This window comes from Anomaloglossus baeobatrachus, chromosome 2 (genome assembly GCF_048569485.1).
Source record: "Anomaloglossus baeobatrachus isolate aAnoBae1 chromosome 2, aAnoBae1.hap1, whole genome shotgun sequence".
In the NCBI taxonomy this organism is placed as follows: Eukaryota; Metazoa; Chordata; class Amphibia; order Anura; family Aromobatidae; genus Anomaloglossus; species Anomaloglossus baeobatrachus.
In genome coordinates, this window is record NC_134354.1 from 747,359,774 (window position 1) to 748,340,810 (window position 981,037).

General features: G+C 47.6%; 1 protein-coding gene across 3 annotated transcripts; it reads right to left on the bottom strand.

Moving 5' to 3' along the window:
* Window positions 1–110,628: 110,628 nt before the first annotated feature.
* On the bottom strand, window positions 110,629–962,992 carry DYNC2H1 (dynein cytoplasmic 2 heavy chain 1). Of its 3 annotated transcripts, none has more exons than XM_075337457.1 (89): window positions 962,682–962,992; window positions 958,351–958,521; window positions 943,785–943,923; window positions 943,539–943,657; window positions 941,535–941,679; window positions 921,321–921,553; window positions 920,229–920,363; window positions 920,032–920,145; window positions 919,361–919,472; window positions 894,444–894,568; window positions 859,109–859,284; window positions 852,025–852,220; window positions 851,613–851,708; window positions 840,689–840,850; window positions 818,756–818,854; window positions 800,455–800,594; window positions 800,143–800,371; window positions 799,751–799,878; window positions 783,462–783,577; window positions 779,656–779,783; window positions 766,375–766,524; window positions 765,232–765,437; window positions 745,031–745,186; window positions 742,891–743,005; window positions 733,683–733,853; window positions 731,421–731,803; window positions 719,048–719,180; window positions 718,848–718,965; window positions 687,599–687,711; window positions 687,400–687,519; window positions 678,945–679,083; window positions 677,934–678,142; window positions 670,213–670,395; window positions 666,561–666,743; window positions 666,263–666,486; window positions 656,083–656,198; window positions 654,063–654,262; window positions 652,604–652,868; window positions 642,639–642,846; window positions 642,406–642,535; window positions 631,332–631,487; window positions 630,254–630,513; window positions 629,929–630,175; window positions 623,368–623,519; window positions 612,598–612,742; window positions 611,539–611,641; window positions 593,673–593,840; window positions 583,396–583,526; window positions 581,760–582,008; window positions 569,820–569,928; window positions 566,497–566,610; window positions 565,327–565,469; window positions 559,442–559,520; window positions 559,159–559,313; window positions 550,817–550,954; window positions 539,333–539,446; window positions 535,539–535,699; window positions 521,535–521,658; window positions 521,334–521,455; window positions 519,496–519,582; window positions 519,067–519,193; window positions 509,563–509,704; window positions 503,776–503,885; window positions 477,622–477,720; window positions 472,705–472,828; window positions 468,383–468,546; window positions 463,905–464,024; window positions 461,082–461,216; window positions 458,102–458,245; window positions 424,562–424,651; window positions 394,281–394,346; window positions 391,473–391,523; window positions 386,811–386,888; window positions 386,363–386,494; window positions 379,859–379,931; window positions 372,178–372,338; window positions 369,486–369,611; window positions 362,348–362,458; window positions 348,489–348,644; window positions 342,020–342,095; window positions 337,077–337,276; window positions 334,896–335,000; window positions 291,094–291,210; window positions 260,177–260,386; window positions 242,672–242,761; window positions 138,252–138,361; window positions 129,298–129,379; window positions 119,655–119,771; window positions 110,629–110,885 (listed from the first exon to the last, which is right to left on the bottom strand). In XM_075337457.1, exons 1-89 carry the CDS (start codon window positions 962,862–962,864, stop codon window positions 110,730–110,732), a joined length of 12,897 nt encoding a protein of 4,298 aa, XP_075193572.1. In that variant the 5' UTR covers window positions 962,865–962,992; the 3' UTR covers window positions 110,629–110,729. The 3 variants fall into 3 exon arrangements, with proteins under 3 accessions (XP_075193572.1, XP_075193573.1, XP_075193570.1); XM_075337458.1 differs by having other exon boundaries at window positions 110,629–110,888; window positions 593,673–593,819; window positions 962,682–962,991; XM_075337455.1 differs by having other exon boundaries at window positions 110,629–110,888; window positions 962,682–962,991.
* Between the last annotated feature and the right edge of the window lie 18,045 nt (window positions 962,993–981,037).

Genomic DNA, 981,037 nt, shown 5'->3' on the forward strand with positions numbered 1-981,037 from the left:
GGGTGATCAGCTGATCGCTCCCTGCAGCCGGCTGCTGGGTGATCAGCTGAGCGCTGTCACTTTCCGGCCGCCGGGTGATCAGCTGATCCCTCCCTGCAGCCGACCGCCGGGTGATCAGCTGAGCGCTGTCACTTGCCGATGGCCGAACGCTCAGCAACTGCATCAGCTCATCAGCATCATGCTGCATGGTAGCTGAACGTTCGGCCACTGCTAGCCAATATAAAGTTTGTGATTTAAAAAAAAAAAGAGCATGCGCAGTGAAATCCAGAGGATTCCGCTGCTCAAAACAACGTTACATGCTGCGTTCCTCCCGCTGGGCGGAAGCAATGGAGCGTCACCCAGCGGAAGCAACGTAGGTCCTTTTGGTACAATCCGTCAACCATACAAGTCTATGGGAAACAGCGGAATCCGTTAACGGATTCCGCTGTTTTCCAAAAGGGCGGATTGTAACGGAAGGAAAACAACGCAAGTGTGAAAGTGCCCTTATGAAAAAATATTACTGTATTGGTCATTGATGTTTTTTAGGAATATTAGAATTATATTTTTGTACATTTTGAGCTGTTTGTTTCTTATTCTCATTTTAACAGATGGAAATAAACAATTCAGGTTTACGTTTTTCACTAAATTGCATAATAATTCTGGTTCTGCACAGAGACATTCTCCTAAGAAAGACAAAACCTTACTTTTACTTTCTTGAATATTCAGGTTTCAGGTTTATTAAGCTTTTGTGTGGACCGACAGCGCTGCAGCTGTTCAATAATAAAATTAGTAATCAAAAATACAAATTGGCAAATAGTTGTGGACACGGCGTATGTTGTATAACTTACTATTTTAAGTAAAATATTAGAAAACTAGTGCGAAAAAGTACATTCAATCCTTTACACAGTGACTCACCCTGTGATAAAGCTTTATACTGTGAAATGTAATTAAAAGCAGCAGTTGCACCTACAAAGTGTTACTGAATTTTAATGTCCAGGATCTTTTCACTGAGGGAAAATTCTCTGATGTGAGAATTTGCTTTGTACAGACACATGCAAGCAACTGTAGAAAAGTATCAGCACATTTTACTGCTAAATCAGTATTTTCTAACCCTATCATTAGAAACCCGCAGCCAAGCAATGTGAGCGGAACAGCCAAATAAATGCGCACGTTCAAAGTACACATCTGTTAACTCTTCTGGAGATTCGTCTCCCTTCTCAGCTTTACATGGTGTGAGGACTTCAATAAATGAGGAGGAAACATCAGGACACCTGGATCAAGTAGTGCAAACAACGGCGAAACGTAAAGCACTTGCATCCCAAAGCAGAATCTATAACAGGGCCATATGGGACACTTCTGATTTTGGCCACCTTTAGGCACCATAAAAAACACCAATACCATCACCAATATAGAAAGCTTAATGCATATGAAACCACAGAATTAACACCACAAAACAATACAAATCAGAATTCATAAATATATCATAATCTTTATTAACCCCCCCGAAAAAAATTATTAAACCCGGTCTCAAAAGAATGGAACAAGCCAAGAGACAGATGGTATTGATATGGGGTACCCGGCACCAACCCTGGTATATATTAAGGACCCATTATTATAAGCTGTATAAATTGAATGTGAATCAAAGGTAATGAAAAAAATGCAACATAAACATCACCTAGACCATATATGATCTATAGGACATGAATTATATACTCACAAGTGTGAAAAATTTGTATATAGACAAATATTGCATCAATATATTTAAGTAATAGACAAATTACCACTATACAGGGTCCAAAGCCAGGGTAACAGAGCGGTATCCCCACGCACCCGGCGCACGTTTCGTAACCTAAGTGCTTTATCCATCATGATGTGGGTGTATATGTTTCCTCTGCCCCTCTATTGCTCCACCCCAGCGCACATTCTCTTGCATAGAAGCTGAGCTGCCATGCCTAGGAATGGCCACTAAGGGTGCTAGTGTCCAGAGCCATTATGTCCCAGCCACATACGCAGAGCTAATAACAGTTGATCTATGGGGATTCCGGATGTTGCAGCTGGTATATACAGATTCACACAGGCCCATCTCACTATTGTCACTAGACATTAACCCCTTCACCGTCCCCAACACACACAGCGATTTTCCATTATTAATTTTAGTTTATTACTTTGCAGAAAGTAATAAAAATGCTTTAAAACATTATCTGTCTCATTATTCTGGCATTTGGCAAATATTGGTTCCTAATTGACCTAAAACAGGAAAGGTTTATTCTGCTTTCATGTCAGATAGTGAGAAAAACCTGCAGATGTGTCTTTATAGGGAGTGAAGGGAAAAACCTGCAGATGTGTCTTTATAGAGAGCGAAGGGAAAAACCTGCAGATGTGTCTTTTTACATAGTGAATGGAAACTTCTGGTTTCAACTTTAGGTGGCAGAAAATGAAGTAGGTAGTGCACAGAAACACAAGGTGAACTCCACACTTAGAATAGCATGATGATAATTCAAATATGGGGCTAGTCAGGAGCAGGCAGGAGAGGGGGAAGGGGTGTGCTGCACTGAGGAGAAGCAAGTGCTGCTGGGAAATGTAGTCTTAGCATTGTAATATTATTAACGCTCATTCAGCTATGCAAGGCTGTATACTAACAATAGCAATGCATTTACTCATGTGCTTTGTAAGAGATAATGCAATTGTGGGGATAACCCTTTATATGCTGTATCTCTTAACAATTTTGGTATACAGCTTTTATGTTTACAGAATACATAAATAATTTGGGCTATTCCTACAAGGGAATAACACGTCACTGCAGTATCAGACTAAACACATGCTTGTTGTTTCTTACCATAGAGACACATAATTCTAAATAGGAGCTGTATACATAAAACAGTAGAATCCTGTACAATCTGCTAATATATGTATACCATGCTTCTATAATATAGGCTCAACTATAAACTAGAATCCTCAGGAACTGTTAGCTTTTGTACTCAGACGTCTTACATCTTTCGTCCGTCCTTACCCATTGTGTGGATCTGTCTTGCTGAATGACTGTGCCCACCCATGTAGTAGCACATGACATAGTGACATAGTGACATAGCAGGCGTAATTGAGGCAACACATCACTCCATGTAGACAGAGGATGTGTTGCTCTACAGGGAGAGAATGACTCCAAAGACATACTGATAGGGGATTTAGATTGTGAGCCCCAATGGGGACAGTATTGTCAATGTATGTAAAGTGCTATGGAATTAATAGCCCTATATAAATGAATAAATATTATATTATTATTATTATTATCATATTAGTGATTACTCTCTCCTCATCAGTTTTCATTGGCCGGTGAACATACGAATATGCAGCCATATATAGTTGATCATCACTTATGAACAGGCTAAAACCAGCCCATCTAAATACTCCTTAAGGGTCCAGAAGACATCTGCATATGGTGTCAATCACTTGCCATTACAGTTTATTTGTTATAGCTTTTGTCACAATGAATCTCTTATATTTTAACAATGATACTCCCAATGTGACAACAGCAATGATTATGATAAAATTGTAAAGGGATATTTATAGGTATGGCCAAAAGTTTTGAGACTGCCTCCAATTTTTGCCTTTACAAATTTTGCTGTTTTGGTGTTTTTAGATCTTTTACTCAAATGTTTCTTAGGGTACTGAAGTACAATTATCAGCATTTTATAAGTTTTTACATTTTTATTGACAAATACATCAAGTTTTTTTAGGCTTGACTACTGGATCTCAATGGGATCTTATGGTAGCACTCATCAATCCCTGTACTTTCTGCAAGTCAGTCTGTATGAATTTCAGGGAAGAAAAGGTGAGCGCTGCCATGAGTCATCTGTCTCTCAACAGTGAAGCCTCCTGGCACCATTCATGTTTTCATCCATGGAGGTAGTCCACTCACAATTTTGCTTAAGAGCACTGTCCTGAATAAAGGTTGGGATGGGATCTAAACATCCTCCAAGTGCAACTTCTTCCAATGATCCAGGAACAATTTGGAGAGGAACAATACTTTTTCCAGATGTCATGATATGACTGTAGGAAAGTGAGGGACATGGGCTTCTATGCTGTCTCTTATGCTTGGGGTCCCTAGGCTATCCGAAACCTCAGTGTTACCCCTTATGATGGACATGCCTGAGTCATGTGCCTGGCTATGCCCCTGACCAGAACTAATCTGATTCCCCCCTCCCACCAGGGAATGAAGGGGGCATGAGTGGGATGGAAACAGAGATAAGGGCAGAGAAGAGGGAACAAAAACTCTGTTCCTGTGAGTTTGCAGAGTGTCAAACAATGAGACCCAGGGGAAAAGCAAGAGCAGGAAGGTAGAAACAAAAAGACACCAAGGGTTAGCGCCACAACCGCACACAGCAACAAATAACACAACCACCAGTTTGTCTGGATCACAACACTTCACCAGACCAGCTTAGATAAACTATAGCTGGCATAGAAGGAAGGATCTAGTCAGCATAAATATGCACACTACGATATCGCAGGTGCGATGTCGGTGGAGTCAAATCGAAAATGACGCACATCCGGCGTCGCTGTCGATATCGTAGTGTGTAAATCCTTTATGATACATTTAACGAGCGCAAAAGCGTCATAATCGTATCATCGGTGTAGTGTCCGACATTTTTATAATAGAAAAAAACAAAAGAGAAAAATTGCATGAAAAATACCCTGACTATAAATAAATAAATTGCAAGTGCTTAATAACAGGTTACTTAGTGTATACATTTTTGCAAAAAGGTAAAAAGCTGTCTCACCTCGTCAAGGTGTACCCATCTGAGACAGTCCCTAACCTACTGAAGTTAAAAACATTATCAATACCTGACTTGTGTCATGTCAAAACTCCAATGTGAATGGTGGCAAGTGGTCAGCTGTGTCCCAGATTAAATACACAGCAAAGTGAGGCGCAATTAGCTGTTCAGTCTCAGTACTAGGAGGGCTGCGCCCCCAACTTGCAACAAAGCAAGATAACATACAAAAAACACCTGTTATTAAGCACTTGCAATTTATTTATTTATAGTCAGGGTATTTTTCATGCAATTTTTCTCTTTTGTTTTTTTCTAGTCTTAAGGCTGCAATTCACATGCTTAATGTTGCATGTTTACTGAACATTGTTTCAGCTCAGTTTTTTGGTGTATTTTGACATTTTTATAATGTAGCTGCAGCGACAGTACGATGTTGTTCCTCGTTCCTGCGGCAGCACACATCGCTGTGTGAGAAGCCGCAGGAGCGAGGAACATCTCCTACCTGCGTCACCTCGGCTCACGCCAGCTATGCAGAAGGAAGGAGGTGGGCGGGATGAGCTCATCTCCGCCCCTCCCCTTCTATTGGCCGCCTGCCGTGTGACGTTGCTGTGACGCCACACGACCCGTTCCCTTAGTAAGGAGGCGGTTTGCCGGCCAGAGCGACGTCGCAGGGCAGGTGAGTGCATGTGAAGCTGCCGTAGCGATAATGTTCGCTACGGCAGCAATCACAAGATATCGCAGCTGCGACAGGGGCGGGGACTATCGCACTCGGCATCGCAAGCATCGGCTTGCGATGTCGTAGTGTGCAAAGTACCTAACACACAGACCAGCAGAAATTAACTCTTGCTAGCCTGCCTATGAACTACTAATCTGTTGTTCAACGACCAAGTCTGCCTGCACTGATCACAGACTTCAGAGAAGTTATCAGGTGGAGTGTAAGAATTTGTAGTCTAAACAGATCCCAATGCTGCCATGACAGTTGCTGATGTTTGTAAAAACCTCCAATTGACACCAGGATGAAGGAAGCCATCTTTCAAGGCAAAATTGATAACTAAGTGGCTCAGTGAACAAAACTAACATTTTGGGACCTTGGCCAAAAATCTTCTCAGATCTCAATACCATTGACAACCTGTGGTCAATCCTCAAAAAAGTGGGTGGAGAAAGAAAAACTCAGAAATTGTGATAAACTACATGCACTAATTAGACAATCCTGGCCAATTTCCTCTCCTCAGTTTCTCAGATGACAAACCATGACGCTAATAAATTATGCTAATAATTAGAACTATAATCAATAATTAGATTACAACTGATATATAACAATCATTATTATAGTTCTATGATTAATCTATTATAATAAATTTGGTATAACATCTAGCTCTTTGAGCTTCAAAATATTTAATGGTTGAAGCATTTCTCCACATGCATTTTATTGACTAACGGGCCCAAGGATATATATATATACATAATTTTCTGCTCTTCCCTCATAATAATAAAACACAAAAAAACAGAAAACATAAAAATAAAACAAATAAAAAATTTTCAACCTTAATGGTATATATTTATATGATAATTGATACATTATACAACCTTAATTGATAGTATTAGGGAAAATATTTTTTTTTTCCCAATGATATGTAGCCTGATATCAGCTTCTTAGATAATAACAACTAATAATAAATAATAAAAAATTAGTGAGGATGAGAGAAAAAAACGATACTAATGAAAAATATATTATAATGTGGATTATATAAACAATTAATTAATATTAATATCAGTCAACCAATTTATCTACATAAGGCTTCATACATTTTCCTTACGAATATAGTTTGTGTACAGGTACTGTTACCCGTTATAGATTCTTCGGGACTATAATTATAACTGGATAAGGAGAAACGTTTTCTCCCATTCTCTTCCTCTTACCTTTACGATGCATATTGACAGGGGTCTAATCTACCGATGCTTTCTTATATGGAATACTAATGAGTGATGAAAGATATCCATATGGATTTGATTTTTTCTACTATGATTATTTAATGATTGTTCTATATGATCATGCATCAGTGTATTATATGATTATACTATAATAATTATATGACATGTTTTTTTAACCATTTATTTTTAACCCCCCCCAATTTCTCACTAGCATATTTCCATTTTCTTTTTCTTTCTTTCTTTTCTCTTTCTCTTTTTCTCATTCTTCTTTCCTATTCTTCTATTTTTCTGTTTTTTCGTTTCCCTCTCCACTCTTTCTGCTTTTTTCTCTTTTCTTCTTTTTACTATGGAAAAACCGCAGTGCATATACCCTTATAATGTGATGTGTTCTATTGTGAAAGTTACCTTGATGAAAACATGTGTTTTTAATTTGGGAGGGTGTGTGTTATACGATATAGGAAGCCGACATCTCTTCCTCCCCAGAGCATGATTAAGACTCACGTCGAAACGCGTAGCTTTGGCTTTGTGGGGTCCTAATAACATCCATGCTATATCTTGCTGACCGCCTGTAAAACCCCTATTTTATGGATTGATCAATAAAGATGACTTTTTATATGAGAACTTGGACCGCGCTGGAAATTTTTCTTCCTTGAATTAGACAAGAATGGATTATCATACCAAAATAGCAGACAGCATCCAAGGGAGTTTTTTCCATGTGATTTAATTCATCAGAAGAAATGCGACGTTTCGCCCTATAAATGGGCTTATTCCAGCATTTATAGGGCGAAACGTCACATTATTTCTGATGAATTAAATCACATGGAAAATACTTCCTGGGATGCTGTCAGTTATTTTGGTATGATTTGGCCATATGAATCCCTTGGATTGACCTGTGTCCCTACCTGATTAAAAGGTTTTTTTACATGTGTTGCTGTGGACACGCTTATATGCTGTAAGAATGGATTATCAGGCAGAACTTGATACAAAAGCTGATATCCAGCTGCTGGGGTTGAAGGGCAGAAGTCCTGAAAATTAAAGGATAACATTTTAAAGATTGAGACTTTGAATAAACTTGATGTATTTATCAATAAATTGACAAAAACCTAACAAATGCTAATAATTGTACTTCAATAACCATAGAAACATCCGACTGAAAGATCTAAAAAGTCATAAGAAGCAAAATGTATGAAAAACTAAATTTCTGGCAGGAATGATGAGCGTTGACTCTGTTGAGCGCTATAGAATATGTTGGCACCATAGGAGTAATATAAATCAATAATACACAAAATAATAGTTATGAACTGGAGCTTAATTTTCCTGTTCATTATACTATCCCTTTTCTCTTGTTTTTTTCGTCAATGATCTATGTGGTTATATTGTTTTATTAATTAGAGAACATTCACATTATTCCACTTGGTGATTAGGAGATGAGAATAATGAGCTTGAAATAATTTTGACTGATGTTGATTACATGAATACATTGTGTTTGACTTTTGTTCTGAAAATCCATCTTTCTAATTCCATTGTAAGGCTATATTCATATTTGATATGAAAATATGTGAAATAAAATAGAATATAAGAGATCTCATCACTAGAGTCATTGGTTGTAATGGATCAGGAGCCCCGGAAAAATGGAATGTTACACTGTAAACTGGAACAGTAGGGATGACCGAAGACTATCGGACCGATGGATAGATAGATAGATAGATAGATAGATAGATATGTGACGCTCTGGAAAAACCAGGTTGTCACAGAGCCTGCATAAATCCACCAAAGTGCAGGCCATTCTCCTCCTTGACACCAACACAGTCCCCACACAGATATGCGCCAGCCAATCTGGCCCTACTAACCCCCTCCCTGGGAAAATGGGAGGGATTGAGAAGAGCTTAAGAAGTCACAGAGCAGAGTTCAGTTTCAGTTTGAGCTGTAGTCAGCGAAGAGCTGACAGGAGGGAGTTGGAGCTCCCTGGAGAGGTTGGTAGTCGGGGTTGGAGCCCTGGACTATCGGACTAGGTGGCATTGAGGGCAACAGGCACGGAGATCTGGTCGCAGGGAACCCGAGGCCGACCGGGACAGGGTTGTAGCGCGCCGGTGCCGAGAGAGGGATTCCGGTCCGGAGGGCGTTCAAGCGGGCTAGTCCAGTGAGAGAGATAGACGGAGCGTGCAGGAGAAAGGGGCCCTGGCTGTATATCTGTGTGTGGGACCAGAACACCCCTCCAGAAGCTCCCGGCATCCAGCCTTGGTTTACAATACAGACTCTATGTGGTTACTGACACTCCAAATCATCAGCAGCTCATCCAGCACCACGACAACCAAACTGTGAGATTCCTGCTCCCTGCAATCCCTCACAATACCCTGGGCCCCAGGACTACACCTCCCCTACCCGTGGAGGGGATCCCACCTTGCTGCCCCGCTCCATCAGCCCCGAGCACCCACATACTAGGCAGCGGTAAAGTCTCCATCCCTCACCGCAACCCATGGGTGGCGTCACTGACAAAGACTTTATCCACTGTAAATAACCCCTTTTCACTCGTGGGCGACGGACGGCTGCACAATCCCCGAATCCGGCTGCCACTCGAACCACAGTCACCACCCGGATTCGAGTGCCTCGAGCGCCCCCCCGGTTGTGAACTGTCCCCCGCCCGTGACAGTTAGATAGATAGATAGAGGGATAGATAGATAGAGATAGAGATAGAAATATAGATAGAGGTATAGATAAATAGATACAGTGCCTACAAGTAGTCTTCAACCCCCTGCAGATTTAGCAGGTTTGATAAGATGCAAATAAGTTAGAGCCTGCAAACTTCAAACAAGAGCAGGATTTATTAACAGATGCATAAATCTTACAAACCAACAAGTTATGTTGCTCAGTTAAATTTTAATAAATTTTCAACATAAAAGTGTGGGTCAATTATTATTCAACCCCTAGGTTTAATATTTTGTGGAATAACCCTTGTTTGCAATTACAGCTAATAATCGTCTTTTATAAGACCTGATCAGGCCGGCACAGGTCTCTGGAGTTATCTTGGCCCACTCCTCCATGCAGATCTTCTCCAAGTTATCTAGGTTCTTTGGGTGTCTCATGTGGACTTTAATCTTGAGCTCCTTCCACAAGTTTTCAATTGGGTTAAGGTCACGAGACTGACTAGGCCACTGCAACACCTTGATTTTTTCCCTCTTGAACCAGGCCTTAGTTTTCTTGGCTGTGTGCTTTGGGTCGTTGTCTTGTTGGAAGATGAAATGACGACCCATCTTAAGATCCTTGATGGAGGAGCGGAGGTTCTTGGCCAAAATCTCCAGGTAGGCCGTGCTATCCATCTTCCCATGGATGCGGACCAGATGGCCAGGCCCCTTGGCTGAGAAACAGCCCCACAGCATGATGCTGCCACCATGCTTGACTGTAGGGATGGTATTCTTGGGGTCGTATGCAGTGCCATCCAGTCTCCAAACGTCACGTGTGTGGTTGGCACCAAAGATCTCGATCTTGGTCTCATCAGACCAGAGAACCTTGAACCAGTCTGTCTCAGAGTCCTCCAAGTGATCATGAGCAAACTGTAGACGAACCTTGACATGACGCTTTGAAAGTAAAGGTACCTTACAGGCTCGTCTGGAACGGAGACCATTGCGGTGGAGTACGTTACTTATGGTATTGACTGAAACCAATGTCCCCACTGCCATGAGATCATCCCGGAGCTCCTTCCTTGTTGTTCTTGGGGTAGCCTTGACTCTTCGGACAAGCCTGGCCTCGGCTCGGGAGGAAACTTTCAAGGCTGTCCAGGCCGTGGAAGGCTAAAAGTAGTTCCATAAGCCTTCCACTTCCGGATGATGCTCCCAACAGTGGAGACAGGTAGGCCCAACTCCTTGGAAAGGGTTTTGTACCCCTTGCCAGCCTTGTGACCCTCCATGATCTTGTCTCTGATGGCCTTGGAATGCTCCTTTGTCTTTCCCATGTTGACCATGTATGAGTGCTGTTCACAAGTTTGGGGAGGGTCTTAATTAGTCAGAAAAGGCTGGAAAAAGAGATAATTAATCCAAACATGTGAAGCTCATTGTTCTTTGTGCCTGAAATACTTCTTAATACTTTAGGGGAACCAAACAGAATTGTGGTGGTTTGAGGGGTTGAATAATAAATGACCCTCTGAATAAACTTTTCTCAATTTAAAAAAAAAAAAAGAAATAACATTCTTTTTTGCTGCAGTGCATTTCACACTTCCAGGCTGATCCAAATGTCACAATGCCAAGTTAATTCCGAATGTGTAAACCTGCTAAATCTGCAGGGGGTTGAAGACTACTTGTAGGCACTGTAGATAGATAGATAGATAGATAGATAGTCATCTCAGGGGGCATGACACTTATTTGCCGTTTCCTGCCTGTGTCGTCACCTGCTGCCGATCCTCAACGTAGTAAGACACGCAACACCAGAGTTCACTTTTCAAAGAGTTCAGTGGTATTTTTCCATTTGGATGCTCCTCAAAAGTAAATGTCCAGCCGTAAGTGTGAACAGAACCTAATATTATCAAGAGAATTAAGTCCCTTGGCCCTGGAGTCGGCGGAGTACCTCGACTTGAGTATTGTAGGAATCAGACCATTACAGATTCTGGTCCATTATGTCTGCTATGTACAGAGAATACAAAACAAAGACCAACATAGTCCTAAATACTTTGCTGATACAAGTGCTCGACAAACGCTGATTTCTCTATTTGCTTCTTTCCTGTGACTCCATCCTGATGGTGTGGATGTAAAGATACCAGAATGGCATTGAGTAGGTTATTATGAGCCGTCTCCTTGATTTCTCTTGATATCCTCCTGATTGACGACTTGGCTATATCTGTACAGTGAGGGGAAATATTTAGAAAATAACAGCCTAAGTGGGTAATTCAGGTGAGCAGTGTCCCGCAGCTCTAGTGGATCCTCACAGAAAGATGCTCGTAAACCAATCAGGGAAAATTGCCATTCTATATATTAAATGGAACACAACTGTACTTTCTTCGAGCAGCCGACTGACAGCATGTTTTAAGTGATGTCTTTTATAGGATGCTTCCAATTACCGTGTTTTCCCGAAAATAAGACATTGTCTTCTATTTTTTTTTTGCCTCAAAAAATGTGCTAGGGCTTATTTTTGGTGTAGGGCTTATTTGGAGGGAAACACAGATTGGGGGTAAGTTTATTAACAGCAACACCGGGGGCACGGATCCCAGCGCTGCTGCCTCCGGGCTGCAGTGGTGCTCAGACTTTTGGTTTACAAGCTGTTGGTGTCATTATTTCTGGACTGAGTGAGTACGCTGAAAGCCCCTTTTCCTCCACCCAACGGCACCCCAATCACCATCTCCCCAATGGGCCCCGGGGCACCAACCCCCTACCCACGGAGGGGTTAAACACCTTGCTGCTATACCACCGCCACCGGGCTGCCCCACCAACACCAGCGGTGGTACACCATCTTACCACGCACCGTGGGTGGCGTCACGAACTTTCCAAATCCTCCTGTACATAGCTATCCCCCCCTTCCTTTTAATTTGAGTGTCCGCTTGGATCCCCCGGGTCTGGAGACCCCTCGAACCACTGCGGCTCCAGATCCGAGCGGTTCGGCCACTGGCACGGTGTCAGGACTCTGGTTTTTCTGTTTATCCTTTTTGGGCTTTTTGCCCTTTTCCAAGATGGTGTCCCCTGCTTCATTCTTCTCCATGTGTTCTGCATTATCTTGCCTTTTTAATTCAAGTCCAGCCTCTAGTCCTCTGCTTGAGTATTCTGCCTGGTTTCCTCCTAGTGGTGTCTCAAGTGTGACTCGTGTGACACGCCTGTTGCAGCTCATCAGAGGTTCTGCCAACTTCTGCCCTCCTGTTGCTTCCTGCTTCTGATGCCTAGCCCCTGCTGCGGTTCTTGCCTGATCTGCCTTGTTTTCATGTAAGCCGGATTGCTCTGCTACTTGTTTTTTGTACACTTGAAAATTGCTCTGCTACTTGTTTTTTGGACACTTGCAAATTGCTCTGCTACTTGTTTTTTGGACACTCGCAAATTGCTCTGCTACTTGTTTTTTTGCACCTGTTTGTTTATCACATGTTACAATATAAACTTTATTATCACCTATAAACTGGGTTCAGTTGTGTAATTGCTCCACGCAAAGAGATTCCTGAGTAATCCATTATAATTGTTACACACGGGGACGATACAGTTGCCTTTGAAGTTCCACTTGTAATTGTAAGGGCTCAAGCAGATCTCCATGCAACACAATACGACAATGGACTGCAACGTACAAACTGGCCAGTGGCTATATGAGGGCTGTCCCTGGTAGAAGGGCTATACGAGAACTGTCTCTGAGTTGTAGGGCTATAAGAGAGTTGTGCCTGTGTAGTAGGATTATGCGACTGTTGTCCCTGGGTAGTAGTGCTATACGACAGCTGTCCCTGGATAGTAGGGCTAAACAACAGCTGTCCTTGAGTTATAGGACCATATTTAAGCTGTCCCTGGGTAGTAATGGTATACAACTGTTCCTGGGTACTAGGCTAGGGTAGTAGGGCTATCCAAGAGGTGTCCCAGGATAGTAGGGCTAAGCAACAGCTGTCCTTGGGTGGTAGGGCTAATAGAGTTCCCCCTGCTTAGTACGGCAAAGAGCACTGTATATACGTGGTAGAGCTGAGTGCTATCTCTGCATTGTAGGGCTAAGAGCATTGTCCCTGGGTTGTAGAACTAAGGGTGGTATCTCTGGGTAGTAGGACTAAGGGTGCTGTCCTTGGGTTGAATGGCTATATGGTTGCTGTCCCTGGGTAGAGCGGCTATACGAGTGCGGTCCCTGAATTGTTGGACTAAAGGCGCTGTCCCTGAGTAGTAGAGCTGAAGGTCCTGTCCTGGGAAGTAGGGCTAAGGACACTGTGAGTGGGTTGTAGAGCTAAAGGCACTGTTTCTGGGTAGTAGGGCTAAAAGGGTACTTTGAGTCAAATTCTCAGATGACAAGTCCAAGAGGCAGGTTGATAGACTGACAGGCCTCTATGTATACACAAACAAAGGGGCAGACCTGCTTGTCTATAGGAGCAGTGCGAGGTGAAGCCTCTGTTAACCTCCTTATTGGAATAGCCATCCAAGGAGAACAGTTCCCAGCAGCTTTTGAATATATGTTCTCTCTGAAGTGCTGCAGTGATTCAGAGTAAAATGTACACGGCTGCGATATTGCACCCTGACTCTGATTCATTCTCACCATGGTTTGTGCAGCATAAATCTAATGTTAGGTCTCGCTTAAAGGGTTCACACATATGGACAATTCTTGATTCCGTACCACCTTCAAGTTGTATAGAGCTATACTGGACTGAATGAAGCAAACCTCTGTGCTCGACGGGATTTAAAATGCTGGGGCTGGAAATACAGAAGAGCAGCCGGCAGGAGGAATAGGAGAGAGACTAGAGTAATCTAAACTGCAGTATCAATTACTTATTACGGTATTAATTATGTGAGTTACACAGATAGGAGTTGTACAAATAAAATGGCTAAGTAATTACATTTCCACCAGAGCAATGGCTGAAGGAAAATGGATATTGTGTAGTCTTGGGAAATGGACCTTTGAGGATCAGTGAATTGTCTTTGGAGCTCATAATTAAGTTATTTGTCAGTGATGAAAACAACACTGTAAAACAGCTTCCACAGTGTGGCCCTGTAGGTTCCATTACATTTTTCAGCAGGACCAGCCGCCCGTTGGATGCGTATGGGGGCCTCATGACTCTGACAAGACATGAGAAATGGATTAGTCCACCGGAATTTCAACAGTCAATCATTATTTTAATGGAAGATAAGCCACTGTCAGAAGAGTCTGGCAGCGCCATCACTTCTCTCTCAATTGCAAACACCTGAATGCTTAGCCGAGAAGTAGAGTGAAAAAGCTGTCAGCCAAGAAAGTCTCAGTTAACAGATTTCTCATGTATATGGCCAACTCTTCTTCTAATAAGGACACTCATTTCCAAAATTTATGGTGTGTGGAGGAAGAGAAGTGTAATCCACCAGCGATGTCACTAATGGCACTGGAACCAGTACACTAGGTATGACCCCGACCTTGCCAGCAGTGACATAATTAGGGGGTAAGTGATAATTGATCCACACACAAGACTTCTAATGACTACATATTGGTTGTATCCTAAAGGCAGCATTACACGGGACGATATATTGTGCGATTGCACCCGCCCCCGTCGTTTGTGCATCATGGGCAAGTCACTGCCCGTGGTGCACAAAGTCGTTAAACCCCCGTCACACGTACTTACATCCCTAGCGACGTCACTGTGGGCGGCGAACATCCTCTTCCTGAAGGGAGAGGGACGTTCGGCGTCACAGCGACGTCACACAACGGCCGCCCAATAGAAGCGGAGGGGCGGAGATGAGCGGGACGTAACATCCCGCCCACCTCCTTCCTTCCTCATTGCCGGCGGGATGCAGGTAAGCTGTGTTCGTCGTTCCCGGGGTGTTACACGTAGCGATGTGTGCTGCCACGGGAACGACGAACAACCAGCGCACAGAAGGAGGAACGACATTATGAAAATGAACGACATGTAAACAAGCAATGATATGGTGAGTATTTTTGCTCGTTAACAGTCGTTCAGAGGTGTCACATGGTACGACATCTCTAACAAAGCCGGATGTGCGGCACGAATTCCGTGACCCCGACGACATATCGCACGATATATCGTACCATGTAACGCCGCCTTTAAGCAGACACATTCATTCATGGGGACCAGTGATCCTAATATGTCCATAATGCTCCCAATGTAGTAATGTTTTTAGACTCATGGAGTACACGAATCCTCTGTAGCCACAATCGCTGCAGTCACCGAGCCCTAAATCTTTCTTTTCTTTTGTAAATGAATCTATTTAAAAAGTAATTTATCACCAACATCTGGTGCATCTGAAATAGAATTTGCTGGCTCCATTTTAGGAGAACCAGATGTCAGTCTAAATTTGGCGTGGATTAAATTGTTTAAATGTTTTACTTTTTTTGCATCCAAAATAAAGATGTGATCTCTGTTATTTACAATGCTTTATTTACTTTAGTTCACTCCGCGAGTCCTAGAATTGATACGGTATAGTTGATGGCTGCTCACTTTCCCCAGTCTCACAAACTCGTTGCCTCGGAGTAACCCTTGACTCTGCTCTATCCTTCAAGCCACACATCCAAGCCCTCTTCACCTCCTACCGACTACAACTCAAAAATATCTCCCAGATTCGTACATTCCTTATCCAAGAATCAGTAAAAACATTAGTGCATGCCTTCATCATCTCCCGCCTCCACTACTACAACATCCTGCTCTATGGCCTCTCTTCCAACACTTTTGCAAGCCTCCAATCTATTGTAAACTCTGCGGCCCGATTAATCCACCTCTCCCATCGCTGTTCCCTGGCCTCTTCACTCTGCCAATCCCTTCATTGGCTTCCCATTGCCCAAAGACTTCAGTTCAAAACACTAACCATGACCTACAAAACCATCCACAACCTGTCTCCTTCATACATCTGTGAACTAGTCTCCAGGTACCTACCTACCTGCACGCAACCTCAGATCATCACAAGATCTCCTTCTCTACTCCCCGCTCATCTCCTCTTCCCACAATCACATACAAAATTTCTCCTGCGCTTTCCCCATACTCTGGAACTTTCTACCCCAGCATATCAGACTCTCACCTACCGTGGAAATCTTCAAAATTAACCTCAAGACCCACCTCTTCCGACAAGCTTACAACCTACAATAACCCTCAGACCAGTAACCACTGCGCAACCACCTCTGTTTTCAGCTACTGAGTCTTCACCCATCCCCTGTAGACTGTAAGCCTTCACGGGTAGCATCCTCTCTCCTCCTGTACCTGTCTGTTTTTGTAATGTTCATGATTGTTGTAATTTTTTAATGTATACCCTTTTCACTTGTAAAGCGCCATGGAATAAATGGCACTATAATAATAATAATAATAATAATACTGTAAATAATAATAGTCCAATTAACCTACAGTATATTTGGAAATCTATTGTATGGGCTGAAATGGATTATCCGGATTGGGTCCTATGTATGCAATAGAGAAGGGTCTATAGAGAAGCAATTCGATATTCACTGCTTAGGTCAACCTTCATTTTGGTCTTTCGTGGCAGTCAGTCTTCACTCAGCTGCATCCTATGCTTCTATAGATCTTAGTAGGCCCCGTGACATCACGCCTTAGCATGAGATCTAGTGACTAGATTTCATGACATTGTGGGTCCTAATAAACACAAGAGTTACCCAAGATAGCAGGCAAAGGATGATAGACCCAATAGTGATGACCAGCTGCAACATTGAATTGGTGCCCGATCAAATTGCTTGTCTTCAAAAATGGTCCTTGGTCAGAGAGAAGATTCGCTCACGATAGACCTGTCGATTGTTCATTGTGTAGTACTACATTTCCAACATTGTGGCGCTGCAGGGATATTAACTGTTAGCCATATCGTTACAGGACAAGAAATTACCCCTTTAAATGTGCCAAACACATGGAGAAAGCCAAAAGTTAGAAAGGTCCTGCAGGATAAAAGCATTTAAATGACAGTGATCAAAGCTGTGATATAGTTTTGTGATATGGCCTCTAAAAGGAATTTGTAGTCGGATAGCGTGGCTCTCATACAGGCACTTGTCAGATAATAGAAATATTCATCTAGTGGCTCTCCGTCCTGCCACTACAACAAGGATGCTTTTGAACAGAGAAGGTCTTGATATAAGTACCATCACCAGCCGTGATTGCTCTTCCTCTCCACAAATACTAATGATTCTGACAAACAAGAGCGAATCTCTCTTTTGTAAAGCTTAACGTAAAGAATAGAAGGTTAGGAAACTGCTATTGTGTATGGATTCCAGCTGTCTCCTAAACTTTGTACAGCTGGCAGTTAGTATGTCTTCATCAAGAACTCCAGAAACTGCTAGGCCACAGGTCACGAATGGCAAGCCCCAAAATTAAGTGGCCACAGTGCTAGTTGTAACATTTGTCCTTTTGATTTATTACACGAAAGCCACAAATGTATGTGCCTGTACCTAGGACTGTAGGTTGGTCTTATTGACATTAATGACACTGAAATATATCACCAACACAGTGGGCATCTCCACTGTACTTGCTGGTCTATTGCTGAGCTAGGGCAGAGAAGTGATCTATGAAAAGACCATGATTTTTATTACAGTGGTGCCTGAAAGTTTGTGAATCCTTCCATATTTATAAAAAAATTGTTTAAACGAACTGAGAGTCCTCAGTGGTTGATGCCTTTTAATGGCTAACTGAAAAGATGGTAATAATTGCAAGCTTTCGAGACTACTCAGGTCTCTTCATCAGGCATGGTATAACACATTTTATGTTATACCATGCTTGATGAAAAGACCTGAGTAGTCTCGAAAGCTTGCAATTATTACCATCTTTTCAGTTAGCCATTAAAAGGTATCAACCACTGAGGACTCTCAGTTCGTTTAAACAATTTTTTTTATCCCTACTGGCTAACACGGTACAAAGATATATTTTACTTGTTCCATATTTATATACTGTTAAAGTTATGCTTTGTTCACTATCATTGTTAGGAAAGGCCAGGTGATGCTAATTTCACAGGTTTATATAAGCCCAGCCTCCTCTAACCTTGTGCCAAAAAACAGCAATCATGGGTTCTTCTAAGCAGTTGCCTAGTACTCTGAAAATGAAAATAGCGGAGCCCCACAAAGCAGGAGACGGCTATAAGAGGATAGCAAAGCGTTTCCAAATTGCCCTTTCTTCAGTGTGAAATGTAATTAAGAAATGGCAGTTACCAGGAACAGTGGCAGTCAGGATAAGGAATTTGATTGGATGATTGTCGTCAGACGCTAAGGGGTACTTTGCACGCTGCGACATTGCAGGCCGATGCTGCGATGCCGAGCGCGATAGTACCCGCCCCCGTCACAGCAGCGATATCCTTGTGATAGCTGCCGTAACGAACATTATCGCTACGGCAGCTTCACATGAACTCACCTGTCCTGCGACCGTCGCTCTGGCCGGCGACCCGCCTCCCTGTTAAGGGGGCGGGTCGTGCGGCGTCATAGCGACGTCACACGCCAGGCGGCCAATCGGAGCGGAGGGGCGGAGATGAGTGGGATGTAAATATCCCGCCCATCTCCTTCCTTCCGCATATTGTACGGAAGCCGCAGTGACGCCGGTAGGAGATGTTCCTCGCTCCTGCGGCTTCACACACAGCGATGTGTGCTGCCGCAGGAGCGAGGAACAACATCGGACTGTCGCGTCAGCGTTATTATGGATTACGCCGACGCTGCAGCGATGATACGATTACGACGCTTTTGTGCTCGTTAATCGTATCATCGAGCCTTTACACACTACGATGTGGCATGCGATGCCGGAAGTGCGTCACTTTTAATTTGACCCCACCAACATCGCAGCTGCGATGTTGTAGTGTGCAAAGTACCCCTTAGAGAAAAGCCGTATTACAGATCAATGACCAATCTGAAAAAAGGGAAGCAAGGCTGACAGACATGAGAACAAGAGCTGCTTCCTCAACGGCCACTGACACATCTCAACAGACAAGCAAGACTTACAGATAAGAGAGCAAGAACAGCTTCCTCAAGGGCTTCTGCAAACCTTTCAGCTGAAAGATGCAAGACTAAAGGCGGCGTTACACGGTACGATATATCGGGGTCACGGAATTCGTGACACACATCCGGCATCGTTAGAGATGTCATAGCGTGACAGCTCCGAACGACTGTTAACGAGCAAAAGTACTCACCTTATCGATGCTCATTGACACGTCGTTCATTTTCATAATGTCGGTTCTCCTTCTGTGCACCGGTTGTTTGCCGTTCCCGTGGCAGCACACATCGCTACGTGTGACACCCCGGGAACAACGAACACAGCTTACCTGCGTCCCACCGGCAATGAGGAAGGAAGGAGGTGGGCGGGATGTTACGTCCCACTCATCTCCGCCCCTCCGTTTCTATTGGATGGCCGCTGTATGACGTCGCTGTGACGCCGAACGTCCCTCCCCCTTCAGGAAGAGGATGTTCGCCACCCACAGCGATGTCGTTAGGGAGGTAAGTGTGTGTAACAGGGGTTTAACAACTTTGTGCGCCACGGGCAATGAATTGCCCATGACACACAAACGACGGGGGCGGGTGCAATCGCTCATGCGATCGCACGATATATCGTGCTGTGTAACGCCACCTTTACAGACAAGAGAAGAGCTGATTCCTCAAAAGCCACTGAAACCTCTCAGAGAAAGACTTTCCAGTATAAGAACCTGAATATTTAATAATAACATTTCTAACTATTTAGTCTGTGACTTTTATGTGCAAAATAATTTATTGTTAACACATTCAATTTTGTTATAGCTAAGAACAGTTCGTTATTATCCCGGGTAATACAGCTAGTTCTACTTAAAAGCTTCTTAACCTGCACTTTAACTATGTCACAATTAATGTTTGAGTAAATATTTAAACAGCTTAAAGCATTTATGATGTATATATCCTAACTATATTAAATGCATATTTTCACATATTTATACATTGTTTATATTCACTGTTAGTTTGCTGTAGTTCTGCTTTTGGTTCTAGAGGAGTATTTTCCCTGTTTTTAAATAGACTTAAAAAAATGCTGATTAATAAAATTGTCAATTGGTTTACTTCAGTGTTCGCCTTTTTTAATCTGAAGTCAAAATCATAGACCTTGGCTTTTTGGCTCTTCAAGTCTAAGGAGGTATCACCTAACTATTGTTAATTGTGACTTTTGTGTTAAAGGAAACAAACCACCAGGATTTTGCTATATGAGGTAAAGGCAGTACCATACAGGCACTAGGATGCTGAATCCAGACATTGCCAGTGGGGAAGGAGGGGGCAGGGGAAGATGGGATCCAGCACCAGCAAAAATAGAGTTGTTTATATAAAACTCAAAAATTTATTAGAAAATTGAAATCAAAACGGGAAACCGCAAATAGGCAAAGGGAAAAACATCAGTTACATCCTTATGCGTTTCGGACAGGGAATTAAAACCATGTCCTTATGATTAAGGACATGTTTAATTCCCTGTCCGAACGCGTAAGGATGTAACTGATGTTTTTCCTTTTGCCTATTTGCGGTTTCCCGTTTTAATTTTAATGTTCTAATAAATTTGAGTTGTATATAAACAACTCTATTTTTGCTGGTGCTGGATCCCATCTTCCCCTGCGCCCTCCTTCCCCACTGGCAATTTTTGGATTCCAGACCTGGCTGACCTGGAGGGTCCGTGCACCGCTCATCTACTATGGGACACATATCCTGGTAAGCTGAAAACACTTTATTTTTTAATCCAGACATACCTGTTGTAGAAAGATTCCGATGCTTGATTGCTGAAATATCTGTAATCAAAGTTCCAGAAATGCACTGCACTTTGATTGATGTGTTCAGTGGCCCAGCCATTGTGGGTCGGGTCCTTCCTGTAAATTCCTCCTCCTGTGTCCTCTATAGCATGCCTCCTTTTCTTTATTTAATTTTTGCACATTGTTGCCGTTGTCGGCGCATGCGCATTGCTACAGTGGTGAGGTCTTCATTAAAATGATACCAGATCTCTGGCGCCATTTTAATGAAGACACTTCAGAAGGTTGCGTGCACCGATGTAAAAAAAAAATCTGCGAACACGCTGATGCCGCTCGTAGTCTTCTCAACAATATTTTCACTGAAATGGTGCTGGAGATCGTGGCATGCGCATGCACAGACTCCGGTGCTGTTTTAATTAAGACATAATCACTCTACCAATGTGCATACTCTGTCAACAGCAACAAAGGTGGCGCAGCGTGAAATGTAAATAAAGAAAAGGGGACACACCATAGAGGACACAGGAGAAGGAACTTACAGCGAAGACCTGACCTATAAAGGTCCAAACCCATTGCACACATCAATCAAAGGTGCAGTGCATTTCTGGAACTTTGATTACAGATATTTCAGCAATCAAGCATCCGATCTTTCTACAACAGGTATGCCTGGACTCAGCATCTTAGTGTCAGCATGGCACTTTCTTTACATTATATAGCAAAATCCTGGTGGTTGGCTCCCTTTAAATGCATCCAAAGGCTGTGTAGTAAAGGACTATTGTTTAATAAGATCTATCAACCTCCATATTAATTTCCTCCATGATCCGGTCCTGCCCAACACAATGGCGAGAAGCGGCCTCCAGAAAAGTATGACCGGCACCTAACCTATCCACACACCCAGCCAGGACCATAACACTTTTCCTGTGAAGTGGGGCCGGGGCACCTACCGGAGGGAATCCCTCGCCTGTGACTACTGCCCCGTGCCCCCAATTTACTAAGAAGATTTGTTCACTGGAGCAGGTACACTTGTCTGGACTTTTTTAATACATTGACTCATAATAATGGATCAGTTAAAAATGGATGAAACTGGGATAGAATTTTGAGGTACAAAGTGCCGAGTCTGAAAACGTAAAAACAAAATGGATGTAAATAGGACATGGTATGAGCGTCACGGACCTGAGACACAGAGCCATTTTTAAAACTAATGGGTGTATGAATCAATGAAACTCTACGGGTCGGTGTGATGTCCGAGAAAACCACAAACAACACTATGAAGTGTCACATAGAGGTGTGAATATAGCCTAATGCTCAATAGGAATTTAATTGATTTGTCTACGGGATTTGGGCGTAATAATAGGGCTGTAATGGGGATCATGTTGTTGTATACAAGCAATATATTAGGTTTATCCATCTGTTTACTTTTTCAATATCTTGCTTTATCCCAGCATTGCCACCGGGGAATGTTAGCAATCAAGTAAGAGGTGAAGCGTAGGAATGATTTTATGAGACATCAATTGTTACCTCGGGTTAATATGTGTTGACTGAATAGCGCAGGTAGCTCCCTCCGGTATTCTCAGTATCATAAAGCTCAGAGCGCTTTGTAAAAGTGACTGATCTTATCACTGAGTTCAGAAGGTAACATATCTGAACCCTGATATCAAGTGCATACTCATTACCTTCAAACATATATTCCTCGTGGCATGTTCCAAAGTTAACCACTTCCAGTGGAGATGGTTTCTTGTGCTTTTACATTGCATAACATTACATTTCTGCAACTTTATAATATGCTTTATTTATTAAATCGCTATCACACGGAGTTTTGCTCAAAACTCTTCAAGTGTCATGGCGGCATCAGACACTGTTCCCACAACAGATTCTGACACTCCACAAAATGATTTTGTAGCGCCCCACGGGGACTCAGGGGTTACCAGTCACTGGGCCAGTGGTTTTGTGAGGTTGGTGTGACTGGCCACCCGGCTCCATGGCCCCGTCAGCTACATGTAAAAGACAAACAAGCGGGTGCAAGGTGTAAAGGGAAATGAAAGGAGGGTTAAGGGTCGCTGGGAAATGTGACATGGGTTGCAGCAGTGACTGGTGTCTCAGCCTCCTCCACTGCAGATCCTTCCTGCGATTTTTCCTCTTCCAGTAGCAGTGTTGGATGGGAATGGGGGATGCTTTGCAGCGCCACCCATTGTGTGTGGCCAGGGATTAGCTGCCACTGCGAGATGTTGCTCTCCTCAGCGGCTGATGTTAACGCAGCCCAGATAGTCAAGCTCCCCACAGGTGGAGCGAGCCCCAGGGAGTATAAGGGCAATAGGTACGGCTGATGGCGCCAAAGCGCAGGGCGGTGGCGTCGGCAATGACAATGACAACACCGGGGCTGCGGTTCAAAGTTCCTTTTACTCACAGTTTTTATAGCTCCCCATAGGTGCCGCTTTCCGCCACCAGGGTGAATCGGATGCAATGTGTGAGATCTTCCTCCTTGCCCTTGGTTGTGGATCTTCGTGGCTTGAAGCAACTTGGGGACCCCGCTGTCCGTGTTAAGTGTCCCATCTCGTGTGCAGGTGACGAGGGTCCTCGCCGTGGTGCCTGGCTGTTAACCCGACCCCGGATCCTATATGAGACTGTGTTCCGGGAAAGTGGGTGGTGGGCGATGGGACATGAAATCCCCAACCCCTGCAGATTTGTTAGAGTCCATGATGGTTTCCTCAACGAGGGCTCTGCACCACGACTGCGCTGACACTGTGGGAATGGTTAGGCTCGACCCCAGTTACCATGTCTCTTCTGTCTCACAATCTCCACCGGTCGCCTCTCGCCCTATTCCAGTCTCATTCCTGCAGACTCCATGCGGTGTTGTGGCCCCTGGTCCTGGGACAACGTCCAACAGTCTCCCGTCCCCAGGACCAGCCTTGCTCTCCTTCCTCTCTTAAGGCTGTCTGCTTGCTCCTGCTCCCAGACTGAACTGAAGTGAAAAAGGTGTGTGTCTCTCTTGCTCACTCAATGCCCCCACCCTTGGGATGACTCTTAGTGGCTGTTGCCCTGATAACCAGAGATCCCTCAGACTGCCTGCCTTCCTGTGTAAGTGGTGACTTAAGCTAGATGTTTTATAAGTGAGAAAACAACATCAGTGATTAACTCCTTCATCACCCGAGTCCAAGCATTGCACCTTAAATGAAATGCAATGCTCCGTGGCTACTGAAGCCTCAGGGGTGCCACAGTTTCTGTGGTGCTTCTTAGTTGCACGGGCTGGCTCGGGTGTCGACCAGTTGCGTGCTCATTAATGAGTGGGCCAGCAAGAGTTAATCTCTGCTAGTCTGCTGGTTATCTCTAGGATCACATGTTGTGGGAAACATATCACAGTTTCTCCCCACCTTTTTAAGATCGTGCAATCTGTCTTTCCATGCAGACTATAGCTTCTGCTAAACCGGTCCGTGTGCTGTTGTGTCCCAGTTTGCTAGTGCTTATACTTCATGTTGCTTGAGGTGTTGTGGAAGTCTCTCGTCGTCTCATTGTTTCCTCTCTGCTCTTATTTTCCACCATATCACTTGCTGTCTAATACCTCTGTTTGAGAGTGCAGTGTGATAGAGTTTTGGTTTCCTGTTTATTTCAACTTCTGTCCTGGCCCTCTGATGGGGAGGGGGAATTAGATCATGGCTGGCCAGGAGCAGGGTCGGGAAGTGGCCCAGACATCCTCACCTTTAGAGGTATTTTTGGGATAGTTAGGGCCCCCTTAGTGTGAGGGCCAGTCTAGGAGCCCCGGTTCACCTGTTATCTCCATACACACCATGATAATTGCTGAAGATTTCAAGATCTCTGCTTGTAGCCATAGAATTGGTTGTTTACACTTAGAAGATAAACATCTTACTTGGTCATGTCATAATCATACAGATTCAGAGTGTGTTACAGACAGGTGTAGAAATGAGCGAAAGATTAGAATTTGATCGACACCTCAATTTGGCAAAGAAATTCTATGTGAAAAGTTATTTGATGTGAATTGAATTCTCCTATTTATGCTTTCGTAGCGTAAAAGAATACAGTACAGACCAAAAGTTTGGACACACCTTCTCATCTCTAGAACAACTGTTAAGAGGAGACTTTGTGCAGCAGGCCTTCATAGTAAAATAGCTGCTAGGAAACCACTGCTAAGGACAGGCAACAAGCAGAAGAGACTTGTTTGGGCTAAAGAACACAAGGAATGGACATTACATCAGTGGAAATCTGTGCTTTGATACTGATGAGTCCAAATTTGAGATCTCTGGATCCAACCACCGTGTCTTTGTAGAAAAGGTGAACGGATGGACTCTACATGGCTGGTTCCCACCGTGAAGCATGGAGGAGGAGAAGGTGTGATGGTGTGGGGGGCTTTGCTGGTGACACCGTTGGGGATTTATTCAAAATTGAAGGCATACAGAACCAGCATGGCTACCACAGCATCTTGCAGCGGCGTGCTATTCCATCCGGTTTGCGTTTAGTTGGACCATCATTTATTTTTCAACAGGACAATGACCCCAAACACACCTCTAGGCTGTGTAAGGGCTATTTGACTAAGAAGGAGAGTGATCGGGTGCTACGCCAGATGACCTGGTCTCCACAGTCACCAGACCTGAACCGAATCAAGATGGTTTGGGGTGAGCTGGACCGCAGAGTGAAGGTAAAAGGGCCAACAAGTGCTAAGCATCTCTGAGAACTCCGTCAAGACTGTTGTAAGACCATTTCCGATGGCTACCTCTTGAAGCTCATCAAGAGAATGCCAAGAGTGTGCAAAGTAGTAATGAAAGCAAAAGGTGGCTACTTTGAAGAACCTAGAATATAAGACATATTTTCAGTTGTTTCACACTTTTTTAAGTATTTCATTCCACATGTTTTAATTCATAGTTTTGATGCCTTCAATGTGAATCTACAATTTTCAGAGTCCTTAAAATAAAGAAAACTCTTTGAATGAGAAGGTGTGTCCAAACCTTTGGTCTGTACTGTATATTAAAAAAAAATATTCACCTGTCCCTCGGTCACAGCACGGCGTTCGGCCCTCCAAACTGGTCAGCCCCGTCAGATCCCCTGCAGATAATTGTATAATCAAAATACCATGCATTCTGAAGTAGTAAAAATAAATAGTATTTGCTGGCTCACACGTCAATCTTCAGATATAGTCTTCTCAGGGTGGCTCCATTTCTGTCATGCTACGACAGGTTTTGTCTGTTACTGACAATCAGGGTAGAAACCATCTGTATTGACTCTTTGTGTAATCAGAGGAGGATCAATACAGCAAACATATAAGAATGTAGATTCAGCAGTAGAGAGAGTGACTGAGCATGTGCGACCACCAGCACTCAGCTCATTAGATGGTCGTGCACTTTCCTATACACTCTGAACACCAGGTGGCACCATGCAAGAAAATAGCATATATCTTCATTTTATTCTTTATACCGGTAAATTAAAAATATTGATATTTTTTCTTGATTTATTGGCAGGAAAACCCCTTTAATATAGTCTATAGATGTTCAGAGTAATATAAAGCAATAGAAAAGAGGATCTCTATTTATATATGGCTGTAATAATATAAGAACATAAAGTAATTTACATTACATTATCTGTCCTTTGATTCCTTTACTAACAAAATATTATACTTAAAGAATTATTCCCAAACTTATAAGTTATCCCCTATCAGAAGTTAGGAGAAGTTGCTAATTGCTGGGGGTCTGACCGCTGGGAGTCCCAGTGATCTCAAGATCAAGGCTCTGCAGTGCTGTCTGGAATGGAACAGAGGTGCACTTGCAGATTCTATGGGGCTGCAGGAAATCGCCAAGCTGTGTACTCCGCTTTCTTTGACAGTGCCATTCAGTGATATAGCCAGTGGAGAGTAAAGCTAAGACTTCAAAACACAATGGAGCTGCAAATAAATCAAAGTAAAATGAATAGTTCTCCAATGCAAAATAAATTGAATTAAATAAATTTACAATAAAATTTTTCAACATAATTGTCACTTGGACACAGCAAAGATTTTCCCACACACACATTTGTTGTGTCAAGCAACGACCCTCTACACCTCTTCTATGTCCCCTTCACGTAAGAAAATTTCCTGGCGGGATGTTTTGGTGGTTATTGGGATGCTTTCCAACTTTATGTGAGATTTCCTTTTTACCATTTAATTTTTATTACCTTTGCACTGATGAGGGGCACTCATCCCCAAAACACTGTCTACAAATTGAGATTCTGATTTGGAATAAATCCTAAAGGCCCATTTACACACAACAATATCGCTAACGAGATATCGTCGGAGTCACGGTGCTGGTGACGCACATCCAGCCTCGTTAGCGATGTCGTTGTGTGTGAAACCTTTTTGCGATAAGTAACGATCGCAAAAAGGTGTCAAATCGTTCATCGTGTACACGTCATTCATTTTTAATAAATCGTTCCTCATTTGGAACGCAGGTTGTTTGTCGTTCCTGCGGCAGCACAGATCGCTATGTGTGACACCGCAGGAACGAGGAACAACATTGTACCTGCAGCCGCCGGCAATGAGGAAGGAAGGAGGTGGGCAGGATGTTCCGGCCGCTCATCTCCGCCCCTCCGCTTCTATTGGGTGGCCGCTTAGTGACGCCGCTGTGACGCCGAACTAACCTCCCCCTTAAAGGAGAGATTGTTCGGCGGCCATAGCAACATTGGTGAACAGGTAATTGCGTGTGACGCTGCCGTAGCAATATTGTTCGCTACAGCAGCGATCACCCCGTGACGCACCACCGATGTGGGTGGGTGCTATCACTCGCGACATCGCTAGCGATGTCGCAGCGTGTGAAGCCCGCTTAAGTCATATGACAAGGCTCGTTAAAGGGTCAATCTTGGCTTCTAGGATTGATACTTCCAATAGGTGGCTCTAGAGTTTGTATACTTCCTTCCTGAAGAGATAATTTCCATCATCTCCAATAATTTCCAAAAAGAGGCACCTCTGCAAGGCTCGAGGTAGCCCTATTGGTGCCTGGAATTTCCTAATAATGGAAAGCCCCAATACTTATCGAAATCATGTCATTGTACATATACAGTGGGGAAAAAAAGAAAAAAAGTATTTAGTCAGCCACCAATTGTGCAAGTTCTCCCTCTTAAAAAGATGAGGTCGGCCTAGTGACCACAACTATGAGAGACAAAATGAGAAAACAGATCCAGAAAATCACCTTGTCTGATTTGGCATTTTTGTTTTTTTAAATTATGGTGGAAAATAAGTATTTGGTCAATAACAAAAGTTCATCTCAATATTTTGTTATATATCCTTTGTTGGCAATGACAGAAGTCAAATGTTTTCTGTAAGTCTTCATAAGGTTGGCACACACTGTTGGTGGTATGTTGGCCCATTTCTCCATGCAGATCTCCTCTAGAGCAGTGATGTTTTGGGCCTGTCGCTGGGCAACACGGATTTTCAACTCCCTTCAAAGGTTTTCTATGGGGTTGAGATCTGGAGACTGTCTAAGCCACTCCAGGACCTTCATATGCTTCTTATGAAGTCACTCCTTCGTAGTCCTGGCAGTGTGCTTGGGATAATTATCATGCTGAAAGACCCAGCCACGTTTCATCTTCAGTGCCCTTGCTGATGGAAGGAGGTTTGCACTCAAAATCTCACAATATATGGCCCCATTCATTCTTTCATGTACAAGGATCAGTTGTCCTGATCCCTTTGCAGAGAAACAGTCCCAAAGCATGATGTTGCCACCCCCATGTTTCACAGTAGGTATGATGTTCTTTGGATGAAACTCAACATTCTGTCTCCTCCAAACACAACGATTTCTGTTTCTACCAAACCGCTCTACTTTGGTTTCATAAGACCATATGACATTCTCCCAATATTCTACTGGATAATGCAAATGCTCTCTAGCAAACTTCAGACGGGCCCAAATATGTACTGGCTTAAGCATGGGGACACGTCTGGCACTGCAGGATCTGAGTCCCTGGTGGCATTGTGTGTTACTGATGGTAACCTTTGTTACGGTGGTTCCAGCTCTATGCAGGTCATTCACTAGGTCCCCCCGTGTGCTTCTGGGATTTTTGCTCACCGTTCTTGTGATCATTTTGAACCCACAGGGTGATATCTTGCATGGCGCCCCAGATCGAGTGAGATTATCAGTGGTCTTGTATGTCTTACATTTTCTTAATATTGCTCCTATCACACCAAGCTGTTTGCCTATTGCAGATTCAGTCTTTCCAGCCTGGTGCAAGGCTACAATTTTGTTTCTGGTGCCATTTGAGAGATCTTTAGTCTTTACCGTAGTGGAGTTGGAGTGTGACTGTTTGAGGTTGTGGACAGGTGTCTTTTACACTGATAACAAGTTCAAACAGGTGCCATTACTACAGGTAATGAGTGGAGGACAGAGGAGCCTCTTAAAGAAGAAGTTAGAGGTCTGTGAGAGTCAGAAATCTGGCATGTTTTTACGTGAGTAAATACTTATTTTCCACCATAATTTGCAAAAAAAAATCTTGCCAAATCAGACAAGGTGATTTTCTGGATTTGTTTTCTCATTTTGTCTCTCATAGTTGTGGTCTACCTATGATGTCAATTACAGGCCTCTCTCATCTTTATAAATAGGAGAACTTGCACAATTGGTGGCTGACTAAATACTTTTTTTTCCCCACTGTATTTTCTGCAACTTTAGGAGGAGGGGTACGAGAATATACTACAGACTCCTGTTGGATGATGTGACTGGCACTACCTGGCAACAACACGTAAGCCCAAAATAAATCTGCCGGTCTTATCCGCATGGAGCAGATGCTCTGATAAGCAAACAAAGATAAACACAAGTATGATTTGCTATGATAACTCTTCCAGATCGGAGCATGAATTTTAAACATTCTCAGAGTTATCTCTGCTTCCAGCAGCTGCTTCTTCTATTAGACTCCACATCAACAAATTAGGATTGTGAGAGAAAGGGAGGAAAAACGCTCTTGATTCACTGTCTGCATTCTTAATGGCCATTAAATCCGGCCCATATCTTATTACAGCTCTAAGTGAATTAGGAAGATTCTCCATATAGTGAATTCATTTCTATGCAAACCACCGTGAGTCCAGGGAACAACATCCCTGCTGACGGAGCCGGTTACATCACAGCCCATTCAGGAGACATCTCGTAACCCAGTTATAAGATGAATATTTATTTTTGCCCGTATTTTGCACATAAATGTTACAAAGTAGTGAGTAACTTATACTCTGACATATTTGAAAAAAAAAAGTGCAATAATGATGTTCATGACAATAACCGGGAAGTTAAACCCAGGATATTCTCACATTGTTCTTCTCATAAGAGTTAAATGTTAGCATAAATGTGCTACAATTAATGCATTTTCAGGATTACGTTTTCTAATGAAAAGTGAGTTTGCAGGTAACAGTATGTCTTTTCTGTACTGGTCCCAACTATTGGCTTTACCCATATGGTCCTACAGTACCTGCAACAAAGGAATAGATTCAATTGCCAATGTAGACCTGCATTTATGTGTCTTTATGATGGCAAAGTGCTTGTTAGTATACATTGTGTCCACCCATATCCTGTCCACCGCCATTAGCTTGAGAACAGCGGCAGCTATAGGCATAGAAGTGGTGTCTAGGTATAGTAAAGTAGCCATGCGCTACGCAATGAAACCACCTATTGCGCCACCTGATGGAAAACAACGGAGTTAGCATTTTTATCTTGAAAATGGAACGAGATAGAGAAAAAAAGTGAATTAAAAAATTGTAGGGCATCATCAATTCAATACGAATCGACACCTTGCATACAGAAATGCTATGATATGAAACCCATGACCCCCCCAAAACATTCAATGCTGTTCACGCATATGGCACTCATTTAACTTTGATGCTCAAAGTGGCTACCCTCATCTGCAATGCACATCTGGACTCTGGATGGCATACTGTATCTTGCTGCACGTTGTGGAATATGGTAGGTGACATGTTTGCACAAGCATCTGTGATACGTCGTCGTAGGTCCTGCAATGTTGGTGGAGGGGTCGCATACACCTGCTGTTTGATGTGACCTCACAGAAAGAAGTCCAATGGGGTCAGGTCAGGTGAGCGTGGAGGCCACTCCATGCAGCCACCATACCCAATGACTTGTAGGAAGGTCTCCATGAGGTATAGCTTCACGTCCGCAGCCTTGTGAGTTTTACACGTTCTAATCATAGCATTTCTGTATGCAAAGTGTCGATTCGTATTGAATTGATGATGCCCTACAACTTTGTAATTCACTTTTTTTTCTCTATCTCGTTCCGTTTTCGAGATAAAAATGCTAACTGTTGTTTTCCACCAGGTATCGCAATAGGTGGTTTCATTGCGTAGCGCATGGCTACTTTAGTATACCTAGACACCACTTCTATGCCTATAACTGCCGCCGTTGGACACACTGTATACCTCCTTGCAGCTAATTTTGCTACCTAGCATTCTAGACATTTGCCCCACCAGGTCCCTTTAGTTCCCAGACCCTAGGAGACACATGTCCTGCAAGCTATGTTCTTTCTACTATCATGCTTTTCCAAAAATAAGACAGCTTCTTATACTATACCCCCGCTGTACTACAGAACACAAGTGACTAGATACATATATTCCAACAGTATATTTATCCACAATGCATAAGTCCCTTAATTGGGACACTGCATTGTGGAACTGAGCTACTCAAAAGATAAACCAAAAACAGGAGGAGATGAGTAAAGATGCTTCAAGCACTATGTATTTTTCATGCGTATTTATTAATAAATTTCCTAGGTCAGAAACATAATGAAAAAATACATATACAAATGCATACAAAGTGTAAAAGAGGTAAGGCTAAGAGGAAAGATCTTAAAAGGTACAAACATAACCTGCAAGGATCATGTAGAGGGTCCTAAGAAACTATTAGGAAGTGATATCAAAATATCATATCATACAGTTCCAGATATGCACAAAATTATACATCGTGTGTCCACATAAATGCCCAAAAAGTTGCAAAAAGGATGAACCCAGGGTCTACTCACACCTACTGTATGGAACCACAGGGCTTATCTCAATCCAAAAGGCCATAGTTTGTCTGGTTAGAGTGGAAATACCAGACACTCACAATTGTGTACAAATGCCCACACATTGCACAACAAATGACCATGCCCGAGGTCTGCTTGAACCTGCTATATAAAGCAAACACCGTGTGAAAAATAACTATCCGTTTTCATTCAATAGACCTCAGCAGGATCCCAGACATCCGGGCACAATAATTTGTTAGTCAATCTCAGAACACACAACTGTACACAACTGGGCAAGATCCATGACCACAAAGCTCGCATTAACCATTATGCATCCCTAGCAGGCACATCAAAATATTTAGTGGCGATTTATAAAGGGGTCCAGTCCGTGCACAGCCAAATATTGTCAGGCACTATAGGTTGTGCTCAAAAATCCACTTTAAACAGGGGATTATACCAAGGCAATAAAGGCATATGCACTGCAGGAGCCCCGTACACACTACACTCAGCAGGGAAATCGCACTACCATTTGAGGCAATTTCGGCCAGAGATATATATGTCTAGGCACCAACTGTGCACAAAGGAGCCATTGTGAATGAGTGTGTATATCTCATAGAAACTAAGTACATAAAAAAGGAACTTGTGTGAAAAAGTGAGGGCTGCAAGGGGATCCTGTCCCCACGCTGCACAATGCTGCTGAACACCTATGTATTGTACTTTACATCAATTATATAAAGGTTAAAACACAGCAGTAAAGGCATATGCGCACAACTCCCTGACGAAGCAACAATACACAGGTTTTGTGAAACGTACGTTGGAGGTTCTCTTGGGGTTTAACCCCTTTTCACCTGACTAACCTGCCAGTGTCTTTCTTGTAGAGGATGGTATGTACGGGGTTCCTGTGCGCATATGCCTTTACTGCTGTGTTTTAACCTTTATATAATTGATGTAAAGTACAATACATAGGTGTTCAGCAGCATTGTGCAGCGTGGGGACAGGATCCCCTTGCAGCCCTCACTTGTGTTATTTTTCACACGGTGTTTGCTTTATATAGCAGGTTCAAGCAGACCTCGGGCATGGTCATTTGTTGTGCAATGTGTGGGCATTTGTACACAATTGTGAGTGTCTGGTATTTCCACTCTAACCAGACAAACTATGGCCTTTTGGATTGAGATAAGCCCTGTGGTTCCATACAGTAGGTGTGAGTAGACCCTGGGTTCATCCTTTTTGCAACTTTTTGGGCATTTATGTGGACACACGATGTATAATTTTGTGCATATCTGGAACTGTATGATATGATATTTTGATATCACTTCCTAATAGTTTCTTAGGACCCTCTACATGATCCTTGCAGGTTATGTTTGTACCTTTTAAGATCTTTCCTCTTAGCCTTACCTCTTTTACACTTTGTATGCATTTGTATATGTATTTTTTCATTATGTTTCTGACCTAGGAAATTTATTAATAAATACGCATGAAAAATACATAGTGCTTGAAGCATCTTTACTCATCTCCTCCTGTTTTTGGTAGAACACAAGTGACTGCCTGACTGCAGTTTGCAATGTCATGTCTGCTCTCTATCTGAAACTTAACCTTTCAAAAACTGAACTTCTGCTTTTTCCTCCATCCTCCAACCTTCCTAAACCTGACATCTCCCTCTCTGTGTGTGGCACAACGATAAGTCCTAGGCAGCAATCCCGCTGTCTGGGTGTTATACTTGACACTGATCTCTCCTTCACCTCCCACATACAATCTCTTGCCCGCTCCTGCCGCTTGCACCTCAAGAACATCTCTAGAATCCGCCCCTTTCTCACTATGGAAACGACATAAACTCTCACCGTGGCCCTGATCCACTCTCGCCTTGACTACTGTAACTCTCTATTAATTGGTCTCCCCCTAACTAGACTCTCTCCTCTACAGTCCATCCTTAATGCAACAGCCAGGGTCACCTATCTGGCTAACCGCTACTTGGATGCCTCTGCTCTCTGCCAGTCATTGCACTGGCTGCCCATATATCACAGGATCCAATTCAAACTGCTTGTTCACACCCACAAAGCTCTCCACAGTGCGGCACCCCCCTACATCTCCACCCTCCTCTCTGTCTATCACCCCACCCGTTCTCTACGCTCTGCAAGCGATTTTCGACTAACATCCACACTAATTCGAACCTCCCACTCCCGGATCCAAGACTTCTTCCGAGCTGCACCAACCCTCTGGAACGCTCTACCCCAAGAAGTTAGGACAAATCACAACTTACTCAGCTTCAGACGCACCCTAAAGACGCATCTTTTTAGGGCGGCCTATCACACTACCTAATCAGATTCGATTCACATAGTCCCTCTACAACTTCTCACAACATAACTCAACATCAAACTCCATAGCACCCAAAGGCATCTCAAGGCTCGGGCCGACTGGTCGAGGAAACCACTATCTAGCCCCCATTTCCGTGAGATAGCTGGATTGTCATTGTAAATAAGCACTTGTACCTTGCCCCTCCCCCCCATCTCATTGTAGATTGTAAGCTCTCACGAGCAGGGTAGTGTTTTTTGGTTTTTTTTCCTCTAAATATTGTATTTCTATAACTGTTACTTGTTTGTATATGATCCTCCTGAATTGTAAAGCGCTGTGGAATAGGTTGGCGCTATAGAAATAAAGATTATTATTATTATTATTATTATTATTATAATATATTTGTTTAAAAAAAAAAAAAAAATAGCCCTAGGGCTTATTTTTGGGGACGGCTTATTTTTTTCCATGAACAACAATCACACATTTATGCTTCAATTTACCTTGAAAGTGTATGGCCAGCTTCAGCTTGAAGGTGTATGACCAGCTTCTGCTTGAAGGTGTTTGGCCAGCTTTAGGGTTAGTAACCTTAATCCTAACTTATATTCACAATTGCTGGTGCAGTGTCAGTGTCTCTTATGGCAACACTTACTGGCAGTCTCAAAACACTTTGTGTGGCAGTGGCACTCTTTTCCTCTATGCGGCTGGGAGGGGGCAGAAGGCGGGAGTCTGGAGCGGGAATCGGGAACGGTGGTTGTAATGTCAAACGTGGCTGCTTGCATGAGAGAGAGCAGGGCCGGCCGGGAGGCGGGATCCAAGAGGCCGTACTCGGGAGGCAGAAGGTGTCACCCTGGAGCAGCAGCCAAGCCCACACCAAATAGCAGTAGCGGACAGAAGGCAGCATTCCAGAGGCATCATTCTGAAGGCGGGACTCGAGAGTGACAACTAAGCACACATCATAGCGCAGTAGCTGCCAGGAGGCGGGAACCAGGTGACAACACTCAGGAGGCAAGACTCAGGAGCGGGTGAGTGCAGATATTACCCTGCCATGGTGGGAGGAGGCAGCAGGACAATTTGGGAGCGACATTATGCCTATTCCAGTGCCTCCATCATTAGATCATGTCTCCATGATGTTAGTTACATAACCTATCGTCACGTGACATAACCTAGTACTGGAGGTGCTGACTAACTAGGGCTTGTTTTTGGAGTAAGACTTATATTTAAAGCCTACTCCAAAAATCCCTAAAAATCAAGCTAGGGCTTATTTTTGGAGGAGGGCTTATTTTTGGAAGAAAAAAAAAGGCCATCATCTGGGATCCATGAACGGACAGCTCCCTCTGATATCCAAAACCCAGGACACATTTTTTGCTAGCTGTTTCTAGTACCTATCACCCAGGACACATGCCCAATGTAACACCTGCCTGGATCCACATACTCAGACTGGCTGTAATGGACAGGCTAGAGGGAAGCCACTCACCAAGCAGGACCCCTAGTATACTGAAACCTATACAGGGATTTGGAATTACAGGGTGACCCGGTAATCACTACCTGTGGAAGGCTGCAGTCCGATGAGAGTAGTCGTCAGGCAGGGTCAAACCAGGAATTGCAGAACCGGGACAGAATGAGGCAGACAAGGACGTAATCAGGAAACCAAGCAGAGGTCAAATCCGGGACTGGCGGCGAGGTACAGAAACGGCAGGCATAAGGGTAGTCAGAAAACAAGCAGAAGTCCAAACACAGGGGTCACTAAGCAAAATAGAGAGTGAGCCAGGTAACATGAAAACAGAACTATCTCTGGCAGTGGTCAGCAACCAGGAGGGGAATAAAGAAGGGTGTAGTGTCTTCCCATTGGTTGTAGCTGAATGATGGCAACTTCAGCTGGAAGACACCCACCACCTACAGTCAGCCAGTGGTACTACAGATCCCAAGGAAACCCAGCCCAGTGGATGAGCGGAGCCTGCGCCCACCAGCGCTGCTGGCATCGACTCCTCTCCCATCCCCAGCACTATCCACGGCAGGAACACGGCATCGCCTGGTGATCGAAGTAGAACTCGCTGGAGCGGACTCCAGTGGTGATGCAACACCCTACCAGTCTCTTTAGTACCCAGCACTTGGGACACATGTCTAGTGACCTTCCCCTGGTGCCCAGCACTTAGCACACAGCTCCCTCTAGTACTTAGGGCCTGGTATACATGCCTTTCCAGCCTCCTTTGGTACCAAAAACACTGGACCCGCCAGCTCCCTCTCCTCACAATCACTCAGAGAACATGCCCCAGCAGCTCCCTCTTGTTCCCAGATCCCAGTGCACATGGTCACTAGATCCCTATTTTCTGAATAACCCAAGACTCATGCTCACTAGATCCCTCTGTTATGAAAATCCCAGGACTCATGCTGACTAGAGCCCTTCTCCTGGTACTCAGAATCCAGGACACAGTCCCCTTTGGTACTCAGCATCAGGGTCACATACTTTGCACGCATTGGTTGGTACCTAGAACCAGGAACAAATGTTTACCAGTTCCCTCTAGTACACAAAACCCCGAAAACTTGCACCATCCACTCCAAATAGTACCCATGCCCAGTCAGTTTCCTTTGCCCAGCAAAATACCAAATGCAATGTAAGAAGTTATGAGAACACAGGACTAAAAATAACAATGACCTTCATGTGAACTCCAGAATGCTATATATATGTGTGTGTGTGTGTGTGTATATATATATATATATATATATACATACATACTGTATAAATAAATAAATATATATATATATATATATATATGACGCGCCCACAGGGTCGGGGGTTACTCGTCACAGGGCCGCGGTGCTTCTCCTGGGACGCCGCGGTGCTTCTCCTGGGACGCCGCGGTGCTTCTCCTGGGACGCCGCGGTGACCTTACCCGGTTCTGTGACCCCGGGTGTCAATAAGAGGCTGGGGATGGGGACGATGGGGGTAGTTTTTGGTGACACCACCTGTGGTGTTCGGCCAATATCAGCCACCGCTGCAGGACTTCTCTGCTGGGGCGGATGACAACGCAGCTTGAATGGTTCAGCTCTCCACAGGCAGAGCTGTGGCCCCAGGGAGGATGGTGGTGGTAGTAGTCTATAGTGTTGTAACATTGGGGTGCAGAACTGAGGACACTAATAACTGCACAACACAGGACTGTAGTTTCCTTTACCTTTACTGATCAGTTCGTGTTACAGGCTCGGGAGTCTGGTCCAGAGATAATGGTGGTTCGATCAGCCTGGAAGCAATGATGAGATTCACCTTGCCGGGTGGTTGGAGGCCTTCCTGGTAGCGCTTTAGTGTACGGGTCTCTGTGGCTTGGAGGCCTACAGCGACCCTTTTCCAAGTTGTCTTTGTCTGTCCTTCCCTTATGGTGGGCAGCGTGAGCCTGTCGGGGGCACTGTCTGCTTAGCTGCAGTCCCTGGCTCTATCGTGCTGCTGCACCTTTGGGCTTTCTTTGGGCCAGAGGATGTGAAATTGCCTGCCCTCCGGGCTTTACTGATGGGGCGTAAGCACCCACACAGACTAGGGCCCCGGGGCCCTGTTCCTGCGCTAGGTCGTGAGAGGGCTATATCACACAGCTCTTCTCAGCAACCACATGCACTCCTCTCCTAAACTGTTCTGTTAGTTTCACTTTTGGTGTGTGCTTGTGTCTGTGTTCTAACCCCTCCCCAGACCAGAATGGACAGGGAAGCTCTCCCTAAACCAGGTCTTGAGCTCCCCCTTCTGGCCTGAGTTAGGAAGTGTTGTATGTAGACTGACCCAGCATGGAGACCTACTCACTGTTTAGAAGCAAAGCATCGCCCCTGAAAGGGAAGCAACTCTACTGTGGCTCCCATGACCACTTGGGTGCCACATATATATATGCAACGGTGCAATAAAGACGACGCAGTAGTGACTTACAATAAGTATTTATTTTCCAGAAATGAAGAATCAGCAGTGGTGAAGAATTATTATAAACTATTCAGAATACTTACAATAAATTTTATACAAGATTTCTATGTAAAACACCTTCACCCAGTTTCTTACAACACTAGATTCCAGGCATTAATAATATTAACTTTGTTCCGGTCTTAAGCTTGCTTTACACGAGTCGATCTATCGTGCGATAGCAAGAGCGATCGTACCCGCCCCCGTTGTTTTTGCGTCACGGGCAAATTGCTGCCCGTGGCGCACAAACTCATTTAACCCCCGTCACACGCACTTACCTTCCGGACGATGTCGCTGTGGGCGGCGAACATGCACTTCCTGAAGGGGGAGGGATGTTCGGCGTCACAGCGACGTCACACGGCAGCCGGCCAATAGAAGCGGAGAGGCGGAGATGAGCGGGATGTAAACATCCCGCCCACCTCCTTCCTTCCATTAAGCAGGCGGGTGCCGTGGGACGCAGGTACGCTGTGTTCTTCGTTCCTGAGGTGTCACACGGAGCAAGCAACGTGTGATGCCACGGAAACGATGAATAACCTGTACCCATAAAAATAAACGATATTATGAAAGTTAACGATGAGTACACGACTCACGATTTGTGAGCGATACAGCGTCGCTCGGAGGTGTTACACGAGACGACGTCGTGTGCTATGCCGGATGTGCGTCACGAAAACCGTGACCCCGACGACATATCGCACAATATATCGTCTCGTGTAAAGCCCGCATTACTGTCGGGAAAGCATTAATATCTTCCACATTCTTGTGCCAGTATATATTTTGACATCCCAAGCTGCTTGCTTATGTGTATACTGTCACCAAAAAACGCAGGAAGCAATGGGCCAGCTCACTTCTGCATTGCGGCATATGTTTGTTTTTAAGTGATTGACCACAAAGTCTGGTCTTTGTCTGGAGATGGTATTCTTTTTTCAGTTTCTTCTGAAGACGGTAGTCAGTAATCGTTCTTGGGTTCTACTGGTGACGTTATTTAGACTTCCACTGGCATTTCTACTGGTGTAGGTCATGGTCTTCTACTGGCATTGGTATACATTAGGCTCTTTCCAGGATCCAACCGCTTCCGGGCTGTTCTGCCAGTGGCGGCTGTAAGACCACTTTGTTGCTACTCGACCTTCCTGGTGCAGGTTCTGGAGCCAACTTCCCCTTCTCGGCTCTGGCCAGATCTTTTCTTTTATTTTTAGTAACATGCAACACAACTTTTACTTGACTCAGCATCCCTATGTATTCTTCCCCGGTGTAAACACACACTTCACAGTTTTGTTCCTGCTGTCTTTTCTGGCCAGCAGATGGCAATGTTCACCCGCAGACACTGTGGGATGTCATTTCAGTGTGTTCTGCTGTCCATTTGCCTTACACATTCATACACACCACAGTGGTCACACTATTCTTCTGTTCTGTTTAATATTTCCCTCCATGGCCATCACACAACAAATGAAGCATTAAACTGTGAGCATTCAAATCTTAAAGTACAACATGCATTTTTTTTTACACTAGCAGCTATGATGTCTTCCATACAAAGTACACATAGCCATGAGGGATTCCTGCTCTCCTGTCTCTATGAAAGGAAAAAACATAATACTACAGGACTGTGCAGTGTAGCTTTGCAGTGAGATAAAACACGTACTAGTAAGTAACATCACAATCTCTCCCTTTGCTCCTCCTCCTCTCTATGTAACTTAGTAGGCAGCTGTGATCTGATCCCTCAGCGATGTGGTAGTTTGTCTTCTCTTGATCTGTTTTTTAGAGCGAATGAGGAGTTCCGTGGTTAGAGGAGAGGGAAAATTGCCCATAATTGAAGAAGGAAGCAAATTTTTCTTATAAGATATATTTTAAAGTTTATTGTATTTGCATGTACTAATGATTTATTACATTTTATTGAATTAAAGGGAATCTGTCAGGTGACTTTCTAGTGCAATACAAATGTTATCTTTCAGGATACTGTTATCTTGTAGTTAGTGTCATAGAATTCAGTGTGACATAATAACTAGTAAAGTGTATGTAAAAACAAACTGCATGTGCCCTGCTCCCTCCTCACACCTCTCAGTGCTGGCATCAGTGATAGTAAAGGTAAGTTCACACACTGCATTTTTTGATGCTGCGTTTTTGTGCGCTTTTTGCCGCAAAAAAACGCTCAAACGCATTTGCTCACTGCGTTTTTATGCGTTTTTTTTTATGAGTGAACAATGCCATTATCATTGTTGGAAAAAAAAAAAGTCTGATGTCATTTCCTTCTTTAATATGTTCTTCATTCTTCACTAGTGTATTGAGGCGAGCATACAGCTGCAGAACTACAAGGCTCAGCATGCTCCATCCAGGACTGTATGCTGGAGGGAGAAGCAAGGGGAGCAGAACTACAAGGCTCAGCATGCTCCACCCATCGCACCTCATCCCCAACATCACCGCAGTCCTCATCCCAGCCCTAACCCATCTCTTCAACCTATCACTAACAAGTGGTGTATTCCCCTCATGCTTTAAACATGCCTCCATTACACCCATCCTCAAAAAGCCCTCCCTTGACCCATCCTCTGTGTCAAACTATCGCCCCATATCCCTTCTCCCCTATGCCTCAAAACTACTGGAACAGCATGTCCATCTTGAATTGTCCTCATACCTCTCCTCCTGCTCCCTCTTTGACCGGCTACAATCTGGCTTCCGACCTCAACATTCTACTGAAACTGCCCTAACCAAAGTCACACATGATCTACTAACCGTCAAAGCCAAGCGACACTACTGTCCTCCTCCTCCTGGACCTGTCCTCTACCTTCGACACAGTAGACCATTCCCTCCTACTACAGATTCTCTCATCTCTGGGCATCACAGACTTGGCCCTATCTTGGATCTCCTCATACCTAACCGACCGAACTTTCAGCGTCTCCCATTCTCACACCACTTCCTCCTCTCGCCCCCTATCTGTCGGTGTCCCCCAAGGCTCAGTTCTTGGACCCCTGCTGTTCTCCATCTACACCTTCGGCGTGGGACAGCTCATAGACTCCCACGGCTTTCAGTATCATCTCTATGCCGATGACACACAGATCTACCTCTCTGGACCTGACATTACCTCTCTACTAACCAAAATCCCACAATGTCTGTCTGCTATTTCATCCTTCTTCTCTGCGCGATTCCTAAAGCTTAACATGGACAAAACAGAGTTCATTGTCTTTCCTCCTCCTCACTCATCCCCTCCAAGAAGCCTTTCCATCAAACTTGATGGTTGCTCGCTCTCCCCAGTCTCACAAGCTCGTTGCCTTGGAGTAACCCTCGACTCTGCTCTATCCTTCAAGCCACACATCCAAGCCCTCTTCACCTCATCCAGACTACAACTCAAAAATATCTCCCGGATCCGTGCTTTCCTTAACCAAGATTCAGCAAAAACATTAGTGCATGCCCTCATCATCTCCCGCCTCCATTACTACAACCTCCTGCTCTCTGGTCTCCCTTCCAACACTCTTGCACCCCTCCAATCTATCCTAAACTCTGCGGCCCGCTTAATCCACCTCTCCCCTCGCTATTCCCCAGCCTCGCCACTCTGCCAATCCCTTCACTGGCTTCCCATTGCCCAACGACTCCAGTTCAAAACATTAACCATGACATACAAAGCCATCCACAACCTGTCTCCTCCTTACATCTGTGACCTAGTCTCCCGGTACCTACCCGCATGCAACCTCAGATTCTCACAAGATCTCCTTCTCTACTCCTCTCTTATCTCATCTTCCCACAATCGTGTACAAGATTTCTCCCGTGCCTACCCCATAGTCTGGAACGCTCTACCACAGCATATCAGACTCAAGAGGAAACTCAAGACCCACCTCTTCCAACAAGCCTACAACCTACAATAACCCTCAGTCCAGTACACCACTGCGCAACCAGCTCTGTCCTTACCTATTGTACCATCACCCATTCCCTTTAGACTGTGAGCCCTCACGGGCAGGGTCCTCTCTCCTCCTATACCAGTCTGTTATGTACTGTTAAAGATTGTTGTACGTATACCCTCTTTCACTGTAAAGTGCCATGGAATAAATGGCGCTATACAAATAAATAATAATAATAAAATAATAATAATAATAATAATTAGTGTATGCAGGAGACCAGACAGCAGCTGCAAAATTACAAGGCTCAGCGTACTCCATTCAGGACTGTATGCAGGAGTTTTTTGCCCCCCCAAAAAATGACATGGGTTTCGCCATATTTTTGTATGCTAGCCAGGTACAGCAGGCAGGTACGGGCTGCCCCCAACCCCCAGCTGCCTATTTGTACCCGGCTGGGAACCAAAAATATAAGGAAGCCCTTTTTTTTTTTTTTTTTCATTATTTCATGAATTTCATGAAATAATTAAAAAAAGAAATGACGTGGGCTGCGCCAATTCTTGAGTCCAGCCAGGTACAACTAGGCAGCTGGGGATTGGTATCCATAGTGCAGGGTGCCCAAGCTTTCTGGGCACCCTCACTGCGAATTGAAGTCTGCAGCCGCCCCAGAAAATGGCGCTTTCATAGAAGCGCCATCTTCTGGCGCTGTATCCAACTCTTCCAGCTGCCCTGATGCCGGGTGGCTCGCTGGGTAATAATGGGGTTAGGGCTAGCTGTATATTATCAACTGGCCCTAAGCCCGAAATTCATGGTGTCACGCCAATATTAGACATGGCCATCATAAATTTCTAGTAAAGATAAAAAAAACACAACACAGAAAAATATTTTTATTAGAAATAAAACACAACACAATTAGTGACTCCATCTTTATTGAAATAAAGAACCCCTCCTCCGCAGTAATCCTGGGTCAAGGGTCCCGCACCATCCAATCCAGATCCGGGCGAGCAAGCAGCTGCAAAATCAAAAGTGAACAGTAAAAAAAAAAATCTCATACTCACCTGTCTGCAGTACATGTCTGCTCCCAGCTCCTCTTCCCGGTACCGCCACCCCTGCTCTGACTGTGTGCAGACTCCCGGGCACGTCCGATAGCTGCAGGACCTGGCGGTGATCAGCTGATGCGGTCACCTGACGACACATCAGCTGACAGAGAAAAAAAGGAACCAGCACGATCTGAAATTGGCATGCATCATATAAAAAGTGAAAATTCACAGATTTATTCCAACTGTACTATAATAAAAAAAAAAATCACATCAGCTGACAGTATAAGTCCAGTGGTGAGGCCGGCTTTTTACTGCCTGGTCGGCTTAAACTATTATTATCGCCAGGTCCTGCAGCGATCGGCTGGGAGTCTGCACAGAAGTGAGTAGTTTTTTTTTTGCACTGATGCATCAGCTGATTGTATAAACGGCGTTTATACAATCAGCTGATGTGTGATGTGATTCACATCCTTGAACCTGACACATCATCTAATCGCTTTGCCTTCCAGCAAACCAATCAGATGATATTGGATCCGGATTGGACGGCGCGGGACCCTTGACCCAGGATTACTGCGGAGGGGGGTTCTTTATTTCAATAAAGATGGAGTCACTAATTGTGTTGTGTTTTATTTCTAATAAAAATATTTTTCTGTGTGTTGTGTTTTTTTTTTTTTTATCTTTACTAGAAATTCATGGTGGCCATGTCTAATATTGGCGTGACACCATGCATTTCGGGCTTAGGGCCAGCTGATAATACACAGCTAGCTCTAACCCCATTATTACCCTCCGAGCCACCCGGCATCAGGGCAGCTGGAAGAGTTGGATACAGCGCCAGAAGATGGCGCTTCCATGAAAGCGCCATTCTCTGAGGTGGCTGCGGACTGCAATTCTCAGCGGAGGTGCCCAGAAAGCTTGGGCACCCTGCATTGCGGATTCCAATCCCCAGCTGCCTAGTTGTATCTGGCTGGAAACAAAAATTAGGCGAAGCGCCCGTCATTTTTTTTTTTCATTATTTCATGAAATTCATGAAATAATAAAAAAAAAGGGCTTCCCTATATTTTTGGTTCCCAGCCGGATACAAATAGGCAGCTGGGGATTGGGGGCAGCCCATACCTGCCTTCTGTACCTGGCTAGCATACAAAAATATGGCGAAGCCCACGTCATTTTTTTTGTTTGGGGGGGCAAAGAAATCCTGCATACAGTCCTGGAAGGAGGATGCTGAGCCTTGTAGTTCGACAGCTGCTGTCTGCTCTCCTGCATACACTATTGGATGGAGGATGCTGAGCCTTGTAGTTCTGCAGCTGCTGTCTGCTCTCCTGCATCCACTAGTGGATGGAGTATGCTGAGCCTTGTAGGTCTGCTCCCCCTGACTTTCCCTCCAGCATACAGTCCTGGATGGAGCATTCTGAGCCTTGTAGTTCTGCAGCTGTCTGCTCTCTTGCATACACTAGTGGAGAATGAAGAACATATGGAAGAAGGAAATGACATCAGACCTTTTTTTTTTTTTTCAACAATCTTTAATGGCAATGGCAATGTTGATAAAAAACCGCAGAAAAACGCAGTGAGCAAAAACGCAGCAAAACGCAGCCAAAAACGCACCAAAACGCGGTAAAAAAGCATGCGTTTTTTCATGCGTTTTTTAAAGACGCTGCATTTCTGTGCGTTTTTAGCGCTAAAAAATGCACAAAAACGCAGCGTCAAAAAACAGCAGTGAGTGCACATAGCCTTAAACGCAGCTATGTTTGCAATCTGCGTTTTTCATTGCGTTTTTGAACATCTCATTGAACTAAATGGGTGGAAAACGTAGTGAAAAATGCAAAAATAATTGACATGCTGCGTTTTTGTGGTGCCCAGCAAAAATGAAAACTCATAGACTTTGCTGCTGAAGCAAAGTCATGCAGTTTTCTGAAGAAAAACGCACACGAAAAACGCGCAAAAGCGCTCTGTGTGCACATAGCCTAAGTCTGAACTGAATTTGCACTGCTGCCCCCAGCCAAACTCCCTCCGAGGGGAGCAGTGAATATGCAAATTGTATTTATATACACTTGACTAGTCTGCAGGAGACACTGAATTACAGGGCACTTACAGCAAGATAAGGTAGAAGAATAAAACTTAAGCTGGTGTCACACACAGCGACAACGACGTCGCTGCTACGTCACCATTTTCTGTGACGTTGCAGCGACGTCCCGTCGCTGTCGCTGTGTGTGACATCCAGCAACGACCTGGCCCCTGCTGTGAGGTCGCTGGTCGTTGCGGAATGTCCAGCTTCATTTTTTGGTCGTCACTCTCCCGCTGTGACACACACATCGCTGTGTGTGACAGCGAGAGAGCGACGAAATGAAGCGAGCAGGGAGCAGGAGCCGGCGTCTGGCAGCTGCGGTAAGCTGTAACCAGCGTAAACATCGGGTAACCAAGGGAAGACCTTTCCCTGGTTACCCGATATTTACCTTCGTTGCCAGCCTCCGCTCTTGCTGCCAGTGCCGGCTCCTGCTCTGTGCACATGTAGCTGCAGTACACATCAGGTAATTAACCCGATGTATACTGTAGCAAGGAGAGCAAGGAGCCAGCGCTAAGCAGTGTGCGCGGCTCCCTGCTCTCTGCACTGTGACATGTAGCTGCAGCACACATCGGGTTAATTAACCCGATGTGTACTGTACCTAGGAGAGGAAGGAGCCAGCGCTAAGCGCGGCTCCCTGCTCTCTGCACATGTAGCACAGCGACGTTATGATCGCTGCTTCTGCTGTGTTTGACAGCTAAGCAGCGATCATAACAGCGACTTACAAGGTCGCTGTTACGTCACTGAAAATGGTGACGTAACAGCGACGTCGTTGTCGCTGTCGCTTAGTGTGAACCCAGCTTTACTGATCCTGAAAGGTCCCCTTAAGCCCTATTTAAAGATAACATTAGTATTGTACTAGAAAATCACCTGACAGATTCCTAACAGTGAATAGTTAGAGGAGCATTAGCATCCGATGTATGTATTGATTCTTCTACTGCCATCACTAAAGACTTCACAGAGAGGTGTATGTCTGCGCTTCTGTGTTTTGACAGGAGAAGTTCAAGCATTTAAGAGTTTTAACTACTTAGGGATTTTTTATTAATACTAATATTTACATGTGAACACATTTTTTTAATTTCGTGCTCTTCCTTTTATTTTTCTGTGATAGATAATTTAGTAATATCAGTGATTTCATGTCTGCAGCACCAAGAGTTTTTGAGTAGTGATGGCTCTGTCTGATTTAATAGGCCACGCTGGCACTTGCAGAGAGTAAAAGGTCAGTCTCCATTTACCACTCCTCTTTCACTTGGCATCAGTGTTCCTTAATTAAAATTTCTATGCAGCCTATTAACTCCTCTGTATATGCAGCTTTTGCTTCCACTTGACATCCAATTAGCCCATAATCTCCTGTAACATCATTAATATAATCATCATCTCCAGTATGGCTTAAAGGGAGAATACAAAGACTCTGAGACTATTAGCATTATGCAGTTATTAAACCAACTTTTGCAAAAGAACAGTTGTGAATCAGAGACATTAACGGCAGTATAATATCGAGGACTCACAGAACGTTTCTTGCCTGCATTTTTTAATTAGTTCTGGAAATTTCTTCCATCCTATGGTCAAAGAGTAAGGGGTACTTTGCACACTGCGACATCGCTAGCCGATGATAGCGATGCCGAGCGCGATAGTACCCGCCCCCGTCGCACATGCGATATCTTGTGATAGCTGCCGTAGCGAACATTATCGCTACGGCAGCTTCACACGCACTTACCTGCCCTGCGATGTCGTTCTGGCCGGTGACCCGCCTCCTTCCTAAGGGGGCGAGTCGTGCGGCGTCACAGCGACGTCAAATGGCAGGCAGCCAATAGAAGCGGAGGGGCGGAGATGAGCGGGACGTAAACATCCCGCCCGCCTCCTTCCGCATTGGCGGTGGAGGCAGGTATGGAGATGTTCCTTGCTCCTGCGGCTTCACACACAGCGATGTGTGCTGCCGCAGGAACGAGGAATAACATCGTATCTCCTATTGGTGCGACATTATGGAAATGTCCGACGCTACACAGATCACCGATTTACGACGCTTTTGCGATCGTTTATCGGCGCATCTAGGCTTTACACATTGCGACATGTTACCGGCGCCGGATGTGCGTCACTTTCGATTTGACCCCGACGATATCGCAGTAGCGATGTCGCAACGTGCAAAGTACCCTAAGTGTCACGGGGAGGTACTGACAGACCCAGAGTTTTAAAGCTGGCCCTAAGACTGGGGCCCTTACGCTCACCCTCACTCCGGGGGTACCCTTGAAGGTAGGGATCTTACTCCCCCCACCCTGGGAGCAGGCCAGAAACTCAGTAACAAAACCTCACATCCTGCACTCACACACAAAGGGGAGAGAATAAGTGTACTTGGGGAAATAAAGAAATGGGTGAGGCCCCTTTCACACATCCGTTTTTTTGCCATCAGCCACAATCCGTCGAGCATTGGATCCGTTTTTTTCTCACTGACTTGTATTAGCGACGGATGGCCTCACGTTACATCTGTCGTATGATGGATCCATTGACAACTGTGACGTAGACGACGTCCATAATAACGTTTTGTGTGTGTGTGTGTGTGTGTGTGTCTCGCTCTCTCTCTCCCCCCCTCCTTTTTGGCCTGAAGAAAAAAAATAAGAAAAATGTGTTTTTTTCAGTAATCCGTCGCATCAGTTTTTACACAATTTGTAACGGATCTGTCAAAAAAATTATTACGACTGATGTAAAAAACCTGATGTGTGACAGAGGCCTGAGAAAAAACTCACGACAGGGGAATGTTCACACTACGCAACAAAGCAACTGTTGTTCACCATGCAATGAGAACCGCTGATGCTATCTTCGGCGATCTGCTACTACACTCCCCAGCCTTAAATAGGAAGATGGTAATTAGCAGCCTGGCTCTCAGAAAGTTGCACACTGCTCCAAAAGGGATTAACTCCTGCATGGCTGGGAGCAGTGAAACAACTCAGCGGACACCCAGCCGAGCTGAGCACTTAAGAATGACCAGGCTGCCTGTTGAACTCTGCAATGCGAACACAGTCCAAAGCCATAGTAGTAATCTGCGTGTGCGGAACCGGACAGTGCATGACAGTAAGGCCAAATTAACACATTCAGTATTTGGTCACTATATTACATCAGTATTTTTAAGTGAGAATCATGGGTGGAACAACCAGAGGTCACTGATTGGCTGCAGTGTGTAGACATGACGTCAAAACTGGAATTAACAGATACGGGGAACAGCAGCTGAGACTACGCTCCTGTCCTGGTGAGGGTCAGTAAAGCAAAAAGCAAACTGCAGCCGGGGGAGAGAGGACTTCCAAAATCAGAAAACACCGTTAAGAGTGCAGCATTATCTAGACTGGATGCAACTGTGCACACTTCTCAGCAAATAAACAGGAGTACTAATGGGGTTCAATGGCAGCCGAAGGCATAATAAAGCTCACCAGGTCTACGAATATTAAATATATGGATTCCACTATTTTTACACGTGAGGTTTGTAGAGCTCACTTTGATCAGATGACCCATCTGCCATCTACAAGGGGAACAAACAACTCAAACCCTTCGCCTGACCCCCCTGGGCTCCGTGACCTTTGAGATCCGGTGATGTCACGTCAACATGACATCACTGAGGTGGGCCCCAGTCTTCCTGAGTCACTGGGTTGTGGGCGGAGTGTCACCACTCGTCACAATCCAGCATCGCTCCTGCTTGATGCTGGACTGTGATAAGCGGTGAAACACTGCCCACAGCCCTTTCATTCACGGAGACTGGGTCCTGCCTTGGTGATGTCAGGTCAACTAGAAGTTGACCTGACATCATCGAATGCCAGAGGACACGGAGCCCGAGGGTCACATGATGGGGAAGAGCAGTCCGCAATAGCACTGCTCACAGGCACTATTGGCATCACAAGGTATTTGAGAGATAACTTGTTACTCAACATAATATCAATGTGCCTATGAATAATAACTAGTGTACTACCCCTTTAAAACCAGTCTTGGAAAAATGGGTGCATAGGTTGCTCTGACCTTGTATGTGGCAACATCGACAATGCATGATGCAGAGAAAAATAAATTGGCCAACAATACCTATAGTGTTAAATAAAAGTTTACAGGTCTGCTATCAGTCTCTGCGTATTAGGTCAAATAAAGACAGAGACACCCATTGATTATAATGTCCCTTATTGTGTCCCTTAAACCGTTTAAGGTCACCCATTTTAAACACCATATGATATAATGACCCCTCTGTGGTCCCCATAGAGTATAATATCCCCCCTTAGTGCCTCCATACAGTACAATACCCCCTTCTATGGCCCCCACACAGTATAGTGTCCCCCATTATGGCCACAAAATAGGATAATTTCCCACTCTCGAATCCCCATGCAGTATAACGTCTCCCATTATGGGCCCACCCTGTATTATGTCCCCATAGTAGACCCCGTGCAGTATATTGTCCCCCACTGTACCCATATAATATATTGTCACCCATTTTGGCAATCTTTATATTTAATTAAAAAGAAAAAAAATTCCTCTCACCTGTCCCTGCTCCATGATGAACAGCTCCTTCTCCCTCGTCCATTGTCCGGCACACTGTGAAGAGATGAAGTGGTGTTATCTGCTGCTGGCTTCTGATAGGCCCATGGCTTGTATAGGTATTGCAGGGTAGGGAGCCAGTAGCTTTCTGCTCCGTAATACTTTTCAATAAAATGAAAATAGAGCAGATGTGACGCCCTGGACCCCAGGGGTCACAGGTAACAACATCTACCACATTACACATGTAAGGGGTGGACGGTCCCCTTACAAGGAGGAGTAGTTTTCCCCCCCTGAAGATACCCCATGCTGGGGTAGATAAAGTTGTAATGTTAATGATAAATTGTGTTTAGACTGTTTTAGTGGGTTTCCCCTAGTGGCCGGGTGGGACGGCTGTCCCCATAGAAACAACGCAGGAGAAAGGAGGAGCCGGCAGCAGCAGGGGAGGGAGAGAAAGGGTGAGAGAGAAAAGGTTGAGTTGGAGGCAGTCGAGTCCGGGACAGGAGAGAAGGAGCAGTGGGGGCAGGGTGTGGGAACTAGCTGAACAGCGTACAAAGAACAGAGAAAGAGAAAGTGTCCTCTGTGGTGAAACAGGTTTGAGTGGGTCAGGTCTGCTATAGCCGGAGTGGGAGCCCAGGTGAAGTAGAGTAGCCGGGCACATCCCCACGAGAGGAGACGACAAGAAGAGGTGTTCCCCCATCAGGAGTTGTGAAACGACGCTATCAGCTTACTGCCACTGTTGTGAAGATGTGTGCAATAAACGTGCCTTCTGATTCAACTGATCTTCGTCTGCAAAGTCTTTATACATCTGACAGCGTTTTCTGTACCACCACACTCTGCCCCACCAAGCAATCTCCTGTCCCAAAAGTGACGGCGGAGCCGGGGGTAAGCATGATAGAAAAAGGTGCCACGACTACATCCCCCGAAGCACCCCTGGCACCCCGTTACACACACACAACCTCATCCCCTGTGAGGACACACCCGTCACCCGAAAGGGAGACCTGATGCCTTCCTCAGGGCCAGTAGGGCACACCAGGTGGGCGGAGTCAGGCGGAAAGGCACGCCCACCGAGGAGACTACTGTCCTGAGGCAGGAAATACAAACAGTTGAGTTTTAGATTGAGTTAGGAGAGAGTGGTGACAGGAGGAGGAAAGAGAGAAGCTGTCAGGGACCCGGGTTGGAGCCTGGGATCCCTGTAACGGCAGGCAGGCAGACGGTGGTGGCCGCCTGCAGGAGTACCGGTACAGCAACCGGCGGAACCGTAGGGACCGGGCCAGGGTTGGAGCCCGCCGGACCTTAACCGGGGAGTCAACCGTTTACCGGAGCACCAGAAACCGGGTACTCAGACCCCGTCCTAGCTTAGAAGCCACTGAGTGTAGGCAAATTAACTGATTGCAGTCTGGACCTCACGGGTTCATCCTTACCCAAAGTCCCGAAAGAAGGCAAAAGCCCACCGATACCGGGTGAGAGCCACCGCCAAGGGCCAAACATTCCACGGGCCAGCGTCTGCGGGCAACCGAGGGCTCATCCGGCAGCTAAACGCCGGGGAGCGGGCTACCACTGTCCAGGCAGGGGAGCCAAAAACCACAACAAGCGGTGCAAGGGAAAGGGGCCACCATCAGCCTCACAAAGGACACAAGCAGCCGGCTGCGGGACCCGACCATACCCGAACTTTGGTTTACCAGTGACTCTGAGTGTGAATTAATAGTGAGTACACCAGTGCCATCCGGGCACAACACCGCACCGCAGTACGGCACCCTGCACCCCGACATCATCACCACCCATCCCACCGGGCCCCAGGACACACCGCCCCTACCCACGGAGGGGCTAACATCCAGGCTGCGCCTTCAACACCGATCCCGGGAGCCCCCTTCACTCCAGCCGCAGCGGTGGTGCATCCCTTCACCACGACCCATGGGTGGCGTCACGACCCGTACGACGACAACGTGGCCCCCGGCTGCGAACCTCGTCCCACACCACCACCCCACTGCCTCCCCTTAACAGAGCGACGTGGCCCCCGGTCCGGAGGCGCTCGTGCCACCGACAACCCGAGCCCAGACCTCGAGCGGCTCGGCCCGAGCAGCGAGTGGCCGAGCCCCTTTCATGGCGGTACACATCGACTCTTCTGGCGTCACGAACAGGATTCGGACAGTCCACTTACCTGTGGAAGTGCGCCTTAGAAGTATCCGTCAGCGGCGTCCTGCCGAAAAAGTTGAAGTTCCGCGCGAACGTTTCCAGCTCGAGTCATCTTCCCCGAGCAGTGAAGGCGCGATGGTGAAGCCCTGCCCCCGAAGGAGAAGTACTGAAGGAAAACCAAGGGGGGAGGCGGGCGAGGAGGCTGCCTGATGTGACCGATAAGATAAAAAGGCAGGGACTCCAGGACCCTGCATCCGTTCCGTTCCTGGACCCCGTCAGTGTAGAAGCAACATGTCCGCCCCGTCCGAGCAGCCCGAGGGTTCGGAGCCCGCGCCCGGAACTGCGGCGTGGATAAGAGCCAGGACAGTGGAGATTTGTCAGCGCCATCAGAACCAGATACACCTCCTGATGGAGGAGTGGACCGCAGAGGTGGAGGAGCTGGCTGCGATCGCCCGGGTGCACGAGATGGAGGCCGAGTTGGAGGAGCTGGTGAGTGACCCACGCCTCTATGCTCCTCCGGGACCGGCCGTTGTGGCTGGGAGGCCCAGTCTACCCCTGGTCCCTATACGGTCTCCGCCGTCGCCTGTGGGAACCGCCGCTGCTGGTCTGCCTGGCCCGCTGCCCCCTGCCATGGCAGCGGGACCCAAAGCGCCGATTCAGGAAAGTCCGAAGGTCGGGGTGACTGAAGGAGCAGCCGGCCCAGAGGTTACGGCAGCTGACGACAACCCGCTGGCTGCAGAGGGAAAGATGGCCCCAGCGGCCCGCCTGGCTCAGATGGGAGTGATGCCTGACCACGCAGAGACGGAAAACAGTGGCTCCGGTCCTGATACAGAGAACTTATCTCCCCATAGTGATGTTTTTTTAGGTTTTTGCACTCAGTTCAGACTTAGAATGGTGTTCCAAACGTTATTCCTTATTTGTTAGTAGTTTTTCGTTTGTGAACCCTCCCCAACCACACCTATTGCCAATCCATATCATACGCATAAATAGCCTGGGTGTCAGCTTCCCATACACGGTAAGTTTTTTAACTGCATGAGAGGACACACACAAGCTAGGGACCCCAACGTAGAGAAATACTTTGGCGTAGTGTTGGGGCTCTATTGCATTGATCAATTCAGTAACTAAATTTCTCTTGATTCATATGTTCATGGCAGTAATGCAGATTCCATTTTTCACATCTTCACTCTTACATATAGCTATTGGATTTTTCAAGTCAGTATTCACACAGCAGTTTCTGCTATTTCATGTATTCCCCTTACATAGTCACTGGTGTGCATACGTTATCTCCCCATAGTGATGTTTTTTTAGGTTTTTGCACCCAGTTCAGACTTAGAATGGTGTTCCAAAAGTTATTCCTTATCTGACACAGAACCGGTCTCAGGATCAGAGGAGGCAGATGAGAGTCTCCTCGACGGCAGTGTCCCGGTGGCCACTTACATCCCGCGAAGCAGTGGGAATGGATACCGGATGGCCCTTTCCCACCATGCCTGTTGCATGGTGGAAATGTTTGAGGTGGAGGTTGAATCCGCATCGGAGGAAGAGCTGGAGTAAGCTGGTAGCCGTTGCTACTTAAAGGACCCGTCCCCATTGGGACTTGTGTGAAACCCCAGTTTAACCCCTGTTGCATGAGTGACTGCTCATGGACAAGGCCGTGGACTTGCTGGCCACCCAAAAAATTTTGGGCTTGTAAATATTGCTTTATCTGCCCCTTTTAACATGCCTTCCCGTTCCGTTAGCCTCCGGAGAGGCAGATTGGAGGTAGGATGCGCAGCAGAGCAGGCTGGGGTCTGGTCACCACCGGGACCGGTGACCATCCTCCGGGGAGCCCTTGAGCAACTGCCGGGTGCGCCGCACCATACCCGTTTCTGCCTAGGTGATCTGGCCATGTTCCTGTTTCCGGACTGGGGAAAAGGGGTGCTGCCCATTTCTTACGGGCAGCATCAAGGCTAGGTTGTTTGGGTGGGGAAGGCGGAAGGACATGAACCCGTTCCGTTAATAAAGTTATGCAACGTTAAAGTAAAATGCCTCCCGTTATGGGAAGACCTTCAGTAACCATATGTTGTAATAATGTTATTATACTTGTAAAAATTTTCCCGTTTTTTACAGTTAAAAAGAAAATAAAAATAAACCGGAGTTAGTCGGGCAGCCCGCGGACGGTCTGCATTAAACCAAGGGGGAATGTGACGCCCTGGACCCCAGGGGTCACAGGTAACAACATCTACCACATTACACACACAACCCCATTCCCTGTAAGGACACACCCGTCACACGAAAGGGAGACCTGATGCCTTCCTCAGGGCCAGTAGGGCACACCAGGTGGGCGGAGTCAGGCAGAAAGGCACACCCACCGAGGAGACTACTGTCCTGAGGCAGGAAATACAAACAGTTGAGTTTTAGATTGAGTTAGGAGAGAGTGGTGACAGGAGGAGGAAAGAGAGAAGCTGTCAGGGACCCGGGTTGGAGCCTGGGATCCCTGTAACGGCAGGCAGGCAGACGGTGGTGGCCGCCCGCAGGAGTACCGGTACAGCAACCGGCGGAACCGTAGGGACCGGGCTAGGTTTGGAGCCCGCTGGACCTGAACCGGGGAGTCAATTGTTTACCGGAGCACCAGAAACCGGGTACTCAGACCCCATCCTAGCTTAGAAGCCACTGAGTGTAGGCAAATTAACTGATTGCAGTCTGGATCTCACGGGTTCATCCTCACCCAAAGTCCCGAAAGAAGGCAAAAGCCCACCGATACCGGGTGAGAGCCACCGCCAAGGGCCAAACATTCGATGGGCCAGCGCCTGCGGGCAACCGAGGGCTCCTCCGGCAGCTAAACGCCGGGGAGCGGGCTACCATTGTCCAGGCAGGGGAGCCGAAAACCACAACAAGAGGTGCAAGGGAAAGGGGCCACAATCAGCCTCACAAGGGACACAAGCAGCCAGCTGCGGGACCCGACCATACCCGAATTTTGGTTTACCAGTGACTCTGAGTGTGAATTAGACAACTCGTGCCACCGACAACCCGAGCTCGGACCTCGAGCGGCTCGGCTCGAGTAGCGGAGCGGCCGAGCCCTTCTCAGGGCGGTACACAGACACGAGTGAGCTTGCGCCAAGCCTGCGATTGTCCACCGTTTTAGGAGACGCTGCACCTGGCCGCTAACTGCTGGTCAGTGCTTATCTCACCTCATGGCGGGGATGACCCTGCTATTTCTGTTCCAACCACATTTTCTGCCTCTGCTAGATGTAGTGCTGTCAGTTTTGCTAACTCATATGCCTGTATTCCATGCTATGCTGGTCCTCACTAATCCACTGTCATGGGTGTGTCACGGGTGACAGACAATCACATGGTTTCTGGCAGTAGAAAGTGACAGTGCTTGGCTGCACAAAATGCACCCTGACGTTCTGTTACTCGTAAGTATTCATTGTACTAGATAGCTTTTTTGATAGATTTTCATCTATTGCCCTTTAGGACCCAGCAGAGCTCTCCTTCCGTCCAGCTGCTGATCAGTATTCCCCTTGTGCTTTAATACTCCCATCTTCCCTGGACTTGTGCTGGTGATATTTTCAGTTCATTCAAGCTCTGGTTGCAAGCAGGAGGCTTCTACTCCTGTGTGGAATCATTGCTGAAACTTTGCTGAACTTCTAACGATGTCATCTGTGGATAAGTAGTTTATGCACTTTCTCCCTGTGTGTACTCCTTGTGTCTTCTCTAGTGTTTAGTGGGATTGATGGAGAGCTCAACCTACCCGTTCCATATTTAGGGTCCAGCACTAAGGATACCTAGGGTCAGGTTTCCGACTCGGCACATAGGTGCGGAACCTATCTAGGGTGGTGAGGGACCCCAGTGACCAGCAGTAGGTTTGGTCAGGGGTCACCATCTCACTCTTCCCTAGACACAGGGTTTCCCTTCCCTTTTGCCGTTCACTTGGTACTTCCCCGTACCTAGCGTGACATCAACATTTCGTTCGGCAAGTGCAACTCCGCTGTATTTTTTGGTGACGCCCATGTTGCCACTTTCATTTGTATGAAAGCTGGTGAAGTTGATTCACTATTGTGTCTCTTTCCTAACTGGACAGATTAATATTCCTGAAGTATAACTGATTTTATATTACACGGAGAGGTGCAAGTGCTCTCTTACTTTTTTACCAGTTGTACTATGGGCTGATTTATCATTTGTGATAATTTTTAAAGGTTTCTAGCTGTAAAAAGTTTCAAAATTATTGTGCAAACCCCTTTTATGCAAAAATTACGTGACTTTTTCACATTTTTTTGCGGGCCTTGTCTTTTTTTCTTAGCGGAACAGGGCAAGGTCAGTGATGGCATTACAGAATCATCATAATTTATGAGAAAAAGTGGAAAAATTGTAGCAGAAATGTACTGCAGTGCATAATGTTTAGCAGACAAACGAAAAAAAAGCAACCAAACGTCCATAGTAAATTATATATATATATATATATATATATATATATATAGAGAGAGAGAGAGACACACACATAAAAGAAAGAGAGGTTGCATATTCCATAGTATTTACGTTTATCAAAACAATTTGTATATATAGGGAGTAAAAGAGGTTTTTATATAATTTCTAATATTAAAATGACCAGCACAGGTTATGTCCTAATAGTTTAACACAGAATAGTATGAGGAGGGAATACTGGACACGTCAATGTGATGTTGACATTATAAACCACCCATATGCCGTCAAAGGTAGAAGTTACTCCATATAATATGCTCTTCCCAGAACTATTACTCCTAATGATGGTCACATTTATGATTACAGCCAAGCAATATACCTGATATACCATATTTATGATTACAGCCAAGCAATATACCTGAAAAGCCAGTTGAGTGAAAGAACTTCCTCTGGAATGGTGTCCGCCCAACGCGCGTTTTGGCATTGAGCCTTCGTCTAGGGTCAGCGTCAAAGGAAAGGAAGAAGGCATTAGCTATTCACATTACAACGTCATTTTAAATGATACATGCATTACCATGACAGCCAGGAAGCCCGTCAGCCGCTGCGTCATAGACCAAGTGACCTCACACTTGGGCAAATCACATGATGTGATGTCACCAAGCACATAGAGATACAGCAAGTTGAGGCTGACCGCTGACGTTGGTGCCAGGTTGTCTGCGCCACCAATGAAGCAACAAGACGACGCTTCTGGACCATGGACAGATAAGAAGAATCTTTTTTGTTTTATGTCATTATTTTATTCATATAAGGACCAAGATGGATGATATATGGGTGAGAAAGGCCAGATTCCCAGTTGCTGGCTCAGTGATTGGGGGCACCAACTGGTCACTCTGCCTTGGCCACAATATTTAGGAATAGGACTAAGGGCAGCAAACTGAAGCCAGAAGAAACTAGTTACAATTTGGAGGACGTCTATCTACTGGAGATAGGATATGTTATCATCCCATAGTATGTCACATTACTACCAGCCTTATAGTCAGTGCCTGCTGCCTTCTCCCCTTGCTCATTGCTGCATGTTATATGGCTTCTCGCCTGCAGGGAATTATACTGTTCATCATGACGTGAGATGGCGGCTGTCATAATCCTCCAGTGAAATAGCACTTTCCAGCCGCCATGCTCTATCTCTGCACTTCCCGGCACATCCATTATTTATCGCCCTTGTTCCTTTTCACTTTAGAGTCTTCTCACTTAAGCATCTTAACTCCTATAAGAAATACAATTTGTAGCCGGTGCTGGTAATAGCAGGAGATGGGCTCTTTGTGATTTGTGTATCCTTCAAGGTTGCTGATTTTGATAGATCAAGTGAACCTGATACCAGTGGCAGAGATGCGCTGTCATGTTGATTTTATATTGGTGCTGAAACACTGACAGGGCTGGCATTGCTTCAGTAACATTTATGATCCTGGCATTACAGAAGATGATAAAGAAGCCACCGAGATACCATAAAGCCGCATGTAAAGCCGGATAAATGTGCTGCTGTTTGCTGCATTATCATCAATGTATTACGCTTTTACCTGTAGCGGTTATGGAACTACAACCTCCAATATGTTCTGACAGCCATGGGCTACAGCATACTGTACTTGGATTTTATTTATCAGGCCAGGCATGAATTTCTGCTGTCACTCGGTCTGACTTCTGATCGGCAAATTCAGACATTGTGCAACATGCACACTGCCAGGATTGTGCTCTCTGTGCCTACTTGAGGGGTTGTCAAGTGACTGCTTATATGTGATTTACATACTTGCGGTCATGTGCTGACAAGCCTCTCCTAATAAATAAATTGATGAAACTTACTATATGGCACGTTACTGCAAATATGCAACGCGAAAATTTTTTGTAATTTTCTCCTGCTTGGATTTAGAAACATTTTTCTAAGCCTTTAAAGAAAATTAAAATGTTAATGTGATTCCCGCACCTTTTACGCTGGTCCAAGTTTTTAGGCTTTGAGGAAAGCCAGGTAGGCTTCTGCAGAAGCATGTGAAAGGTCATGGTATGTGCAATGACTTTGACCAAAAGCCAGAAGCCCCGGTCAAGCACGAGAGGCCTGGGCATTGTGGCGCTCACAGTGGGGATCAGTAAGGGAGGCGAGAACTGGACGGGTGACTGTGAGAAGTGGTGGGACCAGAAAGGGGAGCAGTGAAATAAGTAGAAGGATTTTTTCTTTTGCATATTACATTTCTCATACTCTGAGGTCTGGAGATACAACTTCTGCACAAATTGAATTTCCCGGGAAAAAAACATGTGAAACTAGAATTTTGCCTGATCCGCTTATCTCTAGTGATCACTTGATGACTGCTAGATCTAACAAGCATCATGCACACTGTTAGGATTCCACAAGCTGTAGTCAGACAGAGTGACTTCAGAAATTAATTCCTGGCCACAAGAAAGCTCTTTTATTACTGCCATACTGTGACCATATAGTGGCAGATTCCAGTCCTGCAGAAAATATGCCGCACTTCTCTGGCACCTGTAAAGCAAGAGCTGTCAATCAAGGGAGAGGAGTTGGAGACAGATGAAAGACAAGTAGGTGGGAAGGTGCACTGAACTGCTTGGTAATACCAAGGATGCAACGAACGTCTGTGCTTGGTTTGCATGGTCATTTCCCTGTAAAGCACTGCTTTAATTATTGGACCGCTGGAGTGGTACTTTAAATTCCCTGTCTCAGGCGGCGGTTTCACTTTCTGATTCTGCTACTCCAGGGCTTCTGTGACGTGTCACCTGCCGGCAGCTCCAGTGTTTTATGTGTAGAGGTGGTCGAGTCCCTATGCTATTTTATGCGATATGCTGTCTACCTGTACTGCGAAAAATGTATTATACTAAACATATTATATGGTGTTGATTGTTATACAATACAGACCAAAAGTTTGGACACACCTTCTCATCTCTAGAACAACTATTAAGAGGAGACTTTGTGCAGCAGGCCTTCATGGTAAAATAACTGCTAGGAAACCACTGCTAAGGACAGACAACAAGCAGAAGAGACTTGTTTGGGCTAAAGAACACAAGGAATGGACATTATACCAGTGGAAATCTGTGCTTTGGTCTGATGAGTCCAAATTTGAGATCTTTGGATCAAACCACCGTTTCTTTGTAGAAAAGGTGAACGGATGGTCTTTACATGGCTGGTTCCCACTGTGAAGCATGGAGGAGGAGGTGTGATGGTGTGGGGGTGCTTTGCTGGTGATACTGTTGGGGATTTATTCAAAATTGAGGGCATACAGAACCAGCATGGCTACCAAAGCATCTTGCAGTGGTGTGCTATTCCATCCGGTTTGCGTTTAGTTGGACCATCATTTATTTTTCAACAGGACATTGACCCCAAACACACCTCCAGGCTGTGTAAGGGCTATTTGACTAAGAAGGAGAGTGATGGGGTGCTACGCCAGATGACCTGGCCTCCACAGTCACCAGACCTGAACCCAATCGAGATGGTTTGGGGTGAACTGGACTGTAGAGTGAAGGCAAAAGGGCCAACAAGTGCTAAGCATCTCTGGGAACTGCTTCAAGACTGTTGGAAAACCATTTCCGGTGACTACCTCTTGAAGCTCATCAAGAGAATGCCAAGAGTGTGCAAAGTAGTAATGAAAGCAAAAGGTGGCTACTTTGAAGAACCTAGAATATAAGACATATTTTCAGTTGTTTCACACTTAAAGTATTTCATTCCACATGTTTTAATTCATAGTTTTGATGCCTTCAATGTGAATCTACAATTTATAGAGTCATGAAAATAAAGAAAACTCTTTCAATGAGGAGGTGTGTCCAAACTTTGTCTGTACTGTAAATGTGAGTTAACATGTAAACGCGGCTAGTGGAGTGTAGGTTCTTGATGTAGCAGAGCTGGGGCCATTTGCCAGCAGGCACCATCTAGCAAGCAGCCTAGAGCAGCGGTAGATTAGATATCGGATATAACAGGATTAAGTTGAGGTAGAGGAGGAGTGACAGATGGCAAGTGGGTTGGCTAGGCGTGCGGGTCTTGTGGGGTTCCAATTCTGAATAGGGTTTGAGTAAGAGAAGACATGGCCACAGTGTCAGGCCCAGTCAGGGAACCCTGAGGTAACCTTGTGAGGTTTGAAGCCTATGGCTCACCACGGCAGGCTTAGAGAGTCTTGGTATCAGAGAAGCAGTCGGGGCCCAGACACAGACAAAGGTGTAAGGAGAGGGGAAAATGAAGATGCAGACCCAGCAGCTTGAGGACGAATTCCAAGATAGTGGGAAACAGGTCAAGAAAGAGTACCCCAGAATCAGTAGAATCAGAACCATAAGGAGTGAGGTGCGAAGAATAAACTGAATACGTTTGTTTGTCAAATGAACTCTGTTACATAGATTACTATTTTGTCTAGGATGAGAATCGGCAGCAGGATGATGGACACCAGCCTGAAGAAACCAGTATGTTCCGTGCACTCTACCCAAAGTCACACCTGTACACGGAGTCTCCTTTGCGAAGGAGCATGGGGCCCGTACAGCCCGGCGTCCATGCATTCCTTCATATGGCGCATGCAGGAAGTCACAAATCAATACAACTCTATGAGAGCCTCATTGTAGCTCTCATAGACTTGCATTGGGAGGTTTTGACGTAAATTCTGACTTTCGGACAGTCAGAAGCTAGAATCACAAGATGGTGCCCCAGGACCGGAGCTGCGCCGAAAAAGCATGATAATGCCAGAGGGTGAGTATAACACTAGGAGTAAAGAACTTATATTTAATAAGCCACTATAGTGCTGAAAAATAAACAACACACTGAACTGGTGCTTTAAACTGTAATATACCAGCAGTAATATTGCTATAAAATGACAGATTCCACAATTATATTATAATCCTAAATATCTTTTGGTTATTAGAAAAACAAAAAAAAATCAACAATTGAAAAAATAACTTTATACAAGTTGGAGAATTAATTTGGAAAAAATATTCAAAAACTTAAAATGAGTTTGTCCATTTTGCTATTAATGAGAATGGCACCATCCGCCTCCTTACGGCAGCTCTCTATTAGATAATTACCTTGCCTGCCTATAAACAACCTGCTGCAAGCTCTGGGGGCAATGAAGATGGAGAAATTGTGCGCTATATAACTTTTTAATGAAACGTAACAAGTTGTTCAGCCTCTAGAAGCGGCGGATTAACTGTTCTTTATTCCTGCTGCATTTCCAATCAATTTAAATTTCACCTTGGCGATGCAAAGTCCGCTCCGCACCAAGGGGAAGTTCAGCTACAAGCTCTATTAATTCTCCTTTTATAGATGGAAAACTGGTCCTGGAAATGTGATGTCCCAGAACAGCCGAAATTCACTTCACATTTGTATAAAATTAATACAGTATTAGACGAGATGGTGGAGGAAAGGCTACTCGAGAAAAAAGGAAAAACTGTGCATTGTTATATTTTTATTGGAGAAGGATGAGAAGGAAATGTTTCTGTGGTCCATATTTAAAGGAGTTTACAAAAAAAATAAATCAGTGTTTTATATTTTTGGCATGAAGTACATTTATAAATAGGAGAATGCAAAATCTAAGAAGTTCTAAGACCATATTACAAACAATTGTCACGCTAGGTACGGGGGAGTATCAAGCGAGTGGCGAAAGGTAAGGAAAGGGGACCCCTGAGTCTAGGGAAGGGGGAGATGGTGACCCCCTGACCAAACCTGCCAGGGGTCCCTGGGGTCCCTCACCACCCTAGATAGGTTCCGCACCTATGCGCCAAGCAGGATACCTGACACTAGGTAGCTGTAGTGTTGGATCCTAACTAGGGAACAGGTGGGATGAGCTCTTCGCCAACCCCACTAAACGCTAAAGGAACACACAAGGAGGATACACAAGGGAAAAAGCATGAACTACTTATCCACAGATGACTCAGGCAGAAGTTCATCAAAGCTTCAACAACGCTGCTACAGAGCAGAGCAAGCTATTTGCTTGCAACCAAAGCTAGAAGGAACTGAATAATATCACCAGCACCAGTCCAGGGAAGAAGGGAGTATTTAAGCACCAAGAGAATGCAGATGATCAGGCGCAAGGTGAGCTCCTGCTGGGTCCAAAAAGGGGACAGATAAAAATCCAGCGGAAATCTACCTAGTACAATTAATGAAAACCTACAGAAAAAACACTGAAACACATGTTATATAAACAATAATATTTATTATTGATTCAAATAAGTAGAAAAGGTTAAAATACGGGGATTAGGAAGAAGGAGAGGGGGAGGGGATGCAGAACAGTGATAGTACAAAATGACCCCCAGTGGTCACCCAACGCTTGTAGTCAGGATATAAGTACATAGAGTTACAATCAATGCAAATAATGTTCGGTATACTTATGGAGTAATGGAACCGAATTAGTCCATGTATTCAAAAGATCATCTAAAGCCGTAGGTGTAAGGAAAATAAGGAGCATAAATAGTTGATATTAAAGGGTCAAAGTTACCATAAATAGATCTCTAAAAGATCTAGTTGGTGCTCCTAACTGTAACAAGAGGGCTATTTTAAGGGGATAAACTCGGTTTACATGAGACCATACGTATACAGTGACAATTTTATACAAAGGATGCTCAAGGTGCTGGGACTGTGGAAAAGGTTCCTCATATTCCTACATTCAGGCTGGATTAATGCGTAGGATAACATCAAAGTAGTTTTTAGATTTTAGTAATATATGGAGGACTATATGCAACCCCCACCAGGTGGAGCAGACATGGAGCGCACCTTACATAGATAGGCTAGTGCCTAAAAGGATGGTACTTTAACATGTGAGTACTGAATCAAACCAACATATATATAGGCAATATAGGAAAATACATGTATTCATGAAACACTCCATATGTGCTCCATCAGACTGGAGGAACCACATCAACCAGCAATGATACAGTCATTTAGCATAGGTGTTTAACCTGTTATTAGATGTATATATATATATAAACGGATTCTGTTAATTATCCATTAGTCCATTAAATACAGCATCATTCAGTAGTTACAGAAAAAAATTATATTCAGCATGTCTATTTGACCAGGTAGAAGGATAAGTACCATTCAGGAATAGAAATATTTATAACCAAGTTGGTATATCTAGAGATGAAAAATATATAGTACCCAGTGCAGTAAATGCTACAATATAGGGGCTATAATTACCAGTTTGTATATATATCCCTGAGGACACAACCGAACAATTAAGCTGCTGAAGACATTACACCTGGAGTATACTGAAATATACACATACAAATGCATAGAAAGCAATCAATTAGTTACTTACAAACAGGAGACCACTGGGAGGCTTCCCAACGCGCGTTTCGCCGTCTTTATCAAGGGAAACGTCCCCTCCTCTGATTGACACTTCACTGTCAATGTATAATCTCTATAGCGAGCCTGGTGTGGGCGGGGGCAGCTCTCTCAAGCTCTGCTAAATAGCTAAATCTTAAAATTCTGATTGTGTCAGAATGGTTGCACCCAGTAATCTAAGGCCGGCTTTGCACACTACGACAGCGCAGGTGTGATGTCGGTGGAGTCAAATCGAAAGTGACGCACATCCGGCGTCACTTGCGATGTCGTAGTGTGTAAAACCTTTTTGATACGATGAACGAGCGCAAAAGCGTCGTTATCGTATCATTGGTGTAGTCTCCGACATTTCCATAATGCCAGTGCAGCGCCAGGTACGATGTTGTTCCTCGTTGCTGCGGCAGCACATATCGCTGTGTGTAAACCCGCAGGAGCGAGGAACATCACCTTACCTGCGTCCCGGCTGCTATGAGAAGGAAGGAGGTGGGCGGGATGTTTACATCCTGCTCATCTCCGCAACTTCGTTGTTATTGGCCGCCTGCCGTGTGACGTTGCTGTGACGCCGCACGGCCCGCCCCCTTAGGAAGCAGGCGGGTCGCCGGCCAGAGCGACGTCGCAGGACAGGTGAGTGCATGTGAAGCTGCCATAGTGATAATGTTCGCTACGGCAGCTATCACAAGATATCGCACGTACGACGGGGGGGGGACTATCGCACTCGACATCGCAGCATCGTCATGCGATGTCGTAATGTGCAAAGCCCGCCTAAGTGATACATCATTGGATTCAGGATCTCTTTGATTACATTATGCTCCCCTTAAATGAGGTAGCAAAACCTGCTGACAGATTACCTTTAAGGAGCTCACATAGTGCCTCTTATCGTAACTGAAAAACTGCAGCATAAGATGGACATACACAGTACACCAATAATGCATCTAATAACTGATTTGAGCAGGATATCTGATGGCTGTACCTGTGAGTGTGAGCAATCTGGGCAATCAGTATTATTAGTTAGGGACCTCTTAATACAATACCAATGATACACTTGCTTTGGGTTAATAAATTTCATTGGAGGAACACATCATTTGCATTGTTTCTACTGAAATTGGTGGTATGGTTGTATAGGTCCAAGTATGACAATAAAAATTATATCACTTTTGTAGTAATTCGATGAGCCAGCGCTCGCTTTGAAGCCAAAGGCAAGTTAGTCTGGTAATTTACTCAGTTACTCCTCTAATGTACTTACAAGCTAATTTGATTGTAGCTTCTAAGCTTGATTTCCAGGCTCGTCGAATTACGCCAAGACAGGCATCATTTTCATTGTTGTACTAGGACTTATACAGCCAAGTCATTGGTTACAGTAGTGAAATCGTCCTCAGCGTAGGTGAGTCCTGATTGCTGATTTGAGCGAAATACACTCCTTCTATGCCTCTTGAACGCCAAATAGTAAGGTTTGTTTTACGAGCGCTTAATATGGTGTACTCAAAGAATTCTCCTTTATTAGTACATGTGACCAGTTTATAAAGGGTCACAGACAAACAAAAAGTCCCCTTTGAACTATGAACTAATAAGAGTAGCAGAGGCGTGAACGGAAATGTGAAACTCCCCCCATCAGTGTTCGCTGAACCCTATGACATCATTAGTTATAAGACAAGATGGACACAATGAGAACAAAATGGATTCAAAGGAGTCCTGAGGCTCCAACTTTAAATGGTGCAGTGCTGGAGGTTGTGTGGTGCTGCTTTATTCAAAGTGTATGAGACTGATGGAAACGGCCAAGGACTATCCTGACGTAATGTGAAGCGGCAGGGAGCACGTTTTACTGCTGCTCCATTCACAGTCATCCAAGCCATGGTCAAGTGGTGAGGTTCTAGTGATCACATATTTATCACCTGACTTGGGGATAAATGTCTATTTTGTGACCACCCCAAAAAACAGAAAGGGAAGAGATTTATATTATAAACTGCCGCTGCTAAATAAGCAATTCATATAACCTAATGGAACCTATCAGTACTAGAGTTGAGCGAGTACCTAACTATTTGTACTCGCTATACTCATAGCGAGTACTATCTAATACTGGCATATTTGTTCCGAATAGGGGAAAAACTCATAATGTAACGAGTAACCTGAAGTACGCACTATTCGCTACTCACAAGAATAGTACGGCATTCGGATTACTTGTTACTTTGTGAGGTTTTCCCCATTGACTTGCATTGCACACGCTATTCGGAACGAATACGCAAGTAGTAGACAGTAATCGTTATGAGTATAGCGAGTATGAATAGTTAGGTACTCGCTCAACTCTAATCAGTACATCCGTGCTCTTTGTCATACAGCTAACTGCCCCCACTACTGAAAGCAGGTACAGTCAGGTAGTAGGGGACAGAATATGCACCCTAGAAGGCAACAGCAAAGTTTGCTGGGTCCTTTCTGTGAAGCAGGACAATTGGTGCATGCTGACATAACATTGGTTAGATTACGAATTTACATGATTTGCAAATTTTTAGTTTCAGATGCATATAAACTTCAAACTTGTGTCCCATCCACTCCATAGTTTTAAACTTTTGGAAAATCAAATTTTGCTTCTCAGTTTTGGGTCCCCAGTGTTGCATAGTGTAAGGGGTACTTTGCACGATGCGACATCGCTACTGCGATAACGTCTGGGTCAAATCGAAAGTGACGCACATCCGGCGCCGGTAACGACATCGCAACATGTAAAGCCTAGATGCGCGGAGAAACGATCGCAAAAGCGTCGAAAATCGGTGATCTGTTTAGCGTCGGTCATTTTCATAATGTCGCACCAATAGGAGATACGATGTTGTTCCTCGTTCCTGTGGCAGCACACATTGCTGTGTATGAAGCCGCAGGAGCGAGGAATATCTCCTTACCTGCCTCCACCGGCTATGCGGAAGGAAGGAGGTGGGCGGGATGTCTACGTCCTGCTCATCTCCGCCCCTCCGCTTCTATTGGCCACCTGCCGTGTGACGTCGCTGTGATGCCGCACGACCCGCCCCCTTAGGAAGGAGGCGGGTCGCTGGCCAGAGCAACGTCGCAGGGCAAGTATGTGCTTGTGAAGCTGCCGTAGCGGGTTTGCTATGGCAGCTATCACAAGATATCGCATGTGCGACGGGGTCGGGGAGTATCATGCTCGGCATCGCTAGACGATGCTAGAGATGTCGCAACGTGCAAAGTACCTCTAAGATCTGAGAAGCAAACGAGGGAAAAGCTCTTACAAGAACCTTAATGCAACAACTCTTTCTGCCATTATCACAGAATGAAGTTAACGCAGGATCAAAAGTTCCAATAAGCTAGAAAAACATCATAATCATGTTCCTCTCACTGAAAAATTCTCGGCTCTATCAGCTCTAAGCTGAAGAATTTTAGTTCCAGAAATCCAAACAATAAATCAGCTACAAAATTGAGTAAATAGGGTTGAGCAAGGGTCATCGTCCAGTGGCCTTAATGATACTCTATACCAGCGTAATATCACCTGACTGTGTCCTAAGCACTGCCAATGATTATTTGGCATCCCTACAACATCAAAACTTAGGACCTTCGAATCAGGAGGAGGTGCCCAGGAGGCTGGAGAGTAGAAGGTGCAAACAAGGCTCTTGTTCCACCTCCACGGAGTCCTGATGTAAATCTTGGACTATAGTCTTATGAAATGTTTTGTTTAGCTCGAGTAGTGAACAAACACTTTTATTCAGAATTTTTACTTTATAAACACAATTCATTTAATTTCTACATTTATCTTATATAATTCAGAAATTCACAAAAAATGCAATTCCACAATAATTTTGCTTCCCATACTCTCTGAATAGCATCACATGTTTTATGTTTAGACAATTTTATATTATTTTTTAGACCTACAAATAGTAACAGAATAGACAAAACTGGAAGTATGCCCTGTAGGGCAGTACAGAATAAAAAGAATATTTTCATTGTAAATCATACAATGAAAAATACTGTCCTTGATAAGAGGATTAAATATCACCTTGAAGAGAAATCAGAAAATGTGTAGGATGAAAAGAGAGAAGGATAAAAATAGAAGAGGTGGAGAATTACAGTAGGAAAAAAGAGAGATAGATGCATTTTCATCCTATTAAGTATACAAAGTAAGGGGAATTTTGGAAAGACATCCACATTTGCCATTCTTTTGTGAATTTGTTGAAATATCCAGACTCATCTGACATCAGCTCTTTCTTTAACACAATGTAATTCACCTACTGAATCCATTCTTTAAAGCCCTATATACATCTAAAAGGGCTGATGGCCAAACAATGGCTCAGTCAATTGTTCAGACAACAGCTATCTAGCCTGACTGGCACACGGAGTTTTGCAAAACTTCGCCAACTGTTATGGAGGAGTTGGGCACTGTTCAGATTGCAGATTCTGACACTCCGCCAGATGGTTTCTCTGGTGTCTGGGATCAACACAGGCAGACTCAGGCATCAACTTGCTGTGTGCTGATTCATAGGAAGGCTAGCAAGAGTTAACCTATGCTGGTCTGCTTGCTTCTTTGTTCACATGTTGTGTGGAGGCATAATACATCTGCTCCCCTCCTATTTATGCTGGTTGAAACCATCCACCCATGCCAGCTATACTTTATTCTATGTTGGTCTGTGAGGTGCGGTGTCCCAGACTCACTGGTGATAGTTGTGCTTATTTCTTGGTGCAGTTGTGTTTATGCCTGTTGTTTTGTAGCTTCCTTTCTGCTCTGGATTTTTCTCCTGAAACTCATTGTCTTTACCTGTGTGTGTTTTGTGCTGTGAACAGGGTTTTGGTTTTCCCCTGTCAGTTTTTAGCTGCGGATTTAAATACACTCCTGTCCCGTCCCTCCCTGGGGGGAAGGTGAGGGGGAATCAGATCAGGACTGGAAAGGAGCAGGACAAAGAAGGAGACTCAGGCCTCTCCAATATCAAGAGTATCCCTAAGGTTAGTAATAGCATAGAGCCCCCTAGCTTGAGGGACAGCTTAGGAGCCCAGTTTCCCACTATTCCAGAGTCATCGTACCACTGACTCTGGCAAAGTGCTCCTGTGTTGTCCTATGCTGTAAGCAGCAGCTTATCTTAGGAAAAACAAAAGGATCAGGACAGGCCGGATCAATATCTCCTGCAACAATCATCAGTGAGAGGCAACTACATACATTAGACTGTTGGCCGAAGCCATCAATATTGGTGGGTTTGACAAATGTTAATCTAATTTTATGGGGGCTTAACAGTGAGAAGAATCAAATTTTCTAATGTCAAGGAATGACTGCCTAAGCTTGTAAGAGCTGGGCATAATTGAAAGTAATGTGAGTTTGACATATAGTCAGGGAGATACAATTTACCTTCAAAACTATGTAGAAAACAGTGCCCTAAATTAGTTTGATTTTGGGGCAACGCTACTGAATGTTCAACATAGTTGGACCCACATCATCAGTACAAATCTGACACAGAGATGTAAAACTGTTGATGAAGTGTTGGACACCATTATCATCTAGTAAGGATCTTGAAATTATATTTTTGCACTCCAAGAGGATGCTTACGTGACTGACGCCTGTGACCCCCACGGTGATATGTGCCATCATACTCACTGTGGGCACTGTCCTGTGCATGGCCAGCTTTCTGCTGCATCCCTCTGTTGCTGCTGAGTCTTCTCCTGGCTATGGGGGGGCATGGCCAAACTCTGCAGGAATTTGAATTCCTTGTTTCCTGTAGAGTGTTTGGTCCCCAGCCAACCCTCTGATAGCACTCGGTATTTCAGGCAGCCCCTTCCTGCACACAGGTGTCTGACCTTACTTTGATGATGGGTGGTTGTGTGGGCTGTTGAGAATGTCGTCTGTGTGGGTGCTGTTATGGAGCTCCCTCTGGTAGCCAGGAATAGTAGTGGAGTCTAAGCCTGTGGCTCAGACAGGTGTCGGTGTTAATTGGGAATTAAGGAAGTCCTATTGCAGACAAGCCTGGTGTAAATAGGAGAGCACTTTTTGCCTTACTTGTGCTGGTTATAATTAAATTTTCCTCAGTCTCTGAACCTGGCTTGGAGTTCTGTCCTTCCCTGTTTCCTTATGCAAGACTTCTGCAGATAAGTTTGCTAGTTTTTCCCTTGCTTCCTGGTTTACACCTTAGGGTGTTTGTTTTTCTTTGTTTTGTATCTGTTTTCTTGCAGGTGAAATTTGTTTTCTCTTGTGTGGTGAGCATGGGGGTTCCCCCTTTGCTAGCTCTGCTGCAAGAAAAGGGAGTTTCTCCCTGTCTAACTTGATTATTTGCACTTTTGTATTTCTGTGTTCTTTTTGGTATTTTGTTCTCCCATTATTTACAGGAGTACCTGATATAGTGGGGGTCCTCCAGGGTCATTTTTACTATCAGGAGATTGGTATCTTTCTGCAGGCATTTTGTACTGACCACAATCAGTTTCCTTTCCTTTGTATCTAGTTAGTCGGGCCTCGCCTTTGCTAAATCTATTTTTCCTATCTGTGTATCGTGTTTTCCTACATCACCATAATCTTTATATGTCGGGGGCTGTCTACTCCTTTGGGGACTTCTCTGAGGCAAGGTAGATTTCCTCATTTCTATCTGTGAGGCGTAGCTAGTTTCTCAGGCTGTGACGAGGCATCTAGATGTTTAGGAACGCTCCACGGCTACTTCTAGTGTCGTCTGATAGTTAGGGGATTGCGGTCAGCCCAGGTTCCAACTACTCTTGTTTTCTTGGTGTTTTTCCACCAATGGGAGATTTTTGTAATCTTCCATGGTTACCGGATCATAACAGTGGGCCCACTATGCCACAAGGCAAGGCGTAACTAAGCAGCCACCTAGTTTTCGCTAGAACATTTAGTGGTGAGGATAGATTTGAGCTGCAGGTAGCCGCTAGGGGCTATTCCATGGCAGTCCTTGGGCCTGCAGCAGCTGACTGGAGGGTCAAAGAAGCAGGAGACTAAGGCAGAGCACATATACATAATCAGACTAAGCAAGGAAGGGACAAAGACCAGAGCAGGTTCAGGACAAACAGGAGGCTAGCAAGGGCAAAACAAGACAGACAAAAAAGAGACTGAATGGACTGACTAAGCAGACAGAGCTGTACAGGCAAACAGAACAAGTAGTTCAGATCAAGCAGACAGACAAAACAGACACAGCTTCAATGAGACCAAACGGACAGACAAAACAGAGCTTGAACAGGAGCACACTAAAGGTCTGACACTTGTGTGGAAGGAGGGGCTGTCTGAAATACCAACAAAGAAAGATCGTTGAACAAATTATTAAACAACATGTATGCAAGTACCTGGATGAGAATTAAATGATTAACCAGAGCCAGCAAGGGTTTGTACCTAATAAGTTATGTCAGACTAACTTAATTTCCTTCTGCGATACTAATAGATAACAGACTGAACATGAGTAAACTGTGTGATGCAGCAGCAAAAAAGGCAAACACAATTCTGGGTGTATTAACAGAAGCATACAGTCTAGACCATGTGAAGTAATTATTGCTCTCTAGTCCTCTTTGGTCAGACCTCATCTGGAATACTGTGTCCAGTTCTGGGCACCACATTTTAAAAAAGACATCAACAAACTGGAGCAAGTTCAGAGAAGACCAACCACAATGGTTACCAGTCTGCAAACCATGTCCTATGAGGAACAGTTACAGGATTTGTGAATGTTTAGCTTGCAAAAAAGAAGATTGAGAGGAGACGTAATAGCTGTCTACAAATATCTCAATGGCTGTCACATTATAGGAGGGATCAGCGCTATTCTCACTTGAACAAGGAAAGACTAGAAGCAATGGGGTGAAACAGATTAAGAGGAGACATAGATTAAATATTAGAAAAAAACATTTTGACTGTGAGGGTGATCAATGATTGGAACAGGCTACCATTAGAGGTAGTGAGTTGCCTTTCAATGGAAGTCTTCAAAAATAGACTGGACAGACATCTGTGTGGGATATTATAGTGAATCCTGCTGTGAGCAGAGGGTTGGAACAGATGACCCTGGAGGCCCCATCCAACTCAACCATCCTATGATTCTATTATTCTTATGATCTGTAACCACCACTGATCATCAGTGTCCATCATGCTGCCCTCCTTTCATATTGAATCCATACTGGATCCGCTCTTCACACTGTGTTCCCACTCTATATGGTTTCTTAAGACTGTGTCACCCCCACTCTGCCCAGTTTCTTTTACTGTGCTTCCTCCTCACACTTTTTCCCCACAGACTATTTACCACCCAATAAAATGTGCCTGTGTTTTCCGCTACTTGGAGAGTTTACCTTTCTCACGGTCATTACCTCTTCTGCAGCAAAACAGTAATGTCAGAAACCTAATCAGGAGACCTCATCAGGCTGCTGTATGTCACCTTGACCCGAGTGCCAGTGCTCAGAACATCAATTGCATTTATGTCTGATAAATGAAAATACAATCGAAAGCAGGGGACCAGCAATGTACTAGTTCTCCAAGCTGACTGTCAATTTAAAAACTAATTCAGAGAATGGCCGAATCCTTCATGCGGAGAGGTGGGAAAATGCCACCACTTTGGAGACACTTCAAGACAGCTGAATGAGGCAGGGTGGTAATTTTGCCTCATGATAGAGGTAGCTCAATGGTGACCCACTACAAACTGCACCTGGTGCATATGTCACAATGTTGTCCCTCTCCCTCTTAGATACACCAATGGTCCTGCCTATGTGTTGAGAAAACAGCAAAAGTAACAAATTTGGTCCTTGCAGCTGGCTGCTATCCAGTATTAAATGCAGAGATACATGAATCTGCTTTGCCTCTAAGCTCACTGATTGTTTCATGAAAAGTGGAAATGCCAGTCATAAAAGTCTAAACAGAACTCATTTCTGATTAGTAGGCCCAGCACACCATCATAAGTGTGTAACGTAGCCAGGGGCAGTAGTTGTGGGTGAGGGCTGCAGTCCTCAACTTGCCCCGATACGCTAAAGACATGGGAGCAGAGTGGTGTGTGGTGTGTATGGAGGTGGTATCTGTTCACAGTTGGAAGTCTTGGACTTTGACCGACCTCTCTGGATCTAGTTCACACTGTGTGGCACCACATGCAGCATTACCAGACTTGAGTCCACGACCAGCTAAAACTTCAATAGCTTTCCTGCACACTTGTTTAAAACATCGTCTCCATTTACAATTTACAGGCTTAATACTGCATTCTTCAACAGGCATTAATGTCAGATTACAAACATCATCTTGCATTACAGGCACCAATGAGTTTGGGGATGGGTGCTTCATCTCTCCCCTGTCTTTCCAATCATCAAACGCCATGGTTAGGCTAACGGTCCGACTCTGTATAAACGAGAAGATGGTGTCCTAAAGGCTTTAAGATGTGTCCTAAAGCCTTACTTCCCACTGTGCCAGTGGCCCTTCCAGTCAACACCAGCTCCTCCATCTGTCTGTACTATTAACTGCAGCCGGCCAAGTGAGGGGGGCGCTTTCCGCTTTTGCTCTGGATTTACTCACTGTAGCTATGGGGTTGTAGTCCACTCAAACCACCTTGACTCTCTCTCTCCTGCACAATCTTGGCCTGTTCTCCTCCACACCACAATGTTCAATTCTGCTACATCTGCTTCTTCAACTTCTCTCTGTTACTTTTCTCTATCTAACTAAAACCATGAAATGCCTTCCACTATATTCCCCTTCACTGTGGGCCGGGTTCTTTTTGGCTAACCCTTTCAGGCCTGTCACTGTACCTCCTGCCTGAGCCTCCCTTCCCAGCTAAGGTGCCCAAGACCAATGGCACCTACTGATAGCTAACAGTACTGTGACATATTCATACATTACAGGGTATTTTGACATTTCCACATTATCAAATATTTCAATCAACAAATATAACAATAACATCTTCCGGGGGTCGCAGGCCACCACCCACTCACATTGCAACAATGACTTCACACCAGGCCACCAAACATATTTTATTTTGTTTTTCTGTATAGTGCCATCACATTCCACAGGTCATTACTAACATTATCATGATTGCCCCCATTAGGGCTCATAATCTATACTCCTTGTATGTCTTTGAGTATGGAAGGTAACTGGAGTACTTGGATGAACCCCCATGAAACACAGGACGGCTTTGGGCAGCTACATAGCATAGAATGGCTACTGGGGAGGCAATGCAAGGAACTGTGGAAGTGTTCAAGAGGGGACGTCTGCTTGGTGAAACTAAGTTTTTAGGACATTATGGTTATTTCAGATCATGTAGTGCCCTCTGAAGCCTCAGAAACTAATGAATGTACCCGCCTGTAACAATTGAATAGTTCCTAGAAGAGGTAATCATTTTCCTGACCTTCTTGCCGCCCATTTGGCGATAAAACATCGCATTCCACTCGGACCAATATTAGCCTGTGTGTCAGCACCCATGAGCGATTATTTTTTCAGCCCCAATCGGACCGAGAAAACAATCGCAGCATACTGCGACTGTAATGCGAGACTCTCTATCTCGCACCCATTCAAGTCTATGGGGCAAGAGAAAGATCGCACTGCACTCGCAGTACACTGGTGTACCGCGAGTTCAGTGCGAGAATCGCAATAGCCGGCTACAGATGGGAGAGGGAGATAAAACCCTCCCTCTCCTCCACCGTGTCAGCCCGCCCCTCCTGAGTGCCGGCCCATCCACCGCAGGTGAGGTCCAATCGCATGATCGGACCTCAGTCGCAGTGACACTGGGCTCCCGCTGTGCTGCCAGCGTGAGCCGAGTGTCATGTGAGGATCGCATTAGTCCCCGTGTGGCCCCGGCCTTAAGGGAATAACTAGTATGTATATTTTATGCTTTTGACTTTTATTTCATCGTAATTGGTATTAAAAAAAAATTGTGTTTATTATTTGGAAAAGGAAATCTACTGCACTAAGTGATTTGGATACAGAACAAGATACAGTAATAAATGAAAATAAATAACAGCAGATAATATAGTTACAGACCGTATCTCTGATGTGAATATTATTGGTTGATAAACAATATTTATAAACAATATTATAAACAATAGCAGATAATGCAGCACCTCAGGATTAAATAGGTGAAAACTGTTGATAAAATACTAATTGTTCTGAGTGCTTTCAAACCAGTGCCCTGCTGGTGGTATCCTGAGGTGATGGGTTTTGACTTGTTTACTACCATCCTTAGGAAAGGCCTGGTGATGCAACTTTACCAGCTTTATAAAATCCCAGCCTTTTCTAACCTTGTCCCAAAAAACAGGATCCATGGGTTCTTCTAAGCAGCTGCCTAGCACCCTGAAATAAAAATGGTGGAGGCCCACAAAGCAGGAGAAGGCTATAAGAAGATGGCAAAGTGTTTTCAAGTTGCCCTTTCCTCAGTTCGAAAAGCAATTACAAAATGGCAATTAACACGAACAGTTGAGATCAACATAACGTCTGGAAGACTAAGCAAAATTTCTGTGATAGCTGCTCGTACACTTGCCAAAGAGGCAAATCATAACCCCTGCTTGACTGCAAAAGACCTTGAAGAAGCAGACTCTGGAGTTGTGGTACATTGTTCTACTGTTCAGAGACACCTGCACAAATATGGCCTTCATGGAAAAGTCAGCAGAAGAAAACCTCTCCTGTGTCCTCACCATAAGAGTCAGAAGTCTGCAAAGGAACATCTAAACAAGCCTGATGCATTTTGGAAACAAGTCCTGTGGACTGATGAGGTTAAAATAGAACTCTATGGCCACAATGATCAAATATATGTATGGTGAAAATAGGGCTCAGAATTTCAGGAAAAGAACAACTCGCCAACCATTAAAGGGAATCTGTCACTAGAAGTTTGCAAAGTAAGCTGAGTGTTCTGTGAGGGTTAAAACTGTAAAAACATCTGTGCTTCTCTATCTGTGTCCAAGCTTTTGGTTAAACATACTACAGGGTTTATTCCTCTGTGATTAATATTAGTGTGACTTGGTGCCAATGTGGCGCCCTGGGCAAGCCAGGACGTCACAAGCACTACACCAACACACCCCACACTCCCGGTCAGGCACACCAAAGTCAGACAAAAACCCTTGTTGCCTCCCTCCGGGGGCTGATGCTCACACCAGGGGGTGGGCCAGGCGGTTGGTCCCGCCCACCGAGGAGTGCACAGTCCTGGAGGCGGGAAAAGGAAGGAGGGGAGTTGAGTTTTAGAGTTTGAAGTGGAAGGAGTGAAGTGGTAGAGGAGCAGACAGAAAGTGGTCCGGGTGTGTGGCCCGGACGGATCAGCAAGGTTGGCAGACGGTGGTGACCGTCTGCAGGAGAGGCCGATTGGAGTGAGCCGTAAGGACCGTGGACGGGCGGTGGCCCGGCGGTACCGGACCGGTACGCAAAGAGAAGCCAGCACCATCCGGCAGGGGCTTACGGACCCCGACAAGGCTAGGAGTCGCTGTGCAATTTGTCAAATCCGTTAGCGAAGGGAACCTCCTGGGTTTCCCAGCAGCCAAGTCCCGACAGAAAGCAACAGTCCAACCGTTAGAGGGAAACACAGTCACCGCCAAGGCTAAAGTTCCCAGGGCCAGAGCCTGCAGGCAAAAGGGGCTCCTTCAGCAACCTTCAAGCTGGAGGAGCGGGTTACCGGTGGGAACCCATTGGAACCGTCTACACTACAAAGGTGCAGGAAAAGGCAGTCACCATCAACCTGCCGGGAGGAGAAACACCGCAGCCGTCTGTGGGACCCGTCCAGCCAGCCGTTTGTTTTACCGGAGACTCTGTGTTTATCATTGGCTGAGTGAGTACCACCGTGCCGTGCGGCACAGCGCTGCCCCCGCGACCCTGCACCTCACCAGGCCCCGTAACCCGCCTGCCATCCATCCCTACCCCATCACCGGGCCCCGGGACAACCAACCCCCTACCCACGAAGGGGAGAACTAACATCCAGGCTGCTCCCTGCCATCGCTCCCGGGATCGCCGTCCAGAGCAGCGGTGGTGTCACCAACCTCACCACAACCGTGGGTGGCGTCACGGACAATATCAAATCCCCACAATCAAAGCCCTCTTTTCACTCACGGGCGAGGAGCGCCGCTCGAGTCCCCGGGATCCGGCCCACCGCTCGAGCCACCACCGAGCAGCAGCAGCCGGACCCGAGCAGTGGGAGAGCGCAGCGTCCCCTCCTCCGCCCGTGACACCAGTCCACCATGCCCCCTGCTGTAATTAACATCTCACAGTCCATGCACAATCACTAATTGAGAGTCTGGCGTGGGCGGGGACAGCTCTCAGCTCTGCTACACTCAATTCTGAGATAAAGTCAGAAGAGCTGCACACAGTGATCTAAGATAAATGTGGTTACTTTCAGAATCTCTGCCTACCACATTCTGCTCTCAGATGAAGTAGCAAAAACCTGGTGACAAATTCCCTTTAAGCATGGGGGTGAAATAATCATCCATTGGGGTTGTGTTGCAGCCAATGGCACGGGGAACATTTCACAGGTAGAGGGAAGAATGGAAAAAAGCAACAATAAGAGGATAATGTCCTCCAAAAATCAAGTATTACTCACAGCAAGTTGGGCTGCAGTGTGTACATCGCCCTGGCCAAAAACTGATGCTCTAGCAGGATACAGCTAAACCCCCACTAAGTGGAGACATCACAGGTGCAGGAGAAGCACATCACACACACACCTTCATGGAATGGAGGGGAGGTGACTGCTAGATGATAAAACTGCACACAAGTGGCTTGCATAGAGCGCTGTTCACATGCAGATGACACAGTCACAAACCCGCAGCCTATTAGGTAACGCCCTTCTATTAGATCAGGCGGGCTGCCAAGCCGTACTCCACTGTATATCATGCACGGACAGACACTCTACAATGCAAGGCCCAACAGAAAGGGGCCTGGCTGTATCCTGTACAAACAAAAAAATATGAGGTTTTTGTTGGTATTTATGGCCATAAAACGTAAGCCTACACCCTCGTCAAGGGACCTCATGTCTGTAGGTCCCTACACTAAATATAAAAAAAAGCAACAATAAGAGGATAATGTCCTCCAAAAATCAAGTATTACTCACAGCAAGTTGGGCTGCAGTGTGTACATCGCCCTGGCCAAAAACTGATGCTCTAGCAGGATACAGCTAAACCCCCACTAAGTGGAGACATCACAGGTGCAGGAGAAGCACATCACACACACACCTTCATGGAATGGAGGGGAGGTGACTGCTAGATGATAAAACTGCACACAAGTGGCTTGCATAGAGCGCTGTTCACATGCAGATGACACAGTCACAAACCCGCAGCCTATTAGGTAACGCCCTTCTATTAGATCAGGCGGGCTGCCAAGCCGTACTCCACTGTATATCATGCACGGACAGACACTCTACAATGCAAGGCCCAACAGAAAGGGGCCTGGCTGTATCCTGTACAAACAAAAAAATATGAGGTTTTTGTTGGTATTTATGGCCATAAAACGTAAGCCTACACCCTCGTCAAGGGACCTCATGTCTGTAGGTCCCTACACTAAATATAAAACCTCATATTTTTTTGTTTGTACAGGATACAGCCAGGCCCCTTTCTGTTGGGCCTTGCATTGTAGAGTGTCTGTCCGTGCATGATATACAGTGGAGTACGGCTTGGCAGCCCGCCTGATCTAATAGAAGGGCGTTACCTAATAGGCTGCGGGTTTGTGACTGTGTCATCTGCATGTGAACAGCGCTCTATGCAAGCCACTTGTGTGCAGTTTTATCATCTAGCAGTCACCTCCCCTCCATTCCATGAAGGTGTGTGTGTGATGTGCTTCTCCTGCACCTGTGATGTCTCCACTTAGTGGGGGTTTAGCTGTATCCTGCTAGAGCATCAGTTTTTGGCCAGGGCGATGTACACACTGCAGCCCAACTTGCTGTGAGTAATACTTGATTTTTGGAGGACATTATCCTCTTATTGTTGCTTTTTTTTTTTTTATATTTAGTGTAGGGACCTACAGACATGAGGTCCCTTGACGAGGGTGTAGGCTTACGTTTTATGGCCATAAATACCAACAAAAACCTCATATTTTTTTGTTTGTACAGGATACAGCCAGGCCCCTTTCTGTTGGGCCTTGCATTGTAGAGTGTCTGTCCGTGCATGATATACAGTGGAGTACGGCTTGGCAGCCCGCCTGATCTAATAGAAGGGCGTTACCTAATAGGCTGCGGGTTTGTGACTGTGTCATCTGCATGTGAACAGCGCTCTATGCAAGCCACTTGTGTGCAGTTTTATCATCTAGCAGTCACCTCCCCTCCATTCCATGAAGGTGTGTGTGTGATGTGCTTCTCCTGCACCTGTGATGTCTCCACTTAGTGGGGGTTTAGCTGTATCCTGCTAGAGCATCAGTTTTTGGCCAGGGCGATGTACACACTGCAGCCCAACTTGCTGTGAGTAATACTTGATTTTTGGAGGACATTATCCTCTTATTGTTGCTTTTTTTTTATATTTAGTGTAGGGACCTACAGACATGAGGTCCCTTGACGAGGGTGTAGGCTTACGTTTTATGGCCATAAATACCAACAAAAACCTCATATTTTTTTGTTTGTACAGGATACAGCCAGGCCCCTTTCTGTTGGGCCTTGCATTGTAGAGTGTCTGTCCGTGCATGATATACAGTGGAGTACGGCTTGGCAGCCCGCCTGATCTAATAGAAGGGCGTTACCTAATAGGCTGCGGGTTTGTGACTGTGTCATCTGCATGTGAACAGCGCTCTATGCAAGCCACTTGTGTGCAGTTTTATCATCTAGCAGTCACCTCCCCTCCATTCCATGAAGGTGTGTGTGTGATGTGCTTCTCCTGCACCTGTGATGTCTCCACTTAGTGGGGGTTTAGCTGTATCCTGCTAGAGCATCAGTTTTTGGCCAGGGCGATGTACACACTGCAGCCCAACTTGCTGTGAGTAATACTTGATTTTTGGAGGACATTATCCTCTTATTGTTGCTTTTTTTTTATATTTAGTGTAGGGACCTACAGACATGAGGTCCCTTGACGAGGGTGTAGGCTTACGTTTTATGGCCATAAATACCAACAAAAACCTCATATTTTTTTGTTTGTACAGGATACAGCCAGGCCCCTTTCTGTTGGGCCTTGCATTGTAGAGTGTCTGTCCGTGCATGATATACAGTGGAGTACGGCTTGGCAGCCCGCCTGATCTAATAGAAGGGCGTTACCTAATAGGCTGCGGGTTTGTGACTGTGTCATCTGCATGTGAACAGCGCTCTATGCAAGCCACTTGTGTGCAGTTTTATCATCTAGCAGTCACCTCCCCTCCATTCCATGAAGGTGTGTGTGTGATGTGCTTCTCCTGCACCTGTGATGTCTCCACTTAGTGGGGGTTTAGCTGTATCCTGCTAGAGCATCAGTTTTTGGCCAGGGCGATGTACACACTGCAGCCCAACTTGCTGTGAGTAATACTTGATTTTTGGAGGACATTATCCTCTTATTGTTGCTTTTTTTTTATATTTAGTGTAGGGACCTACAGACATGAGGTCCCTTGACGAGGGTGTAGGCTTACGTTTTATGGCCATAAATACCAACAAAAACCTCATATTTTTTTGTTTGTACAGGATACAGCCAGGCCCCTTTCTGTTGGGCCTTGCATTGTAGAGTGTCTGTCCGTGCATGATATACAGTGGAGTACGGCTTGGCAGCCCGCCTGATCTAATAGAAGGGCGTTACCTAATAGGCTGCGGGTTTGTGACTGTGTCATCTGCATGTGAACAGCGCTCTATGCAAGCCACTTGTGTGCAGTTTTATCATCTAGCAGTCACCTCCCCTCCATTCCATGAAGGTGTGTGTGTGATGTGCTTCTCCTGCACCTGTGATGTCTCCACTTAGTGGGGGTTTAGCTGTATCCTGCTAGAGCATCAGTTTTTGGCCAGGGCGATGTACACACTGCAGCCCAACTTGCTGTGAGTAATACTTGATTTTTGGAGGACATTATCCTCTTATTGTTGCTTTTTTTATATTTAGTGTAGGGACCTACAGACATGAGGTCCCGTGACGAGGGTGTAGGCTTACGTTTTATGGCCATAAATACCAACAAAAACCTCATATTTTTTTGTTTGTACAGGATACAGCCAGGCCCCTTTCTGTTGGGCCTTGCATTGTAGAGTGTCTGTCCGTGCATGATATACAGTGGAGTACGGCTTGGCAGCCCGCCTGATCTAATAGAAGGGCGTTACCTAATAGGCTGCGGGTTTGTGACTGTGTCATCTGCATGTGAACAGCGCTCTATGCAAGCCACTTGTGTGCAGTTTTATCATCTAGCAGTCACCTCCCCTCCATTCCATGAAGGTGTGTGTGTGATGTGCTTCTCCTGCACCTGTGATGTCTCCACTTAGTGGGGGTTTAGCTGTATCCTGCTAGAGCATCAGTTTTTGGCCAGGGCGATGTACACACTGCAGCCCAACTTGCTGTAAGAGGGAAGAATGGATTCAATGAAATTGTAACCAATTATTCATGCAAACATAACATCATCTGTAGAAAAAGCTGGATGGCTTCTACAAATGGATAATGATCTTAAACACACAGCAAAATCCACAATAGACAACCCCCAAAAGGCACAAGCTGAAGGTTTTACAATGTCCTTCACAGTCCCCCTCATCAATGAAAATCCGTAGCTAGGACTTCAAAAGAGCAATGCATGCAAGAATGAGCCGGGAATCTCACAGAACTGGAAGACAAGCCAGGAATCTCACAGAACTGGAAGACTTTTCCAAGGAACAATGGATGAAAATCCCTCAAAAAATAATTGAAAGACTCTTGACTGCTACAAAAAGCATTTACAAACTGTGACACTTACCAAAGGGGGTGCTACTAGGTACTAACCAGGCAGGGTGTCCAAACTTTTCCATCGGCCCATTTTCCTTTAAGGATGCAAAGGGTGAAAATATTTTTTTGTTTTGACAAAATTTTAAGGCTTCAGTCAATCAATAGCTTATGATTGGCTGCAGCAGTCAGGTGACGCCACCTTTCAGAATAAGTTTTTAAGAGATTGTTGGAGGGACGGTGTCAATCTTATAGATGATTACCAGTGTTTTTCATTTTATTTTGTCCCTGAGTCTATCTAGAATGTGTTTTAAAATAGTGGACAATCCTTTTAAAGTGAACCTGTCAGGCGCAATATGAACCCAGAACCTCGAGCAGTTCTGGGTGCATATTGCTAATCCCTGCCTAACTGTCCCAGCATAGACCAGCATACATAAAGAGTGCAGGGACTAGTCGCAAGGGTGTTAGTTCCCTCGACTAGTCCATCCTCTTAGCATGTTAGCAAGCCCACAGGGGCATGCTGACATGCAATTCAATGTCCATTGCCCAGCGTCATCGGCAGTGACGCCCAAACCTGGGTCCGTTGCCACCGCCTCAGACGCCAGGATTAGGGTCAGTGTGCATGATCAGAAGTCCCTGCACTTCTGGTCAAGCACACTATGAAGCCGGGTGTACGCATGCCAGCTTCAGAGAGGTGTAGTGCGCATGACCGAAAGTGCCGGTGTGACGCCCTGGACTAGCCAGGTTGTCACAAGTAGGCCCTTACACAAACACACCTCTCCCCTTAATAAGGTGACAGCAGCCAAACTACGAAACCCTTGTCCCCACCCTCCGGGTTTGATGTTCACACCAGGGGGGCGGAGACAGGCGGTTGGCTCCGCCCACTGAGGAGTTCACAGGCCCTGAGGCGGAAAAAAACGGTAGCTGAGCTTTGACAGTGGAGTGGAGTTCAAGGGCAGACCTGTGTCCAGGTCTGCCATAGTCTACACCAGGTGTCTGGGTTGGAGCCCAGTCACCTCTGGCAAGGAGGCAGACGGTGGTGGCCGCCTGCAGGAGCTGGGATTACAGCCGGTGGAACCGTAGGGACCGGGGATGGGGGGTGGCCCGCCGGTACCGGACCGGGGAACCGATTGGAAACCGGAGCACCAGGAGGGGTACTCAGACCCAGTACGAGGCCCAGAAACAACCAGGCTGAGTCAAATCAACTTATTGAGGACTGGACTTTAGGACCTTTCCCCCCTAAGACCCGACTGAAGACAACAGCCCAACCATTAGGGTAAAGCCACTGCCCAGGCATAGAGACCCGACGGGCCAGCGTCTGCGGGCAAAGAGGGCTCTCCCGGCACATACCAAGCTGGGGAGCGGACTACCGTTGCTCAGGCATAGGAGTCGACATTTCTACATAAGTGAGGTGCAGGAGAAAGGCGGAAACCACCAACCTGATAAGGGGAAAACCGGCTGCAGGCACCGTTCACCATCTTGTTTGGTTTACCAGAGACTCCAGCGTGTTTGTAATAGTGAGTACAACAGTGCCTTCGGGCCGCGCACCGCACCGACACGCCAGCACGCATCCATTCCCCCGCCTCAGCACCTCCCTCGGGCCCCCGGTATCATCATCCCCTTACCCACGGAGGGGTCAACACCAAGCTGCGCAACACCGTTCCCGGGAGCCTAGTCAACGGCAGCGGTGGTGTCCATCCATTCACCACAACCCATGGGTGGCGTCACAAACTCAAATCCCCTACAAACTACCGCGGCTCCGGCCATGGACCTCCCCACCGAAGTCCCTACGTGTAGCGCCAACCCCCTTTCAGAGCGCCGTGACCCCCGGGTTCGTGAAGAGCTCGAGCCACCCACCGACGAGAACGGATCCGAGCGGCTCGGCAGCCGGCCGAGCCCCGGGGCGGAACACATCGGCTCTTGTGGCGTCACAAACAGGATTGAACCCATCCACTTACCTGTGGAAGTGCGCCTTGACGTTATCGTCAGCGGCGTCCTGCTGAAAAATTTCAGAATCCGCCATCTTGTCACCATCCTGTGGCGCGAAGTTTCCCGCCCAAGCCGTCTTCTCCAAGCAAAAGGGCGCAAAAGTGAAGCCCCGCCCTCTGCGAGCAGAGTGGTGCAGAAAGAAAGCAGAGTGCCCCGAAAAGACCAAGGGGGGACGGAGGGAAGATGTCCGCGCCTAACGGGGATGGCGTCAGCTGCGGGAGTGGCAGTGCCCGAAGACGGGAACATAGCGGCCCCTGCTCCGGTCACAAGAGTGTGGGAGGCCGCGGGTCCGCTGGTCGCCCAGGTAATGCCGATCTTCTTGCCCTACGTGCCCGGTGCTACCTGGCTACCCCAGTACGATGGGAAGCCTGATGCCTTGCAGGTGTTCCGGAAAAAGATAAGCACAATCCTTGACTTGTATGCCACGACCGGCAGACAGCGTACGACGGTAGTGCTAGGGCAGCTGACCAACGTGGCCGAGCAGGAGACGGAGACCTGGGCAGACACGGACCGGGCCTCGGTGACCACCATCTTTGAGAAACTCCAGACCGCCTTCGAAACCCGCACTGAGGCTGAGTTGCGGATGCAGTTCTACCAATGTCGGCAATGACCTGCGGACAGTATAAGGGATTATGCCTTGCGCCTGCAGACAGCCCTCCAGATGCTGAGGCAGGTGGACACCATCAGTGAGGCCGACAGCAACAAAATGCAAGTGGAGGAGTTCCTACAGGGACTGGGGTCCGCTGAAGACCGCAAACAGCTGCGGTTATGTACTTTGGAGCACGCCGACCTAGACTTTGCAGTACTAAAGGAGCGGACCATCAAGGCCCTGCAAGCACCAACCACCGGCGTTCCTGATGCGAACCCTTGGCCGGTCGAGACCCGTTTCACGACCTCCGGAGAGGCAGACTGGAGGATGGACCTGCGGGAAAGTGATGGCCGAGGCCCCGTCACCAATGAAACTGGTGGCGAGCCCCCGGGTCAGGGGTCCCCTGGACGTGGGGCCTTTGAGAGACTAACAGGTGTGAAACCCTGTACCCGCCCTGTAAAGCAAACCTGGGCCCGTTCCTGCACTGGGGAAAAGGGGTGCTGCCCTTTTCTTAGGGGCAGCATCAAGGCTAGGTTTGTTTGGGTGGGTGACTAAAGGACCCGGTCCTGTTCCCGTATTAATAAAAATGTTACAATGATTACAGCCGGTGGAACCGTAGGGACCAGGGACGGGCGGTGGCCCGCCGATGCCGAACCGGGGAACCGATTGGAAACCGGAGCACCAGGAGGGGTACTCAGACCCAGTACGAGGCCCAGAAACAACCGGACTGAGTCAAATCAACTGATTGAGGACTGGACTTTAGGACCTTTCCCCCCTAAGACCCGACTGAAGAGAACAGCCCAACCATTAGGGTAAAGCCACCGCCCAGGCATAGAGACCCGACGGGCCAGCGTCTGCTGGCAAAGAGGGCTCTCCCGGCACATACCAAACTGGGGAGCGGACTACCGTTGCTCAGGCATAGGAGTCGACATTTCTACATAAGTGAGGTGCAGGAGAAAGGCGGAAACCACCAACCTGATAAGGGGAAAACCGGCTGCAGGCACCGTTCACCATCTTGTTTGGTTTACCAGAGACTCCAGCGTGTTTGTAATAGTGAGTACAACAATGCCTTCGGGCCGCGCCGCACTGCACCGACACGTCAGCACGCATCCATCCCCCCGCCTCAGCACCTCCCTCAGGCCCCCGGAACCATCATCCACCTACCCACGGAGGGGTCATCACCAAGCTGCGCAACACCGTCCCCGGGAGCCTAGTCAACGGCAGCAGTGGTGTCCATCCATTCACCACAACCCGTGGGTGGCGTCACAAACTCAAATCCCCTACAAACTACCGCGGCTCCGGCCATGGACCTCCCCACCGAAGTCCCTACGTGTAGCGCCAACCCTCTTTCAGAGCGACGTGACCCCCGGGTCCGTGAGGAGCTCGAGCCACCCACCGACGAGCATGGATCCGAGCGGCTCGGCAGCCGTCCGTGCCCCGGGGCGGTACACCGGGGACTTCTGATCATGCGTACTGACCCTAATCCCAGCATCTGAGGCAGTGACAACGGACACGGGTACATGCATCACCATGCGTCATTGCCGATGACACTGGGCATTGAATAGCATGTTAGCACGCCCCTGTGGGTGTGGTAACATGCTAAGAGGGTGGACTAGTTAGGGGAACTAACGCTCTTGTGACTAGTCCCTGCATTCATTAGCATATCATAAACGATCTTTAGAAATACGTTTTTGAAAGATCTGATTATGTGTCCTACTAGATAAAGGGACGGTCAGGCAGGGATTAGCAATATGCACACAGAACTGCTCGTGGTTCAGGGTGCATAGTGCACCTGACAGTTTCCCTTCCAGCACCCTACATTTATGGTGTAGGGTGGTAAGGTTAACTACCCTGAACTACAAAGATTATTGATCTTACTGGTACACCGCCTTAGACTGGCAGATTTATCAACGTTAACCCTTTCCCTGCTCCAGGGATGCAGATGACTCCCATTATAGCCTCAGATCAGGATTTTATATTAACTTGTCAGCAGAAAATATATATTTATGAGGAGAACAAAACGTTACTTTTTTGGTGTGTACAGAGCCTCCTTGATTCTGATGCCTATGAACATACCTTTAATCTCATGTGTTCTATTTTGTAGTAAAACTAAAGAACACTTTGATGTCTTTGCTTTTTGTAGCTTGTGGATAAATCTGTGGTCTGCAAATCCGAAAGGTAAATATCAAAAGAGGTAATTATTGTGCATCTGTCTTAGAAGCTTAAACCTGTACAGTTACCTGATATGACCACATTGCACGCAAAAAAAAATCATAACGAATATAATATAGTCCTTGAGCCGTCCTTAAAGGATCATATATATATATATATATATATATTTATATATGTATATATATATATATATATATAAAATCCATTTAACACAAACACAACTGTCTAGATAATATAATGTTCTCTGAGGGATGTAAAGAATCGATGCATTTCGGCTCCTAACCGAGGAGTGAAAACTGCTGTTTTTACACCATAATATTCAGAAAAATCCTAGATATAAGGAAAGTTAATAGAAAGTTTGAACATATATGAGATTTGCAGAGCGCGCCCCCCCCCCCCCCTGGGCTCAGCTCCACCTTTTTCTAGGAAGAAGAATGTGTTGATTTTTTCTAGATAAGAAAGGTTCTGGGTAGACCTGGATTTCCTCTCTTTTTATTTCTATACATTTTCCTGTTCAACAAGGTCCAAGACTGTAAGGATTTCAGGTTTAATAAATAAACATAAACCATTGAAAAGCTATTTAAGGGAGCCCAGGGGCCAGGGGATACTGTTATGGCTGCTGCAAGGTCCACTACAGGCGCCATGTCAAGCGTCATCTGATTTTTAATATCTGTATTTATCTTACATAATTTTAGATACTTTGTTCCTTACATTTGGGGCTTTTCAGGGGAGTGCAGGAAGGAAGGCAACTTCCCTGGTCCTAGAGGATCAGTGATGCTTTGTGCGCTGTCTACTGGATAGGGTGAATGGGAAGACATTGTCCTTGTGAGAGGAATGGGACCAGAGCACAGGGACCAGAGCACAGGGACCAGAGCACAGAGATCAGAGCACAGAGATCAGAGCACAGAGATCAGAGCACAGAGATCAGAGCACAGAGATCAGAGCACAGGGACAAGAGTACTGGCACAAGAGCACAGGGATTAGAGAACTGGGACAAGAACTCTGGGACAAGAAGACAGGGACAAAAGCACGGGTCATGAGTATGGGGATAAGAGCTCAGGGACAAGAGCCCATGAGCAAGAACACTGGGACAAAAGCACGGGGATAAGGTCACTTGGACAAGAGCACAGGGATGATTTTTCCACAATAAGGCAATGATATGAGGTAGACAGGTAGGACATTTTTCAGCATTCTATAATCTGTATGCCCATATTAACAGTGTAAAAAGGTCAAAGTGGTGACAGATTCCCTTTAAAGTGGATCTGTCAGAAGATTTTATAAGCTGCATACTTTATTATATAGCTCTCTTACTGGTTATTCATGTCAGAATGGTTGAATTATCATAATATTATAAGGAGCATTATATGAGTCCGGCTATGGAGTAAGTGAGCTCATGAGTCAGGTGTATTCTGTCTCTGCCCACCCAGCCTGACAGCTGAAGCTTGTACTGAACAGTGTGAAAATTTATCAATAACATGAAGGAGAAACTGTCAATCACATTATACAGGAGGAGATTCAGCAGAAGGAAGGAAGGAAACTCAGGACCTGTCAATTAGGCTATGTGCGCTTGTCTTATTCAAACAAACTCATTTGATTCAGTTTTTTGCCACAGTGCTTTAAGTGCATTCCCCATTCCTCACATTTTGCCACATCTTGGATTCAGTGACTCCTTGATTAATGTAGCGCCCCTGAAGCCATCAGGGTGCTACAAGGTTCTGCATCTCCACAACGATGCAGGGCCTACTTGGGGACAAAGAACCCCAGTGCCGGTAACGACAAAAACCCAGGTAATCCCAGTTTTCCCAACAATCCCCCATACAGTGGTACCCAGCTAGGGTGAGACCATAGATGGCCGCCTAGAGGTGGAGCAACTCCAGTCCACTAGTTGACCAGGTGGGAGGGGCAGACTGTGGACAGAGAATGCAGCAAGTCAGTAGTGAGTTGAGAGGAGACTGTAGCCAGAATAGTAGTCACTGTAGGAGTGTGAAGGTGGAAGCAAAGTGACATCCTGACTCGGGTTGCCGATGATCTGGTACCCAGGAGAAAAGGTTGCTGGTGGAGTACTCCCGGAACTACGCACCGACGGGGTACAGGACCCTAGGACAGGAAAGAGCTTCAAGCCGACCTGTTTACACCTGCACAGCAAAGGGGACCATCGGGCGGACAGAAGTGGATAAGCCACAGAACGGGGACCCCCCAGTGTTCCATACCACAGGGACCCACTTACCAGAGACAGGTGCAGGGGAAGAAGGTACCAGAGAAACCAGACTGGCACCGGGACGAAGGTAACATGGAGGCGAAACCAGCTGGCCTCAGGCCCTCAATTACCATATCAAGAACGTGAGTAAACCAGTTGCACTGAATACCTGTGTGGACTCTCTTCTTCCGACGGCCACTGCACCATACACCCGCTGGGGTAAAACCCTACTTGCGGAGGGACTACTAAACTAGCTGCCAACACCACCAGCCCCAGTAGAGACATTCTGCAGTGGCTGCTGCTTACATTTAGCCGCTACTTACATTTAGCCGCAACACTGCAAGTGGCATCACGTATAAACTTTATTCAACAATCCCCTGTAAATATCCCCATTACCAAAAGGGCCCAGGGCACGGAAGCGGGTAACAGCCACCACCGTGACATTCCCAATAGAGACTCTGCCCGGAACGGAGTACCCCATATCCCTGGGTGCGACAATTAAGACCTGGGATGGGTTGAAAAGTCTTAATTTTGTTTCTTCTCCATCTTTTACTTCTTGTTATACCTTTCTGTTTACACAAATAAAACACTTTCAATATAATATCTTGAGACAGCATTGGATTTTTCATGAATCAGGATAGGTGGATGGATTTCACAGCAGCAGGGAGGAGCATTGAGGTTCTGTCAATCAGGAGAGATAGGAGGAGCTTCACAGGTAGGCGGTACACTGAGGAGCTGTGTGTTAGGGTACCTTCACACTTTAGCGATGCAGCAGCGATCCGACCAGCGATCTGACCTGGTCAGGATCGCTGCTGCATCGCTACATGGTCGCTGGTGAGCTGTCAAACAGGCAGATCTCACCAGCGACCAGCCCCCAGCCAGCAGCGACGTGCAAGCGACGCTGCGCTTGCACGGAGCCGGCGTCTGGAAGCTGCAGACACTGGTAACTAAGGTAAACATCGGATATGGTTACCCGATGTTTACCTTAGTTACCAGCTCACACCGCTTAACCTAGCGTGTGCAGGGAGCAGGAGCCGGCACTGGCAGCGTGAGAGCTGCGGAGGCTGGTAACGAAGGTAAATATCGGGTAACCACCTTGGTTACCCGATGTTTACCTTAGTTACAGCTTACCGCAGGCTGTCAGACGCCGGCTCCTGCTGCCTTCACATTCAGGATTGTTGCTCTCTCGCTGTCACACACAGCGATGTGTGCTTATCAGCGGGAGAGCAACAATAAAAAAACGAACCAGGGCTGTGTGTAACGAGCAGCGATCTCACAGCAGGGGCCAGATCGCTGCTCAGTGTCACACACAGCGAGATCGCTAATGAGGTCACAAAAAACGTGACTCAGCAGCGATCTCAGTAGCGATCTCGCTGTGTGTGAAGCACCCCTAAGGCTAGGTTGGAGGAGATTGAGGAGCAGCAGAGAAGAGGCAGTGATGAGCTGTCAATCAGGCTAGACGGATGGTGACAGAGTTTAAACTTTCATAAATAATTATAGAGCTATTTTGACATGGATCAATCTGGTGATTACCTACTCTCTGAGCTCAATACAGGAGTAGCTTTTCCCCTTCTCTACTAGCGAAGCCACATAGATTTTATCGCTTGTCTCTGTTCAGCTATCATTCCCCATCAACACTCTCTGCAGTCTCTAACTTTACAGGTTAGTGCATTAATGTCTGTCAGAGGGCCATGTGTGACTGACACTTTGACGGGGGTCTTTGGCCAACACACACTTGGAGACACCTTTGGGCTGTGTGTTGGCATATAGCCGAGTTGCATTTGTACTTGTAACACTAAGGAGAAGCTGGACTTAAAAACTCATATGTAAATTGAAAAAATATAGGGTGTACAAAAGTCATTGCACACAAAACATAACTTTGCTCTGTCATTTGTCATCACTTCTCTCTAGTACTCTTGTTAAAATGACGTATCCAGGATGATTAGGGTCCAGGGTTCCATGTGGCCAAATGTAAGTAAGCACATGTTATTGGTTACAAAAGGTTTTCAGTAATACATTTTATTTGTCTATAGACTGAACAGTTGAAAACATACCGTAGGTCCAATTAAACCTAAACATTTGTGGAATAGTTTGCAACACCATGGTACAGTAGATGGAGTATAGATGATTTAGGATATTTACCTCTATAGATGTAGTTGCTTGGATAAGACATAAATACTTACACTTAGATTTGATCCTTAAAGTGGTTGTCCAGTGGAGGTAAGTTATCATCTCATCTACACCGTGTGCAGAATTATTAGGCAAATGAGTATTTTGATCACATGATACATTTTATACATGTTGTCCAACTCCAAGCTGTATAGCCTTGAGAGCCAACTACCAATTAAGTAAATCAGGTGATGTGCATGTCTGTAATGAGGAGGGGTGCGGTGTAATAACATCAACACCCTATATAAGGTGTGCTTAATTATTAGGCAAATTCCTTTCCTTTGTCAAAATGGGTCAGAAGAGAGATTTGATGGGCTTGGAAAAGTCCAAAATTGTGAGATGTCTTGCAGAGGGATGCAGCAGTCTTGAAATTGCTAAACTTTTGAAGCATGATCACCGAACAATCACGCGTTTCATGGCAAATAGCCAACAGGGTCACAAGAAGCATGTTGGGCAAAAAAAAGGCACAAAATAACTGCCCATCAATTGAGGAAAATCAAGCGTGAAGCTGCCAAGATGCCATTTGCCACCAGTTTGGCCATATTTCAGAGCTGCAACGTTACTGGAGTATTAAAAAGCACAAGGTGTGCCATACTCAGGGACATGGCCAAGGTAAGGAAAGCTGAAAAACGACCACCTTTGAACAAGAAACATAAGATAAAACGTCAAGACTGGGCCAAGAAATATCTTAAGACTGATTTTTCAAAGGTTTTATGGACTGATGAAATGAGAGTGACTCTTAATGGGCCAGATGGATGGGCAAGAGGCTGATCAGTAAAGGGCAGAGAGCTCCACTCCGACTCAGATGCCAGCAAGGTGGAGGTGGGGTACTGGTATGGGCTGGTATCATCAAAGATAAAATTGTGGGACTTGAGGGTTGAGGATGGAGTGAAGCTCAACTCCCAGACCTACTGCCAGTTTCTTGAAAACAACTTTTTCAAGCAGTGGTACAGGACGAAGTCAGTGTCGTTCAAGAAAAACATGATTTTCATGCAGGACAATGCTTCATCACATGCATCCAACTACTCCACAGCGTGGCTGGCCAGTAAAGGTCTAAAAGATGAAAAAATAATGACATGGCCCCTTTGTTCACCTGATCTAAACCCCATAGAGAACCTGTGGTGCCTCATAAAATGTAAGATCTACAGGGAGGGAAAACAGTACACCTCTCGCAACAGTGTCTGGGAGGCTGTGGTGGCTGCTGCACGCAATGTTGATCGTAAACAGATCAAGCAACTGACAGAATCTATGGATGGTAGGATGTTGAGTGTCATCATAAAGAAAGGTGGCTAAATTAGTCACTAGCTTTTTTGGGTTTTGTTTTTGCATGTCAGAAATTTTATGTATATATATATATATATATATATATATATATATATATATATATATATATACATATATATATATATATATATATATATATATAATATATATATATATATAAAAATATATATATTTTATATGTTTATTTCTATATTTTGTGCAGTTATATTGGTTTACCTGGTGAAAATAAACAAGTGAGATGGGAATATATTTGTTTTTTTATTAAGTTGCCTAATAATTCTGCACAGTAATAGTTACCTGCACAAACAGATATCCTCCTAAGATAGCCAAATCTAAAAAAAACCACTCCAACTTCCAAAAATATTAAGCTTTGAAATGTATGAGTCTTTTGGGTTGATTGAGAACATTGTTGTTATTGATCAATAATAAAAAAAATCCTCTAAAATACAACTTGCCTAATCGTTCTGCACACAGTGTACAAGATTGGTGATAGCTTGTAGATCAGTGGTCAGTCCAACTGTTGGGACCCACCGGTGAGCTCTAGCACTAGTGAAAGGGAAGATGGACTCCTCTTTCACTTACCTGCTGCTGTACCCTGCACTCCTAGCCAGTGCCTATACAGGTTCCTTACCTTTCGCCAAGCAGGAACCTGAAGCCCCGAGTGACCCTACAATAGTCCTGGCTAGGAAGTGGGTATGTAAGGATCACTTGTCCCACCGCTGCACTGAAACAAAACACCAGGGAAGAAAGACAGACAGGGGGAAAACAACAACAAACTGATGCAGTCGGATCCAAGACTGCAGCCACCAAAGCAACTTCAAAAGAGGGTTCTTCTAGCTCCTTTCACTTTCAGGTCAAGCATCTGACGTGCCCACGGGGTCGGGGGTTACTCGTCACCAAGCCGCGGTGCTTCTCCTGGGATGCCGCAGTGGCCTTGTCCGGTTCCGTGACCCCGGGTGTCAATAAAAGGCTGGGGATGGGGGTAGTTGTTGGTGACGCCACCTGTGGTGTGCGGCCAATATCAGCTGCCGCTGCGTGACTTCTCTGCTGGGGCGGATGACAACGCAGCTTGGATGGTTCAGCTCTCCACAGGCAGAGCTGTGCCTCATGGAGGATGGTGGTAGTAGTAGTCTATAGTGTTGTAATGTTGGGGTACAGGACTGAGGACACCGGTAATAACTGAACAACACAGGGCTGTAGTTTCCTTTACCTTTACTGGTCAGTTCTTGTTACAGTCCCGGGAGTCAGGACCAGAGATGACGGTGGTCTGGTCAGCCTGGGAGCAGCGAGGAGATTCACCCTGCCGTGTGGTTGGGGGACTTCCTGGTAGAGCTTTAGTGTACGGGTCTCTGTGGCTTAGAGCCCTACAGTGACCCCTTTCCAAGTTGTCTTTGTCTGTCCTTCCCTTATGGCGGGCAGCGCGAGCCTGTCAGGGGCACCGTCTGCTTAGCTGCGGGCCCGGGCTCTATCGTGCTGTTGCGCACCATCGGGCTTTCTTTGGGCAAGGGGATGTGAAATCGCCTGTCCCCCAGGCTTTACTGATGGGGTGTAAGCACCCACACAGCCTAGGGCCCCGGAGCCCTGTTCTTGCGCTAGGTCCTGAGAGGGCTATATCACACAGCTCTCCTCAGCGTCAGTATGCACTGCGCTCCTAAACTGTTCTGTTAGTTTCACTTTTGGTGTGTGCGTGTGTTCTAACCCCTCCCCAGACCAGAATGCACAGGGAAGCTCTCCCTAAACCAGGTTTGGAGCTCCCCCTTCTGGCCTGAGTTAGGAAGTGTTGTATGTAGACTTACCTAGCATGGAGACCTCCTCACTGCTTCCAAGCATAGCATCGCCCCTGGAAGGAGAACAACGCTACTGTGGCTCCCATGACCACTGGGGTGCCACACATCCAAATTAATGAGAATAACCGGCATCCTCTACTGGTAGCAGAACGTAATATAAAAGGACTGGGAGTGGTCCAAACTGGAAACACCTGAGTTCATAATGAGACTGCCTGCTGGCAGGGAATACTGACATTAACCCTCTCTTCCCCAAAGGAAAGGGAATACATTTAAATAGCAGAGTCTCACAAGGAAAAGTGAGACTCAGAACCAGAACCTGTCACTAAACTCATAGCAGAGAGACAACAGTGACACCATTAGAATAGCGCTGTAATGCGCATGTGCACCCCATGCTTGATAAGTTATTGCCTATGTTTAGGGCTCATGCAGATGACCAAATTTTCGATCTGAGTTTAATCCGACAAAACATTGGATTGCACAAGGACCAATGTTATTCTGTGTCTATGAACAAGTCTGATTTTCTCCTCGGATCAAGTCTGTTGGATGAAAAAACTCACAGCATGTCCGAGTTGCCTCTGTAAATTGGATCGCACTCGGCCCTGCATGTCAATAGGTTTGTGGACAAAAAAATCGGACTGCATCCGAATGATATAGGAGACAGAGAATAATAGAGGAAAATAGGGTTTTTTTAAGCCGCGCCAATGATCACTTCTCAGGTATTCAGATTAATGGATCTTTATTTTGCACAGGTCTACGCGTTTCTGGAGTCTCCGCTCCCTTCCTCAGGACCATCAGGCATAAGAACACATCAAATCTATGCCTGATGGTCCTGAGGAAGGGAGCTGAGACTCCAGAAACGCGTAGACCTGTGCAAAATAAAGATCCATTAATCTGAATACCTGAGAAGTGATCATTGGCGCGGCTTAAAAAAAACCTATTTTCCTCTATTGTTCTCCGTTATCTGCAGTCTGGGTTGCTGCTGCCTTGATCAAAACTTTCCATGCCTGCATAGTAGTTGTGACTTTCACAACTTCACTTGGTGAGTATTACTGCTCCCTGTCTCTACCCCGTGTGTTATTGGGGTAAAACCCTATTGCGCTTCTTTTCCACAGCTTTTTACTCATCGGAATGATATAGGAGAACAGTCCGATTTTCTTAGACTAATAGAATGGAGGAAATAGATAATTTTTTTTCTATCTTCTCCACATCCCAGAAAATCAGATCACACTCTGATCAGAGAGTGATTAATATATATGGAATGATTTTCGCAGGTGAGAAAAAAAATGTTGTCTGCACCTAGTTTTAGAATATGTGAAATAGACAACCTTTGAAAGGGTATGACCACTATGAGTCCTACTGACTCCAACAATAAGAGGGTCCCATCAGTTGAACTAAACGTATCAGATGTTTGTGGGTTAACCGAACAATAAACAGGGTTGAAACTTACTATTATGCTTTTGCTCTCATAGATGAGGTAGACAACAGTTATATACACTTGATGTCATTTCCTTGAATATTCTCCTAGGAGAGAGTCGCTTTGAACATCTAGTATAAAAATATATTTTTATTACTTCCAGGCATATGTACAGGATCCTCATCTCTTCTCTATACCCTGGTGTCTTGTTAGGTACTTCTGTGTTGCTGCAAAAAAAGACTAATATAAATTAACTTCTAATATTCTCAGGAAGTTCATATCCTCGTAGTAGAAGTTGATGGAACTCTTACATGTACAAGTGTATTCCTTATTAAAGTGCAGCCCAACAAAGGAAACTTTTTAAAACATGTTGAGGTAGTGTCTAAGTATAAGTTCTCTAATATAGCATCAGAAGGGGATGGGGAACCTAGCACTGCATGAAAAATGGCTTGCGAAAAATTAAAAGTGTAAATTCACAAATAATTCCAACTGTACTACAATGCAAAAATGAGATTTTTAGCAAAAAATTGATCAACCTTTTGAGCCACCCCTGCCACGTCACGGCAAATCTCAATAGGGGGGCCTTCTCTATATTTAATATTTCCATTGTGCCATGTGGCCTCAAAAATTCATTAAAAGTTCACACTTCCCCACCTCCCCCTTCTCCACAGGCTTTGTAATTAAGCACCATTTACTTGGGCCTGTTCCGCCTTTATTCATGGGCCCTGGTTTGACACTGAGGGCCAGTTCTGACATTGTCCTGGTGTGTGTGACGTTCGCTGCACATGCTGGGACCTGGGCTGCCTTTATTCGCGGTTGCCTCTCCTTGCAAACATAGAAGCGGTTTCTGAAATGTTAAAGGTAAATGTGTTGCTTTTATATGGTTCTACTTTTAATGAATTTTTGAGGCCGCATGGCACAATGGAAATAATAAATATAGAGTAGGACCCCCCTATTGAGATTTGCCATGACGTGGCAGGGGTGGCTCAAAAGGTTGATCAATTTTTTGCTAAAAATCTTATTTTTGCATTGTAGTACAGTTGGAATTATTTGTGAATTTACTATGGTTTCCCATTTGTAGTCTCACCTGCATTCATTAGATCATTGCGGTCTCTTCTCAATTTGTCAATAGTAGAACACTAGGTACAAAGCACCAATCCAGGGCATTGCATTAGTCCACAAATTCACAGGGAGACTACCGTAGCCTTTTAGCCACACGAGTTTTGCATCTGATATTGATTCTCCTCCAGGTTTCTTCCTATTTCTGAAGATGATGCTAGTCTATTGTCAACCAGTCATTCCTGTCCGCCTTACTGTGGGCTGGACTTTGCAGATTGCATGTGACATGCATACTGCTGCATAGCGACAGTGCTGGCCTCTCATGTGCCTTACCTACATTTGTGATACATTATTTATTATACACAAATATAATGGCGGACAAAAGTAAAATAAATAGTTGATTTTTTTTTTCTGAAAAGCAAGTCATGAGTTAAGAGCACTGTGTAATGTGAGCTAGTGAAGTAGGGTAGCGGAGTTGTATACAAATTCTATGCGTCTATTGGAGTTATTCTTTCAAGGGAATCTGTCACCAGGTTTTTGCCACCTAATATGACAGCAGCATAATGTAGGAGCAGAGATCCTGATTCCAATGATGTGTCACTTACTGGGCTGCTTGCTGCAGTTTTGATAGTCCCCTGGGGATAATTCAGTGATTTTATCACTTGAGGACTAGTAAATATGCTGCCGTATAGTCCTCCATATTAAGAGGCCCTGTATAACCCCCCCAGAACCACCGATTGGCAACAATATGTACATTGACATCGGCATAAAACTGCCAATCAGTGGTGTGGGACAGGTTATACAGAGCTCAGCATTCAGGGAAATGGTAGATCTTGCGCAGAAAAAGCTGTGATTGACAGCAAGCAGCCCAGTAAGTGACACAATCGCTGGAATCAGGGTTTTGGCCTTTATATCATGCTGCTCTCACTTGGGGTAGTTAAAACCAAGTGATAGATTCCCTTTAATATATGAAAACAATGCTGCTAAAGTGGCATATTAAAGTATAACTGCTGCTTTGAAAAAAATGTTTGACCTGCACAAAGTTTTAATGGAGGAGGGCTGGGGACTGGGTAGTAGCAAAGCCTCCAATACCTAAAACAAAGGAGAAGTGCTCATCATAGCACTGCTCTCCTCTAGTACTGAAGATGAACTCCACATATTTTCCATTCAGTTCTATCTTAGGCATCAAAGGATCAGTTGACTTTTTCTGCTCTATCGTTTTAGTGATCGGTGGATTTGTCAGCACTTAGACACCCATTGATCGAAGCTTCTGCCAAGTTACTGTGACATCTTTTTTTTTTTAAAGTACAGTTACACTTTTCTTATCATGGATGTAATGGAGAATGCGGAAGACATGGGCTCCTAGACTGGCCCTCAGGCTAGGTGAACCATTGCTATCCTTGATCTCTGAGTCACCTCTGAAGGTGGGGATGTCTGAGTCGCCTTCTTGGCCCTGATCCTGGCCAGCCCTGATTTTATGTTTAATCTCTTTTATTAAAGTTTTAAAAGAGCAGCAAAAGTGTCCATACAAACATAACATTTCAAAACATCCACAGCGTAGACATAAATTCTTGAAAAGTAAGAGTACCCCAACGGGTAAAGAACAACAATTGTTATGTAAAACCAAATCCTCTACACATTTATGAGGGAGAAGTAATTTACCAATGCCTTCAATACTTTTATAGATAAACAAGAAAGCTATAGAAAAGGGAAAGAAAAGAAAGAAGAGAAAAGAAGGAAATGGGATGGAAAGAGCAGGAGAAGACAAACAAACAAAAAAACACAAACAAAAAAACCCCCCACCCCTATTCATACTGCCTTGCTTTCCCTCCTAATCTCAGAACACCCCTCAAGAGAACACAATCAAGGGGAAACATCTGGGAGGAGAGGGCCGATGCCTAGGGAGGAACTGAGCCATCAAGGAACAAGGATGAAAATGCCAGAGAGTCTAAAAACAGGATCCAGGGACTCCATACTTGTAGGAATTTGTCTGTAGTGCCATTAAATTCCACGGTCAGGTCTTCCATCTTATAAAGGCTGCTTATCTCCCCATACCACTCCTCCAGGGTTGGGGACTGTGAGGACCTCCAATCAGCTCTGATTTTATACCTCGCCACGATGCAGCCATGACAATCGTCGAGCAAAACTCCGTGATATTATTCTTGTTTGCCAAACAATCTTTTAATAGGATGCAGGTTTTTTTTTTTTTTTATTCCTTTGCCCATGAGCTCACTGGCTATGCTCCTGTAGTATTGTGGAAGCAAAAATACCTCTATGGAAGGTCAATACCTTATTTTCTGATGAGCTAATAAGGGGCCATTTAAACTGGTCAATATTCAGGAATGAGTGCTCTCAGAATCACTCAGTTCTCAAAAAAACAATCATATGACAAAAATGTGAAATACTCCACTGGGTGAAATAATTTTTAGGCAAGCTTAAAAATCATTGTTCTTGGCAGCACATTCCCCAATCATCGCACATTGTAAATGCATTCTAAGACATTAACCCAAGACCCCAGTGTGCTAAAGCTAGGAGAGGTTACGGTGCTGTCACCCAGTCTCCTCAAATATCATAAATATCTCAACATATAATTAGAACTTGTATCAATGCAGTAAGTTTTCAGCAATTTTCTAGGCATAATCTGCATAGTGAGGCCTGATGATCATGCAGATGGAGCAGAACAGAAGACAGCTGAAGCCCAGCTCAGTATTGTAGAATGTCACGCATTCCACGCTCCCGTAACAACGACCGTCCACGGGCATCTGCTGCTCTCCTAAGGGCGGCATTCCTTCGAGCCACTGCGGGAAGCTTAACAGGAAACATCTGCTCACTGAGGATACATACAAAGATCTCCGCGGGATATTCTAAGTTCTAAGAAGCCGGCATGATTTCACAACTTGGAAACTGCCAGCAACTTTGCCTCTTGTAGCTGATGTGTATGTAACCAATCTCAGAGATGGTACAAAGGAACATAATATCAAAATGTTCACTGTGATTTTACATAGGACTGCAGGTAAACATAATATATGATTTTACATTTACTCTACAGGTTAAGAAAACCATAGCTAATTTGTTAAGGAACAGTGTGACACATGAGCACAGGCTGGGCAGCCCCACTGGCTTAAATGTAGCTAAGCTCCAATACCTGACAACCAGTGGTGTAAAGGGTGCTTTACACACAACAACATTGCTAACGAGATGTCGTTGGGGTCACGTAATTCGTGACGCACATCCGGCCTCGTTAGCGACGTCGTTGCATGTAACACATACGAGCGACCGCTAACGATGTAAAATACTCACCAAATCGTTGATTGTTGACATGTTGTCCATTTCCCAATATCGTTCCTTGTTTTGGACGAAGGTTGTTCGTCATTCCTGAGGCAGCACACATCACTACGTGTGACACCCCAGGAACGACGAACAACACCGTATCTGCGTCCTCCGGCAACGAGGTGGGCGTGACTTTCCTGCGGCTGCTCTCCGCCCCTCCACTTCAATTGGACGCCTGCCGTGTGACGTCGCATGAACCGCCCCCTTAGAAAGGAGGCTGTTCGCCGGCCAGAGCGACGTCATTAGGAAAGTAATTATGTGTGACGGGTAGCAGCGAGTTTGTCCGCCACGGGCAACGATTTGCCCGTGACGCACAAACGACGGGGGCGGGTGCGAACGCTAGCGACATCGCCCCCTTAAGTTAAAGCTTATGGGCCCCAAAGCAAAACCACCAAGAGGGCCGCCATTTATTGCAAGTTTTTTATAGCATTTGGTCTTTTCAAATTCGCCAAAGGGACTTTGGGGACCCCTTAGGCTCCAGAGCCCGGGTGCAATTGCAACCCCAGCAACTATTGTAGTTACGCTCCCTAAACTTTCCAGTATGGCACCAATTAAGGGTTTTCCCCCAAAAATAGATCCCCTATCATAATAGTTCCAGCTGCCGAATCCCAAGAGATCCAGAGAATGGAGAATCCCCCATCTGGAATTAAGCGGTGATGCGGTGCATGGTTAACTTCCACTCCATTCATTATCTTGAGGACTGAAGTGGCGCATTGCACACAACTTTCCCTGACAGCACCACGGACAATAAATGCAACAGAGGTCAAGCATGCACACCTCTGATCCATTCAAGAAGGGACTCTACAGATTCCTGTTCTTCCAATCGCTGAGGATACCTATTAATAACCCTGTATCTCATGAATAGGGAATAATTAGCGATTTTTGGAAAACCATTTGAATCCTATTGTTTTAACCTCCTCCGGCCGTACTCACAACGGTGCATTATATCTAGGATTACATAGCAGGCCATCATCAATGAGAGGGCTAGCAGAGCTGCTGAAAACAGAACAGTGTTATCAAAACTAAGCAACCCCATAAGTGACACTGTTCTGTAATTAAGGTGTCTGTCCCTACATTATACAGCTCTGGTGACAGATCTATAGGTCTCTATAAAGTATATCGTTCACGGAGACCTATAGCATGGTCTATCACACCTTATCCTCCATATATGAAGCCCTCAAAGGGAATCTGTCATTAGGTTTTTGCCACCTAACTTGAAAGCAGCATAATGAGACCCCGATTCCAGCGATGTGTCACTTACTGAGCTGCCTGCTGTAGTTTTCATAAAATCAATGTTATTAGCAGGATATAAACACTAGAAGGACTAGTAAACCTGCTGCCATGTAGTCCTCTATATTCATGAGCTCTGCAAAACACGCCACTTCCACTGATTGGCAGGTTTCTGTGTACATGGACAGAAAGCAGCCAATAAAACATGTAAACTGTTATACAGAGCTCAATAGTCAGGGATCTGCTAGATCAGGAGCAGATAAAACAGTGATTTTATCAAAACGACTGCAAGCACATCTCAATAAGGAATACATCGCCAGAGCTGCTGGATCCTCATCCATCCTCCATAATGACGTCACGGAGCTAGTGGATGTTACAGATCTTGTGCTCCTCCGTCTTCCATTTGAGGAGGCCCCAGAGATGCTCATCAGAGTTTAGGTATGGAGACATAGTTGGCCAGTCCAGCACCTTTACCCTCAGTTTCTGTAGCAAGGTAGTGGTCATCTTGAAGGTGTATTTGGGGTCATTATCATGTTGAAATACTTCCCTGCAGCCCAGTTTCCGAAAGGAGGGGTTCATGCTCCGCTTCAGTCACAATATGTCACAATACATGTTGACATTCACGGTTCTATCAATGAACTGTAGCTCCCTACAGCTGGCAGCACTCATACAGCCTCAAACCATGACACTTCCACCACCATGTCTGACTACAGGCAGGACACACTTGTGTGTGTACTCCTTAGCTGGTTGCCACCACACATGCTTGACACCGTCTGACCCAAATAAGTTTATCTTGGTCTCATCAGACCACAGGACATGGTTCCAGTAATCCATGTCCTTAGAGTCCTTAGTCTGCTTGTCTTCCGCAAACTGTGGGTTTTCTTATGCATCATCTTTAGAAGAGGCTTCCTTCTGGGACGACAACTATGCAGACCAATTTGATGCAGTGTGCGACGTATGGTCCGAGAACTGGGTGTTGGTCTAAGCCATCTTAATGTAAAGCAACAATTCTTTTTTGTGGATTCTCAGAGAATTCTTTGCCATGAGGTGCCATGTTGATCTTCCAGTGACCAGTATGAGAAAGTGTGTGAGCGATAACACCAAATGTAACACCCCTGCTCCCCATTCACACTGGAGACCTTGTAACACTAATGAGTCACATGACACAGAGGAGGGAAAATGGCAAATTGGGCACAATTTAGCAATATTCACTTAGGGGTGTACTCAGTTTTGTTAACAGCGGTTTAGACATTAATGGCTGTGTGTTGAGCTACTTAGAGGGCACCAAACACTGTTATACAAGCTGTACACTGACTACTGTACATTGTTTTAAAGTGTTATATCTTCAGTGTTGTCCCATGAAAAGATATAAAATATTTACGAAAATGTGAGGGGTGTACTCACTTTTCTGATATACTTATATATCTTACACACACATTTATAGTACACCAACATTAATCTATATATAGTCTAAACATGATCTTAACAGCCAAATGCTCTCCACTTCTCGCTATGCGCTCTAGCACTTAGCCTTTTGCCATAAATATTTCACTTGAATGCTGTATACATAGCGAAAAAAAGAGAGTTATGTCTATGGAGTACATGTGTAAGAAGCATGAACACAACACAGATCTTCTCATGTCTTGTATAAACAGCAGCAGCATCTATAAATACTACATACACATTTAAAGGGCCGATACACCTTAGATAGGAAGGTCAGTTTTCTTCTTATGGGCTTCCGGCTCTATACTGTAAGGGTGCTGTGATTTTGTATTTGTGTGTATACATACAGTATATTATAAAAGTGATATTTCTTATACCTATTCTTGGGACAACAATGAAGATCTATCACTTTGATACAATGTCAGTGTACGGCTTGTATAACGGGGTAAATCTGGTCTCCTCTATATAACTAAACACACAGCCATTAATGTCTAAACCGCTAGCAAGAAAAGTGAGTACACCCCTAAGTGAAAATGGACAAATTGTGCCCAAATAGCCATTGTCCCTTCTTGGTGTCATGTGACTCATTAATGTTACAAGATCTCAGGTGTGAATGGGGAGCAGGGGTGTTACATTTGTGGTTATCACTCACACTCTCTCACACTGGTCACTGGAAGCTCAACATGGCTCCTCACGGCAAAGAATTCTCTGAGGATCTGAAAAAAATAAGAATTGTTGCTGTACATAAAGATGGTGAGGCTATAAGATTGCCAACAACACTGAAACTGTGTTGCAGCGCGGTGGCCAAGACCATACAGTGATTTAACAAAACAGGCTAAAGGCAGAACAGGCCTCGCCATGGCCGACCAAAGACGTTGAGTCCACGTGCTCAGCGTCATATCCAGAGGTTGTATTTTGGGGGTCCGCCTGTTAGTACTCAGACTATAAGCTGCACACTTCATTCAACTGTTCTGCATTGCTATCATACCAGAAGGAAGCCTCTTCTAAAGATGATACACAAGAAAGTCTGCAAACAGTTTACTGAAAACAAGCAGACTAAGGACATGGGTTACTGGAACCATGTCCTGTGGTCTGATGAGACCAAAATAAACTTATTTGGTCAGATGGTGTCAAGCATGTGTGGTGGCAACCAGGTGAGGAGGAGACAAGTGTGTCTACAGTCAGACATGGTGGTGGAAGAGTCATGGTTTGGGGTTGCATGAGTGCTGCCGGCTGTGCGGAGTTACAGTTCATTGAGGGAACATGTACTGTGACATACGGAAGCAGATCATAGCCCTTTCCTTCATATTCCAACATGATAGCAACACTAAACACACCTCCAAACGACCACTGTCTCTCTAAAGAAACTGAGGGTAAAGGTGCTGGATTGGCCAAGTGTCTCCAGAACTATATCCTATTGTCTGTGGCGCCTCCTCAAATGGAAGATTGAGGAACACAAGGTCTCTAACATCCACCAGCTTCGTGATGTCATCATGGAGGATAGAGGAGGATTCTGAGATGCTGTAGTGAACTCCATGTCCAGGAGAGTAAGGCAGTGCTTGGCAGTGCTTGAAAATAATGGTTGCCACACAAAATATTGACACTTTGGACACAATATGGCCATTTTCACTTTGGGCTGTACTCACTTGTTGCCAGTGGTTTAGACATTAATGGCGGTGTGTTGACTTATATAGAGGGCACCAAATTTACCTTGTTATGCAAGCTGTACACTGACTAGACATTAACCCCTTAAGGACGAAGCCAGATTTGTACTTAATGCCCAGGCCATTTTTTGCAATTTTGACCAGTGTCACTTTCTAAGGTTATAACTCTGGAACGCTTCAATGGATCCCGGTGATTCTGAGATTGTTTTTTCGTGACATATTGGACTTCATGTTAGAGGTAAATTTAGGATGATATTTTTTTATTTTATTTGTGAAAAAATCTGAAATTTGACAAAAAAAATTAAAAAGTTTGAAATTCTCAAACTTTTAATTTTTATGCCCATAAACAAGAGTGTTATGTCACACAAAATAGTTAATAAATAACATTTCCCACGTGTCTACTTTAGATTAGCGCAATTTTTGAAACAAAATTTTTTGGGGTTAGGAAGTTAGAAGGATTCAAAGTTCAGCAGCAATTTCCCATTTTTTCAACAAAATTTACAAAACCATTTTTTTAGGGACTACATCCCATTTGAAGTGAGTGACTTTGAGAGGCCTAGGTGACAGAAAATACCCAAAAGTGACACCATTCTAAAACCTGCACCCCTCAAGGTACTCAAAACTACATCCAAGAAGTTTATTAACCCTTCAGGTGCTTCACAGGAAATAAATAATGTGTAATGAAAAAAAATAAAAATTAAACATTTTACCTAAAAATGTTGCTTTAGCACTAATTTTCTTACTTTTTCAAGAGGTAACACCAAAAATTGGACCTCACACTTTGTTACCCACTTTCTTATGAGCGCGACGATACCCCACATGTGGTCAGAAACCTTTGTTTGGGTAAATGGGAGGGCTTGGAACGAAAGGAGCAAGATTTGAATTTTGGAAAGCAAAGTTGGCTGAAACAGATTGCGGGCACCATGTTGCATTTACAGATCCCCTAAGGTACCTAAACAGCAGGAACCCCCCTCAAGTGACCCCATTTTGGAAACTAGACCCCTTAAGGCTTCTATCGAGGGGTATAGTGAGGATTTTGGACCCACAGGTACTTCACAGATTTTGATAACGTTACGTTGTCATATTGAAAATTGACATTTTTTTCTCAAAAACGTTGCTTTAGCATCAATTCTCTCACTTTTTCAAGAGGTAATTCCAAAAATTTGACCCACATGTTTGTTACCCACTTTTTTATGAGCGCGGTGATACCTCACATGTGGTCTGAAACCTTTGTATGGACAAATGGGAGGGCTTGGAACGAAAGGAGCAATATTTGAATTTTGGAAAGGAAATTTGGCTGAAAAAGATTGCGGGCACCATGTTGCATTTGGAGGACCCCTAAGGTACGAAAACAGCAAAAAACCACCACAAGTGACCCTATATTGGAAACTAGGCCAAGGAATTTATCTAGATGTTTGGTGAGTACCCTGAACCCCCAGGTGCTTCACAGAAGATTATAACGTTGAGCCATGAAAATAAAAAAATACATTTTTACCACAAAATTGTTACTTCAACCACATAGCTTTTTTTTTAACAAGAGTAAAAGGAAAAAAAGCAGCATAAAATGTATTGTACAATTTCTCCTGAGTATGCTGATACCTTATGTGTGGTGGAAATCAACTGTTTGGGTGCACAGCAGGGCTCGGAAGGGAAAAAGTGCCATTTGACTGAACATTTGGCTGGAATAATTAGTGGACGCTATGTCGCATTTGGAAAGCCCCTAAGGTGCTTAAACAGTGGAGGTCCCCCACAAGTGACCCCATTCTGGAAACAAGACACCTCAAGGCTTTTATCTAGGTGTATATTGAGCATTTTGAATCCACAAATACTTCACAGAATTTGATAAGCTTAGGTTGCCATTTTGAAAATTTTCATTTTTTTCACAAAAATGTTTCTTTAGCATCAAATTTCTCACTTTGTCAAGAGGCAACAACAAAACGTGGACCCCACAAGTTGTTATCCAATTTCTTGTGAGCGCAGGGATACCCCATATGTGGCCAAAAACCTCTGTTTGGATAAATGGGAGGGCTTGGAAAGGAAGGAGCACCATTTGAATTTTGGAAAAGTTGAAATAAATTGCGCGCACCATGTCACATTAGCAGGGCCTCTTGGGTACCTATACATTAGAAACCCCACACAAGTGACCCCATTTTGGAAACTGGACCCCTCAAGGATTTTATTCAGGAGTATAGTAAGCATTTTGAATCCACAGGTCCTTCACAAAAATGTTGCTGTAGCAACAATATTCTCACTGTTAGGCTATGTGGCCATGATCCGGCAACACGGCATCTAGTACCCAGTGTCAGCCTTCCTGCAGAGATGTGTGTGTTGTCCACGGGAGAACGCAGCTGCCCATGCCCAGGATTTGGGTTCAGGCTGCTGTGGACTTTAGTTCTATTCTACCTGCGGAGAACACTCATCTCTGCAGCATAAATTGACATGCTGAGGCTGGGGAAACTGCGCCACAGGTCGATTTATGCTGCGGAGAAAAGAAGCACAATGGGCATGAGATTTCTAAAAATCCTTCCACTGTGCTTCTATTGCACATTGCAGCGTTATGGATGAAGGGAAAACACTCTGCGCCCAAAACGCTGCAAACCCCGATTGTGGGCACATAGCCTAAAATGCTACGATGGATGAATGGATAGATGTCAAACATATATAACGTCCCAGCCCCTGCATATTCTAAGCTGGCGCCCTTTAGTGCCTTTCGCCCCAACTCATCCCGTTGCCCTGGTGCGGTGGCAAACGGGGTAATAATTGGGGTTGATACCAGATGTGTAATGTCACCTGGCATCAAGCCCAGCAATTAGTTATGTCACGGCGTCTATTTGATACCAGACATAACTAATTGACAGTAATAAAAAAAAAAATTGACAACAAAAAAAAAATTTATTTGAAAAAACACTCCCCAAAAACATTCCCTTTCACCAATTTATTGAAAAGAAAAAAAAAATCGGGTCCGCAGTAATCCATTTTGGAAGTCCCGCTGCGATTCTGGACCTTCTAGAATATGGGGGGCACGTTCAGGGAACGTATCCCCCATTTTCTAGGAGTGCAGACCCTCCATGTGAGGAGAGTGGGTGCAAAGAATTTGCACCCACCCTCCGCGGGTCACAGCTGCAGTTTGCTGAGCAGCAGCAGCCAGCGTCTCTGAAAGCAAACCAGGAAGCTGAGCTAACAGCCGCGCTCTGCACGTGTGACCAGCGTCTGCTGTGAAGGAGGGGGGGATCGCGGTGGATGAAGGCTGGAAAAGGTACGGGGGACACCGGGGGGATATAGGGGGTGACCTGGCAGGGCCTGGGGAGCAGTTTTCTGTCGTATGTGTCATAGCACATGCGACAGAAACCAGAGGAAAAGGGTAAATGCGGCCGCCGCGCTGCTGTGCGCGCCGGTGTGCGCGGCGCCATGTTGGATTTTCGGGAGGAAGGTGGGGGTCGGGGGGGACACTTTGGCAACACCGGGGGACCAGAGAGGACCGGGGATGAGATTTATCTCCCATCTGACATGTTTGTTTATGCCAGATGGGAGATAAATGATTTTTTACCGGCGCGGTTATTTACTGTAAGGTGATCATCGGTAAACGGTTTGTACCGGTGATCACGTGAGCGGGGACCGGAAAAACCGGCCTGAATCATGATCTCCAGGGTCTCAGCTACCCCCGGCAGCTGAGACCCCGGAAATTTTCCGACTCTGGGGGGCGCTAGACCCTTTTTTCCGACCGCCATTAAAAAGCGGCGGTTTGGAAGAAGTTCCCTAATTTGACGCCGTTAAAAGGCGTATTGGCGGTTGTTAAGGGGTTAATGGTGATGTGTTGACTTATCTAGAGGGCACCAAATTTACCTTGTTATACAAGCTGTACATTGACTACTGTACAATGTATCACATTGTCACATCGTCAGTGTTTTTCCCATAAAAAGATATAATAAAATATTAACAAAACTGTGAGGTGTGCACTCGCTTTCTTGATATACTGTATGTTTACACACATGCACAAACAGTACTATGCAAAAGTTTTAGGCAGGTGTGGAGTAAATGTTGCAAAGTATGACTACTTTAAAACACTGAAGTGTTAATAGTTTATTTTTTATTAACTATCAAAATGAAAAGTGAATAAACAAGAGAGGAATCTAAGTCAGTGTTTGGTGGCTGCTCTTTGCCTTCATCAGCTTTTTAAGATACACTTGCACGTAGTTTTTGAAGATACTCACCTGGGACGGTGTTCCAAACATATTAAAGAACCAACCATATACTTTCTGGGTATGAGGCTTGTGGAAATCCTGCTCTCTACATACTCAATGATATTGAGATCAGGGCCCTGTGGGGCCAATTCATCACTTCCAGGACTCTTTGTTCTTCTTTACACTAAAGATAGATATTCAGTGGTTGTATGTTTTGAGTTTTTGTCTGGCAGCTGCAGAATAACTTTGGAGCCAATCCGACGCCTACCATGTAGTACATCATGATGATAAGTGTCTGCCTGTATTTCACAGCATTCAGGACACCATTAATCCTGATCAAATCCCCAATTTCATCTGTTGAATTGCCAGGACCCTCCATTGTGCTTTACTGTTCCTACAGACCCTCAATGTACCTCTCTCTATCTGGCCTCTGGTGAACAAACTGCTTCCGTTACAGCAAATATATCACATTTTCACTCATCAACCCAGAGAAGCTGCCATTTTTCTGCACCCCAGTTCCCATATTTTTGTGCATAGTTGAGTCGCTTGGCCTTGTTTTCATGTCCAAAGTATGGTTTTTCGTCATAATTATTCCATGAAGACTTTTGTCCGGACCTCTCTGAACAGTAGATAGGTGTAGTTGGGTCCCACTGGTTGTTGCAATTCTGAACTGATGGCACTGCTGTACGTCTTCCGATGTTGAATAGCAATAACCATAACGTGTCTGTTATCTGTTGCACTACGCTTTCTTGGTCGATTAGGACGTCTATGGTCCTCAGCGTTGCCTATTCCTTGGTGTCCTCAATGCTGAGAAATACAGGAGGATACTTATCCAGCATGAAATATCATCAGGGAGACATCGGATTGGTTTCAAATTTATTCTGCAGCCGGACAACGACCGCATACATACAGCTAATGTCATATTCAGTGTAAAGAAGAATGAGGAGTCCTGGAGGTGATGATCGGCCCCCACAGAGCTCTGATCTCAACATCATCCAGTTGGTTTGGGACCACATGAAGAGACAGGAGGATCTGCACAAGCTTCATACACAGAAGATCTGAGGTTAGTTCTCCAAGATGTTTGGAACAACCGTCTTGCTGAGTTCCTTAAAAGAAAAATAGAATAATGCTGCTTTAAAGGCAAAATGGACATACCAAATATTGACTTAGGATTTGATTTAGATCTCTCCTTTCCTTCATTCACTAAAAACAGTGTTAAAAGGTTTGTGTGTGTGTGTATTTATATATATATATATATATATATATATATATATATATATATATATATATATATATATATATATATATATATACATACATACATACATACATACATACATACATACATACATACATACAGTCCCTACAAGTAGTATTCAACCCCCTGCAGATTTAGCAGGTTTACACATTCGGAATTAACTTGGCATTGTGACATTTGGACTGTAGATCAGCCTGGAAGTGTGAAATGCACTGCAGCAAAAAAGAATGTTATTTTTTTTTTTTTAAATTGTGAAAAGTTTATTCAGAGGGTCATTTATTATTCAACCCCTCAAACCACCAGAATTTTGTTTGGTTCCCCTAAAGTATTAAGAAGTATTTCAGGCACAAAGAACAATGAGCTTCACATGTTTGGATTAATTATCTCTTTTTCCAGCCTTTTCTGACTAATTAAGACCCTCCCCAAACTTGTGAACAGCACTCATACTTGGTCAACATGGGAAAGACAAAGGAGCATTCCAAGGCCATCAGAGACAAGATCGTGGAGCGTCACAAGGCTGGCAAGGGGTACAAAACCCTTTCCAAGGAGTTGGGCCTACCTGTCTCCACTGTTGGGAGCATCACCCGGAAGTGGAAGGCTTATGGAACTACTGTTAGCCTTCCACGGCCTGGACAGCCTTTGAAAGTTTCCACCCGTGCCGAGGCCAGGCTTGTCCGAAGAGTCAAGGCTAACCCAAGGACAACAAGGAAGGAGCTCCGGGAAGATCTCATGGCAGTTGGGACATTGGTTTCAGTCAATACCATAAGTAACGTACTCCACCGCAATTGTCTCCGTTCCAGACGAGCCCGTAAGGTACCTTTACTTTCAAAGCGTCATGTCAAGGCTCGTCTACAGTTTGCTCATGATCACTTGGAGGACTCTGAGACAGACTGGTTCAACGTTCTCTGTCTGGTCTGATGAGACCAAGATCGAGATCTTTGGTGCCAACCACACACGTGACGTTTGGAGACTGGATGGCACTACATACGACCCCAAGAATACCATCCCTACAGTCAAGCATGGCGGTGGCAGCATCATGCTGTGGGGCTTTTTCTCAGCCAAGGGGCCTGGCCATCTGGTCCGCATCCATGGGAAGATGGATAGCACAGCCTACCTGGAGATTTTGGCCAAGAATCTCCGCTCCTCCATCAAGGATCTTAAGATGGGTCGTCATTTCATCTTCCAACAAGACAACGACCCAAAGCACACAGCCAAGAAAACCAAGGCCTGGTTCAAGAGGGAAAAAATCAAGGTGTTGCAGTGGCCTTGTCAGTCTCCTGACCTTAACCCAATTGAAAACTTGTGGAAGGAGCTCAAGATTAAAGTCCACATGAGACACCCAAAGAACCGAGATAACTTGGAGAAGATCTGCATGGAGGAGTGGGCCAAGATAACTCCAGAGACCTGTGCCGGCCTGATCAGGTCTTATAAAAGACGATTATTAGCTGTAATTGCAAACAAGGGTTATTCCACAAAATATTAAACCTAGGGGTTGAATAATAATTGACCCACACTTTTATGTTGAAAATTTATTAAAATTTAACTGAGCAACATAACTTGTTGGTTTGTAAGATTTGTGCATCTGTTAATAAATCCTGCTCTTGTTTGAAGTTTGCAGGCTCTAACTTATTTGCATCTTATCAAACCTGCTAAATCTGCAGGGGGTTGAATACTACTTGTAGGCACTGTGTATATATATATATATATATCTCACACCCATTCTGTGGTGACATGTTCAATAGCATATAAACTCAGAGATTTGTAATATGAACGTAAACACTTAATAAATATAGGATTTCATCCAAATACAGAAGCATGTTTAATTTATAATTGACCACATAAAATGAAATGCAATAAGACTATAAAATATAGCAAACTCTTTGTATTAACAATAGATAATGCAATTTCTACTGATTCTTAAGAAACAAAGCGGCTCCGCACTGGATCCAGCAGTTCTGGCTTCCACCGCATGGTAGGTCTATATTGGTGACCACACGATCCCTCTCGGCACTGGTGTACACCGGTAAGGAAATGCACTCTCCTGGGGAGTAGATCCCTGAGGACTGCTGAGAAAAATACATAAGAAATTACTTCACACAGCCCTAAAGAGTACTATGTCCGTTTGAAGTCACAGACCTAAAATATGGGTATATCTATTTATACTCTAAGGACTTAAATGATTTGGGGCTAAAAATTACATTTAAAGGGCTCAGACTGGTTTGAAAAACTAGACATGACATTCAACTCACCAATCGCTCCTGACCCAAAGGGAAGTCAGCCCCAAATAGTCACTGCTGTTAGGGTAATTGTCAGAACAGGAATCGGGGAAATCAGGGGAGGCCGAGAACCAGATTTTATTTTTTTAAAACCAGTCCTTGAAAATATATTTGTAATTCATTTATTGTTCTTAAGTTCCTGTTATTCTCCCTCATAAACCTTAAGGGGGCTTTACACGCTGCGACATCGCTAATGCGGAGTCGTTGGGGTCACGGAATTTGTGACGCACATCCGGCCGCATTAGCGATGCCGTTGCGTGTGACACCGATAAGCGATTTTGCATCGTTGCAAAAACGTGCAAAATCGCTAATCGGCGACATGGGGGTCCATTCTTAAAAATCGTTACTGCAGCAGTAACGAAGTTGTTCCTCGTTCCTGCGGCAGCACACATCGCTGCGTGTGACGCCGCAGGAACGAGGAAGCTCCCCCTACCTGCCTCCCGGCCGCTATGAGGAAGGAAGGAGGTGGGCGGGATGTTACGTCCCGCTCATCTCCGCCCCTCCGCTGCTATTGGGCGGCGGTTCAGTGACGCTTCAGTGACGTTGCTGAGACGCCGCATGGACCGCTCCCTTAGAAAGGAGGCGGTTCGCCCGTCACAGCGACGTCGACGGACAGGTAAGTATGTGTGACGGCTGTTGTGCGGCACGGGCAGCGATTTGCCTGTGTCGCGCAACAGATGGGGGCGGGTACCCACACTAGCGATATCGGGACCGATATCGCAGTGTGTAAAGTAGCCTTTAGCCCCGTCTTCAAAATGTTGATAAATGGGCCAGAATACCCAAAGCGACATTAATATATGTGGCTAGATTATACTAGACAGGACAAACACATCTATTACAATCTATAAGTATTAAATATTATAGTTACAAGAAAAAGTACATTTATCCTTTGGAAATACCAGGATTTGTGCAAAGATATGCTTAAAAGGAATGTCAGCAGGATTTCATATCACAAACTATTTATCCCAAACTATGTACATGGATCATCCCATTCCTCAGCTACTGAGAAATCAGCATTCAACTAATATAGACATGAGGGTCAAGAACTATGGTAGATCTGAAACCTCCGTCACTCCAGCTTTATTCCTCACCCAGTGCCGTCTCCTCCTGCTTGACTAACAACTCCTTTCCCTGAAATCACACAGCCTAGAGTATGTCAGTCAAGTAGGAGGAGGCAACGCTGGGTGAGGAATAGAACTGAAGCGACGGAGGCTTCAATAGTACCATAGCTCTTCAGCCTCACACGCATTGATTTCTCATGAACATTGATTTCTCATGCTGGCCATGTAAAGGTATTGCTGGATATGTCTTTGAAAGAGCTACATGCGCATATAGTTTTGGGTCTGAAATCTACCTGACAGATTCCCTTTAATAACTTGTACATTCTCCTTTAGCAGCAATCACCTCCTTCAAAAGTTTCTTACATCTGCAAGTAAGATTTGGACAAAAGCAAGGATACATTTTTGGCCATTCTTTTCGGTAAATGTGTTTTTTAAGTTCATCAATATTTCTGGGATGCCTTGTGTGCACAGTCCTCTTTATGTGATTCCACAGCATATTGACGCGGTGAAGGTCAGGATTCTAACTTGGTTGTTCCAAAACATAAATCATTTTAATCAGTCATTATTTATTTTCTTTGTGTGGTTTGGGTCACTGTCTTGTTGCATCACCCAATGTCTCTTCAGCTTGAGGTAATGAAAGGCTGTCCTTACTAAATGATTCCAAGGATTCTAGAACCTGAGGCAGCAAGGTGGACCCAAACTATGAGTCCATACTTCATAGTTGGGATAATGCGTTGGTGTTGGAGTGCAGTGCTCATTTTTTTCTCCAAACATAGCATTGTGCAGTTGTCCAAAAAAGATCTACTTTTGTCTCAACATTTGCTCAGAAGTATGAAATAATACTTGTGTGATACAACAAAGAAATGAACGATCCCAACAAGTGCACATCGTCACAAATGAGTTAAAGAATGATACTCACTGCTGCCATATACTAAACGCTAGTTAGCATGGGGGAAGCTAAAAAGAGATGACCATGTGGTTAGGCAATAAAAAACAAAAAAAAAGTTTGAAAAGCATAAGCTTAGTGATATCCAAGTGATCATATTTTAAAGGCCATAGTCCATCATTTGCGGTGCACTATGGTATTCAGTTTAACTTTAAATAAGTGGATGATATTCCTCCTCAGGTCCACGCGCATAATTTGGACATTAGTCTGGTTTGCATGGACCATGCTCCGGTCGGTAGTGCGATTAGTCATGACGTCATTAAGATATGGAATAGTCCTGAGTGTGTGACGTCACAAACCGCACAATGAGGGCCGCCTATGGCCTGCACATATGCAAGGGAATATTTAAAAGCTTTGCCAGCTCAAGGATTCGAGCACTACTGAGCAAGAAAGTCTTTTGAAACTGTGCAATATAGAGTTTGGTCTCAGGAGGCCTCATTAATGGTGGTCATCTGAACCAAGGGTTTTCCAGCTTGTATTGTCTTCAGTAGATCTGCTGCTGTTACCATTGTGATCGTTCTCACCTCTTTTCTTATTGTCTATTGTGCGCATGGACTGAATAGCAACAGTTCTGAATTTTCTCCATTTGTAAAAAAAATAAAAATAATGTCTAACTGTGGATTTATGTACACTTAGGTCTTTAGCAATGCTTTTCAAGCCTTTTCCATCCTGATGAGTTAGAATTTGTCTTCTGAGGTTTCACTTTGCCTATAGGCATGGTTCAAAATTGTTTCTTAACCCCTTCACCCCCGGCCACTAAAACACCCTAATGACCGGGCCATTTTTTGCAATTCTGACCAGTGTCACTTTGACAGGTTATAACTCTGGGACGCTTCAACGGATCCTGGCGATTCTGAGATTGTTTTTTCGTGACATATTGTACTTCATGTCAGTGGTAAATTTAGGCCGATATTTTTTGCGTTTATTTGTGGAAAATTTAGGAAATTTGGCGAAAATTTTGAAAATTTCGCAATTTTCAAACTTTGAAAATTTATGCCCATAAATCTGAGAAATATGTCACACAAAATAGTTACTAAATAACATTTCCCACTTGTCTACTTTACATCAGCGCAATTTTCGAAACAAATTTTTTTTTCGTTAGGAAGTTAGAAGGGGTCAAAGTTCATCAGCAATTTCTCATTTTTCAAACAAAATTTAGAAAATAATTTTTTTTAGGGACATCACATCACATTTGAGGTGACTTTGAGAGACCGAGGTGACAGAAAATACCCAAAAGTGACCCCATTCTAAAAACTGCACCCCTCACTCTGCTCAAAACCACATCCAAAAAGTTTATTAACCCTTTAGGTGCTTCACAGGAACCAAAGCAATGTGGAAGGAAAAAATGAAAATTTTACTTTTTAACACAAAAATGTTACTTTAGCCATAAAATTTTCATTTTCACAAGGGAGAAAAGAGAAAGTGCACCCTACAATTTATTGTGCATTTTCTCCTGAGTACGCCGATACCTCATATGTGGTAAAAATCAATTGTTTGGGTGCACAGCGGAGCTCGGAAGGGAAGGAGCGCCATTTGAATTTTTGAACGCAAAATTAGCTGCACTCATTAGCGGACGCCATGTCGGGTTTGAAGACCCCCTGAGGTGCCTAAACAATGGAGCTCCCCCACAAGTGACCCCATTTTGGAAACTAGAGCCCTCAAATATTTTTTCTAGATGTTTGATGAGCACTTTGAACACCTGGGGGCTTCACAGAAGTTTATAACGTTGAGCCGTGAAAAGAAAAAATTTTTTTTTTTACCACAAAACTGTTGCTTCAACTAGGTAGCTTTTTTTTTCACAAGGGTATCGGGAAAAAATGCAACATAAAATGTATTGTCCATTTTCTCCTGAGTACGCAGATACCTCATATGTGGTGGAAATCAAATGTTTGGACACACGGCAGTGCTCGGAAGGCAAGGAGCGCCATTTAAATGCAAAATTAGCTGCACTAATTAGCGGACGCCATGTCGGGTTTGAAGACCCCCTGAGGTGCCTAAACAATGGAGCTCCCCCACAAGTGACCCCATTTTGGAAACTAGAGCCCTCAAATATTTTTTCTAGATGTTTGATGAGCACTTTGAACACCTGGGGGCTTCACAGAAGTTTATAACGTTGAGCCGTGAAAAGAAAAAAATTTTTTTTTACCACAAAACTGTTGCTTCAACTAGGTAGCTTTTTTTTTCACAAGGGTAACAGGAAAAAATGCACCATAAAATGTATTGTCCATTTTCTCCTGAGTACGCAGATACCTCATATGTGGTGGAAATCAAATGTTTGGACACACGGCAGTGCTCGGAAGGCAAGGAGCGCCATTTAAATGCAAAATTAGCTGCACTCATTAGCGGACGCCATGTCAGGTTTGAAGACCCCCTGAGGTGCCTAAACAATGGAGCTCCCCCACAAGTGACCCCATTTTGGAAACTAGAGCCCTCAAATAATTTTTCTAGATGTTTGGTGAGCACTTTGAACACCTGGGGGCTTCACAGAAGTTTATAGCGTTGAGCCGTGAAAAGAAAAAAAATTTTTTTTACCACAAAACGGTTGCTTCAATTAGGTAGCTTTTTTTTTCACAAGGGTAACAGGAAAAAATGCACCATAAAATGTATTGTGCATTTTCTCCTGAGTACGCAGATACATCATATGTGGTGGAAAGTAATTGTTTGGGCGCATGGCGGGGCTCAGAAGAGAAGGAGCGCCATTTGACAGCAAAATTGGTTGGAATCATTAGCGGACGCCATGTCACGCTTGGAGACCCCCTATGGTGCCTAAACAGTGGAGCTCCCCCACAAGTGACACCATTTTGGAAACTAGAGCCCTCAAATAATTTTTCTAGATGTTTGGTGAGCACTTTGAACACCTGGGGGCTTCACAGAAGTTTATAGCGTTGAGCCGTGAAAAGAAAAAAATTTTTTTTACCACAAAACGGTTGCTTCAACTAGGTAGCTTTTTTTTTCACAAGGATATCAGGAAAAAATGCACCATAAAACGTATTGTGCATTTTCTCCTGAGTACGCAGATACCTCATATGTGGTGGAAAGTAATTGTTTGGGCGCATGGCGGGGCTCAGAAGAGAAGGAGCGCCATTTGACTTTTCAAACGCACAGACGCAGTGCACTGATCGGCCGCTGCAGGACGCACGGTCGGATGCGATAAAAAAAGCGTCGGGGATACGTAAAAAAAAAAGTCACGCCAAAAATTGACCATGGATGCAGATATGTTATGTGCATCCCTGATCAGCGCTCGGCGGGACGCACAGACGGATGCCATACAAAAATTGTCGCGAATACGGAAAAAAGTCACGCCAAAAATTGAGCAGGGATGCCGATCCGTTATCTGCATCCCTGATCAGCGCTCGGCGGGACGCACGGACGGATGCGATACAAAAAGCGTCGCGAATACGGAAAAAAGTCACGCCAAAAATTGAGCAGGGATGCCGATCCGTTATCTGCATCCCTGATCAGCGCTCGGCGGGACGCACGGTCGGACGCGATACAAAAAGCGTCGCGAATACGGAAAAAAGTCACGCCAAAAATTGAGCAGGGATGCCGATCCGTTATCTGCATCCCTGATCAGCGCTCGGCGGGACGCACGGACGGACGCGATACAAAAAGCGTCGGGGATACGGAAAAAAAAGTCACGCCAAAAATTGAGCAGGGATGCCGATCCGTTATCTGCATCCCTGATCAGCGCTCGGCGGGACGCACGGACGGACGCGATACAAAAAGCGTCGGGGATACGGAAAAAAAAGTCATGCCAAAAATTGAGCAGGGATGCCGATCCGTTATCTGCATCCCTGATCAGCGCTCGGCGGGACGCACGGACGGACGCGATACAAAAAGCGTCGCGAATACGGAAAAAAGTCATGCCAAAAACTGACCACGGATGCAGATCCGTTATCTGCATCCCTGATCAGCGCTTGGCGGGACGCACGGACAGATGAAGTGTAAAAATGAACAGGATACAAGAAAAAAAAAAAAAAAAAAGTTATACTCACAGTACCAAGAGGATCACTGACCAGAAGAGTTGCAGAGGAACAAGAAGGCAGTGAGATAGACAGCTTTACACCAGCAGCAGGCAGGACGTTGGACAGATCAGCAGAAGGACCCAGCGATGGAGGCAGATGTGATCGGGCCAGTGAAGACCTCGGACGACCCGTGAAGGCAGGTAAGAGGACGTCGGGGGGGGGGCAGGGGGGGATGGGGAGAGGGGGGGGCAGAGGGGGGGCAGATGGGGGGGGTTAGAGGGAGAGCAGAGGGGGCGGAGAAGCAAAGGCAGAAGGAAGGAACCTTGGAAGCAGAATAGAGATGACAGAGGAGGCAGGCAGATCGCGTGGGGAGCAGATCGGGATGCCGGGGGGCAGATCGGGGCGTAGGGGGGCAGATCGGGGCGTAGGGGGGCAGATCTGGGGGGGCACGGGCAGGGGCCTTCACGGGAGCGCGCAGGGGCCTTCACGGGAGCGCGCAGGGGCCATCGCCGGAGCGCAATACTTACCTTTGGAGCTGGCGCGGTGACAGCAGAGGCGGCGTCTGCGGCGGCAGCAGCGGTGGCGTGGTACCAAAAGTACCAGCCACTCCACGCTGCAGCCATGTTGGGGGAGGGTCCCCAGAGCAGCACAGGCCTGGGGAGGGCGGCCACCGGCAGATCAGACCGCCCCACTGCACACTGATTGGAGCGATTGCGCGTCATAGCACGATCGCTCCAATCAGTGCTGCAGGGGCTGGGGGCGGCATGTTTGAGGTCCACCTATGATATGCTGCAGCAGCTGCGGCATCTCATAGCTGGATCTCACAGGATCACACTAATTCGGGCATTATTTTTGCCGAAATTAGTGCGATCGATGTGGTTGGCGGTTCAGATTTGAACAGCCAATCACATCGATCGTCGATAGGGGGTGGCGATGCCACCCCCCCTGGGGTCAAGCAAAGGTCCCCTGCTGTAAGAAACAGCAGGGGACATCATTTGAAAGCCGTTGCTATGGCCACGGCAATCAAATGAAGTTTAGGCCGTAAAATTACGTCCCTGGTCGTTAAGTCACGTTAAAATAGGACGTAATTTTACGGCCCGCGGTCGTGAAGGGGTTAAATTAGACCTGTCACTTGCTCAAAAAAATGAGTTACGGTAAATATGTTGTAAAACAAATCCCTAAGCTCCCCTGATACTGCCGCTCTTTTTTATTTTGCACTGCGTCTCTCCATTTCAGAGATAATCACTTCTTTTACAGAGCAGAATGTGAAATTTCTGTTTGCAGTGCAATTGGTCGTTTCTCCAGTCTTCTCTGGCGGCGTGCATGTTCACCCCTCCCTCCTACTTGCTGCCAATTAGAGCTCCGCAGCGTCTGAGACTGAGAACACTAGATCAGCTGCATAGTTGCAATTGGTAGCGCCTGGGAGGGAGGGTATGAAAGCGCATGCCGTGAGAAATGCCACGTTGGACTGCAAGGAGAAATTTCACACGTTCTCTAAAATTAACAAATGTAAATATCTCCAAAATGGAGCAATACAGCACAAAACAAAAAAAAAAATACAAAAGGAAAAGAAACAAAAAACGTCAGAGTAAAGGGAGATTAGGGATTTTTACAAGGTTATTTAACTAAATTTTTGAACAAGTGAGAGGTGCTTTTCAAGAACAGTTTTGTCAGTAACCAGGCTTTGTGAATCTTTGTTTATTGCGCCAAACATCAGTGAAACCCACACTAATCGCATCTCCTTTTGTCGATTAAATTGTGGAGAATTCATTAACACAGAGGTTCACTTACTTTTTCTAACTGTACTATGGATGTTCAATGAAAGCGATAACGAGCATATCTGCGTGCAAATTATTAGTTTAGATTGAGACTTAGGCCGGCGTTACACGGGACAATTTATCGTGCAATCGCATCAGCGATCGCACCCGCCCCCGTCATTTGTGCGTCAAGGGAAATTCATTGCCCGTGTCGCGGAAAGTCGTTAAACACCCGTCACATGTACTTACCTCCCGCACGACCTCGCTGTGGGCGGCGAATATCCTCTTCCTGAAGGGGAGGGACGTTCGGCGTCACAGCGACGTCACACAGCCGCCGGTCAATAGAATCGGAGAGGAGGAGATGAGCTGGACGTAACATCCCGCCCACCTCCTTCTTCCGCATTGCCGGCGGGATGCAGGTAAGCTGTGTTCGTCGTTCCCAGGGTGTCACACAGAGCGATGTGTGTTGCCTCGGGAACGATGAACAACCGGAGCACAGATGGAGGACCGACATTTTGAAAATGAACGACGTGTCAACAAGCAATGATAAGGTGAGTATTTTTGCTCGTTCACAGTCGTTCAGAGGTGTCACATGGTACGACATCTCTAACGATGCCGGATGTGCGTCACGAATTCTGTGACCCCGCCGACATATCGCACGATATATCGCAACGTGTGACGCCGGAATTAGACAACGATCAGGACCCATGTTAATTGAGATCAATGCAGAAATCCAGATCTTTCAAAAGGCTTCACTTACTTTTTCTTGGAATTCTTCATAGAAAGGGTAAAGTCAGAATTAAATGTATTTGATCTTTCCTGCATACCTGTGAAATCCAGGCCATATAACAAGGGGGCACCACTGATACGCTCGGAGAGTCGTGTTGGTTTTCAGAAAGATGGTTTCCATCAAAACTGCAACCTTCCAGCTGTAATCCGCTTATCTAACAAGGAAAACATATGAGATGCTCAGCTGCAGATTTCTAACCTAATTGTCCGTGCTAATTACGTGACGGGTAGAGTGGCATGGAGGCACACATGTACATAACAGGAAAACCAGGAATGCCGCGTGATGTGTGAGAAGAGGAAACACAACTTCAAAACAAACACCTCAAAAATTCCTCATTGTTGGCTTCCAGCACATAGGAATTTGCTAATGTAATAAAGATAACTCTGAAATGTCCCCCCATCCCCCCGCCTGGTTACATGGTTTAGTATTAATGGAAGCAAAGAAAACTGGCTGAAATTTTAACGTGGCTCAGCAAAAGGAGGTCACAAGTGGAAGCAGAGTAAAATGACTGGCATATTTTAGTGAGAGCGGACTATAAAAAGGGACATGAAGATCAGAAGAAAACATTTTAAGTCTTGGAAAACCCCTTTTAAAGGGAACCCCTCACTAGATTTGTCCCCTATAAGCTGCGGCCACCACCCGTGAGCTCTTATATACAGTATTCTAGAATACTGTATATAATTGCCCAGGCTGATTTGTATAATGAAAAAATGACCTCTCTTATACACACCTGCGAGGTGGTCAGGTCCGATGGGCATTGCCGGCCTCGGTCTAGCGCCTCCTCTCTTCCTTTCATCGCAGTCCTCCTTCATAACTTTGTGTGGATGACACGGCCTACGTCATTCACACAGAGGCCTTCATTGCGCTCCTACACACGCGCACTTTAATCTGCCCTGCTGAGGGCAATGTAAAGTACTGTAATGCACAGGTGCAGAAAAGATCAAAGACCACCCGCGCAGTACAATACTTTGATCTGCTTTCAGGAGGGCATAGAAAAGTGCGCATGCGCAAGAGCGCAATGGTGGCCTCTTTGTTGATGATGTAGGAAGCGTCATTTACAAGGAGCTGGGAAGGAGGACGACGACTGTACAGAGTAGAGGAGGCGCCGGACCAAGACCAGCGATGCCCATCAGCACCAACCGTCCTGCAGGTGAGAATAATTAAGGTCTTTTTATATGTTATACAGAGTGGATGGGCTCTTATATACAGTATTCTAGAACACTGTATATAAGCGCTCACTGGTGCTGGCCGCAGCTTATAAAAGGGACAAATCTGGTGACCGGTTCCCTTTACTAGCAATACATAAAATTATATTACAGTCACTAGCTGCATTCAGAATTCTACTAGTAACGATGATATACAATAAATTTTTTTACTGTGGTACTGTGTTAGCCAGAAACATTTATGTAAATACGTTTAATGGCACCAAAAAAACAAAAGTATTCTAGGAGTGATATTTTTATTAGTTAACCAGAGCACAAAGGCTCCGTCTTCAGGTGGGTTTACAAATGAATTATTGAGAGGAGTACAACATTTAGGAGATGTTACAGCAGAACATTTCTGTATAGAGTGAATGGAGCGATGCCTCTTAAAGATAACCCAAGGTTATAAAATGAAGGTACAAATGGAGAGATGGTGGGAGTGATGGCATAGGAGTATGATGATCTGCAGTCAGTCTTATGGAGGTGGGAAATATCCATGCTATCATTATTATTATTTAACACCCTTCAGCTCCACCTCAAGCCATGGCATCTGGATGGATGAATGCTCTGTAGGAAGATCGATCTTGTGCAGCCTAGATAGGTCCACCAAGTCTTCTCCGCCAACTAGGTCCTCCAGGATCTTCTCTCTAGTTTTCCTGATTGTATCAAGCCGTCGGGTTACTGGTCTTCCTCTTCACCTTGTTCCTTCTATTCTTCCGACCATGATGTCCTTCTCCAGTGATTGCTCTCTTTGTACAATGTGTCTAAAGCAGTTAAGTCGTAGCTTGGTGATCCTTGCTCTGAGTGACATGATGTGTCCATGTAGCGAGCCATAAATCCAAGTGTTAGACTGTCATTTTGTTAAAAACTGGAGCATTCTTAGCAGCTTTAACTCCCAGATTTCTCCCTTTTTATCATCCTTAAAATGACCTTTCCGTATCAAGACCTTTAAATCTGTCATACTGTGTCCAGTTCCAGAGAAATGTTTTCCCACACACATGCCCGGCTCATTCCTTATAGTGTGCCTGCGTAGATTCATCCTCGTTTGAGGTTTTTGCTTAGTTTCCCCAATAAAAGTTCCTCTAGGGCACCTTGTGCATTGTATCATGTGTCCTACATTGGAGTATGTACATGAAGAGAAATCCATGATCTTATAGACCGAATCATGTTGGATATGCAGAATGTGTTTATTGGTAAAATGTGGGTACAGGTCTGGCATTTTTGCAGGACCTCTAAACACATTTTATAAAGAAATACAGATCATGGATTCATTTTCATGTACATCCTCCAATGTGGGAGACATGATACTGTGTACAAGGTGCCCTGGAGGAACCTTTATTGGGGAAACTAATTAAAATCCACAAATGAGGATGAATCTGCACAGGAACATTATAAGAAATGAGTAAGACAGGCGTATGGGAAGACTTTTCTCTGGGCATGGACACAGTATGACACATTTAAAAGGTCTTAATATCGAAATATCAGAGTTTAAGAATGACAAAGAGAAAAATCTGGGAATTCAAGCTGATAATATTGTGAGCCCTCGAGGGCCGGGTCCGCTCTTTTCCTGCACCTGTCTGTGCTGTGTATTGTTCCTGAGTATTGTACTTTTCATTATGTAGCGCCATGGAAAAAAATGGCACCATTATTATAAATAATAAGAATGTTCCAATCTTTGACAAAAGGACTCTCACTACACGGATACACATCACACCTCCACCAGGCAGACTCCAGATCACCATACTCCTATGATATCATTCCCACCACCTCTACCTTTGTAACAAAAACTTTCATTTTATAACTTTAACTTATCTTTAGGAGGTATTGCCCCATTCACCCATCCACAAATGTCGTGTTGTAACATCTCTTAAATGTTGTGCTCTTGACTCAGTAATTCATTTGTAAACCTGCCTGAAGAAGGAGCCTCTGTGCTCTGAAAGCTGGTTAGCCAATAAAGGTATCACTCCTAGAATACTTATGTCTTTCTTTAGGGAATAAAAGTATTTACATCGCTGGTTACTATCAAAGAAACCTTGGAGCAGACACTGAATCAACAAAGGCAGATAAGAGATTTCAGCTCTGTAGCCTGCAGAATTATGAGTGCAGTTCTAAACTATAACTAAGGTACTTACTCACGATATGCACTAGTGCCTTTACTATGACTGTCATATAGCCTAAATCCAGTCATAGCAGAAATCTAGCTTAAAACAGCACTAATGTTAAAGAATTTGTCTCTGCATCCTTCATTCAAAATCACATGTAGAGAGCTGCAAAGTGGTGATACATTGTTATCCATTAATGGGGACTTGGGCGAGAGAAATTGCAATTAGTAGAAAGGCATAACTGCTTCATTTTAAAGGGTTTCTCCCAAGGTAAATTTCTCCACTACGCTATGGATCCAAGAATTGGAGATAACTTTACTGACCACTGGGACCCGCAGCAATCTCAAAGACAAGGCTCTGAAGAGCTCTATCTGACTGGAGTCAAGTTTAAGCATTCGCACCTCAGCTCCAATCGGCTTTCTCTTGTGGTGTTACTACGTTGACTCCTAGGAGTGAATGTTCAAGTTTGGGACAACCCCCTTAAAAAGTGTCTGCCTTTATGAAGGAATGAATGTGTCTCATGGATTCATGTCTTTTTACATCAGTTAAAAGATGTGCTCCTCTGACCATCCGAGCATGTCACAGCCCTGGACCAGACCCTTATCAAAGGACAATAAAACTTTCACACTGAACTGCATCAGTATTTATGGCTAGAACAGCTTGTCCCCCTGCCATAGAGATAGTTCTGTTTCATATAACTTGTTCCTTTTTTTTTTTTTTTTTTTTTACTGCACTATTCTAAGTCCTGTTGTGTATAAATACGTGACTCTTCAGATTTTGTGTTATACCATGCCTGATGAAGAGACCTGAGTAGTCTCGAAAGCTTGCAATTATTACCATCTTTTCAGTTAGCCATTAAAAGGTATCAACCACTGAGGACTCTCTGTTCTTTTAAACAATTTTTTTTATCTCTACTGGCTAACACGGTACAAAGATATATTTTACTTGCCTTTATGAAAGAAGCTCTTAAGGTAAAGGGGTTGTCCAAAAGGAACAATCAGATAAAGTGGCACGGGGGAAGCCCTAAAAAGCATTTCTTGGCCATTCCATCTCTCACCACTCCAGTATTCCCTGATAGTCTATTTACTGAAGCTCTGATGCCACATAAGTACATGACTGGAGCAGACAATCACAACTTCAGCGATCCCTTCTGGAGTGGTCAGGGGTATAGCAAGTAAGTAATGAGTCTTATTGGCCACTTTTTGGTTGATCCTAAGCCGTCGTTTTAATCGAAACCAAGGCAATACCAATTTAAGCTGCAGGTTTGTATAAATCATACGGGATCTTCATTCTAATGATCAACCATTGTGGGCCTTCCTGAGAATGAACTGTCAAGGTTTTAACCATCATAAGGCATATCAAAAATGCTGCTTTGATATCTGCAATCTGATGTTTTATTCCAGAGAAAACTATATTTTCCTAATAATGTGTAAATGAGCTGTTAAAATCTCCCTGAGAATCTTCCAGAGCTTATTGTATATTAAAGGAGGAGTTACCATTGTGAGACATGTAGATCTGGAGAGCAGACTGTCAGTCATTACATGTCTCACACTGGTAATTCCCCCTTTCATTTACAATAAGCTCTGGAAGCAGATTCTCAGGGAGATCTATCTCCGGGCCAATAGATCTTAACAGCTCATTTACATATTAAGAAAATGGTGAATTTGGCTGGAAAAAAACATCGGATAGCAGATATGAAGGAATCATTTTATTCAACTTTTTGTGACCTGCATGCACAAATAGACGGCTTATGGGGGTTGATCCTATTGACAGATTCATTTTAAAGATAAAAATCATTGAGAAGGATAAGAAACATAGAAGAGAAGAAAAAAAGAAAAAAAAAGAAGAAAAACGATGAACAAGGAGGAAGAAGACTACAATATTATTTGTATTCTGCCATTTCCTATAATATAATTTTGATTATTACAATCAGTATCTCCCTTCTGTCATTAATAGTTGATATTACGGTATTAATTTACACTAATAACCCTGTGTATAATGAGACTGATACAAAGTGCAGGATTAGACAGGAGTTAGCGCATACGTAGGGAATGCCGGGTAAGCGGAGTCTTCCATTTGCAACTATTTCCAGCCATGATAACAGAGGATGAATGGATTTCATTAGTTACAATGCGGCGCTAATAGATTGTCACACGTGCACTGGAGTCCAGTTAATAGAACTGCTTAGGAATAATGGCAGGGTTAAAGACACCTAAATGAGAAGCGATTATCATCAATCAACTTCCTTTAATTATACTCTAATTGTTCTGCTTATAAATCCAGCTATTCAACGATGAGGCGTGCAATAATGGAACAATGTCGTTAAACACAATTTGGTGTGTCGGAACAATGCTAAACCCAAGCACAGATGAGGCCAAAATAAATAATATAATTTCACGGGGAATATTACACCCAGTGCAGAACAATAGAGGCGCATGAGTAACGTGCACAAGAGCCTCTGGTGAGGATACGAGTTTCCATGAATTGCTTTTATGGCTCTGCTGTTTAGGAATTATTATCTCTTTTGCCTCTCAGTCAAGTGCCATTGACGTCATAGGAGATGTGACGTCTGAGTAATGGGTGTCCTGCCCTGGAGAAAAGTCCCCACAGAACTACAGCAGGATGCAATCAGCACAAGGATTATCCCCGCAGACATCGGACGTTCCTTCTTCACGGCTGTTGTGTTCTTTCAGACAAGTTCCTGTCTTTGTCAATCTGCTTTATACACTTAAGGGACACGTCACTAAGTTTAGGGACACTAAACACCATGTTGTCATGCAATATAGTGTTCCAAATATACCATGTTGCCAAAATGGTAGGTAATAAAGACGTTTTTAAGAGCCCAGCAGCAGTGCACATGTGCATTGCACAGAAGAAGCTCAGGCATGATGGAGATGGACTAATATACTAAGAGGTTTATAAGTCTTTTTAATTTCTAATGATGAATGGCATGTTTTGACACAGACATGCTTAAAATAGTAAACCCCAGGTGCGTAACAATATGTTGGAGGTTTAGTGGAGCCTAAGCTACAGATGGGAGTAACCGTTTAGAGATAACCTATCTTTAAAAAATATCTCCTATTCAAAGGATTGGTGATAATTAGTGATGAGCGAGCACTACCATGCTCAGCACTCGTAACAAGTAGTTGGAGGCTCGGACAGGCTCAACTCGTGTACCGAGTATAATGGAAAACAATGGGAAGATCTTACTGAAAACATGCTTGCGTTCCCCATTAACTTCCATTATACTCGGTACACGAGTCAAGCCCATCCGAGCTTCCAACCACTAGTTACGAGTACCAAGTACCCGAGCATGGTAGTGCTCGCTCATCACTAGTTGCGAGTACCAAGTAACCGAGCATGGTAGTGCTCGCTCATCACTAGTTACGAGTACCGAGCACTCGCTCATCACTAGTTATGAGTATAGAGCATGGTAGTGATCGCTCATTACTAGTTACGAGTACTGAGCACCCAAACATGGTAGTGCTCACTCATTACTAGTTACGAGTACCGAGTCCCCGAGTATGGTAGTGTTCACTCTTTACTAGTTACGAGTACCGAGTAACCGAGCATGGTAGTGCTCGCTCATCAATAGTGTTAATAAATCACTGAATAATTGGGCTTTAACCACTGAGAATCAAAATAGATGCCAAGAAGAGAGTCCTGCTCTCTCCCATGCTCACACAGGGAATAGTGTCCGAGTATGGGGGAAAGAGAGCAGAGAACATTACTCTGTCAATACAGATCTGTTCTACCATTACTCCAAAGCAGCATGCTGACTGTATGGAGCTATATTTGACTCAGATCTTTCATCGCTGTTGCTCTGATTCATTTGCACCTGGACTACTGAAACTCTCTACAAATTGGTCTTCCTTTTACTAAACTCTCCCCTCTCCAATCTAACATGAACGCAGCAGCCAGGATCATATTTCTCTGCAGCCATTAAACTGATTCTTCTACCCTGTGCCAGTCATTGCACTGTTTGCTCATCCACCACAGAAAGCAATATAAACTCATCTCTCTCACCCACAAAGCTCTCCACAGTTCTGCATAGTCCTACATTTCCTCCCTCATCTCTGTCTATCACCCTACCCATGCCCTCCGATCCGCAAATAATCGATGACTAAGATCCTCCTATAATCGGACTCTTTCAATTCAGTCTCCAGGACTTTTTTTTCATTCTCTGGAATACACCATCCAGGACTGTCCACCATCCGATTGATTCCCAATATCTACAGCTTCAAGCACGCTCTAAAAACACATTTCTTTATACTAGCCAATTACCTCATTATTCTATCACCTGTTCGCTCTTCCAGGCTCTCAGTAGCACTCTGTACCTGTACTTATACAGATATTTGCTGGTGAAGGGTTCATGCAGTGTTATTTGAATGCCCCTATTTATTATACTGATGGCTGGACCTTACACGGATTGCCCATTTATTTTTACCTTTTATATCCCACCGTACTTCCTCCTAGATTGTAGCTTCCGAGCAGAGCCCTCACTCCTCTTGGTATGTGTTGAGCTATGTGTTACTCTGTAATGTCTTATCTTGTTTATACAAGTTCCCGCTGAATTGTAAAGTGCTGAGGAACATGTTGGTGCTAAAGAAATAAAAAATGATTGTGATATATTTGAAATTAGTTACTAAAGGTATGTGCACGACATCTTTTTCAGGCTTTATTGGAGTTTATGGTATGCCGACTTATTATTGGGCTGGATGTAGACTAGTATGCAGTATGCTCCCTCTAGTGGTCTCTTCAGGTATGCTGAACGTTATTATTTAAAGGGGTTGCAAAATAACTTATTATACTTTTACAATTACAACGGGTGTTTTAGTATCTATTCTGGTCTTGGGTTTGATACTCCGCTTCCAGCATTGTGCTCGATAGGGGACAGAGATTTTTCTGTTACTACATGACCAGTGCTGTGTGTAGAGGGGGCTGGTTGATATTTCAATCACTATGTCAGCCCCATTATCTATCGCAAAAGGGCTTGCTTAGCTACGGAAATGAATAGTTAGCCAGTTCCTTTTGCACGCACCTACGATCACGTACTTACAAACACAGGATGCTCTCTGCTCTGTCGAGAACAGAAAAAAAGGTGGCTACTGGACCAATGTGGCTATCTGATGCTTCTGTATGTTTATATATTTTTCCGTGAACTGCACATGGGTTCATGGCTGCGCAGAGGATTTGAAGCGCTGTATCGGACCACAATTCCCGGACTAAGGGCTTGAGTGTATAACATGGAAGATGGATATCCGATGTTCTTTCAGGTAGTACTCAGACCAATGTTATACTATGGAGCAGTGCCGATCAGCATTTCTTTTTCTCATGCCGAATTGGCATGAAGAAAAAAAATTGCAACTTCCTGGTAGCGTCAGCGCAAATTGTACGACACACACCCATTCAAGTCTATGGGTGAGTGGAAATCATTGGACTGCACGCAGTGGAAATCATTGGACTTCACTCAGATGACTTGGAGAAGATGGAGACATTTTGTTCCCCCTAGTCTCCTCTCCTCTGATATGATTCTCTCCTCCGAGACAATTGAATCACACTAAGATGACACTCGCATCAAACTCTGATCAGAGGTTAATCCGAGTATCATTAACATAATTATTGATCCGATTCTCTCGCATGAGAGAGAATATCTATTCATTTGACCGCAGCCTAACGGCAGCTCTACCGCTCACAACTCAGTTCAGGAGACATGCGGCCAGACCGTACATTGTGGTCTGTAGTCGTACCGCAAAACCCAGATGTGTATAGCTGGTCTTAAATATAGTCTACTTCACAGGAGTAGTCTAAGGTGCCAAACATTCTGTGCTTTAAGAGTCCTAAAATCAAAGGCTGATTTAAATGGGTCTTTATTAAGCGTCCTGCACCTAGATACAGTAGCTACTCCCTATGCGTTTGGGCTGTAAGGTACGGCTCCCTCAGAAAGCTGTGCAGATGTATTGGGTATTCATGCGCAGAACTTGCTGATCTATAGACGTGTGAGTGAAGAAATACACCGGAACTGCTGACATTTCCAGTACTGGAGCTTATTACGGCATGGTTGTGAATGGTGGGGGACAGCAGTCACTCCAGATGATCCTGCGGGTTGTTAATTTAATTGTTGACTTACACAGAGGTCGTGTGCCGCAATGTACTGTGTGCAGAGGATGCCAAGTAACGAGGAAAACACACCAGGCTGCCTGACTAATAGGGGAAACATGGGAGAGGTAAATCATAGCCGAGCTTTAAATCCATTTTTTTTCTTCCATGTCATTTTATTATGTATTGAACTGAACTGAATACCAATGAAGAGAGCGTGCCGCCTGAATGTAAAGTTTTCATCACTGTGTACGACGTTTATTGTTTGCTTTATTACCTTGACTTGCAGCTTTGCATCATGAATCCTCCCTTTCCAAGATGCTACAAATCTCAGGTTATCCATGGAGCAGTTCATTGTTCTAGGGGGGGATATAAAACATTACAAGGTAAACATGGCGGTCATTGCAGTGAGCTGCATTAAAGGCGTTCTCCAGACAAGGAGAGCATCAGTTTATAATAATCTCCAAGCCACAGATCTACTGTACACTGCGGGGAAAGACAATGTGGCTTGTGTCTGTCTATAAAAACAAGCAGAAGGTGTGTGTTGTGTATAGACTGGGAGACATTTTTATGTGTATGACATTTCTATACAAGATCACTCTCATGGGGTAATGACTTATTGCGGAGACATCTTTCAGACAAGGCTTTCTGGGTATGAGTATGTTAATTACACATGTAGACAATTAGCGCTCCTCCAATAGAATAGACTGCATATCTACAGCCACCTATAGGCACCTTATTCAGTCCACCAAGATGGAGCCTGGGGGTGACTGTTCCCTTTACATTACCCTATAGTTGTGCTTTCCAAAATAGTAAGAGAAGGATAATCACATGTTCCACTTAAAGATAACGTTTTACCAAATTTTTCAGGATGAACGGCAAACACAATGTAATAGTGGCTGTAGGGCAGAATAAGTTTTTTTTTTTTATTTTGCCTTCGTGGAGATATTACCAATCAAAATAGTTGACAACTAATAAGATTTCTTTTCGTTAAGCTCAAGACAGACTAAGCATTTTTTTATTTTATTGTTTGATGTCTACTTTCTCCCCTGTATGACATAGACCAATCATAAGCCGGCTTCAACACACAGGGTAAAATGAACACACCCCCAACAATAATGTAGAACTGCCTCTTTGAGTGAGACCTAAATAGTAATAGTGACAGATGGGCTGTATCTCCCTGCCTGGAGATTACAAGTGGCCATGAGTACAGCAGACCTGAGTGTGATTACTAAAAGTTTTCATCTTTCATTGCTGGGCAGTTAGTGTTCAGGGAGGGGCAGTACTAAAAAATAGAAACAAAAAATGTTTTATTCTGTTGTGCAGTTACTGTTATTTACATTGTGTGAGCAGGACAACACGAAGTATTTGGCGAAAGGTCCTCTTAAGTAGAGATGGAACTGATGCTACCTCCTCGTGCTTGAAACGGATGTGAAGTTGTGCTTCCTTTAGAGGTGGTCTTGTTTAATTTACATAAGGTTATGTTTACACTGTGGTTGAAATTGATTGGTTTAATCATTCTTACACTATAATGAAGTTTAAAAAAAGTTATGTAAACTTCTATATATTTTGTTTTATCATTTTGTGTAGCATAGAAAGATAAGAAGCTTTACAAATTACTTTATTAGGAGATTTGTCTGCATTCTGGTTAAAAATTGCATGTAAGTGGTGTCCAACCCAAGCTTTTCCCCACTCTATTTATCATAAACATTTGGAGTACAGAGGATGGCAGTGATGGGTCAGCTTCATATCTGTATCTTAGTATCTTACTAACTCTGGGGATAAGCTGCTGAGGGAGATTGTTCTGATTAAGGTACGGTTCCACTAGTGTATAGCTTCCGATGCGAGAGCATTATAAGCGATATGCTTATGATCCTCTGCTGTGAGCGTCAGCTAAGGGTCATGCGACTGACGCAATCTTGCGATCACATCACAGGTGCGGAGAAGAGGGAGGGAGCACTTTCTTCCCATCTCCTCCACTACCTGTCTCTTCTTATATTGCACTGTACTCAGATTACATATGAGTGCAGTGCGATGTTTCACACGCTCCCATAGACTTGTATGGGTTTGCATGAACTAAGAATCGCTGACAAACGCAGCATGCTGCGATTAATTCGGAATGCTGCTATGGTATGAGAAATCAATTGCAGATGTACACTGCCCCATAGTTTTGCACTAGAGTGAGAGCAATCTGATGTTTCATTGGATTGCACTCGTCCGTGCAAAATACAAGTGGAACCGTACCCTAAGCACAACACTCAGAAGAGGAGACAGGTGCTGACCAATCACTGCCATCAGCGGTACTCCAAATGAGTATGTTCTGCTATGAATGCAGCTGAAGACAGGTTAACAGACTGGGTTAGAGTTTTGGAGCCACTTACATAAATTTAAATTTATTGTTTACAGCAGTGAACACAAAATCTCTAATAAAGTGATTTGCAAAGTTTGATAACTTTCCATAAAGTTTCATAACTTTCCAGGATGGGCAAAATAGAATGAACAAAACAAAATAGTTTAGTTACTCTTTAAAGGACTCCAGTTTCTCACAATATGCTATGAAAAGTAATATCAGGCTGCATCTTACATCACAGTCCTGTGACCACACAGAAGCATATAGCATAAACAACTTCCAACAGAGGATTTTTTTTGGGTTTTTTTTTAAAGCTGCTCATCTTGCACCATATATCTTAGGATGTACACTACTCACAAAAAATTAGGGATATCTGTTTTTTGTGTGAAATTTATGTAAAACATAAAAAGTTGTCACTACAGTGATATTTTACCATGAAGGTATGGCATTTAAGTAGAAGCATGCAAACAATTTATTGAAACAGAAGCCAACAACAGTGGTGGATATACCCCCCAAAATGTCAGTGTCTCAATAACTTGTCGTGTTGCCTTGAGCATCAATTACAGCTAACAACAAAGTCTTCTACAAGTGGAGTTATTGTCTGCGGAGGCATGGCATCCCATTCTTCTTGAAGGTTGGCACTCAGGTCATTAAGGTTCTAGGGTACAGAGTTACAGCCTCTACACAGCAACTCAGCTGATCCCATAGCTTTTCTATGGGATTCAGGTCTGGAGAAAGTGTCAGCCGATCCATTTGAGGTCGCCCAGTCTCCAGCAGCCGTTCCCTAATGATGCAACCTCGATGAGCTGGAGTAATATCGTATATGAAGATGAAATAAGGCCTGTGTTGTTCATGCAGAGGCACAATGACTGGATTAATGATGATATTCCAGTAGTAGAGGCTTGTCACTGTACCATTCACAAAGTATAGGGCGGTTCTCTATTGACTAGACACTAGTGATGAGTAAAGATGAGCGAACCTGAGGTTTGGTATTGGAACCGAACATCAACTTAAAAACACAGGGCTGGGGTTTAGAGTTCGGGTACTTTACGTGCGAACATAACTTGCGCAAGCAACTCTGAGCTCAGCACTGTGTGAGCCGCTTTCAGTGTTTGAAGGGCTCGCACTGGGGGTAACAACAGCACGATTACATGTAGTGTGTAACAAAAAATTTTTTTGAAAAAGCCCACCTAACCTCCCCGGAAGTGATCTGCCTATGGCTGGCTGTATGTGGGCGGAGACTCAAACTGCCAATCAGTGATTCCGAACCTCCGTGGGCCGGGTTCGGACAAGTGGAGGTTCAATTTGTTTGCTGCCAGCAAACGGAACCTCCAAGGGCTCGCTCATTTTTAGTGATGAGCGAGTGTGCTCGTCACTGCTCTATATTCGATTCAACATTGGGGTGCTCAACATGCTCCTTTCTCTATCGAGAACGTGGATGTTTGAACGCCATGCTATTGTCCCTGCTTCACGTTTTGTGACAGCCAATCAACATGCAGGGTTTTCCTGCCATAAATGGTAATGCCAGAGCCATGTTGACTACTGGCATTACTGTGATTGACAGGCTGCACTGCATTATCAGATTTTATATAAGACCTGGTGAAGTGATGCTTGGCCCATGGTCCTCTGGAATCAGTTGAGGGAGTGTTGTTGTAGGAAGGAGATCTGACTTTAGAGCTCAGCGTTCAGCTGTCCCTATCTCAGCCTAGGAACAAAAATGTAAATACCCAGCTACCCACCCACAGAACCAAAAGCAAATTTCAAGACTGCTTGCCCTGGAAATGTTGCAGTTTAGGCTTGTGGACACTGAACCATTTCGCAATCTCATGGTGGTGGCTGTCCCTTGGTAGTCGGTCCCTAACTGCCACTATTTCTCCAAGTGTGCTGTGCCAGCTTTACACCAGCATGTTTCCCATAACATCACAAGTGCCCTGACCAATGTAGCTACTGGGAAGGTCCACTTAGTGACAAACATGTGAAAAAGTGCTCATGGCCAGGGACGATTACGTTTTCCTGACGGCACACTGGGTGAACCTTGTGGAGGCTGGGAAAGAGTCAGACCCTGGGACGTCACACAAGCTACCAACCCGAAGGATTGCAGACCCTAATCAGGATTTCGTCTACCTCCTACACCAGTTCCTGGATCCTCTCCATCTCCAAATTGTCATCTCAGAGTATGTTTTTCAGATCAGTCACAAGCTGGAAGCCCTGCTTCGATGAAGCAGCAGCAGGCTCTGCTGAGACTCATATCTTTAGGTGACAAACAGCAAACTGCCGCAGAGTTGTTGAAAGCTATAACAAACCAGACAAATCTGTGTCTCGTACCGCTGAACCTACATCCAAGCATGGTTGTGTGCAGTGGCGTAGCTAAGGGTTCAGCTCATGGGGGGCGAAACATCTCATTGGGCCACTAACCAGGTAACCATGATAACTACAGTGCCACAGACTAATCGTGGGTATTGTGTAACCTCAGCAGATGACACTGATATTACTGCTATATGTTGAATATATAGTGGTAGATATGCACCCTCTGCCTCCCCGGTAGCTACGCTACTGGTTGTGTGTGATAATAGCCGTAACCTGGTGGCATCTCTGAAACTTGTCAAGATCACATGTACCATGCCTGGCCCACGTGCTCAACTTAGTGATTCAGCAATTTCTGGAAACCTATTCAGATTTGCGTGAGCTACTTGTGAAGGTACGCCACGTGCGCATCCATTTCCGCACTTCAGCCACAGCTGCCGCTGGTCTGGCCATGCAGCAGCGCTGGCAAGGGCCAGCTCACCGACTGGTGTGTGACGTGCCTATGTGCTGGAACTCCACATTACTCATGTTGGCAAGGCATTGTGAGCGGCAGAGGGCAGTAGATGAATACCAGCTACAAAATGCCTATTGGTATTCCAGTCAGCCTGCGCAAATAAGAATCGACGAGTGGCCATGAATGTCTGACATCTGTGAGGTACTATAAAACTTTGAGAAATCAACCAAGATGGTGAGCGATGCCATAATCAGCGTAACCATCCTGCTTCTGTGTCTACTCAAACGCTCGCTGCTCACAATAAAAAAGGAAGCTTTGCATGTGGACCAGGTGGAGATGGGGAAGAAAGTACAAAAGGTGATACTACTCAACCCAGCCTCATCTCATGTTCTCAAGGCAGATTGAGCAATAATGAGGAGGGAGGGGATGGAGGAGGAACAGGAGATGGTTGTCTGCTTTGCAGAGGGTACTGCTTCACCAGCTTCATCCCATTTGTTCAACGTGGATGGGCTGAAGGGGTGGAGGAGGAGGAGATGTACAGTTGTCCTCCTGTTCGGGATAGGGAAGTCTTTCCTGTTGGGAGTTTGAATGGAGTGTAATGTAGTTCCTCAGAGTTGCTGTGAAAAACCGAGCGTGATAAATCCAACTGGATTTTTTAGAATACGGTATTGTTTGTTAGCTATACGTTTCAAGGCCCACTCGGCTCTTCGTCAGGATAAAATCATAACAGAAAGCATGTAGCACAACATACCTTATGTAGTTTGTGTTTGAAAAAAAAGCCAACTAGAGCACATGAAGTGATAAAGTTCAAATAGTGATTAACATACAATTGATTCATATAGTGCTTAAATGAACATATTTGTTATATGTGTATAAACCTGAGTTCTTCAATAGCGATAACTTGCACTGTCATGAAACATTTACGCCAAACAGTATTCAAGAGAATCCAATTGGACTTGTCACATTTAGTTTTTCAGGGCAGCGTGGAGGAACCACATCGAACTCCATTCAGCATTTTTCTGGTGATTTCATCTGTGGATCTGCAGCAGTCGTTTCTCTGTTCATCAGTAGTTGTGTCTCACACAACCACTTCAGGTGAGAAGCTTCCCTCTTATTATCAATTTGCATTAACTAATTAAGCCCCCATTGCGCTATTTTCTACTCCAGTTATCTCATGTTGGGAGTCTGGCACACATGGCTCACTGTATGTCCCGCTGCCTTTCCCAGGACCCTCAAGTAATACACATTTTGGACAACACTGATTATTGGATTGTGGACCCTTCTCGACCCCTGCTCTAGTAGAACAAATTAGTACAAAAATTCCCACCTGACAATGCTGGCGGCACAGGTCATAGTTCCTTGGGCAACCAAGGAGGAGAGATGAGGGAGACACACACCTGGTCCAACGGAGGCAGAGGAACATTATCAAAGGACTGGGACGGTTTCATTAGACTCTCCAAGCGCCTGGGTCCTGATGCATGGGCCAGTATGACAAGGAGGGATACATTTTTGAAGCTGATGACAGAGCACCTAACTGACCGTACCAGCATCCTCCGTGATGTACAACTATTTGGTATCAAAGCTGGACATGTTACATGAACAGTCCCTCTACACCTCGGAGGTGCTGGCCTGCCTGCCCTGTTGCTAGCGTTTTGTCAGAGTGGGATTTTAGTGCCGCCGGGGGCATAACTGTTAGGCGCAACAGACTGTCACCTTTAAATGCTTACAGGCTAACTCTTATCAAAATGAACAAGGTCTTGATTGGCCAAGACATCTCAACCCCACCGGATGGCAGCAGAGGTATTTAGAGCCAATTCAAATATTCCTCTTTTTTTCTGGTGTATTCTACTGCACCTCTTGACACCCAAAAAAGGGTATACAGTTCATGGTTTCTTCTTTTGTCTCTTCCTCCTTCACCATATCAACTGGGTCATCATGTGGCCCTTGCTCCAAAGTTTTAGAGGGTCATCAGGCGGCACTTACTTCAAAATTTTAGAGGGTAAACAGATGGGCCTAGGTCAAAATCATCAAGCAGCCCTCGCTACAAATCTTTTGAGGATCATCAGGTAAATCAGCATCCCCTGTTCCAAATTGTTAGAGGGTCAACAGGCAGCCCTTGCTCTAAATTTTTAGAGTGTAAACAGGCAGCTCTCAGTCAAACTTTTATGAGGATCATCAGGCGGCCCTAACTCCAAATCTTTAGAGGGTCAGCAGGTGGCCTTTGCTCCAAATGTTTTGTTTCATCAGACAGCCCTCATTCCAAATATTTAATGGGTCATCAGACAGCCCTTGCTCAAAATTTTTAGATTGATCATCAAGTGTCTCTTGCTTCATATTTTTAGAAGGCTATCAGGTGTCCCTCGCTCAAAATTTTTAGAGGATCCTCAGGCATCCCTCGCTCAAAATGTTTACAAGGTCATCAGGTGGTCCTTGCGCCAAATTCCTTGATCCAGAATTTTAGAAGGGTTATCAGGCGACTTTTGCTCCAAAATCTTAGAAGGTCATCAGGCGGCCCTTCCTCTAAATTTTTGGCTATTCGTCAGCCGGACCTTGCTCTGAAATTTTTGAGGGTCATCATGCGTCCTTAAATTTTGAAGGGTGTGTATGATGCCCTCATTATTTTTTCAGGATGTGTATGAGGTCTACATCTACAAATCTCTTACATATATAGATGTATACCCACCAGCGGTTAATGTTTTTCAGCCCTTGCACTTGGTGCATAGCTTTTACCAGTCTAGGAATCTCACTCCTTAAAATGGGAAAAAAAAAATGTTTTCTGAGGCCCTCTGCTCTACATGTCTTCCAGGGCGTATTGCAGTCGCTTCAATTTTTGGCAGCCCTTGCACTTAGTACATAGGCTTTATGAGTCTAGGAGTTTCTCTACCTAAACATTTTAACAGAATGTGAGAGGCCCTTCTTTATGTCTAATACAAGGAGCATCAAAGTCGCTTTCCCATCTAATTTTTAGTGGTTCTGGCATTGTCCTCGTAGGCTTTGTGACTTTCAGGGTATCTTCATAAATTAAACAGGGTGTGTCTGATCATGTCACACACCACATGCCTAGATAAGGTAGTATAATGTTAAAATTACATTTACCGGTGACATTTCCCCCTCTACTATGTCATCTACTGTAGTCATAAGCGATTGGGAAATATGGTAAGAGAAGGCTCGGCTATTAAGGGGTGGAGGAGGTGTTTTGTTTTTTTTTCTCCTCTTTTTAATTTTGCCTTATATACAAGTCATTATGCAGGAAAGAATGTTTCCTAACATTTTTTTCCTGTGAAGTCCATTTTACCTTCGGTTTTGTATGTTTTATTGTTAGTCTGTAAAAGTAGAGTAATATGCTGACAACATTTTTCCCAGAAGTGACACGGGAGTCAGATGCGTCTGGCCTCTTCCCTAATCCATTTGAGCACTGTTTCCATCCATTTCAGATTTTACTGCCCCCCTTCCCTCCTGGTAAGGACTTCTGGAAAAAATACTTGAATTTCCCATTGACTTCCATTATACTCATTACTTGAATCGAGTCCGTCCAAGCTTCAGACCTGCTCTCGAATATTTTAGTGCTTGCTCATCACTACTAGACACACCTGACCACACCGTAACACCACCACCACCAAAGGCTCGTGTGGTGACAACAGTAGCTGATGACATCTCCAACATCTATGGCCGCCATCATATCTGCTCAGCGTGAATCGACTTTCATCAGTGAACAGCAAACGTACTGAAATACTGAACAGTTGGACATGGGAATTCAAAAGTTTAGAAAAGGTCACATTAAGTTCACTTGAAAAGGTTTGCATGCGTTTTGTGGGATCATGCTAAAATTTCACTCGAAAGCCAAGTATCCCTAACTTTTCATCAGTAGTGTCTTTAAAGCATAGGTACTGAAGGGAACATTTTTGCAATGGGCCTGGGAGAAAGAGCGGATAGAGAGAACAGAGAGAGGAGGAAGAGAGGAGAGAGTGGGGGCAGAAGGAGCGGAGAAAGCAGAGAGAGGAGCGAGACCAAAAGATCACCGCTTTTATTTTTCAAAAAGACTATGGGAAATGTAATCTAGAAAATCACTTGTTGTAATGTACTTTTTCTTGCTTATAGGACAGAAACTTTTCAGTATATTTACCTTGCAGTCTCCTGACGTAGAGCGTTAAGAAATGTATCTGGATGAAAAAGCTCCGACAAATCAAGGGTATCTGATAACAGCATCTGCTTCTCGGCTTTCTCTACCCAATTCTGTTTTGATAAAACAAATCAGAAAGGAACATGGAATATTATAGTGGAAGTGAAAACAAAAGCTTAACATGATTAAATCATATCTGTCATCAGACATCACAACACAACCTGCATACTGTACATTACACTAATAGATCTAGTACGCCTGATGAGACTTATGTATTTATATTGTCATGATGTCAGAATGGCTATACAAGTAATCTCTCCATCTTGCTAATAAAATGAACATTTTATGAGGATACCTTTCCTTTCTTAGGAATCACATCTAGAGCTGCATTTGTAAGTCTGCTGGTTTTCCGATGGCCCACTTGTAGGAAGACCTTACAGCCCTGTGTTGCTTTTAGTATCGGTACAATCTAATGCTGTTGCTGTTGGTGTCATCTAGTGTGCACACTTTGCAGAAGAATGTGCAAAGTATAAAAAAAACGCTTTGATAAAGTTTTCCCGGAGCAACTATGTATAAAATATAACAACACTGTGCAGCCTGGCTAATTGTAAATGCTAATAAAGAAGCGTCTGGTGTATTAATTGCAGTACAAGTGCCATCTCCAGAGAGGACTCACATATAAACCAGTGAGATTGATTGCTGTCAAAATAGCATAAAGCTATCTCCTCCTTGATCTGTCAAAACAGTGATCACAGTGCTCAAGTAATTAACAGCCCATGAGGGATGAGAACTATTTTAAGTCCAAGTGCGTGGAATTTCACCTCGGGTTTTGTTCTGAAATTAATTGCTTTCTGCTCTGATTTCAGATCCCAGTGATGCAGCTTCTGATGAGAGCTTATTTACATGGCAGAGTTTCTCCACCGTGCGCTACCCGATTCCGAAGCAGGAAAGTGGGAGGTTTTCATTTGGGAATTTCTTTCCTATTTTATTTTGCTTAGATCATATCCAAAATATAAAGAACATGAGAGCAAATATGGCCAAGGAAATAAGTCCCAGGGCCACTTTAACATTTTTGTATTTCGGTCAGCATTTTGCATTAGTAGAGTCTGAACACGAAACCAGGACGGAATCCAAAGCACAGCAGATGTGAAAGTCTTACCATTATATTTCTGCACTGTAGGTTTTGGCTTACAAATACTGATCTAAAATACTAACGAGAAAAAGTAGGTTAATATCTCCACTCACATTCCATCACGTTCACATCTACACTCACATTTCCATCAGGTTCATACCTCCACTCACATTTCCATCAAGTTCACGTCTACACTCACATTTCCATCAGGTTCACATCTATCCTCACATTTCCATCAGGTTCACATCTACGCTCACATTTCCATCACATTTCCATCAAGTTCACATCTACGCTCACATTTCCATCAAGTTCATATCTACGCTCACATTTCCATCAAGTTAACATCTACGCTCACATTTCCATTAGGTTCACGTCTACGCTCACATTTCCATCAGGTTCACATCTACACTCACATCTCCATCAGGTTCGCATCTACGCTCACATTTCCATTAGGTTCACATCTACGCTCACATTTCCATCAAGTTAACATCTACACTCACATCTCCATCAGGTTCACATCTACACTCACATCTCCATCAGGTTCACATCTACACTCACATCTCCATCAGGTTCGCATCTACGCTCACATTTCCATCAAGTTCACATCTACGCTCACATTTCCATCAGGTTCACATCTACGCTCACATTTCCATCAGGTACACATCTACGCTCACATTTCCATCAGGTTCACATCTACGCTCACATTTCCATCAGGCTCACATCTACGCTCACAATTCCATCAGGTACACATCTACGCTCACATTTCCATCAAGTTCACATCTACGCTCACATTTCCATCAGGTTCACATCTACGCTCACATTTCCATCAGGTTCACATCTACGCTCACATTTCCATCAGGTACACATCTACGCTCACATTTCCATCAGGTTCACATCTACGCTCACATTTCCATCAGGTTCACATCTACGCTCACAATTCCATCAGGTACACATCTACGCTCACATTTCCATCAGGTACACATCTACGCTCACATTTCCATCAGGTTCACATCTACGCTCACATTTACATCACGTTCACATATACGCTCACATTTACATCAGGTTCACATCTACACTCACATTTCCATCAGGTTCACATCTATGCTCACATTTCCATCAGGTTCACATCTACGCTCACATTTCCATCACATTTCCATCAAGTTCACATCTACGCTCACATTTCCATCAAGTTCACATCTACGCTCACATTTCCATCAAGTTAACATCTACGCTCACATTTCCATCAGGTTCACATCTACGCTCACATTTCCATCAAGTTCACATCTACGCTCACATTTCCATCAAGTTCACATCTACGCTCACATTTCCATCAAGCTCACATTTCCATCAGGTTCACATCTACACTCACATCTCCATCAGGTTCGCATCTACGCTCACATTTCCAACAAGTTCACATCTACGCTCTCATTTCCATCAAGTTCACATCTACGCTCACATTTCCATCAGGTTCACATCTACGCTCACATCTCCATCAGGTTCGCATCTACGCTCACATTTCCATCAAGTTCACATCTACGCTCTCATTTCCATCAAGTTCACATCTACGCTCACATTTCCATCAGGTTCACATCTACGCTCACATTTCCATCAGGTACACATCTACGCTCACATTTCCATCAGGCTCACATCTACGCTCACATTTCCATCAGGTTCACATCTACGCTCACAATTCCATCAGGTACACATCTACGCTCACATTTCCATCAGGTTCACATCTACGCTCACATTTCCATCAGGTACACATCTACGCTCACATTTCCATCAGGTTCACATCTACGCTCACAATTCCATCAGGTACACATCTACGCTCACATTTCCATCAGGTTCACATCTACGCTCACATTTCCATCAGGTACACATCTACGCTCACATTTCCATCAGGTACACATCTACGCTCACATTTCCATCAGGTTCACATCTACGCTCACATTTACATCACGTTCACATACATGCTCACATTTACATCAGGTTCACATCTACACTCACATTTCCATCAGGTTCTCAACTAGGCTAGGTGGGGAATAAAAAAAAAAAATAAAAAACATTTCTCCACCTCCTCCATTTAGTCAGTCCTTGAAATTTGGGTGGCACTTGCATGTCATCTGAGTGTGGCCAAATGTTTTCCATGGACCATTAGACTTACATTTCTGATTTTGTTTCAACACTCGGATCAAAATTGAACGTGTCACCGATTTTTTCCTCGGACCACTTGGTCTCAGGAAAGAATCTGATGTACACAGGCCCATAAAAGAACATGGGTATGAGTGATATCCATTAAAACCACCGATAGCACTTGTCCAATTATAACATGTGCACGTGCCCAAAGGGAACCTATGAAGAGAATTTACCCCTATAATGTATTAGCAGCATTTTATCAAATTACTAATACAATTTTAAGGATGCTTTTATAACAAAAAAGTGCTGCCACAGAGTTTGCAAAAATGCCGATTTAATACCATTACTCATTCCTGCAGTTTGCTGGTGTCAGATCCATAGCGGCATGATTGACAAGTAGTCGTAGATACTTTTTTTATTCTGTAATCAGAAAAAATCTTTTGGAAAGCTATGGAAATTGCTGGTAATGATTTGGCTTAGGACTCGTTCATCCAATCGTGTTATAAGAACATGTGCAGTCCGAGTAAAATTGGACAGCACACTAACCAATGTAGTTCAATAGGACTGTTCAAAGAACATTTTTTTTTTTCCAAACGGACCGAGTGTCAATATAAAAAAAAAAAAAAAAATCACAGCATACAGTATTGTCTTCCATATATCACAGTAGACTCGCTCATTTAACTATGGGGAAAAAAAATATCAGATATTATATGGAACGTTCATTTTGCATCCAACTTATACATACATTGCTGTTTTTATGGCATGAATCTATATTTGTTAGAGACACACATATGGCACACCGATGACAATATGAATGAAAATCTTCTAAATTTTCTGAATGAATTAAGAATTCTCTTGACTGGAACTAAGGCTGGGGCCGACCCCTGAAAAACAGGACTTATTCCTCCAAACTTTACAGCTGACACAATGTAGTCAGACAGGTAACGTTCTCCTGGTATTCACTAAACACAACTTCATCCATCAGATACAGACATGTGATCCGTCACTGTACAGAAAATGTTTCCTCCAGAGTCCAGTAGTGGCGGCTTAACACTGGTACATCTGACGCTCAGCATTGTGCTTGGTGATGTACGTCTCGACATTGTGCTTGGTGATGTACGTTTCTACATTGTACTTGGTGTTGTATGGCTGCTGCAGCTGCTCGGCCATGAAGCTCCTGGTGAGCGCACTGTTTGTGCTGATGTTACCAGAGGAGGTCTGGACTCTTCAGTTATGGAGTCAGCAGAGCAGTTGTGACTTTTCTGCCCACCGCTCTGTAACATTATGGGGTCTCCACTTCTTGGTTGAGTTGCTGCGGTTTCTTCCATCTTTCAATAATATAACTCAAAGCTGATGGGGGAAGATTGAGGAAAAAATGTCATGAACGGACGTGTTACACCAGTGGCTCCTATTACAGGACTGAGCTGGTATCACTGAGCTCTTAGTAAAGGCAGACGTCATGGAGAGGGGTCATATGTTACACACTGGGGAACATGGAACTGTATAAAAACGTGAATTCAATGAGTAGGATATGTATGCCAATACTTTTGTTTATATAGTGCCTGAAAAGTGAAGTTAATCAGTCCAATCCCCTAATAACATTGTTTTAGGCCACATCACTTCTTTAGATGTTCATCACCTCCAGTATTGTGGACCAATTTACTGAATGAATTAACCTTGAATGATTAAATAATGAAACATGCTTGAATTAATTAATTCATCCTCAGGTAATTCATTCAGAACATCAAACCAAATGTGACAGCAAAATCAAACTCGTAGCACATATTAACTATAAGCAAAGAAAAATATTCCCTATGGAGGCGCATGCTGTACCATGGTGCACAACATACTCATAAGGGCACAGATAAATCCATATACAACTCAACTGTTAATGCACCATGCAGGGGAAAATCAGCATCACCTCACATTGTGCTTCATGTCAAACATATAGAAATTTCTGTAAAGTGGTTGTAAGGGTTTAGAAATACAAGCTGGTATTACAGGTCAGGTCTACTGAAGTGACAAGCTGATACCAGACACAACCCAAGGACGGGTGTGGATCTGTTTCAGCACAACAGCAGTCATGTTTTCCAATGTTAGAGTGGGTTACGTTATGAAGTCTCATATGCATGCAGCAAGATACTGTAGAAAGAAGAACAGCCTCACCATAACTTACAGCAGGTTTCTCAGTTTGAGAGATGTAAAAAATACAGCCCTGATCTCCTGGTTTAACCTCCTGCAAGATTAGAAAGTGTTGGGAGACTACAGCAGATAACAAACCCCATTCAGATAAGGATGATGTGAGGGGAAAGGTACACTGAGTTTAGCTGTGTCACATTACAAACCATTTTATCAACTATCCTCCTCTCAAGGCACTGTCAGCTCTGTTGTACTCCCTTCACCCACACTGCCAGTCCAGTCACTTATGTCTGTTGTGCTCAAAGCAACTTGTAATCGCTTTTTTAGTGAGAACATAGCAGGCTACTCCTGTGGAGACATACAAGTGCATCTCCATAAATTAGAATATTTTCAAAAAGTTAATTTATTTCAGTAACTCAAAACAAAAACGGAAACGCATATTATATGGAGCCATTACACACAGAGGGATCTATTCCTGTATATTATATGGAGTCATTACAAACACAGTGGTCTACTCCTATATATTATATAGAGTCATTACACACAGAGGGATCTATTTCTATATCTAATATATAAAGCTGTGTGTGTGTGTGTGTGTGTGTGTGTGTGTGTGTGTGTGTGTGTGTGTGTGTGTGTGTCCGGGATTAGCATCTGCACCGTCGCAGCTACAGCCACAAAATTTTGCACACTCGCATGTCTGGACCCCGAGAGCGTCATAGGCTATGTTGTGAGGCGAAATTTTAACCCCGCGCGTTCCAATTTACCAATCAATTTTGCCCCTATCTACATAATGGGGAAAAAGTGAAACGAAAAGTGTATCCGCACCGTCGCATTTACAATCACAAAATTTTGCACAGACACCTCACGTGACCCAGGGAACGTCGTAGACTATGTTTTGACAGGAAAATGTAACCCCGTGCTTTACAGTTACTCTCCAAAAAACATGCCTTTATTAAAGTAAATGGAGCCTGGAACTACAGGTTATTAGTAGGAGCTGTGAGTGGTTGCTATAGGAACAAAAGACATTCATAGTATAAGAAGCTTATATGTGAGGTAATAAGATGTCGGTGGGGAGACGGATAGAGACAGAGAGAGACAGACAGAGAGACAGACAGAGAGACAGACAGAGAGACAGGCAGAGAGACAGGCAGAGAGATGGAGACAGACAGAGACAAACGGTGAAAGAGACAGACAGAGACAGATGGTGAAAGAGAGACAGAGACAGACCTGGAAAGAGACAGACCTGGAAAGAGACTGACCTGGAAAGAGACTGACCTGGAAAGAGACTGACCTGGAAAGAGACTGACCTGGAAAGAGACTGACCTGGAAAGAGACAGACGGGGAAAGAGACAGACGGGGAAAGAGACAGACAGACATGCAGACAGGGACAGAGACAGACAAAGACAGGCAGACAGGGAAAGAGAAAGACAGGAAAAGACACAGACAAAGAGACGGGGAGACAGACGGGGAAAGAGACAGACCTGGGAAAGAGACAGATGGGGAAAGAAACATGGAGATAGACAAACAAAAAAGAGAGACAGAAACAGACAGACGGGGAAAGAGACAGACGGGGAAAGAGACAGACATGCAGAAAGAGAGACATGCAGACAGGGACAGAAACAGGCAGACAGGGAAGGAGGAGACAGCCAGAGAGACAGACAAAGATAGATGGGGAAAGACACAGACCTTGATAGAGACAGACAGAGAAAGAGACAGAGAAATAGACGGGGAAAGAGACAGACCTGGAAAGAGACAGACGGAGCACATTACCTGGCCAATTTAGTTAAAGCTGTGTGGAATATCTGTGGTTTTGAAATATATGTTGGCAAATGTTGGGAAATGCTTCTATTAGCTTAATTTTTGCCTTTTAATAATTACATTTCTATCTATTTGTTTTGTGGTTTTTGTGTGCAGAATAAAGTTTTGTTAATACATTCTATTTTGTTATTAACCCGGGCGAAGCTGGGTAGTACAGCTAGTATTATATAGTCACTACACAGAGTGACCTATTTCTATATATTATATATAGAGTCATTACACACAGAGGGATCTATTCCTATATATTATATAGTCACTACACACAGAGGGATCTATTTTTATATATTAAATAGAGTCACTACACACAGAGGGATCTATTTCTATATATTATATAGAGTCATTACCCACAGAGGGATCTATTTCAAGTTTTTATTTCTGTTAATGTTGATGATTATGGCTTACAGCCAATGAAAACTCATTATCTCAGAAAATCAGAATATTATATAAGACCAAATGAAAAAATTATTTTAAACCCAGAAATGTTGGCACCTACTGAAAAGTCTGTACAGTAAATGCCTCAATACTTGGTGTTGGCTCCTTTTGCATGAATTACTGCATCAATGCGGCGTGGCATGGAGGCGATCAGCCTGTGGCACTGCTGGGGTGTTATGGAAGCCCAGGTTACTTTGATTGCAGCCTTCAGCTCCTCTGCATTGTTGGGTCTGGTGTCTCTCATCTTCCTCTTTCAATACCCCATAGATTTGCTATGGAGTTTAGGTCAGGCGAGTTTGCTGGTCTGTGGTTATTAAACCATGTATTGGTACTTTTGGCAGTATGGACAGGTGCCACGTCCTGCTGGAAAGTGAAATTTCCATCACCAAAAAGATTGTCAGCAGAGGGAAGCATTAAAGGCTCTAAAATTTCCTGGTAGATGGCTGTGCTGACTTTGGTCTCGATAAAACACAGTGGAGCTACACCAGCAGATGACATGGCTCCCCAAACCATCACTGATTGTGGAAACTTCACACTAGACCTCAAGCAGCTTGGACTGTGGCCTCTCCACTCTTCTTCCTGACTCAGGGACTTTGATTTTCAAATGAAATGCAAAATTTACTTTCATCTAAAAACACCTCGGACCATTGATAACAGTCCAGTTCTTTTTCTTCTTGGCCCAGGGAAGAGGCTTCTGGTGTTGTGTATTGGTCACGAGTGGCTTGACACAAGGAATGTGACAGTTGTAGCCCACGTCCTGGATACGTCTGTGTGTGGTGGCTCTTGAAGCACTGACTCCAGCAGCAGTACTCTACTTGTGAATCTCCCCAAAATTTTTGAATAGCTTTTACTTAACAATTCTATCTAGGCTGCCGTTATCCCGATTGCTTGCGCACCTTTTTCTACCACATTTTTTTGCTTCCACTCAACTTTCCATTAATATACTTGGATACTGCACTCTGTGCACATCCAGCTTCTTTAGCAATGACCTTTTGTGTCTTACCCTCCTTGTGGAATGTTCCAATGACTGCCTCCTAGACATCTGTCAATTCAGCAGTATTCCCCATGATTGTGCAACCTACTGAACCAGACTAAGGAACCATTTCAAATGCTTAGGAAGCCTTTGCAGATGTTTTGTGGTAATTAATCTAATTTTCTGAGATAATGACTTTTGGGTTTTCATTGGCTGTAAGCCATAGTCATCAACATTAACAGAAATAAACACTTGAAATAGAACACTTGAAATACATTAACTTTTTGATACAGGTAAACTATATCTTTGTACCATGTTAGCCAGTAGAGACAAAAAAAATTGTTTAAAAGAACTATCAAGGTATCGACCACTGACGACTCTCAGTTCTTTTAAACAATTTGTTTTTATTAACTTTTTGATGATATTCTAATTTATTGAGATGCAACTGTATAATGACATCCTCTGCTCTGCTCATATAATGACCTTACCTGAAAGATGTTAGCTATTTGTGCTTTACTTGCAGCACTTTCTAATCATGCAATAGGTTACATCAGGAGATGAAGGCTAGGTCATTACATCTCACACACTTAAGGCTGCTTTACACGCAGCGACATCGCTAGCGATGTCGCTCATGAAAGCACCCACCCCCGTCGTTTGTGCATCTTGGGCAAATCGCTGCCGGTGGCGCACAATATCGCTAGGATGCGTTACACACACTTACCTTCATATCGACATCGCTGTGGGCGGCGAACAACCTCTTTTTTAAGGAGGAGGTTCATGCGGTGTAACAGCGACGTCACACAGCGGCCCGCCAATAGAAGCGGAGGGGTGGATACCAGCCGCATTAACGGTACACCCACCTCGTTGCCGGAGGACGCAGGAACGCTGTTGTTCGTCGTTTCCGGGGTGTCACACATAGCGATGTGTGCTGCCTCAGGAACGACGAACAACCTGCGTCCAGCACCAGCAACGATTTTTTGAAAATGAGCAACGTGTCAACGATTAGGTGAGTATTTTTGATTGTTAGCGGTCGCTCGTAGGTGTCACACGCAACTACATCACTAATGAGGCCAGATGTGCGTCACGAATTCCGTGACCCCAGCAATATCTCATTAGCGATGTCGCTGCGTTTAACGGGGCCTTTAGGCTGGAGTCAGGCAAGCGTGTGTCCTCTCATGCAAGAGAATCAGCCCAATTATGCTAATGAAACTCAGCTCAAACTCTAAACACAGTTTAGTTTGAGCCGAATATCATTAACTGTGATCCAGTTCTCTCGCATGTGAGAATCGGAGCACAGGTGAGAAGATCGAGAACTTAATTTTTCCATCTCTATTGTCTGTTGGTGTAAAATGGAGTGCACTCAGATGATATCCAAGCTAATCTCTATGATTTGCCCTCAACCACCACACACTTGAATGGGTGCACAATATCTGATATACGCTGTCACTGGCAGCATTCTGCATTTTTTATTTTTCATGCAGAGTTGGCATTATAAAAAAAAAGTGCTGGTGGGCATTGTCCAATAGTATAACATTGATCCAAGGACTATGTGATAAAACATCAGATAGCCCTTGTCCTTGTTATACGCTTGTGTGAGCGAGTCATAAGAAAACTGCTCTATGCTAATGTGGGGTATGTTCATTTTCCAGAGTGTTGCTGACTGCTAATTGGTCAGCATCATTCAGGGAGCAGAAGTACACTCCTCCAGTGAAAACTATCTGATAACACCCACTTGGACTTAAAGGGAAACGGTCACCAGATTTGGCGACTATAAGCTTCAGCCATCATCACTAATCTCCTATATATATATATATATATATATATATATATATATATATATATATATATCACACACAGCATTCCACTCTGTATATTAGAGCCCAGGCCGCGCTGCATAACATCCAGGAGCACTTATATAATACTCACCTGGGGGGGGCAGTTCGATCCGATGGGTGTTGCTGCTCTCCTGTCTGGCGCCTCCTCTCTGCTGCGATTTCCATCCTCCTATCTAGCCTAGGCCGGCATTGCATTGCGGTCCTGCACAGGCGCACTTTGCTCTGCCCTGCTGAGGGCAGATCAAAGTACTGTAATGCGCAGGCATGAGTAAAGGTTAAAGACTGCTTGCTCATGCACACTACAATACTCTGATCTGCTATGAGCAGGGCATATCAAAGTGTGCCTGCGCAGGACCTCAATGCTGGCTAGTGTGCATGGCGTAGGACACGTCATGCACACTGGCCTCAGAAGAAGGAGGACGGCGATCGCAGTAGAAAGGAGGCACCAAACCGGAGAGCAGCGTCACCTATCGGACCAGACGGTCCCCCCTAGGTGAGTATTATAAAAGTGTTTTTTATGTTATACAGTGTGGCCTGGGCTCTGTATTCTGGAATGCTGTATATAAGAGCCCACTGGTGGTGGCTATTGCACTCACTATACTCATAGCGAATACTGTCTAATACTCGCGTATTTGTTCCGAATAGTGTGTGCAATGCAAGTCAATGGGGAAACCTCGCAAACCGAATGCCACACTATTTACTATTCGCACGAATAGTACGGCATTCAGGTTACTCGTTACTTTGCGAGTTTTCCCCATTGACTTGTATTGCACATGCTATTCGTAATGAATACACGAGTATTAGACAATACTCAATATGAGTATCGCGAGTACAAATAGTTAGATACTCGCTCAACTCTAGTGGTGGCTGCAGCTTATAACCGCCAAATCTGGTGACAGGTTCCCTTTAACAAAAGTTAACTCATTAGGTACCAGATACTTTGATAACTCATATCTCCTTCATCGAGAGGCAAAATAAAAAAAAGAAAATGTTTTATTCCACTCTGCAGCCTCTATTACATGGTGTGTGCAGTTCAGCATGAAAAATTTGGCGAAAGGTACTCTTTTAAAAAGGAATGTATATAGCTCCATTACCTCTTAGGGCCCATAGGGGGTTTCAAATAAACAGAACAAGGACAAGATATACTGCCTTGAGAATGTGTCCTAAGGGAAATCTACAAGAGACATTTCTGCACTCTTTGTATGAACATAATCTCAGGCATCGTTCAGGCCGTATTTTCGGTCAGTGAGCTGTTCATTTGCACAATGACAGCACACCAACCAATATTAGCCAATGATGCAGTGCACAGGCGTGAAAAGATTTGCAGCATGCACCAAACTGATCTAGAATAATGCATGTACTGTAACATCGGGCAGCTCCTGCACCAGTTTGTGATGCAGCCAAAGCACTTGGAGCCAGTGACTTCTGCAATGGGCCAATGTGATTGCTCCGAAAATGTCTATAGTCATCTGAACTATGCCTTAATGCTAGTCTCTTCCACACAGTGCAGTCAAATCAGAAGAAAAAGAAGAATGGCAGCACTCTGCGGTGTAACTTGATTTTTAATAGCGCTTCATGCAGACAGGTGAGACAGACACAGGGATGCAGATGGAGGAGAGCACGAGGACGACGGTACAGTTTCGCACCTCTAAGGGTGCTTTCACGGGTCCCGGGTTATGGACTTTCTGCACTGTGGCATAAGCACTGCGGGTATATCATCAGCTGTTCTCCTCTAGCCATATGGACTTGGTAAGGATTCAGAAGGCGCATAGTGCTCTGCTACATGCTGAATGAGTACACGTCGCTGTTAAACATTGAACGGACCCGCTGAGAAAATCGCTGTCAGGATCCTACCTATGGTAAGCAGTGCTCTGCATATTTTTCCTTCTACTTGCGTTACTTTAGTGCACTCAAATCTGCAGCTATTTTATTTGCCACAATATCATGAAAGTCTAAGCAAAATCCACAATTTGACAACAAAGCTGAATATGTGATGACGTTGCTGTGTGCACTCAGCCACAGTAATGTTTCTATATTGCTGATGGCGGTTTGCAGCACTGGACACATACAGGTAGCTTTGAGCAAAGCTGTCAATCACAATACCTGCAGTGAGCTGCTCAGCAGTGCAAACAATAGGGGCCTTGGTAATGGCTTAAAACAAAATAACTACTGTATATTTTTTCATCCTACTTGCCCTTTTTATTTAAAGTATGCCACAGTACAATATGTTTAACTAATAGAGAACCCTTTAAAGACCTTTTAGGCAGATAATGAACTTTAAAGATGATTTCAGAGAAATAACACAGGTTGAAATGTTTCTTCCCACCACTGTCTATCGATTTTCTTAACACATCTGTTTCTTCCCTGACTTGTTCTTTAGCGCATTTATTTGAAGAAGTAAAAAGAGAGTTCAACAAGGAATTATCTAAGATTTTCGCAGTCTCTGGAGCAGCACGGCAGGTTGCAGCAAATAAGATGTACGAGTCCGGCGCTGGCACTGCAGCCTTTTTTTTTTTGGTGACGGTGAAGGCACTATGCTGGAGATGTAACGCTAGAGCGCCATAAACATGTCAGTGTGCGGTAAGATTTGTCATTTGTAAGAACTTGCCTGTATTAGGAGCGTACGCAGATGGCGAATGAAGTGTTCGCCTCCGACTGCTCCATTTAATGATGTGAGCCTTTTAATCATATCCAGTATGGAAGACTTGTGTTTACAGCAGAAACTTAACTCCATCAGCAACCATTATAAGACACTACGCGAATGGAGGGCGGCAGAGGAGGGAATAATCCAATGTTAACATGCTGCATTGTACACACATCAGTATCCTGTAACTGGGTTGCTTCTCGGGAGTTTCATTTATTTTGTGTTTATGACAATAGTTGTGTAGTAAAACAATGATCTGATAATAGGATTCTGCTTTAAATATTTTTTTATTATTAGTTTAGTGTAGGGATTTCAAACTCAAATACACACAGGGACAAACTTAAAAACTTGAACATAGTCGTAGGCTTCTCAAATCTATATATATATATAATTGCCTTATTCTGTCTGTCTGTCTGTCTGTCTGTCTTGCTCCAAAATTGTGTCACGGTGAGTGTCATTACACTGACAACCGTCTGATTGGCCGCTGGGCTCGGCCTGGCCCCGCCCCCCCCCCACGGATTGGTCGCTCGCCTCGGCCTGGCCCCGCCCTCCGCATGGATTGACCGCTCGCCCCGGCCCTCCGCACGCATCGCCAGACATAACCTTGCGATGCTGGGATCGTGACGGAGCCGGTGAACGCTGGTAACCATTATACACATCGGGTAACTAAGGTCCCTTAGTTACCCGATGTGTATCATAGTTACCAGTGTACACCGGCTCCGTCACGATCCCAGCAGCGCAAGACATACCCTTGCGATGCTGGGATCGTGACGGAGCCGGTGAACGCTGGTAAGCATTATACACATCAGGTAACTAAGGTCCCTTAGTTACCCGATGTGTATCATAGTTATCAGCGTACACCGGCTCCCGGTACACATGTGCAGGGAGCCGGCATTATACTCCTCTCCCCCCAGGACTACTCCTCCTATTATAGTCCTCCTATTATACTCCTCTCTGAGTATAATAGGAGAACTATTATAGCATGGGGGATGGAGCACGATGGGGAGTGTGCAGCATGGGGGACGGAGCACGATGGGGAGTGTGCAGCATGGGGGACGGAGCACGATGGGGAGTGTGCAGCATGGGGGATGGAGCACGATGGGGGGTGCGCAGCATGGGGGATGGAGCACGATGGGGGGTGCGCAGCATGTGGAATGGAGCACGATGGGGAGTGCGCAGCATGGAGGATGGAGCACGATGGGGAGTGCGCAGCATGGGGGATGGAGCACGATGGGGAGTGCGCAGCATGGGGGATGGAGCATGATGGGGGTGCGCAGCATGGGGGATGGAGCACGATGGGGGGTGCGCAGCATGGGGGATGTAGCACGATGGGGAGTGCGCAGCATGGGGGATGGAGCACGATGGGGAGTGTGCAGCATGGGGGATGGAGCACGATGGGGGGTGCGCAGCATGGGGGATGGTGCACGATGGGGGGTGCACAGCATGGAGGATGGAGCACGATGGGGAGTGCACAGCATGGGGGATGGAGCACGATGGGGAGTGCGCAGCATGGGGGATGGAGCACGATGGGGAGTGCGCAGCATGGGGGATGGAGCACGATGGGGGTGCACACCTCCCCCCAAAACACACACACACACCGCCACACGCGCACCGCACAACACAACACACACACACACACACACTGGGAACCACAAACACCGCCCTTCACAGACACCCACAAACACAGACAACGCCGCACACACACAACACCCAACATACAAACACCACAGCATACACAAATATACGCACATACCGCGCAACACATACACATTGCACAAAACATACCTCCCCCAAAACACACACATGCACCCCACACCCACACAAACCGCGCAACACACACACACAACGCTAGAGACACACAGCGCTCTACAAACAACGCAACACACAAACAACACCGCTCTCACCCCCCGCCACACCCAGACAACACCCAGAACATTTACAGCGCCCTACACAAACACTTGGTAACTACACACAACAACATCTATATATATATATATATATAATAAAAATCATACATTAACTACACAATACGTAAATTCTAGAATACCCGATGCGTAGAATCGGGCCACCTTCTAATATAAACCTTTTCATATGGAAACAAACTAGATTTTACAGGGGTTGTCCACTACTAGGACATCCCCTTCTAATTCCATGTTTCCCCCAGGTAAATAATAAAGCCTATACTCACCTCCCATACCAGTGCTGTTCCAGCGGTGCCACGGTTTGCTTTCCCGGGGCTCACGTGTGGTTGTGACTTCACGCGATCCCCCTGTCCAATCAGCTCTGGCTTCATTCTCCCTGCCATTGGACCAAACAAGTAATCAACAGGAAGTGAGTGCTGCAGCTGCCACTTAGTTCCTGTTGATTGCTCGCTGGTTCTAATGGGGGGGAAACCGAAAGCAGCGGAGATTGGATGTGGGGCCCGTGTGACGTCACAACCCCACGTGAGCCCCGGAGTTGACAACCATAGCAATGCTGGCCCAGCACTAGTATGGAAGATGAGTATAGGCTTTATTATTTTACCTGGGGGAAACATGTGGAAGCAGAAGTGGTCAGATCCAGTAAACGGAGCATTGGGTAATTCCTCACAGGCATGGGCAAACATAGAAAACATCAGGCCCCATAGCAAAAAGTTCTAATTGGGCCTAACAAAAAAAAACCTTGATATTTGGCAGAGCCACAGAAGAGTATATGCCACAAATTTGCAGCTCTTAAAAATAATTTTCCTCCTATTGAAGCAACAGATTGCCCTTTCATTGCCCCCGATAAAGTATGATGCCAACAAAAGTGCCCCATAGAAACGGTATGATACCCCCACACTGAATTCCTTTACAGTACCATCCATATCCCTCCATACAGAATAATGTACCAAACATAGTCCTCCATATAGTATTATGGGCCCCACATAGCCCTCCATACAGAATAATGTGCCCCACATAACCCTTCATACAGTATAATGGGCCCCACATAGTCTTCCATATAGTATTATGGGCCCACATAGTCCTCCATACAGAATAATGTGCCCTATATAACCCTTCATACAGTATAATGGGCCCCACATAGTCTTCCATATAGTATTATGGGCCCACATAGTCCTCCATACAGAATAATGTGCCTCACATGGTCCTCCATACAGAATAATGTGCCCCACATAGCCCTCCATACAGAATAATGGGCCCCACATAGTCCTCCATATAGAATAATGTGCCCTACATAGCCCTTCATACAGTATAATGGGCCCCACATAGTCTTCCATATAGTATTATGGGCCCACATAGTCCTCCATACAGAATAATGTGCCTCACATGGTCCTCCATACAGAATAATGTGCCCCACATGGCCCTCCATACAGAATAATGTGCCCCACATAGTCCTCCATACAGAATAATAGGCCGCACATAGTTCTCCATACAGAATAATGTGCCTTACATGGTCCTCCATACAGAATAATGTGCCTTACATGGTCCTCCATACAGAATATCGTGCCCCACATAGCCCTCCATACAGTTTAATGTGCCCCACATAGCCCTCCATACAGAATAATGTGCCCTACATACAGAATAATGTGCCTTACATGGTCCTCCATACAGAATAATGGGCCCCACATAGCCCTCCATACAGTTTAATGTGCCCCACATAACCCTCCATACAGAATAATGTGCCCCACATAGCCCTACATACAGAATAATGTGCCCCACATAGCCCTCCATACACAATAATGTGCCCCACAGAGTTCGCCATACAGAATAATGTGCAATTAGGATAACCAAAATTATTTATATTCATCAAATAACAGAATAAAGAGAGAGAGAGAGAATGCTTTAAGGCATTTTTATTACTTTCTGCAATGTCAAAAGTTTACATACACTAAGAGTACTGTGCCTTTAAACAATATGGGACAACCCATATGATGAGGTCATGTCTTTGGAAGCTTCCGATTTATTGGCAACATCTGAGACACACCTGTGAATGTATTTTATTGCACACCTGAAACACACTGCTTCTATCTGTAGCATCATGGGAAAGTCAAAAGAAATCAGCCAAGATCTCAAGAAGAGAATTGTGGTCTTGCACAAGTTGGGTTTATCCATAGGTGCAATTTCCAGATACCTGAAGGTGCCTCGTTCATCTGTACAATTTTATGCAATTACAAACAATATGGGAATGTCCAGCCAGGAAGGAGACGGGTTCTGTGGACCAGAGATGAATGTGCATCTCATGTGCATACCAACCCAAGAACAAAAGCAAAAGACCTTGTGAAGATAATGGCAAAAGCTGGTAATATTGTATCATTATCCACCGTGAAATGAGTACTTTATCAACATGGACTGAAAGGTCACTCTGCCAGGAAGAAGCCATTACTCCAAAAGAAACATAAAAAAGGCAGATTAATGTTTGCAAATGCATACAGGAACAAAGACCTTAATTTTCAGAGACATGTCCTGTGCTCTGACGAAACTAAAATGTAACTGTTTGGCCATAATAACAATCATTAGGTTTGGATTGTAAAGGGAGAAGCTTTGAAGCTTAAGAACACGATCCCAACTGTGAAACATGGGGGTGGAAGCATCATCATCTTGTGGGGTTATTTTGCTGGTGGAGGGACTGGTGCACTTTATACAGTTTAAGGGCAATGGTACCAAATACTGAGAAAATCATGCATATGTGTCTTTTAAGACAGTGGATGTAAACTTCTGTTTTCAACTGCAGCTCTTCATATAGTATTATGTGCTCCACATAGTCCTATATAGTATAATGAGGCCCACATAGTCCTCCATACAGTATAATGTGCCCAAAATAGCCCTCAATACAGAATAATGGGCCCTACATAGTCCTCCATACACAATAATGAACCCCACATAGCCCTCCATACAGAATAATGAGCCCCACATAGCCCTCCATACAGAATAATGAGCCCCACATAGTCCTCCATACAGAATAATGGGCCACACATAGTCCTCCATACAGAATAATGTGCCCCACATAGCCCTCCATACAGAATAATGGGCCCCACATAGTCCTCCATACAGAATAATGGGCCACACATAGTCCTCCATACAGAATAATGTGCCCCACATAGCCCTCCATACAGAATAATGGGCCCCACATAGCCCTGCATACAGAATAATGGGCCCCACATAGCCCTCCATACAGAATAATGGGCCCCACATAGCCCTCCATACAGAATAATGGGCCCCACATAGCCCTCCATACAGAATAATGGGCCCCACATAGCCCTCCATACAGAATAATGGGCCCCACATAGTCCTCCATACAGAATAATGTGCCCCACATAGCCCTCCATACAGAATAATGGGCCCCACATAGTCCTCCATACAGAATAATGGGCCCCACATAGCCCTCCATGCAGAATAATGGGCCACACATAGTCCTCCATATAGAATAATGGGCCCCACATAGCCCTCCATACAGAATAAAGAGCCTCACATAATCCTCCATACAGAATAATGAGCCATATATAGTCCTCCATACAGAATAATGGGCCCCACATAGCCCTCCATACAGAATAAAGAGCCCCACATAGCCCTCTATACAGAATAATGGGCCACATATAGTCCTACATACAGAATAATGGGCCACACATAGCCCTCAACACAGAATAATGGGCCCCACATAGTCCTCCATACAGAATAATGGGCCCCACATAGTCCTCCATACAGAATAATGGGCCTCACATAGCCCTCCATACAGAATAATGGGCCCCACATAGTCCTCCATTCAGTATAATGGACCTCACAGTCCTCTTTACAGAATAATGGACCCCACATTAAAATAAATACTCACCTGTCCTCATTCCACCCTTCTCCGGTCTAGGCAATGAGCGCTCTGAAGCGCTTTACTGCTTAGCACAGCAGGTGTGAAATAGTGATGTCATCACGCCCGCCGCCCTCAGACTTCAGATGCAGACAGAGGATGATGGGGAGGGATTTGACCTCCTCCTTCCATCATTGCTTTCAACTTTATGAGCATCAAGGATTCCAATACAGACCAGGTGAGTGCTGCCAAGAGCAGTTCTACTATTCATATGTGAGGCCGTATGGCACATTTTATAAAAATATTTTAGTGTAGGACTGCCTCAAATGAGATTTGCCGTGAAGTGGCGAGGCAGCTCAAGAAATTGCAATTTTTTGCCAAAAATCTCAAAATTTTTATAATAAGTACAGTTTGGAATTGTTGGTGCTGAAGTGCACATTTAGTGCTGGCTTTTTGTTTTTTCTTCATTGAATTGGTCGGTGGTTGACCTCCACCTTGCTATGCACCCCGATTTGGGATGTATTCCATCTGTCTAGATTTTGGCGGTTGGTGACTGTTCACATTAGGTCATCAGGCCTTGTCCACGGGCTATTTACTTCATGCAGCATTTGCTTGGACCTGTCCCGCCCACAGCCATAGCTCAGTCATGGGTACGGGATTGAAATAGAACAGGTGAGTGCTGCCAAGAGCAGTTCTACTATTCATATGTGAGGCCGTATGGCACATTTTATAAAAATATTTTAGTGTAGGACTGCCTCAAATGAGATTTGCCGTGAAGTGGCGAGGCAGCTCAAGAAATTGCAATTTTTTGCCAAAAATCTCAAAATTTTTATAAAAAGTACAGTTTGGAATTGTTGGTGCTGAAGTGCACATTTAGTGCTGGCTTTTTGTTTTTTCTTCAAGGATTCCAATACAGTTGAAAGTGATATCCTGGGCAGGCGGTGATGGATCGGGAGTCGTGGGTCAAATATAATCAACCTGAAAGTCAGATTTGGCCCATGGGAGAAAGTTTGACGTGTGGTTTAGAGGGGAAAAAAAAACCCTCCAACTTTGTAAAAACAAAGTTTGGCTTTAGTTGCCATTTTCAGACCCATAACCCTGTGTGGGGTCTTTTTGCGTGCTATACTGTGCTGTGTACTGTACTGTAAATACACTGCTCATCATTGAAATTCCAACACGAAAAAGGACAAGCAGTAAGGTTATACAAATGGAAGACTTAGCAGGAGTCACTAAGATCTGCAAATGATCAAATTCTCAATCATCTAGCTCCAATCTGTAGCATGTGGAAGCGTTATAAAAGCCAGATTGAAAGCAATTTTTTTAGCCACATGAAACCTCAAAAAATCAGATCAAGTCTTATGGGATGATTGAACGGGATGCGTCACACATCAATGTGCCAGTTATCGCCAATTGTCGCAAACTGTGAGAAACCGAATCCTTGAACTGAGAGACCTTGGTTTATTACTACAGCAGACTGCAACATGTGTAGGCCAGAATGTCAGCATCGTTCTACAGTAATAGATGGGAGAACAGCAAGAGGTGCACAGAGGTGAACCTCTGCAAAAACGGATTGAAAGATGGCATGTAGTGATCCATTCTGTACTGGTCGTCAAATACCAAACCTAATGTCACACAAGTGACAACGAGAAGTATGGCACACAACACACTACAACACAAGGATACACCGGGGACACTTTAACAACAGTAGGCCCTAGTTCTAGAGAGGGGTAAGATGGGATATCTCCTTCACTCACCAAGAGCTGTACCCTACACTCCTAGCCAGTCTTTCTACAGGTTCCGCACCTGTTGCAGAACAGGATACCCGAGACCCTGTCAGACCATGTAATAGCCCTGGCTAGTGAGCTGACAGATGAGGGACCTGATGGCGGGCCTTACCTTGGCACTAATAAAACAACAAGGGAAGGAAAGACAGACAGGGGAAAACACAACAACAGACTGCTGCAGTCACACAGCAACTTGCAGAGAGGGCTCCACCAGCTCCTTCCACCTCCAGACCAAACATCTAAATGAGTAAGAGAATAACCGGGCACCCTCTAGTGGAGCAGAGGGTATATATAGGAACTGGGAGTGATACAAACTAGAAACACCTGAGAAGGTGATGAGAATGCTTGCTGGCAAGGAATACTGACATTAACCCACTCCTCCCCAAAGGAAAATCTAGAGAGTCTCAAAGCAAAGAAACTCTGGCCCAGAATCTGTCACTAGTCTCTACAACACAGACGACCGTGACACCTAAGCAGTCAAACAGAACTACACAAACCATCTCATCTGAAGGCATTTGCATAGCACTGAGCAATGAGCCAGACATCCAGTTACAGGTGCTCCATTGACCTCACGCCACATCTCTCAATGGCTATTATGATACAGAGGAAAATGGCAATGGAGGCTGGAATGGAGGTCTATCCTAGTCCAGCTTTTGCCTTAGACACAATGATAGCGAGAAATTGAGCTAATAACTAAATGGGCAACAATATGAAAAAGCCTTCGAGAGGGGACATCATACCGGTCCCATTTCCAGGATTATGGGGTCGGATAATAAAAGATGCGGTAGGTAGAGCCCTCTAGTCTTGATTCTAGACTCACTAACTATTCAGCATATATTGATTTGTTTGCAGAACCAGTGATATGGCCATTCCTCCAAAGTGTCCCAAGAGTCGTATTTTCAACATGACAACAAAAGGCCACATCTTGCATGTGCATAGTTTAAAAGGCCCCATTCCACCTATCGATGTCGTTAGCGAGATCGCTGAAACGTCACAGGTTTTGTGAATCAACAGCGACCTCGCTAGCGATCTCGCTACGTGTGACACATAGCAGCGACCGACCCCCCGCTGCGATATCACCGATCGTACCTGAACGTCCTGGTTCATTTTTTGATCGTTGGTGTCCCGCTAGGCAGCATGCATCGCTGTGTTTGATGCCATAACAACGACGAGCGACCTCATTGGCACGCCAGGGTGGAAAAACTACGCCTCTATCAAGGTCTGAGTCGTCAGAATAGCTGCTGTGTGACAGGGTCCCAACGACCGCCAAGGTCTTTATACGGATCGCCTTATTGTTGCTGCGTCGTTAATTAGATCTGCCAGTTTGCCAGCTCACTAGCGACGTACCAGCGATCCTGACCAGGTCGTATCGTTGTCGAGATCGCTGGAACGTCGCTACGTGTAACGGGACCCTGTGTGCTACCATAACCTGCAGCGTCTTGTGACTTGTCTCCCATCAAGCAAATCTGAGGAGTCATTGATTGGTAATTGCAAAAGGAGCTGCCAGCAGCAGATCTTGACGATTTGCCCTAGTTAATTCAGTGTGGCAGAACATTCCTCAGACAATTAGCAAAAACCTCATTAGTAGCAAACAAGGCTGGAATGTGGGGATTTCAGCATGTGGCCTCATACTCAATAATAAATAAATCAAGATGTTTTGAAAATGTTGTTTCCATTCTTTCATCATTTGCAGATTAGTAAATGTCTATCCATCTGGTGATTTCCATTGCATGACTTTTCCTGCTTAATTTTGCAATTTCAATGTTGAGGAGGGTATTTTGAGGCACATATAACATTTTAATTGCTTTATATTGCATTTTTTGAGGAAAATGCAAGGAACAAAAAATGTAAAGGCTATATACATACATACATATATATATATTTTACACACACACACACACACATATATATTTATATATACTGTATATACACAGTATATAAACGTTGGTAGATTAAAATTGTAAAACTGGGAACAGCGGGATGTTTCAAACTTTTATACTTTTTTTATTTTCATTTTTTATAATATAAACTGTGGCTGGATTCACAGGATTACTAAGATGGCAGTCATCAGGGTCTTCAGTAGACTCGGGACTGTGATGGTCAGCCATTCGCACCCAACGGAGTGCGCGTCACACCCATAGAAATACTGCTGCCAGCTTTGTTATCTACCTATAACAGGTAAATCGCTCACACACACTCGTACTGGTCATTGAAAGTTCAACATGGCACCTCATAGCAAAGAATTCTCTGAGGAGCTGGAAAAAAAAAATGAATTGTTGCTCTATATAAAGATGACCTAGGCCAGGGGTCTCAAAGTCAGCTGGGTATATGGGCTGTGTTCTTTGCTGCGCCAAGTGACGTTTTTAGTGGTACCATTTATTTCTCTTTACAGTTTTGGACCACTGTTTTTGAACAGATTTTGCTTGTTTATTACAACAAACATGCACTTTTTTTGTCTATATATAAAAAGCATTTTTGATGGTGAAAAAAAAATCATGCTTTTTTTTACATTCTGTCCCCTTCTTGTAAATATTACAATTAGCACCATGTAGTAATTTTGGCCGACATCTTGTTGTAATTTTTCCATCCTGATCCTCATCTCTTAGTAATGTACCCCATCCTGTTCTTCTTGTAGAAAAATGCCCCATTCTGTAGTAATGTGCCCATCCTGACAGTTCTGTGTGTTATACAGGCAGCACTGGTATTGGGAAGACAGACAGTTCTGGGGGGTATACAGGCAGCACTCGGTTGGGGAGACACAGTTCTGGGGTTATACAGGCAGCACTGGGGTTGGGGGGGCACATACAGCTCTGTGGGATGTTGGTGCTTTGGCTGCTCTCTTCATCTGTGGAATGGGAGCTCAACACACAGCGTGCTAGCTCCGCCCACAGATGAACTTGCCCTGGATGCAGCGCTCAGCAGAGAACGCTATGTGCAGGCGTGGATTTAACTGCCGGCAGCCAGGAAAGTGCAGCTGCCAGCCAGAGTGCTGCGGTCCCCGTAACTCGGCCCGGCAGCCACAGGATACATCACTGCCCTTCTCACCTGGCTGTCCTCCGTTCCCTTGTGCCCTTTTCTTGCAATCCGCAACCCCTGGTGCCGCAGTCAGTAAGCACTTTACTTCACACGCGCTGCGTAGAGTCAAGCTCTGTGCACAGCTATTCCACGGGCCGCCGGCCGATCAGAGGCAAGCAGGTGACGTCATACGCTTCAGCTACTGGCCTCTGATTGACCGGTGGCTGTGATACCTGTGCCCAAAGCTTGAGTCTGCACAGTGACGGCAAATCATCTAAAATAAAGCGCTGACTGCTCTGGCCTCTGCTCCAGCCGGGTTCATCAAGGGGGCCACGGGCCGCAATAAGCAGCCTCAGGGGCCACATGAGACCTCTGGCCTAGGCTATAAGAAGATTGCCAACATCATGAAACTGAGCTGCAGCACAGTGGCATACCACCACCAAGACCATACAGCGGTTTAATAAGACAGGTTCCACTCAGAACAGGCCTCACTATGGTCAACCAAAGAAGAAGAGTACACGGACTTTGTGTAATACCCATAGGTTGTCTTTTCAAAATAGATGAATGCCATTGCTGCAAAGGTTACTGGGGTGGGGGGTCAGCCTGTCAGTGCACAGACCATACGCTGCACACTATACCACATTGAACTGTATAGCTATCAACCCAGAAGGAAGCCCAAAAGAAAGCCCCAAAATAGTTTACTGAAGACAAGCAGACTAAGGACATGGATTACTTGAACCATTTTACATGATCTGATGAGACCAAGATAAAACTTATTTGGTTAGATGGTGTCAAGTGTGTGTGGTGTCAACCAGATGAGGAGTACAAAGACGAGTGTGTCCTGTATACAGTCATGCATGGTGGTGGGAGAGTCATGATTTGGGGCTGCATCTGCACTGCTGGCTGTGGGGAGCTACAGGTCATTGAAGGAACCATGAATGCCAAGATGTACTGTGACATGCTGAAGTAGAACATGATCCCCTACATTCAGAAACTGGGCTGCAGGGCAGTATTCCAACATAACAACAACCCTAAACACACCTCCAAGACGACCACTGCCTTGCTAAAGAAACTGAGGGTAAAGGTGCTGGACTGTCCAAGCGTCTCCTGACCTAAACCCTATTGAGCATCTGTGGGGCATCCTCAAATGGAAGGTGGAGGAGCGCAAGGTCTCTACCATCCACCAGTTCCGTGATGTTGTTATGGAATATGGAAGAGGATCCAGTGGCTCCTGTGAAGCTCTAGTGAACTCCATATCCAACAGAGTTAGGGCAGTGCTTGAAAATAATGGTGACCCCTTGATTAGACAGATTTATATCGTGGGTAGAGTGAGTCCTCCATTGGATAGGTTTACATTTTGGGAGCAGAGATCAGGCAGATTTACATTCAAGGCCCAGTGGGGCCCCATCATCTGGAATTGTGAAAGACTTGGCATAAAGCCCCTTCATGAGGCGAGGTTTACAGTCTAGGCACAGAAATAAATTCATTAGGCTGCTTTACATTCTAGGTACAGAGGTCCCATCAGCAAATTTTACATTTGGGACTCAGGTGATTCATGAGGAAAGTTTACATTCTGGGAAAAGTGTTCCATGAGGCAGGTTTAAATTTTGGGCACACAACCCCCTTCAGCAGGAAGGTTTACATTCTGTGTACTGAAGGCCCTTCACCAGGCAAGTTTATATTCAAGGTACAAAGGCACCTTCATCAGGCAGGTTTACATTCTTGGCAGAGAAGCCCCTTCATCAGAAATATTTACGTTGTGCACACAGGGGCCCCTTTATCAGGCAGGTTTACATTCTTGGCATATAAGGTCCTTGATCAGGCCCGGCTTACATTCTGGGCAGAGAGGTCTTTCCAGCAGAAATTATTATTTTTTTTTTTTTTACATTGGAGCATAGGGTTCGTTGGGGTAGGTTTAAATTTCGGACACACGGCCTCCATTCTTTGGTATGTTTAAATACTTGGCACCGAGGCCTTTTCATCATGCAGGTTTACATTCTTGGTACCCAACCTCCTTCATCAGGCGGGTATATATTTTGCGCTTAGAGGTAGCGTCATCAGACACATTCAGATTCTGGTGGCAAAAGCCCCTTCATCAGTGGTACTAGGGGCCCTTTATGAGACAAGTTACCATTCTGGGCACAGGGATGATGTTGTCTTTCCAGTTTACATCCTGTGCACAGAGGCTGTTTTATATTCTGTGCAAAAGGGGCCCTTTCAATAGGCAGATTTATATTTTGGGCACAGTGGCCCCTTTATCACACAAATTAACATTCCGGGCACAAAGTCGAATATACATGTTCTCAGCCTATGACTGTGAAGTCTATATTGACAAAATGGCAGGGCAGCATGGCGACTCAGTGGTTAGCACTGTACGGTGGCTCAGCGGTTAACACTGTACGGTGGCTCAGCGGTTACCATTGAAGGTGGCTCAGGGCTTAGCAATGTACAGTGGATCAGAGGTTAGCACTGTGCAGTGATTCAGTGGTTAGCATTGTGCGGTGGCTCAGTGGTTAGCACTGTTGCTTTACAGCGCTAGGTTCCTGGGTTCAAATATCACCAAGGACAACATCTGTAAGGAGTCTGTATGTTCTCCTGGTGTTCGCGTGGGTTTCCTATGGGTTCTCGAGTCTCCTTCCACACTCCAAATACATACTGATAGGGAATTTACATTGTGAGCTCTGATGAGGACAGTGATGATGTCTGTGAAGCGCTGTGGAATATTATAGAAGTGACGCATAATAAACAAATAATATAGCATTTTAATGTAAAATACTCTGTAATGTTTTTCTTTTCAAAGTGCGGAAACTAATAGAACAGAATTCTGTGTAAACAGCACAAATATAATGACTGAGGCTTTCCTGAAAATGAATGTAACAAGGTTCTTAATTTAATATCCAGCTTTGATTTGTTTTTTATTAGTGCTCTTTTGATTTTATATAAATCTACAGCACATCTTGACACAGGCCAGAGCTATACATAGAAAGGAAATCATGGAAGGAAAAATAAAAAAAAAAAATCACATTTTTGTAACATATTTTGCCAAGATGCATTATTTATATGGTGAAAAGAGAGAAAAAAACAAGTCACTATTTTCCACGGTCGTTGCTCGCCAAGTTTTAACAAGTAAGCTAAAGACTTTATTGCTTTAAATGATCTATAAATGGTTCTTTTAATAAACATTTTGCCATTCGAGAAATTGCCAAGAAACTGAAGATTTCTTACAACGGTGTGTAGTACTCCCTTCAGAGGAGAGCACAAACAGGCTCTAACCAGAGTAGAAAGAAGTGGGAGGCCGCGCTGCACAACTGAGGAACAAGACAAGTACATTACAGTCTCTAGATTGAGAAATCGACCCCTCACAGGTCCTCAACTGGCAGCTTCATTAAATGGTGCCCGCAAAACACCAGTGTCTACAACTACAGTGAAGAGGCGACTCCGGGATGCTGGCCTTCAGGGCAGAGTGGCAAAGAAAAAGCCATATCTGAGACTGGCTAATAAAAGGAAAAGATTAATATGGGCAAAAGAACACAGACATTGGACAGAGGTAGATTGAAAAAAAAAAAAAGTGTTATGGACAGACAAACCGAAGTTTGAGATATTTGAATCACACAGAAGAACATTTGTTAGACACAGAACAACTGAAAAGATGCTGGAAGAGTGCCTGACACAATCTGTCAAGCATGGTGGAGGTAATGTGATGGTCTGGGGTTGCTTTGGTGCTGGTATAGTGGGAGATTTGTACAAGGTAAAAGGCATTTTAAATAAGGAAGCCTATCACTCCATCTTGCAACGCCATGTCATACCCTGTGGACAGCGCTTGATTGGAGCCAATTTCATCCTACAACAGGACAATGACCCAAAGCACCAAATTATGCATGAACTATTTAGGGAAGAAGCCGGCAGCTGGTATTCTATCTGTAATGGAGTGGCCAGCCCCATCACCAGATCTCAACCCTATAGAGCTGTTGTGGGAGCAGCTTGACCGTACGGTACTCAAAAAGTGCCCATCAAGCCAATTCAACTTGTGGGAGGGGGAAGCATGGGGTGAAAAATCTCCAGATTACCTCCGCAAATTACCAGCTAGAATGCCAAAGGTCTGCAAAGCTGGAATTGCTGCAGAGATAACATTCTTTGACGAAAGCAAGGTTTAAAGGAGAAAAATATTTCCAGTAAAAATCATTATTTCTAACCTCGTCACTGTCTGGACTATATTTTCTATTCATTATGCAACTCATTTGATAAATAAAAGTAGGATTTTTCATGGAAAAGACAAAATTGTCTGGGTGACCCCAAACTTTTGAACTGTAGTGTACAAAGTTTAGAAGATTTCACAGCAAGGATATGGACCTATAAAGTATATGTCAAAACATATTTTTTATTTCCATACATATTTTAAAAATGACCTTATCTGCGCTGACGTCTGGTCCCTGGTATCTGTGATGGCAGCTGAAGCTTTAGGATTTTAGGATTGACATTATCTAGAATTTGTTGCAATGTCTAATGAAGTAGCGTGTCACCAGGGTCTCATTCTCCTTGCGCTCTCCTCTAACTTAAAGGAAATAACTGAGGCTATAAAACGAGGACGTTATATCCATCATTGTAATATGTAGATGTCCCAACTGAGAAACGAGGCAAGAAAAAGAAGGAATGAACATGAACCAAGTTCCGACACAAACTTCTGAAACATTCTAAGTGAGATCTTATGCTTTTAGTAAAAGAGGGTGTCCTAACCGTTCGGGCCTCGTTCATTTGCACTATTAAAGGGAACCGGTCACCTGCCATTAATATGTAATTTATTTACATGATGTAAATTCCAACGTTCTCCTGAATCCGGTGCTGTTTTTCTTTTGTTCCTGCGCCTCTGCGTTCCTGAGATATGGACTCATCTTCTTTGTATGTAAATCATTTTTTTTTCTTTTAACAATGTGGGTGTGGTCCACCACCTCCATCGTTGTCTTGAGGCCACACCCAGATGGCTAAAAGCACTACAGTTATTTACAGTGAAGAAGGGGCCATATCTCAGGACTGGAGAGGAGCAGGAACAAGAGACAAACAATGCCGGATTCAGACGAACAGCGGTAGTTACCGCAGGTAAAAAAAAATTACGGTACATATTTATTGCACCAGACATGCCCACTTCAAGGGTAGTCCTATACACATAAAAGGATATTAATGGCAGAAAAGGGCCGCATAGTCAACAGCGGAAATTGAAAACTACAAAGGCATCTCATAAACATAAGTACTAAGATAATGGCCTACCTTATCAAAGTGGTTCCCACCAGAAATCTGGTGTAAAACAAATTGCAACTTTTGTAATTTTCACACCAATTTTGGCAAGCTCTCACAAAATGGGCAGAACTGGGGTGGGACGTAGAGAGGCAACGCTCCCTCATCTAATTCATAACGATGTGTGGTGTACCTTGCGCCATAAATCTTAAGGCCCATATACACACAATGATATCACTAATGAGATATCGTCGGGGTCACGGTGTTTGTGTCGCACATCCGGTGTCGTTAGCGACGTCGTTGTGCGTAACAGCTCTCAGCGAGTGTTAACGATCAAAAATACTCACCTAATCATTGATCGTTGACACGTTGTTCATTTTCAAAACCTCGTTGGTCGTTGTGGACGTAGGTTGTTGGTTGTTCCTGAGGCAGCACACATCGCTACGTGTGACACTCCGGGAATGACGAACAACAGCTTACCTGAGTCCTCCGGCAACGAGGTGCGCGTGTCTTTCAGTCGGCTGCTCTCCGCCCCTCCGCTTCTATTGGCCGCCTGCCGTGTGACGTCACTGTGACGCCGCACGAACCGCCCCTTTAGAAAAGAGGTGGTTCGCCAGCCACAGCGACGTCGCTAGGCAGGTATGTGTGCCGGGGACTAAGATATTGTGCGCCAGGTGCAGCAATTTGCCCGTGACACACAAACGACGGGGGCGGGTGCGATCGGCAGCGACATCGCTAGCGATGTCGCTGTGTGTAAATGGGCCTTTACTCTAGTCTGCAGAGGCGTGGAGCATAAGGTTTCATGGCGATATCTTCACACAGAAGACATTATGATCCAGCTGGGTATTATGATTTTGTTTTTTTGTTGTTGCTATTGCAATGGGAAATAGATTTTAGCTATTGAGTTCACCAGGTTTTAGAAAAAAGCAGACACATCAGATGTATAGAAAGCTCATAACTATTTCTTACAGCAGCGACGTAACAGTCTCGCTGCTCTCTGTGAATAAGTATCTCATGGGACAGACCCCTGCTGATCGCTTCATTTGATGGACTACTTCTGCTCAGGCTTTCTGGGCTGCGGTAATTGGAGACATACTCTAAGTGTTAATATGTACTTTGAAGCTTCTGGCAGGAAATGTTTAGAACTAAACCCTATGAGCATTAAAGTTACTTCACTGTTCCTCTATCAGTCGAGGACACACATGTCTAGAATTGTACAACCTGAGACAGATCCACAAGGATCATCATACCAAAACACTATGTCAATGGCCCCGATACATAAAAACAAGCAGTATGCATGGCCGTCTTATTGCATTTGGTTCATCATACTCCAGTTCACCTTTCATGAAGTGGTGTGCACCTTTGAATGAATGGAGACTTACTGTAGGTAAGACTAAACTGCAGGATAGGAGCTGATCTTCACTACCGCTACAAATTGGATGGAACCGAGATGTTCAGCTCCATGCAATGCTTACATCGGCCCTCAAACGGGGATTTAACAGCTAATCCATAGACCCCCGTAGATCACCCATCCTGGATGGACTACCCTATTAAAGGGAACCTGTCAGCAGGTTTTTGCTATGTAATCTGAAGGCATCAGGTGATAGTGGCTAAAAGACAGATTTCAGTGATGTGTCATTTATTAAGCTGTGTTCTGTTGTTTACTTACAATGAAGGTGATTATCACTGCTCTGACTATGGGGCTCATGAGTAGATATGAGCTGACCTGAACGGTAAAGTTCTGTGTTTGTACCGAACACAGACTTTACAAAACAAAATAAAAAAATCAGCGTCCAAGTTCAAAGATTGGGTGACTTACATATGCAAACCACTCGAGCGAGCCTTGGGGTGCTCAGGTATGCTCGGTGCTCAGCCCAGTGCAAGCCGCTTGTAGTATTTGAATTTCCTCACACTAGGGGTAAAATTGGCGTTATCGGATGTAGTGTGTAAAAAAACAAAAAAAAACGAAATTCCCTGCCTGGAAGTGATCTGTTTATGGCTGGCTGTATGTGGGCAGAGACCAGAACTGCTCAATTAGTAACTTCCAGTGGGGTTTAGGTCAAGGCCGAGTCTCGATCTGAAGTTTATCTAAAGTCTGGGGGAACCCACCGAGCCAAACTTCAAAAGGTCCGCTCATCTCTACTCATAAGCAGTTGTCCAACCACATCCCCTCCTGAGATGAGCAGCTCACTGTCTATAGATAATGTATACAGAGAGCTGTCATGTGGGCAGGGTTATCTTTCTAAGCTCTGCTATATCTAAGGCTGGAGTCACACAAGTGTAGCGCATCGGATGCGATATGCTAATGACCCTCGGCTCAGCGTTAGCCGAGTGTCATGCAACTGTGATCTGATCACAAGATCGGATCACAGCTGCAGAGGAGAGGGAGAGCGTAATCTGTCTATCTCCTCCATTGTCAGCCTGTGCGTTTATCACACTGCACTCAGATGTCATTCGAGTACAGCCCAATGGTTCACTCACACCCATAGACTTGTATGAGTGCGAGTGATAGGAGACTTGCATACAATCACAGCATGCTGAGATTTTTTTTCCTCAGACCGATTAGGGCTGAGGTAAAACTCGCAGATCTGAACTACAGCATTGTCTTACATGTGGTCGAGTGCAATGCCAGATTTTCTCGCATAGAACTCGTCCGATTCATACACTTGTGTGAGCGTACCGTAAGAACTCTGTGTCACAACTGCTGCACACAGTAAACTGAGTGACATTGTTGGAATCAGGGTCTCTTCTCCTATGTTAAGCTGCTCTTATATGAGATGGCAATAACAGACAGGTTCCCTTTAAGGCGGCTTTTGGAGGAATCTCTTGAAAGTACAAAAGTAGGACTCTTGGGGAGGGGAATCTCTTGTTTCACTGCTGGAGCTTTTTCGTTAGTTTTTTTCAGTGGCAGAGACTTATGAAGCAAAAATTTTATTCACTTGCAAAAAATATAATAGAAGAGGAAAGCTATTCCGGCTGATTCATGACATCAGATATTGGAGAGCATTCTTTTTTTCCTTTCTTATTTCGCTTTGACTTGAGAATCCATTTGAGCACCCCGCGTGTCTTCCCCGTCATTTCTTTATTAACGCTATAACTTTCATCCGGTATGGGTTAGGGCAAAAATAAACGAACAAGAAAAAAAAAAACAGCTAGCTGAAAAGGTCAGGGAACGTACGCATATGAAGCGATGTATTGCCACGGGGAGAAGGAAATTCTTTGTAAAGTCATTTTATTTGCGCAAGGCTTTGAAACTTTCTTCTTTCAACCCGAGACCTTGTTAAATGGCTGACAATAGAAAATTGGCATGTTTGTAGGCTGTACAGCGCCAAGCTTTAGATCACGGGTAGAAAATCATATTCTTCTATAAATATCTGTATTGTCTTCCTAGCGGTTTCACACCAAGGCAGTGAGTGGCTGATTCAACCTATGTGATCCAACCACGGGATGTGCGATAAATGTGCTGGACAGGGGCATGGCACAGTCCCTCCTCTGCACAAGGTGAATAGATCTGTATTAAGAGTTTAAGGAACTGTCAAATGAGCGACAAGACAGCTGGAGCCTTCTACCCGACCGGTAGTGATCAACGTATCACACATATTACCGTATTTTTTGGACTATAAGACACACTTTTTTTCCCGCAAATGTTGGGCGAAAGTGAGGGGTGAGTCTTATAGTCTAAATGTAGGTCATAGCTGTGGGGAATGAGGGTGCTGCCGTGGAGCAGGTCATCGGTGGCATGCACAGGCTGTAGCAGCGCCTGCCGTGACCACGTGGGCCCGCTCATTTCATATGCATGCATCCTCCCGCCCATAGGCTCTCAGCACTGAAGCCGGCGCTGACAGGTGGACGGGATGATGGGCGGGGGATGCACGCATAATTACCAACCGGCCCGCATGATCCCCCCTGGCAACTACAGCCTGGAGTGATCATGTGTGGCTATATTAACTGCTCCCCGCACATCATAATCAGCGCAGGGGGGGCAGTGAATAAGTATACTCACCCCTCACCTGCAGCATCGTGATGACCTCCTGTCTGCCGGCCCGCTGATGTGTGTGGAGAGCGGTGAGCACAGCGATGACGTCATTGCTGTGCGCACCGCTTTCCACACACATCAGCAGGCAGGCAGACAGGAGGTCATCGCGATGCTGCAGGGAATGGTGACCGGAAAGGTGGCACAGACAGAAGGAGGAGCGATGCTGTGTGGAGTGAGGAAACAAAAACGAAACCATAAACGTTTATTTTTTGTGTGAAACAGGATGCAGGCCATATACCAGGATGGGGGTATATAGCAGGATGGGGGTATTTATCAGGATGGGGGCCATAAAATACAAGGATGGGGGACATATACAAAGCAGGAGGATCATTACCAAGATGGGGTACCTTAGTAGAGAATTTGGGGACATTACCCTCATAACAGTGTCAACATCAGATCCTCGCCCCATAACAGTGTGTCATGACCATATTTTTCCCTTAAAATTTTATTTTTCTATTGTCCTCCTGTAAAACCAGGGTGCGTCTTATGGTCCGAAAAATACGGTACTCCAGAAAACTCCAGTCTCTGCTGTCACTGGTACTAAAATTGCATGAACTCTTAAAGGGATGGCCACTACTGTACAAGCCATTTTTAAATGGGCCCAAGGAAGTAGGGGAAAAAAAAAATGATACGGTGGCACTCCTGTGTACTCCGCAGTACGCCCCCCACTGGTTTACTGAGATCAACAGGGCTGGAAACATACTCAGGCAAAATCTGAACAAAGCAACTGATCCGCGGCCGTATCACACAAATGATGCCCCAGTTTGACGTTGATCCCAGAGAGGCACCAGTCTGGATAGTGAGAATCACTTTTATTGCTTTCCGTAGAATCCCAATTCACATGCACGGGATGCAGTCTGTCTTTTGATGTGGTGTATATTTTAAAAAACAGAATTCAGGCCAAAATCCATATGAAATCTTCAACGTGTGAACAGGGTCTGTATTTATTATGCTTATATAGCGCCATTAAGTTCATAGCGTTTTACAGACATCATCACTGTCCCCATTGGGGCTCACAATCTAAATTTCCTATCGTTATGTCTTTGGAGTGTGGGAGGAAAACGGAGACCCCTGAGGAGACCCATGGAAACATGGGAGAACATAAACTCTTGGCAGATGTAGGGTCTCGTTGTTAAAAGTCCTGGTCTTGTTTGGCCATAACTTTATATGGGCCTCAATATTGTTGTTTGTGCACCAAAAGTCAATATGCATCAAAGGGACTGACCAACCTGTCACAAGAGACTGTGGGGATACCGGGAAACCAGGGCCTTAAGCTGATCTTCAGACTAAGGGGCCCTGTGCTATTCCTATTCTCAGAGATACCCCTAATAGTGGGGATGTCTGAGTCTCCTTCCTGGTCCTGCTCCTGACCAGCCCTCATGTTATATATCCTCCGCCTCCTCGAGGGGGGCTGGTACAGGAGTGTGATGTAACCCACAAAAATAGACAAATAGGGGAAAACAAGTATGCACACACAGAGGTATAAGACAATAAGAGGTTAGGAGGAAAACAAGACAATGGGTAAACTCCACAACAATACCAAGCACAAAGCAACTCTCTCTCCAGCAAGTCTGGGACATCACAACACACAGACCAGCACAGCATTAAGTATAGTTGGCGTAGGTAGAAGATTTCTTCCAACCTAAAAATGAGAGGAACAGAAATTATTTACTTCCTTACAACATGTGACCACAGAAGCGTAATGAGCAGGCTATCAGACGTTAACTCTTGCTAGCTTGTCTTTAAATCAGCAGACAGCAGATTGATGCCCGAGTAGTTGACCAGAAACACCAGAGAAACCATCGGACGGAGTGTCAGACTCTGCAATGTGAACAGAGCCTGACAGTGCCATTATAGTAGGCAGGTTTTGTGCAAAACTCTGTGTGACACTAGCACTATGGAAACAATCCACTTGTTTGTCTTGGTTTGAAACTGCACAACATATTTATAGAAACAAATGCATGGATATTACTTTCCAAATGCCTCTAAGGCTATGTGCCCACGGGAGCTTGCTTCTGCGGATTTTGCTGCGGAAAACCTGCGGATTTATCTGGATTTTTCAGATAATTCCGCAGGTTTCAGCAAATACAGACACTCCCCATGTTATCCTATGGGACATGGGGAGTGTATGTGCGGCTGCGGAATATGCTGTGGATGTCCCGCAGCTGCACATAACTGCATGTAAATTATTTCTGCGGATTTACCTATGGAAATCTGCCTTGGTCCCATACTTACCTGCCTTGATAGCAGACACCCGAGTCTTTCCCTCGATGCACAGGAGCGCGGTGGAGCTAGGAGCAGGAAGGAGGAGGTGGGCAGGGCCTGCAGAGCTTCGGTCATGTGACAGCCAGAGCTAGTTCAGGCCCGCCCACCTTCTCCAGCACAGTGCAGATGCTGACAGACGCCGGAAAGTGAAGTGCTGCGTGATGGAGGTAAGTATGAACTCCCCGATACTCAGCACATGTTCTGCATTGAGGATGCAGTGCCGAATCCATGGTACTGTATCCTCAATGCAGAATGCCCGCAGCATATCCGCAGAACATTCCGCTGTGCATTCGCAGCATTGAAACAGACAAAGTTGTGGTGCGGTGGGGGGCGGAGCGATGTAGCTTACCAGAGAGGACGCACAGAGAAGGAGCTCCTCTAATCCTGACTTCATCCTGGCCGTTTAACACCCGGTACCTGATCCGACAACCTGCCCACCAGCTGCTGTGACAAGGGACGTCGCCTGGAGACTGTCGGTCCCCATCGGTGCTATTTTTCTTTTAATCCTGCCGGCGCAGACTAATCTCCTGAGGCTGCAGCACGTGGAGCGGCAGCCATATTCCCGGCGGCCGGCACCTTCAGGGAGCGGCGCTGTGTGACTCCAGAGAGCAAGGAGGAGTGCAGGAAACATACCCTGAGGGACAATCCAGGAGCAGAGGCATTGTCTTGGGGCTGGCTGTTCCACTGGAGCTGCTCCCTGAGCCCTGCACAACATCACTGAATCCCCTGGGGCTGGAGCGTGGGACGCGGTGGCCATCTTCCCTGCAGCTGCATGGTGAGCGGCGGCGTGTGACTCCAGGAGCGGAGAGGAGCAACAGGCATATACCCACAGAGGAAGACCCGGGAGCGGTGAGCACAGGGAGTTATCTCCCCCTTAGCTGTGTATCTGGCAATCAGTGAGCAGCACACTTAGAGCCGGCGGCTGTGCAGGAGACATTAACCCCTAGGGTGCTGGAGGGTTTGGAGTGTGAGCCTTGAAAGACAGGCCCTGCAGACTCTCTGACACATGAAAGCATAGGAGAGACACATATTGAAGTCCCCACACTGTGCAGGCCTGCATCACCCTGATAAATATACTCTAAGTGCTGTGCTGCCCTGGGACTCCCTTCATTGTTATTTTACAATATAAAAGTTGCAGTTTTCTGGCTCTCTGGAAGAGGTGGGCAAGTGGAGACGGACATATTATTAAATATACATTGCAGATGCACGGATTTGGACAAACGGGGGCACGATAAGAGAGGGGTGCAGAAGCGGCAAACCCCCAGTGAATCAACATGAGTCCCCCTAAACAAAGTGGAGCTATTGATAAGCTTAAAGAGTATGCAAGGGGTGGTCAGGCAGATGCCCCTAAAGCCAGGAGAAATACCTCTCTAAAAGATCAAGTACCACTGGCTGATGGGTCAGAAGAGCAAGATGATTTAACCCTAAGACAGGTGTATGAACAGCTTCTACAAGCAATTTCTACAAGCAATAGCTCCCTCACAGGGAAGATTGAGGAGGTACACTCAGAGGTGGGCCGCTTGCGTCAAGACATGCAATCCCTGAGGGCCCGGACAACAGAAGTTGAGACACGAGTGTCAGAACTGGAAGATCAAATAAAACCACTTAAAACTAAAATGACTACAATGGCCGGATCAACAAACGCATGGCGCCAGAAAGCAGATGATCTGGAGAATCGCATGCGTCGAAACAATATACGGATCATAGGACTGCCAGAACACTCGGAGGGTCAGCATCCGGAACGGTTCCTGGAGGAGTGGCTGAAATCTAATCTTGGGATCGAGTTCTCCTCGACGTTTGCGGTGGAGAGGGCGCACAGAGTTCCAATGAGACTTCCTATTCCAGGTGCACCGCCGCGTCCCTTCTTAGCAAGGATGCTCAACTGCAGAGATAGAGACACAGCACTCCGCCTAGCCCGACAGAAGAGCCCACTTAAGTTTAACAACGTTTCACTCTCGATCTTCCCAGACTTTTCGGTGGACCTCCAAAAACAGAGGGCCCACTTCATGGATGTGAAGAAAAAATTAAGGGAGCGAAACATCATCTATTCTATGCTATACCCTGCCCGGCTCCGCATAGTGCATGAAGGGTCGTCTCTGTTTTTCACTACACCTTCTGAGGCTGAGGACTGGTTACAGTTACACCCGAGACCTAAGGGGCAGAAGCAATGAGGCTACGTCTACTAAGTGACATTTGCTGAGCCCCCTGGTGCCCTTCATCTCCCATAAAAGCTTGAAGCCCCCTTTGGAGAAAGACAAGACTTCTCCGTGCCTTGAGTGATGGAGGAATTGGCCAGGAGTTGGATGGTGAGATGGGAGCCCTATTTTGTGCACTCTAATACCACCTATACCAGGACACTGCATTCAGTGGTGGTATCCCCATTGATGTTTGAAATGTTTTACAGGACTTATCGGAAAGGTCCTGAAGTTCGATATTGTTTTTCTATGTTTACAGCTGCTATTGCATTAACTTTATTTCTTCGCAGAGATAGGCTTAAAACTATTGGTGGGTTAACCACATCTAATTGCAGGGTGAAATGCGCCTTATACTTGGGATCCTGGTTCTATAAACAGATTTATATGATATGGGGTCAGAGATGATAGTTATGACCTGGAATGTCAGAAGCCTTAGGTCGCCCAAAAAACGTATCAAGGTATTTTCCCAAATTAAGCAAATCAGGGCTCAGCTGGTGGCACTAGTAGAAACTCACCTCACACGAGACACAGCCAGACTAGTAAACAAACCATGGGTACAATGGTCGACGCATGCGTTCCACACCACCTACTCCAGAGGAGTCTCTTTATTGGTCCATAAAAACATACGATGGGAAGCAAAGGTGGTAAGGCGTGACCCGGAGGGGTGGTTTGTGTTTATACAGTTAGGTCCAGAAATATTTGGACAGTGACACAAGTTTTGTTATTTTAGCTGTTTACAAAAACATGTTCAGAAATACAATTATATATATATAATATGGGCTGAAAGTGCACACTCCCAGCTGCAATATGAGAGTTTTCACATCCAAATCGGAGAAAGGGTTTAGGAATCATAGCTCTGTAATGCATAGCCTCCTCTTTTTAAAGGGACCAAAAGTAATTGGACAAGGGACTCTAAGGGCTGCAATTAACTCTGAAAGCGTCTCCCTCTTTAACCTGTAATCAATGAAGTAGTTAAAAGGTCTGGGGTTGATTACAGGTGTGTGGTTTTGCATTTGGAAGCTGTTGCTGTGACCAGACAACATGCGGTCTAAGGAACTCTCAATTGAGGTGAAGCAGAACATCCTGAGGCTGAAAAAAAAGAAAAAATCCATCAGAGAGATAGCAGAGATGCTTGGAGTAGCAAAATCAACAGTCGGGTACATTCTGAGAAAAAAGGAATTGACTGGTGAGCTTGGGAAATCAAAAAGGCCTGGGCGTCCACGGATGACAACAGTGGTGGATGATCGCCGCATACTTTCTTTGGTGAAGAAGAACCCGTTCACAACATCAACTGAAGTCCAGAACACTCTCAGTGAAGTAGGTGTATCTGTCTCTAAGTCAACAGTAAAGAGAAGACTCCATGAAAGTAAATACAAAGGGTTCACATCTAGATGCAAACCATTCATCAATTCCAAAAATAGACAGGCCAGAGTTAAATTTGCTGAAAAACACCTCATGAAGCCAGCTCAGTTCTGGAAAAGTATTCTATGGACAGATGAGACAAAGATCAACCTGTACCAGAATGATGGGAAGAAAAAAGTTTGGAGAAGAAAGGGAACGGCACATGATCCAAGGCACACCACATCCTCTGTAAAACATGGTGGAGGCAACGTCATGGCATGGGCATGCATGGCTTTCAATGGCACTGGATCACTTGTGTTTATTGATGACATAACAGCAGACAAGAGTAGCCGGATGAATTCTGAAGTGTACCGGGATATACTTTCAGCCCAGATTCAGCCAAATGCCGCAAAGTTGATCGGACGGCGCTTCATAGTACAGATGGACAATGACCCCAAGCATACAGCCAAAGCTACCCAGGAGTTCATGAGTGCAAAAAAGTGGAACATTCTGCAATGGCCAAGTCAATCACCAGATCTTAACTAGAGTTGAGCGCGGTTCGTGGTTCGTGGTTCTCCAGTTCGCGGCTCGAGTGATTTTGGGGCATGTTCTAGATCGAACTAGAACTCGAGCTTTTTGCAAAAGCTCGGTAGTTCTAGAAACGTTCGAGAACGGTTCTAGCAGCCAAAAAACAGCTAAATCATAGCTTGGTTTCTGCTGTAATAGTGTAAGTCACTCTGTGAATCAAACTATTATCACATTTCAGTGTATAGTGTGCGTGAACAGCGCCTTCAGATCACTGCTGTTTCTATAATGGCGATCGCCATTTTTTTTTTTTTTTTTTCTTGTCTTCCTTCCCTAAGCGCGCGCGTCTTGTGGGGCGGGCCAGCATGTCAGCCAATCCCAGACACACACACAGCTAAGTGGACTTTGAGCCAGAGAAGCAACGGCATGTGTGATAGGATCTGCATGTCACATGTCCCTGCATTATAAAACCGGACATTTTCTTCACGGACGCCATTATCTGCCTTCTGCGTCTTTGGTGTCAGACATCACTGTCGCAGCTCCGTCTTCCTGAGTCCTATAGCCGATACAGCTGTATGCGCTGCATACACAGCGTTAGACAGCTTAGGGAGAGCACTTTATAGCAGTCCTTTTAAGGGCTCCAACCGGCAGGGTCAGAGAGCCATAGGTGACAGGTCCTGCAAACAGCAACAGCGTCTGTGTAGCCCAGGTCAGGGATTTCCTACCTGCATTTCACCATTAGGAGGGAATAGAAAGGCAGGCTTCCATTCCTCTACCCAGAGCACCACAATCCTGCCACTGTACCCTCTTGTCCTCTGCACACTCCAACTGATAACTAAGCCATTATACTAGCAAACACTCAGTGTACCTAGTGGCATCCTATACGTGGCTATTGGACTTTGCTATAGTCCCACTAGTGCAAAGACATTTGCAGAGCGCGTCTGCCTGCATTGCACACTCCAACTCATTAAAACCAAGCCATTATACTAGCAAACACTCAGTGTACCTAGTGGCATCCTATACGTGGCTATTGGACTTTGCTATAGTCCCACTAGTGCAAAGACATTTGCATAGCGCGTCTGCCGGCATTGCACACTCAAACTCATTTTAACTAAGCCATTATACTAGCAAACACTCAGTGTACCTAGTGGCATCCTATACGTGGCTATTGGACTTTGCTATAGTCCCACTAGTGCAAAGACATTAGCAGAGCACATCTGCCTGCATTGCACACTACAACTCATTCTAACCAAGCCATTATACTAGCAAACACTCAGTGTACCTAGTGGCATCCTATACGTGGCTATTGGACTTTGCTATAGTCCCACTAGTGCAAAGACATTTGCATAGCGCGTCTGCCTGCATTGCACACTCAAACTCATTTTAACTAAGCCATTATACTAGCAAACACTCAGTGTACCTAGTGGCATCCTATACGTGGCTATTGGACTTTGCTATAGTCCCACTAGTGCAAAGACATTAGCAGAGCACATCTGCCTGCATTGCACACTACAACTCATTCTAATCAAGCCATTATACTAGCAAACACTCAGTGTACCTAGTGGCATCCTATACGTGGCTATTGGACTTTGCTATAGTCCCACTAGTGCAAAGACATTTGCAGAGCGCGTCTGCCTGCATTGCACACTCCAACTCATTAAAACCAAGCCATTATACTAGCAAACACTCAGTGTACCTAGTGGCATCCTATACGTGGCTATTGGACTTTGCTATAGTCCCACTAGTGCAAAGACATTTGCATAGCGCGTCTGCCTGCATTGCACACTCAAACTCATTTTAACTAAGCCATTATACTAGCAAACACTCAGTGTACCTAGTGGCATCCTATACGTGGCTATTGGACTTTGCTATAGTCCCACTAGTGCAAAGATATTAGCAGAGCACATCTGCCTGCATTGCACACTCCAACTTTTTTAAACTAAGCAATTTTACTAGCAAACACTCAGTGTACCTAGTGGCATCCTAAACGTGGCTATTGGACTTTGCTATAGTCCCACTAGTGCAAAGACATTTGCAGAGCACGTCTGCCTGCATTGCACACTACAACTCATTGTTACTAAGCCATTATACTAGCAAACACTCAGTGTACCTAGTTGTATCCTAAACGTGGCTATTGTACTTTTGTCTATTCACAGTATTGGAACGATATTTGCAGCACGTCTGCCTGCATTGCACACTCAAACTTTTTTAAACTCAGCCATTTATAGTAGCAAACACTCAGTGTACCTAGTTGTATCCTAAACGTGGCTATTGTACTTTTGTCAATTCACAGTATTGGAACGTTATTTGCAGCACGTCTGCCTGCATTGCACACTCAAACTTTTTTAAACTCAGCCATTTATAGTAGCAAACACTCAGTGTACCTAGTTGTATCCTAAACGTGGCTATTGTACTTTTGTCTATTCACAGTATTGGAACGTTATTTGCAGCACGTCTGCCTGCATTGCACACTCTAACTTTTTTAAACTCAGCCATTATACTAGCAAACACTCAGTGTACCTAGTTGTATCCTAAACGTGGCTATTTTACTTTTGTCTATTCACAGTATTGGAACGATATTTGCAGCACGTCTGCCTGCATTGCACACTCAAACTTTTTTAAACTCAGCCATTATACTAGCAAACACTCACTGTACCTAGTTGTATCCTAAACGTGGCTATTGTACTTTTGTCAATTCACAGTATTGGAACGTTATTTGCAGCACGTCTGCCTGCATTGCACACTCAAACTTTTTTAAACTCAGCCATTTATAGTAGCAAACACTCAGTGTACCTAGTTGTATCCTAAACGTGGCTATTGTACTTTTGTCTATTCACAGTATTGGAACGTTATTTGCAGCACGTCTGCCTGCATTGCACACTCTAACTTTTTTAAACTCAGCCATTTATAGTAGCAAACACTCAGTGTACCTAGTTGTATCCTAAACGTGGCTATTGTACTTTTGTCTATTCACAGTATTGGAACGATATTTGCAGCACGTCTGCCTGCATTGCACACTCTAACTTTTTTAAACTCAGCCATTATACTAGCAAACACTCAGTGTACCTAGTTGTATCCTAAACGTGGCTATTGTACTTTTGTCAATTCACAGTATTGGAACGTTATTTGCAGCACGTCTGCCTGCATTGCACACTCAAACTTTTTTAAACTCAGCCATTTATAGTAGCAAACACTCAGTGTACCTAGTTGTATCCTAAACGTGGCTATTGTACTTTTGTCAATTCACAGTATTGGAACGTTATTTGCAGCACGTCTGCCTGCATTGCACACTCAAACTTTTTTAAACTCAGCCATTTATAGTAGCAAACACTCAGTGTACCTAGTTGTATCCTAAACGTGGCTATTGTACTTTTGTCTATTCACAGTATTGGAACGTTATTTGCAGCACGTCTGCCTGCATTGCACACTCTAACTTTTTTAAACTCAGCCATTATACTAGCAAACACTCAGTGTACCTAGTTGTATCCTAAACGTGGCTATTTTACTTTTGTCTATTCACAGTATTGGAACGATATTTGCAGCACGTCTGCCTGCATTGCACACTCTAACTTTTTTAAACTCAGCCATTATACTAGCAAACACTCACTGTACCTAGTTGTATCCTAAACGTGGCTATTGTACTTTTGTCAATTCACAGTATTGGAACGTTATTTGCAGCACGTCTGCCTGCATTGCACACTCTAACTTTTTTAAACTCAGCCATTATACTAGCAAACACTCAGTGTACCTAGTTGTATCCTAAACGTGGCTATTGTACTTTTGTCAATTCACAGTATTGGAACGTTATTTGCAGCACGTCTGCCTGCATTGCACACTCAAACTTTTTTAAACTCAGCCATTATACTAGCAAACACTCACTGTACCTAGTTGTATCCTAAACGTGGCTATTGTACTTTTGTCTATTCACACTACTGCAAATCTATGTGCAGCACCTCTGCATGACAACCTCGTGCTCTGTTTTTAATAAGCTATAATGATAGCACAAAATACTGCCATTTTGTGGCATCATAGAACTGGCTGTTGTATTCCATTAGTGCCCCACTGGTGACAAGCTATTTCTAGCACCTCTACATCACACCCTCATGCACATTTAGCTACGCTAATGTTATAGCAAACTCATGGAATTCATTGCTGCATTTCATAATTCGGAGGGATAGAAAGTCAGGCTTCCTTTAGCTTTTCCTTCTGTTCATAGACAGCATCTCCAAGACAAATTTCCCCTCCACGTCTAAGTGTGGAGAGGCAGCTAGTGCGCATGCGTGTGCCGATGTACCCCAGCTGCAGCATAATTACAGTGTTTCGCCTAGTGAGTATGCTCACCCTGACTGTGCCATTCCTGACGCTAAGTCTTCATTTCGGGATACAGCGCATGCTCCCACACTAAGTGTGAAAAGCCTCTTTGCACAGGTGCTTGCATTCTGTGCCGGGTCTAAGTCCTGTTTTGTGCCTAGACACCATGCTAAAGCTGATAGTCTTTTTTCAGAGACTGTATTTCATGCTACTGAGCATGCTCAGGCACTTCCTGCATCAGAGACTAGGTCCGGTAATGAACTCTTTGGCCCTGGCCCTGATGTGGGGGTCCCATATAGACCACAGGGCATCAGGTGTCCTCCCAAATGGCTTGCAGAGGCCCACACCTATGACTTGTCACCGCATTATTGATGGTCAGACGATGACTGGTGAGGTGTTTGGGTCATGGCAGCCATGAGGTCATCATTGAAGTTGCGTTTCCAAATAGGACGCTAGTTATGCCACTCATGACGTGTCACTCTGCTTTTGTCTCCAGGAGGTGCATTGTGGTTCACCCTGGTTTGGGGCGGACCCAGGTTATAAAAGGGGCTGGAGCCAACAAGGAGGTGCGCAGTCTTCTATTATGCTCCGAAAGAGCACACCTCCATGTGTTGAACCCATTGCGGCTTTAGGCCAGAGGTAGGCAGGGATAGGGTGGTGGATGCAGGCCACCACCACAGTTGGTAACGCAGAACGGTTAAGACCAGCTCCTGTCCTAACAGTCCTGCTTGTGCAGCCCAGTGGCATTAACAGGCCTGCTGCTGCTGATGCGCCTGCTGTCCACAGGTGTGGCCCCTACGCACACGGTCAGCGTACTCAATGGCCCCTGTGTTGTTAACAGGGAGTTCCTGGGCTGGGTGGGCATGTGGACCCTGTGACGCTAACAGGGCTCACAGTCTCCAGATCCGAATGGCGTCTAACTCGGTTCAGGCTACTATTAGTTTCATAGCCACACAGCTCTGTATCCTCCACCAAACCTTCAAGTTGCCAACCTCTCCTTTTCCAACTGGGAGCACGGTGGACACTGACTGCTGAAGGTGATATATACCTTTCTCTTTCTTTTCTTATTAATTTTTGTTATATAGCGGTCACAGATTATATACCACTTTATCCAAATCTGCCAGTCCCACTGTAACAGATGTTGTTTCTTCAGCAAATGTTACAGTTGTTTAACCACCAAATCCACGGACCAAAATTTTTTTCCCCTTTCCAACACACCTGTTCCCCTTTCCAACAGCATCTGTCCTTTTTCAACTCATTTTGGGATATGACCAAAAGTGCAACTGTGCAGGGACACCGTACTCAACGCCATCTCAGCACAGCAGCCATCCCTCGGTCCCTCCGATGTGGACAAGTAAAAGACCATTTCCTCCTATCCATGACAAAGTGTTGAGATTCACTCTGTGCAGCACTGGTGTTTAGTGGAAAAGTAGATCTAAGATTGCGTACCACATTCTGCAGATACTCCTGTATACGTGCGTCTATTTCTATGGCAGGAATTAGTTCGCCAAATTTTGTCTTGTACCGGGGATCTAACAGTGTGGCAACCCAGTATTCAGGATTACTTCAAATTCATACAATCCGAGGGTCATGTAGGTAGTGCAGCAAGAAGGCGCTCATGTGTCTTGTGCATCCAGGAGGACCAAGTCCTTGGTGTGTTGGTGGCAGAGAGGTGAGAATCGTGCATCCTTCCTCTGCCCTCTACCCACAACCTCGCACAACCGAAATGTGAGCAAGCTCTCACTCATCTGCTGAGTCTTCCATGCCCATCGCCAGTTCGTCCTCCATTTCTTCATGGGCTCTTGCACTTTCATCAACACTTTTTGCTGATACTATGCGCCCTTGTTAATCCCTCTCCCTCACCATGACTGCCGCATAGGTGCCGCTGACCATCTGGACCTCGTAGATCTTGTTATCCCTTCCGCATATGACTCCTCCTGTACTTCCTCCCCTTCCTCTTGTCCCAACACCTGACTCCGAATAATAATTACAGTGTGCTCCATCATGTAGATGACCAGAATTGTCACGCTGAGAATGACATTGCCAGTGCTAAACATCTTCGTCGACATTTCAAAACTGTGTAGCAGGGTGCATAGGTCCTTGATCTGACACCACTCCAGCAGCGTGATCTGCACCACCTCTGGATCAACTTATCCCAGGCTATATGTCTTACCGTATTTCAGCAGGGCTCTGCGGTGCTGCCACACACGCTGCAACATGTGCAGATTCCAATTCCTGCGTGTCGGAACATCGCATTTCCGGCGTTTAACTGCCAGACCCTAAGACTTCCGGAGTGATGAAAGTTGTTGAGCTGCTGTGTGCGCACGATGGAAGTGAGCACATAGCGAGCGTGCCCGCTGCACAAGGCCATGTAGGCCGTGATGGTGTTTTAAAAATTGCTGGAGAATTCGGATCAACACGTGAGCCATAAAAGGCACGTGTGTCACATTGCCCTGAGGATGGCCCGCAGCCAGGTTTGCATCATTGCCGCACACGGCTGTTAAGTCACCAACGGAGTCCGCTCCGTCAATTTGTACTCCGGTCGCCAGGTGACAACGTGTTCCTTTCATGAATAGTGCTGATGATGGGAGAGTAGTCGATGCCAGCGGCGCAGGTGGACGCAGGTTATGCTCACCCACTGGGCTGCATTACCTTGACAGATGCAGAATCTCTGGCTGAATGTAGCTGGTGGGTATCTCACAGATGAAATACCATCATTCAGCTACAACCAATGGGAAGACACCACACCCTTTTTTATGCCCATCCTGTCTGCAGACCACTGCCAGACATAGCTATGAACCTCTGGTTAATTTTACCCCCAGTTCAGTTTTATGATTTTGTGTGCTTGTTACCTGACTACTTTTCCTGCTTGCTGTTTATGTACCTTGTTGGCCGATACGCATTTCACCTCTGCTTGTTTTCTGATTAAGTCCTGGCCGTCCCATTCTGTTCCTGTTCCTCAATTAATGTTTTGACCCTGCCTGACTACTATTCTCTGTAATAGCGGTGTGACTCACATTTCCCATACATTTCAAAGTAAAACTTTGACCGCCTGATGGCATTGAGCTCTGCTGCCAGCATAGTAAGGAGGTGTGTGGTAGTCCTTGTGCGCAGTTGCAAGGAAGGGTGGCCTGACCACACAGGGTTTGCGCAAAGGTAGAGGACCCACACGAGGTTGAAGAGGCAGAAGCAGTGTATTAACTTCTACATACAGAACAAGGATTGAAACAACTCGTGGGGACGGCAAGACTTGTACAGCAGACCCTTCTCCATCTCTCACCATAGTTTGCCAGTGCCCAGTCAGTGACATGTAATGACCCTGTCTATGCTTACTGGTCCAAGTATCTGTGTTGAAATGCACCCTGTCGCACACAGATTTTCTCAAGGAAGTGGTGATGTTGTGTGCGACATGCCGGTGTAGCGCGGGCATGCTTTTCTTGGAGAAGCAGTGGTGATTGGGCATCTGGTACTGGGGCACAGCGACAGACATAAGGTCTGTAAAATCCTGTGTGTCCACTACGCGTAAAGGCAGCATTTCGGTAGCCAACAGCTTACAGAGGGATAGAGTCAACCACTTAGCTTTGTCATGGGTCGCAGTAAGTGGCCTTTTATTTGACCACATCTGAGGGACAGAGATCTGGCTGCTGTCTGTAGACGGTGTTGAGTAGGGTGTCCCTGGAAAAATGCAGGTTTGTGAGAAAAGTGCAGGCGGAGACATGATGTTGGCTTCATCTTGCCTTCAGATCTGTTCATCTTGTATCATTTTTAAAAAACACAGCAAGCAAGGGTTACTCCAAGCGGAGTCTCCCTTTTTTTCCAAAAATTGGGCCCCACACAGACACCTTATCAGTGGCAGCACTTGTGCCCTAGTTGCAAACAGGATGTTTTGATTTGCATCAAGCACATTCCAAATCCACAAGCATTTACTCTCCCCAGGATGACACAGGGGTAGTAAATTCCTTCTGGATCCATGACTTGTTCATTTTGATGAACGTCAGTCTGTCCACATTGTCACTGGACAGACGCGTGCGCTTATCTGTCAGCACACACCCAGCAGCACTGAAGACACGTTCAGAGACAACGCTGGCAGCTGGACACGACAAAATCTTCGAGGCGTAACTGGAGAGCTCTTGACATTTTTCTAGATTTGAAGCACAAAAGGAGCAAGGCTCCATTTGCAAAGTCATTGCATCGATGTTCATTTGGAGATACTCCTGTATCATCCTCTCCATCCGTTGACTATGTGTCAGACTTGTTGTCTCTGGTGGCCTTGCAAAGGAGGGTCTAAAAAAATTATGAAAAGATTCCATAAAATTGCTGTTACCAGCACCAGATACGGTCCTACTGGTACGGGTAGACTGTTGAAGATGACGAGGCCGTCCCATGTTTGTCAAGTTACAACTGGGAGAATCACTCCCTTCACCTGCACGGTTGTTTGGTGGAAAAGCCGAGCTAAGATCGAGTAACAGCTTCTGCTGATACTCCTGCATACGTGCGTCCCTTTCTATGGGTGGAATTATGTCACAAAATTTGGACTTGTCCCGGGGATCTAATAGTGTGGCAAGCCAGTAGTCATCATCACTTCTAATTTTGACAATACGAGGGTCATGTTGGAGGTAGTGCAACAAGAAGGCACTCATGTGTCTTGCGCAGCCATGCGCACCAAGTCCACGCTGTGTTTGTGGCATAGAGGTGCTAACCGTTCTTTCTTCCTCTGTCATCTCCCCCCAACCTCTTTCAACTGAAATTTGACCAAGGTCCCCCTCATCTGCTGAGTCTTCCATGTCCATGGACAGTTCGTCCTCCATATCTTCATGTCCTCCTGCACCTTCCTCAACATCTCACCTGCTACCATGCGCCCTTGTTGATCCCTGTCCCCCATGGTCCCATGCCTGCCGCGTTGGTGATGATGAACGTCTGGACCTTGGTGATGTTGTTGTGTCTTGCGCATATGAATCCTCCTGTAGTTCCTCCCCTTCCTGTTGTCCCACCCCCTGACTACGAATAGTGTTTAGCGTGTGCTCCAGCATGTAAATGACTGTAATCGTCATGCTGATAATGGCATTGTCAGCGCTAAACATATTCGTCGCCATGTCGAAACTGTGCAGAAGGGTGCATAGGTCCTTGATCTGAGATCACTCCATCAGGGTGATCTGCCCCACTTCTGCATCTCGTTGGCCCAGGCTATACATCATGACGTATTGCACCAGGGCTCGCCGGTGCTGCCACAGTCGCTGTAACATGTGGAGAGTTGAATTCCAGCGTGTCGCCACATCGCATTTCAGGCGATGAACCGGCAGGCCGAAAGACTTCTGGAGCGATGCAAGTCGCTCAGGTGCGGCGGTTGAACGGCGGAAGTGAGCACTGCAGACAGTTTCCGTGCCCTGGTCAGAAGGCCATCTAGGCCGGGATAGTGTGTTAAAAATTGCTGGACAACAAGGTTAAACACGTGAGCCATACAAGGCACGTGTGTCACCTTGCCCAGGCGAAGGGCCGCACCCAGGTTTGCAGCATTGTCGCACACGGCCTTACCAGGCTGCAGGTTGAGTGGAGACAACCATTTATCAAAATCAGTCTCCAGAGCTGCCCACAACTCAGTCGCTGTGTGACTCCTATTTCAAAGACATGTCAAGCTAAAGACCGCCTGATGCCGTTGCGCTCTGCTACCAGCATAGTAATGAGGGGTGCGTGATTCCTTCTGCGCAGTGAGAACGCTGGTGGCCTGACCAGGCAGGCTTGGGGCGGAGGTGGAGGACCCAGATGAGGTGGAGGATGCAAAAGCAGTGGCGGAACTTGGACAGACAGAGGATTGACACACAAGTCGTGGGGACGGCAAGACTTGTGCAGCAGACCCTTCACCATCTATCACCATAGTTACCCAGTGGCCAGTCAGCGACATGTAACGTCCCTGTCCATGCTTACTGGTCCAAGTATCGGTGGTGAAATGCACCCGTTCACACACAGAGTTTCTCAAGGAAGCGGTGATGTTGTGTGCGACATGCTGGTGTAGCGCGGGCACACCTTTCTTAGAGAAGTAGTGGCGACTAGGCATCTGGTACTGGGGCACAGCGACAGACATAAGGTCTCTAAAATCCTGTGTGTCCACTAGGCGGAAAGGCAGCATTTCTGTAGTCAACAGCTTACAGAGGGATAGAGTCAACCTCTTCGCTTTGTCATGGGTCGCAGGAAGTGGCCTTTTATTTGACCACATCTGAGGGACAGAGATCTGGCTGCTGTGTGTAGACGGTGTTGAGTCGGGTGTCCCTGGAAAAATGCAGCTTTGTGAGGAAAGTGCAGGCGGAGACATGATGTTGCCTTCATCCAAAGTTGGTGCTATCGATGTCTGAGAGAGCTGTACACACTCACTTGTTTCCCCTTCCAAACCAACTGACGACCTACCAAGCAAACTGCCTGTTGCGGTTACAGTGGTGGAAGTTGTGGGTGGAAAAACAGGTGTGACAGCTGTCCCCACAGTCCTAGAAGATGACGAGCGCGCGGATGCACTGGAAGGGGCAGGCGGTGGATGGTTCGCTCCGCTAGGCCGCATTGCAGCACGGTGAGCTTCCCATCGGGCCATATGATATTTATTCATGTGACGATTCATGGAAGAAGTTGTCAAACTGCTGAGGTTTTGACCTCTACTAAGAGAACCATGACAAATTTTACAGATCACATAATTTGGGCGATCTTTTTCTATGTCAAAAAAGGACCTGGCTAGGCAAGGCTTAGAGGCCATGCGACCTGTTGATCCACCCCGAATAATGCTCAGAGGCAGAGTGGTGGCTGAGGATGCAGTTGTAGACGTGCTACCAGTGCTCCGACTGTGTCCAGGAAGGCGCCAGGTTACTTCGACGTCGGTTGCATCCTCCTCCACCGCCTCTGTTGACCTCCTCGAGTGTCTGACTGTGGGTTGACAGTAGGTGTGATCTAGAACTTAATCATCAATTGTTGTGTTTGCACTCCCCTACCCCTCAGACCGAGTTTCTTCTTGCCCTGACCGAATATTTAAGTTGTCATCCCAATCGGGTATCTGCGTCTCATCTTCATCAGTATGTTCCTCATTGCCTATAACCACAGTTGTTGGAAAGGCAGCATTTTGGTAGCCAACAGTTTGCATATGATGAAAGTCAACCTCCAAGCCATTTCATGCCCTTCTAAAAGCATGTAAAACACAGCGAGGGGACTCCAACCACAGTCTCCCTCGTTGCCACTAACTGGGCCACACACACCCCACTTGACTGGCATCGGTTGAGCCCCCTTTTGAAAAAGAAAAAGATGCTTTGCATGAAGCACTCTCAAAAATACGCGTGCCTTTCCCGTCCCCTGGCTGACCCAGGGGAAGAAAAGTCCTCTGAGAGCCATGACTTGTTCATCTTGGTTCTTTTAGAGACACAGCGAGGGGACTCCAACCACAGTCTCCCTCGTTGCCACTAACTGGGCCACACACACCCCACTTGACTGGCATCGGTTGAGCCCCCTTTTGAAAAAGAAAAAGATGCTTTGCATGAAGCACTCTCAAAAATACGCGTGCCTTTCCCGTCCCCTGGCTGACCCAGGGGAAGAAAAGTCCTCTGAGAGCCATGACTTGTTCATCTTGGTTCTTTTAGAGACACAGCGAGGGGACTCCAACCACAGTCTCCCTCGTTGCCACTAACTGGGCCACACACACCCCACTTGACTGGCATCGGTTGAGCCCCCTTTTGAAAAAGAAAAAGATGCTTTGCATGAAGCACTCTCAAAAATACGCGTGCCTTTCCCGTCCCCTGGCTGACCCAGGGGAAGAAAAGTCCTCTGAGAGCCATGACTTGTTCATCTTGGTTCTTTTAGAGACACAGCGAGGGGACTCCAACCACAGTCTCCCTCGTTGCCACTAACTGGGCCACACACACCCCACTTGACTGGCATCGGTTGAGCCCCCCTTTTGACAAAGAAAAAGATGCTTTGCATGAAGCACTCTCAAAAATACGCGTGCCTTTCGCCTCCCCTGGCTGACCCAGGGGAAGAAAAGTCCTCTGAGAGCCAGGTCCACATTGTCAGTGGACAGACACGTGTGCTTATCTGCCAGCAGACCCCCAGCAGCACTGAAGACAGGTTCCGAGAGAACGCTGGCTGCAGGACACGACAAGATCCTCAAGGCGTACGTGGCGAGCTCAGGCAATTTATCCAGATTGGAAGCCTAAAATGAGCAGGGCTCAAGTTGCACAATAATGGAATCGATGTTTCTTTGCATATACTCATATATCTGTGTGTCTCCCTCTTTTTCCTTGTCCAGCTGTTTTGTTTTCACATGAGTATATGTCCTTGTCACTTTCCCATGTGTTTGTGTTATGTTGTGAGTTGTTTGTCACCTTTTGGACACCTTTCAGGGTGTTTTCTAGGTGTTTTACTGTGTTTGTGATTGCCTGCCATTGTTTCCTATGGGCTCGAGTTCGGTTCGTCGAACGTTCGACGAGCCGAACTCGAGCCAGACGCCCCGTTCGGCGAACCGCCTCGAGCCGAACCGGGACCGGTTCGCTCATCTCTAATCTTAACCCAATTGAGCATGCATTTCACTTGCTCAAATCCAGACTTAAGACGGAAAGACACACAAACAAGCAAGACCTGAAGGCTGCGGCTGTAAAGGCCTGGCAAAGCATTAAGAAGGAGGAAACCCAGAGTTTGGTGATGTCCATGGGTTCCAGACTTAAGGCAGTGATTGCCTCCAAAGGATTCGCAACAAAATATTGAAAATAAAAATATTTTGTTTGGGTTTGGTTTATTTGTCCAATTACTTTTGACCTCCTAAAATGTGGAGTGTTTGTAAAGAAATGTGTACAATTCCTACAATTTCTATCAGATATTTTTGTTCAAACCTTCAAATTAAACGTTACAATCTGCACTTGAATTCTGTTGTAGAGGTTTCATTTCAAATCCAATGTGGTGGCATGCAAAGCCCAACTCGCGAAAATTGTGTCACTGTCCAAATATTTCTGGACCTAACTGTATATGCGTCTATAGATTCTAGAGATTATGTGCTACTATGCATTTATAACCCCCCACCGGCTCGCGTTTCCTTTCTTAAACAGGCACTGAGCTTTGCCCTCAGCTACCCAGATGCATATGTGTTATGCATGGGGGATTTTAACCTTGTGATGAATGAGGAGCAGGACAGGTTTAGGGTAGATGGGGGGAGACAACAATCGACCCTGGATTCGACTGACTTACAGCAATGCGTGGAGGGAGGCGGGTGGATAGACCTTTGGCGACTCAGACACCCTAACACTCGAGAATACACATGTCACTCCTCCACTAGACGTACGCTGTCCAGACTGGATTATATTTTTGGGTCAAGCAACGTCGCGACCTGGGTGGATGATGTGGTACACGGGGTCAGGGGCATATCAGATCATAGCCCAGTGATCCTCACTCTTAAGACTAATCAAAATGTTAGCAAACCCTTTTGGAGGTTAAACCCCTTTTGGTTGAAATTAATTGATCAAAGCGATAGGACCCGGACCCAAATAGAAGATTTTCTAAAAATCCACCCTAAACCCTGGAATATTAACTTGGTGTGGGATACTCTCAAGGCTTACCTTCGGGGGGTGTCTTTCTTCAACCATAACATATCTTAAAAGAGCGACTAGAAATGAGGATGACATGGTGGAGGGGAGACTTAAGGACCTAGAGGCAGAATATATTACAGCCCCAACCGATGGGAACAGAGCAGCCTGGATACATTCATACAGGCTGTATATGCAACACTCTGAGACCAAGTCCAAACGCAAACTGTTCTTCACTCGACAATCTTACTTTGAGCTTGGAAACCAGTCCAGTAAATTACTGGCATATATGGTTCGGCAGCATAACACCTCAAATACAATACTAGGTATACGGAGGGCGGACGGCTCCACAGCCACATCCCCTGAAGATATCCTGGAGTGCTTCCATGAATATTATAAAACCCTATATACTTCTAGAAGCCCTCATGGAGTTCAAAGCTGTGGGGAATATCTATCGGATCTGGAGTTTCCCACTTTGAGCAGATCGCAACGGGAGTCTCTGGAGGCAGACATCACACTGGACGAAGTGATTACAGCCATCTCAGATATGGCTAGGGGAAAATCTCCGGGTCCAGACGGTCTCCCCATAGAATTCTATAGTAAATATTGTGATGTATTGGCCCCGATTTTATTAGATGTTTTCTCTCATTTCTCAATCGGTGACTCTCTACCTGCCTCCTTATACGAAGCGCACATAGTTGTGCTGAGGAAGGAGGGCAAAGACCCATTCGAATGCGGCTCATACCGCCCTATATCCCTAGTCAATGTGGATTATAAGATCTTTACCAAAATATTGGCGTCCAGGCTCAATTCAGTTATATTGAGTATAGTTCACCCAGATCAAACAGGATTTATGCCTGGAAAAAACACCTCGATAAATATAAGACGGGTCCAATCCATAGTACAGTATAGTACATTGTTCCAGGAAAATGAGTGGGCCTTGGCCTCGCTGGACGCGGCCAAGGCATTTGACTCGGTAGAATGGCCATTTTTATTTGCCTGCCTCCAGAGATTCGCCTTTGGGCCTAAATTCAGCAATTGGATTCATATATTGTATAAGTCCCCGACGGCCAGGGTACTGGTCAATGGCATTATATCTGCACCTTTCTCACTGAGACGGGGCACGAGACAGGGATGCCCTCTGTCTCCTGCATTGTTTGCACTAGTTATTGAAGCCTTGGCAATTAGAATCCGCTCTCATCCACAGATCACTGGAATCACTATAGCCGACCGCACAGATCAAATAGGATTGTATGCGGATGACATGGTTGTCTTTTTGGACAGAGTACAAGAGACCTTGCCTGTGGTTATAGATACTATAGATAAATTTGGGGAGTTTTCGGGACTGCTCTGATCGCTCTGACTGCTCTGAAGTCGGCTCTGATGCCATTAACACAGGGGTCTAGAACTTCAATGGAGGGTAGGTCACCTCTGCAAGTGGTGACACTAGCTTCAAGTACCTGGGAATACACATACAGAAGGACCATACACTAGACTATCAGACATGTATAACAACACTCCTGGAACACGTTAAACTTAAATATAACTCGTGGAGCAAGTTACCCCTGTCGGTAGTTGGCAGAATCAACTTAATCAAAATGATATTACTTCCAAAGCTTAGTTATACACTACAACATAGTGCAGTATCAGTTACCAAGTACTTCTTCTCTACGCTGAACTCGCTTACTACTACTTTCATATGGGGGAGATCCAGACCCAAACTCCGGTTATCCATTTTACAGAGATCCAAGAGACTGGGAGGGATGGCTCTGCCGGAGTTCTTCCTATACTATCTGGCGGGGCAGCTTAAAGCACTAGTGGCCTGGATGCCTGGTTGTCAACTGCCGAAGTCCGAGAGTTACTTGGCACACGCGGCCGGGACTGACTGTTTGGTGGGTTTTTTGGAATCAGATGGACTGAGAATATCACAGCAACTACCCCTCCTCAAGCTGGCAAGATTGGTCTGGCGACAAGCTAAGAGAGTGGCACATTTTGAGGGAGTGGTGGCGGAGCTCCCACTATGGGGGAATAGCTACTTCCATACTCTGAGAGATCACCCCTCAGCACAATTTTGGGTCACTCACAATGTCATTACACTGGGTGATCTATATGCTCCGGGAACCACAACCTTCAAATCCTTTGACCAGATCCAAACTGAATATAATATCCCAAGGTCGCAATTTTTTAGATACCTGCAGATTCGCACAGTGATTCAGTCCCATATGCAGAAAATTGGAACGGGGAAACTGATATCAACACTCCTGATGATAGGTATCCTAAAATCACAGGGACCTCGGGGTTTAATCTCAGCCATATATACTTACCTGTTGTCGGTGGGGGTGGAGTCGGACCCCTTGCCAGCCCAGGATAGATGGAGATCTCTAATTCCCTCTCTACAGGGAGAGGAATGGGAAGAGATATTGGAATCTCCGACTGTGGTATCCCCTTCGGTGAATAATAAGTTGATTCAATGTTACATTGTTCACCAAGCATACCTTACTCCAACTCGATTATTTAGTATGGGCCGTTCTCGCACATCGGAGTGTCCGAGGTGTCATCTCTCAGGGGCAAATTTCATACATATGATCTGGAGCTGTCCTAATATATCCTCTTATTGGAGGGGAGTGACACCTCTGCTATCATTGATTGTGTCAATTCCTGTTTCATGCGACCCATTGACATGCCTATTTGGGGTAATGGAGGAAGAGTCCTGGGATCATTATATGATAACATTCCTCAGAGGGGCATTATTTTTGGCTAGAAAAGTAATAGCCTTGCGGTGGATGGGGGATTCGAGTCCAACTGTGCGGTCCTGGGTTAAATTAGTCAATGCAACTATAGTCTATGAGCGGGTGGTATACTACAACAGGGGGTGCCCGGAAAAATTTAACAAAATATGGGGTCTATGGAACTCTTCTCCAGATACACTTACAGAGGCTTAGAGGAATCTATGCGAATAGAGGTGGTTCCCGTTAGATGTTGGGAGATGGAAGCTATCCTACGGTATCTTGCGGTAAAGTGATGCAATGTAGCTGTTGTTCTTTCTTTTTCACCTTTTTATTCCCTTTTCTACCCTGTTTCTTAAAATATGGTCATGCTGATCTTTAGAGCTGTTTATATGCTTAATATAAAACTGGATATATATGCAAATGATAAGAAGAATGGATAATACTATTTTATCTTGAGTACAACAGATACTATGGACTCTAATATGATTCTTCAGTGTTGTGAACGTATAGCACTATCCATGTACTGAGCTATTTCTCACATTGTAAATGTCAGCTATACCATGTTTGAAACTGTTAATAAAACGAAGTTAAAAAAAAAGTTGTGGTGCAGTTTTCTGGGAACTCGTGCGAAATGTCCTGCGGATATAACCGCAGGACACTTTCCCCAAAGGCACATAGCCTAAAGCTTCATGTGCTACAACTGTGCACAGCTCTGCCGTGTGCTGTGCAAACTTTGACAGCATCCGAATTCAAAGGCAGGGGTTGCTTAGCTGGACCCCGTCCCTCCTCTCTGCTCTCTGCCAGTCACAGCATGAGTTCACCACTGTATGATTGCAATCTCACACAACAGAATCAGTTCCATAGTAAGACAGTAAGGCTGAGGCCACACGGGAATTAGTGAGTCCTCGCATGACACTCGGCTCATGCTCGCAGCACAGCGGGAGCAGAGTGTCATGCGACTGTGGTCCGATCGTGCGATCAGACCACAGTTTCTGTGGATGGGAGGGCCAGTGCTGCGGAGGAGAGGGAGGGATTTATCTTCCTATCTCCTCCGTTGCTGGCTGCTGCAAAAATTGCACTGCACTCACGTTACACCGATGTTTTTCTCGCCCCACAGACTTGAATGGGTACGAGTGAAACAAAATCGCATCCCACCCGTAGCATGCTGCTACTGTTTTCTCTGTCCGATTAGGGCTGAGAAAACAATAGCTCATGGGAGCTGCCCCATAGAGTAATATTGGTCCGAGTGGAATGTGATTTTCTATCGCATTTCACTCGCTCTGTATTACTCGCCGTGTGTGCTAGGCCTTAATGCAACTGTATGATCCTGGTGTTAGAGAGGAGACTTGACACCTGAAAGTATACCCACACAAATCTTTGGAGGACATCCATGCAAACTCCATGTAGACGCTGAGCCTGATAAATTCAAATCCAAGCCAGAATTATAAAACAATCCCTGCCCACGACCAAGTCACCTATGTTACTTTTAAATTGGATTTTCATTTTGCTTGTATGTCCGGCTGCAAGAGTCAGCGGATTATTAATAATGACAAACATTTAATTCCATCGAGCCTTTATCTGTTTGGGATGTAAGTGGGTAAAATAAGTACATGAGCGTGTAAACTACTTGGTCCTTGTGTTTGGCATGCATTGCTTCTTTCCAGCCTTAATGTGTTGACTTCCAGAGCATGTGGTTAGTACATCAGCACTTGTAAATTAGCCAGGAAGAAAGTCATGGAATTTAAGCCTAAAATGTTCTGAACAAATGGATGACCATCTGTAAACATTATTTTTTTTTTCACAATGAAATTTTACTTGAGTGAATAATCCATGTTCATTTTAACAAAGCGTGGTTTTGTAGGAGAGTGTAGGTGAGATATCATTAGGTGCGAAGTTCCCACTACCATGAGTTCATGCAGACTAAAGGAGAGCTTTCAACCCTAGGGAGTTGTACTGGAAAAGGAGTCAACACAGGTCTATCCCTGAGGAGCCTATCAATCCGCATGGATAAAGCTATAGAGGCTCCTAAAGACTAAGAGACTTTGTACAAAGTCAGAAGCCATTTTTGTCAAGGCCTTTCTGAAAGGATGAAAAATGCCCTAAGGGGTCCTTCCACCTGGTGTCAGAAGCTCAACTGCGGAACTCTGAACAAACGTCCTCTACCGAACGATCCCCCTGCCGAAGCCTACATAGCTTGGACTCTGAAAGGGAGACTTGCTTAGGATCATAAATGAGGCCCAGGGCCACAAAAATCTCTTCTAACAACCGAAAGGACTGACAATCGATCGGAAGGGAGAAGTCCAAGGACTGAGGATCCCCTTGAAGGAGTGAGAACAATCCCCACTCACTGTTCCTCATTCCCTGAGGACAAAGCTTGAAATAGAGTTTACAGGCTTTTCTAAACACCAAAAGTGTATCCTTTCCCCCAGAAAACCTGTCAGGGAGATCTACCTTGGATTCAGGTTGAGTCTGACTGCAAGCTGAGACCACCAGACATTTGTTCCAGCTGCTGCAAAACCTGTGATTACAGATCTGACGCTTACAGATATAAACTGCATCTGGTTTGCAAGAGCCGTGACTGGATCCATATTTGAATCCTGGAAAAAATGGACCACTGATAATGTCATGACAGGGCGGATGATGTCCAGCATGCGGCGCAAAGGAAAGGGAAACATACACAAGGTGGCCCTGGCAATAGAGAGATGGGGTATTAGTGACCTCTAAACACTCAATTGAGGCTGAACCCTGCACTTCCTATTGTCCCTAGACGGGTCCTTCCCCCCATGCACGATGACATGCCTAAGCCTTGGCTAATGAGCTGGGCAGCAAGACACTAGTCTTACTACTACACAAAGACAACATGGTGAGAGATACAAACACATGAAAAAAATACAGCAGATGGACATCCACAGCTTTTCACAAAGACAACTTCTCTAGGGAGGTCAGCATAGAAGAACTATTACTGCCATATAGGAGAGTCAGGAGTGAGTTTAAAAAATGAAGGTGAGTGGAATCAAAGTGCAGCAGCTGAGATTAGCGCTAAATGTAATCTCTACAGAATCAAAAAGGAACTCTTAACGCATTTAACACCAAATGAAGTATCTACTTTACTCGTGTTAAAGAGAATCTATGATCTGGTAATCACCGTAACCATCTAATGCCAAATTGTGACAGTTGCTTCTTGGATTGCTGAAAATAAGCCAAGAATTGAAACAACACCACAAGTGTATGGTTCTGTTTTTATGTCCATGTATGGTCTTTTTTTAACATATTTGTGCTCTCCCTATTCTGGTGTTCAGTTTTTAGTTAAATGCAACATATGTGAGTAGACTGGCTACTTGTCTGAGACCAAATATTTATCATATGAGGCTTATTGCTTGTAATGACTATATATTTCAGAAAATTCTCCATCCTTTATTTCCGCTTCTCCGGTTTTACTATATGTATAGGTTTATACCTTATATGACTTGTGGGAATCACAGAGTCAGTCTAGTTCTGGCAGTCCTATAAAGAATCAATGGAGAAGATATATGCATACTCGACCTCCACTACACTCAAGAGTCTCATTCCTGGAATCAGTCGGCATGCCAGCTATCGGGACTACGGCAGAGTTGCAGGTGTTTTTATTATTTTTTTAAATAAAATGGTGAACCAGGAAACATTTCAAGGAGTGTTTTGTTTTTTTTTAAATAAAGTATTTTTGTGTGTGTTTTTATTCTTTTGACTTATTGGGTTAGTAATGGGGGTGTCTGATAGACGCCTCTCCATTATTAACCCTCTGGGCTTGATGTCAGCTGACACTACACAGATGACATCAACACCAACTACCATTACCCCAATTGCCGCCGCACCAGGGCAATCGGAAGAGCGGAGGCGAAGCATCAAAATTGGTGCATCTAATGTGATGCGCCACGTTTGGAGTGCATGCGGGCTGCTATTTTTAAGCTGGAAAGGGCCCAGCTTGATAATATCATCCCCCAGCTGCATGCTTTACTTTTGCTGGTTATCAAAAATAGGGCAGACCCTACATTGTTTATTTTCCTTTAACTTAATCATAAAAAGCTGTCCAATAAGCTCTACAGGGTGCAATTTTATTTTATGTTGGGGGTTGTGCAAATATTTGTCTGTCTGTCTCTATCTATTACTATCTCTATTGTATTCATTGGTGTTCAAAATCGATAGAAAAATGCATGCAAAACAAATAGAGAATGCGGCAAAACATGTTTTTTTATCGCTGCATTTTTCCTGCCAAGACACGGCGCAATGGTGCAGAAACATTTGCATCCAAACACTCAACGTGTGCACATAGCCTAAAGGACCATTTACACACAATGATATCGCTAACGAGATATCGTCAGAGTCACGGTGTTGGTGACACACATCCGGCCTCGTTAGCGATGTCGTTTTAGCGGTCAGTAACGATCGCAAAAAGGTGTCAAATCGTTAGTCGTGTACACGTCGTTCATTTTAAAAAAATCGTTCCTCCTTTGGAATGCATGTTGGTTGTCGTTCCTGTGGCAGCACACATCGCTATGTGTGACACCGCAGGAACGAGGAACAATATCGTACCTGCGGCCGCCGGCAATGAGGAAGGAAGGAAGTGGGCGGGATGTTCCGGCCGCTCATCTCTGCCCCTCCGCTTCTATTGGGCGGCTGCTTCGTGACGCCGCTGTGACGCCGAACGAACCTCCCCCTTAAAGGAGAGATTGTTCGGCAGCCACAGCGACGTCGGTGAACAGGTAATTGCGTGAGATGTTACTGTTCGCTACGGCAGTGATCACCCCATGACGCGCCACCGACGTGAGCGGGTGCTATTGCTCGCGACATCGCTAGCGATGACACAGTGTGTAAAGCTCGCTTAACTCTATACATTTATCTCCTGATGAAGCCGAAAGTGTAGCGGTGAAACGTACGTCGGGGTTCCATCTGTGCCTTATTGGTCTATCAGTATCTCACAAGGTATTTATAGGAGGTTGTATATATGGGTTCTTTCAACATATACTTCTTGAAATACTAGCCCTGTATAATCTATTTGGTATCTTTTTATGACCAAAATTCAATAATTACAGCATGACGTTTTCCTAGCACATTAATTTCTATTGATTTTCTTTTAAAATGATATGCACACTAATCTTTCTCTGTGTTTTCATAGACACAGGCAGATAGACATTTGCTTACCGTGTCCCTGTTAACCATTTTTGTGTCCTTCTCACCTGTGATATTTTTATAGTACGACAATCATGATCTGTACTTAAAAGCTACGGTATATATTTCCTATTTATCTCATTTAATTAGCAACTAATAAAATTTAGAAATGTATTAACTGTGGTTCTCGGTTAGGTCAATAGGTTTTTACATTTATGTAATGCTAAGATATCAGTGATTTACATATGTAAGTAACAAGATTTTTTATATATAGTCAAAATCTAAAATATTAAAAATAAATACAGAAATATATATTTATATATCTTTCCAAGATACCAAAAAAAGAACTGATCATAACCAGCTCAACAAGGTCAAGATCACAAACATTTCAAGCTGACAAAAACACATATTTCATGGGTTTGTCATTTTCAAAACAAACGTCTCCTCGGATTACTGCTTCGGGTTCTTATGAAATATGGCTTGGTGTTTCCAGAATTATCCATGCTTATTACTGGGTTAGCAAAATTTCTTACTTTGTAAGTAGTAAATTTAATTATAAACAGGAGTGACCAAATAATTCTTTAAAATTGTGTAATTATGGAAAGATGTGACTTACTCAAGTGTCCCGCTAACTCTCTGACTCCTAGGAATGGCTGTGCAAGGGTGGTCATACCGCTGGTGCAGCCAAACAGGCGCCAAATTGGATTAGGGCCACTACCACCTCCAAAACAGGTGAAACTGTGCATTAAGATGAGTTATTGGACAGCAAATGGCCCATAAATTCTTCTTACACAAGGCCCCTCATCTGTTGTGTCCGCCCCTTTGGCTGAGTATGCATTTTTTCAATATCGTGAGAGGAGTAAGGGGTACTTTGCACGATGTGACATCGCTAACATCGGCTAGCGATGCCGAGCGCGATAGTACCCGCCCCCGTCGCACATGTGATATCTTGTGATCGCTGCCGTAGCGAACATTATCGCTACGGCAGCTTCACACGCACTTACCTGCCCTGTGACGTCGCTCTGGCCGGCAACCCGCCTCCTTCCTAAGGGGGTGGGTCGTGCGGCGTCACAGCAACGTCACACGGCAGGCAGCCAATAAAGCGGAGGGGCGGAGATGAGCGGGACATAACATCCCGCCCACCTCCTTCCTTCCGCATAGCCGGTGGAGGCAGGTAAGGAGATGATCCTCGCTCCTACGGCTTCACACACAGCGATGTTGTATCTCCTATTGGTGCGACATTATGAAAATGACAAACGCTACACAGATCACCGATTTTCGACGCTTTTGCGATCGTTTATCGGCGCATCTAGACTTTACATGTTGCGACGTCGTTACCGGCGCCGGATGTGCGTCACTTTCGATTTGACCCCCGACAATATTGCAGTAGCGATGTTGCAACGTGCAAAGTACCCCTAAAGCGAGCTTTACACGCTACGATATCATTGCCGATATCGCTAGCGAGTGTACCCGCCCCCATTGTTTGTGCGACACGGGCATATCGCTACCCGTTGCGCACTAAATCGCGCACCCCCGTCACACGGACTTACCTGCCCTGCGATGTCGCTCTGTCCGGCGATCCGCCTCCTTTCTAAGGGGGCGGGTCGTGCGGCATCACAGCGACATCACACGGCAGGCGTCCAATAGAAGCGGAGGGGTGGAGATGAGCGGGATTGTAAACATCCCCCCCACCTCCTTACTTCCGCATAGCCAGTGGAGGCAGGTAAGGAGATGTTTCTCGCTCCTGTGGTGTCACACATAGCGATGTGTGCAGCCGCAGGAACGAGGAACAACATCGCTAATGAGCGTTAAACGATTTTTGGTTTTAGGACGACCTCTCCGCGGCAAACGATTTTGGCCGCTTTTGCGATCGTTTTAGGTCGCACAAAAGTGTCACACGCTGCGATATCGTTAATGACGCCGGATGTGCGTCACTAACGGCGTGACCCCGACAGTAAAACATTAACGATATCTCAGCGTGTAAAGCCCCCTTAAGTCTCGGCGAAACACCCCTGGGGTCAGCTCATCTACCAAAGAAATAAAAGGATCGGTCTTTGTATGTATTGGACATGTGATTATTTATTTTAATATTTTGGAATTCAGGTCTTATTTCTGGCGATCATCAGTGTGAAAATTGGTCCTGCAGTAAAAAAGGTGAAGAGTTCCGCTAGTTTGTATGATCAGTCTGCTCTGACAAGTGGCATAGAGAAACCCTAATGAAAATGGGACACTACTGTGCCCCCTATTATGATCCTTGCCTCTGCAATTGGTTTGCACTAGTTTCTATCAAGCCAAAAATGTGCTGACTTTCAGAGTTTTTACGGCAACTGTGCCAATTTCTTGAAAGTACGGCAGAAAAATGCTGTGGAAGAGAGAGAGCAATATGGTCTTACCCGGTAGGGATATGAAATATACAGGGATCCGGTACACTCACCTTTTCAGGTTGTGCAAGTCACAACCCCTATGAAGCACATTCAGTAGTGGTATCTTTTAAACCATAAAATTTTTATTAACAAAAAATGGCAAGTATTACATCATATTGATCAGTAGTGGTATCAGCTGCAGCCCCGAGGTGTAAGGATGTAGTAGAAATGTGAGCAGAAATCTGGTATATACCGCACCGATACTCAATGGTATATTGATATAATCTCTTTATTGTTCGTACAGGTGTACGCGTTTCAGAGACATCCGTCTCCTTCCTCAGGAGATTGTTCTTTTGATGTCCTGAGGAAGGAGAGACGGATGTCTCTGAAATGCGTAGACCTCTACGAACAATAAAGAGATTATATCAATATACCATTGAGCATCAGCGCAGTATATACCCGATTTCTGCTCACGTTTCTACTACAATAATTTCTTGAAAGTAGGAATAGGATATCAAAAGGGGAGAAGAATAATGTGTGCCGACAAATTCACTCTATAGCAGAAATGTGGTCTAATTGAAAGTACGAGTCTGACTCCACAGGACAAACAGTAGAAATGCACCAAATTCATGGACAGGAGTGCGCCGTTTTAAAAATTTGGTGTCTCCTATCCCTGAGGATCCCGGATTAGGACTGGTGTATAAAATGCCAGTCTTGCTTAATCATCTCTGATACAGAAGTTTTCGAGGTTTTAACCCCTTAAAGGGAACCTGTCATCAGAAATTTCGCCCAAAAGCTAAAAGATTCCCCCTCTGCAGCTCCTGGGCTGCATTCTAGGAAGGTCCCTGTTATTATTGTGCCCCATGTGAGACCAAAATAAAGCCTTTATAAAGTTCTACCTTTTTGTATGCAGCTTCTGTAAATCTGTCACGGGGGCGGGCTCTCTGCCGTCCGTTATTCTGCCTCCTGGTCCTGTATGCCGCCCCCATCGCTCCTTTCCATATCTGATGCACCGCCCACTGCTCCAGCCATCCCCGCGCATGCCCAGTGCCAGTCTCACAGGACTGAGCAGTGTGACCGCTGGTGACATGTGCGCAGGCAAGTGATTATGGGCGGGACTGTGACTGTTATCAGCAAGTACCCGCCCATAATCTCGTGAGCGCGCAAACCTCTCCAGCATTCACACTGAGCTCAGTGTAGATGCTAGACTGTATGGGCTGCTTCCAGGAATGACGTCCCTTTGTCATGTGATAGTATTTTGAACACGCCCCTATCACATGACAAAGGGACGTCATCCCTGGAAGCAGCCCATACAGTCTAGCATCTACACTGAGCACAGTGTGACCGCTGGAGAGGTTTGCGCGCTCACGAGATTATGGGCGGGTACTTGCTGATAACAGTCACAGTCCCGCCCATAATCACTTGCCTGCGCACATGTCACCAGCGGTCACACTGCTCAGTCCTGTGAGACTGGCACTGGGCATGCGCGGGGATGGCTGGAGCAGTGGGCGGTGCATCAGATATGGAAAGGAGCGATGGGGGCGGCATACAGGACCAGGAGGCAGAATAACGGACGGCAGAGAGCCCGCCCCCGTGACACATTTACAGAAGCTGCATACAAAAAGGTAGAACTTTATAAAGGCTTTATTTTGGTCTCACATGGGGCACAATAATAACAGGGACCTTCCTAGAATGCAGCCCAGGAGCTGCAGAGGGGGAATCTTTTAGCTTTTGGGCGAAATTTCTGATGACAGGTTCCCTTTAAGGACGAAGCCAGATTTGTACTTAATGCCCAGGCCATTTTTTGCAATTTTGACCAGTGTCCCTTTATAAGGTTATAACTCTGGAACGCTTCAATGGATCCCGGTGATTCTGAGAATGTTTTTTTGTGACATATCGGGCTTCATGTTAGAGGTAAATTTAGGATGATATTTTTTTATTTAATTAGTGAAAAAATCTGAAATTTGACAAAAAAAATAAAAATTTTGCAATTTTCAAACTTTTAATTTTTATGCCCATAAACCAGAGAGTTCTGTCACACAAAATAGTTAATGAATAACATTTCCCACTTGTCTACTTTAGATCAGCACAGTTTTTGAAATAATTTTTTTTGGGGTTAGGAAGTTAGAAGGGTTCAAAGTTCATCAGCAATTTCCCATTTTTTCAACAAAATTTACAAAACCATTTTTTTTAGGGACCACATCCCATTTGATGTGACTTTGAGAGGCCTGAGTGACAGAAAATACCCAAACGTGAGACCATTCTAAAACCTGCACCCCTCAAGGTACTCAAAACCACATCCAAGAAGTTTATTAACCCTTCAGGTGCTTCACAGGAACTAAAATAATATGGAATGAAAAAAATAAAAATTAACATTTTACCTAAAAATGTTGCTTTAGCAGTAATTTTCTTACTTTTTCAAGAGGTAACACCAAAAATTGGACCTCACACTTTGTTACCCACTTTTGTTTTGAGCGCGCCGATACCCCACATGTGGTCAGAAACCTTTGTTTGGGTAAATGGGAGAACTTGGAACGAAAGGAGCAATATTTGAATTTTGGAAAGCAAAATTGGCTGAAACAGATTGCGGGCACCATGTTGCATTTACAGATCCCCTAAGGTACCTAAACAGTAGGAACCCCCCTCAAGTGACCCCATTTTGGAAACTAGACCCCTTAAGGCTTCTATCGAGGGGTATAGTGAGCATTTTGGACCCACAGGTACTTCACAGATTTTGATATATTGAAAATTGTAATTTTTTTCTCAAAAATGTTGCTTTAGCATCAATTCACTCACTTTTTCAAGAGGTAATTCCAAAAATGTGACCCAAATGTTTGTTACCCACTTTTTTATGAGCGCGGTGATACCTCAGATGTGGTCTGAAACCTTTGTATGGACAAATGGGAGGGCTTGGAACGAAAGGAGCAATATTTGAATTTTGGAAAGGAAATTTGGCTGAAAAAGATTGCGGGCACCATGTCGCATTTGGAGGACCCCTAAGGTACGTAAACAGCAAAAAACCACCACAAGTGACCCCATATTGGAAACTAGGCCTCTCAAGGAATTTATCTAGATGTTTGGTGAGTACCCTGAACCCCCAGGTGCTTCACAGAAGTTTATAACGTTGAGCCATGAAAATAAAATTTTACCACAAAATTGTTACTTCAACCAGGTAGCTTTTTTTTCACAAGGGTAACAGGAAAAAAATCACCATGAAATTTATTGTGCAATTTCTCCTGAGTTTGGTGATATCTTATATATGGTCGAAATCAACTGTTTGGGCACACGGCAGGTCTTGGAAGGTAAGGAGTGCAATTTGACTGCAAAATTGGCTGGAATCAATAGCGGACACCATGTTGCATTAGGAGAGCCCCTGAGGTGCCTAAGCAGTGGAGGTCCCCCACAAGTGACCCCATTCTGGAAAATAGACCCCTCAAGGAATTTATCTAGATGTTTGGTGAGTACCCTGAACCCCCAGGTGCTTCACAGAAGTTTATAATGTTGAGCTGTGAAAATAAAAAAAATACATTTTTACCACAAAATTGTTACTTCAACCACATAGCTTTCTTTTTAACAAGAGTAAAAGGAAAAAAAGCAGCATAAAATTTATTGTGCAATTTCTCCTGAGTATGCTGATACCTTATGTGTGGTGGAAATCAACTGTTTGGTTGCACAGCAGGGCTCGGAAGGGAAAAAGTGCCATTTGACTGAACACTTGGCTGGAATAATTAGTGGACGCTATGTCGCATTTGGAAAGCCCCTAAAGTGCCTAAACAGTGGAGGTCCCCCACAAGTGACCCCATTCTGGAAACAAGACACCTCAAGGCTTTTATCTAGGTGTATAATGAGCATTTTGAATACACGAATAGTTCACAGAATTTGATAAGCTTAGGTTGCCATATTAAAAATTTTCATTTTTTTCACAAAAATGTTTCTTTAGCATTACATTTCTCACTTTTTCAAGGGGCAACAACAAAACGTGGACCCCACAGGCTGTTATCCAATTTCTTGTGAGCGCAGGGATACCCCATATGTGGCTAAAAACCTCTGTTTGGATAAATGGGAGGGCTTGGAATGGAAGGAGCACCATTTGAATTTTGGAAAAGTTGAAATAAATTGCGCGCACCATGTCACATTAGCAGGGCCTCTTGGGTACCTATACATTAGAAACCCCCAAAAGTGACCCCATTTTGGAAACTGGACCCCTCAAGGATTTTATTCAGGAGTATAGTAAGCATTTTGAATCCACAGGTACTACACAAAAATGTTGCTGTAGCAACAATATTCTCACTGTTAGGCTATGTGGCCATGATCCAGCGACACGGCGTCTAGTACACAGTGTCAGCCTTCCTGCAGAGATGTGAGTGTTGTCCACAGGAGAACGCAGCTGCCCATGCCCAGGATTTGGGTTCAGGCTGCTGTGGACTTTAGTTCTATTCTACCTGCAGAGAACACTCATCTCCGCAGCATAAATTGACATGCTGAGGCTTATGAAGCTGCACCACAGGTCGGTTTATGCTGCGGAGAAAAGAAACCCAGTGGGCATGAGATTTCTAAAAATCCTTCCACTGTGCTTCTACTGCACAACACAGCATTATGGATGCAGGGAAAACACTCTGCGCCCAAAACGCTGCAAACCCTGATTGTGGGCACACAGCGTAAAATGCTACAATGGATGAATGGATAGATGTAAAACATATATAACGTCCCAGCCCCTGCATATTCTAAGCTGGTGCCCTTTAGTGCCTTTCATGTGGCACTAAAGGGTGCCTAGCCTTGTATTTAGCCCAAAAAGAAAAAAAAGAATTAAAATAAATGACGTGGGGTCCCCTCTATTTTTTATAGCCAGCTAGGGTAAAGCAGACAGCTGACAGCTTCACCTTGGCTGGTGATCAATTTGGAGGGCTCCCCAAGCTGGTTTTTTTTTTTTTAATTATTTATAAATAAATAATTAAAAAAAACAAACAAATAGGGTCCCCCCAAATTAGATCACCAGCCAAGGTGAAGCTGACAGCTGGGGTCTGGTATTCTCAGGGTGGGAAGAGCCATGGTTATTGGACTCTTCCCAGCCTAAAAATAGCAGGTCGCAGCCTCCCCAGAAGTGGCGCATCCATTAGATGTGCCAATCCTGGCGCTTCGCCCCAACTCATCCAGTTGCCCTGATGCGGTGGCAAACGGGGTAATAAATGGGGTTGATACCAGATGTGTAATGTCACCTGGCATCAAGCCCAGCAATTAGTTATGTCACGGTGTCTATTTGATACCAGACATAACTAATTGACAGTAATAAAAAATAAAAAAAAAATTGACAACAAAAAAAAATTTATTTGAAAAAACACTCCCCAAAAACATTCCCTCTTTGACCAATTTATTCAAAAGAAAAAAAAAATCGGGTCCCTGTAATCCATTGTGAAAGTCCCGCGGCGATTCTGGACCTTCTAGAATATGGGGGGCACGTTCAGGGAACGTATCCCCCACTTTCTAGGAGTGCAGACCCTCCATTTGAGGAGAGTGGGTGCAAAGAATTTGCACCTACCCTCCCCGGGTCACAGCGGCAGAGTGCGAGCAGCAGCAGCGTCTCTGAAGGCACAGCAGGAAGTGGAGCTGACAGCCGCGCTCTGCACGTGTGACCGGCGTGCACTGTGAAGGAGGAGGGGGCCGCGGGGGATCAGAGCTGAGACAGGTACGAGGAACACCGGAGGACACCGGGGTGGGAATAGGGGGTGACCTGGCAGTGCCTGGGGAGCAGGTTTCTGTCGTATGTGTCATAGCACATGCAACAGAAACCAGAGGAACAGAGCGGGAGGAGAAATGCGGCCGGCGCGCTGCTGTGTGCGCCGATGTGCGCGGCACCATGTTGGATTTTCGGGAGGAAGGGGGGGGTGGGGGGACACTTTGGCGACACCGGGGGACTGGAGAGGACCGGGGGAGGAGATTTATCTCCCATCTGACATGTTTGTTAATGCCAGATGGGAGATAAATGATTTTTTACCGGTGCGGTCATTTACTGTAACCTGATCATCGGTCTACAGTGTATACCGGTCATCAGGTGAGCGGGGACCGGAAAAGCCGGCCAGAATCATGATCTCCAGGGTCTCAGCTACCCCCGGCAGCTGAGACCCCGGAAATTTTCCGACTCTGGTGGGCGCTAGACCCTTTTTTCCGGCGGTTTGGAAGAAGTACCCTAATTTGTCGCCGTTAAAAGGCGTATCGGCGGTCATTAAGGGGTTAATACTGAGCTGATTGTTATGAACTGGTAATTGTGGACGATCACAAAAAATCCCATTAATCAGGAAAGAACAAAAACCGCAAGAGTAGTTGGAAACTAAGCTGATTGCAATCCCCTATCTATCGGACAACACTAGAAGTAGCAGTGGGATGTTCCTAACACACCTAGACACCTCGTCACTGCCGGAGAAACATACTACATCTCAAAGATAGAAATGAGGAATCCTAACTTGCCTTGGAGCAGTCCCCAAATGAATAGCAAGCCTCCAACATGTAACGATGGTGATGTAGAAAAACACAATACACAGATAGAAAATATAGCCTAGCAAAGGTGAGGCCCGACTTACTAGATACAACAGGACAGGAAAGAAAACGGATTGTGGCCAGCAAAAAACCCTGCAAAAAATACCAAACACCTGATAGAAAAAAGCCCTAAGACCTCACGGTCTTTCCCCCACTCTATCAGGTACTCGTATGCCAGACACTTTAAACACAACTGCAGATATAATGGGAAAAAAACAAAAATCACAAAACAAATGGAATTCAAAAGTGCAAATAATCAAAATCAGAACAGGGAGAAACTCCCTTTCTTGCTGAAGGAAGTGCCCTCTCAAAAATAGAGAGCCAGATCCTCACATACAAGAAAGCACAAAACAAAATGGAAACAAAAAACACAAACACCCGTAGGTGCAAAACCAGCAATATGGCAAAGAAAACCAGCAGACTTATCTGGAGTGAATTCTGGCATAGGATAAATAGAGGAAACTGAAGGACAAACTCTAAGCCATCTTCAAAGGCAGAAGGAACATTTATCACTGGCAGCAGACAAGCAGAAACTGCTCTCCTAAATACACCAGGCTGGTCTGCAATAGGACTTCCTGGATTCCAAATTAATTCCAATACCTGTTTGAGTCACAGATTCAGACTCAGCTTCATTTCCATTCCTGGCCACCAGAGGAAGCTCCACACCAGCACCCACTCGAATGACATTTACAACAGCTGATATTATATAGCCGTAAAGGCTCTATGGCCCCAATTCATCATTTACCATTCATCAAGTGTGTCCTTTCGGCCTATGTCTGGTCGGTATATGCCTGTATACCATTTGTTTAATTGTACAAGAAAGCGTAGTGTAGCAAACTGCACTTTGCCGCACCGAGGGCTACGGCACATAAACGTATACTATGCAGTCCATGGGTCTTCATGTGAATTGATGCCTTCTCAACCATCCTGGCTATGCACACAGTCAGAAGCATACCTCCTGAGCTAGACAATGGCCAGAAAATGAAAGTTTTGCAAGACCCTGGTTTGGACTAGAGCCGTGAAAACCTCCTAGTAATCCCCAACACCTCACAATTAGCCATCCCGATGCCTCATGATTATTTCAAGGTTGATTTTGTGCTGGGCCTAATAATCAGAAGAGGCATGTGGTGTGCCGGCAGGTAGCAGGATGTTCACCGGGCTGTGTCCGGCGGGCACAGACTAAACACCGCTAGTCCAGGGTCCTGTGAATCGTTTTTGCTGTTCTCCTGTGACAACATATAGGGAAAAACTGATGGTTCAAGGCGCAGACACCATACGAACACAACGCCTCCTCACTAGAAAACGCTTCAAATGCTCCTAGATTAAAATTACCATGCTACAGAGACTCAAAGTCCAATTGCCCTGATTGATTTCTGGAGTTTGAAAATCTATTTCATGCCTCCAAATGACTGTATCCAATTTAGGTTTAGTAATAAGTGACCCTCTGTCACATGTGAGACGAGAATATCATTAAATTTCCTTCAGGAGCCTAATCAGCGTCCTTGAGCGCTTGGTAAAGGCGACTTCATTTAAATGCCGATCTATAGGCCGCGGTGTAAGGCATTAAATTAACTGGTGTTTAGCTGTTTGGTAAAAATGCATATGAGGCCATGGTTCCCATGGCAACAAATGTCTTCTTTTTATTCGCATTGATATATAACATCTCTGGAGTATTAAGATAACACCGTCGTGCTCCGAATGATGAAGCATATTACTTCTGGCTTATTTTACGACACAAAAGGATGATCAGGGCCACGAGTAAATGGTTACTCCTCAGGGAGCTCAACGCACGACTTGTCCAATATTCTCTTCCTGCTAAACCCTCAATTGTATGGATTTCTCAGGATTTATAAATTACAGTCCACCTGTCCTGCATCTGGAAAGATATCTTATTAACAGAATAAAGACAATAGCACATCATAATATCCGGTGTACAAGCGAGTAATACCTATGTGATGTCAGAAGAAACAGTGTCAGTGTGTATTAATATCCTGGGTATTCGTGTGTAATACCAATGTGATGGCATAAGTTCCAGTGTAAAGACCCCGTTACACGCAGCGACATCGCTAACGAGATATCGCTGGGGTCACGAAATTCGCACATCTGGTGTCGTTAGCGACGTCGTTGCGTGTGACACTTACCAGCGACCGCTAACGATCTGAAAAGTGCCCAAAATTGTTGGTTGTTGACACGTTGTTTGTGTCCCAAAAATTGTTGCTTGTTTGGTACGCAGGTTGTTCGTCGTTCCTGAGGCAGCACACATCGCTACGTGTGACACCCCGGGAACAACAAACAACAGCGTAGCTGCGTCCTCCGGCAACGAGGTGGGAGTGACGTTAATGCGGCTGCTCTCCGCCCCTCCGCTTCGATTGGTGGCCCGCTGTGTGACGTTGCTGTGACGCCGCACGAACCACCCCCTTAACAAAGCGTTTGTTCAGCGGCCACAGCGATTTCGTTAGGAAGGTAAGTTGGTGTGACGCGTACTAGCAATATTGTTCGCCACGGACAACGATTTGCCCGTGACACAGAAACGATGGGGGCGGATGCTATCGCTAGCAACATCGCTACCGATGTCGCTGCGGGTAAAGCAGCCTTGAGTGTGTAATAATCTGCTTCTTATGGCGTCACATAGGCAAGAGTGTAATAATATTCTGTAGACTAGTGTGTAATAACTATCTGATATCATAAAAACTAGTGTAAGTGTGTAAATACCTATGCGACCCCGAATGGGACACTGTGGAAGATGAGGATTTGCAGTGGAATGCATCGAGGACCTGAGGTGGAACGCATCGAGGACCTGCGGTTGAACACATTGAGGACCTGCGATGAAACGCGTTGAGGATCCGCGATAGAACGCATCGAGGACTCGTGGTAGAGCGCATCGTGGAGCCGCGGTGCAAAGCATCAAGGACCTGTGGTGGAACACACACTGTAATACCGTATTGCTCCAGGGACCTGGGACGCAGTGGAACGTGAGGACCAGCAGTGAAATTGATCGATGTATTCCACCGCAGGTCCTCCTTGTGTTCCATGGTGCTGCCGGCCTTAAGCAGTATGGTATCACCGGATGTTTCTGTGTGTGTGTGTGTGTGTGTGTGTGTGTGTGTGTGTGTGTGTGTGTGTGTGTGTGTGTGTGTGTGTGTGTGTGTGTGTGTGTGTGTGTGTGTGTGTGTGAAGTTCCTGCGATCTGCTGTGTGTGTGTCTATGTGTTCATACCGGCCGGAAGCAGGGGAGGACCGCTGTAACCCATGTTTTTCACAAAATGAATACCACCTGGAAATAAGCCCTAGCTCATTTTTCAGGGTAAAAAATAAAATAAGACAGTGTCTTATTTTCGGGGGAAACAGAGTAGCTATGTAAAGTGAGGACATACAATATTAGTAGGCAATATCTACTTGAATTAGTACCATCCTACAAAAATTAGCAGGTTATACAACACTCCTAATTACAGACCAAATTACAGCTCCAATTCGCTGTGTTAACCCTCGATCCACACACCAACACACATCACTGCGGTTCGTCTACATTCATACTCAAACGTGGAATTTATAATTTATGATCTGCTTGTGGTGAATCTGGGAAAACGTTGGATAAAATAGCGGAAAAATGAGATTCTCTGGCCAAGCTTTTCTATGTCTGGAAATTAAGTTTGAAATAAACAGAGGGGTCACAAGCCACGGTCAGTGTGTGGAAGGTCATTCATCAAGTAATGAGCAGTAATGTCTGCTGTGTAATTAATAGACACAGAGAAATGAACGGAGGACATATTGTATTCTTTTCGTCAAAAAATGGAAATGTCAGTCTGACCAGGAAACTCTGTCTGCTGACTCTCATTTGTCTCAAGTACCTCTTCTAGCTCTGCTAAGATTTCTTAAAGGCACCAATATATTATTCCAATCAGGTTTATATACAGTAATAAATATATGTAGTAAAGGGAATATATCATCAATTTTTTGCCATGTAATCTGCCCGACATAAGGTAGGGCTGAGACCCTGATTCCAGCAATGTGTCACTTATTGGACTGTATTTTGCTGTTTCAATACAATCAATGTTTAATCAAAAGGAGATTATCCTTTTCAGGACTACATGCCCACATGACTCCTAGTCCAATACAGCCCCCACCACAAACTAGCAGCTTTCTTTCAAGAATGTGTACACAGAAAGCTGCCAATCAGCAGTGTGGGCGGTATTATACAGGGCTCAGCATTCAGAGCTCTGCTAGATCTGCAACAGAGAAAACTGTAACTATCACAACTGATGCACCCTGTAAATTAAGTGACACATCACTGGAATCAGGCGCTCTTCCCCTACATCATGCTGCTGTCAGATTACACAGCAAAAATCTGCTGACAGATTCCCTTTAAGACATTATGGCCTGGCTTCATTATTGCACTTTACACTTTTTTTCCCCTTATTTTTTATCGTTTCAAGTCTAATTTTAATTTGTGCCAAATTCTTTTAATTCATACCTTTTTTAAAATCTATTTTTAGGTGTTTTTTTTTATCATTTACATTGGGTACAGAGTTTGCTTTTTCCAAATGTTTCATCAATTTCGAATTAAAAAAAAATAATGTGTGGATTATGAGCTTCCAGCATGTTCCTATGTGGCACCCCTGAGGCTTCCGTCGCCACAAAGACATTGCACCTCAGCCAGAGGTGTGATGTCCCATCCTACGTAAGGACAAGGGTACATACCGGTTCACAGGTAAATCTGCACAAACACTCATTGCTAGGCACATACAGGGACCAGAGATAGTGGCAGCTACCCCCGTGCTGTAGTCAGGGGGGCCGTAAGACCCATCTCTCCTCCCATGGGGTGGGGGCCTAGCAACAAGGAAAGTGGGAGGAGCCAACTAGAAAGTGAGAGTAGAAACAGGAAGTTCTAGAGCAGTGTAGTCTGGGTGAGGCAGAGGAGGAGAGTGGTAGTCGGAAGAGCGAGTGAGCTGAGACAGTGAAGAGAGAAGTTTCCTGGTGGAGATCCTGGGGCCCGGCTAGGCCCAGGTGACACCACAGACAGAGAAGAGAGGATCCCAGGGCCACGGAAGGGCATATTTGCTCGTGGCCTGCTCCACAGGAAGATCGGGTGGAGGGATCTGGCTGCATTCGGGGACGGTCCCCAGACAGAGGGAACAAAGACATTTCCTCATAAAGTAACACCGAAGGCCCCGGGTGGTTACAAGCGCCCAGGGCCACAACCTGCCGTAGATCCCCTGGGAAGAGGGCAAGATTACAGTCAGGCAAGCCCCCTTGACCAGATTCTATGGTAGAGGCCAAGACAAGTTCATCTATCAAAGTCAAGGCTGTGAAGCCAGTCAAGGAAAGAGACCTAAAAGTGGTGCACCGGTATTACGGTATTAACCCTAAGAATTACCTGGGATCGGCGGAGGCACCGGATGGCGGATTCCAGCACTCCAACAGCAACCAGTCTGCTGCAGACCTGGCAACAGTGAGTAAAAGACATCTGAACTGCAATCTCTGGTGTCACTTCCTATATTCCGCACTGCACCGTATCATTCCCAAAACACTACAGACTCTTACAAGCACCAACGGTTGCCCCGGGGTACTGCTCCCTAGAGGGACTAGTAAACCCCACCCCCATCACTGATTAGCAGCTTCCTGCCTATGCACTGTGACAATGTTGACACGGGGCAGTTAACCACCAAACCACTAGATGTCGCCAGAACAGAAATAGACAGGAGCTGCCAGGTTAATACACTAGATGAAGCAGAACCTAGTGAGGAACAGTTAAACAAGCCAAGAGTCGGTACAAAGAGAGGTCACGTCAGTACAAGAGGGCGGGCAGAGACTGAGTCGGAGAGCTAACCGGAGTCAGTACACGGAGAGGTCACGTCAGTACAAGAGGGCGGGCAGAGACTGAGTCGGAGAGCAAGCTGAGGTCAGTGTATGAAGTCAGTAGGAAGGAGTCGGGAGGTTAACGGGGAAACAAACTAGAGGGACAAGATCAGGTAAGACACTCACGGGAATCAGAGATGAGAACTGCCTAGCAGGAAGTATCACTGGCGGCGCTCCGGAGAAAACAGCTCTCAGATAAAACCATGCAGTACCCGAAACGAGGCCCGAAAGGAAAGACCCCTCTTCCACCACAAGGACACACCCAAAACCTGCGGAAAACCATATGGACCAGCAAAAGCTCAGCAGGAAAACGGAGCCCGCAGAGCAGAATCATGTACACAGAAAGCTGCTAATCAGTGGTGTGGGCGGGTTGTATACACCTCACCCTTTAAAGAAGTGGTAAATCTGAAGCAGATAAAAGTTTTTAATCAAAACTACAGCACCCAGTAAAGTAAAAGCTTTAAAAAGTCCATTTTGAACAAGCCATTTAAAAGGAGTGATCGTTAGAAAATGACCTATTGTATAAATCAGGTTACTGAGTTAGATGTATTCTTGCCACTATTTTTTTCCATATAACAATTAGTGATGGGTGAGCGTCCTCATTACTGCTCGTTACTCGATCAAGCATCGGGTTTCTCAGATGTGAATTGAGTATCGAGTATAATGGAAGTCAATGGGTTACTCGAGCATTTTCAAACCAAGATGCTTGAGGTTCGATCGAGTAATGACTAGCTTTGGCGATTACTCTCGTTCCGCACTAATAACAATCTTTCTTCCAACAAAACAAAATGTGTAATCTTGCAAAGTTCACACCAGCAACTTGAGCGTTTGTTTTTTTACCACTTAAGGGTATTTTACACGCTGCGATATCGGTACCGATATCGCTAGCGAGCGTACCCGCCCCCGTCAGTTGTGCAAATCGCTGCCCGTGGCGCACAACATCACTTACACCCGTCACACGGACTTACTTTCCCTGCGACGTCGCTCTGGCCGGCGATTCGCCTCCTTTCTAAGGGGGCGCTTCGTGCTGCATCACAGCGACGTCACATGGCAGCCGTCCAATAACAGAGGAGGGGCGGAGATGAGCGGCCGGAACATCCCGCACACCTCCTTCCTTCCTCATTGCCGGTGGACGCAGGTAAGGAGATGTTCGTCGTTCCTACGGTGTCACACATAGCGATGTGTGATGCCGCAGGAACGACGAACAACATCGTAAAAAAAAATAAATAAATGTTAAATTGGGTTCATCTTATAATCCGGTTGTCTCTTATGCGGTGGAGGGCGGCCGCGGTGGTAGAGTGCGGTCAAAGAGAGCTAGGCGTGGTGGTGGAGTAAGGTGCGGTGGGTGTCTCGGCTATGCTGTGTGTGCTGTGAGGCAGAAGCCATACTCAGAAATTGTAGGTAACAATATGCTGGCAATGCGGGCTTGAAAGAAATGGACCTTGGAGTCGACGCGTGCGCAGATTGAGCTCTTGGTTTAATGAAGAGCTGAGATCTCATCTGCGCATGTGCCACTTCCAGGCGCCATTTTCCTTAAGTCCACTGCCGGAAGATCAAAGGGCGGAGGCGGAGTGTGTGCAGTTGAGCTCTCAATTCGGCATTCCGCTGAGAGTTCAATCTGCGCATGCGACAACTCCGAGTGCCATGTCTTTGAAGCCCACACCGCTAACATATTCTTTAATCATTGGCGATGACTCCTGCATCGCCAGGACACCCACAGTATCGCTTTACTCCTGCCACCTCTATATGACCCTACTCCACCGCACTCCCCCAGCCCCCGGGTAAGCTAGCAGTTTTATGACATGCACCCCCCATTTTCCTCCCAAATTTATGGGAGGACAATTACATTTTCTAATCCTAAAAATATGGCAATACAAACTATTACTACTTTTTTTATATGAAAAAAAGTATCGCATATGGTGACTCTTCATAGAAAAACTTCAGAGAAACATGACTTCCATGGGCCAATCACATGGGTCGTGCTCACATCCCCTTTGGACGGATGACTTCCGCAAAGCTTAGGTTTGAGTTTTAACGTGCATTATACGAGTTAACTTATATATGCAAATAATATCACTAAAAACACATAGGGATCTTATACTTTTCTTCCCCGACTCTTCTATATCCCCCCCACCTCCCTCCCGGCAGTGGTGTCAATGAACACAACAAGAATAATGCTTGATTGCTCTAATTAGTAACTCGTACAATCCTGGGCATTATTCGTGCTCTACATTCTGTACTTATTTATATACAGACATAATACAATTTCTCCATGTAGAATGATACCACTGTGTATAGAAGGTTTCCTACAAGTAAACACATAAGATCTGAGCAAACTAGAGACCGTTATGTTTGGACACTTTATTGTAGAAAAATGATTATAGTAATAGAAAGGAAAGGCTAGGCACTGCAAGCCCAGGTGTGTACTCACGAGTCTGTGGTTTTCCCGTGAATCACGGATCTCCAGCCAATCCCCGTGGTGCTCTGCCAAAGTGCAGGAATCCAATATGAACTTCAGATGAGAAGGAATGACGGCAACTCACTGGTAGATATTAACGGCAAATTTATTGCACAAACTGCAGCATTGTTACAGCATAACCGGGGAGGGGGGAGTGCAGGGGTGCCGGACGACGGCCGTTTCGCACCGTAACAGGTGCTGCCACAGGTCCTATCGGAGTGCAGAGCCGTGGGGACCTACATGACTAGTAGGTCCGATGTGATGTCATAGCTGCGGCGTGATGCACTCATGATGTCACGCCAGTCCCACTAATCAAAGGAGGAGTCGTATATGACGACAGGTTCAGCGTGACCCCTGAATAAGGCGAATCTTTATACTAAACTCTGTCTGTAAGCTGAGCCCTTGTCATATGTGAACCCAGAGACCCCGGGCTGCAAGACTACAGCTATTATATAAAGTCAGTGATAACTCCAAGACATACACAATCTGCTCACTGGTTTGATAGAAATATGTGGCATATACCCATTATATCTATATCTGTGTACTCCATCTCCGTACACCTTGCCCTGGACTATTTTGCAGGGTACAAATGTCATCGCTATAATGGGATTTGTATTGGAGACAACACGTTCTGTGACCGCCGCGTCGGTAAAATGTTTCCGTGCAATTGTAGTAATAGAGCAGCATTAGCTCTCAGCATTGTGGACAAGTTTCCATTAGGGAAATGGTAATATGAATGTTGGAAGCTGCAGTCTCTCCTGACTATTACACTAAAAGGAAGGTTTTCATGATAAAATTATTGAAAAACACATAAACACAGGTCTATTATTTGGCAACAAAGGTCTTTTACATAACGGTTTCATCTCACGTTACATAAGGAAAGTTGTTGATGTTGGCTCATGGTCATCTATGCTTATATGGACCCCAATATAGATGTATACACGTAAGTGCTCCCATGTATATAATGACTGGTATGGCGACACTACGTACGCGGATATGGGAAGTTTTGGTGCCAAATACAGCTCTGGCAAAAATTAAGAGACCACTGCCAAATTGTCAGTTTTTCTGATTTTTCTCTTTATATTTTTTGAGTGAAATGTAAATTGTCCTTTTATTCTATAAACTACTGACAACATCTCCGAATTTCCGAGCAATACATTTTGTATTTATTTTCTGAAAATGAAAAATGGTCAAAATAACAAAACAATGCATTGTTTTCACACCTCAAATAATGCAAAGAAAACAAGTTCATAATAATTTAGAAACAACAAAGCTAATAATGTCTTCCTCAGGAAGAGTTGAGAAAACAATATTTTGTGGAATATCCATGATTTTTAATCACAGCTTTCATGCGTCTTGCAATGCTTTTCTCCAGTCTGTCACACTGCTTTTGGGTGATCTTATGCCACTGCCTGGTGCAAAAATGTAGATAACAGAGAACACAGGAGAGTGGTGTTTAATGCCGCGCCAATAGATCACTTCAGATGGTGTTCAGACCAGTGTTACTTTATTGTTTTCCAGGTCAACGCGTTTCTGGGGCTTCTGCCCCCTTCATCAGGACCACCAAAGAAACAGATAACATCCAATCTGTCTAGTACAGACAATGTATACAATATATAGACACATTTTAAGAAAACACTGGCCAGTAATATGTAATGACCCTTACCTTAAGGGCGTTCTGCCATCCCGTCCCGGGGTGACCTTTCGTAGGACCATGACGATTAAAAACCAGTTGGCTCCTAGTAGATTAAGGGGTCCCCCTAGTTGCGTAGGGACAAACAAACCCATGGGATCATATAAATGTATGACCAGAAACTGCCTTTGCTGCAGGTCCATCCGACATGGGCGGGTTAGTTTTGGATGTGAACCTGGAGGTTTTGAGTTTGGTATACGAGGACACCTCACGTGTCAATCGGACTATGTCATATATCTGATTGAATGTGACTGTGACAAACGGTACGTGGGGAGGACGATCCAAGCCCTCCATAACCGTATCAATTCTCATAGACATAATATTAAAATAGGATATATGTTACATGGTTTGTCCCGTCACACCACCATTTGCCATGACAAAAAAATTGCCTTGAAAGTGACCCCTATTGAGCATGTACCGGTGTCAGTTGCTAATAGGATGGAGACTTTAAGTAAAAAAGAAACGTACTGGATTTATAAACTTAATACTTTAAAACCCCACGGCCTCAATGAGGTTACTGACCTGTTTCACTGATGTATTTTAATATTTGTTTGGTGTATGTTTTATGCTTTCTTAGGCGATTTTATGCTGTTTTTATTTGTTATGACTTATGAAATTCTGTGTATCGGTTTTAGTGGACCACCAGTTTTACCGTTTGTATATGTGTATATTTATGAAAAATGTTTTATATTTATATGTTTGGTTAAATGCCCTGATTTTTTAAGGTTGGACCATATTCTATCTATTCATCCCATACGGGGTGTTTTTTGATACTCGCCGGCTCGCAGGCGATGTACTTTTAAATCACTAATGTTAGTGTGGTGGTTTCGTTGACCCTAGTATGTTCTTAGCGCGATCATGAGTAATCTCATGGTCGGCTCAAAGTCTGAGGGTGTACGGGTTCTATAGGTGGTTGCAGGACGACTAATAGTGAGATTGGTTGAGCATGCGTAATGGTTTTGGTTCCCACGCTCCTGCACTCCCGTGAACTTGTGCCGGCTCATTATCTGTACTGTGCTTCGGCGCATGCCCTTTTGTTTTTTTTCCCACGGTCTTGTCCTGGCTTGAACTACGGTCTGAGTTCATAGATCAGAAGCGGTTCTTCTGAATTTTTCCAGTTTGTTTGTTAGGCACACTGCACTTGTTGTTTCATGGTGGCGGGTGAAAGATGTAAAAGCACAGGTGGCGACAGGTTATAATGCTGTGTCTTTGAGAGGTTTAAAGTGGAATACACATATTAAATCGAGGGTTCTTATCCCTCCCTTGTAAAATCGCTGACTTGTCCGACATATAAGACAAGTTTGATATCCATGGGTGTACATGTATTGACTTCACTCACTATTGCAGACAAATGGTTCTTACACACTTTTTGGTCTTTTATTACACACATATATATATATATATATATATTTATTTCTTTTTCCACAAATACGAAAAATAATGTGTATCCCCGTATAATGAAATATATGTTAATATATGTTAAATATGGATGAATATTTATTTTTATGTTAAGTATTGTTTGGACGTCATTCCATGCAACGTGGCAGTCTTTCCCGCTCGTTTTTTTCGTTAGGGGATGTGCCTATGACGTCAATGTGTCTATATATTGTATACATTGTCTGTACTAGACAGATTGGATGTTATCTGTTTCTTTGGTGGTCCTGATGAAGGGGGCAGAAGCCCCAGAAACGCGTTGACCTGGAAAACAATAAAGTAACACTGGTCTGAACACCATCTGAAGTGATCTATTGGCGCGGCATTAAACACCACTCTCCTGTGTTCTCTGTTATCTACCGTTCTGGTGGCTGCAGCCGTGGATTGTGATACATGCGATTACAGTAGTTGTGGCTTCTCACAACTACATCTGGTGAGTAGGTTTACTCCCCCACCCCCACCCCTCACATATTGGGGTAAGACCCTATGCGCTTGTTTTTCCACAGCTATTCTCCTTGGTGCAAAAATGTAAGCAGTTCTTCTTTGTTTGATGGCTTGTGACTATCAATCTTCCTCTTGATTATATTCCTGAGGTTTTCAATGAGGTTCAGGTCTGGAGATTGGGCTGGCCATGACAGGGTTTTGATGTGGTGGTCCTTCACACATTGATTGACCTAGCTGTGTGGTATGGCGCATTGTCCTGCTGGAAAAAAAAGTCCTCAGAGTTGGGGAACATTGCCAGAGCAGAAGGAAGTAACTGTTTTCCATGATAACCTTATATGCGGCTTTATTCATACATCCTTCGCAGTTGCTTTCTTTTGCTGAGGCAATGTTCTCCAAATCTGAGGACTGGTTTTTCCAGCAGGACAATGTGCCATGCCACACAGCTAGGTCAATCAATGTGTGGATGAAGGACCACCACATCAAAACCCAGTCAAGGCCAGCCCAATTTCCAGACCTGAACCTCATTGAAAACCTCTGGAATGTAATCAAGAGGAAGATGGATAGTCACAAGCCATCGAACAAAGAAGAACGGCTTACATCTTTGCACCAGGAGTGGCATAAGGTCACCCAAAAGCAGTGTGAAAGACTGGTGGAAAGCGTGCCAAGACGCATGAAAGCTGTGATTAAAAATCATGGATATTCCACAAAATATTGATTTCTGAACTCTTCCTGAGGTAAAACATTATCAGTATTGTTGTTTCTTAATGATTATGAACTCGTTTTCTTTGCATTATTTGAGGTCTGAAAGCAATGCATTTTTTTGTTATTTTGACCATTTCTCATTTTAAGAAAATAAATACAAAATGTATTGCTTGGAAATTCGGAGACGTTGTCAGTCGTTTATAGAATAAAAGAACAATTTACATTTTACTCAAAAATATATTGTGAGGTATCAACCGGCTGTATTACAAAGGGCCGGCATGTTTTGCAGAAGCGTGGGTGCTCTGCAATGTGAAGCTGGCTGGGACCTGTGGTTCCACAGGATTGCATTACATGTAGAGCCATGGAAGGGTGTGTGATGCTGATTACACACTCCTTACCACCTGTGGGTGTGGCTCCAGGGGTTAAAGCAATCCTGTCTCTGAACCTGGGAGAAGTGTGTCTAGGGCAGTCTAGAGAGAGACTGGCTCTAGATGTCCAGTGTGTGGACTGGAAACAAGTGAGAGCAGAGCCAGGAGCTCTGGGTGTTTCAGCCTGCATGGAGGCTGATCACAAGGCTCTGATATGGAGTCTGAGGTGAGTGCAGCCAGGCCAGGGCTGTAGGGCCGAATCTCTCCAGGAGGAGAGACAGACAGGGGTCTGCAGAGGGCCCTGGGTGCTGGAAGGAACCTTGGCTAGAGTTGTACGCTGGCAGGAGCCAGAGAGTGGGGAAGTTGCTAAACTTCCATTATGGACTTATTGTTTATGTTTGAGGGCAGTTTATGCTGAGTGTTTTTAATAAACTGCCAGAATTTCTATGAAGAGACTGTGTACGTGTGTTGCTGAAGCTACCTCACACCGCTGCAAGCGAGTGAAACCCCCACGTTGCAGGGCGCAACGTTACATATGGTGTCTCGAATGCGGGCATGCGGTCTGGTTGCTAGGGGCAACGCAGCCTGGTTGCTAGGGGCAACGGCCTAGGACATATTCCTGTGGATACGGACTGCTTGCGGTGGGTCGGCGGGTCCACGAAAATTTTTTGAAGCGGTTTGCGGTGGATCGGCGGGTCCACGAAAATTATCTGCGCACTCAAGCAGCTGGCGGTGGATCGGCGGGTTCACGAACAGTGACAGCGCTGGTGGTGAATCAGCAGGTCGTTGGGGACCCGTGCTGCAGTGGCGAGAGTCCAGCGACTGGAGGTTCCAGGCCAGCCAGAATTGCAAGGCCCTGCTTGGTGAGCAGTGATACACCACAGGCTGGAGATCCTGGTTGTACGGGCGGTACAACCCGGAAAGGTTAGTGGTTCTCTAACCCCCCCCCTGTCTTTGACCACCGGGTATTACCCATTGGAGCGCCCCTCCTGTTCCTCTTTTCGTTGCAGCATGGAGGAGCTCCTGAACCAGCTGCTGCAGAGCCAGCAGCACCATCAGCATGTGCCTGGAGGTCCAGTGACAGCAGTGGGGGCTAAAAGCCAAAAAGAGGGAATGGTCCCTGCGGACGTTGTGGAGGAGCTGTACCAGTTCCTGGTCCAGGGACAGCAGAAGTTGTCAGTGTGTAGCGATGTCGCAGCCATGGACCAGTTTGAGCGTTCCATTCAGGGGCCAGTATGGACACTGGGTGCCCAGGGAGACAAGGGCAAACTGTGTGAACTGGGGGCTAAGGACATTGCATGGAAACCGCAAAAGGGGGCGGAGTCCCAGAAGGGAATGGTTGCCCATAAGGGGGTGGAGTCCCATAAAGGGGTGGTTGCCCATAAGGGGGTGGAGTCCCATAAAGGGGTGGTTGCCCATAAGGGGATGGAGTCCCAGAAAGCGGTGGTCCCCCAAAAGGGTGCGGAGCATCCCAAATCCAAGGGTGAAGTGGCGCAGATGGACTGTTGCCAGGGACAACAGTGTTCATGCCACAAGTGTCCTGTTTGCAATATAGACCACCCATCCGACGAGAAGCCACGTCTGTGTTCCGTGGAAGTGGATGGGGAATCTGTAACAGGAGTCGTAGACTCAAGGAGCTTGGTGACCCTGGTGAGGGCCACCTCTGATGTCCACTTGATTCCTGGAAGGAAGATCCACGTCGGCTGCACCCACAGTAATGAGACAGAATACCCGGTCTCCAGCGTGGTCATTAAGACAGCCTGGGACAGTGGTTCTCATGATGTTGGAGTAGTCTCAGATTTACTGCACCCAATTATTATAGGTTGGGACTCTAAATTATTTGTGCACTTGTGGAAGCAGGGGGACGTATACGGTTGCTTGTGTAAGAGCCGGAACAGCCCAAAGGAAACCCCACCACATTGGGAGGTGAAAAGGGGTCCTTGTTGTGCAGTTATGTGTGGTAAGGAGGAGATAGCACCTCCTAAAATTGACTGTCCTAAGTTAGGGGTGACCAAAGAAAATGATGGACGGACCCAACTTAGTGACATAAGGACTAAGGGAATAACCGATAGTGTGACCGTTAAAAACGGGGTAGCTCCAGAAAGGGAGGCAGATATCTGGTTAAGTGGGGGCATGATAGTCCAGGATACCAGGGGGAGTGATGATGACTCCAGTAAAGACACTGATTCTAGAAAAGTGACAAACGAGTACAGTGTGGTACAGATGGGCGAGAAGGGCAAAACTTCCTCCCGACGCCGAAGACGTAATAAGCGCCGAGAGGGGGCACAGTGTAGGCCGTCTGAGGGTGCAGAGAAAGTGACATGCCTGGTTAATGAAGACATGGTGCTAATAACACCTGCTACGGTGGAGTCAGACGGTGATATCCTACAAAAGACTGAGGAATCAGAGATTGAACTGACACATTGTGACGACAGAAATCAGCGCGCTGCAAGTGCAGAGAAGGAGCCAACCAAGGACGTAATGGTGGTGGTCCCTATGATTTCAAAGTGTGAAATTGATAGTCTGTCAGGCGAGAGTGGTATAGGAAATGGAATCCTAGAGAGTGTGGGGGAAGGAATAATCCCCAACAGTCGTGGTGAGCAGACTGGTGAACTACCAAGTGCTGGGGTGGATGACAGCGAATGTAGCCCCAAAACTCTAAAAGGAACAGAGTGCCATGTTGAAGGGTGTGACACCCAGGCTGAGGGTGGCACTGCAGAGACCCCAGAGGAAGGTGAAGATAATGCAGTGAAGACCCAAGAAACAGCTGGCGCTGAAGTGAAGAGAGCCTCTGAGGAGGTGAAGTCTGGAGCAAAGGTCTCATCCAGGACTGGGAGCCTGCCTGACCTGCTTGCTAAAACCATGATGGAGGATATAGAGACGGTCATGGGTAAAAAGAGTAAGAAACCCAAATGTTCTGAAGCTGAGTTGGAAGAAGCCTCAGAAATAGTGTGTCGTAGACCAGAGAGGTCCGCAAGTGAAGACTCATTCAAGAGGATGAGCAAAGACCATCTGCAAGAAGAGATACTTCTTAGGCAGCCTACTGAGAGTCGAGTAAGGGAGCTGGAGAAAGAAGTGGCTGAGCTCCGAAGTCGCTTGGCAGAGTACCAGTCCAAGTCCCAGGGAGCCTTGGAGCAGATGGAGCAGCGAGTGTCAATCCTGACCAAACATGTTGAAGCAGGGGAGGCCCAAAGAGAGCTGACTTTGGAAGCTAAACTTGACAAGCATGTGGCAGGGATGAATGAGACTTCTGTAGTTAAGTGCATGGTGGATATACCTAAGGACTTAAGAGAAGCGTGTGCCACCGAGTGCATGCATGACGAATTTAAGAGAGCTGTGGAAGCGTGTGAGGTCTACTGTACCCCAGGGGCTGAACAGTTAGTGATATTGTCCACCAGTGAAATTACTGGGCAGCGGGTGGCTATTCTAAAGGACATGCACTTCAGATGTGTTCGTATGAAGTGGCAGGTCCAACTGCAAAAGGAAGAAGCCACTAGACAGCTAGAGTATAAAAGGAAAGCGCAGTCTGGCGGAAGATATTGTCCAAGTACCCCGGGCTCTGGTGGGGAGAGTCATTGGAAAAACCGGACGAGTCATGCAAGACATGGTGAATAAATCAGGATTGGTGAGATTAAGAATCCCTGCTGCTAATGAGAGCAAGATACCCAGAGAAGCTGGTATGGTTCCGTTTGTCTGTGTCGGGACTGTAGAGAGTCTTGGAAACATTCGAAGCCTTATTGAATATCGGGTACACCATGTACGTGACATGGAGCGGTTGTGGCAAGAAAACCTGAAAATTAAGGAGCAGCTTCGCCAACTGTGTGGGGGACAGCAACCGTCTTCCACCCGTTGTTCAGGGGAAAGAAGTGGAAGATGGCGTGTCGGTGCAGTAGTTCAGACGCGCGATAAAAGGAATCGCCGACAGAGTGGTAACCTACGATGTACTGTAGATAGTGGCCGCTATGAGCTTAGAGTTCCCGACAGTAGCCTTGGGGGAACTCGAGAAAGCCTAGGTTCGGACAAGACTGTAGGTTTGACTGGGGACATTTCTCTCTACTACGGTGACCCTGGGAGGGGGTCAGGGAGAGAACGGTCTGGAAATGGGACGTCCTTTAACCCTGGGTTGACCAGACAGGGTTTGGTGACAGTGTCGGGCGATGTCTCAGGGACTACTGCTCTTGGACGGCCCTCTCGACTGGTGGGGCATGGCAGCGGGAATGCCCTGTCTCGCGGCCCCAGGTCATTGGCAAGTGTTCTCCCCTACGGGTTTGAACAGAGGGGGAGGGTATGTGAGGTATCAACCGGCTGTATTACAAAGGGCCGGCATGTTTTGCAGAAGCGTGGGTGCTCTGCAATGTGAAGCTGGCTGGGACCTGTGGTTCCACAGGATTGCATTACATGTAGAGCCATGGAAGGGTGTGTGATGCTGATTACACACTCCTTACCACCTGTGGGTGTGGCTCCAGGGGTTAAAGCAATCCTGTCTCTGAACCTGGGAGAAGTGTGTCTAGGGCAGTCTAGAGAGAGACTGGCTCTAGATGTCCAGTGTGTGGACTGGAAACAAGTGAGAGCAGAGCCAGGAGCTCTGGGTGTTTCAGCCTGCATGGAGGCTGATCACAAGGCTCTGATATGGAGTCTGAGGTGAGTGCAGCCAGGCCAGGGTGTAGGGCCGAATCTCTCCAGGAGGAGAGACAGACAGGGGTCTGCAGAGGGCCCTGGGTGCTGGAAGGAACCTTGGCTAGAGTTGTACGCTGGCAGGAGCCAGAGAGTGGGGAAGTTGCTAAACTTCCATTATGGACTTATTGTTTATGTTTGAGGGCAGTTTATGCTGAGTGTTTTTAATAAACTGCCAGAATTTCTATGAAGAGACGGTGTACGTGTGTTGCTGAAGCTACCTCACACCGCTGCAAGCGAGTGAAACCCCCACGTTGCAGGGCGCAACGTTACAATATCTATAAAGAGAAAAAGCAGAAAGACTGAAAATTTTGCATTATATATACATCTTTATATGTAGCTGCTAATTAGCCCAATTAATTATTTATTATCTGTAGCTAGGCATTGTGTTATTGCCATCTAATGACCTACATACTTGTTGCACTTTAAGTAATATTATATACAGTCTTATGAAAAAGTTTGGGCACCCCTATTAATGTTAACCTATTTTCTTTATAACAATTTGGGTTTTTGCAACAGCTATTTCAGTTTCATATATCTAATAACTGATGGACTGAGTAATATTTCTGGATTGAAATGAGGTTTATTGTACTAACAGAAAATGTGCAATCCGCATTTAAACAAAATTTGACCGATGCAAAAGTATGGGCACCTCAACATAAAAGTGACATTAATATTTTGTAGATCCTCCTTTTGCAAAAATCACAGCCTATAGTAGCTTCCTGTAGCTTTTAATGAGTTCCTGGATCCTGGATGAAGGTATATTTGACCATTCCCGTTTACAAAACAATTCCAGTTCAGTTAAGTTTGATGGTCGCCGAGCATGGACAGCACGCTTTAAATCATCCCACAGATGTTCAATGATATTCAGGTCTGGGGACTGGGATGGCCATTCCAGAACATTGTAATTGTTCCTCTGCATGAATGCCTGAGTAGATGTGGAGCGGTGTTTTAGATCATTGTCTTGCTGAAATATCCATCCCCTGCGTAACTTCAACTTCGTCACTGATTCTTGCACATTATTGTCAAGAATCTGCTGATACTGAGTTGAATCCATGCGACCCTCAACTTTAACAAGATTCCCGGTGCCAGCATTGGCCACACAACCCCAAAGCATGATGGAACCTCCACCAAATTTTACTGTGGGTAGCAAGTGCTTTTCTTGGAATGCCGTGTTTTTTTGCCTCCATACATAACGCCTTTTTGTATGACCAAACAACTCAATCTTTGTTTCATCAGTCCACAGGACTTTCTTCCAAAATGTAACTGGCTTGTCCAAATGTGCTTTTGCATACATCAGTCGACTCAGTTTGTGGCGTGCTTGCAGAAACGACTTCTTTCGCATCACTCTCCCATACAGCTTCTCCTTGTTCAACGTGCGCTGTATTGTTGACCGATGCACATTGACACCATCTGCAGCAAGATGATGCTGCAGGTCTTTGGAAGTGGTCTGTGGATTGTCCTTGACTGTTCTCTCCATTCTTCTTCTCTGCCTTTCTGATATTTTTCTTGGCCTGCCACCTCTGGGCTTAACAAGAACTGTACCTGTGTTCTTCCATTTCCTTACTATGTTCCTCACAGTGGAAACTGACAGTTTAAATCTCTGAGACAACTTTTTGTATCCTTCCCCTGAACAACTATGTTGAATAATCTTTATTTTCAGATCATTTGAGAGTTGTTTTGAGGAGCCCATGATGCCACTCTTCATAGGAGATTCAAATAGGAGAACAACTTGCAAGTGGCCACCTTAAATACCTTTTCTCATGACTGGATACACCTGCCTATGAAGTTCAAAGCTCAATGAGGTTACAAAACCAATTTAGTGTTTTTGTAAGTCAGTAAAAAGTAGTCAGAAGTGTTCAAATCAAGAAATTGATAAGAATGCCCATACTTTTGCACCGGTCAAATTTAGTTTAAATGCGGATTGCACATTTTCTGTTAGTACAATAAACCTCATTTCAATGCAGAAATATTACTCACTCCATCAGTTATTAGATATATGAAACTGAAATAGCTGTTGCAAAAACCCAAATTGTTATAAAGAAAAAAAGTTAACATTAATAGGGGTGCCCAAACTTTTTCATATGACTGCATTATTATTGATGTTTGTGGCTATTTTTTGTGAATCGGTTTTCATACCGCTGCAGGATTGCGGGACCTGTGCGGCTGGAGGTCCACTGAAAATACGTTCCTTGGGAGGAAAGACGCTTAGGCTATGTGCGCAAGTTGCCTTTTTTGTAACCACAAAGATGCAGCATTTTTGGCCGCTAAAAAAGGCACAAAATGCACCTGCGGTAAAAAACGCATGCGTTTTATGCCGCGTTTTTGTTGCTGCGTTTTTTTGAAAATGCATTGCATGGGTGAAAAACGCTGGCAAAAATGCAGAAAGAATTGACATGTTGCATCTTTGTGGTCACCACAAAAACGCACGTAAAACAAAACTGCACTGTGAGGACAGCAAAAATGAAAACTCATAGACTTTGCTGCGGAAGCAAATCATGCAGTTTTAAGACCAAAAACGCACCTGAAAAACACGCAAAAAACGCACTGTGCGTACATAGCCTTGAGGATGATTCCAAATGTAAAATTAATATTGAGCTAAACTGAGATCAGCTCATCGGTTCGGCCCCCCACAAGTCACATGTGGCCCCTTTGAAAAATGCTGTCTACCACTGCTGTAAATCAATAAATACATATATACCAATATGTATAGCCACATGGCCAACCTATGCTTGAGATAAAAGCACACAGGGAATATATTAAGCGCTGCGCTGTGCTGTGTGTCAGAAACGTGGCAGAGAAAAAAAGTTTTGGAGTGAACCTCAAATTTGCCTCTTCTTTTCTACCCATTTTGAAATCTTTCATGTCCTCCCTCTATCTGAAACTGAATCTCTCCAAAACTGAGTTTCTTGTGTTTCCTCCCTCTACCAACCAATCTACACCCGACATCTCAATTACATTAGATGATTTAATCATTATTCCCAAGCAGCATGCTCGCTGTCTTGGGGTCATATATGACTCAGAACTCTCCTTCATTCCCCACATACAACCACTCACTCGCACATGTCACCTACATCTCAAAAACATCTCCAGAATCCGTCCATTTGTTACTTTTGAAACTGCAAAAACCCTTAGGCTATGTGCGCACTTTGCTTTTTACCTGCTTTTTTGCTGCTTTTTCAACTGCAGCGTTTAATGCCAAAATGGTTGTGTTCTGCTTTTCAAGCAAAGTCTATGGGAATTTGGGTTTCTTGTCCGCACTATGCAGTTCAAACTGCAGCCTTTTTGTTGCAGAACTTTGGTCAAAAACTCAGCTTTGAAGGGCAAAACCCAAATGGCAAAAACAAAAACATGACAATTGTTTTTGCCATTTGGGTTTTGCCCTGCAAAGTTCTGCAACAAAAAGGCTGCAGTTTGAACTGCAAAGTGCGGACAAGAAAACCAAATTCCCATAGACTTTGCTTGAAAAGCAGAACACAACCATTTTGGCATTAAACGCTGCAGTTGAAAAAGCAGGTAAAAAGCAAAGTGCGCACATAGCCTTAGGCCCTGGGCGCACTTACCGTTTTTTTCCCGCGGATTTCCTGCATGTTTCGCTGCAGAAAATGTTCATAACATCTCTGCAGTGAATCACCAGCAAAACCTATGGGAAAAAAAAATCCTGTGCGCACTAGTCGGATTTTGACAGCTGCATGTTTTGCTGAGGGATTCCCGCAGCAAAAACAATTGCATGTCAATTCTTTTCCGCACGTCACTGCGGAATTTCACTCCATTGACTCCAATGTAATCGTGAAATCCCGCAGGGAATAACGCAGGAATCAAATTCTGTGCGGTTCACTGCGTTTTCCTGCGTTATTCCCTCCGGTATTTCGCGGTTTACCTGCGGTAATGTACATCTCTGCCTGCGGTTTGCAGGGAAGTGATGTCATTACAGGAAGCGGAAGCGGAGCAGAGAGTAAACACACACACAGATCACAGACATCACAGACATAGAACACAGACACAGACACATAGAACACACATAGAAATCAAACGGAAATATAGAAAACAAAACACGTGGGCTCCGCTGCATATTTACCGTCCAGCCGAGTTCAGCACACAGCGGCGGCCCGGTATTCTCAGGCTGGGGAGGGCGAGGGGCAGGGTTAATGTCCCCCGCCTCACTCCCCCTCCCGCAGCTGAGAATATCAGCCGCAGCTGCCCCAGGACTGTCGCATGCATTATGCGCCAGTACCGGAGTGTCCCCGGCTCTTCTTGTCGCCGTGATGCAGTGGCAATCAAGGTAATGTAAGGGGTTAATGGCGGCGGATCACCACCATTAACTCCTGGCCTGATCATGGCAGCGTCTATGTGACAGCTGACATGATCAACCCGTAAGTAAAGTGAAAAAACACACACCGAAAAATCCTTTATTTTAAATAAAACACAAATAAGCCTCGTTCACCCTTTTATTAACCCCTCCCGAAACAAAGCTCCGACGTAATCCACAGCTCCGGCGTCCTGCGATGCTTACATCCAGCCGCGACTGACACAGACACTGCTGAATGCAGCCTCGCAGCGAGACAGCAGAGGTAACTCCAGGGCATTTCCCACGGCCGGTAATGTGAACTCACTGCCGACTGTGAGAAATTCAGAGTGTGCTCACAGGGACTATCTATCTATCTATCTATCTATCTATCCCTCTGTCTGTCTATCTATCTATTCTTCTATCTATTCTTCTGTCTATTTCTCTATCTCAGAATGAAATGACTTTTTTTTTTTTCTGTCAATGTGCTTTATTGCATTGAATGCAATAAAGCACATACCAACCCGCACGCGGCAAAACCGCGGCAATACCGCGAACAATACCGCGGTAAAACCGCAGCAAACGGCATGCAGTTTTCGGGTGCGGTTTGCCGCGTTTTTTTACCGCGGGTGCGGTAATCTTTGCATACCTGCGGAATTTTCTTGAGAAAATTCCATTTTCCAGTGCACACAGGGCCTTACTGTCGCTTTCATTCATTCCCGCCTGGATTACTGCAACTCTTTATTGATTGGTCTCCCTCGGACCAAACTCTCCCCTCTCCAATCCATCTTGAATGCATCTGCCAGGGTCATATTCCTGTCCAGCCGCTTCACCGATGCCTCCACCTTGTGCCAGTCGCTACACTGCCTACCTATCAGCTACAGAATACAATACAAACTCATATCCCTCACCCACAAAGCTCTCCACAGCTCAGCACCACCATATGTCTCATCCCTCATCTCTGTCTATCATCCTACCCGCCCCCCTTCGCTCCGCAAATGATCTTAGACTAACCTCCTCCATAATATGAACCTCACACCTCCGTCTCCAAGACTTTTCTCGTGCCGTGCCAGTTTTCTGGAATGCACTACCCCAAAGAATACGCCTAATATCCAGCCCCCAAGTTTTTAAGCGTACATTAAAAACACATCTCTTCAGACAAGCTTATCATAATAACTTACTAACCTAACTCTCCCCTGACCCACCTTCTAAATGCTACTCGTAACCTTCTCTGTCCTATTTCTGTCCTCACATCCTACATACAACCAATAGCACGTAAGGGCACCCAAAAGGTTACTGTCTAAAGACCAGATCATTCATCTTTATAATGTAACCAATTAACTAGCATAACAATGGCCAGCCAGATCTACAAGTGTGCTTCACCTTTTGTGTCCCCCTTCTTCCCCATAGATTGTAAGCTTTCGAGCAGGGCCCTCATTCCTACTGTAGCTGTTGAATTATGTACTAATTTGTTTTGTATTTGTCTATACAACCCCCCACCGGATTGTAAAGTGCTGCGGAATCTGTTGGCGCTATATAAATAAACTTTATTATTATTATTATCTTTCAAAAATTGGGCAGGACTTGGTTGAAGGGGCCTGGCTTGAAGTTGCCTTTTGAATGTATATAAATTCACAGTAGAAATTGGCATCAATAATAGAGCAAATATAAGGCTGTGTGCACATGTTGCACTTTTTTCATGCAGTTTTGCTTACATATTTTCACAAATCTGCAAGGAAATCCTTATGCCAGCAAAGTCAATGAGACTCCTGAAGTCTTATGCACATGTTCAGGATTTTGTCCGTTCAGATTTGGTTGCAGAAAAAATATGCAGCATGTCCATTCTCTCTGCATTTTCACAACTGAAAGCAATGCAAAAAATGCCTAAAAACTCAAAAAAGCAGTGAGAGAAAAATCGCACTCATCGGTGTACTGCGAGTGCAAAGCGAGAATAGCAATAGCCGGCAATGGAGGAGAGAGGGAGATAAATCCCTCCCTCCCCTCCACAGCTCCAGCCCTCCTCTCCTCAGCACCGGCCCTCACCTCCTCAGTGGGGGCCCATTCCCCGCAGCTGTGGTGCGATCGCAAGATTGGACCTCAGTCGCAGTGACACTTGGCTCCCGCTGTGCTGCCAGCATGAGCCGAGTGTCATGAGAGGATCACAGTAGTCCCCCGTGTGGCCCCGGCCTTACAGGAAAGCTGTAATAAAATCACAGTTTTATCTGCTACAGATCTAGGAGTACTCTGAATGCAGCTCTGCATAATCCCAGCCCCACCACTGATTGGCAGATTTCTGTGTACACTGTACATAGGCAGAAAGCTGTCACTCACTAGTATAGGTCTGTTCGTCCTTTGGTGATAAAACTGTGATTTTATAAAAAAAAAACTACGGCAAGCTGCTGAGCAAATGACACCACTGTTATCAGGGCCTCTGTCCCTACATTACGATGATGTCATATTCCCTTTAACGGGGCGAGGACAGCCCTTGGGGCACTTGACAGCTCTTTCACATTTTGGAAGAATGTTTTTTGTTTTTCAATACTTTCTGTAGCCTCAAAGTTATGATTAAACAGGTCTACAATTGTCGTTTCAAGAACTTGGCAGCAATTGGAAAGTACAATCGTACATGGAAGGAAATTTGGCATATACTGGATCTGCTTCTTTCTCCACTTTTGAGGCACAACGCAGTATGACGTCACAATATGCTGTTAGCGGAGTAACGCTGAGCACATCTGCGACTGATCGGAGCCTTGGGGGCACTTGATTGCAATCTCTTTGACGAGGATGGTACAAAGGCTAAATAAAGCTGCTTTTCTGTACTGCGCCTCTGTGATATTTCTGGCTTGCGTTTTTGCTTTGTTTTAGGTTTTCTTTCATCTGAGCATCCAATCTGATTGTAGTGACATATATAGAACTTTAATAAATTACACTAAGATCAGCAGAAAACATCTCGCTGCCCCTATCTTCCAGGATAATCGCTGAGCAATAAACTCTATTAATTGAATTGTTTGTGGAACAGCAGAAAACCTTTTAAGTTTTGCAGGAAGAGGATGACGGTAACAACCTCCAGCACAGCCGTGCGGCTCTCCGGGGCAGCGAGCTTCACCCTTCCCTTTAAGGGATTTCATCGCTTTGTAACAATCATGTTAATTAAAAGCTGCACTGTAAGAAGCTCGCAGGGCTATTTCCTTACAATGGGAGTACATTGGTTTCTAGCGCTGTTCTCTACTATGCTAATTAGCTCATTTTAAGGAACACGTGCACCAAAAATTTGGGGTTTATTGTAACATTATGAAACTTATTAAAAGTACAATGAAATAAATCAGCTGAGAAAGCGAAAAATGTATGGAGATTGCTTCAAGTGATCAATAACACAGAGATCAGGATGAAAAAGGGACACTACATTTAAGCTGAGGCCGACTCCAGGTGAATGCAGAGCCTTTTATCGGGAAAGTCCCATTAGGCCCCAATTCACTTGTTTACAAACATAGCAGACACAGGGGTCTTCACTATGCCCCCTCTCTGCTGTGACAAAGCCATTAGCATCCCATTATCAACTTCTTAAATGCTGCTCTCACAACTGACTGTGGCATGTAAAGGCCTAGGTTCAGGGTGGCAGCCAGCAACATATAAAAGGGTTAAACTGCTGCAAATGGATTCGGCTCTGATTGCAGCAGTTGGACTATATAGAGCAGGGGCAATTCCTGAGCCTGCTCTATACATACAGCAGGCCTGAGTTAGTTTCACGGATGCAATTGGCCCAAGGGGGTTCCCTGGATGCAGCAGACCCGAGTGGGTTGCACAGATGCAGCTGCAAAGAGAGAGTGGGATCCACAGATACAGCTGGCCCAAGTGGGTTCCACGAATACAACTGGCTCAAGTTGGTTCCATAGATGCAGCGTACCTGAGTGGGTTCCCCAGATGCAGCTTGCCCGAGTGGGTTCCCCGGATGCAGCTTGCCCGAGTGGGTTCCCCAGATGCAGCTTGTCCGAGTGGGTTCCCCAGATGCAGCTTGCCCGAGTGGGTTCCCCAGATGCAGCTTGCCCGAGTGGGTTCCCCAGATGCAGCTTGCCCGAGTGGGTTCCTTAGATGCAGCTTGCCCGAGTGGGTTCCCCAGATGCAGCTTGCCCGAGTGGGTTCCCCGGATGCAGCTTGCCCGAGTGGGTTCCCCAGATGCAGCTTGTCCGAGTGGGTTCCCCAGATGCAGCTTGCCCGAGTGGGTTCCCCAGATGCAGCTTGCCCGAGTGGGTTCCCCAGATGAAGCTTGCCCAAGTGGGTTCCCCAGATGCAACTTGCCCGAGTGGGTTCCCCAGATGCAGCTGGCCTGTGTGGGTTCCCCAGATTCAGCTGGCCCGAGTGGGTTCCCCAAATGCAGCTAGCCCGAGTGGGTTTTGGGGATGCAGCTGGCCCGAGTGGGTTTTGGGGATGCAGCTGGCCCGAGTGGGTTTTGGGGATGCAGCTGGCACGAGTAGGTTTTGGGGATGCAGCTGGCACGAGTAGGTTTTGGGGATGCAGCTGGCGCGAGTGGGTTTTGGGGATGCAGCTGACGCGAGTGGGTTCCCCGAATGCAGCTGGCCCGAGTGTGTTCCCTGGATGCAGCTGGCCCGAGTGGGTTCTACGGATGCAGCTGGCCTGAGTGGGTTCCCCAGATGCAGCTTGCCAGAGTGGGTTCCCCAGATGCAGCTTGCCCGAGTGGGTTCCCCAGATGCAGCTTGCCCGAGTGGGTTCCCCGGATGCAGCTGGCCCGAGTGTGTTCCCTGGATGCAGCTGGCCCGAGTGGGTTCCACGGATGCAGCTGGCCTGAGTGGGTTCCCCAGATGCAGCTGGGCCGAGTGGGTTCCCCAGATGCAGCTGGCCCGAGTGGGTTCCCCAGATGCAGCTTGCCCGAGTGGGTTCCCCAGATGCAGCTTGCACGAGTGGGTTCCCCAGATGCAGCTTGCCCGAGTGGGTTCCCCAGATGCAGCTTGCCAGAGTGGGTTCCCCAGATGCAGCTTGCCCGAGTAGGTTCCCCAGATGCAGCTTGCCCGAGTGGGTTCCCCAGATGCAGCTTGCCCGAGTGGGTTCCCCAGATGCAGCTTGCACGAGTGGGTTCCCCAGATGCAGCTTGCCCGAGTGGGTTCCCCAGATGCAGCTTGCCCGAGTGGGTTCCCCAGATGCAGCTTGCCCGAGTAGGTTCCCCAGATGCAGCTTGCCCGAGTGGGTTCCCCAGATTCAGCTTGCCCGAGTGGGTTCCCCAGATTCAGCTGGCCCGAGTGGGTGCCCTGAATGCAGCTAGCCCAAGTGAGTTTTGGGGATGCAGCTAGCCCGAGTGGGGTTTGGGGATGCAACTAGCCCAAGTGAGTTTTGGGGATGCAGCTGGCCCGAGTGGGTTTTGGGGATGCAGCTGGCGCGAGTGGGTTTTGGGGATGCAGCTGGCGCGAGTGGGTTTTGGGGATGCAGCTGGCGCGAGTAGGTTTTGGGGATGCAGCTGGCGCGAGTGGGTTCCCCGAATGCAGCTGGCCCGAGTGTGTTCCCTGGATGCAGCTGGCCCGATTGGGTTCCCTGGATGCAGCTGGCCTGAGTGGGTTCCCCAGTTGCAGCTGGCCCGAGTGGGTTCCCCAGTTGCAGCTGGCCCGAGTGGGTTCCCCGGATGCAGCTGGCCCGAGTGGGTTCCCCAGATGCAGCTTGCCCGAGTTGGTTCCCCAGATGCAGCTGGGCCGAGTGGGTTCCCCGGATGCAGCTAGCCCGAGTGGGTTCCCCAGATGCAGCTGGCCCGATTGGGTTCCCCAGATGCAGCTTGCCCAAGTGGGTTCCCCAGATGCAGTTTGCCTGAGTGGGTTCCGCAGATGCAGCTAGCCCGAGTGGGTTTTGGGGATACAGCGGGCACAAGTGGGTTTTGGGGATGCAGCTGGCCCGAATGGGTTTTGGGGATGCAGCTGGCCCGACTGGGTTTTGGGGATGCAGCTGGCCCGACTGGGTTTTGGGGATGCAGTGGATTCCGTGGATTCAAATTGTTTTTCTTTTTTCCCATTAAAAATAAAGAAATAAAAACACAAACATATTTGGTATCATTGTAGCAATAAAAGCTTGGTCAATCAAAATCTAAAATAAATTTAATCTTCACAGTAAACACCGAAACAGAAAAAAAAATTGAAATGCTAAAACTGCAGTTTGCTTGCTCACACCGCAGAAGAAAAATACAATAAAAAGTGATCAAAACCTTATATGTAGCCCAAAATGGTATTATTAAAACCGATCTCTCGCCAGGCAAAAAAAAACAAAAAAAAACACCCTATTGAATGAAAAATAAAAATGTTATAGGTCTCAGGAAATAGAAACAGACGCTGTTTTTTTGCAAATTTCAGAATCTGTTTCATCACTAAAAGTTAAAAAAAATCCATGCAAAGTTGAAATTGGTGCGTTTGTACTGAGCTGGAGAGTCATTGTTCCAAGTCATTTTTACCATACAATGAACAGCATAAAAAGAAGAAAACACAGAAAACAAAGGCAGTATTGAATTTCTTATCCCATTTTATCCCTCTTTGAATTTTTTTTCCTGTTTTTCAGTCCATCACAAGGTGGAGCTATTCCCAAGGCACAAATTAAGGGGGCATAACAGTGCACCCAGCTCCAGGCCACATCAAGGGTGCAGCACTGAAGCCCTCCCAATTGCATAAAGATTAAAAGTTATTTCACAATCACTGTACCAGTAACAAGTACAGTGCAAAAATGAATTTTAAAAGGGTAAAGTCCACTATATCATGGGATGGTTTAGTATGAAAGGAATTTTGAGGGTTCACAAACTTCCTTTAAAAGGAAATCTGTCACCAGGCTTTCATTACGTCATCGGAGAGCAGCATAATGTAGCGTAGGGGCCGAGACCCTGATTCTAGTGGTGTGTCCCTTGCTGGAAAGCTTACTTATATTTTGATGTAAGCTCTGTTTTCTCTGCTGCAGATAGTTCCCTGAATCTTGAGCTCTGTATAACCCCGAACACACTACTGTACACTATGCATAGGCAGAAAGCTGCCAATCAGTGAACGGGGTGGGATTATATGGAGAGCTTGAATGAAGAGATTAGAAGACAGAGAGTTTACTAGTCCTCTAATGATAATCTTTGGCTGATGAAACAGTGATTTTATCAAAACTACAGGAAGTAGCCCAGTGAAATATCCCTGGAATCAGAATCTCTGTCTTTACATCATGCGGCTTTCAAATTTGGTGACACATTCCCTTTAAGGCTGTAGGGCGCCCTCCAGACCCAATAGGCGTTAACCATAACCAAGCCAAGACAATAGAGCATTGGGCCATAAAAATACACATCAGTACTAAGCTGAAAGGTCACGTAAACGAGCGAGTTCTCCTATTCTTACAGTCATCATACGGCCTAGAATCACCTTTTATAATGTGGTGAATTGTAAAGGTTATACCGGGAAGAAAAAAAGACAAGAAAAATATATACATATAAAAAAAAAAAATAAAAAAAAAAAAAAATCTTCCTTATGGTACTAATGCACACAGCATAATGTAGCTCACAGCTTTGTCTCAAACAAAAACTACTACTCACATAATGGATTATTGTATAAACCAAGCAATTAACCATCAGCTCTTTCTCCAGCGCCTGGCACGGAGGGTACAAGGAGCATAATCATAATGGCAAAACAGCATACGATTCTCTACAAAATGCTCAAATGTAGGAAAGAAGAGGCTCTTGTGAGGCCAAAGCACATCTGTCTGCACGAGTATATCTGCTGACTACATTCTAGTAGTTCTTCACACAGTACATTAAAACTAATAATACATCTGCAAAACACTCACACATCTTTGGAGTCAGTCCACACTTGGAGGTACTTTGCACACTACGACATCGCTGGTGCGATGTCGGTGGGGTCAAATCGAAAGTGACGCACATCCGGCGTCGCTGTCGATATCGTAGTGTGCAAATCCTTTTACAAATGATTAACGAGCGCAAAAGCGTTGTTATCGTATGATTGGTGTAGGGTCCGACATTTCCATAATTTAGCAGCAGCGACGGTACGATGTTGTTCCTCGTTCCTGCGGCAGCACACATCGCTGTGTATGAAGCCACAGGAGCGAGGAAAATCTTACCTGCGTCCCGGCTGCAATGAAGAAGGAAGGAGGTGGGCGGGATGTTTAGTCCCGTTCATCTCCGCCCCTCCACTCTTATTGGCCGCCTGCTGTGTGAAGTCACTGTGACGCCGCACGACACGCCCCCTTAGGAAGCCGGCCAGCGCGACATCGCAGGGCAGGTAAGTGCATGTGACGCTGACGTAGCGATAATGTTCACTATGGCAGCTATCACAAGATATCGCTGCTGCGACGGGGGCGGGTACTATTGCGCTCGTCATCGCAAGCATCGGCTTGCGATGTTGTAGTGTGCAAAGTGTCACTTACCTTTCCTGGAAGTTTATTCATCCCCCAACAGAATATCATGTTATTTTTTTGTTAAATACATCATGTGTCATAAGCAAAAACTAGAACAGGACACTTTTATACTTGATCATGTAAAGGATTTCTCCACTCAATAGTTAAAGGGACTCTGTCAGCAGGTTTCTGCAATGTAATCTGAAGACAGCATGCTGCAAGAGTTAAAGGGAACCTATCAAGTCCAATATACACCCATAACCACGAGCAGTTCTGGGTACATATTGCTAATCCCTGCCTAACCGTCCCTGAATACATTAGCATAGATAAAGAGATCTTTAGAGAAAGTATTTCTAAACATCTTTTACCGTATGCTAATGAGCACAGGGACTAGTCCCCTGGGCGTTACTTCCCTTGGCTAGTCGGCTCCATTAGCAAGTTAGTACACCCCTGTGAGTATGCTAACATGCTAATGAATGTGCAGCATCACAGGATGATCTCACTCACCTCTCCGCTGCCATCGCCACCCGAGGCTGGATTTCGGCTCAGTGCACATGACACCAGACTTCCGGTCACACGCACTATGAAGCCGGGTGTACGCGTCCTGGCTTCAAACTGAAGTAGTGCGCATGACCGAAACTCCGGGGTCATGCGCACTGAGCTGAAATCCAGCGTCAGGCGGCAATGAAAGAGGAGAGGTGAGTGAGATCATCCTGTGACGCTGCGTATTCATTAGCAAGATAGCACGTCACAAGGGTGTACTAACATGCTAATGGAGCTGACTAGCCAGGGGAACTAACGCCCAGGGGACTAGTCCCTGTGCTCATTAGCATACGGTAAAAGATGTTTAGAAATACTTTCTCTAAAGATCTCTTTATCTATGCTAATGTATTCAGGGACGGTTAGGCAGGGATTAGCAATATGTACCCAGAACTGCTCGTGGTTATGGGTGTATATTGGACTTGATAGGTTCCCTATCGCTCAATCTTAGCTTAAGCCTCATATCTTTTTCATTACTGGGTCTCAGCAGCCAATGAGTTGTAGACCTACTCCCCCCCCTTCTGTGATTAGCAGCTTCTGTCTATGGAAATGTACACTGAAAGCCTGTTGTGGGCAGGGGCAACTCTGTTACATACAAAATCTCGAATCTTTCACTATGTCAGCACAGTTTCACACAGTAATCTAAGTGATGCATCGTTGAACTCAGGGCCTCTTTGCCTATATCATGATGCTCATATAGGAAGAAAAGATATCGGCACATCCAACGTAAAATAATTTCTTTCTTTATTGTCACATGGTATTAAAAAATCCATCCATATTTAGAAGACCCTGACACCAGGGTCTTCTAAATATGGATGGACTTTTTTAATACCATATGACAACAAAGAAAGAAATTATTTTACGTTTGATGTGCCGATATCTTTTCCTCCTATTCAAATTATAGTCCACCTGGCAGACTTCATGTCGTTGCACTCCATGGATGTGTGGTGACCTATTCCATTGGGTGTGTTAAGTTTTCCTCCACTTCGTCTGTTCATGATGTTCATAGATGAGGTAGCAAAAACCTACTGAAAAATTCCCTTTAAATTTTGCGAGCAGCCATGGGGTTAAAACAATAAACTACAGCATACTTACCTCTGTATTTTGGTGGTCTTTGCTGCACTGGAAGTGGTGACATCACCACCTACTAGTCACCTGACCATCACGGCCAGTGATTAGCTACAGAGTAAACAGTTTTGACCCTGCAGCCAATCAACAGCCAGAGCAGTCAGTGACATAACTGCTCCTGATCTCGCACAGACTATCAAAGCGGAGTTTAGGGGCGAGTATGCTGTCTTCTATTGTTTTAACACCATGGCTGCACACAATAAAATAACTTTTTGAGGGGAGACCCTCTTTTTAAGGGGTACTTTACATGCTGCGACATCGCTAGCAATTGGTAGCGATGTCGAGCATGATAGCTCCCGCCCCCGTCGCTCGTGCGACATTTGGTGATCGCTGCCGTAGCGAACATTATCACTACGGCAGCGTCACACGCACATACCTGGTCGGCGACGTCGCTGTGACCGCCGAACAATCCCTCTCTCAAGGGGGAGGTGCGTTCGGCGTCATAGCGACGTCACTGCGGCGTCACTAAGCGGCCGGCCAATAGAAGCGGAGGGGCGGAGATCAGCGGGACGTAACATCCCGCCCACCTACTTCCTTCCGCATTGCCGGTGGATGCAGGTAAGGAGATGTTCGTTGCTCCCGCGGTGTCACACATATCGATGTGAGCTGCCACAGGAATGACAAACAACATCGTACCTGCAGCAGCAACGATATTGAGGAAATGAACGACGTGTCAATGAGCAACAATTTTTGAACGATTTTGCCATCGTTGATCGTCGCTCATTAGTGTTACACGCTGTGATGTCGCTACCGGCGCCGGATGTGCGTCACTAACGACGTGACCCCGACGATATATCGGTAGCGATGTCGCAGTGCGTAAAGTACCCCTAACACTCTATGAAATCACTATGGGGGTGATTTATCAGGACTGAAGTGGTGTGTGCCTCGTCAGATATCTTACTCCAGTTAGGGACTAGAGTAATATTTGTGGTATAAGGCATGCCACAGCTAATCATGAATTTTCACTTAATCGGAGCGAAAATGGCTCTTAAACTGCTAAATTTTTGCGTAGCCTCATTTTGCAACTTTTCAAAGCTTTTTATACCAATTTCCTGGTGTAAAAGCTTTGATGCATCATAGCCATATATGTATTTTGCAAGCCTGTAAGTCTTTAAAGGACCCACAACAGAGTAATAGAAAATAAAGGCTCATAACAGTACATATGTTGTTAAAGTGAACTCCATAGCAAATAATTGTGTTATGATAATGCACAAAACCTTAAAGGGAATGTCACTGATGAAATCTATTTTTTTTTTCCTGCCTCCATGTAACCAACCACCAGATATGAACAGTCTGCAATAAACCAGTAAACTGCTCCAACTTGTAACTGTTGGCAAACTGTCTAATAACCGCAGGTTGAACACAGAGTATAGAATCTTTCCAGACTGAATAATAGATATAATTCTGCGGAGCAATTGGACATTATGTTCAAGGAGTGTCATACTTGGGCAAGGAATCGTCAGGCGCAATACAAAGGTTACAACGGTGGATGGAAGCCTGGATAGGAAGCCCCTAACAGCACTGAGAGGGGATATGGATGACCACCTGACACTATCTTGTGTCTGTACCCTGCGCTCCCTAACATGTGTAAGTGAGACCTTCCCCCAGCCGCCGTCATGCGCCAAGGCCCTTGCTGTCCTTCCACTTACCCTGGCTAGTGCAAAGGCCAATGAGTGCATTCGATGTCACCAACAACACAGGGGAAGGAAGACAGACAGGGGAACATAGACAATAAGGATATCCACAAACTTCCTCCATCAGCAGATCACCGGCAGCTACTAGAGACTTCCTTCCTTCACGGAGGATAGTTCAGAATGCAATCTATAACCGGCAACATGTGATGGATCATGTGACTTTTTACAGAAGATGGGAGTGATCACAAACTGACTGCAGCTGAAATGAACTAATCAGGAGCTACTAGAAAGGAAAATGTCATTAACCCTTGCTGCATCAAGAGAAAGCAAACACGATTAAAGTCTCAGCGCAAAGAACCTCAAATCTCAATGATGGGAGACACATGAAAGGAGATTGGTTCAATTTAAATGAAGACGTCCAGTGCACTGTCATGAAAACTGATAATTAGATTTTGTATTATGTATGTTTTCATGTCCTTTATTACCTGAATTGCCACCGCTGAGGAAAACATTGCTTGAAACGTGCGTCGGGTACAGCGGTTTTCAGGACATGTGATCATCCTAAGGTATTGAGCCCCTATAATGATTTATATAATTTGCACTTATCCATATATTTATGCCACTTGTTAAGATTGGGGATGACCTTTAATCATATTTATATCTAGGATATCTAGGAAATACCTAACTTTTACCATCTGGTCACTGCACTAGGCACTTTACAAACCCTGTTAATCCGCGGCTAATATTTGGGAAATTGATCCGATTCAGTATTTATGTTTTTTATTTTTTCTGCACTTGATATTTTTTATGTTAAAAATTAATAAAAAATTATATTTTATATTATTAATTTGTCACTATCCCATTCATTTGAATCTTTGGGGGGTTCTTATTGGGTGCTTTTTTTTGATCTGCATAGATTTTGTATAATATATGTTTTAATTTCCTTTATTACCTGAATTGCCACCGCTCTGGATACGAGTCCTCGGAGGTACTGGAGAGGGTCTTCTGGGCCTTCCCATTTGCTTTGCCAGGCAAGAGGACACTGTAAAAATTAATATGAAGACATTAATAGACCCTTTAAGAAATTAACAGCCCCTACACAAACTAAAAAGAGACCACCATACTTTGCAGGTAGAATTTTAGCACAGCAGCCCCTACCATGACATCTACACCAGATCAATATACCAGGAGCTGTTCTAAGAATAGACACTGGTACGGAGGACTGCGCAGCACATGACGGCCACATGTATTAAGACTTGGACACCTTAACAAGGGCATGCCTTAGTGAGTGCATTAAAATAGCTTCATATGTACCACAATGGGCTAAACTTTTGGGGGAACATTGGTTTAAAGTAAGCCAATTAGGAGATGAAAGTGTCAAATTTATCATCCAGCATGATAAATTAAGCATGTCAACTTAAGACCTTGGTGATAAATTTTCTGTTCATGAATGGACAGAACGTGCGTCCTCCCTTCCCATCATCTCGCCAATAACGAAATGTCTTGAAAATCATTTTGCGCTTGACAGAATTGTGTGAGATTGAAGAGCTTGTAAACAATCCGATATATTGGTCCAATAAAAGTCATTGTTGTATTTACTGCCTCATTCTTGCTCTTTTACTAGGTTGGCAAGAGGAGATGCAAATTCCATCATCGCAGCTCAGGAGACTCTCGTTCGCAAACATTTATATTTATTACGAAGAGGCAAATATATCTAGAAAAATAAGATGTGAGCGGCTGATGTAAGCCTGTATTAGGGCTATGAACTGTGTTTTGCATTTAGATAAGATGTAGGAAGAGGTGTAATAAGTTATGATAACTAGATGAATAGCACAATACATTATATAGAATCCTCTCCAGATATTAATAAGAGAGTGTAAAAACTCCACGCAAAAGGCATCCCATGATGTATTAAAGTATTGCTCTCAGCACAGCTCTTCAGGAGCGCACCTCTCCCCCGCCTCCCGACTTCCTGGTTGCCGGGGGGTGGTGTAACCTGAGTACTGATCATTGACCAACAGCAAAATTGTGCCGCTATTTGTGCTTTCCATTGCTGCAAGCAGAGGTAGCGGAAATGTAGAAGTGCAGGACACTGATGTGGGCGGCATCCCGCGTTCTCGGCAGCTTCAGAGCTCTATGGTAAAGAACTTCAGTTTTTATCATGGAGCCTGAACACCACTGACAGACTGCACAGTGGCCGGTAGCCGAGGCACCGGGTGGTAAACTATAAAATTAATAATTCTTTCATTCTTGATAAAAGAAATTTAAAGGGAAGGTGTCGCGTTTTTTTATTTTTGTATTAATAATAGTGATTATGAAATCAAGCATTTTTAATACAAAATTAAACTCACTGTTTATTTAGTTTTTATTTAATTCTAGTTTTACTGAAACACTGGGCGCTGCCATCTTGGATTTGCTTTGTGTGACGACAATTACTCACCGCATTTATGGCAGAGCCCAGGGCATTGGGTCTGATAGACGGACCCCGACCCTAGACTTACCACAGGAGCGCCCCCTGCTGTGACCTGGAGACGCCCCCTGGGCTGTCCAGATCCCAAGCAGAGGGAGGAGACTTTCGCCATCTCTGTGGAGCTCACAGCGTATGCTGTGTGCTGCACTTTCTCCCTGTCCCCCGTTTGGCATGTGAGAGCACAGGCGTCAAGCTGCCGCTGCTGTCTCCGATAAGACCCACCCCGCTCCCCCTGCCGCTACGGGCGTGCATACAGAACATTGTGTGTGTGCGTTTGGCATAGCATTGCGGGCGTGCGGGCATGCGTGTGGCAGAGCATTGCGGGCGTGCGTGTGGCAGAGCATTGTGTGCGTGCATGTGGCAGAGCATTGTGGACGTGTGTGTGGCAGAGCATTGCTGGCATGCATGTGGCACAGCATTGTGTGCGGGCGTGCATGTGGCAGAGCATTGCGTGCATGCATGTGGCATAGCATTGCGGGCAGGCGGCAGAGCATTGTGTGCGTGCTTGTGGCAGAGCATTTTGGGTGGGCAGGCGGGCTTCAGAGCATTGCGGGTGTGTATGCAGCAGAGCATTGTGTGCGTGCGTGTGGCAGAGCATTGCGGGCGTGCATGTGGCAAAGCATTGTGGGCATGCATGTGGCAGAGCATTACGGGTGGGTGAGTGTGCATGTGGCAGAGCATTGTGTGTGTGCGTGTGACAGAGCATTGTGGGCGTGTGTGTGGCAAAGCATTGGTGGCGGGGATGCATCAGAGCATTGCGTGCGTGCATGCAGCAGAGTGTTGAGGGCGTGCTTGCATGCGACAGAGCATTGCCGGAACAGGGCATGGAGAGGGCTATGTAGGGAGCAATATGCAGCTGTACTTTGTGACATTTTAGACATTACGATCACTTTGCGGTCACCATCAAAATGGCTCCACACGGTGTCCCTAAACTTCATTCTCTTTTATCTTTTTGGAAACACCCAGGTTGGGAGGGGGAGGGGGGGTGACATCACACACAGGAGAGCAGATTCCACTCACTTTTACTTCAGTTGTAATGTGAGATATTTCTACAGTACTTCTACAGTAGGATTTCAGAAGCTGCTCCCCCTAGTGTTTAAGAGTGGAAATATCAAACGTTTTTGTTTTTTTTTTATATATATATTTTGCTCAATTACAAACAAATAATATTTAAACAAAATATTAAAACATTAATACTTTACATTTTTTCAGTTATTGAATTTTTTTTTTTTTTGGACGACACCTTCCTTAAGGTAAATGGTGGAGACAAACCCTTTAGTAAAACTCAGTGTCAGTTTCATACTTGTTCTTTTCCTTGAGGATCTGATATGTCTCTATTCCAGAGGCACCACACCTTTGGTAACACACTTTCACTACTTTTTTTCCCAGGATTGAGACAATGTAACGACACACGATGTGACGACAGACTTCTTAATCGTGACAACACATGATTCGCACACGGTCGAGATTCCCTGGCATCGCTGATGCGAGCGAGAATTCCTATGACTGCTTGAATGTGATTTACATATGTGCCAGCTGATTCTCTTGAAGTTGGATCAGACTAGTTGGCATGTGACCACATGTGTGTGAATCATGCACATACAGTCATGTGACTGCTCAATTGCGTTGGCAATACCAAGAATTGTGACAACGTGCGAACCATGTGCTGTCACAATTAGAAGTCTGCAGTCACATGCAATGATTGTAGACTTTGCTCTTAAACCTGGACAACCACTTTAAGGACAGATATAGGTTTTATGAGAAAATAATGTTTTGGGTTTTTTTAATTACAAATGCTAATAGAGAGTGTAACTCAGTGAAGGGTGTGGTGCTGGATGGAAGGTATATTTCTCCCAGCAAGTGCCTCTTACATTGGTGAGCAGCAAGGAAGGAGGTCAAACTTGGCCTGGACCTTCCCTGCTAGTCCGGGTATTGGGACAACATCCGAGTTGCACAGCTACAGGATTAGGACATCATAAATAGGTGGTTCTGACTTCTCATGGTGGTGGGTATTTGGGCTGCAGAGCTGAAGCAAGTTTTAGAGGAATGATATACCTGGATGAACTGGCATTTCTGGGACTTATACGATGCTGTTTCACAATCTGGACTCTTGCTTTTCATTCCGGTCTGAAGTAAGACTGTTTTTCTGTCTGTTACCAGTGTGAATTGGGCTGCTTTCACACGATGTTTTTTTAACATGCGTCCTGAACGGTTTTTTAATGCAAAAACGGATCCAGTGCAAATGCATTTTCATTTCAATGCATTTGCAATGGACTCGCGTCAACATGCGTTCACCTGCGTTTGCGTGCGTTATAGTGAGAATCCAGCGAGTTGCAGTTTTTTAACATTTTTCAAAAACGCTACTTGTAGTGTTTTTGAGCTGCGTCCAAATACTGCAAATTGCTGGATCCTGACTATACTGCATGCAAACGCATGTGAACGCTGGCATGTTGATAGACAGGATCCTGCTTGCTCTACTGAGCATGCCCAGAAACCAGCCTCGGGTGATCAATCCCTCTCTCCACCTCCCTCTCTGTCTCTCTCTCCCTCTCCTCTCTCTCTTCCCCGCCTGAGAGCTGCGGACACTCGTAACCAAGATAAATATCAGGTAACCAAGCAAAGCGCTTCTCTTAGTTACCCGATGGTTACGTGTGCAGGGAGCAGGCAGCCCGGCTCCTAGCACCTGCGGATGCTCGTAACCAAGGTAAATATCGGGTATCCAAGCAAGTTACCCGATGTTTACCTTGGTTACGAGCCTCCGCAGCTGTCAGAAGCCGGCTCCCAGTTTATCACGTTCATCTCCACTGACTCCTGATCACATGACTCGAATGCCCGCCCATAAACTTAAAGTGACAGGATCCTGCAAAATAACACATGCGTTTGCATGCGTTTTTTTGCTGTAAAAGCAGGATCCGCTTTTACAGCAAAAAAACGTTCATGACGCATGTTAAAAAAACGTAGTGTGAAAGCAGCCTAAAACACTTAACTTTTGGACTGAGATCCTGTTTGTGCCTCTTTACTGCGCCCCTGCCATTGCCTACCAGAGCGGATTTGCTACAATACTTTGCTGCCTGTGACTTTGTAATCTTCTCCTAGTTTTTGACTTTTCTCCTACAAGGTCATCAATCCAACTAATACATACTGGATGCGAAGTCTGTGCATTCAGGTGCTGGGGACCGCAGCTTGTACTAGTTCTCATGAATCGTCACAGCGTCATCACTGGACTGATTTCTACTTCTACAGTCAGACAATCCAGGATATCCTCTCCACTGCTGACAGACACTGATACTGAACTGTGTGATTTCCCTTCCCTTGACATGGTCTGCCTTGTATTCTGTCCTCCTGTCACTACCTCCTTCCGAAACTGCGCTGCTTTTCTCTCTGTCTGCAGCCTGTGTGATCTGCCCTCCCTGAGGACTTGGATCCTTTCCTCCTACCACACTCATTCATGGTGCACAATATTTTCACAATCCACAAAAAAAAGGAAATCAAAAAGAGTCTACACATTCAGGAGCAAAGAACCGTTAGATCTATGTCAAAAACATCAGCATAACAAGTGACACTAAAGATGTTAACAGCAGCAAAATCATAGGACATTTTTAATGAATATTATAAAGTTACTTAAATCCCTAATGAATTAAAGGTGTCTGTAGCCTTTACATCAATGCAGACAATGTGTGTGACTCATACAGACACAGAGCTTTATGTATACCGTTCCATGTTCCCTGAGCTCTTTCCACTGACCCCGTACAACCTTGTCACAGGGAAGTTTGTGTGTATGTATGTGTGTATATGTATGTATGTACATATACATACATTTTATATATATATATATATATATACACACATATACATACATACATACATATACACACACACACACAATGACATCAAGGTGCACGTTAAAAGGCTTGAAGGAAGACAATTAGGCAATGTGCCCATGGGACTCTGTACCCGCGCATTTTGCCGAGGAAAACCTGCGGATTTATCTGGATTTTCTAGATAAATCTGCAAGTTTTAGCAAGTACAGACACTCCCCATGTTATCCTATGGGACATGGAGAGTGCTGTGTCCATGCTGCAGTATGTACGACTGCGGAATATGCTGCAGATGTCCCACAGCCATACGGAGCTGCATGTCAATTATTCCTGCGAAAATACCTGCAGAAATCCCACCTCTCAACTATGGAGATAGAGGCCGGGACTTTCGCAGATAAGTCGCATGAATGTCTGCAGGTTTACCGCAGATATTTCGCTGGAATCCATAGCTGCGGATTCCGGAGATTAGCTGCGGGAAACCTGCGGATGTACCTGCGGATATATCCGCAGGTAAATTGTCCCGTGGGCACATAGCCTTAGGGGCACTCAACAACATCGCAAGCCGATGCTTGCGATGCCGAGCACAATAGGCCCCGCCCTCATCGCAGCAGCGATATCTTGTGATAGCAGCCGTAGTGAACATTATCGCTACAGCTGCTTCACATGGACTCACCTGCCTTACGACGTCGATCTGGCCGGCCACCCGCCTCCTTATTAAGGGGGCGGGTCGTGCGGCATCATAGCGACGTCACACAGCAGGCGGCCAATAGAAGCGGAGGGGAGGAGATGAGCGGGACGTAATCATCCCGGCCACCTCTGTCCTCCCGCATAGCCAGCGTGAGCTGCAGGACACCGGTAGGAGATGTTCCTCGCTCCTGTGGCTTCATACACAGCGATGTGTGCTGCCGCAGGAACGAGGAACAACATCGTACCTGTCGCAGTCGCGTAATTATGGAATTCCCAGACACTACACCGATGATACGATTACAACGATTTTGCGCTCGGTAATCGTATCATCTAGGATTTGCACACTACGATGTCGAGTGCGACGCCGGAAGTGCGTCACTTTCGACATGACCCCTCCGGCATCGCACCTGCGATGTCGTAGTGGTGCAAAGTGCCCCTTACTGTAGGTTTCAAAATATATACATATGCATACGGTGCAAGATTAGGCCGATCATACTGCAGATCCATGCAATGCGCCACAGTGAGTGAGACAAGGTAAGAGATTATGTACCATAAAAAGTTCCACTTTAAAACATTACTTTTAAAAATATTTATTTAAAAACAACCCCAGCACAATATGTGTGAAAAATGCAAACAACAAATAGATAAATGACCCATATGGGGTCAACAATTGATCCTAAATGCAGCATGTAATTTTTACAAATGGTTACATAGTATATTAGCCCATAGGTGTAGAGATTTATATGCACAATCACCCTATTATAATCATATCAGGAGCTATGTGCTACCTTACCACGGAGGCTGGCATCCTAATATTTGATGTGGCACCCCCACTCATTGATGGCTGTCCTTAAAAGACTCTCCCTACACTTTCCCTTATATGCCAAATGACAATTACATGGAAATTACATATAAGGGTAAAGTATTATTAGTGTCAGGGGTATGTCACGGGTGACAGTCCTGTGGTTTCTGGTAATAGAAGGTAACAGCATTTGGCTGCACAAAAAATGCTCCCTGACTTTCTGTTGTTCCTGCTGTTAGTATTCATTGTACTAGGCAGCTTTACTTCTGTGTTTTTATCTCTTCCTCTTTAGGACCTAGGGGAGCTCTCCTTCCGTCCAGCTGCTGATTATCAGAATTCCGCTTGTGCTTATATACTCCCATCTTCCCTGATCTTGTGATATTATTCAGGTCTTTTTAGCTCTGGTTGCAAGTAGGTGACTTGTACTCATCTGTTAAGAGCGTTGCTGTAATTTTGCTAAACTTCTACGAAAGTCATTTGTGGAAATGTAGTTAATTTAATTTCCCCATGTGTCTTCCTGGCGTCTTCTTTAGTGTTTAGTGGGGTTGACGAAGAGCTCATCCCACCCATTCACTATTTAGGGTCCAGCAATAGGGATAACTAGGGTCAGGTATCCAGCTCGGTGCAGAACCTATCTAGGGTGGTGAGGGACCCCAGTGACCAGTGGCAGTTTTGGTCAGGGGTCACCATCTTCCTCTTCTCTAGATGCAAGGTTCCCCTTCCCTTTCGCTTTGTGCTCCATCGTACCTAGCGTGAGATTTAGGTACTTAGCCTAGGTATGCTGCACATGGCCCTTTTAATTATGAACTCCTGGTTGCTGAGATCACAAGCACCCTCCCAACGCGTTTATCCTCTCCATAATACAAAGGGGTTCCTCAGGACAAGATGTGGGTGTTAGGCACAACCGCCTACCATGTTGGGCCAATATTAATGGCGAGTATTTGAATATCCTCACTGGATATGTATCTGACAAGCATATCCAGTTTGCACATCGCAGGACTACAGCCTGTATTCCACTTATCATTCATGTCACATCCGGTTTCGTGTGGAGTATGTGTCACCGCAAAGCACCAGATGTAGGCATTACATCCGGTCCTTCCGCAGATGGAACACAAAAGCGTTTCACCACCGATATGCTTTTTAAGGTTTTACACATCACAATGTGTATATATAACAGCTTAATCTGCTGTACTTTACATTACTGTATTACTATGTTATTATGGGCCCACATACAGTATATATACAATATTACATATATATGTACAGCAGTCTTCCAGTTCTGGGAGATTCCTGGCTCATCTTGCATGCACTGCTCTTTTCAGGTCTAGCCACAGAGTTTCAATGATGTTCAAATTAGGGGACTGTGAGGCCATTGTAAAACCTTTAGCTTGCGCCTTTTGTGGATTTTGACGTGTTTGAGATCATTATCCGTTTGTAGAAGCAATCCTCTTTTTCAACTTCAGCTTTTTTACACATGGTGTTATGTTTGCATCAAAAATTTGTTGAAATTTCATTGAATCCATTCTTCCCTCTAGCTGTGAAATGATCCCAGTACCATTGGCTGCAACACAATCCCAAAGCATGATTGATTCACCCCCATGCTTATTGGTTGGTGCCATGTTCTTTTCTTGAAATTCTGTGACCTTTTTTCTCCACAAATACTTTTGATCATTGTGGCCAGAGTTCTATTTTAACCTCATCTGTCCCCAGGACTTGTTTCCAAAATGTATCAGGCTTGTTTAGATGTTCTTTTGCATACTTCTGAAGCTGAATTTTATGGTGACGACGCAGGAGAGGTTTTCTTCTGATGACTGTTCCATGAAGGCCATATTTGTGCAGGTGTCTCTGAACAGTCTGCTAAATCTTCCTGAAGGTCTTTTGCAGTCAAGTAGGGGATTTTGATTTGCCTCTCTAGCAATCCTACGAGCAGCTCACATAAATTTTGCTTGGTCTTCCAGACCTTATCTTGACCTCCAATGTTCCGGTTAACTGTCATTTTCTAATTAAATTTCAAACTGAGTAAAGGGCAACTTGAATAATCTTTGCTATCTTCTTGTAGCCTTCTCCTGCTTTCTGAGCCTCCACCATTTTCAGACTGCTAGGCAGCTGCTTAGAAGAAACCATGGCTGCTGTTTTTTGGCACAAGGTTAGATGAGGCTGCGTTTTCATAAAGCTGTGAAATTTGCATCATGTGGCCTTTCCTAACGATGATAGTGAAAAACCCATAACCCTAATAGGCTAATTAACCCCTTCCTGGACGGATCTTTCCGTCATGGATCGTGTCCCGGTAAGCCCCGCCCCCTGCCGCGGGCAGGCGGCGTGGATCGGCACACATATCAGCTGTTTTCAACAGCTGACATGTGTGCCTACATGTTTCGAGTGGAATCGCATTCCACCCGGAACATTAACCCCTTAGATCTCGCTGCCAAAGTCTGGCAGCAAGATCTATATGCGCGCGGCCATGTTTTCTACTTACCGCCGCCTCCTCCGGACGTCACGTGAGTGATCACGTGACGTTCGGTGGTTGCCATCGTAGCACAGGGTCATGTGATGACGCCTGCTGCTATGAAGTTTCACTTTCATTCTTCCTCGGCACGGAGCAGAGGAAAAAAGAAAGTGACTATTTCTGCTGTTTACATCGGTATAGCTTTGATCAGCAGATAGCGATCAGCAATCGGATTGCTGATCGCTATAGCCCCCTAGGGGGACTAGTAAAATAAAATAAAAAAAAGTAAAAAAAAAGTTTTAAAAAATTAAAAAAAAAACAAAAAAAACCTAAAAGTTCAAATCACCCCCCTTTTCCCCCATTGAAAATTAAAGGGTTAAAAAATAAATAAATATACACATATTTGGTATCGCCGCGTTCAGAAATGCCCGATCTATCAAAATATAAAATCAATTAATCTGATTGGTAAAAGGCGTAGTGGCAAAAAAATTCCAAACGCCAAAATTACGTTTTTTGGTCGCCGCAAGTTTTACGCAAAATGCAATAACAGGCGATCAAAACGTAGCATCTGCGCAAAAATGCTACCATTAGAAACATCAGCTTGAGACGCAAAAAATAAGCAGTCACTGAGCAATAGATCCCAAAAAATAAGAACGCTACGTGTTTCGGAAAATGGCGCAAAACGTGCGCCACTTTTATTGGACAAACTTGTGAATTTTTTTTAACCCCTTAGATACAAGTAAATCTATACATGTTTGGTGTCTACAAACTCGCACTGACCTCAGGCATCATACCCACACATCAGTTTTACCATATAGTGAACACCGTGAATAAAACATCCCAAAAACTATTGTGCCATCACACTTTTTTTGCAATTTTTCCACACTTGGAATATTTTTGCTGCTTTCCAGTACACCATATGGTAAAACTTATGGTTTCATTTAAAAGTACAACTTGTCCCGCAAAAAACAAGCCCTGATATGGCAAAATTGACGGAAAAATAAAAAAGTTACGGCTCTCGGAAGAAGGGGAGCAAAAAACAAAAACGCAAAAACTGAAAGTGCTCCGGGGCTGAAGGGGTTAAGGTCTGAAACCTTGGTCAAATTTATCTGAACACACAAATCTCCAAGGATGTCCAAACTTTAGCATATGCCCATTTTCCTTTTTCCAATTTTTAAAATGTAAAAGATGAAAACAATTTTTTTGCCTAAAATATAAAATAAATTTGTCATCTTTAACTTTATGCCTTTAAGAGAACATGTCATCTTTAACTTGCTTAACTGTTCAAAAAAACAGTCTTTTTTGTTTTTGACCAGGGGTGCCCAAACTTATGGATGTGTGTGTGTGTGTGTGTGTGTGTGTATTTTTATATATATATTATGGCACTCATAAAGGAGTGCATATAGTGGATAAATAAATGTGGCATATTTCATATTATATATATATATGTGTATATATAATCATATCTCATATCATGCTGTTGTATATAAATTGTGATGTCTAAAATGTGTTCCATCTGTGACTATGAAACTGTGAAATGCTCATCTGAGTGCCGCACCCCAAACCGATATTAACTGGAATAATCCACATACAGTACATACATTGTAATGCAGAATGATGGATGATCCAAACATCAAAGTGGTCACTCAGCCATCAGCTGGCGGTCTCCGGGGGTATTTGGTTTTGAATAGAGCAGGTCATCATCTACATGGAATTTTTTTGGAACTAGGAGAAGTGTGGAGTGGATGAAAAGGGACCTACTTTGAAGAAGGAGTGGGGGGGACTCACTCAAAAACGCGTTAATAAACCACCTTTTCATCCATTCCACAGACTGGACCTTCGGTTTATTCACAGCAGCACATATCGACCCATGATTCTCTTAGTTGCTATCTGTTACCTTCAGCCTTGGGTCTCGTGGACCTTGCGGCAGCTGTTATCACTTCTATACTGGTTGTGTGTCACACAACCACACAAGGTGAGCTGCCTGCTCTCCATTTCATTTTCCTTTTATTGGCTAAGACCCTATTGCGCTGTTTCCGCCACAGTATTGCACTTGGATTATCATGTTACTTTTTACCCTTCCAAAGTCATAATTTTGTTAAATGGTTTCCTATGAAATTGTCCAACGGGAGATGGGAAAGTAGATTTCAAATCTTGCTGCACTGTCTATATTACATCGGTTCAAATAATGCAATCACAGCTTGTGTTTCATCATTTATTGAGCCCTGGACATTTCCTGTTGATAATAAATCTGTTGGTGCATTTGGAAAGTTCCCTCCGCTCCCTGTAGGGCAATGTCGGCTGTTTTCCAGATAATGATCTCTCTTCTTCTTCTTTTTTTTTTCTAGAGTTGCATTGACAGCTGCCAGACTGTACATCTCTGTTTGCTTTGTAATTCATCAAACATCAGAGAAGGAAGTGAAAAGTGTGACATTGTGACCCTGACAGGTTGTCACAGCTCATTGCAGATACAGTGTGGAGGGATGGATCGGGAGAGGCGCTCACCCGGGAGGGGAGGATGCTCCGGCATTATCCGTGATGGCCTGAAGTGGCCACAATAAGGGAGATGTGACACATGAATGTCTGCGTACAGCTTAATACAGCCTCTTTCAACTCTATGGATTTATGTATGTGGAAATAATAATAATAATCATAATAATAATACAATCTAGACCTTGGAAGGTCTTAGAATTCGGTAAGTACAACCTCCGATGAGCAACAGCACAAACAAATTACACTGTATTATATATCCCAATTGGTAAACACTGGAAACGAAAAATTCAAGAATGACAAAATTATTCTTTTTTGCTTGCAAAAATCACAAAAAATGCTGTAGGAAGCGATCGCAAAATCATATCTATCCCAAAAAGATATCAGTGAAACTGATGTCTAGTCCTGCAAAAAAAAAAAACAAGCCCTCGCACAAACCCCTTGACTGAAAAACTAAACATTAAGTTCCAAAAACTATATACAGTACATACCAAAAGTTTGGACACACCTTCTCATTCAAAGAGTTTTCTTTATTTTCATGACTCTGAAAATTGTAGATTCACATTGAAGGCATCAAAACTATGAATTAAAACATGTGGAATGAAATACTTAACAAAAAAATGTGAAACACCTGAAAATATGTCTTATATTCTAGGTTCTTCAAAGTAGCCACCTTTTGCTTTGATTACTACTTTGCACACTCTTGGCATTCTCTTGATGAGCTTCAAGAGGTAGTCACCGGAAATGTCTTGAAGGAGTTCCCAGAGATGCTTAGCACTTGTTGGCCCTTTTGCCTTCACTCTGCGGTCCAGCTCACCCCAAACCATCTCGATTGGGTTCAGGTCTGGTGACTGTGGAGGCCAGGTCATCTGGCGTAGCACCCCATTACTCTCCTTCTTAGTCAAATAGCCCTTACACAGCCTGGAGGTGTGTTTGGGGTCATTGTCCTGTTGAAAAATAAATGATGGTCCAACTAAATGCAAACCGGATGGAATAGCATGCCGCTGCAAGATGCTGTGGTAGGCATGCTGGTTCAGTATGCCTTCAATTTTGAATAAATCCCCAACAGTATCACCAGCAAAGCACCCCCACACCATCACACCTCCTGCTCCATGCTTCACGGTGGGAACCAGCCATGTAGAGTCTATTCGTTCACCTTTTCTACAAAGACACGGTGGTTGGATCCAAAGATCTCAAATTAGGACTCATCAGACCAAAGCACAGATTTCCACTGGTCTAATGTCCATTCCTTGTGTTCGTTAGCCCAAACAAGTCTCTTCTGCTTGTTGCCTGTCCTTAGCAGTGGTTTCCAAGCAGCTATTTTACCATGAAGGCCTGCTGCACAAAGTCTCCTCTCAACAGTTATTCTAGAGATGAGGTGTGTCCAAACTTTTGGTCTGTACTGTATATATATATATATATATATATATATATATATATATATATATATATATATATATATATATATATATATATATATATATATATATTTATTGTTTTTTGTGTTCTAAAGTTGTATTCCAATAAATATATTTAATGTTCTATGTAAATATCTTGATTAAATCTGATCTAAATCAATGATTAAAATGTCTGATGTTCACATTGTACTACAATAAATTTTTCACTTAAATATAAGCAATATATGTGGGAGTCGGAGTCGGTGCAAGGGAAATTGAGGAGTCGGAGTCGAAGGTTTGGCTTACCGACTCCACAGCCCTGATGTCTATATTCCCATATTCATTGTTCCACATATCTTAACACTACAGAGTGCAAATGTCTCCTTTTTGTTACTATGTTTCATGTTCAGTTTGCACCTGTTCACATCAAACGTATAACTTGTCCCACAAAAAAAAGCCCTCAAATGTGGATTGAAAAATAAAAAAATGTTATCGCTCTGGGAAGAAGGTGTGGAAAACACGGAAAAACAAAAGACAAAAATTGGCTATGTCGGAAAGGGGTTAAAGTAATGATGTGTATTACTCTCAAAATGTTTTTTTTTTGGGATAATTCCTTTAACCCCTTAACGACCCATGACGTACTATGTACGTCATGGATCGTGTGCCGGTAAGCCCCACCCCCTGCCGCCGGCGAGACGCACACATATCAGCTGTTACCAACAGCTGATATGTGTGCCTGCTAGCCGCGGGTGGAATCGCTTCCACCCGCGGCCATTAACCCCTTAGATTTCGCTGCCAAAGTCTTGGCAGCGATATGTATATGGGCGCCGCCATGACAGTGACTTACCCCGCCCCCACCGGAAGTCACGTGACATGATCACGTGACTTTCGGCGGTTGCCATGGTAGCACAGGGTCATGTGATGACGCCTGTAGCTAACATGAGTCACTTCCTCTCAATGCCGGAATACAGCCGGCATTGAAAGTGAAGCAGCAAATCTGCAGTTCTCAGCTCTGTAGCTGAGATCTGCAGATAGTGCAGAGCGATCGAATTGCTGATCGCAATAGCCCCCTAGGGGGACTAGTAAAATAAAAAAAAAAAAGTTTTAAAAAAAGTTTTAAAAAATTAAAAAAAAAATAAAAAAAACCTAAAAGTTCAAATCACCCCCCTTTCACCCCATTGAAAATTAAAGGGTTAAAAAAATAAAAAATACACGCATATTTGGTATCGCCACGTTCAGAAATGCCCGATCTATCAAAATATAAAATCAATGAATCTGATCAGTAAACGGCGTAGCGGCAAAAAAATTCCAAACGCCAAAATTACGTTTTTTGGTCGCTGCAAATTTTGCGCAAAATGCAATAACAGGCGATCAAAACGTAGCATCTACGCAAAAATGGTACCGTTAAGAACGTCAGGTCGAGACGCAAAAAATAAGCCATCACTGAGCCTCAGATCCTGAAAAATGAGAACGCTACGGGTTTTGGAATATGGCGCAAAACGTGCGCCACGTTTTTTGGACAAGCTTGTGAATTTTTTTTAACCCCTTAGATACAAGTAAACCTATACATGTTTGGTGTCTACAAACTCGCACCGACCTGAGGCATCACACCCACATATCAGTTTTACCATATAGTGAACACGGTGAATAAAATATCCCAAAAACTATTGTACAATCCCACTTTTTTTGCAATTTTTCCGCACTTGGAATTTTTTTGCCGTTTTCCAGTACACTATATGGTAAAACTTATGGTTTCATTTAAAAGTACAACTCGTCCCGCAAAAAACAAGCCCTCATATGGCAAGATTGATGGAAAAATAAAAACGTTACGCCTCTCGGAAGAAGGGGAGCAAAAAACAAAAACGCAAAAACGGAAAGTGCCCGGGGGCTGAAGGGGTTAAAGAAGCTCGGACAGAACTACCAAAGGTGAACTGATGGGTAATTTGCTATAAACAGAGGTCGGTCTACAGGGATGGATCCCCAGGAGGCCCAAAGGTTGTCAAGCTGCCTGGAAGGGGCACTTACAGTGCCTACAAATAGTATTCAACCCCCTGCAGATTTAGCAGGTTTGATAAGATGCAAATAAGTTAGAGCCTGCAAACTTCAAACAAGAGCAGGATTTATTAACAGATGCATAAATCTTACAAACCAACAAGTTATGTTGCTCAGTTAAATTTTAATAAATTTTAAACATAAAAGTGTGGGTCAATTATTATTCAACCCCTAGGTTTAATATTTTGTGGAATAACCCTTGTTTGCAATTACAGCTAATAATCGTCTTTTATAAGACCTGATCAGGCCGGCACAGGTCTCTGGAGTTATCTTGGCCCACTCCTCCATGCAGATCTTCTCCAAGTTATCTAGGTTCTTTGGGTGTCTCATGTGGACTTTAATCTTGAGCTCCTTCCACAAGTTTTCTATTGGGTTAAGGTCAGGAGACTGACTAGGCCACTGCAACACCTTGATTTTTTCCCTCTTGATCCAGGCCTTGGTTTTCTTGGCTGTGTGCTTTGGGTCGTTGTCTTGTTGGAAGATGAAATGACGACCCATCTTAAAATCCTTGATGGAGGAGCGGAGGTTCTTGGCCAAAATCTCCAGGTAGGCCGTGCTATCCATCTTCCCATGGATGCGGACCAGATGGCCAGGCCCCTTGGCTGAGAAAAAGCCCCACAGCAGGATGCTTCCCACCGCCATGCTTGACTGTAGGGATGGTATTCTTGGGGTCGTATGCAGTGCCATCCAGTCTCCAAACGTCACGTGTGTGGTTGGCACCAAAGATCTCGATCTTGGTCTCATCAGACCAGAGAACCTTGAACCATTCTGTCTCAGAGTCCTCCAAGTGATCATGAGCAAACTGTAGACGAGCCTTGACATGACGCTTTGAAAGTAAAGGTACCTTACGGGCTCGTCTGGAACGGAGACCATTGCGGTGGAGTACGTTACTTATGCTATTGACTGAAACCAATATCCCCACTGCCATGAGATCTTCCCGGAGCTCCTTCCTTGTTGTCCTTGGGTTAGCCTTGACTCTTCGGACAAGCCTGGCCTCGGTATGGGTGGAAACTTTCAAAGGCTGTCCAGGCCGTGGAAGGCTAACAGTAGTTCCATAAGCCTTCCACTTCTGGATGATGCTCCCAACAGTGGAGACAGGTAGGCCCATCTCCTTGGAAAGGGTTTTGTACCCCTTGCCAGCCTTGTGACCCTCCACGATCTTGTCTCTGATGGCCTTGGAATGCTCCTTTGTCTTTCCCATGTTGACCAAGTATGAGTGCTGTTCACAAGTTTGGGGAGGGTCTTAATTAGTCAGAAAAGGCTGGAAAAAGAGATAATTAATCCAAACATGTGAAGCTCATTGTTCTTTGTGCCTGAAATACTTCTTAATACTTTAGGGGAACCAAACAGAATTCTTGTGGTTTGAGGGGTTGAATAATAAATGACCCTCTGAATAAACTTTTCACAATTTAAAAAAAAAAAAAATAAAAAAAGAAATAACATTCTTTTTTGCTGCAGTGCATTTCACACTTCCAGGCTGATCTACAGTCCAAATGTCACAATGCCAAGTTAATTCCGAATGTGTAAACCTACTAAATCTGCAGGGGGTTGAATACTACTTGTAGGCACTGTAATACCTTGGCGGGTCAAGATATATTTTGTTCTCTGCAGTCTGACATTTCATTACATAAGAATAATTTCCATCAATTTTCTAAGTCAGTGGTGGACATTGCTATGTGAGGGGCTTGTTATAGAGCTCCTTACTCCTTTCCATGACTCCGATAAATTATAATGTAGAAGAAATTTGAGCTAAGGGAGCCATGGTGGATTTTTATAGTTATTTAGGACCCCATTGCCAAAAGCGCCCACACGCAGCTGCACAAGTCTAAGTGCTCACACCAGTGATATCTTTGGAACGAAGCCTATAAGAAAAGTTTTGGGAAGGGAATACAAAGTCCTGTGCTGTTCTTCCTATTCCAAACCACACTAGCAATAATACAAAGAGTATAAATTAGTTTTCCACTTCTGTAACCAAGCCCTTACTAGCCATTACTTCCCTCTCCTTGGCAGCAGAGATCGAAGCTGTACGAGTTGTGTATCACAGTGCAATCTTAATGCCAGACCAACAAAACATTGGTCATATCAAAGCCAATACCTATGGGAAGGATCTTCCATGGTCAACTAAAAACCTCAGCTGCTGCCCACCAATCAACATGGCTTATAAATTATTAGTTACGGATCCTATAGGGCACATTAAAGAAAAATGACAATAGGACACCAGATTTCTTTTACTAAGTAATAACCATAAACCATTCATCGCATTTGTGTGCAATGGGGCTGTGAGACGTCACTCACCTTCTGCTCTAATAAGGCACTGGCTAGTTTCTGGACGTCCGAGGTTAGCAATGACATCCCTCTGATCACCTTACTCACAGCTGCCAGGGACTGGTGGATACTTTGAACCAGGCGGATTGCATTGAACTGCTCCAGGATGATGAATGATGAGATGGGTGACCCATGTCGCTCGGTTGGAGGTGATACCTTCTGATGGATCAAGTTGGAGCTCTGAAAGCAAAATTATAGGAAGTTATTGTAAATGCAGAGAAAACATCAGGTTTTTCATTGATTCATCTTTAAGTGACAATTAGTGAATTAAAGTAAAGTGTGAATGCTTCTAGATGAAACTGAGAAGATACCACATACATAACAAAATAATCCAGCGTTTGAATGCTATGATAACCACAGAAATCAGTGCCCATAGGCAGCAGAAAAAGCATCATTTGCAGGCACCACATTGGACAATATAGTCAGAAACTATCTAAAAAACATTATAGTTACACACATTATTCCAATCTGCGAGCATTATGCTGGAGATGAAGTTTTAAGGCACAAAACATGCAGCAGACCTTAAGAGACCACTAGTACATCTTTTTACTGACTTAACAAATAGTCATGGCCGAAAGAGTCGGCATCCGTGAAATTGTTCCAGAAATTAAGTATTTCTCCCCAAAAATTATTGAATTACACAGGTTTTGTCATAAACATGTTTATTTCTTTTTGTGTATGGAAACAACACCAAAAAAAAGAAGAGAAAAAAGATAAATTGGACATAATTTCACACAAAACCCCAAAAATGTTGTTAGCACCTTTCCAAAATTGTACGTGAAAAAACTTTGTTTCAAGCATGTGATGCTGGTTCAAACTCACCTGTGGCAAGTAACAGGTGGGGGCAATATGAAAATCACACCCGAAACCAGATAAAAAGAGGAGAAGTTGACTCAATCTTTGCATTTTGTGTGTGTGTGTATGTCACAAAGTATGGAGAATAGAAAGAGGAGAAGAGAACTGTCTGAGGGCTTGAGAACCAAAATTGCTCAAGAATATCAACAATCTCAATGTTTCTTTGTCCACAGTGCACAACATAATCAATAACTTTACAACCCATGGCACTGTAGCTATTCTCCCTGGATGTGGGTGGCAGTTTAAAATTGAAGAAAGGTTTCAACGTAGGATAGTCCGGATGGTGGATAAGCAGCCCCAAGTTCCAAAAAATTCAAGCTGTCCTGGAGTCTGAGGGTGCATCAGTGTCAGCACAAACTATCTGTCCACATCTAAATGAAATTAAACGCTATGGCAGGAGATCCAGGAGGACCTCACTGCTGACACACAGACATAAAAAAAGCTAGACTGCAGTTTGCTAAAATGTACATGAGTAAACAAAAATCCTTCTGGGAAAGTGTCTTGTGGACAGATGAGGCCTGCATGATCATTGTGTGTTACTGCTTGGGGCGCACGGCACATGCGCAATGGCATATCTCACCTGTGCATGCGTTCCACAGCACCAAGCTGTGCTCCACTACACGAGTGCAACACTGGAAATTGTGCGTTCCAGCGTGGTGTGCAAAAAAGCAGGGGCCCAATCCATTACCAGAAACTGAGCTCTCAAACTTACTACCCACACTGGTGTTCTACATTATATAGATGATACCACACTTAAATACTGGCTTATTTTGCCGGCATCATTTGGATCCTGCCTCTTCTTATGTGGGCCATCATATAGGGCACTCCATCATCAGCACACATCATCAAGTGGAGACCTAGAATCTACACCAGGCTAAGATGCCATTATTCTATCCATGACCATGCTCTAACAGAGTGGCAGTATTCATCAGCCTCCAGAGGAACCTTACAAAGTGAAACGCGTTGAGGCATTAAGCATGGATATCTTGACTAGGAGAGTGATGACTAACCTCTTAATCTAATTATCCCTATGTAATATTTAAGCCCCCGTCACACACAGCGGGATCGCTAGCGAGATCGCTGAAACATCATAGGTTTTGTGACATATCAGCGACCTTGCCAGCGATATCGCTGTGTGTGACAAGCAGCAGTGAGCGGTCAGGACCATTTTTTGCTCGTTTGTCTCCTGCTGTGCAGCACGCATCGGCGTGTTTAACGGCGGAAGACCAACGATCTGAATGTGCAGGGAGCCGGAGTCTGGCAGCCTGTAAGCGGCGGTACACTGGTAGCCATGGTACACATCGGGTAACTATGCAAAGCGTTTTGCATAGTTACCCGATGTGTACCCTGGCTACCAAGCACAGCATCGTTAAACGGGTCGCTGGTGGCTGGTTTCTGATCACTGTGGAGATCTGCCTGATTGACAGCTCACCAGCGACCATGTAGCGACGCTCCAGTGATCCCTGCCAGGTCGGATCGCTGGAACGATGCTACGTGTGACGGGACCCTTACCCTGCAGCTGCAAGTTGTTTATTATTGTCATTCACCAATCACTTTAATAGGCACTTACGCTTTCTTGGCAGGGATACGCAGGGTTAAGGAGAAGACAGCCGACGGTACAAATGGTGTCAACCTCCGCTGGCAGGCAGTGCATAGCAGTGAGAATTGCACCAGGGCTAGTACCCTCCTTTTCTGTGCACTTCGCTTTAGGTCATCACATATTTGTGTTAATATATTTCAATAAAATTTGTGATTTTAAGGGTATCACTTGCGCATATTTCTGTTGACACTACTCTATGCAACTAGCAAGTTTAGTTCTATGAATTAAATGTAATATAGCTAGTTTTCTATCAGGTCCGGTAAACAAAACAGTTTACCGGTACAGAAACATGGTTGAAGGATGATCGATTACCTCAAATATTCGGATTCGCAAATATTTTCCGAATAGGTCGCCACTATTCAACTATTCGATGTGCAATGTAAGTCTATGGGAAACCCGAATAACAACTATTCGGAACTATGCGGGCTTCCCATAGACTTACATTGCGCTTCGAATATTCGCATTGCGGCAACCTATCCGTCGAATATTCGCGAAGCCGAATAATTGAGGTATTCGATAATCCCTAATGCTAACTAAAAAAATTGTTTAAAAGAACAGAGAGTCCTCAGTGGTTGATACCTTTTAATGGCTAACTGAAAAGATGGTAATAATTGCAAGCTTTCGAGACTACTCAGGTCTCTTCATCAGGCATGGTATAACACAAAATCTGAAGAGTCACATATTTATACACAACAGGACTTAGAATAGTGCAGTAAAAAAAAAAAAAAAAAAAAAAAAAAAAAGAACAAGTTATAGATAATGCTAACTAAGCATTTAGCATTTAGCAAGCAGGTGACATCTAGTTCCCAAACCAACACACTATCTCTGAAAACCTTGTTCAACTAACTATATTCCACCTATGAAGAGTACATTAAATCCTGGTGGAAGATTAAAACCCTTGAAAATTATATAAAAAAAATACAGGGTGGTCCCAAAAAGTCTCCAGATCAATTTTTGTCCCTCCAGACGTGCCAGCAATTCCCAACTTTTTGAAAATTGGCTAAAAGAATCCATCGACTCCTCATTGAGGTTTAAGACAATTCTTCTCGAAGAGGAAAAGAAATTATTTGATTCATCCACCCAGAAACTGAACAAAAATATTGAAGGGGTTCACAAATTTAAATTAGACTTCAATAGAAGTAGCCGTGCCAGAGCTACAATGGATGGTTATGATCAAAGCATATTCATGTGTGTGAACGGTCCAGCCACACAGCAGCACCCCTGCCGATCAGCTGTTTTTGGTCCCGGTGGCGGAAGCAGGCAGCCGCAAAAGCTCAGTTCAGGAGCTGCTCAGTCTTTTGATAGTCGCCATGGCCGGGTACAGCACATCCGGCTCCCATTCAGATCAATAGGAGGCAGATATGCAGTACTCTGCCGCAGCGACTATCAGAAGATGGAGCATCTCCAGAATTGAGCATTTCTGGCTGCCTTGAAAGGGTATTCATACCCCGTCAAATTTTCTACATTTTTTCATGTTACATCCACAAACTTAAAGGGGTTGTCCATTACTTTTACATTGATGGCCCATCCTTAGGATAGGTCATCAATATCTGATCGGCCAGGGTTCGACACCCCCCACCCCCGCCCATCAGCTGTTCCCGGTACCGGTGGCAGCAGCATGCAGCTGGAAATGCTCAGCTCCGGATCTGCTCAGTCTTCTGATAGTGGTCGCGGCAGGGTACTGCACATCTTCCTCTTATTATCTGAATGGGAGCCGGATGTGCAGTACCTGGCTGCAACCACTATCAGAAGACAGAGCAACTCAGGAACTGAGTATTTGGAGCTGCCTGCTACTGTCACCGGGACCGAAAACAGCTGATCAGCGGGGGTGCTGTGTGGCTGGACCATGACTGTGCCATTCACACACACATGAATATGCTTTGATCTTAATCCGGTCGCAGCCCCTATCAGAAGACGGAACAACTCAGCATTTGCGGCTGCCTGCTCCTGCCATCGGGACTGAGAACAGCTGATGAGCGGGGGTGCGGAGTGTCGGTCCCTGGACGATCACATATTGATGACCTAACCAAAGGATAGGCCATCAATGGAAAAGTAATGGACAACCCCTTTAAGTTTGTGGGTGTAACGTGAAAAAATGTAGAAAATTTGATGGGGTATGAATACCTTTTCAAGGCATTGTAGTTACTTATTTTTTCATCATTGCTATTTGCATTTCATGAAGGCAAACGTCACAGCTCATGTCTATTTAATTTGGCAGCACAAGATAAAATGATGTTCCAATGACATTAGCTAAACAGACTTGACCTGTTTTATAACATCTTTACGTGTGTATTATTTATATCTTAAAAGCCACATGATTTATATTTTACCAGGATGAAAACACTGGGGGGCTGTGTGTAATCTCTGGGTGATTTCATGATCAGTAATCTTTTCCTTTGCGGGAAATACAGTTATGGAAATTCTGTTTACAGACTTTATTGTTTAGGTTCACATTTTTTTTTTGCATTTCCAAAATCTGTCATTTAAAATCAAAGCAAGAAGAAATAAATAAAACCCCCTGTCAGCGGCAAGCGTTAGCGAGAGCGTCGGGGCTGACCTTGGCAGCTGCTTGTGTAGTCAGTTCAGTTGTGCAGATTAATAATATCAGCACAGGAGGAGGCCGCGCTGGAGGATCCCGCCGTTTGTGTACTGATTAATCCTCAGGCGATGTTCAATTACTTACTGTCAGGTGCAAGGAATCAGACGTTACATATTGGAATAACGTTTAACGAGGACCTGCCAATGTAAGACGTGGAATTTGCTCACCCCATTCATGTGTGCTTTATGGGCTTTAAGAGGTAAAAGGGTATGTTAACCTGTAGAGGGACAAGTTACACTTACTTATGGGGAAAAAAAAAATAATAGAAATTAAAGAGGCATTCCCATCTTAAAAAGTGCTGGCACACTGCAAAAAAATGCCATTGTTTTATAATTGGTGGGAGCCAGACCTTTGGGACCATCAGCCCTGATAAAAAAGGTGATGGAAACACAGTGAGGCTGCATCAGCATTAAAGAGGTTTTCCACTACTAATGTGATCCCCTTTCTTTCATCCTAACGTTTCCTAACTAGCACTTTCCTAATATACTTCTGCTATCTACTCTGCTCCTAAAGGTTTATCACTAACAGGCTCGTAAATACCTTTATTTTTGCTGTAGCTTTGATCCTTTCCAGCTGCAGACCGGAATTGGACCAACTGAGCAGGGCATGACACTGGTGGGGGCTGAGAGGAGAGTAAAGTGTGATCTGGGCATACATGCTCAGACTGATGTCACTCAATGCAGCCCCTCCCCACCAGTGACATGCCCTGCTCAGTTGGTCCGATACCGGTCTGCAGTCGAAAGGATCAAAGCTAAAACAACAATAAAAGATATTTATGAGCCTCTTAGAGATAAGCTTACAGGAGCAGAGTAGATAGCAGAAGTGTCTTTAGGACAGTGTTAAGGCCAAGTCACACACAACGACTTACCAGCAATCCCGACAACGATACGATCAGATAAGGATTGCTGGTAAGTTGTTGGGAGGTCGCTGGTGAGATGTCACACAGTCAGACCTTACCAACGACGCAGTAACGATCAGCGACCTGTATAATGATCTCGGCGGGCATTGGGACCGTGTTAGGAGGTCGTTGATAAATGTCAAACACAGCGATGCGTCCTGCCCAGCAGGACATCGCCTTTTAAGAAAATGGTCCGGACCATTCGGCAACGACTAGAGATCTCACAGCAGGGGCTGTGTTGGGGCTCTATTGCATTGATCAATTCAGTAGCTAAATTTCTCTTTATTCATATATTCATGGCAGTAATGCAGGTTCCATTTTTCACATTTCATTCTTACAAATAGCTATTGAATTTTTCATGTCAGTATTCACACAGCAGTTTCTGCTATTACATGTATTCCCCTTCCATAGTCACTGGTGTGCATACCTTATCTCCCCATACTTAAGGACAGTGCTAGGAAAAGTTAGGATAAAAAAAGGGATCACAATAGTAGAGGAAAATCTCAGGCTTTATTGATAAGTTCTTTTCCTGACCAAGAACCTGATCTTGTGGTAGGAAATCTCCTTTGAGTCATCTGCGTTTTTGGTGCATATTTAGTGCCATTTTTGCTGCAGATTTGGTGCGGATTTGCTGCTTTTTTTTCTACAAAATGGGTTGTAGCAATGAAAAAACGCAGCAAATCTGCAGCAAAGAATTGACATGCTCATTCTTTAAAAACCTGACCAAAAACGCAAGTATTTGCAAACAGTCAGGAAAAAAACCTGATGTGTTTGTCTGTGTGTGCATGAGATTTCAGAAACCTCAGAGACTTTGCTGGGACTGTAAAAAGCAGCTTTTTATTAGCATGGATTTGCAAAAACCAAGGCGAATCTGCAGCTAAAACACGCATCCAAAACTTACCAAAAAAGCCCTGTGTGAACATAGCCTAAGTTGGCAAGTAAGACCTTCATTGATCATAAAATGGTCGCGAGATTTTATCACTTTCACATATGATAACATCTTTTTAAAAAGTTTCCTTATTTTATATATATATATAAAAAAAATAAATAAATAAAAAAAAGGGAAAAGGGGTTCGCAACTCTAGCTGAACACAGAGTATCCAATGTATGTAAAGGTTTTTAACTCAAATGGTTGAGGCTAGTAAGGAGTAATCTCTTGATATAAAATACCTAAAATAATAAAAAGAACAGATATACGCATCAGGTCCAATGCCGACTTCCTTTGCTACTCTGGTCTTGGTGTTTCAGTGGTAGTGGTGACAAGCCATTGAGCTCAGTGATTTGTTACATCAGTGATGCGCATTATTGATGTGATATCACCACCACAGCCAACACACCAAGGCCTGAGCAGAGGCGGGAGATGGATTTTGACCTGGTGAGGAAAAGTTCCTGCGCTTTTTCTTAATTTAAGTTTTTTAGAGCGTTTGGGGTCCACTTTCCTAAAAAAAGAGAAACTCCTTTAATAACTTGCATTCTCAAAGAGTAAGTTCACATATCACGGAATGGGGAAACTTTACATGAATTAGAAAAAGAATCTGGTGCGAAAATTACAGACAGACACTCTTAATTTCTGTTTAAGTCTGCCGTGGAAGTCCGAGTCGATCCAAGTGAGCAATAGTGCTGTGCAATGTGGCTAATCTGCATTTTCTCTGGGCATAATGCACAGAACACACTAAATACTTCTACAAAATCTTTATTTTTTCCTTGGTACAGGTAGAAATTTTGTACAAATTCTTAGCATAGCATATTTATAGGGTTAGAAATACAGGATTCCATTACATTGGATGAGGATTAGGAGCAGATTTGATTAAAAAAATGTCTGTTTCCAAACAAAAAGGACGTCTTCAAATTTAGCTCCTAGAAGGTATTTGCCATTCAGACTTCCTCTATAGCGGAATAATGAAGTAACTATATGCCGTTTACATATTTTATTTAGTTTTCGATTTTGTGTTCCTTTAATAAAATACTGGAGTAACTGATGGATTACTGATTGATATATTCCTTAAAGATACCCATTAAAAATATAAGGCCACTTCAAAGAGGTACTCTAGGGAAACCTGATATAGCAGTGGAGATATATTACTTGCATTGTAGCATTGTAGACCGCATTCATTTGTACATGGGTTAAGATGGCGCTAATTATGCCATATCAAAATGAAACACATGGCACAATATAATCACAAATCAGTACCAGTCATGTCTTGGTTCTATTCCTTACACCACTTCATGGCTGCCATGTACTGGCATTAATATACTGTGGAAAAAAATGGTCTATAATTGTCCTTTCATATAATATTTTTAGACATTTACATGGGCCGATGACTGACCACGTGGACCTTCATAAGAATGAACCTTGGCCTAGGATGAGCTTCTGAGAATACACTACCGTGCGGAGCTGCCACCTCACCACCGTGCGGAGCTGCCGGCTCACCACCGTGCGGAGCTGCCGCCTCATCACCGTGCGGAACTGCCGCCTCATCACCATGCGGAGCTGCCGCCTCACCACCATGCGGAGCTGCCGCCCAACTTACACCCCACCTACTGTCTCCTCCCCCAAAATACTATAGAATGTAAGCCCGGAAGGGAAGCGTCCTGTTCCCTCTGTACCAGTCTGTCTATTGTAACTAGTATATGTATTCTGTATGTAACCCCTTCTTATGTACAGCACCATGAAATCAATGGTGCTCTATAAATAAATAATAAAAATAATAATAATAATAATATGCAAACTATATGGAGATGAATGTTTGTAGCTTTCATGATTCATCCATATCCCGTTACATACAGGTTACCGCTGCCAAGCACCGATGGAAAAACCATCATCAGTGCCATTAACCCCCTGATGTCGAAGGGGAACCCCTTAAATGCAATGCTTCATGGATAAAGAAATAAAAATAGCTCTCCTTTAAGAGGCTGAAAACTTTTTCTCAAATATTACTAATAAGCTGATACCCATTGTGTTAAAGGCTTATTCCAATCTTCACAAATGGGTATTTGTCGGATAGTGCTAGTAAATAAAAGCAATTTTGTAAGTTAATGCTTATAAAAATGTTTTGCTTTTCTTGAGATATTAACACTTTTACTTTCTTTTGTTTACAGTTTGTTGCCTTGGAGATTGACCACCATTGCTAGACAACAAATCATTGACAGTTGTTACAAGCTCTTATCTATTGAGTTTGTAGGCTCTGCTGTGAAGCTGGACAGGGGTGCTGGTGTGCGCTGTTGCATCCCAAGTGTGGCCAGCTTCAGTGCAATGCTTACAAGGTAGACACAAGTGGTGGTCGGTCTCCTCTGTAACAAACTGCAAACAAAAGAAAAATACTGGTATCTCAAAAACAAAGGTCAATTTCAATAAACAGTAAATTGCAAAAGTGATTGTCTTTTCACTAACTATTCAACTATATCCATCTACGGTTATTCACAGGATATGCTATATCTACACGATATGACATACATGATCAAAGGATGGGGTTCCCAGTGTGGTCTGCATCTATTTTGAGAATAGGGAGCCCAATGAGCGCCTCCAAGAATAGACAGGTGTCAGCGCATGCACAGTTCTCTTTATTAATTTGTATATAAACATTTATTAAACATTATTATTAAACATACAGCATCATACATCTGAACGGAGAGAGTTGCATGTGGCCACATCTTCATTCCTGACAACACGTGATATGGTCTCGGGACCCACATCGATTAAAAGTGGCAGATGGGAATAACCTATTAATACTAATTTTGAGAAATCTTGAGAAAAAGAAAGACCCTAATGCCTTCGAATAAGACTTTTGCTTTCATGGGTCTAATCTACAATAAATCTTTATCCATGAATTCCTTTCCTTCACGTGTGTCCATTGCCGACTTGGTTAACGCCAATATATAAATGGACTTGCATAATGAAGTCCTGTAACCAGTATAGCTGTGACGTGTGAAAATCCTCAGTGAGCTCTCCCCAAATGGAGCAGGGAGGATAAGAGGCTGAGATTTAGAATTACCATTCACTCTATACATTAACGGGAAAGCGAGAAGGGCACTGCTGAGTCATACACGATTTGCATGCATTTAGTAGGTAATTACACAGTAATTCATGTAGTAGGAGCTTTGTGGTGTCAAATATTAAGAAACGAAACATGAAAAAAAAAATTATCAGAAAATGTCACATCTATGATGGTTTCCTGCAGATTGTAAGGAAGAAACAATAAAAATGTCATGCGAGATATTATTAATTATTATTATTATTATTCTTATTAATCATCATAATAAAATAAAGCATTGTGTACCAGCTGGAGGAACAAATGATGGCGATGAGTGGTGAGACGCAGACATGTATGCAAACATGTATACGTGACATATCCTTTTCTGGGAAACTTATATATTCATCCTCCGTTCCTTCCCAGAACATGCCCAGTGATGAAGCGGCACAGGATCAGCTAATTTATAAGACTGAATATAAATGTAGCCAATTTGCATAAATAAGGTCTATAAATTGCCCAAAAGACTCTAACATTACTTAAATGTTTATCTGTACAGCTGAGTTGCGTTGCCCTATTCTGCATTCACCTGCTATGCAGACACTCACAGGTACCGGGAGTACTTTCTAGCTCCTTTCTCCGATGCATTGGGCTGAAAATGAGTAGGGAAAAATTTTTAAAGTGCGCCAAGCAGAAGATCCAAGATAGCGAAGCGGCTTCTTCAGCCTCACTGAATGATAGGCGGGCTGCCGTTCATCATAAGCAAGCTGCAGCCAGACTACGGCGGATTGCCAAATCCACCTTTCTGATTGAGGGAGGGAGCCAAAGAGGGAAGCCGTCAGAACCAACTAAGCAACCGACTTTGCCAGCAAAACAGCCAGAAACACTGATATGGTCAGCTTCTTATGTTAGGTTAGGTCATGGGTTGAACTCAAGTCTACCTTCAAACTTAAACACTATGAAACTATCACAGAGGACACTGAAACAAACCAGGATGCAGAGCCACCAGGTCAAGGATCCTCACAGAACGAAAGTATGCAGCAGCCCTCTTCTACTACTAAAGAGCCCACTCTTGCAAATGGGATGTCAGAAATTGGGCTTTGTAATAGATCCATGAATGTTACATTTTAAGTAGGATGCATTGAAGAGGAAGTGGCCATTGTGCAGCATGACCTGAGAAAACCGGCTGAGAGAACCACAGCACTAGAGGAAAGAGTAAGCAAAATGGATGATATGCTCTGGCCTATAAGAAAGGATGTACAACAACATGGGCGAGCCTTAGACATTATCTGTGCAAAACAAGATGAACTAGAAAACCGTCCATGCAGACACAATATCTGCCTTGTGGGGGCTGCTGAAAGAGTAGAAGGTAATAGGCCTACTGAATTTTTCAAGGATCGAGTGGTGGAAACATTTGGAAAAGATAATCTGACCCTATTCTTGAGCGTGCCCACTGTGTTCCAACAAGGCCACATCCTCAAGGCAGCCCACCATGTACAGTGCTTATGAAGATCCTGCATTACAGAGATACTTCGCATGGCAAGGAATATTTCTGACCACAGTAGATGGGCATAAAGTTCAAAATTCCCTGATTATTCGGTTGAAGTCAAGAAAAAGAGAGAATTCTTGAACATTAAACGTAGACGTCGCCAAATTAATGTGCCTTACTCATTGCTCTATCATATTAAGCAAGGCTTAAGGTGGTGGTAATGAATTTAACTCATTTCTTTGAAGAAGCCCTCACATGGTTAGACTAGAATAAAAGACTGGGACTTAAAACTACTCTTGATTGCTGACAGATGAATGCATACTAAGGAACCCCTTTTTGTATACTTAACTCTATTAATGCTTACAAAGCCAGCTGACATACGTAATGTATAGGCTGCCCACATGTGAGCTATTGTGAATTGCTAGCTCCTTTCTTTCCCCTCTCCTCTCAACTCTCCTTCCTCCTATTCCAAAATCCAACACACCTTTTCTTTTTTTTTGGGTGGTGATTGGTCTAAGTTATGTCATAGATGAATCTGGAGTACTTGTAATACATGATTTATGGAAACACAGGGATATGGTGTGGTTAACGTGACTTGCTGGATCAGATAGATTGGCATCCCCTAATTATTTAGTGCATAGGCAGTGATAATTGGTCTTGGCTCCTCTTGATGAGGGCATTGTCCTAGATAACCCTCTGTCATTACTAGTATGTTTGGATTAAGTGGTTTTACTAATGGATGGCTAGGGATCTTTTCTAAAGAACTGATATTTATTGCTGATTAATGGGGGAATGTGCAATCTCTAAGAGAGGTCTACTTGGTCATGGGGTCTATGTCATGGTCCTGTTTAATGTTCAAAATTGGCTAATAATTCAAATTTTTTGTCATAGAGTATTAGCGGGGTTAAAGAGTCTGTCATGTGTAGGACTATCCTAGATTACACAAAACCCTTCCATCCAGCAACTGTTTGCAAGAAACTCATTTGACAGTGGACTGAACGCACTTGTTGAAGAAACCATGGATCGGCCAAGTTTTTCATGCTACAAATTCAGCGTACTCAAAAGGGGTGAGTGTAATAATTCATCGTAATGTCCCTCTCAACTGCCAGGTGGTCAATATTGATAAGGAAGGGAGGTATATTTTCATTTTGGGTAAACTAGCCAATATGGATTGTATAATAGTTGCTGTCTATGTTGTGCCCCCATATTCTGGAACAGTTTATCCAGATATTTTACTATTTATTGGCAGGCCACTCAATTGCCTCTTATAATCGTAATTTTAACAACACCATAGACAGATTTAAAAAAAGACAGAGGACTGTGTGATGGGTCTAACCCCCTTTGGGAAACATATATGAAGTAGACCTCTTGGACTTAAGTAGAATCTAAAACCCAGACCTTATGCTTTACTCAAACAGTTGTGTTCAAAATAATAGCAGTGTGTTCAAAAACACGAGTTAAGCCCAAAATCTTTATAATGGTTTTTATGTCCATGCACTGGGAACATCACACACTGTTTTCTAAATCAAAACATACAGAGAAATTTATATAATTTTTAACAGCTTTACAGAAAATATCAAAAATGAGCACACTGAGCTGTTCCAAAAAATAGCAGTGTCTGCATTTGTCTTTACATACTCAAAATCGTTTTATTTAGGATTCAGTATTCCTGTGAATCAAGAACCTAATATTTAGTTGTATAACCACAGTTTTTTAGAACTGCTTCACATCTATGTTGCATAGAGTCACCAACTTCTGGCAACTGTCAACTCTTATTTCAGCCCAGGATGCTTTCAGTACATCCCAATTATTTGCATTGTACAAACAATTTATTTTCATTTGTTCGCTTTGCCTCAGAAATAGCATTTCTGATGTCACCCCACAAGTGTTTTATCAGATTAAGCCGGGGGTTGGGCTGGCCACTCCACAACCTCAATTTTGTTGGACTGGAACACAAATTTTGCTTGTTTATTGGCGTGTTTAGGGTCATTGTCTTGTTGAAACACACATTTCAAAGGCATTTCCTCTTCAGCGTAAGGGGTACTTCTCACATAACGAGATCGCTAGCGAGATCACTGCCGAGTCACAAGTTTTGTGGCTACTGCGACCTGTATCGTTACTGAGTCGTTGGTAAGGTCTGACTGTGTGACATCTTACCAGCGACCTCCCAGCGACTTACCAGCGATCCTTATCAGGTCGCATCGTTTTCGGGATCGCTGGTAAGTCGCTAAATGTGACGGGGGCTTTAGGCAACATGACCTCTTCAAGTATTTTGATATACATAAACTGGTCCATGATCTGCGGTAAATAGGCCCGGCATAGTAAGAGAAACATGTCCATATCATGATGCTTGCACCACCATGCTTCACTGTCTTCAGAGTGTACTAAGGCTTGAATTCAGTGTTTGGGGGTCATCTGAAGAACTGTCTTGGACCCAAAAAGAACAATTTTACTTTCATCAGTCCACAAAATGTTTCTCCATATCTCTATAGGCCAGTTGATGTGTTCTTTGGCAAATTGTATCCGCTTCAATACATGTCTTTTTTTGTAACAGTGGGACTTTGCGTGGTCTTCTTGCTGAAAGATTAGTAGATTAGCTTCACACAGGCGTCTTCTAACTGTCTCAGTACTCAGAGGTAACTTGAGACGTCTTTGATCATCCTGGAGCTGAGCTTTGGCTGAGCCTTTGCCATTCTGGCTATTCTTCCATCCATTCGAATGGTCGTCTTCTGTTTTCTTCCGCATCTCTCTGTTTTTGCTTTCCATTTTATAGCATTGGAGATAATTTTAGCTGAACAGCCGATCATTGTCTGCACTTCTGTATAAGTTTTACCCTCTCCAGTCAACTTTTTACTCAAAGTACGTTGTTCTTCTGAACAATGTCTCGAACGACCCATATTTCTCAGGCTTTCAAGGAGAAATGCATGTACAACATGTGCTGGCTTCACCCATAAATAAGGGCCACCTGATTCACACCTGTTTCTTCACAGAATGTTTGACCACACTCATTTAACTCCACACTGCTATTACTTTGAATAATCAATTAAGTATTCAAATACACAGACTCAAAAACCTGCAGATCATGAACGCTTAAGGCCCCGTTACACGAGACGATATATCGGGCGATATGTCGTCGGGGGTCACGGATTCCGTGACGCACATCCGGCATCGTTTGCGACGTCATTGCGTGTGACACCTACGAGCGACTCTGAACGATCGCAAATAGGATGAAAATCATGGATCGTTGACACGTCGTTCATTTTTAAAAAATTGTTTGCTTTTGGGGACGCATATTGCCGACATATTGCTCTGTTTGCCACCCTGCCAATGACGAACAACATTCAAATGACCGCCTGGGTCAAACAATTTATTGTTGATCGCTGATGCATCGTTTTTGAGATCGTTACGTGTAACAGCAAATAAACGACCTATGAGCGATCTCGGCAAATCGTAAATACGATCTGGGCGTGTCACGTCGCTCATGAGATCGCCCGATATATCGTCTCGTGTAACGGGGCCTTGAGTCTCGTGTTTTTCTAAGAATCTACTCCACCAAATTGTTTGAGAAGTGGTGATATAATTTATAGAAAAAACAGTGAGTTATCTGGTCCATCATATTAGACGACTATTATTTTGAACATTACTGTATTTCTCTACTACGTATGGCTCCCTCTCACGCACAGATTTGGCACATGGGAATACACTGATGGCTAGGCTGCTACGTTCAGTGGAACAACTGCTCCGTAGTCTTTTGGATCACACCCCAATTAAACTGCTTATTTAATCCAATCAACAAGAACATGGTATTGTCGAACACAGGGATATGGGGTACTCGGTCCCGGGCAGTATATGTCTTGGGAATGTACACTGGGGTGGCAGTTGCCCAGTTCCGTGCCCTGTGCCCTTTTTGTAATGGGGTGTATTTACAGGCGATTTAGGTTAGTGTTCATTCGCCACTTGCGGTGTTGCCGCTGCTGCATAATGTCATTACTTGGGCTGGTAGTAATTGCAGCCTGGATGGAAGGCTCTCCACAAGCAGGGCCGGGCCCCAGGGGATGGGTGTTTTGATGGGCATCGGAAGAAGGTAGTCCACACAGAGGTATAGTGCAACTGGTTCTTACTCACTGCTGATAGGTGGTAACAGGTTACCCGAGGCCGGCTGGTTTCACCTTCAGGTCCCCTTCGTCCCAGTGCCAGTTCAGTACTCTGGTACCTTCTTCCCCTGCACCTGTCTCTGGTTAATGGGTTCCCATGGTGTAGAGCAACTGAGGGTCCCCGTCTGGTGGTTTGTCCACTTCAGTCCGCCTGACGATAGCGTGAACCCAGTGGGGTTGGAGTCTCTGGTCCTGTCCCCGATTCTCCCTTTGCTACTGAGTGTTCGGATTTTTAGGGTTAGCGAGGACCTTCATGGTCCCCTCGCTGTGCAGGTGTTAACAGGTCGGCTTGGAGCTCTTTCCTGTCTTAGGGTCCTGTACCCTGTTGGTGCGTAGTTCCGGGAGTACTCCACCGGCAACTACTCTCCTGGGTACAAGGTTACCGTTAACCTGAGTCAGGACGTTGCTTCACTTTCACCTTCACTCCTCTACTGCTGTCAACTCTCCACAGTCTGCCCCTCCCACCTGGTCAACTAGTGGACTGGTTTGGCTCCACCTCTAGGGGGCCATCCATTGGTCCGACCCTAGCTAAATACCATTGTATGGGGGATTGTTGGGGAAAAACTGGGATTACCTGGGTTTTTGGTGTTACCGCCACTGGTCTCCCAGGGACCTAGGGGGTAGGCCCTGCATCCTTGTGGGGATGCAGAACCTATTAGCACCCTGATGGCTTCAGGGGCGCTACAGTATGACCCCATCTTGGCTATTTAATCCTTATTGGCTAACCATTTTCTCTCAACCCAGCAAAATCCCACAATTGTTAGAAGAGTTCTTTTATAGAAATAATGAAATAACCCTTGGTAGAAATAACCTATGAGTAATAGAAATAACCTTGGTTGCAACTGTCTGGGATACTATGAAGACCTTTCTTATTAAAGACGTAAGAAGAATTAAAAATGCCTCCAAATCATTTGAACAAACACTAAAGACGGAGATATATAAAGCTGAAGGTCAGTATCTAGTTGATCCATCTCACAAGCATCAAACTAGTCTAATAAAGGCTGAATACCAGCTAGCTCAGCATATGTAATCACTAAAGCGGGCAATATGCAATTCTTCCAAAAACAAAAATCCTTCGAAGCAGGGAAGAAGACAGGGCACTTTTTTTGCAGTTATAAGCTGTGTGCGCACGTGTGCGTATTGCACGCATTTACGCTGCGTCTAGCACTGCAACGTAAACACATGCGTCCTGCGTCCCCAGCACAATCTATGAAAATCCATCCGCACGTTGCGTTTGAGAGCGCAGCGATTTGCATGCTGAAATTTTAATCCAAATCGCTGCGTTAAAAAATGCAGCATGTCACTTCTTTCATGCGCTTTGGATGCAGCTCCCACTCTGTCTATGGGAGAGTCAGCATCCCGAGCAAATGAAATCGGCATTTTTTCTGCAGAAACACTGCATCGATTTGAAGTGCACATGTGCTGTCAAATCACTGCAGAATTTTCTGCAGTGACACAACACAACGTGCGCACATGCCCATATTGAAAGCCAAACAGGGCGCGTCCTTAATTAAACAGATGAAGGGAAAAAAACACCGAAAAGTCTGAAGCTATGTTCACACACTGCATCTTTTCTAGCCACAAAGATGCAGAGTTTTTGGCCCCAAAAAACGCACCCGCAGCAAAATTGCATAAAAAAACGCATGCATTTTTTACGTGTTTTTACCGCATCTTGCCCAGTGCATTTTTAAGTAAAATCTATTGACTGGAGGGCTCAAAAACGTTGAAAAAACAAAGAATTGACATGCTACATCTTCAAAAACGCAGCCAAGATGCAGCCAAAAAAAAGATGTACAGTGTAGACAGCAAAATAGAAATCTCATAGGCTTTGCTGGCAGAGGGAAATGCATGCATTTAGGTGCATCTTTGTGACCTCAAAAATGCATCAAAAACGCAGTAAAGATGCAGTGTGTGAACCTAATGGTTTTCCAGGGGTCTTAAGCATTTTACAAATCTAAGTTTTCCCCCTCTGGGGAGTACATACAGACTTTCCTGTCTCCACTTAATTTGTCTAAAATAGAATTGTAGAGGATTAACTTTTTGAATGCACCCTTTAATGTGGAAGAACTTGTAAAGGGGGCTTTACACGCAACGATATCGCTAACGAGATGTCGTTGGGGTCACGGAATTCGTGACGCACATCCGGCCTCGTTAGCGACGTTGTTGCGTGTGAAACGTACGAGCGACCGCTAACTATCAAAATTACTTACCTAATCGTTGATTGTTGACACGCTGTTCATTTCCCAAATGTCGTTGCTTGTTCAGGACGCAGGTTGTTCGTTCCTGAGGCAGCACACATTACTATGTGTGACACCGCAGGAACGAGGAACAACACCATACCTGCGTCCTCCAGCAATGAGGTGGGCATGTCTTTCTTGTGGCTGCTCTCTGCTTCTATTGGACGCCTGCCGTGTGACGTCGCTGTGACGCCGCACGAATTGCCCCCTTAGAAAAGAGGCTGTTTGCCGGCCACAGCGACGTACCTAGGAAGGTAAGTCCGTGTGACGGGGCCTAGCGATATTGTGCGCCATGGGCAGCGATTTGCCCATGACACACAACCGACGGGGGCGGGTGCTTTCACTAGCGACATCGCTAGCGATGTCGCTACATGTAAAGCAGCCTTTACGGCATTAAGCTCGATGACAAACAATAAATTTCCAGGGACAGACAGATTACTGGTGGAGATATATAAACTGAACCTGTCAGGTCCAATATGCGCCCAGAACCACGAGCTGTTCTGGGTGCATATTGCTAATCCCTGCCTAACTGTCCCTGTATCTAGTAGCATAGATAAAGGGATCTTTTTCTAAAGAGACTTTATGATATGCTAATGAGGCCAGGGACTAGTCGCAAGAGCGTTATTTCCCTTGGCTAGTCGGCCACCTTAGCATGTAAGCATGCCCCTGTGGGCGTGCTAACATTCTAATGAATACGCAGCATCAGAGGCATGGTCGCTCACCTCTCTGCTGCCATCATGGCCGACGCTGGTTTTCATGTCAGTGCACTAGATGCTGGGACCGTTTTGGCAGGGATTAGCAATATGCACGCAGAACTGCTCGTGGCTCTGGGTGCATATTGCACCTGACAGGTTCCCTTTAAGCAATTTAGCGACATCTTATTACCTCAGTTATTAACGGCTTTTAACACCCCGCCAAAGCATGATAGAGTGCCAAGTTCTATTGTGGTCATTTCTAAAGATACCTGTCTCCCAGAATTATATCATCCAAGCTTGTTATTAAACATAGACATTAAAATACTAGTCAAAGTCCTGACAAAGAACCTTTCTAGAGTCATCACTTCCATTGTACATCCAGATCAGTCGGGATTCATGCTGAATAAATCAACAGCAATCAACATTATATTTAAATGTGCAACTACTCTCAGAGGAAAGTCATTTTAGAGCAGCAGTGTCACTTCATGCTGACAAAGCTTTTAATGGTGGAGAATGGGAGTATCTATGGGATGTGCTGTCAAATATGGATTTGTTGAGCAGTTCGTTTCTTTCGTTTCTTGGGTTCAGTTGTTACATTCTGCTCCACGGGACAGAATAAAGATAAATGGTTTAATGTCAAGACACTTCTTTTTATGCAGGGGAATGAGGCAGGGATGCCCCCTTTCCCCACTCCTATTCTCAATAGCGATTGAGCCCCTTACAGTGGTACTGAGAATGTTCCCAATGGTGAAGGGTTTTCAACATGGTTCATTAATAGGAAACGTTGCCCTCTACACAGACGATACGTTGCTATTTCTGAATGATTTTGGCCAAACTCACTAAAAGGATGCAATATTTCTAAGAAATCACTTTGGTAACCTTTCTGGTCTCTCAATTAATTGAGATGTCTTCAATCATGACCCTGGGTCCCAAGATGCCCGATTATAAAGGTCTTAGGTCAATTAAAAGTTGTGACTTTGTCTAAATATCTTGGAATTCAAATCAATGAAGAAGTAACAGATTATGAAATATTCTACCATTGCCTAACCAAGCTCCAACAACAACCAATGCCTGGTGTAAACTACAGCTGTCTGTAATAGGGAAAGCCAACTTACCAAAATGGTACTTATGCCAAAAGATTGATGAGTATATTCCAGGGTTTGATATAGAAAAAGGGAATTTCTAGGATCAAACTACAAACCTTACATAAGCCCAAGATTATTGGAGGACTAGAGATACCAGATCCCTTTCTATACTATATTCCTTCGTAATTACAACATTGAGAGGCTGGATCGGGCAGGGTGTAGCGTCCACCTCCTCAATGACTTTGTTGAGAAATGTGTTAAACTCTGGGAGAATCTTGGCGACTGTGAAACCTGCTCCAGTGACCATAGATAAAATCTGGAAAAAAAGCTAAGGAACTACATAAAATAGTAGGTGTTCCTAAATATTCTTTAATTTGAGCAACTCAAACTATTCTGAGCTTTGATAAATTAACTGGGTTTGACCTCTGGGAAAGAAAGGGCATAAAGTTTTGAGGTGCTCAGGTGTGAATCTGATCTGCCAAATAGTAAGTTTTTCCAATTTCCAGACATGCCTGTGCGATACAAGTCAAAATGGTCACATTGTCCTCTATGGTGTCTGTTTCTTTTTTAGATATGGTGGTGACTGGGGGAGACACAAATAATGCAATCTCCTTGTATTATGTCTATTGCAATCCACATAGTGAACGGATGTCTCACGCCTTCGCAAGCTCCGAGCGATGTCATTGTGATGTCATTCTGATTATGGCACTTGGGTACTGATTTTCTATGCTCTGCCTGCAGCAGAGCACAGCAGAGTGTGGCAGCAAGGCTACTGCGCAGGCTCGAGATCTCGGTTCACTCTGTGGACGATGCAGGACACGTCATCCACATCAATCAAAGCAGGAAGACGCTATTAACATCAGAGAAAAGGCACAGATGTTGCAGCGAGGACACACATTGGACTGGACCACCCTAATTTACATACAGCGTGGGAGCATATCAAATCGTAGAATCGTAGTTTTGGGGATATAAAGGGGAAGTCAGGCGCTCATAGAAATGTATGTGGAATGCAGCAAAGAAACAGTTAAAGGTGGTGGCAGTTGTTCATAGGGTGAAAAACTGGTCACAGGTTCCCTTTATACGACGAGGTATGTGTGGAAATAGAGCAAGACCTTTTTAGGGTGTCCATTAGTGAGTCACAGACACTATATTTAGTTCATAGCGTATATAGAATATATAGCATTTAAAGATGGGGTGAAACCAGATTCAAAATGCTGGAAATATGACATGCCATATGCAGATTTATATCATCTAATGTGGAACTGTCCACGACTTCGGAGGTATTGGAAAGATGTGACTGAGCTGATAAATTCTATATACGATTATGGGATCGCTCCAGAATTTAACTTTTGCTCATGGCTCTACAGCTACAATGCTTGCGCTTGAGAGTCATATATATTATATCAGGCTCGGAGAACGATCGCTTCATGTTGGAAAACTTCTAGTCACCCCCCCCCCCCCCCGGGAAGTCATAGGGTTAAGCAACACTATATGCGTCGAGAAATATGTGTGGACACGTGTCACTCTACGCAATCATATATTACTATACATGCTAATATCTGGGGTGGGTTATGTTTGTAGTAATATTGTACTTTTCTTATGAAAATGTTCTATAAAAAGGTTTCGGAGCTAATTTGCCTAAAATTTGGTAACCTAATGTGAGTTCACTTCAGCTGAACCATAACAGTGCTGAGTAGAGTTGAACGGACTGCCAATAATCCGGAGGATCAGCGGCGGGTTGACAAAGAAGTCTGGATCCGATGAGAGAGAAGAGAGGAGAGAGAAGAGAGAAGAGAGAGAAGAGAGAAGAGAGAGAAGAGAGGAGAGAGGAGAGAGGAGAGGAGAGAGGAGAGAGAGAAAAAAAACAAAAAAACAAAAGCCGAATCCGGATCGTGCACCCGGAATCCCGTGTCTGGGTCGGACTCGGATCTGCCGCTCAAACCACGCGGATCCGGATTTTGCCGGTCCGGGTACGCTCAACACTAGTGCTGAGGACAAGGACACTAAAATGTAGTCGTCTGAGACCTGTTTTCTTGTACGGAGAAACTGCCCACATACCCTCAAAGAATGGACAATCTATTAAACTGTCCAATGCTACAGAGAAAACCTCATTATGTCTGCTCTCCCCCCGAAAACAGAAGTTCTCAGAGGTGAAACGGCACTGGCGTACTTCAAATTTAATTAATAGAAATTCTGACAGTAATTAAAGAGGTGTATATAGCAAGCTACCGCCGATAAACAGGTCACTACACACTCTCAATTATACTATCCAGCAGCATTACTAATCATAATAAATGGACTATGGAAAACAAAAAATGAGACATTCTGTGCCTTTACAGGTAGTGTATCATTTAATTGGTGTTATTATTCCGTGCAGCGAGGACTCGGCGGTGAACACTCATTTTCCCCCAATGTATAATGGAGCTAACGAGAATTAATGACAACTCTTGCAGAATTCATCCCTGTGATTACTTTTCAGAGATGTAACTGGACCCTCAATAAGTCCGTCTAGAAGGGACATCCTCACCACTGATCATTAGCTCCTTACAGAAATCTGATATGGGATAAACTAACTATCCTACTGGATTTTAAGGGTTTAGCAAAGATCTCAGAGAATACGTAGAAGGTATAATGTAGAGCGGTGTGCAGTCACACCTTGATCTCCAAGATCCTGTCCCAATACATAGTAGCTGTAATAATAAGAATACTATGGTATTAGCAAATACCACCAATTAGAAATAAGAAATGCATCTGAAAACCTATAGAAAGTTCCCCAGTAAACAATGGTGAAAACCAGGGACTAGGATCATTACATTTGCTGATAGAGCTGTGAAAAGCTCCCCTACAAATATTAAACCTATAAAGATATGGAGCCATAATAGATCACCACAAGAGTAGAATAAAATCCATATAACGTTTATTAAACATTAATGCAGACAAAGTAAGTCAACACAATTATAGTGAAAGTGCATGGTGCAGGAGTACAAATCCGTTAAGGTGGCTGAAACAACTACCAAAAGTCCATAGAGGGAGAATTGTATCTCCAATAGGGTGTATACACAAATGGTATTAAACATAAAGTAGTGAAGTCAACCTGACTGCTATGAAGCAATATAATACAGACAGCATTCAGTACACTCACCAACAGTGATCCCACAGTTGGTATGTGACACCATTAAAACCCCTACGTATATTTCGCGTTAAAACCCCTACGTGCGTTTCGCATCTTGGGGGGTCTCACTAAGCTATGTCCTGGAGATCTTATATATGCACTTTCACTATAATTGTATTGACTTTGTTTGCCTGCATCAATGTTTAATAACATTTATATGGATTTTATTCTACTCTTGTTGTGATCTATATTGCTTCATATCTTTTTAGGTTTAATATTTGTAGGGGAGCTTTTCACAGCTGTATCAACAAATGTAATAATCCTAGACCCCGGTTTTCACCAGTATTTACTGGGGAACTTCCTATAGGTTTTCAGCTGCGTTTCAGATTAATATTTATCTGTGTTTTCACAGCAAATTTATCTGATTCCGTGGATTTTCAGGACCGGGAGAAAGCGTGGCTCAGCCAACTAAATGGTGTGTTTGGTGAGGACTCAAATTTGATTTTAAATACTGGAGACAAAGAAACTGTTGACTTGTTCAACGATTATAAAGCACTACTGAATAAATTAACACGTGAATGGTGTGAATACACGTGAATATATCTCAAGGACGCTAATTCCAAGAGGCCTACGAATACAGTTATCACTGACCCTCCCTTTAGGGATGAATGGGAGGAGGCTGCCTCTTTATGCTCTAGAAGTTTTATGAAATTATTAATCACATCTAATGAGGAGACATAAAGGGCCATTGACTCTGACATTGAAAGAATACAGGAAGAAATCAATAAGTCCTGTGCAGCCAATTTTATCCTAAAAGTTAAGACAGATTTACCGTAGATAAAGAATTTAAAAAATGAGAGAAGGAAATTGTGGCGGCTAAAACTAAAAAAAAATATCAACGTGATACACAGAACTTTCAAAGAAAGCAAGTCTACAGATGGAGGATGTTATATAGGGGGAAAAATACACCCCCCCCCAAATTGGTCCGGGTCTTTTCCATCCATATCATCGGTTGATGACCAGAACTCTGTAGGAACAACAAGTTATACCCATACGGATAAAAGGGAATACACTGGACAGCCTTTTTTCAAAAGAGGTCAATCTAACAGCAAAAGGAAAATTACACCCCCTCCACATGCCTCAAAACAGAACAGATTGGAGGTGATTAATCTCTCCACATTGACAGTTACTGATGCACAACATGAAGTGTGGAGTTTGGCTCTGACCTTTGAGCCAAATAATAACTTTCATTCTTTTACAGCGTTGAAAGACTTAAGGCCGCTTTACACACTGCGATATCGGTCCCGATATCGCTAGCGTGGGTACCCGCCCCCATCTGTTGAGCGACACTGGCAAATCGCTGCCCGTGCCGCACAACATCACCCAGACCCGTCACACATACTTACCTGCCCGGCGACGTCTCTGTGACCGGCGAACCGCCTCCTTTCTAAGGGGGCGGTCCGTGCGGCGTCACAGCGACGTCACTGAGCGGCCGCCCAATAGCAGCGGAGGGGCGGATCTGAGCGGGACGTAACATCCCGCCCACCTCCTTCCTTCCGCATAGCGGCCGGGAGGCAGGTAAGGGGAGCTTCCTCGTTCCTGCGGTGTCACACGGAGCGAAGTGTGCTGCCGCAGGAACGAGGAACAACCTCGTTACTGCTGCAGTAACGATTTTTGAGAATGGACCCCCATGTGACCGATGAGCGATTTTGCACGTTTTTGCAACGATGCAAAATCGCTTGTCGGTGTCACACGCAACAGCATCACTAATGCGGCCGGATGTGCGTCACAAATTCCGTGACCCCAACGACTCCGCATTAGCGATGTCGCAGCGTGTAAAGCCCCCTTTAAGGGTACTTTACACGCTGCGACCTCAGTAGCGATCTTGTTAGCGATGTGAAATTCTAGATCGCAAGTGCGATCTTTTGAGATCGCACATAGGTTATTTTACGCATGTGTGATCTCGAAAGATCACACTTGCGATCTAGAATTTCACATCGCTAGCGAGGTTGCAGCGTGTAAAGTACCCTTTAGGGGCACTTTGCACATTACGACATCGCAGGTACGATGTCGGTGGGGTCAAATTGAAAGTGAAGCACATCCGGCGTCGCTGTCGATATCGTAGTGTGTAAAGCCTTTTTGATAGATTAACGAGCGCAAAATCGTCGTAATCGTATCATCGGTGTAGTGTTGGGCATTTTCATAATTTGGAAATGACCGATGTTACGATGTTGTTCCTCGTTCCTGCGGCAGCACACATCGCTGTGTGTGAAGCCGCAGGAGCGAGGAACATCTACTACCTGCGTCCTGCGTCTCACGCCAGCAATGCAGAAGGAAGGGGGTGGGCGGGATGTTTACGTCCCGCTCATCTCCGCCCCTCCGCTTCTATTGGCCGCCTGCCGTGTGACGTTGCTATGACGCCACACGACCCGCCCCCTTAATAAGGAGGCGGGTCACCAGCCAGAGCGACGTCACAGGGCAGGTGAGTGCATGTGAAGCTGGCGTAGCGATAATGTTCGCTGCCAACTATCACCATGATATCGCAGCTGCGACGGGGGCGGGGACTATCGCGCTCGGCATCGCAAGCATCGGCTTGCGATGTCGTAGTGTGCAAAGTGCCTCTTACACCTCTTTGCTCGTAAACTGGTTCTGAAGAAACTCCATTCTAGATCCGCAGTTGTTCCTGGATTAAACTCCACAATAGAACAAGAATCATTACAGGCCTTGGAGGATCTGGAGCTTGAGTCTGAAACCAGCTCTTCAGGTAATTTTCCTACATCAGTCCACCCCAGATGGACCACTTTTTCCCCCTCGTCAGTCTGCCCATCAATGACACTACTGACATCCCTAGGCAGATTGATGGTCTACATCAGGAACCCCACATGTTACAAGTGACTGCGGATGTGGAATCTTTATATACCTGTATTGGTCACAAAGAGGGTCTGGCGGCCGTGGAATTTTTCTTGAGGATAAGTAGCATTGATAGAGATCTGGGAAATCTGGTGTTGGAGTTACTTCGATATATACTTACCCACAACTTCTTTACATTTAAGGACCGGTTGTATCTTCAGGGGCGGTGCACCGTGACTGGGGCTTTTTTTTTTTGGCATAGGGCTTATTTCCTGGGAAACATGGATTTAGTGTAAGTTTACACGTCAAAAAGACAGACCTCCACCAGGAGAATCACCCTTGCCAGACTCTGGATATATGCGTTGCAAGACCCAGTGACTCTGAAGAGTGGTGAAATCATTAACGTCCACTCTTCAGACATTCTGGGTTACGCTGTGTGACAGAGAGCAAATCTGAGAAGAGGTGACATTAGTAATGTTACTGACATCACTGCTCTTCACTAGTCGCTGGGTCTCACGAAGCGCAGCATGAGCTAGGAGTGGCTGCTGCACAAATCGTATGGCGTGTCAGACTAAGGCTCCATAACCTTTGTTCGATGGAATCAAGGAATGTTGGAGGAAGCACTGGACTACGGCGGACCTGCCTGGGAACCTAATAAATTGGTGAATGAGACAGTCTCTGTTTTTTCCTGCTTTCTTTTTCAGGTTTCCTTTTGTGGATTACACCAGATTCCCCGGATTACATTGGACCTGACAGATTTATTTTTCTCACAATAAAGTTGTGAGCTAGGGAAAAGAGTCAGTGAGTGTTTTTTGTTTTTATATTATTTGTGTCTATATTTTTTTCTTTTAACTTGATGGGTTAGTAATGGGGGTGTCTGATAGACGCCTCTCCATTACTAACACCAGTGCTTGATGCCATCTGGAGTAGAAATGCAGCACGTTTATAACTAGTGGACAATCCACAGGACAACAGAATGCAATAAAACAAATGTAAATCATCCAACAGCCAACAAACACTAACCTTTACTCCAATTTCTGGTATAAGTTATAGTAATATTGTTGGTCAGCAGTTGAGTACTGCACTCTTGCCAAGTGAGCCATCAACTACTACCGTGTTTCCCCTAAAATAAGACCTACCCCAAAAATAAACCCTACAGTGATATTACAGGATTTTTGGAGTATGCTTGAAATATAAGCTCTACTCCAAAAATAAGCCCTAGTTACAGTCAGGGCTGGTGTTAGGGGGAGTCAAACTGCGAAATTTCTCAGGGCCCCACTCTCTTAGTTACCCCAGCGTTTGTATTCCAAGGTTAAGATTGTTTAAGGACCTTTGGTGACTTCACAGTCATGTGACCATGATGTAACCAGAGGTCTCAATTGTAGGAGTCTAAAAGAACTGAACATGTAGTCCTCCATATTCAGGACCTCTGTATAACCCTGCCCCCACCACTGATTAGCAGCTTTCTGCCTATGTTTTGTGTGTACACATAAAGCGAACAATGAGTGGTGTGGGTGGGGTTATAAAGAGCTCAGTTTTCAGAGAGCTGCTACATCTCTAGATTGTGAGCCCCAATGGGGACAGTGTTGCCATTGTATGTAAAGTGCTGTGGAATTAACAGCGCTCTATAAATGAATAAATATTATTATATTATTATTATTATCTGCAGAGAATAAAACAGTGATTTTAACCGAACTGTAGAACGCAGCCTAGTAAGTGATATATCGCTGTACTCATGGTCTCTGTTCCAACCTCATGGTGATTCAAGATGGGGGAAGCAAAAACCTGGTGTCAGATTCCCTTTCGAATGTGGTAGTCTTTCAGGGTATGTGCACATGATCAGGACCGCTGCATCCTTCAGGGCCTCAAGTCTCCTCCGCAGGAGACCACAGCTGCTCAGGCCCACAAGCCAAGCTAGGGCAGTTGTGATCTCTTACTTTGTTCTCCCTGCGGAGACTGCTTAAGTCTCCGCAGCAAACAATTGACATGCTGCGGCTCGGGAAGCCACACCGCAGGTTAGATTTCACTCCGGGACAAAACAAGCACAGTGGGCAGGAGATTTTTAAAAATCCATCCACTATGCATCACAGCGTTTTGGCAGCAGCGATTATTAACCATTAACACTCGCTGAATAGCGGTATTATTTATTCTTTATAAGGCAGCATTTTCAAGTCACTAAATGTCAGTAATATTCATTCACTGAATGGCACTATTATTTGCTCAGTGAATGGCTGCTGGCCAAAACCTACAATTGGCCCCAGAATTATTAAACTGTATTATTCGACGTGGCACACTTGTCAAAAATTTTCATGCGATGTAACATCTGAAGTGTGAAGTTCTCATGTTCTTGTCATTTCCATCTATGTTCCTTTACATACAATGATGTGATTTGCTTTGGCAGCAGCCGCCTGACGCTGATTGCTACAGTAAAGCCATAGGGAAGATTTTTACAAAATCAAAACTCTTTTTCTTCTCATCTCTCCCATCAGATACCAAAAAAACATCTCATGGACGGGCGAACATAGACCGCAATATGATGCTATAAAGTGGAACTTTATGGATCTTACAATTTTACTGAAATTTTGTTTTTTTTCTTCGGTCATTTTCCCACATTAATGACCGAAGAAAAAAAAAGACAAACATATTTTGGACGGCCGTGCCATTCAAACTATTATTTTACAACCTCTTTTTAGATTGTATGCACCTATTCATCAATGGTAATAGCTTGTTTTTATAAAGCACAAGCCATGAGCTCGAAAAAAAAAAAAAAATAATAGCCATTTTCAGATCTCAGGAGAAAATATCATGTATTTCTCTAACAAAATAAGCATTTTTATTCATGTGTAAAATAAAGGAGCACATGGATCCCAGATATCCCTGTCATTATTACACATACGTGTCCAAACACCAGGCTCCCGGTGACCTCATTCCCAGTATTGGGGACTGCTTTTCGTTCTTATACGGAGGCTCCATCTGATGTATATGTCTCACCCGTTAATGAGTAATCACACAGTGCCGTCTCTTGTTGATGGGATTTTACCTTATACCAAAATCCCATTTTCAAGTGGGGGGAAAGTATGAGATCACATTAGCCGTCTCCAATCTCATCAGAACTGAAAATCCTTCAATGTGCAAAAAGGAGATAAAAAAAAAATAAAATAAAAAATTGTGTCCTAAAATGAAGGCTGACCCGCAACTAAAAATGACGACGTCCTTATTAATGGGGACGTAAATCCAGGAGATGAAAACAGATTGATTTCTTTTCATACTGTTTGGCTTTTATAAAGGTGTATGCACATTCAGGGATTGTTTTAGAAGGTTTTGGGGGGGGTTTTTTTGAGTGGGTGCACTAAAAAAACAAAACAAAACAAAACAAAACACACACTTGAAAAAAAATCACTTCAGTGACCCTTCCTATTCATTTATACATTTATATTGTAAAACCACTGGCAAAAAATGAAAATGCAGATCACTTCTATGAAGTGTCTCCTGATGGAATCCGCATGCAGAGACTGTACGGGCAAGAGGCGGCAAAAAACCGTCAGGAGAAATGAAATTCTCCCAGAACATTTTTTTCAGGAGCGGTTTCTAATTATATATATATATATATACATATACACAGCTCTGCCAAAAATTAACAGACCACTTCACAGTTTTAAAACAATCAGCTTCTCTGCATGTCTGACGTCTATTCCAGTGTGAGTTGAATTCCCACCCGAGCACTCCTCATTCTACTTAATGGGCGTCTGATTGGGTGATCACCTAACCCAAATCTTATTTCACTAGGGAAAGTATAAAAAACACTGCTGTGGTCTTCACAATCCTCCTGCAACAGGACCAGATGGCAGTCCATTACAACAAGAACAAGCAGCAGACTTTGGGGACAACAAAGCTACAGACCGGCACAGGGCAAAAGCGAATCCCCACTGACCGGGATGACCGTCATCTTATTTAAATGTCACTCAGCAACCGCAGGATGACATCAAGTGACCTACAAAAGGAATGGCAGCTGGGGTGAAGTGCACGGCAAGAACAGTTCATAACAGGCTCCTAGTGGCAGGGCTCAAGTCATGTAAAGCAGAGGAGTACAAGCCACCTGCTTGCAACTAGGCTTAAAAGGAACTGAAAAATATCACCAGCACCACTCCAAAGAAAAGAAAGGGTACTGATGATCAACAGTTGGGTGGAAGGCGAGCTCCTGCTGGGACCAAAAGGGAGAGAGAGAAATAAAACATGAAAGTTACCTATACCAATGAATAGTAGCAGGAAGGAACAACAGCAAGAACAATGGAAAGTCAGGGGGCATTCTGTGCAACCAAAAGGTGAGACTTTCTATGGCCAGAAACCACATGACTGTCAGTCACATGTGACACACCCATGACATAAAGTTAGGAATAACTCATAAAGCCCACCAGATCTTTATGTGGTCTGTATTGAGAAATAACCCAGATCATCTTTTATTTTGTATGACATCCCAGCCCTGTGACATCATGAATCACTGGTAATCGACAACTGCAATAAGAGTGGGATTTTAAGGTACCGTCACACTAAGCAACATCGCTGCTGAGGCACGACTTGCTAGCGATGTCGCTGTGTGTGACATCCAGCAACAACCTGGCCCCTGCTGTGAGGCCGCTGGTTGTTGCTGAATGTCCTGGACCATTTTTTAGTTGTTGCTCTCCCGCTGTGAAGCACAGATCGCTGTGTGTGACAGCGACAGAGCAACAACTAAATGTGCAGTGAGCAGGGAGCCGGCTTCTGCGGACGCTGGTAACCAAGGTAAACATTGGGTAACAAAGAAACCCTTTCCTTGGTTACCCGATATTTACCTTCGTTACCAGCGTCCGCCGCTCTCACTATCAGTGCCGGCTCCCTGCACACATAGCCCGACTACACATCGGGTAATTAACCCGATGTGTACTCTGGCTAGGTGTGCAGGGAGCCAGTGCTAAGCGGTGTGCGCTGGTACGAAGGTAAATATCGGGTTGGTTACCCGATATTTACCTTAGTTACCAAGCGCAGCATCGCTTCCACGCGTCGCTGATGGCTGGGGGCTGGTCACTGGTTGCTGGTGAGATCTGCCTGTTTGACAGCTCACCAGCAACCCGTGTAGCGACGTTCCAGCGATCCCTGCCAGGTCAGGTTGCTGGTGGGATCGCTGGAGCGTCGCTTAGTGTGACGGTTCCTTTAGTGACTGAGAACTAGATATGGATCTGGCTATTATGGGGCAATTGTCCTGCATTGAAGGGAAAGGAAGGAGAGATATTTGGATACTGGTACACCGCACAGTTTTTTCCACCCTCTCATGCACAATCTTCTAGAAATTATATCATCCATGACTGTACCTGGTTAAGTTTCTTCCACAGATTCAGCACAGGGGATAATTCATTGGACCACAAATCTCTATCGAACTTCGATCCAGCAGTCACCGATCGGCTCAAGATCCTCAATTGTGATATCACCTACAGGGGAGACAGAAGAGAATGATGTTTTATGGACCAGATCTGAAAATATTCATATAAGGGTGGGTTCACACTGACTGTTTTGGAGCTGTAAATATCCAACGAGTTGTTCAGACTGCTAGTGGAAAGGCTTTTATTTAGTATTTGGATGAATTTTTTTCCCCTTAATTAGTTTTTGTTCCCAATCAATTTTTTGGGCACAATTTTCTAAAAAAGCAGTAAAATTACTGTTTTCACTTGTTTTTTTGCTGCAATTTAAAAAAACAAAAAAAAACTAACACATAAGCATTATGTGAACATGTTTTTTTACCCAGGACAATGAAAAATGTAATTTTTTTTCCACCTTAAGGTATTTTGTCATCCTTCGGAAACTGGGCCGCAGGGCAGTATTCCAACATAACGACCCCAAACACACCTCCAAGACTACCACCGCCTTGCTAAAGAAACTGAGGATAAAATTGCTGGACCCACCAAGCGTCTCCAGACCTAAACCCTATTGAGCATCTGTGTGGCCTCTTCAAACTAAAGGTGGAGGAGCGCAATGGTCTCTAACATCCACCAGCTCCGTGATGTTGTCATGGAGGATGGAAGAGGATCCAGCAGCTCTTGTGAAGCTCTAGTGAACTCCATGACAGAGAGTTAAGGCAGTACTTGAGGATAATGGTGGCCACACAAAATATTGACACTTTGGCCACAATTTGGCCATTTTCACTTAGGGGGTGTACTCATTTTTGTTGCCAGCGGTTTTATTAATCCCTGTGTGCTGAGGTATTGAGCGGGCACCAAATTTACACTGTTATACAAGCTGCACACTGACTACTTTGATAAATTGTAAGGTGTCATATCTCCATTGTTATAAATACATCAAAAAGACTGACCCACACATTCCAACAGGCATGAACAGGTACGAACAGGTGCTAGCTGAAAACACAATATAACTACAAAGTACATACAGCTGCACGCTAAAATGCTAACAATGAATAAGGGAACTCTGGTATTGCATTACTGCTATAGGATTATTTGAAAAAAAGAGACAGCTTATGTACTGGCCAATGCATATGAGCCCAGTCACCAGCGACAAGGTGATCTTAATATACTGGGACCCTAACTCAAATGCCTCTACCATGTGTCCATCCTCCTTTATAGCTTGATCCTTGCTGCCCAGTCATGTAGGTGTAGGTATTTAACCCAGGTAGAGGCATTTGAGTTAGGGTCCCAGTATATTGAGATTCACCTTGTCGCTGGTTACCGGGTTCACATGCATTGGCCAATACAAAAGCTAAGTATCTCTCTTTTAAAATATTCCTATAGCAGTAATGCAATACCAGAGTTCCCTTATTCATTCTTAGCATTTTAGAGTGCAGTTGTATTTGTTTTGTAGTTATATCTCCAGTGTTGTCCCATGAAAAAATATAAGAAAATATTTACAAAAATGTGACGGATGTACTCACTTTGTGATCTATTGTAAACCAGTTACCACAGTAATACCGTTGGCATGACATAAGTGGAACAGCAGGCAGCCAGGGATGTGCACTTCATTTGGAAAGTCTCATCTAGGGATTAAGACGTTACTCGATCAGAAAACCACTTTGAAGTTGTAATATATGGGGTCATGTTCCTCTTTGCTCCATGCTTGGAGACCCCTTGGTCTGGTTGCATTATACTGTTTTTCTATGTTCATTTCACCTTACTTTACCTTGTAAGCTCATTTTTCTTTTGTATTAGTCATGCACTATTTGGGAATCCCAAGTTTCTTTATTATGGGGGCAGGAACTGTGTCTGGGGCAGTAATTGGGGTGCAGCCCCATGGGTATCATTGACGCTCACAAACTCTTTTTAATTGTTTGGTCCTATGTGTGCTGTCTTGAATAAAGCTTATTTCTTTTGTATTTCTCTGGTATTTTGAGTAGTAATTTCCTTTAACCCGTGCCCTTGTCATACCCTCTCTTCCCTTCTTTGGGGCTCCAGGTGTGTGGTACTCTTTGTATTGGCATTTTAGTTATTCATGTTTAGCTATTTTTTTGCTATTACATCAAAAGATTAAAAAAGTGGACAATCCCTTTAAAAAAATGCAATTTGGCAATATTACAGCATTAACGATACACTATCTGCAAAAGAATCACGGGTCCTAATCAGCAGACGGTGCGGTACTGTCTGTTATATTTGTTCATATTGTTGTTTCGGTGAAATGAACGACTCACGTTTATACCACAAGTACTTAACGGAAAGAGAAAGGCCGGGAAGGATCTTCTGGAATATAAATACCCGTGTGGTATACACACGCAGTGCCTGGTATAGTTGGAGGAGAGAACGGCCGCTCTTGTCACTTGACAGATGGTTCTAATTAAGTGCCAGCCCAAGTGAAGATTCTGGGGCTCCTCACTATTCATGTGCCTTTTCCCAGCCAACCATGAAATTACTTCCCAGCTTTAATAACAAAGTGATACACGCTATTTTTCAAAGTACAAACAACGTCGCAATTAGTAATGGGTTAAAAAATGATGACGGCAGAAAAAAAAAATTCATCCTCCTTCGTCATGGTATCTCTGGCAGACTGGAGGGCGGTAAACGCCACATATCGACCACGTCTGGCTTCTAAATACCCCTGCAGGCTCCCTAGAATTTGTAGCAAAATTTACATATTTCTTTTACGGATTTAGATTTTTCTCTGCTCAAAATCTTGTTTCACATAAAAAAATCAGTATGTCTCCCGTTTTCACTTGTCAACTAAAGGCTGCTTTACATGGTACGACCGATTGTGCGATTTCACAATCGATCGTACCCGCCCCCGTCCTTTTTGCGTCACGGGCAAATCGCTGCCCGTGTCGTACAAAGTCGGTAACCCCCGTCACACGTACTTACCTCTCGTGCGACCTCGCTGTGGGCGGCGAACGTCCACTTCCTGGAGTGGGAGGGACGTTCGGCGTCACAGCGACGTCACACGGCCGCCGGCCAATAGAAGCGGAGGGGCGAAGATGAGCGGGACGTAAACATCCCGCCCACCTCCTTCCTTCACATAGCCGGCGGCGGCCGCGTGATGCAGGTGAGCTGCTGTTCATCGTTCCCGGGGTGTCACACGGAGCGACGTGTGCTACCCCGGAAACGATGAACAACTAAATTAAACGATATTATGGAACCTAGCGACCAGTACACGACTCACGATTTGTGAGCGATACTGCGTCGCTAGGAGGTGTCACACAGGCCGGCATTGCCAGCGATGCCGGATGTGCGTCACAAAAACCGTGACCCCGACGATCTATCGCACGATAGATTGTCTGGTGTAAAGCAGCCTTAAAAGGGCGCTGAGCGCTTTACAAGGGCTGTCATACAAAACAGATACTTTAAAATACACTATTTATCCTACATAGCGCACATAAAGTGTGATACAGAGATTTTCACAAACTTCGCCGACTGTCATGGCGGCGTTGGGTTCTGTTCAGACTAAAGATTCTGACACTCCGCCTGATAACTTCTCTGATGTCTGAGCAGCGCAGGCAGACTCGGGCATTGACTAGCCGATTGGTACCTCTTAGGCAGGCTAGCAAGAGTAAGGCGGGCTTTACACGCTGTGACATAGCTAGCAATTGCTAGCAATGTCGAGCGCGATAGTACCCGCCCCTGTCGTACATGTGATATCTGGTGCTTGCTGCCGCAGCGAATATCATCACTACAGCAGCGTCACACGCACATACCTGGTCGGCGACGTCGCTGTGACCGCCGAACAATCCCTCCTTCAAGGGGGTGCGTGCGGCGTCACAGCGACGTCACCAAGCGGCCAGCCAATAGAAGCAGAGGGGAGGAGATGAGCGTGACATAACATCCCGCCCACCTCCTTTCTTCCGCATTGCTGGTGGACGCAGGTAAGGAGATGTTTGTCGTTCCTGCGGTTTCACACACAGCGATGTGTGGTGCTGCAGGAACGACAAACAACATCGTATCTGCAGCAATAATGACATTATGGAAATGTCCGACGTGACACAGATCAGCGATTTGTTTACGCTTTTGCGCTCGTTCATCGTCGCCTGTAGGATTTACACATTGCGATGTCGCTACCAGCGCCGGATGTGCGTCACTAATGTCGTGACCCCGACGATATAGCGGTAGCGATGTCGCAACGTCTAAAGCCCGCCTTAGTGTCTGCTGGTCTGCTTGTGAGTCATCTTTAATCACATGTTGTGGGGGAGCCAATCACATCTGCTCTCTGCCTATATATGCTGGCTGGACACTTCCATTAGTGCCAGCTATAGTTTATTCTAGTTGGTCTCAGGTGAAGTGATACCCATTGTTGTGTGCAGTTGTGGAGTTAACTTTTGTTGCATTTTTGTCACTACCCTCCTGCTCTTGTTTTTCTCCTGAGTCTCTCTATGTCTATTCTTATGTGTGTACAGTGTGCCAGAGTTTTGATTTTCCCCCGTCTGTCATTATCTGTTTACAATCTCACTCCCACCCCGTTTTCTCTGGGGGAGGGAGGTATGAGAGTTGTATTTCTTAAGAATATAGAAAGGCAAGGGACCCCAGCGTCTCCACCTTTAGGAGTAATCCGGAGGTGAGGAATAACCTAGGGTTCCCTAGCGTAAGTGACAGTATAGGAGCCTCATGTCCCTTGCTATTCCAAAATAATATTGAGAAATAAACAATAGGGAAAACAATGCCAGAATTAATGTTTTTACTCCATTTTCAAAAGAGAAAAAAAAAAACAATGTACCCCTATGCTCATGAAATTTCTATAGGCAACACGTTGCTGCGATTTTTTACATCTGATGGAATAAAACTTGGATTAAATTACACCCATTGGGACACGATCATCCTCATTCAAGGTATGTCTGCATCAAGTGATCCCTTCATTATGGAAGTGCGTCCCTGATCTGCTGAATGTGTTATACACAAATTGTCTCTCCAGGAATGGAGACAAATTCTAGCGCAGCGCCACCTATTGGAAGTAGCGATCCTAAAAGTCAAATGTGGATTTTTAACAATCCTTTGCATATGACTTAGGATATATAAGCCAGATCAGAATCCGAATTTGCAGACACGGTGTTTCGGGGTGCTTGCCCCTCGTCAGTGCAAACTATGGGGTGTCTAATATGGCTCATGAGAAGCTTTGTGGGGACCACGGGGGAACACTATTATATATTATACACAGGCAGTCTTTTTGACCTAGGTGCTGTGGACTTGGATTAACTCCTGCTAGTCTAATCACTAATGAGCAAACAGCTGGTCGACGCACACGCCTGCCTGTGCAACTCAGAAGCACCAGAGAAAGAATACTGTGCAGTGTCAGAATCTGCAGTGTGAACAGCGTCTGATGCCACCATGACCTGCTGTCATGTATTCCTCCACATTCATGAGCTCTGTATAACCCCGCCCCCAGCACTGATTGGCAACTTTCTGCCTATACACAGAAAGCAAAACAAGAAAGCCTGCGGAGACACCATCACATGTTTCTCAACGCTGGCAGGAAACTAGCCAGGTCTTTCACCAGGAAGGAACAACCACGGGAAGGGCAGTCTCCAGTCAAGGAGACCACCTATGCCAAACATGGTATCCATCCACAGACAGCTGTTTCGGGGTATTTGCCCCTCATCAGTGTGGAGTAGGAAACTGGCTAGTGGGAGCATTGCCTAGTAGAAGACTACATAAGCAAGGATGGTTGACCTTAGGGAGATCAACATCCAACACCGCAGAGACAACATCACGTGTTTCTCAACGCAGTGATTCTAGAGCAATGCCCCCTGGGAAATATTCAAAACAAGAAAGCCTGCGGAGACACCATCACATGTTTCTCAACGCTGGCAGGAAACTAGCCAGGTCTTTCACCGGGAAGGAACAACCACGGGAAGGGCAGTCTCCAGTCAAGGAGACCACCTATGCCAAACATGGTATCCATCCACAGACAGCTGTTTCGGGGTATTTGCCCCTCATCAGTGTGGAGTAGGAAACTGGCTAGTGGGAGCATTGCCTAGTAGAAGACTACATAAGCAAGGATGGTTGACCTTAGGGAGATCAACATCCAACACCGCAGAGACACCATCACGTGTTTCTCAACGCAGTGATTCTAGAGCAATGCCCCCTGGGAAATATTCAGACTGCTTATGTAGTCTTCTACTAGGCATTGCTCCCACTAGCCAGTTTCCTACTCCACACTGATGAGGGGCAAATACCCCGAAACAGCTGTCTGTGGATGGATACCATGTTTGGCATAGGTGGTCTCCTTGACTGGAGACTGCCCTTCCCGTGGTTGTTCCTTCCCGGTGAAAGACCTGGCTAGTTTCCTGACAGCGTTGAGAAACATGTGATGGTGTCTCCGCAGGCTTTCTTGTTTTGAATATTTCCCAGGGGGCATTGCTCTAGAATCACTGCGTTGAGAAACACGTGATGCTGTCTCTGCGGTGTTGGATGTTGATCTCCCTAAGGTCAACCATCCTTGCTTATATACACAGAAAGCAGACAATCAGTGCTCAATATTCAGAGAACTGGCAGATCGGTAGCAGATAAAGATTGACTTTCTAAACACAGCAAGCAGCCTAGTAATGACTGGAATCAGGATCTCTGCTCCTACATTATACTGCTCTCAGATGAGATAACCTGCTTACAAACACAACCCATAGCATCAGCGATAACACTAAAACGTGGGAAAACATTTTTAGCATTTGCAAATCAGTCAGGACTTTGATGCTATTTTCTGTTGCATTGCATAGCCTTTCCCTATACTGCGCTCCTATGGAAGGTGGCAACAACCCTTGCGACTGGAGTACACCAGTGATTACACCAAGTATCGGTCTGAAGTGGAAAAGTTAAATAATGCGACTTGTTAAATGTGATTTAATTACGGAGCTGACTGTAAATATGGAAATCACACTCTTCCCGCAGATTGTTAACAGCCCCGGCACGTTCCTTTAGAAATTGTAAAACAAGGTACCTCTTATAATTTTCCTATCACTCTGGCTGATTGCCTGAGCGGAGCTGATCCTCTCTCTACGTGATCCATCATGGTGACAGGTGTTTTGGTATTATCTTACCACCATGACAACAGCTGTCATTACTCTGGTGGCTGACAGCGCCGAGCCGTCAAGCTGGAGGGCAGCCCCTCTCAATATAGCATTCATGTTATTTATATTTGTAATTAAACTAAGTGCAGTGCGAGCGCACACAATATACACCGTGATGATGATGTGCGTGTAACAGATCAGGCTGGAGTCTGCACGCTTCCTGCGCCGCCATATATTGATTGTCAGTCACATGGGATGCACAGAACTGCGCACAACACGGCTGTATTATGTATCATCATCTGCACTGGAAGCAATAACACGGACAAGGTCGACAATTAATATACTTCACTACCGCGATTCTCGCAGGCTATCCTTTAGAGAGGATCTGTAATCTCTCCTGACATCCCCGTTTTAGTAAACACTTGTAATTCACATGAAATATAAAATCCTATAACTCCGTGTTGTGCCGCTTCTCTGTTATTCCTCCTAGACATGGATAAATTAAATTGACTTCTAGGGGCGTGTCCCTGCACATTCTAACACTGTCCAATCAGAGCTCAGATTCAGACCATGTGACAACTCCTAGTGAATTTATTCAACAATTTCCGGGAGGAATAACTGATGATTCTGATAAAATACTAGAGAAAGGTGTTTAAAGGGAATCGGTCACCAACATTTTGCAATGTAAGCTGAGGACAGCATACTGCAAGGGTTAAAAAAGTAAAGACATCTGTGTTTATCTTACTTGCATCCAAGCTATTGTTCACCTATACTAATGGGTTTATTGCTCTGTGATTAAAGCTACCGTCACACTAAGCGACGCTCCAGCGATCCCACCAGCAACCTGACCTGGCAAGGATTGCTAGAGCGTCGCTACACGGGTTACTGGTGAGCTGTCACACAGGCAGATCTCACCAGCAACCAGTGACCAGCCCCCAGCCAGCAGCGACGCGTGGAAGCGATGCTGCGCTTGGTAACTAAGGTAAATATCGGGTAACGAACCCGATATTTACCTTGGCTACCAGCGCACACCGCTTAGTGCTGGCTCCCTGCACTCCTAGCCAGAGTACACATCGGGTTAATTACCCGATGGTGTAGTCTGGCTATGTGTGCAGGGAGCAGGGAGCCGGCACTCGCTGCGTGAGAGCGGCGGACGCTGGTAACGAAGGTAAATATCGGGTAACCAAGGGAAGGGCTTCTTGGTTACCCGATATTTACATTGGTTACCAGCGTCCGCAGAAGCCGGCTCCTGCTCACTGCACATTCAGTTGTTGCTCTGTCGCTGTCACACACACCGATGTGCGCTTCACAGCGGGAGAGCAACAACTAAAAAATGGTCCAGGACATTCAGCAACAACCAACGACCTCACTGCAGGGGTCAGGTTGTTGCTGGATGTCACACACAACAACATCGCTAGCAACATCGCTGTTACATCACAAAAGTCGTGCCTCAGCAGCGATGTTGCTAGCGATGTTGCTTAGTAAGACGTGGCCTTAACATTGGTGTGACACTGTGCCTAGTGCAGACCAGTACACCACGCCCCCTGCTGTGAATGACACCACACAGTCAATGGACAATCTGGATTGAGAGCCTGGTGTGGGCGGAGATAGCTCCCAGCTCTGCTAGACTAAATTCGGAGATAACATCAAAACAGCTGCACACAGTGATCTAAGATAAACATGGTTAGTTTCAGAATCTCTTTGCCTACATTGTGCTGCTCTCAGATGAAGTAGCAAAAACCTGGTGACAGATTCCCTTTAAGAAATGTTATTTTATGGGGGATTACAAGTATTTACTAACACACGTCAGGAGAGCACCCACAGTCCCCAGTACAACTGTGCTTTACTCACCCTCTGTGAGTCCACCAATGAGTCTCCACCTCCTGTTTCTATTTTGGTCTGCAGCGCTAACATCACAGTTCTGCAGCCAATCAGTGAACTCAGCGGCTCTGAGCGAATTGTGATGTCTACTCAAACAGAAAACAGAAATCCCTCGTTATAGCAATCAATTTGGATTTCAGCAGCTGGACCCCGTCCATTTACAGTAGATGTTATGACCTATTCAACTACTAGAAAGTGGGCCCAACTTCATCTCCCTATACCTATAAATTAATCAGCTGTCCATTTTAAATTACAAGCGATACATCATGATGACAAATTCATCTCTACTATATCTACAAAAATGGACACACTAAGGGGCACTTTGCACGCTGCGACCTCGCAGGCCGATGCTGCGATGCCGAGCGCGATAGTCCCCGCCCCCGTCGCAGCGGCGATATCCTTGTGATAACTGCCGTAGCGAACATTATCGCTGCGGCAGCTTCACATGGACTCACCTGTCCTGCGACCGTCGCTCTGGCCGGCGACCCGCCCCTTATTAAGGGGGCGGGTCGTATGGCGTCACTGCGACGTCACACGGCAGGCAACCAATAGGAGCGGAGGGGCGGAGATGAGCGGGATGTAAACATCCCGCCCACCTCCTTCCTTCCGCATATCCTACGGAAGCCGCAGTGACGCCGGTAGATGTTTCTCGCTCCTGTGGCTTCACACACAGCGATGTGTGCTGCCGCAGGAACGAGGAACAACATTGGGCCGTCGCGTCAGCGTAATCATGGATTACGCCGACGCTGCACCGATGATACGATTACGACGCTTTTGCGCTCGTTAATCGTATCATCGAGACTTTACACACTACGATGTCGCATGCGATGCCGGAAGTACGTCATTTTCAATTTGACCCCACCGACATCGCACCTGCGATGTCGTAGTGTGCAAAGCCCCCCTTAGAATAAAAGTATTGGGCCCCACGTGTTAATTCAATCTCATTGCCCCACTGTATAACCTCTGGCCCCTTTCCCCGGTGTAGAACTTCCGGACCCTCTTTGCACCGTCTGCCTTTACTAACATGTGACAGAATGGCTGGTGGTGCAGAGCTCACTGATACCAGCGCAGTCCTGAAATAGGAGCCACCAGGGTAACAAGTCCATTCATAACATTTCTTCCCCTTAAATATTCTCATCACCTGTGATTTATTGAGAAATGGAAGGAACCGCAGCAACTCAGCCACTAAGTGGAGACCCCATAACGTTCAAAGCAGAGGGCAGAGTGCGGAGGAGCAGAAAAGTCATCCATACGGAGCAGGGAAGGAGGACGGCAATAGAAAGAAGAGAGGGGGCGCCGGACCGCAAAACCCATTAGGCCAGACCTCTCGGCAGGGTAGTATAATAAAAGCTGTTTTTATAATATACAGATCGACATGGGCACTTATATACAGTATTATTGAATGCTTTATATAAGAGCTCACTAGTCATGGCCACAGGTTTTAGGGGACAAATCTGATGACAGGTTCTCTTTAAGAATTTGCATTTTCAAGTCCTTCTTACTTTGTAGTCGCAGGTTGTATAATTTTCATATATTAGATTTGCGGATGATTCTTCCACCTACTTTTAACCCAACACTTGAATCGTCTAGTTCAACTTCATCATTATCAGCATAGAAGATGAAAAAAAGGTAGAACGGACGCATCCTTGTTTGTTTGTTTTTTTTTATCTTGAATCACTACACATATCTATAACTGGTTCACACTGTAAGCTCTTGCTCATTATAAAGTGACCTGATTAAAGTAATCAGATGCTCCAGCACTCCAACCTTAAGGTACCGTCACACCAAGCGACGCTCCAGCGAGCCCACCAGCATTTGACCTGGCAGGGATCGCTGGAGCGTCGCTACATGGTCGCTGGTGAGCTGTCAAACAGGCAGATCTCACCAGCGACCAGTGACCAGCCCCCAGCCACCAGCGACGCGTGGAAGCCATGCTGCGCTTGGTAACTAAGGTAAATATCAGGTAACCAAGCGCTTGGTTACCCGATAATTACCTTGGTTACCAGCGCACAACACTTAGCGCTGGCTCCCTGCACTCATAGCCAGAGTACACATCGGGTTAATAAGCAAACCACTTTGCTTATTTACCCGATGTGTACTCTGGCTACGAGTGCAGGGAGCAGGGAGCCGGCACAGACGGCCTGAGAGCGGCGGACGCTTGGTTACAGCTTACCGCAGGCTGTCAGAAGTCAGCTCCCTGCTCCCTGCACATTCAGTTCGTTGCTCTCTCGCTGTCACACACAGCGATGTGTGCTTCACAGCGGGAGAGCAACAACTAAAAAATGGTCCAGGACATTCAGCAACAACCGGCGACCTCACAGCAGGGGCCAGGTTGTTGCTGGATGTCACACACAGCGACATCGCTAGCAAGATCGCTGTTGCGTCACAAAAACCGTGACTCAGCAGCGATGTTGATAGCGATGTCGCTTAGTGAGACGTGGCCTTTAGACGGTGTTTTCCAAAGCTTATCATACTCAACACAATCAAAAGCCTTAGTATAGTCAATAAAGCAAAGGTAGAGCATCTTTTGGTATTGCTCGAAGAGCTCGCGATGTAATCACGTGTACCTCTACCATCAAGGATGTTGCCCAAACTCTTCAGAATGATCTTTAGAAGCATGTTGCTGGCATGGAGAATCTTTGTGATTCTTCTATAGTTAGCATTGCATCAGCTTTCTCCAGAGGTGAGATGCAATGCTAACTATATAAGAAAATATCCAGACTGATATTGTCCAGTCCTTTGGCCATGTGTAGGTCTTCCAGATCTTTTGACATATTGCTCTTTGTGAGGCTCTTATGTTTGAGCAGCTTTGTAGAGTTGAATCCCTGGCGGTTCGTTTTTTCGCAATGGCTTCAAGACCTAATCCACTCACCATTCAATTGATCTGCTTAATCTTGGCTTCTGCATTCCACATAATGGTAAATGTTCTTCTATATATTCTTTTAATCTTTGCTTGATAACCTGCTGGTTTCCAATTTCATTGCCATAATGGTTGCTTTGCTTGCCCACAATGGCTTCTTTAGTTGCTATACCATGGCAAATAACTGTAAGGTACAGCCCTCCTTATAGGCTTCTTTATTGTTTATGTATCGGACATTGAGGAAGCCGTTCTTGTCTTTCTTGGCTTTTCTTTGGAAGTCGAACTAAAGTTATCTCCCCTCAGGCATACTGCCCTTACCTTCTCTCCTCTTACTAGCAATCTCAAGGGTAATTGCAATTAACAGCAATTCCACAAATAAACTGTTAAGGAGGTATACCTGTTCATTGTAAGTAATTTCTGGTGACTGAAGTGGAGCTACTTGAGGTACTGACAAGGAGGCGTAAAGATAGCACCCGGGTAAAGGAATAAAAAAAAATTGTTATAATGAGTACGTGTAACGCTAAGTATGGAAAAATACCAAGCAAACGGCAAAAAAGGAGGGGAGGAAAGAGGAAAACCCTGTGTCTAGGGCATGGTGAGATGATGACCCCTGATAAAATTTTCCGCTGGCCACTTGTTGCCTGAGGTCCCTAGACAGGTTCCAAACCTATGCGCCGAGCAGTATACCTGGCCCTGGCTGACTCAGAACCGGGCCCTAGGAAATGAATGGGCGGCCTGAGTACTAGTCAACCCCACTAAATCCTAAAGAAAACACAGGGAAACCAAAACAAGGGAAAGCAAACATACAACTTATCTCCAAGATGACTTAGGGAGGGGAACAGCAACATGCAACGTTACTCCAGATGATTACAAGCAGACTGCTTGTAATCAGGACCGTATAGAAACATATCTCTATCACCAGCAAGATACCAGGGGGAAATGCAGGTATATAAAGACACAGAGGGATAATGATTAGCAGCTGAAAGGAAAAGATCTGTGCAGGGTCCTAAAGGGGAAAGAGTAAACCCTGAAGGGTGCTTTACACGAGACTACGGATCGTGCGATGCATCGACGGGGTCACGGTTTTCATGACGCACATCCGGCATCATACACGACGTCGTCTCATGTGAAACCTCTGAGCGACGCAGTATCGCTCACAAATCGTAAGTCGTGTACTCGTTGCTCAGTTTCATAATATCGTTTATTTTTACTTGTGCCGGTTGTTCATCGTTCCCATGGCAGCACACGTTGCTCCATGTGACACCATGGGAGCGATGAACTCTGCTTACCTACGTCCCATGCCTCCCGCCGGCTAAGCGGAAGGAAGGAGGTGGGCGGGATGTTTACATCCCGCTCATCTCCGCCTGTCTGCTTCTATTGGCCGGCGGCTGTGTGACATCGCTGTGACGCCGAACGTCCCTCCCCATTCAGGAAGTGGCCGTTCGCTGCCCACAGCGAGGTCGCTCAGCAGGTAAGTGCGTGCGACACGGGCAGCGATTTGCCCGTGACGCACAAACGACGGGGGCGGGTACGATCGATTGTGAAATCGCACAATTGGTCGTCACGTGTAAAGCAGGCTTAACAGAGAAGATGCACAAAACTCCATTCACACCACAGTGGAAAGGATGGAGTATCAAGGAGCAGTTTCTGCAGCTAAATGCAGCGATCTTCTGCAGCCGGACACAACAGGGTTGTCTGTCAGTAAAACATGTGGAATGAAATACTTAAAGTGTGAAACAACTGAAAATATGTCTTATATTCTAGGTTCTTCAAAATAGCCACCTTTTACTTTAATTACTACTTTGCACATTCTTGACATTCTCTTGATGAGCTTCAAGAGGTAGTCACCAGAAATGGTCTTCCAATAGTCTTGAAGGAACTCCCAGAGATGCTTAGCACTTGTTGGCCCTTTTGCGTTCACTCTGTGGTCCAGCTCATCCCAAACTATCTCGATTGGGTTCAGGTCTGGTGACAGTGGAGACCAGGTCATCTGGCGTAGCACCCCATCACTCTCCTTCTTAGTCAAATAGCCCTTACACAGCCTGGAGGTGTGTTTGGGGTCATTGTCCTGTTGAAAAATAAATGATGGTCCAACTAAACGCAAACCGGATGGAATAGCACGCCGCTGCAAGATGCTGTGGTAGCCATGCTGGTTCTGTATGCCTTCAATTTTGAATAAATCCCTAACAGCGTCACCAGCAAAGCACCCCCACACCATCACACCTCCTCCTCTATGCTTCACGGTGGGAACCTGCCATGTAGAGTCCATCCGTTCACCTTTTCTACAAAGATACTGTGGTTGGATCCAAAGATCTCAAATTTGGACTCATCAGACCAAAGCACAGATTTCCATTGGTCTAATGTCCATTCCTTGTGTTCTCTAGCCCAAACAAGTCTCTTCTGCTTGTTGCCTGTCCTTAGCAGTGGTCTCCTAGCAGCTATTTTACCATGAAGGCCTGCTGCACAAATTCTCCTCTTACTAGTTGTTCTAGAGATGAGAAGGTGTGTCCAAACTTTTGGTCTGTATGGTATATATGTATGTATATATATATATATATTATATATATATATATATATATATTAAAAAAAAAGTATATATATATATATATATATATATGGGGAGAGAGGTATATAGAGAGATATATACATATCTCCATTATAGCAATTTTTTGTTCAGCTAATAGAGGTGATCTCAGCTTTATTACTCTATTATGCAGGTCTACAATTCATTACTGCCTTATAATTTGTATTATACTAAGCTGCTTTAAAACAAAATCCTCTGTGAATTTTTCCATTATTTCTAAAAGTAAAAAAAAAAACAAAACACAGAAAAAACGTTGGAAAAGTCCTTGACTTGTTGCCTGCCCCGCTCAGCATAGCTGTGCTGTGCCTCTACAGCTAAAATAACTTTGCAGCTGAATTCCTATATAAATGATTTGTCTGGTGCTTCATTAAACCTTAGGGTGCCCTTAAGATGTTCTTTGAGTATGCTTTTCCAGCTAACACAATGCAATTCCCTATGTGGGATGTTTATTGCTGGTTTAATTATTTCTCACGTATTTCTGTACTTAGCAGTTATTCCAAAACTATTACTTCTTAATACATGTTTACTCTAATACCACACTAGTTTTATGGTTTTCATTGTGTTTAATTTGCCCGTTACTTTATTACTTCTTAATAAACGTAAGTATAGGGACTCTAGAATAAAGCCAATTATTATGCTCTATATTGAAACAATTATTCTAAGTTTTTTTTAGACAGAAGCTTAAAACAAGACAAAAACTTATAGTGACTTAAAAAAGTGTTAAGAGGCGAGATGTAATAGAAGAGTTATCTTATGGACTTGACATTTTAAGTGGGCTCAAGCTCCAAGTGGACTGTATCTCCAAGTAAAGGGGGCTTCACACGCAGCGACATGGCTAACGAGATGTCGTTGGGGTCACGTAATTCGTGACGTACATCCGGCCTCGTTAGCGACGTCGTTGCGTGTGAAACGTACGAACGACCGCTAACGATCAAAATTACTCACCTAATCGTTGATCGTTGACACGTCGTTCTAATCCCAAATATCTTTGCTGTTGCAGGACGCAGGTTGTTCCTGAGGCAGCACACATCGCTACGTGTGACACCCCGAGAACGACGAACAACACCGTACCTGCGTCCTCCGACAACGAGGTGGGCGTCACTTTCTTTCGGCTGCTCTCCGCACCTCCGCTTCTATTGGACGGCTGCCGTGTGACGTCGCACGAACCGCCCCCTTAGAAAGGAGGCGGTTCGCCGGCCACAGCGACGTCACTAGGCAGGTAAGTAGTGTGACGGGTCCTAGCGATGTTGTGCGCCACGGCCAGCGATTTGCCCGTGACGCACAACCGACAGGGGTGGTTGCTATCACCAGCGACATCGCTAGCGATATCGCTGCGTGTAAAGCAGCCTTTAGTGAAATTCTTGGGTGAAATGGATCCTCAGGTGGGTGCAAACTGCCAGTGTAATCCATCAGCAAGTGGGCTCGATCGGGAAGTGAGCACAATCCTCATGTGGGCGAGATCCATTGTGGAATCGATACGCAAGTGGACAACATCTTGTTGAAGATATCTCACGGGCACTCATTGTTTAGGGAGCTACAAAACTACTCGAATTGACACAAATTTCGGACCTAATTCTCTAGTGTCTTTAAAGTTGGCTCACTTTATTCTCAAGTGGGTGCAATTTTTGGTAGGACTCAATGAGCAAGGTGGACTCGATCCTCAAGTGGGGGCAATCCGCAAATAGACTACATACGCCAGTGGAATAACTCTTCTTCAATATTTCTTTCTGCATAATGGCGTTACGAGTTCCCATAGTTTAGGGAATGATAAAACAGTCATATTCTAGCTAATAGAGCTGTGTTGTTATCAAATACACATTGAGAGATTACAGTTGTATGTAAAAGTTTGGGCACCCTTGGCAAAATTAATGTTATTGTGAACAGTTGAGCAAGTTGAAGGTCAAATGATCTCTAAAAGGATAACACATTTCCTTTGTATTTTAGGCAAACAAATAATATATTTTCATCTTTTACATGTTAAATTAAAAATTAGAAAACGGGAAGTGGGTAGATGCAAAAGTTTGGGCACCTTTGGAGATTTGTGTGCTCAGATAACTTTGACCAAGATTTCAGACCTTAAGTAGCCTATTAGGGTTATGGTTTGTGCACGATCATCGTTAGGAAAGGCCAGGTGATGCAAATTTTACAGCTTTATAAAACCCAGCCTCCTCTATCCTTGTGCCAAAAAACATTAGCCATGGGCTGTTCTGAGCAGCTGCCTCGCACTTTGAAAATGAAAATGGTGGAAGCCCAGAAAGCAGGAGAAAGCTATAAGGAGATAGCAAAGTGTTTTCATGTTGCCCTTTTCTCAGTTTGAAATGTAATTAATACAGTTAGGTCCAGAAATATTTGGACAGTGACACAAGTTTTGTTATTTTAGCTGTTTACAAAAACATGTTCAGAAATACAATTATATATATAATATGGGCTGAAAGTGCACACTCCCAGCTGCAATATGAGAGTTTTCACATCCAAATCGGAGAAAGGGTTTAGGAATCATAGCTCTGTAATGCATAGCCTCCTCTTTTTCAAGGGACCAAAAGTAATTGGACAAGGGACTCTAAGGGCTGCAATTCACTCTGAAGGCGTCTCCCTCGTTAACCTGTAATCAATGAAGTAGTTAAAAGGTCTGGGGTTGATTACAGGTGTGTGGTTTTGCATTTGGAAGCTGTTGCTGTGACCAGACAACATGCGGTCTAAGGAACTCTCAATTGAGGTGAAGCAGAACATCCTGAGGCTGAAAAAAAAGAAAAAATCTATCAGAGAGATAGCAGACATGCTTGGAGTAGCAAAATCAACAGTCGGGTACATTCTGAGAAAAAAGGAATTGACTGGTGAGCTTGGGAACTCAAAAAGGCCTGGGCGTCCACGGATGACAACAGTGGTGGATGATCGCCGCATACTTTCTTTGGTGAAGAAGAACCCGTTCACAACATCAACTGAAGTCCAGAACACTCTCAGTGAAGTAGGTGTATCTGTCTCTAAGTCAACAGTAAAGAGAAGACTCCATGAAAGTAAATACAAAGGGTTCACATCTAGATGCAAACCATTCATCAATTCCAAAAATAGACAGGCCAGAGTTAAATTTGCTGAAAAACACCTCATGAAGCCAGCTCAGTTCTGGAAAAGTATTCTATGGACAGATGAGACCAAGATCAACCTGTACCAGAATGATGGGAAGAAAAAAGTTTGGAGAAGAAAGGGAACGGCACATGATCCAAGGCACACCACATCCTCTGTAAAACATGGTGGAGGCAACGTGATGGCATGGGCATGCATGGCTTTCAATGGCACTGGGTCACTTGTGTTTATTGATGACATAACAGCAGACAAGAGTAGCCGGATGAATTCTGAAGTGTACCGGGATATACTTTCAGCCCAGATTCAGCCAAATGCCGCAAAGTTGATCGGACGGCGCTTCATAGTACAGATGGACAATGACCCCAAGCATACAGCCAAAGCTACCCAGGAGTTCATGAGTGCAAAAAAGTGGAACATTCTGCAATGGCCAAGTCAATCACCAGATCTTAATCCAATTGAGCATGCATTTCACTTGCTCAAATCCAGACTTAAGTCGGAAAGACCCACAAACAAGCAAGACCTGAAGGCTGCGGCTGTAAAGGCCTGGCAAAGCATTAAGAAGGAGGAAACCCAGCGTTTGGTGATGTCCATGGGTTCCAGACTTAAGGCAGTGATTGCCTCCAAAGGATTTGCAACAAAATATTGAAAATAAAAATATTTTGTTTGGGTTTGGTTTATTTGTCCAATTACTTTTGACCTCCTAAAATGTGGAGTGTTTGTAAAGAAATGTGTACAATTCCTACAATTTCTATCAGATATGTTTGTTCAAACCTTCAAATTAAACGTTACAATCTGCACTTGAATTCTGTTGTAGAGGTTTCATTTCAAATCCAATGTGGTGGCATGCAGAGCCTAACTCGCGAAAATTGTGTCACTGTCCAAATATTTCTGGACCTAACTGTATATGGCAGTTACCAGGAACAGTGGAGATCAAGATAAGGTCTGGAAGACCAAGCAAAATTTCTGTGAGAGCTGCTCGTAGGATTGCTATAAAGGCAAATCAGTACCCCCGCCTGACTGCAAAAGACCTTCAGGAAGATTTAGCAGACTCTGAACAGAAGAATAATATACCACAACTCAAGAGACACCTGCACAAATATGGCCTGCATGGAAGTCATTAGGAGAAAATCTCTCCTATATTCTCACCATAAAATTCAGCATCAGAAGTGTGCAAAAGAACATCTAAACAACCCTTATGCATTTTGGAAAAAAGTCTTATGGACCAATGAGATTAATATACAACACTTGTGGAGAAAAAAGGGCCCAGAATTTCAGGAAAAGAACATCTCACTAACCATTAAGCATGGGAGTGGATTAATCATGCTTAGGGGATGTGTTGCAGCCAATGGCCTGGGAAACATTTCACAGGTAGAGGAAAGAACGGATTCAATGAAATTTCAACAAATTCTTGATGCAAACATAACACAGTCTATAAAAAAGCTGAAGTTGAAAAGACGATGGCTTCTACAAATGGATTATGATCCTAAACACACGTCAAAATCCACAATAAATGACCTCAAAAGGCCCAAGCTGAAGGTTTTACATTGGCCCTCACAGTCTCCTGATCTGAATGTCATTGAAAATCTGTGACTAGACCCCAAAAGAGCAGTGGATGGAAGACGAGCCAGGAATCTCACAGAACTGGAAGACTTTTCCGAGGAAGAATGGATGAAAATCCCTCAAACAAGAATTTAAAGACTCTTGGCTGGCTACAAAAAGCATTTACAAGCTGTGATACTTGCCAAAGGGAGTTCTTCTAGACAGTAAGCATGCAGGATACCCAAACTTTTGCATCAGCCCATTTCTCTTTTTGTAATTTTTAAAATGCAAAAGATGAATATATATAATAGAAAAAAAACAGTCACACTCTGCAGTAGCAGAAAAATACACTACCTAATGAAGAAATTGGAGGTATTTAGAATATTAGAATGGCCATTATAATACTAGCCCAGCGCCACTTCACAGCACCCTCCTTTGCTGGGTCCTACTCTACACTGCATCTTTTCGGCTTCTTAAAAACCTACACAATATCAGCAGGTGACCACAAGAGGCTAATGAACATGGCGGGGGTTGGAGTGCACAGCCAGTCAGACAGGGCATCACTCCACATTAAATATAAGGAAAAAAGAATGAAACCAGGGATTCCCAGCCAGTCTCCCGTGCCGGTACTTGCCTGACTTCAAATTGGACTGGCAGCACCTCCCAATGTGAATAGGTGGAGTGATGCCCTGTCTGACTGGCTCTGCACTCCAACCCCCGCCATGTTCATTAGCCTCTTGTGGTCACCTGCTGATCTTGTGTAGGTTTTTAAGAAGCCCAAACGATGCAGTGTAGAGTAGGACCCAGCAAAGGAGGGTGCCGTGACGTGGCGCTGGGCTAGTATTATAATGGTCATTCTAATATTCTAAATACCTCCAATTTTTTCATCGGGTAGTGTATTTTTGTGCTATTGCATAGTGCGACTGTTTTTTTCTATTTTTTATATATTGCCCCATAAACAGATACGCACCTATTCACATTGGGAGGTGCTGCCAGTCCAGATTGAAGTCAGGCAAGTACCGGCATGAGAGACCGGCTGGGAATCCCTGGTTTTATTCTATTTTTCGATGTAATATATATATATAATTGCCCTATTCTGTGACTCTGTCTGTCCAAGAAATGACATCATACGCTGAAACCGCCTAAACCACGCCCACACAGCTCCAACAGGCCGAACCCCCTACACACACCCAACCCACACTTCACCCTCACCCAATCAGCAGCGGCCCTGCATCACACCCCACACACACCCACACCTTACTCTACCCACACCCAATCAGCAGCGATGACCGCTCAATTAGGACACGCCCACTCGCCGAAATCCTGACAATGCCATGACGCAGCCGGCGGACAGGTATAAGGGACACCGCCATGGAAGCTCCCTACACCTGACGCGACGGAGCACAGTAAGCCCCGACCCACAGGAGGCCCCAAAGCGCAGGTCAGTGACCCAACTACACCACAGAGACACTCAGAGGGACGGGGACTGGAGGAGACGCAGCTGCGGCATCGCAGGGCTTCCCCGCGCCACAGAGACACAGAGGATGGACGGGGACCGGAGGAGACGCAGCTGCGGCATCGCAGGGCTTCCCCGCGCCACAGAGACACAGAGGATGGACGGGGACCGGAGGAGACGCAGCTGCGGCATCGCACAGCTTCCCCACGCCACAGAGACACATAGAGGGATGGGGACAGAAGGAGACGCACTAGGAACCCAGCACTCCGGGACGCAACTCTCCCACTAACCAACGATAAATGCAGGGGAAGCACATGGCTACTTAAATATTAACAATGCTGTGAATGTTAAGGAGCCGCTCATTACTATTCATGAGCCGCTCATTACTATTCATAAGCGGCTACATAACATTCACTGCAGTGTTAATATTTAAGTAGCCAGCATTCATCGGTGGTTAGTGGGAGAGCTGCGTCCCGGAGTACTCATGAGCCAATCATTACTATTCATGGCCAGCAGGAAATGAAGCCACACACACACACACACACACCACGACTCCCACACAGCCCAACACAAAGACACACACACACACACACCGGCACACACACACCGCCTCGTGCGCACACACACACGCACACACACGCACACACACACACAAACCACCACGCACACACACCGCCGCGCGCACACACACACACACAACCACCCACACATGGGCGCACACACACACAACCACACACAAACACCTAGCACACACACATCGCCCCACAATCACACGCCCCCACTCACACACGCGGCACACAAACAAATACACACACACCGCACAAAACACACACCCCCACAACACACACACATCGCCCCACAAATGCACCGCAACACACACACAACGCAATACAAACACATCGTGCAACACAAACATAGCCCTACACAGACACCCACATACCAGGATGGGGGCCATACAAGGATGGAGACTATACCAGGATGGGACACAGACCACGATGCACCATACACAAGGATCCTGCCTATACCACGAAGGGGGCACATACCAGGATGGCGGCAATCATAGGATGGGGCCACATACCAGAATGGGGCCACATCCCAGCATCAGCCCACATACCAGGATGGGGGCCATACCAGGATGGAGACTATACCAGGATGGGACACAGACCAGGATGCTGCCTGCCTACACCAGATGGCGCACACAGACCAGGATGGGGGCACATGTCAGGATGGTGGCTGCACCACGACGGCGGCACATACCAGCATGGGGTTACATGAAAGCATCAGCCCACATACGAGGATGAGGGCCATACAAGGATGGAGACTATACCAGGATGGGACACAGACCAGGATGCTGCATACACAAGGATCCTGCCTATACCACGATGGGGGCACATACCAGGATGGCGGCAATCACAGGATGGGGCCACATACTCCGTGAAATTGCCCTGACTTCTTTACTTGACACTACTTGATCATTCGCTACCACTGTCTATGTGGGTATCTTTCACAGATTACGACAAACAACATTTACAAGGGCTCCTAAAAGAAAAAATGCAACCCAGCAACAAAACAAACCAGCAGCAGGTAGAAGTCAACAACAACGTCACAAGAAACACAATGCTACAAAGGAAGACCAGACAACCACACGAGCACGAACATCACACACAACCTCAAAAAGAAGCCACACTACAACACAAGAACGCCTTACTAACCCCGGAAGCAGAACCTCAGACACAACAGTCAAAAGAAGAAAATCTTCCACAAACTAAGGACACATATATTTCAATGATATTGCTAAGTCACACAGTATATTGTTAATGCAGTTAGTTCCCAACAATATTTAGTGACATACAGTTACATCTTCATGTTAAACATTTATTTATCTTTGACAAAAAATATATTGTGCCTTCCTTCCATTATTATTCAAATATCATAGATTAACTACACAATAAATTCTAGAATACCCGATGTGTTAGAATTGGGCCACCATCTAGTATATATATATTTTTATATATATATATATATATATATATATATATATATATATATATATATATATATATATACCGTATACAATTATTTTTTTTGCCTAAAAAACAAAGGAAATGTGTCATCTTTAACTTTATGCCTTTTAGAGATCATTTCATCCTCAACTTGCTTTACTGTTCACAGTAACAGTAATATTGACCAGGGGTGCCCATACTTTTACATGCCACTGTATGAAGCAATCTGGGTAGTTAAACACAGCCCAAGTAGCTGGAAATACTCCTCACCCGGTGCCCAGCTAGTTGTTTCAGTTTAGCTCTCTATGAAATCCCGCAGCCATAGTAGCCAGAGTAAGCCATAGTTTCTGTAATGAAGGAGTCTGTCTTAATTTCATGCTGGGTTGGGAATCACGACACGGCTGACAGGTTCCCTTTAAGGTGTTGTCATCCTACTGTTCTGCTTCACTGGTTCCTAGTGAATTGAAAAATGCTGTTGTCATAATGCCTGACAAGCTCGTAGCAAAACTTACAATACATATGTCTGCCTCCTCGATAAGGGTTCTGATGGAAACGTCCAGCCGACACGTGGAACCATTCTTTACACCACCAATTGTGTTCGATGGAGGTTTGAGAAATTGTGGCCTTAAGGGAGGCTGTATATATAATCTATCCCAGAGTGACAGATCCCAGTGATCACTGATATGTGCAGTCATGGCGAGTGCTATCTACATGATCCAAACCTTATCTGAGACACGTCAAACGTTCTTTATGGCTCCTGTATACAGTGTAAGTAATGGCAGGAGCGAGAGTAGAGGGGCTAGTACTTCTCTAGGACGTAACACGTATATGTCATACACACATAGCACAGCTTTAATGATCTGCTATAACTGTAGAGAAAAATAAAAACAGACATGGACATCACATCCAAAACTTACACATTGATCTATTGTGCCTGGACAACATTTTTTGCTTCGCCACAATGTATGAGTTTTGGATATGTTGCCCTCGTCTCTTCCTACAGTTGTAGCATATTGTATTTTTTATTTTCTTGGTACTACTCTAATTTAGCCCAGAAACTGCAAGAGGGGAACTACTAAATATGCTCTCATCTTCTTGTCTGAGGCCATATGGACAGTGAGATTTATAAAGGGAACCCGACAGGTTCCCCATATCCTCCAACCCATCAACACTTGTATATTGCTTGCTATATACCCTGTCTATATAGAGTTTGATACTTAAACACATATTTAAAATAAAAAAAAAGTGTTTTTAAACTTTTTTCTATGCAAATTAGGCTTTTGACTAGTTGCTGTGGAGTTGGTTTTCCCAGTTTAGTCGGCACTCTCCGAAAGTTATTACGTCAATAACATACAGGTACCGACGATGGAAATTGGGAGACGATATTGACCTGGTGGTGCGACGTGAACACGACGGAGTCAATGTTGGTGCAATAGCATGATTTGTAGGAACCACTATCATCTCTGCAAATCTCTCGCATGCGCACATTTCTTTACCCACGTCATTTCTCCTCTGAAGCTGGGTGTACACTTCCTAGCTTCACAGGAGCACTGCACATGTCCGGAAGTGAAGGAGATGGCTCACATCCATGGAGGAACCGAAGATCAGCCGCCAGAACAGATCTTCACTTCCGGACATGCAAAGTGCACCTCTGAAGCCGGAAAGCGTACACCCACCTTCACAGACGCAATGACTCCTTGTTGGTATGGCGCCACTCTTTTAACCCCTTCACCACCTAATGATTTTCCGTTTTAGTTTTTTTCCTCCCCTTTTTCCAAGAGCCATAACTTTATTTTTCCATCAATATAAGCCATGTGAGGGCTTGTTTTTTTTGAGGGACGAGTTGTACTTTGGAACAACATCATTCACTCTGCCCCATATTGTACAGGAAAATGGGGAAAAAACATTTCTACAACTGTGAAATTGAAAAAAAAAAAGTGCAGTGCCACTGATTTTTATGGGAGGGGTTTATTTACCGTGTTCACTATATGGTAAAACTGACCGATCAGTACGAGTTCCTATATACCAAACATGTATTTTTCTTTTTTTAAGTAGTGAAAAACATTTCAGAAATTTGTCAAAAAAAAAAAAAAAGAATTGTGCTTTCGTTGCCATTTTCCGAGACCCGTAGTGTTCTCAATTTTTGGGATCTGGAGCTATGTGAGAGTTATTTTTTGCATCTTGAGCTGGCGTTTTTATACAATTTTGAGGTAGATGTGATGGTTTGATCGCCTGTTATTGTATTTTAATGCAATGTTGCGGTGAAAAACGTTGTTTTTTTTTTTTGGCTATGCCCTTTACCGATCAGATTAATTTATTTTATATTTTGATAGATCGGTCATTTCTGAATTTCTGTGTGTATTTTTTATTGTTTGTTAATTGTTTTATTTTCAATGGGACAAAAGGTGTGTGTGTTTTTTTATCTTTTCATATTTTAAATTTATTTTTTTTCACACTTTTTCTTGTTTTTTTACTAATCCCCTTAGCAGAGTTGAAGCTGATATACTCAAATTGCCTTTGCTGTAAACAATAATGTACAATAACAGTTCTACTTTTTCATATGTGAGGCCGTATGGCACATTTTATATAAAAATATTTTAGAGTAGGATTGCCCCAAAGAGATTTGTCGTGACGTGGTGGGGTAGCTCAAGAAATTGCCAAAAATCTCAAATTTTAATAATAAGTACAGTTTGGAATGTTTAGTGCTGTAGTGCACATTTAGTGCTTGCATTCTTGTTTTTTCTTTGTTGAATTGGTCGGTGGCTGACGCCCACCTTGCTGTGCACCTTAATTTGGGTTTTATTCCACCTGTCTTGATTTTGGCAATTGGTAGCTGTTCACATTCATTCATCAAGCCCTGTCCACAGGCTATTTACTTCAAGCAGCATTTGCTTGGGCCTGTCCCGCCCACAGCCATGGGTACGGGATTGAAAAACACCAAGTAAGTGCTGCTAAGAACAATTCTACTTTTCATATGTGAGGCCGTATAGCACATTTTATATAAACATATTTTAGAGTAGGACTGCCCTAAAGAGATTTGCCGTGACGTGGCGGGGTAGCTCAAGAAATTGCAAATCTTTGCCAAAAATCTTAAATTTTAGTAATAAGTACAGTTTGGAATTTTTAGTGCTGTAGTGCACATTTAGTGCTGGCTTTCTTGTTTTTTTCTTCGTACACAATAATGTTTCAGCACCGCTCTGAACAGCAGAAATGCTGATGTCCTCTGAATGTCAACGCTCAGTAGGGGGATACAGGAACGCTGTCATGACGGCGACAAGGGTCGTTATCTGACCTCTGCTGTTATGATGACCCATCAGAAACCCGTGATCACGTCATGGGGCCTCCAATGGGGATGGGGAATGATGCACTCCCCACAGTCAAGAGATTGACAGTGAGATTCAACTGGTTAACAGGTGGAGATCCATCTGCACCTGTTAGCTGCACATGTCGGCTGATCAGATCAGTTTTAAAGGCACAAACGTGGAAATACCGGCACGTCCAATATCGTGAATTGGTTAAGGTTATGGCCCCACTAAGTGGTCTGCTGTGACTTGGTAGTGGGCTTCATATATTTTGACCCGGATGTTAACTAAAAACCTTGTGTTCAGCTTTGTCAATTTTTGCCTAGCCGCATTAGATCAATGTATGAGTTTGTGGTGCAGTCAGTATGTGTCTTTTAATTCCACAGCTGTAGCTTTAATATTAGGTCATATATTGTATACTATAAATATGATCACATAAAAAAACATAACGTTAGCTGCACACTCCCATAAAACAATTCCACATTCACATAAAAAAAGCAAAAAGGAAGGAAAAACTATGAATAGGTTCAGGCAAATCCTGTTATTACAGACATGTGTCTGCAGGTCATCCTGCTTGTATTATCAATATATACCATATATATATACCATATATATATATATATACCATATATATATATATATATATATATATATATATATATATATATACCATATATATATCTCTCTCTATATATATATATATCTCTCTATATATATATATATATATATATCTCTATATATATATATATATATATATATATATATATGCACGCACACACACACACACACACACACACGTCTTTGTCTTGAAGCTTTAGGAATTCATGAGATCTACGTATATGGCATCTATTGAAATCCCTGAATGAGAGGTAATTCGGCTTTCCCACAACTATAAATGGCAAATCTGACTAGTCAGCCACTGATTTATCACTATGTGAGAGGTAATGGGCAGTTGTGTACAATGTCCTCTGGCTTTACAGCAAGAAATAGATTCCAAGTGATTCCAAGTCCCTCGCTGCTGGGACCCCCAGTGATCAGATGTGATCTGTGGGACAACCAGGCAGCAAGGCGCCGATACGATATATCCAGCAAACTAGAGTGAAACACTTTGAAAAGTTTCTTACAAAAATATGTGCAAAAATTTGTTGATTCTTGAAGTTATCATGCCAGTTTTAAGCAGCTATGTCAAAATGGGCAATGCCGACTTCTCAAATTATGCAAGCATGGTGATATTACTCCAGAAATGTTACTGCGGTCCTTGACTGGAGTAACATTTATGGCAAGATGCTCGGAGGAGCACACCACTGATAGTATGCACCAAATTCCTTAAGTGGCGCACACTTCAAAATTAATTCAATGTGTACCTGATTATAATTGAAGAAAGAGATGCTAGTATTAATGTATGTTTAATTTATCTGCAGCACCGACCACAGGGAAAAAAAATATTACACAAAGGCCATTCAAATTTATAGGCTGCCTGTATAATGGAAGATAGGTCTAAGAGAAAAAAGAAACATAAAAAAAGAGAGAGAAAATTACAGAGGGAAAGAAGAGAAAAAAAAGAAATAAAGAGTGAAAGATAGGGAAAGAAAAAGAAATGGAGAAAGAGACAGAAAGAAAGAGAACGAGAAAAAAAAGAGAGAAAAGAGAAAAATAGTGAGCAAATAAGAGGAAAACCGAAAAAGAAAAACTGAAAGGGAAAGGAAAATATAAAGAGAGAAAAACAGTGAGAAAAAGAGAAAAAAAGAGAGCTAGAGTGAGAAAGAAAGCGAGAGAAAAAAAAAGAGTGAAAGAGGAAAAAAGAGAAATGAATCAGAAAGAGAAAAAGAATGAGAGAGAAAGAAAAAGAAAATAACATGAGAAAAAGATAAAGAAATAGAAAGTGAAAGAAAGAGAAATAGTGAGACAAAGAGACAGAAAAAGAGAGAAAGAAAGAGAATAAAAGAAAGAAAAGAAAATAGAGAAAGGGAGAAAAAGACAGTGAAAGAGAGAAAGGAGAGAGAAAGAAAGAGAAAGTGAGAAAGAAAGAGAAATAAAGGGAGAAAAAGAGACAGAAAGAGAGCGAGAAAAAAAAAAGAGATACTCCCTGAAGCTACTCTACATTCTAGCCAACATTTGATCATCATCATAAGTTCAACCCTTGAAGCTGGAGACAATCAGTATTTTTTTGGTGGGTAGCTTGCTGTTTTCTGCTGATTTCCCAGTAGACAATATTACTGGTAATATACAGTATTACAATGTGGGTCATACAAATTAATGTTAATCCATGTAATATAGGTCTTCTCCCAGAGGTCCAAAGGTTAGGACCCTCCTCACAGAATGATATATGCCACTATAAATTAATTGAGATAACCCCTTTAAAAACCCTTGTTATAAGTATGGTATGCCATCTTTGCCTGGTGTAAATTCTTTCGTTCTCCTGAATCCCGGCGTGGGTTTTCTAATCTTCCAGCGCCTTTGTGTTCCTGAGATATGGTCACCCTCTTACTTATTAAAAATAAGTACTTTCTATGCAACCGGGCGTGGTCCTCAAGGAGACACAGAGAAACATTGATTAGCACGCCCACTTGGATAAACATAACTAGATCCACACATAGTGAAGAGGCGGCCATAGGTAGATCTTGTCCTATTTCTCAGGCTCCTCCTGCAAAATATTGTTGAAATCGTCTTCTCACACAATTTACTCTCAATTTCTTCATAGATGAGTTACATATTGTCCATTTCCAGGGAATTCTGAAGTAAAGCAATATCTGTAGATAAGGGCAGTGTCTGCATTGTCAGCTCGCTATGTATCTGATAGGACTGATTTCAATGCTGCACAATATTCAGCAGACTGCCCCGGGTCTCTGGAGAGATATCCTCAAAAAACATGGCTGTCTATGGAAACATATGCCTAAGGATTAATATATGCCTCAGGACAACCGCTGCAGAAAACACTGCGCTGTCCCTGCACTGTAATGTAGACGAGCAGGACGCTACTCTATAATACACGGATATCCCATTTTACTATGAAATTAAAATGAAAAATATAATAAACTGAAGCAATTTATTTTCAATGTAATCCACGACTAATTAATAGGAGAAGTTGATAGTCGGAGTGATTCTTCACAGGAGCAACGCTGCCATCTACCTGTGTAATGTTATCTATGAGAACAGAAGGATCCTGCAAGGAAAACACACAGAAATACTGACAGCTATTTATTGTCTGTACATGTTCCCTCTGAATTGTAAAGTTCAGCGAAATATGTTGGCATTATAGAAATAAAAATTATTATTTTTATTATTATAATATATGTCAGACTGGAAGGAACCATCTACAAAACACAGACATGGAGCTGGAGTGAAGACCAATACGACGCAATACACCAAGTATCTAACGTCATATGGAAGAAGGTGAGGAGAAAGAGAAGTTACCCCAATCCCCCATCCCTGATCTCTCCCGGTTGACCTCTCTCTTAAGCGGGCTTTACACGCTGCGACATCGCTAGCAATTGCTAGCGATGTCGAGCGCGATAGCACCCGCCCCCGTCGTACATGCGATATCTGGTGATCGCTGCCGTAGCGAACAATATACACACAGCTCTGCTACATACACACACAGCTCTGTTACATACACACAGCTCTGCTACACACATAGATCTGCTACACACATAGATCTGCTATACACACAGCTTTTCTACATACACCGGCAGCTTCACACGCACATACCTGGTCGGCGACATCACTGTGACTGCCGAACAATCCCTCCTTCAAGGGGGAGGTGCGTTCAGCATCACAGCGACGTCACCGCGGTGTCACTAAGCAGCCGGCCAATAGAAGCGGAGGGGCGGAATTGAGCGGCCCGAACATCCCGCCCACCTCCTTCATCGTACATCGTACCTGCAGCAGTAACGATATTTTGGAAAGGAGCGACGTGTCACCGATCAACGATTTTTGACATTTTTGCAATCGGTGATCATCGCTCCTAGGGTTTACACGCTGCGATGTCGGTAAAGGCGCCGGATGTGCGTCACTAACGTCGTGACCCCGACGATATATCGTTACCGATGTCGCAACGTGTAAAGCCCCCTTAAAACCTTATTCATTGAGACGTTCGTAAATCATGTACGTATTTTAGCTGTTTTTTTTTACAGAGGACATGCACACATTAAAGTCTATGGTGAGTAAACCCGAGGACACACTGACCAAACCCCAAAGATACGCTGACCAAACCCCGAGGACACGCTGACCAAACCCTGAGGACACGCTGACCAAACCCCCTAAGACACGCTGACCAAAACCTAGATGACCCGCTGACCAAACCCCGAGGACACGCCGACCAAACCCCGAGGATATGCCGACCAAAGCCCGAGGATACGCCGACCAAAGCCCGAGGACACGCTGACCAAACCCAGAAGACATGCTGACAAAACCCCAAGGACACGCTGACAAAACCCAGAAGACATGCTGACAAAACCCCGAGGACACGCTGACAAAACCTAGAAGACACGCTGACCAAACCTAGAAGACACACTGACCAAATCTAGAAGACACGCTGACCAAACCCCGAGGACACGCTGACCACACCCGAGGACACGCTGACCACACCCCGAGGACACACTGACCAAACCCCGATGACACGCTGACCAAACCCCGAGGACACGCTGACCAAACCCCGAGGACACGCTGACCAAACCCCCGAGGACACGCTGACCAAACCCCCGAGGACACGCTGACCAAACCCCCGAGGACACGCTGACCAAACCCCCGAGGACACGCTGACCAAACCCCGAGGACACGCTGACCAAACCCCGAGGACATGCTGACCAAACCCCGAGGACACGCTGACCAAACCCCGAGGACACGCTGACCAAACCTCGAAGACACGCTGACCAAACCACGAGGACACGCTGACCAAACCCCGAGGACACGCTGATCAAATCCAGAAGACACATTGACCAATCCCAAGGTCAGCCGTTGAGCAGTGGACCAAACTGGTGTCAAGAAAGGTGACCATGAAGGTTCAATATTAAGAAGTCACGATAGGGACAAAATCAGAAAGGGAGCAGTTGGTCAACATATAGGCTGAGGTCAGAAAATGAAAGAAATCATGAGGTACAATAGGCAAGGACTAAGGATATAGACAAGGAAAGCAGAACTTAATAACTGACATTGGAAGTCAGAGATTCAGAGGTTTAAATAGCAGACAGCTATGACCGGTGATCTTAGGAAGTATCAATCAAAACAAGGCAAGAATTAACCAAATAGCTCCCTGATTTTACGACAACAGAAGTCCCAAGAATAAAACAGGTGTGTTGCTTTTGTGAGAGGATACAATCCATTTTATTCTTAAAGAAACCATCATGTCTTATAACTGAATGATGACATACGGCTCAGCTAACACTGATGGGTGGGGAAGTTTCACATTTCTATACACACCCCTGCTTCTCTTATTGGTGCATAGTTCTGAGGAGTTATTTCTTTGTTTGGGATACTATATAAACTGGTCACATGATGTAATAAAACAGAAACTTTCATGACACTATAAAGCATGCGTGCTGTATTGATTTCCCGAGCGCACGTAAAACAAATCTTACTAATTTGGAGTTCCAGGGGCATAGCAGGAGTGTATTTCACGCACACTGTCAAGCGTTAGCAGCAACAAGGGCGCGGTGTCGGCCAAAGTGGAAACCGAGACGGATTTCTTTTCCTTTTGGAAGAATCTACTTTTAGTCATGATTCAAGGCTAGGTTAGCTACCTCTATAGCAGGTGGCGCTAGAGACACAGTTTTCTTTTTTTCTTGAGGACAGCTAATTTGCATACCCAGCGAGAATTGCCTGTCAGCCTCCAAAAGGAGAAACGGTACCCCCCCATACATAAACGACACAGACACTATGAAGAGTTTTAGAGATAAGAGTACATAACGAGGGCAGCATCTTCCAAAATAAAAAACCCAAATTCAATTACTGTAATAGTTGAGAACCTAGAATTACACATATCCCAAGCCCTTCAGGGTGTATTATAAGGGAAAACATAGAAAAAAAAAATATTTTGTCAGACGTTTTCACCAAGTGAAAGATTTTCCATACACATGGTGAGATCTGAGTGTCTGTTAGATTGCAGATTGCTGCGGGGTTCTGCTGATTTCTAGAGGAGAGCGGATGAGTCACTTTGTTGCAGGCTGTTTCCGGCACGGTCCTGCATCAGCGGTTCACGTACACTAACGCTATCTGTCACGGCGCGGCATCTTCATACTGCACAGAGGACTTGTACAAAGCAATGTTATAATAACTCGCTGAAGGTTAAGTACAAACAAAAGAAAAATCTCTACTGCTCCCGGCTGTGAAAAACCACAACTAATCAGCTTAACAAAGGCGGAGAAGAGCAAGGGGTATGGCAAGGGGAAAGGGTCACACCACTCATGGTGTATCCGGGCGGACAATTAGTTAGAACTTAGGAAAAGTAACTAGAAAAAGAAAGACTCAGGAGTCAGATTAGTTTTTAAACTAAAAATTGTAATATGGATTTTCGTATACCCCGAGTTGATAGAGGGAGTCCTCTGTTCAGGATCCTCATCTCTTGGCTTTCAGTGTTGAGAACTTCTACAAAGAGCGTCTCGCACTCTGGAGGACCTGTCCTGACCGGCATTAAACGGACATCACACCGATATGAATGGGAGCGGTGCAATGCTTGATATCTCCTGTGGTGGCACTGTAGGGAAACTGAACACTTTACACAGATTATAGCGGATTGCTGAGGGTTGTACTAGGAGGTCACTTTGTGATCATCTTACCGTCAACCTATTATACACTCAACAAAAATATAAACACAACACTTTAGTTTTTGCTCCCATTCTCCATGAGCTGAACTCAAAGATATAAAGGGGGCTTTACACGCTACGATATTGTTAATGTTTTATCGTCGGGGTCACGTTGTTAGTGACGCACATCCGGCGTCATTAACAATATCGCAGCGTGTGATACTTACCAGCGACCTTAAGCGACCTCAAAAATGGTGAAAATCGTTCACCATGGAGAGGTCGTTCCAAAGCCAAAAATCGGTAATGGTTGATTATCGATGTGGTTCGTTGCTACTGCGGCAGCACACATCGCTGTGTGGGACACAGCAGGAGCGAGGAACGTCTCCTTACCTGCCGCCAGCCGCAATGCGGAAGGAAAAAGGTGGGCGGGATGTTACGTCCCGCTCATCTCCGCCCCTCCGCTTTGATTGGCCGGCCGCTTAGTGACGTCGCGGTGACGTCGCTGTGATGCCGAAAGTCCCTCCCCTTTGAGGGAGGGACTGTTTGGCAGTCACAGCAACGCCACCGACCAGGTAAGTGCGTGTGACGCTGCCGTAGCGATAATGTTCGCTATGGCAGCGAACACACGATATCGCACACACGACGGGGGCGGGTGCTTACACGCTCGATATCGCTAGCAATTGCTAGTGATGTCGTAGAGTGTAAAGCCCGCTTAAGACTTTTTCCATGTGCCCAAAACGCATTTTTCTCTCAAATATGGTTTACAAATTTGTCTAAATCTGTGTTAGTGATCACTTCTCCTTTGCCGAGATAATCCATCCAACTCACAGGTGTGGCATATCAGGATGCTGATTACACAGCATGATTATTGCACAGGTGCGCCTTAGGCTGGCCACAATAAAAGGCCATTCTAAAATGTGCAGTTTTATCACATAGCACAATGACACAGATGTCGCAAGTTTTAAGGGAGCGTGCAGTTGGCTGCTGACTGCAGGAATGTCCACTTGAGATGTTGCCCATGAACTGAATGTTCATTTTTCTACCATAAGTTGCTACCAACTCAGAGAATTGGAGTACATCCAACCGGCCTCACTACCGCAGACCAAATGTAACCGCACCAGCCCAGGTGAAGCTAGTTAACAGGGCACTCCCTCCTCCTGTAAGGATTGTATTACCATACTTTGTATTGTCATTATTGTCTTTGTATGTCCCCACTCAATCCTAATGTGCTGTGGAATATGGTGGGGCTATTTAAAGGGAGCCTGTCAGGTCCAATATGCACTCAGAACCACGAGCAGTTCTGGGTGTATATTGCTAATCCCTGTCTAACTGTCCCTGTATACACTAGCATAGATAAAGAGATCTTTACAAAAAGTATTTCTAAAGATCTTTTATCGTATGCTAATGAGCGAGAGGACTAGTCTAAAGGGCGTTGCCTCCCTGGCTAGTTGCCCCCATTAGCATGTTAGTACGCTCCTGTTGGCTTGGTATCATGCTAATGAACGTGCAGAGTCAGAGGATGATCTCACTCACCTCTCCGCTGCAATCGCCGCCCGGCGCTGGATTTCGGCTCAGTGTGCATGACCCCGGAGTTTGGGTCATACGCACTATGAAGCCGGGTGTACGTGTCTTAGCTTCAAACTGAAGTAGTGCGCATGACCAAACCTACAGGGTCATGCGCACTGAGCCGAAATCCAGCCTAATCCTCTGATGCTGCGCATTAATTAGCATGTTAGTACACCCACAGGGGCGTGCTAACATGTTAATGTGGTTGACTAGCAAGGGAAGCAACGCCCTTGGGACTAGTCCCTGAGCTCATCAGCATACGATAAAAGATCTTTAGGCCCTGTTGTGTGCACACTGCGTTTTTTGCCACAGATTTGCCACGGTTTTTGCTGCAGAACAAGTTCATAACCTTTCTGTGGTCCTTTCCCAGCAAAATCTATTAGAAAAACAAAATGGTATGCGCACACTGTTTTTTTACCTACAGGTTTTTGCTGCAGAATTTCTGCAGCAAAAAGAACTAGCATGTCACTTTTTTCCGCATACCTGCGGTTTTTGCCATAGACAATGGTAAAAAACCGCACGGACCAACCCGCGGAAAAACTGCAGCAATACCGTGGTAAACCGCAGCAAAATTGCGAGTGAGGTTTTACTGCGGTTTTTGCCGCTGGTGCGGTATTCTGCCAGAGGGTGCGGATTTTTTCTTAAGAAAAAGTCATTTACCAGTGCGCACAGGGCCCTAGAAACACTTTTTCTAAAGATCCCTTTATCTATGCTACTAGATACAGGGACGGATAGGCAAGGATTAGCAATATACACCCAGAACTGCTCGTGGTCCCTTTAACTAAAATTATTATTATTAGTGTTACCTTTTATGGTCTTAACCAAGGGGGCACTGCTCATAGGACCCTCTGGAGGTACAGTATGTGTTTAAGCTGCTCTGCATAATAACCCTGTGAGACACGTTCCCTTGGTAAAAACCATAAAAGTAACACTAAATAATAATAATAATATTTATTCATTTATATAGCGCTATTGATTCCACAGCGCTTTACATACATTGACAACACTGTCCCCATTGGGGCTCACAATCTACATTCCCTATCAGTATGTCTTTGGAGTGTGGGAGGAGAACATACAAACTCCTTGCAGATGGTGTCCTTGTTGGATCTGAACGCCAGCGCTGCAAAACTGCAGTGCTAACCACTGAGCCACTGTGCCGAACTAAATAGAAAAATTCATACGTCTAAAACTGTATGGCGGAATTAGAAAAGAAAAAAAAAAAAGAAAATTCAAGGAGCAGAAAAAATGAAATCAGAGCAAAAACAGGCCAATTAGTGATAGATCTTCTTTAAGGCACCAACAGGAAGAGAAATCCATGCCTTTCTTTCTAATGGGCTGTTAAGATCTATAGGCCGAGATATGGTAAAGCTGTGGAGAAAAAGCGTAATAGGTTCTTACCCCAAAACAACTAGGGTAAACGCAAGCTGAAACACTCACCAGGTTGAGTTGTGAAAGTCACAACTACTGTATACGCATGATAAATCAGTCTTGGCAGCAGCAACCCACAGGTTGATAACAGAGAGTAGTAGAGAACGGGTAATTTTCACACCGCGCCAATGACCACTGGAGAGGAAAATCAGATCAATGTCGCTTTATTTCATGCTCAGGTCAGGTCTACGCGTTTCAGGAGTCTCTGCTCCCTTCCTCAGGACAAATGGTCACAAGAAACATCAAATCCCTCTAATTTTCCTCTCCAGTGGTCATTGGCGCGGTGTGAAAATTACCCCTTCTCTACTACTCTCTAAGATCTATAGGCCGGACACCGCTCTCCCTGACAATCCACTACAGAAGCTTGTTTTAAAAGAAAGGAGGTGTTACCAGTGTGAGACATGTAATAACTGACAGGTTGGTCTCACATGTCTCACAATGGTAACACCCCTTCATTTACAATAATCCTTGGAGGTAGATTCTCAGGGAGATCTATGCCCGGCCCATGGATCTTAAAAGGTCATTTACATATTGAGAAAAATGGGGATTACTCTGGTATAAAACATCGGATTTCATAGCTTATGCTGCTTTCACACATCCGGTTTTTCCTGTGCGGCACAATCCGGCACTTTGAGGAAAAAACGCAACCGTTTTTTTTTGCCGCCGGTTGCGTTTTTTTTGCATAGACTTACATTAGTGCTGTATTGTGCCGCATGGGCTTGCGTTCCGTCCGTTTTTTGCCGCATGCGGCAGATTTAGCCGATGCGGCGGCCGGATGGAACGTTGCCTGGCACGTTTTTTTGTCAGGCAAAAAAAATGCATTGCGTGGCATCCGGCCAATGCGGCGCGATTTGCAATGCATGCCTATGGACGCCGCATGCGGCGACCTGCGGCAAACACCGCATCCGGCCGCCGTATGCGGTTTTATCCACTGCGCATGCTCAGTAGCCTGCCGCAAGCGGCAAAAACCGGACGGGCCGCATCTAAAAAACTTATGCAAAGGATGCGGTTTTGTCACCGCATCCGTTGCATAGGTTTTAGAGCTGGATTGGCCGGCTCTGCTAAAACCGGAGGTGTGAAAGCAGCCTTACAAGGGTTGATCCCTTCTAACAGAGTCCATTTAAATGAGAAAAAATTGCAAAGCAGTTGTAAAAGCAAGCAACTCTGCAATTTTACCGATTTTGAGTTCTGTATAGTTTACCTTTGCTTAGATTATTGCCCACCGCTGTAATCTATCGGTAGTTGCTAGTCTCCTAGGCAAGGACAGCAGCAAGTGTTACCCTGATGCAGGCTGGAAAGTTGGATCCGAGCAGCTTCAGTCTCTCTGCGATCCTGTAAAGATGTCTCTACTACAGTTGAAACCAGAAGTTTCCCTCCACTATCTAAAGAAACACATTTGCAGGTTTTTCCCTCTGCTCTCTATAAAGACACATCTGCATGTTTTTCTCACTGACACGAAATCAGAATAAACTTTTTCAGTTTTAGGTAAATTAGGACCCAAAATTATTTATATTTGCCAAATGCCAGAATAATGAGAGAGAAAATGTTTTAACACATTTTTATTACTTTTTGCAAAGTCAAAAGTTTCCATCCATTTCATTAGTATTTGGTACCATTGCCCTTACACTGTATGACTTGGGTTAAACATTTTGGCTCTCCTTCCACAAGCTTCTCACAATAGTTGGTAGGAATTTGGGCCCAATCCTCCTGACAGAACCGGTGTAACTGAGCCATGCTTGTAGGCCTCCTTGCTTGTACCGGCCTTTTCAGCTTTGCCCATACATTTTCAATAGGATTGAGATCAGGGTTTTGTGATGGCCACTCCAAAACACTGACTTTGTTATCCTTAAGCCACTTTGTATCCAGTTTGGTAGTATGTTTCGGGTCATTGTCCATTTTGCAGACCCATTTCCACCCAAGCTTTAATTTCCTGGCTGATGTCTTGAGATGTTTCTTCAGTATTGCCACATAATCTTCTTTCCTCATGATGCCATCTATTTTGTGAAGTGCACCAGTCCCTCCTGCAGTAAATCAACCCCACAACTTGATGCTGCCACCCCCATGTTTCACAGTTGAGATGGTGTTCCTAGGCTTCAAAGCTTCTCCGTTTTTACTCCAAATATAACAATGGTCATTAAGGCGAAATAGTTTAATTTTAGTTTCGTCAGACCACAGGAAATGTCTCCAAAAATGTATGGTCTTTGATCCTGTGTGCATTTGCAAACATTAATTTCGCTTTTTTAATGTTTCTTTTGGAGTAATGGCTTCTTTCTTCACTGAGGATAATGACACGATCTTACCAGCTTCCGCCAGCATCTTCACAAGGTCTTTTGCTTTTGTTCTTGGCTTGATATGCACATGTATGACCAAAGCACATTTATCTCTGGTACACAGAACCCGTCTCCTTCCTGAGCAGTATGATGGCTGGACATTCCCATCTTTTTTGTACTTGCGTATAATTGTTTGTACAGATGAACGAGGCACCTTCAGGTATCTGGAAATTGTACCCCAGGATGAACCCGACTTGTGTAAGTCCACAATGCTCTTCCTGAGATCTCGGCTGCTTTCTTTTGACTTTCCCATGATGCTACACAAAGAAGCAGTGTGTTTCAGGTGTGCATTAAAATACATCCACAGGTGTGTCTCTAACTCAGATGTTGCCAACAAACCTATCAGAAGCTTCCAAAGACATGACATCATAAAATGGGCTGTCCCATATTGTTTAACATTTAAAGCCATAGTACTCTTAGTGTAAACTCTTGACTTTTCAGAAAGTAATAAAAATGTCTTAAAACATTCTCTTACTCTCATTATTGGCAAATACAAACAATTTTGGCGCCCACGATCAGTATTTAAAGCGTTTTGGACGCAGCATGCTTCACTGCAAGCATAGTAGATGGATTTCTAGAAATCCCGTGCCCACTGTGCTTCTTTTTTCCGCAGCAAACACTGACCTGCGGAGTGTCTTTCCAAACCGCAGCATGTCAATTGTTTGCTGCGGAATCGCATGCGTCCTCCGTAGGGAGAACACATGCGAGAGACCGCAGCGCACTGAACCCTGATCGTGGTCACGAGCAGCTGTGGTCTCCTGCATTCTCTTGCGGAGGAGACATGCAGCCCCGCCGGTCAGAACTCGCTGCGTTCTGAATGCAGCGCGTCCTCATCGTGGTCACATACCCTAATTGACCTAAAGCGGGAAACGTTTATTCTGATTTCATGTCAGCTAATGAGAAAAACCTGCATATGTGTCTTTTTAGATAGTGTATGTTAATTTCTGGTTTCACCTGTAAGTAGTGAGGTTTCGCGCACAGGTCTGGTCAGCAGGCTGAATTGACAACGTTCAGGACTGCAATGTCCTTGGCAAGCAGGAAGCTGGGGGGCTTGGGAGTGGTGCAAATGTGAAGAAAAAAGATATGACATTCCCTTTAACAGAGTATCTTACTTTTACCCAGGAAAGGGGCTGGTGAAATAACGTGCATGGTCATTATGTCCCAAAAAAATGATCTGCCTCTTATTGTTACCACCACTCCTGTATTTAGGGTTCCCCATACTAAAATAACCGTCTCCATAAAAGGAAGAGTAGAAAAATCAAAGTCAAAACTCCCACCGCAAACATGATTTACAAAAAAGAGCCGATTCCCTTTTCCAAAGGTTAAAAGTGACAAAGTGGCTGCGTCAATAGAAAGCTGCGGTTCTGCATGACTTTAATATTCATTCCCTGTCTCTCTCACAGGGTCAATAACTCAGCACTGTTGACTATTGCTAAAGGCTTCAGTGTTACACTCTGCAAATCCCATAATAAGTTAGCAGTGATAATGGCTTTAAAAAAAAAATAAAAATCACTCGACAAACATTGTGTGAAAAGGCAGCGCCTGTGCTCGCAGTGACCTTGTGGATAGATGGAAGAGCGGCTGAACTTGCAGGACTTCTCTCCGTAATACTGCTATCAGACGCCCGCTCTTATTGCTTTTGATAAAAAAAAATATAGGAAGAAAACAGAAGCTGTTGAAGCGGAATACGAGCCAGAAATCCTGCCCGATGTGCTTCTATGGCAATTACTGACAGATCAAGGAATTAAACAGTATTTCTCCCCAAAGCGATGCTTTCCGAGGATTCTTGCCCAGTCAACATTATTATGGGCGTTGGGCTTGCCCGGGAACTTCTACAGGTGTATATACACAACATGGATGCCCAATAGCAGAAAATGTTGCCAATTGGCTCCAAATGTAAAAATATGGGAGTGATGAATCAGAGGTTGCTCCAAAATTTTCTGACTCAGCCTTTTCATGTCAATTTTAGCCAACTCAACTCTGCCATGGGTGGGATGAGGCGACGGTCGCTTGTCAAATTCATGACGAGCTGTGACGTACTTATGTCACAAATATTACTCCAGTGTCTGACTGGAGTAATATTTCTAGATCAAAAAAATTGGTCTGCACTCTGACAAGTGGGTGGTGGTGCAAGTGAAAAATGGGAAGATAATAAATAAATTCACTGCACTCATAGATTGTGATGCAAAAAGTTTTCCAAATTTATTGAGGCGACTGTGAAGTCATTCCGACGTTTCGACCCCGCCTGGGTCTTAGTCAAGAGTCGCTTCAAGATGGGTGCCTGGGATATGGAAATTTGAGTGGGTTAATAGCGTTTCGTAGGAGAATACCTTGAGGATAAAGGTCCTGGGTTTAGCCAGCGCAGCAGTGCTGTGGCTAGTGATATGGTGACGAAAGGCGGGGTCGAAACGTCGGAATGACTTCACAGTCGCCTCAATAAATTTGGCAAACTTTTTGCATCACAAACTATGAGTGCAGTGAATTTATTTATTATCTTGGAGTAATATTTCTGGCGTGGTGCACAGATCAGATGCACCAAATTAGTTAGGTGTCGTGTCTCTTAATGAATCCGACGTCTCTGACTCCAGCACGCCCCCTCATCAGGACCAGCAGGAACAATGACGATCTTAAGGAATAGAGGCCATAGGCTTCGTTCATGGAGACTGGGGTTTTGTAAGCCAGTATTAAAGAAGGCAAAGCGGGAATAAAATGCACCAAATTCATTAAAGGGAACCAACCACCAGATTTTTGCCCTGTTCAAATCTTCAGAAATTATGTAATTTGTACACAGGCCTGAGCATCAGGGCAGGACTTTGTGGGTCGGGTCCTCTGTAACGATTCCTCCTCCGCAGCTGCCATAAACGTTGTTGACGGCACATGCACATTGCTATTATGATGTTGGCTGAAATAAAATGGTGCCTGAATTAGCGCATGCGCATACCACGATCTCCGGTGCCATTTTACTGAGGACACTGTGGAGATGATTATAAGTGGCGGTGCATGCACTCAGCAAAACATTTTTCATTCTGTGCATGCGTCGCCACCGCTCGTATTCGTCTCCACAGTGTCTTCAATAAAATGGCGCTGGAGATATCGGTATACGCATACGCTGATAACGGCACCATTTTATTGAAAACAACGTCACAATAGCAATGTGCATCCACCGCCAAGAGCAGTAATGGTGGTAGCGGTGCAAAATTTAAATAAAGAAAAGGAAGCAAGACAGGAGTAGGAATGATTGCAGAGGACTCGACCCACAAAGGATTATTCTGCAATCAAGCCTCGGATTTCTCAACTAAAGCTATCAGTTTAATCAGCATCCTAGCTCCATTTTGGCACTGCCTCTAGTTTATAGGTCAAAAACCTGGTGGTTGGTTCCCTTTAAGAGGCACACACCAATTAATGAATTTGGCGCATCCATCGGTTGCATGTGCCGCACTACAAATGGTTCTGCAGTCCCTGAGGAAAAACATGGAGGCAACATTAATGAATTTGACAGGTGGGAGTTTCCACACACCATCCTGGCTCCTTACCATCTCCGCATATTCTGGCATACTTGGCTAAAACGAGAGAAAATTTTGAAAAGTTGCAACATTTTTGAGCAACAAAGTGTTTTGCAGCTTTTTTTTGCCAATGTCAGGTATTTAGAGTACTTAGCAGTGTGAACAAAGCCTTAAATTACGATTGCCACAAACCAAGTAAGAAAGTTTGCTCTCTGTGCTCCAACTGGATAGACACTAGCTAATCTGAAGGGTCATATTTAAGGAGTCTCAGCACCTCAGCCTGCATTTTGCTAGAATAACCCATGAGGGGCAGCCATAAGACTGTGTACAAGAGACCACCTCATTATAAGAGCTGTTTGGAATTAGATTTAGTTTTCTAATCACTTTTTACCCTCAAGGCTGCTTTACACGCTACGACATCGCTAAAGCGATCTCGTTGGGGTCACGGAATTTGTGACGCACATCCGGCCGCTTTAGCGATGTTGTTGTGTGTGACACCTATTAGCGATTTTGAATCGTCACAAAAACGTTCAAAATCGCTCATCGGTGACATGGCCCCCTAATCTCGATTATCGTTGCTGCTGCTTGGACGATGTAGTTCCTCGTTCCTGCGGCAGCACACATCGGTACGTGTGACACCGCAGGAACGAGGAACCTCACCTTACCTGCGGCCACCGGCAATGAGGAAGGAAGGAGGTGGGCGGGATGTTACGTCCCGCTCATCTCCGCCCCTCCGCTTTGATTGGGTGACCGCTTAGTGACGTCGCTGTGACGCCGCACGGACCGCCCCCTTAGAAAGGAGGCGGTTCGCCGGTCACAGCAACGTCACTAGGCAGGTAAGTAGTGCGACAAGTCAGCGCGATTTCGTGCGCCACGGGCAGCGATTTGCCCGTGTTGCACAAACGATGGGGGCGGGTACACACGCTAGCGATATCGGTAATGATATCGCAGTGTGTAAAGCGGCCTTTATGTTATAGAGTTTTGAATTATCCCTTATTACTCTTATCCTTACGGAGGTGGTGTTCTGCTATGGGTCACCTGACAATTGCTCCCCTCTTGTGTAACATTACAGACCCCACCTTACACCACGAACGTCATTGTGCTATCAGAACTTAAAGAGAATGTGTCATTAAACAATGGCCTATTGTTTAAATCTGATTTTCATGTGAAATGATTTTTTTTAACGTTTAATAATGCGTTTCAATTTTCCATATCATGATCTGAATAAGATTTAAATTATGCCACTTTTCAGAATGGCCAAGAATCTTAGTCTATGTGCGCACGTAGCGTTCTGCCCCTGCAGAAATTCAGAAATTTCTGCAGCGATTTGAACAGCACACGTGCGCTTCAAATCGCTGCAGAAAGAGTCCGTAATGAAAAATGAAAAAGCCGATTCCATGCGCTCTGACTGCAGCCTCTCCCATAGACAGAGCGGGGGATGCATGCAGAGCGCACGGAATAAGTGACGTCAATTCTTAGAACGCGCGCTTCGGGCAGCAGCCGAAGCGCTGTGCTCGAATACGCCACGTGCGCACGTCTCCTGCATAATCTTCATAGGTTATGCTGGGGACGCAGGACGCATGCATTTACGCTGCGGTGCAGATCACAGCATAACTGCATGCAAATACGCAAAGTGCGCACATAGCCTTAGACTAGACTCCCTTTTATGTAATGAAGACTTTTCAGCAGTCTCATTCTCATCACAGACATAATGACAATGAATGATAACACCTCTAAGACAGTAGATAACAGAGGATTAATATTTACAATAGGGGATGTCACAGCTCACCTCCTCCTCCTGTATTCACTCAGATTAGATACTTCAATGCAAGCCAAAAAGGCTTGTCCAGCCTCATCAGAGGTCTGCAGTCATTCGATGCGACTGTAGACTGACGAATTTTATAATAATAATTGAAAATGTATTTTTAAAAAAATGTAACTTAAAATTTGTTTTAGGAAATGTTCTTTAAAATTATACATTCCTTTTTCAGAAGTGAGATCCCCACTGATCATAAACACTGTACATGGTACAAGTATGCAATTACTTAATGACACAAAATAACACTTTAATAATCTGAAGATCATTAGATTCATGTGTGCTGCACACAGACCGACTTCGCTCCCAGCAGTCCCTGTCTCTGCACTGGGGCCGACTTCATAATACGCCAATCAGCATCTCAGGATGTCTGGAAATGTGGATGATTCCTACATAGCCCTCGAGACGAGACAAACTCCAAGAAGATGAGGGAACAGAACCCAGTGTAGAGGGGAAGGAGGGCGAGGAGCCACCGTGCAACCATCCTGTAATGACTGACCACAAGGGCATTTCTGTAGTATGAATGCATTCGGGTGCATGCCAGGTGTCCTGAAGATGACTTTTAGGTGGTGTTGTTTTTTTGTCACCAAAGTATTACAAAACTTACCTGAGAACTGATCATACGTTGGGAGGAACGGGCAATATTAGCAGGTAGACCAAAGAAAGCAGGCTTATCATCCTCCGGCAGACTTCCAATCACATTGCGGTACTCCTATGAGAAACAAATATGAGGATTAGAAGGGACCTGGGATAGTGGACTGGGACAGACGGGACCTGGGACAGTGGACTGGGACAGACGGGACCTGGGACAGTGGACTGGGACAGACGGGACCTGGGACAGTGGACTGGGACAGACGGGACCTGGGACAGTGGACTGGGACAGACGGGACCTGGGACAGTGGACTGGGACACACAGGACCACACATGGGACCTGGAACAGTGGACTGGGACAAATGGGACCTGGGAGAGTGGACTGGGACAGATGGGACCTGAGACAGTGTACTGATAAAAAATGGACCTGGGACGGTGGACTGGGCAAGACTAGACCTGGAACAGTGGACTGGGCAAAGCTGGGCCTGGGACAGTGGACTGGGACAGACGAGATCTGGGACATTGGATTGGGACAGACTGGACCTGGGATAGGGGACTGGAATTAGAAGTTATTCTGATTTCTGCACTATAAAGGATGCCTATTACAGATTTTATATCTAGCAGTCCTGTGTTACACTGATTTTTTTATGCCCTTAATGACAACACATAAATTGGGTAAACAAGTATGGCATCACATATGTATCATACAAGTTGGGCCCGTTTCACACGTCAGTGAAAAACACTGACGTTTTTCACTGGCGTGTAAAACACGCACATGTCCCTCCGTGTGCCGTGAATCACGGCACACGTGGGTTGTCTAAGTGCAATCCGGGCTCCGTTCTCTGTGGCCCGTGATTGCACTTAGAGATTAACTCACCTGTGCGCGCTCCCGCTGTCCATGGTGCTGATCGCTCCCGCGGTGCAGCATCCGGCCGGCGCTGACCCCCGCAGCAGCTGCTTCCGGGTCGGCTGTGTCGTGCATTATGAATATGAGCGACAATAATGAGCCGGCTCAGAAGCAGCAGGGAGAACGGGCTGCAGAGAGCGTCGCTGGAGCCGGGTGAGTAAAAATGATTTTTATTTTAAAAACACGTTTTTTTCTGGCACATGTTTCACGGATCACACCACTGCGTGGTCCGTGGGACATCAGTGATGCCAGAAAAAAATGGACATGTCTCCGTGCGGCAATCACGCACACGCGGGTACGCCGCACGGAGACACGTGCAGTGAAAAATCACTGATGTGTGAGCAGACCCATTCATTATAATGGGTCTGCGTATGTCAGTGATTCTGGTACGTTTAAAAAAAAGCACAAACGTCCCAGAATCACTGACGTGTGAAAGGGGCCTTAGAGAGAGAGGGAATGGAAATGCAGGAGATCGGCTTTTGTCTGGGAGACTGAGACTCTTATTCGAAGTGTAAGGCCAGTTTCACACATCCTTCTTTTTGTCGGTTTCGCGGATCCGGCACGCTCCCATACAGTGAATACAGTACAATGACAACGCTGTAACTTCCGGGTCACATGCGCCGGTCACATGACAGCATGTGACCGGCGCTTGTTGCGCTGTCATTGTACTGTATTCACTGTACGGGAGCGCGCCGGATCCGCGAAACCGGCAAAAAGAAGGATGTGTGAAACTGGCCTAAAACAATTTGTCATCTACATGTGACAGAGTTATTTTATTTCCGCTGGAGCACCAAAGATCCATTCTATCACCCCCTCATGTGGACACAAGCTTTCCCTAACCTAATGGAAGCTCAGCTCAGTTCCTCTAAGATGGAGAGAGAACTGTGCAGCCGCTTAGTAATCTCAGCGATAGGAGCACAGCGCTTATCAATGTGAATGCTCTAACCTATTAGTCAGGGAGGTCTGGCACTGCTGACCTTACTGACTACAGACTATAAAAAGCACATACATTTGAGCAAGTTGTTCTCTTGATGAAAAGTGCATCTTATAGTCGGAAAAATACAGTACACGCAAGAAAAGCACACAGAAAAACTAAAACTAATTTGGCATCACCATAATTGTACGGACCTTAAGAATCATGTTGTCTGTCTGCTCATTTTTAATGCAAAATTAATGCCGCAATAATAAAACGGATTTACATTTTTTCACCAATGTTAGAATAATTTTTCCTTACTCTATTTGGACAATAGGTGAAAATTCAAGTTTTTTTTATTAAATAAACCAACTCACCATTACACTGCAGGAATTTGGCAGAGAGATGGACAATGGGAACGCCATCTTGCTTCCTCTTATTCCTCCTGCATGAGAATTGAAATACTGCTCCAGATAGGAGCGAAGAACTCGTAAATCAAAGTAGTTATCTACCCGGCCTCCATAAATTGCGTTCTCTAAGAGACCAATGACAAAGTCCCACTGAAAGGTCCGGCCACCTGTAAAAGAGGGAATATAGAGAAATCATGCACGCATAGAAAAGTGTTTTGTGTATAGTGGGAGTGTCATTTCAACTTTTTTTTTTTTTTACTAATGAGTGTCGGGGTCCTGGTACTCCCACAATTGCACATAAAACTGTAGAGACGAGCGATACTCCGGCATAAAGGCCCCGTTACACGCAACACTAACGATATATCGCCGGGGTCACGGATTTCATGACGCACATCCGGCCTCATTAGCGACGTCGTTGCATGTGACACCAACGAACGGCTGTTAACGATTAAAAATACTCATCTTATCGTTGATCGTTGACACGTCGTTCATTTTCATAAAATCGTTGATTGTTGAGGACGCAGGTTGTTCGTCTTTCCCGAGGCAGCACACATCACTACGTGTGACACCTCGGGAACGAGGAACAACAGCTTACCTGCGGCCGCCGGCAATGAGGAAGGAAGGAGGTGGGCGGTATGTTACGTCCCGCTCATCTCCGCCCCTCCACTTCTATTGGGCGGCCGCTTAGTGACGCCGCACGAACCGCCCCCTTAGAAAGGAGGTGGTTCGCCGGCCACAGCGACGTCGCTAGGCAGGTAAGTCAGTGTCACGGCTCCTAACGATGTTGCGCCACAGGCAGCGATTTGCCCATGACGCACAACCGACAGGGGCGGGTGCTTTCACCAGCGACATCGCTAGCGATATAGCTGCGTGTAAAGCCCCCTTTTCTTATGCCAATTCAACATGAGAAAAAAAAATTGCTACATGCCATGATTGGCAGTGTATATTGGATGGCATGCACCCATTCATGTCTATAAGTCCAGTCCAATATACAGTACATCGAGACAGACAATGGAGAAGATGGAAAAATTAATCTCCCGCTCTTCTCTGCACCTGTGCTCCGATTCTTGCATAGGAGAGAATCGGATCACAGGAAAATGACATGTAGCTCAAATTAGATTAATTACGCTAATGAAACTGGGCTCAAACTCTAATCAAGGTTTGTGCCGAGTTTCATTCGCATAATGGTTCCGATACTCTCGCATGAGCTCAGACGAGCGTTTAAAAAAAATTATCAAATTTCTTCTCCAGAAAAACTGGGTGATTCATCTCAACTGTCACTTGTTTGGCATCCATTATTACACCATGTTCCAAATTATTATGCAAATGATATTTTTCTCTGATTTTCCTAAATGGTCGGTGCAAATGACAGTCAGTCTAATAAAAGTCATCGCCCGTTAGAGTATACATTGCATTTTATTGAACAAACCTCCTCCCAATGATAACAGTATAATCTTCAAAATTAAAAAAAACCCTCAAAATGCGCTGTTCCAAATTATTAGGCACAGTAGAGTTTCTAAACATTTTATATAGTTTAAAGAACTGAAATTGCTCTATTGTGGAATTTGCAGCATTAGGAGGCATCCTAACAGGCCAAGTTACACGTTAACATAGGAACCCTTCTTTGATATCACCTTCACAATTCTTGCATCCATTCAACTTGTGAGTTTTTAGAGAGTTTCTGCTTGAATTTCTTTGCATGATGTCAGAATCGCCTCGCAGAGCTGCTGTTTTGATGTGAACTGCCTCCCACCCTCATAGATCTTTTGCTTGATGATACTCCAAAGGTTCTCTATAGGGTTGAGGTCAGGGGAAGATGGTGGCCACACCATGAGTCTATCTCCTTTTATGCCTGTCACGGGGTCCTTCTCCCATTTCACACAATCATCAGAGCGAGAGATGGCTGTACAATCCAATAAGCATTTATTCCAAGGAAATCAAACGGTCCATGCAATAATCGACAAATCAGAGGGTAAAATTGTCCAGTAATGGCATAAATGTCCCAGGGATCAGTCACAATCCTCCAGCAGTCCTTTTCCAGGCAAATGGGGTTTTCTCACAGTCTCTCTGGCATGCTGGCTGCAGCCTCAGAGGATCAGTCTTCTTTCTTCAAAGAAGACTGCCTGAATCTCCCAGGTAAGCAGAGAGTTTGGATCTCACGTCCCCTCCCCTAACTTAGGAACAAAAGGCGGGCAGGGGAGGAATTAAACCTGCAAATGGGACAATGTACACAGAAACAGTACAAATAAGACAGTGAAGCATGCCCAAACATTAACCCACACAAAATGGTATACAATCCACAATATTCCACCATCACAATACCCATAGCAGCCAATGACACAGAGGTATTCTTTGCAGCATGAGATGGTGCATTGTCATGCATGAAGACGATTTTGCTCCTGAAGGTACATTTCTGCTTTTTGTACCATGGGAGAAAGTGGTCAGTCAGAAACTCTATATACTTTACAGAGGTCATTTTCACACCTTCAGGTACCCAAAAGGGGCCTACCAGATGTCTCCCGATGATTCCGGCCCAAAACATGACTCCTCCACCTCCTTGCTGACGTGGCAGCCTTGTTGGGACATGGTGGCCATCCACCAACCATCCCCTACTCCATCCATCTGGACCATCCAGGGTTGCTCGACATTCATCAGTAAACAAGACTGTTCGAAAATTAGTTTTCATGTATGTCCGGCCCCACTGCAACCGTTTCTGCTTGTGAGCACTGATTAGGGGTGGCCGAATAGTAGGTTTATGCACAACAGCAAGCCTTTGAAGGATCCTACACCTTGAGGTTCGAGGGACTCCAGAGGCACCAGCAGCTTCAAATATCTGTTTGCTGGTTTGTAATAACAAATCTCTTCACAGTACGATGATCACGCTTAAGTTTTTGTGAAATATCAAATGTTTTCATCCCTTGTCCAAGGCATTGCACTATTTGATGCTTTTCGGCAGCAGAGAGATCCTTTCTCTTTCCCATGTTACTTGAAAACTGTGGCCTGCTTAATATTGTGGAACATCCAGTTTTCCTTTTATTGGGCTCATCTGGCAAACTAATTATCACAGGTTCTGAGATTGTTTTCAGTGATCCAGAGAACCCTCAGACACAATACCATCAATGAGTTTCATTGAAAAAAAATAATAATTAATCGCTATGACACTTAAATCCAATATGCATAATAATTTGGAACATGGTGTATACATCAGCAGCCATTACATTTTGTAAAACCAAATACAGTTTCATGTTAAAAGGAATCTGTCTGCAGGTTTTTGCTACCTCATCTGAGAGCAGCATAATGTAGGCAAATAGGCCCTGAATCTAACAATGTAGCACTTAGATCATTGGCTGCAGCCGTTCTGTTAGAATCAGATTTTTTAGCCATGTAGCAGAGCTGGGAGAGCTGCCTCCACCCACACCATTCTCTCTAAAGAGATTGTACATTGACAGTGAAGTGTCAATCAGAGGAGGGAACGTGCCGGACTGCTGTGAATGTGACATTGTAGTGCAAGCAATGAAAAGGATCCTGCTGCTTAACCAAAGATATAAGCAATTAATCGGACTGTGACAAGACAGGCATCCCTGAATTCTATGTTTTAACCCTTGCAGCATGCTTCAGCTTACATGGCAAAAACCTGCTGACAGATTCCCTTTAAAGAACAGCAACGTATCTGAAAAAAAATCTGTACTATATGGATGACCTAGATGGGATCAGATTATTTTTGTACATCTGTAGAAAAAGAAATTGCCATCTGAACAGCCGGAATAATACCATTAGTCCTAGTGCTGTCCACGTGATGTCATTTTTTTTCACAGACAGCTTGGAAGAAAAATACAGTTGTGTGAACTTGGCCTAAATGTGAGCAACTTTACACATAAATGTGGAGACAAATTCTACTGAGCTGCTTCTTACGCTGGCCTCACATAGACTAAATTCGTCCACACTAGGTGACTTTGGCAGGAGCGGCCAATAAAATAATGAGGACCTCACATCTCTTCCCTAACAAATAACATTGGATGGAAAAGATCCACCATTTTTAGTTAGAAAGACCTAAGGCAGGTTTCACACAGGTGTATTTCACTATCCATGTATAGACCACAGTGGCCCATCGGGTAGTGGGTTTCCCAAGCTGAACCTACAGCCTTTTATGTGTCTATTAGGCTGTGAGTTTGGGTTGAGACATGCGATAGTCCGGTCTGGCATTGTTGCTTATATACGAACCGTGTATTACACTTGTGTGAACCCTGCCTGAATGTTTGTCATTCTAAGATGACAATAAACTGGCTTGGAATCACAAGTGCAGTTTTTATGGCAGAGTTGATCCAAGAGAAAAAAAAAGTCAAAAGAAAGAAAAAACCCCAAAGGATACTGCATCAAAAACTGTTTTTGCAAAATCAGCCTTAGGCCATGTGCGCACGCTGATGATTTACCCGCAGAATTGCAGCGGATTTTGCTGCAGAAATGCTGCAGAAAATGTTTATAACATTTCTGCAGTCCTTCTCCAGCAAAATCTATGGGGATTAAAAAAAAGCTGTGCGCACACTGTATTACTTTGTCCCTGCGGATTTACCCACGGAATTTCTGCTGCGGAATTAGTGTGCATGTCATTTCTTTTCTGCAGGTCCCTGCGGTTTTGCCATTAATTACTGGTAAAAAACCGCAGGGACCAACCTGCGGCAAAACCGCAGATATTTCACACCAAATCCGCACCAAAATACGGGAAAACCACATGCGGATTTCGTTGCGGTTTTTTACAGGGTCCGGTTTTTCCTTAAGAAAAAGTCATTTTCTAGTGCGTACATAGCCTTAGACCTTACCATGCATGAGGACCCATATTCTCAATGAGGAGTTCCTAAGGTATTCTGCCTTTCAAACTATGTTCTACACAAGTATTAGCTGCATTCACGTACCTTCAAAAAGACGGTCGATGATATCATATGCAGCACGTAGGTCCGACAGAGAGAACTCATAGAATTTGGTCCAACCCTAGGGAATAAACATTTTCGGTAAATATGACAACTTTTGTACCTTGGTTATGAAGGGAAAACAAAGGCTGTAAAAAATATATACATATATATATATATATATATATATATATATATATATATACACACATACATACACACACATACACACGAGTATCTAGTTACAAAGAAACTGCTATGTATTTTAGCCTGATTTTACAAATCTCTGATCTTCCCCGATTATTCCACTCTTGTCAGTTTTGTGCTGCGTCGCTCCATTGCAGAGATATTCACATTTGTTGCCTTTGTAGAGCAGCATGTGAAATCTCTGCTTGTAGTGCAACTGGGTTTCTCCAGAGTCTTCTCTGGGAGGGTGTGCAAAATTTGCATACATTAATAGTACAGGTGAATATAAGAAATTTTGTACTATATCTTATTGGAGAAATGAGCTTGATTCTACACTTATGATCCTCTTCAGCTATCCCTCACCTCGCCTCCTAACCTCACTATCGACCTTGTAAATACAGCTCGAATCTCTCCTGCTCAAAACAAGACGGTCAAATTACACCTCCTATTATACCCTATACCAGTGATGGCGAACCTATGGCACGCGTGCCAGACAGGGCACGCAGAGCCGTTTGTGCTGGCACGCCGCTGTCGCCACACTGCGGCACTTTGATCTGCCGGTGTGGTCGCGCCAGCAGCTCAAAGTGGTGTTTAGCAGAGGAGACATTTCTCCTCGCTCTGACACGCCTCCTCTCCTGGGCTGCAGGCCTGTTGCCTAGGAGACGGAGGAGCGTCAGTAGGCGGCGCCGGTGTCTTGTGGCCGCGCGGGAACTGAAGTGACTGAGGACGCAGCAGTGGAGGAGTGGGGGCCAGAAGGTGAGTTGTTTTTTTTTGTTTTTAGCCTCTGTGCGGCTGTGCCAAGATGTGGGGGGGGACAGAGCCTGCACGGGGGAAACATGGAGCGCACGGGGGACACATGGGGAGCACGGGGCAAACATAGAGCACGGGGGACAGAGCCAGCACGGGGGAAACATGGGGAGCACGGGGCAAACATAGAGCACGGGGGACAGAGCCAGCACGGGCGAAACATGGGGAGCACGGGGGACAGAGCCAGCACGGGGCAAACATGGGAGCACGGGGGACAGAGCTAGCACAGGGAAACATGGGAGCATGGGGCATATACAAACAGAGCACGGGGAAAACATGGAGAGCACGGAGAAAACATGGCTGCAAAGATGGAGAGAAACGTGCAAAGATGGGGGAAACATGACTGCAAGGATGGGGGAAACATGCAAGGATGGGGGAAATCATGCCAGGATGGGGTACATTTAGCAGGAAGGGAAACATACCAGGAAGGGGTACATTTACCAGTATGGGGGGTACATTTACCAGAATGGGGGGAAACATGAAAAGATGGGGTGGAAACATGGCAGGATGGGGGTACATGAACATGCCAGGATGAGGAAAAATGCCAGGATGGGGAACATTTAGCAGGAAGGGTGACATTTATCAGGATAGGGTACATTTACCAGGATAAGGGAACATGCCTGGATGAGGAATATTTACCAGGATGGGGTCATTTAACAGCATGGGGGAACATGCCAGGATGGGATACATTTACAATGATAGGGTACATTTACCAGGAATGGGGTACATTTACAAGGATGGGGCCATGATGGGGACAAATATACCAGAATGTAGGAAATATATATCAGGATGGGAGACATGTTTACCAGGAAGTGGCCAGGAAGGGGACATAACTACACAATGAAAGGGGAGGGGAGCAACTCGTACGTCTTTATGGGATTTCAAGATGTTCAGACTTTGAAATGTAGATGTGGATTACAGGGTGACATCTGATTGCATTCCAGGCTAAAATCTCTGCCTAATATGCTGCAATTTATTTCCAGAAAGATCAATCCAACTGCTGTGTCTGGAAAGGGCAGGGGCTCAGCTTCCATGTGTGGTAAGCACGAATGAGCGTGATGCCCCCTGCTTAAGAGAAGAGAAGACTGCAAAGGTAAGGTTACAATCAATTATTTACATAATAGGATTGGTTGGCACTTCGGAAAAAAAAATGGGTTTAGAACTACAGTTTGGGCACTCGGCCTGTAAAAGGTTCGCCATGACTGCCCTATACTATAGGGCCTATAGAGAAGGGAAGCAGGAGGAGTAGTGAGGAGCACTCTGCAGTGAGAGAACAGCCAAACACAGGTATGGAGAAAAGCAAATCAAGGTGCAATTTCCAACATTATTTCCATTACTAGATTGACAGGAACACAGCTCAGTACTGCGGTATACAGTAGTGACCAAAAGTTTTGCTTTTTTTTTTTTTTAAAAGGCAACCTGTCAGGTGCAATATGCACTCAGAATCACGAGCAGTTCTGGGTGTATATTGCTAATCTCTGTCGAACCGTCCCTGTATACACTAGCATAGATAAAGAGATATATAGAAAAAGTATTTATAAAGATCCCACATGATATGCTAATGAGCGAGGGGACTAGTCGCAAGGGCGTTAGTTCCCTTGGCTAGTTGGCCCCCTTAGCATGTAAGCACGCCCCTGTGGGTGTGCTATGATGCTAATGAATGTGCAGCATCAGAGGATGATCTCACTCACCTCTCCGCTGCCATCGCTTCCAACTCCTGGACTTTGGCTCAGTGAGCATGATTCCAGACTTTTGGTTATGCGCACTATAAAGCAGGGTGTAAGCATCCCGACTTCAAACTCGTGTAGTGTGCATGACTGAAAGTCCGGCATCATGCGCACTGAGCCGAAATCCAGGAGTCGGAAGCGATGGCAGCAGATAAGCTGCAGGTAAATAGTGGTACAATGCTGCCCCGTTTCCTTACTTGAAAGTGCGGCTACCGAGAAAAAATGAATTTATTTTCTCCCAGGAGCCACTTGCTTTCAGTCATAGGGGCGGTGCAAGGAGCAGCTACACTTAGGGGTACTTTGCACACTGAGACATCACTAGCCGATGCTGGCGATGCCGAGCGCGATAGGCCCCGCCCCCGTCGTACGTGCGATATCTTGTGATAGCTGCCGTAGCGAACATTATCGCTACGGCAGCTTCACATGCACTTACCTGCCCTGCGACGTCGCTCTGGCCGGCGATCCGCCTCCTTCATAAGGGGGCGGGTCGTGCGGCGTCACAGTGACGTCACACGGCAGGCAGCCAATAGAAGCGGAGGGGCGGAGATGAGAGGGACGTAAAGATCCCGCCCACCTCCTTCCTTCCGCATAGCCGGTGGAGGCAGGTAAAGAGATGTTCCTCGCTCCTGTGGCTTCACACACAGCGATGTGTGCTGCCGCAGGAACGAGGAACAACATCGTATCTCCTATTGGTGCGATATTATGAAAATGTCCGACACTACACAGATCACCGATTTACGACGCTTTTGCGATAGTTTATCGGTGCATCTAGGCTTTACACGTTGCGACGTCGTTACCAGCACCGGATGTGCGTCACTTTCAATTTGACCCCGACGATATCGCAGTAGCGATGTCGCAACGTGCAAAGTACCCCTTCGTCTATGTGCGCACCGAGCATTTTTCGGATACGTTTTTGCGTGTTTTTGGGCTTAAAACTGCATGACTTTGCTTCCTTAGCAAAGTCTATGACTTTTCATTTTTGCTGTCCGCACACAGCTTTTTTTTAGTTGCATTTTTGAGCTAAAAAAAATAAATAAATAAAATAATAAAAAAAAAAATGGACATGCCAATTCTTTCCTGCGTTTTACTGCATATTTCACCCATGCAATGCATTGGAAAAACGCAGCAAAATTCAATGGTCAAAAACGCAGCAAAATGCAGCCAAAAACGCACTGAAACACGGTAAAAAACACATGCGGTTTTACCGGTGCGTTTTTCTGCGTTTTTTGCGGCCAAAAACTCAGCGTTTTTGAGGAGTGCAAAAACATCATAGTGTGCACATATCCTAAAGGCCACTTGACACACAGCGATGTCGCTAGCGATGTCGCTGGTGAAAGCACCCGCCCCCGTCGGTTGTGCGTCACGGGCAAATCACTGCCCGTGGTGCACAACATAGTTAGTCCCCGTCACACATACTTAGCTGCCTAGCGACGTCGCTGTGGCCGGCGATTCGCCTCCTTTCTAAGGAGGAGGTTCGTTCGGCATCACAGCGGTGTCACTAAGCGGCCGCCCAATAGAAGCGGAGGGGCAGAGATGAGCGGCCGGAACATCCCGCCCACCTCCTTCCTTCCTCATTGCCGGCGGCTGCAGGTACGATGTTGTTCCTCATTCCTGGGGTGTCACACGTAGCGATGTGTGCTGCCGCAGGAACGACGAACAACCTGCGTCCTGCAACAGCAACGACATTTGGGATTAGAACGACGTGTCAACGATATGGTGAATATTTTTGATCTTTAGCGGTCGTTCGCGCGTTTCACACGCAACGACGTCGCTAACGAGGCCGGATGTGTGTAACGAATCCCGTGACCCCAAACGACATCGCGTTAGCGATGTCGTTGCGTGTAAAGCGGCCTTAAGGCGGGTGAGCAGCATTAAAGATTAACCCGATATCTGCAGGTAAAGAGCATTTTCCGTGGTGACAGGTTCACAATCTTGGCAGCTGAAGCAGAAGCCAAAATGAGTGGATCGGATGAGCTCCTCCTCCTGACCTCGCCGACACAACGACGCCCACATGATGTATATATCTGTCATACAGCACAAAGTAACCCTCGCTCATGTCAGCTACATATACGTCATGGAACGGTAAGGGGTTAAAGAAGTTAGTGCATTGACAAATTGCCTTTAACGCTTATTTGTTTTGTTTTCATACATAGAATATAATGGGATGGTAAGCTGAGGATCTGCACGCATCTGTAGCCCCAGTAAATCTACATACTATAATAGACTTTACACGCAGGCACTGTAAATTCTCCTGGGTTTCCGCTCTTCGCCCTCCGTGTCAGGCACGGTCTGCAGGATAAATGAGGTTGGCTCACAATGTTAAGGTGCTAAGTAATTTATTGTCATGTGGACTCAGGATAAATTAACATGATTGCGGCTCAGAGCTAAATAGAAGGATAAAAAAGAAATAATCTCCAAGGTTTTAATTGAATTCGAGTTTCATAAAAGACACTGGGAACTTATTATACTGCCGTATATTACTGCCACATAATGCTGCCACATAATACTGCCACATATCACTGTCACCTACTGTAACACTGACACATATTACTGGCATATATTATACAAAGATATTTGACATACAGAATATTGCCATTAAATATTGCCACATATTAGAGCCATGTGATACTGCCATATATCACCGCTATATACTGCCATATAAAACTGCTAAATAATACTGACATTATATTGGTTCATTAATTAGGAAAATAAAAAATAAATGTATATTTATGATCGATAAATACAATGACTTATTAAGTACTTAAGGGGGTAATCCAGACTGATGTCCTATCCATAAAGGTCCCACCAGTGTTTGGCCACTCACTTGCTCTCCCCAAATCCTCCATACACCTATGCCGGCAGCTTGTTTCGCAGATAAATATAAGTCCCATGTCCGTTCTTAATAGTCATCATCATCCATCTCATCATACAGTACAATACAGTAGAATACCTTTCCAGGCTTACACTGATTTGTTTTCATCTCTTACTATATATATATATATATATATATATATATATATATATATATATATATATATATATATATATATATATATATATATATATATATGAGTATAAAGGCCCCGTCACACACTGAGATAAATCTTTGGCAGATCTGTGGTTGCAGTGAAATCATGGACATATTGTTCCATTTGTAAACAGCCACAAACCTGGCACTGATTGTCCACAATTTCAATGCAACCACAGATCTGCTGCAGATTTATCTGTGTGTGTGACAGGGCCTTTAGGGTGTGTAAATATGGATATAGACTCATGCTGGTTGTACATATAGCTGTGCATAGAAGCTGCATACACAAAACGGTAGAATATTTCAGTAAGGTCTTTTTGAATTTTTTTTTTTTTTTTTTTAATTTAAGACGCATTGGAGCATAAATTCCTGATTGTACATATCCATCAAGGAGGTTGTCCAGCCCTGTGAATATTTTTGGCAAGTCCTGCTGCTTGCTGAATCTTGACTGTGTAATAGACACACGGCTATGATTCGGCTTCGGCTCTGATTGCAGTTTATAGTCGTTGTCACAAGACGTAAGAAAACTAATCTAATGTATGAAGCAGCTGGGAGATTAGCTAGCATGTGACTTATTCAGATCACACACTTGCGGTCTTGTGACAATCGCTGGAGACAAATCCTAGTGGTGTGTACATTGCACACCGTTAGGATTCGGCAAAAACAGCAGCTCTTGACAAAATTTCCTCAGGGCTGCCAGAACCTTTAAGATCCCTGGATTGGTTACCTGAGGTATGTAGTTCCTCCTCTCCTGACACACTGCATGAAACCACGCCAGGTTAAATAAAGCCTGGGCTCGAGGTGCAAGCCCACCCTTTCCAATCTGCTCTGGCGTCCACGATTCATAGGTTCTTAACAGGTTCTTTTTCAACCCAGGAGGTGCCTGAAAAAACAGCAATTAAAAGAATAATCCATACAAATAACGATACAATTACTCATCGCATCTCAGCTTAATATATCCAAACTCTAAGAGAACATCTAGATCATGGGTTGATATTTCTATAATATTTGGAGGATTTTTTTTTTTTTAAACATTTTTAAAAATCCATTTTTGTATATTACTGTTTCCTAAATCAAGTGTTGATCGTGATGGATGTTGTTAGTAGAAACAAACGAATAGCTACGAACATCAATAACGTTAAATCTTATATTTTGCAAGAAAGAGGCGGAGTGCAATTGAACACATCAGATGTGGCGCATCAGAGACTGATTCCCAGAATTGGGGGAGCCCCAGAGATATGTTGGGAATAGGTGATAACTTGCTACGCTGGGGCAACTCCTCGAAGAACTGCAGTGGCCAATTGAATTTGCCAGGGGACATTTAATCTAACCAAACATCTGTCCTGTAGCAGCAATTAATAGGCTGTTACACAACTTAAATAAGGACCTATCTACAGGCGTGGGCAATTACTTTTCCCCATGTGCCACTTGAGAGACCAGTCCTGTGGTGGACACCTACTGTCTTGTGGGCCAAACCACCAGACTGAACTGAATTCTGATCATCACTATAATCTTTAATAATCATTTTTATCACTTAAAGTGGTACTCTGAAGAAATAAGGAATTATTTTATTGTTCCAACCCTCATAAACCCTAAAGATGAAATGCACAGTGCAGTTCTATAGCCTCACAATACCTGTAATTCAGTGTGACAGGAATTGTTCCTTCTGCTCCCCTCCCTTCTGGGACGTTACACCTGTAATTCAGTGTGATAGGAGTTGCTCCTTCTGCTCCCCTCCCTTCTGGGACGTTACACCTGTAATTCAGTGTTACAGGAGTTGCTTCTTCTGCTCCCCTCCCTTCTGGGACGTTACATCTGTAAATCAGTGTGACATTAGCTGCTCCTTCTGCTCCCCTCCCTTCTGGGACATTACACCTGTAATTCAGTGTGACAGGAGCTGCTCCTTCTGCTCCCCTCCCTTCTGGGACGTTACACCTGTAATTCAGTGTTACAGGAGTTGCTTCTTCTGCTCCCCTCCCTTCTGGGACGTTACATCTGTAATTCACTGTGACATTAGCTGCTCCTTCTGCTCCCCTCCCTTCTGGGACGTTACACCTGTAATTCAGTGTGACATTAGCTGCTCCTTCTGCTCCCCTCCCTTCTGGGACGTTACACCAGTAATTCAGTGTGACAGGAGCTGCTCTTTCTGCTCCCCTCCCTTCTGGGATGTTACACCTGTAATTCAGTGTTACAGGAGCTGCTCCTTCTGCTCCCCTCCCTTCTGGGACGTTACATCTGTAATTCAGTGTGACATTAGCTGCTCCTTCTGCTCCCTTCCCTTCTGGGACGTTACACCTGTAATTCAGTGTGACATTAGCTGCTCCTTCTGCTCCCCTCCCTTCTGGGACGATACACCTGTAATTCAGTGTGACATTAGCTGCTCCTTCTGCTCCCCTCCCTTCTGGGACGTTACACCTGTAATTCAGTGTGACAGGAGCTGCTCCTTCTGGTCCCCTCCCTTCTGGGATGATACCTCACACATCAGTAGGTGTGCTCTATTCCATCCTGTTAGTAACAGCAACACTACATGAGAATATCTCTTTCCTAGTCTGAGAACAAGGTGCGTGATGGGAGTGTGACCCCCATCTCTCATAGGGGCTTCTTGTTACCTGTATTCTTACCTGTAGAAGCTAACCAACACCATATAATTTACTGTGTTTTAGAATGTTAATAAATCACCCTACTTCTGTTATTCCGGCCTTGTACCTAGATAAATAGCTTCCCAACAGCTCCTCATACACAATATGACAGACTCATAGCCCCCCAGACATAATATCATTATCCACCAGGTGCCCATATATTGTGACTAACCCCATGGCCACCCAGACAGTATGATGGGCTCCACAGCTCTGTACACAGTCTGATGGCCTCCACACAAATTATAATGCTTCCACAGCCAACATAAACACACATACACAGTATGATTGTCCCACAGCCCGCCCAGACAATATGCCTCCATGGCCACTCAGACCGTATAATGGCCCCACAGCCACCCACAGACACTGAAATGGTGGCCCAGCCCCCATACATAGTATAATGGTCCAAAAGCACCCCCACCCCATAGAGTGTGAAGCCCCCACAGCCTCCCAGACAGCATTATGTTCACCACAGCCCATTACATACAGTATGATGACCTCAGAGTGCCACACAAAGTATGTTAGTCACAACAGTCCCCAACACACAGAACAAGGTCGCCAAAACCATCCAACACAGTATAATGTCCTAACAGACCCCTACACTGTACACTGATAATGTTTTGAACTTTTGACTTTCCGGCTCTATATCTCACCATACATTACAGCTGTGAGCATGAGGCTACCTTCATTTTATAGACAATCATCTTGGCTATTTCATACATAAATTTAATATGCAGCTATTTAGCATATGATTTGTTACGCAGATTATTGTCATGCCACTGCATTGGTACTGTTTCACTCCTAAAAGTCTAAATTTTAATTTTTATTATTTTGTTAGTACAGTGGAACCTTGGTTTACGGGAACAGTGCATTCTGGGAGTGTGCTTGTAAACCAGGTTACTCGTCTAGCAAAGCAAGATTTTGCATGGGAAATCATTGGAATGCAGACGATTCGTTCCACAACTTGTTCAATGTCCCATCCTGGTCCCCTATTGTGTCATTCCACATACACACACACATTATGCTCACCTTACCTTCCGTTCCCTCGCCGACCTCCTGGTTCTTGCAGTTCACCGGTCCTGGATGTGTACCGGGTAACCATCGCGACCGATTCCGGAACTTCCGCTGCCAGAGCACTGACGTCAAAGGCAGAAGACGCTTGCCTCTGATTGGTCAGCGCGCTACCTTTGAGTAGCGGCTGACCGCGGAAGTTCCTCCATCGTCGTGATGGTTACTCCGATACACATCCTGTACCGGCGAACTACAAGAACCAGGAGGCCGGCGATGGAACGGAAGGTAAGGTGAGCATAACATGTGTGTGTTTGTGTGTGTTTGTACATGTTTGTGCGGACTGTAAGAGTGGGTCAGAGCGTGGTGGAAGTACAGACCCGAGAGTGAGTGCGGTCAGTATTTGCTCGTATGGCAAAACTTGCTCGAAAACAGAGTTACAAATTTACAGCAAGCTTTGCTCGTCGCAAATTGGGTTACTCGTTAACCGAGGTTCCACAGTATTTTGTAAATCCACCTTTGGCTTTCAACACTGCCTGAATCCTTCTGGGTGCGCTCGATAAGGTTCAAGCATGTCTCGACCGAAATCCGATCGCAGGTCTCTTCCACACGTTCCCAATGTTGGTGCATACTGGTCGACACACTTGGGTATGTATATAGCTGTCTCTTTAACTCTACCCACGAGTGTTGGATTGGGTTGACGTCTGAGGACTGTGGGGGAGAATCCAGCACCTCTACTTCAATGTCACTGAACCATTTTTTCGCCAATCTCGATGTATGGCGCTGTCGGTGGTTGTCCTGCTGGAACACTATGTCGTCTTTTTTATACCCATAGTACCTGAGTGTACAAAGTAATTTGTCTTGTAGGATACTCACACATAGCTCAGCATTGACACCACCATCGATCCAAGTCAAGTATCCCATGGCTTTTACTGTGAAACACCTCCATACCCTCAAGCTTTCTCCACCAAATTTGACAGTTCCTTCAAATTCTATATAATTTAGCCCCCTTTTCCCCATGTTTCTTCCAGACCCATTAGCTCCAAATAACCAGTTTCCAATCTTTTACTGTCCACTTTTTATGCTTTTTTTTTGCAAACTAGAGCCAACACTTCTTCTGACGATATTGAAGTTAAGGGTTCTTCACCTTTTTTCTGGCCACCATTCAAGACTTGTGTAACGTGCATTGCATGGTGCTTGCATGGATGTCAGTCACTATTACAAAGCATATGAACCGCCTCCACTACCGTGTTTCTTGCACCAGAACTGATAGACCTTGTGATGAGCCGACTTGCCTTGGCATCCATCTCTCGGCTTTTGAATAGATAAACGGACTTCATTTCATATTATTCCTACTGTCCTGGCACTAACATGATGCAGTTAGGAAATTTTCTTAGTCGAAAGACCGTTATCGATGAGCTGGATGATGCTGTTTTTCTTTTCTTGGGAGATCTTCATGGCGGCTCCTCGATTCGAACCAGTGACCTTTGACTTAGGAAATCAACCTAATAACACACTGAGCTATTAGGGATTGTGAGAACCGGTTGTAATTTGTAGTATACAGGAAGAAAAAGATTTTTCCTCCACCAGGAGCAAAACAGTAACAATGCAGTGACATGACAACAATCTTCATAACTAATCATATGCTAAATAATCACAAGTCAAATTTATGTCTGAGATAGGCAAGATGATTGCCTATAAAATGAAGGTCGTTTCACTCTTAAAGCTGTAGTGGATGGTGAGATATGGAACTTGAAAGTCAAACGTTAAAAATATTACTTCCTTTTTGTTCATCAGTATATATATTGCCCCCATAATACTCCCCCCACCCCCAAAGTATGATGTCCCCATCGCCTCTGCTCAAATAGTTGGATGAACACCACACCTCCACATACAGTATGATGGCCCTTACAACTCATCACACAGTTTGGTGCCCCAACAACCACTCACACCCCATATAACGACCCCCATATCTCCCCTTACAGTATGATGGACTCACAACCCCCCAGATACAGTATCATGGCCCACACAGCTGCAGACATATTATGACGGACTGCATAGCCACACACAGTATGATGAACTCCATGCCCTCCCTACAGTATAATACCCCTCACAGTTTACCACAAGTACTGACTATTACAAAAAAACAACTACTCCACTAACCCTCTTTGCTTGGATGCACTGCTCCGGTCTGTGCAATTTGTGGCCTGAGGCTCTGAACAGTAGCTGCGAACTAGTGACATCTGGACACCTACTGTGCTGAGACTGAGTCGCACAAACTGAATGGTGGAACAGGGAGCCGGTGGCATTCTCCTCCACCACTGAATTAAATGGAATGTAGATCCTGACGATCCAAATACCGTAAAAACTAAAATGTCGGGTGGTAGCAGCCTTGTGGTTTGGTATTCCATTCTTTGGCATACCGGTATGCTGCAATACAAGACCAGTTAATGTGCTGCATCTGTCCCCTGGGCAGCACTTTGCCAAGGTCTACTGTAGACCACGGAACCAAAACATTAAGTCTATATTTATTGTAGCCCACATAATAGAACTCCTAAATACAAATGGAGAGATAGACAGACAGACAGACAGATAGCCCAGGCTTATATTGATCTGTGACATATAGGGAAGCAGGTATACAGAAATGTACACGGAGAAGGTATACAAAGTATATAGGGAGTAGACATACAGATGTATTCAGGCAGAAGGTATACATCCTAAATTATACTTCAGAGCTGCACTCACTATTCTGCTGGTGCAGTCACTCTGTACATACAGTACATTGTATTACTTATCCTGTACTGATTGTGAGTTACCTCCTGTATTATACTCTAGAGCTGCACTCACTATTCTGCTGGTGCAGTCACTCTGCATATACATTACATTGTATTACTTATCCTGTACTGATTGCAAGTTACCTCCTGTAGTATACTCTAGAGTTGCGCTCACTATTCTGCTGGTGCAGTCACTCTGTATATACATTACATTAAGTCACTGTGTACATACATTACATTACTTATCCTGTGCTGATTGTGAGAAACCTCCTGTATTATACTCCAGAGCTGCACTCACTATTCTGCTGGTGCAGTCACTCTGCACATACAGTACATTGTATTACTTATCCTGTACTGATTGTGAGTTACCTCCTGTATCATACTCCAGAGCTGCACTCACTATTCTGCTGGTGCAGTCACTCTGCACATACAGTACATTGTATTACTTATCCTGTACTGATTGTGAGTTACCTCCTGTATCATACTCCAGAGCTGCACTCACTATTCTGCTGGTGCAGTCACTCTGCACATACAGTACATTGTATTACTTATCCTGTACTGATTGTGAGTTACCTCCTGTATCATACTCCAGAGCTGCACTCACTATTCTGCTGGTGCAGTCACTGTGTACATACATTACATTACATTACTTATCGTGTACTGATTGTGAGAAACCTCCTGTATTATACTCCAGAGCTGCACTCACTATTCTGCTGGTGCAGTCACTGTGTAGATAAATTACATTACTTATCCTGTACTGATCTTGAGTCACATCCTGAATTATACTCCAGAGCAGCACTCAGTATTCTGCTGATGAGAATTCTATGTGGAGTAGCTGTACAGAGGTGAATAAGGAGTGAATACAGACGCATACATGGAGTATGTAATACAGAAGCATACAGGGAATATGTATACAGCAGGGTAGGTCGATTATATATTTATTTGTGCACTATTATAATCCCGCTTTGACGTTCGCACAATTATCGGCTTTTAGGAAAACTCTAGTAAGAATCTGCAGTAAAAAGCTGCAATTTGTCAGAATCTCAGTACAATACTTAAGCAGAGAAACAAACTGCAAAGCCCTTGATTTTGCAGGAATTCTGGCGGCTGTATTTTGTGGCTGAATAGATGCTGGTTATGTAAAGACGCAGCAATGAACACTTCTCAGCTGGAGGAATCGGCGTCTGCTCTGCACAGCCCGCTCTCTCCGCCTGATCTTCAAGTGCTGGTGTCTTTATTTTCTGATGTCTCAGAAGTGTGACGCTCCGGAGCAGACGTCTATGGAGGACGCACCACTCCATAGATTAGAGAGAGGCAGCGTTTCCAGAGAGAATTCGGGTTTTGTATGCAAAAAATCCAAGAGAATATTAATTAATCCTATGACTGCAAGAAAAGAAACCAATTACAAGCCGCTGATCACAAGGGGCCGATCAATATCCTGTATTTGGCCCATGTATTGTCAGGCTAGATGACATGAACCGTGACGTCTCGTACACGGCGCGGCTCTTACCACTTCATAACTAGGAAACAATCAGTTCCCCATGCACCATGAAACCCCAGGAAAGGGAGACACTCGGGCCGGAGGAAGGTCAGTGGGGATAAGGGATAACCAAGACGTCTGGGCATCCTCATACCTGGGTATCACTTCTATAGGGGGCAGGCATACAGAAGTGAGGGCAGACTCACGGCTTTCAATGGCGATGTGCTTTTTTTTGCACATCTTTTGCAAGGACATAAGAAATTGATATGGTTTTGCAGAAAAATTGAAATTAGGCTAAGTGCAAACTGAGATTGTGGCTCCTGCAGGTCACATACACCCAGGAGGTGGACACCCGACAGCGGACGGATGCTTTATAGTGTAAGGTTTGTTGCAATGGCCCTCTGTATAGGAAAGCAGGAGCTGGTGCATTCTCCCAAACAGGTAGACATGGTAAATGCAGGCATGTGGACGCACACAGGATAGAAGGACCGGACAGGACACACTATTGTCCTAAATCTGGCAAACCGATGGCTATGGGAACATTCAATTACACGTCCGTGTAAATTATATCCTAAATGCACACCCCATCTGAACATTGCCTTATCCCACTGGATATGTCTGCCCTCATACACTGAGCAGGCACTATGGTAAGGACAACGGCACCATCACTTGTTACTTAAACAAGACAATAAACTAATGTCCAGGAGATCCGTTAATAAGGGTGCGGTCAGGAGCCGCAGACGGGAGCCGCAGACGGGAGCCGCAGACAGGAGCCGCAGACAGGAGCCGCAGACAGGAGCCGCAGACAGGAGCCGCAGACAGGAGCCGCAGACAGGAGCCGCAGACAAGAGCCGCAGACAAGAGCCGCAGACAAGAGCCGCAGACGGGAGCCGCAGACAGGAGCCGCAGACAGGAGCCGCAGACAAGAGCCGCAGACAGGAGCCGCAGACAGGAGCCGCAGACAAGAGCCGCAGACAGGAGCCGCAGACAGGAGCCGCAGACAGGAGCCGCAGACAGGAGCCGCAGACAGGAGCCGCAGACAAGAGCCGCAGACAAGAGCCGCAGACAGGAGCCGCAGACAGGAGCCGCAGACAGGAGCCGCAGACAAGAGCCGCAGACAGGAGCCGCAGACAGGAGCCGCAGACAGGAGCCGCAGACAGGAGCCGCAGACAGGAGCCGCAGACAGGAGCCGCAGACAAGAGCCGCAGACAAGAGCCGCAGACAGGAGCCGCAGACAGGAGCCGCAGACAGGAGCCGCAGACAAGAGCCGCAGACAAGAGCCGCAGACAGGAGCCGCAGACAGGAGCCGCAGACAGGAGCCGCAGACAGGAGCCGCAGACAGGAGCCGCAGACAGGAGCCGCAGACAAGAGCCGCAGACAAGAGCCGCAGACAAGAGCCGCAGACAAGAGCCGCAGACAGGAGCCGCAGACAAGAGCCGCAGACAGGAGCCGCAGACAGGAGCCGCAGACAAGAGCCGCAGACAAGAGCCGCAGACAAGAGCCGCAGACAAGAGCCGCAGACAGGAGCCGCAGACAGGAGCCGCAGACAAGATGCGCAGACAGGAGCTGCAGACAAGAGCCGCAGACAAGAGCCGCAGACGGGAGCCGCAGACAAGAGCCGCAGACGGGAGCCACAGACAGGAGCCGCAGACAAGAGCCGCAGACAAGAGCCGCAGACAAGAGCCGCAGACAAGAGCCGCAGACAAGAGCCGCAGACAGGAGCCGCAGACAGGAGCCGCAGACAAGATGCGCAGACAGGAGCCGCAGACAAGAGCCGCAGACAGGAGCCGCAGACAAGATGCGCAGACAGGAGCCGCAGACAAGATGCGCAGACAGGAGCCGCAGACAAGAGCCGCAGACGGGAGCCGCAGACAAGAGCCGCACACGGGAGCCACAGACGGGAGCCGCAGACGGGAGCCACAGACAAGAGCCGCAGACAAGAGCCGCAGACAAGAGCCGCAGACAGGAGCCGCAGACAAGAGCCGCAGACAAGAGCCGCAGACAGGAGCCGCAGACAGGAGCCGCAGACAAGAGCCGCAGACAAGAGCCGCAGACAAGAGCCGCAGACAGGAGCCGCAGACAGGAGCCGCAGACAAGAGCCGCAGACAGGAGCCGCAGACAGGAGCCGCAGACAAGATGCGCAGACAGAAGCCGCAGACAAGAGCCGCAGACAGGAGCCGCAGACAAGATGCGCAGAAAGGAGCCGCAGACAAGATGCGCAGACAGGAGCCGCAGACAAGAGCCGCAGACAAGAGCCGCAGACGGGAGCCGCAGACAAGAGCCGCAGACGGGAGCCGCAGACAAGAGCCGCAGACAGGAGCCGCAGACAAGAGTCGCAGACAGGAGCCGCAGACAAGAGCCGCAGACAGGAGCCGCAGACAAGAGCCGCAGACAAGAGCCGCAGACAGGAGCCGCAGACAAGAGCCGCAGACGGGAGCCACAGACAAGAGCCGCAGACAAGAGCCGCAGACAGGAGCCGCAGACAAGAGCCGCAGACAAGAGCCGCAGACAGGAGCCGCAGACAAGATGCGCAGACAGGAGCCGCAGACAAGAGCCGCAGACAGGAGCCGCAGACAGGAGCCGCAGACAAGATGCGCAGACAGGAGCCGCAGACAAGAGCCGCAGACAAGAGCCGCAGACAAGAGCCGCAGACAAGAGCCGCAGACAAGAGCCACAGACAAGAGCCGCAGACGGGAGCCACAGACAGGAGCCGCAGACAAGAGCCGCAGACAAGAGCCGCAGACAAGAGCCGCAGACAGGAGCCGCAGACAGGAGCCGCAGACAGGAGCCGCAGACAAGATGCGCAGACAGGAGCCACAGACAAGAGCCGCAGACAGGAGCCGCAGACAAGAGCCGCAGACGGGAGCCACAGACAGGAGCCGCAGACAAGAGCCGCAGACAGGAGCCGCAGACAAGAGCCGCAGACAGGAGCCGCAGACAAGATGCGCAGACAGGAGCCGCAGACAAGATGCGCAGACAGGAGCCGCAGACAAGAGCCGCAGACGGGAGCCACAGACGGGAGCCGCAGACAAGAGCCGCAGACGGGAGCCACAGACAAGAGCCGCAGACAGGAGCCGCAGACAAGAGCCGCAGACAAGAGCCGCAGACAAGAGCCGCAGACAGGAGAAGCAGACAAGAGCCGCAGACAAGAGCCGCAGACAAGATGCGCAGACAGGAGCCGCAGACAAGATGCGCAGACAGGAGCCGCAGACAAGAGCCGCAGACAGGAGCCGCAGACAAGTGCCGCAGACAAGAGCCGCAGACAGGAGCCGCAGACAAGAGCCGCAGACAAGAGCCACAGACAGGAGCCGCAGACAAGAGCCGCAGACAGGAGCCGCAGACAGGAGCCGCAGACAAGAGCCGCAGACAAGAGCCGCAGACAAGAGCCGCAGACAAGAGCCGCAGACGGGAGCCGCAGACAAGAGCCGCAGACAAGAGCCGCAGACAAGAGCCGCAGACGGGAGCCGCAGACAGGAGCCGCAGACAAGAGCCGCAGACAGGAGCCGCAGACAAGAGCCGCAGACAGGAGCCGCAGACAGGAGCCGCAGACAGGAGCCTCAGACAAGAGCCGCAGACAGGAGCCGCAGACAAGAGCCGCAGACAGGAGCCGCAGACAAGAGCCGCAGACAGGAGCCGCAGACAAGAGCCGCAGACGGGAGCCGCAGACGGGAGCCGCAGACGGGAGCCGCAGACAAGAGCCGCAGACAAGAGCCGCAGACGGGAGCCGCAGACAGGAGCCGCAGACAAGAGCCGCAGACAAGAGCCGCAGACAGGAGCCGCAGACAAGAGCCGCAGACAGGAGCCGCAGACAGGAGCCGCAGACAAGAGCCGCAGACAGGAGCCGCAGACAAGAGCCGCAGACAGGAGCCGCAGACAGGAGCCGCAGACAAGAGCCGCAGACGGGAGCCGCAGACAAGAGCCGCAGACAAGAGCCGCAGACGGGAGCCACAGACAGGAGCCGCAGACAAGAGCCGCAGACAAGAGCCGCAGACAAGAGCCGCAGACAGGAGCCGCAGACAAGAGCCGCAGACAAGAGCCGCAGACAAGAGCCGCAGACAAGAGCCGCAGACAGGAGCCGCAGACAGGAGCCGCAGACAGGAGCCGCAGACAAGAGCCGCAGACAAGAGCCGCAGACAAGAGCCGCAGACGGGAGCCGCAGACGGGAGCCGCAGACAAGAGCCGCAGACGGGAGCCGCAGACAAGAGCCGCAGACGGGAGCCGCAGACAGGAGCCGCAGACAGGAGCCGCAGACAAGAGCCGCAGACAGGAGCCGCAGACAAGAGCCGCAGACAAGAGCCGCAGACAGGAGCCGCAGACAAGAGCCGCAGACAAGAGCCGCAGACAGGAGCCGCAGACAAGAGCCGCAGACAGGAGCCGCAGACAAGAGCCGCAGACAGTAGCCGCAGACAGGAGCCGCAGACAAGAGCCGCAGACAGGAGCCGCAGACAAGAGCCGCAGACAAGAGCCGCATACAGGAGCCGCAGACAGGAGCCGCAGACAGGAGCCGCAGACAGGAGCCGCAGACAGGAGCCGCAGACAAGAGCCGCAGACAGGAGCCGCAGACAAGAGCCGCAGACGGGAGCCGCAGACGGGAGCCGCAGACGGGAGCCGCAGACGGGAGCCGCAGACAGGAGCCGCAGACAAGATGCGCAGACAGGAGCCACAGACAAGAGCCGCAGACAGGAGCCGCAGACGGGAGCCGCAGACGGGAGCCGCAGACAAGAGCCGCAGACAAGAGCCGCAGACAAGAGCCGCAGACAAGAGCCGCAGACAGGAGCCGCAGACAAGAGCCGCAGACAGGAGCCGCAGACAAGAGCCGCAGACAGGAGCCGCAGACAAGAGCCGCAGACAAGAGCCGCAGACAAGAGCCGCAGACAAGAGCCGCAGACAGGAGCCGCAGACAAGAGCCGCAGACAAGAGCCGCAGACGGGAGCCGCAGACGGGAGCCACAGACAGGAGCCGCAGACAAGAGCCGCAGACAAGAGCCGCAGACAAGAGCCGCAGACAGGAGCCGCAGACAAGAGCCGCAGACAGGAGCCGCAGACAAGAGCCGCAGACAGGAGCCGCAGACAAGAGCCGCAGACGGGAGCCGCAGACAAGAGCCGCAGACAAGAGCCGCAGACGGGAGCCACAGACAGGAGCCGCAGACAGGAGCCGCAGACAAGAGCCGCAGACAAGAGCCGCAGACAAGAGCCGCAGACAACAGCCGCAGACAGGAGCCGCAGACAAGAGCCGCAGACAGGAGCCGCAGACAAGAGCCGCAGACAGGAGCCGCAGACAAGAGCCGCAGACAAGAGCCGCAGACAAGAGCCGCAGACAAGAGCCGCAGACGGGAGCCACAGACAGGAGCCGCAGACAAGAGCCGCAGACAAGAGCCGCAGACAAGAGCCGCAGACAAGAGCCACAGACAGGAGCCGCAGACAAGAGCCGCAGACAGGAGCCGCAGACAAGATGCGCAGACAGGAGCCGCAGACAAGATGCGCAGACAGGAGCCGCAGACAAGATGCGCAGACAGGAGCCGCAGACAAGAGCCGCAGACAGGAGCCGCAGACAAGAGCCGCAGACAAGAGCCGCAGACAGGAGCCGCAGACAGGAGCCGCAGACAAGAGCCGCAGACAGGAGCCGCAGACAAGAGCCGCAGACAAGAGCCGCAGACAAGAGCCGCAGACAAGAGCCGCAGACAAGAGCCGCAGACAAGAGCCGCAGACAGGAGCCGCAGACAAGATGCGCAGACGGGAGCCGCAGACGGGAGCCGCAGACAAGAGCCGCAGACAAGAGCCGCAGACAAGAGCCGCAGACAAGAGCCGCAGACAAGAGCCGCAGACAAGAGCCGCAGACAAGAGCCGCAGACAAGAGCCGCAGACAAGAGCCGCAGACAAGAGCCGCAGACAGGAGCCGCAGACAAGAGCCGCAGACAAGAGACGCAGACAAGAGCCGCAGACAAGAGCCGCAGACAGGGGCCGCAGACAGGAGCCGCAGACAAGAGCCGCAGACAGGAGCCGCAGACAAGAGCCGCAGACAAGAGCCGCAGACAAGAGCCGCAGACAAGAGCCGCAGACAAGATGCGCAGACAGGAGCCGCAGACAGGAGCCGCAGACAAGAGCCGCAGACAGGAGCCGCAGACAAGATGCGCAGACAGGAGCCGCAGACAAGATGCGCAGACAGGAGCCGCAGACAGGAGCCGCAGACAAGAGTCGCAGACAAGAGCCGCAGACAAGAGCCGCAGACAAGAGCCGCAGACAAGAGCCGCAGACAAGAGCCGCAGACAAGAGCCGCAGACAAGAGCCGCAGACAGGAGGCGCAGACAGGAGGCGCAGACAGGAGCCGACCAGATCATCACTTGGCTGCCTTCTATCATTGGTCCAGTTCTGATGTCCATATACCCATTGCATATAATATAGTAGAAGAGGAAATCAGGTATATACCGCGCTAATACTCCAATGTGGTATTAATAAAATATTCCTTTATTATTGTACAGGTCGACGCGTTTCAGAGACATCCATCTCCTTCATCAGGACATAAAAAGAAACAGTATACTGGTTACACAAGGTTGGCTGATTGCAAAGTGTCCTGAACAAGAAAGGCAGCAGCTTTTTTTATACTTTATCATTTCGGAGAATCCAGAATATGTGACGACCCACAATGTACTGGACACTGGTGTCAGATAAAAAAAAAATGTAAGTTTTACCTCGTAGGTTATCTTCAGACTTGATTGCAGCAATATTGGAGTAAATTTTGGGTGCACTTCTGCAGTGAGCCAGAGACGGAAAGTAGATTTTGGTTGCAGAGTGTTTAATTCCTGTAAAATGACGGAGTGGCCCTTAGTGTATGCACAATGGACATTCATAGATGTAGAGTTGTTACTATGCCAGTAAACCTATCCCATGCCATATTTAGAATAGAAAAATATATAAAAAGTGCACTCTTGGGAATATAAAGAGACCCCATGCACCACTCCACTATTTACCAGATCTCAATATAAAAAAATCACGTTAATAAAATTAAAACAAATTTGCCACAAAATAAAAAAAAAGTGCAATTAAATTTGATCACATATATTAAAAATGATGTCTAAAATATAACTTTCTTCAACCCAAATCATTCTTGGTCATTAAGGAATAAAAGGGATGTTTCTTAAAGGGAATCTGTCAGGTGCAATATGCACCCAGAACCATGAGCAGTTCTGGGTGCATATTGCTAATCCCTGCCTAACCATCCCAGCCTATAGTAGCATAGATAAAGAGATCTTTAGAAAATGTATTTCTAAAAACATTTTACCGTATGCTAATGAGCGCAGGGACTAGTCCCCTGGGCGTTGCTTTGCTTGCTAATCGGCTCCATTAGCATGGTATTACATCCCTATGAGCATGCTATCATTCTAATGAATGTGCAGCATCACAGGATGATATCATTCACCTCTCCGCTGCCATCACCGCCCGACACTGGATTTCGGCTCAGGGTGCATGATCCCGGAGTTCCGGTCACGCGCACTATGAAGCCGGGTGTACACGTCCTGGCTTCAAACTGAAGTTGTGCACATGACCGAAACTCTGGGGTCATGTGCACTGAGCCGAAATCCAGTGTCGGGCGGTGATGACAGCGGAGAGGTGAGTGAGGTCATCCTGTCACGCTAAACATTTATTAGCATGTTAGCACGCCTACAGGTGCCCACAGGGGCGTATTAACATGCTAATGGAGCCGACTAGCCAGGGAAGCAACACTCCTGTGACTAGTCCCCTCGCTCATTAGGATACAATATAAGATCTTTGGAAATACATTTTGGAAAGATCTCTTTATCTTTGCAACCAGATACAGGGACGGTTAGGAGGGGATTAGCAATATACACCCGGAACTACTCGTGGTTCTGGGTGCATATTGGACCTGACAGGTTCACTTTAAGATGCATTTTCAGGATCACACAGCTCACCCTGCCTCCTTATTTGCTGGGGGCTGTGCGCACCTAAAGAGCTGTCTAGCACATGATTGCAAGTATGGGATTTGCGTACACGCGGTAACATGTGGATTAGACGTTCACAGCCTCGCTCAATACAAGAGAATTGAGCAAGGCTGGAGACGTCTAGTTGGAATGTGATTGGAAGTATGCAAATCACATACTTGCAGTCACATGACCGATGGCTCCCGCTCCCAGAGAATCCTGACAATCTACAGTGCATGTGATGTGCGGACTCACAAGTCTGCAGTCACACAGTAAGGCTGTGTGCACACGTTGCGTTTTTTACAGCGGAAACGCTGCGTTTAGAACCGCAGCGTTTCAGTGGCAAATTGCATGCTTTCAGCTTTCCCAGCAAAGTGTATGAGAAAGCCGAAAAATCAGTGCACACGCTGCGTTTCTAAACGCAGCGTTTTGGATGCCAAAAATCGGTGCGGAAAGAAAAGCAGCATGTCACTTCTTTTGTGCGGTGTGGCTGCGTTCTCTCCCCCATTGAATCAATGATGTGGGTCAGAACGCAGCTACACCGCAGTGAGCTGCTTTTTTGTTGCGGTCCGCGGGCTTTGTCGGCACACAGAACGCAGGCATTTACCTGGAAGTGAGGTCAAGAGGTTTCCTGTTGACCTCACTTCCTGGCAAAGTCCTGGAAAGCCCCCGGTGTCGCCAAAGTGCCCGTCCCGACCCCCGACCCCCCCCTCCCGAAAATCCAATATGGCCGCGCGCACAGTAGCGCACTGGTCACAACCTACTCCTATGATTTCTGTCGCATGTGCCTTGAGACATGCGACAGAAAAATGCCCCCCAGGCCCTGCCAGGTCACCCCCTATTCCCCCGGTATTCCCCCTTACCTGTCTGGTCGCAGCGCTGATCCCCCGCGGCCCCCTCCTCCTTCACAGAGCACGCTGGCCGGTCACATGTGCAGAGCAGCTGACAGCCAGCACTGTGTTCAGGACGCTGGCTGCTGGCTGCTGCTCACACTCTGCAGCTGTGACCCGGGGAGAGTGGGTGCAGATTTTTGGCACCCACTCTCCTCAAATGGAGGGTCTGCCCTCCTAGAAAATGGGGGATACGTTCCCTGAACGTGCCCCCATATTCTAGAAGGTCCAGAGGCGACATGGGACGTCCAAATGGATTTCTGCGGACCCATTTTTTTCAAATTTTTTGATTAAATTGGAGAACAAGGGAATGATTTGGGGAGTGTTTTTTCTAATAAAAAATTTTTTGTCATTTTTTTTTGCTTTTGTTTACTGTCAATTAGTTATGTCGGGTATCTGATAGACGCCGTGACATCACTAATTGCTGGGCTTGATGCCAGGTGATATTACACATCTGGTATCAACCCCATTTATTACCCCGTTTGCCAACGCACCAGGGCGCGGGATGAGTTGGGGCGAAGCGCCAGGATTGGCGCATCTAATGGATGCGCTACTTCTGGGGCGGCTGCGGCCTGCTATTTTTAGGCTGGGAAGAGTCCAATAACCATGGCTCTTCCCACCCTGAGAATACCAGACCCCAGCTGTCAGCTTCACCTTGGCTGGTGATCTAATTTGGGGGGACCCCACGTTATTTTTTTTTTAATTCTTTATTTATAAATAAAAAAAAAAGCCTGGGGAGCCCTCCAAATTGATCACCAGCCAAGATGAAGCTGCCAGCTGTGGTTTGCAGGCTACAGCTGTCTGCTTTACCCTGACTGGCTATCAAAAATAGGGGGGACCCCACGCCATTTTTTTCATTGTTTTTTTTTTTTTTTTGGATAAATACTAAGCTAGGCACCCTTTAGTGCAGGGGTGGGGAACCTTTTTACTGCCGGGGGCCATTTGGAATTTCCTACTAACCTTTGGGGGCCGCACAACATTATCAACCTGAAAAATAACCCTGCTATATTTGGTCAAACGATTAATTAACTCACCCCTATTGTGGTGGCCGGAGCTGCTTCTCTTTGGTGCGATTGTGATGTTCGGTGATATTGATCATCTTGTTTCTCACAGCTGCTTTTCCAGGTTTGTCTCTGTCTGGAGATGCTGGGGGCATACACATCACAGGAGGGGCCAGGGCGCATAAATTACAGGAGACACTGGGAGTACACATCACAGGAGGGGCTGGGGCATATACATCACAGGAGGGGCTGGGGCATATACATCACAGGAGGGGCTGGGGCATATACATCACAGGAGGGGCTGGGGCATATACATCACAGGAGGGTCTGGGGCATATACATCACAGGAGGGGCTGGGGCATATACATCACAGGAGGGGCTGGGGCATATACATCAGTAGGGGGCATGGACAGCCCTGGCGGTGGCACAGACATGACTGGGGACACGCACAGCACTGGGTGGCAGCACACACTGCACTGGGTGGCAGCACGCACTGCACTGGGTGGCAGCACGCACTGCACTGGGTGGCAGCACGGACTGCACTGGGTGGCAGCATTAGGGAGACAGACAGGTCTGGGGGAACATAGACATCAATAGGAGAGCACGGACTGGGGAGCATAGAAAGCAGTGGGAGGGTACAGACAGCAGTAGCGAGTTAAGAGCACTGAGGGGTGGCACACAGCACTGGGGAGCATGGACAGCATAAGGGGGGCACAGGCAGCACTCACCGTGGCATGGACAGCACTGGTGGCAGCATGGACAGCATTAGGTGGTGCGGACAGCACTGGTGGGGGGGCATAGACATCACCCAGGGGGTACAGACAGCACTAGGGGGGGCACGGACAGCAGTGAGGGGTTACACCGCGCTGAGGGGGTACACAGCACTGGGGTGTACACAGCATTAGGGGGTACACACAGCACTAGGGGGTACACACAGCACCTGGGGGTACACAGCACTGGGGGGTACACACTGTACTAGGAGGTACACAGCATGAGGGGGTACACACAGCACGAGGGGGTACACACAGCACAAGGGGGTACACAGCACGAGGGGGTACACAGCATTAAGGGGTACACACAGCATTAGGGGGTACACACAGCATTAGGGGGTACTCACTGTACTAGGGGGTACTCACTGCACTAGGGGGTACACACTGCACTAACGGGTACACACTGCACTAGGGGGTACATAGCACGAGGGGGTACATACAGCACGAGGGGGTACATACAGCACGAGGGGGTACACACAGAATTGGGGGGTACATACAGCACTGGGGGGTACACACTGTACTAGGAGGTACACAGCATGAGGGGGTACACACAGCATGAGGGGGTACACACAGCACGAGGGGGTACACACAGCATGAGGGGGTACACACAGCATGAGGGGGTACACAGCACGAGGGGGTACACAGCACGAAGGGGTACACAGCACGAAGGGGTACACAGCACGAAGGGGTACACACAGCATTAAGGGGTACACACAGCATTAAGGGGTACACACAGCATTAGGGGGTACTCACTGTACTAGGGGGTACTCACTGTACTAGGGGGTACACACTGCACTAGGGGGTACACACTGCACTAGGGGGTACATACAGCACAAGGGGGTACACACAGCATTGGGGGCTACATACAGCACGAGGGGGTACACAGCACGAGGGGGTACACACAGCATTGGGGGGTACATACAGCATTGGGGGGTACACACAGTACGAGGGGGTACACAGCACTGAGCGGGGGGGGGGGCAGCGATGGATTGAGTACTCGCAGTGAGGGGGAGGGAGAGTCACACACACACAGCAGGTCCGGGAGGCTGGTAAACCTGCTGCAGCTCTTCTGTGTGACTTTATCGCAGCGTGCTGCTTACCCCGCCCACCAGAGCACACAGGCCGGGGATAAGCCTAGAATGTATGGGCTGCAGTCAGGTCCTGGAAGTCAGGATCTGGAGAGAGCCCGTACATTCTAGCATCTACCCACAGGGCATCAGGCAGTGGGATTTAAAGGGCCGGCAGCCGGGAAAAGCGCGGCTGCCACCAAAGCACAATGGTCCCCGGGAATGTGCCCGGGGGCCGCATAAAAAGTCGTCACGGGCCGTATACGGCCCGCAGGCCGGAGGTTCCCCACCCCTGCTTTAGTGCCACATGAAAGGTACTAAAGGTGCCAGCTTAGAATATGCAGGCGGGGGTGGGACGTTATATATATTTGACATCCATTCATCCATTGATGCTTTTTAGGCTGTGTGCCCACAATCAGGGTTTGCAGCGTTATGGGCGCTGAGTGTTTTCCCTGCGTCCATAACGCTGTGTTGTGCAGTAGAAGCACAGTGGAAGGATTTTTGGAGATCCCATGCCCACTGTGATTCTTTTCTCCGCAGCATAAACTGACCGGTGGCGTGGCTTCCGAGCCTCAGCATGTCAATTTATGCTGCGGAGACGAGAGTGTTCTCTGCAGGTAGAATAGAGCTAAAGTCCAGAGCAGCCTGAACCCAAATCGTGGGCATGGGCAGCTGCAGGAAGGCTGGCACTGTGTACTAGACGCCGTGTCGCTGGATCATGGCCACATAGCCTTAGGCCTCTTTCACATGTCAGTGATTCTGGTACGTTTGTGCTTTTTTTTAAACGTACCAGAATCACTGACATACGCAGACACATTATAATGAATGGGTCTGCTCACACATCAGTGATTTTTCACTGCACGTGTCTCCGTGCGGCATACCCGTGTGTGCGTGATTGCCGCACAGAGACATGTCCATTTTTTTCTGGCATCACTGATGTTCCACGGACCACGCAGTGGTGTGGTCCGTGAAACACGTGCCAGAAAAAAACGTGCTTTTAAAATAAAAATCATTTTAACTCACCCGGCGTCCAGCGATGTCCTCTGCAGCCCGTGTAGTCTGCTGCTTCTGAGCCGGCTCATTATTGTCGCGCATATTCATGATGCGCGACACAGCCGACCCGGACGCAGCTGCTGCGGGGGTCAGCGCCAGCCGGATGCTGCACCGCGGGAGCGATCAGCACCATGGAGAGCGGGAGCGGGCGCAGGTGAGTTGATTACTGAGTGCAATCACGGGCCACGGAGAACGGAGCCCGGATTGCACTTAGACAACCCACGTGTGCCGTGATTCACGGCACACGGAGGGACATGTGCATGTTTTACACGCCAGTGAAAAACGTCAGTGTTTTTCACTGACGCTTGAAACGGGCCTAAAAGTGAGAATATTGTTGCTACAGCAACATTTTGGGTGAAGTAGCTGTGGATTCAAAATGCTTAATATACTCCTGAATAAAATCCTTGAGGGGTGCAGATTCCAAAATGGGGTCACTTGTGGGGGGTTTCTGACGTATACCGTAGGTACCCAAGGGGCCCTGCTAATGTGACATAGTGCGCGAAGTTTATTTCAACTTTTCCAAAATTCAAATGGTGCTCCTTCCATTCCAAGCCCTGCCATTTATCCAAACAGAATGTGGAGAAGGAAATGACATCACAGGTTTTTTTTTCCAAAGGTCTGTGTTCAACCAACTTTATTAACACTGACAAGTCTTAAAAAAACGCACCTAAAAAAACGCATGAAAAACGCATGAAAACCGCATGAAAAACGCATGCGTTTTCGATGCGTTTTTCTCAAAAAGCATTGTTTACAATTCTCCCCTCTGCCAGAGGGTGCGTTTTTTTCCGCGCTGAAAAAAAAGCAACGTGTGCACATAGCCTAAGATGTAAGAAAATCTGTGATCCAGTGAGTTACCTACTACACCTACAGTACACCTACTACTATATATCTCTATTCTAGGATGCCAGGGGATTAAAAGAAGAATGCAAACAATTAGTAGCTATAGCTGATGAAGTCACCACTCTCTGTCCGGAGGAGACACAATCTCTCAGAGCAAGGTCTACTACACATTACACAATGTTTTCTTATCATTAACATGTGGTTTTCATGAATGAATAAGAAAGTGAAAACTAAATATTATCATATGGAAACTTATTTGTTGGACTCGCCTTTTCCAAAACCGGCAGCCAAGAGATGACAAGATGCAGATTCTTCAGGCAAAGCCATTCCCCTTCCTTCGCGCACTCCCTCAGGGTCTGTATGGCCAGGTCAGCTTGGCCTTGACCCATTGCCACCTATGAAGAGAAACAGAAATTTATAAGACTTGCAAATCTGTATTCGCATAGAGTTTACTTAATGGGGTTGTGGCATAAACAATATATTTCACCTATCCACATAATAGCTGATATATGCATAATCACTTGGGGTCCAGCTGATGAGACCCCCAATAATCCCAAATGTGTCCTGCATGAATGGTGCAGTAGAGCAAATGTATCACCACCACTCCTATACACTAGGACTGGTCGCACATGCTCACCATCACTCCATTCACACAGAGGCTTTTAGGACCCTCATTTCTAGGGTCTCTGGGTACCCCAGTGAGTTAGTTTATCAGCTATCCTGTGGAAAGGTATATACAGTATACTGTCTATGGGACAAACACTGTCAGCAGGATTCCACACCCCAAACAGGTACAGCAGTAATTTACATGGCCAGTGCTCTTCTTTATTGCTGAGAAATTAGCAATGGAATTAATATGCAAATGAGGCCGAAGAGCTATCTGTAGATCTGAAGCCTCTGTCACTCCAGCTCTATTCCGCACCCAGCACAGCATCCTCCTGACTGACAGCCTCTATTCTGTGTGATTTCAGGCAAAGGAGAAAATCAGTCAAGGGGGAGGCGGCTGCGTTGGGTAAGAAATAGAGCTGGAGTGACAGAAAACCCCTTTAATATTCAATAACATTTATCCTTCATTTTGACATGTAGGAATGTGGGATCAAGAACATGAGAAGCTTTGCTATAGAAGGATAAATCTCATACTCTATAGAAGATCGTGTTTTTTGTCCAATAAGTAGCAAAATTAGTCTCAAAGTCTGTTGGCAGGTTGACACCGCTCCTAGTGAGGAGAATTTAGATTCAGAAGTCAATTCCCTAATTGTCTTTCCATTCCTGACTCAGTAAGGCCCCATGACCTGGAGTGGTGGGCACTGGTGCTTTACAGCGCTGGGGTCCTGGATCCCACCAAGAACAATATCTCCAACTAGTTTCTATATTCTTCCCGTGTTTGCTTGGGTTTCTTCTGGTTTCCATCCACACTCCGAACACCGATAAGGAATTTATATTGTGAGCCTTAATGGGGATGGTGATGAAGATGTCTGTACAGCGCTGTGGAATTGGCACTAAGTGGAATTGGCACTAAGTGCTGTGGAAAGTGGGGCTATATAAGGGAGTATAATAAATAAAAAAAATAAAACTCGGGGCTCACCATTTGTGGCAAAACTTTAAAATCCTATTATGCTCTCCACCATCCATTAAACTCCAGCATTGTTTCTATTTCACCGCTGGAGTGCTGCTTTAAATTTAAGACCCCTGTTTTATACTCTACCTTCACCATCTTAACCTTTTCACACTGCCGCTATTGTCGGTCTCCTGTGATTTGTGACCTGCTGGCAGCTCTAGTGTTTCATGGAGGTGCCGGAGGTTACAACTGAATACAGCTCTATGAGAGCCTCGTTCTGCCCTCTTTCTGGCTCTCATAGACTTGTATTGAGAGCTTGTGATAAAACTTCTGACTTCCACCCAGTAGAAGTTACGAGCACAAGATGGCGTTGCAGAATTGGAGTGACACCGAAAATTGATGAAAATGCCAAAGGGTGAGTATAAGGGCGGCTTTGCACGTTGCGACATCGCACGTGCGATGTCAGTGGAGTCAAATCGAAAGTGACGCACATCCGGCGTCACTTTCGACATCGTAGTGTGTAAATGCTAGATGTACGATGAACGAGCGCAAAAACGTCGTTATCGTATCATCGTTGCATTCCCCGACATTTCCATAATGCCGGTGCCGCGACAGGTACGATGTTGTTCCTCGTTCCTGCGGCAGCACACATCGCTGTGTGTGAAGCCGCAGGAGCGAGGAACATCTCCTTACCTGCCGCCGGCTGCTATCCGGAAGGACGGAGGTGTGTGGGATGTTTACATCCTGCTCATCTCCGCCCCTCCGCCGCTATTGGCCGCCTGCCGTGTGACATCGCAATGACGCCGCACGACCCGCCCCCTTAGGAAGGAGGCGGGTCGCGGGCCAGAGCGACGGTCGCAGGGCAGGTGAGTGCATGTGAAGCTGGCGTAGCGATAATTTTCACTACGCCAGCAATCACACGATATCGTACCTGTGACGGGGGTGGGGACTATCGCGTGCGACATCGCAGCATCGGCTTGCGATGTCGCAACGTGCAAAGCCCGCCTAAGACAGAGGGGCAGGGGACTCAGATCAAAAGTACTACTCCAGCGCTGTAAAAAAAAACAAAAAACAAAAACCGCTGGAGTGGTGTTTTAAAATAGAGATCCCAAATTTCCAATTGCTCTTCAATTCACCACCTTATAGGGGAGATCTTAATTGGAGCGGTCACCGCTCAAGCAATACAAGCTGCTGCTGCAAAGCAAAGCCCATGGGGTTGATGGTGCAAGTCTTCACATTCCATTGACTGTCCCTAGAATGGGGTGATCCTGGAGCACTGCTGCATTCACTGGGGTCACTAAGAAGTAATAGTGGCCTAAGAGCCCACCATGCTAGTGATCGTGGGGAACCAGAAAGTCCTTAAAAAAATGTTACTAGCTTTCCTTCATGAGACACATACTCACCTCACGATAGCATTCTCTGCCAACTTCAGCACTGGCGAGTTCTTGCAGCTCCTGGGATGGGTCGGCTCCAGGAGATATAATGATCAGAATGGGCTCAATGGCCAGAGTGTCCTTACTGAGGCGTTTCAGATTGAGGGGTGCAGGCGATAGTTCCTTAACACCTGGATCAAACGAGACGTTACAATTGACATATTACGGTAGATCTTATTTATATACTACAGTACACGATATCAGTCAACACCTTGGAAATGACGATTAAAGTGACCATTTCGTCGTCTACAGAAATGATCCATCTTTGGAAACTTTTTTTTTTTTTTTACTTAAATGCATGTATTTTTAGTTACAAATAACTTTTAGTTAGTAGCTGGGTGTCATTATTGCTGGCTGTAGAATGAGTTAACTGAGAATCCATCAGTGAGCTCATTCTGATGATCTAATGGGAGAGTTTCTAACTCCTCTGTCACTTTTCAGCTCCTCTCATCTGGTTTATGACCACAGACCACATCAAAGTTGAAATTACAAGGAAACAAAGAGACTGTAAAAGACAAACAGTGCCAAAAACCAAACTGCAAAAATTACATTTAGCCCTAAATACAAGCAGTTAACAAGAAAAGAAAAAACAAAAAAGAAAATGGTCCCCAGAGGTGGACAACCCCTTTAAGTGATATGAGCCGCATGTGTCCAGTTAAGCTCATGTACAGAAATGGTATATGTCATTTACAAATTGATATAATGCCTAACGAATTCACAGGAAAAGAAAGATCAACAATATAGCGGCAGCTTCTCTGACATCACTTCCTGTTCTCCAGCTATTGGCTGAAGAGTAGCGTCACACACATCCTGTCCTGAGTTAATAGTGTAATGTGTGAAGTGAATGCAGGGGTGTGGCAGAGCAGGAAAACTGTGAAGCACAACTTCAACCAATAGCTGCAAAGCAAAAAGATGGTGACGCACAACGTCAACCGATAGTTGCAGAACAGGAAGACTGAAGCACAACTTCAACCAATAGCTGCAGAGCAGGAAGACTGTGAAGCACAACTTCAACCAATAGCTGCAGAGCAGGAAGACTGAAGCACAATTTCAACCAATAGCTGCAAAGCAAGAAAGCTGTGAAGCACAACTTCAACCAATAGCTGAAGAGCAGGAAGTTGGTGAAGCACAACTTCAACCAATAGCTGCAGAGCAGGAAGACTGAAGCACAATTTCAACCAATAGCTGCAGAGCAAGAAAGCTGTGAAGCACAACTTCAACCAATAGCTGAAGAGCAGGAAGGTGGTGAAGCACAACTTCAACCAATAGCTGCAGAGCAGGAAGTTGGTGAAGCACAACTTCAACCAATCAATAGCTGCAGAGCAGGAAAGTTGTGAAGCACAACTCAACCAATAGCTGCAGGGTAGGACGTAATGTGAGACAATGGGGCATCATTCTGGCACCTTGTACAACCCAGTAACATGCCGCAGTAGTGTAATATCCTGCATCGTGTACAGAGCACCTTGGAAATCAGTACCTGAACGACCAGAGTGGAGGAATTTACATTACATGACCCTCGTAACGCCATTTAGCTAATTCTGAGCATCTGCGCAGACGTCGCTGTCCCCCGGGACGCCTGCAGGGCTGCTACACTCTTCCTTAATATTAAATTCTCTGCATCCTTATATCTCCTCACTGCATAATGTCTCCATCCAAGTAGCAATGACCTGAAGGAACTGTGGTAACTGGAAACTTTTCCTGGCTGGTAATGAAGTCCAGACATTGATTTAATAAATCATAATGACATTCTTTACTGCAGAGCAAAGTTAGATCAGCTTTGGAGAGAGCAGAATCTCATTACAAAAATGTTTAAAAACAGAAATATTAACTTGATTTGGCCTGAAAAGATTGACTCACTTTTAATTGATTTCATAAACCAAGACATTAACACACTTTCCTCAATTTCTAACTAAATATTTAATTACTGGGGTAAAGAGATGACTTCCATCAATGAGGTTACTGCAGAGCCTTAAAGGGGTAGTGCAGGAAATAAAAATATCATTATTGAAATGGCTGTTAGAAAAATAAAAATACGACCTCTCCCCAATCCCATGCAGGTCACAGTTATACATTGGCCTGGTCTTATATGGCCTCTGCTCCCTGGTCTCTTATGGCCTTGGCTCCCTGGTCTCTTATGGCCTCTGCTCCCTGGTCTCTTATGGCCTCTGCTCCCTGGTCTCTTATGGCCTCTGCTCCCTGGTCTCTTATGGCCTCTGCTTCCTGGTCTCTTATGGCCTCTGCTTCCTGGTCTCGTATGGCCTCGGCTCCCTGGTCTCTTATGGCCTCGGCTCCCTGGTCTCTTATGGCCTCGGCTCCCTGGTCTCTTATGGCCTCTGCTTCCTAGTCTCTTATGGCCTCTGCTTCCTAGTCTCTTATGGCCTCTGCTTCCTGGTCTCTTATGGCCTCTGCTTCCTGGTCTCTTATGGCCTCTGCTTCCTGGTCTCTTATGGCCTCTGCTTCCTGGTCTCTTATGGCCTCTGCTTCCTGGTCTCTTATGGCCTCTGCTTCCTGGTCTCTTATGGCCTCTGCTTCCTGGTCTCGTATGGCCTCTGCTTCCTGGTCTCGTATGGCCTCTGCTTCCTGGTCTCGTATGGCCTCTGCTTCCTGGTCTCGTATGGCCTCTGCTTCCTGTTCTCGTATGGCCTCTGCTTCCTGTTCTCGTATGGCCTCTGCTTCCTGGTCTCGTATGGCCTCTGCTTCCTGGTCTCGTATGGCCTCTGCTTCCTGGTCTCGTATGGCCTCTGCTTCCTAGTCTCGTATGGCCTCTGCTTCCTGTTCTCGTATGGCCTCTGCTTCCTGGTCTCGTATGGCCTCTGCTTCCTGGTCTCGTATGGCCGCTGCTTCCTGGTCTCGTATGGCCGCTGCTTCCTGGTCATTGATTTCTTATTTCAGCTTTTTATGTCAAAGCTTTATTTTTCTGATACAAAAACATTAAATCCACTGGTTTTACAAAAAAAGGGTTTTTTTTAGGGCAAAAAATATGAATAGTAAAATACACAATGCCCCATCACAGTTTTGTTAGCTCTGTTGCCCTAAATCCCCCCAGCCGACATGGAACAGCATTTCTGTGCCAATGTGTGACCAGTGCTTTGTGTACAGGGGGCCGACTGACTGCTTACTTCAATAGCTAAGCCAGCCCCCTTCTCTACTGCGTTTTAGTTGGACACTTGCTGCACAGATTTTCCAGCGACAAGAAAATCTGCAGCGTGATACAATGTCAGCAATGAAGATGAGATTTTCAGGGGGTCTGCCTGCAAGAATTGACTGTTCAAACCAAGCACAAGCACTCATGTATCCTTGGCATGTCAGAGAAGTTAACGGGGTTGTCCGGGACGAACATTGATGGGCTATGTTTAGGATATACCATAAATGTCTGATCGGTGGGGGTGCCAGACCCGGCATCCCGCCGATAAGCTGTTTGCGCTATCGGCGGCAGCCAGAATTACTCAGTTGCGGAGGTTCACTGCACAGCTCCGTCAACGGAATAGTATCCTTGGACAAGTAGTATTGAATATCTGCCCCCTAATGATTCAAACATGGGGTGGATATCCAGTATGAGGCTCTGGCCACTAAACAGTTGACAGAGTTGTGCTATTCAGCTCTGCAACGGAGTAGTGCCGGCCAAAGCCGGTACCAGGAACAGTTGATCGGTGGTGGTGCCACGTGTCGCAACATCACCAATTAGACATTGATGACCTATTCAAAAAGATAGGCCATCAATATTAAAGTCCTGCACAGCCCCTTTAAGTGCACCTTGCTACTTACTTGTTTCCATTTACATCCAGATTGCTCTTCCTTGATTGACAGAAGACAGTAGAGATAGATGGATGACAAGTGGGTGGGGAAGTGACAGGTTGATGCGGAAGTGACAAGTGAGTGGGGAAGTGACAAGTAAGTAGGAAGGTGACAAGTGAGTGGTTAGATGCCCAAACTGCTCGGCCACGCCAAGGCTGTGTAGGGCGGTCAGGGTTATGCCCACTCCTGCAGACATCACCAGCACATCTAAGGTTATGTATAATGCTGTGTAATGTATATGTTGTATGGTATGTTATGTCAATGGCCACCAGGTGGCAGCGTGGTAGCACAGCTGTCCTGGACCTGGGTGAGCAGGGAAAGAGGAGGAATGCAGCATGTATAAAAGGGAAATACAGGAAGCAGACAGGAGGAGAGGGATCTGAGCACAGATCCAGACCCTAAGGGTCACGACTGCGGCTGCGACGCGCGGGTTCCTGGACGAATTATGGAACTATATCCCATACAGAGAGGGGTTTAGTCTGGCAGTCGGGGGCTTAGAATCAGTGCCTGCTGGTGGAAAATGGAGGACCCCTCACCCCCTTGAAAAGGTCAGTGCGCCTCTGGTTGGTAATGGGGGTATGTCTGGATGACCTGTCACTTAGGGGAGATGTCTGATAGGAAGTGGACCCCGGGTGACCATGGAGAGGAGTGAGGGGAATAAAGGGGTCTTAGACTGTAGACGGTGCCCAGGTGCCAGAGGACCGATGTCCTGACATGATTCCTTTTTGAATACCGGTGTCGGCGAAGCACGGACCGAGGCCTGTATCCAGAATATAAGGAATAAAGTTGAAAAGTTTATTTAAAAAATAAATTTGCTCGAACTTTATTGCCTGATGAGATGGAGTGAATGTGCAATGCCTGAGACTGGAACGGAGTCCTCCTGTGTGTGGTGCAGCGACGGGGAGGTGAGGTGTTAACAGCAGGTTGTGCTGTGACCTGTTGTTCCCCTGCTACCACGACTACTACACACTGCCTGCCCCGTGCCTTTGTGCAGTTATTTTGTGCTGACATACTCCCTTTAACAAATCTCATCCCAATATTGCAAATTTCCTGTAAGTAAATTCACATTACAGGTGGATTCCTAAATCAATTTTTTATGTATAAGTCACTGTGGACTTCAACTTTGCAATATTATAGGGTGAAGTCCACAGAAACAAAAGCGGTGGCAAAATCCACACGTAACACGAGGACTTCGCTGTGAAATGTTTGAAGGATTTGCTGCAAATTTCCTGCGTGTGCTGCGGACCCTAAACTGGAGTAAGAGGATATGAGCATTTGCCGCCTCCTGTTCGGCTTTCCTGCAGGAACACAACAGAACTTGTCATCCAATGAGTCTGATTCATTTCCTCTCTAGACAAGAACCATCTGGTGAAGTCATAGAAATATGTTACATTGTCCTTGGATACGTTGAAATTGTGCAAAATATTTAATTACCTCCACAGAAGACAATCAAGCTCCAAAAAATACAAAGCAAGAAGTTTTTGTTACATGGCAAATAAAAAAAAATTAGTTTCGATTTAAAATAAAATTCTGAGAAGTTATTATTTTAGGTTATTAATTATTATGAGAATAGACTATTTTTTAATACAGATTTCGAGGCTCTTCCATACATACACTGAGGAAAATAAGTATTTGATCACCTATCGACCAGCAAGAATCCTTGCTCTCACAGACCTGTTATTTTTTCTGTAAGAAGTTCATACTCTGCACTCATTACCTGTATAATAGACACCTGTCCACACATTCAATCACACTCCAACGTCTCCACCATGGCCAAGACCAAAGAGCTGTCTAAGGACACCAGGGACAAAATTGTAGACCTGTACAAGGCTGGGACGGGCTACAGGACAATAGGCAAGCAGCTGGGGGAGAAGGCAACAACTGTTGGCACAATTATTAGAAAATGGAAAAAACACAAGATGACTGTCAATCTTACTTGGTCTGGGGCTCAATACAAGATCTCGCCTCGTGGGTTAAAAATGATTCTAAGGAAGGTCAGAAATCAGCCCAGAACTACAGAGGAGGACCTGGTCAATCACCTGGCGAGAGCTGGGACCACAGTCTCATTAGTAAAACACTATGCCGTCAAGAATAAAAACCCTGCAGGGCATGGAAGGTCCCCATGCCCACATCAGCACATGTCAAACCTGTTTGAAGTTTACCAATGACCATCTGGATGACCCAAAGGAGTCATGGGAGAAGGTTATATGATCAGATGAGACCAAAATATAAATTTTTGGTATCAACTTCACTCACCGTGTTTACGGGAAGAAGGATGAGTACAACCACAAGAACACTGTTCCACCATGAAGCATGGGGGTGGAAACATTATACTTTGGGGGTGCTTGTCTGCAAAGGGGACAGGACGACTGCATTATATTGAAGGGAGGACGGATGTGGTCATGTGTGTGAAATTTTGGCAAACAACCTCCTTCCCTCAGTAAGAGCATTGATGATGGGTCATGGCTGGTCCAAAACACACAGCCAGGGCAAATAAGAAGTGCCTCCGTAAGAAGCATTTCAAGGTCCTGGAGTGGCCTAGCCAGTCTCCAGACACCTGAACCCAATAGAAAGATTTTGGGGGAGCTGAAACTCCATGTTGCCCAGGGACAGCCCCGAAAACTGAAAGATCTGGAGATGGCATCTAGATACTGATGTGGGCGGGTCATATGACATCACTGAGGATTTTCTCTTACCCCGCACGTCGGTGTGATTGTGGGATGCGAGTGGCATGGGGGTCGCGATGGCTAGCGCGCATGCGCAAATTACGTGCGCTTGCTTACTGCACCTGTCAGCATGGTATATAAGATTGCTGAACACACAACCCTACATGGGCCCCTGAGGAAGCCCTATGCGAAATACACGTCAGGGCCCATGGTCGTTGTTCTCTCTCTCTTCCCTGAACAGGACAGAATGGGCGAGTGACACTATGCTCGAGGCATTGAGTGCTATTTGTACTAGCTTTACTCCTTTGTGTTATACAGGGCATTTAATCTTTTTACACTAGTGGGGTGTCTATACTGTCTATAGGGCATTTTGCTGGGACACATTGATCTGTTAATTGTGCCATGGGGTAACCCCACATGGATTGATATTCATATTGATTCCTGTTTGACACTGATAATTTAAAGGTTAAACATATACTATGTCACATATACCCGGGTGTTACCAATGTGGTGGTGTGAGGAGTGTCTGACGCACTAATTATTTTGTCTGCACCTTAACCTCTCTCCATACTTTTACCTTGTTTGTATTTTGTAAGTGTTTAATAAAATTTGTATTTTTGAAGATATTTTTATTGCTGGACTTTTACTCCATCTCTGTTTATATGATTTATAAGATCTGGAGAAGATCTGTATGGAGGAGTGGGCCAAAATCCCTGCTGTAGTTTGTGCAAACCTGATCAAGAACTATGGGAAATGTGTGACCTCTGTTACGGCAAACAAAGGCTTCTGCCAAATATGTTTTTCTATTGTAGCAAATAATTTGCATTTTATTGCATGAAATATTTAAAAATCATACAATGTGATTTTCTGGATTTTTTTTTATTCTGTCTGTTACAGTTCAAGTTACCTATGATAAAAATTACAGAGCTCTCCATTCTTTGTAGGGTAAAAAAAACGTGCAAAATTGGCAGAATATCAAATACTTATTTTCCCCACTGTATCTATACAGAATATAAAAATGTACAATGATTACGATGCATTTGCTTTGATCCTTTTTTTTTCCTCTGTGACTTTCTTGGGTTAAATATAATAATAATAATAATTTTATTCATTTATATAGCGCTATTAATTCCACAGCGCTTTACATACATCAGCACAAAGACATCTTTCAAAGGACATAAAAATCTTACCCAAACTCCGACATGCAAACATGGCCATTGCACTCTGAAGTCTGTCGGGTCGGACCGCTTGCACCACAAGAACCTACGGAAAGTGGAGGAAGCTTTAGTGGTAAATAACACTGATTATTCAGAAAACGGGTCTTTATTTTTAAAATTACAATAATTACTGGAGCTTTTCATAGACTAGATTTTTTTTTTTTTATAAAAAACATAAAAACAAAACAAAAAGATATTCTGTAAGTTAGTAATGGTTCCCAGCTAAATTCTACAAAAAACACGGAAGTCAAGAAGAAGAGACAGGTGTAAGATAAAACTCCTTTTAAGTGTAAGTTTATAAAAAATAGACAATCTGTGTCACGCATGGATTAGCGGATGTCCGGCACACAGCATAACACATGGGTTTCAACAGAAGTGTAAAGGGATAGTAAGACCCTGACGATAGGGAGCAGGGGATGGAACATTAACCTGTGTCTAGAAAAGAGAGTTAGGCTCGGCTCAACTGCTGAGTAGGTGCTCAGAAGTAACAAAAAGTCAATAACTAGGAAAATAAACTTCAGCACACTAGTGTATAAAAACATGCACGGTAAAGTGAAAAATAATAGCATCCAAAATGTATAAAAGAGTAAACCCTAATAATCTGTCCGACATTTCAGCTCAATTAGGAGCCTTCATCAGGGATATTGATACAAGGGGAATGGATATTTAGAGTGGTTAAGGATGCTAGCGAAGTTGGTGGTAGACACGTGAATATACTGAGTAATGTCACTTAGAAGGGATTATACAAACGTGGTTTTCCTCTCATTTGTGGACGTAGGATTGCACGTGACCATGGGGTTTTCATGCATAAGCATAAAATAGTATTTATGGTAAGTGAAATCTGGTACCTTCAGCACCATGTGAATAGTATATAAAAAATGTGTGATTCTCGCTGTCATGTATCTGTTATAACCAGATGTTGGGGTTACAGTTATACATACATGGAATAACCAAAACGTCAATAGTGTATTTCAAATAAAGTATTTTTTGGGTGTTTGTGTTTATTTCTTTTCACTTAGAGATTAGTAATGGGGTGGGTCTGATAGACACCTCCCATTACTAATCTAGGGCTTAGTGGCAGCTGTGAGCTGTTATTAACCCCCTTATTACCCTGATTGCCACTGCACCAGGGGAATCGTGTTGAATTGGGTAAAGTTCCGAGATAGTCAAATCTAATGGATGCGACAATTTTGGGTGGCTACTATTTTTAGGCTGGGGGGACAATAACTAGGAGTCTCCTCAGCCTGAAAATATCAGCTGCCAGCTGTCGGGCTTTATCTTGGCTGGGTATCAAAATTGGAAGGGACCACAAGCAGTTTTTTTAAATTATTTATTTAAATAATAATAAATTAAAAAAAGCCAAATGCATTTCCTCTTATTTTGATACACAGCCAAGATAAGTGCACGGCTGGGGTTGAAGCCTGTAGTCATATGCTTTATCTGTGCTGGGCATCATAATATCGGGGGACCCTAGGCCAATTTTTTATTGCTGTCACAGAGGTTGGGGGTGCGTCTGACTGCAACGAATCACAGATGCCAGGACTGCCAGTGGGCGGAGGAAGCAGTGCATATGGATCAGTGATAATAACTGGCTCCGGAAGTAGAATGAGCGACCCAAAAGAAGTTACAGCCGCATCGGACACTCAGAAAGTATGAAGCGCTTGCTTTACTCTTATTTTCTTTATTTTTATTTTATTTTTATTTCTCAGAGTTGCTGGACCTGGATCGTTACCCGAAGTTACCTGAGAACTCGGGTACGTTTTTACAGTCTGGGTCTGCCCATCACTATTCTTTACTATAGAACAGTTCTCTCTTCAGGATCTTCAAAAAGTCTCTGTCCCCAAACTGCAATATTTATTTATTTTTTTTTTATTTTTTTTAAGCAAACTGTTTTACTCGCAGTGTCTGTGACTGACTGCAGCACTGACATCATGTTGACAGCGCTGCAGCTAATAACTGAGCTTGGCGGCTCTAAACAGCTTGTGCCATCAATTGGAGAATACCCGAATAACAGATATTGGGAGGAGTGTGGACCCTTAGTGCTGGACCCGGGGAGGGCAAGTACAGCGTTAAAAAAAAATGCAGCAGGATGACAGGGGTTTACTGAAAATCCCTTTAAGGGATCATAACATAAATACAGCCACAATCCATGTCCTGCACTGTACTGAGCAATACACTGAATTTTCAGCTTAATAATAAAATGCTATTTAAACAGATGATGAAAAGGTAATTTATTCATTTCTCATTAATGAAAAAAATAATTATTTTGTTCAAAGGTACAATAAAAAAGTGAAATATCCAAGAGAGAAATAAAATCTACAATTGGCTTAGTAATTACACTTTGCAGATGAAATCTAAAAGATGATGAATGTCCGGCCACGATGGAAGAGCCCTGCGCTAGAGACGATAGAGGAGAGTAATGGCCTCTGCCTCCCACACTCATCGGATATTCTCCGAGGTTAATACAAATACAAGGTTAGAATACGGCCGTGCTGCTTACTATGGAGAAATGCCTCAGCTCTGATGAAAGAGAATTATACGGGTCGTCAGCAGAACTGTGCTCCGGGCTGAAATATAAGTGCTCAATACAAAGTGGATAAAAGAGATTTAATGTACAAAGGTCTGGATCACTGGTCAACGGCCGGCACATTCATTCCTCTGCACAAGGACTGAAAGCAACGGAAGAATCAGAAACATCTGTCCAGTGACTGCAACATACATTGTAGACGAATGTGAGTGCCCCCTCCACATCACACCTCCAGGAGGTTTTCTCCCCTCCCATTCTACATCCTTAGACCTTAATATGGAGTCGGCCCCTCTGCAGATATAACTGCTCCTGCTCTCCTAGGAAGGATTTCTACAAGATTTTGGAGGAGTCTATGGGAATTTTTGCTCATTCATCCAGAAGAACATTAGTGAGGTGACCCTGGTGTTGAGGAGATGCCGGGCTCACAATCTCTGTTCTCGTTCTTTCACCAAACTCCCCCAACTATGTCTGTATGGACCTTGTGTACCGGACATAGTGAGGGGTAACAGAAAAGGCCCTTCTCCAAACTGTTCCCATAAAGTTGGAAGCTACAACTGTCGAAAATGTCTTGCTTCAGCATTAAGTTTTCCCTTCACTAGAACAAAGAGGCCATGGTTGACTCCTCAAGAACCAATCCAATAGGATTATCCCTCCTCTACCAGTCTTTACTGTAGCACAATGTAGTCAGGGGGTAACGTTCTCCTGGAATCACCAAACCCAGACTCGTCCATCAGACGCCAGGTAGAGGAGTGTGATCCATCACTGCACAGAACATGTCTCCAGAATCCAGTGGTGGTGGCTTAACAATGCTCTATCCGACGCTCGGCATTGTGCTTGGTGATGTAAGGCTCGGCATTGTGCTTGGTGATGTACGGCTCAGCATTGTGCTTGGTGATGTGTACGGCTCAGCATTGTGCTTGGTGATGTGTACGGCTTGGCATTGTGCTTCGTGATGTGTACAACTCGGCACTGTGCTTGGAGATGTACGGCTCGGCATTGTGCTTGGTGATGTGTACGGCTCAGCATTGTGCTTAGAGATGTATGGCTCAGCATTGTGCTTGGTGATGTGTATGGCTCAGCATTGTGCTTGGTGATGTACAGCTCGGCATTGTGCTTAGTGATGTATGGCTCGGCATTGTGCTTGGTGATGTGTACGACTCAGCATTGCGCTTGGTGATATACGGCTCGGCATTGTGCTTGGTGATGTACGGCTCGGCATTGTGCACGGTGATGTACGGCTCGGCATTGTGCTTGGTGTTGTACGGTTCAGCATTGTGCTTGGTGATGTACGGCTCGGCATTGTGCTTGGTGATGTACGGCTCGGCATTGTGCACGGTGATGTACGGCTCGGCATTGTGCACGGTGATGTATGGCTCAGCATTGTGCTTGGTGATGTACGGCTCAGCATTGTGCTTGGTGATGTATGTCTCGGCATTGTGCACGGTGATGTACGTCTCGGCATTGTGCTTGGTGATGTACGGCTCGGCATTGTGCTAGGTGATGTACGGCTCGGCATTGTGCTTGGTGATGTACGGCTCGGCATTGTGCTTGGTGATGTACGTCTCGGCATTGTGCTTGGTGATGTACAGCTCGGCATTGTGCTTGGTGATGTATGGCTCGGCATTGTACATGGTGATGTACAGCTCGGCATTGTGCTTGGTGATGTATGGCTGCAGTTGCTCAGACATGGAGCTCCTGGCAGGCGAAGTGTATGTGCGGATGTTACCAGAGGAGGTCTGGACTGGGCAGTTTTGGGGTCAGCAGAGCGTTGGTGACTTTTCTGCCCTGTGCTCCTCAGCACTCGCACTCCACTGTAATACTGCGGCGTTTCTACTTCGTGGCTGAGTTGCTGCGGTTCATTCTGCATCTCAATAATATCACAGTGGATGGGGAAGATTTAGGAGGGAAGAAATGGCATGAACTGACTTGTTACACTGGTAGCTTCTATTACAGGACTGCGCTGGTATCAGTGAACTCTGCACCACCAGCCATTCTGTCAAATGGTAGTAAAGGCAGACGGCATAGAGGGGGGCCTGGAGGTTATACACCGGGGCAACAGAGCTGGAGGTTTTACACTGGGAGCAACGGAGCCAAAGGTTATAAACTGGGAGAAATGGAGCAAGAAGTTATACACTGAGAAAAAGCTTTTATCTCAGCTCATCAAATTCCCTGTTTCCTGCACTAATCATTCACTTTCATTTAGATCAGTGTTTCCCAAACTCCTATCCTCAGGGCCCCCAAGAAGTCATGATTTTTGGATTTCCTTTATGTTGCACAGGTGAGGTAAAATGTATCAATTTCTGATGTCTTGATTATGATTCCATCACCAGTGAAATGCTAAGGAAATCCTGAAAATGTGATCTGTTGGGGGGTCCTGAGGACTGCAGTTTTGGAAACGTGGATGTAGATAATGAACTGTGTATCCAGGGGGCCGAGATAAAGATGGATTATCATCTTCACTGACAGATCAGGTTACAGCTGCTGCTTATAGAGGTCTATTGAGATAGAAGGCGGGAGAAGCTGCAGAGCCAAAGAGGATCAGAGACGCTGCCGCTGCTTCTGGTAACAGTGTCACATCAGAGCTGGATTCACAGCTATACTGCTCAGTGCTACTTCTACTTCTAAAGCCCCCTTTACACGCAACGACATCGCTAACGAGATGTCGTTGGGGTCACGGAATTCGAGACGCACATTCGGCCTCGTTAGCGACATCGTTGCGTGTGACGCGTACGAGTGACTGTTAACGATCAAAAATACTCACCTTATCGTTGATCGCTGACACGTCTTTCATTTCCATAAAATCGTTGCTGGTGCAGGACGCAGGTTGTTAGTCGTTCCTGAGGCAGCACACATCGCTACGTGTGACACCCCGGGAACGACGAACAGCAACGTACCTGCGACCTGCCGGCAACGAGGTGGGCGTGACTTTCATGCGGCTGCTCTCCGCCCCTCTGCTTCTATTGGACGCCTGCCGTGTGATGCCGCACGAACCGCCCCCTTAGAAAAGAGGCTGTTCGCCGGCCACAGCGACGTCGCTAGGAAGGTAAGTATGTGTGACGGGTACTAGCAATTTTGAACGCCACGGGCAGCGATTTGCTCATGACGCACAAACGACGGGGGCGGGTGCTTTCACGAGCGACATCGCTAGCGATGTCGCTGCGTGTAAAGCAGCCTTAAGGCCATATGCGCACTAGAAATAGGATTTTTCTCAAGAAATTGCTTGACAGTGAAAGATTAGCGCACCTGCGTTCAAAAAAAGCATGCGTTTTTTTGTGCGTTTTTCCCTGCGTTATTTTACCATTATCTATGGCAAAAAACGCAGCTACCTGCAGAAAAGAAGTGACATGCACATTATTTTTCTCAAGAAATTCTGCAAAAAGAATATTCTTGAGAAAAAACGCAGTGTGCGCACTGCTATTTTTTTCCCCATAGGTTTTAAAGGGGGGAATGTCTGCAGAAAGGTTACAACCATTTCCTCTAGAAATTTCTGCAGCAAAAACGCGGGTAAAAACACAGTGTGCGCACAGGGCTTAAGGGCAGTACAGCAGGATCTCCTCTCATCTGTGTGTAATCACCCTGGAGCTCAGATTTGAGGGGCAGAGGGGTAAAAATTGGTGATAAATGCAGAATGAAAAACATATAATAGTCAGAAACAGGGTTAGGTCTACAAAGAAAAACGAGGTTATAGGTTTACCTCTCCGGCTGATGATGAGAATATGTAGGGGGTCACATAATTACTCATCCCCCCACCTCCCCCCCCAAAAAAAAATATTAGAAGCTTATAGTTTTTGCTTCTACAGGTAACGCGCCAATAGGTAATATTCTGTGGCGCAAAAATTTCAACAGCTATTTTGGACGTCCGTTAACAACCTTCCTTCAATTAACGCTGCTGTCAGTTTATTAAGATAGTTGATGGTTTATTAAGTCAATTAGCCTTGATAACAAATTACCTGTTGAAACAAGGACAGCTTCTTGGCTACGGCTACGGGGAATTCTTGCTCGCACACCGAGCTCTTTGAGAAATGACTCCACAGATTTGAGTTTTCCAGATCCAGGCTCTGATACAGAGGCGGCAGCGTGGCCTGCGGGATGAAACACTTGCTTCACATTTAAGTGGCTGGAGACATATTTTAAACACACATTGATGTTAATTAAGCAATAAATTCTTTCCGACAGCCGGTATGAGGGATGAGATAAGAGCGAGAAGAAATAGAAAGTCACTTGATCATGGTCACAGGCACATGAACTTCTAGGCGGGAGATAATTATAGGAAAAGGAGTGAATAAGCAGAATTTTCCTTTCCTCGGCCCGGTATCTCGCCCACTGTTAGGCTGAGCTCATTCTACGTATGTCTCTGTGAATCAGTCATTTTTCAATATCAAGGGCGGAATAAAATACCTTTAACAAGGCCAAAGCCCATGCTCTTTCCTGATCTATCCAGGATGGGATCTGATCACGGAGACTTTTCTGGGAATCCTAAAAATGTAGAAAATAAAATGTGAGACATAACTGGCCACAAACCATCAGGCGAAGGGAGGATGCACTCACAGGGGTAAAAAAATGTGGGAGCTATAGATTATGGCTATATCGAAGCCATATACCTCTGAAGCAATCGCAGGGCTGTTCACGGCACACTCCTGGAATATTATCACCACCCTGCTGTGTCACCAAGGATCATATACTCAGAGATGGAAGCGGACATGGCCCCAGGTCTGTCCAAGTGTCTATGTGTGATCTAGTAGATTGCCAGTTAATGGTACGCCACTTAATAGACCATAATATTAATGATAAAAATGCAATAAACACAACAGATTGACAATTTTCATATCAATATGTTTCCATCAACAATGAGGACACACAAATAGGGTAATGTTAAGGTGGCTTTACACACTGCAACATCACAAACAACATCGCTGTAACGTCACCGGTTTTGTGACGTGATCGCGACCTCCCCAGCGACATTGCAGTGTGTGAAACACATCAGCGACCTGGCCCCTGCTGTGAAGTTGCTGATCGCTACAAATCGTTCAGGACAATTCTTTGGTCCTTTGTTTCCCGCTGTGCAGCATGATCGCTAGAAAGTCTCAGTGTGTAAAGGGGACTTAAATGTGCAGGCAGCAGGAGCCGGCTTCTGCGGAGGCTGGTAACCACGGTAAACATCGGGTAACCAAGAAGCCCTGTCCTTGGTTACCCGATATTTACCTTCGTTTCCAGCCTCCGCCGCTCTCACGGTCAGTGCCGGCACCTGCTCCTTGCACGTGTAGCAGAGTACACATCGAGTAATTAACCCCATGTGTGCTGTAACTAGGAGAGCAGGGAGCCAGCGCTAAGCAGTGTGCGCGGCTCCCTGCTCTCTGCACGTGTAGCTGCGTGCGCTGGTAACCAAGGTAAATATCGGGTTGGTTACCCGATATTTACCTTAGTTACCAAGCGCAGCATCGCTTCAGTGCGTCGCTGCTGGCTGGGGGCTGGTCACTGGTTGCTGGTGAGATCTGCCTGTGTGACAGCTCACCAGCAACCCGTGTAGCAATGCTCCAGCGATCCCTGCCAGGTCAGGTTGCTGGTGGGATCGCTGGAGCGTCTGACTGTGTGACCTCTCACCAGCGACCTCCTAGCAACTTACCAGCGATCCCTATCAGGTTGTATCGTTGTTGGGATCGCTGGTAAGTTGTTTAGTGTGACGGTACCTTTAGAGTAGTACTATTATAGACAATCTGTTATCAGATTACACAATACAAACTGCATTCATGGCTAAATAGATCTTAGACCTGAAGACACTGGTGAACGTATTTTGAAAAACTAGGTCAGATTGGTTGGATAATCCTGTATAAAATTTTAGCTCAATCTCTGCCCCACTAGACTGATTGACATCTCCTCGGTGTCCGTCTGCCCAGTAGCTGCAGAATTTCCACTTACCCAGCCTGTTTGACGTTCTTCAGTGTCCCTCCTCTATCCTGTTGCTGCATTCTTGTATAATAATAATGATAATGATTCTCCACCCATCCAGCCTGACTGACTGTTTCCCAGTGTCCTTCTTCCCTCCTGCTGTTGAATCTCCACCCACAGTCTGTTTGATGGGTCCTCAGTGTAATTCCTCCCTCCTGAATATTCACCCACATAGTCTGTTTGATGGCTCCTCAGTGCCCTTCTTACCTCCTGAATATTCACCCACATAGTCTGTGTGATGGCTCCTCAGTGTCCTTCTTACCTCCTGAATATTCACCCACATAGTCTGTTTGATGGCTCCTCAGTGCCCTTCTTACCTCCTGAATATTCACTCACATAGTCTGTGTGATGGCTCCTCAGTGTCCTTCTTACCTCCTGAATATTCACCCACATAGTCTGTGTGATGGCTCCTCAGTGTTCTTCTTACCTCCTGAATATTCACCCACATAGTCTGTTTGATGGCTCCTCAGTGCCCTTCTTACCTCCTGAATATTCACCCACATAGTCTGTGTGATGGCTCCTCAGTGTCCTTCTTACCTCCTGAATATTCACCCACATAGTCTGTTTGATGGCTCCTCAGTGCCCTTCTTACCTCCTGAATATTCACTCACATAGTCTGTGTGATGGCTCCTCAGTGTCCTTCTTACCTCCTGAATATTCACCCACATAGTCTGTTTGATGGCTCCTCAGTGTCCCTCCTCCCTCCTGTTGCTGAATCTCTGCCCAACTAGCCTCATTGACAGCTCCTTAGTATCTTTGCTGATGCGGAATCTCCACTAGCTACCCTGACTGACGGCTCATCTATGTCTATCTTCCCTCTTGCTGCTGAATCTCCACTCACATAGTTTGTTTGATGGCTCCTCCGTATCCATCCTCACTTCTGCTGCTGAATTCCCACATAACTAGCCTAACTGGCAGCTCCTTAGTGTCCTTGCTGATGCTGGATCTCCACCCACCTAGCCCGATTGATGGTTCCTCAGTGTCTGTCCTACTGAACTTCACTCACTAAACCTGACTGACAGCTCCTCAGTGTCCTTCCTCCCTGCTGAGAACTCACATTGCTCAGTACAAGCTGCAACTATAAGACTAAATACACTTGGACTCATGACCCATTTCATTTTAGACAGTCACTCAAACTGCTCATTTTAATATCAGAATTATAGAGTTATTTTGACAAATATTTTCAATGTAGATACACCAGACTCATCAGGCCTAAGAGTTAAATTAAATAATGCGTACAGTTTGCATTGAAAAATCTGTTACAAGATCCACTTTAAGTTATTATATCATCTTAGGTGAAAGGTGTAGAGAAAAATAAAATTTATTATATTTTTGTACATTTTGCTATTAAAAAAATCCCAATTATAACGTTACTATGTACATCCTAAAGTGATAAATCTAAAAATAAATTATAATAAATATCTCACTGTAAAAAAAAAAATCTCCAGGTCATGACATGTCAATAGTGGTTTAAATTAAAACTAAATCCTAACAGAATAGTAACTAAAGAATATAAAAAAAAGCTGGAAAACAGGGGAGTCCTGCTAAGGGGGTCCTCCAAAGGAACATAAAGGTCATATCTGCTAAAGTCTAGAAAAGAATTAGATAACTTGTGGAATCAGTGTTTTTATGCTTAAAGGGAACCTTTGAGGTGCCATATGCGTTCTGACCTACAAGCAGAGTGATGTGTGGCCTAGAAATCTCTTCCTACCCATCCCTGTGTTGTAATATTGTGTAGTATGAAATTATAAAAAAAAAACAAAAAAAAAAAACGTTTTATTACTTACATGTTCCCTATGTAAATAGGAGAGGGTCTAGTCCCCTGGGCGTTGCATCGCCCCTTGGGCGTTTGCATACTTTTTGTGGTATTGCGGCCCTGTGGGCGTGATACCATGGATTTACATGAGTGACGTCACCGTCAGCTCCTGGAGATCCCATGCGTGAGCGCTTGCGTTCGCGCAGCCTTCATATCCGGGTGTTTACTTGCCGGCTTCACAGGCTCACTGCGCATGATCAGAAGACTCCTGCGCTTCCGACCATGCGCAGAGCGCATTTAAAGCTGGCAAGTAAACTCCCGGATATGAAGGTATCAAGGTTGGAAATTTTGGGGGAAATCACAAATGGGATTTCTCAGGGTCACAGAGACGGAGTTCAAATCGATCTGCGCAGATATAAATTAATCAGACAATGAGACGTGTTCACTGTTGAGCAGAAGCCAGCTTCTGACCCGTGTATTAAAGAATCTTGTGATTATACAATACAACATTCAACTTCGACCTTGGAGCAAGAACAAGGAGTCAACATCTCACACCCACGTGGTGTGAACCAACTGATTATGAATTCTCTCAGTATGTTATCAATACCTCTTTGTTCATTGTTCATTTTGGCTTCATTATCTTTGTTAACACCCTGCAGAATACACACCTTAGAATCATATTACAGCATCTATGCGATTGTCATATAGACACACAGATAATCTTATTACTTCTGGACAAACGGCCTATAGCCCAGGCCTACCCTCACAGTGGCTGCGCAAATGGGAAGTGCGCACAAGCGGGATCTCCTGGTGCTGTCAGTGTAAATCTATGGTATCACGCCCACAGGGGCATGATCCCACGTAAAGCTCCTGGAGATCCCGCGCGTGCGCACTTGCCATTCGCGCAGCTTTCATATCCGGGTGTTTACTTGCCGACTTCACAGGCGCACATCGCTCATGTAAATCAACGGTACCACGCCCACAGGGGCGCGATACCACGGAAAGCATGCAAACGCCCAAGGGGCGATGCAACGCCGAGGGGACTAGACCCTCTCCTATTTACATAGGGAACACGTAAGTTATAAAACTTTTTAATATAAAATCATATTACACAATATTACAATACAAGAGTGGGTAGGAAGGGGTTTCTAGGCCACACATCACCATGCTTGTAGGTTAGAATACATATGGAACCTGACAGGTTCCCTTTAATTTTCCAGCAGCAATGGGCAAAAAAATGAAAACAAGCCATCCACTGAAATCAATGACAGTCAGAGGTCCGCAGGACTCATCTCACTGTAGATACGTAGAAAAGGGGGGTTTTTTTAGAAGAGAAAAGACTAAACACTTTTACTTACAGATTTCTTGAACATGTCTCCAATGATAACTCCAGTGAAGACATCCCATTCCTATAGAGTAAAAAAAAAACAAAAAAAAAAAAACAAAAACACAAAATAAATAACCATGACTGTATGACGAGTATCACCCAAGACAAGGTCACCAGGTGACAGGTCCCACGTGTGGAGGACGATATTAGAGGAGACACAGAGTAAAAGCAGTCAGGATGAATTCACACTTGCCAGAGCCTGTTACGTGCAGTTTTGCTGCAGATATTATCTCTATACACTGAATAGGGGATCCCTCTGCAATGTAAATGCCATAGATGGGGTCCTCAAAACCTCAGCCCAGTGTATTGTACTGAAATTTGCTGTTTTTTTGCGGAGCCAAATCCACATTGCAGTTTTGGGAAACTTTAACTCACTCTTAGGCAGAATTCACATGTGTACGGACCGCAACGCCCGGATGGTCCGCAAGTCTCCGGACCCTAACTAACTGTAAAGAGAGGCTGTCAAGTTCAGGTCAAAAGATGTGCGGTGGGTACGGGATTTGCAGTCTGTAAGGGTTCTTTAACTCAGATGTGTGAATCCGGCCTATAGGCCCCTATTCACATTGAGTAACCGTCCTGATGCCCCCAGACAATGCGCTCCTGTGTTCACTATGACAGGTGCTGTCAGACTCTGGTGGCAGCGGCTCATCTCAGGGCAGAACACAAAGATCGAAATTTCCAAATCCAACGTGCTGGATCCTTCTCCCACCATCTGTCTGGAGGTCCCCAAATTCACGACAAAATGTGGCACATGTGATGGTTGGGAGGTCTCCAAACACACAACTGTGGATTCGGCTGACTTTAGTATATGGGAGCTTAAAGTGAATCTGTTATCAGGTTTTTGCTACCCCATCTGAGAGCAACATAATCCTGAATCCATGATATATCACTTAGATTACTGAGTGTGACACAGTCAGAGTTCTTAGATTTACCACGTAGCAAAGCTCAGTAAGAACCTCGCCCACACCACAGCTCTCTGTGTACATTGTATAGCGACAGTGAGCTGCTTATCAGTGCTGGGGGCGGGGTTGGACCAGAAGGCACATGGGCAGCTAGTCCAGCAGTGACAATCTCACTCACTGTATTGAAACAACAGTACACAGTCTAATAAGTGATACATCCCTGAAATCAGTGGCTCAGTCTCTACTTCATGCTGCCCTCAGATTACATAGCGAAAACCTGCTGACGGATTCCATACACACAGCAGATCTGCTACATTAGATTTTACAGCGGGAAAGCCACTCCATTCACCTGGCTTCTCTTGCAGGAAGACAACATATTCTGCAGGCTCAGGAGCCCATAGAGATGATGTATGTGTCGGGCTGGGTGCAGGCTTCAAACATTTCAGTCTCGCATTAGTGTCAATTACGAAGGTTCTCGTCATTATTTATTGCATTAATTATCACAGTAAAGTGTCGCCATGTTTTATATTTGTCTACTGTCAATTAAAGAGATAAATTGCACATTTACGGTTGTTGCTCGGTTCGGTATTTCTGCAGCTAACACTGGCTGACCGGTTACAGACAAAAAAAGATTTGTATACCCTTATCAGGGTTGGACAGAGGCAGAAGTGGCCCCTGTGCAACAACAATATACATAGTTACAACATAGTTACTTAGGTTGAAAAAAGACCTAGGTCCATCTAGTTCAACCTTCCTCCACCAGTTCTACATTTGGTCACAAAGTCATTTATAACCAACAATGTTGTGTGTACTGAGGAAATCATCCAGCCCTTTTGTTAAAAGCTGTTATAGTATCTGCCATTACTACCTCTTGTGGTAGGGCTTTCCACAGTCTGACTGCTCTAACTGTAAAGAACCCTTTCCTATTTAGGTGTCGGAATCGCTTTTCTTCCACTCGCAGTGAGTGCTCCCTGGTCCTTAGTATTGTCTTTGGAAGAAATAAATCATGTGCCAGTCCTTTATATTGACCACACATGTATTTATACATATAAATGAGATCTCCTCTGAGACGTCTTTTTTCTAAGCTAAACATATCTAACTTCTCCAACCTGTCATCATATGGTCAGCCTCCATCCCTTGTAGTAGTCTAGTTGTCACCTTTGAACTGACTCTAACCTCTGAATGTCCTTTTTAAAATGTGGAGTCCAAAACTGGATCCCATATTCCAGATGTGGCCTTACAAGTGATTTATAGAGGGGTAACAATATGTTGGGATCACGGGATCTAATCTAGTATATGGGACCCGTGTAGCCCAACAGCTCATCATAATGCACAATGCCGCCTACTAGGAAGTAGACGGGGGCCCCCTGACCTCTTGGGCCTCTGTGCGGCTGTACAGGTTGCACCAACGATATGTCCTCCTATAAGCTTTAAAGGGAATCTTTCACTAGGTTTTTGCTCCCCCCATCTGAGAGCAGTATAATGTAGGGGCAGAGACCCCGATTCCAACAATGTGTCACTTACTGAGCTGTTTGCTGTCATTTTGATAAAATCAATGTTTTCTCTGCTGCAGATCTAGCAGTTATACAGAGCTCATGAATATGCTGGACTACCTGCAGCACACCAAGTAGTCCTGTGATGATAATCCACTGCTGATTAACCAGGGATTGTATCAAAACTAAGCAGCCCAGTAAGTGACACATTGCTGGAATCAGGATCTCTGCCTCTATTTTATGCTGCTCTCAGATTAGATTCCCTTTAATGAATTGCTTACTACTGTAATCCACTGTGGATTTTACCAGCACAAATCTACAGGTACAGTGCAAAGTTTTCCCAACCAGTATGAACCCAGATAGGAAAGTTTTTCGGCTACTTACATTCTCCTGGAATATCTCCGGATGCATTCCGTGTACAAAATGTAGAGCGAACATCAACTGATCCGCCTGGAGGTAGATAAAAGTACACATAAGATGGCGTCCACAACGTACACGGCTATAATGGTTTTGGTATGGGATAGGCAAACTTCTCAAGGAGATACAGCCATTCAGCTTTTGAGCTTTTTTTATGACGATTAGACAACCTCCAGCCAAATGCCACGTCCAGAGGCGGCTCTGGTGATTTTAGGTTCCTACATTTAAGTTGAATGTTATCTGGTTTAGAAAACTTGTTAGTGAACGCTGAGAATGTCCCATCTCGGACATACTTGGCCCATACACAGGACATGCTACAAGTATTCACTGCAACTATCCCCAGAACACAGCTTTGTTGCCCCTGATCAGGAATGGAGAGGTGATCGTGCATGCGGGATCTCTCCATTCATTTTTACTGGGGTGCTAAAACTATCCGAGTGAGCCGATATAGAGCCGTGTGCATTTAGGACCTTCATCTACTAGCAGGAGTGAAAAGTAGAGAGGATCGCCAGTAATCTTTCTTAAAGGAACTCTATCAGCACAGAATGACTGTTCAGACCAAGTACAGGCGCTCGGTGCATCATTTCGGGTGCAAAAAAGCTGGTTTCTGCTCTTCTCTTTATCTATGAAGCCAAAACTGTCAATCAAAGCAGATGAGGGAAAAGAGGCGGTAAAAAGACAAAAGGCAAATTGGAAGGTGCACGTACATCTTTGTCCCCGCCATGATGCACCGAGAAATTTTAACCCCGCGTGTTCCAATTTACCAATCAATTTTGCCCCTATCTACATAATGGGGAAAAAGTGAAACAAAAAGTGTATCCGCACCGTCGCATTTACAATCAGGAAATTTTGCACAGACACCTCATGTGACCCAGGGAACGTCGTAGACTATGTTTTGACAGGAAAATTTAACCCCGCGCTTTACAGTTACTCTCCAAAAATAATGCCTTCATTAAATTAAATGGAGCCTGGAACTACAGGTTATTAGTAGGAGCTGTGAGTGGTTGCTATAGGAACAAAAGACATTCATAGTATAAGAAGCTTATATGTGAGGTAATAAGATGTCGGTGGGGAGACGGATAGAGAGAGACAGACAGAGAGACAGAGACAGACAGGGAAAAAGACCAGACAGGGAAAGAGACAGACAGAGACAAACGGTGAAAGAGACAGAGACAAACGGTGAAAGAGACAGACAGAGACAGATGGTGAAAAAGACAGACAGAGACAGACAGGGAAAAAGACCAGACAGGGAAAGAGACAGACAGAGACAAACGGTGAAAGAGACAGAGACAGATGGTGAAAAAGACAGACAGAGACAGACGGGGAAAAAGACAGACAGAGACAGACCTGGAAAGAGACCGACCCGGAAAGAGACAGACGGGGAAAGAGACAGACGGGGAAAGAGACAGATGGGGAAAGAGACAGATGGGGAAAGAGACAGATGGGGAAAGAGACAGATGGGGAAAGAGACAGATGGGGAAAGAGACAGATGGGGAAAGAGACAGACATGCAGACAGGGTTACTGACAGGCAGACAGGGAAGGAGGAGACAGCCAGAGAGATCTATTGACCTTCATTTAGGGTTACCTGAGGGGTAACCATATCTATAAGAAACGATTTTAGTTCAAGCAATCGCTCAATCATTAAATAAGTGCTTCCCCACCGATTGGCTTGATCAACAATTGCCCCTCTCCCAGCACGTCTCTTCAAGATGGAATCAATTTTAGGGTTTCTGGCGGCAATAACCAATTTCCTCACTTTTCCAATCAGATTTCCAGCATGTCCCTCTTGCAGACTATCTCTTATTCCCAGCTGCAGCGTGTGCACAACACAGCGCATGTGATGAATATGAAAGTGTTTTGAAGCAGCTTCAACAAGATCCTCTAATCCTAAAGTATCATTTTGTGTTCTTCTGTTGTAATATCTGTTTATTCCTCAGTTACATGAACAGCGCTGTGGCTCCATCTCAAACATACTGAATCCTAAATTTTCTTCTAGCTGTTGTTCATTACTCTCATTCATCAGTTTAATTGTACTTATGTTTGAAGCATTGTACATTACAATAGCAAGAACCTGTTCTTTTTTGCGTTCCTAATCTTGCAGAACGTTTTCCACAAAGGCCTGGAGAAACTTCTGGTGTGATGAGCTTTAATATCTTTTACTGCCAGTGTCTTGGTAACAATTTCTTTCATGTCACTAACATATTGAACATTGATGGCAAAATAGTTCAGTGAAATGCAGTGACTCCGGGCATCCAGCAAAGGCAATAGGTGAAAAGATAGGACATTCAGACACAGCGTTTTGTGAGGATCCTCACAAAGAATGAGCAGTCAGTTTGTGGCGTTTTCTAATCTGCTTTTGCTATTGAAAGCATTATTTAGGAGCTCAAAAACCTTTCAGGTCATGTGGTTTTTTTTTAAAAAGTTGATCTGCTTTTGCAGCTGACAAACATATCCTCAAAAAACACAGCAAAAACGCTGTGTGTGAATGTAGCCTTAGATCAGGAATAGAACAGCCATTTATTGGACATTTCATAAGTTTCCCAAATTCCTATGAAAAAATATTCAGCACATTTTGCATTGAACTCCTGCACCCAATGTATTATATATTTTAGGAGTTGGAGTCGGTCCATTTTATACCGACTCCGACTCCACCAAAATGAACACTGACCCCCGACTCCACAGCCCTGGTCCTCACTGCACCTTCTTTTTTTTTTGTTTATATTCTTAATTTAACTTGACCACAATGGCATCAAATTGCAAGGAAAGGATTACTTACAATTCACAAACAATCACAGAAGAGAAATTTAGTTATACACAGGGCGGTCAATAACTTTTACAAGAATATGGAAAACCCTGCCTAACGCTAGGCAGGGGAGAGGAAAGGCCAAGCCAGGAGAAGGAAGAGCAGAAAAAAAAAAAAGGGGTGGGGGGATAGGTGGGGGTGTATGATGGGGGGGACAGAGCATCTAATCCCCTTGACGTCAACAAGCAGACGCTTCCCCCTGATTATCTCAGTGCCTCCTTATATTAATTTGTATACTGAAAGTCCAGCCAGTAGGCAGAGGGTAATCCAGCAACAAAGTCCAAGGGATATTAAAATCCAAAAATTTTATTAAATCAAATTAAAATCCATATAAAAAAAAGGTCCAAACAGGGTATAAACAACTGTCAGAGAGGATGCATTTCGAACCCAATGGCTCTTAGTCAGTCTCTACTGAATGAATGGAAATGGACTAATTAAAATAAGCTGTGAACCCAGTGAGGACAGAAGTGGGAGGAGAGTAAAGAAGCCAGGATAAGGAAGAAAAGAGAAAAAAAAAATCCAAAATGTTTCTCTGCGTAATAATAATTCCTTCAAATTACGCAGAGAAACATTTTGGATTTTTGCTATGGATACACGACCTCCTCTAGGCATGAACCGCAAGAGCGATTTGCACTTTATTTATTGAATGTATCTGTAAAAAATGTTTTTCCATGATTCTCTTTTTAGTGGGTTTTTTTTGTTTTTTTTTTCTCTTTTCTTCCTTATCCTGGCTTCTTTACTCTCCTCCCACTTCTGTCCTCACTGGGTTCACAGCTTATTTTAATTAGTCCATTTCCATTCATTCAGTAGAGACTGACTAAGAGCCATTGGGTTCGAAATGCATCCTCTCTGACAGTTGTTTATACCCTGTTTGGACCTTTTTTTATATGGATTTTAATTTGATTTAATAAAATTTTTGGATTTTAATATCCCTTGGACTTTGTTGCTGGATTACCCTCTGCCTACAATCTGGATTGCCAGTATACCCTTTCCCTTGCACGAGTCCTGGATACGGTGACCCCTCCTTTGGCTACAGGTGAGCGGATACCAATCTTTCTTTTTGTCCCTGAAAGTCCAGCCAGTATTACCATGTGGCCCAGAACTTGTAGGTGTCATGGATCGAAGAAGTCAGGTCCTCCATATGCATAATGTCATTGACTCTCGAGATCCAAAGAGCTATTGATGGACAGGTGACACTCCTCCAGTTTAGAGGGACACACGAACAGGCCCCCATAATCAGAAACCTTGAGAGAGCGTTTCTATGCAGGCAACAACATCTCACTGTGCTGTAATAGGTACAATGCCGGACCTATTTCTCCCGTAAAACCAGTTATTGTGCGGGAAATTTGACTTACCCTAGTCTAAGTCTAAAAGGGTTGTAATACACTACAGTCCCAGAAGATCTGTAGGAAAGTGCCCCTCTGCCCCACTGCACCACCAAGACACCGGGTCTACTGAAGGAAACATTGTGTGTAAATGAGAGGGGACTCTGTACCAGCGCGAGAGGAGTTTATAAGTCTCCTCCTGCAGTCTCTAGCTAATAGAGGTCTTATGAGCAAGGCTAAATATCCTGGTTCATTGCTCCGATGAGAAGTTTATACCTAAGTCACTTTCCCATTGCAAGATAAAAGGTGGGGGCTGGTCCAGTGGTGAGACCAGAAAGACGTAGGACATTAAAAGTGTATGACACATGGGTCCCAATGCTAGACATGTAGAATCAAAAAGGGTCCTATCTCACAAGAACTGTGTCCAAGGGTGAGAGTATTTAGAAAATGTTTCAGCTGAGAGCTCCTCCAGCTCCCTAATGGGATTGGATCTAAAGCAGTATTCAAATCGGCAAGTGAGGGCCAGTCCGTGTCTCGACCCCAACCAGCTACTTTGTCAAAACCTGCTCTGCTCCATGCCCTAAAAACGAGGTCAGAAGAGCTTAGGCAAAAAAACAAGTTGCTAATTATCGGTGTAAGGTTAGAGAGGAGAGGGCCAATTGCCACTTTGCATACTAAAGGATCCACTCACTAAACTTTCTGATCATTCATACTGGTATCGTGACGTGCGCTTGTGCAGAATCCTCGCGGGCTCCATGAAAGTCCGTGTTAGAGGCCTGGGAATCTCAGTGCTTACAGCAGGGATCAGAAGATACCGCAAGGACCGGACAGTGAGGAGCAGAGGGGCCAGAGAGGTGAATAGTGGGGGGGGAGTATAAGGATTTTTTTTATCTTTTCTTTTCAATAAAATTTGTTTTTCTCAAATTAAAAATATTATATATATATTCATTATGAAAGGTCATTAAATTTGTGGAGAAAAACTGCTCAAATGTCGAATTCTAATTTTGCCTGATCCGCTCACCTCAAGTTATCACCGTTGCTAAAGCCAGTCCGGCAGGACGAGCGGCGTGCACAGCTTTAAAGCAACTTTTAAACATAGATGGACAATTATTTGATAGTTTGTTAAAGCCATGACATCACCAGGGACTAAAATCCTCTTATTCAAGGCAAGTTTTTCCTCAAACTGAAATGTCCATAATTAGTAATCCATAAAGGGCCACTAATATACAGACTGGACCAATCTCCCTCATTCACGACCAGGCGTTTTTTTTTCTTGCAGTTTTATGAGCTCTTAGGTTTTTTTGTCACTTTGCTGTTCAAATATTTTTTTTATATGTAGGGCCTTTTTTATGTAATTTTTATGTAATTTTTACATTTTTTGGTTTTTCTCTTTATTTATTTTTTTTACAATCACTGAGGAAATTTAAAATTGTGTTGCTATTTCTGTAGCAATTTTTTTTTTTTCATATGAGGGTAGAGTTTATTTTTTTACAGAGGAAATTTTTTATTTATTTATTTTTTTGTACAGAGGAAATCTGAAATAATAAAAATGTATTTAGACATTAAAATATCCCCCAAAAAGGTCTTGTATGATCTTATGGGGGTACAATGTGTAAAATAAATCAAAATGAATAAATTTTGATTTATTTTACACATTGTACCCCCATAAGATCATACAAGACCTTTTTGGGGGATATTTTAATGTCTAAATACATTTTTATTATTTCAGATTTCCTCTGTACCTTGGACTAGTACATTAGACCCAGTTACAGGGCACATTCAGCCTCTCCCCTGCATTGCAGAGCTGATCTGGTTCTGTTAGGACCTTAGCAGATCCTGTTCGCCCCTGGCAAACCACATGTTCACTACGGAGGAGGGGAAAGAGTTGTTAGCACTTCCTTTACTGTATAGACAGCACTCGTTCAGTGCTGTGTATACACTGATCATAAAGGCAGAGATGGTTACTAATCCTTTCTGCCTTCTCCCAGGGAAGTTCTGATATCTGTTGGCTGGCTCCCAGCTCCCCTTTGATCTCCGTGCAGCTGCTGACTTTGCAAGGACGTTCCAAAAAGTAACAGCAGAGACAAATAGTTTTGCAGGTCTCCATAGTTAATCTGTAATTATATCTGCTGTCATACAGAGCACATAGACATTGCAGCATACAATTGTATAATGGTGCAATGATTCTAGAGGAGAATCTATATATATAATTGCCTTATTCTGTCTGTCTGTCTTGCTCCAAAATTGTGTCGTTACAGTGACAGTGTCGTTACAGTGACAACCGTCGGATTGGCCGCTGGGCTTGGCCTGCCCCCCCCCCCCCCACGGATTGGCCGCTCGCCTCGGCCTGGCCCTTCCCCCTGCATGGATTGGCCCCTTGGCCAGGCCCCGCCCCCTCACGCATTGGACGCTCAGCCTGGCCCCGCCCCTCGCACGCATTCCCCGAACAGACACGGAGCCCCGCTGACAACACCAGCAACGTGAGGATATGTGTCGGCTGGCCCTGACTCCCAGGTGAGTGCTGCACCCCCGGGAGCCCACACCAGCGTACGCCGACAACCCCAGCAACGCGAGGGTATGTGTCGGCTGGGTTGCCGGTACGCTGGTAACCATGGTTCACATCGGGTAATATTGAGTAGCCTGGTTACCAGCGTATGCCGGCTCCCTGCCCATTCAGATCGTTGGTCTCCCGCTGTCACACGCCGATGCGTGCTGCACAGCAGGAGACCAACAAACAAAAAGTGAACCAGCACTGTCGCTTTCAATAGTTACATGATGTGTACCATGCTTACTAGATTACCCCGGCTCCCGGCACACGTGTCCCGGAGCCGGCATAAGCTGGTAACCATGATACACATCGGGTAACTATGGAAACCGCTTTGCATAGTTGCCCGCTCGGCCACGCCCCCCACACACTCTGCTCGCTCGGCCACGCGCTCTGCCCACTCGGCCACGCCCCCCACGCTCTCTGCCCGCTCGGCCACGCCCCCCACGCGCTCTGCCCACTCGGCCACGCGCTCTGCCCGCTCGGCCATGCCCCCCAGGACTACTCCTCCTATTATCCTCTTCTCCCCCAGGAGTACTCCTCCTATTATCCTCCTCTCCCCCCAGGACTACTCCTCCTATTATACTCCTCTCCCCCCAGGACTACTCCTCCTATTATACTCCTCTCTCCCCAGGACTACTCCTCCTATTATCCTCCTCTCTCCCCAGGACTACTCCTCCTATTATACTCCTCTCCCCCCAGGACTACTCCTATTATACTCCTCACCTCCAGGACTACTACTCCTATTATCCTCCTCTCCCCCCAGGACTACTCCTCCTATTATCCTCTTCTCCCCCAGGACTACTCCTCCTATTATCCTCCTCTCCCCCCAGGACTACTCCTCCTATTATACTCCTCTCCCCCCAGGACTACTCCTCCTATTAAACTCCTCTCTCCCCAGGACTACTCCTCCTATTATCCTCCTCTCTCCCCAGGACTACTCCTCCTCTTATACTCCTCTCCCCCCAGGACTACTCCTCCTATTATCCTCCTCTCCCCCCAGGACTACTCCTCCTATTATCCTCTTCTCCCCCAGGACTACTCCTCCTATTATCCTCCTCTCCCCCCAGGACTACTACTCCTATTATACTCCTCTCTCCCCCAGGACTACTCCTCCAACACACACACACACACACTGCACAAAACATACCTCCCCCCAAAACACACCCACACCCACACAAACCGCGTAACACACACAGCACCCCACACACACACAACACTACAGACACACAGCGCTCCACAAACAACGCAACACACACAACGCAACACACAAACAACACCGCTCTCACACCCCCACACCCACACAACACCCAGAACATTTACAGCGCCCTACACAAACACTTGGCAACTACACACAACAACATCTATATATAACAAAAATCATACATTAACTACACAATAAATTCTAGAATCCCCGATGCGTTAGAATCGGGCCACCTTTTAGTTACTCTATAAAACAGGACAGTATGCAGCTCCAAAGCCAGTGACGAGTGCGGTGTATCACCGTACAGCCTCCATATACAAAGGGCAGCTGTGTACCTCACCCTGCACCCACGGAGATGTACATTGGTTACATTATATGGCACAATGTGCATCTGCAAACTTTAGAAAACGTAAAAAAAAATGAAAAAGCACAAAGCAAACCTCCCGTATTACAAGTCACTGAGCATGTTAAAGCACTTCCAAAAAGCTACTTATTCTAGTCTCCAATCCTCTAGTAAATGCACATCCAGAAAACAAGTAATCATTTGTATGTTTTGGCTATATTATCTGGGACACAGGAGACGCCGTTTTCTGCTTTGGAGCGGAGTTAATTACTATAATCACACAGGAGACCTCGGTAAAATGTAAAGCAGCTTTGCTTCTAATTCAGGTCATGGTGCTAAATCATGAAAAATGCAGCTTATTACTTGGGATGTGAAGAAGTTTTCCTGCCTTGATTCACTGGGGAAACCTTACGACTGCGTTATTAGCCATGGCTTCATGGCTGCTCATGCCACACAATACATGTGCCAGGACACATACAGCCTGGAGGTAGATGCCAGCACAGGCTCAACGCAGTCATTTAATATTCTTCTCCACTGTATAAATACTAGACGGAGGCTGCATCATTGTCACATAGGCAAGCGATGGAGTCACTTCCCTCCGCTGTAATTGTTCAGAACGGCTGAGACCACTTCTCCATTAGTAATAAGGATGGGAGCTGCCATGGGTACAACACAAAAATGGAAAGTTACACACATACAAGAAATGGTGTCCTTCGTAGATAATAAAAAAAAAAAACACTGGAAGGCTGCATTTTGCAGGAAACGTATATACTTCAGTCACAATGTTGATCTCCATTACTTCTACCGGACATGCTACACAATAGTCTCTATGGGGCACACCATAAATCTGCAACGCAGAGTTTGAGAGTAGGTCCAGCACTCTTATTGCCATCATCCTTTTTTGCTACCTGGTACTGAGAAGTCGTGCAGCAATAATTTTTTAGGATAATAAATGTCGGCTAAAACCAACCAATCTACAAACAAAATGTCTCTAGGTTATGTGCCCACCACAGATATCATGGAGATCTGAGGTGGGCATATAACCTGGAGACTTGTGGTAGGCACACAATCTGGAGATCTGAGGTGGACACACAATCTGGAGACCTGTGGTCGGCACAATTCCAGAAGACCTGTGGTCGAAACAATTCCTAGAGACCTGTGGTCGGCACACTTCCCGGAGACCTGTGGTCGGCACACTTCCCGGAGACCTGTGGTCGGCACACTTCCCGGAGACCTGTGGTCGGCACACTTCCCGGAGACCTGTGGTCGGCACACTTCCCGGAGACCTGTGGTCGGCACACTTCCCGGAGACCTGTGGTCGGCACACTTCCCGGAGACCTGTGGTCGGCACACTTCCCGGAGACCTGTGGTCGGCACACTTCCCGGAGACCTGTGGTCGGCACACTTCCCGGAGACCTGTGGTCGGCACACTTCCCGGAGACCTGTGGTCGGCACACTTCCCGGAGACCTGTGGTCGGCACACTTCCCGGAGACCTGTGGTCGGCACACTTCCCGGAGACCTGTGGTCGGCACACTTCCCGGAGACCTGTGGTCGGCACACTTCCCGGAGACCTGTGGTCGGCACACTTCCCGGAGACCTGTGGTCGGCACACAACATGGAGATCTGATGTGAGCTTACAACCTGAACACCTATGATGGGCACTTATCCGGGAGACCTGTCCACCACAGATCTCCAGGAAGTGTGGCCACCTCAGATCTCCAGGTAATGTGCCCATCACAGATCTCCAGGTAATGTGCCCATCACAGATCTCCAGGTAATGTGCCCATCACAGATCTCCAGGTAATGTGCCCATCACAGATCTCCAGGTAATGTGCCCATCACAGATCTCCAGGTTGTGTGCCACTCTACTGATATAGCAAAGGTTAAATGGACTCAGATAACACAGCACTAGTATATGGAAAAAAAAAAAAAAAAAGTAATTCAATAACTAATTGACATGAGTCAATAGCTTGTGCAACGATCGGTTATCATAATCCTCTTAAAGGTAACCTTTCATATCAAAAAATGCTATTAGCCTGGAGATATGGGTTTAATCTGCAGTTTAACAGCGTTCTAAAACTGCTCGGCCGCTGCATTAAAAGCACAGATGTTGGTAGGGAATGAACTTAATTCCTCCAGTAGCCTCTGGATTTCAGTCATAGAGGCGCGGCCAGATCAGTTTCAGTCAACGCTCAGTACACAGTGAGCGGCGGCTGTAAGCATGCCCAGGAACTGTTTGACAGCCGGCTCATTAGTGTATGAGTACAGAGTCGGCTATCAGTTAGTGCCGGGGGCATGGTGGTACACCTGACAGGTTCCCTTTAAAGGACCAATCCAGCTTTTTTGTTTATTTCACCCCAGGAGTGGTATCACTAATGTCTGTTCTCTGCTCAAAGTAATATACTAATGAGCCACTATCTTCTGCTGTTCCCAGCGCCGCTGGCTCTCTCGACCACATTGTGACTGCAGCTCCTGACTGACCGAATGCCAGAGTTAATGGTCACAAGCTTTCAGTGTAAGTCTATGAGAGCCTCGTTGTGCCCTTTTTCTCATGAGCTTACATTGAGTAGTGACATATGGCTTGCCCAGAAAACACTAGACTGATCCAGAAGGCTAAAACCAGAAGACCGGAGCAGCACAAAGGACGGAAGAAGACAGTGGTTAGTATATTACAAAGGGCAGGGAACTTACACTGTGACACCACTGCAGCAGTGAAATAAAAAACAAGACACCAGATTGGCACTTTAAGTGAAATAACCATCTGTGACAACGTGGTGCATTGTGCGTCATGATAACCGTTGCTATAACTGTATATCTCCAAACAGTGTGCCCACAATACATTTCTGGGTATTGTGCTCGCCGCAGATCCTCAGACAGTGTTTCCACAACAGATCTCCAGGTCCAGAAAGGGTACACACACACACACACACACACACACACACACACACACACACACACACGTCAAGTAGATAGAGGCATGCAATGGCGATTTCCTCATCTTGAACAATATTTTGAAACAAAAGCCAACAAAAAGTTCCTGATGATGGCAAGTTTATCTTGCTGAAACGCGTTGTGATAACAAGAGCTTTATTTGTTTTAATCTAATTGTCACAAATAAAGCATAATTATTCACAAAGAAAACCTGAGATAATAGATCTATTAGCGCTCAAAGGACCGGTTTTATCTATCTACAAACAAAAAGTTCAATGTCTCAATAACTTGTGATGTGGCCTTGAACATCAATGACCTCTCTTGCTGGTCACAAGTGGAGTTATTGTCTGCAGAGGCATGGTATCCCACTCTTCTTCAAGGGTGGCTCTCAGGTAATTGAGGTTCTGGGGTACAAAGTTGCGAGAATCTACACAGCGACTCAACTGTTCCTATAGGTTTTCTATAGGATTCAGATCTGGAGAAAGTGCAGACCACTTGTCATGAGTGTGCTGGTCCTGATGTCACCTCTGGGGGACCTGGAGTCAGGCGGTCACGAGGATCTACGGTGGAATGCATAGAGGTTCTGCGGTAGAACGTGGAACACATCAATGCATTTACCGCTGAGTCCTTCATGCCTTCCACCGCAGCAGGTCCTCACACTTCACTGCACTGCGTCCCAGGATCCTCTGCCGGCTGGAAGCAATCGGTATTGCCAGATGTGGTGAGTGTGTGTGCAATCTGATGTGTGTGGGTGGGTGTGCGTTCCACTGCAGGTCCTCCCGTTCCGCATCTGTTGTATTTGAGTTTGATTTGTGTTTGAGTATGATTGCGGGTTCTTCTGTCTTCTCTCTTTTGGGGGTGTCTGCATTCTATTATGAAGTGTCCTGCAGTATTCCTTAACTTTTTTAGCTGTATGGACACTTCAATATTGAAGCGCGACTAGGGCTTATTTTTGGGGTAGGGTTTATATTTAAAGGGAACGTGTCACCAGAATTTTCACTATTCAACTAAAAGAATCCCCTTCTGCAGCTCCTGGGCTGCATTCTAGAAAGGTTCCTCTTGCTACTGGCCCCCATTTCAGACCTAAATAACAACTTTATAAAATATTACCTTTTGCTGTGGTAATGAGGTTTGCTGGCCCGGGGGCGGGCTGTATTTCATCTGTTATCCCCCCTCCAGCCGCTGTTCGCCGTCCCCCAGTGTTCATTTACATAGATGAGGCCACCGCCCTCATCTTCCGCACTGCCCCAGAAGTCTCGTGCATGCGCAGTGGCACTATCACGGGACTGAGCACTGTCAAATCGTGAGCACCGGTGATGTTATTGCGCGGGCACGAGATTATGGGCGGGTACTTGGCTAACATTCACAGCGCCGCCCATAATCTTGCGCCTGCACAATAAAACAGTGCTCAGTTCCGCGATAGTGCCACTGTGCATGTGCGAGACTTCTGGAGCACTGCGGAAGATGACGGCGGCGGCCTCAGCTATGTAAGTGAACACTGGGGGACGGCGAACAGTGGCAGGAGGGGGGATAACAGACGAAATACAGCCTGCCCACAGGGCCAGCAAACCTCATTACCATAGCAAAAGGTAATATTTTATAAAGTTGTTATTTAGGTCTGAAAGGGGGGCCAGTAGCAAGATGAACCTTTATAGAATGCAGCCCAGGAGCTGCAGAAGGGGATTCTTTTCGTTTAATAGCGAAAATTCTGGTGACAGGTTCCCTTTAAGCCTTATGCCAAAATGCAAAAAAAAAAAAAAAAGGAAAATTCCTTCTAGGGCTTATTTTCAGGATAGGGCTTATTTTTAGGGAAACACGGTAGGAGTATCGCAAGGTACAGGGATCCAGGCATCTCCACCTTTAGGGGTAATCATGGGGACAGGGATAGCTTAGGGACCTATAGCTTGAGGGACAACAGAGGTGCACACTTGTCCCTGCTTCCTACCGTTACTGGTGTGACAAACCTCCATTGGAGGTACCCCATTATCCAGCAGTCGTTCCCTAATGATGTGATCTTGATGCTGGAGCACTGTAGTCCACGAAGATGAAATTAGGCTGGTGTTGTTCATACAGAAGCAAAATGACTGGGTTAATTGATGCTATTCCAGTAGTAGGGGCAGTCACTGTACCATTAACGAAGTGTAGGGTCCTTCTGTACTGACAGGACACGCCTGCCCACACTAGCACCAAAGGCTCATCGGGTGACAACAGTGGCTGATGCTTAGCGCTCTCCACAACATCTCCAATATTGTTGGCGGCCATCATTTCTGCTCAGCTTGAATTGACTTTCATCAGTGAACAGCTTAGAGGCCCACTGGTTCCTCGTGCAGCAAGGCAATGATACCTGTGCCTGGTGGTTTGGTCAGGTACCCTTACAGGTCATCTAGCACCCAAACCCCTCTGATGTACACAATATTGAATGGTCTGACAAGACACGTGGGTGCCACTCACCCCTCTTAAATGTGCCTGGAGTTGTGTGGCATTCATCATCTGGTGCTGAAGGGCATTGTTCACAAAGAAGTGGTCATCAGTGTGGGATGTGGCTAAAGGACAGCCACTCCAATGCCTTTCTGTAACTATTCTAGTCTCGCTGTATCTCTGTTGCAACATTCTGGTGACACTCTAAGCTCGCTGGCCACTTTCGTCTCAGAACATCCTGCTTGAAGCATTGCAATGGGGCGGTCCTGCTGATCAATCATTAGGTGTTGTCTTGGTGTCATGATGTCAAAATGTGAACAGCACGATGAGGAGGGCTGTTTAATCCCGTCTAATTGAACCCCAAAATTTATTGGGCGATTCATTAATCAAACACACACTGCAAATATTTCCATTAAGCTCCTTGTTAGAGAACAGCAAGTTGTGCAAATAGTCCTGTAACACTAAACAGTTGGACATGTGCAGTCAGAAGTTTAATGAAGGTTACATTAAGGTGTCCAGTTGTTTGGGGATCAGATTCTCCTTTTTGCATTTGGATAAGAAAAATATGTCGCTGTCCAGTTGTTTGGGGATCAGATTCTCCTTTTTGCATTTGGATAAGAAAAATATGTCGCTGTCCAGTTACATTAAGTTCACTTTTAAGTTAACTTTTACCCGAATGCCAAATATCCCTAACTTTTTGTGAGTAGTGTATACAACACTCGTGTGATAGTCTGACTCTGAAGCAATATCAATAAAGCGCATTACACGATAAAAAGAACGAGGCTTCGGCTGCAGCACATTAGTAATCTGAAGGCAGGAATGTATCACACATTAAATGTTAACTATCCCATTTACATGTCTGGAAATCGATGAATGTATGATAGATCGGACTGGAAATGGCAGATGTAATGTGAGAAGGTGCTGCGAGGCGTCTGCATTGTGCCCCGTTTACAGGAGCCAGTAAACATTGCTTGAAGCAGAAGTTCAACACAGAAAATCATTTGCTTAGGGGTGTGGACACTTATGCAACCATTTTCCATAAGCATCTAAAATAAACATTGAAACAACTTTGCAAATAGTCTTGAATGAAAACACCGCATAGATTTGCACATGCAGCTGTGCAGTGTGTATCCCCTACAGTCACACATTACTCTGGTCTACGACTGTCTGTTGACAGAGGGGCCCTGGGGAGTACAGAAAGACGTGACCGCAGGATCAGACTACACAAGGATTGTAGTCTGCAACCATGGCGACAAGGAATCTTATGGAAGTCATAAGAGCTCAATATACAAAACAAGGGGTTGGCCATATTTGGGACTATATATATATATATATATATATATATATATATAAAAAAAAATTTTGTATATCAATAGAAAAAGGGAAACAATTATATAGAGTGATTAATGGAGCTATTGGAGAGATCAAATTGGAGGAGAAAATAGAGATATTTATCAACAGATAACAAAGATGAAAGATAATTGGTGCAGTTCTTGATGGGGTCACCCTATTTTTTGTTGTTGAGAAAAAAACCTTAAGGCCGCTTTACACGCTGCGACATCGCTAGCTGATGCTAGCCATGTCGAGCGCGATAGCACCTGCCCCCGTCGTACGGCCGATATGTGGTGATCGCTGCTGTAGCGAACATGATCGCTACGGCACTTACCTGCCCTGCGACGTCGCTGTGACCGGCGAACAACCTCCTTTCTAAGGGGGTGGTTTGTTCAGCGTCACAGCGATGTCACTAAGCGGCCACCCAATCAAAGCGGAGGGGCGGAGATGAGCGGGACAAACATCCCGCCCACTTCCTTCCTTCCGCATTGCTGGTGTACGCAGGTAAGGAGATGTTCTTCATTCCTGCGGTGTCACACGTAGCGATGTGTTCAGCCGCAAAAACGAGGAACAACATCGTTACTGCAGCAGCAACAATATTTGGGAATAGGGGGTCTTGTCACCGATTAGCGATTTTTAATGTTTTTGCAACAATTCAAAATCGCTAATAGGTGTCACACACAACGACATCACTAAAGCAGCCGGATGTGCGTCACAAAATCCGTGACCCCAACGAGATCTCAGCGTGTAAAGCGGCCTTTAAAGGACTGGTCTGGTTTAAAAAAACATAAAACAAACATTTTTATATTGCCAACTGAAAAAGTGAGTTAACAGAGGAGGATTTTTATTTTGGATATACACAAGTGCATCTCAATAAATTACACACACACACACACACACACACACACACGAATAGTCACCTGTCCCCAGCCATGCAGTCCCCGGCACTGATGTCCTCAGCTTTATAGCTCCGCTCGGCTCCACCCCCCCCCCGCCCTCTGCATGTATACAATGAACACACACGCAGGCACTACCACTCCCATCATCATCACTGCACACACCCCGACACTACCGCCCCCATTATCCCCGCACACACGCAGGCACTACCGCCCCCATCACCATCACCGCACTCATCATCATCCCAGCACACACCCCGGCACTACCGCACTGATGTCCTCAGCTTCATAGCTTCGCTCGGCTCCACCACCCCCCACCCTCCGCATGTATACAATGAACACACACGCAGGCACTACCGCTCCCATCATCATCACTGCACACACCCCGACACTACCGCTCCCATTATCCCCGCACACACGCAGGCACTACCGCCCCCATCACCATCACCGCACACACAAGCACTACCGCACTCATCATCATCCCCACACACACCCCGGCACTACCGCACTCATTATCATCATCCCGGCACACACGCAAGCACTACCTGAGTGAAGTCTCCGGTGACAGCGCGGCTCACTTCAGTTGCTGCATGGAGCTGACACAGAACTGTCGTGTTCTACGGCGCTCCCTGTCAGCTTCATGTAGCAGAGCTGAAAGCGTCGTGTGGATTACATCAGACCTGGATGGGTGTGTGGGGATTAATAAAGTGTTAAATGAGGAGGTTTTTTTGTCTTTTATTCCAAATAAAGCATGGTAGTGCCCGCTCATCACTAGTTGTGCGCACCCAAGCATGGTAGTGCTCGTTCATCACTAGTTACGTGTACCAAGTAAGCACTACCTGAGTGAAGTCTCCGGTGACAGCGCGGCTCACTTCAGTTGCTGCATGGAGCTGACACAGAACTGTCGTGTTCTACGGCGCTCCCTGTCAGCTTCACGTAGCAGAGCTGAAAGCGTCGTATGGATTACATCGGACCTGGATGGGTGTGTGGGGATTAATAAAGTGTTAAATGAGGAGGTTTTTTTGTCTTTTATTCCAAATAAAGCATGGTAGTGCCCGCTCATCACTAGTTGCGCGCACCCAAGCATGGTAGTGCTCGCTCATCACTAGTTACGTGTACCAAGTAACCAAGCATGGTAGTGCTCACTCATCACTAGTTACAAGTACCGAGCACCCGAGCATGGTAGTGCTCGCTCATCACTAGTTACGAGTACCGAGTACCTGAGCATAGTAGTGCTCACTCATCACTAGTTACGAGTACCGAGCACCTGAGCATAGTAGTGCTCACTCATCACTAGTTACGAGTACTGAGCACCCAAGCATGATAGTGCTCGCTCATCACTAGTTACGAGTACTGAGCACCCGAGCATGGTAGTGCCCGCTCATCACTAGTTACGAGTACCGAACACTCGAGCATGGTAGTGCTCACTCATCACTAGTTACGAGTACTGAGCTCCCGAGCATGGTAGTGCCCGCTCATTACTAGCAACAAAAATCCAGTTTTTCACTGTTTAGATAATAACCTTTTTTCAAAAGTGTCTTCAGTTTTATTTACTTTTACTAGAAACTGTTTTTGCTTTGATTTTTATCTATCTAAGGCACTGTTCACGTATCCATGAGTTTTCACAGACTAAATGCTCCGCACAAAATCATGGAGTTCGAATTTGAGTCTCGGATTAATCTCACCATGCACACCTATCGGTCTCTGAAATAATTGGCCAGCACTCGGATGTTTTTCACAGACTGATATGAGACCCTGGAGAAACATCCGTCAAGATTCTTTTTTTTTTATCTGTGAAAAACTGATGAAGCTTTCACCAAACTCTGATGACCCTGATCCAAAACACTACTGAAACCAAAATAATCATCAATGTCTAAATCAGTCCTAAGAAAGTAGGTACAACGTCATGGTGTATAAAATGTAATGCAAAATTATAATAATTTATGGTAAAATATTTATGCTTTTTGCATTTTTTTGGCTGATTTATTTATTTTTTTTAACTTTACAATTCCTTTAAATAAGTGACCTTGGGCTGAAGTAAAAGAGAAATCTACTCCCCTCAGCGAGATCCGAGATAATCAGAACCATTCGGTGCGGAAAATAAATAAATTATTTGCTAAAGTGTACTCCTAATGAAAATTAAAATGCTCCCATTTCGCTCCTATTAAGCTTTGACATCTGCTTTATCATCTAATTACACATGCAAAAGAAACATAATTCTCAATTAATTCTAAATATAAGGGTAGACCCTGTGAATGCCAAGCGTGGCTGATCTTCCCTGCCTGTGAGCCGATGCCCTTGTCCAGGAAGAACGTGCTGCTCTTGGTGAATGGATGAACGGCTTTTTCTTTATTTTTAGCGTTATATACACTACTCACAAAAAGTTAGAGATATTTGGCTTTCAGGGTGAAATTTCAGGATGATCCTATAATGCCCTCTAACATTTTCAGGTGAACTTAGTGTGATCTTCTCTAAACTTTTGGATGCACATGTCCAACTGCTCAATATTTCAGTACTTTCTCAACAACTTGCTGTTCTCGAATAAGAAGCTTAATGGCAGAATTCACACCAGGTGTTTTGATCCATGAATCTCCCAATAAATGTCCAGGGTTATTATTATTATTTATTATTATAGCGCCATTTATTCCATGGCGCTTTACAAGTGAGAGAGGGTATACAGTTAGGTCCAGAAATATTTGGACAGTGACACAAGTTTTGTTATTTTAGCTGTTTACAAAAACATGTTCAGAAATACAATTATATATATAATATGGGCTGAAAGTGCACACTCCCAGCTGCAATATGAGAGTTTTCACATCCAAATCGGAGAAAGGGTTTAGGAATCATAGCTCTGTAATGCATAGCCTCCTCTTTTTCAAGGGACCAAAAGTAATTGGACAAGGGACTCTAAGGGCTGCAATTAACTCTGAAGGCGTCTCCCTCGTTAACCTGTAATCAATGAAGTAGTTAAAAGGTCTGGGGTTGATTACAGGTGTGTGGTTTTGCATTTGGAAGCTGTTGCTGTGACCAGACAACATTCGGTCTAAGGAACTCTCAATTGAGGTGAAGCAGAACATCCTGAGGCTGAAAAAAAAGAAAAAATCCATCAGAGAGATAGCAGACATGCTTGGAGTAGCAAAATCAACAGTCGGGTACATTCTGAGAAAAAAGGAATTGACTGGTGAGCTTGGGAACTCAAAAAGGCCTGGGCGTCCACGGATGACAACAGTGGTGGATGATCGCCGCATACTTTCTTTGGTGAAGAAGAACCCGTTCACAACATCAACTGAAGTCCAGAACACTCTCAGTGAAGTAGGTGTATCTGTCTCTAAGTCAACAGTAAAGAGAAGAATCCATGAAAGTAAATACAAAGGGTTCACATCTAGATGCAAACCATTCATCAATTCCAAAAATAGACAGGCCAGAGTTAAATTTGCTCAAAAACACCTCATGAAGCCAGCTCAGTTCTGGAAAAGTATTCTATGGACAGATGAGACAAAGATCAACCTGTACCAGAATGATGGGAAGAAAAAAGTTTGGAGAAGAAAGGGAACGGCACATGATCCAAGGCACACCACATCCTCTGTAAAACATGGTGGAGGCAACGTGATGGCATGGGCATGCATGGCTTTCAATGGCACTGGGTCACTTGTGTTTATTGATGACATAACAGCAGACAAGAGTAGCCGGATGAATTCTGAAGTGTACCGGGATATACTTTCAGCCCAGATTCAGCCAAATGCCGCAAAGTTGATCGGACGGCGCTTCATAGTATAGATGGACAATGACCCCAAGCATACAGCCAAAGCTACCCAGGAGTTCATGAGTGCAAAAAAGTGGAACATTCTGCAATGGCCAAGTCAATCACCAGATCTTAACCCAATTGAGCATGCATTTCACTTGCTCAAATCCAGACTTAAGACGGAAAGACCCACAAACAAGCAAGACCTGAAGGCTGCGGCTGTAAAGGCCTGGCAAAGCATTAAGAAGGAGGAAACCCAGCGTTTGGTGATGTCCATGGGTTCCAGACTTAAGGCAGTGATTGCCTCCAAAGGATTCGCAACAAAATATTGAAAATAAAAATATTTTGTTTGGGTTTGGTTTATTTGTCCAATTACTTTTGACCTCCTAAAATGTGGAGTGTTTGTAAAGAAATGTGTACAATTCCTACAATTTCTATCAGATATTTTTGTTCAAACCTTCAAATTAAACGTTACAATCTGCACTTGAATTCTGTTGTAGAGGTTTCATTTCAAATCCAATGTGGTGGCATGCAGAGCCCAACTCGCGAAAATTGTGTCACTGTCCAAATATTTCTGGACCTAACTGTACGTACAACAATCATTAACAGTACAAAACAGACTGATATAGGAGGAGAGAGGACCCTGCCCGTGAGAGCTCACAGTCTACAGGGAATGGGTGAGGGTACAATAGGTGAGGACAGAGCTGGTTGCGCAGTGGTGTACTGGACTGAGGGCTATTGTAGGTTGTAGGCTTGTTGGAAGAGGTGGGTCTTGAGGTTCCTCTTGAAGCTTTCCACGAGAGGGGAGTCTAATACGCTGAGGTAGAGCGTTCCAGAGAATGGGTGAGGCACAGGAGAAATCTTGTACGCGATTGTGGGAAGAGGAGATAAGAGAGGAGTAGAGAAGGAGATCTTGTGAGGATTTGAGGTTGCATGCAGGTAAGTACCGGGAGACTAGGTCACAGATGTAGGGAGGAGACAGGTTGTGGATGGCTTTGTATGTCATGGTTAATTAGAATAGTTATTAGAATGGTTAAATTAGAATAGGTATTATAAAGTCCTCCTTATCACGCCGTTCGCATTTTGACATCATGAGACCAAGACGACACCTAACAATTGATCAGCAGGACCGCATCATTGCAAGTCTTCAAGCAGGATGTTCTCAGACAGAAGTGGCCATTGAGCTTAGAGTGTCATCACCAGGTTGCAACAGAGATACAGAGAAACTGGAAAAAGTCACAGAAAGGCAGAGAAGTGGATTTCCATTGGCAACATCCCTCACTCATGACCACTTCATTGTGAACACTGCCCTTCAGAATTGGGTGATGACTGCCACACAACTCCAGGCACACTTAAAGGAGGCGAGAGGCACCCAAGTGTCACGTCAAACCATTCAAAATCGTTTACAGTAGCGTAGTCTACGTGCTGAACAACCTGCAAGGTTACCTGACCACACAACCAGGCACAGGAGCCATCTACACTGGCTGGACAAGGGACCAGTGGGCCTCAGTGCTGTTCACTGATGAAAGTCAATTCACGCTGAGCAGAAATGGTGGCCGCCATAAATGTTGGAGACACAAAGGAGGGCGCTATGCATCAGCCATTGTTGTTATCAGACGAGCCTTTGATGCTAGTGGTGTTATAGTGTGGGCCGGAGTGTCTACTCAATACAGAAATGCCCTACACAGTGTGAATGGTACAATGACAAGCCCCTTCTACTGAAAGAACATTATTAATCCAGTCATTTTGCCTCTGCAAGAGCAACACCGGCCTAATTTCATCTTCATGGACAACAAGGTTGCATCATTAGGGGACCTCAAACGGAGCGGCTTGCACTTTCTCCAGACCTGAATCCCATAGAAAACCTATGGTATCAGCTGAGTCGCTGTGTAGAGGCCTTAATTCTGTACTGCAGAACCAAAATGACACGAAGGCCGCCCTTCAAGAAGAGTGGGATGTCATGCCTCCACAGACAATAACTCCACTTGTGACCATCAGGAGACATCATTGTCAGCTGTAAATGATGCTCAAGGTCACATGATAAGTTATTGAGACATTGACATTTGGGGGTTATGCCCAACACTGTTGTTGGCTTTTGATTGAATAAATTGTTTGAGAGGAGGAAATCACCATTGCGGGCATCTACTTAACTGCCGTGTTTTCATCATAAAATATATCACTGTAGGGTGAACTTTTTACATAAATTTCACCTGAAAGCCAAATATCTCTAATTTTTTGTGAGTACCGTATAGGGCTAAAGAAAACTATAGAAGGAGTGGGGGAAAAAAAACAAAACATTTTGCCATCGCAATGCTCCACTGGGAAGTGAACACCTCCCGGGTGCGCTTTTAAGTCTGTATAACCGGTGACAATTGACAACAAATAGTTCTTATTCTTGTTTCCAGCGTGAAGTGCCGGGAAAGAAAAATAAGAAAAAAACAGAACAAACGCTACAAAATAACATAATATAGAGAGAAAAAAAACGAGAAATATATTTATGCTGGAGAAATTGTTGGAGAGAGTCTGAAACACTCCGGAGCTCAATAATGGAGTCATAAGCGTTTACTTGTGATGTCTGCGCCTCATTCTGCAGCCAGATACATAATCTTCCCGAGCTGCCGGGTCAAAAGGTGCAGTTTAACTTTCTGAGTCACTAAACACAGATAATCCTGAGGTTTTATTTTCCTCCATGGCATAAAGATAGTATTTAAAGAAAATGATTTTTGGGGGGGTTTGCTTTTTTTTAGCTTTTCTATATAAGACAACACAAGAATGGAGTATATCAACAGGTTGGGGTTTTTTGTGTGCTTAATTTTCAGAGCATAAGCTCTTCAGCTTCTCAATCAAAATGTGTGTTTTTTATACTAAAAACTTGGGGTGGGGAGGAGAAAAAAACTGTGTGAATATTCGCTTTGGCCTCTTTCTCAGTCTTGCAGCGCTGGGGCCCTGGGTTCAAATCAGGCCCGGACTGACAGGCGGGAGGGGCGGGACTTCTCCCGGTGGGCTGGCCGGTGGAGGGGTGGGCGGGCCGTCCCCCGCCTCTCCCGCACTGCCTGCTGTTTAAAATTATTTTGTGGCTGCCGCCACCCGCCGGCCGCCACTATAGCGGCGGGGTCCGGTGAGCGGCCCCCGCCGCCAATTTTCAATGCTGCTGGGCAATTATAAATCTCATTCCAGCCCCTGCTGTAGAAACTGAACTGTGTTGTATGGAGAAAAAATCACAGAGATCATCAAAAAGTCAACTCTGATCTGTAGCCACCTCACTGGTGAAGCAGCTAGAACGGAGTGGATAAAATGAGGTGACCAAAAACATGTGACTGCAGCGAGGCCCCAAGAAATCAACTCTGATCTAGTCACCTCAGCACTGAACCGGCTAGATCAGAGTTGAAAAAATGAGGACCACAAAAAACCCACTCTGATCTAGACACTTCAGTAGTGAGCCGGCTAAATCAGAGTGGAAAAAATGAGGCCTCCAAAAATCAACTCCGATATAGCCGGCTCACTACTGAAGCAGCTAGATCAGAGTTGATTTTTTGAGGACCACAAAAAATCAACTCTGAACTAGACGCAACCGTGCCGGGACCGGGGCTTCGACGTGCAGCTGCGTGATGACATCATCACCCTGCTGCTGTCGCCGCAGAGACACGTCAGGCAGCATGCTCCATGGAGGAGCCGAAGATGAAAGGTTTAATCACTGTGGATGGTTGAGGAGGGGATTAGGGCACATAATAGGGAGTCCTTTATCCAGAGGGGCAGTGTGTGTGTGAGGGGGGATATTTTACTACGCGACCGCCAGGGGCCGGCCTGTGAGTCAGGGGGGGGCGGCCTGTGAGTCAGGGGGGGGGCGGCCTGTGAGTCAGGGGGGGGGCGGCCTGTGAGTCAGGGGGGGCGGCCTGTGAGTCAGGGGGGGCGGCCTGTGAGTCAGGGGAGCCGGCCTGGGAGTTAGGGGGGGCCCGATGTCATCAGGGGACAGAGGGGTCCCCTGACCTGGAGAGGCCACCAGGCGTTTCTGACGTGCGGCAGAGTAGAAGTGCTCTAGCAGACGGAAGCCATCCTTCCAGGACCTGCGATGATGTCATGTGCCCATGTGACTGTGCGGGAGGAGACACAGGATGCCGGGCAGAAAGAAACAGAAGATAATGATATCGATTCCTGAAAGAGATTGGGACACATGACTGGTAATGAGAAAAGAGGGAACATGGGGGGAGGGGGTGCAGGGTGAGGGGCATATGAGGCCTACAGACTGTGACAGAAGCATGTGAAGGGGTGCAGAGTTTTTGAGAGGGGTAAATTGGATTACATGCAGGGTGAGGTATGTGGAGCAGGGTGTGTGGGATATGGGGGTGTAGTGTGGGTGATATGGGGGTGCAGGCTGTATGGGGAGCAGGGTGTGTGACATGGGGGAGCAGTGTGTGTGATATGGGGGTGAAGGCTGTATGGGGAGCAGGGTGTGTGACATGGGGGTGTAGTGTGTGTGATATGGGGGGTGCAGGTTATATGGGGAGCAGGGTGTGTGACATGGGGAGCAGTGTGTGTGATATGGGGGTGCAGGCTGTATGGGGAGCAGGGTGTGTGACATGGGGGTGTAGTGTGTGATATGGGGGGTGCAGGCTGTATGGGGAGCAGGGTGTGTGTGATATGGGGGTGCAGGCTGTATGGGGAGCAGGGTGTGTGAGATATGGGGGTGTAGTGTGTATGTGATATGGGGGGTGCAGGCTGTATGGGGAGCAGGGTGTGTGAGATATGGGGGTGTAGTGTGTGTGATATGGGGGTGCAGGCTGTATGGGGAGCAGGGTGTGTGAGATATGGGGGTGTAGTGTGTGTGATATGGGGGGTGCAGGCTGTATGGGGAGCAGGGTGTGTGAAGTATGGGGGTGTAGTGTGTATGTGATATGGGGGGTGCAGGCTGTATGGGGAGCAGGATGTGTGACATGGGGGTGTAGTGTGTGTGTGTGATATGGGGGTGCAGGCTGTATGGGGAGCAGGGTGTGTGACATGGGGGTGTAGTGTGTGTGATATGGGGGTGCAGGCTCTATGGGGAGCAGGATGCGTGACATGGGGGTGCAGTGTGTGTGTTATGGGGGGTGCAGGCTGTATGGGGAGCAGGATGTGTGACATATGGGGGTGTAGTGTGTATGTGATATGGGGGGTACAGGCTGTATGGGGAGCAGGGTGAGTGAGATATGCGGGTGTAGTGTGTGTTATGGGGGGTGCAGGCTGTATGGGGAGCAGGATGTGTGACATGGGGGTGTAGTGTGTGTGTGATATGGGGGTGCAGGCTGTATGAGGAGCAGGGTGTGTGAGATATGCGGGTGTAGTGTGTGTTATGGGGGGTGCAGGCTGTATGGGGAGCAGGATGTGTGACATATGGGGGTGTAGTGTGTGTGATATGGGGGTGCAGGCTGTATGAGGAGCAGGGTGTGTGAGATATGGGGTGTAGTGTGTGTTATGGGGGGTGCAGGCTGTATGGGGAGCAGGATGTGTGACATATGGGGGTGTAGTGTGTGCGTGTGTGATGGACCCGTGGAAGCACCCCTAGTGGTGTGAAATGGTGCCGTTGCCCAGCGTGCTCCCTCCCCACTTTTGCCTGCCTTTTGTATGCATGAATGAAGCATGAATAAAAGCAATGTTTTATCAGTGCGTGCTGCCAGCCTATTTCATTGATGATAAAAATATATCATCTGCCCAACAATGGTATCATTAAAAACATCAGCTCAAGACGCAAAAATGAAGTCATCACTGAGCCATAGATCCCGAAAAATGAGAGCGCTACGGTTTTTGGAAAATGGCGCAAAAAATGTGCAACTTTTTTTGGACAAACGTCTGATTTTTTTAACCCCTTAGATAACAGTAAACCTATACATGTTTAGTGTCAACAAACTCGCTCCGAACTGAGGCATCACAGCGACACCCACAACAGTTTTGCCATATAGCGAACACGGTGAATAAAATATCCTAAAAACAATCTTGCAATCACACTTTCTTTTAAAATTCTTCCGCACTTGGAATTTGTTTGCCATTTTCCAGCACACTATATGATAAAATTTATGGTTTCATTTAAAAGAACAACACGTCCCGCAAAAAATAAGCCCTTATGTGGCAAGATTGACGGAAAAATAAAAAAGTTACGGCTCTTCAAAGAAGGGCGCAAAAAACAAAAATGGAAAATCGCCCGGGGTTTGAAGGGGTTAATGAGATGGGATGGTTTTACGAATATTATTCAGAAGGAAAGACAGTGTGGGGGGCATAATTCATGGTGGAGGAATGGTGCAGTGGTCATAGTATATGAGTGGGGCAGTGTGGAGGCCATGTATCATAATGGGGACAATGCGAGGTCACTTTTTTGTCAGGGAGCATAGTGGGGGAATTATTTTTTTTCAGGTGCACAGTATACGGGTTATTTAGTGCACAGTATACAGGTTATTTAGTGCACAGTATACGGGTTATTTAGTGCACAGTATACGGGTTATTTAGTGCACAGTATACGGGTTATTTAGTGCACAGTATGTATGGATATTTTTTATTTAGGTGTAATAATGACACTAATTTTTTAGGGCATCATGTTATGATAAGTTGTGGAAAACCAGAGAAGATGGAAGTGTGCTGAGACGAGCTGTGGATGTCCAAGGTCATCATGGCGTCTGGACCAGATGAAGAAGAATGGGATGAGACCATTACAATCTGAGAAGTCACCAATAAGGTACCTGGATCTAAGGGACCATTTATACTGAACAATCGCCTCCTTTAAAGGGAATCTGTCACCAGGATTTGCTCCCCCATGTGAGAGCAGGATAATGTAGGGGCAGAGACCCTGATTCCAGCGATGTGTCACTTACTGAACTGTTTGCTGTCATTTTGATAAAATCAATGTTTTCTCTGCTGCAGATAAAAGCTCATGAATATGCTGGACTACCTGGCATCAGGCCAAGTAGTCCTGTAATGATAATCTGCTGCTGATTAATCAGTGATTTTATCAAAACTACACTAAGCAGCCCAGTAATGACACATTGCTGGAATCAGGATCTCTGCCCCTATGTTATGCTGCTCTCAGATTAGAGGGAAAATACCTGCTGTCAGATTCCCTTTAAATGATCATTGACCATTTGATTATATGAAGCTGATTGGCAGTTTAACGGCCTGTGACTGCAGACATGTAAATCCTCATTGCATGCGCACAGCGAGCGGTCAGGTTTTTCCAGTGCCGGCAGTGAGAGCGGCCGTCATGTGACCACAAGCGTGCGATTTGCATACTTCTAGCCACATCGGCATGAGGCTTTAGACTGACTTACTGGTAGGGGCAGCATGAACCCAAACTACGGCCCTGCCGCTACACGTAACTGTATCACTTTGCGCATGCACGCTGCAATTTGTTTTCCCAGACCACTCGATCCAAGAACAAAATTGAACATAACCACGGCCTCATTGATAACATTGGTCCGAGTGCGATCTGATGTTTTGTCAGATCACACTCGGACCAAAAATACGGGTGTCTACACAAGCTCTGAGCTGAAACCCAAGCTACGCCTCTGGTGAGGACATGTTTTTATTTTTTTTAATCAATGAGTAAACGGTGGCCAGAAGTCTATGGGGGTGCATTATACTATATGGAGGATTATGGTGTGTGCATTATACTATATGGAGGATTATGGTGTGTGCATTATACTATATGGAGGATTATGGAGTGTGCATTATACTATACGGAGGATTATAGGGGTGTGCATTATACTATATGGAGGATTATGGAGTGTGCATTATACTATATGGAGGATTATGGAGTGTGCATTATACTATATGGAGGATTATGGAGTGTGCATTATACTATATGGAGGATTATGGAGTGTGCATTATACTGTATGGAGGACTATGGGATGTGTATTATCTTAAATCGAGGACTGTGGGATGTGTATTATATGGAGGACTATGTGAAGTGTATTATAATACATGGAGGACTATGAGAGGTGCATTCTAATATATGAAGGTTTATGTGGGACCCTTTATACTATATGGAAGGGTATGTGGGGGTCAATATAGTGTTTGGAGAACTATATATGAAGGGGACAAAGATAAAGCATGGCATGGGAAGGTTTTGTGCTGAGGAAAAGAAGCGCTTTCCCTCAGCACCTCAGCATCCAGCTTTCTCATGCTCTTATATCATGGGAAAGCTGGGTGCTGAGGGAAAGATGTATAGCAGAGCATGGGAAAGCTGGGTGCTGAGGGAATGATGTATAGCAGAGCATGGGGAAGCTGGGTGCTGAGGTAAAGATGTATAGCAGAGCATGGGAAAGCTGGGTGCTGAGGGAAAAATGTATAGCAGAGCATGGGAAAGCTGGGTGCTGAGGGAAAGATGTATAGTAGAGCATGGAAAAGCTGGGTGCTGAGGGAAAGATGTATAGCAGAGCATGGGAAAGCTGGGTGCTGAGGGAAAGATGTATAGCAGAGCATAGGAAAGCTGGGTGCTGAGGGAAAGATGTATAGCAGAGCATGGGGAAGGTACATGATGAGGACAAGATGTAAAGCAGAACATAGGAAAGCTGCTGATAGAAAAAGATTTCAGATCATGGGAAACCTGGGTGCTGAAGGAAAGAGCCAAGTGTCAGCGACACTATCCGATACCCCGAGTGTCGGTGTACGTAGAGGGGGGGCCCAGGTCCAAACTTTGCACCGGGGCCCTTCAAACTCTAGTTACGCCACTGGACTGCAGAATTATATGGAGAGCAGCATCCGATTCATTATCTGCGAGACCCAGCTCTGTAGGGAAAATAGCGGCTTCACCAGGTCCTGCTACTAAGAGCAATAAATAGGCCTGAGCTGTAATACTGGACACAGCCGTGACTACGTTATATGGTCGTGTTACACAATCTACAAGTGCACAAAGATATTACACATTCAACACGCGAAACGTGGGCCTGTGCACCCCCAAATGCCAGGGCTGAATTTTAGTCCCAGTCCGGCCCTGGTTCAAATCCAAGCAAGGACAACATCTGCAAGGAGTTTTTATGTTCTCCCCGTGTTTGCGTCAGTTTCCTTCGGGTTCGGTTTCCTCCCACACTCCGAAGACATACAGATAGGGAGTTTAGATTGTGAGCCCCAAAGAGGACAGTGTGGCCAATGTATGTAAAAGCGCTATAGAATAGGTTAGCGCTATACAAAAAAAAAAAAATAAAAAAAGTGTATGTTCTCCATGTGCTACCCGTGTGACATCCTAATAGCACACGGATAGCATGAACTGGTATACTTACCTGTCTCCAGCCCTGCTGTTACTTTTTGGCAGCGTAGTGAATTTTCATGAGCATAATGAGCGGGACCCAGAAGCAACAGCAACAGAGACAGGTAAGTATAAAAATATGTATTTATTATTTTTTTTTAAGGGTCAGAGGTTTTCTCCTGTACATGTCACACTGATGTCACATGGATCACATCAGTGTGTGGTTCGTGTGACTCCCATGCTGCTGGCAGAAAATGAACATGTCGTTCGTAGCACACGGACACATTTGTACTCCACATAGACGCATGGTCAGTGTGAAAATACAAACGTGTAAGTAAACCCATTGAATTTAATGGGTCTACATTTGTCCATGTCTACGGTTCGTGTGGAAACAGACACCAGACGTACCGGAATATCGGCCATGTGGAGGAGGCCTTAAGGGTATGTGCACACAATGTCTTTTGTAGGTGGATTCACCCACTGAAACAACTTGAAAAATATATCAGAAAATACTCAACCAAATGTAAATACAACTAGCAGTTCAGATGTTCAAAGTTTTAAAAGAAAAAAAAAACACTTCAGAAAAAACCTTACAAAACCACTTTAGGAAAGGAAAAACGTCCTCTCAGGTTATGTGGACCTTTTTTCACACAGACTCACCCAGGATCTACATTAAAAGCATTGCATAAATGCCTCTTGAAATAAATATAATGCACAGGATCGCCCTAGCTCACCAGTGCGCTCTCTTTTTTTTTTTTTGCAGAATATACCAAACTATTAATTTGGACTCTCCTAACTTTTCTGCCATCTCCCTGATGGATTTCTTCTTTTTTTTTCTTTAACAATGATGATCTACTTCTTTTCCATTGAGAGCTCCTTTGACCGCATATTGTGGGTTCACAGAAACAGATTCCAAATACAAATGCCACACCTAGAATCAGCTCCAGACCTTTTACCTGCTTAATTGATGATGGATTAATGAGGGAATAGTCTATACAGCCCATTACAGATTTTTTCAGATAATTGTCCAATTACTTTTGGTCCCTTTAAAAGAGGCAGCTACATAGTAAAGAGCTGTACCCTTACTCCAATTAGGATGTGAATACCCGCAAATTAAAGCGGAGACTCTGCACTTTAGGACCATATTGATTATATAATTATCTTGAATAAGTTTTTGCAAACATCTAAAATGCCAAAACTTTAAAATTAGTGCCACTGTCCAAATATTTCTGGACCTAACTGTATATCATTCTGCTTAGCGTATCCTCAACACTGTACTGTGCACAAATCAAACTATGTACAAGGTGACAAGTTCCCTATAATTACATAAAAACCTTGAACTCACTCATGTTTAGTACAGAATAGATGCTCCTTAAGGGAATATTGAAACAGTGTGGTTAAATTGCATTTTTGCAGATTTTTTTTTTTCTCAAAATACGACCTCACCGTGTGAATATATCATTTTTTTTCATAAACTATAAAAGTTATCTGACAAGGCTTACCTTAAATAGTGACCGACACACATACTCGTACACCGTATGCTTCAAAGCATCTATCAGAGCCTTGATCCTTGATTCAGTACTTCCAGATGCCTAACAAAGTGGAAAAAGTCAATATTAAACACAAAGCAGAGAAATATTACTAATTGTCCAAAGAAGTAGGAATATGAGTTATCAAACATGCATCCATCAAAGATGATGGATGGATAAATAGACAGACATATCTGTATGAGAAAAGAGGGTGCAGTTCTCAGACTGCAGGTTGGTAAACATTATCAGGGGACATAGCTGTTACTAACGGCAGGGTGAAGGCCACACCTCCGATGTGTGATGTAATGTCCCAGAAGTCAGGAGGAGCAGCTCCTGTCACACTGAGTACAGCTAGTGTGAGCATATGGAACAGCACTATGGATCTCATCGCTATAGTTTATGAGGGCAGGGCCATTAGAAAATACGTAATTACTTACCGGTAATGTGTTTTTTCTGAACCCATGACGGCACCACGAGAGAGGGGATCCGCCCTTCAAGGACAGGAAACCTCCAAAATAAAAAGGGGCGGCACCTCTCCCCGCATCAGTTGATTACCGAGCATGACAGGACCTCCGAAACAAGGAACATCGTTAAAACAGAACCCGCCACCATAACCGCCCAGTGAAGAGGAGCGAAAAAGGAAGCAAACTAGCAACCCCTAAGTGCAGGGAGGGAATGTAAGGGTGCCGTCATGGGTTCAGAAAAAACACATTACCGGTAAGTAATTACGTATTTTTCCAGCACCCATGACGGCACCACGAGAGAATTACAGAGAGGAAGACCTAGGGAGGGACAACAGTTTGCAGAACCCGTCTCCCAAAGGTGATGTCGGTGAACGACAAATCAAGGCGATAGTGATTAAAAAAGGTGGACGGAGAAGACCAGGTAGCCGCCTTACATATTTGCTCGATAGAGACCTCTGACCTTTCCGCCCAGGAAGATGCCATCGCTCGCGTGGAGTGCGCCTTCAGACCAGGAGGTACGGCTTCACCCCTGGCCGTGTAAGCAACAGAGATGGCATCCCTGATCCACCTGGCCAAGGTGGATTTAGAAGCCTTAAGCCCCTTCCTACAACCCTGGAAGACTACAAACAGAGACTTATCCCTCCTCCCTTCTGAGGTGACCAACAGATACCGTTGAAGACAACGCCTAACATCCAGGCAGTGCCATCCCATCTCCTCCGGAGTAGAAGGGTTTGCATAAAAAGAGGGGAGCACTATTTCTTGTGATCTATGGAAGTGGGAATGCACCTTCGGCAGATAGGCAGGGTCAGTTCTTAAAACCACTCGGTCATCAAAAAACTGGGTATACGGAGGAGAAATGGATAAGGCCTGAAGGTCACTAACCCTACGGGCGGAAGTGAGTGCGACCATGAGAATCGTTTTGAGGGACAGATGCTTGAGTGAGATAGAATCTAAGGGCTCAAACGGGGGCCATGTTAAAGCTGAAAGGACCAAGTTAAGGTCCCAGGACGGCAGTGGCATGTTGCCCCGAGGCCTAGACCTAGCACAGGACCTAATGAACCTAGACACCCAGGGATCTCCTGCCAGGGCATGGTTATACAAGGCGCTCAGTGCGGAGATTTGCACCTTTAGGGTACTAACCGACAGACCCAGTTCCCAACCCCTCTGGAGGAATTCTAGGACAACCGGGACAGAGGGTGGCTTAGTAGGATCCGCACCCGTAGAGGCCAGGAATTTTGCCCAAATGCGCCCATAAATACGAGTAGTGACAGGCTTTCGACACTGCATCAAGGTGGAGATCAGACCCGGAGAAAACCCCTTGTTGCCTAACAGTGACCGGTCAAGCGCCACGCCGTCAGGTGTAACCTGGTGTTCTGCGGGTGGAAGGCTGGACCCTGGGATAGGAGATACGGTAGGTCCGGGAGAACCCACGGATCGGCGATGGACCGATGCGTCAGCCAATAAAACAAAGGTCTCTTTGGCCAAAAGGGTGCTATGAGAATCACGGCTGCTTGATCCTCCCGTATCTTCCTGAGCACTGCAAGGAGGAGGATGATCGGAGGGAAGGCATATGCGAGGCGGAAGTCCCATCTGAGTAATAGGGCGTCCACCGAGTGGGGATGATCCCTCGGATCCAGGGAACAGAATCGGGGAACCTTCCTGTTGGTTCGGGTTGCAAAGAGGTCTATCTCGGGAACCCCCCACATCTCCGTTATCCTGTCGAAAACGGACTGATTTAGAGACCATTCGCCTTGGTGAAACTGGGTGTGACTGAGAAAGTCCGCCAAAATGTTCTCCTTCCCTCGGATGTGCACTGCCGACAGGGAGCCCAGATGAGCTTCTGCCTGAGACATGATCCTGCTTGTGATGGACATGAGGTGCCTGGAGCGAGTACCCCCCTGGTGGTTGAGATACGCTACTGTCGCTTGGTTGTCCGACAGAACTTTCACATGGCGACCCCGCAATAACGGCAGGAAACGACCTAACGCCTTTTCCACCGCCAGCAATTCCCTTGTATTCGAGGAACTTTGAGCTTCTCTTCCAGACCATCGTCCCTGAATGAACTGAGTGTCCAAGTGTGCACCCCAACCGTAGAGACTGGCGTCGGTGGTTACTACCACGGGCTCCGGCGCCATCCAAGGCACCCCTCTGCCCAAGTGGACCGGATCTAGCCACCAATAGAGGGACTGCAATGTGCGATGGTCGAGAATGATGAGTCTGTCCAGATGGTCTCCGTGAGCGGTCTGATGCTGCAAGATATTCCACTGCAGGACCCTGGAGTGTGCCTGAGCCCATCGGACGGCCGGGATGGCCGCAGTCAGGGAGCCCAGGAGGAACATCGCACCCCGGAGAGACATGCGCTGGTGCCGCAGAGTCCGGTCTATCTGGGTCTGGAGGGCTTCCACTTTGGAAGGAGGCAACCGACATAGTTGAGTGTTGGAGTCCCAAGTGAGTCCCAGAAACAGCTGAACCTTGGATGGGATTAATCTGGACTTCTCCTCGTTGATCAACCAGCCCAACTCCTGCAGGGAAGCTTGCACCTGCCGTAGAAGGGCCGCACAATGGCGAGCTGAGACGCCCACAATCAAGAAGTCGTCCAGATAAGGAATCAGAAGGACCTCTCTCTGACGCAGATATGCCGACATTTCTGCTATTATCTTTGTAAAAATTCTCGGGTCGATGGCCAGACCGAAGGGGAGGGCTTTGTATTTAAAGTGGCAGACCCGACCGTCCATGTGGAGGGCTATTCTGAGGAAGCATTGGAAGAGAGAGTGGATTGGGACATGATAATATGCATCGCGCAAGTCTATGACCGCCATGTGACAATGGGGATACAGATATTTCACGATGGACCGCACGGACTCCATCTTGAAGCTGTCTATTTGAAGGAACCGGTTGAGGGCTTTCAGGTTGATTGTGCGATAGGAACCGTCGGGCTTCCCCACCAGAAAGAGGGTGGAGTAGAATCCTTCTCCTTGTTCCCGTGTGGGAACTTCCATTAGAACCCCTTTGAAGAGGAGGTGACGGACCTCTGCTTCCAAAGCCAGCTGTTCCGCCGGAGAATGACGCAGAGGGGTAACCAGGAATCGGAGAGGAGAAGGGTGACGGAAGGGGAGCCGGAGGCCTGAGCGTATGAGGCCCCGGATCCATGCACTGGATGAAATCCTTTCCCAAGCCGGAAGGAACTGAGAGAGCCTCCCTCCGACCTGGGAAAGCGAGTCACTTGGACGACTTATTCTGATCTTTTGAGGGGCCCTTGAACATGAACCCCTTTCCCGGATTCTTTCTATCGGACCAGGTATTCCGATCCCGTGGCCGGGTGGGGCGGCGAAATGGCTTCCTCCGAAAGGACCGCCGTGAAGAAGGAAACGACGGAAAGGGAAAGCCGCCTTTCTTGTCGCTAGCTTTTTCCAGGATGTCATCCAGGACCGGCCCGAACAGATATTCACCTTGACAAGGGATATTGCAAAGTTTAGACTTAGTTTGCAGATCCCCCGGCCAGCATTTCAGCCAGAGAGCTCTTCTAGCCGCATTGGAGAGGGATGCAGACTTTGCAGCCAACTTAGTGGAGTCCGCCGAGGCGTCCGCAAGGAAGGCCGCTGCCCCCCGCAATTTGGAGAGGGATGAAGCAATCTCCTCCTTAGGTGCCCGGGATCTAAACTTGTCTTCCAGTTCGTCAATCCAAACAGTCAGGGATCTAGCCGTACATGTAGCCGCAATGGCGGGTCTCAGTCCTCCGGCAGAAGCTTCCCAGGTATTCTTCAGGAAGTGATCAGCTTTCTTATCCAACGGGTCTTTCAAGGAGCCCATGTCCTCAAATGGCAAGGCAAACGTTTTGGACGCCTTAGCGACAGCCACATCCAATTTTGGCGCCTTATCCCATGTGGAGCAGGAGGCCTCTTCAAACGGATACTTTCTCTTAAAGGCGCGTGGAAGGTAATGCTTCTTATCAGGTCTCTTCCATTCCCGGGCAATTAAGGCCTGTACTTTATCCACCACCGGGAAGGAGCGTTGTTTTTTCTGCTCCATGCCCCCGAACATCCTATCCTGGATAGATTTTTCAGGTTTCTCATCCGGGATGCCCATAGTGGTCCGCACCGCCTTAACCAACTTCTTCATATTTTCGATTGGGAAGCACTGGCGACCCCCTGAGTCAGTATCTGAAGAGGAGCGGGAAGTAGAGCCAGAGGAATCACATTCCCCATCCGACCTATCAGAGTCCTCGAGGGTAGGTGAAGGGGGCCTAGAACCCCCAGCACTCTGTGCCCCAGACAGGGATCGGAGGGAGTCCCTGACCTCTTCCCGTATGATGGACCGGAGATCGGAGGCAAATCCCGGCTGTTCCTCCGACAAAGTCTGCTGAATGCAGCCTTTGCACAGCCTCTTAGTCCAGGAACCAGAAAGTTCCTTACAGCACAAGGCACATTCCTTATGTCTGGATTTAGATAAACACTTCTTTGATTCTTGCTACATTCATTCCCGCCCGGGCCAGGGCATTCCTTGCATCGGTGCAGAATCCAGGAGTGAAGAGGGGTGAGCTGACAAAACCTTTTCTTCTTATATAGATAAACACTTCTTAGGTTTACTGCGATCCTATAAAAAAACACAGACAAGACGACCGCCGGTTAGAAAGCGGAACTCATGAGGTAGCACTCACCCACAGATGCAAGAGGCTATACCGGGTCAGCAGGGACATCATCTGACTTCCCTCCTTTAGAGGGCCTTTTTCTGTCAGGAGAGTCAGGGTCCTTCCGCTTGGAGGACCGGTCGTCAGTCATCCCACGCTTGACCCCCGAGCCGGTGACACTGTCACCTCTCTGCTGCCGCTTCAGGGAGGCAGTATCATGATCAGAGGGAGGCTTTGGGGAGGAAGGAGGCGAAGGGGACGCAGCTGACTGTTTGTCAGCCATGGTAACCGAGCACAGGCACCATAGAGAAGATTGCCGCTCTTATTTTCAAAAAAACCTTGGCAACTCCGCCCCCTATTTCCGGGAGATGACGACCCATCCGCGCGTCCAATAGGAAGGGGCGCGCTGCGCATGCGCACCTCCCGGACATCCCGCCACACACAACATGGCGCTCAGCCCGGAAGCGCCATAGCATCTGCCGCCATGAGGACGCCCCACAGGGAGCGCAGCAGCCGCCACTTATCCCAGCCCCTGGTGCCGGTACGAAGTGGTAAGGAGGCGGGGGGGGCCGGGAGGGAAGGAGCCCGCGCGCAGACAGGACCCCCGTGGGTATGCTGCGTCGGGAGAGCCCTGCGGTCGACCGGACTTACCTGGTCCCCGTAGGCTCATGGCGCTCCTATCGGGCGCGCCGCACGCAATCCTGACCCCCATGGGTCCACTGCGGCAGCTCCACAGCACCTCGGCCGACCGCAGCGGGACCCGTGCCACTGCCAGAGTCGGCCGGCCGGGCGCCAGACTTGAATCTTCGGCCCATCAAGACCTTCTTGGATCCAGTGGATCCCTGGAGGCTCCCTGTTCAAGGACAGGAAACCAACTGATGCGGGAGAGGTGCAGCCTCTTTTTATTATGGAGGTTTCCTGTCCTTGAAGGGCGGATCCCCTCTCTCGTGGTGCCGTCATGGGTGCTGGAAAAAATTATCTATCTCCCTGAAGTACCCCTTAAAATGTATTCTATTTGGATTGTATGTGATATACCAACACTAAGTAGCAAGTATTTGAAAAGTGTAAAGGAAATGATACATCGTTTTCTAAATCTTTGAAATTTGTGACCTACATTTGTGTTCAGCCCTCTAAATACAATCCTGTGTGAAAAATAGCCTCCAGAAGTCACCTAATTAGGAAATTGAGTCCACCTGTGTGTAAGTTCTCAGTATATCTACAGCTGTTCTGTGAAGGCTTCAGTGGTTTGTTTGAGAATATTAAGGATAAAAATGCATCATGAAAACCAAGGAACACACCAGATGAGTCAGGGATCAAGTTGTGGAGAGGAGTAAAGCAGAGTTAAGATATAAAAAAAAAAAATAACCCAAGCTCTGAACATCTCACAGAGCACTGATCAATCCATCATGACAAATGGAAGGAGTATGGTACAACTGAAATCCCACCAGAACATGGACGTCCACCTAACCGGACATCCCGAATAAGGAGAGCACTAATTAGAGGAGCAGTCAGGAGGCCTGTGGAAGAGCTGCTAAAATCCACAGCTCGGGGGGGGGGGGGAGAATCCGTCCACAGGACAACAAATAGTTGTATACTCCACAAATCTGGTCTTTATGGAAGAGTAGCAAGAGGAAAGCCATTTTTTAAAAGTAAGCCATTGCAGTTTGCAAAAAGTCATGTAGGACATTGAGCATGTAGGAAAAGGTGCTCTGGTCAGAGGTGAACAAAGTAGAACCTTATGGGCTAAATGCAAAACGCTATGTGCAGAGGAATACTAACTGTCATGCGGTATTCTGCACTATATTCACCAGGAATCATTGTGACTTCTGACCCTGTTCACACTGCAGAGTCGGACACGCCACCTAGTGCTTTTCAGTTGCTCAGTCAGAGCAGAGTGTCAACCAGTTTTGTGCTCGCTAGCAGGAGTTAATTCCTGCAGGTCTGTGAATTGCTGCTAAGGACACAGGTTACTGAAGACCTAATCACAGCCGCCCGCCTCTTCAAAAGAAGGTGGAACCTGTACCTCCATGTTGATTATAGCGCTAGTGATACCGGTCATTGTGCGTTGTGATCCAGCTATTGGTGAACTGCTGAGTGCTATTTGGTGTGTGGTGGAAATATCCTGGTTGTTTTATTATTTCCTCCCTGTACTTTATTTCTCCCTGAGCACGTATTGTCTTTACCCCTGTGTGTGCTTGCAGTGAGTTTGTGCTTCGGTTTTCCAGTCTGTCTATCCCGGACCTCCCTGGGGGTGCAGGAGAGGGAGTATTAGACCAGGGCTGATCAGGAGTCAGGGCTACGATGGCAGTCCAGACCTTTTCACCATCTGGAGTACCTCTGGAATAAGAGACAGCTTAGGGTCCAAAGCCTGAGGGCCAGTCTAGGCAACCCCCATTCCAAGTTACTGTGCCACACCCAGTGATACTAACACTGCATATCACCCTGAAAACACCATCCCCTCCGTCACACATGGCGGTGGTAGCATCCTGCTGTGGGGAGTTTTTCTTCAGCAGGGACAGGGAAGCTGGTCCAAGAAGATGGGAAGATGGAGGGCGCTAAATACAGAGCAATCCTGGAGGAAAACCTGTGAGATGGTGACAAGGACTTGAGACTGGGGCGCAGATTCACCTTCCAGCAGGACAACCCTAAACAAACTGCCAGAGCTACAATGGATGGTTTAGATCAAAGCATATTCATGTGTGTGAACAGCCCTGTCACAAGCCAGACCTAAATCCCCTTGAGAATCTGTGACAAGAAGTGAAAATTGCTGTTCACAGATGTGTCCAATATCAGTGGCCTAGAGCCATTTTATATAAAAGAATGGAAATAATGTCAGCCACTAGATATGAAAATCTTGTAGAGACATCTCCCAACTGACTTGCAGCAGTAATAAATTGCAACTAAAAGTGGTCCTACAAAGTATTGAGTCAAAGGGGCTGAATACAAATGGAAGCAACAATTTCCAGAATTATATTTTTAAAATACTGTGTTTGTTGTTTTATAAGATGCACCGGATTATAAGACGCTCCCTAAATATAGAGATAAAGAAAAGGTTAAAAAATAAAAAAAAATAATAATGGGGTCCGTTTTAATCTCCGGTGTTGTCTTACCGGAGAGGGGCTGGCGGCAGCGGTGGTGGAGTGGAGTCAAAGGAGGAAGGGGCGGTGCTGGTGAGGTCTGTGCTGGCAATGGTGGGGTCGGTGTTGGCAGCGGTGAGTCTGTGCCTGGCAGCGGTGGGTCTGTGCCTGGCAGCGGAAGCTGTGCTGGCTGTGTGGTGCAGGCCACTGCGCACTGCGGCGCGTGTCCCAGAAGCTCTGTCGTCGCTGACTCCGGGCGCCCTCGTTTGAAGCCATAGCATCTGGGACACCCTTCGCACAGCCACCGCAGCTTCCGCTGCCTGCACAGTCAGTCGGCCGCCCATAAAGAGAGGCAGCCAGCCAGCCGCCCATACAGAGAGGCAGCCAGCCAGCCGCCCGTACAGAGAGGCAGACAGCCAGCCGCCCATAAAGAGAGGCAGACAGCCAGCTGCCCGTACAGAGAGGCAGCCAGCCGGCCACCCATAAACAGAGGCAGCCAGCCGGCCACTCGTACAGAGAGGCAGCCAGCCGCACAGAGAGCTGCCCGCACAGAGAGGCCACCGGCCGCCTGCACAGAGAGACTGCCGGACGCACAGAGTGCTGCCCACACCAATTCTCCACCTCCCGGTAAGGCTTATGCGGATTTTAAGATGCACCCCTCATTTTCCTCCCACATTTTTGGGAGGAAAAGTGTGTCTTATAGTCCGAAAAATACGGTATTTAGAAAACCATGTATTATTGTCTTTACACTTCGCAAATACTTGCTACTTACTGTTGGTATATCACATAAAACGCCAATAAAATACATTATATTTGTAGGTATAAGATGAAAAAAAAATGTGGAAAAGTTTCAGGGGTATGAACACTTTTTTTAAGGCAATCGATAGAGTAGTTAGATAGACAGATAAATAGATAAAAATGAACAAGAATAATTACAAGCTTTAGTTCTTCCCTTGATGTTCTGCGCTGATCGGGACATTAATGAACTTATTTACATTTAAAAGTCAAAGAAAATGAATTATAAAATTAGCATATTTCATTTCATACTTCTATGTGACATGTACTTAACCTCTTGTCTAAAATGTTAAGTCATCAGAACAATCCGTCATTATAAATGGGTTTATCCCCGGCACATTTCCCATCTGACAGCCTTCCAAGGTGATGCTGACTTGCACAAATGTCGGAAACAAGAAAGTAGGAGAAATCAGAGGGAGTTTTTGATCTAACGTCTGTCCTACTTTATAGTCGTTTTGTTACGAACATGAACATTTCAGTTCATTTTCCTGACACTTTCTGTAGCATATGACGGTGCAATGGTGCTGCCAGGTCCTAATACAGGAATATATCATGTAGGAATATTCATCGGCTGTGCAGCACGACGTGCAGAACCTGGAGCCAGGGCTCCGGACGAATACGGAATACATGAGGCCACATTTGGTAATAGTTTCAAGCGGTTGAACCTTCACTGATCAGAAAGTTATCCCCTAATCCCCTATCCCGTGGTAATAATGCTTTAGATGGGTTTTCCCCACAAAGTTTAGTTTAAAGTTGATTTTAAGCAATAGATCTTGGAATAATAATAAGTTCCCCAATTTGATGTGTTAAAAAAAGAAAAAAATGCTCCTGTCCTTGGATAATCTTATATAAACTGTGTGCAGAATTATTAGGCAAGTTGTATTTTAAGGGTGCTTTACACGCTGCGACATCGGTAACGATATATCATCGGGGTCACGGTGTTTGTGACGCACATCCGGCGTCGTTAGCAACATCGCAGCGTGTGACTTAAAGGAGCGACGACCAACGATCGCAAAAACGTCAAAAATCGTTGATACGTCGCTCCTTTTCATAATATCATTGGTGGTGCATGCCTCTGGTTGTTCGTCGTTCCTGCGGCACCACAGATCGCTATGTGTGACACCGCAGGAGCGAGGAACAACAGCTTACCTGCGTCCACCGGCAATGAGGAAGGAAGGAGGTGGGCGGCATGTTACGGCCGCTCATCTCCGCCCCTCCTCTGGTATTGGGCGGCCGTTTAGTGTAGTCGCTGTGACGCCGAACGCACCTCCCCCTTGAAGGAGGGATTGTTCGGTGTCTCCAGCGACGTCGCTGAACAGGTATGTGCGTGTGACGCTGCCATAGCGATGTTGTTCGCTACGGCAGCGATCACCACATGTCGCCAGAATGACTAGCGATGTCACAGAGTTTAAAGCACCCTTTAGAGGGGTTTTTTTTTTTATTATTGATCAACAATGCTTTTATTTTCCCAACACTATAGCCATATGAGGGATTATTTTATGCGGGATGAGTTGTACTTTTGCACGGCACCATTTATTCTGCCCCATATTCTACTGGAAAACAGGAAAAAAATGGCAAGTGCAGTAAAATTTCAAATAAAGTGAAATTCCACATTGGTTTTCTATTTACCATGTTCACTATGTGGTAAATGGCTGGCAGTATGATTCCCCAGGTCAGGACGAGTATACAGAAAACAAACATGTATAGTTTCGATTTGCTTAAGTGGTGAAAAAAAGTTCAGAAATTGTCAAAAAAAAAATTTGCTTCCGTTGCCTTTTTCCGCGATCTGCAACTTTCTCATTTTTCGGAATCTGGAGCTGTGTGGCGGCTTAGGCTGCTTTCACACATCCAGTTTTTGCTGTGCGGCCCAATCCGGCTCTTTGCAGAAAAAATGCAACCGTTTTTTTTTGCCGCCGGTTGCGTTTTTTCCGCGTAGACTTTCATTAGTGCTGGATGGCTTTGCGTTCGGTCCGGTTTTTGCCGGATGCGGCGGCCGGATGGAACGTTGCCTGGCACGTTTTTTTGTCCGACAAAAAAAACCGCATTGCGCCGCATCCGGCCGATGCGGCGCTTTTTTCAATGCATGCCTATGGATGCCGGATGCGGCAAAACCCGGACGCCACATGCGGCTTTTGCACTGCGCATGCTCAGTACCGTGCCGCAACCGTCAAAAACCGGACGGGCCGCATGTAAAAAAACTTATGGAAAGGATGCGGTTTTTTCGCTACATCCGTTGCATAGGTTTTAGAGCCGGATTTAGCCGCACTGTTAAAACCAGATGTGTGAAAGCAGCCTTATTTTTTGCGTCCTGAGCTAATGTTTTTACCGATACCATATTGAGGTAGATATGATATTTTGATCGTCTTTTATTGCAAGGTTGTGGTGGCCACAAAAAAATTAATTCTGGCGTTTTGATTTTCTTTTTTCTTGTTACGCTTGCTACTGATCGGATTCATTTATTTTAGATTTTAATAGACCGGATACTTCTGAATGGAGCGATACCAAATATGTCCTTTTTTTTTTTTTTAATTGTTTGCATAGCAGGAATTACGATCTACTATGAATGGCAGCTTGCAACCGACATTCACAGTAGGATCGTAATGACAGGCACAGGGTTCTACAGCTGACCCCCGGCTGTCATAACAACTCATCTGCACCCCGCAATCGCTTGTCGGGCGCACCGATGGGCGGGATCAATGATGTCCGTCCTGTCTGCGCATTGACAGCTGCATTTAACTGGTTATCAGCCATGGATGTATCTCGGCTCCACTCGCGGCTGTTAGAGGCACTTGATGACTAATTAAATCCCATCAAGGACAACATCTGCAAGGAGTTGTATGCTCTCCCCATGTTTGCGTGGTTTTCCTCCGGGTTACCCGGTTTCCTCTCCCACTCCAAAGACATACAGATAGGGAATTTTGATTGTGAGCCCCAATGGGGACAGTGTTTTTCATGTATGTAAAGCACTGTGGAATTAATATATAAATTAAATATTCTTCTTATTATTAAAATCAGCCATTAAGTGTAGGGAAAGATGCAGGCTCAGGGTGTGAGCCCGCATCAAAGGCAGGGACATGGCTCATGATGTAAATAGACATCATCGGCCGTGAAGGGGTTAAAGGGGTTAAGTAATAAAAATAAATAAAGGAAATGCAATTCTTTTTTTTTTTAAATTATTTTATTTATAAAGTGGAAACATTTAACAGTACACGTTACATTCTTAAGATCAAATGGACCTTTGTAAGATACATTCCATACATCAAAAATAGAAAACAAGGCACAATTTACAATTTTTACATCTTGACAGAATAAGTTCCCGCAAATGCCCCTTTCCAGTTGCATAGACAATCAGGGTTCCATCTTGTAGTAAGAAGCGAAAGAGAGAAAAACCGGAGAGAAAGCAAGAGAAATAAAGCATAAGAAATAGAAAAGAATAAAGTACTAGAGAAAAGGGGGAGGGTGAGGGGGGGAGGGACAGGGAGGTGGGGAGGCAAGGTGGGGGTAAGGGGGGGTAAGGGGCAGGGTGGGGTCGAGAGGTGGGGGGGGGACTCGCCTATGTATTGCCTTTTGTATTTCCTTCAGCCTCTTCAGCGCCGCCCACCAGAACACCATAGTCTTCCGAGTGCTGGAAGTCCATCCACTCCCTCCACGTGGCCCAAAATTTCTCATATGAATCGTGTAATGATAAGGTTAGATCCTCCATGTACATGAGGTCATTGACCTTATTGATCCATTGAACCAACGTTGGAGGTGCCGTGCTCCTGCATCTTTAGGGGATGCACACCCTCGCCGCCATGATGAGGAATTTCCTCAAAGATTTTTTGTATGTTTTTTCAGAAGTCCCGCAGTGATGTAACAGGGCGGCAGCAGGTCCCAATTCCTCCTCCCCACCAGTTAGCCTTGAAATTACATCAGCCACTCCCCTCCAGAAGGGCCGGATCGCCTCACATTCCCAGAACACATGTAGAATGTTGCCCTCTGCCGTGCAACACCGCCAGCATATGGGATCAACCGATGGGAACATCGCATGTAACCTCGAAGGAACTCTGTACCATCTGGTTAGCAGCTTGTAACAGGCCTCTTGAAACCTGGAGCTGATGGAGGATGTGTGTGCCAGTCTGAAGACCCTTTCCCACTGTATTGGTGTCAGTTGGATTCCCAAATCCCATTCCCACTGTGAGGCGAAGGGGGGGATTTGTTGGTCCGGGGGTGAGGATAGGATCGAATAAACTGCGGAAAGAGAGTGCCGTATCGTGCCTGTTCCCATACATATTTGTTCAAACTGTGTCTTGGGTCGTTGAAAAAGGGATCTGGCAGGAAGGCTACTGAAAAAGTGTGCCAGTTGCAAGCTTCTCCAATGACCAAGTGAGATGGGGTCCCGTTTAGCTGTCAGACCCTCTACCGTTGGCCAGGTGTCCCGGACACCAAAGTCTTCTAACCGTTTCACCCCGCCCCGAACCCAAGACTGAAAAACTGGATCCACTCTACCTGGTTCAAGGCAGGATGGCTCAAGATCGGCGTCAAGCTCGATTGCTTGGGTAACATTTCTGATTGCATCCTCCCCTTATTACAATATGTCACAGTTGACCCGATAGTTGGATGAGTTTTCAAGCTTACGGGAACCTCCGAGAGCAACCATGGCAATTTGTTGAGAGGAATTGGGGAAAAAGACTGCTCGATTTGTACCCACGCTGTTTGAGACCCGTTCCTGCACCAGTCAATCATTCTAGTTAGGTGTCCCGCTATATGATATCTTCTCATGTCTCGCTGCCCAATCCCCCCGCTACACTTGGTCCTATGCAAGATAGCTCTTTTTATTCGTACTGATTTACCTGCCCAAATGAAAAAGGACTGAACGGACTCCAGAGATTTGAAAAAACCTGAGGGTATTTTGACTGGGAGTGCCTGCAATAGATATAGAATTCTGGGTAGGACATTCATTTTGTATATCTGGCTTCTGCCAAACCAGGAGAAAAATGATTTCCCCCATCTGTCACAGTCTCGCCTAATGGAAGTCAGCAGAGATGGGAAATTCTGAGAATAGAGCAGGCCTAGATCGCTAGTCAGCCGTATCCCCAGGTAGTTTAGAGATTGGGATGCCCATCGGAAGTTAAACGATCCCTTCAACTCTTCCAACTCTTTGGGTGAGAGATTTATATTAAGAGCCTCAGATTTCGTGAAATTTATCTTGAAATTTGATAAACTGGAGTATCTCCGGAACTCCCCCATTAAGTTGGGCAGGGAAATCCTGGGAGCTGACACGAAAAACAGGAGATCGTCCGCGTATGCTGCTACTTTGTGTGTAACCTGGCCCACTCCGATACCCGCAATATCTGGGTTGGCTCGTACGTGTCTGAGGAAGGGTTCTAGCGTCAAGATGAAGATTAGGGGAGACAGCGGACAACCCTGACGGGTGCCGTTAGATATTTGAAATGGGTCCGACAGAATCCCATTTACTCAGACTCTAGCTGAGGGTACAGAGTATAAAGACATGATCCAACCCATCATTCCGCTGCCCAACCCCAGACACCCGAGCGTAGCTTCCATAAAAGGTCCAATCCACTCTATCAAAAGCCTTTTCGGCATCGGTTGACAGTAGGATAGAGGGCAGACCCACAATTTTAGCTTTATGTATCAAATTGATGGCTTTAACTGTGTTATCGCGTGCCTCACGACCCGCCATAAACCCCGCCTGGTCCGGGTGGATTATCTGAGAGATCAGGTGTGCCAGCCTGTTTGCTAAGATGTTGGCAAATAATTTTGTATCCACATTCAACAAGGATATCTGGCGATAGCTAGCACATTGTGTTGGATCCTTCCCTGTCTTAGGTATTACCGTGATGTGTGCTCTCAATGAGTCTGCGTTGGGAACCGAACCCTCTGAAGCCCTAGAATTAAAAGCTGACAGAAGGTGTGGGGATATTATCTCCTTAAATTTTTTGTAGTATACAAGGGGGTGTCCATCAGGCCCTGGCGCCTTTCCCGATTTGGATGACACTATTGCGTCCACCAGTTCTTGCTTTGAAATTGGAGTTTCCAATGCGGCTATCTGGGAGTCTTCCAACCGTGGCATTTTTGCTTCTTTGATGTACTCTGAGATTTTACTTTTGAGAGATGTTTTTGACAGCGTGGGGTCGTGTGTCTCTAAATTATATAAGGATGCATAGAATTTTTGGAACGTCTCTGCAATTTCTACCGAAGAGTGTAACATTGAACCCTGGGTGTGTGTAGGGGAAATTTTTGATATAAAGGTTGTCGCCTGTTGTTGTCTAAGTGCTCTCGCTAATGTCTTGCTACACTTGTTTCCGTATTCATAAAATTGTCTACGGCATCTGTTAAGGACCCCTTTTGCCTTGCTGTTAAGTAGTTTCCGTAGTTCTTCCCGGACTTTGAATAAGGCTCCCCCCACCTCCGCCGAGGGCATCTGCTTGTGTTGTGTCTCCAGATCTCTCAGCTGTGCTAGCAGTCTGTTAACCTCTAGTTCCCTTTCCCTCTTTCTTCTTGCCCCTTGCTGAATGAGAACCCCTCGAATAACAGATTTGTGGGCCTCCCAAACCGTCGTTGGAGCAGTATCACCACTCGCATTCAGCGTAAAGTATTCTGTCAGAGAGTTCTGTACTGACTGAAGGCTTTCAGAGTCCTACAATAGGGAAGTGTTCAGTCTCCATTGCCACTGTTGTGGAAACGGAGACTGCAACATGATAAACATCGTACAGAGTGCATGATCAGAGAAGGTTATGCTATCTATCTGAGCTTTGGAGATCCTGTCGAGGTTTTTGTGTTTTACAAAAAAAGTAGTCCAGTCTAGAGTACACACCATGTGCGTTTGAATAGAAAGAGTAGTCCCTGTCAGACGGGTGTAACAATCTCCAAGTGTCTACGAGCTGCTGCTCATGTAGCAGGCTCCGCAGCCTACGAAGGGCTGACGTAGGATGTGCCGAGACCCCCGAGGAGGTGTCCTGAGCTGGGTTTAGAGCGATATTAAAGTCCCCCCCAGGATGAGTGTCCCTTCCAGGAAATCCTCCATAGCTTCAGCAAATCCGGCTAAGGGTACTTTCACACTTGCGTTATTTTCCTTCCGTTACAATCCGCCCTTTTGGGAAACAGCGGAATCCGTTAACGGATTCCGCTGTTTCCCATAGACTTGTATGGGTGACGGATTGTACCAAAAGGAGCTGCGTTGCTTCCGCTGGGCGACGCTCCGTTGCTTCCGCCCAGCGGGAGCAACGCAGCATGTAACGTTATTTTGAGCAGCGGAATCCTCTGGATTTCACTGCGCATGCTCTTTTTTTTTTTTTTTTTTTTTTTTTTTTTTAAATCAAACTTTATTTTGGCTCGCGGTGGCCGAACGTTCAGCTGAGCGCCCGGCTGCCGGCAAGCGACAGCGCTCAGCTGAATGACCGGCCACCAGCATGCCCGGCCGCCGGCAAGTCACAGCGCTCAGCTGAGCGCCCGCCCGCCGGCATGCCCGGGCGCCGGCAAGTGACAGCGATCAGCTGATCACCCGGCGGCCGGCTGCAGGGAGCGATCAGCTGATCACCCGGCGGCCGGCTGCAGGGAGCGATCAGCTGATCACCCGGCGGCCGGCTGCAGGGAGCGATCAGCTGATCACCCGGCGGCCGGCTGCAGGGAGCGATCAGCTGATCACCCGGCGGCCGGCTGCAGGGAGCGATCAGCTGATCACCCGGCGGCCGGCTGCAGGGAGCGATCAGCTGATCACCCGGCGGCCGGCTGCAGGGAGCGATCAGCTGATCACCCGGCGGCCGGGAGCGATCAGCTGATCACCCGGCGGCCGGCTACAGGGAGCGATCAGCTGATCACCCGGCGGCCGGCTGCAGGGAGCGATCAGCTGATCACCCGGCGGCCGGGAGCGATCAGCTGATCACCCGGCGGCCGGGAGCGATCAGCTGATCACCCGGCAGCCGGCTGCAGGGAGCGATCAGCTGATCACCCGGCAGCCGGGAGCGATCAGCTGATCACCCGGCGGCCGGCTACTGGGAGCAATCAGCTGATCACCCAGCGGCCGGCTGCAGGGAACGATCAGCTGATCGTTCACTATAGTCTGCCGCTGGTAAAACCGGGAAAAAAAAAAAAAAAAAATCAAAACGAATTGCGTTGTTTTGCAGCATCCGTTGCATCCGTTGTGTCACTATATGCAACACATCCGTTGCATCCGTTACACAACGCAATGCAACGGATACCGTTCAACGCAAGTGTGAAAGTAGCCTAAGGTGTCAATTTGCCCCACATTGGGGAGGTATATAGAAACTAACGTGTAAATGTGTGTGGCGATCCTGCACTTTACCATCAAAAGCCTTCTACTGTCATCACTGCGAGATTCCATGAATTCCCAAGGGATGGAGCGCGAGACAAGAATACTAGTACCTCGGGACTTCGGGTCTGGTGAGAAGCTATGATACGCCTCAGGGAACCAGCGTGATGTCATTTTGAACGGTTTATGTTTGCACAGATGCGTTTTGTTGCAGGAACGCAATTTGGACCCCAGTTTTTTTTAACGTATTTGCCAGGATAGACCTCTTACCCGGGCTATGTAGACCTTTCACATTCAGTGTCCCACATTTCACCTCCGAGACCCCTGGTTTATGCATGTTGGGTCAGAAACAAGGTTAAGCCCCCTACAGGAAGGTGACTGGATATGGGGAAGTGGGGTTAGGAACGGGTGGGAAGGGAGGGGGGGATCAAGAATCAGGTAGGGATAAGAACCAGAAAAAGAGCGGAAAAAGAGAAAAGAACAATAAGTATTAGCAGACAAGAAATATGAACAGTACCAGCTGGCCTAAAGGACTGGCCAGTAAGTTTCACACAATACAACTATACAGTCTCAAAAAAAATTAGAGACCTGGTGCTCTCCAAACGGGAGAACCACCCTTGGGGTGCGTGAAAGACCAAGGGCAAAAGCTATACGAGCTCGAGGCAGAGATGACAATATTATGGTAACCTGAAAACCCCACGTCTCACCCCCCCGTTACACAACAGGGCAGTGAGAGGCACACTTCTTAAACGAACTTGTTTACCAGACTATCCACCAGCATTATCAATGGAAGGGTCCACGTGAGACCCCCTCAGGGGGTGGAGAGAGAAAGGGAGAGGGGGAAAGAGAGAGACAAAGAGAGAGAAGAAAAAAAAAAAAAAAGAGAAGTAAAAGAGAAAGGGAAGAAGGAGAGAGAAAGGGGTAAAAATGGAAGAAAAAGCAGAAGAGGAGAAAAAATGAAAAGCACAGGGAAAGAGGAGAAAAGGGGAGAAAGGGGCGAGAGAGAAAGGTGGAGCCGAGAGAGAGAGAGAGAGAGGAGGAAGAGAAAAGGGAAAGAGAAGAGAGATAATAATCTCTCCACCTCTCCCCCCCCCAAGAACAGAAAGACGCATGTATTTCAAGTAACAATTAACCCAATCTTAATAATGATCACATCCGGCCTAAAAGAGGCCATCCTCCCACATTTACCGCTCCTCCCGCCACATAATAGAAAACCACAATCAGACCCAAGTCTTCAATCTGGCTCCTCCTGGGAAGATCCCCCCGCCGCCCTGGGATCCCTGGAACTCTTCTGAGGTCTCGCATACAGACGTCCGCTTCCTCTTCTTCTTTGGGGCAACCCAGTGGGTCTGTCCATAAGTAGCCAGTTAGGGATCTCCACCGCCGGTGTGTCAAGAAAATGGAAGAGACCCTCCACCTCCTCCGGCCGCTTCAGCAGATATTGGTCTCCATTGTGGCGAACTATCAGGTGAAATGGATGTCCCCATCTGTAAGATGCTCCTTTCTCTTTAATTTTTTGTAGAATAGGGAGAAGTTGACGCCTCATATACAGGGCTCTAGATGAAACATCAGGGAAAAGCTTGATTTCAGACCCTTCGTAAGAGACGGTTCCATGGACCCATGCCTTCCTCAGTATGGCTTCTTTATCCGTGTAGTAATGCAGTCTGCACAGAACATCTCTCGGCTGCGTTGTGTCACCCGGCCCCTGGCGGAAGACTCTGTGGACTCTGTCGATCACAGAAGTGGAGTCGTCTGCAGCTCCCATCACTTTATTGAAAATTAAAGCTACAGACTTAAGGAGGGCAGCAGCTGCTATCTCTTCTGGGATGCCTTTCAAGCGAATATTATTGCGCCTCCCTCTGTTTTCTTGATCATCTAACAGGATGGCGACATTTTGCAGGTGTGAACTGGATCTAGCTAGATTTTGCTCCAGTGTGTTAACTCTTTCAAATAGTGTAAACACATCATTCTCCACTGCAATGGTGCGTGTATCCAGAGCATCAATGTCCCCTTTCACAATGGACAGAGCCCTCTCATGTGCCGCCTCCATTTTAGTAACTAGCATGTCCAGGTCATTTTTAGTGGGGAGAGCAGCCAGCAGCTGCAGGATGCGTTCTGTGTCCACAGTGGAGCCTCTTGGGTTAACTCCTTGTATGGTCTAGCCTCCATTTTGATTCCCCTGAATGTGTGGGGATTTACTTCCAGGGGAGCCTGATAACCCCTGCCATGCCTGGGAGGCCCTGCTCTCATTGCCCCCCTGAGTGTCTCCAATAGTGCCCAGATTCCTGTTATCTTCATCAGCCTGGCTTGTCACGTTCTGCTGTGGGGCCTGCACTCCACCGCCCTCCTCCTCCTGACTATTCAGTGCAGCAGCCTCCCCCCTGCAGACTCCTGCACTGCTGGTCTCTGCAATGCAAGCGGCGATCCCGGTCCCCGCTGATCACTGACGGTACCGCCCTGTACCTGCATGCTGTGCCTTGCCTCCGCCACTTCTGCCCCGCTGCCACCGCTGACGACTGCTGTTACTGCCAGTGCCTGCCTCGTGGATGCAGGCGCCATTACTGGAGCCGGCCTAGGGACCGAAGAGAGCTTCCCTCCCTTGAACAGACGATCCACTGCTGCGCTGCTGCTTCTCAGGGCCGGTGGTCCAGACTGTGGTGCTGTGCCTCTCTTCCCCGGCAAGATAAAGTGTGCCAGGTGGGTTCTGGTTTGTTGTTTGCCGCCTCAGCTTGCAAGAGCTTTCACAGAGCACGTCTGCCTGCCATCAAGCTCAAGCCATGCCACCGGAAGAAGGGAATTTTGTTTACTTACCGTAAATTCCTTTTCTTCTAGCTCCTATTGGGAGACCCAGACAATTGGGTGTATAGCTACTGCCTCCGGAGCCCACACAAAGTATTACACTTTAAAAAGTGTAACCCCTCCCCTCTGCCTATACACCCTCCCGTGCATCACGGGCCCATCAGTTTTGGTGCCAAAGCAGGAAGGAGGAAACTTATAAATTGGTCTAAGGTAAATTCAATCCGAAGGATGTTCGGAGAACTGAAACCATGAACCAAAAGAACAATTCAACATGAACAACATGTGTACACAAAAGAACAAACAGCCCGAAGGGAACAGGGGCGGGTGCTGGGTCTCCCAATAGGAGCTAGAAGAAAAGGAATTTACGGTAAGTAAACAAAATTCCCTTCTTCTTTGTCGCTCCATTGGGAGACCCAGACAATTGGGACGTCCAAAAGCAGTCCCTGGGTGGGTAAAAGAATACCTCGATAAAAAGAGCCGAAACAACGGCCCCCTCTTACAGGTGGGCAACCGCCGCCTGAAGGACTCGCCTACCTAGGCTGGCATCTGCCGAAGCATAGGCATGCACCTGATAGTGTTTCGTGAAAGTGTGCAGACTAGACCAGGTAGCCGCCTGATACACCTGCTGAGCCGTAGCCTGGTGCCGCAATGCCCAGGACGCACCCACGGCTCCGGTAGAATGGGCTTTCAGCCCTGAAGGAATCGGAAGCCCAGAAGAACGGCAGGCTTCAAAAATCGGTTCCTTGATCCACCGAGCCAAGGTTGACTTGGAAGCCTGCGACCCCTTACGCTGGCCAGCGACAAGGACAAAGAGCGCATCAGAGCGGCGCATTGGCGCCGTGCGAGACACGTAGATCCGGAGTGCTCTCACTAGATCTAACAAATGCAAATCCTTTTCATATTGGTGAATTGGATGAGAGCAAAATGAAGGTAAGGAGATATCCTGATTGAGATGAAAAGTGGACACCACCTTAGGGAGAAAGTCCGGGACCGGACGCAGAACCACCTTATCCTGGTGAAATACCAGGAAAAGGCCTTTACATGACAGCGCTGCAAGCTCTGACACTCTACGGAGTGAAGTAACCGCCACTAGAAATGCCACCTTCTGTGAAAGATGTGATAGAGAGACATCCCACAGCGGCTCAAAAGGTGGTTTTTGAAGAGCCCGTAGAACCATGTTGAGATCCCAGGGTTCCAGCGGACGCTTGTAAGGTGGGACTATGTGGCAAACTCCCTGCAGGAACGTGCGGACCTGTGGAAGCCTGGCTAGACGCTTTTGAAAAAACACGGAAAGCGCCGAGACTTGACCTTAGAGAGAGCCGAGAGACAACCCTTGTCCAATCCCGATTGAAGGAAGGAAAGAAAACTGGGTAAGGCAAACGGCCAGGGGGTAAACCCCCTCTTAGAGCACCAGGCTAAGAAGATCCTCCAAGTTCTGTGATAGATCTTGGCTGACGTTGGTTTCCTGGCCTGTCTCATAGAGGTCACACAGTCAGGTTGAGGGCCGCAGAATTCAGATGGAAAAATGGCCCTTGAGATAGCAAGTCTGGTCGGTCTGGGAGCGCCCACGGTTGCCCCACCGTGAGCTGCCACAGATCGGGGTACCACGACCGCCTCGGCCAATCTGGAGCGACGAGAATGGCGCGGCGGCAGTCGGACCTGATCTTGCGCAACACTCTGGGCAGCATTGCCAGAGGAGGGAATACATAAGGCAGTTGAAACTGCGACCAATCCTGAACTAAGGCGTCCGCCGCCAGAGCTCTGTGGTCCTGAGACCGTGCCATGAATGCCGGGACCTTGTTGTTGTGCCGAGACGCCATGAGATCGACGTCCGGCGTTCCCCAGCGGCAACAGATCTCTTGAAACACGTCCGGGTGGAGAGACCATTCCCCCGCGTCCATGCCCTGGCGACTGAGGAAGTCTACTTCCCAGTTTTCTACGCCCGGAATGTGAACCGCGGAGATGGTGGAGGCTGTGGCCTCCGCCCACAGCAGAATCCGCCGGACTTCTTGGAAGGCTTGACGACTGCGAGTGCCGCCCTGGTGGTTGATGTACGCAACCGCCGTGGCGTTGTCCGACTGTATGCGGATCTGCCTGCCCTCGAGCCACCGATGGAACGCCTTGAGGGCTAGATACACTGCCCTTATCGCCAGAATATTGACCTGAAGGGAGGACTCTGTCAGAGTCCAGGTTCCCTGAGCCTTGTGGTGGAGAAAAACCGTTCCCCATCCTGACAGGCTCGCGTCCGTCGTGACCACAGCCCAGGATGGGGGCAGAAAGGATTTTCCTTTCGACAGAGAAGTGGGGAGAAGCCACCACTGAAGTGAGGTCTTGGCTTCCAGAGACAGAGAGACGTTCCTGTCTAAGGACGTCGGCCTCTTGTCCCATTTGCTGAGAATGTCCCATTGGAGAGGACGCAGATGAAATTGCGCAAATGGAACTGCCTCCATTGCTGCCACCATCTTCCCCAGGAAGTGCATGAGGCGCCTCAAGGGGTGCGACTGGGCCCGAAGAAGGGATTGCACCCCTGTCTGCAGCGACCGCTGTTTGTCCAGCGGTAGCTTGACCATCGCTGAGAGAGAATGAACCTCCATCCCGAGGTACGTCAGTGACTGGGTCGGAGACAATTTTGACTTTGGAAAATTGATGATCCCCCCGAAACCTCTGGAGAGTCTCCAGAGCAACGGTCAGACTGTGTTAACAAGCCACCCAAGAGGGTGCCTTGACTAGGAGATCGTCTGGGTAAGGGATCACCGAGTGGCCCTGAGAGTGTAGGATCGCTACGACGGATGCTATGACCTTGGTGAAGACCCGTGGGTCTGTCGCCAGGCCGAAAAGCAGTGCCACAAACTGAAGGTGTTTGTCCCCGATGGCGAAACGCAGGAAGCGTTGATGCTCTTGAGCGATCTGCCATGGAGATAGGCATCTGTGATGTCGATTGATGCTAGGAAGTCTCCTTGGGACATCGAAGCGATGACAGATCGGAGGGATTCCATGCGAAACCGCCTGGTTGTCACATATTTGTTGAGCAATTTGAGGTCCAAAACGGAACGGAATGAGCCGTCCTTTTTTGGCACCACGAACAGATTGGAGTAAAAACCGCGACCGCGTTCCTGAAGGGGAACTGGGATCACCACTCCCTCTGTTGTCAGAGTGTCCACCGCCTGAAAAGCGCAACAGTCCGTTCGGGGGGCGGAGATGTTCTGAAAAAAACGAGTCGGAGGACGAGAGCTGAACTCTATCCTGAAACCGTGAGACAGAATGTCTCTCACCCATCGGTCTTGGACATGTGGCCAACAGGCGTCGCAAAAGCGGGAGAGCCTGCCACCGACCGAGGATGCGGTTTGGGGCGGCCGAAAGTCATGAGGAGGCCGCCTTGGAGACGGTGCCTCCGGTGGTCTTTGGAGGACGTGACTTAGACCGCTGTGGAGAAGAGTTCCTCTGGCTCTTCTGTGGCCTGTTGGACGAGGAGGGCTGGGACGCTTGAGAAGCCAAGGACACAACCTGCGGGGCAGAGATACGTGCGACCGCATTAATCTCAGCCAGAGAAGCTGAGATAGCTTGGAGAGCCCTCACGGCTGCGAAGGCCGGAGCAAAAGATGCGCCTATGGCTTCATAGATGGATTTCATCATAAGCTTTATTTGCCTGTCAGTGGCATCCATGAGAGATGAACCATCTGCCACTAATACTACGGATCTAGCCGCCAGTCTGGAGACTGGAGGATCCACCCTGTGACACTGAGCCCAACCCTTAACTACGTCAGGGGGGAAAAGGGTAACGTGTGTCATTAAGGCGCTTAGTAAAGCGCTTGTCCGGAAAGTTCTGTGCTTCTGGACAGCCTCTCTGAAGTTAGAGTGATCGAAAAAAACGCACTCCGTGTACATTTGGGAAACCTAAACTGGTGTTTCTCCCGCTGTGAAGCCGACTCCTCCATAGGAGAAGATGGGGAAGAGAGGTCTAGCACCTGGTTGACGGACGCTATAAGGTCATTTACTATGGCGCCCCCTTCAGGTGTATCCAGATTGAGCGCAACGTTAGGTTCAGAGCCCTGAGCTGCGACCTCCGCTTCATCCTTAACTACGACAGTGAAGTCGTGGAAGGTTCCCAGCGAGCCCGGTTAGCCTGTGTGAGGCCGCGGTCCGTGTCGGAGTTCTCACCGTGGGATCTGGGTGTTACCCCAGGAGCCCCTTGTTGTACCGACCCAGAAGGGCCTGGGGGCGATGAACTCACAGCTCCCTGGCCCTGTGTTACCGGTCTGGACTGCAAAGCTTCCAGCTTAGCAGCCCCTCTGTTCATAGACTGGGCCATGGAATGACTCAGAGAGTCGCTCAGTCAAACGTGCAAACTCTGTCCCTGCCATCTGTGCAGTGGAAACCGGTGGTACCACCTGAGCCGAGGGTCCCACCCGTGCCAGAGGCTCCGGCTGAGTGAGTGCCCCAGGGGCCAAGCATTTGCAATGATAGGTGGAACCTGCCGGAAATATAGCCGCACAAGAGGTACAGGTTGCAAAGAAAGCCTGTGCCTTGGCACCCTTACTGTTTGCGGACGACCTGCTGATGTCACCTCTTAAGCGAGGGTATATAGCCAAAAGCAAATAGTGCTGCCGAACAGTGAAATCATATACCATATAAATATATATATATATATATATATATATATATATATATATATATATATATATATATATACACTTCGGCACCCAAGGGGGGCCAGCACCCGATTGGGAAACCGGTGCCCCACAGTGCACAGTGAGGGGGAGGAGGATACCAAGTATGCTCCAGCCCTCACTGCCGACGTCCCGTCGGCCGTCCCGTCGTTACCCCTGACTGGCAGGCCCGGGAACGGGAGTATATGGTACTAGGCCGCAAGAGCCGGGGACTAAAGTTAAAAACGCGGCCGGCAAACAGGCGCGGTCGGCGCGGTAGTCCCGGTCTCACAAACCACACAGCAACCGCTGCGACGTTTGTAACCCAGGTGCTGTTTGCAGCGTCCCCCCAAAGGGGACACAGAGTACCTTATGGATGCAGGGCTCTGTCCCTGATAATGTCCTGTCTCCTGTCCGTCAGAATCCCCCAGGGGCTGCGGATGGAGCCCGGTCCCAGTGCATGGCGACCGGTTAGGAACCCCCTCTCCCAGAGCTGCAGTGCTGCCGAACAGTGAGCACATTCTGAGATCTCCACCGGCAGAATCATGCCATATAACAATGGCCGCCGGCGTTCCGAGGGGAGGAGGGAGCCGAGGGCGGAACCACAAAAGTGCGGGAATCTGCGCCCCATAGTAAACAGTGAGGGGGGAGGAGGACAGCGAAGTGTGCTCCAGCCCTCACCGTCGGCGTCATACCGACCGTCCCGCCCTTCCCCCTGACTGGCAGGCCCAGGGGCGGGAGTTTAATACACTAGGCCGCAAAAGCCGGGGACTAAAGTAAAAACCGCGGCCGGCAAACAGGCACGGTCGGCGCGGTAGTCCCGGTCAAAAAAAATCACACCGCAGTCGCTGCAGCGTCTGAGGCCAAGGTGCTTCATGCACCGTCCCAAAGGGGACACAGAGTACCTGTAGATGCAGGGCCATGTCCCTGACGATACTCAATCTCCTGTCCGGCAGATACCACCAGGGGCTGCGGAGGGAGCCCGGTCCCAGTGCCTGGATGACCGGTTAGGATCCCACTTCACCCAGAGCCCCTAAGGGATGGGGAAGGAAAACGGCATGTGGGCTCCAGCCTCTGTACCCGCAATGGGTACCTCAACCTTAACAACACCGCCGACTCAGTGGGGTGAGAAGGGAGCATGCCGGGGGCCCTGTTAGGGGCCCTCTTTTCTTCCATCCGATATAATCAGCAGCTGCTGCTGACTAAAATGTGGATCATTGTGTGAGTGTCAGCCTCCTTCAACACAAAGCATAAAACTGATGGGCCCGTGATGCACGGGAGGGTGTATAGGCATAGGGGAGGGGTTACACTTTTTAAAGTGTAATACTTTGTGTGGCCTCCGGAGGCAGTAGCTATACACCCAATTGTCTGGGTCTCCCAATGGAGCGACAAAGAAATGCAATTCTAAATAAAATGGATAAGAGGCCTCCTACCTAGCCAAATTAGATCTCCTGCTTTGCTCTGAGTTGCATGGAGTTTGCAATGCAATTTCTAGTTTGGTTTCTTATCCTACGTCATGTGACAAGGATCGGTAAAGGATCAATACTGACTTTTGGAATTGCCACTTCCAATAAGTGGCACTAAAGGTCCCTCTCTCTCTCTGAAGAGACTATTTGCATTTATAAATACCATTCATTAGCGATTCACAATCCTTTATAGTCTAGGGAAGCAATCACTATAGAATTAGAAATGGACACAGTCTTGTTACAATGATAAAAACCTGTACTAGAATGTTAGAAGTCCTTGTGCAGTATGAAGCTCCACTGATCAGGAGATATCTGTTACATGAATGGTCATTCTGAAATACGTAATGGACAGCACTGTGAGCAGACTCTTCTTACCTCAACACTTATGGCATCTCCAGTATTAGATCAAATAGACAGCAGTGTGAGGAGCCTCTTCTTACCTCAGTGCCTATGGTATCTCCAGTATTAGATCAGATAGACAGAGTGGGTAGCAGTGTGAGCAGCCTCTTTTTACCTCAGCATCTAAGGTATCTCCAGTATTAGATGAGATAGTCAGGCTGAAGAGCAGTATGTGCAGCCTCTTCTTACCCCCTCAATCCTGTTATCTCCAGTATTAGATCAGATAGGCAGGGTTGGTCAGCAGTATATGCAGCCTCTTCTTACCTTCCCAACTCTTTTATCTCCAGTATTGGATCAGATAGACAGGGTGGATAGCAGTGCGAGCAGCCTCATATTACCTTATCATCCCTGTATCATACCTTCAGCATTAGATCAGAATATCCGCTGGGAGCATATCTTCCTACACATGAATGGAAAGCAGGGCTTCTACTGCACATGCTCACAGGCACTTGTCCTAATATTCTAAGAGAGGTAGTAAAGGTTGTAGCCATTTTAATTCAATAGGGATTACCTCCCTAGATAAAACGGATGCGTTTATTAAAAGTATTTCCTTCATAGTAGTAGTACTCATTTCTTTCTACTCTCGGAAAACCCCTTTAATGGATAAGAGGTATCTGATGTTTATTACCAGATAAAATAAAGATAAATAATAAGATGTTACAGTGGTTCACATACTATGAAAATATCTGTATTCCTGGGCAGATCGGATGTGCGGTAATTACAGAACATCCCCCTGGATCTGGAATATGAGCCATACAGAATGTGGAGGTTTACGGTTCTGCTCGCTGCCGTGTTACAGTAACCGCAGTCTCATAAAATCTGTTTTAGCATATGGAGCGGCTGCGTGCCGGCCTCGTGTCCACATTAATCTGGCAATAGCAGCACAGCTCAGCCGGATCCTTATTCTAAGATATTGAGAACATTAAGACTACTTATGAAGCAGAGGCAGCAGCCCCGAAGGCAAACTGGTGCCAGGTCTGATAATACTAGAGGTGGGCGCTTACTTGACCAAAGGCGAGACAAGTGATACAGTAAATCTCACCTGTGGGAAACACGGACGACTGAATGGGAACTGGCAATTGCATGCAGATTTCCCAAAAATCATTGCTGGTTACCGTCAACCAGGTTCTGACCTCATCTCCTACAGAATCACTTCCAAGAAGAAGAGAGGTGACTAGAACCAACCCTCAAAATCTGTTTTCTTAAAGGGGTTGTCCTATTTTTAAAGCAATATTTCCCAAAGGCTCAAAAAGAAAAAAATTGAGATTTAGTTTCCCTCCGCAATCCACCATTGTTCCGTTCTGTTGATTGGTTGCAGCGGTAACATTGAATGGCTGCAGCGGTAACAGTGAATGGCTGAAGCGGTAACAGTGAATGGCTGCAGCGGTAACAGTGAATGGCTGCAGCGGGAACAGTGAATGGCTGCAGCGGGAACAGCGAATGGCTGCAGCGCTGTTGACATGACGTCACTGATGCAGATGACAAACAGAGGCAGCTCCGGACCCCGTGGGGTGAGAGAAGCTCAGATTATCTCATATATAATGGGGTCAATGATAGATAAGGAGACCGTTTGCTTAAGGCTACAGTCTCAGGACAAAAAGAAGCAGACGTGGGCCATTTGGGGTCGTAGTAACGGACAGCTTCTCTTCTAGCCCCCAGCTCTGCCTGTATCATGGAGGAAGCTCTTTTACCATTTGCAAACTGCATTTGCTCCATGTACGGTATATAGATTTTGCAATCACAAAAGCAACTTTAAGCACGCTGCACTATTAACGTAGCACCCGGTGCGGTCCTACCATACTTGCATTGAAAAGCTAAAATGTATGAGCGGTCACATGAGGCAAATTGTGTAAAACGCATTTTCTGCTCCCATGCTGACACCTTTCTGGTCCCTCGCGGTGCGGTGTGACCACTGCAGCTAATCACTGGCCACATTGGTGGCCTTAGTGGCATGAGCAGTGGCAGTAATAGTCTCCAGCAGTCGTCATGTTGACACAACACACCAGCACTAGAGCTAGGATTACAGAACGGAAAGGGCCGGGTAAAAGTCATAAATCAAGAGTCTGTATTAGGCCCTGTGTGCGCGCTGCGGATTTACCACAGATTTTACCGTGGATTTGCTGCAGAAAATGTGTCTAACATTTCTGCAGTTATTCCCCAGCAAAACCTATGGGTATAAAAAAATGTTGTGCGCACACTGCGTTTTTTTATACCTGCGGATTGTCTGCTGCGGAATTAATGAGCATGTCACTTCTTTTCTGCAGGTACCTGCAGCTTTTGCCATAGATAATGGTAAAAACTCGCAGGGACCAACCTGCGAAAAAAAACACAGCAAATCCACACCAAAACCGCACCAAACTGCGGCAAAACCGCATGCGGATTTCGGTGCTTTTTTTAACCGCAGGTGCGGGATTCTTTCAGAGGGTCCTGTTTTTCCTCAAGAAAAAGTCACTTTCTAGTGCGCACATAGCCTTAATCCCTTCAAAACCATGGACATACTGATACATCAAATATCGTGTCCCTGCCTTTCATGCAGGCTTGCTTGCTGAGCCCGCATCCTTCCCTGCACATAATGAGTGATTTAATCAGCCATCATGTGCCTCTAACAGTTGTAGGTGGATCGGAGATTTGTCTGCAGATATTAATTAAATCCCACAGTCAATCTCTGACAGCGGCATTTAACCCATGCTGGCGGGGAGCGCACCATTCCCTGTTCCCATTGGCTGTCCCGTGTGTTCGCTGGGTTGTGAGGACAGCCGGGGTCAGCTGATGACCTCTGTGTCTGTCATTACTATCCTCCTATGAACGCCGGCTGTGAGCCGCCATTCATAGGAGATCGTGATTTCTGCTATACAAAGTCATAGTAATGCTGATGCCCTGCTCTGTACAGCACAAGTGATCGGACAATCGCAGCTGTAAGTCTCCTGAGAGATCTATTAACTACAATAAAAAGAAAGGGGAAAAAAGTTTTGTAAATATGAAAAACAAAGAAAAACACAAAAGTTCAAATTACCGACCTTTTGTCACTCTGAAAACAAAACAATAAAAAAATAATAAAAATACACATATTTGGTATCGCTGCATTCGTAAAGTCCAATCTATCAAAATATAACAAATTAATTTGATAGGTAAACGGCATAACAAGAAAATGAATCATTATGCGAGATTACGTGTTTTTTTTGTTGCCAACACATTGCAATAAAATGCAATAATAGGTGATCACATTGTATGTACCTCAAAACAGGCATCAGTAAAAACGGCAGCTCAGGGAGCAAAAAATAATCCATCACAGCCCCAGATCCCGAAAAATAGAGACGTTACGATTCACAGAAAATGCATGCAAAAGTAAAATAAAAATTTCTTACAAATTTCCAACACTTAAATAAAAAAAAAAACTATATATATTTGGTGTCTGTCAACTCATACTGTCCTGGGGAATCATACTGCCAGGTCAGTTTTACCGTATGATAAATAAAAAAAAACAAACTACCGGATTTTTCGGACTATAAGACGCACTTTTTTCTCCCAAAATTTTGGGGGAAAGTGGGGGGGGTCTTATAGTCCGATGGCTGAGAGGAAGGGGGGGGTGCGGTGGTGGTGGTGGAGCAGGTCATCAGAGGCAAGAGCAGGCTGTTGCATCGCCTACCATGACCACGTGGGCCCCCTCATTAGCCTCATTTCATATGCACTGCATCCCAACGCCCATCATCACTCAGCCCTGAAGCCGGCGCTGAGAGGTGGGTTGGATGATGGGCGGGGGGTTCGCGCATACTAAACAGCAAGCCCGCATAATCATCCCTGGCTCCTACTACCAAGAGTGAACATGTGAGGCTATATTCACTGCCCCCCGCATATCATCATCAGCGTGGGTGGCAGTGATTAAGTATACTCACCGGTCACTGTTCCCTGCAGCATCACGATGTCCTCCTGTCTGCCTGCCCGCTGATGTGTGTGGAGAGTGATGCGCACAGCGATGACATCATCACTGTGCACACGGCTCCACACAGGTCAGCGGCGCTACTGCTGGCACAGACAGGAAGACGAGCGATGCTGCAGGGAGTGAGGAAAGGGGAGTATAAACGTTTATGTTTTTATGTGTGCCACAGGATGCGGGCCATATACCAGGATGGGGCACAAATATACAAGAATGGGGATAATATACAAGGTAGGAGGATCATTACCAGGGTGGGGTACCTTAGTAGAGAATTTGGGGACATTACCCCCATAACAGTGTCAGCAGCAGATCCTCGCCCCATAACAGTGTGTCATGGCCACATTTTTTGCTTAAAATTTTCTTTTCCTATTTTCCTCCTCTAAAACCAGGGTGCGTCTTATAGTCCGAAAAATAAGGTATTATGGAATTGCACTTTTTTTCCAATTTCAAGGCACTTGGATTTTTTTTCCCCCGCTTTCCCCAGTGCATCACATGATAATAAAACACAACAATACAAACCTGAGGGGCTGAGAGCAGCCCCTGCGTGTCCAACGTCCTCGGACACTAAGCAAAAACTGATCTCCTCAGCTCCGGTCAGTGGGTGTATACTGCGTGGGAGGAGCCAACTTTCTTATTTGCATAGTGTCACCTCCTAGTCCCAGCAGCATACACCCATGGTTTCCTGTGTCCCCCAATGAAGCGATAGAGAAATACAATTTGTCCTACAAAAAACAAGCTCTCATGTGTCTATGGGATTGAAAAATAAAATCGTTATGGCTCTTGGAAGAAGGAGAGCAAAAAAACTGAAGTGCAAATCACAAGGTTCTGAAGAAGTTAATATAGTCCAGAGGATCTGGACCAATATTAACCCCTTCAGAACCTTGCGATTGTCTGGACCAGATCCCGATTGATTGAGTGCAGCAATTGTTGTAAAGAGAGAATTCCAGCGTCTCATGGAATAAGGATTTCTCACTTTTTTTTTTTTTTCCATAGCATTGAATGCACCCGGCTTTCATAGTAGACCGGTTTCAGATGTCCGTGTTTAAATCAGTTACCAGTCACATGCATGGTTATGGTCACACGTGTGACATCCGTGTTTGCGTACGTGTGACAGGTACCGGAGAAAACACGTGTCTGTGAAATAAAAAGATTTTCTATATTTACCTGCTGCCTCCTGCTCTTGACCCCCGCTCATTATATTCATCGATTATTCACCGCACTCAGGACCTTGAAGCTGGAGCATTGCGGGGACAGGTGAGTATTCTGCAAGCACAGTGACATCCAGGAGGTCATTGGAGTTCCCAATGAACTCTGATAACCCCAGCTACACTCGCGCTACACCTTCACGGGTTCATCAGAGTTCATTGGGAACTGTGATGAGTCCCTGCGATGTTCCGGTTCCGGCATTGAGCACATATACACACATATGTATTTACACATAGCAAACACACATGAATACACCGAGCACATACACACACATAACGCACATACATGTATGCAGTGAACACACACACACACACACGTATACATTGAGCACATATACACACATGTATACACACATAGCAGACACACATGAATACACCGAGCACATACACACATAACGCACATACATGTATACAGTGAACACACACACACACACACACACACACTCTGCTGTGTACTCACCCAGCGATGCGGTCCCTGACACTGAATATTCAGTGAGTATAATGAGTTGGGGTCAGGAGCGGGAGGCAGCAAAGCCGGAGACCGCACCGCTGGATACAGGTAAATATGGAAAATCTTTTTATTAAAAAGACCCGTTTTCTCCGGTACCTGTCACACTGATGTCACACAGATCACATCAGTGTTCGATCCATGTGACACCCGTGCTGCCGGAGAAAAAACGGGCATGCCTGCGTGCGGGGTCATGAGAGGTCATATATAGTTACATAGTTACATAGTTACTTAGGTTGAAAAAAGCACCCATCCATCTAATTCAACCTTCCTCCACCAGTTCTACATTTAGTCACTAAGTCATTTATAACCAACAATGTTTTGTGTACTGAGGAAATCATCCAGCCCTTTTTTAAAAGCCGTTATAGTGTCTGCCATTACTACCTCTTGTGGTCGGCATTCCACAGTCTGACTGCTCTAACTGTAAAGAACCCTTTCCTATTTAGCTGTCGGAATCGCTTTTCTTCCACTCGCAGTGAGTGTCCCCTGGTCCTTAGTATTGTCTTTGGAAGAAATAAGTCATGTGCCAGTCCTTTATATTGACCACACATGTATTTATACATATAAATAAGATCTCCTCTGAGACGTCTTTTTTCTAAGCTGAACATATCTAACTGTTTCAACCTGTCATCATACGGGCGGCCTCCATTCCTTGTAGTAGTCTAGTTGCCGCCCAAAACTGGATCCCGTATTCCAGATGTGGCCTTACAAGTGATTTATAGAGGGGTAACAATACGTAGGGATCACGGGATCTAATCTCTCTTGTTATACACCCTAAAATCTTGTTTGCTTTAGCAGCTGCTGCTTGACATTGAGTGCTGCTTATCAGCTTATTTGTAATGAGAATACCCAAGTCCTTCTCCTGTTCTGTAGTCCCGAGTTTACTTCCATTTAATGTATACGCAGCTATAGGATTACACCGTCCTAGGTGCATTACTTTACATTTATCAACATTAAATCTCATTTGCCAAGTATCTGCCCATTCTGACATCTTATCCAGATCTTTTTGTAATATTGCACTATCCAGGTCAGTTTTTAATATCCTACATATGGTCCGTGTGAAAACATGACCGTGTGAGTACAGCAAATAATAACATGGGTACGTGATATGTGGCATCCGTGTTAAAAACAGATGTCACACGTACCTGAAACACGGATGTCTGAAACCAGCCTTACATAGATTTGACAGCAAACAATGAAAATGCCTATGATAACCCTCCATTGTCACCATAGTCTGTACTGGGCAGGCAGTGTCATCCTTGTAATTGGGCTAAAACCTTTTCCGCCGCCCATGAACGGTGAACAGACAGCGTGGACGTACCTGTTTGCTAACCAGAGTTCGCTGAAAGAGTCGAAGGAAAGCGGCCAAACTAAAGCAGTACATGTTATTAATTTTGGATAAGTCACAGATAATGAAGTACATTTTGCTGGCACTTTCTGCAAGTGGGAGATAGGCATTCCGCTCCTGTGGACAAGAAAAGATGGAGAAAGGTAAGGAAAAGAAATACAATTTGTGCATTTACTGCCACCTAATGGAGGACTGTGACAATGACATGCAATATTCACCACGTTCTCTCTATAACCACCTTTCAGCTGTCTGTAAATACCGTCCTGCAATGTCTCCATAAGAGCCCCGCTGCCCATACACCTAAGAAAATGTCTTTAAAAAAGTTTAGGAATGGGCATCTCTGGACAGCGCTCAGGGACGAGGGAAGATGATGCTTTTAAAGAAGACTTAAAGGTGGTGGGTATTGTTTTTAATGGGGGAAACCTGAAGACAGTTCCTCTTTAATTTACCCCACCAGTGCGATTTTGCTACTTCAGAATCTTAGCCATGAAAATCCAAGATTTGCAGGTTTGTGTTAAATATATATACATCTTTATGACCCAATCATATTTAGACTCACAACATGAAGATAAATAATTATTTTCTGAAACAGAACTTTAAATCCACTGCATAGGCAGTAAGATGATCAACTTCAATCTCCCAGGACTGTTTTATTATAAAGTTCAATGTATAAACAGTATGCGGTGAGCTCCCCCTAGTGGTAACTGTACGTAGCCAAACTATTATCTGTTAGAGGGTTAAGTCCAAAAGAGCACATTTATTATCTATCCATAGGATGATAAAAAAATAACTTACTCTGAGGAATTGACCAATGGTATCCCGTGTGATCCCAAGAAGGAGGATCTGGAGCCACGAGTATGGAGCTCTGCAGATCCCCTTCTTGATTTGGAGCAGAGGTGTGAAGGTTTGACCACCCCTCCATTCACTGTCTATGGGCTGCGAGTGTAAAGCAGAGTACAGTGCGCTGTAGAGCCTGGGTCTCGCGGCCTCGGACTGACCTCAGGTTTGCCGGGGGTCCGGTATTTGAACCCTCAGAAATCAGTGAGACAGAACAGGAAAGAGAATACTATATCTTCCAGTTCTAGGAATAGAAAACCCTATAAACCTGTCATTTAAGCCACGTTCTCCAAAAAAGCCATCATACATAATTCACAATACTGTATCTAATCAGCATATGACTTGTATTCTGCCTTTTCAGTAGTTGTCCCCTTTATAGACTATATTTCTCATTTTCAGTTGTGTCTGAGCTGGTGGGTAGAGTCTAGCTGCTAGGATGTCTCCCATACACAGCACACACAGACATCAGAGATTCCTGATCTGCTATTTCCATGTAGCACACAGATAGAAGCAGCAGCATGGAGGACATTACACAGTACTAATGAGCTGTGCGGCTGTGAATCCAGATCTGGGGTGAGATAAATGCCTCCTATTTCTTATTGAAGTGTTTCTATAATTTACATACACAATACACACAGACAGGACGGATTTCTGCTCTGCTATCTCTATGTAGCACACAGACAGAAGCAGCAGCATGGAGGACATTATACAGCGCTACTGAGCTATGCAGCTGTGAATCCAGATCTGGGGTGAGATAGAAACACTTCAATAATAATTGAGAGGCATTTATTAGTTACATACAAAGCACAAACAGACAGGAGGGATTCCTTCTCCGCTATCTCTATGTAGCACACAGACAGAAGCTGCAGCATGGAGGACATTATACAGCAGTACTGAGCAGTGCGGCTGTGAATCCAGATCTGGGGTGAGATAAATTCCTCCTAATTCTTATTGAAGTATTTCTAATATTTACATAAAGAGCACACAGAGACAGGAGGGATTCCTGCTCCACTATCTCTATGTAGTACACAGACAGAAGCTGCAGCATGGAGGACATTATACAGCAGTACTGAGCAGTGCGGCTGTGAATCCAGATCTGGGGTGAGATAAATGCCTCCTAATTCTTATTGAAGTATTTCTATTATTTACATAAAGAGCACACAGAGACAGGAGGGATTCCTTCTCTGCTATCTCTATGTAGCACACAGACAGAAGCTGCAGCATGGAGGACATTATACAGCAGTACTGAGCAGTGCGGCTGTGAATCCAGACCTGAGGTGAGCTAAATGCCTCCTAATTCTTTTTGAAGTGTTTCTATCATTTACTATATTATGTGATCAATTACGTTTCCCGTATTATAAAATATAGGCATTTTATAAACCTTATACCTGGGCAAAGTGTAACCAAACAACTGTCAATAATCCAGAAAATTAAGGAACTAAAGTATTTTCCCAAACAGAATTCTAATAATATTAAAATATTTCCACAAATAGGCGATTAATCGCTGGCAGACGTAGTTGCATGTTACTACAAATCCTGTATGTGCAGAACAGATTAACGCAATAATATAACAGCACTTAGTAAAGTTACACCTAGGGAAAAGCAAAAAGGAATATACTAGAGGTACTTCTAAAATGCAAAAACTGCAAATTGCCTTTCACGGGGCTGTCAAAGTTTAGAAAAACGTGACTGCTTTTTATATGAAACAGCGCCACTCCTGACCATGGGTTGTGCATGATACTGCAGTCAACTCCATTCACTACTGAAAGAAATACATGACCAGGTGTGGTGCGGTTTCTGAAAGGAAGCAGACATGCTTCTAATCCTGGACAACCCCTTTAATAACAAGGGAGAACAGTCACTAGATTTAGGGCTAATGTACCCCCCAGCATGTCACTGTGCAGCTGGAGTCCGGGCATATGATGACCTCAGATGGTACCTCTGCCTCTTCCTTCATATTTCGGAGCCTGTTCTATCTACATAACACAATTTGCACACGTTCCGGCTACAGCTAGAGACGTCTGATCTTTCCTGCAAACATTTACATAGTGGGAGGTTGGAAGCCAAATAATTATTTAAATGCATGAATATAAAGTATGAAACAAAAAGCAAGAACCTGATCCAGAGAGCTCTGCAGCCGGTGCGATTCGCTGAGCGAGTCCTGGATGAGCGCGCTGCTCGCTTTGGTCTGATTCAAAGAGTTAATCAGCTCCTTGTTGTCCAGCATGTTTCCTTGGGACGTTGCAAGTGTCTGTGAAAGAAAGACGTTTTACTGAGCGAAGAAACCATTTCCACTTCACAGTATTCCTTCTGAATGTTTTATACTTGTTTTAATACTTTTGTCATCTGAATATAAAGCCCATTTGATAACTCAATCACTACAGTTTCACTCCAACAACTGAACCCTTAGGGGCACTTTGCACAGTACGACATTGCAGCTGCGATGTCGGTGGGGTGAAATAGAAAGTGACGCACATCCGGCGTCGCAGGCGACATCGTAGTGTGTAAATCCTTTTTGATACGATTAAGGAACGCAAAAACGTCCAAATCGTATCATCGGTGTAGCGTCGGTCATTTCCATAATTTTGGAAGGACCGATGTTACGATGTAGTGCCTCGTTCCTGCGGCAGCACACATCGCTGTGTGTGAAGCCGCAGGAGCGAGGAACATCTCCTTACCTGCGTCCTGCGGCTCACGCCGGCTATGCGGAAGGAAGGAGGTGGGCGAGATGTTTACGTCCCGCTTAGCTCCACCCCTCCACTTCTATTGGCCGCCTGCCGTCGCTGTGACGCCGCACAACCCGCCCCCTTAATAAGGAGGCGGGTCGCCGGCCAGAGCGACATCGCAGGGCAGGTGAGTGCATGTGAAGCTGCCGTAGCGATAATGTTCGCTACGGCAGCTATCACCACGATATCGCAGCTGCGACAGGGGCGGGAACTATCGCACTCGGCATCGCTACCATTGGCTTGTGATGTCGTAGTGTGCAAAGTGCCCCTACAATAGGCCCCGCAGCTGAAGCCCTACAGTCAGCCCCGCAGCTGAATCACTACAGTCAGATCCGTAGCTGAAGCCCTACAATAGGCCCCGCAGCTGAATCCCTACAGTCGGACCCACAGCTGAAGCCCTATAATCAGACCCGCAGCTGAAGCCTTACAGTCGGACCCGCAGCTGAAGCCTTACAGTCGGACCCGCCGCTGAAGCCCTACAGTTGGACCTGCCGCTGAAGCCCTACGGTCGTACCCGCCGCTGAAGCCCTACAGTCGGACCAGCCGCTGAAGCCCTACAGTCGGACCAGCCGCTGAAGCAATACAGTCGGACTCGCAGCTGAAGCCCTACAGTCGGACCCACAGCAGAAGCCCTACAGTCGGACCTGCCGCTGAAGCCCTACAGTCGGACCTGCCGCTGAAGCCCTACAGTCGGACCTGCCGCTGAAGCCCTACAGTCGGACCCACAGCAGAAGCCCTACAGTCGGACCCGCCGCTGAAGCCCTACAGTCGTACCCGCCACTGAAGCAATACAGTCGGACCCGCAGATGAACCCCTACAGTCGGACCCGCAGATGAACCCCTACAGTCAGACCCGCAGCTGAACGCCTAAAGTTGGACCCGCAGCAGAAGCCCTATAGTCGGACACATATACTTTCAATTAGAAATGTAGTATAGTTATCCTGATATGGCCATGTCTCTTACCTCATGTGCAGGGCATTACAGCTTAGGTATCCATGGTTACGACCATGAGCAACTAATTAACTGTCACTATGTGAGTGGATGTAACCATGGATACCTAACCTGCAATGCGCTGCAAATAAGGTAAGAGACATGGCTATATTAGGAGAACTATACTACATTTCTAATTAGAGGTATTTGCTATTATTATTATTACTATTATTATTATTATTATTATTATTACACCTACTACATATTGAGATAGTACTGTGGAGATGGGAATACCCCCCCTTTAAGGACTGTCACTGCAATGAAACTACAGCAAGGAAAGCAGTAACACAACCCTAGAACTGGAATCTGCATCACGATGGTATGGCAGAGTACCTGGCTATTTACGGAGTTTCTGTGCAATGAGAGGATTGTTCCCATCTCAATAAGGTATCACCCACACAGATACTGAAAATGGCCATTAAAAAAGGAATCTGTCACCAGGTTTTTCCACCTAATCTGAGAGCAGCATAACGTAGGGGTAGAAATCCTTATTCCAGCGATGTGCCACTTACTCGGCTGCATAGTGTAGCTTTGATGAAATCACAGATTAATCAGCAGTGGATTATCATTACAGGGCTACTTGGCGTGCTGCAGGTAGTCCAGCATATTCATGTTCATGAGCTCTGTATAACTGCTAGATTTGCAGCAGAGAAAACTGATTTTATCACAATGACGGCAAAAAATCAGTAAGTGACACATCGCTGGAATCAGGGTCTCTGTATAATGTAAAGACAGGGACCCTGATTCCATTCATGTGTCACTTACTGAGCTGTTTGTTTTGTTTCAGGGTATCAGTCTCTATATTATGCTGCTCTCAGATGGGGGAGCAAAAACCTGGAGACAGATTCCCCTTAAAGTGGCATGTGCTCCTTTGCGCTACCTATTGTCTATTGGACTACTGAGACAGAGTATAGAGCTTGGTTACTTTCGACAGTCCAATAGACAATGAATGGAGAGGTGGCATGCATACTTGACCATGACCTCAATCTAACAGGGCATTTCTCAGGATAATAGTGGGTCCCCAATGTTGAGCCATCAGCAATCTTGTGGATGGGTGATAAAGGGTTAATTCTAGCAAATCAAGTTAAGGACAATCAAATCCATTCCCAGTAAAACCAGCTGCCTCTTACTGTCCATTAAACCCGGGGTGCGGCTTTGTATTTTCAGAACCACATAAGCACAAGGTGTGTTGGGCCCGGTACGACACCTTTTTGCACGTCCTACCTCCAGGAGCGACTCCTCCAGCTTAGCCAGCTGAATCTTCTTATCTTCCTCCTGTTGCAGTAATTTGGTCTTCTGTTCTTCCAGGTCTGGTTTTTCATGCTGAATTGTTAAAGCCAGGAGCTAAACAGAATTGTATTTGGATGTGTTAGCGCATTTCTGTGCCGCTGACTGACAACAATAAATTAGAAAACTTCATCGTGCAGCGCGGCGGAGATGACAATGGAGCTGCGTGTCCTGAATTATTCTAATGTGCAGCGTGTAATCATTTGTATTCTTTTCACCGAGGACGCGGCTTTTCCAGCACACATTATAGATTCTCCCGGGTGTAACTAAATGTTCCGAGCTTTTAAATGAGATCTTTTGAAATACAGACGCGAAGACGCGTAGAAGTGTAATTACTACACGCCGGAGCGACGTCCCGGAGTTATCACAATGCGCCCGCGTCTAATGTATATGCATTCAGTGCGAGGAACAGATTATACTGTCAATCTCAGAACATCTGCAGAGTATCTCACCGAGGTCACCCGCATCACCATACCTCTCCTATACTCCATACCATCACTGTCTCCAGCAGGATGGAGAATAAGAGAGATAATACTATAGTGAGGATACACCATTGATTTTCTCTGGGGTCTCCGCTGATTCTGATATGGCACTTCGGCAGCACTTCAGCGGTCGGGGAGGCTGTTTTCACGGCTTTCAAGACAAAGCAGCTGCAGCTAAGTCCCACTCAAATGAGTAGCATTGAGCTGCAGTACCTGGCACAGCCAGTGCAAAATCTATGGCACTGTAACTGGTAAACCATAAAGGCAGACATCACGGTGACTGCGGCCACGCTGCGGTCCCTCCGTCTGCTCATCACAGGGGGTGCCGGGAGTAAAAGGCCCCGTCACACTAAGCAACATCGCTAGCAACATCGCTGCTAACGAACAACTTTTGTGACGTTGCTAGCGATGTTGCTGTGTGTGACATCCAGCAACAACCTGGCCCCTGCTGTGAGGTCGTTGGTTGTTGCTGAATGTCCTGGGCCATTTTTTAGTTGTTGCTGTCCCGCTGTGAAGCACAGATCGCTGTGTGTGACAGCGAGACAGCAACAACTAAATGTGCAGGCAGCAGGAGCCGGCTTCTGCGGAGGCTGGTATCCACAGTAAACATCGGGTAACCAAGAAGCCCTGTCCTTGGTTACCCGATATTTACCTTCGATACCAGCCTCCGCCGCTCTCACTGTCAGTGCCGGCTCCTGCTCTGTGCACATTTAGCTGCAGGACACATCGGGTTAATTAACCTGATGTGTGCTGTAACTAGGGGAGCAGGGAGCCAGCGCTAAGCAGTGTGCACTGCTCCCTGCTCTGTGCACATTTAGCTGCAGTACACATCGGGTAATTAACCCGATGTGTGCTGTAGCTAGGAGAGCAAGGAGCCAGCGCTCAGTGTGCGCTGCTCCCTGCTCTCTGCACATGTAGCTCCGTGCGGTGGTAACCAAGGTAAATATCGGGTTGGTTACCGATATTTACCTTAGTTACCAAGCGCAGCATCTTCCACGCGGCGCTGGGGGCTTGTCACTGGTTGCTGGTGAGCTCACCAGCAACTCATGTAGCGACGCTCCAGCGATCCCTGCCAGGTCAGGTTGCTGGTGGGATCGCTGGAGCGTCGCAGTGTGACATCTCACCAGCAACCTCCTAGCAACTTACCAGCGATCCCTATCGTTGTTGGGATCGCTGGTAAGTTGCTTAGTGTGACGGTACCTTTAGAGCCTCAACGACCAGAAACTGATGACCTATTCTAAAAATATGCTATCAATACGAATATCCCGGAAAACATCACCTATATTTCATACCATTAAGGTTTCAAAAATTGTGAGGAAGATCCAGGGCACTACTCAGCACGCACTATGTCCATTAAGGAAAGAGTCTCTTGTCCAGAGGCCAGAATCAATGCAGGACCGGGGTGCATATATATAGGGGTCAATTGTCATTCAGTATGAAATAAGAAAAAATATTGCACTCACCGTTTTTTTGCTGTGCATGGTGCCGTTTATTCAATGGTGGAGGTTACATGTGTGGAGAGGGCTGGTGGGGAGAGGGAGTACACGCCGTACGTGGCAGACAACGGCCGTTTTGCACCTGTCCGGTGCTTCAGCTGGTCTTGAGACCTGGTTGAGACCAGCTGAAGCACCGGACAGGTGCGAAACGGCCGTCGTCTGCCACGTACGGCGTGTACTCCCTCTCCCCACCAGCCCTCTCCACACATGTAACCTCCACCATTGAATAAACGGCACCATGCACAGCAAAAAAATGGTGAGTGCAATATTTTTTCTTATTTCATACTTTATACCATTAAGGTGAAGACTTATTCCCTTGGCTTCCCCATACACTAGTATCTATTGGTATTGGCATGTGTAGTGCTATAATAAATAGTGGTATAAGTGACTGCCAAACACCTCTTGTGGCTAGAACGCTGCCAGGGAAAGCCGAGTGCTGTACTTCACTTTCTCCTTCAGTCCTATAGACAATGATAGAGCGGAGGTCAAAAAAGCCCCCCACTACTCCAGCCCTGACCTAGGGACCACTGGGGATCAAGACCGCTGAGAGCAACAGTGATCCCGAGATTAGCCCAGTCTTGAAGAGCAGAGATGCCAAGCTAGAACTTTGTTATCAGAGAAAGACAAACGCTGAACTTCACTTTCTCCTTCAGTCCTATAGACAATGATAGAGCGGAGGTCAAAAAAGCCCCCCACTACTCCAGCCCTGACCTAGGGACCACTGGGGATCAAGACCGCCGAGAGGACCAGTGATCCTGAGATCAGCCCAGTCTTGAAGAGCGGAGATGACAAGTTAGAACTTTGTTACCAGAGAAAGACAAGCGCTGAACTTTGCTTTCTCCTTAAGTCCTATAGATAATATAGGAGCACAGGTCAAAAAAGTCCACCTGAACTCTAGCCCTGACCTCGGGAATGCTGGGATCAGATTGATGAGACCACCAGTGATCCAGAGATCATCCCAGTCTTCAGGAGCATAGATGTGTACACTAAAACTCTGCTACCAGAGAAAGACAAGTTCCTTACTTAGCTTTCTCCTTCAGTCTTATAGACAATGGTGGAGCTGAGGTCTAAAAAGCCCCCCACTACTCCAGCCCTGACCTTTGGAGCACTGGGGATAAGACCTTTGAGAGCCCCAGTGATCCAGAGATCAGCCCAGTCTTGAGGAGTGGAGATGCACACGCTACAACTCCACTGCCAGAGAAAGCCGAACACTGTACTTCGCTTTCTCCTTCAGTCCTATAGACAATGATGGAGAAGAGGTCAAAAAGCCCACCTCTACTCCATGTATGATGGGGCTGCAGCGCCATGACCTCAGAATCAGACCACTGGGACTCCTAGTGATCCTGAGATCAGTCCAGTCTTGTGGAGTGGAGATGTGCACGCTAGAACTCCGTTGCCAGAGAAAGCCGAGTGCTGTACTTCCCTTTCCCCTTCAGTACTATAAATAATGATGGAGCGGAGGTCAACAAAGCCCACCACTACTCCAGCCCTAACCTAGGGACTACTGACGATCAGATCGCTGAGAACACCAGTAATCCCGAGATCAGCCCAGTCTTGAAGAGTGGAGATGTGCACGCTAGAACTCTGCTACCAGAGAAAGACAAGCGCTGTACTTCGCTTTCTCCTTTGGTCCTTTAGACAATGATGGAGCGGAGGTCAAAAAAGCTCACCTCTACTCCATTCAGGGGGCAGCAGAACCATGACCTTGGGATCAGACCACTGAGACCCCAAGTGATCCTGAAATCAGCCCGTTCTTGAGGAGTGGAGATTAGCACGTTAGAACTCTGCTGCCAGGGAAAGCCGAGCACTGTACTTCGCTTTCTCCCTCAGTCCTATAGACAATGATAGAGCGGAGGTCAAAAAAGCCCACCACTACTCCAGCCCTGACCTAGGGACCACTAAGGATTAGACTGCTGAGAGCACCAGTGATCCGGAGATCAGACCAGACTTGAAGAGCAGAGATGTGGATGCTAGAACTCGGCTGCCAGAGAAAGCCGAGAGCTGTACTTAATTTTTTCCTTCAGTCCTATAGACAATCATGAAGAGGAAGTCAAAAAACCCCACCTCGACTCTAACCCAGACCTAGGGATCTCTGAAGCTCTCAGCGGTCGGACATCTAGCAATTTATCCCATACCTACTCTGAATACGGGGTCCCTTCTTATTTTTTTAGAATAACCCTTTAAGTGCCATGGTGATGCAAATAGATGCACAAATCTCAGCTTCCTAGGTTCCAGTGAAAATGATGCATCGAAGGCAGGGAAATCAAAGACTGCACACTCAGCTGCTCTCATGCATCCTCAGATTTACCGTGGTGTTATAGACACTTTCCCTCATACCAGCATGTAATATCAGATTCCAGGATACCACTGTGACCCAGATTTTATATTACTGTTCATCGTGTAAAGAGCATATGATCTTCTGCAACAAAATCCTTACCTGTCCGCATAATCCGGCTCTTGTGGTAGTAAAATTCACCTCGGTGACAATTGAGGAGGCGTCTGGTGGTATGAACGGATTCGGATTACGCGTTGTGAGAAACAAGCGGAATTCTTCATTATAGTCTATGGTTTTCTCCCCAATCTGGACAACATAGCGGGGTCCTGGAAACAAAATTGGAACTTTTTTGTTTACTACTTAAAGAAGCCTGCGTTTTACTTACTAAACCTACAGTATATTACAAAAGTGAGTACACCCCTCAGACTGAAGATCTGACAATTTGCAATGTACATTAGTCAGGGTACAGCTTGTACAACAGTATAAATTTTGTGCCATCTAAATAACTCAACACACAGCTATTAATGTGGGGGTATTCATAGTTATCCCCTCCTACTTTTAGAAGTAGCATAAGTATTATACAATCGATTTAACTTTTCACTAGCAGGACCTGTGTGAGGTCATACCCATGTGACCAGAAGGGGCCTCAGCAAACAGAAAAATGTTGCTTCCTGGTATCAGCTTTGTTGGCTGAGGCCCCGCCCCTTCTGGTCACATGGGTATGACCTCACACAGGTCCTGCTAGTGAAAAGTTAAATAAATGGTGTAACACTTATGCTAATTCTAACAGAGGGAGGGGATAACTATGTGTACCCCCCAGATATTATCTGATCCTCAGCTGCTGTCACTCAAAAAGCTGCTGATTTCATAAACTTCACTTTCTTGGATTTCAAAACCTAAACATCCGAGCTGACAACTACAGGTATGTAGAGAATCAGCCTGATAGCAAAGCACTATATATAGATAGATAGATAGAGGGATAGATAGAGGGATAGATAGAGGGATAGATATAGAACTGGCGTTAGGTTATATACGAAAATCCTGGTGATTGGTTCCCTTTAAAGGGGTTTTTAGCCACTTTTTTCTTTTCAAAAACAGACCTGGAATGTTCTTTAGAGTAGATTTAAAAAAAAAACAAAAAAAAACGCGCGTGGTGGTACAACCAATTACTGGCTGCAGTAGTAACATGTTGGTGAGGAAGATTGGATTAGGGACCCAGGCAGCGGTACATAAGAGAGGCAGGAGACCGGTAGATGAGCATATTTATGTTTGTTTTTCATACTTTGTTGAAAAGGGCTTATATCTACTGACAACCTTTAGGTTGTAGGTGGTAATCTCAGGACAGACATTGACACATTGCTAGGCTATCAAAACCCAACTATTATGCTTAAAGGTTATTCCCATCTCCAAGATGCTATCTTAATATGTAGTAGGTGTAATAATAATAATAATAATAATAGCAAATATCTCCAGTTAGAAATGTAGTATAGTTCCCCTGATATAGCCATGTCTCTTACCTTATGTGCAGGGCATTGCAGCTTGGGTATCCATGGTTACATCCACTCATATAGTGACAGTTAATGAGTTGCTTGTGGTTGTAGTTGACATAAGAGACATGGCTATATCAGGAGAACTATACTACATTTCTAACTGGATGTATTTGCTAATATTATTATTACTACAGTTTTTCCCCGAAAATAAGACACTGTCTTACACTGTGTGCAGAATTATTAGGCAAATGAGTGTTTTGATCACATGATACTTTTTATACATGTCGTCCTACTCCAAGCTGTATAGGCTGAGAGCCAACTACCAATTAAGTAAATCAGTTGATGTGCATCTCTGTAATGAGGAGGGGTGCGGTGTAATGACATCAACACCCTATACAAGGTGTGCTTAATTATTAGGCAACTTCCTTTCCTTTGGCAAAATGGGTCAGAAGAGAGATTTGACGGGCTCTGAAAAGTCCAAAATTGTGAGATGTCTTGCAGAGGGATGCAGCAGTCTTCAAATTGCCAAACCTTTGAAGCATCACTAAACAAACAAACATTTCATGGCAAATAGCCAACAGGGTCGCAAGAAGCGTGTTGGGCAAAATAGGCCCAAAATAACTGCCCATGAATTGAGGAAAATCAAGCGTGAAGCTGCCAAGATGCCAAGTGCCACCAGTTTGGCCATATTTCAGAGCTGCAACGTTACTGGAGTATCAAAAAGCACAAGGTGTGCCATACTCAGGGACATGGCCAAGGTAAGGAAGGCTGAAAAACGACCACCTTTAAATAAGAAACATAAGATAAAACGTCAAGACTGGGCCAAGAAATATCTTAAGACTGATTTTTCAAAGGTTTTATGGACTGATGAAATGAGAGTGACTCTTGATGGGCCAGATGGATGGGCCAGAGGCTGATCAGTAAAGGGCAGAGAGCTCCACTCCGATTCAGACGCCGGCAAGGTGGAGGTGGGGTACTGGTATGGGCTGGTATCATCAAAGATGAACTTGTGGGGCCTTTTCAGGTTGAGGATGGAGTGAAGCTCAACTCCCAGACCTACTGCCAGTTTCTGGAAGACAACTTCTTCAAGCAGTGGTACAGGAAGAAGTCGGTATCGTTCAAGAAAAACATGATTTTCATGCAGGACAATGCCCCATCACATGCATCCAACTACTCCACAGAATGGCTGGCCAGTAAAGGTCTAAAAGATGAAAAAATAATGACATGGCCCCCTTGTTCACCTGATCTGAACCCCATAGAGAACCTGTGGTCCCTCATAAAATGTGAGATCTACAGGGAGGGAAAACAGTATACCTCTCGGGACAGTTTCTGGAGGCTGTGGTGGCTGCTGCATGCAATGTGGATCGTAAACAGATCAAGCAACTGACAGAATCTATGGATGGTCGGCTGTTGAGTGTCATCATAAAGAAAGGTGGCTATATTGGTAACTAATTTTTTGGGGTTTTGTTTTTGCATGTCAGAAATTTCTAAATTTTGTGCAGTTATATTGGTTTACCTGGTGAAAATAAACAAGTGAGATGGGAATATATTTGGTTTTTATTAAGTTGCCTAATAATTCTGCACAATAATAGTTACCTGCAAAACATATATCCTGCTAAGATAGCCAAATCTAAAAAAAAACCCCACTCCAACTTCCAAAAATATTAAGCTTTGATATTTATGAGTCTTTTGGGTTGATTGAGAACATAGTTGTTGATCAATAATAAAAAAATCCTCTAAAATACAACTTGCCTAATAATTCTGCACGCGGTGTTCTTCTTTGCCCCAAAAACAGCACTAGGGCTTATTTTCGGGGGAGGGCTTATTCTCGGGGAAACATGGTTGGGCGAAAGTTTAACCTGCCCCCCCAAAAAAATGCAGATCCCCCTTCCCAGGATCTTCATACTTACCAGACCCCGGGCGTCTGCGTGGCTCCCACATCCTCCTGTGATCCGCGGTGGGCGCTCCCAGCAGGTATGCTGCACCCAGTCTTCCCTTCCTTGTGGCTGACACTCACACACATGAGATCGCACATAAAATTGCACGCGCACACACTCACCACATCCCATGATACCACTTTCTTCCAGCCAGCGGGGGACTCTTTGCTCTCTTCTCCTTGATGCATTCCATCACTGGGTGCTCCATGTAATCCACCCACAGGTCCTTGCACTCCACGTCACTGCGTCCCAGGTCCTTATGCCACCCAGAAGCAATCGAAATCGCTGGATGTGGTGGGTGTGCGATCTTGTGTGTGTGGGTGAGTGATCTGATATGTGTGTGTAAGCTGATGTATATGGGTGTGCTTTCCGCCACAGATCCTTCACGCGTTCCACTGCTCCTGGTCTGCGTCTGGCGAGTATGATTGCAGGGTCTTCTTTCTTCTCTCTTTTGGGGGTGTCTGCTTTCTATAATGAAGTGTCCTGCAGTATTCTTTGACTTTTTTAGCTGCATGGACACTTCAAAATTGAACAGCGACTAGGGCTTATTTTTGGGGTAGGTCTTTTTCGGGGAAACACGAACTACATATTGGGATAAGATCTTGGTGATGGGAATACCCCTTTAATTCACCTATCAACCTTGGTCTGCACTTTAGAGTCAATAGCCGAGCATATGGCCTCTGGATTAGTCAGATTGTAGACACTGTCCTTTCATACTGACCCATTCCACCACGTCTTAGTAATCAATTGGGCTCCCAAAGGTCAGATTGGGCAAGAAGCCACCCACATCTGTCCTGATATAACCCCTTTAAGGTTAGTTACTCATTGCCTGAGGGACAGTTTACCAAATAAAAAGAAAACAAAATGCAGTAGTGAGTTATAGTATTCTTCAATACATCTCGATCCAGACACACATCCTTCAGAGGCGGAGAGACAGATGTTGATGGCTTCAATAGACAATTGTTGTCATTAATCATCGGACACTTTCCAATTCACCCTATTTATCAGCGCCGGGTACAGGATGTGACAGAGAGATCTCATATTGCTGTGGACTTACCCTGAGCAATAAGATCTTTTCTAAGTAATGGATACAGCACCGGCTCCACTCCATCCATCTCCTGGATAATAAGTGTCTTGCCAAAGCGGACAGCCAGCTCAAGAGCCGTAATGAAGTTTGCATCCTGCGTGCACATAAAACACGACATAAGTTCCAGCTTTGTGATCTGGCGGCGGACAGTAAATTGCCGACATGCGTGAAAAAACCCCCAGCAGAACTGGCTGAAGCCGGGAAATGTGTGACAACCGGAGCGCTGATCACAGGCCGCTCAGCCGACGGATCAAAAAAATGCAGAAAAAACAGATTTCTAATTCTGGATAACTAAACGCTTATGTCGGCTGCTCTGTACGCGTCACCACGGAGGGGAACACTGCCAAATATCCCACTAAGCTCATTTATAAAGGATATCAGTCTGATACGGGAACGCTATTCTACTTTATGTATGGCTTCACTGCCGGTAACGTGCATCTCCTGTGCACATACAGCAGTTATAGGCTTTCTTATCTCCCCACTACATTCCCTAAGCCATTACATTTTTTGCATTACTTAATACTTTTTTATTTCTTTTCAAAATTTTATTATTTTTTTAACCATTTTTTTTATCATTTTTTTCAATTAAACTAATTTATGACTATTTAACTCATTTATTTTTCATTAAAGCATAACCATTGTTTTAATTTTAATTTCATAATTGAATAGTACTCATTAAAATAAGGAACTTTGTAATATATCTTATCAGACAAATCTGCATCTTTCTCTGCCGGAATTGATCAGTCATTATCAAAATTCTCAATTCTGAGGTAAAATCTGTTTTCAGTGAAGACTTTTCCATTACTTAGATATGAGATGGCAGGTGGTGCTGTTGAGATTTTATGGAAGAGCGAGAGTCAGAGGAAGGGAACTAGAGGCAGAGGGAGAGAGCTAGAGGCAGAGGGAGGAGCGAGAGGCAGAGGGAGGAGCGAGAGGCAGAGGGAGGGAACTGGAGGCAGAAAGAGGAGCGAGAGGCAGAAAGAGGAGCGAGAGGCAGAAAGAGGAGCGAGAGGCAGAAAGAGGAGCGAGAGGCAGAGGGAGAGAGCTAGAGGCAGAGGGAGGGAACTAGGGGCAGAGGAAGGGAACTAGAGGCAGAGGGAGGGAGCTAGAGGCAGAGGAAAAAAGCTAGGGGCAGAGGGAGAGAGCTAGAGGCAGAGGAAGGGAACTAGAGGCAGAGGGAGGAGCGAGAGGCAGAGGGAGGAGCGAGAGGCAGAGGGAGGAGCGAGAGGCAGAGGGAGGAGCGAGAGGCAGAGGGAGGAGCGAGAGGCAGAGGGAGGAGCGAGAGGCAGAGGGAGGAGCGAGAGGCAGAGGGAGGGAGCTAGAAGCAGAGGGAGGGAGCTAGAAGCAGAGGGAGAGGGATAGAGGCAGAGGGAGGGAGCTAGAGGCAGAGGGAGGGAGCTAGAGGCAGAGGGAGGGAGCTAGAGGCAGAGGGAGGGAGCTAGAGGCAGAGGGGGAGAGCTAGAGGCAGAGGGGGAGAGCTAGAGGCAGAGGGGGAGAGCTAGAGGCAGAGGGGGAGAGCTAGAGGCAGAGGGGGAGAGCTAGAGGCAGAGGGGGAGAGCTAGAGGCAGAGGGAGAGAGCTAGGGGCAGAGGGAGAGAGCTAGGGGCAGAGGGAGAGAGCTAGGGGCAGAGGGAGAGAGCTAGGGGCAGAGGGAGAGAGCTAAGGGCAGAGGGAGGGAGCTAGGGGCAGAGGGAGGGAGCTAGGGGCAGAGGGGGAGAGCTAGGGGCAGAGGGGGAGAGCTAGAGGCAGAGGGAGAGAGCTAGAGGCAGAGGGAGAGAGCTAGAGGCAGAGGAAGAGAGCTAGAGGCAGAGGAAGAGAGCTAGAGGCAGAGGAAGAGAGCTAGAGGCAGAGGAAGAGAGCTAGAGGCAGAGGAAGAGAGCTAGAGGCAGAGGGGGAGAGCTACAGGCAGAGGGAGGACGCTAGAGGCAGAGGGAGGGAGCTAGAGGCAGAGGGAGGGAGCTAGAGGCAGAGGGAGGGAGCTAGAGGCAGAGGAAGAGAGCTAGAGGCAGAGGGGGAGAGCTAGAGGGAGGGAGCTAGAGGCAGAGGGGGAGAGCTACAGGCAGAGGGAAGGAGCTAGAGGCAGAGGGGGAGAGCTACAGGCAGAGGGAGGACGCTAGAGGCAGAGGGAGGGAGCTAGAGGCAGAGGGAGGGAGCTAGAGGCAGAGAGCTAGAGGCAGAGGGGGAGAGCTAGGGGCAGAGGGAGGGAGCTAGGGGCAGAGGGAGAGAGCTAGGGGCAGAGGGAGGGAGCTAGGGGCAGAGGGGGAGAGCTAGGGGCAGAGGGGGAGAGCTAGAGGCAGAGGGGGAGAGCTAGAGGCAGAGGAAGAGAGCTAGAGGCAGAGGAAGAGAGCTAGAGGCAGAGGAAGAGATCTAGAGGCAGAGGAAGAGAGCTAGAGGCAGAGGAAGAGAGCTAGAGGCAGAGGAAGAGAGCTAGAGGCAGAGGAAGAGAGCTAGAGGCAGAGGGGGAGAGCTACAGGCAGAGGGAGGACGCTAGAGGCAGAGGGAGGGAGCTAGAGGCAGAGGGAGGGAGCTAGAGGCAGAGGGAGGGAGCTAGAGGCAGAGGAAGAGAGCTAGAGGCAGAGGGGGAGAGCTAGAGGGAGGGAGCTAGAGGCAGAGGGGGAGAGCTACAGGCAGAGGGAAGGAGCTAGAGGCAGAGGGAGAGAGCTAGAGGCAGAGGGGGAGAGCTACAGGCGGGGGGGGGAGCTAGAGGCAGAGGGAGGGAGCTAGAGGCAGAGGGAGGGAGCTAGAGGGAGAGGAAAAAAGCTAGGGGCAGAGGGAGAGAGCTAGAGGCAGAGGAAGGGAACTAGAGGCAGAGGGAGGGAGCTGGAGGCAGAGGGAGGAGCTAGAGGCAGAGGGAGGAGCTAGAGGCAGAGGGAGAGAGCTAGAGGCAGAGGGAGAAAGCTACGGGCAGAGGGAGAGAGCTAGGGGCAGAGGGAGAGAGCTAGGGGCAGAGGGAGAGAGCTAGGGGCAGAGGGAGAGAGCTAGGGGCAGAGGGAGAGAGCTAGGGGCAGAGGGAGGGAGCTAGGGGCAGAGGGAGGGATCTAGAGGCAGAGGGAGAGAGCTAGGGGCAGAGAGAGAAAGATAGGGGCAGAGGGAGAGAGAGGCAAAGGTAGGAGCGAGAGGCAGAGGAGGTACTAGAAGCAGTTGGAGGACCTAGAAGCCGAGCTCCCTCCTCCCTCTTCTAGCTCATAGAATCTCATTAGTCTGTCATCTATCTCCGTAACAGGAAAGTCTCCACCGAGTGCAGAATTTACCTCAGAATTGAGAATTTTTACAATGACTGATCAATTCTGGCAGAGAAAGAAGCAAATTTGTCTGATAAGCATCTTTGCTATATATTCTATTTTCATCTGTACTATTCGTTTATGAAATAAAAATTAAAACAACTTTTCCACTTTAAAGTTATGAATATATTTTTAAACTAATTCGCTGTATACTTTTGTTTATTTATTTTTTGTTTACCAAGTTAATTTATGAATTTATTCTTTTCAACTTCCACTGCGATGAAATAGTAATGGCTGCAGCTGAATAGCAGCCGTCTATTGGGTGACATAACAACAAATGATTGACAATAGTAAGAAAAAATTTAAGGGGTTGCTTTCTTTAAAAAATAAAAAATAATGTGTCACCGCACTCCTATTATGAAATATAAAAAAAAATAATCAATATATATTTTATCAAATGGTTTTCAATGTCCTGATAGCAGCCTCGTCTCCAGCAGCTCCATTTTATTTATTAATTAAATTGGTTGGCAGCCCCCTTCACACACAGCTAAGATAATAAGCCGATGCAGGGAATATTCTCTCTGGTCAAGCACAGGGCTGGCGGTGGAATCAAGAAAGGGAACCAACCAGCAGGATTTTCATATATAAAGTAAAGCCAGTGCTGAATGCTGAATGTAAGTATACCTTTTGTTCAGAGATTGGAGGTTTTATTACATAAATATTTGCAAGTAAAGATACAGAAATGCACTGCTATTTGATTGACAGGTGCAACAGGAAGGGAATATGTGGGTCGGGTCTTGCTATCTATTCCCACCCCTGCCTGTCTGAGTGGGAATTAATGTCTATGAAGGTGACAGGGGGAGGAAGGCGAGGCAGGCAGACAGGGGAGGGAATAGATAAGCAAGAGGCAACCCAGATATTCCCTTCCTGTTGCACCTGTCAATCATATGGCAGTGCATTGCTGGAACTTTACTTACAAATATGTCTGAAATAATACATCTAATCTCAGAACAAAAGCTCTGCTTACATTCAGTGTCCTAGAGCCGATATAGCATTGGATTTACTTTATATATGAAAATCCTCCTGGTTGGTTCCCTTTAAGTGGTAAGAATGAGAATTTCATCTCCATATCCTGAGAGCACACACTGAGGTTTTTGTCGTGCAATTTGTTGCCCAAATGTCTATCCTTATCCCAGCAAAGTCAATGAGAATTCTGAAGTGCTGTTCGCATGTTGCATCTTTTTTCCTTGAAGTATTGGGTGCCGAAAAAATCTGCAGCATGTGAATTGTTGGTGCGTTGTTTTGCCTTTCCAAGCCATTGATGTCACCAAAAACCGCATGTCATAAAAATGCACCAAAAAATGCACGGAAACTACCCACTTCCTCAAGCATGAGGTTTTTTTTGTGCATTTTTCTGCCACAAGGTGCGTTTTTTTGGTACCTAAAATTTCTACACCAAAAACTCAGGGTGCGCACATACCCTTAATACACAGGTACCGGCCCCAAACATTTACACCACAGTGAGAAGGGGCCGAGGCTTCATACGCAAAGTATCTGCAGCACCAAAAACGTCTGGATTCTATACAAAACACATAGGCTGCCATTTACAGAGTGCAAAACCAGACAAGGATTTGATCACAGGGACGTCTCCATCCATCCGGGATTACCTGCTGATTAATGACCTCCAGACGAGACTCCTTCAAATGTGCCTTCAACCATTCTGTGGCTTGAGAAGACGGATCAATCAAAAATGGACAGACCTGACTCTGGTGATAAAGCAGATATACATTTAGAGTAAATATATGTGTGTGTATACAGTGCTCAGCATAAATGAGTACACCCCATTTTAAGAGTAACATTTTAATCAATATCTCAATGAACACAGGAACAATTTCTAAAATTTTGACAGGACTGAGCTTCATAGAACAGTTTTTAAACCCACGACATGAAAGTAACATAATAACTTTGATTACAATATCATTAGTTTAACTCAAATTCGTTGATGGAAAAATGAGTACACCCCACATAAAAAACTACTACATCTAGAATTTTGTTTGACTGCCATTATTTTTTTAGGAAAGGACAGCACCAAGTCTTCTAGGCGATGAATGAACAAGTTGGCAAGATATTGCAACATGACAATGATCCAAAACACACGTGCTGTAATTTTGAAGAATAACATGGTGAATGTGATCAGTGGCCAAGTTTTTCCTGATCTAAACCCAACCGAAACACCTATGGGAAATTCTGAAGACACAAGTTGCCATCACTCTCCATCCATCATCCAGGCTCTAAACGAGGTTGTTCTTGAAGTGCACGTCTACGAAGGGCATGGAGCATCTTCTCTTCAATATAGAGCAGTACATCTGTAAATCCATGATACCATTAATGATATGTGGTCCCGACACCAGCAGCTCTTGTCCAGCCCCATGTTTCACTGTAAGGGGTATTTTGCACACTGCGACATCGGTAGCCGATGCTAGCGATGCCGAGCGCGATAGTACCCGCCCCTGTTGCACATGCGATATCTTGTGATAGCTGCCGTAGCGAACATTATCGCTACGGCAAGCTTCACACGCACTTACCTGCCCTCCTTTCTAAGGGGGCGGGTTGTGCGGCGTCACAGCGACATCACACGTCAGGCGGCCAATAGAAGCGGAGGGGCGGAGATGAGCGGGACGTAAACATCCCGCCCACCTCCTTCCTTCCGCATAGCCGGTGGAGGCAGGTAAGGAGAAGTTCCTCGCTCCTGCGGCTTCACACACAGCGATGTGTTCTGCCGCAGGAACGAGGAACAACATCATATCTCCTATTGGTGCGACATTATGAAAATGTCCGACGCTACACAGATCACCGATTTACAACGCTTTTGCGATCATTTATCGGTGCATCTAGGCTTTACACATTGCGACGTCGTTACAGGCGCCGGATGTACGTCACTTTCAATTTGCCCCCGACGACATCGCAGTAGCGATGTCGCAACGTGCAAAGTACCCCTAAGAGTGATGAGACCAAGATAAATGTTTTTGGAACAGATGGCTTCAAAGTGTATGGCATCGCAAAGGTGAGGGCACAAAGAAAACATTCAGGTGTCAACCTGGTTCTGCTGTGTCAATATGTGAGTCTGTATGAAAGCTGCTGGTGTCGGGGGCTACATATTATTAATGGCATCATGAATTCATAGATGTACCGCTCTAAACAGAGAAGAGGCTCCCATCACTCCATGTCCTGGGTAGACGTGCACTTTTCCAACATTACACTAATTGAAAACACACATCCGTTACATTTCTCAGGAAGAACAGGGTGAAAGTGATTCAGTGGCCAAGTGTCTCCTCATCTAAACCCAACTGAAAACCTATGGAGGATTCTGAAGAAACAAGTTGTCTTCACTCTCCATCCAGTAAAGTGTTCTTGAAGAATGAAAAAAACAAAAACAAATTGTCAGACGGAGTTTTGCACAGACTTCGCCGAGTGTCATGGTGGCATTGGACTCTGTTGAGACTGCAGATTCTGACACTCCGCCCAATGGTTTCTCTAGTGTCTAGGATCAACACAGGAAGACTTGGGCATCGACCTGCTGTGTGTTGATTCAATACCAGGCTAGCAAGAGTTAATATATGATGGTCTGCTTGCTCCCTTAATCACATGTTGTGGGGAGATCTAGAACATCTGCTTCCATCCTATTTATGCTGGTGGAATCAGTCTACCTAGGCCAGTTAGAAGTCATTCTATGTTGGTCTGTGAGTTGTGGTATCCCAGACTCTCTGGTGAAAGTTTGGTTTAGTGCTGCTTTTTGCTGGGTGCAGTTGTGGACTTTACCCCTGTTGTTTTGTACTTCCTTCCTGCTTTTGTGTTCCTCCTGAATCTTTTATGGTCATTTCCTGTGCGCGGTTTGACAGAGGTTTGTTTCTTCTCCCCTTTTCTGTCTTTATCTGTGGTTTCAGCACACTCCTGTCCCATCCCTGACTGGGGAGGAGGATTCAGATCAGGACTGGTAAGGCGCAGGGCCAGGAAGGAGACTCAGGCATTTCAACCATTAGGAGTATCCCTGAGGTAAGGGATAATGTAGGGTCCCCTACCTTGAAGGACAGCTTAGGAGCCACGGTTCCCCACTATCCCAAAGTCATTGTGACACATAGGTTGCAATATGTGACCAATTGTTCACTGCAAGGCTAGAATACTAGGCGCTGACCCTTAAAAATTATGGAGGTCCTACAAGATACTAGATGCAGTAGTTTTTGCTGTGGGGTGTATTCAATTTTGCATCAACTGATCTGAGTAAAACCTGAGATTTTGCAATGAAAATTATATTATTACCCCTACTATCATGGTAGGGGTTAAAAAAAAATGTTCTATGAAATTCAGTCTTTTGAAAATGTTGGAAATTGTTCTTCTGTTCAGTGAGATATTGATGAGAATCTTTCTTTTCAAAAGGGGTGTACTCATTTATGCTGAGCACTGCCTACACTCACAGAAGCAGAGATCAAAGGCAGATTATAATTGGAGGAAAGATAGATGAATGATAGATCGAGGATACAATTTTAGGTACTGATAAGCATTCTGGTCAATTCTCCACATGCAGCGCAGAGATAATTCTGCCTTAAAGCAGCTCTGTCAGCTGTCAACGTCTTATACATCCAGGAGTGACAGAGGAAGGGAACAATGCAGAATTGGGAGAAAAGAAGATGCAGAATTGGTATTTGTTTTTAAATATCAAAGTATGATTTTTTTTTTTCTTTTCTATAACCGGATTATCGGACACAGTGTATTCCGGTGTCCGGAGATGTGCGGTCCCGATGACCATACGACCCCACACAATGGAGACGCACCACAAAACCTCTTTACGTAATGTTGCGGTTTTCCGAAATATCCTAATAGTTTATGTTTGGTCAAATTTGTAACGTTTTACATTTGTCCCCCAATTACTATAATGTGGAAATGCATGTCAAGGCAGATCTGGGAGTAAATCTGACCCTACAAAGTAGCAGACAGTGCCGATGCGATGAAACCTTGTCCCACAGCTCCCAGCACCAACGAGGCTTTAACCGGATGTTTTTTTTAAAGTTCACTTAGTAATACAGGGACATATTACATAATATAACACAGAAGTCAAACCGGATCAGCACTGCACTTTTTTTGTCTGGCTGTGTATTTGTCTTGCTTGTAAAAGATATCTGATGCACGTTCCTGTATTTTAAAAATGTATTGTATTGTAATTTTTTCAGCTTTTGTGAGTTCCACATTTTGCTGATTGGTTTTAATGTTCATCTTCCTCCTTTTTTATGATGTATAATGCAGTGTGTGTGGCGGGGTGGGATTATATGATAGTTCTATAACATAATATGGAATAATACGATGCCCCAATTCATCAGTTCTAGGGGGTTTTTTTGGGGGGGTGTTGGGGGGGGTTTCTAGTTTTTTTTATCAAGTGACTTCAGTGTTTTTGCACCAAACTCTTCAAATATGCTCTTTTTTTCTTGACTATTATCTTTCTTAGGGTAGGTTTACACTTCCATTGTTTTGCATCAGTCACAATCCGTTGTGAGACTGATGCAATAGATGCGTTGCAGATAGTGGCACAACTGTGTGACTGATGCTACAAAAAATGATCCGTTGTTTTTTTTTTTCTTTAATGTTTTACCGGCGGCTGGCTTTTGTGAATGATCAGCTGATCATCCGGCGGCTGGCTATTGTGAATGATCAGCTGATCATCCAGCGGCTGGCTATTGTGAATGATCAGCTGATCATCCAGCGGCTGGCTATTGTGAATGATCAGCTGATCATCCAGCGGCTGGCTATTGTGAATGATCAGCTGATCATCCAGCGGCTGGCTATTGTGAATGATCAGCTGATCATCCGGCGGCTGGCTATTGTGAATGATCAGCTGATCATCCGGCGGCTGGCTATTGTGAATGATCAGCTGATCATCCAGCGGCTGGCTATTGTGAATGATCAGCTGATCATCCAGCGGCTGGCTATTGTGAATGATCAGCTGATCATCCAGCGGCTGGCTATTGTGAATGATCAGCTGATCATCCGGCGGCTGGCTATTGTGAACGATCAGCTGATCATCCAGCGGCTGGCTATTGTGAATGATCAGCTGATCATCCAGCGGCTGGCTATTGTGAATGATCAGCTGATCATCCGGCGGCTGGCTATTGTGAACGATCAGCTGATCATCCAGCGGCTGGCTATTGTGAATGATCAGCTGATCATCCAGCGGCTGGCTATTGTGAATGATCAGCTGATTGCTCGGCAGCTGGCTATTGTGAATGATCAGCTGATCATCCGGCGGCTGGCTATTGTGAATGATCAGCTGATCATCCGGCGGCTGGCTATTGTGAATGATCAGCTGATTGCTCGGCAGCTGGCTATTGTGAATGATCAGCTGATCATCCAGCGGCTGGCTATTGTGAATGATCAGCTGATCATCCGGCGGCTGGCTATTGTGAACGATCAGCTGATCATCCAGCAGCTGGCTATTGTGAATGATCAGCTGATCATCCAGCGGCTGGCTATTGTGAATGATCAGCTGATCATCCGGCGGCTGGCTATTGTGAACGATCAGCTGATCATCCAGCGGCTGGCTATTGTGAACGATCAGCTGATCATCCAGCGGCTGGCTATTGTGAATGATCAGCTGATCATCCGGCGGCTGGCTATTGTGAATGATCAGCTGATCATCCAGCGGCTGGCTATTGTGAATGATCAGCTGATCATCCAGCGGCTGGCTATTGTGAATGATCAGCTGATCATCCGGCGGCTGGCTATTGTGAATGATCAGCTGATCATCCAGCGGCTGGCTATTGTGAATGATCAGCTGATCATCCGGCGGCTGGCTATTGTGAATGATCAGCTGATCATCCAGCGGCTGGCTATTGTGAATGATCAGCTGATCGCTCGGCAGCTGGCTATTGTGAATGATCAGCCGATTGCTCGGCAGCTGGCTATTGTGAGTTATCAGCTGATTGCTCGGCAGCTGGCTATTGTGAATGATCAGCTGATCGCTCGGCAGCTGGCTATTGTGAATGATCAGCTGATCGCTCGGCAGCTGGCTATTGTGAATGATCATTGTTCACAAAAGCCAGCTGCCGGGTGATCAGCTGATCGTTCTCAGAAGCCGGCGCCCGGGCAATCAGCTGATCATTCCGGCCGCTGGAACTGAATTTTCAGTCAATCATGTTTTTTTACTGTGCGGATGCTCAGAGTAAAAAACCGATCCGCCGCACACAAAAAACATTACATTCAGCGTTGCTCCCGACTGATGGTCAGTCAGTAAACGACTCATTGTCACGCGGCAGATGCAACGCAGGGTCATCAGTCACAATGCGTCCCTAATAGAAGTCTATGAGGGAAAAACGGATTTCTGCAAAATATTTTGCAGGATACCGTAATTCCTCAAGGCGATGCATTGTGACTGATACAAAACAACATAAATGTGAACTTAGCCTTAGCGCTTCTATAGAGCAAAAAGTCTAATTACTAGTGTTGAGTGAGCACTCCCATGCGCGGGTGCTCTGCACTCATGACAAGCAGTTGGATGCTCAGATGGTCGTTACTCGTGTACCAGAATATAATGGAACTCAAAGGGGAACACGAGTATTTTCCTGGAAGATTGCCAGGAAAATGCTTAAGTTCCCCATTGATTTTCATTACACTCAGGTACACGAGTCGAGCCCATCTGAGCATCCAACTGCTTGTCATGAGTGAAGAGCACCCGCGCATGGGAGTGCTCACTCATTACTAGCGATCCTCTAAAATCTTATGTGTTCATCTTCAAAAGGTGCAAAAATAAATGTAGACAGATTTCGTACTCTGCTAGAGTACCGGAGTAAAACTGAGTGAAAACATTGCGACATTTCCAGAAAAGCCCCCACAAGTTATAAATGAGGCTAAAACATCTGAATAAGGAAAAATCACTGTCGAGCAAAAATGAAGAGACAAACTCAAGCAAAGTTCTGTGGACGTCGGCCGCAGAATAGAAGACCTTCCTGCCATGGAGGAGTGGACTGGATGCTGCAGAGCACTATAGCAGCACTGCCGCCCCATTTATTCTCTATGGGACTGTTGGAAAGCGCTCTATTCTGCCCCCTGCAGTCCTATAGAGAAGGAGAGGAGGTTTACAAGCACGGTCTCTGCAGAGCTGTAATAATAGATTGTGCGGGTTCCTCCGGTCAGACTCCAGCCATCAATATGTTATCGATGAAGGGTAACTTTTAGCCTGGGTGCAATCTACTTAAAATTCTTAAAGGGGTTTTCTTGCTAATGGCACTTGGCTAGCTGATAAATGTATTATGTGTGACATTCCCACTGCTGGAATCACTAGAATAGAGGTCCAAGGGCCCCTGCACCTGCTCACTAAGCAATACCAGTAAGGATGCGTTAGTGTGGAGCAGCTCCATTGAATGTCTATGGCTCTTATGGAGGCCCTCATGACCAGCGGAGTGATCACTATTAGATGGAGTGTATTACTCTTAAAAGGGACTCTCACCAGGTTTTTGCCACCTAATCTGAGAGCAGCATAATGTAGGGGCAGAGATCCTGATTCCAGTGATGTGTCACTTACTGGGCTGCAAAGTGTAGTTTTGATAATATCACTGTTAATCAACAGTAGATTATCAGTTGGCCTCGGTTCCACTTGTGTTTTGCATAGTCAAGCGCAATTTGATAAAACATTGAATTGCACTCGCACCAGAGCAAAACTATGGGGCAGTGTCCATCTGCGATTGATTCATGCCATATTGGCATGAGGAAATAATCACAGCATGCTATGATTGTCTGCGAGTCTCGGCTCACACGAACCCATACAAGTCTATGGGAGCGTGTGAAAAATCGCACTGCACTCACATGTCATCCGACCACAGTGCGATATACGCAGAGACAGGCTGCAGAGATGGAGAGAAAGTGCTCCCTTCCCTCTCTTCCGCACCTGTGATCCGATTACAAGATTGGATCACAGTCGCATGACCCTCGGCTGATGCTCGCAGCAGAGGGTCATTAGTATATCAAATGGAAAAAATAGGGGGTTGGGACTCAGCACCAACTCCAAAAAATAAAATCAGAAACTTCATTTGGTTATTTTAAAAATTGATATTACAAAAGGTTCCATGAAAAACGTCATAGGGCTTAGGCTCTGTGCGCACTAGGCCGTTTTGCCCGCGGATTTACCCGCGGATTTGCTGCGGAAATTTCTTGAGAAATGTCTGCAATCTTTGTGCAGACATTTCCCAGCAAATCCTATGAGAAAAAAAATTAGCTGTGCGCACTTGTGCGGATTTTTCTCAAGAAATTTCCTTGAGAAAATTTTCTCGAGAAACTTTCTTGAGAAAATGAGCATGTCCATTATTTTCCGCAGGTACCTGCGGTATACCCCCGGAATTTCACTCCATTCACTGTAATGTAATCGCGAAATTCCGGGGGTATACCGCAGGTAGCAAATGATGTGCGGTATACCCACGGTATAGCCGCGATTTACCTGCGGTAATGCTCATCGCTGCCTGCGGTTTTGCAGGAAGCGATGTCATTATGCCAGGAAGAGGAAGCGGAGCAGAGTAAACACAGACGTCACACTGCCTGGACGCCGCACAGAAGCGCTTCCGTGCGACCTCCAGGTGCCCGTGCAGTCTGTGTCCTGCTCCAGCCCCGCGGCTGCCTGCACTGCAGGGTGTCAGTGTCTGCCCGCAGTGTCAGCAGCCTGTCACGCTGCAGTGCTGGGAGCCGCGGGGATGACGATCGCTGCTGTCAGGAGGTGAGATCATTACCTGCTGTGACGATCTCCTGCCTCCTGACGTCACCGCGGTCACTGCTGTCTATGCCCGTCTCGCGAGCGGCCCGAGACTGTCACTAGCGGTGACGTCACAGGCTCTCGCGATACTTCTGACAACGCGGCGGGCATAGAAGTCAGTGACAGCGCTGACGTCAGCAGTACAGGAGATGATCACAGAAGGTAATGATCTCATCTATGCTCCTGATGGCAGCGCTCGTCATCCCCTGCAGTGACCTGGGCTGGCCTATTGATGTTAGCTCAGGTCACTGCACTGCTCTCCCTGCCAATGGGGAACATTCTGTTCTTCATTGACTGGGACAGCGACTATGGTATGGATCGCCGTGCCCCCCCTTATTGGATTACGCCGGACGTGGAATTGATTGTGCTCTTTTCAATAAATTGGTTAAAGAGGGAATGTTTTGGGGAGTGTTTTTTCAAATAAAACTTTTTTTGTTGTCTATTTTTTATTTCTTACTGACTGGGTTGGTGATGTCGGGTATCTGATAGACGCCTGACCTCACCAACCCCAGGGCTTGATGCCAGGTGACATTACACATCTGGCATCAACCCCATATATTACCTCGTTTGCCAACACACCAGGGCGCGGGATGAGCTGGGGCGAAGCGCCAGGATTGGCACGTCTAATGTATGCGCCACTTCTGGGGCGGCTGCGGCCTGCTATTTTTAGGCTGGGGAGTGTCCAATAACAGTGGACCTCCCTAGTCTGAGAATACCAGACCACAGCTGTCTGCTTTACCTTGGCTGGTGATCCAATTTGGGGGGGACCCCACGTTTTTTGTTTTAAATTATTTATTTAATGTAAAATAACAGCGTGGGGTGCCCTCTATTTTGGATTACCAGCTAAGGTGAAGCTGCCAGCTGTGGTTTGAAGGCTGCAGCCGTCTGCTTTATCCTAGCTGGCTACAAAAGATGTGGGGACCTCACGTCGTTTTTTTTTTAATTATTTATTTATTTTATGGCTAAATACAAGGCTAAGCACCCTTTAGTGCCACATGAAAGTCACTAAAGAGTGCCAGCTTAGAAAATGCAGGGAGGTGGGACATTATATAGGTCTTTCTCATCTATCTATCTATCTATCTATCTATGGCCCGTTTCACACGTCAGTGAAAAACACTGACGTTTTTCACTGGCGTGTAAAACACGCACATGTCCCTCCGTGTGCCGTCAATTACGGCACACGTAGGTTGTCTAAGTGCAATCCGGGCTCCGTTCTCCGTGGCCCGTGATTGCACTTAGAAATCAACTCACCTGTGCCCGCTCCCGCTGTCCATGGTGCTGATCGCTCCCGCGGTGCAGCATCCGGCCGGCGCTGACCCCCGCAGCAGCTGCTTCCGGGTCGGCTGTGTCGTGCATCATGAATATGCGCGACAGTAATGAGTCGGTTCAGAAGCAGCAGACTGCACGGGCTGCAGAGAGCGCCGCTAAAGCCGGGTGAGTAAAAATGTTTTTTATTTTAAAAGCATGTTTTTTTCTGGCATGTGTTTCACGGATCACACCACTGCGTGGTCCGTGGGACATCAGTGATGCCAGAAAAAAATGGACATGTCTCCGTGCGGCAATCACGCACACGCGGGTACGCCGCACGGAGACACGTGCAGTGAAAAATCACTGACGTGTGAGCATTCATTATAATGGGTCTGCGTATGTCAGTGATTGTGGTACGTTTAAAAAAAAGCACAAACGTACCAGAATCACTGACGTGTGAAACAGGCCTATCTATCTATTCATCTATCCATCTTTCACTCTATCCATTATCTGTCTATCGATTATCTATATTATTTATTGCAAAATCGCAGGGACCAACCTGCGGTAAATCCGCGGTAAAACCGCGGTAAATTCGCGGCAAATCCGCATGTGTTTTTCCCGCAGGTGCGGAAATCTTCAACTCCCAGAAGTTTCTCAAGAAATTTTCTTGAGAAAAATCACTTTTCTAGTGCGCACAGAGCCTTAGGACGTTTTTCATGGAACCTTTTGTAATATGAATTTTTAAAATAACCAAATAAAGTTTCTGATTTTATTTTTTGGAATTGGTGCTGAGTCCCAACCCCCTTCTTTTTTCTATTTGATCTTGTATTACGGACCTGCCTGTACGGTGGACTGCGAGCATCCAGTTGGAATCTGGAAAGCACATATACGGGTGAGCTGAAAAGTTTTTTTTCTTCTCATTAGTATATCGCTTCCAATGCTCTCACATCGGAAGCTGTGTGCAAGTGGAACCGAGGCCTTAGGCTGCTTACACACATCCGTTTTTTCCTGTGCAGCACAATCCGGCGCTTTGCAGAAAAACCGCAACCGTTTGGTTTTTTTTGCCGCCGGTTGCGTTTTTTTTGCATAGACTTTCATTAGTGCCGGATTGTGCGGCATGGGCTTGCGTTCGGTCCGGTTTTTGCCGCATGTGGCAGATTTAGCTGATGCGGCGGCCGGATGGAACGTTGCCTGGCACGTTTTTTGGTCCGGCAAAAAAAAACGCATCGCGCCACATCCGGCCAATGCGGTGCGATTTGCAATGCATGCCTATGGGCACCGCATGCGGCGTCCTGCGGCAAACACCGCATCCGGTCGCCGCATGTGGTTTTTTCCATTGCGCATGCTCAGTAGCCTGCCTCAAGCGGCAAAAAACGGACGGGCCGCATGTCAAAAACTTATGCAAAGGATGCGATTTTGTCGCCGCATCCGTTGCATAGGTTTTAGAGCCGGATGTGACTGAACTTGAAAGGGTTCAGAGGCGGGCTACTAAAATAATAAATGGAGTGGGTGCATTACAATACACGGAAAAGTTATCAAAATTAGGTCTATTTACTCTAGAAAAGAGAAGACTTAGGGGAGACCTAATAAATATGTACAAATATATCAGAGGGCCATATAGAGATCCCTCCCATGATCTGTTTGTACCAAGGACTATGACAAGAACAAGGGGGCATTCTCTACGATTGGAGATGAGAAAATTCCTACATCAGCATAGAAGAGGGTTCCTCACGGTAAGAGCAGTGAGGCTCTGGAACTCTCTTCCTGAGGAAGTGGTGATGGCCAACTCACTGAATGAATTTAAGAGAGGAATGGATGCTTTTCTTGATAGCAAAAGTATAGAAGGTTATAAATAGCATAATCTTACAGGTAGATAGAAGAGCAACCAAGATTATTAGAGGAATGGGTGGGCTGCAATACCAAGACAGGTTATTAAACTTGGGGTTATTTAGTTTGGAAAAACAAAGGATTAGGGGGGATCTAAATCACAATGTATAAACATATGAGGGGACAGTACAGAGACCTTTCCAAAGATCTCTTTACACCTAGGCCTGCGACTGGAACACGGGGGCATCCGCTACGTCTTGAGGAAAGAAGGTTTAATCATAATCACAGACGAGGATTCTTTACTGTACGAGCAGTGAGACTATGGAGCTCTCTGCCGCATGATGTTGTAATGAGTGATTCACTACTAACATTTAAGCAGAGCCTGGACGCCTTTCTTGAAAAATTTAATATTACCAGTTATGTATATTAGATTTTATGACAGGGTATTGATCCAGGGAACTAGTCTGATTGCCGGATGTGGAGTCAGGAAGGAATTTTTTCCCCATTGGAACTTGTTTGCCACATTGGGGTTTTTTTTGCCTTCCTCTGGATCAACATGTTAGGCTACGGGTTGAACTAGATGGACTTAGAGTCTCCCTTCAACCTTAAAAACTATGAAACTATGATACTATGAGGAAGCAGCCTTAGAACTCTACTTGAAGTTCTGTATAACTGCTAGATCTGCAGCAGAGAAAACATTGATTTTATCAAAATGACAGCAAACAGCTCAGTAAGTGACACATTGTAGGAATCAGGGTCTCTGCCCTTACATTATGCAGCTCTCAGATGGGGGAGCAAAAACCTGGTGACAAATTCCCTTTAATAAAACAGATCTCAGCTCCTGCAGAACCCAGTTTCCAAAAGTTAAGGAAGAGATCCATGTTCAATACCTTCATGCGTTTTATGAACAAAAACTGTATCAGTTGAGGTGTTTACTAAGATGTTCTGCAGCAGCGGTTTACACAGAATAAACTAGAAGTGATGTGAGAAAGCCTTTGACAAGTGTCTAAGCATTTTGGCTCGTCTCTACATAATATTTGTATAAAGACACGATGAAAGAGCATAATAGGAGATCAGAAAGAAAATGTTGTGAAGTTATACCAAAATCCGCACCATATTATTAATACAAACAGTGCTAATAAAAGATCTATGTAACCCCAGAAGACAATCATCACTGTGTAGCCATGATTTGCACAAGTCTGCCGTTGTAATATAAGATGTGTACTTTCTTTTCTCTGTATGTGAGGACGCTTACAATACACACATGTGATAATCTGCTGTGAGTAAGGTGGATCCAGTGTCCCAGGCGCTGATCACTGATTTACCAGTGACCGCGACCAAAATCCTCGAGAACAGAAGTGTGGGATGACTGTCTCCTCAAATAGCGAGTAAGACGCCTTCTATAGGGTGCGGGGCCAGGACTGGTGCAAATCACTCATCTACCGCTAATTTCACAACGAGGTTTTCAGGCTTGTGGTTATGGCTGGATTCACACACAGCACTTTGTCGCTTTTTCAATAGTTATTTGTCATAAAAAATAATGAGGTCAGATATTCCAAGTCTGTAGAATTTGCTTTTATTTTTTGTGGCATCTTTTCCTGCAATCCTCTCGTTTACAAAATGTCTCATTTTTTTTTTCGTGCACAATATTTTTTCCACACGCTCCAGCAGCAAATAGGAAAAACATTTTTCCAATTAATTAAAATTGGCGGTGTAAAGACGTGGAGGGATTAATATCAGTAATTTTAATGTCCTGGGTAGAATAGAGAAGTAAGAGAGCTATTGCTAGGGTTTCTCTAAAATATACAGCAATATAGAGCATCACAGCACACTCATTAAAGGGGCAGTCCATGTTTGTCATGAACGTCTGCAGTCAATCTATGTGACCCTACAATTGCTTCAAGGTCATGTGATTAATCACATGACCAGAAAGGTCCGTGAGCTAGTCGGGTAGGTCGCTGCCTCTCCCGCTCTGCACTGATCGCATATATTTGTGTGCGGTAGGAGGAGTGATTGACAATGACCCTCTGTCAACAGAATCCTTGATCACAGAAAGCGGTCTCTAGACTAAAAACACACTCTTTAACAAGATTGATTTCTTGCTAAAAAGTGTGTCCTAAAATAAAAAAAAAAAATTAAAAATAAAAAAAATATATATTTTTTTTTTTTTTAAAGGGAACCTGACAAGTCCCATATGCGTTCTAACCTGCAAGGGTGATGTGTGGCCTAGAAACCCCTTCCTACCCATCCCTGTGTTATAATTTTGTGTAAGATGAATGTATAAAAAAATGTTTTATTACTTACGTGTTCCCTATGTAAATAGGAGAGGGTCTAGTCGCTTCTCCCCGTGGGGGTGATACTATGGATTTACATGAGCGACGTCACCATTACCAGCTAGAAATCCCGCACGTGCGTGCTTCTCATTCGGCAGCCTTCTTAGCCAGGTGCACCTTCCAAATATATCCTCTCCGTTTGGTCTTTGGTTCCGCAGTGTACTTGAGCCAGGTTAGAGGTTCCGGTCATGCGCAGAGCTCGTCTAAAGCCAGCAAGCAATCACCCGACACAGCGCATGACCGGAACCTCTAACCTGGCTCAAGTACACTGCGGAACCAAAGACCAAACGGAGAGGATATATTTGGAAGGTGCACCTGGCTAAGAAGGCTGCCGAATGAGAAGCACGCACGTGCGGGATTTCTAGCCGGTAACAGTGGCGTCGCGCATGTAAAACCATAGTATCACACCCACGGGGAGAAGCGACTAGACCCTCTCCTATTTACATAGGTAACACGTAAGTAATAAAACAAATTTTTATAAGTTCATTTTACACAATATTACAACACAGGGATGGGTAGGAAGGGGTTTCTAGACCACACATCACCCTGCTTGTATATTAGAACGCATATGGGACCTGACAGGCTCCCTATAATGTGTGTGTCCAGGTACATAACAAACATTTTGTGATACAGTCAACATTGTCATTTTTCCAACAATGGTGCTGTGTGAAGAACTGACTGTTTTAGCCGTACTGTTTCGAGGCATATACAACTTTTTAATTTAAATTTTTAGGTGAGGAAAACGCAGTTAAAAAAAAAAATAAATAAAATGAATTAATTAATTAATTAATTTAAAAAAAAAAAGTAAATCTGGTGATTCAATTATTTTGGCGTTACAGTGTTTTCCTTATGAGGTAAATGGTTTAACATTTCCATAGATTGTAGTTTAGCCGTTGTGCCAATATCAAATATGGTTTGGTTTATTTTTATATCACAGTCACAATCCGCTGTACGTGGTGCGAGCTCAGCTCCGGCCACTACTCCATACACAGGCACCCGACGTGGGACATGCACGTACAAAAGGTAGGATCTGGAAATTATTATTTTTTAGGAATTTTTCTATACTTCAAAAATGGCAGAAAAAAGGGCATAATTTTAAATTTCTTAAAATAAAAAAGCCACAATAATATTTCTAAAATAAACTGGGTTTTTTTTTTTTGCATTTTTTGCTAAAGTATTTAAAAAAATGCTTACAAAATAGTGTGTGTGAAGGAGCCCTAGATAATAGAGAGGCCAATAGAGGAGTAAACCAAAAACTTCAGAACAGGAGAGAAGGGAGGAACGCCGGGGGGGTTTTCATTCTTACCGATGGCTTCAAAGAACAGATCTAACTCGGTGAAGACAATGGCGAAAGGTAATTGTGTAAATGGAAAATACAGAAAACTGGTCAAAACATTAGACATAAAAAAGAAGTTCATGATAAGATTATTATCTATGGCTTTATCTGTGAGATGTCGTCTATTAGAGACCATAAACACTAGGGATCTTTCTGTGGATCCCACAGATAATGTTCCATAGTGTCAGTTAGAACTGGTCACAAACACATATAACTGTTCTATCCACCTGTAGATGTGACAGGTGCCGTATAGTTTAGTTTAAGAGTAACTGCACTTTCTGAAAACTTCTCACGTGTCAGATGTTTTCATTATTGGGGGTCCGGGTGCTGAAACACCCAATGACGCTAAAGTGATGGTGTGCATGTGCTCAGCGAAGAGCTCCAAGACTGAAGAAGAGCTCAGGAGATGTCCACCTTAGATAAGCAACTCTGCTCCCACGTAGGGAGTCTTAAGGCCGCTTTACACACTACGATATCGCTAAAGCAATCTCGTTGGGGTCACGGAATTTGTGACGCACATCCGGCCGCTTTAGCGATGTTGTTGTGTGTGACACCTATGAGCGATTTGAAATCGTCGCAAAAACGTTCAAAATCGCTCATCAGTGACATGCCCCCCAATTCCCAATTATCGTTGCTCCGTGTACGATGTAGTTCGTCGTTCCTGTGGCAGCACACATCGCTATGTGTGACACTGCAGGAACGAGGAACCTCACCTTACCTGCGGCCGCCCGCAATGAGGAAGGAAGGAGGTGGGCGGGATGTTACGTCCCGCTCATCTCCGCCCCTCCGCTTTGAGTGGGCAGCCGCTTAGTGCCGTCGCTGTGACACCGAACAAACCGCCCCCTTAGAAAGGAGGCGGTTCGCCGGTCACAGCGATGTCACTAGGCAGGTAAGTAGTGTGACGGGTCCGTGAAATTTTGTGCGCCACGGGCAGCGATTTGTCTGTCACACAAACGATGGGGGTGGGTACGCACGCTAGCGATATCAGTAACGATATCGCAGCGTGTAAAGCGGCCCTTAGCCTCTTGACCCTGATCAACCGAAAATTTTTGCAAATCACTTTGCCATGTCAAAAGTATTCTGAAAACAAGGTCACACTTTAAATAAAAAAAAAAAAAAAAGTAAAGTTTCCAAGGACAGATATATTGACGTCTGTCCTTGACTTTTTGGCTTCATGCTGACCTAAGAAACCTACAACACAGATAAAAAAGTAAGGAACACAGCTCACCAGTGCAAGCAATGGAAATGGTTTTGCAGACATTAATCCAATTTTACCCACAATATGAGGGGGGGGAAGGGGTAACTTTGATAGATCATGTCTCCAACGTGGCGGCAGTGTTAAACGCCACCAGATTGGATACTACTATGAAAGTTTTTTTTTTTTTTAATGGGGCTGTAAGAGTGCAAAGTATGAAACTGGCAGAAAATGTCACCAAAAACAATGGCTTCATGTTAATGGAACTGTTAGGCTATGTGCGCACTGGGAAATGGAATTTTCTTGAGAAAATTCCGCATGCTCTCAAAGATTACCGCACCCGCGGTAAAAAACAGCGGGAAACCGCACCCGAAAACCGCATGCTGTTTGCCGCGGTTTGCTGCCGTTTTACCGCGGTATTATTCGCGGTATTGCCGCGGTTTTGCCGCGTGCGGGTTGGGATGTGCTTTATTGCATTCAATGCAATAAAGCACATTGAAAAGAAAAAAAAAAAAAAAAGTCATTTAATTCTGAGATAGTAGATAGATAGACAGAAGAATAGATAGAGGGATAGATAGATAGACAGACAGAGGGATAGATAGATAGATGACAGATCGCTGCATTTCCCACGGTCGGCAGTGAGTTCACATTACCGGCCGTGGGAAGAAGGGAATTTTGTTTACTTACCGTAAATTCCTTTTCTTCTAGCTCCTATTGGGAGACCCAGACAATTGGGTGTATAGCTTCTGCCTCCGGAGGCCACACAAAGTATTACACTTTAAAAAGTGTAACCCCTCCCCTCTGCTATACACCCTCCCGTGCATCACGGGCTCATCAGTTTTGGTGCCAAAGCAGGAAGGAGGAAACTTATAAATTGGTCTAAGGTAAATTCAATCCGAAGGATGTTCGGAGAACTGAAACCATGAACCAAAAGAACAATTCAACATGAACAACATGTGTACACAAAAGAACAACAGCCCGAAGGGAACAGGGGCGGGTGCTGGGTCTCCCAATAGGAGCTAGAAGAAAAGGAATTTACGGTAAGTAAACAAAATTCCCTTCTTCTTTGTCGCTCCATTGGGAGACCCAGACAATTGGGATGTCCAAAAGCAATCCCTGGGTGGGTAAAAGAATACCTCGATAAAAAGAGCCGAAAAACGGCCCCCTCTTACAGGTGGGCAACTGCCGCCTGAAGGAGTCGCCTACCTAGGCTGGCATCTGCCGAATCATCGGCATGCACCTGATAGTGTTTCGTGAAAGTGTGCAGACTCGACCAGGTAGCTGCCTGACACACCTGCTGAGCCGTAGCCTGGTGTCGCAATGCCCAGGACACCGACGGCTCTGGTAGAATGGGCCTTCAGCCCTGCAGGAATCGGAAGCCTAAAAGAACGGTAGGCTTCAAGAATCTGTTCCTTGATCCACCGAGCCAAGGTTGACTTGAAAACCTGAAATCCCTTACTCTGGCCCGCGATAAGGACAAGAGCGCATCAGACCGGCGCAGGGGCGCCGTGCGAGAAATGTAGAGCCGGAGTGCTCTCACCAGATCTAATAAATGCAAATCCTTTTCAAATTGGTGAACTGGATGCGGACCCAAAGAGGGTAAGACGATATCCTGATTGAGATGAAACGGGGATACCTTAGGGAGAAAGTCCGGGACCGGACGTAGAACCACCCTATCCTGGTGAAACACCAGGAAGGGGGCTTTGCATGACAGCGCTGCTAGCTGAGACACTCTTCTGAGTGATGTGACTGCCACTAGGAAGGCCACCCTTTGCGAAAGGCGAGATAGAGAGATCCCGCATCGGCTCGAAAAGTGGCTTCTGAAGAGTCGTCAGCACCCTGTTAAGATCCGAGGGTGTTAACGGACGCTTGTAAGGTGGGACCGGAAAGCGCCGATACTTGTCCCTTGAGAGAGCCGAGAGACAAGCCCTTGTCCATTCCGGATTGAAGGAAAGAAAGAAAAGTGGGCAAGGCAAACGGCCAGGGAGTAAAACCCTGATCAGAGCACCAGGATAAGAAGATCCTCCAAGTCCTGTGATAGATCTTGGCGGACGTTGGTTTCCTGGCCTGTCTCATAGTGGCAATGACATCTGGAGATATCCCTGATGACGCTAGGAGCCAGGACTCAATGGCCACACAGTCAGGTTTAGAGCCGTAGAATTCAGAAGGAAATATGGCCCTTAAGGCAGCAAGTCTGGTCGGTCTGGGAGAGTCCACGGTTGACCCACCGTGAGGTGCCACAGATCCGGGTACCACGATCACCTCGGCCAGTCTGGAGCAACGAGGATGGCGCGGCGACAGTCTGACCTGATCTTGCGTAACACTCTGGGCAGTAGTGCCAGAGGAGGAAATACATAAGGCAGTCGAAACTGCGACCAGTCGTGAACAAGCGCGTCTGCCGCCAGAGCTCTGTGATCCTTGGACCGAGCCATGAATGCCGGGACTTTGTTGTAGTGCCGAGACGCCATTAGATCGACGTCCGGCGTTCCCCAGCGGCAACAGATCTCTAGAAACACGTGCGGGTGAAGAGACCATTCCCCTGCGTCCATGCCCTGGCGACTGAGAAAATCTGCTTCCCAGTTTTCTACGCCCGGGATGTGAACTGCGGAGATGTTGGAGGCTGTGGCTTCCGCCCACAGACGAATCTGCCGAACTGCTCGGAAGGCTTGACGACTGCGTGTGCCGCCCTGGTGGTTGATGTACGCAACCGCCTTGGCGTTGTCCGACTGAATTCGGATCTGCCTGCCCTCCAGCCACCGCTGGAACACCTTTAGGGCTAGATCCACTGCCCTTATCTCCAGAACATTGATCTGAAGGGAGGACTCTGTCGGAGTCCAGGTTCCCTGAGCCGAGTGATGGAGGAAGACCGCTCCCCACCCTGACAGACTCGCGTCCGTCGTGACCACAGCCCCGGCTGGGGGCCGGAAGGATTTTTCCTTCGCCCAGGAAGTGGAAAGAAGACACCACTGAAGAGAGGTTTTGCTGCAAGGGAAAGAGAGACGTTCTTGTCTAGGGACGTCGACCTCCTGTCCCATTTGCGGTGTCCGATAGAATCGGACGCAGACGAAACTGCGCAAGGGAACTGCCTCCCTTGCTGCCACCATCTTCCTGAGAAAGTGCATGAGGCGCCTCAAGGTGTGACTGGGCCCGAAGGAGAGATTGCATCCCTGTCTGTAGTGAACGCTGACTATGCAGCGGAAGCTTCACTATCGCTGAGAGAGTATGAAACTCCATCCCGAGGTAAGTCAGTGATTGGGTCGGTGTCAGTTTTGACCTTGGAATTTTGATGATCCACCCGAACCCCTGGAGAGTCTCCAGAGCAATGGTCAGGTTGTGTTGACATGCCACCCAGGAGGGTGTCTTGACTAGAAGATCGTCTAGGTAAGTGATCACCGAGTGGCCCTGAGAGTGTAGGACCGCCACCACTGCTGCCATGACCTTGGTGAAGACCCGTGGGGCTGTCGCCAGGCCGAATGGCAGTGCCACGAACTGAAGGTGTTCGTCCCTGATGGCGAAACGCAGAAAGCGTTGAAGCTCGGGAGCGATCGGCACATGGAGATAAGCATCCTTGATGTCAATTGATGCTAGGAAGTCTCCTTGTGACATCGAGGCTTCAGAGTGTTCACCGCCTGAAAAAGTGCATCGGCTCGCTCGGGGGGCGGAGATGTTTTGAAGAAACGAGTCGGAGGACGAGAGCAGAGCGCTATCCTGTAACCGTGAGACATAATGTCTCTCACCCATCGGTCTTGGACATGTGGCCACCAGGCGTCGCAAAAGCGGGAGAGCCTGCCACCGACCGAGGACGCGGTCTTGGTGAGGCCGAAGTCATGAAGAAGCCGCCTTGTGACTTAGACCGCCATGCAGAAGAGTTCCTCTAGCCCTCCTCTGACCTGTTGGACGTGGAGGAACGGAACTTTGCTGAGGACCGAAATGACCGAAACCTTTGGACTGGGGCAAGGACGAGACCTTTCCCTTGGGCTGTCTAGTAACTTCATCCAATTGCTCGCCAAACAAACGGTCGCCAGAAAATGGCAAACCGGTTAAGAACTTCTTGGAAGCAGAGCCTGCCTTCCATTCACGTAGCCACATGGCCCTGCAGACTGCCACCGAATTGGTGGATGCTACCGCTGTACGGCTCGCAGAGTCCAGGAACGGCGTTCATGGCGTAGAACGAAAAAACCTACGCCTGAGAAGTGAAGGACACAACCTGCGTGGCAGAGGTATGTGCAACCGCAATAATCTCAGCCAGAGAAGCTGAGATAGCTTGGAGTGCCCTCACGGCTGCGAAGGCTGGAGCAAAAGATGCGACTATGGCTTCATAGATGGATTTCATCATAAGCTTTACTTGCCTGTCAGTGGCATTCGTGAGAGATGGACATCTGCCACTAATACTACGGATCTAGCCGCCAGCCTAGAGACTGGAGGATCCACCCTGTGACACTGAGCCCAACCCTTAACCACGTCAGGGGGAAAAGGGTAACGCGTGTCAATAAGGCGCTTAGTAAGCGCTTGTCCGTCAAGTTCTGTGCTACTGGACGGCCCCTCTGGAGTTAGAGTGATCGAAACACGCACTCCTGATGAAGTCGGGGAAGGTTCCCAGCGGGCCCGCTTAGCCTATCATAGGCCGCGGTCTGTGACGGAGTTCTCACCGTGGGATCTGGGTGTAACCCCAGGAGCCCCTTGTTGTACCGACCCAGAGGGACCCGGGAGCGATGAACTCACAGCTCCCTGGCCCTGTGTTATCGGTCTGGACTGCAAGGCTTCCAGTATCTTAGCAGACCCTCTGTCCATAGACTGAGTCGTGGAATGTGAAAGCTACTCAGAGATTTGCTGATTCCAACATGCATACTCTGTCCCTGTCATCTGTGCAGTGGAAACCGGCGGTACCACCTGGCCGAGGGTCCCACCAGTGCCGGAGGCTCCGGCTGAGTGAGTGCCCCCGGGGCCAAGCATTGTACACAATGAGGGTATGTGGAACCTGCCTGTAATATAGCCGCACAAGAGGTACAGGTTGTAAAATAAGCCAGTGCCTTGGCACCCTTACTCTTTAAGAGCAGACAACAGCATGTCGTCCGCAGAGTAAACAGTGAGGGTATACAGCCAAAAGCAAATAATGCTGCCGAACAGTGAGATCATATACCATATAAATAAACATATATATATATATACACTGCGGCACCAAGGGGGGTCAGCACCTGAAAAACTGGTGCCCCACAGTGCTCAGTGAGGGGGAAGGAGGATACCAACGTATGCTCCAGCCCTCCCTGCCGACGTCCAGTCGGCCGTCCCGTCGTTACCCCTGACTGGCAGGCCCGAGAACGGGAGTATATGGTACTAGGCCGTAAGAGCCGGGGACTAAATTTAAAAACGCGGCCGGCAAACATGGCGCGGTCGGCGCGGTAGTCCCAGTCTCACAAACCACTCAGCAACCGCTGCGGCGTTTGTAACACAGATGCTGCATGCACCGTCCCTCAGGGGACACAGAGTACCTTATGATGCAGGGCTCTGTCCCTGATGATGTCCAGTCTCCTGTCCGTCAGAATCCCCCAGGGGCTGCGGATGGAGCCCGGTCCCAGTGCATGGCGACCGGTTAGGATCCCCCTCTCCCAGAGCAGTGGAGCAGATTCTGAGATCCTCCACCGGCAGAATTATAACAATGGCTGCCGGCGTTCCGAGGGGAGGAGAGAGCCGTGGGCGGAACCGCAAAAGTGCGGGAATCTGGTGGCCCATAGTGATCAGTGAGGGGGGCGGAGGACAGCGAAGTGTGCTCCAGCCCTCACTGTCGGCATCATACCGACCGTCCCGCCTTTCTCCCTGACTGGCAGGCTCAGGGGCGGGAGTTTAACACACTAGGCCGCAAAAGCCGGGGACTAAAGTAAAAACCGCGGCCGGCAAACAGGCACGGTCGGCGCGGTAGTCCCAGACAAAAAATCCACACCGCAGTCGCAGCTGCGTCTGAGGCCAAGGTGCTTCATGCACCATCCCAACGGGGACACAGAGTACCTGTAGATGCAGGGCCATGTCCCTGACGATACTCCGTCTCCTGTCCGGCAGATTCCCCCAGGGGCTGCGGAGGGAGCCCGGTCCCAGTGGCTGGATGACCGGTTAGGATCCCACTTCCCCAGAGCCCCTAAGGGATGGGGAAGGAAAATGGCATGTGGCTCCTGCCTGTGTACCCGCAATGGGTACCTCAACCTTAACAGCACCGCCGACTCAGTGGGGTGAGAAGGGAGCATGCCGGGGGCCCTGTTAGGGGCCCTCTTTTCTTCCATCCGATATAATCAGCAGCTGCTGCTGACTAAAATGTGGAGCATTGTGTGCATGTGTGCCTCCTTCAACACAAAGCATAAAACTGATGAGCCCGTGATGCACGGGAGGGTGTATAGCAGAGGGGAGGGGTTACACTTTTTAAAGTGTAATACTTTGTGTGGCCTCCGGAGGCAGAAGCTATACACCCAATTGTCTGGGTCTCCCAATGGAGCGACAAAGAAATGACCGGTAATTACCTCTGCTGTATTCATTAAGCGCTGTGTCTGTGACACATCGCGGCTGGATGTCAGCAGCGCAGGACCTGTGGATTATGCCGGAGCTGTGTGGATTACGCCGGAGCTTTGGTGCGGGAGGGGTTAATAAAATGGTGAACGAGGCTTGTTGGTTTTATTTAAAATAAAGGATTTTTCTGTGTGTGTTTTTTTCACTTTACTTACGGGTTGATCATGTCAGCTGTCACATAGACGCTGCCATGATCAAGCCTGGGGTTAATGGCGGTGGTCCCCCACCATTAACCCCTTATTACCCTGACCGCCACTGCTACACGGCGGCAGGAAGAGCCGAGGACACTCCCGGTGCTGCCGCATAATGCATGCGACAGTCCCGGGGCAGCTGCGGCTGATATTCTCGGCTGCCGGAGGGGGAGTGAGGCGGGGGACATTAACCCTGCCCCTCTCCCTCCCCAGCCTGAGGATACCGGGCCGCCGCTGTGTGCTTACCTCGGCTGGACGGTAAATATGCAGCGGAGCCCACGCTCTTTGTTTTCTATATTTCCGTTTTTTTTCTATGTGTGTTCTATGTGTCTGTGTCTATGTGTTCTGTGTCTGTGATGTGTGTGTGTGTGTGATCTGTGTGTGTGTTTACTCTGCACGGCTTCCTCTTCCTGTAATGACATCACTTCCCTGCAAAACCGCAGACAGGCGATGTACATTACCGCAGGTAAACCGCGAAATACCGCAGGGAATAACGCAGGAAAACGCAGTGAACCGCACAGAATTTGCTGCCTGCGTTATTCCCTGCGGGATTTCATGATTAACATTGGAGTCAATGGAGTGAAATCCCGCAGCGATGTGCGGAAAAGAAGTGACATGCACTTGTTTTTGCTGCGGGATTCCCGCAGCAAAACATGCAGCTGTCAAATTCCGCCCAGTGCGCACAGGATTTTTTTTCTCCATAGGATTTGCTGGTGATTCACTGCAGAGATGTTATGAACATTTTCTGCAGCGACACATGCAGCAAATCCGCGAAAAATCCGCGGCAAAATCCGGTAAGTGCGCACATAGCCTTAATATCTTATTTTGGAACTTATTTTCATTTACTCTTGTAAGGGGTAACATTATTTCAAGCAGAACCTCTTAAGTTGATCTTATTTCTGTTGAACGAAGGAAACGTGTTATCGTAGAAAATTTTAACTAACACAAACCCAAACAGGCCTCGCATTACACAGAGCAGTCACCAAACTTCTGCCCATCATTGAAACGCACACGAGATGGGGAAACCACAGTTTATCTGAAGTTACAATGTCACCTATTGTGCCAATTCTAACAGCTCCGGTCGTCCTCAGTCGGGTGTTGAGGTATTCGAGTTTTGTAATGGGGTCATTTATGTCATTGCTAAATTAAAGGGAACCTGTTACCAGATTTGTCCCATATAAGCTGCGGCCACCACCATGGAGCTCTTATACAAACATTCCAGAATACTGTATATAAGAGCCCAGGCCACGCTGTATAATGTAAAAACATTTTTATATTACTCACCTAGGGGGTGGTCCAATCAGATGGGTGTTGCTGCTCTCCGACCCGGTGCCTCCTTTCTGATGCAATCTCCTTCCTCCTTTATATCAAACCCAGGCCAGCACTGCGGTCCTGCGCAAGTGCACTTTGCTCAGGGCAGATCAAAATACTAAAATGTGCAGGCGCGAGGAAAGGTTAAATACCGACCACGCATGCGCACTACAATACTTTAATTTGCCCTGAGCAGGACAGAACAAAGTGAGCCCATGCAGGACCTCAATGCCGGCTTGTGTGCATGACGTAGGATGCGTCATACCCACGGGCATCAGAAGAAGGAGCACAGTGATCGCTGCAAGAGGCGCTGGACCGGAGAACAGCAATACCCATCAGGTCAGATCACCATCCTGAGTATTATAAAAGTGTTTTTTAGGTTATGCAGCGAGGCCTGGGCTGGAATGCTGTATATAAGGGCTCAATGGTGGTGGCCGCAGCTTATAGTTGCCAAATCTGGTGACAGGTTAACTTTAAGGCATGGCTAACCCCACATTCTGGAGACAGACGACGAGTGCTACATTGCAGAATATTGCTGTGTGAGGACAGAACAGCAGCCGCAGTTTCTACAAATGTAGCAGTTTTCATTTGTCGAGCGTTTGGTTTACTGGAGACATAACCTGTTTCTCAGAATTTGGCAACAAGTTTGGTATCTGCTCTGTTGGTATTGGGACACCTGTTTGGATGATGTTGGTTGACCTCTCCTGCTATGACAAGCGTGCTTCTTTTACCCGAAATGAGGATGATCTGAAGATGTTCTGTTGGTATAAATGGCTCCTTTATATCGCAAGTATAGAAGAAAAATACTGGTTTTAACATGAAAAGGAATAAAGTTCCGTTAACTTGATGGGGCTCATGCATTCGTCCGAGCAACAAGGTCCGAGTATGAATCGAAAACGCACAGGCTGGCCGCAGATCTCTCGATCGAAGCGTGACAGATTCATATATCTCTATGAAGCAGTGGTGCTCAGGTCGGGAGACAAGTGGCCAGTCTGTAAATTGTAGTTCGTCCTCGGACCATGATGCCCGGGCGTCCACATGAGCCCTTTTTATAGTGAAATCGACTGCTCAGATGCATGATAATTTATTCATTAATTTTTAGAAGGAACAGAAATGCATAAAAAAATACAGAACATTTTTTGTGGGGCAGCGGATGCAAGTATTTACTAAAACAAGCATGTCAAGACAGCCAATAGGTTCTCTTTAAAGGGAACCTGTCAGGTCCAATATACACCCAGGACCAAAAGCTGTTCTGGGTACATATTGCTAAACCCTGCGTAACTGTCCCTGTATACACTAGTATAGACAAAGAGATCTTTTGAAAAAGTATTTCTAAAAATCTTTTATCGTGTGCTAATGAGCGCGGGGACTAGTCCCCAGGGCGTTACTTCCCTTGGCTAGTCGGCCCCATTAGCATGTTAGTACGCCCCTGTGGGTGTGCTATTATACTAATGAATGCGCAGCGTCAGAGGATGATCTCACTCACCTCTCCGCTGCCATCGCGTCTGACACTGGATTTCGGCTCAGTGCGCAATGACCCCAGATTTTCGGTCATGTGCATTATAAAGCCAGGTGTACTGGCTTAAGACTAAAGTAGTGTGCAAAACTAAAAGTCTGGGGTCATGCGCACTGAGCCAAAATCTAGCATCAGGTGGCAATGGCAGCAGAGAGGTGAATGAGATCATCCTGTGACGCTGTGTATTCATTAGCATGATAGCACATTCACAGGGGTGTACTAACATGCTAATGGGGCTGACTAGCCAGGGAAGTAGCGCCCTTGGGACTAGTCCCCGTGCTCATTAGCATATGATAAAAGATCTTTAAAAATACTTTTTCTAGAGATCTCGTTATCTATGCTAGTGTATACAGGGACGGTTAGGCAGGGATTAGCTATATGCACCCAGAACTGCTCGTATGTGCATATTACACTTGACAGGTTCCCTTTAAGAAAGCAAAATTGACCTTAATTAAGCAGAAAATTATTAGAAAAAAACACTCATAAAAACACAATCCATTCACTCCAATCCACAAATGCCATTATTACCTGTAAAATGACCAGTGCGTTCTCCACGGACAGCTCATCGGAGGGCAGACCTTCACTTTTCCAAATGAGTTGTTCGCTTTCCGTCGACAAAAATCTCCTTAAATCAAAAGCTGAGAAAATAAGAAAATCAATATGTGTTACATTTCTTCAGCTAATGAGCTAGAAACAGAGAAGACGATAAATTAAGTAGCCGGCAATTTGCTGTGTACAGTCCTCAGATACTAATCACCCCCCTTATTGTGGGCATAAACATTAGCCGGAGCTGAGAAAACAGCGTGTATACATGTATCCTGCTGATGGGCTCACTGAATAGAAACATTGCCCTCAGTATGTCACTGCAATCGATACAATCCATGTCCCTGATACCAAATGTGTGACCTTAAAGGGGTATTCCAGTATCAGAAAAAAGAGAATTTTGTTACTTACCGTAAATTCTTTTTCTTATAGTTCCGTATTGGGAGACCCAGACCATGGGTGTTTAGCTTCTGCCTCCGGAGGACACACAAAGTACTACACTTAAAAGTGTAGCTCCTCCCTCTGAGCTTATACACCCCCTGGTAGCCAGTCCTAGGCAGTTTAGTGCAAAAGCTGAAGGAGAATAGCCACCCACAAGTAGAACCGAGTAAGAACCGGAACAACCAGAGACTCTGTCCACGACAACAGCCGGTGATAACACACGGAACAAGAAAATTGCCAAAAGGCAACAGGGAGGGTGCTGGGTCTCCCAATACGGAACTATAAGAAAAAGAATTTACGGTAAGTAACAAAATTCTCTTTTTCTTTATCGTTCCTTTGGGAGACCCAGACCATGGGATGTTCCAAAGCTGTCCCTGGGTGGGAATAAACAGAAAAAACTAAGAAGTAGGTGGAGCCTAACTTCACAAGTGGGCGACAGCCGCCTGAAGGATGCGTCTGCCCAAGCTCGCATCTGCCGAAGCATGAGCATGCACTTGGTAGTGCTTCGAGAAGGTATGCAGGCTAGTCCAAGTGGCAGCGTGACAGACTTGCTGAGCCGTAGCCTGGTGCCTAAAAGCCCAAGAGGCACCGACAGCTCTGGTCGAGTGTGCTTTGATCCCCGGCGGGGGAGGCACCTGAGTACTCTGGTAGGCGTCCGAAATGGTCGATCTAATCCAACGGGCCAAGGTCGGCTTAGAAGCAGAGAGACCCTTGCGCCGCCCTGTGGGTAGCACAAAAAGAGGTGCACCGCCTAAGCGCAGCGGTGCGAGACACATAAATCCGGAGAGCACGCACCAGATCTAGAGTATGCAGCGCTTTCTCAAAGCGATGAACAGGGGCCGGACAGAAGGAAGGCAAGGAAATATCCTGGTTAAGGTGGAAGGGAGAGACCACCTTAGGAAGAAAGTCCGGGGTCGGACGGAGAACTACCTTGTCTTGGTGAAAAACCAAAAAAGGTGACTCCGAGGAGAGCGCAGCCAAATCAGAGACTCTCCTGAGAGAAGTTATGGCAACTAGAAAGGCCACCTTTTGAGAAAGACGATACAAAGAAACCTCCCTAAGGGGCTCGAAAGGGGGTTTCTGCAATACCGTGAGGACCAAGTTAAGGTCCCAGGGATCCAAGGGCCGCCGATAAGGCGGAATGATGTGAGACGCACCTTGCATGAAGGTGCGGACCTGAGCCAGCCGGGCGAGACACCGCTGGAACAGCACTGATAGAACTGAGACTTGTCCCTTGAGAGAGTTGAGGGACAGTCCTAGCTGCAGACCGGACTGTAAAAAAAGACAGAAGGGTTGGCAACGAGAATGGCCAAGGAGAATGGCCGGAAGAGCGACACCAGGACAGGAAAATTTTCCAAATCCTGTGATAGATCTTGACGGAGGAAGACTTACGGACCCGAGTCATAGTGGAGATGACTTCAGGAGGAATACCAGAAGCCGTCAAAATCCAGGACTCAAGAGCCACGCCGTCAATTTGAGTGCCGCAGAATTAGGGCGGAAAAACGGACCTTGCGAGAGCAGGTCAGGACGGTCCGGAAGATGCCACGGCATCTCCACGGACAGTTGGAGCAGGTCCGGATACCAAGCTCGCCTGGGCCAGTCCGGTGCAATGAGGATGACTCGACGGCCCTCCATTCTGATCTTGCGCAGGACTCTGGGCAAGAGAGCTAGAGGGGGAAACACGTAGGACAGACGAAACTGGGACCAGTCTTGAACCAGAGCGTCCGCGGCTAAGGCCTGAGGATCGTTGGAGCGAGCCACGTAAACCGGAACCTTGTTGTTGTGACGGGATGCCATTAGGTCCACGTCCGGAGTGCCCCACTTGCGGCAGATTGACTGAAACACTGCCGGGTGCAGGGACCACTTGCCACCGTCCACGGATTGACGGCTGAGATAATCTGCCTCCCAGTTTTCTACGCCAGGGATGTGGACTGCGGATATGGTGGACTTGGAGTCCTCCGCCCATTGAAGAATGCGTTGGACCTCCAACATTGCCAGGCGGCTGCGTGTCCCGCCTTGGTGATTGATGTAGGCAACCGCTGTCGCGTTGTCTGACTGGACTCGAATGTGCCTGCCCGCCAACAGGTGGTGAAAGGCTAGGAGAGCTAGAAGCACAGCTCTGGTTTCCAGCACATTGATTGAAAGGGCTGACTCGGACGGAGTCCAAGTGCCCTGTGCTCTGTGGTGGAGATGTACCGCTCCCCAGCCGGATAGGCTGGCATCCGTGGTGAGAATCACCTAGGACGGAGTCAGGAAGGAGCGCCCTTGGGACAGGGAGAGGGGTCGAAGCCACCACTGAAGAGAGCTCCTGGTCCGTGGCAACAGAGCCACTAACCTCTAAGGAGGAAGGCCGCTTGTCCCAACAGCGGAGAATGTCCAGCTGCAGAGGACGCAGATGGAACTGGGCAAAGGGAACCGCCTCCATGGAGGCCACCATTTGACCCAGCACCTACATCAGGCGCCTGAGGTAATAACGGCGGGGCCTCAGGAGAGAGTGCACCGCTAGCCGGAGAGACTGCTGTTTGATTAAGGGCAACTTCACAAGTGCCGGCAAAGTCTCGAACTGCATCCCTAGGTACGTGAGACTCTGGGTCGGAGTCAGAGTGGATTTGGGAAGATTGACAAGCCACCCGAATTTGGCTAGGGTGGCGAGAGTGAGTGAAACACTCCGCTGACAGTCTGCGCTGGATGTACCCTTGACCAGAAGGTCGTCCAGATAAGGAAGTACTGCTAACCTCTACCCCTGGAGGTGCAGGACCGCAATCACTGCCGCCATGACCTTGGTGAATACCCGAGGGGCCGTGGCTAACCCGAAGGGGAGAGCCACGAATTGGAAATGATCCTCTCCTATCGCAAAACGTAACCAAAGCTGATGTGACACTGCGATTGGCACATGTAGATAGGCATCTCTGATGTCGATGGACGCCAGGAATTCCTCTTGGGTCATAGAGGCAATGACTGATCGCAGAGACTCCATGCGAAAATGCCGCACCCGGACATGCTTGTTGAGAAGCTTGAGATCCAGGATGGGCCGGAAGGTACCGTCCTTTTTTGGAACTAGGAAGAGATTTGAGTAAAAACCTCTGAACCGTTCCTGAGCGGGAACTGGGACAATCACTCCGTTTGCCTGCAAGGACGCCACGGCCTGCGAGAAGGCGGCGGCCTTGGAGCAGGGGGGAGTTGAGAGAAAAAATCTGTTTGGAGGGCTGGAAGAGAATTCTATCCTGTAGCCGTGCGATATGATGTCTCTCACCCACTGATCGGAGACTTGCTTTAACCAAGCGTCGCCAAAGTGGGAGAGCCTGCCACCGACTAAGGACGTGGCTGGAGCGGGCCGAGAGTCATGAGGAAGCTGCCTTAGTGGCAGAACCTCCTGCGGTCTTCTGCGGACGCACTTTTGGGCACCAGTTGGATTTCTGATCCTTGGCTGAGTTAGCGGACGAGGCGGAAGGCTTAGAGGGTGACCAGTTGGAGGAACGAAAGGAACGAAACCTCGATTGATTCCTACCCTGGGCGGGTTTCCTGGTCTTGGTTTGTGGCATGGAAGTACTCTTCCCGCCAGTAGCTTCTTTAATGATTTCATCCAGCTGTTCACCAAACAGCCGTGAACCAGCAAAAGGGAGCCCAGCAAGAAACTTCTTGGAAGAAGCATTTGCCTTCCACTCTCGAAGCCACAAAATCCTGCGGATAACAAGAGAATTAGCTGAAGCCACCGCAGTGCGGTGAGCAGCCTCTAGCATGGCAGACATGGCATAAGATGAAAAAGCTGAAGCCTGAGCAGTTAAGGTAACCATCTCAGGCATAGATTCCTTGGTGAGGGGATGCATCTCCTCTAGAGAAGCAGAGATGGCTTTGAGAGCCCACACTGCTGCAAAAGTCGGGGAAAACGCGGCCCCCGCAGCTTCATACACAGATTTGGCCAGAAGGTCAATCTGACGGTCAGTGGAATCCTTAGAAAGCGTTTGTCAGGGCAGGCCCTGGGTTTGGTCACAGCGGTCTGAAAACTGGAGTGGTTAAAGAACACACTCTTCACTCTCTTAGGCGACGTAAACTGATGTTTTTCTGCCAAAGAGAGTTGCTCCTCTGACACTGGCGGATTGAGATCCAGCACAGAATTAATAGAAGCAATCAAATCACTAAGATCTGAGTCACCCTCAGAGAAATCGATGGGATACATAGCCTCCGCCTATAAAAGAGCGGGAACTGGAGGGCTATAGAGACCTGCAGGGAAGGAGGGACGCCCCAGCAGTGGGGAGTGTCCCTCCCCTGTGTAGAACGGCCGCCGGGAGGAGCCGAACCTGTCCCTCTGCATGAGTGACATGCGAGGGCAGGAAAATGAAACTAGGCCTCCGGCGAAGCCGGGGCCTAAATTTAAGCGGCGAGGCTGACAAGCAGGCACCATCGGCGCGGTTCTCAGGCAAAAGCTAGAGAACCCGCCGGAAAAGTTAAAACAATCACATACAGCATACTCTCCACTTACAATAAAGAACCGGGACCCCCAACATAAACGTCTCAGGTACTTAGCTGCTGAGACGCAGGGCCATGTCCCTGGGGATGAGTGCTCCGGTCCAACAGAATCCTCAAGGGGCTGTGGATGGAGACCGGACTCCTGCCAGGCATGGAGACCATTCTGGCTCCCACTTCAAGCCAGAGCCCAGAAGGGATGGTGAAGGAGCGCGGCATGTAAGGCTCCAGCCTTGTAAATCAACCTTAACAACACCGCCGACACAGTGGGGTGAGAAGGGACATGCCGGGGGTCCAGACATGGACCCGCTTTTCTTCAAACTCTTTCCAAAAGTCAAACAAATCAGATGAGAATGCATGTGTGGATGTATGCCTCCTGACACAAAGCAATAAACTGGCTAGGACTGGCTACCAGGGGGTGTATAAGCTCAGAGGGAGGAGCTACACTTAAGTGTAGTACTTTGTGTGTCCTCCGGAGGCAGAAGCTAAACACCCATGGTCTGGGTCTCCCAAAGGAACGATAAAGAAACTGAGGTTGCCTGGCCCGGCCATGGGGTGTATACTGCAGAGGAGGAGCTATGCTTTTGCATCTACTTGGTGTCCTCCTATGGATAGGCAGCATAACACCCATGGTCCTGTGTCCCCCAATGAGGCATCAGAGAAAAACTCAATTATTTAGTATATAAAAAATATTCTTGCAGTCTTCATACGGTTTTGTCTACTATAAGTGTCTTATGTCATATTAAGCTGACATGACAGACCTGCCACAAAGTCTTTCTAATAATATTTTAACCCAGGATTTCTAAACCAGTCAATTTTGTAAAGTGTAACAATAAAATATGTTGCAGCAATAAAAGCAGGCCATACCTTCCAATCCAACGGATTTCCTCCACTGATCTATGCTGTCCTTTCTCTGATCCTCGGGGGCGGCGGATATGTAGGTGATGAAGGCAGCTGCCAGCTGGGCTCTCTTTGGCAATGTATTTAATTCCTCTGTTATTTCTTCCACCTTCATAAAAAAATAGTAATAAATAATCAGCTTTTAGCCTCACTTGTATATTCATGTCCCTTTGTATTTTTTTTTTTAAAGAAATTCTCTGGGAATAGAGAAATGTATCCTACAATATTAATAGGACACGTGCTTATGAGCATGTGCAGTAGATAGCTCCAACCCCTCCCATCACGTGTGAAAGATGTGCTCCTAGCGGAGAGCCTGATCTAATACTGAACATACCAGGGTGCTGAGGTAAGAAGAGGCTACTCTCACTGCTGGTCACCCCATTTATCTGATCTAATACTGGACATACGAGAGTACTAAGGTAAGAAGATGCTGCTCACACTACTGGCCACCTTATCTATCTACTCCAATACTGGCTATACCATAGGTGCTGAGGGAACAAAAGGCTGCTCGCAATGCTGTCCACCCTGTCTATTTGATCTAATACTGGAAATACCAGGGTTTTGAGGTAAGAAGAGGCTGTTCGTACTGCTGTCCACCCTGTATATTTGATCTAATACTGGACATACCAGGGTGCTGAAGTAAGAGGCTGCTCACACTGCTGTCCACCCTGTCTATTTGAACTAATACTAGAGATACCAGGGTGCTAAGGTAAGAAGCTGCTCACACTGCTGTCCACCCGGTCTATCTGATCTAATACTGGAGATACAGGTGTACTGAGCTAAGAAGAGTGCTCACACTGCTGGTCACCCTGTCTATATGATCTAATACTGGAAACACCAGGGTGCTAAGGTAAAAAGAGGCTGCTCACACTGCTGTCCACACCCTATGTTATCTAATACTGGAGATACCATAGGTGCTAAGGCAAGAGGATGCTCACACTGCTGGCCACCCTGTCTAACTGATTTAATACTAGAAATATCAGACGTGCTGAGTTAAGACGAGGCTGCTCACATTGTCTATCTCATCGAATACTGGAGATACCAGAGGTGCTGAGGTAAGAGGGTGCCAACACTGCTGTCCACTCGGTCTATCTAATACTAGAGATATCAAGAGTGCGGAGGTAAAAAGAAGAGGCAACTCACCCTGCTGCCCAACTAAACAAATTCTGGTGACAGTAGGGATGTTAAAGTAAGAAGGGAATGCACACAATGTTGTCCACACAGTTTCATAGAATCTGCTGAGAGCTGGACATCTTGTCAGTATATGGTATAGGTTTTCTCCAGGACACAGCAGCAGAGCTTTCTTCTGCACATGCTCACAGGCACCGGTGTCATTCACATTCTAGGACATGTCTCGGTTAGTATTACAAATTGAAAAACCTATTCACAACATTACCTATTGTGAATAATTATACAGAATTCATCCATTGTAATGCAATGACTGAAATCGAACATGAAATCCGTAATACAATCTGCATGTAAAACCAGCAGACTATATTGTGGCAATTTAATGCAGATTTTCCCAGGGAAGACTGAAGGGATCACGCTAAGGCTCAATATACAAGATTTAGCAAGTGAAAGTTTCCCTGACAGTGATCTGACTGATCTCGCTACAGTAATAGAGAGCCCAAGAGCAGCACTGAAGTGTCTAAGCACGGATAGGACAGGACACTGTTAGTACCAGTGAAAAGTATTATTGTTGTATTGTGACACTTCAGGTCAAAAATCAAACATGACTGCCAAAGGGAAGACATGACAGGAAAGACTGCTTTGCAGCATTAACAATGTGGCTAAACCTTTGGGCAGAATAGCAGCGGCTCATTTTCTACAGCGGAGATGAGATCAGTAAAGCCGGCCACAGACATCACATAACGGTGACTGAGTTGATAGTTGTAAGCCTCAACTCACCAATTATAATAGTTTTCACATAACAGAATAAAGATGCAGCAGTTGCGGCTCCTACGGACTACGGATCTAGATCAGACCTGGGCAAGGGGCGGCCCGCGGGCCACATCCGGTCCGCCTGCTCTCTTTGACCGGCCCGCCCGTCTTCAGCCGGTGCAGTGGAGCCGGGCTGCAGCGTGCCGAGCAGGGAGAGATCCTGTGCAGGTCCGCCGCACAGTCAGTGCAGGCAGCGGAACGCAGGAGTCTTTCCTCTGTTCCCTGCCGGCACTAATTGTCAGTGACACACGCGCGCGCTCTGACGTTGTCAGTACTGCGCTGCGTGTGTCATTTCAAAAGTTCCCGCCCAGCCGGCAGGAGAAGAAGCAGCACAGCAGACGGAATAATTCATCTTGCAGGACCTGCGATGATGTCATGCCCAATTGACTGTGTGGGAGGAGACACAGGATGCCGGGCAGAAAGAAAAGATACTGAATCCTGAAGGAGATGTGGACACATGATGACTGGTAATGAGAAAAGAGGGGACATGAGGGGGAGGGGGGCTGCAGGGTGAGTGGCATATGAGGGAAGATGGAGTTGCAGGGTGAGTGGCATATATGGGAAGATGGAGTTGCAGGGTGAGTGGCATATGTGGGAAGATGAAGTTGCAGGGTGAGTGGCATATGAGGGAAGATGGAGTTGCAGGGTGAGTGGCATATGAGGGAAGATGGAGTTGCAGGGTGAGTGGCATATGTGGGAAGATGGAGTTGCAGGGTGAGTGGCATATGAGGGAAGATGGAGTTGCAGGGTGAGTGGCATATGTGGGAAGATGGAGTTGCAGGGTGAGTGCATATGAGGGAAGATGGAGTTGCAGGGTGAGTGGCATATGTGGGAAGATGGAGTTGCAGGGTGAGTGGCATATGAGGGAAGATGGAGTTGCAGGGTGAGTGGCATATGTGGGAAGATGGAGTTGCAGGGTGAGTGGCATATGTGGGAAGATGGAGTTGCAGGGTGAGTGCATATGAGGGAAGATGGAGTTGCAGGGTGAGTGGCATATGTGGGAAGATGGAGTTGCAGGGTGAGTGGCATATGTGGGAAGATGGAGTTGCAGGGTGAGTGGCATATGTGGGAAGATGGAGTTGCAGGGTGAGTGGCATATGTGGGAAGATGGAGCTGCAGGGTGAGTGGCATATGAGGGAAGATGGAGTTGCAGGGTGAGTGGCATATGTGGGAAGATGGAGTTGCAGGGTGAGTGCATATGAGGGAAGATGGAGTTGCAGGGTGAGTGGCATATGTGGGAAGATGGAGTTGCAGGGTGAGTGGCATATGAGGGAAGATGGAGTTGCAGGGTGAGTGGCATATGAGGGAAGATGGAGTTGCAGGGTGAGTGACATATGTGGGAAGATGGAGTTGCAGGGTGAGTGGCATATGAGGGCTGAAGACTGACAGAAAGATGTGAAGGGGTGCAGAGTGTTTGAGAGGGGTAAGTTGGGGTACAGGCAGGGTGAGATATGTGGGCAGGGTGTGTGACATATGGGGGTGTAGTGTGTGTGATATGGGGGTGCAGGCTGTATGGGGAGCAGGGTGTGTGACATATGGGGGTGTAGTATATTACAGGTGTGCTATATGGAGGTGTATATAGTGGTAGTATATGGGGGTATAGTGATGTAGTATATTACAGGTGTGCTATATGGAGGTGTAGTATATTACAGGTGTACTATATGGGGGTGTAGTATATTACAGGTGTGCTATATGGAGGTGTATATTACAGGTGTGCTCTATGGAGGTGTAGTATATTACAGGTGTGCTATATGGAGGTGTAGTATATTACAGGTGTGCTCTATGGAGGTGTAGTATATTACAGGTGTGATCTATGGAGGTGTAGTATATTACAGGTGTGCTCTATGGAGGTGTATATTACAGGTGTGCTCTATGGAGGTGTATATTACAGGTGTGCTCTATGGAGGTGTAGTATATTACAGGTGTGCTCTATGGAGGTGTATATTACAGGTGTGCTCTGTGGAGGTGTAGTATATTACAGGTGTGCTCTATGGAGGTGTAGTATATTACAGGTGTGCTATATGGAGGTGTAGTATATTACAGGTGTGCTATATGGAGGTGTAGTATATTACAGGTGTGCTCTATGGAGGTGTAGTATATTACAGGTGTGCTATATGGAGGTGTATATTACAGGTGTGCTCTATGGAGGTGTAGTATATTACAGGTGTGCTATATGGAGGTGTAGTATATTACAGGTGTACTATATAGGGGTGTAGTGATGTAGTATATTACAGGTGTGCTATATGGAGGTGTAGTATATGGAGGTGTAGTATATTACAGGTGTACTATATGGAGGTGTAGTATATTACAGGTGTACTATATGGAGGTGTAGTATATTACAGGTGTACTATATGGAGGTGTAGTATATTACAGGTGTGCTATATGGAGGTGTAGTATATTACAGGTGTGCTATATGGAGGTGTAGTATATTACAGGTGTACTATATGGAGGTGTAGTATATTACAGGTGTACTATATGGAGGTGTAGTATATTACAGGTGTACTATATGGAGGTGTAGTATATTACAGGTGTGCTATATGGAGGTGTAGTATATTACAGGTGTACTATATGGAGGTGTAGTATATTACAGGTGTACTATATGGAGGTGTAGTATATTACAGGTGTACTATATGGAGGTGTAGTATATTACAGGTGTGCTATATGGAGGTGTAGTATATTACAGGTGTAGTATATAGGGGTGTAATGATGTAGGATATCGGAGGTGTATTATATAGTGGTGTAGTATAATACAGGTGTATATGGGGGTGTAGTATATTACAGGTATATGGAGGGAGTGTAGTATAATACAGGTGCAGTATATTGGGTAGAACTGAGGTAATTATATTAGTCCGGCCCTCTAAACCAATCCCAATTTCTCATGCGGCCCCATGGGAAAATTAATTGCCCACCCCTGACCTAGATCAAGACCAGGACTTTTTCGTGTTTTTTTTTGGTTATGAGGTTTTAAAAGCTACAAAATGTTCTCATCAACATACTAAAAAAAATTGTCTTTTTTTTCATAAGTGAGGCTTAATTTTTACATCCATATAATAATGATTATTATTATTCTACAGCCCTCAGAGTGATGGATGAACGCTCTGTAGGAAGAGCGATCTTGTGCAGCCTTGATAGGTCCACCAGGGTCTTCTCTGAAATTTTCCTGATTGTATCAAGCTATCAGGTTGCTGATCGAGCTGATCGAATCGGCCAAAATCTGGGACCAGCAGATCACTGCCAGATTGAAAAAAATACGGATCCGCTCCGAATTCCGGTGCCCATATAAGTCTATAGGGACCATAATCCGGAGATTAAAAACGTTTGTGGAAGGGATACGTGCGCGGTATACTCACTACTCACCCGAGGCAATGTCATGGCGGCACACTCCTTCCGGGTTACGCTTTTCGCTTCTGGAACCGATAATTCAATATTCATTATTTTGCCCACCCACCGGCGCGTGTAATTGGTTGCAGCTAGAAGCGCCCCCACCCTGAGTGTCAGCGTGTCAGCTGACTGCAACCATTCACAGGCGGCAGGACGGCCGGTGGGCGGGGAAAGCAGTGCAAGTGTCTGCGGGTCAGTATGATGAACGTGCATGTCTTTCAGAAACACATACACGTTCCTGTTAGAAGTGTGCGGCTGTGCCGGTGATGCGCTGTCAGACTCGTACAAGTCTCACATGACATGAGCCAGCACAGCCTGCGCTCTCTTAGAATGAGCGTGTAAGTACACAGACACACATGCATACTCCTGTCAGAAGTGTGCGGCTGTGTCAGTGATGCGGCTTTTTATTATTATTTAAATAATTAAAAAAAACGACATGCGGTCCCCCCTAGTTTTCATCCCCAGCCATGATGTCAGCTAGGGGCTTGTAGTCTCAGCCCGCAGACGCCCGGTATTGCCGCATCTATTAGATGTGACAATCCCGGTGCAATACCGGCTCTTCTCAATTGCCCTGGAGCGATGGCAATCGAGGTAATAAGGAGTTAATAGCAGCGCACAGCTGCTACTAAACCTAGGTTAGTAATGGCACAGGCGTCTATGAGATACCTGCATCACACTAACCTGTAAGTGAATGTAAATAAACACAGACAGAGAAAAATCCTTTATTTGGGGAAAAAAAAAAAAATACATTCTCCTTCACCACTTTATTAACCCCAAACACCCTGCAGATCCGGCGTAATCCACACGAGGTTCCACGCCGCTTCAGTTCTGCTACATAGGTAGCGGCCATAGAGCACTACCCAGGCTGTGCAGACAATGACAGCCGCGATGACTGCACGCCAAGCAGATACTGTCACAGGTTGGGGGCACGTCCGCCTGCAACCAATCAGTCGAGAGGACGGCCGCTGGGCGGGGAAAGCACGGAAAACTGTGTGTATATGATGCACTGCACAGGAAGTGAATGCGTGACCCGGAAGCAGTGTGCCGCCATGACACAGAGTAAGTATGAAACGCTGTTTTATTTCTGTTTTTCTTTATTTTTCAATTATTTTCCTCAGTGCCGGATCCGGATCGGGCACACGGAAATCTTTGAAACCGCGTGGATCCAGACTTTTACAGTTCGGATCCGCTCAGCCCTAGTTGCTGATCTTCCTCTTCACCTTGTTTCTTCTATTCTTCTGACCATGATGTCCTTCTCCAGTGATTGCTCTCTTCATGTGATGTGTCCAAAGTAGGCAAGTCGTAGCTTGGTGATCCTTGCTTTGGAGTGACATGTCTTGCTTGATTTGTTTCAAAATAGATGTTTGTTCTTCTTCCCATCCATGGTATTGATAACATCCTTTCCCCAGCACAACATTTCAAAGGCACTGATTCTTCTTCTGTCTTGATTCTTTATCGCAAGGAGGTATGAGCGCAATAGTCCGACAGTTTCCACAGTTGGTAGCTTCTCCCTTCTTTGGAATAGGAATAAACAACGATCTTATCCAGTCCTTGGGCCATTTATCAGTTGTCCATATCTGTTGACCCAGGTAAGTGATGACATCAACTGCTGTGTCAGAAGACTTTATTAGTTCTATTGGAATATTGTCACATCCAGGTGTTTTGATTTAGTCTTTCAAGATGTTCAGTTCGCTATCACTTCCAGTCGTTCTTGTAGAGATGCTCAGTGTACTCTTTCCATCTTTACTCGCTCTGTTAGTTTGTTCCCTTTGGCCTCTTTCAACATTCCCACTCTTGGTTGACAATTTCATTGTATATCTTTGATCTTTTGGTATGTCTTCCTGGTAATATGCCTTCCTTTTGGTAATAAAGTTCTTTGCTCCAATGGCTCTCTTTAGTCTTTTACTGATGTTGTCTGCGTCCTGCTTGTTACCTTTTGTCTTTGCCATTTGTTTTTCTTTGATGATCTTTAGGGTCTCTTCTGTTAACCATGGTTGCGGGGGTCTCTTCTGCCTCTTGTTTATTGTCTTTCTGGCTTCTTCAGTAATAATATTCTTTATATGTGTCCATAATTCCTGAGGCTTTCTTTCATCCATGTCCAGTGATATAAAACAGTTGTGCGAGAAAACCTCAGGTATGTTGGTCAAATAGAAGATGGAAACAACTTGTTGTCTAATCTGTTTGCACAGCTTGACTCTAATCTTTGCTGTGAAAAGTTCATCATCAGTTCCACAGTCACCTCCTGGCTTTGTTCTGCGGTAATCATTAACGACCTCCATCTTTAGCGGACATGTATGTAGTCAATCTGATTCTTATAGGCCCCATTTGGTGACGTCCATGTGTAGAGTCTCTGTTTATGATTGTGGAAAAAGGTGTTCCTGATGGAAGTTGATTTGTCACACAATAGTCAATGAATCTTCCTCCAGCATCTTTTCGTTCATAAAGTCCAAAATTTCAAACAACAGTTCCATGTTTGTCGTGGCCCACTTTGGCATTTAAGTCTCCCATGATAATGAGTAAAGGCTACTTTACACGCTGCGATATCGGTCCCGATATCGCTAGCGTGGGTACCCGCCCCCATCTGTTGTGCGACACGGGCAAATCGCTGCCCGTGCCGCACAACATCGCGCAGACCCGTCACACATACTTACCTGCTCGGCGACGTCGCTGTGACCGGCGAACCGCCTCCTTTCTATGGGGGCAGTCCGTGCGGCGTCACAGCGACGTCACTGAGCGGCCGCCCAATAGAAGCGGAGGGGCAGAGATGAGTGGCCGGAACATCCCGCCCACCTCCTTCCTTCCTCATAGCGGCCGGGAGGCAGGTAAGGAGAGGTTCCTCGTTCCTGCGGTGTCACACGGAGCGATGTGTGCTGCCGCAGGAGCGACAAACTACATCGTTACTGCTGCAGTAACGATAATCGAGAATGGACCCCCATGTCACCGATGAGCGATTTTGCACGTTTTTGCAACGATGCAAAATCGCTCATCGGTGTCACACGCAGCAACATCGCTAATGCGGCCGGATGTGCGTCACAAATTCCGTGACCCCAACGACTCCGCATTAGCGATGTCGCAGCGTGTAAAGCCCCCTTAAGTCTCCCATGATAATGAGTAAGTATTGTTTTGACAGCGGATTCAGACCTTTGCCCGCTCTATCGAGCTGATCTTGGTCTGTAAGGATCCAGCAACTCCTACTTACCACTCACATGATTGCTAAGATGTGAGTGGGAAGCACTGCTTGTGCATTCTATATTGTGCTTTATTCAGCGATCCGGAAGGCAGAGTTGGTAATAAACCATTTGTGCCTTCTATATGGAGAGTCTCCCAGTCTCCCTGCACGATTTCTGTCTTGTTGCTTACTATGCAATGACGTTTTAGAACGTCACTGTAAAGTAATCTGCAGACCCCTCAGACGTTCAATGTGTATAGGCTTTCCGCAAGTAGTTAAAACCGTGGCGCAGAGAAGCACACTTATAAGAGCTGGCTGCAGGGGCCTTAGTGGTGTAACGGACATCTTGAAATCCCCTCATAGCCAGTGGATTTTGCAATGCGAACACCATGATGGCGCATTAATGGCCCTAGTAGGACCTGTAGAAGATAATAAGCACTGTAGACCATTGCAATGAAAAGAGATATGTACATAACAGAGCTTAGTATAGCCTGCATGGTTATGGAAAAGGGTCTCCACTATTTCTAAAGGGGCACGTATACTGCAAGATAACAAGTGTTGTTAAAAACACTCGTTTCACGATTACCTTGTAGTGTAAACAGGCTGTTAATTGCCTGATGAACTAGTGAAAAGCATGGACATAGTTCTTGGCGGAGCATCATCCTGTGTAAACAGGACTCGCACTATTGAGAACCATGGCAGCCTATGTGCACTGAACGGATCCATTACAGATCGCTCAGTGGGCATCATTCACCTTTGTCTGCCTGTGTAAACAGGCATTAAACCCTAGAACGCGCAACCTCAGAAATCAACCATAGAAAACAAGTGACCTAGCAGGCCTGTGAGGCCCCAGGTATGCGTTCTAGAATTAAACGACCACCTATAGGTAAAAGTTTACCTATCGGTGGTGGAATCATGCTGGCGGTCAGTCCACGTAAAATAGACGGACCCTTACACCAGCTTTGATTTGTGCTACTGACCTGTGCATTCCATCTTTTGTGTTCTCCGTCTAACTGGTTGATCAGTATCTCTGCAGACTGAATTATCTCTTGAGCTTTTGATAGCTCGGCTTCCAGTTTGGCAGCTTCAGTCGTTCTTGTCTGGAACCTGCAAAATATAGAATTCTTCATCAAACACTACAAACCATTTCAAGCAAAATACAAATTTTTGGCAGAGATCTGATCCTAATCCTTTGATTTTTGGTGAGCAGAGCCAAGAGTATAAGCAATTTATTGGATCTCTGCTTTCTATCGTTAAAAGGGAACATTCAAAGCGTGAAAAACAATACAGGCTCCTCCAAACTAAGCTTGTCATTGGCTGCTAACCGCAAACTTAACTCAGATTACCCAGAATCTAACTGCACATCACAGAAATGATTCTATCCACCAATACTGTTATTAAACACTTACTTCTCTTTCAGTTCCGTCACCTTCTGGCCAACGGTATTAAGTTGCTCTTCCAACTTGTGTTTTCTTTCTTCTATTCTTCGGAAATTACTGGAATATTTTCAAGATTTTAAATCAGAGTTCATTCAAGTAGAAGTATCGTATTAAAGACTGTCAGACGTTAATGATCCCCGAGTGCCTGGGAGCACAATGCAATGAAATCAGGAGGATGACAAGGCAATCAGCTGATCAATGTGCCGATGTTTCGTGAGTTCATTCCGGAGCGTGTTGTGAACACTTGTGTACAAATTTAAAAAAGAGAAAAGTAATCTGTTTATGAATGACACATGATTGTCTAAGGTGCTTGAGGAAACTTGTAAGTTGTCCATGACAATGAACGTGTCTAATTGCAGAATAACGGTTTTATTCCGTGCATACAAATCTCTTAAGCACGTGGCAAATTTTTATTTTTGCAACTTTGTATTCTCCTACTCTAGTTTATACTGTGTGTCCACCGCCATTAACTTGAGAACGGCGGCAGCTATAGGCATAGAAGTGGTGTCTAGGTATAGTAAAGTAGCCATGCGCTTACGCAATGAAACCACCTATAGCGCCACCTGGTGGAAAACAACGGAGTTAGTATTTTTAGCTTGAAAACGGAACGAGATAGAGAAAAAAAGTGAATTACAAAGTTGTAGGGCATCAACAATTCAATACGAATCGACACCTTGCATAGAGAAATGCTATGATTAGGACGTGTAAAACTCACAAGGCTGCGGACGTGAGACCTTCCTACAAGTCACTTTTTTTCTCTATCTCGTTCCGTTTTCAAAATAAAAATGCTAACTCCGTTGTTTTTCACCAGGTGGCGCTATAGGTGGTTTCATTGTGTAGCGCATGGCTACTTTACGATACCTAGACACCACTTCTATGCCTATAGCTGCCACCGTTCTCAAGTTAAAGGCGGTGGACAGGATATGGGTGGAAACACTGTGTGTGTGTGTATGTATATATATATATATATATATATATATATATATATATATATATATATATATATGTGTGTGTGTGTGTGTGTGTGTGTGTGTGTGTGTGTGTGTGTGTGTGTGTGTGTGTATATATATATATATATATATATACACACACATATATATATATATATATATATATATATATATATAGACAGAGATATATCTCTATATAGATATATATAGATATATATATATATATATATATATATATATATATATATATATATATATATTTATATTTAATCTCTTCATTTTAATTGGTCCCAAAGAAGCAGTGTACAGTAAGTGTAGGCTCTTCTGAGAAGCCTGTGCTGTGGCTGGGCATCACGAGAACCTGATGGAGATGATGGGGAAGCACTGATTGATGCTAGCTCCTATCATGGCTGTTAGAGGCAGGGGTTAGTTGTAGAATATAGCCGACACCTCCCCCGTGTGAAGCGATTCATATGTAATGGAGTGAGAAGAGTAACAACTATTACCATGATATAAACTTGCAGTGTATTACTAGGATATGCCACATTATAGTAGTGGGGGGTCCGACAATTGAGAATATTGTCTATCCTGAAAATGAAGTTGCGGGTGAATCCTTCAGCATCTCCCCCTTCGCTCTACCTTTTTTCGGTCACTTCCTTGAAGAAGTTGCAGTTTTAGATTTATCGAACTGGTGAAAGTTCCAGCAGAATTTTGGCACCAGTTGCGTCATAACCTCATTAACAATCATTACATGCGATTTCGCAATGTCCTCCCCTGTTAGACTAATGTAATTCTAGACTGCAAATTAATTTCTAGGATTCAAGTGCCTTCAGATATTACAAAAAATAGTCTACATACGACTGCAGCGCCGCCTGCTCTTTCTCTAGAGGCTCAATTTTCTCCAGCACATGAGAGTATTGCACGTTCGCCTTCACCCAAGCAGCCAGAGGAGCAGCGGCGGACGAGGCTCTTTTTGCATTCTGCAGGAAAGACACAAGATCGTCATAAGATAATATGTCAGATTTTTCCACATACCCATCACGCATGGACAACACCCACCTTGGCATCAAACGATGTGTGATTCTTTTCAAGCAGCTCTTCTACACTTTCACGGATTTCTTTAGTGATGTTCCTTACGTCAAAGGTTACAATTTCTTCCCTCACTCCTCGCTTAGCAAGGAAACTGCAAAGGAAAAAAACACAAAATAATATAGGAAAGCTACGATATGTAAAAGACTGGAATTGCACATAGGAATATAACCAAGAGTGTTTCAATTTACGGTAATAGTTTATTCTATACATTTCCTATATACTTTTATATATATAATTTTTAATAAAAAATGTTAGGAGTTTACAAACTTTAAAAAATAGAAAATATACAAAAAAAAAGTAGCAACAACCAGTGAAGTGAATTTTAGACCGTTTTAGTGGAACATCTGAGGAGTTAAAGGGGTTCTCTCCTGATAAAGTAGTTTTTGGGTCTTCACCGCATTTTTTTTAACCTTCATGCTGCCACTGTGCAAAAAAAAAAAGAAAAGTTGTCTCCGCCCTAGTATACATCCACCAACTGGTACGAAGATAATCCCTTTAGAGGGAAAGCAGTAGAAGCAACAACAAGGTAAGAATATATTGAAGTAATGTAATTAATAGGGAAGATCGAATACCTCAAATATTGGCTTCGCGAATATCCGACGAATAGGTCGCCACTATGCGAATATTCAATGCGCAATGTAAGTCTATGGGAAGCCCGAATAGTTGTTATTCGGGTTTCCCATAGACTTGCATTGCGCATCGAATATTCGCGAATAGTCAAATAGCAGCGACCTATTCGACAAATATTCCCGAAGACGAATATTTGAGATATTCGATCATCTCTAGTAATTAAACATCACAACTCATAACTCTACACAAGGGTAGGTGCTGTGTCCTCCAATGAAGGCTCTAAGAAAGATAGTACGGCGAGTATCCAAAATCTTATTTTCTCTATTGCTTTATTGGGGGGACACAGGAGGCCATGGGACATCGTAAAACAGTCCCAAAGGAGGACACAGGATAGTAAACTCAAGTCTGTTCTCGGACCAGTGCGATTTTCAGGATGAGGCATAGATGTGATTCCTGTATAATTTTGTGAAGTTATGAATAGAGGACCAGGTAGCAGCTTTGGATAGCTGTGAGACAGGAGCCTCAACGCAGACGGCCCAGGAGGCCCCTACTGCGAAACTGGAGTGAGCCGTGACCTTGAGTGGGCATGCTCTGTCCTATATACGGTAAGCTTCCAAGATAGCAGACTGGATCCAGCAGGCAATGGTGGGTCTGGAGGCAGGAAGGCCTCTGCTATGACCGTCCGGAATCAGTAAGACACAGTCCATTCATCTGAAAGGTGTCGTCCTAGCGATGCAGAGGCGAAGTGCTAGCAGCTTATGTAGCTACTGCTCGCGAGGAGACAAAAGAGATGGGCAGAAAGAATGGAGCACAATGTCCTTCTTAAGATGAAATGAGGAAACTACATTAGGTAGAAATGATGGAGTCGGACGCAAAAACACCCTGTCCTGCTGGAACACTAGGTGGGGGAGCGGCAGGAAAGGACAAGGTTTCTCTGGGAGAAAATGGAGAGCGCTGAGACCTGCCCATTGAGAGAGCTAAGTGACAGGCCAGAATTAAGACTGTAATGCAGGAAGGACAGAAGGGAAGGAAGGAAAAGACCATGGGTACAATCTAGTTGATTCCACAACAGCGGAAGAAGGCTTCCTCACCTTGATCATGGTATGGATGACCTGATTGGAAAGACCAGAGGATCTCAGTACTGTGGCTTCAACAGAAATGCCATTAAATTGAGCAACAGAGAATTTTGGAAGAGAGGACTCTGCGAAAGGCGATCTGGAAGGTCTAGGAGCTTCCACGAAACGGTGGACTAGCCCTGCGTTCCAAGGTCTTCTTAGCCAGTCTAGAGCCATGAGTATGACAGGTACTCTTCCGTATTGATCTTCTAGATTAGCCTGGGAATCAGCAGTAGAAGAGAAAACAGGATTGGAAGGGAGAACTAGGAACATGACATCACCAGATCGGGGGAGTTGAACGCTAGAGGGTCACAAAATCTGGACACAAACTGGGGAACCTGATGGTTCAATCTAGACATCATCAGATCGACATTGGGTGTCACTCATCTGAAGAAGATCTGGTTGAAGACTGTCTAGGTTAGGGACCATTCGCCCGTGGTGAGGCCCTCTCGGCTGAAATAGTCAGCTTTCCAGTTGTACACTTTGGGAATGGGTACTGCTGAGATTGTTAGTATATTCCATTCGGCCCATGAAAGGTTTTGAGAAACCTCTAACATCACTGCTCAGCTTCCAGTTCCTTCTTGGTGGTTGATATATGTCACAGCTCTGGAGTTGTCGGATTGGACGTGGATCGGTCGGCTGAAGAGAAGTTTCTGCCAGTGATGGAGAGCCATGGGAACTGCTCTGAGTTCAAAAATGTTGATGTGAAGAGATGCTTCGCCGGCGTTCCATCATCATCATAAGGTTCTGGAAGATTGACTGCTCCTCAGCTGAAGAGGCTGGCATCAGTCGTTATGATTTTCCAGCGAACTGGTAGAAATTATCTTCTGCGGACAACGAGGTGAGAGCGGCTCCACCATTCCAGAGATTTTTTGATTTAGGAGAGAAGTGCTACTAGCCAGTCGAGGGAGTGAGTGGACTTGTCTCATGTAATAGGAGAAAAACTGAAGGGGGCAAGTGTGGAATTAAGCAAATTAGACTACTTTCATTGCGGCTACCATCTTGCTCAGGACGCTCATGCAGAGTCAGCGAGAACATAGACAGGGATGTCTGAGAGTGAGAGCACAAATCTCTCTTAGTAGAGCTGAGTGCTTGCCTTTGGGCAGGAAGACTCCTCCGCGTGTGATGTCCAACAATATTCCCAGAAAAACTATGTGTTGGGCAAGATCAGAAATGACTTCACTTTGTTAATGATTGTTGAGAAAGTGTCTACAATGATCTTCAAGCTCTCTCGACATGCTGCAGAGGGTGTTGTCCAGATAAGGGATGACGAGAATGGCTCTGGTCCAAAGGATAGCCATGATGGTCGCCATTACCTTTATGTGGGTAGGCCAAACGGCAGTGCTGTGAACTGAAAATGGGAATCTGAACAGCGAAAAGCAGAAATCTCTAGTGGGATGAAAAAACGGGTATCTGCAGATAGCCTCCAACAGTCTGTGGAGTTCCTATCACTGAATAGTGCAACTCCATCCACGAAGTAGCGGCAGTTCAGTAGTTTCAGGTTAGAGATGTGACAGACCGATCTATACTTCTTTGGGACTACAAACAGGGTTGAACAGAAATCTGAGAAATGCTCTAGAGAGGAAATAGGAATGATAACGCCAGACCTGTGGAGCGAATCAATGGTCTTGAAGAACCCGGGGATGAGATAGGGATCCTTTGGGGGATGGGATTGCAAAGAGCCACAGTGCGGGAGGGCGGAAAACTTTTGTAGTCGTAGGAGATGACATCCTGGGCTCAAGCGTCATCAACTACGGAAAGCTACTCATGTTGGAACAGGAGGAGACGACCAGCCACACCGAGAGGATTCTCAGGTGGGTACACCCTGTCAAACAAATGAGAATCTGTTGGATCTCGCTCTAGACAGCATGTTCTGGTGACCATGTGGGCACTAAGCCGGGACTGGCTTGAAGGATGGCCTTCTTTTTTCCCAGCGGATCAGAGACTTGTCCCAACTGTGATTCCTGACTGACAATTGGTGAAAGGGGTGAAATCGAGTACTGCGACATTTGGATGGTAGGCGTTTGGGCTTTTGTTGCAGAACCAAAGTACTTTTTCCCCCGTGGCATCTGAGATGATACAGTCTAGTTTTTCTCCGAAGAACCAGGAGCCATGGGAGGGGAGACTGGCGAGAGGCTTCTTGTATGCCGAATCCGCATTCTATGCATTCAGGCAGAAGACTCTGCGGATCATGACGATATTGCTAGCCATCGACTGAATCCAGTGAAGCCGACATCAGGTATTCTCCTGAGTGCGCTTTCTGGACTGCTAGTTCAGAAGTGTAAGCTCCCAATTCCCCTGTCGCAGAAGTTTAGTCCAAGCAGAAACCGCCTTGGAAATAAATGCTGAGGTGAAGGACGGGCCTGTTGGAGGGGGTCCTTGAGCTAAGTCCCATCTGAGAGGAGCAGGATAGTGTTAGTGGAAAGTCAGAAGATTGGGGGATCCACTAATGGAGACTCTGTCCATCTTTGTAGAAGATCAGACGCAAAATGAGTACAAAACCTCCATGTCTTTTCTTCTTTGAAAACATTTTTTACGGATGCTTCCATTCCCTGGTGAAAATTCCATTGAATAGTTGGCAAAAACTTGAGAAGGAAGTTTTAACTGCAGGTTCCTCGTTTTTTTACCTTAAGAGTCTAATTAAACGCCATAAGGCTCTGTGCCCACGTGTGCGTATTGCATGAAGTTACGCTGCATTCTGCACCGCAGCGTAACTGCATGCGTCCTGCGTCCCCAGCACAATCTATGATTGTGCATAATCCATTCGCACGTTGCGTTTTAGAATGCAGCGATTTGCATGCTGCCAAATCGCTGCGTTCTACAAAGCAACATGTCACTTATTCCATGCGCTTTGGATACAGCCCCCGCTCTGTCTATGGGAGAGGCTGCATCCAGAGCGCATGAAATCGGCTTTTCATTACGTAGTGTTTCTGCAGCGATTTGAAGCGCACATGTGATGTTCAAATCGCTGCAGAAATTTCTGCAGGGACAATGCAACATGAGCACATAGCCTAAATCAGACTATCCACCATATCCTGTAACTTAGAAATCTGTTCAGAGTCCAGATCAGAATGTGACTGCTGGGGGAAGGAGAGCGAGAAAGGTACGCTATCCTGGAGGATGTAGTAGGTGACAGAAATGAAAGATGAGCTGGTGTGTGCTTGGTTTTTGGATTTCTTGCATGAGCTGCATTGTCAAAGTTGAGGGATTGGAGAATCTTACTCTGGAATGCGAGCAAGTCTCCTTTGGTCGTGATAGGATTGGGCAATCGTTCATTGACAGAAACCAACATCTGGGATACCTTGGTTAGGTCGACGACTGGGACAGAGTTGAAGCCCACTCAGGAAGGGGGGGAACCGCATTCTTGATGCTGATAGTGGAGGGCTCCTGGGGATGGCATGATGAGTGGGTTACAATTTGGTCAGAGGTACGACCAGGTCTGACCAGAGAGAACCTTCTTCTGACAAGAACAAAGTGTAGGACAAAACCCAGAGAAGTAGAGCGAGGCTCCCTGAGATTAGGCATAGAAAAGGAAGTGCCAGAAGGAAACTTTTAGATACAGAGAAGCTGTCCCAGCTGACAGAGCCTACCTTGGTTCTGGAGACAGTAACCCTGAAGAGTTCCATGCACACGGAGATCATTAGAGGAGTGCCGCGAGGGCTGTTGAAACTTCAAGCACTGGGAATCCGACGTCCATGAGAGAAGATGGTGCCGAGAAATGGGCAGCATCATAAAGGGCATGGAGAGTTCACGAGCACCATGGAGGAAGACACACTGTCAGGATGAGATCGGTGGACGGGGAGCACAGGAGATCCAACGCATCTCATTGGCTGGTGGCAGGGACGATGTTAGACCCCAGACCAAGCTGAGGACTAAAATTGAAGCCTGGTTGTAGGGGAAACCAGAGCAGCACCGAGCCTGATCCAGAGAAAGGAAAGAAATAGTATTAAAAGAATGAATATAGGGTGGACAAAGCTCTCTTTTCTTCTTGTCTTTCTTCGTTTTTTTAATTTTTAATTAGGAATTCCCATTTGCCAGCGACCAAGGGCAAGGAGATATTTGTCTGGAAAGTCCCGGAATCCTTCTTTGCAGCACAACGAGGAAGATGGTCATCAGGCATACCATGCGTTGTCTGTGAGGCAGCTGGTAGGCAATGGTTTCAACTTCCCTCCCTGCACGTCAGGCTCTGGAAGGCGAGTGGCCATAGGTATAGTGGAAAGTAACGACTGCCATGGAGCCCTCAAACACTCGTCATGTGTCAGGCTATGTGCGCACTAGAAAATGGATTTTACTTAAGAAAAATCCGCACCCTGTGGCAGAATACCGTACCCGCGGCAAAAACCGTGGTAATAACGCACCCGCGGTATTGCCGCGGGTTGGTACATGTGTTTTAATGCATTCAATGCAATAAAGCACATTGGAAAAAAAAAGGCATTTCTTTCTGAGATATATAGTGGATAGATAGATAAATAGATAGACAGAAGAATACATAGATAGATAGAGGGATAGATAGAGGACAGATCAATCAATAATCGACACGCTGCATTTCTCCCGAGCGGTAGTGTGTTCACATTACTGGCCGTGAGAAATGACCTGTGATTACCTCTCTGTTACCTGGTTGAGAGGCTGCATTCAGTACAGTGTCAGTCGCGGCTGGATGCAAGCGTCGTGGAACCTGTGGATTACGCCGGAGCGGTGTTTTGGGGGTGTTAATAAAAGTGTGAAAAAGGGGCTTTTTTGTCTTTTATTTAAAAAAAAGGATTTTTCGGTGTGTGTGTTTATTCACTTTACTTACGGGTTAATCATGTCAGCTGTCTCATAGACGCTGCCATGATCAAGCCTGGGCTTAGTGGCAGCGATCCCCTGCAATTAACTCGTTATTACCTGGATTGCCACCGCATCACGGCAATCGGGAAGAGCTGGGGACACTCCGGGACTGCTGCGGGCTGATATTCTCGGCTCCGGGAGGGGGGGGCATTAACCCTGTCCCTCGCCCTCCCCAGCCTGAGAATACCAGTCCGCCGCTGTGTGCTTACCTCGGGCTGGACGGTAAAAATACAGCGGGGCCCACATTTTTTTTTTTTTTTAAATGTATGTTTGATTTGTATGTGTATTCTATATGTCTGTGTCTGTGTGTGAGTGTGATATGTGTGTGTTCTATGTCTGTGTCTGTGATCTGTGTGTGTTCTATGTCTGTGGTGTGTGTGTGTGTGTGTGTGTGTGTGTGTGTGTGTGTGTGTGTGTGTGTGTGTGAGTGTGTGTTTACTCTGCTCCGCTTCCTCTTCCTGTCATAATGACATCACTTCCCTGCAAACCGCATGCAGTGATGAACATTACTGCAGGTAAACCGCGGATATACCGAGGGTATACCGCACATCATTTGCTACCTGCGGTATACCCGCGGTATTTAACGACTACATTACAGTGAATGGAGTGAAATACCGCAGGTACCTGCGGAAAAGAAGTGACATACACATTTTCTCAAGAAATTTTCTCAAGAAAATTCTGCAGAAAGAATGTTCTTGAGAAAAAAAACGCAGTGTGCGCACCGCTATTTTTTTTTTCCCATAGGTTTTGCTGGGAAATGTCTGCAGAAAGGTTACAAACATTTCACAAGAAATCTCTGCAGCAAAACCGCGGGTAAAAACGCAGTGTGCACACAAGGCCTTAGAAGGGTTAGAGTCTTGCCTCATAGACCAGAGAGGATACAGCAGTGACCAACCATGCACTATGCTCTTGGTCTCTATGTGGGAAGACAGAGTGACATAACTCCACTTTGTTGCTCAATCACAAGCTGAATCTGAAAGAATTAACAAAACACAACAAAGCTGAAAAGGTAGAAACTGGGCTGCACCAGTCTGCCTCCTACTGACACTAAGCTAAAACTGATCATCTCTGTGTCAGTTGGTGGGACTATACTACTGGGGAGAAAATACATTTTTTTGCATAGTGTCAGCCTCCTAGTGGCAGCTGCACACACCCATGGTCTCCTGTGTCCCCCAAGGAAGCGATAGGGAAAGTAAAGTTCAACGCTCAAGAGTAAAGCAAAATCAATCATCGATTAAGGCATGTTCACATGGTACTTTTTTGCAGCGGAGTACAGAGTATTGGCAGGGAAAACCCTATGTACATTACACACATTTCTTGAATTAATTTGAGTTGACAAAAATAAAGCAGCAAAAGTGCCAATATGCTGCACAAAAAAAAAAAAATCAGTTCAAAAAACACAAAGAAAAGTAAATGCACTTTGAGTAAAAATAACCTGACTGATTCCCTTCTGGCATCTCAGAGAAAAAGAGAATTTTGTTACTTAGCGTAAATTCTTTTTCTTATAGTTCCGTATTGGGAGACCCAGACCATGGGTGTTTAGCTTCTGCCTCCGGAGGACACACAAAGTACTACACTTAAAAGTGTAGCTCCTCCCTCTGAGCTTATACACCCCCTGGTAGCCAGTCCTAGGCAGTTTAGTGCAAAAGCTGAAGGAAAATAGCCACCCACAAGTAGAACAGAGCAAAAGCTGGAACAACCGGAGACTCAGTCCACGACAACAGCCGGTGATAACACACGGAACAAGAAAATTGCCAACAGGCAACAGGGAGGGTGCTGGGTCTCCCAATACGGAACTATAAGAAAAAGAATTTACGGTAAGTAACAAAATTCTCTTTTTCTTTATCGTTCCTTTGGGAGACCCAGACCATGGGACGTTCCAAAGCTGTCCCTGGTTGAGAATAAACAGAAAAAACTAAGAAGTAGGCGGAGCCTAACTTCACAAGTGGGCGACAGCCGCCTGAAGGATGCGTCTGCCCAAGCTCGCATCTGCCGAAGCATGAGCATGCACTTGGTAGTGCTTCGAAAAGGTATGCAGGCTAGTCCAAGTGGCAGCCTGACAGACTTGTTGAGCCGTAGCCTGGTGCCTAAAAGCCCAAGAGGCACCGACAGCTCTGGTCGAATGTGCTTTGATCCCCGGCGGGGGAGGCACCTGAGTACTCTGGTAGGCGTCCGAAATGGTCGATCTAATCCAACGGGCCAAGGTCGGCTTAGAAGCAGAGAAACCCTTGCGCCGCCCTGTGGTTAGCACAAAAAGAGAGGTGCACCGCCTAAGCGCAGCGGTGCGAGACACATAAATCCGGAGAGCACGCACCAGATCTAGAGTATGCAGCGCTTTCTCAAAGCGATGAACAGGGGCCAGACAGAAGGAAGGCAAGGAAATATACTGGTTAAGGTGGAAGGGAGAGACCACCTTAGGAAGAAAGTCCGGGGTCGGACAGAGAACTACCTTGTCTTGGTGAAAAACCAAAAAAGGTGACTCCGAGGAGAGCACAGCCAAATCAGAGACTCTCCTGAGAGAAGTTATGGCAACTAGAAAGGCCACCTTTTGAGAAAGACGATACAAAGAAACCTCCCTAAGAGGCTCAAAGGGGGGTTTCTGCAATACCGTGAGGACCAAGTTAAGGTCCCAGGGATCCAAGGGCCGCCGATAAGGCGGAATGATGTGAGAAACACCTTGCATGAAGGTGCGGATTTGAGCCAGCCGGGCGATACGCCGCTGGAACAGCACTGATAGAGCTGAGACTTGTCCCTTGAGAGAGTTAAGGGACAGTCCCAGCTGCAGACCGGACTGTAAAAAAGACAGAAGGGTCGGCAACGAGAATGGCCAAGGAGAATGGCCGGAAGAGCGACACCAGGACAGGAAAATTTTCCAAATCCTGTGATAGATCTTGACGGAGGAAGACTTACGGGCCCGAGTCATAGTGGAGATGACTTCAGGAGGAATACCAGAAGCCGTCAAAATCCAGGACTCAAGAGCCACGCCGTCAATTTGAGTGCCGCAGAATTCGGGCGGAAAAACGGACCTTGCGAGAGCAGGTCTGGACGGTCCGGAAGATGCCACGGCATCTCCACGACAGTTGGAGTAGGTCCGGATACCAAGCTCGCCTGGGCCAGTACGGTGCAATGAGGATGACTCGACGGCCCTCCATTCTGATCTTGCGCAGGACTCTGGGCAAGAGAGCTAGAGAGGGAAACACGTAGGACAGACGAAACTGGGACCAGTCTTGAACCAGAGCGTCCGCGGCGAAGGCCTGAGGATCGTGGGAGCGAGCCACGTGAACCGGAACCTTGTTGTTGTGACGGGATGCCATTAGGTCCACGTCCGGAGTGCCCCACATTTGCGGCAGATTGACTGAAACACTGCCGGGTGCAGGGACCACTCGCCACCATCCACGGATTGACGGCTGAGATAATCTGCCTCCCAGTTCTCTACGCCAGGGATGTGGACTGCGGATATGGTGGACTTGGAGTCCTCCGTCCATTGAAGGATGCGTTGGACCTCCAACACTGCCAGGCGGCTGCGTGTCCCGCCTTGGTGATTGATGTAGGCAACAGCTGTCGCGTTGTCTGACTGGACTCGAATGTGCCTGCCCGCCAACAGGTGGTGAAAGGCTAGGAGAGCTAGAAGCACAGCTCTGGTTTCCAGCACATTGATTGAAAGGGCTGACTCGGACGGAGTCCAAGTGCCCTGAGCTCTGTGGTGGAGATGTACCGCTCCCCAGCCGGATAGGCTGGCATCCGTGGTGAGAATCACCCAGGACGGAGCCAGGAAGGAGCGCCCTTGGGACAGGGAGAGGGGTCGAAGCCACCACTGAAGAGAGCTCCTGGTTCGTGGCGACAGAGCCACTAACCTCTGTAAGGAGGAAGGCCGCTTGTCCCAACAGCGGAGGATGTCCAGCTGCAGAGGACGCAGATGGAACTGGGCAAAGGGAGCCGCCTCCATGGAAGCCACCATTTGACCCAGCACCTGCATCAGGCGCCTGAGGGAATAACAGCGGGGCCTCAGGAGAGAGCGCACCGCTAGCCGGAGAGACTGCTGTTTGATTAAGGGCAACTTCACAAGTGCCGGCAAAGTCTCGAACTGCATCCCTAGGTACGTGAGACTCTGGGTCGGAGTCAGAGTGGATTTGGGAAGATTGACAATCCACCCGAATTGGGCTAGGGTGGCGAGAGTGAGCGAAACACTCCGCTGACAGTCTGCGCTGGATGGACCCTTGACCAGAAGGTCGTCCAGGTAAGGGAGCACTGCTAACCCCTGGAGGTGCAGGACCGCAATCACTGCCGCCATGACCTTGGTGAATACCCGAGGGGCCGTGGCTAACCCGAAGGGGAGAGCCACGAATTGGAAATGATCCTCTCCTATCGCAAAACGTAACCAACGCTGATGTGACACTGCGATTGGCACATGTAGATAGGCATCTCTGATGTCGATGGACGCCAGGAACTCCCCTTGGGTCATAGAGGCAATGACTGATCGCAGGGACTCCATGCGAAAATGCCGCACCCGAACATGCTTGTTGAGAAGCTTGAGATCCAGGATGGGCCGGAAGGTACCGTCCTATTTTGGAACTAGGAAGAGATTTGAGTAAAAACCTCTGAACCGTTCCTGAGCGGGAACTGGGACAATCACTCCGTTTGCCTGCAAGGACGCCACGGCCTGCGAGAAGGCGGCGGCCTTGGAGCAGGGGGGAGTTGAGAGAAAAAAATCTGTTTGGAGGGCTGGAAGAGAATTCTATCCTGTAGCCGTGAGATATGATGTCTCTCACCCACTGATCGGAGACTTGCTTTAACCAAGCGTCGCCAAAGTGGGAGAGCCTGCCACCGACTAAGGACGTGGTTGGAGCGGGCCGAGAGTCATGAGGAAGCTGCCTTAGTGGCAGAACCTCCTGCGGTTTTCTGCGGACGCGCTTTTGGGCGCCAGTTGGATTTCTGATCCTTGGCTGAGTTAGCGGACGAGGCGGAAGGCTTAGAGGGTGACCAGTTGGAGGAACGAAAGGAACGAAACCTCGATTGATTCCTACCCTGGGCGGGTTTCCTGGTCTTGGTTTGTGGCATGGAAGTACTCTTCCCGCCAGTAGCTTCTTTAATGATTTCATCCAGCTGTTCACCAAACAGCCGTGAACCAGCAAAAGGGAGCCCAGCAAGAAACTTCTTGGAAGAAGCATCTGCCTTCCACTCTCGAAGCCACAAAATCCTGCGGATAACAAGAGAATTAGCTGAAGCCACCGCAGTGCGGTGAGCAGCCTCTAGCATGGCAGACATGGCATAAGATGAAAAAGCTGAAGCCTGAGCAGTTAAGGTAACCATCTCAGGCATAGATTCCTTGGTGAGGGAATGCATCTCCTCTAGAGAAGCAGAGATGGCTTTGAGAGCCCACACTGCTGCAAAAGTCGGGGAAAACGCGGCCCCCGCAGCTTCATACACAGATTTGGCCAGAAGGTCAATCTGACGGTCAGTGGAATCCTTAAGTGAGGTGCCGTCAGCCACCGACACAACGGTCCAGGCTGATAGCCTAGACACCGGAGGGTCTACCTTTGGGGAGTGAGACCACTCCTTGACCACCTCAGGTGGAAATGGAAACCGGTCATCAGAACCACGCTTTGGAAAGCGTTTGTCAGGGCAGGCCCTGGGTTTGGTCACAGCTGTCTGAAAACTGGAGTGGTTAAAGAACACACTCTTCACTCTCTTAGGCGAGGTAAACTGATGTTTTTCTGCCAAAGAGAGTTGCTCCTCTGACACTGGCGGATTGAGATCCAGCACAGAATTAATAGAAGCAATCAAATCACTAAGATCTGAGTCACCCTCAGAGAAATCGATGGGATACATAGCCTCCGAGCCCCCAGTGAGGGCATCCTCCTCATCTTGAGTGTCAGCTCTTGAGACAGAGCCGTGGGATGGGGAGGGGGAGGAAACCCTGTGCCTTCTCTTAGAAGGACGGGGTCTGGGATCAGATGATGAATCCTCCGTGAGCTCTGATGGACGGAGGTCAGAGGATAGGAGTCCTCTGTCAAGAGTATTAGAGGCACCCTGTGAGGGGGGCTGATGCATATTCATCAAAGTCCTGGACAAAAGTCCCATGGACTCAGCAAATGACTGGGATATAGACCTAGAAAAGGACTCTACCCAGGCCGGGGGTTGAGTCACAGGTGCAGCAGCAGCAGCCTGAGAGACCACTGCGGGTGAGACTCCAGGCTGTGGCACCGCCAAGTTAGAGAAACCATCACAGTGTGGATAAATGCTCGGCTCAGGCAGCAGGAGCTTACATGCAGTGCATGCAGCATAAAGCTTTGGAGCCTTGCTCCTTGTGTGAGACATGCTGCTGGAGTGGGGGCTTTGCAGAGAATGAACCCCAGGGAGAATATACAGAGGTCCACAACCTGAGACCGGCTGTGGCTTACCAGACCGCTGAGCGCGGTGTTGTGTGCCCTCCAGATCCCGAAGCCCGGTCCCCCAGTGCGCAGCACCTCAGCAGAGATGCAGAATGCAGGATGTCCCAGAGCAGAGTGAACTCTGCCTGAGAAATGGGGCGTTCCTATAAAAGAGCGGGAACTGGAGGGCTATAGAGACCTGCAGGGAAGGAGGGACGCCCCAGCAGTGGGGAGTGTCCCTCCCCTGTGTAGAACGGCCGCCGGGAGGAGCCGAACCTGTCCCTCTGCATGAGTGACATGCGAGGGCAGGAAAACGAAACTAGGCCTCCGGCGAAGCCGGGGCCTAAATTTAATCGGCGAGGCCGACAAGCAGGCACCATCGGCGCGGTTCTCTGGCAAAAGCTGGAGAACCCGCCGGAAAAGTTAAAACAATCACATACAGCATACTCTCCCCTTACAATAAAGAACCGGGACCCCCAACATAAACGTCTCAGGTACTTAGCTGCTGAGACACAGGGCCATGTCCCTGGGGATGAGTGCTCCGGTCCAACAGAATCCTCAAGGGGCTGTGGATGGAGACCGGACTCCTGCCAGGCATGGAGACCGTGCTGGCTCCCACTTCAAGCCAGAGCCCAGAAGGGATGGTGAAGGAGCGCGGCATTTAAGGCTTCAGCCTTGTAAATCAACCTTAACAACACCGCCGACACAGTGGGGTGAGAAGGGACATGCCGGGAGTCCAGACATGGACCTGATTTTCTTCAAACTCTTTCCAAAAGTCAAACAAATCAGATGAGAATGCATGTGTGGATGTATGACCTCCTGAACACAAAGCGATAAACTGGCTAGGACTGGCTACCAGGGGGTGTATAAGCTCAGAGGGAGGAGCTACACTTTTAAGTGTAGTACTTTGTGTATCCTCCGGAGGCAGAAGCTAAACACCCATGGTCTGGGTCTCCCAAAGGAACGATAAAGAAAAATATACGTGGCTGCAACCGTGCTGCCGGGCTCAGATTAATGCTGCACGTGGACTGGGCAGCATGAAACAGGGGACAGGTTATTTTTCATCATACACATAGTGTATTTCTTACCTTTTCATGCTCACCCACGATGTATCAAAGATCCCCATGAGTCTTAGCACACCTTCAAGAATGTCTCGGATAACATCAGGAGGCATGCGCAAGGAGCGGATCTCTGACAAGGACTCTGGTTTTATGTTACCAACTGCCTGTTTTGCTTCGTCCACCAGAGGCTAAAACATAAAAGGCCAAAGACAAAATTCATAATGATCCACAAAGCCATGAACTGTACATCAAACAGCTACATCTACTATAGAGTGGTTGGCACACAGGCTCCAATGCTCTGTGCAATGATGGCGCCGAGGCCCATATTCATATGAATTTCCCTGGGGTACTTTGTTAAAGGGGTTATCCGGCTTCTTTTGACTTTTTTTTTTTATTGCCCTATTGGGCTACATTGGGGCAGGTAAGTAGATAGTGAGCACTTACCTGCCCTGCTGTCAGTCCCTCTCCCCCGGCTCAGAGTGGTCATGTGACCGCTCCTGCTGCAATTTTGCTGCTTCCGGTCATTTCATGTCAACATGGGCAGGGCCATGTTGACATGCAAATCTAGAACAGCATGTCGCCTCCCTGCTGGGCGGCTACAGTGCGTGGAGTCACCGCCCCCTTCCCTGCACCCTCCCACACATTCCCCCGCACCTCTTACTCTCATGACAACCTCCCCCTGCACTTCTGTGGGACCCATGACCTGGGGGCGGGGCCTGGCGGCGGCTGCCGTGGTGTCAGCTCCAGCACCGGGCCCCTGCTCAGGATCGCACATTCAAATGTACCGGCATCGCAGATCACAGATGCCGGTACATTTGAAAGTGCTGATGAGAAGGAGCGAAGCTTCTCATCACTGCCCGGCTGTCTGTGCTCTCTTCAGCACAGCGGTGACGTCACTACTGTGCTGATATGGCCAGAGCACAGACAGCGAAAGAACGTGCAGGAGCGGCAGGGACCGAGGACGGGTGAGTATGCACTCCCTACATGTGTTCCCTATGGGGATTGGGGATGGGGGATGGGGGGAGTCGGTGCAGAGCCCTGTCAGTGTGCGGTGCAGAGCCCTGTGTGCGCGTGCGGTGCAGAACCCTGTGTGCGCGCGTGTGGTGCAGAGCCATATGTGTGCACGTGCTGTGCAGAGCCATATGTGTGCGCGTGCGGTGCAGAGCCATATGTGTGCGCATGCGGTGCAGAGCCATGTGTGTGCGGTGCAGAGCCATATGTGTGCGCGTGCGGTGCAGAGCCATATGTGTGCGCGTGCGGTGCAAAGCCATATGTGTGCGCGTGTGGTGCAGAGCCATGTGTGCGCGCGTGCGGTGCAGAGCCATATGTGTGCGATGCAGAGCCATATGTGTGCGCGTGCGGTGCAGAGCCATATGTGTGCGCGTGCGGTGCAGAGCCATATGTGTGCGGTGCAGAGCCATGTGTGCGCGCGTGCGGTGCAGAGCCATATGTGTGCGCGTGCGGTGCAGAGCCATATGTGTGCGCGTGCGGTGCAGAGCCATATGTGTGCGCGTGCAGTGCAGAGCCATATGTGTGCGGTGCAGAGCCATATGTGTGCGGTGCAGAGTCATATGTGTGCGGTGCAGAGCCATATGTGTGCGCGTGCGGTGCAGAGCCATATGTGTGCGCGTGTGGTGCAGAGCCATGTGTGCGCGCGTGCGGTGCAGAGCCATATGTGTGCGATGCAGAGCCATATGTGTGCGCGTGCTGTGCAGAGCCATATGTGTGATCGTGCGGTGCAGAGCCATATGTGTGCGGTGCAGAGCCATGTGTGCGCGCGTGCGGTGCAGAGCCATATGTGTGTGGTGCAGAGCCATATGTGTGCGCGTGCGGTGCAGAGCCATATGTGTGCGCGTGCGGTGCAGAGCCATATGTGTGCGCGTGCAGTGCAGAGCCATATGTGTGCGCGTGCAGAGCCATATGTGTGCGGTGCAGAGTCATATGTGTGCGGTGCAGAGCCATATCTGTGCGCGTGCGGTGCAGAGCCATATGTGTGCGCGTGCGGTGCAGAGCCATATGTGTGCGTGTGTGGTGCAGAGCCATATGTGTGTGGTGCAGAGCCATATGTGTGCGTGTGCGGTGCAGAGCCATATGTGTGCGGTACAGAGCCCGATGTGGGGCTGTTATTTGCAATGCTGTAGTGATAACAGGTCAGTGCTGAGGCTGAATACTGACAGGGAATGTGTGTGCAGGGTGCGGGCAGCTGGCAGGGCTGGACCCTGGGGAGGGGCTGGACACTGAGGCCGGGCGGTACCAGCTGTGACTGGGAGGTTTTGCACAGGAAGTGGTCAGTTTGCTGGAGCTGAATGTAAACAAAGAGCTGCAGAGAATAAAGGGTGAATTCAAGAGGAACAAAAGTTAGAAAACAAAAAATAACAATGTAGGGGGTTTTATATGACAATACAGCACAGATTAGCTTACCAAAAATGTGTGAGTTTATGTCGGACAACCCCTTTAAGGGTTGTTATTTTTGTTGCTATCTTACAGGGTTGTAATAAATGACACACGATACAATATAGTCCCTTTGGAAAAGCCAGGTATCTTTATATGTGCCAGTTGAGCAGTTTTTCAGAATAGCAACATTAAAAGGAGACAGTCAGCATTTTTTTTGCTGTGGAATATGAGCGCATCATGATATAGGAGTAGAGAACCTGCTTCCAGGGATGTGTCACTTACTGAACTGCTTGATGCAGTTTTAATGGAATCCCTGTTTTCTCTGTTGTAGTAGTGGTCGGAATGCTGAACTGCGTATAACCCCGCCCACACCCCTGATTGGTAGTTTCCTGTGTACACTACCAATCAGTGGTGGATGTGTTGTTAAACAGATCATCCTCACTGTTGAGCACGCAACACCTAGTCCAGCAGTAATACCTTCCTGGTGATAAACACTGCTTGTCTTGAAGAAACAACAAGTTGCTGAGCAAATGACACATCCTTGGAATCAGGAATTCTACTCCTACATTATGCTGCTCTAAGATTATGTAGTAAAAATCTGATGACAGATTCCCTTTAAGAAACAGTCCAGAAAAGGAAAAGACCGCACTCTACAGGTAAATGACAAACGATCTTCTTTATTCATACAAAAGGTGCAGGATAAAATGCAGGAGAGGAGCTACCGGACCGTGAAGGAGCCTGCATCTAGCTCCAATCCTGTATTTTTTCCTGCACCTTTTGTATGAATAAAGAAGATCGTTTGGCATTTACCTGGAGAGTGCGGTCTTTTCCTTCTCTGGATCCCCCACTCTATAAGGGCGGGCACCTCTCAGCCAGGATCGCGTGGTGCCTGAGCTGTTTTCCATGCAAGTGCGATACACCCCAAGGTAATGTTCCAGTGGTGCGGGACTGTCTTTTCTCTATTTTTGATGACAGATTCCCTTTAAGCTGTGCTATGTTATGTGTGAATGTAAGTGAATAAAGGATTGCCTTTTTTTAAAAAAATTATTATTATTATTATTATTATTATTATTATTAATATCTTGACTTCCATGTGTTTAAGCTCAGGATAGTCACTTTCCCACTGTCCCACAAGTACATCAATAACATGCCGTGTATACGGCGGAATAGCAGTGATAATGGAGCGAACTCGATATGCAGAGTTCAAAGTATGTGGAAGACTTGGAATATCAGTAGATGTGTAGTTTTCAACCTAGAGCTGAAACAAATCCACCCCAGAGAAGACCAGTTGGGAAAAAAAAATAAACCTTTTGAAATACATTTGATTTCCTTCATCTGCTAACACGACGCGGTAGATGTATGACCCGATATACAAGGGAATCTTTTCATACAAGATCACTTGGTTTGTGAGTATTTCATCTTGGTACCTGAACATCCTTTAGCTCATCATCAATTTTCCTCTTCCTTTCTTCAATCTTAGCCGACTCTTCAGCTATTCTGTGTTTTATTTTCTCCATTTCAGTCTTTTGATCGCTGGCGTTCTGTAAAAAAAAACGAAAAGCGGATTTCATAGCACTTCACCAGCAGATGTGTGTTGCTCTCACCCATTACGCTGCCAGGCACAGCGCCGTCCCAGATACTTACAGGAGACACCAACAGCATGCATAATACAAGGAGGCCGTAAAATAGCCGGAGGTGTTTGGTGCCGTGTGCAGACTGACCCAGTGGACAGAATTGGCTAAAAACTGGTATGTATGCTATTCAAGGCACGGGGAAACGGAAGGCACCTTTAAAAAAAATGTATACCAAAACTCCCCACCAGGTGAAAACGTGGCGCTGTACAGTCAGTGAGCGGCCCAAAAACCGTGTGCCGATAATTGGAGACATCACAATTGTTCCAAATACTAGCATAACTGTTCAATATGGCCGCCATCATGCATGGTGCTCATGTTCATCCTATACAGAACATGCTCGACGCTTGCGTGTAACATGTCTGGTGGGATGCTGCGCACTTCCAAAATGATGCAGTGTTTGACGTCAGCCAGGGTGTCGACATTTCCCCGATAAACGCGCTCTTTCAAGTTTCCCCAAAACCAGAAATCACAAAGACTGAGATCGGGCGAACGCAATGGCCATTTGTTAGGTAAGGAGCAGCTCAAAATCCTGTCATCGGGAAAATGTGCACGCAGAATGTTCTTCACACAATTTGCGATATGAGGAGGTCTCCATCCATCATGCATGAAGGTGGTCGTCTGAAGACGCTGCCGCTGTTGGAGTTGCGGAACGACCACAGTTTCCAGCATTGTCTGGTACCTCGCTGTAACGGAACAGGTAGCAAACCCAGTTGGCCTCATTTCTTCGTAAAAAAGAGAATTTTGTTACTTACCGTAAATTCTTTTTCTTATAGTTCCGTATTGGGAGATCCAGACCTTGGGTGTTTAGATTCTGCCTCCGGAGGACACACAAAGTACTACACTTAAAAGTGTAGCTCCTCCTTTTGAGCTTATACACCCCCTGGTGAGCCAGTCCCAGCCAGTTTAGTGCAAAAGCTGAAGGAGAATAGCCACCCACAAGTAGAACAGAGCAACAGCCGGAACAACCGGAGACTCTGTCCACGACAACAGCCGGTGATAACACGCGGAACAAGAATTTGCCAACAGGCAACAGGGAGGGTGCTGGGTCTCCCAATACGGAACTATAAAAAAAAGAATTTACGGTAAGTAAACAAAATTCTCTTTTTCTTTATCGTTCCTTTGGGAGACCCAGACCTTGGGACATTCCAAGCAGTCCCTGGGTGGGAAATAAACAGAAAAACTAAGAAGTAGGCAGAACCTAACTTCACAAATGGGCGACAGCCGCCTGAAGGATGCGTCTGCCCAAGCTCGCATCTGCCGAAGCATGAGCATGCACTTGGTAGTGCTTCGAGAAGGTATGCAGGCTAGCCCAAGTGGCAACCTGACAGACTTGTTGAGCCGTAGCCTGGTGCCTAAAAGCCCAAGAGGCACCGACAGCTCTGGTCGAGTGTGCTTTGATCCCCGGCGGGGGAGGCACCTGAGTACTCTGGTAGGCGTCCGAAATAGTCGATCTAATCCAACGGCCTAAGGTCGGCTTAGAAGCAGGGAGGCCCTTGCGCCGACCTGTGGTTAGCACAAAAAGAAAGGTGCACCGCCTGAGCGCAGCGGTGCGAGACACATAGATCCGGAGAGCACGCACCAGATCTAGATTATGCAGCGCTTTTTCAAAGCGATGAACAGGGGCCGGACAGAAGGAAGGTAAGGTAATGTCCTGGTTAAGGTGGAAGTGAGAGACCACCTTAGGAAGAAAGTCCGGAGTCGGACGGAGAACCACCTTGTCTTGATGAAAAACTAAAAAAGGTGACTCCGAAGAGAGCGCAGCCATATCAGAGACTCTCCTGAGAGAAGTTATGGCAACCAGAAAGGCCACTTTCTGAGAAAGACGATACAAAGAAACCTCCCTAAGAGGCTCAAAAGGGGGTTTCTGCAATACCGTGAGGACCAAGCTAAGGTCCCAGGGATCCAAGGGCCGCTGATAAGGCGGAATGATGTGAGACGCGCCTTGCATGAAGGTGCGGACCTGAGCCAGCCAAGCGAGACGCCGCTGGAACAGCACTGACAGAGCTGAGACTTGTCCCTTGAGAGAGTTGAGGGACAGTCCTAGCTGCAGACCGGACTGTAGAAAAGACAGAAGGGTCGACAAAGAGAATGACCAAGGAGGATGGCCGGTAGAGCGACACCAGGACGGGAAAATTTTCCAAGTTCTGTGATAGATCTTAGCGGAGGAAGACTTACGGGCCCGAGTCATAGTGGAGATGACTTCAGGAGGAATACCAGAAGCCGTCAAAATCCAGGACTCAAGGGCCACGCCGTCAATTTGAGGGCCGCAGAATTCGGGCGGAAAAACGGACCTTGCGAGAGTAGGTCTGGACGGTCCGGGAGATGCCACGGCATCTCTACGGACAGTTGGAGCAGGTCCGGATACCAAGCTCGCCTGGGCCAGTCCGGTGCAATGAGGATGACTCGACGGCCCTCCATTCGGATCTTGCGCAGGACTCTGGGCAAGAGAGCTAGAGGGGGAAACACGTAGGACAGACGAAACTGGGACCAGTCTTGAACCAGAGCGTCCGCGGCGAAGGCCTGAGGATCGTGGGAGCGAGCCACGTAAACAGGAACTTTGTTGTTGTTGTGACGGGATGCCATTAGGTCCACGTCCGGAGTGCCCCATTTGCGGCAGATTGACTGAAACACTGCCGGGTGCAGGGACCACTCGCCACCGTCCACGCTTTGACGGCTGAGATAATCTGCCTCCGTTTTCCACGCCTGGGATGTGGACTGCGGAATGGTGGACTTGGAGTCCTCCACTCATTAAAGGATGCGTTGTACCTCCATCATTGCCAGGCGTCTGAGTGTCCCGCCTTGGTGATGTAGGCAACCGCTGTCGCGTTGTCTGACTGGACTCGAATGTGCCTGCCCGCCAGCAGATGGTGAAATGCTAGGAGAGCTAGAAGCATGGCTCTGGTTTCCAGCACATTGATTGAAAGGGCTGACTCGGACGGAGTCCAAGTGCCCTGCGCTCTGTGGTGGAGACATACCGCTCCCCAGCCGGATAGACTGGCATCCGTGGTGAGAATCACCCAGGACGGGGCCAGGAAGGAGCGCCTTTGGGACAGGGAGAGGGGCCGAAGCCACCACTGAAGAGAGCTCCTGGTCCGTAGCGACAGAGCCACTTACCATGTGTAAGTAGGAAGGCCGCTTGTCCCAACAGATGAGAATGTCCAGCTGCAGGGGGCGCAGATGGAACTGGGCAAAGGGAACAGCCTCCATGGATGCCACCATTTGACCCAGCACCTGCATCAGACGCCTGAGGGTATAACGGCGGGGCCTCAGCAGAGAGCGCACCGCTAGCTGGAGTGAGTGCTGTTTGATTAAGGGCAACTTCACAAGTGCCGGCAAAGTCTCGAACTGCATCCCTAGGTACGTGAGACTCTGGGTCGGAGTCAGAGTGGATTTGGGAAGATTGACAAGCCACCCGAATTGGGCTAGAGTGGCTAGAGTGAGCGAGACACTCCGCTGACAGTCTGCGCTGGATGGAGCCTTGACCAGAAGGTCGTCCAGGTAAGGGAGCACTGCCAACCCCTGGAGGTGCAGAACCGCAATCACTGCTGCCATGACCTTGGTGAATACCCGAGGGGCCGTGGCTAACCCGAAGGGGAGAGCCACGAATTGGAAATGATCCTCTCCTATTGCAAAACGTAACCAACGCTGGTGTGAAACTGCAATTGGCACATGTAGATAGGCATCTCTGATGTCGATGGACGCCAGGAAATCCCCTTGGGTCATTGAGGCAATGACTGATCGCAGAGACTCCATGCAAAAGTGCCGCACCTGAACATGCTTGTTGAGAAGCTTGAGATCCAGGATGGACCGGAAGGTATCGTCCTTTTTGGGAACTAGGAAGAGGTTTGAGTAAAAACCTCTGAACCGTTCCCGAGCGGGAACTGGTACAATTACTCAGTTTGCCTGCAAGGATGCCATGGCCTGTGAGAAGGCGGCGGCTTTGGAGCAGGGGGGAGTTGAGAGAAAAAATCAGTTTGGCGGGCTGGAAGAGAATTCTATCCTGTAGCCGTGAGATATGATATCTCTTACCCACTGATCGGAGACTTGTTTTAACCAAGCGTCGCCAAAGTGGGAGAGCCTGCCACCGACTAAGGACGTTGCTGGAGCGGGCAGAGAGTCACGAGGAGACTGCCTTAGTGGCAGAACCTCCTGCGGTCTTCTGCGGACGCGCTTTTGGGCGCCAGTTGGATTTCTGGTCCTTAGCTGAGTTAGCGGACGAGGCGGAGGGCTTAGAGGACGACCAGTTGGAGGAACGAAAGGAACGAAACCTCGACTGATTCCTACCCTGGGCATGTTTCCTGGTCTTGGTTTGTGGCATGGAAGTACTCTTCCCGCCAGTAGCTTCCTTAATAATTTCATCCAGCTGTTCACCGAACAGCCGGGAACCAGCAAAAGGGAGCCCAGCAAGGTGCTTTGAAGAAGCATCTGCCTTCCACTCTCGAAGCCACAAGATCCTGCGGATAACGAGGGAATTAGCCGAAGCCACCGCAGTGCGGTGAGAAGCCTCTAGCATGGCAGACATGGCATAAGATGAAAAAGCTGAAGCTTGAGAAGTTAAGGCAACCATCTCAGGCATAGATTCCTTGGTGAGGGAATGCATCTCCTCTAGAGAAGCAGAGATGGCTTTGAGAGCCCACACTGCTGCAAAAGTCGGGGAAAACGCGGCCCCCGCCGCTTCATACACAGATTTGGCCAGAAGGTCAATCTGACGGTCAATGGAATCCTTAAGTGAGGTGCCGTCAGCCACCGACACAACGGTCCGGGCTGAGAGCCTAGACTCTGGGGGGTCTACCTTTGGGGAGTGAGACCACTCCTTGACCACCTCAGGTGGAAAGGGAAAACGGTCATCAGAACCACGCTTTGGGAAGCGTTTGTCAGGACAGGCCCTGGGTTTGGTCACAGAGGTCTGAAAACTGGAGTGGTTAAAGAACACACTCTTTACTCTCTTAGGCGAGGTAAACTGGTGCTTTTCTGCCAGAGAGGGTTGCTCCTCTGATACTGGCGGATTGAGATCCAGCACAGAATTAATAGAAGCAATCAAGTCACTAAGATCTGAGTCACCCTCGGAAAGATCGATGGGGAACATGGAGTTAGCCTCCGAGCCCCCCGTAAGGGCATCCTTCTCATTTTGCGAGTCAGCTCTTGAATCAGAGCCGCGGGATGAGGAGGGAGAGGAAACCCTGCGCCTTCTCTTAGGAGGACGGGGTCTGGGACCTGATGATGAATCCTCTGTGACCTCCGACGGAGGTCAGAGGATAGGGATCCTAAAGGACCCTTAGCAAGAGCATTAGAGGCACCCTGTGAGGAGGGCTGATGCATATTCAAAGTCCTGGACAAAAGTCCCATGGACTCAGCAAAGGACTGGGATATAGACCTAGAGAAGGACTCTACCCAGGCCGGGGGTTCAGCCACAGGTGCAGAGGCAGCCGGAGAGACCACTGGGGGTGAGACTCCAGGCTGTGGCACCGCCAAGTTAGAGCAGACATCACAATGTGGATAGGTGCTCGGCTCAGGCAGCAGGAGCTTACATGCAGCGCATACAGTATAAAGCTTTGGAGCCTTGCTCCTCGTGTGAGACATGCTGCTGGAGTGGGGGCTCTGCAAGAGAATGAACCCCAGGGAGAATATACAGAGGTCCACAACCAGAGACCGGCTGTGGCTTACCAGACCGCTGGAAGTGGTGTTGTGTGCCCTCCAGATCCCGAAGCCCGGACCCCCAATGCACAGCACCTCAGCAGGGAGCGAAGAGAGGGGGCGGGACTTGGGGCGTTCCTATAGGAGAGCAGGAACTGGAGGGCCATAGAGACCTGCAGGGGAGGAGACACGCCCCAGCAGTGGGGAGTGTCCCTCCCCTGTGCAGGACGGCTGCCGGGAGGAGCCGTGCCTGTCCCTCTGCATGAGTGACATGCGAGGGTAGTTAACAGAAACTAGGCCTCCGGCAAAGCCGGGGCCTAAATTTAAGCGGCGAGGCCGACGCGCAGGCACCATCGGCGCGGTTCTCGGGCAAAAGCTAGAGAACCCGCCGGAAATGCCAAAATAAATACATTCAGCATACTCTTCCCATACAAAAAAGAACAGGGACCCCCAACATATAAATGTCTCAGGTACTTAGCTGCTGAGACGCAGGGCCAGGTCCCTGGGGATGAGTGCTCCGGTCCAGCAGAATCCTCAAGGGGCTGTGGATGGAGACCGGTCTCCTGCCAGGCATGGAGACCGTGCTGGCTCCCACTTCAAGCCAGAGCCCAGGAGGGATGGTGAAGGAGCACGGCATGTAAGGCTCCAGCCTTGGAAATCAACCTTACAACACCGCCGACACAGTGGGGTGAGAAGGGACATGCCGGGGGTCCAGACGTGGACCCGCACTTCTTCAATCTCTTCCAAAAAAAGAAAAAAATCATGAGAATGCATGTGTGGATGTATGCCTCCTGAACAAAAAGCGATAAACTGGCTGGGACTGGCTCACCAGGGGGTGTATAAGCTCAGAGGGAGGAGCTACACTTTTAAGTGTAGTACTTTGTGTGTCCTCCGGAGGCAGAAGCTAAACACCCAAGGTCTGGGTCTCCCAAAGGAACGATAAAGAAAGAGCGATCTGAGGATGAATGATGAGGTGAAGCCACACCAAACAGTTACGTTTGGCGAATGAAGCAGAACCTCCTTCACCACATGCGGATTTTCGGTAGCCCATATGCGACAGTCTGGTGTGTTCACCGTTCCACTCAGGTAAAAATGCACTACGTCGCACCACAGAACGTTCCATGGCCAATTGCCGTCCATTTTCACTGTCGTCAGAAACATGAATGCAAATGTCAAGCGGGTATCATTGTCACGAGGAAGAAGTTGTTGATGATGAATAATTTTGTACGGGTATGCCCACAAGACCTTTCGGAGAACTTTCCATGCTGTGCTGCCTGGAAACACTGTGTGCACTGCTGTTCCTGGCAGGGTTGTTCGTGACCTGTTCCGCGATGGCAGTGGCAATGTCCTCCACAACCTCTCTGCTCACCGGCCCGTGCCCTGGTTGAACACTTAGTAACCCTGTTTCCTTGAAACGTGTCATCATCTGTCTCAGCGAATTGACAGCCATTGGACCGCTATGTGTGTGAAGGTCTATCAAACGACAAAATGCTCTCAGTGCAGTTGTAGCCTTCCTGCCATTCTCATAAAACAAGCGCATGATCCGGCAAAGGGACAGGCATCTTGCAGACTGAGTTGCAAGGCACGCTCACTGTACAGCGCCACTTTTTCACCTAGTGGGGAGTTTTGGCATAAAAAAATGTTTTAAGATACCTTCCGTTTCTCCGTGCCTTGAATAGCATATATATACCAATTTTCCGCCAATTCTGTCCACTGGGTCGGTCTGCACACGGCTCCAAAAACCTTAGGTTATTTTATGGCCACCTCGTATATACTTGTACAATTTAAAGGCTATAGACACCAAGGACATGGGAAAAAAATATTTTTACATATGATAGTGGATACCTATAATGAATACAATTGCATTAAAGTTTATCTCTGCAATATTATTTCCTCCATTCATTTTGATACCTCTTTGCAGCCTGATCCAAGTTTCAGAGAGATTTTTTTTCTTGCGGGAGTGTCTCTCTCAGTAATATAAGCTGGATGTGAGCTCTGTGTTTACAGTGTCTTCATTAGCTCATGTATCAGCACAGCTCCCATACCCTACTTATTTCCACTTCTTTCACTATCCTCCTTACCTGTTTTCTTTGCGCTAAGACAATTTCTTCCCTTTTCATGCTGTGCAAATATGTGTGCAACCCACTCCCTTCTGCAAGTATGAAAATTGTCCACTTGCAGTCATGTGATAACCACTTGAACAAGCCAAGCCACATCCTACAGTGTTTATATTGCACACTATCAGGACTCCACATGCTACAGTGCTTGTCGAAAATTTGCCCTGGTCAACCCCTTTAAAGGGAATATTATCAGCAGGTTTTTGCCATTTAATCTGAGAGCTGCATACTACAGAGTACTAGAGACTGATTCCCCAGGGATGTCACTTATTAGGCTGCTTGCTGTAGTTTCAATACAATCAGTGTTTTATCAGCAGGAGATTATCATTACAAGACTACATCTCAGGTGCAGAGCAGACCAGATAATCTGTGTAACTCCGCCCCCCAACACTGATTAGCAGCTTGCTGACAATTCACAGTGTACATAGGAAAATGTCAGTCAAGGATATGGTGGGTTATACACAACCCAGACGTTTTAGCTCTGCTACATCTAATTCAGAGAAAAACAGATATTCTTTAAAAACTGCAGCAAGTAACACATCGCTGAAATTAGGCTTTCTTGCCCTATATTATGCTGCTCTCAGATTATTTAGCAAAAACCTGCTAAAAAGTTTTTGTTTGTTTTTTTAAAGAGGTTCTCAGAGAAATGTAATACAATGAAATAACAAACACATTTAAATGATACAAATTATTATTAAATACCTTTAATGGAGCAAAAAGTTCCATCTTTAGTTAGTTTCATGATTTGAAATATGTCAGTTCCCAGTCGTCCAACATTTTAGGTCGGGCTGCATATAGACGTCTGCTGAAGACAGACATCGGGTGAGGGCAGCATCCCATCAGGTATAGTGAATGTGCACTCCTCTGTTCGCATTCCTGATGCTCTAACTAAAAATTACATTTTTGCTAAATAAGGGCATTTAGTAGAATTTGTAATATTTTAATGTACTTTTGTTTACTTTAGATGTTCAATTTCATTACATTTCTCAGTAACCTTTTAAGCAACTCTTTTTCTCAAGTCATTTCATGCTGCATGATTATTTTCAGCAGATTGGTTCATCATTTAGCTTCAGAAGCCATTTTACCTAGAAATCCATCAAGAATTATGCAGCTCTGTTCTTCCTTGAGGCTTTTTATGCAAATTTCTAATGTATACTTTACAGCAGCTGCAAAAGTGCAGCTGTATTGCACATCTAGATAGATTTCTGAGCGGTGCTAAAAACGCTATTACACATGCTCATGGCTCTCACTACTCGAGTAGATATTGCTGTACTTAATGACTTGGATTCCTACGACTCTCTCAGTAATGCAGCTTCAGGCTGGACTTAATTCAATCATGGTGAAACATGTTAAAGGGAATCTGTCACCAGGTTTTTGCTATTTAATCTAAGAGAAGCATGATGTAGGGGCAGACATCCCGATTTGAGCGGTGTCACTTACTTGTCTGCTTGTTGTAGTTTCTATAAAATTGCTGTTATATCAGAAGAAGATAATCACTTGAGGACTAGTAAGCCTGCTGCCAGGTAGTCCTCCATATTCATGAGCTCTGTATAACCCCACCCCCTCCACTTAGTGGCAGCTCTTTGCATAATCTGTGCATAGGCAGGAAGCTGCCAATCAGTGGAAGGGGCGGGGTTATACAGAGGTCAGCATTCAAAGAACTGCAGCAGATAAAACTTATCAAAATTGCAGCAAGCAGCCCAGTGACAGACACACCGCTGGAATCAGGGTCTCTGTCTCCACATTATGCTGCCCTCAAATTACATAGCAAAAACCTGGTGACAGATTCCCTATAATGCGTTATTCACTACAGGTGAGCAGAAAATAAATTGTACAGCCCGAGTTTGGCATCCAGACCAATGCACCACAGCAGCCAGATCAGGACAGGCTTGACTTTTTTTGTTTTGTTTGTAGCCAGCAGCCTGACCTCATTATGTTACGTGAGGTCTAGTGACGAGGCCACAGGATCGGGAACAGTAAATCCCTAACTTGAGTTTGGTGCAGGTCCTAGAAGTGGAACCCATATTAAACCATACATTTTTTGCTTATACCATAAGGTGTAAAACACTTTCAAAAGTCGCAAAAAAATGTTGCAACTTTTTACGCCACTCTCACCAAAGTAGGAAACCGCCTGCCGAATGTATCATTAGTTACGCCACCTTAGAGTTGTAACTAATGCCAGAACTGTTACTCCAGTTCCTGACTGGAGTAGGATTTTTGGTGGGGTGAGTTGAGGTGGACGCCCCTGAGAAAATGTGCAGAATTTATTAAGCATCATGGGCCTCCTCATAAATTCAGCCACCACACCCCATCATTAAGACTGATATGTACAATGTCAGTTTTATGAATCAGGCCTGAAAAGCCTACTTTGACATACGGTAATTACCGTATTTCTATTATACCTACCAGTTATAGTTATTTCTATATGGACATGGAGAACATAGAGAATAGAAAACTGTGACACATATGCCTTAATGTTATACAGTTGAGAATTTCTCAAGTACAGAGCAAAAGACACATTAGATATGCACATACAGGTTTGCTATGAGCCACTCGATTAGGCTCAACAAGTAGACATGTTGCTATGTTGCTAAATAAATGTTCATTTTAAAACTGCTATGGTGTTTTACGGACAATGAGATAGCTGATTACATTGTATTTGACTGTATGGTGAATACTACAAACAGACAAACAAAACCAGTAATAACTAATAACTAGCTCTGCCGATAACACTGTCCTAGACGTTGGAAACTGCCCTCCTCCACAGCCAGTTTGTATTCAGTACTGGTAGAGACATGTGAATATCTTATACTCAATCGGTTAAGGTCAAAGGGGAGGAGTTCCACATTTCACACATCCGGTTGAATTTCTCTGGACACCCTCTGTTTTGATATACATTCTGCTCACACGGGAGCATTTTGTTCACCAGTTCTATCCACGCTCGCACCGTAGGAGGAGAACCGCCCATCCACCGCATGGCTATGGGTTTCCAAGCCATAAAAAGGGATTCCCGCAGAAATATTTTGTGATAGTGTGACCATGTCTCTTCATCCATAATCCCAAATAAACAGAGAAGTGGTTCAAGGGGTATAGGAAAAAGAGCCAGGGAGGATAAGACCGAGACAACCCCCCTTCAAAAGGTGACAGCCACCGGACAGCCCCATATCATGTGAAGGAAGTCAACATTCCCCCCCCCCATAGCACCGCGGGCAGTCAGGGGTTGCCCGGTGTCGCATTTTGTACAACATTGAAGGGGTTAAATACGCTTGATGTATGATATATAGTTGGGTCATTCTGTTGTTAACCGAGGGTGATACCTTAGTTGGGGATTCAATAATCTCCTCCCAGTTCTCCTCCTGTATGTTCGGGACTAACAGCTCCCATCTCCTCCTAACTGTAATGTTATACAATTTGCTTTGCAAAGGCAAGAAGCAGTGGGTTTTACGTAGGGAAGCGACGGATGTTTTATTGTTAATAATGGGCAAAGCAAATTCCCTTGCCATGGATTATTTCACCCTGATATTACCTGCATGGACGTGGTTATCTCTTGTAGAGCTGCATCAGCCTCGGCCTGTTTAGTTTTTAGCAATAAGCTCTGTTCTCCGGCTTTTCTTTTCAGTTCATCCACTAGAGACTTGGCCTCATTGAGTTTTGAGACTCCGGCCTGAGCAGAAAAGATGAAATCACAAACTCAAGACTTAAAAATAACATAATTAACCCCCCAAATGACAAGTATTTAAAAAAAGGACCCAGTACAACACAGATAACATAAAATTACATTGAAAATTTGACACAGAAAAATTTGATCAAAAGTGGTCTTCTCCCATAGCTGGAGTTGTTCTACATTTTCCGAAAATGTTCCTGGATATTGGCAGCAATGTATAAAACACAATTTATACAGCCGCGTTTCATCCGTCAGTTTCTTGAACCAGAAACCCAGAGGCATAAAATGGGCCAAAATGTTTGCTGCATCTTTGGACGATTAACAAAAAAAAAATCAAATCAAAAAGAGGGATAAATAATATAAAGACCAAAGAAAAAAAATCCCCTAAAACAATACTTTATTTCAATAGAAATAAAGCGACAGTTTTAGACATGTGTTGTAGGAAATTTGTGATTCACTATGTCCCCTGTGCTACCCACTTTTTAGAAAACTGATGGCAAAAAGGACAAAAAAAAAACCAAACAAAGATACTTTAACTTTGTAGAAATCAGCTGGAAGGGGATGTTTTATAAAAATAAGCCTCGTTCATATGTTCCCAATTGGGACCTGTCTCTTTGAGCCAGGGAGAAGAGATTCTTTGTAAAGCTATGTGCACACATCGTCTTTTTCAGGTGGATTCTGCCCGGAATCCACCTGTAAAACTCCGCAAAACTGTCACATTTGAAAGTGCTGCATGTAAATGGTTAACAGCAGCAGGCAGAGTTCAGCTCCATATGCGAGTGCCAGAGACAGATTCGGGGCAATATCTGCTGTCTATGAGGTGAATATCCCAGCAATGTCTTCCTTAAACCCTTACAGACATTGGTTGTACTGGAACATCCCATTCCAGATGCAAGAGTATGAAGCGGGCTCAGGATCTGAGCAAACTGCACCCGGATGCCCTCAATGTTTTACAGCAAAGACTGTTGTGAAAACACATACACAAAAAAAAACAACTAAAGATCGTCTGGTCTGGACCTTGTGGTTTCCTTTGAATGTTATTCATTAAATATTAAAATAGTAATATACATAAAGACATGGATAAATCTTCTGTGTATGTCTCAGGACTTCTTTCACTGCCCTGTCTCTGACTCTTAAAGGGAACCTGTCATCAGTTTTTTGCCCTATAAGCTGCGGCCACCACCAGTGAGCTCTTATATGCAGCGTTCTAACATGCTGTATATAAGAGCGCAGGCCGACCATAAATAACACTTTATGATACTCATCTAAACCGGTCGCTGCGGTGGATGTGGTTAGACAGGGCTGCCACTAGGAACTTCAGGGCCCCATACTGGCAAAATTTTCAGGGCCCCTTGGGACTCCGCCCAGGCTCCACCCCAGCTCCGCCCCCACCCATCAAACCTCCTACAGTCTCACTGCCACTCTTGGAAAAACATGTAAAATATATATATATATATATATATATATATATATATATATATATATATATATACACACACACATGCATACATACATACATACATACATATATACATATATATTATATATATATATATATATATATATACATACACACACACATATATGTCCTTCTGGTATATATGACCCCTTCCCAGGCCACTCATGGTGTAAATGTCTTGCTCCTGGTATAGGATGTCACATCCTGGGGGCCTCCAGGCGTGTGTATATAAATATATATATATATATATTATATATATATATATATATATATATATTATATATATATCTATATATATAATTGCCTTATTCTGTCTGTCTGTCTTGCTCCAAAATTGTGTCCTTACGGTGACACAAAGCTGATTGGCCGCTGGGCTCACCATGGCCCTGCCCCCCCGCACGGATTGGCCGCTCGCCCAGGCTCCGCCCGCACATGGATTGGCCGGCCGCTCGCCCAAGCTCCGCCCCCCACACGGATTGGCCTCTCGCCCCGGCACCCTGCACGCATTGGCAACTCGGCCACGCCCCGCCCCCCTCACGCAATGCACGCTCGCCCTGGCCCCGCCGCCCGCACGCATTCCCCGAACCGACACGGAGCAACGACTCCCAGGTGAGTACTGTACCCGCGGGAGCCCACATCAGCGTACGCCGCCAACCCAGCCGACACATACCCTCGCATTGCTGCCGTATGCTGGTGTGGGCTCCCGTGTGAGCGGGGGACGGGATACGCTGGTAACCATGGTAGCATAGTTACCAGCGCATCAAGGTCCTGCAGCGACGGAACATACACACGCACACACATAACAACACACACACACATCAGATCACACTCACTCTCACACACACATCACATCGCATCCACACACTCACAACATCCTGGGATATCGCTTGCTTCTCGGCGGCGATACTGTGGAGTGACCTTCCAGAACCTGCCGGAGGATCACATGGCCAGAAGCATGTGGTATCTCCGGATGTTGTGAGTGTGAGCGCGTATGTGCGATATCTTCAGTGTGTGTGTGAGTGTGTGCGATCGGATGTGTGTGAGTGTGTTCAGATGTGTGAGTGTGTGTGTGTGTGAGTGTATGCAATTGGATCTGTGAGTGTCGGCAGAGGAGCACGGCGTGCTGGGAGAGGCTGGGAGGAGAAAGGCTGATCCTGGGGAAGGCTGGGAATGGGGAGGCTGATGCTGGGGGAGGCTGGGAGGAGAGAGGCTGATGCTGGGGTAGGCTGATGCTGGGGGAGGCTGGGAGGGTGTAGGCTGATGCTGGGGTAGGCTGATGCTGGGGGAGGCTGATGTTGGGGCAGGCTGATGCTGGGGGAGGCTGATGCTGGGGGAGGCTGATGCTGGGGGAGGCTCGGAGGGTGTAGGCTGATGCTGGGGGAGGCTGAGAGGAGAGAGGCTGATGCTGGGGGAGGCTGGGAGGAGAGAGGCTAATGCTGGGGGAGGCTGGGAGGAGGGAGGCTGGGAGTAGAGAGGCTGATCCTGGGGAAGGCTGATGCTGGGGGAGGCTGGGAGGAGAGAGGCTGATGCTGGAGGGAGGCTGGGAGGGGGGAGGCTGATGCTGGGGGAGGCTGGGAGGAGAGAGGCTGATGCTGGGGGAGGCTGGGAGGAGAGAGGCTGATGCTGGGGGAGGCTGGGAAGCGAGAGGCTGATGCTGGGGGAGGCTGGGAGGGGGAGGCTGATGCTAGGGGAGGCTGGGAGGAGGGAGGCTGATGCTGGGGGAGGCTGGGAGGAGGGAGGCTGGGAGGGGGGAGGCTGAGAGAAGAGAGGCTGATGCTGGAGGAGGCTAGGCTGGGAGGAGAGAGGCTGATGCTGGGGACAGAGAGGCTGATGCTGGGAGGAGAGAAGCTTATGCTGGGAGGAGAGAGGCTGATGCTGGGAGGAGAGAGGCTGATGCTGGGAGGAGAGAGGCTGATGCTGGGAGGAGAGAGGCTGATGCTGGGAGGAGAGAGGCTGATGCTGGGAGGAGAGAGGCTGATGCTGGGAGGAGAGAGGCTGATGCTGGGAGGAGAGAGGCTGATGCTGGGAGGAGAGAGGCTGATGCTGGGAGGAGAGAGGCTGATGCTGGGAGGAGATAGGCTGATGCTGGGGGCAGAGAGGCTGATGCTGGTGCAGCATGGGGGATGGAGCACGATGGGGGGTGCGCAGCATGGGGGATGGAGCACGATGGGGAGTGCACAGCATGGGGGATGGAGCACGATGGGGAGTGCACAGCATGGGGGATGGAGCACGTTTGGGAGTGCGCAGCATGGCGGATGGAGCACGTTTGGGAGTGCGCAGCATGGCAGATGGACCACGTTTGGGAGTGCGCAGCATGGCGGATGGAGCACATTTGGGAGTGCGCAGCATGGCGGATGGAGCACGTTTGGGAGTGCGCAGCATGGCGGATGGAGCACGTTTGGGAGTGCGCAGCATGGCGGATGGAGCACGTTTGGGAGTGCGCAGCATGGCGGATGGAGCACGATGGGGAGTGCGCAGCATGGCAGATGGAGCACGATGGGGGGTGCGCAGCATGGGGGATGGAGCACGATGGGAGGTGCACACCTCCCCCCAACACACACACACACACACAACACACCACACACACACTGGGAACCACAAACACCGCCCTACACAGACACACACACACACACACAGACAACGCTGCACACACACAACACCCAACACACAAACACCGTGGCATACATAAATATACGCACATACCACGCAACACACACACATTGCACAAAACATACCTCCCCCAAAACACACCACACCACCACAAACCGCGCAACACACACACACAACGCTACAGACACACAGCGCTCCACAAACAACGCAACACACATACAACACCGCTCTCACCCCCCGCCACACCCAGACAACACCCAGAACATGTACAGCGCCCTACACAAACACTTGGTAACTACAAACAACAACATCTATCTATCTATCTATCTATCTATCTATATATATATATATATATATATATATATATATATATATATATATAACACAAAACTCATACATTAACTACACAATACGTAAATTCTAGAATACCCGATGCGTAGAATCGGGCCACCTTCTAGTATATATATATATATATATATATATATATATATATATATATATATATATATATATATATATATACATACATATTGCAATTATTATTGTTATTTATCCCCCTCCTGGGCACATGCGGGTATATATGTTTCCAGCCTGTCTGGTTTCTGACTCTTCCTGGTGAATATGTCCTTCTCCCAGTATATCCAGTATATATGTCCCATCCTGGAGGCCTCCTGGCATATTTGTCTGCTGCACAAAAAGAACAAAAATATTTTGCTCACCGTCCCCGGCTCCCACGTTGCACGCCGTCTTCTCTGAACAGTGAGACGTGATGCATTTCAGCACCCTTCCGTGCATCTAGACCAGGGGTGGGGAACCTTTTTTCTGCCGGGAGCCATTTGGAAATTTCTACCACCCTTCGGGGGCCGTAAAAAATTATCAGCTTGAAAATGACCCTAATCTATTTGGTTAATTGATTAATTAACCCTTAGGGTACCTTCACACTTAGCGATGCAGCAGCGATCCGACCAGCGATCTGACCTGGTCAGGATCGCTGCTGCATCGCTACATGGTCGCTGGTGAGCTGTCAAACAGGCAGATCTCACCAGCGACCACTGAACAGCCCCCAGCCAGCAGCGACGTGCAAGCGACGCTGCGCTTGTACGGAGCCGCCGACTGGAAGCTGCGGAGACTGGTAACTAAGGTAAACATCGGGTATGGTTACCCGATGTTTACATTAGTTACCAGCGCTGTGTGCAGGGAGCAGGGAGCCGCGCACACTGAGCGCTGGCTCCTTGCTCTCCTAGCTGCTGTACACATCGGGTTAATTAACCCGATGTGTAATGCAGCTACATGTGCAGAGAGCAAGGAGCCGCGCACACTGCTTAGCGCTGGCTCCTTGCTCTCCTAGCTGCTATACACATCGGGTTAATTAACCCGATGTGTACAGCAGCTACATGTGCAGAGAGCCGGAGCCGGCAGCACAGGCAGCGTGAGAGCTGCGGAGGCTGGTAACTAAGGTAAATATCGGGTAACCACCTTGGTTACCCGATGTTTATCTTGGTTACAGCTTACCTCAGCTGTCAGACGCCGGCTCCTGCTCCCTGCTCGCTTCATTTGTCGCTCTCTCGCTGTCACACACAGCGATGTGTGTGTCACAGCGGGAGAGCGGCTTTGAAGAAAACGAACCAGGGCTGTGTGTAACGAGCAGCGATCTCGCAGCAGGGGCCAGATCGCTGCTCAGTGTCACACACAGCGAGATCGCTAATGAGGTCACTGCTGCGTCACAAAAAGCGTGACTCAGCAGCGATCTCGGCAGCGAGCTCGCTGTGTGTGAAGCACCCCTTACTGTGGTGGCTGGAGCTGCTTCTCTTTGGTCCGGCTGTGGTGTTCAGTGATACTGATCATGTGGCTTTTCCAAGTTTGTCTCGGTCTGGAGCGCAGATTGGTAAATCATAAACATCAGGTAGGGGATGCTCAAGGCACACACATCACAGGAGGGGCTGAGCGCATATGTATATATCACAGGAGGGGCTGGGGACATATACACACATCACAACAGGAGGGACTGGGGGCATATATATATACACATCACAGGAAGGGCTGCGGCTCGGACAGTACTGCTGGGCACAGACAGCACTGGCGGTGGCACGGACAACACTAGAGGGGCACAAACAGGACTGGAGGACATGAACAGGACTGAGGGAGCACAGACAGCACTGGAGGGTGGCACACAGCACTGCGAGGGTGGCAGGAGGCTCACAGCAGAGAGGCAGAAGGCTCACAGCAGAGAGGCAGAAGGCTCACAGCAGGGAGGAAGGAGGCTCACAGCAGAGAGGAAGGATGTTCACAACAGAGGGAGGCAGGAGGCTCACAACAGAGGGAGGCAGGAGGCTCACAGCAGAGGGAGGCAGGAGGCTCACAGCAGAGGGAGGCAGGAGGCTCACAGCAGAGGGAGGCAGGAGGTTCACAGCAGAGGGAGGCAGGAGGTTCACAGCAAAGGGAGGCAGGCGGCACACAGCAGAGGGAGGCAGGAGGCTCACAGCAAAGGGAGGCAGGAGGCTCATAGCAGAGGGAGGCAGGAGGCCCACAGCAGAGGGAGGCAGGAGGCTCACAGCAAAGGGAGGCAGGAGGCTCATAGCAGAGGGAGGCAGGAGGCTCACAGCAGAGGGAGGCAGGAGGCTCACAGCAGAGGGAGGCAGGAGACCACGGGGTGGAGGTTCCACACCCCTGATCTAGCTGAAGCAAGACAGGGGCTGGGGTCGGCTGGCGGCCACGGGTAGAGATCAGTGCCCACCTCCCCCCCCACCAGCAGATATCAGCGGGCCCGGTCAGAGATGAGCGCCCCCCCCCCAGCAGAGATCATCGGCCCCGGGCATAGATCAGCAGCCTCCCCCAGCAGAGATCAGAGGGCCCGGGCGGAGATCAGCAGCCCCCCCAGCAGAGATCAGAGAGCCCAGGCAGAGATCAGTGGCCCCCACCAGCAGAGATCAGAGGGCCCGGGCAGAGATCAGCGTCCTCCCATCCCCATCAGAGATCAGCAGGCCCAGGCAGAGATCAGTGGCTCCCCCCAGCAGACATCAGCGGGCCCGGGCAGAGATCAGCGGCTCCCCCCAGCAGAGATCAGCGGACCCGGGCAGAGATCAGCGGGCCTGGGCAGAAATCAGCGCGCCCCCCCCAGCAGAGAACAGCGGGCCCCAGCAGAGAATAGCATCACCCCAGCAGAGGTCAGCCCCCCCGGCGATCACCTTCAGCTTACAGCGCTTACCTGTCCCAGCTGGCTGCCGCGTCCTCGCCACCTCAGCCGCTGTTGCAGGAGTGTAATGAGGGCGCAGAGTGATGACCTCCCCACACTGCTGCCCGGCCCAGCGATGACACGCCGGCGCTCTGCTCTGCTCCATTCACCCTGCCTCCACTACAGCACATGGCTAATTTGCATGCGCCGCCCCTTTGCATGCAAATTAGTCATGTCAGGAAGTGAAGCGAGTGCGACGCTGCGGGGCACCTCTGCTGCTGCTGTGACAGGGGCCTGGTGAAGAGAAGGGGCCCGTCCTGCCAGTGGCTTAATAAAGATGAGTATTTACCCCGGGCCTGGCCTGGCCGGGCCCCCTCTCTTCACCGGCCCCCCCTACACCAGGAACAGTAGTAATGCCCTGAAGCAGGCCTGGGCTCAGATGGTGTCTTTGTCCTCCGATGCCGGTGCCTCCTCTTTCGGCCATCTTAGTCCTCCTTCTGAAGCCTGTGTGCATGACGCAGCTACGTCATACACACTCGCCGGTCCCGCGCATGCGCACTACAAAGCTTTGATCTGCCCTGCTCAGAACCTGAACGCCGGCGAGCGTGTATGACGTCGGACGCGTCATGCACCGTGGCTTCAAAAGGACGACATAGGCAGCGACAAAGATGGCCGAAAGAGGCGGCGCCGGCACCAGAGGACGAAGACGCCCATTTGACTCACATCCACCACAGCGACTAGTTTAGGTGAGTATTATAAAGTGTTTTTTTATATGCTACACAGTTGTTTGGGCTCTTATGTACAGCATGTTAGAATGCTGTATATAAGAGCTCAGTTGTGGTGGCCGCTTCTTATAGGGCAAAAAACTGGTGACCGGTTCCCTTTAACACAACTGCCTGCAGCAGGAGCCTCCCCCTCAGTCCTGTATGTAATAGGACAGAAGCAATCCATGTTGTACAATACCTGTAGATGACTTTGTTTCTTGGTAAGCTCAGCTTTTTTATTACTAAACAGAGAGCCGTACACTTGAAGGAAGGTCATGTATCGTCTTGGAGTGGCACCATATGCTTTGCAGGATTCGTGGATGGTCAAGAACGATTTATAGAAGTCAGACTCTCCTATAAAGACACAGACGTGTGTGATATATACAGCATGTACGCATTCAAACACTTATACACAAGATGGAGTTTAAATTGTGTATTTAATCTAAAGCAAATAAAAAACAAAAGTGACAAAGTAAATCTACCTGGAGAAGCCTTCCTGTACTCCGAGCGCTGGCTCTTCTTCTCTTCTCGTGTGGTGTCGGAAAATAACATCTTAGGAATCTAAATAAAGAGGCTCAGACATTATTCGGCAGATAACTGATTAATTATATTTTTAGTATATACATTTATACAGCGCTGTATAGATTGTTGCAATTCATCTGCCTTAAGCCCGCTACACACGCTTCAATATATCTCACAATCCGTCGTTGGGGTCAAGTTGTAAGTGACGCACATCCGGCATCGTTTGTGAGGTATCTGCGTGTGACATCTACGTGCGATCAGGATTGAACGCAAAACCGTTGATCGCAAACACATCGTATCATTCTCTAGAATTGAGCGTTTTGTTGCACGAACCTAGTCAATTGTAACGTGTGACATCCCTCATACGATTTTGATGTCTGAGGCTATGTGCGCAGGTGTGCGCTCTGCACCGCAGCTTAAAAAAGGTCCGCTTCAGAGCGCAGCTGAAAAGCTGCGTTCTGAAGCGCCTCACAATGTCTGTCATTCACACACACCCGAAAAAATCCTTTATTAGAAATAAAAAACACAAACATATACCCTGGTTCACCACTTTAATCAGCCCCAAAAAGCCCTCCATGTCCGGCGTAATCCAGGATGCTCCAGCGTCGCTTCCAGCGCTGCTGCATGGAGGTGACCGGAGCTGCAGCAGACACAGCCGCTCCGGTCACCTCCACGCAGGTAATGAAGACAGCCGCTGGATTCAGCGGTGGCCGCGGGTAACCTCAGTGACAGCTCAGCTGATCGCGCTACTCACCGCCGCTCCTATCACCTCCACGCAGCAACTGAGGTGAGTAGCGCGATCAGCTGAGCTGTCACTGAGGTTACCCGCGGCCACCGCTGGATCCAGTGACAGCGGGTAACCTCAGTGACAGCAGCTGATCGCGCGGCTGTCTTCATTACCTGCGTGGAGGCGACCGGAGCGGCTGTGTCTACTGCAGCTCCGGTCACCTCCATGCAGCAGCGCTGGAAAGCGACGCTGGAGCATCCTGGATTACGCCGGACATGGAGGGCTTTTTGGGGCTGATTAAAGTGGTGAACTAGGGTATATGTTTGTGTTTTTTATTTCTAATAAAGGATTTTTTCGGGTGTGTGTGTTTATTTACTGTAATTTACAGATTAATCATGGAGGGTGTCTCATAGACGCCTGACATGATTAATCTAGGACTTATTGGCAGCTATGGGCTGCCAATAACTCCTTATTACCCCGATTTGCCAACGCACCAGGGCAAATCGGGAAGAGCCGGGTACAGTCCCAGAACTGTCGCATATAATGTATGCGGCAATTCTGGGCGGCTGTTGGCTGATATTGTTAGGCTGGGGGGCTCCCCATAACGTGGAGCTCCCCATCCTGAGAATACCAGCCTTCAGCCGTATGGCTTTATCTGGCTGGTTTTAAAATTGGGGGGAACCGCACGCCGTTTTTTTTAATTATTTAATTATTTATTTCACTACACAGTATAGACACGCCCACCGGCTGCTGTGATTGGGTGCAGTGTGACACCTGTCACTCAGAGTGGGGGCGTGTCTCACTGTAACCAATCATAGGCGTCGGTGGGCGGGGAAAGCAGGGAATACGAAATTGTTTAATGGGCGGCCGGCTTTTTCAAAACAGTAAAAGCCGCCGGAGCAGTGTGAACGCCGTGCAGCGCCGGGGATCGGGGATCGGTGAGTATGAGAGAGGGCTGCTAACTTCAGTCACTCGGGGGATTAGTGGTCACCGGTGAACCCTTCACTGGTGACCGCTAATCAGGACGCGGCACAGACAGAGCCGCAGCATGACCGTGAAGTCGGGTGAAGTTCACCCGAGTTCATTCTGACAGTGCGGCTCTGTCTGTGTCTGCTGTCATCTGCCATTCAGCTCTGCTACATGGCTGTCTGTGTCTGCTGTTAGCGGCCATGTAGCAGAGCTGAATGGCAGATGACATAGTAAAAACGCATCCCTACACATTACACACGCTTGGCAAGTCAATAAATAAAAAAAAAAAAAAAAAAAAGGTGCCCAATGCATACGTCACAGAACACATGATCTAAAGGATCGCACACAAAATTGACCAATTTAACATAGACTACTAACGCTCGTGTGACAGCAAATGAACGACCTACGTGCAATCTCATAAGATCCCGTATGCAACCTGGGCGTGTCACATCGCAAATGCGATTGTACAACTAATTGCAACGTGTAAAGTGGGCTTTATAGTTTCCACTGGGGTAAACAGTCTGAATTCTGAATAACCTTATTTTGTTGGTTATTATCCAAAATGACAGTATGCAAACGTGGGGGACACAAAGTCTTCATGCTTATAATGTCCTGGACTGGATCCATGAGGCAATGATTACATTGTGCCACAAATAGCCAGTGAGTGATGGCTGGGCAACAGAAATAAGCTTCTATGTAGAGTATCCCTTCACCCCCGGGGGATGTCCCATTTTTCCCTCCCCTTCTTCCAAGACCTTTTTATTTTTCCGGCTTTATAGCCATATAAGGCTCGTTTTTTGCGGGATGAGTTGTGCTTTTGAATGACTACCACATATTGTACTGGAAAAATGGGAAAAAAATTGAAAGTGTGATGAAACTGCAAAAAACAAAAGTACAATTCCACAATTGTTTTTTAGGTTTTTTATTTAAATGCCATTGTCAGTGATTGACAGCGGCATTTAATGGGTTAACAGCCTAGAGCGGAGCTCAGTTCCACACGTGGCTGTCATCACTTTCACTCCCGGGCGATTTTCCAGGTTTTTGGGATATTTTATTCACCGTGTTCACTATATGTGTCAGTTTGATGCCTCAGGCTGGTACATGTTTGTAGACACCAAATGTATAGCTTTACTTTTATCAAAAAGGTTAAAAAAAATTCACAAGGTTGACCAAAAACAGTGGCGCACTTTTTGCGCCATTTTCCGCGACCAATAGCGTTCTCATTTTTCGGGATCGATGGCTCAGAGACGGCTTGTTTTTTGTGTCTTGAGCTGACGTTTTTAAAGGTACAATTTTTGCGCAGATGTAAATGTAATTTTGGCGTTTCGAATTTTTTTGCCGCTGTGAGTTTACTGATCAGATTAATTGATTTTATATTTTGGGCATTTCTGAATGCAGCAATACCAAATGTGTGTATATTTTTTTTATTTTTTTACCCTTTAATTTTCAATGGGGCAAATGGGGGGTGATTTGAACTTTTAGGGTTTTTTTTATTTATTTTTTTAAAATTTTTTAAAACTTTAACTTGTTTTTTTTATTTTACTAGGTCCCCTAGGGGACTATAAGGATCAGTAGTCTGATCGCTTGTTCCTTTCTGTAGATGAGAGTAGCATTGTTCTGATCTTCACAAAAGCAGCTCTCCTCTCACACACGACAGTCTGCCAGCAGTGAGAGAAAGTGACTAGATAGCTACAGGAGTCATCACATGTCCCTGTGCTACCATGGAAACCATCGAAAGTCACATGATCATATCACGTGACTTCCGATGGCGCCGGGTAAGTGAATGCTTATCGCAGCGCGTTGTTACATCTCACTGTCTGTGGTTGACAGCAAGATGTAAGGAGTGGAGAGTGGTGGAGAGCGGATCCATTCATGTCTGGCACGCACACATGTCAGCTGTTCAAATCAGGTGATGTGCGCAGATCACCGCAGGCTGCCCACTGCAGGCAGCGGGGATTACAGTGGCACGATCCATGACGTACCCAGTATGTCATGTGTCATGAAGAGGTTAAAGGCACATCTTGACTGATTGAATTAGGTGTCATGTGAGGGGAAAGATGCCAGCTCGGCATGCGAGCCAGCATCAAGGCAAGTATATGGGCTATGACATACATGTACATCATATGTCATGAAGAGGTTAAAGCACCACTCCAGGGTTTTGTTTGGTTTTCAGCACTAGAGTGGTGTATTAAATATAAGCCCCCTGCGCCCAGTCGATACTCACCCTCCAGTGTCTTTACCCTTTACCGACACTGCTCCAGTCCCGAGGTGCCATCTTGTCACCACAACTTCTGACTGTCCAAAAGACAGACGGTGCATCACAAGCTCTCAATGCATCTGTATGAGAGCCAGACTGAGGCCAGAACGAGGCTTTCATAGACCTGTATTGAGTTGTGACCTCTGGCACGCTCCATGAATCATTGAAGCAGCCAGCAGATCACAAAGTTCTGGAGACCGACCGGAGCACCGCAGATAATAGATGAAGACAGCGGCAGGTGAGAATAACAGAGGCAGAAAACCTAGATTTAAAGCACCACTCCAGCAGTAAATTAAAAAGACAAAACGCTATAGTGGTGCTTTAATCAACAGATTTTGCTTTATAACTGCAGCTAATCTGTAGCAATCATATTGCAAAACCTGCAAATTGATCCTAATGTGCAATGCATAAGGTGAAATCCACAGGGAAAAATCAAAGCAAATCCTCAATGTAATAGGCATTATGGGAATGCAGCTATCAGACCAACAAGATCAGCTGTTTGCTGGATTTAGACATGGGACCCAGGGCAATGAGCAGATTACTACAGAGACTACTTTTTAAAAGGAGTTGTCTCTGATGAGATATCCCCTTCCTTATTGTGCCAGTTCTGTATTGTTTGTCATGTTTTTTCCATCTTTCCCACTGATGCAGACTACATTTCCCATTCAATCTTTGGCTTTGCAAATAAGTGGAGTCATCACGCTGCACACCGCACACGCTCAGCTCAGAGTTCGAACAAGCTTGGAACTAAGGGCAATCAGTGATAGGTCAGAGACAAACAAAAAAAAAAGCTCTCTCTTTTCTTACACAGCTATATCTCATTATGTAATGTATATACAGCAGTCTCCTAGATGATTTATATATAGTAGTCTCAGAGTTTCCTATGTGATGTATATAGAGCAGTATCAGTGTCTACTATGTGATGTATACAGCAGTCTCATTGCATCCTATGTGATGTATACATCTGAGTTTGTGTATCCTATGTGATGTATACAGCAGTCTTAGTATATACGATGTAATGTATCCAACTGTGTGTCAGTGTATCATATGTAGTGTACATAGCAGAATCACATTGTATTTTTTGTGATATATATATATATATATATATATATATATATATACACAGCAGTCTCAGTGTCTCCTATGCAATGTATATACAGTAGTCTCAGTGTATCCTATAGGATATAGATACAGCATTCTTAATGTCTCCTATGTGATGTACAGTATATACAGCAGTCTTGGTGTCTCCTATGAGATGGAGATGTATCCTTTGTGATATTCATATAGCAGTCTGTCGTATTTCATATATACAGCAGTCTCAGTGTATCCTATGTTATGTATATACAGCAGACTGTGTGTTCCAGTTCAGATATATACAGCAGTCTCAGTGAATCTTATCTGATGCTTATACAGCATCTCAGTGTATCCTAAGTTATGTATTATACAGCAGTCAGGGTGTCTCCTATGTGATGTCTCCTATTACAGAAGTCTCTATATCAGTAGACGTTCCTAATACTGATTGCATAGATTCAACTAGATTCATTGCTCTTTCATACAAAGTAGAAATTATATCTAAATCTTTGGCTCCATGGAGGGCACAAGTAGATATGTGAATTTAGGCAAGGTGTCTAAAAGCTGACTGAAAGTATTTGATAGGTTATGTCATTCTGGACTTGACAAAACTTCAGAAACAGACATCGTGTCCACAAAAGAAGCATGTCCTGGACCGGTGGACACATGACATAGGTGCCCATAATAAAAGGTTGAGAAGGTATGGCTGCAACTAAGCAGGGATGAAATTGTTGACTTTTGTTATAAAATAAAACAGTGTATCAACACTACGGCATCTGAAAGCAAACATGTAGTCAAAGTCATGTATCCATTAGACATACCTTCTTCATGCTCCGATCAGACCAGCCCTCCATCCACTGCACTGAGCATTTCTTGTATAATGCTGGGTTACTCTCACAATTTATAGTGAAATTTGTATTTGTACAGTCCATGATGAGGACAACATGCAGGTTCTGCAGGACTCCTGAAACAGGACAACAGTTATTTGCAATTTACTGCAATGAGATAGGAAATTAAGTTTCTTTACCCCGGTATAAAGCTGCATATTGGTGAAAATAACAAATACTGAAAAAAGGCTATTTCCCAGAGATAAAGCCTAGGCCCAAAGTGGTCATTCTGATCAAGTAGTCCCCATCTATGGAGGTTAATTGTCAGTTGACTGGTAGATGGGTTCATACAATTTGATGAAGTGTGTACTGCGCTCTAAGTAACTAGCATTGGACGTCTCGTCTCTAGCAATGATGCCCTTCCAGTATGTATGGAACATTCCCTGTCCAAAATTGTTAAAAGTCTTACAGAGGGATGCAGCATTCTTGAAGTTGCTTCTTAGCTGCATCCCTCTAAGATATTGGGAGATATTTGTTGCAAACAGTCAATAGGGTTGCAAAACAATAGGTGAGGAGGTTGTCTATTACTTGGACAATCCCTTCTCATTCCCCATGTTTGTGACCATTAAATTAAAAAAACCTATACTCACTTCCCGTGCCGGCATGATTTCAGCAGTGTCGGTGCTCGCAATGCCAGGGCTCACGTCAGGTTGTGACATCTCACGAGCCCAGAGTCCAATCACCGTCGCCTTCTGTTTCCCCAATTCAAAACTAATAAATAATCAATGGGAAGGGAGAGCTAGGGCTGACAACTCTCATCCTTTGATTTCTTATATGTCTAGAGTCGGGGAGACGGTAGCCGGCAGTGATTGGGTGCGGTGCTCGTGTGACGTAACAACCTCACGTGTGCCATGGGAACAAGAGCGTCAGCACAGGAGGTGAGTACCCCCATAAAAGCGTCAGCAACAGATCCCCCCATAACAGTGCATCATGACCACATTTTTTGCTTCAAATTTTTTTGCTAATTTCCTCCTCTGAGACCTAGGTGTGTGTTATGGTCCAATGCGTCTTGTAGTCCGAAAAATATAATTTCCTAATAATTATGCAGAGAGTGTATAAAGAAATGGAAGCAGCAGAGGAAGAGGAGCAGACTAAGGTACGTACTAAAAGTAAAATAGGTTAACAGTGATCCTGTAAATCCGTCTTCAGACGCTTGGTCTTTTAGTGGTGATAACAGCGGCTCCAGCTCCTCTATGGTATATAAGCCGGGAACCTCGCCTGCAGAGACAGCACGGTTTATAGCATTACATATATGACAAGACATTAATTTCTGCCCCTCAAAAAATTGACCTGCTAGCAAATCCCTTAGCAGGCTGTGAATCACATCACAGCAGGTGGGTGGTCACATCTAGACACCAAAAGCAGATACATCAAGTGTATCACAATATCATGTTATCTAATATATAAAGCTGAGTGTATGTATGTGTGTGTGTGTGTGTGTGTGTGTGTGTGTGTGTGTGTATGTGTATGTGTATGTGTATGTGTATGTGTGTGTGTGTGTGTGTGTGTGTGTGTGTGTGTGTGTGTGTGTGTGTGTGTGTGTGTGTGTGTGTCCGCTAAAGGAATCCGCACCGTCGCATTTACAATCACGAAATTTTGCACAGACACCCCATGTGACTCAGGGAACGTCAGATTATATTTTGACGGGAAAATTTAACCCCGCGCTTTACAGTTACTCTCCAAAAAACCTGCCATTAAACTGAATGGAGGTGTGAGCTACAGGCTATTAATAGCAACTGTCAGTGGTTGCTACAGGAACGAAATAAACTGTTAATATAAGAAGCTTATGTGTGAGGTAATAAGATGTGTCAGTGGGGAGACGGATAGAGAGAGACAGAAAGAGACAGAGAGGGAGACAGGGAAAGAGAGGACAGACAGATAGGGAAAGAGACAGAGAGAGATAGACAGTCAAAGAGACAGACAGAGGTAGACAGACACAGACAGTCAGGGAAAGAGACAGGCAGACAGGACAAGAAGCAGAGAGACAGACATAGACAGACAAGGAAAGAGACAGACAAGGAAAGAGACAGACATAGACAGACAAGGAAAGAGACAGACATAGACAGACAAGGAAAGAGACAGACAAGGAAAGAGACAGACAAGGAAAGAGACAGACAAGGAAAGAGACAAACATAGACAGACAAGGAAAGAGACAGACATAGACAGACAAGGAAAGAGACAGACATAGACAGACAGGGAAAGAAGAGACAGGGAAAGAAGAGACAGGAAAAGAAGAGACAGGGAAAGAAGAGACAGGGAAAGAAGAGACAGGGAAAGAAGAGACAGGGAAAGAAGAGACAGGGAAAGAAGAGACAGGGAAAGAAGAGACAGGGAAAGAAGAGACAGGGAAAGAAGAGACAGGGAAAGAGACAAAAACAGGGAAAGAGACAGAGACAAAGAAAGACAGGGAAAGAGACAGAGACAGACGAGGAAAGAGACATACACAGATGGGGAAAGAGACAGACAGACTGGGAAAAAGACAGATGGGGAAAGAAACAGACAGGGAAAGAGACTGACAGACAGACACATAGATAGAGAGAGACAGACAGTGAGACTAATACAGAGACAAACAAAGACAGACAGAAAGAGACAGATCGACAGACAGAGACAGACGAAGATGGGAGACAGACAGAGAGACAGTTACTTATCCCGGGCAACGCTCGCGTACTACAGCTAGTAATATAAACCACGCAACCGGTTCCAAAGTAGGACGCAATACTATATCCCACGCTGGGCCTGAGTTAATGGAGCATCAATCACCGACAATGACAATTAAATGGTGTGATTGCCAGTGCCCCTTCTCACCCCTGTGCCAATGGATTATTATCATATAAAGTGTGGCATAGGTGTAATCATACTGAGCCGGAGAATCCATGTTAAATTTACTGAAAAATGAACGCCATAAGGAACAAAACCCAAAAAAACAACGGTGGAATTATTTTGTTTAAACCGTATCACGGCAATTGACATTTTATTTATTGTATGGTAAAATACATGATGCTGTTCAAAACTACAATTTATCCCTTAAAAAAAAAAAAAAGTCCTCAAAACGGCCATGACTTCTGACCAAAGGCTCAGACACAATGTGGACAGAGACTAAAGAATCCTGTAACACTCACTGTCAAGGATGGTGCTGCAGCGAGCTAGAAGTGGACCCACTGGACCACAGGGAGACCCTGGGGCCTACTCCAACATGGAGTAGAGGACTAGGCCTGTGGCAGCTGACCCCCAGGATAACGGCGGACACAGTAGCAGACGGGACTGAGTTTCAAGTTCAGACAGGGACCACCAGGATGGCTCAAGGCAGACAACAAAGAGTCTATAGCACCAACAGGGCAAGACAGACAGGCAAAGTCACTAGTACCAACAAGGCAGGACAGACAGGCAGCAAGTATGGGCAGGAAAGGACTAGAACCAGGTGCCAACAGGCAAGACAGGATGATAGCCAGGTATGGGCAGGACAGGACAGTAACCAGGTGCTAACAGGCAGTATGGGCTGGGGCCAGGTACAGAACAGGACAGGATGGGACCAGGTAGAGGCAGAACAGAACGGGACAGACAGGGTGAGCTGACAACTAACTAGACAGAACACAACTGACTAAACTGATGGTGTTGAACAGGCACATCCCCTAGTGGAAGTTTGCCTTAAGTACCCAGTGCCTTTCAGCGATAGGCTGAGAGGCATTCCCTAGGAGTGGCGCGCCGGCCCTTTAAGAGGAGGCCAGCAGCATACATGCACACCCTAGGAGCCCTCCCCTAGGCCCTGTGTGCGGCGTGCACAGGCCCCAGGAGGCGGGAGAAGGAAAAGCCCACGTAGAAGGGAGGCAGGAACGTCAGGCAGTGAGAAAAAAGACGGCCGTGGCGGTGAATGACAGTGTGCCCCTGCAGGAGGAGGAGAGCAGGGACGCACTGTTACAAATCCAAAGCAATGTGAATTGAAAAAATATCCAAGCATAAATCCGTAAGAAGATGTTGGTGCAAATTTTTATGGTTGTTACCAAGAAGGCGTGGCTCACAGGATCCTCTGGGGTGTGTCTGTAGGCTGTTCTGCATTGTCATCCTGTGGTCCACGCCCCCGCCCAAAAATATTAGCACTAGATAAAAAGGTCCAAATCACTGCAAGTGTATGGTGGATTTGGAAAAAAACAAACAAAAAACAATTGATTACTCGTGGGATCAGCAGAAATTAAAAAAAAAAAAAAAAAAAAAGGGGGTCAAAACTGTTCACTTTTGACCCAGTCTTAGATCTTCTTTAAATAAGAGAAAAAAAAAAACTACTCCCAAAAGTGGACAACCCCTTTAAGTGTGTCCAGAAAACTGCCATCCATATAAAACAAATGTAAACCCATAAATTTCTTATTGAAGTAAGTGATAACCTATAGATGCCGATTGTTAATGTAAAGCATGCACCGGAGCGGTGACAGTACCTGATGACAGCAGACTGTTGATCATCTCTAGAAACGTGGGATGGACAAACTGATAATCCTCGAGCAGCAGCACCACTTGCTGTCCTTCGATGCCGGCCATCTGCATGATCTGGAGACAAGAGGATTCTGGTTATATCATGGTGACAGTGATGACAACAGCACGCTCGTGTGTAACGCTGGAGATCCAGAGAAGACAACTGCTCTGCCCGAGGGCTCGTCATGGATATCACTCTCATCTACACTCATGGGTGAGAAATCTGAGGGACCACACACAGCAAACACTGAGAAAGCTGCAAACGGTACACCAGCTGCTAATATGGAAATAGGAAGCAAAAACCAGCATCCACATGAAGTGAAGAGTGTAATGATTCAGGGACCGAGGAGGGTCAAAAAATGCGGAATCCCAAAAAGGTAACAAAGTGGCTGGAAACTTAACGGACTGCAGACCTAATCCTGACACAAAACTAACAGAAGCCGTGGGGCGTGCCTACGATGACCTGGACGCCTCAACAAAGCCGGAGAACTAAATATTTTCACAGATAGAAATATAAGAAAGCTAATCTGCCTCGGACTAGTCCCCAAAGATAGATAAATAGCCCCCCACATGTAAAGGCTACAGTGATATAGAAAAATACAATACAAGCCAGAAAAGACAGATTCAGCAAAGGTGAGGCCCAAACTATCTTTATAGGAAAAAATAGGAAAGAGCAACTGTCTGCAGCCGTAAAAAACCTAATATAAACCAGCACTCCTGATATGGAAAAATCCTGAGGTCACGCAACCTCTCCCCCACTGTACCAGCACTCAAATGTTACTGGGATCCAAAAACACAAATACAGATGAGAGACTGAATTAATACCAAGCATGACAAACAATACCTTGCAGAATCATGGAGCCAAGTATACAGACACTCCCAGCAGGGAATGATCCCATTCCACCACGAACTCCACACAGACAAAATAGGACTCAAGCATTGGTATCAAAGCACAAAAAACAACAAGAAAGTGGAAAACAAACAGCAGAGGTACAAAGACCACTTATCTGAGAGACGTTCTGGAAGAGAGCACAGCTGGTTACAGAATGTCCTTAACACACAGGAGCAATTGACCACCAGCAAGTAACAAGAGAAAACTGCCAAGTTAAATAGCCCAATCTGACCCGGATTGCCAGTCCTCTGCAGGTGTGTAGCTTTCATTCCACACATCAACTGTACCGCCAGCACTGACCAGAAGAGGGAGCCCCAAACTGGAAAACGTATTCACAACAGAAGAGCTTATTAAAACATCACGTTTATTCCACTGTTAAAAAATAAAAGTTAGACATACATAGACACCAAGTCCGGTCTACGCGTTTCAAACAGCTTTTGCTCATAATCATGAGAAAGGTATCTTAAAATTGACAAGATTTTATACAAAATGCTTCCCAAATCCAAAGAAAAGATTACCAAAGATTACCAACTGTATAGTCTCCCAGAGATAGTCCACCACTAGACATGTCAGCCCCACCGTGGGAATACAGGAGCACTCGGCCAAGATGGTTATCAGCGGGACAATCAGCAGAAGCATTGCTCAGCCAAAAGCTGACTTGTGAATGATGGCTTAATAAATCCTTTACACTTTAAGAACATCCAACGTTTGTGAGAGATGTCACACAACCTCTGAATGCACTTCAATACACCAGACTCCTTAATTGCTTTCCTTGTGATAACACTGAGTGTTCAGTGCCAAAAAAAGAGAATTTTGTTTACTTACCGTAAATTCTTTTTCTTATAGTTCCGTCTTGGGAGACCCAGACCTTGAGTATTTAGCTTCTGCCTCCGGCGGACACACAAAGTACTACACCTAAAAGTGTAGCTCCTCCCTCTGAGCTTATACACCCCCTGGTGAGCCAGTCCCAGCCAGTTTAGTGCAAAAGCTGAAGGAGAATAGCCACCCACAAGTAGAACAGAGCAAGAGCCGGAACAACTGGAGACTCTGTCCACGACAACAGCCGGTGATAACACGCGGAACAAGAAATTGCCAACAGGCAACAGGGAGGGTGCTGGGTCTCCCAAGATGGAACTATAAGAAAAAGAATTTACAGTAAGTAACAAAATTCTCTTTTTCTTTATCGTTCCTTTGGGAGACCCAGACCTTGGGACGTTCCAAAGCAGTCCCTGGGTGGGAATAAACAGAAAAACTAAGAAGTAGGCAGAACCTAACTTCACAAATGGGCGACAGCCGCCTGAAGGATGCGTCTGCCCAAGCTCGCATATGCCGAAGCAAGAGCATGCACTTGGTAGTGCTTCAAGAAGGTATGCAGGCTAGTCCAAGTGGCAGCCTGACAGACTTGTTGAGCCGTAGCCTGGTGCCTAAAAGGCCAAGAGGCACCGACAGACCTGGTCGAGTGTGCTTTGATCCCCGGCGGGGGAGGCACCTGAGTACTCTGGTAGGCGTCCGAAATGGTCGACCGAATCCAATGGGCTAAGGTCGGCTTAGAAGCAGGGAGGCCCTTGCGCCGACCTGTGGTTAGCACAAAAAGAGAGGTGCACCGCCTAATCGCAGTGGTGCGAGACACATAGATCCGGAGAGCACGCACCAGATCTAGAGTATGCAACGCTTTTTCAAATCGATGAACAGGGGCCGGACAGAAGGAAGGCAAGGTAATGTCCTGGTTAAGGTGGAAGGGAGAGACCACCTTAGCAAGAAAGTCCGGAGTCGGACGGAGAACCACCTTGTCTTGATGAAAAACTAAAAAAGGTGACTCCGAGGAGAGCGCAGCCAAATCAGAGACTCTCCTGAGAGAAGTTATGGCAACCAGAAAAACCACTTTCTGTGAAAAAAGCCGATACAAAGAAACATCCCTAAGAGGCTCGAAGGGGGACTTCTGCAAGACCGTGAGAACCAAGTTAAGGTCCCAGGGATCCAAGGGCCGCCGGTAAGGCGGAATGATGTGAGACGCGTCTTGCATGAAGGTGCGGACCTGAGACAGCCGAGCGAGAAACTTGAGAGAGCTGAAACTTGTCCCTTGAGAGAGTTGAGGGACAGTCCTAGCTGCAGACCGGACTGTAGAAAAGACAGAAGGGTCGGTAAGGAGAATGGCCAAGGACGATGGCCGTTAGAGCGACACCAGGACAGGAAAATTTTCCAAGTCCTGTGATAGATCTTAGCGGAGGAAGACTTGCGGGCCAGAGTCATAGTGGAGATGACTTCAGGAGGAATACCAGAAGCTGTAAAAATCCAGGACTCAAGAGCCACGCCGTCAATTTGAGAGCCGCAGAATTCGGGCGGAAAAACGGACCTTGCGAGAGTAGGTCTGGACGATCCGGGAGACGCCACGGCATCTCTACGGACACTTGGAGCAGGTCCGGATACCAAGCTCGCCTTGGCCAGTCCGGTGCAATGAGGATGACTTGACGGCCCTCCATTCTGATCTTGCGCAGGACTCTGGGCAAGAGAGCTAGAGGGGGAAACACGTAGGACAGACGAAACTGGGACCAGTCCTGAACCAGAGCGTCCACGGCGAAGGCCTGAGGATCATGGGAGCGAGCCACGTAAACAGGAACCTTGTTGTTGTGACGGGATGTCATTAGGTCCACGTCCGGAGTGCCCCATTTGCGGCAGATCGACTGAAACACTGCCGGGTGCAGGGACCACTCGCCACTGTCCACGCTTTGACGGCTGAGATAATCTGCCTCCCAGTTGTCCACGCCTGGGATGTGGACTGCGGATATGGTGGACCTGGAGTCCTCCGCCCATTGAAGAATGCGTTGTACCTCCATCATTGCCAGGCGGCTGCGTGTCCCGCCTTGATGATTGATGTAGGCAACCGCTGTCGCGTTGTCTGACTGGACTCGAATGTGCCTGCCCGCCAGCAGATAGTGAAATGCTAGGAGAGCTAGAAGCACGGCTCTGGTTTCCAGCACATTGATTGAAAGGGCTGACTCGGACGGAGTCCAAGTGCCCTGCGCTCTGTGGTGGAGACATACTGCTCCCCAGCCGGATAGACTGGCATCCGTGGTGAGAATCACCCAGGACGGGCCAGGAAGGAGCGCCTTTGGGACAGGGAGAGGGGCCGAAGCCACCACTGAAGGGAGCTCCTGGTCCGTGGCGACAGAGCCACTAACTTGTGTAAGGAAGAAGGCCGCTTGTCCCAACAGCGGAGAATGTCCAGCTGCAGGGGGTGCAGATGGAACTGGGCAAAGGGAACAGCCTCCATGGACGCCACCATTTGACCCAGCACCTGCATCAGACGCCTGAGAGTATAACGGCGGGGCCTCAGAAGAGAGCGCACCGCCAGCTGGAGTGACAGCTGTTTGTTTAAGGGCAACTTCACTAGTGCCGACAAAGTCTCGAACTGCATCCCTAGGTACATGAGACTCTGGGTCGGAGTCAGAGTGGACTTGGGAAGATTGACAAGCCACCCGAATTGGGCTAGAGTGGCGAGAGTGAGCGAGACACTCCGCTGACAGTCTGCGCTGGATGGAGCCTTGACTAGAAGGTCGTCCAGGTAAGGAATCACTGCCAACCCCTGGAGGTGCAGAACCGCAATTACTGCTGCCATGACCTTGGTGAATACCCGAGGGGCCGTGGCTAACCCGAAGGGGAGAGCCACGAATTGGAAATGATCTTCTCCTATTGCAAAACGTAGCCAACGCTGGTGTGAAACTGCAATTGGCACATATAGATAGGCATCTCTGATGTCGATGGACACCAGGAAATCCCCTTGGGTCATTGAGGCAACGACTGATCGCAGAGACTCCATGCGAAAGTGCCGCACCTGAACATGCTTGTTGAGAAGCTTGAGATCCATGATGGGCCGGAAGGTACCGTCCTTTTTGGGAAATAGGAAGAGATTTGAGTAGAAACCTCTGAACCGTTCCCGGGCGGGAACTGGTACAATTACTCCGTTGGCCTGCAAGGCTGCCACGGCCTGTGAGAAGGCGGCGGCCTTGGAGCAAGGGAGAGTTGAGAGAAAAAATCTGTTTGGCGGGCTGGAAGAGAATTCTATCCTGTAGCCGTGGGAGATGATATCTCTCACCCACTGATCGGAGACGTGTTGAAACCAAGCGTCGCCAAAGTGGGAGAGCCTGCCACCGACTAAGGACGTTGCTGGAGCGGGCAGAGAGTCACGAGGAGGCTGCCTTAGTGGCAGCACCTCCTGCGGTCTTCTGTGGACGCGCTTTTGGGCGCCAGTTGGATTTCTGGTCCTTAGCTGAGTTAGCGGACGAGGCGGAGGGCTTAGAGGACGACCAGTTGGAGGAACGAAAGGAACGAAACCTCGACTGATTCCTACCCTGGGCAGGTTTCCTGGTTTTGGTTTGTGGCATGGAAGTACTCTTCCCGCCAGTAGCTTCTTTAATAATTTCATCCAGCTGTTCTCCGAACAGCCGGGATCCAGCAAAAGGGAGCCCAGCAAGGTACTTCTTAGAAGAAGCATCTGCCTTCCACTCTCGAAGCCACAAAATCCTGCGGATAACAAGAGAATTAGCTGAAGCCACCGCAGTGCGGTGAGCAGACTCTAGCATGGCAGACATGGCATAAGATGAAAAAGCTGAAGCTTGAGAAGTTAAGGCAACCATCTCGGGCGTAGATTCCCTGGTGAGGGAATGCATCTCCTCTAGAGAAGCAGAGATGGCTTTGAGAGCCCACACTGCTGCAAAAGTTGGGGAAAACGCGGCCCCCGCCGCTTCATACACGGATTTGGCCAGAAGGTCAATCTGACGGTCAGTGGAATCCTTAAGGGAGGTGCCATCAGCCACCGACACAACGGTCCGGGCTGAGAGCCTAGACACCGGAGGGTCTACCTTTGGGGAATGAGCCCACTCCTTGACCACCTCAGGTGGAAAGGAAAAACGGTCATCAGAACCACGCTTTGGGAAGCGTTTGTCAGGACAGGCCCTGGGTTTGGTCACAGCGGTCTGAAAACTGGAGTGGTTAAAGAACACACTCTTTACTCTCTTAGGCGAGGTAAACTGGTGCTTTTCTGCCAGAGAGGGTTGCTCCTCTGATACTGGCGGATTGAGATCCAGTACAGAATTAATGGAAGCAATCAAGTCACTAAGATCTGAGTCACCCTCGGAAAGATCAATGGGGTACATGGAGTTAGCCTCCGAGCCCCCTGTAAAGGCATCCTCCTCATCCTGCGAGTCAGCTCTTGAATCAGAGCCGCGGGATGAGGAGGGAGAGGAAACCCTGCGTCTCCTCTTAGGAGGACGGGGTCTGGGCCCTGATGATGAATCCTCTGTGAGCTCCGGTGGACGGAGGTCAGATGATAGAGATCCTAAGGGACCCTTAGCAGTAGAGGCACCCTGTGAAGGGGGCTGATGCATATTCATCAAAGTCCTGGACAGAAGTCCCATGGACTCAGCAAAAGACTGGGAGATAGACCTAGAAAAGGATTCTACCCAGGCCGGGGGTTCAGCCACAGGTGCAGGAGCAGCCTGAGAGACCACTGGGGGTCAGACTCCAGGCTGTGGCACCGCCAAGTTAGAGCAGACATCACAATGTGGATAGGTGCTCGGTTCAGGCAGCAGGAGCTTACATGCAGCGCATGCAGTATAAAGCTTTGGAGCCTTGCTCCTCGTGTGAGACATGCTGCTGCAGTGGGGACTCTACAAAGAGAATGAACCCCAGGGAGTATATACAGAGGTCCACAACCAGAGACCGGTTGTGGCTTACCAGACCGCTGGAAGCGGTGTTGTGTGCCCTCCAGATCCCGAAGCCCGGACCCCCAATGCACAGCACCTCAGCAGGGATGCAGACTGCAGGCCAGCGCAGAGTGAACTCTGTCTGAGAAAATGGCCGCCGGAGCGAAGAGAGGGGGCGGGACTTGGGGGCGTTCCTGTAGGAGAGTGGGATCTGGAGGGCCATAGAGACCTACAGGGGAGGAGACACGCAGAGCAGTGGGGAGTGTCCCTCCCCTGTGCAGGACGGCCGCCGGGAGGAGCCGTGCCTGTCCCTCTGCATGAGTGACATGCGAGGGCAGTGAACAGAAACTAGGCCTCCGTCAAAGCCGAGGCCTAAATTTGAGCGGCGAGGCCGACGCGCAGGCACCATCGGCGCAGTTCTCGGGCGACAGCTAGAGAACCCGCCGGAAATGCCACAATAAATACAGTTAGCACACTCTCCCCATACAATAAAGCACAGGGAGCCCCAACACATAAACGTCTCAGGTACTTAGCTGCTGAGACGCAGGGCCAGGTCCCTGGGGATGAGTGCTCCGGTACAGCAGGGTCCTAAAGGGCTGCGGATGAAGACCGGTCTCCTGGAAGGCATGGAGACCGCGCTGGCTCCCACTTCAAGCCAGAGCCCAGAAGGGATGGTGAAGGAGCACGGCATGTAAGGCTCCAGCCTTGGAAATCAACCTTACAACACCACCGACACAGTGGGGTGAGAAGGGATATGCCGTGGGTCCAGACGTGGACCCGCACTTCTTCAATCTCATTCCAAAAGGGAAAAAATCATATGAGAATGCATGTGTGGATGTATGCCTCCTGAACACAAAGCGATAAACTGGCTGGGACTGGCTCACCAGGGGGTGTATAAGCTCAGAGGGAGGAGCTACACTTTTAGGTGTAGTACTTTGTGTGTCCTCCGGAGGCAGAAGCTAAATACCCAAGGTCTGGGTCTCCCAAAGGAACGATAAAGAAACCTCTTCATAGAGCAAGAGAACAAGGTCTCTGGTAGCTCCTGCTGGAGGTAGCAATTAAAGAGTCAAAATTGACTCGCCAAATAGTTTTGCCACATAACTTTAGATATAAAGCCAAAGCAGTATCTCCTACACAAAGAAATGACCTCCATTTCCAGATATCTGTTTCAGGGTTTTTCCCCTCATCAGTGCAAAGTAGGGGATTGGTTGACTGGGTAAGGCCTTGTGCGCACGCTGCGTTTTTTGCCGCGTTTTTGTGCATTTTTTAGGTGCAGTTTTGGTCCCAAAACTGCATGCATTTCCTTCCCCTGCAAAATCTATGAGATTTCATTTTTGCTGTCCGCACGTTGCAGTTTTTTTTGGCTGCATCTTTGTGGTGACCACAAAGATGCAGCATGTCAATTCTTTCTGCGTTTTTGACAGCGTTTTTGAGCCCTTCCAGTCAATAGATTTGACTTAAAAAAAGCACTGGGCAAAAACGCTGTAAAAAAAAACCGCAGGAAAGTGCGGCAAGAAACGCATGCCAAGGGAGTGTTTTTTTAGGACTGAAAACATGCACAAAGATGGAACGTGTGCACATAGCCTAAGAAGCCGTCAAGGATTATAAGAGATAAAGTATCTCCTTAAAGGAATTCTTAAGCTTTGGAAACCAACTCATCCCTGTTTGTAGTTTACTTTAAATTAAAAAAAACAAACAAACTGTGCATTACTCACCCTTCCCTGACCCAGAGCTACTCCTGATATCTGGAATAATTCTGGGATGTATCAAGACAAGCATTGAATCTAGATCAATAGAGGTCACCATTCCCCTATACTCTGCCCTGGTCAGACCCCACCTGGAATACTGTGCACAGTTCTGGGCGCCTCAATTCAAGAAAGACATCGATATATTGGAGCAAGTCCAGAGAATAGCAACCACGATGGTAGAAGGTCTGCAAACCGTGTCATATGAAGACCAGCTAAAAGAACTAGGTATATTTAGTTTGCAAAAGAGAAGGCTGAGAGGAGACTTAATAGCGGTCAACAAATATCTGAGAGGTGGTCCCAATGCAGAGGGAACTATCCTATTCTCATTAACACAAGAAGTGCAAGAAGCAATGGGATGAAACTAAAAGGAAGGAGATTCAGATTAGACATTAGGAAAACTTTCTGACAGTGAGGGCAGTCAGAGAGTGGAACAGGCGACCACGGGAGGTAGTGAGGGCAGCCAGAGAGTGGAACAGGCTACTACTGGAGGCAGTAAGGGCAGTCAGAGAGTGTAACAGGCTACCCATGGGAGGCAATCAGAGAGTAGAACAGGATACCACAGGAGGTAGTGAGGGCAGTCAGAGTGGAACAGGCCAGCAGGGGAGGCAGTGAGGGCAGTCAGAGAGTGGAACAAACTACCACAGGAGGTAGTGAGGGCAGCCAGAGAGTGGAACAGGCTACTACTGGAGGCAGTGAGGGCAGTCAGAGTGGAACAGGCTAGCAGGGGAGGTAGTGAGTTCTCCATCAATGGAAATCTTCAAGCGGAAGCTGAATAAACACATAGCTGGGACGATTTAGGAAGACCTACACTCGCAAGGGGTTGGACGCGATGGCCCTTGAGGTCCCTCCCAACTCTACCATTCTATGATCTGTTATTGAGAAGTGTACGGTGCTGAAATCAATGGCTAAGCTTAGCAGCTTTGCCTGAGCGTATACAGTACAGACCAAAAGTTTGGACACACCTTCTCATCTCTAGAACAACTGTTAAGAGGAGACTTTGTGCAGCAGAACATCATGGTAAATTAGCTGCTAGGAAATCACTGCTAAGGACAGGCATCAAGCAGAAGAGACTTGTTTGGGCTAAAAAACACAAGGAATGGACATTAGACCAGTGGAAATCTGTGCTTTGGTCTGATGAGTCCAAATTTGAGATCTTTGGATCCAACCACCATGTCTTTGTAGAAAAGGTGAACGGATGGACTCTACATGGCTGGTTCCCACCGTGAAGCATGGAGGAGGAGGTGTGATGGTGTGGAGGTGCTTTGCTGGTGACACTGTTGGGGATTTATTCAAAATTGAAGGCATACTGAACCAGCATGGCTACCACAGCATCTTGCAGCGGCGTGCTATTCCATCCGGTTTGCATTTAGTTGGGCCATCATTTATTTTTCAACAGGACAATGACCCCAAACACACCTCCAGGCTGTGTAAGGGCTATTTGACTAAGAAGGAGAGTGATGGGGTGCTACGCCAGATGACCTGGTCTCCACAGTCACCAGACCTGAACCCAATCGAGATGGTTTGAGGTGAGCTAGACCGCAGAGTGAAGGCAAAAGGGTCAACAAGTGCTAAGCATCTCTGGGAACTCCTTCAAGACTGTTGGAAAACCATTTCCAGTGACTACCTCTTCAAGCTCATCAAGAGAATGCCAAGAGTGTGCAAAGTAGTAATGAAAGCAAAAGGTGACTACTTTGAAGAACCTACAATATAAGACATATTTTCAGTTGTTTCACACTTTTTTATTTATTTCATTCCACATGTTGTAATTCATAGTTTTGATGCCTTCAATGTGAATCTACAATTTTCAGAGTCCTGAAAATAAAGAAAACTCTTTGAATGAGAAAGTGTGTCCAAACTTTTGGTCTGTACTGTATACCAATTTGCTGAGCTCACAGACTGGCTGCAGTGCTGTGACTTCAGCACTGCAGACGACAATGGATATAGTGAACAGTGGAAGAGACTAAGGCGGACTTTACACGTTGCGACATCGCTACCGATATATCGTCGGGGTCAAGTCGTTAGTTACGCACATCCGGTGTCGGTAGCGACATTGCAACGTATAAATCCTAGGTGCGACGATGAACGAGCGCAGAAGCGTACAATATCGCTGATCTGCATAACGTCGTTCATTTCCATAATGTCGGTTCGGCCGCAGGTACGATGTTGTTTGTCGTTCCTGCAGCACCACGCATCGCTATGTGTAAACCCGCAAGAACGACAAACAACTCCTTACCTGCGTCCACCGGCAATGCAGAAGGAAGAAGGTGGGCGGGATGTTATGTCCCGCTCATCTCCGCCCCTCCGCTTCTAGTGGCCGGCCGCTTAGTGACGTCGCGGTGACACCGAATGCACCTCCCCCTTAAAGGAGGGATTGTTCGGCGGTCACCGCGACGTCGCCGACAAGGTATGTGCGTGTGAAGCTGCCGTAGCGATAATGTTCACTACGGCAGCGATCATCAGATATCTCATGTGCGACGGGGGCGGGTGCTATCGCGCTTGACATCGCTAGCCGATGCTAGCGATGTCGCAACGTGTAAAGTACCCCTTAGTTCCAGACAGGGGATAGTCAGTAAAGCCCAGCTTGTTTTTTTTATTTTTTAAAAACAAAGTGCGCCTGCAGATAGGAGTCTTAAAAAAAAACCTAGAAAACTCCTTTAATGAGATTACCAAACATAGGGAGACTTGAAGGCAATGCAATGTTTTTCGGAGAAATAAAAAATATGACAATAGGCTCCCCCTTAAACAAAAAAAAAAAAAAAAAAAAACACATATCCTAACCCAAAGCCAAAGCCAGTTTGGTAGGTCCCTGAAATAGACTTTCTCATCTGCTGCCATAGACATCAGTGAGCACATGGACTAAGGGATTATTAGCTGTCGTCTACATTGACAGATCTAGGACTATATCTTCATTCTTCATAAGATACTTCTGGAGCACCTTCTCTGTTCCTCTCTTATTCCTCCTACAAATGTAAGAATAAATTACCATCTAGGTGGTTACTAGTTGGGGGTGTCCATACTTATTCAAACGCTGACCAATCAGTGCTGACTGTGTAGAAACACACCCTAACACACCCATTTATTGATTTATTTATACATTTCTTGAAAGAAATACAGAGGAACTGTACAACACAAAATTATAAAAAAAAACAATGTTCCAGACTTCTTTTTATTAAGGGGTCTTCCGGCTTTTCCTATGGCAGACCTGCCAGGAGAGATGGCTGCTCTCCTTTAACTCAGGTCATTTGGTGACTTATCTACCAGACAAAACACGCAAGGTAACAGGATTGCTGTCATTTTCCTAAGTGACTTCCACTTCTCCTTCAAAGGATGTCGTCCTGTCATCACTCAATCATATGGCCTCGTTTCCTGCCCTAATGACCATGAACTCTTACCTCATAAAATGTCTATTTGTCCTTGTCACAGACAATGATAATTCACATATGTGCCTGGCATAAAAAAGAGTGAGGGGGCGATCTATTCATAAAGCAAGAAGACATCACAGAATATTGAGAACTAGATAATGTGATACAGTGTGTGATCCGGGGTTGCGATGACGTAGATTACCTGCTTCAGGTCATTCTTGAAGTGTTTAAGCTCATATCCTCTGGAGATCTTGGGGGTGAAGAGCGTCGCTCCATGCATGTGGGTGACGAGGGAAGTGACAGTTCTACGGCCAACGCCGCTCCGTCCGGCCAGGAGAAGGGATCCACCAGGAAAGCTCAGCACGCGATCTACACGAGACATGAAATCCAGAACTTCGTGGAACAGGAGAATATCCAACTCTCGGTTATCCCGGCTAAACTGAATAAGACCCTGAAAAAAAAATATAACAAGTATGAAGAATGCAAGGATTTACTACAATAGAGACGTCAGGACCGCAATGGTCCTCCTTAAATGTGGAAACTTGGAAACATAAAAAAGTGACAAAAGATGAAATAAAACTTTTCTCAAATATCTACCATTAGACAGTCAGATGATTACCCTTAGGGTTACAGGGGCGCCGGTTTGTGTAACACTCACGGCCGGTGTAGAGGCAGCGAGCGGGGATAGTGGACCCACTGGACCACAAGGGGGACCTGGGCTTACCCTTTAGTGGGAGAAGCCTAACTAAGCACCTGCCGCAAGGCGGATGGCAGGTACCACTCCTAGGGCAGTGACCGGGAATGTGGCAGCTGACTCCCAGGGCAGGTGACGGACTCAGGTGTAGACAGGCACAGGCGGAGTGATGGATGCAGGCTGGACAGGTGGGTATGGACAGGATGGTGAGTAATTCGGCGTCTCTGCAGAGACGCCAGCACTACAATTTGTCTTCAAACTTGCTAACTGTGACATGGTGGAGCCGATTGTGTACAGTACCAGAATGGCAGAGTGGGGCCTTGTGCTTAGATCTGACAGGATTTGGCTGTTTTTTGCAGTCGATTTAATAATTTTCTTTATAAATTTACCAAAGAGAGTAAGAAATATGATTTATTCATTTACGGAGACATCTCAAGGCATATTAAATTGACCTCCTCTTCCGAGCAGGAGCCTGAACTTTACTACATACACAACTTTGATATGTCTATTTCCCTGTGTATTACGCAGCCCAAATAAAATAGGATAATAAAGCTGCTTCTAAAGGTTTAATATTTAAGATGATTACAAAGCTTCATGTAAAGGGTTAATCTATCCAAGAAAGAATCATCTGTCTATAAACGGTTAATCAGAGTCCCTCCCATTTCCTGTGCATAGTAGACATAGAGGGTCCCAGCTACAGCACAGAAAAAAACCTGTGATCAGATTTACTTTAGTTGCTGTTCTTCCTTCGCCTGCCGCTGCAAAATACACAGGAATCCATCTTACATCTATTCTTACATAACTATATCCAGCATAGAATAACTCCCATATTTCCATAGATCACACCTTCTACCCCTCACACCTCCCACCATACAGTGATATCTTAGTGCACAGAGGTAGGAAGTCTCACAGAGCTGTCAAAATAGTTAGACAGCAGAGAGCCTAACTTCAGCCTTTCTTTCAAAAGTCCAGAGATATTCTCCCCAATTTAAAAATAATATTTTTTTTAATTACATATATTTGAGAAACTTTCTATTTCTTGTAATTCTTTAACTTTTATAAAAAAAAAAAATGGCACATAAATCTATTCCTTTATCACGGTTACTATTCCTCCCAAGAACATTCAGGTTTTCCACTGACACACCTTCTTGATAACGTCCTTAAAGTCAGCAGAGTTCAGCTTTCCGATGGGCCGTCCGTGCGCAGGTAAGGACTGTCCAGGAGCGAGCACTGATCCTGCTTCATGAAGTGCTCCCCAAGTTACATAGAAATGGTCTATAATTAAAAAAAAAAAAAAATATGGAAGAATTTTTTTTTCCCCAGAATATATATAAGGGGTGAATAAGGATTGAACTTGTCACCAATTTCCTAGTAAATATATTTCTAAAGGTGCTATTGACATGAATGTCTCACCAGATGTTGCTAACAACCTATCCAATCCACACAGGCAAAGCAATCAAACCATAGATGTCCATAAATATAATGAATGTGTAATAATGAAAAATGTAGCTCTCCACAGGTGGTCCTTGGCTCTTGGACAAGTCTTATGATAATTCTTTTCACTCCTCTGTTTGACATCTTGTGGGGAGTACACGGTCATGGTCGGTCAATTTATGGTGAAATGATGATCTTTCCACTTCTGGATTATGGTCGAATTAGTACTCACTGGAACGTTCAGTAGTTTAGGTATTTTTCTGTAACCAATGACATCGGTATGTTTTGCAACAATAAGATTGCAAAAGTCTTGAGACAGCTCACTGGTGTGACACCTTGGTAATGAGTCATTTTTTTTATAGGTCGAAAGTTGAACCAGTTGATATTATTTTTCATTAAGTGGCAGGATTGCTTTATAATTACTGATAGATTTCAGCTGGTGTCATCACTTTCCATGGCTTTTTGCACCACTCTATCTTAATTTGTTCACTATTTTTTCCTTGTGCCATCTCTCATTATTACACAAAATTTAATTCATGAACATCTATGGTTTGATTTCTTTGTCTGTGTGGATTGGATGGGTTGTTACCGACAACTGGTGAGAAATTCATGTCAATACCTCCTTTACAAATATTTTTATTAAGATGAGTGACATGTTCAATACTGCCTTCAGCCGCTGTGTATTTAGAGTTTCTGCTACAGATAAAAACATAACATCAAAAGAAAAACTGAAGAAAAACAGTTTTTTTGCCGCGCTTGAAAACCACAGACATTGATGTCAAAACAGATGATTCTTATTATTTCATTCCTACGCGTTTCGGAGACCCCAACTGTCTCCTCCTTCTTGTTTTTCCCTGAAGAAGGAGACAGTTGGGGGTCTCCGAAACGCGTAGGAATGAAATAAAAAGAATCATCTGTTTTGACATCAATGTCTGTGGTCTTCAAGCGCGGCAAAAACCCTGTTTTTCTCCAGTTTTTCTTTTGATGTTATATTTGTGCAACAGGGCTGCTGCTGGACCGCTCAGGCGCTCACTCTTAAGCTGTTAAAGGAGTTGTGACTGGCACAACCTGTTCAGGTGAGTGCACCACTTCTATATGATTTTTGCCCAATATATCGGGTAAGACCCTATTGCGCCTTTTCTCTCCTATTTAGTTTTACAGATAAAAACATAATATAACTCTGCTATTTATTATATGAAAGTATCAGACACATCCCATAGACACAGAAGAAGCAGTTTTGGTTTAGGATTTGGTGTTTGTGGTGATCCTCTGTCAGCTTATTTATACATTTCTAGGAGGAACAACAATTGGGGGTGACCCAATATACACTCTATCCAATATGTGTAACTACATACCCCTTGAGGGACATGGTAACACCCAGTAATTAATTTACCGTATTTTTCGCTTTATAAGACGCACCGGAATATAAGACGCACCCCAAACTTAGACATAAAAAAAGGTAAAAAAAAGAAAAATGGGGTCCGTCTTATACTCTGGTGTTCTCTTACCGGAGGGGGGCAGCAGTGGTGGTGAAGCGGGGTCACAGGAGTCACAGGTTGTGCTGGCAGGCGCGGCGGATCAGTGGCAGCGGGGCATCCGTGGTTGCAGGCGCGGTGGCGTCCGCGGTGGCAGGAGCCGTGGGGTCCGTGGTGGCGGCAGCAGCCGTGGCAGGTGAGCCGTGCAGCAGGCCGGTGCAGTGAGTGCCCGCGGTCCCGGTTCAGTGGTGGCAGCGGCGACGGCTCAGTGATGGGAGCGGCGGCGACTGCTCAGTGGTGGCAGCGGCGGCTGCTCAGTGGTGGCAGCGGCGGGGACTGCTCAGTGATGGCAGCGGCGGGGACTGCTCAGTGGTGGAGCAGACGGATGCGGTGTTTTCCCAGTGTGTCCGCGGTCCCGATTCAAGTAATGGCGCCCAGAGCGACGCATGCGCAGATGGAGCTCTCATCCAAGGGCTCCATCTGCGCACGCGCTGACTCCCGGAGCAGCGCGTGCGCAGATGGAGCTCTCATCCAAGAACTCCACCGGCGTCATCATTTGGAAGTGGGACCGCGGACAACTGGTAACATGCTGCACAGCCGCCCGCCCCGCATGCATAGAGTGGCAGCCAGCAGGCTGCCCGCCCACCCTGCGTACAAGCCGCCGGGTACCTGTGCTTGCGTGCGGTGGCAGCCGGGTACCCATGGCTGTGTGCGGGCGGCAGCCGGGTGCTGTGTGCGGGCGGCACCTGGGTGCCTGTGTGAGGGCGGCAGCCGGCTGCCGCCCGCACGGGCACCCGACTGCCGCTCGCACACAGCACCCGGCTGCCGCCCGCACACAGCCATGGGTACCCGGCTGCCACCGCACGCAAGCACAGGTACCCGGCTGCCGACCCCACACAGCACCCGGCTGCCGCACGCACACAGCCACGGGTACCCGGCTGCCACCGCATGCAAGCACAGGTACCCGGCCGCTTGTATGCAGCCACAGGCACCCGGCCGCCCGATCGCCTCAGACAGGACCCCCCCCAGGTACCGCTTTATAAGACGCACCCCCCATTTTCCTCCCAAATTTTTGGGAGGAAAAGTGCGTCTTATAAAGCGAAAAATACGGTATTCATGAATTTTCAAGGGAAACAACAGAGGAACAGTATATTGCAGAGTTCTAACAAAAGGTAGAGAAAAATTGTTAATTTATTAGTACAGTGAATATTTATTATTGACAAGTACAGATGTTCCTAAGGTTATCATGACCCACAAAGCTCTATCTTGATAACTTGTCATAGATGGTGAGCTCACATAAGAGGATTAATATAATTAAATATTGCACAAACCAGTGACTGATTTCCAGCTAAATGTGAAATTGTCTTGTGATATCTTAGCATATTTTATCTCAGTCAAGGTAATCTTTTCTAGATCTAGTTAATGGTGATATAAAAAAATAGATACAATTTTCTAATATATACCGTATTTTAAGACCTCTTCTTGCTTTTGTCTAATTTAGACCATTATTGTTAAAGAGCACATTGTTGTGTAGATGCTTGTGTTCATATAAAAATGATACATTTTTTTGAAGAGATCTGATGAGAAATCGAATGTAGTAGTATACACAAATCAGGCTGGAAGTGCACTGGGGACGTGTCAGTGCACTTGGACTAATTCTGCTAAGTGCACTGACACGCCCCCAGTGCACTTCCAGCCTGATTTGCATAAAAACCTCAAAGCAACATTTCTCATGGCTGGCATATTAGATCGCTATCATTTTTACTGGTTGACCAAGTTCCCATACAACTGTGCCACTACCTCGATTTGTAAAAACATGCTGCAAGGTTCCTTTTATCTTCCATTGGATACAAATCTGACCTGGCCAAATAATATTGTAATATGCACCTGTGTTTCCCTTGCAAAATGTGGACAGATCTGTATCCCCAGGGGGAAAATACAAAGAATCCAAAGTACTAAAAAAATCCTCTCCATTTAAAAAAAATGTATGTAATTTTTATGGCTTGATAAAGGCCCCGTGTTGGCCGAAATGTCATTACTGCATTTTTTTTGTATGCTGGGAGAAATAAAGGCTTTTTCTCTATCGTTTCATTGGGGGACACAGGACCATGGGTTATGCTGCTGTCACTAGGAGGCTGACACTAAGTAGACATAAAAAAGTTAGCTCCTCCCTAGCAGCATACACCCCGAGCCGGAGGCGGGCTCAGATCAGTTTTAGCTTAGTGTCGTAGGAGGCTGATGTGGGCCGTCTCGGCCCCCCTTCAGCCATGTATGTTTTTTGCGCTTTTTTTCTTTTATTTCGGCGCCGCTCATCATTCTCATACCTGTCGTCTTTTTCTCTGCAGGTATTCGCTTCACTCATCCTCCGCAGCCCTGTGGGTACCACTCCCCAGGGTCGCAGGGGGCTTGAGACTTCGGGCCCTCTCCCCCGCCCGTCCCCGTGGTACCACTCCCGGGGGTGCGCGTGTGGGCAGGTTGTTTTGTGGGCACCCCTGATTCGCCCTGCGGTATCACCCCAAAGGGCATACAGGGGAGTACAGCAGGGATGGAACCTCCGCAGCGTGTGTAATAGATGGGGCCCTGTCACGCTGCCTTCTCCTGATAGGGGGCTGATCTACCCCCATCATGATGTCCACTACCCTGCCTCAGCACGCTCTCCCCCGGAGCCTTCCTGGATGAGCAGCGCTGTACACAGGCAGGGCCAGGGAGCCCTGCCTGCACCGCATCCATCGCTGGGCCGGCGCCGCCGATTGCAGGTAGGACCGACCTTTCCTGCACTTTCCCCCGGCCCTCTCCATAAATTTAGTACCCGGTCTCGGCCTAGTCGCTCCTGCGTCCTAGCCACGCCCCCGCTGCAGCGCTATTGGCCGCCGGTCGTCTCCCTCTGTATCCTCCCACTGATCTGCCTCCTGGCTGATGGTGGGGGCTGTGAATCCTCCGGGTTTTCGCGCCGGAATCCTGCTCCTCCCCCAGCCTCCTCCAGCGTCCCCTCGCCATTTTAGCCTGCCTCTGGTCCCCTGAGGCTGCAGCGCGCCGGCGTTCTGACTCTTCTGGCCAGCTCACTCCTGGACTCCTCTTCTGGACTGGTGGGCAGCACGCAGGACCTGGGTAAGCTCTGCTCCTAAGGAGTAGCCCTCACTAGGCAGCATTCTCTGAGTTTAGGGACGAGTTAACCCTCTCCTGTCTCCTTCCTAGCAGCCACCAGGGAGAGTACCTGTTTTCACCATGCCTAAGGCTAAGCCCACCCAATCCAAGCAGGCCCCCTTTGCACTATTTTTTGCATGCTCCTCCTGCAAGTCCAAGTTTTCCCAGGGTCAGGACGCCCCACTATGCTCCGTCTGTTCTACAGACGCACAGCCTCCGCAGGACTCCGCGGCCGACGCTTCTGATACCGCAGACGCCACAGCGCCATATGCTGCAGGGCCCTGCGTCCCGCCCCCCCCCCCCCCCGACTGGCTAGCGTCCCTGTCCCAGTCCGTAGATTCCCTCTCTGAGGCTTCTCGGACCATCGCGCAAGCTCTGCGCCTGCTGCCGTCGCTCACCCAGATTCCCGCAGACCCGGCGCAATCGCCTCCGGAGCAGGTGAGCCCCGTTGCAGGGTCCTCCTCTGCTGCTCAAAAACGGACCTGCCAGGTCTCGTCCTCAGACTCTTCCCAGGTTTCACCTTCATCCCCAGGTCCAGACCGTCAGTCCTCCAGGGAGGCTTCTGACTGCTCAGATGATGATTCCGATGCGGCACCCCTGCAGGACGCAGAGCAGGCGGCTGATATTCGGCGCATGGTGAATAGCCTGATAGAAGCAGTAAACCAGACCTTGAAGGTACAGGTGGACCCCGTCTCCTCCCAGAGCACCCAGGTCTCGTTTAAGCGGGTGAAGCGGGCCCAGAACACATTCAGCGGACATCCAGAATTCGCGGAGTTACTGCGCAGCCACAGGCAACAGCCGGACAGGGTATTTACCAGCGGTAAGTCCATCGATTTGCATTATCCCTTTCCTGAGGGTCTTCGAAAGGATTGGGCAGGCTCCCCTGTGGTCGACCCCCCAATCTCCCGCCTGTCTTCTCACACAGTCCTTCCACTCACTAACGGTACGTCTCTCAAGGACCCTACGGACCGTACTATTGACAGGTTGGCCCGTTCCGCCTTCGAGGCAGCGGGCACATCCCTCTCTCCGGCCTTTGCCTCGGTTTGGGTTGCGAAGGCCCTGATGTCCTGGGCGGACATGCTACGTTGCGGTCTCCGCGCCATTCCTGCCAATCCGGACCTGGTTCCCATCGCCTCGCAGATTTCCCTCGCGGGTGAGTACTTGCTCAATGCAGCCCTGGCGTCTGCAAGTTGCGCGACCCAGGCCGCCAGCAACAATGTGGCCATCCGTCGAGCCCTCTAGCTCCGGTCCTGGAACGCGGATGCGGCCTCTAAGAATTCACTAACTTCCCTGCCCTTCCTAGGGGAGCGTCTCTTCGGAGATAGGCTGGACCAGCTGATCTCCGACGCAACGGGAGGAAAGAGTACATCTCTCCCCCAATTGCGCCCTAAGCGCTTCCAGAATCGGCGCCCCACCGCTCGTTTCCGGCCCTTTCGCAGCTTCAACTCCAATCCCCAGCCGCGGAAAAGCCGCTCTCCTCCGAGAGACAGGAAGACCTCGTCATTCAAGACCAATCCCGCCTGGCGTTCACGCCCCCGCCAGCCCACGAGATCCTCTTCTGGTTACCGCCGACGTTCCTCCAAGTGACTCGCGGTCGGCGCGCAACAGCGCCAGACTTATGGGAGGGCGTCTGTCTCGTTTTCAGCATGTGTGGATCCCCCTGACCGCCGATGCCTGGGTCAGAGAGATCATCACATCAGGCTACAAAATAGAATTCGAAGCAAAGCCACCGAGACGTTTTTTCCTATCTCGCCCACCCGAGTCTCCCGCGCGGGCTCGCGCGTTCTTTCACTCCATAGACTCCCTCCTCCGAGCCGGAGTCGTGGTACCAGTCCCTCCCGCAGAGCGTTTCAAGGGGTTCTATTCCAACCTTTTCGTGGTCCCCAAAAAGGACGGCTCTGTCCATCCCGTCATCGACCTAAAGCTTCTAAACAGGTTGGTGAGGCCTCGGCCGTTTCGAATGGAGTCACTCCGGTCCGTCATCGCGTCCATGGAGGTAGGCGAATTCCTGGCATCGCTGGATATTCAAGACGCCTATCTTCACGTCCCGATAGCCACCTCTCACCAACAGTTCCTCCGCTTTGCGATAGCGGAAGATCACTTCCAGTTCATGGCTCTCCCCTTCGGCCTCGCATCCGCACCCAGGGTCTTTACGAAGATCATGGCTGCTGCCATGTCCGTCCTGCATTCCAGGGGTGTCATGGACATTCCGTACTTGGACGATATGTTGATAAAGGGCTCTTCCTTCGAGGACTGTCGTCTTGGGGTTCAGGTCACGATCGACACCCTTTCACGGTTAGGGTGGCTGATAAATCGGAAGAAGTCCTCTCTGACCCCGGCCCGTCGGATCACCTTTTTAGGCATGGTATTCGATACCATCCAAGGGCGAGTTTTCCTCACACAGGAGAAGATGTCCTCCCTACAACGAGGCCTCTGCGCTCTCCGGCGTCAGCGCCAAGTTTCCATAAGGTTCGGCATGCGGGTCCTCGGTCGTATGGTGGCGGCGATGGAAGCGGTACCCTTTGCACAGTTCCATCTCCGGCCCCTCCAGCTGGCCTTGCTGAAGAAGTGGGACAGATCTCCCTTTTCTCTGGACCGCAGGTTTCATCTTTCGCCGGAGACCCGCCATTCCCTCCGTTGGTGGCTCAATCAACACAACCTCGCATCAGGAAGGTCTTTCCTCCCGCTCCACTGGAAGATAGTAACCACCGACGCCAGTCTCCAGGGCTGGGGAGCAGTGTTTCGGCATCACACAGCGCAGGGCCGATGGTCACCGAGGGAGAGTTGTCTCCAGATCAACATTTTGGAGATAAGAGCCATCCGACTAGCCTTGCAGCAGTTTCGGCACCTAGTACAGGGTTGCCCGGTCAGGATCCAGTCGGACAATGCGACGGCGGTGGCGTACATCAACCACCAAGGCGGCACAAGAAGTGTCGGGGCAATGCGAGAAGTCAAGAAGATTTTGCACTGGGCCGAATGTCATCACTCCCTGATCTCAGCGGTACACATCCCAGGCGTGGACAATTGGGCGGCGGACTTCCTCAGCAGGGAAGGCCTCGCCTCCGGAGAATGGTCCCTCAACCGGGAAGTCTTCAACCAGATCTGCGACAGATGGGGAGTTCCGGACGTGGACCTAATGGCCTCCCGGTTCAACCGTCAGGTTCCGCAGTTTGTAGCGCGGTGCCGCGACCGCTTGGCTTTAGGAGTCGACGCCCTCACCCTGTCATGGAGCCAGTTCAGTCTCCCGTACATCTTCCCTTCGCTCCCTCTAATTCCGAGGGTCCTCAAGAAGATCAAGGCGGAAGGAATTCCGGTCATCCTAGTGGCTCCGGACTGGCCCAGGCGAGCATGGTTCGCGGAACTAACTCAGCTCCTCGCAGACGCTCCGTGGCGCCTTCCAGACTGTCCAGATCTCCTGCAGCAGGGACCTCTTTTCCATCAGAACTCACAGGTCCTAAATTTGACGGCCTGGCCATTGAATCCTGGGTTCTAGCTAAGGCTGGTTTTTCCTCAAGAGTGATTCAGACAATGATTAAGGCCAGGAAGCCATCTTCATCAAAAATTTACTACCGCACGTGGAAGGTTTTCTTCAGATGGTGTGAAGAACATAATATTTCTTCTCCACTCGCCTTCTCCCTTCCTTCCCTATTGGCATTCTTGCAGTCAGGCCTAGATGCGGGTCTCTCGCTCGCAACACTAAAGGGCCAGATATCGGCGTTATCAATCCTGTTTCAGAAGCCACTGGCCGCTCGTTCACAGGTTAAGACCTTCATCCAGGGAGTGGCCCACCTGGCACCGCCGTACCATCGGCCTCTAGAGCCATGGGACCTTAATCTAGTCCTAGGGTCACTTCAGGTCCCCCCATTCGAGCCCTTGCGAGAATCTTCCCTTTCTCACCTGTCTTGGAAGGTGGTGTTTCTCGTTGCCATCACTTCTATTCGCAGGACGTCAGAGCTGGCAGCTCTCTTGTCGTTCCCCCGTTTTGATTTTTCACCAGGACAAAGCGGTTCTCCGGCCAGATCCCGCTTTTCTCCCAAAGGTGGTCTCCCCGTTCCATCTTAACGAAGAAATCGTTCTTCCGTCCTTCTGTCCTGGCCCCTCTCACAGCTTGGAGAGGTCCTTGCACACCCTGGACCTAGTGCGTGCACTTAGAATTTATGTCTCCAGAACCGCGCCGTTCCGTAAGTCAGATGGTCTGTTTGTCCTCCCTTCTGGTCCCAAGAGGGGTGAATCGGCATCCAAGGCCACAATTGCCAGATGGATCCGTTCCGCCATATCAGAGGCCTATCGGATTCGGGACAAGTCTCCGCCGCGGGGGGTAAGAGCGCACTCTACCCGTGCAGTGGGAGCCTCTTGGGCGATTAAGCATCAGGCGTCGGCCGACCAGGTCTGCAAGGCCGCCACCTGGTCTAGCCTGCACACCTTTACTAGGTTCTACCAGGTTCACACCCAAGCATCGGCAGATGCTAGTTTTGGGAGAATGGTCTTGCAGGCAGCAGTTGCACACCTGTAATAGGGTGGCAGCATTCAATTATAGTGCAAGCCCGCCGAGGGAGGTTGTTGTTTTCTTCCTATCTGCGGGTTTTTCGGTATTCCCACCCAGGGACTGCTTTTGGACGTCCCATGGTCCTGTGTCCCCCAATGAAACGATAGAGAAAGTAGGATTTTTGTGTACTCACCGTAAAATCTCTTTCTCTGAGTCTTCATTGGGGGACACAGCACCCACCCTGCTTGGTTTTTTGGTTGTTCAATTGCATTTGCCTGCTATTTTTCAGCGGTCTTATGTTCATAGACCTCTTGTTTGCACGGCTGCATTGTTTTAGTTACAACTTGTTTTTATGTATGGTGATTCTGGTACTCCTCCTACTGCTTGTGCACCAACTGATCTGAGCCTGCCTCCGGCTCGGGGTGTATGCTGCTAGGGAGGAGCTAACTTTTTTATGTTTACTTAGTGTCAGCCTCCTAGTGACAGCAGCATAACCCATGGTCCTGTGTCCCCCAATGAAGACTCAGAGAAAGAGATTTTACGGTGAGTACACAAAAATCCTACTTTTTAAACGGAGGGGATTTTTTGGTGCCTGAGATTCCTTGTAAAGGTACAGCTAATGGAGAGCTGCACCAAGCAGCACGAATAGGGAGTGGAGCATGGGACATTATTGACTCCTGCATCCTCAGGGGCACACAACGATGGCACCAAGAAGAGATCTTAAGCTTTGGACAAAGTGTTACATAAAAAAATTGGAAAAATGTATAAGGAAAAATTACACTATGAATAGCTTGGGTATTTCAGAAATCAGTAAATGTCCCAACCATTCATAAGTAGAGGATTGGGATACTGGTTTCGTTCTGTCCTGTGATAAATCCCCACCTGCCATGTTGTCCAGCACATCAGAGCCCCAGTCTCCCTGTAGCACCGATAATAGAATATTGTCAAAGGCGTTGAGCTCCTTAGAGGTGACGATCCTGTCGCGGAACAATCTGCGAGCTTCATAGGCCACTATTTCTAGAACGTTGTCTTGAGGTTTTTGTGAGGATCCTTGGAAGTAAGAAAACTAACAATTAGAGCAAGTTCCTGATATGAGCCGCAATGACACGTGGACTGTAATGGCTTAAAAGAGTATATGACTTACCATTAATATAGAGGCAGAAGGATAAAGCAAAGATAAAAGAGAAGATTAGAAAATACAGAGAAGACAGGAGTGAGATAAATATCAAACCAACCAAATCAAAATCACAAAGTATAAATTACAAAGTGCCACAAAATCTGCATTGCTGCCTAAACTCCCCTACAGATCTCCTGCACAGTATGACCAAGAAGAGTTTTGCAAATCACATTCCTTGTTCTTCACTTTTTTTTTTTTTATTTTATTTTTTTTCTATTGAATTTTTATCACATTTTGCTTTCAATAAAAAAAGAAAATTGCTTTTTTTGGGGGGAGATTTTCAGCACGCCCACAGTCACCAATAGTGGAAGCTCACATCTGCCATATTTTGGCATAAATTCAGCTGCAGTGATCTTCCCTTTATGGTGGCTTCCAGAAAAAAAGCTGTTCAAAGGGAATCTCTGAGCTGGTTTTTGTCTTATATGAGAGCAGCATAACGTAAGGGCAGAGATGCGGATTCCAGCGATGTGTCACTTACTGAGCTGCAAAAACTGTTTTCTCTGCTGCAGATGCAAAAGTTCTTTGAATGCTGAGCTCTATATAACCCCGCCCAAACCACTGATTGGTTACTTTCTGTGTACACTGTGCATAGGCAGAAAGCTGCCAATCAGTGGTGAAGGCGGGGTTATACAGAGCTTATGAATATGGAGGAATACATGGCAGCAAGTTAACTAGTGATAATCTGCTCATACATGAGTGATTTTATAAAAACTACAGCAAGCAGCCCAGTAAGTAACACATCGTTGGAATCCGGCTGTGTTTCTATATCATGCTGCTCTCAGCTTGGGTAGCTAAAACCTGGTGCAACAAATGGAAGCAAGAAACTTACTAGCATTTACAAGGCACAAAGCTACAGGCAAATTTCCAGGGAAAACAGAATAAATAAAACTTCCATATATACCATCCTGTGTGTAGCCACAGATATTCAGGATGGGTTCTGACAATGAATCCACACACATAAGTAAAAGTTTCAGAATAGAGGCGAGGCCGGTGTCAGATTGTAAACAAGACCCCGACATTAATATATTTGACTCCGAGGATTCATTCAGACTTCAGGCTTAGACTCATACACCATACCTTTAAAATTAATCAGACCCTATAGTAGACTCCTAAATGACAGAGACTCATAGATCACATCCGAAGCTTGGTCTTGACATGAATCAGCTATTATTATTATTATTATTAATATAGCGCCATTTATTCCATGGCGCTTTAAATGTGAAAAGGGGTACACATAGTAGGGACAAGTACAATAATCATAAACAAAACAAGACATAGACAGGTACAGGAGGAAAGAGGACCCTGCCCACGAGGGCTCAAAGTCTACCAGGGATGGGTGAGGATACAGTAGGAGCGGGTAGAGATGGTCGTGTGGCGCTATCTCAGACTGAGGGTTATGGCAGGTTGTAGGATTGTCGGAAGAGGTGGGTCTTCAGGTTCCTTTTGAAGCTTTTCAAGGTAGGTGAGAGTCTGATATGTTGTGGCAGAGCGTTAAAGAGTATGAGGGATGCCCGGGAGAAATCTTGGATGCGGTGGTGGGAAGAGGAGATGAGAGGAGAGTAGAGAAGGAGATCTTGTGAGGGTCAGAGGTTACGTGCACGTAAGTGCCGGGAGACTAGGTCACAGATGCAAGGAGGAGACAGGTTGTGGATGGCTTTGTAGGTCTTGGTTAGGGTTTTGAACTGGAGTCATTGGGCAATGGGAAGCCAGAGAAGGGACTGGCACAGGAGAGGTCAGGAAGTAGAGGGGGGACAGGTGGATTAGTCGGGCAGCATAGTGTAGAATAGATTGTAGGGGTGCAAGACTGTTAGAAGGGAGGCCACAGAGCAGAAGGTTTCAATAGTCCAGGCAGGAGATAAGGGCATGCACTAGGGTTTTTGCAGCTTCTTGGGAAAGGAATGTACAAATCCGGAAAATATTTTTGAGTTGGAGGTGGCAGGAGGTGAAGAGGGCTTGGATGTGTGACGTGAAAGAGAGAGTAGAGTCTAGAGTTACTCCCAGGCAGCGAGCACGTTGGACTGGGGAGAGTGAGCAGCCATTGACTTTGATGGATAGGTCAGTTGGGGGGGTTGAGTGAGGAGGAGGAAAGATAATGAATTCTGTTTTGTCCATGTTCAGTTTTAGAAATTGAGCAGAGAAAAAGGATGAAATAGACAGACGTTGTGGGATTTTGGTTAGTAAGGAGGTGAGGTCAGGTCCAGAGAAATAGATTTGCGTATCATCAGCATAGAGGTGATACTAAACTGCCGTGGGACTCTATGAGCTGTCCCAGGCCAAAGGTTTAGATGGAGAACAGCAGTGGTCCAACCTTGGGGGACACCGACAGATAGGTGGTGAGATGAGGAAGTGGTGTGAGAATGGAAGATGCTGAAAGTCCGGTCTGTAAGGTATGAGGAGATACAAGATAGTGCCAAGTCTGCCGAGAGACAAGAGAATCTGTAGTAGGAGGGAGTGGTCTACTGTGTGGAAGGCAGAGGACAGGTCCGGGAGGAGGAGGACAGAGTAGTTTCGCTTGGCTTTGGCAGTTAGTAGGTCATTGGTGACTTTAGGTAAGGCATTTTCAGTGGAATGAAGCCAGATTGTAGCCGGTCAAAAAGGGAGCAGGAAGAGAGGTATTAGGACAATTCAAGATGGACATGTTGTTCCAGTAGTTTTGAGATGTAGGGGAGAAGTGATACGGGGCGATAGTTTAACACAAAGGAAGGGTCAAGGGAGGGCTTTTTGAGGATGGCTGTGATGAACGTATGTTTAAAGCATGAAGGGAATACACCACTTGTTAGTGATAGGTTGAAGAGATGGGTTAGGATGAAGACTGTGGTGAGATTGGGGATGAGGTGGGATAGGAGTGGGTCAAGTGGACAGGTTGTGAGATGTGATGTTGAGAGTAGAGTGGAAAGATGATCTTCTGTAATGGTGGAGAAGTTGGATTTGGAGGAAGAAGGCTGAGTAGTTATGAGGAGGGGTCTGTGGGGATTGTGGGCCAAAGCTTGCTCTGATGTTGTCAATCATCTGCTTGAAGAAAGATGAAAGTCTTCAGCTGAGATGAGAGGAGAGGGAGGTGGTGTCGGGGTACGGAGGAGAGTGTTTAAAGTGTTCAATAGCTGTTTAGGGTTGTGAGATAGAGAGGATATGAGGGATGAGAAGTAGGTTTTTTTTTGCAGCTGTGAGTGATGACTTGAAAGTGGTGAGAAACGGTTTGTATGTGATGAAGTGCTCTGTGGAATGAGACTTTATCCATCTGCGCTCAGCAATCCGGGAAGTCTGTCTCAGTTCTTTAGTTTGGCTCATGTGCCAAGGTTGCCTGTTGATCGTGTGGGTTTTGGTATGAGTGAGGGGGCGGCCGATTCGAGAGCCACAGATATTGTGGTGTTATATAAAGTGGCAACAGCAGCTGCATCATGTAAAGAAGCAATATCTGCAAGAGGGAGGGACTGAAAAAGTGAGTTTATATCAAGGTGTTTGAAATTTCTGCATGGGAAGGAAAGTTTGTGGAGGGGGAGTTGCGTACATGGAGAAGAGAGGAAAGAGAATGTTAGTAGGTTGTGGTCAGAGAGCAGGAGTGGTGAGCTTGAGAGGTTGAATAGGTAACAGAGGCGAGTGAAGATGAGGTCAAGCATGTGGCCCATCTTTGTGAGTAGCTGTAGAGGACCAAGGGTGAGACTGATGGAGGAAATGAGTGTTAGAAGTTTAGAGACAGATGAGTGGGAGGGGTCAATGGGGATCTTAAAGTCACTCATGATGACGGTGGGGATGTCGGTGGAAAGAAAATGAAGTAGCCAGACGGTGAAGTAGTGGTCGAGAAAGATGGTGGCCAGCCCCTAAATCAATCATTCCAGATCAACCGAAAAATGAATTCATATCTCAGACTAGAGCACTAACTTTATAAGGCCTGAGACCACATCAGACCCTTAATCCAGATTAAGAAAAAAAAAGTAAGAGATAGGTAAATCTATATTTTCTGCTGGGTCCTTGTCAGCCCCTGTAATGTAGCAGGTTGCAGAGCCTGGTCACATCTGTGACTGATGACACCCTAGTCATTACACCACTGTGTGAAAAAAAACAACACATCTCTAGTCCAATACACTGAAACGTCGCACAGAAAACATTTTAGTTTTTAACACGGACATGGACTTTTTAGCATTCATCATAAATTTGGCCTTTACATTCGGTGTATAGACCAGGAATATCTCCGTGATCAACACAAAGATTAAACATGATTGAATGAAAACTAAATAATGCTCAGAGTTTGAGAAACACAAATAATTAAATTAAACATGGAGAATGCAACAAAGTAAATATTTAACATCCAGACAGTTCCTTTCTTAATCTCATGCTTTTCTTTGATCCTATTTTGCCTATTACACCGAAAAGTCACAAATAAAACAAGTAAATAAGTTATAACTAAATCTTCTGTACATCTCCCAGATCAGCCGTGTTCCCCTCCTCACTGTTCTGAGTCTGGCTGTAAGATATCCAGCTGCAGCAGGAGCCTTAGGCTAAGTTCACATTTCCGCTAAAATGTATCAGTCACAATCCGCTGCTCTTGTAAACAACGGAATCCGTTTAGCGGATTCCGTTGCTCCCATAGACTTGTATGAGCAGCGGATTGTGACTGATGATGCTGCGTTGCACCCTCCGCCCGACTGATCAGTCGTGGAACGACTGACCGCCGGGCGGGAGGAACGCAGCATGTAACGTTTTTTGAGCAGCACGATCCGTCGGATTTCGCTGCGCATGCTCTCTGGCTCCCTGCACACGTCACCAGCTTTGGTTGGTTACCCGATATTTACCCTGGTTACGGTGCAAGGAGCCAGCGCTAAGCGGTGTAGGTCCGTAACCAAGGTAAATATCGGGTAACCAAGGTAAACATCGGGTGCTTTGCTGTTACCCGATATTTAGTCTGGTTACATGTGCAGGGAGGCCGACACTTCCCCGCTCGGCTCCGCCCCCTCCAGCACTCCGCACATGTATGTACACACACCTGTCCCCAGCCATGCAGACAAGCACTGCCACTGACACCCTCGTCTGGCCCCGCCCCCGCTCAGCTCCGCCCCCTCCCGCACTCCGCATGTACACACGCACACGCACACACACACACACACACACACACACACACACACACTCACCTGTCCCCAGCCATGCAGACCGCAGCACTGCCACTGACATCCTCAGCGCCTGGCCCCGCCCCCGCTCGGCTCCGCCCCCTCCCGCATTCAGCATGTGTATATACACACACACTCACACTCTCACACACTCATACACACACACTCACCTGTCCTGCAGTCCCTGCGGCACTGACGTCCTCAGTGCCACGGCCCCGCTCGGCTCCCCCCCCCCCCGAACTCCGCCCCCCGCACACAACGGAATCCGACAAAGAATTCTGTTCTTTGTCATCCGTTGTACAGCGTTGTACAGCGCATCAGTCACATGCGTCAAGCGACGCATGTGACTGATACAAAACAACGGAAATGTGAACTTAGCCTTAGGCAACAGCACCACAACTTTTGTCTGTTTCCATGCTGCGGAATGTCGTGCGGATATGGTGCGGGCATTCTGCATTGAGGATACAGTACCATGGCTTCAGCACTGCATCCTCAATGCAGAACAAGTGCTGCAGTGATCGGGGGAGTTCATACTTACCTCCATCATGCAGCACCTCGCTTTCCGGCAGCCGGGTCACTCTCTCAGCGTCTGCAGGAGAAGGTGGGCGGGCCTGAACTAGCTCCGGCTGTCACATGACCGGAGCTCGTGCAGGCTCCGCCCACCTCTTCCTTCCTGTACCTGGAATCACCGCGCTCCTGTACACCGGACGGAGAAAGTGACTCCGGTGAGGCAGGTAAGTATATGGGACCCTGTGGAGAAATCCGCAACAATAACTGACATGCTGCAGATTTTTCCGCACGAAAATCCACACGATTTCCGCTGCGGAAAAATCCGCAGCGTGGGCACAGCATTTCCCAAATGCCATAGAAATGGCTGGGGAGTAGCTGTGCTGCAGATTTCTGGAAAATCCACGGCTTTTCCGCGAGAAATCCGCGGCAAAATCCGCACATTTTCCGCAGCGTGGGCACATAGCCTTATACCCTTGCTGTCCTGCCTGCAATACTACAGAATGATTGTGAAGCCCTGGCCCTAAGCAAAGCCCCAAGGACATGAGAGCAGACACTTGTGCACAAATTACCACATTTCTTTCATCTAATCGTCTAAGCCTATTCCACATATTACACGATTTTCAGTACTGCAGCCAAAATGTAAAAATAATGAGGGGGGGGGGGGGAGAGAAAACCACTTGGCCTGCAGTATAATAAATTTACAATTTCACTACATAAAAGTTGCAAAAAAAGTCACATTCTGGACAAGTCATAAATACCTTTAAAAAAAATTGATCTGGACTCATTCCCCTATGAGATCCGTACAGTTATTGAACATATTATTGTAGCAACAAGAATCAAAATTGCAAGTTTTTGGAAAAACCCCAAATGCCCTACAATGTCCGAAATCATCTCACTGATTAATGAGAACTGTTTATCAGAAAAAATAATTGCTTCATCTAATAATAACATATCGCAATTTCAGAAGAAATGTAACAATTGGTTGTCTTTCCGTTTAAATACTGTTATTAAATAACTATGTAGATTCATATATAAAGAATGTGATTGGAAAATTAATGAAAAGTCACCATTTCCCCTCCCTTCCCCCCTCCCCAACCCCCTTATTATTGTGTTGACTGTTGAGAACTTATTGTCAATATGATGGAATACTTGACACATTTTATTAATAAAACTGTATGGTTTAAAAAAAAAGAAGATGTGGAACAAGTAGATTTTTGCTACAGCTATCTTTAACATACAGAAATAGCTGCAATTTCCAACAAAATTGCAAAATAACATGTGACATCTGACATTTGTCACCCCCACTTGTGAGCGCTAGTATAAAAATAACAAGACCAGGGATGAAGAGGACTTCAGCATCCGCAGGGATCTCAGGTCTAAAACGCCATCTTTATTAATGTTCCATGATTTAAAAAAAAAAAAAAAGTACAAAAACCTAAAAACCATAGAGGAAAAACAGTAGACAAGGTCTACGCGTTTCGGGCACAAACAAATTGCCTTTAAAAATAATAAGCTAGGATACACACGGGTAAGATCTCACTGTGCAGTAATGAAGTTGCGGTAACTAGTAAGATTCACTCCAGATCACACGTAAACATCATTCTCTACAAAGATCAGATAACAACTAGATATGTAAAGGGGAGGTCGCCAGGATTCACAATACAAATTGAATACAATATTACAGGGAAAACTATCAGCAGGATTTCATCTACCAAACAATTTATAGGCTCATGTAGCTCTTTCAAAGACAAGTCCTGCTATACCTGTACATGGCCGGTCCACTTTTTTGTTACTGAGATATAAGCGTTTGAATAGATATTCAAATGAGGCTGAAGAGCTATGGTAGATCTGAAGTCTCCGTCACTCAAGCTTTATTCCTAGCCCAGACCCGCCTCCTCTTGTTTGACTTATGGCGCCTTTACTTGAAGTCACAGAGCATAGAGTGTTGTGAATGTCATCCGAGTGGGTGCTGGTGTGGAGCTCCCTCTAGTGGCTAGGAAATGAAGCTGAGTCTGAATCTGTAACTCAGACAGGTGTTGGAGTTAATTGGGAATTCAGGAAATCCTATTGCAGATCAGCCTAGTGTATTTTTCGTTACATAGTTACTTAGGTTGAAAAAAGACCTAGGTCCATCTAGTTCAACCTTCCTCCACCAGTTCTACATTTAGTCACTAAGTCATTTATAACCAACAATGTTTTGTGTACTGAGGAAATCATCCAGCCCTTTTTTAAAAGCTGTTATAGTATCTGCCATTACTACCTCTTGTGGTAGGGCATTCCACAGTCTGACTGCTCTAACTGTAAAGAACCCTTTCCTATTTAGCTGTCGGAATCGCTTTTCTTCCACTCGCAGTGAGTGCCCCCTTGTCCTTAGTACTGTCTTTGGAAGAAATAAGTCATGTGCCAGTCCTTTATATTGACCACACATGTATTTATACATATAAATGAGATCTCCTCTGAGACGTCTTTTTTCTAAGCTAAACATATCTAACTTTTTCAACCTGTCATCATATGGGAGGCCTTCCATTCCTTGTAATAGTCTAGTTGCCCGCCTTTGAACTGACTCTAACTTCTGAATGTCCTTTTTAAAATGTGGAGCCCAAAACTGGATCCCGTATTCCAGATGTGGCCTTACAAGTGATTTATAGAGGGGTAACAATACGTTGGGAACACGGGATCTAATCTCTCTTTTTATACACCCTAAAATCTTGTTTGCTTTAGCAGCTGCTGCTTGACATTGAGTGCTGCTCCTCAGCTTATTTGTAATGAGAATACCCAAGTCCTTCTCCTGTTCTGTAGTCCCGAGTTTACTTCCATTTAATGTATACGCAGCTATAGGATTACTCCGTCCTAGGTGCATTACTTTACATTTATCAACATTAAATCTCATTTGCCAAGTATCTGCCCATTCTGACATCTTATCCAGATCTTTTTGTAATATTGTACTATCCAGGTCAGTTTTTAATATCCTACATAGTTTGGTGTCATCGGCAAAGACTGACACTGTACTATCAATCCCATCCACAAGGTCATTAATAAAGAGAGTAAAAAGAATCGGTCCAAGCACAGATCCCTGCGGCACCCCACTGCTGACTATAGCCCATTTAGAGAATGTACCATTTATGACTACTCTTTGTTTCCTATCTTTTAGCCAATTCCTTACCCAGTTGCATATTGTGTCCCCTAGTCCTTGCTTCTGGAGCTAAAGTATAAGGCTATTATATGGTACAGTATCAAATGCCTTTGCAAAGTCCAAATGAAGGGAATTTTGTTTACTTACCGTAAATTCCTTTTCTTCTAGCTCCTATTGGGAGACCCAGACAATTGGGTGTATAGCTTCTGCCTCCGGAGGCCACACAAAGTATTACACTTTAAAAGTGTAACCCCTCCCCTCTGCCTATACACCCTCCCGTGCATCACGGGCTCCTCAGTTTTGGTGCAAAAGCAGGAAGGAGGAAACTTATAAATTGGTCTAAGGTAAATTCAATCCGAAGGATGTTCGGAGAACTGAAAACCATGAACCAAAAGAACAATTCAACATGAACAACATGTGTACACAAAAGAACAACCAGCCCGAAGGGAACAGGGGCGGGTGCTGGGTCTCCCAATAGGAGCTAGAAGAAAAGGAATTTACGGTAAGTAAACAAAATTCCCTTCTTCTTTGTCGCTCCATTGGGAGACCCAGACAATTGGGACGTCCAAAAGCAGTCCCTGGGTGGGTAAAAGAATACCTTGATAAAAAGAGCCGAAACGACCCCCTCTTACAGGTGGGCAACCGCCGCCTGAAGGACTCGCCTACCTAGACTGGCGTCTGCCGAAGCATAGGTATGCACCTGATAGTGTTTCGTGAAAGTGTGCAGACTAGACCAGGTAGCTGCCTGACACACCTGCTGAGCCGTAGCCCGGTGCCGCAATGCCCATGACGCACCCACGGCTCTGGTAAAATGGGCTTTCAGCCCCGAAGGAAGCGGAAGCCCAGAAGAACGGTAGGCTTCAAGAATCGGTTCCTTGATCCACCGAGCCAAGGTTGACTTGGAAGCCTGCGAACCCTTACGCTGGCCAGCGACAAGGACAAAGAGCGCATCTGAACGGCGCAGGGGCGCCGTGCGAGACACGTAGAACCGGAGTGCTCTCACTAGATCTAATGAGTGCAAATCCTTTTCACATTGGTGAATTGGATTAGGGCAAAATGAAGGTAAGGAGATATCCTGATTGAGATGAAGGGGAGATACCACGTTAGGGAGAAATTTCGGAACAGGACGCAGAACCACCTTATCCTGGTGAAAAACCAGGAAGGGGGCTTTGCATGACAAAGCTGCCAGCTCCGACACTCTACGGAGTGATGTAACTGCCACTAGAAATGCCACCTTCTGCGAAAGACGTGATAAAGAGACATCCCGCAGCGGCTCGAAAGGTGGTTTCTGAAGAGCCGTTAGCACACTGTTAAGATCCCAGGGTTCCAGCGGACGCTTGTAAGGTGGGACTATGTGGCAAACTCCCTGGAGGAACTTGCGGACCTGCAGAAGCCTGGCCAGACGCTTTTGAAAAAATACGGACAGCGCCGATACTTGTCCCTTGAAAGAACCGAGTGACAAACCCTTGTCCATTCCGGATTGAAGGAATGAAAGAAAAGTGGGTAAGGCAAAAGGCCAGGGAGTAAAACCATTATCAGAACACCAGGATAAGAAGATCCTCCAAGACCTGTAATAGATCTTGGCGGACGTTGGTTTCCTGGCCTGTCTCATGGTGGCAATGACCTCTTGAGATAACCCTGAGGACGCTAGGAGCCAGGACTCAATGGCCACACAGTCAGGTTGAGGGCCGCAAAATTCAGATGGAAAAACGGCCGTTGTGACAGCAAGTCTGGGCGGTCTGGAAGCGCCCACGGTTGACCCACCGTGAGATGCCACAGATCCGGGTACCACGACCGCCTCGGCCAATCTGGAGCGACGAGAATGGCGCGACGGCAGTCGGGCCTGATCTTGCGCAACACTCTGGGCAGCATCGCCAGAGGAGGAAATACATAAGTCAGTCGAAACTGCGACCAATCCTGAACTAATGCGTCCGCCGCCAGAGCTCTGTGATCTTGAGACCGGGCCATGAATGCCGGGACTTTGTGGTTGTGCCGTGACGCCATAAGATCGACGTCCGACGTTCCCCAGCGGCGACAGATCTCTCGAAACACGTCTGGGTGAAGAGACCATTCCCCCGCGTCCATGCCCTGACGACTGAGAAAATCTGCTTCCCAGTTTTCTACGCCCGGGATGTGAACTGCGGAGATGGTGGAGGCTGTGGCTTCCACCCCCTGCAGAATCCGTCGGACTTCCTGGAAGGCTTGACGACTGCGAGTGCCGCCTTGGTGGTTGATGTATGCGACGGCAGTGGCGTTGTCCGACTGGATACGGATCTGCCTGCCCTCCAGCCACCGATGATAGGCCAATAGGGCTAGATACACTGCCCTTATCTCCAGAATATTGATCTGAAGGGATGACTCTACCGGAGTCCAGGTTCCCTGAGCCCTGTGGTGGAGGAAAACCGCTCCCCACCCTGACAGGCTCGCGTCCGTGGTGACCACAGCCCAGGTTGGGGGTAGGAAGGATTTTCCTTGCGATAGAGAATTGGGAAGGAGCCACCACTGAAGAGACGTCTTGGTTGCAAGGGAAAGCGAGACGTTCCTGTCGAGGGAAGTCGACCTCCTGTCCCATTTGCTGAGAATGTCCCACTGGAGTGGCCGCAGATGGAATTGCGCGAAGGGCACTGCCTCCATCGCTGCCACCATCTTCCCCAGGAAGTGCATGAGGCGCCTTAAGGGGTGTGACTGACCCCGAAGAAGTGATTGCACCCCTGCCTGCAGAGAAAGCCGTTTGTCCAGCGGTAGCTTGACTACCGCTGACTGTGTATGAAACTCCATCCCAAGGTAAGTCAGTGATTGGGTCAGTGTCAACTTGGATTTTGGGAAGTTGATGATCCACCCGAACTGCTGGAGAGTCGCCAGAGCTACGGTAAGGCTGTTTTGACACGCCACCTGAGAAGGTGCCCTGACTAGGAGATCGTCTAAGTAGGGAATCACCGAGTGGCCCTGAGAGTGTAGGACCGCCACAACGGATGCCTTGACCTTGGTGAACACCCGTGGGGCTGTCGCTAGGCCGAAAGGCAATGCCACGAACTGAAGGTGTTCGTCCCCGATGGCGAAACGCAAGAAGCGTTGATGTTCGGGTGCGATCAGCACATGGAGATAAGCATCCTTGATGTCGATCGATGCTAGGAAGTCTCCTTGTGACATCGATGCGATGACCGAGCGGAGAGATTCCATCCGAAACCGTCTGGTGCTCACATGTCTGTTGAGTAGTTTGAGGTCCAGAACGGGACGGAATGAACCGTCCTTCTTTGGCACCACGAACAAGTTGGAGTAAAAGCCGCGACCATGTTCCTGAGGGGGAACAGGGATCACAACTCCTTCTGTCTTCAGAGCGTCCACCGCCTGAAAAAGTGCGTCGGCCCGATCGGGGGGGCGGAGAGGTTCTGAAGAAACGAGTCGGAGGACGAGAGCTGAACTCTATCCTGTAACCGTGAGACAGAATGTCTCTCACCCATCGGTCTTGAACATGTGGCCACCAGGCGTCGCAAAAGCGGGAGAGCCTGCCACCGACCGAGGATGCGGTTCGGGGATGCCGAGAGTCATGAAGAGGCCGCCTTGGAGGCATTGCCTCCGGCGGCTTTTTGGGGGCGTGACTTAGCCCGCCACGCATAGGAGTTCCTCTGGCCTTTCTCCGGCCTGCTGGACGAAGAGGATTGGGGCTTGGCGGAGGGACGAAAGGACCGAAACCTTGATTGTATTTTCCGTTGCTGAGGTCTCTTAGGTTTGGATTGGGGTAAGGATGAGTCCTTTCCCTTGGATTCCTTAATAATCTCATCCAATCGTTCGCCAAACAATCGGTCACCAGAAAACGGCAAACCGGTTAAGAACCTCTTGGAAGCCGAGTCTGCCTTCCATTCGCGCAGCCACATGGCCCTGCGGACTGCCACAGAATTATCGGATGCCACCGCTGTACGGCTAGCAGAGTCTAGGACTGCGTTCATGGCGTAGGAAGAAAAAGCTGACGCCTGAGAAGTCAAAGACGCAACCTGCGGAGCAGAATTACGTGTGACCGCATTAATCTCAGCCAGACAAGCTGAGATAGCTTGGAGTGCCCACACGGCTGCAAAAGCCGGGGCAAAAGACGCGCCCGTGGCTTCATAGATGGATTTCACCAGGAGCTCTATCTGCCTGTCAGTGGCATCTTTTAGCGATGAGCCATCTGCAACCGATACCACAGATCTAGCCGCCAATCTAGAGACTGGAGGATCCACCTTGGGACATTGAGCCCAACCCTTAACTACGTCATAGGGGAAGGGGTAACGTGTGTCAGTAAGGCGCTTAGTAAAGCGCTTGTCCGGAACCGCTCTGGGCTTCAGGACAGCATCTCTGAAGTTAGAGTGATCGAAAAACGCACTCCGTGTACGTTTAGGGAACCGAAACTGGTGTTTCTCCTGCTGAGAAGTCGACTCCTCTACAGGTGGAGGCGGGGGAGATAGATCTAACACCTGGTTGATGGACGAGATAAGGTCATTTACTAAGGCGTCCCCTTCAGGTGTATCAAGATTGAGAGCAACGTCAGGGTCAGAGCCCTGAGCTGCGACATCCGCCTCGTCCTCCAGAGAGTCCTCAAGCTGGGACCCCGAGCAGCGTGAAGAAGTCGGGGAAGATTCCCAGCAAGCCCGCTTAGCCGGTCTGGGACTGTGGTCCGGGCAGGAGTCCTCCACGTGAGACCTAGGGCCCCCCCTGGGAGCGCGCTGCGGCGCGGACCAAGAGGGGCCTGGAGGCGACGATCCAACAGGGCCCGGGGCCTGTGTAAGGACCGGTCTGGACTGCAAAGCTTCTAGCAGCTTGGCAGACCATTTGTCCATAGACTGAGCCATGGATTGTGAAAGTGACTCAGAGAGTTTCTCAGCAAAAACGGCAAACTCTGTCCCTGTCGCCTGGACAGGGGGATCAGGGGGGTCTACCTGAGCCGAGGGGCCCACTAGTGACCGAGGCTCCGGCTGAGCAAGCAAAACAGGGGTCGAGCATTGCTCACAGTGAGGGTAGGTGTAACCCGCAGGTAACATAGCCGCACAAGAGGTACAGGTCGCAAAAAAACCCTGTGCCTTAGCACCCTTGCTCCTTGTGGACGACATGCTGTTGTCTCCTAGGAGAGTGATCACTGAGGGTATATGGGAAAGGGTATACAGCCTGACCGAACAGAAATATATATATATAAATACGTATCTATTCCGGCACCCTAGGGGGACCAGCACCGGGTGACCGGTGTGGCTTACCGACCGCTAAAAAGCGGAGTGTGTGTCCTCCAGATTCCCTGCCTTAGGTCCCCCGGAGCTGCAGAGCTCTTCACTGAGAATCCTCCACCGGCAGAATGCCAAAAAATGGCTGCCGGAGCTCTCAGGGGAGGAGTGGAGCCGTGGGCGGCGCTAGAAAAGTGCGGGAATCTGGGGTCCCCACAGTGATCAGTGAGGGGGGAGGAAACATATAGGATGCTCCGGCCCTCACAACCGACGTCAGGTCGGCAGTCCCGCCCTTACCCCTGACAGGCAGGCCCGGGGGCGGGAGTTTTGCTACTAGGCCGCAATGAAGCCGGGGACTAAATTTAAGACCGCGGCCGACAAGCAGGTGCGGTCGGCGCGGAAGTCCGCCGGTCTTCACAAATCAGCAGCTGCTGCAGCGTCCGGGAAGAAGGCGCTCCATGCACAGCCCCCATGGGGACACAGAGTACCTTAGCGATGCAGGGCCCGGTCCCTGAGGATGAATAGACTCCTGTCCGGCAGATTCCCACAGGGGCTGCGGAGGGAGCACGGTCCCATGTAAATGGATGACCGGTCAGGATCCCACTTCTCCCAGAGCCGCTAAGGGATGGTGAAGGAAAACAGCATGAGGCTCCGGCCTTTGTACCCGCAATGGGTACCTCAACCTTAACAGCACCGCCGACGTAGTGGGGTGAGAAGGGAACATGCCGGGGGCCCCGTGGGGGCCCACTTTTCTTCCAACCGATATAACTAATATGAGAATGCATGAGTGGATGTGTGCCTCCTTCCACACAAAGCTTAAAACTGAGGAGCCCGTGATGCACGGGAGGGTGTATAGGCAGAGGGGAGGGGTTACACTTTTAAAGTGTAATACTTTGTGTGGCCTCCGGAGGCAGAAGCTATACACCCAATTGTCTGGGTCTCCCAATGGAGCGACAAAGAAAAATCACATCAGCTGCATTACCAATATCCAGGTTTGAACTTACCCCCTCATAGAACCCCAACAGGTTGGTTAGACACGACTTATCTTTCATGAATCCATGCTGTTTGTCAGTTATCATATTATTTTCTGCAATATATTTTTGCATGTCATCCCTTAAAATGCCCTCAAAAACTTTGCATACTACTGATGTCAGGCTTACTGGACGGTAGTTGCCTGGATCTACCCTCTTACCTTTCTTAAATATCGGTACCACATCAGCAATCCTCCAATCCTGAGGCACCAACCCTGTTACAAGTGAGTCTAAAAAGATGAGATACAGCGGTCTGTCGATTACGGAGCTCAATTCCCTCAATATTCGTGGATGAATGCCATCTGGCCCTGGGGATTTGTCAATGTTTAATTTACTCAGACGTAGGCGTACTTCATCTTGTGTTAAATTAATTATATCGGGTGGTGGACTTTGATTTTTCACTTGTTGAATGATCCCTGGTACAGTCAGTTCCTTGGTGAATACAGATGAGAAATGCCTATTTAATATCTCAGTCTTTTGTTTGTCCTCTATAACTAACTTGTTATTATATTTTAAGGGGCCGATACTATCCTTTGTTTTCCTTTTGGCATTAATGTATTTATAAAAGATTTTGGGATTTATTTTAATGTCATTGTCGATTTTTGTTTCAGTAGCTAATTTTGCTTGTTTGATTTCTTTTTTACATTTCCTATTGATATCTTTATACTTCTGAAATGCTATTTCTGTATTCTCAGCCTTTAAGATTTTAGATGCCCTTTGTTTTTGTTTTATTATACTTTGTACAGTCTTATTTATCCATAGTGGTTTCTTTTTATTCCTGGACATTTTATTACCAGAGGGTATACGTTTTTTACAGGACTCTAGTAGTATATCCTTAAACTTACCCCATTTATGTTCGGTATCCCCAGTTACCATGACTTTGTCCCAATCTACACATTTAAGCTCTTCCCTTAATTTGTTGAAATCAGCTTTCCTAAAATTCCAGGTTTTAGCATTCCCCCTTTGAAATGTTCTATTGAATATTATGTTGAAGCTTACCATATTATGATCGCTGGTGCCCAAGTGCTCCCGAACCTGTAGATCTGAAATTGTATCCGGTCTATTTAGAAGAGCATTTTCTGCCTGATGGCCACCGGTGATGCATATTTTCCTGCTGCTTCTGAAGATGGTTTCTCCCATTTATTCTGTGCCTGAATCTACTACAGATAAAGATTGCTAGTTTCTGTGCTTAATTGCTGAAATTGCACTTAAGGGTGTTTCTGCTTATTCCATTTGGTTCTGTGTTTGATTACTTGTATGTGAGAATCTGTCTCTCTGCTTTTGTGAGCAGGGCAGTTCCTCCAGCAAAAAAGGGAGCTTACTCCCTGTTCATGTTTGGATAAGTTGCACTTTAGAATATTATTTATTCTGTGATTTTGGTTCTTCCCATTATATCTGCAGTTCACTTTAAAGAGTCTGGCACAAGAGTACCTGATATAGCGGGGGAAGACCCAGTGGTCTTAGTAATTTTTGCTATCAGGAGTTTGGTATTTTTTGCAGGGTTTTTTGCTGGCCACAATCAGTTATATGTCCTGTCCTGTCGTATCTAGTAAGTCGAGCCTCATCTTTACTAATCTATATTTTCTATCTGTGTATTGTTTTTTCTTATATCACCGTTGTTGCATGTTGGGGGCTTGCTATTTCTTTGGGGACTGCTCCAAGGCATGTTAGGATTCCTCATTTCTAACTTTGAGGTGTAGCAAGTTTCTCCAGCAGTGACGAGGTGTCTAGGTGTGATAGGAACATCCCACTGCTACTTCTAGTGTTGTCTGATAAGATAGGGGATTGCGGTCAGCTCAGTTTCCAACTACTCCTGTAGTTTTCTTTTTCCTGATTAATGGGATTTTTTGTGATCGTCCACGGTTGCCAGATCATAACACTAGAGGTTGTCTGTCAGACAGGAGGAGACAGCGGCAGTGAGCAGGGAATAGAGCAGGAGTGACAAAGATTTGGGAACAGCTTCCATGAGCTGAAAGCACTTCAGCTTTATTTGCATATCTATTCAAACCCTGATTTCTTAGTAAAGGAGGAATGGACAGGCCATGTAAAGGTATTGCAGGGTTTGCCTCTGGGCGCAGTCAGATGACTGTATAACTCGGATGACGATCGCATCGCTTGGACTGGTCGGCAGCTCTCCTAACCCGAGCATGACAGCATGTATTTCTAAGTAGCTCACACGCTTGGGTCAGGAGAGCTGCCAGCCAGTCTGGGCATAGCAATGCGATCAGCATCAGTGTTATACAGCCATCTGACTTCGCCCTTTGAAAGCGCTATCTGCGCATATTTTGTAGAATGATATCCTGCTGACAACTTCCCATTAAACAGAGCTGTTTGGCCTAATGAAGTTGGTGTACTAACTTTGAAATTTCATGTCAGAATGGCTAATATAGTCCCAATATTAAAATGAGCAAATTATTAGATAGTCATTCATACACAACTTTTCAACATAAGAAGTCCAGCCTCATCAGATCAAAAAGATGTATGCAATTATGTATGTATTTTGTATGGCGAAATCCTGTGAAAGGTCTGTTATTACAACGAGGAGACAGGATACCTTGGCACACAATAGACATGCATAACAAAAAAACATAATTAAAAAAACCTACCTCCAGATAGGTCGTATCTGAACAGACCGAGGATCCACTGTGTGAGGATACACGGTGTAAACAGGTAATGGCTATAGTCATCGACTGAAAACTTTATCCGCACCTAAAGAGAAAATGAAGAATTTAACATGATGCCGTCATTTCATAATATAATAATTTGAACTTTTTTTAAAAAGGAAAACCTGCAACATAACAATAAGAAAGAGGCAGCATAGCCTGTATGTAACACATGCTACCTTGGGAGGTTTCTGAACATTATATATACACTAGCTGTAGTAGTAGTAACTGTCTCTCTCTCAGTCGCTGTCTGTCTGTCTCTCTGTCTGTCTCTTTCCTTGTCTGTCTGTGTCTATGTCTCTGTCTGTATTTGTATCAGTCTATCTGTCTCCATCTCTGTGTCTGTCTCTATGTGTGTGTCTGTCGCTCTCTTTCCCCGCCTGTCTCTTTCTCCGTCTGTCTTTGTCTCTTTCCCAGTCTGTCTTTGTCTGTCTCTTTGCCCGGCTGTCTCTTTGCCGGGCTGTCTCTTTGCCGGGCTGTCTCTTTCCACGTCTGTCTCTTTCCACGTCTGTCTCTTTCCACGTCTGTCTCTTTCCACGTCTGTCTCTTTCCACGTCTGTCTCTGTCTGTCTCTTTCTGTCTCTCTATCCGTCTCCCCACCAACATCTTATTATCTCACACATAAGCTTTTTATACTAACAGTTTATTTTTTCCTATAGCAACAACTGACAGTTGTTATTAATACCCTGTAGCTCCCACCTCCAATCAGTATAATGGAGGCAGGATTTTGGAGACTAACTGTAAAGCGCGGTGTTAAATTTTCCCGTCAAAACATAGTCTATGACGTTCCCTGAGTCACATGGGGCGTCTGTGCAAAATTTCGTCATTGTAAATGCAATGACGCAAATTCCTTTAGCGGACATACACACACACACTGAGCTTTATATATTAGATATTTATATATTATATATATCTGCAGTTGTGGCATTATGGTCTGCACTAGAACAGTGAATGTCAGAAGAGTGACACTGGCTAATTTAGAGAGATAAGCAGAGACATTACCTGTTCATATACTTGAACCATTGACCCTGCTAACTGGTGGATTTTAGATGCAGAACCCCATATGGGGTGTTTCTTCAGGTTCTGGTGAAGAACTGGCTCTAAATAGGAGCTGCAGATTGTTTGCAGTTGCTCTCGTTCAGGATAGCTGCAGGCAGGATTATAAATACAGTGGAAATTAAAAAAATAAATAAATACTATTAAAGTAAAATAATATAAATTAACAAATGTACAACAAAGCAAAGACAACATGAAGGAAGTGATTTTTTTCTTTACTTGATGCCTTTCTATGCAACACAAAAAGGATTCCACCAATGTTCACCAGCCAGGCAGGAGCAGAAAGGACACTCTGATGGCCTCTGTTAGGCAAGAGGAGGCTGAGTGATACAGATATGCGGGGAGCCTTCCAAATGTGTCTGACAAATGATACAAATGTAACATGGTGGCATCCTGACACGCATACTGAGGGAGACACAGTCATGGCCGAAAGTGTTGGAATCCTTGAAATTGTTACAGAAAATGAAGTACGTCTCCCAAAAAATTATTGCAATTACACATTTAATTATACATACATTTATTTCCTTTTTGTGTATTTGAAAAACACAAAATAACAGAAAAAAAGGCAAATTGGCTATAATTTCACACAAAACCCCCAAAATGGGCCGGACAAAATTGTCCACCTCAACTTAATATTTGGTTGGACACTCTTTGGAATAAACAAGTGCAATCACTCGCTTCCTATACCCATCCCCAAGCTTCTTACACCTCTCAGCTGGCATACTGGACCACTTTTCTTTTGCACACTCTCATATATAAAGGCGCCTTCTCCCAAAAGCAATTTTAGGATCTCTCCAAAGGTGTCAATGGGATATAGATCCGGACTCATTGCGGTCACTTCAGATCACTCCAGCGCTTTGTTGCCATCCACTTTTGGGGGCTTCTTGAATTTCTTTTTGGCGTCATCGTCCTGCTGGAAGACCCATGGCCTAGGACACAAATCAAGCTTTCTGACACTGGACACTACATTGTGACCCAAAATCCTTTGGTAATCTACAGATTTCATGATGCCTTGCACATAGTCAAGACCCCCAGTGCCAGAGGCAACAAAATAGCCCCAAAAACATGTTTGAGCCTCCACCATACTTGACTGTAGGTCCTGTGTTCTTTTTTTTTGTAGGCCTCATTCCATTTTCAGTAAGCAGTAGAATGATATGCTTTACCAAAAAGCTCTATTTTGGTCTCATCTTTCCACAAGACACTTTCCCAGAAGGATTTTGGCTTATTCACATACATATTGGCATACTGCTGTCTTGCTTTTTTTTGTTTCTGTGTCAGCAGTGGGGTCCTCCTGGGTTTCCTCCATAGCGTTTCATTTCATTAAAATGTTGACAAATAGTTTGCACGGACACTGCTGCCCCCTGAGCCTGCAGGAAAGCTTGAATTTCTTTGAAACCTGATTGGGGCGCCTTATGCACCATCCAGACAATCCGAAGTTGCAGCCTTTAATCAAATTTTCTCTGCTATCCACATGCAGGGAATTACCTACAGGGCCATGGGTTGTAAACTTCTTCATTATGTTATACACCGTGAACAAAAGAACAACAAGATCCCTGGAGATCGACTTGTAACCTTGAGATTGTTGACATTTTTCAACAATTTTGGTTCACAAGTACTAAAACAGTTCTCTTCTCTTTCTGTTCTCCATGCTTAGTGTGGCACACAGAGACACACAATGCAAAGATTGAGTCAACTTCTCCCCTTTTTATCTGGTATCAGGTGTGATTTTCATATTGCCCACACCTGTTATTTGCCACAGGTGAGTTTAACAAGCACCACATGCTTGAAACAAAGTTGTTTACCCCCAATTTTGGAAAGCTGGCAACAACTTTGTCCAGTCCATTTTTGGGGTTTTGTGTAAAATTATGTGCAATTTGGATTTTTTTCTCTTTTTTTTTTTGGATAGTTCCAATACACACAAAGGAATAACAAACTGTGTAATTGCAATAATGTTCTGGAAGAAATACTTCATTTTCTGGAACAATTTAAAGGGTGCCAACACTTTTGGCCTTGACAGTAAACTGCAGCTGCATCTCCCTCCTCTCTCTGCGTTCGCTCTGTGAATTTGTTGGGGAAGGTAGGAAAAAAGAGAAATTTGTTACTCACCGTAAATTCTTTTTCTTATAGTTCCGTATTGGGAGACCCAGACCATGGGTGTTTAGCTTCTGCCTCCGGAGGACACACAAAGTACTACACTTAAAAGTGTAGCTCCTCCCTCTGAGCTTATACACCCCCTGGTAGCCCGTCCTAGCCAGTTTAGTGCAAAAGCTGAAGGAGAATAGCCACCCACAAGTAGAACCGAGTAAGAACCGGAACAACCGGAGACTCTGTCCACGACAACAGCCGGTGATAACACACGGAACAAGAAAATTGCCAACAGGCAACAGGGAGGGAGCTGGGTCTCCCAATACGGAACTATAAGAAAAAGAATTTACGGTAAGTAACAAAATTCTCTTTTTCTTTATCGTTCCTTTGGGAGACCCAGACCATGGGACGTTCCAAAGCTGTCCCTGGGTGGGAATAAACAGAAAAAACTAAGAAGTAGGCAGAGCCTAACTTCACAAGTGGGCGACAGCCGCCTGAAGGATGCGTCTGCCCAAGCTCGCATCTGCCGAAGCATGAGCATGCACTTGGTAGTGCTTTGAAAAGGTATGCAGGCTAGTCCAAGTGGCAGCCTGACAGACTTATTGAGCCGTAGCCTGGTGCCTAAAAGCCCAAGAGGCACCGACAGCTCTGGTCGAGTGTGCTTTGATCCCCGGCGGGGGAGGCACCTGAGTACTCTGGTAGACGTCCGAAATGGTCGATCTAATCCAACGGGCCAAGGTCGGCTTAGAAGCAGAGAGACCCTTGCGCCGCCCTGTGGTTAGCACAAAAAGGGAGGTGCACCGCCTAAGCGCAGCGGTGCGAGACACATATCTCCGGAGAGCACGCACCAGATCTAGAGTATGCAGCGCTTTCTCAAAGCGATGAACAGGGGCCGGACAGGAGGAAGGCAAGGAAATATCCTGGTTAAGGTGGAAGGGAGAGACCACCTTAGGAAGAAAGTCCGGGGTCTGCCGGAGAACTACCTTGTCTTGGTGAAAAAACAAAAAAGGTGACTCCGAGGAGAGCGCAGCCAAATCAGAGACTCTCCTGAGAGAAGTTATGGCAACTAGAAAGGCCACCTTTTGAGAAAGACGATACAAAGAAACCTCCCTAAGGGGCTCGAAAGGGGGTTTCTGCAATACCGTGAGGACCAAGTTAAGGTCCCAGGGATCCAAGGGCCGCCGATAAGGCGGAATGATGTGAGACGCACCTTGCATGAAGGTGCGGACCTGAGCCAGCCGGGCGAAACGCCGCTGGAACAGCACTGATAGAGCTGAGACTTGTCCCTTGAGAGAGTTGAGGGACAGTCCTAGCTGCAGACCGGACTGTAAAAAAGACAGAAGGGTCGGCAACGAGAATGGCCAAGGAGAATGGCCGGAAGAGCGACACCAGGACAGGAAAATTTTCCAAGTCCTGTGATAGATCTTGACGGAGGAAGACTTACGGGCCAGAGTCATAGTGGAGATGACTTCAGGAGGAATACCAGAAGAGAGAAAAAATCTGTTTGGAGGGCTGGAAGAGAATTCTATCCTGTAGCCGTGAGATATGATGTCTCTCACCCACTGATCGGAGACTTGCTTTAACCAAGCGTCGCCAAAGTGGGAGAGCCTGCCACCGACTAAGGACGTGGCTGGAGCGGGCCGAGAGTCATGAGGAAGCTGCCTTAGTGGCAGAACCTCCTGCGGTCTTCTGCGGACGCGCTTTTGGGCGCCAGTTGGATTTCTGATCCTTGGCTGAGTTAGCAGACGAGGCGGAAGGCTTAGAGGATGACCAGTTGGAGGAACGAAAGGAACGAAACCTCGATTGATTCCTATCCTGGGCGGGTTTCCTGGTCTTGGTTTGTGGCATGGAAGTACTCTTCCCGCCAGTAGCTTCTTTAATAATTTCATCCAGCTGTTCACCAAACAGCCGTGAACCAGCAAAAGGGAGCCCAGCAAGAAACTTCTTGGAAGAAGCATCTGCCTTCCACTCTCGAAGCCACAAAATCCTGCGGATAACAAGAGAATTAGCTGAAGCCACCGCAGTGCGGTGAGCAGCCTCTAGCATGGCAGACATGGCATAGGATGAAAAAGCTGAAGCCTGAGCAGTTAAGGTAACCATCTCAGGCATAGATTCCTTGGTGAGGGAATGCATCTCCTCTAGAGAAGCAGAGATGGCTTTGAGAGCCCACACTGCTGCAAAAGTCGGGGAAAACGCGGCCCCCGCATCTTCATACACAGATTTGGCCAGAAGGTCAATCTGACGGTCAGTGGAATCCTTAAGTGAGGTGCCGTCAGCCACCGACACAACGGTCCGGGCTGATAGCCTAGTCACCGGAGGGTCTACCTTTGGGGAGTGAGACCACTCCTTGACCACCTCAGGTGGAAATGGAAACCGGTCATCAGAACCACGCTTTGGAAAGCGTTTGTCAGGGCAGGCCCTGGGTTTGGTCACAGCGGTCTGAAAACTGGAGTGGTTAAAGAACACACTCTTCACTCTCTTAGGCGAGGTAAACTGATGTTTTTCTGCCAAAGAGAGTTGCTCCTCTGACACTGGCGGATTGAGATCCAGCACAGAATTAATAGAAGCAATCAAATCACTAAGATCTGAGTCACCCTCAGAGAAATCGAAGGGATACATAGCCTCCGAGCCCCCAGTGAGGGCATCCTCCTCATCTTGAGAGTCAGCTCTTAAGGCAGAGCCGTGGGATGGGGAGGGGGAGGAAAGACTAAATTACGTACCGGTAATGGGATTTTCCTGAGTCCACGACAGCACCCACGAGAGAGGGATCCGCCCCCTTCAGGACAGGAAACCTACAGATAAAAAGGGGCGGTCCCCCTCCCTCATCAGTTGGTTGCAGAGAACGGGAGAGGAACCGACAATGAATTAGTAAACAAAACAGACAAATCCCAGGACACCGAAGCGTGAAAAAAACAAACAAGGAAGGGCAGGGGTGTAAAGGGTGCTGTCGTGGACTCAGGAAAATCCCATTACCGGTACGTAATTTAGTCTTTTCCTTTCGTCATGACAGCACCCACGAGAGACTTAGAGAGAACACACACTGAGGGCGGGATAACCGTGTAAAGGGCCAAGCCTTCGAAACGGAAGGCCAGCGGAACAACACAAGGGTCAGCCGGCAGAGCCCGGAAAAGGTGGAAGGAGAAGACCAGGCCGCAGTATTACCAATACAGTCGATGAGACATCCGCCACGGCCACCAAAGAGGAGGCCACCACCCAAGGGAACGATCCGTCACCGAGGAGGTCAGAGGAACTTGCTTCACCACAGATGCAAGGGAAAACAGCATCCCTTAGCCATCGGGGCAAAGGACGTCATGCCACCGGAGGACCTCATCCGGAATCCTGAAAGACAAAAAACAAAGACCTATCCTACCGCCAAGGGGCCGCTGAGCGACCCAGGGGAGAACAGTGCCCCCCCCATGCCTAGGTTGCAAAACGAAGGAAGGGAGAAAGAGCACGCGACTGCGGGGAAACAGGGACGCCACCCCGGGCAAGAAGCCGGGTCTGCCACAAGAACAATCCGATCCGAAACCCCCAAGGAAGGGAGGACCAACGGACAGGGCCCGACGGTCGCGAACACGCCCGGCAGAAGAAAGGGCGACTAAGAGGCGGGGGCCAGGGACAGCAACGTACCGGACGAGGAGGAGAGTGGCTCGAAGGGTGCAAGGGTCAGGGCGTCCAACCCCAGAGCAAGAACCCAGGGAGGAGCGCCGGGTACACGGACCGGCCGGCCGCAGCCACCAGCCGTAATGAAGCGCACAACCCCTCATAACCCGCAATATGGGAATTGAACAGGGCGCCCCGGGCAGAAACAGGCACCCGGAGGGGAGCGACCGAGAGACCCAAAACCCCTCCCGACCGGAGAACGCCAGAACAGAGGACATCGGGACCACAGCAGACGAGGAGTCAGGAAGGGAGGCAAGGAAGAGTATCCACAGCCGACCACAAGGTCGGGTGCGGACTGGCGGCCAACAGCGCAGCAAGGACGGGATGGCAGCAACGTCCCTTCAAAAGCACGCCGGCAAGTGGAGCCCCGTGACGCGGGGAAGCAGTAAGGAACACCCGAGCCCAGACCTCCCGCCGCCCCGAGAGAGGAAGCAGCCCAGCGAGGACAGGAACCAGTCCGAAGAGAAGGGCGGCACAACACCCCCAAACACGTCCGGGGGCAAGACTAGAGACTCAGAGGCGAAGCACGAAGCCCGAGGCGCCAGGCCAGGCGCAAGGCCAGGGAGGCGCAAGGCGTCAGAGGCGGAAGGCGGGAGAGGCGCAAGGAGCAGAGCACAAGGCGCAAGGCGTAGAGACGCAGAAGGCAGAGACGTCAGGCCAGAGGCACGAGGACAGAAGCCCAAGACAAGAGGCGCAAGGTGCCAGGCGCAAGACCAGAACACAGGCCCATGCGGCCAAAAGGCCACCGAGGCCCGGAGGCCTGGAGGCCCCAAGGCCAAGAGGCCAAGAGACACAGAGGCCCAGATGCACAGAGGCACAGAGGCCAAGAGGCACAGAGGCCAAGAGGCACAGAGGGCAGGAGGCACAGAGGGCAGGAGGCACAGAGGGCAGGAGGCCAGGAAACACAGAGGGCAGGAGGCACAGAGGCCCGAGGCCAGGAGGCACAGAGGCCTGGAGGCACAGAGGCACGGGGCCAGGAGGCCCAAAGGCCAGGAAGCCACAGAGGCCAGGAAGCCACAGAGGCCACCGAGGTCAGGAGGCCCAGAGACCAGGAAGCCCTGAGGCCAGGAGGCACAGAGGCCAGGAGGCTAGGAAGCACAGAGGCCAGGAGGACAGGAGGCACAGAGGCCAGGAGGCACAGAGGCCAGGAAGCACAGAGGCCAGGAAGCACAGAGGCCAGGAGGCAAGGAAGCATAGAGGCACGAGGCCAGGAAGCACAAGAACCGGAAGCACAGAGACAGGAGACACGAGGCCAGGAGGCACAGAGGCCAGGAGGCTAGGAAGCACAGAGGCCAGGAGGCCAGGAGGCACAGAGGCCAGGAGGCACAGAGGCCAGGAAGCACAGAGGCCAGGAGGCAAGGAAGCATAGAGGCACGAGGCCAGGAAGCACAAGAACCGGAAGCACAGAGACAGGAGACACGCGGCCAGGAAGCACAAGGCACAGAAGCAGGAGACACAGAGGTCTGAGGTCAGGAGGCACCGAGGCCAGGAGACACCGCGGCCAGGAGGCACAGAGGCCCGAGACCAGGAGGCACAGAGGCCCGAGGCCAGGAGGCACAGAGGCCCGAGGCCAGGAGGCACAGAGGCCCGAGGCCAGGAGGCACAGAGGCCAGAGGCCAGGAGGCCAGGAGGCGCCGAGGACCGGAAGCACAGAGGCCAGGAGGCACAGAGGCCACAGAGATCAGGAGGCCCCGAGGCCACAGAGACCAGGAGGCCCAGAGGCCACAGAAGCCAGGAGACCCGGGGCCACAGAAGCCAGGAGGCCCAGAGGCCACAGAAGCCAGGAGGCCCAGAGGCCACAGAAGCCAGGAGGCCCAGAGGCCACAGAAGCCAGGAGGCCCAGAGGCCACAGAAGCCAAGAGGCCCCGAGGCCACAGAAGCCAAGAGGCCCCGAGGCCACAGAAGCCAAGAGGCCCCGAGGCCACAGAAGCCAAGAGGCCCAGAGGCCACAGAAGCCAAGAGGCCCAGAGGCCACAGAAGCCAAGAGGCCCAGAGGCCACAGAAGCCAAGAGGCCCAGAGGCCACAGAAGACCAGAGGCCCAGAGGCCACAGAAGCCAAGAGGACCAGAGGCCACAAAAGCCAAGAGGCCCAGAGGCCACAGAAGCCAAGAGGCCCAGAGGCCACAGAAGCCAAGAGGACCAGAGGCCACAGAAGCCAAGAGGCCCAGAGGCCACAGAAGCCAAGAGGACCAGAGGCCACAGAAGCCAAGAGGCCCAGAGGCCACAGAAGCCAAGAGGCCCAGAGGCCACAGAAGCCAAGAGGCCCAGAGGCCACAGAAGCCAAGAGGCCCAGAGGCCACAGAGGCCAGGAGGCCACAGAGGCCACAGGGGACACAGAGGACACAGGGGCCACAGGGGACACAGAGGCCACAGGGGCCAGGAGGCCACAGGGGCAAGGAGGTCAGAGAAGCCACAGGGGCCAGAAGGGCACAGAGGCCACAGAGGCCAGGAGTCCACAGAGGCCAGGAGTCCACAGAGGCCAGGAGTCCACAGAGGCCAGGAGTCCACAGAGGCCAGGAGGCCCAGAGGCCACAGAGGCCAGGAGGCCCCGAGCATAGTCGAGGAGGGCACCCCAGCGCACTCTCCAGTGCAGACTCCACCATGTCGCCTTCCACTGGGAGCAGTGGCGGCCAGGAATACCAGAGCAAGTGAGATGGGACGCTGATGGCAGAGGGACCGCTACCCAGAGAGGCATCCAAGACCAGAACACAGGCCCCGGACTGGTGGGCAGGGGGAAGGGCTGGCAGAGACCCTCATCCGATCCCCCGAGCCGCAGGAGCAGGAGAACCGTCGGGCTACCGCCGCGAAGACAGAGCGCGGACGCGGCCGGCTCCGGACACACCCCCTCCCGTGTACACACGCCGTGCTGCTCGCAGGCACGCGACACAGGGAGAGGCTCCGGCCCGTCCTACAGACAGCAACTCACCGCAGCGTCCGGCTCAGGATGGAGGGGTCCGCGGGCTTCACCAGGAACCTCCCCGGTCCGCTCCCCCGGAAGCGCTCCTGTGCACTTCCGGGCCACTGCAGCAGAGAGCGCACGCCGACGCGGCAGGGTCCCCCCCGCCGCGCATGTCGAGGAACCCGGAAGAAGCATGCTGTGCTGCAGGCGTCATTTCCCTGGAGGCAAAACCGGACCAAGAGAAATAGGACGAGGTGCACCGGAGGACAGAGTCCACGAGGGGAGCTCCACCGACCGTGCTTCCGGATCCTGAGCTCCGCCGTTCCCCTGGAGACCGCACGGACTCAACCGGACCCAGGCACTGTAGGTTCCGATCCATGCAGGACAGGAAACCAACTGATGAGGGAGGGGGACCGCCCCTTTTTATCTGTAGATTTCCTGTCCTGAAGGAGGCGGATCCCTCTCTCGTGGGTGCTGTCGTGACGAAAGGAAAACCCTGCGCCTTCTCTTAGAAGGACGGGGTCTGGGATCAGATGATGAATCCTCCGTGAGCTCCGATGGACGGAGGTCAGAGGATAGGAGTCCTCTGTCAAGAGTATTAGAGGCACCCTGTGAGGGGGGCTGATGCATATTCATCAAAGTCCTGGACAAAAGCCCCATGGACTCGGCAAAAGACTGGGATATGGACCTAGAAAAGGACTCTACCCAGGCCGGGGGTTCAATCACAGGTGCAGCAGCAGCCTGAGAGACCACTGGGGGTGAGACTCCAGGCTGTGGCACCGCCAAGTTAGAGCAGACATCACAATGTGGATAGGTGCTCGGCTCAAGCAGCAGGAGCTTACATGCAGTGCATGCAGAATAAAGCTTTGGAGCCTTGCTCCTTGTGTGAGACATGCTGCTGGAGTGGGGGCTTTGCAGAGAATGAACCCCAGGGAGAATATACAGAGGTCCACAACCGTAGACCGGCTGTGGCTTACCAGACCGCTGAGCGCGGTGTTGTGTGCCCTCCAGATCCCGAAGCCCGGTCCCCCAGTCGCAGCACCTCAGCAGAGATGCAGAATGCAGGATGTCCCAGAGCAGAGTGAACTCTGCCTGAGAAACTAGGGGGCGTTCCTATAAAAGAGCGGGAACTGGAGGGCTATAGAGACCTGCAGGGAAGGAGGGACGCCCCAGCAGTGGGGAGTGTCCCTCCCCTGTGTAGAACGGCCGCCGGGAGGAGCCGAACCTGTCCCTCTGCATGAGTGACATGCGAGGGCAGGAAAATGAAACTAGGCCTCCGGCGAAGCCAGGGCCTAAATTTAAGCAGCGAGGCCGACAAGCAGGCACCATCGGCGCGGTTCTCAGGCAAAAGCTAGAGAACCACGCCGGAAAAGTTAAAACAATCACATACAGCATACTCTCCCCTTACAATAAACAACCGGGACCCCCAACATAAACGTCTCAGGTACTTAGCTGCTGAGACGCAGGGCCATGTCCCTGGGGATGAGTGCTCCGGTCCAACAGAATCCTCAAGGGGCTGTGGATGGAGACCGGACTCCTGCCAGGCATGGAGACCGTGCTGGCTCCCACTTCAAGCCAGAGCCCAGAAGGGATGGTGAAGGAGCGCGGAATGTAAGGCTTCAGCCTTGTAAATCAACCTTAACAACACCGCCGACACAGTGGGGTGAGAAGGGACATGCCGGGAGTCCAGACATGGACCAGCTTTTCTTCAAACTCTTTCCAAAAGTCAAACAAATCAGATGAGAATGCATGTGTGGATGTATGCCTCCTGACACAAAGCAATAAACTGGCTAGGACTGGCTACCAGGGGTGTATAAGCTCAGAGGGAGGAGCTACACTTTTAAGTGTAGTACTTTGTGTGTCCTCCGGAGGCAGAAGCTAAACACCCATGGTCTGGGTCTCCCAAAGGAACGATAAAGAAAAGGGAAATACAGGCAAACGGAAGTCTCTTTTCCATGATAAGGATTTCAAGGTGTTTACATGCATATTACTAGTGTCTTATGCAAAGAAAAAACAAACAAGCAATAACATAAATGTGTAAATCAGGCACAATCCAGTAGAATACTCACTCCACCGCACATATCCGGACCACGGAGGTGAATCTGGTTGTCAGTTTATGCCGACCAATGGTGCCACCAGCAGACATGGACGCCACAATCTGAATGTTTTCTAGGCCGACCCATTCCAAGTTATCGTCATAAAAGCCGTGATAAGTCAAAACCTTGGAAATAACAACAAGTACAGCAGGACTAAAAAATTTGTAAATCAGGAGTAAGTGATGCTTATGGCAAACGATGTAACAATTTGGCAAACAACAGAATGATAAATGGCAACTAAAACCATTAATGCTGAAATGTGTCCTTTTTCCTTGCAAAGTATAAAAAGATATTAAATATTAAAAAAGTCCCACAAATTAGATTATATTTTGCTAAACCAATCAATTTTGGTGCTACCGGCCTAATATTTAATGTATACGGGGGCCTGCTAACCCTCTGAGAGAGGATATAATGGGAGAGAAGGATCAGACGTTGAATTATGAGGGGTCTGGTGGCCGACTACCCTCAATCTCCCCATGGATAGAGTATGAATGATTAGCCAATCTGATTGTTTGTTTGTTGGCGGACAAGGTAGAGATCGCCGTCACATATTTGGCCAATTACTAAGTGTATGGGCAACATTAACATATGACACTTTCATGGGCAATAAAGAGAATTTTGTTACTTACCGTAAATTCTTTTTCTTATAGTTCCGTATTGAGAGACCCAGACGATGGGTGTTTAGCTTCTGCCTCCGGAGGACACACAAAGTACTACACTTAAAAGTGTAGCTCCTCCCTCTGAGCTTATACACCCCCTGGTGAGCCAGTCCTAGCCAGTTTATTGCAAAAGCTGAAGGAGAATAGCCACCCACAAGTAGAACCGAGTAAGAACCGGAACAACCGGAGACTCTGTCCACGACAACAGCCGGTGATAACACACGGAACAAGAAAATTGCCAACAAGCAACAGGGAGGGAGCTGGGTCTCCCAATACGGAACTATAAGAAAAAGAATTTACGGTAAGTAACAAAATTCTCTTTTTCTTTATCGTTCCTTTGGGAGACCCAGACCATGGGACGTTCCAAAGCTGTCCCTGGGTGGGAATAAACAGAAAAAACTAAGAAGTAGGCGGAGCCTAACTTCACAAGTGGGCGACAGCCGCCTGAAGGATGCATCTGCCCAAGCTCGCATCTGCCGAAGCATGAGCATGCACTGGGTAGTGCTTCGAAAAGGTATGCAGGCTAGTCCAAGTGGCAGCCTGACAGACTTATTGAGCCGTAGCCTGGTGCCTAAAAGCCCAAGAGGCACCGACAGCTCTGGTCGAGTGTGCTTTGATCCCCGGCGGGGGAGGCACCTGAGTACTCTGGTAGACGTCCGAAATGGTCGATCTAATCCAACGGGCTAAGGTCGGCTTAGAAGCAGAGAGACCCTTGCGCCGCCCTGTGGTTAGCACAAAAAGAGAGGTGCACCGCCTAAGCGCAGCGGTGCGAGACACATATCTCCGGAGAGCACGCACCAGATCTAGAGTATGCAGCGCTTTCTCAAAGCGATGAACAGGGGCCGGACAGAAGGAAGGCAAAGAAATATCCTGGTTAAGGTGGAAGGGAGAGACCACCTTAGGAAGAAAGTCCAGGGTCGGACGGAGAACTACCTTGTCTTGGTGAAAAAACAAAAAAGGTGACTCCGAGGAGAGCGCAGCCAAATCAGAGACTCTCCTGAGAGAAGTTATGGCAACTAGAAAGGCCACCTTTTGAGAAAGACGATACAAAGAAACCTCCCTAAGGGGCTCGAAAGGGGGTTTCTGCAATACCGTGAGGACCAAGTTAAGGTCCCATGGATCCAAGGGCCGCCGATAAGGCGGAATGATGTGAGACGCACCTTGCAGGAAGGTGCGGACCTGAGCCAGCCGGGCAAGACGCCGCTGGAACAGCACTGATAGAACTGAGACTTGTCCCTTGAGAGAGTTGAGGAACAGTCCTAGCTGCAGACCGGACTGTAAAAAAGACAGAAGGGTCGGCAACGAGAATGGCCAAGGAGAATGGCCGGAAGAGCGACACCAGGAGAGGAAAATTTTCCAAGTCCTGTGATAGATCTTGACGGAGGAAGACTTACGGGCCCGAGTCATAGTGGAGATGACTTCAGGAGGAATACCAGAAGCCGTCAAAATCCAGGACTCAAGAGCCACGCCGTCAATTTGAGTGCCGCAGAATTCGGGCGGAAAAACGGACCTTGCGAGAGCAGGTCTGGACGGTCCGGAAGATGCCACGGCATCTCCACGGACAGTTGGAGCAGGTCCGGATACCAAGCTCGCCTGGGCCAGTCCGGTGCAATGAGGATGACTCGACGACCCTCCATTCTGATCTTGCGCAGGACTCTGGGCAAGAGAGCTAGAGGGGGAAACACGTAGGACAGACGAAACTGGGACCAGTCTTGAACCAGAGCGTCCGCGGCGAAGGCCTGAGGATCGTGGGAGCGAGCCACGTAAACCGGAACTTTGTTGTTGTGACGGGATGCCATTAGGTCCACGTCCGGAGTGCCCCACTTGCGGCAGATTGACTGAAACACTGCCGGGTGCAGGGACCACTCGCCACCGTCCACGGATTGACGGCTGAGATAATCTGCCTCCCAGTTTTCTACGCCAGGAATGTGGACTGCGGATATGGTGGACTTGGAGTCCTCCGCCCATTGAAGAATGCGTTGGACCTCCAACATTGCCAGGCGGCTGCGTGTCCCGCCTTGGTGATTGATGTAGGCAACCGCTGTCGCGTTGTCTGACTGGACTCGAATGCGCCTGCCCGCCAACAGGTGGTGAAAGGCTAGGAGAGCTAGAAGCACAGCTCTGGTTTCCAGCACATTGATTGAAAGGGCTGACTCGGACGGAGTCCAAGTACCCTGTGCTCTGTGGTGGAGATGTACCGCTCCCCAGCCGGATAGGCTGGCATCCGTGGTGAGAATCACCCAGGACGGAGTCAGGAAGGAGCGCCCTTGGGACAGGGAGAGGGGTCGAAGCCACCACTGAAGAGAGCTCCTGGTCCGTGGCGACAGAGCCACTAACCTCTGTAAGGAGGAAGGCCGCTTGTCCCAACAGCGGAGAATGTCCAGCTGCAGAGGACGCAGATGGAACTGGGCAAAGGGAACCGCCTCCATGGAGGCCACCATTTGACCCAGCACCTGCATCAGGCGCCTGAGGGAATAACGGCGGGGCCTCAGGAGAGAGCGCACCGCCAGCCGGAGAGACTGCTGTTTGATTAAGGGCAACTTCACAAGTGCCGGCAAAGTCTCAAACTGCATCCCTAGGTACGTGAGACTCTGGGTCGGAGTCAGAGTGGATTTGGGAAGATTGACAATCCACCCGAATTTGGCTAGGGTGGCGAGAGTGAGCGAAACACTCCGCTTGACACTGCGATTGGCACATGTAGATAGGCATCTCTGATGTCGATGGACGCCAGGAACTCCCCTTGGGTCATAGAGGCAATGACTGATCGCAGAGACTCCATGCGAAAATGCCGCACCCGGACATGCTTGTTGAGAAGCTTGAGATCCAGGATGGGCCGGAAGGTACCGTCCTTTTTTGGAACTAGGAAGAGATTTGAGTAAAAACCTCTGAACCGTTCCTGAGCGGGAACTGGGACAATCACTCCGTTTGCCTGCAAGGACGCCACGGCCTGCGAGACGGCGGCGGCCTTGGAGCAGGGGGGAGTTGAGAGAAAAAATCTGTTTGGCGGGCTGGAAGAGAATTCTATCCTGTAGCCGTGAGATATGATGTCTCTCACCCACTGATCGGAGACTTGCTTTAACCAAGCGTCGCCAAAGTGGGAGAGCCTGCCACTGATTAAGGACGTGGCTGGAGCGGGCCGAGAGTCATGAGGAAGCTGCCTTAGTGGCAGAACCTCCTGCGGTCTTCTGCGGACGCGCTTTTGGGCGCCAGTTGGATTTCTGATCCTTGGCTGAGTTAGCGGACGAGGCGGAAAGCTTAGAGGATGACCAGTTGGAGGAACGAAAGGAACGAAACCTCGATTGATTCCTACCCTGGGCGGGTTTCCTGGTCTTGGTTTGTGGCATGGAAGTACTCTTCCCGCCAGTAGCTTCTTTAATGATTTCATCCAGCTGTTCACCAAACAGCCGTGAACCAGCAAAAGGGAGCCCAGCAAGAAACTTCTTGGAAGAAGCATCTGCCTTCCACTCTCGAAGCCACAAAATCCTGCGGATAACAAGAGAATTAGCTGAAGCCACCGCAGTGCGGTGAGCAGCCTCTAGCATGGCAGACATGGCATAAGATGAAAAAGCTGAAGCCTGAGAAGTTAAGGTAACCATCTCAGGCATAGATTCCTTGGTGAGGGAATGCATCTCCTCTAGAGAAGCAGAGATGGCTTTGAGAGCCCACACTGCTGCAAAAGTCGGGGAAAACGCGGCCCCCGCAGCTTCATACACAGATTTGGCCAGAAGGTCAATCTGACGGTCAGTGGAATCCTTAAGTGAGGTGCCGTCAGCCACCGACACAACGGTCCGGGCTGAGAGCCTAGACACCGGAGGGTCTACCTTTGGGGAGTGAGACCACTCCTTGACCACCTCAGGTGGAAATGGAAACCGGTCATCAGAACCACGCTTTGGAAAGCGTTTGTCAGGGCGGGCCCTGGGTTTGGTCACAGCGGTCTGAAAACTGGAGTGGTTAAAGAACACACTCTTCACTCTCTTAGGCGAGGTAAACTGATGTTTTTCTGCCAGAGAAGGTTGCTCCTCTGACACTGGCGGATTGAGATCCAGCACAGAATTAATAGAAGCAATCAAATCACTAAGATCTGAGTCACCCTCAGAGAAATCGAAGGGATACATAGCCTCCGAGCCCCCAGTGAGGGCATCCTCCTCATCTTGAGAGTCAGCTCTTGAGACAGAGCCGTGGGATAGGGAGGGGGAGGAAACCCTGCGCCTTCTCTTAGAAGGACGGGGTCTGGGAGCAGATGATGAATCCTCCGTGAGCTCCGATGGACGGAGGTCAGAGGATAGGAATCCTCTGTCAAGAGTATTAGAGGCACCCTGTGAGGGGGGCTGATGCATATTCATCAAAGTCCTGGACAAAAGTCCCATGGACTCAGCAAATGACTGGGATATGGACCTAGAAAAGGACTCTACCCAGGCCGGGGGTTAAGTCACAGGTGCAGCAGCAGCCTGAGAGACCACTGGGGGTGAGACTCCAGGCTGTGGCACCGCCAAGTTAGAGCAACCATCACACTGTGGATAAATGCTCGGCTCAGGCAGCAGGAGCTTACATGCAGTGCATGCAGAATAAAGCTTTGGAGCCTTGCTCCTTGTGTGAGACATGCTGCTAGAGTGGGGGCTTTGCAGAGAATGAACCCCAGGGAGAATATACAGAGGTCCACAACCGGAGACCGGCTGTGGCTTACCAGACCGCTGAGCGCGGTGTTGTGTGCCCTCCAGATCCCGAAGCCCGGTCCCCCAGTCGCAGCACCTCAGCAGAGATGCAGAATGCAGGATGTCCCAGAGCAGAGTGAACTCTGCCTGAGAAACTAGGGGGCGTTCCTATAAAAGAGCGGGAACTGGAGGGCTATAGAGACCTGCAGGGAAGGAGGGACGCCCCAGCAGTGGGGAGTGTCCCTCCCCTGTGTAGAACGGCCGCCGGGAGGAGCCGAACCTGTCCCTCTGCATGAGTGACATGCGAGGGCAGGAAAATGAAACTAGGCCTCCGGTGAAGCCAGGGCCTAAATTTAAGCGGCGAGGCCGACAAGCAGGCACCATCGGCGCGGTTCTCAGGCAAAAGCTAGAGAACCCGCCGTAAAAGTTAAAAACAATCACATACAGCATACTCTCCCCTTACAATAAAGAACCGGGACCCCCAACATAAACGTCTCAGGTACTTAGCTGCTGAGACGCAGGGCCATGTCCCTGGGGATGAGTGCTCCGGTCCAACAGAATCCTCAAGGGGCTGTGGATGGAGACCGGACTCCTGCCAGGCATGGAGACCGTGCTGGCTCCCACTTCAAGCCAGAGCCCAGAAGGGATGGTGAAGGAGCGCGGCATGTAAGGCTGCAGCCTTGTAAATCAACCTTAACAACACCGCCGACACAGTGGGGTGAGAAGGGACATGCCGGGAGTCCAGACATGGACCCGCTTTTCTTCAAACTCTTTCCAAAAGTCAAACAAATCAGATGAGAATGCATGTGTGGATGTATGCCTCCTGACACAAAGCGATAAACTGGCTAGGACTGGCTACCAGGGGGTGTATAAGCTCAGAGGGAGGAGCTACACTTTTAAGTGTAGTACTTTGTGTGTCCTCCGGAGGCAGAAGCTAAACACCCATGGTCTGGGTCTCCCAAAGGAACGATAAAGAAATTATCTTCACATATGCATTTGGGCTAAAAATCATTTTTGTAATTTGGTTTCAGAAAAATTGCACCGTTTGGCTTCTGCTGCGTCTGTACTGCTGGCTGTAGAAAGAGTTTACTGAGATTCTGTAAGCGAGCTCATTTTAACTGAAAACATGTAATTCTTATTCTGTCCACTCAGCTGATTTTTGATGACATCAAGGTTCACCTTAACTTTGATGTGGTAGGTTAATCAAAACAAACATGTCTCACCTGTTGTAGAAAAGCGACCAGTGTGTTGGTGCCCCATTTATCCGGTTTGGGTAGGTTGATGTCTTTTAGGTACAGGACCAGTCTTTCGCAGTCTTTTGGCCTGTATACTCGGCCTGTGTTCGTGCTGATCACTAGGCAGGTCTGCGTCAGCTTCTGCAGTACATGGCGGGATGTCGTCTGTGCGCTGCAGTGTACTGTGGCGATGTGAGTAGATCGCAGCTGAGAAAATGCATAGCGAAGCAACATCCTGAAAATACAGGACCACATTATCACTCACTGCTGACACATATATACAGGGGTTTACTGACATTGCATCCCGTCTTACCCCTTTCCACACCCCTCTGGTCCCACCAGGATGAAGGGCTGCTTCGTGTCGGTGCCGAGCCACGGTCTGAAGTAGTCCAATCCTCTCTGAATGTCGGGAGTTCGGATCACGGGAAGAGCCTGCGGATTTCTGAAGTCTTCAATGGTTAAGTTTTCAGGTTTCTCAAAGTTGTAGGACATTAGGCGACCGGTTTTATCGTCATAATAGGTATCCAAAGGTTTGCGAGGATCAGGGGGAGATTCCCGAGCCCAAGTGAAAACCTAGAGAACGTTTCAACACAAAACTGCTGAATTTTGGGGTATTTTAATGTGATAAAAAAAATGTAATTAACACATAAAAACAAGCACAATTGCTATACTTCTGCCATTTCCCTTAAATACATCAGCCTTGCCTTTCTCCATTACCCCTCACCTCTGTACTGCCATTATAGTCCTATTCTCCTCCGGTGACATCTACCCCCAGTCTACTGATCTGTTAGTTACTGTAGCGCCAGCGTCTCTTCAGTCGCACTTCCCCGGCCATCTACGTGTGCTGCTGACTCCTCCTCCCGGGCCCTGTACATGCCGCACAGTGTTCACGGGAGTGCACCTAAGAAGTGCACGTTCATACCGACCCTCCTCTTAAAGGGCCAGTACGCCATTTATCAGTAATGCTTCAGCCTATGTCTGCCTATAGCTGAGAGACACTGAGTATTTAAGGCACTTTCCCATTAGGAGAGGTGCCTGCACAACGCTTCTAGTTAATTTAGCCAGTCTGCTACCTAGCTAGTTGTCAGGTCCTGAACTCCTGTCCAGTTATCCCTGTGAGCGTCTCCAGTACCTGCCTCCCCATACCTGTCTTTCCCTGCCCTGCCCACCTGTCCAGCCTGCCTCAGTCACCTCGCCTGTACCAGTCCATACCCGAGTCTGTCTCCTGTTCTGGGGGTCAGCTGCCACAGTCCCGGTCACTGCCATGGAAGTGATACCTGGTGTCCGCCTTGCAGCGGGCGCTTAGTTAAGCCCCTTCCACTAAGGGGTAAGTCTGAGTCCCCCTGTGGTCCTGTGAGTCCACTAATCCCACTCGCGAGTGTTACAGTTACCTCTTTAGCAAAGTCATTCCTGGTCTTCATGTTGAGATTTCCTCCGAGGCCCCGGATCAGACTGATAATGAACTGACTCCGATCTGTGCAACCATGAAGATGGCAGAGGCCATTCATCACTGTCCCAATTAAACTGGTTTCCACCACAAAGTCATTCTAATTAGAGAGGATACAAATGGAGGGGGTTAAAGGAGTAATCCAAAAACCATGCTCAAAAAACAAAAAGAGAAGATGTTGACAGCTGCTATGTTGTAGGGTTTCTAACAAAAAACCCATAAATGTACCATATATAAATAAATAATGTTCTTCTGCTTTCATCTTTCGCAGGTGACAAGATCGTCCTGATTACTTCCCATGTAGACGTTTTTCTGCAGAGGCTTTGCTCTTTTCCTGACAAGCAGGCACAAAGCTTTTTCTATCCTGAGGATCACTTTGCAGAGAGCTGGCTGTGGACTGAGCACGTGTGACCACCAGCACTCCGCTCATTAGCTGGACGTGATCATTTCTATACACTGTGAACACCAGGTGGCGCCATACTATGTAACAAATTATCATAACTCTTGAACTGATCATTTTTTTAACAATCTGATAATAAATAACCCATGTTACCATGTGTATAAGTAATAAATCTTTTCCTATATATCAGCAGGCCATAGCCATAAGTGATCTGTTGGATAGAAGCTTTGCTCCCTACGGCTAGTTTCACACATCCGGCTTTTTCCCGGTTTGCCGGATTCGGCGCATGCCAGTACAGTGTATACAGTACAGTGGCAGCACGACAAGCTCCGGTCACATGCTGTCATGTGACCGGAGCTTGTCGTGCTGCCACTGTACTGTATACACTGTACTGGCATGCGCCGAATCCGGCAAACTGGCGAAAAGCCGGATGTGTGAAACAAGCCTAAACCCACCACTAATATAGGTGTTTAATCAGCTGAACATGTCCATTATTTCAATAAGGAGATAAGCGTTTTTCTCCGCTCTGCAGCCCCTTCATTATAAGGATCTATGGGGTTTACAAAAGTTGTTCCATAAAGTGCCATATCTTAATGATACACATGAATGAAAAACCCAAAAGCCTGAGCTGTTAAGCATCAGGAATAACTGACAAAAAGGGTAAATTCCTAACACTTTCACTCTTTCTACTGCACTTAATACTAAAGAAGCACTCTGCACAAAAAGATGTATTCCCTAAACCTTTGTAAATATGTCTGTAATGTAGTGTTGGTATCAAAACACTGCCCGATCACCATTTTCACTGGTGTCAAGCGCCGCCTAAGGCTAGGTTCAAATTTCCGTCAATTTGTATCAGTCACAATCTGTGGCTCTGGTAAACAATGGAATCCGTTTGGCGGATTCTGTTGTTTCCCATAGACTTTTATGAGTGGCGGATTGCGACTGATGATCCTGCGTTGCATCCGCTGCGCGGCGCATCAGTCGTCTTTGGACTAACCGCCGGGCGAAAACAACGCAGAATGTAACGTTTTTTTGGGCCGTCAAAATTAACGCACCGCACGGGAATCAGTCAAGCTTGTAATGGATGTCTACGGTGCTGGATTCCGTCGTAATCCGTCTTACGACGGAATCCAGCGCTGGATTCAGTCATGCTCTACTGAGCATGCCCAGCATGTTCGGCACACCCACTGGGATGTTCCAAACACAATCGAATCACGACGGATCCGTCAAAAAACGGACGCCCAGCCGATGTAACAGACGCGACGGATCAGTTTTTTCAAAGGATTCCTGTGAACGAAATCCTGTGAAAAACACATCCGTTGCGTCAGTTGCAATCTAAAAAACGACGGACCTGACGGATTTAAAACAACGGAAATGTGAACCTAGCCTAAGTCAGAGGCTCCATACATTACATTATAAAAGTGCCGTACAGATCACACAATAATTCTTGTGTGATCCAGCGAGTCAGAAAAAGACAGGAGCAGAACTGGGAATCGGGAAAATGGCAATGGTAAGTGTTTTAATACAACTACATTACAGACATATTTAGCAGGGATTAGGGGAATATAATTTGTGTCTGGAGTGCTAGTTTAAGTTTGTTTTGGGCATATCAATTTTCACCAGTCTCATTATCATCACAGAAAGGATTGCAATGATAGCCATCACCTATAGATGGATAACTCTGGATCCATAATATGGAATATCCCAGTTCATCTGCTTCCCTTCCTGTACAACGACCTCTGCACAGGTGACAGAGCATGCCCACAACACTCCCTCATATCAATCAATGTCTCAGCTCTACCCTACTGCTCTCTAGCGTCCATGTGGCTGCTGTAAATCAGGCAAGACGTCCGTACCCATAATCATATACAGAAAATAGAATAGAACAGCTATTAAAAAAATATGTAAAAAAAAAAAAAAAAAAGGAAAAAGAAATAAAATCTGCTGCTTTCTACAAAAAAAAAAAAAAAACAAAAAAAACCACGGATTTGTGTCCCCCAATGAGGCGTCGGAGAAAAACGGATTTTTGTGTACTCACAGTAAAATCGTTTTCTCTTAGCCATCATTGGGGGACACAGGATCATGGGTGTTATGCTGCCTATCCATAGGATAAGTAGATGCAAAAGCATAGCTCCTCCTCTGCAGTTAACACCCCCTGGCCGGGCCAGGCAAGCTCAGTTTTAGTACACAAGCAGTAGGAGAAAAACCCAGTAAAAACTTACCTCAACAGAGGAACATGAGAAAAAGAGTCATAACCAAATAAGGTACTGAGAGAACCAAGGCCCAACAGGGCAACAGGGAGGGTGCGGTGTCCCCCAATGATGGCTAAGAGAAAACGATTTTACGGTGAGTACACAAAAATCTGTTTTTCTCCGACGCCTCATTGGGGGACACAGGACCATGGGACGTCCTAAAGCAGTCCATGGGTGTGAAACATAAAAGAAGACAACACAACCCAAGGACTAGGAACCAGTCCCAGACAGCCTTGAGCGCCTACTGAGAGAGGTGCTCTACTGCCGTTTGCAGAGTTTTCCTACCCAGATTTGCCTCAGTTGAAACCTGGGTATCGACTCTGTAATGCTTTGAAAACGTATGTAGGCTAGACCAGGTCACAGCCTTACACCTCTGTTGCACTGAAGCCTGATGCCGAATGGCCCACGAAGCGCCAACTGCTCGCGTGGAATGAGCCCGCAGCCCACTAGGAATGGGCTTGAGTTGCAAGTGGTAGACTTCCTGGATCGCAGAGCGAATCCAGCGAGCCAGCGTCGTCTTTGAAGCTGGCTGTCCCTTCTTAGGCCCCTCAGGAATGACGAACAAAGAGTCCGTTTTCCTAAAGGGGGCTGTCCTGGATATGTAATATCTGAGAGCTCTGACGAGGTCTAATGAATGCAGAGACCTTTCCACCCTATGAACCAGGTGTGGACAAAAGGAAGGCAGGACAATTCCCTCGTTCAAATGAAACGGGGTAAGAACCTTTGGAAGGAAATCCGGAAGGGGGCACAGAACCACCTTGTCCTGGTGAAAGATCAGAAAAGGCTCGCGGCAAGAGAGTGCTGCCAGCTCCGAAACCCGTCTGATGGACGTAATTGCCACTAAGAATGTTACCTTCCAGGACAGAAGAGCAAGGGAGGATTCCTTGAGGGGTTCAAAGGGAGACCTCTGGAGACCGTCCAGAATGAGGTTGAGGTCCCATGGTTCCAGCGGCCGTTTGTACGGGGGAACTAGATGGGAAACGCCCTGGAGGAAGGTCTTGACTTGCGGTTTTTGAGCCAGGCGGCATTGGTAGAAGATTGAGAGCGCTGAGACCTGCCCTTTAAGAGAACTGAGAGTCAACCCCGCTTGCAAGCCAGACTGTAGAAAGTCGAGAATTCTGGGGATGGCCAGAGGCATAGGCTGGACGTTAGTTTCCCTGCACCATGAAAGGAAGATTTTTCACGTACGGTGGTAAATGCGGGATGAAGCACCACTGATCATGGTGGCAATAACCGCGGGGGAGAATCCCGCTCTTGTTAATACCCAGGTCTCAATGGCCATGCCGTCAGCTTCAGGGCTCTGGAGTTCTGATGGGAAATGGGCCCTTGGGTCAGCAAGTCTGGGATGTCTGGAAGGCGCCACGGTGCGTCTGTGAGCATTTGTACTAATTCGAACGCGGGTACCTTTGCATTCAACCTTGAGGCCATTAGGTCCACGTCTGGTGTGCCCCAGCGAGTGCAGATGTGTAGAAACACATCTGGGTGGAGAGACCATTCTCCGGCAGCCAGGCCTGGACGACTCAAAGTCTGCTGCCCAGTTCTCTACCCCCGGTATGTGTACCGCTGATATCACTGATCCCGTCGATTCGGCCCAGCTGAGGATCTTGTGGGCCTCGAGATTAGCCGCTTTGCTGCGGGTGCCCCCTGCTGATTGATATAGGCTACAGCTGTCGCATTGTCCGATTGGACTCGAATCTGACGACCCGCTAGCAGAGGGCAGAACGCTCTGAGCGCGAGGAAGATCGCACGGAGTTCCAGGATGTTGATGGGAAGGAAAGACTCCTGGGGCGTCCAACGTCCTTGAGCAGTGTGGTGCCGGTACACTACTCCCCAGCCTAGGAGGCTGGCGTCCGTGGTCAGGACCAGCCAGTTCACTGGGAGAAAAGATCTCCCCTTCGATAGGGATGAGGACCGAAGCCACCAGCGGAGTGCATACCTGACTGAAGGCGTTAGGTGAAGATGTCTGTCCAGGGAGAAGGGGCTCTTGTCCCAGGCCGCTAGAAGGGCTAGCTGCAGTGGGCGGAGGTGCAGTTGAGCAAAGGGTACTGCTTCCATAGCACTTTCATGCTGAATCGAATGGAGCGAGACGGAGGACGTAGAAGGCAGCGTACCGCTCGTTGAAGAGCGAACGCCTTGTCCTGAGGGAGAAGGACCAAGCCCCGACGGGTGTCCAGGGACATGCCCAGGAAGGTGATGGATCGTGATGGGATCGGGGATGATTTGTCCAGATTCACTAGCCACCCTAAGCGGGATAGGGTGTCCACAGTGATCTGCACCCTGGTTGAGCAGTCGCGGAAGGAGGGGGCCTTGATGAGGAGGTCGTCCAAGTAAGGGAGAACGACTACTCCCCTGGCGTGAAGGACGCTCATGGCGGCCGCCATGACTTTGGTGAAGACCCTTGGTGCGGTGGCAAGGCCGAAGGGTAGAGCTACGAATTGAAAGTGGGAGTTCTGAATTGCGAAGCGGAGGAACTTTTGGTGATCTGGGGCGATGGGTATGTGCAGGTACGCGTTCTTGATGTCTATGGAGGCGAGGAATTCCCCTTCGACCATGGATGCAATAATGGACCTTAGGGACTCCATTCTGAATTTCCGTACATGCACATGTTTGTTTAGGTGTTTGAGGTCCAGGATGGGTCGAACTGACCCATCCTTTTTGGGGACCACAAAGAGGTTGGAATAAAAACCCCTGAACTTCTGGGACAGGTATTATCACTCCTGCTGTTTGGAGCGAGTGGATTGCTGAGAAAAAAGCTTTGCATCGTTTTCGAGTCTTTGGGGGGTTTGAGAGAAAGAACCGACTCGGGGGTTGGGTCCGAAATTCTATGTGGTAACCGGAAGACACAAGGTATCGCACCCATTTGTCGTCTGAGGCGGCAGCCCAGATGTGTTGAAAGAGCCGCAGTCGACCTCCTACAATGAGTGTGTCTTCCGGGGCGCCGAAGGAGTCATGAGGGGGGAAAACATCGTGGCCGAGTCTCCCTAGTCTTGGACTGTTTCGGTCTAGGCTGCCATGACGAAGTGGGTTTCGGGGAGAGCTGAGAAGGTCGGTCCCTGCGTAGTCCACGGCTGGTGGCGGGGACAGCACGGGATGTCGACCAACCAAATGAGTTCCGAAAGGAGCGGAACGAGGACTGTGGACGTCTGGTGAAGGACGTCCTGGACTTCAGCTGGGGGAGGGAGGTACTCTTTCCTCTCGTGGCGTCAGAAATGAGCTTGTCCAGACGTTCGCCAAACAATCGGTCTGGAAAAAAGGGAAGGCCCGTGAGAGACTTCTTGGAGGCACAGTCCGCTCACCATTGTCGGAGCCAGAGAGCTCTACGGATGGCTATGGTATTTGAGGCGGCAAACGCTGCGCAGGTAGCAGCGTCCATGGAGGCCTGGATGAGGTACTCCGCCGCAGCGGCAATTTGAGCTGTTACCTCTGTGAAGGTATGAGTGAACTGGGATTCCTCAAGCGAAGTGTTAAGGGATTCTGCCCAGACCGAGATCGCCTTTGCGACCCACACAGAGGCAAAGGAGGGCGAGAGGGAGGAATCCGCAGCCTCAAAAGCAGAGAGGGCGAGGTGCTCCACCTGTCTGTCTGTCGGGTCCTTGATGGAAGAACCATCGGGTAAAGACAGGAGCGTCTTTGTGGTAAGGCGGGAGACCTGGGGGTCGACCGAGGGCGGATCGGCCCAGCCCTTAGGGGCAGGTGAGGCAAAAGGGTACCGGGACTCCATGAGTTTTCGGTTACCGAAGCGCCTGTCAGGCTTCTCCCTTTGCTTTGTGAGGATATCCTGAAACTCTGGGTGATCAGCGAAAACCTTTTGGGGTTTCCTTGCCCTCTTAAAGGAGACCGCATGGTCAGTGGTAGTGGATGGGGGATCCTCCACATGCAGAGTTTGGTTGATTGCTGCTATAAGGGAGTCTATTGCAGTTTGATCATCTGGGGGTGATGAAGCCAAGGAATCCTCTTGGTATAAACAGCATTCTCCCTCCTCCAGCTCTTCAGAAGCCGTGGAGCGTGTGGGAGAGCCTGCCCTGTGTGCTCCCGAGGGAGAGCCCACTGGAGACACCCGGCCGTGTGCTCTTTTCCTGATCCCTGCAACCGGTGAAGCATGTGCCCGGATTACCTCAGAAGGATCCTCCATAGGGTATCCTCAGGCTGCGTTCCGTCCAGGGACCCAGAAGGGTGTGGAGGACGACATTGCATAGCCAGCACCAGGTTCTGTGACAGTTTTTCCATGGATTGGGACAGAAACTGTGCCCATTCCGGTGGGCTGGGGGTCCTAGGCTCTGGGCTGCCAGTTGCGGCGGTGGTGGCAGGGGGTTCTTGGGGGGCTATAGGGGCACAGGACTCACAGAGAGAAGAGGTGTGTTTACGTGGTAGCTTAGCGTGGCAGGCAGTGCAGGCTGAATAATAGACTATGTGGGCCTTAGCACTCTTAGTGCCCTTAGATTTCTGCATGTTCCTAATAGGAGTATGCCAGGAGGGGGAGCAATGCTCAGCAGAGCTACAATTGAAGCAAGCACCTCACCAGAATCAGCCGATGGCCCTGTCCTCAGGAAGGATTAAGCTCCATGAAGATCTTCGCACGCTTTCCTGGGGGGGGGGGGGCTTATTGCGGCCTGGGGGCAGGGCTTATCACGCCGCGGGGGGGCTTAGCGCTAAAAGAGCGGGAAGATGAGTCAGTGTGCCCCCCCTGCTGTGGGTAGTAAAAAAAAAAAAAAAAAAAAAAACACGGCGGAAGGGGAGCCTCTGAGTTTTCCTCCCTCTCCCTACAGTCAGCACACAGCTTGTCACCGGAGGTTATCAGCCGGCTTTTCTGCTAGAGCAAATAAACAGAGCAGATAAACAGCGTGAGTCCCTGAGCCCTGGGCCCTCCCTTCTGCCACCGGGAAATTATCTGCAATACTTTCTGCAAACAGCAGAACTTCCCCCTCCTCCAGCCAGCAAGCTAGAGAAAGTTAACACTGTGTGTGCAGGATCCTTGCTCTTTGCACATAATAAATACTGTAAATGTCCTGGGGGCCTTCCCTGCAGCGTCTTTTCTCCCTATGTCTGGGAAACCAGTCAGGGGGGATCTCACCTACAAACACTGCTTTCCAGGCAGTGAAAATAGCAGAGTCAGCTTGCTGTATCGGTGTCATATTCAACTCAGAGCCTGCAGAGAGGGGCTGAGGAATTGGTGTCATCTTCAACTCAGAGCCTGCAGAGAGGGGCTGAGGAATTGGGCTATAGGGGCACAGGCCTCTACCCTGGGCTTTGGAAAATCAGTGTCTGTGGAACCCGTCGTTCAGCCGAGGATCCAGCGTCGCAGGAGGGGGTACGTGTAGGCAACACTTCACGTTCCCGCCCATTAATGGTAGTGGGAGATCGGTCCCAAAAGGAAACCGTCGCCCTCAAAAAATAACAAACCTTGAAAGGAAGTGCCTCCTACAGACACTAAGCTATAACTGTCTGAGCTTGCCTAGCCCGGCCAGGGGGTGTATACTGCAGAGGAGGAGCTATGCTTTTGCATCTACTTAGTGTCCTCCTATGGATAGGCAGCATAACACCCATGGTCCTGTGTCCCCCAATGAGGCGTCAGAGAAATATATATTTATACCTTCACTTTAAAAGGGGAGTCCGTGATATGGTGATGGGAGGTGGGGGAGGGGGTGGTTATTCTTTTGTGTCATGTATAAGATATTGGTCTTAATTTTGTATGTAAAAATAGTTTAATAAAAAAAATAAAGAAAAAAAGGGGGGGTGAGTATTCCAGATCCATTCACTTCTGCATCGGGAGGGTGAGCGGCACTGGTGGCATCATGTTTACAGATACCTGCAGATTTTGTGCATCTATCCTACTATAATTGTATCAGTAGATGTGAAATTACCATCCCAGCTCAGTTCCTGAAGCAGAATTAATCATAGCTGGAGTACCCCTCTAAAGGGTACTGGTACTGTCGCTGGGGTCACGGAATTCATGACGCACATCCGGGCTTGTTAGCGACGTCGTTGCGTGTGACACGTACCAGCGACCGCTAACGATGCAAAATACTCACCATATTGTTGATTGTTGACACGCCATCCATTTCCCAAATGTTGTTGCTGATTTTGGACGCAGGTTGTTCGTCGTTCCTGAGGCAGCACACATCGCTACGTGTGACACTCCAGGAACGACGAACACCGTACCTGTGTCCTCCGCCAACTAGGTGGGCGTGACTTTCATGCGGCTGCCCTCCGCCCCTCCGCTTCTATTGGACACCTGCCGTGTGACGTCGCTGTGACACCGCATGAACCGCCCCCTTAGAAAATAGGCTGCTCGCTGGCCACAGCGACGTTGCTAGGCAGGTAAGTATGTGTGATGGGTACTAGCGATATTGTGCGCCACGGGCAGCGATTTGCCCGTGACGCACAAACGACGGGGGTTATGCTTTCACAAGCGACATCGCTAGCAATGTCGCCGCGTGTAAAGAAGCCTTAAGGCCATATGCACACAGTGCATTTTAGATGCGATTTTGTTGCAGTTTTGTCACAAATCTGCATGTCTATTCTTATGCCAGCAAAGTCAATGAGAATTCTGAAGTGTTGTGCACATGTTGCTTATTGTTTCCTTGCAGATTTTGTGCAGCATGCAAATTCTTGGTGCGTTTTTGCCCGCGTTTTGCAGCCCTAACAACCATTGACTTCGTTCTGAAAAATGCATGAAAAAAAAAAAAGCACCAAAAACGCGCCTCATTTTTCTGCCAGAAGATGTAGAAAATTTCTGCACCAAATACTCGACATGCGCACATCGTCTAATGCTGGTTTCACATGCAGCATTTTTCACGGATGTGCTTTTCCTTTTTGATTAAAAACATTGCGGACGTTACAGATGTTATTGTTAAGTCTGTCGTGAACTGTACAACGCATTACAAAAGGGTTTTGGTGGTTTTTGTTCCCTTAAATTCATCAAGGTGTGGGTAAGGCATCTTGTTACGTCATGTTTCCCATTTGTTGTTTCACTATAAAAGTGCTCTCACATATCCTACTTTTCGCCGGTTTGACGGATGCGGCGCACGCCAGTACAGTATGATACAGTACAGTGTCAGCGCCACAACTTCCGGGTCACATGCTCCGGTCACATGACAGCATGTGACCAGCGCTTGTTGCGCTGCCAGTGTACTGTATACACTGTACTGGCGTGCACCGCATCCATCAAACCGGTGAAAAGCCGGATGTGTGAGAGCGCCCTTAGGGGTACTTTGCACGCTGCGACATCGCAAGCCGATGCTGCGATGCTGAGCGCGATAGTCCCCGCCCCCCGTCGCAACTGCAATATCATTGTGATAGCTGCCGTAGCGAACATTATCGCTACGCCAGTTTCACATGCACTCACCTGCCATGCGACGTCGCTCTAGCCGGTGACCCGTCTCCTTATTAAGGGGGTGGGTCGTGCGGCTTCACTGCGACGTCACACGGCAGGCGGCCAATAGGAGCAGAGGGGTGGAGATGTGTGGTATGTAAACATCCCGCCCACCTCCTTCCTTCCGCATAGCCGACGGGAGCCGCGGTGATGAAGGTAGGAGATGTTCCTCGCTCCTGCGACTTCACACACAGTGATGTGTGCTGCCGCAGGAAGGAGGAACAACATCGGACCGTCGCAGCAGCGTAATTATGGAATTCGCCAACGCTACACTGATGATACATTTACGACGATTTTGCGCTCGTTAATCGTATCATCTAGGATTTACACACTACGATGTCGAGAGCGACGCAGGAAGTGCGTCACTTTCTACATGACCCCACCGACATCGCAGCTGCGATCTCGTAGTGTGCAAAGTGCCCCTAAGACTCAATAAAACCTCAGCACAAAACCTTTGTACAAAATTTAGAAAAAAAAAAAATGAATGCAGAAAAACATTCATGGCGTGCTTTTAGCGTGAAGGGGCTTTACTTGTCCCGGCATTTATCCAGGAGGAGACACATTTTGTAAGTACTCCGAATGCAAATACTTCACACGGGCGGCGGAGGCTTTCGGTAAGAAGTCTCATTACTAGCACTGAAGACTTTTCCCCACGGCCAATTTCATTTTGATCAGTTCTTTAAAATATGCAGCAATGGCTTTTTTCTGTAAAGGATCATGAAAGGAGCCGTGAGTGTTAATTTGCAGCCGGCTGGCGACACACACGGGTCAGAATTGCTCAGTTCATTACAATATTATGAGCAGAAGTCGTACTTATCCTTCTCACTTGCGGACCAGCCAGGAAGACATCAAAGCATTTCATTCTGTCACAGCCGGCATCACGGTGAGCAGTACAGTATTTCACACTTCCACCGCCATCAGGGCATCAAATATAGTGTCAATGACCCGGGGAAGACATAACATCAAGAACCGTGCATATTACTTGGTAATGTACCTGTTTAAGAACCCAGTTTAAAGCTTTCTCAAAATAGTCTCCAATCCAGTTCTCCAAATTATGCCGGTGTGCTTCCGGCTGTCCCCGCAGCCACGAACGGATCAGAGAGTTCAGATCGGTGTTTTCATCACTTTTCAGGGAGAGAAAATATCGCACTTAATTCAGTAAAGATAACACGGCATGAAAATGGATGAGCAAAACTAGTCCCCCAGGGGGCAAACACGACTGAATACCTCAAGAATATCATTCCCATCCTGGAGATGGTGGCCGGGGAAGCGCTGCTCAAGTCGTGAGTTTCAAACACAAAGTTTACATTAGGACCAAACTGGATCCTCTCCCCGCTGGGCATGGTGAGCAGCCGGTTATCATCCAGGACCGAGTTTAGGGATTCAATCCACTCGGGGTCAATGTCACCGTCACAGATGATCCAGGAGCTGATCTCTATGTATAGATGAAAAAAAAAGAAGATAAGGGTAGAGAGCTTGGAGAAAGAATGAAGCAGCGGCACACAAGGGCACGCGGAGCTGACGCTCTAATAAGGCGGCACACCTCACAGACCCAATCTCATGTTTGTTTGGGTCCCTACTGCCGAAGTTTTTGGATTTCCGTGGTGGTCTAAGTCAGTTTTAGTGTTGATAGTATATTCCCCGGTGGTCTACGTGTTAATATCTGATGATATGCAGACGTTTAGAGGTCATTCTTTTATTCCCTCCTGGCCCAAGACAGAATATGATTTTTCTTTATTTTTTCATATTTTTTAAAAACTTTACAGTTTTTTATTGATTTTATCAGTCCCCCTAGGGGACTCTATGCCTGCACTGTCAGATCACTTCTGCTGATCAGAGCGGTGTTTCAGCATCTCTCTGATCAGCAGAAATGATGTTCTCCTGTGAGTGCTGCATTCTGCTGGCACTCACAGGAACTTCGTCATAACAGCGACAGGGGCCATCAGCTGACCCGCGACTGTCATGAAAACTTATCGGCGTCAATGGAGACAGGGAGAACGCAATCCCAATTGGCATGTGTTGGATCGCGCTGTCAGAGTTTGACAGCACGATCTATCTAGTTACAAGGAGGGAGGGGGTATCTCTGATCTCCAATCCACCTGCGCCTGTTAGCTGTACATGTTGGCTGATCAGATCACCTGTAGGCTTTTTCATGGCTGGGTATCAAAATTGGGGGAGGAGCACATGCCAATTTTTAAAATTATTTATTTAAATAATTTAAAAAAAAAAAGTCTTGTGCGGTTGCCCTTATTTTGATGAACAGGCAAGTTAAGCGTACGGCTGGGGGCTGCAGCCTGTAGCCGCCTGCTTTATCAGGGTATCATAATATGGTGGGACCCTATGCTAATTAATTTATTTTTACACCACTATAGGGACACAGACACAGCCAATCACACACGCTGTCACAGGCGGTGGGGGTGTGGATTGACTGCAACCAATCACAGACGCTGGGACTGACTGTGGGCGGGGGAAGAAGTGAATATGTATGACAGGTAATGAGCAGATTCGGAAGCAACGTGAGTCGTGCGGGAGACTCGGTAAGTATAACTGTCCTGTCTTACAGGCCCCCCTAGCCCTTTCTACCAACATTTTACAGCCCAATGTTCAGGTCCCCATAGACCTATATGGGGTTTGGCGTCCAGGCAATGATGATGTTCAGGTGTTCAATCGGGTCCCAAACCTGATTTTTTTTTTTCTTCTAAGTCTGGCCGGGCCCACTGAACCCAAACATCTGCAGGTTTACCCATGTTTACCCCTAATGAGTTTATTTTGTTAAAGTTTAAGTGGATTTCATTATATAGTTTTCACTCTGGCTGTGTACAACTTCTCCATGTATGATGCTGACTTATCATAAGCAGGCAGCAACACTCAAAGGAAAGTTTGTCAGTGTGTGAGGTGTAATGACACAACCTTGATGTCCTGGTTTAATCTCCTGCATAAGACAGTGAGGGGGACGTGCAGTGCTCTTGAGTTTAGCAGTGTCATATTACAATCCCTTTTATTAGCTCTCCTCCTCTCACAGCACTGTCAGCTCTGCTGTACTGCCCCTCCACCCACACTATGTGTTCAGAGCTGCATCAGTATCCCACTTATGTCCACTGTGCTCAACTTGTGCTCGCTCTTGAGGAGACTAGAGCAGGATGTCCTTACATCTCACATAGGAGAATTCCAGAACAGGCAGGCTGCTCCTGTGTGAAACATTTGTTTTATACACGACCAATCTTATGTCCATATTACATTTATTTACAGAAATTGTTTACAGTGAGCTCAACCCTGCTATATTTTGGTGGACCTCCTCTTTTCACTTATCCCTGCATTTAGCAGAATCTGCGCTACATAAGCCAAATCTCCTACTTAAAAAGGTATGCCTAGGCCCCGTACTATTCATTTTTCCGCTCTCCCTTTCTCCCCCCCCCTCCTTTTTCTTCTCTCATACTAAACTACTATCTTGCTCTCTTTCTATATGTGTCTTTTTGTCTCTCTTGTCGTTGTTTCAAATGCATCAAGACCATACCTCTTATGGTTTTTATGTTATTTATTTGTATATATGTAAATATTGTACATTATTGTATAAAACTGATTACCATTTCTTTCTTCATCCTAGTGACTAGGCGTGAAAAAGGCCTTATTGGGCCGAAACGTTCCCCTGTCACATTTCAATATAAATAAAAATACAAGAATTTTGCAAAGAATAAACCTTGTTCTTCTTTTTTTGAGAGTGCAATGTTGTAATTTTGACCTGTGTGAAACATAACAACAGCCTGATCTAATTGCAGGGTGATTAGATGTTGTCGCGAGCATAGCAGACAGTAAGTTAAATAGCTGACACATGTCCAGAAGGGCAGTGTGGGGGAAGACGTAGTACAGCAGAGGTGACCATGTTATGACAGTTAGGCCTAAGCCACACGGCAAGAAAATCGGTGCTAGTGGAGTGCGATAAAACATCGCATTCTACTCGGACCAATTCTAGCCTGTGAGTCAGCGCACATGAGCGATTATGTTCTCAGCCCTAATCGGACCGAGAAAACAATCGCAGCATGCTGCAACTGTAATGCGGGACTCTTTTCTCTGGCACCCATTTAAGTGAATGGGGCGAGAGAAAAATCGCACTGCACTCGCGGTACACCGGTGTACTACGCGTGCAGAGCGAGAATCGCAATAGCCGGCTATGGAGGAGAGAGGGAGAGAAATCCCTCCCTCCCCTCCGCCGTTCCGGCCTGCCCCTCCTCAGTGCCAGCCCGCCCCCCGCAGCTGAGGTCCGCTCGCACAGTCGGACCTCAGACGCAGGGATACTAGCATGACACTTGGCTGCTGCTGTGCTGCCAGCGCAAGCCGAGTGTCATGCGAGCATCGCACTAGTACCCAGTGTAGCCCCAGCCTAAGAGAGCTGACAGAAAGGTTTGTAATGTGACACAAATGAACTCAGCTGCAATGCCTCTCCCCCTATACTGACTCATGCAGGAGGTGAGAGCAGGACATCAGGTCTGTGTCATTATATACGTCTCACACACTGAAAAATTTGCTATAAGTTATGGTGGGGGCGTGTTCTTTTCTTCTTTGAATGTTGTTGCCTGCTCATGATTGGTCAGCATCATACAGGTAGAAGAAGTACACGCCCCGCAGTGAAAACTGCCTGATAACGTTTGTTAGATACAAGTGGGTGTTAACTCATTAGGTTCCAAACATCTTGACTGCTAATATCTCCACAACAGAGAAGTGAAATAAGAAAAATAATAATTTATTCCACTCTGAAGACATTATTACACCATGTGTCCAGTTCAACATAAAAAGAAGGGAATTTTGTTTACTTACCGTAAATTCCTTTTCTTCTAGCTCCAATTGGGAGACCCAGACAATTGGGTGTATAGCTATTGCCTCTGGAGGCCACACAAAGTATTACACTTAAAAGTGTAAGGCCCCTCCCCTTCTGGCTATACACCCCCAGTGGGATCACTGGCTCACCAGTTTTAGTGCCAAAGCAAGAAGGAGGAAAGCCAATAACTGGTTTAAAGACCAATTCAATCCGAGGAAACATCGGAGAACTGAACCATACCACATGAACAACATGTGTACCCGAAAAAACAGAAAAACCCCGAGAAAACAGGGCGGGTGCTGGGTCTCCCAATTGGAGCTAGAAGAAAAGGAATTTACGGTAAGTAAACAAAATTCCCTTCTTCTTTGTCGCTCCATTGGGAGACCCAGACAATTGGGATGTCCAAAAGCAATCCCTGGGTGGGTAAAAGAATACCTCATGATAGGGCCGTCAAACGGCCCTCTCCTACAGGTGGCCAACCGCCGCCTGAATGACTTATCTACCTAGGCTGGCGTCTGCCGAAGCGTAGGTATGCATCTGATAATGCTTGGTAAAAGTAAGTAGACTCGACCAGGTGGGTGCCTGACACACCTGCTGAGCCGTAGCCTGGTGCCGTAATGCCCAGGATGCACCCACGGCTCTGGTAGAATGGGCCTTCGGCCTTGAGAGAACCAGAAGCCCAGTAGAACTGTAGGTTTCAAGAATTGGTTCCTCGAGCCCCCGAGCAAGGGTGGATCTGGAAGCTTGCGACTGTTTACGCCGACCAGCGACAAGGACAAAGAGTGCATCCGGGTGGCGCAGGAGCGCCATGCGGGAAGTAGAACCTGAGTGCTCTCACCAGAACCAACAGATGCAAATCTTTCCGAAATTGATGGACTGGACGAGGACACAAAGAAGGTGAGGTGATATCCTGATTGATATGAAAATGGGATACCACCTTAGGGAGAAATTCCGGAACCGGACGCAGAACTACCCTGTCCTGGTGAAGGACCAGGAAGGGAGTTTGTATGAGAGCGTTGCTAGCTCGGAAACTCTCCTAAGAGACGAGACCGTTACTAGAAGGCCACTTCCCGTGAAAAACGGGAAGGGAGACATCCTTCAAAGGCTCGAAAGGCGGCATCTGGAGAGCAATTAGAACCTTGTTCAGATCTCAGGGCTCTAACGGCCGCTTGTACGGAGTGCTGAGAAGACAAACTCCCCGTAGGAACGTGCGTACCTGAGGAAGTCGTCGTTTCTGAAAAAATACAGATAGCGCTGAGACTTGTCCCTAAAGGGAACTGAGCGACAACTCATTTTCCTACCTAGATTGCAGGAAGGAAGGAAACATAGACGATGCAACCGGCCAGGGAGAAACACCCTGCGCCGAGCACCGAGATAAGAACATCTTCCACGTCCTGTGGTCAATCTTGGCGGACGTTGGTATGCTAGCCTGTCTCATGGTGGCAACCACGTCCTGAGGTAATCCTGACGACACTAGGTTCCAGGACTCAATGCCACACCATCCGGTTGAGGGCCGTAGAATTCAAATGGAAGAATGGCCCTTGAGACAGCCAGTCTGATTGGTCTGGTACCACAACATCCTCGGCCAATTTGTAGCGACGAGGATGGCGCGGCCGCAGTCGGTCTTGATCTAGCGCAGTACTCTGGGCAACAATGCCAGAGGTGGCACCTAAGGTAGCTGGAACTGCGACCAATGCTGAACTAAGGCGTTTGCCGCCAGAGCTCGATGATTGTGAAACCGTGCCATGAAGCTGGCACATTGTTGTTGTGCCGTGACGCCATTAGATCGACGTCCGGCCTCTGTCAGCGGCGCCAGATCTCCTGAAACCCGTCCGGGTGAGGAGACCATACTCTTTCGGCCACACCTCAGCGACTTAGGAAGTCAGCTTCCTAGTTTCCACACTTGGGATGTGAATTGTGGATATGGTGGATGCCGTGTCTTCCACCCACATCAGAACCTGCCGGACTTCCTGGAAGGCTTGCCGGTTGCGCGTTCTTCCTTGGTGGTTGATGTATACCACCGCTGTGGAGCTGTCCGACTGAAGTCGGATATGCTTGCTTTCCAGCCGCTGTTGGAAGGATTGTAGGGCAAGATACACTGCTCTGTGTTCAAGAACATTGATCTGAAGAGTGGACTCTTGCTGAGTCCACGTACCCTGAGCGCTGTAGTGGAGAAAAACTGCTCCCCACCCTGATAGACTCGCGTCTGTCGTAACTATTGCCCAGGACGGGGATAGGAAGGACCTTCTTTTTGACCAAGAGGTGAGAAGAAGCCACCACCGTAGAGATTCCTTGGCCGCCTGAGAAAGAACGACGACTCTGTTGAGGGACGTCGACTCCTCGTCCCATTGGCGGAGAATGTCCCATTGTAGTGGACGCAGTAAAACTGCGCGAAAGGAACTGCCTCCATTGCTACCATCCTACGTAGGAAGTGCATGAGGCGTCTCAATGTGTGCGACTGGTTCTTAAAGAAGAGCTTGCAGCCCGTAGTGAATGCTGTTTGTCTAGCGGCAGCTTCACTATCGCTGAGAGAGTAAGAAACTCTATGCCTAGATATGTTATCGATAGGGTCGGGGTCGGATCTGACTTTAAAAAGTTGATGATCCACCCAAAACTCTAGAGAGTCTCCAGCGCAACGTTCGGGCAGTGTTGGCATGTTTCCTAAGAGAGTGCCTTGACAAGTAGATCGTCTAAATACGGGACCACAGAGTGACCCTGAGAGTGCAGGACTGTGACTACTGCTGCCCTGACCTTGGCGAAGACCAGTTGGACTGTCGCTAGCCGGAAGGTAGAGCTACGAACAGAGGGTGTTCGTCTCCTATAACGAAGCGTAGAAACGCTAGTGCTCTGGATCAATCGGCACGTGTGGATAAGCATCCTTGATGCCTAATGATGCTAGGAAATATCCTTGGGACCTTGAGGCGATGACATGGCGGAGGGATTCCATCCGGAACCGCCTGGTGTCCACGAGCTTGCTGAGCATTTTTAGATCCAGAACGGGACGGAACGGCCCGTTGTTATAGGTACCGCAAAGAATTTGGGGTAAAAACCGTGACCTTGTTCCTGAAGAGGAACGGGGGTCATCACTCTTTCTGCCTATAGAGTGCACCCTGTTTGCAGAAGAGCAGCGGCCCGGCCGGGAGGTGGAGAAATTCTGAAGAATCGAGTTGGAGGACGAGAAGTGAGCTCTATCCTGTACCCGTGAGACAGAATGTCTCACACTCAATGGTCATTGACCTATGGCAGCTAAATATCGCCAAGGCGGGAGAGCCTGCTACCGACCGAGGCCGCAAGTCATGAGGAAGCCGCCTTGGAAGCGGGTTTTCAGACTGTCGCTTTTTTTGGGCGAGACTGAGCCCGCTAAGAATCTTAGCTCCTCTGATCCTTTTGAGTCCACATTGGACGAGGAAAAATGGGACCTGCCCGAGCCTCGAAAAGGCCGAAAACCCCGACTGCCTCTTGCTCTGTTGGGGTTTGTTGTGTCCGGGCTGAGGAAAGGATGAATCCTTACCCCTGGACTGTTTGATGGTTACATCCAACGCTCACCAAACAGTCGGTCAGCAGAAAAAGGCAACTGGTTAGGCAACCTTTTTTGGAAGCAGAATCTGCCTTCCATTCACTTAACGAGCAGACCAGGCTCTGCTTAAAAACACGGAGTAGCGGAGGCTACCGCCGCACGGTTCGCAGAGTCCAGGACAACCTGAATCGCGTAAGAAACAAATGCAGACATTTGAGAGGTTAAGGATGCCACCTGCGGCACAGATGTACGTGTAACCGTGTCAATCTGTGTAAGACAAGCTGAAATAGCTTGGAGTGCCCCAAGGGAGAGAATGCCGGAGCCAACGGTGCGCCGACAGCGTCATAGATGGCTTTCGACCAGAGATCCATCTGTCTGTCAGTGGCATCTTTGAGTTTGCAGTTCCATCTCCCACTGCAACTATGGATCTAGCTACAAGCCTGGAGATTGGAGGATGCCGCTCGGGACATTGGGTCCAGTCCTTGACCAAGTCAGGGGACAGGGATAACGTGTATCCTAAGCCGTTTGGAGAAGCGCATATCTGGATAAGCGTGGTGTTCCTGGACTGCCTCTCTGAAGGCAGAGTGGTCCAGAAAAATACGTGAAGCTGACTCCTCCACTGGAGGAGCTGTGAGAAATAACCCACATTCTATAGATGGACGCTATAAGATTATTTACTATGGCGTCACAATCAGGTGTATCCAGATTGAGAGCGGTCTCAGGATCAGAATCCTGAGCCGCTACTTCCGCCTCATTACACAGCGAGTCCTTCTGTTAGGACCCTGATGAAACCGAGGCCGCTCATAGCGAGCCCCTTAGGCTGTCTGGGACTGACGTCCGTGCAGAGCCGTGACTCTGGGATGCGTGTGACATTCCCGGAGCTGTTAGTTATTCACACTGAGGGGGGCCATGGATCAATGATTCAACAGTGCCCATATTGTGAGAGACATGTCCGGACTGCTAGGCTTCTAGTATCATAGCCATAGTCTCAGAAAAACTGTCAGTAAATACTGCAGACACCGTCCTCATCCCCTGGCCATCAGTGCATACAATGGGAGTCTATGTACCTGCCGGCCGTATAGCCGTACATGCTGTACCAGCTGTATAGAAAAACATGTGGTTCTGCACCTTTGTTTTACACAGAGAATATGCTGATAACTCCTCCGCATAATCCAGGAGGGTATATACAACGTGCGACCAAACAGTGCAATGTATATAGTACAAGCATATCTATAAGTGCACTTCTGCACTAGTGGGGTTAGCACCACAGGTGCTGCTTAACGCCTGTTACAGCGATTGTGTGACTATCAGAATGCCAGGGTCTTCCACACTTGTCTCTGTATCGTACAGAAACTGACACTAATGGCTGCCGGTGTCCTTGTAGAGAAGGAAGCCGTGGGCGTGCCTGAGAAAGTGCGGGAATCCGGATTCACAGTGCACACAGTGAGAGGGGTGGAGTATGCAAAACATACTCCAGCTCTCAGCTCTGCTCTATGCAGCGTCACGCCCCTACCCTGACTGTCAGGGCTGTGGGCGGTAACGAAGGGAGACTAGGCCCAGAAGCCGGGGACTCGAGTTAACAGCGCGGCCGCCGTAAAAGCGCGGGCCGCGCTGAAGTCCCCGGCGCACCACAAGTGCCAGCCGCGCCGCAGTTCCAGCGGCCGGCGCGACCGATTCATAGAAGTGGCCAGCGTCCCGCCCCTCTCCTGACTGGCAGGTCTGGGGGCGGGAACGAACGGAAGCAGGCCGCAAAAAGCCGGGGACTCTAGTTATCAGCGCGGCCGCCGTAAAAGCGCGGGCCGCGCTGAAGTCCCCGGCGCACCACAAGTGCCAGCCGCGCCGCTGCCAGCGGCCGGCGCGACCGATTCCTGGAAGTGGCCAGCGTCCCGCCCCTCTCCTGACTGGCAGGTCTGGGGGCGGGAACGAACGGAAGCAGGCCGCAAAAGCCGGGGACTCTAGTTATCAGCGCGGCCGCCGTAAAAGCGCAGGCCGCGCTGAAGTCCCCGGCGCACTACAAGTGCCAGCCGCGCCGCAGTCCCAGCGGCCGGCGCGACCAATTCCCATAAGTGAGCCTGCTTCAGCAAAGCTGAATGAGGCCATGGCACAGGCGCCGCAGCGCTGATGTCCCCCGGCGCACTACAACACCCAGCATGCTGCGGTGTGAGCGCCAAATGCACGGGGACACAGAGTACCTTGAGGAAGCAGGGCCATGTCCCTGATGTACTCCGCTCCATCCAGCATCTTCTCCAGGGGCTGTAGATGGAGCACGGTCTCAGTGCCTGGAGACCGGTAAATCCCACTTCACCCAGAGCCCTGTAAAAAGGGATGGGGAAGGAATCAGCATGTGGGCTCCTGCCGCCGTACCCGCAATGGGTACCTCAACCTTACAAACACCTCCGACATACAGTGGGGTGAGAAGGGAGCATGCTGGGGACACTATATGTGTCCTCTTTTCTTCCATCCGACATAGTCAGCAGCTGCTGCTGACTAAAAAGTGGAGCTATGCGTGGATGTGTTGCCTCCTTCGCACAAAGCACAAAACTGGTGAGCCAGTGATCCCACTGGGGGTGTATAGCCAGAAGGGGAGGGGCCTTACACTTTTAAGTGTAATACTTTGTGTGGCCTCCAGAGGCAATAGCTATACACCCAATTGTCTGGGTCTCCCAATGGAGCGACAAAGAAATTTGAACCAATAATTTGATCATTAAAGCATTATAAACCTAACTATACCTAAAACAGTAACATGCCATTATATAGGACCATCTGTGTTTGGCAGAGGCTGCTGGGACTTCTAGTTCTATGCTGCATAGTGCAAGAACATCAGTATGAGTGAGACACAATATTAATGCAGAAATGATTCACCTTGAGGCTCTCGGACGACTTGCCGCGCACTGTTGGTCAGGACTCCATCCGACCACTCTCTGGTATCCATGTCTATGTGTCCGAGCAGCTGATGTCTGGGCATAGCTTTAGGATTCATGGTATACTGTTTTACAACCTTTCCAGTCTTTCCAAGAGCGGCTCGTAACATGCGCCATAGGGTAGACTTGCCGGCACCACTTGGCCCAACAATTACTACTCCCATTCTTTGGCGCAGCTGCTCATATAACTCCAGAGCTTTCTTAATCTGTGCAAATGGAAAAAGTGGCAAAAAGTGAAGAGAACAGTAAAAGATTAAAAGACAAAAAAAAAATAGAACCATGGCTGTCAATAACTAAATCTCTAATTGACGCACAATTGAAGGGCAAGCAAGGTTAGATAGAGGCATGTCAGAATTTTTTATTCCTTAGGGTCCAGGTCGTAAGACTGTTGTAATGAATAGGCAGATAATACCAGCGCCCGGTCAGCTGTGAAGAGGCAGGGTTAGTGGGGTATGGACTCACGTTTTCTATAAACCTATACAATGTTCTGCTCATATCTCATAGAATCAGCCGAGAGCGATGAACACAGACAGAAAGGAGCAAGACACAGCTCAGGGCTTCTACCTCTATGCTAGTGATTGGTGGAGTCTCCAGACGTAGACCAGTACAGATCAAAACTTCTCTTGGGTTCCTATACAATGTCAGAATGTTGGGTTTTTTTTGTCTTCTTTTAATTTTAGCTATGCATTACTATATTGGCACAGTGCTGGTGAGGACGAGAAGGGGACTTGAGACACTAGTAGGTGATCAGTCGGGGCTGGGGTCGCGGTGACCAAGTGGGGGCTGGGGACACGGTGACCAGTCGGGGCAGGGGACACGGTGACCAAGTGGGGGCTGGGGTCACGGTGACCAAGTGGGGGCTGGGGTCACGGTGACCAAGTGGGGGCTGGGGTCACGGTGACCAAGTGGGGGCTGGGGTCACGGTGACCAAGTGGGGGCTGGGGTCACGGTGACCAAGTGGGGGCTGGGGTCACTGTGACCAAGTGGGGGCTGGGGTCACGGTGACCAAGTGGGGGCTGGGGTCACGGTGACCAAGTGGGGGCTGGGGTCACGGTGACCAAGTGGGGGCTGGGGTCACTGTGACCAGTGGGGGCTGGGGTCACGGTGACCAGGGGGGGGCCATAATAATGAATGAGGCATGGGGGAGAGGTCACAATGATCAGTGGTACCAAGGTCAAAGTAATTAGTGTGGCAAATGGGAGGAGCACAATTAACAGTGGGGGCTGGGGTTGAAGTGATTAGTAGATGTCCCAGTGATCGGGGGTGAGGGTGTCTCATGAATCAATAACGGTCCCAGTGAATTAACAACCATTAATGGTAATTGTGAGAAAACTCATCAACCATAGCACTATGAGCTCAGTAATCCATCCTCACTAACCATAGTAATGAAATGAACTTACCTGGCTTGGTATGATTTCTAGATTTGCTTCCTCAAATGCATTCTGTAAGGCTGCGCTTAACTCTATGTACTCCACATCTTTAAAATCAATTCCAGGGAAAACGTCCTTAATCAATGCATCGCATCGGGAGCAGTCCGCGAACGTCAGCTTGGACATGGTATTAAGCCTCAGAGCCTGAACCACAATGTGGCTTTCACCGACTGGAAGGTAAACAGATTTGTCACATACAGATCACATGGGACAGGATTGATATATAAAGAAAGATATGACCAAGAAAATATGGAGCACACAAAACACAGACTTCTTAGAACACTTAGAAGCCGTAAGACAGAGCTACTGAGCATGAGCGACCATTAACCATGGTCATTAGGCCTATGTTCTGAGAGAACAGCAGAGGGCGCCATAGCATGTGTATATCAGCAATATCTACAACATTCTCATTAAAGGGGTACTCAAGTTTGGAAGTTATGCCTTACCCAAAAGGATAAGGGATAACTTCCCCGATGCTTGGTGGTTCGACCGCTGAGAGCTCCACTGATTGCGAAAACCAGGGGTCTTTAGTGGAGCGAAGGTCGATCATGTGAACCACCGCTACCTTAATTTTTATGGGAGCGCTGAACATCAGCTCAGTATAGCACTTGTCAAGGGAGAAATTTGGGTAAGACTGCTAATGGAGTCTTTGTTCAGGGCAAATCCAAAGGATGGGTACAAATCAGCTATCTGTACAGATATATTAAATTACTCAGAAGCAATGACCACAGAAACTGTGTTCACCCTTTGAGCCAGCATAGGCGTCTGGCCCGTGTATTGAATTGCTCAAGCATTAATACATCATTTCAGCCTTGAAACATATTTACAAACCTTCTCCATTTGCTCACACATACTAATAAAGAATAATTAGGGGGGAGTGCGTATAGGTAGCATTGGGAGAATGCATGAAATCATATATCATCCCAGATGGTACATTCCTTTCTCACACTTTGAAGACAGTAAGCGAAGATGAGATTCTGTAGAAGTGATGCATGGGAGTATGGGCTCACCTGCCTCATCCTACAGAGATTACATTCCTTCTACTGTGAATTTTACTGATAAGGCTCCCAATTAACTTAATGAATATCTCCCTTGACCATAGTTCGTTCATTTGTACCTTGGTTTCATCATCTTGTTGGTTAACCCTTTCCTGAACATACATCTGGGGCTATGAACTAGGTTATAACCTATTGCAATTGTTATATAGGCACAAATATTCATGCAATTACATTTATACATGGATTATTTACATACACAGATAATCTTATTACATTTGAACAAACAACCTGTAGCCCAGGCTACCTTCACACACTCAGTTATCTCCAGAGCTGCCAATAGGAATGAATAGAGCAGCAGTTCACATGATCGACCTTCGTTTCATGGATAGCGGAAAACTTCCAAACTCGAGGATATCCAATTTAAAAATGTTATACATTTTGCAAAATCTAATACTTATTTGAGGGAGAATACTTTCAATTAAATGTCTTTGTAGAATCATCATCACATTACAAATAAATACTGTGGTTGGGAGTCTAAAGAATGAAGGCACACCTCTAATTCCAAATACAACTTTTACTATGTTAAGTTAGCTGTAGCATAGCCCATTACCGCCCTTTACATCCATGTGGTAATGATCTGCACCAGTCAACTCTGCAGTGACTTCCTAAATTTATGCACCCAGCAACAGCGTCAGACGCCTCTTAGTGAGAATGTGGGTTTAGGTGAGAAAACTCTTCAATGGCTTCCAAATGAAAATACTGAGCTGCAATGGTCAATTTTTCAAACAGGCTTCTTAATGATTTTTAGTTGTGACTAGTGGCACCCCGTTAAAATCAATAACCAAAAGGAGAAGATCCAAGCTAAACCTCCTCTACATGACATGCAAAAATAAGGCTCAGCTCTAGAATGATGGCCATCACGTGCAAAAGTGTCAGCAGCGGCCGTGCACGCCAAACAAATCAGGTAGGAAAGCAATCGTGACAAATCTTACTGTTCAGCTTTGCTCCATTTTTCTTTAATGGCTGAAGAAGATTCCCACAGCCTCTAAGGACGGTCTTCAGTGCTCTTAATCCCCAGTCATAATGCTGCTGGGGGGTCAACAGTTCCCTGTAATGCAAAACTTAGTTACTGCCGTGCACTACACGAGTATGGCATGATATTATTGGGTTATCGCAGGTAGCCGTCAGCTCTGCAGTCATAAACACTTGTTTTTCCCTATAAAAGAACAATTCTGCATTGTTTTTTCTTAGAACTGTACATGGACAAGTATGTAAATCATGCTAATGGCTTGGTTTAGCAGGCTTGTGCTTCATCAATAAGTCATTTTGGGTACTCACCGTAAAATCTTTTCTTGGAGCCTTCATTGGGGGGGACACAGGAGAGCATGGGTGTTTGCTGCTGCCACTAGGAGGCTGACACTGGCTCCTCCCTAGTAGTATAACCCACCAACAGGCACACAGATATTCAGTTAGGCTGGTGTCACACTTGCGATTGCCTCGCATGTATCTCGCGCGAGTCTCGCGGTGCATCACCCGACACGGACTCAGACTCTGCTCACAGGAGCGGGTCGGTTGCATAGAGATGCATGCAACCGACCCACTCCTGTGAAGAGAGTGTGAGTCTGTGCCAGGTTATGCACCGCGAGACTTGCACCAGATACACACGAGGCAATCACAAGTGTGACACCGGCCTTAGTAGCAGTAGGAGAAGCAATAGCACGGTAAGAATATATTGAAGAATCGTAGTTAAACAACACAACTCTAAGCAACTGAAAACAAGGGCGGGTGTGGTGTCTCCCAATGAAGGCTCTAAGAAACATTTTACGGTGAGTACCCAAAATATTTGTTTCTCTATCGCTTCATGGGGGGGCACAGGAGACCATGGGATGTTCTAAAGCAGTCCTAAGGTTAGGCACAAGATGGTACTCTCAAGTCCAAGGTCGGACCACTGCAGCCTGCAAGACCCTTATGCTAAGCCTCGCATCAAACACAGCTTTGTTGTGAACCCTTGTAGAATCTTAAGAAGGTATGAATGGAAGACCAGGTAGCAGCCTTGCATACCTGCATGAGTGGAGTGAGCCATGACATTGAGTGGAGGCACTCTATCCCTTACTCAGTGAGCTTCCAATAAGACAAACCGGGTTTAGTGGATAATGGTGGATCTAAAGGCAAAAAAACAGACTATAGGAGCCAATTCAGATGATGTACGCCCCCACACAGAACATGGCAAACCCTCCTAATAAAGATGTCCGCAGCCCAGGTGCACGATGCTGATGATACAGCCACACAAACCTCCACACTAAAGGGGAGGGGCGGCTGTTTAGCATAGGAAATGCACACTATTAAGGCTTGCATTGGGAGCCCGTGATATAGATGAGTGAGATGTACAGTGTCTGAACTGCAACCTATAAATGATGCCAGAGGTCAGGTGGGTTAATCAGCACTATATGAGTGCATCTCACACGGATACGCGAGATGCACAGTGTCTGAATTGTGGCTTTTAAATGACGCACAACACTGGGTCAGGCAATATAGTCCTATGTGGTTTTTCCAAATAATTGAGTGTAGGGACTCGCAAGTGTGAGAATCCGTGACGTGGATTGCGAGCTTACATATTTTGGGCCAGAATATCAACTAATATCTCACTGAGGTATGGCACATTTTATCTAGGTGGTTAAATGGTGAGTCCGTCATGTGATATGCACTCGTATAGTGCTAAGTAACCTGCCTGACTTAGTGTTGTGCGTAGGCATCATAGATATCTACTGAACGTAGAAACTCTTCAGGCTCCATGGAGGCTAGCACTGAGCAGAGCAACTCCACCCTGAAGTGGTGGAGACAGACGAGCCTGTTCAATAACTTGAAATCCAAAATTGGATGGATGGATACATCCTTCTTCAGGACCACAAACAGGTTTGAATAGAAATCTGAGAAGCTCTCCTGAAAAGGAACGGGAATGACGACACCAGATCTGAGCAGAGAATCAATGGCCTTGAAGAAACCAGGGATGAGAGAAGGAACTTTTGGGGGCAGGATATGAAGAAATGAAAGTAAGTAAGAATGGAAAACTATTTTGCAGCCATAGGAAACAATTGAAAGCCACTTGTCCATGAATTCAAGGGGCAACCAACCACCTAGAAAGGGTTTTCCAGGTGGGAACGCTACTTCATGCTGAAGAGAATCTGTTGAATTTGGAAGGCCTTTCTTGGGAACACCAGGAGCGAGAAGGCTTGAAGGACGCCCTTCTTTTTTTCTCGACGGATTGGAGACTTGACCTGGTAACTTTTGTTTCTGGGTGAAATTTGGCAAAAAGCGCACAAAGGGAATCAGGCATCTATTGGGGGGTGGATATTTTGGCATCTGTTGTGTAAAAGAAGAACTTTTACCACAAGTGGTATCCAAGATGATGTTGTCCAGTTTTTTTTTTTCAGAAAAGTTGGGAGACTGGTGAGAAACTTCATGGATGCGGAGTCTGTGTTACAAGCTTTCAGCCATAAGACTCTGCGGATAGTGACGATATTGCTGGCCACAAGTGGTGAACATGTGGCTGCAACTAGTGAAGCTGTTAGAATATGTTTCCAGAAACCCATCTGGAAGTGTAGGACAAGCCTGAGGGCCGGTCCCGCCACCTCAGATTTTGCTAGAATCTCAGTGTGCCTGTTGGAGGGTTCCTTGAGTGAGGCTCCATCTTAGAGAGGAAGGATAGTGTTGGTGGAGAGCCGGGAGACTGGGGGATTCACTGATTGAGACTCAGTCCATCTTTGAAGAAGCTCAGATGCAAAAGGGTATAGGACTTCCATATGCTTACGTCTTTGTAAACGTGTTTCTGGATGCTCCCATTCCCTGGCAAAAATGTAGTTGAATTCCTCGTGGTTAGCGTAAACCTGAGGAGGTCGCTTTAAATTTCTTGTAAAAAGAAAAGGATGCCATACTTGTGGACGCTGAAGCAGTAGCAGATCTTCAAGACAAACTAGCTTCTTGGACCTTTTGCATGGTATTTCATGTAGGAGCTGAGGAACTCAGTCCAACTCATCCTGCGAAGCGACCAAGACCCCAGAGGTGGTGATTGGATTAGGTAGCCATTTCATGACTAAAACCAAGGCCTAGATACTGTGGGCTATGGGAGGTCCTGTGGGGATGGCGTATTGAGCGGGCTACAATTTGGGCAGGGGGACGAGCTCTGACCAGAAGGAAACGTCTTGTGACATGCAGCATAAGCAAAGTGAAGGATAAGAGCCAGAGAGTGTGAGCGAGGCTCCCTGAGGATAGGCATAGAAAGGAAGGAGGTGCCAGAGGAAGAGATGCTGGGGAAGGAGCTGCCCTGAAGTGGCAGGTTCAGCACTCTGGAGCCTTGGCGAGCTTCGAAGACAGTGGCTCTGACAAGCAGGGAGGACTGCAGGCTCTGGGTGTCAGGCATGCAGGAGAGGAATGGAGGCAGGAGGCACTGAGGAGCTAGCGTGGACAAGAAGATAGCGGATTGCAGGAGGTGGTGTTGGAGCGAAAAAGGAGGCAGTGACCATAAAAAGGTGAGCAAGGTTCCCGCAGGCTGAGAGAGAGACATACTCTGATAGGCTAGGTGTGGTAGGAAGGGAGCGCAGAAGCGACGCTGTGGGTGAGTTGCGGAGGGTGTGTCCTGACCGCAGGAACAGGCAACAATGAAGCAGGGAGCTAAGGTAGATAAATTAACCACAAGGGTAGCACGAAGGACACAGCTGGAGCAGAAGGAAGGAATCGTGGAGGGAGGAAAGAAAGCAGGGCAAAAAAAGGAAACCTCTGTCTCATCTTAAATACAATTAAGGCCTCCGTCACACATCCGTGAAAACCACGTCCGTGTAAAATGGGCCGTTTTTCGGGTCCGTTTTCCGTTTTTTAGGTCCGTTTTTATGGTATGTGTGGCCTGCGTGTGTATCCCGTATGCTAGCCGTATGTGCGTGTGGAATGTCCGTGTGTGCGTGAGTGAAATAACTGACATGTGTGTGTGTTGTCCGTGTGAAATGTACGTGTGTGATGCAAAATGTCGTTACTACATGTCGGAAGACAGAGTAGCGGGATGAGAATGAACTCGGGTGAACTTCACCCGACTTCATAGTCATGACGCGGCTCTGTCTTTGTGCCGTGTACTGATTAGCGGTCACTTGTGAAGGATTCACCGGTGACCGCTAATCCCCCAAGTGACTGAAGTGTCCCCCCCTCTCTCATACTCACCGTTCCCCGATCACCGGCGCTGCACGGCGTTCACACTGCTCCGGCGGCTTTTTCTAATTTGAAAAAGCCGGCCGGTCATTAAACAATCTCGTATTCCCTGCTTTCTCTCCCCACCGGCGCCTGTGATTGGTTGCAGTCACACACGCCCACCACGCTGAGTGACAGCTGTCTCACTGCACCCAATCACAGCAGCCGGTGGGCGTGTCTATACTGTGCAGTGAAATAAATAAATAAATAATTAAAAAAACCGGCGTGCGGTCCCCCCCCATTTTAATACCAGCCAGATAAAGCCATACGGCTGAAGGCTGGTATTCTCAGGATGGGGAGCTCCACGTTGTGGGGAGCCCCCCACCCTAACAATATCAGTCAGCAGCCGCCCAGAATTGTCGCATACATTATATGCGACAGTTCTGGGGCTGTACCCGGCTCTTCCCGATATACCCTGGTGCGTTGGCAAATCGGGGTAATAAGGATTTATTGGCAGCCCATAGCTGCCAATAAGTCCTAGATTAATCATGTCAGGCGTCTCCCCGAGATACCTTCCATGATTAATCTGTAAGTGACAGTAAATAAACACACACACACCCTAAAAAATCCTTTATTAGAAATAAAAAACACAAACACATTCCCTCATTACCAATTTATTAACCCCGACAAACCCTCCATGTCCGGCGTACTCCACGGACCTCCAGCGTCGCATCCAGCTCTGCTGCATGGAGGTGACAGGAGCAGCAGAAGACACCGCCGCTCCGGTCACCTCCACGCAGCTAATGAGATGAGTAGCGCGATCAGCTGCTGTCAGTCAGGTAACTCACGGCCACCGCTGCATCCAGCGGTGGCCGCGGGTAACCTCAGTGACAGCAGCTGATCGCGCTACTCATCTCATTAGCTGCGTGGAGGTGACCGGAGCGGCGGTGTCTTCTGCTGCTCCTGTCACCTCCATGCAGCAGAGCTGGATGCGACGCTGGAGGTCCGTGGAGTACGCCGGACATGGAGGGTTTGTCGGGGTTAATAAATTGGTAATGAGGGAATGTGTTTGTGTTTTTTATTTCTAATAAAGGATTTTTTAGGGTGTGTGTGTGTTTATTTACTGTAATTTACAGATTAATCATGGAGGGTGTCTCATAGACGCCTGACATGATTAATCTAGGACTTAGTGGCAGCTATGTGCTGCCAATAAATCCTTATTACCCCGATTTGCCAACGCACCAGGGTAAATCGGGAAGAGCCGGGTACAGCCCCAGAACTGTCGCATATAATGTATGCGGCAATTCTGGGCGGCTGCTGACTGATATTGTTAGGGTGGGGGGCTCCCCACAACGTGGAGCTCCCCATCCTGAGAATACCAGCCTTCAGCCGTATGGCTTTATCTGGCTGGTATTAAAATGGGGGGGACCGCACGCCGTTTTTTTTAATTATTTATTTATTTATTTCACTGCACAGTATAGACACGCCCACCGGCTGCTGTGATTGGGTGCAGTGAGACAGCTGTCACTCAGCGTGGTGGGCGTGTGTGACTGCAACCAATCACAGGCGCCGGTGGGCGGGTAAAGCAGGGAATACGAGATTGATTAATGGGCGGCCGGCTTTTTCAAAATAGTAAAAGCCGCCGGAGTTATTATAACAGCCGTGCAGCGCCGCGCCGGAGATCGGGGAACGGTAAGTATGAGAGAGGGGGGGCAACTGACCGACAGACAGCTAGAGGGACAGATAAGACAGAGAGACCGACCGACAGACATAGAGACCGACCGACGGACTGAGGGAGAGAACGAAACAGAAAAAGAAAAAAAAAGACCGACATCACATGAAAAAAGCAAAAAACGTACAGGGAGCAAACAGAGATGCGTCCGTGTCACTCGGACGTGCGCACAGACCCATTGACTTTCATTGGGTCCATGCAGCGTTTTGCGTGCAGAAAACGGACATGCTGGCATGAGACACGGACCAAAAAACGCATCACGGAGACGGACTCACGGACATAACCAAAAACGCAATTGTAACCGCTGAGATATAGTAACATTGGTGCACGTTTGGCCGTGTCTCCAGTATACACGGAAACGGACCAAACACGCACGTGTTTCACGGATGTGTGTTTCAGGCCTAAAGGAAATATGACTGATTCCTATAATATTATTGGATTTTATAAATAAAAATTTTATATATAAGGCTACTTTCACACTTGCGTTAATTAACTTCTGGCGCAATGCGCCCTTTTGGAAAACAGCGGAATCCGTTAACGGATTTGTCAACGAACTTGTATGGATGACACATTGTGCCAAAAGTACCTGCGTTGCTTCCGCTGGCCGACGCTGTGTTGCTTCCGCCGGGCAGAAGGAACGCAGCATGTAACATTTTTTGAGCAGCGGAATCCTTTATTTTTCACTGCGCATGCTCATCTTTTTATTTTTTTTTTTTTTTTTTTTTTTTAAATCACAGAAACTTTATTTTGTCTCTCGGTGGCGCCGAACGTTCAGCTGAGCGCCCAGCAGCCGGCTTTTGAGAGCGCTCAGCTCAGCTGGTAAAACTGTAAAGAAGAAAAAAAAAAAAGGGTTTCCGTTGTTTTGTACGATCCGTTGCATCCATTGTGCCATTATATGCAACGCATCCGTTGCATCCGTCACACAACGCAATGCAACGGATGCCGTTCAACGCAAGTGTGAAACTAGCCTAAGAAGCCCCCCATAGCCCGGGACCGAGGGAAGGGAAGGGAATATCTGTACTGAAGGACCCTGAATCCATGTTTACAGTACACTGAGGAAGACGATCATCATGCGTCCCAGACGATGTCTGTCAGGCGGCTTGAAGGTACCGGTCCCTTCTTTCCTCCCTGACCATCACGCTCTGGGGGGGCGAGCAAGCAGGGGTATGCTGACAAGAACCAACTTCTGGGAAGCCCAAACACTCTTGATGTATTAGGGAGGCTAGGGTCATTGCTGGTCAGACCAGAAAGGATACAAGTAGTGACACAACCCGCAATGTGCTCTCGGTCTCTGGGTGGGATGACAGAGTGACACAAATCCACTCTGTTCTCCAATCACAAGCTGAATGTGAAAGAAAGGGAAATCATTAATAAAACACAAAAGTCTAAGGCTATGTGCGCACGTGTGCATATTACATGCAGTTACGCTGCGATCTGTAGCGCAGCGTAACTGCATGCGTCCTGCGTCCTCTGCACAGTCTATGGAGATTGTGCAGGAGCCGTGCGCACGTGGCAAATTAGAACGCAGCGATTCGGCTGCTGCCTGAATCGCTGCGTTCTAAGAAGTGACATGTCACTTCTTCCGTGCGGTTTGCATGCTATCTATAGGGAGAGGCAGCATGCAGAGCGCACGTTCTCTGCCGGCACCATGCGCTTCAGAACGGAGCTTTTCAGCTGCGCTCTGAAGCGCACCTTTTAGGTGCGGTGCAGAGCGCACACGTGCGCACATAGCCTTAGGCTGGTTTCACACCTCCGGTTTTAGCAGAGCCGGATTGCCAATCCGGCTCTAAAACCTATGCAACGGATGCGGCGACAATGCCGCATCCTTTGCATAAGTTTTTTACATGCGGCCCGTCCGGTTATTGCCGCTTGCGGCAGGCTACTGAGCATGCGCAGTGGAAAAAAACGCATGCAGCGGTCAGATGCGGTTTTTGCCGCAGGACGCCGCATGCGGCGTCCATAGGCATGCATTGCAAATCACGCCGCATCCGGCCGGTTGCGGCGCGATGCGTTTTTTTTTTTGCCGGACAAAAAAATGTGCCAGGCAACGTTCCATCCGGCCGCCGCATCGGCTAAATCTGCAGCATGCGGCAAAAAACGGACGGAATGCAAGCCCATGCAGCACAATACGGCACTAATGTAAGTCTATGCAAAAAAACCCGCAACCGTCGGCAAAAAAACGGTTGCGTTTTTTCTGCAAAGCGCCGGATTGTGCCGCAGAGCAAAAACCGGATGTGTGAAAGCAGCGTAAGGTAGAAACAGGGCTGAGTGCAGCCCATGTCTGCCTCCTCCTGACACTAAGCTAAAACATTATCTCGTTGTCAGTTGGAGATATATACTGCTGGGGAGGAACCAACTTTTTTTTTGCATAGTGTCCGCTTCCTAGTGGCAGCAGTATACACCCATGGTCTCCTGTGTCCCCATTTAAGCAATACAGAAATCTAGTTTCCCTTTCTCTCCCTTGCCCGGAGTACTGTGATTGACAAGCGAGACCTTCCTAAAGTCTGGACAAATCTACAATGCTGCTCTGTAAATATAATGTAGCTGCACAGTTTGCCTTGGGAAATTGCTGTACATGGTGTTATTACAAAGTGATGGTGCTGCTGGGAGACCGACTTCATCATATTCTAGTCCTACAGAGAAGGAAGCTTCTGCTGAACATGTGCAGGACGTCAGCAGAAGGAGCAGGGGGAGGATGGGGAACAGAGCTCATCTATCAAGCCGGGTGGGTGCAGATAGTTTGCAGGCTGAATACACATGGGCTCATAAAATCTGACAGCGTACAGCTGGACGCAGAGAATACAGTGTTCAGAAAGGGTTAGCGTTATTCTGAGATGCATTTATAGAGTAAAGGTGATTTATTTCATGAAGCATGGAGATTTTAACCGAAGGTGATGTAACGGTAAAGATTGGTGCCTTGTATTGGGCCAATCGGATTACGCACTGTGCATTATTTTATTAAACTTGCCACAAAATAAAATGAAAGCCTTGGTGTCCCTTTTGAAAGAGTCCATCTTAACACACAATTAAACAAATGTGGCCACAAGGTGCTTAAAGGGGTTGGTTACTACTTTTTATTGAGGGTCTATCCTTAGAAAAGGCCATCAATGCCTGATCATTGGGGGTGCACACTCCGTTGATCAGCTGGTACCAGCGCTGTCCAAAAGTTCTCGGATGCAGCCAGAAGACAGAAGTCCGTCATTTCTGTAGTGGCCGAGGCCGGGTACTGCAGATCCCTCCACTATTCAATTTGATGGAGGTTTGACAGAGCGGCTATGTTCCGGCAGCCGCTGAGAACTTCTGGCCACCAGCGCTGCCAATAATAGTCAATGAGCAGGGATGTTGGGGGTCGCATCCCCCACCAATTAGATACTGATGCCTAAGGAGAGACCATCATTTAAAAAACGTTGTGTCCTATTTCTAAAGAACCAAAGCATCTGCAGTCTGAAATCGGATCTGCTGGATCCTAATCTTTCTGACACCAAGTCCAGCCCCGCCCCCACATATGTATGGGGGTCTTAAAGGGAACCTGTCAAGTCCTGTATGCACCCAGAACCACGAGCAGTTCTGGGTGCATATTGCTAATCCCTGCCTGACTGTCCCTGTAGTAACATAAAGAGATCTTTAGAAAAGGCATTTCTAAAGATCCTTTATAATATGCTAATGATGCCAGTGACTAGTCACAAGGGCATTAGTTCCCCTGGCTAGTCAGCCCCCTTAGCATGTAAGTACACCCCTGTGGGCGTGCTAACATGCTAATGAATGCGCAGTATCAGAGGCATGGTCAATCTCACCGCTCTCTACTGCCACCGCGCTCGACGCTGGATTTTGACTCAATGCGCATGATCAGAAGTCCCGAACTTCAAATCATGCGTACTATGAAGCCGTGTGTATTTGTCCCGGCTTCAAACTGGTATCGTGCTCACAGAGCCAAAAACAAGCAGTGGCAGAAGAGGTGAGGGCGACCATGCCTCTAACGCTGCACATTCATTAGCTAAGGGGGACAACTAGCCAAGGGAACTAACACCCTTATGATTAGTCCCTGGCCTCATTAGCATATTATAAAGAATCTTTAGAAATACTTTTTCTAAAGATTTCTTTATCTATGCTTCTATAGGCTGGGATGGTTAGGCAGGGATTAGCAATATGCACCCAGAACTGCTCGTGGTCCTGGGTGTATATTGCACCTGACACGTTCACTTTAAGCCTTACACAACTCCAGAGGTATATATCATCTTTTGTTCCATTATCACCGTACACTTCTTTACCTGGCTAGATTAAAGATGGCCACTAGCTTCCGACCCAATGTCTTTGCTTCCTTAAAACCTTCAGAATAAAGAATAACCTCGGCGATGAGCTCGTTGTCAGGTCGAGACATGGCGACTGGACGGAAAAGCTGTTTTAGGTTATCAGGCAGCTTCTGTCTCCCACCATAGCCCTTGCCGGCAGGATTCATTGTTATGAAGATGCCAGAATTTGGGTCCAAATCCACCTAAAAATAAAACTATATCAGAATAGAGCGCTATAATAAAACGGGTGATAATAAAAATGTGAGTGGTTCTCTACCTCCTTCCCCAGCAGCTCGCAGGCAGCCCTGTGGTTCTTTAGTGCATCCTGAATGGTTTGGATCTGCATGGACACGGCGGACAGCACGGCTTCTTCAAGTCTATTGAATTCATCAAAGCAACCCCAAGCTCCACACTTCACCAAGCCGACGAAAATTCTGCCCATAGATTTCACATCAATACCCTGGAGAAACATGTACAGTAGTCGCATCGTGCTTTACCAGGTACATACAGCTTCATATCACACGAAGTTCCAATTAAAATGTACTATAAGGGGCAGAGCAATCCACAAATCGTCTACAGCAAGAACTGTGCTTTAAAAAAAAATACCGAATTTTTCGGATTATAAGACGCACTTTTCCTCCTAAAAATTTGGGAGGACAATGAGGGGTGCATCTTAAAATCCAAATGTAGCTTACCGGGAGGAGGTGAAGAGGGGTCACAGGAGGCAGGGGCAATGCTGTGCTGCAGGCGCTGATCTCGGTCGCGCTGCTCTGTGCAACGGGCGGCCCTGCTCTGCGTGGCTCTGTTTGGCGGCCAGCCCTGCTCTGCGCAGCTCTGAGCAGTGGACGGCCCTGCTCTGCGCGGCAGGATATTCTGAAGATGACGGCTGTAAGAGCTTCAAATAATGGCTCCTAGAGTCGGTGCATGTGCACATGGAGCTCTCGGCTCAAGCTCTAATCTGCTCACACGCAGACTCCGGCCGCCATTTCTTTGAAGCCCTCATTGCCAATATCTCCAGAATGGACAGTGCCTCACTGCCTGCAAGGAGCACCAGCACAGAGCAGCGCCGGCTGCCCCAGCACAGAGTAGCGCCCGCTGCCCCAGCACAGAGCAGCGCCCGCTGCCCCAGAGCAGAGCAGCACCGGCTGCCCCAGCACAGAGCAGCGCCCGCTGCCCCAGCAAAGAGCAGCGCCCGCTGCCCCAACACAGAGCAGCGCCCGCTGCCCCAACACAGAGCAGCGCCCGCTGCCCCAACACAGAGCAGCGCCCGCTGCCCCAACACAGAGCAGCGCCCGCTGCCCCAACACAGAGCAGCGCCCGCTGCCCCAGCACAGCACCGCAGAGAGCATCTGGGGGTTCCCCTCACCCCCGCTCGCAGCATCGCCGTACTCCAGCATCTCCCCTGCCTCCTGTGATGCCGCTCTACCAACACTGCTGCCCCACCTCCCCGATAAGACACCACCGAATTATAAAACGGACCCCATAATTTTTGTTTTTATCTTTTTTATCTCTAAATTTGGGATGCGTCTTATAATCCGGTGCGTCTTACAAAACGAAAAATATGGTAAATTACAACCTGCCTGTGAAATCCTCTGCTGCTCACCCACAGCCATTCTGGTGATCGCCACTGGTCTTTGATTACTTTGCTACAGAGATGACGTGCCCATAAACCCGCATGAAAGTTGCATTCATTCACCGTCACTGTCACTGTACTGGCACATTATCACTGTACTAATAAAAGACCAGCAAGGACCACCATAGCAGCAGAAAATGTATTAGGTAAGCAATATTCTTTTTATATTTTAGCATATTCATTGCAATGCTTTCCTTTTATATGAATCTGATTTTCATAGCCTTCTCCCCAGGGCCCTGATGAAGCTGCTTTCAGGCAAGAAGTCCATTCGGGGTGTCCAATACTTAGATAATCAATTTTAGGTTGGTGATGGTCAGAAACATGGGTCCGCTATTTGCAGCTCCTGCGTTGGCCAGATATGTTCAGTGAATGGAGCAGGAACAGCACAGTGCCATATAGTGAATAGTGGTCATTCTTGGGTACTGCAGCATAACATTCACTTTCAATAGGAGCTGAGCTGTAGTGTGGGATAATGGCCACAACACTGTGCTGTTCCAGCTCTGCACACTGTATACATATATGGCCGCTGTCGGAGCTAATAACAGCTCATTGATGTATGTGCCAAATTTTGCATCCTAACCTATAAGATGAAACGCGGCACGCCAGGTAAATGGTGCAAAGTGATTTTATTTATTAGACTAAAATGTACCAGCACAGATGTTTCGGTCATGCAAGATCTTTATCAGTGTGCCTATTTAAGGTCCTGTAATAGCATGGTGAGCGGCGCTGAATGAACCTGGCATCCACCGCTGTGATCAGTAGTGCACCGGGAGTGCAGAATTTCAGTTTATACTTTGATATGGATTTTGAACCTACTCGTGCACCACCGCCAGAAGTGTTGTGTATACCTAGTCTATCCTGGATCCCAACCTGACATCTATCCAAGAATTTGTCAGAAATATACAGTGTGTCCACCCATATCCTGTCCACAGCCATTAACTTGAGAACAACGGCAGCTATAGGCATAGAAGTGGTGTCCAGGTATAGTAAAGTAGCCATGCGCTACGCAATGAAACCACCTGTAGCGCCACCTGGTGGAAAATAACGGAGTTAGCATTTTTATCTCGAAAACGGAACGAGATGGAGAAAAAAAAGTGAATTACAAAATTGTAGGGCATCATCAATTCAATACGAATCGACACCTTGCATACAGAAATGCTATGATATGAAACCCATGACCCCCCCCCAAAACATTGAATGCTGGTCACGCATATGGCGCTCATTTAACTTTGATGCTAAAAGTGGCCCCCGTCAGCTGCAATGCACATCTGGACTCTGGACAGCATACTGTATCTTGCTGCACGTTGTGCAATATGGTAGGTGCCACGTTTGCACAAGCATCTGTGATACGTCGTCGTAGGTCCTGCAATGTTGGTGGAGGGGTCGCATACACCTGCTGTTTGATGTGACCTCACAGAAAGAAGTCCAATGGGGTGAGGTCAGGTGAGCGTGGAGGCCACTCCACACAGCCACCATACCCAAGGACTTGTAAAAAGGTCTCCATGAGGTATCGCTTCAAGTCCGCAGCCTTGTGAGTTTTACACGTCCTAATCATAGCATTTCTGTATGCAAGGTGTCGATTTGTATTGAATTGATGATGCCCTACAACTTTGTAATTCACTTTTTTTCTCTATCTTGTTCCGTTTTCAAGATAAAAATGCTAACTCCATTGTTTTACACCAGGTGGCGCTATAGGTGGTTTCATTTCGTAGCGCATGGCTACTTTACTATACCTAGACACCACTTCTATGCCTATAGCTGCCGCCGTTCTCAAGTTAATGGCGGTGGACAGGATATGGGTGGACACACTGTATAAGTACAACAACACAACTTAAAAGGTTTACCCCACTATTCCTATGTTGATGACCTAAAGCGAATTGATCAATATCAGTTTAGTGGGAGTCCTACATGCGCCCCCCCTCCCCCCCTCCCGATCAGCTATATTCAGTGGCGGATGTTAGCAGCTGCAGAGCGAAACAGCTGAACTTCATTTACTGATTAGTGCCCGCCATCAGGTATTGCAAGTCCCCTCCTATTCATTTGAAAGAGGATGAATCTGCCATATTCGGCGGGGGGCGGCTATACAGCTGACTGACAGAGATGTGCTGTTCAGCTCGGCAACTGCTAATATCCAAAACTAGCTGACCGGTGGGTGTACCGCTTAGCTGATAATAAAGACCTACCCTTAGGATATCTCATGAACATAGAAGTAGAGGAGCTATTCTTCACGCTCTGTTTTAAGTCTGAGTATAGCCATCAATATCATTACGAGCAACACACAATTCAGCATTTTTACCTCATCACAGTTGAAAACCAGCACTTGCCGCCCAAGAAGTCCACCCAACGCCTTCACAGACTCCGTTTTACCAGTTCCAGCCGGACCGTATGGATTCCCGCCTAAGCCCATCTTGATGGCCTGAGTCAGAGTGAGGTAGCACTTGTCTGTAAGAGGGGTGTAAACCAATTTGGGAGCATTGCCCTAAGATCAAATATAAGCAAAATTTAAAAGAATTACAAGAAAATCAATGCCCTATTTGGCAAATATTTAAAAAGTAAATCTAGAAAACCTTTTGTAAGCGTCTGATGCTTGAAGAGACTCTCAAAGAGATTATGGATTTTCTTCGTAAAATCTCTTTCTCAGAGCCTTCATTGGAGGACACAGGAAACCATAGGACGTCCTAAAACAGTCCCGAGGATGGGAGAAACCAGAAGGAAGCCAAGCTCAGACCTAAGCCCGGGCAACGTCTGCTTGCAGCACCTTCCTCCCTAGGATGGCATCTTCCGAGACAAAAGTGTGCACTCTGTAGAACTTGTTAGAAGTATGTACAGAGGACCAGGTGGTAGCCATGCAGAGCTGTATAACACTGAGGCCTGATGTCATACAGCCCGGAGGCTCCCACTTCACAGGTAGAGTGAGACGTAACACTGAGTGGGGCCTTTCTATCCCTTACTCAATAGGTTTCCAAGATGGCAGATCGGATCCATTGAGCAATGATGGCCTTGGTGGCTGTTAGCCCCCTGTGATGGCCATCGGGAATCACGAACAGAGAATCTGAACGTCTGAAAGATGCTGTTCTGGAAACATAGCGCTGATAGCTCTAAGATAGAAACGCTCCAAAAGGAACCGTGGTTGCCTCCTACGGACACTAAGGTAAAACGGATTAGCTTGGTTCCAAGTTGGTGGGCATAACCAGCCGGGGAGTAAATTTTTTTGCCTAGTGTCAGCGTCCTAATGGCAGCAGCATACACCTATTGTTTCCTGTGTCCTCAATGAAGCAATACAGAAATCTCTGACTACTCTCTTCGACACATAGTGCAATTAGCCACAAATATTAGTGCTTTACACACAATAGGAACTGTGCCCCATAGCGTACAGTGCTCGGAGCAAACAGCTGAGAAGAACTGAGCGACACAGTTTGCATACTCATTTCTATGGGAGTTACAAAAACAATGTAGCTCAACACCTCTCGGGAGTTTGCGTGGCCCCCAGTGATCGGAGCATGGACAAATTATTTCTGAATGAGCCAATAAAAGGGTGAGATAGACAAAAAGAGAATTTTGTTACTTACCGTAAATTCTTTTTCTTATAGTTCCGTATTGGGAGACCCAGACCATGGGTGTTTAGCTTCTGCCTCCGGAGGACACACAAAGTACTACACTTAAAAGTGTAGCTCCTCCCTCTGAGCATATACACCCCCTGGTAGCCAGTCCTAGCTAGTTTAGTGCAAAAGCTGAAGGAGAATAGCCACCCACAAGTAGAACCGAGTAAGAACCGGAACAACAGGAGACTCTGTCCACGACAACAGCCAGTGATTACACACGGAACAAGAAAATTGCCAACAGGCAACAGGGAGGGAGCTGGGTCTCCCAATACGGAACTATAAGAAAAAGAATTTACGGTAAGTAACAAAATTCTCTTTTTCTTTATCGTTCCTTTGGGAGACCCAGACCATGGGACGTTCCAAAGCGGTCCCTGGGTGGGAATAAACAGAAAAAACTAAGAAATAGGCGGAGCCTAACTTCACAAGTGGGCGACAGCCGCCTGAAGGATGCGTCTGCCCAAGCTCGCATCTGCCGAAGCATGAGCATGCACTTGGTAGTGCTTCGAAAAGGTATGCAGGCTAGTCCAAGTGGCAGCGTGACAGACTTGTTGAGCCGTAGCCTGGTGCCTAAAAGCCCAAGAGGCACCGACAGCTCTGGTCGAGTGTGCTTTGATCCCCGGCGGGGGAGGCACCTGAGTACTCTGGTAGGCGTCCGAAATGGTCGATCTAATCCAACGGGCCAAGGTCGGCTTAGAAGCAGAGAGACCCTTGCGCCGCCCTGTGGGTAGCACAAAAAGAGAGGTGCACCGCCTAAGCGCAGCGGTGCGAGACACATAAATCCGGAGAGCAAGCACCAGATCTAGAGTATGCAGCGCTTTCTCAAAGCGATGAACAGGGGCCGGACAGAAGGAAGGCAAGGAAATATGCTGGTTAAGGTGGAAGGGAGAGACCACCTTAGGAAGAAAGTCCGGGGTCGGACGGAGAACTACCTTGTCTTGGTGAAAAACCAAAAAAGGTGACTCTGAGGAGAGCGCAGCCAAATCAGAGACTCTCCTGAGAGAAGTTATGGCAACTAGAAAGGCCACCTTTTGAGAAAGACGATACAAAGAAACCTCCCTAAGGGGCTCGAAAGGGGGTTTCTGCAATACCGTGAGGACCAAGTTAAGGTCCCAGGGATCCAAGGGCCGCCGATAAGGCGGAATGATGTGAGACGCACCTTGCATGAAGGTGCGGACCTGAGCCAGCCGGGCGAGACGCCGCTGGAAAAGCACTGATAGAGCTGAGACTTGTCCCTTGAGAGAGTTGAGGGACAGTCCTAGCTGCAGACCGGACTGTAAAAAAGACAGAAGGGTCGGCAAAGAGAATGGCCAAGGAGAATGGCCGGAAGAGCGACACCAGGACAGGAAAATTTTCCAAGTCCTGTGATAGATCTTGACGGAGGAAGACTTACGGGCCCGAGTCATAGTGGAGATGACTTCAGGAGGAATACCAGAAGGCGTCAAAATCCAGGACTCAAGAGCCACGCCGTCAATTTGAGCGCCGCAGAATTCGGGCGGAAAAACGGACCTTGCGAGAGCAGGTCTGGACGGTCCGGAAGATGCCACGGCATCTCCACGGACAGTTGGAGCAGGTCCGGATACCAAGCTCGCCTGGGCCAGTCCGGTGCAATGGAGGATGACTCGACGGCCCTCCATTCTGATCTTGCGCAGGACTCTGGGCAAGAGAGCTAGAGAGGGAAACACGTGGGACAGACGAAACTGGGACCAGTCTTGAACCAGAGCGTCCGCGGCGAAGGCCTGAGGATCGTGGGAGCGAGCCACGTAAGCCGGAACCTTGTTGTTGTGACGGGATGCCATTAGGTCCACGTCCGGAGTGCCCCACTTGCGGCAGATTGACTGAAACACTGCCGGGTGCAGGTACCACTCGCCACCGTCCACGGATTGACGACTGAGATAATCTGCCTCCCAGTTTTCTACGCCAGGGATGTGGACTGCGGATATGGTGAACTTGGAGTCCTCCGCCCATTGAAGAATGCGTTGGACCTCCAACATTGCCAGGCGGCTTCGTGTCCCGCCTTGGTGATTGATGTAGGCAACCGCTGTCGCGTTGTCTGACTGGACTCGAATGTGCCTGCCCGCCAACAGGTGGTGAAAGGCTAGGAGAGCTAGAAGCACAGCTCTGGTTTCCAGCACATTGATTGAAAGGGCTGACACGGACGGAGTCCAAGTGCCCTGTACTCTGTGGTGGAGATGTACCGCTCCCCAGCCGGATAGGCTGGCATCCGTGGTGAGAATCACCCAGGACGGAGTCAGGAAGGAGCGCCCTTGGGACAGGGAGAGGGGTCGAAGCCACCACTGAAGAGAGCTCCTGGTCCGTGGCGACAGAGCCACTAACCTCTGTAAGGAGGAAGGCCACTTGTCCCAACAGCGGAGAATGTCCAGCTGCAGAGGACGCAGATGGAACTGGGCAAAGGGAACCGCCTCCATGGAGGCCACCATTTGACCCAGCACCTGCATCAGGCGCCTGAGGGAATAACGGCGGGGCCTCAGGAGAGAGCGCACCGCTAGCCGGAGAGACTGCTGTTTGATTAAGGGCAACTTCACAAGTGCCGGCAAAGTCTCGAACTGCATCCCTAGGTACGTGAGACTCTGGGTCGGAGTCAGAGTGGATTTGGGAAGATTGACAATCCACCCGAATTGGGCTAGGGTGGCGAGAGTGAGCGAAACACTCCGCTGACAGTCTGCGCTGGATGTACCCTTGACCAGAAGGTCGTCCAGATAAGGAAGCACTGCTAACCCCTGGAGGTGCAGGACCGCAATCACTGCCGCCATGACCTTGGTGAATACCCGAGGGGCCGTGGCTAACCCGAAGGGGAGAGCCACGAATTGGAAATGATCCTCTCCTATCGCAAAACGTAACCAACGCTGATGTGACACTGCGATTGGCACATGTAGATAGGCATCTCTGATGTCGATGGACGCCAGGAACTCCCCTTGGGTCATAGAGGCAATGACTGATCGCAGAGACTCCATGCGAAAATGCCGCACCCGGACATGCTTGTTGAGAAGCTTGAGATCCAGGATGGGTCGGAAGGTACCGTCCTTTTTTTTGGAACTAGGAAGAGATTTCAGTAAAAACCTCTGAACCGTTCCTGAGCGGGAACTGGGACAATCACTCCGTTTGCCTGCAAGGACGCCACGGCCTGCGAGAAGGCGGCGGCCTTGGAGCAGGGGGGAGTTGAGAGAAAAAATCTGTTTGGAGGGCTGGAAGAGAATTCTATCCTGTAGCCGTGAGATATGATGTCTCTCACCCACTGATCGGAGACTTGCTTTAACCTAGCATCGCCAAAGTGGGAGAGCCTGCCACCGACTAAGGACGTGGCTGGAGCGGGCCGAGAGTCATGAGGAAGCTGCCTTAGTGGCAGAACCTCCTGCGGTCTTCTGCGGACGCGCTTTTGGGCGCCAGTTGGATTTCTGATCCTTGGCTGAGTTAGCGGACGAGGCGGAAGGCTTAGAGGATGACCAGTTGGAGGAACGAAAGGAACGAAACCTCGATTGATTCCTACCCTGGGCGGGTTTCCTGGTCTTGGTTTGTGGCATGGAAGTACTCTTCCCGCCAGTAGCTTCTTTAATGATTTCATCCAGCTGTTCACCAAACAGCCGTGAACCAGCAAAAGGGAGCCCAGCAAGAAACTTCTTGGAAGAAGCATCTGCCTTCTACTCTCGAAGCCACAAAATCCTGCGGATAACAAGAGAATTAGCTGAAGCCACCGCAGTGCGGTGAGCAGCCTTTAGCATGGCAGACATGGCATAAGATGAAAAAGCTGAAGCCTGAGCAGTTAAGGTAACCATCTCAGGCATAGATTCCTTGGTGAGGGAATGCATCTCCCTCTAGAGAAGCAGAGATGGCTTTGAGAGCCCACACTGCTGCAAAAATCGGGGAAAACGTGGCCCCCGCAGCTTCATACACAGATTTGGTCAGAAGGTCAATCTGACGGTCAGTGGAATCCTTAAGTGAGGTGCCGTCAGCCACCGACACAACGGTCCGGGCTGATAGCCTAGACACCGGAGGGTCTACCTTTGGGGAGTGAGACCACTCCTTGACCACCTCAGGTGGAAATGGAAACCGGTCATCAGAACCACGCTTTGGAAAGCGTTTGTCAGGGCAGGCCCTGGGTTTGGTCACAGCGGTCTGAAAACTGGAGTGGTTAAAGAACACACTCTTCACTCTCTTAGGCGAGGTAAACTGATGTTTTTCTGCCAAAGAGAGTTGCTCCTCTGACACTGGCGGATTGAGATCCAGCACAGAATTAATAGAAGCAATCAAATCACTAAGATCTGAGTCACCGTCAGAGAAATCGATGGGATACATAGCCTCCGAGCCCCCAGTGAGGGCATCCTCCTCATCTTGAGAGTCATCTCTTGAGACAGAGCCGTGGGATGGGGAGGGGGAGGAAACCCTGCGCCTTCTCTTAGAAGGACGGGGTCTGGGATCAGATGATGAATCCTCCGTGAGTTCCGATGGACGGAGGTCAGAGGATAGGAGTCCTCTGTCAAGAGTATTAGAGGCACCCTGTGAGGGAGGCTGATGCATATTCATCAAAGTCCTGGACAAAAGTCCCATGGACTCAGCAGATGACTGGGATATGGACCTAGAAAAAGACTCTACCCAGGCCGGGGGTTCAGTCACAGGTGCAGCAGCAGCCTGAGAGACCACTGGGGGTGAGACTCCAGGCTGTGGCACCGCCAAGTTAGAGCAACGATCACAGTGTGGATAAATGCTCGGCTCAGGCAGCAGGAGCTTACATGCAGTGCATGCAGAATAAAGCTTTGGAGCCTTGCTCCTTGTTGAGACATGCTGCTGGAGTGGGGGCTTTGCAGAGAATAAACCCCAGGGAGAATATACAGAGGTCCACAACCGGAGACCGGCTGTCGCTTACCAGACCACTGAGCGCGGTGTTGTGTGCCCTCCAGATCCCGAAGCCCGGTCCCCCAGTCGCAGCACCTCAGCAGAGATGCAGAATGCAGGATGTCCCAGAGCAGAGTGAACTCTGCCTGAGAAATGGCCGCCAGAGCGAAGAGAGGGGGCGGGACTAGGGGGCGTTCCTATAAAAGAGCGGGAACTGGAGGGCTATAGAGACCTGCAGGGAAGGAGGGACGTCCCAGCAGTGGGGAGTGTCCCTCCCCTGTGTAGAACGGCCGCCGGGAGGAGCCGAACCTGTCCCTCTACATGAGTGACATGCGAGGGCAGGAAAATGAAACTAGGCCTCCGGCGAAGCCGGGGCCTAAATTTAAGCGGCGAGGCCGACAAGCAGGCACCATCGGCGTGGTTCTCAGGCAAAAGATAGAGAACCCGCCGGAAAAGTTAAAACAATCACATACAGCATACTCTCCCCTTACAATAAAGAACCGGGACCCCCAACATAAACGTCTCAGGTACTTAGCTGCTGAGACGCAGGGCCATGTCCCTGGGGATGAGTGCTCCGGTCCAACAGAATCCTCAAGGGGCTGTGAATGGAGACCAGACTCCTGCCAGGCATGGAGACCGTGCTGGCTCCCACTTCAAGCCAGAGCCCAGAAGGGATGGTGAAGGAGCACGGCATGTAAGGCTGCAGCCTTGTATATCAACCTTAACAACACCGCCGACACAGTGGGTTGAGAAGGGACATGCCGGGAGTCCAGACATGGACCCGCTTTTCTTCAAACTCTTTCGAAAAGTCAAACAAATCAGATGAGAATGCATGTGTGGATGTATGCCTCCTGACACAAAGCAATAACCTGGCTAGGACTGGCTACCAGGGGGTGTATAAGCTCAGAGGGAGGAGCTACACTTTTAAGTGTAGTACTTTCTGTGTCCTCCGGAGGCAGAAGCTAAACACCCATGGTCTGGGTCTCCCAAAGGAACGATAAAGAAAATTCTTTACCCGCCCATCATCTTCTGTGAGACATCTGCTATAACGTGCAAATCTTTAGCCCCATTAGTTTTTCTTTATTTAGTCTTCTTAGAAGGACAGGAGTAAAATGATGGCAGTAATGGGGGCCTTTAATGGGGGGGGGCAATAGGTGTATAAACGGGTCTAAACGCACATCACAGTCATTTAAATGCCCCTGTCAGTGATTGACAACGGTATCTAAATAAATGGTTAAAACAAATGGTTAAACAGCAACAATCAGAGCTAGCACCGGTTGCTGCTGTTGCAGGCAGATGCTGGCTGTATAACACAGCCGGCACCTGTTACATGTGTGGATTAGACTCCATACATGCACGGCCTGGCAGGGACATACAGGAACATCCAAATGCACTAAATGATTAAAGGAAATCTGTCAAGACAAGTATATCAAATTTATAGCACTTGATAGATGCAGCCTGGATTTCTATTGATGTCTACGGATGTCCTCCTGGCATGTGAAAGGCTCACCAGAATGTGAACCGACCGATCCTAAGGAACCATTAGTGGGATACCTGGAGGATATACCTGATATTCATAGGTGTAGTCTATCTCAGCATCAACCATCTGCACATAGCACTTCTTATCCGGCTTCATGTAGAATCGCAGCTGTTTCTTCCAGGCCCAGTCATTGACACTATGGATCTGAGCCTGGATCAGCTGCTTCACCACATCAATGTTATGAATGACATCCAGAATCAGCGCCTTCAGCTTCAGTTCCAATATTTCAGCATCATCTAAAGTGAAAAGAAAAAAAAAAATGAAGTGGAAGTCTTACATCGAATCCACGCATTGCATGACCCCTTCCTAAAGAGTCAGCCAAGTAAGCTGATACTCCCCTGCCACACCGGTGCTGTTTCGGCATTGTTTGCAATGGCTATTCTGGCGCTCGTGTGACATTATGTTACATGAGTGCTGCAGCCAATCGCTGATTGGTTGCTGCTCATTCATTTTTCTTCAGAGCAGACACCTCTATGATGAAATAGGCAGCAGCCAATCAGCAGCCACTGATTGACTGCAGCACTCAGGTAACAATGTCACACGAGCGCCAGGATAGCCAGAGCCGACACCGCTGGAACAGTGCCGGAATGGAAGGGGTGTATAAGCTTTGAATATTTTACTCGGGAATTTAAGAAGAGGGTTGTCCAACTTGTGGACAACTCCTTTAAGCCGACCATACACATTAGATAGCCATCGGTTGAACGCTCATTTGACCCACAAATATCTCTCTCCCATCTCCCCTACGCTCATCTCAGCCTAGCCTTAATATGTATTCAATGGAAAGAGGACGGGAATCTTATCTTACCATTGCTGAAAATGATAGGATCTGGCATTTTAATTTGAACATTCCGAAACTTATCTCCCTTGACATCAGATGTCAGTGAAGAGTAGTGCGGACTCTATACATCTCAGATGGTCATCCGAGCCCTCAAAATGGGTAAGTTTGGCTGAATTGTATACATATAGGGGCCTCTAGTAATTAATTTAGTGCAGATTTTAATAAAGATGTAGGACATGCACAGAAAAGCAGCTCCTTACCTGCCCCTGACGTATCATCAATACTGGTGTAATGCTCCAGCTTAGCCGTTAGCTCTATTTCCACCTCATGGAGGTTAGAACCACGTATGGCCGTCTCCACGTCTTCAGTGAACTGAATCTGTTCAGCTAGGCACAGGATCTAAAACAGAAGAGACAATACAAATATGATAAGAAGCGAAATTCTCTAAAATTATCCCTTAAAGGGAAACTGTCAGCAGATACATGCTTCCCAATCAGAGGGAGGCATAAATAGGGACACAGACCCTCATGATTCTTTTGAGGCTTCTTCTGGGGAAGCACACCTGAGAAAAAGCCTGAGAGGCAAAACCCGGTGGTCAAGGAAACTTGGCATGCCACGGCACGTATAATACAGCACTTACATTAACAAAAGATTGGTCAGATTGATAGATTGGTCATTCAGGAGCCGGTAAATGCTGCTTTACACATATCAATTTCTTGTGCGATCGCACCCGCCCCCATCATTTCTGCGGCACGGGCAATTTCTTGCCCGTGTTGCACAAAGTCGTAATCCCCTGTCACACGTACTTACCTTCCAAACGACCTCGCTGTGGGCGGCGAACATCCACTTCCTGAAGGGGGAGGGATGTTCGGCGTCACAGCGACGTCACACAGCGGCCGGCCAATAGAAGCGGAGGGGCGGAGATGAGCGGGACGTAACATCCCACCCACCTCCTTCCTTCCTTCCACATTGCCGGAGGCCGCAGGTAAGCTGCAGTTCATCATTCCCGGGGTGTCACACAGAGCGATGTGTGCTGCCACGGGAACGATGAACAACCAAAGCACAGAAGGACGTTCGATTTTTTGAAAATGAGCGACGTGTCAACGAGCAACAAGAAGGTGAATATTTTTGCTCGTTCACAGTCGCTCATTTGTGTTACACGCTACGATATGCCAAACGAGGCCGGATGTGCATCACTAACGACGTGACCCCGACGACATATCATTTGATAAATCGTACCGTGTAACGTGCCCTTAATAGTCACCTTATATCTAATGAACTGAAATGGAATGCCTCCTTTTTAATTTATTGTTCAAAATGTTAATTACTTTTTTTTTCCCCCAAGTGATTCTCCAAATAATTTAAAGCCACAAACGCTGCAATTTTCATACAGACCACTGACAATAGGCTGATAAGCGTCATCTCTCTGAGAAAAAATACATTTACAAAGATAAGAGTGTGGTTGGTAACATGATTGTGCGTGTACTGACATTTTTCACCTGAAGAAGGCCGTCTCAAAAGGCCAAAATGTGTTGTATTGAACCACTTAAAATAAAACTTTTTTTTTATTGTTCCTGGACCTCTTGGAAGCACAATTCATTGGTAAATTTCCTACAATTTTATTTACTTGTATTTTTCGGACTATAAGACGCACCGGACCATAAGACGCACCCAGATTTTAGAAGTGTAAAATAGAAAAAAAAAATTTGAAGCAAAAAATGTGGTAAAATATTTAATAACCTAAATAACACTGTAATATTTCACTAATGTAACTGTAAACAACTCAACAGCAGCATTGACAACCATTATTTCTGACTTTGAGCTTTAAGTCCAGAAATTCCTCTAATGATCAGGGAAATCCCAAGAACGTCTCATCACTACTATCCGAATGATACTGTTATGGGGGGGGATCTGCTGCTGACGCTGTTATGGGGGATCTGCTGCTGACGCTGTTAAGGGGGATCTGCTGCTGAAGCTGTTATGGGGGATCTGCTGCTGACACTGCTATGGTGATCTCCTGCTGACACTGTTATGGGGTAATCTGCTGCTGATGCTGTTATGGGGGATCTGCTGCTGACGCTGTTATGGGGGGATCTGCTGCTGACACTGCTATGGGGGTTCTATTCATGTCAAGTGGTTTATTCTTACAATATCTTCTTGCCTATAAGCAGAACTATAACTCCAAGCATGTCCTGTATGGCATGCTTGGAGTTCTAGTTCAGCACAGTAATGTGATTTTTACTATAATGTACAGTACTTTATTGGGGGGGGGGGTACTTATACTTTACTGTACTGTAACGGTTAACCTCTTACCGGAGCAGACTCCAGCTATGATAATGATGTACATTAAGCCTGGCCCTGTCGCGGCATCAGAAACCAGGAAGTACGGTAACAGTGATGAAGAGGCAGGGCCAGTGGGGAGGAGGGAGGGCTGTGCTGTCCTGGAGGAGGAGACTGTCCACCGTACTGAGCGCAGGTAACGTGCAGCGGCAGTCATTTCATCACCAGAGTGGTGATGATACACTAGCCGCCGCCAGCACCGCTCCCGCCGCCATCACCGCTCCCGCCGCCATCACCGCTCCTGCTCCCGCCGCCAGCACCGCTCCTGCTCCCGCCGCCAGCACCGCTCCTGCTACCGTCGCCAGCGCTGATCCTGCTCTGTAATAGCAAGTAGACATCTCCCCAGCAGCTGCTGGATGCCGGCGGCTGCGGAGAGACCATGTGTGCCGGCTATTATAGAGCAGGAACTACCGTAAATAACACGGTGTCTGCTCCCCATGTCCCATGTCCACTCTCAGCGCCGTCCCTTTGCCCCTCAAGCCCCATATAATCCACATATAATACACTATTCAGACCATAAGACGCACCCCCACTTTCCTCCAAAATTTGGAGGAAAAAAAGTGCGTCTTATGGTCCGAAAAGAAGGGAATTTTGTTTACTTACTGTAAATTCCTTTTCTTCTAGCTCCAATTGGGAGACCCAGACAATTGGGTGTATAGCTATGCCTCCGGAGGCCACACAAAGTATTACACTAAAAGTGTAAAGCCCCTCCCCTTCAGCCTATACACCCCCCGTGCTGCCACGGGCTCATCAGTTTTGGTGCAAAAGCCCGAAGGAGGAAAAAATTATAAACTGGTTTAAAGTAAATTCAATCCGAAGGAATATCGGAGAACTGAAACCATTTAACATGAACAACATGTGTATACAAAAACAGGGGCGGGTGCTGGGTCTCCCAATTGGAGCTAGAAGAAAAGGAATTTACGGTAAGTAAACAAAATTCCCTTCTTCTTTGTCGCTCCTTATTGGGAGACCCAGACAATTGGGACGTCCAAAAGCAGTCCCTGGGTGGGTAAATAATACCTCATAATAGAGCCGTAACGGCTCCGTCCTACAGGTGGGCAACTGCCGCCTGAAGGACTCGCCTACCTAGGCTGGCATCTGCCGAAGCATAGGTATGCACCTGATAGTGTTTCGTGAAAGTGTGCAGGCTCGACCAGGTAGCTGCCTGACACACCTGCTGAGCCGTAGCCTGGTGTCGCAAGGCCCAGGACGCTCCCACGGCCCTGGTAGAATGGGCCTTCAGTCCTGAGGGAACCGGAAGCCCCGAGGAACGGTAAGCTTCGAGAATTGGTTCCTTGATCCACCGAGCCAGGGTTGACTTGGAAGCTTGTGTCCTTTTACGCTGGCCAGCGACAAGGACAAAGAGTGCATCCGAGCGGCGCAGGGGCGCCGTACGAGAAATGTAGAGTCTGATTGCTCTCACCAGATCTAACAAGTGCAAATCCTTTTCACATTGGTGAACTGGATGAGGACAAAACGAGGGTAAGGAGATGTCCTGATTGAGATGAAAGGACAGAAAAGTGGGCAAGGCAAATGGCCAGGGAGAAAACCCCTGAGCAGAGCACCACGACAGGAATATTTTCCACGTCCTGTGGTAGATCTTGGCGGACGTTGGTTTCCTAGCCTGTCTCATAGTGGCAATGACCTCTTGAGATAATCCTGAAGACGCTAGGATCCAGGACTCAATGGCCACACAGTCAGGTTGAGGGCCGCAGAATTCAGATGGAAAAACGGCCCTTGAGACAGCAAATCTGGTCGGTCTGGCAGTGCCCACGGTTGGCCGACCGTGAGATGCCACAGATCAGGGTACCACGACCTCCTCGGCCAGTCTGGAGCGACGAGGATGACGCGGCGGCAGTCAGCCCTTATCTTGCGTAACACTCTGGGCAACAGTGCCAGAGGAGGAAACACATAAGGAAGCCGAAACTGCGACCAATCCTGAACTAAGGCGTCTGCCGCCAGAGCTCTGTGATCTTGAGATCGAGCCATGAATGTTGGGACCTTGTTGTTGTGCCGTGACGCCATTAGGTCGACGTCCGGCATCCCCCAGCGGCAACAGATCTCCTGAAACACGTCCGGGTGAAGGGACCATTCCCCTGCGTCCATGCCCTGGCGACTGAGAAAGTCTGCTTCCCAGTTTTCTACGCCCGGGATGTGAACTGCGGATATGGTGGATGCTGTGGCTTCCACCCACAGCAGAATCCGCCGGACTTCCTGGAAGGCTTGCCGACTGCGTGTCCCACCTTGGTGGTTGATGTAAGCCACCGCTGTGGAGTTGTCCGACTGAATTCGGATCTGCTTGCCTTCCAGCCACTGCTGGAACGCTTTTAGGGCAAGATACACTGCCCTGATCTCCAGAACATTGATCTGAAGTGAGGACTCTTGCTGAGTCCACGTACCCTGAGCCCTGTGGTGGAGAAAAACTGCTCCCCACCCTGACAGACTCGCGTCCGTCGTGACCACCGCCCAGGATGGGGGTAGGAAGGATTTCCCCTTCGATAATGAGGTGGGAAGAAGCCACCACTGAAGGGAAGCTTTGGTTGCCTGAGAGAGGGAGACGTTCCTGTCTAGGGACGTCGGCATCCTGTCCCACTTGCGTAGGATGTCCCATTGAAGTGGACGCAGGTGAAACTGCGCGAAAGGGACTGCTTCCATTGCTGCCACCATCTTCCCCAGGAAGTGCATGAGGCGCCTCAAGGGGTGTGACCGACCTTGAAGGAGAGATTGCACCCCTGTCTGTAGTGAACGCTGTTTGTCCAGCGGAAGCTTCACTATCGCTGGAAGAGTATGAAACTCCATGCCAAGATATGTCAGCGATTGGACCGGTGTCAGATTTGACTTTGGAAAATTGATGATCCACCCGAAACTCTGGAGAATCTCCAGAGTAACGTTGAGGCTGTGTTGGCATGCCTCTTGAGAGGGTGCCTTGACCAGCAGATCGTCTAAGTAAGGTATCACTGAGTGACCCTGAGAGTGGAGGACCGCAACTACTGTAGCCATGACCTTGGTGAAAACCCTTGGGGCTGTCGCCAGGCCGAACGGCAGTGCCGCGAACTGAAGGTGTTCGTCTCCTATGGCGAAGCGCAAGAAGCGCTGATGCTCTGGAGCAATTGGTACGTGGAGATAAGCATCCTTGATATCGATCTATGCTAGGAAATCTCCTTGGGACATTGAGGCGATGACGGAGCGGAGGGATTCCATCCGGAACCGCCTGGTCCTTACGTGTTTGTTAAGCAGTTTTAGGTCCAAAACAGGACGGAAGGACCCGTCCTTCTTTGGAACCACAAACAGGTTGGAGTAGAAACCGTGACCCTGTTGCTGAAGAGGAACCGGGACCACCACTCCTTCTGCCTTCAGAATGCCCACCGCCTGCAGAAGAGCCTCGGCTCGCTCGGGAGGCGGAGATGTTCTGAAGAATCGAGTCGGAGGACGAGAGCTGAACTCTATCCTGTAACCGTGAGACAAAATGTCTCTCACCCAACGGTCTTTTACTTGTGGCAGCCAGGTGTCGCAAAAGCGGGAGAGCCTGCCACCGACCGAGGATGCGGTGTGAGGAGGCCGTAAGTCATGAGGAAGCTGCCTTAGTAGCGGCACCTCCGGCGGTCTTTTTAGGGCGTGATTTAGACCGCCATGCGTCGGAGTTCCTCTGATCCTTCTGCGGCCTTTTGGACGAGGAGAATTGGGACCTGCCCGCACCCCGAAAGGACCGAAACCTCGACTGTCCCCTCCTCTGTTGGGGTGTTTTTGGTTTGGCCTGGGGTAAGGATGTTTCCTTTCCCTTGGATTGTTTGATGATTTCATCCAATCTCTCACCAAACAAACGGTCGCCAGAAAATGGCAATCCAGTTAAGCACTTTTTGGAAGCCGAATCTGCCTTCCATTCCCGCAGCCACAAGGCCCTGCGTATTGCCACCGAATTGTCGGCTGCAACCGCCGTACGGCTCGCAGAGTCCAGGACAGCATTAATAGCGTAGGACGCAAATGCCGACGTTTGAGAGGTTATGGACGCCACCTGCGGCGCAGACGTACGTGTGAGTGCGTCAATTTGCGCCTGACCAGCTGAGATAGCTTGGAGTGCCCATACGGCTGCGAATGCTGGAGCAAAAGACGCGCCGATAGCTTCATAGATGGATTTCAACCAGAGCTCCATCTGTCTGTCAGTGGCATCCTTGAGTGAAGCTCCATCTTCCACTGCAACTATGGATCTAGCCGCAAGTCTGGAGATTGGAGGATCCACCTTGGGACACTGAGTCCAGCCCTTGACCACGTCAGGGGGGAAAGGGTAACGTGTATCCTTAAGGCGCTTGGAAAAACGCTTATCTGGACAAGCTCGGTGTTTCTGGACTGCCTCTCTGAAGTCAGAGTGGTCCAGAAACATACTCTTTGTACGCTTGGGAAACCTGAAACGGAATTTCTCCTGCTGAGAGGCTGACTCCTCCACTGGAGGAGCTGAGGGAGAAATATCCAACATTTCATTGATGGACGCAATAAGATCATTCACTATGGCGTCCCCATCAGGAGTATCAAGGTTGAGAGCGGCTTCAGGATCAGAATCCTGATCAGCTACCTCCGCTTCATCATACAGAGAGTCCTCTCGCTGAGACCCTGAACATTGTGATGATGTCGAGGGGATATCATAGCGAGCTCGCTTAATCGGTCTGGGGCTGCGGTCCGTGTCAGAGACCTCACCCTGGGATCCATGAGACACCCCGGGAGGACATTGCTGTTCCAACTGAGGGGGACCAGGGGGCAATGATTCCACAGTGCCCCTGGCTTGAGATGCCGGCCTGGACTGCAAGGCTTCTAATATCTTAGCCATAGTCTCAGAAAGTCTTTCAGTAAAAACTGCAAACTCCGTCCCTGTCACCTGGACAGTGTTAACAGGTGGTTCTCCCTGGGCCACCCTTAGCAGAGGCTCCGGCTGAGAAAGTGCCACAGGGGCCGAGCATTGCACACAATGAGGGTCAGTGGAACCTGCCGGCAGTATAGCCGTACATGCTGCACAGGCAGCATAGCAAGTCTGTGCTTTGGCACCCTTGCTATTTGTGGACGACATGCTGTTGTCTCCTCTGAGCAATACAGGAAGGTATATAGACAAAAATCAACAGTGCACCATACAGTGTAAAGTATAGTCTATAATCATATAATCTATAAGTACACTTCTGCACTAGTGGGGCCAGCACCACAGGTGCTGCTTACCGCCTGCGCAAAGCGGTTGTGTGGGCACCAGAAATCCTGCCTGGGTCTCCCTGAGCTTGTCTCTCCTCTCCAGAGTTAGCAGAGCTGAGAGGAATGGCTGCCGGCGTCCTGAGGAGAGGAGGGAGCCGTGGGCGTGACCCAGAAAAGTGCGGGAACTGGTGCCCCACTGTGCAGAGTGAGGGGGGTGGAGTATGCAAAGCATGCTCCAGCCCTCAGTGCTGCCGTCCTGTACAGCGTCCCGCCCTTCCCCTGATTGGCAGGGCTGGGGGCGGGAAGAAAACGAGACTAGGCCGCAAAAGCCGGGGACTCGAGTTATAAGCGCGGCCGCCGTATAAGCGCGGTCGGCGCGGAAGTCCCCGGCGCACTAACAGTCCCAGCCGCGCCGCAGTGATAACCATGGCAGCGGCGGTCAGCGCGGCAGTTCCCCTACACGAACACACTCAGCGACGCTTAAGTGTGTAATGGCACAAACGCAGTCAGCGCTGCTGTCCCCGGTGCACTAGCACACCCAGCAATGCTGGAGTGTTGCTGTGCGCGGTCCCCACGGGGACACAGAGTACCTCAAAGTAGCAGGGCCATGTCCCTGAACGATACTCGGCTCCTATCCAGCATGGTCCTCAGGAGCTGTGGATGGAGCACGGTCTCCTGTGCCTGGAGACCGAAAGGATCCCACTTCACCCAGAGCCCTAATTGAGGGATGGGGAAGGAAAGCAGCATGTGGGCTCCAGCCTCCGTACCCGCAATGGATACCTCAACCTTAACAACACCGCCGACAAGAGTGGGGTGAGAAGGGAGCATGCTGGGGGCCCTGTTATGGGCCCTCTTTTCTTCCATCCGACATAGTCAGCAGCTGCTGCTGACTAAGCTGTGGAGCTATGCGTGCATGTCTGACCTCCTTCGCACAAAGCATAAAAACTGATGAGCCCGTGGCAGCACGGGGGGTGTATAGGCTGAAGGGGAGGGGCTTTACACTTTTAGTGTAATACTTTGTGTGGCCTCCGGAGGCATAGCTATACACCCAATTGTCTGGGTCTCCCAATAAGGAGCGACAAAGAAATACGGTATATAGATTGTAATACTGAACTCAATACTGGAATTATACTTGTACTTGTGCTGGATAACGTTGGCAGCTGGAGCATATAAAATGTTATATTTTGTAGACATAAAAAAACGTACTTGAGAAGGAAAGCGTAGAGGATCGATTGTACCATGGGACTTCTTCCCAGCCGCTACACACTCCACCAGTAATGTCTGCAATGTGGACTTCATCTGCTCGGCTAAACTGCTTAACCAGACCTGCAAAAATAATGTGGTGAGGTGAGCGGGCGAGCAGCACAAGCAATGCTCTATAGTAATTGGGTTCTGTGTATCTCACCTCAACATCAGTTGAAACAAGAACCTTGCTTTTCAAAGGAACAACCTCCCCCTCCAGCGATTTCATGGCAATGATATGCTTGAAGTCCTTATCAAATTCAACGCTGTTCACTCCTAAAACATATGGCTGTGATCAGCGAGAACCATCCATAGTGATCATGCACGTCTATACATAGCGTAATATGCACACGTTAAAGACGACCAACCACCAGGATTTTCCTATATAACCTAAAGCCATTGCTATATTGGTGCAATCATGCTGATTCTATACATACATTTAGTTGTCAGATTAGATGTATACTTTCTGAAATACAGGCAAGTATATTTTGTGAAATGCACTATTATTTAATGGATAGGTGCAACAGAATATCTAATAGGTGGGTCGGGTTTTGCTAGTTATTCCTGCCCCTGTCTGCTGCCTGTCCTTCCTGTGCCTGTCCTTCCTCCCCCTGTCCTTCCTCCCCCTGTCCTTCCTCCCCCTGTTCCTCCTCCCCCTGTAATAACTTGCCTGTATTTCAGAAACTATACAGCCGATCTCACAACTAATGGTTTGTATAGAATCAGCATGATAGCGCCAGTATAGCACTGGCTTTAGTTTATATAGGAAAATCCTGGTGGTTAGTCTTTTTTAATATGGACATTTTCATGTACAAATGTTGCTTCCCTTTCTACTTTGCCCAGGAATTGCCTCTTTAAAAAAAGGGTTTTAGTACATAACTTATCCCTTTCCTTTTCTTGTTGAATACATTGGGGGGACACAGTACAGTGAGTATATGCCCTGCTACGTTAAAAGTTGACTGTAGGTAGAAAATATAAGTGTTTACTCTGCCCAGTGAGCTATACAGTCCCCTAGAACAAGAAACTGCCCAAAAGGCAGCAGGAACAGGTGGGATGTGTGTCCTTCAATGCACTCAATGAGAAAGGGATTTCACTTTAAAGGGAATCCTTCCGGAAGTTTTTGCTATTTAATTTGAGAGCAGCATAATGTAGGGGCAGAGAGCCGGATTCCTGGGATGCATCAACTTGCTCTTGTAGTTTTCATACAATCAGTGTTTTATCATTAGGAGAATATCACTGCAGGACTAGGTCTCCTGTGCCAGGCAATACAGCTAACCTGTGAAACCCCGCCCTCACCACTGATTGGCTGCTTGCTCATAATATACAGTGTTCACAGGAAGCTGCCAGTCAGGGGTGTGGGCGAGGTTATACACAGCACAGTACTCTGACCACTGCTACATCTACAGCAAAGAAAACAGGGATTCTATCAAAACTGCACCAAGCAGTCCAAAAAGTAATACATTGCTAGAATTAGTTTCTCTGCCCAATCAAAAAAAAGGTCATTCTGCAGTTTTTACATTTTTTTTTCTCGTAAAGCCGTTTACCAATCAGATTTTCTTTACATTTTGACAGATTGGACACTACTGAATGCAGCTATACCAAATACGAATGTATTTTTTATTGTTTTTATTTTTAATGGGACAAAAGATGGGTGATTTGAACTTGTGTTTTTTTTTATTTTTTTTCATATTTTTTAAAACTTTTTTTTTTCCCCTTTACTTTGTTCTGTATTTAATAGTCCCCTTAGCTGCGATCCTCCAATTCAGTGGCCCCTCACAATGGTAGGGACACTAGCACTCTGCTGCAGTTTCAGCCATGGAGGGATGGGAGACCGGCACAATATAGGCACCCACAGGGACTAAGGCTATGTCCGCACGTTGCGTCGGTGTACCTGCAGTTTATTCTGCACGTTTTCCTTCCCTTGGTTTTTGACCAAATGGCTTCTGACCATTTTTTAGCGCTAAAAACGCATGCGTTTTTACCGCGTTTTTAGTGCGTTTTTAGCGCTTTTTACCTGCGTTTTCACCTGCGTTTCTGCAGATGCGTTTTTGGGATCAAGACACTGAGAAATAAAGTTGAATTAGTCAAAAAGAATGAAAAAAGAGAAAGAAAGTATAAAATTAACTTTTAATAAAATTATATGGGAAATTATCATTTTTAATGTAATAATAGTGGTTATGCACATTTTAACAGAAATATAGCTAAAGTTTATTATTTTTTAACATTTAAATTTTCGGTTATTGTGTGTGTGTAAAGGAACATTAGAACCCATTAATTTTTGCCCAGAAAAGCATGCGTTTTTGGAGGCAAAAACGCAGGTGAAAAGCAGGTAAAAAGCATGAAAAACGCAGGAATTGTGATTTTGGTTGCGTTTTGCCATTTCTCATTGACTCCAATGTTAAGGAAACGCTGCAGAAATGGCAAAAACAACTGACATGCTGCTTCTTTTTCAGCATGGTTTTTGACCACAAATATGCAAATTAAACGCTGCAGAAAAAAAAGCAAAGTGAAGACAGGATTTCTGCTTTTCCCATAGACTTTGCTGGAAATCAAAAACGCATGCATTTTTGCCCAAAAACGCTGCTGCCAAAAACGCTGCAGAAACGCGGTAAAAAACGCAACGTGCGAACATAGCCTTACACTATTGTGGAGTGCACGGTGTGACCTATCTAGGAAGGTGGGGAACATCCACAACACCTTAAAAAAGCACAAAAGTAAAGAACAAAAGCAAAAAATGACATAGAAAAAAAAAAAAAAAGTGTGTCAGACCTAAGACGTTCATATCTGCCTTCTACAGACTAAAGGGGAAAAAAAGTGATCTGCTTAGTGTCCAAAGGATAGCTCCAACACTTTTTTCTCTTGCGGGTTATCTGTCTATATGTCTATATGTTGGATAGCATATACCCCAGTACTGTGTCCCCCAATACTATTAATAATGGTGGAAAAAATATCATACATTAAAAAAAAAAAAAATACATTCAACAATAAAAACTTGACTTTGGATGACACATTCCCTTTAAGCAGCAAGGAGGCCTATATTAGCAAAGAGTACAATAGGATAAAAAGTTGCACCCAAGTCACAATGTGTAGGGGAATGATGAAAAGCAAAACTACTATGGGAATACTAGACTGAAAAATACAATGAACTATCTGAAAAAACATGAAAAAAACAGATTTTTGTGTACTCACCGTAAAATTGTTTTCTCTTAGCCATCATTGGGGGACACAGGACCATGGTGTTATGCTGCCTATCCATAGGAGGACACTAAGTAGATGCAAAAGCATAGCTCCTCCTCTGCAGTTTACACCCCCTGGCCGGGCCAGGCAGCCTCAGTTTTAGTACACAAGCAGTAGGAGAAAAAAGCAGTAAAAAAACTTCTCAACAGAGGAACAAGAGAAAAGAAGAGTCATAACCAAATAAGGAACTGAGAGAACCAAGGCCCAACAGGGCAACAGGGAGGGTGCTGTGTCCCCCAATGATGGCTAAGAGAAAACGATTTTACGGTGAGTACACAAAAATCGTTTTTCTCTGACGCCTCATTGGGGGACACAGGACCATGGGACGTCCTAAAGCAGTCCATGGGTGGGTAAACAATAAACAATGCAACCCAAGGACTAGGAACGAGTCCCAGATAGCCAGGAGCACCTACTGAAATAGGTACTCCACTATCGTTTGCAGAATTTTCCTACCTAGGTTCGCCTCAGCCTCAGCCTGGGTATGGATTCAGTAATGCTTTGAAACAGTATGTAGGCAAGACCAGGTCGCAGCCTTACACCTCTGTTCCACTGAAGGCTGATGCCTAATGGCCCAAGAGGCGCCAACTGCTCGCGTGGAATGAGTCCGCAGCCCACTAGGAATGGGCTTAAGTTGCAAGCGGTAGACTTCCTGGATCGCAGAGCGAATCTAGCGAGCCAGCGTTGCCTATAAAGCTGCCTGTCCTTTCTTAAGCCTTTCAGGAATGACGAACAAGGAGTCTATGTTCCTAAAGGGGCTGTCCTGGGTACGTAATATCTGAGAGCCCTCACAAGATGAAACCTTTCCACCCTATGGACTGGGTGTGGACAAAAAGGAAGTCAGAACAATGTCCTCGTTCATATGAAACGGGGAAATAACCATCGGAAGAAAATCCGGAAGGGGGCGTAGAACCACCTTGTCCTGATGAAAGATCAGAAAGGGTTCGCGGCAAGAGCGGTGCCAGTTCCGAAACTTGTCTGATGGACGTAATCGCCACTAAGAATGTTACCTTCCAGGAGAGAAGAGCAAGAGAAGATTCCTTAAGAGGTTAAAAGGGGACCTCTGGATACCGTCCAAAACGAGATTGAGGTCCCATGGGTCCAGCGACCGTTTATACAGGGAAACTAGATGGGAAACACCCTTGAGGAAAGTCTTGACTTGCGGATTGCAAGCTAGGCGGTATTGATAGAATATTGAGAGAGATGAAACCTGCCCCTTAACCCCTTCACCCCCGGCCACTAAAACACCCTAATGACCGGGCCATTTTTTGCAATTCTGACCAGTGTCACTTTGACAGGTTATAACTCTGGAACGCTTCAACGGATCCTGGCGATTCTGAGATTGTTTTTTCGTGACATATTGTACTTCATGTCAGTGGTAAATTTAGGCCGATACTTTTTGCGTTTATTTGTGAAAATTTAGGAAATTGTGCGAAAATTTGGAAAATTTCGCAATTTTCAAACTTTGAAAATTTATGCCCATAAATCTGAGAGATATGTCACACAAAATAGTTACTAAATAACATTTCCCACTTGTCAACTTTACATCAGCGCAATTTTCGAAAGAAATTTTTTTTTCGTTAGGAAGTTAGAAGGGGTCAAAGTTCATCAGTAATTTCTAATTTTTCCAACAAAATTTACAAAATATTTTTTTTAGGGACCACATCACATTTGAAGTGACTTTGAGAGGCCGAGGTGACAGAAAATACCCAAAAGTGACCCCATTCTAAAAACTGCACCCCTCACACTGCTCAAAACCACATCCAAGAAGTTTATTAACCCTTTAGGTGCGTCACAGGAACCAAAGCAATGTGGAAGGAAAAAATGAAAATTTTACTTTTTAACACAAAAATGTTACTTTAGCCATAAAATTTTCATTTTTACAAGGGAGAAAAGAGAAAGTACACAATACAATTTATTGTGCATGTTCTCCTGAGTACGCTGATACCTCATATGTGGTGGAAATCAAATGTTTGGACACACGGCAGTGCTCGGAAGGCAAGGAGCGCCATTTGAATTTTTGAACGCAAAATTAGCTGCACTAATTAGCGGACGCCATGTCGGGTTTGAAAACCCCCTGAGGTGCCTAAACAATGGAGCTCCCCCACAAGTGACCCCATTTTGGAAACTAGAGCCCTCAAATATTTTTTCTAGATGTTTGATGAGCACTTTGAACACCTGGGGGCTTCACAGAAGTTTATAACGTTGAGCCAGTGAAAAGAAAAAAAAAATTTTTACCACAAAACTGTTGCTTCAACTAGGTAGCTTTTTTTTCACAAGGGTATCGGGAAAGAAGGGAATTTTGTTTACTTACCGTAAATTCCTTTTCTTCTAGCTCCAATTGGGAGACCCAGACAATTGGGTGTATAGCTATGCCTCCGGAGGCCACACAAAGTATTACACTAAAAGTGTAAAGCCCCTCCCCTTCAGCCTATACACCCCCCGTGCTGCCACGGGCTCATCAGTTTTGGTGCAAAAGCCCGAAGGAGGAAAAAATTATAAACTGGTTTAAAGTAAATTCAATCCGAAGGAATATCGGAGAACTGAAACCATTTAACATGAACAACATGTGTATACAAAAACAGGGGCGGGTGCTGGGTCTCCCAATTGGAGCTAGAAGAAAAGGAATTTACGGTAAGTAAACAAAATTCCCTTCTTCTTTGTCGCTCCTTATTGGGAGACCCAGACAATTGGGACGTCCAAAAGCAGTCCCTGGGTGGGTAAATAATACCTCATAATAGAGCCGTAACGGCTCCGTCCTACAGGTGGGCAACTGCCGCCTGAAGGACTCGCCTACCTAGGCTGGCATCTGCCGAAGCATAGGTATGCACCTGATAGTGTTTCGTGAAAGTGTGCAGGCTCGACCAGGTAGCTGCCTGACACACCTGCTGAGCCGTAGCCTGGTGTCGCAAGGCCCAGGACGCTCCCACGGCCCTGGTAGAATGGGCCTTCAGTCCTGAGGGAACCGGAAGCCCCGAGGAACGGTAAGCTTCGAGAATTGGTTCCTTGATCCACCGAGCCAGGGTTGACTTGGAAGCTTGTGTCCTTTTACGCTGGCCAGCGACAAGGACAAAGAGTGCATCCGAGCGGCGCAGGGGCGCCGTACGAGAAATGTAGAGTCTGAGTGCTCTCACCAGATCTAACAAGTGCAAATCCTTTTCACATTGGTGAACTGGATGAGGACAAAACGAGGGTAAGGAGTTGTCCTGATTGAGATGAAAAGTGGGCAAGGCAAATGGCCAGGGAGAAAACCCCTGAGCAGAGCACCACGACAGGAATATTTTCCACGTCCTGTGGTAGATCTTGGCGGACGTTGGTTTCCTAGCCTGTCTCATAGTGGCAATGACCTCTTGAGATAATCCTGAAGACGCTAGGATCCAGGACTCAATGGCCACACAGTCAGGTTGAGGGCCGCAGAATTCAGATGGAAAAACGGCCCTTGAGACAGCAAATCTGGTCGGTCTGGCAGTGCCCACGGTTGGCCGACCGTGAGATGCCACAGATCCGGGTACCACGACCTCCTCGGCCAGTCTGGAGCGACGAGGATGACGCGGCGGCAGTCGGCCCTGATCTTGCGTAACACTCTGGGCAACAGTGCCAGAGGAGGAAACACATAAGGAAGCCGAAACTGCGACCAATCCTGAACTAAGGCGTCTGCCGCCAGAGCTCTGTGATCTTGAGATCGAGCCATGAATGTTGGGACCTTGTTGTTGTGCCGTGACGCCATTAGGTCGACGTCCGGCATCCCCCAGCGGCAACAGATCTCCTGAAACACGTCCGGGTGAAGGGACCATTCCCCTGCGTCCATGCCCTGGCGACTGAGAAAGTCTGCTTCCCAGTTTTCTACGCCCGGGATGTGAACTGCGGATATGGTGGATGCTGTGGCTTCCACCCACAGCAGAATCCGCCGGACTTCCTGGAAGGCTTGCCGACTGCGTGTCCCACCTTGGTGGTTGATGTAAGCCACCGCTGTGGAGTTGTCCGACTGAATTCGGATCTGCTTGCCTTCCAGCCACTGCTGGAACGCTTTTAGGGCAAGATACACTGCCCTGATCTCCAGAACATTGATCTGAAGTGAGGACTCTTGCTGAGTCCACGTACCCTGAGCCCTGTGGTGGCGAAAAACTGCTCCCCACCCTGACAGACTCGCGTCCGTCGTGACCACCGCCCAGGATGGGGGTAGGAAGGATTTCCCCTTCGATAATGAGGTGGGAAGAAGCCACCACCGAAGGGAAGCTTTGTTTGCCTGAGAGAGGGAGACGTTCCTGTCTAGGGACGTCGGCATCCTGTCCCACTTGCGTAGGATGTCCCATTGAAGTGGACGCAGGTGAAACTGCGCAAAAGGGACTGCTTCCATTGCTGCCACCATCTTCCCCAGGAAGTGCATGAGGCGCCTCAAGGGGTGTGACCGACCTTGAAGGAGAGATTGCACCCCTGTCTGTAGTGAACGCTGTTTGTCCAGCGGAAGCTTCACTATCGCTGGAAGAGTATGAAACTCCATGCCAAGATATGTCAGCGATTGGACCGGTGTCAGATTTGACTTTGGAAAATTGATGATCCACCCGAAACTCTGGAGAATCTCCAGAGTAACGTTGAGGCTGTGTTGGCATGCCTCTTGAGAGGGTGCCTTGACCAGCAGATCGTCTAAGTAAGGTATCACTGAGTGACCCTGAGAGTGGAGGACCGCAACTACTGTAGCCATGACCTTGGTGAAAACCCTTGGGGCTGTCGCCAGGCCGAACGGCAGTGCCGCGAACTGAAGGTGTTCGTCTCCTATGGCGAAGCGCAAGAAGCGCTGATGCTCTGGAGCAATTGGTACGTGGAGATAAGCATCCTTGATATCGATCGATGCTAGGAAATCTCCTTGGGACATTGAGGCGATGACGGAGCGGAGGGATTCCATCCGGAACCGCCTGGTCCTTACGTGTTTGTTGAGCAGTTTTAGGTCCAAAACAGGACGGAAGGACCCGTCCTTCTTTGGAACCACAAACAGGTTGGAGTAGAAACCGTGACCCTGTTGCTTAAGAGGAACCGGGACCACCACTCCTTCTGCCTTCAGAATGCCCACCGCCTGCAGAAGAGCCTCGGCTCGCTCGGGAGGCGGAGATGTTCTGAAGAATCGAGTCGGAGGACGAGAGCTGAACTCTATCCTGTAACCGTGAGACAAAATGTCTCTCACCCAACGGTCTTTTACTTGTGGCAGCCAGGTGTCGCAAAAGCGGGAGAGCCTGCCACCGACCGAGGATGCGGTGTGAGGAGGCCGTAAGTCATGAGGAAGCCGCCTTAGTAGCGGCACCTCCGGCGGTCTTTTTAGGGCGTGATTTAGACCGCCATGCGTCGGAGTTCCTCTGATCCTTCTGAGGCCTTTTGGACGAGGAGAATTGGGACCTGCCCGCACCCCGAAAGGACCGAAACCTCGACTGTCCCCTCCTCTGTTGGGGTGTTTTTGGTTTGGCCTGGGGTAAGGATGTTTCCTTTCCCTTGGATTGTTTGATGATTTCATCCAATCTCTCACCAAACAAACGTTCGCCAGAAAATGGCAATCCAGTTAAGCACTTTTTGGAAGCCAAATCTGCCTTCCATTCCCTCAGCCACAAGGCCCTGCGTATTGCCACCGAATTGTCGGCTGCAACCGCCGTACGGCTCGCAGAGTCCAGGACAGCATTAATAGCGTAGGACGCAAATGCCGACGTTTGAGAGGTTATGGACGCCACCTGCGGCGCAGACGTACGTGTGAGTGCGTCAATTTGCGCCTGACCAGCTGAGATAGCTTGGAGTGCCCATACGGCTGCAAATGCTGGAGCAAAAGACGCGCCGATAGCTTCATAGATGGATTTCAACCAGAGCTCCATCTGTCTGTCAGTGGCATCCTTGAGTGAAGCTCCATCTTCCACTGCAACTATGGATCTAGCCGCAAGTCTGGAGATTGGAGGATCCACCTTGGGACACTGAGTCCAGCCCTTGACCACGTCAGGGGGGAAAGGGTAACGTGTATCCTTAAGGCGCTTGGAAAAACGCTTATCTGGACAAGCTCGGTGTTTCTGGACTGCCTCTCTGAAGTCAGAGTGGTCCAGAAACATACTCTTTGTACGCTTGGGAAACCTGAAACGGAATTTCTCCTGCTGAGAAGCTGACTCCTCCACTGGAGGAGCTGAGGGAGAAGAAGGGAATTTTGTTACTTACCGTAAATTCCTTTTCTTCTAGCTCTTATTGGGAGACCCAGACGATTGGGGTATAGCTACTGCCCTCCGGAGGCCACACAAAGCACTACACTAAAAAGTGCAAGGCCCCTCCCCTTCTGGCTATACCCCCCCGTGGTATCACGGGTTCTCCAGTTTTAGTGCCAAAGCAAGAAGGAGGAAGCCAATAACTGGTTTAAACAAATTAACTCCGAATAACGTCGGAGAACTGAAAAACCGTTCAACATGAACAACATGTGTACCCGCAAACAACAAAAAAATCCCGAAGGACAACAGGGCGGGTGCTGGGTCTCCCAATAAGAGCTAGAAGAAAAGGAATTTACGGTAAGTAACAAAATTCCCTTCTTCTTCAGCGCTCTATTGGGAGACCCAGACGATTGGGACGTCCAAAAGCTGTCCCTGGGTGGGTAAAGAGATACCTCATGTTAGAGCTGCAAAACAGCCCTCCCCTACGGGGGTGTCACTGCCGCCTGCAGGACTCTTCTACCTAAGCTGGCATCCGCCGAAGCATAGGTATGCACCTGATAATGCTTGGTGAAAGTGTGCAGACTCGACCAGGTAGCTGCCTGGCACACTTGTTGAGCCGAAGCCTGGTGTCGTAATGCCCAGGACGCACCCACGGCTCTGGTTGAGTGGGCTTTTAGCCCTGAAGGAACCGGAAGCCCCGCAGAACGGTAAGCCTCTAGAATTGGTTCTTTGATCCATCGAGCCAGGGTGGCTTTAGAAGCCTGCAACCCCTTGCGCGGACCAGCGACAAGGACAAAAAGTGCATCGGAACGGCGCATGGGCGCCGTGCGGGAAATGTAGATTCTGAGTGCTCTCACCAGATCTAGCAAACGTAAGTCCTTTTCATACCGGTGAACCGGATGAGGACAAAAGGAAGGCAAGGATATATCCTGATTAAGATGAAACGAGGATACGACCTTAGGGAGAAACTCCGGAATGGGGCGCAGCACTACCTTGTCCTGGTGGAACACCAGGAAGGGAGCCTTGGATGACAGAGCTGCCAGCTCCGACACTCGCCGAAGCGATGTGATCGCAACAAGAAACGCCACTTTCTGTGACAGGCGAGAAAAGGAAACTTCCTTCAGAGGCTCGAAAGGCGGCTTCTGGAGAGCAACTAGTACCCTGTTCAGATCCCATGGATCCAACGGCCGCCTGTACGGGGGCACAATATGACAGACCCCCTGCAGGAACGTGCGCACCTTAGGAAGACGTGCTAGACGCTTCTGAAAAAACACGGATAGTGCCGAGACTTGCCCTTTAAGGGAGCTGAGCGACAAGCCCTTTTCCAACCCCGATTGCAGGAAGGAAAGAAAGGTAGGCAATGCAAATGGCCAAGGGGATACTCTCTGTGCAGAGCACCAGGATAAGAAAATCTTCCACGTTCTGTGGTAGATCTTAGCAGACGTTGACTTCCTAGCTTGTCTCATTGTGGCTACGACTCCTTGAGATAATCCTGCGGACGCTAGGATCCAGGACTCAATGGCCACACAGTCAGGTTCAGTGCCGCAGAATTCTGATGGAAAAACGGCCCTTGGGACAGTAAGTCTGGTCGGTCTGGCAGTGACCACGGTCGACCGACCGTGAGATGCCACAGATCCGGATACCACGATCTCCTCGGCCAGTCTGGGGCGACGAGTATGACGTGGCTGCAATCGGATCTGATCTTGCGTAACACTCTGGGCAAGAGTGCCAGAGGTGGGAAGACGTATGGGAGCCGAAACTGCGACCAATCTTGAACTAATGCGTCTGCCGCCAGAGCTCTTTGATCGCGCGACCTCGCCATGAATGCCGGGACCTTGTTGTTGTGCCGGGACGCCATTAGGTCGACGTCCGGCACTCCCCATCGGCGACAGATTTCCTGAAACACGTCCGGGTGAAGGGACCACTCCCCTGCGTCCATGCCCTGGCGACTGAGGAAGTCTGCTTCCCAATTTTCTACGCCTGGGATGTGAACCGCGGATATGGTGGAGGCTGTGTCCTCCACCCACATTAGAATGCGCCGGACTTCTTGGAATGCTTGCCGACTGCGCGTCCCTCCTTGGTGATTGATGTATGCCACCGCTGTGGAGTTGTCCGACTGGATTCGGATCTGCTTTCCTTCCAGCCACTGTTGGAAGGCCAGTAGGGCAAGATACACTGCCCTGATTTCCAGAACATTGATCTGAAGGGTGGACTCCTGCGGAGTCCACGTCCCCTGGGCCCTGTGGTGGAGAAACACTGCTCCCCACCCTGACAGACTCGCATCTGTCGTGACCACTGCCCAGGATGGGGGCAGGAAGGATCTTCCCTGAGACAATGAGGTGGGAAGGAGCCACCATTGTAGAGAGTCCTTGGCCGTCTGGGAAAGAGAGACTTTCCTGTCCAGGGACGTTGACTTCCCGTCCCATTGGCGGAGAATGTCCCATTGAAGTGGGCGCAGATGAAACTGCGCAAAGGGAACTGCTTCCATGGCAGCCACCATCTTCCCGAGGAAGTGCATGAGGCGCCGTAAGGGGTGTGACTGGCCTTGAAGGAGGGATTGCACCCCTGTCTGTAGGGACCGCTGCTTGTTCAGCGGAAGCTTCACTCTCGCTGCTCGAGTATGAAACTCCATGCCAAGATACGTTAGCGACTGTGACGGTGACAGATTCGACTTTGGAAAGTTGATGATCCATCCGAACGTCTGTAGAGTCTCCAGCGTAGCATGTAGACTGAGTTGGCATGCCTCTTGAGAGGGTGCCTTGACAAGTAGATCGTCTAGGTAAGGGATCACCGAGTGTCCCTGAGAGTGCAAGACTGCTACCACCGCCGCCATGACCTTGGTGAAGACCCGGGGGGCTGTCGCCAGACCGAATGGCAGAGCTACGAACTGAAGATGGTCGTTTCCTATCACAAAACGTAGAAAACGTTGATGTTCTGTAGCAATTGGCACGTGGAGATAAGCATCTTTGATGTCTATTGAGGCGAGGAAGTCTCCTTGAGACATTGAGGCAACGACAGAGCGGAGGGTTTCCATCCGGAACCGTCTGGCGTGCACATGTTTGTTGAGCAGCTTTAGATCCAGAACAGGACGGAACGAGCCGTCCTTTTTTGGAACCACAAAGAGATTGGAGTAAAACCCTCGCCCTTGTTCCTGAGGCGGTACAGGAACCACTACTCCTTCCGCTCTTAGGGAGTCCACCGCCTGCAGCAGGGCATCTGCTCGGTCTGGATGTGGGGAGGTTCTGAAGAACCGAGCTGGAGGACGAGAACTGAACTCGATTCTGTACCCGCGAGACAAAATGTTTGTCACCCACCGGTCTTTGACCTGTGACGACCAAATGTCGGAAAAGCGGGAGAGCCTGCCCCCAACCGGAGATGCGGAGGGGGGGGGGCTGGAAGTCATGAGGTAGCCGCTTTGGAAGCGGTTCCTCCATTTGCTTTCTTGGGGCGTGCGTGAGCCCGCCAGGAATCTGAGACTCTTTGCGTCCTCTGAGTCCCTTTGGACGAGGAGAATTGTGTCTTGCCCGAACCTCGAAAGGACTGAAACCTCTGCTGCCATTTTTTCTGCTGAGGTTTGCTTGATCTGGGCTGGGGTAAGGAAGAGTCCTTACCCTTGGACTGTTTAATGATGTCAGCCAATGGCTCGCCAAACAGTCTATCTCTAGATAAAGGCAAGCTGGTTAAACATTTTTTGGAACCAGCATCTGCTTTCCAGTCCTTTAACCACAAGGCTCTGCGCAAAACTACCGAATTGGCGGACGCCATTGAGGTGCGGCTGGTAGATTCTAGGACCGCATTGATAGCGTAAGACGCAAACGCAGACATCTGCGAGGTAAGGGACGCCACTTGCGGCGCCGCTGGATGTATGATAGCATCCACTTTTGCTAAACCAGCTGAAATAGCTTGGAGTGCCCATACGGCTGCGAATGCTGGAGCAAACGACGCGCCGATAGCTTCATAGACAGATTTTAACCAAAGGTCCATCTGTCTGTCATTGGCATCCTTAAGTGAAGCGCCATCCTCCACTGCAACTATGGATCTAGCTGCAAGTTTGGAAATCGGGGGGTCTACTTTTGGACACTGGGTCCAGCGCTTGACCACATCAGGGGGGAAAGGAAAACGTGTATCCTTAGAACGTTTAGAGAAACGCCTTTCTGGATGAGCGTCGTGTTTCTGGATTGATTCTCTGAAGTCAGAGTGATCCAAGAAAGCACTCAATTTACGCTTGGGATAGAGGAAACGAAACTTCTCCTGCTCTGCAGCTGCCTCCTCTGCAGAAGGAGCTGGGGGAGAAATATCCAACAGTCTATTGATGGCTGAGATAAGATCGTTTACCATGGCGTCCCCATCCGGGGTATCCAGATTGAGAGGGGTTCCAGGATAAGACTCCTGATCACTCTCTTCAGACGCATCACAGGGCGACTGATTGCGCTGAGACCCTGAGCAGTGTGATGACGTTGAGGGTCTTTCCCAGCGAGCTCGCTTAGGGTGGCTGGGGCTATCATCTGAGTCATAATACTCAGCCTGGGAAGCCGGGGACCCCCTTGCAGTCTGGACTAATTCCAACTGAGGGGGATTAGAGGACAGAGACCTCGCCGTGTCCATAGACTGAGCCCCAGACATGGATTGCAAAGTTTCAAGGATCTTTGCCATAGTCACAGACATTCCATCAGCAAAAACTGCAAAGTCTGTCCCTGACACCGGGGCAGGACTTACAAGCGTCTCAGCCTGGGTCACTACCCCTCCGGACTCCGGCTGGCGAAGCAGCACCGGATCTGAGCATTGCACACAATGGGGGTCTTTGGAACCTGCTGGTAGAGCAGCCCCACATGCAGCACACGCAGTGTACACAGCCCTAGCCTTGGCAGCCTTGCGTTTTGTGGATGACATGTTGCTGCCTCCTCAGAGCGATCTGGGGTCTAGCCAGGAAGCGACCTCCCAGTGCAAGAAATAACTAAATATATATATCTGGTGACACAGTACACCAATACACACTGAGGCACTAGAGGGGCCAGCTGAAAAGCCGCTTACCGCCCGCTTAAGAGCGGGTGTGTGTTCTCCAAAAGCCCCCTAGTCCAGGTCTCCCAGAGCCTTGCGTCCTTCCTCCAGCCAGACTGCATGTAATGGCTGCCGGCGTCCTGGGAGAGAAGGGGGGGCGGGCCCTGGGCGTTCCTGGCTAAGAGCGGGAAGCCTGCTTCCCTCTGTGCCTAGTGAGAGGGCTGGAGCATGTAAATCAGGCTCCAGCCCTCGTCGCTGCTGCGAAACAGCGTCTCTCCCCTACCCTGATTGACAGGGTGGGGGCGGGAACGAAGCGGAGCTAGGCCGCAAAAGCCGGGGACTGGATTTATAAACGCCGCCGCCGTAAAAGCGCGGTCGGCGTGTCCCCGGCGCACCACAAGTCACAGCAGCGCCGCCCGGTCCAGTGGGGGTCGGCGCTGCGTTCCCACAACACAAAGTCCCCCAGTAAACTGTAGGAACACTAACTCCAACGTTACGGTCCCCGGCGCACTACAACACCCAGCCAGCCCGGAGTGTGTCTGTGCCTGCCGGGGACACAGAGTACCTGTATGATGCAGGGCCATGTCCCTGATTGTACTCCTGCTCCGTATCCATCAGGTTCAACTGGGTCTGTGGATGGAGCCCGGCGTCAGAGCTTAGAGGCCGGCAGGATCCCACTTCCACAGAGCCCTACAAGGGGATGTGGAAGGAAAACAGCATGTGGGGCTCCAGCCCCTGTACCAGCAATAGGTACCTCAACCTTACAACACCATCCACGGGTGAGAAGGGAGCATGCTGGGGGCCCTATATGGGCCCTCTTTTCTTCCATCCGAAATAGTCAGCAGCTACTGCTGACTAAAATCTGTGGAGCTATGCGTGGATGTCTGACCTCCTTCGCACAAAGCTTGAAAACTGGAGAACCCGTGATACCACGGGGGGGTATAGCCAGAAGGGGAGGGGCCTTGCACTTTTTAGTGTAGTGCTTTGTGTGGCCTCCGGAGGGCAGTAGCTATACCCCAATCGTCTGGGTCTCCCAATAGAGCGCTGAAGAAATATCCAACATTTCATTGATGGACGCAATAAGATCATTCACTATGGCGTCCCCATCAGGAGTATCAAGGTTGAGAGCGGCTTCAGGATCAGAATCCTGATCAGCTACCTCCGCTTCATCATACAGAGAGTCCTCTCGCTGAGACCCTGAACATTGTGATGATGTCGAGGGGATATCATAGCGAGCTCGCTTAATCGGTCTGGGGCTGCGGTCCGTGTCAGAGACCTCACCCTGGGATCCATGAGACACCCCGGGAGGACATTGCTGTTCCAACTGAGGGGGACCAGGGGGCAATGATTCCACAGTGCCCCTGGCTTGAGATGCCGGCCTGGACTGCAAGGCTTCTAATATCTTAGCCATAGTCTCAGAAAGTCTTTCAGTAAAAACTGCAAACTCCGTCCCTGTCACCTAGACAGTGTTAACAGGTGGTTCTCCCTGGGCCACCCTTAGCAGAGGCTCCGGCTGAGAAAGTGCCACAGGGGCCGAACATTGCACACAATGAGGGTCAGTGGAACCTGCCGGCAGTATAGCCGTACATGCTGCACAGGCAGCATAGTAAGTCTGTGCTTTGGCACCCTTGCTATTTGTGGACGACATGCTGTTGTCTCCTCTGAGCAATACAGGAGGTTATATAGACAAAAATCAACAGTGCACCATACAGTGTAAAGTATAGTCTATAATCATATAATCTATAAGTACACTTCTGCACTAGGGGGCCAGCACCACAGGTGCTGCTTACCGCCTTCGCAAAGCGGTTGTGTGGGCACCAGAAATCCTGCCTGGGTCTCCCTGAGTTTGTCTCTCCTCTCCAGCGTTAGCAGAGCTGAGAGGAATGGCTGCCGGCGTCCTGAGGAGAGGAGGGAGCCGTGGGCGTGACCCAGAAAAGTGCGGGAACTGGTGCCCCACTGTGCAGAGTGAGGGGGGTGGAGTATGCAAAGCATGCTCCAGCCCTCAGTGCTGCCGTCCTGTACAGCGTCCCGCCCTTCCCCTGATTGGCAGGGCTGGGGGCGGGAAGAAAACGAGACTAGGCCGCAAAAGCCGGGGACTCGAGTTATAAGCGCGGCCGCCATATAAGCGCGGTCGGCGCGGAAGTCCCCGGCGCACTAACAGTCCCAGCCGCGCCGCAGTGATAACCATGGCAGCGGCGGTCAGCGCGGCAGTCCCCCTACACGAACACACTCAGCGACGCTGAAGTGTGTAATGGCACAAACGCAGTCAGCGCTGCTGTCCCCGGTGCACTAGCACACCCAGCAATGCTGGAGTGTTGCTGTGCGCGGTCCCCACGGGGACACAGAGTACCTCAAAGTAGCAGGGCCATGTCCCTGAACGATACTCGGCTCCTATCCAGCATGGTCCTCAGGAGCTGTGGATGGAGCACGGTCTCCTGTGCCTGGAGACCGAAAGGATCCCACTTCACCCAGAGCCCTAATTGAGGGATGGGGAAGGAAAGCAGCATGTGGGCTCCAGCCTCCGTACCCGCAATGGATACCTCAACCTTAACAACACCGCCGACAAGAGTGGGGTGAGAAGGGAGCATGCTGGGGGCCCTGTTATGGGCCCTCTTTTCTTCCATCCGACATAGTCAGCAGCTGCTGCTGACTAAGCTGTGGAGCTATGCGTGCATGTCTGACCTCCTTCGCACAAAGCATAAAAACTGATGAGCCCGTGGCAGCACGGGGGGTGTATAGGCTGAAGGGGAGGGGCTTTACACTTTTAGTGTAATACTTTGTGTGGCCTCCGGAGGCATAGCTATACACCCAATTGTCTGGGTCTCCGAATAAGGAGCGACAAAGAAAAATGCAACATAAAATGTATTGTCCATTTTCTCCTGAGTACGCAGATACCTCATATGTGGTGGAAATCAAATGTTTGGACACACGGCAGTGCTCGGAAGGCAAGGAGCGCCATTTGAATTTTTGAACGCAAAATTAGCTGCACTAATTAGCGGACGCCATGTCGGGTTTGAAGACCCCCTGAGGTGCCTAAACAATGGAGCTCCCCCACAAGTGACCCCATTTTGGAAACTAGAGCCCTCAAATATTTTTTCTAGATGTTTGGTGAGCACTTTGAACACCTGGGGGCTTCACAGAAGTTTATAACGTTGAGCCGTGAAAAGAAAAAAATTTTTTTTTACCACAAAACTGTTGCTTCAACTAGGTAGCTTTTTTTTTCACAAGGGTATCGGGAAAAAATGCAACATAAAATGTATTGTCCATTTTCTCCTGAGTACGCAGATACCTCATATGTGGTGGAAATCAAATGTTTGGACACACGGCAGTGCTCGGAAGGCAAGGAGCGCCATTTGAATGCAAAATTAGCTGCACTAATTAGCGGACGCCATGTCAGGTTTGAAGACCCCCTGAGGTGCCTAAACAATGGAGCTCCCCCACAAGTGACACCATTTTGGAAACTAGAGCCCTCAAATATTTTTTCTAGATGTTTGATGAGCACTTTGAACACCTGGGGGCTTCACAGAAGTTTATAACGTTGAGCCGTGAAAAGAAAAAAATTTTTTTTTACCACAAAACGGTTGCTTCAACTAGGTAGCTTTTTTTTTCACAAGGCTATCAGGAAAAAATGCACCATAAAATGTATTGTGCATTTTCTCCTGAGTACGCAGATACCTCATATGTGGGGGAAAGTAATTGTTTGGGCGCATGGCGGGGCTCAGAAGAGAAGGAGCGCCATTTGACAGCAAAATTGGTTGGAATCATTAGCGGACGCCATGTCACGTTTGGAGACCCCCTATGGTGCCTAAACAATGGAGCTCCCCCACAAGTGACACCATTTTGGAAACTAGAGCCCTCAAATAATTTTTCTAGATGTTTGGTGAGCACTTTGAACACCTGGGGGCTTCACAGAAGTTTATAGCGTTGAGCCGTGAAAAGAAATTATTTTTTTTTTACCACAAAACGGTTGCTTCAACTAGGTAGCTTTTTTTTTCACAAGGGTAACAGGAAAAAATGCACCATAAAACGTATTGTGCAATTTCTCCTGAGTACACAGACACCTCATATGTGGTGGAAAGTAATTGTTTGGGCGCACGGCGGGGCTCAGAAGAGAAGGAGCGCCATTTGACTTTTCAAACGCACAGACGCAGTGCACTGATCGGCCGCTGCAGGACGCACGGTCGGATGCAATAAAAAAAAGCGTCGGGGATACGTAAAAAAAAAAGTCACGCCAAAAATTGACCATGGATGCAGATACGTTATGTGCATCCCTGATCAGCGCTTGGCGGGACGCACGGACGGATGCGATACAAAAAGCGTCGCAAATACGGAAAAAAGTCACGTCAAAAATTGAGCAGGGATGCCGATCCGTTATCTGCATCCCTAATCAGCGCTCGGCGGGACGCACGGACGGATGCGATACAAAAAGCGTAGGGAATACGGAAAAAAGTCACGCCAAAAATTGACCATGGATGCCGATCCGTTATCTGCATCCCTGATCAGCGCTCGGCGGGACGCACGGACGGATGCAATACAAAAAGCGTCGGGGATACGGAAAAAAGTCACGCCAAAAATTGACCATGGATGCCGATCCGTTATCTGCATCCCTGATCAGCGCTTGGCGGGACGCACGGACGGATGCGATACAAAAAGCGTCGGGGATACGGAAAAAAAAGTCACGCCAAAAATTGAGCAGGGATGCCGATCCGTTATCGGCATCCCTGATCAGCGCTTGGCGGGACGCACGGATGGATGCGATACAAAAAGCGTCGGGGATACGGAAAAAAAAGTCATGCCAAAAATTGAGCAGGGATGCCGATCCGTTATCTGCATCCCTGATCAGCGCTTGGCGGGACGCACGGACGGATGAGGTGTAAAAATGGACAGGGGATACGGAAAAAAAAAAAAAAAAGTTATACTCACAGTACCCAGAGGACTAGCAGGAGGATCACTGACCAGAAGAGCTGCAGAGGAACAGATGGCAGAGAGATGGACAGCTTTACAGGAGCAGCAGGCAGATCAGCAGAATGCCCAGGAAGGACCCAGCGATGGACGCAGATGTGATCAGGCCGGTGAAGACAGGTAAGAGGACGTCGGGGGAGAGCAGAGGGGGAGAGGGGGGGTTGAGAGCAGAGGGGGGGTTGAGAGCAGAGGGGGGGTTGAGAGCAGAGGGGGAGGGGGGAGAGCAGAGGGGGAGACCGGAGAGGGAGCTGCAGAAGCAGAATAAAGATAATGGGGGAGGCAGTCAGATCGCGGGGGGAGCAGATCGGGATGTCGGGGGGGGGGGGTTGGGGGGAGCAGATCGCGGGGGGGGCACGGCAGGGGCTATCACGGCAGCGCGCAGGGGCACCACGGGAGCGCGCACGGGCTGCAAAGTGAGCACAGTACTCACGTGCAGCAGCAGCAGCGGTGACCTCAGCGACGGCGGCGGCGGCAGCAGTAGCGTGGTACTACAAGTACCAGCCACTGCACGCTGCAGCCATGTTGGGGGAGGGCTCGCAGGCCAGCACAGGCCTGGGGAGGGCGGCCACCGGCAGATCAGACCGCCCCACTGCACACTGATTGGAGCGATTGCGCGTCATAGCACGATCGCTCCAATCAGTGCTGCAAGGGCTGGGGGCGGCATGTTTGAGGTCCACCTATGATATGCTGCAGCAGCTGCGGCATCTCATAGCTGGATCTCACAGGATCGCACTAATTCGGGCATTATTTTTGCCGAAATTAGTGCGATCGATGTGGTTGGCGGTTCAGATTTGAACAGCCAATCACATCGATCGTCGATAGGGGGTGGCGATGTCGCCCCCCCTGGGGTCAAGCAAAGGTCCCCTGCTGTAAGAAACAGCAGGGGACATCATTTGAAAGCCGTTGCTATGGCCACGGCAATCAAATGAAGTTTAGGCCGTAAAATTACGTCCCTGGTCGTTAAGTCACGTTAAAATAGGACGTAATTTTACGGCCCGCGGTCGTGAAGGGGTTAAGGGAGCTGAGGGCCAACCCCTTTTGCAACCTGACTGCAAAAAAAAATAAAAAAAATCAAGAATTCTGGGGATCGCCAGAGGCATAGGTTGGACATTAGATTCCCTGCACTGGGAAAGGAAAGTTTTCCACGTACGGTGGTAAATATGGGATGAAGGCCGGCTTTCGGGCACTGTTCATGGTGGAGATGACCACAGGAGAGAATCTCCCGCTTTTTAAAGTCCAGGTCTCAATGGCCAGGCCGTCAGCTTCAGGGCTCTTGAGTTCTGATGGGAAATGGGCCCTTGGGTCAGCAAGGCTGGGATGCTTACGAGGCGCCATGAGCAATTGTACTAATTCAGCATACCAGGCGCACCTGGGCTAGTCCGGTGCTATTAGTATCACCGGGACTCCTTCTGCCTTGATCTTCCTGATTACTCGCGGCAGCAGGGGCAGAGGTGAAAAACATGTAAGTTGGACGGAAACGACCTCAGGAGACTAGAGCATCCGCGCCAATGGACTGTGGGTCACGTGACCTTGCTAAGAACGCGGGTACCTTTGCGTTCAACCTTGAGGCCATTAGATTATTATTATTTATTATTATTTATTCATAGAGCACCATTAATTCCAGGTCTGGTGTACTCCAGTGAGTGCAGATGTGTGGGAACACTTCTGGGTGGAGAAACAACTCTCCGGCGGCCAGGCCTTGGCGACTTAGAAGGTCCGCCACCCATTTCTCTAGTCGATTCGGTCCAGGTGAGGATCCTGAGGACCTCGAGATAAGCTGTCTTGCTGCTGGTACCTCCCTGCTGATTGACATAGGCCACAGCTGTTGCATTGTCCAATTGGACCCGAATCAAACGACCTGCTAGCAGAAGGGGGGGATGACCTGAGCGTGAGAAGATCGCGCTGATTTTCAGGATGATTTCTGGGAAGGGAAGACTCCTGGGGTGTCCAACGTCCCGAAGCAGTGTGGAGCCAGTACGCTGCTCCCCAGACTAAGAGGCTGGCATCCGTGGTCAGGAGTAGCCAGTCCATTTGGGGGAGAAAAACTCCTTCTCGATATGGAAGAGGACTGAAGCCACGAGTAAAGCGCATACCTGACTGAAGGTGTCAGGTGAAAAGTTTGTCCAAGGAAAAGGGGCTCTTGTCCCAGGCAGTTAGAAGCGCAAGCTGCAGTGGGCGGTGGTGTGGCTAAGCGAGCAGCACTGCCTCTATAGCCGCTGCTATCCTACCTAGCACTCTCATACTGAATCGTATGAAGTGACAGGAGTATGTAGAGGGCAGTGTACCGCTTGTTGTAGAGCAGTCACCTTGACTTGAGGGAGAAATATCAAGCCCCGAAGAGTGTCCAGGGACATGCCCAGGGAGGTGACTGATTTTGACGCGACCGGGGATGATTTGACTGGAATCAGAAGCCGCCCTAAGCGGGATAGGGTGCCCACAGAGATCTGCACGCTGGTTGAGCCCTTGATGAGGAGGTCATCCAAGCAAGGCAGAACAGCCACTCTCCTGGCGTGAAGGGCACTCATGGCGGCCGCCATGACCTTAGTTAAGACCCTTGGTGCTGTGGCAGAGCTGAGGGTAGGGCCACAAATGAAAAAAAGAAGTCCTGAACCGCGAAGCGGAGGAACTTTGGTGAGCTGGAGCGATGGGTATGTGCAGGTACGCGTCCCTGAAGCTAGGGAGGCAAGGAATTCTCCTTCGACCATAAAGGTAATAATGGACCCTAGGAAGTCCATTCTGAATCACCTTACGTGCACATCTTTGCTCAGGTGTTAGAGGTCCAGGATGGGATGAACTGACCCATCCTTTTTTTTTTTTTTTGGCGACCACGATAGGTTGGAAGCGCCTTGAACCTCTCGCCGTGCGGAACAGGTACCATCACCCCCGCCGTTTGGAGGGAGTGGATTGCTGAGGAGAAGGCCTTGTGGTGTTTTGGAGCGTTTGGGGGGGTTTGAGAGAAAAGGCTGACCAGGGGATCGGGGTCCAGAATTCAATGTGGTAACCGGAAGACACAAGTTCACCCATTTGTGGTCTGAGGCGGCGGCCCAGATGGAGAGGGACGAGACTTCTCGGTCTTTGTCTAGACTGCCAGTACGAGGTGGACTCAGGGAGGGCTGAGAAGGTCGGGCCCTGCGTGTCTAGTCTAAAAAAAAACAACAAAAAAAAAAACATCCTGGGCTAGAGTTGGGGGAGGGAGGTACTCTTTTCCTCCCGTGGCGTCAGACAAAAAAAGAGCCTGTCCAGATGATCGGCAAACCATCGGTCTGAAAAGGAGTACTGTGAGAGGCTTCTTAGAGACCGAGTCCACTCTCCATTATCGGAACCAGAGGGCCTTACGGATGGCTATGGTATTTGAGGCGGAAATAACTGCGCAGGTAGCAGCGCCGAGGGAGGCCTGCATGAGGTACTCTGCCGCCGCAGCAATGTGAACTGTTACTTCTGTGAGGGTCTGAGGAAAACTGGTAGTCCTGGTGCCTGTGCGACCCACACGGAAGGGGAGAGGGACCCGCGGCCTCGAGACAGAGCGATCGAGCTGCTCCACTTGTCTGTCTGTCGGGTCCTTGAAGGAGCATCCATCAAGTAAAAGACAGGAGGGTCTTTCAGGCAGGCAGAAGCCGGGTGAGGGTCCACCGAGGCCGGATCAGGCCAGCCCTTAGAGACAGCTAAGCCAAAGGGGTAACGGGACTCCATGAGTTTACGGATACCGAAGCGGCGTCAAAAAGCTCTTTTTTTTTTTTTTTTTTTCGAGGTTTCTTCACCCTTTTAAAAGGAGACCGCGGGGCGTGTCCAGGATGCTGAGCTGAGTGGACGTGGGGAAGAGGAGCTCCTGTTGACCCTCAGCTAAATCAGCACTTATCATAAGCACAAACCTACTCACCGGCTCTCAGGATGGGACCACGGAGGATTAAACCATCGCAGCAGGCATCGGTGGCCCCCCCGCTGCACACCACGGCGCTGGATACTTTCTTGGGCCTGGAACAGGGTCCAGGGGAGGCCCGGACGCCATCTTTCCAGGAGCATGGAGGGGAAATAGAGGCACTGGCCCGGCCTGCTAAGCAGCAAGAGAAGGAGGAGTGGGTGAGCGGGGACACAGGGGAAAGTGGAGGAATCTCTGCAGCAGTTCCAACAGGGAATGCCTTGGCTCAGCAGCCCTGCACTGCATCGGATCCTCAGGCACAGCAGCAGCAGGCCCAGGAGCACATAGTGGCTGTGGGAGATAAGGTGGAGGTCGGGGGGCAGCCCTCCCCACTGCCGGGAGAAGGGACTGCAGCCACAGCTGGTAATATCAGGGAACAGAGCAGCCTGCTTCCCCCCTCTGGGCCTCGGTGTGGAGATCAACCTTCCCAGCTTCCCCAGCACCAGACTAAAACTCCAGTGTCTATTACTGCAGGTGCTCACCTTAAAGGGCCAGACACCTTCTATAAGGACATGCATGATTTCATAAGTAAACTTCCTTCTAAAGAGGACTTTCAATGCCTCATACGTGAGGTTAAAGCAACTTGCAGGTCAGAAATAGCTGAAGTGAGGAGAGATTTGCAGCAATTGTCTAGCAGAATTGAATCCCTGGAGGAAGAGCATGACATCACCAGATCCCATGTATCAGAATTACACAAACTGGCAACATCGCAACAAAAAATAATGGAGGATATGCAGTCTCACATAGAGGATCTCGACAACAGAGGACGCCGTTGCAATGTCCGTGTGAGGGGGGTCCCAGAGTCAGATGGGCCCGAGGACACAAACTCCATACTACAATCCATCTTTAATGAAGTGTTGGACGCTCCCCCTTCTAACATCATCAAGCTGGACAGGGCACACAGGGCTTTACAGCCGAAGAATTTATCCACCCAACCCCGGGACATCATTTGTTGCATTCACGACTTCTCCACCAAAGAACTGATCATGGCTAAGGCTAGAATGAGGCGCACGGCACCTGTGTTCAATGGCAAGGAAATCCAGCTTTTCCCGGATCTTTCTCGCATCACACTCCAGAAAAGGCGGCACCTCAAACCCCTCCTCACGAGCCTGAAGGAGCACCAGGTTCCATACCGCTGGGGTTACCCGTTTGCTCTAACAGCGCGCAGAGGGGGTAAATCGGCGACCCTTCGCACTCCAGCAGATACCACTCTGTTCTGTGAAGCACTGGACATTCCAGCGGTCTGTATCCCAGATTGGGACTTGCAAAGGTTGGAAGGGCCGCCCCCTCCCGTGTGGTCCAAGGTGAGGGGTGGAGGGCGTGGGGCTTTGGGGGGGAGAGGAGGTAGGGGCCGCGGGTCGCCCCCCTCCCCGGCTCACCGTTGAGGACACTTCTTAACCTGGTTGGTGCCTATTTCTTATACCCTCTGAGTTCCAGTGGCTGAGCATGCTTTGTGATACTGTGACTCTCTCTACAGCAAGCCTCTGACTGTCCATTGTGTCATCTGCGGACCTCTGGGTCTGTTGAGCTGCATAAGGGGGGGGGCTGTAGCCACAATGATGCCGTGGGTGGTAGGGGGGTTGGCGGGAGCCCGGTCCCCTTACTTGGAGTTAGTGGTTGAGGTTTTTTGTTTTGTTTTTTTTTCTCTTGTTTCCTTTTGGCACGGGCCCGTGCCCACTGGACTGACCCCCGTGGGAGAGCTACTGGGGAGTGAGGTGGGTGGCTCTCTTAGCTCAGACGGGTTGGGGAACCTCCCTCTAGGTCTCTCCCTTCCGGGTTGACCCCCCGGGAATCTATGCCTAAGGTTTATGCATTTTGGTTAATGTTCTTAATTCATGTTCATTTCTATGTTTGTCCTTGTCTTCCCCCCTCCCCGATGTTTTTTCCTTATGTGTCCTTTCAGGTACCACCCCTTCTAGAGTCCCTGGGAGCTGCGGCCCTTTGTCGTATGGACCATCTCCTCTGGCCGGCTTCACAGGGGAAGTCATGCCCCCGACGGTATAGGTGTGCCATTAGCTTTTTCTTACTTCTAAGTTTTAGATATGACCCGCATTATCTCTCTTAACGTAAAAGGTCTGAATTCACCCCGTAAGAGGAAATTGCTGCTACAGGAACTGAAAACATCAGGTGCAGACATAGCCTTTATCCAAGAAACACATTTTGTGGAATCAAACACTTTCAAATTTGCGTCCCACCGCTTTCCCATCCATTACTCGGCTTACTCGGGCTCCAAGAGGGGGGGAGTTGCTATTTTAATATCCTCCAGTTGTCCTCTACAAATTACGGGTTCTCACTGCGATCCAGAGGGTAGATATGGGATTCTGGAGGGCCAACTGGGGGGATCCCCGCACATAATGGCCAACATTTATGCACCTAATGAAGGGCAGATACGCTTTCTTAAGAAAATACTCGATCTGATAGGCGGACTGGCACCGGCCTCTACGGTGTTGGGGGGAGACTTTAACATCCCTTTTTCGGAGGTGGCCGACAGACTCTCTGTGGGTGGACACCCTCCATCGGGTGCTTTGAAAAATTTGTCCCGGGACTTTCGTAGGCTCATTAGATCAGGGGCTTTATACGACGCTTGGAGGGTGGACCACCCGGGAGAGAAGGCCTTTTCCTTCTACTCGCATCCGCATCAGACGCACACCAGAATAGACTATTTTTTCATTGACTCACAGCTGCTGGGGCGTCTTGAGAGGGTGGAAATGGGATCCATTACGTGGTCAGACCATTCCCCACTCATAATGGACTTCAAGAAAGATGGTCCTCGACCTAGGCCTCAGCATTGGCGCCTTAATGAATCTCTGATCAAAAATCCCGACACTAGGGCCTTTTTAAATAAGCAACTGGTCGAATTCTTTCAGTTGAACACGGGCACGGTCACGTCGCCGGCAACACTCTGGGAAGCTCACAAGGCAGTGATGAGGGGACTATGCATTAGAGAGGGCGCCAGGGCTAAAAAGAATGCCACAAGCCAGCGGGACTCTATAACGGCCCATCTTAAGCTACAGGAGGGGAGACTGGCGGCTGCCCCATCACTGACTATTCTTAGGAGAGTCATCAGCCTTAGGGAAAAGTTGAGAGACTTGGCAATTGGCAGAGCAGAAAAATTGCTAACCTTTTCTAAACAAAGATACTATGAAAGGAGTAATAAGGCTCATACCTTACTCGCCAGGCAGCTTAAGGAGCGCGCTACATCCTCATGCCCTCAGGCTCTGCGCGACGAAAAGGGCACTATCCACTATCACCCCGCTTCAATAGCTGACATTTTTTTCAATTACTACAACAAGCTTTATAACCTTCCGGTTCCCCCGGGCATGGCTTCGCGCGGGGCTGGGGCACTTGGGGACTATTTTTCGGCCCTTGAGCTCCCTTCACTGCCTTGCGGAGCAGCCGCGGCTTTGAATGAAGAGATTACTACAGAGGAACTGGAGCAAGTTCTGGAAGCCCTGCCTGGCGGGAAGTCACCGGGCCCGGACGGCTTTACTTATTTTTATTACAAGGTGTTTGCGGCGGAGCTCCTCCCACACATGGCCGCCTTGTTTAACTCTTTCCTTCAGGGTGACCCTATCCCTCCATCCATGCTACACTCCCATTTAATCCTCCTGCCCAAGCCACCCAGGGACCCATTGGACTGTGCTAATTATAGACCAATAGCCCTTTTGAACTCCGATTTGAAGATGTTCACCAAGCTCTTGGCGGCCAGGCTTAATCGATGGTTGCCCCAACTCGTGTATAAAGACCAGGTGGGTTTTGTCCCTTGCCGTCAGGGGGGGGACAACACCAGGAAGGTCATAGACCTGGTGGATGTGGCAAATCGGACGAAGCAACAGGCGTTGGTGTTGAGTCTAGATGCAGAGAAGGCTTTTGACCGCCTTGCGTGGCCTTTTCTCTTCAAGACAATGGAGGTCTTTGGGATCTCGGGTGGCTTTATGCGGGCCTTGAAGTCCCTGTATAGCGCTCCTACGGCCTCTATCAAACTCCCCCTCCACATCTCTAAGCCTTTTCTCATCTCCAATGGCACCAGGCAGGGGTGCCCCCTGTCCCCCCTCCTTTTTGCACTATGCATAGAGCCCCTCGCGGCCTCGGTCAGGAGCAACCCAGACATCTCGGGGGTCCTGGTCAGGAATAAACCGTTTAAAATCTCACTTTTTGCCGACGATGTGCTCATTACACTTACTAACATCCATGTGTCCCTTCCAATTTTAATGTGCACCTTGGGTAGGTACGGGAGCCTTTCGGGGTATAAGATCAACTCTAGCAAAACGGAGGCAATGCCCTTGAATCTCGACCCGGTGGCCCTGGATTACCTGCGTTTGAATTTTAAGTTTCGTTGGAAGACAGATGCGGTCAAGTACCTGGGGGTTAACCTCACATCTACTTATGATTCCCTCTATAACCTTAACTTCCACCCCCTTTTCCGAGAGCTGAGAACTCTTTTGAGCAAGTGGTTGCCCCTCCCTCTTTCGTGGATGGGGCGCATTGCGGCGGTTAAAATGAGCTTGCTCCCAAAATTATTATATTTCTTTGAAACCCTCCCAGTTAAGGTACCAATAAAGGAGCTGAAGTCCCTTCAGGCGGCTATCCTTAGATTTATTTGGTGTAACAAACGTCATAGGGTGGCCAGGGAGGTGTTGATGGCTCGGAGAAACAGGGGGGGGCTTTCTGTCCCGGACATCCTAAAATACTATTGGGCGGCCCATCTTAGGAGGATCCCCTGTTGGGTGTCCCTTTGGGCATACAACAGGTGGACTGAGATTGAAAAACTTTGGCTGGCGCCTATACATCCAAACGCGCTCCTGTGGCCCCCGGCCCAGTGTCATTCGCCCCCCCCTCTTCTTGGACCGATGCAGTTCACTAGGGACCTCTGGGAATTTTGCATTAGAAGATTTCCTTTGGCATCCCCCTGCTCCCCTCTGGTGTCCTTCATATACCAACCCTTGCTCCCAAGCAGTCTGGAGTCGGACATGGTGCACCCCTGGCTCAAGGCAGGTCTATTCAGATTTGCAGACATTATAGATGGAAGTACAATGCAGATCCATTCCTTTGAGTACCTTAGAGATAAATTCTCTCTCTCTAATCGAGAGTTTTTCCAATATCTGCAGATCAGAGACTTGGCTGGCTCCTTGTTTGGCAGGGCAGGGGCCTCGATTCCCACAGATTTTGAGAAAATTTGCAGAAGGGGCACTGATACTAAGGGACTAATTTCGGAAATTTACATTTTGCTTTCTGAGTCACGGGAGGGGCCCGAGGGGTCTTTTCCATACATGCGGAAATGGGAGTCTCTATTGGGAAGGCGGATACTTCCTCAGGAATGGGCAGCAATCTGGGGAAACGCCGCCAAGACGTCAATATGCACACTATATAAGGAAAATATCTATAAAATTTTGCTATTTTGGTACCACACTCCAGATTTCCTTCATGGCATAGACCCCTCCATACCGGCTTGTTGCTGGAGATGCGGGGGAGGCAGGGGCACCATTCTGCACATATTCTGGTCCTGTCCAGGGATAGTCCCCTTCTGGGAGCGGGTTAGAGGGTTGATCCATAAAGTACTATATATAGAGGTTGATCTTGATCCCCTGATCTATGTTCTGGGTCTTGGGAATGGGGGATTGGGAAAAACGGCCTCTAAGCTTTTGTCCCACATCCTTACGGCAGCCAGATGCTTAATTGCAAAGAATTGGAGGCAGCCAGGGACACCCTCACTCCAGAGCCTCAAGTATAGATTACTGGACGTTAGACGCATGGAACATCTCACGGCACTATTGCATGACACAGTTGACCGCTTCCAGGCCGTGTGGGCACCATGGGACTACTTTGCGGGACAGGAGGATCTGTGAGACTGAGGCCTATGGGTCCTATGGAAGGAGCATGGACTCTTGAAACCCTTCCCTCTTCCCTCCTATTTCTCCTCTCCCCTCCTAACCCTCCTCACCTGTCCTGTCATTGTTTGTCTAGGTTCGATAAGAATTGTGAATTTTATGTTTTATTTTATGTATGAAAAACGTAAATTGAAAATCTCAATAAAAATTCAAAGTTTAAAAAAAAAAAAAAGGAGACCGCAGGGTCAGTAGTAGTGGATGGGAGATCTTCCACATGCAGAGTTTTGGTGGATTGCTGCAATAAGGGAGTTCATTGCAGCTTGATCGCTCGGGGAGGTTGAAACCAAGGAATCATCCCGGTACAAACATCATTCCCCTTCCTCCGGCTCCTCAGAGACCGCGGAACATGTGGGAGAACCCCATCTGTGTACCCCAGAGGGAGAACCATGGGGGTCATGCCCTTTTTCTGATCTGCAACCGGTGAAGCAGAGGGCTGATTCTTATCAGACGGACCCTCTATAGAGGTGTCAGTAGGCTGCGTTCTGTCCAGGGGCCCCGAGGGGTGTAGGACGATGTTGCATAGTCAGCACCAGGTTCTGGGAACTGTGCCCATTCTGGGGGACTGGGAGCCGTAGGCTCTGGGCCGGCAGCGGTTGCTGCGGTGGTGGCGGGGGGGGGGGGGGAACTACAAAGGCACCGGACTTACAGAAGGAAGACTTACAGGACTGCAGCCCCTGGCTGATGAGCCACAAACTCTGATTGTAATGAGGGAGCAATGCTCTGCAGAGTTAATATGCAAGTGAGGCTATAACTCATCCGGAACCCTTATGACCCCTTCCCCCTTCTGCGTCACAGTTCCTGTGGGAAGGAGGAAGCCAGCTCTGAGAGACGCCCACAGGCTCTGATCACAACAAGAGGGAGCAATGCTCTGCAGCAATGCTCTGCAGATCCTGTGTGAGGAGGGTTATGCGCGCTTTCTTGAGGGAGCGTGGCTTATCGAGTGTCGTAGGGGGCAGGGCCTAGCTCTGACAAGAAGGCATGAGAAAATATAATAAACAAAAAAATGGTGGGAAGGGACTCCCCTTCCCCCCTCCAGCCCTGTACAACAATGGTGGACAGAAAAACCTCTATAAGTGTACTGCAGCTGTGGGTGCACTTAGTCCAGGGAGTTGTCCCCTCCCCCCGCCACAGGTGGAATGCTCTGCAGGTGTCTGCAATCACAGCCCATGTGCATCCAGTCAGTGTGACCTTTGCTCCAGTTTCCTGTCAGGGAGCCAGTGTGCAGATTCTGACGCCTGCTGTGCCCGGTCATAGAACGTGTATCAACTCAGAGCCTGCCAGTGGGACTGAGGAGTGCTCTGGGGCTCTAGAAAAATCGGAATGATTTCACCTCAACTCCTGTGGAGATGGCAGTCTGGTCACGCTGGTGCGGAGCGAATATCAACTCAGAGCCTGCAAGAGGGGCTGAGGAAGTTTTCATCTGCTCTGGGCTCTGGAAAATCAGTGCCATGAGACCTGTCGTCCAGTGAGTAACAGCCCAGGATCCAGCGTCGCAGGAGGTGGTACGGGGAGGGCAATACTCCGCGTTCCTGCCTGTTGATGGTTTTGGGAAATCGGTCCCCGAAGGAACCGTCGCAATCTAAAAACAAAAAATTCTTGCTGCAGTAGTCTGCAGAGATGTGCCTCCTATAGACACTAAGCTAAAACTGAGGCTGCCTGGCCTGGCCAGGGGGTGTATACTGCAGAGGAGGAGCTATGCTTTTGCATCTACTTAGTGTCCTCCTATGGATTGGCAGCATAACACCATGGTCCTGTGTCCCCCAATGAGGCGTCAGAGAAATGGAATATGCATAACTGCTATGAATAATAGGAATATAAGAGATGTTTAGCCATTGTATTGATCAATGCTAAAAAGCCCCAAAGCCAACGCCAAGGTAATCTCTATTTAATAGAGATTACCTTGGCGTTGGTTTGGGGCTCTTTTGCATTGATCAATACAATGGCTAAACATCTCTTATATTCCTAATATGAATAGCAGTTATGCATATTTCATTTTTCATGTTTTTTCACTTTTTCAGATAGTTCATTGTATTTTTCAGTCTAGTGTTTCCATAGCAATTTTGCTTTTCATCATTCCCCTACACATTGTGACTTGTGTGCAACTCTTTATCCTATTGTATAGTTATGTTTTTGAGTCTTGCACCATGTTCACACCATTGGTGTTCCAGACATACATTCTTTAGTTATATTTGCAAAGAGGGTGACAATAAAAAATAAACCTAAAAACACAGACTGTAATAATTTTACCAGCAAAAAGTTTCTTAAGGTGAGACTGGATCACTGCTGGATTGGTTGACTGGCCCAGTATTTCCAGTAAGTCATCGTCTCCAATGAAGTAAAATCGAGGAAAAGCAGAACGTTTCTCCTGGGAAAAACAACAATGTCACAAGTAATCAAAAAAAAAATACAGAAACGTACAATGGTAATGATGAATCCCCGCATCGTACCTCCAGGAACTCATTCAGAGACTTCTGGCATCGCTGGAGCTGATCGAGGATAGTCATCAGGGAGTTTCTTATTCCGACCCGAGAAGTTAACATCGTCACTCTGCTGTCCCTTTTAATGTCCGCCATTATAGATCTGTGGAGTAAAAACATAAAAAGGAACTAAAGTCCTAGCACAAAATGTATAATAGCATTCATGTACATAAAAGTAGAAATGTAATTATTCATTCACAGATTTTCTAAGCAGATTATTATATAGTTACTATGGGGAAAAAAAGTGCAATCGTACTAAGGGTTCATGCAACAGAAACATCCACAGCATATTATGGTATAGCACAAATCCGGGTTATGTAACCTCAGATTAACAAAGATCAAGACAAGAGGAAGATATGGCTTAAAATAATGATTTTATTTAAATATATTAAAATATAAAATATAGTAATGTCAGCAAAGGTGCCTACATGAAGGGGGATGCAGAAATGAAGGGAATTTTGTTTACTTACCGTAAATTCCTTTTCTTCTAGCTCCAATTGGGAGACCCAGACAATTGGGTGTATAGCTATTGCCTCTGGAGGCCACACAAAGTATTACACTTAAAAGTGTAAGGCCCCTCCCCTTCTGGCTATACACCCCCAGTGGGATCACTGGCTCACCAGTTTTAGTGCCAAAGCAAGAAGGAGGAAAGCCAATAACTGGTTTAAAGACCAATTCAATCCGAGGAAACATCGGAGAACTGAACCATACCACATGAACAACATGTGTACCCGAAAAAACAGAAAAACCCCGAGAAAACAGGGCGGGTGCTGGGTCTCCCAATTGGAGCTAGAAGAAAAGGAATTTACGGTAAGTAAACAAAATTCCCTTCTTCTTTGTCGCTCCATTGGGAGACCCAGACAATTGGGATGTCCAAAAGCAATCCCTGGGTGGGTAAAAGAATACCTCATGATAGGGCCGTCAAACGGCCCTCTCCTACAGGTGGCCAACCGCCGCCTGAATGACTTATCTACCTAGGCTGGCGTCTGCCGAAGCGTAGGTATGCATCTGATAATGCTTGGTAAAAGTAAGTAGACTCGACCAGGTGGGTGCCTGACACACCTGCTGAGCCGTAGCCTGGTGCCGTAATGCCCAGGATGCACCCACGGCTCTGGTAGAATGGGCCTTCGGCCTTGAGAGAACCAGAAGCCCAGTAGAACTGTAGGTTTCAAGAATTGGTTCCTCGAGCCCCCGAGCAAGGGTGGATCTGGAAGCTTGCGACTGTTTACGCCGACCAGCGACAAGGACAAAGAGTGCATCCGGGTGGCGCAGGAGCGCCATGCGGGAAGTAGAACCTGAGTGCTCTCACCAGAACCAACAGATGCAAATCTTTCTGAAATTGATGGACTGGACGAGGACACAAAGAAGGTGAGGTGATATCCTGATTGATATGAAAATGGGATACCACCTTAGGGAGAAATTCCGGAACCGGACGCAGAACTACCCTGTCCTGGTGAAGGACCAGGAAGGGAGTTTGTATGAGAGCGTTGCTAGCTCGGAAACTCTCCTAAGAGACGAGACCGTTACTAGAAGGCCACTTCCCGTGAAAAACGGGAAGGGAGACATCCTTCAAAGGCTCGAAAGGCGGCATCTGGAGAGCAATTAGAACCTTGTTCAGATCTCAGGGCTCTAACGGCCGCTTGTACGGAGTGCTGAGAAGACAAACTCCCCGTAGGAACGTGCGTACCTGAGGAAGTCGTCGTTTCTGAAAAAATACAGCTAGCGCTGAGACTTGTCCCTAAAGGGAACTGAGCGACAACCCATTTTCCTACCTAGATTGCAGGAAGGAAGGAAACATAGACGATGCAACCGGCCAGGGAGAAACACCCTGCGCCGAGCACCGAGATAAGAACATCTTCCACGTCCTGTGGTCAATCTTGGCGGACGTTGGTATGCTAGCCTGTCTCATGGTGGCAACCACGTCCTGAGGTAATCCTGACGACACTAGGTTCCAGGACTCAATGCCACACCATCCGGTTGAGGGCCGTAGAATTCAAATGGAAGAATGGCCCTTGAGACCGCCAGTCTGATTGGTCTGGTAGTGCCCCCGGTTAGCCTACCGTGAGGCACCACAGAACCGAGTACCACCACATCCTCGGCCAATTTGTAGCGACGAGGATGGCGCGGCCGCAGTCGGTCTTGATCTAGCGCAGTACTCTGGGCAACAATGCCAGAGGTGGCACCTAAGGTAGCTGGAACTGCGACCAATGCTGAACTAAGGCGTTTGCCGCCAGAGCTCGATGATTGTGAAACCGTGCCATGAAGCTGGCACATTGTTGTTGTGCCGTGACGCCATTAGATCGACGTCCGGCCTCTGTCAGCGGCGCCCGATCTCCTGAAACCCGTCCGGGTGAGGAGACCATACTCTTTCGGCCACACCTCAGCGACTTAGGAAGTCAGCTTCCTAGTTTCCACACTTGGGATGTGAATTGTGGATATGGTGGATGCCGTGTCTTCCACCCACATCAGAACCTGCCGGACTTCCTGGAAGGCTTGCCGGTTGCGCGTTCTTCCTTGGTGGTTGATGTATGCCACCGCTGTGGAGCTGTCCGACTGAAGTCGGATATGCTTGCTTTCCAACCGCTGTTGGAAGGATTGTAGGGCAAGATACACTGCTCTGTGTTCAAGAACATTGATCTGAAGAGTGGACTCTTGCTGAGTCCACGTACCCCTGAGCGCTGTAGTGGAGAAAAACTGCTCCCCACCCTGATAGACTCGCGTCTGTCGTAACTATCGCCCAGGACGGGGATAGGAAGGACCTTCTTTTTGACCAAGAGGTGAGAAGAAGCCACCACCGTAGAGATTCCTTGGCCGCCTGAGAAAGAACGACGACTCTGTTGAGGGACGTCGATTCCTCGTCCCATTGGCGGAGAATGTCCCATTGTAGTGGACGCAGTAAAACTGCGCGAAAGGAACTGCCTCCATTGCTACCATCTTACGTAGGAAGTGCATGAGGCGTCTCAATGTGTGCGACTGGTTCTTAAAGAAGAGCTTGCAGCCCGTAGTGAATGCTGTTTGTCTAGCGGCAGCTTCACTATCGCTGAGAGAGTAAGAAACTCTATGCCTAGATATGTTATCGATAGGGTCGGGGTCGGATCTGACTTTAAAAAGTTGATGATCCACCCAAAACTCTAGAGAGTCTCCAGCGCAACGTTCGGGCAGTGTTGGCATGTTTCCTAAGAGAGTGCCTTGACAAGTAGATCGTCTAAATACGGGACCACAGAGTGACCCTGAGAGTGCAGGACTGTGACTACTGCTGCCCTGACCTTGGCGAAGACCAGTTGGACTGTCGCTAGCCGGAAGGTAGAGCTACGAACAGAGGGTGTTCGTCTCCTATAACGAAGCGTAGAAACGCTAGTGCTCTGGATCAATCGGCACGTGTGGATAAGCATCCTTGATGCCTAATGATGCTAGGAAATATCCTTGGGACCTTGAGGCGATGACATGGCGGAGGGATTCCATCCGGAACCGCCTGGTGTCCACGAGCTTGCTGAGCATTTTTAGATCCAGAACGGGACGGAACGGCCCGTTGTTATAGGTACCGCAAAGAATTTGGGGTAAAAACCGTGACCTTGTTCCTGAAGAGGAACGGGGGTCATCACTCTTTCTGCCTATAGAGTGCACCCTGTTTGCAGAAGAGCAGCGGCCCGGCCGGGAGGTGGAGAAATTCTGAAGAATCGAGTTGGAGGACGAGAAGTGAGCTCTATCCTGCACCCGTGAGACAGAATGTCTCACACTCAATGGTCATTGACCTATGGCAGCTAAATATCGCCAAGGCGGGAGAGCCTGCTACCGACCGAGGCCGCAAGTCATGAGGAAGCCGCCTTGGAAGCGGGTTTTCAGACTGTCGCTTTTTTGGGCGAGACTGAGCCCGCTAAGAATCTTAGCTCCTCTGATCCTTTTGAGTCCACATTGGACGAGGAAAAATGGGACCTGCCCGAGCCTCGAAAAGGCCGAAAACCCCGACTGCCTCTTGCACTGTTGGGGTTTGTTGTGTCCGGGCTGAGGAAAGGATGAATCCTTACCCCTGGACTGTTTGATGGTTACATCCAACGCTCACCAAACAGTCGGTCAGCAGAAAAAGGCAACTGGTTAGGCAACCTTTTTTGGAAGCAGAATCTGCCTTCCATTCACTTAACGAGCAGACCAGGCTCTGCTTAAAAACACGGAGTAGCGGAGGCTACCGCCGCACGGTTCGCAGAGTCCAGGACAACCTGAATCGCGTAAGAAACAAATGCAGACATTTGAGAGGTTAAGGATGCCACCTGCGGCACAGATGTACGGGTAACCGTGTCAATCTGTGTAAGACAAGCTGAAATAGGTTGGAGTGCCCCAAGGGAGAGAATGCCGGAGCCAACGGTGCGCCGACAGCCTCATAGATGGCTTTCGACCAGAGATCCATCTGTCTGTCAGTGGCATCTTTGAGTTTGCAGTTCCATCTCCCACTGCAACTATGGATCTAGCTACAAGCCTGGAGATTGGAGGATGCCGCTCGGGACATTGGGTCCAGTCCTTGACCAAGTCAGGGGACAGGGATAACGTGTATCCTAAGCCGTTTGGAGAAGCGCATATCTGGATAAGCGTGGTGTTCCTGGACTGCCTCTCTGAAGGCAGAGTGGTCCAGAAAAATACGTGAAGCTGACTCCTCCACTGGAGGAGCTGTGAGAAATAACCCACATTCTATAGATGGACGCTATAAGATTATTTACTATGGCGTCACAATCAGGTGTATCCAGATTGAGAGCGGTCTCAGGATCAGAATCCTGAGCCGCTACTTCCGCCTCATTACACAGCGAGTCCTTCTGTTAGGACCCTGATGAAACCGAGGCCGCTCATAGCGAGCCTACTTAGGCTGTCTGGGACTGACGTCCGTGCAGAGCCGTGACTCTGGGATGCGTGTGACATTCCCAGAGCTGTTAGTTATTCACACTGAGGGGGGCCATGGATCAATGATTCAACAGTGCCCATATTGTGAGAGACATGTCCGGACTGCTAGGCTTCTAGTATCATAGCCATAGTCTCAGAAAAACTGTCAGTAAATACTGCAGACACCGTCCTCATCCCCTGGCCATTAGTGCATACAATGGGAGTCTATGTACCTGCCGGCCGTATAGCCGTACATGCTGTACCAGCTGTATAGAAAAACATGTGGTTCTGCACCTTTGTTTTACACAGAGAATATGCTGATAACTCCTCCGCATAATCCAGGAGGGTATATACAACGTGCGACCAAACAGTGCAATGTATATAGTACAAGCATATCTATAAGTGCACTTCTGCACTAGTGGGGTTAGCACCACAGGTGCTGCTTAACGCCTGTTACAGCGATTGTGTGACTATCAGAATGCCAGGGTCTTCCACACTTGTCTCTGTATCGTACAGAAACTGACACTAATGGCTGCCGGTGTCCTTGTAGAGAAGGAAGCCGTGGGCGTGCCTGAGAAAGTGCGGGAATCCGGATTCACAGTGCACACAGTGAGAGGGGTGGAGTATGCAAAACATACTCCAGCTCTCAGCTCTGCTCTATGCAGCGTCACGCCCCTACCCTGACTGTCAGGGCTGTGGGCGGTAACGAAGGGAGACTAGGCCCAGAAGCCGGGGACTCGAGTTAACAGCGCGGCCGCCGTAAAAGCGCGGGCCGCGCTGAAGTCCCCGGCGCACCACAAGTGCCAGCCGCGCCCCAGTTCCAGCGGCCGGCGCGACCGATTCATAGAAGTGGCCAGCGTCCCGCCCCTCTCCTGACTGGCAGGTCTGGGGGCGGGAACGAACGGAAGCAGGCCGCAAAAGCCGGGGACTCTAGTTATCAGCGCGGCCGCCGTAAAAGCGCGGGCCGCGCTGAAGTCCCCGGCGCACCACAAGTGCCAGCCGCGCCGCTGCCAGCGGCCGGCGCGACCGATTCCTGGAAGTGGCCAGCGTCCCGCCCCTCTCCTGACTGGCAGGTCTGGGGGCGGGAACGAACGGAAGCAGGCCGCAAAAGCCGGGGACTCTAGTTATCAGCGCGGCCGCCGTAAAAGCGCAGGCCGCGCTGAAGTCCCCGGCGCACTACAAGTGCCAGCCGCGCCGCAGTCCCAGCGGCCGGCGCGACCAATTCCCATAAGTGAGCCTGCTTCAGCAAAGCTGAATGAGGCCATGGCACAGGCGCCGCAGCGCTGATGTCCCCCGGCGCACTACAACACCCAGCATGCTGCGGTGTGAGCGCCAAATGCACGGGGACACAGAGTACCTTGAGGAAGCAGGGCCATGTCCCTGATGTACTCCGCTCCATCCAGCATCTTCTCCAGGGGCTGTAGATGGAGCACGGTCTCAGTGCCTGGAGACCGGTAAATCCCACTTCACCCAGAGCCCTGTAAAAAGGGATGGGGAAGGAATCAGCATGTGGGCTCCTGCCGCCGTACCCGCAATGGGTACCTCAACCTTACAAACACCTCCGACATACAGTGGGGTGAGAAGGGAGCATGCTGGGGACACTATATGTGTCCTCTTTTTTTCCATCCGACATAGTCAGCAGCTGCTGCTGACTAAAAAGTGGAGCTATGCGTGGATGTGTTGCCTCCTTCGCACAAAGCACAAAACTGGTGAGCCAGTGATCCCACTGGGGGTGTATAGCCAGAAGGGGAGGGGCCTTACACTTTTAAGTGTAATACTTTGTGTGGCCTCCAGAGGCAATAGCTATACACCCAATTGTCTGGGTCTCCCAATGGAGCGACAAAGAAAAGGGGCCATCTGCAATGTTGTAAATGGGTATAGACACAGAAAAATGTAAACACTTAAATTGCACAGACAGATCCCATGAATCTGAATATAACGGAAGTGCAGCTTATGATGCAGCAGAGTGATCATATTAGGGATCATGATACCTGCAAAAACTCTTATCGCTGCTAATGTGGTACCACCTCCCTCTACCCCGACGCGCGTTTCGCCCTGCTTTTTCAGGGGACATCCCCACATTAGCAACCATCGGAATTTCTTAAGGTATCATGATCCCTTATATGATCATGCTGCTGCACTATAATCTGCACTTTACTTATATTCAGCTTCATGGGATCTTTATTATCTTACCAGTGTCAGCTGAAATATACACATGAACTCCTGTGTCCTGAGCAATATAGATAGCCAGCAGGTGATTTAACCTTTTGATGCTGTGAGATTTATATAAATATTGATACGCACAACTATTGCAATATACTTTTACAGCCATTTGTGGTATATATTTTTGTGGTTATAGAGATCTTTAAACCATTATGTTATAACACTTCCACTAATTATAGGTGACGTGGAACTCGCTAACGAAAACTAGGGTGCTCAAGTACAAAATAGGGACTATGTTTAACAAGAACTTGGCACTCCATGCAGAAAAAAATAGAATTTATTTTAGCATCCACTTGAAACAAATTTTTATTTCTTTATTTATTAACATTTTGGCCAATAGGCCTTCACCAAAAAAATTGTAGTAAAAGAAAAAATGTGGCATGCAGCATTCAACTTTGCAGGACAATTTCAGATGCAGACAGGGAATGTTTCTGATGAAGGCCTATTAGTGGAAGCTAAAATAAATTCTAATTTCCTTGCATGGAGTGCCAAGTTCTTGTTACGCTGCTTTCACACATCCGGTTTTTGCTGAGCGGCACAATACGGCGCTTTGCAGAAAAAGCGCAACCGTTTTTTTTTTTGCCGCCGGTTGCGTTTTTTCCACGCATAGACTTGCATTAGCGCTGTATTGTGCCGCATGGCCTTGCGTTGCGTCCGGTTTTTGCCAGATGCGGCATATTTAGCCCATGCAGCGGCCGGATGGAACGTTGCCTGGCACGGATCTGGCGCGATGCGGTGCCATTTACAGTGCAAGCTTATGGATGCCGGATGCGGCAAAAACCACATCCGGCCGCCGGATGCGTTTTTTTGCACTGCGCATGCTCAGTATCAAGCCGCATCCGTCAAGAAAGGAACGGGCCGCATGGAAAAACAACGGATCCGTTTTTTCCGCCGCATCCGTTGCATAGGTTTATGAGCCGGATTGGGCCACACTGCAAAAACCGGATGTGTGAAAGCAGCCTTACACATAACTTTCACTAATAAGATATCTATAATGACAGCAGTCAACAAATACATGGTGTGAAGAGCTGACCAGGAACGAAAGACTATTAGACTTTTTCCAGCACGGAGCACTAGTTACGTCGATCTCGTTGTGTATTTTTATTAGCGATGTGCTTGCTAGTCAGTTTAAGGTCACTTGTCTGTACACAATTGGAAGGGGAAGAGGTTGTAACAGCGTGTCATTAGTTGGCCTTCATTGTATGCTAATGTAACCTGCAGTAGGAATGATTGCCCTGCATCAGGTGGGGGGGGGGTTGTGCATCTGTTGTTCCCCTCTGCAGGAGGCCTCCCTGACAGGGCTGTGGAGTCGGAGTCGGAGTCGTGGAGTCGGAGTCGGAGCTCATTTTGGTGGAGTCGGAGTCGGAGTCGGTATAAAATGCACCGACTCCGACTCCTAAAATATATAATAAATTGGGGACAGTCGTGCAATGCAGAATGTGCTGAATATTTTACTAAATAATAACATTTAGTATAATGCTTATATTTAAGTGATAAATTTATTGTAGTACAATGTGAACATCAGACATTTAATTGTTTTTATGATACAATAATCAAGATAATTGGATAGAACATAAAATATTTATTGGAATACAACTTTAGAACACAAAAAACTAATAAATTGTAAATATGTTTATATATATATATATATATATATATATATATATATATATATATATAGTGTATATACACACACAAGATATATATGTAATCTACTGTATATTACATAGTGTATTACATATTTACAATTTATTACAGTTTTTTGTGTTCTAAAGTTGTATTTCAATAAATATATTTTATGTTCTATCCAAATATCTTGATTATTGTATCATAAAAATTATTAAATGTCTGATGTTCACATACACACATTCATGTACTACAATAAATTTTTCACCTAACTATAAGCAATATATGTAGGAGTCGGAGTCGGAGCCGGAGTCGGAGTCGGAGCCGGAGCCGGAGTCGGAGTCGGTGCAAGAGAATTTGAGGAGTCGGAGTCGAAGGTTTGGCTTACCGACTCCACAGCCCTGCTCCCTGATACACAATCCTGCAGACTGGACAGAGACTGCCCTCCTTCCTACTTGGAGCTATATGAAAAAAAATGTTTACAATGGGTGGGATGTGATCACCTCTCCTCAACCAGAGGGCTGATCCCAAAAGAGGTAGAGAAGCGAGGAGACACATGTTTGATGAGTAGTTGGTGCTGTGACATGGAGGGGCGAGCATCTGTTCTTGCAGTTACATCCTGGTGCCTATGGATGGACTACAGTGTTTGGAGCTGGATACATGGGCTACAGTCGTTATGTCCATCGTCTGGATTGAGGAACAATCCTTAAGACTATTGATGCCGCTTGGAGCTGGATACATGTGCTATGGTCATGACATCTGTCATCTGGAGGAGCAAAAGGACTATTGATGCTGCCTGGAGCTGGATACACACGCTATGGTTGTGGTATTCATCATCTGGAGGAGCATAAGGACCATGGTTGCTGTTAGACCGTGAACGGAAGAAATAAAAATTGTTGCAATGTTAAGGGGGTTGGCCGACATAACAAAAATGTTTGAGTTTAAGCTATTCTGTGCTGTATTGTCATATAAATCACCCCTACATTGTTATTTATTTTTTTCTAACTTTTGTTCCTCTTGAATTATCCCTTTATTCTCTGCAGCTCTTTGTTTACATTCAGCACAAGCAAACTGACCACTTCCTGTGCAAAACCTCAGTCACAACTGGCACCGCCCGGCCTCAGTGTCCAGCCTCACCCCATTGTCCAGCCTCGCCCCCTGAGCGCCCCCTGCAGACACACATTCTCTGTCAGTATTCTGCCCCAGCACCTGACCTCTCATCACTACAGCATTGCAAATAACAACCCCACATCGGACTCTGCACCGCACACACACATCGGGCTCTGCACCACACACACACACATCGGGCTCTGCACCGCACACACACATCCGGCTCTGCAGCGCATACACACATCCGGCTCTGCACCCCATACACACACATCGGGCTCTGCACCACACACACACACACACACACATCTGGCTCTGCACCGCACACACACATCGGGCTCTGCACCGCATACACACATCAGGCTCTGCAGCACACACACACATCGGGCTCTGCACCCCATACACACACATTGGGCTCTGCACCCCATACACACACATCGGGCTCTGCACCCCATACACACACATCGGGCTCTGCACCCCATACACACACATCGGGCTCTGCACCCCATACACACACATCGGGCTCTGCACCCCATACACACACATCGGGCTCTGCACCCCATACACACACATCGGGCTCTGCACCGCACACACACATCGGGCTCTGCACCGCACACACACATCGGGCTCTGCACCGCACACACACATCGGGCTCTGCACCGCACACACACATCGGGCTCTGCACCGCACACACACATCGGGCTCTGCAGCGCATACACACATCGGGCTCTGCACCCCAGACACACACATCGGGCTCTGCACCACACACACACACATCGGGTTCTGCACCGCACACACACATCAGGCTCTGCACCGCATACACACATAGGTCTCTGCACCGCAAACACACATCAGGCTCTGCAGCGCACACACACATCAGGCTCTGCAGCGCATACACAAACATCGGGCTCTGCACCGCATACACACATCGGGCTCTGCACCCCATACACACACATCGGGCTCTGCACCACACACACACATCAGGCTCTGCAGCGCATACACACATCAGGCTCTGCACCGCATACACACATCGGTCTCTGCACCGCACACACACATCAGGCTCTGCAGTGCATACACACATCGGGCTCTGCAGCGCATACACACATCGAGCTCTGCACCGCATACACACATCGGGCTCTGCACCGCATACATACACACACACACACACACACACACACGGCGCTCTGCACCGACCTCCCCACCCCCATAGGGAACACATGTAGCGAATACATACTCACCCGTCCTCGGTCCCCGCCGCTCCTGTACGTTCGCACGCTGTCTGTGCTCTGGCCATATCAGCACAGTAGTGACGTCACCGCTGTGCTAAAGAGAGCACAGACAGCGGGACAGTGATGAGAAGCGCAACGCTCCTTCTCATCAGCGCTTTCAAATATACCGGCATCTGTGATGCCGGTACATTTGAATGTGTGATCCTGAGCAGGGGGCCCGGTGCTGGAGCTGACACCACGGCAGCCGCAGGCAGGCCCCTCCCCCAGGTCACGGACCCCACAGCAGTGCAGGGGGAGGTTGTGGGGAGAGTACGGGGTGCGGGGGAATGTGTGGTAGGGTGCAGAGAAGGGGGCGGGGACTCCACGCACTGTACAGCCCAGCAGGGCGGCAACAAGCTGTTCCAGATTTGCATGTCAACATGGCCCTGCCCATGTTGACATGAAATGACCGGAAGCAGCAAAATCGCTGCAGGAGCGGTCACATGACCACTCTGAGCCTGGGGAGAGGGGCTGACAGCAGGGCAGGTACGTGGTCTCTATCTACTTACCTGCCTCAATGTAGCCCAATAAGGAAATAATAAAAAAAAGTAAAAATAAGCCAGATAACCCCTTTAACCTGCCTAGGGGATTAATACAACCCACAACCTCTGATCGTCACATATGGCAGCATTAGTGTTTATGTCTTTTTGTGTCTATACCCATTTACAACATTACAGCTGGCCCCTTTTTTTCCGGGTCCCCAAAATCACGTAGGCACCTTTGCTGATATTACTATTTTTTGTATTTTAATATATCTAAATCAAATCATTATGTTACACTATTTCTTCTTCTATTGAGCTTTGTTAATCTGAGGTCACATATCCCAGATTTGTGGTATAATTTCGTATTTAAGCTTAATATGGAAAGTTTTGCCCAATTTGTGTTAATTCAGCATATTATGGCAGTAGTGACATTTTACGCTCACCCACATGCTGTTGGAAAAAAAACTGTATGTAGCTTTATATAACTAAGCACAATGCTGAGTGTTGGATGGAGTGGTCTGAAGAAAATGTGTTCTGTGCAGTGACGGATAACACCTTCTGATATCTGATGGACGAGTTTGGGATTGGTGAAGAAGTGCCAGAAGAAATTCTGATACACTATCACAAGCCTAGCCGTCATGTCAGCAGGACTGGATCTAGACTGGTTCTAAGTCTCTGAATATAAACAGTGAAAGTTTCCATTCACCAATAACGAGCAGAGATTTTTTTTTAAGAAAGTTAATAAAAAGAAAATGATAGAACTCTACATACCGGAAGTCTTCATCAACTCTGTGAAAGCGAGCCTCCTCTCTGGGAAGGGCACCACGGCCGAAGATGGGCTCTAAATATACCCATTTCCTCTGTATCTGGTTCAGATTCTGCAGGTATTCGTCTAACTCTGCCAGTTTCTTCTCCCAAATAGATACCTTATCCTCAAACCCCTTGTAATAGGGTGAGTCCTTCAGAGACTGGAGGAGACACCGGTTGTCTCCCACTTGATTGACAATGTCCTTCCAGTCTTTTATCAACTTTATTGTCCGCTTTTGGCTATCCTCGTAATCTGTTAGGGTAAAGACGGCGCCGGCCCCCCAGATGTCCAATTCCCGGAGAGCTTCTCGGATTGTTATTTCACCCTGGGCGCGGCTGTTCAGATCCTAGTGAGAAAAATAGGAAAAACAGAACATAGAGGAACAGATTATATAGATTAGAACGCCGATCCGGTAATGTTTTTGGTCATGTATTATGTCATCTCTCTAAACTTAGAATATTTTCTTATAATTTTGCGTTGTTCAGTTTCTCTGTTATTACTCCTAGAAATGTATTAATAATTGAACAAATGGGTGTTACCGTTTCCTCCCTAAAAGGGGTGTGACCTTAGAAAGTCTGATACTGTCAGCACTATTAGAGTGAGGACACACCCCAACCGGTGAAAATAAATAAAACCCCAAGGCCTCAATTTGTCAAATAGTTTGTGCCAGAATTCTTGCGTAAAACTATTTGACAAGTGTTAAACATTTGGTGTCCTTTGTCAATGTTATGCCAGTTCCCCAAAATCTATGGAGGGAGAATGGGTGGGGCTTACTCTGAATGGGAGTAAGCATAGCTGACAAATTCATCATAATTTACACCACAAAAGTGCGATAAATGTAATTCAGTCTCTGATTGGAGTACATCGAGCACATGGCAGCTGAAAAATGTGCTAAATCCATTAAGAGGCACCGCACGCCTCAATGATTCTGGTGCAATCTACTTCAGCAAATCCTTCAAAACTGGCGCACAAACCCAGCACAGAACAAATGGGGCAAAAAACTCACCAAAAAGTCACTGTCCTAACCAGCACAAGATAGAGACAAAGACCCACCCCCACTTCCTGTAGAGACAAAGACCCACCCCCACTTCCTGTAACGAGACAAAGACCACCCCCACTTCCTGTAGCGAGACAAAGACCAGTCCCACTTCCTGTAACGAGACAAAGACCAGCCCCACTTCCTGTAGAGAGACAAAGACCAGCCCCACTTCCTGTAATGAGACAAAGACCACCCCCACTTCCTGTAACGAGACAAAGACCACCCCCACTTCCTGTAGAGAGACAAAGACCAGTCCCACTTCCTGTAATGAGACAAAGACCACCCCCACTTCCTGTAACGAGACAAAGACCACCCCCACTTCCTGTAGAGAGACAAAGACCAGTCCCACTTCCTGTAACGAGACAAAGACCAGCCCCACTTCCTGTAGAGAGACAAAGACCAGCCCCACTTCCTGTAGAGAAACAAAGACCCACCCCCACTTCCTGTAGAGAGACAAAGACCCACCCCCACTTCCTGTAGAGAGACAAAGACCCACCCCCACTTCCTGTAGAGAGACAAAGACCCACCCCCCACTTCCTGTAGAGAGACAAAGACCCACCCCCACTTCCTGTAGAAAGACAAAGAACCACCCCCCACTTCCTGTAGAGAAACAAAGACCCACCCCCCACTTCCTGTAGAGAGACAAAGACCCACCCCCCACTTCCTGTAGAGAGACAAAGACCCACCCCCATTTCTTGCAGAGACAGACATACCCCCCACTTCCTGTAGAGACAAAGACCCACACCCTCTTTCTGTAGAGAGGCAAAGAACCACCTCTACTTGCTGTAGAGACAAATACCCACCCCCACTTCCTGCAGAGAGACAACGACTCGCCCCATTTCCTGTAGAGAGACAAAGACTCGCCCTCCCTTCCTGCAAAGACTGACTCACCCCCACTTCCTGCAGAGAAACAGACATGCCCCCACTTCCTGCAGAGAGAAGTGTCCTGCAGAGACACAAATACCCGCCTTTACTTCCTGTATAGAAACAAAGGCCAACCCGTTTCCTGCAGAGACAAAACCCATCCCCACTTTCTGTGGAGAGACAAAGACTTGCCCCCACTTCCTGCAGAAAAACAAATACCCGCCTGCACTTCCTGTAATCTTTCTCAGCTTAGAGACTGATTAGCTCAGCGTAGACGATACCTGAATAAAAGTATTACGTCTCAATGATTAAGGAGACTTACTTTAAGTTCTGAAGCTTTGGATATTATGACATCAGTAACTTTCAGCAGATCTCCAAACAGCAACTTCTCTAAGGTGGTTCCCTTGGGGAGTCCGAGAAGCCTGAAGAGGTCCAGCCAGTGATCCTGTGATAGGTGCTCGCCACGTACATACTTAAGCACAGGGACCACCATCTAAAATTAATATACAGAGATTTATAAATGTCATGTGTCACATTGATGCCCCAAACATATATATTTTTTTTTATTTTTATTTTTTAACCTAAACCAGTGAAAAAAAACTTACACAGTAAAGTAATATGCATTTAGTCAAGAGTTTATTGATTTTAACATACAAACGATGTGTATTGATTGCTGGTAATTGTGAGTGGCGCACATGTAGGAAACTCTGCTGTAATCATCAGCACACATCTACTATCAGCTTCAAAAGGGGTCATCTAGTACTCAACCTCATGACGGTGTTTGTGGATGGGCCCCTTTATGCCAGAGCTTTAGCCTACTGGAGGATCGCATGGTTGACCCCCACCATTTACTGAGCTATATGTATGTATGTATGTATGTATGTATGTATGTAATTATATACATGAAAGCAAGAGTACCGAACATTCAAAATGGAAAAATGGAATTTAAAAGCAAAAAATCATCAATAATGGTGCAAAGATGGGATTTGGAAATAATTTCAGCAATGCCTGCAACATACGTGACAGGTATGACACCTATCCCGTTTCTTGCACAAGAAATTGTCGTACCCAGAGCAACAAATGTATGTATGTATGTATGTATGCTTTTAAATATGTTCTGTAAGGTTACTGAGCTACGCCAAAACATGGGGAGGACTGGGACATCCACCAAGCTGGAAAATGAGTGGACCATAGAGCCCTATGCAGTTCAATGTCCCTTTAGAAGCTCTCAGCCAAGCAGACTGTGCTTACATCAGTGTAACGCTCTAGAGCAGAAGGGGCACAATACATGTCAGAAGAATAGATTTTAGGCCTAAGACACACGGCGAGAAAATCAGTGCGAGTGGAGTGCGATAAAACATCGCATTCCACTCGGATTAATTCTAGCCTGTGTGTCAGCACACTTGAGCGATTATTTTCTCAGCCCTAATCAGACCGAGAAAACAAATCGCAGCATGCTGCAACTGTAATGCGAGACTCTTTCTCTCACATCCATTGAAGTGAATGGGGCGAGAGAAAAATCGCACTGCACTCGCGGTACACCGGTGTAATGCAAGTGCAGAGCGAGAATAACAATAGCCAGCTACAGAGGAGAGAGAGAGATAAATCCTTCCCGCCCCTCCACAGCGCTGGCCCCCCTCCTCAGAGCCGGCCCGCCCCCCGCAGCGGAGGTCCGCTCGCACGGTCGGACCTCAGTAGCAAAGACACTCGCATGACACTCGGCTCCTGCTGTGCTGCCAGCGTGAGCCAAGTGTCATGCGAGAGGATCGCAGTAGTGCCCCATGTGGCCCCGGCCTTAAGGGTACTTTACATGCTGCGACATCGCTAGCGATCTCGTTAGCGATGTGAAATTCTAGATCGCAAGTGCGATCTTTCGAGATCGCACATGCGTAAAATGACCTATGTGCGATCTCAAAAGATCGCACTTGCGATCTAAATTTTCACATCGCTAACGAGATCGCTAGCGATGTCGCAGCATGTAAAGTACCCTTTACACTCAAAATCTGTTTTACACTTTTGCAACATAAAAAGGAATTAAAATCCCATGCTATAGCTTCAAACTTAATAAAAAAAGAGAATTTTGTTTACTTACCGTAAATTCTTTTTCTTATAGTTCCGACATGGGAGACCCAAACCATGGGTGTATAGCTTCTGCCTCCGGAGGACACACAAAGTACTACACTAAAAGTGTAGCTCCTCCCTCCGAGCATATACACTCCCCGGATGACAAATCCAACCAGTTTAGTGCCAAAGCTGAAGGAGGACATCCACCCATAAGTAGAGATAGAGTAAAACCCGGAATAACCGGAACTTCTGTCTACAACAACAGCCGGTGAAAACACACGGAACAAGAAAGCTGCCAACAGGCAACAGGGAGGGTGCTGGGTCTCCCAGGTCGGAACTATAAGAAAAAGAATTTACGGTAAGTAAACAAAATTCTCTTTTTCTTTATCGTTCCTTATGGGAGACCCAAACCATGGGACGTCTCAAAGCAGTCCATGGGTGGGAAATAAACGGAAACTGAGAAGTAGGCGAAACCTAACTTCACAAATGGGCGACAGCCGTCCGAAGGATGCGTCTGCCCAAGCTCGCATCTGCCGAAGCATGAGCATGCACTTGGTAGTGCTTCGAAAAGGTGTGCAGACTAGACCAAGTGGCAGCCTGACAGACCTGCTGAGCCGTAGCCCAAGAGGCACCGACAGCTCTGGTCGAGTGCGCCTTAATCCCTGGCGGGGGAGGCATCTGAGAACATAGGTAGGCATCGCATATGGCCGACCTAATCCAATGAGCTAGGGTCGGTTTAGAAGCCGAGAGACCCTTGCGCTGACCTGTGGTCAGCACAAAAAGAGAGGTGCACCGCCTAAAAAAACAGCGGTGCGTGACACATAGATCCGGAGCGTCCGCACCAAATCTAAAGCATGCAACGCTTTCTCAAAGCGATGCACAGGGGCCGAACAAGGGGAAGACAATGAAATGTCCTGGTTAAGGTGGAACGGAGACACCACCTTAGGGAGAAGGCCCGGAGTTGGATGGAGAACCACCTTGTCTTGGTGAAAAAAACCAAAAAGGGTGACTCCGAAGAGAGCACAGTCAAATAAGAGACTCTCCTGAGAGAAATTATGGCCACCAGAAAAACCACTTTCTGTGAAAGACTAAACAACGAAACCTCCCTAAGAGGCTCAAAGGGGGGTTTCTGTAAGGCCATGAGGACCAAAGAAAGGTCTCAGGGATCCAGAGACCGCCGGTAAGGCGGAATGATGAGAGATGCGCCCTGCATGAAGGTGCGCACCTGGGCCAGTCGGGCGATACGCCGCTGACAGAGCCGAGACCTGTCCCTTGAGGGAATGAGGGACAGACCTAGCTGCAGGCTGGACTGTAGAAAGGACAGGATGGTCGGCAAGGAAAAAACGGCCAAGGAGCATGGCCGGAAGAACGACACCAGGACAGGAAAATTCTCCAAGTCCTGAGGTAAAACCTGGCCGAGGAAGACTTCCGAGCCTGAGTCATAGTGAAGATGACCTCGGAAGGAATGCCTGAAGCCGTAAGGATTCAGGGCTCAAGAGCCACGCCGTCAATCTGAGAGCCGCAGAATTGTTGTGGAAAACGGACCCTCTGAGAGAACGTCTGGCCGGTCCGGGAGATGCCACAGCACCTCTACGAACAGACGGAGCAGGTCTGGGAACCAAGCTCGCCTGGGCCTGGGGCGATGAGTACGACCCGACGGCCCTCCATTTTGATCTTGCGCAGGACTCTGGGCAAGAGAGCTAGAGGGGGAAACACGTAGGCCAGACGGAACTGGGACCAATCTGGAACCAGCGCGTCCGCTGCCAAGGCCTGAGGATCGTGGGAGCGAGCCACGTAAACCGGGACCTTGTTGTTGTGCCGGGATGCCATTAGATCCACTCCCGGAGTGCCCTGCCTGCTAAATTGACCGGAACACTGCCGGATGCAGGGCTCACTCGCCGCTGTCCACGGTTTGACGGCTGAGATAATCTGCCTCCCAGTTCTCTGCGCCTGGGATGTGGACTGCGGATATGGTGGACTTGGAGTCTCCGTCCACTGAAGGATATGTTGAACTTCCAACATTGCTAGGCGGCTGCGAGTCCTAGGACTACAGCCCTGATTTCCAGCACATTGATCGAGAGGGCTGATTCGGACGGAGTCCAAGTGCCCTGTGCTCGGTGGTGGAGAAACACTGCTCCCCAGCCGGATAGACTGGCATCCGTGGTGAGAATCACCCATGACGGGGCCAGAAAGGAGCGTCCCTGGTACAAAGAGAAGGACCGAAGCCACCACTTAAAGAGAGCTCCTGGTCTGTGGCGACAGAGCCACCAGCCTGTGCAAGGAAGAAGTCCCTTGTCCCAACAGCGGAAAATGTCCAGCTGCAGGGGACGCAGATGGAACTGGCAAGGGGAACCGCTTCTATTGACGCCACCATCTGACCCAGCACCTGCATGAGGTGCCTGATGGAATGACGGCGGAGCCTCAGCAGAGAGCGAACCGCCAGATGAAGGGACTGCTGTTTGACTAAGGGCAGCTTCACAAGTGCCAGCAGAGTCTCGCATTGCATCCCTAGGTACGTAAGTTCCTGGGTCGGGGTCAGAGTGGACTTGCAAGCGTGGCGAGAGTGAGCGAGACACTCCGCTGACAGTCTGCACTGGATGAAGCCCTGACTAGAAGGGCGTCCAGGTAAGGAATCACTACCAACCCCTGGAGGAGCAGAACCGCAACTGGTGAATACACGAGGGGCCGTGGCTAACCCAAAGGGGAGAGCCACGAATTGGAAATGTTCCTCTCCGATTACAAAACGTAGCCAACGCTGGTGTGAAACTGCGAATGGCACATGCAGAGAGACATCTCTGATGTCGATGGATGCTAAGAAATCTCCTTGGGTCATTGACTGATCGCAGAGATTCCATGCAAAATTGCCGCACCTGAACATGCTTGTTGAGAAGCTTGAGATCCTGGTCGGAAAGCACCGTCCTTTTCGGGGACTAGGAAGAGATTTGAGTAGAAATCTCAGAACCGTTCCCAGTTGGGAACTGGTACAATTACTCCATTGGCCTGCAAGAATGCCACGGCCTGTGAGAAGGCGGCGGCCTTGGAGCAGGGGGAGTTGTCAGAAAAAATCTGTTTGGCGGCTGAATAGAATTCTATTTTGTAGCCGTGGGAGATGGTAACCCACACCCACTGATCGAAGACGTGTTGAAACCACACGTCGCCCAAGAGGGAGAGCCTGCCACCGACCAAGGACGTTACTGGCGCGGCCAGATAATCAAGAGGAGGCTGCCTTAGTGGCTGCAGCTCCTGCCGACTTAGGACGCGGCTTCATGCGCCAGTTGGTTTACGGACCTTGGCTGAGTTAGTGGACGAGGCCGAGGGCTTAGAGGACGACCAGTTAGAGGAAACGAAAGGAACGAAACCTCGTCTGGTTCCTGCCCTGGAAGGTTTCCTGGGTTGTGGCATGGAAGTACTCTTCCTGCCAAAAGCTTCCTTAATAATTTCATCCAGTTGTTCACCGAATAGACTGGTCCCAGCAAAAGGGAGTCCAGCAAGGAACTTCTTAAGAAGCATCTGCCTTCCACTCTCGAAGCCACAGGAACCTGCGGATAGCGAGGGAAGTAGCCGAGGCCACCGCAGTGCGGTGACAGTCTCCAGCTATAGGATGAAAAGACTGAAGCCTGGGAAGTTAAGGCAACCAATTCGGGCATAAAGGCCCTGGTGAGGGAATGCATCTCCTCCCGAGAAGCAGAGATGGCTTTGAGAGCCCGCACTGCTGCAAAAGATGGGGAGAACGAGGCCCCTGCCGCCTCATATATAGATTTGGCCAGAAGGACAACCTGGCGGACAGTGGGATCCTCAGAGAGGTGCCGTCAGCCACTGATACAACTGTCCGGGCTGAAAGTCTAGACACCGGAGGGTCCACCCTTGGTGAATGAGCCCACTCCTTGACCACCACTGGTGGTAGGGGGAAACAGTCATCAGAACCACGCTCTGGGAAGCGTCTGTCAGGACAGGCTCTGGGCTTGGTCACAGTGACCTGAATGCTGGAGTGGATAAGGAACACACTCCTTGTTCTCTTAGGCAAGGTATACTGATGCTTTTCTGCCAAAGAGGGGTGCTCCCCTGATACAGGCGGATTGAGGTCCAGTACAAATATAATGGACGCAATCAAATCATTAGCATCTGCGTCACTTTCGGACAGATCAATGGGGTACATGGAGAGCGTCCGAGCCCCCAGTAAGGCGTCCTCCTTGTCCTGCGAGTCAGCTCGTGAACCAGAGCCGCGGGGCGAGGAGGGAAAGGGGACCCTGCGTCTCCATTTTAGGAGGACGGGCTCCCAGATGAAGAATCCTCTGTGAGCTTTGCTGAGCGAGCCGTAGCAGCAGAAGCGCCCTGAGAAGGGGGCTGATGCATGCTCAGCAGTGTCCGGGACAGCTGTCCCCTGGAGAGAGGGATTCTACCCCGGAGCCGGAGCAGCCGGAGGGACCACTGGGGATAAGCCTCCAGGCTGAGGCACCACTATGTCAGAGCAGGCATCACAATGTGGTTATGTGCTCGGTACAGACAGTACGAGTCAACATGCGGTGCATAATAAAAAACAGCCTTGCAGCCCTGCACTGATATAAGACATGCTGCAGAAGTGGGGGCTCTGTCCAGAAAGACCCCCAGCAGAGTATATAAACAGAGTATATAAGCAGCAGCACAACCAGAGGTTGTGGCTTGCCAGACCGTTTAACATAACATCTCTGCTCCAGATTCCCCAGAAGTGGGGGCTTTTCGGAAAAAAAACCCCAGCAGAGTATATAAACAGAGTGTATAAGCAGCTGCACAACCGGAGGTTGTGGCTTGCCAGACTGTTTAACATAGGGGCATTTCTGTGCCCTCCAGATCCCCCAGAACTGGGGGCTCTGTCCCAGGCCCCCATTTGTCACAATGTGTTTGCAGACATTGATCTCTGTGCCCTAGAACGCTGAGAAAATGGCGTCCACAGCGAGGAGAGGGGGCGGGGCCTACTCTGAGAGCAGGACGGAGGGCAAATGAGGCATACAGGGGAGGGAATCTTTCCTCAGTGAGGAGTGTCCCTTCCCTGTGCTGAGCAGCCGGTGGGCGGAGCCACCCTGTCTCACTGCACTGACTGACATAGAATCGAAACTAGGCCTCAGGCGAAGCCGGGGCCTAGATTTAAACATGCGGCCAGTGTGCAGGCACCATCGGCGCGGTTCTCCAGTGAAAACTGGAGAACCGGCCGGAAATGTTAAAACATACATATAACACATTCTCCCCCACAAATAAAGTACAAGGGACCCCTAGAAAGACCACTTTCTGTGGTAATAACGTCTCAGTACTTAGCTTGAGACGCAGGTGCCAGGTCCCTGGGGGGTCATCGCTCCGTCCGGCAGGATCCTGAACAGGGCTGCGGATGGAGACCGGTCTCCTGCAAAGCAGTGAGAACCGTGATGGCTCCCACTTCAAACCAGAGCCCCAAGGGATGGCGAAGGAGCGCGGCATGTGAAGGCTCCAGCCCTGAAATCAACCTTAACAGCATCGCCGACACAGTGGGGTGAGAAGGGACATGCCGGGAGTCCAGATTGGACCCGCTTTTCTTCCAAATCTTTGAAATCAAAAATCAAAAATCAGAGGATGCATGTGTGTGTGTGACCTCCTGAACACAAAGCATTGAACTGGTTGGATTTGTCATCCGGGGAGTGTATATGCTCGGAGGGAGGAGCTACACTTTTAGTGTAGTACTTTGTGTGTCCTCCGGAGGCAGAAGCTATACACCCATGGTTTGGGTCTCCCATAAGGAACGATAAAGAAAAAAAAAAATATTCATATATTTTTAATTAAAGAAAATGTCTTTTAAAATTTTTGCCCAGAGAAAGTACATATGTAATTTACTCTGCTTGTCAAATCTATTTAAAAGGGGTTGTTCAGAGAGGATCTCCTGTACACTGGACATGTGATAACTTATTGATCAGTGGGGTCCGTCCTCTGGGACCGACATTGATCCTCAGAATGGAGTACATTTATCCCCTTGGCAGGGCTCCATTCAATCTCTATAGGGCTACTGGAAAGACAAGTGCGAAGTTCAACAGCCTCACAGGGTGGTCCATCATGTGCACTGCCGTTCTGTTCAACTGTGGATAAAATTGCACCATTGGGAGATAAATGTGTCTTGTTCTTCCAATCGGTGTGGGTCCAGCGCTAACCCCTAAAGCAATCCAAGTTCTAAGTGAGAACTTATCTTCACTGGACGATTCCTTTAAAGAGGTTGTTCCCTACTTTTACACTGATGGCCAAATCTTGAGTCTTCTGCATGCTACTTTCACCTTGTGGTCTCCTCCCTTTCTGGTAATTAATGATGCACTTCCCACAAAAAAATAAAAATAAAAACATGTTAAACGGCTGAGATATTGAGTATTGCCTAGCGGCCAGTATGCCATCATACTCCTATTATATACGCAACTATTCTTTGTAGATATACAGGTAAAAAAAAAAATGAATATTAAAGAGGTTGCCCAGTACGAATAGGTCCTCAATGTCGGATTGGCCGGGGTCCTGCACCTCGCACCCCACAGGCCTCTAGACAATGTCTCAGCAGTTTAACATATTTTTATTTTTATTTTTTTTTGTGGAATGTACATCAATAATTACCAGGAAGAGAGGAGACCACAAGGTGAAAGTAGCATCTAGAAGACTCAACATATAGCAGATCCACCCATTGGGTGTGTGCACAGTGTCTTTAAGCCAACAGTGGAAAAATAGAGTTTTCCAAAGTGAAAAATTGTCAGGAAAATGCTGACGGTTATTTTCCTGACGCGCCTTCACTGGGGTATTTTTAGCCATTTTTGCAGTGGTTGAATACGTTGAGTGCCCAAAAGGCCCTGTTACACGCAACAACATCGCTAACGAGATGTCGTTGGGGGTCACAAAATTCGTGATGCACATCCATTCTCGTTAGCGACGTCGTTGCGTGTGACACGTACGAACGACTGCTAACTATCAAAAATACTCACCTTATCGTTGATCGTTGACACGTCGTTCTAATCTCAAATATCGTTGATGGTGCTGGATGCAGGTTGTTCATCGTTCCTGAGGCAGCACACATCGCTACGTGTGACACTCCGGGAACGATGAACAACACCGTACCTGCGTCCTTCGGCAACGAGGTGGGAGTGACTTTCATGTGCCTGCTCTCCGCCCCTCCGCTTCTATTGGACGTCTGCCATGTGACGTCGCTGTGACGCCGCATGAACCGCCCCCTTAAAAAGGAGGCGGTTCGCCAGCCACAGCGACGTCGCTAGGCAGGTAAGTCCGTGTAACAGGTACTAGCGATATTGTGCGCCACGGGCAGTGATTTGCCCGTGACGCACAAACGACGGGGGCGGGGACGATCGCTAGCAATATCGCTGCATGTAAAGCCCCCTATACCCATATGACATGGGATTCAACCTAGGTACGGTCAATATTATTTATTAGGAGTTTCACAATCTTCCTCTAGCACAATACATTTGTTAATGTGGTACCTTGTATCTGTCAATCTCTGTCTGGAGCTTCACAGACATCGTGGTATGTTCTTCCATTTTTCTAAGTCGGTCATGCCAGGACAGGAGGAATTCTTCAAAACTGTAACATTTGCTCCTACGAAGGCAGAAGATGATTAAGAACCAGGCAAGTTTAGATAGCGAAGTGAGATATACAGAATACCGTAGCACACAATACAATGTTGTACAGTTTATGGGTTGACAGGTCAATCGTATCCGGACGTTTCCATCCCAGTGTGCTCATATAGGGGTTGGGTGCAAGAGTTTACTTACTAGACATGCACTAGTCTGATTCTTACATCAGACCAGAATGGTGTATACTGTGATTTTTTTCCCACACTATCCATTGGTCTGTGTGGAAAATCGACCATGTGCACCATCACAATGGCTACAATGGGTACCGTATTTTACAGACTATAAGACGCACCGGACCATAAGACGCACCCTGGTTTTAGAGGAGGAGAAAAGGAAAATAAAAATTTAAGCAAAAAATGTGGTCATGACACACTGTTACAGGGCAAGGATCTGCTGCTGACACTGTTATGGGGGGTAATGTCCCCAAATTCTATACTAAGGTACCCCATCCTGGTAATGATCCTCCTGTCTTGTATATGATCCCCATGCTTGTATACATATGTCCCTCATCCTGGCATATGGCCACATCCTGCTATATATCCTCATCCTGGCACATGGCCGCAACCTGCTATATACCCCCATCCTGGCATATTGCCACATCTTGTTATATGCCCCCATCCGGCTATATGCCCCCATCCTGCTATATGCGCCCATCCTGCTATATGCCCCCATCCTGCTATATACCTCCATCCTGCTATATACCCCCATCCTGCTATATACCCCCATCCTGCTATATACCCCCATCCTGCTATATACCCCCATCCTGATAAATACCCCCATCCTGATAAATACCCCCATCCTGCTATATGCCCCCATCCTGCTATATACCTCCATCCTGCTATATACCCCCATCCTGCTATATACCCCCATCCTGCTAAATACCCCCATCCTGCTATATACCCCCATCCTGCTATATACCCCCATCCTGCTATATACCCCCATCCTGCTATATACCCCCATCCTGCTATATACCCCCATCCTGCTATATACCCCGATCCTGCTATATACCCCCATCCTGCTAAATACCCCCATCCTGCTAAATACCCCCATCCTGCTAAATACCCCCATCCTGCTAAATACCCCCATCCTGCTATATACCCCCATCCTGATAAATACCCTTATCCTGCTATATACCCCCATCCTGCTATATACCCCATCCTGCTATATACCCCATCCTGCTATATACCCCCATCCTGATAATTACCCCCATCTTGCTATATGGACTGCATACCGTGGCACACAAAAAAATAAACGTTTATACTCACCTTTCCTCACTCCAGCAGCATCACTCGTCCTCATCCAGTCTGTGCCAGCAGCAGCGCCACTGAGTGCAGCCGGCCATGATCCCTGCAGCATCGCGATGTCCTCCTGTCTGTACCAGCCGCGACTGTGTGTGCGCGTCATCTCTGTAAGCACCGCTAGTCTCCCCACATAGCCACGGCCGGAACAGACATCGCGATGCTGCAGGGATCGTGGCCAGTGAGTATACTGATTCACTGCACCCCGTGCTGATGATGATGCGCGGGGAGCAGTGAATGTAAAAAAAAAAAAACAGTTCAGGTTTGGAGTTTGGGTGCTTTATGTATGCTGACCACACACGCGCGCATCACTGTGCTCAGGTACGCTAGATGCTCAACCCAGTGCGAGCCGCTGCAGTGTTTGACTCACATTGGGGGGGTGACAACAACGTGATCAAATGTATTGTGCATACACTCCATTACTGTATAAGACAGCACCGTGCAGTTCTCTGGGAAAGCTTTCTTTCTCCCATGGTGTGTGCGGTTAGCACTGACCTGCCCGGACCACAGGTGAGCACGGACTATAAGATGACGCCGCACACAGAGCCTGATTATAGTCAGCAATCATCAGGCAGTAGTTACATTAAGCATGTGAACATAAGTCGGCACAGGAGCTGAAAACACGTAACGGTGGGCTATATGTAACCAGTTTTTGCTGTCTGGAATTTGTTAATGGTAGGAAGATGTACCTGAAAGAGATCCAGTCCTCCCTAGCCTTCTCATTAAACCCTTGATAAAACTCTTCATATAAAGACCAGGTTTTTGTGCAGCCATCAATGTCAAAGCGGATCTCATCTGCAAGGGAGAAATCGGGAGCCTCCAGATCAAAGTGTAGACAGTCCTCCCTGGAAGATCAAGAAAACAAAATATTATATTTTACATGTTTATTTACAAAAAATAGTCTTGGAAAAATCAATAATAAAGAAAAAACAATTTCCAAATAATTTTAACAGCCTCAAAAAAGAGAATTTTGTTTACTTACCGTAAATTCTTTTTCTTATAGTTCCGTATTGGGAGACCCAGACCATGGGTGTTTAGCTTCTACCTCCTGAGGACACACAAAGTACTACACTTAAAAGTGTAGCTCCTCCCCCTGAGCTTATACACCCCCTGGTGAGCAGACCCAGCCAGTTTAGTGCAAAAGCTGAAGGAGAATAGCCACCCACAAGTAGAACAGAGCAAAAACCGGAACAACCGGAGACTCTGTCCACGACAACAGCCGGTGATAACACGCGGAACAAGAAAATTGCCAACAGGCAACAGGGAGGGTGCTGGGTCTCTCAATACGGAACTATAAGAAAAAGAATTTACGGTAAGTAAACAAAAAAGGGAATTTTGTTTACTTACCGTAAATTCCTTTTCTTCTAGCTCCTATTGGGAGACCCAGACAATTGGGTGTATAGCTTCTGCCTCCGGAGGACACACAAAGTATTACACTTTAAAAAGTGTAACCCCTCCCCTCTGCCTATACACCCTCCCGTGGATCACGGGCTCCTCAGTTTTGGTGCAAAAGCAGGAAGGAGAAAACTTATAAATTGGTCTAGGGTAAATTCAATCCGAAGGATGTTCGGAGAACTGAAGACCATGAACCATAAGAACAAATCAACATCAACAACATGTGTACACAAAAGAACAACCAGCCCGAAGGGCACAGGGGCGGGTGCTGGGTCTCCCAATAGGAGCTGGAAGAAAAGGAATTTACGGTAAGTAAACAAAATTCCCTTTTTCTTTGTCGCTCCATTGGGAGACCCAGACAATTGGGACGTCCAAGAGCAGTCCCTGGGTGGGTAAAAAAATACCTCAATAAAAGGAGCCGAAAACGGCCCCCTCTTACAGGTGGGCATCCGCCGCCTGGAGGACTCGCCTACCTAGACTGGCGTCTGCCGAAGCATAGGCATGCACTTGATAGTGCTTCGTGAAAGTGTGCAGACTAGACCACGTAGCTGCCTGACACACCTGCTGAGCCGTCGCCCGATGCCGCAAAGCCCAGGACGCACCTACGGCTCTGGTAGAATGGGCTTTCAACCCTGAAGGAAGTGGAAGCCCAGAAGAACGGTAGACCTCGAGAATCGGTTCCTTGATCCACCGAGCCAAGGTTGACTTGGAGGCCTGAGAGCCCTTACACTGGCCAGCGACAAGGACAAAGAGCGCGTCTGAACGGCGCAGGGGCGCCGTGCGAGACACGTAGAACCGGAGTGCTCTCACTAGATCCAAAGAGTGCAAATCCTTTTCACACTGGTGAATTGGATTAGGGCAAAAGGAAGGCAAGGAGATATCCTGATTTAGATGAAAGGGGGATACCACCTTAGGAAGAAATTCCGGGACAGGACGCAGAACCACCTTATCCTGGTGAAAAACCAGGAAGGGGGCTTTGCATGACAGCGCTGCAAGCTCAGACACTCTCCGAAGTGATGTGACCGCCACCAGGAAGGCCACCTTCTGAGAAAGACGGGAAAGAGAAACATCCCGCAGCGGCTCAAAAGGCGGCTTTTGAAGAGCCGTCAGAACCCTGTTAAGATCCCAAGGATCCAACGGACGTTTGTAAGGTGGGACCATGTGGCAAACCCCCTGCAGGAACGTGCGGACCTGCGGAAGCCTGGCTAGACGCTTTTGAAAAAACACGGAGAGCGCCGACACTTGGTCCTTGAGAGAGCCGAGGGACAAACTCTTGTCCATTCCAGATTGTAGGAATGAAAGGAATGTGGGTAAGGCAAACGGCCATGGAGGAAAACCGTTATCAGCGCACCAGGATAGGAAGATTTGCCAAGACCTGTAATAGATCTTGGCGGACGTTGGCTTCCTGGCTTGTCTCATAGTGGCAATGACATCCTGAGATAACCCTGAAGACGCTAGGAGCCAGGACTCAATGGCCACACAGTCAGGTTGAGGGCCACAGAATTCAGATGGAAAAACGGCCCTTGTGACAGCAAGTCTGGACGGTCTGGAAGCGCCCACGGTTGACCCACCGTGAGATGCCACAGATCTGGATACCACGACCGCCTCGGCCAGTCTGGAGCGACGAGAATGGCGCGACGGCAGTCGGACCGGATCTTGCGTAGTACTCTGGGCAGCATTGCCAGAGGGGGAAACACATATGGCAGTCGAAATTGCGACCAATCCTGGACCAGAGCGTCCGCTGCCAGAGCTCTGTGATCCTGAGACCGTGCCATGAAGGCCGGGACCTTGTTGTTGTATCTCGATGCCATGAGATCGACGTCCGGCGTTCCCCAGCGGCGACAGATCTCTCGAAACACGTCTGGGTGAAAAGACCATTCCCCCGCGTCCATGCCCTGACGACTGAGAAAATCTGCTTCCCAGTTTTCCATGCCCGGGATGTGAACTGCGGAGATGGTGGAGCCTGTGACTTCCACCCACTGCAGAATCCGCTCGACTTCCTGGATGGCTTGACGACTGCGAGTGCCACCTTGGTGGTTGATGTAGGCGACGGCAGTGGCGTTGTCCGACTGGATTCGGATCTGTCTGCCCTCCAGCCACCGATGGAAAGCCAATAGGGCTAGATATACTGCCCTTATCTCCAGAACATTGATCTGAAGGGACGATTCTATTGGAGTCCAGGTTCCTTGAGCCCTGTGGTGGAGAAAAACCGCTCCCCAACCTGACAGGCTCGCGTCCGTGGTGACCACGGCCCAGGTTGGGGGGAGGAAGGATTTTCCCCGAGACAGAGATGTGGGTAGGAGCCACCACTGAAGTGATGTTTTGGTTGCAAGTGAAAGAGAGATGTTCTTGTCGAGGGAAGCCGAACTCTTGTCCCATTTGCGAAGAATGTCCCATTGGAGTGGCCGTAGATGGAATTGCGCGAACGGCACTGTCTCTATAGCTGCAACCATCTTCCCCAGGAAGTGCATGAGGCGCCTTAAGGGGTGTGACGGACTCCGAAGAAGTGACTGCACCCCCGCCTGCAGAGAAAGCTGTTTGTCCCGCGGTAGCTTGACTAACGCTGGAAGGGTATGAAACTCCATCTCGAGGTAAGTCAGTGATTGGGTCGGCGTCAACTTGGATTTCAGGAAATTGATGATCCACCCGAACTGCTGGAGAGTCGCCAGAGTGACGGTAAGACTTCGTTGACACGCCACCCGAGAAGGGGCCCTGACTAGGAGATCGTCCAAGTATGGGATTACCGAGTGGCCCTGAGAGTGCAGGACCGCCACGACGGATGCCATGACTTTGGTGAAGACCCGTGGGGCTGTCGCCAGGCCAAAGGGCAATGCGACAAACTGGAGGTGTTCGTCCCCGATGGCGAAACGCAGGAAACGTTGGTGTTCGGGTGCGATCGGCACATGGAGATAAGCATCCTTGATGTCGATCGATGCTAGGAAGTCTCCTTGTGACATCGAGGCGATGACCGAGCGGAGAGATTCCATCCAAAACCGTCTGGTTCTCACATGTCTGTTGAGCAGCTTGAGGTCCAGAACGGGAAGGAAAGACCCGTCCTTTTTTGGCACCACGAACAAGTTGGAGTAAAATCCGTGACCACGTTCCTGAAGGGGAACGGGAATCACAACTCCTTCCATCTTTAGAGCGTCCACCGCCTGAAACAGTGCGTCTGCCTGTGCGGGGGGTGGGGAGGTTCTGAAAAAACGAGCCGTAGGTCGAGAGCTGAACTCTATCCTGTAACCATGAGACAGAATGTCTCTCACCCATCGGTCTTGAACGTGTGGCCACCAGGCGTCGGCATAGCGGGAGAGCCTGCCACCGATCGAGGATGTGGCTAGATGAGGCCGAGAGTCATGAGGAGGCCGTCTTGGAGGCAGTGCCTCCTGCGGCCTTTTGGGGGCGTGACTTGGACCGCCACCCATAGGAGTTCTTCTGGCCTTCCTCCGGCCGGTTGGACGAAGAGGATTGGGGCTTGGCGGAGGGACGAAAGGACCGAAACCTCGATTGGATTTTTCTCTGCTGAGGTCTCTTAGGTTTGGACTGGGGTAAGGAGGAGTCCTTTCCCGAGGATTCCTTAATAATCTCATCCAACCGTTCGCCAAACAAACGTTCGCCAGAAAAAGGCAAACCAGTTAACAACCTTTTGGAAGCAGAGTCTGCTTTCCATTCGCGCAGCCACATGGCCCTGCGGACTGCCACGGAGTTAGCAGATGCTACAGCCGTACGGCTAGCAGAGTCCAGGATGGCGTTCATGGCGTAGGACGAAAATGCTGATGCCTTAGAGGTCAAGGAAGACACATGCGGAGCAGAATTCCGCGTGACAGCATTGATCTCAGTCAGACATGCCGAGATTGCTTGGAGAGCCCACACAGCCGCAAAAGCCGGGGCAAAAGACGCTCCCGTGGCCTCATAAATAGACTTCACCAAGAGCTCTATCTGTCTGTCAGTGGCATCCTTCAGGGATGAGCCATCGGCAACAGACACAACGGACCTAGCAGCCAATCTAGAGACTGGCGGATCCACCTTGGGTGAGTGCGCCCAGCCCTTAACGACCTCAGGTGAAAAGGGATAACGCGTGTCAGAGTGCCTTTTAGCAAAACACTTGTCCGGGACCGCTCTGGGCTTCTGGACAGCGTCCCTGAAGTTAGAGTGATCAAAGAACGTATTGCGCGTACGTTTGGGGAATCGAAATTGGTGTTTCTCCTGCTGAGAAGCCGACTCCTCTACCGGTGGAGGCGGGGGAGAGAGATCCAACACCTGGTTGATGGACGAAATAAGATCATTTACTAAGGCGTCCCCCTCAGGGGTATCAAGGTTGAGGGCGAAGTCAGGGTCAGAGCCCTGAGCTCCCACGTCCGCCTCGTCGTCCTGAGAGTCCTCCAGCTGAGATCCAGAGCAGCGTGAGGAGGCCGGGGAAGAGTCCCAGCGAGGCCGCTTAGCCGGTCTGGGACTGTGATCCGGGCAGGAGTCCTCCGCCTGGGACCTAGGGGCTATCCTGGGAGCGCGCTGCGGCGCGGACCGAGAAGGCCCTGGAGGAGACAAACTAACAGGGGCCGGGGCCTGTGAAGAGCCCGGTCTGGACTGCAAAGCCTCAAGGAGCTTAGATGACCATTTGTCCATAGACTGTGCAATGGATTGAGAAAGTGACAGAGAGTTTCTCAGCGAAAGAGGCCAATGACGGTGACTCTGTCCCTGCAGCCTGCTCAGGAGGAGCAGGGGGATCTACATGAGCCGAGGGGCCCACAAGTGCCCCGGGCTCCGGCTGAGCAAGCGAGGCAGGAGTCGAGCATTGATCACAGTGAGGGTAGGTGGATCCCGCAGGCAACACAAGAGGTACAGGCTGCGAAAAAAACCTGTGTCTTAAGGGCTTTGCTCCTTGTGGACGACATGCTGCAAGCAATAAGTGTCCCTTAGGAGAGCGACCACTGAGGGTATATGGGAAAGGGTTAAACAGCCGTTCCGAATATATATAATATATGTAGATATATATATATCACGGCACCCTAGGGGAACCAGCACCGGGTGACCGGTGTGGCTTACCAACCGCTGGTGTCCTCCAGATTCCCTGTCGTGGGTCCCCCAGAGCTGTAGAGATGTGCAGCTGCAGCACACACCGGCAGAATGCCAAACATGGCCGCCGGAGCTCTCAAGGGGGGAGTGGAGCCATGGGCGGCGCCGGCAAAAGGCGGGAATCTGGAGGCCCCATAGTGGTCCATGAGAGGAGAGGGGAGGCATGCAAAGATGCTCCAGCCCTCTGTCGGTAGTACCGCCCTTCCCCCTAACAAGCAGGCCCGGGGGCGGGATTTTCGCGACTAGGCCGCGATGAAGCCAGGGACTAAATTTAAGGCCGTGCCCGACAAGCAGGCACGGCCGGCGCGGAAGTCCGATGAAAAAACAACGGACGGCGCTACTGGGGAGAGAGGCGACCTCTCTCCCCCTACCGTCCCCCCATGGGGACACAGAGTACCTTGAAGGTGCAGGGCCCGGTCCCTGGGGATGAAAACGCTCCGGTCCAGCAGGTTCCACCAGGGGCTGCGGATGGAGCACGGTCTCAGCATGTGAATGACCGATGAAGCTCCCACTTCTCCCAGAGCCGCATAAGGGATGGTGAAGGAGACGGCATGTGGCTCCAGCCTTTGTACCCGCAATGGGTACCTCAACCTTAACAACACCGCCGACATAGTGGGGTGAGAAGGGAGCATGCCGGGGACCCCATAGGGGACCTCTTTTCTTCTGTCATACTATGTATGAGAATTTTTTTTTTTTTTTTCTATGAGTGGATGTGTGCCTCCTTCCACACAAAGCATAAAACTGAGGAGCCCGTGATCCACGGGAGGGTGTATAGGCAGAGGGGAGGGGTTACACTTTTTTAAAAGTGTAATACTTTGTGTGGCCTCCGGAGGCAGAAGCTATACACCCAATTGTCTGGGTCTCCCAATGGAGCGACAAAGAAATTCTCTTTTTCTCTATCGTTCCTTTGGGAGACCCAGACCATGGGACGTTCCAAAGCAGTCCCTGGGTGGGAAATAAACCGAAAAAAGGCAAGAAGTAGGCAGAACCTAACTTCACAAATGGGCGACAGCCGCCTGTAGGATGCGTCTGCCCAAGCTCGCATCTGCCGAAGCATGAGCATGCACTTGGTAGTGCTTCGAAAAGGTATGCAGGCTAGTCCAAGTGGCAGCCTGACAGACTTGTTGTTATGGGGAGATAAGGTATGCACACCAGTGACTATGTAAGGGGAATACATGAAATAGCAGAAACTGCTGTGTGAATACTGACTTGAAAAATCCAATAGCTATATGCAAGAGTGAATATGTGAAAAATGGAATCTGCATTACTGCCATGAACATATGAATCAAGAGAAATTTAGCTACTGAATTGATCAATGCAATAGAGCCCCAACACTACGCCAAAGTATTTCTCTACGTTGGGGTCCCTAGCTTGTGTGTGTCCTCTCATGCAGTTAAAAAACTTACCGTGTATGGGAAGCTGAGACCCAGGCTATTTATGCGTATGATATGGATTGGCAATAGGTGTGGTTGGGGAGGGTTCACAAACGAAAAAATACTAACAAATAGGAATAACGTTTGGAACACCATTCTAAGTCCGAACTGGGTGCAAAAACCTAAAAAACATCACTATGGGGAGATAAGGTATGCACACCAGTGACTATGTAAGGGGAATACATGAAATAGCAGAAAGGACACACACAAGCTAGGGACCCCAACGTAGAGAAATACTTTGGCGTAGTGTTGGGGCTCTATTGCATTGATCAATTCAGTAGCTAAATTTCTCTTGATTCATATGTTAATGGCAGTAATGCAGATTCCATTTTTCACATATTCACTCTTGCATATAGCTATTGGATTTTTCAAGTCAGTATTCACACAGCAGTTTCTGCTATTTCATGTATTCCCCTTACATAGTCACTGGTGTGCATACCTTATCTCCCCATAGTGATGTTTTTTAGGTTTTTGCACCCAGTTCGGACTTAGAATGGTGTTCCAAACGTTATTCCTATTTGACAGACTTGTTGAGCCGTAGCCTGGTGCCTGAAAGCCCAAGAGGCACCAACAGCTCTGGTCGAATGTGCCTTGATCCCCGGCGGGGAAGGCACCTGAGAACTCTGGTAGGCATCCGAAATGGTCGATCTAATCCAACCGGCCAAGGTCGGCTTAGAAGCAGAGAGGCCCTTGCGCCGACCTGTGGTTAGCACAAAAAAAAGAAGTGCACCGCCTAAGAGCAGCGGTGCGAGACACATAGATCCAGAGCGCACGCACCAGATCCAGAGTATGCAGCGCTTTTTCAAAGCGATGAACAGGAGCCGGACAAAAGGAAGGTAGTGTAATGTCCTGGTTAAGGTGGAATGGAGAGACCACCTTAGGAAGAAAATCCGGAGTCGGACGGAGAACCACCTTGTCTTGATGAAAAACTAAAAAAGGTGACTCCGAAGACAGCGCGGCCAAATCAGAGACTCTCCTGAGGGAAGTTATGGCCACCAGAAAAACCACTTTCTGTGAAAGACTATGCAAAGAGACCTCCCTAAGAGGCTCAAAGGGGGGTTTCTGCAAAACCGTGAGAACTAAATTAAGGTCCCAGGGATCCAAGGGCCGCCGGTAAGGCGGAATGATGTGAGACGCGCCTTGCATGAAGGTGCGGGCCTGAGCCAGCTGAGCGAGACGCCGCTGGAACAGAACTGACAGAGCTGAGACTTGTCCCTTGAGAGAGTTGAGGGACAGTCCTAGCTGCAGACCGGACTGTAAAAAAAAGACAGAAGGGTCGGCAACGAGAATGGCCAAGGAGAATGGCCGGAAGAGCGACACCAGGACAGGAAAAATTTTCCAAGTCCTGTGATAGATCTTGACGGAGGAAGACTTACGGGCCCGAGTCATAGTGGAGATGACTTCAGGAGGAATACCAGAAGCCGTCAAAATCCAGGACTCAAGAGCCACGCCGTCAATTTGAGGGCCGCAGAATTCGGGCGGAAAAACGGACCTTGCGAGAGCAGGTCTGGACGGTCCGGCAGATGCCACGGCATCTCCACGGACAGTTGGAGCAGGTCCGGATACCAAGCTCGCCTGGGCCAGTCCGGTGCAATGAGGATGACTCGACGGCCCTCCATTCTGATCTTGCGCAGGACTCTGGGCAAGAGAGCTAGAGGGGGAAACACGTAGGACAGACGAAACTGGGACCAGTCTTAAACCAGAGCTTCCGCGGCGAAGGCCTGAGGATCGTGGGAGCGAGCCACGTAAACCGGAACCTTGTTGTTGTGACGGGACGCCATTAGGTCCACGTCCGGAGTGCCCCACTTGCGGCAGATTGACTGAAACACTGCCGGGTGCAGGGACCACTCGCCACCGTCTATGGATTGACGGCTGAGATAATCTGCCTCCCAGTTTTCTACGCCAGGGATGTGGACTGCGGATATGGTGGACTTGGAGTCCTCCGCACATTGAAAAATGCGTTGGACCTCCAACATTGCCAGGCGGCTGCGTGTCCCGCCTTGGTGATTGATGTAGGCAACCGCTGTCGCGTTGTCTGACTGGACTCGAATGTGCCTGCCCGCCAACAGGTGGTGAAAGGCTAGGAGAGCAAGAAGCACAGCTCTGGTTTCCAGCACATTGATTGAAAGGGCTGACTCGGACGGAGTCCAAGTGCCCTGCGCTCTGTGGTGGAGACATACCGCTCCCCAGCCGGATAGGCTGGCATCCGTGGTGAGAATCACCCAGGACGGAGTCAGGAAGGAGCGCCCTTGGGACAGGGAGAGGGGTCGAAGCCACCACTGAAGAGAGCTCCTGGTCCGTGGCGACAGAGCCACTAACCTCTGTAAGGAGGAAGGCCGCTTGTCCCAACAGCGGAGAATGTCCAGCTGCAGAGGACGCAGATGGAACTGGGCAAAGGGAACCGCCTCCATGGAGGCCACCATTTGACCCAGCACCTGCATCAGACGCCTGAGGGTATAATGGCGGGGCCTCAGCAGAGAGCGCACCGCCAGTTGGAGGGACTGATGTTTGACTAAGGGCAACTTCACAAATGCCGGCAAAGTCTCGAACTGCATCCCTAGGTACGTGAGACTCTGGGTCGGAGTTAGAGTGGATTTGGGAAGATTGACAATCCACCCGAATTGGGCTAGGGTGGCGAGAGTGAGCGAAACACTCCGCTGACAGTCTGCGTTGGATGTACCCTTGACCAGAAGGTCGTCCAGATAAGGAAGCACTGCTAACCCCTGGAGGTGCAGGACCGCAATCACTGCCGCCATGACCTTGGTGAATACCCGAGGGGCCGTGGCTAACCCGAAGGGGAGAGCCACGAATTGGAAATGATCCTCTCCTATCCCAAAACGTAACCAACGCTGATGTGACACTGCGATTGGCACATGCACATAGGCATCTGTGATGTCGATGGACGCCAGGAACTCCCCTTGGGTCATAGAGGCAATGACTGATCGCAGAGACTCCATGCGAAAATGCCGCACCCGGACATGCTTGTTGAGAAGCTTGAGATCCAGGATGGGCCGGTAGGTACCGTCCTTTTTTGGAACTAGGAAGAGATTTGAGTAAAAACCTCTGAACCGTTCCTGAGCGGGAACTGGGACAATCACTCCGTTTGCCTGCAAGGACGTCACAGCCTGCGAGAAGGCGGCGGCCTTGGAGCAGGGGGGAGTTGAGAGAAAAAAATCTGTTTGGAGGGCTGGAAGAGAATTCTATCCTGTAGCCGTGAGATATCATGTCTCTCACCCACTGATCGGAAACTTGCTTTAACCAAGCGTCGCCAAAGTGGGAGACCCTGCCACCGACTAAGGACGTGGCTGGAGCGGGCCGAGAGTCATGAGGAAGCTGCCTTAGTGGCAGAACCTCCTGCGGTCTTCTGCGGACGCGCTTTTGGGCGCCAGTTGGATTTCTGATCCTTGGCTGAGTTAGCAGACGAGGCGGAAGGCTTAGAGGATGACCAGTTGGAGGAACGAAAGGAACGAAACCTCGATTGATTCCTAAACTGGGCGGGTTTCCTGGTCTTGGTTTGTGGCATGGAAGTATTCTACCCGCCAGGAGCTTCGTTAATGATTTCATCCAGCTGTTCACCAAACAGCCGTGAACCAGCAAAAGGGAGCCCAGCAAGAAACTTCTTGGAAGAAGCATCTGCCTTCCACTCTCGAAGCCACAAAATCCTGCGGATAACAAGAGAATTAGCTGAAGCCACCGCAGTGCGGTGAGCAGCCTCTAGCATGGCAGACATGGCATAAGATGAAAAAGCTGAAGCCTGAGCAGTTAAGGCAACCATCTCAGGCATAGATTCCTTGGTGAGGGAATGCATCTCCTCTAGAGAAGCAGAGATGGCTTTGAGAGCCCACACTGCTGCAAAAGTCGGGGAAAACGCGGCCCCCGCAGCTTCATACACAGATTTGGCCAGAAGGTCAATCTGACGGTCAGTGGAATCCTTAAGTGAGGTGCCGTCAGCCACCGACACAACGGTCCGGGCTGAAAGCCTAGACACCGGAGGGTCTACCTTTGGGGAGTGAGACCACTCCTTGACCACCTCAGGTGGAAATGGAAACCGGTCATCAGAACCACGCTTTGGAAAGCGTTTGTCAGGGCAGGCCCTGGGTTTGGTCACAGCGCTCTGAAAACTGGAGTGGTTAAAGAACACACTCTTCACTCTCTTAGGCGAGGTAAACTGATGTTTTTCTGCCAAAGAGAGTTGCTCCTCTGACACTGGCGGATTGAGATCCAGCACAGAATTAATAGAAGCAATCAAATCACTAAGATCTGAGTCACCCTCAGAGAAATCGATGGGATACATAGCCTCCGAGCCCCCAGTGAGGGCATCCTCCTCATCTTGAGAGTCCGCTCTTGAGACAGAGCCGTGGGATGGGGAGGGGGAGGAAACCCTGCGCCTTCTCTTAGAAGGACGGGGTCTGGGATCAGATGATGAATCCTCCGTGAGCTCCGATGGACGGAGGTCAAAGGATAGGAGTCCTCTGTCAAGAGTATTAGAGGCACCCTGTGAGGGAGGCTGATGCATATTCATCAAAGTCCTGGACAAAAGTCCCATGGACTCAGCAAATGACTGGGATATGGACCTAGAAAAGGACTCTACCCAGGCCGGGGGTTCAGTCACAGGTGCAGCAGCAGCCTGAGAGACCACTGGGGCTGAGACTCCAGGCTGTGGCACCGCCAAGTTAGAGCAGACATCACAATGTGGATAGGTGCTCGGCTCAGGCAGCAGGAGCTTACATGCAGTGCATGTAGAATAAAGCTTTGGAGCCTTGCTCCTTGTGTGAGACATGCTGCTGGAGTGGGGGCTTTGCAGAGAATGAACCCCAGGGAGAATATACAGAGGTCCACAACCGGAGACCGGCTGTGGCTTACCAGACCGCTGAGCGCGGTGTTGTGTGCCCTCCAGATCCCGAAGCCCGGTCCCCCAGTAGCAGTACCTCAGCAGAGATGCAGAATGCAGGATGTCCCAGAGCAGAGTGAACTCTGCCTGAGAAGAGGGCATTCCTATAAAAGAGCGGGAACTGAAGGGCTATAGAGACCTGCAGGGAAGGAGGGACGCCCCAGCAGTGGGGAGTGTCCCTCCCCTGTGTAGAACGGCCGCCGGGAGGAGCCGAACCTGTCCCTCTGCATGAGTGACATGCGAGGGCAGGAAAACGAAACTAGGCCTCCGGCGAAGCCGGGGCCTAAATTTAAGCAGCGAGGCCGCCAAGCAGGCACCATCGGCGCGGTTCTCAGGCAAAAGCTAGAGAACCCGCCGGAAAAGTTAAAACAATCACATACAGCATACTCTCCCCTTACAATAAAGAACCGGGACCCCAACATAAACGTCTCAGGGGTACTTAGCTGCTGAGTCGCAGGGCCATGTCCCTGGGGATGAGTGCTCCGGTCCATCAGAATCCTTAAGGGGCTGTGGATGGAGACCGGACTCCTGCCAGGCATGGAGACCGTGCTGGCTCCCACTTCAAGCCAGAGCCCAGAAGGGATGGTGAAGGAGCGCGGAATGTAAGGCTGCAGCCTTGTAAATCAACCTTAACAACACCGCCGACACAGTGGGGTGAGAAGGGACATGCCGGGAGTCCAGACATGGACCCGCTTTTCTTCAAACTCTTTCGAAAAGTCAAACAAATCAGATGAGAATGCATGTGTGGATGTATGCCTCCTGACACAAAGCAATAACCTGGCTAGGACTGGCTACCAGGGGGTGTATAAGCTCAGAGGGAGGAGCTACACTTTTAAGTGTAGTACTTTCTGTGTCCTCCGGAGGCAGAAGCTAAACACCCATGGTCTGGGTCTCCCAAAGGAACGATAAAGAAAATGCTTTTTGTATGGAAGCTATAGCAAGCTCAGCCCCTACATGATGCGGCTCCCAGATGAAATGGCCAAAACCTCATGACAGATTCCCTTTAACAGTAAGCAGAATTACAGGTCGCTGTGTCTCTGACTCGCTCTTTCACTCCTGCTCCACCCCAATCCCATCTCTATAGAATTTATCAAGCAGTTCAGCTTGTGTCTTGAGAAAGACGAATTTTAGCAGTTTTTCAAAAGGAAAAATATCAGTTTAGGAGGCATAAAATGAGGATGAAGTGGCTCAGAAGTAGAGAAAGAAGCAGATTACTCTGCTAATATGACAACATTTCTGATATTCGCTAGTACTATTGATTTATGCAAAGTTTGTTGAAATGGAAGTGACCATTTTATCTTAACCCCTTCAGCCCCCAGCCTGTTTTCACCTTAAAGACCCGGCCAGTTTTTACATTTCTGACCAGTCACCTTGGCAAGTTATAACTCTGGAACGCTTCAACGGATCCTGGCGATTCTTACATTGTTTTTTCGTGACATATTGTACTTCATGTCAGTGGTAAATTTAGATGTTTTGCGTTTGGGAAAATTTTGGAAATTTGGTGAAAATTTTGAAAATTTTGCAATTTTCAAAATTTGAAATTTTATGCCCATAAATCTGAGAGATACGTCACATAAAATAGTTACTAAATAACATTTCCCACTTGTCTGCTTTACACCAGCGCAATTTTTGAAACAAATTTTTTTTCTGTTAGAAAGTTAGAAGGGTTCAAAGTTCTTCAGCAATTTCTAATTTTTCCAACAAAATTTACAAAAAAAAATTTTTTAGGTACCACATCACATTTGGAGTGATTTGAGAAACCTAGGCGACAGAAATTACCCAAAAGTGACCCCATTCTAAAATCTGCACCCCTCACTCTGCTCAAAACCACATCCAAGAAGTTTATTAACCCCTTAGGAGCTTCACAGCAACCAAAGCAATGTAGAAGGAAAAAATGAAAATTTTACTTTTTTACACAAAAATGTTACTTTAGCCATAAAATTTAGCATTTTCACAAGGGTATCAGGAAAAATGCATCATCAAATGTATCGTGCATTTTCTCCTGAGTACGCAGATACGGAAGTTAAGGAGCGCCATTTTAATTTTTGAGTGCAAAATTAGCTGCACTCATTAGTGGATGCCATGTCGGGTTTGAAGACCCCCTGAGGTGCCTAAACAATGGAGCTCCCGCACAAGTGACCCCATTTTGGAAACTAGAGCCCTCAAATAATTTTTCTAGATGTTTGGTGAGCACTTTGAACCCCTGGGGGCTTCACAGAAGTTTATAACGTTGAGCCGTGAAAATAAAAAAAAAAAATTTACCACAAAACTGTTGCTTCAACTAGGTAGCTTTTTTTTCATAAGTGTATCAGGAAAAAAAAGAGAATTAGCGGACGAGGCCGAGGGCTTAGAGGACGACCAGTTGGAGGAACGAAAGGAGCAAAACCTCGACTGATTCCTACCCTGGACAGGTTTCCTGGCTTTAGTTTGAGGCATGGAAGTACTCTTCCCGCCAGTAGCTTCTTTAATAATTTCATCCAGCTGTTCTCCGAACAGCCGGGACCCAGCAAAAGGGAGCCCAGCAAGGTGCTTCTTTGAAGAAGCATCTGCCTTCCACTCTCGAAGCCACAAGATTCTGCGGATAGCGAGGGAATTAGCCGAAGCCACTGCAGTGCGGTGAGAAGCCTCCAGCATGGCAGACATGGCATAGGATGAAAAGGCCGAAGCTTGGGAAGTTAAGGCATCCATTTCGGGCATAGATTCCCTGGTGAGGGAATACATCTCCTCTAGAGAAGCAGAGATGGCCTTGAGAGCCCACACTGCTGCAAAAGTCGGAGAAAACGCGGCCCCCGCCGCTTCATACACGGATTTGGCCAGAAGGTCAATCTGGCGGTCAGTGGAATCCTTAAGGGAAGTGCCATCAGCCACCGACACAACGGTCCGGGCTGCGAGCCTAGACACCGGAGGGTCTACCTTTGGGGAGTGAGCCCACTCCTTGACCACCTCAGGTGGAAAGGGAAAACGGTCATCAGAACCACGCTTTGGGAAGCGTTTGTCAGGACAGGCCCTGGGTTTGGTCACAGCGGCCTGAAAACTGGAGTGGTTAAAGAACACACTCTTTACTCTCTTAGGCAAGGTAAACTGGTGCTTTTCTGCCAGAGAGGGTTGCTCCTCTGATACTGGCGGATTGAGATCCAGTACAGAATTAATAGAAGCAATCAAGTCACTAAGATCTGAGTCACTTTCGGACAGATCAATGGGGTACATGGAGTTAGCCTCCGAGCCCCCTGTAAAGGCATCCTCCTCATCCAGCGAGTCAGCTCTGGAATCAGAGCCACGGGAGGAGGAGGGAGAGGGAACCCTGCGTCTCTTCTCAGGAGGACGGGGTCTGGGCCCTGATGATGAATCCTCTGTGAGCTCCGGTCCTGAGAGACCCCTAGCAGCAGAGGCACCCTGTGAAGGGGGCTGATGCATATTCATCAGAGTCCTGGACAGAAGTCCCATGGACTCAGCAAAGGACTGGGAGATAGACCTAGAAAAGGATTCTACCCAAGCCGGGGGTTCAGCCACAGGAGCAGGAGCAGCCTGAGAGACCACTGGGGGGTGAGACTCCAGGCCGTGGCACCTCCAAGTTAGAGCAGGCATCACAATGTGGAAAGGTGCTCGGTTCAGGCAGCAGGAGCTTACATGCAGCGCATACAGCATAAAGCCTTGGGGCCTTGCTCCTCGTGTGAGACATGCTGCTGGAGTGGGGGCTCTGCCAGAGAATGACCCCCAGAGAGTATATACAGAGGTCCACAACCGGAGACCGGTTGTGGCTTACCAGACCGCTGGAGCGGTGTTGTGTGCCCTCCAGATCCCGAAGCCCGGACCCCCAAGCACAGCACCTCAGCAGGGATGCTGCAAACCAGCGCTGCAATGACTGATCGCAGAGAGAACGCTGAAAAAATGGCCGCCGGAGCAAAGAGAGGGGGCGGGACTTGCTTGAGGAGCGGGATCTGGAGGGCCATTGAGACCTACAGGGGAGGGGACACACACTGCAGTGGGGAGTGTCCCTCCCCTGTACAGAACGGCCGCCGGGAGGAGCCGAGCCTGTCCCTCTGCATGAGTGACATGCGAGGGCAGTGAAACAAAAACTAGGCCTCCGGCGAAGCCGGGGCCTAAAATTGAGCAGTGCGGCCGACGCGCAGGCACCATCGGCGCGGTTCTCAGGCGACAGCTAGAGAACCTGCCGGAAATGTCAGTAAACATAATAAGCACACTCTCCCCCAACAATAAAGTACAGGGACCCCGAAATATAAACGTCTCAGGTACTTAGCTTCTGAGTCGCAGGGCCAGGTCCCTGGGGATGAGCGCTCCATTCCAGCAGGGTCCTGAAGGGCTGCGGATGGAGACCGGTCTCCTGCCAGGCATGGAGACCGTGCTGGCTCCCACTTCAAGCCAGAGCCCAGGAGGGATGGTGAAGGAGCACGGCATGTAAGGCTCCAGCCTAAGAATCAACCTTACAACACCGCCGACACAGTGGGGTGAGAAGGGACATGCCGGGGGTCCAGACGTGGACCCCACTCTTCAATCTCGTTCCAAAAGGAAAAAATCATATGAGAATGCATGTGTGGATGTATGCCTCCTGAACACAAAGCGATAAACTGGCTGGGTCTGCTCACCAGGGGGTGTATAAGCTCAGGGGGAGGAGCTACACTTTTAAGTGTAGTACTTTGTGTGTCCTCCAGAGGTAGAAGCTAAACACCCATGGTCTGGGTCTCCCATAGGAACGATAAAGAAATGCACCATAAAACGTATTGTGCAATTTCTCCTGAGTACACAGATACCTCATATGTGGTGGAAATCAATTGTTTGGGCGCACGGCGGGGCTCAGAAGAGAAGGAGTGCCATTTCACAGCAAAATTGGTTGGAATTATTAGTGGACGCCATGTTGCGTTTGGAGACCCCCCTGAGGTGCCTAAACAATGGAGCTAGCCCACATGTGACCCCCTTTTGGAAACTAGACCCCTCATGGAATTTATCTAGCTGTTTAGTGAGCACTTTGAACCCCTGGAGGCTTCACAAACGTTTGTAATGTTCAGCCATGAAAATATTTATTTTTTTTTTACCACAAAATTGTTTTTTCAAACAGGCAGCTTTTTTTTCACAAGGGTATCAGGAAAAAATGCACCATAAAACGTATTGTGCAATTTCTCCTGAGTACATAGATACCTCATATGTGGTGGAAATCAATTGATCGGGCGCACGGCGGGGCTCAGAAGAGAAGGAGCGACATTTCACAGCAAAATTGTTTGGAATTATTAGCAGACGCCATGTTGCATTTGGAGACCCCCTGAGGTGCCTAAACAATGGAGCTCCCCCTCATGTGACCCCATTTTGGAAACTAGACTTCCCCCATACAAAAAAAATAGTTTGCCAAATAAAAAATACGGACGACAGTAAAAAAAAAAAAAAAATAAATAAAAAATGAGCGCCTGCAACTGACACTATGGCAAGTGCCACACGTGAGAGCGATGCACGAATCTCGCATCGCATCATCCGGCACAGCCGCACACTCCTGTCTGGAAGAGAGCGACTATGCCGGATGATGTAATGCGAGACTCGTGCATCGCTCTCACGTGTGGCACTGGGCTGACCCTTACAATATTCAGCAAAAAATACTGTAGTTGCCGATTACTACAGTATAATTTTACTGGCCCTAAACTAAGTTTATTTGTACTTCTTAGTTTACCGAAAAAAAAATCAGAACGCATGCACGAACGCACGGATGTGCTGCAAAAAGGGGGGGGGGACTAGGTGGGATGAAAAAAAAAGATGGATGGAGGATGGGAGAGGGCGCGGCGGATGGAAGAGCGGTGGAGGATGGGAGAGGGCGGGCAGCAGATCAGGGTGAGAGGTGGTGTAGGAGGCTTCAGATAAAGAGGATGGGAGAGGGAGCGGCGGAGGATGGGAGAGGGCGCGGCAGATGGAAGAGCGGTGGAGGATGGGAGAGGGCGGGCAGCAGATCAGGGTGAGAGGTGGTGTAGGAGGCTTCAGATAAAGAGGATGGGAGAGAGCAGGCAGCAGATCAGGGAGGGGGTGAGAGGGGGCAGCAGAACAGGGAGGGGGGCAGCAGAACAGGGAGGGAGGCAGCAGCTGATGAGGGAGAGCGTGCAGCAGATCGGGGAGGGTAAGATTGGGGAGGGTGAGATGGGGGAGGGGGGAGCAGATCGGGGAGGGTGGAGGGTGAGATGGAGAGGGGGGAGCAGATCGGGGAGGGTGAGATGGAGGAGGGTGAGGGGACTGCAAAAAGAGGAGGGTGAGGGGGAGACGGGGGAGGGGGGAGCAGATCGGGGAGGGTGAGATGACGGAGGCGGGCGGCAGATCGGGCAGGTGAGATGGCGGAGGCGGGCGGCATATCGGGCAGCTGAGATGGCAAAGGCGGGCGGCAGATCGGGGAGGGTGAGATGGGGGAGCAGATCGGGGAGGGTGAGATGGGGGAGGGGGGAGCAGATCGGGGAGGGTGAGATGACGGAGGCGGGCGGCAGATCGGGCAGGTGAGATGGCGGAGGCGGGCGGCATATCGGGCAGCTGAGATGGCAAAGGCGGGCGGCAGATCGGGCGGCAGTTTGGGCAGGTGAGATGGCGGAGACGGGCGGCAGATCGGGCAGGTGAGATGGCGGAGGCGGGCGGCAGATCGGGCAGGTGAGATGGTGGAGGCGGCCGGCAGATCGGGGAGGTGAGATGGCGGAGGCCAGCGGCAGATCGCACAGGGTGGGAGATGGTGGAGGGGGCAGCAGATGAGGATGGGAGAGCGGGCAGGAGATCACGGAGGGGGGGCAGCGGTGGCAGCAGATAGGAGATCGGCGGCGGTGGCAGCGGATCGGGGGATCGGCAGCGGATCGGGGCCAGGGGCTTACCAGGGCACTTGCAGGGATCGCTCCTTTCGGCTTCCACAGACGGAGTAGGAGGGGAGCGGTCTCCGGCCCCAGATCCACGGTGATTGGAGAGATCGGTCACAAGGCCGATTTCTCCAATCAGAGCTGGCGGCGGGTGAAGCACTGATCACCCAGCTCCAGCCAATGATCAGTGCTACAGCTGCACTGATAAGGGCTGGATTTCAATGTTCCAGGCATTTTCAATGGCTGGAACATTACAGTGGCTGTGATTGGCTAAGCGGTGTTCGTCAGCCAATCACAGCCTCCGTAGGCCTGGGGAGGAGGCACCACCCCTCCTGAGGTCAGGCAGAGGTCCCCTCCTCCCCGAATCTAAGATTTTTGTAAACAGATTGCACTCCCCGGGGCTCTCGGGCCGCGATTTCGCCATGACGTACTGGGTATGTCATGGGTCGTTTAGCACTATGTCACCATGACGTACCCAGTACGTCAAGGGTCGTTAAAAGGTTAAAGGGAACCGGTCACACTTTTTTTGGCTATATGCTGCGGCCACCACCACAGGGCTCTTATATACAGCATTCTAACATGCTATATATAAGAGCCCAGGCCGCTGTGACTACATAAAAAACACTTTATAATACTTACCTAATGGTCGCGCTGCGGTGGAATTGGGTCACGGAGGCGTCTCTGTTGTCTAGTGCCGGCGACGCCTCTTTTGGCCATCTTCGTCCTCCTTGTTCTGAAGCTGCGGTGCATGACGAGTTGGACGTCATCCACACTCACCGGCATTTAGGTCTTGAGCAGGCGCACTTTGATCTGCCCTGAGCAGGGCAGATCAAAGTATTGTAGTGCGCCTGCGCAGGACTGGCGAGGGTGTATGACGTAGACGCGTCATGCACACAGGCTTCAAAAGAAGCAGGACGAAGATGGCCAAAAGAGGCGTCGCCGGCACTGGACAACGGAGACGCCTCCGTGACCCAATTCCACCGCAGCGCGACCATTAGGTAAGTATTATAAAGTGTTTTTTTATGTAGTCACAGCGGCCTGGGCTCCTTTATACAGCATGTTAGAATGCTGTATATAAGAGCCCTGTGGCGGCCAGCAGCTTATAGCCAAAAAAAGTGGCGACAGGTTCCCTTTAATAATCTACAAACGATTGAGGTTTGAAAGCCCAATTCAGATGCATTGGATTCCCTGGGTTTTGTATTTGGTTGGTGAAATCCGGAGTCACAATCCACAAGAAATCTAGAAACAGTTGTAAGATCTCATATTTAATAACTTACATTAGTTTTTTCTTTGTTTCTTCCAGTTCATCAAACTCCATTTTCTTTTCCTTTATTGATTGGGCACTTTTCTCCAAAACATCTTCTTTCCCGGTTTCAATGATGTCGTCATTTGGTTTGAACTGGTCCCAGCGGGCCTTAAACTTCTCCAGTTCTTGCATGTAAATATTCACCCTCATTTTCACATTTTCCTTCATTATCTCAATCTAAAGAGAAGATCAAATGAAAATAAAATTGTAATGTAGACAAGCTCACAAGGTCATTTTATGGATAAGGTAAAATAATGTATGCATAGATTCAGACAGAAATAAATAATTGATTTTCCCAGAAATATCCATGAGTATCGCCCCTTTCGGGTTAATGGGGCTGGGCATACACTGACCTATACAGGACCAAGATCAGCCAGATTGTCACACAGAGTTTTACACAAAACTCGCCAACTCACGGCAACATCAGACGCTGTTCACATTGCAGATTCTGACACTCCACTCGATGGCTTCTCTGGTGTTTCTGATCTACAGACTCAGACGTCGACCAGTTGTGTGCTAAGTCATAGACATCATAGCAAGAGTTAACTTCTGCTAGCCCACTTGTTAGACTTCTGGGATCACATGGTGTAAGGAAGCCTATCACATCTGCTCCTCTCAAATTTAGGTTGGAGGAGATCTTCCACCCACGCCAACTATAGTTTCTGCTGTGTTGGTCTGTGAGTTGTGGTGTCCCAGACTTGCTGGAGACAGAGTTGTTTTGGGCTTGGTGTTGTCGAGTTCCCCATCATCTTGTTGTTTCCTCCCTGCTTTTCTTTTCCTCCTAATCTCTTATCGTCTTTTACCTCTGTGAGCTAGTCCTGTGTGACAAAGTTTTGATTTCCCCTGTTTGTCTATTTCTGTGGGTTAAATCATACTCCTGTTCCAGCCCCCCTAGGGAAGGGGGTAAAATGATCAGGGCTGGTCAGGAGCAGGGTCAGGAGGAGACTCAGAGATATCCATAATGGTGGAGATGTCTAAGAATAGGAATAGCACAAGGTCCCCTAGTCTGATGGTCAGCTTAGGGGCCCCGATTTCCCGGAATCCCCATAGTCCCCTGTGACACACGTGTACAAATGCAGCCCCCACACAAAATAACAGGTACACTGACACTTACCTGCTCTTTCACCATTAATTGATGACTCTCCATCATTAACTCAAATTTATCCCACTTTGCTCGCAGATTACCAATTGTGTCCAAGCCGCCCCCTGCAACAGAGCGCAGCAATCTGTTTTTATCTTCAGCTTCCTTGAATAATGGTAGGATCTGTGAAATGCACAATATGTACAAAAAAAAATAAGGGATTATAAAATAAATTAAGCCATAACAATTAAAGAATATTACACTGATATTACACGGATAAACGTTTTTCTGTGTTTCACTTTATAAGAATACATAACACATACAGTATAACAGTTTGGATTAACAAATGGGATTACAAAGAACTTTCTTTTTCCTCCATATACAGTTGGTTTTTTTTTTGTTTGTTTTTTTAAACATAAGGCTTTACAATGGAAGATGTGATAAAGTCAGCACAAACATACATCAGATGGAAGTGATGAAGTGAACCACAAGCGCCAGCATGGAACAAGTTGAAAAACATCTATAGATTTGGCATTTGTAGTGTAATTTCTTCTGTAATTTGCTGCACACTTTTCATCTGTTGTGTTGTGAATCTCTGGTTCAGCTTGGATTAGACTTTTAGCTACAGACATGAATATATATATATATATATATATATATATATATATATATATACACACACTGCACTACTGATGATTGACAGTTTGGACCAGTGTCTTTGTTGCACTATGAGCCCCAAGAGCGCACGTTCCCAGGCTGCAAACAGACACAGCTTTGCCTCCGTAATACCAGAAGAGAGTGCAGACAGTGAGGCCAGATCCAGCCAAAGAGAAGAGCTTGCAGGCACGAAAGCAAAACAGCTTGTAAGTGCTGCTCGCCCAGAGAACCAACCACTTCTGATACGCTGCAGAGGTGGCCGGTAACCTATACAATTAAAAGACAATGTTCTTACATATTGTGTAGTACTGGATTTAATATTCTGACAATACCTGTCTAAAGAGAAGTGGGAGGGAGTCATAGGCCCCAGTGAAGATGGTCAATGGATGGAGATTTTAGAGAGGGTGCCGGATTTGTCCCTCAGCGAAAACCATCGTTTATCCCAAATATATTTACTACACCAAAAATATAGAACTCCAAAATTTCTATGTGATATTGGACTTAGAGGTATCCCTCTATGCAACAGGTGCAAAACCCAGTGTGCGGATCTCATCCACATGATGTGGTCATGCCCCAAACTTGACCCTTTTTGGAAAGAAATAATTGAAATTATTAATAGAGTCTATTCGGGGGGTGGTTCGGTCCCCTCTGGTGTGTGTTATGGGGTACGTTGAAGACCTGGTGATGGATGCATGGGAAAACAGCGGTAGCTAGAATGTTATACATGGCTAGAAAGCCGATAGCACAGTACTGGTTGGATGATCAGACTCCCTCTATTCCGGAGTACATTAGCAAAGTGAATTAGCTGATAAATAATGAAAAAGAAGGATTTTTGTGTACTCACCGTAAAATCTCTTTCTCTGAGTCTTCATTGGGGGACACAGGACCATGGGTGTATGCTGCTGTGACTAGGAAGCTGACACTAGACATAAAAAAAGTTAGCTCCTCCCTAGCAGTGTACACCCTGAGCCGGAGGCGGATCTATGCCAGTTTAGTTATGGTTGTTCAGGTTTCTCCTACTACTGCTTGTACACTAATCAAGGTAATAAACAAGAAAACACACAGTATCTTATCTAAACCTATACTGCCTATCAATATAGAAATATGCAAAATATAAATAAGCCGGGTACAGAAAAAACGTGTTCCCATAAAGAACCAGTAACATCCGGCAAACTAAGAGCAACCCAATATCCAAACAGGGTGGGTGCTGTGTCCCCCAATGTAGACTCAGAGAAAGAGATTTTACGGTGAGTACACAAAAATCCTTCTTTCTCTATCATTTCATTGGGGGACACAAGACCATGGGATGTCCAAAACCAGTCCCTGGGTGGGTACAGGAGCAGTCACACAGATTCATGACATATCCAAAAACTCTGTAAGAATGCTCGGTGCAAAAGTATACCGCCTTATCATAAGTGTGCGACAGCCGTCTGCTGTATCTTGAAAACCCTGGGAAAGGTATGAAGGCTTGACCACGTGGCGGCTATGCAGACTTGCTCGGCTGACGCCTGGCGTCTGATTGACCAAGACGCCCCAATTGCACAGGTGGAATGGCTTTTACACCCCTCGGAGGAGACCTGTCTCTAGTCCTGTAGGCCTCTGATATGGTCGGCCGGATCCAACTTGCAATGGTAGCCTTGGACGCCAGTATGCCCCCCCTTGGCCCAGTAGACAGGACGAATAGGCAGTCTGAGGTGCAGAAGGGTGCGGGTCTCGAAACATAACTCCTAAAAGCTCGCACTAGATCCCGTGTAAGCCGTGACCTTTCCAAGGATCGAATGGAGGCTGGACCGAAGGATTGAGGAGATTGTGCCTCCTTCAGACACTACGTTCGGTGGGAAAGCAGGAGATGGGCGCAGATCAACCTCGTCTTGTTGGAAAACAAGAAAAGTGACCGGCATGAGAGGGCTGCCAGTTCAGACCTTCTTCTGATTGAAGTAACTGTCACCAACAAATCCACCTTCCCGGATAGGCGTGACATTGAGGATTCCTTTTAGAGATTTGAACTGGGCTAATTGAAGAGACCCTAGCACCAGATTGAGGTCCCATGGTTCTAGCGGGGAACGATCTGGCGGTGCCAGAAGGGCGACTCCCTGGATGAACGTCCAGACTTGTGGCCGAGATGCTAGGTTTCTCTGGAAAAAAGAGAATTTTCTTACTTACCGTAAATTCTTTTTCTTATAGTTCCGTATTGGGAGACCCAGACCATGGGTGTTTAGCTTCTGCCTCCGGAGGACACACAAAGTACTACACTTAAAAGTGTAGCTCCTCCCTCTGAGCTTATACACCCCCTGGTAGCCAGTCCTAGCCAGTTTAGTGCAAAAGCTGAAGGAGAATAGCCACCCACAAGTAGAACAGAGTAAGAACCAGAACAACCGGAGACTCTGTCCACGACAACAGCCGGTGATAACACACGGAACAAGAAAATTGCCAACAGGCAACAGGGGGGGGAGCTGGGTCTCCCAATACGGAACTATAAGAAAAAGAATTTACGGTAAGTAACAAAATTCTCTTTTTCTTTATCGTTCCTTTGGGAGACCCAGACCATGGGACGTTCCAAAGCTGTCCCTGGGTGGGAATAAACAGAAAAAACTAAGAAGTAGGCGGAGTCTAACTTCACAAGTGGGCGACAGCCGCCTGAAGGATTAGTCTGCCCAAGCTGGCATCTGCCGAAGCATGAGCATGCACTTGGTAGTGCTTCGAAAAGGTATGCAGGCTAGTCCAAGTGGCAGCCTGACAGACTTGTTGAGCCGTAGCCTGGTGCCTAAAAGCCCAAGAGGCACCGACAGCTCTGGTCGAGTGTGCTTTGATCCCCGGCGGGGGAGGCACCTGAGTACTCTGGTAGGCGTCCAAAATGGTCGATCTAATCCAATGGGCCAAGGTCGGCTTAGAAGCAGAGAGACCCTTGCGCCGCCCTGTGGTTAGCACAAAAAGAGAGGTGCACCGCCTAAGAGCAGCGGTGCGAGCCACATAAATCCGGAGAGCACGCACCAGATCTAGAGTATGCAGCGCTTTCTCAAAGCGATGAACAGGGGCCGGACAGAAGGAAGGCAAGGAAATATCCTGGTTAAGGTGGAAGGGAGAGACCCCTTTAGGAAGAAAGTCCGGGGTCGGACGGAGAACTACCGTGTCTTGGTGAAAAACCAAAAAAGGTGACTCCGAGGAGAGCGCAGCCAAATCAGAGACTCTCCTGAGAGAAGTTATGGCAACTAGAAAGGCCACCTTTTGAGAAAGACGATACAAAGAAACCTCCCTAAGGGGCTCGAAAGGGGGTTTCTGCAATACCGTGAGGACCAAGTTAAGGTCCCAGGGATCCAAGGGCCGCCGATAAGGCGGAATGATGTGAGACGCACCTTGCATGAAAGTGCGGATCTGAGCCAGCCAGGCGAGACGCCGCTGGAACAGCACTGATAGAGCTGAGACTTGTCCCTTGAGAGAGTTGAGGGGACAGTCCTAGCTGCAGACCGGACTGTAAAAAAGACAGAAGGGTCGGCAACGAGAATGGCCAAGGAGAATGGCCGGAAGAGCGACACCAGGACAGGAAAAATTTCCAAGTCCTGTGATAGATCTTGACGGAGGAAGGCTTACGGGCCCGAGTCATAGTGGAGATGACTTCAGGAGGAATACCAGAAGCCGTCAAAATCCAGGACTCAAGAGCCACGCCGTCAATTTGAGTGCCGCAGAATTCGGGCGGAAAAACGGACCTTGCGAGAGCAGGACTGGACGGTCCGGAAGATGCCACGGCATCTCCACGGACAGTTGGAGCAGGTCCGGATACCAAGCTCGCCTGGGCCAGTCCGGTGCAATGAGAATGACTCGACGGCCCTCCATTCTGATCTTGCGCAGGACTCTGGGCAACAGAGCTAGAGGGGGAAACACGTAGGACAGGCGAAACTGGGACCAGTCTTGAACTAGAGCGTCCGCGGCGAAGGCCTGAGGATCGTGGGAGCGAGCCACGTAAACCGGAACCTTGTTGTTGTGACGGGATGCCATTAGGTCCACGTCCGGAGTGCCCCACTTGCGGCAGATTGACTGAAACACTGCCGGGGTGCAGGGACCACTCGCCACCGTCCACGGATTGACGGCTGAGATAATCTGCCTCCCAGTTTTCTACGCCAGGGATGTGGACTGCGGATATGGTGGACTTTGAGTCCTCCGCCCATTGAAGAATGCGTTGGACCTCCAACATAGCCAGGCGGCTGCATGTCCCGCCTTGGTGATTGATGTAGGCAACCGCTGTCACGTTGTCTGACTGGACTCGAATGTGCCTGCCCGCCAACAGGTGGTGAAAGGCTAGGAGAGCTAGAAGCACAGCTCTGGTTTCCAGCACATTGATTGAAAGGGCTGACTCGGACGGAGTCCAAGTGCCCTGTGCTCTGTGGTGGAGATGTACCGCTCCCCAGCCGGATAGGCTGGCATCCGTGGTGAGAATCACCCAGGACGGAGTCAGAAAGGAGCGCCCTTGGGACAGGGAGAGGGGTCGAAGCCACCACTGAAGAGAGTTCCTGGTCCGTGGCGACAGAGCCACTAACCTCTGTAAGGAGGAAGGACGCTTGTCCCAACAGCGGAGAATGTCCAGCTGCAGAGGACGCAGATGGAACTGGGCAAAGGGAACCGCCTCCATGGAAGCCACCATTTGACCCAGCACCTGCATCAGGCGCCTGAGGGAATAACGGCGGGGCCTCAGGAGAGAGCGCACCGCTAGCCGGAGAGACTGCTGTTTGATTAAGGGCAACTTCACAAGTGCCGGCAAAGTCTCGAACTGCATCCCTAGGTACGTGAGACTCTGGGTCGGAGTCAGAGTGGCTTTGGGAAAATTGACAATCCACCCGAATTGGGCTAGGGTGGCGAGAGTGAGCGAAACACTCCGCTGACAGTCTGCGCTGGATGGACCCTTGACCAGAAGGTCGTCCAGATAAGGAAGCACTGCTAACCCCTGGAGGTGCAGGACCGCAATCACTGCCGCCATGACCTATCTCCTATCGCAAAACGTAACCAACGCTGATGTGACACTGCGATTTGCACATGTAGATAGGCATCTCTGATGTCGATGGACGCCAGGAACTCCCCTTGGGTCATAGAGGCAATGACTGATCGCAGAGACTCCATGCGAAAATGCCACACCCGGACATGCTTGTTGAGAAGCTTGAGATCCAGGATGGGCCGGAAGGTACCGTCCTTTTTTGGAACTAGGAAGAGATTTGAGTAAAAACCTCTGAACTGTTCCTGAGCGGGAACTGGGACAATCACTCTGTTTGCCTGCAAGGACGCCACGGCCTGCGAGAAGGCGGCGGCCTTGGAGCAGGGGGGAGTTGAGAGAAAAAATCTGTTTGGAGGGCTGGAAGAGAATTCTATCCTGTAGCCGTGAGATATCATGTCTCTCACCCACTGATCGGAGACTTGCTTTAACCAAGCGTCGCCAAAGTGGGAGAGCCTGCCACCGACTAAGGACGTGGCTGGAGCGGGCCGAGAGTCATGAGGAAGCTGCCTTAGTGGCAGAACCTCCTGCAGTCTTCTGCGTACGCGCTTTTGGGCGCCAGTTGGATTTCTGATCCTTGGCTGAGTTAGTGGACGAGGCGGAAGGCTTAGAGGATGACCAGTTGGAGGAACGAAAGGAACGAAACCTCGATTGATTCCTACCCTGGGCGGGTTTCCTGGTCTTGGTTTGTGGCATGGAAGTACTCTTCCCGCCAGTAGCATCTTTAATAATTTCATCCAGCTGTTCACCAAACAGCCGTGAACCAGCAAAAGGGAGCCCAGCAAGAAACTTCTTGGAAGAAGCATTTGCCTTCCACTCTCGAAGCCACAAAATCCTGCGGATAACAAGAGAATTAGCTGAAGCCACCGCAGTGCGGTGAGCAGCCTCTAGCATGGCAGACATGGCATAAGATGAAAAAGCTGAAGCCTGAGCAGTTAAGGTAACCATCTCAGGCATAGATTCCTTGGTGAGGGAATGCATCTCCTCTAGAGAAGCAGAGATGGCTTTGAGCGCCCACACTGCTGCAAAAGTCGGGGAAAACGCGGCCCCCGCAGCTTCATACACAGATTTGGCCAGAAGGTCAATCTGACGGTCAGTGGAATCCTAAAGTGAGGTGCCGTCAGCCACCGACACAACGGTCCGGGCTGATAGCCTAGACACCGGAGGGTCTACCTTTGGGGAGTGAGACCACTCCTTGACCACCTCAGGTGGAAATGGAAACCGGTCATCAGAACCACGCTTTGGAAAGCGTTTGTCAGGGCAGGCCCTGGGTTTGGTCACAGCGGTCTGAAAACTGGAGTGGTTAAAGAACACACTCTTCACTCTCTTAGGCGAGGTAAACTGATGTTTTTCTGCCAAAAAGAGTTGCTCCTCTGACACTGGCGGATTGAGATCCAGCACAGAATTAATAGAAGCAATCAAATCCCTAAGATCTGAGTCACCCTCAGAGAACTCGATGGGATACATAGCCTCCGAGCCCCCAGTAAGGGCATCCTCCTCATCTTGAGAGTCAGCTCTTGAGACAGAGCCGTGGGATGGGGAGGGGGAGGAAACCCTGTGCCTTCTCTTAGAAGGACGGGTTCTGGGATCAGATGATGAATCCTCCGTGAACTCCGATGGACGGAGGTGAGAGGATAGGAGTCCTCGGTCAAGAGTATTAGAGGCACCCTGTGAGGGGGGCTGATGCATATTCATCAAAGTCCTGGACAAAAGTCCCATGGACTCAGCAAATGACTGGGATATGGACCTAGAAAAGGACTCTACCCAGGCCGGGGGTTCAGTCACAGATGCAGCAGCAGCCTGAGAGACCACTGGGGGTGAGACTCCAGGCTGTGGCACTGCCAAGTTAGAGCAACCATCACAGTGTGGATAAATGCTCGGCTCAGGCAGCAGGAGCTTACATGCAATGCATGCAGAATAAAGCTTTGGAGCCTTGCTCCTTGTGTGAGACATGCTGCTGGAGTGGGGGCTCTGCAAGAGAATGAACCCCAGGGAAAATATACAGAGGTCCACAACCGGAGACCGGCTGTGGCTTACCAGACCGCTGAGCGCGGTGTTGTGTGCCCTCCAGATCCCGAAGCCCGGTCCCCCAGTGCGCAGCACCTCAGCCGAGATGCAGAATGCAGGATGTCCCAGAGCAGAGTGAACTCTGCCTGAGAAATGGCCGCCGGAGCGAAGAGAGGGGGCGGGACTAGGGGACGTTCCTATAAAAGAGCGGAAACTGGAGGGCTATAGAGACCTGCAGGGAAGGAGGGACGCCCCAGCAGTGGGGAGTGTCCCTCCCCTGTGTAGAACGGCCGCCGGGAGGAGTCGAACCTGTCCCTCTGCATGAGTGACATGCGAGGGCAGGAAAACGAAACTAGGCCTCCGGCGAAGCCGGGGCCTAAATTTAAGCGGCGAGGCCGACAAGCAGGCACCATCGGCGCGGTTCTCGGGCAAAAGCTAGAGAACCCGCCGGAAAAGTTAAAAACAATCACATACAGCATACTCTCCCCTTACAATAAAGAACTGGGACCCCCAACATAAACGTCTCAGGTACTTAGCTGCTGAGACGCAGGGCCATGTCCCTGGGGATGAGCGCTCCGGTCCAACAGAATCCTCAAGGGGCTGTGGATGGAGACCGGACTCCTGCCAGGCATGGAGACCGTGCTGGCTCCCACTTCAAGCCACAGCCCAGAAGGGATGGTGAAGGAGCACGGCATGTAAGGCTCCAGCCTTGTAAATAAACCTTAACAACACCGCCGACACAGTGGGGTGAGAAGGGACATGCCGGGGGTCCAGACATGGACCCGCTTTTCTTCAAACTTTTTCCAAAAGTCAAACAAATCAGATGAGAATGCATGTGTGGATGTATGACCTCCTGAACACAAAGCGATAAACTGGCTAGGACTGGCTACCAGGGGGTGTATAAGCTCAGAGGGAGGAGCTACACTTTTAAGTGTAGTACTTTGTGTGTCCTCCGGAGGCAGAAGCTAAACACCCATGGTCTGGGTCTCCCAAAGGAACGATAAAGAAAAACAGATAGACCCGACACCTGCCCTTTGAGGGTTACTAGCGGGAGACCCGTCTGTAAGCCTGACTGAAGGAAGGCCAGTAACACAGGGAGTGACAGAACCGGTGGAGATGAGTTGCCGTTGACCTCACACCATTGAAAGAAGGTCTTTCAAGTGCGGTAGTGGATGTTTGAAGACGGAGGCGTCTGAGCTCTGACCATAGTCTGTATCACCTGTGGGGTAAAGGCTGCTTGGGCTAGTAGCCAGGATTCAACAGCTGTGCGGTCAAATTGAGAACCCCTGAATTTTGATGGGCGAGAGGACTTTGCGACAGCAGGTTCAGACGATCTGGGAGCCACCATGGGGTGTCTGAAGAGCTGCGTGAGCTCTGCGAACAAAGCCTGCCTGGGCCAATCCATGGCAATGAGAGTCACTGGGATGCCTTCTGCTTTGATTCCCTTGATGACGCTTGGTATCAGTGGAAGCGGGGAAAGATGAAGGGGAACCTGAACTGCTTCCACGGATGTATGAAAAGCGTCGATTCCTGGCGTTCGCCGTTCGTGGTAAAGGGAGACGAACCGTGAGACTTGATTGTTGAACCGAGAGGCCATCAGGTCCATATCCGGAATCCCTCATCAGAGGCCGAACCATTCTAAAGCCTCTCTGTTGAGGGATCAAGCCTGCCGCCAAGTCCTGCCTGCTGATGAAATCTGCTGTCCAATTCTCCACGGCGGGGAAATGTACTGTGGAAAAACTGGAGTGATGAGGCTATGCCCACTGTAAGATCTTATTCACCTAGGTCATCGCCATGACGCTCCTTGTTCCGCCCAGGTGATTAATGTATGCCACTGCTGTGGCGATGTTCGACTGGATCCTGGATGGCGATTCCTGTATGAGGGGCTGAAAATTCTGTAGGGCTCGGAGAAAGGCTCTGATCCCTAAAAAAAAAATTGATGGGCAGACGGCTCTCCAGGGAGGGCCATCGACCATGGGCCCTGTGTTTCGGAACACCGCTCCCCAGTCAGAAGACTGGCATCGGTGGTGACTGCCTGCCAGTGTACTGGTATGGAAGACATTCCTCTGGACCGATGGGGGCCGCTGGTCCACCATAGAAGCGAGCGGCGGGTTCCCGAAGTCAATTGGGTCCTGCGATTCAAGGTGGATAGAGAAAATTGACCCATCTGTTCGGCCGAGTCAGCTGAAGGAGACGAAGGTGGCAGCGGGCGAACAGAACCGCCTCTATTGTCGCCCCCATCCGACTGAGGACTCTCCGCCTGGGAGTGACGGAGGATCTGGAGGTCTCTTCGGAGGGAGACGATCTTCACTAGCGGAAGGGACCCGCGTCTTTGGATGGTATCGAACTCCATGCCTAGACATGTAATTCTGCTGGCCGGGGTCAGAGAGGGCTTCTTCCAAATTGATGAGCTAGCCGAGTTGGGATAGGATGTCGATAGTGACCTGAATACTTAGGAGACAGTCGTCAAAAGAATACCCCCTGATCACCAAAACGTCCAGGGACGGAATCACAAAAATGATCTTCTGCTATTGCGAAACACAGGAACATCTGTGCTGTTGGGAACTTCGGGATGTGCGTCCTGTATGTCCGACGATAGAATTGATGCAAACTCTAATATGTAACCTGAGTCCAGCATCTCTCCGACCCAGGCGTCCATGATCAAAGTCCGCCAGACGTGATTGGAATGAGACAGGCGCCCCCCCTTCCCCTGATCTACGACGGCGCGCGACGACCTCAAGTCATCTAGAGGGGTAGTGCTGTGATCCGGATGTCGTCCTTGATGTCTGGCGTGGCTTAGAACGCCGGGAAGGGCATGTCCTGAAGGACAGAATCTTCCTATTCCTCTGTATTCCAGGCTCTGAGTCAGATCGCCCGACAGATGGCCACCGTATTGCTAGCCGCTTGCGCTGCACCGTAGACTGGTGACAGAGACGCGTTGAGTATGTACTCACCCGCTAGAGCAATGTGTGTAGCAATGTTGTGAACTCCGGAGTGCTCGATCCCGCGCGAAGACCGCTGTTGAAGTTACCGGCCCAGGACATCATGGATCTTGCCAGTCAGATGGCGGCGAAAGCAGGAGGAGTACCGTGCCCGCCGTCTCAAGAGCTGAACGGGCAAATCTCTCTGTATTTCGATTCGTGGCATCTCGGAGCGATGCCCCGAGCGGGAGAGATAGTACTAGGAGATGGCAGGCGGGAAACAGGAGTGTCGACCACAGGCGAGCCTGCCCATTTCTTCCTGAGAGCCTCAGGGAAGGGGTAATGTAAATCAAGCGACTTACCATTGTTGAATATCTTGATCGGTTGTCGCCTGTGCTTGCATAGAATTTCGGCAAATTCTGGATGGTCACCGAATTGCCTGTGTGCTCGCTTAACCTGTTTGGAAGAGACATGCGAGCATTGGGTAGCCACAGAGTCCGTCTGGAGCTTTCGCGTATGACTTACCGCTTAGACCAGACTATCCACCATACCTCTGACATCGGCCGTCTGATCTGGATCCAGCATCGCGGCTGCATCCGACTCTTCTCCTGAAAAAAGGGTCGGCCGGTCCCGGGGACGAGTGGCACTCGGGCCCTGAAGGTGATAGAGACCTCTGGGAGGAACTTGAGAGGAGGCCCAGCAGGTCCGCTTCTGTGCTCCAGTAGTAGGGTCTGGATCAGACCGACTGTCGTCCAGATCCAGCTGGACCGGGGGAGCGACTGCAACGCCTGCGCGATGGTCATAGACGCCCTTGGAAGAGAGACCACAGACTGGGACAGAGGGGTCTACCACTCCGGGGGAGGGAGCGCAGTGGAGCTCGGGGTGTCCTATAATGTTGCAGTAGCGACAGTGACAGGGAAGCTGGCGGTGACTGGGGGAATCTGCATAGCAGTTGGTCTGGGGCGCAAGCCGAGCGGGGGACTGGCTTGGGAAAATTTTCCTTGCAGGCTGTGCATGCAGAGTCCGCTATAAAGGGGCCCGGCTTGGATGGGGTGACTAGGCTTAACCATTGCTTAGGGAACCCACTAGTGACATTAGGGAGGAGACAGGAAATAGGGGAAATAATAAGAAAAAATAAGGAAAAAAGATAGTCTGTTCCTAAGGAGGAGCAGCACTCACCCAGGTGCTGTGTCCTTCCCAGGTCAGCAGGGGTCTCAGAAAACTGCAGGGACAGCATTGCTTAAGAAAAGCGCAGCCCTTCATTTTTTTATTTTTTTTTTCTTCTGTTGGAGGGGATCTTACCTGCGTCCAAGCGGTGTCGCTCTGATCCTCGGCCCCATCCTTGCCTGCTGCGGCTGCCGGTGAGTCCAGTCTGCCCCTGGGAGACACCAGGGGGGAATGCTGGGGAGCTGTGGATAACACTGCAGAGCGCTCCTGCGCTGCAGTGACCGGATCCTCTGCCTGGGCCCAGGGTAGAAGGGAAACGCTGGGGGAGGCCTGGTGCTGCTGAGCGCTCCTGCGCTGCAGAGCCTGCGATCCTGTCACCGGGTCCTGGATGGGGAAGCCACGGGTTGCAGAGATTCAACGGCGCCTCCACCAGAAACACCCCTTGAGACGGTACCATAGGGGAGGACGGGGAGTGTGTCCTTAAACAAAATGTTCGACCCTGGGACGGTACCATGGGGCAGGAGGGGGAGAGAGCCTGGCATCTCGAGCCTCAAACAACCCTGGGGACGGTACCCGGGAGGGAAGGAGCAGGCGAGGGTTCTCTCTGATGCGGGGACTTTCACCCTGCAGAAGAGACAAAGGGCTAGAAGATGAGAAGGCTGAGCGGCGCCGTAATAGCAAAAAACGGAAAAAAGGAATAGCCTAGGCTGAGGTTGGCCCACCCACAGTGATATGGGCCCACTTCAGCCTCCTACGACACTAAGCAAAAAACTGGCATAGATCCGCCTCCGGCTCAAGGTGTATACTGCTAGGGAGGAGCTAACTTTTTTTATGTCTACTTAGTGTCAGCCTCCTAGTCACAGCAGCATACACCCATGGTCCTGTGTCCCCCAATGAAACGATAGAGAAAGCGATATATCTGAAAAGAGACTGTATCTTAAAGTTTGACAAGGTCTGGGCCTCCTGGATAGACAGCTATACCTCTAGAGGACTGCAGAGATTTCGATTAGGTCTCTTCTAAGTATTGACATGGTGGTTTAAAGTGGATCTCTTATTGGTAATGTCTAACTAAGAACCCTCTTACACAGGGTTGTGATGAACATATTGGATATTATTGCACTTATCTTTTATGTTGGGGATTTTCTGTGGGGAGGTGGGCTGGTGGGGACTGCGTTCCCCGGGGATGTTATAAAACCTGTGTTTTAAAAGTCTCAATAAAAAAAAACCACATGTTCTTGAGAACGGAGAGGATTTATAATAAGAAATATGTGAAGTTCCTTGTCTTTACAAGCACTTTGCTATATTACCTATTGAACAAGATGAGACAACCCTTTTAATTCAAACCTGCATGAAGGTGCCCACGATTGTATTGAGTGACATTTTCCCAAAATGCTAAGTATCTACTTAAAAAATATGTAAGTAGAAGGGTTTGATATTTTGTATTATTTTATATCTTCAGGTTTGCATTAAGTCACATTTGTGAAAATTGTCCCAAACTCTCTGGTGTCAGAAAAGGGGCTAAAACAATCCCCCTCCAATCATACATGTAAAGGGCTTGCAGGCGAGTGCCTCCAGTATCCATACCTCGGGCTTCTTCAGCTTCAGTTCCCCATGTTTCATATTGGCTTCTCCAATCTCCTCGACGCTCTGTGGTCGGCTAGACAATACCTCCATCCCGTCTGACACAAAGGTATCGATCTCATGTAGGTTAACTGAAAACAGATGGGTAAGGAAATTGGATCCATTGACATCAAACAATTATCTGCTGCAGAATAAATCTCACACTTAGCTTACACGGTAGAAGTGCTTTCGTTACAATCGTCATCAGCTGTCAGCCATTTATTTTTATCACTAGGATCGGCTATTATTGTATGACCAGCTTCGGCCCATCCGTGGACGAGCACCAGTTCGCGCATAGGGTCTCGGGCAGCAGCTGGAGTGCAGCACCCCCTAACATGCCACATCAGCCCATCCTGGTACTGAAGCCCCATTACTTCATTCTGCTAATCAGTCCGAGCTCCAGGAATCAGACCCTTTATGGCGGAGAGCGGGAACTAATCATCGGGCAACATGCCCCCATTAGAATCAATGGAAAATATGGGAACAGTCAGGCACTGCGCTCGGCCATCACTTTCTCTACAATTATTTTAATAAAGGAGTTCATATATGCATATAGAGGTTCTTTATTAGAAGACAAAATATAGCAATTTGACTTACATTCCACCATTTGTTGAAATTGGTCCACAGGAATTCTGGCCCATGTGGAAAGGATAACTTGGGCCCATTTGTGGACAGGATAACTTACCACAATAGCCAAAAATTAGATCGTTTGTGGCCTTTTCATTTTCCTGATGAAGAAGCGAGGCGGCTTCGAAATGCGTTGAATCAAGAAACCACTTATTTATAATAACGCACAGCATCATTATTGCCCGGCACCGCAGAATAATCACTAATCATCCCTCTCTCCTATAAATTAAATAGATTAAATAGAGGCACAGATATGCTTTATCCCAGAGAGGCTCTATAGGATTAAGAGAAAGGGACTGCTAAGGCCAAGGAAGCAGAAAAATCTCATAGTCATGTTATAGGAACCGATCCATGACTATATGACCCTTCTGACTGTCATGACCCCGGCTGTGTTTGTTTCCTGAAACGTGGCCGGGGAGAGGCCCCCCCCTCCGTGCCTCGTTCCCAGGATCTCGGCGTCTTATTTTCAGGGCACTTCCGTTCATGCAGTGCCAGTTATAATTCTGCTCTGCAGTGTGCCGCTAGTGCCTGTAGGTTCTGATCCTGCCTACCGTACTGACTACATTAGATTCTGCCTACCTCACGTCCTGACTGTGTCTGTTCCCCAGACCTCCTGTCCTGACTGTGTACATTCTCCCTGCCTTCCGTCCTAACTTTCCTTTCCCCCTGCTTCTGTCCTGACCGCCTCCATTCCTCTCTGACTCCCATCCTCCCTCCTCTATTGTTCCGCCCTCCTGTACTCCCTGCTATTACCTGCTCACCCGTCTCCCGACTTTGGCTTGTTAATAAACTCTGTTTCTGCGCGCTCCCCCAGTCTTTGACATTCTCTCTCGGTTTACTGACTCGGCTCTCTCTAGACTCTGTCTCGGTCTGACCCCTGGTACCTCGTCGACCTGATGGCTCTGACTCCAAACCGTACGACCATCCACTTCTTCCACTAGGGAGATTTGTGCCCTCTAGTGGAGGATTGCTGTCAGCACTCTCCTGGTACTCCAACTCCCCATCTAGTGGTGAATCCCTACCTAGCACTCTCCTGGTGTATCAGCTCCCCCTGCTGGTTCATGACACCGACATTGTGCATTAATCAAACCATGAAGGGATGAACTTGGTCTTCCACAATGCCCTACTGTCCAAACGTTAATCCAAAAGGTATAAAACAGCCAAGTGTTTATTACGAAAACACTCCCCACTTCTTTTGCCACCAGCCTGAATGTTTCAGACCTCACAGGAAGGGGTCGTGGATTCTTGCCGATCATGTCAAAGTCTGACCTCTTGTCAGCACAGTGCAATAGAAATCTGGAGTCCCCTAAACAAGTGGTTTTACCATTGCTCCAAATTTTGCTCTCTTTTGGCCACTGGAGTCTTGCAGTCTTGTTTTCCAATCAACAAAAGCAAGAAAACCATCATCTTAAATACTTGCACTGGACTTGTGTCTTCTTTCGACCGTAAAACTATAAATGTGATTCGTGCAATACTTCATTCTCGTATAGGCTGGCGTGGAATGGGGAATGAGCCGCGCTGCCGTATAACGAGACCAACGAAGTAGAATCCTAGTGATTTTTTATTAGTCAACTAGCTGTAGTACCTGGGCGTTGCCCGGGATAGTAACTGTCTTTCTGTCTCTCTCCCAGTCTCTGTCTGTGTGTCGCTGCTGTCTGTCTGTCTGTCTCTTTCCTTGTCTGTCTGTCTATGACTATTTCTATCTCTGCCTGTATTTGTATCAGTCTGTCTCCATCTCTGTGTCTGTCTGTCTCTCTCTATGTGTGTGTATGTCTGTCTCTTGCCCCGTCTGTCCCTTCCCCCATCTGTCCCTTCCCCGTCTGTCCCTTCCCCCGTCTATCTTGCCCCGTCTGTCCCTTCCCCCGTCTGTCCCTACCCCCGTCTGTCCCTACCCCCGTCTGTCCCTACCCCCGTCTGTCCCTACCCCCGTCTGTCCCTACCCACGTCTGTATCTACCCACGTCTGTCTCTTTCCAGGGCTGTCTCTGTCTGTGTCTCTGTCTGTCTGTCTCTTTCGGTCTCTATCCATCTCTCCACCGACATCATATAACCTCAGGCATAAGCTTCAACTAACAGGTTTTTTTTGTTCCTATAGCAACCACTGACAGTTCCTATTAATAACCTATAGCTCCCACCTCCATTCAGTTTAATGGCGGCAGGATTTTAGACACGAACTGTAAAGCACGGGGTTAAATATTTCTGTCAAAACATAGTCTACGACGCTCCCTGGGTCACATGGGGCGTCTGTGCAAAATTTCGTGATTGTAAATGCGACGGTGCGGATTCCTTTAGCGGACATACACACATACACTCAGCTTTATATATTAGATGTGTTTTGGTGAGATCCCTCGCCTTCATCCGGACATAAATCACAAGCATACCTTTTGATTTTGTCCTGATAAAAGGCGAGGGATCTCCCCAAAATACGTTGACCAATAAAAAAAATCACTTGGATTCTACTTTGGTAGTTTCATAATACGGCAGCGCGACTCATTCCCCATTCCACTCCGGCCTATTCAATTCTCATAGGGAATCAATTTTTTATAGCTGGTTGTGGCTACACACAGCCAGCACAGGTGAGCCTGTATAATTCTGTTACAACCTCTATTAACATAGATAAGACCCTATTTGCCCTCCTGTTCTCCCTTCAGATTCTTTCTTAATACTTCATTCTCAACACCGTTGCACAAGAAATTCTGGCACTATTGACCCATTCTAATACAGTCGCTGAGCCATGTACCTTTATGCTGAACTCCGGTGTCTGTATATACAGTGTAAATACATGGATTTAATCGCTCTCCTCATACACAAGAACAGGTGTACTTTTTTATGAAGCAATGAACACGAAATCTGAAATTATGATACTTTAGAGGGAACCGGTCCGTTGATTAATGCGATCAGCGTGAATCAGAGCCTGTGGCATACCAGAGAAAGCAGTTTGAAGATCCCGGCACCGCACTGGTTGTCACAGGTCCATCCTGATAAATCCACATGGGAGAAATCGGTCAATCAATTTGAGTGAGGTGAGGAGAAGCCGGTCCTGAGCTTTTCAGAGAAAATCAGACCGGACTGCAATTGTGCAGTATGAAGTGACGGCCAGGTTCCCTTTAATATGTGTTTTCCCCTCTTCATTTCCTCACTTACCCTGTATAGATTTCTTAAGGGAGATCAGCAGAGAATCAAACAGCTTCTGAATGAGGTCATCAATGACGGCCTTGACCGGGCTGCAGTTAATAGTCAAACAGTCAATCTTTATAACACTAGAAAACAATAAAGAGGGAAAGAAGCCATGATAGGTTTTCTGTATGATGGACCACTGTTTCCACGAACACCCCCTTATCCAGAGCAGATTTTCTGGTCTTTTTTTGTTGTTTTTTTTATGCCATCCAACCTCTTATGAGACCACTTTTCACAGCAAATCTGAGTGGTTGAGTGTTTTCACCGTAGGTGCTCACGTGTTTCTAACAATGAATAAGGTGACCAAATACAGCTATAAAATCTCTGAGGTTTCCAATATTTTTAACAATCAGAATAGAGCTTGAGAACAGCGGCAGTTAAAACGTTATTATCAGCTTAAAATACATACATTTGAGAAAAAAAAAAAGTCCCTGAAGATGTCCACGTCCTTTAAGAAGGGAATTTTGTTTACTTACCGTAAATTCCTTTTCTTCTAGCTCCAATTGGGAGACCCAGACAATTGGGTGTATAGCTTCTGCCTCCGGAGGCCACACAAAGTATTACACTTAAAAGTGTAAAGCCCCTCCCCTTCTGCCTATACACCCCCCGTGCATCACGGGCTCCTCAGTTTTGGTGCAAAAGCAGGAAGGAGGAAAAGTTATAAATTGGTTTAAAGTAAATTCAATCCGAAGGAATTTCAGAGAACTGAAACCATTCAACATGAACAACATGTGTACACAAAGAACAACAGCCCGAAGGGAACAGGGGCGGGTGCTGGGTCTCCCAATTGGAGCTAGAAGAAAAGGAATTTACGGTAAGTAAACAAAATTCCCTTCTTCTTTGTCGCTCCATTGGGAGACCCAGACAATTGGGACGTCCAAAAGCAGTCCCTGGGTGGGTAAAATAATACCTCGTAATAGAGCCGTAAAACGGCTCTTTCCTACAGGTGGGCAACCGCCGCCTGAAGGACCTGCCTACCTAGGCTGGCATCTGCCGAAGCATAGGTATGCACCTGATAGTGTTTCGTGAAAGTGTGCAGGCTCGACCAGGTAGCCGCCTGACACACCTGCTGACCCGTAGCCTGGTGCCGCAAAGCCCAGGACGCACCCACGGCTCTGGTAGAATGGGCTTTCAGCCCTGAGGGAACCGGAAGCCCAGAAGATCGGTAAGCTTCGAGAATTGGTTCCTTAATCCACCGAGCCAGGGTTGATTTGGAAGCTTGTGACCCTTTACGCTGGCCAGCGACAAGGACAAAGAGTGCATCCGAGCGGCGCAGGGGCGCCGTACGAGAAATGTAGAGTCTGAGTGCTCTCACCAGATCTAACAAGTGCAAATCCTTTTCACACTGGTGAACTGGATGAGGACAAAAAGAGGGTAAGGAGATATCCTGATTGAGATGAAAGGGGGATACCACCTTAGGGAGAAATTCCGGAACCGGACGCAGAACCACCTTGTCCTGGTGAAACACCAGGAAAGGGGCTTTGCATGACAGCGCCGCTAGCTCAGACACTCTCCGAAGTGATGTGACTGCTACTAGGAAAACCTCTTTCTTCGAAAGGCGTGAGAGAGAAATATCCTTCATTGGCTCGAAAGGTGGTTTCTGAAGAGCCATCAGCACCCTGTTCAGATCCCAGGGTTCTAACGGCCGCTTGTAAGGAGGGACTAGGTGACAAACCCCCTGCAGGAACGTGCGTACCTGTGGAAGTCTGGCCAGGCACTTCTGAAAAAACACAGAGCGCTGAGACTTGTCCCTTAAGAGAGCCGAGCGACAACCCTTTTTCCAATCCGGATTGAAGGAAGGAAAGAAAAGTGGGCAAGGCAAATGGGCAGGGAGAAAAACCCTGATCAGAGCACCAAGATAGGAATATCCTCCACGTCCTGTGGTAGATCTTGGCGGACGTTGGTTTCCTGGCCTGTCTCATAGTGGCAATGACCTTTTGAGATAACCCTGAAGACGCTAGGATCCAGGACTCAATGGCCACACAGTCAGGTTGAGGGCCGCAGAATTCAGATGGAAAAACGGCCCTTGAGACAGCAAGTCTGGTCGGTCTGGTAGTGCCCACGGTTGGCCCACCGTGAGAAGCCACAAATCCGGGTACCACGACCTCCTCGGCCAGTCTGGAGCGACGAGGATGGCGCGGCGGCAGTCGGACCTGATCTTGCGTAACACTCTGGGCAGCAGTGCCAGAGGAGGAAACACATAAGGGAGTTGAAACTGCGACCAATCCTGAACTAAGGCGTCTGCCGCCAGAGCTCTGTGATCTTGAGACCGTGCCATGAATGTTGGGACCTTGTTGTTGTGCCGGGACGCCATTAGGTCGACGTCCGGCATCCCCCAGCGGCAACAGATCTCCTGAAACACGTCCGGGTGAAGGGACCATTCCCCTGCGTCCATGCCCTGGCGACTGAGAAAGTCTGCTTCCCAGTTTTCTACGCCCAGGATGTGAACTGTGGATATGGTGGAGGCCGTGGCTTCCACCCACATCAGAATCCGCCGGACTTCCTGGAAGGCTTGCCGACTGCGTGTTCCCCCTTGGTGGTTGATGTATGCCACCGCTGTGGAGTTGTCCGACTGAATTCGGATCTGCTTGCCTTCCAGCCACGGCTGGAACGCCTTTAGGGCAAGATACACTGTCCTTATCTCCAGAACATTGATCTGAAGGGAGGACTCTGTCGGAGTCCAGGTTCCCTGAGCCCTGTGGTGGAGAAAAACCGCTCCCCACCCTGACAGGCTCGCGTCCGTCGTGACCACAGCCCATTATGGGGGAAGGAAGGATTTCCCCTTCGACAGAGAAGTGGGGAGAAGCCACCACTGAAGGGAAGCCTTGGCTGCCCGTGAAAGGGAGACGTTCCTGTCGAGGGACGTCGACTTCCTGTCCCATTTGCGGAGAATGTCCCATTGAAGTGGACGCAGATGAAACTGCGCAAAAGGAACTGCCTCCATTGCTGCTACCATCTTCCCTAGGAAGTGCATGAGGCGCCTCAGGGGGTGTGACTGGCCTTGAAGGAGAGATTGCACCCCTGTCTGTAGTGAACGCTGTTTGTCCAGCGGAAGCTTCACTATCGCTGAGAGAGTATGAAACTCCATGCCAAGATATGTCAGTGATTGGGCCGGTGTCAGATTTGACTTTGGAAAATTGATGATCCACCCGAAACTCTGGAGAGTCTCCAGAGCAATGTTCAGGCTGTGTTGGCATGCCACTTGAGAGGGTGCCTTGACCAGCAGATCGTCTAAGTAAGGGATCACAGAGTGTCCCTGAGAGTGTAGGACTGCTACCACTGCTGCCATGACCTTGGTGAAGACCCGTGGGGCTGTCGCCAGGCCGAAAGGCAGTGCCACGAACTGAAGGTGTTCGTCCCCTATGGCGAAACGCAGGAAGCGCTGATGCTCTAGTGCAATCGGTACGTGGAGATAAGCATCTTTGATGTCGATTGATGCCAGGAAGTCTCATTGGGACATTGAGGCGATGACGGAGCGGAGCGATTCCATTCGGAACCGCCTGGTTTTTACGTGTTTGTTGAGCAGTTTTAGGTCCAGAACAGGACGGAAGGATCCGTCCTTTTTTGGTACCACAAACAAGTTGGAGTAAAAACCGTGACCCTGTTGCTGAAGAGGAACAGGGATCACCACTCCTTCCGCCTTCAGAGTGCACACCGCCTGAAGAAGAGCATCGGCTCTCTCGGGGGGCGGAGATGTTCTGAAAAATCGAGTCGGAGGACGAGAACTGAACTCTATCCTGTAATCGTGGGATAGAATGTCTCTCACCCATCGGTCTTTTACCTGTGGCAGCCAGGCGTCGCAAAAGCGGGAAAGCCTGCCACCGACCGAGGATGCGTTGTGAGGAGGCCGAAAGTCATGAGGAGGCCGCCTTGGGAGCGGTTCCTCCGGCGGTCTTTTTAGGACGTGACTTAGACCGCTATGAATCGGAGTTCCTCTGATCCTTTTGAGGCCTTTTGGACGAGGAGAACTGAGACCTTCCCGCGGGCCGAAAGGACCGAAACCTCGATTGTACCTTCCGTGGTTGAGGTCTGTTTGGTTTGGACTGGGGTAAGGATGAGTCCTTTCCCTTGGATTGTTTAATGATTTCATCCAATCGCTCGCCAAACAGGCGGTCGCCAGAAAATGGCAAACCGGTTAAGAACTTTTTGGAAGTGGAGTCTGCCTTCCATTCACGTAGCCACATGGCCCTGCGGACTACCACCGAATTGGCGGATGCTACCGCCGTACGGCTCGTAGAGTCCAGGACAGCATTAATGGCGTAGGACGCAAACGCCGACGCCTGAGAGGTTAAGGACACCACTTGCGGAGCAGATGTACGCGTGACTGCATTAATCTGCGCATGACAAGCTGAGATAGCTTGGAGTGCCCATACGGCTGCGAATGCTGGAGCAAAAGACGCGCCGATAGCTTCATAGATGGATTTCAACCATAGCTCCATCTGTCTGTCAGTGGCATCTTTGAGTGAAGCCCCATCTTCCACTGCAACTATGGATCTAGCCGCCAGTCTGGAGACAGGAGGATCCACCTTAGGACACTGAGCCCAGCCCTTGACAACGTCAGGGGGGAAGGGATAACGTGTATCCTTAAGGCGCTTGGAAAAACGCTTATCTGGACAAGCTCGGTGTTTCTGGACTGCCTCTCTGAAGTCGGAGTGATCCAGAAACATACTCAATGTACGCTTGGGAGACCTGAAACGGAATTTCTCCTGCTGAGAAGCTGACTCCTCAACTGTAGGAGCTGGTGGAGAAATATCCAACACCTGATTGATGGTTGCTATAAGGTCATTCACTATGGCGTCACCATCAGGTGTATCCAGGTTGAGCGCGGTCTCAGGATCAGAATCCTGATCTGCTACCTCCGCTTCATCATCCAGAGAGTCCTCCTGCTGAGACCCTGAACAGTGTGATGAGGTCGAGGGAATTTCCCAGCGAGCCCGCTTAGGCTGCCTGGGACTGCGGTCCATGTCAGAGACCTCACCCTGGGACCCATGGGTCACCCCAGGAGCACTTTGCAGCTCCAATTGAGGGGGGCCTGGGGTCAATGATTGAACAGTGCCCGGGGCCTGAGTCACCGGTCTGGCCTGTAAGGCTTCTAGTATCCTAGCAGACCATTTATCCATACTCTCAGACAGTTTGTCAGCAAATACTGCAAACTCCGTCCCTGTCACCTGGACAGTGGTAGCAGGTGGTTCCACCTGGGCCACCAGTAGCAGAGGCTCCGGCTGAGTAAGTGCCACAGGGGCCGAGCATTGCACACAATGAGGGTCAGTGGAACCTGCCGGTAGTATAGCCGCACAAGAGGTACAGGTTGCAAAGTAAGCCTGTGCTTTGGCACCCTTGCTATTTGCGGACGACATGCTGTTGTCTCCTCTGAGTACAATCCAGGAGGGTATATAGTCAAAAATCAACAGTGCGACTGTACAGTGTAAATGTATAGCATATAAGCATATATATATATATGTACACTCCGGCACTCAGTGGGGCCAGCACCTCAGGTGCTGCTTACCGACCGCTCAAAGCGGTTGTGTGATCACCAGATTCCCTGCCTGGGCCTCTCAGAGCCTGTTGTTTCTCCTCTCCAGCGTCAGAAGTGCTGACAGGAATGGCTGCCGGCGTTCTGTGGGGAGGAAGGGGCCGTGGGCGTGCCCTAGAAAGTGCGGGAATCTGGAGCCCCACTGTGCTGAATGAGGGGGGAGGAGGATACAAAGTATGCTCCAGCCCTCAGCGCTGACTCCTGTGCAGCGTCCCGCCCTTCCCCTGACTGACAGGCCTGGGGGCGGGAATTTGCGATACTAGGCCGCAAAAGCCGGGGACTAAAGTTATAAGCGCGGCCGGCATATAAGCGCGGCCGGCGCGGTAGTCCCCGGCGCACTAACACACCCAGCAGTGCTGCAGTGTATATGGCACCAGCGCTCCATGCGCGGTCCCCACGGGGACACAGAGTACCTCACAGCGCGGCCGGCGCGGTAGTACCCGGCGCACTGACACACCCAGCAGAGCTGCAGTGTATATGGCACCAGCGCTCCATGCGCGGTCCCCACGGGGACACAGAGTACCTCACAGTAGCAGGGCCTTGTCCCTGACGATACCCAGCTCCTGTCCAGCAGATTCCCCAGGGGCTGCGGAGGGAGCACGGTCCCATGTGCCTGGAGACCGATTAGGATCCCACTTCACCCAGAGCCCATTAAGGGATGGGGAAGGAAAACAGCATGTGGCTCCTGCCTATGTACCCGCAATGGGTACCTCAACCTTAACAGCACCGCCGACCAGAGTGGGGTGAGAAGGGAGCATGCTGGGGGCCCTGTTATGGGCCCTCTTTTCTTCCATCCGACATAGTCAGCAGCTGCTGCTGACTAAGATGTGGAGCTATGCGTGGATGTCAGCCGCCTTCGCACAAAGCATAAAAACTGAGGAGCCCGTGATGCACGGGGGGTGTATAGGCAGAAGGGGAGGGGCTTTACACTTTTAAGTGTAATACTTTGTGTGGCCTCCGGAGGCAGAAGCTATACACCCAATTGTCTGGGTCTCCCAATGGAGTGACAAAGAAAGAGGACATTACACCAGTTTTAGCATGCTGAGGTCATCATGGCAAAGTGGCTGCAGAGCTGAATAAAATATTGCTCTTAATTTTTAATTTCTCACCTCCATTGCAGGGATATTATTAGCTTGTAAAGTTTATATTATAATTTTCAAGATCAAGGGGGCGTTACCAGAGACTATGTCTCCCCTCCTTGAGGTTGACCAAACGTAGGCAGAATTAGGCTGCTTTTACACATCCAGTTTTAGCAGTGCGGCTCAATCCAGCTCAAAAACCTATGCAACGGATGTGGCGAAAAAAACAGATCCGTTGCATAAGTTTTTCCCATGCGGCCCGTCTGTTTTTTGACGGATGCGGCTAGATACTGAGCATGCGCAGTGCAAAAAAAATGCATTCGGCGTCCATAGGCTTGCATTGTAAATCAAGTCGCATCGCGCCAGATCCGGCGCGATGCGGTTTTTTTTTGCCGCACAAAAAAAGAGAATTTTGTTTACCGTAAATTCCTTTTCTTATAGTTCCGTAATGGGAGACCCAGACCATGGGTGTATAGCTTCTGCCTCCGGAGGACACACAAAGTACTACACTAAAAAGTGTAGCCCCTCCCTCCGAGCATATACAACCCCTGGATAACCAAATATAGCCAGTTTAGTGCAAAAGCTGAAGGAGAGTAGCCACCCACAAGTAGAGATAGAGCAAGAACCGGAACAACCGGAGCCTCTGTCTACAACAACAGCCGGTGATAACACGCGGAACAAGAAACTGCCAACAGGCAACAGGGAGGGTGCTGGGTCTCCCATTACGGAACTATAAGAAAAAGAATTTACGGTAAGTAAACAAAATTCTCTTTTTCTTCATCGTTCCTATGGGAGACCCAGACCATGGGACGTCTCAAAGCAGTCCATGGGTGGGAATAAACAGAAAACTGAGAAGTAGGCAAAACCTAACTTCACAAATGGGCGACAGCCGCCTGAAGGGTGCGTCTGCCCAAGCTCGCATCTGCCGAAGCATGAGCATGCACTTGGTAGTGCTTCGAAAAGGCATGCAGACTAGTCCAAGTGGCAGTCTGACAGACCTGCTAAGCCGTAGCCTGGTGCCTGAAACCGAAGAGGCACCGACAGCTCTGGTCGAGTGTGCCTTGATCCCCGGCGGGGGAGGCATTCTAGTACACTGGTAGGCATCGGAAATGGCCGACCCAATCCAACGAGCTAGGGTCGGCTTAGAAGCCGAGAGGCCCTTACGCCGACCTGTGGTCAGCACAAAAAGAGAGGTGCACCGCCTAAGAACAGCGGTGCGACACACATAGATCCGGAGCGCCCGCACCAGAACCAGAGTATGCAACGCTTTTTCAAAGCGATGAACAGGAGCTGGACAAAAGGAAGGCAGGGAAATGTCCTGGTTAAGGTGGAAGGAGAAACCACCTTAGGGAGGAAGTCCGGAGTCGGACGGAGAACCACCTTGTTTTGATGAAAAACCAAAAAAAGTGACTCCGAAGAGAGTGCAGTCAAATCAGAGACTCTCCCGAGGGAAGTTATGGCCACTAGAAAGACCATTTTCTGTGAAAGACGAGGCAAAGAAACCTCCCTAAGAGGCTCAAAGGGGGGTTTCTGGAAGCCGTGAGGACCAGATTAAGGTCCCAGGGATCCAAAGACCGCCGGTAAGGCGGCGTGATGTGAGATGCGCCCTGTATGAAGGAGCGCACCTGAGCCAGCCGGGCGATACGCCGCTGGAACAACACTGGCCGAGCCGAGACCTGTCCCTTGAGGGATAGTCCTAGCTGCAGACCGGACTGTAGAAGGGACAGGAGGGTCGGCAAGGAAGAAGGCCAAGAAGCATGGCCGGAAGGGTGACACCAGGACAGGAAAATTCTCCAGGTCCTGTGATAGATTTTGGCCAAGGAATACTTCCGAGCCAGAGTCATAGTGGAGATGACGACTTCTGGTATCCCTCCTGAAGTCAAGATCCAGGACTCAAGAGCCACGCCGTCAATCTGAGAGCCGCAGAATTCTGGCGGAAAGACGGACCTTGTGAGAGAAGGTCTGGACGGTCCGGGAGATGCCACAGCACCTCAACGGACAGATGGAGCAGGTCAGGGTACCAAGCTCGCCAGGGCCAGTCTGGAGCAATGAGAATGACCCGACGGCCCTCCATTCTGATCTTGCGCAGGACTCTGGGCAAGAGCTAGAGGGGGAAACACGTAAGACAGACGAAACTGGGACCAATCTTGAACCAGCGCGTCTGCTGCAAAGGCCTGAGGATCGTGAGAGCGAAGATCCACTTCCGGAGTGCCCCAAGTGCGGCAGATTGACCGAAACACTGCCGGATGCAGAGCCCACTCGCCGCTGTCCACGGTTTGACGGCTGAGATAATCTGCCTCCCAGTTTTCCACGCCTGGGTTGTGGATTGCGGATGTGGTGGACCTGGAATCCTCCGTCCACTGAAGGATGCGTTGAACCTTCAACGTTGCCAGGCGGCTGAGTGTCACGCCCTGGTGGTTGATGTAGGCAACCGCTGTGGCGTTGTCTGACTGGACTCGAATGTGCTTGCCCGCCAACTTGGTGAAAGGCCAAGAGAGCTAGACGCACAGCTCTGATTTCCAGCACATTGATCGAGAGGGCTGATTCGGACGGAGTCCAAGTGCCCTGCGCTCTGTGGAGGAGATATACTGCTCCCCAGCTGGATAGACTGGCATCCGTGGTGAGGATCACCCAGGACGGGGCCAGGAAGGAGCGTCCCTGAAGAGAGAGGGGCCGAAGCCACCACTGAAGGGAGCCCCTGGTCTGTGGCGACAGAGCCACTAACCTGTGCAAGGAGGAAGTCCGCTTGTCCCAACAGCGGAGAATGTCCAGCTGCAGAGGATGCAGATGGAACTGGGCAAGGGAACCGCTTCCATTGACGCCACCATCTGACCCAGCACCTGCATTAGGTGCCTGATGGAATGACGGCGGGGCCTCAGCAAGGAGCGCACTGCTAGTGAAGGGACTGCTGTTTGACTAAGGGCAGCTTCACAAGTGCCGGCAGAGTCTCGAATTGCATCCCTAGGTCGGAGTCAGAGTGGACTTGGGAAAAAGACAAGCCACCCGAATTGGACTAGAGTGGCGAGAGTGAGCGAAGCACTCCGCTGACAGTCTGCACAGGATGAAGCCTTGACTAGAAGGCCGTCCAGGAAAAGGGATGCCAACCCTTGGAGGTGCAGAACCGCAACCACAGCTGCCATGACCCTGATGAATACTCGAGGGGCCGTGGCTAACCCGAAGGGAAGAGCCACGAATCGGAAATGGTCCTCTCTGATTGCAAAACGTAGCCAACGCTGGTGTGAAACTGCAATTGGCACATGCAGATAGACATCTCTGATGTCGAGGATGCAAGGAATCTCCTTGGGTCATTGAGGCAATGACTGAGCGCAGAGACTCCATGCGAAAATGCCGCACCTGAACATGCTTGTTGAGAAGCCTGAGATCCAGGATGGACCGGAAGGAACCGTCCCTTTAGGGGACTAGGAAGAGATTTGAGTAGAAACCTCTGAACCGTTCCCAGGCGGGAACCGGTACAATTACTCCGTTGGCCTGCAAGGATGCCACGGCCTGAGAGAAGGCGGCGGCCTTGAAGCAGGGGGGAGTTGACAGAAAAAAATCTGTTTGGCGGGCTGGATAGAATTCTATCCTATAGCCGTGGGAGATGCTATCCCACACCCACTGATCGGAGACGTGTTGAAACCACATGTCGCCAAGCGGGAGAGCCTGCCACCGACCAAGGACGTTGCTGGCGCGGCCAGATAGTCAAGAGGAGGCTGCCTTAGTGGCAGCAGCTCCTGCGGTCTTCTGAGGACGCGGCTTCGTGCGCCAGTTGGTTTTTGGTCCTTGGCTGAGTTAGTGGACGAGGCCGAGGGCTTAGAGAACGACCAGTTGGAGGAACGAAAGGAACGAAACCTCGACTGGTTCCTGCCCTGGTTCCTGGATTTGGTTTGTGGCATGGAAGTACTCTTCCCGCCAGTAGCCTCCTGAATAATTTCATCCAGTTGTTCACCGAACAGCCTGGGCCCAGCAAATGGGAGCCCAGCAAGGTACTTCTTTGAAGAAGCGTGTGCCTTCCACTCTCGAGGCCACAAGATCCTGTGGATAGCGAGAGAATTGGCCGAAGCCACCGCAGTGCGGAGCCTCCAGCATGGCAGACATGGCATAGGATGAAAAGGCTGAAGCCTGGAAGTTAAGGCAACCATCTCGGGCATAGAGTCCCTGGTGAGGGAATGCATCTCCTCTAGAGAAGCAGAGATGGCTTTGAAAACCCACACTGCTGCATAAGATGGGGAGAACGAGGCCCCTGCCGCCTCATATACAGATGGCGGTCAGTGGGATCCTTAAGAGAGTTGCCATCAGCCACTGATACAACTTTCCGGGCTGAGAGTCTAGACACAGGAGGGTCTCCTTTGGTGAATGAGCCTACTCCTTGACCACCTCTGGTGGAAACGGAAAACGGTCATCAGAACCACGCTTTGGTGGTTCTGTCAGGACAGGCTCTGGGCTTGGTCACAGTGGCCTGAAAACTGGAGTGGTTAAGGAACACACTCCTTGTTCTCTTAGGCAAGGTATACTGATGCTTCTCTGCCAGAGAGGGGAGCTCCCCTGATACAGGCGGATTGAGGTCCAGTACAAAATTAATGGACGCAATCAAATCACTAGCATCTGCGTCACTTTCGGACAGATCAATGGGGTACATGGAGGTAGCGTCCGAGCCCCCAGTAAAGGCATCCTCCTTGTCCTGCGAGTCAGCTCGTGAATCAGAGCCGCGGGACTAGGAAGGAAGGGGGACCCTGCGTCTCCATTTTAGGAGGACGGGGTCTGAGACCAGATGAAGAATCCTCTGTCAGCTTTGCTGAGCGAGCCGTAGCAGCAGAAGCGCCCTGAGAAGGGGGCTGATGCATGCTCAGCAGTGTCCGGGACATCTGTCCCCTGGAGAGAGGGATTCTACCCAAGCCGGGGGTTCAGCCACCGGAGCCGGAGCAGCCGGAGGGACCACTGGGGATGAGCCTCCAGGCTGAGGCACCACCATGTTAGAGCAGGCATCACAATGTGGTTATGTGCTCAGTACAGGCAGTACGACACTACATGCAGTGCATATTAAGTACAGCCTTGCAGCCTTGCTCCTCGTGTGAGACATGCTGCTGAAGTGGGGGCTCTGAGCCAGAATGACCCCCAGCAGAGTATATACGCAGAGTATATAAGCAGGTCCACAACCGGAGGTTGTGGCTTGCCAGACCGTTAGACATTGGGACATCTCTGTGCCCTCCAGATCCCACAGCCCGGACCCCCAGGGAGATGGCCAGCGCCGATCGCTGTCACAATGTGGTTTATGCAGACATGCATAAGAACGCTGCTAAAATGGCGCCGGAGCGAGGAGAGGGGGCGGGGCCTACGCTAAGAGCGGGATCCGGAGGGCCAAGGAGATATACAGAGGAGGGAATATTACCTCAGAGAGGAGTGACCCTCCCCTGTGCCGAACGGCCGCTGGGCGGAGCCGCACTGTCCCTCTGCATGATTGGCATGCAGGGGCAGTGAAAACGAAACTAGGCCTCAGGCGAAGCCGGGGCCTAAATTTAACGATGCGGCCGGCAAGCAGGCACCATCGGCGCGGTTCTCAGGTGAAAACCAGAGAACCGACCGGAAATGTCACAATAGATACACAAAACACACTGTCCCCAACAATAAAGTACAAGGGACCCCCGATAATAACGTCTCAAATACTTAGCTTGTGAGACGCAGGGCCAGGTCCCTGAGGGATGAGTGCTCCGTCCGGCAGGATCCTGAAAGGGCTGCGGATGGAGACCGGTCTCCTGCAAGGCAGGGAGAACCGTGCTGGCTCCCACTTCAAGCCAGAGCCCGAGGGATGGTGAAGGAGCGCGGCATGTAAGGCTCCAGCCCTGAAATCAACCTTAACAACACCGCCGACACAGTGGGGTGAGAAGGGACATGCAGGGAGTCCAGGCTTGGACCCGCTTTTCTTCAAACTCTTTCCAAAAATCAAAATCAGATGAGAATGCATGTGTGGATGTGTGCCTCCTGAACACAAAGCATTGAACTGGCTATATTTGGTTATCCAGGGGGTGTATATGCTCGGAGGGAGGGGCTACACTTTTTAGTGTAGTACTTTGTGTGTCCTCCGGAGGCAGAAGCTATACACCCATGGTCTGGGTCTCCCATAGGAACGATGAAGAAAAGTGCCAGGCAACGTTCCATCAGGCCGCCGCATGGGCTAAATATGCCGCATCCGGCAAAAAACAGGCGCAACGCAAGGCCATGCGGCACAATACGGCGCTAATGCAAGTCTATGCGGGAAAAACCGCAACCGGCGGCAGAAAAAAAAAACGGTTACGTTTTTTCTGCAGAGCGCCGTATTGTGCCGCACTGCAAAAACCGGATGTGTGAAAGCAGCCTTAGAGAACAAATTCCAGGAACGTTATTGAGCACACTTCCCCACCAGCAACAGTATCCAGATCACACAGTAGCCCCTGAGGGGAACCGCCTCCCCCCCACCCAAAAAAAAGGGTAAACTGGGATGCTACTGAGGGAATAGAATATGAGACTAGTGTATCATTTGAAGTCACCAAATAGCATTTTTAGTATGATCATCCGTGTATATGATACAGAAAGGTCTCACCAGCATGGATACATTCTTCAAAAAACTCACCGTACAGGATATTTCATCATGGACGACTCTTCACTTTTATTGTTGCCACCTGCCACCTCCTCTCTGGAGTTAAACGTTCCATGCAGATCAAGGCTTATAAGAGCACATTGTGCAGACCCATATATTCAATCGCGATGCGTATCATTACCATTCTCACTCATCAGGGGAGTCTCGGTAATCATATTAGCGGTTATTCACACAGCATCATCGGTTCTGCCAGAAAACAAACTCACGTCTCTCCTGTGTATGCATAAATTCTGTGCCGTATACACGGATGATCATACTAAAAAATGATATTTGGTGACTTCAAATGATACACTGGTCTCATATTCTATTCCCTCAGTAGAATCCCAGTTTGCCCTTTTTTTTTGGAGGGGGGGGGGTGTTTACCGTCAGGGGTTACTGTGTGATCTGGATACTGTTGCTGGTGGGGGAGTGTCCTCGGTAATGTTCCTGGGATTTGTTCTCTGATTGTGCCTCACATTGGTACTGAGTCCGTTTGATCTTTGTGACCCAGCACACATGAGTCTGTTTTGTGTTTTAATGTTCACATTTTTATGTGACTAATGTCATTTTTAAGCTATCACTTCAGTAAAAGTTAAAGTTTTATGAGTCTTTATTTCCAAACTAGGAGTGGTCTGGTTTATCTCCTAAACCCATTTCTGCTTATTCCTAGTCTTCTTTTATGGGTTTCGAATTGATGTTTAATTAAAGGCCCAGTCACACACAACGACTTACCAGCGATCCCGAAAACGATGTGACCTGATAGGGATCACTGGTAAGTCGCTGGGAGGTCACAGGTGAGATGTCGCACAGTCAGACCTTAAATACTCAGAAAAAATAGCTTAGAAGTGCAAGTGTATGAAACTAAGGCAAAGAAACTTCTAAAATACAATACTTTATTAATAAGTCTTAAAAGGGAAAAATCCCAACATTTTCAAATTGACGATAAAATACAATAAACCAAAAAACACACAAAGAGGGGGCCTGGCCCTTAAATCGCCCTGGATTTCCCCCTACCTTGCTGCGGAGGTCGGCACCCTAAGGCCTGCACAGTTTGGCGCCCCCGCTCAACGAAGACTCTCCCTCCGGGCCCTAACTGACCCTGACAATTAGGAGGCGATAGTATTATGCAGTAGAAAAAATAACACGTCCCCAGAGACGGTCAGCCTGGATTTCTCGGTGCCAGACTTGTAATGCACATAGCTTTGCTCTCCTCACTGATCTCACTGCTGGCTGGTGGTTACAAGCGGAGGAGAGAAGAGTAGAACAGAGCTGTCAGTCATTACAAAAATCTCTGCAGCGCTCATCACATGCCTTTTTCATTGCGCGGGGAGGAGAATAGAGCAGGGTTGTGTGTCATTACAAACACCTCTGCATTTGCAGCTCTAACCTCACAGCTTTGTTCTTGTGCAGCAAGGGGAGCAGAGCAGATCTGTGTCATTACAAACACCTCTGAATCTGCACTTTTTATTCCCTTCCTCTGTTATTGCGGGAGGATGACAATAGAGGGGAGTAGTCAGTCATTAAAAAACCTCTGAATAAACAGTTCTCATCCCACAGCTCTATTACTGTAAGGAGAATAAAGTAGAGGAGAGTTATGTGCATTACAAACACCGATGCATCTGCAGCACTCATCTCACAGCTCTGTTCTTATGGGGAAAGGCAAGCAGAGCAAATCTGTGTATAATTACAAATAGCTCTGCATATTCAGCTTTCATTCCCTACCTCAGTTATTGCGGGCGGAGGAGAGTAGAGCAGAGCTGTCAGTCATTAAAAAAATGTTTGGAGCTCTTATCACACGGATCTGTTATTGTAAGGAGAGGAGAGTTGTGTGCATTACAAACACCAATGCATCTGCAGCTCTCATCTCACAGCTCTGTTTTTGTTGGGGGAAAGGGAGCAGAGCAGATATTTGTGTCAATACAAACACCTCAGCATCTACAGATTTCATTCCCTACCTCTGTTATTGCAGGAGGGGGAGAGGCATCACAAAAACCTCTGCATCTGCAGCTCTTATCCCAAAGCTCTGTTGTTGTAAGGTCAGATTTGTTCTATTCACCCGGACCTCAGAGCTGTGGGATGACAGCTGCAGAAGCAGAGATATATTTTTAATAACACACGTCTGCTCTACTCCCCACACTTGTAATCACAGTAGGTGCTGACAGGTAAGATGGGCAAGGAAAGTAGAGATATGTGTCATTACAAAAACACCTCTGTATCTGCAGATCTTATATCATGGCACAGTCAGCTCTGCTCTGCTCCCCTGCCTGGTTTTTAATTCTAATAGGTTCCAGCAGTAAAATCAGTAAGGAGAGCAGAGCTGTGTGTCATTACAAATATTTCTGCATCTATGGCTCTCATCCCACAGACCTGTCATTGGGTGTACAGCACAACTGACAATGCCGTAGAGTGAAAGCTGCAGAAGGTTTTCTTTTTCTCTGGAAGCATATTGTTTGCCCCTCCTCTGCATGGCGCCTCCTCCCACACATTATTGGGAAACATCATGCAGGGATAAAGGTAATACCCGTAGAGAAAAATCTTCACCGACGCCACCTTGGTGTTTGCGAAAATTAGAATATAAACTTTTCTGGCATGTATCTGTGCAGTTGAGGTGAGAAATTAGAAATTAAGAACACCGTTTTAGTCAGTTCTGGGCAGCACGGTGGCTCAGTGGTTAGCACTGCAGTCTTGCAGCACTGGGGTCCTGGGTTGAAATCCCACCAAGGACACCATCTGCAAGGTGTTCGTATGTTCTCCCAGTGTTTGCGTGGGTTTCCTCCAGGTTCTCTGGTTTCCTCCCACATTCCAAAAACATACTCATAGGGACTCTAGATTGTGAGCCCGAATGGGGACAGTGTTGCCAATGTATGTAAAGCGCTGTGGAATTAACAGCGCTATAAAAATTAATAATTATTATTATTATTCTGCAATCAATACTCTATGATGTGGCCAGTTTTTTGGTGCTAAAATTGTTGTAAGGTCTTCTTTAAACACTGTACTAATCATCACCTTTTTAAGATAAAAGAAAAAATACCTTGGCAGACGTTCCACATCTTTTCCCTTGACTTTAAGTGCTTTAAAGTTTTTCTCCCAGTCATGTACTTTGTGTAAATTTTTCTCAATCAGCACATCCACATCTACCTGACCAAGCACTACCCACTCCTGCAGAGAAATCAGAGATAAATAACCCGGAAATACTCATTTTACATGTTACGCATGTGTGCTAGCAAATAGAAAAAGAATATAAGCCTCAACTAGAGCTAAGCAATTATTCAGGAGGACACAACATTTTAACCGTTGCCACATTTTTGCAAAAAGCGGTCTACGACGTAAATGGCCAGCAGTTCAGGTAATGTGCTGATCCATGGACTGTGCTGTTTTATAGCCTTAAGTACCAGATAAAGCCCATTGAAATGCAGCGTGCACCTTAAATCGATCCATGACAACAGATAACCTTCTGAACAAATCCTCTGCTTTACTGAACACAGTGATGAAGCCATTTGCATTCCTCTCAGGCATCACAGAAAAGATTGTCTCTGCACCCGGCTCACTCAGGCCCCTGAACTGGTTCGGAATAGAGATGAACCTCTTCATATCCCGGTAATACTTGGCACGGATATCTTCATAGGGAGGTTTAAACTGTAACCTTCCCTGCCTGTAAGAGATAGCAATAGTCAAAAAAAAAATATGGGATTCATTTTATGCAGCCCCTACGGCAGCGCGCAAAATGTCACTTACTTAAAGGTGAGATCAATGCTAATTTCAGGGAGATTTTCATTAAGAGCCTCAAGGCCCATCTGATACTGATGCTCCAGAGCCTTATACAGCTGATGATCCCAATGCTGGCGCCAAGCCTTCATGTCACTGGATCGCATTCCCTAAAATAAAAAAAAACAAAACTTCTAAATATGCAAATTCTGTGCCTACAAATGACAGATTTCTATATTAGCCAGGACCGGTCAATCAATCAAAGCCTTAAAGGGGTGGTTCACTCATTTTTTTAATTTTCTCTATGAGTTCCACTTACCATTATAGGCGTTTTCTGCATTGGCCTCTATTTGCACTTCTGGCACTGAGCGGCGCTATCCTGCACGCTCAGTGTCGGTCACATGACCCCCTGGTGCTGCGGCCGCTAGTATCCTCTTACGTCTCGTCAAGTTCTGGTCTCTCAAACGTGACGGTTACGTCAGAGGATGCTGGCACCATTCATATTGATTGACAGGGCTGTGACTACCGCACGTCACAGCCTAGCATCGAGGGGAGGATCTGGAGGATGGTACGCCACGCCAGTGTGGAGCGGTGAAGAGGGATGAGCGTCCGGCAGATTGGTGAGGCACGGGGCGCCAGTGTGGAGTACAGGGGGGGTTTCTTCAGCTGAAATCCCCCCTGTCACGCAAGTATGTGATCACACTATCCGCCCGTTGTGCTCAGCTGTCAGGAGAGCCTGCGGTGTCGGCAGTGTGATCATGTGCTCCTACAAACAGCACAGGTGACCGGATGCTGCATGGGACCAATTTGCTCCACTCTGTCACTTGCACAATAAGTCCCAGAGTGGAGACAGTTGGTGACATGCTCTGCTCTGACACATAGTGTGCTATATGTCACTAACGGTCTCCACTCTGGGACTTCTGCATAGTACCAACTTTCTCCACTCTCACCTGCACAACAAGTCCCAGAGTGGAGACAGTTGATTACATGCTCTGCTCTGACACATAGTGTGCTATATGTCACTATCTTGCTCCACTCTAGGACTTGTTGTGCAGGTGAGAGTGGAGAAAGGGGGTCCTATACAGCAGAAGTCACACAGTGGAGCAAGTTGGTGACAGAGCACCTCCCCCCCCCACTCTTCTCCCCCCCTCCCTCTCTTCTCTTCCCCCTCTCTTCTCTTCCCCCACCCCCCTTTTCCCCACCTCTCTTTTCTCCCCCTCCCCTCTTCTCTCCTCCCCTCTTATCCCTCCCTCTCGCTCTCTCTTTTCCCTCTCTCTCTCCTGGCATGGTCAGTACAGAAATCTCTCGATCGTAAACATGGAGTCCCTAATGTGTCTGTGTATTTATTTCTAATACAGTATTTTTCTCTGTGTGATGTCTTTTTTTTTTTTAACCCTTTATTGGAGATTCTTAATGGCCGGGTCAAACTTAGCCTGACATTAAGAATCTCGGGCTTTATAACAGCTGGTAAAACATAGCTGGTATTAACCCCTTATTACCCAGTGTGCCACCTGCCGCCAGGGCCACAGGAAGAGTTGGATACAGAGCCAGATGATGGCGCTTCTATGAAAGCGCCATTTTCTGGGGCGGCTGTGGACTGCAATTCGCAGCGGGGGGCCCAGAAAGCATGGATTCCAATCCCCAGCTGCCTAGTTGTACCTGGCTGGACACAAAAAAATGAGCGAAGCCCACGTCTTTTTTTTTTTTTATTTAAATTATTTCATGAAATATTTAAAAAAAAAGGGCTGCCCTATATTTTTGGTTCCCAGCTGGGTACAAATAAGCAGCTGGGGGTTGGGGGCAGCCCGTACCTGACTGCTGTACCTGGCTAGCGTAAAAAAAATATGGTGAAGCCCACGTAATTTTTTTAAAAAAAAAGTTTTTAGGCAAAAACCTTTATAAAAAAAAAAAAGGCTTCCCTGGATTTTCCATTGCCAGTGAAGGTAACACCAAGCAGTGGGGGTAGCATCGTAGCAGCCAGTAGCTGCTTGGGTTACCCTTAGCAATAGAAAATGCAGCGGGAGCCCACACTTTTTTTTTTAGCCCTAACCCTAGGGTTAGGGTTATGTGTTTGTTTGTTTTTTTTTGTTTGTTTTTTATTTTTAATGTTTATAAAAAAAAAAATCGACATGGGCTTCGCCCATCGAGCACCAGAGCATTTTACTGCTCACTCATGCCTACTCCTGACCACAGCACCAGCAAAACAATTAATCAGATGACTCCAGTGTCGGCCGATTACTTGTTCTGTGTCCCCCTGTATCCATCGCAGCGTGTGAGGGCTGTGAGGTCACCTGAGTTCAGTCCAGCACTGGAGTCAGCTGATCTGAACTCAGCTGAACTCCAGCCCGCACACGCTGCGATGGATGCAGGGGGACACAATACGTAAGGCCTAAGCCACACGGCGAGAAAAACAGTGCGAGTGTAGTGCGATAAAACATCGCATTCCATTCAGACCAATATTAGCCTGTGTATCAGCGCACATGAGCAATTATTTTCTCAGCCCTAATCGGACCGAGAAAACAATCGCAGCATGCTGCAAATGTAATGCAAGACTCTTTCTCTTTTACCCATTCAAGTGTATGGGGTAAGAGAAAAATCGCACTGCACTTGCGGTACATCGGTGTACCGCGAGTGCAGAGCGAGAATCGCAATAGCCAACTACGGAGGAGAGAGGGAGAGAAATCCCTCCCACCCCTCCTCAGTGCTGGCTGGCCGGCCGGCCGGCCCCTCCTGAGTGCTGGATCGCCCCCGCAGCTGCGGTCTGCTCGCACAGTCGGACCTCAGTCGCAGGGACACACGCATGACACTCAGCTCTGCTGTACTGTCAGCGTGAGCTGAGTGTCATGCGAGGGGATCGCAGTAATCCCCGTGTGGCCTCAGCCTAATCGGCCGACACTGGAGTCAGCTGATCTGAATTCAGCTGAACTCCTGACCACATAGCCCGCACACGGTCACATGTGATTGGCAGCAGGCAGTGACTGCTGTTAACCTGCATCCATTGCAGCGTGTGCAGGCTGTGAGATGAGGAGTCAGCTGACTCCAGTGTCGGCCGATAAATTCTGTGTCCCGGTGCAGAAAGATCGGGTAAAATAACGGTTGCATGCGCTGCACATTTAATCCACAGGATCCGGTCATATCTCAAAATTTTTATAATAGGTACAGTTTGGAATTTTTAGTGCAGAAGTGCACATTTAGTGCTGGCTTTTTGTTTTTTCTTCAGTGAATTGGTCGGTGGCTGACCCCCACCTTGCTATGCACCCCAATTTGGGATGTATTCCACCTGTCTAGATTTTGGCGGTTGGAGACTGTTCACATTCAGTCATCAGGCCCTGTCCACAGGCTATTTACTTCATGCAGCATTTGCTTGGACCTGTCCCGCCCACAGCCATGACTCAGTCATGGGTACGGGATTGAAATAGACCAGGTGAGTGCTGCTAAGAGTAGTTCTACTATTCATGTGTGAGGCCGTATGGCACATGTTATAAAAATATTTTAGTGTAGGACTGCCCCAAATGAGATTTGCCGTCACGTGGCGGGGTAGCTCAAGAAATTGCAATTTTTTTGCCAAATGTCTCAAAATTTTTATAATAGGTACAGTTTGGAATTTTTAGTGCTGAAGTGCACATTTAGTGCTGGCTTTTTGTTTTTTCTTCATATGCGGTTTGCGTTTTTTTGCCTACAGGCAAAATGCATGCCACACGGATGATACGGACGACACACAGACTAGGCAAGAGGGAAAAAAGCAATCTCATGACCCCATCATTTTTTTTCCCCCAATTATTTTTTTTACATGTTGCGCCGGTTAATAATCATAATTTCTGTACACACACACACACACACACACACACACACACACACACACACACACACACACACACACACACACACACAGACTATGAACCATATGAGAACAAGCAGAAGATGGCCGCTTTCTTCCCCTGGTTGTGCAGAGCTGGGAGCTTCGGGTGTCTCTGCTTTGATTGCTCTCAGTGCATCCACACTGGAAAGAGGCAGGGAGGAGTCTTTGGGTGGGGAGGAGAGCTGAGTGGGTGTGTTGGATACAGTGGGTGTGTTAGATACAGCCCTAGAGCCACAAAGAATTATGGGAGTTGTAGGAACTGAACCCAGGAAGTCAGAAGAGAGATTAACCCCATCAGAGCTGGAGCCAGGATGTGCAGCTAGAGCACGATAAAAGGTAATATTGCTGAAAAAACATAATAGATGTGTGGAGAGGCACATATTTGCAAGATTTATCAGAAAAAAAAAAAACAGTTTTGGTAACTGGACAACTTCTTTAAGTGAAAAAGCCAGAGGGATCCACCCAGGGAACTCTCCAATTCATGACAAAATTCCACCTATCCCCGGCGGCCAGACTCCTCCTTTTCCCGGCGGCCAGACTCCTCCTATCCACGCCGCCCAGACTCCTCCTATCCACGGCGCCCAGAGACCTCCTATCCTCAGCGCCCAGACACCTCCTATCCCTACCTCCTTTGCCATCCCACACGGCTTCCGGGTCCTAAAATTAACTCTCATACTGATTCACTGCTTCCCCCGCACAGCATCAGTCACGGCATCTGTGATGTTTTGCAGTCAGACCACGCCCCCTCCCTAAGTAACCACGCCTGTGATTGGTTGGAATGACAAACGCTGTCTGCGTTTTTACAGTGGTGTAAAAATAAATTAATTAATTGGCATGGGATCCACCCATATTGTGATAGCCACTGCAAATCAAGCATACGGCTACAGGCTGCAGCCCCCAGCAATGCGTTTATCTTGGCAAAACGCATTGCGCTTTGATGTATTTTTTTGCCAGGAGATGCAGGAATTTGCTATATAGGTTCCAGCACCAAATCCGCATTTCATGGCAAAAAGAAGGGAATTTTGTTTACTTACCGTAAATTCCTTTTCTTCTAGCTCCAATTGGGAGACCCAGACAATTGGGTGTATAGCTATGCCTCCGGAGGCCACACAAAGTATTACACTAAAAGTGTAAAGCCCCTCCCCTTCAGCCTATACACCCCCCGTGCTGCCACAGGCTCCTCAGTTTTGGTGCAAAAGCAAGAAGGAGGAAAAAATTATAAACTGGTTTAAAGTAAATTCAATCCGAAGGAATATCGGAGAACTGAAACCATTCAACGTGAACAACATGTGTACACAAAAACCGGGGCGGGTGCTGGGTCTCCCAATTGGAGCTAGAAGAAAAGGAATTTACGGTAAGTAAACAAAATTCCCTTCTTCTTTGGCGCTCCATTGGGAGACCCAGACAATTGGGACGTCCAAAAGCAGTCCCTGGGTGGGTAAATAATACCTCATAATAGAGCCGTAACGGCTCCGTCCTACAGGTGGGCAACCGCCGCCTGAAGGACTTGCCTACCTAGGCTGGCATCTGCCGAAGCATAGGTATGCACCTGATAGTGTTTCGTGAAAGTGTGCAGGCTCGACCAGGTAGCTGCCTGACACACCTGCTGAGCCGTAGCCTGGTGTCGCAAGGCCCAGGACGCTCCCACGGCCCTGGTAGAATGGGCCTTCAGCCCTGAGGGAACCGGAAGCCCCGAGGAACGATAAGCTTCGATAATTGGTTCCTTGGTCCACCGAGCCAGGGTTGATTTGGAAGCTTGTGTCCCTTTACGCTGGCCAGCGACAAGGACAAAGAGTGCATCCGAGCGGCGCAGGGGCGCCGTACGAGAAATGTAGACTCTGAGTGCTCTCACCAGATCTAACAAGTGCAAATCCTTTTCACACTGGTGAACTGGATGAGGGCAAAAAGAAGGTAAGGAGATATCTTGATTGAGATGAAAGGGGGATACCACCTTAGGGAGGAATTCCGGAACCGGACGCAGAACCACCTTGTCCTGGTGAAACACCAGGAAAGGAGCTTTGCATGACAACGCTGCTAGCTCAGACACTCTCCGAAGTGAAGTGACTGCTACTAGAAAAACCACTTTCTGCGAAAGGCGTGCGAGCGAAATATCCCTCATTGGCTCGAACGGTGGTTTCTGAAGAACCATCAGCACCCTGTTCAGATCCCAGGGTTCTAACGGACGCTTGTAAGGAGGGACGATGTGACAAACCCCTTGCAGGAACGTGCGTACCTGTGAGAGTCTGGCCAGGCGCTTCTGAAAAAACACAGAGAGCGCAGAGACTTGTCCCTTAAGGGAGCCTAGCGACAAACCCTTTTCCAATCCGGATTGAAGAAAGGACAGAAAAGTGGGCAAGGCAAATGGCCAGGGAGAGATACCCTGAGCAGAGCACCACGACAGGAATATTTTCCACGTCCTGTGGTAGATCTTGGCGGACGTTGGTTTCCTAGCCTGTCTCATGGTGGCAATGACCTCTTGAGATAATCCTGAAGACGCTAAGATCCAGGACTCAATGGCCACACAGTCAGGTTGAGGGCCGCAGAATTCAGATGGAAAAACGGCCCTTGAGACAGCAAGTCTGGTCGGTCTGGCAGTGCCCACGGTTGGCCGACCGTGAGATGCCACAGATCCGGGTACCACGACCTCCTCGGCCAGTCTGGAGCGACGAGGATGGCGCGGCGGCAGTCGGCCCTGATCTTGCGTAACACTCTGGGCAACAGTGCCAGAGGGGGAAACACATAAGGAAGCTGAAACTGCGACCAATCCTGAACTAAGGCGTCTGCCGCCAGAGCTCTGTGATCTTGAGATCGAGCCATGAATGTTGGGACCTTGTTGTTGTGCCGTGACGCCATTAGGTCGACGTCCGGCATCCCCCAGCGGCAACAGATCTCCTGAAACACGTCCGGGTGAAGGGACCATTCCCCTGCGTCCATGCCCTGGCGACTGAGAAAGTCTGCTTCCCAGTTTTCTACGCCCGGGATGTGAACTACGGAGATGGTGGAGGCCGTGGCTTCCACCCACATCAAAATCCGCCGGACTTCTTGGAAGGCTTGCCGACTGCGTGTTCCACCTTGGTGGTTGATGTAAGCCACCGCTGTGGAGTTGTCCGACTGAATTCGGATCTGCTTGCCTTCCAGCCACTGCTGGAACGCTTTTAGGGCAAGATACACTGCCCTGATCTCCAGAACATTGATCTGAAGTGAGGACTCTTGCTGAGTCCACGTACCCTGAGCCCTGTGGTGGAGAAAAACTGCTCCCCACCCTGACAGACTCGCGTCCGTCGTGACCACCACCCAGGATGGGGGTAGGAAGGATTTCCCCTTCGATAATGAGGTGGGAAGAAGCCACCACCGAAGGGAAGCTTTGGTTGCCTGAGAGAGGGAGACGTTCCTGTCTAGGGACGTCGGCATCCTGTCCCATTTGCGTAGGATGTCCCATTGAAGAGGACGCAGGTGAAACTGCGCGAAAGGAACTGCCTCCATTGCTGCCACCATCTTCCCCAGGAAGTGCATGAGGCGCCTCAAGGGGTGTGACCGACCTTGAAGGAGAGATTGCACCCCTGTCTGTAGTGAACGCTGTTTGTCCAGCGGAAGCTTCACTATCGCTGGAAGAGTATGAAACTCCATGCCAAGATATGTCAGCGATTGGACCGGTGTCAGATTTGACTTTGGAAAATTGATGATCCACCCGAAACTCTGGAGAGTCTCCAGAGTAACGTTGAGGCTGTGTTGGCATGCCTCTTGAGAGGGTGCCTTGACCAGCAGATCGTCTAAGTAAGGTATCACCGAGTGACCCTGAGAGTGGAGGACCGCAACTACTGTAGCCATGACCTTGGTGAAAACCCTTGGGGCTGTCGCCAGGCCGAACGGCAGTGCCGCGAACTGAAGGTGTTCGTCTCCTATGGCGAAGCGCAGGAAGCGCTGATGCTCTGGAGCAATCGGTACGTGGAGATAAGCATCTTTGATATCGATCGATGCTAGGAAATCTCCTTGGGACATTGAGGCGATGACGGAGCGGAGGGATTCCATCCGGAACCGCCTGGTCATTACGTGTTTGTTGAGCAGTTTTAGATCCAAAACAGGACGGAAAGACCCGTCCTTCTTTGGAACCACAAACAGGTTGGAGTAGAAACCGTGACCCTGTTGCTGAAGAGGAACCGGAACCACCACTCCTTCTGCCTTCAGAATGCCCACCGCCTGCAGAAGAGCCTTGGCTCGCTCGGGAGGCGGAGATGTTCTGAAGAATCGAGTCGGAGGACGAGAGCTGAACTCTATCCTGTAACCGTGAGACAAAATGTCTCTCACCCAACGGTCTTTTACTTGTGGCAGCCAGGTGTCGCAAAAGCGGGAGAGCCTGCCACCGACCGAGGATGCGGTGTGAGGAGGCCGTAAGTCATGAGGAAGCCGCCTTGGTAGCGGCACCTCCGGCGGTCTTTTTAGGGCGTGATTTGGACCGCCATGCGTCGGAGTTCCTCTGATCCTTCTGAGGCCTTTTGGACGAGGAAAATTGGGACCTGCCCGCCCCCCGAAAGGACCGAAACCTCGACTGTCCCCTCCTCTGTTGGGGTGTTTTTGGTTTGGCCTGGGGTAAGGATGTTTCCTTTCCCTTGGATTGTTTGATGATTTCATCCAATCTCTCACCAAACAAGCGGTCGCCAGAAAATGGCAAACCAGTTAAGCACTTTTTGGAAGCCGAATCTGCCTTCCATTCCCGTAGCCACAAGGCCCTGCGTATTGCCACCGAATTGTCGGCTGCAACCGCCGTACGGCTCGCAGAGTCCAGGACAGCATTAATAGCGTAGGACGCAAATGCCGACGTTTGAGAGGTTATGGACGCCACCTGCGGCGCAGACGTACGTGTGAGTGCGTCAATTTGCGCCTGACCAGCTGAGATAGCTTGGAGTGCCCATACGGCTGCGAATGCTGGAGCAAAGACGCGCCGATAGCTTCATAGATGGATTTCAACCAGAGCTCCATCTGTCTGTCAGTGGCATCCTTGAGTGAAGCTCCATCTTCCACTGCAACTATGGATCTAGCCGCCAGTCTGGAGATTGGAGGATCCACCTTGGGACACTGAGTCCAGCCCTTGACCACGTCAGGGGGGAAAGGGTAACGTGTATCCTTAAGGCGCTTGGAAAAACGCTTATCTGGACAAGCTCGGTGTTTCTGGACTGCCTCTCTGAAGTCAGAGTGGTCCAGAAACATACTCATTGTACGCTTAGGAAACCTGAAACGGAATTTCTCCTGCTGAGAAGCGGACTCCTCCACTGGAGGAGCTGAGGGAGAAATATCCAACATTTGATTGATGGACGCAATAAGATCATTCACTATGGCGTCCCCATCAGGAGTATCAAGGTTGAGAGCGGCTTCAGGATCAGAATCCTGATCAGCTAGCTCCGCTTCATCATACAGAGAGTCCTCTCGCTGAGACCCTGAACAATGTGATGATGTCGAGGGGATTTCATAGCGAGCTCGCTTAGTCGGTCTGGGACTGCGTTCCATGTCAGAGACCTCACCCTGGGATCTATGAGACACCCCGGGAGAACATTGTTGTTCCAACTGAGGGGAACCAGGGGGCAATGATTTCACAGTGCCCATGGCTTGAGATGCCGGCCTGGACTGCAAGGCTTCTAATATCTTAGCCATAGTCTCAGAAAGTCTTTCAGTAAAAACTGCAAACTCCGTCCCTGTCACCTGGACAGTGTTAACAGGTGGTTCTCCCTGGGCCACCCTTAGCAGAGGCTCCGGCTGAGTAAGTGCCACAGGGGCCGAGCATTGCACACAATGAGGGTCAGTGGAACCTGCCGGCAGTATAGCCGTACATGCTGCACAGGCAGCATAGTAAGTCTGTGCTTTGGCACCCTTGCTATTTGTGGACGACATGCTGTTGTCTCCTCTGAGCAATACAGGAGGGTATATAGCCAAAAACAACCGTGCACCATACAGTGTAAAGTATAGCCTATAATCATATAATCTATAAGTACACTTCTGCACCAGTGGGGCCAGCACCTAGGTGCTGCTTACCGCCCGCACAATGCGGTTGTGTGGTCACCAGAATTCCTGCCTGGGTCTCCCTGAGCTTGTCTCCCTTCTCCAGCGTTAGCAGAGCTGACAGGAATGGCTGCTGGCGTCCTGAGGAGAGGAGGGGGCCGTGGGCGTGCCCTAGAAAGTGCGGGAATCCGGTGCCCCACTGTGCACAGTGAGGGGGGTGGAGTATGCAAAGCATGCTCCAGCCTCAGTTGCTGACGTCCTTTACAGCGTCCCGCCCTTCCCCTGACTGGCAGGCCTGGGGGCGGGAAAAGAATGAGACTAGGCCGCAAAAGCCGGGGACTAAAGTTATAAGCGCGGCCGCCGTATAAGCGCGGTCGGCGCGGAAGTCCCCGGCGCACTAACAGTCCCAGCCGCGCCGCAGTGATAATGGCAGCGGCGGTCAGCGCGGCAGTCCCCATACACTAACACACTCAGCGACGCTGCAGTGTGTAAAGGCACAAACGCAGTCAGCACCGCGGTCCCCGGTGCACTAGCACACCCAGCAATGCTGGAGTGTTGCTGTGCGCGGTCCCCACGGGGACACAGAGTACCTCAAAGTGGCAGGGCCATGTCCCTGAACGATACTCGGCTCCTATCCAGCAGAGTCCTCAGGAGCTGTGGATGGAGCACGGTCTCATGTGCCTGGAGACCGATAGGATCCCACTTCACCCAGAGCCCTAAGCAGGATGGGGAAGGAAAACAGCATGTGGGCTCCAGCCTCCGTACCCGCAATGGATACCTCAACCTTAACAACACCGCCGACAAGAGTGGGGTGAGAAGGGAGCATGCTGGGGGCCCTGTTATGGGCCCTCTTTTCTTCCATCCGACATAGTCAGCAGCTGCTGCTGACTAAGCTGTGGAGCTATGCGTGGATGTCTGCCTCCTTCGCACAAAGCATAAAAACTGAGGAGCCCGTGGCAGCACGGGGGGTGTATAGGCTGAAGGGGAGGGGCTTTACACTTTTAGTGTAATACTTTGTGTGGCCTCCGGAGGCATAGCTATACACCCAATTGTCTGGGTCTCCCAATGGAGCGCCAAAGAAATGGGGTTTTCTCCAGATGATGTAAATTTGGTGCAAAAATCTGGTGCAGACATTTCTTTTCCATTTTTGGTGTCAATTTGATGCTGAAATTTATGCACCAACTTCCTGCACCAAATCTGCATCTTTAGCCAAAAAATACATCAATTTCGCATCAAAACAGCATTGCGTTTAAATGTGTTTTTTTGCTAAAAGATGCAGATTTGGTGAAGAAATGTCTGTCTGAAGTCGCAGTGGGTGGTCAAGTACTGTAATGTGCCCGCCCACTGAGAGTTCAGTATGTGGCAGACACGGGATCGTCGTGGGAACTTGGGTGGATTACATCGGACCTGGGCATTTGGTGGGTTAAAAAATTGAAGAAAAACTGTGGGTTTGTCTTGCATTTTATTTCAAATAAAGGATTTTTTCGGTGTTGGTGTTTATTTCTTTTCACTTACAGGATTAGTAATAGGGACTCCTACCCATAACTAATCTAGGGCTTAGTGGCAGCTGTGAGCTGTCATTAACCCCTTATATTACCACGATTGCCACCACACCAAGACAATCAGGATGAGCCGGGTAAAGTCCTGGAATAGTTACATCTAATGGATATGACAATTCTGGGCACTTCGGGCTGATATTTTTAGCCTGGGGGGGCCAATAACCATGGACCTCCCCAGCCTAAGAATACCAGCCCCCAGCTGTTAGCTTTATAATGACTGAGAATCAAAATGGGGGGCACAGTACACCGGTTTTTAAAAATTATTTATTTAAAAAAAAAAGGGAATTTTGTTTACTTACCGTAAATTCCTTTTCTTCTAGCTCCAATTGGGAGACCCAGACAATTGGGTGTATAGCTTATGCCTCCGGAGGCCACACAAAGTATTACACTAAAAGTGTAAAGCCCCTCCCCTTCAGCCTATACACCCCCCGTACTGCTACGGGCTCATCAGTTTTGGTGCAAAAGCCCGAAGGACGAAAAAATTATAAACTGGTTTAAAGTAAATTCAATCCGAAGGAATATCGGAGAACTGAAACCATTTAACATGAACAACATGTGTTATACAAAAACAGGGGCGGGTGCTGGGTCTCCCAATTGGAGCTAGAAGAAAAGGAATTTACGGTAAGTAAACAAAATTCCCTTCTTCTTTGTCGCTCCTTATTGGGAGACCCAGACAATTGGGACGTCCAAAAGCAGTCCCTGGGTGGGTAAATAATACCTCATAATAGAGCCGTAGCGGCTCCGTCCTACAGGTGGGCAACTGCCGCCTGAAGGACTGGCCTACCTAGGCTGGCATCTGCCGAAGCATAGGTATGCACCTGATAGTGTTTCGTGAAAGTGTGCAGGCTCGACCAGGTAGCTGCTTGACACACCTGCTGAGCCGTAGCCTGGTGTCGCAAGGCCCAGGACGCTCCCACGGCCCTGGTAGAATTGGACCTTCAGTCCTGAGGAAACCGGAAGCCCCGAGGAAAGGTAAGCTTCGAGAATTGGTTCCTTGATCCACCGAGCCAGGGTTGACTTGGAAGCTTGTGTCCCTTTACGCTGGCCAGCGACAAGGACAAAGAGTGCATCCGAGCGGCGCAGGGGCGCCGTTCGAGAAATGTAGATCTTGGCGGACGTAGGTTTCCTAGCCTGTCTCATAGTGGCAATGACCTCTTGAGATAATCCTGAAGACGCTAGGATCCAGGACTCAATGGCCACACAGTCAGGTTGAGGGCCGCAGAATTCAGATGGAAAAACGGCCCTTGAGACAGCAAATCTGGTCGGTCTGGCAGTGCCCACGGTTGGCCGACCGTGAGATGCCACAGATCCGGGTACCACGACCTCCTCGGCCAGTCTGGAGCGACGAGGATGACGCGGCGGCAGTCGGCCCTGATCTTGCGTAACACTCTGGGCAACAGTGCCAGAGGAGGAAACACATAAGGAAGCCGAAACTGCGACCAATCCTGAACTAAGGCGTCTGCCGCCAGAGCTCTGTGATCTTGAGATCGAGCCATGAATGTTGGGACCTTGTTGTTGTGCCGTGACGCCATTAGGTCGACGTCCGGCAGCCCCCAGCGGCAACAGATCTCCTGAAACACGTCCGGGTGAAGGGACCATTCCCCTGCGTCCATGCCCTGGCGACTGAGAAAGTCTGCTTCCCAGTTTTCTACGCCCGGGATGTGAACTGCGGATATGGTGGATGCTGTGGCTTCCACCCACAGCAGAATCCGCCGGACTTCCTGGAAGGCTTGCCGACTGCGTGTCCCACCTTGGTGGTTGATGTAAGCCACCGCTGTGGAGTTGTCCGACTGAATTCGGATCTGCTTGCCTTCCAGCCACTGCTGGAACGCTTTTAGGGCAAGATACACTGCCCTGATCTCCAGAACATTGATCTGAAGTGAGGACTCTTGCTGAGTCCACGTACCCTGAGCCCTGTGGTGGAGAAAAACTGCTCCCCACCCTGACAGACTCGCGTCCGTCGTGACCACCGCCCAGGATGGGGGTAGGAAGGATTTCCCCTTCGATAATGAAGTGGGAAGAAGCCACCACCGAAGGGAAGCTTTAGTTGCCTGAGAGAGGGAAACGTTCCTGTCTAGGGACGTCGGCATCCTGTCCCACTTGCGTAGGATGTCCCATTGAAGTGGACGCAGGTGAAACTGCGCGAAAGGAACTGCTTCCATTGCTGCCACCATCTTCCCCAGGAAGTGCATGAGGCGCCTCAAGGGGTGTGACCGACCTTGAAGGAGAGATTGCACCCCTGTCTGTAGTGAACGCTGTTTGTCCAGCGGAAGCTTCACTATCGCTGGAAGAGTATGAAACTCCATGCCAAGATATGTCAGCGATTGGACCGGTGTCAGATTTGACTTTGGAAAATTGATGATCCACCCGAAACTCTGGAGAATCTCCAGAGTAACGTTGAGGCTGTGTTGGCATGCCTCTTGAGAGGGTGCCTTGACCAGCAGATCGTCTAAGTAAGGTATCACTGAGTGACCCTGAGAGTGGAGGACCGCAACTACTGTAGCCATGACCTTGGTGAAAACCCTTGGGGCTGTCGCCAGGCCGAACGGCAGTGCCGCGAACTGAAGGTGTTCGTCTCCTATGGCGAAGCGCAAGAAGCGCTGATGCTCTGGAGCGATTGGTACGTGGAGATAAGCATCCTTGATATCGATCGATGCTAGGAAATCTCCTTGGGACATTGAGGCGATGACGGAGCGGAGGGATTCCATCCGGAACCGCCTGGTCCTTACGTGTTTGTTGAGCATTTTTAGGTCCAAAACAGGACGGAAGGACCCGTCCTTCTTTGGAACCACAAACAGGTTGGAGTAGAAACCGCGGCCCTGTTGCTGAAGAGGAATCGGGACCACCACTCCTTCTGCCTTCAGAATGCCCACCGCCTGCAGAAGAGCCTCGGCTCGCTCGGGAGGCGGAGATGTTCTGAAGAATCGAGTCGGAGGACGAGAGCTGAACTCTATCCTGTAACCGTGAGACAAAATGTCTCTCACCCAACGGTCTTTTACTTGTGGCAGCCAGGTGTCGCAAAAGCGGGAGAGCCTGCCACCGACCGAGGATGCGGTGTGAGGAGGCCGTAAGTCATGAGGAAGCCGCCTTAGTAGCGGCACCTCCGGCGGTCTTTTTAGGGCGTGATTTAGACCGCCATGCGTCGGAGTTCCTCTGATCCTTCTGAGGCCTTTTGGACGAGGAGAATTGGGACCTGCCCGCACCCCGAAAGGACCGAAACCTCGACTGTCCCCTCCTCTGTTGGGGTGTTTTTGGTTTGGCCTGGGGTAAGGATGTTTCCTTTCCCTTGGATTGTTTGATGATTTCATCCAATCTCTCACCAAACAAACGGTCGCCAGAAAATGGCAATCCAGTTAAGCACTTTTTGGAAGCCGAATCTGTCTTCCATTCCCGCAGCCACAAGGCCCTGCGTATTGCCACCGAATTGTCGGCTGCAACCGCCGTACGGCTCGCAGAGTCCAGGACAGCATTAATAGCGTAGGACGCAAATGCCGACGTTTGAGAGGTTATAGACGCCACCTGCGGCGCAGACGTACGTGTGAGTGCGTCAATTTGCGCCTGACCAGCTGAGATAGCTTGGAGTGCCCATACGGCTGCGAATGCTGGAGCAAAAGACGCGCCGATAGCTTCATAGATGGATTTCAACCAGAGCTCCATCTGTCTGTCAGTGGCATCCTTGAGTGAAGCTCCATCTTCCACTGCAACTATGGATCTAGCCGCCAGTCTGGAGATTGGAGGATCCACCTTGGGACACTGAGTCCAGCCCTTGACCACGTCAGGGGGGAAAGGGTAACGTGTATCCTTAAGGCGCTTGGAAAAACGCTTATCTGGACAAGCTCGGTGTTTCTGGACTGCCTCTCTGAAGTCAGAGTGGTCCAGAAACATACTCTTTGTACGCTTGGGAAACCTGAAACGGAATTTCTCCTGCTGAGAAGCTGACTCCTCCACTGGAGGAGCTGAGGGAGAAATATCCAACATTTCATTGATGGACGCAATAAGATCATTCACTATGGCGTCCCCATCAGGAGTATCAAGGTTGAGAGCGGCTTCAGGATCAGAATCCTGATCAGCTACCTCCGCCTCATCATACAGAGAGTCCTCTCGCTGAGACCCTGAACATTGTGATGATGTCGAGGGGATATCATAGCGAGCTCGCTTAATCGGTCTGGGGCTGCGGTCCGTGTCAGAGACCTCACCCTGGGATCCATGAGACCCCCCGGGAGGACATTGTTGTTCCCACTGAGGGGGACCAGGGGGCAATGATTCCACAGTGCCCATGGCTTGAGATGCCGGCCTGGACTGCAAGGCTTCTAATATCTTAGCCATAGTCTCAGAAAGTCTTTCAGTAAAAACTGCAAACTCCGTCCCTGTCACCTGGACAGTGTTAACAGGTGGTTCTCCCTGGGCCGCCCTTAGCAGAGGCTCCGGCTGAGAAAGTGCCACAGGGGCCGAGCATTGCACACAATGAGGGTCAGTGGAACCTGCCGGCAGTATAGCCGTACATGCTGCACAGGCAGCATAGTAAGTCTGTGCTTCGGCACCCTTGCTATTTGTGGACGACATGCTGTTGTCTCCTCTGAGCAATACAGGAGGTTATATAGACAAAAATCAACAGTGCACCATACAGTGTAAAGTATAGTCTATAATCATATAATCTATAAGTACACTTCTGCACTAGTGGGGCCAGCACCACAGGTGCTGCTTACCGCCTTCGCAAAGCGGTTGTGTGGGCACCAGAAATCCTGCCTGGGTCTCCTTGAGCTTGTCTCTCCTCTCCAGCGTTAGCAGAGCTGAGAGGAATGGCTGCCGGCGTCCTGAGGAGAGGAGGGAGCCGTGGGCGTGACCCAGAAAAGTGCGGGAACTGGTGCCCCACTGTGCAGAGTGAGGGGGGTGGAGTATGCAAAGCATGCTCCAGCCCTCAGTGCTGCCGTCCTGTACAGCGTCCCGCCCTTCCCCTGACTGGCAGGGCTGGGGGTGGGAAGAAAACGAGACTAGGCCGCAAAAGCCGGGGACTCGAGTTATAAGCGCGGCCGCCGTATAAGCGCGGTCGGCGCGGAAGTCCCCGGCGCACTAACAGTCCCAGCCGCGCCGCAGTGATAACCATGGCAGCGGCGGTCAGCGCGGCAGTCCCCCTACACGAACACACTCAGCGACGCTGAAGTGTGTAATGGCACAAACGCAGTCAGCGCTGCTGTCCCCGGTGCACTAGCACACCCAGCAATGCTGGAGTGTTGCTGTGCGCGGTCCCCACGGGGACACAGAGTACCTCAAAGTAGCAGGGCCATGTCCCTGAACGATACTCGGCTCCTATCCAGCATGGTCCTCAGGAGCTGTGGATGGAGCACGGTCTCCTGTGCCTGGAGACCGAAAGGATCCCACTTCACCCAGAGCCCTAATTGAGGGATGGGGAAGGAAAGCAGCATGTGGGCTCCAGCCTCCGTACCCGCAATGGGTACCTCAACCTTAACAACACCGCCGACAAGAGTGGGGTGAGAAGGGAGCATGCTGGGGGCCCTGTTATGGGCCCTCTTTTCTTCCATCCGACATAGTCAGCAGCTGCTGCTGACTAAGCTGTGGAGCTATGCGTGCATGTCTGACCTCCTTCGCACAAAGCATAAAAACTGATGAGCCCGTAGCAGTACGGGGGGTGTATAGGCTGAAGGGGAGGGGCTTTACACTTTTAGTGTAATACTTTGTGTGGCCTCCGGAGGCATAAGCTATACACCCAATTGTCTGGGTCTCCCAATAAGGAGCGACAAAGAAAAAAGCTGTATATTGTCCCTACACAGTCACTATCAGCAACCAAGCCATTTAAAAGCTGGTATCCATGATTGAAGGCAGTATCTACATAGTTAGGCAGCAGTGATTGGAGAGTGATTCAGTCACTACTGTTACAAACATTTGACGCCAGAGCACATGCGAAAAAAAAGGAAGACATCACCACCACTAAAGCGGGCTTTACACGCTGCGACATCGCCCGAGCGATCTCGTTGGGGTCACGGAATTTGTGACGCACATCCGATCGCTTTAGCGATGTCTTTGCGTGTGACACCTATGAGCGATTTTGAATCGTCGCAAAAACTTTCAAAATCGCTCATCAGTGACATGGGGGTCCATTCTCAAATATCTGCTGCTGATCGGTGTACGAAGTAGTTCGTCGCTCCTGCGGCAGCACACATCGCTATGTGTGACACCGCAGGAACGAGGAACCTCACCTTACCTGCGGCCGCCGGCAATGAGGAAGGAAGGAGGTGGGCGGGATGTTACGTCCCGCTCATCTCCGCCCCTCCACTTCTATTGGGCGGCGGTTCAGTGACGCTGCTGTGACGCTGAACGAACCGCCCCCTTAGAAAGGAGACAGTTCGCCGGTCACAGAGACGTCGGTAGGCAGGTAAGTAGTGTGACGGGTCCGCGCGATGTTGTGCGCCACGGGCAGCGATTTGCCCGTGTCGCACAACCGATGGGGGTGGGTACGCACGCTAGCGATATCGGTCACGATATCGCAGCGTGAAAAGCGGCCTTAACTCCTATACAATGAGTTAATTTAGAGTCAATGTAGCCATTCCACTAATACGTGAGGAGACAATTGGAAAGATTTATCAATAAATGTCATGTAAAATGCACCAATGAAAAGGCGTAAAATTTACAATTTTGGGGCACAAAGAATGATAAGAATGATAAATGTGGTGCGGCTCACTGGACATCACTGCCACATTTTACAGCATTATTCATCACATTGTTCATTACTCGTTAGCCATTCTCAGTTCCAAGAGGTTCAAAGAAGGTGAAAAAGTTTCTAAAGCACACAATACATGTGAAGCACTGCCTGCATTTTACATAGTCAATCTCCCTTCATGATCACTAAATTCTCTGCTATCAGACACATTTAAATGATAGAAAACACTGCCCAAAGGAAGAATACCTGATATTCAAGACTGGAGACCACACTGCGCATTTCCAAAAGTCCGTCTTTCCATCGTTGTTGTTGACGAAGCAAATCGACGCTCATTAAAGTAACGACCTGCGAATCACAAAGTGTAAGTGTCGTCTGTCGCAGCAAATTCAACAATCAATGCGTAACATGGACAATCCTAAAGACAGAAAATGTGGCGTTTCCTCGTTTGGGCAAACAGGCCGGGATCCTCTGAACACACACAGGACTATCTAACCAAGTTTATTATTGAATAGCTATATACAAGGTAATGTACTGGCGTATACGGTAGACAAAAAATAATAATAGAAAATTGCAAGGTCTAATAAAAGTAAAAAACATTAAAAAAAAAATAATTTTACATCACGCATACTGTATATTTTTATGCACAATAAACATTACTACATGTACAGTACGTCACAAAGCTTTGATTAATATACACATTGAACTACACAGGATTGCAACAACCTGTATAATAAATGAATAGCATTATTTATATATAATCAATGCTCAATGAGAATAGGGCATTAAGACCGCATTGGAAATAATGGTAAAGAGGAAAAAAAAAAAGAGATCTAGCAACTCCACCACCGGCTATTCTAACTAGAAAAGTCTAACCCTACCTACCTGCGGAGGTTGGCACCCTAATATGCGTTGGTTGGCGCCCCCGCTCGTACGGTGGCTGTCCCTCCTAACTGTCACTAGTCCTACACCTACAGAAAGGGTGCAAAAGATAAAGACTCATTCAGACCAAGGGGGTAGACAGTTTTTAACCGAAATATCCATCTTGATTCTTTTTGGAGGATTTTCTTATCCTAGTCACCCCCTCGTTTGAGCGGTGGGACAACATCAATGTCTTGAAAGGTCACATGGCTAGTATCTCCTCCATGAGCTGTATTCACATGTTTTGCCAGTGGAGTATCATTCCTTAGTCTTATGTCCCTTAAATGCTCTCCTATTCTCCTTATAGCATGATTTATGTAAAAAAAGAAAGTTATAGTAACTGCAGCAAAGTGGCTTTTTTCAGCATTTTTCCCCAAATAAAAAGAAGGATTTTTGTGTACTCACCGTAAAATCTCTTTCTCTGAGTCTTCATTGGGGGACACAGGACCATGGGTTATGCTGCTGTCACTAGGAGGCTGACACTAAGTAGACAGAAAAAGTTAGCTCCTCCCCAGCAGTATACACCCTGAGCCGGAGGCGGACTCAACCAGTTTAGTGCACAAGCAGTAGGAGGAGAACCAAACAACTCTAGATAAAACTAGGTAACAACTATAAACAATTAGTCATGCGACCAGTGGCCTGGGAATATGGCCACTGAGGCAATAGGCAGGTAATATGCAACCAAAAAACACAAGCAGGGTGGGTGCTGTGTCCCCCAATGAAGACTCAGAGAAAGAGATTTTACGGTGAGTACACAAAAATCCTTCTTTCTCCATCGTCTCATTGGGGGACACAGGACCATGGGACGTCCAAAAGCAGTCCCTGGGTGGGAAGAGAACCATCACCGGAGATCGGTAGGAAACCGCTTCCTCCTGTCGGGCTTGACCCAGACCTACAAAGACCTACCTTGGTACAGGTGTGCTTCTGCCTCCCGCAAAGATAACGGCAAGACTGGCCTCTGCCAAAGCATGTGTGTGAACCTGATAGGAACTAGTAAAGGTATGCAGAGTAGACCAGGTGGAGGCCCGGTGGACATGGTCGACCAAACGTCTGAAGTCCAATCCTCCAAGAGGCTCCCCTTGGACGGTAGAATGCGGTAGAGGTCCGTCCTCTATGCAATAGGCTTCACAACATCACGGAATGGATCCATGTGGCAATCTTGGACCTGGGCGCCAGCATGCGACTCCTGGGAGCGGGTGAAAAGAGGAACTGACTGCCGGCGTAAACCGAAAGTGCGGTCCTGAAGACGTAAATGACTGAGGGCTCGTACCAGCTCAGGAACAAACTAGGCCCTCTTTTCAGGCTGAGAGAAGAGACTAGGACCGATTTCGAAACTCAATCTCCCTATCTGGAAGGAAGGCGGGCTGCCTTGAACGAAAAAGAGAGTTGTGGCCGGAGCACCCCCCTTGTCCTGTTGGAGGACCCGGAAAAGGGGGGAAAAAGCAACAAGAGAGGGCTGTCCGCCCTGATGCCCCTTGTAGAAAGAGACGGCCACGAGGAGTCCACCTATCCAAACAGGTGGGAGTAGGAAGTACTCGGCAAGGTCCAAACCGGGAGCCCTGAAGCAAACCCATCTCTAGATTAAGGTCCCACGTTTCTAGTGGACGGTGATGCCGCCGAGCCGGACGGACGCTTCTCTGCGTGAAAAACCCTGATCGTGGGACGAGAAGTGATGTCTCTGAAATTGAAATGACCGCGTCGACACTCGGCCCCTAGAGGGACGCCCTAGAAAAACGCATCCAGATCTCACTGCAAGCATGGCAGCAGTGCCGGAAGGGAGAGAGAGAGAGAGAGAGAGAGAGAGAGAAGAGAAGAGAAGAGAAGATGTGCTCCTCACACCCCGGAGGAGCTCTTCACGTCTGGTAATAAATCTTCCCGGTCTCCATCATTGTCTGCATCCTTCTTGCCAACCGGCCTGTGCAAGCAAGTACCCGGGATCCGCTATTAAGGCCGGCAAACCTAGGACCTTTGCGACCTCGTGGAAGAGAGGGCCCCGACTCAGAAGAACTGGACGGTCTGGAAGTCGCCACGGGGTATCTGCGAGGAGTTGAGTGAGTTTTGTGAACTATGGTCGCCTGGGCCACTCCAGAGCCACCCTCTGCCTTGGTCCAACTTGAGAACCCTCGAGATCATGGGAAGCCGTGGGAAGATGCCCAAGAGATTGAACTGGCCTCCCGGCCGGGCGAGGGCGTCGACACCTAGTGCAGAGAAGGAGGGCACCCTTGATGCACCGTTGACTTGAAAGCTGGATCGGGAGGTCAATAGGACCACGACTGTAGGTTTTCCTTCGTCGTAGATCTGGCTGGTGACGACCCTGTTGAAGGGCCATTTGCCTAGGCGAGGCCCTTCCTGCCGGGAAAAAACGGCCGTCCAAACGTCCACGGTAGGGATGTGTACTGCCGAGATTATAGAGCGACGAGATCCGGCCCAGAGCAAGATCCTCTTAACCTCTTCCCTTGTCATGACGCTCCCTGCGCTTCCCCGGTGGATGATGCACACCACCGCTGTGGCATGGTTCGACTGGAACCTGACCGGACAACCTCGTCCCAGTGAAGAAATCGTAACCGGCTAACCGGAGGCTCTGATTTCCAGAATGTTGATAAGGGGGGACAACCTCTAGTGGTGTCCCTCGGGACCGTGTTGTGGGATGGTGGGATAGCGTACCCTAGCACAGGAGACTGGTGACGGTAGATACCATCCTCCAGAGGAGAAGGAGAGAGGACCCTCCCGAGGGACGGTTACGAAGACTGGTCCACTAGGAAGGGGTTGGCGGGTTCCCAGGGCAAACGGAAGCTACCTGTCTTCGTTCTTCAGTGGGATCCCGTGGAAGGCCAAAGATGAAAAATTGGTAAGTGTACCGCCGCTATCACCTCCACCAACAGCCAAGGACTCGTATACCGAACCCGACTCGGTGCGGGGAAGAAAACTACTCCTGCGTGAAGAGTAACTTCCCTCGGACGGGCTCGAATACCGTGCCTAAGGGAATGATCTACCGGGCCGGGGTCTGATAGGACTCCAAGAGGTAGCTCAGCTACCCTAGTAGCGAAGGAGTGACAATGACTGTCTAAACCGCAAGACTAGGGGAAGTCTGAACCACCAGGTCGTTTATGGGTGGAGTGAACTTAGCGGCCCTGTCGAGTAGGCTGTGCAGGGACAGCCGCCCTTATCCCTGCAAGCGCTTCTTAAACAAAGCTGGAATGGTCCGCAGCGATGCAAGGCGGAGGGACTGTTGAGAGATAGAGGCGCCCTGACGGTTGCGGCCCGAACGGACTGGGACCGAGCGGTGAGGCGACGATCCCGAGCGTCTGGGCCGATGCTGGGAAAGAGCTGTGCTCTTCCCTCACGTAGCCTAGGGGAAAGAGTACTCCACCCTCACGTAGCCTAGGGGATCCACTGGACTAGCCTATCTCCGAAGGGACGGCCACCTAAGGGCGGAAGGGAAGCCAGCGACTCCTTAGATGACGCCTCCGCGTTTCAGATCCTTAGTCAGAGGTCTCGACGGGTGGTCACCCTGCTGCTATAGGCTCAGGCCGTGCAGCTGGCAGACGCCAGGGCTGTGATGATAAGGGACTTACCGAAGATGTCAACCAGTCCTGAATCGGCAGAGATGGAACGTAGTCCGCTGCGTAGGGTGTCCGTGGGGTCCCTGAGAGACGTCACGTTAGGGATGATAAGCCAGGCGGAACCCTGGCGGGTCGATCACAGGGGGGCATGCCCCTTCTCTCCGGAGCCCCTTTGGAGAAGGACTAATGACAATAACAAGACTTACCGCTGGTAAACGTCGTGTCTGGTTGTTGTCTGTGATGATGCAGCAACTCGGCGAACTACTGGATGTCCACTGACTACATCACGGGATTGCCGGAAAAGTCCTAGAGGAGACCTGTGAGCTCAGAGAGGAGAAGAGGACTATCTGTGCGCTTATGGTCTGACTCACCGTTTCTTCTAGTCTATTCGCCCTGCGCCGAATATCGGGCGCCTGCTCGGAATCCAGCAGGGGTGGAACGCCTGGGTCATCACCAGAGATGTCGGAAGACTCCCCCGGCGAGTGCACTGAGAGAAAAGGGCTGACCGTACCTTTAAGGCTTGACCCATCATTTCAACCAGGCTAATCGTTATGCGCCAAACATCCGGGTCCTCCTGGTTGGAGTCCAGCAGAGGTGGAACGCCTGGGCCATCACCCGAGAGGTCGAAAAGGCTACCGGAGGAGAGGCAGACTGGACCTGGGAATTAAGGTGAAAACCTGGGGGCCCGCAGAAGACGAGACCTGGCGGGTCCGCGTTGAGCGGGGGAAAAAAGGTCCCTGGTACGGGACTCACCTCCCCCTGTGCGTGCAAGGAGAGAAAAAAGGGGCTGTCCGCACCTTTATGGCTTGACTCACCGTTTCAACCAGGCTATTCTCATGTGCTGAACATCATGCGCCCGCTTGGAATCCAGCAGAGGCGGTACGCCTGGGCCATCACCCGAGAGGTCGAAAGGCTACGGAGGAACAGCCGTCTGGACCTGGGGATGAAGGTGAAAAACTCCCCGAGGGGATTGCGCCAGTCCTGCGATTTATGGCTTGAGCCCGGGGCGGTAACCAGCCGGCCGGGGCGGGATACCGGGACCTGCTGTGTCAGGGGCTGCGGTGGCTGTGATCACTAAATCTGAATGATTTGGGTGAATTCACAATTGAGGTATTATTCTGGGAATATAAATTGACAGTGAAAAACCACCGTTCCCTTCTATAAGTCTGTATGTATAGCCAACTAGTTGCCCGAGCACCTGTACAAATCAATCTATATATACACATATACATATATATATATATATATATATATATATATATATATATATATATATATATATATATATATATATATATATATATACACATATATATATATATATATATATATATATATATATATATATATATATATATATATATATATATATATATATATATATATATATATATATATATATATATATATATATATATATATATATATATATATATATATATATATATATATATATATATATATATATATATATTTATATATATATATATATATATATGTATACACACATATATACATGTACATGAAAACACTAATAAAAATACAATCCTCATATGATTGTGGCTCTTTTGAGGGCTTGTTTCTACTGTTATAACCGGTTGCTGCAGCCTCAGCCAGCCGCACACCGGTATTCTATTTCTTTTCTATCTTTTTTTTTTTTTTTTTATAAGATGGAGTCTGGAGAGCGGGAAAAAACACAGCCACCGCCCCCCCTGTGATGCCTGGGGCAGAGCGGAGGGCGGAGACGGACGGACGGCGACCAATAGCGCTGTAGTGGAGGGCGGGCCTGGGACACTGGAGACAAGGCCGGAGCCGGGGCCTAAATTTTGGGGCTGCCGGCGCCCGGGGAGGTAGAGACCGGCGGTCCTACCCGCAAACAGTGGTGGGGCAGCGGCGATGACCGGAGCGCCAAGAGAGCTGTGGGCTTGAGCCGGCGCGCGCCGCCGACTGCTGAGACGTGGCCGGGGCGCAGAGCGTCTAGGCCGAGACCGGGACCTCAATTTTGCAGCCGCCTGGGAAGAAGGTAGGAGAAGGTCGGTCCTCCCTGATCTCGGTGGCGCCGGTCCAGAAATGGATGCGGTGCAGGCAGGGTGCCCTGCCCCTGCCTGTGTGCCGTGTCCCCGTCCAGGAAGACTGCTGGCTCCGGGGGAGCAGCGTGCTGAGGCAGGGAGGTGGACATCATGATGGGGGTAAGGAGCCCCCTTTCAGGAGAAGGCAGCGATGCGGGCCCCATCAGATTTCAGACGCGCTGCGGAGGTCCCATCCTTGCTGTATGCCCCTGTACGCCCTTTGGGGTGATACCGCAGGGCGAATCAGGGGTGCCCACGACAACCTGCCCACACGAACACCCCCAGGAGTGGTACCACGGGGATGGACGGGGGAGAGGGCCCAAAGTCTGAAGCCCCTGCGACCCTGGGGAGTGGTACCCACAGGGCTGCGGGGGATGAGTGATGAAGAAAATACCTGCAGAAACGAGAAGACAGGTATGAGAGTGATGAGCGGCGCCGAAAAAAAGGAAAAAAGGCGCAAAAAACAAATGGCTGAGGGAGGCCGAGACGGCCCACATCAGCCTCCTACGACACTAAGCTAAAAACTGGTTGAGTCCGCCTCCGGCTCAGGGTGTATACTGCTGGGGAGGAGCTAACTTTTTCTGTCTACTTAGTGTCAGCCTCCTAGTGACAGCAGCATAACCCATGGTCCTGTGTCCCCCAATGAGACGATGGAGAAATTAAATAATAATGAGACAAAAAGGTACCTACAACAAAAAATATAACATAGTAACATATGCCATAAAAGCCCATACAACAAACAATATGTGCCAAAAAACACCTACAATTTGTGCCAAAAAAGGCACCTACAGTCATGGCCAAAAGTTTTGAGAATGACACCAAAATTATATTTTCACATGATCTGTTGCCCTCTGGTTTTTAATTGTGTCTGTCTGATGTTTACATCACATACAGAAATATAATTGCAATCATATTATGAGACCAAAAGGTTATATTGACAGTTAGAATGAGTTAATGCAGCAAGTCAATATTTGCAGTGTTGACCCTTCATCTTCAGGACCTCTGCAATTCTCCCTGGCATGCTCTCAATCAACTTCTGGACCAAATCCTGACTGATAGCTGTCCATTCTTGCATAAGCAATGCTTGCATTTTGCCAGAATTTGTTGGTTTTTGTTTGTCCACCCGTCTCTTGATGATTGCCCACAAGTTCTCAATGGGATTAAGATCTGGGGAGTTTCCAGGCCATGGACCCAAAATCTCTATGTTTTGTTCCATGAGCCATTTAGTGATCACCTTTGCTTTATGGCAAGGTGCTCCATCATGCTGGAAAAGGCATTGTTGGGCGCCAAACTGCTCTTGGACAGTTGGGAGAAGTTGCTCTTGGAGGACATTCTGGTACCATTCTTTATTCATGGCTGTGTTTTTAGGCAAGACTGTGAGTGAGCCGATTCCCTTGGCTGAGAAGCAACCCCACACATGAATGGTTTCAGGATGCTTAACAGTTGGCATGAGACAAGACTGGTGGTAGCCCTCACCTCTTCTCCTAATAAGCTGTTTTCCAGATGTCCCAAACAATCGAAAAGGGGATTCATCTGAGAAAATGACTTTACCCCAGTCCTCAGCAGTCCACTCCCTGTACCTTTTGCAGAATATCAGTCGGTCCCTGATGTTTTTTCTGGAGAGAAGTGGCTTCTTTGCTGCCCTCCTTGAAAACAGGCCTTGCTCAAAGAGTCTCCGCCTCACAGTGCGTGCAGAAGCACTCACACCAGCCTGCTGCCATTGCTGAGCTAGTTCGGCACTGCTGGTAGTCCGATCCCGCAGCTGAAACAGTTTTAAGATACGGTCCTGGCGTTTGCTGGTCCTTCTTGGGTGCCCTGGAGCCTTTTTGGCAACAATGGAAGCTCTCTCCTTGAAGTTCTTGATGATGCGATAGATTGTTGACTGAGGTGCAATCTTTGTAGCTGCGATACTCTTCCCTGTTAGGCCATTTTTGTGCAGAGCAATGATGGCGGCACGTGTTTCTTTAGAGATAACCATGGTTAACTGAAGAGAAACAATGATACCAAGCACCAGCCTCCTTTTAAAGTGTCCAGTGGTGTCATTCTTACTTAATCATGACTGATTGATCGCCAGCCCTGTCCTCATCAACACCCACACCTGTGGTAATGGAACAAACACTGAAACAATGTTAGCTGCTCCTTTTAAGGCAGAAATGCAATGATGTTGAAATGTTTTTTGGGGGTTAAAGTTCATTTTCTTAGCCAATATTGACTTTGCAAGTAATTGCTGTTAAGCTGATCACTCTTTATGACATTCTGGAGTAAATGCAAATTGCCATTAGAAAAACTTAAGCAGTAGACTTTGTAAAAATTAATATTTGTAGCATTCTCAAAACTTTTAGCCATGACTGTACAACAAACAATATGTGCCAAAAAAGCACCTACAGCAAATATGTGCCAAAAAAAGGCACCTACAGCAAACATTATGTGCCAAAAAAGGCACCTACAGCAAACAATATTTGCCAAAAAAGGTACTTACCGCAAACATTATGTGCCAAAAAAGGCTCCTACAACAAACAGTATGTGACAAAAAAAAACACCTACAACAAATATGTGCCAAAAAAGGTACCTACAGCAAATAATATGTGCCAAATAAAGGTAGGTACCTACAGCAAACAATATGTGACAAAAAAGGCACCTACAACAAACTAAAGTAAAATTATAAAAAAAAAAAAAAAAGACGCTCCCCCCACTAATTTATCTTTTTTTAATAAATATTAAAAAAAATCGTGTGGGCTCCTTTTCATTTTTGATAACCAGCACAGATATAGCAGACAGCTGGGGTTTGGTATTCTCAGGCTGGGAAGGTCCATGGTTATTGGGCCCTCACAAGCCTAAAAATAGCAGCCCGCGGCCGCCCCACAGTAGGCGTATCCATTAGATGCAACAATTGTGGCCCTTCATACGTTTCATCCCGATTGCCCTGGTGCAATGGCAATGAGGGTAATATATGGCGTTGATGTCAGCTTTGATTTATCAGAAATCCCAGCTGCCTTCAAGCCCTGAGTTGATAATGCCTGTAATTAAAAAGAAAAACAAACACACACACAAATCCTTTATTTTAAATAAGAAATAAAAAAAAACCTCTTTCACCAATTTATTAACCCCAAAAATACCCCCGCAGGTCCGACGTAAGCCACACAATGTCCCACAACGATCCTGGCTCTGCTACATCCGGAGGCCATGGTGAGCAGTGTCATTAGAACATGTGCCCATTCACCACAGCCTCTGAGACACACAGAGCAGTGTGGGAGCTGCCAGAAGTGACGTCAGGTGAACTCAGTGCGGGACTGCCTGACTGTGTGTGAAGGCAGCAGAGCAATCCAACAGTCTAGCACTGAGTTCACCTGAGGTCACTTCTGGTGGTGCTCACGGTACCCTCTGTATGAGCAGCCAGCTGTGACATCAGGTTAATGGACTGTGTGTCAAGGCAAGAGTTCACCTGAGACCACAGCTGGTGCCTCACACAAAGGGCACCGTGAGAACCACCAGAAGTGACCTCAGGTGAACTCAGTGCCGGACCAACAGACAGTCAGACTGCATGGCATGGCGGCAGCGTAGTCTGACAATCCGGTAGCCGTGAGGCCTGAAAACCTTAAAGGAGCCTTTATGTACACTGCAAAGCTCAAAAGGGAAAGAGCACCATATCGGACTTCAGAATTTGCTGGAATGGTTTGCCGATATCATGTCCCATTAGTAGAGCCCATTAGGTGCCAGAACAGCAAAAACCTTCCACAAGTGACCCCATTTTACAAACTGCATCCCTCTATGGATTTATCTAGTAGTGCAGTGAGCATATTGACACCACACAAAACTGTGACCGACTGCAATTTTGTGCACACCCAAAAAGAGGGACATGCTGGATCATAGGCCAGACAAAGTCCATAGTGACTCCCTCTGCCTCATTATAGTGAATCTCCCGCTGGGGGTTCTGTTCGAGTCACGTATTTCAGAGATCTACACGGAAACGTCTGTGTAAGCGCTCAGCGCAAAATAAATGTGAGCTGAGCCTTACTGTGATCTTTGAGAGGTAGAATAAACAAAATCAACAGCAGGTCAACAGTTGGCTTTATTTCTTTTTATGCCGTTCCTCGTGCAGTATAAGTATTCTTCGGGTCAGTACAATTACAGCGATAACATATTTATATTGTTTCAATATGTGCCGCTGGTTTTGCACAATAAAAACTATTTCTCTATTGTTTCATTGGGGGACACAGGAAACCATGAGTGTATGCTGTTGCCACTGTGAGGCTGACACTACGCAATAAAATTTAGCTCCTCCCCAGTAGTATAGACCCACCTCTGACGACATGGTCTCTGAGTGCCTCGCATGGGTTAACTTTCTTAACATTCAGCCAGACATGAAGATAGTTTGTTTATAGATGGGGGATAATCCCTCATTGTTCTACAAGACTCTTGGGAGTTTAGTATTGAAGTTTTTGTTGACTCATGTAATTGTTTTGGCCACTGAAGGCCAGACACCCAGATAACTCAATTATGCGAACTTCCCATTGTATTACTAAGTGAATTGCTAAATGTGATGTAATTTACCTGTCTCACCCTTGTCTCTGGATATTTGAATATAGCTTGAAATTCACCCAATAAGAGAAGCAACCTTGTACAACCAATCCGATAAGGGCACAGTATATCCGAATGGAAGGCTATGGCTATAAAAAGGGACTTCTTTAAGTCACCAGTGGTTGATGGATGTCACATGATCCAGTCTAAGCTCTTAGGAGCTGGCTAGGGGATCAGAACCAGGACGCCTTGTGGACTCGGTCTAGGGACTTTGGCTCCGACTAGAGGATCACTTGGCTACATAGCTTCAATCTAGGGACTTCGATTCCGATTGGAGACCATATCCACAGTCTAGGGATTTCGACTCCGGCTGCCAGGATTATATCACATCATCATACCAGAGACTACTTTAGGCTATGTGCACACGGTGCGTTTTTCTCGGCGTTTTTGCGCGTTTTTCGGGTGCGTTTTTGGCCTCAAAACTGCATGACTTTGCTTCCCCAGCAAAGTCTATGAGTTTTCATTTTTGCTGTCCCCACACAGCGTTTTTTTTCAGCTGCGTTTTTGTGGTGACCACAAAAACGCAGCAGGTCAATTATTCCCGCGTTTTTCACTGCGCTTTTCATCCATTGAGTTCAATGGGATGTTGAAAGACGCAATGAGAAACGCAAATAGCTGCGTTTTGGTGCGTTTCTAAGACCAAAAACGCAGCTATAAGCGCAGGAGGTGGGTAGTAAAGTGACGTGTACAGGAAGAGGATTCCTTCTGTCAGTATAGACAGAAGCATGAATCCTCCCGGTACCGTCACTGCCGCGTCCATCTCCCGTCCTGTGCATGTATGCTGCCGTGCGGCGCCATGTACAGGCAGGAGGTGGAAGCGGCTGCGAAAACAAAAGTTAACAGTAGAATAAAAAAAAAAAAAGTTATACTCACCTGTCTGCAGGGTCCCGGTGCCATGCCCGCTCCCATCTCCTCTCACGGTATCGCCACCCCAGCTCCGGCTGTGTGCAGTCTCCCCGGGGCAGGACCTTGCTTGCAGGACCTGGCGATGGATCACCTGATGCAGTCACCTGACGCATCAGCTGATCGAGTCTCGGGCTGACGCGGGCGCCCGGCCGGTATCAGCGGATGCGTCAGGAGACTTCATCCCTGATTACCGGCAGCTGCTGCAGCGATCGGACAGGATCAGACTCCCGCCCCATCGCTCCGGGAGCTGCCGGTAATTCAGCACATAAGTGAGTATTATTTTTTTTTTTTTTCTACTGATGCATCTGCTGATTGTATAATCGGCGTTTATGCAATCAGCTGATGTGTGATGGGATTCAGGCACTTGATCCTGACAGATCATCTGATCGCTTTGCCTTCCAGCAAACCGATCAGATGATATTGGATCCGGATTGGACGGTGCAGGACCCTGACCCAGGATTACTGCGGAGGGGGGTTCTTTATTTCAATAAAGATGGAGTCACTAATTGTGTTGTGTTTTATTTCTAATAAAAATATTTTTCTGTGTTGTGTTTTTTTTTTATCTTTACTAGAAATTCATGGTGGCCATGTCTAATATTGGCGTGACACCATGAATTTCGGGCTTAGGGCTAGCTGATAATATACAGCTAGCCCTAACTCCATTATTACCTGGCTAGCCACCCGGCATCAGGGCAGCCGGAAGAGTTGGATACAGCGCCAGAAGATGGCGCTTCTATGAAAGCGCCATTTTCTGGGGTGGCTGCGGGACTGCAATTCACAGCGGGGGTGCCCAGAAAGCTTGGGCACCCTGCACTGTGGATTCCAATCCCCAGCTGCCTAGTTGTACCCGGCTGGACTCAAAAATGGGGCGAAGCTCACGTCATTTTTTTTTTAAAATTATTTCATGAAATTCATGAAATAATTTAAAAAAAGGGCTTCCCTATATTTTTGGTTCCCAGCCGGGTACAAATAGGCAGCTGGGGGTTGGGGGCAGCCCGTACCTGCCTGCTGTACCCGGCTAGCATACAAAAATATGGCGAAGCCCACGTCATTTTTTTTTTTGGGGGGGGCAAAGAAATCCTGCATACAGTCCTGGAAGGAGGATGCTGAGCCTTGTAGTTCGACAGCTGCTGTCTGCTCTCCTGCATACACTATTGGATCGAGGATGCTGAGCCTTGTAGTTCTGCAGCTGTCTGCCCTTCTGCATACACTAGTGGAGAATGAAGAACACATTGAAGAAGGAAATGACATCAGACCTTTTTTTTTTTGTTCACTGATAAAAAACGCATAAGGACGCAGTGAGCAAAAACGCAGCAAAACGCAGCAAAAAAACGCACCAAATCGCGGCAAAACGCGTGCGTTTTTTGCCGCGTTTTTTCGACGCAGGTGCGTTTTTGTGCGTTTTTAGCGGCCAAAAACGCACAAAAACGCAGCGTCAAAAAACGCAGCGTGTGCACATAGCCTAAGCAAGAAACCCAGGTTGGGACAATCCAGTCACCTGACTACAGACGTTGCAGACCTCAGCCAGCTTCCTAAATCTGGCGTTACTCCAGTCTCGGTGGGTGCCCGACGAAAGCGGGGTGCTGCTGGATTGGAGTAAGTAGCCCTGGAAGCTCTGAGGCACGGACCTTCTAATCCCTGGTGAGCCAGCGGAAGGGTGAGACTCTGTTGCCTGTTACATTTGTGTGTTTTGCTGGTTATGTGTTATGTGCCGTTAATATTTTGGGGATCCAATAAAGTCTTAATATTGTGATTCCCTCATCCTGTGCTGTCTGAGTAGTGCCCACGGTTAAGGAGGTTGGCGTTCAGTTGGGATGAACCCTGGGCCATGCTGTCTTCCTAAAGGTGGCCGGGCCAACGGACGAGAGCACCCACTGACCCTGTGTCTCCACACCACCAACTGGAGACAAACTGGTCAGTGTAAGCTTAGTATTCGTAGCAGGCAGACACAGGGCTTGACTCAGCCTTGTTTCTACCATAATTTTGTAGTTTTATTTATTTCCCTTTTTCTTTCAGATACAGCTGCTGAGTGTAGTCTCGTCACTCTCTCATCCCACCTAGAGACCGAGAGCAGAGCGTGGGTGTCACTCTAGGTACGGGGAAGTACCAAGCGAATGGCGAAAAGGAAGGGAAAGGAAACCCTGTGTCTAGTGGAGGGGGAGATGGTGACCCCTGATCAAACCTACCACTGGTACCTGGGGTCCCTCACCACCCTAGATAGGTTTCACACCTATGCGCCAAGCGGGACACCCGACCCTAGGTATCCTTAGTGCTGGACACTAAATAGGGAGCAGATGGGATGAGCTCCTTATCATCCCCACTAAACACTAGAAAATACACAAGGAGGACACACAGGGGAAAAATACTTTAACTCCTTATCCACAGATGACTCAGGTAGAAGTTCAGCAAAATTTCAGAAATGATACCACAGAAGAGTGCGAGCAAACTGCTTGCAACCAGAGCTTCAATGAACTGAATAATCAGCAGCTGGATGGAAGGAGGGCTCCGCTGTGTCCCAAAGGGGTAGACATGAAAAACCAGCAGGGAAGCTACCTAATACAATGAATACTAACAGCAGGAACAATAGAAAGTCAGGAAGCATTTTGGTGAAGCCAAACGCTGTGACCTTCTATTGCCAGAAACCACACAACTGTCTGTCACCTTTGATACATCTGTGACAGTGGGTTTGCCTCACTGTGGTATCCTCTCTGGTCTGTCCGACAGGACCCTAACCCCCTCACACATCAACAGTGTTTGGGGCTTCCAGGTGGATTGTTCCTTCCCAACATACTCCTGCCCGCTCAACACCCCCCCCACCCCAACCCCTGAGCCGGACCATGCGTGCAGGGAGGGAGGGTGAACTAGATTTTTAACACCCTCCCGACATACAGCGCTCGGGATGTCTGATCACCGTCTTCAATCTTCATTCTGGGGCCTTCAGGACAGGTATTTCCCCCCTTATACCTAACTCCCGGCTCATAGTGGGATGCCTAGTGTTATAAAAAATTAAGTAGAAAATATATATTTTTATGTGTAATACAGGGAGAAAGTAGGGTTTTCTAAAAAATGAGAATTTTGTTACTTACCGTAAATTCTTTTTCTTATAGTTCCGTATTGGGAGACCCAGACCATGGGTGTTTAGCTTCTGCCTCCGGAGGACACACAAAGTACTACACTTAAAAGTGTAGCTCCTCCCTCTGAGCTTATACACCCCCTGGTAGCCAGTCCTAGCTAGTTTAGTGCAAAAGCTGAAGGAGAATAGCCACCCACAAGTAGAACCGAGTAAGAACCGGAACAACCGGAGACTCTGTCCACGACAACAGCCGGTGATAACACACGGAACAAGAAAATTGCCAACAGGCAACAGGGAGGGAGCTGGGTCTCCCAATACGGAACTATAAGAAAAAGAATTTACGGTAAGTAACAAAATTCTCTTTTTCTATATCGTTCCTTTGGGAGACCTAGACCATGGGACGTTCCAAAGCTGTCCCTGGGTGGGAATAAACAGAAAAAACTAAGAAATAGGCGGAGCCTAACTTCACAAGTGGGCGACAGCCGCCTGAAGGATGCGTCTGCCCAAGCTCGCATCTGCCGAAGCATGAGCATGCACTTGGTAGTGCTTCGAAAAGGTATGCAGGCTAGTCCCAGTGGCAGCCTGACAGACTTGTTGAGCCGTAGCCTGGTGCCTAAAAGCCCAAGAGGCACCGACAGCTCTGGTCGAGTGTGCTATGATCCCCGGCGGGGGAGGCACCTGAGTACTCTGGTAGATGTTCGAAATGGTCGATCTAATCCAACGGGCCAAGGTCAGCTTAGAAGCAGAGAGACCCTTGCGCCGCCCTGTGGTTAGCACAAAAAGAGAGGTGCACCGCCTAAGCGCAGCGGTGCGAGACACATAGATCCGGAGAGCACGCACCAGATCTAGAGTATGCATCTCAAAGCGATGAACAGGGGCCGGACAGAAGGAAGGCAAGGAAATATCCTGGTTAAGGTGGAAGGGAGAGACCACCTTAGGAAGAAAGTCCGGGGTCGGACGGAGAACTACCTTGTCTTGGTGAAAAACCAAAAAAGGTGACTCCGAGGAGAGCGCAGCCAAATCAGAGACTCTCCTGAGAGAAGTTATGGCAACTAGAAAGGCCACCTTTTGAGAAAGACGATACAAAGAAACCTCCCTAAGGGGCTCGAAAGAGGTTTCTGCAATACCGTGAGGACCAAGTTAAGGTCCCAGGGATCCAAGGGCCGCAGAATGATGTGAGACGCACCTTGCATGAAGGTGCGGACCTGAGCCAGCCGGGCGAGAAGCCGCTGGAACAGCACTGATAGAGCTGAGACTTGTCCCTTGAGAGAGTTGAGGGACAGTCCTAGCTGCAGACCGGACTGTAAAAAAGACAGAAGGGTCGGCAACGAGAATGGCCAAGGAGAATGGCCGGAAGAGCGACACCAGGACAGGAAAATTTTCCAAGTCCTGTGATAGATCTTGACGGAGGAAGACATACGGGCCAGAGTCATAGTGGAGATGACTTCAGGAGGAATACCAGAAGCCGTCAAAATCCAGGACTCAAGAGCCACGCCGTCAATTTGAGTGCCGCAGAATTCGGGCGGAAAAACGGACCTTGCGAGAGCAGGTCTGGACGGTCCGGAAGATGCCACGGCATCTCCACGGACATTTGGAGCAGGTCCGGATACCAAGCTCGCCTGGGCCAGTCCGGTGCAATGAGGATGACTCGACGGCCCTCCATTCTGATCTTGCGCAGGACTCTGGGCAAGAGAGCTAGAGGGGGAAACACGTAGGACAGACGAAACTGGGACCAGTCTTGAACCAGAGCGTCCGCGGCGAAGGCCTGAGGATCGTGGGAGCGAGCCACGTAAACCGGAACCTTGTTGTTGTGACGGGATGCCATTAGGTCCACGTCCGGAGTGCCCCACTTGCGGCAGATTGACTGAAACACTGCCGGGTGCAGGGACCACTCGCCACCGTCCACGGATTGACGGCTGAGATAATCTGCCTCCCAGTTTTCTACGCCAGGGATGTGGACTGCGGATATGGTGGACTTGGAGTCCTCCGCCCATTGAAGAATGCGTTGGACCTCCAACATTGCCAGGCGGCTGCGTGTCCCGCCTTGGTGATTGATGTAGGCAACCGCTGTCGCGTTGTCTGACTGGACTCGAATGTGCCTGCCCGCCAACAGGTGGTGAAAGGCTAGGAGAGCTAGAAGCACAGCTCTGGTTTCCAGCACATTGATTGAAATGGCTGACTCGGACGGAGTCCAAGTGCCCTGTGCTCTGTGGTGGAGATGTACCGCTCCCCAGCCAGATAGGCTGGCATCCGTGGTGAGAATCACCCAGGACGGAGTCAGGAAGGAGCGCCCTTGGGACAGGGAGAGGGGTCGAAGCCACCACTGAAGAGAGTTCCTGGTCCGTGGCGACAGAGCCACTAACCTCTGTAAGGAGGAAGGCCGCTTGTCCCAACAGCGGAGAATGTCCAGCTGCAGAGGACGCAGATGGAACTGGGCAAAGGGAACCGCCTCCATGGAGGCCACCATTTGACCCAGCACCTGCATCAGGCGCCTGAGGGAATAACGGCGGGGCCTCAGGAGAGAGCGCACCGCTACCCGGAGAGACTGCTGTTTGATTAAGGGCAACTTCACAAGTGCCGGCAAAGTCTCAAACTGCATCCCTAGGTACGTGAGACTCTGGGTCGGAGTCAGAGTGGATTTGGGAAGATTGACAATCCACCCGAATTTGGCTAGGGTGGCGAGAGTGAGCGAAACACTCCGCTTGACACTGCGATTGGCACATGTAGATAGGCATCTCTGATGTCGATGGACGCCAGGAAATCCCCTTGGGTCATAGAGGCAATGACTGATCGCAGAGACTCCATGCAAAAATGCCGCACCCGGACATGCTTGTTGAGAAGCTTGAGATCCAGGATGGGCCGGAAGGTACCGTCCTTTTTTGGAACTAGGAAGAGATTTGAGTAAAAACCTCTGAACCGTTCCTGAGCGGGAACTGGGACAATCACTCCGTTTGCCTGCAAGGACGCCACGGCCTGCGAGAAGGCGGCGGCCTTGGAGCAGGGGGGAGTTGAGAGAAAAAATCTGTTTGGCGGGCTGAAAGAGAATTCTATCCTGTAGCCGTGAGATATGATGTCTCTCACCCACTGATCGGAGACTTGCTTTAACCAAGCGTCGCCAAAGTGGGAGAGCCTGCCACCGACTAAGGACGTGGCTGGAGCGGGCCGAGAGTCATGAGGAAGCTGCCTTAGTGGCAGAACCTCCTGCGGTCTTCTGCGGACGCGCTTTTGGGCGCCAGTTGGATTTCTGATCCTTGGCTGAGTTAGCGGACGAGGCGGAAGGCTTAGAGGATGACCAGTTGGAGGAACGAAAGGAACGAAACCTCGATTGATTCCTACCCTGGGCGGGTTTCCTGGTCTTGGTTTGTGGCATGGAAGTACTCTTCCCGCCAGTAGCTTCTTTAATGATTTCATCCAGCTGTTCACCAAACAGCCGTGAACCAGCAAAAGGGAGCCCAGCAAGAAACTTCTTGGAAGAAGCATCTGCCTTCCACTCTCGAAGCCACAAAATCCTGCGGATAACAAGAGAATTAGCTGAAGCCACCGCAGTGCGGTGAGCAGCCTCTAGCATGGCAGACATGGCATAAGATGAAAAAGCTGAAGCCTGAGAAGTTAAGGTAACCATCTCAGGCATACATTCCTTGGTGAGGGAATGCATCTCCTCTACAGAAGCAGAGATGGCTTTGAGAGCCCACACTGCTGCAAAAGTCGGGGAAAACGCGGCCCCCGCAGCTCCATACACAGATTTGGTCAGAAGGTCAATCTGACGGTCAGTGGAATCCTTAAGTGAGGTGCCGTCAGCCACCGACACAACGGTCCGGGCTGAGAGCCTAGACACCGGAGGGTCTACCTTTGGGGAGTGAGACCACTCCTTGACCACCTCAGGTGGAAATGGAAACCGGTCATCAGAACCACGCTTTGGAAAGCGTTTGTCAGGGCAGGCCCTGGGTTTGGTCACAGCGGTCTGAAAACTGGAGTGGTTAAAGAACACACTCTTCACTCTCTTAGGCGAGGTAAACTGATGTTTTTCTGCCAGAGAGGGCTGCTCCTCTGACACTGGTGGATTGAGATCCAGCACAGAATTAATAGAAGCAATCAAATCACTAAGATCTGAGTCACCCTCAGAGAAATCGAAGGGATACATAGCCTCCGAGCCCCCAGTGAGGGCATCCTCCTCATCTTGAGAGTCAGCTCTTGAGACAGAGCCGTGGGATGGGGAGGGGAGAAACCCTGCGCCTTCTCTTAGAAGGACAGGGTCTGGGATCAGATGATGAATTCTCCGTGAGCTCCGATGGACGGAGGTCAGAGGATAGGAATCCTCTGTCAAGAGTATTAGAGGCAACCTGTGAGGGGGGCTGATGCATATTCATCAAAGTCCTGGACAAAAGTCCCATGGACTCAGCAAATGACTGGGATATTGACCTAGAAAAGGACTCTACCCAGGCCGGAGGTTCAGTCACAGGTGCAGCAGCAGCAGCCTGAGAGACCACTGGGGGTGAAACTCCAGGCTGTGGCACCGCCAAGTTAGAGCAACTATCACAGTGTGGATAAATGCTCGGCTCAGGCAGCAGGAGCTTACATGCAGCGCATGCAGAATAAAGCTTTGGAGCCTTGCTCCTTGTGTGAGACATGCTGCTGGAGTGGGGGCTTTGCAGAGAATGAACCCCAGGGAGAATATACAGAGGTCCACAACTGGAGACCGGCTGTGGCTTACCAGACCGCTGAGCGCGGTGTTGTGTGCCCTCCAGATCCCGAAGCCCGGTCCCCCAGTCGCAGCACCTCAGCAGAGATGCAGAATGCAGGATGTCCCAGAGCAGAGTGAACTCTGCCTGAGAAACTAGGGGGCGTTCCTATAAAAAAGCGGGAACTGGAGGGCTATAGAGACCTGCAGGGAAGGAGGGACGCCCCAGCAGTGGGGAGTGTCCCTCCCCTGTACATAACGGCCGCCGGGAGGAGCCGAACCTGTCCCTCTGCATGAGTGACATGCGAGGGCAGGAAAATGAAACTAGGCCTCCGGCGAAGCCGGGGCCTAAATTTAAGCGGCGAGGCCGACAAGCAGGCACTATCGGCGCGGTTCTCAGGCAAAAGCTAGAGAACCCGCCGGAAAAGTTAAAACAATCACATACAGCATACTCTCCCCTTACAATAAAGAACCGGGACCCCCAACATAAACGTCTCAGGTACTTAGCTGCTGAGACGCAGGGCCATGTCCCTGGGGATGAGTGCTCCGGTCCAACAGAATCCTCAAGGGGCTGTGGATGGAGACCGGACTCCTGCCAGGCATGGAGACCATGCTGGCTCCCACTTCAAGCCAGAGCCCAGAAGGGATGGTGAAGGAGCGCGGCATGTAAGGCTGCAGCCTTGTAAATCAACCTTAACAACACCGCCGACACAGTGGGGTGAGAAGGGACATGCCGGGAGTCCAGACATGGACCCGCTTTTCTTCAAACTCTTTCCAAAAGTCAAACAAATCAGATGAGAATGCATGTGTGGATGTATGCCTCCTGACACAAAGCGATAAACTGGCTAGGACTGGCTACCAGGGGGTGTATAAGCTCAGAGGGAGGAGCTACACTTTTTAGTGTAGTACTTTGTGTCTCCTCCGGAGGCAGAAGCTAAACACCCATGGTCTGGGTCTCCCAAAGTAACGATAAAGAAAGATTTGTAATCTTTCCCTGCTGTTCCCCGACACTTTCCATTTTTTCCAGGCCCTTTAGCTACCTCCGTGTCTCCTTGGTGCTACCATCAGCTACATTTTAAAATGTATTTCCCGACTTTAAGCAAGGCCACCTGCTTTGGCTAGACCCGCCCACAGCCACCCTACCAATTATACATGAGCGGGATTATTGCGCACCTTTTTGCCGACAGCGCACACTGCCCTCAGCTACTCACCCGCCCCCCTCTTCCAGTCGAGCCGGAACTTGCGCGTGATCCCTGACTCAGCCCCTCTCCCTCCTTGACGCCATTACTATAGACACCGGCACCACGCGACGTTCCACTGAAGAGCACAGCCTCCAGTCCCAGTTCACCGAAGTGAGTCTGCGCGCTGCCTCCAGCAGGACTTCAGAGGCACAGGCACCACTACCTAGGAAAATATTTTTTGCCCCATGCAACACTCTTTCCTTCTGCATATTTTACCTGCTATTGTTTCTCTATAAGAAATCCCCCAGTAGCCTGCCTCGCCCCTCTACCCAATTTTTACTGCTACCGATCATGTAATCTCCCCAGGAGCCCCCTTCTACTCAAAATAAGAGTACACCCTATTATTCCCTCCCTAGATGGATAACTCCATGTTAGTTTGCCTGGGTCAGATTCCTAGATGGTGACTTTAGCCTACACATAGGATATCCCAGGAGCCTTCCAATATGTCCCCCGCTCCTGCACTGCCTCCCTCCTAGCTCAGAAGCTCTTGCATCTGGTCATTACAGTTCAAAAGTGACCTTTCACTTGACAATCTACATAATAACACACTGAGCTATTAGGGAATGTGCGAACAGGTTGTAATTTGTAGTATACAGTAAGAAAAAGATTTTTCAAACACCAGAAGTAAAACAGTAACAATGCAGTGACATGACAAAAATCTGCAGAACTAAATCATATGCTAAATAGTTGCAAGTCAAATTTATGTATGAGATAGCCAAGATGATTGTCTATAAAATGATGGTAGTCTCACACTCAAAGCTGCAGTTGATGGTGAGATATAGAGCCTGAAAAGCGTGACTGTAACAAGGTTCAAACATACATCCAAAACTGCAATTTCCCCTGTGCTCAGTGTTTATATTGTATACCCACCTGACGATGGCTCCAGTCCGGAGCCCAAAACTGGGTCGCATTTGAAGAATTTGGCAATAAAAGAATTACTTTTTAAAGTAACCCTTCCTAGTATTCCTTTACGCAATGGACAAGCGCACATCAGCATCCTCATTTACCATCTTTTTCATTCATGACTATAAGGACCCTGTATATGCATATATCCAGCTTTCATTTTTTTCCTTCCTCTTCACACAGTGCAGATACTCTGGAATGTAAAACTAGGACTGGATTTCAATGAATAAAGTTCACAAAAGTAATGTACCTTCTGACTGAAGTCTGTATGTTTCTTCCTCAGTTTCCGATTTTCAGTAGAAAGTTGCTCTGCTGCACTTTGTAGTTTCTCAATATAACTCTGAAGTTCTCTAGGATTGTCCCAGGTGATTTGTGTTTTTTGGCCAGATTCCCCAGAGCTCATCCTAGAACTCTGACATAGGGAGAAAAATATTAGTATAAAAAAATAATAAATAAATGTGAAAAGCACCCACACAAATATTAGAATGTTGGCCATACATATTAACCCCTTCACGACCATGGACGGATCTTTCCGTCATGGATCGTGTCCCGGTAAGCCCCGCCCCCTGCCGCGGGCAGGTGGCGTGGATCGGCACACATATCAGCTGTTTTCAACAGCTGACATGTGTGCCTACATGTTCCGAGTGGAATCGCATTCCACCCGGAACATTAACCCCTTAGATCTCGCTGCCAAAGTCTGGCAGCGAGATCTATATGCGCGCGGCCATGTTTTCTTCTTACCGCCGCCCCCTCCGGACGTCACGTGAGTGATCACGTGACGTTCGGTGGTTGCCATCGTAGCATAGGGTCATGTGATGACGCCTGCTGCTAAGAAGTTTCACTTTCCTTTTTCCTCGGCACGGAGCAGAAGAAAAAAGAAAGTGACTATTTCTGCTGTTTACAGCGGTATAGCTGTGATCATCAGATAGCGATCAGCGATCGGATTGCTGATCGCGATAGCCCCCTAGGGGGACTAGTAAAATAAAATGAAAAAAGTAAAAAAAAAGTTTTAAAAAATTAGAAAAAAAACAAAAAACCTAAAAGTTCAAATCACCCCCCTTTCCCCCCATTGAAAATTAAAGGGTTAAAAAAAAATAAATATACACATATTTGGTATCGCCGCATTCAGAAATGCCCGATCTATCAAAATATAAAATCAATTAATCTGATTGGTAAACGGCGTAGTGGCAAAAAAATTCCAAACGCCAAAATTACGTTTTTTGGTCGCTGCAAGTTTTATGCAAAATGCAATAACAGGCGATCAAAACGTAGCATCTGCGCAAAAATGCTACCATTAGAAACATCAGCTCGAGACGCAAAAAATAAGCCATCACTGAGCCATAGATCCCAAAAAATGAGAACTCTACGGGTTTCGGAAAATGGCGCAAAACGTACGCCACTTTTATTGGACAAGCTTGTGAATTTTTTTTAACCCCTTAGATACAAGTAAACCTATACATGTTTGGTGTCTACAAACTCGCACCGACCTCAGGCATCATACCTACACATCAGTTTTACCATATAGTGAACACCGTGAATAAAAGATCCCAAAAACTATTGTGCCATCACACTTTTTTTGCAATTTTTCCACACTTGGAATTTTTTTGCTGCTTTCCAGTACACCATATGGTAAAAATTATGGTTTCATTTAAAAGTACAACTTGTCCCGCAAAAAACAAGCCCTCATATGGCAAGATTGACAGAAAAATAAAAAAGTTACGGCTCTCGGAAGAAGGGGAGCAAAAACCAAAAACGCAAAAACTGAAAGTGCCCCGTGGCTGAAGGGGTTAATGTCAGTAGATACCACAAACACCTAAAGTTCAAGGAAACCTGGCTATCCTCTATCCTGCCAGTTGTCAGAAGTGTCTGGAAGGTGCTCAATTCTCTCTGAGAAAAGGAACATTAATGCACATAACACTCAGAGAGAAGACAGGATGATAGCGGTCAGTATACATCTTAATAATTGGTAAATGAAATTCCAAGCTGGGAACAAAACATTTCTGGCATTATGGCAGGAGATGCCCTAAATGTCCCACATGACACAACTCCTTTATGGAGGCCAAGTCACTCGTGATGAGGAATAGTAACTATTTGTGTTTGGATAAAGTTTACCAAATACTGAGTACTATTCCAGTATTTGTCACGACAAGAAAAATACTCTGGTTCCTCAGTGATTTGTATTAGGTTTGTTATTTGTGATGAATACCGGAATAGTGCTTTTGGATTTGTTACGAATAATCCGAACAAGAATAGTTACTATTCGCCCATCACTACCAGTCACCACTCTTAACCTCTTCACGATACATGACGTAGTCGGTACATTATGGATCGTGAGAGGGTAATCCCCTCCGCCTGACGTGGGCAGTCTGCAGCAATCCGCGATCTCAACAGCTGACATGTGTGCCTGCCAGGCACGAGTGGAATCGCGTTCCACCTGCGCCTATTAAACCCTTACATCTCGCTGTCAAAATCTGACAGCGCAATGTAACAGTGGGACGCCATAAGTATAACTTACCCAGCCCCATCGGAAGTTACGTGACGTGATTACGTGACTTCTGGTGGTTGCCATGGTAGCACAGGGTCATGTGATTACTACTGTAGCTATCATGAGCCACTTTCTCTCACTGCCAGCAGAGGGCAGTGTGTGAGAGTAAAGCAGCTTTTCTCCAGATATCAGTTGTGTAGCTGTGATCTGGACAAATGGAAGAGCGATCAGATTGCTGATCATTATAGTCCCCTATGGGGCCTAGTAAAATTAAAAAAAAAAAGTTTTAAAAAATTAAGAAAAAAATCCTAAACGTTCAAATCACCCCCCATTCAGCCCATTGAAAATTAAAGGGTTAAAAAAAAATATATACACATATTTGGTATCGCAGTGTTCAGAAACGACTGATCTATCAAAATATAAAATCAATCTGATCGGTAAAAGGCAAAAGGCATAGCAGCAAAAAAATTCCAAACGCCAAAATTACTTTTTTTGGTCACCGCAAATTTTGCGCAAAATGCAATAACAGGCGATCAAAACGTAGCATCTGCGCAAAAAAGAGAATTTTGTTACTTACCGTAAATTCTTTTTCTTATAGTTCCGTATTGGGAGACCCAGACCATGGGTGTTTAGCTTCTGCCTCCGGAGGACACACAAAGTACTACACTTAAAAGTGTAGCTCCTCCCTCTGAGCTTATACACCCCCTGGTAGCCAGTCCTAGCCAGTTTAGTGCAAAAGCTGAAGGAGAATAGCCACCCACGAGTAGAACCGAGTAAGAACCGGAGCAACCGGAGACTCTGTCCATGACAACAGCCGGTGATAACACACGGAACAAGAAAATTGCCAACAGGCAACAGGGAGGGAGCTGGGTCTCCCAATACGGAACTATAAGAAAAAGAATTTACGGTAAGTAACAAAATTCTCTTTTTCTTTATCGTTCCTTTGGGAGACCCAGACCATGGGACGTTCCAAAGCTGTCCCTGGGTGGGAATAAACAGAAAAAACTAAGAAGTAGGCGGAGCCTAACTTCACAAGTGGGCGACAGCCGCCTGAAGGATGCGTCTGCCCAAGCTCGCATCTGCCGAAGCATGAGCATGCACTTGGTAGTGCTTCGAAAAGGTATGCAGGCTAGTCCAAGTGGCAGCCTGACAGACTTGTTGAGCCGTAGCCTGGTGCCTAAAAGCCCAAGACGCACCGACAGCTCTGGTCGAGTGTGCTTTGATCCCCGGCGGGGGAGGCACCTGAGTACTCTGGTAGGCGTCCGAAATGGTCGATCTAATCCAACGGGCCAAGGTCGGCTTAGAAGCAGAGAGACCCTTGCGCCGCCCTGTGGTTAGCACAAAAAGAGAGGTGCACCGCCTAAGCGCAGCGGTGCGAGCCACATAAATCCGGAGAGCACGCACCAGATCTAGAGTATGCAGCGCTTTCTCAAAGCGATGAACAGGGGCCGGACAGAAGGAAGGCAAGGAAATATCCTGGTTAAGGTGGAAGGGAGAGACCACCTTAGGAAGAAAGTCCGGGGTCGGACGGAGAACTACCTTGTCTTGGTGAAAAAACAAAAAAAGGTGACTCCGAGGAGAGCGCAGCCAAATCAGAGACTCTCCTGAGAGAAGTTATGGCAACTAGAAAGGCCACCTTTTGAGAAAGACAATACAAAGAAACCTCCCTAAGAGGCTCAAAAGGGGGTTTCTGCAATACCGTGAGGACCAAGTTAAGGTCCCAGGGATCCAAGGGCCACCAATAAGGCGGAATGATGTGAGACGCACCTTGCATGAAGGTGCGGATCTGAGCCAGCCGGGCGAGACGCCGCTGGAACAGCACTGATAGAGCTGAGACTTTTCCCTTGAGAGAGTTGAGGGACAGTCCTAGCTGCAGACCGGACTGTAAAAAAGACAGAAGGGTCGGCAAGGAGAAAGGCCAAGGAGAATGGCCGGAAGAGCGACACCAGGACAGGAAAATTTTCCAAGTCCTGTGATAGATCTTGACGGAGGAAGACTTACGGGCCCGAGTCATAGTGGAGATGACTTCAGGAGGAATACCAGAAGCCGTCAAAATCCAGGACTCAAGAGCCACGCCGTCAATTTGAGCGCCGCAGAATTCGGGCGGAAAAACGGACCTTGCGAGAGCAGGTCTGGACGGTCCGGAAGATGCCACGGCATCTCCACGGACAGTTGGAGCAGGTCTGGATATCAAGCTCGCCTGGGCCAGTCCGGTGCAATGGAGGATGACTAGACGGCCCTCCATTCTGATCTTGCGCAGGACTCTGGGCAAGAGAGCTAGAGGGGGAAACACGTAGGACAGACGAAACTGGGACCAGTCTTGAACCAGAGCGTCCGCGGCGAAGGCCTGAGGATCGTGGGAGCGAGCCACGTAAACCGGAACCTTGTTGTTGTGACGGGATGCCATTAGGTCCACGTCCGGAGTGCCCCACTTGCGGCAGATTGACTGAAACACTGTCGGGTGCAGGGACCACTCGCCACCGTCCACGGATTGACGGCTGAGATAATCTGCCTCCCAGTTTTCTATGCCAGGGATGTGGACTGCGGATATGGTGGACTTGGAGTCCTCCGCCCATTGAAGAATGCGTTGGACCTCCAACATTGCCAGGCGGCTGCGTGTCTCGCCTTGGTAATTGATGTAGGCAACCGCTGTCGCGTTGTCTGACTGGACTCGAATGTGCCTGCCCGCCAACAGGTGGTGAAAAGCTAGGAGAGCTATAAGCACGGCTCTGGTTTCCAGCACATTGATTGAAAGGGCTGACTCGGACGGAGTCCAAGTGCCCTGTGCTCTGTGGTGGAGATGTACCGCTCCCCAGCCAGATAGGCTGGCATCCGTGGTGAGAATCACCCAGGACGGAGCCAGGAAGGAGCGCCCTTGGGACAGGGAGAGGGGTCGAAGCCACCACTGAAGAGAGCTCCTGGTCCGTGGCGACAGAGCCACTAACCTCTGTAAGGAGGAAGGCCGCTTGTCCCAACAGCGGAGAATGTCCAGCTGCAGAGGACGCAGATGGAACTGGGCAAAGGGAACCGCCTCCATGGAAGCCACCATTTGACCCAGCACCTGCATCAGGCGCCTGAGGGAATAACGGCGGGGCCTCAGGAGAGAGCGCACCGCTAGCCGGAGAGACTGCTGTTTGATTAAGGGCAACTTCACAAGTGCCGGCAAAGTCTCGAACTGCATCCCTAGGTACGTGAGACTCTGGGTCGGAGTCAGAGTGGATTTAGGAAGATTGACAATCCACCCGAATTGGGCTAGGGTGCCGAGAGTGAGCGAAACACTCCGCTAACAGTCTGCGCTGGATGGACCCTTGACCAGAAGGTCGTCCAGATAGGGAAGCACTGCTAACCCCTGGAGGTGCAGGACCGCAATCACTGCCGCCATGACCTTGGTGAATACCCGAGGGGCCGTGGCTAACCCGAAGGGGAGAGCCACGAATTGGAAATGATCCTCTCCTATCGCAAAACGTAACCATCGCTGATGTGACAGATGTGACACTGCGATTGGCACATGTAGATAGGCATCTCTGATGTCGATGGACGCCAGGAACTCCCCTTGGGTCATAGAGGCAATGACTGATCGCAGAGACTCCATGCGAAAATGCCGCACCCGGACAGGCTTGTTGAGAAGCTTGAGATCCAGGATGGGCCGGAAGGTACCGTCCTTTTTTGGAACTAGGAAGAGATTTGAGTAAAAACCTCTGAACCGTTCCTGAGCGGGAACTGGGACAATCACTCCGTTTGCCTGCAAGGACGCCACGGCCTGCGAGAAGGCGGCGGCCTTGGAGCAGGGGGGAGTTGAGAGAAAAATCTGTTTGGAGGGCTGGAAGAGAATTCTATCCTGTAGCCGTGAGATATGATGTCTCTCACCCACTGATCGGAGACTTGCATTAACCAAGCGTCGCCAAAGTGGGAGAGCCTGCCACCGACTAAGGACGTGGCTGGAGCGGGCCGAGAGTCATGAGGAAGCTGCCTTAGTGGCAGAACCTCCTGCGGTCTTCTGCGGACGCGCTTTTGGGCGCCAGTTGGATTTCTGATCCTTGGCTGAGTTAGCGGACGAGGCGGAAGGCTTAGAGGATGACCAGTTGGAGGAACCAAAGGAACGAAACCTCGATTGATTCCTACCCTGGGCGGGTTTCCTGGTCTTGGTTTGTGGCATGGAAGTACTCTTCCCGCCAGTAGCTTCTTTAATGATTTCATCCAGCTGTTCTCCGAACAGCCGGGACCCAGCAAAAGGGAGCCCAGCCAGAAACTTCCACTCTCGAAGCCACAAAATCCTGCGGATAACAAGAGAATTAGCTGAAGCCACCGCAGTGCGGTGAGCAGCCTCTAGCATGGCAGACATGGCATAAGATGAAAAAGCTGAAGCCTGAGCAGTTAAGGCAACCATCTCAGGCATAGATTCCTTGGTGAGGGAATGCATCTCCTCTAGAGAAGCAGAGATGGCTTTGAGAGCCCACACTGCTGCAAAAGTCGGGGAAAACGCGGCCCCCGCAGCTTCATACACAGATTTGGCCAGAAGGTCAATCTGACGGTCAGTGGAATCCTTAAGTGAGGTGCGGTCAGCCACCGACACAACGGTCCGGGCTGAGAGCCTAGACACCGGAGGGTCTACCTTTGGGGAGTGAGACCGGTCATCAGAACCACGCTTTGGAAAGCGTTTGTCAGGGCAGGCCCTGGGTTTGGTCACAGCGGTCTGAAAACTGGAGTGGTTAAAGAACACACTCTTCACTCTCTTAGTTGAGGTAAACTGATGTTTTTCTGCCAAAGAGAGTTGCTCCTCTGACACTGGCGGATTGAGATCCAGCACAGAATTAATAGAAGCAATCAAATCACTAAGATCTGAGTCACCCTCATAGAAATCAATGGGATACATAGCCTCCGAGCCCCCAGTGAGGGCATCCTCCTCATCTTGAGAGTCAGCTCTTGAGACAGAGCCGTGGGATGGGGAGGGGGAGGAAACCCTGCGCCTTCTCTTAGAAGGACGGGGTCTGGGATCAGATGATGAATCCTCCGTGAGCTCCGATGGACGGAGGTCAGAGGATAGGAGTCCTCTGTCAAGAGTATTAGAGGCACCCTGTGAGGGAGGCTGATGCATATTCATCAAAGTCCTGGACAAAAGTCCCATGGACTCAGCAAATGACTGGGATATGGACCTAAAAAAGGACTCCAGGCCGGGGGTTCAATCACAGGTGCAGCAGCAGCCTGAGAGACCACTGGGGGTGAGACTCCAGGCTGTGGCACCGCCAAGTTAGAGCAACCATCACAGTGTGGATAAATGCTCGGCTCAGGCAGCAGGAGCTTACATGCAGTGCATGCAGAATAAAGCTTTGGAGCCTTGCTCCTTGTGTGAGACATGCTGCTGGAGTGGGGGCTTTGCAGAGAATGAACCCCAGGGAGAATATACAGAGGTCCACAACCGGAGACCGGCTGTGGCTTACCAGACCGCTGAGCGCGGTGTTGTGTGCCCTCCAGATCCCGAAGCCCGGTCCCTCAGTGCGCAGCACCTCAGCAGAGATGCAGAATGCAGGATGTCCCAGAGCAGAGTGAACTCTGCCTGAGAAATGGCCGCCGGAGCGAAGAGAGGGGGCGGGACTAGGGGCGATCCTATAAAAGAGCGGGAACTGGAGGGCTATAGAGACCTGTAGGGAAGGAGGGACGCCCCAGCAGTGGGGAGTGTCCCTCCCCTGTGTAGAACGGCCGCCGGGAGGAGCCGAACCTGTCCCTCTGCATGAGTGACATGTGAGGGTAGGAAAACGAAACTAGGCCTCCGGCGAAGCCGGGGCCTAAATTTAAGCGGCGAGGCCGACAAGCAGGCACCATCGGCGCGGTTCTCGGGCAAAAGCTGGAGAACCCGCCGGAAAAGTTAAAAACAATCACATACAGCATACTCTCCCCTTACAATAAAGAACCGGGACCCCCAACATAAACGTCTCAGGTACTTAGCTGCTGAGACGCAGGGCCATGTCCCTGGGGATGAGTGCTCCGGTCCAACAGAATCCTCAAGGGGCTGTGGATGGAGACCAGACTCCTGCCAGGCATGGAGACCGTGCTGGCTCCCACTTCAAGCCAGAGCCCAGAAGGGATGGTGAAGGAGCGCGGAATGTAAGGCTTCAGCCTTTTAAATCAACCTTAACAACACCGCCGACACAGTGGGGTGAGAAGGGACATGCCGGGAGTCCAGACATGGACCCGCTTTTCTTCAAACTCTTTCCAAAAGTCAAACAAATCAGATGAGAATGCATGTGTGTATGTATGCCTCCTGACACAAAGCGGTAAACTGGCTAGGACTGGCTACCAGGGGGTGTATAAGCTCAGAGGGAGGAGCTACACTTTTAAGTGTAGTACTTTGTGTGTCCTCCGGAGGCAGAAGCTAAACACCCATGGTCTGGGTCTCCCAAAGGAACGATAAAGAAAATGGTACCATTAAAAATGTCAGCTCGAGAAGTAAAAAATAAGTCATCACTGAGCTATAGATCCCAAAAAATGAGAATGCAACGGAATATGGTGTAAAAACTGCGCTACTTTTTTTGGACAAACTTGTGATTTTTTTTGTAACCCCTTAGATAACAGTAAACCTATACATGTTTGGTGTCTACAAACTCATACCGACCTGAGGCATCACACCCACACATCAGTTTTACCATATAGTGAACGTGGTGAATAAAATATACCAAACACTATTGTGTGATCGCACTTTTTTCTGCAGTTTTTTCGCACTTGAAATTTTTTGTGCGGTTTTCCAGTACACTATATGGTAAAACTTATGGTTTCATTTAAAAGTACAACTCGTCCCGCAAAAAAAGAAGCCCTCATATGGCAAGATTGACAGAAAAATAAAAAAGTTACGGCTCTCAGAAGAATGGGAGCAAAATAAACAAAATGGAAAATCGCCCAGGACTGAAGGGGTTAAAAAGTATATGTCTGATGATGTTTTTTCATTAGCACATGGGTTCCAAAGTCCCGGCATCCTGCTCTCCTGAGAGCTGACAGTTCAGGCCATGGCATTGAGATGTCTGGAGCCAGCAAACCAGGCACTTAAAGAGCAGTGCAAAAAAGCCTAGGAAACCAACCACAGCTGATCCACTGAAGAGGTGGTCGGTAACAAATCCTTCCATTCTTGAGAACGGAGGGGATTTTTAACAAGAGGTAAATTGCAAAGTTGCTTGTTGTTACATGCAGTTTGCAATTTTACACACCTGCAATACTGTGTGACAGATCCAACACAGTATTGCAGACGTGTACGGAGCCTTAAGGGTGCTTTACACAATACGACATCGCTAACGATATATCGTCTGGGTCACGTCGTTAGTGACGCACATCCGGCGCCGTTAGCGACATCGCAGCATGTGACACCAAGTAGCGACGTGCAACAATTGCAAAAACATCTAAAATCGTTGATCGTTGTCACGTCGCTCCTTTTCCTAAATTTGTTGGTGGTGCATGCCGCTGGTTGTTCGTCGTTCCTGCGGCGTCACACATCGCTATGTGTAACACCGCAGGACCGACGAACATCTCCTTACCTGCGTCCACCGGGAAAGAGGAAGGAAGAAGGTGGGCGGCATGTTACGTCCCGGTCATCTCCGCCCCTCCTCTGCTATTGGGCGGTCGCTTTGACGCCGAACGCACCTCCCCCTTGAAGGAGGGATTGTTCGGCGGTCACAGCGATGTCGCTGCAAAGGTATGTGCGTGTGACGCTGCCGAAACGATAATGTTCGCTACGGCAGCGATCACAAAATGTCGCATGAACGACTGGGGCAGGTGCTAACGCGCATGACATCGCTAGCTGTCGCTAGCGATGTCGCAGCGTGTAAAGCACCCTTTAGTAGACAAGATATAATGATTCAAGATTGTTATGATATGAAGAAGAATTTACTGAAGCAGACTTATGAAAGCTGACATGGTCTCTTTAAATGGACATTTAGCCATTAGCTACTTATGGTATAACCTTGGGATATGACATATAAGGCTGGAGTCACACTTGCGTATGAAAAATCGGTCCGAGTCTCATGCTGGAGAGTAGGACAATTTTTTCTCAATTGTCATCCATGTTCTGTCAGTGTGCAATCCGTTGTTTTTTTTATCAGCAGCTATTAGTCATTACAGGATCATTTACAGGACCATTTACAGTGTTCTCTGCTACATGACAGAATTGTGTCCATAAAAGTGGATGTCACTAGGATGGTCCGTGTGCTGTCCGTGTAACATCAGTTTGTTTGTTTTTTTTTTCTTGCACCCTTAGACTTGCATTGGCTAGTCTCACGCGAGATACCCCTGCAATCGCAGCATGCTGCGATTTTTTTCCTCAGTCCGAACAGAGCTGAAAAAAAAAGAGCAGATCGGAGCTGCCTCATTGATTAACATTGGTTCGAAGACAATGCGGGATTTTCTCACATTGCACTCATGCAAGTCATATGCAAGTGTGATCCAGCCTAAATCAAATAAATGAGGTGAGCAGATTGCTCGTCTGTTTGTGTTACTGACTGAAGTGAATGGAGAGATCCATACACATGCACAGTCTCGAAATTCCTTCTAGGCCCGGAGGCAGTAGAAATTGGAAGCTTTGCCAGGACGGTCATGGGACCTCTGCTCTCCTTGTAGGCAGGGGTCCCAGGAGATAAAGAAGGTGTGCCGTAAATGGCCAAGAGGGAAGTAACCCTTTATGAGAAAAAAAAAAATACAAGACACTCACCTTAATAATCTGCTCAAATGCTAATGCGGACTTTAGCATCATTGGCCTCTGACTCTGAATCATCTGCTGGTCTATTGTGTTGTAGAAATGGGCAACCTAAAAACAAAGAAAAAGTGGTAAAGTCATCAACGTTGTGACCACTCGGCGTGTTCTCTGTCCTGACACCGCTCCTTTTCTTTTACTTAGGTTTCGCAGAGGAGCACAGCGGGCTGGAAAACCATTATGGTATTTTCTCATAAGGCAAGTGTTATTAAAATCCTATCATTTTACCAAATCAGAAAACAGTGGTACTTAACCTGATTCAATGGCAGCAATCTAAAGAGTGATTATTTTAACGTTAAAGTGAAATTATTTTTTTTAGTAATGTATAAAACAGAAGGGAAGAAACGATAAATCCAGCCTCATAGCCGACCTGCTTGAGAATCATGGCCTGCTTGTAGAAGGTCTGGGCCGTTTTGGAGGCTTGCTGGATTTTAGCTGGAATTACTAATCCAAGTGCAGACAGCTGGCGGACCTCACGCAGCAAAGCGACCAACCGGTCAGAATAGTGGATCCGCAGTGCTCCATTAGAGTGGTCCAACTCCATCACCTGACTGTTCGGTTCTATGCTAAAAGAAAACAAAAGGATTAGGGATCGTATTTCCAGAAGGTGAACAATACGATATATAAAACAGGGGAAACTTCATACAGCTGCCCACATGCTAATATTAACCCTTAAAGACTGACAATATTCCATTTTCGTGCTTTACTTTCCCTCTCCCCTTCTTCAAACAGCCGTAACTTCTTTGATTTTTTTCTGTCTACATAGCCGAACAAGGGCTTGTTTTTTTGTGGGGCGAGTTGTGGTTTTAAATGAAATAATTCATTTTACCATATAATGTACTGAAAGCAGGAAACAAATTCCATGTGGGGTGAAAAAGTGAGAAAAAGCGAGAAAAAGCAATTCCACTGTAGTTTTTTGGGTTTAATTTTGCCTCTTTCTTCTAGCAGAAAGATTGACAACATCAGAGCAAGTTTTGGTCCACGATCCCCACAGCCCCTCCTCGCAACTACTCAGCCCTCTTCCTCCAAATCCAGTTTCTCCACCATGACAGAAGATCATCTTTCCACTCTACCCTCAAGATCACATCTCACCACCTGGCCGCTTGATCCACTCCCATCCCACCTCATCCCCAATCTCACCACAGTCTTCATCCCAACCCTATCCCATCTCTTCAACCTATCACTAACAACTGGTGTATTCCCTTCATGCTTTAAACATGCCTCCATCACACCCATCCTCAAAAACCCCTCCCTTAACCCTTCCTCTGTGTCTAGCTATCGTCCCATATCCCTTCTCCCCTATGACTCAAAACTACTGGAACAACATGTCCATCTTGAATTGTCCTCATACCTCTCTCCCTGCTCCCTCTTTGACTGTCTACAATCTGGCGTCCTACCGCATCATTCCACTGAAACTGCCCTAACTAAAGTCACTAATGACCTACTAACCGCCAAAGCCAAGTGACACTACTCTGTCCTCCTCCTCCTGGACCTGTCCTCTGCCTTTGACACAGTAGACCACCCCCTTCTACTACAAATCCTTTCATCTCTGGGCATCACAGACTTGGCCCTATCCTGGATCTCCTCATACTTAACCGTCCAAATTCTCACACCACTTCCTCATCTCGCCCCCTATCTGTCGGGGTCCCCCAAGGTGCAGTTCTTGGACCCTGCTGTTCTCAATCTACACCTTTGGCCTGGGATAACTCAGAGTCCCACGGCTTTCAGTATCACCTCTACGCTAATAATACGCAGATCCTTTCTGGACCTGACATTGCCTCCCTACTAACCAGAATCCCACAATGTCTGTCTGCTATTTCATCCTTTTTCTCTGCTCAATTCCTAAAACTGAGCATGGACAAAACAGAATTCATTATCTTTCCTCCTCCTCACTCAAACCCCCCCCCCCTTCCACCTGACACATCCAAATGTCAATGGCTGCTCACTTTCCCCAGTGTCACAAGCTCGCTGCTTGGGAGTAACTCTAGACTCTGCTCTCTCTTTCAAGCCACACATCCAAGCTCTCTCCACCTCCAACTCAAATACATTTCCCGGATCCCTGCATTACTTTCCCAAGAAGCTGCAAAAACCCTAGTGCATGCCCTTATTATCTCCCGCCTAGATTATTGCAACCTCCTGCTCTGTGATCTCCCTTCTAACAGTCTCTCACCCCTACAATCTATTTTAAACTATGTTGCCCGAATAATCCACCTCTCCCCCCCGCTACTCCCCGACCTCTCCTCTCTACCAGTCCCTTCACTGGCTTCCCATTGCCCAATGACTCCAGTTCCCAACCCTAACCATGACCTACAAAGCCATCCACAACCTGTCTCCTCCATACATCTGTGACCTAGTCTCCCGGTACCTACCTGCACGAAACCTTCGATCCTCACAAGATCTCCCTCTCTACAACCCTCTCATCTCCTCTTCCCACCATCGCATCCAAGATTTCTCGCGTGCCTCCCCCATACTCTGGAATGCTCTGCCACAACACATCAGACTCTCGCCTACCTGGACAAGCTTCAAAAGGAACCTGAAGACCCACCTCTTCCGACAAGCCTACAACCTGCCGTAACCCTCAGTCTGATACAGCGCCACACGATCAGCTCTACCCTCACCTACTGTATCCTCACCCATTACTTGTAGACTGTGAGCCCTCGCAGGCAGGGTCCTCTGTCCTCCTGTACCTGTCTGTGCTTTGTATTGTTTATGATGATTGTATTTGTCCCTATTTTGTATACCCCTTTCACATGTAAAACGTCATGGAATAAATGGCGCTATAATAAATCATAATAATAATAATAGTGTTCATTGTAAAACGACCTAGTAAAGAGATTCTTCATTTCAGGGTTATCATGGTAAAAATCATTTTTATTTTATTATTACTTTAATGTCTAAAAAAAAACGAAAATTTTTCTTTTGCCTTTTTCTGTAACCTTTTTAATTTTTCCATCAATGGAGCAATGTAAGGGCTCGTTTATTGTGTCTGGTGCTGATGGTTTTTTTTCCGTAACAACAATGGTTCAGTACTTCTCACTGCATTGTTTTGTGGGGGCACAGCAAAGAAAAAAAACAGCAATTCTAACATTTTGATTTTTTCTGTTTACAGGTTAATTATAATCATAGATCAGACTGTTACAGATGTAACAATACCAAATATCACCAAGTACAATACAGCCGGCACCTGCCATGCATGCTGGCTCAACTCCTTGAAGATTCCTGGTTATAGATGAGTCACTACTTCAATTCCCCCACTTAGATTATTTAGTGCTGATGCATCACACACAAATCATATTACAAAAATATTTCAAACACAGGTTGTACTGTAACAAAACAGCTAAAAAGCCAACGGGGGTGAATACTTTCGCAAGGCACTGTAGAAGTTGAAATTTTTGCCCATTCTTCTTTGTAACATAGCTCTTGTTCAGTTAGACTGGATGGAGACGTCTGTGAACAGCAAGTTTCAAGTCTTGTCAAAGATTCTCGATGAGATTTAGCTCTGGACTGTGACTGGGCCGTTTACACACATGAATATAACTTTGACATTATTCCATTGTAGCTCTGGCTGGATGTTTAGGGTCATTGTCCTGCTGGAAGCTTCATCCATCTTCCTATCAATTCTCAACAGCTTCCCTGTCCTTGCTAAAGAAAAGCCTCCCTACAGCTGGATGCTGCCACCGCCATGTGTGACGGAGGGGGTGGTGTTTTCAGGGTGATGTGCAGTGTTAGTTTTCCTCTGCACATAGTGTCTTGTATTTAGTCCATAAAGTTATACTTTGATCTCATCTGACTAGAGCACCTCCTTCCACATGCTCACTGTGTCCCCTTCATGGCTTTCGCAAACAAGACTTCTTATGGCTTGCTTTAAAAAATGGCTTTCTTCTTGCCATTCTTCCATAAACATCATGTTTGTAGAGTATACGACTAAATAGTCGTCCCATGGACAGAGTCCCCCCCCCCTAAGCTATGGATCTCTGTAGATCCTCCAGTGACGATGGGCCTCTTGGCTGCTTATCTAATTAGTGCTCACCTTGCTTGGGATCAAATTTAGGTGGACATCCATGTCTTGGTAGGTTTGCAGTTGTGCCATAATCCTTCCATTTTGAATGCTGAATTGAAAAGTGCCCTGTGATGTTTTTTATAACTTAACCCTGCTTTACTGTTCTTCACAACTTTATCCCTGACCTGTCTGATGTGTTCCTTGATTTTCATGATGACGTTTGATCCCTAATGATCTCAAACAACCTCTGAGGCCTTCACAGAACAGCTGTAGTTATATTGAGAAAACATTACACACAGGTAGACTCCCTTTACTACTTATGTGACTTCTGGAGGCAATTAGTCACTCAGGATTTTAGTCAGACTACAGGGGGCTAAAAACAAATGCACATCACAATTTTCATATTTATATTTTCAAAATATTTAGAAAATCCTGTATAATTTTGTTTACATTTCACAAATACTATTGTTTGTTAGTAAATCACAAAATCCCAAAATAATACATTCAAGTATGTGGGTATAACGTGGAAAAGTTCAGGGGTATGAATACTTTTTCAAGGCACTGTAAATACACCACATGGACAAAATTATTGGGAAGAATTTTAAAAACTGCAGCAAGTTACGGGGTCACAGAGGGCCAAAGAGCAGAGGGTAGAAAAGTCACCAAAGCTCTGCTGACTCCATAACTGCAGAGTCCAGACCTCTTCTGGTAGCATCATCACAAAATCTAGCCAATAAGAGCCCAGTCTTATCCACCAATCATGAAGACCCCAATGGTCTGAATGGAGAGCTCAGGGGGTATAAGAAGGAGGACTGTCCATTGCCCGGGTAGACTCTTGCTACATGATGCCAATCTAGGACCTGCGGATCTAATTGGCAAGCTATAACTGAACCTGGATTATAATACTATATGGACTTCAGCATCGAATGCAAGGATTCGGCTGAGATATCAAAGACTACCTAAGGAAGGAATCCAGCTTGGGACAATCCAGTCGCCTGACTACAGGTTTTGCAGCCCTCAGCCAGCTTCCTAAATCTGACGTTATTCCATTCTCGGTGGGTGCCCACCGAAAGCGGGGGTGCTGCTGGTTTGGAGTAAGTAGCCCTGGAAGCTCTGAGGCACAGACATTCTAACCCCTGGTGAGCCAGCGGAAGGGGAGAAACTGTTGCCGGTTACATTCTGTGGTTTTGCTGGTTATGTGCCGTATGCTGTTAATTGTTTGGGGATCCAATAAAGTCTTAATATTGTGATTCCCTCACCCTGTGTTGTCTGAGTAGTGTTCCGCCCACGGTTAAGGAGGCCGGGTGTTCAGTTGGGATGAGCCCTGGGCCATGCTGTCTTACTAAAGGCGGCCTGGCCAGCGGACGAGAGCACCCACTGACCTCCGTGTCTCCACACCCATCACCCTACAGATCTTGGAGAAATGTCCCAGAGCATAGGTTGAGAATAGGACACAGAGGTTAACCTAATTCTGCCAAGGGCCATTTGAATATTTATAACATCATTCTTGGGCTATACACAATTATGAATGTAAAAATTATCCAACTATATTTGGTCAAACATTTAACTAATCCCTAAAGTGACGGCTGGAATTGCTGGTCTTTGGTAATGCATGTGATGTGCAGTGGTATTGACTATATTGCTATTCACAACTGATTTTCCAGGTTTGTGTTGATCAGTAAACTCTTTCTGATAAGTTTTAAAAAGAACGTCTCGCAACAGTAAGTTGTTCCAAACACAAATTCATATGTCTCTTAAAGAGATTCAACCAGCAAGATTTTGCTATATGAAGTAACGGCAGTGCATACAGACACTAAGATGCTGAATCCAGTCATACCTGTTAGGCTAAGTTCACACTTCCGTTGTTTTGCATCAGTCACAATTCGTCGCCTAGAGGAATTACGGTATCCTGCAAAATATTTTGCAGGAATCCTGTTTTTCCCCCATAGACTTCTATTAGTGACGGATTGCGACTGAAGATGCTGCGTTGCATTTGCTGCTTCGCGGTCAGTCGTTTTTTAACTGGCCGCCGGGCGGGAGCAACGCAGCCTTTAACGTTTTTTAGCAGCGCGATCCGTAGGATTTTGCTGCGCATGCTCTCTCTGGCTCCCTGCCCCCGTAACCAGGATAAACATCGGGTAACCAAGCAATGCGCTTTGGTTAGTTACCAGATATTTACAGTGGTTACGGGTGCAGGGAGCCCGCGCTAAGCGGTGTATGCTGGTAACCAAGATAAATATCGGGTAACCAAGCAAAAAGTGCTTTGCTTTTAGTTACCCGATATTTACCCTGGATACAGTGTGCAAGGAGGCCGACACTTCCCCACTCGGTTCCGCCCCCTCCCGCACTCCGCATGTGTACACACACACACACACACACACACACACACACTCTCACTCTCACACACTTGTCCCCAGCCCTGCAGTCCCCGCGGCACTGACGTTCTCAGCTCCACGGCCCCGCTCAGCTCCGCCCCCTCGTGCTCCGCCCCCTCCCGCACTCCGCATGTACACACGCATGTAGACACACACACACACACACACACACACCTGTCCCCAGCCATGCAGACCGCGGCACTGACGTCCTCAGCTCCGCCCCCAAACTCCGCCCCCGAACTCCGCCCCCCGCACACAACGGAGTCCGACAATGAAATTCTTTTCTTTGTCATCCGTTGTACAACGCATCAGTCACATGCGTCAAGCAACGCATGTGACTGATCCAAAACAATGGAAGTGTGAACTTAGCCTTATACAAACATTTGATGCTTGGTTGATTATATATCTTTAATCAAAGAAAGAAAAGCACTGCACTGGTGCAACATGGGCGGGTCTTTGTGGATCGGGTCCTCGCATTATTCCTCCTCCCCCAACCTGGTTATTGAAAAGCTGTGAAATTCAAGATTCCCCCTCTTTGCCCATAGGTAAAATCCTTCCAACTTGTCAAACTCAGAAAAATTAAAGTTGTTCCAAATGAGAGAAAACTCAAAGCAGCCCGACATTTCCACCAGTGCTTTGGTTTTGGCCCACACTTTATGGAAAACCTTAACTGTCAGGCACGGGAATGTGTATCTCGAGTATTTGCCTTACATCTACCAGGTGATTCTCACCAAGAGCTTGACTTTTCATCCTGGCTGAGGAGGAGGACAGCTCTGAGTAGCCTCGCTCACTAAGGTGATGCAGCTGAAAAGGTATCCGGGATAGCCAGACCACTGTCCTCCTTTGTTCACTAATTGTATTCTCAGTGTGCCTTTGTTTTATATTATATCCATAAAATTTCAGTTTAATTTCCAAAAAAAAAAAAACATAAAAGAAAGAGAGCCAAAGAAGAACATTATGCAGCAGGTATAATATTTGCGACATAAATGTAATTTTTACCAGAATATTCCTAAGTCTGAGATACACAACCTAACTGTATTTTAAATAGAAAAGTGAGACAAAAGTAAAGATTCACTTACCAAAATCCTGATTTTGGATCTGACAAACCAGACTGAATTTCCCTTGACCAGTCGCTAAATTGTTCTTGTTCGTATTCTCTGAACTGCTCCAGATGTTCTCCCGCATCTTTCTGAAAGGCCTGAAACCCCGACAGATCTGACAGAAGAGTTTCCGCTATCTTCACAGAATCTTCCACCTTCAGTTAACCGGAAAAGACAGAAGCCAGAGAGGTCACGAGCGCACAGTAGTATGGATATGTGTACCTGTACTAACGTGTTACCCGAAATAAGAGCTACCCAGAAAATAATCTCTAGCATGATTTTACAGGATTTTTGCAGTGTGCTTGAAATAGAAGCCCTACTCCAAAAATAAGACCTACTCCAAGAATAAGCCCTAGTTACAATCAGGACTGGTGTTAGGAGGAGTCAAATTCACAATTTATCAGGGCCGCACTCTCTTAGGGACCCCAACAGTTGTATTCCGAGGTTCAGATTGATTAAACAACCTTACATGAATTCACAGTCATGTGACCAAACATATCTTAATTGCAGGAGCCTAAAAGAACTGAACAGGAGACAGGCTGATATGCAGGACTGGTGTTGGGGGGATGAGACAGCAAACTGGGAAATTTCACAGGGCCCCCAATGTCCTAGGGTCCCAGAGTTTATATAATGATGATAACAGTGCTTCAAGACCTTTCTGACAGCACATCAAGTGACCAAAGGTCATTGCAGTAATCTAAAGCTGAAGAGGAGACAGGTTGGTGTGTGCAGTGTGTGTGTGGATGGATGGATAAGAGATATACAGATAGATAGATGGAGAGATTCTTTTATATATATATATATATATATATATATATATATATATATATATATATATATATATATATATATATATATATACACACATATATATATATATATATATATATATATATATATATATATACAGTATATAGATAGATAAAAAGATAATTGGGATATATAGACATATGATAATATATAGATAGACGGCTATATGAAAAATATAAATATATAGATAATATATAGAAGGATAGATAGACCGTGTTTTTCCAAAAATAAGACACTGTCCATACTTTTTTTTTTGCCTCAAAAAAAGCTTTAGGGCTTATTGTCGAGGTAGGACTTATTCTTGGAAAAACATGGTTGGGGGTAAGTTTACCCCCCAAAAGAAGCAGCCCCCCCCCACTCCTTCCCAGGAGACTCATACTTACTAGACCCCGGACATCTACGTGGCTCCCAGGTCCTCCTGTGATCTTTGGCAAGCGCTCAGAGCAGGTAAGCTCTATGCTGCATCCCCTGCTTCTGGCTGACACTCACATACATCAGATCATACACACACACACACACACACACACACACACACACACACACACACACACACACACCTGGCAATACCAATTGCTTCCGGCCAGCAGGGAAAGATGAGATGCATGGAGGACCCAGTTGCGTTCCACTGCACTGCGTGTCAGGATTCTCTGCCAGCCAGAAGAAATCGGTATTGCCAGATGTGGTGGTGTGTGTACGATCTGATCTGTGATTGTGTGTGTGATCTGATTTCTCTATCGTTTCTTTGGGGGACACAGGACCATGGGTGTATGCTGCTGTGACTAGGAGGCTGACACTAAGTAGACATAAAAAAAGTTAGCTCCTCCCTAGCAGTGTACACCCTGAGCCGGAGGCGGTACTATGCCAGTTTTTTGCTTAGTGTCGTAGGAGGCTGAAGTGGGCCCATATCTCTGTGGGCCAACCTTAGCCTAGGCTATATTTTTTCCGTTTTTTCCTTTTTTTGGCCACGGCGGCGCTCAGCCCTCTCATTTTCTATTCTTTTGTCTTTTATGCAGGGTTCCCGTCCCTGCAACAGAGAGAACCCTCGCCTGCTCCTTCCCTCCGGGTACCGTCCCCAGGGTTGTTTGAGGCTCGAGAAGCCAGGCCCTCTCCCCCTCCTGCCCGTCCCAGGGCTGCTTGGGGGTCGAGCATGTTTAAGGGCACACTCCCCGTCCTCCCCTATGGTACCGTCCCAAGGGGTGTTTCTGGAGGAGGCAGCAATGACTCTCTGCAACCCGTGGCCTTCTCCATACCCGATGTGAGATCACAGGCTCTGCAGCGCAGGAGCGCTCAGCAGCACCAGGCCTCCCCAGCGTTCCCGTCAATCCAGGACCCAGGGAGAGGACAGTTACCACTGCAGCGCAGGAGCGCTCAGCAGCTCTACACCTCCCCAGCATCCCCTACAATACAGGACCCAAGGAGTGGATCGCAGGCTCTGCAGCGCAGGAGCGCTCAGTAACACCAGGCCTCCCCCAGCGTTCACTTCTACCCTGGGCCCAGGCAGAGGATCTTGGTCATTGCAGCGCAGGAGCGCTCAGCAGTGTTCCCCAGCTCCCTCAGAGTACAACAACTCACCGGCAGCCAGGATGAGGCCGAGGATCGCAGCGATGCCAGCAGGACGCAAGTAGGACTTCCCAGCACTCAGCGCTGCGCTCCCACAAATTTAGTCCCCGGCTTGGGCCTACCTCGGGCCTCAGCTCTCCGCCCCCCCCGTTTGCATGCGCGCGCTTAACCAGGCACACCCCCTGCAGTTTCTGCCCGGATACAAGCCGGCCAGCCCCCCTGCACGCCCTCCACAGAAAGAGAATGAAAAAAAAACAAAAAACAGGAAGGGCCGCGCTTTTTTCAGCAATGCTGTCCCCGCAGTTTCTGAAACCTCTGCTGACCTGGGAAGGACACAGGACCTTGGTGAGTGCTGCTCCTTCTTAGGAACAGACTATATATTTTTTATTTTTTTCCCCCAATCTCCTGTCTCCCCCCTAGCGTTAATAGTGGTTTTCCCTAACCACCATGGCTAACTCTAGTCACCCGATCCATGCGTATTCTGCATGCACAGCCTGCAAGGAAAATTCTCCCAAGGCCAGGCTACGCCCCCCCGCTCGGCTTGCGTACCAGACCATCAGCCCATGCAGATGCCCCAGCCACCGCCAGCATCCCCGTCGCTGTCGCTACTGCAGCAGTGGTAGACCCCTCTGTCCCAGTCTGTGGACTCTCTTCCAAAGGCGTCTCTGACCATCGCGCAGGCGTTTGCAGGCGCTCCCTACGCACGACCATGCTCCCCCGGTCCATCTGGCTCTGGACAACAGTCGGTCTGATCCAGACCCTACTACTGGAGCGCAGAAGCGGACCTGCTGGGCCTACTCTCAAGTTCCTCCCAGAGGTCTCTATCACCTCCAGAGCCCGAGTACCACTCGTCCTCGGGACCGGCCGACCTTTTTTCAGGAGAAGAGTCGGATGCAGCCTCGCTGCTGGATCCACATCAGACGGCCGATGTCAGACGTATGGCAGATAGTCTGGTCGAAGCGGTAAGTCATACACTGAAGCTCCAGACGGACTCCGTGGCTACCCAGTGCTCGCATGTCTCCTTCAAACGGGTTAAGCGGGCACTCAGGCAATTCTGTGACCATCCAGAATTTGCTGAAATTCTGCGCAAGCACAGGCAACAACCGGTCACGCCAGCCATCAAAGACAAGATATTCAACAACGGTAAGTCGTTTGATTTACATTACCCATTCCCTGAGGCTCTCAGGAAGGAATGGGCAGGCTCGCTTGTGGTCGACCCTCCTGTTTCCCGCCTGTCATCTCCCAGTACTCTCTCTCCCGCACGGGGCAGCTCTCCGAGACACCACGGATCGAAACACCAAGAGTTTTGCCCGTTTGGCCTGTGAGGCGGCGGGCACGGTACTCCTCCTGCTTTCGCCGCCGTCTGACTCGCAAGACCCATGATGTCCTGGGCCGATAACCTCCGCAGCGGTCTTCGCGCGGGATCGAGCAATCCGGAGTTCACAACATTGCTACACAGATTGCTCTAGCGGGTGAGTACATAGTCAACGCATCTCTGTCAGCAGCCTACTGCGCAGCGCAAACGGCTAGCAACATGGTGGCCATCTGTCGGGCGATCTGGCTCAGAGCCTGGAATGCGGACGCGGCTTCTAGGAAATCACTTACAGCCCTCCCCTTTGCAGGAGGTCGCCTGTTTGGGGACTGGCTGGATCAGATTATCGCCGAGGTCACAGGAGCTCCAGTTCCCCAGCACATAAGAGAAACAGGCCCCCGCAGAGGAACAGGAAGATTCCGTTCTTCAAAACATGCCCTTCCTGGCGTTCTAAGCCACGCCAGCCATCAAAGACGACATCCAGATCACAGCGCTACCCTACTAGATGACTCATGGTCGTCGCGCGCCAGGGCAGATCAGGTGTGGGGGGGGGCGCCTGTCTCATTTTTCAATCACGTCTGGCGGGTTTTGATCACGGACGCCTGGGTCGGAGAGATGCTGGACTTAGGGTACATAATAGAGTTTTCATCAATTCTATCATCGGACATACAGGATGCACATCCCAATTTCCCAACAGCACAGATATTCCTGCGCTTCGCAATAGCAGAAGATCATTTTCAGTTTACCGCTCTACCCTTCGTCCCCGCTTCTACACCTCGAGTGTTTACAAGGGTCATGGCATCTGCCATGTCTATCCGGCACTCCAGAGGGGTTTTTTGGTGATTCCGTACCTGGACGTCTTGTTGATCAGGGGGGGGGTCTTCTTTTGTCGACTGTCCCCTATGTGTTCAGGTCACCATCGATATTCTGTCCCGACTCGGCTAGCTCATCAATCGGAAGAAGCCCTCTCTGACCCTGGCCAGCAGGATTACATGTCTAGGCATGGAGTTCGATACCATCCAAGGACGCGTGTCCTTCCGCTAGGAAAGATAGTCTCCCTCCGAAGAGACCTCCAGATCCTCCGTCACTCCAAGGCGGTGTCCACACTTTTTGGCATGACAGTCCTCGGTCGGAGGGTGCCGGCAATAGAGGCGGTTCCGTTTGCCCGCTTCCACCTTCTTCTCCTTCAGCTATCCCTGCTGAACAGATGGGACAATTCTCTATCCACCTTGAATCGCAGGATCCAATTGACTCCGGGAACCCGACGCTCGCTTCTATGGTGGACCAGCGGCTCTAATCGGTCCAGAGGAATGTCTTTCATACCACTGGCAGGCAGTCACCACCGATTCCAGTCTTCTGACTGGGGAGCGATGTTCCAAAACACACGGCTCATGGTCGGTGATCCTCCCAGGAGTGCCGACTGCCTATCAATGTTTGTTAGGGATCAGAGCTTTTCTCCGAACCCTACAGAATTTTCAGCTCTTCATACAGGAATCGCCAACCAGGATCCAGTCGGACAACACCACAGCAGTGGCATACAGCAATCACCTGGGCGGAACAAGGAGCGTCATGGCGATGACAGAGGTGAAAAAGATCTTACAGTGGGCATAGCCTCACCACTCCAGGTTTCCCGCAGTACATTTCCCCGGCGTAGAGGATTGGACAGCAGTCTTCATCAGCAGGCAAAGTCTGGCGGCAGGCGAATGGTCCCTCAACAGAGTGGCTTTCGAAGGGATCTGCCTCAGATGAAGGATTCCGGATGTGGACCTGATGGCCTCTCGGTTCAACAATCAAGTCACTCAGTTCATCTCCCTTTACCACGACCGGCGAGCGCCAGGAGTCGAAGCTCTCATACTTCCGTGGAATCAGTCAGGCTACCCTTCATCTTCTCACCGCTTCCACTGATCCCAAGAGTCTTCAAGAAAATCGAAGCAGAGGGCATCCCAGTGTCTCTCATTGCCATGGAATGGCACAGGCAAGCATTCTTCGCAGAGTTCACGCAGCTCATCACAGACACCCCATGGTGGCGCCCAGATCGTCTGAACCTGCTGTCGCAAAGTCCTCTCTTCCATCAAAATTCAGGGGTTCTCAATTTGACCGCATGACTGTTGAATCCTGGCTACTAGCCCAGGTAGGCTTTACCCCACAGGTGATACAGACTATGGTCAGAGCTCAGAAGCCTTCGTTTTCGAACATCTACTACCGCACTTGAAAGGCCTTCTTTCAATGGGGCGAGGTCAACGGCAACTCATATCCACTGGATCCGTCACTCCCAGTGTTACTGGCCTTCCTACATTCAGGCTTACAGGCGGGTCTCTCGCTAGCAACCCTCAAAGGACAGGTGTCGGCTCTATCTGTCTTTTCCAGAGAAATCTAGCATCTCGGCCACAAGTCAGGACGTTCATCCAGGGAGTCGCCCATCTGGCACCACCATATCGTTCCCCGCTAGAACCATGAGACCTCAATCTGGTTCTAGGGTCTCTTCAATTAGCCCCGCTCGAACCTCTAAAGCAATCCTCAATGTCGCACCTATCCGGGAAGATGGATTTTTTGGTGACAGTCACTTCAATCAGAAGAAGGTCTGAACTGGCAGCCCTCTCATGCCGGTCACTTTTCTTGTTTTCCACCAAGACAAGGTTGTTCGGCGCCCATCTCCTGCTTTCCTACCGAAAGTAGTATCTGAATAAGGAGATTGTGCTTCCATCCTTCGGTCCAGCCCCCATTCGATCCTTAGAAAGGTCACGGCTTACACTGGATCTAGTGCGAGCTCTTAGGAGTTACGTTTTGAGAACTGCACCCTTCTGCAACTCAAACGGCCTATTCGTCCTTTCTACTGGGCCCAGGAAGGGGCATGCCGGCATCCAAGGCTACCATTGCAAGTTGGATCAGGCCGGCCATATCAGAGGCCTACAGGATTAGTGACAGGTCTCCTCCGAGGGGTGTAAAAGCCCATTCCTCCTGTGCAATTGGTGCGTCTTGGGCAATCAGACGCCAGGCGTCAGCCGAGCAAGTCTGCATAGCCGCCACGTGGTCCAGCCTTCATACCTTTTCCAGGATTTACAAGGTACACACTCAGGCGTCAGCGGCTGCCTCCCATGGGAGAAACGTGTTGCAGGCGGCTGTCGCACACTTATGATAAGGCGGAATACTTTTGCACCGCGCATTCTCACAGAGTTTTGATATGTTATGGATCTGTGTGATTGCTCCTGTACCCACCGAGGGACTGCTTTTGGACGTCCCATGGTCCTGTGTCCCCCAATGAAACGATAGAGAAAGAAGGATTTTTGTGTACTCACCGTAACATCTCTTTCTCTGAGTCTTCATTGGGCGACACAGCACCCACCCTGTTTGGATATTGGGTTGCCTTTAGTTTGCCGAATGTTACTGGTTCTTTATGGGACCACGTTTTTCTGTACCCGGCCTATTTATGTTTATATATATATATACACATATATACATATACACAGTATAGGTTTAGATAAGATACTGTGTGTTTTCTTGTTATTGCCTTGATTAGTTATGGTTGTTCAGGTTTCTCCTACTACTGCTTGTACACTAAACTGGCATAGATCCGCCTCCGGCTCAGGGTAACCACTGCTAGGGAGGAGCTAACTTTTTTTATGTCTACTTAGTGTCAGCCTCCTAGTCACAGCAGCATGCACACATGGTCCTGTGTCCCCCAATGAAGACTCTGAGAAAGAGATTTTACGGTGAGTACACAAAAATCCTTCTTTCTCTATCGCTTCATTGGGGGACACAGGAAACCATAGGTGTATGCTGCTGGGACTAGGAGGTGACACTATGCAAATAAGAAAGTTGGCTCCTCCCCCGCAGTATACACCCACTGACCGGAGCTGAGGAGATCAGTTTTTGCTTAGTGTCCGAGGAGGTTGGACACGCAGGGACTGCTCTCAGCCCCTCAGGTTTGTATTGTTGTGTTTTATTAATCTTTTTCCTTTGTTTTGCAGACACAGCTCGTCGGGCGACAGGGTGTAATCGCTCACCCTGCTCTCCCACATAGAGACCGGTCGCACAGAAGTGGGGTCCGTCCGCCACTTCCGTTGTCTTCCGTGTCTGTCTGGCAGGACCCTACCCCCCTAACACTTTCAAGCCGTTTGGGGGGCATCCGCACAGAGGGACAGGCGGATGGTCCTTGCCCCCCTCCCCAAAGACTCTCTCGCTCCCGAGCCTGATTGTGGGGTAGGAGGACGAAGACCGTACCTAGGATGGAGAGGTACCCTTCCGGTCTCCCCTATCCCCGGGACGACCGTCGAGACGTCTTCGCTCGCCTCCCAGGACGCATCCAGGATCAAGGACAAGCCGGGACCTCAGGCTAAGTACTCTGCACTCCCCTGTCCCGGGCTATAGGGGGGGGAGGGATCCCGTCTATATTCCCCACTGCTCTTTTCCATTTGGGTCAGGGGGTCCCATATCCCCTTTAGAGCCCACCTCAGGCCCCATGGTTCTGTAGCTTGCTTCCCCGGTAGCGCTGCCTCCCTGCACCCCCCCGATCGGCCCCCCTGCTGTGGCGTCCACTACCCGGCGTTTCCCCCTGGCTCCATTGTGGCCCGGCGTCCCCCTCCGGCGGCCTACCTTTTAAAATTTAGCCCCCGGCTTTGCGGCCCCCTCAGTGTCTGCGTCCCAGCCGGTATTCTGCCCGCGCACGCGGGCTTTTCAAATCTCCCGCCTCTTTTTTCCCCTCGCGCGGCACCAGTCTCCCTCCCGGCGTCTGACGTCATTTCCTGGCGCCAATCGCCGGCGCGCGTCATCCCTGCGCCTTCTCCGGCCCTTACCACCGGGTAAGCGGCGCTGCCGCCGCCGTGTGCTCCGATCCCCCCCGCCCGGGTAGCTCGACTCTGCAGCCGCCGGCGCCACCGCCTCGCCCGTGCTTGCCCAGGAGAGCGCTGCTCGCGCCGCCACCGACCGGGTAAGCGTTCCTGGCGCCGCCGCGACCCTCCTTCCCAGGTAGTCTGTGTCACCACCGCTGCAGGCTTGCGACTCTGCGATCACCCGCAGGCAGTGCTGGACCCAACGCACCCCACTGGCAGTGTTTAGCCACTGCTCCCCTAACCTTGGGGTCTGCCAGCGCTCCCTGCAGCATTCAGTGCGCCACTTCTGAGCCCTCCAACAGGCACCAAACTCTCCCTCAGGGCTCATTTTCCAGGGTACTGTCTCCCTGAACATGCAGTGCTGTTGGTGAGGGGTCAAGCCCATCCACTAGAATTCTGTTTTGTGTAGCAGCCGTATGTCGCTCAATTTTATTGGCTCCTGTCTTGTGTTGTACACACATCCTTACTAGCACAGATGTGCTCCTGATTTCTGGGTGTTCATTGTCAGTTTGCCTTTCTGTCCCCCAGATGTTAAACGCCTGTAGCACTAGTTGCTGATCCTATGTGTCCAGCGGTTTTATGCGCCTGTGGCACCAGTTACGGATGTCACTACAGCATTTTAGATATTCCCAAGAGTATTGTCTTCACACCCGGTTGTCCGTCAGGTTACGGATAGATTATGGCGCTCTACCCAGCAATCAGCAGTTCACATCTCGCTACACACGTTGTTTACACGGCGGACCATGGCTTGGTTTTTTCCGTGATCGTTCCAGTGTCTCCGTGAACCGGTCAGTTTTTCCATTGTGTTCCATGTTTATGCCCTGTGTTTCCAGGTACCTCCCACGTGTCAGTGTCTCTGCGTGCCACCTGACGGTTACGGTGCGCAGTTGCCCTTTATTCTCTACACTAGTTTCTACCTGTGCGCAAGTGACACCAGTGTGCCTGTGTTTCTTTATGTACCAGTTCTCATCAGTGTGCTAGTCCTCGTACTTGTCCACTCTCTAGCGGGCCAGTGTTTCTCTAGGCACTGACCTGCTCCTGTGTGCCAGCGTTTCCCTGTACCTGTCCACTTCCCAGTGTGCCACTGTCTGCGTCAAGCCTGTGTGTTCCAATACCCAGGTGCTTTGGGGATCCTGCCCGCTGTTCCGTGGGCCAGCGTTTCCACATACATTTGTTTGCTTTGGTGTATCAGGGTTTTCACAAGCCCTTACACTACTCAGTGTAACAGGGTTTCCATACGCACCTGTCTACACCACTGTAACAGCGTTGTGTGAACCTTCCCACTGTTTAGGGTGTCAGGTCTCTACTTGCACCTGTCAGTTTCAGTGTGCCAAAGGTTTTTTTCTACCAACCCGTCCGCCATTCTGATTGAAGGTTCCATAGACCTGTCCACTTGCCTGTGTACCAGTGTCTCTATATGTCGGCCTATCTCCCAGGGTGCCAGAATCCACTATCCAGTGTTTTCTCTATCCACCCACTCACCATCCGGGGTGCTAGTATTCCAAAACGTAACCTCTATATTGGGTGCAGCGTTTTTATATCCCCTTGTCTACTACAGCGTGAGAGTGATTTGGGGAGCCTGCCCACTCACCTATGGGCCAGCACTTTTCAGCACCAGAAGCCGGATACAGCAGCAGGCTTGAGTGCCTTGTTCAGCCTTTCCGCTCATCTTCGACCTAGGCGAGAGCTCCATCCAACACTGCCCCATGAGGCGGCCCGCCAACAGCGGCCGCATTCAGTGCCAAGATCCAGGATCTATGAGCATGCCCACTATCCAGGGGGCTTGTGTTTCTCCTGACCAGAAGCTGGCTACCGTAACAGGTATGTGTTGCCCTGCTCACGACCCACCGAGTCAAACGTACTACCTCACCTGACGGGTCAGGTAGCTCCTTCATCTTCGGCTGAGGCGAGGACTGTGGTCTCCTGGTACGGCAGCAACTGTCACATTCAGTGCCAGTATTCAGGATCGATGAAAACGTACTACCTCACCTGGCGGGTCAGGTATCTCCTTCTTCTTCTTCGACTGAGGCGAGGACTGTGGTCTCTATGGACCCCTAACGTGGTACGGCAGCAACTGTCATTAGGTTGCTCCCCAGTGATCCGGGGGTTTTCCCCTACTTCAGACCACTCATTCTGGTAAACAGAAGGTAAGCCAGGATCCCCTGGCCAGTTCTTTGTCTTCTCTTTCTGCAGCAATTATTTACTCACTTCTCAACGATCTGCAGCCATCTCCTACCTCACACCATACGTGTAGCGTGATCTTGAGGTAAGGCAACACGCGACCTGACTGGAGAGTCGTGTGATTCACTCCCTGCAGCAACCACGGACCCCGTGACGCAGCACAGCAGCAGCAGCTCTCATTTGGTCGCTTTCCAGTGGCCCGGGACCTTTTCCTACCTCGCACCATTCATCTAAGGTAGCCACAAGGTAGGGTTTTTCTCTCTTAACCGTGCACTGGCTGTATCGCTTCTTGAAGCAGCATTTTGGTTTTTCAAATGTGGTTAGCATGGTGCAGCTCTGTCTGCCAACCAGTATGTTGTCCGTTTTACTTCCTGCCACCTTTACCGGGTGGTTCGTAGTACTTCTCGTATCTGCCTATTTCTTGGCCTAGAACAGACTTGACTGCACCCTACACTAGGGTTCCGGCCAGGCACTGAAAAGGTTTAAAACCATATATCGTTACTTACGTTTTCTCTCTTTCAGATAGAGATCAGACCTTCTCAGTTCCTTCACAGTCAACATATGAAGTTAAGAACCAGACACAGGATCGTTTAACCAGTACTGAGTCCACGGAGGACCAGCTTCAACAAGGGACTTATACTATCCTGTCGGCCCAGTCATTGGGCTCTCTCTTCCGGACAAACTGTAAGGTTTCATATATTGTCTGTCTACTTTCCGCAGCAGAATTCTTCACGGAGTCCTGAATGCTCAGGCCACTGGGGGTTTTCCATCCGAACACTCAACACTACAGCGAGAGGTCCCCGTCTGATCTGCCAATCTCCGCTAACACCTAGACAGGACCTACTTCCGTTTCAGGCCAAGAGGGGTCTTCTTTTCCCCTGTCCCGGGTCTACCTCATTTTCCCCCTCTCCTAGTCATTCTGGATGTCTCTTGGAGATATGCTAGATCTCTCCGAAGTCCCGGCCATACCAAATCCTGCGACCACTCGTCTCCGCTTGGTCTCAGACGCTTGTGCATTCCTGCACTTTTCAATCAGAGTTCCTGCCAGACCATTTGAACTCACGTATTGATTTTTTACTCATTCTTCCGTCACTCCTCCGTTTTGTCCTTGCCACCTTCCAAGGATAGGCGTCACTCCTCTGGTCGACTAGCACTTAGGCCGCCCACATAGTCCGAGCCCTTCTTTGAGTCTCCACTGAAGTGGTTCCTCTTTCTCCCTTTACAGGTCATACATCACTAGAGCCCTCCCCCATAGGGGGTTCTCCTTTCAGTAATTCACTTCAATGGTCATCTGGTACCCGATTCCAAAGTTCGAGTTTTCTCAGTCACGCCATTGTAGTTGCCCGGACTCACTTCTCCTGTCTGTCCGGTCATTGTGAAGATTGATTATTGGATTTCCTTAGCTCCTTCACTTGGTCTTTTTTCTCCGGACTTCTCAAGTCCTCTGGACCGCTTCTATACAAAGGGAATTTATCTCCCGTATCATTTTCCCGCCTGCGGGCTATTTCGTTTCGGGACAGATCACTTCCCTCAGGTACTGCGTAATCAATAGGTCGAGTTCCCCTAGGGCGGAATCCCCTTACATTCTTCTCAAGTATCTCGACTCCCCTGCATCATTTTGGGCAGTCGGTTTTCCCTTTTATTTGTCCTGCGGCAGTAAAGGGCCAAGGCTCCGTTGGCCTCCGCTTACCTGGCACCTACCTCTACCAGGTACCCTAGTTCTTCGCTCATTCTCCACTCTCAAACGTGGTACCAGGTCCTGTCGGGTTTTTCTCCCCTAGTCCGACCTATTGCTGTCAGTCGCCCTAGCTCCTTAACTTTATTAGCTACCGGCCTCAGAGGATGCAGTTTTTCCCTGATCATCCTATTCCCCAGCACATGCATGGTACACTAGTTCTTAGTACTCCCTAAGTACTCTAACTCTTCTTCTGTACTTCGGCCCCTAGCCAGATAGGGGTTCCCTACGGGGTCTAGGACTAGGTTCCGGTTACAGAGCCTTGTCTCTGCTAATCTGGTTTTCGGGTCTTTCTCTTCCCCACCCTTGGGGACTGCTTTAGGACGTCCCATGGTTTCCTGTGTCCCCCAATGAAGCGATAGAGAAAAGTAGATTTTGGGTACTCACCGTAAAATCTCTTTCTTGGAGCCTTCATTGGGGGACACAGCACCCGCCCTTTTCTAAGACTTCAATGGATCCGGAATGTTCTGGATTTCAAGCTTCTCCTCGTACTGCTTTTACACAAACTGATCTCCTCAGCTCCGGTCAGTGGGTGTATACTGCGGGGGAGGAGCCAACTTTCTTATTTGCATAGTGTCACCTCCTAGTCCCAGCAGCATACACCCATGGTTTCCTGTGTCCCCCAATGAAGCCTCCAAGAAAGAGATTTTACGGTGAGTACCCAAAATCTACTTATTTGTGGGTGTTCAATCTGATTGTGTGTGCAATCGGACAGGTGTGGGTGTGCGATTGTGTGTGTGTGTGTGTGTGTGTGTGTGTGTGTGTGTGTGTGTGTGTGTGTGTGTGTGTGTGTGTGTGGGCAAGATCACTGTAGGTCCTGCTCGGTGTCTGGTGAGTATGATTGAGAGGTGTCTGCTTTCCACAATAAAATGTCCTGCAGCATTCTTTAAATTTTTTGCTGCATGGACACTTCATTGTTGAACTGCGACTAGGGCTTATTTTCGGGGTAGGGCTTATATTTAAGCCTTGCTCTGAAAATGCAGAAAATTCCTGTTAGGGCTTATTTTTGGGGGAGGGTTTATTTTTGTAAAAACACGGTAGATATAGATAGATAGACACTCACATATTACACACAGAGCTTGGAGAGATATGTTGATGTTCCAGAATGTGGTGACATGATTGTATTTGAATAAATGTTGTTTTTTTTTTCTTGTTCAAAAATAAATGTGGATTGTTGTTCATGGAAAAACAAATAAGACATCTCCTGAAAATAAGCCCTAGGCCATTTTTCAAAGCAAAAAACCGTTATAGATAATGATTAAGGGATCATAAACTGTAAACCGTGAGAAAACACCCCTTAAAATTTCAATGCTTTAATAATAAAGTTTAAAATGTATATCCCAACATGAATAACACACACATGTACACATACAACAAAAAAGGGGAGAAAAAGTGCTGCAGTGCAGACTGGGAGTGGTCAACACCCCTTCACTTCTCCCTACCTAGCCTGCGGAGGTCGGCACCCTAGATTGCGTAAAGGCGCCCCCGCTCACCGTCGGCTCGCCCTCCTTTCCCTGCACTAATTTAAGAGGTGCAACTAGTCTGGGAATATAGGAGTGCTCAATTAAAATGTTGCTGCACTGCAAAAAATTTTTACAGGGTTGCAAGGAATGTCTATTGATATCTGACACACATGTGGGTGTAACTCTACAGAAATGCTGAAATGACCGATACAATATAGTATAAGATGCTTGAGATTAGAATGACCATCTCAATATGAAATTTATCAGTGGACACCGTGCCCCCGTTTGGATGTAGTCCCTAGAGCCACCTATATGGATATCAATTGTCCTGTGCATTCAATAACAGCGCATATTGTGGTGCTAAGAAAACAGGTTACTACAATGTGCACAACAGACTCTGATAAGCCTTGCCTTCGCCTGCTCCCACAAATAAATCAATAAGAGTCAATCAAACATTCGACACATGACTCCACAGTAGGCACACAGATGGATGGTCCACAGATATAATGACATACTTAGCCATAGCATGGAATAAACTATAACTCCAGTCTATTCACTGTAGATGTAACGATAACATATCAAAGGTACTTAGCTTATTGATGTGAATTTGAACAGATCACCAGATCAACGCTAATACTTCAGTGTAGTCACTGGAAAAAACAGGCCCAGTTTGGGAACCGCTATCTCGACGCGTTTCCCCCTGGCACACAGTCCCGCCAAGGTTCATCAGGAGCACCCACAATCGGGCACAGAGTGTCGGCCACAATAAACCGCTCTGCCTCGGTCCTAATCCCCGCCTGCACACGTGGGGCAAGGAGCGTTCTTTAAAAATGGCGCTTCCTGACGTCACCGGAAGTGACGTCTGTTGGAACGGAAGTGCCGCTCGCGTGGAACGCATTATGCGCTCCACTGCGGTTCATCACAATGGGGCGGAGACTGTCCCTCCATGTGACGTACAATAGCAGTCACATGATCACGGGACACAATAATACACTCCGCAACCACGCACCACATGGTTCACAGCGCAAGGGGATGAGTTATGCCCACCAAAAGATAAGACTAGATGGACCAATAGCACTAGTGGATTCAAAAAATATAATAAATCCCCTTTCCCACTAAATTACAAAGAACGCCCCACAATGGTATATTATAGTTACAATTCACAAGGGATATCAAGAAATGCACATGTGGACCAATCCGTCAACATGAATAAACTATAGCGACCAGGGACATTAAGTCCATGATCAAGGAACAAACCCCGTAGTCCACAAAACAGACCTATACAGGATGGCTGTATATAAATATACTTAATTTCCCATATATCTAGGAAGGAATAAATATCCCAATATACTGAATGCTAAGGACAGATGAAACTAGAGAATGTTAGTTGTTCGTTTAGCCCGCCTGGACTGGTTGACTCTAGCCAAAAGATCCAGCGTGTCTCCCTTTGAAGCAGTTTTTTGTCCCAATCTCCCAAACGTATTGATGGGGAAATCACTTCAATTGTCCTAAAGGAGAAAGACCCCAGATCGCCATTATGATGTGAATTAATGTGACGAGCTAGGGGTGTGTCCCGTTTATTTCTCACATCCCCTAGGTGTTCTCCTATCCGTACTTTCAATGGTCTCCTAGTCTTTCCCACATAATCTTTTGGGCACGTACATGTACAGAGGTAAATGACTCCCTCTGTTTTGCAGTTCGCAAAGTTACGATTCTTATACATTCGCCCAGTGACTGCACTGCAAAAATCTCTTGATGGAACCACATGTTTACAATATATACATGACCCACATTTAAAGGTACCCACATCTCTCCTGTCCAACCACGTACCACTTTTTTTAGGGGGGACAAAGAGGCTATGTACTACCTCATCCTTGATTGTCTTTCCTCTCTTAAATGTTACCGAAGGATGTGCCGTTATATATCCACAAATATCGGGGTCACTCCTCAGAATGCCCCAATGTCTCCTCAAGATGGCCATGATCTTTCCATGCTGATCATCGTACATCCCGATCAGCCGTGTGATCTGCCCATCACCATTTTTGGGAGAAGTAGTTAGCAAATCCCTACGGTCACTGTGAAGGGCATTTTTATGCGCCTTATCAATCACGTTTGGAGGATAACCCCTTTCCCTAAATCTCTTTTTAAGGTGGACAGATTGGTTCTCATATTCATGGACAGTGGAGCAGTTCCTCCTTAATCTCAAGAATTGTCCCTTTGGGATCCCAGTTTTTAAACAGACCGGGTGATGACTTTTCCAATTCAACAAGCTATTTGTAGCATTCGGTTTTCTGAATATAGAGGTACTCAATGTACCATCTAATTCCCTTGTTATTAGAACGTCCAAAAAGGGGAGTTTACCGCCTCCAATTTCATACGTAAATCTCAACCCCAAATCATTGATGTTCAACTGATTGACGAAAGCAACAAAGGACTCAGCTGATCCACGCCACACTACCAATATGTCGTCTATGTAGCGTCCCCAGAACTGAATCTGGGGACCCCACACATCATCATCCCGAAACACAACAGTATCCTCCCACCAGCCCAGGAGTAAGTTTGCATAAGTGGGAGCACAAGGGCTCCCCATTGCAGTACCCCTGAGCTGGTGGTAATACTTCGTATTAAAGATGAAATAATTGTGTGTTAAGATGAACCTGATCAGTTGTACGATGAAATCATTATGCTGGGACATAGATGTTCCTCTAGAGTTAAGGTAGTACTTCACTGCTTCTATACCGATGTTGTGAGGGATGCAACTATAGAGGGATTCTACATCGATAGACATTAGCAGAGAGTCTGAATCAACCACTAGACCCTCAATTTTATTCAACAGATCCATTGTATCCCTCAGATACGATGGCAGAGAAATAACAAATGGACGGAGAATTTCGTCCACGTACATGCTGCAATTCTGGGAGAGTGCCTCAACCCCGGAAACAATGGGGCGACCTTTCACTGGGAATAACCCCTTGTGGATTTTCGGTAAAGCGTAAAAGGTCGCCACCATTGGTGTTTTAGGTAGTAAGAAATCCAATTCATCTGTGGATATCAGTTTCATTGTTTTTGCCTCACATAAGATCACCTTTAAATCTTTAAGATAACCCAAAGTTGGGTCCGACCTCAGGACTTCATATGTTGACCGATCTGACAAAATGACCTGACACATCATCAGATATTCCTTATAATTCATTATAACAACATTGCCCCCCTTATCGGAGGGCTTTATTACTATTTCTGAATTATTGCCCAGACTCTGGATGGCCAATCTCTGTTCGGTCGTCAAGTTTGGTCTTGTTGGTCCCAACCTAGGGTTAATCTTTTTGATATCTTCACATACCAATTTGCAGAAGATATCAGTGCTGTTGAACTCGCTAATGGGAGGCATCCTTTTACTTTTGAGTTTCAGCCCTGAGAAGGGTCCTTCCCCCTCAGGTCTACTGCTCTCTTCCTCCAGACTCATAAGTACATTAAAGTCTGACATCATTTCCAGCGGTATCCCTAGTTGTGTACACTTATTCCGATCATTATTAACGAAAAACTTCTTCCATTTAAGTTTTCTTATGAACAAATTGATGTCCTTCACCCATGTGAAAGCATCAAATTTGACAGTGGGGACAAAGGATAGACCTGTATATAACACCGACATTTCCAAATCCGTCGGTGTGTACTTGGACAGATTAATGACCCTAAGATCTTTAGGACCTAGTTGCCTTTTCTGTTGGATACAGGTGCTCTCTGTCTGAGGTCGTACGGCCCCAGATCCCTCATCTCTAAAAAAGAGGGAGTTGTCATGGCGGAGGGCCCAGCAGAGAGAGAGGAGGACATAGATGGTCCAGAGGGGGCATCCCTGGGTGTAAATTGTCTCCCTCCTCTGTTCACATTTCCCCTCCATCTCTTCCTTGAAAAACCTTTGTTTCTAACCCTTCTGGATTCAGTGTCTGATGATTCCGGATCAGTGGATGAAACCTCACTAGGTTGTGGCTCTTTTGTCAGAAAAGCGTATGCCTGTTTGTCCCTAAATTCGAACAAATCTCTAATGAAGCGCTTATGTTTTCTGTCTTTTATACTCAATCGATATTTTTCTATTGTTGCCTGGAGGGCAGTTTCTCTGCTGGCAAATTCGGGATCTGTTTTAAGTTTAAGGGCCTCCTCAATGAGTTTCTGTAAGGCACTAGAGGATCTCTCAAGTGTGCATCTCTCTTCCTCTAACAAGATGCCCATAAACCGTAATGATGATGAGACTGACTCCTCCTCCCACTTCGCTAATAACGCTGTAGACCTGGACCTGTTTGCTGGTACAACAGTAATCCGTAGGCCTCTGGGGACAATCCTTTGTTTGATATAATTATCCAATGATTGGACTTCCCACCAGAACAACTAACATTCTCTAGTTTCATCTGACCTTAGCATTCAGTATATTGGGATATTTATTCCTTCCTAGATATATGGGAAATTAAGTATATTTATATACAGCCATCCTGTATAGGTCTGTTTTGTGGACTACGGGGTTTGTTCCTTGATCATGGACTTAATGTCCCTGGTCGCTATAGTTTATTCATGTTGACGGATTGGTCCACATGTGCATTTCTTGATATCCCTTGTGAATTGTAACTATAATATACCATTGTGGGGCGTTCTTTGTAATTTAGTGGGAAAGGGGATTTATTATATTTTTTGAATCCACTAGTGCTATTGGTCCATCTAGTCTTATCTTTTGGTGGGCATAACTCATCCCCTTGCGCTGTGAACCATGTGGTGCGTGGTTGCGGAGTGTATTATTGTGTCCCGTGATCATGTGACTGCTATTGTACGTCACATGGAGGGACAGTCTCCGCCCCATTGTGATGAACCGCAGTGGAGCGCATGATGCGTTCCACGTTAGCGGCACTTCCGTTCTAACAGACGTCACTTCCGGTGACGTCAGGAAGCGCCACATGGAGGGTCATCTGTCCCGTAGTGATGAGCCGCGGTGAAACGCATAATGCGTTCCACGCGAGCGGCACTTCCGTTCCAACAGACGTCACTTCCGGTGACGTCAGGAAGTGCCATTTTTAAAGAACGCTCCTTGCCCCACGTGTGCAGGCGGGGATTAGGACCGAGGCAGAGCGGTATATTGTGGCCGACACTCTGTGCCCGATTGTGGGTGCTCCTGATGAACCTTGGCGGGACTGTGTGCCAGGGGGAAACGCGTCGAGCTAGCGGTTCCCAAACTGGGCCTGTTTTTTCCCAGTGACTACACTGAAGTATTAGCGTTGATCTGGTGATCTGTTCAAATTCACATCAATAAGCTAAGTACCTTTGATATGTTATCGTTACATCTACAGTGAATAGACTGGAGTTATAGTTTATTCCATGCTATGGCTAAGTATGTCATTATATCTGTGGACCATCCATCTGTGTGCCTACTGTGGAGTCATGTGTCGAATGTTTGATTGACTCTTATTGATTTATTTGTGGGAGCAGGCGAAGGCAAGGCTTATCAGAGTCTGTTGTGCACATTGTAGTAACCTGTTTTCTTAGCACCACAATATGCGCTGTTATTGAATGCACAGGACAATTGATATCCATATAGGTGGCTCTAGGGACTACATCCAAACGGGGGCACGGTGTCCACTGATAAATTTCATATTGAGATGGTCATTCTAATCTCAAGCATCTTATACTATATTGTATCGGTCATTTCAGCATTTCTGTAGAGTTACACCCACATGTGTGTCAGATATCAATAGACATTCCTTGCAACCCTGTAAAAATTTTTTGCAGTGCAGCAACATTTTAATTGAGCACTCCTATATTCCCAGACTAGTTGCACCTCTTAAATTAGTGCAGGGAAAGGAGGGCGAGCCGACGGTGAGCGGGGGCGCCTTTACGCAATCTAGGGTGCCGACCTCCGCAGGCTAGGTAGGGAGAAGTGAAGGGGTGTTGACCACTCCCAGTCTGCACTGCAGCACTTTTTCTCCCCTTTTTTGTTGTATGTGTACATGTGTGTGTTATTCATGTTGGGATATACATTTTAAACTTTATTATTAAAGCATTGAAATTTTAAGGGGTGTTTTCTCACGGTTTACAGTTTATGATCCCTTAATCATTATCTATAACGGTTTTTTCCTGAGAGTTTTTTGATATTATGGCTGGTTTTCTTACTGGATCAATGAATGCTAATAGTTGGCTGGATGATGCTAGGGAAGCTTTTTCCGAACTATCTATAAATAACAGTTCAGCAACAGGCCCCTCTCTAAGGAATATTTTCACTGATCTAACCACCGCATATAAAGAGAACATCAAATCCTGGTGGGAAGTCCAATCATTGGATAATTATATCAAACAAAGGATTGTCCCCAGAGGCCTACGGATTACTGTTGTACCAGCAAACAGGTCCAGGTCTACAGCGTTATTAGCGAAGTGGGAGGAGGAGTCAGTCTCATCATCATTACGGTTTATGGGCATCTTGTTAGAGGAAGAGAGATGCACACTTGAGAGATCCTCTAGTGCCTTACAGAAACTCATTGAGGAGGCCCTTAAACTTAAAACAGATCCCGAATTTGCCAGCAGAGAAACTGCCCTCCAGGCAACAATAGAAAAATATCGATTGAGTATAAAAGACAGAAAACATAAGCGCTTCATTAGAGATTTGTTCGAATTTAGGGACAAACAGGCATACGCTTTTCTGACAAAAGAGCCACAACCTAGTGAGGTTTCATCCACTGATCCGGAATCATCAGACACTGAATCCAGAAGGGTTAGAAACAAAGGTTTTTCAAGGAAGAGATGGAGGGGAAATGTGAACAGAGGAGGGAGACAATTTACACCCAGGGATGCCCCCTCTGGACCATCTATGTCCTCCTCTCTCTCTGCTGGGCCCTCCGCCATGACAACTCCCTCTTTTTTAGAGATGAGGGATCTGGGGCCGTACGACCTCAGACAGAGAGCACCTGTATCCAACAGAAAGGGCAACTAGGTCCTAAAGATCTTAGGGTCATTAATCTGTCCAAGTACACACCGACGGATTTGGAAATGTCGGTGTTATATACAGGTCTATCCTTTGTCCCCACTGTCAAATTTGATGCTTTCACATGGGTGAAGGACATCAATTTGTTCATAAGAAAACTTAAATGGAAGAAGTTTTTCGTTAATAATGATCGGAATAAGTGTACACAACTAGGGATACCGCTGGAAATGATGTCAGACTTTAATGTACTTATGAGTCTGGAGGAAGAGAGCAGTAGACCTGAGGGGGAAGGACCCTTCTCAGGGCTGAAACTCAAAAGTAAAAGGATGCCTCCCATTAGCGAGTTCAACAGCACTGATATCTTCTGCAAATTGGTATGTGAAGATATCAAAAAGATTAACCCTAGGTTGGGACCAACAAGACCAAACTTGACGACCGAACAGAGATTGGCCATCCAGAGTCTGGGCAATAATTCAGAAATAGTAATAAAGCCCTCCGATAAGGGGGGCAATGTTGTTATAATGAATTATAAGGAATATCTGATGATGTGTCAGGTCATTTTATCAGATCGGTCAACATATGAAGTCCTGAGGTCGGACCCAACTTTGGGTTATCTTAAAGATTTAAAGTTGATCTTATGTGAGGCAAAAACAATGAAACTGATATCCACAGATGAATTGGATTTCTTACTACCTAAAACACCAATGGTGGCGACCTTTTACGCTTTACCGAAAATCCACAAGGGGTTATTCCCAGTGAAAGGTCGCCCCATTGTTTCCGGGGTTGAGGCACTCTCCCAGAATTGCAGCATGTACGTGGACGAAATTCTCCGTCCATTTATTTCTCTGCCATCGTATCTGAGGGATACAATGGATCTGTTGAATAAAATTGAGGGTCTAGTGGTTGATTCAGACTCTCTGCTAATGTCTATCGATGTAGAATCCCTCTATAGTTGCATCCCTCACAACATCGGTATAGAAGCAGTGAAGTACTACCTTAACTCTAGAGGAACATCTATGTCCCAGCATAATGATTTCATCGTACAACTGATCAGGTTCATCTTAACACACAATTATTTCATCTTTAATACGAAGTATTACCACCAGCTCAGGGGTACTGCAATGGGGAGCCCTTGTGCTCCCACTTATGCAAACTTACTCCTGGGCTGGTGGGAGGATACTGTTGTGTTTCGGGATGATGATGTGTGGGGTCCCCAGATTCAGTTCTGGGGACGCTACATAGACGACATATTGGTAGTGTGGCGTGGATCAGCTGAGTCCTTTGTTGCTTTCGTCAATCAGTTGAACATCAATGATTTGGGGTTGAGATTTACGTATGAAATTGGAGGCGGTAAACTCCCCTTTTTGGACGTTCTAATAACAAGGGAATTAGATGGTACATTGAGTACCTCTATATTCAGAAAACCGAATGCTACAAATAGCTTGTTGAATTGGAAAAGTCATCACCCGGTCTGTTTAAAAACTGGGATCCCAAAGGGACAATTCTTGAGATTAAGGAGGAACTGCTCCACTGTCCATGAATATGAGAACCAATCTGTCCACCTTAAAAAGAGATTTAGGGAAAGGGGTTATCCTCCAAACGTGATTGATAAGGCGCAGAAAAATGCCCTTCACAGTGACCGTAGGGATTTGCTAACTACTTCTCCCAAAAATGGTGATGGGCAGATCACACGGCTGATCGGGATGTACGATGATCAGCATGGAAAGATCATGGCCATCTTGAGGAGACATTGGGGCATTCTGAGGAGTGACCCCGATATTTGTGGATATATAACGGCACATCCTTCGGTAACATTTAAGAGAGGAAAGACAATCAAGGATGAGGTAGTACATAGCCTCTTTGTCCCCCCTAAAAAAAGTGGTACGTGGTTGGACAGGAGAGATGTGGGTACCTTTAAATGTGGGTCATGTATATATTGTAAACATGTGGTTCCATCAAGAGATTTTTGCAGTGCAGTCACTGGGCGAATGTATAAGAATCGTAACTTTGCGAACTGCAAAACAGAGGGAGTCATTTACCTCTGTACATGTACGTGCCCAAAAGATTATGTGGGAAAGACTAGGAGACCATTGAAAGTACGGATAGGAGAACACCTAGGGGATGTGAGAAATAAACGGGACACACCCCTAGCTCGTCACATTAATTCACATCATAATGGCGATCTGGGGTCTTTCTCCTTTAGGACAATTGAAGTGATTTCCCCATCAATACGTTTGGGAGATTGGGACAAAAAACTGCTTCAAAGGGAGACACGCTGGATCTTTTGGCTAGAGTCAACCAGTCCAGGCGGGCTAAACGAACAACTAACATTCTCTAGTTTCATCTGTCCTTAGCATTCAGTATATTGGGATATTTATTCCTTCCTAGATATATGGGAAATTAAGTATATTTATATACAGCCATCCTGTATAGGTCTGTTTTGTGGACTACGGGGTTTGTTCCTTGATCATGGACTTAATGTCCCTGGTCGCTATAGTTTATTCATGTTGACGGATTGGTCCACATGTGCATTTCTTGATATCCCTTGTGAATTGTAACTATAATATACCATTGTGGGGCGTTCTTTGTAATTTAGTGGGAAAGGGGATTTATTATATTTTTTGAATCCACTAGTGCTATTGGTCCATCTAGTCTTATCTTTTGGTGGGCATAACTCATCCCCTTGCGCTGTGAACCATGTGGTGCGTGGTTGCGGAGTGTATTATTGTGTCCCGTGATCATGTGACTGCTATTGTACGTCACATGGAGGGACAGTCTCCGCCCCATTGTGATGAACCGCAGTGGAGCGCATGATGCGTTCCACGTTAGCGGCACTTCCGTTCTAACAGACGTCACTTCCGGTGACGTCAGGAAGCGCCACATGGAGGGTCATCTGTCCCGTAGTGATGAGCCGCGGTGAAACGCATAATGCGTTCCACGCGAGCGGCACTTCCGTTCCAACAGACGTCACTTCCGGTGACGTCAGGAAGCGCCATTTTTAAAGAACGCTCCTTGCCCCACGTGTGCAGGCGGGGATTAGGACCGAGGCAGAGCGGTTTATTGTGGCCGACACTCTGTGCCCGATTGTGGGTGCTCCTGATGAACCTTGGCGGGACTGTGTGCCAGGGGGAAACGCGTCGAGCTAGCGGTTCCCAAACTGGGCCTGTTTTTTCCAGTGACTACACTGAAGTATTAGCGTTGATCTGGTGATCTGTCCAAATTCACATCAATAAGCTAAGTACCTTTGATATGTTATCGTTACATCTACAGTGAATAGACTGGAGTTATAGTTTATTCCATGCTATGGCTAAGGCTACTTTCACACATCAGTTTTTTGCCATCAGGTTCAATCCGGAAAAAAACGGGTAAAACGGATCCGGTACCGCATCCGTTTTTTCCCCATAGACTTGCATTGTTACCGGATTGTACCGGATGGCTTTGCGTTGCATCCGTTTTTTTCCGGATGCGGCAAAATTAGTTAAAGCGGCGGCCGGAGGCAACGTAGCTTGCAACGTTTTTTTGTCCGGCAAAAAAAACCGCATCGCGCCGGATCCGGCGCGATACGGCGTGGTTTACAATAGAAGCCTATGGACGCCGGATCCGGCGTAATGCGGTAAAAAACGGATGCGGCCGCCGGATCCGTTTTTCTAAACTGAGCATGCTCCAATGTAATTAACAAAACGGATCCAGCCAAAAAACGGACGAAAAGGATGCAAAAACGGATGCAAACCGTATCCACCGGATCCGTTTTTTAACGGATCCGGCATAACGGATCCGTTAAAAAACGGATCCGGTGGATACGGTTTTCACTTTTTTTTCAGGATCCGTTGGATCAGGAAAAAAAAGGACTGTGCCTGAATACAGAAAACTGATGTGTGAAAGTAGCCTTAGTATGTCATTATATCTGTGGACCATCCATCTGTGTGCCTACTGTGGAGTCATGTGTCGAATGTTTGATTGACTCTTATTGATTTATTTGTGGGAGCAGGCGAAGGCAAGGCTTATCAGAGTCTGTTGTGCACATTGTAGTAACCTGTTTTCTTAGCACCACAATATGCGCTGTTATTGAATGCACAGGACAATTGATATCCATATAGGTGGCTCTAGGGACTACATCCAAACGGGGGCACGGTGTCCACTGATAAATTTCATATTGAGATGGTCATTCTAATCTCAAGCATCTTATACTATATTGTATCGGTCATTTCAGCATTTCTGTAGAGTTACACCCACATGTGTGTCAGATATCAATAGACATTCCTTGCAACCCTGTAAAAATTTTTTGCAGTGCAGCAACATTTTAATTGAGCACTCCTATATTCGCAGACTAGTTGCACCTCTTAAATTAGTGCAGGGAAAGGAGGGCGAGCCGACGGTGAGCGGGGGCGCCTTTACGCAATCTAGGGTGCCGACCTCCGCAGGCTAGGTAGGGAGAAGTGAAGGGGTGTTGACCACTCCCAGTCTGCACTGCAGCACTTTTTCTCCCCTTTTTTGTTGTATGTGTACATGTGTGTGTTATTCATGTTGGGATATACATTTTAAACTTTATTATTAAAGCATTGAAATTTTAAGGGGTGTTTTCTCACGGTTTACATTTTTCAAAGCAACAAATAATATAAGACCCTACCTTATTTTCGGAGAAACACAGTATATATTTTAGTGACAATTTGAAGTAAGAGTGAAACACTGTGCGTTGTCTACTGCAGGGCCTGGGGACAGTGCATGACTCAAGAATTTTCTCTATGGTGTTCTTTAAAGGGTAACCATACATTCAAGTAACATTTTTTTTTTTAAATCAGGTTCATTTTTATTTAACAGCAAAATTATACAACACATAAAATAATTCCCTCCATAGAAATATCACAGAAAGGGAAAAAACCTTTAGTCAATAAGAAAAACCACACAAATAACATAACAAACAATGCACCCGCAGTCCACGTCTCATTTCAATATGGGTCTCAAAGTGCATATTATTTCCGAATATATTCTCCATAGTATAGCTTACCCAGCATCATTATGACATTATATATATATATACACATATACATACACGCACGCACGCACGCACGCACGCACACACATATACATGCACACACATATACATGCACACACATATACATGCACACACATATACATGCACACACATATACATGCACACACATATACATGCACACACATATACATGCACACACATATACATACACACACATTCCAGCAGTACGCATATCACCCTATTTGAGGAAATTTGTTAACCGGTCAGAAGCAGAAGGACCTGGTCGCTCGCACTGTCCTGCAGTAACGCCGAGGAGGGAAGGCCTGGGGTATCCAACCATGCCCCCCAGATCTTATAGAACTTTTTCAATGCATTTCTTTTAAGGTATACTCCTCTCTCCAGTCATAATAGGAGAAAAAAGGAGATCAGGCCACAATGTACATGTAAAAAATATTAGTTTTATTAGATGAAAACCGCATAGGTCAATAAGTACAAAAATCACACGTAATGGGAACAAGTCAAGCAAAAAAATGTGGGAATGTAGGGAAGATGGAGAAAAAGTGTGGGCAAAGTAATGCCACACAACCTGCCCAAGTACAACACAATTGAATGTATATGAGGCCGTCACATTACAATGTTATGCGGCTGGGTGCCCCCGTGACAAGGTGACAGCCCCACGGAGAGAAGACATACATGCACCAACGTATTATATATCAATATCAAGTTTGAAGGCAAGTGTCAAAATATCCCCTCTCCATGAAGGTACACCATGGCAAGGATAGCACCACGCCACGTGACCACCCAGGCTGGGATCACATGAGAAAACCGTGTCTCAACATAAGTATGTACGATAGGTAAATCCCAGCATGGGTGGCCCAGCGTGCAGAAAGGCAGGGCAAGTAGACGATACCTGTGTGGTGTAGCAGGGCAGGTTGTAGAGGCAGGAAGCCTCCTTGACAGCTGTTTCGCCTATGGCTTTATCAAAATCCTTTTGATAAAGCCATAGGCGAAACAGCTGTCAAGGAGGCTTCCTGCCTCTACAACCTGCCCTGCTACACCACACAGGTATCGTCTACTTGCCCTGCCTTTCTGCACGCTGGGCCACCCATGCTGGGATTTACCTATCGTACATACTTATGTTGAGACACGGTTTTCTCATGTGATCCCAGCCTGGGTGGTCACGTGGCGTGGTGCTATCCTTGCCATGGTGTACCTTCATGGAGAGGGGATATTTTGACACTTGCCTTCAAACTTGATATTGATATATAATACGTTAGTGCATGTATGTCTTCTCTCCGTGGGGCTGTCACCTTGTCACGGGGGCACCCAGCCGCATAACATTGTAATGTGACGGCCTCATATACATTCAATTGTGTTGTACTTGGGCAGGTTGTGTGGCATTACTTTGCCCACACTTTTTCTCCATCTTCCCTACATTCCCACATTTTTTTGCTTGACTTGTTCCCATTACGTGTGATTTTTGTACTTATTGACCTATGCGGTTTTTATCTAATAAAACTAATATTTTTTACATGTACATTGTGGCCTGATCTCCTTTTTTCTCCTATTATGCATGTTCTCTGGAGTAGGTTCTTACCCTAGGGGGTCCCTATTAGTGGCCTCCCCGGTGTTTATAAGTATTATGGCGAAATTGTCATATCCTCTCTCCAGTCGAAGTATAGCGTTTACTCTTTCCCTAAAATCCCCGATGACCGGAGGCGCTGGGTCCAACCAGTGGTAGGCCAACAATTTCCTAGCCTGGTACAAGAGACGTGTAATACCGACCATTACCGGCGAACTCAAGTCCACCCCCCCTTCCAGTAGACCCAGGATACATATAATAGGTCTTGGCTGTAGACGGATATTGAAAACTTGTCTAACCAATTCTAGTACTGCCCTCCAGTAATCTTCAATGTTCCCACAGGACCACATCATATGCATCAGATTGGCACCCTCCTGTCCGCACCTAGGACACAGATCATCCATCCTAACTCCCATCTTATGCAATAGACTAGGTGTCCTATATACTCTATGTAACAGGAATAGCTGCGACAGTCGTTGGCCTTCAGATACAGCAAGGCTTGGACTCTGAGACAGGACCTCACCCCACTGTTCCTCTGTCATAGGGCCTAGGTCCCTCTCCCACTTTTCTCTAGCCTGCAAAGGGAATTTGTCGAGGTGTCTAGATAACATCACTGTATACAACCTAGAAATAATACCATAGGAGCGATCAGATGTCAACAATTCAGTAAGAGTGTGATTCCGCTCTATCCTAATGTCCATACGACGTGTCTGTGTCTCATAGGCATGACGGAGCTGCAGGTATTGGTAAAAGGAACTGTGCGGTATCCCAAACTCAGCTTGAAGCTGGTCAAATCTTTTAAGTATATTATTCTGAAGAATCTGAGACACCTGATGCACCCCCCTGCTCACCCACATTCTCCAACCCGGGAGTCTCTGCAGCTCCGCCAGTCCACGATTATGCCATAAGGGCCAGTACTCAGTCATTCCTGATATTCCCAGCAACTGCTTCCCTCTATCCCACACCTTGTACATCAATGATAATGTTGGATATAATGTTCCTCCTCTGGGTGAGTAACCTGCGTCCAAAAAAGCCACTGGGTATCCCCATTCTGCAAGGCCCCTCACCAATTTGCCCCCAGCGTCATATGCCTCATCCTTTCCCCACCCCCTGAAGTGCTGCATCTGTGCCGCAACATAATAAACCCACGGGTTGGGGACTGCCAGACCCCCATCTTCCTTCCCTCTCTGCAGGGTCTCAAGGCGGATTCTAGCCTGCTGCTTTTGCCACAAGAGTTCCCGAAACAAAGTGTTGATTTTACGGAAAAATTTCCAGTGGATCCATATTGGGGCGTTGTGGAGAAGATACAGAAGTTTGGGCATCAGTACCATTTTTAGTAGATTAGCACGGCCAATAAGGGACAGTGGGAGTCGACACCAGGCATCTATCTTGTTCCTAAACTGAGCCAACACTGGTTCCAGATTTTGAGAGTAGTAATCACGCGGTCGGGCACTAACCACAATCCCCAGGTATTTAAATTTATCCACCGTCGGAATTGGCAGCCCCAGAGTACTAAAATTAGATGGGAGTGGATCTATAGGGAGCAGGGCCGATTTCTTCCAGTTTATTAGGAGTCCCGAGCGCCTACCAAATTCTTTAATAATATTCATTGCTGGGCCCACCGATGTCCCCACCTCCCTGAGATACAGCAACAAATCGTCCGCATAGAGGGAAACCTTATGCTCCAGACCGCCTATCTCAAACCCCTTTACGTCAGCGGATGCACGAAGCATAGCCGCCAATGGTTCAATTGCCGCTGCAAATAGTAATGGAGAGAGAGGACAGCCCTGTCTCGTGCCCCTGGCCAGATTAAAAGACGAGGAGGTACAACGATTAACTCGAATCCTGGCCCTTGGAGAGGCATATAACAATTTGACCCAGCCAATAAATCTGGAGCCAAGACCCAATTTCTCCAAAACTACCCATAGGAAATTCCATTCAATACTGTCAAAGGCTTTGGCTGCATCTAATGACAGGACTGCTCTCTCCTTGTTTCTCCCCTCAGAACTTAGCTGTATCCCCAGGAATAAACGTCGCAAATTAATGGAAGTAGATTTATTGGGGATGAATCCAGTGTGATCCTCGTGGATCACTGACGTGATCACCCGGGACAATCTGTTAGCTAGAATTTTAGCGATTAATTTAATATCTAATGTAAGCAGCGAGATTGGGCGATAGGAGTCAGGCGCGGTCGGATCTTTCCCGGGTTTTAAAATCAGAACAATAATAGCCTCCCTCATGGATGCAGGGAGGGATCCCTTCTCCTCAGCATCTCTGAACACATCCAAGAGTCTTGGCAGCAGCAGATGGGTATATAATTTGTAGAATTCACCCGGGAGTCCGTCCGCACCTGGGGCCTTTTCATTTTGGATTTGACCGAGCGCCTCCTCCAGCTCCTCCAGGTCTATATCTCTATTCAGGGATTCTCTCTCACTATCTGACAGACTGGGGAGAGTGATCTCCTCCACAAAGTCCCGCAGTTCCTCATCCCCATAATGCGATTTAGAGGAGTATAATTGGGTGTAATACTGTTGCATGACCTCCACAATCCTCCCGCTGTCCCTCACCTCCTCTCCAGTGTCAAGTTTCAATTTGGTGATATAGGTCAATCCCTCCTGCGCCCTAGCAATTGTAGCCAAGAGATGTCCCACACTCTCCCCCTCCGTAAAGTACCGCTGCTTAAGGAAAAAGCGTTTGTTAGTGGCCAAGGAAGTCATATGGTCTCTCAGAGCTCTCTGTGCCCTCTCTAAGTCCCGCTTGGCATCATCTGTAGGGTTAGATATAAGAAGTCGTTCTGCATCACCTAAAGTGTCCGTCAGATACTTAGTGCGCTCTCTTGTTTTCGCCTTTCGGGTGCAAATTTCCCTAATATATGTCCCACGAACATACGCCTTCATTGCGTCCCACACTATATGTTTAGATGCAGTACCGTCATTTGTCACAAAATATTCCCGTATAGTGTCAGTCAGAGTGCCCCCTATCAGTTGTATCCAAAAAGGGTTGAGCCGCCATGGTATCCCCGCCAGCCGGTCTGGGTCCCCAAGCCTTAGACGGACCTGTAGTGGGGAGTGGTCAGACACCCCCCTGGCCAGGTACGTGACTGAAGCTACACAAGGCAGCAGCTGAGCATTTCCAATGGCCAGGTCAATCCGGGACAGTGAATGATGAGAACTAGAATAGCATGAATACTGCCGGACCTGCGGGTTTCTAATACGCCAAATATCTACATATCCCACCTCCTCCATCAGTCTGGCAAGGGATGTAGCTGCCGCCCCCACTGAGATATTCCCTGTATGTAACTTATCCCAATACGGGTGCAAGTAATTATTATAGTCTCCTACTAATAGGGTGGGGACCTCAGGGAGGGAAGCAACAAAATTGAGGATACGTTTCAATGGTTCCCCTGTGTATGGCGGCGGAATATAAATTGCAACTAGAACACAGCGCACATTATGAAGGACACAGTAAAGACATACAAATCTACCCTCCTGATCCACAGAAGCTTTAAGACACTCAAACGGCACTGTCCTGTGTATCAGGACACTCACCCCCCTGGAATGTGTGGTATACACAGAGTGATACTCATGGGCTATCCATTTTTTGTGGAGCAAGTGGAGCCGCTCCTTCACCAAGTGCGTTTCTGATAAGAATATTATGTCTGGCTTAAGCTGCTGTAGAAACAGAAAAACTGCACATCTTTTAGTGGCTTCACCCAATCCTCGCACATTCCAGGCCACTATATTAACCTCCTTCGCCATAAGGGTGAGTGCACATATGTAACAGCAGGGGGCAGCAAGCGGGGACCTCCGGACCCATCTGCAGCAGTTCCCATAGATGAGCATAGACCAAACAGGTGCATAAAACGAAAAGGTCAAACAACATAAAAACATACACAGTAAACCAGGACATTCCTCTCAAACAGAGGGAAGTGGGGCTAAACATAACCCTAAGAGCACATAACGGTTTAAGTTCCTGAACAGTCATCAACTGCATAGTAACCTATCTGGGTGGCTCCTGCTAACCGTCCATAAGTGTTCCAGCTGGGAAACATAGCAAGGTCACCTCAGCAAGTCCAACAGCAAGGAATCCGCAATAATCCTCAGCGGTGATTTCTGCACAGTCCTTTTTCATTGGTATCGAGCCATGCGGCTGCATCCTTTGGAGTGTCAAAAAACTTTGTCCCACCATCCGCCACCACTCGCAGCCTGGTAGGGTATAACATTGAGTAAGAGATCTGCAGCTGCCTCAGGCGTTTTTTGACATCAATAAATTGCGCTCTCCTCTGCTGGATTTCAGTGGAAAAATCCGGGTACAGTGAGACCTTATGGCCGTCAATAGCCAGATCCTTAATCTCCCGGGCTCTGCGGAGCGCAGTGTCCCTGTCCCTGAAGTGCAGTAGCTTGAGGAGGATAGGACGAGGGGGTGCCCCTGGTGGTGGGGGTCTAGTGGGGACCCTATGTGCCCGCTCAATAGTGAAGAAAGGAGAAAACAGATCCATACCCAAAGTCTTGGGGAGCCACATTTCAAAAAAAGCTACTGGATTATTGCCTTCTGCCTTTTCTGGGACCCCGACCAGACGGAGATTGCTTCTGCGGGATCTGTTTTCTAGATCGTCCACCTTAGCCCTAAGCAATGAGATATTGTGGATTGCTCTGCCAAGGTCCCGAGTCAGAGGGGGAAGCTTATCCTCTGTGGCACTGACCCGGTCTTCCAGGGCCCCCACCCGTACATTGACCCCCTGCAACTCGTGCCTGATAGATGAAATGTCCATTTTAATTCCTCCCATCTGTATGTTCAAAGTGGCTAGCATATTGTTGCAGGTATTTACTGCTGCAAGCACATCACTGAGGGTGGGCTCTGCTCTCCCAGGGTCTGTGTTTTCATCTGCAGCTCTAAGGTTGTCCCCCTGCTCCACATTATTGGCAGCAGCCAACATACTCACAGCTCCCTGCTGCTCTTCCTCCATCAGTTCTTGTCCTGGGATCTGCAGCTCCTCCACGCTGAGGTCAGACTGCTTAACAGCTTCAGGTATCTCAGGCTGATCTCGTGCAAACTTGCTGAGGCGAGCTATTGCATCAGACGCCCTGCCCCCACATGAAGCTCCAGCGTCCATGAGTGTGGCCTGTGTCCTGCGCTTCTTATCAGCCCGAGTTCTGGTCATATCACTCAGGTCTTTGAAGCCCCCTCAGTCTAGGAGAGGTCACCACTCCAGGAAAGCAGTAAAACAACCTTTAACCCCAGCTGGACAGGATTATACAGGAGTTTTTTGCAGGAGCTCTCTCTGCACAGGTCTTCCTCACATGCTGCTCAGGCCACGCCCCCCCATTCAAGTAACATTTTAGAAGAAGTTGCCGTGTTTGTGTGGCGCCCCTGGGCTTCAGGCGCCACAGGGTACACCACATTTCAGGGGTAATATATATCCCGGATCAGGAGGGGGTTAACCTGCCGATGCTTTCACAAAACACACATATACAACAGAAATGGGCTTACTCACAAGGGGTTGGACGAGGGCAGACAGGGTAGTTAGCCATCATGAAGCATGGGACTTCCCAGTAACTAGGACAACCACTGGGGCGGGCACCACATAGGGCAGAAGTAGGCGAAACCAACACACTTTAGAGATAACCTTCCTGGGCACAGCTTGGGATAACACCTAGCACTGACAACTGGCGTTAGCGTTTCTCTCTCTCTCTTCGCGGAGCAGGAGGCTCGGCCCGGGTTCCGGATACCAACTGAGGGACACGTCACTAACAGACTTTCACGGGCACCGGCGGTGACCGCCGACGGATCCGGGATCGGCTGGAGCCCATCGTGGGAGAGATCGGTACTCTGGGGCAGCGCTTGAACAACCTGTGAGTAAAAAAGACCTGGAACTTCAGCCCCTGCCTCTCCTTTATCCAGCGGCGTCGCCCAGCACTGCGGCGCCAACGGGGACTACCACCACCCCCGTCCTCCATCATCCTCCCCGGGGTAATCCCGCCCTGCCTATGGGGAGCGACACCATCCCGGCTGCACCCAACATCTGCCCTTGTGACCGACCCTGCAGCAGCGGCCGTTTACCTGTCTGCGTACCACAGGTGGCGTCAAGATCATCCTAATAGACTTTCCTAACCGTAACCCCCATCCTCCACCTCCAATTACCACCCTCATGCTCCATTCCTGCCTCCCGTCCACTGCCATCCTTCCCTTCCTGTACACCTCGGGGCAACGGAACCGGGCCAGGCCACCCCGTGACAACGCAGAGGATCTGCACCCCCAGCCCAGCTATGACTAGGTTAAAACACCTGCCCCGTGGGGCGCTACATTTGTGTGAGGATAACCCTATCTCTGCCCATTATGTGACTTATATCCCACATTTTCACCAGTTTTCCTCTCTACAGTCTTTAGGTCTAATTTACACTCCACTGAGAGCTGGGCAGACAGGACTATCTGCAGTGAACTCCGTCATACACAGCACAGCGCACAGAGAGGGATTCCTGCTCTTCATTAAATGTTTTTTAATAACCACAGACAAACAATAGTGACATTGAGAAAATTATACAGCAATGCTGGTGCTGTGTGCATACGAAGAAGCTGTAGGGTGAGGCAGAAGACTTGTTAGAAAGTTCACTTCGATCTTTCTGTTTCCCTCTGCCAGTTTCATCTCCTTGCGCCTCAATCTTCCTCTCTGCCCCTCTCCATAGAGTTTAATGGGATGATTCTTATGAAATCACAGTGATCATGCAGACTGTCTTGTCTGACCATGACATAATTGAGCTGAGTTTTTTTTAAGTTGATGACAAGTTCAGGAGGCTGGGGGAGAGGTGACAAATCAATAGGGAAAGAAGCGGATTTCATTGATAAGTCAGGTTACTACGTTTCTTATATTTGCCAGTACTATTGATTTATGCAAAGTTTGTTGAAGGTATAGTTCTGTTATAAATCCTTTTGTCATGTACTGCCCCCTATGGCCTTCCATTAGTCATAACAAGGTGTGAGAGTTTACACTACCTAATCTCCAATTCAATCAGACAGATGGTCGGATAATTGTGTGGATCTCTGCAATTTAAGGTTTAAATATACAGCTTGTGTGTGAAAAGGAAGACTTGTTCTCATCATGGAAAATTAAATCCTGCTATTCCTCATAATAAGGTTTTGCCACTGGTCTCTATTTATATGCTACTATCAATGTGATCCCAAAAGGGAGAATTTTGATGTAGGTCAGATAATTATCGGACCAGATGGAAACAGTCATTATGGCCGCTCACACCAGGAAATTATCATTAAGTTCATGATTAGAGCTTCACGCAAATTGCACTTGCATTCCATGTTTAGAGCCATTTCAGCAGGAGGTCATGACAGACATAAAACCAAAGCCGTAAGGTGGCTTTACACACTGCAACATCGCAAACGACATCGCTGTAACGTCACCGGTTTTGTGACGCAATAGCGACCTCCCCAGCGACATTGCACTGTGTGAAACACATCAGCGACCTGGCCCCTGCTGTGAAGTTGCTGATCGCTACAAATCGTTCAGGACCATTCTTTGGTCCTTTGTTTCCCGCTGTGCAGCAAAGTCTCAGTGTGTAAAAGGACTTTACAGCGACTTTGTTAGCGACTTCCCTTTCAAAAAGCTGCTTTACAACGTCCCCAAAGACTAGCTAGGTCGTTCTGCAGGTCCGGATCGCTGTTGCGTCGTTGGCCAGGTTTGCCTGTTTGACAGCTCACCAGAGACTTTGTAGCGATCCCGGCCAAGTTGGGATCGCTGGTGGGATCGCTAGAAAGTCTCAGTGTGTAAAGGGGCCTTAAGTCTAGAAATGACGTACTTAGGTGATATCAGCAGGCCAGGATAGCTCAATAAGTTATGTAGATGTGTAATGACTGATCCCACAGTGAAAGAGGTATAGACATCATTTACCTTGAGATGGAGTTGGCGCACCCACACAATGTTATTCACAACCTCGGGCAGGTTCTTGCCAGCGAGGGGTCCAGAGGAATCCCCAGGAGAGCCATGGCAGCGAGCGTCAAAGTCTGACCGGATCTCTACAAATAACAAAAAAATAAAAAAGGGTTTTCAGAAAAAAAAAAAAAAAAAGGGGAGAATAAAAAGGATAGCGGCAGGGCAGAAGAGTCATCTTAGAGCAATAAAGTGGACGTTAGTTCATCCAAGAAGTATAATCAATTTACCTCCTTCCCACCCCCCACCCAAAAAAAGGGAATATTAAAAAAGGTTTGTCCACTACTTTTACATTGATGGCCTATCCTAAAAAGCCTGCTTTACACGAGACGATAGATTATGCGATAGCACAATCGATTGTACCTGCCCCCGTCGTTTTTGCGTCACGGACAATTAGTTGCCCATGGCGCACAAACTCGTTTACCCCCCGTCACACATACATACCTTCCGGACGACCTCGCTGTGGGCGACGAACGTCCACTTCCTGGAGTGGGCAGGATGTTCGGCGTCACAGCGACGTCACACGGCAGGCGGCCAATAGAAGCGGAGGGGCGGAGATGAGCGGGATGTAAACATCCCGTCCACCTCCTTCCTTCCATTAAGCCGTCGGGTGCCGCAGGAGGCAGGTAAAACTGCTGTTCATCGTTACCGTGGTGTCACACAGAGCAACGTGTGATGCCACGGAAACGATTAACAACCGCCGCCATTTTAATTAAACAATTTTATGAAACCTAGCGACGAGTACACGATCACGATTTGTGAGCGATACTGCGTCGCTAGGAGGTGTCACACGAGACGACGTCGTGCGGTATGCCGGATGTGCGTCACGAAAACCGTGACCCCGACGACATATCGCACAATCTATCGCCTCGTGTAAAGCCCGCTTTAGGCTAGGTCATCAATATCAGATCACTAATACTAAATAGGATAACTGAAGTGAGCACTAATATATATTATGAGTGCAAGCCAAAAAAATACATAGTACATAAGGATAAGGCTGCACATCAAAGTTAGATAATAGTATAATGCTATAAGCATACTGAAAAACATTGAAGCATACAATGAAAAATGCCACTTGCTAACTTGAAAGTGTGAATAATGAAATGCATACCTGCCATGAATATTAGGAAAAAGGAGATATTTAGCAATCGCATTGATCAATGTAACTGAGCCCCAAAACCTCGTCAAGGTATATCTCTATATTGATCCTTATGATCAATATCAGATCGGCCGGGGTTCGACACCTAGCCCCCACCCTACCGATCAGCTATTCAAAGTATTGGTGGAGACAGCAAGCAGTCAGAAATGCTCAGTTCCAGAACTGCTCCATCTTCTGATAGTGGCTGCGGCCGGGTACTGCACATCTGCCTGCCATTGATCTGAATAGGAAGCTGATGTGCAGTACCCAGCCACGGCCACTATCAGAAGATGGAGCAGCTCCGGAACTGAGCATTTCCGTCTGCCTACTGCCTCCGCCGGCACTGTGTGATGGACCCACTGAAGCACGTATTGAGGAAAACGTCAGTAGTTCTTAAACGCCCTGCTTTCTCCTGTATGTTTTAACATTTTTTTTTAAAATGCTTGGATTTTATGGATGAAGAGTGCAACTGATTTTTCTTATTTTTTTTTTTTTTTTTGGGGGGGATAAAAGCTTTTCATATTTTACTCAGGGACTCGTAAATTCAAAAGGGAACCTGTCGGGTGCAATATGCACCCAGAGCCACAAGCAGTTCTGGGTGCATATTGCTAACCCCTGCCTAACCGTCCCTGTATCTAGTAGCATAGATAAAGAGATCTTTAGAAAGTATTTCGTAAGATCCTTTACGAGATGGTAATTAAGCGCAGGGACTGGTCGCAAGGGTGCTATTTCCCCTGACTAGTCCACCCTCTTACCATGATAGCATACACAGGGGCGTACCAACATGATATTCATTGCCATCAATGGTGACGGGTATACCTGTGTCCGTTGTCACCACCTTAGAAGCCGGGTTTAGGTTCAGTGCGCACGATCAGAAGTCCCGGCACTTCCAGTCATGCGCAGTATGAAGCCAGGTATACGCGTCCCGGCTTTAGAGAGGTCTAGTGCACATGACTAGAAGTGTCGGGACTACTGATCATGCACACTGGGCCTAAACCAGGTGTTGGAGGCAGTGACAACGGACACAGTTACGCTCGTCCATGTCAATGACGCTGGGCATTGATAAGCATGTTAGCACGCCCCTGTCGGGGGAAATAACGCCCTTGCGACTAGTTCCTGCGCTCATTAGCATATCATAAAAGATGTTTGGAAATACTTTTTGTAAAAGATCTCTTTGTCCATGCTGCTAGATACAGGGACGGTTAGGCAGGGATTAGCAATATGCACCCAGAACTGCTCGTAGTTCTGGGTGCATATTGGACCTGACAGGTTCCCTTTAAGTAGGGATCGTCAAAGTAGTAAGGAACCATTTAAAAAACAACTTATTTTTATGACATATCATGTTTACTTCTTTTCTTACCATGTATCTTTATTTAAAGTTAAAAAGTATCATTAGTGGACGTAAAAGTGCCGGCATTTATTATTATTTACATATTAAACCATCAAGAGTCATCCTCAAGTTAATTTTTAATTCGTAATGTATGAATGTAAGAAACTTTGTAATATATATTATCAGAGAAATCCGCTTCTGTTTCCTCCAGAACGGATCATTTACTTTAAAAATTCTCAATTTACAGATAAAATCTGTATTCAGTGAAGACTGAGGTTGAAGATATTTCAGAAGCAGTTATTTCAATGGCAATAGACTAATAATAATAATAACATCCATCTTCTCTCTCTTCACACAGTACAAGTAACTCTGCTTGCTGTACTCCCATGTCTGCTGCATTTTACTCCTGCCAAATTCCTTCTCTGGTACAAATAACTCTGCTTGCTGTGACTGATGCTATGTCATCTTTACATTATGTTTAATACTCACTGATGTATGACTGTATTTCCCTCTTTGTAAATGTTATCTGATGGTGTACAGTGTGATTTTGTGTAGTCTGGAGTCAGGCCGGGTGTCAAATGTGTCCTGTTTCCTTTGATTCCTTAATCATTCCCTGGTGTGATCACCATTTGTTAATTTTCCTTAACAAGCTAGGCTCCCACAATCCCCCTTACCTACTCCTCTAGCCTGCCCTATATATTTGGGTGCTTCATAAGGGGTGCATGTGTGTGGGGTGCAGCATGCGTGCCCTCTTTTGCAATGTGCCAGAGTTGCTAAGTGCTGGGCAGTTATTTCAATGGCAGTTAGTCAGGGCAGGAGGCAGGTAAACTACTGACACCCTCTGTTTCAACTCTGAAATGTATTTCCATCTCTATTATTATTATTATTATTAATTATTATTATTAATAAAATTTATAGAGCACCATTGATTCCATGGTGCTGTACATGATAAGGGGTTACATACAGAATACATACAAAAGTTACAATAGACAGACAGGTACAGAGGGAAGAGGACCCTGCCCTTGCGAGCTTACATTCTATGTGCTAATAAATTTATGGAGAAAACTGCACTCACCAGTTCTTGCTGTGCAGGAAAATTCTTTATTTATATGTTGAGATTACATACATAGGGCTGGCGGGGAGGGAGCGGACCACCTGACACGTCAGACGATGGCCGTTTCGCACTTTCTATCAGTGCTTTAGCTGGTCTCTAATTTATTTAGATATGTCTCCTCTAAAATGAGCACCCCAGAGCAGCATGGATATTTGCCTATTTACTATGGACACAATGGACACTGATCACACGGAAAGAGCAGTAAAAAGGTGTTTGGAGTATTTGGAGGTGTTTACATTCTATGTGCTTTTACTGTCCACTTTCACCGCCCCATCCTCCCCTCTATCCCCACTCATCCACATCAGCCCCTCTCTCCGCCCCTCTCCTATGTACAGCTCCCATGTTCTCTTCACCTTTGTAAAGAATCTCAGTCCATCATGCTCCAGGGTCTTGCAGAAAAAGCCATGCCCCAACTCCAAAAACTATCTGCTCTTACTCCTTTTACTGCTGCTTCTTTCAGGCGACATCTCTCCTAATCCTGGTCCACCCCATGCCAACTTTACCCCCTTCCCCACCTCTCATAGAAAACCTGCTAACCTTGTCAAGGGAGGAATTTTGGGGAAATATAGCTAATGGTATCCTCATACAGGGTATCCGGAGACGGTGCCGTATTAGCTATATATATCAGAGCCGATATTAATGAATCAGACAATGAATACATGAGACATGTTCTCCTTGAGCCAGCGTCACCAACTGACCAACTCGTGTATTCGATAGATCCAATTATACAGTATGCATCAATAACCTTGAAGCCAGAACACAGAACTTAGGGAGGATTCTACTCCCCAATTTCTCCCAGCATGTTATGAAACACATTTTTGTTCGTTAAAACATTCTTTTTGTGTGAAAGCTACTGATAAGACTTTTGCTCATTATTATAAAACTTTCACTGTTTGTACATGTGTTCACTTATCCTTGGTAACCCCTTCATGACTGTACAGCTTAGAATCATATCATTATGGGTCTATGCGATTGCTACATAGATAGACAGATAATTATGCAACTACATCTATATTTTGATTATTTACATATACAGATATTCTTATTACGTTTAAACAAACAAGCTATAGCTCAGACCACCTCCACAACCTCATTAACATTAGTTGTACACCCTCACTTTCCTCTTTTAATTGTGGTCTCTGGAATCCACGGTCCGTATTTAACAAGCTTCCTTACATCCACAACTTTTTTTCTCCATAACTCTCTAAATCTGCTAGCCCTCACTGAAACCTGGATTCAGGATTTTGACACCGCTTCCCATGCTGCCATTTCTCACGGTGGCTTACACTTTTCCCATTTTACTCCTGTCCCCACAACGCACTTTCCAGGTCCACTCCCCCAGCTCCATCACTCTCATTCCCCTCTTTCGACGTCCATACCACCAGGCTTTTCCATCTCCTTCCCCTCAGTAGCAATTATATATCGTCCCCCAGGCCTCACCCAACCAGTTCTTTAACCACTTTTCAGCCTGGCTGCCGCACTTCATGTCTTCAGAATTAGCAACCCTTATCATGGGAGTCTTTAACATCCCCATGAACAGCCCCTCCTCCCCATCTGCATCCTAGCTTCTATCTCTAACCACCTCTCTTGGCATCTCACAGCTCACATCCTCTGAGACACATGAAGGCGGTAATACCCTTGACCTGGTCTTTCTCTCACTTTGATAACTCACCTCTTCCCCTCTATGACCACAACAACCTCTCCTTCACAGTCACAATCCCTCGCCTCCCCCAGCACACTCCCACCTATCACACATTCAGAAACCTACAGGCCATTGACTCTCCAACACTTACAGACTCTCTAACACTCATCACTGTCCCCTATCTCCTCACTTTCTTGTCCTGATCTGGCTGTAAACCACTACAATGACACACTCAGAAGAACCCTAGATCAAGTTGCACCCCTCACCCTCAGAACCTCCAAACACAGAGTAAAACAGCCCTGGCTCACATCCCAAACTCTATTTCTCCAGCGATGCTCTAGGAGTGCCGAATGCCTCTGGAGGAAAACCTGAAAACATCATCCACTACAAATTCATGTTAAGAACCTTCAACTCTGCCCTTCACCTCACCAAACAGACCTACTTCACCACCCTGATCTCCTCACTATACAACAATCCAAAAAGAGCTCTTCGACACGTTTCACTCCCTCCTCAGTCCAAAAGCACAGAAACCCTAATCACAAACCTTCATGCACATGACCTGGCCTCGTATTTCACAGAGAAAAGGAAGATTTGTGTGTACTCACCGTAAAATCTCTTTCTCTGATCCCTCATTGAGGGACACAGGACCATGGGGTGTATGCTGCTGCTGCCAGGAGGCTGACACTAGGCCAACTAAATAGAAAAAAGTTAGCTCCTCCTACGCAGCGTACACACCATGACTGACCAGGAACCCAGCCAGTTTAGTGTACAGGTAGTAGGAGAAGCTGTAGCTGCAATTATACAAGAAAAGAGAAAATTACTAATCCCAAAAGGACGGGTGCTGTGTCCCCAATGAAGGCTCAGAGAAAAAGATTTTATGGTGAGTACACAAAAATCTTCCTTTCTCTCTCGCCTTATTGGGGGACACAGGGCCATGGGACGTCCTAAAGAAGTCCCTGGGTGGGAACAAAACCATTACCAACTGGTAAGGTCAAATGAACAGACTGACCGTTAACCATAAAGGTAGTAAAACAGTGATGGGTCCCTCTGAGTCGGAGGTGAGCCACCACAGCCTGCAAAACCTGTCTCGCCAGGGCAACATCCGCAGAGGCCTGCGTATGTATGCTGTAGAATCTGGTGAACGTGAAGACACTGGACTCGGTAGTGGCTTTGCAAAGTTGAGCCGCCGAAGTTTGATGGCGATTAGCGCATGAAGCTCCCACCGCTTGGGTGGAATGAGCCTTCATCCCTCCCAGGAAGGTGACGCCTCTGACCCTGTACGCCTCTCGGATAGCTGATCTAATCCAAAGCCCAATTGTGGATTTCAAGGTTGATGCATCATTCTTGTGCCCAGAATGCGTCTGATTTGCGAAAAAGCGCGGTCAGAGAAATATGGATCCTCGGAGCTCTGATAAGATCCAGGTTATGCAGGGCCCTCTCAAATGAATGAACCGGAGCAGAATAGAAAGAAGGCAAGATGGTGAGGGCTGGAGAACCACCTTGTCCTGGTGAAAAACCAGGTAGAAGACCCGGCAGGAGAGGGCCACCAATTCCGAAACTCGCCTCACTGACGTGATAGCCACTAAAAACGCAACCTTCCAGGAGAGTAATGAGAGAAAGATTTCTCGCAGTAGTTCAAAAGGCGATTGCTGGAAGACTCCTAAAAACAGATTAAGGACCCATGGATCCAGGGGCTGACAATAGGGGGGAACCAGATGGGCTGCACCCTGAAGAAAGTACATATCTGCAAACGAGATGCTAGCCGCTTCTGGAAAAACATCGAAAGGGCAGACCAGTCCCTTGAGGGTCCTGAGGGCTAACCCAGAATCAAGTCCCACCTAAAGAAAGGTCAGGATATTGGCCAAGGAAAAGGCAAGCAGCGGTTTTCAATGTTTGAAAGAATGATCACCAGGTTCTATGATAAATGTGAACTGAGGAGGCTTTCTAGGATTTATCATAGTGGAAATGACCTGGGGGGTAGACCAGCTCTGGCTAGAATGCAGGATTCAAGAACCACGCTGTCAAACGCAGCTGTGCGGAGTTCTGGTGGCAAATCGGCCCCTGCGACAGAAGATCTGGGCAGTCGGGAAGCCGCCAGGGAGTGTCGCCTAGAAGCTGGACGGGTTCCGAGTACCAGGCCCTCCTGGTCCAATCTGGAGCTACCAATATGACCGAGAATCCCTCCGCCTTGACCTTCTTGATCACCCTCGGAATGAGTGGAAGAGGACGGAATATGTAAGGGAGACGAAACTGCGACCACGGCAGGACCAGTGAGTTGGAACCTATTGCTTGCGGGTCGCGGGAGCGGGCTATGAAGGGGTGGACCTTGGCGTATTGGCGAGATGCCATGAGGTCCACGTCCGGAGGACCCCACCTCTGACAGATCTGCTGAAACACCTTGTTGTGGGGAGACCATTCCCCCACTGCCAGACCTCGTCTGCTTAGAAAGTCTGCGGAGATAGCAGAGGCGTGAGTCTCTGCCCAGCAGAGGATCTTGGTGACCTCCTTCATCGCTGCCAAGCTGCGGGTCCCTCCTTGATGATTTATGTATGCCATAGCAGTAGCATTGTCGGATTGAATACAACAGGGGAACCCGAGAGAAGCGGGGGGAACCGTTGAAGGGCCAGAAAAATAGCACTTAACTGTAGAATGTTGATCGGGAGGGTGCATTCCAGGAGAGACCAGCAACCATGAACCGTGTGTTGATGGAACACGGCTCCCCATCCTATCAGGCTAGCGTCTGTCATGACTACTTGTCAGTGATTCGGGAGGAAGAATCTGCCTTAGGGGAGCGAAGAGTCATGGGTCCACCAGAGTAGGGGGTGAATCACCCTCTGGGAAAGAAGGACAGGGTGATCTAGACTCAGGTTTCTATCCCACGCAGATAGGAGAGCCATCTGAAAAGGACAAAGGTGAAACTGAGCAAAGAAGGGAATTTTGTTTACTTACCGTAAATTCCTTTTCTTCTAGCTCCTATTGGGAGACCCAGACAATTGGGTGTATAGCTTCTGCCTCCGGAGGCCACACAAAGTATTACTCTTTAAAAAGTGTAACCCCTCCCCTCTGCCTATACACCCTCCCGTGCATCACGGGCTCCTCAGTTTTGGTGCAAAAGCAGGAAGGAGGAAACTTATAAATTGGTCTAAGGTAAATTCAATCCGAAGGATGTTCGGAGAACTGAAACCATGAACCAAAAGAACAATTCAACATGAACAACATGTGTACACAAAAGAACAACAGCCCGAAGGGAACAGGGGCGGGTGCTGGGTCTCCCAATAGGAGCTAGAAGAAAAGGAATTTACGGTAAGTAAACAAAATTCCCTTCTTCTTTGTCGCTCCATTGGGAGACCCAGACAATTGGGACGTCCAAAAGCAGTCCCTGGGTGGGTAAAAGAATACCTCGATAAAAAGAGCCGAAAAACGGCCCCCTCTTACAGGTGGGCGACTGCCGCCTGAAGGACTCGCCTACCTAGGCTGGCATCTGCCGAAGCATAGGCATGCACCTGATAGTGTTTCGTGAAAGTGTGCAGACTCGACCAGGTAGCTGCCTGACACACCTGCTGAGCCGTAGCCTGGTGCTGCAATGCCCAGGATGCACCCACGGCTCTGGTAGAATGGGCCTTCAGCCCTGAAGAAATCGGAAGCCCAGAAGAACGGTAGGCTTCAAGAATCGGTTCCTGATCCACCGAGCCAAGGTTGACTTGGAAGCCTGCGACCCCTTACGCTGGCCAGCGACAAGGACAAAGAGCGCATCCGAACGGCGCAGGGGCGCCGTGCGAGAGATGTAGAGCCGGAGTGCTCTCACGAGATCTAACAAGTGCAAATCCTTTTCACATTGGTGAACTGGATGAGGGCAAAAGGAAGGTAAGGAGATATCCTGATTGAGATGAAAAGGGGATACCACCTTAGGGAGAAATTCCGGGACCGGACGCAGAACCACCTTATCCTGGTGAAACACCAGGAAGGGGGCTTTGCATGACAGCGCTGCTAGCTCAGACACTCTCCGAAGTGATGTGACTGCCACTAGGAAGGCCACCTTCTGCGAAAGGCGTGATAGAGAGACATCCCGCATCAGCTCGAAAGGTGGTTTCTGAAGAGCCGTTAGCACCCTGTTAAGATCCCAGGGTTCCAGCGGACGCTTGTAAGGTGGGACTATGTGGCAAACTCCCTGCAGGAACGTGCGGACCTGCGGAAGCCTGGCTAGACGCTTTTCAAAAAACACGGAAAGCGCCGATACTTGTCCCTTGAGAGAGCCGAGAGACAAACCCTTATCCATTCCGGATTGAAGGAAAGAAAGGAAAGTGGGTAAGGCAAACGGCCAGGGGGTAAAACCCCGATCAGAGCACCAGGATAAGAAGATCCTCCAAGCCCTGTGATAGATCTTGGCGGACGTTGGTTTCCTGGCTTGTCTCATAGTGGCAATGACATCTTGAGATAACCCTGAGGACGCTAGGAGCCAGGACTCAATGGCCACACAGTCAGGTTGAGGGCCGCAGAATTCAGATGGAAAAATGGCCCTTGAGACAGCAAGTCTGGTCGGTCTGGGAGTGCCCACGGTTGACCCACCGTGAGGTGCCACAGATCCGGGTACCACGACCTCCTCGGCCAGTCTGGAGCGACGAGGATGGCGTGGCGGCAGTCGGACCTGATCTTGCGCAACACTCTGGGCAGCAGTGCCAGAGGAGGAAATACATAAGGCAGTCGAAACTGCGACCAATCCTGAACTAATGCGTCCGCCGCCAGAGCTCTGTGATCTTGAGACCGTGCCATGAATGCCGGGACTTTGTTGTTGTGCCGAGACGCCATGAGGTCGACGTCCGGCGTTCCCCAGCGGCAACAGATCTCTTGAAACACGTCCGGGTGAAGAGACCATTCCCCTGCGTCCATGCCCTGGCGACTGAGAAAGTCTGCTTCCCAGTTTTCTACGCCCGGGATGTGAACTGCGGAGATGGTGGAGGCTGTGGCTTCCGCCCACAGCAGAATCCGCCGAACTTCTTGGAAGGCCTGACGACTGCGTGTGCCGCCCTGGTGGTTGATGTACGCGACCGCCGTGGCGTTGTCCGACTGTATGCGGATCTGTCTGCCCTCCAGCCACCGATGGAACGCCTTTAGGGCTAGATACACTGCCCTTATCTCCAGAACATTGATCTGAAGGGAGGACTCTGTCGGAGTCCAGGTTCCCTGAGCCCTGTGGTGGAGGAAGACCGCTCCCCACCCTGACAGACTCGCGTCCGTCGTGACCACAGCCCAGGATGGGGGCAGGAATGATTTTCCCTTCGACAAGAAGTGGGAAGAAGCCACCACTGAAGAGAGGTTTTGGCTGCCAGTGAAAGAGAGACGTTCCTGTCCAGGGACGTCGACCTCCTGTCCCATTTGCGGAGAATGTCCCATTGAAGTGGACGCAGATGAAACTGCGCAAAGGGAACTGCCTCCATTGCTGCCACCATCTTCCCTAGGAAGTGCATGAGGCGCCTCAAGGGGTGTGACTGGGTCCGAAGGAGAGAGGGCACCCCTGTCTGCAGCGAACGCTGTTTGTCCAGCGGAAGCTTCACTATCGCTGAGAGAGTATGAAACTCCATCCCGAGGTAAGTCAGTGATTGGGTCGGTGTCAATTTTGACTTTGGGAAATTGATGATCCACCCGAACCTCTGGAGAGTCTCCAGAGCAATGGTCAGGCTGTGTTGACATGCCACCCGGGAGGGTGCCTTGACTAGGAGATCGTCTAAGTAAGGGATCACAGAGTGGCCCTGAGAGTGTAGGACCGCCACCACGGATGCCATGATCTTGGTGAAGACCCGTGGGGCTGTCGCCAGGCCGAAAGGCAGTGCCACAAACTGAAGGTGTTCGTCCCCGATGGCGAAACGCAGGAAGCGTTGATGCTCTGGTGCAATCGGCACATGGAGATAAGCATCCCTGATGTCGATTGAGGCTAGGAAGTCTCCTTGGGACATCGAGGCGATGACAGAACGGAGAGATTCCATCCGGAACCGTCTGGTTCTCACGTGTCTGTTGAGCAGTTTGAGGTCCAGAACGGGGCGGAATGATCCGTCCTTTTTTGGCACCACGAACAAGTTGGAGTAAAAACCGCGACCACGTTCTTGAATGGGAACGGGAGTCACAACTCCTTCTGCCTTCAGAGTGTTCACCGCCTGAAAAAGTGCATCGGCTCGCTTGGGGGGCGGAGATGTTCTGAAGAAACGAGTCGGAGGACGAGAGCTGAGCTCTATCCTGTAACCGTGCGACAGAATGTCTCTCACCCATCGGTCTTGGACATGTGGCCACCAGGCATCGCAAAAGCGGGAGAGCCTGCCACCGACCGAGGATGCGGTTTGGGGAGGCCGAAAGTCATGAGGAGGCTGCCTTGGAGGCGGTTCCTCCGGCGGTCTTTGGAGGACGTGACTTAGACCGCCACGCAGAAGAGTTCCTCTGGCCCTTCTCTGACCTGTTGGACGTGGAGGATTGGGACCTGGCTGAGGGCCGAAAGGACCGAAACCTCGATTGAATTTTTCGTTGCTGAGGTTTGTTTGGTTTGGACTGGGGTAAGGACGAGTCCTTACCCTTGGATTGTTTAATAATTTCATCCAATTGCTCGCCAAACAAACGGTCGCCAGAAAATGGCAAACCGGTTAAGAACTTCTTGGAAGCAGAGTCTGCCTTCCATTCGCATAGCCACATGGCCCTGCGGACTGCCACCGAATTGGCGGACGCTACCGCTGTACGGCTCGCTGAGTCCAGGACGGCGTTCATGGCGTAGGACGAAAAGGCCGATGCCTGAGAAGTCAAAGACACAACTTGCGGAGCAGAGGTACGTGTGACTGCATTAATCTCAGACAGACAAGCTGAGATAGCTTGGAGTACCCACACGGCTGCAAAGGCCGGAGCAAAAGACGCGCCTATGGCTTCATAGATGGATTTCATCAGGAGCTCTATTTGCCTGTCAGTGGCATCCTTGAGCGATGAACCATCTGCCACTGATACTACGGATCTAGCCGCCAGTCTAGAGACTGGAGGATCCACCTTGGGACACTGAGCCCAACCCTTAACTACGTCAGGGGGGAAGGGGTAACGTGTGTCATTAAGGCGCTTAGTAAAGCGCTTGTCCGGAAATGCTCTGTGCTTCTGGACAGCATCTCTGAAGTTAGAGTGATCGAAAAACGCACTCCGTGTACGTTTGGGAAACCTAAACTGGTGTTTCTCCTGCTGTGAAGCCGACTCCTCTATAGGTGGAGTTGGGGGAGAAAGATCTAGCACCTGGTTGATGGACGCTATAAGGTCATTTACTATGGCGTCCCCTTCAGGTGTATCAAGATTGAGAGCAACGTCAGGATCAGAGCCCTGAGCTGCGACCTCCGCCTCATCCTCCAGAGAGTCCTCATGCTGCGACCCCGAACAGCGTGATGAAGCCGGGGAAGGTTCCCAGCGAGCCCGCTTAGCCGGTCTGGGACTGCGGTCCGTGTCGGAGTCCTCCCCGTGGGACCTAGGTGTCACCCCAGGAGCACTCTGCTGCACCGACCGAGAGGGGCATGGGGGCGATGAACTCACAGTGCCCGGGGCCTGTGTGACCGATCTGGACTGCAAGGCTTCTAGTATCTTAGCAGACCATCTGTCCATAGACTGAGCCATGGATTGTGAAAGCGACTCAGAGAGTTTCTCAGCCAAAACTGCAAACTCTGTCCCTGCCACCTGGACAGTGGAAGCCGGCGGTTCTACCTGAGCCGAGGGTCCCACCAGTGCCCGAGGCTCCGGCTGAGTGAGTGCCACAGGGGCCGAGCATTGCACACAGTGAGGGTAGGTGGAACCTGCAGGTAACATAGCCGCACAAGAGGTACAGGTTGCAAAATAAGCCTGTGCCTTGGCACCCTTGCTCTTTGCGGACGACATGCTGTAGTCTCCTCTGAGAGTGATCACTGAGGGTATATAGCCAAAAGCAAAACAATGCGGCCGAACAGAGAAAATGTATACAAATATATATATATATATATATATATACACTTCGGCACCCAAGGGAGGCCAGCACCGGGTAACCGGTGTGGCTTACCGACCGCCCAAAGCGGTTGTGTGTCCACCAGATTCCCTGCCTGGGCCTCCCAGAGCTGTAGAGCTCGTTCTGAAATCCTCCACCGGCAGAAGTGATTGTAAATATGGCTGCCAGAGTTCTCAGGGGAGGAGGGAGCCGTGGGCGTGACTAATAAAGTGCGGGAATCTGGTGCCCCACAGTGCTCAGTGAGGGGGGAGGAGAACACCTAAGTATGCTCCAGCCCTCACTGCCGACGTCCAGTCGACCGTCCCGCCCTTACCCCTGACTGGCAGGCCCGGGGGCGGGAGTTATGGTACTAGGCCGCAGAAGCCGGGGACTAAATTTAATAACGCGGCCGTCAAACAGGCGCGGTCGGCGCGGTAGTCCCGGTCGTCACAAAAAAAACAGCAGCCGCTGCAGCGTCTGTAACACAGGCGCTCCATGCACCGTCCCCAAGGGGACACAGAGTACCTTATAGATGCAGGGCCTGTCCCTGATGATACTCAGTCTCCTGTCCGTCAGATTCCCCCAGGGGCTGCGGAGGGAGCCCGGTCCCAGTGAATGGTGACCGGTTAGGATCCCACTTCTCCCAGAGCCTCTAAGGGATGGGGAAGGAAAAACGGCATGTGGCTCCAGCCTTTGTACCCGCAATGGGTACCTCAACCTTAACAGCACCGCCGACTTAGTGGGGTGAGAAGGGAGCATGCCGGGGGCCCTGTTAGGGCCCTCTTTTCTTCCATCCGATACAATCAGCAGCTGCTGCTGACTAAAATGGGAGCTTGAGTGAATGTGTGCCTCCTTCAACACAAAGCATAAAACTGAGGAGCCCGTGATGCACGGGAGGGTGTATAGGCAGAGGGGAGGGGTTACACTTTTTAAAGTGTAATACTTTGTGTGGCCTCCGGAGGCAGAAGCTATACACCCAATTGTCTGGGTCTCCCAATGGAGCGACAAAGAAAGGGACAGCTTCCATCGCCGCCACCATCTTCCCCAAGATTCTCATCCCGAACCGCAGAGATAAAGGGCGTTTGCGCCAGAGGACTTGAATGCCTTGTCTCAGGGAGGTCTGTTTCTCTACTGGTAGAAACACCCAAGCTCAAGAAGTGTCTAGGACCATGCCCAAAAAAACGAGACGTTGAGATGGGACTAGGGACAACTGTTGGCGGTTGATGAGCCATCCCAACCTCGAAAGAGTGTCTAAGCAGATTTGCACACTCTGAGCAGGCAAGAAATGACTGTCCGTTTATGAGTAGGTCATCCAGTTAAGGGATGACTACAATACCTCTGGGACAAAGCATGGTCATGACAGCCGCCATGACCTTGGTAAAAAAAACAGAGGTGCCGTGGCTAGGCCAAAAGGGCGAGCCGTAAATTGGAAGTGCTCCTCCCCAACTGTGAACCAAAGGCATCTCTGGTGAGCTTTGCAGATCGGAATGTGCAAGTAGGCGTCTTCTATATCGATGGAGGCCAGGAATTCTCCAGGTTCCATGGACACAACCACAGATCTAAGAGATTCCATGCGAAAAGGGCAAGTCCGCACTGCCTTGTTTAACCTCTTGAAATCTAAAATAGGGCGGTTCAAGCCGTCCTTTTTGGGTACCACGATGAGGTTTGAGGAAAAACCTGTGTAACGTGTGTGTTTGGTGGGAACTGGTACAATAACGCCTGCATTGCGAAGTGCCGCGATGGCCCGATACAAGGCCCCATTCTGGGCCGTGGATTTGGGAATCTGTGATTGCAGGAAGCGGCGCGTAGGGAGAAAGGTGAGCTCGATTTTGTAACCAGTGGAGTGCAGGAGTGTGGAACATCCTGTAGCCCAGATCTGCAGAGACTGAATAGAAACAGAAGAAAGGATAGTGGGCAAAAAAACGCGCCAGAACCAGGAAAAGCGGAAAAAGAGTAACAAATGGCCTGAAAACAGGCCCATGTCCGCCTCCTAGGACACTAAGCAAAAAACTGTCTCGGTTCCTGGTCAGTGTACACTGCGAAGGAGGAGCTAACTTTTTTCTATTTAGTTTGACTAGTGTCAGCCTCCTAGGCTGCAGGCTCGCTGTCTGGGTGTTATACTTGACACCGATCTCTCCTTCACCTCCTATATATTATCTCTTTCCTGCTCCTGTCGCTTGCACCTCAAGAACAATCTCTAAAATCTGCTCCTTTCTCACAATGGAAACGACAAAAACCCTCACCGTGGCCCTGATCCACTCTCGCCTTGACTACTGTAACTCTCTATTAATTGTTCTCCCCCTAACTAGACTCTCTCCTCTACAGTCCATACTGAATGCAGCAACCAGGGTCACCTATCTGGCTAACCGCTACTCGGATGTTTCTGCTCTGTGCCAGTCATTGCACTGGCTGCCCATATATCACAGGATCCAATTCAAATAGCTTCTTCTTACCCACACAGCTCTCCACAGTGCGGCACCCCCCTACATGTCCACCCTCATCTCTCTCTATCACCCTACCGGTTCTCTACGCTCTGCAAATTAGTTTCGACTAACATCCTCACTTAATCCAAACCTCCCATTCCCAGATGCAAGACTTCTCTTGAGCTGCACGAATCCTCTGGAACGCTCTACCCCAAGAAACTAGGACGAATCACAACATACTCAGCTTGAGACGCTCCCTAAAAATGCATCTTTTTAGGGTGGCCTATCACACTCCCTAGCCAAATTAAAGTCACATAGTCCCTCCACGACCTCTCAGAACATAAGTCCATGTCAAACTCCACCACACCCAAATGCATCTCAAGGTTCTGGCTGCCCGATAAAGGCATCCTTTATCTATCCGGCATTTCCTTGAGATGGCTGGATTGTCATTGTAAATAAGCACTTGTACCTTCACCCCCCCCTACCCCTCCCCAATCTCATTGTAGATTGTAAGCGCTGATGAGCAGGGTTCTCTTTTTTTTTTTTTCTACTCTACTGTAGTTAAAGAAAATACAATAACTGTTACTTGTTTGTATATGATCCTCCTGAATTGTAAAGCGCTGCGGAATATGTTGGAGCTATAGAAATAAAGATTTATTATTATTATTATTATTATAAAATACTACTTGGTGCTTATCAGATTCTATGTGGAGGGGCGGAGTGAGTTAATAGAGGCAGAGCGCCTCCCTCCTCCCTTTTACACTGAATCTGAGGCTATGTGCCCACGGGAGTTTGTACCTGCGGTTATATCAGCAGGTATGGCCGCAGGTTTCCCGCAGCTGCTCGCCGGAATCCGCAGCTACTTTTAGCTGCGGTAAACCTGCGGACATTCATGCAGATCGTATTTTTCGCTTTATAAGACGCACTTTTGTTCCCCCAAATTTTGGGGGAAAGTAGGGGGTGCGTCTTATAAGCCGAATATACGGGGGGGGTATATATATATATATATATATATATATATGTACACTGCAGGGTCCAGGGAAGGTGGGGGCGCTGTGCTGGGGGCAGGTGAACGCTGCGGCGGCGGCGTTTGATCTCCTGCTCCCGCTCATATAATATGCACAGCCGCTGTCCATCTCCGGTGGTGCTGAAATCGCACGAAGTGAGGGGCTGGGGGAGCGGTGCATATTATATGAGCCTGCGCCCCCCTGTCATGGCACATGCCCCCCCCCCCTGTGTTAGATATGGCCCCCGTGCTGCTGCTCATTCTAAAATAAAAAAGCTTTACTTACCCCCTCCAGCGTTTCTCCCCGTGTCCCTGCTTCCACTGTGATCAGGCACGCAGAGATCTCACCCTGATGTGCCGATCACATGACCGCACTGAGAACCAGGAAGTAAGGAAGAGAAGCACGGAGGAATACAGGAGGGAGATAAACGCTGGAGGAGGTAAGGAAAGAGGGTTTTATTTTACTATGCGCAGCAGCCTGGGGGCGATATCTAACACAGGGGGACTTGTGCGATCTATAGGGGCCATGGGCAGCACTATGGGGGTGATACCTAACACAGGGGGATTTGTGCGATCTATATAGGGGCCATGGGCAGCACTATGGGGGCGATATCTAACACAGGGGGACTTGTGCGCTCTATAGGGGCCATGGACAGCATCATGGGGGCGATATCTAACACAGGGGGACTTGTGCGATCTATATAGGGGCCATGGGCAGCTCTATATGGGCGATATCTAACACAGGGGGACTTATGCGATCTATATAGGGGCCATGGGCAGCACTATGGGGGCGATATCTAACACAGGGGGACTTATGCGATCTATATAGGGGCCATGGGCAGCACTATGGGGGCGATATCTAACACAGGGGGACTTGTGCGATCTATAGGGGCCATGGGCAGCATTATGGGGGCGATATCTAACACAGGGGGACTTGTGCGATCTATAGGGGCCATGGGCAGCACTATGGGGGCGATATCTAACACAGGGGGACTTGTGCGATCTATATAGTGGCCATGGGCAGCACTATGGGGGCGATATCTAACACAGGGGGACTTGTGCGATCTATAGGGGCCATGGGCAGCACTATGGGGGCGATATCTAACACAGGGGGACTTGTGCGATCTATAGGGGCCATGGGCAGCACTATGGGGGCGATATCTAACACAGGGGGACTTGTGCGATCTATAGGGGCCATGGGCAGCACTATGGGGGCGATATCTAACACAGGGGGACTTGTGCGATCTATATAGGGGCCATGGGCAGCACTATGGGGGCGATATCTAACACAGGGGGACTTGTGCAATCTATATAGGGGCCATAGGCAGCACCATGGGGGCGATATCTAACACAGGGGGACTTGTGCGATCTATAGGGGCCATGGGCAGCAATATGGGGGCGCTATCTAACACAGGGGAACGTGTGCAATCCATAGGGGCCATAGGCAGCACAGTGGAATGTATGTAATCCATAGGGGGCCATAGGCAGCACAGGGGAATGTATGCAATCCATAGGGGGCCATAGGCAGCACAGGGGAATGTATGCAATCCATAGGGGGCCATAGGCAGCACAGGGGAATGTGTGCCATCACAAGGGGGCTATATTCAATATAAGGGGGCCATATCCAGATTAAGGGGGCTAATTTTAGGATGGGGGGCTATGAGGGACATATACCCTATATGATTTGTTAGAGGGACACTGGCATTATAAGATGGACCCCATTTAACATTAAAAAAAAATAATTCTCTTTTCCTTCACCAAATTTGGGGGTGCGTCTTATAATCAGGTGCGTCTTATAAAGCGAAAAATACGGTACCTGCGGAAGTCCCGGCCCCATCTCCATAGTGGAGAGCCGGGATTTCCACGGGTAATTCCGCAGAAATAATTGACATGCAATTAAGTGCGGCTGCGGGACATCCACAGCATGTTACGCAGCCCCACGTATCCGCAGCATGGACACAGCACTCCCCAAGTCCCATAGGACAACATGGGGAGTGTCTGTACATGCTTAAACCTGCGGATTTATCTGGAAAATCCAGAAAATCCGTGGATTATCCGCAGATAAATCCGCAGGTTTGATCTCCCATGGGCACATAGCCTTATAAGTACGAAGTGTCATCTCTTATCTCAGTCTTCACTGAATACAGGTTTTATCCGTAAAATGAGAATTTTGAAAGGCAATGATCAGTTCTGGAGGAAAAAAAGAGAATTTTGTTTACTTACCGTAAATTCTTTTTCTTATAGTTCCGACATGGGAGACCCAGACCATGGGTGTATAGCTAGCGACCTCCGGAGGACACACAAAGCACTACACTCAAACGTGTAGCTCCTCCCTCCGGGCTATATACACCCCCTGGATGACAATCTACCCAGTTCAGTGCAAAAGCTGAAGGAGGACATCCACCCATAAGTAGAGATAGAGTAAAACTCGGCAAAACCAGAACTCTGTCTACTAACAACAGCCGTGAAGCACACGGAACAAAAACTGCCAACAGGCAACAGGGAGGGAGCTGGGTCTCCCATGTCGGAACTATAAGAAAAAGAATTTACGGTAAGTAAACAAAATTCTCTTTTTCTTTATCGTTCCTTTATGGGAGACCCAGACCATGGGACGTTCCAAAGCAGTCCATGGGTGGGAAATAAACTAAACTGAGAAGTAGGCAAAACCTAACTTCACAAATGGGCGACAGCCGCCTGAAGGATGAGTCTGCCCAAGCTCGCATCTGCCGAAGCATGAGCATGCACTTGGTAGTGCTTAGAAAAAGTGTGCAGACTGGACCAAGTGGCAGCCTGACACACCTGCTGAGCCGTAGCCTGGTGCCTGAAAGCCCAGGAGGCACCGACAGCTCTGGTCGAGTGCGCCTTAATCCCCGACGGGGGAGGCACCTGAGAAGACTGGTAGGCATCGGATATGGCCGACCTAATCCAACGAGCTAGGGTCGGTTTAGAAGCCGAAAGGCCCTTGCGCTGACCCGTGGTTAGCACGAAAAGTGAGGTGCACCGCCGAAACACGGCGGTGCGAGACACATAGATGCGGAGCGCCCGCACCAAATCCAAGGTGTGCAACGCCTTCTCAAAGCGATGCACAGGGGCCGGACAAAGAGAGGGCAATGAAATGTCCTGGTTAAGGTGGAAGGAAGACACCACCTTAGGAAGAAAGTCCGGAGTCGGACGAAGAACCACCTTGTCTTGGTGAAACACCAAAAAGGGGGATTCCGAAGAAAGCGCAGCCAAATCGGAAACTCTCCTGAGAGAAGTTATGGCTACTAGAAAGACGACTTTCTGTGAAAGTCTGGACAAAGGAACCTCCCTGAGAGGCTCAAAAGGGGGTTTCTGTAAGGCCGTGAGGACCAAATTAAGGTCCCAGGGATCCAAGGGTCGTCGGTAAGGAGGAATGATGTGAGATGCGCCCTGCATGAAGGTGCGCACCTGAGCCAGTCGAGCGATACGCCGCTGGAACAATACCGACAAAGCCGACACCTGTCCCTTAAGGGAATTGAGGGACAGACCCAACTGTAGACCTGACTGTAGAAAAGACAGGATGGTCGGCAAGGCGAACGGCCAAGGAGCATGGCCGGAAGAGCGACACCAGGACAGGAAAATTTTCCAAGTCCTATGATAAATCCTAGCCGAGGAAGACTTCCGAGCCTGAGTCATGGTGGAGATGACCTCAGAGGGAATGCCTGAAGCCGTCAGGATCCAGGACTCAAGAGCCACGCCGTCAATCTGAGAGCCGCAGAATTCTGGCGGAAGAACGGACCTTGAGAGAGAAGGTCTGGGCGGTCCGGGAGATGCCACGGGATCTCTACGGACAGGCGGAGCAAGTCTGGGTACCAGGCTCGCCTGGGCCAGTCCGGAGCAATGAGTATGACTCGACGGCCCTCCATTCGGATCTTGCGCAGAACCCTGGGCAAGAGCGCTAGAGGGGGAAACACATAGGCCAGACTGAACTGAGACCAATCCTGAACCAGTGCGTCTGCTGCGAAGGCTTGAGGATCGTGGGAGCGAGCCACGTAAACCGGAACCTTCTGGTTGTGCCGGGAAGCCATTAGATCTACTTCCGGAGTGCCCCACTTGCGGCAGATTGATCTGAACACTGACGGATGCAGGGCCCACTCGCCGCCGTCCACGGTTTGACGGCTGAGATAATCGGCCTCCCAGTTTTCCACGCCTGGGATGTGGACTGCGGATATGGTGGACTTTGAGTCCTCCGTCCACTGGAGGATTCGTTGAACCTCCAACATCGCCAGACGGCTGTGAGTTCCGCCCTGGTGATTGATGTAGGCAACCGCTGTCGCGTTGTCCGACTGAACCCGAATGTGCTTGCCCGCCAGTAGGTGGTGAAAGTCTAGAAGAGCTAGAAACACAGCTCTGATCTCCAGCACATTGATCGGGAGGGCTGATTCGGACGGAGTCCAAGTGCCCTGTGCTCGGTGATGGAGAAACACCGCTCCCCAACCGGAGAGACTGGCATCCGTGGTGAGAATCACCCAGGACGGAGTCAGGAAGGACCGCCCCTGTGACAGGGAGAGGGGCTGAAGCCACCACTGAAGGGAGTTCCTGGCCTGTGATGACAGAGCCACTAGCCTGTCCAAAGAAGAGATCCGCTTGTCCCAACAGCGGAGAATGTCCAGCTGCAAGGGACGCAGATGGAACTGGGCAAAGGGAACCGCTTCCATGGACGCCACCATCTGACCCAGCACCTGCATGAGACGTCTGAGGGAATGACGGCGGTGCCTCAGCAGAGAGCGCACCGCCAGACGAAGGGACTGCTGTTTGACTAAGGGCAACTTGACAAGTGCCGGCAGAGTCTCGAATTGCATCCCTAGGTACAAGAGTACCTGGGTCGGGGTCAGAGTCGACTTGGGGAGGTTGACAAGCCACCCGAACTGAATTAGCGTGGCGACAGTGAGAGAGACACTCCGTTGGCAGTCTACACTGGATGAGGCCTTGACTAGAAGGTCGTCCAGGTAAGGAATCACTGCCAATCCCTGGAGGTGCAGGACAGCAACCACTGCTGCCATGACCTTGGTGAACACTCGGGGGGCCGTGGCTAAGCCAAAGGGAAGAGCCACGAACTGGAAATGTTCCTCTCCGATCGCAAAGCGTAGCCAACGCTGGTGTGAAACCGCAATAGGCACATGCAGATAGGCATCTCTGATGTCGATGGATGCGAGAAAATCTCCCTGGGTCATTGAGGCAATGACCGATCTTAGAGATTCCATGCGAAAGTGCCGCACCTGAACATGCTTGTTGAGAAGCTTGAGATCCAGGATGGGCCGGGAGGAACCGTCCTTTTTGGGAACTAGAAAGAGGTTTGAGTAGAAACCTCTGAACCGTTCCCGGGCGGGGACCGGAACAATTACACCGTTGGTCTGCAGGGATGCCACGGCCTGAGCGAAGGCGGCGGCTTTGGAGCAGGGGGGGGTGGACAGAAAAAATCTGTTTGGCGGGCTGGAAGAAAAAGGTATCCTGTAGCCGTGGGTGATGATATCCCGCACCCACTGATCGGAGACGTGTTGCAACCACACGTCGCCAAAGTGGGAGAGCCTGCCCCCGACCAAGGACGTTGCTGGCGTGGCCAGATAGTCACGAGGAGGCTGCCTTGGTGGCAGCGGCTCCTCCGGTCTTTTGAGGACGCGGCTTTGCGCGCCAGTTGGATTTACGATCCTTGGCGGTAGTGGACGAGACCGTGGGCTTAGAGGATGACCAGTTAGAGGAACGAAAGGAACGAAACCTCGATTGGTTCCTGCCCTGGGTAGGTTTCTTGGGTTTAACTTGTGGCAAGGAAGTACTCTTCCCGCCAGTAGCCTCCTTAATTATGTCATCCAGCTGTTCCCCAAACAGCCGTGACCCAGTAAAAGGGAGACTCGCAAGGTACTTCTTAGAGGAAGCGTCCGCTTTCCACTCTCGAAGCCACAAGATCCTGCGGATCGCGAGGGAATTAGCGGAGGCCACTGCCGTGCGGTGAGAAGCTTCCAGGACGGCAGACATGGCGTAGGATGCAAAAGCTGAAGCTCGGGCGGTTAAAGCATCCATCTCAGGAATAGAGTCTCTGGAGAGGGAATGAATCTCCGCCAGAGAGGCAGAGATAGCCTTAAGAGCCCACACCGCCGCAAAAGACGGAGAGAAGGAGGCTCCTGCCGCCTCAAATACAGACTTGGCCAGAAGGTCAACCTGGCGGTCAGTGGGATCCTTAAGAGAAGTGCCGTCGGCCACCGCAACTACTGTGCGGGCTGAGATTCTGGACACTGGAGGGTCTACCTTTGGGGACTGGGCCCAGTCCTTAACCACCTCCGGTGGAAACGGGAAACGGTCATCTGAACTACGTTTCGGAAAACGTTTGTCAGGACAGGCCCTTGGCTTGTTAACAGTGGTCTGAAAGCTGGAGTGGTTAAAAAACATACTCCTAGGCTTCTTAGGAGAGGTAAACTGGTGTACCTCTACCAGAGAGGGTTGATCCTCTGACTCCTGTGGGTTAAGGTTCAGTACGGAGTTAATGGACGCAATCAAGTCACTAACGTCCGCATCGCCCTCAGACAAGTCAATGGGGTACATAGAGGCAGAGTCTGAGCCCACAGTAAATGAATCATCCTCGCCCTGCACCTCGGCTTGTGAATCAGAGCCGTGGGACGAGGAAGGAGGAGGGTCCGTGCGTCTCCGTTTGGGGGGACGGGGTCCAAGGACATGCTCTGAGGGCTCTGCAGAGCTCTGAGCAGCAGAGACACCCTGAGAGGGGGGCTGAGAGGGAGGCTGATGCATAGACAGCAGCGTCTGAGACAGCTGCCCCATGGAATCGGCAAACGACTTGGAAAGAGCCTGTGTAAAGGATGCTACCCAAGCCGGGGGTTCAGCCACCGGGACCGAAGCAGCCGGAGGGACCCCTGCGGAGGCTCCAGGCTGAGACACAACCATATTAGCACAGTTATCACAATGTGGGTACGTGCTAGGCTCTGGCAGAATTAGCTTGCAAGCAGTGCATATAGCATACATGTTTGCAGCCTTGCTCCTAGTGACAGACATGCTGCTGTGGAGGAAGCTCTGCAGCCAAAACACACTCCTGTAGAAAGCCTGAGTGTATAAAAATCCACAACCATAGGTTGTGGCTTACCAGCCCTGTTCTCTGTGTGCCCTCCGGACTTCACCGCTCCCCTGTAAAGTGACAGCTTCCAAAAAGTATGCAGCAGTAGCATCCAGTGCTTCTCAGTGATAAAAACGCTGAGAAAATGGCGGTGGGAGAAGGAGGGGGGCGTGTATAAGCCCAGGAGCGGGAAAAAACAGAGGCCAGAGAGACACAGGGGGGTAGACAGAGGAGGGGACATCCCCCCAGAGGGGAGTGCCCTCCGCTCTGCTGGCCGGGCGGTGGGCGTCGCTGTATGCAAAACATACAGAAGAAGCCAAAAACGAAACTAGGCCCAAACTGAAGCCGGGGCCTAGATTTTAAAGTGCGGCCGACGAGCAGGCACCGTCGGCGCGGTTCTCATGGGAAATTCCCAGAACCGGCCGAAATTAACAGTAACGCTAAAGCACATACTGCCCCCATAATAAAAGTACCCGGGACCCCTGAAAAAACGTCTCAATACTTAGCTTTGAGACGCAGGGCCATGTCCCTGAATGGGGGTTAACGCTCCTTCCAGCAGGGACCAGACAGGGCTGTGGATGGAGCCGGCCTCCTGCAAGCAGAGAGGACCGTGGAGGCTCCCACTTCAAACAGAGCCTCGACAGAGGATGCGAAGGAGCTCGGCATGTGAAGGCTCCAGCCTTATTAAAATCAACCTTAACAGCACCCCGCAGAGTGGAGCGTGAAGGGACATGCCGGGAGTCCAGACTGGACCCGCTTTTCTTCCAAATCTTTAAAACATTAAAATAAAATTGAAATATGAGGAAATAAAAGTGTGTGTGATCCTCCTGGAACACAAAGCGTTGAACTGGGTAGATTGTCATCCAGGGGGTGTATATAGCCCGGAGGGAGGAGCTACACGTTTGAGTGTAGTGCTTTGTGTGTCCTCCGGAGGTCGCTAGCTATACACCCATGGTCTGGGTCTCCCATAAAGGAACGATAAAGAAAGAAGTGGATTTCTCTGATAAGATATATTACAAAGTTTCTTACATTGATGTGTACTATTGATTTATTAAATAAAAATTAATAATTGAGGGTTACTCTTCAAGCTACTTACCTCTGGTATCAGACAGTGTCCTTTCACGAAAACTCCACCCCAAATGTACGGCAGATAGGTCTACAACTGCTAATGTGATCATTACCTTTAATATAGTCCATGAGCCTGGCCAACAATGTTTCACGTTCTAGGATTAGATGCTTCCTAATACTTGGTCTCTTCACCAGCTCTCTGTGTCTCTGAAAAGCTTGTAGAAGCTAGAAAAGACGACAAATCATATATGAAACTGACAGTTCACAGCAGCGTTGATCAAAGATTCTCAGGACCCTGGTCCAGTGGCCACATCAGTAATCCGCAGCCAGTGCACCAGAAGCCTATGACTTTCCTCCTACCTGCCGATGTCCCCAATGCTTTGTCTGCTTAGTAGGCATGACATCATTAGGATTGGGGATGCTGGGAGGTAGGAGGAAGGTCATCGGGATCTGGTTTGGCAGCCATGGAGAACCAACAAGGCCGCTCGACCAGGGTCCCGCTAATCTTTATTCGTTCTCTCTAGGGACTAGCAATACTTATGTAAGTATCAGGAGTCAGACGTATTTCCTAATACATACCTGAGACAGAAGGCTGAGTTGTATGTACCATACTTGTATAATCCTACCCCTACACTACCACCATTTACTGGTTTTACGCATTGGATCGTAGTCCGTGCACATTCACTATGTAATAACTCCCACCTCCTAATACTCATGTATAGCCCTCGGAGGTTAAGCGTACTATATAATATTAATGCTCCTTGTAGTCATCTCGAGTACATACCTGTTGTGGACTGTCATTTATATCAGAGAAATACGATTTCAGCTTGCTTGCTATTTTTTCTTCTGCCGGCTCAATAATTCTTTCGTATTGGGAAACTGCGGCTCTCCATAAAGGCTGGGGAGACAGTGACACGAGAATTATCAGTGACAGTGACGTGTACGAGTTCCAGATGTCGGCGTAGCAGAACTCCTCCCTACCTCAGTATACGGGTTGTAGTGCACCGGGTTCAATCCAGCAAAAGGTTCAAACAATTTCCTAGAGCGCTGGGAATCGTCCTCACCAGAGGGCAGAAAGTACGCCAACTTTTCATACATCATCCTTATAGTGAACACCTGCGAAGATCAGGATATGGTTATTTTCAAGATTGATATCTATTACCCATCTACAGTTTGGGTGATGACTTTAATATTAGTGGTTCGATCACTGGCGACCCTCAAAATGGGGCAGAGAAATGCCCGTTCGGATTGGTACAGTGGTTATGCTCCATTTATTCTCTATGGGACTTGCACAGAATTATAACAGCTACCGCCGATAGTCCCATAAAAAAATCAATTAAGCTGTGGGGCGAACACGTGTGGCCACCACTCCATTTTGATGGGCTACAGCAGAGCCCCGATTACCACTGGCCCCAGCGGTTGGACTCCCACTGATCAGATTACTATCATATGGATACGTGAGCACTATCAATATTTGGAATAAGTCTTTAGGCTATGTGCGCACGTTGCGTAAATATATGCAGTTACGCTGCGCTTTGTAGCGCAGCGTAACTGCATGCGTCCCCTGCACAGTCTATGGAGATTGTGCAGGGGCCGTGCGCACGTGGCGTTTTAGAGCGCAGCGCTTCGGCTACTGCCGAAGCGCTGCGTAAAAAGAAGTGACATGTCACTTCTTCCGTGCGCTTTGCCGGCAGCTCCTGCTCTGTCTATGGGAGGAGCTGCAGGCAGAGCGCATGGAATCGGCTTCGCTACGGACATTTCTGCAGCGATTTAAAGCGCACATGTGCTCTTCAGATCGCTGCAGAAATTTCTGCAGTGAACTGTACGCAACGTGCGCACATAGCCTTAATGACGCTGATCAATGCCGATACAACTGGAATGGATGATCATTGTGTGAACAAAAAAAAATGATGACTGAATATGTAAAGTTGTTAAATAAACCATTACATGGGAGAATATATGTGCCAGGCAGTGAAGAAGATTTTCAGAAACAGCTCACACTGGGAAAATCAATCTGATGGTTGTAGATTTTTTGCTATCTGTGCCCCTTTAACCACCAACACCATAGCATACCTCTTCCAGTCGTCGACCAAGGTTGAAAAGAGATTCTGGGTTGAACTTCTCATTTTTCCACAGGTGAGGAGTATAACGTCTCCAAAGCTGTCCGGTCAGATGCTCGCAGGCTGCCGTCCACTGTTGACATACGGCAATACCTGCTCTGAGACTCTCCTTCACCGCAGGGAACGGGTCAGTCCACAGACTCATCTCACTCAAGTTCTTCTGGACACAACGTCCCAGCGTGTTACCTACAGGACACAGTGGGGAGGACGTCTATATACATATCCGTACAAAAAAGATTAGAACAGCACCACAACTATAATGAAAAAGGTGGATGCTAGGCCCCTATAGCAACCAACAACACTTTGCCATAGATAAAAGACAAAAAAAAAGACAAAAAGGCTGCACTTCCAGTTTTTTTTGCAGTGAAAAGCAGGACTTTAATAGCCCAATGGCAACATTTGGTTCAAATGAACCTTTTCTCAAGCAAAGTGCACGTACACTGGAAGTGCTGCCTCTTTTTTGTATTTTATATACATATAGATATAGCTATTATACTGCAGATAGAAAAATGTCAATAATTACACTGGCATGAAAAATTTGGGTTGATTGCATTTTTTTCAAATCCAGAGATAGATTAGGTTTTCTAATGCCCGGATTTAAAAAAAAAACAAAACACACTTCTATTATTAACCATCACGTATGGATTTGGCACATGCACCTTGAAAATACATACAAGGAAAATGAACAAGACAATTCATTATTGTAGCCAAAAATGTACACATATATAAAAGTTTATTAATCATTCTGCAACTTTATTGGAAATTAATTCTTGTGCCTTTCCCTTTTCTCTTGATCCCTCTTCTCTTATAGAAGGCAGCGGATCTCGATGTGAAGCCTCCAGCAGTCGTCCCTCATCGTGTTCACCTTCCATCTACTTTGGTATCGTTGTTCCATCTCCTTAATATCCTGATGAAATCTTTCTCCTTGCTCTTTTCTGACAGCACCAAGGTTTGCAGGAAGGTTGTCCAAATAGGAATGTAAAAAATGTAACTTTAATTTCATCAGACAACACAAGGCTATGAAACGTTTCAGCACGTTCTCCACGATGGACCTAAATTTTGGATTTTTGTTGTTACCAAGAAATTTCCTCACAACATCTTTAAATGAATCCCAAGCCATTTTCTCAACAGGTTTTCTTTTTTGTTTTGAACACGTTTTTCATGAGTTTCTGAATATCTGGACCCACAAAAATGCCTTCCTTCAGTTTAGCTTCTTACAGTCCCCGAGACTTGGTACACAGGGACTTATAAGTCTCTTCTTTATGGGCGGCACGGTGGCTCAGTGGTTAGCACTGCAGTTCAAATCCCACCAAGGACACCATCTGCAAGCAGTTTGTATATTCTCCCTGTGTCTGTGTGGGTTTCCTCCGGGATCTCCGGTTTCCTCCCACATTCCAAAAATATACTCCTAGGGAATCTAGATTGTGAGCCCCAATGGGGACAGTTGTTGCCATTGTATGTAAAGCGCTGTGGAATTAACAGCGCTATATAAATGAATAAATAAATATATTATTATTATTCTTTCAGTAGAGCTGTCACAAACTGCTTCATCAGTCCAAGCTTAATGTGGAGTGGTGGCAGGAGAACTTTAGTGGGATCAACTAAAGTTTCCACAGCTATGTTCTTGAGTTCAGGTAGCAAAAGATGTTGTCGTTGACCAACTTTTTTGGCTCCAGTGCGGAGTTCTATCCCAGCTCTCACTTTTAAGGGCTCTTTACACACACCCGCCCTTGTCGTTTGTGCGTCACGGGCAAATCGCTGCCTGTGGCGAACAATATCGGAAGTACGCGTCACACATACTTACCTTCCTAACGACTTTGCTGTGGCCGGCGAACAACCTCTTTTCTAAGGGGGCGGTTCGTGTGGCGTCACAGCGATGTCACACGGCAGGCAACCAATAGAAGCGGAGGGGCGGAGAGCAGCTGCATTAAACGTCACTCCTATCTCGTTGCCGTAGTACGCAGGTAAGCTGTTGTTCGTCATTCCCGGGGTGTCACACGTAGCGATGTGTGCTGCCTCAGGAATGACGAACAACCTGTGTCCCAGAAGATCAACGACATTTTGAAAATGAACGATGTGTCAACGATCAACGATGTGGTGAGTATTTTGAATTGTTAGCGGTCGCTCGTACGACCACACGCAACGACATCGCTAATGAGGCCGGATGTGCGTCACGAATTCCGTGACCCCAGCGAAATCTTCGTTAGCGATGTCATTGCGTGTAAAGCAGCCTTTAGACAAAAAGAATGGGTACTTCATGTATCCTCCTTGCTACCCAAGGAACAAAGAGAGAACTGTCAGATCACCACATATTGACCATCCTTGACCCTAATAGTTAAGTTTCTTGAGAATAAAGTCTAAATTCTCATAGCTTTCCTTTAAGTACATGAAATACACTACAAGCACTGAACCATACTTGCTGCCATTGTGAAGAAGCAGCTTTCAGACTTTTTTTTGGATGAATCAATAGTCTCCACTCGCTCACGTTGTACTCAATGTTACATGTTTCCATCAGTCAAGGAACATCACTGTGATACACTAGAGCACTGTCTTCAGAAAAGTCTGCTTCTGCATCATGAAAGAAGGGAATTTTGTTTACTTACCGTAAATTCCTTTTCTTCTAGCTCCAATTGGGAGACCCAGACAATTGGGTGTATAGCTTCTGCCTCCGGAGGCCACACAAAGTATTACACTTAAAAGTGTAAAGCCCCTCCCCTTCTGCCTATACACCCCCCGTGCATCACGGGCTCCTCAGTTTTGGTGCGAAAGCAAGAAGGAGTAAAAGTTATAAATTGGTTTAAAGTAAATTCAATCCGAAGGAATTTCGGAGAACTGAAACCATTCAACATGAACAACATGTGTACACAAAGAACAACAGCCCGAAGGGAACAGGGGCGGGTGCTGGGTCTCCCAATTGGAGCTAGAAGAAAAGGAATTTACGGTAAGTAAACAAAATTCCCTTCTTTGTCGCTCCATTGGGAGACCCAGACAATTGGGACGTCCAAAAGCAGTCCCTGGGTGGGTAAAATAATACCTCGTAATAGAGCCGAACCACGGCCCTTTCCTACAGGTGGGCAACCGCCGCCTGAAGGACTTGCCTACCTAGGCTGGCATCCGCCGAAGCATAGGTATGCACCTGATAGTGTTTCGTGAAAGTGTGCAGGCTCGACCAGGTAGCCGCCTGACACACCTGCTGAGCCGTAGCCTGGTGCCGCAAAGCCCAGGACGCACCCACGGCTCTGGTAGAATGGGCTTTCAGCCCAGAGGGAACCGGAAGCCCAGAAGATCGATAAGCTTCGAGAATTGGTTCCTTGATCCACCGAGCCAGGGTTGATTTCGAAGCCTGTGACCCTTTACGCTGGCCAGCGACAAGGACAAAGAGTGCATCCGAACGGCGCAGGGGCGCCGTACGAGAAATGTAGAGTCTGAGTGCTCTCACCAGATCTAACAAGTGCAGATCCTTTTCACACTGGTGAACTGGATGAGGACAAAAAGAGGGTAAGGAGATATCCTGATTGAGATGAAAGGGGGATACCACTTTAGGTAGAAATTCCGGAACCGGACGCAGAACCACCTTGTCCTGGTGAAACACCAGGAAAGGGGCTTTGCATGACAGCGCTGCTAGCTCAGACACTCTCCGAAGTGATGTGACTGCTACTAGGAAAACCACTTTCTGTGAAAGGCGTGAAAGAGAAATATCCTTCATTGGCTCGAAAGGTGGTTTCTGAACAGCCATCAGTACCCTGTTCAGATCCCAGGGTTCTAACGGCCGCTTGTAAGGAGGGACTATGTGACAAACCCCCTGCAGGAACGTGCGTACCTGTGGAAGTCTGGCCAGGCGCTTCTGAAAAAACACAGAGAGCGCTGAGACTTGTCCCTTAAGAGAGCCGAGCGACAACCCTTTTTCCAATCCTGATTGAAGGAAGGAAAGAAAAGTGGGCAAGGTTAAATGGCCAGGGAGAAAAACCCTGATCAGAGCACCAAGATAGGAATATCCTCCACGTCCTGTGGTAGATCTTGGCGGACGTTGGTTTCCTAGCCTGTCTCATAGTGGCAATGACCTCTTGAGATAACACTGAAGACGCTAGGATCCAGGACTCAATGGCCACACAGTCAGGTTGAGGGCCGCAGAATTCAGATGGAAAAACGGCCCTTGAGACAGCAAGTCTGGTCGGTCTGGTAGTGGCCACGGTTGGCCCACCGTGAGATGCCACAGATCCGGGTACCACGACCTCCTCGGCCAGTCTGGCGCGACGAGGATGGCGCGGCGACAGTCGGACCTGATCTTGCGTAACACTCTGGGCAACAGTGCCAGAGGAGGAAACACATAAGGGAGCTGAAACTGCGACCAATCCTGAACTAAGGCGTCTGCCGCCAGAGCTCTGTGATCTTGAGACCGTGCCATGAATGTTGGGACCTTGTTGTTGTGCCGTGACGCCATTAGGTCGACGTCCGGCATCCCCCAGCGGCAACAGATCTCCTGAAACACGTCCGGGTGAAGGGACCATTCCCCTGCGTCCATGCCCTGGCGACTGAGAAAGTATGCTTCCCAGTTTTCTACGCCCGGGATGTGAACTGCGGATATGGTGGAGGCCGTGGCTTCCACCCACATAAGAATCCGCCGGACTTCCTGGAAGGCTTGCCGACTGCGTGTTCCCCCTTGGTGGTTGATGTATGCCACCGCTGTGGAGTTGTCCGACTGAATTCGGATTTGCTGGCCTTCCAGATACGGCTGGAACGCCTTTAGGGCAAGATACACTGCCCTTATCTCCAGAACATTGATCTGAAGGGAGGACTCTGTCGGAGTCCAGGTTCCCTGAGCCCTGTGGTGGAGAAAAACCGCTCCCCACCCTGACAGGCTCGCGTCCGTCGTGACCACAGCCCATGATGGGGGAAGGAAGGATTTCCCCCCCGACAGAGAAGTGGGGAGAAGCCACCACTGAAGGGAAGCCTTGGCTGCCCGAGAAAGGGAGACTTTCCTGTCGAGGGACGTCGACTTCCTGTCCCATTTTCGGAGAATGTCCCATTGAAGAGGACGCAGATGAAACTGCGCAAAAGGAACTGCCTCCATTGCTGCTACCATCTTCCCTAGGAAGTGCATGAGGCGCCTCAGAGGGTGTGACTGGCCTTGAAGGAGAGATCGCACCCCTGTCTGTAGTGAACGCTGTTTGTCCAGCGGAAGCTTCACTATCGCTGGAAGAGTATGAAACTCCATGCCAAGATATGTCAGAGATTGGGCCGGTGTCAGATTTGACTTTGGAAAATTGATGATCCACCCGAAACTCTGGAGAGTCTCCAGAGCAATGTTCAGGCTGTGTTGGCATGCCACTTGAGTGGGTGCCTTGACAAGCAGATTGTCTAAGTAAGGGATCACCGAGTGTCCCTGAGAGTGTAGGACTGCTACCACTGCTGCCATGACCTTGGCGAAGACCCGTGGGGCTGTGGCCAGGCCGAAAGGTAGTGCCACGAACTGAAGATGTTCGTCTCCTATGGCGAAACGCAGGAAGCGCTGATGCTCTGGTGCAATTGGTACGTGGAGATAAGCATCTTTGATGTCGATTGATGCTAGGAAATCTCCTTGGGACATTGAGGCGATGACGGAGCGGAGCGATTCCATCCGGAACCGCCTGGTTTTCACGTGTTTGTTGAGCAGTTTTAGGTCCAGAACAGGACGGAAGGATCCGTCCTTTTTCGGTACCACAAACAAGTTGGAGTAAAAACCGTGACCCTGTTGCTGAAGAGGCACAGGGATCACCACCCCTTCCGCCTTCAGAGTGCACACTGCCTGAAGAAGAGCATCGGCTCTCTCGGGGGGCGGGGATGTTCTGAAAAAACGAGTCGGAGGACGAGAGCTGAGCTCTATCCTGTAACCGTGGGATAGAATGTCTCTCACCCATCGGTCTTTTACCTGTGGCAGCCAGGCGTCGCAAAAGCGGGAAAGCCTGCCACCTACCGAGGATGCGGTGTGAGGAGGCCGAAAGTCATGAGGAGGCCGCCTTGGGAGCGGTTCCTCCGGCGGTCTTTTTAGGACGTGACTTAGACCGCCATGCATCTGAGTTCCTCTGATCCTTTTGAGGCCTTTTGGACGAGGAGAACTGAGACCTTCCCGCGGGCCGAAAGGACCGAAACCTCGATTGTACCTTCCGTGGTTGAGGTCTGTTTGGTTTGGACTGGGATAAGGAAGAGTCCTTTCCCTTGGATTGTTTAATGATTTCATCCAATCGTTCACCAAACAGGCGGTCGCCAGAAAATGGCAAACCGGTTAAGAACTTTTTGGAAGCGGAGTCTGCCTTCCATTCACGTAACCACATGGCCCTGCGGACTGCCACCGAATTGGCGGATGCTACCGCTGTACGGCTCGTAGAGTCCAGGACCGCATTAATGGCGTAGGACGCAAACGCCGACGCCTGAGAGGTTAAGGACACCACTTGCGGAGCAGATGTACGTGTGACTGCATTAATCTGCGCATGACAAGCTGAGATAGCTTGGAGTGCCCATACGGCTGCGAATGCTGGAGCAAAAGACGTGCCGATAGCTTCATAGATGGATTTCAACCAGAGCTCCATCTGTCTGTCAGTGGCATCTTTGAGTGAAGCCCCATCTTCCACTGCAACTATGGATCTAGCCGCCAGTCTGGAGACAGGAGGATCCACCTTAGGACACTGAGCCCAGCCCTTGACAACGTCAGGGGGGAAGGGATAACGTGTATCCTTAAGGCGCTTGGAAAAATGCTTATCTGGACAAGCTCGGTGTTTCTGGACTGCCTCTCTGAAGTCAGAGTGATCCAGAAACATACTCAATGGACGCTTGGGAGACCTGAAACGGAATTTCTCCTGCTGAGAAGCTGACTCCTCAATTGTAGGAGCTGGTGGAGAAATATCCAACACCTGATTGATGGTTGCTATAAGGTCATTCACTATGGCGTCACCATCAGGTGTATCCAGGTTAAGCGCGGTCTCAGGATCAGAATCCTGATCTGCTACCTCCGCTTCATCATCCAGAGAGTCTTCCTGCTGAGACCCTGAACAGTGTGATGAAGTCGAGGGAATGTCCCAGCGCCCCCGCTTAGGCGGCCTGGGACTGCGGTCCATGTCAGAGACCTCACCCTGGGACCCATGGGTCATCCCAGGAGCACTCTGCAGCTCCAATTGAGGGGGGCCTGGGGTCAATGATTGAACAGTGCCCGGGGCCTGAGTCACCGGTCTGGACTGTAAGGCTTCTAGTATCCTAGCAGACCATTTATCCATAGTCTCAGACAGTTTGTCAGCAAACACTGCAAACTCCGTCCCTGTCACCTGGACAGTGGTAGCAGGTGGTTCTACCTGGGCCACCAGTAGCAGAGGCTCCGGCTGAGTAAGTGCCACAGGGGCCGAGCATTGCACACAATGAGGGTCCGTGGAACCTGCCGGTAGTATAGCCGCACATGAGGTACAGGTTGCAAAGTAAGCCTGTGCTTTGGCACCCTTGCTATTTGCAGACGACATGCTGTTGTCTCCTCTGAGTACAATCCAGGAGGGTATATAGCCAAAAATCAACAGTGCGACAGTACAGTGTAAATGTATAGCATATAAGCATATATATATATGTACACTTCTGCACTCAGTGGGGCCAGCACCTCAGGTGCTGCTTACCGACCGCTCAAAGCGGTTGTGTGATCACCAGAATCCCTGCCTGGGCCTCCCAGAGCCTGTTGTCTCTCCTCTCCAGCGTTAGAAGTGCTGACAGGAATGTCTGCCGGCGTTCTGTGGAGAGGAGGGGGCCGTGGGCATGCCCTAGAAAGTGCGGGAATCTGGAGCCCCAGTGTGCTGTATGAGGGGGGAGGAGGATACAAGTATGCTCCAACCCTCAGCACTAACGTCCTGTGCAGCGTCCCGCCCTTCCCCTGACTGGCAGGCCTGGGGGCGGGAATATGCGATACTAGGCCGCAAAAGCCGGGGACTAAAGTAATAAGCGCGGCCGGCATATAAGCGCGGTCGGCGCGGTAGTCCCCGGCGCACAAACACACCCAGCAGTGCTGAAGTGTATATGGCCACCAGCGCTCCATGCGCGGTTCCCACGGGGACACAGAGTACCTCACAGCGCGGCCGGCGCGGTAGTCCCCGGCGCACTAACACACCCAGCAGTGCTGCAGTGTGTGTGGCATCAGCGCTCTATGCGCGGTCCCCACGGGGACACAGAGTACCTCACAGTAGCAGGGCCTTGTCCCTGTCGATACTCGGCTCCTGTCAGCAGATTCCCCAGGGGCTGCGGAGGGAGCACGGTCTCATGTGCCTGGAGACCGATTAGGATCCCACTTCACCCAGAGCCCTTAAGGGATGGGGAAGGAAAACAGCATGTGGGCTCCAGCCTCTGTACCCGCAATGGGTACCTCAACCTTAACAACACCGCCGACAAAGAGTGGGGTGAGAAGGGAGCATGCTGGGGGCCCTGTTATGGGCCCTCTTTTCTTCCATCCGACATAGTCAGCAGCTGCTGCTGACTAAGATGTGGAGCTATGCGTGCATGTGTGCCTCCTTCGCACAAAGCATAAAAACTGAGGAGCCCGTGATGCACGGGGGGTGTATAGGCAGAAGGGGAGGGGCTTTACACTTTTAAGTGTAATACTTTGTGTGGCCTCCGGAGGCAGAAGCTATACACCCAATTGTCTGGGTCTCCCAATGGAGCGACAAAGAAAACAGGTACCAGGAGCGAGCAGGTTCTTTTCAATTAGTCTAGAGCCTAAAAAAAGAGAATTTTGTTTACTTACCGTAAATTCTTTTTCTTATAGTTCCGTATTGGGAGACCCAGACCATGGGTGTTTAGCTTCTGCCTCCGGAGGACACACAAAGTACTACACTTAAAAGTGTAGCTCCTCCCTCTGAGCTTATACACCCCCTGGAGAACCAGATCTAGCCAGTTTAGTGCAAAAGCTGAAGGAGAATAGCCACCCACAAGTAAAACAGAGTAAGAACCGGAACAACCGGAGACTCTGTCCACGACAACAGCCGGTGATAACACGCGGAACAAAAAATTGCCAACAGGCAACAGGGAGGGAGCTGGGTCTCCCAATACGGAACTATAAGAAAAAGAATTTACGGTAAGTAAACAAAATTCTCTTTTTCTTTATCGTTCCTATGGGAGACCCAGACCATGGGACGTCTCAAAGCAGTCCATGGGTGGGAAATAAACAGAAAAACTAAGAAGTAGGCGGAGCCTAACTTCACAAATGGGCGACAGCCGCCTGAAGGATGCGTCTGCCCAAGCTCGCATCTGCCGAAGCAAGAGCATGCACTTGGTAGTGCTTCGAAAAGGTACGCAGGCTAGTCCAAGTGGCAGCCTGACAGACTTGCTGAGCCGTAGCCTGGTGCCTGAAAGCCCAAGAGGCACCGACAGCTCTGGTCGAATGTGCCTTGATCCCCGGCGGGGGAGGCACCTGAGTACACTGGTAGGCGTCCGAAATAGTCGACCTAATCCAACGGGCTAAGGTCGGCATAGAAGCAGAGAGGCCCTTGCGCCGGCCTGTGGTTAGCACAAAAAGAGAAGTGCACCGCCTAAGAGCAGCGGTGCGAGACACATAGATCCGGAGAGCACGCACCAGATCCAGAGTATGCAACGCTTTTTCAAAGCGATGAACAGGAGCCGGACAAAAGGAAGGTAGGGTAATGTCCTGGTTAAGGTGGAAAGGAGAGACCACCTTAGGAAGAAAGTGTCCGGAGTCGGACGGAGAACCACCTTGTCTTGATGAAAAACCAAAAAAGGTGACTCCGAAGAGAGAGCAGCCAAATCAGAAACTCTCCTGAGGGAGTTATGGCCACCAGAAAGGCCACTTTCTGTGAAAGACGAAACAAAGAAACCTCCCTAAGGGGCTCAAAGGGGGGTTTCTGCAAAACCGTGAGAACCAAATTAAGGTCCCAGGGATCTAAGGGCCGCCGGTAAGGCGGAATGATGTGAGACGCGCCTTGCATGAAGGTGCGGACCTGAGCCAGCCGAGCGAGCCGCCGCTGGAACAGCACTGATAGAGCTGAGACTTGTCCCTTGAGAGAGTTGAGGGACAGTCCTAGCTGCAGACCGGACTGTAGAAAGGACAGAAGGGTCGGCAAGGAGAATGGCCAAGGAGGATGGCCGGAAGAGCGACACCAGGACAGGAAAATTTTCCAAGTTCTGTGATAGATCTTCGCGGAGGAAGACTTACGGGCCCGAGTCATAGTGGAGATGACTTCAGGAGGAATACCAGAAGCCGTCAAGATCCAGGACTCAAGAGCCACGCCGTCAATTTGAGAGCCGCAGAATTCAGGCGGAAAAACGGACCTTGCGAGAGAAGGTCTGAACGGTCCGGGAGATGCCACGGCACCTCTACGGACAGATGGAGCAGGTCTGGGTACCAAGCTCGCCTGGGCCAGTCCGGTGCAATGAGGATGACTCGACGACCCTCCATTCTGATCTTGCGCAGGACTCTGGGCAAGAGAGCTAGAGGGGGAAACACGTAGGACAGACGAAACTGGGACCAGTCTTGAACCAGAGCGTCCGCGGCGAAGGCCTGAGGATCGTGGGAGCGAGCCACGTAAACCGGAACTTTGTTGTTGTGACGGGATGCGATTAGATCCACGTCCGGAGTGCCCCACTTGCGGCAGATTGACTGAAACACTGCCGGGTGCAGGGACCACTCGCCACCGTCCACGGATTGACGGCTGAGATAATCTGCCTCCCAGTTTTCTACGCCTGGGATGTGGACTGCGGATATGGTGGACTTGGAGTCCTCCGCCCATTGAAGAATGCGTTGGACCTCCAACATTGCCAGGCGGCTGCGTGTCCCGCCTTGGTGATTGATGTAGGCAACCGCTGTCGCGTTGTCTGACTGGACTCGAATGTGCCTGCCCGCCAACAGGTGGTGAAAGGCTAGGAGAGCTAGAAGCACAGCTCTGGTTTCCAGCACATTGATTGAAAGGCCTGACTCGGACGGAGTCCAAGTGCCCTGTGCTCTGTGGTGGAGATATACCGCTCCCCAGCCGGAAAGGCTGGCATCCGTGGTGAGAATCACCCAGGACGGGGCCAGGAAGGAGCGCCCCTGGGACAGAGAGAGGGGCCGAAGCCACCACTGAAGAGAGCTCCTGGTCTGTGGCGACAGAGCCACCAACCTGTGCAAGGAGGAAGGCCGCTTGTCCCAACAGCGGAGAATGTCCAGCTGCAGGGGACGCAGATGGAACTGGGCAAAGGGAACAGCCTCCATTGACGCCACCATTTGACCCAGCACCTGCATCAAGCGCCTGAGGGAATAACGGCGGGGTCTCAGCAGAGAGCGCACCGCCAGTTGGAGGGACTGCTGTTTGACTAATGGCAACTTCACAAGTGCTGGCAAAGTCTCGAACTGCATCCCTAGGTACGTGAGACTCTGGGTCGGAGTCAGAGTGGATTTGGGAAGATTGACAAGCCACCCGAACTGGGCTAGAGTGGCGAGAGTGAGCGAGACACTCCGCTGACAGTCCACGCTGGATGACGCCTTGACTAGAAGGTCGTCCAGGTAAGGAATCACTGCCAACCCCTGTAGGTGCAGGACCGCAATCACTGCTGCCATGACCTTGGTGAATACCCGAGGAGCTGTGGCCAACCCGAAAGGAAGAGCCACAAATTGGAAATGATCTTCTCCGATTGCAAAACGTAGCCAACGCTGGTGAGAAACTGCAATTGGCACATGCAGATAGGCATCTCTGATGTCGATGGACGCCAGGAAATCTCCTTGGGTCATTGAGGCAATGACTGATCGCAGAGACTCCATGCGAAAGTGCCGCACCTGAACATGCTTGTTGAGAAGCTTGAGATCCAGGATGGGCCGGAAGGAACCGTCCTTTTTGGGAACTAGGAAGAGATTTGAGTAGAAACCTCTGAACCGTTCCCGAGTGGGAACTGCTACAATCACTCCGCTTGCCTGCAGGGATGCCACGGCCTGTGAGAAGGCGGCGGCCTTGGAGCAGGGGGGAGTTGAGAGAAAAAATCTGTTTGGCGGGCTGGAAGAGAATTCTATCCTGTAGCCGTGGGAGATGATATCCCTTACCCACTGATCGGAGACGTGTTGAAACCACGCGTCGTCAAAGTGGGAGAGCCTGCCACCGACTAAGGACGTTGCTGGCGCGGACAGATAGTCAAGAGGAGGCTGTCTTAGCGGCAGCACCTCCTGCGGTCTTCTGTGGACGCGCTTTTGGGCGCCAGTTGGATTTCTGGTCCTTGGCTGAGCTAGTGGACGAGGCCGAGGGCTTAGAGGACGACCAGTTGGAGGAACGAAAGGAACGAAACCTCGACTGATTCCTACCCTGGACAGGTTTCCTGGTTTTGGTTTGTGGCATGGAAGTACTCTTCCCGCCAGTAGCTTCCTTAATAATTTCATCCAGCTGTTCTCCGAACAGCCGGGACCCAGCAAAAGGGAGCCCCGCAAGGTACTTCTTTGAAGAAGCACCTGCCTTCCACTCTCGAAGCCACAAGATCCTGCGGATAGCGAGGGAATTAGCCGAAGCCACCGCAGTGCGGTGAGAAGCCTCCAGCATGGCAGACATGGCATAGGATGAAAAAGCTGAAGCTTGGGAAGTTAAGGGAACCAATTCGGGCATAGATTGCCTAGCGAGGCAATGCATCTCCTCTAGAGAAGCAGAGATGGCTTTGAGAGCCCACACTGCTGCAAACGTCGGGGAAAACGAGGCCCCCGCCGCTTAATATACGGATTTGGCCAGAAGGTCAATCTGGCGGTCAGTGGAATCCTTAAGGGAGGTGCCATCAGCCACCGACACAACGGTCCGGGCTGAGAGCCTAGACACCGGAGGGTCTACCTTTGGGGAATGAGCCCACTCTTTGACCACCTCAGGTGGAAAGGGGAAGCGGTCATCAGAACCACGCTTTGGGAAGCGTTTGTCAGTACAGGCCCTGGGCTTGGTCACAGCGGCCTGAAAACTGGAGTGGTTAAAGAACACAGAGGGAAGGAGAGGGAACCCTGCGTCTCTTCTTAGGAGGACGGGGTCTGGGACCAGATGAATCCTCTGTGAGCTCCGGTCCTGAGAGACCCCTAGCAGCAGAGGCACCCTGTGAAGGGGGCTGATGCATGTTCAGCAAAGTCCTGGACAGAAGTCCCATGGAGTCAGCAAAAGACTGGGAGATAGACCTAGAAAAGGATTCTACCCAAGCCGGGGGTTCAGCCACAGGAGCAGGAGCAGCCTGAGAGACCACTGGGGGTGAGACTCCAGGCTGAAGCACCGCCAGGTTAGAGCAGGCATCACAATGTGGGAATATGCTCGGTTCAGGCAGCAGGAGCTTACATGCAGTGCATACTGAATACAGCTTTGGAGCCTTGCTCCTCGTGTGAGACATGCTGCTGGAGTGGGGGCTCTGCCAGAGAATGAACCCCAGAGAGTATAAACAGAGGTCCACAACCGGAGACCGGTTGTGGCTTACCGGACCGCTGGAGCGGTGTTGTGTGCCCTCCAGATCCCGAAGCCCAGACCCCCAAGCACAGCACCTCAGCAGAGATGCTGCAGACCAGCGCTGCAATGTGACTGATCGCAGAGAGAACGCTGAAAAAATGGCCGCCGGAGCGAAGGGAGGGGGCGGGACTTGCTTGAGGAGCGGGATCTGGAGGGCCGTAGAGACCTACAGGGGAGGGGACACACACTGCAGTGGGGAGTGTCCCTCCCCTGTGCCGAACGGCCGCCGGGCGGAGCCGAGCCTGTCCCTCTGCATGAGTGACATGCAAGGGCAGTGAAACCGAAACTAGGCCTCCGGCGGAGCCGGGGCCTAAATTCGAGCGGCGCGGCTGGCGCGCAGGCACCATCGGCGCGGTTCTCAGGCGACAGCTAGAGAACCCGCCGGAAATGTCAAAAAACACAATAAGCACACTCTCCCACAACAATAATGTACAGGGACCCCGAAAAGTAAACGTCTCAGGTACTTAGCTTGCTGAGACGCAGGGCCAAGTCCCTGGGGATGAGTGCTCCAGTCCAGCAGGGTCCTGAAGGGCTGCGGATGGAGACCGGTCTCCTGCCAAGCATGGAGACCGTGCTGGCTCCCACTTCAAGCCAGAGCCCAGGAGGGATGGTGAAGGAGCACGGCATGTAAGGCTCCAGCCTAGGAATCAACCTTACAACACCACCGACACAGTGGGGTGAGAAGGGACATGCCGGGAGTCCAGACATGGACCCGCTTTTCTTCAAACTCTTTCCAAAAATCAAAGAAATCAGATGAGAATGCATGTGTGGATGTATGCCTCCTGAACACAAAGCGATAAACTGGCTAGATCTGGTTCTCCAGGGGGTGTATAAGCTCAGAGGGAGGAGCTACACTTTTAAGTGTAGTACTTTGTGTGTCCTCCGGAGGCAGAAGCTAAACACCCATGGTCTGGCTCTCCCATAGGAACGATAAAGAAAGATCTGCAGAATATTTAGGAATGTCAAAGTCCCTGACTAAATCATTTAAGTCGAGCTGTGAAAAAAAGCTGTGGCTTTTTGGCACTACGGAGCCAGTGTTTGTGGAAAAACTATGCGTGATGGAATTATTTCAATATTTTTACTGAGTTCAGATCGAAAGAATAGAAAAATCACCTCTTCGGCTACGTGCCCATGACCAGGACTCACTGCGTCCTGGACGTGGCGGGTCCTGATGTGTCGCCCTGGGCAAGCCAGGGGACACAGGTCACAACACCACCACACCCCACATCCCAGGTAGGCACACCTAAGCTGAACCAAAAATCCTTGTTGCCTTCCTCCAGGAGTCTGATGATGCACACCAGGGGGTGGGCCAGGCGGTTGGCTCCGCCCACCAAGGAGCTCACAGCTCTGGAGGCAGGAAGTGCCAGGCAGATTAGCCCAGGCAGGGCTTGAGTAAACATCGAGATGAGCCCAGGGTGAGCCTGTGTCAACAGCAGATTAGCCCAGGGAGGGCAAGTGTAAACACCTAAGTGAAAGTAAAGAGAGAGAAGTGGTAAAGGAGGAAAGCAAGTGAGGTGACAAGAAGAAAGGAAAGCCTGAGAGCCCAGCTTTGTGTAGGGCCAGTACAGCAAGGTCAGCGACGGCGGTGACTGTCCGGAGGGGGACCGTTTGGAAGTTCCTGGAAGGACCCCGTTGGCTGTGTGCCCGGTGGTCTGGAGCAGTGTTCCGAAGGACAGTCAGCACCAGGGCAGGGGCCTCTCGGACCCCGGCAAGGCTAGGAGTCGCCAAATTTGCCGAATCCGTCAGTGAAGGGGACGTAGATTCCCCCAACAACCAAGTCCCGATTGAAGGCAACAGTCCAACCTGTACAACAGAGGCACCGCCACCGCCAGGGCACCAGTCTCTGAGGGCCAGCGCCTGCGGGCAAAGTGTAGTGCTCCTCCGGCCCAGCTTGAAGCCGGGGAGCGGGTTACCGGTGGGGACCCATCGCAACCATCCGTACATACAGGTGCAAGGAAGAGGGACATCACCGTCACCTGCCGGGAAAGCAAAGCAGCCGTCTGTGGGACCGTCCTACCAGCCGTTGGTTTACCGTACAAACTGTGTCCGTGTCTCAGGCTGAGTGAGTACCACAGTGCCGCAAGGCACAGCGCTGCCCCCCCGTGTCCCTGCGCCCACCAGGCCCTGCACCTCACAAGCCATCACCGGGTCCCGGGATCACCAACCCCTACCCACGGAGGGGCAACACAACACCTGGCTGCTCCCCATCACCATCCCCGGGATCCCCGCATAGAGCAGCGGTGGTGCTACACATCACCACAACCGTGGGTGGCGTCACGGACATTATCCCAACACCCCAAACAACCCCCCCCTTTTCACTCACGGGCGAGGAGTGCCGCTCGAGGAAACCCCCGGGATCCGGCCTACGGCTCGAGCCACCACTGAGCAGCCGGACCCGAGCAGAAGGGGTGAGCGCGGTGTGCTGACACCCTCCTCCCCGCCCGCGACACTGACCTGCAAGGCCACGGTTATCCTCCACAGGAGACCGCAGCTGCCTGTACCCACGATCCAGGCTTGGACAGTTGCGGTCTCTCTCTTCTGTTCTCCCTGCAGAGAACGCTTGCGACTCCGCAGGAAAGAATTGACATGCTGTGGCTCGGAAAGCTGCACCGCAGGTCAGTTTACGCTGCAGGAAATATATACACAGTGGATGGGATTTCTAGAACTCCCATCCACTGTTCTTGTACTGTACAGCACAGCGTTTTGGCCCAAAAAGCGGTGAACACTAATTGTGGGCACGCACTCTAACTTTTCAAACAATTTTACCCTTGCACACCTGTGTAATTGAAAAAAAAACTAAAAAGCAAAAACCAGGATAATTATAGAGCTTGTCCCTAATTTGGTAATAGCGCTGCGCACCATATGCAGAACCTGCTAGAACATACAACATTAAATAAAAAATCCCGAAGTAATAGCCAGGAGTTACTTATACTTTAAAAGAAACCATATTTGGTGGCAAAATAAAAGTAATTTTCTTTAAGAGATATCTGAGACATGGATATAACCGGTTTATTCTAAAGGTGGCTTTACACTCTGCGACATCGCTCAAGCGATCTCGTTGGGGTCACGTTATTTGTGACGCACATCCGGCCGCTTTAGCGATGTCGATGCGTGTGACACCTATGAGCGATTTTGAATCGTCGCAAAAACGTTCAAAGTCGCTTATCGGTGACATGCACCCCTATTCTCGAATATCGCTGCTGCTGCAGCTAGCGATGTAGTTCCTCATTGCTGCGGCAGCACACATCGCTATGTGTGACACCGCAGGAGCGACAAATATCTCCTTACCTGCGTCCACCAGCAATGAGGAAGGATGGAGGTGGGTGGGATATTACGTCCCGTTCATCTCCGTCCCTCCGCTTCTATTGGGCGGCGGTTCAGTGACGCTGCTGTGACGTCGCTGTGACGCTAACGAACCGCCCCCTTAGAAAGGAGGCGGTTCGCCGGTCACAGCGACGTCGCTAGGCAGGTAAGTAGTGTGACGGGTCCGCGCGATGTTGTGCGCCACGGGCTGCGATTTACCCATGTCGCACAAACTGTGGGCGGGTACACACGCTAGCGATATCGGTCACGATATCGCAGTGTGTAAAGCGGCCTTTAGGCTAGGTACTTAATATGTTATCAGTGAAGGTCTGACCATCACCAATCAACAATTAAATTGGACCAATGGTGTGTAGACGATCGCTGCATCCACCTTCACCATTTCCCAGGCACAGCTGCGTTCTTTTTGCAGCCATTGCGACTGGCTTTACGTCTTATCCCCACACACTTGAATAGGACAAAGCTGTAAGAAACTGTAATACTCAGCATAGCTGCTACCAAATGTACAAAACTGTGCCTGCAGAGATAATGTAGGGGATGAGGAGCTCGCTAGAGAGTCAGTGCATTCAAATAGCCGATTCCCTATAGTCGCCAGACTGCTCTTCAATCCACGTTTTCTCTCAAACTCAAGCACCACAGCATTTCAGGTAAAAACCTACCTGTCTATAATCGTGTAGCCGGGCTCTGACTCATACAGAGCATAGATTGTGCAGCATAAATTCAATGACATGTACCAGTGAGAACTCAGCGTCTGGCCACTTGTATGTGGTGGGGGGGAGGTGAACTGTTCTTAATTAAGCCAGACATATGGTTCGGTAAATCAAGAGAAGTTAGCCATTGTTTCATGTCAAACTGACCGGAGCCCTGCTGTCTGTAAATGTGGATTGCCTCAACCCTTCTGACTACATAATTCATAAAAAAATGATGCAGTCAGATTGAACTAGTGACTATTGAGAGAACAGCCATCTCCCACCAATCATGTATAACCCAATATCGTAAAATGAGAACTGAGAGGAATAAAAAGGGGCCTTGCTCCTGTCACCAGTCATATTCTACAGGACTTCAACCTAGGAGCTACAGGTCCAGATGGAGGTTCACAGAACTGCTTCAAGATTCATTCATATTCCACAGGACTTCAGCCTAAGATCCATGGTTTCAGCTAGAGGATCACAGAACTGCTTCACTTAATTCATACTACAGGACTTCAGCTTAGGATCCACGATTCCAGCTGAAAGATCACAGAACGGCTTTACTGACCAAAGCGGAACCCGCAAATTCACTTGGAGAACTCAGGTTCAGCCAACTCGGTCATCTGGCTACATATCTTGCTGTGCTCAGTCAGCTTCCTAAGCTTGCCCTTATCTCCTCTCAGTGGGTGTTCATCAAAATCTGGTTGCCGCTGGCTGGGATAGTTGGCCCTGGAAGCACCGATGTCACAAACATTATAATCCCTGGTGGGCCAGCAGAAGGGTGAGACTCTGTCACTTGTACCATCTTGTCTTCTTGATGGGAATGTACAATATGTTTTTTTCCTGTTGGTGAACCACTAAACTCTTACCAAAGTGTGGTTCCCTCAGCCTGTGTTGTCTGAGTAGTGTTCTGCCCACGGGGGAGGAGTGCAAGTGTTCAGTGAGATGAGTACTGGTCCGTGTGTTTTTTTTCTGAGGACAGCCAGGCCAGCGGACAAGAGCACCCACTGACCCTTGTATTTCCACAGTACCCTTTAATTTAAAGTTATGAACCATTACACAGATCTTGTCAGGCCCAAGTACAAAAACTGTCGCAATAGTGTGCAAAAACCACATTACCACTGTGGCACACAGTACAAAACAGATACCTGAAGAACCCACAATAAATTAGAAGAACTCCTGTCATTTCAGCCGTCCTGTTCATGTACATACTATTTCTGCCCATTAGATGAAGCGTATCCTGCATTTTTTACCAGTTTCGCCTTCTGCAGGCCCCATCTCTAATATTCAGTTCTCTCTGAGCTGCTGGATGGAGAGAGTGTCTCTTTGCTCCTCACTCCTCCTCTTTCATAGAGTATAATAGGGGGTGTACCCTGACCCCTCACTGAGCAGGCAGTCCAACTGGCTTTCAACAAAATGGATTTGAGCTGTTTTATTTACAGAGAATAAGGTGCTCAAGAGACCGGGGGGAGACAAGAAGTGGCTCAAAGGTGGAGGAAGAAACATATTTCTCTGATAGGATACAATACAAACTTTCTTATATTCGCTTGTATTACTGATTTATGTAAGGTTTGATAAAAAGTCAGTGACCACTGGATGATTGACTTTATCATGGTATGGACGTTCACCGTGTTTCCTAACCTTATCAATGCTATGGATCAAGTAAATGAAAGAGATCTTGAGGCTTCTGATTACTTAAGACCTTGTATACATATACTGTGCAAGGTATCAGTCACCAAATGCCCCTTTAGAGGTCTAGAGTTATCATGTGGAGGTCACCTGAGCTGTAGTATGTTTGTTTAAACGTAATAAGAATAACTGTGTATATAAATAATCAAAATGTAGATGTAGTTGTATAATTATCTGTCTGTCTATGTAGCCATTGCACAGACCTATAGTATAATTCAAAGTTGTATAATCATGAAGGAGTTAACCAAAGATGATGAAGCCAGAATGTGAAGCTGTAAAAAGTGTTATCAGTAAAGTTCACATAGAATGAAAGTACGGGAGGCAGGCAATGTGATGTGAGATATTGGGGAGTGAAAAGCACTCCTTGTTAGCTTCAAGGTTACTCATGCTTACGGTATAATTGGATCTATCTCATTAAACTAGTTCAGTTGGTGACGCTGGCAGAAAAGAGAGCATGTCTGTGTTCTTTGTCTTATATACATTGATATGTAGGCACTGATATACAGCCAATACGGCACCGTCTCTGGATATCACAAACAAAGGCTCCATTAGCAGTCTTCAACGCAAATTCCTCCCTTGACAGTAACAGCCCCAATTTCAGCAAAAAAATGCTAAAATGCAGCTGAGTGAAGAGGCCCCGTTTTCCACAGAGGTATCAGCAGACAAAAATATTGCAGTGAAACATTTGCCATGTGCAAGTAACCTGTGCTGACTTTATCTTCATGACATGAGTAGATATACCGTAATGATTAGAGATGAGAAAAAACACTCACATGACAGTCGTCTGGGATTTCATGGCTGCCGGACCGGAGCCCTGTGAACCTCCTGCCGGCTTCCCAGACCGCTCTGTGCGAGCGCAGTGTGATATCTCAGCTGCGGCAAGATGCACACAGGACATCATGGAGGCCTAATAATAATAAGAGGGTATGGGGAAGCTGACAGGTAGGTTTGCAGGGCTCTGCTTTGGCAGTCAGGGAATGTAAATCTTTTTGCTCAACTAAGGTTATTCAGCCCCAATCACCCTACCTATGATGTCCAGTAAATGCTTCATGCGTCGCTCAGGGTAGGGGTCGTGCTCCGTCTGCCTCCACACATCATCCACCACTTCCTTGGTGGTTTCTACAAGTTCCACAAGTTCAGCCAAAGGCAGAGCGTCCAAGCTGTTGTAATACTGTGAATACATCAGAAGAATTAGAGACCTGCAAACAGTAGTTATTATACCACATTGTGATAAAATCATATAAAGTGCTGCTATTCTGAACACAGACACCCATTACAGATAACGATGGGCCTGAGTAAGGTGCAATAGGACGAGGCCTCACAACAGCCATCAAATCAAGGATCCCATAGTGCTTAAGAGTGTGACAACGGGGGCGATAATATTGGAGGTCTGGCAGACAGACTCGGCTGGGGCCACACGGGGATTACTGCGATCCCCTCGCATGACACTCGGCTCACTCTGGCAGTACAACAGAGCTGAGTGTCAAGGGAGTGTCCCTGCGACTGAGGTCCGACTGTGCGAGCGGACCTCAGCTGCGGGTGGCGGGCCGACTCTGAGGTGGGGCGGGCGCTGCGGAGGGGAGTGATTTATCTCCCTCTCTCCTCCGTAGCCAGCTATTGCCATTCTCGCACTGCACTCGCGGTACACCGGTGTACTGCGAGTGCAGGTCGATTTTTCTCTTGCCCCATACAGTTGAATGGGTGCGAGAGAGAGAGTCTCACATTGCACCCGCAGCATGCTGCGATTGTTTTCGCAGTCCGAGTAGGGATGAGAAAATAATCGCTCATGGGTGCTGGCACATAGGCTAATATTGGTCCGAGTGGAATGCGATGTTTTATTGCGTCCCACTTGCTCCGATTTTCTCGCCGTGTGTCTTAGGCCTAAAGCCCCCATCACATTTAGCGACTTACCAGCGATCCCGAAAACGATGCGACCTGATAAGGATTGCTGATAAGTCGCTGGGAGGTCGCTGGTGAAATGTCACACAGTCAGACCTTACCAACGACTCAGTAACCATACAGGTCGCAGTAGCGACCTGTATAACGATCTCTGCTGTCATTGGGACCCTGTCACACAGTGTCAAACATAGCGATGCGTCCTGCCAAGCAGGACATCGCCTTTGAAGAAAATGGTCCAGGACATTCAGCAATGACCGGCGACCTTACAGCAGGGGCCAGGTCGTTGCTGGATGTCACACACAGCGAGATCGCTAGCAAGATCGCTGTTACGTCACCAAAACCGTGACTCAGCAGCGATGTCGCTGAGTGATACGTGGCCTTTAGCAGAAGAGTAGCTGGCGGTTGTAATTAGGGGTAGCTGTGGATTTCATGTAAACCCAGCACAGCAGTGAATGCTGGCCACAAATCGGACTAAATTGCGCTGCTTGATAGCATCTTGTTAGTTGTAGTAGTCATTTAGATTTGCATTCTTTACTGTGTGCACTGTATAAATGAAGTAATCTTATATTATTATAGATCAGTCTTTTACAGATGTCAAACACAGGGGCCATTTGAATTTTTATAAATTTTTTCCATTTTCAGTGTTTTTTTGAGTCCTAAAAGGGCACCTGAACCTAAAAAACCTTGATCATTTATTCTATATACTGCAATACTGAAGTATATAAATGAAAAGCAAGGTCTCCTATGATGCTCAGTCTGTGGCTAGGCTTCATAGGTGGTACTAAGATGGCAGTCATGGGCGCCCTGCTTACCAAAACACAAAATCCAATCCCTGAAAGAATTAGGATATTTAACATTTTTGGGTGCTTAACTTTTTATTTATTTAATTTTTATTTATTTTTTAAGAAGATTAGTAAACTTTATTTTTATCTCACTAACTAATGGGAGAAAAATCTAAAAAAATCCTTTGAGAATTGATAAAAGAGATAAAAATGACTATCAGCTTCCAAAAGATATAGAGGAAACATCCAGGTAACAACCAATATAAAGAGGACTGTGGATGCCGGGCTGAGGTGTTACTGGCTTATCGAATGTCAGAAGTTACAAAATAATAGAAGAACGTATTCCCACCTTTTCAACGGCTTGAAACAAACCAAGGAAATGAGCCGCTCTCTCCCTGACACCAGCTTTACTCCGACTTTCTGCAATTTCTGCCCAGAACTGAAATTCATCCGATGGAGTTAGAATTCCTGAAGAACAGAGTAAAGTGTTTTATAGTTTATGTTCACTTCAACAAAATAGTTCATCAGAGAAGAAAACACTGCACATTTTCACTCGCCTAGCTTATACATGTATTTTTATATAATGACCACCCACCTTGCAGGTCGTCATCTCCTGCAGTCCTGGCGCTGCCTCGGCTGGTAACCGTCCTCCGCAGCACACTGCCCAGCCCGGCCTCCAAGTCACTAAGCAATGTCTGAAGTTTAGGGTCAAACTCCTTACTCCATTTCTCATCCTTAATAAATTAAAGAACAAAAAAAATTATTATTTCCATTATTATCTGATGTTGTTTATAGAGAAAGACCTGTCAATATGAGGGGGTGGGGGCAGGGAAAGGAGAAGCCGGCGGGGACCTGCCTCTTGGACTAATTGTACTAGAGACACCAGTCCACGGCCGGCAGGTCAAAGTATGAAATGCCGCAACTCGCAGGGCAAAGTAGAAACGGTGTAAATAAGTCAGTCGGTGTTCATGTAGCAGTAATCAGATGAGAGGTTTTAAAGCACCACTCCAGCGTATGTTCACCGCTGGAGTGGTGCTCTAAATCTAAAGGGGGCTTTACACGTTACGATATCGCTAGCAATTGCTAGCAATATCGAGCGCAAAAGCACCCGCCCCCATCGCACATGCAATATCGTGTGATTGCTGCCGTAGTGAACATTATCGTTACGGCAGCGTCACATGCACTTACCTGGTCGGCGGCGTCGCTGTGATCGGCGAACAATCACTCCCTCAAGGGGAAGGTGCGTTCGGCGTCACAGCAACGTCACCGCGACGTCACTAAGCGGCCGGCCAATCAAAGCGGAGGGGCGGAGATGAGTGGGACGTAAACATCCCGCCTAATTCCTTCCTTCCGCATTGCCGGTGGAGGCAGGTAAGGTAATGTTCCTCGCTCCTGCGGTGTCACACACAGCGATGTGTGCTGCCGCAGGAACGACAAACAACATCGCTAAGGAGAGGTGAACGATTTTTGGTTTTAGGACGACCTCTCCACGGCAAACAATTTTTGTCACTTTTGCGATCGTTTTAGATCGCACGTAAGTGTCACACGCTGCGATAACGTTACTGACACCGGATGTGCATCACTAACGACGTGACCCCGACGATAAAACATTAACGATATCGTAGCGTTTAAAGCCCCCTTAAGTCTCCTGCCCCCGGTCTTGTACTCCCCATCCAGCACCTTCACCTTTTAGGTGTCCCTCCTGTCCCATAGTGCCATCTTCTGACTGTAAGGGGCCTTTCACACTGCGTTTCGATCTCTGTTCAGTTGTCCCGTCAGGGCTTCCGTCTGAACCCCCCCGCAAAACTGGTTTTGGATGTATGCGCTGACGGGTCCGTTAACTATCATCATTGATAGTCATTTTCATTCATAATTCATTATAATAATATAATTTTCGGGGTATACGCTGACTGGAGATGGACACCGAGACGTAGTATACTGTGTCTGGGTGTCCGTCTCCAGTAAGCGTATACTTCCGAAAATGGTGCATGACAGCGCACACGGTGACTCAAGTCTGCAGCATTATAGTCAATGGCCCCGTCGGTGCATAGGTCTGAAACCAGTTTTGCGGGGTTTCGGTCAGAAGCCCCGACGGGACCACTAAACAGAGATCGGAACGCAGTGTGAAAGCGGCTTAACGTCAGATTTCTAGACAGTGATAAGTTAAGTCACTCTCAATGCATTGCTATGAGAACCAGAACAAGGCCAGAATGAGGCTCTCATAGATTTGTATTGAGTTGTGAGCTCCAGCGGCTCTATGAAACATTGGAGTTGCCAGCAAGGCCACAAATTACAGCAGACCGACCAGAGAGGCGGTGACAACAGATGAAGATGGTGGAGGGCGAATATACCGTAAGGCAGGGGCCAGGGAACTTAAAGAACCACTCCAGTGAAATGAAAATAAAAAAAAAACGCTGGATTGGTGCTTTAAAGGAGATGTCCGGCTAATGATACTGTAGACCTATTTTTAGAGTAGATGATTAAAATCAGATTGGTGGTGGTGTGGACAGTCAAACCGTCACCAATCATCTGCTCACAGCTCCTGCGGTGGATGGATATAAGCAGTGAAGGGAGTCGTGCTGATCCGTTCCGCACGCTGTTACATGCAGACTCCGCCGGAGCTGTTGACAGATGTATATTGCTAGGGATTCCTTGTCACTGCGGTTTGCAGTGTCAGTCTCTACAAAAGTTTCATCTATCTTCAGTCCTGTCGCATTTTAAAGCCTCACCCAGATCGGTAGGCGTTTCAGCTGTTAAATTCACAAGCATCAGCAAGTTTTACCTACTAACATGGGAATGCCATTTAGGGCTCGCTCACATGAATGTCTAAAACGGCTGAGTGCTACCTGATGTTTATAGGAGAGCACTCAGCCCAATGTTATACGATGGAGCAGTGCCAATCTGCATCTATTTCTCAGGCCGGATCGGCATGAGAGTACAATCAGTGCTTGATAAGAGTGGCAGCGTATCTCGGATCACATACACCCATAGAAGTGTATGGGTGTGTACAAAACATTGGACTGTACTCGAATGACAAATAATGGAGAAGATGGAGAAATTAAATTCTCCGTTTTCTCACCTGTGATGTGACATGTGAGAGAATGATCACAATAAACGACGCTCGGATCACGATCCTAACAGAGTGTGAGCAGAGTATCATTTGTTTAATGCTTCTGATTCTCTCGCGTGAATCATCGGATGCTATACGCCAGTGTGACAATTCTTGCAACAGCTAAAAGAAGGGAATTTTGTTACTTACCGTAAATTCCTTTTCTTCTAGCTCCTATTGGGAGACCCAGACGATTGGGTGTATAGTACTGCCTCCGGAGGCCACACAAAGCATTACACTAAAAAGTGTAAAGGCCCCTCCCCTTCTGGCTATACACCCCCAGTGGGATCACTGGCTCACCAGTTTTAGTGCAAAAGCAAGGAGGAAAGCCAATAACTGGTTTAAACAAATTCACTCCGAAGTAACATCGGAGAACTGAAAACCATTCAACATGAACAACATGTGTACCCGAAAAACAACCAAAAATCCCGAAGGACAACAGGGCGGGTGCTGGGTCTCCCAATAGGAGCTAGAAGAAAAGGAATTTACGGTAAGTAACAAAATTCCCTTCTTCTTCGGCGCTCCATTGGGAGACCCAGACGATTGGGACGTCCAAAAGCTGTCCCTGGGTGGGTAAAGAAATACCTCATGTTAGAGCTGTAAAACAGCCCTTCCCTACAAGGAGGCAACCGCCGCCTGCAGGACTCTTCTACCTAAGCTGGCATCCGCCTAAGCGTAGGTATGCACCTGACAATGCTTGGTGAAAGTGTGCAGACTCGACCAGGTAGCTGCCTGGCACACCTGCTGAGCCGTAGCCTGGTGCCGTAATGCCTAGGGCGCACCCACGGCTCTGGTAAAATGGGCTTTCAGCCCTGATGGAACCGGAAGCCCAGCAGAACAGTAGGCTTCAAGAATTGGTTCCTTGATCCATCGAGCCAGGGTGGATTTGGAAGCCTGCGACTCTTTACGCTGATTAGCGACAAGCACAGAGAGTGCATCCGAGCGGCGCAGAGGCGCCGTGCGGGAAATGTAGATTCTGAGTGCTCTCACCAGATCCAACAAATGCAAATCCATTTCATATCGATGAAATGGATGAGGCAAAAGGAAGGTAAGGAGATATCCTGATTGAGATGAAAGGGGGATACCACCTTAGGGAGAACTCCGGAATCGGGCGCAGCACTGCCTTGCCTTGGTGAAACACCAGGAAGGAAGCTTTTGGATGACAGCGCTGCTAGCTCGGACACTCTCCTAAGAGACGTGACCGCTACCAGAAAGGCCTCTTTCTGGGAAAGTCGAGAGAGTGAAACATCTCTCAGAGGCTCGAAGGGCGGCTTCTGGAGAGCAATTAGTACCCTGTTCAGATCCCATGGGTCCAACGGCCGTTTGTACAGAGGGACAATGTGACAAACCTCCTGCAGGAACGTGTGTACCTGAGGAAGTGGTGCTAGGCGCTTCTGAAGAATACAGATAGCGCTGAGACTTGTCCTTTGAGGGAGCCGAGTGACAACCTTTTTCCAAACCAGATTGCAGGAAGGAAGGAAAAGTAGGGAATGCAAATGGGCAGGGAGACACTCCCTGAGCAGAGCATTAAGAGAAGAATATCCTCCACATCCTGTGGTAAATCTTGGCAGACGTCGGTTTTCTAGTCTGTCTCATGGTGGCAATGACGTCCTGAGATAATCCTGAAGACGCTAGGATTCAGGACTCAAAGGCCATACCGTCAGGTTCAGGGCCGTAGAATTCAGATGGAAAAAACGGCCCTTGGGACAGTAAGTCTGGCCGGGCTGGTAGTGCCCACGGTTGGCAGACCGTGAGATGCCACAGATCCGGGGACTACGACCTCCTCGGCCAGTCTGTGGCGATGAGGATGGCGCGGCGGCAAACGGACCTGATGTTGCGTAGCCCTCTGGGCAGCAGTGTCAGAGGGGGAAACACATAGGTAGCTGGAACTGCGACCAAACCTGAACTAAGGCGTCTGCCGCCAGAGCTCTTTGATCGTGATACCGCGCCATGAAAATCGGAACCTTGTTGTTGTGCCGAGACGCTATTAGGTCGACGTTCAGCATCCCCCAGCGTTGACAGATTTCCTGAAAAACCGTCCGGGTGAAGATACCCTTCCCCTGCGTCCATACCCTGGCAACTGAGGAAGTCTGCTTCCCAGTTTTCTGCGCCCGGGATGTGAACTGCGGATATGGTGGATGCTCTGTCTTCCACCCCCATCAGACTCCGCCGGACTTCCTGGGAGGCTTGCCGACTGCGTGTTCCGCCTTGGTGGTAGATGTATGCCACCGCTGTGGAGTTGTCCGACTGAATTCGGATGTGTGTGCTTTCCAGCCACGGCTGGAAGGCTTGCAGGGCAAGATACACTGCCCAGATTTCCAGCACATTGATTTGAAGGATGGACTCCTCTGAAGAGAGTCCTTGACCGTCTGAGAAGGGGGACGTTCCTTCTAGGGACGTCGACTTCCCATCCCATTGGCAAAGAATGCCACATTGGAGTGGACGCAGATGAAACTGCGCGAAAGTGACTGCCTCTGCATGAGTCGTGTTAAGGGGTGTGACTGGCCGTGAAGGAGAGACTGCACCCCCGTCTGTAGTGAACGTGTCCAGCGGAAGCTTCACTAACGCTGAGGGAGCGTGACACTCCATGCCCAGATATGTCAGCGATTGGGTCGGTGTCAGATTTAACATTGAGAAGTTGATGATCCACCCGAAACTCTGGAGAGTCTCCAGCGCTACGCTCAGGCTGTGTTGGCATGCCTCTTGAGAGGGTGCCTTGACCAGTCGACCGTCCAAGGAAGGATCACCGAGTGACCCTGAGAGTGCAGGACTGCTCCCACTGCTGCCCTGAACTTGGTGAAAACCCGTAGGGCTGTCGCCAGACCGAAGGGCAGGGTTACGAACTGAAGATGCTCGTCTTCAATAACGAAACGTAGCAAACGTTGGTGCTCTGGAGCAATCGGCACGTGGAGATAAGCATCCTGTGTCTATTGATGCTAGGAAATCTCCTTGAGACATTGAGGCAATGATGGAGCGGAGGGATGCCATCCGGAACCGCCTGGCCTTCACGTGCTTGTTGAGCAGTTTTAGGTCCCCCACAATCAGATTGGAGGAAAAACCGTGTCTTGTTCCTGAAGAGGAACAGGAATTACCACTCCTTCTGCCTGCAGAAGAGCATCGGCTCGGTGGGTAGGTGGGGAAGTTCTGAAGAATCGAGCCGGAGGCCGAGAACAGAACTCTATCCTGTACACGTGAGACACAATGTCTCTCACCCACCGGTCTGTGACCTGTGGCAGCTAAATGTCGCCAAGGCGAGAGAGTCTGCCACCAACCGCGGATGCGGAGAGAGAGAGCTTAAAGTCATGAGGAGACCGCCTTGGAAGCGGTTCCTCTGGCTGCCTTCCTTGGGCGTGATTGAGCCCGCCTGGAATCTGAGCCCCTCTGAGCCTTTTGAGCCCTTTTGGACTAGGACAATTTGGACCTGCCCGAGCCTGGGAAGGACCGAAACCTCGACTGTCTCTCTCGGACAGCATTAATAGGGTAAGTCGCAATGCAGACATTGCGAGGATAAGGACGCTACCTGCGGCACAGATGTACCTGTGCTCAAGACCAGCTGCGCAAGACCAGCTGACATAGCTTAGAGTGCCCATACGGCTGCGAATGCCGGAGCAACCGACACGCCGATAGCTTCATAGACAGATTTCAACCAGAGGTCCATCTGTCTGTCAATGGCATCTTTAAGTGAAGTCCCATCTCCACTGCAACTATGGATCTAGCCGCAAGCCTGGAGATTGGAGAATCCACCTTTGGACCCTGGGTCCAGCGCCTGACCACGTCAGGGGGAAAGGGATAACATGTATCCTTAATACATTTGGAGAAACGCTTATCTGGTAAGCGTGGTGATTCTGCACTGCTTCTCTGAAGTCAGCGTGGCCAGAAAAGTACTCAATGTACGCTTGAGATACTGAAATGGGATTTCTCCTGCTGGGAAGCTGACTCCTCCACTGAAGGAGCTGGGGGAGAGATATCCAACATGCCATTGTTGGACGCTATAAGATCAGTCACCATGGCGTCACCATCCGGTGTATCCGGATTGAGAGCGGTGTCAGGATCAAAGTCCTGATCAGCTACGTCTGCCTCATCATACAGAGAGTCCTCTGCTGTGACCCTGACTAGTGATGAGGCCGAGTGCCGCTCCCAGCGAGCTCGCTTAGGCTGTCTGGGACTGTCGTCCGTGTCAGAGCCTTCACCCTGGAATGCCTGGGACCCCCCCGGAGCACTGATTTTGTTCCAAATGAGGGTGGCCAGGGAGCAATGATCAAGATTGCCCATGGCCTGTCTGGACTGCAAGTCACTATCCCATGACAATCTATCAGCCGAAACTGCAACACCGTCCCTGTCCATGGACAGGGTTCACAGGTGGTTCCTTTGGCCACCTCTAGTAGAGACCCCGGCTGACCAAGTGCTACAGGGGAGCATTGCCCACAACGGGGGTCAGTGGAACCTGCCGGTGGAACAGTATCACATGCAGTAAAAGCAGCATAGAAAGCCTGTGTTGCTTTTTTGCTGCTGTAGTCTAGCCATCTAGGAGCATATAGCCGAGAATAGCGACCGTACAGTGCAATGTATAGCATACAAGCATAAAGTACAAATGAGCACTTCAGCACATGCAATATGAGCAGCTTAGAAAGCCTGTGCCTTAGCACCTTTGCTTTTTTGCTGCTGTAGTCTAGCCATCTAGGAGCATATAGCCAAGAATAGCGACCGTACAGTGCAATGTATAGCATACAAGCATAAAGTACAAATGAGCACTTCAGCACATGCAATATGAGCAGCTTAGAAAGCCTGTGCCTTGGCACCCTTGCTTTTTTGCTGCTGTAGACTAGCCATCTAGGAGAATATAGCCAAGAATAGCGACCGTACAGTGCAATGTATAGCATACAAGCATAAGTACAAATGAACACTTCAGCACATGCAATACAAGCAGCCTAGAAAAACTGTGCCTTAGCACCTTTGCTTTTTTTGCTGCTGTAGTCTAGCCATTCTAGGAGAATATAGCCAAGAATAGCGACCGTACAGTGCAATGTATAGCATACAAGCATAAGTACAAATGAACACTTCAGCACATGCAATACAAGCAGCATAGAAAGCCTGTGCTTTAGCACCCTTGCTTTTTTTTTTTTTTGCTGCTGTTGTCTCGCCATCTAAGAGGGCATATAGCCAAAAATAGCGACCTACAGTGCAGTGTAAGCATAAAATACAAATGGACACAACGGTATTTAGTGGGGTCAGCACTTCAGGTGCTGCTTACCGCCCGCCTATAGGCGGGTGTGTGGTCGCCAGAGTCCTGTGACTGGCTGCCAGCTCGGACTGCAGGAATGGCTGCCGGCGTCCTTCTCCAGCTCGTGTGACGAGGGGCGGGCCGTGGGCGTGCCCCAGGCAAGAGCGGGAAACCGGCGTCCCACTGTGTCCAGTGAAGGGGGCTGGAGAATGCAAAGCAGACTCCAGCCCTCGGCGCTGACTTTCTGTACAGCGTCCCGCCTCTCCCCTGACTGGCAGGGCTGGGGGCGGGAACGAAACGAAAACTAGGCCGCAAAGCCGGGGACTCGAGTAATAAGCGCGGCCGTCCTATGTGCACGGCCATCGCGGAGTCCCCGGCGCACCACAAGTCCCAGCCGCGCCACAGTGTAAAAACACCTAGCAGCGGCCCGGCGCGGCAGTTCCCAATACATAAATTCACACAGCAAAGCTGCCGTGAATAATAGCACGAGCGCTCCGCGCTGTTGTCCCCGGCGCACTAGCACTCCCAGCAATGCTGGTGTGTGTGTGCGCGATGTGTACGGGGACACAGAGTACCTTCATGTAGCAGGGCCCTGTCCCTGACGATACTCAGCTCCATATCCAGCAGGTTCTCTGGGTCTGTGGATGGAGCCCGGTCTCAGTGCCTGGAGACCTGTAAGATCCCACTTCACCCAGAGCCCTGAGGGGGGATGGGGAAGGAAAACAGCATGTGGGCTCCAGCCTCCGTACCCGCAATGGGTACCTCAACCTTAACAAACACCCGACAAAAGTGGGGTGAGAAGGGAGCATGCTGGGGGCCCCATATGGGCCCACTTTTCTTCCATCCGACATAGTCAGCAGCTGCTGCTGACTAAAAACAGTGGAGCTATGCGTGGATGTCTGACCTCCTTCGCACAAAGCAGAAAAACTGGTGAGCCAGTGATCCCACTGGGGGTGTATAGCCAGAAGGGGAGGGGCCTTTACACTTTTTAGTGTAATGCTTTGTGTGGCCTCCGGAGGCAGTACTATACACCCAATCGTCTGGGTCTCCCAATGGAGCGCCGAAGAAATCACGTTTTTGCCCACTCAGCCCCGATTTCTCACCAACACGTTCCTTACCACACAGCGAACCTAAATGTGATTTGTGGCAGGCCAATCCAGGCACCATTCTGTCTGTACACTCAGGCACCGAGCTATTGTGGCAGCCTGGGAATGTGTATAAAAAAATGACAAATGGGTATTTCTGAGCCCGACCAGTTATTTTGATGTTATAGGAACAGCTATGGAGTAGAGATGAGCGATGTTCGAATCGAACGGTTCGCCAATTTCAAATTCGAGTGATTTTGGGCGGTGTTCGAGTCATTCGACGAACTTGCTTCACGTTCGACCGTTCGAGTTACCGTTCGATAACGATTCGATCACCAAAAGCGTAGCTAGTTACTAGCTGGCTTCTCACTGTAACACTGTCAGTCACTACCACTAATGATATCAAAATTCAGTGTATAGTGTGCGGGGGGGGACGGGGTTTAGATCAGTGCTGCTGCTGAGTGCTGAAAGAATGGCGATCGACTTTTTTTTTCCTAACCGCGTGTACAGTGGGGCGGGCCAGGCTGTCAGCCAATCACAGACACACACACAGCAAAGTGGAATTTTGCAAGACAAGCAAGGGCATGTGTCATTGGCTGTGCATGTCACATGTCCTTGCCCTATAAGACCCGGCCATTTTCCCCATCGCCGCCATTATCTCACTGCTGCGGGTGTGTGACAGTCACCGCTCCCGCTGCTGCTGCTGTGGGCGCTATACACTTATGCAGTGCAATCTACACATCGGTTTAGGGATTAGGGACTACTTGTAATTTCAGCCCTTTTCAGGGCTAGATAAGAGCAGTTCATAGCCATTTTTGCTAGGCAGGTCTGTGCCAGCGCTGTGCTGGGGTTTAAAACAGCGTCTGACTATATCAGCTCAGGCAATTCTTTGGGACATAGTATTATTGTCTGGGATAGTAAGTGACGTTCCTCTGCTGACAACACAGCTACACCACCTCTGCATTCTATACCACCTCTCCATTTCTGCTACGCAGTTTTAAGTGCAACAAACAGTGTCCAATTTGTCCACAAACAAAATGAGTGGCAAAAGGCCAGATGCTGGTGGAAAGGGGAACAGGCGTGTTGGAAAGGGGAAAAAAAGTTTGTGTCCGTGGGGTAGGTGGTAAAGCAACAGTAACATCTGCTGAAGAAAGGCCATCTTCCAGCAAAAGTAAGGTGTCTACTACTTTCCGTGGACAATCTGATATGATCCATTTGTTACGGAAACGATCATTTCTACCAAAGGTAGATGAGGCACAAAAACAGCAGATGCTTGAATGGATCTCAAATGCTCCATCAAGTGGCCTCTCCTCCACCTCTACTTCAACATCCCAAAGACTCCAGTCCTCTGAGTTGTCACCCCAATCGCACTTACTTTCTAATAGCTCTTAAGACTCCACCCACCCTGCAGAGTATGGGGTAACAGAGATGGGGGAGTCTGCAGAGCTGTTCAGTCACACTATAGCCTGGGAATCAGAGGTCTGCTCCAAAGCTACAGTGAGTCCAGAGAAGGAATTGATCTGCACTGATGCCCAGAAGCTTTGTGAGTCAGATTCAAGCCCAGATGAAGGTTCTGAGCATAATATAGACCCTCATTCCCAAACTGTAACTCCTCTTGGTGGAGACAATGCTGAACATGCTGATGACGAGGAGACTCAGATACCTGATTGGAATGACAACTTATCTATTCGGTCAGGGCAGGAAGAGGTTGGCTCTGCGGAAGAGGGGAGTGCAAACACACAGGGTGCTGATGAGGTTGTAGATCCCACTTACTGTCAACCCACAGACACACACTCCATGAGGTCAGCAGAGGCGGTGGAGGAGGATGTGACTGATGACGAGGTTAGCTTGCGCCTTCCTGGACACAGACGGAGTACTGGAAGCACGTCAACAACTGCATCCTCAGCCACAACTCTGCCTCTGAGCACAAGTCGGGGTGGCTCTGCAGGTCGCATGGGCTTTAAGCCTTGCCTAGCCTGGTACTTTTTTGACATCGCAAAGGATCTCCCAAATCATGTCATCTGTAAGATTTGTCGTCAAATCTCTAAGTAGAAGCCAAAACCTCACTAGTTTGATTACTTCGTCCATGAACCGTCACATGAATATGAAGCATAAGTCGCAGTGGGAAGCTCACTGTGCTACAATGCGGCCTAGCAGAGCGGGCCAACCACCGTCTTCCCCTTCAAGTGCATCCGCGCGCTCTTCATCCTCTATGCCTGTGGGGACAGCAGTCACACATGCTTTTCGACGCAGACCTTCCACCTCTTTAACCGCAACAGGCAGTGTGATTGGCAGGTCGTCAGTTGTTTTGGAAGTGGAAACAGCTGCTGGTGTAGAGCTCTCTCAGACATTGAGAGCACTTTGGATAAAGGCAACATTATGTCTCCGCCTGCACTTTCCTCACAGACCAGCAGTTTTCCAGGGACAACCTACTCAACGCAGTCTCAGCACAGCAGCCAGCCATCGGTCCCTCAGATGTGGACAAGTAAAAGATCATTTCGTCCTAGCCATGCTAAAGCTAAGAGGTTGACTTTCACCATCTGCAAGCTGTTGGCTACAGAAATGCTACCTTTCCGCCTGGTGGACACAGAGGATTTTCGAGACCTTATGTCCATTGCAGTGCCCCAGTAGCAGAAAGGTGTGCCTGCGCTACACCAGCATGTCGCACACAACATCACCGCTTCCTTGAGAAACTCTGTGTGACAGGGAGGATTTCACCATAGATACTTGGACCAGTCAGCATGGACAGGGGCGTTACATGTCGCTAACTGGGCACTGGGTAACTATGGTGAGAGATGGAGAACGGTCTGCTGTACAAGTCTTGCCGTCCCCACGAGTTGTGCACCAATCCTCTGGATGTCGCACTGCCCTGAAGAAGATACGAAACGCGTCGGTGTGCGGTGGCGTCCGGTCTGCTGAGGTCTCACCATGAGTAAGTAAACTATGCAATGTTTATATGTCCACATGTGTTCCTTACTGGGAGTTTCTCTCCACATGTGTGAGCTGACTATGCAGTTTCCTCTCATGGTGATTCTTCTGACCTGACTGCCCCTATGTGTGCTCTGGGTTTTTATCTTTTTACCTGGCCTCATATTTAATCCTTTGTAATCCCCTGGATCACTGCTCTGGTGTTATTTTACCTGGATCTTTTGTACCCAATAAAGATTGCTCATATTTTTTGCACCTGATTAAGTTTGAAGTGTTTCCTTGAACATTTCATATGGGGTATCTTTTCCCCCTCCTTGCTCTCTGGTCTGACCAATCCTCTGTATTTAGAAGTTCCTCAACTGCTCCTGCCTCTTCCACCTCGTCTGGGTGCTCCACCTCCGCCCATAGCCTGTCTGGTCAGGCCACCCGCGTTGTAACTGCGCACAAGGAATCCCGCACACCTCCTTACTATGCTGGCAGCAGAGATCAATGGCATCAGGCGGTCTTTAAGTTGAAATGTGAGTCACACTGCTGAGGAGTTGTGGACGGTTAGCTCTGGAGACCGAGTTTCGTCAATGGTTGTCTCCACTCAACCTGCAGCCAGGGAAGGCCGTGTGTGACAATGCTGCAAACCTGGGTGCGGCCTTTCGCCGGGGCAAGGTGACACACGTGCCTTGTATGGCTCACGTGTTGAACCTCGTTGTCCATCAATTTTTAACTCACTATCCCGGCCTAGATCGGCTTCTGCACAGGGCACGGTCACTATGTGCTCACTTCCGCCGTTCACACGCCACAGCTGAACGACTTGCATCGGTCCAGAAGTCTTTCAGCCTGCCGGTTCATCGCCTGAAATACGATGTGCCGACACGCTGGAATTCAATGCTCCACATGTTGCAGCGACTGTGGCAGCACCGCCGAGCCCTGGTGCAATATGTTATGACGTATAGCCTGGGCCAAAGAGATGCAGAGGTGGGGCAGATCACGATGCTGGAGTGGTCTCAGATCAAGGACCTATGCACCCTTCTGCACAGTTTTGACATGGCGACGAAAATGTTTAACGCTGACAATGCCATTATCAGCGTGACAATTCCATTCATTTACATGCTGGAGCACACGCTAAACACTATTCGGAGTCAGGTGGTGGGACAAGAGGAAGGGGAGGAAGTACAGGAGGATTCATATGCAGAAGGGATACCAAGATCTACAAAGGTCCAGACGTTCAGCATCACCAAGGCGGCAGGCATGGGACAGTGGGGGAGAGAGATTAACAAGGGCGCATGGTAGCAGCCAAACTGTTGAGGAAGGTGCAGGAGAACATGAAGAAATGGAGGACGAACTGGCGATGGGTGTGGAAGACTCAGCAGATGAGGGAGACCTTGATCACATTTCTGTTGTGCGATGTTGGGGGGGGGGGGAGAGGGCAGAGGAAGGAGGCATGATTCTCACCTCGCCGCCACCAACACAGCGTGGACTTGGTCCTCCTGGATGCGCAAGACACATGAGCGCCTTCTTGCTGCACTACCTACAAAATGACCCTTGGATTGTCAGAATTAAAAGTAATGCTGACTACTGGGTTGCAACACTCTTAGATCCCCGGTACAACACAAAATTTGGCAAAATAAGTCCTGCCATAGAAAGGGACGCACGTATACAGGAGTATCAGCAGAAGGTGTTACGCAATCTTAGCTCGGCTTTTCCACTAAACACCAGTGCTGCACAGAGTGAATCTCACAGTTCTAACTTGCCGACCATGGGACTGTCAAGTCATCATCAGTCAAACCGTACCAGCAACACCGTATCTGGTGCTGATAACAGCAATTTTATGGAATCTTTCATGAATTTTTTAGACCTTCCTTTGCAAGGCCACAAGAGACAAGAAGTCGGACACATAGTCAACGGCTGGAGAGGATGATACAGGAGTATCTCCAAATGAATATCGATGCCATGACTCTGCAACTTGAGCCTTGCTCATTTTGGGCTTCCAATCTGGAAAAATGGCCTGAGCTCGCCACTTACGCCTTGGATATCTTGTCGTGTCCCGCACCCAGCATTCTCTCGGAACGTGTCTTCAGTGCTGCCTCGTGTGTGCTGACAGATAAGCGCATGCGTCTATCCAGTGACAATGTGGACAGACTAACGTTCATTAAGAGGAGGAAGAAGTCATGGATCCGCAAAGACTTTACTACCCCTGTGTCATCCTGGGGAGAGTAAAGGCTTGTGGATTTTTGATTGTGCTTCATGCAAATCAACATGTTAAGTTTACAACTGTGGGACAATTGATGCCACTTAAGTGGTGTCTGTGGCCCAATTTTTGGAAAAAAGGGAGACTCTACTTGGAATCCCCTTGCTGTGTTTTACATGATTTTAGAAGGGCATGACATGCCTATATTTGTGTCTTCTCCTCTTTTTACTCGTCCAGCTCTTTTGTTCCAGCATGAGTATATGTACTTGTCACTTTTCCATGTGTTTGTGGTGTTTTCTGAGTTGTTTGTCACCTTTTGGACACCTTAGAAGGTGTTTTCTATGTGTTTGTGTTTGCCTGCCATTGTTGTCAATGGGGTTCGAAGGTGTTCAACGAACGTTCGACGAACACACCCGCCTATCGACGAACCGAACCGAACTTGAACACTAGGGGGGTGGCTCATCACTAATGTTGAGGCAACAATTAACCCCATAGAGACCAGTGAGGTGGTGTCTCCACTGCACCATGTACAATCATGGTCGTGTTACCCTTACAGTAGATAAGAAAAGAAACCTTGCATTTTCTTTCATGCATTTATTCTGGTATTGCCTTTATATGCATCTGTCTGCTACTAACCTTCAGTAACAATGGGACAAATATTTGCCTGACCGCCTGGTACAGCGTATTAATAGGAGAATCCAACATGGAGGAAACTAGGACGTTTTCATGAAGGTTGACCTCAGTGATGACTTCTGGTCGGATTTTAAAGAACACAAGAACCTTCTCTTTGCTATCTCCAGGTTCAACCTACAAAGAGAGAAGCAGAAACGCATCAGCACAGTCATAACACCGTATTCTGCACATTGGCTGTAAACCCCCCCCTACAGTGGGCGACCTGTCTACACTGGATCCATCTATTGTCCTGAATGGGCCATCCACCGATGGACAGCAAGTACTGGAAAGTGTCGCTGCCATCAAGAAGTGAAAGCATCGCCGAGCTTTGTAAGTGCAGACTCAATTCATCAAAAAAAAAAAATCAAAGTATTAAATGTGTGTAATGATTAATTAATCAGAGACATCAACTCTGTACAGAACTTTTATTGATATTTTCAGACACCTCAATAGAAGAAAAATCATCTCCACTATATGGCTTCCAAATAAAGACTCCCCGTATCCACTGGGGTAACATCCTGGGTAGCAAACAATGGAGCCCAAGAAGAAAGGTCCATCTCCACATAGTCATCAGGTGTAATTATGTAAAGATTTATTATGGAGCCTATACCAAGCACCAGACCTCCATTACTAATTATAGTGACATCACTGTGTGTGTTATCCCTGCACTGTCACTGTGTGTATTATCCCTGTACTGTCACTGTGTGAGTTATCCCTGCACTGTCACTGTGTGTGTTATCCCTGCACTGTCACTGTGTGTGTTATCCCTGTACTGTCACTGTGTGTGTTATCCCTGCACTGTCACTGTGTGTGTTATCCCTGCACTGTCACTGTGTGTGTTATCCCTGCACTGTCACTGTGTGTGTTATCCCTGCACTGTCACTGTGTGTGTTATCCCTGTACTGTCACTGTGTGTATTATCCCTGCACTGTCACTGTGTGTATTATCCCTGCACTGTCACTGTGTGTGTTATCCCTGCACTGTCACTGTGTGTGTATTATCCCTGCACTGTCACTGTGTGTATTATCCCTGTACTGTCACTGTGTGTATTATCCCTGTACTGTGTGTGTTATCCCTGCACTGTCACTGTGTGTATTATCCCTGTACTGTGTGTGTTATCCCTGCACTGTCACTGTGTGTATTATCCCTGTACTGTCACTGTGTGTATTATCCCTGTACTGTCACTGTGTGTATTATCCCTGCACTGTCACTGTGTGTATTATCCCTGTACTGTCACTGTGTGTATTATCCCTGCACTGTCACTGTGTGTATTATCCCTGCACTGTCACTGTGTGTGTTATCCCTGCACTGTTACTGTGTGTGTTATCCCTGCACTGTCACTGTGTGTATTATCCCTGCACTGTCACTGTGTGTATTATCCCTGCACTGTCACTGTGTGTGTTATCCCTGCACTGTCACTGTGTGTGTTATCCCTGCACTGTCACTGTGTGTGTTATCCCTGCACTGTCACTGTGTGTATTATCCCTGCACTGTCACTGTGTGTATTATCCCTGCACTGTCACTGTGTGTGTTATCCCTGCACTGTCACTGTGTGTATTATCCCTGCACTGTCACTGTGTGTGTTATCCCTGCACTGTCACTGTGTGTGTTATCCCTGCACTGTCACTGTGTGTGTTATCCCTGCACTGTCACTGTGTGTGTTATCCCTGCACTGTCACTGTGTGTGTTATCCCTGCACTGTCACTGTGTGTGTTATCCCTGCACTGTCACTGTGTGTGTTATCCCTGCACTGTCACTGTGTGTGTTATCCCTGCACTGTCACTGTGTGTGTTATCCCTGCACTGTCACTGTGTGTGTTATCCCTGCATTGTCACTGTGTGTGTTATCCCTGCACTGTCACTGTGTGTGTTATCCCTGCACTGTCACTGTACGTATTATCCCTGTACTGTCACTGTGTGTATTATCCCTGCACTGTCACTGTGTGTATTATCCCTGCACTGTCACTGTGTGTGTTATCCCTGCACTGTCACTGTGTGTGTTATCCCTGCATTGTCACTGTGTGTGTTATCCCTGCACTGTCACTGTGTGTATTATCCCTGCACTGTCACTGTGCGTATTATCCCTGTACTGTCACTGTGTGTATTATCCCTGCACTGTCACTGTGTGTATTATCCCTGCACTGTCACTGTGTGTGTTATCCCTGTACTGTGTGTATTATCCCTGCACTGTCACTGTGTGTATTATCCCTGTACTGTCACTGTGTGTATTATCCCTGTACTGTCACTGTGTGTATTATCCCTGCACTGTCACTGTGTGTATTATCCCTGCACTGTCACTGTGTGTATTATCCCTGCACTGTCACTGTGTGTATTATCCCTGCACTGTCACTGTGTGTGTTATCCTTGCACTGTCACTGTGTGTGTTATCCCTGTACTGTCACTGTGTGTATTATCCCTGCACTGTCACTGTGTGTATTATCCCTGCACTGTCACTTTGTGTGTTATCCCTGCACTGTTACTGTGTGTGTTATCCCTGCACTGTCACTGTGTGTATTATCCCTGCACTGTCACTGTGTGTGTTATCCCTGCACTGTCACTGTGTGTGTTATCCCTGCACTGTCACTGTGTGTGTTATCCCTGCACTGTCACTGTGTGTATTATCCCTGCACTGTCACTGTGTGTATTATCCCTGCACTGTCACTGTGTGTGTTATCCCTGCACTGTCACTGTGTGTATTATCCCTGCACTGTCACTGTGTGTGTTATCCCTGCACTGTCACTGTGTGTGTTATCCCTGCACTGTCACTGTGTGTGTTATCCCTGCACTGTCACTGTGTGTGTTATCCCTGCACTGTCACTGTGTGTGTTATCCCTGCACTGTCACTGTGTGTGTTATCCCTGCACTGTCACTGTGTGTGTTATCCCTGCACTGTCACTGTGTGTTATCCCTGCACTGTCACTGTGTGTGTTATCCCTGCACTGTCACTGTGTGTGTTATCCCTGCACTGTCACTGTGTGTGTTATCCCTGCATTGTCACTGTGTGTGTTATCCCTGCACTGTCACTGTGTGTGTTACCCCTGCACTGTCACTGTGTGTGTTACCCCTGCACTGTCACTGTGTGTATTATCCCTGCACTGTCACTGTGTGTATTATCCCTGCACTGTCACTGTGTGTGTTATCCCTGCACTGTCACTGTGTGTATTATCCCCGTGTATTATTATTCTGTTTATTCATTTTTTATTCTATATCATTGTGTAAGTTATACTTTGTGCACTAAAGATAACAGATATGATAAATAATGCAGGAGACGTCCATCTCCAAGCCAGAACAGATGAGAATCTCCCTACACTTATGGATTGGGATGCGGGGTGCAGCCCAGGATTCCACTCCATCTGCAGGGGAGAACAGCAGGAATCATGTCTGGGGGGTGAACAATTGGTGGACCCCTGGAGCGGTGCCGAGGACTCCTGGAGCAGTATAGAGGGACCCCTGGAGCAGCACTGAGGGGACCCCTGGAGCAGCACTGAGGGGACCCCTGGAGCAGCACTGAGGGGACCCCTGGAGCAGCACTGAGGGGACCCCTGGAGCAGCACTGAGGGGACCCCTGGAGCAGCACTGAGGGGACCCCTGGAGCAGCACTGAGGGGACCCCTGGAGCAGCACTGAGGGGACCCCTGGAGCAGCACTGAGGGGACCCCTGGAGCAGCACTGAGGGGACCCGTGGAGCAGCACTGAGGGGACCCGTGGAGCAGCACTGAGGGGACCCCTGGAGCAGCACTGAGAGGACCCCTGGAGCAGCACTGAGGGGACCCCTGGAGCAGCACTGAGGGGACCCCTGGAGCAGCACTGAGGGGACCCCTGGAGCAGCACTGAGGGGACCCGTGGAGCAGCACTGAGGGGACCCCTGGAGCAGCACTGAGGGGACCCCTGGAGCAGCACTGAGGGGACCCCTGGAGCAGCACTGAGGGGACCCCTGGAGCAGCACTGAGGGGACCCCTGGAGCAGCACTGAGGGGACCCCTGGAGCAGCACTGAGGGGACCCCTGGAGCAGCACTGAGGGGACCCCTGGAGCAGCACTGAGGGGACCCCTGGAGCAGCACTGAGAGGACCCCTGGAGCAGCACTGAGGGGACCCCTGGAGCAGCACTGAGGGGACCCCTGGAGCAGCACTGAGGGGACCCCTGGAGCAGCACTGAGGGGACCCCTGGAGCAGCACTGAGGGGACCCCTGGAGCAGCACTGAGGGGACCCCTGGAGCAGCACTGAGGGGACCCCTGGAGCAGCACTGAGGGGACCCCTGGAGCAGCACTGAGGACCCCCGGCCTGTATGTCACGCACCTTATTGGTGAGCAGCACCCGGGCCCCGGTTCTCCTCGCTGACAGGATAAACTCGTTTCCATCATCCAGAAAGCGGTCCAGCTCCGCACAGTCAGACGGCCGCTCTCCGGGCAGCCCAAAGTAGTTGTGCACAGAGCTGAGGATGAACTCCTTCCTCCGGTCCTCCGCAGCCGCCAGCGGCATCTTCCCCGCTACACACACCGGAGGCCTGACACTACTTATCCGGCGACAGGGGGTTGTTGAAGAGCTGCTACCATAGCAACGACATTGGCCCGCAACTGCCACAGCCAAGATGGCGGCAACGTAAAGACGCGCGTGCGCACTACAAATGCAGGAGGCGTGCGCGCACGCAGTACAAGCAGGAGGCGCGCTCGCACAAGCAGAAGACGCACACAAGAGGGGAGAATGTCCTCCTACACTTCTCCCTCCTCAACACCTCTTCTTTCACTTCCTCCAACACCACTTCTTCCTCCTTCTCCACCTCTTCTTTTTTCTCCACCATCACCACCTCTTCCTCCTTCACCACTTTCTCCTCTTCCACTTCCCCCACGTCTTCCTCCTCTACCACCTCTTCTTCCTCCATTACTTCTTACTCCACCACCCCTCCCCCTCCTTCTCCACCACCTCTTCCACCATCACCTCTTCCTCCTTCTCCTCCACCACCAACTCTTCTTCCTTCTTCACCACTTCCTCCTCTTCCACTACCTTTTCCTTCACTTCTTCCTCCTTCTGCACCATCTCTTTTTCCTCCTCCACCACCTCTTTTCCACCACCTTCTCCTCCTCCCACCACCTTTTCTTCTTCCTCCACCACCTCATCTTCCTCCTCCACCACCTCATCTTCCTCCTCCACCACCTCTTCCTCCTTCTCCACCACCACCTCCTCCTCCACCACCTCTTCTTCCTCCTTCCCCACCTCCCCCACCACCTCTTCCTCCTTCTCCACTACCTCTTAATCCTCCTCTACCACCTCCTCTTCCACTACCTCTTCCACCACCTCCTCCTACACCCTCTTCCTACTTCTCCACCACCTCTTCCTTCTCCAACTCCTCCTCCACCACGACTTCCTCCTCCTACACCACCACTTCCTCATCCTACACCACCACTTCCTCCACCACGACTTCCTCATCCTACACCACCACTTCCTCATCCTACACCACCACTTCCTCCACCACCACCTCTTCCTCCTCCACCACCTCTTCCTCCTCCACCACCTCTTCCTCCTCCACCACCACCACCTCTTTCTTCTTCACCACCACTTCCTCCTCCACCACTTAGTCCTCTTCTTCCACCACCACCTCTTCCTCCTGCACCACCACCAGAACACAGCTCATCTTCTAATTCTTCCTGTATCTGAAGAAAGTCCACGTGGCTTTCATGACAGCAGTGATTACCAGACCACAAACCACAATTTGCTGAAACTTATATAATTTTTTTTCCTGCCTAGAATAATCTTAAACATTTGTCCACAGCATTTTCATTATTATTCCATTTAACGGGACTGTCATTTAAAAAAATGTCAACAATTGAAAAAAATGTAAAGTTTTAATCTCTAATTTGTTTAAAAAATATGAAAACATTTTTAATGGTATATGTGAAAAATAATGTAAACCGTTTTGAGAGCTTCCACTTTTAAACACGAGGGGGAGCAGCGGCTGGAATATGCCATGAAAAATCTAATATAGTGCTGCTTGCATTACAACTGCAGTAAATGTGGGCGGGGTCTATTCACGTGTGTGATGGCTCCTCCCATTCTGGGCGTTTGTAAAAGGATGAGACCTCACTCAGACGTCAGTGTGAACACGGGCTGATTTTGTTGATCAGAGTTTGGTCATCAGTTTTTCGTGTGAATCCAACTGCAGTCAGATGCTGTCCTAGTGATGTCCGATTTTTTTCATGGACCCATAGACTTGCATTGCTGATTTTTGAGGCCTAAGGGAGGAGGAAGTGTAGGATCACAGAGTGGAGACATTACTGGTGACCGCAATGTGATATTCAAAGTGAGTATCAACACAAGAAAATAGCCAGATACCCCTCCAGGAGTGGCTCTTTTTAGGAGACCACCATAACCACCATATTAAGTGGCCCTTTTAGTCAATATCCATCTCTTGACGAGTTTAAAGACATGACAAGGGAAATACCAAGGCCAGGTATTCATCCACAGACAGCTGTTTCGGGGTATTGCCCCTCATCAGTGTGGAGTAGGATTCTGGTCAGGTGGGAGCAATGCTTAGTAGACCAACAAGACAAAACAATCACTGATTTTCTCTGGCTGGTCTCCCCGAGATCAGTGATTGTTTTGTCTTGTGAGTATCACGTAATGGGATTTGATACATGGCCCAATGGAGGGTATCACTCAGGATAGGAAAAGATACACATAGTGTAACAAAGCATGGGATTAGATGCTATCCTCACCCATCCCCCTGTAGACTGTGAGCCCTCGCGGGCACGGTCCTCTCTCCTCCTGTACCTGTCTGTGTCTACTTTATATTTTGTATGATTATTGTACTTGTCCCTACTATGTGTACCCCTTTCACATGTAAAGTGCCATGGAATAAATGATGCTCTAATACATAATAATAATCATGAAAAAAACCAAGGAGAAAATTGTAGAAAAAATACCCTGACTATAAATAAATAAATTGCAAGTGCTTAATAAACAGGGTACTTAGTATATACATTTTTGCAAAAAGGTAAGAAGCTGTCTCACCTCGTCACGGTGTACCCATCTGAGACAGTCCCTAACCTACTAAAGTTAAAAACATATTCTGTACCTGACTAGTGTCATGTCAAAACTTCAATATGGATGGTAAAGTGGTTAGCTGGGTCCCAGATTAAATACACAGCAGAAAGTGAGAAGCAGGTAATTGTTCAGCCTCAGTATCAGGAGGGCTGCACCCCCAACTTGCATTAAAGCAAGATAACAGACAAAAAAAAAAAAAAAAACTTTAACGCAAGTTGGGGGTGCAGCCCTCCTGATACTGAGGCTGAACAATTACCTGCTTCTCACTTTCTGCTGTGTATTTAATCTGGGACCCAGCTAACCACTTTACCATCCATATTGAAGTTTTGACATGACACTAGTCAGGTACAGAATATGTTTTTAACTTTAGTAGGTTAGGGACTGTCTCAGATGGGTACACCGTGACGAGGTGAGACAGCTTCTTACCTTTTTGCAAAAATGTATATACTAAGTACCCTGTTTATTAAGCACTTGCAATTTATTTATTTATAGTCAGGGTATTTTTTCTACAATTTTCTCCTTGGTTTTTTTCTAGTCTTGAGGCTGCAATTCACATGCTTGTAATGTTGCATGTTTATTGAACATTTGTCACAGCTCAGTTTTTTTTTTGTTTTTTTTTTTTATAATAATAATCATGGCTGAAAGTGTTGGCACCCTCGAAATTCTTCCAGAAAATTAATTATTTCCTCCAGAAAATTATTGCAATATACACGTTTTGTTATACATGTGTTTATTTCCTTTGTATGTATAGGAAGAACAGGAAAAAAAAGGTATATTGGACATAATTTCACACAGAATCCTAAAAATGGGCCGAGAGGCTAAAGCGGGCTTTACACGCTGCGACATCGCTAATGCGGAGTCGTTGGGGTCACGGAATTCGTGACGCATATCCGGCCGCATTAGCGATGCCGTTGCGTGTGACACCGATAAGCGATTTTGCATCGTTGCAAAAACGTGCAAAATCGCTAATCGGCGACACGGGGGTCCATTCTCAAATCTCGTTACTGCAGCAGTAACGAGGTTGTTCCTCGTTCCTGCGGCAGCACACATCGCTGCGTGTGACGCCGCAGGAACGAGGAACCTCTCTTACCTGTCTCCCGGCCGCTATGAGGAAGGAAGGAGGTGGGCGGGATGTTACGTCCCGCTCAGCTCCGCCCCTCCGCTGCTATTGGGCGGCGGTTCAGTGACGTCGCTGTGACGCCGCACGGACCGCCCCCTTAGAAAGGAGGCGGTTCGTCCGTCACAGCGACGTCGCCGGACAGGTATGTATGTGTGACGGCTGTTGTGCGACACGGGCAGCGATTTGCCCGTGTCGCGCAACAGATGGGGGCGGGTACCCACACTAGCGATATCGGGACCGATATCGCAGTGTGTAAAGTAGCCTTAAGGCATCCTCACCTTATTGGAGGTGCCTGGGCAACGTGGTCTATCCTTAGAGACGTGTTGCTAGTTGTCAGGTCCTGGTCCCGTTTGCTGAAGTCTTATACTGAGTGCTCTAACACGTATCTGTACCCTAGTATTCGCTGTGTGTGTACTGCAGCTATCTGTACCAGCAGTGCCCGCTGTACTTGCTGCCCCCGCTGTACCATGCGTGCCTGCTTTACTAGCCGAACCTGCTGTATCCGTCAGTTTGTGCTGCACCAGCTACTCTTGCCATATCAGCAAAATCCTACATTGCTGACAGTCCCAACTGTCTAGTCTGCATCAGCCATCTCGGCTGCAACTGTCCGCACCATAGACTGTACCTGCCTGCATCTGTGCTCATACCTGCATCCCCTACCCCTGAGGTCAGCTGTCACAGCACTATGTCTCCTTGAGTTGTACCTGTCACCTATAATCCGTCACAAGCCTACTTTCACCATCAGAGGCTCTAGTGAAGACGAGATAGTCGCTTAGTCATACCCCTCCGGTGAGCGGTGGTGTGGGCTAATGGGTCCACTCTCGCTCGCACCCGCAAGCAAAACAGTTTGCCCAGTCCATGTATCCCACTGGCTCCAGTGCTGTGCAGTATGCAGATCTGCAGCAAAAGATGGTCCGTCAATGAGAGCAACAAGACCAGATCCTGACCCATTTGCAATTAGTGAACGCCCGTCTGCACGCTTTGTCACCATCACCACCTGCCCTTGTTCCGTCTGTAGTCCCTACTCCGGCAGCAAATTCAGCTCGAAGCTCCAGTCATCGTTTGTCTACTCCTCCGCAGTTGGATGGTGACCACAAGCAATGCAAGGGATTTATAAATCAGTAGTACTCCTTGCACTTTCAACTTTTGTTCCATCAGGTCATCTTGGACCGAGCTAAGTGTTCCCTACCCCTGGAAACAGCTGTCGCAGTACTGTATCTCACTGACTAGCAACTGGTGGCTACCTTCCAGCACAAGCCTTCCTTCACCATCAGAGGCTCTAGTGAAGACGAGGTAGTCGTTTAGTCACAATCCTCAGGTGAGCTGGGGCTGTGGCCCAGTGGGTCCACTCCCGCGAGCACCCACAAATATAACACCACTCTTCTTTTGCAAACTGCTCCAGATCTCTCATATTTGAAAGTGTCTTTTCGCAACAGCAATTTTAAGATCTCTTCACAGGGGTTCAATGACATTTAGACTCATTGCTGCCACTTCAGAACTCTCCAGTGTTTTCTTTCCATCCATTTCTGGGAGCTTCTTGAAGTATCTGGGGTCATTGTCGTGCTGGAAGACAAAGGACCTAGGACTCAAACCCAGCTTTCTGACACTGGGCACCACATTGCCACCCAAAATCCATTGGTAATCTTCAGATCTCATGATGCCTTGTACACAATCAAGACCCCCAGTTCCAGAGGCATCAAAACAAGCTCAAATCATCTCTGAACCTCCACCATATATGACTGTTGGTAATATGTTCTTTTCTTTATAGACCTCATTCCGTTTTCAGTAAACAGTAGAATGATGTGTTTTACCAAAAAGCTCTCTCTTGGTGTCATCTCTTCACAAGACTCTTTCCCAGAAGGATTTTGGTTACTCACAAAGATTTTGGCAAACTGCAGCCTAGCTTTTTTATGTCATTGTCAGCAGTGAGGTCCTCCTGGGTCTCCTTCCATAGTGATTCATTTATTTTAAACGTCAACGGATAGTTGGCGCAGAAACAGATCCACCTGAGCCTGCAGGAAAGCTTGAATTTCTATGGTACTTGATTGGGGCAGCTTATCCACCATCCGGACTAAACTGCATTGCAAGATTTCATCAAAATTTCTCTGCTGCCCACATCCAGGGAGATTAGCTACAGTGCCATAGGTTGTAAACATGTTGACAATGTTGTGCATGGTGGACAAAGGAACATCAAAGTCTCTAGAGATGGACTTGTAACCTTGAGAATGTTTATATTTTTCAACAATTTTGGTTTCTCAAGTCCTCAGACAGTTTTCTTCTCCTCTTTCTGTTCTCCATGCTTAGTGTGGCACACAATGCAAAAATTGAATCAACTTCTCCCTTTTTTCTGGTTGGTTTTGGGTGTGATTTTCATATTGCCCACACCTGTTACTTGCCACAGGTGAGTTTGATCGAGCATCACATGCTTGGAACAAAGCTGTTTCCCCACAATTTTGGAAAGGTGCCAATGTCTGGCCCATTTGTGGGGATTTGTGTGAAATTATGTCCGTTTGGCTTTTTTAACCTATTTGTTCCAATGCACACAAAGGAAAGAAGCACATGTATAAGAAAACATGTGTAGTTGCAATAATTTTCTGGGAGAAATACTTTATTTTCTGGAAGAATTTCAAGGGTGCCAACACTTTCGGCCATGACTGTACACGGAGTATATCACAGAGGATGACATTAGATATGCGTAGCGTATCAAAGCACAGTTCTGGACTACAACAAAATGGCACCTGGCTCCCCTTACAGCTGTGATCTGGACAACCCAGGGGGGTGCAGAGTTCACAGCTGAAGCAGTCACCGTCTAGGATAGGGGTCTCAAACTCAGCTGGGTATATGGGCCGCACATAGAAAAAAAATGGAGAGGGGCCACATTCTTTTCAGGACAAAGTGACATTTTTAATGATACCATGTTTTTTTCTATACACCTTTGGATCACTTTTTGAACATTTTTTTTTTTACATTTTATCCCCTTCTTGTAATATTATTTTACAATTAGCAGCACCATATAGTAATCTTAGATAATATCTTCTAGTAATGTCCCCATGCTGCAGTAATGTCCCCCATCCATGTGCCCAGTAGTATTGTGGTCATCTTTGTGGTATTGTGCCAAGTATTATTTTGCTTATCCTTGTGGAATTGTGCCCAATAGTATTGTGCTCATCGTGTAGTATTGTGCCCTGTAGTATTGTGTCCTGTAGTATTGTGGTAGCATTGTGCTCATCCTTGTGCCCTGTATTATTGTGCTCATCATTGTGCTGTGCTCACCCTTGTAGCATTGTGCCCATCTTTATGGTATTGTGCCTTTTTATTGTGCCGTGTAGTATTGTGGCCAGTAATATTGTGCCATCTTTTTGGTATTGTGCCCAGTAGTATTGTGCCCATCCTTTTGGTATTGTGCCCACCCTTGTGCTCTGTAGTATTGTGCTCATCCTTGTGGTATTGTGCCCAGTAGTATTGTGCTCATGTGCCGCCCCCACGACAGCCGACAGGCTGCTCAGACCCGGATCCGCAGTGGCTCGAGGGGTCTCCGAATCCGAGGCGGCGGCGTGCGGCACCCTCGGAAATAAAGGGGGGATTGTTGGTGGTTTTGGGATAATGTTCATGACGGCCCCTACGGTGTGTGGTAATGTGAGGGACCACCGCTGCCGGTTTTGAGGAGCCCGGGGACGCTGGTGTGTGGCAGCTGAAGTTGTTAACCCCTCCGTGGGCAGGGGAGTGGTGTCCCGGGGTCCGGTGATGGATGGCGTGGGGAACCCGTCGGGTGCAAAGGGGGTAACGTGTACTCATACAGTCCAAAGTCACTGACGCTGACACCAGGTAAACCAAACTCTTGAGCACTCTGTGGTCCTTGGGCGGGCACGCTGGGTCCGTGTCCTCTTGGTGTTGCCTATTGACCTGAAGCCTTGTCCCTTGTCACTGTGTGTCCTACGTATGGATCCCTTACACTTGAAGCGTTTCGGGTCCCGCTCACCTGCATGGCTAGCAGGGTGAGCTTGCTCTCAGGGTTCACGCTTGGGATTTTCTGGACAGTTGTGGGAAGTCCTATCCCCCTCGTTGCACTAGTACCCCGAGTCTGGAGCGGGTGAGGAACGGTTCCTAAAGATTCCGGGTCGGGTGAATTACTGGGCTGCGTGAAGCTACTTTCCAGCCTAGGGTCTGCGTACCCCGCCGTGCCCTGGTCCCTGCCCGATTGTAGCACAAGCCAGCCGGCCTGCTCTCTGTAGCAGCACCGTGCTCCCTGCCACTACCCCCTACGACCGGAGTTCCAGCTCCTTCTGGCCAGGCCAACGTCTGGCACCTGGGATGGGTACAGGACCCCTGCTCCACATCGTGACCTCTCACTGTCACAGCTGAGCTTCAACCTTCGACTGCACTGACACTTCTGCCCTCCCTCAACCAGCCCTCCATCTGGGTGGCCCTATTCCCCTCAGGCTGCCCAATGGGTGTTTGATGGGTGTGGTGCAGAGTGTTCCTCAGGATTTGTGTACACCTGTTGGCAGCAACACCAAAGTGATAGGACCCATAACCAAGGAGGAGCAGGTAACATGCAGAAGGGCAGATTGCACAACACCCTTGTGACGACCTGATAGGCCAGGGCGTCACACTAATCCTTGTAGTATTGTGCCTTGTAGTATTGTGCCCATCCTTTTGGTATTGTCCCCACCCTTGTGCCGTGTTGTATTGTGCTCATCCTTGTGGTATTGCGCCCAGTAGTATTGTGCTCATCCTTGTAGTATTGTGCCCAGTAGTATTGTGCTTATCCTTGTAGTATTGTGCCCAATAGTATTGTTCTCTTCCTTGTTGTATTGTGTCCATCCTTGTGCCTTGTAGTATTGTGCTCATCATTATAGTATTGTGCCCAGTAGTATTGTACCCATCCTTGTAGTGTTGTGCTCATCCTTGTAGTATTGTGCTCATCCTTATAGTATTGTGCCCATCCTTGTGGTATTGTGCCCATCCATGTGCCCTGTAGTAAGATGCTCATCCTTGTAGTATTGTGCCCATCCTTGTAGTATTGTGCCCATCCTTGTGCCCTGTAGTATTGTGCCCCATCTTTGGGCCCATCATTTAGTAATACCCACAAAAAAAAATATTTTCACTTATCCTCTGTTCCAATGTTAAGTGCCCACAATCAGTGTGTTCAGAGTTTTGGAGTCAGCGTGTTTCAGCTGCATCCAAAACGCTGCAGTGTACAGTACAAGCACAGTGAATGGGATTTCTAGAACTCTCCTGCACAGTGTGCGTGTGCGGCCCGCAGCAAACACTGACCTGCAGTGCGGCTTTCCTGAGTCGCAAGCATGTCAATTGTTTGCTGCGGAGTCACATGCATCCTCCCTAGGGAGAACACAGCGAGGAGACCGCAGCGCTCTTTACCCTGATCATGGGCATGGGCAGCTGCGGTCTCTAATGGAGGAGACTTGCGGCCCCGCAGATCAGGACCTGCAGTGTCCAGGACGCAGTGGGTCCTGATCGTGGGCACGTACCTTACCTGCTTGTTTGGGCCCATGACGATCGTGGCCTATGTCTGGAGTCGGCGCTTGTAGGACTTTACTGCAGTTGAATCATTTGTGGTGACTCGCAGAGGAGATGTCTGCGCCATACCAGTGGCTGCTGTCGGTCAATCAGATGCAAGAAGGTGACATCATACAGTGACGTCACCTCCTTGCATCTGATTGGTGGCGGCTGTCATTGGTATAGTGCAAACAGCTTCTCTGTGTGTCACCACAAATGATACAACTGTGGTAAAGTCCTGCCGGCACCGACCCTGGCACAGAGCTGCGATCGTCAGGGGGTCTCCGGGCCGCAACAAGCAGCCTTAAGGTCCACACGCGGTCCGCGTGTTTAAGACCTCTGGTTTAGGAAATGCGGTCGGTAAAGAAAAGTAGCAGCCCCCAGAGGCTCCAGAAAAAAATAAATGTTAAAACACTAAGTTTATTTTGTAATAAAAATAGATTAAATATTCAATAATCATTAATACAGAAATAAAAATCCTGATATGTTCCCTTTAATAAATCCTCTGAGTGAATCCGGAGGCCTTATTACCGAAGTGTTCACTTCCACAGTAGTCACTGGCCCAGTGCCCGTGAATTATTCCCACACAAAGATGGGGTTCATATGGAAAAAAAATCACAGAGAAGTCTTGGATGGGTTTAATATGCAGGAGGGACACTTCGAAAATCTGGTGATGCCTTTCAGTCTAACCAACGTACCTACAGTATTACAGCATTTTGTTATTGATGTGTTTTCTCATGTTAGGGTAATTTGTGTCCTTTGATGACATTTTTATATATTAATGGGATTGTGGGTCTCATTCAGAATAACACATTCTCAGAGTGAAAAAATGGGGCACTAAGCTAGAAAAATGTATGATCGCTGTTCAAGAACTTCCGTTTCTGGGTTACATTATTTCAGCTGCAGGTTTTCGGATGGATCCCACTAACTTACAGGCAATTTTAAAATGGAACAGTCCAGATAACCTCAAAGCTCTGCAACGTTTTTTAGGCTTTGCGAATTATTGCCACAAGTTTATTGAGAATTTCTCTTACATAGCAAGTCCACTTAGTGACATGACTAAGAAGGATATGTACTTCTCTAAAGCCTGCACAATCGATCGTACCCGCCCCCGTCGTTTTTGCGTCACGGGCAATTAGTTGCCCATGGCGCACAAACTCGTTTAACCCCCGTCACACATACTTACCTTCCGGACGACCTCGCTGTGGGCGACGAACGTCCACTTCCTGGAGTGGGCGGGACGTTCGGCGTCACAGCGACGTCACACGGCAGGCAGCCAATAGAAGCGGAGGGGCGGAGATGAGCGGGATGTAAACATCCCGCCCACCTCCTTCCTTCCATTAAACCGTGGGGTGCCGCGGGAGGCAGGTAAAGCTGCTGTTCATCGTTCCCGTGGTGTCACACGGAGCAACGTGTGATGCCACGTCAACGATGAACAACCTCCGCCATTTTAATTAAACAATTTTATGAAACCTAGCGACGAGTACACGACTCACGATTTGTGAGCATTACTGCGTCGCTAGGAGGTGTCACACGAGACGACGTCGTGTGGTATGCCGGATGTGCATCACGAAAACCGTGACCCCGACGACATATCGCACAATCTATCGCCTCGTGTAAAGCCCGCTTAAGTTGACCCAGGGTGCTTTATATGCTTTAGACTTTCTTTAGAAGTCCTTCTCGTTGGCACCTGTATTGATACAGCCTGATGTATCTCAACCTTTTACGGTGGAGGTTGATGCACCAGAAGTGGGGGTGGGAGCTGTATTGTCTCAAAGTCCGTCTTTGGTAAATTGCATCCATGCGCCTTCTTTTCTAAGAAACTATCTTCGGCCGAATGTAGTTATGATATTGGTAACAGGGAATTTCTGGCAATAAAGCTAGCGTTTGAGGAATGTCAACAATTTCTGGAGAGAGCTATTCATCCTATGACAGGAATTCACAACCATATAAACCTTCTTTATCTTGAGTAGGTTAAGCGTCTTACACCGAGACAAGTGGTTATTATTTTTTAATAGGTTTAATGTTTTCGTTATTTATCGCCCTGTTTCTACATTATAACCGATGCTTTTTCCTGAAGTTTTCTGGTGGGGGTGGAACCCTGTGAGGAACCTGTCCCCATTCTTCAGAATGGAGTGGTGGTGTCGGCACTCAGTACAGATGTGGAGTCTGAGATTACTAAGGCTCAAGTTGATACGCCATCTGGGGTTCATGTGAACAAGTCATTTATTCCCCTGAATCGTCGTTTTAAGGTTCTGGGAGAGCATCATAATTGTGTTCTAGCTGGTCACACTGGGGTTAAAGGTACTCTGGATCTCGTATTGCGTCGCTTTTGGTGGCCCGGAATCCAGAGGAATGTGCTATCCTATGTGTCTGCGTATGCCATCTATGCACACTCAAAGGACTCTCTCACTCTCATCCTTTGCGATGTTTGCAATCTTTAAGTGTTCCTAGTCAACCTTGATATTTCCATATTTCCATTAAGGATCTACCTTCCTCTGCTGGTAATATGGTCATTATGGTGGTGGATAGGTTTTCTAAGATTACACATTTTTTCACCTTACCGTCGTTACTTAATGGCAATGCTATAGCCAAGGTGTTTATACGTGAGATTGTCGAACGCCATGGAGTCCCCTCTAATATACAGTATATTGTCGCTGAGACCCTCAACACACATCCGTTTTTTTTTGTACGTGTGCGGTATGTATTTGCACGTACCGGAGACACGTACACACGGAGACCCATGTTATTCAATGGTAGATGGCACACACACGTAAAATCACACGGAACATGTGTCCGTGTGATAAGTACGTGTGTGCGCTTTTCTGCACGGACGACATGTACGTTTTTGGCCGGCAGCACGCAGGCACGGACCCGCTAAAGTCTATGGGTCCGTGCCTGCACGGACCGCACACGGCTCACAGCTGAGCTGTCACTGAGGTTACTTGCGGCCAACGCTGAATACAGCTGATCGCACTATTCCCTTCATTAGCTGCGTGGAGCTGACAGGAGCGGCGGTGTCTTCTGCAGCTCCGGTCACCTTCATGCAGCACAGCTGGAAGCGACGCTAGACCATCCTGGATTACGCCGGACATGGAGGGCTTTTTCGGGCTTATAAAATTGGTGAACAAGGCAATTTGTTTGTGTTTTTTTTGCTAATAAAGGATTGTTCGGGTGTGTGTGTTTATTTACTGTAATTTACAGATTAATCATGGAAGGAATCTCGGGGAGACGCCTGACATGATTAATCTAGGACTTATTGGCAGCTATGGGCTGCCAAAAACTCTTAATTACCCCGAATGCCAATGCACCAGGGCAAATCGGGAAGAGCCGGGTACAGTCCCAGAACTGTCGCATATAATGTATGCGGCAATTCTGGGCGGCTGCTGACTGATATTGTTAGGCTGGGGGGCTCCCCATAACGTGGGGCTCCCCATCCTGAGAATACCAGCCTTCAGCCGTATGGCTTTCTGGCTGGTATTAAAATTGGGGGGACCGCACACCGTTTTTTTTAATTATTTATTTATTTTACTGCACAGTATAGACACGCCCACCGGCTGCTGTGATTGGGTACAGTGAGACACCTGTCACTCAGCGTGGGGGGCGTGTCTGACTGCAACCAATCACAGGTGTCTGTGGGTGGGGAAAGCAGGGAATACGAGATTGATTAATGAGCGGCCGGCATATTCAAAGTAATTGTTGCCGCGTATTCTCTGCACAGCTGTTCCTCCCGCACTGGTGATCGGGGAGCGGTAAGTATGAGAGAGGGCTGCTCACTTCAGTCATTCGGGGGATTAGCGGTCACTGGTGAATCCTTCACAGGTGATCGCTAATCAGTACGCGGCACACAGACAGAGACGCGGCATGACAATGAAGTCGGGTGAAGTTCACCCGAGTTCATTCTCATCGCGCAACTCTGCTGTCAGCCGACATGTATCAACGACATTGTGCAACACACAAACGGACATTCCACACGGACATTCCACGTACATATACACGGGCATTTTACACAAACACGGACATTTTACACGTGCACACGGCTCGCATATGCCATCACACGGATGCCATACGTACCGGAGAAATGCCACAAAAAAACGGAACACGGACCCGAAAAACGGACCGTGTCACACGGACGTTTTTTATGCGGAAGTGTGTTTTGAGGCCTTAGAGCTCCGTTTATTGCCAACATTGGAGAGCTTTTTGCTCTTGGTTAGGGATTAAACTACCTTTTTCGTCGGAATTCAACTCTCAGTCTAATGGGAAAACAGAACGCGTGAATCAGAGTTTGGAGCAGTATTTAATTTCTTTTGTTTCTGATAATCAGGAAGAGTGGTCCTCGTACCTTCCTCTCGCTGAATTTGCCATCAATAATTGAAGCCATGGATCTTCTGGTAAATCTTTTTTTGTGTCTATGGTTGTATTTCCCACTTCTGTATGTTTCAGGAGGGGCAGTTGTCGCGGGCAGGGAGGGGACGCTGCGCTCACCCACTGCTCGGGTCCAGCTGCTGCTGCTGCTCGGTAGGTGGCTCGAGCGGTGGGCTGGATCCCGGGGACTCGTGCGGCGCTCCTCGCCCGTGAGTGAAAGGGGGTGGTTTGGTTTAGGGATATTGTCCGTGACGCCACCCACGGTTGTGGTGAGGTTGTGACACCACCGCTGCTCTGGACGGGGATCCCGGGAGCGATGACAGGGAGCAGCTTGGATGTTGTTCTTCCCCTCCGTGGGTAGGGGGATTGGTTGTCCCGGGGCCCGGTGAGGGGGTGAAGGCAGATGGGTTATGGGGCCTGGTGAGGTGCAGGGTCGCGGGGGCACCGCAGTGCCAGACGGCACGGTGGTACTCACTCAGCCAGTAACGGACATGGAGTCTCTGGTCAAACAAACGGCTGGATGGACGGGTCCCACAGGCGGCTGCGGTGTTTTTCCCCTGACCCCAGGTTGGTAGTGTAACTCCTTTCCTTCACCTTCGTGTACGCTCCTCCTGGGCTCCGGTTTCCAGCTGGCTCCCCGGTTCGGTACCGGACGGGCCACTACCCTGTCCCGGCTACCTACGGTTCTACCAAGACTGTCTTCCCGGCTCCTGCAGACGGCCACTACCGTCTGCCTGACTGGCTACACGAGGGCCCTAGGCTCCAACCTAGGCCCCTGTCTGCGTCTGCCTCTCTGCAGACCTCCTCTCTCTCCCTCTGCCTGGACTTGTCTCAGCTGGTTTTTGCCTCAGGCCAGCTAGACTCCTCGGTGGGCGTGCCTATCTGCCTGACTCCGCCCACCTGGTGTGTCTGTCTGAACCCGAGGGAAGAAATCAGGTCTCACTGGGGATGTCTGCTGTGAACTGCTGGGGGTGGGGGTGTGTGTGTGTTGTTACCTATGGCCCCTGGCTTGTCCAGGGCGCCACACACTCATCATGAGTACCTGGGGAGGATTAATTGGTCTCAGCATTATTGTCTACATAGGTGAGGGTTCAGCAGCATTTGTGTGACATGGGTTCTAAGTATAAACGTGCACCTGACTCTAGACATGTTTCTGGTCCAGACCTATGTGTGAGTGATCTGGTGTAGTTGTCTATAAGAAACATTAAGCTTAAGATACCTTCACTGAAGTTAGGACCTCAGTTTATTGGTTCGTACTGTACAAAATCACAGCACTCATTAATCCGGTGGCTTTCCCCCTGGCTTTACCGGCATACTACAAGATTCATAAAGTTTTCCATATATCTCTGTTGAAGAAATATGTGGGTCTTCCCTTGCCTTCGCCTCTAAGTCAATGGGTCAAAAGAATTAAAGGTGTCCAAAATCATTGATTCTCATTTCGTTCGCCGATCTTTACAGTACTTGGTTCATTGGCAAGGTTATGGTCCTGAAGAGAGGACTTGGGTACCAGCTTCAGAAATCCATGCTGAGCACCTGGTTAGGACATTCCATTGTCTCCATCCTGAGAAACTGGGCCCTGAGGGTCCAGAGGCCTCTCTTAAAGGGAAGGGTACTGTAGAGCGCTGCCACACCCCAGGCCCTTGGGATACTCGGTTCCGGGTGGTGGATAATGGGGATCACCGTCACAGGTGGCCGTGCCCGGTTCCGTTACCTGGGGGTGCTCGGTAACAGGGTTATTTTGTATGTCACTTGTGACGCCACTAGGTAATAAGATGTCTCGTCGCTGCTGTGGTTTTAGGGACAGATGGTATAGCAGCAAGTGTGTTCACACCCTCCGCCAGTAGGGGCTTATGTCCCATGTAGATGTGCTGCGCCTTGTGGTGCGCCAGTAATAAACACAACACAGTTCTTGCAGATTAACTGGTATTTACTCACTGGATGTTGTAAGTGCAGTTTGGTACGGCTGGTCAACCGACTTTCCTTTTTCCGGTGCTGACGTGAGTCCCAGTTGAGCCCTCCGTGCACATGCAGAGCTGATGGTCCCCTTGCCTGAAGCTGTTGGTGACCTGCGGAGCTCCGCTCCTTTGTTTTTCCGGGCCCAGTGTGACAGGCCTCGCGGTCACTTGTGGGGTAGGCTACTTCTCTGTGCCCTCTCCCGGGTCTTATATATGAGGCTGTGTCCCTGAGCCTATGGGTGGTGTGGTACCCTGGAAGTCACCACACGGCTGGATCAGCAGACCGCCTGGAGTTGTCGTCTACTCTGGGATCCAGTACACCGTCGTGCGTAGTACCTGGGATCTTTTTTCTACCCTCAGGCTACTACCTCCTAGTCGTCCTTTTAGGTCTCCTCACAATCCTCACACCCCTCTCACTCACTGGCTCCTTTCAACTGTCACCCCTTCAACTGTAGTTTTTCCTCTGCCTAGCAACCCCTGTCGCTTCCCACAAGCCACGTCCCTTCCCCAGGCTAACAGCTAAGGGATTGGTTCTCACATCTGCTCACTGTTAACTCTCTACATGCTGCGCCCAGTTCTCAGGGAATGTGCCACTACCTGTGTGTGAGGTGTGAGTTGTCAGCAGAGGGCGTTCCAGAAAGCATTAGGATCCTGCAGACCACTGGGGTAGCATACCCCAGGGTGCTGCAGTACCGTCACACAGACATTTCCACAAACTTTGCCGACTGTCATGGCGGCATTAGGCGTTGTTCAGATTGCAGATTTTGACATTCCACCCGATGGTTTCTCTGGTGTCTGGGATCAAAGCAGGCAGACTCAGGCGTTGACCTCCTGTGTGGTGATTCATAGGCAGGCTAGCAAGAATTCATCTCTGCTGGTCTGCTTGCTCATTTGGTCACATGTTGTGGGAAGACCTATCACATCTGCTCCCCTCCTATTTATGTTAGTTGAAGCTTTCCACCCATGCCAACTTAGTTTATTCTATGTTGGTCTGTAAGGTATGGGGTATAGTGTCCCAGACTTATGCTGGCGTCACATGGGACGATAAATCGTGTGATCGCATAAGCGATCGCACCCGCCCCCGTCGTTTGTGCGTCACGGGCAATTAGTTGCCCGTGGCACACAAAGTCATTAACCCCCCGTCACACGTACTTACCTCCTGGGCGACCTCGCTGTGGGTGACGAATATCCACTTCCTGAAGGGTTAGGGACATTCAGCGTCACAGCGACGTCACACGGCAGCCGGCCAATAGAAGCAGATGGGTGGAGATGAGCGGGACGTAAACATCCCGCCCACCTCCTTCTTCTGCATTGCTGGCGGGACGCAGGTAAGCTGTGTTTGTCGTTCCCGGGGTGTCACATGGAGCGATGTGTGCTGCCACGGGAGCGACGAACAACCGGAGCACAGAAGGAGGAACGAGATTATGAAAATGAACGACGTGTCAACGATGAACGAGAAGGTATTTCTGCTCGTTCATAGGTGTCACATGGTACGATATCTCTGACGATGCCGGATGTGCATCACTAACGACGTGACCGCGACGACATATCGTATGATATATCGTACCGTGTGACGCCCGCATTACTGGTATGTTGTAAACAGGACCTAAGTGACCCCTTTTCGATCTGACCGCTGTTTCAAATTAAAATGTCATGAGTGCACGTGAGACTAAATAACGGTCAACGAGTCAGTTACATCTATCTCCATGACTGGCACTGAGGCAACTGAACTTTATTCTTAAACAAAGCCCCTAGACCGAGAAGTAAAGGGGTGTAAACAAAAGTTTTAGTCCAATCAAGTATCGCAGGTCGGGGCTTCAAGACATATAGATCTGCATAGTCTCTTCCTGATTGGTCAGTCCAGGCTCCAGGAATTTCTTTCTTTATCATCTCCTTTGGGTGTAGACAGGATATAGCAGCCATCTTTAAGTTACATATACTGATATATACTGTGTCTAAGAAAAATACACTGAATATACAATATAGATATATACATGTTAGTAAGGAACAAAAGCATACATAAACATGTGTGTTAATGTACATTTACTAAACTATATTCCTGAGTCTATGAAATGGCTGAATTAAGTATTTTTTTATACTCAATTCTTATCCTCAACAGGTAAACATTGTGCTCTTTGCTTGGTGCAGTTGTGAAGTATAGCCCTGTTGTTTTGTAGCTTCCTTCCTGCTCTTGTTTTTCCTCCTGAATCTCTTATTGTCTTTACCTTTGTCGGTGCGTGCTGTGTAAGGCTGGTTTCACACTACGTTTTTTTAACATGCGTTTTTTTGCTGCAAAAGTGGATCCTGTTTTTCTAAAGAAAAACGCATGCAAACGCAAGTGTTATTTTACAGGATCCTGCCACTTGACTTGAAGTTTATGGGTGGGCATTGGAGTCATGTGATCGTGAGTCAGTGGAACTGAACATGACAGACTGTAAATTCAGATGCCGCTGGGGAGAGAAAGAGAGAGATAGATATAGATAGATATAGAGAGAGATAGATATAGATAGATATAGAGATAGATATAGAGAGATATAGAGAGAGATAGATATAGAGAGATATAGAGAGAGATATAGAGAGAGATAGAGAGAGAAAGAGAAAGAGAGAAACAAAACTCACTCTCTGTGGTTTCTGGGCATGCTCAGTACACCAAA

Excerpts from the sequence above, each read along its gene's own strand:
- DYNC2H1 (XM_075337455.1), bottom strand. The coding sequence starts at position 962,864 with ATGCCGCTGGCGGCTGCGGAGGACCGGAGGAAGGAGTTCATCCTCAGC. Across the intron at positions 611,642-612,597 it reads TGGTTCAAGTATATGAACAG|GTGCGGATAAAGTTTTCAGT; the intron begins GTAATGTCTCTG and ends TTTTCTCTTTAG. Across the intron at positions 391,524-394,280 it reads CGGAGATATTCCAGGAGAAT|GAATGGGATGTCTTCACTGG; the intron begins GTAAGTAGCCGA and ends TTTACTCTATAG.